Here is a 1,138,313-nt window from a genome sequence, read left to right as displayed (position 1 = left end):
GTTTATGGTCCTGAATAAAGATACACTGAGAGCAGCTACAACTGCATTTCCAGTTCGTCTGTGTCCATCAATTAAAATTCCAGGACATTATCCTCTGTAATTTATGTTCCAGCATTTCGGAAGGATACTATATATGGACTGGTACTGTGCTGTGCTGGTTTCAACATGCAGGCAGGACAGGACTCCTTGGCAGATCAACAAGTACAGCTGGAAAAATTAGAAAAGCTTTTCTGTTTTTTTTTTTTTTTAAAAAAAAAAAAACAAACACTTTTGCTACTTCTGCAGAGATCAGACAGAACTTTGCTGTTAAAGGGGTTGTGCAGCCCAAAAATTCGCCTCACAGTTCTCATCACTCCAATCAGAAAACATTACTTCTACTAATACATCTTGTCTAAAATGAAGTGGCAGAAAAAGATGACCAATTTCTGTGTCATTTTCTGTCTACCCCGCCTGTCCTCTTATCCCCTGAGAGAATGAGCAAAAGAGCACGTTCAGGCTAAAGCCTAAAGCACACAATCTTCATGTGTGCCTCAGGTCAATAGGAGATGCAAGGAACCGTTTTTTCTCCATGACTGCAGTGAACAGGAGAAGTGCCTAAAATGCAGCAAGGATCATTCTGATTGGAAACTGGGACTCATTTTCTAATTGCAAGGATGGTTAAGCATGGAAATAGACTGAGTGTAAGGACTGTGATGCCACCAGAGAGACCTGTAAGAACAGTAAGTGTTTGTCATAAATAAAATAGATACAGTTGGGCCCGATTTTGAGCACTGGGGTAATGACTTGGAGATTCCTTATGAAATCCACAGCGGGCCTCTGAAAACAGATGCCACTCATGAATCAGAGCAGCAGCATTTTGCACAGAGGATGCAGTAACACACAAGGCCTGCTGCAAATTACTCTTTTCTAGATCAGATTGTCTTAAGCTTTTCAGGTATATGGAAAATTATTAACTCTAAAAATGTCTCCCAGATGATCATGAATCTTACCATTAAAACATTTTTTACATTTTTTTAAACATTAGAAAGTTGATGTAAGTCATCCCTGTTCTTTTGTGCTTGTGTTGGTAGGTCACTGAAACAATTTGCAGCAGACACCTGAGGTATCTAAGGAGATAACATTGCTCACCTTCACAATCAGACTTGGGAAGTCTTCAGAAAAATACCAGTTCTAAAGCAGTGATAAGTATTTTACAAGCCAACAAAATAAGTAAGGCTACTTGAAGTAAAACTGTCAAAAGTTTGATAAGTTGATTTAATATGCTGTATTTTAAAGAGTACAGTTTTAGTCACAGTCATTTTTATGAAAGGAGAAAGCTTTGGTTCACTCAATTTGTTTCTGTCAAATACACTGTAACTCTTAGCGGTGATGGAATAAATGATATTTAGTGAAACCGCTAAAACAGTCCCATGCATTGCATTAACCCCAGCAGTGCTAACAGGACATGTCAGATTCCTTTCCCGCAGAGCACGTCTCCTGTGGAATTCACACAATAAATCAGTATAGATGATTTTTTTTTTATGGCTCACCTACACCAAAATCCAAAGCACCGTATGAGAGCGCTGGTCTGAGCAGCTATTTTATTCACTGAACAGCAACACTGATGAAGGGGAAGCAGCACAATAACTTTTTCTGGACATACCAGCACAGAAACACTTCCTTCCCTGTATTCCTGGGTTTTAGTTTGTGATACTGAACCTACTGGAATCAGTCAGGGTTCTCCCACCGTCTTCAGTGGGCGAAAAAGTGGACCTTTCATGGCTAGTTTAGATGGAGCTGACGATCTCAACTAAGACCTAGCAAGCACCCAGGTTTACGGAGTTTCAAGATCCCTCAGCACCCCCTGAAATGAGTTACAGTGACAGAAAGCGCCACATTTTGCAGAACTGACTCTCACAGCAGGAGCTGTGGAAATGCCTCCCGTCCGAAAAGAGCTCCAAGTCAAACCACCATAAAGAGTGAAGAGGATGTCTCCATCCACAGCTTAGACACAATAGCTGCCAAATTTTGTGTGAGAATATTTTAAAAGCATTATTCCATCTGCAGTAGGATCTTCCACCGCTGATACGCTATCCCAAGAGGGCATCATTATCATGAACCACAGCAAAGCTCCAAATCCTTTTTTCATGACATTCCTAAACTGTTTGCTCCACCCTGATTCATTTTAGGAAACTGATAAGACAGCTGTGAAAATACACCATGTAAAGCACTCTCATATTACAAACCAGCTGGCAGAATCTGCACTTTTTTTTCTCCTAAGGGAATAAAGATTGTTGTTTATTCCACTTTTCAAAAGGCATATGAACCAAAATGTAACCTTCTCTTAATTAACCCAACTGGTATTGTTCAGTAGGTGTGTACTGATATAACATTTTGGCTTGCAGTAATCAGCAAAGCAGCTGCCTCCAAACCATGTGTGGGCTACACTCAAAAGACTTTCTTATTATGAAAGGGGGTGTGGGTCTTTCCTTTCATGAAAATGCTCATCATATTCACTGTTCCTCTTCAGCGGCTACCGTAACCATTACTGCATTTCCCATCTGACAGCTTCCTGTCACCAGGTGATAGCTGTAAAGATCTGCAAAGCTTGTGCGTTCACCCTAGCACAGCACTGATAACACTTCATGGCAATTTTTTTCAGAACCGTGTATCTTAAAGGCAAGAACATGATCAAGATGCAGCTTGCTTGGCCTATTATGCTGCGTTCTGTTTGTACACCCTTCCTACAGTCCTTCCCAACTGCGCTGGTATTTTACTGAAACTTCTTTCTTACGCTTCCCTGAACTGCTGTTGTGTGCCATCAAGCTGTTGTTGTTTTACACCCTAGAGATGCCTGAAGTTCAGTGATAGATCCTTCTGCTAGGGACGTGAATGCTCTGTGATGCAGCACAGGAATCCAAATCTTCAGGACAAATGACACTGTAGACATACTTGAGCTGAATTTACAAAGTGAAAAATGATGCTTTGATGCTGCGATTCCTTTTTAACAGTTTCCTTACTTCAGCTGATCCCAGCTGCCTGCTAGCAGTTACCATCCCAACCCTTGGCCTCTTATCTCTTATTTTTGTGCGGATACTGAACGGCAGCCCGCACACAAGAGAGTCATTTCTTCCTCTGGGTCCAGATGTGGTGCCTGCAGCCTAGACCTGCAACTGAGAAACAAAGTTTGGTAATGGGCTTACAGCTGAACTAGGCAGCCCTGGAGAGCTACAGATCGCTTCTGCTACCAGGAGGCTTGCTGCGCGCATGCTCCTGGCGAAGGATCCCAGGAATATCTCCAAACTGACAGCATTAAAGTGCACGCTGGGATGGGCAGGATGGGAAGGGCTCTCTGCCACAGCTTTCAGTCCCTGTTGCTACCATTTTAGCCAGCAGCAGAGTGAGTGAAATGTTCACCTAAAGTAAATGTATCCCTTAGGATGCAAAAAACCATGGAACGCAGTTTCTACATCACTGTGTTGTCTTCCAGGGATCCAGAGAAAACGGAATTTGGGGGCTGGGTACTGACCTGGAAGAGATGTTCTAGAGGTGCTCTGCGGCTTTGCCCCTAGGAAGGATTTCCATGTGTAAATCCCTCTGGGAATATTACTGCTTTCCTCAGCATCCCATCCTAGTTGCTTTTGAAATCCACAACGGATCGTAAGTGAACGGAACCAATGGCAGCGTGGCTGCTGGCTCTTGTTCTCTGGGGGTTTCTTTTCTGAAAGAGGGTGATTTGATAGAACAAACGGCTCTGTATGCAGTCAATTATTGCCAGAGTGCTCCAGCGTGAGTTGAAGCCCAGATAATTCAGAACACCACTTAAGCCCTACAACCCATGTCCACAGCTTTGTCATGCCATTTTCTCCATTGTGAATATCTGTTGTGTAACATCAGATACTTTGCAGTTAATTTTTTTTTCAAGGTAATCATATTTGAACAGAATCAAAAATAAGCAAGAGCTAAAATATCTGCAGTGCTGGGGCTGTGCCAAACACCCACAGATTCTGTACCCTGTACTCAAGTCTTGTCAAGTAGCTCAGCACATCTTTATTCTAATCATTTACTTTCATTTTATGCCTAACAGAGAATTGTCCTGATTACTCAAGCAAAGCACAGAGAACATTTGGTCAGCTTTGGGCACTTGGTGCTGCTATCGGCGCTCTGACCTCCGCAGCACCCTTACATTGAAATATTCAGGCAATGTGCAGTGATACATACAGCTCCTGACTCTTCTTCCACAAAGTCTTTTAAATAAGTAATCAGATCACTCTGAGCAGAGAGGCGGCGAGAACTGTTGGAGGTTACAGCGCGACTTGTACCGCTGAGAAAGGCCAGTGGTTAGTAACTCTGGCAACGCAACTCAGGCTGGGGTTTCCAACCTGTGACCATTTACTGTCATCCTCGTGACCATGGACGTCCAGGTGTTGCAGAAGGTAACTAAGCAAGTAAAGATAACCAAGCTTTTCTTTTACCTAGACAAGCTCTTCAGATCTACGTAGACAATGTTGGGTGACGTGATAAAATGCTCATCTCCACGCAAAGAAAGGAGCACAGAGGAAAACTGACAGGCAAGGAACCCCCTCAGTGAGCCAAACAGAAAAACGGAGCACCCAGACCTGCTCCTCCCAGTGCTACTGGCTGCACCTGGGCAAAGGGAGCTGCAGCAGCCTCGACTATTAAGCTAGTGGATTTGGCAACCCCCTAACAGGCACCAGCCTCTACAGAGGAGTCCATGCAGCAGTCTGCTTACATGGCATTTCTTGGGGGATCAGCATCACCACTGGAACATTTCTGAAGTCTTTATGAAGAGTTCAAAAATCCCTGCTCTCATCAGAATGGGTACAGAGTGTGAGGAGACCCTGGCTAATGAAATGAGGTCTTCAGGAAATGTAAGCATTAGCAAATGCTGGTGTGTTGTGAGGAACTAACTACTTTATTCATGTTATAAAAAAATGAGTGATTCACCAGTAATCTGCATGCCGTTTTCAAGCAAGTAAAAAAACCCACATAGCTCCAACACAGTGCTGTGATCAAGGATGATCACTGTCCTGTGACAAGTGTTGCTACACTTGGATGTTCTGAAGGCATTTGAAAATAAGTACTCGGACAGTGCCAGGATGGTAGTATGAAGGGAAAAGAAAGGGAAAAAAAAAGGAAAAAAAAAAAAAAGGATGGCAAAAGAAAGTAGCAACCCCCCCCCAAACACCGTAAACGATGACACTATTCGATAGCTCTCACGGCAGCCATAGCCATGGGGACACCTGCTATCGTATCAGCTGGACCTGATGCAGCTGAAGCTGGTGGGGTTTTTTCGCTAGGAACTTCCTAATAATCTCTCTGCTGCAATAAACCACTATAAACTCATGACCATATGGTAATGCAGTACCCTTTATACAATGCCTTTAATGCACTGTGGCATGAGTGACTTTGCCCAAAGATATCATCATAAGCTAAAGGAGAGAGACTGGCTGCTGTGTCTAGAAAGGGTGAATTAACGCCAGTCAGGTTTTCTCCTCTCCTGTGAAAGGGCATACTGCAAACTGCTTCCCTCGAGGAGGCTCTGTAAGTGGAGTTGCTGTTCATTCATATCTACTCCAATTTGGAATCAGGTATGATTCTATACTCAGTCACCATGGGAGAAGGTCATAATATTTTTTCAACCTCTTCTTTTGGTGCAAATATCACACTCAACAACAGCCCTTCACAAGAAACATCAGTCAACTTCTTGCTTGAATTAATTTCTTTCTTTTACAAATTTGTACTGTTGAAGAATTCTTCATATTTAAGAAAGATTTTAGGAGATAATTTAGGGAGACAGACTTAAATCTTTCAAGAAAGACTTTTAAGAAAAAAAGAATTAGCTAGTGGAGGAAGTACAGCCCAAATGATAGCAACAACACAGATACAGAGGAGAAGGCAAGATTTTCAGAAGTGCTCAGTATTTACCTTTTCAGCTAACGTCACCACAGTATGTAGATTTTTTTTTCCCCCCAGAGGTAAGAACAAGTCTTGAGAATGTAGGTTGAAGACCAGGAGGGTATAGAGATCTGTAAGATAGGGCTAACACACGTACACTTTACAGGTTTATAAAGACAGACTGCGCGCACAAAGTATTATCAAGAGTTTGATTTTAAAGCCCATATGACACTAGGACACTTCTCCCAGAGATGCAAAACTGCTCGTCCAACAGCATTCTGGTCTCTCAAATGGAGGAGGTATCTTTCAAATAGGACTCGAATACTGAGAGTCGTGGTAAAGGACATGAGGAAACAATGGGGTATAGCACAGAGGCAACAGTGTCAGGCAGAGCATGAGACATAGTAAAAGCGAGTTTTAAGCACACAGAGACAAAAATAATCCAAGGGAACAATTCCTCTTCCACCTAGGAACCTCCTTGTGTGCAGAATGAAAAGATAATATCTTTTCTTCACGCTTGTAGAATAAAGACACTTCCCTTGACTAGGCGATGCGTGAACAGAGAACAAATGTCATTTCTTCATCTGGAGCTCAAACGGACAAGAACACCCCTGACTAGTATGTTCCAGCCAGAATTACGAGAAAGACAGTAAGAAAACCCCCAGCTTTCTCCACACCTCAAATTACACTCACTTGTATAAGAGATGGGGATCGTTCACACTCTTTTGCTGATGGAAAAGCAGCAGCCAGGGCACTGGTATGAAGGAGAGGCGACCTGTCCCATCTGACAAGCACCCATGGTTAGGATGCGCAGGGAATGCTGACTGTACCAGAACAACGAACACCACAAGAATACGGTCTGCTCAAAGGTGGAGTCTGGAACAAGGGGAAAGGCCGAGGCAAAGTCAAACAGTACATTTATAAACTACTCATGTTAGGGAAGCGCTGAGGACTCCTGTTACTCCAGAGCAGCAGGCATACCGGACCAGTGGCTGACAAAGGTCACCCTGAAGTAGTCATGATGCGTCCTCACATCTGGAGATCTCAGACTATAACCCCACTGTAATGTTAACGCTCTTCTATGGACAGTGCTTGAAGTTTGTTTCTATCCTACCTCTTACCTGTCTACCCTCAGACAATCATTTCCAGCAAGGTGGCCTACGTTCTAATATCCAGTTAATGACTGACTAAGTGTTCCTGAGGTCACACTGTTAACAAACCTGCAAAAGAATGACCCAGGAGGCAAAAGTAACCTTGTAGTCCAGCTTTTGGAACAATAGCTTCAGGAGTTGTGTCCTGAAAAAGTTTGGATGCGGAAGATTAAAAGTTAAATCAAAAGGTGAGAACAATTAACTTGAGAGGAAAAAAAAAAAAGAAAGAAAAAACTCCCCCAAAATTTCCAAATTCAAAGCATTCAAGAGCTTAAAGTTAAGACTAAGGTAGTCCTGAAAGGAAGAAGCCTGAAATAGTGCTTCAGAATTCAGATTTGAGCAGGAACTAGAATATTTCTATAGAGAATAAGCTGTGACTTCAGACTTTGTTCCTTACATATGGGTAATAAACAGAGATTCCTTGTCTCCATTGGTGAGATGATTTGATCAGTGCTGGATTTATTAAGAGGAAAAGGAAACTTTAAACAACTGAGAGCCTGAGCAACTCTGATGGGAAACAGTCACCTGCCGAGGCAGCAGGACGATTCTTCTTTGGGGCAGGAGGTACAGGGAGCCCAAGCTGGATTCATGGGAGAGAGGAGGTTCACCAAGAGGTGTGCAGGGCCAGTTTTTGCTGGTGTTTGAAATAGTTTTTCAATTATTACTCTTTTGAGCATAAGGCAGATAATTCTCACACCCTGGGAAAAAGGGACTATCTAAACTAATGGCTGGGTACCAGAATTTCTGGAAAGCCACAGAGCAGGGTACAGCATGTGCTGGACCCACACTAACACAGAAAACCGGCCCAGAAAGTTTAAGATTTGGCAAAAGATACACTTACAAGTTTTCATGTCACCTTCCAAAAGCGTTCTTAATACAGGCCTACAGTATTCAGGTCTTTATCCCTTACCTTATACCTCCCTGGGAATTGCTTTTGGGGCCTTATACAGTGTCCGGTGCAGTCAACGGGAACGGTTTTTGAACGGCTTCCAGGAGAGCCATTAAAGTTCCTTCTTGGCTGCCTTCAAAACATGTGGCACGTTTCAGCTCTGAAACCTGTGTGTATGAACAGAAAAATACCTGAGCAAGTTAGAGAGGAAAACGTTCTTCAAATGTGCTTTGCACAGTCCACCAGTAAGGACATAACACAACAGCAGCAAATGACTGAGGACACAGACATTGTTAATTCCAGTAATCCATTTTGATGTTCAACTATAGAAATAATATTTATGACACTCAAGAAGCTTTAAAAAAAAGAGCCCAGCACCAGGAAAAGCATTTACAAACGGCAATATTTGGGCATGATCTCATATTAAAAAAAAAAAAAAAAAAAAGAGATTTAAGTGCAGCAAAATGTGTAACTGGAAATGAGAGAAAGAAATATCTTAAGATTTAGCATTTGAGGAATATATAACAGGCTTTGCCAAGAATTATTCACATACATCTGCATAATCCCTATCCACCCATTTTTACTTTTTTTGTGGGCCAATAAAGAGCTGCGTATTGTCAATCCCAAAAATAAGCACTTAAGCTTTAAAAACCATTTGTATCACAGTACAGAACAAAATTACTATGATGAAGTTAACCTTTCTCACAGCTTATGGAGCTTCAGCCGTATTAGACTGAGGGCACAGCATAACCTTTTCCTCACCCTACGCCAGGAACAAGAAAAAACACACAAAGGAAAAAGGCTGGATGACCCTAATCAGAGGCCACCTTAGCCCAATCTTCCTGCTTTTGCATCCTATGAACTCTTTTCTCCAGGGCTTTTGCATCCCAGGTAAGCTGTTCTACCCTCAGTACACAGGTTTTTCAGGAGGTCACACTAGATACTTCCATGGTCCCCACTGGCCTCAAAAGCACAAGGTGAAATCCTGGCTCCGTTCAAATAAATTGCAAAACTCCCTTCAAAGGACATTTCCCACTGTAAATTCCAGAGTCATTTGCAGAGCTGTCCATCTGCTTAATTGTTCACCCCTGTTGTAGGTTTCTGCCAGCGTAACCCTCCCTGCATACCTAATAGTGGATTTGCTCTAGTTACTCAGTTGATTAGCTTTCAGAGCATCTTCTGTGTACCAGGTAGGGGGACTCCAATGGCCATCCTATAAACAGGCTTAATAGGGGCTAAATAAAATAAATGCTAATTTCCTTCCCTACAGGCCAGCTTCAAAAATTAGGGTCATTTCTGCAAAGTAAGTTCTCAAATACATTTACAACTGGCCATAAACACCCAGAGCTCATTTTCCTAGAGGGGGACAGAGATGACACAGGCTAAGATTAGGCACTAGGTCTTCCCAACAAAGGCATCACAGTGCAACCCGCTCATCACCGCGTGCCTCCCAGCCGTGCAAACCATGCTTGAGTTGTCGTGCATCGATACCAGCTCTTTTATATTCCCTTTCAATACAGGCAAAATCCATAATCTGACAAATGCTGATACTATAGTTCCAAACTCTCCTTATTTACAACACTGGAGCATTACTGGTATTGACAAAACCATTCTCCAGTGGACGCCATTAAACTAGTCATTTATTCAGCCAACACTACATCAACGCAGCTTGTTTATCCAGTTGCGGTTGACATTCCCCGTAGTTCTTTAAGTCACGGCAGCGACACCAATAGGTGAGAGGGGGGCAAATTAACCCACTTTTGAAGCTACAACCAGCCATCAAAGCCAGCCAGAGCTCCCACAGCTGTTTGCATTTGTTTAGAATACAAGGGATAAATTTAGCAGTAATCGCTTTTGGTTTTCCCTCTATTTAGAAAACAAATGCTAAACCTTATGGGTAATACTCAAGAGCTCACTTGCCATTACCATGAGCCATACATTAACCTCATCAGCAACAACAGGACTAAAAATCATGGTTTCTGGAGCACAGAGCCAAGCAGATGAGTGTTGCTGAGCTGTCAGGACAGTTGTTGAGCGTAGCAGCTGCCAATCTACGGAGATTTTTTGCCTTTCAGCTAACAATTTTATTCACAGGCAGTAAAGGTCCTCCCCTGTTCCCTTGCTCCCAACTGGCCTTCCAGATGCTATATTTTGCTAAGCATTCACGACAAATCTATTCAGTGCTGTAAAAAAGCCAAAGGTTCTTTACACCAGTAATTTAGCTACGTTTACCACGGCTCCATTGAAAATATCACAGCTCCACTGCTGGGGCTTTTGACAGCGCAGTGTAAACACACAACTGCAGGCAAACAGGAGTACAATGAAAAGGTAACAGCTGGAGGACGGGAGTCCAGGGCACCGTTCCCTCTGCTTTACGCAGTTACTTATTCCTGTGCAGTCAACTTACAGCACTTCTAAAGCAGTCATGTTTGTGTGGGTTATGCATGTTTGCCTTGGTGTTAGTAACAACCCAATAAGTGATGCAAAAGAAAATGAGGCCCATGGCAAAGACAGCTCAGGCATAAATGATGAATAAAATAAAATGGGAGCCTCAATTCCCTCATTTCCTATTGCTTAAATCCTTGGCTTTGCAATTCTAACACCATTTTCATCGTTTTAATGCCACTTTCTGTAGTCTTTTCGTTTGTCGTTCAGAGGAAATAGGAAAAGCAAGATCTTTTTCTCTCCTCCCTGCTTCATCACCAATAGGAGAATCTGAAGATGTCATAAAATTTTGACAAAAGTATTTTTATTAGAAAAATGAGATTTCATTTAATTTCAACTGTTCTTGGAAAAAGACAGCTTCCAAACATGTTTTCAGGCTTCTGTAGAGTGAGCTTTCCCTCCTGACATACGCACACACTTCACTATCGTTTTCCAAATTTTTCCAGCTGGAAGACAGTACGAATACGTGGGAAACACTGTCAAGCTTTGGAACACTTTGCAAACGAAAATAATGTTCAGTTTTGTAAGTAACGCTTGCAGTACTTACCAAGTGTTAAATGTTTGATGTGTTGATTTTTAAACTGACGGTATGACCCTGAAGCTGTTTTTCGGCTATTTTGGTACCAAATGTCAGGTTCCTGCTCCGAAGAAGACTCTAGAGCTCCTCAAGACCAACAGCCATGTTGCTAGAATGGAACAGAGAAGACCACTTACAGGAGGGGACGTCAACACCTTCCAGTCTCAACTGAGCAGTGGATTGAAGAACACCAGCCTTACCAACACACAGCGATACAGGTTGTATCCCTACATTACCTTAAAGATCTATGGTAAAAGATGTAAGATAAGAGTAGCTAATCCATGTTTTTCCTTAATCAAGCATTAAATGCAGAACCTGTGTGACTATATGGTGAATTATGCAGTAATAATATGACCCTGCACTAAAAATGGAAATTCAGTGGGCAGTCTGTAAACTGTAAGTTTTCCTAAAAAACAACCTGTAAATATCTGCAGAGGAAGCAGCATCCTTGGACAACAATGAGTCATAAATCTTTTTTTTTTCTTTCCTTGACATACTGAGCACAAAAAGGAGCTAACATGGATAGTAGCTGCTAGCATGTTTGTCTTACACCGCTTTCTTCATGTCTGAGAAGAAAAGGAATCCTTTAACAAAACCGCAGATAAATATTTATCCTGGTTCTTTTTTTTTTTATCTCCTCAGATGAAGCATGCTCATTTCCAGTCACTTATTCCTTCTGTGTCTTGGCTTTTGATGTTGTGTTTCTCTTGCTCAAAATTCATTAAATCAACATTTTGCCATGAAGATTCCCCACATAACCTGTGATGCACTCTGACACACAGCGGGATGACCACCACATAAAGAGAGCAGAGACTGTAAGTGTCATTTAGTCAAATGTGTATGTCTTACCAGGATGGATTCTACCAGCATAACTCATCTTGGGTAGGATGCTAACTCACAAGAGGATCCATTCAACCTGATGGCATAATTTACATAATAAACTAGGGACAGGTTTCAACAGTGATCACCACCTGGCAAATCTGTGACACCCATGAACAAATACTTCAAAATAAAATCATAGAGTCCTGACTTTCCCAGATGTTTGGCGTATTTTTCAAAATCTGGTTCTTACTATTCAAGGGAATACACGCAGAGGAATGTCACACAGCGCGCTGCAGATGTGGACATACAAATACAACGCCTTATTCCACCTGAAGCAGCATTAGACTCGTTGCATAAACAGAGTGAAAGTACTACAGCAAACAAAGGCATGACCTGCTCGATACCGGACGCCTTGTCATGCTCATACCTCAGCTTTGTCTTTTCACGCATCTGCAGAAAGAAGTGCAAGAAAGGGAACCAGGTATTAAAAGCCTCACTGTGAACGAGAGCTGAGGGAGCTCAAGAGTGTGAAACACAAGACAACCCAAAGTTGTATCTCCAGTGCTGTAATGGCTTCGTCCAGTGCCACCTCATCCTGTGGCACACGCCACATGGCTCCATGAGGGGAAGAAGAGACGGCCCAGCAGGGACACGTGTAAGCGCAGGTCCTCGCCCACCGACCCAGTGCACGGCTCCGCACCTCAGCAGTCCGTTCCACAGGCAGCTGCTGGCCCAGGCACACCTTCTGTTCGTGCCTCACCCCAGCTTCTGTAGATGCCTACCACGGAGAGGATCTTAATCTTTCTCTTCTCTGTCCTCTCTGGAGGCTTACATTCCTTTCCCAGATTGTAAACAACGCCTGACATTTAGGCTTGAAATGCAGTATATGAGTAGCCGTCATTTTCTCACAAATGTAAAGATTTTTTTTTCATCTGATACATTTCCAATACTACGGTCATTTGCAATGCGTATACATACCTTATCACATTGGTATCGAATCTTTAGCCTCACTGTGACCAAATATTTAAAACGCAACTAATAAACTGAATGTAGAGTTTAATTCACTGCCACTCTATCCTTTACAATCTACAGATAAATTATACAGGCAGAATCCCCCCAGAAGTAGAGCAAAGAACAGATTTTAAAGTGGATTGACAGCAATGGTCATTCACAGGCAGCAAGTATCCACTCATGTATTACACAAGCCGTGGATAAATGGGAAATTGTTACCTTCAGAACTGTCAGTTCCTCACCTGACATTTACTACAAAAGATAAAAAGAACCAGTTACAGCTGACAACAGGTGTCCTGGGTTACAGTGTAAAATGTGCCAAAAGAAAAAAAAATATATTCTATTACCATCTTCAGGAGCTGTTGAGACCAGGTGGGGCAGTGCTCCCTGCTTCCCCCCCCTGGACTATCTCCTGTTACTGGGCACAACAATGCCTTATCGCCTGACCCATCGGTAACTCGCTCCTGGGCTATCTCCTGTTAATGGCCCATCAAGGAACTGCCTCACGACTCCCCATCCCATTGTGAGATGCTCCGCCCGGGGAGGGGGGGGAAGGAGCCAAGCAGTCCATGCCAAATAAAAACGGAGATTTTGAACACCCTAGCAGCCTTTCTTCCACTGGATTCCCAGAGGAGCTTTTCCCCCCACCTGAGTTCCAGAGGACGAGAGCTACCTGCCGACCACTGGACCTTCGGAGGAAGACCAGACTCTTTTACCTGATTGCTGCTTCCACAGAACTACACCCATCACTTCAGGAGGACTGCAGCCAGCATCTTATCGGACTGCTACTGCCACCCTAACAGGGTGTCAGGTTGTATTCCTGACTCTGTCAGTGTAAACCAGTGGGTTGTTTGTTTTTTCCCTGCCTTGTGTTATATATATATATATATTAGTAAAGAACTGTTATTCCTATTCCCCATATCTTTGCCTGAAGGCCCGTTAATTTCAAAATTATAATAGTTTGGAGGGAAGGGGGTTGCACTCTCCATTTCAAGGGAGGCTCCTGCCTTCCTCCACAGACACCTGTCTTTTTCAAACCAAGACAGATTTTGGCGCCCAACGTGGGGCCCGAGGGCATCGAGAGATAAAAGGAATAACGGTTCTTGTGCGTTGGATATAGATTCCTTGTTAAGTGGCATCATGTGGGCTAGCTTATCCCGGTTCGTGTGGCATGTGGTGGTGGCTGTATTTCTCCCATTTGCAGGCCCTTATCTAAACATGGGTCCTATAACTAAGGCTACCGTGACTGTTATCCAGTTTGTTTTATGGATTAATAAGGTGAGGAATTCATGGCTTATTAACTTCCTCTGGAAGGCGGGCACATGGATTCGGAGCTATCAAACACTAAATGTATGCTTTTGGGGTTACTTTAATAATGGTACCTACTGTGAGGAAATGACATCGGGAGAAACTTTCTCCCAACCCCTAACCCAGCTCTTTGGGTCTACTCCACCAGTTTTCGAAGGATTCAGAGCTTTCCTAAGTGCTAATGATATCATACAGTGGCTGGTGTTGCTGATAATCCTGTTTTATTCAGTATTCAGAGATCAGGGGAGATTGGCTTGGATAACTACCCTGACTAGGAATGCTGCTCCAGAATCTGACCCTGCCTCACAGCTCACATCAGAAATGAACCACTCGGATTGGGTGAAGGAGATACGTGAGATGGGCCAGATGCTGAAGGAGTGCATTCTTTCAGCTGCTGGGAATCCCTCCTCCTGCCTTGAAGAGGGAGAGTCTAATGGTGCAGCAGTAGAACCCACAGACGTTACAACCGTCCAGGTTCCAGCTGAAACGCAAGGGCAGTCAGAGCCAGCAGCAGTCGCCCCTGTGGAAACGAGGAAATCTAAGATGAAATCAGACCACTCAGTTAAGAAAGGAGGGCCCTCAGAACCTGCAGGCGAGCCAGTGGTTGAGATAATCACAGAGTCCCTGACGTACGACAGTCTCCGTAATCTGCACAAAGACATCGTACGGCGGGGGCGTGAGGCTTTTACAACCTGGTTACTTCGGGTCTGGGATCTTATGGGTACGGGTGTGCAACTGGATGGCAGTGAGGCAAGGAATTTGGGACCCTTGACTCAGGACTCAGGTGTCAATCTGGTATTTGTAAGGGAGCCAGGGACCCTTTCCCTCTGGGAGCGGCTTTTAATGAGTGTGAGAGAGAGGTTTGTCCACAGAGAGAGAATGCAGGAGCACCATCATAGAATGCGCTGGAAGACCCTTGAGGAAGGGATCCAGCAGCTGAGAGAAGTGGCAGTATTGGAGGTACTCTTTGGGAGGGATGGACAGCATGGTAATGACCCTGACAAAGTCAGGTGCACAGGGCAAATGTTGTGGAATCTGGCAACTCTAGGGCCATCTGAATACTCCACCTTCATTGCAATGATTAATGCAGATAACGACCGAGAGACAGTGGGTTCTGTCACGAGCAAGCTTAGAAATTTTGAAAGCATGATCAATGGCCCAATGCAGGCTAACGTTTCTGCTGTGATTAAGAGCCTACAAGAGGAGATGAGGGAAATAAAGCAGGAGGTGAGGAGGAGCAGTTCCCATTTGGCACCGGTACAAGTCACAGGCCCCAAAGTCGGAGCCCAACGTCCCCCAGCTAGAGGGAGAGGGTACACCCCACGAGCTGAGCTATGGTACTTCCTGCGCGACCATGGGGAAGACATGGGAAGGTGGGATGGGAAACCCACTTCTGTCCTGGCAGCACGGGTGCGTCAACTCAAGGAGGGAAACACTAACCGGGGGAGTAACACTAAAGTGAAGGTAGCCTCAACCTCCCAGGACCGAGCTGCCAGATATTACAGAAGGGAGGATGATCTGACAGATCCCCTTGAAGGAACCTCTAGTATGTATGTCCAGGAAGGGAATGGTAACCAGTGCTAGAGGGGCCCTGCCTCTAGCCAGGGAGAGGCACGGGAAAACCGGATATTTTGGACGGTGTGGATCCGATGGCCTGGCACGTCAGAGCCACAAAAATACAAAGCGTTAGTTGATACTGGTGCGCAGTGTACCCTAATGCCATCGGGACATGTGGGGGCAGAACCTGTTTCCATTGCCGGGGTAACGGGGGGATCGCAGCAATTGACTCTGTTGGAAGCCGAGGTGAGCCTTACTGGGAAGGAGTGGCAGAAACATCCGATTGTGACTGGCCCAGAGGCCCCGTGTATTCTGGGCATAGACTTCCTCCGGAACGGCTATTACAAGGACCCAAAAGGTCTCAGGTGGGCATTTGGGATAGCTGCTGTGGAGGCAGAGAGCATTAGGCAATTGAACACCTTGCCCGGACTATCAGAAAACCCATCTGCAGTAGGACTCTTGAAGGTGGAAGAGCAACAAGTGCCAATTGCCACCTCGACAGTGCACCGCCGGCAGTATCGGACGAATCGAGATGCCGTGATCCCCATCCACAAAATGATCCGCGAGCTGGAGAGTCAAGGGGTGGTCAGCAAGACCCACTCACCCTTCAACAGCCCCATTTGGCCTGTGCGCAAGTCTGACGGAGAATGGAGATTGACTGTGGACTATCGTGGCTTGAATGAAGTGACTCCACCGTTGAGCGCTGCCGTGCCGGACATGCTGGAACTCCAGTACGAGCTGGAGTCCAAGGCAGCAAAGTGGTATGCCACTATTGACATTGCCAATGCTTTTTTCTCCATTCCTCTGGCAGCAGAATGTAGGCCTCAATTTGCCTTCACCTGGAGAGGCGTACAGTACACCTGGAACCGACTGCCCCAGGGGTGGAAGCATAGTCCCACCATCTGCCATGGACTGATCCAGGCTGCACTGGAAAAGGGTGAAGCTCCGGAACATCTGCAGTACATCGATGACATCATTGTGTGGGGGAACACAGCAAAGGAAGTATTTGGGAAAGGAGAGAAGATCATCCAGATTCTCCTGGAAGCTGGTTTTGCCATCAAGAAGAGCAAAGTCAAGGGACCTGCCCGAGAGATCCAGTTCCTGGGGGTAAAGTGGCAAGATGGACGGCGTCAGATCCCCACCGAGGTCATCAATAAGATCACTGCGATGTCTCCACCAACCAGCAAGAAGGAAACACAGGCTTTCCTAGGCGCCATAGGTTTTTGGAGAATGCACATTCCTGAGTACAGCCAGATTGTGAGCCCTCTGTACCTGGTTACCCGCAAGAAGAACGATTTCCACTGGGGCCCTGAACAGCAACAAGCTTTTGCCCAAATCAAGCGGGAGATCGCTCATGCGCTAGCCCTTGGCCCAGTCAGGACGGGACCAGAGGTGAGGAACGTGCTCTACTCTGCGGCCGGGAACAATGGTTTGTCCTGGAGCCTTTGGCAGAAGGTGCCTGGAGAGACTCGTGGCCGACCACTGGGATTCTGGAGTCGAAGTTATAGAGGGTCTGAGGCCAACTACACTCCCACAGAGAAGGAAATCCTAGCAGCCTATGAAGGAGTCCAAGCTGCCTCGGAAGTGATTGGCACCGAAGCACAACTCCTCCTGGCACCCCGACTACCGGTGCTGGGGTGGATGTTTAAAGGAAAGGTTCCCTCCACCCACCACGCCACTGACGCCACATGGAGCAAATGGATTGCCCTCATCACACAACGCGCCCGTATTGGAAACCCAAATCGCCCTGGGATTTTGGAGATAATTACGAACTGGCCGGAAGGTGAAGACTTTGGCCTCACTGACGAAGAGGAGCAGGAACAAGTGACGCGGGCTGAAGAAGCTCCACCGTACAACCAACTACCAGCAGAGGAAACACGATATGCTCTTTTCACTGACGGTTCCTGTCGCATCGTAGGGATGAACCGGAAGTGGAAAGCAGCCGTATGGAGCCCCACACGACAGGTCGCACAAGCTACTGAAGGAGAAGGTGGATCAAGTCAACTTGCTGAACTCAAAGCCGTTCAACTAGCCCTGGACATTGCTGAAAGAGAGAAGTGGCCAAAGCTCTACCTTTATACTGATTCGTGGATGGTAGCCAATGCTCTGTGGGGCTGGCTGGAAAGGTGGAAAAAGGCCAACTGGCAGCGTAGGGGAAAACCAGTCTGGGCTGCTGATGAGTGGAAAGATATTGCCACTCGGGTAAAGAAGCTACCTGTGAGGGTCCGTCATGTAGATGCTCATGTCCCCAGGAGTCGGGCTAATGAAGAACATCGTAACAACGAACAGGTAGATCAGGCTGCAAAAATAGAGGTGTCCCAGATAGACTTAGATTGGCAACATAAAGGAGAGCTGTTCTTAGCTCGATGGGCCCATGATGCCTCAGGCCATCAAGGCAGAGAGGCCACTTATAAATGGGCACGGGACCGAGGGGTGGATCTAACCATGAACAGTATCTCCCAGGTTATCCAAGACTGTGAGACCTGCGCTGCGATCAAGCAGGCCAAGCGGGTAAAGCCTCTGTGGTACGGTGGACGATGGTCAAAGTACAGGTATGGGGAAGCCTGGCAAATTGACTACATCACTCTTCCCCAAACCCGTCAAGGCAAGCGCTACGTGCTGACCATGGTGGAAGCAACCACTGGGTGGCTGGAGACCTACCCTGTGCCTCATGCTACTGCCCAGAACACCATCTTGGGCCTGGAAAAGCAAGTTCTTTGGAGACATGGCACCCCTGAGAGAATCGAGTCAGACAACGGGACACATTTCAAGAACAGCCTCATAAGCACTTGGGCCAGAGAACACGGAATCGAATGGATATATCATATCCCTTATCATGCACCAGCTGCCGGGAAAGTTGAACGGTGCAATGGGCTACTTAAGACTACCCTAAAAGCACTTGGAGGGGGGACTTTCAAAAATTGGGAACTGAACTTAGCAAAGGCCACCTGGATGGTCAATACCCGAGGGTCCATCAATCGAGCTGGTCCCGCCCAGTCTGGACCCTTGCACACAGTGGACGGAGATAAAGTCCCTGTGGTACACACGAGAGGTATGTTAGGAAAGACTGTTTGGATTAATCCCACATCAGGCAAAGGCACACCCCTCCGTGGGGTTGTTTTTGCTCAAGGACCTGGTTACACTTGGTGGGTAATGCAGAAAAATGGGGAAACCCGTTGTGTACCACAAGGAGACCTAATTTTAAGTGAGAACTCTGTGTAAGGTTTCATTGTGTATATATGTATCTGTAAGGGGGCATTGGGTTGGGTATGGTGTAGATGGTAATAGAATAAGGGGTGGATTATGTCCTGGGTTACAGTGTAAAATGTGCCAAAAGAAAAAAAAATATATTCTATTACCATCTTCAGGAGCTGTTGAGACCAGGTGGGGCAGTGCTCCCTGCTTCCCCCCCCTGGACTATCTCCTGTTACTGGGCACAACAATGCCTTATCGCCTGACCCATCGGTAACTCGCTCCTGGGCTATCTCCTGTTAATGGCCCATCAAGGAACTGCCTCACGACTCCCCATCCCATTGTGAGATGCTCCGCCCGGGGAGGGGGGGGAAGGAGCCAAGCAGTCCATGCCAAATAAAAACGGAGATTTTGAACACCCTAGCAGCCTTTCTTCCACTGGATTCCCAGAGGAGCTTTTCCCCCCACCTGAGTTCCAGAGGACGAGAGCTACCTGCCGACCACTGGACCTTCGGAGGAAGACCAGACTCTTTTACCTGATTGCTGCTTCCACAGAACTACACCCATCACTTCAGGAGGACTGCAGCCAGCATCTTATCGGACTGCTACTGCCACCCTAACAGGGTGTCAGGTTGTATTCCTGACTCTGTCAGTGTAAACCAGGGGGTTGTTTGTTTTTTCCCTGCCTTGTGTTATATATATATATATATATATTAGTAAAGAACTGTTATTCCTATTCCCCATATCTTTGCCTGAAGGCCCGTTAATTTCAAAATTATAATAGTTTGGAGGGAAGGGGGTTGCACTCTCCATTTCAAGGGAGGCTCCTGCCTTCCTCCACAGACACCTGTCTTTTTCAAACCAAGACAACAGGCTGGACAGAAATCGTATGAAGTGTGAGGATTTAGAATCTGGTCTGCTTCAGTGAAGGCTGGGACACGTGCACCTGATTAAAATCAGGATGGTCAGTTATTCTGAAGATAATAAAAATCTCTTCTCTCAAAACAACAAAGATCACCTTTCACAATCTATTTGCTAAATAGCAATAGACGTGAAATTACTTCCCCTGACAATGAGCATTCCTGGGGGAACAGTAAATGCACAGCACAACGTAACAGAAAATTTGAAATAAAAGCACAACGGGCATTTTTAAGTGTCATCGTTTGTTAATGTTGACATATGTGACTAATCACAGTCAATTTAGTGTTGATGTTAAGTTTGTCATTTGTACAAAGATTGAGTAATGTTAAATATCACTGTGGGCAGGTGTGATTGTTATTTAAAAGAAAACTGATACAAGATACGAAGGGCCACATCTACAGTTGGTGTAACAAGTTAGCACTGCCCATTTCAGGACAGTGGAGTGATGCCAAATTAAATCATCTAGGAACCTGTCTTGCTTTATCCAAACGAATTCTTACATGCTGTTAAAAAAAAAAACCAAACACCAAAACAAATAAAAACTATGCAACCAAAAATAATGTCTGCATCTGTTTCGAGAAGTATGTGCACAAATTAATCTTCGGCTTTGGGATACACGAAGTCTACAGCCAAGATGAGGGGTTTGCCCTCGAAAAATTCATCGGATGCCTTAGGTTTGGTTTGCTTTGCCTCTTTTTTTTTTTTTTTAACCCCCTGTTGAAAGCACCGAGAAGTGCCAGAGCCAGCAAACCAGGAAAGATGGACACAACATCGTATCTGGTGCTTCATGGACCTTTGACCTCATTGACAAATAGCACCAAGCAATCGTGTGGTATATGCTCGGTCTGCTTGTCCATGCTGTCTTCTGAAATACCTACAGGAAGGTGACTAGGGACAAGAAGTCACAATTTCTCTGCAACACCAAACATATCAAGTCCTCACTGCTCGTTTTCCTTGCTCAGAGGACAGAAAGAATTGCCACCACCATGGGTCATTAACTACCTTCTTGGAACACCCTAACGACCTAACCAAGAGGCTGTGGTTTTCAAGACCCTGTGCACTCGTGGGTTGCACACAAAATGGGAAGGAATGGATTACTTCATATGAAAGGAGGTCATAAAGAGCATGCCATCAACTTGCTAGGGGATGTTTGGGAGCTGCCTCAAAACAAGAAGCTGGCAGGTTGCAACCACTGGGGACAACATGCCATGTTCTTTCCTCCTCTCCAGCTGCCAGTGTTAAGAAGATCCATAAAATACAAGGAAATCCACAATACAGTTCAAAACCAGCAAATCAATGTGTTTCCCTGTGATTTCATCTCAGCTTTAGCCTGCTGCTTTGAATACAGGCACGATGTTGCAAGCCTCGATCCGTGGGTGTGCGACTCCACACCTCACCAGGATCCCACCTCTGCAACACACGCTTCAGCGGTCTCGTAAAGGACGCCTACTTTGACAGCCCCCATCTACAGTCTGTCCTACCTCCCCTTGGCAGGTCTCTGATACAACAAAGTCATTAAAGTTAACTTTAAACACGTGCATCGTTCTATTAGCTTAAATAGGAGGGGTTGTGGGCTTGAAGTTAATCCTCACATAAACTATTTCCTCTTGTTCAAATCAAGGTGACTGACTGTTCTTCACATCATGGACTATGCTGTTGTATCTGTTCTCATCTGTTGGGGGGACCTGAGAGGCAACCTCAGGTAGGACACAACTCAAATATAAACATTTAACACAACTTCACATTTTAATTTCATCATCCATCTTCATAATGATTTCCTAAGTTTTACTAATTTACATCCTCCTCCACGAGGCAGGTTACTATCAAAAGCCCTCTGAAGTACAGGGAAGATAAAACCACAAAAGGAACCAGTATCAGAGCAGGAACCAGAAAAAAAAAAACCAACACAACCTTTCAAAAAGCATTTCAACACCTGTGTTTCGGAAGGCTTGTCCTGAAATATGACATCTGATCAGCTGCAAACCTGGGAAGCTAAGGATGCATCTCTCTTCACACAGTGCAGATGGCATCACTTTAATTACTCTTCAGCATCACATGTTGAATAGAACTTTTTTTTTTTTTTTAAATAAATGGACTGTTGTCTTTGCCTTCCTATGAGTGTTCCCACATTGAACATTCAAGTGAGGAAAAGCTGGGGGGGAAGACACCCCACAAAACAGGGATCTTTCTGTAGTGTTCAACAGTAATTATTTCGCACCAAAAAGGCAAAAGTTGACCGAATGAACATATGACCAAAATCATGGGCAATATTAAAAAGCATTTCCTAGTTACGGGCGCACAGGACCGGGTTGCTTGGTTACACAGCCTGCCAGCTCCAGCCACGCTCCGCTCGGAAATCAGCCAGAAAAGGAACTCCCATGCCATTGCAGCGTTGCTACGGCAACGCGCAGAAATGATGGATCCCAAGTTAGAGACACACCTTAAGTAAGAATATGTTTCCTCTCATTTTAAACACTTTCCAACCCATAAATACATGGAGTCTGCAATTCTAAATAGGTCCCAGGAAGGCTAACTTACGTGGTTTTTGTTAACATTCGCTTCATGTGAGACTTTGCACATATAGAAAAGCAATTAGCAAGGAAAAAAAACCCCAAAATATAGTGTCTGCAGCACTGGATTGCAAGCAGCTCATCAAACAACAAGGGACAGCGCACAGACGAGGTGGAACCACATTCTCACAGTGCATCACAGAACAGAGAGAGGAGGGTACTGCGTCAGCGGACGGGAGCTGCAGCGGAGCTGCAGGAGGTACCGTGGGGCAGCGGGGCGTCCATCCTGAACCCCCGGGTTTCGGCAGCAATGCTGCAGGCTCGCTTGTGCTACTGTGGGCCAGGAAGAGGGTGGGATCTGCTCGACTGCAGGCATCTGCCCTGCAAGTTGTCTGCATCTGAGCAAGGCGCCTGCTGCCCTTTCAGCCCACGTAGCCTGGAGTTTCAGGCACGACTTAGCTGACCAAGCAGGGACAACTTGCAGTCAGGTGGCACAAATCACACCTTTGGGTTATTGACCATGAACTTGCTCTCCAGGACTCCTGAGTGACCCAGGATAAATGGCTCAGATGGAGATAACCGTGTTCAAGAGACCCACTTTTGATCCGACAGATCCCACCCTTATGCCACCTCACTGCCCCACCGGAGGTGGTTGTAACACAGCTGTATCGGACTATCGACTAAAAATCTGTCGTGTCCTGAACAGTCTGATGGGGAGAAGTTCATTACAACCATGTGGAAAAGTAAATTTGTTGACTCCTAGAAGTAAGTTTTCCCCTGGAAGCCAAAGAGCTATGCGGGTTTGCAGGGTGTCAGCTTTAACCCAATGTGGAACTCCGTCTCTTGCAGCAGCTGCTGTCCACCACCCCATCCCTGCACAGCGATTGCACCCCGAACCAGACACACACCTTGACAGGGAACAGCACTTTTCAAAGTCAATCAGTGCCAGCTTGTAACAATGTGAAGTCCACATTCATGGCATGGGTGGTAGTCAGATCCTCAGGCAAACACCAAGTGCAAACGATGAGGACAGACACAGAGCTTCCCTTTCTGTTGCTGTGACATGCCACTGACTGGCAAATGAGTGCAAGGGGGGTTAACAGAAGCCAAGTTCTTTTTTTCCTGAAAATGTCTAAAACGGCCCCATGAACCAAAATTATAAAATAATTATACTCCGCCTTGAGCTGAGCACAAAAAGGTTATTCACTACAAAGCCCTAGCAACCATCTTACCCTTAAAGAAAAAGAAAGCAGACTGCCAAAGCAGTAATGAAATGACACACAACTGTTAATTTCATGTCTGTTTTTCAGAAGTCTGTAATAATAACCAGTAATTCCTTACAAAGCATCCATTCTTGTTCCCTAATTCCCACCTAGGGATATTAAAAGACTTAACCATTCCCTAGCTGTATCTTTTAGGAAGACAATGTCCACTTTATTCCTTAAATAAAAACACATACATCTTTTTTAAGGAAAATAATCAGATTTATAAAGGCTCTATAAAAGTGCTCAGGTGAGTCCAAATGGCTTAGCAGGACCAGGAATGACATCTGAACATACAGATTAATTTCTTCTGCGGCCCAACCTGAGGCGAGTTTGACGGCCTCAGCACAGTGCTCCATATCAGAAGGTCACCTTGCATAGTCTTAACAGTGCTGAGCAGAAAAGAATGAGAACTGCACCGTACCAGACAAAGCTGCACAGGTTTATGCTGTAATTAGCTGAAAATATACAATTTCATCGTCACCATTTGCATGCCTTTCAAGAGGACACGTATTTATTACCAAGTAGACAGAGATCTGAAAATAATAGCAAAGGCAGGCAGGATTAGGAATAGCTCCTCTAATTGTGTTGCAACATGATGTTACCGCATAATGAAAAAAAATTCAGTTCCAGAAGCAGAAATCTCTGTGCAGCTCCTGTGATCAGCCACTTGGGAGAAAGAACTGCCTCCAAACATTGATCCTGCTGACTGACTCAGGACTGACATTAACAGGTCTGCTCATCTCATCCAGCTGCCAGCTGCTCTCATGTATGTAGGAACAAACTGGGCTACAAAGATACTTGTGGTGTCAAGAAAAAAAAAAAAAAAGGCACATTCACATATGGTACCTACTCGACAAAACAGATGCAGGCACACAAACATCGTGCAGTTCAAACATAGAGAATCCTTGGTGAGCAGCCACCAACGTATGGCTGCCACCCCACGTGAATTTATGCAACACGAGTACATTCCCCCTGCACCCCGCGCACAGCCTGCTGCGGGCCTCGGTGACAAACGCTGCCTCCGCAGCACCAGACGGAGGTAGAGACTTCTGGTTTCAGCTCTGGAAGTCCTCGCAGGACTCGGTCAGGACAGGCTCAGCCCTTATTTGAATCTGTGGGGCTGAACGGAGCTCAAGCTTCTGCTTGCCACAGGGCACGTGTGAGCCCCTCGCCAGCACGCTGCAGAGCCTGGACCCAGGGCGCAAGGGTTCAGCCTTCTGCCGCTGGAGCCGTCCCGGTCAGCCCACGCTGCTGGCCAAAATGCCAGCCCTCGATCATGGGGTTGGTCCCCAGTGCCAATTTCAGCCTGATGTTCCCGAGGAATTTTGAAGTGTAACCTACAGCACACCACCATAAACACTTTCTATTACTGCATGCTGTCTAATAAGCAATTCAATGAGCATTATATTTTTATTTACATCTGAAAGAGCTGCAGTAAAAAAATTCTGGGCAGGCTATGCATAAATACATGAAATTGCTCCTGCTTCACTAATGAACTATTGTGTGTAATAAAATTAATCTCATTCCACTCATGATATATCTGGTTTCATTTTTGAAGCAGGGAAATTTAGACACAAGTAATTTGTAGAAGGGGCAGCCAAAATTCAAGAGATTCACTTTAAATCAATCAGGCAGTTGTTTTATTTATATAGCACCCTTCAGAAAAATTATCTAAAGGCACTTAACTTGGCAAACTCCCAGGAGAGCTGCTGCTGCTGACCATGCCGTTTGTACGGCAAACGGGTTCCTTAATCAATGAACGCCTTTTTTTTTTTTTTTTTTAACCCAAATTTGCTTTATATCCTAAAGTTACAACCAGAGCCACTCCAAGCAGAGAGCCCATTCACATAGCCCGCCTGTTGGCCAGAACCAGCTGTTCTGTGGGCGGTGACACACCTTCCTCACACAGCTCTGCGTGCTGTCGGCACAGTAATACCCACTCCCATGCTCTAGGCAGGGTTCTCAGTTACTTTATTTCTGCATTTGAGGAAGAGATGGGAGCGGAAAGGAAGCTGCCTAAGCCTTTTTTGCATCCTGCATACTCTGGTGCAGCACAGGTCTGTGCGTACTTGACGTAACGTGCAAGACAGATGAGCCTCAGCGCTGAAGCTCACATGAAGCTTTATGTAAAATACTTGCACAACAGACTCAAAACCAAAGCAGAGCTCCCGGAAACAAAGCAGAGCTCTGAAGCAGAGCCTCAGGAAATGCAGCTCTCCACTGACTTGTGCCAGCAAGCCCTGTACATTTTCATTATTTATAGAGCTTTAGATGAGCAGAGCAATGCGCGCTAGGTAAAATGTACTGTACAAATAAGAGTCATCTCCAAAAATTTAGTCTTAAGGAGCCAAAGGAGCACACAAATCAATACAAAACATACACAGGATGACGGCTGGCATTTTGAGTTAGAAAGCGGCTCAGTCTTAAGAACCATTTTTAGAAAAATGGGTCTTTGTGAACTCTGACGGAACAGCTATTCCAAGCACATGGAAAGGCTTAGAACAAAGGAAAAAGCACAAAGCCAGCAACAGTGAGAAGGAATGGAGAAATAGAGAGAGGGAGAGAAAGATCATGAACCGTGCAAGACTTAGAGGGCTTCAGAAGCCAAAGGAGCTATGAAGACACACAGGCAGAGAGTGCTCAATAGCACCTCAATGAAGTTGGAATGGATCAAGAATCTGAACCCGATGAACAAAGCAACACCAGATATTTTAAACAAAGGACATGCCCAAGTGAGGTGAACCCTGGCATGGTTGGTAGATGTTTGGCTTTTAATTTTGAACTCCAGAGATACCCAACAGTGAATCTGGAGTTTAAAGCTGTGCTATAAAATGGCATTTCAAAATAAAAACAGTAGCACAGACATTTTAAATCATGCATCTAGTCATAGAGGATTAGTTTCAAACTTTTGTATTTTCCATGTGGTTTTTTCTCCTCTCTGTGTAGCTTTCTGAAGGAACTGACAGGATTAGGTTCAAGCAAAAACTTAGCCTCAGCTGCCATAATCTTCACTACTTAAGAACATCTCCCAAGCATTAAAGCTAGGTGGAGAGGAAGCTCCTCAACAGGTACAATGCAACAAGTAGATTTATTCTGCAAAGCCAGATGCCAAGGGTTTTTTTTTCAAGTATTTTTCCACACTCTGGATAAAAATCTTGTGTATGACACAGACTTGATTAACGGAGACCTCCCATACCTTCACTACCCTGGTGGTGCCCCTTCCCCAGAGTAGGATGCACGCACAACCGATGACCTTACCTAAAATCAACACGTTAAGGCCTTGTCTACAACATTATCTTTCCTGCCTGAAGACGTTAACCTTCTCTCGCCTCCACTCTGCACAAAACTCATTGTCAATCTCTGACCTTCCTACAGCTAGTTTCTGTGCTAAGCATGCAGAGCTCCTGGCGTTAAGGAAAATACTATCTAGCAGTAGCAGTGTGTACAGAAGGACAAAGCCGCAGCAGAACTAAGGTTGCAGTGCATGCTATGTGTACAGCACTTCTGTTTATACAATAAGGTGTGTATTTAAAGGTGAAAAGCAGGATCTGTTAAGTAGTTTAACTCTCCAGTTTCTTGCTAGTATCACCTTGTGTTCAGCGTACAGCAATACTAAAGGCTCCACGATATTCTTCTACTGATCACGTACTATGAAACCATGTGTTCTAATGGGGGAAAAAAAGGATTGGCAGGTGTCGGCATTGACACAAAGGCATCACAGGAATGACCCTGAACGGCAGACAGTAGAGCCAGTGCAGGACCAGGACCCGAGACCTGCAGCACGCCAAGAGAAGCATCTGCGAGGGGCAATAGCTCCTGTCTCCTGGCTGCCATCGAGTTCTAAGCATAACGGCAATAGGGACACTCCGCTTTTCACAAAAAGCAAAGCGCCACCAGTAAAGTGACTGATACCATCTTCCCTCTCTGAAAGACAAGGTGTCTTAAGTTTCTCTCAACACATTTAACATTTAAGCTGAGACAGAACAAAAAGACAGTCTGAAGCCCTTCCTTTCCCCCAAGAAAGTCTGCCAACCCCCATGTTAAACACACGTCCCATAAAATTACTATTACCGCATCTACTTCTTGGAAACAGAACGAGGCGCAAAGCTAGCCGACGTGAGGAAAATGAAGCAGCAGTCCTCCTTTGTTCCGCAGGGGGAGTTCCTCCTGACATTTTTGTGGGAACGATGCTCAGCAAGCTGGAACGGGAACGTGCCAGATCAGGGGAAGGGAGAACTTGCTCTATGTTCTCACCTTTCAGCTATCAGATTGTCAAAACATGCATCAATTTGTCAGATAGAATTTAAAAGCTCATTCAAGCAATTCAGAATTCCCCTTCCTCCTCTGAAGCGAGGTGGCCAGAAGACAAGAGAGGAGGTGACACAGCAAAGACCAGGTGGGTACAGAAAAGCCTTTCTGTGCTGAGGACTCCTTTTTTTTGAAGTGACAGACTGTGCTCAGTGTAAGCCAAAGGCTTTTCCTGCACTTTACACTTTTCCCACAGGTGGTTTGGTTTGGTTTTTTGTTTGGTTTGGGGTTTTCTTCTGCGTTACCTTTGGTTGGTTTAAGGCATGTTGTTAGAGTGATCTTTCCTTTCTTTTCTGGGAAGAATACCCTACTTTTGGGAAATTTCAAGCAATGACCACTAAAAGAAGGTAAGGATAGGAATTAAAACCAAGAGGCTCAATCACCTCAGCAGCACTGGTTTTTTTCACGAGTACAGGATAAATAGACTGTTGGGTTTTTTCCGAAGAAAAGGATATTTTGTGCCTATTTACATATATGCACTAGTGTACCTATAGGACTCAAGCTTGCAATAGCCTCTCTGCTTGTGAAACACTGCGTACAAAATCTTCAGTGAGCTTGAAAAGGTTTTGGGAATCACTTTCAGAAGCCTGTAAGCAGCCCACAGAAAATTAACCCCTCAATATCCACAGGGGTTTTAACATTTTTGTTCGGCTCTCAGCCTTTCTGAAAACACTTACGTCAGGCAGAGGAAAAAATAAAATAATCCAGAAAAACATTGCATTGGAGTCGGAAGAATGTAATGAATCTTTCTGCTCTTGACAAAGTTAATGCAGAGTTTATAATTGACCAAAACTAGAACATGACTGATTCAGCCAATGTCACAAACTGACACAACCACTGAATATCCTGTTTATTGTTTTTAAAGTATATTTTCTCCACTCACTGACTGATGCTCCATTAAAATTCTTGAGGCCATACCAAAAAGAAATTCTGCCAAAAGCTGCCCATTAACAAGCAATTAATATACAAGCTTTAAAGTACAAGGTTGCTCATGCCATCCCACAGAAAATATTCTTTGCCTGCTATTTCTCACTGGAGACATTTTCTGACAGAACATTCTATCTCTGCCAGGGATTTCAAAAAGTAGACTGTAATTTCTAAGAAGAATAAAGTCTATACTTGCTCGCTCTCAAAATACTTGGATTGATTAAACTTTAATCTTAAAGGCTGTTTTCTGGCCCACTTAACAACTGATGTAGTAACAGAAATGACACCATTAGCTGTACAGCATCTGCCAGCAATCAGAACAGGGTAACAAGGCCATTCGAATATACATTCTGAATATGCAATTTGTAACATGAGGACTTGGGCGGGGGGGGAAAAAGTTCACTTTGGGCTTGCACCATCAACATTTATCATGTGGTGTCACTATACCCACCAGGCAATAAAGTCCTGACTTACACAGCAGCATTTCTTTGCATTGGTGATTCTCATCAGAGGAAACGGCGCAGAGATGAAAACAGCCTTTGAAGAAGTTCTACTTCACGTCTGACCCCTACGAGGGCAAGCGAGGCTGTAAGAAGCAGACATGGTTCTGCATTTCAGTTTCCCAGTCATAATAGCTACTTACAGAGGACTGACCACGGCTATTTTTTTTCCTTTAACCAGAGACCAGACTAAAGGTCTGAACTGGATTCCTCATCTGCTGCAGGGCTTACAGAAATATGGGCTGTCGGGTGCTTGGGGCCAACCCGCCACGCACCCATCCTTACAAAGTAGACGTTAACCTGCGCAGCAAATCCAAGAACAAAGGCTGAAACAGAAAACCCCATCAAAAGGGCAGAAATGCAACTCCACATTCCTCAGAGGACAAAGGATTGTTGTGGTTTCCAAAGTAAAATATAGCTTATAACAAACATCACCAAATTGTGTGTTTTGCCTGGTAAAAAATAGTTTCAGACCAGAGGCAATTACTAGCCCATATCTAAGAGTCCAACAGCATTGGAGCTCCTCCAGCTGCATAATTCAGACCTGCCAAGTATCACCCATTTAAATTGAGGCATATAGGGTTTTTTGGCTTTAATTAGCAAAACCCAAATGCCTTCATTGCTTCAATCCTGCAATACTAGAGTTATTCTCAAACTTAGGCAAATGACCTTTACCACGTTAAGGGACACAGAGCTGACAAATAAAGGCTCTCTATGACAACTTCAGTTTTGCAGTGGGCTTCTGTACACAAGCAGGACAGCGGGTGGGTGTAAGTCCAGTAGCAAAAGCTACCCAGTTACAGAAAGCAGAGATCCTGCAGCACACAAAGATTCTCTCACTCCGCCACCGTTCTTGCTCCTGGCACCACCCAGGTGACAGGTTTCCTGAGCTGCACCCTACATTAACGCCACTGTGCCACTCAGTAGTAACTGACAGACCTCTCCTCTACTCACACGTAGAATCCCTTCTTCAACCTATTTATACTTTTGTCCTCCATGGAACTACTTCCATACTTTAATTACATGGTATTTCATTAGTTTATTCATCAAAATGAACAAAAACTCTTGGGATAAAATTCAGTGGATCAAACTGATTCATTTTAATTACCTTGAGATATACATGAAATAGACGTATTTCTTTAATTCTGAACACTATACCTTGTATCTTAATGAATTACGTTTTAAAAGCAGCTTACTCTTGCTCCTTCTTTGCTTTCTTCTTTTCTGTATTTTAAGCTTAGAATGATTAAAGTATCAAGATGTAGTTTCATTTTCAGCCATCAGGACCTGATTTTAAAATGTCCTGTGACGAAGTGCTGCTGTTCAATTTTGTATTCATCTCCAGCATTTCTGAACTCCATCTACTCTCATTTATATTTGCACTTCAGTTTTCACATAAGAGAATCCAGCTTTAGAACATGATAAACAAGTTGTGATCCTCTAAGAATACATCAATTCCCAGATGGTGACAAAAAAAAAAGTGAAACCAGATCTTCATGTGAAGATCTAGCTCTTCACAGATTCCCCCTTAGGCAGTGTGGAGGCCTGCAAAAAGCATGAACATAAATACCATGAGACTCTGGTTTTCCCAAACACCACTGTTCTCAGCTTCATTCAAGTTCCTGACGTGGCCACACTGTAATTTTGAACAAAATAACAGACTATTCAACTTCAGAAATAATCTGCAGTCAGATGTGATTCTTCAGAGAGTCAGGTGAGGTTTGTTGCTGTTATGGAAGATTTTAGACCACTTCGATAATGCTTTGCAATCAAAATTTGCAACCGTGCGTGAGGCACTGTTGCCTTAGTTTCGGACACCCTTGCAAACAAGGTCATGAATCTCATAACCATTATCCTGATGTGACATTTTAAATACATGTCATTCCAAAGGGACTGATAAGGGTAAGACCTTCCCATTTTCATAGCCCTGAGCTGGATTTTGCAGTGTTTATTCCTAAAATAAAACTGCACAAAGAAGAAACCCGGGCTTTGAGAATCATTTGATACTGCTCACTCAGGGGCATGCTGGAGATATTTTGCCACACAAGAATTCTAAAAGCATCTTAGGGAAGCCAAAGCTTCCTCTCAGGGCATATTCCTGATTACATGCACTGCAGGACAGCAATTTTATAATGGTATCTCTGACTCGTATGCGTTGCACACTAGAGATTCTCTTTATCAGGCTACACTATAACGAATCACATACACACACAAAAAGATAAAATGCAGAACACGGACTGACATGTAAATCCAGAGATTAATGGCCAGGATAAAGCAAGCTGAAACAGCAACCTCAGTCATGTTGCTTATATAAAGAAAGAGCAACTTTAAATCATACAGGTAACACCAGTTGGCTTTCATCTGTTAATTCTTTGCCTTTGTCATTTGCCCAGCATAACTGCTACATTAGCAAGATAGTAAGCAACGAAAACTCACTCCTGAAATAATACAGACAGAAAGGGGAAAGCAGGGTCAAAAAAAGAAAAGAAAAAAAGCACCTAAAGATTCTTTTTTTTAAAAAAAAAAAAAAAAGAAAAAAAGAAAAAAAGCCAAACAAACGGTTAAACGGTCAATTCTACATCCATGATGGAACTGAGTCAGTCTGTGATCACCTAAACTGTTACAAAGCCCAGGTTGATTTCAGTGAAAAACGAGAGAGTGGGGCCCTTCTTCAGCACCACAACACATTACGAGGTAGTTGGTGCGCACGCTCTGAGCAGATGTTGCTCCCAGATCCTGCTGCTTGTGCCCTGTAGATTACGGGCCAGATTTACAACAGCATTTGGGGACTTAAGCATATTACTACATGTCACATGGGATCGGGCAGGAATGCCAAACAAGGTTACACCTCTTATTTAGGTTATGTTATCATAGCAGTTGGAGATTCTCCTGAGGTCACATATAACTTCTCCAGGGCAACGAGTGCTTTACTTTCCTATACTCCATGAATCCACATGCAGCGCTGGCACCAAAGCCAGAACAATGATAACAGTAAGTGAAGGAAATGGCCGTGGCTACACCGACACAAGACAGCTCTGTTACTCTGAAAGCTGATATTCATGGGCAGTATTCCCTCTCTGCCCAATTAGTATTTTTCAGTATTTTTAAATAATTTTTTTCCTGTTTGCAGTAAGAGATTGCACAAATAGTAAAAAAAGTCATTAAAATATAAGCCTCATGGGCTGACCTCAACAAACAAGGAAATTCCAAATTAAAAGAAACCACTGAGCTCTGGAAACCTGACAATATTAAGAACAGTGGAGGTGAACTGAGGGCAAAGTAAAGGCTTTAAATATAACTGTTCTTTGCTAGTATCTATTTTGCCCTTTTGTTCTTTTTGCCCTTGTTAGCAGGACAAAACCACAAAACGTTATTATGTGCCAGACAGTCACTGAGCCATGTCTGTGCCACGACATGTAGCGGAGCACTGGCGTACTTATGCTGCTGCATCGCTGTAATTTGAATATATCCAAATATTAACAAAACTCCTTTCTATATAGCAAAACAAGAAGATGCACCTGAGATTAGGAACACGTGCAGTTCCACGCCTGCTTGCAACTCACAAGCCCGATGCTGCACCAAGTATGTTTTCCTCTGAAAGATGAGCAAAACAGAAGGCAAACAAACAAAAGGTATGTCTGGATCACGCCTTCTTTTAGAACTAAAAACACAGCAACACTGTGGTTAGTCTTCTGGAAGCATTTTTTAAAAACAAAAACAAATCCCAAACCTGCGGTCTCTGAAGCTAGAACAGAAACCTCACTCTCCCCCTTCTGCTCTGTGTAAACGTATCTTAACACCCATGGGTCACAGAAACATCACGAGATGTGACCAAGGTCTTGCACCAAACCAGCACCGAAGTGGCTCCCGTACCAGTGACCGGCTCTTCGCCTCACTGGTGCCTCAGGAGCCGCTGCCGACACCCCAGGGCTGCAGCAGGCCCAAGCCCCTCGCAGAGGGATGGAGGTCAGGCCCCGGTTGCCTCCGGGTGCCCACCAGGGGCGGGCAAAAGGCCTGGAAACACCGAAACACAGACCCAGGCGCCCTTTGTAAGGCCCCGCGGAGAGACGCGGCCATCGCCTCAGGGCCTGCCGATGTAGGGCCACAGGGATCCCCAAAGGGGCCTTGCCCCAAGGCCCGAGGGGAGGGACAGGCCGCAGCCTCCTCGCTGCTGAGAACCGCGTGACGGGACGCTGAGGAAAAGCCCCCCCGGGTCGCGACGGAGCCCCCCGCCGCTCTCCCCTCACGGCGGCGCCGCCCCGCCCGAGCGGCCGCGGGGGGGATCGGCCGCGCGGCGGCGGGCCCGGTTGCCGCAGCAACAGGCGGACGCCGTCCCGCCGCCGAAGCACCGCCGCCGCCCCCGCAGCCCCCCCCGGCCCCGCCGCCGCCTCACGGGGAGGCGCCTCCCTCAGTTCGGAGGCCGCCCCGGCAGCGCGCCTCAGGGGGCGGCGGCGGCGGCAGCGCTCACTCACCCGCGGGCCCGTTTTCCCGCCGAGAAACGGCCTCCACAGCTTGGCCAGGGCCCTTCTCCCGCAGGCCCCGGCCGCCTTCCCGCCGCTCCTCCGGCCCTCAGCCCGGCGCGGGGGGCCGCCGCTCCGTCCTCCGTGCCGGCTCCAGGTGCTGCCCCGACCTTCCCCGCGCCGGGACGGCTTCGCCCTTCGGCGAGCTCCACCTGCCTCCCGGTGGCTGCCTGGAGGGGAGGGGGGGGGAAGGGACTGCCACATCTCTGGCTGCTGTAACAGATGGCTGTGATTAAATAGTGTGATTAATGTGGAGGAACCTCCGCAGGCCCTTGGCAGCAGGACAGGTGATGGTTACTGCGGCTCCCGCTGCATTCCCGGTTACGTAAAGCTGAGGTGAACAAAAGTTTCTTTGTTCGCCTGTGCGTACGCCACAAGACAACACATTGCACTGTGTTTAAGCCACGGGTATCACCAGGGTCACGCAGTTCAGCCCTTCAGAAAATTTGTGTCACAGGCACAAATTAGAAAACAGGAGAGCCAGCCACACGGGCCATACCCGTTGGGGAGAATGCCCTAGTGCTCCCCGCTTGCGAGCCGGGCTCCTGCTCCTGATGAAAAATAAAGCCTCCCTACAAGAATCTGCCTGAAATAAATACATACATAAATAAATAAATAAATAATCGGGTAATCACTTTGACCTTAATCGTACAAAGTGCGAAGATTAGCCAGGCGTGAAAAAAGATGAGTTGGTCTGCCATGTTTCACGCTGTACCAGCCCACCCTGGGCCACCTGTTTAGCCGATCTCACACAGTTAAAAAGAAGGCAAATAGTTCCAAGAATAAGTTTGGCTAATCGTGGGTAGGGCCAGGGTCAATCTTGCACAGTTCCATGGCTGAACAAGATACTCCAAAACACGAGATTTGACTTGCGTTGGTACGAAACTGTGTCACAAGCCTATTCACTGCAGCTGCCAGCGATTTCGTTGTCCCTATGACATCCATGAATTACAGGGAACAGAAAAATGCAGATTTGCATGGCCTAAGGTCAGAAAGGACTGTGAAAACCAGCCAGCTCATCCACCTAGACCACTCCATTTATCCCTGAAGCTGGGTGAAATAGTATCTTTTAAGTGCATAACTAGCTGTGAACATGTCAGGTGATGGCAAGCTCATCACTCGGTATAAGCTGTTCCACTGCTCTATTATCCTCCTCACTGGGTAATTGTGTGATTGTGGTTGTTTCAAAACTTGCCTGCCAACTTTGCAGGCAGTAAACCTTGTTCTGCTTTTGTGCAAAGCTATTCACTATCAGGTGCTCGTTAAAGGTGTGTGTAGATACACACAGCGATCAAGTCACCTCTTAACCTTCTTTTCAGTTAAGCTGCATAAGTTAAGCTCCTTAAACCTGACATCATTAATGCTTGTTTTCCAGGACCTGGATCATTTTTGTGGCCCTTCTTTGAACTCTCTTTAGCGTTTCCCCATCGTTCTTGAAGAAAAGAGATGAAAACCAGATACAGTGCCTTCTTGCTTATCTCACCGATTGATTGCAGAAGCAAAAGTGGAACTTCTTGAAATTCATTTTTGGGTATCTAAGGACCATCCTAAGCTCCCCCATCCCCTCCTTTTTGAGGCAGCAATGTATTCTAAAGAGGATTTTTATTTCTTTCAGTTTGACGAGCAGCAGACACGGTAGAAACTCTTTCTTTAGTAGTTCATAATCATTTGAGGGAGAGAAAATGACCCGCGTGATCTGTATTCTCATCTGTTGTATTTGCTGGTGTTCTGTGAGTAGTTTTGTTGATACCAGTATGTACAACACCGATATGCACATCGGATTGCAGGCTTTGCACTTGGGGGAGGTAATACAATGAATAAATAAGGAAAAAAGATGGAGACAAAGTGGTTTTTAGGTCCCTAGGCAACTGACAGACCTAGCTCTCATTTCTTTCTTACTGATGGAAATACATTCATACACAGTACTACGAGCATGGTATTGTCTCTATAATTATGATATTAAAAAAGAGATTTGTATATGTTTTATGATGATAGATTATTAAATCCTAAATACAGTCCTTAATCCCGCAAAACACTTGATTTTAATTTGTTATACAATTAAGTCATGCTTTAATGTGTTTTGCAGGATGTGGCCTAAACATGGACAGTTCTTGGATTCCAGATAATCTTCAGGGTCAGCTTCAAAAAGAGAAAAAATGGAAAATGTATGTGTTTTCCAAGCTGTATTCCCCTTTCACTAATCCCAGCATGCAGACTAGCTTCAGCAGACTTTCAGTGATGCAACAAGACTGCATTTGGCCCTTGGGGAATAACTTTAGCAGAGTGACTTAAGCTATCTGATACGGAAAATATTCTGAAGCGTTGGCATGTCACAGTTCTTAAAATATTAAGTCACTGAAAATGCCAATGTAAACAGGGTGTCTTAAGAAGAGAACCATAGCTTCTGGCTTCGGAGTCCCTTGCCCTTTCTTCTTCTTAAACAACCATTCAGCCTCCAACTGCCTATTGTCCCCTCCCTTTCCTTCTTCACCTCTTCCCTGACTTTATTCCTTGTGAACAGGCCATCCTTCAGAGAACCTGTTTTACAAGGGGTAACGCCATCGGACACCGGTAGCTGTACCCAGTACAACTCTGCATTTTTCAATCAGACGTGGAAGCTGCTGAACTGCAGAGATAGTGTTATGCATTTTCATCATAGCTACTAAGTGGCAGACATTTACAATTAGCCAGCATGATTTTCATTTTATGGAAGCAAGGCCTTCCTTTCTCTTTCTAATTCTGATAAGTCATCACTAATTTTTGTATGTAAATATTAATCCTGCAGAAAACACCAAATCTTTATTCTCTTATTGAAGGTGTAGGACATGATCAGAATCAGTGGAATTTTGTCCACGCTCTCTTCCCAACGTGTTACAAAAAGTAAAGCATAAAGTCATTCTTTACATCCCTCGTAATCCTTGTTTTCATTTCCTGAGATTGCCAACAAGCAATCAATTTATGCCATAGAGGGGTATTTTCTTTGTCTGCTCCAGCTTAGCTGACATATCTTCAATGTTACATTGGCCTTTTACATGGGTGACGTTGCACTTTATGGCTTGAGAACAGCAAAAGTATGAAAACTCACTACGAGGTTTTTATGACTAATTTTGAGAGCAAAACTTTCACAGGTTGTGGTGTTTGAGACAGATATTGCATGCGATCACTGTACACAGTGAAAGAGGCGATGTTAATGGGAACGCATCACGTCTTTCCCAGGGCAGGAGCTGCAGTATGCTCTTAATGATCCAGTATCAAATTCTTAAAAAATTGCATTCTGCCCTCTGAAAAGAAATAGCTTTATTTTCTGTAACAATCACTCTCTGATCATCTTTTCAGTTATTGGGAAGTCTATGTAATGTTTTTGAGTATCAAAATATCCAAGTTGACTATTCATCTCCTGTGTTTGTGCAGGCTATAACAAGGCTCATTTCTCTCCTTTCTTTTACAGATGCTAAATAGTTTAGGCAGCAGGAGAAGTAGTTCAAGATGGTTGGCAACTAACAGTTTGTTATCAGCTTTCTCAATTCCTTTGATCACTTGTGGTATCAGGTTTTGAACTACATTCTCAGAATATATATTTTGTACGTTAGAAACTACCCGTTGATATCTTTGATTCTTTCAGAAAAATGTTGTCATGGTACTTTCTTAAACACTGCATTGTGCTCAATAGTCCAAGAGTTTTGCTCTTAGCACTTCTGATTTATCTCCTTAGTTTCTCTGTGAATACAGCTCACATTATCTCCTCTGGTGCATGGAACACATCTATTTTTTATCTATATTCTCTCCAGAAATTTGCATACTGCTCCTTGGATCATGCTGCTATACCTTTCTCTCACATTACTTCTCCTTTGTTTCCAATTTAGTTGAATACAAGTGATTAAGCGTCTGGATATGTTCAGCAGGTAAGATGTAGTGGGCAGCAAATAAATCTGCAGGTGTGTGGAGAGCTTCTGAGCACAAAGAGATGGATTCTCTCTTCAACACGCAGCTCCAAATAGAGGGCAAGGTAGAATTGCACTAAGGTGATCAGATTTTTCAATTAGAAAGATAATGCTTTGTATTAGCAACTTTAAAATCCCCAAAGTAAATCAGGCATATTAACCAATCCTGTGATTTGTACAGATGAAATCATGATACAAAACCACAAAGCTGCTAAACTATTTCTGAACGGTTCAAACAACCATAGGGAAAATCTCTGGTAGGTTCCCTCTCTCTCTCCTTTTCCACACCCTTCCCTATAGGCAGGAACGTGGTTTTGTTCTGCGTATATTGAGTCATCCAGTTATTGTACTTACCTTGTAATGTCATTCTCAGACTTGTTAAGACAAGATTTAGCCTTCAATAATAGTTGGCACAGAACGCATACTCCTTTTGTAATTAGAGTTACACCAAACTACAGAAATCATTGTGTTGGCATAACAATGTATTTTGTTAAAACATCCTTCATATCCAGTCCGGAGATATGAATACCAGGACGTGTTTATCATTGTAAGGAGAAACAGGGTGAAAATGAGTAAAGATGAAAAAGAGGATTTTCCCATAAAGCTGTAACACTGTAGTCTAAGAAAGCGCACCAGAAGGAAGCTCAGTCCATCCTCAAGTGTCTTTATGGCTCTGCACTCCTCGCTTGCTCCCTGTGTTATTGTCATGAGGCTGAAGGCATCTGATAGCACACTAATCGTACAATATTTCAATTTATTATTTTAGTATAGACTCAATGAATTGTTGGAGTCTAGAGATTGCTCAGAAAAGAACACTAATTCTATCCAAAGTATATTTTGGATTCTAACAATGTCTTAGGTTACTGAAGTTTCCTGTGATTAGGCTCCTAGTTTCGTGTCTACAAAACTAATAGTCTGTTAGACCTTGATGCCACTAATTTCCTGCTAATGAATAGCCCAAGCTCATTTAAGGTAGAGGGCAATTCTGCAACTACAAGGTTTAGAATTAGTAAGACAAAGCTTTAATTTGCCACCAATGGCAAGACAGCTTTCCCTTTGAATAGAACCAATTCTAAGAAAACAAAACCACTTACTTAGTGTGCAGGCTTTGATCAACTGGTGCGAGATATGAAGATCAGGAAAGACAGCAGTTCATCTGCAGTGCTCAGTAAGTGAGAAAAATGCTGTATGAGATGGATTCAGCATCTCAGGCAAGCCAGAAAGCAATACAGAAAACCACTGCAGCATGTGTTCTAAGTTATTTCCACTTAGTTATATTAAGTCTGAGAGTAGTTCTTTTAAGGTGGCCTTTTCTAAATTATGTAACATTTATTTCATTATCTTACATTGTAGCATTTGCAAAAAGCAACAGAAAGTCAGGCAGCGACCTTTCCATCAGCATCTTCCTTTTGTTCAGAGCTGCTTTTATTTTATGCAGGGCTTAATGATTTTTCAATACTTTAATATACGTATTTCAAATGGATCCTGCTGGAAGTCCTGTCTGCTTACTGCTCTATCACAAGCAGCATTCCTGCTCTTAGCCTTAAAATATTATTTACAATTCAGTAGCACTTATAAGCCTTTATAAGGATTAGGCCCCAGTAGCCCACTTGCTGTTTAAATACAGTAAAAGACTGTGACTACTCCTAATTGCTTACTAAGCAGCGATAGCTATTCAAGAGAGCATCTGGAGCCTCTTCTGCTTCATGCATCATCAAAATAATGCTCAGCTAAATTCCGAGTGCTAGTCTTTATTACTGGCAATTATGTAAGAGGCAGAGAGATCACATTATGAACTTTGGAGCCAAGATGAAATCCGAAAAGATGGCAGTTAAATCATCTGTTGATTTGCAGATTGGGCCAGTTTGATATGGAGTCACTGAAAGTAAATTCAGACCTCTGCAGAGCCGTTTATACAGTCCGTCCATTGGCTTGTTACATTTTACTAGATTTTTAAACTAACTAAAACGAGAAAACTAAAGCAATAAAGGAAACATCCAGAAAGAATGCTAGAATACGATATTGCTATACTGAAATAAGTGTATCTGTTTGCAGCTGCTATCTTATTGTCAATAATTTAAAAGCCTGCAAGGGAGGAGGGAAAATTGAGCAGCATAGGGGCTTTTGTTAGGAACAGCACAGTGTACAGTCTGTCTCCAGCACGTAAATTAAGATCGTTTCTTTGGCAGGCAAGTCTACTCACTCAAGCAGGTGCAAACTGTAATATTTATGGGCAAGACTGTGAATCTATTGCTTGTATTTTTGGGAAGGTGTACAGAGCTATTACCTCCAATTTCATTACAGTTGTTCACTCTGTAAACAACTGCAGATCTGTAAGGGACTTGCAACCTGGGTCCGACAGTGCAATTTCTGGCAGAAAGAGTTTTGTAAGTACATAAAGGTTGCAGGAATTAGCATTTTTGAAGACTTCAGATAAGATATAAGTGTTTCCATTAACTTCAGAAAAAACTTGGTTCTGACCAAGCTAGACTACTAACTAAATGCTGCAAGGGCAAACTTTGTAGTGTATATTCAAACAAAGATGCAGTGAAAGAAACTCAGAGTTTCTTTTATTGACTTCTGTTGGGAGTAGCACTATGAGTCCCAGCCAAGATCCAGAGGCTAAACAAACTACACATCCTACAAATCTATGTCCATAAGACCCAAGATACGAGAATTAGCTTGCTTTCTGAGTTGAGCAGTATTTTCATAGAATCATAGAATGCATTGGGCTGGAAGGGACCTTTAAAGGTCATCTAGTCCAGCCCCCTGCAGTGAGCAGGGACATCTTTAGCTCGATCAGCTTGCCCAGAGCCCCATCAAGCCTGATCTTGAATGTCTCCAGGGATGGGGCCTCCACCACCTCTCTGGGCAAACTGTTCCAGTGCTTTACTTCCCTTATGGTAAAGAACTTCTTCCTAATATCCAATCTAAATCTACCCATTTCTGGTTTAAAACCATTGCCCCTCGTCCTATCGCTACGTGCCCTTGTAAACAGGCCCTCCCCACCTTTCCTGTAGGCCCCCCCTCAGCTACTGGCAGGCCGCTCTAAGGTCTCCCTGCAGCCCTCTCTTCTCCAGGCTGAACAACCCCAACTCTCTCAGCCTGTCCTCATAGGGGAGGGGCTCCAGCCCCCTAAGCATTTTTGTCACCCTCCTCTGGACCCGCTCCAACAGGTCCATGTCCTTCTTGTATTGAGGGCTCCAGAGCTGGATGCAGTACTCCAGGTGGGGTCTCAGTGATTTTTGGTTGAAGCTGTTTTTTAACTTCTACAATAGTTTTTCTACTAATTGCACACTGAAGCTTAGCTCTGGTTTCAGAGCCACAGTAATAAAGGAACTATACGTTTGTGTACTGTGCAAATCCTCAGTGCGCTCCGTGTCAGAAGGTGGTTTTGCCTGGCACTAAATTTCCAGTCACGTGTTACCTGGGCTGGTCAAGTAGCTCTTGGGGAAGTTTAACAGGCCAGAAGCAGAAGGTGTCTTTACACCTATTACAGTTGGCAGGACAGCGCCTCAGATTCTGGCACAGAGTAGTTCAGCTTTAGAAACCACGCTGACAGCAAGCTTTATGCCTTGCTGGTACCTGCTCTGCCACTGCTCCCTTTCCCCCCTTTATTCCACTATGCCAAGTATTTGTGGAGGATAGAGGCTGCTATGTGATGTTGATATTAACTAGAGATTCATTTTGCTTAGAAGACTGCTGAAGCAGGTGAATCTAATGGCTCTGGTCATTCCACTTGATCAAACTAATGACGACAGCACTAAAACAGGAAAACCAAATCAAACACCAAGTAGCTGTGCAGTCAGACTGATCATCAAGACCACTGCGCGGTTGCACAGCAAGGCCACTTGCATTGATGGCAGGATTTCTGCAATGTTTTGTCACAGAATAATCAGAAGACAAGTACAAGCCATTTTTATTGTCCAGGATGAGTTTTCCTCACAAGTAAGGGAAGGAGAACAGAAAACTCCGTGGAAAGCATTAGCTCCCACATTTTACAGATTTTTATCTCTGGGGTTTAGCAGTGGGCATCTTTAAATGCAATACGAAGCTCAGATAAACCATTGCAATGTTTGTTATTTATATTTACCAAGATTATTGCATTACCAGGTCAGATAATTATTCTCATCAGTGGTGAGCTTACTCATTCAGTGGATTAACTTTTTTATCACGTGCTGCACCTCATAAAAAATACGGATTATGAACACTCAGACATGAGATCATATCACACAGGTGCGCAACACAGAAAAATATCTCTTAGGCATGTCTGAGACATCAGAAACTGAACAGAGCATGAGCTAAAAAGAAACAAAAACACCACACAAGGGAAAAACAGAGTGGGGGAAACCCAAAGTTCCGTCTTTGCTACAGGCAGTTATGACACACTGCGGCCATCAAACATACCAGTCATCAGACAGGTAACTAGACTGGGGTCATACAGAGCTGGCAATACAAAAGATTCCATTTTAGAGCACCTACCTTAAAAATCCAAAAGAGAAACAACAAAAAAAGCAATGAGAACTAATTTGAGGATAATTAACCCAGGTAACAAATATTTTTTTCAGCTGTGCCCACACCCACGGCATCTTTCACTTTCTCAAGCACGGGTCAGATTTGTGTTCATGACAAAGCTGTACTGTGCTTCCACAGCAGGAGGAGGCAGATATAAAGCTCACCTAAACCCCTTATTGCTGAACAAGGCAAGAAGCCATCGTATGTTACATGTTAGAAAAGTACTTACGTGACGGCTGGGTTAGCACCAGTAAGTCCAGGGGCTCACAATAATGCAGCAGGGATGGAGAGCTGACTATATTGTCTTTCTGCTTTCCACTCTATATTTGTTTACCCTGCTGTGGACCAGAACTGCAATTTGTAATATCTGCAATATGGGATGAGGCCTCACTGATCATCAGAAGAAGCTTGGTTATGTTTTTGCTTGAACTTGTTCCTAGTGTGAGACGCTGATAAATCAAATATTCTACTATTTGTGAGGTACTAATAAAGTTCAGTCATCCGTAGCCACCAGCTGTCACAACACTAACAGAAACTTAATTATTTTGAGTGTTCTACCCTATACAATTGTTCATCCATAACACACAAGCTGGGGCAAGGGTGAATTGACATACCACCCCTCCCCCATAACTGCATAAGGATTGGTTCTTCTAGACTTAAAAAAAAAAAATCCTCAAGTTGTTCCACAGAATAGCGCACACCAGAAACTTTTCTTGATTTTTACAGGTGGCAAAGGCAAATGATTGTAGCATATTGAGCTATGTTAATACGTGCCTTTCTTTAAGGAAAAACCAGGGGTTTTTTTGGTCTTGAGTTTCGCTGGAAACAAGTCAGGATGGAGGGGGCTACTACAACTCACAAGTTTTTTCTTGATACAGGTTTTGCGCAAGCCTTCCCAGCCACCAGTTTACGATGTTTCGCAGGCTAGAAATTATGGAAAAACTGTATTTCTTAGAGATTTAAAGTAAACCAGGGAAATCCTCTGGTCTTCTCTTAGAGAAAAATCTAGAGAAACCTTCTATTAGTGCTAGAAATTACATATATGAGCCCAATGAGAAGAAGTTAACCCCATCTCAAAGTTAGATAGCTGTAAACAAGACGAGTTGCAAAGTAAATCGCTTCCCCCTCAGCCAAAACTTCCACTTGTTTCATCTACGTGTAGGATGACCAGCTGCAGTACACCATGCTTGAGCATCACATCTCACCAGAGAACCCACGTTCCTAAGAACATCATAAGAACGTAGAGTCTGCTGCTGCGATCATCATGCTATTTCCCTACTACCTTTTAATCTGCTGAGATCAGGATATTTGTGCTTGTTTCTGTTCATAGCCTGTTTTCCATCTGCTGTCACCACCATAAGGAGATTCTCAGAGTTAAAATGCATAAACATGAAAATTTAGTGCTGCATCTCTCATCAGAGTATGATATTTCTCAAAACAGACATGGCTCATAGCAAAGGTTAATCTGTTTTCCAAAACATTATTTGGTACTTTCATTGAAACTCTTGTCTTAATCCAAAGAACCCTTGCAAGTTGTGTGATAGACTTTAGACATCAGAAAAACGGTCCAAGTATATTAACACAAGGAGTTCTTTGGTAAACCATGGTTTTATTTATCGATTTACCAGCTAGCGATCCAGGGAATAAAAGCCAAGAAAGGCTAAATCTTCCAGTAAAGTTCCCGGGAGAGCTAGACAATACTGACCATGCCCAGCTGCATCGAGCGCTCAGGACAGTTAGATTTCTTACTTGTGCCTCAGCCCTCTCCAGAGCTACAAACATTACGTATTCCCTGAGCGTACGTGTCTGGATAATGGAGCTTGAGGGAGGAAATTTCACAGAGGCAGAAAAAGGGGGAGGAAACCTCAGTTCCAGTCTGCTGAAACCAAGATCCCTGCGCTACTTTGCCAGTGCCCAACAGCTAGATTACAGCTGTATGAACTTCCTCCTCACCAGCATTTGTGCACACACCATGCAGAGCGAACACTGTAGGCAGAAAAGCCTCGAGAACCCCCCTCTAGAGACTACAGCTTAGTGGCCAGAGCGTTCGTGTGAAGGAGATGCAAACCCCGTTCTCCCACATCCTAAGCAAGCAGTCTATGTACTAAACTATCCAGTAAAAAGATGGAGTTGGGATGTTGGTTCCATGCTTTCCTGTGTCATGGGAGAGAGCATGGACATAGTTCCCAGAGAGGGCCAAAGGGTGTGAGTCGCCGTGTTTCAGATGTGGAAAAACTGTGTCTTCTACAATGTGGAATTAAGTCTATAAACACTCTCTTGTGTGGTTGAGTCTGTTCTCAAATCAGGTCATTACATTTAGGTCAGAGTCATTCCCTAACGTGCAGGCTATTGGCAAATGCAGATGATACTACTTTGACTTGGCTGGATTCAGGCTTTCCTATTCTACGGAGCAAAGCACTCTTACTTGAACTTGGCAAGCATTAAAACATGCAATGAGTGAATGTTTTGGCTGGGTGTGCATGCCTCTCCCATACGCTTTCTCTTTTAAGTGACATTGCTTTTGTAATAGTTTTATTCGGATTTTGATGCATATTTCTAATAGTAATTTGAACACACTGCTCAATTACCAACCTCACTTCTATTTTGGTTGTTACACTGCCATCATCAGCGTACGAGGTGATTTCTGACTCATGGGGTTTTCCCAGCCTATTTCCAGTGACAGAATTACACACTACAGTGTTTTGATCCCCTCTCACCCCACGCTTTTTTTTTCCCCGCCCCAAACCTATTGTGATATGGTTTCACAGTAGAGAAGACCAAGTCAAAAAAGGAACATCCAAGTGTCGTTAAGGAAGTCAGAAAAGGGTTTGTGACTGGCCCTGCATTCTTGGAAGTTCAGTGTACCTTCTTACACTGCTCTCTGGGGAGCTCAGGACTACACCTTCACCAGGCAGTAATCCTGACAGAAGCAGAGTTACAGAGTAAGAGTTGGAGTCAAGGACGTGGCATCCACATTATACGAGTTCTAAGAGGTTTTACTTCTGCCTGTTGCTCAGCTGATCATGTGAATGAATGCAAATGACCAGCTGCAGCCTGTCTTCCAGTTAAATTTCATCTGAAAGGAATTTTAGTATGTGCTCTCCCAGACAGCTCCAGAGCGAGTGGAGACTATAGAGTTGTTTCAAAAGCACAAGGCCCAAGTCTGAACAAATTGCTACTGCAGATGCGCCCTCTGTCCTCTAAATGACTCCTGCATGTTGCACTTGATGAGGCATGTTTTCTTAGAGTGGGGTTTTTGGTTTGGGATTTTTTTTTTTTTCCTGTCTTCGAGTGGCAATCAATCAATTACAAAAGTGAACCCAAGACAACTATTTCCCTGGAAGATTTTTCTTGCCACTAGTCCGTCCCTTAGTCGTGTTTAAATTCATTTAGGTGATTCCCAGGTAAAGTGGTGTTGCTGGGATTCAGCCAGGTGCAGGAGAGACTAAGGCCATCTGTTTAGCACAGGGTAGCATGTTGAGGTAAGCTTCATTCACGATGCAAATTCTTTGCTAAATGCCAATCATCTATTCAAATAGCTTGACTGGAAATATTTTTTCAGCCATGTGCACAGCACAGACAAGGGAGAGATACATAGCAATTTTGTTGTTGTGTATACATGCTGAAAATCAATAGATTATTAATATTTAATGCGTGAATATTCCAAGATTATAATTCTACAATTTTTAATAAAATATAAAGTCCATAATGAGATCACAAGTCTCTATAAAGCCTATTTTGCATTCACGAAGACAGATTCTCAAATGAAATGTAACGAAATATTTGCATAAGCTATTTTTGGTGGAGTTACACGGAGTAAGAACTCCAAGTGCAACTGAACTTGGTTCTAGAGAAACAAGCAGGCAAACTCCCCTTGGCTGAGTATCTGCTGGTTCAAGCCTTCCCCCCCCACCTTGAAAGACTGTATCAACATACAACATTATGTTTGTTCAGTATTTCACAGGAAAGGGTGGTGAACTGAGCAAATTCACAGTTGTTTTATGATTAGAATAGAATGAAAGATACTGGTCCAGAGGGATCTGATGACTGTGAGTTTCACAAGAGTCTTACCAGATAACCCCTAAAATATGTGGATGTTATACTTCAATATGCCAGAGGACTTTTGTGCCAACAAATCTATTTGGCTTGTACATATTTCATGTATTATACTACATGATAATTCTCTTACATCATGCAGCTTTTCATGAAACAAAGTTTACCCTCCTGATATTTCTATTTATCTGACTTTGAAACTATTTGGTGAGGATTCAGGTTGTTTGATTGTTTAAGCCTTATTTCCAGAAGAAATATTTGAGTTTATTAAATAAGCTTTGTTCTAGTTACTGAGCTAATTCAGTAGCCTCACAATGAACAGAGCTATCTACTGGTTTATCATTCCTTTATCAAACAAAGCTTTGGTATTTTTAATTTCTAATGTATGGTGTTTGTATAGGCATTTGTTCTGCAGTTTCAAAAGTGAAATAAGAATGTTTTACGCATTGCTAACTGAATGAAAATGTATCCATTTATACCTTTAAACCACAGGACAGATGAATTCAGTCTTTTACTTGTCCTCACATTTGCTTCCCTCGCTTTCTTCCCGATACAGGTAATACACATGCTTCTATTAGACCAGGTAGTCCATATTTCTGCCTTAATTATCTATCCCCCCCTCCATGCTATTGCCATGTATTTTGGACGGTACTTCCCCCCCACTATGAAAAGAGTAGGTTTTTGATTTATCTCAGAATAAACGATAATGGAGATTATTTGTGAATTATTTGTGAACAACAGCTCCCTCTAGTTTTTATTCTGCTCTGTTTGCTGCCAACAGGGAATTGAGACTAAAATAAATCTCCCCCTAATGCAAAGATTGATCTTGGTGTCTCGCTTCTACATTCTGAAATACAGTGTTTATAATTTTTATCCCAAACTGAAAGCCAAATGGAACTAAAACAGTGGAACTAAGTATGTTAAACTGGACTGTGAGATTAGAAGATTATGCACACTTTATGGTCTCGGCATAAACAAACATGAAAAGTATCTGGGTAAAAAGAAAGGAAATTACAAGGCCCGTGAGAAAAGAATCTAAATCATTTTAAAACTGAATAATGTGGTTCTTACTTTCTAATCTGAGGATATGGAACACAATTATTTGTCTTTATTGGCTCAAGCTTATACCCAAAGCTAACAATTGAGCCCATGGTAGCTTTCTGGAATTTTTCATCCCTACTGTGCTCCTCATTCGTACCGTAGGCTGCAATAAGTTACACTGCCCTTTGCTGACCGCTCAGACTTATAGCTCTATTGTCCAAAGCTTTGAAATAGCATCAAACACTTTGAAGGAGACCTCTGTCCCCACAGCAGCAAGAAAGAGCAAACATCTAGACTCTTCCGAGATGTTTACGTAGAAGAGCGAAGCTGCGGTAGGGTGTACTAAAGACCTACTTTGGTACCAACGCTTTTAAAACCAGGCTTAATCCTATGGTTAGCATTCCAGTTTGTGGAGAACCTACATAAAGAGAAGCTATCTGTTCTTAGCTATTTTATTTGTCAGAGAGCAAGATCTGTGGTTGAAAGCTTAAGTTACAAAAATAAAATGTGAAGAAAATGTGCAAAGTTTTTATGATAGGCAGTTAATCATTGAACAAGTTGTGAACATTGTGGTAAACACTCCATCCTTCAGAATATTTACATAAGATATGACTATCTTTCTAAATGACAATATTTAGACCACAAAAACTGCACATGAAAACGAACAAACCACTCTCCAAGCACACCGACACCACACAGCACCAATAATCAAAAAACAAAGTTAGAAAGTGATGATTTGTGAGCTCAATGGCAGAAATACCACTTACTTCGGAAATGTCGTTTTGTATTTAAGCTCTACTGCTGCTACGGAGTGTTATCTTTCAACAAGTCCCTTCCGCTTTCTGCCTCAGCGCTTTGAGCTCTGTGGATGATCTGTGGGATCTAAGACTAGATGGTTATCATCTCCACCACTGCTGTGCTACCTGTCAGCAAAGAACGACCAGTGAATAACATAACATCCTTTCCTTCTTAGAAAAAAAAATTAAATCATATTCCAAGAATGAAGTGAAAAATAGAAATTTATCTGAATATTTTTAAGAAAACTAGCCCTATCTACCGTCAATGATAAAGACGGAAATTCTGTGAAATTAGAAAAGCATATAAAATTTATCTCCTAGGTTCTAATTTCATAATAATGGCATGCTAATCCTTTTCACTGCAGTATTTTTCACTGTAAACTTTTAATAATGAGGTTTGCAAGATGCATCATATCAACATTTTTTTTTTTTTAAAACATACCAGAAACGGTTCACCAATTTGGACATCAAAATATTTTCTACTTCTGATTGAAATGTTGCTATACTACTAACAAATAGCACAACATGTTGAAACTACAATTCTGATACAGTTTAATGAAATAATCTTCATTAAAATATGCAAGTTACAACAGAAAACAATTACAATCAGGAAAGTACTTGGCAGAATCAGATCAGAGTGATCTTAGGAGACAGCACTTCAGGAGGAATTAGCAATAATATTGATTAACATTCTGAGATGCTTTCATATTTATCACCATTTTGACAGCGGCCCAACAGGAAGATGGTTCTCTCTAGTTATTAATCTCAGCTCATGCACCAGCCTTTTAGCTAATCGTTAGGCATTTATCTTCTTCCACAGAAGTTTTCCTTCTTTCTTTCTAAAGAAGGTTCAGCAATCTTTTCTTTATACCGTGTAAGAGGAAGATTACATTTGTATAGAATTTGCCAGATTGTAATGGATATGTTGGTACATGCTACAGCTCTTTGGCTCAATCTTTCTATGTACATATAAACAAAACCCGAATCCTCCTCTTGCACATTGTATTCCAACTGACTATACTAAAGATCTCGGAAAGAAGATGGGAAAGGAACCTTTACTGCCGTTAAAATTAAGACTATCAGCACAGTCTCTGTATTTGAGTCATTTTTACATTCCTCTCCCCCTACAGAGATGTATGTAGTAGGAAATTTCTCATTTTTTTAAAGCCATGACTGTTCAGGGAATGAATGTAGATCTAAACTTCCACCAGTGTTACACACGAACTTTCTGAACCTGAAAGAGAAAAAAGGGCTTCAGGAGTTCCTTGTAGCATTTGATTACTGTAAGAAAGATTAACGTGCTTCTATTGGAGAATGTTAGGTTTCTACCCTTACACAAGCTTCTGAAAAAAGGTTTTTACTTTCAATTATTGTTTTTTAGAGCAATCCAAATAAGTGCTATGCTCATGAAGCAGGTAAATGTAATCAGGATAATCTGGTAAGTATTTACATGACTCCACCAATAAGCCCTTGTCTCAACATGTGACATGCCTCTTCTTTCAGCTTTTTCTCTGTATCCAAAGATATTAAGCCGAATTGTGTAAATACGTTTGTCTGTGACTGGTATAAAAAGTTGGATATGCATGAAAGTTTGTTACATTATTTTCAATTTTTTTCCACTTTGGACTAATACAGCTTTTTAAATTCAAAAGTTGAAAGACTGGTACATTAGCTATTCCGCTTTTCTTTGCGCATTAGTCTAGACTTAATGCTTCAAGTGTAGCTAACTCCAAGAATGAAATTCTATTCTCTCCAAGAGCTTGTTATATTCTTACCCTAAACCATGTAAGCATTATTGAGATGTGTTAATTTGAAAATTCTGTTCAATCTTCAGCACTCAATAATTGTATTTGAGCATTCAGTAACGTAAAAAGTAACTATGTTTTATCTCTTTACAAGGAATTTTTAAAGACCAGAATTAATTTGAGTGTTATTGACAAACAGCTGCATCTAAATGAAAAATGCTAACATCATAATGACAAAGGTCATGCCTGCCCTCTAGAACACAGAGAGCAGAATTGTTTTGTGGAACAGGAACATATGAAGTGTTTCATAATTGAAGCATCATGCCTTGGCTTGAATGGCTCGCATTGTAGCTCCCCTGACGATATTAACATGCGAAAGGTCACAAGTCCAGATTAGACTCGCAAGTTAACAGATCTAATAAACAGAACTTGAAACATTCACTTGTATATCTGTTTGTGTCAGATTGGTACTTTCTTACATGACAGAATCACAACTTTCAGTTTTATTCTTGTAATAGTGATATCACTCAGGCAAGTCATCTGCAAAACAGAGTAAAGATTTTTAACAGAAGGCCTTGATTTGTGTAATGAAGAGTCCTATAGTCCAAAAAAGAGCCTGGATAAAATGCAAACAAAAAAAAATCTCAAAGAACATACTATATTATGTGGAAAAATCTGATTTCAGTACGTGTTAAACAAATTGGTGGAGAGATTACAGAAGAGAGAAAAAGAGAAGAAAGGGGTTTTCTCATTGTGGATGGTGCGTGTGTTTTCTTCCCGCTATTTGGAAGATTAATTCTTATACTGCTGTATTTGTATTGCAGATTTTTTCCCTCAGAGTTGGTGATGTTCAGTCACCTCTTTCTCTTCTAGACCTTCACAAATGAGAGTTCTGGAAGCAACATGGATCAGGTATCCAATCATCTGGGAAAAGTCCAGGCCTTAAATTTCCTATTATAGACAATATATCAGTCAAGCAGAAGTTGAAACACAACATAAGCTTAAAAAAAAATTTGAGAAAAGCGTACTTCACCTAAATAAAGTCACCTCAGGTGAGTACTGGGTACATGAAAGTATAATTTGTCCCGTTATTAGAAGTAGCAAACTGGATGAATGCTTTGTAATTTAATCATCCTTATATTATTTTGCTTTATTTTCTTCATATAAACAAACCAGTTTAATAACAAAAAAGTTTCAAAAATAGAGTCCACGCTTGCATTTTTAGGTAATTTTTACACTGCCACATAATGGAAAATTTAAATTTGCCTTACACTTGTAACTGTAAACTTTGTCTTCGTGAATTAAGTGAAATGGCTTAGTGGTATTATTCAGGACACTCAAAATTACTTTTGAAATAAGGAACAACACTGAAAGCGATGTCTGCTTATTCTGAACTGTGAAACATGGCATCAAAGGCCAGAGACAAAGCACATCTTCCAATTGCCCTAGTCCCGCGGGGTGCAGGCAAAGTTTTGCAGTCATGTTCACTAGGCCTTTAATGAGAACAGGATCAAGTCTGTATTTGATGCAACTTTGCAGTTGATTCAGATAAGAAGAGTGATTTAAAATGAATTATTTGTGTTTAAAATTAAAAAAAAAAAAGTTACTTATCATAGTTAATTTTATCAAAACAACAAATAAATCCTCCACAATTTCCATAGCAGGCATTAAACAAGTTCCAGCCTAACAATGTGGATGAGTAAATTCTCAGAAAACAATTTAAAGTTTGCCAGGATTAGCTAATCAGTTTATTGTTTCGGTGAAGTCAGTCAGCATATATGTCAGCAAGTTGCTTTTTAAAGGGATATTCCATTTTTAAGCTTCAAATATTTATAGAACAAAGATTATTCACTAAATATCATAGCAGATGGATGGTTTCTCTCTTCTTGAGGGATACTGTGCGAACACAGCTCTGGAGACAAAAACCAGGCCCAAACAGTGTTTTGCAGGAACGACCATCTTTGTGGGTTTGTATCACTGTGGAGATTGGTTGCATAAACACAAAACTATTTTGATGTTGATACTTGACATGTACAATTAAACTGGGGCTCTCCACACAATCAAGAATGCCATTGAATATTCAAGACTCAGGTGTTGGGTTTTTTAAGTTTTAGAGAGGAAACAGAACAGGTCCTTTCCTAATTCTGACTTACTGCATATTTGCATTCCACCAACTCAAAACCAACACCATTCAGCAAAAATAAGTATTTTTAAAACAAGGTTAAATGCATTTAAGTGTGCATTCATGTAGGTCTGAGGTAATCCCACTTACATCAGCGTTATTTCATGTCTTTGACTTAATTTAGAACAGAAAATAGGCCTCAGGTATTTTGGGAAAAAGGTATAGTCAAAATTAACTAGTGCCCTGATCTTGTAACCGTGTAAGGACAAAAATCTTATTTCCACTCAAAGCTTCGCTTACAGCAAAGTGGAGTCTCTCGGGAAAAGGACTGCCTTTACTTAGTCAGACAGTGGTTTGCAGAGTAGGACAAGCTGTCTTTCCCTGTCCTTCCAGCCAGGGGAAAAAAAAAAAAAAAAAAAAAAAAAAAAAGAGAATAGAGAGCAGCATAGAAATAAAGCAAAGTTAAATGTTACTGTGGACTCATTCTTGTGCATGTAACTTGCTGTTTGTCTGTAGGGAAAACCCCTAAAATTTTCCTTCAATTTATCAGCAACAGGTAGTTCAAAGGAAAGTTCGTCTTAAAGGCCTATCCCTGTGGCCTTTCTGTCTGCCCTTTTCATACTGCATCAGACTGAGGATATATTCTCCTACTTGCCCATCACATTCCTAATGTGTTTTATCTTCATCTTTTATTTCTCTCTGACATCCTTAACATGAATGCAGGCGTGCTTGCCTGATTATTTCACATACTTATCTGCCCCTCACAATTTGTTTCTGACTTTCCTCCACCATTTCAATGACTTTATCTTTACAGCACCCCTGGGTTTGTTTATTTACATCTGAGTGAGAAGCTAAGGCATAGTAAGTGGTTTACATAGGGTAAGTTTTAGCAGAGCACAAAACTGAATCCAGCCATCTTATCTTCCATATGAGGGTCCTGAGTACCGGTTATATTTTCTGTTCAAAGTTATTTGGGGCTAGGAGAGCTCTGTTTCTCCTGGGGCCATGAGCAGCGAGGCAACTGTAAGAAATAACGCAGCTATTTTTCTTTCTTAGATGTCACCACCTTGGAATTACCACTTTCATCGGGTTCAGGAAGTCTCAAGTTGCTATCTAGGGAGTAAACATCTTGTTTTGAAGAAGAGAAAGAAACACCCAAACTTCTCAAGACCAATGAGACTGCTACGGCCCCAGTTTACTCTTAGATTATTTTTTTTTTTTTTTGTAATGATGCCTTGGAGTTAGAGGTGACATTTCTCATCTAAACCGTATTTTAGTGTATAGTAGACCAGTAGATTTAAAAGAAAACTAAACTAGGAAATGTTGCCTTCTGCAGCATGTCGTAGGGAATTCCTAAGCTGCTCCTAAGTTTCTGCACAGTTTTATAGGATCATAGACTACTTTGGGTTGGAGGGGACCTTTAGAGGTCATCTAGTCCAACCCCCCTGCAGTGAGCAGGGACATCTTTAGCTGGATCAGGTTGCTCAGAGCCCTGTCCAACATCCCTGAATGTTTCCAGGGATGGGGCATCTACCACCTCTCTGGGCAGCCTGTACCACTCTCATTGTAAAAAATGGCTTCCTTATATGTAGCCTGAATCTAACCCTCCTTTAGTTTAAAACCATTACTCCTTGTCCTGTTGAAACAGGCCCTGCTAAGATCGCCCCCATCTTTCTTATAGGTCCTCTTTAAGTACTGGAAGGTGGCAATAAGGTCTCCCTGGAGCCTTCTCTTCAGGCTGTACAACCCTTTCACTGTCTCACAGTAAAAACAGTTTACCTGACATAGCAGAGAGAAGGACATAGCCACAGTAAAATACGGGATGACAATCATGGATAGAGCACGTGTGTTATTAAAAGTGCATTCCTATTGAAAATTGGAAATATATACATTCAAGTGCAGCCATGTAGAAAGAAGAAACACGATAAAGCAGACCCAAGCAATTTAAAAATATGCTGTATGAATGAGCAGGCAGCCCAAACAGAACACTAGGGTTAAAAGGCAAATACACACTTAACAGCCAAGGGATAAAGCCTGGCTGCGGAATCCCACAGGCTGTAGTTCCACACTAGCAGGTACAGTAGTATCATCTACCAGAGCAGTAGGGCAGGTTTGACCTGAGTGATCTGAGCCACAACTAAATCAGTCTGTCAGAAAGATTATTTTCTCCACCTGTAAGTTATATTCTTTCCTGTGGTTTAAAGATTGTACTGCATGAGACAATTCCACAAGACGACACAAGAAGGTAGGCTGCCTCTCACTTGGTGAGAAGTCAGCAATCTATCATGAAGCACAAGCAGACTGGTTTTACCCAGCCAAATTATATTTTTGCGCTAAACAAGAGGATAGGACTTGCAGTCATCTCATGAGATTTATCACATTTCCTAACGTTTTATGTGACATTTTTCACAAGATAATAATTGGAATCTCTAAAAGTTGGGGGTTTTTTGTTACCATAACATATGGTTTCGTGTATAAATGTTAACATACAGCAAGTTCTGTTGCAGGGTGCCCTTGAGGATTAGAACAAGCAGCAGACCTCCCCCAGAGTCCAAATTAAAAAAATCAGCTCAGCTTCACATTCAAACTGGGGCAGATCAAAGTGCTCACTGAAAGTTTACATTACTGTGTAATAAACAAGTGAGATAAAATTCTTAAAACTGAAAATCCCATCTCTTACATTACATAACAAATCCTCCTCAGACACATTGGCAATGCAATTCCTGTTGCTTACACAGAGGTGGTTTCTTCTGAAACCATGTATTCAACAAAGCAAGGACCATGCGGGTCAGAGCATATTCCAGCGAGGAAGTAAATATTAATTTGCCTTCTAGGTGCCACTGCATCATTTAGTAGCGTCTGTTCGCGTTCTTCACATGTTCCTACACATGTCCTACCAGACAAGCAGTATTGATTTTCTGTCTGCATTCTTCTAAAGAAGTTCATGAATAAATTCATATTGTTAACAAGAAACGTACTAGAATTACCAATAACTGACTGTGCCATAACATCAATACCAGGCTAATATTCTTAAGCCACTCCAAGCGTGTGCTAAACACTCAATACAAAAGTAAACCAGTATTTTGACAGTTCAGGGGCTTTTATTTCTTTATTTTGAATGCAGATCTTGGCATTCAATAAGATTGTGCAGGAAAATTAAGAGAAACTGCATTTGAGAACAGGAAGCTATCTGAAAGGTGAAGGAGTATAACACAGTCCTCTAGCCTCAGTCTAGATCACAAAGGCCTTGAGACAAAATCCAGGATAGGACCTATTCCAGCACAGGCACAAGCTCAGTCGTCTCTAACTCAGTCATTCACATTGATCTCCCAGGGAACTATCAGTTCCTCCATAGCAAACAAATTGAGTGGTTCTTCCTTTCTGCACCATAGAAAAGCCCCTTTTAGGTCCAGTGGGGAAAGCTTTTGTTCTATTCAGTATCTAACCATGTAAGATTCTTTTAAAGAAATGGAAGATACTGAAGATGCCAATCAGTTAAAGAAAAGTCTTTCCCTGAGCATTAGCCAATTTTGTAGTGTTCTGGGACACAGGAATAAATTTAGTGAAATAGATTTACCACGAGGTGAGTGACAAAGCTTGGAAGAAGGTGGAAGTGACAAAAATGCTTCATCAAGAGGGGGTAAATCTTCCCATTGGCCTTCAAAAGAGCATAGAGTGATGGTCACTGCTGTAGAACTACAACAGAGAATCGAAGGACAGTGAGAAGTTATACCCTCCAGATGGGAATTGTCTAGAAAATGAAGATCATTCTGAATTTGAAGACAGACCAAGTAAATAATCTATTCAGAAGATGCTTAATAATGTTAATTACAGAGATAGGGCTGGGGCCCATATTTATTGCAAAGAACAGCATTCTTATGAAAGCAGAGGTGTCGTGGTAGCTTTGCTTTGTCAGTTCTGTCAGCTGTTGCCAGAGCACTTCAGCACTCTGCACCCAACAGCCCAGGATCCTCGGCTCAGCCCGCACATAGACCCGAGTCCTCAGCAAACTGGAGCTCAGCAACATATCCTCCACAAACGCTGAATTTGGATGATAGTTCAACACTCGGTATGCATATACTCTTGTCCTTTGTATACTAGAGGGACAATCCTTCTTCTTCAGCAAGTTTTGATTCTTCGCTGCCTGTTCACAATATGCCTGAAGACAGCAGCTTAGGGGAGCATAGCATCAATGGCAGTTGGAACATTTCCTCTCCCACTGGTACCCCATACACTGGGGAGAGCTTACAGAGTTCACCTAGGTTTTCACCTCTAGATTCTTCCAGCCTATCTTTGTTGCAGACAAGATTCATGCCTGATCTTTGTATTGCTTGTGTTTTGCATGATCAGTTGCCACTGACTTTTTTGGTGGTGACATTTACAAAACCAAAGTAATACAATAAGCAACACAACAATCTCCCATCCAGCAAGCACAGAGCAACTGAAGAGACCACAGGCAGATCAAGAGAAACTTAAACAACAGAAAAGGTGTTGATTATATTCAATATATGTGCAAACTCTGGGATTATACATAAACACATGGTAGCTAGATCATGAGTTGCAGGAAACTGTACTATAGTGAAGTGACAAACTGTAGATTGCAAGGTTCTATTTTTATCATAGGTTGTTTTGATATTTGTTTTGTGAAGAAAGGGCTACATTTTTCCTTTCAAGTTTTCCATACAGTTGGAAACCTACAAAACTAAGTTAATCATTCTTTCATCTATATCTCCATCCTTATCATTCACATGTGACTTTCAGCTGGTTCTACTAGAGACACTGAAAACCAACCAAAAAGGAGATGGTGTTTGCATCATGATAGTTCTTCTACAAGTCACACACTTAATGCTTTATTCCTGAACATTAACAAACACCTCCAAAGCTTTAACCAAGCTTTCTTGGTCAGAGACATGAGGGAGATCTGTGGGGTTTATTGTTTCAGAGTTGGAGGCAAAAAATAGATTCCTCAATGTGACAGCATCCACCACAACCCACAAGCGTGCTCTTCGGCTAATAGTAGAGACATAGAACTTGCCCTTTCATTCCTTTATAAGGCTTTCCTTTGGGCTAGAGCTCATTTAACTAGCACTGAGACTTTTAAGCTCAGCTTCTTTATGAACTTCTGATTACAGCTGGAATACAAGTTAAGAGAGACAGCTTTGTTTGTCAAAGTTATTTTTAATTGTTTGCTTGTCCTGTTTTCTATCTGTAGTCTAAAAACTGTAATTTCTTTGACTGCAGAGACTTTCAAATAAGGGCAGAATGAAGGAGCAATAGGTTTCCCTGCTGCTCATTGTAATCAACAAGCTGCTCACTGTCTCAAGAAACGGCTTAAGCAATTGGATTCAGAGATGCTATCAGGAAAAACATTTCTGTTCCCAGCTCCGCTGCAAATAAACCAACTGTCTGTATTTCAAAGTTTGTCAGCTATCCCAGGGGACACGGCAGACAGATAGACAGAAGTTTCAGCATGAAACTTTTATCTTCAAAGGTTAAGGAAATTCAGAACTAGAGGCGCCACACTGTGTGGAGGTAACAATTTAGATGGAAGGAACACCTAGAAGTATTTCGTATTTTGCACTGAAATGTTGTAAATATACATCTTTCCTGCGATGCCAACAGGAAGCATCCCTTGAGTTTCCTCAGTCTCCTGATGACGTTAGTTGGAGTTAGTAATGGTACCTGTTCTGCCCAAGAAATTTAGCAGGAGACATGCCAGAAAATGGGAGAAAAACTAACCAAAGGGCAGACTAGAAAGAAACTGAAAGCTCTACAGGTAAACAGGTCTTCCGTTATTCCAGCTTTCAGACAAAAGCCTTTTCCTTCTTTCTCAACACAAAACATTTAGGCAAAAAACCCCACGGCTAGAAGGGGATGGAAAAAGGGTGGGGAAAAAAAAAACCTCAAAACAACATTCTGCTGGTGACATTAACTTGAAGAGTCGGATTTTCTGAGGTGTTATATATGTAGCACCTAGGGGTATTAGCAGGCAAAGTTAAGGTTGGAGATTCAACTCTATGTGGTTAAGGTTTGAATGTGTGAAGTGTTAAAGTCACAAATTGCTTGTTCATTTTCCTATTTTTACAGTATTAGTTAATCTAAAGTCCAATCCAAGGCTCAACATTTTTGTTGTTTAGTATTTCCTGTTTGGTTAAAATATCACTCTTCAGCAAGACGTGAACTTCCCCTGCATCACCACAAGTCTAGAAAGGTTTCTAAGACAGAAAGCAGCTCAGGACAAATAGTCAAAACTCATGCAATGCCAACACAGCTGAGAGGGGAGAGTATCCAGCAGATAGCTCCACTCGTGTTTGACAGGCGGTATTCAAACACACTTGCTCTTCTCAAAGAACGGTGGCTGTATAATTCTCAGCAACACATCATCAGGTTTGGATTGCTCAAAAGCATAAAGGCGGTTTACAGACTGTCAGGTTTTTCCTTTGAACATTTATCAGCTTTAAGATACCTATTAACTCTAAACTGTTGGATGTTATACTTTCAGGTCACCATCACGTGATGAAGGTCCTTAGTAAAACCTCTCAAAATCCTAGAACATTAGCGCAAAGATACTGTCCATTATTCAGCTGTAGGCTTTGCCAAAAGCAGTGTTTGATTTCTTCTGTCATATCTTAATAGTCTCCTGGCAGAAGACTCAAAAGAGGAAGGAGATCAGTGTCGTATCTGTCAGATTGCTGGAGATTCTCCTACAAATCCACTGCTAGAGCCATGTGGCTGTGTAGGAAGCCTGCAGTTTGTTCATCAGGAGCGTCTAAAAAAATGGCTCAAAGCTAAAATAAAATCAGGTGAGAGAGATCCACAAGATGTAAAATGTTCTGTTGAGATGCTTGTGCCAGATTTACCTCTCAGCTAATTCCCCTGTACTAATGGAGGTGAACAAGATGAAGCCTTTCAACTTACTCAAAGGACACATTTAACTCGTAGCTTGATCACCACTGTAGTATTTTTCTGTAGCACAAGCATTCTCAGTGAAATAACAGTAGAAATTAATGTCTTTGATAAGGCTACTGGTATGTAATGAACAGATCACCAAAACCATAATTTTCTAGTGCTTGGTTTAGAGTAAAACAAGATTTAATGAGCCAATCCACAGCAATTAGCAGTATCAGGCTAACACCAAATTTTGCAGGAATCATAAACTGCACATGTAAGACTAATAGGTGAAGAAATGTTTGAATGACAAAAAAACATCAAACGATGAAATGTGTGAAGTGTTGGAAGAATTCAGATGGGGAGGGGAGAAGGAATATAAGCAGGGTGAATCTTAAAGTTCAGGAAGGTGATTCCCAGCTAGAGAACAGACCTGTTGATTATGATTTCATTTCACCGTCATTTATGTCAGCATGCTTTTTTTCCTTTGTTCCCCTAAGCACTCTTCTTGCTGTGCCATTTCTATTTCCATTCTGAATTAAGATTGTCAGTGATATTCTATCACTGTAAGTTTAATTACAAGTGCATTTTCACAATATGGACCCTATCTTTGTGAAGAGATTGAAGATAATCACAACACAAGTTGGTTTGGGGTTTTAAAATTTTTTTTAAAGACGCATTTGACAGTGTTTGTTAAGCACTTAGGCGTACTATGGCTTCTGAAGTTCTCAGGCAAGTTGTATAATTTTCAACTTACTCCATGTAAGCAAGCACTTAAAAATACAAATTTAAAAAACCCCACCATCAGATAATAGCCAGAAAATTAACCTCCAGAAAGCATATAAGTAGGTATAGGATATACACACACACCCTAACCTAGCGTAGATTGTGTAAAATGCCAGACCTGTATGCGGGAGGATAATAGCTTATGCCAGCTTTGTTTCTTCAGTCTTAAAAGGCAGATGATATATCAGTGAAATCCTGTGTACTTGGTTCCCTGCCAGGCCTTGTTCATTTAAATTCCTGGCTTGCCCCCAGCTTAGGGAAGTGAGTCACATTTCCCAAACCTTCCCCAAATCCTGTCCTCATAGAATAATTTAAGTTTCCTCTCAGTGCTAGCTGACAGCATGCAGGGACGTGATCCTGTTCAGAGACCACTCCTTAGGTAGCTTGGGAGCCAGAACAAGAAAAGGGGGGGCGAGATGTTAAGCAACAAAAAAACCTAAGTGGAACCTTGTCCCAAGAAGCATGTTTGAGGAAATATTAATCTTAACAAGCAGAACTTTTGCTCCTGGTTAGAGAAGTGTGTGGGGAGGGTTTGTTTCTTTGTTTGTTTTTTTCTAAGCGGGCCATCTGTGCACATGGAAAGCAGGGCTTTTTCCTCTTTACAAGCTTTTGTTCCACATCTTCCTTTAGAAGAAAAGGGGAACAGAGAACAAGTTTATAGGGTGGGGGTGTATCCATCTTTTTTATGGCACTCAAATGAAATTCATTGTTGTCTTGAAAATAACAAGGGGAAGATGCAAGTAAACAATTCCGGGCAATTCCTTGGCTTTGTTGGTACTGACAAGGCCTTAGACAGAGGTTTATGTATGGAGTCCATTATTGCATTTTACATCAGTGTGGCTCATCATCCCTGCAGTTTTATTCCATAAAAGCTACGGATTTTGTCATTTAAAAACAAACAAAAATCCAGCAAAGTCACATACCATGCAGAATTTAACAGAAGACTATTCCAATTATCCCTACTATTACATGTGTTTAGTATAAAAAAATACTGTGGTTTCAAACGATTCGGGAGAATTCCAATAAAAAGATAGCAATCTGTAGAAGGCAGCTTTAAAATAAAAAAATTCCTCATTCCAATTTTATAACAGGCATGATGTAGTTTAAGGTTGAAGACTTAATTTTTTGCCTTATTGCAGGGGCTGATCTGGAGGCTGTGAAGACCTGTGAGCTTTGCAAGCAGAACCTGATAATTGATGTGGACAATTTTAACACGAATGTGTATTACAGAAATCACCTACAGTCACGGGTAAGAAACTGCCTCTCTTCAGATAAGAGTCCATAATCCCATTTTGATATTGCTGCCTCGCAATATTTCAATGTGCAGTGAAATGTCAACATCAACTGAAACCTGCTAAACTGTGAGAAAGAGATATGCTTACTTATGCAGATTTCAAGAAATTTAAAGACACTTTATTCACTTCAGACTTGGATTGTATAATCCCAGAGCATTTGACAGAACTGCCCGATATCTGGAAGCTTTGCATAGAGAACACCTGTAACCGAGTGTGGCAATGGAAAGAAATTCTTGTTTGTTATGTAGATACAACATTGCAGGAGAGAAGCAGATTAAGGGAGAGCAGCCAAGGATTTCTTTGTTTGTCCTTCACAACATTATGTAAGATGCGGAATTTAGCAAACTAAGCAGCAGAAGAATCAACCATCTTCCCGTTAGGCTTTTTTTTTTTTTTTTTTTTTAAATGAGCATAGAATTTTAAAGAAAAAAATACACGAATGAGGGTTTGAAATACTGAAACCAACAGCCTCCTTTTTTAAGGATAGCCAAGAATACCCTGTTTTCTGAGAAATCAATCTTACCAAAGCCAGATGTATTGATTTCATTATAAGGTGATGCTGGTACTGAGGAAAGAGATCAACATGCTCAGCAACCAAAGAAAATCCTCTTAGTGAGATTTCAAAACACTATTCTTGAATTTTAATGTGTAAATTATGTTACTTCTTTGTGACTGACAAATTTCCATGACCCTCGGGAGTCCGAGTCATGGACAGGACCCCACTAGGCAAGCTGTAAGGAAATAAGATATTCCAACAAGGCCTTTTAGTGAATTGCAATAGAAGTTGCCCTCTGCAGAAGTCTTGCAAATGTCTTGCCTTTCCTCAGAGTGCCTGGTAGGAGTTTTGGTCCCCATTTCTACACAGCCTTTCTAGTACTAGCAGTCAAATAACAAGGCTTGCTTGTGAACCACGGGCACACAGGTCAGTTTTGAAGCTTTTAGAGTGCTATACAGAATTTTAACCGATGCCTGTATTGGAGTCTAGTTTGATAATTCAGCTCATCGTGCTTACACATTCCACACGGGAGAAACTGTAAGGCTCATTCCCCCCCCGCCCCCCCCGGCATTTTAAAAATGGGTGAATAATTGCGAGAGTATTTAGAGTAATTAAGATTATAGGTTGTGTTTCTTTCTTGAGGTGTTTTATATCATATTATACTGCTGTACTTTTAGGGTGTTATTTGTGATGAATTCCTAGTGATGCCAGAAGCTTCTAAAACATATGGTTAGGTGCCCTTTTCAGCGTTTCTGCTCATCTAAATAAATAATTCAATGTGCCAGAGTCTTTCCTATCAACTAGGAGAAGATGCACAATCTGGTAGAAGTGTCTTTCTCAAATTATTTGCAGTAAACAGTGTATATTTCCCCATCTGCATACCTTCAGGCCTTACTTACTCATAACAAAAAGTAAATGATTTCCCAGAATGCTTTGGCAGAAGCGTTCACCAGCAAACTATTTTCTAGGTGATTGATTTGCCACTATGCTGTGAAATACATATGAACAGGAAGCCTTTTACTCAGGCTGAGGTTGGCAGACACTCATTGAAACCCTAAAGGAGAAGAACATCATGGCTTGAGATGTCTGAAAGGAATACAGAAATATAGGGGGAAAGGGTGGAGGAAGATGCAACAGTTAAAAGAACAACTTGAGGAGAATTTATAAACATGCTAGAGCATAGAATACTACAGCACAAAGAATGCACCAACCAGGTTACAGCCTTTCCCAGGCATCCCAGAATACCTAACCCACAAAAGGGACACACCACCCCCCCCAAACCACATAAACAACAACAAAAAAGGTGTTCTGATCAAAGTCCTGTGGAGCAGGACGAATTCAAGATTAAGGGTGATGCTGTTTCCATTCACAGGCTGGCTGGTCCTGCCTCTTCCTGCTTACAATTTTTAAAAAGATCACAGTACTTCCCAGAAACACTCTTAGTAGCCTTCAGGTAGCTGTTATCAAGCTTGGATTTACATTCAGGATCCAGCACGAGCATTCTGTAAGTGCACACATACAAAATCCCCTCCCCTCCTCTCTGCCCTTCTCCCTCTCCCCACCTACATGAAGGCACTTAGGTAGGCACATCATTTTTTTTGTCTCTAATCCGTGGAATACAGCCATCTCAGCTTGGAATGAGGGCTACTCTTCCATGCCAGCAATATTGTACAGTGTATTTACAGGGGAAATAATTATTAATTTCTATAGTTCTCTTCACTATTGGCAGCTGGCATTTTAATTACAGAGACAAAATGAAAACAAAACACTTGTTTGTCAAGAGTGAGACAAAATAAGTGTTTTGTCCTGAGGGTTGATTAGATTCACTATTTAAAAAAAAAAAGTATTCAATTAGAACCATAGAGTGAAAATTTCGGGAGGCAAAATCAATTACCCCCAGTGGAACGCAGCCAGGGTGCTGCATTTTGCTTTATGACAGGTACAAGGGCCATGAAAGTTTCAGTGCCTACAGGTGGTCAAGATCTCTTGCTGTATCTCACTTTTAGAGGCAGTTCATCCCCGTTTCACGATCTGTTTTAGGAAAGCTTAACACCATCTAGTTCTGCACCTGGTTTACCACAGTGCCAGGATTTTCCTTAGAGACCTTCCATCTAGGAACGCAGAAAATTCACTCCTTGTTTTTCATATTGGTGATTATTATCTGCATTGTAGTTAATCTCGATTGAAAAAGAAAACAGCTACCTCCTCCCAAAAACCACACACCCCCTCCACAGTTTTGGATAGTACATCTGTAGTTTTAATTGCACCATCTTTTTTCCCTTTTAATTGCTGCTTGGTATTTGCCATTGTTTGCATCAAATCAGTACTTCACTTCACATTTGCATTCTTTGCTAATCTTTACTAATATTCACTGGAATAGACCCATTTCTCTACTGGGACTTGACAAGTTCCATTCTGGACAGGTATTGGACTCATACACTGTTACATCTCATGCTCTGTTTTATACCTGAGGCCAGACTAAATTTCAAACTTTTAGTTACCTGTGTTCAAAACCTTCATTTTTTCCTTTTTAACAGGATATTGCCTCAGTAAAACTGGCAATCCTGCGTTTTTACAGGCCAGGACTCAAAATCTAAGAGAACTCCCTCAGCATCCTCCCTCTCTCCCTTCTGAGGATGCTGAATCTTCACCATAGGCCAACAGCTGTGAGCATTGCTAGTAAGAAATACTATTATCACATACAGCATTAATTATGAAAATAATCCAGAGTTAATAAGTGAATTGCGTTCAGTACATCAGATACTCAACTCCCAGCCTTTTTGGCTGAATAGGGCTCATACGCAGCTACCTTCTTCCTGAAGGCCTCTCAGATATGGACAGGAACAGCAACATGTTCCATTATTCATTCTGGTCACCCCCTCCATCCCAGCCCCTTTCTCGAGGCTCCAACCCCATTACAGTACTAGACATAGAATGCGAAATCACGTCCTACACGCTGAGTTGTGACAGGAGCATACATATGCAGCCATAACTTAAGTGTCACTCATGTGCCCCACCACAGCGGTGCCTTTATTTCGGTCACGCCTTTCCAACCACGTGCTGGAACATGCCAGCTGTCCCTCAGGCCAGCCAGGCTCTGCTGCACTCCTCTCCCTCACATGCTCAGCGTGTAACCGCGGGACGCTGCTTTTTAGTCATGTAATATAAGAGAGGTCAATTAAACACAGGGATAAATAGCTATACAGCCTATCCCAGCCTCTAGCCAGGTTATCAGTGCTGCAGCGTGGCCCAAGACCATAGTCAGTTCTAGCATCTTTGCGTAGTTCAGCGCAGGGTAGTCACCAAGAGGCAAAATACAGATGTATTTTTTTTACATACAGGCACACCACAAATTTAGGTCTCTAACTCAGACTGCATCACCTTTACAAACAGAAACTCATGAGACTGAACTATATCCTGGTTACCAGCAAAAAGGTAAGAAAAGTAGCAAAAATAACAGTGTTTCCAGTTACCTTGTAGTTATGTCCCATCCTCACTGCTTTCTTCTGAGAGTTACAGCACTTTACCGTTCCTGTTTTGTTGTCAAAGCCTTCAGTCCAGATAGAACCAGCAAAGCATTCCCAACCCTTCCTTATCAAAACCCAGCCAGTCAACCTGTTGAGCAGCTTCCTTACGGGTGTAGGCTACAACCACACCTGACCCTCACATCCTTCTTAACATCCTAATGCAAGGCAGTTGATTTCCTCGTTGCCTTCCAATTATTTCAATGACCTTCACAAGGGTTTTGGCAGATTATCAAAAGTCACCTGTGCTTACCCTGCTCTGCGGTCATAGCATTAAAAACGCTTTTAGAAGAGATCCCAAGTAACTTTTGGGATTGTATAGGATTATATGCCTGGAAAATGCACCGTGCACCTCAGAATGGCTGAGGAATGAGAAATATGACGACTCTTTCAGCCGTGTTAATTTGAGTACAGAAGTATCCCTACCAGGTTCTCTGGTTGATGTTAACTTAGTCACCAACTCCTTCCCAATAGTTTTGGCAGCGATGCATTGGGGAATCTTGATTGAACTAAGGGTGAAAATGAGGGTTTCGATGAGGCCTTTTTGCCAGCGCTCCTCCTTACGGTAAGCAACTCACCCCATGTGAAAGGTTTTCTTGGCTGTAGGTAAATACTACTTCCATCATCTCGAGAGATACTTCATTATTCCAGTCAGTTCAGGCGTGCAGACAGGAAGAGTTAGAATACATTTATGGTGCTGTCATTTGTGACCAAGTCAGTGGGTCAGCACTACGGACATGTCAAAATAAAACGTATTTCCCTTGTCTTTGCTTGTTACGAATTGCAAAGCTGCAGATGAAACTTTCCAGCTAATTGTCAGGCAAACTCTACATGAGACTGGGGCTGTGTTCTGTACCTCGCAAAGCTCTCTGGAATGACATTTTTGAGGCTTTTAAATTCATAGAACGTCTTTTCACTGGGGCATTATGACTGTAGTTGAGCTGATCTAAAAAAGGTCACATCAACTGATCCAGTGGCTGCTTGTGGTTTGTCTGAAGTCTTTCATCAGTTGTCTCAAACCTCAGGAACAGTGATTTTCAGTCCTGACTGTCTGGAAGTTGAGAGGGATTTTAATTAGAACCCAGGCTATGAGATGCCGGATTTTTGTGATTCCTTTCTAGTCTTGCCATTTTGAAATGTTCAGTCTAAAATAACACTCACATAGTGATAAGAATAATTCTTTTTCTTTTATTGTTGCTGTTATGATATGTTTACCCTTACAATTAGTGGGTATTTCTGGCTTAGTTATAGCTGAACATCATTAAAAACAAGACAAGACAAAACAACTCAACAAAACCCCAAAGGACCAAGCAACCTCACAGTTTTCTCCCAACAAAATATCAGTCTAGATGAGAAAACAAAAAGTGAAAGAAAACTTTCAGATGGAGCAGATAAACCACCTGCCTGTGGTGCATCAGGACGTGGCATTTCCGCAAGATACCTCTCATTTTGATTGTTACAATAAACAATTTTAAAAACTTTCCATTTCAGAAGGCTGAGTGCAGCCACAGCGCCCGCTGAAGTCAGCAAAGAATTCAACGCTTCCAAAAATCCGGCAAAAGAAGGGGGATTAATCTCTGCTCATTTTAGACATCCTCATAAAGTCAACATCAGTTAGCCACAATTTTGTTATAGTCTGTGTAGAGAAAAAGGCAAGTCTGAGATGTATAAATATTCTATTCTATTCCAAATATGGTTCATACTTTGCAAAAGATGACTTTAGCTGGTCACGTGAGCCTCGCTGTAGAGACTCTTGTCTTTTTAAAGGCATGGCTAGGTACTATAGAAACAAGTACCTATGTGGCAGACATGAGATGGAGGAGACAGACCACGCTCACAGTGGTTCGTGCTGGTTACTGTAAAAGTAGAATGAAAGAGCGTCCCCTAAAATCACTGGCAAACCCATAGGCAAGAATTTCAACTTCTAAAAATTTGGGTTCAGGTGTGAGATGCCAAATCATGGAACAGGTGAGAGAATTGGGTATGGAATCTGCTCCTGTGGGCAGGTCTCTGGCATGGTGCAGTAGCAGGACAGAATTACAGCTAGAATGAGTCTGGTTTCAGAGCAACCTCAATTATCTGTTAGTGGCCCGGCATTACACGGTCAAACGTGCTCTAAATCAGTCTAACTCCCTCTCCTGTAACATAAGCCAAGCTCGTCTGATGTGGGACAGTTACTGCAAGCAGGATAAATAGTACAAAATGCTGAAAAATTTTATTTGCCATCCTTTTCCTAAAACTTTTAGAAATTGAATTGAGCGCTTTAGTGTCAAATGATACAGTGCTGCAGCAGTCAGAGGTTACGGATGGCCTTGTTAAAAACTCTCGTAAAGAAGTCTATCAGCAACAGGCCAACATGAAAGCGATACCACTTTCAAACAAACACTTCAGAGAATGCTGAATTAAAACAGAGACCCATGGGAGTAGTTCAGTGAAGCTTTTCACAGTCGTTCATTAGTTAGTCATTCAAATATTTTGATACAGAACCATGTACATTCATTTTTGAAGTATGTGTGCTTTTGATAGCTGAGTCAGGCCACTTGATGTAAATAGTTCATAGCAGGGAAAATAAATGAGCAGTCCCCCAAAGGTACAGAGGTAGAACGTGCTGCCTCAGTGATGGACAATTATTGAGTGTTTGAGCCTGTTTTTTCAAACATTTATCATCCGTGTTCTTCTGCTGTCGGGCTGCTTGCATTGTTTAACCTTCCCTCCCACGCAGGCCCACGTTAATATGGTTTGGATGGGGAACAGCAAGTGGAACGCGTGAGCCTCGGGCTATGTGAGACCTTTGGGCTTTGAAAAAACTCCCGTCCACCCCCACAGTGTCACCCTAACTTCAAAGGGACGACAGAGGCCTCCTCATTCTGTAGGTACCATCCTGCGACGAAGAGGCAGAAGACCTTTAGCTGAAACGACCACACAGGTTGCGTCAGCAAGATGCTGTGTTCGTGCATCTCTCCTCTTTCAAAGTCTCAATTTGGATTGGACTTGGAAAGAAAAATACCAAGCCCAGATGCCAGGCTCTCTCCCAAATGTATCTCAGAAGAACACGTTGCTCCTAGGTTTGAGTTCAATCGTACTTCTGAAAGTTTGAGTGTTATTAGCACAAAATCGTGATTAAATCCATATAAATCTCTGAGGGTCTGGCAATTTTTCCCCATGTATAAATTTTATTTTAGAAGGCAACAACAAAAAAGATCAGAAATCATAAAAAGTAAGCTACAACGTTAGATTTTCTTGTCCTGGGACTAGCCACTCAAATGAAACAAGTCTTTTAAAAAATAAAGTAAAATATAATGAGTAAAATTTAATGGCAAACCAGACAGTCATGTCTGTTTACAAGTCATTTTGATATTGAGAGTAACCCAAAGCTTTACTGTCTTAAGTATTAAAGTAATTTCCTCACTTGTCCTGCTTTTAAGCATTTCCATGCTTTCATTTTTTTAAAAAAGCATTCTCTTCACTTTTTCTAGCGATATTAAATCACATGTCTAATCAATGTTAAAATGGGAAAGCTTGGTTCGTCTTGGTTGCCTTTCTCCTAGTGCTCAAGACGGCCTAAAGCAGAGGAAAATGACAGTAAGCTTTGGAGCTTGAAACTCACTTTTACAAAATTCTTGTTTAATTGTTCTCATTAAATATGCAAGATCTCATGAATTGGCAAGAGGGACTTGGATATAAGAGAGACACATTAAACATCAAAAAGTGGGAGGAAAAAATTCAGGAAATGCGAGTTTCAGAAATTAGGAAAATTTACATGGTATCAAGTGTACAGTAAAGATATTTAATTGAAGTTCCCCACAAAAACAATGAGCAAAGAAAAGAAAAAAGAAAAAAACCCCAGTGTACAAATTCTAGCTGTTGGGCTTTAGTCCTTTAATTCTTTAAATGTCTATTGCAGTAAAACTCAATTTGCTACACATTTGGTGTGCTAGCACTCCCCCTGATTATTTGATTCAATAAGATGTTAAATTGCCTTTATCAGCATTTATGAGCTTTTTCTGGAACAACTAAAACAAAGGCTGGCATCATGTTAAAGTCTTTATTCATTTAATAAGGCTTTTGTTTTCATCTAATTTTGTTTTAACAAAGTCACTGTGTTTTCTTTCCTTTGAGCTGATCAGGAAATTCTACATACCCATCCAGTTTAAGAGAGAAGCGCTAACAGCAAGACATTTGGCATATGTGCAACAGGGCAATGACCTGGATTATTTTTTAAGGCATAATCACAAACTGTAAGGAACTGCTTTGCTTTTACTTGCAAAATAATCTTGGATTCTGTGGGTTAGAAAATGGAGTGCTTACTCACGCAGCTGGTCCCTATGATGTCAAAGACCACGTCTACATCAAATACTGAGGAGGACCCCAAAGCTGTTTTCCACACGAGGTTCAGTGTCTGAACAAACAGCAGGTGAAGCCTCGTCCTCCGAGGAAGCTTCCTGCTTTTGTTTCTGCCAGTTCAGGGTTCAAGATCTTTATTAAGCCATTGGATTTTTAGGCAGCCGCCCCTGCTGAGCTCAGAAGTCTGTCAGAAGGAAGCTGGGACTCCTACTAACTCACTGGAAAAAAAAAAATGCCCAATTTTAATTTTTCTTACCTTAGTGAAACTTTCCAGACAGGAATTTTAAAGAGGTGCTGGTACTACTGATTAAAAAAATGTGTCTTCAGCAGTCTGAAACAGTCTTTGCTCTTCAACAAAACATTTCACTCTGTGTCCCCTTTTCCCACCCTTTCAAACTTCATATCACCTTGCAGCTTTTTCCTGAACACGACCATTAGCCATGATAAATAAAGTTGTCCTCAGTCCCACAGTGCTTCTAAGTTTATAGCAATATCCCTGGAATATCTGCTGTGAACAATGGGGGTTTAAATGAATTAATGAGAAGAAAAGAACCATTTTAAAAGGTAGTTAAGATACTTATTTGAACTTATTTAAAATTATTTGCTATCGTCTGGTAAGTTAGGGATCGTTCAGCTCCCATATCTGAGAGTAACTCAGTTTACATTTGTTCTTTGCCTTGTAATTGTTAAACTACTGACTCCAAAGTGTCTAGCCACAACCTTGACTTTGACCTCAGAGTTAAACTATCCATTACAGAGATATTTTATCCATTTTTCCATTACAAAGATATTTTTCTTTGTCTCAACTCTGATTTTGTAATGGGTATTTAAAAAGAGTAAACTTCATATATTTAGATAAGTTGTGTGGACAATGATTATTGGCTAAGAAGAGATTAACTCCCTGTTTCTGATGTAAATGCTTGCTGCATTGCATTACAGAACAGAGACTCCTGTCCCTCAGCCAATAGGAGGGACTTGTATTTCTCTCCAAGGTAGAAATAAAATGAAAATAAAAAGGTAAGGAAACTTTCTCTGGTAAATCATTTATTAACCTTAGCATGTTAATATGCTCCAGAGATGTGAATTGCCACCTTTGGCCAAGCCACCCACTTTTCCTTCACCTTCTAGGGCCTGTTACAATTCATTGTCCAGGATTAGTGAACAGAAAAATGAGAATGCATAATTTAAATAGACGTTTTACCAGTGAACGACAGATATTTGTTGTCTTGCGGATCCGTTTATCGAGGAGCTGAGGATGAGGTATGAAACCCTGCTGCGGCTGCTGCTAAAGGTTTCTCTGCATTCCAACACGCCAGTCACAGGAAAAACACCACGTATAAACAGGATTTAAAGCCTTGTAATGCCTGGGAACAACGTCGAATGCCCAACGAGTTATCTCGTTCCAGAGGAAGACTCCGGGTCCGATGTTTACACACAGCTACTGTTCTCCTGGCAAACCTCGTTCGGCGGGAGCGAGGTTCGCTCCGCTGGACGCGCTTGCAGGTCCCTGGGGTTCCGCCGAGGCTGGGGCTGCTCCAGCTCCCTCCGCTGGGGCTGCACTGACACCTAGGAACCGCCGCGCCAACTGCAGCTGAGCTGCTCCCAGCCCTGGTGGCTCCAGCAGCCAGAAATTCCTCACCCCCAGCAGGCTCTGCCCTCTGCCCTGCGGGCACTTAGGGCCAGGAGAGCCAGGGCTCAGAGCCGGGCAGTCCCGAGCACTGAGAAACAGCCGTTTACCTGCTTATGCTGGCACGCTCCTTCGCATAGAAAACCATGCTTTGAATCAGATATTTTAATTAATTAGCAACAGTGTCACTTCTAATGAGTTGTTCCCGCACGCTTTCTCCATTTTACACTGTCCCCCGCTATGGCCACTGTGCCAGCAGTTCGTTCCCCAGAAGAAATATGTCTCCGCTAGTTACCTTATTGAACAGATTGAATTTACTTCTTATGTAACATTTAAGAGTTAATTAACAACTCAAACGCTATAGATTTGACAAACCCATCCGACAGAAAACTGCACTTTCAGATCTATTGTAAATAGTAACCGAGGCAATCTAAGCAAGCGGGACTTCGCACGATTTGCAGCCAGTGACTTGAAAAGGTTTACCACCTATTCACAGCAGTATTGTGAGAATTACAAAATTCCCATTTTAGGAAAAAAAAAGATGCTGAGGCACTGGCCACTCCGGTGATTTCCACACTGGTTAGAAGATGTTTATGTGCAACAAGACCACACCTTCTGCCTTACCGTGCTTTCCCACAGTAACTCAAACTATAAATCTGCAGGCTATGACAATTAATAAATATCTTTCGAAGCTGTTGTAACCTCAGATGGGCAGCAAAACCAAGCTCAGAAGAGATTGCAGACGTGCCTCTGAAAGCAGAACAGCCGGCTAGTAGTGCAGATAATTGGCAATCAAAATAATTATTCAGCGATTGTTCTCTTCTTCCAAGCTTAAGAGAAAGCAATGACGTTTCATCTTGGTAAGTTCAGTTAGTATTTTTCCTGTTAATGAAGAAAGGTATTCTACAAAAAACCCCTTCTTTCTTCATTTAGAGATCCCGACTCTGAGAAAAACAGACAAAACTCTCATGATGTCAGAATTCCACCAAGAAGCCTTTATACCGAGTACCCTTTCTTTGTTTTTTATACCCCACTGTTCTCCTACTTTAATTAAAGCCAAAACAACTGTGTTTATGTCACACAGGCCTTTTTGCAGTCCTGCTGATGTCTTTAGAAGTCCAAACACTGACTGCTAATTACTTTCAAAGACCATAAGTCAAGGTAACTAGTAGTGAAGTCAACATGGCACTTCTATTGATTATGTCCTAAAACTGCCTCACCTAATTGGAAACAGTTGGCTGGTAAGTTGGGGGTTTAACTGGCCTCCTTTAACCTTTCAGATCACAAGCTATGGAGATGCCTGTGGTTCCTTTACTGTTTTGAGTCACATATAATACTGACGTTCTTTGCTTCTGAGGTTTCTTCTGATTAGAGCTTGAGCTTACAAAGTGACACGATCCTGTACACAGCTTACGGCCAAAATGTTGAATGAATGCACACGACAAGGCATTGAGTGCACCGCCTTCAGCTTGGGTGGGGGGAACTTTTGGTAAAGTTCATGTATTTCATGTTCACTTTTTTTGGTAAAATTCTTGTATATAATGTTCTTTTTCTTTACCAACCAGCAGGGCTTCAACAAAGAGGGGGTTTGCCTTTGTTTTAGAGGGGAGAATGGAGGCAGAAGAAAGCCAGTTACTCAGATCTTGACTTGAATGCTGACATATAAAGGCACTGAATGGAATCCTTGCAAAGCAACTAGAAAATACTGCTGCAGTTTGGAAGAGAAGATAGGAAGGAGTCTGAACTCTTCACTGTAATGTACAGCAAGAAGCCTGGAGTATTTGTATCTCAGCAAAAAATTGGATTGATTGGTACAAAGTTGCTGTATAAATTCTCTTAAGCTACGCTCAGATTTGTACGTGAACCTCCTGAATTGTTGTCTGATTAAGACATTTCCTAACTTCCCAATTCCACATAAACTTGAAATATATTACTTAACAAAGTATTGCTCTTTTTACTGTGTGTGATGAGAGGGTATAACTTTGCAAGTTTTGAGGCACTTAATATCCCCTATGCTGCTTGCGAACACTGTGCTGGTTATTGTCCACCACTGGAAACCTGATCCGCACGCGTGGCTGCGCTCACTAGACTCCAGGTTGGTCCTTACAAACTGTATACTAACTGCATGAATTAGAAGGTGATTATTAAACATGAACCGATAACCATCCCAAGTGAAGAGTACCTAGGGTATTTGTGATTATTCCTGAACAAAATCACTTACTAAGCTGACGCTGTACCCACAGAACACTGCATTCCTTCTTTATCCAGCAAAGATTAATAACTTCTGAGTCAGACTTATGCCTGCGTTCTGGGAATGAGGAAACTAAGATCTCGTGGTTACTAGTTTTGCACAAACTGGTTCTTTTCAGAGTAACAGTTTTTACCACGGGGTGAAATGAAAACAGCTGCAGTTTGCTTCAAAGAGGCAGCGTCCACTGGTCACAGTCCATGTACGCCTGCGGCTCCGAGGAGCCCCGATCTTTGCTACACTACAGCCACCGAGTGTTTGCTTTTTCCAGAACATTTAACGCTGCATTCTCACCTTCACAAACACTGCTGCGTCGGACCTGAGTGGGAAAGAGCAGGCTCAGCCCAGCGCAGCCCTCACCTTTCTGCGCTCGCTGCTTGCTGCGTCTTGCAGACAAAACAGCCGGCGAGTCTTCAGCAGAGCCAAGCGGGGCACAACGGCCTCTGCACTGCCCACGCCGTAAGGCTCCCAAACGTACCTGAGCACTTCCCGCACACTCTGGATACCGGGACCACCCCAGTGCAGGGCTAGAAGTATTCAATGCAGATGAGGAGCAAGACCTGAGAAGCTTAGGTCTGTTTTTACCTGTCAGTGCAGGCAAAACGGGGGGAATTAGCCTCTTAGGGCAGGATTCTGCTCACCTAAGATCAGGTGCAATGTAGACGCTGCAGCTCAGCTTGCTGCTCCAGACTTCTTTTTTTATTCAAGAGAACAGGGCACCTTAGGTCACCATTCATCTGACCCAGTTTAGACTTACTAGTGCCCAGGGAGCGCATCAGAGCTGACTACGACAGGAGCCCAAGGCTATGCCAGCAGCCCAGGCTGACTCGGATCTATCAGACGAAGCCCACCTTGGAGTCTAGGTGTGGTGTGCTGCCCTGCTTACACACGCTATAAATTCCTTTTCAAAATAAAACCGACGTTCCTCTTCAAAACCCTCAGCACTAGTCTGCAGCCCAGGGGCTGGGGAGAAGCACACCCGCCAAAGGCTAATTTTAGAGTGTCCTAGTTGCCTGCCTCGAGATGTTGCCTTCCCTCTGTCTGATAACTAAGTAGTCAGTAGGGAAATTAAAGGGGATTAAAATAACGAGGCTATTTCGTACCCATCTCCAGATGAACCCAGCCTGAACCAGACCTCATGGAATTTTCTAATGACTCCTCTAAAATGGGTGTGCTCAATTCAAGTTTAGAAGAGCAGATAAAAGGTGGAGACTCTTCATCTCTGTGAGAAAGGGCCTTTGGTTACTACAAACTACTATTTCCTCCAAAGGCTGCATTTATTCAAAATTAAAAAAGAATAAAGCACATTCTGTGCTTCACTGTTTAAAATCAGCAGTGCAAGTTTTCGGGGCTTCCTTTGAAGAGAAACCACATACCTGAATTCAGGTCAGGTCACCCTAAGAGCATTTAAGCTCCAGAATGAGGATGACTCGAGTGTCCTTTCCCCTGCTGCAGTGCGTGCTGCGCCACATTATTTCCACTGCTGTTTGCAATTAAACAGAGCAGCCCTCTCTGCCCATACCCCCCCCCGAAAGCTCCTCTCACCTCTGGGGTGAAAAACAAAAGAAGAGAAAAATCATCTGTTCCTTCAAAGGCATCCTTAGAGCTTCTGCTCCAAGCGCCTGCTCTGTGCTCTTCACCAAACGAAAGGCAGAACCGAACAGCCCTGGCAAACCCGAGCAAAGCCTTGCTGAAACCTCAACTCTCCCAACCACATCGGCGTGGTGGGGGAGCGGGTAGGGCGCTGGGGCTGTCCCGCAGGGAGCGGAGCAGTGGGCACAGGCAGCCCCAGGCTACCGAAGGGATGGGGAAGCCCTGGAGCAGAGGGAAGCGAGAGACCGGCACCCTGAGCCAACGCGGTGCGAGCAGGGGGAAGCCTCGCGTGGGGAAACGCTGCCAGTGGCTGCCCCCAAGTGCTCTTGTGCCCTTGTTACGAGCTACGGGATGGAGCAGGTTCAACTGGATTTCAGCCCCATCTCCCAACCCTTGGTGAGAAACAGAAATTTCCCAGGACCCTGCTCAATCCGGCATCTTGCTTGAACTCAGGAGTCATCCGCGAGTGAATGTTGCCCATCCTCCTCCACCTTCTCCCTCCAGCTGACTCTTCCAAACAACCAGCGGAGGAGAGCCGCCAATACCCACGGGACATGCAGCCAAGAAATGCCAGGAGTTAATACAACACCCACCCTCGCCTGGGCAGCCTTTGAGCCTCCTCCGCTAGAGACAGGTAGGTGTAATGTCAGCTTTACGTTCGCTACTTGTTAGGGACACAGGGAAAGACAAGTTTTGTTTTTCCCAAGTAAAAGGGGGGGAAAAAAAAAGGAAGAAAATAGGTGAGGAAGGAAATTTTATTTCCAAGCTTCTAAAAGGATCTTACAAACCACAGAGAGTAAAAAAAATGCAAAACTATATATATATATTTTATATATATATATATAATTGACAGGGCAATTCTTTTAAGCAATTCTTCACATTATTCTACCGGTGATAGGAGATACCACTTAACCATATATGTGTTTTTCCTGTAATCCTGATCACTGCCGACAGCTGACAAAACTCTTCTCGTACAAAATTTCCCCTAGACTGTACAGATTTCTTTTCTTGAAAGCAAAGAAGGAAAAAGAGAACAAATTAATCAAGGAGGAAAAAAAAAAAAAAAAAAAAAGAAACTCTCTTAAACAAGGTGTTCCCAGGTAAGGCTGTGTGAAAGCCAGGCACGATGTCTCCTGCACGGCTCTACAGACCTCCTTCCTAAGCCCCAGCACCCCATGCCTCTCTGCGGCACGGGCTTTCCTCTGGCACCGATAACTCACCGCCGTCCCAGCCGTACCCCCCATGCTTCCCTGCGCCCACCCTGCCCGGTGTCTCATGTGTTTCTCCAAACAAGCCCCAACCCTGCCCACCTGCACCCCTCGACCTCAGCACCACGCCTCGCCCACTCCTTCCCACCAATCCTAACCTCAACCTTTATTTTTCAGGACTTCCTAACGACTCTGCTCATCCAGGAGGAGTTAATCCCTGACCTCCATCCCCACCAGCAGCACAGCTTCCAGCTCAGCATCCCTCCTGCTATTCCAAGCATCCCTGCAGCAGGATGCCAGCGCACTTCAAGCTTGCTGCTGGGTACATCAACGCCTGCTGGGGATGAGGAGGAATTCACGCTTGGCTTTTCAGGATCCGGCACCCATGTCATGAAGCCATGGGCCCGTGAACAAAACCAACAGCTCCAAACCAGGAAAGACCTCAGGAAATAAATGCAGAGAAAGCCAAGAGAGAGAAACGGAGCTGGGGCAGCTCCATGTGCTCCAGATTCTTGCTCGCCCTGAAACATCGTGGCAGCTTTTGGACATCGCCAAAAAGTAAACAAAACCCCAACAATCCCTCATTCCCCCATCCCACCCCCCCAACAGTTTCTTAAACACTTAATGTCCAGCTTAAGTGAAATCAACAGATTTTAAAATCCACACAGGCGTCAAAAAGGAGAGTAACAAAAATGAGCTAGTTCCTGTTGTTGTCACAATTAAAAACCAAACCAACTCGAGCCTTGGAGGCAGAGGGCTAAACGCAATGTCTCTCGCAGGGGCTGTGCCGCCCCGCTTCAGAGGTCTAAGGGGCTCTTTGGGTCCCATTCCCAGCAGGGAACCCCCTTCAGGGCCAGAATGTCTCTTGCTGTCTCTAGGCATCCTCTGTCCTGACCCTGGCGCCGGGGATGATGCTGGAGGCAGCTGATGGAGGGCGGCTCAGCCCCGGGGCACCCCCAGCTCCTTCCTGCACAGCTCAAAAGCCAGGCTGGGGCTTAGCCCTGCACTGCCTTCCTCCACCTCCTCCTCCACATCCTACACGTAAAACAGGCAACCACAAACACCCCAGCCAGCTGTGTGAAAGAACGTATATATTCAGCACGCACTCAATACAGTATAGCAAAAAAAGCTATCGTTTCCTTAAAAAAAACCCAGAACAAAACCACCAAACTTTCCAAATAACCACCAAAGCTTCCAAATCGCTCCCCACCCTACAGCCCTGACGCTCATCCTTCTGGCCCAAACAAGGCAACCAGCGGTAAGTGACCCCAGTCCCACACCGCTCCTGCCCGGCAAGGGACAGAGGGTAGCCCTGGTGCTCCGGCAGCACCTCGTGCCACGGCACCCAGCTCCTCCCGCAGAGCCTGGGGTGCCGGGGATGCTCCCGCCGGAAAGGGGCCTGGCCAGCGGTTAGCTCCGGTGCTATCCCGTGCAGTTATCTGGGGGACACACACACCAAAGAAAACAGGGAGCAGGGCAGGCTCTGGCCGCCAGCCCCGGGGAAGAGGCGCAGCCTCGCCGGGGCTGGATGCAGCCCTAGGAACATGCCAGGGAGGAGAGGGGATCCCATCGCTGATGCCGGAGGGGGTCCACGCTCGGATTGCTGCGACGGCGTCTCTGCTGCTTTCTGCCGGAGGTGGGAGACGAAGCCGAGGAGGGGGAAGAGGAGTGGTGCAGTGGTGGGGACGGGGGGCTGGCAGGGCCCTCGCCGCTGCACACGGAGGGGAGGTAGATCGGCTTTAGAGATCTCTTGCCCAGGAGGATGTCTTGTCGGACACCAGCTCGGTTCCTGGGGGGAATGAGCCCGCCACAGGTCCCTGAACACCCGTGCTTGCCTTCTCCCAAGGGGAAGGTGTCTCGGAGCCTGGTCATGCTGCCGGAAAGCTCTTGAACTGGAGGGGTCAACTTTCCTCGAAAACTTTGTAGCCCTGAAGCTGCCTCCACGGCTGCTGCAGCCAAGTTCCTGGCAGCTGGAGACAAGCCCAGAGGTGGCGGCAGCGACTGGTGGGGCAGGAGGGACCCCAGCTCCCTCCGCTCACCCGCCTGGCCAGACCCCAACCCCGACCCCAGCCCCTCTCCCTGCCCTGCTGCAACGGTCCCGCTGCCGCCCCTGCCCCGTGCGCCGTGGGGATAGCGTGTGTGTTGCTCTCCATCCTCCCCCCTCCCCAGGTCCCCGTCCCCAGCATCCCCCCTGCCGTTAGTCTTGCTGCTCGTTCATCTCCATGTCCGACACCAGGATGTTCTTCTCGGCGGATTCGCTGGGGTTGGAGGTGGTGCGGCTGTAGCGGGCGCTCTCGAAGGCGCCTCGCTCCGCGCTCCGCCGACGCTTGTACAGGTAGACGGCGACACCCACCACAGCGCACAGGGCCAGCGTTGACAGCACCACCACCGCGATGGCCGTCGTGTTCTCCGGCAGAGCTGCAGCGAGAAGAAAAGGCCGGTGAAGGGCTGCCTGCCATCTCCCACGGCCTCCCCCCTGCAAGAGGGGCTTCGGCTGGTGGGTGTCCAGCTGGATGGGGGCTCTCAGGCAGGATGGGTCAGAGAAGGACAGGACTGGAGCCTGCTTTGGTGTTTTGGGGACACTCTGCCAGTGGCAGAGCTCCCAGGGCTCTCGGGCAGCCTGTCTGGGTAACTCCTGATGTGCGTGAACATCTGGCAGCTGCCTGGGATGGATCTCTGGGATCCCACCAACAGATGTGGTGTCCATCCCCGAGCCTGGCCAGGCAGCACGGGCAAGGGCAGGAGAGCCCGGCAAGGGGCTGGCGAGACACACTCCTCCACGGAGGGATGGCTCTTGCTGCTGGGGAGTCCCAATCCAGGGCCAAAGCCACCTGGAAATGGGATTTTCCACCCACAAACACCGTTTCTTTGGTTATTAATACGAGCTGGGCTGCAGCACAGCCCCCCAGAACTGGTTGCTGGTCCCAGTACCGTGCCCAGGCCGACGCTGCCACTCACCTGCCCTGGAAAAGCTGCTCTCCTCCACTGCAACGGCAACACAGACAGATGAGTGCGTGGCCACGCCACCCTCCCCTCTTCCCAGCGCCGGCGCCACCAGTCCCACATCCTCCCCTGCTCCCAGCGCTGCACTGCACACATACTGGGCGATGCACGGCTGCAGGGGTCCTCTGGTTCTGCTCCACCACTGCGCCACCAGCCTCATCCTGCCCCAGCCGCTGAGACATGCACAGCCCACCCCTGAGCCCAGTGGGGACCTGCAGACCCCAGTACTGGCCCCTACAACTCCCCTACACTGGGATTGCCCAAAACACATGGCTGGTGCTGCCAGCGGGACAGAGCTCTGCCCTGCAGCCCCCTGCCTGGACCCCCAGCTCACCCCACATCAGCCCAGGCGCCGCAGGCAGCAGGAGGGGCTCTTACCTCGGGGGATCTTACAGATGACCCCCATGGTGACGTTGGTGCAGGAGCCCAGGCGCCACACGCCGTTGCTGCTCTGGATCCAGTAGCAGCTGTTCTGGCTGAGCATGCTGGGCCCCGTGTCGTGCTGTCCCCAGTTGGAGTAGTTCACAGCGGTGTTGTCATGCCAGACCAGGGTGCCACCTGGGAAATGGAAGAATTAGGTCTGGGAAGGCTGAAGGGGAGACCCCATCTTTGGCCCAGTTCAGAAAAAGCACAGGGAGGTGTGACGGGAAGGTGTGATGTGGCAAAGGGGAGGACCAGGGGCTGCAGGGCACCTTCCTGAACCTGCAGGCTCCGGTGCCTTGGAGAAGGCTCTGGGCTTCAAAGCCACCATTCCCATCCCACCAAGCCAGAGAAGGACACACATGGCACATCCAGCACGGCCTGAGGCACCGGGGCTCCTGGTCATACCATGGCATGAGGCCCCCGCACTGGTGCCACCACCAAGAGCTTCCTCTGCTCACTGTAGACCTGGTGGGAATTCGTGGTGGGAATAACTAAAACCTCACTCCTTCCTTTGTACCTTTAGGGTTGAAGGTCATGCCCAGCCAGGCACCCTTGGATGGGCCCTCATACGCCTGCAGATGCTCCCACACAAAGACATTCTCCATCTCGTCCTGAATGGACAACACCGTGCCGCCAACTGTGGAGGAAAGAGTGTCAGGAAGAGCCCAGACCTCAGAGGATGGAGCTCGGGAGCAGCAGTGCCAGAGAGGACAAAGCTGAGGAACCACCCATGAACTATGTGGTACTTGGGGAACCCCAACACTTAACAGCAAGGAGGAGATGGCTGACCAAGGCTGGACATGGACGCAGGGACAGGGTCCCCATTCAAGGGTGCTCTGCTGCACCCACAGATATCCTCGGGACGCCACCCTCTTCCACTTCCAAGGGTGCATCACCCCCCTCTGCCACCACAGCCCCCCCCTACCTTTCTGGCACCTCCTCATGGCATCCTTCTGCCCCAGGGTGATCTCCATGTGGAAGGTGTAGCAGTGGTCCCGGAAGGGGATCCAGGATGAGTCCTCCAGCGATTTGGGACAGCTGCCACTGTAGCTCCACTTGTGCGTGCGGGGGGCACCTGGGCAGCACACGGTGCGTTGGGGGTGGGGGTCAGGGCACAGGGTGTCGGGGTCCCACAGCCCCGCAAGAACACACACAGAGCTCCAGAAGTTCCCCGGTGGGATGCCATCGCCAACCCTTGGTCGCTCCCCACCCGGTCCACCCTGTGCCAAGCCCTCGCATCCCCCCAGCCAGCACCTGCTCGGAGCTGGCAGATGCCCCCCTGCAGCTTGGTGTCACAGCCGGCCGTGCGCCAGCTCCCGTCCGCGTCCATGTAGGAGCAGCCGGTGACCTGCTGGGGCTCCCCGTCCTGCCAGTTGGCGTAGAAGAGGTTCTCCTCCGTCAGCCACGAGTAGCTCCGGCCTCCCTGCAGAAACAAGGGGAGGAGAAGCTGGGGGGCTGCCGTGACCCCCTTGGGAACCCCTGCCCCAGGTGCCTGCCCCCTTCCCTCACCTCGTCGTTGGCCAACCCGATCCAGAGCGGAGCCCGCAGGCTGCTGACGGCCTGGGTGAGGAAAGCCTGGCTGTAGGGGTCGGGGATGGTGGCCAGGGTGGCGTTGAGTGTCTCGCAGAGCAACAGCGCCTCGTGCCACCGGAGGGGTTTCTGCAGGATGCGGTAAGTGCTGTTGTGGTAAAAGAGGGTGCCGGTGGGCGAGGGGGGGTACGGCGTCCGCGCGGGGCTCAGGGACGGGTCTGGGGGAGCAAAGAGACACGGTCAGAGGGCACGGAGGAGAATCCTGCATCCTGGAGGAGGTCACCCCCTCGTCCACCCCCCTCCATCCCCCTCCCCTCAACAAGCTGGGGTGTCCCTGGCAGCGCTGTGCGTGGGGCATGGGCACCTGGGGACATCCCAGTGCAAGCAGGGAGGGTGGAGAGGCCATGTCCCCAGGGGGGACAAGCAGTGACACCCTGGAGCCATCCCCACCTTGGAGCTGCCCACCAGGATGCGCATCCCTATGGGACACGCAGAGCCAGGCTGGCACACGCAGGTTTGGGGCTGCCCCACAAATGGTCGGGACCTGGGACCCACCCCCCCGAGTCAAGATTGTCTCCCCGTGCTCCTCCAGCACCCCCTGCTCCCCCCAAGCTGAGCAAATCGCCCCGAGCTCCCCAGCTGCAGCCCCACCACAGCATGGGGCACTGGGGTGGTGGTGGCAGGTCCCCAGAGAGCAGAAGCTGGGGCTGTCCCCCTTGTCCCCCTCCTACCTATGCTCCGCTGGCAGATGTAGCCGTGCTTCTCCTCCAGGCAGCTCCGGTCGTCCCAGCGTCCCGTGAAGTGGGGGGGCGAGCCGTGCCACACCACCACACAGTTGGTCTGCACAGCCAAGCCACAAGGTCAGCGCTGCCCTTCGCACTCTCATCCCACCCCCACAGACACCCCCGTGCCAGGGACCCCCACCCTGCAGGACCAGATCCTGCTCTGCCCTTGAAGAGCCACCCACCCCGGCCACGCCAAAACCTTCCATCCTCCTGGTGGGACACAGGGCTGAGACCTTCCCAGGGGATGGGGGATGCTATGGGGGGGGGGTGTCCCACTCACTGGCTTGTCACGGGGGCTGGAGGCACCACAGCCCGAGGGCTCGCCGGGCGCCCAGCTCACGTGCCGCAGCGGCTCGCCCTCCACCCACTGGAACTCCCTCTGGGCATCGTGGAGGCCAATCCAGAGATCGAAGGAGATGTTGGGCAGCATGGACGTGATGAAAGCTGCAAGTGGTTGGTGAGGCACTGAGGATCACCCCTGGCAGGTCCCCAGACAGCGCGGCCGGTGGGGGCGGGAGGGACCTACCCTGCTCCAGAGGGCTGGCGATGGTGGCCAGGACGGCGCCCTGGCTCTCGCACGCCTGCTTCGCCTCTGGCCACTTCACTATCTCGGCTTTGTCGTGGCCATTGAAGCTGAAACACTGCACAAGCAGGGACACGGGACAGTCCAGGGGGTGCAGCTGCCCCCGGCCCCCAACCCCTGCACCTTCCCCACTCAACCACCCCCTGCAGAGTCATTCTGCCCCAACAGACCTTCTCCCCTTTGCACCCTCATGCCTACTGGGCCCCCAACCCCTTCTGCACTCCCACCCCACGGTGCACCTCTCCCAGCATCCATCGGCACGCACCCTCACCACCCCGTCCTGCACCCACACTCCGCAGCACACCTCTCCCAGCATCCCTGTGCACGCACTCCCCAACATTTCCCCCAAAATACGTGCACGCGTCCTTCTCCACGTCCTGGCATTTCTCAGCCACCACCTCTCCACCTCGGCGGGGCTGGAGGAAGACCACACCAGGAGGTGGCCGTCCCCTCCCCGTCCTGCTGTACCTTGCTCAGGAAGGGAAACCAGCCGTGGGGACAGCCCCCGCTCACGGGAGCGGGCAGCGGCGGCAGCGAAGGCTTCACGGCCGTCCCGTTGCTCCGCTTGCAGATGTAGGGCAGCGCCGTCATGCACTTCTGGTCCCCCCAGTCCTCTGCGGGGAGGGACAGGCCGGGCATGACCCCCCCTGCTGTACTGGGGCGGGTGGTCTCCGCTCAGCCTGCGGCCCCAGCCCCTCCAGAGCACCAGCACGGCTGGATCCTGCCCCTCACCTCTGCTGGCTGTCATGTACACGCACTTCTTGTCCTTGTTGATGGGCCGGGGCTTGCCTGGTGCCCAGGAGACGAAGTTGAGGACGGACCCATCAGACCACCTGGGAAAGGCACCGGCGGGAGCACGAGGCCGAGCAGTGACTTGCCAAATGGGACCAGTTGCACGCCCTAACTGGGAGCACGCCCCACCACTGCTCTCTCTTGGGTGAGGAACCTCTATCCCAGCACCCCAAGATGAGACCCTCCCCGAGATGCAGGCGCTGAGCCACAGTGCTCTGAGAGCTGGGGACGGCGGCATGGGGACATGCGGGGACGCGGTGGCCCGGTCCCGACTTACTTGAACCTTCCGTCGTTCTCGTAGGTGTGCAGCCCGATCCACCAGTGCTGCTCCTGGCCCCTGGAGAACTGCACGCCCGGGAAGGACATGTCAGTGCTGTGCAGGGACTGGGTGTCCCTGGGGACAACTGCGGCCACCCCAGGCAGGGGGGGACCAGGCAGCCCCCCTGCGGTTTGCCCCGCGGCAAAAAGCATCACCTCGCTGAGCCCCAAACCCACACCCAGACATGGGGACCTGCCACCACCGCACAAGACCCATCGTGACCCCAGCAGAGCCCAGCTGTCCCCAAATAACATCCCTCCAGCAAAGGATGAAAGAAGCTGGGGAGGGGGCAGCCCGGGGAGGCAGCGGAGCCCATTGGCACCCGCGGAGGTCCCCGTCCCCCGGTACCTTCTTCAGGTTCTGGCCGAGGAAGCGCAGCTCGGCCTCGCCGTGCACCGACGCCAGCTCCGCCTGGAACCAGCTGCAGATGCGCTGCGCCTGCACCCACGTCGAGTGGTGCTCGAAGAACTTGTACTCGGCCTCCTGGTACTTCACCCACTCTTTGCTGCCTGCAGGCAGGGACCGGTGTCACGCCGTGGCTGTGCCACCCCCTGCCACGGCCACCAGTGCCCGCTACCCTGTCCCTCGGTCCCCCGCAGGTTGGGCTCTGCTTTGCTTTTGCCCCAGCTGCGGGGCCTGATCCGTGCCCATGTTGTGCAGCACGGAGCAGCAGGATGCCTGCGCTCCCCTCCCTCCTATGACCCCCCCACAGGATCCGTCCTCCTCCGGATAACGCTGCATGGATGCACCGCAGGGACCGCGCCTCGCTCCCGCATGCGACAGGGTGGCAAACGCCCGAGGAGGATGATGTACGCCGGAGGAACACACGGCCATGGCCAACGCACCTTGGGTCGTGATCTCCGGCTCCTTCACGTCGGCACCTGGCGAAAGGGCCAGGAGAGGCTGTCAGTGGGCTGCGGGGATGGGGTGCTCCTGCTGATGCTTGCTCGCAAACCGCCCATGGGCTCCAAGGGCGAGATGCCTTCCCAAATCCCCCAAGATGGATAACACCTCTCCCAGCCCCTGAATTAGGACTCATCCTCCCATAAAAGTGCAGCGTTCAGAAGGGAGGTGACAGAAGCTTCCCCTGTACCCACTCCACCACCCCACAAGCCCACCTTCTGCCAGGTTATTCAAAGCTGGAGGGTTTGAGGGCCTCTTCGCCAGGTACCTTTGGGCAGTTTGCAGATCCAGTCCAGCTGGGCCTCGCACTGCATCGGCATCCACTGCAGGGAGGCCAGGTCCAGCACCGCGCAGGTCCGGATGTCGTCGTCATCGTAGTTACTGCGGTCAAAGTTGTGGTAGAAAAACTGGGGGTCGAGAGAGACGGGCGGTGTTGGGCATTTCCACCAGCACCGGAATTGCCCCCCCTGCACCCCAAATGCCAACTGGAGTCCCTTGCTGAAAGCCCCCCGGACTCACCCCTAACCCGTCGCTCCATCTCCAGCTCCTGTCCCCCGCGGGGTCCCGCCGGTTCAGGCCCATCCAGAACCAGTGCTGCTCGTGAAGCTCTGGCTCCGACTCCCTGCCAGGAGCCACGGGGATGGGTGAGAACAAAAACTCCCTCCAAACCGGAGGTTTTTGTATTTATATACAAATATATATTTACAATCTGGCCTTTTTTTGCTTGCTTTCAAAGCTTGCTGTCCCTACAAGACCCAAAGGCAGGAGCTCAGATAACAGGCACACTGGATCAGGGCTGAAGGAGTTTTAAATCCAGCCTCCATCCCCAAATCACACTGAATTTCCTGCACTTCTTCTGCACCCCCCTTTGCTGTAGCCACACCAACTGATGCACCTTCTACACACAAGTTCGTGCTCAGAGCGCCACGTCCACACCCCGTCCACATGGGCCAGCGGACAGCGAGGGGTGTGGGCTCGTGCCAAGCACACTCAGGCAGCGGGACATGCGCCGGTGCAGCCAGCCTCTCACCCAAAAATCTTGTTGAGGGTGTTGGCGACGAAGTGTTCCTCCTCATAGCTGGCCAGGCTGAGCAGCTGGGCCCCCAGCTCCCGGCAGAACTCCTGCGCCGCGATCCACGTCTTCTTCTCTTGCAGTTTTTCAAAGGTGAACACCTGGGGAAGGAGGAACCGGCACCAGAGGGGGCTCAGCACTGGGAAAAGAGCAGAGCATCGTCTCCATCCTACAGGCAGCAGCATCCCAGGGCACGCTGTCACCACTCAGCCCAAACCAGCTTTGTGGGGCATGACCTGCCCTTTGTAAGCTCCAGAACGTGCTTCTTCACTGCCCTGCACCACTGCAGAGGCACATGCATCCCCACAATGGCCAGAGCAAGCCCCCCCAGCACCCCTTACCTTGTAGCAGTGACGGAGCTTGGTGTCGGAGCTCCATCCCAGGGGGCAGGCGGCGGTGAGGCTGGGCGTGGGGTAGGGACCGGGCAGCTCGGGGTTGACCGGGGTGCCCAGGTTCTGCCGGCAGATGTATTTGGCCTTGAAGGTGCTGCAGCTCTTCACCTCCCACAGCCCCATGGAGCTGCCGGTGGCCAGGGCCACGCAGCCGCCCTTGTTGTAACCTGGAGCGCTCACAGGAGCGGGGAGAACGCCAGCCTGAGGGTCGGACCACGCTGGGCGCCAGAGGCAGCACCCACCCTGCATGGAAAGGGCATCCCCATCCCACCCACGGCCACCCCCTTACCGGGCTGGTCGCGGTTCCAGTGGGTGTACATCACCTCATCGCCGCTCAGCCAGCGGAAAGCACCCGTCTCATTGATGTCCTGCAGCGCTGTCCAAAAATACTCCCCGTCCCAGCCGTAGATGAGGCTGCTGACATACGCCTGCTCGAACCTGGAGGGGCGGCGAGAGCGGGCGATGCTGTGAGCTGAGCTGCCAAGCAGCCCTTGCGTGAAAAGCCCAGCCCTCAGGTCACACCCTGCCTTGGGGGGCTCGTTTTGGGGCAAACCCACCACCACCGGCGTGGCACTGACCTGTTGGTGATGGTGACCAGCGTGGAGCCGTAGTCGGAGCACGTCTTGCGGGCGTCACTGTAGGGGACGCGGTCCTCGCCCAGCCAGAAGCAGGAGGGGCTGTGCCACTTCCAGCCCTGGGGATGGGTGACAGGGGACGTCTGCCACCGCTTACCCCAGCCCTCCCCAGGAGGACAGGAGCAAACCCCGCGGAGGAGAGCAATGTCCCACGTCCCCTGCCACCACCTCCGCCTTCTCCTGGGAGGTCCCCTGCCCCTGACTGCCCCGGCTTGACCCCACTCAGCTTTGAGCTCTAACAAGCCCCCGGCCCCAGAGGACATGGCTGCAAGGAAAATAAACACCCAGGCAGCTTCAAAGCTGGGGAAATGGCTCTCTCTGCCAACGTCCAGCCCCGGCCGGGGCGCGGGGAGGGGAACACAATCCTCCTCTATACGCCGCGGGGCTGAATCCAGAGCGAGTCCCACCGCAGCCTGCTTTAATCCCCCGCCTTGTTGATGTTGGAGCCTCTCCGGGGGCTGGAGACACAATAGCGCCTGTTTTCTGCCAGAGCAGGGAGCGGGGCAGCCCCGGGGCTGGCAGTGGCGGTGTGGGGAGGGACATGGGGGCTCATCTGTGAGAGGGGACACGCACATGATGGAAGAGCAAGCCAGGGTGGGAAGGGTGAAGGGGTTCAGCTGGGGAGGCAAGTGGCCTCAGGCTCAGGGACCCTCCTGGCACGGTACTAAGCATCACCATGGGTTTTACCCCTGGGTGCCCTGGGGAATTGGAAGGACAGTGGGGGACATGTGCCATCTGCAGCATCATCAGCGTGGTGGGGAAGGAAGCGGGAGAGCAGTTTTGGTAAACCAAGAGGAAAATGCCTCCAAATCCCATTCTTTTCCCCCAAGTTTCTGCTGCTGCAGCCTTTCCCCAAAGTTAGCAAACCCAGGTCTGGACCCCTCAGAGAACAGCACAGATGCCCCTGAGCAGCCAAGAAAGGGGCCCAGCATGGGACAGTGCAGGTCCCTGATGTCCCCAGAGGGGTGCAGATGGCCCCAGAGCGGTCCCCAACCAGCCCTGGGCCTCAGCATCACTAAAACCACATGGGTGCTCTCCCATGCACTGAGCACTGCAGCAAGCCCCCGTGATCCAAAAAGGGGCCAGGATCGGACTGTCAACCACAACTGCTGCCTCCAGCTCCTGATCCCAGCATGCCCCCGCATCCCTCTCTGGTTCTGCTTTTCCCATCGCCCAGACCTCCATCCCCCATTGCTTCCTTTAAGGCTGTTCCAAAAACAAAGGGGGTTTATAAAGGGGCAGAAAAAGGAGCAAAGCCACCAAGAAAAAACACCATGGTGGCTGGAGAGGACTGGGGCTGATCCTCCAAGCAAGATGCTGCCTCCTCTCCCTCAGCATCTGGGTGGCAAATGGCCCTGTTGAGGATGAGGAGGGGGAGGAATGGCAGGAAAAGGTCTTTCCTCAGTTCTTTTATCGCTCCCAGTTTGTTTCCCAGCAGGTGCATCTCTGCTGGGCACCCAGGGCCAGGGTAAGACTGTGGCTGGAGAGGCAGGAGGGAGTTAAATCTGCATGGGGACATCCTACTTGTCCTCAGGACTGCTGCTGGTGCATGCCCCACTGAGCACTTCGTCCCCAGCACCCACCAACACCGGGGCTCCTCCGGCTCCAGCTGGCAGCCCCCCGAGTCTGGTTCGGTGTGGCAGCTCGCCCAGCTGCCGTGCACACCACCGCGCTCTCGCAGAGCCAAGCGGCTGCTGGCGTTTGTCTCTGCTGTGACGGGGTAAAGACCTGGGAGGAGCCCGGCAGCACCTCTGGGAGCTGGCCCAGAGGAGCTGCTTGCTAGTCCGAGCGTGAGCGCCCGCTGGCTTGCTTTGAAATGCTGGGAGACGTTCAAGAGCGGTGGCGATGCCAGGCTCGCCGCTCAGAGACTTCACGAAGAGGCACAAAAGCAACTTCCCAGCAAGCGTGGGAACGGGGTGGCCTCAGCCCCCATTCAACAACTGGGGAAACTGAGTCAGAGCACAGTCTGGGTGAGAACCCATTGGTTTGGTGGCCGTCTCCCTGAAATGCCCGTACCCTGCCCCGAGAACACAGCCTGCCATCACGGAGCCAGCAGCTCCCTCTGTCCTGCTGTGCTCCCACACGGAGCAGCTTTGCTGCTGGGTTTTGGCACACAATGAGGCAAGTGGGAAAAAAAATAAGAACGTCCCTGCTGGCAACCAAGCCAGCCCAAGAGGGAGGATCTTGGACGATGGAGACGTGTTTTGTCCCAATTTCTTCCCGCAGCCTCATGCAACCACAGAAGTCAGGAGCCCTGGGATGCTCTGTGGTGCCGGCAGCCCCCAGGCACAGACCTGCAGCTCCTGGCGCTGCTCATTGGGGCTCCCTGAAATGGTTTTGGGGAGAGCTCTGCGGGACCCTGAAGCCCTGAGCAGCAGGCAGAGCCGTGGAGCAGGCAGAGCCACCTCCTGCCCCAGGTGCCCCTCACCTTTCGGCACCCATGGTCATCCTCCTCCTTCTCCTGGCTCACCCGGCCAGGCTTTTTGCAGATGGACGGCAGGGTCTGGTTGCACGGGCTGTCATTCCACCTCCCTTCCTGCACAGCGGGAAGAAGAGCAGGACTGAGCCTATCCGACAGCCTGGCGAATTTCCCAGCCCACGCATCCCCACCTTGGGTCCACAGATTTTCCTTCCCTACATCAAATCCCCAAGGATGCTCTGCTGGATCCCTCCCACCCCAACAGCCGGGATGAGCCAGGTTCAACCCCAGACCAAAATGCTCCCTGAGGTATCCCTTCCCCAGCCATGAGGATGCTGCAGTGATCTCAGCAGAGGTGCAGGATGAACCCCCGGCCCCAGGCTCTCACCGGTCCCCAGATGGTCACGCAGTCTTCCAGGCTGTCACGGAAGTTGTTGGGCTCGAAGGGGTGCCAGTACGTGAACCTCACAGGTGTCCCATCCGACCACTCGAAGTTCATCTGCAGCTTGAGGTCATTTAGGCCAATCCAGAGCTCTTCCACGTCTGCCGAGACAGGAGGGTCGGGCGGGTGAAATCTGCTCTGCCTGGCTGAAACACTGCAGAAACTCCACCCTGCCATGGCTCCTGCCTCCCTCAGCATTAGCTCCCTTCAGACCCCAGCCCTTCCCCGGTCCCCACTGAAGTCTGGGTCCCCCGATGTCCCTGCAGTGGGTTTCGCTGCCAGGCTCTTCCTCTGCAGAGCAGGGCCGGGCTGTGGGCTCATGGGAGCGCGTAATTTGGAAACACCAAAACCCAAGCCAAGGGTGACCCGAATGAGGGGTGGCACAAGCGGGGTCTGGAGGAGGGTGACACGGGTGCTCCCCTGTATGTGTGACTGCTCGGGCTGAAACTTCCCAAGTACCATCCCAGCTCTGACACATCCCAACATGGGAAACTTCAACCCAATTACACCTGGGTGAAGCCAGAACTGAGAAGAGAAACCTGGGATGCCGCATGCAGGCGTCCCCCCTTCACTTCACCTGCTGCGGGGGACACTCCTGCCCTGGGCAGATTTAGGAGTAAGAGGTGCTGCCACCTCCAGCAAGCCCAGCAGGACTTTTTTTCCCATCTTCTTCTACATTAACCAACTGGATCCAGTGCCATTCCCAGCTGCAGCTGCGTGTTTTCCTCCTCAGCACTGCAGGCTCCCAGGAACAGCTTGTATATTTGCTGGATGAAGGATGTGCCCGGGGCACGGGCTCCTCCAAGCAACACACCACCTCCCAGCCGGGGGTCTCCACTCCCTTCACAGCCACAAATTATTTCAACTTTGCAGCGCCCACCACACAGAACTGACCTTTATGTGGACCCCAAAATTGGGCGGGAAGGATGCTGCTGACACAGCAGGTTCCCCCTTACCTTGCTTGATCTGCTTGGTGACGAACTCCAGCTCAGAGAGGGTGTGGATGCTGACCAGGTCCCCCCCGCTCCGCAGGCAGGTCTTCTTCGCCTCCTGCCAGCTCTTCTTCTCTCCCACCAGGCGGTAGCAGTTGGACTGGAAGGGCTGCCAGCTGGGCTCGCAGTCCACCTTCACCTCTGACCACGAGTCTGGCAGGACACAAGGCAGCCTGAGGGCTCCTGTCCTGCTCTCCAACTCCCTCCTTGGCAGGGAGGAGACCACAGCGAGGGGACCACAGTCCCACAGGGTGCTCAGGAGACCAAGCCAAAGCAACAGCGAGAAAGCTACAACCAAAGTGTAGCACACAATGGCAAGGTGTGGGCAACCGCGGCTTTAGAGCTCCGGGGACAAAACAAAATCCCTTTTGTTTGCAGCGGAGTGATGGCAGAGCAGAGAGTAGCCCATCCCCTGCGGACCACGGGGGACCTCCTGCTGCTCTCAATTCCTCCCCTGCCACCCAACCTGTAACTGCACCGAGCGCAGCTTGGGGGTTACTCCTCGGGGAGGTCTTTTTCCAAATCCAGACAACCCTGGGGAGCTCAGCCACAGCTCTGTACATCCAGGGCACCAGCAAGCTCTGGCACATGGGCAGCATCCCGTGGCCATGCCGGGCTGGGAGTACAGCTGGCCGGGATATGGGGCTGCAATTCCTGGTGCTCCCAATCCCCCCACTCACCCGTCAGGAAGGGGTCAGCGGTGGCGTTGGGCTTCTTCTTGCAGACATAGGGGAGGGCGATGCCACAGTCGCGGTTCTGCCACCCCCCGGACGACTCGGTGCGGATCACCCCGCAGTTCTCCTCACTGGGGTTGTCGGGCTGGTCTGGAAAGTGGGGCGAGGGGGACATGCTGCTGAGGAGCTGGGGCAGAGCCACCAATGCTGCCCAGGCAGGCAGAGCACAGCACTAGGGCAGGCGCCAGCAGGGAGCAGCTCTGCCTGCTCCCACACCAGCAAAGACCTATTTATTTTGTTACTTTGCACGATGAAGATGTGACCCTGCCTGCCCAGGATTATTTATTGTGCCTCAACGCGTGAGAACCTGGAGCACCACTATTTCACCTAGAAATGTTGATGGCAGTCAGGGAGTCATGGTACCAGACCTGAACAGCTCCTGTCTGTCCCCAGACCTCCTCCTGGGGTATCACTGTCCCCACGAGTGCCTCTGAGTGATGGGACCGGCCATGACCAGAGCAGCCCTTGGAGTCCTTCTGTCCCCTGAGCACCCCAGGGTTAGAGATGGGTGTCCACAGTTGGGAACCACTCCTCAGCTGCCCTCCAGCACCGAGCTGGGATGCAATGACCCTCCAAACAGGGAAGCTCCACCCAGGTTATCTGCAGGCCGGCTGAGGGCTTGCAGAGGGACAACCCCCCTTCCAGCACCGTGTCCGGCCTCCAGCTCCACGGACGTCCCAGGCTGCTCCACAGCCCCACGAAACTCTCCATCCCCAGGCAACATGGGGCACCCCACAGCAGTCTGGGCCACCTTCCCTGCCATGGGGCCATCTCTGGTGGCCCACAGGCTGTTCCCTGGCCTGCCCATCACCGCCATGTCCCCCCCCATCTCACCACTCTCCCAGTTGAGGTACTTGAGCGGCGAGTTGTCCGACCACTGCCAGCCTCCGTTGATGTCCAGGTCATTGAGCCCAATCCAGAGCGTGGAGCTGTAGCCCGTCAACAGCCCTGGGACCGATGCAGCCAGAGGGGCAGAATCAGTCCCCCCAGCCCCAGCTCAAGCCCCAGCCCCAAGCCAATCACTTGGGACAGGCAGAGCAACGTGGCACTAGTAACAGCCACGGTGTCACCAGCTCTATCCCGGGCGAGGAGGGCAGGGGTCCAGCCAGGCTGCCATCATCTCACCGTTGATGTAGGTCTGCTCGTGGATCTCAGTGATGCTCAGCAGGTTGGCCCCTTGCTGCTCACAGCTATTCCAGGCTTCCCGCCACGACAGCGTCGACTGGAAGTTGAACTGGTAGCAGCTGTTGGTGAGGTGGTCCTTGTCCCAAAAGGTCTCACAGTCATTGCCTGCGAAGACAAGCAGAGTGAGCACCCAATACAGCCTCGTCCACAGCTCCAGAAGACCCCAATAATGCAGAAAAGCCAGAGAGAGAGAAGCCAGCAGGGCTGCTCTGGCACCGCAGGCTGCTCATGGGAGGAGGGACAAGGCAGGAGGAAAAGGAAGAGGCAGGAAAGCCCCTGGGAAGGACAGACAGGGGGTTTCTCCTTTTCCCCATGGGACACATCCCCCCGACTTACTCTTTATGGGGCAGAAGCCCCATCGCTCGTCCTTGCCGTAGTCCTGGGTGGTGGCACACCAGAGATGGCCGTCCTCCCGCCCCGTGCTGGTGCACTCGTGAAACCACTGGTTGTCGTACTTGAAGGGGATGGTGCACGGCTTCCCGTGCGAGTTGCCCTGGATGGTGTAAATCTCTGGAGAAACAGAGGAGCCCTTGCTGAAGGCAGCGTCTGTGGGGAGCTCCACAGGTTGGCCCAGTGCGGGAGCTAGTGGGGTGCCCAGAGGCTGCCCGCTCCCCATCACCCCGATCCTGCCTGGTTTTGCAGCACCAGCAAACTGGGACTGAGCTCCAGAGGCAGGACCCAACTGCTGCAGCACCTCGGCCTCAGCTTACGTTTCGGGACTGGTTTGGGTTACGGGATAATACTAATGCCCAACGAGGCATTACCAGAGTACGGCACGGAGCACAGATCCTCCTCGGTGCCATACGTCCTCCACTGCGAGCCACGCGCCTGGTCCCCCCTGTCCACGGAGGAATTGCCCGGGCGGGCGCCGAGATGCTGCGAGAGCTGCTCCCCGAGGCCGCGGCAGCTCCAGCGCATGTTGACGGACTCGCGGTCGCACTCGTAGGTGGCCAAGGGGTGCAGCCCCGCCGTGGCGTTGGCCCCGTGCCACGACACCCCCAGGCACTGCATGGCCCCCACGTTGAAGAGGCGATTGCGCGAGACCCATTTCCACTGCTGGGCCGGGGCGCTGGCGTTGCAGCCCTTGGCGAGTCTCACCAGCGAGTCCTTCGTCTCCAGGCAGCCCTGCGCGCCCGTGTTGTAGATGAGGAAGACTTTGGAGTCTGGGTAAAAAACAGGGGGAAATGGTTAAAGCATTGCTGAGGATTTGCAACATACCATGCACTACCCCCAGCCTTGCCAGAGCATCCTGGCTCCCTTTCTATGCACGTGAAGTTTTGGGGTGCATCCCTGCGCGCAGCACCCAGCACACTGGGGACCACGGCTTCCCCACAGAAATTACCCCCGGGCTTGTCCCGCTGCCTGTCCTTGGGGTGACGGGCTCCAGGCAGGGTGATGTGGATGGGTGTTTGCACCCAGAGCCGGCTGAAGCCTCGTGGTAACCCCACAAAGCACCAGCAAGCGGCTTTCGGGGATCAGAGTCGGTGCAAAGAGCTCGCCCGCTCTAACCGCATCCTCAGAGCCATTTAAAATTGAGGTCCCACCAGCAGCACCCAGCTGGGGCACCCCAAAGCATCTCAACGAGCCCCACGCTGGTGCCAGAGGAGGCCACGCCAACAGCTTCGGCACCGGCCATCTGCTCCGGACGGAGAAAATCAGAGGAGGGAAACAGAGAGTTCAGAGGCAGCTGTCATTTTTATGTGTATTTGGGGAGCTGCTAAAAAAACGGCGGCGCAAACCAGAACTTCGGGGGAAGGTCTCCCAGCGCGTGAGAGAAACGCCTGCACCAGCCGCGGCTCCTGCGGGCACAGCCCCAGCCCCGGCCAGTGTAAAACGTCGCGTCGGAACCCTCTGAAACCCCAGCCCAGGCGCTGGGAGGCGGGAGCAGAGCGAGGGGAATCGCTGCCAGCAGATAAAGCCCTAGTGCAGCTGCAGAGAGGGGAAACGGCTGATCTCAACCCTGGCCCCATGCACGTCCCACGGTCCTGCCCGCTGCGACGGCCCGACGACATCCCCACGGCAATTCCCTGACCCCCAGCACCACCAAGGGCCACCCCAGCATGTGAATCCAACTCAAAACCTGCATAAACCACTAAACCCAGGACATTACGCTGGAACACGTTGCTCCAGCTGACGTGTCATTTTTAAAAGATACCTTATTTCTTCAAGTGCATGTTTCTAAGCTAAAAAGCCACCCCCGGGGCTCCGCGCAGATGCTTCTTGCCCCAACACCCCAGCAAAAAGCTGCCCAAAGCAGCACATCAACAAGATGACTTTTGTTGGGGTTTTTTTTTTGTTGTTTTAAAAGCTACCCATTTCTTTTCCACCACAAGCATTCAGCAGAAGTCAAACTCGAAGCCCAAACTCACGGGCCCCGCTATATTTAGCTTTGGTTTGCTTTGGGTTTTTGCCATTGTATGAATTTTTTGGGGCTGAAAAGGTTTTCATTTCCTATTCCCCCGCAACCTCGCCCTGCCCCAGCTATGTTGTTACAGGCGGCTCCAGCACATTCGAGCAACAAACATCTCGACTCAGCGAACTTTCCTGACTTGTCTCTGAACGGAAACAAGAAATGGAGGAAGGAGGACACCCCCATTTCATTTCAGAGCTTCAGCATTGACCCAGCTCCAGAAAAGAAATGATGTAAAAGGCCCGTTCCCCAGCCAAGATGACATCAGTGATGACCTCAAACAAACAAAAGAGAAGCCTGTTTGCGTGGTGATTCAGGAAGCAGATCCTGTGTACGTGCAACAGAAAAAGGCAGCGATCGGAAGAAGAAATGTTTAATTTCTCACAAAGTATTTTCAAGCCACAGCAAGTGAAAATATTAAGCAAAAATTCAGATGGGGCTGATTTTCGCTGCCTGAAGCTCAGGTCCCTTAAACCAGTGCTGGTGTTTCCCCAACTGGAGCTGGCTTGATCCTGACCTGGACATCAGGAGACCAGCTCATCGCCCCACCAAACCCCCATCTCAGCATCATCCACAGCATCACCCAGCCCATTGCTCTTCCCTTCCCACACACGAGGGGTGGTGCAACCCACCCCCAGCACCAGGGGCACGGGGAGGTCTCTAAGCACTTCTGGGGTGATGCAGCATCAATGCTACAACCCGCTCGATCCAAGTACCAGGGCTAGGGCAGGATGAGGCCTCCCTGGGTCACAGGCTGATGCCACAGTGCTTTGCAAGGAGCCAAGCACCAGCGCTTTGGTACTGGGAACCGAAAAAGCTGCTTTACCATGAGCGCTGCCACGGCCGTTAGCAGCAGTGGTCAGCAATGGGACACCCTTCTCCACTTATCTGCTAATCTGGCTTTGCAAGAAAAAATTAATAGCACGTTGGAAGAACCCTGGAGCCAGCCCGAGGAGTGGGTGTCAGGGTGCTCAGCGCCGCATCGGCACCGTGCAAGGGCAACGCTCGATGGCAGCCACGCAGCAGCACGGTGCTCAGAGGAAGCTGCCCGGACTGGAGGGGGCAGACCCAGGGCCGGAAAAGCACAAAATATCATTTTGGTCTAAAAATGAGGTAGGAAATTATAGGCTAAGGGGTTTGGTCTGCCCCCGCACACTGCAGGCAGCCCAGCCCATGGCCTCTTTGCTCGAAGCAGGCAGAAGAGGGCAACCAACGCGTCCCCCCCAGTCCTCACTGAGCCATGGAGGAACAGGAAAGCTTTAGCACAGTCTCAGCCCTTGCACCTCCCCAGTGCTTCCATCTTCTCCCCTTGCAAAAACCGCTGTGCACCGATGGTGGGGGAGCCGCTCCCAGCAAGGCTGGAGCCAGGCGGGGAGAAACCAGCATGAGATCCACACACACCAGCACAGGCACGTGTGCTGTGCTTCAGCCAAAATACACTTTTCTTTCACTTATTTATAGGAAATTTGGTGCTGACTTGACCCCCGTTGGTGTCCACGACGTCGGCAGCGGCACTTGGTCCAGCCCCTGATGCACTGAAAGGAGCTTTCAGCCTCCCCGACCCCAGCCCCCCGGCACAGCTGAGCCCAACAGGCTTTGATGCCTACAGAGCAAATACCTCCCCAGCAGCGCGCCAGCCTTTTTTTGCACGGTCCTGCCCATCTCCCAGCCACTGCTTGTGGAGAAACCTCCGAAACGTGGCCGTAGGCACTGGGCGGCAGAGCACCAGCCTGGCTGTGGCTGCCTCCGGCTCCACCAACGATGCCCAGTGCCGAAACCAAGCGCCCGAGTGAACTCTCCCTGCTCCCACCCAGCTGCCGATGAACGGGATGGATGTGGAGTTTGTATCAATGAATCCCTTTTTCCAGCCTGGTATCCTGCAGAGCAAATCCAACCCTCACAGGAGGCAGCTCCAGAGGAGCATCCCAGTGGGACTGGGAATGTCCCTGACCCTTCCAGGGCCCCCTCTCCTGCACTGCCCTCTGCAGCCACGGCACAGTTGTGGGTGACTTTCAGAGGTGCTCCTCGGGTTTTTGTACCCACCTGCAGACCCGAAAGCCCACTGGCAGAGCTTCCCAACGGCCCTCTGTCTACGGAAACCCCACCATGGCAAACAACGGCAGATCCTTCCCAAAGAGGAGCTGCCCTCCAGCGTGGGATGAAGGGCACTGGAAAATGCAACTGCTGGATGCTCTGCCTGGAATCCCCTGAATTAAACCAGGGCTGCACTTGAGCGCTGCCATAGGCACGCTGTGCACCCCGTGCTTCTCCCTCCAGCATCCTACATCTTTTGAGCAGGGCCAGCTCAGAGCAGCTCTGCTCCATCACGTCCTGCTCCTCCTCCTCCTCCTCCTCCACTGCGGAGGAACTGTGAAAGCAAAGCGAAAACCCACGCTTTCAGCAAGGGCGCTGTCTTGTCCCAGCCACGCAGACACCTGGATGCTGCCTCCAGCTTACTGGTATAGCATGGAAACCAGTCAGTGCTACAAGAGAGCATGACGGTGGGGACAGTGGGGAGCTGGGGGCCACAAACAAGACATCGGCTCTGCCTGCAGAAACACTCTCCTCTCCCATGGAGGAAATACCGGGATGCTCGTGCTCTGGCACAGTGGGAAAAATCAGCCTCGGCACCGGTGGCTGAACACTTCAGAGATGGAGAAGCTGCGATCCTTTTGGGCAGCCCTCAAGGGAGTTTTTACACCCTGTGCCTGGCTCCAGGTTCTCTTTTTTTTTTTTAATTAAAAAAGGCAAGGTTTTAGCCAGCAGGAAGTCTGAACTGAAGGGAACTCGGCTCAACCCTTCCCACAGCCATTTTACCACCCCACAGCAAATAAGGAAAGCTTCACACCCTACAATTTTGTGGAACGTGGGCAGCACCGGATGAGAGAGGCAACGGGGATGGGGAGGCTCCAGGGGACAGAGGTGGCCGTCAGTGGGGACAGACATAGAAAGCGCTGCGGCACGGCGCGGATGAGTGTCCTCAGCACCCCCCTGCCCCGGGAGTGTCTCAGCCTGACCACCCACACCAGGGCATCCAGAGCACCCCTGTTCCGTTGCGTTTGTCACCCGCCCATCACCAGCAACAAATGCAGGGCGCAAATTTAAGAGAGGATGGATGCTACGGCTGGACCCCGGTCCCAATTATCCCAGGCCGGAGCAGCTCCAAGGCTCTGGCTCCAATTTCATCCGATCGTAGCCAAAGGCAAACGCTGGCCCCAGCATGGCAGTGCTGCTCCAGCTCTGCACCCACATCCCCTGTCACCCCCTTGGCTCCTCTGCAAGGTTCCTCATGGCACCCACTTGCTGGCAGAGCCCTTCCAGCAGCTCCGGGGTCAGCCCCATCCTCCAGCCGCCCTGGCAAAGGTGCTCCCCATCTGCAGCTCTCACTCAGGATCACCCTTTATTTGGGGTGTCCCAAAAAACTCAGCTCGAAACCTGCTGGTGCAGGAGGCTGAGAACACACAGAGCAATGGGAACGATCCCCTCGTTGAAGGTTTCTGCGCCGCAGACACGGCCACAGATGTGGCTTGCTCCAAACCACCCAGCAAAGGCAGCAAACCCTCACAGCCCAGCGTGGTGCCGCAGCCACAGCAGCAAACTGGGCTCCACCAGGGCTCCAAGACCCAAGAGCTCCTCAGGGGCTGCAGACCCCCATGCAAGGAAAGCAAGTCTGCTAATGAACGCCTTTGTTTGGATTTGGGAGCCCATGCAAAAGCTTTACCCATATCATCCTGCAGCAAGAAACCCACCCACCATTCACATGGTGCACAAAGGAACCTCCTTTCAGCCTGAACCTCCTGGTTTCGTGTGCTCTCTCAACCCACTGTAAAACAGGGCACAGCGGCGCCAAGCCACCTGCTCCAAACCGCTGGCTTTTCAGCCTGTTATTGCTGTCCCAGGGCTCCAAAACCCTCACCGCAGCCTTGGAGGAAAACCTGCGGAAAGCGGCAGCTCGTTCACAATAAACAAGTCAGGGATGCACCAAGCTCGGGCAGAAGATCACCAACAGAGAAGCAAAACCCCCTGGAATAAAAAACAATAGAAAAAGAACCAAAAAGTGTTGCCCATCAAATACCAACACTCAACAGAGAGAGCCTCCGCTGGGCTCAGCTTGCACAGCCCTCCAGGAGGGGAGGGAATCGCCCCAGCCCAAAAATTCCCCCTCCAGTGACATTTGGAAGTGCAGGACCCCAGGGCTGCACCCCAGCACTGTGCCCAGCCAGTGATGGATGCTGCAGGGGCACAGGAAAGCCCTGGCTCCATCTTAAATTCTCCCCAGAAAGAAGTTCCCAGCAAAATCCGGCGTTACCGCCGCCTGCACCCGCACCCCCAGCAGCCAGTCCAGGCGTGGTTGATGCCACCCCCAACGTCACTGCGAGGAGAAGAGCAAAAGCACGGCCATGGCCATAAAGAGCCGCAATTTTTGGCCCGAGGAAGGAGCCTGTGTGTCCCTCCGAGGGCTGGGAAGGGGAAGCGGCGATAAGAAAAGCGGCTGCGGTACCCACGGGAGCTCCCGGCAGCAGAGCTGGAGCGGCCACCGACCACGGGGTGCTGGGGCCTGTGGGGAGGGCAGCGCTGCCCTGCCTCCCCCCCCAAGCTGCTTTTGGGCATCGCTAAACTCTATGCAACCCCTTAAAGAGCATCTTCGGTTTAAAAGAAAATAAAAAAGAAGGAAACACAGATGGTATCGGCAGCCCCAGGGCTCGCCATGAGCTCCTGGCTCAGGAGGGGGCACGGGCGCTGCTCCCGTCTGCTCGAGAACCGATGGCAGACACCAGCCCCCCACCTCCGATGCTCCTAAATTAGAGGTTTGCATCAAAACAGCGACACAGCCCCACACCCCGCAGGCTCGCCCCGGCCCAGCACATCCCCGGGGCTCAGCTGGGGGCAGACTCGGCTGAAAGTGGCTCCAGGCGCTCCGAGCCAAGCACCAGAATAAAAGAGGGGGGTGGTTGTTCCGTTTCATTTTTTTAAAAATAAACCTCAGGGAATAAGGAGCAGATTTCTTGTTAGAGGGAAGAAAGTGAAGCTCCTGATGGCCTGGTCAGGGGTGTGAAGCACCAGGACCTGCACTTGGAGCAGAGAAACTCCTCTTGGCTCGCCCAGCGGTGTGGAAAGAAGCCGCTGTTTATACGGTGGGAGCTGTACGAGACAAGCTCCTTACTTGGCCGGGACCATGAAGGCTACCTACCACCCTGCTTACTCTCTGCTGCCTCGTAAAGATTTTGGATGGAGTCCACATACCGTGTTTCAGCCTCCCTGCAGACATTAAAAAGTCCATTCCCCCCGCACCCTGCCCGGGATGCAGACAAACATACACATTCCGTGGGGGACGCTTGCCCGTGGGCAGCTCAAGCGACTCACCCACAGCCGTGGCAGGGGACAAGGGAGCCAGGAGCTCCAGCATCGCCCTCTGGTACCCAGCAAAAGGTGGAAGGATGTACATTTTCCCCAAATGTCCCCCAGAGGCTCTCCAGGCTCCGGCCAGACATGAAAATCCCAAGTTTGCTGACTCCCCAGGAACGCAGGGAGATGAAGGCAGCACCATCCATCTAATGGGCTCCAGCCGGGATGGAGGAGTGTGATGGACCCCCAGACAGCACAATGGGAGTGGCAAAAGACCCCTCCCAGGACGCGGGGGCCAGGCTCCCCCCGAATGTCCTGTCCCACACACGTCTTCTCACCCAGCCACAAAACCCTGGCAGTGGCAGCCTCGGCCATGTCCCAGGGGGACTGCTCCGGCCCCGGCTCATCTGACCGCCCCCAATTTGCTCACCCTGAAGCATCACCCACCAGCACTGCAGATTCCCCGGCCAGCAAATTCGTGACCACGTCCAGGAGTGTGATGTGATGTGCGGGACAGCCCCAACATGTGTCTCGCTAGACGTGGTTCCAGCACAGCTGGCTGAAAACTACCAAATTTTTCAACACTACTAAGAAACTCCCCCCAAAAAAAAGAAAAGAAAAAAGATCCAGAGATTTCTCCTCCCTTGTTTCTTCAGCACCGTTCCTTTTCTTAACACCCCGAGTGGTGCCATCAGTGGCTCAGGACAGGGAATCCCCTTTTCACAAGACCAAGCACATCTGCACAGCAAGGATCAGCCCCTGGTGTCCTACAGCTTTTTTTTTTTTTTTTTTTTAATTAAAATTATGTTTAACATGAAGGTTTTTTCACCGGGTGCTCATGCTTGCCTCATGCTCAGCACTCCACAGCAAGTCTGGGGTAAACGGGGCTGTTCCCTGCAGAGGCCAAAGCCTCCTGATTCAGGCGGAGGAAAGGGCTTGATTTCCTCATTCCCAGTCTCAGCACCATCCTGCAAACTTGCTGTTTTCCTCGGAAAATCCCATTTATGCCCCTGTTGTGACAGCACGAGGCGCGGCGCAGGATTAAGCTCTCGCCAGGATGGGGACGAAGGGAGCATCATACTTGAAAAATACCCCGTGCCCCCCACAAACCACCAAACCTTCGCTCCGGGGCTAAAGAATTTGCAAGTCCCAAGCATTTGCAAGTCAATCCACTAATCATTTTCTAATCCTTAATTAATTAAAGATGGGTCCTTTAAGAAAAAGAGCATCTGTGTGGGTCTCTTTTGGGCTCTGAGCAATCTTAAGAATGAGAAAAATGTCGATGCTCCGCGGTCTCAGCACAGTTCAAATTAATTAAAATCCTGCTCCTCGGCCGCACGTGAAGAACAAAATTTTACAAATCGCTTAAACAACTTTTCGAGGAAATGGCTGGATCGGGGCGGGCTGCAAAGGCGGCTGCTGCTCCCACCCGAGAACGGGCCGCACTCGATGGAGCCGAGCAGGGTGCACCGGTGAGCAGCGCCGGGATCTCCAGCAGAGCTGCCGACGTGGGCAACAGCCCTTCACTGCCCTTCTCCAAGCACCCACAGAGGTACCGGAGCCAGATATGGATTTATCAGCTGGAAAAGATCTAGCAGACAGCAATTATACCCCTCAGCAGCCATTTGCTTTGATTTCAGGGCAAAAAGTTTCCCTGGAAAATACTTAAGGAAGAGGGAAGGCAAGAGCATGTCTCTGCCCCGCAGGGAAAGGTGCAAAATCCAGCCAGAAATAAAGCCAAAGAGAGAAAGCTGCAACGTGGCTTTAACCATCACCGGGACCTGCCACCCGAAAACGCCTTCTCGTGTGCCGGCAAGGTGTCCCGGGGCAGCACCTTCATGAGGGAAACCTCCTGGGGCCACCACACCGCTCTGGGTGGCTTTGGGGGAAGGGGACAGTTTTGCACCCGAAGGCTACAGCTCTTTTGCTTTTCATTCTTGTAATTCTTGCGCAAGCAGCCATCCCTCTCCCTGCTGCCTCGTCCCCATCCAGCCCAGCTAGCTGCTGAGGCTGCAAGCGTGCCGGGGTGGCGAGTTCCCCAGCTGTCCCCTGCGCCCTGCCAGGCACAGAGCTGCTGTGCTCTTAGCAGCAAAGCCGACACCTCCGTTCCCCTTTCCTGCTCCCAAATAATCCGAAGAAGATCAAGTCGTAATTTCTCAGAGCTGCATTTTCCATTCAACGAGTTGTTTCCATTGCAAAGAGGAAAACGGGGCGGGGGAGCTTCGTGCAAAGGCTGCTCTGTTTGTTTTACAGGCTGTAAATTCTTCCCTGGGTCCCCTTTGCCCCCTCCCCTTGCCACAAGCCAACAGAGCAGCTCCCACCCGCGGGTCCCGCACTGGGCGCCGGATGGGTGGAGAAGCTGATCCAAAGCGCCATGGCCCTGCATCGACACAGAGACCTCGTCCCACCTGCAGCCACGGTGGGACGGGAGCTGCTGCCTCAGTTTCCCCAAGTCAGGCGCGTGGGTGCTCAAGCGACGCTGTGGAGTTGGGGCAGCCAGTGGCGATATCTCACTAAGGAGCCACAAATCTCTTGTCAAAAGCCCTGCTCCGGCTTCCCGGCCGTCATGGAGGCAAGGATTTGGCATGAACCCCTCAAGGAAGCGACAGTGAGGATCCTTTCTGAGCTGCAAACCCACCCTGCTGCTGGGGGACCTTGGATGTGGCACCTCCACCAGCGCCATCCCATGTCCCCTTCGCCCACACTGGGTCCAAGCCAGGGGGGAGCAGCAGAAAAGTGGGGATGGGGTGTGGGGGGGGGGGGAAGAGTGGGGGGGGGAAGAATGGAGGGTTCTTGCACCCCTCGCCAGCGGGACGCCCAGCACGAGCAGCACAGCACCGCAGGCTGGAGGCAGCTGAAAGCCGCCTTGTTCCTCGCCCTGCCGAGGCACGGGGTCGGCTGCCACCGCGCTGCCGCCTCACCGTGCTGCTGCGAACCGCCGGGACAGAGACGCCTCTGTCCTCGGGCTTGCCAGACCTGGATCCCACCAACATTTTTCAGGGCAGAACAGCCAGAATCAGTCCTTAGAGGTAGCTAAGCCCTGCTGAAATCAAGTAACCCCCTTAAAACCCGCAAAAGGGGGAAGTCACGGCCCTCAAGGAAACTATGGAGAGGTTTAACGGGAATTCAGCTGCGGAACGTTGGGAGTTGAGCTGAGATGTCTCCAACCAGCAGCAAACTCTGGCAGCCGCTCTTCTGAACGCCCCGGGGTCCAGGGGTCTCCTTCCCCATCGCCTCCTCCTTTCTCCATCTCTCAGACAAGCAGTTCCTCCCAGCCATGCGCCTCCAAGCCCGGGCTGGATCCCTCGCCTGGCACGGGATCGTTGCCCAACGGCATCGCACCACAAAGCGACGGCAACCCCGGGTCTGTTCCTGGCGATGCTCAGCCCCAGGCGGCTGCTGGGTTGTGGGGGGAGAGGGGAAAGTGGGGGGCAAGGGAGGAGGAGGGGAACAGTGCCCTCCCATGCTGCCGTTTCCAAATCTGCTTTGGATTTGCTAAACGTACTCTAATAAAATAGGCCAAGGGTTTACGGTTGTTGTTATTCAGGCAAAAGTAGCCAATTTTGCTCTTTTTTTTTTTTTTAAAAGTGTTCTCAATAGGGCCAAATTAATCCAAGGAAGCAACAAAAGCAGTTCCTCGCTTCTGTGCCAGACTGTCCTGGGGTAAAAAGTGTCTCAAATGGCAATTCCAGGGGCTGTCCCGAGGAGCCTCAGGCATCTTGCACATGGTGTCCTCAGGTTTTTGGTTTTTTTTTGTTTTTTGTTTTTTTTTTTAAAATACAGCTCGTTGACTTTATTGTGAGAAGTTATAAGGGAAAAAAAAAAAAAAAAAAGGAAGTCTGCAAATACCCCCTCGGGCCCCGATCCCGCGAGGCACTTTTCTATAGGATTAAGACGCCGGGAAAGTGGCGGGGCGGGGGGGGGGGGGAGTGGGGTCAGGATGGGAGAGGGAGGAAACCTCAAAAACAAAACACTTCGGCCGCTTCCCGACCTCCCCCTCCGCCAACTGCCCTCCGCGGGGAGACAAAAGGCCGGAGCGGAGCTGCGGGACGTTGCGGGCCGGCTGCCGCCCCCCCCGGAGCCGCCCTGCGCGCCCCCCCCCGCGGCCGCGGAAGCGTTTCCGCCGGCCTCGCCAGACGCTGCGTGGCCGCACGGCGCGGGGAGTTAAAACTGAAAATAATAAAAGCGAGCGAAAACGCGGCGGAACGCGGTGGGGGGGGGAGAAAACACGACGCGGCGAAACTGGCGAAAACAAAACGCGGCGGAACGAACCGCGACCGAAGGAGGATGAAGTAAAACAAACCGCGGTAAAAGCAAATAAAACAATCCGAGAGGAAATAAACCGGAGCGATGTGAACAGAGCCGGGGCGAAGCCCCCCTCCTCCTCCTCCCCCCCCCCTGCCGCCGGGGTCCCGCCTCCCCCTTCCCCGGGCAGCGCCCCGCGGAGCCGGGCTGGGGGCACCGAGCCCATCGGGGGGGGGGGCTCCCCCATCCCTCCGCCCGCTGCTTTAGCTCCTCGGTCTTCCCCCCCCCCCCCCCAATAATAATTAACTGGGGGAAAGCGGGGAAGGGGTGGGGGGTCGGGAGGAGGAGGAGGAGGAGGGAGGCGCGGTCCCACCTGGGTGCGCAGCGCCGAGCACCAGCTGGAGGCCGAGGAGGCAGCAGAGGGGGGCGCGGAGGGGCCGCGGTCCCGCCGAGCCGCGCCCCATGCCCGGCGCTGCCCCGCTCCGCTCCGCTCGGGGCCTCGCTGCTCCCTCGCCGGGGCCGGGGGACGGCGGAGGGGCGGGCGGGGAGGGAGGGAGGGAGGGAGGGAGACGGAGGAGGAGGGACACCGAAAAGAGAGAGGGAGGGGAGAAAGGGAAGGAAAAAAAAGGTTAAAAAAACTAAAATTAAAAAAAAACCACCACCACCCGAAGCGTGTGCGGCGGCCTCAGACACTGCGTCAGCGGGAGCCGCGCTGCCCTGGCCGGTGGGCCCTGCCCAAAACAGCGGCGGGGGGAGTGGGGAGGCGGGGGCCGGGGGCTCCGCCGAGGGGGTGGCCGCGCCCCGGGCCCGGGCGGGGGGCTCCCCGCCCTGCTGGGGGGGCGGTGGGGTTCGGGGGTGAAGCAAGGAGGAGCGCGGCCTGGCCAGCCCATCCCTGCTGCCCCCCCCAACAGGGGTCACCCGGCGTCCCCCTGCCCCCCGGGTGGCTCCGGAGCAAGGCCAGGGGTTCGTGGGAGATGCCCACGGTGCCACCGGCCCCACGGTGGGTCTCGCTGTGCCGCCAGCAAACGCCTTCCCCGGCCGGGACCTCTGCGTGGGAGCCCGTCTGCGCCGGCGAGAGGAGCCAAGGGCTGCTGTGAGCTGCCGCCGCGCGTTTTCGGTCACACCTTGGGTGCTTGGAGGGGTTATTTCATCCCAAGTGACTGCCGAGCCAACCCGGCTCAATCCTCCTCCATCCATCCCTGCGGCATAGGGCTGGGCAGCTCCTCTCTCACCTGTGGATGGGGGATGCTGAGGCTGGACACAACTCATTGCACCGTCCACCTGCCCAGTCCGGAGAGCAGCCTCCAGCCGTGGGGGTGTTGGTGCAGCGCTCCAGCTTCCCAGCACTCTGCCAAGGAGCATGGGGCGAAGAGCATCACACAATATCTGATGTGGATACAGTCCATACCCAAGAGCTGAACATTAAAGGCTTTTAAAAACTTTTAAATATTCTTTTAAACTTTTCTTTTACACCTCCCCTCCAGGTAGGGCTGCCCAGCCCCCTCAAAGCCACCCAAAGAAGGCAACGTATGTGGAAAATGCTGGAAATCAGCATTTTGCTGCCTTCATACGGCTATCGGGCTCTGTGTTTCTGTGCAAGGAGGCCTGCTGCAACAGGAGCTGCATGGGCACCATGAATTCCTGCTCGGGGGGATTCTTTGGTGCTAAAAGCCTTTTGCACCTTAAAACCATCAGCACCAAACCAGTGCAGCTGCTCACACCTTCCTGGAGGTCTGGCTGGTGGTAACAGGTCACCCCAAGGCACCTGGAGAAGATTCAACATCACCGTTTGCTTAAATTAAATAAACCCCCCAAATCCCTGAAAGCTGGGATGAGAAAATCCCCATCGAGCAGCCAGGCACTGCTCAGGCGGTGGCTCAGCTGGGCAGGGCCCTGCCTGGCCGCTGGACAGACAGTTCTCCTCCATTTCTGGAGCAATCAAGAAAGCTTTGAGCAGGGAAGCGGGAACATCTGGAAGCACAGTGGGACCCAGGTTGGGTCCATTGAGGTTTTTTGCTCAGGATTTTGCTGGGAAGCCCCAGGGGACTGGCACAGGCTGGTGCCCATTGCATACCCCTGCACTCAGGGGTTGTGCTCAGACCCATCTGAAAAGCAGCAAACTCGTCCTTTCCGTGACGGCTGAAAGGGTCCAACTTCTGTCTTGGCCTTGCCCATGGTGGTGGCGCAGCGTGGTGCAGATTCGTTTGCAGCGGTGTGGAAAGGGTGATGCCTGTGGTGCCCATCCCGGGGGAGCATCCCTGAGGATGTGGGAGCCTCACCGCCTCCTTGAGCTCTCCAGGGGTTTGGGCGCTGAAAGGGGAGGCACGGCAGACCTTGACACACAGACTGCCATACAAAACTCAGGCGAGATGGTGCTTTTACGCAGGCCAAGAGGATGGGAGCGCTCCCTTGAGCAGGGAGCAGGATCTGGCCCCGAGACGGCACGACGCGGGGGACGCGTGTAAGCCAGCCACGTGTTGTTTGGCTGTTCTTGTGAAAATAAATGAATCCGTTGTTTCCCAGCAAGGCAGGAAGGACCTGCAGACCGGTGCCAGGACGGGCTTTGGGGATGCAAACCCTCTGGGGGGCCCCAATTAGGCACATCAGCATCTGGGCTGTTGGGTTTTTTTAAGCCAGGGATTATTTTTTAATTGACGCAGCGCTGGGGGGAACAGCCTCGCTCGCCCACCGTGGCCGGACGCGCGCCGGGGGCTGCCCGTGGGGTGCGAGCGTGACAGCCCGGAGGAGAGGAGGGAATTGCCCGGATCCTCGCTCCCATCCCTAAAGCTTGGAGACCACCCCTGGGGGATGCCACCCACCAAGGTGCTAGCGGCTGGACATGATGGAGCCATGAAGTCCCGCGAGTGGGATCCTCCATCCATCCTGGGCAAACCTGACATCCCTTTCCCGGGAGTTGAATCCCATCCAAAGGAGGGGACACGGCAGAGCCGAAAGGCTTCGGATCCCACGGAGCATCACCGCCTCCTGGCCTAGTTCATCCCATGTCTTGGAGGCCCCTACACTATGTGTGATTAGAAGATAATTAGCACTTCCTAATAATTAATTCCTCCAACGCGAGCCAACAGCTCCTCACCTACTCTCTTCCTAATCTGGTTTAGTACCAGCTGAGTTGCTACTCGTTGGCGTGGATCGGGAGGAAATGCATTTTTCCCTTCCCCTGGGATGTTTCCAAGCTGTCTGACCTCTCTGGCCCTAACGACTTGTTGCCAGACGAGGAGACGAGGCCGCGTGCAGGGGATGGCCGACTGCACCGCCGGCCACGCTCTCGGGAGAGCTCCTTGCACCGGGCGATGGATGAGAGCGATGGGCTCGTCCCAGGCTTAGCCAGCGCTCGGGACATTCAGCGTCTGCGGCCGATTCCTGCAGTCAGAGCAGCTGTTTCTGTGCCCAAGCTGGAAAAATAAATGATGTTTTTTGGCCAAAGCAACATTCCGTATGGGGAGTGGTCACAGTAGAGGGGCTGCAATGGGATGGAGGGAAAGAGCATTGGCTTGGGTGAAAGTCGCCCTGCAGAAGGATTTGAAAAATGTTTCCAGGGATGGATCTGTGCCACTTGCCCACTTTTGGCTGGAGGTCTGCCCTTGTCAGGGGTGCTGGCAGAAAACGGGTCAGTCAGGATGCTCGACTTCCCAGAGGTTGGAAAAGAAGTGTCTCTAACGAGCTGTGGGACCCAGCCATTCGGGATGGGAAAGAAAAACCCAGATTTGAAGCTAGGGTGCTCAATGGCAGCAAGGCATCCTGTGAGTTACTGACTTTGGGGCTAGTATGGGACACGTTTGGTGTTTACTTGTGCCAGAAGCGTTAGATGACAGGATTTGGGGACCTGTGGACCACAAGAGCAGTATTCGTAGCACCAGGCTTCAGGGCAGATGCTCTAAAGGAAGGATCTGCCCCAACCCATCAGCCGCCTCTAAGGACTGGCAGGTCCAAAGGGTCTATTTTAGAGCCTGGGGAGGACCTTAGGGGTACGTTACGTGACCAGGGAGGCTGCATGTCCTGCTCAGTCATGCTCTTCCAAGGGTGTTCCCTCCATTCCATGGCTCTCTGCAGGCCTGGGGGCTCCAGGAGAGCAGCGCTGGAGAGCAAAGCCCTGCCTGCGGGCAGCCGGCATCGAGGGGCTGCCGGTGCCACGGGCTCTGCTTCGCTGCGGCAGTCGCAGCCAGGGACCGCCCGCACACCGGGGACCGGCAGCACCTGCCAGGCTCCGCCGAGAGCTCAGCCCTCCGTCCGCGCCGCCTCGGCCTCATCCTGGCCCCCGAATGGGACCGGTCGGGCCAAGATCAACACCCACCTGGCAGGCGCTGCCGTGCTGAGGTCACCGCTTAGGGAAGAGGCCGTCTTGGCGTCTGCTGGCTTCTCTCTCCCCTGCGCCGGCAGCAGGGGAAGGCCACGTCGCTCTCCCCGCGTCAGAGACAGGCGGGGGGACAGCCAGGGCAGCCCCAGTCCCAGCGATGGAGAGGGCTTCCCCTCCAAGCCCACTGCCAGGCCCTGCGCTGCGGGCAGCGAGGGGTGGTTGGCAACCCCCTCGCTGGGATGTGGGGCTTGACACGTTCCCCGGCACGGTGGGGAACCCGCCCGGGGGTAACGGCAGCTCCCCAAAGCACCAGTTTGCATTTGCATCCATCCCTCCAAGGACGAGCTTGGGGAGGCTGTGCGGGGGCTCAGCTTCTCCACGGCTCTGGGCACGTTGGTGGCCATCGGGTGCCCGGGTGATGCTGATGCTCCCGAGGGTTTGGCTTTCCCAAGTGCCGATGGGTTCAGCACTGGGAGGGGGGTCTCGGTGCTGGTGGCCAGGGCTCCACCAAGCAGGGGGGTGTCAGGGAGGCACCCTTGCCTGCACCGCAGTTTGCTCCCTGTGCTCCTCGCCCGAGCGCAGAAACACAATATTTAAGATCAGCCCCGGCTTTGCTCAGCACCCGGATGCGGGTAGAAGGACCCGGGCCAAAAAGAAGGGCCGTTTCCCTGCCTCCAAACCGACCGTCCTCTCGGCTCTTGCAAGGAGCAGACAGGGCTTTGTCAGCTGCTGGGTCCCCCCCCCCAGGGGCTCGGTCAGCCCCAGACCCCCTCCCCAAATCCCTCCCTAACTTGGCTGGCTCCCAGCACTGCGAAGGGTGTCCCTTTGTGGGTGCTCCGCACTGAGGCTCTCGGGGCTCTTCGCTGCTCTCTTTTCTGCAGCCCTTAAAAGTCAGGCAAGTTCAAGCTGCAAATAATTTATTAAAACCAGATGTGCTCGCTCAAAGCTGCCATGAGGAATTTCAGGGCGCTCCAGCCTTGGGAGGGCCAGCGCCGAGATCCCTGCCCTTCCGCCGCGGGGGCGAGACGAGGCCGGGGGCTGCCTGGGGAGCAGCGCTGCCGTCGGAGCCCGCTGCCTCTCCTTCCTCCCTGGCCTCCCCAGGGCTCCTGGAACGGGGCAAAGAGGAATTCTAGCCATTCGCAAGAAATTTGCCTTTTAGAGAAAACACTTTCTCCACATGACTCAAGAGTAAATGAGCAGAGCCGGGCAGCAGAGCGGGGAGGGAAGGCAGCTGGAGAGCGGTGGAGGACAGCACATCCCAAACGGCATCTTCCTCCCGCCAGAAGCAGGGATGGGACTGGGGAGCGGAGATCCCACCCTGTCCCCCGGCCCCTTCCAGTGGGAGCAGCCTGGTCCAGCGGCCACGCAGTCAGCCCCAGACGCTTCGTTTCCACCTCTGCCACTGCCTTACCTCATAGCCACGGGCATGTCCCCTAGCACCTCCATCTCTCACCAGTCCCTTTAGCCTGGAGGGGGTTTGGCATCTATCCCAGCCGGTCTCCTGGGTTTGGGTGCGAGTGGGTGGATTTTCAGGATTAGCAGGAGCTGGGATGAGCCAATGCTGAGCAAAGCAGGTTTTGAGCCCTGATCTCAATGCAGAGCAGAGCCAGGCCAAGAGCGAGGAGGTTGCAGACATGGCAGCCTGTGTCCCCCCGGACCCCAGCCAGCATGTCCTCGTGGCTCCCGCGCAGCCGGCGGCTTCGGTCAAGAGAGGACAGGGCTGAGCAGAGCTCTGTTTTTTTTCTTCCCATGAATGCAAACCAGAGCCAAGCACCTTATAAACCCGCTGCCTGTGTTCCCCGTGGCTGCTCAAGGATGGGGAGAGCGTCCCCGCGGCTGGGGATGGGAGATCTGGCCTGCACGCAAGGTCGAGTATCCTCATCTTCACCCTGCTGCTCCCCACAGCATCCCCGCATTTTTAGCTCCATCCCACACCCCTTCAGCTCCAGCTGGACCATTGCACCCCTCTGCGCTGTCCCTGCAGCCCAAGGAACAGGAGATGGGAGAGCAGCTCCGGGCCAGGGCTGCCTGTGCGCTGGGGAGGCTCACCCCACACCGGTGGGGCAGGTGGTGGTTAACCTCTACTTTCAGGCGTTTCTGGATCAGCTGGAAGCGCTGAGCGTCCCCTGCGCTGACCCAGCAGCCGGCCAGCGTTTGGAAACTAGGAGCGAGACAGAAATACAAACATCGAGCTGCCGCCGAAGGACGGAGGGAGAAGAACGGCTGCGGCAACCCATCCCGCGGCAAGATGCAGGGCCGGGAGCGAAGAGGAGCCCGGAGGAGCGTGCGGTGCTGGCAGCAGCGCGAGGCTCCTCACCAGACAGCACACGCCAGCGGCTTTTCCCATCCTTCACACCCCCACGCAGTTAATGCATGAAACGAGAGCGTGTCCCAGCCCCAGCTCCCGCTCCCCCACCCGGCACAGACAATAACGTCCTTGTGGCCAAGACGCCTGGTCCTGGGCATGAACATGGTGAGGGGAGGCCGAGTGGCTCCGGGTTTGCTTGACCTCTCCCCCCCACCCAAGGCGATGGCTGTGGGGCACCCGGCTGCCCCCAAGGGCAGCGCTGGGGCCAGGGTGAAGCGGAGACCGTGGGCACAGCCACGTGCGGCGGCGGAAATTCAGGGTCTCGGTGCAAAGATGCATTGACATTTGGTAGAAGAGGCTCCTACGGGCTGGGAGGGGGTCAGGGCTGCGCTGGGTCCCGCTTCCATGTGCTGCAAACCTCCTTTCCCCCTCCGTGCTGGGAGGGTGAAGGTTTAAGTCAAGGCTGCTTGAGCTAGGCTTGCGTAGCACCCAGAAAATAACATCCTCCGGCGGCAAACCCCAGGGAGACACTGGCAGCGGTAGCAAACCTCGTGTCGAGGGTTTGCCAGGTCACAAAATAAACCGGGACTGGCCCATTTGGCAGCAGGAAGCTCATTTCATAGCGTGACTCCTAGCCGCCAACGTAGGAGGCGAAGCATCCAGCCAGGCAGCCCCTCGGTAAGTCTCACTCCTGCTGGTGTCAAGCTGAGCGTGTAATCCTGCGGGCGTCCCTGCTCCCGGGCAGGCCACGCACGCGTGGTGGGGACCTAGCCCCGAGGCCCGACCGCCGCCACCGCCGCCGCAGGACGTTCGTGCCTTCGCCGCTGAAACGCTGCCGCCGCCTCCCCCTGCCCAAATCTGCGTCGCGTCGTCAAAACTGGCACAGGGGGCCGAAAAATAATCAGTTGCAGCAGCGGGGAGGGAGGCGAGCGGCGCTGGGTGTTCGGTTTCACCCGCGCTCAGCCGAAAGCTGACTTGAACTTCAAGTGCAGCGAGGGTGATGCCAGGTTTGCAGCAAAACCCCGATTTGCAGCAAACCTCTGATTGGCAGCAACCCTTCCTCCGGAGGAACCAGGCTCTGGTGGGCAGGTACCACCCTGCTTCACGGTGGGGATGCCCCGCACAGTTTGGGAAGATGCCTGTAGAGGAGCTGGGCACGAGAACTGGCACTCCCTGGTTATTACTCCAGATAGAAGCAGATCAGCCATCTTCAGCTGCCAAGCTCCTCTGTCATTTTCTGCTGTACATTTTCTTAGAGCTGACAAGGCTCAGCCGTAAGAAATAAAGGAGCAGAGTTTCTCATCGCTGCTCAACACGGTTATTTGGGGCGATTGAGCCCGGAGCCTCGGGCACCCGAGAGCTGGGGAGTGGCCAGCGGGCTGTGGCCAGTGGATCTCAGCACAGCCAGCCAGGGCATGCGAGTGCAACACAAATTTTCATCAGAAGACACCAAAAAATGTGGGTTTTCTGTCCTGAACATACATGGCTTCCAAAGGCAGCTGCTGCTCTACTGGAAGCGAGGGACAAACCCACCTCAGATGTCTGTCTCTATGTTCCAGGACACGATCAATGCCAGTAATTAAGTAAGGCTTGTTAATTTTCAGTGATGCCCCCCTCTGATACAGAGATCTCACCGCTCCGAGCTGCTGAATGCAACCTTCCTCCATCCTTCCTCCTCTTGTCCCGTGTCACCTCCACACAGCCACTGCAAGACAGCTCGTGCCAACGCTACGAAAAGCAAAACAGTAAGAGCCAAGAAAATCAGTTTCTTAAAACTTATTTTAATATCCATGTCTCATCTGTTGGGTAGAGCCAAAACAGTCTGGCCTGGTTTAAGTTACAAATTCTTCATACACTTTTCTTTAAGTAAATGAACAGTGTGGCAATAGGGTCTGTTATTGGAAGTGAAACCCATATTAACAAGGAAGGTGTCGCAGCCAGAATTCTACCAGGGTTCTTCACTGCTATCAGCCCTGGGAAAGGCCAACGCTGTCCCCAGGCCCCGGGTGGGTGTCGCACAGCAGGAATAAATGCATCTGACACGAAACTAATCACACCCACAGAGATAGCACATAGTGTATGTCCAAGAAACAACAGGACCGGGATAGAAAAACCCTTTTAGAGTTCTCCCCGATGCGGACAGACACCGCACACAAATCATCCGTTTCAGCAAACGGGATGAAGCATCAATCCTGACTTCACCCGACAGAGGCTGAATAGACGTGTCGAAGCGCTGCTTGCTAAACAGTTAACTTCTGCACTAGAGCAGCAGAGATGGAAAGGGCTAAGAAATTATGGCTGAGGATTTAAAGATGCAGTATTTCTTTTCTTTGTTTAAAACACTAGTTTAGAGACCACCTTAATGCAGCTGCAAGCGAATACATCCAATGAAAACCCAAGAGTCACTACAAAAATAGTAATAAGAATCAAAACAGCAGAGTTCTCCACTTCCATGTCCATTGCTTAATTTCAACAGATTTTCAATTCCTCCATTTTTCAGTTAAGCACAAGTTCCTGATCAAGTTTCAGTCTAGTATTTGCAGACGATGGCTTAGAGTAAGGCAGACAAGTGGTAGTTCTCTCCAGAAGCGCGTGACAGAGAACGTCGCTTGCCCCGAGAACACCATTTGGGCACTGAGCGCCCCAAAGAGCCCACGTGCTGCGGGTACAAGCCTGGAGGTGCCACACAGAGCATAGTCCACGCCACGGTGGTCTGGGTCTTGGGTTAGGAAGTGGGCACAGGGTAATTTGTTTTTTAACCACCACCCTGAATTGCAGTAGCGCACCGCTCAGCTCCCGCCCAAGACCAGCTTCGCTCTCGAACACTGCATCTTTAAATATTTCTGGCTATGAACTCCTGCCACATGTTAGGAGCACTCCAACCTGGCTGCCACATGTTCAAGTGCTGTGCTTTCTGTGGGTGTTTTCAGTTTTCCTTCAATGTGGGGGGAAAAGGGGGCAGAGTGGGGACAAGAGGCTTGCGTTTCACAGCAGGCAGACTCCAGCGGAAGGTGTAAGACCCCTGGAGGCTGATTACAGAAGGGAGACAAAAATAACAATTAGGGTGTTTGCTCCTTTCAAGAACATTATCTCGTTGCCTCTCATTTGAAATCAGATGCAGCGACGGCAGCAAGTTAGGAAAGTCAGCAAGTTTTAAAAGGAAAGTGTTAAGGGAGAGAGGAAGCTTTGCTGCCACGTTACCTAACTGAGAAGAGCAGACAAGTCTTCAGCTTCGGATTTTTAGAACATGAACACGATATGTACAGTACTGCATGAGCACAGATCACCCCTGTGATCAACTGAGCCGTGCTCAGATCCCTTCCCGTTCGCTGCCTGCCTTTTCAACAGTCAACAGCTGTCATGCTCACGAGAGCAGAGAGCACGTCATGAACACGTCAGGGGGGGGGTTTCAAAAAGAACAGCACTTCAAATAAATTAAAAAGGTGCAACCGTTGTGAGAGCTGTGAAGCAGCAGCTGAAAACCTTGTGGCAGTCTGAGCTGTGATCCACTCTGATCACAGGAGCTCTACGCAGGCCTGTTCTCCTAGGGGCTTCACCGCCCTCCTGAGAAGGTGAATTAGTCGTAAGAGGCCACCCCAAGGGAGCAGAAAGCTGCACCATCTGCAGAATGGACACTGCCATGAACCTGCTAATACGGGTTTCACTTTAAGACCAGAAAACTGTTTTCTTCCAAAAAAATGTTATTTTTAAAAAACTGAAATTAATTAGGGGTAAAACACTAACTCTAGTGCCATGAACAGGCAGGATCAACTTTTTTCCCCTCCAAAGGGCAAAGAGTCATATACCATCCCCAGCTGAACCTTGGTGCTTCGAGCTTTTCAGGAGATGTTACCTAAACTTTATTAAAAGAAAAAGAACAATGTTTAAATATCAACACTGGACTAGCCCAGTCTTTTTCCAAAGTCCACATTCTTCATATGAAGCACACACGGCGTCCTGGATTCCCCAAGGCTGCATGTTCAGAAGTTCACAGTACATGGAACCATGTCTTTGTGTATTTTCTTGAGTTTCCCCTCCTTGCTCAGAGCAGCCACCCTTTTGTGGTCATTTACTGGACAAACCTCAAGCCATCTCCTATCCACATGGCTTGGCCTAGATGCCGAAGGTTTTCTTGATGAAAGTTGATGTTGTCATGCTCTATGGATGGAAAAAAGCAAGAGAAAAAAAGCACCTGGTACAGGTTTCTTGAGACCCTTGCAGATTCCTTTATTTCAAAGCTGTTTCTGAAAGTCTTTTTGCCGGTTTCTCAAGCAGTTTTTGGCCTATTACTCTGTCTCAGTTTGAAGAACTGTTATTGGATGATCCAGAGGTTGATGCAATTGCAGCTCCAGCTGGGCTGCTTGTGGATACAGATTTGCGGATGTGAGGCAGCAAGTAGGGGTCACAGGCCAGCTGCTGGACATCTATCCGATCCTCCTTTCGGTAGGCCAAACAGCGTCTGATAAATGCCTGCAGACACCCCAAAGGCAAAACAAGAATTAGCAGACGGACAGAAAGAAGAAGCTTTCTTTGACAGAGAACTCTTTGGGAGCGGGACCAATCTGACAACCCCAGCGCCGAAATTCCTTCCCCAGCGACCCCAGAGGCAGCCCAGCTCCTAGAGCAGCAGCTCATCCTTCCTCAGGAGAAAGCCCGGGCAGCGGCCCACACCGCGCTCTGTTCAGTCCTCAGCCTGACATCTGCAACGCGAAGCCACCGCCTGCTCCGCAGGAGGCAAGCGCTGAACACAGAACTCCTGCCGGTTTCAGGGAAACCAAGAGGAAGGAACGGCCAGTGCCGATCGCTGACCGACCCACGCAGCGCGATCAAACTCGCTGCGAGATTTACCTTTGCTTCTGGCGTGACTACTGGCTTTGGAGGGAACTGCACCTCGGTAGCTTTCAGAATTGTGTTCTCCTGCAGAATATCTTGTTGTGACTGGTTGTGACCGAAGGGCTACCGAATAAATGGAAGACAGTTGTTAAAGGTGGATGACAGGCCTTAAAACCCCCCACACTATTACTGTTTATCATCACTTGACATCAACGTTTTTCCAGGCCAGAAGCCTGTGAGTGTTGTGAAGGTGCTGCAGATTCCAGCTGGGGAAGCAGGACACATTGCTCCCACGCTTAAACTCAGCAAAAGGGACCAGGCTGGAACACGTCTGGGGTGTCTCCGGCTCAGGCAGGGGAGAACTCCGCCTGCTTCCAGACCTTGTAGGTCAGCTTCGGCACTTGCAAGAGGGCCTTCCCCCATCTAAGCTGTCAGGAGATTCACCCACTTCAATCTTTGCTGGGCTGGTTCCACCATTTATCCGACTGACAGTACTAAGCAACACGGTGTGTTTGTCAGGCGAGGCTTTCACAACACTTGGTTACCAAGGACTCGTGAAAACAACAGCTGATGGAATCCTTTTCCTGCTCCAACCTATTTCTTCTGTTGTTATAGAACAAGTTACCTTTTCTCAGGACAAATCACCTTTTCCTGATCCAGATTCTTCCCTTCCAAAAGCCACCCTAAAAACTTCTAGAGTGGGTCTTGGTACCTACTTTTTTTTTCTCTAAACCACTTGCAGCCATCAAGCAATATCATGCTCAACAAAGACTTAGTGCACTGAAAGCACGACAAAACAGCGCCAGATCAAGAACCTCAGGTGTCTGGCCCTGAGCAATACACTTGTCCTGCCCAGAATGGTCTCAGTGGGAACATGCCCAATGGAAAGAGTTGTTCTGCAGAACATTGCTTCTGAAGGAAGTGCCATGTAGAGCAAAACACCACCTAGTAAATTCTCCCACTTCATTAGCGTGGACTCTGCCTTGGAACTGATGCCAAGGAGACAAGGTGGAAGCGCCTTCTAAGCCTGAGGAGAAGGAAGCAGACGCCAGGGCTGCCTCCCAAAAGGTTTGGGAATCACCACTAAGAAAGGAGTTAAATGCCTTCTTACCTTTCTGCCATAGAGACACTGATAGAAGATGACTCCTACTGACCAGACATCAACTTTATTTGAAATCTTTGGAGGTTCTTTCCCAACCACAAAACATTCTGGTGGCAAATACCTAATCAGAAGGAAGTGACAACAGGTTATGAGCAGCATCTCCAAATACTTTCAATCATTTTTTTCAGCTTCTGTCATCAGATATTGGCTTGGGACTTGAGGGACCCAATTTCATTCCTGTGCATCTTCGGGCCAAGATCACCCATGCATACCCCTTCTGCAAACGGATCCCAACGACGCTCCAGACACTCGGTCCGAGCTAGTCAGCACAGTCAGCTTCTTTTCACCAGAGCACGTAAAATAACCCCATCTCCTTTCATCTTCAGAACTGGTATTTGCTCTTAAAAGGGCTTGGCCAATAATTCCACAATAGAAACACAGAGCCAAAATACATATTTCTAGAAATACAACGCCACATGCCATGTCCTAGAGACACTCAGCCTTGCTCAAACTCCAGTTAGCTTCATTTTTAGGAACAGAACAAAACTGTACAACACAGAATGCCTTAACAACTGTTCCCGTACGACTGCTGCCTGTAGTGACAGTCTGCTGCTTGGGCAATAGCTAAGAATCACATTCAGTGGCACTCCCCCTAGGTCTTGCTCTCAGCCATGGGTGATGCAGTGACAACATTTGGCACTAAGGATAAAGTATTGCTGAAAACATCTTTCATGTGACACTTGAAAGCGAAGCCCTGGCTATAGGCAGCACTATTTACATATATGCGAGATTTACATCTTTTGTAAGAGTTAACTATGGATTTTCACCTCCTCGTTTCACTGGAATACTCCCCGATGTACCTGAATTTCCAAACAGGCATGGTATTCTCCTCCTTGCTTAAACTGTTAGACAGTGCCATTGTGGACTGTGAAACAGCAGCCAAGCTCCACTTCAGAGCTTGCTACCCCAGCAGCATGCAGCATACGCAGTTTTTCACCAGGCCCTTTGGATAAGAGATCGTTTTCAAATGTATAAACGCTAACCCACTGAAAAGTAAAAAGCTGCCAGCCTCAAAAGGAGCTGCGTGACAGCAGCAGCAGTTTCCAGGTTCTCAAACCTCCAGTGTCTCAAGCGGTCACAGACAATGGCAGCACATACAGAGCTGACATAGATCCAAAGTTGTTTATAAACTGTTCTCCACCTGTAACTTGCAAGCGCCCCATGTGATGCTTACCAGTAAGTACCAGCCCCCTGCGATGTCAGTTCCATGCCATCCACAGAGTTGTAGCTGTCATCATCCATGATTTTGGAAAGTCCAAAATCTGTGATTTTTATCTCTCCACATGCAGTACCATTGACTAGAAGAATGTTACCTAGACAGAGGAAGGAAACAGCCCCTTAGGATACGCATCTAGCAGGAAAAAAACCCAAGAATAAAATCACATTGAACTCTGGCACTCTGCATGAGAGAACAAGGAACCTCCACAGTGAGCTGCAGCAGCCCGAGGTAGATGTTTTAACACTCAATACCCTGAGCTCCTGAGCCAACTCAGCTCCCACCAAGTGCTCGAACTGATCTGCCCATTCTTCAATGACCCAGTGGCCCGACATTACTTGGAGCCTCTGGACTTTGAGCCCTACCACCCAAACGAGCTTGATGCCCGTGCTGTTTGGACCCCTCCCAAAGGTCCCGTTGGAAGGGCAGGTCAAAGAGGAGGATTAAGGAGAGAAGCACGCATACACAATTATGACTCATTCTGCCCAGAAGTCTTGACTTGCCCTGACCTCTCAACAAGCCAGAAACTCTCTCCTTCCTGGCAGTGCTCCCCAGTGGTTTTCTAAGCTCAAAAAGGACAATTACTGCTTAGGCAAGAGTCTTTTACAAATCCATCAAGGATCAAGAAGTCAGGTATCACTGTTTTTCTCAAAGCCTACAATAAAGCAGCAGAATCGTGCGTGATGGCAGCGGATGAATCACAGCTTTAGACAACTGTAGGCAGAGCGCTGCGGCATGCTCAGACAACCCAACAGTCGGCAGCTGGGGGAAGAAACCGGGTCACTAGAACTAGCGCAACAGCACCACCTCCCGTACAGATTCCTCACGCTGACGCAATAAACCACATCACATACCAGTTACACAATGCTGATGAAGTGCCACCAGTATAGGCAGACAAGCCAGGGATAACTGCCCAAAGAGATGGCTGAATTTTACTGGACTAGGACAAAAAGCTATGTATCCAACACACACCACCCCAAAAGAGAGCACTTCCATCTTTACCCTCGTGATTCTGCCCAACGGTAAAGGGAAATCTGCCACATTTGGAAAGGACCTTCTACACGGCAGGTGTTACTGAATTCAAAGGCAGACCTGAGCAGTTTGACTGTATGTTCTCAGCTTTGTGAGCTGCCACAGAGTATGAAAAAACAAACACTTCCAAGTTAGCTTCTGCCTCCAACTTTTCAGGCAGATGATTACAGAAAGAATAAGCCAGAAGAATGCGAACATGAAACACACTAGCAATTATGGGAGCCTTTATGAAGCAATAACAGAAGCTCTCAACAGCAGAATACAAGCAGGACATTAAGAAACCAAACACAGACACTTGGTGGTTCAAGTGCTCATTCTGAACAAGGAGGCTACTTTTTCTGGAATGTGACTTCCTTGTTTTATGTTGCAATTCTGGGAGACAATACCCTTTTCACAGCATGTTCTATGCATTGTAGGTTATTTTTTTTCTTGTTGCAAGTTAGTTTTCCCAGAGAGCCCTGTCTCCTTTCTGCTGTCTGACCAAAGTAAACTTCCCCACGTTACTTATAACCCATTACCTTTAGTCAGCATCCTTAAGCACGTCAGCTAGCAGCACAGCGTACCTGGTTTAAGGTCATAGTGTATGATGGGAGGTTTGATTTCATTTAGGTATTTTAAAGCATTCACAATCTGCATGATAATGGATCGCGCCTCTTTCTCCGACATTAGCTTGTGCTGTTTCAGGTAGAAGTCCAGATCATTTCCCTCACAGTATTCTAACACTGTACAAAACCTGAAGGCAAAACAGTAATTGTAATTAAGGGACCTGATAGCAACCAGAACACGTTGTTATTGCTTGTCTGTAAGACTCACCTATTTGGTCAACATATTAAATTAATAGTCCTCCAGCCTATTAATCCCTTTCTAAAAAGAAGCTACCAGGAGCACAGTCCTCAACGCTCAATAGCACAAAGGCCAGAGATCCCCCATTAAGTGCTAGATCCAGAAGCAGAAAGCTGTCTCAGCTGGGGGATTTGCCCCAGTCAACAAGGAGTAGGATTTACTGGTAAAGCACCATATCTGACATTAATATGGCCTACTGGTTTGTGAGCTAGCATCTCTAGAAAACCAATGTATGTTGAAACAGCCTCAGGTATCTCTGCAGTACAGCCTGTAACATTGGTGTGGACACTCGCTGGACTCTCCCTAAAGTTTTAAGAGACCGAATACTTTGCCTGTAGTGAACGGGTCAAATCAAGTCAAAGGACACAGCAACATAACTTACGAGTCAGTATCCAGCGAAAAGTAGTCATATAGCTTAACTATTCGAGGATGATCCAGTTCTTTGTGAATTCTGTACTCTCTACACGCATGTCTGAAAATAGGAAAGTCTGAGCATTAGTCATACAAGTGACTTAATTCTATGTTCTGCAGATAGTGAACCCAGACATACCACACAGCAGTCCAACTTCAATCAAACCCATGCACATTATTCAGCTTAAGACAAGGCAAGCAAACGAGGAACTGCACAGAACAGTTCTTGAGAACCACAGAATCCGAGTGCACCTCAAATGCTGGCAATACTACAAAATAACTAATTTTGATTAATGGTACTGCTTGCCAAAATAGAATAACATCATAAAAAAATCGTTAAGGAATCCAAGACAGCTGAATACAAAAATCAGCAAGTTATAGAAAAATTCCAGGGTGTTAAACATCCAGGCTTCAACCTCATCCAACCCAACTTCCAGGCTTCAAATTCAGCTTAGTTTGTTCCAGTGATTTGTTGGGGAATTAAGATCACAGCTTTATCTTTGAAGCTCTGTTGAGAAGGCTTGGCTGCCGTTCTGCAGCGTTCATCTAACCCATGGCGTTAGCGAGCACGTGTGACCAACGCCAAAAGGCTTCCTGCACCTCCCTTCTAGGCTATGACACACGTTGACCCTTAATCGCCCGTGAAAGTATCAAGTATTCTGGGAAACAAATGGAAGAGGAAGGCTTTCAGGGAGCACAATGCAGGTGTGTACCTGGCAGATGGGCACGGACAACTGTTTCCCACAAGAGCAGAGCTCAGACATTTCAGAGAGGAGCCGCCACGTCAACACTTTCTTCACAGAGCACTACTGGTGCTTTAAAACCTTGTGCCGTAGCGCTTACACAAAACCATGTGTGTGTCTGTGTGTGCACATATTTAAAACGTTTCTAATCTGACCATAACTTTTGCAAATAGCTACTGGGACAGACAGTGGCTTTCAAAATGGGGCAAAACACAGGAAAACAAAATGGCAGCCTGTTCACAGGCACTGGATAACCAAATACAGGAGGAGTCTGGAAACATGGCTGGCTGCTTTACAGCCTTACTTACTTGTGATAGTTTTCTTTCTTCTCATCTCTCCAGTTTTTATTTAACTGGTGTATTTTCACAGCTACATATCTCTGTTCCGTTAAATCAAATGCCTGCAGAGAGAAGAGCTGAAAATCAGTAGGAATCACAACTTCAAGTTAATACTGCAAAAGCAGACAAGCTCTAACAAACCAATATCCCCACCCAGGAAATAAGCATTACGACATACTGAGTGAAGAGCAAACCCACATTTTGATGTAATTAGTTTCACTAATGAAACCAAGCAACTCTGAAAACAATTGAATATTCTGTGCTTTAATCTGACCTTCCCCATGGGCTCTAACTAATGCCGCATTTATGCTGACATTTTACCACCAGAGCTACAATGGGATCAGAAAGGCCAAATTACCAAAATATAGACAGTTAATCACACTGGGAAAGACCCTGCCATTATTCCCCCAAGCCACCTAACCATTTCTACATTCAGTTAAAAAACCCCCAAAACATACAGAGGATTTTCAATATGTTGTTTCACATTGGTAGCTCAGCCTTCCCATCTTGGAGCATAAGGTTTCAGCTTTTTTAGAAGCTGGAAAATTCAATGGCAGAACTGCATAAATCTTGTGCTGTATTTTTCCCTCCAGTTTCGTGCTATTTAGGCAGTCTTGAAAGAATGGACCACTGGCAATTGTGCTCTTGGAGAAATGTGGTAATCTTTTACCTGCTCTGAGAGCAGCAAGAGCTAATAATTTATAGGACAGTGCAAAATCTTATTGTAAGCAGACAAGGATAAACTGTGTCCGCCTCAAAAGTTGTATACTCAACTTCCTAAGGCTTTAATAGATTGGCCAAGACCCTGGAGAAGAAGGACTAAGCATTTCTTTGTTTTAATAACATAGTTACAACTCCTAAGCGCAGTCATAAAGCTTTCATACCCTCTTGCTTTCATCTGTGGAGCCAAGGCTTTCTACTTAGTCAGCAAAGCCTCCAAAGAGCAATTCAGAGTACATACACACAGTTCACACTCTTTTTTCACTACCTGAGCAGTCCAGCCCCCCTGGGTTTAGATATCTGTTGTTGTACTGCATCAAAATAATAAATCACCAGGAAGTTTCCAATATCTGCATTGGCATAGTTATTTCATTCTAGCCAAATTCAACATGAATTAGGAACTACTAGGTAGAGATGGGGAGTATTTAGAACTGGAAAGGCCTTAAGCATAACAGTCAAACAGCAAGCATCCCAGGTCTTGGCCATGTAAGCGTGCTGACACACAAGCAATCCTTACTTCCAAGGAAGTCCCAAGACTACAAACCCACCCACCCTGTCTGCTACTTCAGAGTATAAAATGAACACAGAAGAAAAAAAGCCTCCTGCCCCTAGGAAATGAAGGCTTTGCTCTTATTAGTGGAGCTATTTTCTTAATTTATGGTGACGTTCAGACTTGCTATGCCATACTCAATAAAACTTTGCTACTTAAGGTATTTGTGTGTGGCACTTGAAGAAACAAGTGGCTTGCTTCCCTGTCCTGACAAAATTTGCAGACTTGGTGCAACATTTTCTTGAAATACACATTTGCAGGAAATCTGATCTTTGAGGACAAGGGCAGAACCCAAAAATCTCAAGCCTGCTGTCTAATGCAAGCCAGATGCAACATGTGCCTTGTCCTCCTTCCCTCCACAACCACACACACCATTGAGTAAACAAGTGTAAAAATTCTGCTTACTGCCATCTTTCACTGCAGATTCAGATTACACCACAGATTGCCACTTCAAATTTACCTTATATACTTCACTGAAGCCACCTCTACCCAGAAGATGTAGCAACAAATATCTATCGTTTAGCGTTGGATGGTCTTTAAATCTGGTGAGAAAAACACAGTTTAAGAACACTGACAGAAATAATACCATCTACTGCACAATAAATTACAGCTACTACACGGCTTAGAAACAACATTTTTGCATTAAGACAGAAAAATATTAAACCCCTGTTAACGACTGACAGATTTGACACTATTTGATCACTTTGCACTGATGAAAGGCTATATAATGGTACCCTGATGCACTTGGAAGCCTTTCTCTCACATGAACTTCAGGTTGTATCACCATGCCACCCCCCAGTCAAGTGACATACTAAACTGTAACACCAATTGAAAAAAGATGAAGTGTTTCCCGTTATGAAGGGGACAAACAAAAAATTGTTACACATTCTTGTCCCTGAATCCCATGTGCTTACTGTGAATTATCTTCATTGTGTATCCTTTTCAATTCCCTGATATGTAGATTTCTAACCCTCTCTAGCCGTTCCAACTCTGCCTGGATCTCTGCTTCTTCCTGCACAAGACAAAACCAAAAGGAAAACACAACACTGCGTAAGATAATGCAGCGAGCATTTCCACCTGATTTACGGAAACACAAACGTCATTCCATTTGTGAAGAAGTTATTGGCGAAAAACTTGTTTGGGAGATTAGAGAGATGATCACAGTCAACTAAGAGTCAGGTAGAAGGCGGCAGGAATGAAAACTGACTGGCCACTTTTGTTTACACCTACACACAGACAGGAGCAGACATATCTTCACGCCTTCTAGTTTTTAACATTTTCTGTAATTAATAAGCGCTGTTGCTCTGGTGCTGCTTCTTCCCTGATTAAAAGCTATGCCGCTGGTTTTGGAGGAACTCAGTGTTTGCTGGGATAACAGAAAGAGGACAGCCCTCAGAAATAAGGATCAGGGATGTCATGATGCCACACGGGGATGGGGCAGATCTGAAGAGGATGGAGAATGTGAAAGGACAACATCGGGTTATATTAGTGGTAAGCGATAGAACAGGTCAGAGTGTAACTTAGTGCCATGTGGAGCTTCTGATACGCTGTTTGTAGAGCTGGAAGTTCTGGTGCCCTCAAACATGACGCCAGAATCCGCATCGCTGTGGACAGGGTTGCAAACCTCAATTAAAATGCGCGCCTTGAGCAGTATTATTTGTTATATATGACTCAAGGGACATAGTTACCCATTTGTCTTGTGACTCTGCTCCTTCCCTTCTGAACTTGTTCTATTTTTAGGCATAAAGAATGAGCCAGTTTCCAAAAGCGGAGAAGGATAAGCACAGCTTCAGACAATGCCACAATCCCAGAACATGACTTCATTTTCCATTAAGGTCCATTTCCAAATGGATTCCTCTGTTCCAGGGTGGCACACTACACGCCAGCATAGATGGACCTGCAATTAATCCCCTCCAGCAATGTGGAAGCCGTAGAGCAAGCATGCCTGCAGCATTCTCCTGCCCATATCACTTATCTCTGCTCACAGGTCCATAAACCACAACGGGCAGAGTGCCAGCAGATTCCGTGTGTGCGTTAACTTTCCCTTGCCACCGAAAATAACAAGGAGTAGAGCAGCATTAATGAGGCCTTGCATTCAACTGTGTGTCAGGACAAAACTAAGTTTAGAGCTCAGGCAGCACCTGAGAAAAGAAGAGGGACTCCAGCAATGCATTTGCACACTTCCTTTCTGTTTCGTACGGGAAAGAAAACTCTCTGGCCTTAGCAGAGATCACAGCTAACCAGGATACAACAGAAGACATCTACTTTTTCCCCCCAGGTACTTCCATTTGTTGAAGTGTCCCTGAAAACTTATTTATAGGCTATTGCAACCACTTCAAAGGTAACCAATAGCTTATCTAAATATAACCTCACTTGCAGGTACAGGTCCTACTGAAGCCAATGTGTTTGAAAACAAACGTGCATTACAACTACCTAAACAGTACTAGTTCCCAAAAGCCCAAGAGATTTTATTAGACTGTTACTGATAATGCTGGTTACTCTGATATTGCAAAGAAATTGGAAAGTCAACGGTAGTTGTAGTTTTTGGTGTGTTCTAACAGTTTTCGGTGTGTTCTTATAGTTTTCTTCCCTTGGTCCATCATTTCGTGTTCCCCCATATAAGACACGTACAGAGCCCAGCACTAGGCAGGTCATAGCGACAGAGTAAGATGCAGCGGAACAGTGGAACTCCCTGCATGAAGTCATAACTGTAAACACACAGAAATTATTTACTGAAGCAAAGAACATCTTTCTGGAATACCACTGCCTTGGAAAAAATGATTACAAAATTCTGGCCCTCCCTTTCAAGCAACAAAGCTCCCTCAGTTATCAAACAAACAGTAGTGACCTCTGCAAAGAAATGCTATTGCTCATAGAACACCGAACCAAAAACCTACCGAGAAGCCTTTTCTGCAGTTAGTTCTTACCTTTTTAAGATGACCTAGTCGGAGTTTGAAGATTTCTTCCTGTTCGTGGTATTCTGCTAACGTTAACCTGCACGGAAGAGACAGACCCAATGCATCAGGTTCCAATGTGTGCGATAAAGCGAACAGTCTGCAGAACACACAGCCAGTGGAAGCACCAACTATTCAGTTATGTCAACAGCCAGCAGGGAATTTCGTAGGTAAACTCTGCAATTTTTTTCTTTTAAATAACCAATCTAAAGGAGACCAAAAGCTTAAACCTTGATAAAGCACATATTAATTCAAATCCAAGTCCCTAATAACACCTATTTAGGATAGCGACGGACTTTTAACAAAGAAAGCTAAACCATATCTAAACATGGAACACCAAAGCACAAGTATTCCACATCTTATTCTTCCATTTAGATTTCCATTTGAATTTTCCATGGGATAAGGGGAATAATCCCCATTGTTTGATGGCAAATTATATACAACGTTATCATCCTGGGTGGCTGGCCAAGAAAAGTTTCATCATGTTTTCAACGTCTTTTATAGCCAAAGCCTGCCACGTAGGGCAGAGGCAAAGCACAGCCTTACCCTAAAATAATGACAGATCCCATCACTTGAGAAATGTAATGATGTGCTGAGATCTTTAATCATTTTTCTTCATCAGAAAAACGAATCACTATATTAATTTTATCACTACTCCCAACAAGGAGTTTGGTAACAGCATCAGGCATGTGAACGTAAAGCTATGAAGCCCATATCAACTGCATCTGTTTACTCTGTAAACAAGATATGCACGTGACAGCATACAAGTATCCCTTTTGAACCTAAATCCCAGGGGGATTCCCGTGGCAGCAGCTATGCCCTGCACAGTACTCAGTACAAAGGTTAGGGTATGCGCTCTCCGCAGCATCAGCACCACAACTAGTTTGAGGAGGGGACCGTGTCCTACGTCTGTGCAGGGCTATGGGACCTTGGCTCCCTGTACAGTAAATTGAGAGGAGGTCGTAGTCAGCTGATTAAGTGCTCGTCTTGAAATGCCCCAGCTTCTCTCTGCTGTTGATAACGCAGAGGGTCCACAGAGTTGAAGCAAGTGCTAAAGCAGTTGTCAGCTGATGAATTTAAGGCAAAACTCACAAGGCAAGTTCCCTTTGAAAGAATCTTGACCATAAGGAACTGCTTATTACAAATTAAAGATACAAACACAGCCAGTACCATAAACATTTACCTGTTGTGTCATCCCACATAAAAGCATACTAATTCATACACCCCCTACCCTCCCCCCGACAGCCTGAATTTTAATCAGATTCAGCTAATCTAAGAGACCATCCCAAAAGTTTAGGTCTTTGGTTGGTGTTGCTGTATAAGGAATAAAGACAATTGAATAAAGCAGCAACAAGCTTTCCACATATTCTTCTGCACAAATGAAATACAGGGCTAAACACCAACAGTCCACTCATTAAGCAAGAGATGTAATGAGAACCACCAGGCTAACAATGCCCAAAATAGCTGCCTGTTAGCAGCAAGCATTACCAAAATCAAGGGGGCTCTAAGACAAACACTACCCTGTTTCACAGAAACATGCTTGAAATACACTACTTCTAGTGCAGCTGATGACTCTAAGGTTGCCCAAGCTGCCCTAACGAACCACAGAAAGCCCCAGCAGATTAATCTTCCTGAATGAAATATCTTTTTCTCATTCACAGGCTAGAAACTAGTTTCAGACGAGTGCATGTTTAAATTTGCATCATATGACCTTCCTCTCCTTTTTAAGACACAGCAACAACCATGAACCAAAGAGGAACCAAAACTCAAATGAAGGAATCTGGCTGTCTGCTTCTCATTCAACTTTCAGAAACATTTATATTCAACTTGCCTAAAAGACAGCTTGTGTAAGAATTCCACAAGAAAAAATCCTCCTTCCAAAAATCAGAAAATTCTGTACCTGACACACATTGGTCCAACAAATGCATTTACAGGATAACTAATGATTAAGCAAGTAGTTAGTCAGTACAGTTGCTTCAGCTGATTTGCAAAAACAATGTTTTCGTAAGCTAAAACACTCCACATGAACCACATCCATACACTGGCAAGCAGTTTTTATCAAGAATGCCACAAGAAGCTCTTCTAAACCATAAAGTCCTGAAATATATCAGTGAAGAACGATAAACTAGCAAGAAAGACAGAGAAAAAAAAAGACCTGATAGCACAAAAAGCCTTACTAGCAAACCCAGGTAGAGCTAGATTACATCAAGGCAGGCTCACAACATAGGGAGAAGCTCACTGGGTATCACAGCCATTATCAGATTTCCAGGGACATCAAGACCTGTGCTGCCATGTCTGCAGAACAAGCCCCACTACAGCAGCACCAGTCTGCTGGGGAAAGGCATCCCTACAGAAGTGGGGAAAGCATCCTCCTGTCCCTTCGAAGTGAAAGTTACCACAATGAACAGCAACGCTTCAAAATATCCCTGCAGAGACATTCAAGTCACTTCTCCAAACTCACACGCTGCAACGCAAAAGGACAGCTTTAAAACTTTATTTGGGTCTTTTTAAGCTCACTTGGCCAGAACGAGGGGTAGATGTCTCTATTCAAGCTACTCATTTGCAGAAAGCACGCAGCGCCCTCCAATACGGTACACCTGACCTGCAGGCACCAGCACCCTATTTGGGGGCACCACTCGGGTTGCTGAGAGCACCCTGAAGACCACAATTCACCCAGTCACGTGCCATCCCTGCTGTGACTGCAAAAGGCAGTGGGAGCTTTTGCTTCACATACACTTTTAAAGATCAAGCCCAAGAATTCAAATGGCTCTAGAAACTTGAGGTCAAGTCATGCCCAGGAGATTTCACAGTGCAAAAAGAAACATGTCACAGAGTTATGGGATTAGCCATCAGCAATAAAATGAAGACTGTAAAGGAAACCGGTAGAAGCGAGGGGAAAGTCTCTGACTTAACATACTTCCAACTCACAAAAACTTACAAAAAAACAGTGTTCTGAATTTCTTGTGAGAGACAGCTTTCCTCTCTAAGAACACTGGGACTCTTAAAGCATTGATAACTTCAAAAGAGGTGTGTGTGGGGGGGAAGATGGAATCTTCTGTGAGAAGGAAGAGTAGCACTTCAGCTACTTTTCCCTTTCAGGTATCTGCAAAGGACTGCTTTGGAAATACAGGTCAATGCTTAATGCGCTGTGTTTATAGAGAGCATCTTTTTTCTTCAGTATACCAAATCAATTGTTTGAAAAGCCTCACCAGAAAGTACAAGGAAACAAAGCCTTCTAAATGTGTACCATCTTTTCTTCCCATTAAAAAAAAAGGCATCACATATCACAGCAATACCAAAATCAAATCCGAAGTTGCAACACTTAAGACAGACACCGCTTTTCAAACTTGGCGCAACAGGAATACTGAAAAAGTTACTGCACTCAAAACAAAAGTTAAGCTCATACAAAGTCTGGACTCAGCAATGATCCTTGTTTTACTCCAATGAAAACTATTTAGAACTGCAGCCAGATGTTGCTGAATGCCAGGCTAATTCCACAATATTCATTTGTACATGGAGCGAAGCCTAGAGGCAAGGGCAAGATTCCATTTCCCCGTAGATGTTCTGTGCTCTAATCAAAGCAGGCAGCTTCGCAATGCACCGAGAAGGCCACGTAACCTACGTTTCATTTTCTGCTCCATTGGTCTTGTTCTTGCGCTGCTTCTGCTCATTGCTTGCTGGAGGGGTCTGCCCCATGGCAGGTGGCTTCCGTTTTGCTAACATTTTTCTTTGTCTTTCTATTTCCTCCCGCTGGGAATTTATCCTTTCCTGTTGCCTGGAAAGGAGACAAGAAAAAACCCCATGAAGCAGATAACTAACAGTACGTACTCGGTTGCCTTCAGCATCTGTTCTTAACGGGTTGGAGCAATGAATTTCAAATCAGTTGTACGTGTAAGATTAGTAACAAAATATTTTTGTACAGCAAAGGGGGATGTGCCAAACATTATGACTCAGATTTTTAAAGGTATTTTTTACATAAAAGGGGATTCTTTTCCTGGCCCACAGAAACCTTTCAGTAAGTGAAAGGTTTTATTCATGCTAAGGATATCGAAAAACAAGGAGTTGCTAACCTCACGGAAAACCCAGGTATCCATGGCAAGTCACTAACTTTCCACACACTTTTTCCTAGAAGGCTCTGTTCTAAATCTCAGACTTCCCTGTAAAAACTATTCCTGAAGTCTGACACTGTCTGAGAAAGTATCCTCATACTTCAAGGGTACAGTTAAACTATCCTTAGTTCTCAAATATAACCAACACCAGCCACTATTTCATTAAGAAAACAGTCCCTCCTCCAAGATAAAAAGACTATCGTAAAACATTTTACAGTGATAAAAGCACTCTTGAAATTTCAAGTCTAAATGACTTGAGCATTTACATACTTAATTCACTTTTTAAAAGAGACTGAGATTGCACATAAATATTCCAGAAGTATTTCTTCCAGGTCTTACAGCACAAACTAAGGAAGAATTAGGAAGTTCTTAAGCTGCACCTCCCTACCAGACTACAGAGAAGTGATATGAATTTAAAGGATCACACATAGCTCTCTCTAATGCAATTAATTTGCCAAGTCCTGCTTAAAGGTCTAGGCCAGGTGGGAATAGACTGGATATTTCCATTAACATCCTGCATAAAAGGGTCTCTGATCTTCATTTCCAGGTTTCTGCAGCCCCTTTGATCACTGTTACCAGGAGGCAAAAGAAGTTAAATAGTACGGATCTTGTCTTTTAATCTTCTCTACTTCATACTTAAAAAAAAAAAAGCTAATTAGCCTTCCTTGACTAATGTATGCAAGTATGCAAATCAAATTGATTGACTCATGATACATGTGAGAATTTGATCCACCCCTCCACCCTAAGCACTGCACAGCCAAGTAGGTGCGCTGAGAATACCCAACAGGGCAGCCTACCGCTTCCCAGCCCAGGGGCCAACTCAAACAATTTGATTCCAGTTCAAATCTCTTAGAGGTTTAAGTGGAAATGTATTTGTCACTTCAACGTGAAAACATTCCCCGTTGTCAGTAGCTTGAGTTCCTGTCCGAGCCTTTCATCCATCAGCCACACCATTCTCACACTCCGACATGCAAGACATCACACACAGAACTGCTTAGTTTTTTTCCATCTCTGCCTCTGAAGTCAAAGACAACTCTGTTTGTCCTCACTTGATGAGGTTCTGGAAGGCATAGCCATCTGTCCACTGCTCGGTGAAAGACGCCCCGTGCCGCACCGTGGTGAAGTGACCTAGCCTCAATCGATCCTGCATGCTCTTATCTCTGCATGCCATCTTCTCCTGTTTGGACTGAAAACAAAATAAAACACATGTAAAAATATAAGCCATAAATTAGCAGCTAAGAGCTGTGCTTTAAATCACTACCAGTTCTCACCACTTTCCATTGTTTCAGCACTGCTTATCTGAAACCCCGCTGAAAATCATTGATCAAATTATTGCTGGTGCTTCACACTGGTCTGACAGGCATTTGTTTGACTGCCTCTCCTTTCCAACATTTCAACCTCACCTTTCCTTCCCCATTACTGCTTGGGCACCTCACCCATTCTATGATCAGTTGAAACCAGTCTAGCACTACGATTATAACTATCCCTTTGTACCAGTAGCTTAGCTAGACTCCAGACGTGGCTCTGATCAGGTCCTTATTCGCTCAAATGACAGATGAAGGAAGAAAAAGCACCTTGAATCACTGTTTAGACTAAGATACAGTGATCAGCCAGCTCAGTCCTAGACTTGTGCCACTCCCAGAAGTGACACAATCTGTTAGGTCACCAACATGCACAAAATCTGGTGGTGGTGTCTGTCCACAGCGTTTCCAGTAAGTGAGAGGAAATTTCCACCGCCCGAGATGAGAGCGGCAAAGTTTCAGATAGTCAGGATTAAAGGTGAAGCACCAGAGCTCCTCCCTGGAGCTACACACCACCCACCTGAACGCCAGGACTACCTAACACCTAGCCCAGAGTTACAAATACTCCCAGAAAGGAGAGTCCCATTCAGCCAAGAACAATCATCTCTGTGACAAAATCAACTCAAACAGACTGCACGTACTGGCCAGCACCCTGGTACATTTGCCCATCCAGTGCCCACAAACAATAGATGTAATTGGCCAACAGGTGAAAGAGCAATCAAACCCCCACATTGTTCACTCATCAGGAAATCTTTCAACACTTAGGCAGCCTGGACGCTGGTGAACAGCAGCCTGGCACTTTCCTCAGTGTCTTTAATGTGCTGTTTTGAGTGTTATATAAAGCAACGATCTCCAGCTTTGCTGTTTGAAAGAAGGAAAGGTCTAAATCACTTGCCCATGTCATGGAGCCTATCTGGCAATTTCACTGCACAATGGGATACTGCTCTTGTGTTGCCAGAGCTGGACAACGTTGCTTTGCAGGTGTATGAGTTTCCAAATCCAGTAATGCCCGCTGCATTTAGAGCTCAGACTATTTCACTTAAGCAAGAAAAATCACTCTTTTGAGACTGTGAAAAGTAATCAAACCAAAACATTCTGAACCATTGCAGTCTAAGGATTATGTTCCTATTTGCAGAGGAATAATTCAAGACAGAATTCCAGCTGTCTTTTACCACTAAAGCAATGGGAGCAGGTTATCACTGCTCAAAAGACAACAGAGAAGTTTTCAAGGACATGAACTGTGACTGCAGAGATGTGGCAAGTCCCCTGCTCACCTTTTCTATAAGAAGCTTCTTGCTCATCGTTACACATCTATTCAACCGCTCCTTGTACTTCTCCAGCATCTTTTGCTGTTCATCGATCTGCCGTCTCAAATCGCAGTTGGCCTAAAAGCGAGCAAAGAAAAGCCTTTGACTTTAAACAACTCAAAGAGACAAACTAAGCATCACCTAAGAAGAAGTTTCTCCAGCTAGCTCTAAGCATCAGATTAAAGCAAGCAAATCAGCAAGATAAGAAAAAAAAAAAAAAAAAAGACTAGGTTCCTCTTAGCAGAACGGCCAAGCCAAGCTCTTCAATTTTTAACCCACTTGAATCTTAACACCCCTCCAGAAGAGCGAAATGCTATCATCCTGGTTTACATATAAGGATCTAAGGTACAGAGAGACTAAACACAAGCATAAGCAATTATATTTTTATTTTTTTAAACATTAAGACCTTGCCACAGCTACCAAGTCTCAAAATAGCTTAGTCATCCCTGGACTGTTCTCGCTCTTTAGCCACAATATTGGCAGAGGAAAAGGATGGGGTAACTCCCTTTGCACTTCCAATGAAATTCTTGTTCAAGTTACTATCCATCAGCCCTGCTATACAGACTGCTCCCAGCAACAGCTGCTGGTTAACACCACCACAGCGTACAGCAGGATTTTGTGTGAACCATTTTCACTGATAAAAAGTTAAATTTAACCATTCCCCTTCCAACCAATAGTCTGGCTTCTGATTAAACAGCAAATGGTAAAAAAAATACATCTATTTTCTGCTTCATGGGTTGTTTTCCACAAACCCACATGTGCCTCTGTGCATGTCTCTATGAGCTTGTCTTAGCTTTTTTAGGTGCTGAGACCAGACACACTCAGAGGGCCTTCCCCCTTTAACGTGCCTTCTAACCCTTTTCAACACTTCACAACAGATGCCTCTCCAGCTGATGAAAGCTAAATCAATTTGAACTCCTCCATGAAGACAAGATCCTTGATTTAAAGGTATTTGTCTTTTCCTGAAGAATACTAAGGGATTAAGAGAAGCTTTGTTCTTTTGGTTTGACCAAAAGATGTTCTCCTCATCTCTATACACGTCACTGACTCTCATAATGAGTATTTCAGAGCACAACCCAGTCTACTGAAAGGCTAAACAAAAAGCTGAGTAAGCTCCTCAATACTTAGAAGAGGGGAATAATTCTGCAGATAAACTTGTTAGGTTAGCTAGCAAAATACACAAGTGTGCAATAACCGAAGGCAGGCCAACAATACTGCTGAGGACACAACCACCTGAACGACGACGACTCGGCACTGCATAGCCACAGTCACTGCTACGCTGCTTGTGGATTCAAGCAGCCCCAAACTGAGTATCTACGAGCCAGACAATCATCCTGCAAGTAAGGGATGACCAGATTTGTTTTACCTTGCGAGCGTTGGTTCTACGAACTGTATACAAAATCCTGCTCTGCAGCCTAGCCGGCACAAGCAATTCTAGGTATCTTTAAATAGCAGCTTTTAGAAGAGCTGTCCCACTTTAAATACTTACTCTTAATAAGTCATCTATCCTCCCCTCCTTCTTCTCCAAGTCAGAGTTCTTACTGTTTTCTAGTGCAGATATTTTTTCCATTGTGAGGTCAGACTGTAGGGAAAAATCACCATAAACCACATTTAAGAAAAACAGATGATATTTCAGATAGTCACCACGTAACATCACAGTGTAACCCCCCCCATCTCAACAGTTAGGTCTAAGAAGGAGGAACTAATCCCCTGCATCCTAGCAGTTGAGGGGAAGAACTTTCTCCGTTCTTCATTTCCACACTGCACGGCGGGCTCCTCCAGCACAGGAGGTTTGGTCAGCTAGCACAAAGCTGCTCTGGAGAACACAAACCAGCAACACGTAACAGGCTACAACATCCTCTGTGTCCTGCAAAGTTTGTTTTTATAGTCAAGTTCTGCCCACTCCTTGGTGGTATCTGATATTCACTGTCCTCTCCTGCAGCATAGCTTGTACAGGACAAAGGCTTAATAAAACCCCCACCAAATCCCAACCCTCAGTTGGAAGATCAAATTTATGACACCTTTCACGGGCACAGACAACCACCTGCTAGACAAAAGACATTACCTGCAGGTTCTAAGGTGTTCTTGACAGAAAGCACAGGTCTTAATGGACTGATGGAAGGAATATTAGGCACAAGCCTTTGTTTCTGACAAACGGATGTGTTAGTGCCCACTAGGGACAGGAGCTTTATAGTTCTGGAGTGAAACCTATTTGGAAAGTTTTATGGGGTGCAGCACATCTCAAATACCTTCACCAATGAAGTGAGTTATACCCAGGAAGAGAAGGCAAAAGACATATACTATGATCCCTAGCAGTAGGAGTATTTCAAAGAACAGAAGGGGAAGAAGTCAGTATGTACCTGAACACGGCATCTAAAATACCCAGGTCAACACAGATGTCACATTTATGGCTAGCAAACAACTACCCTGGTTCTGGGAAGAGCTAGCAGAGACTTACCTGTGGAGCTGTTATATAACTGTTCTCCAAGTTTCAGGCTTGCCTGGAAGCTAACGCCATCAAGTAAGAGACAAACTTGGCTGACAGTTGCTTCTCTACATATGCCCAGTATGGGAAAGATCAAAAAGAACAGAACACCAGCATTGCACATCAAGCAAGATAAGCCTAAATCCCAAAAGACAAAGGGGAGGCCTCGGCAGGTCACCTTGCTCCTGCTTTAACTTGGTTTGTGCTTCCCGGCAGCCTACTGGAAGCACGTGTGACAAAAGCTTTTGTCACTGAAGGCAACAAGAAGGCTGTCTGTTGAAAAACCCAGGCTGCATCCATTCAGCCAAGCAGCAGAAAGTTTCTTTAGTAAGTGACTGTTACGCCACTTTACCAAACGCACAGACACGCTTGTGCTGTGTCAGATGAAGTCACGTTTCAGGGTGCATGCTCTTACATGTGACTTCATCACAACTCACCTTGCCTCAGAGCACTTGGAGGGCCCTAGCGCTGACTGAAAACGCACCGAAAATCATGTTCATGCTGACTTGCTGTTGTCATTGCCAGAAGTGATTCAGACTGGAAACCACTGAAGATTTATTTTTAACCCTATCAACTCCAAACAGGTTTGAAAGGGAAAACCAAGAATGTATACATGTCCTCACCATGCAGCCAAGCATCTTCCTGGATTCTTTGCCTTAAGTGCATACGACATCTAGACCTCTGGAGAATAATCATGAAGCTGAGCACTGGCAGAAGGCAGGCTCAGATAATGTTTTGCCCTTTTCAAGGAAGATGGACCTTGTGGGCATATGAAGCACAGGACAGAATAAAAACATCTTGCTCACTCCAGGTGGGACCACTATTTTAAGCACGGGTGTGGGACAGCAAAGATTGAAAGGTATCTCTGGCAGGTTCTTGAGTTATGGCATTATTCTCACAGAAGAATTCTTTAGCCATGCGCTAGCAAGAAACAGGCATCTTCACAGACCAGCATTTTAACAACAGACAACGAATGTGACCCTGGTGACACAACAGATCTCAGGGACTTAAGGCAGTAAATATCCCCAGAGGTAGAACTGCTGTTCTTCATGCACACAGAACTTATACCACCTGCTGGGGAAATGGAGAATGAACTTCCCCCAGCAATAAAATCATCTCTGACACAGACTGATGTGAGAAAATGATTGACACAAAACTGACTGTTTAAAAATCACTCAAGGGGAGGGTCAGTCACAGAGAAATCAGAGATGAAAATCAAAAGAAGACTGAAAACAGGCTTGGAGGAGAAATAAGCGAGGTGCATTGCTGATAAAGCTGAATATCCTTATAAGCAACAGGATATGACGACACAGCTAAAAGTGAATCTTGCCATAAAGCCACAAGAAGAATCTTAACAATTTCAAAGACACCAAAAAGACAGCAGTACAGTCAAAAGAGCTAATCCTCTTCTTGACTCCAGGCCAGTGAAGTTGCTGACAAGCACTGAGAACACTTCACGTTCCTCCTTGACAGGACAAACTATTCCAGAGGTGTATTCTGCAGAGGTCAAAGAACTTCCAGCCAGACTGCAGGTATCTGTATTGTAAGCAGTGTGGACGCACCCATGACCCAGCGCTTGAGTAGAGGCATTCACAAGTATCACTCACGTTTCCTTCACGTCTTCACTTACAGAGCGAGGAAGAACATTCAGCATACAACAGAACCGAAGCAGACAGAGCTAAGGTTGTTCTCTCCTGAGCACATCCACACACAGCTGAAGAACTGCCCACAGCACTGACATACAAAAGCCTCAGTAACAGACTGGGCAAGCTCCAACAGCAGCAACTGAAAGCATCCTTTACAGGACAAGGACCAAAGCTCAGAGTGGCTCACTTCAATCAGTAGTTACAGACTGACTTGGGACTACCGGCTCTTTTCACTGGAAACATTATGTCTACTACAAATGGCACCCTCTGACAGGGAAGACAAGCTGCATCAAGCTTCAATCTCATATCCAAGAGATGTATCGTCTAGTGAGCTATACCTGTGACTGTTTGTGCTGGATGGAAATCTGTTTTTGAGAAGTGCAGGAATGCTCAGTGTTCCCTGATCCGGTAGAAGATGGGCTGCCTTGCTGGGCCTGTAAAAGAAAGTCAGTGTATTGTTATATGCTCCTCAGCACGATCACTAGTGCCCGTGCAGACACACTTATCTCGGCACGGGAACTGCAGCCTGGCCTGGGTATCATACTTTCATGTTAAGGTTTAGGAATGCTCTAGAGATTTAGTGCAGTAAAACAAGAGTCCGTTTCTTTCAAGAAGCCTGGCCCAACCTGCTAAAAGACAAAGCTTTTAAAAGCTGATATCATTCATGTCAGCTGAGATTAAGCGGGGCCAAAACAAACACTTCTCACAGCAAAACGATACTTCATTCTTTTGCTTTTTTGCACCTATCAGATTAGCCTCCCAGATGCTCTTATTTTGATCTACATAAGATTTTGTGTCGTTAACTTAAAACTCACATCATCTTATTAGACAAGCAAAGCCTGGGACCTAGAACTCTTCACAAGGAAGATGAACTTACCAGAAGATGGTAGGCTTGGTCATCAATAAACCAGGCTGCACTTGAATCACTGTCTTTGAGCAGAAAAACTTCAAAATCCCCTTAACTAGAAACATCCCTTAGGATTCAAATCTTTTCAGAGCTGCTCACCGAGACAAAAGTAAAACAGAGGCCACCTCCCCTCTGTGCCAGCTGCTCATTCTCTAGCCGCTGTTTCGCCAGCATCACCGACATCAGCGTTGGCAGAGCAGAGTGTTCCTCCTGCGGTTCCTTTGCTGTGCTGCCGTCTACCCCATACAGCGGCTGCTCCACTCGCCGCTGTAACACAGTCAAAAAAAATACAATGAACTTTTTTTTTTTTTTTTTTTTTTTTTAAGCAATTCTCTGACTCTGCCAAAACTGTTGTCAGCGAAGCAGCAGCTCAGGAATGGGCAGGCAGCATGGTGAGGATCTGATAATTCAAACAGGACTCCTGGAGTGATTGTTCCAATGGCAGACATCAAAAAGTAGATGAAGTCAGCAATTACAAAAAAAAAGTAACGAACATACAGGACAGAACTCCTTGTCAGTTAACACACCCCCTTCCTTTACAAATACACGGTTTCAGAGTCAGTGGGGCAAAATAGGTTGTAGATCCAAAAATCTTGGTGCATTGCGACTTTGGTCAATGCAGTCAAAGTTACACTACTTGACGTTTTTTAAGGACTCATTTTAAACAGCCAATGTCACGATACATTCGTTATTCTGGTGAAGTAAACTGAGTCAGAACTGCTGAGTGTCAGGAACCTAACCCTGTGTAGGACTGGGACACCACGTTAAGCTCATTTCTGCCATTACAGCTGGGACCCATCTCCTACAAGATAAGCAAAGTACTAAGGTGTTTCCAAAACCTTTTAAAGACGTGTTACATCTCTTAAAGGCTAGCTCCTTTCTCCTACAGTAGCCTCATTTTCCAACTGTGATACAGGAACTGGGTTCAATAAGAACAGGAATCATCTAAGCTACATTGACTACAGCACTCAATCTCATTGCCCTCCCTTTAAAAGCCAGCCCATCACTGCTAGAACTTGGCAGTCTGGGTAATAACCACCAAAGTCCTTCCAACCTGTAGCTCTGGCCCAGGCATACGCCACAAAGTAAACAGTCAGGTCAGGCTTCAGTTTTTCTTAAAAACCTAAATTGCAACCTGAAGTATATTTCCTGGCTAACATCACAAATGCCAAGAGTGTGCTTTCTTCCCCAAAAGAATGCTTGTATAGGAGAGCGACCTTGCAAGAGTCAGGACTTGCAGATCATTCTTCTGATCAAAGGAGAAGCGAAGCAATTCAAAGCAGTCAAGAGATTTGAACACAAGAAGTAACATCCTCAAGCCAGCACAATTCCTCCACAAGTTCTCATTGCAGAAAATTTCCAGTGCAGTATACATTAACTCATAGGTTTGGAGGATTTCTCATTGTGAAAGACATTTTAACACCCTGCTCTCTTCCTAGACCATACTGGCATCTGTAATGGGTAAGATCCTCAATCTTCTCCAGTTTTCACTCATGTCCCCATTTTGGGAGGCTTAGCTCAAACGATTGGTATTCAGTTTGTAAGAAGAGGACAGATCTTGCAAATACAGGTAATAGTTTATGATTAAGCAAACGTTACAGTTTAGCTGCAAGAGTAAAGAACAGAAGACAAGAAACACAAAGAGCACCTGCATAAGGAGAGAGACAAACTGGCCTAGTCGAACCTAACTGTAGCATCAGTCTTCACCACGTGAGAAATGCTCTGTTCAAACTTTCACTACTCAATACACCGAAGTGTAGAAGAAGAAAATCAATGGAAGAATCCACTTGTCCCATTTTATAAACGCCTGTAGGGTCTCTCATCTGCTGGAATAAAGAATTGTCCCTAATACCTCATGCATCTGCAACATTCAGAGATGGTATTTCTTTTATTAACTTCTCTTTAAAGAGGTGTATTAGTCAATCAATGTAAGATAGGAGGAAGGGCCATTCAATTAACAAGATGTATTTTAATTTTTATAAACATAAAAAAAATATCTAGAAGCATATGTGAAGCTCTCCCTTAAAGCAGTATTATGAAGCTTCTGAAATCTAGCAACACACACTAAATTCTGAGCAGAGCGTTCAGGTTTAGGCTTTAGTTCAGTACACATTCATGAACTGTGCAAAGGTCTCTGCAGAATAATGTAATCAGTAAAGACTTTGCATTTGGTTTTTGGAATACCAACCTTTCCCACAACGCTCTGTAATTTTGTGACACTCAACAAATGCTGGAAATTTTTAAAAAGAGGCCCAGGCAACGGTCAAAACTAGAGATCAGACACCAGAGCCTCTGAATATTGGTTTGTTAGCTGAAAGAAATTTCTTTAGCTGCTCTGTGCTAAAATGGCTTAAAAATATGGGTTATTTCTTCACATTCAGATCTTGCAGAAATGCTGTGACAGCAAAATGGAATTATGTAACAAAAAATAGCAACAGATGTCCACGTATACACATTTCTTTGCAAGCTTTTGCTAATGCTCCTTACAAGTCACATGCACACAAACAGAAGTAAAAGACCTTCCCAATATAATTACAGTATGCATGGTTTTCATGGGTCCAATCAAGATCAGGAATATCATTGTACTAGGGCTATACAAGCATACAACATACTCCCAACTCGATGGAGAAGTTCACGAGCTACAATGGAACACAAGATAACTAATAGGTCAGTGTCCTGGTTTGGGCTAAAACAGAACTAATTCTGTTCAGGGATTTTACATTTCAGCTAAGTCTCTTCTACGTAACTGCACTTTCTGAAACCAACAGCACGTTTTTCCAGACAGTGACTGCTTCTAGCAGTGATAACGCTGGGTGTTTATAGTTAATACCAAGGAATGGTATGCAGAAAGGCTCTTGCTTATACTTGCTCCTATAGCAACCAAGGTCACTGCTGAATCTTGTACTCTGTGTTGGGGTGCCAGGAGCAGAAAGGGTCGCGAGCACGTAAAACGGTCACACGTGCACGGAGGAGCGAGCCGACAGGTGACCCAAACTAACCAAGTATTCCATCCCATAGATGTCACACTCAGTACAAAGCTGAGGGAGCACGAGGGACAAGCTCTCTTCTTCGATGGCTGACATCCGAGGAGGACTCCGTCTGTTCTTTTATCTTCGATCCCGATCCTGCATCCCTAAATCCAGTGCCTGAGCCCAGCTCCTGCAGCCGGTTCCTGCCTGCTGCCGAGTCCAGCCCAGGACTGCCCCAGTGCCAGCCCTGCGGCGTCAGTGGCGACGTATCGTCATCAGGGTGGGGGAAGCTGGGTTCGGTATTGGGTTTGTATCTATTTGTATACATTTCATTATTTTCTTATCTTTATTATTATCTTTTATTGTTACTGTTTCATTAAAGCTGTTTTAGTTTTCTTTTCCAAACCGTAAGTCTCTCTCCTGTGTTCCCTCTCCCTTCCCCTTCTGGGGGCACAGAGGGGTTAATAGAGAGCGTGTGTCATTCGTTAGTGGCCAGCCCAGCCTCAACCCTTGACAGTCAGTTCCACCTTTTACTAAAGACAGCGATCTACCTGCAACACAGCATGCTAAAAACCTTTATCTCACACGCTTCAAGCTTTGATATCCACACCAGTTACTAGCCACTGTTACAGGGTCCTAGACATCTGGCTTTGCTGCCAGAACCCAGTTTCAGATTTAAAAAAGAAAGAACTGAATAGAGACTAAGTCAAATCACTCACCAAGAGACACGTCTTTCCTGTTCAGAACCTTTTATTACCTGTCTGAAGCACAGGCACCAACCTAATCAATGCCACGCCACCAGCTCTGTCCCAGGGAGAACACTTACTGGCAAGGGGTTGGATAAGGAATGCTGCGGTGATGATCTGGCGACAGGCGGCACACTTCTACCGGGACTGGTTCCTGGGCCACTTCCCCCAGCAAACTGGCCAAATGAACAGATTCGGTCATCAGTAATTCCACAGAGGTATTATATTTAACAGAGACAGAAGAAACACATTCATCTTAAAAATGAAGCCGTATAGGCTCTAGAGATTCGTTTAAACAAACTGAAGATGAGCTAAGAAAACCTTAAAATTTCATGCACTGTTTTCAAAAACAACAGCAAAAGTATGTACTTCAGACAAACGTTCACCTGTGGACTGAGTACATTTTTCGTTTTAACACAAAAAGATATAAATGTGCACACCTGGATATAGATAAATTATTTACTGGAGAGAATTAGGAAGGCTATTCCCAGGGAGGAGATGTGCACCGCAGAAGTGGTAAGAAATGTATACCTCCACCAAAGCATCTGTGCCGGTCACTGTTAAAGACAGGACAGGCAAGCAGCTGGGCAACTGGTCTAGTTGGTATCGAAACTCTAATTTTCCTGCACCACACAGTGCTCTGCCAGGAACTTTTGTCATGAAAAAAAGTGTTACTAAACGCTTTTAGTAAGTTACTCAGTAAAATAAAGAACTTAAGAGAAAGGCTAGAGCTCTGGATTCTGCAGATCTAGAAAAACTTCAGAAGCTATGCAGTAAAAAGAACACGGATTTTTAGAATGTCTGTCACCATTTTGGGGAGGAGTCTCCTCCTGCATGGTGCCATGGCAAGCTTTTCTAAAGAGGGAACCCTGTAAACAACTTCCTACTCAAATCAGTGGGACTTTGCAGGTAGTTCTTTGGCAGCACTGGGCCTGTATCAAAATAGGTGTGCACGCTAGAAGATACCCTCATCCGAGATCCAGGTTCCAACAGAAATCAACTTCCAAAGTACGCTTCTGTGGCTGCTCTTTTAAAAAAACCTGCTTTATCAACTGTTCAAAGGAATGTTCCGAAAAATCTCATATCCTCTACCTAAACAAATCTGAGCATATGAGGTAACAGCGTCAATCAATGACTCTGAGCTATTAACATGATGGATCAAGTTACAGAAGTCACACCACAGACTTCCATCTACAGATTTTGCGTAATGTGAGTTCAAGCAGATTTCTCAAACCACGTAATGATGCTTACCTCAAAATAATCACTAATTTTATGTCCTCTAGGAGTGCCTTTTCCTAAAAAGGAAAACAAAGAATGAAAATAAGAGTTGATAGTTTTAAGCACAGAAATTACGATGCCATTCTGAGAAACTACTCCTATATTTTGACACTCCTTTCCTGTAGAAAGTGCAACCCCTACCACACAAAAGCTTCTGCACAACAGAAGACTGCCCCAGGGTTACAGCTCTTGTGCTGTTGTTGAGAGGGTTTACTGTTCACAATTCAATTAACTCCCAATTCCAAACATGTCAAATCCAATCAAACAGCATTTGCACTTGCTAAAGTACTTAGAAAACACTAAATGTCACTGAATGTTGCATGGGTTCTTCAAGATTTCCTTCAAGATAAGAACAGAGCAAAGGGTACTTTTACTCCTCTGCCTTCAGGTAAATTACTGCATGTTAGATCTCTCACAAGCATTCCTGCAAGAGTTAGAGAGGTAATTAGTGGTGGCTTAATATCAGCTCATTAAAACTTAGCCCTTTTCTCTTACTATAATATTATCAAAGCAGTTCTGTCAACACATTCCTCGTTACTTTCTTGTTGAAGAATAAAAGAAATAGAAATCTGCCCCTATGCCCATGTGCTAGAAAATCTGAACTTGGACTTGAACACGCTGGGTTTTTCTTAGTACTCTGAGACAGTACTGCCTGCTTTATACTTGAGCACAGTTTGTTCTCTATTTGTTACGGTGAGAACTTACTCTAACGAGGCAGGCATACGTCTCAAACAGCAAGAGAGCACAGCCTGTATTTTCAAGTCTGGCTGCTGTATACGTAGTGACGTGGGACCAAACCAGCACTTCAGAGAAGCCATATTAAGCCTTTGGGCAGTCTGTCCCATAAAAATGCAACAGTTTGCGAGAATAAGCTGAAGAGGAGTATTTTCCTGCCAATGAGGATAACAAGGGTCCCAGAAGAGAACTACACCATCATGGAGTAGTTTATAACAAGCTGCCTGACACACCCTTGAGAAGAGCCATTAGTTTCCTAGGACACTGACTGTGCAAAACGTGCACAAATTACCAACCGTTCAGCAATCCTGCAGCAGGGTCAGGAGAATGAATTACCTTGACTGGTCTCATATGCTTCTGCTTTCCTTTTTCTATTCCGCTGGTCATTCTGTTTTTTCTCAGGAGTCTGTTAAACAATACTTCAAAATTAACATTTCTGCAGTTATTCCAAGATTTAAAGAAAATGCAAAAACACAATAATCTGCTCCATATCCCCAATGGCCACTTCACTTCTCTGGTGCATTTGTTTCTACTGCTGGTACTTAAAAGAAACAACTGCTCTCAAAGAGCTGCTGCCTTCTGATATATGTGCTGCAGAAGGGAGAGAACATGATTAGGAATGAGGTTAATTTTTTTGTCTATTTCAGCTGCAGCAAGCCAGCCTCTACTGCCCAGTTACCTCACATGGTTAGCAGAACAAGCTCAAACACTTAAAAAACCTGTGTAAACCATTTCACAGGTACAAGGGGAGTCATGACAAGAGGTTTGAGTACAGACATCCAAATTTGCAGTCCAGTGGCTACTCACAGTCTACCAGGACAATTCATCTTGCCTGCAGCTAACGCCTCTTCCCGAAGACCTTTGCAGACGGCTACGAGAACTCTCCTGTCCACTGGTGCGCACGCGCAACCTTACAGGAAGCAAGGCAGAGCTGCCCAAGGTGGCAGCCAGAAAGCTGCCACGGACGCAGCAATCCATCTGGACCCGGATCTGCTTAAAGTCCAGGGTCGGTTGCATCTGCCACTTCGGTGAGCAGAGACCAGAGGGGCAGCTCATCAGTGGACAGCAATATATTTAGGCACGGGCTCAATACAGAGCATGGGTGGACGGCTTGAAGCCTCCAGAAGTTCCAGGCCTATCTGTCTGTACGAGGCTAGTAAACCCAGACATGCGAGGGTGACCCTGGTGCTCTCCCTGTCAGCAGGGTCACTTCTGTGGCCAAACCTGCTGAAAACACTAGGAAGCACTGCTCTAGAAGGAGCTTACTGAGGCTGCTGGAAAGAAAGATCTCTCGTCATTTCCATCGCCAACGTCATTTTAAAAACGGCTCTCATCCCAAAGGGTCCCAAATAATTTCCAGGGTACATTCTTTACAACCGCTGCAGCCACCACTAAACCATAGTCTGGGGGCAGGAAGAAAACCACAGTGTGCCAAACACAACTCTGGGGGAGGGAAAGCCTCAGCCAGAAAGTTTGCGGTAAACCTAAGTTTCATGCTCTTTGGAAACCAAAGTCCAAAGTACCCCGTTTAAAGATCTCTGCCAAAAGACTTGCACACAGTAAGCGCAGAAATCAATCTTTCCTTTTTATCCTATTAAAGGAGGTAAAGCTGACACAGCCAGAATCTAAACCTGGCTGTGTCCCCAGTGGATGCTGGACATCTACAGTCCCATGTTACCAGCTGGGCAGTCACTGACATGTTATTGTTTTGGAGGAGGACGGAGGGGATGTTAAGACAAAGGTGGCTATTGTGTCTGCAAAGTACTTTTTAGAATGAGGGGACTGAAAACTCCGTAACTATCTAGAGACTTGCTGTACCAGCTCCTGTATGTGTAAAAGTCAGTGACGTAGCCTCCTCGCTGCATAGTGAACAGCAACTCATGAACAGCGTTGGCGTGACTGTAACACCACAGGCTCCATTACAGCCTCCATAGAACTGTAAGCATATTAATGAGATTCAGTTTAAGTTGTTTTTCCATTCAAGTACTTACATAACAAAAATTACGCACAACGTTATCTGTTACAGACTGAAAAAGCAAGGAATGGTAGATTTGATTATGTTAACTTGGTCAATTTAAATCACTCCACAGAAGTTCATAAAAAACCCAAGCAAAATGAGAATGAATACTCAGTTTTCCACTGTTAACTATTCTGACTTGTATGGAGTTTAAGATACTGCGTTCTCAGAAGACACAGCTTCACCAGACACCTCACATCAGTATGCCATACAATAGAAGGCAATATGACCCCAAACTTACCTGATAACCATGTGGAAAGTTCTTTAAATGCATAAGAAAATGCATTTACGTTTGAGATTTTGCTTTATTAATGTGGAATTTTGAAGTAAAAGTGTAACTCTACAATTCATTTTGCTGCTTTAGCAAGTGTTTTGAAATAGTTAATCCTAAAGCAGTGAGATTAAACAGGGACAAAGCATCAATTTTCACCTCCCCATACTTCCACAGAGCGATTCATAAAAATGCTCTGCTTTGAACAGACTTCTGCAAATTCACATATTTGACAGGTAAGGCAAACTTTTCCATTAATGCTCTCTGGCTTTTTATTTGTCCAAAACTGTATCCAAAACCAGCAAACAAATCACAATGCAGCTGAAAACAGTTTCATAAGCTGAGCTTTACGAATGCTGAGTTTTTGGGGCTGGGTAAAATCTGCCTGCTGTGGTGGGAAGCTTCAAGGAAGACTGTTTCACAGCATGGTCCAAAGACTGTAGCGTTAAGATCCAGACTAAATACTTCCACTAGTCCCTTTCACACCCCAAACAAAGAACACTGTCACTCACTCCCACACAATTCCTTCTATGTTTTGAGTTCAGTCATGTCCACCTTAAAGCCGAGTACCACGAGGACTTGTGCCTGCTTACCTCCAATTCCTTATCACTCAGAGAACCCACGCTGCACAAGCTCTGGTTGGAAGACTCACTATTTAATGGACCCTAGTGAAAAACAAGCAAAGACTGTTAGAAACAACTTCCATACAAGGCAGATACGTCCTATCAAACGCTGCATCTCTGGGCTAACTACGCTGCTCTAAGTCATGTGGACACAGCAGCAACATGGGTCAAATACCTAGACACATGATGAGGCACTACAAAACTTCACAAGTTCTTTGGAGCTGCCAGTTGGACAGCCTTTTCTCAGCACACTGACCCAGCCTTTGCAATATTTCTCTATCAATTCATATCCTAACCGCTCTGTTTAACCACATCCACAAAACAGCCCAGGCAGTATTCACAAAAGTCTAAGACAACTGGTTAGAGAAACAAAACTTCAGATTTGCTGAGTAGCAGGACTTCCAAGCTCAGGTCTTCAGGCAAGCATCTGCTTGACCCTGGGCTAAGAATTCAGAGGCATCTTCATCTGGCAAGGCGGCTATTACTGTTATCAGATGCTGGCAATACCACTGATTTTTCTTTAAATGTGTATTTTTTATGCTTTTTTTGACACTAAGAAAGTGACCAAGTGAAAGTTGTGTTAATAGCAGTACAACTGGCAGCCAGAAGACAATCTCTCCCACCAGGCTGTTCGACAGACCCATGGCTGACCTGCCAGCAGAGCACAAATCCAAGAGGCTGGAACAGATTTACCAAAATAGTATCCAGGTACCTACACGAACCTGCCTGCACCTCTGCAGGCTCTACCGGATACACATTTGCATTTTTACATATCCAAGCAGTTTTGAAAATTATTTTTTAAAGTCTATATCAAAACTGGTTTTAAAAGGACAGAAAAGTGATTCATGCAAAGTCACTGTGTTTTAGCCTAGTGCTCTGACACAAAAGTATCCTCCTACAGATCTAACTTAAGAAATCTGGACAAATTTGACAAAGATATAAAAACAAGATTCACAATTACTGATGGAATGTATTAAGAGGAAGAATGACATGATAAAGGCACCTCTCCATTAATAACTTGTGAGCATCTTTTCCCAAAGATTCATTCTATTTTAGCATTCTTATTTTTGCAGTAACCACTTCCCACTAATCAATCTTTCCTTAAGGCAAAGCCACTTCTCATTATATACCTGAGCAGAAGACTTACGGGAGGGGTGGGAGAGAAGCCTTAGCACCACAGAGAAATCGCACAGTAGATTATTTTTGAGGGGAACAGTTCTCTCTCCCCATTTATGAGACAAACACCACCATCAAATTAAACTTGTGACACAACCTAGGTATTACTAACCTCAATTTCCAAGCAGGCACCCACAGAAAGTAAAAGTTCTGTTTGCCTTCTGTATTACACTGTGAATGTTAACTGCCAAATTTGTTTCTCCTAAAAGGCCATGCTTAGTTGCTTCAACAACAAAAAAAACCCACCAAAAAAAAAACCAACCAACAACGCTTGAATAGCTCAAGAAGCTACATATTTAGGTTTCCCTTTTAAAAGCAAATTACGCTACAAAAAGTTGCAGATTTATACTCTTTAAGCTATACCATTATCCCTTCAACTCATCACACAAATAGCTCAAGTCCAGAAAGATGGTTTACCTCATCTCTTCAGCAGTAGCTGCTTTTTAAGCAAAGCAGCAAGCTCCCCACCACCCAACACGATGGCTGACAAATGTTACGGGTACAACTTCTGGTTATTGCAGGGATTTATTCCTTGGCTGACAGGACTTAACAGAAGTGCCAACACTAACCTTCGCTACATCCACACGAAGTTCTCATTGATATAAAGTAATAGCTTATGGCAAGTGGCAGCAGAAAGTTAATCTTTCCACCCATGTAAAAAGCTTGTTTATAAACTGCACAAATGCTGTCCTCTAAAATCCTTCGCTTACTCTCGTGAACTCAAACCCCAGCAGCACGTTCAAGACATCAACCTTCTGTGCGAGCGTGAAAGCTTTATTAGGTGCAGGAGCATTTCAACAAATGAGCATTTGCTGGTCTCAGATGGACAGGCTGGGGTTCTGACACGAAGACGATGAAAGTGAAAGTTGTTTCCACATTTGCTTATATCTCGCCGCCTCCATTTTGCACATGGATAGCAAATGACAGGAACAGCTGCTCCCAAAATGCCACATTTGAGCTTTTCAGGAACACTGTGGTCGAAAGGGTATGTCAGTGGCTTATGAAGGGCCAATGTTTCATCCACGGACCTGTATTCTAGGGTCACCTGAGAAATAAACTGATGAGGCTGCCTATAGTTAGAAATGACCCTTATGATGATTTTTTTCAAAACCAGTTTACCCTCTCCAGTACAAAGAAATCCACTCAGTCTGCATCTGAATGTAAAGTTCTGGAATGCGAGCAGCTGGAAAAACGCCTAATCCAGAATGTTTTTCTTGCTTCCAGTACCACAACTACCTGTACTGACTATTCCATGTGGTAAATTTACAGCTCCAGCAGTTAGAATTAAACTCATTTTTTGCATCAACAAAAAGAGCAGTTCAGTTCTGATCACAGATTCTTGAAGAGCAAAAAAACCTATTTTCCCTTTTCTTTAAAACTTCTTCTAGGAAATACACTGACAAAATCGTAAAATTGAACTCAAGGCAGTAGTAGAAAGGGTGAAAAGGAACTAACAGCTTAGTTATGGAACCAGAAAAGAGCAGCTTGTCAGATGTCTGTAAGGATCCAGCAAGTTCACTTTACATGTATTGATACTGTGAACAAATGCAGAATTAATTCTTTGTAGGCAAGTTTTGACCCATTTCCACTGCATAAGCTTTCCTTTCCCTTGATGATCCTCTAGAAGGCCTTCTACTCACACTTCTCTCACAGCAAAGGATTAGGCCTGTCTTACAGGCAATGAGCTGAAGCATCTTGTTCATGTTAAAGTTGGCAAAAAAGCCTTGTTTTGAGGTATTCTGGCTATGGAAACACAAATTGTTCATTAGAACGTGCTGTACTTGAAGCAATAAAGATGCAGTACCTCGGGTGTTTAAGGAACATGGCCTAGTCCTCAGCTGCACCTCTTCTCGTGTAGTTATGCAAGAGAAAGGAAAAGCAAGTTTTCCTGATCAGCCAGCTAGATACCTAGTTCCACACATAACCTCATGTTATCGACTGCTTATAGCAACAGGTTTAGACAATGGATATGAGAAACCATACATCTGAGCATCTCCCCCTCAACTAACAGTCAGTGAGAGCGCGTGTATAAAAAAACCCCCTTCAAATTTATGTTTTATCATTCCTGACTGTTTATATTTAACTCGGTAACTGACATTGGATAAATGTTCAGTACTTAATTTAGCATACCATTTTAAGTGGTCACGACACAAAAGGAATTAAAGGAACGAATGCAAATTTTGGAAAACAACAAGCAAGCAATGGCAAAGAGTACTAACATCAGAATATTGCCAGGGAAGTAGCAGTAGTGAATAATAAACATGCAATAGTTTACACAGGAAGGGCTTATGAATTTTGTTCAAGAACTAGTCATCTGCACTGGCATCTGGCTTTTCTAGCATAGACTACTTTGGGATAATACTGCACTTCTCTGATATCACTTCCAGCCCACTCATCCACTGTACCCTGTCAAGAGAACCGGTGATGGGGCTCAGCAAAAATTCAAAATACGTGGGTCATCTGAAATAAGCTAATAGTTTCTATAGTGTTTACCCAAATGACAAGCACAAGAACAGCACACACTTCCTCCTCCGCAAGGAATTTCTTTCTGAGATAAGCTGGCATGCTCTTTTCCCTTGTGATTCACCTATCAACTGCTGCTTCTACGTCCGTGACCTACCTATGCACAACAAAACCTCCATGTTGAGAAGTGGATGTAACAGTAACAGGCACTTTCAAGACTCCTACTCAAAGGCAAGAATTTAAAATCTGTCCACTCACACAAGCTGGTTAGTCATTTCTCCCTTTGCAAGAGCCCTGGAAAGGCCACAAACGAGGCACAATGGCTGAAGTTTCAGCAGAAACAACTTAGCCTGATAATAGCTCCGATCAGATCTTCCCTAACAAAGCAAGCCTGACTCAGACTGCCCTTACCTATCTCCTCTTCAAGCCTATCTACTGCCTCGCATGACTTGTGCATTTCTTCAGCCTCTCTAAGCTCCCCAAAATGATCCCTCAGGCTTGTCCACAACTCTTATGTTGGGCAGTCTCCATTTTGCGCTCTCCAACTCCTTGTACTGAAAGGGAGCTCCAGGAATTCGTGCTGCCTAGCCAGAGTCTCCAACTTGGACTCACAGCAACGTGCATTGCAAAATTCTCTTGCTAACTAAATGGCGGAGACATGCTTCATTACCTCAAGCCAAGGTAACCTGAGTTCTCCTGAATTCTGTAGCAAACCAAGAGATTTCAAAGGGAAAAAGTCAGTCCTTAGTGCCACTAAAAGTTAGTGCTGACTCCACACAGGCTTACACCAAAGTGAAATGGCTGAACGGTTCACCAGTTACTCTGCTCCAGTGCTACTGTAGAAGACAGGTTTAATTAACATATCCTTATTTCGAGCATCACATAGGTAAGGGAATTACAGCCTGCTTCTTAATTGGGCTTTTAGAAAGGCTCGGTATTATAGCAAATAATTAAATCCCCGAATCACATAGGTCTTTTTGCCATGAGAAGTTAATCTACTATCAGGCGTTCACAGGTAACCTCCACTGTATCAGATAGGTAAGCAGATTTGCAACAGGATTTGCTTGGCTTCCATTACGCCTCAAAGAGTTCTCTCAAGCTGAAAAAAATATTATTTTTATTTTACTGATGGCAAACTAGACAGAAAGGTCATGCAATTCACCCTAACCCTCAGTTCAGGGGTAGAAATAAAACTGAGATCTGACAACTACATCTGGGCTTTAGTAGCTGGACAACGCATTTGAAACAAGTAACGTTGCACACAGAAGCACCCAAACAACTTTCAAGTATTTGGCATGAAGTCCTGGCACATTCTGTGGTAGCTGATATAAATTCAATTCTAAGTTTCAAAACTCATATTACCTTGTTCTTCTGGTGGCGTGTGACACCTGTTAAGGACCACCACTACGCAGCACCACTTCCCTCCAAGGAAGACACAATTATTCTCAAACACGTATTCTAAACTTGGTAACTTCGCTGCTAAAATGTGGCTAAGCAGACCACACAACTGGTAATTGCTGAACTGATTAAGGCTGCTAGAGTGACAGAGAAAGGGTAAAAACCAAAACAACACAAGTCAAGGCTGTTCTTTTTTATGAGCAATTCTCTTCTTGGAGGCAGATGTTCTGCAGCATAAGTGATACTCTTCAGGTTATTTTCATTTCCCTCTTTGCGATACCTCGAAGGGGGAGGGAAGAGAGCACTAGCTACCACCAAGACCAATACTTCTTCAGTTCTAGCACAGTCATTTGGATCTACAAGATTCCTACAGCACAACAGAGAAGGTTACTCTCTCTAGAAATACCTCAATCTTTTTAGTTTAGCTGTAACAAAGTGGCGCACACAACACTGAAGATCTTTTAAAGACCAAACTTGTAGAAGATATGTGTGCTACTGTGATGATCCACCCTGGTTAAGCCAGAGACAAGCTGTGTGCAAATACAGGTTCACCCATCACAATACCTATTCCAATTCTTATCCAGGAAAAGTCTGTGGGAATGACACAAATCCTTTGGAGACAACACGCCCGATATCTTAAAGGCAGCACCCAAACAGAGGGAAGGGAGGCAGGGGATGAGAAGAGACAAAATTAAACGAGGTTATCTGGAGAAACAAACTACGTTTTGTCCCCTGTACCTACTGACCCAAGGAAGAAGTCTGCGATGACACGTCAGAATAACGCCCCAAGTGAATGCGCTTAGATTTCCCCTAATAAGTAAACATAAACAGGAGCTAAATAAGCAGGAATAGTGGTAGGTGGCAGATAGTCATGTGCTAATTCAAGGACTTGCTTCACGAATTTGGGGAAGAATGGCACTTTACCATATGGCAAGAATAGACATCTAAAGCATCACCGGCTTTTTGAAGCTATCTAGTGACCTGGATGAACCGCACGAATATAACAGTTGCCTAGAAACATTCCTTGCTCATAAATTTGATTCCATGTATTAACTCCAAGCTTCTAGAGAAATACATCCTCCAGCTACTAAGTAACATAATTTATCACAGACCCACAACAGAATTTTGAGGCGTTTGGGACTGCAAATGACCTGTCATTGGGCTGTGCCTTCAGCTACCACAGGAGGTGACAGCACACAGCTGTTTCCAAAACAGTTTAGGATTTCTGTCCTCTACTGCTGTTACTGGAAAGCTCTTCCAGAATCCCATGACTCCGATGGTTAGAAGCTTTTTTTCTATTTTCCAGCCTAAAAATTTATTCTAGAGCAGGTTAGTCGCACTCATTTCTCAGAAACTCATTTCTCTAGCTGTTCTTTACTTGCAAACAGGGAGGGAAAGCGGGCTTTAAAGCTGCAGTCGCATTCAGGATATAAACTAGTGCCTCAGTTTTCTGCAGGTCCAAATCCTACCCTGTACTTTTAAACATTAAAGAAACCAAACCAAACACACTAAGCGATAAGGCCAGCCGGTGGAAGGCAGGAAGCTCAGTTACAACTGCCTGCTGCCCTCACCCAATAGGAGAGCATCTAAGATGACATTTCTTCCTTTTATGCAATAAACAGCAACAGAATACCTTCTATCCCAGGAGGATGTGCCAGTCCCAGTCCCACTAGATGGCACTAACTTGCTCTACGTAGCTTTCCTTAAACATTTAACTGGAGAGAGCTAAAAAGCTTAGCTGAATCATACAAATTGTATCACACCTTTCCCAATATATTCCCTTTAAGACAATGACCTACCAATGCCAGTGCGGAGCATGACGGACGGAGACTTGGGGGGGTAGGGAGGGAATTTGAAGCACCGACCTGGGAGGGAATGTAGTATCTGAGATTAATATTGCAACCAAGGTTTGCTGCAACATAGTAGAGTCATGCTATTCATATCAATGGTTGGCTGATCTATTGCAAATTAGCAAGTATGCAAGTAAATAAATATATAGTTTGAAATAAGTGCAACGCACTTTAACAGTTTACTGACTAGAACCAAGTAAAACACTATACTACGTAACAACAGGTAAAAATAAAACTCAATACAGAACAGCTTTGTTCAAAGCGAAACCTCCAAGAAATGAGGCTTTTTACTCGGATATGCTTTAGAAACAAAAATGAGTTTTCAATATTCACCCGTATAGAGAAAGGGCATGTACTTTCTGCTCCAAACGTATTGAAAACATAGTTAAGACTTGCTTTCCTGTATCTTCTGAAGGTTACTCCTTTAAAAGGAATAGTTCCTAACATTCTTCATGAGCGTTGAGTATGTTGGCACTGTTTTAAAGCAACGACAGCGTCTATGCTTCTAAACCTTAGCTATTCTAGAAAGTTGTATGGCTTTATCTATACTGGTACAGATAAAGATGTTAAAGCAACATACATATGGGGAAGAGGCAAGAAACAGATGAAAAAGTACATAAAAAGTTGTAATGTATAAAACAAGTCTTTCAAGATTGTAAATACATTATGTACCATAAACTTTTATGCTAGTAAAAGCCTTGAGATTAAAAAAGTCTTGAGTGGGGCAAAAGATCAAAAACCCCTCATACTCTTACTACAAAATTGTTACCCCTTAACAATTCTAGTGTTAATCTTCCTTAGTACACTACCTTACAGCTGAACTCTACTTACGCTCCCTTTCAAGACTTAACCTTGTGTTTTGAGTCCTGACTGAAGCACAGATCAGAAAGAGAAGTATGAACTCCAACGAAACCCCTTCTCAAGTTCTGATTTGCTTTGAATTTTTCCAAGAACGACAGCATCTGCAAAGTTTCTTCTCGAAATAATTCTAAGAGGTTCTGAAAATTATCTAGCAATGATACATTGTTTTACCATCACATCATCTTGATGTTGTCCAAAACTCAGTATCTTCCTCAAAAGTAAACTCCTTATCGCTGACCTAGTTTAAGATGAGTTCTGCCACCATTTCATTGCTCAGAGAGACTATCAATTAACACCACCACCAACATCTGGAGAACTAACAGCTTAACGCTAGGACATCAAGCAACCACACGGTGTTACTATTTAAGTGCCTTAAGAAAGGCAGCTGCTGAACAGTTGTGAAGTTGTACGTGAGGACGACGATGGGATTTTACTAGCAGGCTGTGGATCACAGCTAGAGGAGAGCTTACCTTCAAATACGTTTTGTGTGCGTGCTCTAGGCGACCGAGTACACGATTTCAGCACACTGCACCCACAAAGAACTGAACAAATTCCTGAATACATTAAGTCTGCTTGCATGTTGTATCAAACACAGCAAACTTGGAACTGTGTCTAACCAGGGGCCAAATTCGGTGCTCAAATGCATTCTCAGAGAACGGAAGAGACAAATGAGATTCCCGCTTCCAAAGAGAAAGTTGTCATGGGTTTTTTTGGGGTGTACAAGCTGCCTTAAGATGGAGCAATTCCTAAGAACTTAACTAGAACCCAAAACCTTCTGTATAGCAAAACATCTGCTCACAGAGATCCCATTTTCATGCCTCTTAAAACATACTTCAAGCAAATCAGTGGCCAAAACACAACTATTGATACAAAACTGCTAGCAAAGCAAAATTATCAATGTAGAAATTAAAAAAATGAAGTGCTGTGCAGGATGGATAAGCAGTCATGCCTGTTACCAAAGGTACTTATGCTCACCTTAGCAACCCCGACTCCAGTGAACCTGGCCTCCAGTAGTTCCTGCCTTCGTGGGTCCAGGCTATGCAATTCTTCCATCATTTCTGCTGCTATGGGAGAACAACACTCAGATTATGCAATGCAAGGAAAGGAGAGAGATTTAATATTCTGTGCCAATGACAAGACTCAAAAGTGCCTGTTTTGCAGCATAACCATGTAGGAAGCATTTTCTTGCAAGAGAAATGCAAGATCACCATGTAATAACAACATGACTTTGCCACCATATTACTGTATTTAAACCATAACCCTGCTGGAGAGTTTCCTCTTCTATCTGTTGTACCAGCCATTTCAAGATCTTTCAATCCAAGAAACCAATTATGCCACATTCTCCCACTGGATGCCTTATTAAAAGGAAAAACATGGGACCAGAGTGTTATGACTAAAAGCTTCAGAGCTTTTCATCTGTGCTGCATGACTAGGAGAAAAAAAAAGCAACATTCTTTACCCCATAATTTATTTTTGGCTAATCCTGGAAACACTAGATCTCCCCGAACTCCAGATTTCACTGACAACAGCTTTGGTTCTTCCAAGCACAGAAAGGAATCATAAGAAGAAAACAATGTCGTTTAAACCTTCTACTTTATAGGGTAAAGCATCAGATACCTCTAGCGTAACAGCTGCTTCTATATTCTGGATGTACCTGAGATACCTCTTCGCAATCCAACACAACAGATGCCATATTTTGAAGGGTTAAAAAACAAAACAAACCAAACCCCAGCATAGTTGTGTACACAGGTTAAAAATCAGGAAATACACAATTTGAATACTGAACTGCAAAGAAATGGGACAAATTTCAATGTTCATTATAACTGTGAATCAAATCTTCCCAACTGCACCAATCAAGTTCATTTCCAGAAATGTCTGTTCCAGTTTCATTTTCTGGACTAAGGTAGGAGGGGGAAAAAAAAAAAAAAAGAAGAGTCAGAAGATAAAGATTTGCTGTATAAAGAGCATATGTGATGAGGAAAGTTCTTGAAGGGCAGCAAGTGCCCTCTAGAATAGGCAGTATACAATTGTTCCTTTTATTAACTGTCCATTTTGTCTCTGCCATTTCCTCCAAACGCTGCAGATCTAAGTTACAGGGGGCAAAGTGAATCCATCCGGGGGCATTTACAACTGCTCTCCCAAATCAGTAACAAGCCTCAAAAAACTAATGGGATATTAAACGCGGTGATTAGAGAATCCTATTTCTACTATGGGCTTTAAAACCCCAACAAAGCTATCAGCCTAGTTTTCAAAACAGGAAATCTGTGCACCGAGGAAAATGACAGACAAGCCATGAACGCAGAGATGTGAAAGTACTCCCAGGTCTCTCCTGCATCACGGGGCACAGGGCGACCACCCGGGAGGGAATCGCATCCCCACGCCGGGATGCTGGTCTGGAAGAGGGACTGCCACAAGTTCCCGAGCCTTTCCACCCCCCACCCCACTGTAGGGCCGAGCTCCCTCCCGGGGCCTGGGGACTGCCCTGGACACCCCCCCCCCCCCCATCCCTCCCAGCAGGCGATGGTATTCCCTCCCTGCCCTCCCCAACTCGTTCGCGGGGTGATTTTCAGCACCTCTCTCCCATCCTCCCTCCCCACTCGGGAAACAGAGGCACGCGTTTGAAAATAAGCCGGTGAGTGAGCAGCCTTGCCCCGCTGCCAGCTGCTGCACCGCCTCGGCCTGCCTCCTCCTCCCCGGCACCCCAGGCAGCACCGCCTCAACTCCCAGGCCGGGGATTCACAGGCCGTGCCCACCCCTTCACCTCCCCCATCGGCCCGAGGCCTCCGCACTCCCCCGGGCCGGGCTGGGCCGAGCCCCCCCGCCCCGCTCTTACCCCCCGCCCGCCGGGCCGGGCCGCGCTGCGAGCCCGCGGGGCCTGCGCTACGCCGTGCCCCGGCGAGGCGGGCACCCGCGGCCCAGGCCTCGCTCCCGCCGCCTCGGGGCACAGGCCTCGGGCCCTTCCGCCGTGACCCCGGCCCGGCCCCGCCGCAGCCAGCGGCTGGGGGTGCTTAACAGCCTCCGCCCCCCGCCTCCACCGCGGCCCGGGGTCGCTGCCCGGCTTCCCCCCACCCCACCCCCCTCGCCCCCCGGCCCCACCACCCCTAGGGCGGCCTCGGGCCCGGCGCCGGGGAGGGAGGCGAGGGGGGGGGTCCCCGCGCTTCCCCCGCCGCCCCCGGGCTTTCTCACCTGGCGCTGCCGCTCCTGCCGCCGCCCCGCCGCTCCTCTCCCCTCCTGCCCGGGCCGAGCGCTCCCCGGGCACCGCTCGGATCCCGCCGCCGCCGGGGGCAGGAGCAGGAGGAGGAGGAGGAGGAGGAGGGAGGGAGGGAACCTGCTGCGGCGGCGGCAGCGGCGGCACGGGCGGGAGGGGGAGGCCAGGGGCGGCTCCGCGGCCTCTCGTGAGCCAGGCGCCGCCGCCGCTGCGGGCACCCGGGCTCCACGCGGGGGAGAAGGGCGGAGGGGAGGGGGGCGGTGGCAGCAGTGGGGGGGGGTGGGGGTGAAGGGGGGGGGGGGGTGGGGGGGGAAGGTGGAGGCTCGCCCCTCGCCGGCTCCGGGGCGGGGAAGGGGACGGGGCGGGTGTGGGGGAGTGAGAAGGGATGGATAGGCCGCGGATCCCCGGCCTCGCGTAAGAAACCTCGCGCGGCCGGGGTGCGCGCAGGCGGGCGGCAGCCGCAAGGCCTCGCGGCAGGACAAAGGCCCGAGGGAGAGCTCGGCGGGCGGCGGCGCCCGGGCAGGTGGGGAGGGCGAGTGGGGGGTGGGGGGGGGGGCACGAGGCTGCGAGGACCCCTTCGCTTCCCGGGATGGGGGGGCGGTGGTGGGGCGCGGCGGGGCGCGGGCAGGTGCCGGGGCCGGTGCTCGCCCCCTCCCCGCGGCGCTGGGCCCGGCCCGGCCCGGATCGATTGGTGCACACACACTAGTGAAAGCGCGCGGCGTCTCGCGAGATTTGCACGGCGGCGAGAGGGCGGGGGAGGGGCGGGGAGGGCAGGTCAGCGCGGGGGGGGGGGAGGGGGGGGCAGGTCAGCGGGGGGCGGGGCCTCGGGAGGGGCGGGGCCTGCGCTGAGGGGCGGAGGGAGGGGCCGGGGTTGGGGGGGGGGGCAGCAGGTACAAGGGGGGGGGGGGGTCAACAGGCCCTGGGGGTCAGGGCAGGCCTGGGGGGGGCAGGAGGCCTTGGGGGGGTCCTACAGGCTTGGGGGGGCAGCAGAGGGTCAGGAAGGGACCATGGGGTCAGGAGGCCTGGGGGGGGGCGTCGGGGGGGGGGGGGGGGCAGCAGGCACAAGGTGGGGGCAGATGCAGCTTTGGGGTGTGGACAGGTCGGGGGGGGGTCAGGGCAGGCGTGGGGGGGGGGGCCTGCAAGCCAAAGGGGGGTCAGGGCAGGCCTGGGGGCATCTCCACCTCAGGGGAGCAGAGGTTGACCTGCCCCCCCTGGGTGTCCCCAGAGAGGGGGGGCAGGTGGGGTGTCCATGCCCCCCCCCCCCCCAGTTCTTCCCCCCCTCCAGTCTCCCATCTTCCACAGCCAGGAGCGACCTCGCTCCCAAAACCACTCTCATCCCCCCCAAGGGAGGGTGTAAGGGCGCCGCAGCACCCCCCAATGCGCCATCACACCATCCCTGCCCACCCCCTCACCCTGGGGACCCCTGCAAAACCCCCCAGGAACGGGCCCGGCCCTGCTCTCCCCTTCGTTGGGGGCTGATCAAATACGGATATCGCCCGTGAAATGCAACCCCGAGCGCCCCGGCAGCTCCCCGTTGTCCGCCCTTGCCTTTCTAAGGCCGAGCTGCCGCCACACTTGGTGAAAAAAAGCCAAAAAAAAAAAAAAAAAAGAGAGAAAATAATAAAAATAAGGGCTCATCCTGGCTGCAAACGAGCGATTACATGGCAGTTTATCCGCCTTTCTGCCAGGTGGCGGGGGCAGAACGCAAAACGCTGCTGCCGTTGCAGCCCGCTCGGCTTTAAGGCTGAATCAGCTTTCTGAAAAGCAAACAAGCAGGGGAGAGGGGGGAAGAAAAAAGAGGTTTGTTGGGGAAGGAAGTGGCCAGGCCCGTCCAAGGGGAGGCAGGCGCGGATTAGCGATGGGAGCGGAGGTTCCTGGAGCTCTAGAAAGGATTCGCCTTCCAAAACGCCGGGGCAGGGAAAGCCGAGGGACGTCCGTCACCTCTGTTTTACGGCACGTCCGACATCGAGCAATTTATGACCGAACTGGAACCTACCAGTTTGGCAAAAGCGACGACGTGGAGAAGAGCTGGCGGAGCGTCATGGAAAAACCGCTCTCGCCAGGCGACGGGGGGAAGTTGTATTATTTTAAAATTGTTAATTTATTGTACTTCGAGCCCAGCGTTATTTGTTAACTTGGTGTTGCAAATGGCTTTTGAAGTGCCTGCCTGTTCTCGCAAGCTGTGTTTCCTGTGCTTTAATCTGTTTTTTCGGTACAAGAGCCACTCCAGTCTCAGCTCCTGCTCCGTGAGTCACATTTTCAGCACGACCAGCGGCAGGAATTTGCAAAATAAATAAATAAATGGCGTTTTGTGTGTGTGTTGTGTTTTTTTTATTATTAAAAAAGGAAAAAATTCTAGAGTAAATATTTCATCAGCTGGTAAACTAATCACAGCCATTTAGGGGAGTGCTAATTAGTACCATTTGCAGTTAACATTGTTCAAGGAGGTATAAATTTCATTTGTGCATTTCTGTTTGATTTTGGGTGGAGGGAGGAGAAGATCTCGGAGCCGTTACACCCAATAAAGGCACTGACTTCCAGAACCCCTTGACTCTCCTGGACCCCCGCCACCACCTCTAGAAACTTTAAAGGGAGAAGTTCACCCTCCTGGAGCGCCGGATGGGAATCGGACACCGTAACACCAAATCTATGGCACCGTCCCCCCTGTCTTTGTATTTTAGGGGTGGGGGGGGTCACTTTGACCTAATTTTTCCCGTGATTTTTGGAGGGAGCTTGCCGAGGCTCTTCCTCCCCTTCCACGCGCTTCTGGGGATCGCATTGCAAGGGATCGCGTTGCCATCAATCTTTTCACGTAAGGGCTACCAGAAAAGACCACGGGGTTATAATTTCCTAACAGCGCTTTGCTCGCTGTCTTTTTCACCAAAGTCGGACAGATCAACGACCCTGCTCTTCGTTCCTCCGGCAGGACCAGATGCCCACGGAGGCAGCAGCCCCCTGGAGAATTTACTGCAGACGGGCACGTTTGCCAACAAGACGCCCCGCAACGCGCTGCTGAGCTACGGGCTTGACCCAAGACCCGTGGCTGCAGTCCGGGCTCTGCCAGGGGCGGCTGGAGCAGCGGGTGGTGACTTCCGATAACGAACCCGACAAGCTGAGGTTGCACCATCTTGTGACTTGCCCCTCTCCCTGCTCCACGTTCCTCTATGCTTGGCAAAATGGTTGGGGTTTCCGTTCTCACTTGTGGTTTCAGGGATGGAGCACACCCCCTTCGAGCATGACCCCTTCAGTGTGTTCTGGGGGAGCTCTGGGAAGACAGCCCTCGTGCCTTGCTGCCCAACGGCTCCGCTCGCTCAGCTCTGCTCCTGGATTTTCAGCAAGCTGCGAGTGCGCACAAACCCTTTCCTCTCAGCCTTGGCTAGCCGTAGAGCCGCATCCTTTCCCTGCTCCTCTGCTGCAAACTCAACTACTGCCCTCTCCACCTTCGTCCTCCGAAGAGCGGCTCCGAGCCTCGCCTTCAGCTGCAGTTTCCAAGGTGCCAAAACAGCAGCTCGCACAGCACCTTCTTTCGGTGGCGCAGAGCGGGAAGGAATCAACACGTGGCAACTGTATTTCTGGCTGTAAGCAGAAATTTTGGAGTAGCCTTGTAAGGGTGGTATCACTTGCTGCCAGCAGAGTGCCAGGTAGGCACAAGGGGATTTTAGACAAGTGCATCAGATGGCCTCAGCAGGAAGTTATTCCCAGAGAGATTTCCCCCTGCAGAGCCCGTAAGTTGGCGATCTCAGAGGTTTTTCCTCCTACACTCCAACAGGACACCGCTTTGAGCGGGGATGCACCGTCCCAGTCTGGTACACCAGTTGGTACTGTGCTGTGCCAGTGCATCCGAGACGGGGTTCCCTGGAGCAGCAATGCTCTCTAAGGTAAAAATGTATTTATCAGTGATAAGACACAGCACACTTGGACTCTTTTTTTTATGGTGTAATCTCCCGTGGGAGCTAATCCCCAAGGTTTGGACTCAGCAGAGAAGTGGTGGACTGTTTGTTTGGTGGGTTTTTTTTTTTTAAATTCTGTTTTCTAAATAAGAAAAGCCAAATAATTGAAGCATGCTTCTGGCAAGAAACGGTCAGTTTGTGAGTTTCTGCTTTTCAGGGAAAGGTTTTCTAATTCAGAGTGGCTGGAATATGTAAATACTTCATCAGTTCGTACAGGAAAATTTTGGATTCAATTAAAAATTCTAATGTCAGTTTATAAGACGCTACTTTTAAAAGCCTATAAAGCATCAAAACTAAAACAACGCTTAAGGTTAAGAAACCAAAAATTCTGTCGATCTCAGCTTGATTTTCCCCATAGTATTTCAGTTTGTGAACAGTTCCAGTATGTTTGACTTTCTGGTCCAGCAAGAGAAAAAGAGTATTTGGATCTCCAAGAATTCTCACACAGGAAAACTCCTCCTTCCACGCTTGAGTGACACACGAAAACTATTCTGTTTCCCCCCCTTTTCATTAACTTTGTAAGAGCCCCTGAGCTCTGCTCCTTTTAGAGGAGGTGGTTTGAGAGCTGGCGACGGGATGGTTATAAGCAACGCAGTACGTCCATGGCTGACCAAATATTATCTCGCTCACGGGGGCAAGCCAGCCCTCCTACACCACCATCTCTGCCAGATTCCTCCCGTACAGCATCCTGCTCTCCAGGTCTGCCATCAGCCAGTTAATGCTTCCTATTACATCCCCCGTGGCAGCTCTCATCTTCTTGCACTGGTCTCCTTGGATGTCTGCAATATCCTTGGCACGTCGCACTTGTATCATGTTTTGAAGAACGACTCAGCTGCCGCAGCCATTTTCTTTGTCACTGAATTCGACTTGAGCAGTCTCCGAGAGCTCCCCTCCAGCCAGCACGGCGTGCTCAGCAAAAGCAGGGCAAACCCCTGCCTTCGCATCACAGCTTCACTGTTAACCCATGCTAGATTTGATCAACGTTTGGTAAGATTTTATAGCATGCGACAAGTTCCTTCCGTCTTGAATTTTGAAAAGAGATAAAATACCAGAAGTCAAACTCCTGATCTTTTAAATTTGTTTTTGGAGACTTTTCTTTGCCTCTGCTTTCCAGGCTTGTGAAATACTCTAACTGCACTTTCCCTAGCGTTTCTGTACTGCCATGAGGTCTAGAAATGTACTGACAAAATGTAACACATGCACGAAAAAAGAGAGACGAGATTCCCCAGTGACAGCAGGATGCTAGGAGCTGGGGGCTTGAGAAAAGCATCAAATAGCCTGCGCCTTTAAAACATAAAAGCTGGCACCGGTGACCTCAAATCCAAAAATTTTACAGCCATTAAGGAAAAAACCAAAACACATTAAAACACAGTACTCAACAGGTTTCTTAAGGTTTTAGTAGCAAGGGATGATCTCACCTCTAGGCATCAAATCCAGAAGAGGCCAACCCTTGTCTGCAGAGCAGATTCAGTTGGACCTAACGAGGCACAAGTTGCATGTTAAGATTTTTCTAGACTTGGGGCATTCAAAACGTTTCGTCCTTGTGCGGATACTCGAGCGTCTAGTAAGGGTAGAGCTCCCGGCATAGCCTTTCCCTTGCTTAGGAACATTAAAAGGGTCTTTCCTTTCCTTATTTTCATTAGAGGGGAAAAAAGTTGGTATCTCAGCTACTCAGAGATAACATGCCATCGCCTGACTCCTTCCCCAGGCCATTCGGAGAGCCTCCACCCTCCCACACAATGGAGTTTATCTCGGAGGTTGTTCCTGCCCCTCCCTCTGTCTACACCTTCAGGTATCCCATTAGGGAGGCTTTGATACCCAAACCTAGTCGGAAAGCATCCAGGTCGCTCAACCTCCGCACCTGCAGCGAGCCAAGCACCACCTCAGAGCGGTGCCCCGCGCCAAGGCAGCGCATGTCCTGCCTGCCGGAGGCGGCAGCCCGAGTGTCTGGACCTGCGCAACTGCCACGGCCTGGCCGAGGGGAACCACGACTCGCAGGCAGGGAAGGGACACCTCTGCGATCACATCTGCTGCCCCCAAAGCGCACAGCATGAGCAAAATCCACCGTATTTTCTCCTGCACGCACCTGAAAGGATGTGATTCCCCTTTACGCACCAGCAAGTCCTTCCCTGTCCTCACTCGCTACCAGCTTCCTAGAACACAAGAGGGTATTATTCTCGGCAGGATTTGCTCCCTGCTACTCTTCCTCCTGCATAAAACGGGCATAATAACACCCTACCTTACAGGGCTGTTGAAAGCCTCAATTAAACAAACTGCTTTGAGATTTGTGTAAGAGGAAAATTAAATCAACATCCTATTGTAAAGCTAGAGTTACTGCACGCATATTTCTGCAAGCATATTCAGCCTCTGTGTGAGTGTCTGTAAATACATACCAACCTTCATAACAAGGCTCGTCTCAGTAGGGAAGAAGTCACTTGAAGTTGAGGAAAAGCCAGATTTAGTTTTCCATGCAACCTTGATCGACCTCTTCACACCCACCCTTGGCACTGAAGGTGGAAAAAAACCATGCGACTGGGTAATTAAAGACCGTAGCGTGGTGTACCTGCCTAGGTGGTGCTCCCCAGAGGAGGGGGACCCAGCACCATGCCCTGCGCTTGGTCCCATGAATGAAGAAGTCGTCTGAGGGGACATCAGGCAATTTTCTCTCTAAATGAGGAAAGCCACATCCAGTGCCCCTGGAGAAGGATGGCAGGGTACCTCTCCACTGGCAGCTGCAGAGCAGATTCCCCAGCGTTCCCCACGCGTGCCAGAGAGGTGCGACTGGGACTGCAAACAGCAACTTCCCACTTCATATAACGTTTCAGAGACCAAAGGATTGGCCTCAATCCCTCAGAACTCCCCAACCCCCAAATAACATGAAAATGCAAGCGCTACAGGGGTCCTTTGGACCACAAAAACACTAAACCAACCTGAATACAGCAGTCATGCTCGCAGCCCACCCCAAAATCAAGCTGCTGGTCACACGCTGTGTTGGCACTTGCAGTGAAGACCCTCTGGTGTGATTCAATACCAGGGAGCACAGTTCAGAGCAGCGAAGTCCAAACCTCACCAGGGTGTTTCTCCTTCCTGGAAACAGCCATGGACCAGCAGGCTGGGAGCTCCAGGCAGGTGCTGACACGTTAGACTCGCTAGTGATCTTTGCCATCAACGCTTTCCAACCACAGCCAGTTCCCACTCATCCAACTGTGGGTCAAAGACCGTATTTTCAAGAGTAAAAGCCTTCACTGGCATGACACCTCCTGTCATCCCATACAGCCTTCGGGCAGGAGGTAAAAGCAGAGGCACACAGAGCTAAGATTCTCTTGCTTCTCCCTGCTCGTGTTCCAGCCAAGTTGCCAGGTCTTGCTTGTGCTTTCCATAACAAAGGTAGCTGTAGCCTATTTAGTTCAGAGGAGCACTCACTGCCTACATAGGTAAGCCTCTGCACTGCGTCCCACTTTCTCAGCAATACAAACTCTTGTTCAGCAAGGCACTTATGCACAGGAACTTACTGCCTTCAGCAAGAGCAAAGCACAAACTCCAGAGCTTTGCTGATTAAGCACAGAGCTGACAATTCCTTTCCCTCTAGAGCACCTCGCTTCACAGGAGAGTCCTCCAAAAAAATTCCTCCCTCCTCCTCGCTCTCCTAGTAATTTCTGTCTTGCCCTGAAAACATATTTGACAACACTATTAGAATCAGAATCCTATGGATGCTGTACAAAAAGGTGTGTGCCAAGCACACACCCCTGTCAAGGCAGATGAATAGCTACAATAACAAAAGTGATCCTGTTCACGTGTTTTCTCTGCTGGACTAGTTTTGCCCAACATGGCACCAAACCAAACATGGTGTCACTGCTCTGATTGACAAACCAGATCCAGTTGACGGATCAGGAGAACAAAGATGACTGCATGACTCAGTTTCCCTCCATCTGTCATTACAGACATGGAAGGATGCTTCCTAAATCCCTTAATAACTTGATCCCTGCGGCCTCATCCTCATCCGTGCCCTCACTTCTAGGCACTGAAACCTGTGCATCTTTCATTTGTGCTCAGGAAAACCAGTTAAGTTCAGTTTGGGTCTGTGATTCCTGCAGGGAATCAACTGGGTCCCGGCCGGGGCTCATCCCAATGCCAACGACAAAGCTTTAGTTACAAGGCAATGCGAAAAGCTGCTGGCATGGAGGATCCTTCTGCTCACACCCCTGTTTTATTGAAAATTATCAGGTCTCATTTCTCCTGCAGCTCTACAGCTAACTACAGAATTAGAAATGGTGGTGACATACTCTGAGAAGGTGGAGCTGAAGTATTTGGGAAAGAAGGTAACTGTGTCTGGTCTCACATGCTTCTGGTCAGAAGCATTTGATGATTATTGTTTTAACAACAAAAATCACTAAGGATGACTGCCCCTGTGCTGTCAGGAAGATCCTGAGAAAGCTCCCGTTTTTAGTGGAATTTACAATTTATTTATTTATTTCTGAAGTGATGGTATCAGAAATACTCCCCAGCTTCTTGTTTTCTTTATGTCCCCCGTTCCCTTCCTGCCTCCTAGTTTCTAGCTGATCTGTGACATAAGGATGCTGCGAGAGGAACAATGTACCTGGGGAGGCAAAGGGTTCTTTGCCATCCGCTGGAGCCCTCAGCATCATGGCCGGATCAAAAGCCTTTCTGAAGGGATAGCTCTGGCTCAGCCAAAGTCACAGGCTTGATGTCATAATCCCTACATGAAAGGGTTATGCAAAGGGTCAGAATAGGTGATGATAAAGTTCCCTTCCAGCCAAAACAATCTATGAACCTCCAAGGAAATCCACCATCCTCTGGCAAGAGCCAGGACCAGACTTTCCAAAGTGTAACAATGTCTGGCTCCAGAATCGCAGGGGCAGTGCCTCTGAAGAGCTATGAAATCATCTCTTCTGCTTGGGAGGTTCGACAAGCTACGTTGGCATTGCCTGTAAGCCACAGACCACAAGACTGGAATGCTAGGAACAAAACCAGAGCAGATATGTTCAGAATGGCTTTAAAGCTAATGTTACACTGCCAAAAAGGAAGACGGGGAAAAACAAAAACAAAAACAAAAAAAAAAAGAAAAAAATACAAGCACTTAACCTGGGTTTTCAATACAGTCAAAGTCAATTTGCAGCTTTCCTTTGAACATGCGAAAAAGCCGTTGTGCAACCCAGCCTGCTCAGCAGGCCCAAGGTGGGAATGGCAGAAGCTGCTGCAAGTCAGAACCGAGGTACCTGAGCAGAGCTGTGTGGGAGGCAAGGCCTGGAGTCGCAGGAAAGCAGCAGCTTCAGAGAGAACGGGAGCTGGCAGAGACTAATGAAGGAAGCTCAGACAGCATCTGTCTGTAGGAGGCCTGGCTCAGTTCAAGGCCATTAACTTGTTGCTTTCTGAACATCACCAAGAGGACTTGAAACAAAAGCATGTCTGCCCAGCATGGTTCATGTGGAGTGATTGCTTAAATACTCCAGCAGAATGAAGGGCATTAAGAAAGGCGAAGAGCCACTTCAATGGCTACAGGCTCACAGGGCTGCAAGTTTTTGCATGAAGCCCAGGTCAAAACCAGGCAGGCAACTGGGATGTAGCCTTGAAAGTAGAACCAAATAAATTACTAGCCTTCATTTTCTCCCATTCAGGAGTTTAAATTTAAAGGGGAGTCCATCAACTTTAAATAAATCATGTTTATAATTAAAAACATATTTTCCCGTGCTGCTTACAAGCCTTTGGATGATTAATAAGGCATTTTCAAATTACTTTAATTCATACTAATTATGCTGCTTGTTTACCCCAGTCAATAATTCTTCTTCCAGGGAGATAAAGCTATCCCAGGAGGAGGTCTCCCTCCAGGGACCAAGAGGGAAAGGACCCCAGGGAACTGCCTAAGGCACCAGTAACACATGGTAGTCTTTCACTGAAAGCAACAGAGCTGGTTACATGAGTCACGTCACGTTGAACACTGACAGGACTTCCCTTTGGTAAACCTGACTCTTTGCCTGGGTAGGATGAGGAGACATGAGCTTGCTCAGCTCCCAGAGGCCTTAAGCTGTGTTCTGCCTAGACCTTGCCTGCGGTACCAACCCTGACAGGGAGCCAGACTTTGTAGGTTTAGCACAAGAACTCAGCAGCGACTGCACGGCTTCGGGGTTGGGCCAGGCTTGTGCCCAACAGAAGCCAAAAGTGCTTGTAAAGAAAGAAGCCTTATCTCCTCCTATTTCATTTGCAGATGCTGGAAAGTCTCTTAGCCCTTTAGAAAATAGAGTAGAACAAATTGAGCAAGAATTCTCTTCCCAGTTACTCGATTTCTTTTCAACACTATATAAAAGAGCTAGATATAAAAAAAAAAAAAAAAGAAAGTAATAGTGCATTTCCATTCCCGCCCAGCACTGCAGCCTGCCTTTGTGGTGTGAAGGGATTTGCTGGGTCACCTTTCCACAGGAAGGGCTGCAATGTCCTGACCCAGAAGCCTCTGGGTGGCGGACATACTAGTACCTGCAGGGTGACACAGTGACATAGAAGTTATGAACTGATCATGCTGCCACACGCCCAGCAGAGAGTATTGCTTCCGCCCCTTCCCACCCTTTACAGGTCAGGGTGCTCCTGGTTTGACTCTCCAGGACTCTTGCAGACTCTACAAAGACAGCAATGACATTTCCTCATCTTTTTACCCTTTCTCCTCTGTTTAAAGACAGCAGTTATTTCATAATTTACGTGTCTCTATAGTTGACGGTTATTCTTAGGCAACTATAAGCTCCAAGTACAACCGTGTAGCTAACAAAACGAACATGCTTTGTGTAGCATGAACTGCTCTTCAGCCAGCAGTGCACACACAGTAGACTTTGGTGATCCATGAACAAAAACAAGGTAGGAGATGGTCAGCCAAGGCTTTCTCTTCCTGGGAGACAAGAGCAGGCACTAGTGAGAGTAATGATAACAGAAGAGGAAAAAAACCTGTGGTTATCTAACGGTGGCCCAAATCCTTCATATCAGGCGTGCAGAAGCATGTGAGTTTCTGTGGAAGCCTGATTTCTACTAATCAAACCAGCACTGAAAAGCATTACCACAAAATTTATTCTAATACTTGTTGTACCACACCCTAAAAATAACAAAAGAAAACAAGCAGAGATAAAAAGATATTTGCTGTCAAAGGTAGGGAAATATCTTCAGAAAGCCACAATGTTGGCTTCCTCTAAGAAATTAAACAAAAGTGGTAGACATTCTTCAGATTTCTTATCGAAGACAGGTGTCTTGTCTACTTGGGTTTAGCACACCACCATGACAGGGCAGTGCAGTTCGTGACCTGAGGACTGCAGCCAGCAAGAACAGTTTCTCATTGTTGAAGCTGAAAAAGTAGGTAATTCTGCATAAACCCTGCCCCCATGAGCTGCTTGTGATACTGTGCACTCTGGACGTCCCCCGAAACCAGCACCAGCCCCAAATCTTTGAAAATCTGAACCCTGCCTGCTACGACTTTGTAGCACTTGAGCTAGAGTGTGCTGGCTCCCTAGAGGAACATCCTTGTGGACAGTGAGGGCAAGGCAGCATAATCTGCTTTCTCCACAGGTTATCTGCACGCCACGAGGCATTCACGGGGAAGCTGGCACAGAGAAACTGGCGTGCTCTCAGTTCCTGCCCTCAATCAATGTATTTAACTTGCGGATTTGCACAAACCTGTACGACTAGAAGAGAGCTGCATGAGATAAGCTGGCTAAGGGATTCGTATTAGGCCTAGTGACCAGCTGCAGAGAAGAACAGATTTACCCTTTGTATGGTTTTTGTTCCCAAGACAAGAGTACACAACACAGAGGTTAAGGTCAAAGCTCTTCTGTTTCATGTGGAAATCCAGAGTAAGGGTGACTCGCTACTCAACTTGCTCAGCTGCTGTAAGACAGCATGAGTATTTCTTAAGTTGTTAAAACCATAAATAATTTTAAAAACTCAGACCAGTAGCAAGACCCCTCAAACACTGCTTGGTCTCCTCTTAAAGCATTCGTCCTTAGCAAAACTCACTGGAAGTGATGCTAGGCACTGCAAAAGGCACTGAGGTCCTGTGTGCGCTGAACTCCATAAAACCACATCTCACCAGGAGGAGACGCTGCAGGTGGCCATGAACAGGCTCCAACCTAAAAAGCATGTCCCGTTTCCTCACAGCGGAGGGGCTGCAGGCTTGCGGTATTTGCACTGGATCCACACTCGATACATCGTCATTTGTTTCCCACGGTTCACTTGCAATCGCCGATCAACCAGATTCTGGATTTTCTCCAGCCCAGCTGTTGAGAAGAGATCATCTAATTCATCTGGAAGCAGAGAGAAGGAGATTGAGGATGCCAAAGCTTTCATTTAACTGACACCTGCTCACAGAGGGCCAAATTATGTTGAAAGATGGGCCGGAGGAAACTCACTGTCTCACTCTGGCAGGGAAACGTAAAGATCAGATAGGACTGTACTAGGGGGGAATTAACATCACAGTTGCTCTAGTTTCCCTTGAGTTTACCTTCTACCAAGGAAGGAAAAAATTATTTGGGGGACAACTAGAACTACAGAGACTTGACAAAGAGAAGACAGCAGCAGTTTCAGACGTGGGTATCGCCTCTAGTAACCGATTAAGGGAGCATCTTTCGGCGAGTAGGGACAGATCCATTCCTTCCCCCTCCCCTCTCTTTCCTGAGGAATTTCAGAGTCTGCAAGAGCAAAGAACAGGATCAGACCTACGCTTTTAAATGGTGGCAGTGAGATCTGTGCTGTACAGGCTGGAGGGGAACGGGATTCATTAAGGTTAAGTTTGGGAAAAAAAACCCTTAAAAAACCCACACCCTTTTGGGGCCCAATCAAAGCACTAAGAGCCCTCGAGGCTGCAACTCTTACACTGGCAGGTATTCCTGACCAAGCAAAGAAGTATCATAGTGCCCCAGCACACTGGCCCTGGGCAAAGCCAGACCGAGTCCTGCTGAGCAGCAGAGAGCTTGTTCAACTGCAGCCCGGGAGCACGTGATTTGCGCGGAGTTGCTGTAGAAAAGGGCTAACAGGTCCCAGCTTGTGCTCTTTTATCAGATGCTCGCCATCGTGAAGCGTTTGCCAAACACGCACTAAACATTAATTTTGTTGTGACAAACAAGACTTGTGCAGTGGGGAAGGGAACAGTCCGTTGCAGTTGTGCCACTGCTCTAAAACTTGCCTACGCAGAGGGGGCCTGCGGTGGAAGCGACTGGAGGTGCAATTGGTGATAAGCAGAGGGGATACAACCCCTGCTGAACACCAAGCAGCAGCTGAACTGGAGAGGCTGCCTCAGCTCTACGCTGAACCACACCCTTCTTATTTCCTCATAGGAGAACAGCAAAGTTAAGAGAAGTTCCTTCAAGTGGTGTCCATCTCACTCCATCCTCCACAGGAAACAAGATTCAGGGAGAGCTCCTCCAATCCCACCTCGCCCAGTGTAGCAAACGCACTAGTCTTTCTCCAAAACAATTGTCTGCTAAAGAATTCACCATATTCACATCAGCAAGTGACAAGCCCAGGGCCCTGTGCGATTGGGAGACACTTAACGTTTCACACTGCTCCAAGAAAGGCCGGCTGGAAAGAGCTAGCGGCGCAGGGACAAAAAGAGGCGAGGAGAGTCAGAGGGATGTTTTCTAGCCTCCTACCTTGTGTGAAGAAGTAGACTCTGGTGCCATCACCTCTCACATAGAAGTTATCAGACAGACACTGACCTAAGGGCAAGAGGGATTTAAACAGTTACCAGCTATCACTTAAAAATCAACAACTGCCATCCTACAAGAGGCACCTCTCCCAGCACATGCTGTGCTTAAGCGGAATTACTGAGCTGCCTCCTAAACAGGGTAGACGTTACTCCAGAGAAGCATCCTCTATTAGTGATCGGGCACGAGTCCCCAGGGGAAAATACCTTTCTTAAACCGAAGCTGGGCCAGATCGTAACGGCCATAATCTCGTAGCAAAATGATTCCTCCTGGTTTCAGAAGGCGACTCAGTCTGTTAACGATGCGTTGCATCCTGAGGAAAGAACAAAACAGAAGGATTCAGCATTCTCCAAAATGATGCTCGTTTCCTTAGCCTACTTTCCAAAAAGAAGGTATAAAGTTTTACATATATTTCAACTTCATATAAAAAGCTGCCAAAAGCTAGCATTTTTCTGAGCTCTCTCAGGTGGGTTGATTTTATTTGGCCGCCTTATTTCTGACACTTCCCGATTCTCCTTTTTTTTTTCTACAATGATAACTTAGCGTGCCACAGCAGGGATTAACCGCTCTCTCTTACTAATTATGGAAGTATTTCCACTGGTTTCCGTAAAACAAGTAATAAGTGAACTTGAAGAAGAATGCTGTGAAATAAAACCAAAGGGAACAAAAAAGAGACACTAGTGCAGGCTGTAACACACTGTCACAGTAAGATGACAGCACTTTTCTTAACTGTTTTCTGAACCTGTCCCCTCCCTTCTTGCCACCTCCCATGAGAAATTCACCTAGCCTTTGAGCCTTAAAATCTAGTATATACTTTCCACAAATGGGTGCTGGGTACTCAGCGTGGCTGGGGTTCAGAACAGGTGAGCAACTGTGACCGCAGCATGACGTCACCCATAGCCACTTAGCACTTCAAAATCACACCCATCCTCCACCAGAAATTGTTACAACAGCAAGTACCTGCAGATTTCATTTTCAGAGGCTTAATGGGAAACTGGACCAGACACAGAACAAACTAATTTTCCTTGATATGAGGGGACCTACTACTAAAGAACTCCAGCTCTATATGAGTTATCTTCTGCAGCCAGAAGGAATTATTAAAACTTACTTCTCTGGGAGAATTGCTGAGAGGACAAAGATAAGAATAACAACGTCCAGACTCTCATCTGGCATTGGGAGAGGACTTTGGTCATTGCACAGGTCATGGACAAATGCAAAGCAGCGAGAAGAATCATATTCTGCATTGTTCTGTATTTAATGGGAGAGAAATTAGAGCATTAGCAGCAGACCTAGGTCTCAATGTCATCTAGAGACATGGCAGCATTTTAACTTTCATGTAATAAAATGGTGTGTCCAGAGATCTGTTTCAGCCTCTCTGGACTAAGGCAGATGAGGTCAGACAGGTTCCCTGGTCAGGCAAGGAACAGGGGTGAAATGCTAAAAACAGGTCCACATGGGAGATTTACAAAGAGCTTTGGACTTGTTACATTCAGACAATCAGCACTGACAAACCCCCAAAACTGGATTGAGGGATTATTGCAATTTTAAGGTCACATTTTCCACTAATAGTGGTAAGAACTGAGGAATTTACACTGTTAAGCTGGAAATCTTTAAAAAAGTGAGAGCGTCAGGACCCCTCTCCGCATCGCTGAAATCCACATTCACTTCAGCTGCAGGCAGACTACCCCTACACCACAAAAATCGAAGCTGGCTGCCTAAATTTACGTCTTAAAAATCATATTTAGACTTCTAAAGGAATTTCTGTATTTTTCTAAAGCTGCTGCTACGGATTGCAGTAGCCTTTATAAACAGTGCTCGTGGCACCTTAAGAGGATGAAATGGCACACTGCCTCTGCTGCTGTGCTCCCCATCTCATCTCATGAAGTGACTGATTACATTTGATACTTCATATATTCTCAGTCCTGTTCTGGCCTGAAATTTGTTAGCAGTATTTGTCCTTTGACTAAATTCCAGCCTCCTGCTCCATAGACAACAGTATCCCTCCTCGGCTGTCCATGCAGAAGCAATCCAACCATGTTCCCAGAACTGCAGTGACAGTAACGCACACACAAACCAAAACCAGCTTCAGTTCCTGTTAAAAAATAGCCCGAATGTTTTCAAGGTTCAGCAGTTACTCAGCTAAAAGAGCACTGGATTTAGAAAAGTACTTCCGACCACAGGGGAAAGAAAATCTGGCTGACTTGTCTGCTGCCAGCATGACATTTTGAGAACTCCAGCTTCCCTAATTTCTACAGTCTTTGATGGCTCCTTCTCCTGATTTACCAGTACAAGGGTCAGCACCAGGGCTAGCTGAAACCAGAAAGCTGCCAACGTAGCCAGACAGCCGGAGGCAGCTGTGCTGTATTTGTGTTAACGTGCAGCTGCCACCGTGTACTTCCTACCTTCGTAAGTCAGCACTGAGTTTACCTGGACAAGATCCACGGCTGTTGTAGAAAAATCACAGCAATACACAAAAAGGCCTGGGTCACTGAAATAAATAAAAGAAACTATCATCATTTACATAAAGGTGCTCCACAGGAATCACACAAGTGTTTCAAATGCACAGAGAACAGACCTGGGTGCCAGAAATCCTGGGCTTTAGTCTGTCTCTGTCAATAATGCCTCGTGCAAAATCTGGTGGATCACGTTGCTCCTTTATGGCTCAGTTATTCTCATATGGAACCAACGGCTTACTTTTCCTTCCGGAAAAGGAGAGATACTATGGCCTGTATGAAAATGCTTTCAGAGCGAGACACGTAAACTTACACCGTGTTTTGTGGGTTGCATTCTAAGACCAAAGATTCCTAAGCTCAAAACACGATCATTTGAAGTCGCAGATGGCACTTGCTTCTGGCCTTTCTCTGAGCTTGTCTAAACTAAGATCACATGCAACACTTTTCCAATCGTTTTTCAGAGGCCGGTATATCATGCAGGTAAAACCCTACTGAGAACTACTTACTTGTTGGTTTGTAAAATTGGGAAGACTGTATTTCCAGCACCACAGCCAACCTGCACAAGCAAAGCAGATGTTCACACAGTGAAAACAATTTCTTCAGCATGTTGCATGCAGCTCATTTCAAATCATCTCTCTGCAGCCATGGAACAAAGAGCAACTCATAAGCTACAACGGAGCACAGCAGTGACCATTTGCAAATCTCACTGCAAGATCTGAGTATGTTCAGCTCTGAGGAGCAGGCCTACATGTAAGCAGTTGTGGTAAACCACTAGGCCAGTTCTCGCAGAAATCTTACTAACAAGCTACATATTGTTACTCTCTGAAAACTGTTATTGCTGGAATCCCAAGCATAACAACCAGTATGAGTCACTGAAGCACTGGCAAAGGCCATGGATTAGTTGCATTTACTTCCATAGAAAATCAGAGCAATGGAGAAAGAAGTTTGCTTTACTATAATTACATCCTGCTGTTTCAGGGTTTCCTTCGCTAGATGGCTCTTCCTCAAGTTACAGCTAGGCCTACGCTGATTCTGCCTTATTATTCCTTCTGCTTGTTCCCATTTGAAGAGAAGATGGCTCACACAACTGGGTTTGGGGAATTTGCCTCTGAATGTTTAAGGAATCAGTAAAATTGAAACAGACTGAACAGAAAACAACACTGATGGCTTGCAGTGACAGATATTACTGAAAGCACTCAGGTGAGACAGGAAAGCCACAATGACCCAAGGACATCAAAGTCTGAGGAAGTCTCAAAGCCTCAGATTAAATTAAAAAAATCACAAGGACAGTCATATTGACTCTCCCTGGAAGGGCAGCACTTCCATAGAACACGAAGCCTTCAACGAAACCAGCGGTATCCGCAGTGAACAAACCAGAGGTGGCAGAGCAAAGGGTCATTACCAGCTGTCAGGAGTCCAATACTTAGACGTCCTACAGGCTCTTCTGGGACAAACCCTGTATCAGTCTGAGATTCCCTGTTATTACATGGGCCATAAGGAACAAACCAAACAGCACCTTTACATTCTCGGTTTCATTGCTTTGTTTCACACCTCCCAAGGCAAACAAGAGTCAGCACAAACATGCAAAACATACAAGGGAAAGCTTTAAACAGACAAGTAAAATAATCAGCTTCTTCAAAAGATGACTTTTAAATGCTTGTTTCAACATCTAATAGTAATAGTTTGTCTTTTAAACTCGGAAACTTCTTACGGTCCTTGTGCTCTGCCAATCCACAGTCTGAAGCAAAAGAATCCCGACAGATTCAATTCAGTTCTAAGCTGCCCTCTGGTTTTTGCATTTTACTGACTTAAGGCAATCATCCCATTCACTTGCTGTTTGCCAATGATATATATTTTTATGTCCCAGTCACACTAACACTGATACAAGGGACTGCTTGATGTGTGACACTGTTTTACAGCTATTACCTCTAAGATACGGTAAGATGCAGCAGATCCTGGGTAATCTCCGTCACTTTGATTCAGCTCCCTATACTTCTGTGTAGCCAGCTCCTCTGTGCAGATCTTGAGTGTGCTTTTTATCAGGTTTAACTGATTCTCTGCCCTGGTTTCCAATGAACAATGTCCATTTTCACAGCTTCCCAGCCCTTCATTGTTCGATTCTTCTTTGTTACTAAATTCCTGCACAGAATCCCCATTTTGACTTGGTTTCCTGTTAGGTGCCAGCTCAGGAAATTCAGTGAACAGCCAGTGCCTGTCCTTGAAGAAGCCATTTTCATGGACTTTATAAAAGTCATCCCAGTACCTCTTAGCATTCACCTCGTATTCCTCTGTGAACACAAACAAAAACATCACCAGCAGTCAAATCAGAAGGTCTCTGAATTTAATCAGTTCACACAGTGAGGGATCACTGCAGACATCTATTCAGCAATCTGCTTTAATAAGTACGGTTATTGACTGAAAATCACCTTTATTTAAGTTGTGCCATCCCACATAAGCACTCAGCCTGCCTCCTGACAGTCACTTTCTTAGGACTAAAAAAGGGAAAAGAGATAGAAGAGGAAGCCATCTCCTGGTAGGATTTAAAGGAAACTGGCAACAGAAAAGGCTTCTTTGAAGGAGACTGGAATGCAGAAATCCAGGTTTTCCTTCCATCTATAACACTAACTTGTTCAGTTCACTGGAACAATTCATTTGGAGCCTCATGGTGTCAAGCACTTACAGCTTCTAAGGAATTCTGTGACAGTTGCCTGGGGCTGAAGAGCTCCTGTCCAACACGCCACCCCTTTTTTCAGATGGAGAAACAGAAAAATTAGTCAACTATACAGGCCTGGCAGAGAGCTCAATTAGCATTTCTGCAATACTCCAAGATTACAGGACAGCATGTTTCACACAAGTATTGGTAGAGTCCAGCCTACAGCACTTTGCTTTCCATAGTTCTATGCATGTCAGAGCATCACGTGTTTATGAAATTAAAACAAAAGAGTGGAATCAACAGAAGTGACCAGTCATTGAAGTAATAGTGGAGAGCTAAGGTGGATAGATGTTAGGAATTAACTTTAAAAAGCAAGCATTTTCATTTTCACACCAAGTGGATACACTCCAGCAGCAAGATGAGTATCACAGAAAGCTGGAAGAACTCTTACAAAGCCATGATCTAATGGAATTCAAGTCACCCACAGAATTCTATCCACACACCTTCACAGATTTCAGATCAAATAAGGTTCTAGGGGAACTATTTTTTTCCATGGAAAGTTACGAATCCAACCAGCTTCCTGAATTCTCACCAATGTGATGAGTTCTGTGTCCTGGGAAGCAAAAGCTAATGAACACACCCCATGCTTGTAATCGCCCAGAGGCATTAACATCCACCTCCAGAGATCCCACCTGCATTTCAGTAACATGCAACTCCTGAGCCATCTTTGCACACAACAGCGCACCACTGAGTGCAAATGATTCTCCCACAACTGAAGGTGATGACGGTACGTGAGAATGGGCAGCCCTCTCCAACAACTACTAAGAGTAGGGTTAAGAGAGAAAGCAGGCATCTTAAAATTGGAGATCAGTGTTATTATCTGAACTGCAGTTTATTTATTAGTCTTTCTGAAAAGCATGCGAGTGTTTAGAAGATATCTGAAGGGAGACAGTAAAAGGAACCAAGAACACCTGGAAAAACATGTAACCTCAGCCAAATATAGACAAAATTGGCTTTGGCAAAGAACTAGAAGTCAGTTGTATGTATATTTTTAGTAGGATCTACCCCTGAAACACAAAGAGCTACGTATATAAATAATCTCTTTACCTCAACTACAAGTATTTTCTCCTTTTAAGAAGCCTTGTCCTTAAACCCCAAGCCAAAAGAAATTTTAATATCTGGTACCAGACTAGGGCAGTAAGTTTGTGCCATGAGCTCACCGTAGCTCCAAGTAAGCAGGGTCAAGTCAGTTTACTGTTTGCACAGGAGAACTCAATGACTGCTAATGTCCGAAGAAGAAGTGCTACTGATTCATACCCTGGCACGCTCCTTCCTGAATTGTCACTTTTTCTCTGTACTAGTAGGGATATGCAAGGCTGCTAGGGCTGGAAATGCTCTTTCACCTAACAAAAACAGAAAGTCCTGATTCCTGCTGGTCTCTAACAATCCCATGACAGCCTGACTGGAAAGGGATGCTTACCCAAGGTGCTGGGGCAAAATTCCAGCCCAGTCATTTCGGATTACCCACATTTTTGCCACAGTATAATGCTGAACAAGACACTGTGCTCCTCCTGTGTTAAATTATTGTGAAATTCTGTTGGATGCTGTTGAACAGCTGTTATACACTGACCCACGTGTGTGGAAACTTTATTTCAAGCTCATTCACCTTGTAGTCTAGTGTTTTCAAAGCACTGAGTAAAGGATCAGTTACAATATAAATGCAAGAAATCAAGGGCCAGCTGACAAAGATCATGCAAGAAAGAGATTTAAAGCACAAAAATGACCATATTAGTTTTTCAGTCTGACCTCCTGCACAACTTATGCCAGAAAAGTTCACACAATACTTGCTTCAAGATCCCTTTTGTGATATTAGCTCACGGGGACGTCGGCGTGCAAGCCAGATCCCTCCAGAGACTTTCTTGATAAGGACGACTGACTTTTCTGCTCATCTTTGTAAGGACACCCCCAAAGCCAAGCCCATACTCACCCTTTCCCATTGTAGAAGAAGGGCAAACAAAAGTAACTGTTCACAAAAGACAGGAAGAGAACCAGGGCCCCCCTGAATTGCATGGGGGCTAATTATGGAGCCTCAAAAGGAAACCAAGAAACTCTTCCACTTCTTTCTTTGTTCCCAGCCAGAAGACACATCTTCGACATACCCCATAGAACTTCTCTTCTTCGGAACAAATTCTGACAGCCCCAAGAAGTCCACAGAATAATACAGCCATAATGACCAATAGCCTGCCTTTGTTCTCCTGCTTGGACATTACTGATTCTCAAAATACGAGACCCTTCAGGCACATTTGGCTGGGCTGGCTTCCCTGTGCTTCAGCCATCCCATTGTCTCCACACGCTTCCCACTGAATAGCAACCATCAAAATTTGACTGGCCTCCATTGTTCAGTCTGGGAAATACATCATGAAGACCTGACAAACTGCTCTAACAGCAAATTGCTCCACAATTTCATAGTTGTATATAGGTTCTCAAAGCATGACAGACAGCATCCTTTAATGTTAACCAGATTGTAAAATGAACTCAGCACAATGGGCATCACAATAGAAACTGCTGGATACTTCTGGGAACCCGAGGAATTAGGAGGTTGCTCTTTGGTATAATTAAATTTGTTATTGTGAACACAACTGGAAGCTATATGGGAAGTGTCTCAATAGCTCCAATAGCGTTCAGCGTCGCCTTACAGATGACACACTCAATTTAATTCGAACAAAAGCAGCAGATCCATCCTAGAGCTCGGCAGGGTAGAACAAGATCACCATCAAACAAGTCTCTTATCATACCAGAGAACAGGAAGCCATTTCACCATCGCTTAAGGGACTGGCTGGTATCTAACAGGTGTGGAGGGAAGATGCTTTCTTAACCAACTCGGAAGAGCTTCAACCGTATCACTTGACCCCAGAGCTGTGCACCTTTAGCTCGATTCCGATGCAGGTAAGCTTTGCCTTTTGGACGTATAAATATCCTCTAAGCGAAGCTTGAGGAAAATAAAAATTTGGAATCGCTTTTCTGCCTCTCTGATGATAAACACTTCAATCAGGATGAAATCATTTTCCTTCGCTTCTGATTTAATCGGTATCATGCTGTTCGTTAATTTGGTAGAGACAGATATGGATGCGGCTTTATTAGACCCTCTTAAGAGACAAACGGGATTGAATTAGGAACAGCTCCACAGCATGCAAGCAAAGGAAAGATTGACTGCGAGTAGTTAAGCTTTAGAGAGCAAAATCAAGCAGAGGCAGTAACACTACAATGAGAGACGTTTGTTGACAACGAACACTAACCAGTATTTAAACATACACGACATGAACAAAGCAGCTCAACCCAAGATGACTCCTCCCAACCAAGACCATTTCTGTTGCAGTAGGATGAGCCTTTGGAGAAGGTGGAAAAGTCACAGAGAGGTAAATTAAGAACAGAAAGATTCCTCCTCCTTCATTTTTCATTAGCAACAACTAGGTAATGTAGTTGGAACAATTTGGGAGAGGGTGAAAGGGAGGAATAAATGATGATGCATATATAGCTCTGGTCAGACTCTTCCACTCTTGTATGGACAAGTCAAGACAGCATTGGACTATCCAAAAGTACCTTGTTTATCTTGTGGCAATAGCTGTGAGCTGTTCTCTTGAACTTTACTCCTGGCACTGGCTTCCTGCTCTTCTGACCATTCCACATTATCCCTGTTGTGAAAAATAAGATGAACTGCTCAGCTGAGAATGGTAGGGCAAAGACAGAGAGAAAAGAGAAAGGTCTAACAGCCCTCCAAACTGAGAGCTGTGGAGCTTTTCCACAATCTCTAACTCCAGCTCAGCAGCAGTACAACAGCTATCAGCACACACAGTTCCTGGCTCTGAACGAGCTGCACTTGTACCTTTACAAAAGATGTAACTGGAAAGGATCCCAAAAGACACCAAATCTGTCCCCTAATCCTGTTCTCTATTTGGTGCTCAGCCAAGTTCAGAGGAAATAAATCCTTGCTATAAAACCCCACGGGCACTCAGCACGACCAGGCCTCCTGGGAGAGGAACTGCCATTCTCACATGGTGAAAAGCGCTTGTTCCCACACGGGTGACAGACAGGCAGGCGCTCACAAGCTTTCACTCAAGGAGGTCATCAACATGGGCCATCTGATTTAGATGTCTTAGAAAACTACATTTTCTTTCTCAAGTTAAAATACAAAAGGCAGTAGAGTTATTTGGAAGGTAAAGTGCTATATTAAATCCAATTACAAGAAAAATATGCAGGAAGCTTTAAAGCACTAAGTAGTATTAATAACTTAAATGTGCACACGCAGTTGTGTAGTCACTAAAGTGATTCACTTGACCTTTTTTCATTAAAACAAGTGAATGAACAGCAGAATACAAGGACCAAGAAGCACTATTCTGGCCTCAGAAGGAATTAGTCTCTTGATATTAACTCACAAAACAAAGACTTAAATATGTCAAGTCTGTGAAAAACTAGATTACTAGGAGTTTCAGCAGGAAAATACCATTGAGTATGTGTTTTTGTAACACACCTTTGCTATAGTAGAATGAACAACAAGCTGATACACGCATGTATTACTTTATTACAAATTAAACATACCCAATTCTTAACAGGGTATAGCAGAGAACAACAGTGCTCATATTTATTTAAAAAATGCAAAATACCTTCAATTCTCTACAAATTCAAGAATTTGGGTGCTTAACATATCTTAAAACAACAGCTTTCTCTAACCAAAGACCTGTTCCAAGCTAACACCCAGCATGATCTCACACGTTACAGCAGCGTGTGGCAGCAGACAGGTGAAATGATCTCTAGGGACTAACGTATCCAGATGGAGGAGGGTTACAGATTTCTAGGAGCGGATAATTTATTAACTACAACAATGAAACAATTGCTACAAAGCAAAACACATTCTCCTGAAACATCAAGGGAGCCTGAGGAATCTCATCTGCTTCGGGATGAGCCGAGGAAGGCTCAGGACCCCCTGGCGATTGGCACCTCCGAGCACCGGCCGAGCAGGGCAGGGCCCTCCCGCACCTCCACGCCCTCACGGCACCGCCTGCCGCGCTGGCAGCGCCGCAGCCCGGGGGTGCCAGCCCCCCGCCCCAGACCCCCCGCGCTGCCTGGCCGCCAGCCCCACACCCGCGGCTCCCCCGGCCTGCTCCGCGCCCCGGTGGGCAACTCCGCGCCGTCCCGCCCCAGCGCCTCGCCACAGGCTACCGACAGGCCGGGGCGGCGAGGACGAGCCCATCCCCCGCTCACACCCCCCCCCACCCCCGCGGCCGGGCGCGGAGAGGCACCATAGGGCAGCAGCGCCCCGGAGCGCCCCGGCCGGCTCCCGGGGCCTCTCCGCCGCGAGCAGCAAAGAGCCGGGGAACCGAAGCGGGCACCGACGGGGCGAGGAGGAGGCGGCGGCCGCCCTCACCAGGCGTTGTGCTGGAAGAGGCGGGCGGGGTCAGTGAGGAAGCGCCTCCCGAAGGGCCGCCGCTCCGGCGCTTCCCTGGGCGCCGCCATGATGGGCCGAACGCCACCGGAACCGGAAGCGCCACGCCGCCGTCCGACCCGAAAGAGGACTAGGCGGGCGGTGGCGGTCATGTGAGGGGCGCCGTTACCACGTGGGGGCAGTGGCGGGAAGCGCGCGGCGCGGGGCGGGGCGGGGCGGGGCCGGGGCGGCCGGTACCTCAGAGGAATGGCGGCCACGGCGGCGGCGGCGGCGGCCGTGTCGGGCGGGAAGCGGCCACGGCGGCGATGGGAACGGTTTTCCTGGCTTTCACGTCGCGTTTCATACACCGGGGCGAGAGCAGGCCCGGCCCAGGCCGCCGCTGCCCAGCATTCACCAGCCCCCGGGGGAGGGGTCCGGGCGCGGCCTTCGCATGGCGCCCGTCGCCGTGCCTTGCCTTGGGCCACCGCCTGCGGAGGTCGGCGGCTGTCACCAGCGCCCGGTGGGTCTTCCACGACCGGGAGTAGGAGCGGAAGGTGCGGGGGAAGCGCTGCTGCCCGTCTGCGGGCCGGTCTGGCCCCCGCCGGTCTTCCCCCGCAGCCTGGCAGGGTGCTGCTGGGCTGCCTGCGCCTTCCCGGGGGAGGGAGGGGGGTTGAAAGGGGAGGCAGAGGGCCGGGGGGGAGGCATCGCGCAGCTTTGCCCAGGTGGGAGCACACGCCATGTGCATACGTACAAGACAAAAAGCACCGCAGCGATGCGTTATGATGCGGTGCTGGCAGGTTATAACCAATTCATGCTGACAATTAACAGTAATAAACAAGTAAGCTGCTATTATACCTCGGGTTTCGTTTTTCCTTCCACTTAGGACAAAATTGCTCTTTAATACCTGTGCCTGGTTAAAGCGTTCACCAGACAGTTAATGTACAGGTTACCTGAGTGACCGGTCACACTTACTTCTGCTCTGATTGTGGTCCCATACAACAAGTGTAACATCTGCTCTCTGCTTTCACACTCACTTGTGCTTGTGTCTTGCCTGAGCTGTCTGTTGTCACATCACAGAATCACAGACTGGTTTGGGTGGGAAGGGACCATAAAGACCATCTTTTCCACCCCCCTGCCACGGGCAGGGACACCTCCCACCAGAGCAGGTTGCTCCCAGCCCCATCCAGCCTGGCCTTGAGCGCTGCCAGGGAGGGGGCGGCCACGGCTGCTCTGGGCAGCCTGGGCCGGTGCCTCACCAGGTGACGTGGTGTGTTGGGGCGCTCAGCCCTGACGGCGGGGGAGCGTCTCCGCTTTCTGTGGTGAGCGGGAGGCTTGAGAGCGGCCGCCTGTTTAAACAAAGCGCAGGTTTTCAGGCCTGTCCCTGTGCCGCCTTCACTACTGGTACATAGCTGAAGCATCGCTTACCCCTCACCTCCTGTGCCTGGTTTCTTCTCACAGATCTCAAATGAAGCAGTTGTTGGCTTATTCCTCTGCCTTGCCACCTTCTGCAAGCCCATTTTTGGCTTTGCCAGTGTCATCATGTCTTGTTTAGAAATCAGCGGGAAGGTGGGTGCCTGGGCGTGATGCGGCAAAGGGAAATAGGAACCAGCCTCACTGACTGTGCAGCCAACAGCCAGCTGCCTCCTGCCTCTTGGTTTGCCTCCTCTCACCAGGGAAGAACTCCCTGAGCCCTGAATTCCGCACTCCTCTGGACCATGAGTCGCAGGAGCTGCCATCCGGCATGCCAGGCGTTAGCAGGCGTGGATCCACAAAGGCGCCGATCCCTTGGCTATGGTGCTGAGTGCTTAATCTGCAGCAATCCGTGGTGTCTGTAGGTGTTGGGGCAACCCAGAGCTCACCTACTACTCGATGCTTTGTAGTGGGGTGTTCACGGCAGCTGCCTTGCACAGGCACCTCTGGAGGGCGATTCCTCTGTCCGTACCAGCCCCTGGAGCAGAACCCACTACAACTGTTCAGTTTTTCTTCTTGCCCTGGGAGGGTTGTGAGCTGAATGGACTCCCGAGGTCGGCTCCAGCTCCATTTTCTGTGATCCTCTTGGGAAAGGTTTGCTAACGCAGGGCTGACCCTGAGCCTTGCTGAACTCGATACCAGAAGCACCAATGCTCCAGCTTCGGAGAAGGCTGCGTGCCAGCAGGGGACAGAAGAAGCTGTGGCAAACGCCCCAGTCAGGTTGTCACCCTTGTAGCTCCAGTGACTTCCCTTTTGGACAGAGTGGGAGCGACTGTGCAAGCTTTACCTTTGAGGTGCTCCACATAAGCTGCCGCCTCCCTTTTCTGGGTGAGACGCGGGCAGCGCTTACAAAGGCAGGCACAGGGTAAACCGTCTCTTTTCAAATTTTGTGGGGCTTCTTTCTGCGACACTTGAGGAAGTCACCATCCATCCAGACTTTTTGGCCAGTGCAGTCCCTGAGCTTCTGCTGGTAGTAACCAGAAGACAAAAGAGGGCGTCGTTGTCCTGTGAAACACAGCCCAAGGCCCCGCTCGGCACTGGCTGCCGTGCACCTGCAGATCTGGAAAGACCGGGTACGTCAGGATAGTTAAACTGCAAAGGTGTGTGGTAGGCACCTGGTGGCATTTACAACAGTGCCTTTGTAGAGCAGGTGTCTGAGCTATGCCGGTGCTTTGGGATGTCCAACTAGATAGAAAACATTCCTGGAAATCTCATCTTGGGGCCCTTGTGTTCTGTATGTTTTGCTTTATAAGGCACAAATATCCCAGTGAAGTGGGGACCTCCCCTCTCTGCCTCACAGAGCTAAGGCGGCTCCCCTGATAATCTGCAACAGAGTTCTCCGGGGCAGAGCTGACAACTCCAGCAGCTTCAAGATGCCTTTGAAGAGGACGATTCCTCTGGCATCGACAGAATCAAAGCTGCCCGAGTCATTTTTCCCAGGGGCTGGAGAGGAGGAGAGTGGTCAGAGCCACGACTGAGCCTTGTCTGACCTTTGCAGAGCTCAGAGGGAGCAGAGATCCCAGCAGCCCTCAGGGAGATCTGGACAAGTTATGCCATGGGGATCCATCCCCATTTTCTGCTGAGCGCTGGTTAGATATTTGGCAGGGAGGACAATTCCCTGCAGCTTATCACTAGCCCAAGAAAGTCTCCTACTCCTTCTGTGCCCTGTCTTGTAAGAGAAGAGCTTGTCCTCTGCTCTTGCAGCCAGGAGCATCTGGACTGAATGCTGAATTCCTGCCACTGTCCCCGAGACTGCAAGCACGACGGTGGTTGGTCATGGGGCAGAGCTAACCCCGAGCTGGCCTGTCATGGCTCATTGAGCTACTGCTGACTTGTCTGAGTAGAGCGGCCTTCATTTCTTCAGGTCCCAGATGCTGATTTCTTGCTCGCTACCAATTAGTTTGAGAATCAGGTACATTCAGGTATTTTTGGATAAGCGAGGCTTTTGCTGGAGCAGAATGTCTCTTACTTACATGTTGTCTGGGCGAAACACTTTTTGCCAGTAATGATGTCCAGAAAGTCAGAGAAATCCACCATCCTGTCTCCTGCAGGCAAGTGGCATCCCTGTTAGCATCCCAGTTTTTTACTGTAATGAAATGCTGGAGCGAGCAGCTCGGAGCTGGCACTGCAAAAAGATTTGCTGCTAAGATGAAAGGATAGGGAAAAACCTGTTAAAACTTTCACATGTAACTGCGTTGTGGATCCTGGCGCTTCAGCATGCATAAAGAGGTCCAAAAACCATGACATGTATTCATGAGGGGTAGTCCCCGGTAAGTGCTAAAACGCAGCAGCCCAGGTACAGCTTCTGGCTCAGGAAACATTTCAGCACAGTATTGCCCTGGGCTGGGAAGGCACAAGGAGGAGGCTTGCTTTGCACACCCAGAAATTGGCTTGGAATGACCCACAGGGGAGTAACGCGTGGTCTGGTGCCCTCACCATCGGTGTCTGTACACGCCAGCTCGTCGTACGCCTCCTGACTGGTTGAGCTGATCCCCGGTGGCTTAGTGGTCACCTCCAGGCTGTGAAGTTTAATATTGCCGTCCGGGTCTTTGGGGAATAAGTTGAAAGCATTGGAGAATGCTGCAGGCAAGGGAAGGACAGGGGATTAAACAAACCTATAATGTATTTGTTTGGAAACAATGAAGTGTAACCACTGGGGACCTGGGACTGGGATTGGGGCGGGTTGTTCCTTGCTGCCAGTGGAAAAGCGTCTGCCTCTAAACAGCTACTGAGGGTGTGGGAGTTGAAGAATCTGGGCAGAGGCAGGGTGAGCCTGTATTTAACCTGAGGTGCTGGGTGAGGTGGTTGGTTTAGTTCTAGCTCTGCGCTTATGAGCTTCAGTTATCTCTGTCAAAAAGTGGATTGATGCTTCCTTCGATCACTGAGTCCCCAAATCCTTGGGACAGGGGATTGTCCCTTCCTTTGTCTACTCCTGGTTATTGCCTCAGGAGGATCATGCAATGCTGCAGGACCGAGCTAAAGGCCAGACTACTCCTGGCCATGCTGGCAACATGCCTGCCAGGGGGGAAGCCCGTAACAAGATGACATTACCATTCCGTTGTTTCCTTGTCGTGTTCTTTGCTGCTTTGCCCTCAGTTCCCTGCTGAGCTGAGAGGTTCCTGTTAGACAGACATGGGCATAAAGAGAGATGGACAGACTGACAGCTGAGAGGCACGTGCTGACAAGAGACCAGCCAATACGCAGCCCCGGCTGACAGAGCTGGAGCAAGCCATGCAGGTGCTGGTCCTTCTCCCAGCCCTATGGGCCAGACAGTGCTGGAAGGACTCCCAGAGAAGAGCTGACCCCCCAGCTCCACGCTCACAGTGGTGGGAGTCAAACACTGTGCGGCAGCTCGCGTGAGCTGCTCGAGGCTGCACAGAAGCGACGATGGGATCTCAGCTGCCTCTCCCAGTTCAGGCCAGCTTTGACAGAGGGCAGCTGTGGCGGCCCTGGTGTCTGCAGGGAAGCAGAAACGTCAGCCAGGAGGAAACGGCCCTGGAAACTTCCCGTGGCCACACGGCAGCGTTGGATGGACCAAGCTCTGTGACCCACAGCCCTTGCTGAGGCTGGAGCTCGGGAGCCTGGCCCAATGCACCACCTGTGCCTCAGCATTTCTCCTCCAGATTGATGATGCCAACATGCGCAGCACCGTAGGGATGAGCGTGAAGGCAGGACCCTTGCACATGATCACATAACAGAGCAGGGACAGCAGCATTTCCACACACCCAGTTTCCACCTTCGTGCTCACCTGGTTGTCTCCCTTGGGAGGGGTTTTATCACCCTCTTCTTTGGCAGAGGCTTTGGTGTCACGCTGGTTTTGGGAGCACAGCCAGGAGAAGGAGCAACTCTGCATGCGGAAAGACAAATAAGCGGAGAGTCTCCCAAGGTTCCCTCTGGGCAGGACTCACAGCTGTAGATGTCACCGGGAGGAGAGCTGCAAGGACCCACCTGTCCCTGTTTTGTGCTGTCTCAGCATTAATTCAGCATCTCATCCTGTTCATGGGCAGCACGCTATCCAGCAATGGAGATCCTGTGCCCTCCCAGCATTCCCTATCTCCTGCTACAGCGTCTTCCCTATGGCTAACTCGAATTTCCTCTTCTTGCCCCTGAAGCCTCTGATTGCCTGTCCCACCTGCAGTGGATGTGCAGGGTCCTTTATTCCTCTTCCTCTGCCCTTCCCTCCAGAGTAGCCAGCACCCAGGACAGCAGGTAGCTCTGAGACAAACTGCCACCCGTGCAGGTGACACGTCATGGACAAGCTGGTTTTCCTTTCTCTACCCCTTGAACACGATGCCTCATGGTAGCCAAAGGCTGACTAGCCCCGGGAGGGAACTAACATCACACCAAGCTCTCTCGTACAGATACTGTCCTCCATCTGCCAATCCAGAGCCTGGTTTGGCTGGTGGATGCAAGGCCACACGACTGTGATCACGGCAGGCCAGCCTGTCGCCCCTGCAGCGCTGTGACCCAGCACAAAGGACCCGTGGCGTGGGTGGCTAAAGACCCAGCCTCAGTTCCTGCTGTCACCCCAGAAAATCTGTGAGACCCTCGGCAAGGTGCTTCGGGCCATGCCCAAACTTTCAAGTCCCAAAGGAGATGCCTGAGGCTTGGCTAGACGAAGCCTTGACCAGAGTGACCTAGTGCTGATGATAGTTGGCTCCATGTGGGAGGCTGGAGGACTCCAGAGGCTCCTTCCCACCAAGGTTTCTATGATTCACTCACCATTCACTTTTGCCTCTTTCAGCTACTCTGAGTTTGAATGGATCCATGGAGTGGCCAGGATGGAGCCCTCACCCCTGACATCACCTTTGTCCTCTATGAAAATAAAAAAAAACCCTCTGAGCATTGTTTTTCCTCTAAATGTGGGTGTTTTAAGTACCATCCTAAACATATTAGCAAGCTGCTACCATCTTCTATGCAGAGCCAGGACATGGAGGGAGGTTGGCTATATAAAAATAAGACTAGTGTTAGGAACATCTTTTGCCTTTCTCCAGCTCTGTCCTCCAGAGGATTTAAAATCTTTTCGGCACATTAGTGAAATAATCACTCCTGCATGCGGGGAGGGGAAAAGCCCTGCTGTCACTGTGACGAGGGGGAAGCAGAGCGAGATGAGGTGGCTTGTGGACAAATAGGGTCTTGAAACAAGAAGGGAAACAGAAACCAGAGGGTATCAAGTATATCTTTGTCTGTCTCATGCAGCCCATCCCACATCTGTGATTTCCCACCCTCGTGATGCAGGAGTTACGACACAGAGCAAGGACCGTGCTGAGAGCAGCGTCATGCTTGGATTTTTCCAGCAGCTTCAGGTTTGGTGTGTTAGTCTCTGATGGCCCTGAGCAATAGTAGGGGTTCTGGTGGGAAAGGTGTTCAGTTGGAAAGCTGGACTGGGGCCAGCGTGTTTGGATCCACGATGAGCAGTGGGAGTTCAACACCGTTTCTCCTGGCGCGCTGTGCTCGGGAGCTGGGCTGCACCGCCCCAGTGCTGTGACGGCCGTGTGTAATCGCACGTGTTAAGCAAGACTAGTGAGTACGGGAATTTGTGTGGCCTGTCTGGCTTCGGTGAGTCTGCACATGGCTGGAGTGAGCCCTGCAGTGAAGTTTTGGAAACCTGCTGCAGTGCTGGTGTGTCTCTGGCTCTCCCTGCACAGCTTCATTACCGGCAGATTTGCAGTTCATTCAGATAGGGGGCCCCAGAGTTTTGTTCTGAAGGACTTTTGTCTAATCCTGTTTGCTGTCATCTAGCAGCAGCTTGGGTTATGGAGATCTTGCTCACCCTCCCCCAGGGGTGGATGCTGCTCTCTCCTCACTGCCTTCATGGATTCACACGGATTTGCCTTCCCGTCGGCTGCAGAGGGAGAGCAGAGCTCAGTGTCGGTGGAAATAACAGACACCACAGCACAGAGGGGATGAGGTGCTGGTGCTGGACCCAGTGGCAGCTACTGCACAAGCTAGGGGCTTTCACAAAATGATGGCCAGATCTTTCTTCCTTCCAAGTGAAGGCAGGATAGAGTCCTTGGGCAGGGTCAGGCATTGGAAAAGTGGAAAATTGAAAGCAAAAGTGATGTGGCTTGCATCTCTTTACACTGGTGGGAATCCAGACTGACTTCATTTGCCACAAACCCCCTCATAGCAGGATACCTCTGTGGCAGATGGGGATATGAAAATAAGGTACTAGATCCTGCTGAGACAGGAGAGGTGGGTTTTACTACTAGAGGAGCAGTTGAGTCCCTCACCACTCCCATGTTTACCCCACGTGAGTGGAAACCCACTGCATTATTTTAAGGGAATCTGTTGCCTCTTGTAGCTTCTCTGTTAACATCATGTCCTCATCAAGTACCTGACAAGCACCAGTACGGGTGTGCAAGAGGCTTTTAACTAATCTGTTGGTTTCTGGAGATTTCTAGGCTTCTTGCAAGGGAAAAGACCTCAGATCCCCACCCTTACTTTCCGTGTCCTAAGGCTTCCAGCTTCTCCTTGCTGGTCAGCTGGACCTCACTGGCCATGGAGCCCAGGATGGAGTCGAGGTCCTGGGTGTTGCCTTTGTACCTTAAGGTAGAGCCTGGGCAATAACTGAATGGAGCAGGGCATCTCGCCAGCAGCAGGGACTGGCTCTCCAGGGACATTTCAGGCCTTGGCGATGACAGCTAAAGGGCAGCCAGAAGGACACCATCGGCAGCAGCGAGACTCAGCACCTCCCGTGGCTCTGCGGTCAAGTTGGTCTGCACCGTGGCCAGGTCAGAGCTCAGATTATCCACAGGGGCTGTGTCCTCTGTAACAAGAAAGTGTTGGAAACCTCCTCTGCCTGCTGGCAGTCAGCACAGAGAGACTTGGCAAAAAAAAAGTTGTTAATAATAGACACTCCTTTGCCTTTCACCTACCCTTTCCATCTCAGGATCTAAAGGACCGTAGCCGCAATAATGCAATGAAACACCCTTCCCCCAGGCAGGGCGGGATGCTCAGGCCAAGAAGGATTAAACTCCCTTGCCACAGCCATTCATCACCCCTCACCTCCCTCCATGCTGCACCACGTGCAACACGCTCTAGACACAGCCCCCTTCTCCTTTGACACGCCGAGGGATGGCATTTATATCTTGCCGAGACACACAGACTTCCCACCCTGCCCCCTGTGCCAAATAATGCAAAGCTAAAAATTCAGCACAGGATTAAAGGGAAGGGAGAAATGGAGAGAATTTAACCTCTGCTGAGAGCACGGCGTATCCCACGCCAGCTGTGGGCCAAGCACGAGCTGCAGAGACCGAGCTGCAGAGACCCAGCTGCCTCCCCGTGCTCCTGTCACTGGGTTGCTGGCTGGAGGGGCCGTGTAGGAGCAGAGAGCAAGGAGGGAAATATTGGTCCCCCCCTACCTGTGGTGTGTCCTAGGGCTTCCTGCAGCTCCCCGCTGGCTAAGGGGACCTCCATGGTGCCCATGTTGGAATCTGCATCATGGATGTCAACCGTGTCCTCGGGGGTATGGGGGAGGATAGAGCTTAGTCAATGGGGAAATATGTTTGAGGAAGGGGACCCCAAAATACAACAAGAGTTTGCAGGGAGACTCTTGCCTGCACCTTTAAATGCCTCATCAAAAGGGCAGTTTACAACACTGAGAAGTCTCATATCCACAAAGGATTTGGCGATTTTTAGATACTCTCACCCCAAAACTGCTTCCCAAACCAGGGTCTTTTTGGCCAGATGTAGGCCGGAGGTCCAAGCTTTTCCCAGAGCACGGTACGCTCATCGCACACTAACCCTGACTCCTTTACAACCCTGGAGATCCTGTAATGGATGAATCCCAGAGCAACCCAGTCTGATCTCACAGCTGACCCAGCTTCAAGGAAGAAGTTGGACTAGAGACCTCCTGAGGTCCCCTCCAACCTGAATTATTCTGTGATTTTGTGCCCTGGGAAATGTCAGCATTTTGGATTTTCTTTAATTCCAGCTCTTTCCCCTCTTCTTCCCCAAGTCTTAAGCTTTCTGCCCAGCAGATGCTCCAGATCCTGAGCAATCCCAAAGTGCCGACATACTCACGATCCACTGCCACCTCCTCCAGTGTCTCCTGGTGATTCTGGTCCGGTAAGTGGTTTTCCAATGGGGGTGGGTGAGACTCCACTTCTCCGACATTGACCTGCTTCCCTAGGACCAATAGGGAGACGTGTTTCATCTCAGAAAATTGCCTAAAGACCTGGACAACACAGTTCTGGGTTGTGAATGGGACAGAAGGCACCTTAAATCATCTCCTAGCTGCATCAGGAAGCACTTTGCTTGTTCTTGGATTTATTAGCAGACATCGGTTTACAAGAGGAGCTGACGTATTAATGGGCTCCGAGGGAGCCAACTCAGTGCTTTCAGGGATAAAAGTAGCATTAAAAAGAACCCCGGCCTCGAGTGTTGCTGCGGGAGCTCTGTCTGTGGGATGGGTTGCAGGGTGTCCCCGCTCTCTGGAAACCTCCGTGGGGGAAATTTCCCTGGGGATCCCTGTCCGCAGTGGGAGATGATCAAAAAGCAGCACACAGAGGTGGAAAGTGCCTGACTGAGCGTGTACAGACATCACCATCTAGTGGTCCCCAACACTAACAGACTCGACGCAGACCAAAATTTGCAGGTTCAGCACGTTTGGGGTTATTACCTCTCACAAAGGGCTTCTCCCAGGGAGCTGAAAGCAACGGCCACCTCCACCGCCTGCCCCAGAGGCACCTCGCCTGCTCACGCTCCTTTATGCCAGCCAGCACAGCGACACAGCCCGGATTTTGGGGTGCACCCAAGCTCACTTGCCTGGTGTCACCTCTCTCTCCCCGTTCTGCCTGATGTCACAGAGCACCTGGTGGCATCGCTAGCATTCCCAGGCTCAGCTCCCCACCATCAGCAAGCTGGGATAGGATCCAATGGGGTCCAGTGGGATGTCTAAGGCACAGGGTGGCACAGGGATGGGGACAACATCCAGGGCCTGAAGATAACTGTGCCTTCATCCCTCCGGCTGCTGCTGGCTAGTCCCTCTGCCATGCACACAGCCCTGAGCAGGATCAGCCCTGTGCAGGCTGGGGGCATCCCGCAGGAGGGACCCTCTCTGGCTGGGCTCAGTGGGGAGAGTGGGGCAGGTTCCCAGGCTGGGTGACCTGGGGTGGGTGGCTGCCCTGAGCCCCAGGGGGGCACCACACCCCTGTGGCACCATGAACTCTGCAGCATCATGGAGCGGGCGCCCAAACCAAGCGCTGCTTCAGGGCAAGCGTAGAGGGATCAGCCGAAACCCTTGCACCCCAAAATTCCTCTTCTGCTCACTCTGCGCTGGGGCAGCCTCAGCCAGCTCAGGGGTTTCATCCTGCTCCTTCATGCTGCAGCCAGGCTGTGCCTTGGACACCCCGTTGCCTGCCCCTCAGCCCACCCTGCAGCTGAAATGCTCCTCCTGGGGCCAACTCCAGCTGAGCCAAATCCAACCCAACCCCAGAGCCCGCTTGGGTGCTGGAAACACCCACCTCGAGTCCCTGCCCCATACAGCTGGGGGCACTGAGTGCTGCCCCAGGTGCCTGAACATGCTGCATGGGCTGGGGGCACCCCGTGACCCAGGGGGTGCAGGGGGGTGTCAGAGAGCTCCGTGAGCAGTTGTTCCAGCACCTTCTGTGGTCCCGAAATGCTGCTTTGAAGGGCGGCCGCTGGGTGTCCCCGCAGCCCTGTGCAACGCGGGGGCTGGGGCTGGGGGTGCAGGCAGGACCCCGCTCCCAGGTTTAACACCTTCACCCTCATCCAAGGCCCCAGCCGGCCCTAGGGCGGTCCTGCAGCTGTCCCAGCCCAGTTCCCCTCCTCTGGGGGCTTCTCCAGCAAACTGGAGAGCTCACAGGGACCTGTGGGGCAGGATGGGGGGCTGCTGGGGTTCACCCTACTTGCAATGAAACAAGGTGGCTGCCAGGAGCACCCCAATCTGCAGTGGGCTCTGGTCCACCCCATAGACCAGACACGTTATCCACCCTGAGAAGGGCAGCAGTAACAGAGCAGAGACCCCCATGGGGGGGGCCCACAGCCCTGCTCCACTGGCTCCGCTATCCCTCAGCCCATCTCAGTGCAGACCAGCTCCCCAAGTTGTGCTGGGGTGCCAGGGGCTGCCCAGGGGGCAAGAAGCCTGGGCACAGACCGCTGGTGTGGACACTGACACTGTTAGTAGTTTGAGGGTTTTTTATTTTACTTCTTTTTATTTTCGTGGTGTGAATCTCTGCCGCTCTGGTGCTGCCCATCCAACCCCCCCCGCTCCAGGGCTCAGCCCCAGCCGCTGCTGCCTGCAGCCAACCCCTGCTGGGGACAGGCCAGCCAGGGAACTGGGACACGTGGCTACCACCAGCTCAGCCCTGATGCTGTCGGGGCCCTTGGGGCCAGCCCCAGACCCGTCACAGGGTCTCTGGTTCTTTTTGGCACAATCGAGGGGAATGGAGCCACCGTGCTCTGGCTGGGGCAGGGACCAGACAGCAGCGCTGTTACAGCCAGACTCTGCTACCAGGACATTTCTTAGTTTCTCCCCGAAGAACAAACCACAGGTGATACCCAGCCCCAGGCGGCAGGATGGGGCCTGAACCCTGCCTGCTCTTCCAGAACCCTGAGCTACAACGAATACCAAGCATAATGCAGTTACGCAGCCCAAAGGGCACAGAAAAGGGAGGGAGACGGCCAGGATCAAGGGATAACAGGCATCATGAGGTTGCTGCCTGCACATCCATGTGCTTTGTGGCATGGGGACCGTCAAGAGGGACAGAGGGAAGCTCAGTACCATCCCAGGGGATGAGCCAGGCTGCAGCTGGGACCAGCACAACTGATGCTGCTACAGAGAGTGGGCTGGTAGTGCAACTTGAGTGCACGTGGAGGAAATGAGGAAGGGCACGACGATGCCGGGGCATTGGCTTTTCACCGTCTGGGGGTACAGCCACGGCAGAAATGGGTGGCTGCAAGAAGCAGGGGGCTGCAGGGTTGCTTGAGTGGTGTCCTCAACCCACAAAGGCACACAATGACTCCTGCCTGCTGGCAGCGAGTGCAGCTGCCATGTCCCGAAGGAGACAGCTCCTGTACCCAGGGGACCACATTTGTCCAGTGTGCAGGGGGACTCTCTGAGCAGGTAGAGCTTCACCAGCACGGGCCCTGGAGGAGAGCACAGCTCAGCCTTCGGTTCGAGCAGCCACTCCCAAAATCCACTTGGTCCAATGAGCACCTAACAGTTCACAGCCTTGCCAAGCAGAGGAAGTCCCATTCCTCTGCGTTCAGTGTATGGAGGGGCCGCCGGCTCCCACGAGGCGACCCACGGAGGTAAGGATGAGAGGTTTGCCATGGAAAGCACGTCCCTGCAGTTACAGTGGGGTCACGGAGAGCAGGGCTTCGGAGGCAGTCGAGGGATTGTTAAGTTACACGCAGACACACTCACACACACACACAAGCTCTTCTGTAAACCAGACTCCAGCAGATCCCACAGATCCTCAGCTGATCCCACGGCCAGCACTGGATGCAGCAGCATCCTTACATGTTCCCACGGTATGTGATGTTGGTAAAGGTAGATGTAGCCTCTTTATATAAAGGGTTGTGGCCCTGGAAGAAGAAGAAAAAAGAGCATCATCACTTTGTGCTTGGCATCAGCATTTGTTCTACTCTACAGCTAGGGAAACTGAGGCACCATTTCAGCATTGAGTGGTGGATCCATGTCTCCTGCTCAAGGCTTTGCACAGTTTGAACAGCTCCCCATAAGGTTTCAGGGGAGAGAGCAGGGAAAAGGGGCTGTGGAGGAGAGGAAAGGCAGCAGCAGCTGAGGAGTAGAAAGGCCTCCTGAAAAAGCCACCCCATCCCTCGCACTGGTGCCATCCCAGCCCCCTCCCTTGTGCTCCAGGTGCCTCAGCCCTTCCAGCATCCCGTGGTAGAGTCGGCCTCACTCATGGGATGGAAACACTGGTGTGGGCAGTGAGTAAGAGGGTCACACTGGTGACAAGTGCTTGGGTTATGCTGGAGGTGGGAAAGTCATCTGGAGCGTCTGCTATTGCCTATTCCCAGGCCCTGGGACCACAGCAGGCTCAGGGAAAGGGTGTCCAGGCTGGCAGTGTCACCCCAAGTCCTGCCTGTGACATCCTGCCATACTTCAGAGAGGAATGGGGCAAGCTGGTCCCCAAGAACCATGCCCTGGGACCACAGACAGCAACCAGGCTCTCGTGCTGGGAGCACTGGGGTTTGGATCCACTCAGCCCAGGGTCTGTGGGATTCAGGGGCTCCTGCCCAGCACACCCGACCCACTGGCACTCACCGTGTCCCACTTGGCCCTGGCCTTCTCCTCCTCGAAGCGGGCAAACTCCCGGCGGTCGTGGATGGTGATGAGGAGCTTCCAGATGAGCAGGGCAGCGAGGCCGATGAGCAGGATGGCGCCTGTCACCGAGAGCAGGACCACCAGGACGTCCGGTCCCTTCGGGCAGTCTGGCAGAGGGAGCAGAGCAGGGTTGGTGGGGCTCAGCACCCCCAGGGCAATTAAAAGCAGCTCTGAGGCTGCCTGACCATGGGTACATGGAGCTTCCCTGGTCTCGGGAAGGCTTCATCCTTCCCTGTTAGGGAGAAGAAGCCTCCACCCTTGAGAGCAGCAGGCTCTGTAGAGGAGCAGCCCATCCATGGGGTGCATGTGCTGAGATCCTCGAGCTCGTGTATAGAGGATGGGAGTCTGCACCCCTGGAGCTGTCCAGGTCAGGGGCATCACAGGTCCCATCCGTGGCGGGGGAGGACACTGGAGACCAAATCCTTGTGCTGGTGGAAGTTCATCCCCAAACCACCAGCCTGGCTGATGCCCTGCACCACCCCTGCTGTGCCAACAAACTGAGGTGGCGAGACCTGGTGTGAACCCCAGCACCCACCCTGCTCCCCCCACACGCTGCCCGGGGCTGTGCAGACACCCTGGCCCCCGCCTGCCTCTCTCCTCTGGGTGTGGGGGCCAGGGAGGATGGGCTGCAGCCCTGCTGGTGGCAGGCAGTTATATTTAATATGAAAGCTGGCAGCTGCCTTCACAGCCTTGATTTTGAAGGATCTGTGGCCGCCCAGCCCCGAGCTCAGCTAGAAATCAGACCTCGAGGTTCCTGGAGACCCTGGGGCTGCTCCGTGTGGTGGGGGGCTGCCATATCCCAGCCTCGGAGCGCAGCTGTAGCATTGCCCCTGCCCGGCTAATGGGAGCCAGTTGAGAAAAAGTCACCCCCATGGAGTCAGAAACAGGATCAGGGCGGTGGGAAGGTTGACCCCCCATCCTTGGCTTCAATGCGGGGGTGAAATAACCAAGCAACGCGGTGGGGAAATGTGAGACAGGCAGGAAATCACTGCCCCGGTGGCACGGAGCAGGGAACAAAGCAGCTCTTTAACCTTTCTCGGCCCCTGACCGTGGTGCCCCTGGTGAGCCTGGTGGTAGTGAGAGTTAGAAAAAGGACACAAAATCCTCTCATTTTTTAGCACAGAAACCCAGCGTGGCACACTGCACCTGCCCAGCCCAACTGTGACAGCCAGGTCTCACCTGGCTCCTCGATCACGTAGAGGATGGACTTGCCGCTGGAGTCCTCGTAGTACTGGAACCGCACCACGCAGTCATCCTCGTCCTTGTAGGTGCAGTTCACGGCGTCCTTGCCCCTGTCAACTGCCAGAGCGAGAGGCTCAGAGCGCCCCCGTGCCAGGGGGGATGCACACGTGGATGGAAAGCGACTGGTGGATGCAGCCCCCTGGATTTCCACGCTTCAGGGCAGGGATTTGGGTCTGCTCTCTTACCCAGTTCCTGCACAGTCTCAATCTCGTCGCGGCACATGCGGCTGCAGGACTGCTGCTCCACCAGCGCTCCTCGCTCAAACTTCTTGCACTCCACGCAATCCCTGAGGAAGAGGAGGGAGGTACCATGAGCTCCTCCATGCTCTCCCCAGGGGGACCATCACACCTTTCAGTCTCAGGCTGTGGAAATCACTGCAGTCCCAACCCAACCAGGCTGCAGCTGCTGAGAACTCTTGCTGCCAGCTCCCTGATGGGATGTGACCCATCCCAGCTCCCTGCCCCCTCTCACTTTTTTATGGTGCAGGCATCCGGGCACGTGGGACACTTCTCGCAGGTGTTGCCGTAGGAGCCAGGCTGGGTGCAGTCGCACTTGCCGCAGACGCAGGAGCCGTGGCCGCTGCACACCAGCCCGTTGCTGGACATGCACGTGTCCGTGCGGGTGGTGCAGTTGCAGTAGTCACCAGTCCAGTCTGAGTCGCACAGACAGTCCCCGCAGCTGCACTTCCCGTGGCCTGGGGACAATGCAGAGGGCATCAGGACCCTCAAATGTCCCCATAGATCCTGTTAGCAGTCACCCACATGGGATTCCCGTGTACCCAGAGTGGCAGCTCCATCTCCGTGGGCACAGCAAGGCAGGCCAACTGCCCAGGACAGCCCCTTTCCACTGTCCTTGGAGTGGGACACACAGCAGCTCACATCAAACCTCAACCTTTGCCATGTCCCCAACACTCCTCTCATTCCACCAAAACACCAAAAAACCTGCCAAATTTCAGGCTGAGCTACCCCAGCTGTGGCAGGTTGGCAGCAGCAGCTGGAGATGCTCGATCAGATCCATCTCTGGGCTAGTCAAGCTTTGATTTGGCTTTTAATTTCAGTTTGAGTCCGGACATCTGGTCAAACCCCTCAAATCCCACTCTTTTCCCAGCCCTGGACCAGGCAGGGGAAGCTGACTGCTGGGAAAAGCCCAAAAAGCTCTGCACGCTCGCTGAGACTGGTTTAATCAGACAGACAGACAGACGTGTTCAAACCCTGCCAAAGCCTGGAGCTATTTGGATTGTGGTTTGATTTTGACTCAAAGACAAGACATGGTGAGTGGTGGAAACGCCATGGAGCCGGCACACGACGACCCGTCCCAAGTCCCAGGCGCACCGAGGCACGTCGGGAACGCTGCTCCTGGCGGGGAATTGGCTGGGCGCCATCCCCACCGTGGCCTTGGGGGCACCAGCATGAGAAATAAATATGTAACCCTGTTAATGAGGAACTAGGGCTGAGTCACAGGAAAATAGCGCCACGCTGGGGGTGACAAGGCATGGAAACAGACCGGAAGGCTGGAGAGAATTGGCTCAGTGGGGTGGGATCGTTGCCAACAGGACGGGATCGGTGCCAACAGGGTCAGACAGATTGGGTTAATTAACAGCTCACCCAGGCTGGGGGCAGTGCTTTGTCATTGCCCTTTGCCCATTGTGCAAACAGGCAGTGGGAGCAGGGACAGGAACCCAGGTCCCTGAGGGCACCGAGGGACTGTTCAGGGTGGGGGAAATCCCCAGCGTTTCCGCCTCTGATATCAGCAGGTTGTTAAGATAAAGGATCAATCCCAGCAGCACAGAGGCAGCAGTGAGCTCTGAAGTTGGGCTGAGAAGCAGGTGGGGTCCCAACAACTCTATTTGGGGACATTGTGGACCAGGAACCAAGTGTCACCTGGACAGCAGGTTTCATCTCACCCACGCTGGGCTCCAGCAGAGTGGGATCAGCTTTGACCACTGATGTTTTCCTGGGGATTTTTGGGCTTGCAGCAGGAAAGTGGTGGCTTTTTTTGTCACTGTGTTAGCAGCCACCTCACCTGGGCCCACAAAGGGAGGCTGAAGATAGGAAAAGGGGTGACTACCCCTCTGTTGTTTCCCCCTTGAATCGTTTTTGGGGTGCTCTGCTCTTGGAGGGGATGTGCCATGGCTTCATGTCTTGGGCAGTGCCCTCCCTCCTCTCTCATCCCTCCAAAAAACAGGAGATGGGGCAGACTGCCAGGGTTCACTCAGATGTCCAGTGCTTACTGGAAATATGGGTGGGAGAAACCCTAGGTGAGGGTCCTGATGGGGAAGAGGCCCTGGCACATCAGGACACATGACACTGCTGTTGGGATGGGTGTTTTGCAGAGAGGCTCCTCCCCTGATCCCTGGCAGGGGATGAATACCTGGTCCTCGCTCCCCAGTACTGACAGCGGCAGCAGCCGCCAAGGCTGGAGCACACAAAAGAGATGAATATTCAGGAGGGGAGATGCTGCAAGGCCGGCGAGGGGGGAAGATTTGCTTCCCCAATGCTTTTGCCAATGGGGAGTCTTCAAGAACTGGGTGGAGGATAAAAATTGCCTCTCCCACCCCTCTCCCTCCACCCTGGGGTTTCCTCCTACAGAGCAGTACCTCTGATATGTCAGGGGCTTTGATTCGGGCAGGGTCCCTGCCCTGCACACCCCAGAGCTGCTTCCCTGGGTTCCCACCAGCCCCCCTGATAGGACTCCTGAGTCTAAGCAGGGACCGAGGTCTGCTTTTAACCCTCTAGCCCATCACCCTGCCACAGCTCTCAGGCACAGGAGGAGATACCAGCTGCCAAAAATGGAGTAGATCCCCTGGCATCCCTTCAGACCCAGGGCTGGTCCAGTGAGAGCCAAGCCTGAGCAAGCCAGAGGTTGGGACAATGCGTGGGATGAGTCCCAAAATAGCTGGTGCCTCCCTTGCCCATGAGCTCAGGCAGTGTAAATACCCTAAGCTGCCTCCCCTCCGAGCCCAGCACTCACCCGAGCACATCTGGCCCTTGAAGCGGACGCAGGAGAAGTCGTCGCACTCGCAGTACTTGCCCGTCACCTTCCCGAAGTCGCTGCTGTGGCACACGCACTGCCCGCAGATGCACTCGCCGCGCTGGCTGCAGAGGGGCTGGCCTGGCCGGGGGCTGCAGTTGTCCTGCTGCGAGGGGTTGTACTCCTCCTCCGAGCACTCGCAGTGCGAGCCCAGGCGCCCGGGGTTGCAGCGGCACACGCCGCACTCCAGCGTGCCGTTGCCTCGGCTGCAGGACGAGCTGTTGGCCTCGGCTTGGCTCTCGCAGGAGCAGTCACAGTCGAAGTTCACCTCCACCGTCAGGCTGTCCTTGAAGCCCACAGGTTTGATGGTGAAGGTTTTCTGCTGCTCCCGTGGGCATCCCCGCACCTTGGCCTCGATGCTGAAGCTCACCTGGAGGGCAGAGGGGCGCGTCGGGGTGTCAGTACCACCAGCACAGTATTGGGGTACCCACTCCAGTCCACAGCCAAGCTTAAGGAGCCCAGAAAAGGGACCCACCAGGTCTCTTTGGGCTTGTCAAAGCTGTCCCAGCATGGTTTGGGCCAGGGCACCTGCCTGCCACAGTTGCTAGGCTAAAATCCCATGCACTGTGGCCAGCAGCTTGGGCTAAAGGACCACAGAGTTTGCATCCAGCAGACTCAAAGTTTTTTCCTCCTTGGAGCCACTCAGCTGGACCCCCCTCTCCACTTCAAAGATTGCAGGGTCTGTGTCACCCAGGAGGTGGTGGGGCAAGCAGACAGTGCTGGTGAAGAGCATCAGCCAAGCTGGCAGCGCTGCTACACAGAGGGGGAGAAAACCCAAGCCCGTCAACAGGATCCTCACCGTGTCCCCGATCTTGAGCCCCATGCAAGACTTGAGCCCAGGGATGACCTCGTCGTTGAGGCAGGTGGCGTTGAAGGCCAGGGAGAGCTCTTCGGGGAGATCACGCACCTCCAGCTCCACCTTGGATCGGATTTTCTGGGGGAAGAGAGAGGAATTATGGAGAAGAAAGCACAGGCTGGGCAGGGCTCAGTCCTGGGGAAGGGTCCCCCGAGCAGCCGCCACATTGCAGCGATGCTTCCACGTGCACAGGAAAGGAGCCAAGTGCCCCGAGTCCCCCGAGTCTTTCTCAGGACTCAGCTACACTGTCCCCCACAGGGAAATATGTTTGAGGATGGGAAGGAGCAGGCAGCAGAGTGATCTCCCTTCCCTGGGGTCCCTCCACACATGAGTGGAGGCAGATGCTCACAGCTGGTCCAGGGAGGATGCTCGGGGCTGGGGGAGCAGCCAAATCTTGTAGTGTGAAACAGTGGCTATTTTGGGAGGGAGAAAGCCATCACACTGCGTACTCACCCCGTAGGCGTCCACTATAAGCTGCAAGACATTGCTGGAGTCTCTGGACAAGATGCCCACGGTTGTGCCTGGGATCAGCTCGCTGTAGTTCTGGAGAAATATCATAAGCGTGGTCTGCTCGTGACAGGAGCATGTACCACAGCTGGGCTAAACCCTGACTGGGGATACAGGAGCTTCCCAAGGAGCTTTGATAGGGCAGGAGACCACCAAGCTATGTCCAGCCACCCATGGCCAGCTGCAAGGGGGGTGCTCCTTGGGACCCACCAGCCCCCCGAGAAGGTGGCTTTGCGCAGCAGCTCTTACCTGGTAGAGGCCAACAACTGTATTCGTAACTGCAAAGATTAAGTTGATGTTCTTCTGTGAGAGTTTCTCAGTCATCAGGCCCAGAGAGGGATAGTCCTGGGAAAAAGGAGAGGCTATACCCTAGGAACACGCAGCCCCAACCACCCTGGTCCCCATCATGCTCTCCAACCACACCTGGACCACCCTATGGGAACCCTCAACAGAAGCTCTAAGCTCCACAACCCTGTGCATGGGTTGGGATTTACCAGTGTGGTAGAGGCAGAGTAGAAGTTGTCCTTGTCAATGTGGCACTGCGCATCGTTGGGCTGCACGATGCCAGCCAGCCTGCCATCCAGCGCGATGTGGGTCTTGGCATCCGTGGTGAAGACGAGTAGGTGGGAAGCATCGTTCCTCCAGCCAATTTTCTCCTGCAGCGAAAGGCAGCTCCCAGTCACGCAGCAGCACGTACCGAGGGCAGCCCTACATGCCAGCACCCCGCTACTGCCGTGGCTGCCATCCCAGGTCGTGGTTTGGCCATAGGGACCAACCACTGCAGAGGGAACCGCGGGCAATCGCTCTCCCAGGGAAGTGCTGTGTGGGTGGGTGTGGGCTGCTTGTGCAGGTGAAAGGCAGGTTTTAATTCGCTAGGGTGTTAATCAAGGTGGCTAATGACTGAGGGATGCAACCCCCCCCCCCCCATCCATTTCCAGCAAGATCAAGGTGCAGGCACAGGAGATGTCCCTTCTGGGCTGGTCACTGCAGGGCTGACACAGGATCATCATCAGTTCCCAAGTGCCTGATCTGCTCCCCTCTCCTCCCAGGACCATGTAAGAGTCCTGCTCTTCCCTTGCCTTGGCTGTTGTCCTAGTTGAATGTTCACCCTCTCCAGATCTGAGACCTGCAGCTGCCCCAAGGGCTTATGGTCCTGTCCTGGTAGGGCTGAGTGGTCTCTGCTAACCCACCAGACTGATGACCCTCTCCCAGTCACAGCCAGGCCTTCTTGCCCCTTACATCGCACACGGTGGCCTGGATGATGGCATCAAAGCCTCCCTCGGGTGCGTCGCGGTTCCGTGAGACTTTCTGCTTCTGCACCTCCTCGTTGAAGCGAGTCACCTCATTCGTGAGCGACAGGACGTGTTTGTAGCCAAACATGGGCAGGCAGGTTTCCCCGATCCTGTGGGGGGAGAGCAGTCAGGGCTCACAGGGCTCTTCTGGCTCCCAATCCCACCCTGTAGCCATCCTACGTCCCATGGCCCTCTCCACGATGCTTTGGAGGGACCCAACCACCCCAAGAGCCCAAGGACACAGCCAAAGGCTGGTGAAGGACCTTTCAAAAATCACATGTTTAGAGATGCTGGGCTCAGGTCAGCTCCCAGCTCTGTCCCGCTGGGATTTTTAGAAGTCACATTCTTTGCGCCTCAACAGCTCTCCTGAAAAAATGATATAAAATTTTTGGTTCCCTTAAGAGCTTTTCAGTTGCAATGGCATTTGTGGTTTAGACTTGCTCATCCTCCCTGTGCCAGCAGTACCTGCAGTGCAGCACGATTTAAACCCTGCCCAAAATCAGGCACCCAACTCCCTGCTGAAATCCATCGATATGTATTTCCAGTCATGTTCCAGTGATGTCCCATTAACTTCCGGCCCTTCCAGGACTCCCTCAACCTGGGACTTACTCATAGCAAGGGTTTGTGATGGCTTGCGGAGGAGAGATATACATGTAGGGAGAAATGGGCTTGTCCACAAAGGCCCCGAAACCGATGCGTAGGTTACTAGTGAGCTTGCGCATCTTGTTGGCCAGATTTGTGCCCAAGTTCTGGATGTTCCTCAGATCGTCCTTCATGGAGTTGGACAGGTCCATCAGGTAGTAGATGTCCACAGGGTAGTCTTCCACTTGACGCACTTTGACGCGAAAGATCTGGGAGTCATCTGGAATGTGACAGGGCAACAAAGTGAGAGATCCTCCCCCGGGATGAGCAAAGGGGGCTCACCGCAGGACTAGGGGGAAAGTCAACCTACGGGGTCGGCAGGAACCCAAGGAGATGCTTTAAAGCTGCTGGGAGGAGAATATCACAGTTAAACAGACACAAAGGGGCAAAGCCCTTAGGGCAGGGCGCTTGCACAGGAGTCATGCTGTGCACCCTCTGGAGACTGGCAAATGCGGCTTATGGCTTCTGTTCTCCAACCCTCTCATTACCAGGACATGAGCAGATCCTCTGCTCACAGCTGGCCCCCCAAGCTGTCCTATTTGAACAGCGTGAACAGCACATGCTGGATGGAGTGAGTGAAACACCCAGCGTGTGGGCAGCAGGTCTTACAGAAATTACCATGGGGCTGCATGGCTGCTTCGGACTTCGCTGAGCTCCCAAGGACTCCGAGGATCTCCCAGGGCCTCCCCTATCCCTGTTCCTTCCCTCTTCTCTTGGCTTCTCCCAACCCCTTCTGGGAAATTTTTGGTGAAACATTTTCCATTGAAACAAAAACCTCCTTAGATAGAACCTTCTGGGGAACAGGCCAGTTTCGATGACTTTTGCACTTCCAAAAAAAAAAAAAAAAAATTTGAAGTTCAGGTTGACCTTTTCTTTCTGCCTTTTAAAAGGGACAAAGGTTCTTTCTTGCTGTTCTTTGAAACGCCTTCTTTGAAACGTAAGCTGGGGCACAGCTGCAGCCTTCTCAGAACACCTCAAATGTTAAGGAAAAAAAGCTTTAACTGAACTTAGATTGTTATTGTTTTCATATTTCCTTCTAAACCTACATGTCACATTCTGACTTTCAGGATAGAGAAAATTTCAAAATCTATGAGAGCTCAAAGAGCTCCATCCCCCCTCCAGCTGCAGACCACCACGCAGCCAGGGGTCCCAACTTTGTGGCCAGACAGTATCTGTTTCTCCTTGCTGAGCTAAAAACGTGAGGGCCCTGAGCTCGTGCGACATGGGCTGTGACCTGTCCTACTTGCATCCTTCAGCATTTGGTCTTGATTCGTGAGTCAAGGCAGATGACTCCTGCCAAGCCTTCTTGGTTGGGCAGAGGTGATCTCAAGCTGGGGTTTTCTTCTCCTGCTTCCAAGCAACAGGGCCCTAATGGCACTGCATGCTGTTCCTGTCCAGAGCAGCACACCTACCTGCCTCCTGCCAAGTATCTTTAGACCCAAACAGAGCAAGGGCCACTCAGCAGTTGCATGCCCCCATGGCATGGGGACACTTCAGACTGCTGTCATTCAGGTGGGTCAGGACTCCTCTTGGCCAGGCCCAGGGATACGCAGAGCGTGCCACATGCTACCAGCCACTGATACCTGGCCCCGAAGCTTTAGTGAGCACAAGGAACCAAAATTGTTCCTGCTGAGACTGGAAGAATCATCCATGAGTGGGTGGCCAGGGGTGGGCTACATGAGGGGCAGAGCACCGTGATGGCACCACTTGCTCCACATTCCCCAAACCAGTTTGGTGACTGCAGGTGATGCCTGTTAGTTTTGCCTCCTGCCTAGCATCGCTTGAAACTCCTCCGTGCTGGCAAACAAACCATCACAGTTAATTGGCTCCAGCCTGCCTGACTGAAAGAGCCTGGAAAATTACAGGGACCTGTTGGCAGGCCAGCCTTGCCAGCTGCTCTACAGCACGTTAAGCATGAGCTGACTTCCACCAAAGCATTCAGAATGCAGCAGCAGTGGCTAAGGTCTAAATGGCTTTATAAAATAAGCCCGTGAGTTGTTGAAATTCAATTCCACCCTGCCCCTTGGGATATGGCAGGACCAAGCCAAGGGACTGAGCAGCAGAAATCAGCTCGCAGAAAGCCTGGCTGCCCATCAGGGATATTCCCAGCGAGTTTGGTGCAGCCTCCACATGGACATGAGACAGCCTTGGCCAGCGAGGCAGACTGATGGCTCACTCATTGCTTGTGCCCTTTGAGTTACTCCCACTGCATCTCCCCTTCCTGCAGCACTTTGGGAGCTCTTACCCGGCCGCAGGTTCAGCTGTATTTTCTGGGGGCTCATCTGGGTAGTGGTGGAGCTCCCTGAGCCCTTGTCACTGAGGGGTTTGTTCTCCAGGATGGTTACACTGCTGATGGGGAACTCGATGTAGTCCTTCCCGCAGCCGTTACGCAGGAGATTGGCACGCAGGTCACAGCGAGGGGAGGACGGCGCCAAGCCCTGCAGGAGAGGGACACGGTCAGGAGCCAGTTTCCCATGGGAATCCCCAGGGTTGTGCTGGGAGGAGGGGAGAGGGCCCCTTTTCCCTGGAGAGCTGCTGCTTTATCACACCTAATGCAAGACCAGGGTGAGAGGCTCTTTGGGGAACGCAGTCTCTGCTTGAGGCGGGTGGCAGACAGAGGGCATCTGGGATCAGCAAGTTCTGCTTGGGACCAGAGCAGCTTCTGGTCTGCTGTGCTCCATAGGGGAGCTCAGCAACCCCTGCCAAGAAGGAGCGATGGATAACACATGCCTGCCAAAACCCCTGCTGACTTCTAGCAGCTGGAGCCTCAGGGTTGGTTTTTGGCTACGTGGGGTGGCTAGAAGAGGGTGAGGTGGGATGTGAACATGCCAGGCTGGGGGTGAGGGGTGGAGTCTGGGACTTTTTTAAAATTTATTTTCTAAACTAGCAAAACATGAGCCATGTTTCCCCCCCATTTTCTCAACATGTGTTGTTAGAAACCTCACCACAAGCAAGGAACAAGCCCCGCTGTGGGCGAGCCCATTGCACGAAATGGCACTTGGTTCCTGTCCGAGAACAGTTCAGGCTTATCTCCAGCTCCCCAGCTTCCTGCCGGACGGAGCTGGCCGGAGGAAAGGAAAACCAAAAAAGGAGTGAAAGAACAAAAAGGCAACGGGGCGATGGGAAAAGCCATCAAGTGCCCATCAGGGGCAGGAAGAACAAAGTGTGGAGTCATAGTGGGGCTCCAGCCCCATCCCTCCTTTCCTAGAAAGCTCCTGGCTCCTCACCCTTATCATGGCGCATTCAGAACTGCTCTGACACTCTGGTTTCTCTTGAAGACAAATATGGGAAGAATTTCTCTCCCAGCCCAACGCTGCCAGGATCTGCTGCCGCAAGTTCCCGGCTGGGCAGCAGCCGCCCTCCCCTCCAGGGAATTTCTCCACCTCCTTCCTGCAGCCCAAATCTTTCTGCAGTCAAAGTCCTGCAGCAGATGACCTGAACAACTTTTCCCTGCAGCAAACAGGGGTGGCACAAGTCCTGGTGCAGCTGGTTCAGCTCCCTCCTTGCTCCTGGGAAGCTGGATCTCAACGCTGCACCTCCCAGCACTGGAGAGGTTCCCCATCCAGAATGTTGGCTCCCCCAGCTTCAGGCTGACTGAACCCAGGAATGAATTTGTGTGTTTTAAGCAAACAGGCAGAAAAATGCAAACAGTGTCAGGAGGCTTTGGCTGGCCTACAGCCCTCTGGAAACAGTGGCCAAGCCATAGCCAGAAAATACATCAGCAGGCGTGTTCCTCCCCCGCGGCTTCTCGCTCCCACCCTTGCTGCCTGGACAACATACTGTCGGTGAAGAGGACGAGTCAGCCCTCTAAATTAGCTCCCTTGCACCCACCCACCCCATAGGCTTGCCCCACGGGGGTCTCTGCTGTGGGAAGAGGTGCCTGGTGTACTCCACATCCCAATCATCACGTACATTCCTGTCTCGGGCAAGGAAGTCACTGGAAAGATATGTGGGTGAAAAGCAGGCTGGGCAGAGAGGTTTAACTGTGGTTCTGGGCTCTTGGGTGATACCTGGAGATCCTGAGGAGGTCCCAGGACCTCAGAGGCCATGTAAGCACCTCATGGGATTAGCAGCATCATTCCTACTGTGATGTTCCCATGGAGAAGCTATTTAACCCCAAGGCTGCATCCTTCCCCCTTCCCTGGAGGGCCAAAGACCACGATTGGCTCAGGATGCACAAGAACCTCCCACACAACAAAACTACTGCAAAAGGCAAAGGACATTTCTGCCATCAACAGGGCATTTGGCTATGAGGTCCTCACAGCCCCCAGCCTTTCCCCCCCCCCCCCCCCCCCCAGTCTCTGTAGGTTTGCAGACTCAGCGGCTTGGACACAGCCCCAGGTAGGAGTGACCCAGAGGGAGCCCAGGCTTGCTGGTGACAAACTCTCAGTGGAGGGACTTCATCCGCTGACACACACCCTGCAAACCCTGCTTCCCTGGCAGCACAGCCCTGCCAGCATCAGCTCCCCATTGCCCAGAGGGTGCGGGTACGTGTTCCCACCCCTCTGTCACAAGCCATCCCACAGCCCTTAGCCGAGATGCTCCCCAGCTCCACCTCCCCTTTGGGCACCTCTGTCCCACTGAAGGGAAGGAGGTTTCACAGCTCAAGCTCCCTCCAGGAGAGAAAACATGATGATTTTATCCCAATTGCTACCTCCAAACCCTGTGAGGGGAGGGTCAGGTAGGGCACTGGCAGAGCCAGCTCCATCCCCAAGCTCCCTCGCTGCTGGGCAGGGAGGCTGTGGGAAGTCACACATCCCCAGGGCATCTCTATTTTCATCTCGAAGGCAACCACATGCAACATCAGCTTCTCTGCAGGAGAGCTCCTGGGAGGACCCAAAGCACACATTCCTCTGTGGATTAAGCTAAAACCTTCCAGCATCTTCTCTACAATCAAGCCCTGGTCCAGACTTGCCTCCACCTTTCCTCCAAGGAAATGTGAGCAGGTGACATTTTGGGTGGGTGAGACCCTGGAAGATCTGTCACAATACTCTCCAAAGTGATTCTAGAGCCATATCTCAGTGTTAAGTCTTGGCTAACTTTTTCCAAAACAAAAAGCGAGTGGATGGGCTCATCTTTTTGTTGGTAAGAGTGGTCAAGTTTTCTGAAGAAAAAAAAAAACCCAAACCCAAGAAACCAACAACTCAATTCTTCTCTGCATCAGTGCTCAGTGCTCACAGGAATTCACAATGAAATCCTTCTCCTGTCCAAAGCCAGGAGGGAGCAGGAGTAACTGATAACCCCAGGCTCCACAGGAAGGCAGTGTGGGTGGGAAAGGGCTGCCGTGAGAGCAGAAGGAGCACAAAAAAGGGCACTGTCCCTTTAAAAAAAGGGGGGGTCAGTATCAGAGACCTTCCCCACCCCAGGGAAATTAAACAAACCCACAGAAAAAATCCTCATTTGCTAAATTAAGACAATGTGGTCCAGATGTTGGAGGCAGAGTTGCCAAGCAGCGCTTGCACAGCCTGGATCTCCAGGGGCTGGTTGCTGGCAGCGGGACGCCTCCCTCGCTGCTTGTCACGTCTGTCCGTGAGCACAGCCCTGAGGAGCACTGGAAATATTTCCTTTTTTGGAAACCTTTGCTGATTTGGAGAAAAAAAACCCCACAGCCCCCACTGCAGTGTCAAGACACCAACCCAGCTCAGGATCAGTGGCTGGGAAGGAGCAAGCCCAGCCTAAGCAGCCGTTTCCCCTCTGGAGAGGGAAGTGGAGACGCCTTATCACGCTGCAAGTTTCAGCCACTCCTTGTAGGAAATAACACACAAGCATCTTTATTCTACCACATACCGAGATCCCCCGGTGGTATCTGATGGACACAGCAAGTGGAGGCATCCCCTCCAGATACGCACTGGCCCCAAAGCATTGGGCCATGCAGGCACCATCCAACAGCATTTTCCATCTTGGATTGCTTTTTCCCAGGTCTTTTCCCAGTCCTGATGGGCACCATGGCTAGAGGAAGCAGGGTTTCACCAATGGAGAAGCAGAAAAAGCAGGAAAAGCCTTGCCAGAGGGGCACTGCTCCCGCTGAAGGAGGTTTCATCACCTCTCCCCATCCCTGCCTCACCTCTCCTTGTCTCTGCCCTGAGGCTGCTCTCCCACTTGTTGGGAAACTCCATCCTCTTACCTCACCAGTGGACCAACCCCCAGGGCAGCATTTCTGGAGGGGAACGTGGCAGATCTTCCAGGTTCTCACCCACTCGAACAGGGTGATTTGAGAGACACAGCTCAGCTCTCACATCCTCCTTAGCTCCGTAGCCAAAACCAAGCACCTTGTCTTCCTTCTCCCCCTCTTTCCCATAAAAAAAAAAAAGGCTTTTAAACCCAAACCCCAACTTCTAATCAGTATTTTTTCTTCCTCCCACCAGGCCCCCTTCCCTTTCCAGCCCTTTCAGCGATTAAACTGCTTTAGCCAGAGCTTTACAATAGGTTTTCAAGAATCAAACTAAAAGTAAACAGTTTTCAAATGTATGGGTTTTTTGAGAAACAAAGTGAATTCCCAGTGGAAACATCAGCATTTCCCAGCCAGCTCCATGTAGCCCTTGGCAATACACTCAGATAAGGGGCAGATCTTTGAAACAAGGCAGGAACGGGCAGCCCAGGCCCCATGATGTGTATCTCAAGCTGTGGTCAGAGCCAAATGCCACCGAGGAATGTGTTTAGACATGGCGGGAACAGATGGAGACTGAGCTTGTGGCTGTAACACAGGGACCACAGCCCAAAAGCTCATCCCTTCCTACACATCCCCTGTTGTGCTCAGGGAAGGGCTTCAGCCCTGCTCAGCCTCCCCCCAGCTCTTACCTCTCCAGAGCACCAGGCGCAGAGGGGGCTCACAGCCAGGCACTGCTTGCAGGAGTTCACCCCACGGGTGGTGCAGATGTTACCCCCTGAAACAGCAAAGCAGAGTGGTTACAACTTGCAGAGCCCAAAATCCACATGGGTGCTGAAGTCTGAGTGCTCAGCCAGGAGCTTCATGAGCAGCCATCACCCCCATCCCATCCCATCCCATCCCATCCCATCCCATCCCATCCCATCCCATCCCATCCCATCCCATCCCATCCCATCCCATCCCATCCCATCCCATCCCATCCCATCCCATCCCATCCCATCCCATCCCATCCCATCAAGGCTCAAGGCTCTACCCTCCCCACTGCCTCCTTGCCCCTTTTATAACCACCTCCCCAGCCCGGTACCAGCTGGGCTTCATCCTGCCCAGGACTGAGCATCGTTTCCCACCTGCCAGCTCCTTAAAGGGTCCCCCCATCCCTGCAACATCACACGTGTTGGAGCGAAGCCCCCACTGCTGGCCGGGGGGGGGGGAGCATCTCCCCTTGTGCCTCCCTGCAGACATTTTGGGGCAGCGGGGAGGGCTAAGGGGTGAATTCCCAGGGGTGCAGTGTGGTACCCACAGCCCTGCCAGCGGCTGGGGAACTGCTGCCTCTTCCCACCGCCCCCACCCAGGGTGGTCAGTGCCTTGTTGTGCAGGCACTAAACCCGACGGCTGGTCTTGGCTCGGGTTCAAGGGAAGGGAAGGGAAAGAAGGGGAGGGAAAGGGCATGAGTCCAGAAACGTGCTGGTGGTGTTTTGTGCCGATGGCCTGGGCAAAGGTTGGGCTCTATCCGTGGAAGTGGCAGTGGGGACTTTTGGAGACGCACGCTGGCACCAGTTGTGAAGGTCAGAGGCCAGCAGGTCCGTGTGGGGGATTAAAGGGCCCCAAAATGCCTGCAGGGGCCCCAGGGCAGTGCCAGTGCCTGCCAGGGCAGGAGGAGCTCCTCCAGCAGAGGCAGGACCGTGCAGCTCTGCGGTTCTGCTGCCGATGCGGCAAGCGGCTGGGGGCACGGCTGCGGTGGCGGCACCCTCGGCTCTGTCTCCCTCCTGGGGCACAAGCATCTCAGCAGAGTTTTAGGAGTCCCCAGGCAAAGCAGACCACAGCCATGTGCCAGCTTGGCTGAGGGAGCGCTGGAGCCCTGGGGGATGCCAGCATGGAGCAGCAGGTGCCGGGGTCTCCTCTTTGCCTTGTGTGTGTCCCCCCCCATCCCCGCTCAGGGCTCTCCCCAGCAGCTGCAGGCAGAAAAAGCGGCGTTTTCCACAGCTTCAGGAAATGCAGCACAAAGCAGAAAGCGGAAATGGTGGAACAATGTCATCGGGTCCTTGGGCAGAACCACGGTGATGGCACCGTGAGCTCATGCCCACTGGCACGCAGCCTGGGAGCACGAGCGTGCACGCGTGCGTGTCTGTGTGCGTGCATGACGGTGTGTGGCGGCTGCGTGTGTCCGTATGAGGGGGGTGTCACAGGCTGAGCTGGACACTGGCTGTCCCAAAGGCCGGTGGCTACTTGGGGACGTGCCCCAGGGCACCAGGGCCAGTGTGCCCCACCGGCCCTCTGCCACCCGCGCTCCCTGCTTGTCCCATGCAGAGGGACTAAACTAAAAGCTAAACCCCAACTGCCTGGCTCAGCACCAGCTTTGGGGCGACATCCACTCCCAGAGCCCTCTCCATACACCAAAATACCCAGCGGCAGCACGTGAGGGCGGGAAAGATTTTAAACTGAGCATCGCCCCAAAGAGCGACAGGTTGATCTCCGGCGCTTTCTGCACCGAGGAAACAGAGCGCTGTGTCAGCAGGAATATCGGACCCTTGGGTGGGCAGGTCTGGATAGCGGGATGGGGGAAGGCAAAGGGCTCTCAGAAAGCAGCAGCGGCACCGGCAGCGCTGGCTCCTGCTCCTGCCGCGTCCGTGTGAAATCCCTCCCGCCTTGCCAAGCGCCGGCGGCTGCAGCCCAGCGCCGGGGCGCGTGCCTTGGATTTGCGCTGTGCCGTGCAGCTGGGAGCCAGCTCCGGCGTGGCTGGCAGCGGCTCAGCCCTCCGGGGATGGCAGGGGAGGAATTACCCTGGCAGCCCTCGGGGATGGCTCTGGCAGCTCGAGGGGCTCAGGATTAAACTCTCAGAGCTGCCAAGCCCAAGGCCACGTGCCCAAACATGGGAACAGCTTCCAAAACTGCACGTCCCTGGGGAGCCCCGATGCTTTGATATCTGGACCAACACTGTGGCCCTTCGGTCAGGGATCGGGGGAGAGGTGCCAGGTAGCTGCCTGCCCTGTGCCAGGAGTTTCATCGCTTTCTGCTCTCGTGTCCCTCCCTGTAGTGGCCATGTCCCACGTCTGACTCTGGGTTGTAGCACCCAGTACCACCAGCAATGCTCCCGGCCCAGACTCCTATTTAATGCCATTGTGGGGTTTATTTCCTCAGGGGTGGACTTTAGCTTGCCCCAGGATGGTTTGGTCACCCAGCAGCGCCCCAGCACCCAGCTTGCTGGGGAATTGCAGAGCTGACAAGGGCCCCTGCCACCCATGGGTGCTCCAGCCACACTCCCAGCCAGGGGACGGGACACAGGGCTCACACCAGCATCTGGGAGGTGAGACACATTGTCCAAACCCTATCTGAAACAGGTTTCCCCTGTGACTTGAGCCAAGTCCTTCAGTTGCTCCCTGACTCAGTTTCCCCTGTGCAGTGTTAACCCTGGTCTCAGTGAGACTCAGCTGTACTCAAAGACGATGTGGAGCATTTCTAAGCTTGTATCTGCCGGCCAAGTCCCCGGCTGCCTCCGCTTTGCCTCCTTGTGCTGCAAAACCTGAGCTCTGGGGCTAATGAGCCCCAGGACTGTCCCTTTGGGCTGGAGAGCTCATCTGCTCCCCGGCATTTGGTACAAACTACCTCCTGCCTCTGTGCAGCCTCTGGGCCCTGGTCGTTTCCTTTCCTCCCCTCCTGCTACCACCCCACAGCCTGCGGGTCCTTGATCTGGTGTCCCCCCTCCATGCTGGAGATATAAACCCAATTTTCAGGTTAATTTCGGAACGAGGGCCACAAGCCAGGCTGCCCTACCTGGGCAGACCTGCGGCCCTGTGGCTGGGGAGCAGAACATGGGGTTAAAAGGGGCTGCAGCACGGAGGGTCCCTGCGGGAGGGGTGCTGCCATGCCTCGGGCTGCCCTGGAGTCTATCGTCCCATCATGCCACCGTGCCATTGCCGGCAGTGGTGGCTTTGCCCAGGGGGTCCCTGCAGATCGCTACCTGCCCCCTTGGGCTGCCCGAAGCAGCCTCATGGCCCCATGGTCTCCATCGCTCCATGACCGAGACACATGCCCAGGAATGGAGGACACTTCCCCAACCTCCAGCACTGTATGGAGCCATTCTTGGCTGCACATAACCCAGGGCTGGATGGAGCAGGGTGATCCCTTCCCCCTGGGAAGGGGCTGAAATCCCCCGGGTGCCATTGGTGATTAACACAGGGCAGTTATCACCATCCAAACATGCGGCTCCTCCTGCTTCGAGCAGGCAGCCTCACCCCCCTCACTGTGGGGAAAAGTCTCTATTTTGGCATTTCCAGCACTGCTTGCGTGGCTGGATGCAGGGTGCGGTGTCAGGAGGGCTTTGTAGGGGGAAGGCAGGGAGGGGGGACCTTGGGGTGATGTAGGAACAAAAACATAGGTGGAGGAAAGCAGAGGATGCTGCAGCTTGAGCCCACTTGGGTTTTGGCCCTCTGAGTGCCCAGCAGCGCTTCCCGGGCTCAGGATGCTGCCTGCCTGTGAGCAGGTTAACAAGATTCCAGCACAGCCTAAACTAATAAATTCTGTGGTTTCTAGTTCTCTCTTTTTTTTCTTTTTTTTTTTTTTCATTTTTGGGGCTTGTTTTTCCAGTCATAAAAACTAATAAACTGAAGTACAAAAGCTGCATTTTTTTACTACAAAAGCAGCTGGTCTCATATAATGATCTGATCTTAAAGACTCAGGCTTTAAAAAAAAAGAAATCCTAGCGCATGAAATACAGGGAAACAGGAGAGAGACTGGGCAGCATGGGAAGAACCTGCCTGGGGCTGGGCAGTGTGGCAGCCCCCTGACCAAGGTGAAATGATGCACTTGAAATACCCCAGACGTCTGTGGCTGAGCATCACCCTTCCCCGGCTGGAGAAAATTACTCAGTCCCCAAGCTGCACTCCAAGTAACCTCCTCTACGTACTGCATGAGCCAGCCACACACTTTGTTTTTTCCCCCTCTGCCAATTTAAGCAAGAATGTGCACACAGAAAGCTTGATAAAAATATTGTAGAACACTTGATAAAGATATAAACCATACTTAGATCCTCTCTGGCCTTTCTGCTGGACTGAGCGATAAGGATTTGGGCTTTTCTGGCTGGTCTCCTGCCCACGCCATCCTGGGGCTGTGTCTTTTCTCTGAACCTCTCCCTGTCTGCCAGCATCTTCCCAGAGAGAGGATGCCCCAAACTGAGCTCAGCTGATTATGGGCACCGATGCACAGGACCGGAGAAATCACCTGCACAGCCTCAGACTGCAGGTCTATAAACTCAGACTCTTCCCGGGGTTATCCTGTGTCCTGTACTGATGACAGCTGCTCCGGCAGCAGATCAGAGCCTCAGGCTGTTCCTGGGAATTCAACAAATTCTGGAATTCTTTAGACAGAACAGTGTTGCCCCAAACCTCCTGGAGAACAGTAGGACTGCTTCATAAATCAGGAGCTGAAAACACCACACCATTTTGCAGTTGCAAGGTTTGCTTTGAGCCCCAGAAACACACCTGGGAGGAGATAACACTTTTCTAGGCTACTTCTCCACACTTCAGACATTGGAAATTTTTTTTCTGAATACAAACTACACTTGTCCTGAAATCACCCGATGCCAGAAATCAGGGTTTTAAAAGAAAAGCTCCAAAACAGCATGAGAGGAAAACAAGACGTAAATACACCCTATGGTACATAGGTACAGTGACGACCTGCTCTGCAAACTCCCCCAGCCTATATTCTGTTTATGAAGGATGGAGCCCAAGTCACACCCCAGTTCTTCCATTACAAACCAGCACCCAGAGCCAAACACTGCGTAGGTAGAGAATATAAACGTGCCACATCTAGTGCAATAACACACCAAACCGTGTCTTGACCCTGTAACATCTTTGAGAAACCCTCCTGGCCCTGACCCCGCAGAAGCCCAACTGGCTTGAGCGGTGCTTTGTATTTGGGAACCGTGCCAAGGTTTCAGGCTGCCAGCTCCCCCTCCGAGCAATTTTCCCAGGATATTACAGACCCTAGGAATGCAGAAAGTCCTGGGATTTTGGGAAATCACAGGCAACATAATCGCTAAATGACCTGGCTTTAAGCAAGTGACTATACCCGGGCTGTAAACCTACCCCAGCAGCCAGCAGCGCAGAGCACGAGGATCCCAACAGCCGTGTAGAGTTTTCCCATCTTCTCCTCCGAGCCCCGAACGTGGGGGGCTGCTTGGGCCAGCCCCGCCGTGAGCGATGGAGAGCAGCTCTGAGGCAGCCAGAGGTTTTGAGCAGTCCAGGAGATGAATCATGAGTCTGGGTGGATGACACACATGGTGAGCGGGGCTGGCTGGAGGAAACTGCGCTGGCTTGTCACTCAGTTTTGAGTCAGGGAGTGCCCCCACCCGCTCTGCCTGCAGATCCTCATGCTTTTTTTCGCTCTCTCAGCTCAGACAAGGACCTAATAAACCCTGGCAGCAAGTACACTGGTGACCTACAGCCCTGGGGCTGGTAACAGGCTCTTTCCCATAGGCTCTTTTCCCTGGTTTTAATTCCTCACAAACTCTTGCTCACTCCCTCCTTTCATTAACTCTTGCATGAAAGGCAGCCTGGGTTTTAAACCCAGGCTGAGCTGCCTCTGAGTTCAAGGATTTAAGGGGAAATAGAGAGCAAATACGTACTGATATGAGTGTGTGGGTTCTCAGCTCCCCACCCCAGAGGACTGGTGCAAATGGGGATCTCTACTGAAACAGAGCTGGGAGCTGAGTGAGACCTAGCCAAAAATTGGACCTGGTGAAGCCAGCAGTTTGGGTATAAACCTGGACACAGCAAAGGGAGGGAAGTTCAGCTCTGAGTTAGATAATTTGGACTTGATTTTCTTCTCACTTGTATTGGTTTTTTTCCCCCTCTGTGTCCTCAGAAATTCCTCCTCTACCGAGCAAGTCCAGGGAGTCAGATCTGCACAGGAATTGTCCCTACTGAAATGCCAGACCTGCTTGGGGGTGCCTCCCGAAGGGGTTTATAAACCTCTTGTTCCCCTGCAATACCAAGGTCCTACTCAGAGATGGGTAAACTGAGGCACTCAAAATACAGGCTGGAGGGCAAAAAGGAGAGAAAGGCTCTTTCCCTGGAGCCCTGGGTTGCTCTCTCCCACCAGGTGACAGGGGCTGGGGATAGCAACAACACAAATCTGGGTCAAGATGATCCAACACACAGAAATGCCCGACAGCAGAAAACGAGCTTGTGTGGGTGCTGAGAGCTGCAGCTGCAGCCTGGCAGTGCTGGATGCCGTGAGGTGACGTTCAAGGTGCTGTAGGAGACCCACAGCCCCGTGCTGGGAGAGATGGGGATGATGGCAACCACCCCAGAGCCATGTGGCTCTCAAGGAGAGGTGATGGTGTTTGCAGGGTGAGATGGAGACGGGGACTCTGCCTCAGGAGCTGGGGACTTTTCTTGGCTTTAAAAGAAGAAGTTCTGATGCCTCTTTGCTTCCCCACTCAGCCCCGCTGTCCCTGCGGGGTGCTGCTGCCCTCCCGCGGCTGCGTGGGCTCTGCCCAGCAGGGGATCGTTTTCCACCTGGGATCCAACTCCCTGCCCAAACCTTGCTAATGAGGATTTGATCAAGGGGACTAGGAGAAGCCCATCGACCCTCATGCAGTGTCAGAAAGGGCTGCACCTTGGCTGGGACGTCAATACAAACCCCAAACCTGCTTTCTGGGAGGCTCTTGGTCTTGCCCTGCTTCAAATCCTGGAGCCATCTTGCACTGCAGACCCCGTTAGCCAGTATTAGGGCATCTCAATTCCTGCTTTTCATGCACTTGTCCTGCCTGGAAATGCTGCCTATGTGGCCTTCCCCATCATGCGGGGCTTTCTGGCCACATGCAGCCTGTCCCCATGCTGCACTGTATCACCCTGTGAGCATGTCTGAATGCTTCATGGAAGTGATGATGAATTTGTCTAAGTTTCTAGACAGAAATGTGGGAGCCCTGCTCAGCTCTACACACCCCACAGATCTGACCTGCCATAGATCTCTCAGGCCCTCTTCACTCGGGGATTCATCCTGCCCAGCGGCTGGTTGCCCAAACCAGCAAGTGCTGCTGGCACCAAAGGGACACACAGCCCTGTGTGTCCTGAAACTCTGTGCCCAACATGAGCTGTGATACCCCAGCATGGTGCAAAAAGTCTGAAGAAGAAGGAAGAAATCAGCAAATGAAGTATTTGACCTGCCTGCACCCATCTGGGCTCTCGTCCTGCCTGAGGACAAGGACGGCATGAAGTTAATTCTGCACGTTTGGACTGAATTTCCCTCCCGACTGCAGGAAGGTGCTGCTTGTCCTGAAAATATCGCTGTGATGTTAGCTCCAGGCACCGTGTGATAGGCAATGGGATGCTCTGGGTTTTCAAGTCCCTGGTTGGATGAAGGCAAGGAGCAGGCAGGGAAGTGTTGGAGAGTGGAGTGGCCCCATCACCGCAGGCTGTGACCCAGGAGCGATGGGTGCAGCAGCCCGAGTCTGTGCTCGGGCATGCGGGGAGAGGAGAGGCTGGAGCTGGAGCCACCAGAGGGAGCAGAAACTCCTTCAGTCTGGGAGCGAGCCGGGGAGAGGAGCTCCCACCCAGGCTGGGGCACTGGGGATGCTCTGGTTTCCAGTGGGGATTTTTCCTGGCCCTTAGGTTAAACATGAGCAGATGCTCTTGTTCGATCAGGGCTTTCTGCCTCCCTCCTGCAAGGGCTTCTGCTGCAAACTGCCCTCGCAGACCGGGCAGTCCTTCAGGGAAAGAAATGCCACATGCAAAACAAGGAGGAAAAAGCAACAAGTAAAACCCAAACCAGATGGTTTTTGAGCCCCTAAAGTCACAGCAGCAGAACAGGGGCACAGGTCCCAGCCGCCAAAAAGGAAGATCAGTTGATGCTCTCTCTACCAAGCCACCCTCCATCCTCAGCCAGCCTCATGCTCCTGCCTTTAGCTGCAATTCATCAATTCTCATTTTAGGTTTATTAAAAACCCCTTTCGGGGCTGGGCAAAGAAAGCAAGCCAAGATGTACACAGATAAATCAGGACGAGGTCCTCGCATCGTGGCTCGGGGGTGATCTGCTGTTCTGCACCATCCAGACATTTCCAGGCAACTACCAACGGGCAAAGCTGGGAAGCTGGGACACGGCAATTCCATGGGCACAGCTGTGGGACGGGCAGGGTGGGGACTGAGCCTGGACGCCCCCACTCGTGGTGTCACTTTGGGAGCTTACACAGACACAGAGAGGGGAGCGGTGATGAAACTTCCCCTGGGATTGCCTCGGTGGGGCTGAAGGGCCTGGGTGAGAGGGTCTGCGATGCTCCAGCCCTGGGTGCAGCAGTGATGTTGCTGGAGGACCAAGAGCTGGGGACAGAGTGGGGAAGGGGTACTGGGCAGGGATCAGGGTGCAGCATTGCAGTGCTACCCTTTGGAGGGGCTAAAGAAGGGGGAGAAGAGGGAGACAAAGGTGCCTGGGGTGGAAACCCCCAGCCAGAGGAAGATAAGGACGTGGAGAGGGGGATGGATCCAGCTCTCATCTGGAGGCACAGGGCAGGCATCACTGAGCAGAGCTGGGGGTGGACTGGCCTGGATTGGGCCAGCGCTGCTCGAAGAAGGAGTGGGTGGCACAGAGCAGCAACCGGGGATCGGCAAGAGCAGCACTGACCTGAGGCTCAGGGGAGCCTTCGTGGGGGGAGACAGGGACCTGCCAGCCGTCCAGGACAAATACTGACGATGTGGGCTGATTTTGGGAGCAGGTGGGGGGGCTGGGAGGAAGGATGAGTTAGGTGCTGCTCTGCAGGGCCTTGGGGGTCAGCCCCCACCTGGGGGTGGCACAGGGGTGGGTGCAGACACGGGTGGCAGGGTAGAGAGGGGGTGCACACGCGTGGGGAAGGGGTGGGCAGCTTGGGTGAGCGTGGAGGGGGAGGAAGGCGGTCCTGGGGGGAGGCTGGAAGGGGGTGGAGTTGCTGTTTTTTCTTTGAACACAGTGAAGACTTTAGCTTGGAACTTGCATTTGTGGAGCTTCCAGCCGGCAGGAATCAGCTCTCCCCTCCTGCAGGAGAGCCCCCGGGGAAAGGGGCTGCACCGCTCCGCTGCCCTGCGCTTTGGGGCGGCAGCTTTGGGGCAGCAGCGAGGGCAGGAGGCATGGGGCAACCCTCGGCTGCCTTCCTCTTCCCCGGGCCCCCTTTGCCTTTTCTCTCGCTCTCTTTTTGCTTGTTTGGGGGTTTGTGCTAGCGCTGCCTGTGCCAGGAGGGATCCGGGAGCGAGCCATCCCTCGGCTGCACAAATTGGCTTCCCACCTGCTCGCCGCCTCGAGGAAGTTTCCCCTCCATCCAAGGCGTTGTGAGAAGAAAGGCAGGAGGTGGCACCGAGCCCTGGCAGGTGAAGGGTGGGCAGGGGGACAGCAAGCTCTTGCCTTCCCTGGAGATTTGGGATCGTGCATAGACCATGAATGGATCCTTTTTCAACCAGACTCTCCTCGAGCAGGGAGCTTACGCCAACAGGACCCAGGGCTTGGGGTTGCTCATGGCCTGCTGCAATGGGACCAGCTCGGTGCTGGCGACCGACGGTGGCTCCTCGGTCCTGGCGCCTGATGAGAGGAGCCTTTACATCACACGAGTGGTGCAGATCGCTGTTCTCTGTGTCCTCTCCTTGACTGTGATGTTCGGCATCTTCTTTTTGGGCTGCAACTTGCTCATCAAGTCAGAGAGCATGATTAACTTTCTGGTGAAGGACCGAAGACCTTCCAAGGATGTGGGAGCTGCAATCATGGGACTTTACTGAAGCCACCGGGCTTTTGTAGGCAAGTGAACTGTCCGGACCTGATGCTGAGATGCACATTCCCATGTGTTTGGGGCAACTGGGGGGGAGTGGAAAGGCGGGGGAGGGGTCTTTTAATATGTCTGTTTCCACAGGAAAGCAAACCTGCGCTTCTCAGTCAACAAACTCTCTTGTGGTGACTGGGGGAATCTCCCCGGAGTTGTGTGAAGCACAATAAATGACCAGCATCATGTTGCATGCAGAAATGGCTTAAGTTTTGCATGAAACTTGCAGAAACAGTGATAATGTGCAGATGTGGACTCTTTTCTGCTGTTACCTTGGATACTGCTACCTGGGATTTAGGGCTAAAAAAAAAAAAAGGCAAATAACTCACTACAAAAAGAAAACAAAAATACAAACTAAAGGGAAAGCAAAATGCATGGCACGGACAACATCTTTGACCATGGGGCAGGGGAAGGGAAGTGCTGTGTGGGTCGTACAACAAATTCTTGATGCTATAAAATGTGTCAGTCTGTTTGTATTTCGGACCTCAAGCATGCATCTTCTGGTAGAGTTTTGTAATGGGGAAAGCATGTTCTTCCTTATTTTCCTGAGCTATCCTGTTAAATAAACTGGTACTTTCTTCTTTCACACTATGCTGAAAGAAGAAAAGAACCCAGATAAATACAAAAAACCACTTCAACCCCAAAACAAAAGCATGCTTGGTTTTGTACGCAGCAGCCCTTTTTTCAAGTGCTATATTGTTACAGTCCTTGAGGTTTTTGTAGTTTTTTGAAAACTGGTGAATGTTCAGGAAAAAAAAAAAAAAACTTATTTCAAAAGAATTTTGTGTTGTCTTCATTTTCTTTCCCTCTCTGTGTGTAGTTCAGGTATTTCAATCCTAGTTCTGGATATAATCATCTCACCTTCCAACTGAACTCTAATTAGAGATATTTCTTTAAAGCAGAAGCTAACGTACATTTTTCACAAGCAAGTATCAGTTACCTCTAGCAAATAATTTTGTCAGGATCTAAGTATTTCAGGCTTGTATTAAATACCTGCACAGTACTGAAGCAGAGATTCATAAAGATGCACTGAGTGCCTCTTGCAAAGCAAGATTTCAGACTCCAAGTTAAAATCTCTAGCTTCTCTGATCCTGATGAGCTGTCGAAACTAAATTATGTGAGAGGAGGAGGACTCCTGACCTTTGTTCTGTGATGGAATTACAGCTCTGTCTGTGGGTGTGAGATGGAAATAATTTGAGTTTTGTTGCGCCAACAATATTCCTGCTGGGTCCACTTCTGTAGTGGGAAAGCAATCCTGGATGCTGGGGGAGCTGGTGATCTGATCTACTTGGATGTAAATCCAGAAGAACAGCTCTCTGCCTTTCCCAGAAAGAAGAACAAGATTAAAGTACATTTTTTAATTGATCAGTAGTTGCTGAGCACCTTCTTCAAGGTTCCAGCAGGGTATTGATGGACTAAATCTGATGCAGAGCAGGAGCAGTGCAGCGCTGTCACTGGTTGCTCCCAATAACTTGTTGTCTGTAGCGCCTTAAGAGCACAAAGGCAACGTAGCAGCAGGACTGGAATTTGGGATTCAAAGCCCTGAAATGTCCTGTTGGTGCCAGTGAAATGGCTGAACAGGCAGGGGTCTGATTTTTATGAGCAGCTTGTAGGTCTGCATACCTGAGCAGCCTTCCCAGCCTGGAGGGCTTGCTGCCTTGCTGGCAGATGTAAAAGTGGCTTTCACACAGCAGCATGGAAGGGGATTTTGGTCCCTGCTGCTGAAGGGAGTGTTCTAGCCATTGATCTCTTTGCATATGAGTGCAAACCGTTCCCACTGTAGGAGCACAGCCTGGTCACAACACCAGGGTGAGATGCAATGCACACGATGACCCAGCTCTGCAAACACTTAGGAGTGTACTTGCATGTATAACCTAAATCTGTAACTGCATCTTCAGGTCGCTGTGCTCTCAGAGGACAGCCCAGGTGCACTCACTAAACTCCCGTCCAGCTTCTGCTTTAAGCTGGCATTTGGTCTCTCTTGCCAATCCATCCACCCACCGTGGCCCCAGCGCAAGGGAGCATTCAGAAACGGCGGAAGAAACCTTCCAGTGTTAGCAATGCGAGCAAGGCACAGAAAAAGTTGCTAATCCAGAGAAAGTATCAAAATCACCTAAACTCCGACCTGCAGCAATGCCCTGAGAGAAGCAGATGGTTAAATTCTCTCAGCTGTGCCTACCTGCCTAGCTCTGCCAGGGGCCGTGAGAGCTGGTGTGTGTGTTGAGGGGTCCTGCTGCCCAGCGGGGAAACAAGGCTCTGCAATCCCACATAGCCACCAACTTGCCAAGTGTCCTCAGAGGCCAGAACCCAGGAGTGAGGTGTGGGGGTCTTCATCCCTTTTGTGCTATGGAGTCTTCTAGAGGAAAGGAGAAAAGTCAGCCACAGTAGGGTCGTGTATACATGAGGTGGAGGAACAAGGTAATGCCCCAGAAAGCAGAGCTGGGCACCTGCTGAGACAGATGGAGCTTGCTCAGGAGTCAATTACGGGAGGGAAGACTTTCTACACGGCCCGTTGGGGCAGGAGCCCAACTTTGCATTGGCTTGTTCATCCGCTAGTCGTGCTGTGCCTCATTCCTGACAATAAGAGCTACATCTACATTAGCAGGTCGTGTGCACCGACAAAAGACAGTCTGCAGAGTGAGGCAGTTGATGGGCACCATCCACATTTGCTCTACTACAAGGCGTGTGTCCCCATGGGGCTAGTGGGTTTCTGTCTTGCTTACAGTGGGTTTAAGACACTTGCACACAGGTCTCCATCCCATTAGATTCCCAATAAAAGACTAGTTACCCCACTGAGAGGAAGAATTATTTGAGGAAAAGAAGATCTCTGGAGGATTGATGGCAGCACTGAGACAGTAAGAGGAGAACAGAAGGAAGGCAACGGAGGGCTGGCATGATGAGGGAACCCCTTGAGTTAGAGATTTGGGGTCTAAAGAGCCTCTTGAGGTGAAGTCATGGTTGCTGTTTTAACTGCTCTGATTCCTTCCCCATCCTGTTCACACGGAGCAGATGCCAGTGCAGCTCATGCCTGGTGGAAGGGAGGGTGCTGAGGGCACCATGATGCTGCCCAGATCTCAGGGGAAGAGCTACCATCTCAGACCCTGGAAACCCAGCGGCCCTGCCCCAGAGGCATGAGTCCTGCAGCCAGAGGATCAGGTGGCTACTCCAGGGCTTGTGTAAGGAAACCAAACCATAATGGCTCTTTCTGCTGCCTTTCCCCACAAATAGCTGTGTTTTTTCATCTCGCGCCTACTCATTTAGCTTAAGCTCGCAAGTGGGTACTGGCTCCCAAGAAAATTTAAGCAGATTTTTTTTTTGAACGAGGCTGGTTTAGTGTTACTTTATTTTTTTAATTGCTGCTTATAGCACATTAGCTTCCAGAACGTCACTGGGGTGCCAGGAGCTGCACACGTATGACTGAGAGACACTGCTGGCTATGAAGGGCAGCAGAGAGACGGAGGGAGAAGGGACATGCTTAGGTGGATCATCACACCAGTGGCAGAGTGAGGACCAGCCGTTGAGCCTCACATAAAATCGTTTCCTAGCAGTGGAATACAAGATACCAATGCAGCCCTGTGGGACCAGCCACATTGTTCTGAGCCACTGGTCCATCTAGTCTGCATCTCTTCTCTGGAAAACAATCATGACTTTAGGCTGTACATGGTCAGTCAAGTTATCCTACTAACAGAGAACTGCTTCTTGACCCTTACCAAGAGCAACCTACACTGGACCTTCACAATCCTTCAAGAACATCTCCCTGTCTCTGGGCTGGTCCCCACTTGCTGCCAATCTGTTCCAGCTCGAATTTCTTGTTTCTAGACAGGCAGCAGCGAAACAGCAGAGAAAGGCAAGTGTGACAGCATTTCCTCTGCTGAGCAGCCTGCCCACAAAGAGAAATCCTCTACCTCTGTGATCACTGATCTTAGAATTGGAGAAATAAAGAGGTGGCTTGACCCACCTGAGAAGACCCACCAACCCTGGTCGTACAGTCCTGCCTGCAGTGGGGAAAAACCCAAATCAAGTCCCAAATGATACCCACCTCCTTCTCCATGCCCTGGCAGGCTTGGCTGAGGGCAATGAAAGGGTTAAACAAGATGAGACAGACAAACAGATTAGGGTGGAGGGAGGATCCCAACCTGAGCCTGGCACCAGATGTACTGGAGCGCGTGCACCAAACATACACAGTATTTAATAATTCCTGAGAATTGCCATGGTAATGAAGCGCAGAGTCAGGTTGTTATGGTAACAGCCTTTTTTTTAGGCAGGGAGGCATTACCCAGGTTGTAACCTCAATCCAGACTGAACACATTTCTGAGAGCCCAAAAAAATAAAAAAGAAGTAAAATAAAATCAAATTAGATAAGTAGCAGTTTCCTGCCTCTCGTCTGGCAGTTCTGGGCTTGTTCTGTAGGTAGGTGGAGGGAACCAGGTTGTGCCAGACACATGTTGCCCTGCAAAGCCTGGGAAATGGCTGGAATGGATCTCTGCAGGTCAAAATCCGAGTGCTGATGGGGGTGAGGGGCTGGACTCCTCTCATGGGTGGGTCTGGGGTGCTCTGCCACCACCTAGTTTCCCTGCCAGACCTCTGGCCTGGCTTCAGGCGTGTTCCCAGCTGACTGACAGAACGGCCTCTCTCCGAGTGTGTACGCACAAGGCAGCAGTCAGGGACAAGCCCTCATCCCAGCCAAGCCCACAGAAGGGTGCTGTGATCCCAGCTTGCAGCCTGCCTACCATTACCTGCATCCTAAGCAATGAAGGTCCGAAAGCTGGCCTCCAAGATGAGGCAGGCAGTTTCGGGGCTGGAAAGGAGGTAACAGACCACTTTTCCTGAAGCCACATGACAGACTGAAGAAGAAAACACAGGTTTCCTGAGCTCTGGCAAGGTCTCCGGGCTGTTGCGCTCCCCACAGGGACTCCCATCAAGCAAGAATGGAAATCCATGTTTCCCTTCTGCCCTCCCATCAGTGGGCAAAAAGCCACTTCCACCTCCCCTCCCAAGCCATTCCCTCCAGCAAGTGCACCAGGTTTGTCCAGCTGATCCTCATATTGGATTTTAATTTAGTGATGGTTAAATCATCAGCTTTGTGAGCCTGTTTTCTGCTAAGGAACCTGGGACAGTGCACTTAGGGGTTCACTTAGCAGAGAGATGGCTTGAAATACGCAGTGCAATTACTCAGGAACATCTCTCCATAAATCCCCACTGCAGCTCAGTGTGGTTCTCTTGTATCAGCCGTGTGAGAGCCATTAGCGTCTGGATAAAGCCTCTGTAGTCCATTACCTCTGCCAGAGAGGGACAAATTGATGCCATGAGAGTCAGGTACTCAAGGGAGAACTGAGGCCAAACGATGACAGAATTCAAGAGCCAGCATTGCCTCACAGCTTCAGAGATTTTACCTACCAGTTTCTCTGTTTGAAAGAGAAACGTTTCCCAGTTTCTGTGTCTTCACAGCTGCTTTGCTGCTCTGGCTGCTGATGGCATTTTGGCCTGGAATTCCTCAGATCCCCCACCCTGCCCTGGCCCCATGCTTGAGCCTGCCTGGATTTGCTAGCCTGGCACAGAGCTTGCTCCCCACTGAGGTGTGCAGAGCACCTGGCACTCACCACAAAACCTGGAGCACAGAAAGTGCCTCACTTCCAAATAAATGTGAGTTGTCCCTCTTGCTCTTTGCCAAATCAGACCTTTCACAGGATTGTGTGAGCTTTTAGAGTTGTCAGTATAAAGGATGGATCTTACAGCTCCATCTGTACTAGGAAAATGAACAGTGCCAGGAACGTTCCTGGGCACTGGAACTTCAGTGATGATACTGTTAACTTGTGGGAATGGTTCTTGGTGTGGTTCAGGCCTGTGCCAACAGCCTGACCTGAACTATCCCTGTGCAGTGGCAAAATGACACCGTTAAAAGACCACAGGGCATTCAAGGACATCGCTTTGGACTGTGCTCTCTGTGCAGGGTGAGTATCTCATTAGATTTGACGGATTTACATGCAAGTGTAGATGTCTTTAAAGCAGCTGTTTGGCTTTCTGAATCCAACTTGGTTTTCTCAAGTATGAATGAGGGATTGGAAACTTTGGTTTTAGTCATGGAGAATACGTCTTTGGAAGCACAGAACATCCTCAACCGCCTTAACAACTGCCTGTTCCATGGTGTTGGATACATCTTTGTGTTCACACTAGTTCCCCCATTAAGGTAACTTAGCTAAGCAATTCCCCAGCAGTCTGGACAAGTTTGCATTCCTCTGATTTTAGAGACAGGCAATTTCTTAGACTTGTTTGTTCCGTGGGCACATGGTTATGGAAAATTCAGTTAAGAGAAAATCAGAATGTTGCCAATGATCAGTATGGTTTGGCACATCCCTGAAGATACCACTGTTAACGTGCTGGGGTGGGGGCAGTGGTGGGGGCACTGGCAATGCTCAAAGGCATGAACACATGTCTAAACTGACTGTCTCTGATCTGAAAAACGCTGCTCATCTACATGTATTTCAGGTTGAAGTATAACAGAACTCTAGCTTAAGAGATGCCTTTGCAGCTCTCATCCTTCTCAGAAGCTCATTAGTGTGGATGATGTTTTTACATCATTAATTTAAGGCAGGTTAATCAACAACAAAGCAAAATTGTCTTTTTAATGACAAAGATTTTAGGACAGTAGTGAAAGAAGCTGAGAGAAGGGTCTACATGGCAATCTTGGCTGCAGGTCACAGGTGACTTCAAGGTGAGGGCAGCAGTTTTGGCACTCTCTGTCAGGCTACGGTATTCAGCTGGTCAGGATCATGAGTCCTGGCCATGGCAAAGTGCTGTCTGTTGGTGTGCAGTCAGGGAGCAGCTATTAAATCAAAGAAGTTTCCTCTTTTTGAGTTAGTGAGACCTGTCTGAACATTGCTTCTTAGATGAATGGGGTTCTCCTGCCCCAGTGACAACCTTTGAAGATACTATCTCTACAGGTGGATTTACTGTCCTAGCAAGGAGCTTAGAAGACACAGCACCAGAATGTCTTGTCAGATCTGCCTTTTCTTTCTATGTAGGCTCACTGGCTGTTTGTGATTTATGCAGCACCAGCTGTGCCTTGCTGATATGTGCCTTCAGTGAACACTTTTGGTTTTGCTCTGAGTGACTCTAGGGGGAAAGGAGACAAGATTCACCCTTCCTGTGATGCCCCAGTTCTGAAAGGGTCCAATACTGCAAGGCCACGAGTTATCACCTCATTCTAATGGTGGATCATCTCCACTGGAAGTGGAAGATGATCAAGGCAATAATCAACAAAAGACAGGAGAAATATCTACCCTGTGGCAGAAGGCAACTAGAGTGACCTTTCTGGACAAGGGGCTGGAACTGCAGAGCTACACAACCCTGCTTCTTCATTAGTGAGCCGGTTTTGTTACTTTAGTGTGTCTGTTGGTATTGTTTGAGGCTGGTACACAAGCGTGGGTGTGAGGATGGATGCAAGTGCTTGTGCAGAACACCTCCAAGGAAAGCAAGGTGTGTAGGAAAGCAAGCTCAGGGCACTGTTCCCTTTCTGTGACAGCTGCCTGGCTGGGGCTGGATGCTGACTTTTTGCCCTGGCATGGCCCAAGATTTCATCCTTTCTGACAGGCCCCACAAGTGTTCACATCTTACAGGTTTCCGTGCAGCTGTGAGTACTCCCTTCTTGCCTCACTGAGTCCCAAAATGCAGGTTTAATAGGACAAGACAGCTGAAGAAGCAGGAAAAATGTAATTAGGCTTTAATTAGCTAAGTTCGTTCTCTCAGATAATTGAAAATTGAACTAATTGGTTGCAATGAATTCCCAGTACAGACAGCCATCCAGCCTGGTGTGCGCTATGCCAGCTGCCACCCCACTGCACAAGGAACAGTCTGGAAACTGAACACTGCTACCCCCTGACCTGCAGTACTCTGCAGGGCCCAGTTGCTCAACTCCAGAGAGATGTTAAAACCCCTAATCCCCCCAGGCTGCAGTGAGGGTGGTTCAGTGACGCATGTACACAGCAAGGCTCATTGTCCTTCATCCCACACTTCACAAACCAGTGAGCCGGTGGGCCACTAAACCTCACACGCCCAGGCAGGAGCATGCCAACAATCCGAGTGTGATGGGACCTACCCTGGCCCAGAAGTTTACAGCTGGAGAGGACAACAGGTTTAACCTCTGCTTGCCTCCATCGTGATTACAGCATGCAAGCAGTTGCTGGCCTGAAAGACTGGCTGCATATGGTCAGTGCTGAATCAATCGTGCTGGCTGCCTCTTCTCCTGTCTCAGTGGTGCGTTTCCAGAAGCTCTGTTTCACAATCAGGGCTGCCCTGGGCTGATGGAAACCTCTAGGGTACAAATTGGAGTTGGTGGTGACACTTCTAGGTCTGCCTTGGCAACGCTTTCTGGTAGAAAACCATCGATTTAGAAACTGAACGTCTCCTCCATGAATGTGACAAGGCAAAGTGAAGCAATCATTCCGGCTGAGGAGCTTCAGGAAATAGGCTGCTTTGCCCAGGTGCACACAATTTTTCTAGCAACTCCCTGGTGAGACTCCACATCCCTGTTTCGTGGAGGAAAGACTTGGTATTTGGTTTCCGAGTGGCCGGGGGTGGTTCAGAGAGGTTGCACAGGTAGGAACAAACATGATGTTGGTCTTTTCATCTCAGAGCTTGAAGGATCATGCCTAGAAAAATGCTGGACTTTTACTCTGCATCCTTGGCTCGTTTCCCTTCTCTCTCACTGCTAGGCAGCGTGCTGTGTGCCAGGTGGCTGCATTTCATTATGAAGTTTATAAAGTGCCTGGGGAAACAAGACATGGGGGGAAGATAAATTACACACACATTTCACTCAGTGCTGACTGTTCGTCATCTCATTGTACAGAAAAGTAATAATCACTGGGGTGGGCAGGGGGTGCAGAGGGAGGCACTAATCACATTTGCACCATTCCCAGAGTTTGCGGCTTTTTTTCTCACTTCCATCTGCCTGGTCTCTATCACCAGGGATATTTCTTTTGCTTTGGGGTTAAAACCTTTTCCAGCTTTATGTGCTTCCCAAATGAATGGGAAGGAAAAAGAAAGAAGGCAGCTCTGGGTGGCAGGGAGCTCTGCATGTTGCTGCAATTTCAAGTCAAGACCTGACATCTCATTTTTCCCTTGGGCTGCAAAGCAATTCCAAAGTACTCCTCTGCAGTGACCACATTTCACAGGGGTACTAAAAGCTCTGCCCACTCCCATCCTCTTGTGTTTGAGGTGCTGGTTTCAAAGCACTTTGCACTAGAAATGGAGTCTCCAGCACTGCTGGATGAGCCACACAAACCCAGCTCCTTCTCCTTGGCTCTAGGAGGAGCAGCAAAAGCTGATGGGAGAGAGAAGATAGTAAGAATCTCAGCTGCTTAAGAATTTGCCACATGCACAGTTACTTTAAATGGTTCAGGTCTGCTGCCTGCAGGTGTCTGATTTCAGGGCTTTAGGATGACTAACAGCTCCATTATTCTCTGCAAGGAATATACCAGGTTACCCTTTAACAGACAGGAGGGAACAACACCTGGCAACAAAGCACAAAGAAACACAGCTGGCCATTTGGATGCACTGGGCCAAAGTCCCTTTTTATAGCTCCCTCCTCATGTGCAGGGAGTTGTGGGATGAAGAAATTGAAGAGCAGCAGCGCCAAAACTCTGCATCATTACTTCCCTCTTTGTTATGGTGGAAACGCCCAGCTGAGCCTTACAGTTATGGCCATTCTGGAGGAGGGGATCGGTGGGTTTGTGCTTTCATGTGCTAAAGCTTGTGGCAGCTACAGCTTAGAGCATCCCCAGCTCCTTGCATCATTGCTGTCTCTTCATGCCTCCCCACTTCACGCATAGGGGAGCCATGATGTGAACCTGACCAGGGAACCTGGAAAAAACCCATAGCAAACTAACACTAAAGGTTTTCGTGTTGGTCAGTTCATTCTCTGGTTCACCATGCAGGCAAAACTGCTGGCACAACCAACAGGAACAGTGTCCTGCTAAAGGAAAGAGGAGGGAAAGGCTGTCACAGTGAAAGGTATTTCTCAAGCTCCCCGAAAAACAGCTTTAAAAGAGTTCTCCCTCAGCTTTGGATTCACTAAAACCCCAGGACCATTGTATAGCTGCTGCCTAGCTCATTGTCCCCCAGCCACAATTTGCGTAGCTGATGATCAATGCAGGTTTGCAGAACTCTGCGTTTGTTCCGAGGGAACCCCATCACAGGGGCTATTTCAGCACCATTTCTCTGTTTTACCGGGCTCCTTTCAAACTCTCGTTCTGCATTACTCACACCTCTCCTCCCAGTGTGGGGTGTCTGCAAACGTATTACACACCCTGGTCTCCTTTGTACAAGCCATCAAACAGTCCTTGTGCAGAAACCCCTTGTTTTCTGGTAGCTTCTCCCTTGCTTTTCTTTTCCGGGTGTGATGAGGCATTTTTGGGAAACACAGGTAGCATGCCACTGAATCTGCCGTCTGCAACAGTGAGAAATGCCTTGCCCAAAGCAACTTCCATGGGACCTGTTGCTCCCTTACTCAACGTCAAGTCTTTGGTGTAGATCAGTTTACTGCAGTGAAGCTGGGAAGTTTTACTCCTGCTTTGAATTTGGATCACAATGCAGAGATGGTGGGAGTATGTGGCATTGGTTTCCTGCTGATGGGTAATTTTGGAGCTTGGGAAATAAACAGAAAGAGACAAAACATTAAAATATCATGATAAAACTTGGCTTGCTCTGCCTTAGTCCAGCTGCCACACATCATTCCATTTCTCAGGCTTTTTCTCCCTTATTTTAGTCTCCATTTATTGCAATGTGGCAAGAAAATAACTTTTATTACAAAATTGTCCCTTGTCACTTTGCCTATGTCAAAAGGTCTAACCTCCTCTTCTTGCCCCTCTCCCATTTTTTCCCCTCATTTTCCTTCAAATTTGTTCCCTTTGCCCAGCTGGGACAATCTCCCCATGAATCCAGGCTACTCCAAGGAAATTATTCCACTTTAAAATATCCTAGGGCAACCAGTTCTAAGCCATTCTTGTCATGGTTTGCTTTGTGTGGGTCTCCTGCAAGTTATTTCTTCCTGAAATCCCAATCTCAATGTAAAAGAATTACCTGTCTTTTTAATCAAGGAATGGTTTCAGCTGGGTAATGAATTGCCTGAGAAATGAATGCAGAAGGAGCTGAAGCCCTCCAACGGAACAGCCTCCAGTTTTGCGCTATTAATGCTCCTTATGAAATGTGTCAAAACTCCGCCAGCCTTCGCTGTGTCTGCTCTGGGGTCTCTGCCTCGTGACTAGCAAAATGAGAAGACAGTGGGGGAAGTGTACGCAGAGCAAGGCTGGAGGAAAACATCTCCTGAAGGCCAGAGCACTCTGGTATGGCTGCTATATCAAAGCTGAACACGGGGAGCCAGCCCATTGTGCTTTTCTGGAGTTGAAACCGGCCCCGAGCACCTCACTGCTTTGTCTGCAGGCTGCCAGAAGCCCACTGAGCTGCTGAGAACAGGCTCTGAGTAAGCAAAGCCCCTTGTGCCAAGCTGTGATTGACTAAATCAGGTCCTGCACTGGCTGCACGCTTACACCAACTGAAATGGCAACTTCACGGCTGCACACCAGTGCAGGCAGCCACCAGAGAAGGGGGGTTCCCTTCTCCCATCCCCTCTCCTGTGCCCATCAGCGAGGCAGGTCAGGGAGCTGATCTGGCTGAATACTGGGGTTTTTTTGTACTCAGTTCTCTGGATCAGCTCCCTGACCTGACTCACAGCGAGGATCCTTTTGCTGCCAGTGCCACCACAGGGGAGACAAGTGGGAACACGGATCCTCCATCCAGCAGTGGCCTGTATCTCCCTGACCGCAGCCTCAAGATTGCAGCTGAATCCTCGGAAAAATCAAGTCTCCATCATGAAGGTCAGTGAGGCAGAGGGAGGGGCCCTGCAGCTGGAGACAACACAGAGCAGCAAAGATGCTGGTGGACACTCCTGCAGTGATGGAAGCCCACCGGTGGCTCGGGCTGCGCAGGGTGCTGTGTCCTGTCCCAGCCTCGCAGCCAGCAGTCCCGACGCTGAACACTGCCTAGCTGCTTGCTACGTAGGATCTATCGTCCCGCACCTGCTGGATGCTGCTTATGAACCAAAATAACTCCCTGTTTTTCCCAGCCAGTGCTGAGCTGGGATGTTTGGGAAGGCAACTGCGACACTGTGACAGATGGCCAAGAAAGCAAATGCTGTTTTTTATGTCACCTCCATGTTTCCTCCTCTGCTGTCTCCTGCGCTGGAGGCGGTGTTTGGAGATGGTGTGTGCTGCCAACACACGGCTGGCGCCAGAGCTGAGGAGACAGCAGAAGGTTGGAGCAAGGTGCTGGCCACCTTGTGCGCATTTCTCCCCTGGCTCTCATGTTTTGTGACCAACATCAAGGCTTTCTCCTACAGGAATCTGTGCCAAAGATGGGGCTTGGAAGTTGACCGGTGCTTGAGGTGAACTGCTCGCTTTTGCAGAGCCACTGAACAACCCCCCACAATCTGCCTGCAATGACTGCTGGCCCAGTCTGTTTTCTGTTGCCCTAAAGGGCCAGATAGGCCAGGAGAACTAGCCCAGGGTCTCATTCTGCCCACTAGTGTCTAATACTTGCTCTTCTTCTTACAGACCCAACACCATCTGCACATGGGGCCCATGGGCAAGCCAAAGCTTTGATAGAAGCCAGTTTCTGAAACTCCTTGATGTGCCGCTGCCTCTCCTCTCTCTTTGTGCGTGTCACTCAGTATCTTTGGGCAAGGGACAACTCACCTCCCCTCCTGGGGCACAAATGTCATGGCAGAGTTCAAGCAGGGCTGGGCTAGTGAGAAATGGAGCCCTAGATCCCTGACGTACAGTGGAAGTTCAGCAGGGAGAAGAACCACCCTTAGGCAAGAGCAGGGGAGCACAGAGAAGCTGGTGACTGCAAACTACCGTCACTTGGGTTATACCTTGGAGGAGGCAGGAATGGCCCTGCGCAGGGACACAGGCATGAACCACACCAGCCCAGGCAGGTGGCTGCTGCTCCACGCTGTGAGCTCTGTTTCCATGGCAGGAGAGAGCCACTTCTGCTGCACTGCTCGGCTGCCAGGACGCCAGCTCCTTTCGCAGCCTGCCTGGTGCGGAAGGAGTGACTGACATCTCTCTTTGGCACAGCGTCTATCTGCCTCCCGCTTCTGCTGTGTTGCACTTGGCAATTCTCCCCCATCTCCCTCTGTTTTTCCACTAGGAGATCTTACACTGTTCTGCCTTGGCAGCGGGTTGACAGACGAGAAGGGGTGGACAGATATATGGACTCAGAAACAGCTCAGCAATAGCTCTCCTGTCTCTCCCTGCCTGCAATGGAGGAAGAGTCTCCCTGAATTCAAGGATCCCTGAATTCAGATCCCTGAATTGAAGGATCTGGCATTGAGCAGTGGGGATCACTGGTGTTTAAGGCAGCCAGAGCCTCTTTACCTAAGACAGAGAAACTGAATTCAGTGAGGCCGGTGAAAAATCAATGTCACACTAGGTGGCAGAGCTACAAACTGGACTCATTTCCATTGTGAGCTGGGAGCCCTTGTGGGTCTGGGGAGCCCCAAAGGGCTCTGCAGAGCAGCTTTCAGCCTCGTGGCCCTGAGAACCAGGAGACCACAAGTGAAGGATGAGCAGCTGGCTGCAACTCTGCTTTGGGCTGGTATTGCACTGAGCTCTCTGGCTTGCTGCCACCTCAAAGACCTGGGAGGGGTAAACTCAAGCCCCATCTATAGCTGGTTCAGGAGAATACAGCAAAAGAGATAGTGGTGGGCAGATGAAGGTGAGGGAGCAGGACAAATACGATGACACGAAAATTCTTCGAAGAAGCACAAGGTAGGGAGAGGCAGGGAGGAGGTGGTCTGCACCCACACACCCAGGTCCAGCCCTTCCCACAGCAGGAGCATTGAAATGGAAATGACTTGCTGTTTACAGTGCCAGCATCCTTCCTGCTCCCCCCGTGGAGCCAGACTGGGGCCCTCCCTGCCCATCTTGCAGGGGAGCAGGAAGGATGCTGGCGCTCTGCGTGGGGCAAGAGGAACGCGGTGAGGCCTAAGAATGCCAGGGGGAGCAGGCGCAGCTCCCCCATCCTGGACAGCACAAAACCTGTAATGGTGGAAAGGAGCAGCGTGCTCGTGATTAAACACATTCTGCACTCACCATCTCCCTGTGCCACTCTGTAGTCATCCAGGGGCTTAGGAACAAGGCAAGGTGGGAGACACAGGGGCAGAGCCGTGGTTTCCTCCAAGTGGCAGAACAGGCCAGGAGGTATTTCAGGCTTCCCTAGAAGGCCCTGGTCATTATTCTGCAGCATGAGTCTGCTATGCAGGGAGACACATGTGTGGGAGTGCGTAAAAGCAATGCCAGCCCATGACCTGGCTTCATTTACCCGCAGAGGTAGCGCTGGCAGCAGAAAAGAAACGTGATTCCATGCTGCTCGCTGCTGTGGCTGCACCCGCCTGGCCCCAGAGGAATTACTCAGTGTTGTAAGACCCAGGCACCAGTCCAGTTCCTCGGGGCCAGCATCTGCTGACGGGTGCCAGCGAGCAAGAGCCGAGGCTGGGCTGTGCCCAGAGCCAGGAACCCCGCTCTGAGCTGCCGAGCTGCTGCTCGTGGTTGTGGAGACTTCCCATCTTTCAGTGGACCCCTGGAGCTTGGCTTCCTGGGCCCATAGTTTCCCGGAGTGTGGAGCAATGTCAGGGTCAGGCCTGTCACAGGGATGTGCCCCCAGTGCTCGGCAGAGAGCAGATGATGAGTCCTTTGAAAGCAGGGCTGTGAGGACACAGAGCTTCAGCACAGCACCCAAGTCTTCATCTCTCTCCTCTCTGCCACACACTTAAGACGATTGCCCCAGACATGGAAAAGGTTCTGTAAAGACACAGAGAAAGTCTGTGGGGTCTGGCCTGTGACTCTGGTGGCCTGTGGGATGGTGGGATTAAGCCTGCCTTGCAGAGCTCTCAGATGCAGAGGTCCTTGATATTTCCCATTCTTTGCCTTCCTCAGGTCTACTCTGAGTAGCACTTCCGTAGCATGGGTCTTTGGTGTGGCACTCTGCAGACTGGATGATGAAAGAGTTAACTGTCCCCTGGGATGGGGCTGAGGCTGGCAGCAAAGCAACTGTGAAGCCAATTAAGTAGAAAGCTCCTGCAACCACTCCAGATCCCTCCCTCTGCTCTTTACCACTAGAAACAGGGCTGGAGGATGCAGGCAGAAGAAGGAAGGAAGTTAACAGCTCCAGCACTGGCATTGCCTCCCTGGGCAAAGCACAAGAGCAGCCTCATACAAATCCTTTTGGAAAAAAACCAATAGAAGCAGTGAAGCTACAGACCTGGGAGGTTAGAGGGTTTTCAGCCACATATTTGGTTCCCTACACGGCACAGCCCAACCATCTCCCCGTTCTTATTCTTCCCTTCCTACGTGCTCCCAAACATTCACCAAACCAAAAGGCTTGTACCAGCACTAGCCCAGTTCCCAGACTGGAGACCTGCAGGTTGTTCTCTAATTGGGCTGTCTCAGGCCAGATGGTCGGAGGTCAGAGGCTGGCTGGTAGGCAGTGAGGGTGCTCAGCATGATAGCTTGTGGGGCTGGCCAGATGGAGCACGTCTGGGCTCAGATGATGGCAGGGCAACAATTTTTCACACAACTGCCTCCTGTTTCAGCAGAGCTGGTTGTGAGCATTCCCAGCGAGTGGCCTCCCGGCTGCCCAAGGAGAGCTAGACCTGCTCAATCCTCCCCTTCCCTCCTGCCTGGTACCCACGTTCATTCAGATGCGGCAGGCCAGCAGGAGTGAGGCTCAAATAAGATCAGTCAGGCACTCGTCTATTTTCCAGCTCTGCCTGGCCCTTCTGAAAGAGCTGCCACCTACACAGATCCCACGCTGCAGCACAGCTCGCTCCACAGAGCTGACCGCATGAAGAGTGCAAGCCTCTGGAGGGAGTGAACCACCAATTACTTGGCCAGGTCAGCATCTCAGGGCCTGATTCTGCAGCACCTTGAATGAAACTGAGGCAATTTTGAATGAAACTGAGCCAGTTTGTTACACAAAAGCAAAGACGGTGTAAAAAGGAAGTCATATTTTGAAGCAATGCAGTTGTCCATCGTTGAAAGGTTCTTTCATGTTTTCCTGGGGCAGCTGGAGCCCAGTCCTGGTTAAACAATATGATGTCCCAGGTTGGAAAGCGCTCAGGGTCATTTCCACCAGAGCCAGACTGCTGGATAACTATGTTGTTTCAGTCAGGCAGTGTGCCTTAGTTTCCCCCTCTGTAATGTCAGGGATGCTTAGCTTCTGTAGAAGAACTGCAGCACAAAGTTCACTGTAGTATAGACCTGGGTCTGATCCTGGCTGTTACTCCATTCCCCTTGTCAGCCTCTGGACCTTATCAGACTTCTTTCCTGTTTGTACCATTACAAGGAAACAATAAGCCAGGGTCTTCGGTGGCAGCAATATCCATTGTCCTCTCGCATGGCAAAGAAGGGACTGCCAGTTTACCTGCAAAAGGCTCCCGAGAAGTTAGACTTGTACGAGAGGTCTGCCAAACTGCGTTTGGGATGAAGACACTGCAGATGAGCAGTCACCTGCCAGCCAGCAACTCCATTAATGCAGGACTCCTCGCAACAGAGTGCGGGCAGGAATGGCATAAGATGGTCCCTATGGGATTTCCCACAGGAATACGTGAGCATACAATGGATATTGATCTGTACACACAGATGATCTGATGCTTCTGGGCTATCACAGGTCTTGTCGGGCACAAGCAGCCACTGTCCTGTGCGTGAATCATCCTAGAAGCCTCTGTGCAGCACAGTTGTCATCCCTGTTTGCTGCTACCTCCTCCTTCCTGTAGTATGGATCGGACCGTGTCTGTAAGAACTACCTGGCTGTGGCTTTGCTGGCAGAGGAATGTTATGGTTTCAGCCTTTCTCTGCCTTGGCAGTACAAGAAGGGATGGGGGACTGATGGGGTGTCTATGTTGCAGCTTCTAACAGAATTAAAAGGAATCAAGGATCGGAAGTGTGGAACAGCTCCTCTACAGGGATGGACTAACCTAGAAATCTTCAGCCTGGAGGAGAGTTCAGTGACAGGAAATGGCTGGGGTTTCTAAAATCTTCAGACGGTGACTGGGGAACAAACACGGCTCAATCTTCAAAAACTAGAAAGGTGGAACTCAAAAGAAATGAAAAATCAGCAGGTGCAAAAGAAATAGGCAACAGTGCTTTTGCACACTGCAGGGTTCACATTTGTTTGCAGGAGCTAAAGCCACCAACAGGCTTGGCGTGGGGTGAGATGCACTCATTGAAATCTCCTCACCAGGACTTTAAGCTGTAAAACAATTCCTAATGGGCTCTTGGTGAGGGAACGTGTACAAGCAGAGACCGACCATCTCTACCCTATTACTCACATGCTTCAAGAAATAGCACTGCCTGCAGGCAGCTACCAAGCCGCATGCCCTTTGGTCTGGCCCAGCATGCCTGTTCTCACCCCCTGCGTGCTGCTCAGCCCCATGGCTGGTAAGAAGAGACAAATTCCGCACGTGCCTGCCTGCCTTGGCTGACGCAGGGCAGGCTCACTGTTATTTCAGGACAAGATTTCCATGAATAACTCCCCTCATCTGCCAAACCCAAATTAAAATTTGCTGCCAACAGTCATGAGCCCTCCCCCCCATTCCTCCCTCTCTTCTTTTCTCTTCTTTTTTGGACAATTTCCTGCATTAGGATAAACCCATGATAAATCCAGATTGTGCATTAAACACTGGCCCACGCGGTCTGGGAAACAAAGAGCATGAAGAAACACTGAGATTCAAACTGTTGCTAGCCGACACGTATTTGGGCATGTCAGTTTTTGAAGGATTTTCTCAGAGCAATTCTTTCAGATTTCTAATGAGTCTGTAACACCAGATTTTGTGAAAAGGCACCAAGGCCTGCAAGCACGTGAGCCCCAGACCCGGAGATGTCCTGGAGGGCCGGGCACCTGATGCCTTTCCATGTGCAGGGAAGAAGTCTGGTTAAGGACTGGGAAAAGCTATGATGTGAGGCCTGCAGCTCTGCATGATGCTGTAGGATTCCTGCAGTCTGCTCACCGAATTGTGGCCTGCTTTAGGATGCTCCCCGCCTGCTTCCCAGGGTGAAAGGTGCTTGCTTTCTCTAGCCATGCCTGGCACTTCTTTCAGGGTGCTGGGGTGTCTAGGCAGAAAATTCCTTGCAAAAAAGGTCTGGTGTTTTATCTGACTGAGATTTCTCTTTTTTCCTGTTCCCTGGAAATCTACTGGAGTCCTGGGTGCAGCGACACAAAACCTCTTTCTTCTGCTGATGAAGGTGTTCTTCTGCTGATGAAGGTGTTCTGCAGCCTTGATAAAGTGAAAGGAATGGCTCAACAGGTGCCTTCCACTGAAGAAGATTTAGGGTGGGCTCTCATCCAGCAGCCATCCTGACATGGTCACAAAGGCAAACAGTTCCCCCTTTTCCTCACGGAAAACAGATCAGTGTAGCACGAAACTTCACAGCAGCCAGGTTCAACATAGCTCAGGCAAGCCCTTCACTCCCTGAAGCACTGGTAGCAGCTTTGCGTGTGAATGGGAGTATCTGCAAAATAAAGAAGTGATGGAGAGTGAACCAGCGAGGCATGGATGTGGGGGAAGAAACCTGCTGGAAGAGACAGACCCAGGCACTTGTGTGCCTCACACCCCCACCAACCCCTGGCAGCTGAGCCTGGAGGGGGGGGGGGGGGGGGCAGTGCATCTCCATGGCGTTCATTTCCCTTCACCTCCACCTGGTCTATTCTAGGAAAGCCTCCTAGAATTCATCCACTCGAAGCGTCACACTTCACAGCTCCCTTCCCACGCAGAGCTCACCCAGCCGCTTGCTTCCTTGCTCTGAATAAATACTGCTTCCCTGTCTGCCTCCTCACAGCCAGGCTGCACTGCAGATGAGCCCTGCCCCAAAGACAGCCGGGGTACCTGCCCCCCCCCTGCACCCAAGGGAGGATGTGGCAGGCCTAATCCATACCACACTGGTCTTGGGCAGCTGTGTCCTTCTTCCCACCAAGGGCAGGAAGAAGGGGTATGGAATAAAGCTACACCAGAGCCTTCACTCCTTGTTTTCTGTTTCCAGCCAGGACGAGCAAAGGCAGATGTTCCCAGGTCCTAACACCAAAAGGTTCTGTGCTCAGAGCCAACCTGGTGATCTGGTCCCAGGCAGATCCTGACCCATCTCTCAGAATCACTCTGGTGTTAAGACATGGGCAAATGTGTATTTTAAGGACAGGAGAAGGTTTGTGGCTCGCTGGTGAAGAGTCCCAACTCCTCTCTGGCTTCTTGATGCAAGGAGGGCTGGCAGTGCCCAAATGCCCTTGGTTTCTGTGGAGCTTGACCCAGTCCCTCCTACAGTAGGACTTTTCCTGAAAGCTCCCTGTCCACAGTACAACACAGCACAAGGGTGAGAGACTTGGTGAACCACCACTCTCCTGAGACATCTCAGAGGCAACCACAGCCATAAGCTAAGAGCAAGTTCAGAATCCCACCTGCTTTCAGGACTCAAGCCAGTGCTCATTCATGAAGGAAACGTGCTGGTCCAGAACACCATCCTACTCTGAAAGGACACATTCCAGTAAGCAAAGACTTGGTGACAGTACATTGACCGTGAAATATGCAGAACAAGTTTTTCAGGAAATAGATGAAGGGCTGCTTCTGTGCGGACTGATAACATGAGATGTGAAAATCCAGAGAAAAGCAAAGAGAGAACTGGTCATTTGGGGAATGCACACATAGAAAGCCCAGCAAGACCAGATACAGAAGATGACAGACTGTGATATTACCACCACTAGAACAGACTTAGATGGTGAGATTGTGGATACTTGGATCACATTTAAATCTCCCACAGGAGTAGCTGGTAATACATGGAAACTCTAATGAGTCCTGTGTTCAAGCCTCACAAATGGAAACATCCAACACGCTCCCAGGACTACATTTATGAAAAATTCAGAGAACCAAATTCAGCATTTCTCCTGCTTACAGCGATCAGCCCAATGTCAGACTGAGGGCAGGGCAGAGAATGGTTTCTATAAATCTGTTATTTTTATGTCACTTAAACCCTGTCATTTTAACCTACTGTGGCCTGAGTGGTCTTTCAGTGGTCACAGGCAGATACCTGTATAACCAAGAACAACTCTTTCCTCAGATAGTCTCTGTTCTCCCAATTATTTTCAGACTTCCTGAGCTGGCTGTGGTTTCATTGAGTAATTCTCCGTGGATTTTCCTTCCATGAATTTGCCTAGCTTCTTTTTGACTTCATATAAACTTCTACCGCCCTAACAAGACAAAGACTTCCACAGGTCAACTCCCCTCATATTAAAAATCTCCCCAAATTTAGGTCCTCCTATTGCTCCTCAGCTTTGGCTCCAAAGGACACTCTGCCACTGTTGCAGTTTTTTTAAAAATCCACACCATGCTCTGGTAGATGGTCTGGCCCAGAGTTTTTGGCAGGTGCTCCTTGAGGCAGCCGTAATCATTGATTTAAATATCATTTATTTTTATTTTAGAAAGCTCCCTAACAACACAAAAGATTTCTTGCCTGCATCTCACTGGAATTGTGTGCATATTGCCATGGCAACTATGCCAGAAATTTTTGTGGTCCCAAACCCATTTTATTGGTTATTAGATATCTGTGCAATAATAAAAAAATAAAATATATATATAGCTTTGTTCTCCCATCTGTCTGTTCCATCTGCTTATTTCCAAGTGAAATACAATCATTTGGCTCAGCCACAGCTTTCTCTCCATCTCATGGGATTGGCTGAAGGAAACAGAGAGGCATCTGCTGGTGGTCATGAAAGTAGTGGAGGGAAGGGGGAGGAATGAAAGACGTTGCTGTGGACATGAGCCTGACCATGACACACATGGAAAAGCCCATCAACTGTGATGACAACACCTGCAGGGTTAAACCAATTCTTCCTCTCAGCCCAAGTCCCTGGCCACAATAGCTGGTCTGCCCGTTGCCAGTTATCTCCCAGGTGTGAAGGGGAAGAGAAGCTCAAGAGGTCTCTGGCCAACACAAACCTTATTTGCTCCTGGTGGAACTGCTGTGGCCCGGCTGCAGCTCAACCCCAGACGACTGGTTTCCTGTCACTGGGGAAGTCAAGTCAAATGTTAAGTCACTGGTCAGCGAACAGGAAGCTCATCACAGCTCAGCTGCATTCATTGAGAGTCCTTACTACCTTCCCAAAAGAGGAGGAGAAAAGTATCACCTCATCCCAGTACACACTGTTCCATGGAATGGGAAAACACCAGTAATGAGACCTCTGTGCCATAGTGACTGTGTTCCTCCCTACAGTCATCTGCCTCAGACCAGAACCTGTGCTGAAAGCTACTTGACATGCCCCCGTCTGAGGGACTAATTCCTTCTGGCAATGTTTGCATTGCCTGCCCACCCCCACAGCCTCCACTGGGAGAAAGGATGTGTTTCCAGCCTCCCAGCTCCTGTACATTATTTAAGCTGTCAGTTGTTAATTATAGCACTACATTTCAACTTGATGCTTCCCAGGGGGCCAAACCACACGAACAGACTAAAAGCGGGTCCCAGCTGAGCACTTTGGGAGCCTCTGCTGGAACTAAGCCTGTGTCTCCATCAGCCAGGGTGAGACATTCCCTACCACCCTGACTGCTCTTGGGAGACTGGAACTGCACCTTCTGCTGTAAGACCCATACCTGCCCTTTCTTACTCTGCAGAACTAACGTGCCCACTCACCAGATGGGAGCCACGGCTTTCTTGCAAGGGATGTCAAATTGGTCTTCAGCTTTCTCGATGTAAACATCTCGCCTGCCTCCCCGTCAGCTAGGAATCTATCAGTGCAGATGGAAGGGGCAGTGAGGATTCACAGCTTTGTCTAGTTGGGGGTGCCTCAGAGTTCAAAGTAAAGAATAACCCTCACCACAGGGTCTCCCACTGCTCCACCCTGCTTCCACCTGACCTGCAGAGCAAGGACAGGATGACTCTGTCCCATCAGTCGAGCTCCCCATTTCTCATAGGCTGGAAAAACTCTGCTGCCCTTCTGTTGGAGCAAATAAAGTCTCTCAATCGCACGAGCATGACCACCACACCTGGGGGATCTGCACACCCCTCTCAAAGAGGAAGATGTTGCTAAGCAGTTGCTAAGCAAGCGGTCAAGTCAAGTGAGAATAAGCAAAGGAGAAACTGATGTGAGGTTTATGCTTTCTAGCTTGTAGCAATATCCTCCAGCCAGATTGCCCCTTTGCCTCATGTGACCATGGAAACATCTGCTTCCAATGCCGAAACAAGTGCAGTGATCAAACTATCAACTTGCTCAGGGCAAGAGCATGGGGAAGAAAAAAAAAAAAATGGTGGGGATAGACAGTAGTGTGGGGAAAGACTTGAGGATTCTAGCCTGCCAGCTTCTGACACGAGAGCATCCATTTCCCTCAACTCTGTTAAGGGAGATACTGCTTTGTGGGGATTTGTTTCCAGAAGAATCAGATCTGATGGCTCAAATGTGCCAGAGGAAACTCAAAAGCTGGTTGAAGAGTGCTTCAGAAAGAGCCTGCTGCTGGCACCACCTTCCAGTTGTAATCATGTGAGTCCGTGACCTGCTAGCTGAGCACCATGAAAAGCAGCATAGCCCAGCGACTAAAGCCAAGGGAGGTCCAGCTATGTGCCCTTTGCCGCTCTCGACTGGTGGGAAATGTTTTTCTCAACACCTGCTGAGCAATCACCATAAGAGAGTTCACAGCATGCTTAGCAGACTACAACTCTTCCTGAAAACAAGAAAAAGCAGAAAAGAGGCAATAAATGAAAAAGAAGAAAAACAGAAAGGTGAAAATTGTATTGCATTGAGCCATAACAATAGTTGAGAACAGCCTTTAGACCAGGAGATTCAGGGCGGCTGTTCAGCTCCTCTGTCCTTTGCCAAATTTGCATAAACAACCCACAGTAATTATAATTTCATCTTGAATAGGTATTATTTTAATTGTGACTGCTTTTCCTGCTCAGCACTAATTGGAGAAATCACAAAAGAAGAGCGAAGCAGGAAGGCTGTTGATGGCTTCGGTCTTTCCTTCCTCCAGCCAGCTCACACGCCCCATCAGACCCCCTTTCTGGTTGACCCCCCTGTAGCTTTGTGCAACGTGAAACAAACCACAGAATGCCGAAATAATTACAGCCCCTAAGTGGCCATGCAAAGAAACTGAGCACCCTCCTGTCCGTGACGACTGTAGCTCTCAGCAAAGCTGCCTCAGAACATGCTCCCAAGCACAGACCCGCTTTGGCACTTGGTTGTGGGGTCTGCAACTTGAGCTCTAGGCTGTTTCCCCTTAAAAACAGACAAAACCCCGCGATGAGGGGCTCAAGGGGGAGCGGAGGGGCTGAGGGGTGGCCCTCGGCCTCTCTTGCTGCCCCTGAGGGGGGTGGAGGTACTCAAGGAAAGTTGGAAACACCAGGACGAGGGTGAAAACGCTTGAATGGGACTTATGAGGGGGTGGATGGGTGCCTGAGGCACTCGGGAGATGAAGTGTCTCCTGCAAAATGGGCTTCTGCAGCTGCAAGTGGGTGTTCATGGCTCCCATGGTGTGGGTTGGAGCCTGCAGGACATACAAGCAGCCACTGGGCTCTGGGGATGAGCACCATGGCCTTGGGTAGGATTTGCATCCTCTCTGTGGTTCAGAGCTGTGGCCCTGCTGGAGGACATATCACAGCTGGACCAGAGCTGGGCTGGGCTCTGGCCTGGGCTGTCCCCTGGATCCCTTCTGCCCCAGCCGATGCAATGGAAGAGGGACTGGGGATAACACAGAACTGTTTGTTTTCTCATGAAGGCAACTGTGCCTCTTGCGATAACTTAATTCTCATTGCTAGATATCTAATATCCAGCCTAAAGCCTTTGGGCTGCAGATTATGCTGATTTGCTTGCTTGCCTTTCAGTGGATGTGGACAGCCATTTCTCAACACTGTTTCAGGGACTGATAGCCTGCTCCTGCCCCCTTAACCTTCTCTGACCTGGACTGAATACACTGGACCTCTCTGCTCTGTAGGGGGAGTGGTTCGGGCCTTCCAGATGTCATCTGCCCTCTCTAATTTGTCATCTTTTTAAGGCATGATGCTCAAAAGTGGACAGCCTCTAGCTGAGAACTCATCAGCGGTGAGCAAAGCACACTAATTATCACCTGCATCTTGGATACAATAGTAAGTATGTATCTTTGGAGGAGAAAGAGCAGACCAAGTTGATTGTGGTCTTTTGGGGCTTGAAAGAAAAGATATGCAAAATTACACAGGAACACTTTTAATTAATTGCTGCATACTGACAGCAGCTGGCAAGACAGCCCTTTGCCCATCAGCATTCAGACAATTAGTTAACTCTGTACTCCACCCGAGATGGTGGAGCAGCTCTGTATTTATTCATATTTCAGATAAGATCAAAGTGAATCACTTCTGTGATTTATTGTCTGCAGAGAAAAATCTCATTTCTTCAAAGAGTGCAGTCTCCAACTCAGGGATCAAAGCACTGTCAGGGAGACATTGTCCTCTGGGGGGGGGTTCATGACTGAGTTTCTCACTTCCTTGGTACCTTTTGACAAGAGCTGTCTGTGACAGGGAGCCTGTTCTTTGCTTGTGTCACCAAGGACCTTCAGCCCAAAGCCAGCTTGCTCACAGTGGCAGGTGCTACCACAACAGTTTATCCATGGCACTGTCAACTGGGCAGCCCTTTTTCCTGGAAATCACAACTGGTTTGTGGTCAGGCAGGAGGAGTCCTCAGGTGCAGCTGGGCTGGGAACTGTGAGGGAAACCGAGCAAGAGAGCCTGGGCTGCTGAAGACAGACCTGACAGCAGTGTCCTGCTGCCAGCACTGATCCTGGAGCTTTTGCTGCCTTTGGAGTTCAAGACAATAAACCAACATGAGCCAGCCCCTGATGCAGCTCCCTGGGGGCTCCCATGTTCTCCCTCTGCACCTACGCTAATCAATCTGCATCTCCCTGTACGTACTGGGTGAGACACAATGGTCTGGGCAGACTGTGTTTGGGGTGGAATATGTGTGAGGTATAGCGATGTGCTCTCTCCTAGGTCCCTGGTGAGTTGTAATGAAGTCCCTCTCACATCACAGAAGCAGCAGAAACAACTAAATTTTTCCACTAGATCCCCGTGTGTAAGCTGTTTGCCACAAGTGTGAGTGTTCTGCTGTGTGGTGGATAGTTGGGATGCAAGATACTCCAGGAGTTGCAGTGAATTAATACAAGGCTGTTGTCAAGGTGTTTATACCTCCATTGGATTTAACACTTTATACCTCCATTGGATTTAACAGTTTTAACAAGAAAGAAACAATCCCAGATGCTCAGACTCAAAGCAGGTCTTGCTTAAGGCTGAGGTTACACAAGCAGGCACTGGAACTGCGAATTCTAAGTTGAACTTGCAGTTACCTTGAGATACGAAGTACGTTATAAACTGTCATAAACAACAGCAGTCATGATATTTGCTCATAATAATTTTGTTGGTTTTTTTTTTTTTCATTAAAAAGCTCTGATTGTGTATCAAATAGTGATCAGATATGTTTTAGAAGTGGTTTCATTCAGCAGTCCCAGAATAAACAGGCAGAAGGTGTAGTCTGTCACCTCCAGCACTTGTCAGACTGGCAGGGCCATGTTCACCTGGCTTACCCTGCTGCTGGGAGGCCCTAAGTTTCAGAGGGCACCAGAACAAAGCAGCCGCAGAGCCTGAGGAAGAGAAGGAGTGAAAATAAGCATGAAAGAGCCAGAGCTTTTCCTTAGCGGCGGAAATTCCTCCTCCTGCTTCCACCTCCATCACATCCATCCTGACTTGCAAAGGAAGACAAAGTCCTGCAGCACGGAGAGCCTCGCAGGAGAAGGGGACAGCCTCATGGCAGAAGCCTTCCACTCCAGGATCCTGAAGGGGCTCCCTGGAGGTGTTTGGAGGCAGACAGGTGGAGCGCAACACGCTGGAGACCTGTGGGCTTGATCCGATGCAGGTGGCCCCAGTAAGGGCAAACTGGGAGGCTGCTCTCCTGAATTGGTGCTGCAGGCCATGCAGGAGGCCATCCTCCAGCACAGGGAGAACTAGGAGGCCAGCAGAAGGATGTCTGGATGGAGTTCACCCATTCAGAAATGCTGGTGCCCCTTGCCCTGCCTGCGCCAGGCTCAGGATGGCTCAGCCGATTGCTGCCAGAAGTGCTGGTGCGTGGCAGTGGGTGGCAAGGGGCTGAGAACAGCAACCCCAGCAGTGCCATCTCCTCCGCCCCCAGCAGCAAGAACAGCAAACTCCTCACACTGAAGATCACATGAATCTGGCCACAGTCATCCTTCGCAGGATGGCAAGATTCGGTGGTGCTTGCAGCACTGAGAAGCCCTCAGCTAGCTCCAGGCCTTTCCCTGGCCTAGTTCTACTGTTTGGTGACAACCTCTTGCTCAAGCCTGGCAGCCTGCAAGAAAGGCCGAGAAAAGATCAGTTCGCAAGTGTGCAAAAATCTTTTCCTCTCTTGGGGTCCTCTGTGCAACTAGAGAACAGTGAGCGTGTCACTGATGGCTACGGACACGCCAAACACGCTGCCCTACACCCACCCACCCTGCCTTTCCTTTTCCAGGCAGTGCCACATGCTGATCAAAAGCCAAACCATCAGTTTCTGCCTCCAAATCCACCCCATCCCGGGGAGGGAGGGCTGTGAGCCAGATGGGGGTGTCTTTAATGTTTCTCAGCAGGCTTCACCCTACTGGCCTGAGCAGCCATCTCAAAGGGGGCTGGGTTGCAATTTGCCTCATTATTGGAGCTGATGTGCAGTCTCCCCAGGACATATCCTGCACCCAGGAGAGCTACCTAATGAGCCATCACATGAGCCACGTGGTCCTGCTGGTGTTGATTGGGGAAGGGAGCTGGGCTTCAAAGGACTCGCTGTCTTTGTGTGGAAGAGATTTCCCTATGTCATTAAAACCAGTGGGCCTGTGAGGCTGCAGACCTTGGTGCTGGAAAACAGCGTGGCCCTAGCACTGCAGGGCAGGGTAGCCGGCCCGAGAGGGGTTCACTGGGGGCACTGATGCTGTTTGACACTGGGGTGGCTCTTGCTGCGCTGCGCAGTCGTGCTGTGCTTGCAGGGGTGGCTGTGAGCTGGTAATGGTACAGTGCAGGGGGGACACAGCTGCTCGCTGAGGGCAAGCTCACTTGGGATCTGTCACATCCATGCCTGCTGCTGCTCCGCACTTGGGGGTCAGGGGCACTGCGGGTGCCTCTGGAGCCCAAGGCAGACGGAGGGATGGAGTGACTCACCCTCTGGAGGGTCTGTCCGTCACCACTGATGCCAGAGCGCTGAGGGCAGTGACACTCACAACCTTGGCACTACATGGAAAGTTTCTTGTCCTTGTGAGCATCGCACCTCTGTGCCATCTCCCACTCACCACACGTGTATTCACTACAAACACTCTGTAGTCCCTTGGCTCCCTTAGGCCCCCAGCAAGGGGTGCAGTCCCAGCAAGGGGTGCTCTGGTGCAAGAGGAGAGTTTCAGCAATTCCTGTAAGCAAGTAGAAGTGAGAGGTTGTCATGGATACCAATATGCAATCGAAGGCCCAATTCTGCTTTGTTCTGCTCCTCCTGTCGTCCCTTGCCCTGTCATGTGGGATCTGTGGAGGCCTGATTTCATATCAAGGTCATAAAGGCAATAGAAAAATAAAATCTGCTATGAATGTGGCTGTGGTTCCCAACTCTTATTCATCCAGCTGTAGCTCCCAGCTCCCATTTCACCAGGATGAGTCTGGATTCAAACAGGTCTGTGTGAGACCAAAACTAGGACAACGGTTTAAGTGCAGAGCCCCCAGCCTCTCAAACCAGCATGGATATTCCAAAATGCACAAAGCCAGCACATACTTTGGGTTGCCCTGTCACTGATGGTGGAAAGGAAGATGAGTGAAGAGGCACATGCAAGGGAAGGTGCTTGGCAGCCTGGGGATAGGGCCCTAATCCAGGATTTACTGGGGAGATTAAACCTTTTCTGGGCTGGATTTAGGCCCTCGCAGAGAACTAGGCAGCAGCTTTACTCAGAATTTCCCCCTGGGCTGTGTAGGACTGACTTGGTGAACTCCAGAAGTTTTACAAATGCAGACAAATTTCACCATGTTTTCATTTTCAGATCAAAATATCTCCCCAAATGTAAAACTCAGAGACCAGATTTTTCATGCTGAAATGTTTTGGATTTCCCATTTGAAACTAGTGTTTCTATTTATCCAATACTTATTTTTGTTTTTCACTATGATCAATCAAAATTTCCCGTTGCTTTTTCCCCTGTAGAGTTGATCAGTGTTCTAATTGGATTTTAGGCATAGAATAAATTCTGGACCTGAACATTTTTTAAAGATGACAATTACTGAGGGACCTTGGGAAGATGCAACTTCTGAAAAGCTTCTATTACATCCACACACATGCACAGAATTGCCCTGATTTAACAGAAGACCTTTTTGGATCTAGCAAGACTGAAATCTGATATAAATAAGAGTATTTTCAAGAGGATTGCTTGCAAACATGAGCATCAATTAGTTATCTCAGTCTGGTTAAGCAGCAGTGTGGGCAGATGATTACAAATGATTGCATTGCTGCCACTTACTGCCTTATCGCTCCACACCAAAAATCCCTTTGGTTTTTCAGAAACACAATGGCCTTGGTCTCTCTCTTAGATCCCAGTCCAGGGAAACACCTAAACACATGCTTCCACAAACAGCCCCAGATGTTGAAAATAATGTCGGTGCTTGACAGCCTTCTGAATTAAACCCAGAATGGGAGCAGCCTTTTATTCATGTTCACATGGAACAGCAGTAGGGCATTAAACTCTGACACGTTGTAGGAAAGAACCAGGAACCCACGAGACATAATGAACTGAAAGAGACTTTTGACCAACCCGGTGACAGAGCATTCAGAGGGATGTGTGTGCTAGATCCATGCTTGTTTGCAGCCATGCCATCGGCCAGACATCATCTGCCTACCTCCAGGCTACCAGACCTCCTCTGCCCAAACTCCTTCCGTGGCCCGGTTCTTTGAACCCTCCTGGAGGAGACTGACTTGGGTATAGGGAATTTCACTGCCGGGCTTTTTGTTCTGCCCTTGATTGCAGAGGCAAAACAGCCTGTGCCGAGAGCCATCTCCCCCCACACCTTCCCCACCAACTCACAGTACAGCCCACACAGCTGAGGACAGCCGTGACTCCTGCCCATAGCCCCCGCCATAGACCTGCTAATTACACTTGCCTCAAGATTAGTCAGAGGGAGTCTGTTCCCTCCAAGCTGGGCTGTGGAGCTAAGTTGGGCAGCAGCTGCCGCTGCCTCCTCATCCCAGCCTCTGCCAAGCGAGCAGTCTCATTACACGTTGCTGGGTCTCTCTGGCATGTACACAACCTCCTCAAAGCAGTGGGTGGGCATTAGCTTTGCCTCATTAGCATGATTGAGGTTTGGGTGGCAGCCCTGCTGGCATATGGGTTCATTCAAAACGGGGTTTGCAGCCCCCTTTAGGATTTTGCAGAGGGGAGAAGCTGGGAGTGACTGAGGAGGTTGAGCACACCCAGACTCCGCAGCAGAAGGGGAGAGCCCCAGTGCTCCTCAATCTCCATACTCAGTCCCTATGTCTCAGGAAGCTATGCACTGTCTTCCCCCAGGGACTTCACCTCCAGCCTGGCAGAGCAACTTTAAGGTAATGGACCCAGAACTGACCTGCCTGTTCCCACCATCTCCTTTCCTCTGCCTTTACTCCAGGTCTCCACTCCCCCTGCTTCAGAGACCCTGGAAGCCAGCACCCACATCACTAGCTTTTTCTGTACCCGAAGCTTGTTGATACCAAAGCTGTGTTTAATCACCTGCTGCAACCCTGCAACCCCACAGAGGAGCCTTGTGAACTGGAGAAGAGCTGTGGGAGCTTTATAGCTAACCAGTGGCCATCCTGTCATCTCCTGCCTGCACCTCCCACCTGAAGACTCATAGCCCCCTCCCCTTGGACATCACATACAACCGTCCCCTACTCTGCCTCTTCTCCTCCTTGCTCTTCTCCCTCCTCTCATCTCCAAGGCAGTTTCTAGCATTCCTGCCCGGGGACTGGCGGTTGTTGGGTTGACTGGTCTACAGGCAATAGATGAGTTGAACCATTTCTTCCTTCGCTGAGCCTCAGTAAACAGTTGCCAGCCCACGCTTCCTGCTGAGTTTCTTGGGACAGCTTAGTGCCCTTGAAACTACCATACTTGTGTTCAGCCACAAGAGCTGGACCAATGCCTCTGCTCTGAGTTTGCTTCTTCTATGCCAAGAAGCAGAGCAAGCCCCTTCTCTTGCTTGCACTTTGGATCCACAGCCTATTTCTGCTAAAAATCTCCCACTCCCTGCCCAGAGTGTTCTGTGCTGGAGCGGTGCCTCTCGCACTGCATTGCTGCCCTCTCCTGGACTCTCCAGCAGCCGCGGGGCTCAGGAAAGTTTCAGCTACAGATGCTAATCTCTTCTTTGAGGCCACGAAAGTGGGAATCCTTCCCGAAGCCCTGTGTCCCTCGCATGGCAAGGCCTGGCTCTGAAAATGAAGAGATTTGAGGCTGAGCCTTCTCCTACCCTGTCCTATATAACCTTGACCCCAGCAAGTGCTCTGGCTTAAGTTCCTCCCAGGGTCTGCTTTTTCAGGGGTGTATAAAAAAGGGGTATAGAAAGGAAATAGAGTGGTTCCTTAGGGCAAGACTGACTGGGAATGGTGCCTTCCACAACTAAAGAGAAACACTTGGTTCAACGTGTATGACAGGTCCCCTCCTTGTAACCCCCAACTGCCACTGTGTCTGGAGCATCCAGTGTTGCAGATAGATGGAAACAGAAACCAATCTTTATTAGCAAAAGCAGTGGTTGTAGTCAGAGCTATCTGGGAAGAAAAATTCAGAGAGGAGACAAAGGGTATCCTCATTCATTGCTGGATGTTTCAGCCATTGTAGGGTGGTTGGGGACACAAACAAAATGGACAGTGATGGCTGGAGGGATGCTGTCCCTCAATGTCATTGTGCACCTAGAGAGAATGTCAGAAAGTGTCCTTCCTGTCCTCCAGCATCAGAACAGTTGTCTCATCGACCACAGTAACAAGGCTCAGGGTCACAGCAAGGGATGGTGCTCCATGCATGTGCTCCTCATCACCCCCCTGAGATGTGCTGGTGTCCGGTTGGCTAGGGTCACTGGCAGGTCCAGCATCAGGGACAACCTGGGAGCCCTGCCTGGGGATCCTGAAGAAACTGGTCACCACCTCCATCCTTGTGGTGCTTCCTGTCATCTCTTGGAGATGACACCTGGTACTCTTGATAGAACCGGTAACAAGAGCTGCTACAGAGAGACAGAAGCCCATAGTGAAAAATGGGAACTTAGTGACAGGAAACAGCACCAGAGCCCTGCAGCCACCCAGCACCAACCAGCCCTTAGGGCCAGAATTCCCCAGGATCATGCCCAACCACTCCCTATATGGCTGTGTAAGCTATTGCTAAGGATTATCCCAGCTGTGGTGTCCTGCATCCTTATTCTCACATGCCACCTCCTGCTGGAGTCACAGAGATGGGCTCAGGTTTTCCATCATCTTCTGGTTCAAGGAGGAATGTGGAGCTCGGGGCGGGGGACTCAACACCGCCCTCAAAATGTCCCATGTTGGGAGAAGGTGTTCAGACTTACAGGTGAAGAGAAAGTTGATGGCTAGTAATGCTGGCAAGATGACGAGGATCAGGACTGGGATCCTGTGCACGATGAAGACAGCTGAGGAGAGACAAATGGGTGGGAAAGACTCAAAGGAGAAGTTCCACTGCTAAAGGCCCTGGAGATAATCCTGATGCTAGTTCTCTCCAGCCCCAGAGACAGGCAGCAATGTCGTGACCTACATTACTCCTAGCAGTGAGGTTGTCAGAGCTTAAGGCAAGTTGGGGACACCAAGGTGGAGAGAGAAATCAGATTGTTCAGCATTGGCCTGGTGTGAGGAGCAGTGAGGGAGCTGTGATCTCTTTAGGGATGGCAATGGAAGAGACAAGAGCTACCTGTCTCCAAAGGGACTGCCAAAGGCTGTAGAAGTTGCCATGGCCAACATATTTGGGGCAGCTGCTCTAGGGTCCCACTGTAGTGCCTGCCCTCAGTTCAGAGTCCCCCAGTCCCCTCCCTGCCCTGTCTCAGTAGCAGATGATCTGTTTACCCTGTTTGGTCCTTTCCTTCTTGACACAGTCCGTCACCGAGCTGGCGCCCGGCGCCCTGGAGATCATGCTGTCCTTGCAGGCAGTGCAAAATACTGCCCCGTAGATCAGGCTGTAGGTCCCAACAGGGCATGGGGAGCACTGGCTGTTCTTAGAAGGGCTGAACATCCCTGGTGGGCATGCAGCTGAGGAGAGGACATGTAGAAAGGCCTTTCTAAGCAACAGCACTGGCTGCTTGATAAAGAGTCAGGGAACTGATACCTGATCCTTAAGGGCTCAGAGTTACCGTGTCCACTACGTTCCCTGGGCTGGGTCTGCATGGGGAGAGCAGCAAGGACCCAGAAACATGGAGATGCGCATGCGGAGAGGAAGAGACAAGTGGGGGAAAAGAGATGACCAAAGGGCTGGGGACTCTTGGCTCACTGCAACAGTCGAGATATCTTTGCAGTTGCTTGGTCTGCCTGTAGCCACTGCTGCATTGCTTGGTCTTTACAAAGCCAACAAACTTGTTGATGATGTCGATTCTGGGGATATCAGGCCCAGTGACATGGAAGGACTTGTGCTCCTTGAAGAACCTGATAATGGCGAGCTGGACCTGGGGAGGCTAGAGCAGGCAGAGCTCAGCAGGGCAATGTTGGGGTCCAAGAGGGAAGCTGAGACCTTGTTGCACAGAAATTGTCCTCCCAGTGCTGTAGTGTGGGACAGGCACTGCACACCAGCCTGAGTGGGAGCTCTAGCTGGGCTCCAGGGAGACTGAGCAAACCCTCAGGGGTGCTCCTTTTCATTTCAGCACCACTGAAGATACCTGGGCCTGGAGAGAGTGTCCCGGTTCCACACACACCCTGTGCCATGCTCCCTCCTTTGCTGGTACACTGGCTCCAGGGCTTACCTGCCGCAGGTTGTGCTGGACTGTTTTGCAGTAGCAGTCTGTGACAGTCTCTGTGTCCTGGGAGTTGCAGTGTTCATCCCAGTGGGGCCCAAAGAGGGACACTGGAGTACAGAGAGTCATCGGTGCAGCTCAGGCAGCCCCAGCTCCAGCAGGAGATGGGCAAAGCCCTGGCAAATGTAGCCATTAGACACCACTGTCTTCCAGCATCAGAACAGGAGTCTTCCAAGAGCCCCTAATTTCACTACACCCTCTTCAGCTCTGTGCTGCCTTCCGATTTCCCCTGCAAGCGATGCCTGAGCTGCTCTTGCTCTACCCTACTGCCTCTGTTGTCCCCTGGGGACACTGCTGTGGTGCTTCTACCTGGAGCTTTACCTTCTAGCTCCACTTGGACAATGAACTCATCCGAATGGTTGCTGAGTGAGAGGAAGCAGAAGGTAGCAGTGAGCTGGAGTTTGCAGTGCTGCTTGATCTCCAGCTGCCTCAGCTTCTCCTGTAGATCCCATAGGAACTTTTTGATCCAGTCATCCTCACAGAACTTGCTGTGGAAGAGCAGCAGTGTCCAGGCCTCTGAGTACATGGTAGCCTATAGGAAAAAACCCTGAAAAGTGCCTGGTTCTTCCCCCTTGCCAAGAGCGAGCTGCCTCATCCAGAAAGCTGAGTATGGACCCACCCACCCTCTCACCCCATGGCCACTCCGCCCTTCCTGCCCTTGTTAGTTACTCCCTCTGCTTGCTAACATGGTGCTGGACTCACCAAAGACGCTGTAGTGAAATGTCTGGGACTCAGGGACCCCATGCTTCGTGGAGGAGATGGTGCAGGAGTAATTTCCACTGTCACCTGCTTGGAAGTGTTGGAAGAGGAGATGTCCTTCTTTGGTCACTGAGAACAAGTTGGGAGCTAGTGTAGGAGACAGATGGGTAGCTGGTGATTGCCAGGAGCTGACTGTCCTGTGCTGAGCTGGCCCAAGTCGTGGGTGGCTTGTGTCATGCTCTTCTGGACTGCCCCAGATTTAGTCTTCTTAAACCACTGCTGAGACTCTACAAGGACTCCCAAAGTTGCTCTTCCCCTTTCTTCTCTGATAGGTTATTGAGTGAGAAGGAAGAAGAAATTAAGAAACCCAATGCCCTCTCCTCTGCCAGAAATCATAGAATCATAGAATCATTGAGGTTGGGAAAGACCTCTAAGATCATCAAGTCTGATTGTCAACCCAACACCACTAGGCCCACTAAACCATCTCCTGAAGTGGCACATCTACACATTTTTTGAACACCCCCAGGAACAGTGACTCCACCACTTCCCTGGGCAGCCTGTTCCAATGCTTGACCACTCTTTCAGTAAAGAATTTTTTCCTAATATCCAGTGTAAACCTCCCTGGCACAACTTGAGGCCATTCCCTCTCATCCTATCACTTGTTACTTGGGAGAAGAGACCAACCCCCACCTCGCTCCAACCTCCTTTCAGGCAGTTGTAGAGAGTGATAAGGTCTCCCCTCCGCCTCCTCTTCTCCAGGCTAAACAACCCCAGTTCCCTCAGCTGCTCCTCACCAGACCTGTTCTCCCGGCCTTCACCAGCTTCGCTGCCCTTCTCTGGACCCACTCCAGCACCTCAATGTCCTTCTTGCAGTGAAGGGCCCAAAACTGCACCCACCATTCGAGGGGCGGCCTCACCAGTGCCGAGTACAGGGGCACGATCCCCTCCCTACTCCTGCTGGTCACACCGTTGCTGATTCAGGCCAGGATGCTGGTGGCCTTCTTGGCCACCTGGGCACGCTGCTGGCTCATGTTCAGTGGGCTGTTAACCAGCACCCCCAGGGCCTTTCCTGCCGGGCAGCTTCCCAGCTACTCCTCCCCAGCCTGTAGCGCTGCGTGGGGTTGGTGTGACCCAAGTGCAGGACCCGGCACTCAGCCTTGTTCAATCTCATACAGTTGGCCTTGACCCATTGATCCAGCCTGTCCAGATCCCGCTGCAGAGCCTTCCTGCCCTTGAGCAGATCAGCACTCCCACCTAATTTGGTGTCACTATCTGCAAAAGAACCACCCAAATGCCTGAGAACTTTCTTAACAAAACCTCTGAGACCTTATTAGGACAGAAAAAGGGGTAAGTATTACCGCATAACCTTATGTCCTTTTTGCAGTCCGGCAGCCCCAAACACATGCAAACTCATGAGATCCCAGTCTTCATGTGCCCCTCAGCTGCTCCACAGACCTGCTTCTTCTTTGGCTGGCTGTTTCCCCTTCTATCCCTCTCTTGCCTTGCGGTAACAGAGCCCATTGCAGCTGCTTGCTCCTGACTATGCAGCTGAGAGAAGCTGGGACCTTACGTGCCCTGTCCTGTACCCAGCAGTAGGTGGGATCAGCCACCTCCATCTCAACAGGGCTTCAGGGCAGTGAATACAGTCTGCTTTCCATGTGAATGAAGACAAGGCCTAGGCCAGAGAAGGAGAGACAAAAGCTGGGAACACATTTCAGTGCAAAAAAACAGGCCTGGAGCCAAGGACATGGGAGGGTTGGGAAGCCACTGGAGCAGGCTGGGAACCTATGTGGCATGTGGGTGGACCCAGCCCCACTGGGGACCATGCTACAGGGCGACCAGAGGAGAGAAAATGCCAGAAGCTGTAGGAATAAGTGGCAAGAAGTGAGGCTGTGTTGAGCAGAGTTGGTAGAGACCAGAGAGTCATGCTGGGCCATCTCTGCTCGTGTTGGCTGTGACTGGGAAGGCACATCCTCTGCCCAGGTCATTGGCAGAGTGGGCAGTGAGGAGAGGGCTCTCTCACCAACACCTGGACACAGGCTTGATGGGGAGACTACTTCACCCAAGAAAGAGGAGTGCATGGGTCAGGGAGGTCCAGCAGGAGAGCTTTGCAGATATCATCCCCTTGGTGTTTCCAGCTGGTGATGGCTGGCAGGTCCCTTGGCAGGGACACTGGCTGTCCTGGGAGGAAAGCAGAGGGGCAGCCCTCAGGCTCAACTTGGAGGGTGCTTGCCTTACTCTGGTCTCCTCTCCAAGGCGTTAGAGCAGAATATATCCACCTCCACACTGATCTTTTACCTGAGCAGCTACACGGCACCAAAGTCAGGATCCCCATGGTCCTCAACACCCTGGGTCCCCCAAGGTCTGGCCAGACATGAGGAGCACAGAGCATCCTGCCCCGCTGCTCAGTGTGGAACATCTTGTTACCATGGCAATGAGGAATCTGCTGCTTCTCCCTGTCACCTTAGTGATGGCTCACAGGCTGGGCAGCATCATGTCTCCTGCCCACCTTGGTCACAATCACCAGGTCTGGGCTTTGTAGGAAACATGGCCCTTCTTCTGGAGACCATCTGAGCAGGATGCACTAGAGGATATACAGCTGGGGACATCTGAGTAGAAGAGACATGGTAGCAGGGATGATCAGAGGGAAGGAGGAGGAGATGGATGATGAGAGCGCTATGCGAGGCTTTTTTTTGCTGGAAATCCTAGCAGACCAAGAGTCAGGGAAAAACCAGAAAGCCTAGATTGAGGATGAGTTTGACCCATAAATCAAGAAGGAGACTCCAGGGTCTCCAGCTATGGAGGGTACCTAGAACTGGCTGTGGAGAATATCTGAAAAAATAAGAACATGTTGAAGAAAATAGGAACTTGTGGTTTGGGGGGGAAATTACATGCACAGAGGGAGAAATGACAGACGTTGCTGAGCAAAGGAGAGCAAGATGTGACCATGTACCAGGGGGGACTTTCTTTCTGCCAGCTTGGGTGCATCCGAAGCCAGAGCTCAGCCAACAGCTTCCAGCAGGAAGTTTGGATTCAAATCTGGGACACTTCAGGCAATCTCTTAGTTCAGATCAGAATCACTTAAAAAGGGTGTGTTTTCTTAATATTCCTGTTTGTCCTGGAAATGAGATTTAGGTTCTTATGATTGTCCATTGAGAACTAAAAGTGAGCAATTAAAGTATATGGACAGCCTGAAACTTGGGAAGAGTAAAGCTAAAAACTCTTTCTCACTTGTACCAGAGTTTCTGGAGGCGACGTGTAGGGGGAGGGAGAAGTGCTTTTAGGGTAAACATGTTCAAATCATCCTACTGGCTTGTGAAAAAAATACATACATGAGAAAACAGCACAAGTTAAAAAAAAACCCAGAGAAATCAGAAAACACCCACCACTTCGTTTAAGATACAACAGAAATACAGAGCACGCATCAACTTAGAGACAGTAGAAAGCACCAGCAATTATTCTTGGGGAAAATCATGACAAGCGAAGGCGGCCCTCTCTCCGTGTCCTCCCAGAATGATGAAATCATGAGAAAATAAGTGAAAAACCTTGTACTTGGGGCCCTGTGGCTGGGAGGGGTGGGGGCCAGATCCAGTGAGGGCAGCCTCACCCCTCCCTCCTGGTGAGAGCCGAAGGAAAGGGCAGAGCTGAGCAAGCGTCTCCAGAGGCTGTTTGTTTTCAGGCTGTGCCTATGGAGAAAGCTTCGCCCTGGTGAATAATGGGATGAATACATCCTTAGTGTTTCTTTAAAAAAAAAAAAATAAATCCCCCTGCACCCCAGCTCTCAAGTTTCTCTGACAGTTGTGTAGCATAAATAAGCCAATTCTGGCCTGAAATCACTTGGGATAAAAACATTGACTTGGGCGAGCAGCAGAATGAATGAAGGTTTCCTTCCAATTTATGATGTGGGGCTGTGTGTTGCCCCCTGCCTGGTGCACAGGAGGTGACGCAGAGCTGCGGCTTTTTGCGGCGATCACCCCTTTTTACTAAACGTGTAGCAGCTTGATAGTATCTTTGAGATCTCCAGTCTGTCAAACTTGAGTGAAACTTGTGTTCAGAAGTTATTACGAAGAGGGAAGCCAGCCAGGGCAGACCCTGAATGACTCCATGGATCTCATTTCCTGAGGGAATCAGGCTAAAAATACGTATGATCTGAGGCAGGTGCGACATTTCTGAAATTTCCTCTTTTTGCATTCATTTTAACTCATTAGCTCATTAAGGGATTTGTTTGTGAGTTCTCAGAAAATGTGTTTAGCAGTCACTGAATGGGTGCTGCGGTGTCAGGAGGAGGGATACCCTTCTTACACAGCAAAGTGCTGGGGTACCTGCTTGAAATGCAAAATTCGGGTTCGCATACGAAGCTGAACTTGGGTCATCCATAGTAAAATGCCAAGAATACAGATTCACTTTCTTACCATCTTACAGTGTTTGTAATTCATTTGCTTATCTTGGAGAGAGCACAACCACTGCTTCAGTAAGTACATAGAAAAATCATTCCCTCTATTGTTCTGACTAGAAATTAACCTTCCTCCCTCTCTCCAAAAGAGCGCTGCAAGTTGCTCTCACATGCAAACTCCATTAATAAATAAGAATTGGTAACAGGAGCGTCTCAGTAGTTTCTGGATCCCTATATGACTGGAAGGGAAGGATCTGGGATTTGTGGGTATCTTGCATCAAGAAGGTTTCATTTTCCCTTTGCTTGTATGAACTGCAGTAGTGCCCAGGGATGGAGGAGCATCCTGTTGTGCCGTATAAACGCAGACCTCTTTGCTGCCTCTGGTGCTGTCCCTCCCTGTTACCTGCTGGCAGATCTCACAGGATCTCAGTCTGTAGGTCCTCACATCAGTCCCCTAAAATTGGCTGGGGACACCTGGATTGTGAGAAATTAAGTTAAATCTGGCTGAGCCTGGGGTACATCTAAATTCAGATTGACAAGAGACAGAGGTGCCCAAGTTTGATCTCTGGTGGAGATTAAACTTGTCAAACAAAACAGTCACCAGCTTCAGCACTGAATGAGAAGGTGCTCTGGTCCTTTGGGGACTCCCAAGGGCATCCAGGGAACTACTGCAGGGCTACAAGAGGAACAAGTGCTTTATGGCTGTGGCTGGCTCCTAGCCATGAGGTCCTGATCCCTCTATGCTGTTTATCACAAAGGGAATGTGCCCCTTTCTGCAGCCCTTGAGGGCCCATAGAAGCCAGAGCTGGATCTCTTGAGATCGTGATGCCTCCTAAAGAGATCCTTTGGGCTCCCACTGCACCAGAGCAAGACCTAGGCCAGATCCAAGGAGCACCACCTAGAAATGTCACCACAGCTGCTAGGTCTCTTGGTTTCAGGCCAGGTCCGATGATTTCGTGCCTATATTCTGCTCCAGGAGCACTCTCTTCTAAAGACAGCAATGCTGGTTATCACAGGCAATCATCAAGTTGTGTTAACATCTTCCCGTGAAACCCCCAGCCCATGGGACAGGCAGGGGCATGCGGCTTCTCGGGAGAGAACGGCAGCTGCGCTAAACAACTGATTTCAGAGAAAGGGTTTCTGCACTTCAGATCCACATTCAGTTGAACACGGCTCATTAGGAAGGAATTATGCCCTAATCTCTCTTCCTGTGATAAATAATGGTGGTGGCGATAAATATTCAACATGGGCACTAAAGCAACGAGTCTGGCATTTATCTCTTGGCTTGTTTTCCTCTGTGAAGGGTCAAGGGTTATTAATAAAGGTAGGAGCTGCACTGTTACCACCTCAGAACTAACCCTGGTGATGCTAGGCCATTCTCAAAGACCTACAGAAGAGCTTTTAGTGCTGGGCAGGTCAGAGCCCAGCTCTCCTGTGAACCGTTTCCTATTTGTGAGCAATGCAGAGGGAGGAGCAGCGCAAGTGTGGGGTTAGGGGGAACCATCTGGGAAGCAGAAAGGACAGCGTGAAAAAGCAGGCTGGGGGATGGAGGGAAGCACAGGTACCCTGTGAATGGAGGTGATAATATTTAGGAAGTGGGTTTGAGTGGTTTTGGGGAGCACATGGTTGAGGGGGGCAGCAGGCTCAGCCCAAAGGCACCTGGAAAGGCTTAGTGTCTTCTGATGTGAAGGGTGATGATGCCTCTCTGGCAGGTGACATACCATAGAAGAGAGAGGAAAATAGCGGTGGCCTCTGCTAGAGGGAGGTGAAATAGCAGGAGGAGGACAGCAGAGGGTAGCAAATGCCTGAATTCCTCTCCTGGCCTTGCAGGGCTGGTGTGAGCCACAGGCACAGATGCGTGGTGCAGCCTGCTATGGATTCACAGCGCACATCTGGGCAGATTTTGTTTAAAAATAAAACAGGGAACAAGGCGTTTTGATAAGATGGATATGTTCTTATCTCAAAGGCTTGTTTTGAAAGACATTTCCTTTAGAAATTTCCTGCTGAGACATCCCCAGTGACCCCATCACCGCCCGGGAGAAGGCGAGGCAGAATGTGATGCTTTGATTATAATCAGAGTGGAAGGTTTTTGACCAAATGAAAAGAAACTTCTCTGTGTGGGGATTTCATTTCCCAGGAATGATAGCGACATTGCATCTTGGTTGCTATTTGGGCAGATTCTTCTTGACTTTTCAGGTCCGAGCTTTGCCCGGCTCTGCTGTGGTGTTGTGCCTGTGGATGGCAAGGATGGAGATCCCCCATTCTCTTCCCTGGGTATCCTCCAAAGGCCACATCTGGTCTCACGGGTTCAGAGGGGAAGCAGAATTCCTTCATGCTTGTGGACACAGCCAGCCAAGGACAAATCAAAAGCACAGCAGCAATTTGCACTCATATTTGAAGACCGAAAGCCGTCCTCTGTGCCCAAATCCTGCTCAGAAACCAGCACAGCTGGTCCTGCTGACACTTCACCTCTGGCATGTCAAGGTCTTCTGCTGCCTTTTGCATGTTGTGGCTTCCCTGTTCAACGCAGGGAACTGGGGAGGGGGATGGTCGTAAATGCTCTAAGTGTCCTGCAGATGCAGACGCCGTCGCCTTATTCTCCACGTCAGACTCGATGCTTTGCTTTGCCCTTAAAGCAGCTGGGAGACGGCCCCAGCTAGTGGCTCGTGTCATCATATCAAGTAGGATCATTCATCTTCATGAGAGAGCTGGCTGAGCGGGGCTGTGTGTGCCAGGCCATTCCCATGTTCTGGCTGTGGGGGAGTTATGATTTTTAGGTGGTGGAGAAGGGCACAGAGCCCTGGGTGCTGGGCAGGGAACAGCTGCAGTCCTGGTGTGGCAGCACCTGGGGTATCCCGGGGCAGAGTTAAGGCTGTTCCCTGCTCTTCACAAAAAATCTTTTAAATCCTTGCTGAGTTATTTTTATGTCGACTCTAGATGACTCTGCCAAGTATGACAGAGTGGAGTTTTCTCATTGAGGCATATTTAGTTTGGTGAAATCAGTTTCCAGGCTCATGTCATCTGCCAAAGAGGCTCTTGCAGAGATACAAGAGCAGTATCTTCAGCGTTCATAGGTGGCACTTAATGAGATCCCCATTGCTTATTGCTATGATGAGTCTTTAACACAGTAAGTGGGTTACAGATGGTAGAAGAGCATTTGGGAGGAAACCTCTTACATGCTGCTTGCGTGACTACAGGGCTTTGTTTCAATTTTGGCCCATGGCCATGGGGTCTGGCGTGTCAGGCACATGGAGCAGGAGAGATGTCACAAACTGGAGAGCAACTGGGAGATGCATTTTTGGGCTTATAGGGTCCGTATTCCCCATTTAGGCTCAAGACTTACCATCTTGCCCTCCTTGCACAGGAACCCACAAGCCAAACACACTCTCCTGGCCATGGGATACAGTGCTTTCTGCCTGACTGGAAAAGTGACAGCTTGAAACATCACTTGATGCAGGAAAATAACAGTGTGCAAGTGATTTTCAGAGTTGATTTATCTGGCTCTTCATCGATTTACACACCACATTTTACACCCCTCTGTTGTGAAGAACAGGACCAAGTATTAACAGTTAGAGGGAGACAGTGATAGGATTGGGACCATGTACTCAGGAGTATTTTCTCTGCAGTTTTTGCTCTGAATTCAGCCTAATATTGCAGAGCTTTCAATTCTGTTTTAAAGAAGGATACATCTCCTTTCCCCTTGAACAAAGGAAGAGATTTACCCCTTGGTTTTGTATTTCTGAGTCATTCCACATTAGAGTAAGTTGCTGGCAAAGTTGCAGTTATGGCTAAATGGTAACTTCAAATTTAAGTCTCTTTTCCAACAGATTTATACCTTCTTTAAGAAAACAACTGCTTTTCTGGGATGAAAATTTCTCCTTGCTTGGTCTCACTGTGATGTCAAAATATTCTGAACCACAGGGAGAAAACTTTATCTGAATCCCTGACATAGATGATAGCACCTTTTCCTTTCTAGCTGGTTTTCCCGATGTTGATGGCTGAAGAAGCCATAGTTCCTCTAATCTGAATGGTAATTAGAGGTAATTTAGCCTCTCTGAGAAAGTGAGAGCAAACAAAAATATAGTGGTTGGCAAACAGGGTGGGATGTTGGATCTGTGGAATGAGTTATTTGCTCAGAGCTGGAAAGTGTGGCTCTCTGTCTCTGCTCTGCTTGAGATGACCTGGATGAAACCAACCAGACCACTTTTCTGTATCTCAGTTCCTCCTTCTGTATGATGGGGATAAGGATCCTTCTGCCAAAGTCACACACCAAATACTGGCCTTGAAGCTGGTATGCCGTGTAGCAGTCCCTAGGGAGTGTGGAGAGAGGAAGACTTTGGCCCCAGGGGACCAGACGGGTGCAGATGGTTGTGGCATTGATGCGATCAGTTCTCTTAATAGAAAGTGTCCGTGTCCTCGCACATTACCACCCACACGCAGCACTCAAAACACTGGGTCCGGTACAGCAGGGAGGTGATGCAGCTGCCCCGGCTGCAGGGTTGCATCTGGAAGGTGTGGAGAACATGGTGCAGCTCGGGGTCATCAAGTTAGAGGTGGGCAGGAGTCACTCCAAAGTGGCAGCAGGCTTTTATAGCACAGAGATGGCGAAAAGTTTCTGCTTTTCGTGGGAGGGAGCTGCTGGGTAGACCTGGGAGCAGTCTGAACTCTGTCCATCTCAGCAGTGTTGCAGTGAAGCTTTCTTCCTTCTGTTGCTGTTTCTGGAGGAAAGCTGGCAGCGAAAGCAAAGGGCACCTTCTCCTCTGCTGCTCACTGCAGACTCATCAGTCAAGAGCTGAGGCTCTTGTTTCCCTCTCCTTGGACGGTGAGGCTTTTCCTCTACAAAGATTTTTCACATCTGGCGGTGTCCAACCTTTGCCAGCCATCATGCTGCCTGCCCCAGGACAGATGTTTCTATCTTTGAGCTGTTCAGGGAAAGCCTTTGTATTTATTTTCTGGCTCCTCACAGGCATCTTGCCAATCTCCTCTGGGAACCTCTGCCTCTCCCTTTCCTTTCCTGCTCTTTTTTATCCATTCCCTTGCTAACATGTTGCGGAGGCTGGTGGTGCCAGGGCAGGGGGGGTGCCAAACTGCTCCACTTGTCCTCAAACAGTTGGTGTTGCAGCTGGTTGCAGTCAGTCGCGGTGTTGTGATTAACTGTGCCCCAGGGACAAGACGTGGAGCAGCCTGGATGCTGCGAGCCTGGCGAGGGATGCAGAGGCTATGCATCCCATTTGCCTTCTTGGAGAGGTCAAACAGCCCTGGGAAAACAAATCCCACCTGTCAGCAGGGCCATCTCACAGCCTGTTGGCAGGAGGTCATAGGAACTTGTAGCTCTGATTGAGGGGAGGCATCATGGGACCACTGGGGACACGGATCTAATAATTTCCTTACTGACACCTGCAGGTATATAAGAAAATGTAGTGAAATGCAGAGGTGAGGAGGCAGGAGAGATCCGTTTCAGCTGGTGCATGATTGCTCCCTGGAGGGAACTCGGTCAGGTCTTGTTTGGTGTAATTTTGAGCATCCCAGATGATGGAGTTTCTAACTCTTCCACACTCAGGAAGCTAATTTCACAGGCTAATACTTTTCCTTACTGCTTAGCCTGGATCATCCCACCTCTGTTTTCACACAAGCAGCTCAGCCATCCTGCCTTTGAACTCTCTTCCACCATAAATATTTCCTTTCCTTCCTTGGCAGCGACATCCCTTGATATTTGGAGATTGCAATTATCTCCCTGAAGCTGAGTCATCACAAAGCCAGCTGGATCTGCCTCGCTGCAGCTCGACGTGGCTCCCTCCTGAAGATTTTCCCTGCTCAATTTTAAGCTTTAAGCTTTACTGTGTCAGTAACTGAGACTCAAACTCTCATGGTCCTGCAGCAGTGCTGCTGGTATCCCTTCCTTGCCCCCCAGGATGGAGGAGCTGAATCACCTAACACTCGTTCCTCCTCTATGTAACAGTTAGGTAAGACACTGTAGCCATAGTAGAAACCACGGCACATTACAGCAATGGAATAATTCCAAGGCTGGATGGAAAATAGTTGACCAGTTTGGATGTTCAAAATATGTTAATGATCCAAATCGGGATAAGAAGTCAGAACTTTTCTCAAATTGTGAAGGAAAAAAAGGAAAGAAAATCAAATCAGGCAAAATATTTCAGTGATTCACGACGTCTCGTTTTGTCTTGGACCATTTGCATCTAAATATTCGTTTCATTTTACCATCATTAGCCACTAGTGCTGAAACATCTTTTGAACGAGAAAACTAGCTTTTCACCTCAAAGCAGCTGAAACCAAATACTTGGATGATTTTAAAGCTTTGCCAAATGTCTCCTTGAGGTGAGAAATACATGGAGGAGCCATCCACTCCTGTGAAAAGCTTCGATTTAGAGGGAGAAACATCACTCACTGGAAGAACAGGAAATAATAGATATCCTGTGGAGCCACTGGTCTGAAATGAATCATATCCATCCTGACAGGGAGGGCTGGGGACACAAACTGCTTCTGCTGGGTCACTTGAGAAAGTTTTTGCTGCATCTCCAGTATTACCCTGGGGACATGCTTCAGCATCACAGGAAGAAGAATAGCTACAGGTAAAGAGATAGAGATGAAGAAGGGAGATGTGGGGTTCAGTCCCAACAGGTCTCTGAACCCTGTGTAAGTGCCATGGCATTTCGCTGGGATTTACTGGCTCTGAGCTCATGGCAGAAGTGCTGCTAATTTTCCTTGCTATTTCGTTATCGACTGAAGGGCTGTTTCTTACTGATCCCCAGGAAAGCATAAAGTGCGAGGTGAGTAACACTGCTACTGTTTGGAAAAGCCAGATGGGATTGTACAGTAAGTCAAAGCAAAGCAGAGAAGAAAAACAAGCCAAGATACCCAGTTCAGAGTGTTTTGGGTTCCAGCCTCTCCCTACGCTTCTCAGTGACTATGATGTCCATCTCAAGGTGTGGTCTGAGAACTGGAGGTGACGGTGGCAGTCTGGGCCTCGGGGCTTTTCCTACATGCTCCACTGTAATGTTTGGAACTAGGTAAGCTCACAGCAGATGCCAAGCATGTTGCTTCTGTTGCAACTTCTCCCTGGCAGAGGTTATTTATGATTTTTGGCAAGAGTTTTCAGATGATCAACTCCAAAGCTGTTCCCCCCACAGAGGTACTTCTCCATGTTACACGTTACAAGGGAGCATTGATTCTTTTAATTGACTTTGTGATGAACACAGAGCAGGGAATGTTAGCTTGTCCCATGTTACAAGCCTGTGCTGTTTGCATGAAACCATCGCTGCCAGGACCACTGCTGGCTTCTATCCAATAACAGCAAAAAGGGGTAAATCCAGCACCGCTCCAGTTAACAAGTCCCTGGAGGGCAGCGAGGCCCTGTTTGGGCCCCTGCAGACCCTGGCCAAGCCCGTGGGGCTCTCTGGAGGGTAGCAGGTCTCTTTGCAGGTCGCTGCCAGGCCTGGCAAAGCCCCTGATGGTAACCTCTTCAAACTCATGCCTGGTTTCTAATGCCTGGCTGCCTACCTTCCAGCCACTTGACGTCTTGCTATGCCTTTTCTCTACCGGATGAAAAAAGCTTTTCAGAATCTGCTATCTTCACCTTTGAAGATGCTCATCCACTGTATGCAAGACACCTCTTTATCTTCTGTGACAACTAACTTGTCTAAATCACAATGCCTGGAACCAAAGCACTTCTGTTCACTACAACATTTACAGAGCCATTGCTCTCCCATACCTGATAAACTCCCACAGGGACAATTGTGTGACAACAGATTTGCGATGTGCTGGGTCTCACCTGTATCTTATTCCACAGCTCTTGTTTGATGATCTTCCTTGGCTGCCTCCTCCCTGGGGCCTGGGAGGTTTGTCAGCCCAGGCAGAGAGGGCAAGAGTTGGGGAAGATGGACCCTCGGGGGATTGCAGATATTCTGGGCCGTTTGTAAACCACTTGTCTGCTAATTAAGTAAAAGGCAAAATATGGTATTTTGTGAGCTTTGAGCTCATCTTGTTGTCAGTAGTTGTTACTATTTTAATTGGGTGACAACAGGAGTAACTGTGATGGAAAGTAGTGCCAGGCCATCCTTACACAGTGAGCAGTACTGCGTTTGCTGGCTGCCACATTCAGCTCCTCTGTCCAGCAGCATGGATTTAAAAGGCTCCTTTTTTTTTTCCTCTGGAAAAGGAAAAATCCCAACGGGTGACTGCTGATACATGGGGTGGGATGCGATTTATCTGACCCATGCTGGCAGCCACAAACAATCTGCTGGCAGCCACAGACAACCTGGTGTCCCCAAACCCCTCTGCTGTCAGAGCAGATCCAGTTAATGGCGCGCTCTCATTCCCTGAGATTTTACCTCCACCCCAACAGCCACGTAAAATAGGTCAGAGGAGCACAGAAGTGCTATGGACCTGTTGTAAAGGGATCCTCAGGATGTGAGAACCCTGCAATTGCCCTTGGTGCTGATAACTTTGAGGCTCAGGGACATGGTATCTCCCTGAATTACCCTCATTTTGCTACAAGAACTGTTATATGCAAAAAGTTGTGCTCACCATTATCATCCGTGGGCTCCCGTGCACAGAGCAGAGCCAGCCCTCAGGGTCAAGCAGCACAAATACATCCAAGTCCTGCACTGGAGAAGAGCCCAGCACCAGCCGTCTACCAGGGCACCCCACTCTGCCTGACATTTGTTCGCTTGGCATTAACTTCCCAGGTGCTTTGAAAGCCCTTCCCTGTCCGTCGTGGAGGAGTTTCTCAGTGCAGCACAGTGAGACATCTGAAATCTCACTCATTTTTGTTTGTGAAGCTCTCAATTAAACTGTTGCAGCTCGTGAGCACCTGTCAGTCCCATCGCCGGGGGCTGATGGGTGGCAGGTGGGTTGTACACAGGGTATTTTTAGCTTGTAGACACCCAGAGGATGGCAAAACAGGCAGCTGAGCAGGTTTCCAGTGGGATGGGGAGGCAAACTCCCTCAGGGATATTTTCTCCCTGGAGAACAGTGGCAGAAAAAAAAATCCCCTCCTTGGAGGAATTTTTTTGCTAGAAAAAAGTTTCAATAACCTTCAGCTGAAAGTTTGCACTGAAAATCGCATCCCCAAGCTGCAATCACTGGTGGTAGAGCAGCAGGGCTCCTGGGTCCTCTGCTGGGGTCCTGGCCTGACAATCAGCTAGTCTCCAATGCCAGGGGTCAGTATAGGAAAAAACTGCCTCTAAGATCTTCCTCCTCACGTCTGTTGTTAGTGCAATGAGCTATAGAGCAACACCAACCCCTCCGTAACGGCTGGTCCGAGTCACTGCCCTGGTGTAGCCCAGCGAAGCTGTTGTTGCTTGCCAAGGGTGGTCAGGGCAGTTTAACACCTCCCGCATCGCTGGGAGGTTGTGGTTGAGCAGCTGCTGGGAGGGAGAAGAGCTGCCGTGGGGCACCACGGGACACCATTATGTAGCTTTACCAAGACCCATACTCACACCTCTCAGCCCCATTTGCTTTTCAAGGTGTAGCTCACATCTCTTGCCTCCCTGGAGCTGAAGTTTTCAGAAGCTTGAGAAAAAAACAGCTGAAAACTTTTAGTAAATTTTATGGTTTTTTTTGTTTTTTGTTTTTTTTTTTTTACTGTGGAATCAATAAAGGCAGAGAAAGCCAGCCCTGTTATTGAAGAAAGCCTCACCTAATCTCAAGTTATTTTCAGTACATTTTTGTAACCTCTTCCTGTAAATAATTGCATCATCTTCAGTTTGGAAGGTAGGGAAAGGCTATCCTCAGGCAACCTGCTCGTACTGTTGAAAACCTGACTGCATCCTGGGTGATATTAGTGGTGATGGGGAGGAGGGATGTGCATTCACACTCTGCTGTCGTGTAAAGCACTGAATCCACCCAAACACCAATTTTGTAACTTTATAACAGGAGCAGGGTCTGCCGTAAAATCTCTTTTGGAGTTGGGTGAAAGACAAGGGCATGGGAAATTATGAGGATGGATGTCTGGGACCAGCTTCTGCTCATTGCAGGCCTCTGAGCCAGCTTGAACAGGGACTTGGGGTCTCCGGCCTTCTTATTGGTGGCAATTTCTGTCTTCAGTCCAAGCTGTGGCGTGAGGAACGGGGTGTGAATCAAGGTTCAACCCCATCAAGGCCAACAGTAACAGAAAGTTATTGCCACCTGCAAATGCCTTCTAACCTGCACGAAATCGAAGAATCACAGAATCACAGAAATGAGTTTGTTGGAGCTCTGTCCCCTTTCAAACAAGCTCCTGGGCAGCACGCAAAGAACCACTGCAGCATTTAGCCTTGCACAGCGTAGGGTGATGGCCAGTGGGGACTACCTGTGGGTACCAGGGTGTGCCCCGTGTGTCACGTGCCATATGATCAGACCTGCTCCACAGCAGCTGGAAATGGTTCAACAAACCATCAGTGAGAGAAAAAAGTACCCACAAACACAGGAGGAGAGAAACTGAGGACTGGAGGATACATAGAGGCAATAAACCACCACCACACACATGAGTGATCCATCCTCGTGCCTACATATATATGGAGGTTCCCCAGCCATGGTGGTTTTTGTCTTCCTGATCCCTCCCGGGGGAGTGGAGCTGGTGGTTGGGGGCAATTCTTCATCTCTCTCTCCCTTCACCCCCCTCCTTGGCTGCATGGGGTCATGTCAACCTTTTCCTTTTTGCTGCAGCATTTCTAACACGCCCTGGTCTGCAGGTGCTGAACGTAAGCGTAGGATGCTCGAGAGCGTCAAGCTGCAAATGATGGTTCTTTCTGCTCTTTGTGCTGGTGGGTGTTTGGCCACTCATCCTAATTGTTGTCTGGTGGCGCCGGAGCAGTAAAATCTAGATAAAGGTTTATGATCACAACATTACTTAGGAGGACTTGATTGCATCAGCGGTTTGTTACTGAAGAGGTACTTTGACTGTCTGTGTGTGTGGTTTTTCTTAATGAAAAGCAATGAACTGAAATGTTCCTGTTAGATGTACGCTCCCTTGCTGCGTACGGCTGCAGAGACCTCTGCAACCAAAGAGAAAGGGGAGAGGTCCCTAATGTGGGTTCGATTTGGTGACCTTGGCAGTGTCCTTGCACTGAGGAAGTTAGAGAGGTCATTCTTCATGCACATCACAAAAATCGCCTTGTTTCATAGAAAATTCTGCCCTCATTCAATTACTGCTTCCTTCTGAAGTTATAGATCGTACTGTTTCGTGCCAAGAAGCCAAATGCATGGGGCAGGACAGATCTGTAGCTGGTGTGAATCAGCCTTGCACCGCTGACATCACCTGGGAAACACTATTTTATTGCATCCAACCTGGTGGTTTTCCGGGAGTGCAGGGAGGGAAGCACACACACACACACAATAAAAAGGTGAGTGCAGCAATTTTAACGAGAAACTGCTGCTGAACTGTCTCTGCTGAGCAACCTCCAGACTTTATTGCCAAGGCAGGTAAATAAAACACAGCCTTATGCCATAAAGAGCCCAATCCCCATCATCCATCTGTTGCAAGCAGCTCTGGATCCACAGGAGGGTGTTTACATCTAAATGACTGATGGAGATTGAAGATTTTGCAACGGCAAGATTTTGGTGAACCTTTGCACTTTTTCTCTTGATGAATCAGAAGGAAAATGTTCATTTTGAATAGAGTCCCAGCAGCAGGACTGCAGATGAACTGGAGTGGAGTCAGTTCAGGGCCGTGGGTGCAGTTTTGCTGGGGAGCAGCTTGACGGAGGCACTCAGAATTGCTTCTCACCAACAGAAGCTCTTATTTCGAATCCTTGTTAACCCACTTCTTTTATTAGGGAGTTGTCACCAGTGCACACTCTTGTGAAGACTTCTGCACCAGCTCCTGATCCTGCAGTTCCTTTGCAGCTGCTCATGGGAGCAGGCGGAGAGCAGGAAGCACATGGACACGCAGTGATGCCGCAGCCCATGTGCAAAGCGCTGGCAGAGCTGGAGGGAGAAGCTGTGGTGTGAAACTAATGTGAGAGAAGCCAGGGAGCACACGGAGGTTATGCATGGCTGGAGATCAATAGGGCCAGAGCAGGGAGGCTGGAGGGAAGCTTGTGCTGGCTGGTTTGGTCAACCTGCTGTTTTCCTGCCTTGGTTCCCAGTGTCACCCTGGGGCAGCTCCTGAAGTCACCTGTACAGACTGGTGCTGCAGCGCTTGAGGATGAGGATGGTGCTGCCAATCTCTCCTTGTTGAGAGCCTGCGCAGAGTGTTTTAGGGTTAAATGAGGTGGATTTGCTCACTTTGTCCACAATGTCTGCTCCCTCCCTTGGGGTGTCCAACATGGTTCCCTCCTAGCTCAGGCACAACCAATTGGGCAGCCAGGAGGACGTGCTCATTACTGCCCATCAGCATGGTGTTTACCTCCAGGCATCTCACCCCGCTTGGGCAGTACTCAGGTTTAGGCTGGCAGAGCAACGCTGGGCAGGATGCATGGACTGCCTGGGTCACCAATAGCCCAGCCCCACGCACGACTCCAGGGCTGGGTGGGCAGCAGGTTTCAGGCTGCTGCTTTCAGCCGCACAGCTGATCACCCCCCTCTCACGCCTGACTTGTGATTCATGAGCACCTCTCTGCTCTCCTCCTCCCCACTGCTTTGTTACTGCCACCAAACGATTTCCATGCATATTTGATTGATGTCAAATGCAGGCTCAGGATCTTTCTGTTCCTGCTCCTCACCATTTCCAGCAAAAGAAGATTGATCCTGTCTGCCTGAGTTATTAACCTGATGCCTGAAGGCCCATTAACACTGGGAGGAGGATGCTGCTGGCATTGGTGAGTCTCTACCTGGCCACCAGAGTTGCTCCTGCGTCACCATCCTCCAGCAAACACAAGCTATGTCAACCCCCCCGGCAGCCACAGGAGCAGCTCGAGCTTGGCCCTGGGATTGAGTAGATGGCTGAGATGTGATCTCAGGTCCCCGTGTCGCAGTCGTGCTCCTGCCCAGTGTAAGAGGGGTTGCAGCAGAGGTCCTTCTCACCGCGTAGCACCTTGTCAGTGGCCAAAAGCAAGTGCTAGGGAAAGAGCAGGAAAAGCACACAAAGGTGTGTTCCTAGCCTCCAGCTATTTGTGGCTTAGGGAATTTGTGAGATAGAGGTGGTGTCTCCGTGTAACTGATCTTCCTTCTGCATGGTTATCTGGTCCTCCCCTTATACTCCCGCAGATGTAGCTGGATCTCCTTGCCACAAGCTCTTGGGGACACCAAGTACCTTCCTGACCTCTCCGACCTGACAGACCACACAAGCTATGACACAGCTTTTATTAGATAAAACTGGACTTAACCTCTGTGCAAGCCTTGGCTTTGGCCCCAGGGCACCAGTGTTCCTATTTGGGAAAACTCTGGTTTTCCATCAGGGGCAGTGAGCCAAACCCCGGTTCCTCCTGGCCGCTCTGGGCCCATCCCTTGGCAGCAGCTGAGCAGGATCCGTTTGCTAAAGCAGACAGCAATGGGCTCCTGTCAATTAGCCTGTAAGACCAATAAAATCAAGTAGGAGCTGGGCTGGGCAGGGATTTAGCCAAGATTAGCTGTGTTAACAAAATGCTTAATTGAGACCCACAGCAAATTCCCTCTGGCTGTGATCGCTGGGAGGCAGCCAGCACAGAGCAGGAGCACTGGCCGTCTGAGCCTGACCAGGGCTGACTGGTGTTTGGACCTGGCTGGCAGTTTTGAGAGGCTTTTGAGGAAAGACAGCTCTCACTTCAATGCTGCTTCCCGCTGCTAGTGTTGTTTTGGGTAAATGAGAGTCGAGCCCACAGATTAAGCCTTAAGCAGGGTAGAGTAACTGTTCCTTGTGCAGAAGGACAGGAACTGGAAAGCCCCAGGGGACAAATAAAAAGGGGAGTCTTGACACCTGTTGGCAGGTGATCCAACCTCAAAAAAGCAAATTCTTACTGAACAGGGAGAGGCAGGAGGTTTTCAAAAGCATTCAGCTGATTTTGGAGTTGAGTGCTGGGAGCTGGACCCCTTCTCAGAGGCAAATCCCATGGCTTTGAAATCAGGTCCCACTGAAATTCCCAGAATATTGGGAAATAAGCCAAGGCAGCTGTTTGGAGCCAAACACCCGCACATGTGATTCTTTCAACGTAGCTTGTTTGTAGGAAGGTATTTTGGAGCGATTGTTTAAAAACAGTCCTGCAGGCTCAGCCCCCATCTGTTCAGGTGCTGGGCTCCAATGCCTCATCCCATGGAGCAGGAGATGGCTCTAGGCCATCATACAAGGGTTCAACACCCAAAGCCGTGTTCTGGTGGCAAAGACATCCCTGTCTTCTTCCCACCACAGCTTCTGTATGGTTTTTAAATGCATTTTTTTCTGAAGTTACACCTGTCTCAAGTCTGGCCACAGAAGAGCAGCAGCCCCATTTGGTAACACGATTGGAGCACTGTCTTCAAGCAACAGCTTCCTCCAGCCATGCAAAACCAGTGATTAAAATGGGACAGTACTGGACACCTTAATGTAAGAAGCATCACAGGTCTTACAGAGCATCAGCATGGCTGTGTACCCACGCACTATGAACTGCCGGGTGTTTACTGTTGCAGGATTCCTTGACAGACCTTTGGGAAATTCTCATCTTTCTGATTATGCTTGTGGAATCAATTCCAGTTTAATCCAATTTGTTAGCAGCTGGTGGGCTCTTTGTAGCCCCAGTGAAGCACACTGATAGCAGAGAGATAGGTAAAGGTAAATCAAATTTCTGCAGCCCACCGCTGCTGATCACTTGCTGAAAAAGGCAAAATTGAACACGTTTTTGGGGGTTGCAGCAGATGAACGTTTTTTTCTGGGTTTGTAGCTGTGAACAAAGAACCAAAGGACAAAAAAAATTCCCATGGAAGTGTGTAAGTCAGAAAAAAGTTCATGTTTGGGTCTAAATCATTTGCATCCCAGGCAGGAAAGGGGGAGCAGCCCAGGAAGAGCGTTCCTCTGGCCACACTGTGGTGGCCAGTGTTCCTGCTCCTCCTTTCTGCGTGAATGTCTACCTGAATGGTCCAGTTTAGGATGTTTTAAAGACAAACTTCACCTGTAAGAAACGGAGAATTGAAAATGAGCAGGGGTAATAAGTTAATAAATTCAGTAATTGTTAGAGGAAGCTAAAGGTAGCAGTAAAATGTCCTTAGGATCATGCTACACGTGCTGAGTCTGGCTTTCTGCTTCAGCTCCTGTTTATCACCCGTCTAAGAGCTGTTTTAATGCTCTGTCACACTCACCCATATCTCTATGCAGGCTAAGAAATTCTCCACCCATATAACATAAATTCCCAAATGGATTTTCACAGGTTCTGGTTTCGAATGATGCCATGGCTTGATTTGAAGATTCCTGCAATTTGTTGTATTTAACCTGTTGTTAAAGACCCTGCAGCATATTTTCATGGCTGCCATTCCCCTGCCTGAAGGAAGGGGAGAAGCCAACAAAAAACCAGCCTGACAATAAACACTGTGTTGTCCCTGTGCAAACAACAGGACGACTGACTGCAGCAGCAATTTTTCTCAGCTGTCAGCAAAGTTGTCACGGATTCCCCTGCTGAGCCCCTTACAGGTAGAGCAACAAGGTACTTTCTCTCTCCCTCTCCCTGCTCACAGCCCTGCATCCCAGAGCACCCCAGCATCCTGGAAATGCAGGGGGTATGAGGGTGGCTCTGCATGTGCCTGCATGTTTGACACAGCAGTGTTCAGCAGCCACCTGGCTTGGCAGAGAGGTTTGGATACAGCACCCATGGCCGGCCAGAGCTGGGAGGAAGCTTCTCTCTGGGCTTTTCCCACAGCTTGGGGATTTGTGGCAGGAGCTTCAGCCTGGAAGCACCAAGAAACCCACCTGTCAAAGCCCTGCTTTTCTTGCGGGCAGAGATGCTCTGAAATAACCTTGACACCTTTGCTGGTGACAACCATGCCACATGGCTGGGGTGGCAGGGCTCCAGCTGCACTCCCCACCCCAGCCCACTTGGGACCCTGCTGGGCTTTCTCACAGGCATCATCCTCAGAGGGGCACCAGTAAGAGCAAACCAAGTTGCCCGAGCTGGTGCTGCTGTGTGATGTGGAGGCTCTTACACTGCGTTAGGCTGGACACGTGTGCAGGCATCCACACAACCTCCCCAGCACTTGGGATGCTGAATTAATGTGATGCCTTTAATTTCACAGGTGTGCAAGCACGGCTCCCCCAGGGGCTTGCTGCCGAGCAGGAGTGAGTTCATGGAGATGGTCTCTGCATGTTAATGAAACTAGAAAACCTGATTGTTCCACGCAAAGTTAATGGGTTACCAGGGGAGGCAGCAGGAGCTGGATAAAATCACAGGTGGTTGCAATCCAAGGGGGAATTTCCATCTGACACCCCCTCCATCACTCCACGAGTCTCCTTTTCGGCTCCTTTCCCTATGCAGCTGCTGTCACCTGTAACTGCCGCTCGGCTTTCTGCTGCCCCTTCTAAGTTTAGATCCCATCTCCAGGCCTCGCTCTCCTTGCTCGGCTGATTACTCTGTTAATCAGCCAGGCGGTTCTGAGCGCTGTGCTGGGAGGAAAGACGCTCCACGCAGAATGCCTCTGCCTCAGAGAGCAACAAATATGCTGGGTGTTCACCTCCAACCGACTAATGCTCGTCCTGTCTGCATGATGAAACTACACTGTGGGGAAAGCCTCCAGGGCCAGGAGTCTGCTTTACCTCTGCTCTTCTCTCCCCAAAACGTGGAGAGAGGAACTGTCTGAGCTGCCTGAACTCACTGAGATGCAGCAATCTATCCAGTGTTTTAAAAAATGAGCAGGTCTCTGTCTCCTTTGGCAGGAGCCCAGTTGCTTGTGTTTAGCTGCTGTGGGTCAGCAGCCTGCTTGGCCTCTCGTTTTTCATTTTGAGCCAGCCACCAGTTTTGTGGCTCTTGGAGGCAGCTGGTCCCCCGGTGTGGGGGTCACAGCGGGCATCAGAGGCTCTGCCCTGGGGATAAATGGGTCACGGTGCTGTTGTTTTTCTGTGTGTCCATCTCCCTGGAGCTGTCACAGCCAGGAGAGCTCAGCAGCATGGACACTTCGACCCAGGTTGTACAGCTTGCACCAGGGAGGTGTTTTCTCCTATTTATTCCTGTCCTGGGTCCTCAAGCAGTTGCCTGCACTGGTACACACCATCCATGTGTTATCCTGGCTGCAGCTGTTTTGGTGGGAGCTTTGACTTCAGATCATGCTCAAGGACCAGCCAGGAGCTGCAGGACCCTTCCCACCACACACCAGGAGCTGCTGCAGAGCAGTGTGGGTCACAGCAGAGAAAGCTGCTGCTATCAGCTTGGGAAACCTCCTTTGCAACAAGAAGTCCAGATGTGCAGCATGCAAATGCCCCAGAGAAGACCACAGGGTGCCTTGGGTCTGCTTCCAGTTTTCCTCCATGGATAAAAGGCTTTGCCAGCAATTTTGCTTCAGGTGAAAGGAGCAGAAGTGAGTTTTCCAGGTGAACTAAACCCCCCTAATTCTGTAAGAATTGCAATGGGAGGTGAGAGAAATTTAATAGAAAAAAAGGGAATGAGGTCACACCCATGCCACCTTTCCAGTGTTCCATATTTGCTGGAGAAACACCTTTAATGGAGAGAAACACCTTTAATGGAGAGAAACACCTTTAATGGAGAGAAACACATTGAAAAGAAGCCCCAGTTTCAATCAAGGACCCATGTGAGCGAAGCTCACCTTGCCTCTCTTTTTTGTTTTTGAGTAAATGAGGAAAAAATCTCTCCAGCACCGAGACACCATTGTTCAGTCACTAGTTTTCAATTTGAAGGCAGTCAAGCCTCCCAGCGCTGCTGTGGCCCATCGCTCCGTGCGGTGCCGTGCATGCCAAGGCTGTTGCCAACAGTGCCACACAAGAGATTTCCAGCTATCGCTTTCTTCTTGCAGGAGGAGGATTGGAGGGATGGGCAGGATCGAGGGACAAGGATGCTTAAATCAAATAATTCTTCAAAGGGAAACCAGCAACTCTACAGGTTAAATCTGCTCTTGGGCAGTGAACGAGGTGCAGAAAGAGAGAAAGAGGATCCAGATGTGGCAGGGAGGGTCTGGAACTTCAAAGCATCCTCAGGAGCTGCAGGGGGAAAGGCAGGTCCAGCGTAGCTCCAAGCAGAAGGCACTTCGGATTTCTCTCTTTCCATTTAATTTTTTTTTGGACTATTTTTCACCGCTGCTGTGGAGAGACGCCAAGTTAGAAAGCTGCCGCTGCTAGTGCATTGCTGCTACCCAAAACGGATGCCTTGCCAATATGTGCCATCTTGGGATCCCTGCTTGGGCTTAGGGGAGGTGAAACCAGACCAGAGCTCCGAATTAACCCAGAAGTGGCTGCGCAGGAGGAACTGGGATGGGGAGGGATGTGCCAGGGCATCCTCAGTTCTTGCCCTGCCATAGCCATGAGGGCAGTGGAAGATGCGACCTGTAGACAGGGGTAATGAATGCACAACCCCCTCCAAGACTACATCTGTTTCAGGACTTGTTAAAAATAAATCTTAACTGAAAACCTACAAAACTAAGAAGAGTTTTGAGGTTTTAAAATGTTCCTTGGAAAGACTTTCATGATTTTGGTTCCAGGCCAAAACATCTTAGGTTTTCAGCAACTGAAAGCTGAAAGCTTTGCCAATAAAAAAAAAGAGCTTGGGGTTTTGGTCTTCCAGTGGGAAAGTAAAACAAGAAAGAAATAGGTACTTCATTAAAGAAGTAAACAGTAATCAATCCCCAAATGCTTCCCAAGAAAAAAAATTATTTTTGTCTGAGAGCATTTGATGAGTCCTGACTAAGTTTTTCCCTTTACTGTAGGAAAGAGATGATACAGAAAAGAGAGAAACACCATCAACCTGGCCAGGCCATCAAAGGATATTGTATTAATTTATATTGGACATTAATATTATTGAACTGATGAAAAAATTCCACTCCTTTGGGTAAAGTAAGTGGTGCAGATGCTTTTTAAAGTGCATCTCTTTGGAAACAGGAATGGCTATTGACTTGGAGCGGGGAGAGTGCACAGAGCAGTGGGTATTAGGGACAGATGCAGAGCACATCAGCCAAACTCCAAAGTCCACATTAATAATAGCTCATACATAAATACAGATGACAGATATTGATTTTCCTGTGCAAGCTGCATGCTTTCCCCTGGCTGATGAAATGCAGCCCCTTCTTTAGAGAGAAGTCAGCAGCGTGGCATAGCCACAAAGGTTTATAAATAAAAAGGAAAATAAATAATGTTCCTCCAAGAGGAAAATGCAGCTGATCTGTCCAGGTCTGTACCCACTGGAAAATGTCTGTTTGAGGCTGGAAATATGAATTCAGACAAAAGTATTTTGTGTTGTGAGCAGTGCTGGCACACGCCAGGGTTTGTAGGGCTTCTGGTAGAATTTGTCAGAATCCCCTAAAATCCAGAACGACTTTTTTCTCCTTCAAAATATTTTGCTGTGATATTTTAAAATTACATGTTATGGATCCCTCCCAGGATACTGATTTGGGTGGAAATTTGCTTCCAACAACCTTTTTTTAGGTCTTTTTTTGGATTTTTTTTCTTTTTTTTTTTTTTTTTGGACAGCCGCTGTCATCCACTGAAGAATATCTAACCCCCATAAAAAATCAGTGCAGGGGAAGGAGAGAAAGAAATGCTTTACTTGAATTCCACCCCTCTTCCAAATCCCAGCTGTGTTCTTGACTTGTGCAAGTGTGCAGCCTCAGAGTGTGGCTTGGGCGGCCAAATTCACCTGATCAACGGGGAGCAGCACTGGACTATCCCCCTGCGGCAAACCCCAGGATCCCAGTGTCTTCCCTGCTCGTTTTAAGGAGCCCACGACACTGTCCATGCACTGAGCATCCCGGTGGAAAAAAAAAAAGCCGCTGACTCTCTGCACCATTCATGCCCCAAAAGCGCTGCCTGCACCTTCCTGCAGAGCCCCGGACGCCTTCAGTGCCAGCGCAGTCCTGTGCAGCCTGGCAGGGACCTGCTGAGATGACAAACGCTGCCGCAGCCGCTGCTCCATTAGGATTCCTCTCATGCCGTGCCACCACGCTCTCGGAACGAGGTGAGAGCCCAGCCGGGGTTTTCTCCGCAATTGCTTTGCAGCACCGGAGCGCTTGTGGTGAGCAGCCCCGGCGTGCCCTGCTTGCAGCAGGGCGGAGCTGCTGCCTGAGGCTCAGATGGGGGAAAGCTGCCAATAACAATGTGAGTTTGATGGGGAAACCACCTTCCCCGTTTGTCCCGGCGTCGCTGCTTCTGCTTCTCCTGCTCGTGGTTTGCTAGGGTACATCCCGATCTTAATTATGCTGCGTGCCCTGGGAAAAGCCTTTTTTTTTTTTGTTCAGGCTCTTCCTCAATTCACCATCGTCTTGGACCAACAGCTTCAGCGGCTTTTAGCCCACCTGCTAAACAGGTGATCTGAAAATGGTACCTCTAAATCCAGGTTTTCCCTCCTTCCCAAACATGTTTTACTTTCTCAAACACAGGGGCAGAGTTAAGGGTACTTGGGGGACTGGCACTACTTTGGTGAGCTGATAACAGTGTCTAAACAAGCAACAAACATCCCCTGAGTGACCTGCCCTTTGTTAGCATAGTGCTATGGGTGGCTAAACGTATTTAAACTCATTCAAAACCCTGAGAGGATTGATGACTCATTTGCTTGAGGCTGGATTTTGAAGCCAGGCGTCCTGACACCCGACCACTTCCCACTCCCCCTCTGCTCCCTGTGCTGTGCCACTGTAAAGAGTCATTATTGCTGCTGGTTTATCACACCATCAAGCCAAGAGGCACTAATTACCAGTGAGGGGGACAAGGGCACAGAGTCCACAGGGAAGGAGCCTGTGTGATGGTACTGCTTGCTGCCTGCTTAGCACCGGGCTGTGATCTCCCTGGGAAGAGGAGCAGTGGTTCGGGGCAAACAAAGTTTCCGGCTCAGTTTTCACTCACTGGAGGCAGGGGAGCTGGAGGAGCCCGAGGGATGGGTATTAGCGAGTGGCTGCAAAGCTTGGGGAGCGCGGAGCCAGACATTGGGGATGGGAATGTGGTGCAAAACGCGGCCTCACAGCACCTGTGTTGCAGAAATCACCAGATTTAGGATTTTAGGATACTGCTTAGAAATCCCCTTACTTTTTCCATCTTGATTTAAATATCAAGAATTCTAATTAGTGGATATTAGTAGGAGAGACTAATGATTATTTTGGGAAGATAAGCCTCAAATGGAATAAATGATCAAATATAAAACAAAATCTGTATTGCCAATGCTGCTAGCATACCCCTGTAAAGTCCCAGACCTAAGGTATTCATTAACCAATAATCTGTTAGTGGTTAGAAACAAGGATAATGTGTTGTAGTCCGAGATATCTACCAGACAGGATTTATTATGGTACTCATTGTGTATAATCTTTGAATCATGACCAAAGCAGGTACGAGCCAAGAGCCTACGACCCAAGGACATGTTCCTTGACCATACACGGTCAATTCGAGGAGTGGTTGAGACCTCCGACTCACTCACGGACCACTTACCCAAATTATACCACCTACTTAAAAGAGAACAGAAGACTATGACAGAGGCTGCGCGCTAATTTGCATCAAAAGCAAGGAAAGAAGAACCAATCATCGAGAGAATGATAACGAATATGCATTGTATAGACTCAATATGTATGAATTTAATATATAAATATTTGTTGATTGCAATGCACAGACGGACATCTTTGGGAAGGGTCCCATGTCCCCCGTGCGCGTCGTTAATAAAGGGCGTCTCTACTGATCTAACTTTGCGTAGAGAAGTTTTTCTTACCCACTGCAGATTTGCAACACCTGAGCAGCCCTTGAGCAGGGTCAGTGCCTTCCCCAGCTCCTGCTTGCTCCTTCCAGGCAGGAACAACCCATTCCGTGCCCTCTTGCCAGGCACACTGGGTGTCCCCAGGGGTGACACACAAGGGCAAGACCTCGATGGACACTGGCAGCACCCTTCATCATGGTTACATGGTCAGAGACCTCTGCCTATAGGTGCTCTCCACCTAAATACACCTCCCAGCCAATGCAACAGGCTTAATTTGCCCCAAGAAGAATCAGATGAGGCATGAGGGACCTATAACTGCTGGGGGTTAGAGAAGATGTGTCCCAAGAGCCACGCTGCGATTCACCACTGCTCGCCCAGGGGCTGCAGCTCAGGCACCCAGAGAGCCCTGGGGCTGCCGATGGGATGCTCGGGAAGACCACACTTTGCTGAGATGGGCAGCTCTGCGTTGCTGTCAGGTAATTAGCTCCTGTTCACATCCTTAGGTGTGCGGTTGGTCTCCTATTAATGCAATTAGCACTGCGGCGTTAGCATAAGTCCGTAATTGGCGCAGAAGGCAGGCTGCAGCTCAGCTGCTGAGCGCCAAGCAGCGCCTATTTTGGGGTTTATCTGAGCAGAGTGAGAAGAGACGGCTGGTGGTCACCTTTCCAAGTGCAGGACAGGCTGGTTTTTGTGTGAATCCCTAGTTGTGCACCTACGTGTGCTCCCTGCCTGCTCCAGCCTCAAAGCAAAGCAGTTTTCCACCCTCTGTCCTTGCTTCAAACGTGCAGAGCTGTTTAGGGGAGCTGATGAGAGGTGTCCCAGCCCCTTCACAGAGCTGTGGGACTGGGCGAGCTGGGGTCCATCCTTTTAGGGGGTCAGAGGACCAGATCTGACCTTGGTTGCATGCAAGTCCTCTCCCAAAGCCTTTTATTCCCCAGGGCTGTGAGGATGTCAGAGGTGACCGTCTATCTGGTCGCTGTGCCGGAGGGTGAGGGTGGACAGGGGGAGGAATGACACGTCTGCCCACCCCTGGCTGTTCCCTGGCACCCAGCTCATCTTGGCAGGTTATCAGCCCGTGTCAAAGCTCGGCTTTTGGCAAGTTGATCTGACAAAACACCCTGTTCCTCTGATGCCCCACGATGCTGATGGCAAACGCCATTGGCCTTTAGGGATGTCAGGGACATGGAAGGAGGATTGTGTGGGATGGGGACAGGCTGTGGTGGGTCCACCTCCATCCCACCCCACCAGAGGTTTCACCTTCCTGACCACCAGTGCGAAATCCCCAGCCCTTTTCTGGAGAAACCAACAAGCTGTCTGCTTTCTCCAGCCAGCGCTTTGGTGGTTAATAGCTGAGCAGATGAAGCTGTGGCAAAGCGAAGGTCCCTGACAAGCCCTTGCTCCAGCGAGGTTGTTTGGCTTTGGGAAAGCTTCTGACAATCTTGATTAACAACCTCTTCATCTGTTCATGCCGGTGATAAGCCATGGGAGCTCTGGGCCATTTCAGCTCTATAATCAAGAAGGTTTGAAAGAAGCAATTTTCTCTTCTTGCAACCCGGTTAATTCTCATTTAATTGCTACCCATTTTGCATAGATTTTCCTCGATTGCCATGGCACTGGCTCCACACTTCCTCCTCTCCAGCGGTGCTTGACTCACGTCTTGTTTTGCCAGGCTGGAATTTGCGATGCTTCAGGTTGTGTTGGGGCCTTCAAATCTCTCCACGCAATTTAGGTGTAACATGCCTGAGATGCGCCTTTTATAGGAGAAAATATCTGGGGACTGGGATAGGCTCTGTTCCTTGCTATCGCACAGTATATTGGGGCACTGCTTTTGGAAAATGAAATAGAAAATCACCAGAATTACACACAGATGGGCAATTTTAGGGGCAGGAAACACACCTTCTTTAAAAACAAAAAAAAACAACAGGCAACCAGAATTTAGTGTTCAAGCAAAAAAACTTTCCCCTGGGGGTCAAAAGAGGTAGATGAATGATTTGTAGGCTAATCTGAATTAAAATATGTGGGTTTGGCCCATCTTCAGGGTGGGTCTGTGTGCAAGGGTTAACACCAAGGTGGGAAGGGGTTAAAAGCCTCCCTGCCACGGAAACACAGCAGCTAATGAGAATTTCCATAACAAGTTGGGGACAAGCACCCAGGTGATGCTGCCTGGAAGCAGTGGGGCTGCTCTGGGAGGTGGTGAGATGCACTGAGATACAGTTTATAACGAATGTGTTGGGTCTCAACTGGCCTGGAGAGATGGGCCAGAAACACAGAAATGCTGGAATCTGCCTGGTGATCCTGGCCATCCCCAGGCATGCTGGGGGGGAGTGGAAAGAGCACATGGTGGCATCTCCCAGCTATGACAAGCGAGAGACCTGCAGTCCCAGCAGCACCCGTGCAGCAGGGACTGGAAGTAGCAGCTAATTCAAGGCTGCACCTGCACAGGACACATCAGTGTGGGTTGGAGGCTGCCCTGAAATCGTGGCCGTGGGCTGCTCCCGACCAGGCTGGGCAGTCTCCAGGGCGTGCAGGTGACAAGCTGCAGTGGCTCAGCTCATCTCTCTGTCACCATGTGCGAGCTTGCTTGCTTTCAGCTTGAAATTTTTTTTTTTTAGTGCTGGTAATCGGATGAGTTTCCCTTAGCACCACCTGGCACAAAGGCAGCAGCCAGAAAGATCCTTGTGTGGAAAGATCTGTGGAATGAGCCATTCCTCGTTGAGCAAAAAAAGGGCTATTTTATCTGCTTAGGCAATCTGTGGTCTCTAAGCACATCTTAACCATGTTAGTGCATTAAAATACAGCTCCCATTAGCCACCCAAATAATTTTCATCAGCATCATGAGCATTTCTATTACCATGGCTTTGGGTTAGTGATGCAGCACCGGTCAAACTTCAATAAGGATATAATCGTTCTAGCCTATAATCCAAGGATTTTCCTGAATATCTCATCTTATTTTCCTTTTGAACCAGCAGGCACAGTCACACTGCTTTTTCCTGGCTTGTTCTGAAATCCTACTTCTGTGTTTGCAGTGTATTTCGTTTACATGTGCTTCTCAGGCTACTGGTTTCCTTGTTTGTGTTCCTCCAGGTCTCGGGCTCCTGCTGTGCTGACAACCCCTCTGCAATCAGGAATGCTGCAAATTCTTGAGCCAGGGCTCCCCTTTTTGTCCTGTACTTCACATATGCACAGATTTCTCCAGAGCCACCAGCTCCTTGGGACTCTCCACCCACCCCATTGAAGTCATACTCCCGCAAGAAGGACCTCATCCAGCCTCCAAGACTTCACCTGGCACCCCCAGAGCTGCAAGCACAGGACAGCAGACCCTCCTAGTTGCAACATGGCTGAATCATCTGCTCTCCCAAAGGCTGGTTTCATCCCAGGCAAAGCTGAAGCCCTTCTGGAAGCAGAGAAATGTTAATTCTTTCTGGCAGTCGGAGATGATCCTTTGGGACGGAGCCATGAGCCCTGACACCTTGTGATCAGAGCTCGGCCATGCTCAGCACGCTCAGCGGACAAACCTCGAAGACTTTGTGCTGGCTGAGCCGTGATGGCCCTGTCACCAACACCATGTGGTGGAAAGGGCAGGTGAGGACCAGTGGTTTGTGATTTGCCTCGATGCAAAAATGGGGAGGCAGCAAATGAAGCAGCCAGGGACCGTGAGAAGAGATGGGCTTCTGGATCTCAAGCACTTGCCTCTGGTACTGCTGGGGGACCCCACTGGGCATTGGTCCCCGTGGGCAGAGAGCTGAGTGAGGGAAGTTGTGACCCTTCTGCTGCACCCAAAATTAAGGTCTCCTGCTGTGAGCGCTAGGGAGGGCAGCTCGATGTGTCAGCAAGCTGGCTGGAAATGGATGGTGCTGTTGGAGCAGAAAGCAATCATGTGTGAGGGATTGTTGGTTGGGTCATGATGGAGTAACTCCTGGTGGGGCTGTTTCCTCTGGGACAGAAGGAGGCTGCGGGCTGCTGAGAAGGGTCCCAAGCCCCCCATCACACTGATGATTCCTGAAGCACGTCTCAGACCTGGAAGACTGGGGCTGGAGAATGCTCTGCAGCAGAGGTGTCTGGCAGGACGGTGCTCAGCAGGCAGAGCCCAGCATCTCCCTGTGCAACACGGTGCAATTCCGTGCCTCAGTTTCCCCTGCTAACAGGAGGCTCAGCAGCAGATTTGAGCTGCCTAGAAGCAATAGTCTTCCATGGAAACTTTTGCCTGACAGGGAGTAAGGCAGGGCAGGGGAGCTTGGCCATGGTGCTTGCAGGGGCTCTGCTAGTGCTGTGATGGGAGCAGGCTGTTGGCGACTGCAAGGGGCCAAAATATTTCCAAACAAACCTGGAAAACCCTTGGTGCACATCGCCATGAGAGCATCACTGAGGGCTCCAGTTGTGAGCATGGACTCAGGTGTGGGTGACCACATGGATAGATCCAGAGCCACGAGCAGGAGTGATTCTTGGTTGTGGGCCTGACCCATCACTGCTCCTTGCAGCTGCCCATCTCCAGCATGTTGTTCGATGCACACACCTCTGCTGCCTTTGGCACGGCTGTGGGGGCCCTTGAAGAGTGGCCAGAAAAGCCTTTTCTCCAGGACTGAAGAGACAGGGACTCCAATGGGATCTGTGGGAGCCGCACTTGCGTCTCTGATCTTTAGATTTCCTCTAAATTGGAAAAATACAGCCCTTTGAAAATTTCATGAGGGTGGCAGAGAGCTGCCTGTCTCTCACTGCCACGCGCTTCTGAAAGCCATTTAACTGTGACTGCAGTGACAACTGTCAGCGGGAGGCTCGCGCTGGGAGGAGAGCAGTGAGAGAGAGGGCATTGGAATTAAAGGATGAAATATTTATTTGGGGGTTTGGCAGCACACTAGAAGGACAATCACAGGCGAGAAGCATCTTGGGGTGGATGGTGCTGAAAGCCAAAAATGAGCCCATCAAGCTATAAACCGCCATGACATTTTCTCTCCCTCCCCACCTCCCACCCCTTTCAGGATCATTGCCAGCCTGGGAGAGAGAGGGTTAAACATTCAGGAATGGCCCAAAGCTGTAGGCAACCAGAAAGAAATTCAATGTCTTAGCCAGGATGGACAAAGGGGAATGATAGTCCAGCTTGGCTTTAAATACAAGCTATAAACCCTCTGATTGATGGGCAGTGCATCATGCCCATGGCGGTGGAGCAGGAACAGGGATGTCCTGGCTCTGTCAGCAAGGACGTTTGCCCAGGGCAGCTTGGTGGGAAGGTGGGAGCTTTGCTGGCTCTTGGTTCTCTGGGGCCACAGCGCAGGGCAGTCAGGACCCCTGAGCTATGACCCTGGTGGTAGAACTGAGGCTGGGGAGCGACTCCAGGGCTGGAGGTAACCTCCATGTGGGTTTCATGTGTTAATCAAATAAAGAAGTTAAATTAAATTCCATCTCTGTGTGCTAAATTAAACTCCACTCCTGTGAGTCCATCTCACTCCCAGCCTGAGATGTCCCATAGCACCATGAGGTCCCATCCTCGGGGCCCTACTTTGCTTCTCCCAGCTCCAAGAGGTGCCAGGATAGCATCAAGGGTTAATGCAGAATTATCTCAAGAGGGTACAACCTCATCAAGAGCACAGGATTGGCAGGTCATTAATCTTGGAATTACCTGATAACTTTAAATACAATCATGTAATCAGCAGGAACCTGTAATTATTATTTATGTGCATGGTGCTCACCAAATTACAGTGCACTCCAAGGCTCTGTGTGATGAACAAAATAATTCTGCAACAGAAGAACTTGACCAGAAAGATGTTTGTGTCTGAATTTCACTCGTAAACATTGATGTACGAAATGAAATTCAAGTTTAATTGGCCCTCCCTCCTGCTGTGAAGCACATTACATTTTTATTCTGTCTTAGCTCAGCTGGCAAGAGGGAGCATCATGGAAAACTTGGAGGAGTTTCTGTAGCCCTGATGGTACTTGCATGGGAGACCCACACAGGGTGTTCCTCACCCCCCCTTAGATGAGATAGTGTGGATACCTTCACGGCCAGCCTGTATCCCACCTCCATGCTATGGGCATGTGGACTTGGGGTAGACAGAAGACAAAAAAGCTACCAGCTGCTCCAGGTGCCTCTGTGGCCAGTGGGATGGTGAGCCCACTGCAGCATCAGGATGCTCCCATGGAAAGTGGGGAGGCACCATGCTAGGGTGTCTCTTCCAAAAGATAAACATGCTTCAAAAGTCCTTGTGAGAGGAATCAAAGTAATTTTAATCAAACAAGGCTGAGAATACACACACTTCTCCAACTGCAGAGAGTGAAGTCATGTCAGTCAGAGCAGACCACCAAGAGGAGAGGGAAAAAACAGTGGCGTGAACACAGATGCTTCTGTTTGGGTTTCTTTCTTTGGTTTTTCAGTTTCCAGCTTCTTTTCCACCAAAAATGACCCTGCTTTAGAAAAATCCAAATTGAACATGTAGTGCATCACTTTTTAGTAACATCACTTGTATGTATGATGAAAAAAGCTCCCTGGGGCATTTCCCCTTCTCCATAGCCAGCAGATCTTTATCAGCTCCTGCCAAAGCACCTGGCAGAGAAATCAAACTGACTCATGGTAAGGACAGACAAGTCTACTCCTTGTAGGGCATCAGCAGAAAGTATCTGTAAGGCTGGGAGCTGCCAGTTTTCCCATTGTATAACTCTTGGGGTCTCATTCTCACCCATATATTGGGTAAGGGGCAGTTTCTGGGACTGTTGGTGATGGACAACCCATGTGCAGGGTATGGTCCACATTGTGGTCATTCTAGCATATTGGGAGCTGTCACTGCTCCCAGCACATTACTGGAGGCAATGGGGTATTCCTAGTTTTGGCTGCACAGTAGACATGCAAGTAGGAAATCTCAGTAGGAGGGAATTGGGAAGAATTTGCTTCAAACTACTGAACTTCTTAAATGTTTAAAGAAAGAGCCTGGAAGTTTTTGCCTACGCCTCCCTTTAAAGAAAAAAAAAAAAAAAAGATTTGATTCCTTTCTGGTGCTGTATCGCAAGGAAATCACAGAGTACTACAATTTCAAAGATGCTTAAATCTCCCCACGGCAGGAAATACTTATGCCTGTTCTTTATACTGGGGAAACTGAGGCACAGAAGTTTGAAGGGACTCGTACCAGACCCTGTAGGGCCCCAGTGACAAAATCCCTGGGCTGCAGAGAGCAGACTCGGCCTGTAAACCCTCTGGCATCCTCCCCCTGGCCGAGCATCCCCAGACCTCATATGGGGTAGGGAAAACGTGGCTCCGAGGAGTTCAGGGTGAAACCCTCCAGCTTGCATGGACTTCTCTGCTCAGCTGCTTTTGGTGACCACACGAAACAGGGCATCGGGGGTGGATCAGGGACTTGGCAGCTTCGTGGGAGATGGTCCGAGGTCCCCAGCATGGGGAGGGAGGCTGCTGCTCCTCCAAGGCACTTAACCCCAGCGCGGGAATGATTTGGCCCCATCCCCTGCATAAGAGCAAGGAGCAGCTTTGGCACAGAGCCTCCTGCACGGGTAAAAGCAGGGCAGGGAGGAGGAGAGCAAAGCCACGACATGTCCCCACAGTAGCTGCCTTCGGGGAGCTCAGCCACCACTTTGCTGCAGTGCTCCCTTGCATTTTCACCCCTCGAGCAGGGGCACGGAGTCAGCCTGAGGTCCAGGGGCTTTGCAAAGAACTGTTGACCCATCTGGGCTGGGACAGACCACAGGATTAACTAAACCTCATGCCTCCCTTCAGACAAAGCCCCCTTCGTGTGGCTGTTCAGAGCCTCTGGAACCCATCCCTGTCCCCTGCACGGGTCCCTCCACTCTCCTGCTCCATTGCTCTGCCTCACACGCTCAGTGTCAAGGTGAGAAATGACCTGGTCAGACCAAGCAGCCATTACAGGACATCCCAAGGACCTTGCAAGGGGCAGGGGAAGGGCTCAAATAACCCCACAGCCACATAAAGCAATGTCTGCAATCAGTCCAGGGTTCTCCATCCATGCTCTGTCAACCCAGGAGGCTTTGCCCCACCCCACCCCCCCCAGCAGCACCCCAGCATGAACTCACTGGAAGGCTGACCAAGCCTCCCAAGGGATTAACCCCATAAGCTGTCTCAGCAACGTCCTGGTGTCTTGCCACCTCAAAGCAGTGCCAAACTCGAAAGAGGCAGCGATGGGACATAGGGCATCGTGCCCAGGATGGAAGCAGGCAGGGAGGCTGCTGCAACTTCTCCGGGCTCCTCCAGCTCCTTCTGCCGCCCCAGCAGGTCACACCGCTGCCAGGGAGATGACAAAGCAGCATCTCAGCTGTCCTGTCCTACAGGTCTGTCCCAGCAAGCGGGACAGGAGCTTCTGTAGGGTTTCCCATAGCTGCAGCGAGTCTGTGTGCCCTCTGTGAGACGGGTGGGTGCAGGCAGGATCTGGCCCCTGTGCTGTGCCATGTCAGGGGTCCCACACAGTGGGGACACCGGCTCCCCCATCCTGGATGGCAGCTCACTCCCGGCTCAGACGGCCGTGGACTGCTTGATGCTGTGGAAGCTGACACGGGTTGGGGAGGTGGGGATGGACATGGCCCGAGCCACACGGGCGCGGATGGAGTGCTTGTCCTGCCATCGGTGCCACCGCTTCCGTACAGCTGATCGGACCTGCGAGCGTGTGAGACAGAGGAGGGTACATTAAGTTACCACACAGCTGTCCAAAGTTGTTCAGAGACACCAGCCATCCTCATCCTCAGTTTTTCAGCCAAAAATGCTACCAAAACCCTGCCCAGCTCCCCGGGGGGCAGGGAGGGCCCTGGGAGCCCCTGTCACCTCCCAGGGCACTCAGCCTTGTTTGATGTGATGCCAGTGAAATGAAACCCTTGCGGCTGTGAAGAGAGATGAACTCAAACGACAGTGCCTCTGAGCACAAAATGGAAACAAGAGGGAGAAATAAATCTGGGTGGGGGCTCTGCGGGAGAGCCAGCATTTTACATACTGCATTGGATGCTGCAAGGGGCTGGAAGAGCTGCGAGTGACAGTCAGGGAGGTTTTATGGCTTGTCTGGTTCATGCTAGTGGCATTTCTTCAACATTAGTTCTGCCCTACAACAGCCCAAGTGCTTTGTGTGGCAGGTAAATAGTGAAGAAATGCCTTTTCATCTGCTGCAGTGCGGGATGGCCCTGGGAGACGGGCACTGAATGGAGGCGGCTGGGAGAACACTGAGATCCCCAGCCAGCTCCGCTGGGATCGAGAGATGAAGGACCATGAATTGCACGGCGTGATATGCTACTGGGTCACCAGCTAGCCCTCGTCCAGTCCCTTTTCCTCCTGCATCCATTACATATGATTTGGTAACAAAACGAGCTTATCTGGGGCAAACCCTCCCAAGCCAGCAAAGGTGCAAGAGCATTTGGGAAGAGGCAGAGGAAAGAGCTGCCCAAGTAATTGGCCCCAGAATCGACCTCTACTCTCATCTCCTTTGCTTTCTGCTGTCTGTGTTTTGGTCAGAGCCCAGGAGGTGCACTTGTCTGTGTCACGGCTACCCATGTGTGTATGAGGATCACTCTGGGGAAGGGTTTCCCAGGGATGGGGATACCCTTGGCTCTTCTGCTGCACCAAGTCACACAGGTGCACGCCTAGAGCATCTGTTCTCCGTGTTGGATTTTTCTTCCTCCAAAGGAGAAGACCAACAGTAGCCATTCCCATCTGGGCACAACCTGTAGCTGCAGATGTGCCTGGAGCAGGAGATAAAGTGCCAACTCTGATCAGCGAACACCTTCAGCTGGGGAATTGAGTGCTAGCACCCTCCAAGCCCTGGGCAGGGGCAGAGCCTCAAGCTGAGCTGGTGTCTGCTTGCAAGGAAGGGTGTAGACCCCCCTGAGCACCCCCAGCCCCCAGTGCTCACCTCGCTGTTCAGGAAGCAGTAGAAGACAGAGACGAAGAAGCCCTGGAAGAAGACAAGCAGCAGAGTCACCACAGAGCTACAGCCAGCAGGCACCCCAGGCTCGAGAGCTTTGGAGCAACCCTGGGATTTGGGGATGTCTGGTTTTGGGAGGGAGCAGAAGCAGGGCAAGACATCAGCCAGGATGGGCTCTTCCACATCCCTTGGTGGGGGGACTGGGATGGAAGGTAATGCTGAGGACCATACCTGGAAGGACTCCAGAAAGGAGTTGAAGTAGATGAAGACAATCCTGGAGATCTCATCCTCCCCTGGGTTGACAAAGAACAGCATGTAGGTGATTCCCAGCAAGGGAAGCAGCACCAGCGTGGCCTTGACTGCTTTCCTGGGGAGAAAACATGGACCTGAGCTGCCACAGTGCAGCCCTGGGCATGAGGAGTCCCAGTACCAGCATGACTGGGACTGGTCTGCCTGGATGTGGGCAAAGCAGTGACCGGGGAAGGATAGAGCAGGGTTGAGCCGTTTTCCAATGCGATTCCCAGGTGACTGGGCTGGTTTGAGCACTGGGCACCTTCTGTGGCTTCTCCATCCAGAAAAGGGCAGTGAATAGTGGAGGCCTGACCTTGAGCTGGCATGAAATGATTGCTTGGCTGATTTAAGGCTCGATTAAAAAGGAATTAAGGAGGGTGAAATAATTCACACTCTTCCACATGCTTTTATGAAAAACTTATCTCATCTAATTAATTTGATATCTTTCCTTGACGAGATTACAAGTGTGGTTTGTGAAAAGTAATAGTGCTGATACAGGAGGAAGTACTGGGGCTTGGCATCTCATTCATTTGGATTAGAGGACAAGAATGATGCCAAGTCAACCGTTTTTGCTTGAAAATCCTGTTAATGGACAGATTTCAACATTAGCTGAAAACAGGAAAAGTCATCCCTGGCAGGTCTGGGCTGGGCAGGGACAGGGCCCGGGACTGTGCTGTCGCTGACCTGGAGTAAAGCCACAACCACTGACACAAACTGGCAGGTAGTGTGGAGGGGCTGGGAATAAGGAAGGACATGAGCATCTTCAGGCTCAGTACACAAATCAGTGTAGCTTCTCCAGGGGATCAGCCATGGTAGCAGGGGGTCCAGCAGCTCTGCACCAAAAGCCATTGTCTAAGGTGAGCAGGAGACCTCCAGCTGTCCCTTGGCTGGTTTAAACAGGACTGCACAGTTTACGACCTACCAAACTCTCCAGGTTTTCCTGCCCCACAAAACGTTTCTGGGAAATGAAAATGTTCTTCTGCCCAAAGGTGAAAAACCTTCCCTGCCAAAATCAGGAAAATACTGGAAGACCAAAAGTCTCTCAAAGTTGTTGACTGAGGCCAACTAGCTTATTTCAATAACCTTCATCTTTGCTCACCCCAAGCTGAATCATTATCCCAGCTCAATACTCTGATGAGGAAAGCTGGCATTTCCTGATAATAACATCTGAATCTTTCCGTTCTCAGCTGAAAATGTCACCTTCCACCCCAAACCTGCTTCTCTTGACCCAGCACACAGTGAGATTCCCTGATTCTTGCCCAGAAAATGATCCAGAGAGCATTGATAAAGACCACTGTGTCTTCTCCTGTTCCAGGTACTCTGGAGAGCTGCTCTGACTGTGCACATCCCAGGCTGTCTGCAAAATATTCCCAATCAGGGAAGGGTTAAATCTTCCTGCTGGGTGCTGCTGAGAGTGTTGCCTTCTCCTTGCAGCTCCACGAGGAGGTGTTTGAGGTGGCATCGATTCATGACTCCTTTCTTGCCCTTTGCTTTGCTGCCAAGCGGTGATTTAATTCTCACCTCCTTGCCACGATTTGCAGCTCCAAGGCTGGTGAGCTGATTGGGTCCCACCAAAACAGGCTTTTGCAAAAAACCTCAGCTCCCAGTGGCTCCCTTCAAAGGCAGATCCAGCCTCTCACTGGCAAAAGCTCTCACTGGCCAGGATTTTTCAACAACCCCAGATGCAATGGCCATGGGTCTCCAAAAAAGCATTTGAGGTGCTCTTAGATGTCTCTCCATGCTCCCATCTCTATGATACTTGGCTGAGGGGACTGTTCCTATCCCCCTTAATCATGCCAATGCCGTTTCTAGGTCTGCTTTCTGCAGGGTCGCTCACGCTCTTACCTGTACTGGATCGTCTCCGACGTGGTTGAAGCTCGGAGCTTTGTCATGAGGATTCGGACGATGTTAAACAGAAAGATGAAGTTGATCTGGGAGGAAGAGGTCACCTGGTTAGTGTCTGCTCCCCCAGTTTTTCCCCCCATTTCCTCAGCAGAGGCAACGGAGCCCTGCCAGGGGAAATGGGAATGTTTCCTCTTGAACCTGAGCCTTCCATGCACTGGAACAGGACATCTGCACATAGCATTTTTAAAGCACTTTAGCCATAAGATTTAGGAGTTTGTTCAAGGGAACAGGGCAGCAAGGCACACCAGGAGACTGATGAGAAAGGGCAAGTGTTACAGAAAGTGAAAAAGATGGAGGGGGAGCAGGAATATAACACAGCTGAAGGGATTTTGGGAGAGTGGCTGCCATCACAGCAAGGAGCCGCTTGGCCCCTCTCCCAGCTGCCAAACCACTAATGAGGGCGTGGGGAAGGTGGCGCTGGGAGCTGAGCACAATTGACACAAATTACAAGTGGCCTGGCTACCTGACGGGCTGGGAAATGAGAACCAGGCTCAATTAGGCAGCGAGGCTGGTTGGTGCTGCTGATTAGTGCTCCCTTGGGTTTTCTCAGCATTAGGCAAGGAGGGAGGAAAAGCTGTGGGACCTTGTGCATAGATTTCCACCTTCAAACACTGGCTGGTCCCCAGGCACTGCTGCTTGTGACTTGCCACCACTGCCCTTCTTTGTCCCTTCCCAGCAAATAATGCTCTATATGACCCCTGGTTCAAGCACCACAGCTCAGCCAAGGGCCACAAGCAAAGTGATGTGGATCAGGGAACGGAGGTGAGGTCCCCAAGCTTCTGTGAATGCTTGGCAAAGTACCCACCTGCACCCAAATAGTGCCAGGGCAGGGATGGAGGGACTTAACTGATGCGTGTGGGAGTCTGACGATGGGAGCGTCCCTATCAGAGCGAGGTCTCTAGGCTCCCTTTCTAGACCACCCCAAGCCAGCAGGATTCATGCACGCTATTTCTGACTGTGTGTTAGGTGCCCGAACTTGCTCAAGGTGCAGGTTGGGTGAGGGGAGCTGGGCTTGCAGGGCGAGCGGCATTGCTGCTGTGGGGCAGCACAGCCAGCTGCAGTGGAGCAAAGCTAAAGGAGAGGGCAAGACCCTGTTCAGGAACAGCCTTATCCCATGTGCAGATGGGAAGGACCCCATATTTAGCCAGCAGGGTCGCTTTGCTCTTACCAGAAGCACCAGGATCATGGGGCCTTGGTAAATGTAGTCGGTATAAACTCCCGCTCGCTTCCCAAACCAGCACCTGTAAGGCAAGGACGAGGGGTGTCAGGGACGTCTGGTGTTGGGGACAAGCCTGCAGTGTGAGTGACTGGATTCACTTCTGTCCTTGCACAATCTCTGTAAGTTACTGTCCATAGGGTGAAAGCCCTACTTCTGAAACTGCTGTAGCCACTACGCAATAGCTTCCCCGGCGAAGCCAGTATATGGAGGACACACGGGGGCTTGTGGGGGTGTTTACAGACCCCGTGCGGATGTGGGAACTGGTTATTGTAGGATAAGCAGGGATGACCTTACACACACACGGGTCTGGGTTGGCTCTGTCCTCAGCAAACCCTGCAGGAGCACACACAGGTGTATCCGTGTCCTGGGAGCACCTTGTTGGGTTTTGTTAGATCAGTGCTGTGCCTGCGTGTGCAGCACAGGGCTGCTGAAGTCAGGGGGCAAAACTAGCACCAAAACCCAAGGCAAGCTGTCGTTCATCTAAATGGGCCCCTTTTAACTTCCCTGTCTGTGTGATGAGCTCTCAGCTGCCTGTTAAGACCTCTATTAGCAAGTCTCCGTGAAAATGGCTCAGGTGGTGGTAGTTTATATCTCTGCTGGTAGATTAAATCCCAGCTCCATTTAACAAACACAGTGGAGGAGCTCTGGCTTAATCTTGCCTTTTCCCCCTTAAAAATCTCATTTGCCCTTTGAAGACTAAAATGCAGCGGTAGGCGGCTACAGCAGGGCTTGTGCGGCAGAGAGCCTAAAGGTGGGATAAAAGAAAGAACAGAAGAATATTATCTTTTTTTCCTCCCACCCTTTCCATGTACCCTGCCTCGTGTCAACCCTTCCAGGCAGGATCTGTGCCTGCCACAGCCCCTGGCACAGCTGATCTCTGGGGAACTGGGATAGAAAGGAGAACAGGGAATGAGAGCAATTAGGCTCACTTCTCGTTGTCGTAGTACAGCTTCCCGATGGCCCAGGCGATGATGATGGGCAAGGGGATACCTGCAGATGAACACACAGATGAGTCTTGGGGGTGCAATGTTTCCACAAAATTATGCTATAACAGGGATTTTCTCACACAGGGCAAACCACCGGGTGAGATGATATGCAAATCCCATCCTCCTGCACCCAGCAGCCTTTTTCAGCTATTTGGGTGCAAGAAGAGCTGGAGCAGAGGATGGAGGTGGGCATCACTCACCACTAAAGCCCTGGGTACCGGTGGGTGAAGGGGAAATCCTGGTACTTACACCAGCCGATGCAGATGAACATCCACTTGCGGAGCTTGTCTGTGGAGTAGGTGAGCACGATGGCCGTGTGCAGGTAGCAGCCCTCGCCGAACATCCAGAAGAAGTTGGTGACGTGAAAGTAATTGTAGGCAGCAGTGACCAAGCGGCACCAGACCTGCCGAGTGGGTTAGGAGGGGACATGGAGGGTGAAGAGCAGAGCTCTGTGTTACAGTGGTAAAGCTGATGCACAGAGCAACACAGACCCCATGTTTCTCATAAGCCTGAGTTGTCCTCCAACCACCAGGCAGCCCTGTTTGGCTCCTCAGTCTGCTTTTGTGGCCTCATCTTTAGGATCCTCAAGCTCCCCACACACCCCAGCCACTCAGGGCTGGGCTCAGACTGACTGCCCAGCAGAGCTGCACCTACCACATTGCTCTCATGCACATCTGGGTTCATCGTGAGCTGCACCACAAACCACGTGGCATTGCGTAGGATGAAGGCTGTGATCAGGTTCCAGTGGATGATGTTCCTCAGGCACCGGATGCTCCTGGAGAGGGGGCGACAAGGGGCCATCAGAGCATGGCGGGTGTCTGAGGACCAGCCACATGTGGGCTGGGAGACAGGGCTGTTTGTGGAGCAGAATGTCTTTGTTGGGACCCCAAGGGTGAGCTGCTGGGGCCATGCTCTGGGCGAAGTGGGCAGGACAAACGCCAGGAGGTGGAAGGCATCGAGGAGGACACTCTGCCTCCATAACCGAGCAGGAGAAAAAAAGCTGCAGAAGAAAACCAACCCTGAGATACTCGTGATCCCTCCAGACTGGAGAGCAATGTCCACGGGGGAGGATATGGCAGAATGCAGGGGCTGGGGCTGTCCCCAGCCTGAGGGCTGTGGGGTGACCTCTCTGGGCTTGTCCCCCCAGCAGGAACACAGCAGCAGGTCGGGTCACTCACCGCAGGCGCATGAAGAGGACGAAGGCCACGAGGAGGGCCCCCAGCGAGACACAGTGCCCCAGGTAGTTGATGATGACGGCTATGTGGTAGTGCAGCTTGCTCTTCTTCTGGAGGGGGAGGATGGAGAAGGAGTCAGCAGCAGCTCCAGGTACCTCCACAAACCCACTGCCTCCACCACATCACCTCCGAGAGCTGCATCACAAATTTTGGGCCCTTTTTCAGAAAGCAACTGGAGCCCACCTGGCACAGGAGAGTGGAGATGGGGCTGGAAGGGGACGCGGCTGGTTGGATGGGGCTAATGTGGGCAGGAGAGGCACCAACGTGGCCCTGCAAAGGGCTCAGGCGTTTCACATCCTACTCATGCCAGGGTAGCTCGTGGTTGCTGCCCCTACATCACCCCTGCTCAGCACTAGGACATCCTCAACCCATCCGCTGGGGAAATCCTGCTGTACTTCAGCCGAGCTGAGCTCCCTGGCAACGTGACATCTGATGTCTCAGTTCATTCCCCATTGCCCTGGGGGCAGCTGAGTGGCTGGGATGAATTTGGGCAGAGGGAGCAGGGGATCTGGGGAAGGTGTGAGTGATAATTAAATTAATTGATCCTCCTGCTGTTAGGCACTCATCCAACCTGTAAATTAGCAATTAACTGAGTGAGAAAACCATTCCTGACAAGAGATATCAGCATCTTAAATACCAGAGGTGATATCAACTGCAAATGAACAGCCCCTATCTCTTTGCCTCTACTCTAAGGGGTGGCTTGACCTACTCAGGGGCTTGTAATTCTTGGTCCTCATTTTTTTATCTCTTTCGTTCCTCAACATCTCCTTTATTTCATCGCCAGCAGGGAGGGACAGGGTTTGCACTGAATGCTTATGTCACGAGGGAGCTGGAGGAGGGCGACGTGGCTGGAGGGTTTGCTGATCTGTACCCAGCCGGCCTGGGGCCAGGAGACCTCACACTGCAAATCCTCTTGGATTTTTAACAGGGAAGGAAACAGGTATGGCTTTATTTTTGGCAGAGAATGAAAACGCAGAACAAGAAGGGAGTCGTATACGCTGCATGCAACCTTATACCTGGGATGCTGCTGCACGCCCAGCCCACAGCTCCCTGGGGCCATTCCTGGCCTGGATGCTGTTGCCTTTCAAACCTCCATTGTCTGTCCCTCACCATCTTGCCAAGAGCCTGGCTGAGGGACTACCAAGGTCCTACCTCTTCGCTGAGGATCTCCTGGCACTGGGAATAGTTCACCCGTGCTGCCCAGCTCCCATTAGCGAGGCACTCCCTGTAGCCATTATCTGAAAGAGAGGGTGGACATCAAAGGGTTAACGGTGCATGGGGATGGCACAAAGATGTGACCTGATGACTGTCACTAATGCAGGGGTCACTGACATCAAGACAGCGGCATCTTTTGCTTTGAAGCCAGCTCAGATGCTGCCTTGGTCGCAATTGCAGAACCGAAATCCTTGGAACATTTCAGACCTGCTCAAGGGCTTTGGCTCTGCCCCTCGGCACTGGAGGACCCTGTTGCCTCCCACTGTCGAGATGCAGTGGGAGCAGCATGAGTTTGACTCTCCTTTTCATCCCCTCTGTGCCACTTGCTCGAGCGATCACCTGCCATCCCGTGAGTGCTGCTGCAACGGCAGCGTGAAGTTTTCACTTCTCTCCCTGCATCAGGAGCTTTCTTCGCCTCCCAGTGAGGACGGTGAGCGACAAGACTAATTGGGAAGGAACGGCCGCGACAGCCCCCGAGCAGTCTCTGATTAGCATCAGCACTGGGGTGATGCTGAGCTTGTGCTATTAACAGGAGAGACCGTCAGCCTCATGAGGGCGATGGGATGGGACAGGGATGGGGATGGCTCTTAGGCAGGAATGAGTGTGGATTAATGGAAAGAGACTCCTGCAACGGTATGAGAGGCACCACAAAGCAGTAGCCATATGCATGTGATCTTCCACTGTGGCAAAGAGGTGTGGGACAGAAAAATTGATGTTTTCTGTGGGAAGCAAGATGTTTCTTTCATCAGAAGCAGCACTTGGGTGGTCAAAAGGTCAACTGTGTGCTAGGAATGGCTTTGGGCACTTTTCAAGTGCCTTTGCTTTGTCCCCTGCTCCCAGCACATCATCAGCAGTGACAATGCAGTCACTCCTGCTAGGAGGGGATGAGCCACAAGGTCACTCAGTCCTTGCTCAGCTGGGTGTTGCAGACCTCTGTGCCACCTCCAACAGCAGGGCAGGCTCACTCTTCCCCTGCCCCCAAGATGGGGACATCAGCCCTCTCCTCCTGCACAGAAGCACCTCCAGGACGACCTGCTTATAAAGGTGCTGCTGTGAAATCACCCTCCCTGAAATCTGGGATATGATGGCTTTTCTCTTATTCAGTTGACGGACCCCACAGAGCCCCCCAAGGACCTCTGGACCCAGAGATGTATTGTCACTTGTGCCCCCCCAGCGGCTGATGCACGTGGATCTCTGAACTCCCCCACCCCTTGTCCACCACGTCCCCGCCAGTGCTGCTCATCTTACTCGTGGTGTTGTACCGCACGCCATAGAAATATTCAGGGCAGGGGCGAGCTACCAGCTGTCCCACAGCACTCCGAGGCCAACACGTGCCGATCAGGTCTACAGAGGCGTTGCACTGGGGACCTGTGGGGAAAAAAAGAGTAGAGGGTTAGTGGAGGTCTGTGGGCCACCATGGGCCACCTCCAGGCTGTTGAAGGGCCAAGGTCTGCCTGGAGAGCTGGGGCTGCAGTGCTGGCTGAGCTGATGGGTCGCTGCAAGCTCAGCCCCCAGAAAAGCCTCAGACACCAAACGAGGTCTGTGCAGAGACTCCCAAAGGATGGTTGATCCATCCTGGCCATGACTATCACCCTGGTCCTGTCTGAGCAGCTGGGTTAAGCCCAGTTCTGGCACAAGCCTGTATTTCTGACCTGGCTTCCCAAGTCAGGTTGGGGTTCCCTGGCTCTGGTCTTCCAACCCTGCTCCTTTCTTCAACCATGAATTTGGCATCCAGCCCTGCAACAGCCAGCAATAAGACAGGCTCTCCTTCCCAGTGGTGACTCCAGCCTGCTGCTGGTGGGACGCTCCTCAGAGCCCCTCCAACCCTCTCACACCTCCTGGCTGCAAGATCTCCTTCCTAGCAATTCCTGTTGGTTTCTTCCAGTCTTTCCCAGGAAGAAAACTCCAAGTCTGCTGCTGCTATTTCAGATTTCAAGCAGGACTTGTGTGCTTTTCCCAGCTACACGAGTGTGCTAACATAGGCATTAGGTAGGCCAGATTGCAGGCTTTTTTATGTGCAATTTGTGTATATTTAGAACAACATGTACTGCAGCTAAATATGTCCTAGCTACATCTCAAAGTGAGGTAGGAAGCACAACGGCTGTAATATCCATGTAATACAATCCTTGACAGGCAGCAGATGGATGGGCAGCAAACCCTGGAAGGGACTGAGTTCAGTCCAAACCACTCCTGGTTACCAGAGATGTTTGTGCTGCTGGTGCAGAGACAGACATTGCCGTTTCCTAAGGCAAAACACCCCGATTCACAGCTCTCTGGGTGCGAGAACACAGTGTTTCCTTTCCACCCAGGCTCGATGGTTGTTATTTGAATGCCTTTCCTGAAACGTCCTATGGATAGAGATGGATAAAGAGGGACCGAACCAAAAAAGCAAAATATTGTGTTATTAATATGATGCAGGTTTTCATGGGAGAATTTTTGTTTTCACTGATTATCGGAAAAATTGGTTCCTTGGTTTCTTGGGTTGTTCTCAGAGCAAATTTTCAGTGCAAAGAAAAAGTGGGTTTTCTTCAAGCATCTTTGCAAGGGAAAACAACTTTCAAGCATGTGAGCTGGGGAAGCACCAGAGTGTGGTGAGCATTACCTTCTGCCTTCCATAGCTTGTAGTGGGAAATTAATTTTAACGATGACCTTTGCTTTTAGCTTTGTAAATGTGTATGGTTGCTGCAGCAACCTTCACTTTAAGTTAACTGTTTTAGGCCTGTATTTCTTAGGAAACAAGGTGCATTTAGTCACGTGTAGTGTACGTGTCTGTGCTTATCTGCATCCATTAGCATTTGTTGAGCTCCTTAGTTGTTTTGACCCAAATTTGACAGAGAAATAGAGGGTCACAGAAATGGAAGTGCCTGTTTAAAATTTTATGATAATATTTATCCAGGGAGAGAAAAGACAACCAGTAATTGCTTCATCTAAGGACAAAGTTAAATTGCAGGCGTTCTCCCTATTATCCACCCTATCTGGAATATTATCTTTTCCTATCTGGAATAGGAAAGGCTTCACGTGGGATAAACCAGCACAGAAAAAATGGGGCTTGCTAATGCCCAGAGCAGCTCATGCAGTCATTGAAAACCCTCTCTGTGACCTGGGGGGCTGAGCACAAACTCCATTTTCTCCCCATCCCCTCATGCCTCAGTTTACCTCCTGCATCCCAGGGGCTGTGCTGGGGCACTGATGCAGACTGCTCAGGGAGGACAAGCAGGGAAGACTCAGTAACTAAAAGTCAGCAGAGCCAGAGAGTGGCAGCAATGGTGCTCTCTATCAGTCAAACAAAACCACAGCAATGCCATTAATAACCAAAACCAAAACAGATTTGTGGAAATTTTGTGGTCGGACAAAGGTGGCATTGTTCTGTTATATGTCTGCTCAAGTCTGGATTTAATACCTCCACGTTTCTCCAAGGCACAGGCTGCCCAGAGAAGTTGTGGAGTCTCCTTCTTTGGAGACATTCAGAACCCACCTGGAGGCATTCCTAGGTGACTTGCTCTAGGTGGTCCTGCTCTGGCAGGGGGGTTGGACTCAATGATCTTTCGAGGTCCCTTCCAACCCCTGACATTCTGTGATTCTGTGATTGAATGCTGCTTGGCACTCCCATTAAAGCGCTGTGGACACCCACCAGTTGACAAACCAAGTGGATGGGTCTTGCACGCCCACCATGGCAGGGATGCGGGGTGAAGGTGGAACAGCATCACCAAAAACTCAGCCCCTTCCTCGTCCTATGGGTCGGGGTTGTGGTGTGGGGTGACATTCAGTTTTGGGGGCTGCAGTCGGGTGAGCAGAGGTCAGGCTCAGCCAGGCTGTAGGAGGCTCCTGGCACATCACCTTGCGCACAGCAGGCTTTGCCCCAGCACCGCTGTAGGCAGCCTTTTGAGGTCTGTCCCACCAGTTTTTAATCTAGTGGGTGGCTGTAATATATTTAGAGAAATGCTTGATGAAGAAAAGCTGCAGAAAGCAGATGCTGCTCTTTCTGCTCTCTCCAGCATATAGGGAAGAAAAGAAAAACCTCCTACTGGTGAAGGGTTAAGTGAAACAGCAAAGGCAATGAGTGCCGTGAGGGCTTCGATGTCCCATGACCGTCTGCTCCAGCTGCTCCCCAGTGGCACATGGCTCCCGGCACTTAGAGCACTGTTTAGCATGGAAATTATATGTATCAGTGCTAAACGCTTCCATATCTGCTTTGCGGCCCATCCGTATTTGCAGAGGGATTATTCTCCCAGGTTCTGCAGATGTCTGCTTCAGCTTTCTCAGCACCCTTGGCTGCACAGACACTTTTGGTCTTTGCAGCTTCACAGCCAGAAAGGTCAATGAATTTCCTATCTGCACCCAATCCCCCTGATTTGGCTCCCTCACCCACAGAAACACAGCACTTGGGGTAGAAAGGAGCTGGTCCTGCTTCAAGATGAGGAATGTGGCACAGGGGCTGTTTGGCTACAACGAATGGAGTAGGGGCACTCAAATCCCTTCTCACCCGATCTCCTTTGGGTTGTGCTGCTTTGAAGCAACAGAAGCATTTCCTTTCTTCTGAAGAAAAGAAGTGCCTGCCCAGGGACTTACACTGAGACAACTATATGAGAATGACTGTCTCAGGATGACTATAGCAATATCACTCCTGTTTATGTAAAATATCCTTCTCCAACCTTCTTGCACCACTCACAGAGGCCCCCGAGATGGCTCCAAGCTAAAGCCATGCAGCCGTGTGAAGCCTGGCAGTGCACACCTCTCCAGTCTCAGCTAATCTGCCAAAAGATTTTGAGCAAATTTAAAGAGGACGGAGCATGTTTATCCTGGGCCAGCGCCACCAGATGTGTGGCCACGGTGCTCTTGAGCTGATGCCAGGAGGTCTGAAGAATGATTGTACCATCAAATCACTTGTAGGATGGTATGAAGAGGAGTAAAGCAAAGGTTGTGCTGATATAACCATGCCAGTAAAGGCGTTCTTATCTCATACCAGGCAAAGCTTTGCAGTGATGCAGCATCCCGGCTTGCTGCTATGCCCCCAGCAAGCACGGCTGCTTGAAGAGCAAAGCCTCTTTCCTCTTGTGCAATGCAGAAGGGCAAGGAGAGACGATGGAAATCTGAATCAGAGGCTCATTCCCATGGTTGGGAGTGATAGGACTATTTATCTGAGGCATCTCAGGAGGCTGAGTAACAGCTGAAAGGTCACATCTCTACCTGTCCTGAGCTCTTACTCAACCACAATTATCTCTGTCCATTCCTATCGTCCTTGGTGACTGCATTGCCGCTGCTGCCTCTTGAGCAGGCTGAAGCCTTTGGCTCCTTGAAGGTGTCCCTGCTGCAGCGCTTTGTTTGGTAAATGGGGCTTCGTCTCCACATCTAAGCAAAATATACTTGCTGCAGCCAGTGTGCAAAAGGTTGTTTGTCCCTCCCAGGTAGCCCCACCACACTGGTGGAGCAGAAGGAGCCATTTCACACCTTATTGCCCCAAAGCAAGGGTCTTTGGGGTGATCCTCTTATTTCAAGGCGCTGATGTGCCATGGAAGGTTTGCTGAACGCCAGCTGCGGAGCCACACAGGTGCTAAATGCTTGAGTAACACCTTGAGACATTGAGGGAGAGGGCATTGGGGGACAATTTATGTTAATGTGGCGTTGAAACTGGTGTGGTGGAGCTGCTTGCTTTCTCTCTGGGTCAGGTTTGGGTACTCAGCATGTCTGGGAGCCACAGCTGTCTCAAAATACTTAGATCCTTGCTTACACCCTACCTCAAGCACTGCTTTCAGTAGCACTGGGTGTTTCTATTTACCTTTGTAAGAGTATAGTCCTTAAAAAAATCCCCAGTAATCCTCCCAAGCATTCAGGTTCCACGAGCCTCAATGTAAAATAATTACACAGGCTAGTTAAGCATTATGATAGCAAAGTGTCTTTGTAATGAATTTTCGGCTTGTTTCTATTCACCATCATTGACGGTCCCCTTGGGTCTTTGCTGCTGTTCTGAAGAAGAATAAATAGGAGTCATGAAACCTAGCTTCTGCCATTGGTATTTGATGCATCTGCTCCATGTCGTTACTTAAGACTGACCTACGTACAGCTTCTGTGGAGCATGTGTATTTATTGAATATGTAGGGTAATGGGTGGGGTTTGGGGCATATCTTGTTCTCCTGATATGACCTGTAAAGTAGTCACAGTTGTGTTATTACCAAGGGTAGCAGCAAGTGGTTTATTCCCTGGTATTGGCTGGGCTGTGCTGGTGGGTGATCAAAGAAGCATAATCCCTCACCGGCAGAGTTTTCCTAGGAAAGACTTCTAGTTTGGCTACAACGAATGGAGTAGTTGGCAACGATTTTACTGCATCCAGTCCAAAGTACAGTTTAACTATCGTAGCTGCTGCTCACGCTGAGATGTGCCAGGACACTGTTTCCTACCAGAAAACCTCATCACCTTCTTCCCTCCTCCACTGCAATAAAATCTATGAATATAAGCAAGTTTCTATTGACATCGCTGTTTCCTAGATGATGGAGCAGTATGGCTTTATCAATACTAGTATAAACTTAAAAATACTGTGATTTTCCACATAGGTGAGTTCACATTCTTTGTTTCCCAAACCTGCCCCAGTATCACTGCTCTCCCCTGGTGCTAAGACCCTGACAGAACTTGTTGCTGCCTCTTCAGCCCCTGCTCAGCTCCTTTATTAGTGGGAAGCCTTGGTGGGAGTGATGCCAATGAGGCTGAAGGGAAAAGGGGCCTGATGTTGTTAATTTGAGCTTTGTGAATTTGAATTTCAGTCTCTCCCCAGGGGACTCAGGGAGTGAATGAAACAGCAGCGGCACGAGAAGGGACTGCTGGAGCAGCATCAGCGGTTTGGGGAGCTGAGCTGGAGTGGGTGGAAAGTCTCTTGGTCAAACTGTCACCTGCTGTGAAACATGTTTCCAAACCTGCCTGCTAAAGTGCCCGCGAAGGAAATGCTGTCAACACTCACTGCTCTCCTGTGCTTCCCAGCCCCAGGCTTTTGCTATATCTGGACCAACTTGATTTGCTTTATTTAAATGCAAAGCTACGCTTTCTTCCCCTCCTTGAAAAAACCTCCAGTTAAAAGAAGAAAGACCTTTATATTCAGTTCTGCCTCGCTTTGGTGTCATTTTCCTTTGCTCTAGGCGAACTTGCAGTGGCAGGAAATGTTTCTTACCTGGGAAGGAATCAGCTGTGCTCCCCTTTCTCCCCTGAGCACACACACGGGATTGAGGATAACAATTTATTGTGATAACAGTTTAACAGCTTAAAGGAGTGACTCGTGCAGCTGGGGCTATTAGCAATTGGGTGCCAACTCCTTGGGCTGATCCAAGCTTGAATGCTACGAACGGCAAAACAACCCCGTGAGCAGTCTGAGCTCGCTCTGCTCGAGTGCTTTCTGCTGGGCTGCTTTGGAGAAGCCTCATCTAATTAAGAAGAGGCTTTCCCATCTGCTCAGATTCCCCCTTCCTTCTCCAGAGAACTGCCACGTCGGGAAGTGTTCCTGCAGCTGCAGGGGAATGCTCTGCCCTGATGGGTGAAATGACCTTGTCCCTCCCTGGTGGGCTTTGTGGCGGGGTGAGGAGAGAAGCAGCTGTGCACAGACCCCAGGGAGCTGAAATCATCAGGAAGACAAATTTGAGGTCTGAGGCAATCTGTAACAGACCCCGGGGAGCTGAAATCATCAGGAAGACAAATTTGAGGTCTGAGGCAATCTGTAGGTTGGGAGCCCTTGGGACAGGCACTGATCCACCCTGGACAAGGGGTGCTGATCCTCTCTGCATTCCTTTTCAAGCCTCATCTGGGAAGTTCTTTGTTTCCAGATGTTTGGGGATGCAGCTGACCCGACTTTCCTAATGCACCATGTTGACCCCAAGTCAAGCCCGATGTGATTTCTGCATGGAGGAGAAAATATTCACTGCTACTGAGGAAAGCAGCCCTTCTGATGGAGAGGCCAATTGTGTGGAGATGCCCATGTGTCCCAGCACTGGCCAGAATCAGGAGCTCACTAAGAGATATTTCAGACATATACCTAAAATATCAGGTTGGACTGTCCCACCTGTGCAGGGAGCCTGAATGCCAAGGGACATTGCCCTGTGTTGGGGACAGTGTGCTCAGAGGAACGTGGGTAAATCAGTGTTGATAAGAGGGCAGGACAAGGGAGCTCTGTGGGCCTCAGCTGCTTCGCTTCCTGGGATGAGGGTTTGCTTGCGATGCCTGCAGCCCATCAGCCTGGTGAGCATCACCCCGGATCTGTCACCACCACGCTGCTGCGAGCAGAGACTTTTCCAGCTCAGTGCATACACCTCGGAGAGTGCTGGCACCCTGGTGATATCACTGTCCAGCCATGCATTCCCATTAAAAAGTGTGAGATTAAATAATGAAGGGACTGGTGACCCGAGACAGGAGAAGAACCCATGCTGGGCTGTTTTTCGGAGAAGGGATGCTGCACACGGGCACGAGGCAGGGCCCCTCCGTGCATCCAACTGATGCCCTGCTGAGCCGCACGCTGGAGGACCGTTGGGCTCGTGTTATCGGCATGTGCCATTACCCAAGGGTTATGCAGACAGTAACAAATTAAGTCTCATGGCCTCACTGCAATTCTCATTAGCGTCATCCTAACGACTCTCCACGTTAAATAGCCTCGAAAGAAAGTTTCCAGTTTTGTAAATATCCCTCCCTAGGAATCACTGCCTGAATCAGGCAGGGCTTAAATGGACCCCAGGGATGAGGGCTGGCACTAAGCTCCACTTACCAAGCAGCATATGTAAGACAATTAGTTTCATCTGTAGCTCTTGTTCTAAGCCCCCTTCTTGAGCTGGAAGTGGCTATCTCATGTGCCAGCCCCATCCCAAATGAATGAGTTACTCGGGGATGACAGGACAGATGCATGGAGGTGCTGGAGATTTTGCAAATCTGAAGCCTGGCATATTGTGCTCCCCTGTCCCAGGGTGATGGGCACCGAGGTGCACTAAATCCTGCTTGGAGTCACGCTAATAAATCCCTACTGAGCAAAGCCCAATCCTTGCGGAAAGCAGCACCCACTGCTTTAGGGTGGTGGCGATCGTAAGGCATATCCATCAGCAAAGCCGTGGCAGAAATTCTCCCCCTTTTTGCCCTCTCCCCTGGGCTCAGGAGGTTCCAGCAGTGGATCACAAAGGCCATTACCTGGGCACGAGGATGTTCAGGGACCTGCTGCCCTAGGTCTTGCCACCAGCTGGTCTGTGCATTGCAAAAGGGCCCTTCAGTGCTTGGCTGGTGCTTCTGGGGGTCAGAGGCACTGGGGTCAGAGCCCACAGAGCTGGACACATGTCGCACTAGGGGAGGTGAGTAAGAAGAAAACAAATGCCATTTATCACAGCGTAAAATGGCCAAGAACAACCACCTTGCCAAGTGGAGAGATGAAACTCTCAGGGAGCAAAGCACATGAGTGATGACCAGGTTTCTTGTCTGCACTGTGCCCAGGCTGGAGACAAACAGGCATTTCCATTTCCACTGGCAGCCTCGTTCTCCCTCAGCTTTCTGCCTCCGTTTCTTGGGCTGGGGATGCTCTGGGGATGCTCCTTGCAGGGCCCTGGTGGCCTGGGCTCAGCCAGGCACTGAATCAGCTGTGCCAAGCTGTAACTTTTTAAGAAGGAGTTTTAAATGCTGCTGTTACTGGGAGCCGGGTGGTGGGCAGCCATCCATCAGCACCAGGCCTTCGTGGCCATCCGTCACCCTGATGGAGACAGCTGCTCTGAGCAGCAGGGACTGGGGCAAGCCAGGCAATTGCTTGGTGCCTGCTCAGGTCTTCATTCAATTGTGGGAAAACGAACTCTACCACATCCCTGAGCTGGGGAGGACTTTTCTCCTTGTCCTTGTGAGCTCCTCTCATCTCCCTGAGCCACCTTCCCCCCCTGCCAAAACCTGTCACTAAGCCAGACCTGTCACTGCTGAGGTGACACCCAAGTCACATCTTGAATATAGGCCAAAAGCCAGTTTTGGCATAAACACATCTTGAGCCTGACCTGGTTGGACGCAAACCTGTGTATGGGTGTTGAGTAGGAGTGAGCTGCCTGTGACCCTGCTGGTCTCACCCAGCTCAGCTGAGCCAGTCCTGGCCATGGCCATGTCCCCAGAAGCTCCTCGTGGCTGGTGGCTTCCCAAAGGGCTCAGTGGCACACATCTAGAGTGCTGAGGGATCAAGGGTAGCCGAGTCCTGAGCACACGGTGGCCACACTGCACTGGTGATGTGGTCTCCGCAGAAAGTCACAACCTCCAGTTGTCACCCCTGGGCAGGGAGATGGCAGAGGGGGGTGGGCATAGGTGACAAAGGTCCTGGTGTCCCTGGGCATGGCAGAGAATGGGCAGCACAGGAGCAGGGGCTGGACAGATATCTCTTTTCCCTTCTCCTCCTCAAGCCCAGCCCAACAGACATTTATTTTCTCTTTTTTTTAGCTCTCCTGAGCTCTGCATTTTCTACCTGCCTCAACTACCACCCTGCAAAGAGACTGCTGCAGCAGCCAGCACGGGGGCTGCATCACAGCCTCAGCACATCCTGCCTCCCCCCAAAAAGGAGCTGGGCAGCTGCATATCAGCCCAGAGACATCCCCCTACACCCTCTTCCAGCCATACCCTGCTGGGTCCCCTGGTATGACTAGGGTGGCCTGGGGACGCAGGACACTCACCCGTGTGGTTGGTGACAGGCGGCAGGCTCTCGCAGTACTGCTCTTGGATGGAGGCTGCAACTGGGCTATTCCCGAGGAGAAACACCTGCAGGGAAGAAGAGCAGACCGCAGGCAGGGTTATATGTGCAATATGTCGCTTCCCCAGCCTCCAGTCCCTCCTTGAACACAGCACTGGTTGAGTCAGATCTGAGCTTGTCCACGTCTTGGTGGATGCCGCCCCTCAAAGCTGCACGGTGGACATGTACCCATTTGCAGGATGGGTTTCCCAGCCCAGAGGAGCTGGGCTTATCCAGGCCGGGGCTGTGGGACTGATGCTCTTTGTTTCCCACCCACTGATCCTCTCCTGCCCCAAATATACCCCTCAGCAACCATATTGCAGCCTTGCACAACCCCTGCTGGTCGTGGAGCTTCTGCTATTTAGCAATTTAATCGACAGTTTTAGCATCTTTGCAACCTGAGAGCAGACAGGGGAAACATGATAAGCCTGACACCACGCTCAGAGTTTCAATGCTTTATTAAAATCACAGCCTTGTAAGCTGTCAGTGGGAAGATGCTAATACACATCCTTAAGGAGATCTGATCCACAGTCAACTGGCTCTGGCTAAAGCCTTTTTTCAGGAGAAAGGCTTGTCTGCAGACACTGACATTCCCATTGCATTGGGAAGTATTGATCAGGATCTATCCCACTCCTTCTCCAGAGCAGCTCCCCAATGGCTCTGTAGCAATCCTCCAAGTGAAAACCATCGACGCCGTCTGCATGGGGAGCTATTTTGGAAAAGCTGCTACTGAATTATTGTGCCTTTGCAGGAGTTTGGGGAAACCAAAACCAAGGAAGGCAATTACAAGCGGAAGATGGCAGCGGGACAGTGCTGTTAGACCCAAGGCTCACCAGGGAGGCAGATGAGGGAAGGATGGAACCTGCTGTTTTGCAAAACACATAGCTTTCTAACGAAGCAGCTGCCCACTTTTTCTTCTGGCTCAAAGACAGGTGGCACGGGCTTAGCCCCTCTGCCCAGGGGACAAATGCCGATGGTGGATGAGGCTGGACTCCACCTCTCTCACCCCAAGTGTGCCCTGCAAGGACTGACCCAACCCCTTGGAAGAAACCTCACTGCTGACTGACTGAACGGCAGAGCCGTGCCCCGAAATGCAGGCACGTACAGATCCCTTGGGAAACTCAAACCTGAGCCTGGAGGCAGGAAAGGCTGCAGCCTCCTCTACTTGCAAGCCAGCTCCCAGCTCCCCAGGGCGGTGGGCTCGGACTCCGTCCTGTGCTGAGCCAATACAATGAACAACACTCTCCTCCTTCCCCACCAGCCAGGCTGGTCCCCAGTGCCTGATGTCCCTTCCTGAGTGCCATTTACCTTCAGAACTGCTCTGGGTAGGGAAAAGATGGCCCTCCTCTTGCCCTCTAGCTGTGTAAACGCTGGCTGCTCTTGCTGGCACACCCAGCAATACTGAAGCATGGGGGGATTTATTCAGACACGGAGACAAGCTCAGCACCCACTTGCTCTTTTCCAAACAACTATTTACTGCTTTGCAAAGCTGATTTTGACAGCAAGAGAGATGTCAGGCAGACGTATAAATCGAGCTGAGAATAGCTTCCTTGTTATGACTGCTCCAGATGGCACAGGGGATCCGGCAGCAAAACCCTGCCCTGAGCGCGGGTGCTGCATGAGGCTCCTGTTGTGCTGGTCCTGCAGCAACCAGGCACCTCCTGGGTCTCTTTATCACAAGCTGAGGCCACCCAAACTCCAGACATGGGGTAAGTGACGTGTAGCAGGGTCGGCTCCCCTCTGCATTGGTGCCTGCAGCTGGTGTCTGCCGGACTTGGCTCTTTGCACAGGTAGCTGAGACTAAAAGGGTTCCTCCCGAAAGGAGATGAGATGGTTTGCCTACCTGAACGGGTTCTCAAGTGTTAATTGGATGTATTTCTCCTAATTGCAGCCTGCTCCAGCCTGGTAGTGCCTGTTCTCCTTCCAGACACAGGGAGAGGTCTTGGCACTGAGCAGCAGCGTGGACCAAGCTACAGCTAGAGGGGAGTATGGATGGCGTGCAGTCCCTGGCTCTTTGCAGGCTTTGTAAATGAGCTGAAACGGCTACAGAAGGAAGAAAGAAAGAAAGAAAAAGATTCCCCAAAACACAACAGACCCTAACAGCTTTTTTACCAGGCTCTGAGTCTTGTCTCACTGCCATGTGGCCAATGCTCTTGACAGAGGCAGAGGTTTTTTCACACTCCCATCAGCCCCAGCTCGAGGGGGACAAGCTTGGGAAAGTGGCAGCTGCAGGAGGTTTTGCACAAGCCAAAAAGATCCTGATCTGGTACCCTGACGGTCGAGCTCTTGTCTGTGTTGCCCTTTGTGGGTTACTTTAACCCCTCCCCATGCTTTGCAGAGAGAATAGGTCAAAGCTTCGTCCTTGAAGAGCTTCACCTGCCAGAGCGTTGCTGCCATAAGATGCCACATGGTGCCCAGAAGGTCCCAGCATGGCTGAGCTGGAGCCAAGCACACCTCAACAGCCCCAAAACAGCAGTGGGTCATGCTCGGGCCAGAGAGGAGCCATGTCCCTCTGCCCTCCTGCCCTGCTTTGACATAGGCTGCAGCAAATCATGCTCTGCAGTGAAGAACACCTCCACGACCTCTCTCAGACTGCCAAAATCCTGGAGAGCTTCAGCTGAGCAGTCAGCTGCAGGGGAAAGAAAACCAATCTGCTTTTCTAGAGGCAGCTGCTTTGCACAGAGGTCCCGGCCAGCCCGGAGGGTTGCTTCCACTGGGTTGATGGTTCTACTGGGAGCTGCACGGGCCCCGTGAGGCCCTACACTGGCAGCAGCTTCTCCTCCATCAGGAGCCACCAATTGCCTCAGCATCTGCCCAGCTCCCTTCCAGGCTCTGCAAACATCTCCGTTTTATGCATCGGGAGGCATCACAGCAGGCGCCGATGGTGCTGGGCTAACCTCGGACCTCATGGAGCAGCAAGCTCCTTCCTTTCGCCCCCATGTTTCCTGCAGCGGGATCAGCCGGCTCCCACCAGTCCTTGTTGCACGGCTCAGACACCAAAACCTGATGCTCTTCCAGTGTTTACTGCATCCCACACACTGCAAACACCAGCTGCAGTCAGTGTCCCACCACCCACCAACTCAAGGCTGCCCCAGAAGGGAAACTGAGGCACCGAGTACCACTTGCCTAAGGTCGCTCAGGCTGTGCTGCACCATGTAGGGCAGGTCACTCCTATCTAGACCCACTAGCTGTATCCTGATGCAATGCCACTCGCTTTTTCGGAGACATTCCCTGTGCCCGTGAGGGGCACAGCGTGGCAGGTCCCCTGGGCCAGGAGATGCAGCACAGTGGGCTGAGCCAGTGTCTGCTCTTCAGCACGAGGAGGCTGAGAATCTCACTGCTGGTATGGGTGCGAGCATCAAAGTCACGCACGTGCGTGCACGGCATCAGTCTCTGTGACCTGCCACTGACCTAGCAGCAAAATTCAATTAATAACAATTAGGAATTAATGTCCCCCTGCAGTGCTTTCCCTCTCCTAAGCAATCCACAGATATTAATTAATATATTCACATCAACCCCCGCACCGTACTACCCAGAGACAGGCTTGTCGCCCCTTGATATCTTATTGCCTCAAACAAGATCGGATCTGCGTGGCAGGAAGGGCTGACAGCTCTGAGCAGCGAGATAGATGGCTCGTAGCCTAATTAGCAATCTAAGATGGGGCTTGGGTTTTCCACTTCTGACAGGGCTGTAATTGGAGAGCGGAGCGATTAACAGGACGAAGCAGCGTGAGCCAGTGGCTTTGCACAAAGCTGGAGAGGTCAGTGGGACTGATGGATGGTGACGGCCACCGAGACCTCCCTGGCAAGGGGGTCAACACCAGCCACCTTGGAGTTGTCCTTGCTGTAGGGACCTTTCTTGCTCATCAGTTCTGCTCCCCAGCTTGCTGCCCCCCTGTGACACTTGGTGTGGAAGAAGAAAGACCTCCTGGGACACATGGGCAGGGGAAGGGCTGGGCACAGTCTCTGCCCTGGACCTTTGCTGAGGTTCCTCAGGGTTTTAGGCTGGGATTGAGCCTGCTCTTGGCCCCAAGCCTGCAGAAAAAGGTGCCAGACTTTGAGTGTTAAATGCAGTGAATGTTAAAAGAGCTGGATGCCAGCCTCGGACGGCAGAGCAACACCAACAACGCGGGAAGGGAGGGAATGGTGCAGCATGTCTTGCCGACACTGCAGCCATAGGCTGGAGATGGCCTTGAAAAGCCTGACTGAAAGAGCTGCCCCCTCAAACGTGCTTGGAGGTGGCCAGGGTGCTTCCAGCCCCTGCTGCCCAGCCGTCCCTGTCCCCTGCTTTCACTCCACTGTGGGGGATCCCTTTGCCCTTGTCTCCTCTGTCTTCCAGGCACCGACTTCTGCAGCTGATGAGCTTCTTACCGCCTCCACCTCGAGGGCTATCACTTGGACACATCCCATCTCCAGTCCAAGCCACGAATGAAACCCCTGGGAGCATCTGGCCCATGAAGGACCCCCTCTAAAGCCCCCAGCCTCAGCCCTGACAGTGACCTTCTTTGCCACCCCCTGAGCTCAAAGTTTCTCCGAGACCCTCTCTTTACTAACAAGCGCCCCGTTGCTCCTTCACTTGTTTTCATATAAAGCCGTATCAGAAGTGCTGCTATCATCAGGACATCAAGGCAAAGCGCAGGCAGCAGAACGAGGCGCAAAGCAAGAGCCACGGGGGGATTTTCTGTGGCTGATGTTACTCAGGGGGAAGAGCAGGCAGTGAGAACACCTCCATCTGGCATTAAAATCTTTGAATTTATTAATTTAGTCATATTAGAGGGCCAGCCCCCCATTGCGTGTAGACAGAGGCTTTGGTGTGAGTATTTATTCTGTTCGGATTCTCTCTCTGAGCGTGTTGGATGCAGATCCTAACAAAAGAATATCAATCAGGGCTACATGGATGCCCTGTAAAACCTGATTTATGAGCAATTAAAGGTTTTCCTGGATTAAGGTCTGGTCTCTCTTGCTTGCCATAAATAATTCTGACTTCATTTATCTATCAAAAGGGGCATGGATTTTTGGGGACAGGTTAAAAAAAGAATAATGGCATTCAGATGTTGGAAGCTAAAGGCACAAACAAGGTGGGGAAAGGGACACTCTCCCCATGAATCAGCCACGTGAATCAAAGCAGCTCCTGCAGCATCTGGATTTGCCAAGGGCTGCTAAAGAAGAGTTGGAAGGACAGACACAAGCTCAGGAGAGGGCTGTTTTTCTAAGGTGGTTGTGATAAACTCTCCTGCAGATTGTACATATGGGACTCATGTGCACTTGCAGATACTTTCATTTTGGGATTGGAGATTTGCTTTCCCCAGCTGCCTCCCAAGACCCACACCTTGGCTGCCCCAAGTGCCCTCCTTCACCCATCACCATTTTAGGGTCATACCCTGGGCTGAATATCCACTGTTTAATTCACCCATAATTTTCCTCCAGTTTATCTGCATTCACAGCTAGGGAAAGTTTGGCCACGCTAAAGCTGCCTCTGCTGTTGCCTTTACAGTGCAAATAGTACAGGATTTCAGGGTGGAAGAGGGACTGTGATCTGCAAAAGGCCAACACCCTTCGTCCTCTGCCATCTGAAAGGAGGCAATGGCTTCTGGGTGGGTGAATCACTAAGAAAGCAGGACACTGCAGAGAAGGAGGGTCTCTATTAGTTTAAAATACAGTTAGGGAAGAAAGGAAAAACAACAGATGGGCCTCTGGGTATGTTATACAATCTTCAGAAAGAGCCACCCGCTCATGAGTGACAGCTCTCAAGCGTTGGACAACGGCTCCTGGGCTCTATTGAGGGAACCCCATACTAATGATTTGTGCTTTCCTTTGGGTCCAAATGCTGTTCTCCAAGATAAAACCACAGATGCAGCCTCTCTAAAAGCTGCAGACTCAGACCTCAGCTTGAGATTGTTGCTTGTAACAAACTTCTGGGCCAGCCTTGTGCAGGATTTCTGGTGAGGAGAGCTATATTTCAGGGCAGGGTTGAATTCTCATCGTATTTCTATATATTCATCCTATGGCAATAGAGCAGCTGTTCTGGGAACAGGCTGTGCCATTTCCATTCACTTCTTCACTGGAGATGCGAAACCACGGGGATAATTTCATACACACTGAATCAACGCCGGCTTTTAAGGAAAGCGAGGACTGGAAGAGATCCCCAGGGTCAGCATGTCCTGCTACTGCAGCTCCACATCTTACGCAATGATTTGAGCATCAGAGGGGTAGGGGGTGGTTTTTGGGCTTATTGCTGCTGGAGCTGAACAAGGGAGAGGGGAAACTACCCCACCCCCAGCACCAAACTCTGTTTTTTCATAAAATGCTTCTGCAGACAGTTTTATCAGCCCCAGAAATGTCATCAGTTCCTGACAAAGCTGCTGGTGAACTGTTTCTTTTTAATCACTTGTTTAGTTTGTTTAGACGACTTGCAGGGTGCCAGGGAGCATTTTGCAGCAAGTTTGGCTGCCTGTCTCCTGGTCTGTCTGTCTGACCCCCCAAGGGATGTCTACCCAGCAAGGCAAGGTGAACAACCTGGTGCTAAACTGGAGCTGCTGGCCAGATGCGTGGGGGACACCTTAGCTGTGCCAGCCCAAGGATGTGCAGGCTGCAAAACTTTCCCAAGCAGGGGAGCTTAGCCCCTGCTGAGCTCTCTGTGGGTGCTGGACTGCTGCAGGTCTCTGCACTCACAGGCTGGAAGCTGCTGTGGGTATGCCTGGCTGCAGGGACGCACTGACTTAAGGCTGGAGTTTCATGGTCCTTTAGCCCATGCTGTCCCCAGGACAGGGTTGGGATTGTGCTGGGAAAAGGTCTGAATTTTGAATGCATCTACTCAGAAGAAAAAATAGACAATTTGACTGCAAATGGGCTGTTTTGTTAATTGGGTGTTTCTGTTTGGAACTGGCTGGGAAAGACTTCTCTTTGCTTGGGCTGGTTTTCGTGCTCCCCTCCTGGTCCCAGCCTCAGCGCAGGGGGGGTTTTGCACTAAAACTCTGGAACCTTTTCGAGGATTTGGCCCCTCATCTTTACGATACCGTCCTTGGGGAACACCTAGGGAAACCCCTGAGCCTGAGGAGGTTTAGCAGGGGATGGGAGCTATATCTCAGCACCTTTGGGCTCTCTTTCGGACCACTTTTTGCTCATACAGTAGCTATTGAGAGCTGTCATGCTCTCTGTCACCATCTCAGACCCTGCCCCTCTTGCTCCAGGTTTGCAGCTTTGCCAACAGTGTCCCCACATATCGATCAAGGAGGACCTGGTCTGGGGGGAAGAGATCCTGCCCTGTCTCATCTTCATTTCTTACATGGGAACCAAACAAATCCTGAAGTGGGGAATACAACCACAAAAGAGCTCCTATAAAGCAGGATTTGGGGTGTGCAGCCATAGGAGAAAGCAGGTGCTCTAAAGAGGAGCTTTTAAAAGCAACACCAACTTGGCAAGGAGGTCGCCTGGTGCATATCAGCTCCTCTCATCACTTAGGTGAGAACTTTCCTGTCCCAAAGGTGCAGCTAAATACTCTTCCCTGCTCTTAGGGCTGGCGATGCACAGTGAGAAACCAGCCTATGGGGTACAAACCGCAGCGGTGCTAACGGGGGGGGGGCTGACCTGCTGCTTTTTCTGCTCTTTTAACTCTGCAGTCACAACCAGGCCACCAAGACAGCATTTTGCAGAGAGCCAGGCAAATTTTGTCTTTTAACCCCCTCTGACACAGGTTTAATCAAAAACCTGGTAATTTTGTTTAACTGCCTATATAGGTTAGGTTGGAAACCCTTTCATCTCCTTGTTTCCCTAAGGCTTAGGATTTAAACATGCTTTGGGCTGGGAACATTTCTTTTCTTGATGAGCCCTCGAGGAGAGGGAATATTGCTTCTGACAAAGCATTTGCATTTTGTGCAGAGCTGCAAAATTAGTGGTGGCTACAGTTCCACAGTGAGCAATTTCGAGAGGGAAGTCTTGTGCTTTGCAGGTGGGGGGAAAAAGAGAGATTTCTTTAGAAAATCAATTAAGAGGTGAACAATTAGGCATTGCGTTTGTGTTGTCCCCATCCATCACACCCCCAGCGCAGCTGCCCCCTCCTAGCAGCCTAAGGAAAACTGGTGGCAGCTGGTTTCACTGGGAGGTGTGAGGCAGCGAGCTGCTGGGAGAGCTGGGCTGCGCTCGGGAGGACCTGGCTGCAAGTCTCCCCTTCTTTAATGATCCTTTCACTGACTCCAGCCCCCTCCCTCCTAGCTTTTGGCCATCGTGACCTCTTGCCAAGCCCCCGTGAGCTCTTGCCAAGCCCCCGTGAGCTCTTGCCAAGCCCCCGTGCCTCAACTGGAGGAATTCTCCCGAGGGCCCTTTGTGTAGCGGTTTCTCCTTTTACTTTTCCCTTCCTTCAAAGAAATGGAAAAGTCATTGTGGAGAAAGCGAGTGGTGCAGGGTGTGGAGGGGTGATGGGGAGGAAGGCAGAAGGGCCCTTTTGGGAAAAGAGGACTTAGAAGCATCTTACCTGCAGGAGGAGGAGGAGGGCAGGACATAGGCTGGGCACCATCCTTAACTCCCACTGTGCCCGGCTCTCCGGGGCATGGTTGGCAGCGGTCACCGCTCCTGCTGCGCTCCTTCTGCTGTCGGGGATAAAATCCTCTGGGCTTCGTGCGAGGGAGCGTGGCCGGGTCCCAGCGGGGCTGCACGGAGGCGGGCAGCAACCTTTCGCCCTCCCCTTATCTCAGCGACCCGCTCCTGGCTTTTATAACCTCCCTCGGAGCTGGTCCTCTGGCTTCCCTCCTTCCAGCTCGCCTGGCGATGGGCTACATCCCTCCTCACCATCCTCCCACTCCCCCCTTCTCTCCCTCCTCCTCTTCCTCCTCCCCTTTTCCTTCCTCCACCTCCCTAGTGCCTTCCAACTCTTTTTTTTTTTTTTTTTCTTTCCCCTTTCTCCTTCCCTCCCTCAGCATCTTTAGCAGCAGAAACTTCCCACCAGCCCAGGGACCCCCACCTGCCCCCCCCCACCCCCCGACCCCGGCTCCCCCTGGACCAGGCTCTCCTGTCTCTGCCCCCCGCACTCCCATGTCGCAGCCGCTGCTGCGGGCTCTCCTGCGAGGCTGTGGGCTCCCATCTGTGCAGGCAAAGGGCTCGGGGCTGCAATTTTCAGAGGGTTTATGTATTGGGGGATTTGGCTCCAGGGCACTGGCAGAGGAACTGGGGGAAGGGGAGGCTTCGCCTCCTGCTGCCGTCCTTTGCAAACTGGCTGATGAACGTGGAGGGAGGCGAGAGACCCTTTCCCCTTCCAGTAGGGATGGGGTGGAAGGGGCTTCAGACCTTCCTTGTGAGGGAGGTGCTCCTGAGACAATGAGGGGACGTGGGGCAGGGGGATGTAAGTCCTTCCATGCAGCTGGGCTGTGCTGGAAGCATTTGATCATAATGGGGGGAAACTGAGTCACAGAGGAGGTGGGCTGGGGGGCTGCTGGGAGGGTGTTTTTTTTCTTGTAGGATGGTGGTGGAAGGGGCAGAGGTGATGGAGCAGGAGCAGGGGGGCTTGAACTGACAGAGGAGGGGAGCACTGGTTTGGGGGACATATCATGAGGCGCGTGGGAAGCAGCAGTGAGTGGTGCAGGGGAGCCTGGATGATGCTCCCGTGCTCTTGGCTAATGACATCCCCCCCCCCCCCCCCCCCCGCCCCCCAGCCTAACCATCAGACCTCAAAGGGTCTCTGTGGTGCCTCTCTGTCTCACCTCCTGCCATCCCCTGGCAGCCTCCACCCTGGGCTCCTGGCTAATGACATACTCCCCACTCCAGCCAAACCTCCAGACCTCAAAGGATCCATGTGATATCTCTCTGTCTCACCTCCTGCCATCCCCTGGCAACCTCCATCCTGGGCTCCTGGGGAGGGGTCCCCCACAACCCCTGTCTCTTGGGGATGCCATGACCAGGCTTGAGTTCCTTTCTGAGCTGTGTGAATCTCTGGCTGGTTGAAACATGCTCCCTTGTGCCAGGGCAGTTTCAGGGCATCGCTTCTGCACCAGCCTGGGGCTTGTGGGGGGTCATCCCAGTGGTGGCTGCTGCACCCACCCTGGGGGTTGAGCCAGGCTCCACCTGGCCGTGGTGACCTGGCAGCAGAAAGCCAGGCAGCAAGTTACAGTTTCTTCTTTCCTTGAGGAAATAAGGAGAGCCAGGGTGTGTTGCTGGGAAGGGGGTGATGGAAGACATTGCCGTTGGGGTCACCATCCTGAGGCGACCAAAGATGTTTCTCCTACCTGATGCTGGTGCATCCACCAACAGTCTCTCACAAGGTGCTGGACTATGCTCCCCTCTTTGTCCCAACCACAGCCTCTGCCTCTGGGAACGGCTGCAGACCACAGCGTATTGCAGACGGATCAATAAGAGGGCAGTGTCCCTTGATGGATTCAGAGCCGAAGCCTCCATCCATCTTCTCTGAGCTGCTTTCTGTCTCTGAAGCATAACAGAAGGCATGAGGTGATCAAGGTCCTTCCTGCAACTGCTGTACTAAGGCACAATCAGCCAGCCAAGACTGCACCCCAGCGCGCAGATGCAACCAGTGACCCATCCCAGGCCCCAATGGGTAAATGCTCCTGGCCCAGTAATTAACGTGAATAAACAACATAAATCTTCTGGCATTAGCTGGATTTAATCAACTGTGTCATTGCTTTGGCAAAGAAGTTTGAAAATATGTAAAGCTCTGATAAATTCAGGAAATTCTTTGTTTCTTCAGTCTCCAAACATCCCTACCCCTGACAAGTGATAGGATGAGACTCACTCCAGAGACACCTCTGCGTCACCTTTCACTTCAATAAGCCCAACTGAAAAGGCAAAATTTTCCAAAAGAGGCTTGAGAAAGCTCCTGCACCCTCAAGCAGTCTAGACTCTGCCCGTTCACCAAGTGGGTCTAGGCCACAACTCCATGCGCTGGTTTTGGGGCGCTGCTCAAGGCTTTTTGCACCCCAGGGCACAGAAGGCACCTTGCAGCTGGGAGCACTGGGGACCCCAAGACCCTGGTGCTCGTCCTTGGCTACCTCAGCCTGTCCAAGGCTACCAAGTGGGACACGTGCAATGGCCACGCTCTTCTCAGATGCCCAAAGTGATGAGAAGAAAGCAGAAGTGAACAGCAACTATTTTTAGTTAAGGAATTTGTTGCCAGGGACATGAAGATAATTCCTTCCCCATATATCAGGGAAACGGCTGCAGTGCTATTTGAAAGGCCTAATTGAGGGGATTTATAGTAAAATGCAGCTTGTCAGATGTGGCAAAGGAAAAATAAAACAGTCCCTGAGACAAGGGAATCAGTCCATTTGTCATGGTTAATCTCAAACTCCTTGGTGCGGCGCAGAGACAAACATGGGAGATGGGTATTAGGGATGGGGAGAATGAAGAGAAATCGGATCTCAGGAAGGAAGGAGAGGAGGAATTTAGCCTGACTTTATCTACCTCTGGTATAATATTATTATTATTATTATTATTATTATTATTATTATTATTATTATTATTATTATTATTATTGTTTTATGTAACTACATAGGTTTGACACTCCTGTTTCTGAGCAGCTCCACAATGGCCACTCTGTGGGGTTGTTCGTGTGACTTACACCACCGCAGTACTCCTACGTTGTCTCCTGCAGCCATCCCTTCCCCTTGCTTGGCAAAAACATGCAACTCCATGTGTCCATCCTGCACAATGGGGATGAGACTGGGGCTGGTCCCTGCACTGTGGGAACACGGTACATATGTCCCTGCTTCCCACATGGGGCACTGGTAGCAGTGTGGGCCACGGGGCTTTGCTTCTGACTGGGACATCTACAGGAAAGAAAAAAAAATCCTCGGTGTCAGGGACATCTAGATCAGGTTGTTGGAAGAGTGGAGTTCGACTTCTCAGCTGAAAACACAGCCGAGATCAGCAATCTGCCTCAGTTTCCCTACCAGGGTGTTGGGACTGTTTCTTTCCTGCATAAAAGGAGTGAAGCTGAGGATGCTTTCCAGTGCAGTGCCTGGTGGAGGAAGGACTGTCAGCATGTGGAGCTGCGTTAGCAACTGCAGGCTGAGAAAAAAACCCAACACACTATGTCAAGTTTCTCCCAGGGGACTTGCTTTTTGTCCTGGTTTTAAAATCCAGTTTGAGGCTCTCTGTCCTGTGCCTGACCCTTTTCCCTCCTCCTCCTACACCTGCAGTGAGGGGAAGAACATGCTCTCAAATTCTGCCTGACAAATGAAAGTGATTACTGGGACCAGGTTCCCTCATTCCAGGTCACCACATCATAAAATCGTGCCCTGAATTTGGGTAACCCTGTTGTATTTGACCGCTCCATTGAGCCTGCCTTTTCTCTGCAAGCCTTCCGGCTGCTCTGAAAGGAAGAGAAGGAAAGCTCAAACCACAGGCCTGCTGAATACGTTGCAGGGAGGGAAGTCAAAGGCTTGTTACTCAATCAACAACCTCCTTTAACGGTTATCTTAGAGCTGTGCTGGCAGAAAAGTTTATTGGTCCTGAAGACCTTGCGAAAGGTTTGGGTGGCCTCTGGATGCTTCAAACCCCTATTCATCCCATCAAACCCTGCTGGAGATGCAGAAGTTGTCCACACAGTCATAGAGGGAGAGAAACCAGCTTCCTCTTGGGAGAAGGAAAACCCAGCTAAAACATGCATTGGGTTGGGTTTTGCTCTGACTCATTGCTCCATGCAAGAAACAACTGATTCCTTCAGTACATGGATAATTCCCTCCTGCCCTTCCTTCTCCCCTCCTGCAGATTGTGTGCATCGATAGGAGAAACCATGTTAACAAAAACACTGAAATTGCAAATTAAACCAAGGAATCTGGGAAACCCACAAAGATCTGGGATCTAACTGAACGTCTCATTTGATTTCTGAGTTTCTTAAAATAACTTGTCATATTTTCCAAATTTCTTTTGAGAGGAAGTGTCAATTTTGAATAGAACAGAAACACAAAAGCTTTTGTTTTACAGCTAATTAAACCTCAAGGCAGAATGCTAAACTAATCATAATAATAGTCACAATTATAATTTTTCTCAATCAAAATACTTTAAATAATTCAACCAAAATTTGCCAATCGGCAGATTGGCATTTCCCATCAAACAAAATGCCACAGTTTGTGATTGGGAAAAACTCCAGGGTTTTACTCTGGCAACTGATCCCATCAATCCACCAGCCGAAAGATGCATGACCCTGGCAGCATTGAGCCATCCTTTGTGACTGTGTCACGGGGACCCATCCTCCCTCGCAAGGTGCTGTTGAGTTGCACAGGACGCCGTTGCATGGATGTACATGAGTTACATGGGTGTACACGATGAAGTTGCATGGGTGGTAGCCAGTGGAGCTCTGCTGATGCAGGAACATGCCCGTGCCTCTGGGTATCTGCCAGTGGCATGGCCACATCCACAACGTTGCACGTATTGCAACCAAAACACTCTTCCTTTGGGCATGACCACATAACATCATGGGCACGGACGTACCATGGGTGATGGAAATGCCCTGCAGAGCTCACGGCAAGGATTGTGACTTCATCAGAAACAGCTTGTGGCAAAAATACCTCCCCACTCATCAGGTCTGTAAATGCCAGTCAAGGTGGGAGAGATTCTGGATGTCTTTCAAATCCAGTTATTTATTCCCTGTACATTTGATGAAATATTAATCTCCTCATCTCGAAAAGGCAGTCAAATAAAACCCAGAAGGAATGACACACAGGGCCTCGATGCAGAGGACAAAAAGCAGCAAAAATAAAAGTAAAATGAGAATACAAAAATAATGTAAAATTCTATAAAATGGATCTCTGTGGTGGCACAAAGGGCAGAGAGGAAGCAACCTGGCGCCATGGGGCAGATGGGCTTGGGATGCCAAGCAAGTTCATGTGGGGAAGCTTATGAAGTGGACCTGGAGGAGGCAATTGCTTGGGCAGGTCTTAAGCTTTCCTGCAAGGGCTGTTGGTGTGATTTCTTTGAAGGTTTCCTTTCCTTCTCTTACTCCTTAATTAGAGGGTGGGTTCGTGCCAAGACACCAGCCAGCTTGGACCATTGTGCTGGGAGATGGGAGGAAGCCAGACGGTGGATGTGTCAGAGGTGGTGCCGGCTGTTGCTCGTAGCAACCGTGCTGTTTGGCATGATGGCGACTGGAAGTCTCGAGGGGAAAGGGCTTTTACATGGGGATGACTCCCTTCAAAGCTCAGAGCTGATACAAGGCCCCATCTCCATCTGCTTTCAGGGTAACGCAACCTGAAAATGGACTCAGTCATGGTTTGAGGTGTTTTGCGTGACTGTGTCCTTCAAAGCCATGCTCCTCTGTCTTTCTAAGACAAGAACATGTCTCTTGGAAAACATTCATGGGTACTGTGGATGGCGCTGGTACAGAATGGTTTGCTTGTGCAGCCAAAAAAAGTCTGGCGAAGTGTTCAGTTTTGTATCCTCTCAGCCCATTTTCTTTGTGTGTTTGGGGATGTTGGCACATCTTTTCTTTACGATAATCTCACAGACAATCTCCTGATATTTGATGAGCCCAAAAACTTTACACCTTCTCTGTGTCTCCAGCTGTGGCCTGTGTACAGATGAGGTGGTTACTGTGGGAAGAGAGGGGAAAGCTAGCTTGCCTACTAGTTGCGGTGATAAAATAATCTGGCCACATAGGCAAAAATTCTCTCCCTATCAAATGTTTTTCTCCAGGCACATATTAACTATGATGCTGTAGGTCCTCACTGCTTCAGCTGGGGAAAAAGGCCAGTCATTTACTTGATATGTCTTTTGGTTTGCTCTCTTGTTCTATGAAGTCCCTTGATCCACGAGAAGCATGGATATTAGTGATGTACCTATAAGGCGTCATTTCATAGAGTTTAAGGTTCTTGGCAGCTTGCTAACTGTATTTCTTGCACATGTTTTACTCCATCATTGCTCAGCCAAGAGTTTTCCTTCATTAGGAATAATTAACTGAGTAAGGGTCAACCAAAGGACTGTAGTTTATTATGGGGGGTGGGGAGGGAAGACAAAGCTGGTCCAAAGAAAGGGATCCAGTTTGGACAGGGATGTATTTCCCCCTTTAGCATATGTTCTTGAACGTCTTAGTGGTGGGCATCCTGTGTGAATTGGAAAGTCGTGCATGGCAGCCTGTGCCCCCCTCCGCGCACACAGAGCATTGCTGCGGCATCTGCAGAGGAGTTACTAACAGGGCAGAGCTGCCTTTGGAGCTGTGCATTTCCCTTTTCTGGATGAAGAAATAAAAAAGAGGAAGAGAGAGAAGAGAAGAGAAGAGAAGAGAAGAGAAGAGAAGAGAAGAGAAGAGAAGAGAAGAGAAGAGAAGAGAAGAGAAGAGAAGAGAAGAGAAGAGAAGAGAAGAGAAGAGAAGAGAAGAGAAGAGAAGAGAAGAGAAGAAAAAAAAGTCTGCTTTTCCTCCTTTCCCACCTCTCTGCAAAGCAGCATAGCCCACTTGCAGAAGATCTGTCTTCTATGCAGCCTGACTCCTCTACCTGCCCTGTGCACGTCCTAGGCTATCTGGGGTGGAGACAGGTATGAAGCTAGAGGCATCTTTCACATCCAGTCTTCTGCATGGGGAGTTTTTGACCTCAGGCTACCAGGGAATGCCTGCTGGCAGGAATGATGCTCACTACTGAAAATGCAGCCTGCGTCAGGCTCCATGTGTGCTGATGCTGGGCTGCAGAAAAGCCTAATGTCCCAAATCACCGTGGTCAGCCCCAGAATGTGCAAGGATACCAGACCACGTCATGGTTCACTGCGGAAGGGCAGTCCTCCCTTGTCATACCCCAGCTGCTCGGCCCTGGGTGTGCTGAACCACAAGTCAGGACACCATCCCTGAACCTCTCAGCGCTGCAGTTCAGCAGGACTGAATCCAGCAGCAGAGCCCTCACAGAGGTACTGACAGATGTCTGCTATAGCTCATTCCTCTCTCCCCATCCATCTCCCCTGCTTTTTCCTGCCTGCTGCACCGATGACAGCCTCCAGGGTGCCGGGGATGTGCAGCTAGCCACCTCAGCACCTAAGTCAATCCTACAATCAATCTTGCTGCTTGTGTTTTGCCAGTTATCCAGAGAAGCAGCTCAGAAACCAGCCGCGCAGATAACTGCAGACTTACATCTCAAGCACAGGAAGGAAAAGGGCAGCAGCTGGAGCTGCCTCTTTGTTTGTGTGCCAGCAGAAGGTGCATTGGCAGCGCTCTTACCTGAGAGCAGATGAAACACACACTCAGCTCTGCCAGGCACAGTCCATCATCCCAACTCATGAGCCTTAACAGAAAGGCAATCCCATCCACTCCAGATCAGGGATGTAGTCTCACGGGTCTTTTTCCACTTGGGGTTTTGTTGCTACACAGGACAACTCAACACACCTAAAGCCTGCCCATTCCCATTAACTTGAACACAAACATCTAAATTAACTAAGGTTTGGCCTCAGCTTGGCACTTCAGTGCACTGGTCTGCTCAGAGCTACCTCCAGCTGTGGAAGGTGTGCTCAGCAAGATGCACAACGCAAAATTTGCCCCATTTAAGGCTGAGCAAGCTGCTGCCTTTGAGAGCACTTCGCACTTTGAAAGCTTTGCTGCTGCTAAGAAAATCATCACTGTGTCCGTGAATTCCTCCTCTACAGGAAGGAACCAACTCTGCTTTCTAGGCAGAAAGGTCCCTGTGCTGCTCAGGTTTACTTTGAGCAGTTGGTCTGTGTTCAGGCTCGAGATCCCGAATGTGCAGGAACAGTCACCTTCCATTCAAACAGGAGGATTAGGAAGTGAAGGCTAAAAAACATGACCCAAAGGCACCCAATCTAGAAGGGTAAGAATGCCGAAGTGGATCTTTTCTTTTTTATAAACCACCTGGAAATTCAGGCTTTTTAATAACTGGGACCTTCCAGACGGTGGGGGTGACTCACTCAGCACCAGGTGAGAGGCTCCCCTGAAGCTGAAGATGCCAAGACAGGTCGAGTGAGGCACAGAAATGCCCTTTGAGAAGTTCTGGTCCAGGAGATATTTTTCCTGGGCACTTACAAGGGCAGATCACAGGAGCTACTGCTGCTTCGTGGGAAGCTGTCACTTCTGCCACCCTCGAAACGTTGCAAATATTTCCCTTTGGAAAGCCATGGGGAGAAGACTCAGTTCTTTCACAGTGCCTGGAGCATCCTGGAGGCTTGGCAGCAGATAAAAGGCCTTTACCTAAAATTAGCTGTGAAGCTGAAGGCAGGGGAGCAGGCAGGGGGAAGCAGGTCAGACCGTGAGTGCAGCGGCTGCTTGGGCTGCTCACCCGGGTCTCCAGTAACATCATTTGTGGTTCTCCTCCATTCTTGGGATTTCTAGTGCTGGTTAATCTTTCTGACAGCTAATCGTAGCCCAGAAGCACCAGCTCTCTTAGCATCACCTGCCCTGTCTCCTTAAGCTTGGCTTGTGCAGGTTCAGTAATCTAGTAAGTGGTGAGTTTGCCAAGAGGTCTCTTTTCCTCCCCGTGTACAAGCAGCTCAGGTCAGGGTGTCCTCCACAGATTCGTTTTTCTCCTACAGACTGAGCCACGCTTGCAGGAACCAATATAAAAGCCTCTCTGGGCTGTCTGGGTTTTAGATGAGCACACTGAGCTGCTGGGCCTTTACAGCCGAGGCTGTGCAAGAGGATGGGAGCCTGGTCCCGCCTCAGAGGGGTGCTCTAGGTGTTGGTGTCCTTAGACGCCTAGTAACAAGGATCCAAGAAATGGCTTATCAAGGTAACATTTTTTGAAAGAGGAGGGATGTGTCCTTGTCCTTGGCTGAGTAAGGTCTGAATGGCTTCCACTGTGGCTGAATCCCCAGCTGCTGAGTGGTGCCATGTGCAAGGAGGTCAGAACTAAATGAATCCCCAATCTGTCACTGCCTCCGGGCAGAGATCGGACATTTATTATCCCGCGTGGTACATCTATAAGGAACACGTGTCCTGTGCTCTCGTCAGACAAAGCAGCATGGGCAGGGAGAGCAGCGGTGATTTATGTCACACTGCCAACGTGCTGAGCCAGCACTGGAATCTGCTGCACCCCATCCCTTCCCAGGGCAGTGAACTGCCTCCCAAGCAAATTCACACGTGTGCTCTATAGGCAGCATGTTCCAGACAACATCCCGCTCTCCAGTGAAGCGATGTAAGTCAGAGAGCTGCTTCTCTGAGGCACCTCTGTCCCTTTGACCTCCTCCAATGGGGGAGAGGACAAATTTCTAGGGTCCTGCAATCCGACATTGGTGTGTTTAACCCATCAGAGGTTTGCTTGCAGGGGTCTACACTTGCCTGGCATTTCCAGCTCCTGCCTTGAAGAGCTGGGATTTCCCAGCGGTTTCCCTTTCCCCTTCTTAGTTTGGGCAGAGAAAACGGGGGCAGCTGCCAGCAGCCTGGCTGGGAGTGTGTGGGTGTCCCTGGGAGGTGCTGGCTGATGGGGACCGGCTATGAGGAGGCATGTAGGGAGTGTGGAGAGATGGAAGAGTGCTGATGAAACAGCGGAGGGTGCTGGGAAGGACGGAAGCAGTGACAGCAGCAGACCGACAAGGCTGGAGGAGCATACCACAGGCAGATGGGAACCTTTAGAAAACTGGGCTAAAACAAACTGGAATCTCAAAGGCCAACGCCTCCGTCACAAGAGGGGCCTGGCTCAGCATCATCCTGTGCAACTTCCTCCTGCCTCTGCTGGAGAACAGCAGAGGTTTGGGAAATCAGACCCTTCTCCAGTGTTTTTCAGTCCTATGAGCAATCAGCTTGGGCAAACCAGGGGCTCCTCCGTGCTTTCATTTCCCATATTGCAAACTAAGCTTAAAGCTCAGCTTGTAAAGGATGTTACAGAGGCAAAGCGGAGTGTGTCAGTGCTTTTAAAAGGGTGAGGGACAGAGCAGGATCCCAATGCAACGCGTGTGCAGGAACTTCACAGGGTCTCTTACCACAAGCACAAACAACCGGCTTCAAGCCCAGGGGAAGGGTCGTGCTGAGATTAGGAAAATGGGGATCCCCGAGGAAATGCTGTTTGTGCCTGGCCGAGGGGTTTCGGCAGGCACCGTGCTGCTGCTGGGTATGGGGCTGTGTCCCAGGGCTGCCACCCCGGCGGGGACAGCGTGGGAACGGTCACTGCACAGGCTGTAGATGCCACCTAGGGGACACACGCAAGACCTCACTCCAGTGCCTTTGCGTTTGCAAAATAAATCCCAGAAGGACCAAAACAGGGGCTCAGAAATAACTGCCGGTTTTCGCACGGTGCTCGGCTGGCTGACAACAGCTCATTGCTGGTCCACGAGTTTTTGATGAATTTTCTATATTTCAGGCTATACCTGCCGCTGAGGAGGTTTCATCTGCGGTTGGGCACTACTGTGGCTGGCAGGAACGGCACAGGCTGCCGTGATGGGAAACTCCTGCCACATTCAGGGGGTGAAGGGGTACAGAGACACAGATGAGTAAACGGCCTCTTGGCTGCTGAGGCATGCCTCTGGTCTCTGCACACATAATTTCTTAGCAAGGGAAGAAGAAAAACATTCAGGAGTATAACTAATGCGCACAGTCATTATGTTCAAGCCACAATGAGATAGCATCGTTGATACAATCCTATCTAACCCGAGGCAATCCAGGACCTTTGTCGGCTTTTACAAACTCAAGGGGTTGCAGAGGCAAATTGCTTCTCAGTGACAGACACGGAGAGTGGAGGTTTATTCTCAGAGCAAAGGTCCACCAACACAAAGCAAAAAGCTCTGGTTTGACCTCTGCTAGGGTGCCCAGAAAAATGTTCATATTGTCAAACTCTACCTGGGTTTTAGGCATTGCAGGGACCAGAGGTGGCTTGATGAGCTTTGGTTTTTCTTCCAGTGTTCAACGTGGGATTTTTTTTCCCCTATTCTCACTCCGTTATCATCATTTAGCATGCTCAGTTAGCCAGGGGCCGCAAGCACTTGGCTAACTTGTTGGGGAGAAGGAGCCTGTGCATCTTGTTTGAGATCAGCCCTCCTTCCCTGTGATCCTAGCACATCCTGAGGTTGATCTGGTCCCTTCAAGCTGCTTTTATTTCATGTGAATCTCTGTAATAGCTTGACTGTGCCTTTTAGGTTTTACTCTAACATGAGGTTTATAGGGCTGCAGCTCCCGGGAGTCAGGAAGGGAAACCCTGCTGATGCAGATCAGGGTTTGGCTGTGGGATGCTGGGACTATGGTAATGGGGCAACCAGATTTCCAATCCCTAAATCTGGTGTCTGGAAGCCAAAATCATCCCATTTCCCAAGAGTGGGTTGAGCCCAGATCCTGGATCTCCTGCATGCCATGCCTAGTGGCATCTCTACTGTGCTTATGCTGCTGTGATGAAGGTGCACGGGGAGCCTGAGCCGCAAAAGTAATAGTCGTGAAATGAGTTTGTGTGATTAACCTCGTATTCCAGCCAAAGGACCTGGATCAGCCCCAAGTCAGCTTAACGGCTGCTCTGTGGATATTACCCAGCCGATACATCTTCCATGTAATCGCCGTGCTGTAAGGGGGAGACAGACCGAACTATGGATGTTTGCCTGACATTTAACCATCCCCGTAATGGTGACTGGGGTTATTCAACACAAAATGATTCATGGGCTGGGAAATGGCAATCAGGATGGGTTCCTTGGGGAAAAGGACTAAGGGCATCCCAGTATTGAGCTTGGGAGAGATTTTTAAGGCACTGAAATATTTTGTAAAGCAAAACCACATCTTTTACCTTTGTTCTTTCAGTTCATTTTGTTTTAACTTTTATATTACTTGGTGGGGGAAGGTTGTAATCTGTTATTGTGGAGGTCTCCACACTGGGGCCGGTTACCTTAAGGTCCCTTCTTCCGACCCCAAACAAGACATCTACCTTAGGTTAGATGAACCAAGCCCTCAGCAAGGCAAAGCTAGTAGAGGGAAGAAAGTCATTAGATACGGGGGAAAAATACCAGCTCAAGGAATGCATCAAAAGCATCGAGTGAAGGACCAGCCAGGCTGTGTGAAAGCTCTGCAAAGCAAGTCAGAGCTATTTGCTGAGCCTTATGTAACACATACAAAAATTTCCTAAAATCTTCCTGGAAAACGAGATGTAGTTGAGCTGATGGAAGGGAATTATCCAGAGATACTCTGCTAATATGTTGTGACAAGCTCCCTGCTGCAATGCATTAGGTCTCCATTTAAATGCAGCAGCACAGAGCAAGTGTGAATGAGTGAGAGCTAGAGAGAGGTTCCCTGTGCTCAGCTGTGACACCGAGACACCTCAGAGAGGGCAAAAAAGACAACCAGAGTCACTGGCACTGACCCATGGCAGCAGATAACCTGGCTGTGTCACTAAATAGTTTGGATCAATATTTTCTCAGAAACTGGGGGTTGGGGGTGGGTGAGGGTGATGGGTTTCTAGCTTTGATGCTTCATGAATATCGGCAGTGAAGGAAATCAGCCAGGCAGGATCAAACCCTGGTCTGGGGGATGCTGGTGAGCTACAGCACATCACTGCGCTCTTCGATATAACCTGGAAGCCAGTAAGTCTACAGCCAAAAGAGCTGGTCCTAAAAAAGGAATTGGATCTCTCTCTCTGCCTGTATGTATCTTGGTATGTATGAACTTATTTCCCCAGCTCCACTATTTCAATAACAGCTTTTCCCTGGAGATGTAAGAGTTGGTACCAGCAGGAGAAAAAAGGCTCTCGCATTGCACAGCCTGATATGTGAACTGGAAAAAATCAGGTTTTCGTTCCACTATGATTTGCAGAGGTTTGCTGTTTGTGAGAGTATGAAGGACCACAAGGTGCTCACAAGCAAGATGCCTCACAACCAGCAGGTCATTGAAGCCAACAGACCAAGGAGGGGACATCCATCAGCTGCCTGGACTGGCTGGGTTCACATGAAATGAAGACATGGGGAATAACTCACAGGGCCCAAGGAACAACTGAATGCAGCTCTACTTATGACAGAGATTGTCTACAAGGCAGAGTCCGACCCACTTCTTGAAAGCAGAGATGGGCAAGGCTGGGTTCGTCCCCTTCTACGCCTCCAGCAGTGTTGCTGGTGGAGTAGTTGAGGATGGGACAGGTGCCACAGCTGGCATTTCCAAGGACTGGATCCCATTTTCTCCTGCCTGCAGTGGGCATTACATGCCCCCACTGCAAAGCCAACACACATCACTGGGTGCCAGAGATTCCCCAGATGGTGATGGGACAGTGCCAGGCTGAGCTTCACCTCACAGGGCTGTCCCCAAGAGGAGCTGGCCTTGCAAACAGCGCGGAGACCTGCTTGTCTCATCCAGGCTGACAGCACAGCAGCCGCTGCAGAGGGAATTGCCGGAGGCAAAGAGCGAATCTAAAGGATCAGATGGAAAACACCGAGCGGTGCCAGGCGGGCAAGCAGAGCTGCTGGGTCCAGCGGCAGCGCCTGGGGGAGGCACACAGGCAGAGGAGAGCCCTGCCTGTCTGCACCATGGAACCAGCTGTGACAAATGCTCTGCTCCACAGGGAACTGCCTGGGGGGACCTTTCCTGGATTTCTGCACCTAATTGACTTGATGAAAGCATGACATGCTGGAGGACACAAGGCAGTGCCAGGAGTAGGCTCAGCAAGTGCCATTGCTCTTGCCCTGGCCACTGAGGCTGCCCCAGACCTTGCTGCGGGCAGCGTTTTCCAGCCAAGTAATTTCTGATATCCATATATGCATGACCAGTCAGTTCCCACATGCTTTGTTTTCTACTGCTGTCCTTTAGCTTCTTGAAATGGATGTGTGGGTTAGCTCTGTGACAGAGCCAACCAACTCATTCAAGCTTGTGGAGAGAGCAGCAGGGTCCTGCTCACTGCACTCCGCTGGCACCACACCCCCTGGGCTCTTCAAGCATCACTGCCCTGGTTTAAGGTACTCTTTGCTGAAAAAATAGAAACGTGGAAGACAATGGAGCAGGCTCATAACCCAGCTCTCATTACAGGAGGAGTGGAAAGCTTGGGTTTCATTCACAGCAGACCCCACAAACCCACAGATCAGGATTTATTCCTACTTGGGTCCTCTTCCAGCATCAGTCCACTCACTCCTGGACAAAGGTGAGCTGGTAAAACACTCAGCTGCTGAATAAGAAAGACATTGCTGTAAGAATTTGGCTAAATACATGAAGTTAGGGGAATCAGAGCAATTCAGAGTAAGCCAGAAGGAACGTCTGGGGGACTTTAGGGTCACGTTTCATCTTGTCCTAGGGTTGGATCCTGGACAGGCCAAACAATGTTCCTAGGAGAGCCCGCATCTCTGCTCCAAGGATGGTGTCTGGGGATGCCCATACCATCGCCTCCTCAGCTTAGACACAAGTAGTCTTGAGTTCACCAGCCCTGTGCTCATCCTGTGCTGGGAACCTGAGTAAGGAGGGTGACTCCAATGTCCCCTGTGAAAGAGCCACCCTGCCTGCAACTGCCTGGAGACAGCCGGGCTGTCTTCTCCATCCAAAGGGTCAATGCTTCTACCACCTTGATTCTCTTTCTCTTTCTCTTTCTCTTCTCTTTCTCTTTCTCTTTCTCTTTCTCTTTCTCTTTCTCTTTCTCTTTCTCTTTCTCTTTCTCTTTCTCTTTCTCTTTCTCTTTCTCTTTCTCTTTCTCTTTCTCTTTCTCTTTCTCTTTCTCTTTCTCTTTCTCTTTCTCTTTCTCTTTCTCTTTCTCTTTCTCTTTCTCTTTCTCTTTCTCTTTCTCTTTCTCTCTCTTTCTCTTTCTCTTTCTCTTTCTCTTTCTCTTTCTCTTTCTCTTTCTCTTTCTCTTTCTCTTTCTCTTTCTCTTTCTCTCTTTCTCTTTCTCTTTCTCTTTCTCTTTCTCTTTCTCTTTCTCTTTCTCTTTCTCTTTCTCTTTCCTCTTTCTCTTTCTCTTTCTCTTTCTCTTTCTCTTTCTCTTTTTCTCTTTCTTTCTTTTCTATAGCTCACCTTCAAAACCTATAGAAATGGTATTTAGAAGCAATCTGTATCTCCAACCCTCTCTTTTTCATAGCAGCCTGGTCATTTTCTATTCACACTTTGCGAAGACTTAATCTCCTTGTCTCCTGACAACTTCCATTTTCACTTGCACAGGTACTGAGCTCTGGTGAGGCACACACTTCAGCTTACAACACATTTCTGAAAACGTCTTTCAGTTGGAGGCAGATGCCTGGCTTTGATGTAATTTGAAAAGTATTTGCATATAAAATAAAAAAAGTTTATTTCAGGGAGAAGTGCCAAAGGGCTGCAACCACTTAGGGACAAGTCCCAAAATCCGGGAACAAATGTGTTGTGGAGGGAGGAAGAACGAAAAAGGTGTGTTGAGGAGGGGGAATAGAGAGAAAACGAACAAGCAAGGGTGAAAGAGACAGATGCAGGAGTGAGACAGAAAGTAGTGTGCTGCAATCCCTTTCTTCCCTTCAATCCCTTGCAAGAGAAATGCAAATCTCTCTTTTACAGGAGAGAGGAGAGACAAGTTACAAGGTTGTCCTCCTAGCTGTCACCTCTGGAGAGCTTAGGGTGTTCTTGGAGACTCTCAAGGCTCTAGTGCTCTGCTGGCATGCAATAAGATAGCCAGAAACCTCTTCAAAAATCCATCCTTTTGCACTGGGGGGGCCCAGCCAAGGTGCAGCCCACACTCCCCTGCCCCTATGCAGTGGAGAAGAGTGAAGGCTGTTCTCGGTGGTGGTCTGCCTGTTCAACCTGTTGGGTTTAGGTAGCCCATAGGCACACAACCCTGAGCTATCTGAGCTTGCCTCGAGCCCTGGAGGCTTAGTTTTTACCATTTCTCTTGCACTGACTGCAAACTTAGGGCTTCCCATTTATTATTAACAGTATCTTCCAAACCAAAATCGATTGCAATAAATTGAAAAGGAAGTGAAATGAAAATAAGCCTGGATGTGACATTCCTTGGAAGCTGCCTGAGACTCTGCCCCAATGAAGCCACCAGCTGTAATCTGGTCTTTGGAGGGAGGCTCTGGTCTCCCATGGCCTAGTGACTGTGTGCAGGGCCCTGTGGCTAATTGCTGCTTTGGTCTTCTGCACATTTCATGTTGTTTTCCGAAGTAAGTGAACTAGGCTTCTAGAGCACACAGGAGCAGCTGCAAAATAGGAGGGTGAAAAAAAAAATTGAGAAAAGGGAAGTGTAAATTCTAGAGTTAAAGCCCCACTGGGCTAAACATAGGAATTAATGATAAAATTCACACATATATGTGTGTACTTATTTCAGGCCTAGGATAGAGGAGAAGGGGATTGCACAGGGAGATCCATCATCTGGAAGTTTTTGACTTTTAAAAAGCAAGCTTTGAGCCATGCACTCCAAAGCCAAGACAAAAATGCCATCTTGTTGCTGTTGGCTGTGGCCTTGTCCCCTCTGGTCTTTTCCATACTTTCTCCAATGCCCCCAGTTTTGAGGGTAGTTCCCAGGCTCGGTTGTCCCCCTCGGTTCTCCACCCTTTGCCTGCCCTTTCTCACCACGTACCCCTCTCCTGCTTACAGCTCCCTGGTCTTCCAGCTCTGGGCTGCCATGGAGCTGTGCAGATGCTTATCACTTCTTTCTTTCCTTGACTCTCCTAGCTTCTGTTGAACATATGAAGGCTTGCAGATGTCATCTGCAGAATAGATAAATACCCACTGTATGTTCTAGCCAGAGCTTTCATAGTGATTCTACAGCCTCAGTGAAATCAATACAAATTTCTGCAGCTTTCCAAGCTGAGTCCCAGTCAAATAGAAGAGTGTTTTTCCTTCCGATTCCCCCAAAGTGTCAGACTGGAGTCAGAGCTGTGTCTCCTTCCCATGGGAATCCATTAACTCCTAATGTTATAAGCAATGTTCAGTTAATAATGTTCCTACTTTCTCAATATGCCATATATGCATGGAGGACAGATAATGCCAGCAAAAAGCCTTTGTTAACGCAACAGAAAAATATCAGAACTTCTCTTCTGAAAGTGCTCTGTGCTGTGTTGTGTGTGTGAGAGCAGGAGTGCATAAGGGTGCTCAAAAGGGGATGGGGAAAGAAGCCGTAAGCTTTATCAGAGAGATTGTAACTGAAATTAGATTGCATTTGGTGTACTGTGATTAGCAATTCCGGAGTGATTGTGAGACAGGCAAAGTGATAGTGCTCATGTGAAATGCCTTGTTCAATCACTTCTCCACATTATTAAAGTCATTTGGAAGCATCATTCCTTGCCGTTGGCACAGACTCACCTGACCTAGGGAACGTGCGCTCTGAAGGCACCGTTCATGGGCCAATAAGCTAAGTGGATGGGACGTGCTTTGCTCTTTCCTATGAAGTAAGTCCATCTCTTGCTGTGGGGAATTGAAAGCCTCCATCTGTCTGCTGGTGGGTCAAGACTTACCAGAAGGGTCACAAAAAGGAACAGGTGAGGATTTTGAAACAGATTTTGAAAGCCTGGGCCAGCAAGAAGTTTAGCCATAGGTAAAGATAAAGCTTAAGCTGAAAGTATAGAAGTTTCTGTCCCCACAGATGGGTCTGCCGCAGCAGGCTGAAAAGCCCTCTGTGGTGGCTCTGCCCAGGAGAGAGGGGCACCCCCTGAGGAGATTGCATGGTACCAACAGTGCCATCACATACCAGCAGGTGTGGTTGGACTCCAGACCTCCAAAACAGGCTTACTGGGGCCTTCAGCCAGTCCTGACAGTCCTGTGTCTTGCTGTGTCCAGCTGCCACCTTCTAAATGGTTGAAATTCAACTGGAGATGCAGGAGAGACCAACCTGGGAATCCATTGGGATGGTTTAGCAGAGGCTCCCCTGTTCGACTGTGCAGTTATCTCCTGCAAGTCCCTGAGCTGTATCTTCTGACCCGTTTGGTCATGATGCCAGGGTTATTTTCGGTGGTGGCAATACCTAGTTAAGCAGCTCCTGCCTCCTCCTCACCCTGTTCCTCACTCACAGTCCCATCAGAGGGTCTCAGTTGTGCTGGAGGTGCAATTTCTGAGTCTGCTTATTTAAGTGGATGGGTGAACCGACTGGATCTTTGAGCTGCCCGCTTCTCTCGTTTTCTTTCATGTAATTCTGCCAGCACAAGTGCAGGAGAGGTGTCTCTAATGGCTCTGCCTTATTGGTTTCTATGACCAGTGGCAGGTTTCACCAAAGCGGGTTGTCTGACTGCAGAGCAACAGCAACTCTTTATTGGTTTATTACACAAACCAGGTTCCTTAGAGGCCAAAAGGTTTTCACTGCACTGAACTTGCAGTAATGCAATACTAAAACAATCATTTTAAATCCAGAGAGAATGAACTCTTAAATAATTCAGTCATGGAGAAAAACGATTCCAGGATGTTTATGAGATGGATGAAGGGATTTTAATTAGTCGGCAAGATTTCATTTAAACTGCACGGCACTCCGGAAGGCGGTATATTAGCTCCTTTGTGAGGTTTTATGCTGTTTCTAGCATGTATCTGACAAACTTGCTTTCACTGCAGGAGTGGCACGCATCTTTTTTTAACTGCATTAGGAGTCCTCAGGCTGTCTGGCGGTCGCTGCTGTGCAGCGGGCAGTGCTGGGGAAGCGATGCGTGGAGAACAAGCAATGTTTACCTTGAAACAGCAGAAGGCTGGTGCTGTCTAGCAGCCTTCCTGGGTAGAGGCTGCAGGAATTTCTCCCTTACTGTAGATGCTACTTCCACAAAGGTGGAGGGAAATATCCCTGGGAGCAGCAAAAAAACCACAGCTGCAAGAGCTGGAATGAGCTAAATCAGCATTTGAGTCAGCCCTGCCCGAGGAGGGCTCCAATTTCCAAGTATTTCAAACCTGGCCCACTTTTGCTTTTCATTAATGGATGAAAAAGGTAAAGTTGAGTCATATCATCCACCAGTGCTGGGGCATATTCTTCTGCTGCCTTTGGACCTGCAGACACCCCCGTTCTCATGCTGTGAGTCATCCCCCCCAATGCCATTTACTCAGCACATTCTCCCACTCGGGCTGAGTCACTCACAACCTCCTGGCTGTGGTGTGCTCCCCACCAGGGTGGCACTTGCTCAGCAGGAGTTAACCTGCTGCGTGTATTATTTGAGTATAAATCTGGGAACAACCTGATGTTTCTGGGAGGAGGAAGCTAAAGGCAGATGCTGGGCTCCTTCTGCACTCTGCAGTGTTCTTGGTGTAGGTGCACACATCCACGTCCAGTTCTGCATACCTGGACCACTGCAGCACAGGTTGATGGTCTAATGTGACACTCCTGCTCACCTGCAGGAAGAAAAATGCAATATTTTTGTGTTTAAATTTTTTTCCTATTTTTCTGCAGAAAGGCTAGATTTGGATAAAAAGCATATATTGAGGACCCTGCCTTTCTGCTGGACAAACCCCAGCTCTGGGCTGCTGTGGCCACGGGCTTGTTCTCAAAGCTGAGCCCATGATTTCCAGCCCCACTGGAGCCTGTTGCACGTAGATGGGACTGCAAAGTCACTATTCAGTTTTCTCATCGCTAAGCTCTTGAGTCTGACTATTTCTGCTGGACACAGACTGTTTGATAGAAAACCATCCGGCTTCGCTCTGGAAACAACAGAAGGATGGTCAGTGCCTTGCTATATGGATTAGTCACGCTCATTGCAAAAAAACCCTCGTGCCTCATTTCCAATGCAAAGCTGCCCCGGTTCAGATCCTCACCACTGATTCCTTCTCCTCTGCATTCAAGAGCACTTGAGTACCTTGTATTTTCTCTGTGGGGAGACACTTATTCACTGTGATCAAATCACATCTCAATTTGCTTTTTTTTTTTCCTTTTTGATCAGCTAACCAGCTTGAGCTTTTTAAATCTCCCACGGTTTGGCCTTTTCTCTAGATCTCCAGTCACACCTGGTCCCTGTTCTCAATCCTTTTTGATTTTTTTACCTTCTCTTAAAGAGCACAAACCCTGGTGACACCTGAGCTGTCCACGTAGGCAGAGCCAGGGAAGCACATATTTATTAGCTGGGCACCTCTCGCTCTAACGCAGACACATATTGCCTCCAGCCCTTTCAGCAAGGCTGGTGTTTGATGCTTATGTTGCCTAGCTCATTTTCTGAGCTGTCAAATTCCAGGATACAGGCCCCCATGGGCAAGCCTCGCTTGTCCTTTGATACAGAGCTTTGTATCTGGGAAGAGATGAAGGGAAGGAAGAAGTATAAACAGATGGATTAGGCTTATGGTATGGGAGACCTGTAGTCACTGGCCTGACTTCTTTTCTTTGTTATTCACCATGACTTTATTGCATGTGATTTTCTATCTGCTTCAACAGTGGTGATGAAACCGGAGGGAAGCATCTGCTTGTGGTTCTGCAGCATTCCACCAGAAACATCCTACCCAAAGGTGATTTCCTCCTGGCAGCTCTTTATTCATCTGCTTCATTAGCACTGGCAAGCCAGGCTTTGTCAGGAAAGGTAATACCTTTTCTCAGTCCAGTTGGGCAGCCAAAGTAATTTTCAGGCTCACAGCTGATCTTTTAACCAGTACTAAGCCAAAGGCCTTTCAGAAATCAAAATCTGCTGTATCAGAGCAGGTACTTCTATCAACCATAAGTGTGAGACCAAAAATCCACTTGACCAGAGGTAGCCTCAATCAATTAATGGCAAGACGTTCCCAGCCTTTAGTTCCCAATTAACCGAATCCCATGACCAACTTTCCCATCGTTCTGCTCTTGTTTTCTCTGCACAATGCTCCATTAACTTCTGCAAATTCCCCCATAAGAAGGATTGCTCACTCACTAGCCTTTAATATGAGTGTGCTGGATAACCCCTTGACCAGCTTTTTGAAGACTTCTGAATAAAAATTCTCTTGGATCATCAGTTTGAAATTATATAAATATAGTTTTGTTCCTATCAGATGTTGCTTAACAACCTCCTTAGCTACTAATGGACTGAAAAGTATTTTATTTCTCTTATGTCATACAAGCATATTTTTCTGCTCCCTCACAAATATAAAAAACAAATGTTACTGGAGATCTTTTCAAGACTGCCAGTATCTGTTCCTTGGAGATGTACTGAGGAATGAAACCTGATCAAAGGACGAGTCTGGAAATAACCCAATTAATGTTCTTAGTGGGAAAAAAATGACCAGTGTTTTTGTGAGAGAGAAAGCTAGTTCTTAAAAGACTTTTAAAAAAAAACAACAAAGGCAACCTCTGACTCTTGTTCTGGAAATAATACAATTACACAGAGCACATTAAAGCCCCAAGTGATCATTTATAGCACACGATGCGAGAAACCAAAGCCTCCAGGAAAAGCTAAATGAAAAGGAAGAAGGAAACAGAAGTGATGGAGTAACCATACCTCTATTCACTCATTTCTGTTGTGGGACACGGAGCATCTCAGACGCCTACAAGCTGCCCTCCCTCCCCAGCAAGCAGCTGAATTGGTAGAAGGCATGAGTGTTCCTTGCACCCAAGGCTGTCAAAATAATTCCTGTGCCCTGGATAGTGAGACTTGCTTCATCCTTAAAAGACCTTTCAGCAGGCAAGTTGTTTGAAATACGAATCTGAGTTTCTGCAGACACCTCAGAGGTGTCCTGCCTGCCTCTGTTGCTGACTACGATCAGATTTAAGGGCTAAGGGTGTCACTACAGTTATACTTCTGGTGCTCCTGGACATCTCAGTGTCTCTTGGTGGAAGTGCTTTGCCACTGCGAATGGGAAATTGGACTCCTGTGCTGTAGTGGATATCCAGCTGATTTACTGGAAGAAACTTATTGTCTTATCTTTCTATTGACAGGGTCTTCTTCATCAACAAAACAGGAAAAAGTACAAATACAACCTTCCCACCTTGCTCTTCTACTGCCTTTCGCTTCCTCCACTCCCTTGCTGACATCCCATCCCCATGTCCTTGCCAGCGAAGGCTCACTCGCCTTGCCCTCCCCACCTCTCCATCCTGAGCCGACACTCCTTTAGCAAGTACCGGCCTAGAAGCCCAGTTCAAAGAAGGAGGGATGAAGGATTTGCAAAGCAGGGTGGGAGACAGGGGGAGCAGGGGTCCTTGCACAGACCATGGGTTCAGGGACGTTGAGTGAGGGTGGTGGATGAGTACTGTCTGTGCTGTAAGGAAGGGAGTAGGGCAGATACTGTTTCCCTTCCTAACAACAAGTACACATGTGGACATAGAAATAAAACAGCTCCAAAATAAAATTGGGGTTTGCCCAAAGAAGTGCATTGTGAAGGTTAGGGGCAGGATGGCTCAGATGTCCTAATCCAGCTCTGCAAATGTAGACTGATTTCCCGATTTGAGAAAAAATTACTTTTCCTGTCAACTACCTGCAAAATAATTCCTTTATTAGGAATTATTAGGGGGGGAAGTAAACTGCTCTTTAGAAACCCCGGGTGACAGACGCAGGGATGCCTTAACCCTGCTAGCCTGGAGCTGGGAGCCCCAAGCCTCAAGTGCCTCTCTGCTGTCACTGTCTTCTTGTAAGGCTGCTCTGGCATGTTAGACTGCAGCACTGAGAACAGACAACAAAATCAATTCTGTGTTGCTTCCTTTCATGAATCTCGATGGACCCCAAAACCAATTGGGGGTGGTTCTGGAAAACCAATATGGTTTGAAGCAGCGGGGGTTATAATTTGTGCTTGCAGTTTAATTTGAAATCTTTACTTTTCCTGCTTAGAAAATCAAGAAGCAACTCGAAAAGACACTCAGTGTCGATTATCAATTCTAAAATATTGTGACTTGAATCAGTCACCTCAATTGGATGGGGAGGGTGGAGAGGGGAACGATGAATCCTGATTTTTTCAGTTCAGTTGAGGAAGGGCCCTCCTGTGTTTAAGAAAACCAAAATGAGACAAGAAGGAGGTTGCATCTTCACAAGATGCCAAGCTCAGCCAATCTCTGGGTAGACTGCATACATACATAATCCTCATTATATATTCCACAAACAACTTCCACTCTGTTTCCAGACAGCCGCCCACCAGCCGTTGAGCATGATGATGTTCCTTGCATGACAACCACGAAGTTCGGCAGCTCAGAAGTTGTGGAGTGCAAACCAAAAAGGCAACTGTCCCATCTGCCATCACCTTCCTCCCGTGCCTTCATATGAGACACAGCGAGGCCAGAAAGTGGGGATGCACATCTGGAGCCAGGGCAACAAGGTGTTTTCCTATGCCACATTTTGAGACGGACGGTGCTGATGTAGAAGAGTATCTGGCAGAAAATGGAAGTATTTCAGCAAAACCTCCAATTGTTTTGGGTCAGGACTGCTTCATTGGTGCAACATGGCTTCAACAGAGGTTGCCTAAAATAGACCTATTGAGTTCAGTTGCCTGAACATGGGTGGCTATTGCTGTCTGAGGTGCTGTAAGATATCTGTGAGGTCCCTAGGGCTGGAAAATATGATATAGGATAAGTGGAAATATTACAGCCTTCTAAAGAGACAGCCAAAGGTTGAGTTCCACCTTGTTGCATCTAACATGGAGGTAGACATCTCCATGTAGGCAACTACAACAAGCCCATGTGGCTGGCGAGCTGCCTCACTCTTGCTCCATTCACTGCCTTTCTGTAGTTGAAGCTTAGACACCAACCCTATGTGCTGACACACATGCAGGCACCTCGCACCAGATACCAGCGTTAAACCTGTGATGAACACACGCTCTGAAGTAGGCTGCCAGAGGAAAAAAGTCACCAGGAGTTTACAGGAGAAACAAATGGGCAAAATCCCTTGGCTTGTGTTTGGCAGCCAAGACAGGGAGGATGATTCAGCCCTCCGGCTTTCAAGTGCCTGAATTTGTGACATGAGCAAGAGCAGCAAAACATGATGGGATGCAGGTCCTGTTCCTGAGCGCACTTCTCATATTTATTCCAGGATGTGGATGCAACTCTGAAGGCTGCAGAGTTGCTGAAAGATGGGCTGCTGAATGTGCCATGAAAGCGAGGGTGAGTTTTGCAGTGGAATAGGTAGTACTTCAACAGCAGTTTCTCATCAGGGTGGTCACAGATCTTTGCCAGCCTAATTCGGATGGGGGGCACTTTCGTCTACTGATGTATTGTTTGATCTGTGGTGTTGGCAGTGGTCTGGCAGCCGGGGGAGCTGCCAGAAATAATGCAAATTAGCGAGATGCAAATGAGAAAAGTGTTGTTCTGGTAGAACTGCACCTGAAATTGAGGTCTGGAGCAAAGGGCTCAGGAACTCTCTGCTTGGAGAACAGATAGTGCTCTTCACGTGATGAGCTCCAAACATTTGACAATGCTACTCCCGATGCAAGAAAACCCCTGCTGCCTCCTCTTCTCCCCTACACGTGAAAGAAGATGAAAAGACACCCTGCTCAGCAAATGATGACATCTTCTCCTCAAACATACCTGTCCTCCTAAAACAGAGACCTACTCCACACAACGCAAGGCTGCAGTACCAATACAGAAATGCTTCTTTCTTTCTACCTCATCCACCTCACCATGGGAGAGATCATGTTGTGGCCATGACGAGAGGTCAAAGCAAATATAGGAAGCTGATAAAAGAGACCATATTCCAAACTAGACAGACGAAAGGCAGGAGGAAGTAACCGTTTTCCTGCCTGTCTTAAGGACTGTCCACCTTCCTAATGGTAAGCTCCTCACGAGGGGCTCAGCAAGTGGGAGGAATTGTTCGATGCATTTGGCAAATCATTATCTCATTATACTTGTACATTTGCAGAAGGAACCCACCGAGCTGTGACCTTTCCAGCCCCTGCTTCATGCTCCAGAGATTTCCCTTCTCTTGGGAAATCAACAACAAAAAAATGAAACTTGTGCTTTCCGGTGCCCGCAGGTGTCCCTGCAGAATGAATGTGGCTGCAAAGAGAATCAAAGGAGCATTGAGGGGACCTGGCAAGCAGAAGCAAGCGAAGCTTATCAAACATGGCTGCGAGGAGCTACTGGGAATTGAAGTCATGCTGGCCAGAAGCAAAAGGAGGAAACCATAAACGTTTCAAGCATGGATAGACTTGCCTGTACCGAGCAGCCAAGTTACAAGCGTGGGCCTAGGTGGTACCCAGGATATGCACCTGGAAGTTCAAAGAGCAGCTGCCACAAGGCTCCTGCCTATGGATCTCACCTGAGTGGGGCAGGAATTCAGCACCTATGAACTGTGGGGAGAAAAAGCTTCTTCTGATTTCCAGGAATTTCCTTGTCCCTAACGCTCTGCAGCCCAGGAGCCTCAAACACCGAGTGAATCGTAGTGTGAGACACCAGTTCATCCAGGGATGAACAATCATGACCGCATCTCCAAAGCTCTCCAGGGGAGAGCTCAGTGTGTTGCCTTCTGAGTTGTCCTCTGATCCTGGTGCTATGGCCCTGAGGTCTTCAGAGGTGTCTTCATCCCTTCCCAGCAACATCATGGACTTTCTTCCAATTCCTGTGACTGGAACAAATACCCTGGCTCCTTTTGGCAAAGCTGTGCAATGGTCTGGGAAATGCCAGCTGTAGCTGTGCAACTGAAATAACAAGTGCTCTGAGAGTGAGTAATAAGCAATTAGATACCAGATTAGCAAACAACACAACCGTAGACTGTCAAAGGAATAACACCAGTCTCTGAAAGACCCTGTGCTATTGTGTGGAGAAGACTGTGGGCACTGCGAAATGTCCAAATGTAGCTTTTAAGGAGGATTAGCATAAATTCAGTGCAAGCCTTTATTGCTTGTGCATTTGATATGTAGATTATTAAGCAGAAACATGACAGAAGACAAACAGCTTAGGACTATATCTGAGGGACAGGCTTAATGTGCACGCAGGAAATGCAGGTTACATTGACGTTATTGGATAGCTTACCCTGCCCTGCTGTTATCAGCTGACAGCAGACAAAGGTTACACTTGCCATTTGCTACCTAACGAGAAACTCCGATAACGGAGCTGCTGCTGGTTCTGGCTGTGTGGCACTCACGGGAGCGAGCTGGGCAGTGGTGGGTTAGGGACAGGGTGATCCATGGTCTTCCAGTGTGAGACCAGCTCATCTTATGCCCTTCCAAGGACCACATGAACACAAGAGAGATCTCCTTTTCGTGTCAGCTCCTATGGGTCTCCAGTTTCACACTGTGCCTGTAGACTTAAATACAAGTAAAACTCAATTTGGCCACAGAATTTTGCTGAGTTTTGCACTGTAAGAGGAAAACAAATTGTTGAGTTGTCAGAACAGTGACCTTCAGATTGGACCAGATCTGCACAGCTGCTCTCCGTGTCTTGGTTTGGAGCAGATTCTCAGGCTGCACATTTAGTTCAGGATGGACCAGCATTTTTGACAGCTTTGACGCTCAAGATCCCTGGCTGAGAATCTCAGCAAACTTTGTGACAAAACCCAATCCAAATTACATTTTTTCCTTGATTCTAATGCCGGTATTTTCCATGAATGCCCCCCAAATTAAAAAAAAAAAGAATAATTTTTATGCTCATGGTGGCTTTCGGCACCAATCTAAACCTGGGCAAAAGATCAGAGGATGTATGTCAGCTCTTGTTTATCGAGATCTGAGCAAGAGCCCTCTGTGTCATGGAGTGGGCAGAAGAAATAAAGCAAGGGCAATAAATATTTGTTCTTTGTCTGCAAAGGAATTTCCCTGTAAGCCTCACTAGTCCCCAAAAATATCTTGACATATTATTTTCTCCTTTCTCCTATTGATTCTTGAAGCTGTCACTGTGACAGACAGTGGAAAGTGCTCTGCAAACACTCTTCTCAACAGGGAAAGCTTTCAGCTGCCTTTTAATTTTTTGTTTAATTTTTATTTTCATACCTTCATTGCCTTTTCGATACCAGTTCTTCAATTCAGGTGGGGGATCATTTGTTTCAAGCCTAAGTCACTGACTATCTGATTTTCTCATTATTGTGTGTTTCATAATTCCTCCTTCATATTACTCTGGAAGCAGTTTTTGATCTGAGGATTGGGTGCTGAAAGCTAATAATGGGCTGGTTGAAAATTAATTGTTCTCCTTTGCAAGGAAAATAAATAAACGAATAAAGATTAGCAGCTGTGCTATTAAAACGCACAAAATACTAGTGCCTGTCTGAAAGCCTGCCTTGTGAGATAGATGTTTTTGGGAGCTGTTCTAGTGGTCTGTGGAGATAATTCCTCAGATGGATTTGCTCCATAGCTCTGACTTCACACAATAAGCAGAGTGTGTTTCCTGTACATTAGTTAGCCACCTGATATTGGTTGAATATATTTCTGAACCTGTTTCAGATTCCTGAATTTCAGTTCAGGCATCACTGGCAGACTGATTCTTGTTTTTATTTTTGGGCACAGAAAAGCTGCTTGATGCCTCTAAGTCCGGATGACAGATAATTACAAAGAGTTTCAGAGATGGTTCAGATCTGGAATGCTTCACTTCATCCCCAGGAGAAATCTCCTCCAAAATGACAGACTTTGGATATGAGACGTGAAGAGCAGGGCAGAGAGGAGGGGTGAGGCTGGGTGGTGGGACTTGGCTGTATGACACAGCGCAGATTTCTCGTCAAGGGATTGTTCCTTGTGTAGGTGACATCCTAATTCAACCTAATTCAGCCTTGGCTGATGACTGTTCCTCTCCCCCACTCTAAGCCCTTCTCCTCCTAGAGAAGGAACCAAAAGGCAGAGAACAATGGCACGGGGGGCAGGGGCAAGATAGCCTGCAAGTTTCTCCCCCAAAATATTGCAGTGTTGGCTGCTGTGTTACAGGGACTGAAGGTGTGTCGAGGTGGGTGTGGCAGGACCAGGAGAGCATCTGTTAGCGAGGGCTTTCCTGTCTATAAGGTGTCCATGGGCATTGCTGTGGGATCCAATCCTCAAACTGAGGTTTTACTCTAACATTTCTCTCTTCTCTTTCCTGCACAGTCAAGCCGAATATGCCTTATTTCTACAAGCACGATAAAAGGGAAATTCTGAGGGACTGAAAAAAATGGTAATTTTGGAAATGTCAAAATATTTTAACAGCTTTTGATTGACGTGAAAGATCTGAGCATTGTCAAAATGGAAATGTTTCTTTTGTGTTCACTGCAAGACCCTGAAATGCAGTTTCACCTCTGCTCAAATGAGTGAGAAGTATGAGATGGCAGTTACAGAAAGGATACTAAAAAAGAGAAATGGCTCATTCCGTGTGATTTGGAAATCCCATGGAGTATATGGAGAAATGGAATGAGGGGCTAAAAGTGTTGTGTAATTGTAATAAAACCCACCCTTTGGCTCCTGCATCTTTTTGCAGGTTGGTCAATGTGGCCTCCAAATCAGCAGCTATCCAACTTGCTGTAGCTCCCACAATTGCACAGGACAGGCAAGTTTCAGGAATTGTGCTTCTGGCTTTTCTGAAGCTCACTGAGTATTTGCAGAGCAAAGGGCTCATCCAGGAACTAATGGCAAGATCATCTGCTGAGATTTTTCTGGGTGGGTTTCTTGCACCAGGCGCTGTCATGGAGCTCAGAAGGGGCAGCGACAAGCCTGTAAGGAGAGCAGGATGCCCTCCCTGTGCCCTGCCTGTCCCTGAGAGCACCTTTACAGTGTGATAACCAACAACCTGCGCGGTGCGTTGTCTCGGGCGATGTGGGTGTGATGTTCTGGCTCCAGCCCACATGCTCAGTCCTGCTCTCAGACCAAGCGAGAGGCTTGGAAGGTTAGAGAGAGGAACCAGGAAAGATGTTGCTGCCAGCAGAAGATGCCTATTGCTTGCAAATAAAACCAGGCAGATGGCCTGCTGAATTTCAGTCCTTAATTAAAAATGCTTTATTCTCTAAGCTAATTATAGAATAATTCCTGCTATGGGAGGGGCTCCTTCGGCATGGAGAGGGTGGTAATAAACATCTCAGTCCGCCTCCTTGTCAGTAGGCTCAGCCCTTCATTCTGCTCCCTTAAGGAAAAAGATACCTTTGGCTGTTAGCTCTGAAGTGGACCTTGTGAAGGGAAATAGAAGAAAGGAGCAGGAGGTCTTAGACAGCCCCAGCTTGACGAAATGGGATCTCACTGCCATGTCTGCCACAGCACGGGTAAGCCAGGGAGCTCCCACATGAAGCCAGACTCCAAACTGGGTGTGACTATTAATGAAAGCTCTGCTAAAGCAGATACACGTCTTCCAAGTGCCAAAAAAATACAGGTTTGGATTCAGTTTGACATTATTAGAAGACGGTTCAGCTGGCACTGTGATTCTTTTCTTCAGGATTTGCACTTTAAACTGACTTCAGCCTCCCCATGCTGCATGAATTTGGAAGTGTACCTCACTGCGTGTCCCTGTCCTCCTTCCATGGGACCCTGTGTGTGTTCTGCTTGTGGAGAAAAGCTCAAAACACAGGTGGTAAATTACAAGAGAAAGGACCATTTGCGCAAGATGTAAAAGTTCAACAGCTTGAGCAGGACTAAGCCCTTGCAGACACCAGGATCCTGGGATGGCCTTGCTCTCCCAGCAGCTCTCACCCCAATGAAATAGCCTCTGCTGGTGCAAAGTGTCTCCTCTCTCCCAAACTCATCATCCATCACTTTGATGGTTCTGCTAAGTGACAAAAGCTATAGCAGGCTTTTGCTCTCCTTCCTCCTCCGTCTCCTGTGACCCTTCCTAATCTGAAAGGCAGTGAGGTTTGCCCTGTCCCCCTCCCATCCTTTGCTGAACACTAATTCTCCCAGACAGCCTTTGTGATTTCCCTAGCTCCTCAGGTTTATTGTCCCACCTGCAGCCTCACCTCACAATTAGAGAAGGATAAAAAACTGATGCCTACGATGCTGCGCTCTGCTCCTTGTGAGTAGCTTGGGCTGGCCTTGCCTTATCAAGGCAGAAGTCAGTCTCATCGACGAGTGAGCTTTGGCAGGGCTATGTCTTTCAGATAGGGCTAGGGGAATGGAAATGCTGCTGATCTCTATCTGCCTGGCATTTCTCTCTCTCTTTCTCCATCAAAATCAATGCAAAGGATGTTTTTCAGCCCCTCTCTGGGTTAAGGGAGGTGGGGGGGGGGGGGAAGGATGGAAAAATACTCAGTAGATGAGAAACTTCACGCAATTTTTCCTGCCTGCAGCTTCTATATATAGGTTTAATTAGAGCATTAAAGGCACCTCAGGATTATGCTGTGAGATTTGTTTCCTTAGCCCTGTAACTAATGCCCTGTGGTTTCAATAACGCTGCCTTGACTTCGTTAGCCTCCAAGCAAATATCTACCTATGGAAATTGCAGAATTGCTGTCCTGGGTCAGAGCACCACGTGAGCTCAGGCAAGTCAGAGGCCCTGCTTTAAAAGCTCTCTAATTATCTCTAGCCGAGGTTATGGAGGAAGCGGTTTGGCACCTGTGAATTGAATTCTTGGGAGAGAGCCCCTTGAAATGAGCTGCTTTGCCTGATACTGGAAAGTTTTGCCTCTTGCTACCCACAACCCTTCGCGGTGCAGTCAGGTTAACTCTTTCTCGCTTACCTGGAAAAAGACATTTCTGATGGGGATATTGAATGAGCCAGCTTCCTTCTGGCTGCCAGGCTAGCTTGGTTTGCCCCTTTGAATTATCCTGGAAAAGAGCTGTGGCCGTGCAGCTCATAGCTGCAACTTGGAGGAGAGCTATTCATGTCTGTCCAGGTGGGTTTCTGGCTTGCAGGTTATGGCCCCTAGGGCACATGCTGTGGGTCCGGGAGACCTGAATGTGGATGTTTCTGTGCAGAATGGCCAACGGCTAAACCATTTTATGGGTGCTAAATGCCAACCATGCTTTCTGTCCTGAGGGGCTGGGGCATGGCCAGGGGCTGAGCCCCCTGCTGAGGCACAGACTGCATAGAAGGTGCTCGTCACCGTGGTCTGGGTGGCATCTTTGGTTCTGCCTTGGGAATACTTCCCATCTGCTCCAGCATCATGGTTGTAGCTGGATATTAGACCTAAAACTAGGACAGGGCTTATGAACCACAGCTGTGTGATTATAAGCAAAGCTTGATGAAGACATAGTTCTCAGTGCCCAAGAAAGCCTCCATAGAACTTAGGTGAAGTTAAATTGTATTATACTTTTTTCCCCCTTTTTGTTTTCAAACTGCAAATGGATCAATATACAGCCTTTCTGCAGTGTGCTTTTATGAGACACAGGCTGGTGTTGCACATATTAGCAAGGAACCTTAAGAGTCTCAAGGACTGCTTTCTACCTGAAGCCTTTCTCAATTACTGCCATCAAAACAGAGAGCAGCACAGGAGAAAGGCAGAAAGCATGTCTGGGGCTGCTCCCTCCATCATGGAGGCGCACTTAGAAAAGCTTTTTGTGGAGCAGATGAGCTCACACCCGCATTTCTTTTATTCCCCACCACTTTCTATATAGGCAAGTTAGCTGACAAAATTGCTGTTGCAGCTTTTTCTCTTCTCTCCTAGGATTATTGTTTTTTTTTTAATGTTATTATTGTTAAGGGCACAACAAGATTTATTTTCTGTAAAACAAGCCATGTTATTGTCAAGACAGATTTAAAGGGCTAGGTTAGGAAGGGGCATTACAATACATTTTGTATGAAAATGAACTATCGTGAGCAGTTTCTTGGCAGACCTAATGTCTTTCAGGGCTGTTCTTTGGGAATAGCAATTCCAGGCAGGGACTATGGAAAAAGTAGAGTGCACTGGTATAATGAGAAGCTGTATCAGAATGCATATGCATGAGCCAGGCAGATTAATATTTAATGAACAGTGAAGTCTGCTATCCCCTAATCATTGAGTGCCTGGGATTTGCAAAGTGGCTAATTTTAAAGTATTTTGTATGGAATTATTCATGCATTAAAAAGTACATGCCTCTCTTGCAGTCTAAGTCACTGAAATGGAATTAAACTCAACGAAATTTACTCATCAAAACTTTGGTCAGCAGGCCCAGCCGAGACAACGGCAATGGAATGAGGGTATTTCTCTTATTAAAGGACCTGACGGAGCTGGAAAAGACAGGCTTCAGGCACACAGCCTTCCTGCAGGGCAGGGGTGGCCTCATCCAAACGGGTTTTGTTGGGAAGCCATGGAGGATCGGATCCCTTGTTCGGCTTTTCAAAGCAAGGAAGAGCCAGCAGTGGGTAAAGGGCCAGCAAGAGCTGCAGAGCAGGGAAATCACTTAGACGGATGAAAACGTAGCACAAGGCTACTGGTCCTGGGGCAGGAATAGGGCTGGGTCAAAACCAGTGGCCTCACTTGAGTGACAGTTCTGACACCACTGTCATAATCTTTATTTTTGTTTGTAATTTGCCTAGAATGATTACTTAAAACATACTTGTTGATCCGGAGTTTAATGAGACTTTACATTGGCTTGAACAAGTGTGTTTTGGACCTCAGCTCAGACAATCCTTCTGGCACTTCTTCTAGTCTTTTCCTCACTGGTTTCTGATAAAAGAAGAGTGTTCCAAAGCAAATGTCATTTTTGCTTGGAAAATGATTTTTTAATTGGGATGTGGGGAGGAAAGATTTTGTTCCCTGGCATCTTTAAAAGATTTCCACTCTCCCTGTTAGAAAACAGTTTGTTGAAGTTAATGCACCTTCTTGAAAGTCATTGTTGGACCCAAACTTGTGTTTGTGCAAAAAGTGTGAGGCAGAGGACAATGTTTCTTCCTCGCCACACAATCTACCAATGCAATAAGCTCACTAGCTTAACGAGAGAAGATTAAAGAAACCAAATAAGAAGTGTTTACAGCTATTTGAATGCTACTAATTATGCCAAAGAACATTGCAGGAGAGGAGAGAAAAATACGGCAATAAACGTCTGGGAAAGGCAGACAAGGGAAGGGCAGAACAGGTGGAAGATTCATTTTCTTCTCGTGTGCCTGCATGGTTCCCCGTATAAAGGATCTGTGTTATCAGTACAAACAATAATGATGATACTGGCTCATTAGGAGGATACAGTAGGTAAACACTGCAGTCAGGAATGAGAAAGTCACACCTACAGTCTTAGCTTGAAATGAAATGGCTTTTGTTAATAACAAGGGAGGAAAACAAGGCATGTGAGCACATGTATCTGCAGGCTCCGCTGGATTTGCATGGAAGCAGTTGGAACATTTTATTTTGTTATTTTTGGAACAAAATGTTGACTCAGAAATCAATTTATCCTTTCTCTGGATAAATTAAAAAAAAAAAAAAAGATGAGCCTGAAAATGAGGAGAAAACATTTCACAACAGTTTGAGAAAAATGGTTTAATCAATACAAAGTAAACAATTTTCTTCCCTGGTTTTTTTTTTTTTTTTTTTTTTTTCTGTTGTGGACTGTACAAGGCTTTGGTATCGGACCTGCCCAAAGGTTATTTATTTTTTCCTCATCTTTTTGGTTTGATCACTGAAAAGAAAGATCCATCATTTTCACAGCAATTATTTTAGGTACAGCTAGAGAAAGCTGTGTTAAGCCCCAATTTCTATATTAAACATAATTAAAAGACTTTTCTACGTTGTTCTCTTATTGGTCTGCCCATAAATGTCAATGTATTAATGGTCACAATTTATCTCAGATGTGGGAAACAGCCTTTTCCTCCCATTGCCTTTTTTAAGCAGTGGGGAAACAGGCACAGCAGGTCATGTCCATGTGACCATGCAAAAAAGTTCCCCTTCTTGCCAGTTGATTGTTTCTGCTCTTGAATATACTCTTTAAATCAAGAAATTTATCTAGAAACAGAAACAGGCAGGGATATATTTTAAAAGTGTTTAATTTATCCAATTACAAGACAGAAGAAAATTGGTGAAATTAATAACTCAGAGTGTGATTAATATGAAGCTTTTTTTTTTTTTTTTGGTTAGCTGGAGAGATGAGGAAGCAGAAACTCAATGTTTTCTAATGACATGAAGAAAAAGTTCATGTGAGCATTTTTTCACTGACAAATTCTAACACCCTCGTGTTTGACCAAAGCTTTTGAAAACACTGACCCTCCCATCAAGGGTCTCCACCTCTGAGAACTCCGGCTCCCTGTGATTACTTTCTGTGGTCTTTGTGCATTACCAGGCTAATAGCCTTCAGTTACTTATTTCTTTGATTTGATTTAAAGCCTGTCTCTGGGGTCTGCATTTCTCTCAGCAGACACACAAAGGGATGGAACCGCCACAGGCATGTTGAACTGTTGCAACCCGGTGAATTCCTTGGGAAAGTTGTCTCAAGAAGTTAAACACATGCGTGAACACTGAAATAGAAATATTAAAGACCAAAAGTTACAGACTAAAAAAGAGGAAAACAGAAAAAAAGAAGAAAGAACATACAGTTTTTCACTCCTTTGGCCAGACCAAATGATGGTTTAGGGACAATTGAAAATCAATGTCTTTAGCAAAAAATGGGGCAAAATACACAAATATGAGACCTAAGCATTGCAGTGAATCAGGCAGGGAACTATGAAACCTGCAAAGTTTTGTTATGTGCGAGATTTCCACACTTGCCAGGTATACAAAAAGCAGCTTTCCTCCACTGTCCAAGGAGTTTCTTCTAATTTACACCACTAGATAGAAGTCCCCCACAGGTTCAGTTTTTCATCTGAAAATGAGGAGTTAAAGAAACTAGATTGTGTCCTTGAATGGATTTTGTCAAGAAAAAGACTGAAGTGGAAATTGAAGCCTTTCCTTCTGCTTTTATAAAATTTAGGTGGAGATCTGAATGGACCCAGCTGACCACGTTGAAATGAAGCATTTCAAGGTTTGTCAATACTCATCACACTTTTCAGAGGCATTGTTTATTCAGAAATTTCTACTTGTCCTCAATGCTGGAAGATTACAAGGTGTGTTACTGGACGTGAGAGCTGGAGAGCATCGGAAAATGCAGCAGCCAGATTTTGGGTGAGCAGAGCTTTGATGGTTGGTGCTGGGTGCCACATGCCCACACCTGAATGTCCATCCCAAGATGATGTTGGCTGTCCTTTCCTTGTCCCCATTTTCTTCTGCATCCATAGTGCTTTCTCTCTTATCCATGTACTCATGGTACTGGACTTGTTACTGCTGGAAAAGGGTGGAAACCCCATTTGTGGATCTGTTGGGAACTTGGCTGAGCACAACTCTATGAAACCATCCTGGGTGCAAATGAGCCCAAGGGGTGTATTGCTGTTGGGAGCCCTTTGCTCCTCTACCTCCTCCATGAATGCTGCCTTCATGGGTCCCTCTGCTGCACTAGAGAAGGGAGGCATAGCTCCTGCATGGCTGCGGAGGCTGTGGAGAGCCAGCACAGGACAGCTGGAAATCAAGGGAGGTCGACTTGCCGTGGGAAGAGGGCATGGTGAGACCATGCCTACAGCAAGGCATAAAATCCTCCGCTGGCATCTCTGTGTGGCTGGCACAGCCCAGCTGCCCTCCTTTCCCACCTGCCAGAGCTTCTCCCCAGGAAGACATTCGGTTCTGCAGTATCTCTGTGCTGCTGTTAGCCTGGCAGCAATAACAAAAGCACCAGGTTAATTAAACACACAAGAACATAATTGCAATTAAACGCAAACAAATTGCCGAATCAGAATAGCAAATTGCCCAGAGACTGGGTGGGGGGGGGGGGGGGAAAGGCTGGTTTGCTTGTTCTTTTTTTTTTATCATACGGGCTGATGAGGCACAGAGTGGCCAAGAAAATGCTGCAACATGAGACGCGCCACTGGCAAGAACGTTTAGCCTGCTGAATAAAAGATAAAGATAAAGCTGGGACTGGGAACAGCCCGGCTGCTCAAGTCAATTTAGGTTGGCTTCATTCTAGGAAAATCCCGGAAGTCTGCATTCAGCAAACGTGTTTGCAACTTGGCTGGAAACCCTCCCCAGCTGAGGCTGGGGAAACGCTCCCCACCAGTCCCTTCCCAGCTCCCTGTTCCAGTGATGAAACCCCATGGTGGAGTGATCTGATGGCCAAAACATCCCCTTGGACCTCACCAAAAGCCACACCAAGGATGCCTTCCCAAGCGATCTGCATAAGGATGAGTGATTTGCTCTGCAGCATGCCTGATCTTCAAGGAAACACTCAAGGACACATGAGCAAGCACCTGAAAATGAACCTGTGGGCCATTGCTGTCCTGCACCTGGCCAGCAATGCCCCATAGGGTACGCGGAGGAAGTTTTTGCAGCTTCCCACCTCTGCTACACAATTTCTGCAATACTTGTTTGCAGCAAACCCATCTATTATGCTCGCTCTAGTGTTGGTTTCTGTCGAGCTGCTGCAGTGTATCCCACTAAAGGCATAAAGTTGAGAGAAGCCAGTGAATTATAAGATCCCCAATAGCAGGACTGAGCAAGTGGGTTGCTGTTAATCTTCCCGTCGCTACTCAGTTTTTGTTCTGCTTGTAATAAATCCCCATGCCCTTTGCTGTTGAAACTGCAGCCTCACTAGTGAAAAAGGAGAAAAAAAAAAAAAGAAAAAAAAAAGAAAAAAAAAAAAAGCTGAGATTGCCATGTGCAGAACTAAGGGATTCATGTCTTGGCCTGGCCAATACTTTTGCTTGCCGAGGTCTGAGCCTTAGTGCGATCAGCTGGTGTCCAATGTGATGCTGCAGTAACTCAGGCTGGACTCCAGCAGATCGGAAAAGCTGTTGGATTGATGCAGGAAACGGGACACACGGCACTGTGTGATTTCTTATAGCAGGGTGAACGGGCAGCTGGAGACGTGATGTGATGATTCTTCCAGATCTGGAGTAATAGCTGGCTGGGCATTTGTTAATGAAAGTCTTTTCCCTGAATGCCACCTCTGTAGATTTACAGTTACTTGTAGGAAAAGGTCATATTTATAATAAAAGGTGGGAAAAAAGAAATTCTGAGACTATCTACTGTTTTCTTTGATATGATCAAAATAACAGTTTCCATTTTGGTTCAAAATGGCTTTCAGTCTGGGAATTTATATAAAGCAGAAGTTAAAAATGTTAAAAAAGTAACTATGAGAGAAAGCAACACTTGATAGCACTCAAATTTCTGCACTTTTATGCAGGTTCCTAATTTGTGAAAAAGTTTGGACTTTCACCTCCAGCTGAAGCAGGAAAAAAAGAAAGTTGAGAGAAAAATTGCTTGAGGGCTTTGCAAATGTATGCTGCATAGAAGAAAAGCAGCAGATCTTCTGCTGGTGGGAAAAGCTGCATCTTGGTGACAGTTCAAAACCATCCCACCATCCCTCCCAGTTCCCCGGTCCCTCTCTTCGCAAGCTGCTGAGATTCATTTCCTGTCGCTCAACAAATCCCTAATCCCAGAGCCGATTTCATGGTCAGGGGTTTACTTAATGTCTAGCCCTGATTCCTGTCGGCAACAAGATAGCTTTATATTACTGTCAGGCTAGGGAGCATTGAAGAGGGTACAAATTCATATTAGCTTCCAGGCAGGAGCTCTGTAAGATTGCCTTTGTGTCGCTGAGAATTGCATCTCTGCAGAGCGGTCGCTGGGGCAGCGCTGGTGCCTGATGCTACAGAATATGCCGTCTTTCGTGGTGAGATTATAAATGTTGTGACAAAGGTGGAGTACGTTCAGAGGGATAGTATCTTTCACTGGACCGACAGATATAGTTAGAAAATGGAAAAGCTTTTGGCACGCGCTGCTCTTCTTCAGGTCTATAGATGTCATATGGCTCTTTACAGCGATACAAGCAACTGTGTTCGTGGCTATGAGGCTGTAAAGGATGCTCCTTGCAGGAATTAAAGTCAAAGGAGAAAAATGAATGCCAAGCCACCACCATCCAACAACGCAGATAACAAGGCTTTCATCCTCTTGGTGAAGAAACAGAAGGGATTGCCTGTATTTGAAGGACTTGAGACCTCAACAGCACAGCCCTCACCTGGGAAATGGCCTCTTGCTCTCCCCCAGCACAGCTGGCTCTGGGGAGACCCAGGGACGGAGCATGGACTGTCAGGACTGGTGGCATTGAGAGGATGGACCTGCTGATAACCCCTTGGATGTCAAACAGGCAGAGGGAAACTAAGCAGAATTGTTCCCAGGCTCTGTAACTCATGGGTCTTGATTTCGTAGAACAGCACATGAAATGTTTCTAACAGGGTCTTGAAAATTTCCATCAGAATTGGTGCAAAAGGAGGTTTTCAACAACATGCTTTCTTTCACTATGGCGGGAGAAACCGAGACCAACATGCTTCTCCAACCCATGTAGTCCCCGAGAGGGAACATCAAAGCATTTTTTTCTGAGGACAGCTGTTTTTTTTTTTTTTTATTAGCTCTGGTCTGAAAATGCTATGGATTTGTCTAGAAACTGTGGTGATTTGAAGAAACTCGAGCAGGTTGGTTTTCACACAGTTGAACTTTTTTGGAGTGAAAAAGAAATCTTTTTTTGAGCATTCTCTTGTTCAACTTTCATCTGATGAGAAGTCACAACGAACTAGCCTTGAGTAGGAGTTGAATGTGAAAAACAGACTCTTGCAGAGGAAGGAAAGTTATGAACTGAACGAACGTACTGTCTCAATCACATAAAATTAAGCAAGAGAGCAATGTCATGTCTTAACTTACACTTGTGTTGCTGTTCCCAAATCTTTTTTTTATTCCAACTATGCTAGCTAGTCTAATTAAAGATATGACTTTGCTCCCCGTACTTTGCCCAGTTGGTTATCTACAAATGCCAAATTCTGTATCATGTCCTCAGTAGTTACAAAAGTAACTGGAGTTGCCCCATTTGTAAATGCAAATCTGTTAGAAATATTTTATAGTAACAGACTGGGTTTGATAACATAGCACGGGGGAAAATGCTTAAAAAAATTGTGTAGACTCACTCCCACAGAATGAAAATCCTTGCCCTCCTTGTCCCACTTACATTTTTACACTGTTATAGCAATGCTGGTATTTTTGCTACATTTTGTAGAATGTACTGAAGTGCTTTTTAATATACTCAGATGTTTAAGAGCACTGAATGTTTTGCTTTTTTTTTTTTCTTTACCCACACCTTTCAACGTTATTAAAACAAAGCAGTGTGATATTTCTGAGGCAAATGCCAGGAATTTCAAAATTCCAGAAATGTAATGTCAATTGAGGGTGAAAAGCCAGAGCAGAGATTTGAGGTTTTCATACAAGAAGACCCTTCTGCTCTGATCGTGACCATGGGAACTGCCCATGACTTGCTCTAGGGAATTTTCTCTTAGACCCTTTTGCTGGCCTGCTCAGAAGCAAACACGAACACTTTCCTCCATTTCTCCCAAATGCTTCCAAATTGCTGTGCCTCAACAATTGCTCTTGGGTCATTTGTGTAAAGAGAAGGGAAACAAGCTGGTTAAACACCCATTTATTGCTCATGAAAACTCCTGCCCAGTATAAGCACTGGTCTTCTCCAGGCCTTCCCAGGTGGCTGTTCTAGGGAACAGGGTCAGGATGTCCATCCAGGGCCATTGCTGGGGGCCAGGAACATCAGGTGTGAAAAACCCCTGTTGTCCCACACTTCTTCTAGCCCATCTCTGTGGGGCAGCACACCAGGCACTGCAGGTCAGGGTTAAATGAGCAGCTTGCAAAGAAAATGGATATGTTTGGTTATTTTTTCTTTCATTTCTGCCCTCACCAGAGGCCCCAGGGCTACAGCTGATGACATAGAGTTTAGAACTTGAAATTTTTTTAACTGAGTTTTGGCCTTCACAGGAAAAAACAGATGGTAACGTGGAGTGACTGGGATCCCTTTGTAGGGAAATACGTCACAAAGCTGACAGTAAAATATTGTTCTTCAGGTGGGTTGTTAATGTTGACATAGGAGGGGATACTCCTTGGGAATTGGGTATTACTGAAATAACTCCTGCTTCCCTCCCCCCCCCCCCCCCCCATACCACAGCTCTCAGGCAGTGGGTTTAGGCTGAAAGGCAGCAATATTTGCTGCTGGACAGTGACTCCAGAGCAAACAAGCTCACAGTTAACAAGAGAAGTTCTGCTTTCCTTAACTCCCATCTCCAAAAACTCAGTCTGCACTGCCAGAGTCCAGCCGCTCGCCAGGCTTCATGCTGGCCTGTGTGACAGCACCAATACCGCTGCATCTTCGGCAGAGGATGGATGGATGTACCTGGGTCTCCTGTAATTGGATTCGGAGAAAACACCAGCACAACCCAGAGAGTGCCACTAACTAAAGCCAGCTGATTTTTTCCATCTGCAGCTTTGTCATCATCTGTGTCTCCTGGGACACAGAAGATCATCATTTCATTGTCAAGGAGGCAATTTGTGGAAAGCTCTACCCCCCCCCCCCCCCCCCTCTGCTGTACCTTCTTTCCTCAAATTCAGGTCATGCTGCAGTGGTGTTTTGTGAAGACCTAAGACGTTTACTGCTGAAAGGTGCACACTTTCAGCTAGGGATGATTATTTCTTGGTTGTTCATTACTTTGCAGGGTGAAGATTTTTTCTTAGAAGGTTTCTTTTGCCTTCTCCTTAGATGCATAGTGCTGTTTGCTTTCTGAATGATGCTGGCAAATTTGCCTGTAGCAGTACAGGACCAGAAAGGGCCAAACCCTGTCCCCTTGTGCACTGGGGGAATGTGCTTCTCTTGCTTACCCTAAATGTGGGGGGCGGTGACATGGAGGTGCACAGTTGTGCTGCCCAGTGCTGAGCATCCAGGATAGAGCCACTCTGGGTTTTTTTCTTTGCAGGCACCACCATCTAGTGCACCGCACTGGAACTTCATGTTCTCCCTTCGGATTTTATTCTGCAATTGCAATTGCAATCGATCGTTGGAGCTGGTGGAATAATTTATGCTTAATAAAGGAGCCACTGCACAGAGTTGTTTGTTCTTCTTAACCTTGCAAACAGTTCCCAAAGTGGGCATGACTTCTACAGCCATGATGAAGGGAACAGTCACTGCTGGGTTCATTGTCTGTAAAAGGGAATTTGCAAAGTGATCACTGGCTGCTCTCGAAGGAGGGCTGTTTTCTGGATTTTGAAGTTGACCCAGTCCCTGTCTGCACGACCTAGACAGGCAGGAGGGCCGTAAGCAAGGGCAAGGGAAAGGGAAAATCGCCACTTCTTGGGAGGCTTTGTGAACCCCACACCAAGCAAGTCACAGGTGTGGACATTCCTCAAGAGAGCTGGTGAGAGGTGCACCGAGTCAGACCCTTCCACCTGCACAAGCTCTCTCCTTTGATGCTTGGTATCCTGCCTACTTGCTCTTAGAAGCTTTCCATATTTCTACAATCTGGCTCATTTTTGATACGAATGGCTACAAAAGGATGCAGTAGTGGCATGGTGGTGCGAGAGGTCTCTGCTGCTGAGCCACCACCAACTCCTTCCTGGTTCAGTTGTAGACAGTGAAACTGCAAGGTGCAAATGGGGAGGTTCGTTAGAGCCAGGCTGGCTTCTCCTTTCTTGAGAAGCATCTCTGTATTTGAATGGATTATGCCATGATTTTAACTAAGGATCTTGTCCTGGTTTTGGCTGGGATAGAGTTAATTTTCTTCCTCGTAGCTGTTACAGTGCTGTGTTTTGGATTTAGCGTGAGAATAATGTTGATAACACATGGATGTTTTAGTTGTTGCTGTGTAGGGCTTATCCTAAGTTAAGGATTTTTCATTTTCCCATGCTCTGCCAGAGAGGAGGTTCACAAGAAGCTGGGAGGGAGCCAAAGGGATATTCCATATCATAGAACGTCATGCCCAGTATATAAACTGGGGGGAGTTGGCTGGGAGGGGTGGATCGCTGCTTGGGCATCAGTCAGCGGGTGGTAAGCAATTGCATAGTGTATGACTTGTCTTTCTTGGGGTTTATTTCTCTCTCTTTTTGTTATATTTACCTCCCCATCCCACTGAGAGCGAGGAGGAGTGAGCGGGTGGCTGCATGGTGTTTAGTTGCTGGCTGGGGTCAAACCATGGCAGACTTTCAGATCTGATACCTGCAAGGGCTACAGGCTAAGGCTGGGGGACCTGCTTTTCCTCCCAGGTTGCTGACACTTGCCCCAAAATTAGGTAAAGAGGGACCAATGTGACTGTTAGTTACCTACAGATTAAAGTATTTTTTTTTTGTTTGCTCTGTGATACTCCTCCAACACCGATTTCAAATGGAAGAGGACTTTCCCAAAGAAGACGACAGAGAGGCCCCCAAAACCAACATTTGGGGAGAATTGCCTGGTAAAGCATGATCTAAAGCTGTGGCATATGCCCTGTTCCTCCCCATCCCATGGCAGTCTGCTCACGTCCTGAACCTGGGGTAGTGACAGTCTGACATGCTGTGGGGGAGTGAACCGTGGGGCAGAGTGCTCCAAGCCTCTTTGCAGCATTGGTCCTTAGCCATCTGGGGCAGCCCTCCATCCCTGCCGTTCGCTCACAGCCAAGGAGAAGTTTCAAGCAGTGGAAATAAAATGACATTATTCCAGGCAGAGCTGATTTCATGAAAAATGCATTGTCTTTCCACATCCTCAGTGAAAATATATTGGTTTCTGCCAGATGTAATTAGAAGCCATCTATTCTCAAAATTTCGGATGAACTGGCATGAGAGGGGAGTGAACATGAAAGGTTTGAGAGACTTCAAATCTCTTGCAGGGACTGAATTAACAGACTTTAACCCTTTGCCTGCAAATGACATTAATGTTTCCTCCTCCTGAATGTGCACTGGAAAATAATCCTATGAAAACACTAAAATACTCATTTATTTCTAAGATGGGCACAGGAATTACTGATTTGCTTTGCTTTTGCTTGAAATGCATCATTTTGTCCTAAAAGGAGAACTACAAAAATTACTCACCTTAAAAACAGGAGTAATGGTAAGTGAAGCAGAAAGTTGTGTTCAACAAAAAATAAATGTTTCTATTTACTTTAAAAGGCCTTCAATTTCTGTTTTTGTCTGGTTTTCCCAATATTGCATTGTGGCAGTCTTTGAGATGAAAGCACTGCAACGAGAAATCAAGATATTTCATTTTGTAAATGTCAAGACAAAGAATCTTGAGTTTTCCGAAGTCTTGCTACCTGTTTTCTTTTGAGCTGAACTCAGCAAGTCCACAAAAAGCTATGGGGCTCTCAGGCAGGACTTGACTTCTCTTTTTAAACCTCCCATTCAGCAGATGACTAAAGCCCTGTTTGCTAAAAGGTGGTGTGTTGATCAAGACCAAAGACTTTTGTCATTTTGCTGGCATTGACTTTGCTACCGAACAGCCCTAAATATGGCTTTCTGAAAAATAAATGCTCTTGGAATAACTCGGTCTGGATGCGCTTGAACTGCAATGAAGATTCTTATTCTGGTTTAACATCTGAAACCAAATTAACCTTCCCCAGAGCAAGGCATTTACTTTCTGGAATACATGTACTCACACACGAAGTTATTCTGCAGTTACTATGCGCTTTAAATTTGGTCTCACTACATGAACAAGCACGTAGAACACAGGGTGTGCTGGGTAATGAATACCAAGAGCATCCCCTGCTGCCTGGCAGGCATACGCTCTGTGTACTGATCCTCATCCATTTCTGAATTTGATATTTGTCAAATAAAAACCAATCCTTGAATGAATGAGTGGCAAAGCAACATGACCTCCTTGGGAACGTTACTTGGGAATCCCAGTGAAATCCCTATCAGGGATTTTTACACCTCACCCCTGCGGGAAGAAAATGATTTAACAGAAGGGATGTGAATCATCATCAGAGGGCTTTGCAAAGATCTCACTTTGCTTTCAAGTGGTTTTGTGTCGATTCCACTTAAACTGGTTTGAAACAAGGTAAATGGAAATGTGTCATTTGGACAGATTCATCCAGACAGCAGATCACACCGCTTGGACTAGCCTGGTTTTTGTAAAACTTGTGCAGAGGATGGAACATAGAAATGCTCCAGCTTCCTAAGTACCTGAGTTACACCACCAGGAGCAGGCCTGCAGAAAGTCAGCCAAAAATTACAACATGCGGACAATGACTTCTCCCACCGTGTGGGGCCATTCCCGTATCAGGCAGTCCCCGAGCGCTGAAGTGATGACTATGTAATGGTGAGTAAATGTAAATGATTGGACTACGTAATGGTGAGCAAGTGTAAATGATGGACTCTGACACGCTGAGCTCTGGAAGCGGATGGGTTGCATTGCTGTGTCCTGGTTTTGATTAATGGGTGTCAGCCCTGCATCTGTCCTGCAGTTATCAGCGACTGTCCCAAGAGGAGGAAACAAAGCCTTTTTTGGCAATGTTCGCTTAACTGAAACACAATTTTCTGTTTAAAGGATTTTGTTCCTTGCAAATTTGCCTTTCTTGTATTTAGAGCTCCTTTCCCACTGAGCTGCTGGGGATGGCTGTTCCCTGTCGGTGCCACAGCAGAAATGATAATTGCAGGGGTGGGTCTCTGAAGGGCTGGACTGATGCCATTACAGGAGATGCTTTCAGGAAATGCTTGAGCCTCCAGTGCTGCCACCATCTCTGCTGGTGCCTCCAGGTCAGCTACAGCAGCTGCAGTAGGAGGATCCTGCCCACTATCTGGGCTCTGCTCTGCTCACACTGCCCTTCACTAGGCACTGGGTAAGTGAGGGCTTTCCTGGCCACTTTGTTAGAGACGATAGCCTCAAAATGCTCTTCCATCCTTCAAAGCATGAGCTGCTGCTCTGGCGACAACTGCTGTCATGTCTGGCTTGCAAGTGAAGATGAGCGATGGCCAGTTTTCAGCTGGTTGGGGATTTGCTTCTGAAGTTCCCCTGGAGAGCTGCTTCCTCCCTACCCTGACCAGTTTATGGGATCTGAGTCCCGGCTCACTTTAGGCTAGCAGCAAACCACCCATCACAGCCCAGCTGGCCAAATCCATGGCCAGACGCAGAGCCATGGCAGTGAAATGAGCAGCACATGCTTTGTTCTTCCATTGCAAGTTGATTTGTTGCTGTATTAAACCATGAATAACTGAGAGAGCAAAGATGGGACTCCATTCTCCGCTCGCTGTTATTAAAACTCTAAATCAGGTGGCCTACAGAGTGATCTCTGTTACCTTCACAAATGAAAGTGGGGAATTGGCCTCTTCTGTCTCTGAAGAGGATGCAAGCGCTCTCAGCAGTGCTAACAAAGCACCTGGATTTCCCTGAACCTGCCAGTTCACAGTTCGCAATGTTACAAGCCACTACAAGAGGGTTGTGTAGGAAAGACTCAGAAACTCTCCTCCTAAGGGGCAGCTCTGCTGTAATTCAGACCAGCAGAGAGCAGGCAGTGGACAGGTAATCGGGCTGTGCCTTTGCCTTGCTGTGCTGCCCAGATCTCCTTTACCTGTAGATCAAGCGAAGGATTACTTAAGTGTGGATGTTTGTATTGCAGAAACCACCATTCAGGTTAGTTTTCTCTGTCCATAAAATCCTAACCCAGGAATGTTGCTCTTGCTGAGACATGGCTGGAAGGACTGCAGGTAAGGTGGTGGGGGAAAGGGGATCTTAATTTTCTACTATGTTTAGCCTGATCTAATTTTAATTCTTTGTTTCAAAACAGAAAAAAAAATCCCAATGTTTTGTTTGGACTTCTTGTCATTTTTTCATTTGATTCTTCTGGCAGCCTTTTTTTTTTTTTTTTGCCCAGATATCACTCACCAGCTTCACTACAAATAGCTCTGGCTGACCTGAAAATGCTTTTCCACCGATCAGATAATTCATCTTAAATGCTCTGCCAAGTGAGAGCAGTGAGTCAGTCATGTCTCTACAAACGTGGTAACAGCCTGCTTCGCCAGCCAGGCCAGCAAAGCTCACGCCCACAGACAGAGGGTGCTCAGCAGGTTTGTTGGTTTTTTTTCCCCCCTCTGATGCCATCAAACCAGGGAAAACAGATCCCTCCACCTTCTGGAATGAACTTGCTGTCCTTCCGTAGACAGGAGACCAGCAAAGGCACCAGGGTAAAGAACTGGTGATGCATTTGCAAGCAGGAATGAGCAAGGATGTGCTTTCAGGGAGTGTCTTCATACACACATACACCTATGGCTCTGCCTTTCCTTTGGCAAAGCAAAATAAGGTGTGGAGAGGAGGGCAGGAGCTTCAGATGCTGGCGTGAGATCGGCTTCTTCAGCCCTTCTTCCCTCTGCACTTGGCAGTGGGTTGTGCCTGCAGGTCCTGGGGTCTCTGGGAAGCAGAGAGGGGGATCCCATCTGGATGAGCACATTAGAATGATCATCACAGCACACAGTCAATATGTAGTGTCAGCAGTGAGTTCATCATGGCAAGGCTGAGCGTTGCTGTCTGGTCAGGTAAGAGTAAGCTCTCAAAGCCTTCTACTGCTGGGTCCCAAAGCCCAGATTGCCCAAGTAGTTTTTAATATCTGACACCAAAGAGAGTTGGGTTTTGCTTCTGTTGGAAGTCTGAGTATCAAGTAGGAAGGGTCAATTGCGGACGGAACAGAGCATTTCAATTTAGGTCTTGGATTCTTTTCCTTTGGGTTTAATTTGTAAAGGTTGGGGTTTTTTGTCAATCTGGACATGCAGTATTTGGAAAGCTGAGCTTGGAAAAAAAAATCCGTAGAGCCCAGTCTGCATTTTTTCCCCACTGAAAGCAGGCAAAACTCCTTCAGCTTTTCTGGGCCTTTCTTCTCACCCAATGTTTCAAGTACCATCTCAGGTATCTGTGATGTCTCATCAACCTGTGATGTCTCTCCACAGGAGCAAATGGCTCATGGTAAAAGCCTTTTCTGTCACATCTTAGACAACTTGAAGGGCTCTGTTTAGCGTGGGCAGCTCCACAGAGCAACAATGCCTGTGCTGCTCAATTCTGCGAAGGAAAAACTGTGCAGTTATTACTGTGTCACTTTGCACTGACTTAAATTGTATTCCAAAGGAACACAGAAATTGCACGTGTACTTTCTCCTCAGAAAGGGTAAGGATTTAAGATGAGGCTTGTTCTATCAGTGCAGAAACAGCTCCTCTCTGGCGTGGATATAATCTTACTGAAAAGTAAATACCATAAGCTGATCGAGTTCCTGTCCCTGCTGCTTCTCAGACCATTGAATAAACATTAACTAACCCATCCAACTTTCCCGAGGAGGGGAAAGGATTAGGCCCCTTCAGCACACAAGGGAGCACAGACAAATTAAATGACATGTTTCCAGACACCATGTGCCTCGGCTGGTCTCCAGCGAACTTCACCCTTTCCTAATCCACAGCTCTGATTTCCATAATGAAAGGTCTAACGATGTCACAGGACACAGCCTTGGCATATCAGCCTGTACCCACAAAATACAGTGTTTCTAGGAGGCTTTATAGGGCTTCTTTAAGTCAAGTCACTTCATATCAGCTGCAGTCCCCCCAAACCCCATTGAGGAGATCTCTGCTGATTTATGGACATGGAAGTAAGCAATTTTAGTCATATGTAGTTGAAACAGGCTTAAAATAAACACCGCAGGGCTGGCGTGGTCTTGGGTTCACATTTGTCCTCCAGTGCCTTGCCAGCTAACTTAACCCAAGCTCCAGAGACATCTGGAAGGGCAGAGGCTGAGCACAGCTCCTGCTGTAAGGTTGGCTCAGCTTCTGTTTGTGCATCAGTTGGGACTGAGCACAGCTGCACCCTTGGCATTGCCAGTGTCACAGCTAGGGTGACCTGGCACTGGGGATGGGAAGCAGCCCCCGTGACAAAGCGGTGAGGATCACACCTCTCTGATGACAGCCCCAGGCAGCCTTATTATTGCACTCTAATTAATTCAGGCTGGGATTTGCTCTTGAAACAAATGCAAACGAAAGTTTTCTACCTGCTGGCTTTGCAAAGTCAATGAGGGCTGGGAAACCCTGCTGCATCCTCGTGGTGCTTTAAGGGGTTAGAGTTGGGTTTGAAAGCTGCTTGGGACTGCGGTGTGCGAGGAGTAGAGCTGAGTCCCTCTCACTGCTCAAACTATCCCACTTTCAGGCTGGAATCTCCTAAGGATAAGCTTTTCCATTAAGGTAGCAACATCTTCTCTTTTCTTCTGGCTGGAGCTTGTCAGTGGGGTGAATCCTTCTCTGCCTGACCGGTTCATTGTGCCCAAGAGGTTTTGAATTTTGATGATAGCATCTCCCTGAGTAAATGCTCCATCAGCATGGGAGATGTCCTGATGGGGGGATGTCCTCATCAGGACACCCCAAACGTGATGATGTCCCCACGTGTTGGGTGTCTCCACTCCCTCAGCAGTCACTGGGGATTGGGTCAGCCCAACCTGGGGAGCACAGAGGGCAACTCAGCTCATCCTGAAGCAGGTCTTTGTCACCACAGTTTTGCCCCTTGCTTGTGAGAGCTAAAACAAATGCTTTGTACCATGCTGAGGTCAAATGCAAATGGCATGGAGAGGTGCCCCCTGGGGATCACCGAGGAGCATCTGTCCCATCTCACCTCCCAGTTGTTCCCCTTTGGTGGTAGGATAGCAATTTTATGATAGATTTTTTTCAATTATTATTTTCTCAGTTCAGCCACTTGAGGAAGGACAATCAGGGTTGCCGTAGCAATGAAAGGATGAGTTCTTAATTTGAGGGATTCTTTCTCTTAATTATTCTGAGAATTGTAATCGCATGAAAACTGCCTTCTTTGGAGAATTGCAGTTGGGAGCTGTAGTGGCACTGAAGGAGAAGTTAAAAAGAAAGAAAAGTTGATCAAGATATTTTTGGGCAAAAGAATGAAGAAATACATATTTCGGCGAATTTTCCTGGCCTGTTTCATGTGCCAACAAGAACAAATGCCTGGCGTTATCCAGAAACAAGGGCCTGGAATGGGTCCTAAACTTCAATTATTCATGAGTAATTCAATGTACTTTCATAGACTTTCTGAGGAACACGAGTATCAGGCAGAACTAACGCACATAAGTCAAAATAAAATCATGTAAAACTTAATGGAGAACAAGCATAATTTCAAGGGCTATTTAAATGGGGAGATGCCAAAGGAAAATGTCGTTCTTCTATTGCATTTTTCACCCCCAAGTCTCTAAGCCCAAGACACAGGACAGAAACACAATTACTTTAATTTTGCATAGAATGAAAAAACCACTGTGGCTTGCTCAGGGTCATGCAATCTTGCCAGCTCGCTTTGCACGCTGAGCAGGTGCCGTGCGAGTCACCACTAATGCGAACATCTTCGAACCCCAGCTGATAGACACGGCCCTGGAGAGAGGGCTGATAAATCTAAGTTATTGCAGCGAAGACGGGAATGTCAGAGCGAGTGGGACAGGCTCCGATTGCTGAAAAACACCACTGGAAATCCAATATTCCCTTCCTGTAATAAAATCCGTAGATGTAACTCGCTCTGCAGACTCTGGGCTGATTTGGGCTGAGAGTAATCTCTATGCCCCAGGGAAGCCTCTCCCCCATCACCAGCCAGATTTGGAGGCTGGGCTCTGCCATCACTGAGCTATTAATGTGCTATATTTCTGCAGGCAAAGGAGGAAGAGGAGCAGGAGGAAGGCATTCCAGAGCATCCTCTCTGCTGCTGGGGCGTGCCAGGCACAGTTGGTGGAGAAATCTTCCCCCCAAAATAGTTCTTCCACTGGAAAATGCTGATTCAGCTCTCTGCCAATATGATATTTTTATCAGCACATTTCTTCGGGGGGTAGGGGTATAAAAATGGAGCATTTCATTGTTTCCCAATGTGAGGCCATCTGAATATTTTTGGTTTTCCTTCAAGACTTTTTTCTGTTTAATTGCTTTAATTGCTTTCATTTTATATGCTATTATAAATCCAAGCATAATATTAAATACATTGAAATCCAATCAAAATTTCAATTTACTATATGTATTAAATAGACATTTAATGGAGCCAAAGCTACTTTGGAAGGGATGGGTTTTAATTTCAGGGGAAACATCAGCATTCAACATTATGCTCCCATTTGGAAAGGCAGACTCATTTAAGTAGCCAAGCTCTCTCTGCTAAGTGGAGCTCTGGATCCCCAACAGTTTGAAGATCCTGGCAATAAGCAGTTAGCTGACAGGGTCCAAAAAGGGCAGAGAAAGGCTGAGAAATGGAGGGCAACTTGTAGGACCATGAGCATCTTGAGCAAAGTCCTTCTTATTCCAGGTGTCATCATCACGGGCCAAGTGCTCCCTGGCTTTTCCTCCAAATGCCTGTTCTTTTTTTTCTTTTTTTTTTTTTGCAAAACCCACGAAGATATGGCAAAAGCAGCCGGACCAGAGAAGACAAGCCACTCTCCCAGACTGCAACCGTCATTGCTTTTTCTTTTCTTATTTTTCTTTTTGTAATCAAGCCCAGAGGGAACCATAAAAACAACAAATTGGCAGAAAATGCAGCAATCCCCAGTGCTAAGGAGAGGGCCCTGGCCCAGGGCAGTGGGGACCATGTGCTGAACCGCACAGGGAGGCCGAAGAATCACCTTTTATTTTTAAGACGAGCCATTGCTCTGCCTGTATGGCCAGTCCTGACTTTCCCAGTGCAAACCCTTCGCCTGGGACATGCTTCTGGGAGGGCTCAGATGGGGCTGTGGAAGCAGAGGGGTTCACAGAGCTGAGGGGACCCCTCTCCATCTCTTCTGCCTCCCCGAATAAACCCATTCCCCCACGTGTTTCAGGGCTGGGATCCCTCACCCTGAGCGGTGCAGCATGGGCTTGAGACACAAGAGGGCAGGCACAAGCTGTGCAAACGAGGGAGGGCTCCAGCTCTGCTCCCTGCTCCCTCAGCCGCCCTGGCCCTGCTGCCCCCCCGCCACCACTCCATCCCTGTAAGGGGGGGAAAAGGGTCTTTCCTGAGGGACATGTCTTCTGGTACTGCCTGGCTCGTCTGCCCTTGTTTCTGAAGGAGATTCGAAGCAACAAGGTCTGCGAGAGATATTCAGGGGCTGAGGTTGGGTTATGAGCTCCCAAAGCAGCTACTTCACCCCACAGGTCTGCCCTGCCCTGCCCTGGGTGTCCTCAAGGAAGGGGAGTGCAGGTTTCCTTAGCTGGGTTCTGCCATCTCGGGGGCTTTTCTGAGACTGCCCAGGCTGCTTTGTCCTTGCCACGCACATCTTCCTGCAGAGAGGCCGATGACATGGGTGGCAAGAGGTGCCAACACCCCTTACCATTCCTTACAACCCACCCCCCCCATCCTTGCCTGTGTCATCCCAGAGTGCAGCCCAAGGCATGTCCAGAGCTGCTTCCCTCCGCTCTCAGGACACCATGGCCGACGCCAGCTCTTGGGCACAACCCTAGACACAGGGACTCGCTGGAGAGCGTTTGTCCCCCTGGTTTATCCCCAACCCCATGAGGAGTGGAGCAGAGCCTGGAGAGCTGGTGCTGGTGCCAGGCAGCACTGGTGGGCAAGGCGCTTTTTCCTCCAGCCTGCAGCCAAAGCACTCTACACAGTTAACTAATAAAAGGCAGCAGATGGTATATGGTATGAATTACAGAAAACAGGATTGTAAAGGCAGAGCGCGTGGTGAACAAATGAAAGCATTAATGCACCAGGCCAAATAATGCAGACAGGGTGGGGAGAGGAGGGAGATTTACAGATGGGTTGGTCATGGTAAGAAAGGGAGCCCATTCCTGCCAGGAAATTTTCAGGAGGCAATGGTCTTGTCCCCAGCCATGGGGAGATGGTGAGCAGACAAGCAGCAAGGTCTGAAGCCTAGGAGCGAGGGTGCTGTGGCCGCGCTGTCCTCGGCTGCTTTAATTCTGGTTCACATGTTGCTTGGGTCTGCTCAGTGCTGTCTTCTCCAGCCCTCCTGGAAGGGGCATGACAAGATGCAGGAGCTTTGTCAGGCCTCACCTTGGCTGAATTTCTGCTTGATAAAGAACGGATGTAATAATCTCCGTTTAGCCACAAATGGGCCGGCATTGAGAGCCTGGCTTTCAGTCACAAGCACAGACGCAGGAGGAGGGACCATTTTTTTGCATTTCGGGGCTATGTGGATTTGTACAAAGATGAAACTGCATCTGGAATAGTGTGTCCAGTTCTGGGCCCCTCAGCTCAAGAACAACAGAGAACTGCTTGGAAGAGTCCAGCGCAGAGCCACAAAGATGATGAAGGGGGTGGAACATCTCACTTATGATGAAAGGCTGAGGGAGCTGGGTCTCCTTAGCTTGGAGAAGAGGAGACTGAGGGGTGACCTCATCAATGTTTATAAATACGTGACGGGCAGGTGTCAGGAGGATGGAGCCGGGCTCTGCTCGGTGATGGCCAGTGACAGGACAAGGGGCAACGGGTGCAAGCTGGAGCACAGCAGGTTCCACAGTAACATAAGGAAAAACTTTTTCCCTGTGAGGGTGGTAGAGCCCTGGAACAGGCTGCCCAGAGAGGTGGCGGAGCCTCCTTCTCTGGAGACATTCAGAACCTGCCTGGATGTGTTCCTGTGGGACCTGCTCTGGGTGGTCCTGCTCTGGCAGGGGGTTGGACTCGATGATCTTTCGAGGTCCCTTCCAACCCCTGACATTCTGTGATTCTGTGATTCTCAGAAACCAGCCTCTGGTGGCAGCTCCTGCTCCCCCTGCACCCCAGTTGTCCATGAGGACCAGCCATGGTCTCGGCATAGTCCTGGAGCCTTTTGGCTATGGAGGGAGGGTTCAGCTTTAGGGTAGCAACCTGCTACGCTGAAAAGACCTACCAGGAAATTCAACTCATGGATATGTTGCAAGCTTTCTGGGAGACTGCTCACGAGTCCTTTGTCCTCTCTTTACCTCAGTTTCTCTTGAGTAAAACGGGGAGTGTAGTTGCGCTGCCATACAGCAGTGCAGGGATGAGTAGCTCAGCCTGAGAGACACTCCCAGAGGATCATCTATGGTGGGGGATGCCACAGCTGGGCTTGTCCTTGGTTGCCAGGGCCAAATGTGACTTTGAAGGGAGCAAGAGCTGAAACTATCTTATCTCTGGGTGAAAAACATCAGAGGGAGGACAGGGTGGCTTATGCCAGGGGACGAGGGACTCAAGGGTCCGTCAGTGGAGGTGAAGCACCTGTAGAGCTGAAGGGGCCAAATGGTGCAAAGTGCAGAGACTCTTTCAAGGTCTGCTCTTATGATGACAGCACTTGGGGTTATAAAGACAAAAAACAGGCTTACTTTGTCCCAGATAGTCTTTGAGTTTGTCCTGGATGTAGATTCACGGGTGGCCAAGAGTCACTGGGCATCGCACCGCAGACTGTGATAGACTCTCTCTGTGCTTGCACCCTCTGCTTCCACCTCAGCCAAGCTGAGAAAGTCACCTCCCAGAAGCCACCATGGCCCCTGGGATCCTTGCCTACCATAGTGCTGGGTGCTGCATAGGGAAAGAAACTGTTTTGTTTTTTTTTTCTGGATCTGAAAAAAAGCAAGCAAAAATACCGCTATGCACCGAGATGATATGGTGGGGAGTTACCCCAGACCCTGCTCAGACTCTGGCGCCTTTCATCTCTAGGCTGAACCCTCATTCCCACCTCCTGCAGTGTGCACGAAGGATGTTCACATACATGGAGGCACTGTTACAGGATTTTGCAGCATCTCTTGGGTAGGAAACCTTCCCTAGTTTGCCTCCCCCCCTCCACCTCCTCCTTCCAAACCTCCCGGCTGAACGCACATCTGGGAGCATCTTCCCCACACACATCCATCACAGCTGCCTTTCAGCAGCAAACAAAACATCTGGAGATTCTGCTGGCCCAAAGTCTTCCGAGTCCTCAAGTGGGTTGAGCCCGGCGGCTGGAGGGGCTGCTCGGCACAGCCCCCCTGGGCCCCACCGAGGCACGGACACTTACAGACTCAAACCCCAGGCAGGAACCGGGGGTCTCGGATCACAGCCCCCCTCTCCCTGCCCTCCCCTGGGCTCTCACCCTGCTGCGGGGCTCCGGGTCGATGCGTGACTCACGGCTCTCAGCGCTTCGCCCTGTCGAGAGTCCTGAAGTGAAGGGAAGCTCTGAGACAGAGAGAGAAGAGATGCTGCAGCCCCTCTCCTTCTGCTGCCTCTCCTCATCGTATCTTGCCCTGCCTGATTTTCTGCTCTGAGCTGCTGTGTGACAGAGGAGAGGCTTCATGCTACTGCATTCTCCCCTGCTAGGTCTGCGTGCATGTGTGTGCCTGGAGCGAGGCAGCAATTCCCCCCCCCCCCCCCCCCCCTTTTCTTTTTCATGAGCCTTTCCCTTCCCCTCCCCCTTTTCCTCTCATACTTCCCCTGCTGAATTAGCTGCCCACCTTTCGCTGGGAGAAACCCTTGGAAATAACACCGGCAGCACAGGGTGGCTTTTTGGGTTGGTATTTCTTGGAGCCCTCCCCAAAATGGAGGGGTGGGGAGGAGGACAGATGCCTAAATCCAGCAGCTTGCAACCCTGGAGCATGGGAAGCATCACCCGATCGGTCTGAAAGCCCTGCTGCTCGGCAAGACATCAGCTCTGGGAAGCGGCATCCTTGGGCTTTACGCACTAGTTAACAGGCTACGAGCTGCCTCGACTTGTTTTAAGCTCACTCTCTCACTTAATCTCATCTCTGTTCGGCGCGTGTGTGTGTGCATGTGTGTGTGTGTAGGGGGAGGACTTTATTTCCATTGGCTCAGCTTTCGCTGCCCACCCACCTCTCTTCCACATCACCTTGGTGTCTCCCTAAATAAAACCAGCCCTTCTTATCGCACCGAGGAAATCAAGAGCGAGAGTTTGAATGGATTTTATATAAATATTTACCCCTACGAAGCTACTGCTGAGCTTGTGGGATAAACTTGCAGCAGCTGGCCTGAGACTCTTCTCTCTCCCGCCTCTAAAAGGGTTTAATTACTTTTGAGAGGGGAGGGGAGAGATCCGGATCCCGGTTCCAGCTACAGACTGACCCAAAAAGCAGTGCCAGGATTTAACTAACTATCCGTGATGGATCTGAAAGACAGCACCAGTGAGGGCAGCATGGGCAGCCTGCAGCCTTCCAGCATCCAGATTTTTGCCAACACCTCCACGCTCCACGGGATCCGTCATGTCTTCGTCTATGGGCCAGTGACCATCCGGCGCCTGCTCTGGACCTTGGCCTTTGTGGGCTCACTGGGTCTCCTCCTGGTTGAGAGTTCAGACCGGGTGGCTTTCTACTTCTCCTACCAGCACGTGACCAAAGTGGACGAGGTCGTGGCAAACAGCCTGGTCTTCCCTGCTGTCACCATCTGTAACCTCAATGAGTTTCGCTTCTCCCGGCTCACCACCAATGACCTGTACCATGCTGGGGAGCTCCTGGCTCTGCTTGATGTCAATCTGCAGATTCCCAACCCTCACCTGGCTGACCCAGCCGTCTTAGCCATCCTCCAAGAAAAGGCCAACTTTAAGCAGTATAAACCAAAAGTTTTCAACATGCAGGAGTTCCTGGCACGGGTTGGCCACGACCTGAAGGATATGATGCTGTACTGCAAATTCAAAGGCCAAGAATGCAACCATGAGGACTTCAAAACTGTGAGTATGAGCAGACACTCTGCTTTGCTCTTCTCTGGGTGTGCAGACAGTGGTGGTGTCGTAGGACCAGGACAGCATTGGAAGTCACTGGCCAACCCGTGTGGGCACAGTGTGATGAGCAAATGGTGTCCGTTGGGCTCTGGCACAGCAGAGGAGGAGAAGGCAGCCTGTTGAGTTGAAGTTTGTTTGCTGGAGTCCTAACGGGGGGTTACATGGGGCTGGCCCTGCAAGGGGCTTGCAGCGGGTCCAGCCTTCATCATGCACAAGGCCCATGGCTCCCAGGTGGCTGCTTGGTGTCAGACCAGGGCATCAGATGGGTCCTGCTGAGCACCAGAACGGGCTTGGGGGTCTCTTGCTATGTCCAGTGGATGTTAGCCTGCTGAAGAAAGTAGAGAGGGCTGGAAAGAAGCCAGTAAGAAAGGCAGGCGTTCGGGGATGGTCTCAGTGGTATTTATGAGGCAGTTGTATTTCCCCGGGTGTTTGTAGCCTTGCTGAAATCATGGAAGGGGAATTTTTTCTGCTTGTTCCTGGTGGTCATGGCTCATAAATCCTAGTTTGCTGCGCAGTGAGGGGCAGCAGCTGGGTACCTTCCTGGTGCTGTGCTACAGAGAATGTGGGTAAAAAAAAGATGAAGAAATCAGGCTCAGCTCTGATCCCAGTCTGCTCTTAGGCTGGCAGGGAGCACGACAGAGCTGGGCAGCCTGAGGATCCTGCAGGAAGCAGACGCTGCTCAGTTACAGCTTCTGGATGACACCCTGACAGCAGTGCAGGCTGGCCAGGGTAATACAAAAAGTATTGGCTTAAAATAAAAATAGAAAGTAAGTTGCCCAGAAGAAATGATGCCCCCTGTGTGCTGCTGGGGCTGGTGAGGGTGCTGGGCTGGGCAAGGGGCTGCAAAGGGGTCTGCTCCCCCGCCGGCTGGTGGTTTGAGTCGTATCCTGGCAGAGATGTGGGTGTGCAGGCTGGGGACTGGGTTAAGTTGTACTTTGCTGTCAGGCCATGCTGGCCAGTCCCTTTGCACCAACTGAGCCGGCTCGGGGGGTTGGTAATCCTGGAGTCAGCAACGCTACAGCTTTCAGCCGGTTGTTTCTCTGGGAGTGATACTGCTTGTTCTGCTCACTACTATATGTCCTGCAGATAGGCAAGTGCCATAACAGGGTTTGTGATGGTCTGGTTTGTCAGCAGGATCTTTGTCTTGTTTTTAGGAGAAGGGAATATTTTCTGCCTCTGCTGCTTTTGGATCTTCCAGCAAATGAGTCCGACTGACTCATGCTACAAAGTCATTGCCATCACCTAGACTGTGCTCTCTTTAAACGTCTGAGCAAGAACATATAATTTTATGCCTCAGTTATTGCCTGTGCATAACCCTGATCCCTTTCCCATCTCAAACTGGATATCCAGGCAAACTGCTCCTTTACTTCTGCTCCTCGGGCAGATCTGAGCAGAGGTTAGGTCATGCGAGTTGCAGGAAGGTATCAAGAAAGTCACTAGGAGAAGAGCTTGCTAAAGAAAAGCCATGTGTGACAAAGTCTAGAGAATGGGGATAGAAAAGGAGAAACAGATGCAAAAGTACTGGGGACAGAAGAGTTGGGGAGGACAGACGTCCCCTAACCATAGTGAGGGTGTGGAGAGAGGGAGGTATTCTGCCCATGACTTCCCAGTAACGCGATAACCACCAGCCAAAAGCAGAAGCCTCAAAGCCAGCAGCAAACAGCACATTTGAATCATCTGCAGAACTTAAAAAAGCAGGTCCTGTTCTCAGATGAAACAGGAGCTCCTGGTAGCCTCCCTGGCACATGGTGGGATGTCATCTCCTCGGCCATCTAGTTTTTCGAGGTAGCTGCTTCTGAAACAACGATTTTTTATTTTTTTTTTTTCCATGGGGGATACAGTTGTTTCCAGAAAGACTGAACATTCATTCCCTGTCTGCTGAACAAATCCTTGCTCTACTAAAACAGTTTAGGGACAGCTAGAAACAGATGGGTTATTACAGACTGACAGTGTTTGTCCTTGTCAAAGTACTGGAGAGGTTCAGAAACAGGTCAGTGAAATACTTCAGTCCGTTCTGCAAAACAGCTCCTAGATGGTCCAGAAGACAACATCTTCCCAGCATTGCCTGCTATGCCTCTCTAACAGAGGCAAGTGTTTCGCTCTCATTGACTCCAGGTAATCCCTCAGGTTATGGAAATCCAGGGAGCAGCACTCAAAAGGGGCACAACAATCCTGTTTGCCCTTTCAGAGATAAAAGGCAGGAAAAGGTGTCTGACTGAAGGATGAGCAGGTCTTTCCACAGGGAGCATGCTGTAAAGGTCTTTGAACTGCCTCCTGGCTGAATCAGAACCTCATGTCCTGGATGAATTTTGCACTTAATCACCAACGACCTGTTGCAACTGCATATAGGCTCTGTGACAGCCCATCCATTCTGATGCATTACCCCTTGGAAAAAGAGGAGAAGCTTCGTCACTGAGGCCTGATTTCTTTCTTGTCAGGAAACAGAGGATGTAAATCCCAGAGCAGTTTTGTAACATGTCAACATGGCAAAGAACTCCGGCTCTTTTTCTGTACTCCCCAAATTCATGCATCTGAGAGCAGAAGAGGCAGGAGTTTTGCAGTAGGAGGCTGCATCAAAGCAGTTAACTCTGCAATAAGGTACCGCTAACGAAGTTAGTGCGCTGTTGCCAGACATCCCTTTTAATGCACATGGGTGTGAGTGCTGTGTGCAGTGTGTTTCCTGAATAAAGCACGCATTGCTTTTGCCGCATGGGAAAGCAGAAGCTGGAATGGCAGTGCCTTGGCACTTTGAAAATGTGACTTCACCCTCCTTCCTCCTCCACTTCCCTGTTTCAATTCTCTGGCGCTGCTTTATTAACAGGATTTGAGCTGTGCTTGCCTTACACTCTCTGTTTCTTCTCCCAAGATAACGTCTGATGCCTCTCAGACAACGTTTCCCCATTTTATGGTCTGCTCAGAAGAGTGAGTCCCATAAGCTTTTCTGCAGAGATACATCCAAAGGGAACAGCAAGGTCTTAGCAGAACATGTGCTGATTCCTGAGCTGGCATTGCAATGCACTGAGCAGCAGATAAGATAATGCAACCTCTGCTGTAGGCAAAGCAGTGAAGAATAGAAAATTGGCAGAACACGCTTTAGCAAACCCATTCCCTTGGAGTATTTGGAGGAGGGAAGCCTGATAACAGCAGCAGCTGAGGAAATCCCTTCCTTTCTTTCTGCATTTCTCCTCCCAGGAGGTCTCAGTTGAAAATGACCTCACAGATGGCATTTTTCTGGAGGAGCTGTGCTTATGCTGCTCAACATGACATTAAGGTCTTCTCATCCTACTGCTGCTGAGCATGGTAAAGCTGTGGCTTGTCAGCCCTAGACCCTAGACACACCACTCTGATTTTCTGGGTATCTCTGTGGATGTGCTGGAGCAAAGCCTCTTCCCTGGGCCTGTTGGTGTGGCTCATGGTCCTCTGCTGTTCCAGCATGGGATGAACTGAGGATTGGCAGGGGAGCCTTGCAGGAGACTTTTGTGTGTGGCACAGCAAATGCATGGGGCAACAGGGGGGGAAATGACAGTGAAAACACTTGGGACAAACGCAGAATGACTGACGGGATGACCTGGGAGTAGATACTGAGAATATGAGCAGCAGGGGGAACGGGCTATCTCAGTTCCACCTTGCTGAGAAAATTAGCCCCATCAGCCCAGCCCTGCCAGACGTATTCAGACAGTGGCAGTGGGTGTGCATTCCCGTGCTTGAGCGTGTTTTCCAGTCAGGTCATTTGCTAAATGGAATGTGTAGCGTGTGCTTCCTCGCACGTCCAATTCATTTCAGAGGTAACACAAGAACTTCGCCAGATTATTTTCAGTGGCCATGACAATCGAAGAATATAACTCATTTATTTTCAATAGACATTCTTACTGACAGACAGTGTCCACATAATGGAGAGTATCTCATGTGAATGTTTCTATTTTGAGACACAAATTTCTGTCAATCTGTCTTTCTCCATGCATATTTTTTTCTCCCATTCTTTCTAGTGCATCTATGAGGCCAGTATTTAGTAAATAGCTTTTGCTTTTTAGACTAATTGGTCCATTCTCATCTCCTATTATACAACTTCCACTTTCTTAAAGAAAAAAAAAAATCAGGATGGTGGCTGCTTGGTTTGGAAAAACATTACTTCTTTCTATTTAACAATTTTTCTGGAAAATCATTACTTTTTCCAAAGTTTGCTCCAGAATCTGAATGAGATCTGCAACTCTGTGATACCTTTTACACAAATAGATAGTTCTTCCAATAAGTAATCAAACCTTTGTGCAGCCTTCCCAGTCTGCATTATAACATTTGCAGTTTGCGCGTGCTGTTGAGTTTCCGTGCGTGGGCATAGGCAGAGGAGTGAGTGCAGGGTTACCGCACTGCTGCTGTTGGGGGTCTCAGCTGGGTGTCTAAAATGAGGTGGATTGTTCCTGGGTCACGTATCTGGCTGACTTGCAAACCATGTCTTTGAGAAATGCTGACCTTCGTTCTATCCAAAGTTTGCCTGGACTAAGTTTCTCTTAAGAATTTAGCTGTAAAATGAGTGTGGTAGTGCTTCCCCATGGCACTGATGGGGTTTGTGTTTCCTTTATTTCTTAAAAAAATGGTAGGATAATGCTTTAAAATGCATCAGAAAGTTTCATGGGAGGATGCCAGCTGGGATGGGCTTCTGTTCATGAAAAAAGTTTCCTGGGTCTTGAATGCTTACTGGAGTCAAAATCTAATGAAGAGAAAGCTGTAGAACCTCGGGGGTGGGGGGTGGGGGGTGTCTTTTCATGGCAAATACAATTTCAAGTCCTATAATACCAAATGTATTCACACTGGAGGAAACAACTCCCATTGGACAGAAACTTCAGAAGTGAACCTGTATGTCATTTAGTGGGACATGGGTGATCCATGTCTGAGACACTAGTCTGGCTCAAGACCTGAGCACCATGGTGATAAACTCTTCCTCAATTTTCTTTTAAAATGTCTGTGTTCTGTTCTGGCTTGAGCTGTCTCTTCACCAGGTACACTCCCTTCCCTCGCCAGAAATTTGAGATGGGAAATAATCTAAAGATCTGAGATATCTCAGAAATGAGCGCAAACAAAATATCAGAGGCAGCTGGAGATCAGAGGGGTTTGAGTGCAAAGGGAGATCAAGCACAGGGAGGGCCCTGAAGGAGGAAAGACAAAGCACTTCTGTGCACAAGAGCCAGCTGTGGGCTCAGCCTTCCCTTGCCTGTGGCCTCGGCTTCTGCCGTGCACCTGGCCACTTCGTCTGAAGGAGAGCAAGAACCACTCCTGTCTTCTAAGTGATTCCCATTCATCATGGTTATTCATCAGGAGGCCAAGGAGAGCTCCTCTGTCCCCCCATCCGTACCACACCTGCTGGGGGATTTGCCCTCAAAACAGCATCTGAAGCTGAAGCAAAATGCAAATGCTACCCTTGAGATGAGGAAGAAATGCTGAGCAAGAAGGATGTCATTAGAGTTGCAAGGGCAGAGGAGATGTGAGGGCTGCGAGGCTTTATCAGAGTTTTCCTGTAAATTGGATGAGGTTTTCTTTTGCATTGGAAATATATCTGAGTCCAGCTTCTTGCACCTCAGCTCTCCTACTTGTAAAATGGGGGGGGGAGGGGGGGGGGATAGCCTTTCTCCCACAGAGACACTGAGAACTAGAGTGCTAGAAAGCTGTGGAGAGGTAAGGTTGTAAAAAAACAGAGAACAAGGATGATAAATGTCTTTCAGCCACCATGTCCTGGTGTTTCCTTAGCCCATGGCTCTCTGCAACCAAACACATTTCATCTCACAGGGTCTCCCTGACAACTAGTCTTGGACAGAGGTCTCCTGGGTACAGCTTGCTGTCTGCAGTGGATGAAGGGTGAAACCATGGGAAGCATTCAAATGTGCATGTGCTCTTTCTACATGAACCAGACTTAAATCTAGTCATGCCCAAAACCGTAAGTGAAGGCCAAGAAAGACAACGTCTGTATAAAAACCCAGCAGTTTCCATCTGGAGAGGTAAATTGGAATAGACTAGCTTGTCCTGACCTTCTTCCATACACCTCATGCAAGTGCCCCTTGGAGACTTCTTGACAAACCATAAATAACCTCCCAGATGTTCCCTCTTGCAGAAACTTTGTGCCTATCTGACCAACTGCAGAGATGCCCTGTGAGAGAGCATGAGGTGACCGCTGTAAACCACTCTGTGGGTTTAATCTAAACACTCCTTGCAAGGTCCTGACTACTATGGTTCAATGTCCATGATCCTCATGGAAGGAAACAGGGCAAGAATCAAAACCAGCAGTCATAAAGTGAAACAGAAGATCTCGCTTGATTAAAGGAGAAAACAGGTCTGAACTCAGTGATGGCCCAGGTGGCCTCCTGAGGTCCCTTCCAACCTCAAGTATTTTATGACTCTATATTAAAAAGCAGATGCATGACTGCTGGGTCTTATCCACTTTTGCTGTTTTCGGGGAGTCTCATTTTTTCATGGAATCACAGACTGGTTTGGGTTGGAAGGGACCTTAAAGATCACCCAGTTCCAGCCCCTTGCCATGGGCAGGGACACCTTCCACTAGACCAGGTTGCTCCCAGCCCCAGCCAGCCTGGCCTTGAGTGCTGCCAGGGAGGGGGCAGCCACAGCTTCTCTGGGCAGCCTGTGCCAGTGTCTCACCGCCCTCATAGTGAAGAATTTCTTCCTTACATCTAATCTACATCTACGATCTTTCATTACCCATTGTCCTATCACTACAAGTCCCTCTCCAGCTTTCTTGTAGGTCCCATTTAAGCACTGGAAGGCTGCTATAAGGTCTCCTCAGAGCCTTCTCTTCTCTGGGCTGAAGAAGCCCAACTCTCTCAGCCTGTCCTCACAGGGGAGGTGCTCCAGCCCCCTGATCATCTTCGTGGCCCTCTTCTGGACCCGCTCCAATAGGTCCATGTCCTTCTTATGCTTGTGGCCTCAGAGCTGGATGCAGTACTCCTGGTGGGGTCTCATGAGAGTGGAGTAGAGTGGGAGAATCACCTCCTCCCTTGACCTGCTGGCTACGCTTCTTTTGATGCAGCCCAGGATGCAATTGGCTTTCTGGGCTGCAAACACACATTGCTGGATCATGTTGAGCTTCTCATTGCCAAGACCCCCGCAAGTTCTTTTCTGCAGGGTTGCTCTCAATCCACTCATTGCCCAGCCTGTATTTGTGCTTGGGGTTGCCCCTTCCCATGTGCAGGATCTTGCCCTTTGCCTTGCTGAACTTCATGAGATTTGCATGGGCCCACCTCTGAAGCCCATCCAGGTCCCTCTGGATGGCCTCCCTTCCCTCCAGCGTGTTGACTACACCACACAGCTTGGTTTACGTTGGCAAAATTGCTGAGGGTGCACTCAATTCCACTGTCCGTGCCGCTGACAATACAGCACCGGTCCCAATACCAACCCCTGAGGAATGTCACTTGTCACTAGTCTCCACTCATGATCTATTCACTGTCAGGCTTCAATGCAAGTGTGAAAAATGATAGCCAGTTTTGGAAGATGGTTACCTTCCCCTCTGTGAGCCTTGTGTACAAGTTCGAGTTCGCATTAATGACCTAAGGAAAAAAAACTGATCTGAACTGCATAGCTGTTGACGATTCTATCTGCATTGAGCATCCGAGGCTTCACAGCTCTGATTCCATAATGAGCCCGTCACAGTTTCTCTGAGCAAGCCCCTGTCCTTCTCCATGTCCTGAAACCATCCCCATTCACTTTAGAAGGAGACAGTGGAGATTCCCTGAAAAAAAAGCTCAAATCCATCATTCAGCAGCTCTTGACTGAGAAAATGTGCCTCACAGCTCCTGAAGAGCGCAGCCGGCTGCACAGCAGCAGGGACAGCGAGGTCATCTGAGGCATCTCCACCTCTTCTGGCAGAGCCTGGTGTCTGCGAGTCCCTCCTACGCCTTCACAAAAGCATTTGTTAAAGGAAGGTATACCTGGCGTGCCAGCCAGCCAGCTTGGCCAGTGCAGCAGAATTACACATTAATTGGCTGTCAGGGGGATGCACGGTCAGGCTGTGGGCAAGAAAAGGCAATATACTGCTCAGATCCCGGGATAAGGTAGGCCCAAGCAGGGTGCCAGATGGATGTGCTGCTGCCACAGCTACACCAACGGCGTATAGTATTCTAAATACACAGAAAGTATTTTGCCCACTGGGCTGGTATGACCCTTCATGCAGCTTTCCGTAGGAAGAGGTCTTTGGAAAAACAGATCCATGAAAAACTTTCTTTCCTACAAGATAAGCACAGCTATGAGAGCACTGGATGTGGGGGGAGAACACAGGTCTCCCAGAGGGAAGGAAGCATGAACTGTGACTATATTTGCAGGCTGTAAAAGTCAGCCGCTATTTTGCCACTTGTGTCTTCTGAAAGGATAAGAAAAAAACCCTTAAATGTATTCACTTCATTGAGGGATCAGCATAACCTGGAAGGTCTTCTAGAAGCTTGTTGGGATTTCCAGACCTGTGAATAGCTGTGAGGAAACCTCTTAGGGATCACAAGCTCAACAAGATAAGATGGAAAATAAGCTAGACAAGGGGGATATGTCTGACTCCATCTGCCACGGATTAATCTATGAGACCAGCACCAGAAAAACAAAAATTGCCCCTTGGAGGTAAAAAAGACTGTGAGTCATTTAAACAGATTGACACCAGTATGCTCAGGGCCCATCAAGAAACAATTTCCATCCAGCCATGAATATTTACAACTGAAGCACATTCCATTATTTGAAGAAAAGCTGAATTGTTTTGATCATTTGTTGTTGTTGTTGCAGAAAGGATTTAGCCTGTGTGTTAAGTCAGGGAGCGTGAAGTGAAGTGAACGGTAATGGAAAATGCACATATATTTGCTCAGGGTGAGATAGATGAAAGGAGGTTTAATCTGCACTTGGTTAGATTTCCAGAGAGGAGCCCATTGCAGGGGAACCTGGGCCATCAGGGCTTTATCGTGTGCGCTAGAAGCTTCTCAGTTGTCCGCTCCTGTAAGATGAGCCAGTTCTGCACTGTGATTTCCTCAGAGACTGGAATATGAAAAGGAAGTCAGAAGGGAAAAAGACTGAGCCAAATTTACAGATTAAACTGCTCATCAAGTGCTTCTTCAGATCAGATTTACTTTGCATGAGAAGGTGATTCCAGGCTCTGCCCAAGTGGTTGGAGCTTCACTCCAAGCTTCCCTTTCAGTCAGTCTAAAGGTTGTTTAGATCTCGTTTCCAGTCTGAGTTTGTTGGGAAATGGAGCTTGTCCTGAGGGAAACCAACAGTTTTGATCCTGCCCTCCTTCCATACCTGAAAAGAAACCCAGACAAACAGGTTGAGGGCCAAAAATTAGTTCATTGTTAGTTTCATGGACTTCATGATCTTAAAGGTCTTTTATAACCTAAATTGTTCTATAATTCTATGATTTCATGATTCTATGATTCCATGACAAATGAATGTAATATGAAGACGGGCATGAAATGAAAAGAACTGAAAATATGTTTGCCTTTTTAAAGGTTTTGACATTCTTGGAGGAAGAAAGTCAAAACAACCATTTTAGACATTTTCTTATTTCATGTTTCATCCATGTTCTTTCCAAGATCTCTGAAATCCCACGCTCATGCAGTGGAGGACGGTCATGCAAGGACTTCACTTTATGGGGCTGAATCCCATAACAGTGTTTCAAACTGTTTGTTCACCTGAACATTTGAGGGAAATTAATCTTAGGCCATCAGAAGAGAATAAATAAACCCAAGCAAATGCTCTCTGGTGCCTTAACTGTGTGGACTGTGAGCAGGATAATTTAAGGGCTCAAATCTCTGCCCCCATGACAAGTGTCTTACTTCTCCCAGTTCAAGTAGAAAATGGTGAGTTGAAGCCCTGATACAGCAGAGAGGAGAGTATAATCATTATGTGGGATCACTCAATGGCAACATCACCACAGTATGGCAGGACAATAAGGGACTAAATTAATTGCAGAAGAGAGTTAATGACCCATGGGAGGAACTAATGCAAGCTTAACCCTTAATTATCTAAACTTTCAGCACCACACTCCACTGCTCACTGGCACTAAAATGGATGGTATGTATAAAGACACCCATTAGAGTCTCTGTATTTCTTCCACTGCCACCTGCTACGCTTTGAAAGAGCAGCATGTGTGATCCATCTTTGCCTACTATGCATGAAACAGCAGAGTCAGTAGTGCTGTTAACCCGTCAGCAGTTTTCCAGTGATGGAGAAACCTGTGAGAGCTGAACAAGGGTATCAGAGAAAGTTCGGTGTGACCTTAGATGGGTGGTGGCGTCATGCTTTGGGAGATGAGACAGAATTTAAGCCATCTGGAAAGTGGTGATTTATTTGAGGGGGCCCCTTGGATTAGAACAGAATTTTTGCCAACAGATTTCTTGTTTCTTCTCTGAAAATACGAACCAGAAATGTTACTATGAATTCTGCTAGGAACTGCAGTCTCTGTTCATCATACTGCTATTTTTCTCTGGACACACTGGTTGGATTATATCTCCCAGAATATAACATGTTGTCTCCTCTTTTACTAGGGAGGTGTTGGCTGATTACAGCAGACACACGATCCTGATGTATTAGTTTTTTTCCTTGAAGTATTTAATGTTTCGGGATTCTTCCTTTTTTAATGAAAAGAAATAAAGTGTTTTCCCAGAAGGTTTTGTGAAATCTGCTGCTGTGGTAGCTTCTCAAACAACATTCTCATCTAAACCAATCTTTATGTAAAAAGTTGAAACGTTTGCATGAGTAGCATGACATGAGAGGGTGTGGATATCATGCCCTCATTAAGAAGGAGTTTCTGTGCCAGAAACTTACTGATTGAACAGCATTTTGTGTACTCCACCCTGGCTATGAATCCCACAGCCACCATCACTTCTACAGATGCTCCAGGAACAGTCTAAGTGGCCATTAACTAATGTTAAATTATGATGGAGCATCTCCTGAAATACATGTGACATCCACACGAACAACAAATGAATTTGTTTCTGTCAAGGCAATGACAACGGATTGCAGTCGAATTAACATAAGTGCCACTTGCTGCTCTACATCAGCTGCAACAAGTTCCTTGCAGGGTGCGTGTAATTACAGGGACACAAATGACAGCGGAGGGATGCCGTGAGTGAGAAGATGCAATGGTATAGATGGTTGTTAAGGATGAGCTGTGGGAGAAAGCAAGTCCTGGGCTGACAAACCAATCCTACTTCTGTTGAACCCCAGTGGAGTTTGTCTCCTAAAGACATTAATGAGAGTGAGATCATGCTGTTAGCCCCCACAATTGCATCCATCCCTGGAAAAAAACCATTCTTTTCTCATTATCACTTGGTAGTACAAGAAGACGCTTAGAGGTGAGTCCTGTGATGATGTCGCTGCAGATCTGCATCTATCCAGGTAAAAACAGATTGAGAGGGAAAGGATTTTTCTATGGTGTTCATGCACAATACTAGAAAAATGTGCAAGGGTCTCCTATAGTGCATACAGGACTCTAAAGTTTCTAAAAACTGTTTCCCTGTTGTGTTCAGAAACTTGTGTTACATCTCTGCTTCTGTCAGACCGTCATGTCAGGTTGAGCTGTGGCTCCCAGCAACTCGTTCTCAATCTGTGTTGTGTGTCTGGAGGTGCTGTGCAGGGTGTAAAGCGGCAGGTTAAACGAGGTGGGAGAAAGGAATAGGGGAGGGCAACAGAAGAAGGGGGAAGGTGAGACAGAAATGGGAGAAAACTGTGTTTATAGCATGAGGAAGCAGAGCCTTGAGGTTGGCTCAAAGAAAAACTAATTCTGATCAGAAGCAAGCATGGGTTTTGGAAACACAGATTGATGAGCCTGGAATTGGTCTGAACATTTCTATTCAAAACTTTCCATCAGAAAACATTTACTGAATGCAAAAAATTGCTTTCCTAAAGTTACCCTGACTGGGATGAGATTTCCCATAAGAAAAATGAAAGCTTTTTGTTTTAAAGTATTACTATTTTCCATGAAATTTATTAAAAATAAATCTCAGGGCAAAATAAAATCTCGAAACCCTGGAATGATTCATTAAATGGATGTTCTGATTTTCAGCTAGTTCTGAATTAAGTGATGGAATAAGTCACCTGGAGCTGGGGAACTTTCCACCATCTGCGGTCTCTACATCTAGCAGTTGTAGACCAGGTGCACTCGAGGCTCTATTTTACATGAGTTTTGAGATAAAACTTGGTATCATCTGGTGTTAGTAAGGGTGAACCCTGAGTTATACACTCATATCTGGCTTTCCCTGAATAGGGGGGTTTCATACACTGCTTTCAAATGAGTCCTCTCTTTCAAGGGGCAGGTTTCAGAGAAAGATGCTTTCTGATGGACCATCCTCTGAGCTTTCTGGAGGTGGTTCAATTTTAGCCTTATTTCCTGATAATAGAAGGCTTCAGCAATTTTGCCTCCAGTTGAAAGAGCAGGAGAAGTCTCCAAAACATTTGATTTCTACAAGTTTTATGAAAACTGGCAGCTGGGAGAGACCCAAACTCAAGTCCGCTGAGGACAAGCAGGGCCAACGATGGTATTATACATTTTGTCTGACAGCGACCAGCTGTCCAACAAACATATGTGCCCCACTTTCTCCAAAAGCAGCCTGGTAATAACAAGACAGCTTACACTTTTCTGACAGTACAGACAGCACAACGAAGAAACAAATCAGTATGCGTGGGGCTGTGCTACCCACGGGACATGGAGAAACAACCCAGAGGTGGATCTATGTGCGTGTGGAGGTAGGTACATGGATGTGGATATTAGATGCTCCTGGTTTATTCTGCTTTTGCCTGGTGTGAATCCTAAGGCACCTGGGACAGAGCAGGAAGAGTTTGAAGACAAAATATCCTCATCCTTAGGAAAACAAGCTTCATCTGTTTCAAGAACAACTTGTTTTAGAGTGGGCTTGGTTTTTCACAGGTTGTGTAAAGCATTCATTTCTCCCCTTGCATTTGCTGAAGAAGTTCTCTTCTGCTGAATGTGTGTGTAATTGAACATGCACAAGCACGTGTCTACCTATATACACATGAATCGACCTGCTGGGCTGTCACTGCAGTTCCTGCCAGGAGCACGGGTGCTGCATCCTGATTTTTTAATGACCACGTTGTCCAGAAAGTCAGAGATGCACCTGCTGGTTTGTTATGGAGGCAGGGCTTTGGAATACAGTGCTGTATATATCACACGGGCTACACAGAGAGGATTTGGGGGAGTGGGGGGCAGAGCCTCATGGTGCCAGGCGGTTTATGCCCACAGCCCATCTCTCAGAAAGAAAGTGGGAATGTAGAAGAGAGAGTGGAGACACTTTTATTTTTAAGCTAGAGCCCAGACAGATAGTAGGAATCTGATTCTTCCCTCCTGAGCTTGGGAAAGGGTGGGAAAAGTACAAGTTTAAACCATTTTAACACCTTCTCTGGCTGGGCTTTGCTATCCTGAATAGTCCCCAACCATCCTGGTGTGACTTCTTTTGCACGTGTGGCTCATGGCTCTCCAAAAGAGGTGGGAAAAGGCAAAGAGCTCCTGTATGGAGCCCTCCAGCCTTGCTCCTGCTGTGCCCTCTGCTCCACCCCTCAAACAGGAGGTTGTGAGCAGAAATACCGTTTCTCTTCAACACCCAGGTTACCCATTTGGCCCCATTCCATCCCTCGTGGCTAGCTCTCGGACTCCAACCTGAAGTGAGCCAGCAGCTAATTTCCTTGGCTAGAGTACAGAGGTGCTGATATCTTGCCCCACGGCATGCCCAGGAGGGATGGCACGGGTGGGAGCTGCCCTGCATGCCTCCTCCCAGGACCAGATCACTCTCTGTGATACTCATCGCCAAAGACAGTGTATGTGGGGCCACACCAAGGAGGACTAAGAGAAGACCCCAAAACCCACATAGCGGTGATGATGCTTTACCTAACCAGGATCCACTCCTGGCTTCACTCCGTGGGCAACAGCTTTCCCCCTTCAACAAACTAGCTCTGAGCCTGCCTGATTCCCAGCAGCAGGAGCAGGCCGCGGGGCTGCTGTGGACCTGCACTGCAGGATTCGGGATGCAGGAGCCAACTGCAACTTTGCATCTCGCTCCATGGGGCACGGGTAGGAACCGCCGCCGGCCCAGCTCTGAGCCTCCGTCATACCGCGTCGGTGCAGCATTCGCATGCCTCTGTTCGGATCAACGAAAGAATTGTCAGCTCCTCAGGGCAAGGACTGTCTTCCTGGTTTATGTTTATTTATGTTTATTATTAAATATTTATTTTTAAAATTGATGAAAAATTAAATAAGGGAGGGGATTTGTTTTAGCCTGCCTCAGAGAACGGCGTGGGTTGCAATTTTGTGCAGAGACAAGAATGTCCATCATTCCCATTTGGACGGAATTAATTAAGATTTTTCTACAAATGTCTTCACTCAAAAAACATTTCAATAGCCTTGCTTACTATATTTGCAAGTCAGGTACACAGTGTACCTGAGCATCCACAGCTATTCCCAGCTCTGCAAACCCCAGATAGCTTCTGCAAGCGCCTACAGGCTAAACAGCATCCCTAAGAAAAACGGCTGCCTCCCTTCCTCTTTGGAATGCTGTTAAATGTGGAAGGGTATTTTTAAGCCTAAGATTACTCCTCCATTTCTTGTGCCGTTGGCTGTTTGTTGGTACAATTAATTGCAGCTTATTTTCCTCCCATGTTTCAAAACAATTTGTAACGTTACCCCTTGCAGGGGGTTAAAGTAAAGCGCAGCTACCACAGGTAAATTCATGTGGCAAACTATTTCTAGCAATCAGGCAAGGACAGTTTAGTCACCAGGGACAGGGAAATGTGTTGTGCATTTATTTTGTTGCAGATCAGGTAGGTACGTACACAGTCCCCATTTACAAAGTAATCTCGGAAGCTGGGGAAGACGTGTAAATGAATTGTTAACACTGTTGTTGTCAGCTCTTTTACCTTGTGTGTTCTGGTCCTTCCATACTTTTTTCTATTAGGAGGAGAAATAAATGTGTGTCAGGTGTGTTCTTGTAATTGCACTTGTCTTTCAAAAAGGACATGCACACTGTCATTAAACACAACAAAACCAGAAAACAGCATGCAGCTTCTTTGCTCAGAACACCTTCAGTCCGCCCTTCCTCTAAGCCGCATGCCCAAGCAGGTCCATCTCCCTGCAGTGTTTCATGGTCCCACTTTGAACAGTTACTCTTTGCTTTCTGTCCAGTCACACCCAGGCTTGAGATTTTCCAGCTATCAGGCGTGCGACCAGAGGGTCCCCTTCAGGCCACATCAATGCCGTGTTTTTCAGTCAAGACATCGGCTCCTGTCTCACTGGATTGTTAAGGATGGTGATGATTCAGTGATGCAGATGATGATTTTTTTATCACTTCTTACAGCAGTGATGCACCAAACCCCAGTTTTATGCGTATGATGCTTGCTACTCACCGAGAAATCCATGTTCCCGAGATATCCACCCGGGCAGCCCCACAGGGGAGGTTTTCGCATCTTGCTCCTGAGTCGAGAGACAGTTTCCAGTAACTACATGCTGTGTTCTTCTACCTACGAAGTGCAAGGTGGGAGGGGAAGGAAAGGCCAGGGGAAGGGGACCCTGCTGTTTGGAGTATTGCCTGGGCTGGTGGGGACTGGGGAGGCTGCTGTCTCTCCTGTAGGTAGGCAAAGGGCTGCAGCAGAGGATAGTCCCCAGGGACAACGCTAGAATGTTCAGCTCATTTCTTGCAGGTCTTGTCAGATGTGCCTTTGGTCCTTTGGAAGTGAAGAGCACACTGGTGGCTGTGAGCTCGGCAGATTTTCTACTGGTAGAAGCAATGTGCAGGTCTTTGGCTGAGTCCAAGGATGAAGAGGAAATGTGTGATCCTTTGCTTCACACGGTAAAAGTAAGACACTTGTAGGATAAACGCCAAGCTTTTGCTCGAGTTACCGCATTTTCCAGGGATGCAGGAACGGATCCCCAAGTGCAGCATGACATGAATGCACCTTTGGGAACCTGGGCTCTGCTCTTCCATGCTGGTTCATTTTAGGGTCTCTGCAAACTCTATCACATTGTGCAGCACAGATGGCCACGGAAAAGCACAAGCAGAAGCATGTCTAATGATGTCAGCTGATATTTTCCCTACCCTGAGGTCAACTGTCTTCATTGCTGCCTCTGTGATCTTGACTCCAAGAAAGGATTTGATTTCAAGGGAGTGAGGGACTTTGTATGAACCTCCATTGCTGGAAATAATGCTTAGCTCTATTCTTTTCCCGTATTGTTCATCTCGGTCTGTCATAAAAAAATACTTCCATGCTGAATTTCATGGCTTGCTTCCCTCCTTTAGTGGTAACACAGAATTATCTTTCTGTTTCTTTAAAATTCTGAGGTTTAGCAAGTAGATAAATTACACTTCTTAAAAACCCAGCCCCGACTGTGAAGCAAATATCCTTTTCATGTCAGGGAACCACTCCTTTGACTTGTTATTTTGAGTTCCATCATGGTTGCTGCTATGCAATGGCAACTTTGTGGAAAAGGAGGTTAAGTGCTAAGGTTAAAACAGGTTCAAGCATAATCCAGAGTGCCCTTGGCAAAGACAGAAATGTTTTAGTGGGTCTCATTCATCATTGCCTGACTGCTTAAAGTGGTGAGGTGGCTCATAATTGTTTTTATATGCCTTTATGAGAGTTGCAAAAGAGCCAAAGAGAAAAGTACCACTATTTACCTCCCTTAACCCACACTCAACGGGGAATAATAATATTTAAGATCTCAGAGTGCAATGTAAAATGTTTCCTTTTCAGAAACCAAATTCCCCTGCATGAGCCACGTGGAGCGATTCAGGCTCAGCTCCAGAGAGGAGGTTTCTGTTGCTTTGTGGAGTTAGGTCTACAACAGCTTTTTGGAGCTGATAGCAGGGAGCTGCTATTGCCAGCTGGCATTGCCAGACCTGCCTTCATGAAACCATCGTCTGCCCTTAAGCCAACTGGTGCCTTTTCTCCTCATTGATCCTGCCAAAGCTTTGTCCTCCCTGTGGGTAGGATAAACCTACAGCAGGGGCTGTGGACTCTGCAATGTAGGGAAAGGCTGCACCATCACAGAGCAATAAACAAAAATATTTTGAAGATCACAGAACTCAAACATCACTCAGCAAAGACCTTCTGAGTGCCCCATCCCAGCTTATTTGTTTTGCACATGTTGATCTGAGCTGACACATGCAGTGGCTCAGAGAAGTCCATACCTGAGAATTTTTGTGCAGATATGTAAACTACCAGAACGATAAGGCAGAGGTCCTGACTATTTTTTTTTTTTAATTAAGTGGCTGTTTTAACTTCATGTACCTTGCCAAGGATCTTTACAAAGCTGTTTCTCATGGAGATTGGGATATGTTAATGGCACTGGAGAAAGCAGGGATAAATGCTTGTGCAGAGTGAAAGGTTAGTCTCATGTGTTCAGAAGCAGATGAACCCAAACTGGAACAGGTACAGAGAGAGGCTACAAGGAGGATTAAGGAAGAGAGGCACCTGTTCTAGGAGGGAAGATTATGAGAATTTAGCTTGTTTAAGTTAGCAAGGCAAAGGCTATGTGAACTGCGGTGATTACGCTGTAGAAAATACGTCAAGGGGATAAGCACTGAGAGGGAAACGGAGCTATTTCAGCTAGATGATGATGCTGGCTTTGAAGCAAATGGTATAAATTGTTCATAGATAACTTTATGCTGGAAGTTAGAAAGGTGGGTTTTTTTTAATGCTTGAAGGAATGAAACCCTGAAGTAACTGCTCGGTGGGTATAATGGGGATAAAAAGCCTAGCAGGTTTTAAAACAGGATCATCCCTTGTGGATGGGATTATATGATGCGGTTGCCAGTAACAGGAGACTGCATTCAAGGACCTTTCCAATTTGATGCACAACAAAATTTTCCTTTACTGCGGGCATGGATTGGGTGCACACCTGGATCGTGGGTCTGCATCCGATCAGGTTTCAGCAAGGTGGGTGGGGTGCCTGGGAAACCTGGAAAAACATAGTCATGTCCTGGAAAGCTCATTCCCCTCAGTTCTTGGAGACACATCACGTGAATTCTTGATCATGGGAAGATTTTAATACACAGCTTGTCAGATCTGGAAATTTAATTAACTCACACCTCTGGATGGAGGTATTAATATTTAGTCTGTCAGGGTACAAGTCCTTTGGGTGTTTAACCCTGCCCAGTGCTGTGTGAAGATCCCATGTGGCAGCTGAAGCAGCTTCTGTGGTTAAGGGTGTTGATGTTTCTTGCTCCAAGCATCTACCCCAAACATGACTGCAAGGCACCTGAAGTGCAGACAAGCTCTGATCTGACAAGGTCTCAAATTTATATGTTAATGTCAAGTTGAGGGCACCCCTGAGTGTTATTCAATGTTTTCAACTTCAAGGCGTGGTAAGAATGTCCTTGGGGTTTTGCTAATGGCCAATCTGACTAAATTCAAGGCACTAGATGTGGTGAGATTTCTGTTCATTATCTATATTGACACAGAAACTCTGAGCCCCTGGAATGCAGGTGTATTAGACATCGTACAAAAATGGATCAGAAAAATAGTCTGTCCTCTCTATTGCTTGAAAGCAACACAGTGTTCTCTCTGATTTAAGGGGTCTCTGAGCAGCAAGGGAGAAAAAGACGGGACAGCAACAGCTAGATTGATTCTCACCAACAGCTTTCCAGCACTCATAATACAACGGAGAGAGAAATGCAAACCTTATTTGAAAAGACGATAATACACTCCCTCTGCAGAAATGAGTTAGTTGGTCTTGATTTTATCCACCTAGGAACTCTGATGATTGTCTCATGAAACAGAGCACCTGGTCTATTATCCCCTAAATAAGCGAGAGCAAATGCACTGTGTTTTCATTACAAAGCATGGCTCCCCTGCAGGGCTGCCTCACGAGCTGGAATACACTGCAGAGGAGGAAAGAAATTTGGAAGTTTGCCCTCAGGTTTCCTAGAGAGACAAGGCTGTGGTAGCAGTTAGAGAAATATTCACTGTGCCCATTGGAGTTTCCCTCCCATGGCTGAAAAGTGATTGTTATTGCTATTAATTAGAGCTGTATGGAAACATTCACAGGCAAACCTGGAGCCACGTCAAACACGCCTTGCAGGGTTGCGTTACGAACCTAAATTGCAAATCAACTCCCTTGAAAGATGCACTTTGATGCCTAAAGGGAGCAAGTGCATGAACTAGAGATCTGGCATCAATCATCTGGAATGCATTTAGGATGAACCAAGGTCCAGATGTGGACTAATTAAGACTCACTTTCTGTTGACTTAGGGATTATTATCTAACAAATCTGGGACTTGCATCCTAGCTTTGTGCTGAATGTGCAGTTCAACCTCCTTTCTTCTTGGTTTTAGTGCCAGCACTGGGATTTTGCTCTGAGTCCATTTTGTCCCCTTTTGAGTCCTAAACTTTGTACTCAAAAGCTCCACTCAAAGCAAGGACAGCAATGACCCTGCTAACACCGCTTTGTGCTGCAGTCAGAGCTAGTACTACTGAAACCCTTTGGTGCTTTGCTAGATCCACCTATGACCCATCCCCAGAGGGATTACCCTGATGGAAAGGAGTACTATGGATCAGGCCAGCTGGATGTCGTCTGGTCCTGCTGCAAAAGGAGGGATTGCTCTGCTTAACCAATGCAGCCAGCAAGGAGAGAGTCTAAAAAGTAAATCCATACTGGTTATACTGGTTGTTTGGTATGAAAAACAAATCTGTTTGAATGGGTGGGGGTGGCTTTGCCGGAGCTCCTTTGGATATTGAAATCACCTCTCCTGGTCAGCAGCGAAAGGTTCACGCTGGTGAAATTGCAGCAGGACAGAAGCGAGAAGGATCTGCCCTAGCCAGCAGCTCAGCATCACCCCTGAGATATGTGTCAGACCGGGATATGAGAGTTTTCCATCTCTCGCTGTTGTGTTCCAGATCATTTGCTTTGACTGTGTGCATATGTTGTCAATTCACCAGCACCTTTACGCAGTCAGTTATAATTCACATTTGCTGGTTTTTAATGAATGTTTGTTCACTGGAGCATTTTCCAGGGAGTGTGTGTGGTGTGCAGAGCCAGCCCACATCCCAGCAGCCTCCAACACAATCTAAGGCGAGGAATCAAGCTCAGAAATAAATCAAGACTATATTATGTGACACGCGCCGCCTGCAGTGTGAGACAGAGGGGGACTCTGTGAACGGGAGTCTTGCAAGAAAGTCCTAGCAGCCATGCAGATTGAACACTTCTTGCCAATGCAGTGGGAAATCCCAGGGATAATCATGGCCCTGCTGAAATTCCCTGAAAATCCAAATACAGTCTCAGTCACTGCCACACTGAGGCACCTCACCATCTTCTGTTCCCACCACAAGGTTTGTTATCTGGGTTGCTATTCCCATCATCCACATGGAGAATCTGGGAAGCAAACCAGGGTCTATTGACTACATGTGATGAGTGGCCTTTGAGAAACACCCCAGGAGCCCCAGATCTTCAGGAGGGTATTGAGAGACAGAAAGGATATAGACAGAGACAGGACTGAACGTGATTCTTCTACAGATCCAGGACTCATGCAAAAAAAGGGAATGCATGGGCAATGCAAATAGTTCAGAGAGTGTTGTTGACAAAGAGAGCAATGCAAATTCATAATTGCTGTAGATAAACATGTTCAAGTTAATTACTTCTCCCATTTGATGCCTGTGCAAATGATGCAATGACTAATAGAGACTGCTCTCCTTTCTTCTTTGCTGTGAAAGCCAAGGCTACAGCATGTGCTTGGGGAGGATGTTTCAGGAAAACCAAGGAGCGGACAGAAGAGGGGCCGCCAATGTCGAGCAGCTCTGAATCCTGCTGGGGGCACGAGGCTGTGACCAGGAAACTGGACTCATTTCAGAAGCTTTTACTTCTATCTCTTTGCCCTCAATTGCAGCTGCTGCTTGGACAAAATCAGCCTGGTTTTAAAGTAGGTCAGAGTCTGTAGAACTGAAGTCATCTCAGGATGCTCTGTAGAAGAAGAAATACATGTCAGTGTGACACCACTCTGCACAGTGGCTTTTAATAGCTACTTTCCATTTACTGATCCATGTGATTCAGACCGTGGTTGTGCCACAGAAGAAATGCTGCATTGAGCTGGGACAACCCATGGGTCACAAATCCCACCTGAAGGGGTGGACTCAAGCAGAGATGAGGACAGCGCAAGAGAAACATGGGAGTGGAGTTTCAAATTCTCAAGCTGCTTCCAAATAAATGAACTTGGAGAAGCACCAGGGTTGAGCACCTCTTTAGCAGTTTGGGGTCCCAAAAAAAACAGTTATCCACTCAGACTCTAGTGTCTCATTAAGTAATTCTAGATTATTTTTTGATTGTCAGCAATTCAGTCTGGACTGTTTCAGTAGCACGAAGGCATCCTGGACACTCTTTTAGGTCTCAGACACACAATTAGCAGTTTAGGGTTCTGAACAACTTGTTAGTGTTTGGGGAATCGGAAAGGTGACACCAACGAATCGTGACTTCAGGCACCTGCTCAGCAGCTGTGAGCTTTGGATCCCCGCTGTTACCAGTCCCAGGGAGTTTCAAATCTGTTTTCAGGGAAGCATTTCCATTAGCCCGGGGAGAATGTCACGTTTTGTCTCCTGTCATTCCCCAGCAGCCAAATCCTTCTGCTTCATTTTCCTGGGAGGCAGCAGTCCCAGGCACCGCGACTGCTAAGCTGCAGTTTGCCCTGTTCGCTATGTGCTCTAAAATCTGCGTTTAGTTTAACACATTAAGCCAATCTGTTTCCCAAACCCAGCTGCAAGTACAACCCTCCGGGGGAGCTTGGCAGCGCTGCCGATCTGACACCACTTGCCAGCAGCGCTCTGGTATGCAGGCTTCTTGGGAAGGCAGTGAAGAGGAGCGGAGAGGAGGAGGAAGATGTAAAAGCAGATCAGCACAGTGCCTCTGAGCTACTTTCCCTTCTCCCAGAGCCGCCCACCATTCAACAGAAACACAAAAGAGAGTAGAAAGATAATATTTGCTGACTCTCTGAGGAATGCAAGGCTGAAGCAAACTCCATGTGAGGGATCTATGCATTATTTATGGCTCTCTGCTGTATGCTGTCCCCCACTGGATGAGCAAGTTTTCCTCTTCAGAGAGACACTCTCAACAGACAGTTTAAACCCCAATCTCTCTTTTCTCCACTGAGCTGAGACTGTAGGACACGAAGGCGTAGCTGCATTCCCTTCATCTCCCCAGGGGAGAGCAGACAGAAGGATTTGTCAGATCAGCCGTGCGTGGGATGTGGACCCACGACCCCAAAGAGCACATCTTCTGCAGGCAGGGTTTGCTGTTGGTGCCCTCAGCAGCTCGATTTGAGCCAGCAGAGCTCTACTGAGCCAGGCAGGAATTAGTCCTGTGTTCTCTCTGTCTAGACAGACCTTGGAAATGGTGCTTTTGAGTCGAGATCTTCCAGCTGCGGTGGGTTCGTTTCAGAGCGTTGCCTGATGGCTTCTCTTGGAAATGCTGCTGCTTTGTGATGGGTTCCTGTCCTGCTGGACCAGAGCCCAGTCAAACCAGCAGGGGTGTGCTGGGACCAATTCATGTTGTTTTGCTGCATGATGCATGTAAAAAAAATCAGAATAAAAATCAGAACAACATGAAGGTAATGCTGATGTGGGCTTGTTTGCATTTTACTTCTTTATTAATGTGAAACTATATTGGAACACGATAGATTTTTATATTGTGTTATACTAGGCTTCATATATTATAAAGAGTTTATATTAAATATGATATTAAACAGGTTTCTGCAAACATATATTAAGTGGATACTTAGTATAAATTAGGTGGTTTTAATATTATAAAATGCCATCAATATTTCAGTACAGCAACACGTTAAAAATAAAAGGGATTAAAATGGTAAGTTGGAACTGTCTGGTTTACCTACCTAAAATAAAACACTTCAGCATTTCTGAAATGAAACAAGAAAGTCCAAGCGATTCATTTAGACTTTTGTCCTGAAGTGGATTTCACTGAATCATATTGACATCTTGCTGTCAAATGTTAGAAATGAGAGGAGACCACATCTTCCTTTCAAGTGTTTTCTGATCATTTCTCCACTCAGCGCCTGCCTCGTCCCAGCCTTGGGAGGAGCAGCCTTCAAGCTAGGGCCACGTGGGCTCTGGGAGGGTGGTGGGAAAGTGGGAGCCACCAGAGCAAGGGTTTGAGTGTTCGCAAAGAGAAAACGTTCAGCACCTTGGGGAAAACAGCCAGGTGTGGGATTGTTCCTGTGCCTTATCTACCACAGTCTTATCTCTTGGGCTTTCCAAGCTATTTGCATTCCCCAGGGGGCAGCTGGAGAGCAGTCAGAGGGGGGTGTGGGGGGGGTGTGCATTTGTGTATGCACATGTAGGTAGAGAAGGGCTCTCCATGAGTATGGATGTCCCCAAAGACCCCCCATTAGCTGGAAGCCACCTGAGCCTCCTGATACGCAGCCGCCACGGGCACACACAACGGAAAAACACGCCACAAAATACACAAACATACATAGAGATCCTGTGGTATTAGTAACTAATGCCTTCCTTGTTGGTATAAACCGCTCAGAGTGACAGCCTAGGACAGGAGGAATTTAGTTTGCTTAGCTGTGTCTCTGGATGTTTGATTTCAGAAGAGCTGAGGGATTTTGCTGAACTTAAGAGAGCCTGGGTAAATGGAGCAGAGACAAATGGGGAGGCAGGCAGCTATTTTGCCTCCCTGGAAAAACCTCCACGAGGCTCATCTGGCCTGATTCAGCAACAGCAAAACCTCTGAAGCAGCTTTGGGGCGAGATGTGGTCGCAAACACCACAGCAGCGAGGGCTGCCTCTGCCAGCTGAAGGTGAGAGCCATATGGAGAACCCTGCGCAATCTGCTCGGCTGTCCCTGGTGTCTGCGGGCTGCTGCTGATGTCTCTCTTTACTGGGCAAGACATGGCCCCAGGGGAAGCCTAAGGAAAAACCAGCAACAAAGCAAGGAGTGTGAAGTGTTGAGAGGCAGCAGGCACATCTCTGTGCTGCGATGGCTTCTAGCAGGAGGAAGAGGAGGTTTGTTTATAGAGCCACAGAGACATTACTAGCCAGGTCATGACAGGCTTGGGCTCAGACAGCCTAGCAGATCTTCCAAATACGTCCTTCAAGGGATGCAGTAAAAAGGCCCTACAAACCTCCACAGTTTGTTCGTTTGTGGGCTAGAAATTGTGATGGGTTCATTAGAGAGAGATGTGGGCTGCAGTGGGACTCTCACCTGCCCATGGGGCCCCGCTCTCCCAAGCCCTGCTGGGGGAGAAGGCAGTGCCTGGGGCTCTTTTCTCCTCCAGCATCCACGCTCTGGGCTCAGGGACTGGGAGGTCCTGAAGTTTCACAGGAGAGATGGCCAAAGCTACGGGAGGAGTGAGCAGGGAGTGAAGCAGAAGTTCTGGGGTCTGAGTCTCGCACTCACGCAGGTGCATCTGTGCTGTAAAAGCAGTTAAAAGCATCAGTAGCTGTGGTGGGTCAGCATCACCTCTTGTCATCCCCTCCCTTGCACGGAGGAGGGGACATCCTGCATTCTCCCCCTCTTATAATTTGCCCTAAGCTGTTCTGAAAACCCATCAGCCAGCTGCAGAAAAGAGGTTTCCAGGATGCAACCACCGATTAACATCAAACCCACTCCGTAAACCATTCCCTGGGCTGTAAATCAGCACAGAAAGAAGCCAAGACCTGGTTCAACATTGGACAACTTTCCCTTTCTCCTCCCCAGCTCTGTGCCACAGCTGGGGAGCAGGGAGAAGCTTAAGTCTTGTGTGGAAGTGACTGGGGATCTCCAGGTTCTCCTCCTATAATGTATTGCTGCTTGTTACCAGGCTGGTGGGGGGAAACTGCAAAAATAGCCAGCTCCATCCAAAGACTACAGAGTGTTGGGGCCTTTGTGCATATTCCCCAAATCTCACTCTTTCACCAGCTTTGCGAGCTCCCCTTGCAAGTCCATTACCATCCACAAAGCTCAAATCTTTACGTTCAAAACAGCGTTTCTGAAGTTGTTCTTTAAAGGCAGGTGTTTTCTAGAAAATACTTCTAGACCTTTTATAGGAGTTGAGATGCTCTCACGAGAGGAGCCAGCTAAGCATTGCTAAAGCCATTCCTTTAGCTCTTGCAAAGTTAAATATCAAATAGCTTCTCTCTTACAGTCTTGCGTATTAAAAAAACCAAACAAACAAACAAACAAAAAAACTTGTTTCGAGTGTGCTTCAGTTAGTTTTAAAAGAGTAACTTGCCATGAGATACAGCATCATGTTTCCCAGCTCACAGATGCAAAGTCACAGTGAGCTGCTTTCCCACAAAGCAGATGTGTCTGAGCTTGATTCTCTTTCAGGGCATTTCCCTGTGCAGGAAAAGGGCTCTTTTTTCCAAAGTGCAGCGTTTTCAGCTGAACAGATGCTAATCCCAGCTGCACGTGCGTACAGGCTGGGTGATGTGCTCCTGGATGGAAGGTGCTATCGAGAGGTGGCAAGGCTCAGGAGCCTTTTAGTGCCTGGGACCTCTCATACTTCAATGAGTTGGGCAGAGGTTCTCTCTGCAATCACATGCACAGCACAAGGAGGAGCTGTGAATGCTCTTGAAGGTGCGCAGGCAGAAAGCCCAAGCAAGAACACCCACAAAGTCAGGAGCAATTGCCAAAAGCTTCCTTTTTCTTGTACACCAGCACTATTCATCCTGCCCACAGACCAGTTCTCACAGTTGGCTTCATCTGGTGGTTACATGCAACGAGGTGTCACACACATCCAGGCTCCACTCTTGGCTCCTCTGGTGACAAGCATTTGTGAAAGCAGGCAAGCCAGCATGAGAAGCAATTTTGGGCCAGCAGGTCTGAGGCTGCTTCAAGGAAGTGCTTGGTTTCTGAGCTCCTCACCTTGAAGTGGAGGTTCCCCATATGGAAGGGGAAACTCTGAATCTTTATTGTCATTAAAATAGGATTAATGTGAATGTGAGTTCTTAATCAGTGGACTATAAACTTCCCTTCCTCTCCAAGGGCTGATTTCGCTTTATTTATCAGCAGGGAAAGTAAGAAAGAGAGAAGAGATTTCTTTTGGCTCTGCAACCCAGTTGTGATAGAGCAAACTGGCCCCTGAATCCCAGCCTGACTGTTTAATCACAGCAGAAGCCCCTGGTTAGGAGCTGCCATGGTGGGGTACAACCAAAGAAACCACTGCGGCTTCCAACGCAGAGATAAACACCTGGCTGAGCTGGATATACTGGCATATATGGGGGGGGCAGGTAGGTGTCAGAGCTCAGTCGAAGCACCCAGAAGGCTCCTCTCCTGAGCTGCTGGTGGCTTCTCAACCACAGGTACCTCTGTGGCTTTGGAGCCACGGAAGAATTCATTTCCCTGGGTGCTTTTGTTAAGGGCTCCATGGTACCGTAATGAAGAGCACTGCAGATTTGTCAGCATGGCCCTGGGAAGACATCTGGTAGGAAAACACTATTTTTCCTCTCCCTTCAAAGGTCTCACACTTTTTATTCCTCCCATATCCACACAAGGCAAGGGTCAGATTTGTGATGAAGAACACCTTCCTCGCCCCTTCTAGGAGGCTTTCATCAAAGCAGATGCGCTGTAAATAACCCCTGTTTCCACTCGGAGCTGTGGGTTTTATGTTCTGGGCTGAGGAGATAAACTAACTCCCTACTTGCAACAGAGAGTGTTTGTAGCATTTATTTCCAATCCTCTCCCCCCACACACCCACCTTGGCATGACAAATAAGAGACTGTAATTCTCTGGGAGGCATGCTTTATGGGAAGAAATGCATTTTCCTGTCCAAGCAGCTGCATATTATGTAGCTCAGCAGTTGATACGAGGTTTGGGCAGTATATTCTCTGACAGACTTGCCATGATTTTCCGATTCACTGAGCTAATACGCGATGATTAAGAGAAGTCTTCCTTACTGGCTACTATTATAATTTTTCTCCTACACCATGTAATCGTTTCCCAATTTACTTTTGCACAAATGAGGCTGTTTCTCCCTTCTCCATATAGGTCTAAGGTTTAAATTTTCTTTCTCTCTTGCGCACCCATGGTGACCATATCCCATGGAGAAGGCTCAGGGAGCACGTTTGCATGTGTGTCTCGGTCTGGTTTAAGTTCACTGTTCTGAAAGCTGGGAAACCTGGAGAATACTGTCTACTTCTGCTGCGACCTGTAACTCTTTTAAGCCACTTCTGCATCAAAGCACAGAAGGCTGCAGATGACCCCCAGTATCTGAGACACGATTCTTACCTGTACTGAGGACAGTTAGCCTTGTATTGAGGTTAGTCAGCCTTGTATTGAGGTTAGTCAGCTACTGGGTGGTGATCTTGTTGAGCACACCACGCTGTTTTCTTTAAAATATACCCAGGTGCCATCAGCCTTAGGGCTCTGTAATTGTTAAAACTGTTTCAGTGGGATTAATTGGCATGTTTGGCTCTTTCTCTCTCCTCGTGCAATCACTGTTGCTGATACTGGCATTTAACTAGCTAATATCATTGCCTTGACATAATTTGGATGCTGTCCTGCAGTTAGCTGGTTATAATATAGCTATTTTTCAGTGCAGATGCAGTCCCCTCCTTCACCCTGGGAAATTACGTATGCCAGCTCCTACAGACATTGTGTAACAGCCCATCTCCAAACGTACTGCTGCTTGCTCTGCTCTTCATGATCATCTTCATGCTTCTTTGTTGGTTGTACTGGTGTCACTGGCCCAGCATGAGCTGGTTACAGTTTTGCTTCTACTCTCAGCAGAGCATAAGGAGCACAACAGAAGTATAAGCATGTCAAAGAACAAGGAATCTGTTAATAGGGGGTTTTTGCTCACAGGAGAGAAAGTGCTAAAGATAGAGTCATTGTACTGAGTTACAGAAAAGTTAAGATTCACAAGGTTACTTTCTGCTTTTAGTTTGGAGCACAGCATATCCGCATCACGTAGGGGAATCGGGTACCTTGGTTCTCCTGTGGTTTTTATTGACTCACTGACTTTACTAGAGGATGCAGACTGTGAGTGACTGAAGGGCAGGCTATGTACACACTGTAAACTGATGTGGTAGCACAGGTCTAAGTACAAATTCCCTCCCATACTACAGGAGTTGGATAATATTCAACACCAGAGGTAATGGTAGCTGCATAACAATTGAGATATAGAACACCATAATATTACCAACATAGTCGTGATGGCTGTCACTGAATTTAGAAATCACATTATCCTCTTCATTTGTATTTTATGACTGTGCTTATGTTTATGTTATTTCTGCTATGTGATGAGAAAACCAGTTAGAAAAGAGAGGAGGAAGAAACAGGGGTTATCACTGGCCTAGGGACAAGAGTAGGACACCACTTACGACTGGGCGAGGATAAAGGCAAATGCAGACCAAGTCAAAACATTTCAAATAGGGATAGAAGAATATTATTGCACTTGTACACACAGAAATTCTGGTCACACAAACAAGAAATCATAGAAGAAATGGATTTCCCTTGACCTTCCTTAGGTTGCCTGTTCCTCTGGCAACACCCAGAACACACTGTCCTGCCAGTAGCAGTAAATCTTCAGCAATGGCAACACAAGACCAGTGAGGAAAATGACCATTTTCCTGGTAGGAGTTGTTCGTCCAGCAATTCCTCTGCGCACAGCCGGTTGCTGGTGGAACAAACTGGCCAAAGCCAAAGGTGGTGGGAGGGAAGCATAATCTTAAACAGGAAAGTTTGGAGATTCCTTAAGCATGTAAATCACTTGTCACTGTGTCCCAACAAAGCTAGTGGGATGAAAGCTAGGACAGCTACTAAAGAAACGTTAGACAGATGCCCCTGATGCTCACCACAGTTTGGAAAGGACCCAAAGTCCAAGAAGAGAGTAATCCCAGCAGAGGCTTATCTTAAGTGTGGGCAGAGAGGGAAGATGGACAAAGCCTTTGGGGTCGCTGCGGGAGCAGCAGGAGCCTGTTTGGGGAGCTCTCAGCAGTGCTCACAAGTCATTTCTGGCTCTGGCTGCTCCATGCTGGGTGGCAGCTCAGCTGGTGGATGGCACCTAATGCAGACCCAGAGGTGACAGGGCTTAGGGGACCTCTAGCAGGGCCCTGGCAGCTGTCCCATGCAATGAATGGCCAAGACAGCCTATTATCCAGTGATTTTGCTTCAAGGCCTTAGCTAATATAAGAGCAATTTATATTCTGTCCTTACACATATAGGGTCATCTGCCCCTGTTATAAGCATGAGGGTGGAGACAAGGTCTCTCAAATCCAGATAGAAGCCAAGGTGTATCCCTGGTTGTCCTACGAGAGGCCCTGGCCTTTCACTAATGATTCAGCTGCAGGTTTTTTCATGTACTTGGCTCTGGGGATGCAAATGGCACCTGTTCATTGAATTCGTCGCTCTGCCTCCCTGCTAGCCCCCAGATAGGATCATCACTTATCATTACTTATTAGTGCACAGCATCTTTCTCCTCACCAAAGGCATTTCACCAGCTAGACAGACTATGGCTCTGTAATAAAAGCAGTTTGTGATGGGAGATGCAGGTTAGGTTGGAGCTGCAGGCACCATGGAGGAAGGCTCAATGTGTTTGCTCCACATTGACAGTTAATTTTCCCACAGTGCAATGCCATGGGCCTTTAATTCCTGAATATAGTCAAGTCTTTGGGTTTGCATCTCACAAAAGGGGTAGTGTGGTACTTTTGCCCCATTTTGGGGTTATAACTTGAAAGATGACACAGGTAGCACATAGTAAGGCAGTGCAAAGGAATCTGTTATACTGGAAAAAAAGAATGGGTTTTCTAAGACACAGAGAATGTACCCAGTTTCCCCTAGAAAAAAAGAGAATTGCTGCATTCTTGCTGGTATCCTGACTGCAAAGCTAAGCAGCTCATTTCTGTCAACTAGAAGCCATAAGAAAGCAGAGGGAGGAAGACAAAAAGAGACAGCAAACCACTATGGCAGGTTTAAAAAAAAAAGAAGTAGAAAAGTGTCGTCTGTCCTTGGTGTCGTGCCATGTTAGCAGCACCATAGCTCTAACAGGTATAAGATAAAGATAGCAGAAGAAATGAATCCCAGTCAAGATGGGCTACGATCATTAAGGGAATTTTAACCTAGCCTGAAGCTATGCACTGCAAACGTCTTAAAACACAACCTCTCTGTGACCTTGAAAAAGATTTTTCCCTGTTTGAAAATAAAACTCAGAAGGAGAAAATTGACAGAATAAGCACTCCAGACTTTAAACACAGACATTATTGAACACAGCCTACATAAAGCTTTCTCAATCCTCATGAATTTTCTCATGAAAAACCTTACATATTGTTCCATCTTATTTGCATTTGGGAGAGCGGCTGACAGGCAATTAGGGTACTAGATTAAGCACCAAGGTTTGCAAGCCTTGGTATAGGCAGAACGAAACGAAGCCCCAGGATTAGGGGCTGTGCTATTACTTGACTGTTTGTAATGCAGATCCATACATTGCATTTCTTGCCAACACCTCAAAGCTAAAAATAGGAACATTTCTTTCACAGTTGGCATGCAGGAAGAATCTGAGTCTGGGGAGTGGGGACATTACGAAGTTTCATGGGAAAAACCTCTCATTTGGTTGGTTGTACATGACCAACTGGCATCAATGACAGAAGCAATAAGCAGCATCAGCTACTTTGGAGCACCATGAAGAATAGGGTTGGCTCAGAGCCTACAGATATTGCATGCAAGATCTGAGAGGACAAATTGAACCTCAGAGGTGCTCCTGGTGGGAGCATAATGTTATGGAGGAAGCACATGGCCTCTGTGCCCCATGGGTATAGAAAAGCCACCACCTTCATCCCTTCTGATTCACCTGAGTGACCCGAGGAACCCAGAGAGAGGAGCTGTGCCACACCATTCTGGTTGCATTTAAAATCTGAAGCAGGATCCCTGTGGTGTCACAGGTTGGGGCGCTTCATGCTGGCCATGGCCGGTGCAGCTGGGTGGGCCATAGTCATCTTGTGTCAGTTCTGGTGACAGTCATCGAGACTGCTGTCTGTAGAACGAGCATGAGAAGATATTAAAATCACTCACCCATGTCACCACCTAGGACCAGGTTTTGGTTTAGTACTTGACAAGCCTGCCTAAAGAAAGGTTACTGGGGAGGGCAAAGGGATTCATATGCATCATGATTACTAAAGGGAAGGGAAGGTGACAAACATGTCACACTTAAGCCAGCTTTTGTACCTTATTCCACGACTAATCCATTCTGCTGGGTCAATTCACCCACTTCCAACTCTTTAGCCTGGGACCCGTAAGACTTGCCACCAATGTCATATTTCCAGGTGAGGTGACGGATGGGCCATTATGTTCTTGAGACAAGACTCTGCTCTCAACACTGATAGCTACTAATATTTTGACTGCCTTCCCACCTCCTCCATCTCACTGTCCACAGTCATATCAGCATCTGGATTACTTGATCCCCAGCAGAGAAGAATGCCTCGGGGCTCTGGGCACATTTGGGAGTCTTTCACCCTTTTTGGGACCTCTGCCACATAACAACAAACTGGATGATGTCAGCAGCCTGCCAGGAAGAACAGGAAGGCAGCTTCACATCCTCTGAAGCTAATGAGCTATAGAAAAACGACGACACCTTTTCAGCCTTGTTTCAGTTGGCCATAAACACTGGTTGTGGCTGATGATCCAAGAGAGTTCATACTGCTCTCCTCCTCTCTGATATCATAGTGAGCACAAGCACAAGCGGTAGGAAGCTAGGAACCTTTCAAGGGGTGTCACAACACGTCTTTCTCAGCCTTGTTGAAGTAACTGAAGTGGAGAATATAATCTGCTGCCTCAGAGGTGGCTGGCAGGCTCTACTCTGAGCTTTGCTGGTAGGACCTTCTCATTGAAGTAGCACTGGTTTGGATTGCTCTTGACTTAGTACAAACTGTTTCAGCTTCACTATCTTGTTGTGTTCATTTGGGGCAAATAATTGATTTAGAATAAGTTTTATCCCTTTTGGGTTTACATTAGGGTAGTTCTTTCTGCATGTGTGTTGGTGAGAAGTCATCTCTCCTCAATTACATTTGTAAGCAGTGCGATCATGGTGAAATGCATATTTACAGCCAGACTTACTCTTTTTTAACAGGTCCATGCAGAGCAGCTTTTGCTTCTGGCAGGAACAGACAAACACCCCCTCAGCAAATGCTAGAGCCAGTAGGCAGCCAACCTCTCCACTTCCTTCTGAAGGTTCAGCTATTCTGCAGCTTGAGGTCCATAAGTGAGGTCCTGACGCCCACTGAGGAGGTGAAAGGCAGAATGCGTGCGGTAACGTATATCCTAGGAGGAAAGTCTTGATGTGTTTGCCGTTCTCTCAATGACGCGTCTCAGGGACGCTGTTGCAGTCTGTCCTTGATGTGTTAGACCAGAACGCTGTGGTAGTGTCAAAGCTCTAATAAGGTCGGCTTGAATCTTTTGAATGTTGTTTGCTCTGGAGGGAAAGGGGGCGGTGAGATAGAAGAGACGGAAGGGAAGAGTGCTAAAGCTCCTTGTGCCAAAGGGAAAGGAGATCACGTCCCTTTAACTATGGATATCCCCCAAGCCAGGCAGAACGGGATGTTGGCATGGGAGGAGCAAGGATTATGTCAGTGTCATGTGTTTCCTTTCTCCACAGCTGCCACTGGATGGGAGTAACATGAATCACCAAACACCACAGCTATGTGGTGTGGCCATGCAGGGAGAAGGAGAAGCATTGAACCCGATACTTGTCACCATCCCAAGCTTGGACCAGCCATCCCAAAGAGGGATGTCACTATGGGTATCTCTACCATAGGCATTGCCCAGGAGGTGTCACCTACTCTGTCATTGCCCATAAGAAGAGGACAGTGGTTCAGAAGTGACTGCAGGAGGAGAGCACCCACAGCACTGAATACCTCATGGTCTTGTGAAGAATCATTTCACAGTCTGTGTTTTAAGGAAACAACATTAGACCCAGATCTGGATTTCAGACAGCCTTTGGATGTCATCTTTCCCTATTTCCTGAACAGTTGTCAACTCTAGGTTAAGAAATACTTAAAAAAATACAATGTCAAAAGCAAGACCTCCTCCACCAGCTTTCAGAAGACCCAGCCACTGCACAACTGACTTAAATCTTCATTTGAAAACTTTTCCCAAACACAGCTCCTCCGCATCATTTTTTCTGGCCTACACGGCCTTCAAATTGCAGACACTGAAATATTCCTGAGTGCATCCCTCTGTTCCTCATTTCAGTGGTTGCAGTAGGATCTCTTGCATTGTTATGGTACATTGGGTTGACAATGTCATAGTGTGCGTGCTTCAGGAGCAGTGTGCATAGCAGAAACTGGTCTCCCATGAGGCATCTCCTGTCTTGCTTCTAGGTGGTGATATTTGATTGATGGCTGCAAGATTTGACCCATGGTTGCAGGGGTATCTGGTTCGTGTTCAGGTTCTCCATTTCAGACTGTCTTCTTACTCCATAGCACCACGTTCCGGTCTCGGTTGAGCATGTAGCCTGCAGAACTAGCTAGTAAAGGTGGCTGAGATGCTTCTTTAGAGATGTTAAGGTGCAATCTGCTTTCATTTCTGCTCAGACACCTGTGGTATGTGCTAAAAGGGAGCAATTTAGCTTCTCCTGCTTCAACACAGAATGAGCTGGAAACACAGTGTTTATCTAGGTCTTTTGCAAATGATACTTGCTGTGAATGAAAACTGATGATAACTGTGGAGGACTTCACTAAAAATTCTTTCTCCTGGATGATGCTTGTGTTTCTCCCCACCACACATAAGCTGGTTTTTCATTGTGAGCAACAAATTCGTTCCCACAGTCTGTTGTCATTTGCAGCACCACATGGAAACAGGGAGCATGGTGCCTCTTCAGATCCAGAAGTCTGCCCTTCATGAGTCATTGGAAATGTCCCTCCAACTGCCAGGAAGAACCAAAGGAGGACAGATCTTTGATACCAGGACATTTGTCATTGCCACCTAATATTTTATGAAGCTGTGGAAATCAGGAGCATGGTTCTCTTGTTCCATGATCATCTGGAGGGATTCTGTTGCAGACGACAGACATTTCCCAACCTGCTATTTGTCAGTGTGGTATTAGAGGAGATGATGCAGGCTCTGAAGCTCATCACAATCCATCCTGGAAGATACAGATCTCAGAGGCCTGTTTACCTTCTAGGGTTACTTCATACGGATCCAACCAGCCAGGCCAATCTTCACATGGACCCAGGCCAAGGACTACACTTGCTAGAAGGTGCTGCAGAGATGTTCCCAGAGAAAGGGAGGCATCATCCAAGCACTCTGTGCCTGGTTCTGGAACAGAAGGATACTGTTCTGCTTTACATCCCAATTATTTTAGTAACTACATAGAACTCATATCAAAAAAGATGTCCTGCCATGGCAGTGGTCTTTGCATTAGCTGCAGCAGATCTGTGAGGTGAGCCAAAAAGAGCCACAACTTCTTGCTACCAAGCCCTGGTTCCACTGAACTAGCAGCTAACTCCTGTTAGGAGACGTGAACACCAGAAATTGTTATGCTTGGTGGGATGCTGAGCTGTCACTCAGTCACTGAAATGCACTACCCTGATCTCTTGGCAAACTTCCCAGGCAAGCAAGTCGGCTGCGTAACAAGGGCCCATTAAGTGGGTTTGCAAGCTGCCCCGCTAAACCAGGTTTGTTTGGTACCTGAAGCATTGCAAAGCTCTGCGTTCAATGGGCAGGAGACTCGGAAGGAGGCAGAGGGTCATGTTAGCAGATGGAGACAAGTGTTAACGTCCTATAGCACCAACAAACGCACACCCATCTCCTCCTGGGGCAGCTTGCCAGAGAGAACAGGGGATGGACCGCCCTAGCAAGGCTCTGGGGAAGGGATACGCCATCGCTCTCAGACGAGAACATAGTCACATTGTATAGCAACAGCTAGTGGTCCTGGGCTTCAGAGGTTGTCATGTGCCAGTAGAGAAAACCATATGAGCTATTTGGGCTCTGGAACTGTTGTCCTGCACAGCTTTCATTGACAAAGGTCTTCCAGTTCACAAGCCAAGCTGGCTCAGAGTTTTACAGCTCAATTAGTTTTCATCTGTTTTATTGGATTTAGGGCTAGACTGCAATGTGGTGTTGTTTCAGAAAAGTCCTCTTTAGAAAATAAGTTTAAGAGGAGGAATATTCTATTTGCCATTGGTACAGCAAAACAATAATGGTTTTGGTTTACTGTGAGGTTGAGTAAGCTTTTTCCTTTTTTTTTAACTCAGTTTTAATTTGAGAAAGCCCCTACTCAGAATAAAGGCATCTCAAAACAAAATATTCCATCTCAAAGAATTCTCTCTCTCCTTCTCCCCATTTGTTTTTTCTTTTTTAATTTGGGTTTGGGTTTTTCTTTTTTAATTTGGGTTTGGTTTCACTTTGTTCAAGCTTGGCAAAAAGCAACTGGCAAAATGCTGGGATTTCTCAGAGAGGGGGTGCTAAGGGTTCATAAGCCAAAATGCAGCAGCTCTCTGCCAGCTCAGGCAGCGAGTCAGCCCTGCCTGGCCCTGGCTGTCTTGATCCCCCCTTTGCTGAGGCTGAAATGCTCTTTCAACACACACCTTCACTGAGCTGAGTAAAGAAGCAGTTCAATGGGCAGGCTGGTGATTCTAGAGGAAGAGGGGGGGAAAAACCTGACCTTTGAAGTATTAATGAACTGAAAAAATAATTTAGAAATTAACCAAATACATGACTTACCATTCTAGCATTTCTTACTGATTTTCAGTAAAAAAAATCCAATTGAAGGAAGTTCTGAAATGAAACATCACTTCAAATGAAAAATAATCAAAGCTTGTTTTTACTCAAAGTGCCAGATTGACACAAACACTAAAAAGACTGAAATGTTTATGTTCTCATTTTTTTCCAATTAACAGCTTGAATTTACAACATATATTAGTATCAAACTATTTTTTTTTTAACTGGAAAAAATGATTCTATCTCCCTTTCTCTAAACTAACCGAGCTTTACCTCCTACTTGTTACAGTCTTACGTTCCTGCCAAGATTCAAACATAACACAAACTTAGTGTTAACAAGTAATCAAAAGGAAGGAGCAACCAATATACGCTGTTTGCTCTGATGAAGTGAGACAGTTGCTTTGCACATGAAAGACAGCATTATAAGTAAGCCTGAAAATAACATTTTTCCCTCAGATGTGCCTCAAAACTGCTATTTCACCTGAGGATGTCTCTCCCAGATGCCATGCAGCACACAAAGCACTCACTTCCACAACACTGCTGTGCTTGCACCCCTTCAACAGACGACCTTCTCCAACCTCGTTAGTAGTGATGGGTGCTTGGGGGCTACAGTAATTGAGAATGCAGCACCCTGCATTCCACTCGTCCTGTTCTGTGATGGGGAAACTCAAGATCCCAGCACTAAGGCAGTGGGATGGAGGGGTGGCATGGGGAAGCCCTTTCAGGCTAATCCCAGCTGGAGAAGTCTGTGCTAGGTACAACAGCGAGCATCACACAACTAGTTTAGACTTCTAACTTCTGGATATCTAAAATTAAGCAAGAAACCCCACCCTCAGCTCCTCTGCTCCCATCTGTTTGCTAGAGATAATGGCAATGCTCTATTTTCCAGAGATGTTGTAAAGATAAATATAGCTCTCAGGTGCATGAGAGAGAACTGTGAAGAGGAAGGTAATAATGAGTTCTCCTTGTCCATGGGGGACAACACGAGAAATAATGGATTTAAGTTGTAGGAAGAAAGATGTAGGTTAGATGTTAAGAAAAGCTTCCTAATGGAATGGAAAGAAAAATGAAACCCTGGGTTAGGGTGCCTGGGAAGTGGAGTCTCCATCACTTCAGGTTTTTAACGATATGTCAGACAAAGATCTGAAGTGGTTTTGGGGAGAGCTGAGCCTGCCAGGAGGTGAGATTGCCCAGGGGACCCCGTGAATCCTATGGGTTCTGCTTTCACATTTTTATATGAGGGACTTGGTAACAGGCACCTGGTAAGTGCCTCCAACTAAGTCTTGCTTTGAAATAGCTGGGGATGATGTTTCACCCCACTCTTCCCACTCTTTCACCAAAAAACACTTAAAGGCTTAGAAACAAGTGGCAGTGCAGAGCAATTACAGATGCTCCCTCATCCCCCTTCTGAAGGCGTTGTGTCAAGAGGGGAGTGATAGAGCAAAACTGAGCAAAACTGGAGTCAGCACATATGGGACCTCAGCAAGGTGCATACAAAATGTACTCACAGTCTGGGCATGGAGCAGAGTTTATAATTCGTGTAGCCATGCCCTGTCACTCCGAGTTCACGTTTGCCTGGAGGTCAAAGCTTTTGAAGTCTGAGTTCCTCTGAATTTCTGGGGATTTTGACATTAAATCCCTTCAGATATAGCAGGTGTCTGGGAAACAGCACAGCCCAGAAGCTGGGGTCAGCACAAATAGGGGCATACAGAGCTCCCTGGTCTGACCTGGTGGCTCAGAGATGCCCTCAGAGAGACTAAGGCATGGCAGGCAAGGAGGGAAATGCTGAGGAGCACTGGCTGGCTGGACCCTGCACAGCCCTGCAGTGCTCTGGCAGTGCTGGGAGGGCAGCAGGGCTTTGAACCCTACACCCTGATGGGGAAAAAAAGCAGAGAAGTAGCTGCTCACCGGAGGCTTGCTCACCTTGCCAAGTAGCAGTGCCTGCCCTGGCATTTACAAGCAACTGAGCAAAGTGTCACTTTAGTCTAAGTTTCATCAGCACTGAATCCCAACAAGGAGAGGGCAGAGATGGGTTTTTCACCACACCTACAAATTTCTGGTAACTCTTTGGCTCCCCTGGTTCAGCCCAGGGCACGGGCTCAGGCAACGCTCAGACAAGTAGGTGTGTGTGTGTGGATGCCTTTTCCCTAGCGTTGCATGAGGAATGGATTAAAATCCAGAGCGGAAAGGTGCTTTGCTCCTGAAGAGCAAGCAGAGGAGGAGAGAAAGGGTTAGCTCACTGCGTTGCAAAAGCTGCAGCTTGTAGGTACCTGTGCAAAAACATCCAGCAACCTTTTACATACAATTCGAGCCAAAGCAAGCAACACACAGACCACTGGATCCTGCACAAGCACCCAGCTGCTCCACACACCCATGGGCATTACAAGGGGCAAGTCTGCGTGATGACACACATCTCCATGGGAGCAAGGCTTTCCGCAGAGCTCAGAAATTGTCTGTGCCAAATTTCAGCATCCGGCTGAAGGTGACCATCAGCTAGAGGCAGCTTATTTGTTTAGCAAATGATGGAGGTGTTTCCACCTCTGGAGGTTAGTAGGAGCTGCTCTGCCCTGCCAAGGGGTCTGTGCTGCCACCCAAGTGTCATTTGTGACCAGGAGGTGCTGAGCTACCCTGGGTGTAAGCAAGCAATGCCTCTGACTGCTGTTGAGCAGTCCAGCTCTGAAGGAGTTAAATGTTTGGTACTGAAATCCTGGGCTGCTGTATTTTATTTCTGTTTCCCTCCAGTGGAAAGCTCGTCTCTGCAATTGTTTATTGGACATTGACAGAACATTTCTTTTCCTCCTTAACATGAAAAGATTCGGGAGGTAAGGATTAATCTCACATATAAGTCGCAAGTTTGGCACGAAAGCTATCTAGCTAACTCTGCTCAAAGTGCCTTTCTCAGCATTAGTCCTTGAGCTGGAAAGCAGTGCGCAGGCAGGAGTGCCACTTTTGAGCAAACACACTGGAAATCTCTCTGGGCCTGATCCCTCGTTGTCATTGCAGCAAGAACAGGCGGAGGCAGTGCTGAACTCCCCAGTTTGGTGCCTTTGGAAAGCTTGAAAGAGGAAGGACTGTTCGAGGAAATGAAAAAGCTGGTATCCCAGTTATGGGATTCTGGTCTTTGATGAATTTGCTCAGTTATCTCGGTATGAGGGGTCTGTCACGTAAAGAAGTACTCAGAGAATATACTCTTTGAAATGCTTACTGAAAAAATACCTCAGGCAGGTGCCTCTAGGGATGTAGGAAAGAGAAACTGCCTCCGGCCCCATCCTCAGGCTCACCTCTGCACCCGTGTGAGCCACCAGCCCACAGCAGGACTGGAGCCCTTTGCAACCTTTAACAGGTTTAATCCCGTTAGCACCTCCTCCCCATGGCAGCAGAGCACTGGCCCCCCCACTTTCCAGCTGTGGTAATCAGACCCAAGAGAGCTTGGCTGAACTTATGGGCCCTCACCCCCACCCCAGGTCCCCTCAAGCTTCATTAATCATTGCATGAGCAACGCAGCCACCCGTAGCTGGCAGCTCGGTGCTGAGCTACTGCAGCAAAGCCCAACAGCAGCTGCCAGCGCTGTTAAAAGCAGAACAGCCTCACCCATAAATAGAGAGTTGTGTCTCAGTGGGGCCCAAGTGTAGTGGGAAGCTTTTTAATTGAGAGGTTGCTGAACTGGTGAATGCACAGGCACTACTCTGAAGGCTTACGAATTTATGGGGCGGTCTCATCAGTCACCCCGAGGTCGACGTAGCATAAGCGTGTCTGAATGCAGGTAAAGGCCTTTTGGCAGCGTGTCATGCTCTGTCTTGGGGAGGATGGCTTATGCTAGAGTTTTTGGCTAATAACTGTCAGGACAAATAAGCATTGGACCTGCTGGAGCCAGGAAATAGGCAAAAGAGAAAAGACAGAGTTCCATCCATTTGGAGAAAGCGGAGGAGGAATAGGGGTGTTTTCTCCTTTCTGAAGATCAGATTTCTCGAGCAGGACACTGTCAGTACCAGCAGGAAGGGGGTGCAGCAAGGGACAAGTCCTTACAGCTTGTCCCACGGCTGCTGTATGTGGGGAAGGCTCAGCCTCAGCCAGGCTGGGCACTGTGACCCAGGGAGTGACAACCCCGAGTGTCCGGCTGTGCCTGCATGCAAGGTGGGGGTGCTGGAGGAACGTGCTCCAACCCTTCATCTGATCTGTACCTCCTCCACCATCACACCGAGGGCTGCACCACTTCAAGCCCTCACAAACCAACCAAGAAAGAACTTGGCATCTCTTGCAAGAGGGAGCTGCAAGCCCGGCTTTTCCAGTCAGAGCCTCAAACCTCCCCCTTCCCAGTGTCCCTGAGCAGAAGGATGCCATCTCTCGGTGCAGAGCATCTAGAGCCAGGACAGAGACCCTAAAGCCCCTGTTGACACAAGCTAGGGAAGACTCTCCTTCCAACCTCTCTTTTGACTCTCATCCAGGCTGGGCATGGAGGAGCATTGCCCAGGGCAGATCCCAGTTTAGGCTCCTCGAAGAAAGGCAGTTTACAGATACATTCTCCCAGACAAGCCTATTGCCTCAAGGATTATTCACCAACAGAGCTACGCAAAGACAGTCAGACCCTTTCATTCCCAAGGGAAGCAAAAGGAAAGACTTTAATTATCAGCCAGGTCCAACAAAGCAAATACATCTGGGTTAATGAGCATCTCACTGGCACGAACCTTATCTGAGCAGGTAGATATTTCCCCCGTAATTGAAAAGAAAAGCGATTCACTAGGCGAAAGTTCTTTCAGTAATCCTAGGGACTTTCTTTATGCAATTAAACTGCTAATAATACCTCTTAGTCCTTCCTGCTTTTCCTTCAGTATTTTCCCATCGAGGCACACCTGTGCTCCTAGGGTACATGAGACTCGAACAGGGGCAAGTTTCATTCCTTTGAGGCAGTTGATGGAGTTTGAAGGGGCTCAGGGTTGACAGGGAGGGTGCTGGCAGGACCCTTTCCCTCCTGGGGCTCAGGGTTTCAGCTGCAGGTCCTAATTTCTCTGCTCTTCCTTATATCCATGAATCCAGCTATAGATGCTTATATCTAAGCTCTTCCTTAGGGTGAACTTCAATCTTTTTAGTGCTAGCTATCTCTATTTAAGATACTCATTGTAGGTACCTGTAAGTATTCCTTCTGAGCTTCCTTCTCACCTAAACTGCTAGGCAGTGCCTACCTCTATTTAATAGCTACAACAGTGATAAAGGAGATGGATACTGAAGTAGGGACCTCTGCTATCTAATCTCGTAAGTACTGTGAGCCACATAGCACTCCTCCTTTCCAGAATGGAAAAAAATAATTTAAAAAATCATTTTCTTTAGCCTAAATAACAGAGGCAGGATTTACAGCTCGGCTGAGGGCAGGCACCTATTCCTCCTGCAGTGAGTCTCCTGCACCATCCAGAGGTCGGTCCTGGGCAATGGTTTTGGGGTTCGGTAGGAATGTTCCAGTGCAATTGCCTTATTTTGAAAAGAGCTGAGGCTTGTGTGGATGTGACTAGGCTTGCAAGTGTTTAAGCTCTTTAGGGAAATTGCATGTCATACTTGGCTGGTTTACAGCTGTAAACATCATAAAGACAAAAAGCGTTGTGGTGTACTCAGATTGTACCTGCTCGTACTAATATTTAAGATTAGATGGACTGAAGAAGAAATAAGAGCAGAAATCACCATTTTCCTCTTTTTTCTCACCTCTGACTGGCAGTGAAATGCTTTGCTGTCTATCACACCCACTGCTTTTAGCCCAATGCTGAGCATTGCAACAAAAGTGATGGAAACACAAAATAGCCTTTATGAGACACTATTAGGAATGATTGTAGATCTAATTACAGGTTCCCTGATATTTGGATTAAAATGCTTGGAAGCCCTGTTGAAGGGCAGAACACAGCTGTACTAAAGATGGACCACAGCAGCCTCTTGCCCAACATCTTGCAGCCTAAGTAGAGAAGGCAAGAAAAAGATGGGGATTGATGAACTGCTACCAACCACGTGCTGCAGAAGGGAAATGGAGACAAGGGGAGTTCAGACAAGCTGCGGGGCTGAATAGCAAGTCCGTAATACAGCCAAGAGGAGAACCCAGCTGGAAGGCTTAAGTGGATTGCTCTGTCTGATCTCTTGATGCCATATTCTATGATTCTGTGTTCTTTCCAGTGTCCCCAGCATGTCAAGATCGGGAATTTATTAAGCTTAAAGACAACTGAAATCATGTTGTTAGCTGTTAAGATGTGTAATTTTTACAATTTCCTCTTTTCCTACTCAAAGAATTTACTATTCCTCTTCTCTAAAGATTATGTAGAATCAGGAACTGCCTCAGGATGAGATAAAGGCTAGAAAGGTAATGAGCAACTCTACACCAGTAGACACTTTTCCTCCTTTGCAGATCCTCTGGAAGACCTTGGAGCTTTGCCTGGTTGGAAGCATGATAAGCTCCTGAAAATGTGACTGCAATATTTCTAAGTGTGGATCATACTGTTCCAGGCATCTTACTCAACTTGTAGAAATGAAAATCTATCCACTTTGCACAGTAGCTGCATCCAAGTGATTGCAGAGCCCATGTAGAGATAGTGTTTACATATGCAAACGAACAAGCACATATGCTAATAACTTCCATTTAGGAAGTAGAGACATCAACCAGCTGTGGAGCTCCATGCTGCTGTCAATTATTGCCATTGCTTTGGTCACTAGAAAAACCTGTCCTGCAAGGGGAAACTTTGTTTGCTTTATCACTGCCATAACTTGCAGCCCATGAGGCAACCTTGTCATCTTGACTCAGGGAAATGCTAAATATTAAGTCTGAGAAGCAGCTTAAACTGGCGTATGGTGAAACCTCGTAGAGCTCCCCAAATAGCAGGGAGCAAGAATCCCGGACAGTTTAAAATGGACTAGTTCACTTTGCCTTTACTGTTGAATTTTGACATAGGATCAAAATTTGCAGTAAGAGGTGGTATCCCAGGACGGAAGAAAAAATGGGACCTTTTCAGGAGCATCCACCCCTCCTCTGTGCTCCCTCTCTCTCTCTAAAAACACAAACAGACCTTTGCACAAGGTCCCAGTGCTCAGAGATGGGTGAAAACAGGGAACCACAGCTGCTGCTGACCCCAGAAATGTGACAGCAGAGGCAGAGAAGGACAGAAGAGGTACAGAAGAGCCAGAGGCAGATGCTGAGGGAATCCCTCTGCTGAAAATCAGCAGATAATCAACACACCTAATCATGCATGATGGGCTCCTATCTCCGTAGCACTTCAGAGCCAGCAAATCTCTGCACTCCTATTGATTTTCTGTCTGGATCCTTAGGGGATGGTGCTCACTGAAGATAAGGGCTTCCCCCTCGCCTCCCCAGCCCCGTGGGCTGCACGCTGAATGAGGCAGGGCTCTTGCGGCTGACGCAGAAGCACCTCCTGCTCAGAGCTTGTTGCAGAAAGAGGAATCATGTGCAAAAACCTCCTTGCCTGGGGAGTTTGTGTCTGCCAAGCAATGCAGCAGAAAAACTGATTCGGGTCCTGAGCATGGTGTTACAGGGACAGCCGGTCTTGGGGTATGAGCCTGAGAGGCCTGGAGCTGGCTGGACTGGGATTGCATGGGCTGTCATACATCTTTGGTGTAATCATTCACTTAGGCGAAATAAAAAGTTACGCTGAATCACAAGGCAAAAAGGATGTTTCTTGTTTATAGAGCTTGAAAAAAATTGTTTGATTCAATTTAAAAGAAACCCTCCCTTATGCACCAAACACTGTCCTTCTGGTGTAAAAAAGCTTGGGTTTGATGGCTTGACAATTTTTAGATGGGCAAAGACTTGTCAAAAGAATTGCACTGTACTTTATTCCTCTTCAGTGAGTGCTTGTCACTCCTTTTGAGTTTGTTTTACACCTGGAAGGAGACCGAGGCACCAGGAGTGCTGGCCGTTATCCTTCCCCTCCCTTGGCTTTGCCCCATTGAGGAACGAAGACGGTTGACAGGACTCAGCAAATAAACCACTGTCAAGCAATCAGGCAAAACCCCTGGGCTCGCAGCCAGAGCCACCTCTGCAGGAAGCGCTCTTGGACCCCAGGATGCTCACATCCAGAGCTGGTCACATCCAAACACTTTGGGGTCCTTCTCCTCACATATCATTTCTTGTAGTCCAGGAACCAGCTTTTAACAGGTTAAGAGCCAAAAAATGGGTTTGGCTGCCTTTATTCCTCCCAATAAGAAGCCTTGAGTAACCCCACCAAGAGCTGAGAGCTATGATGGGAGGGCTCGGTGCTGTATTAACAGGCTGAAGGAGGATTTTCCACCCTGAACTTGCCATCTAGGGGGGGGCTCTGAAATGGAAAGACTTAGAAAAGCAGGCAGGAGTAGAGGGGTTGCCTGCAGACCACGGCAGCACAGAGCCTGGCATCCCAGAGGCAGCTGGGTCGCTCCCTTGATGCATCACGGGAATGCCTTGCTGCAAGGTGTTTTTGCCAGGAAACAAACCCCATCCCTGGGATGTTTGTGGAGAGAAGAGGCAGTCCTCTCTTTCCCCTTCAGCAAAATGTGAGAGAGCAATCTAGAAAAATTGTGTGATTAGTAGAAATTGCCTTCTCTTTAATCTTTGATGAGAAAATACAGGATTGCCTTGGGGAGGTACATATTAACGACGTATTAAAGCAATATATAATGGACTATGCAGCAGGTACTACTCACGTTCCCTGGGCTCCCCTGTGATCCAGCCCATCAGAAGTTATTTACAACCGTGTCTTGTCCTATTATGCAAATAGCTTTTTACTCCCCTATTTGGGTATATGAAATGTTCCTTTGGTACAAGGGGCTGGCAGGAAGACTGCCCTAGACTGAAAAAGTCAGGGTAAAGTGTTAGGTGAGAGTCTCAAGCTATTAAAATGGAAAAAACCCCTCAGTCATGTTGCTTTTCTCATAGACCTAATACACTTTCTATCACATGATTGAAAGCACAAATTGTGTTTAATCCTACCACCAGAATTACTCGTATCTCTATGCTCTAAGCACGCCAGGAATAGCCAACTTGCAGTCATCCTTTTGAATTCAGCCTTTTTGGATTAGTGACTTGTTTGTGGATTCTCTCCTAAAGTACTTGTGTGTATTTGCTAAATAAACTGGACAAACTTTAGCTTTGGCAGTGAGTTATCAGCTTGACAGCTGTCTTTGCCAGGGAAAAGGGTTGGAAATGTACACTTCCGATTACATGGTTGCCAGTTCTAGTGATTTTATCAAAACTCTTGCAAAATTAATATTTTCCTTAAAGCATCAGCTCTTCTGATGAAATGTGAACTTGTGCACCAATGTCATTACAAAGCACAGCTCTGGGCTTTGACGTGCAGAGGAAAGGTTGCAAGTGCGACTGAAAAGGCTGAAAAGCCAGCCGGTAAATGAAAGGTACTCATGTCCTTTCATTTAAATCTCCTTACTTTAAAGCAAATCTCATTATTTTGTGGATAACTAGCTAGCTCAGAGCCAGGCTTCTGGAGGGGCAGAAAGCTCAGTACCTACCCAGATAAATGCAGGCACGCATATGTACACACCTGCAAATGTGTGAGCATACTGAGCTAGCAGCAGCAGAGAGGGGTAGGGCTAGCATGCTGCTTGCCCACAAAACCCTTATCGCATGTCAAATCCTCTGCTGGTCCTCAAGCCCTTGCTTCCGAGCTGCTCACCCCTCCACTCCCTGCAAGCATCTTGCTGAGTCTCTGCAGTGCTGAGATCAGTTCTCTGAGCAAAACCCTCATTGCAACGCTTCTGGCTCCAGATGTCCTAAACTTTCAATGATGCAAAACCTGATGTTCATCCCTAGAGATCTTGTTTTCCCAGGGTTCTCTTTTCACTCTGTCCCAGAAATCTGGAGAGCCCGGCAGAGCAAATATTTGGCAAAATATAATGCAAACACCTGCGAAACCCACTAGCCCCAACCTCTGCCAAGCGCTGCAGCCCTCTCTAAATCATCTGCAGTGCTATTTAGAGAAACTGTGAGGGCTGCATGAGAAGATGGGAGGGTAAGTAACGATTTGTGCTTAACACAAGCTAGTAATCACAGGATGTCTTCTGAATGTGCTTTGTATGTCAGCAAAGTAAGGGTCCCCTACCCTGCGCTTCCCTAAGCTGCTTCTCCAGCCCCTCCAAGAGAGCTTTAGCAAGCAGAGAAGAAGTATAAGCACTGTGTTTTTGATGTGTCACATCCATCACTGGTTCAATCAGGAGAGATTGTGTAGATGCTGACAAGATGTTTTGTCTGTGAAACTGTTTAGACTGATTTAAAGCGCTGAGACTTGTGCTTCCAGGATGCGCGACTGCCTGGAGACGGTTGTTATGGCAAACACGGACAGGCAGCGGTGCCTGTCAGGAGCGATGCGCCTCGGGAAGCCAGTGAGCCTGGGGGGCTGTTTCCTTCCTGATGCCGAATTCAGCGGGGCCAGAGGCTGCACATGGCCTGGGAGAGGCAGGGATGCTGCCTGTCGGGTCTGCATCAGGTGCTGGTGCACCAGACGTGGACACAGCAGGGTATTTTCTGGCAGCCTTTCCTGCAAAAGAGGTGCAAAGATGCACTTGGGCCAGACCCCAACGTCCTTCAGACTTTGCCCAGTGACTGGACTGTATGGTGAACAAAGCTGAGCTGCCGTGTGGGTGCCAGACTGGCCAGGACAAAGGATCTTCAGCCCATGATCTCACCAAGCGCTGGCAAACTATAGAAGTGGCTCCTGGGCTTTGCCTCCTGGGAGCTGGGGGCTCTCGAGGTCCAGCTTTCCAGTGCTTGTGTCCAGTGATGGCTTTTTGAATTTATGTGCTGCTTTTGCCTGTAGCAAAGCAATGGCCATGCTGGAGAAAGGGAAAGCCCTTGAACTAGTGGGTCAATAAGCAAACAGCCCATCCAAAGGGGAGAACTAGACAGGAGGAAATTAGCTGTTTGAGTCTCTTCCATTGGAGGAAGGAGCAGATATTTCCAAAAGCAGCTGGGTTTCCATAGAAACCCCAGGAAAGGGTCCTGTAATCACACGGGGGGAAGGGTGGCTTTTTATTCAGTCCAAACAGCTGCCATGAAGTTAAACGCTGAAGGTGATGCAAAGGCCCTGTCCCACAGCTGAGCTGGGAGGGGAAGTTGCTTTTCTCTTATTAGCGTTTTTACAGCTGCATTCAAGTTGCTGCATTTTTCTTTGACAGTTTTAGATGCCTTCCATTGCCCAGTTCCTTTCCCAAAAGCAAATAACCCCAAATGCTCTGCTGTGCCTGGTGACATGGAGCCCACCTGCACATGAGACTCCAGCATGCAGCCCAGGCTGGGTTAGATGGTGCTTTATCTCCATTATACATATCTCCATCTACATTTTGGTGTCAAGTTAATCCATTGTAACGGTAGCAAGTGAGCAGATCTGCAAGTTCACCTGGCCAAGAGGTTGGAAAAGCTGGGACTGGGAGGGAGAGAGCAGACTGCAAGGGAGCATTGACAGTGGTGGGGGAAAAGCTGAAGGGTTTTCCCCTGTGCAACATGGTCCAGGCGATGTTGATGTTGTGCCTTGCATGGTGTCTATGTGCTATTTTGTGGGCAACTGGGATTGGAAGAAGTTTCAGCAATCCTGTGATTCCAAGGTTAAAAATCACAACACTCAACCTAAGTATGAGAGTCATGAAAATGCTCTGGAAGTATACTGTTTCAAGGTTTTTTCTGCCTTTTATAACACGAACAAGAATAAAAGCACATTCCAGTTTTGGCAAACTTGAAGCTACAAACTACAGCTGGCTGTAGTCCTTTCCCCCTGCTATCCCAACTGAGATGCTTCCTGAGAAAACCTTGATTACTCAAAAGTATATTTTTCCTGACGGCAAAAGTTTTGGCCTTAGTAGGAGTGGAAGAAATATTTGGCTCTTCACGGCCAGAGCATAATCTGAAGATTGCCAGGAGCTGTTACATCTTGACGTTTCTCCTGTATTTCAGAGATGAGGTTTCCATGGGCTGTCCTTGTGCACCTTCATTAGCTACATGGAGCTCAAAAATAACACACCACTATCCTGGGTGCCTCAAAACCTTTCATATCCATTAGCTAACCAACACTTTTAAGACCCCATAGAGTTGCTAAATGTGAATATAGCTCCTTTATGGGTCTGCAAATGTGTGCTGCAGCCTTGGGAAACAGGAGCTTCTCCTCTGCCTTGGTCAGACCACAGGAACAAGGGGACTTTCAAAAAATTAGAGAGACACTTAAAAAACCCCCAGATATGCATACTATTATGTTTTCAGCCTTCTGAAGAACAGATGTGTGCCAGGGTCAGAGATGAGGGATTGGACTAGTGTCGTTTGTCAAGGTTAGATAATTCCCAAGCTCAGAGGTAGTAAAAACCTTGCTTGTAGATAAACAGAGCTGGTGACATTATGGAAAAAAACATGTTTCTTCCAGAATCAGATGACCTCATGCTTCTGATGCTTGTGGGCAACAGCTAATAGTGCTGCTTTCCAATCAGGCCAGACAATCTTTCCATGCTTAAGTGGCAAATGCAATCAGCCCTAGAATCAGCAACACCATTATCGTTTTAAATTTGTCGTGAGGCCAATCCATTTTTGCTGTCACTCTTTAGCATCATGAAGGCCATAGCAGGGCAGGGATGGATAATGAACTGCACTGTACTTGACCCTAATAATTCAATTTTCTGCTTTAGTGAAGCACAAGAGCCTTATTTTGAAGAACTCATTATAGTCAAGCTACCTTTGTTCTGGGAGGCCAGGACTAGATACACAAAGTGGAACTGCCCTGAAAAGGTGAAACCTATTGGCCCTACATGACTGATGATAGAACATAAATGTTTTGCACTCAAGATCCTCCCTGGACGTAGGAAGAGTTTTTGCTAGAGAGATCAAATACTTTTCCCATGCAGGGCAGACAAGAAAATACGAAAATCGACATTCTTCATGAAATTAAATTTCTCTTCACCCAGAATGAAACTGTTTGCTTAAATCACTGAGAAGCTTTCACTTTCAACTTGAAATGAAGAGGAAGATGGAAGGATTTGGTTCACATACCTAGACACCGAGAGCACCTTGATCTGGGTTTGAAATTACATTTCATTTCCAAATGCTTCACAGAAATGTCCTTTTAAGTCTGAAATGAAACATTTTGATTTGAAAGGAACGTTGCAAATATTCCATTTCAGCAGTTTCCGCATCCCCACTTTGTTTTCACAGTAACTGCTTCATGCATGAAAGTAATTTTTTGTTCTGCACTTGACCACTTTCTGACCAGGTATTTAATTGAACTCCCGACAGGTCCCACGGTTGTAAAACAGCTTTACAAGGAAGGTACATTTGCATTACAGCACATTGCACAGATTTAACACTGGCAACAGTGAATAAAATCCTTTAAACACTTGTTAACTCTAGGAGAAGAAATGAGTTAAGCTCATTTGTCTCTTTCTCTAGATGAATTTTTCATTTTCTCTTTCAAGCCCATTGACGTTTGTGAAATGATTTTCTGGCACATGTTCAGTCAATAAAAACTGCTGCTGGATTTCAAGTCACCACAAAGTAATGCCTGGCATTAGACATGCAGAGGGTTATGTGTGTGCATTGGGTTATAACAAAAATCCTTGATTTTTATCTCATTTGGATACACTCTGGGTATTGGCTTTTTGTGTCTATCATCTTCAGAGCTGTCAGAGTGGTTGGGAACTGTGACTGATGAATTCCACTTGTCTCCACCTCCGAAATACACAACAGAGAGCACCCTTAGAGATGTAATGAAATCATCATTGGGCCAATTAAAAAAAAAAAAAAAAAAAATCACCTCAGTTTAAACTCACAGCCACTAATTTATGCAAAACTTACATTTCATACAGTTTGAAATCACAGCCTGAGGCACCATGTCCTGGATGTTTGGGTTGACTGGACTCAAAACATTTTTTAAGATTTCGACGTTTAGTTCCCACTTTGTAAAAAGGGGGGAAAATAAACCAAAACCAAAAACCCTGCTGTGACATCTTAAGTATCCTTTTGAATGGTGAAGGCTTTTCCATCTCTGTGGACCTCTATCAGATACCACGGAGCTTGAGATGATAACTCTTTTATTTCAGCAAACCTTGGACTTTGCCCGTGAATTGAGTAGAACAGTTATTTGACAGAGAAATAAGGCTTTATATTGGCTCATCCTGTCAAACAGTGGGATGAATTAAAATGAAACATGTTCTTTTGTACAGCCCAGTGCTGAGAAAAAGCAGAATTTGCCTCTCTAGACTTTGAATAGGGAAGCAGGGGAGGCAATGGGGAAAATCTAACGACCAGCCAAACACTGTAAGAATTTATAAGTATGGATGATTTTTATTGGCTTGACCCAAAGTGCCATCTAAGTCATTGCGAGTCTCATCACTGATTTCTGAGTATGCCAGGTTGGGTAGAAGAGGCATAAATTGACTTTGCAAAGTCAATGGGGATATATCGACTTGTACTGTTAAATACCTGGCGCTATCTTTACTGCTTCAGGATCATGAGGCTGTGCAGTGAGCAGTCTTTAATTAGGAAGCAAGGCAGTTTGGAACTCTGTAGTTCTATCTCCCTCCTAATTAATCCCAGGATTAATTTTAAAGCTTATTTCCCTCTTTATGAAAGTTTTTATTCCAGAGATGCCCTACACTGTGGCCAAGCAGACCTCTGCAACATGCTGACTCCAAAAGGCTGTCTGGAGAAAGACAACAGGCAGTAAAGAGAGCTGAAATTTTGATTTTTAAAAATTGCTAAATAACTAAGTAAATTTTACTTTAAATCACTAGCGTGTAAAGTGACGTTTCAGTGTGTATGTAGAGAGTGTTCAGGTGTTTGGGGACATATCTGTAATGAGAAGAAGTAAAGCTTGCCATCTGGAGAGAAAATCTGCTTCCTTCTTGCTATGGCTGGGGTCGCAGGCAGTTCCACATATGCTATCAACAGAGAATTTTCTTACTCAGATACGACCTCTTGGTAATCTGTGTTTATCAATGAATAAGGGCTTAATTTGAGTCCTGGGTATCAATCTGATATGGCTTAGGTGAGGGGCTTGCTTTTCATGCAAGGGAAAAATCATGGTCATTGAAAATAGTCCTCAGTGATGGGTTCCAGGCAATATCCTATGGCAATCCTTCCCTTGATGGCTCTCATGGTTTTATTGCCTTGTGACAATTGGTGATTTTCTGAATGCTTTTGTGAACCAGTGAGAAGTGCTGCTTTTTGTTCCAACAGTGAGCTTTCCACTGACTTGGTCACTAGGGGAAGCTTGAAAGTGAAACCCAAGAATGACCTGAAAGTTCAAGCACCAGAAAACAAGTAAGAGAAGCCAATACTCACTCAACAGTTTTGTGTTCTGGGAACACGACTGTTGCTTCCTGCAGGGCCATGCCCTGACTGTGTCTTTGCCCTGTGGCCCAGAGCCTTCGGAACGAGGAAGAGATTTGCTGACCACGCTTGGTGCAAAGAGCAGGGACTGAGCTGCTGACTGCTGAGTGCAAGGGGCTCATTGGGTTTGCTACATGACTTGCAGCAGGAGGTTGCATATACATTGCTCTTCCCTCTCTAAAAAAAAGGAATACACTAGCTGAAGATGTTATTTTGGTCAGTGAGAGCTTTCACCAGGGGAAAAACCCCACCTTTTTTAATGCTATAGTGAGGAGCTTTCACACTCTGGTCTTGCAAGTGTAACAGAAACTATAATAGGATCTTGGTCTCCTTGCCAAGTTTCAGGATTTGGCATGATCCCCTGTCATCAATATGCAACTAATGACTCAAGCCATTAAATTATCCCTGGTGCCTTTTCCTGCTGAGTAGGAAGAAAATACTTGTAATGGCTATTTTGGGGGTGTGCGTCTGTTTGTCTGGAAGAACTTTGAGCTTACAGACATCAATGTTTCCAAATAAATTACACTTGAAATTTTCTGGGTAGGTGGTTTCCTTTCCTATAATTTTGTCCTTGTGGCAGAGGTAAGGTGGTTCCTCGGTTGCTGTCCTTCTCCTGACCTTATTGCCATGCAACAACCTTGACCTGCTCAGGCACAGCGTGGCTTTGCTCTTGGTGTCTCCAGTGAGCCTCTTACTGAAGATGTTAGAGATCACCATACTTGTCTCTGCAATATGGACATGTGTCCACCAGAGCTGACATCCCAGAATTACCTGACAAAGACCCAAACACATCCAGGAATTGTCAAAGGCTCTCAGTTGCCATATAACAAAGCAATGTGTTGACAGTGCAACAAAAATTCCCCTGTTTTTCTCAGCTGAGTCATCCAAGTGCTTGCTCTGACTTAGGGCAGGATTCTTCTTATACGCATTGATAAGCATATAAGGGACGCTTACCTTGGCAAGCAGATGACACTGAGTCTCTGTTTTTTTCCCTGGGTTTGGTCCCAGTGAATCACCTCTCAAATGAGAAGGTTCATCTTGGTGAGGTTGAGCCTAGGTCCCGGACACTGAGTTTTCCGATGTTTCAGAGAGTGCAGTGTGTGAATATACCCATGTCAGCTTGCACAGGGGTGAGCAGATGCACATTCATAAATGTTCACACATTCAAAGCCATCTGAATACACACAGGAGATGGAGGTCTTCCATCAGCATTTATCTAGGCAGAGTGCTCCTGGGTTTTGTTGAAGGCCTGATCGAGATCTTTAAGGATGATACCTGAACATGTGACTTGATGTCAGCGCTACGGCTGCTCATTCCTTCCACCTCTGCTGTCTGTCTTGAACGGTTTATTCATGCAATTTTTTCAGAGCTCTGGCCTTGGGAACACCCTGGGATGTGTTGTATCTTTTCAGGGACATGGAGTTGGAAGCAAGCATCATTCAGGCTCTGTAAAGATTTAAAAAATGGTTTTTTACTCAGTGCAACAAGCCCGAATTCAAAACTGATCAATGCATTTCTCAGTTCATAAACTGAATTAACTCTTTTTTGATACTGCTACTGGAAAAAATAACTTGCCCTATCTGCTTTACAGAGCAACTGGTTGTCATTCTGGTACTGTCTACAAAAGACAAGGAAAAGCTGATTTAAAGGTTTTTTTCACAGAACACTTTGGGGTTTGAAAATCACTTCAGGAGTACATTTCTACCCTGATATGAAGACTTCTCACCTTTTCGTCTTTACGTCTAAATACTACTCCACATCTGGTCAAAATTATTTGTTTGTTTGTTATTTCTGTGTATCTTCGTTTGAAATTAAGCAATGAATCTCTAAGTGTCTGGTCTCCAGTTCTGTTCAATTGGTGTTTAGGGAACAGGGAAAATATTTCAAGGAAGACAATTCTTCACCTGCTTCCCTTGTGGCTTCAGGAATGGTGTTTGTTTTAAAGTTGGGATTCCTTTGAAAGCTTCACCAGGAGACTCGTTTCCTCTCTGAGACTGCCTCTAATGTCTTTTTCAAGAAGCACCCAAATAGCTAAAGAATAATCCAGATCTCACTGAAGCATTCAAAATGGGCTCATTTAGAAAAGGAGACAAGGATTTATGGCTGGTGAGTACTTGTTGCAATGAGCGTGGAGAACTGTGGCTCTAATAACAGCAAGATTTATGGCTTCCAATCCATCAGCGCCCAAGCTGCGTGAGAGACTTTTACGACTGGAACTTTGTCAAGACAATGCAGGCATCTGAAGGTTAAGTCTGTGTTTTCATGAATAAAAGTTACAACTGGAGGCTTTTGGTTATGCAAAAAGATTCCTGAATCATCTGCAGATTAAAGGGAAAAAATAGCTCTCACAAGAGGGTTTATTGGGAGGGAAGTACAGCTGAGGGCAGCAAGGCTGGTGGGGCAGAATGAAATCGAAGGATGTTCTCAAGCTGTTGCTTGCAAAAAGTTCTCTTTCAGGTTTGGCACCCTTTTTCAGTGACTGCCAAGATAGTGCTGTGGTAGATCACTTGCTTTAAGATCCTACCGATTGTCACATCAAGCCTGATGCAGGGTGCCTTTGGGTGTGACAGGTGACAGCTTCTCCCACTACAGCTGGGTCTTTTTTCAATTCCTGTCATCATCACTTGCTGTGGTGGTTAGCAATAAATGTCATGACTGCTAAAGATCTGTCCCGCGGGCTCTCTGCTTGTAAGTCAACACTGTCCATTTAACTCACTGTCCCTCAGTCTACCCATCCACAAAGTGCAGATCTACTTTTCTATTTCTACAGTGTCCAAAACAATTTCATTCTGACTCTATCTTTCCATCCATGGTGTGATCAAGCTCCATACCTTATTACCTTTTGCCTGACAGGAACAAGCTTGATCTTCATGTGCCTTTGCACAATGATGAGTTTTATTTCTGAGCCTCCCTGGTCCAGCCAAGTTAGATCTTCTGTAATCAGCCAGGCTATAAAGGAGGACAGTGGAACTGCTGAAAAATGGCTTCAAAATATTGATGTTTGAATTAATTTTATTTTCGTTTTCTTGGATTATGTTGGGTTTTTTTTCCAGAAGTCTTTTGCAATATTCTCTTTATGTCTGTCTTTCCTATGTAGCTGCTCATCTAGGTTTTTAGGAAATCCCTGTTCTCTGATGGGAAAAGAAAAGCTTTGGCACAAATTAAAAGGTTATCCATTCTGTTTGCCAGTTGGCCAAAAGGCACAAGCGCATCATCGTATGTGTTAATGTCTCCTGCCCAGGAGATAGATAGGTAGGAATGTAGGCTCTGCCTCTTGTGCTTATAGAGATATATATCTAATAGTAAGAAAAATAACCAACTTGGAAACCGCTTGCAAGCTGGAATCCTTATTGTGTTGTTTTTTTCTGTCGGCTTCACCACAAACCCACCGTCCCTCCTCAGCCCATGCTCTGTTTAATCCCATTAGAGCTCTTTTGCTGCTCTGGATTTTGCAGGTCTCCTCCTCTCCTCCCCAGACAAGCTTGTTCATGCCTGGAGGATCTTCAAAGCTGAAAGGCGTTCAGGTTTTGTCTCGTCTAGATGTACACTGTTTGCTGAGTGAGAACATCGCTTTTATCTCAACCCAAAAACACTTCTAAGAAGCAAGGCCAGCTTGCACTACTCAAAAATACCACAGCATACCCTCTGTGCCAGGGTTTTCTTCTTCTGCCCTAGCTCAGAGTCACTAGTATTTTAGAAGCAGACTATGCAGTAGAGCTTCTGTCTTCCTGCTTTGATCCTGCCTTGCCCTGACTCTCACAGACTTTCTTTTCTCGAGTAGAAGATTCATCTCATCTAGATGCAGATGTGTAAGTCTGAAGTGGTCATTCTGGGCTTCTTTTGTAGTTATTGAGGAGTGAGATGCTCCTAGAGGGCAATTCATCTTCCCTATCCTACATCTACTTCCCAAGAGAGGCATCTCTTATGCTTCAGGGCTGTGTCCTTCTCTCCATTAACTACAAAGGTGGCCACTCAGACCTAGATGGTTTCTTGCTCAGCTCAGTCAGAGAAAATTAATGCCCCCACCTATGTAATCAACAAAAAAAAAAACAACCAACCCCAATTGTACGGATGACATTGAGTAAAACAGCTGAAAATGTAGAAATTAGTTCCCGGAGGTCCAGTTTAAAAGTACACTCCACTCCACTTAAGTCTAAAGTTATCCTAAATAATTCCTTCTGGCAGTTTAATGGTGGATATTTTGCTGTAATGCTTCCTCTATGACATTTGCAATGACCTAGTTTACTGTTTTTACAAATAATAATTTGTCTTAATTTTCTCTTTGAAGTAGCAAGCAAAAGAATAAATGAGTGAAATCTAAACCTGGTAACCTTGCTAGATATTTTAGGTCAATAAATTATCTTCATGCATACTTAGTATTTCAGCTTTCCACTCTAGTGCATAAGGGCTCTTTAATGCTTGTTAAAATAGCAGAGATAAGTGATTGCAGTTTGAAGATGGAAAACATTGAATAATGCAAAGATCTGTGGATTTTGTTATTTTACTTGGCTGGGGGAGAAAATCCTGTGATTCTTTCAGAGCCAGAGAGAAGAAAAGCTTTCTTCTTGGTTAGGACTATCCACACTTCTGTGCCAAGCATGGCTCTGAAAAAGTAAAAATGCATCACTGATGAAAGTGTTCCGGCTGGGGTATGCCAGGGCTGGACATTTCTTACCTGTTTTTCAGTTTAAAAATTCAGGACAGACTGAGGATTATTTCATTGAGAAGCCAGGAAACCTTGACAGAAACACCATTTAGTGCTACTAACGCAGCTGATGTTCTGGATGCAGGTTCTGGATGGTCTGGTGACCAAAGTTATTGCCTAAAGTTGATTTACTAGATGGAGACCTTATTCTAAGAAGTACTTCAAATCAACATTACTCAAAGCAGAATGATGTTTCTAAAGAGAAAACCAGGGCTTTTAATGAGGCACAGATGTTTATGGAATAAGCCTGACTTTCCTCATTGCATTATTTTCTCCAGACAAATAAAAATCCTCAAGGCCACAGACTTTTTTTAACAAGACATCAAGAAGTTCTGGCAAGAAACTAAAAACTTTTAATGAAAACCAAGTTTGCCGCTTTTGTTATTTTCAATCCTCTCTACAGTCTTTCTGATAAACTGTAAATCAGATTGTCCAGGGTCCATTTCAGCTTCTCAAAACATCAGTTTGATTACTCCTTCTTTACAGTGACCGTTTTCTGGGTCTCGCATCTCACTACATATGGCCATCTGTGCAATCCTGGAAGTATCACTTTAAATGAGGTCCATCATTCTGAATCTCAGTGCCCTACAACCGTGGCCATGGGCTCCCATTCTTGGCACTGAAGAGTTGCACTATTTCTCCTTTCTGATAAACAGGGATGTATTCAACATTTCTAATATTTTATTCCCCTGTCAACATATGAGAAAATAATAATTACACCCTGCTCTGCAGGACTGGGAATTATAATCAACACCAAAGCAGGATCTGTACGTAATTAGAAGCTTGCTTTAGTTACTTTTTTAGAATTTATCACACAAGAAATTGCCAGTGTCAGCTGGCACGAATTTAACCAGTAAATCTAAAAGGGACACATCATTGTTATAATTGCCATTGCAGCAGCAGTTAAAATCTCCATCATTCGCTCCAAAACAATGAAGATCAAAGACTGTTGAAAAAGTTCCACAAATCAGTCAGAGGCACTGTCCTTTTGTCTGAAAAGTTTTTGGTTTTCAACCCAGAGGCAAGGTTTTTGTCTGCACCTTGTTACAGCAAGGTTTAGGGCTCTTCATGCCACCCTAGGGTGCAAAGAAAAGTGCATTAGCCTTATCTGAAGTTGGATAACTGAAGCACGAAGAGGTACCGAAGGAAGATTTCTCAGGTGATTTGGGAGCTTTGATCACAAAAGGGACATTTAGAAATTGAGCTGAAGAGCTCTAAAGAACTTGCATTTCATATAGAATTGAGCTAGTCTAGGGTTGGGACCTAATCTCTTAAGACTTTTTTACCAATTACTTGACCATAGCACCAGTTCTCCTCTTTTAACTTGCCTGTGTTTCACAGGGGCAGATGTCTCTATCATCTTCTCAAAGATCCACCTCTCTGCTTCAGTTACCCCATGGTTCTCAACTATGCCAAGCCCAGGTGTCTGCCTGGCATGTGACATCAGGATATTGGCCATGTCTGTCGCTGGAGCATGCTTGGGCTCCTTTATTCTTCAGGACAGTGACTCTTTTAAGGGGCAATGCTGGGCAATGTGCTACGACAAAAGAAATATTTAAGCCTGCAGGAGCTGTCCATGCTAAAAGCAAGGCGAACTCAAGCCTTGGTGTCCTTGGGTGTGTGTTTGCACTTCCATAAGACAGCTGGTGAGCTGAAATAAATACATCAGAGACCAAATGTTTGGAAGCTCACAGTAGCTAGAGGTGGGAAAGTACCTGAGACAAGCAATCCCATGCAATTTATTTGCAAGAGAGGGATACTGATGATGTGACGGCTCCTCAGCAGCCTCCTCTAGCTAGATACAGTATTATGACTGGTCTTTTCCGCCTTGGCATGTCATATATTCTCTCATTGACTTTCAGTCTTTAAGCTGCTGTTAATTTAAAAAGCTCCCTTGTTCACCTCTGATACAGACTCAAGAGCTTTTCTGGCTGAGATGAATTGGATTCCATGTAAGAGCAATAAAATGCCTTGTATGACAGTGTTTTAACCGGCTCCTCTGAATCTTTATTTCTAACTGCACGTTACTCTGCAGCTTTGATGCAATGGATCCAGACCCTGCAGTGCTGCTTGTGGGACAGCACTGGCTTCATTAAGTGTACACACGTACTAAGTTGTCTTGATATTTGTTTTTTTTTCCCAGGAACCTGAGAAGTCTAGGCAAATGTGAGAAGGCAGGAAAAGACCTTTTAAATGCATTAGAAATCCCATTTTAACTCGAGTAATTATAGCTACAGCTTAATTAAAATATTGTGTAGGAAAATAAAATAATCCTACTGAACTTAAATCCTCTGTGTATTAGCATATTGCCATCTGCAGACTTCTGAACCACTACACCTTTTTACCTTAAAGCAAAATGTTCCACAGCCTCTTTTGCCAGAAACACCAACCCTGCTAAGCACATCTGTTTGGCTCACTGGGTCCTGGTCAGAGAGGGAAATGTCTCTTGTTGGTGTAAACGTTCTCCTGCTCCCGTTCTTAAAGGTGAAATGAACACGTTCAAATGTTGGCAATTACAAATCAAAATGTCACAGCAGAAGAAAAATCCTCATTACATAAAATTTCTCATTTCATATTGATTGGAAAGTTCCAGCAGGAGAAATGAAAAATGTTGAACTTGACTTCATGAACACAGACCTTTTTCAGTTACAAGCAGCAGAACAAGCCATCATGCCTGAAAAACAAATGCAACTATTTTCTGACCAGCTCTAACTTAGCAATTTCAAGAGTAATGAATTTGCTGTAGGAAAAAAAATATTACACTGAATCTTCATCAGTCACGGAAAAGCACCATATACGTCAAAGAAAATTTGAGGTAATATATCTGATATAAATACACTCACACACGTCAATCAAATTCTTTCAATATCAAAGTGGTTGAATTACCTTGCTTAGTGACATGGTATATTCTTACTGCAAAAAATGAAGGGAAGGATGGATGTTTCTTCATGTCTCTTGCTGAAGCAGAAATTACAAGGCGCAGTACAGAAATTACGGGGTGAATTTCTATGTCCCGTGTTATGCTGGAGGTCAGGCTATATGGTGATGATAATATTTCCTTCTGGCCTTAAAAAAATGCATCTGTGAAAATACAATCAGAGCTTATGGGCCATGTGCTCAAAAATTATTTTTTTAGCAGTATAAATGACATTATCTGCAAGAACAAATAAGCTGCGTCTACCAGAGTCAGCAGTCGAGCCTGAAAATGGGAAAAGTATGAGGCGAGAATCCCAACCTGCTTAATTGCCTCACAAATCATATGTATGGGCAATAACTCCTGTTTAGGGGAAATTCAGATGAGAAATATGATTACTGCTCTCTGCAGAGGAAAGACAGCACTTTGACAAAACGAGGGCTGTTTTTTTCCAAGGGATCCAAGTTCCAGGGCCTGACTTGCCAGAACTCCTCAGGAAGGTCAAAGCTTTCCTGCATTTCAGCATTTTCATGCAGGTCAGGGTGGACTCGCCGAGGACTTGAGCTGGTGCATATTCTTTTGTGGGGTGGGTTAATGTCCTTTTGTGTGCGTTGGGCAAAACAGAGGACAGTTTATGGTCCATTTCATGGAAATTCAAATGTATATGGGAAAAACATCCTACACATATGTAAAACTTGTATTTCTTTCCAGGAAAGCAGATTGAGATTTTATTAAAATCTCAATTTTTGGGGAGCAGCGAACGAAATGTTTCTGTATAACTAATACCTAAGTGGAAGTTGTGTTGGTGTTCACATGTATTAAACTTCCAGAATGTTCTGCACAAAATATCTTTACCCAAATATTTTTTCAGTAGGAGAAAAAGCGTATTTTGCACAAATTCACTGCCAACATACACAGGCAGATTCAGCCTCTGCTGGAGTAACACGAGGGACAACACCTTATCCGATGGTCTGGGCTTTATAGAGAGGATCTTGAAGGGTTAAGAACAATTCCATGTATCAAAACAACCCAATATTAATATAACTCATAAATATTTGTATGCTTGGGGATTGGTATGTCTTTGCACAGACACTGGGGTTTACTTTTGGCTGCTCTCCATGTGTTTCAGCGTCCATTTGCATCTATTCAATGCATCCTTGTATGTAAGATCACACCACGATGGAAATTCAAATGCTGCACATGCAATAATATGTCTGCAGCTGTGGGTGGAAGCAGGTGCTGTACAGCCTGTGTGCAAGTGCCAGCTCTCAGCTCATTTTGTTCTGACTTGTGTCTCTTTTTTTCCCCCATTCTGAGCCCCAGAGTTACTTTGCTTTTTCTGGAGAGGGAAAGATGCTCTATCACTGGCAGTGGTCGCTAGAAGGGCTTGCCCACTGGGCAGGAGAGGCTCATTGTGCAGCTGGGCTCAGCCTGAGCCACGAGCACGGCAGAGTGGTTGCTCCAGCATCTTCATTTCTTAACTAGGGAGGCTGGTCCAGCCAAACAACATGAGCAGAGGTGGAGCTGGCTTTTATGCAGCAGCTGGGAGGTGAGTGTGGGAGGCTAAAAGTGACAGATGGCTGTGGAGCATGAAGGACGGGGTTAAATCCCCTCAACGTGGTGCGTGGTGCAAGGGTGAAGCTACTTATTTTTTTTCTTAGTATTATTAGAGGGATTAAGTGGAATTTAATTGGTGCTTTAGCCTTGAGCTGCCCTCAGCGTGGGAGCTGCAAAGCAGCCACAGCCAGCACAGACTGCAAAGCCAGTGAACTCCAGCCTCTCACCTTCCCTGTCCTCTCAAAAGCAAACAAATAAACATACCATTAATTAACTGCAGATGCCCCAACTGTCATGAGTAGTGCTGAGAAACACCACCCAGGAGAGAGAAGTCAGGAAAAGGAGGAGGCTGAAAAAGTCAATCCAGCAGAATAATAAACTCCTCCTGGGTAGGAGGATGCAAAATGAACCTGGGCTGTAAATTCCTCATTCTTCATCATCTGCCCAGTGCTGGTTAAGAGGGCAAGCTGGCAGGAAGGACCCCCGCTCTGATTACCCACATGAGGGCTTTCTTGTACTTTTCTGTGGCACTTCCAACATCTGGACTACTGAGTTAGAATGGCAAGGAAAAATCCTGGCCATCAGGACTCAAGTATACCCAGCGGTAGATTTAGACCTGGTCCCCAGCTTGGTTTTGGACCAGTACCAGTGGGCTTTTCTTACAGAAATCCCTAGTGCAGTTCAAGAAACTTCATACTTGAGAGTAAGAGTTAAATTGTAGTGACCTGGGCAGCTCCCCATCACCTCCTATCGGTGTCAGAGGACAATCTGGGACACCACAGCTTTGTTAGTGTCAATGCAGCCACAGGCCACTGCAGGGTGATGGCCGTGTGATGGAGTACTGCAGTGTGCTCAAAGACTGAGCCAATACTTGTCTGGGTCACCCTGCCAGATCTGCACACAAAGTTGTTTTTCTCTGCGCTTCCCTTCAGCTGAGTAATTGCTTTGTGAGAGTTTGTTATCTGCTGCTGCATGAAGTAAGACAGGCCAGGCAGCCACTGAGGCAGTTTCTGTTCCTAAATCTGTCATGTGCCAAGCTGAATGGCTTGGTCTGATGCCTCAATTGATCCACCTGTGAAATGGAGAGAAGTGCTGTGTTCCTCCATAACTTGCTGGGAGATGTAGCCATGAAAAGTGTTCCATGGGATTTGGTGTTCTTGTTCAGGCACAGATTAGGTTGGGAGTCTGTTAGCTCCCTGCTCCCAGGATTCAAACCATCTGAAAGCACAACCAAGAAAAGCTCTCCTAGCAAACCAAGTATCTGTAAACATCTTTGTTAGCTGATCTGTGCTCTGAAGGACTTCAGCAGACTCTATTCTTGCAGAATAGTCAATGTCCACCTAGCACAGGGTAAATCTCTCGTGTATTCAAAGTAGGGCATGTGCAGGCTCCCTGCTGGTTCTGGGATGGGCAGATGCTACAGCTACATACAGCATACACGTTAAGCCAAGTCCTTCCCATGGTGGAAGGACACCTCAAGATGCCTTGTTGGCATGAGTTGCCCTGTTAAAGCATTGACATGGGAACTCTAACGTACCCTACCTCACAGAGGTTTAGATATACTAACCTATATTTTCTGGGACCTAGAAATTAAGTGACACCTGAGCCCTTTGCCAGACCTGTGTAATGCCTAAATTGCACAAGGTTTGTCCCTGGCAGTTTTTGTAAGACTTCTGTAATTTTGTCATTTATTTCTGCTTCTTGAATATGTCAGCTATATAGGGCCGTTCAACTAAAGAGTTTTACAGAATACCTGATTATTAGAGTTTTCATTTTTACTACCAACTTTTCAGTCATGAAATCAATTTCAAGGCTAGCAGGAGCTGACAAGAAATACCAACTACCATTATACCCCTCCAGGCTTATGTTCTTACGGAGACTTGTATGCTGTAATATTTTTCAAGCAAAACCCCAAAAGGTACAGCGACCAATGATGCATGCAGGAGACTTTGTGAGAAATGCAGGAGTTTTGTGCTGTGACAGGACTATAGACCAGTCAGCACAAGAGCCCAGGTACCAGGGCTCTCATCGATCCTGCTTTTGTTTAACCGGTCTTTCAAACTTCAAGTCTCTCTTGTGGCACTGCTTCCAACACCCCCGAACTTCTAGTGAAGTTCTCCCAGGGCTATGCTGGCCACTGGAGGCTGGAAGGCAGCAGTAAATCTGTCTTGACCTAATTGAGGTGGTAGCTTTGATTCTGATCCTGTCAAGCAGCTGCTATGATGAGCCAGAAGAGTCTTGTGCAATTACATGTTAGCTCAGGGCAGCACCTGAGGGCCTCCACCTTTCTGCACTGTCCCAGCACTCAGTTTGTAAAGCAGGTGCCTTCTGGGCTCACAGAAATTGCTCACAGAAATAGACTTTCAGAGCTGTTTTTCTCACTAGCCTCAGTCCATGTTGGTCAAGTTTGCCAAATGTTAATGAGGCTGTTAAAATCCAGGGAGTGACTCTGCTTAGAAAGACTCACAACCCTCTGTTTTGGTCAGAGTGATTCCCAAGCTCATGGAGTGTCTCCTGAGTAAAGTTCTGTAATTGAGTTGGAGACTGAATGTGAACCTGTACGTGTGATGGCTGCTTCATTGTTAGGATAAATGAGCAGAACAACACCTTTTTCAAATGTGCAGTCCTTGCAGACTGTCTTTGAGTTTCTTAAAGTCTTCACTGTAAAAATATATCATGTCCATTACCGCTTCTGAGTCCACCCCAGATCCACTCTGTTAACATTAGCTATAAATATGCTCCAACAGGTAACGTCAAAGTAACAACGATCGCAAGGTAAATAAATGAAGGTTGTGCGTTCATGTGTGCCTCAAAGAGGTTCTGTCACACGTCCCAGTGAGTGATTCTGCAGAGGGCTTTCATCACCAGGGAGGACCTGGAAATCACTGATAGTTCCCTAGGGAGCAATGGAGAAATGACGTTGAGCTGTGAGCAGCCAACGAAGTATTGCATGGCTGAAACGTGTTACTGGCTGCAAGTCTTGAAGGGTCAGTCTGGGATTTCCACAAACAGGAAAACAACCCAAGACTTTCCTCTCTGGTTGCATCTCTTCTGTGTTGTGTCCAGCAGTTAACCTTTAGGTGACAGAACAGACAGAGGTGCAGAATTCATCCCATTGTCCTCCATAGACTGTTGAAAGAGCCTAATGAGGTGTGATGTCTTCAGCACAGAGAATCTTCTTCTAGGGTATACCAAGAGAAGTCCATTGTGTTGTGGAGTTTATAAAGAGCTCTGGATGCAATGAAATAGTTTTGCCAAGGCAGCAATAATCTTCCTCCAAAATGCATATTATTGGGCTATTGTAAATGCCATAGGTGAATTGTGGTGCATAAGGTCAAGGGACAATTGCTTTCATCTGTTTGAAATATACTCTGAGAGCCTATTAGTACATCATGTTTAGTGTTATCCTGGCTGAGTTAATTCAGTCCACCTTTGGCCGAGTGCCACTACATAAACCTTGCTGACATTTTTGTTTCCATTTCCAGCAGCCTTTGCTGGCAGCAGACCCTCTGATTTCCTCCCACTCAAGTTTTTAAAACTTCGGAAGACTCTCTTCTTTATGCAAAACAATTTGATCTTTCACTGCCCAAGGAAACACATTCTGGCAGGAACATCACTGAAAAAAATGACAGAACCAACTCCAATGGACTTTGGCTGTTTATTCTGTGTTCTCAGCCAGCACCTCCTGCAGATGGAAACCAAACCAAGAGGGAATGAAAAGCAAGTTGGTAGAGGTCTTTACTATTTCTTTGTATCACCTTCAATTATTGGTCACTCAGAGTTGTAGAAGTGTCCTTGAACACACGTGGAGGCTGCTGTAACAGAGAGGAACATGTCTCTTCCCTTACAGGTTGACCATTAACCTTCAGGCCTGTAGCTTGTACCACTGCTAACTAGGTTTTTCTGGAAATCTAACCCTCTTTCTCCAATGCTTCCTCCAATTTACTAAATTTCCCCTTTAATCTATAATGGGTAACAAGAGAAGAACACCAACAGCAGCTGGTTTTAACTGCTATCATTCTCCTGTCTTTATCTCTTATACCACACTAGGCATTTCTTGTCTGCTTTGTCTAACCTATTTTTACACATCTCACTTGAAATGTGATGAATTGTGTCCTGTGGGTGCCTGTTTTTCTCCATTAAATGTCAAGGGAGTCCAGATAACTTGTTCAGATGGAGATGTCAATACTGAGGACATTGACATTTGGACAAAGAATATCAGTCCAGAGTGTCTAAGGGGTTAGATGCATCTCATCACGCTTTAGGTGTCCAGAGAGTGGATGTTAACAGCTGAGCCAAGGCATCTAGACTTTTTTCTTCCTCAACAGAGACAACTCATTCTCAGACAGTCAAAAGAGAGGATGACTAATCTATCCTTTGGCTATAAAAGGAGTCAATGTGGCTAGCCGAGATGTCAATACATATTTTGCAGATGACTCATGGTTGGATTTAGCTAAAGTGCCTCACACAGTTGCAGAGCAATGGCTAAGCCCAGGTCTATGGTCACACATCATCATTTGTCAGCAGCTTGTCTGGCTCTGCTTTGCTACTGATGTTTTAGGGAAAAAATATCACCTGAGTCTAGTCCTTCTGAACCTGATGACCGAATTTCCCCAGACTCTAGCAATAATAAGACCAAAATCCACCCCCCACTTTTGACTCTGATGTCCTGTCACAACAATTTAACAGCAAATAGATCACTTACATTGGGCACCCACATCTCTAAACATGCAAATAGCTCAGTCAGAAAGAAATAATCCTCTGAGTGTGCTGCTAGGGGAGGACCAAGGATACAGAGGGAGCTGATGTTGGCTGTTACCTTAGCAACAATCTCCATCTGGTAGGATTGTGAAGCAGGTGGTCTGACCCCTGGCAAAAATGTTTGAACGTTTAATGACTTAAATAACTGGATAATTCTAGGCTGTTACGAAAGGAAGTAGAGTGTAGCCCCAGTTGAACATCACTTGTAACCATAATGGGTGAAGTCAACATGGTCTCATTTCACACACTTAGACTTTGGCAAAGCAGTTGATACGAAAGTACATGCAAGATACTGGGTTTGAAAAAAAAAATGAGCCTGATTTTCCACTTAGACCAAATTTATGTTATTCTAACTCCACAGAGAATTTCTAAAAGGAGACAAGGTGGTTTAGGCTATTGGTAATACAATAACATCAAGCTGTTATTCAGCACTGTTAATCCATAGATTTCAATACCCATTAATGCCACAGAAGGTGAGGGTATAAATCCACTAGCATTTTACCTAATAATGTATTTTAATTTTTTTTAAAAAAATTATTATTACTTTATTGTGTGTTTTGGTGTGGCTGAGTAATTTAAGATTGATGGCTTGGAGAGTCTGGCTCAGCCTTGAGCTTGTTTCATGGACAGGCCCTTTTTGGTTGAAGTCTTGTTAAGAAGTAATAGAAAAAGACTGTAAAGGGCTTCCTGATTTAGTCGTCCTAAAATCCAGAAGCTTTATGATATATTCTACAGTGCCATCTGTTGTTTCTTTACTTGCAATTGACTTAAAATCAAACAAAGATTTAGGTTGGAAGGCCACTTTGGAGATCCATCTAGTCTAACCCCCTGCTGAAAGCAGGACTCAAAGTAGGGTTACAGTCAGTCAAAAGCTCTTGCCATAGGCATGTTCTTGACAAAGGCTCCTCTGCCTGAACCAAAGAGCTTCATGCTGGGGGAGAATTCTTTCTTTACATGCATTTATTTTGTGGCTTCTTTCCCACTGGTAGGAGGAAGATATATTGCAGTAGAGATTCTTTTTTTTTTTTTTTTTTACTGTGTTCTGCTGGAATCTCTTATTGCTACACGCCACCAATAATTGAACTTTTTAGAAATTATAATGTCCATCTTACTATTCACGCCTCATTTTCTATTGTATCATGGGAATGGCTATCTTGCCACCTGCTTTTCCCATGGTACAAGCCATTCCATGCAGACCAAGTGAATTCTGATCACCTAGCACTGATTTCAGCCTTATCTTATCCTATGCCTTCCATACTATGATTCTTACTGGGCTTTGGCCCACAGTGCCAGCAGCAACCCTCCCATTTGGGCTAGCGACCCATGCCCCCATCCTGGGTAAATTCCCCAAGTTCTCAATAGTCCCTGGTAAAATAAGCTGAAATTCCTACTTCTCTTCACTAAGAGCCCAAGATGACCATCTCAGAAGGAAGGACCTGCATTAACTAACCATTTAACACTGGCTGAGTCTGCCTGGGTAGCCGTCATGGAACCAGCTTCTCACAGGATGCTTTAATCTGCTTTAAAGATTCCTGGCTCTGGAGCTGCCAGTGATTACAACTGTAGTGCTTCTCAAGATAAAAAGTCCTGGGGTAATATAAAAAAAAGAAATAGAGGCGACAGTCAGGCTGTTCTCTGACCTACTCTCTGTTTTGCAGTTTGCAAAAGGTGAGAAGACTGAAATTGTTCTTAAACTAGGGGAAGCAGCCAGCTGCCACCCCTCGGTCCTTGATTTCTTTATTTCTTTGCATCAGCAATTCAAAGCCTGCTCCCTAGAAGGTGGCCCGGATGCATTCACTGATGAGGTGTGTGACATTCCCCTCACAAATGCATGAGGTCCAAGAAGCTGATGTGGTTTATGGTAGTTGCATTATTTCATTTGTTCATAGAAAGTTTGTTTTGCCTTTTAATATTTTTATAAATTAAGAAGATTTACATGCAAGGAGGACAGCATCATGCGTTACATTTTAACCGAAATGTTACTTGGCTGGCAGAGCCCTGTGTTGCCCTCTCTGGATACCCAAATGCTCCTTGGAGATTCATCAGTTACTGGTTTTAATTAGAGGGGAGGCGAGAGGTCAGGACATCTAAATGAGCTTTATCAATCTGATGGTAAATTTAAGGTTTGGGAAGCTTGAAAGTCCATGCAGGGGCCTGATTTTGCATTTTATAACCTTATGGAACACAAAGCTTGTGCTCACAGAAAGCTGGTGAAAGGATTTTGGGCTCTGTCAGCAAAATACATTTTGGATCAGCAGAGAGGAAGACAAAACTCCTCTAGAATAACAAGGTGGGATGAGCTGTGGAGAACTGGGTTTTCTGCCAGCAGAGAAGCAGAAGTGGGCCTGCTGGGAAAAACATCACGCCTCCATGCCTTGCACCCAGTCTTTGCCTTGGTGACAACCGTCATCAGACAATCACACAGAATCACAGAATGTTAGAGGTTGGAAGGGACCTCGAAAGATCATCTAGTCCAGCCCAGAGTTGCACGTGTGTTCCCTGTTCCGATATGAAACACATAAATCCATTATTCTCTCTGATCATTTGGCCACCACTTCCTTGAGCATCAGTAAAGCAAGGAATGGGGTCCTGGAGGGCCACTTTGCCACTTCAGGCAGCTGCCTGCTTTGCCAAAGGTCAAGTCCTAGCCTTAAAAATGGGTGTTTGGGAATCCTAGTACACAGATGAAGTCTAGTCTGACTTGCTCAGTTCTGAATTACTTCTCTCATGCTATTCTCAGAATTTTCAATTTTTGGCCACAGATCAGTAGGTAAATGCACACACAAGTCTCATTCACTCATGTAATTTAGGTTTTGCAGTGCAGTTCAAGGTTATTGCTAAATGCTCTGTTAGTATTTGTATAAAGGAGAACAACAAGGTTATTGCTAAATGCTCTGTTAGTATTTGTATAAAGGAGAACAATCAGATAAAAATCCAGATATCTTGAAGATCTTGTGGCATGAAAAACCTTTGTAAAAATTGTGGGGTTCTTCTTTTGTTTTTCAAGAAAGGGCTCCGTTCAGCACAGGTTTCATATTTATATAAGGATCAGTAATTGAGATTTCTTTGCAGCAAGTGAATAGATGACTCTGTGGGGATGGATACAAAGGCAAATGTAAGCTGAAAAGAGATAAATTAACTAAAAGCCTGGATCTTGTGTGTTCCACAGAGAGAGCTCTGTTAACTGAAATGGAAAACTTCTTTGCCTCGTTTCTTCTCACTAAACCTATCCTCGGAAGAAATCTTGGTCAAAGTGAAGAAAAATTCCCAACTAATATTGCAGCATGTGGGGCTTGAAGCCAGGAGTCGGTGGCACCACGTTCAAAACACCCAATACTCCAAGGACTCATTTTCTCAACGCATCCAGAGCAAGGGCTCAAAGTGGAGCCTCCCATATAAATATGTTTATAAATACGTGACGGGCAGGTGTCAGGAGGATGGAGCCGGGCTCTTCTTGGTGATGGCCAATGACAGGACAAGGGGCAACGGGTGCAAGCTGGAGCACAGCAGGTTCCACAGTAACATAAGGAAAAACTTTTTCCCTGTGAGGGTGGCAGAGCCCTGGAACAGGCTGCTCAGAGAGGTGGTGGAGTCTCCTTCTCTGGAGACATTCAGAACCCACCTGGACGCGTTCCTGTGTGACCTGCTCTGGGTGGTCCTGGCCTGGCAGGGGGGTTGGACTGGATGACCTTTCGAGGTCCCTTCCAACCCCTGACATTCTGTGATTCTGGGATACCCCAGCTGAGCACTCCAGTGCTCAGACTGTTCGTCATTCTAGGATGGATTGGTCTTACTCTGTTCTTAATGAAACTTTTCAAAAGCTTCTGACTGTTCTGATGCAAAATGAAAACAAATGTGCAAACCTCCAATAGTTTCACAATTCATCTTTTCCAGCCATGCCAGATTCTTGGAGTGTGTCATTAATCTTTTCAGTGGGATAGCTGGGTTTCTTACTAGGGATTTGCTTCTTGCTTACTTTGGATCTGTAAGTCTCTTGTCTTCTCCCACACTCCACTCCATGGATATCTGAGAGGCAGTGTAAAGACCAAGCCCAGGCTGCTGCTGCTGCTGCTGGTTAGGTCCTGTCTACCCAGTTCCTGGTGGCTAAACCTTCATCTTGTGGTGCTTAAGGATGCCAGTTGTGACATCCCTTTCCTGAACTTCAGCGGTCTCACGTTTTTTGCAGCCCTGTTCCTCAAGGGTTGCCAAATGTGGCTTTCTAATTAAGGAAGGGTTTCCATTCTCAGTTGGACACAATGTTCCCTGCCAATCCATCCGGCTTTATGAAAGGCTCACGTGCACATCCAGTTAACAAACTATTCCAGAAGCAAAGAGATTTTTCTACATTTGCCATTGTTACAAGACCAGACAAAACATCCTCGTGGGTATTAAATGCTGCATGTGTGTTTGAGTTACTAGTAGAGCTGTGGTTTTGTCTAATAAGAGTAGAAATATAGGGACATAAGAGAAATTAGATGCATTAGCCTGGCTCCATGGTTACTAAGAAACAGAAGGATGCTGGTACACTATAGATATTTCATTCCCAGATGAGGAAGGGATGCTCAAGCTGAAATACAAGTTTCTTTTCTTAAAATGGTTGTATTTCTGTAATGCAAGAGCAAGCACCTCTATTTAACCTGCACAGCCAGTAAATGGTCCTGTTTGTTTCGCACACTCTGTCCTTGCAGCAAAAGTTGATATGCGCCTTTGCTTACTTAATTAGTTCTTCTCTTTTTTGTATTAAACCATGTTGCCTTCAGCAGATCATGTTTTATTCTCAGTAGGTAAAAATAACGAAAACGAATTACTCCAGATGAAGCAAAATTTCCCACCTTCTTTGCAATTGAGCTTCAGAAAATCAGGAAGACAAGTCAGAAACAGAAGCAAAGGCGAGTGTCAGGTTTGGGAAACAATCTTATGCTTAAAAAGGATGAGGACTTTTTCAGCCAGTCTCTGCTCAGTCATCTGTCTCCGCAGGGAACACCAGACTCACTATGCAGCCAAGGGAGTGGAGGAGAAACACCACAGCCTCTTGCTCCTGTCCCTGGGATTTCACTAGCCAGCTGCTTGGGGAACATCCCATTGCCTCAAAACAACCCAGGGAAGGAAGGCACCAGGCTGCACCATCAGGATAAGCAGCAAAAAGCTTCCCTTGGGTAAGGCTTTCCCGCTGCCACCCGCTCCAGTTCATGCAGGCTCCTCGCTGCCTCCGTTACTCATCTCTGCCCACCTGCTGATGCTCATTTGATCCTTCTTGCTTACAGACCCATTTCTTTCTCTATGGTGAGCCCTGGCAGGGAGTTTCATCCCATTCAGCTGTTAATATTTGATTATGCCTCTAGTGAAGTGAACACTCATTAAGTTAATTTCAGTAACAATATAAACATCAAAGGACTGAATTACTTGTAATAGCAGAATGCGATGGGCTGGCATCGATGCTTATTTATTGCTTTCTGCCACTTCCTAATGTTGCTGCTGTTGAGGACAGAGCATGGCTTTGGGGGAACTTTTAGGTGCCACATTTCAAACCTGACTTAAAAGTCCTAAATAGTGATTCCTGTAGAGGAGAGCAGAGGTTTGCAAGACCTGGCATGAGTGTGGGCTCTGACTCTCTTGAAATACGTCAAGTATGGAAAATAGTGGATCTAAATTTAAGATTTCATGGTGCTCCTTACATCCCTCTAGCAGACCAACAGCTCTCAGCTGCTTTGTGCTCACTAGTTCAGACAAGCACTGGAAGATTTTGGACAATTTCAGCTCTCTAGCAGTCTGGTATTTCTAACAGAAAACTGCAAAATTTTGTTTTGTTTTGCTTTTCCCTTTCAAATTCCTCCAATTGATTTCCATTAAAATCATAAACAAATTAACATTTTGTGGGGATGTTTAGATTTTGACTGTTCGCAGCATACTGAAATGTGCACTCTAACCTCTTGGTTTCCTCTTGCTGCTGGTTCACTGCGATAAGCTAAAAGGCTTTATTTTGACGTTTGCTAAAATGACTTACTTTCTGTCAAAACCTGAACATTATTATAGATGGTGAATGTTGCACAGGTCCTGTGAGCATGTATAATGTAAAGCAGCATTGTGATACGTAAATGTTGCCATAAACCATTCCTATTTAAACAAAGTTTGAAATGAAACAAAAATATTTACGTTGTTCACACCTGTTCCACAGGAAATGAGAAACACAGACTTTTGGAAGCTTATTTTCATCCCAAGTTGCCACAAATATCAATTACCCTTGAAAATACCGTCGCTTCTGGCCATTCTTGTTACCTCCATTAAATAACAAACCTTTCCATGTTTTCTCATTCTGCTCTGCACGTGGTTTCCCATTTGTGCATTTTAGTGTTTATTACCTGGTGCTACCAAAACCCCAGCAACTTGCTGGTTTCTCAGATTTCCAGTAGCACCTTTACTGTCTCGATTTTCACAGTAGGGCATACGAAGACTCTGCAATTGGCAGAACTGAGCTAATTGATCGTCTCATTTAGCTCTTTGAAGACTGAAACTATTGCACAAAGTCCCTGGTTCAGTAACAGATGAGGATTTGGAAGAGGGCAAAAGGCTTTGCTTGTGTTCAGCTTGACATACAAATATAAAAACTGTTGTTTTATCTCGTAAAAGTATAATTACCTAGTCAGATGAGTGATTATAGCACTAACAGTATTTGCTCTGGAATTAACACACTTGCAGGGCTATGAAGTATTACTGTACATGCTCTGGTAAATCAAATCAACTTGAAAATGACATCACGTATTATAGTCAAGAGCAAGAACAAGAGGCAGGGACCCTGACTCACAAAAAAATTCAGTGGAATTCACCTTCTTGAATGGTTTCAAGGGTCTTGTCTTTGCTATTCCTTCCCTTTCCTGGATTTTGGCCCATTCTTATTTCTCCCAAGCCAGTGCTTCTTCGTCCAAGATTAGGAGATTGCTCAGATGGATGAAGGGTTGTGTAAGCATCCACTACAACCTTCTCGTTTGCAAGCACCAATCTGTGACCCCAGCCAGGTTGCAGCTCTGCAGCTCGGTACAACCTTCCAATTCTTCCTGTGCACCCCTGTTCACACACTGGAGATGAGTGGCTACGCATTGTACCAACCTCTGCATTTGAGTTTTGCCCCAGTCCGGCCGCTGTCTGTTGCAGCTGTAAACTCATTCCTCAAATGCAAAATTCATTTGAAGAGCACATAAGATAGAGGAAAAAAATCTATTTACTCCCTTTGCCTCAGTTTCTTACAAATGTATCTTTTATATTTTCATTCTCCTTGAATGCTTGGCAGAAATTCTTTTCAGACATTCTAAATATTGCTAGCAGATCCAGGTAGCAGGACAAGTATTACTGCCTTACAAATGGAACTGCCTGCTTTCTTTCCCCTTCTGTAGGGGAATCCATGAGGAATGGCTGAATGGTGGGCTGTGTGACTTGGGAATGGCTTGTACTCTCTGTCACACTATTTCCACTTAATATTCTAACAAGTCTTGGTAAAATGGTCACGTGTTTGCTGGAGTCGTATCTCCAGCTCATAGAGCACATGCACAGAACAGCATTTCTTTACTGTAGGCATGCTTTAAATCTGTTATGTTAACATGTGATGGCTGCTCCATACTCAACATCTCACAAATCCTCTAAGAATGCCTGGCTAGACAGGAAACACTCTTATGAAACAGCACGACACTGGGAATTGCACCTTTGGGGTCCTGTTCTTCACTTAATAATTAATTTCAGTTTCTTCATGCCTCAGTTTACCCATATGAACATTAATGTATTCCTGACAAGGCAATGAGATACTCTGGTCATGGAACCTTGCACAGCTAGAAATGTTGCTCATGTTTTTCTTTAGCATCTGACTGTCTGGCTGAGATCCTGCAGTGTTGATCAGATCAACTCTGATCAACACTTCTTAATTTTTTTCATTGCAGGAGGTGTTATTGTTTTCAAAGGGTGTTTTTTTCCGAGCAGTGAGCATCTGAGGTGCACTGAAATAACTAAATAAAATACAGAAAAGACAGTTGCAATGTTACATTAACTCATCCACTGTCATTAATTAAAGTCCAGTGTAAGTGGAAATTCTGTCAGTCCAATTAACTAAAGCAGGTGCTATAAAATGCTCATATTTGATTTCTTCTTCCTCCATCTTCCTTTCCATCAACTATTTAACAGGAGACAGCAGGTAAAAGTGAACACACTGGTCGCCTCCTCTGTTTTTCCAAAACATGCTTGAGGCTGTTGAATGTGCTCTGAAGTGTTAATGCTGAACTTGGCTTGTTAAATGAACCAGCCCAGCTAGCTGGGGATGCCTCCTCCTTGTTTCCCTTGATGTCGCATGGTTCCCCAGGTGCTGAGCATGGAGGAAGATCAGCCCCTCTTAGTACGTGTGAATGACTGCTAAGTCAGAGGGGTCTCATCAGCACTCCCACGCTGGCACTGGGATTCTGGCTGCAGAACAAAAGCACTTGTCGCCATGGACACCAAAACAGGGAGGGCTAATCAGAAAATATCGATAGGGTAAAATGTCAGCAACTGAAAACTAAACTGGCATGTGATCTTTAAATAATAGTGGTGAATCATCTCGTAGTTGTGATAGATGAGGTGATCTCTGACTGCAGGGAAGCTTTGGCTTCAGGGAAACCCAAGGGCTAATTTGCATCTTTCGCTATTATTAATAGGAGTGTTACAGTACTGGAGCAGCATCTCAGTGTGTTTAGCTGCTGGATAAACAGAAACCAAAAACGGTCTCAGGTCCGACGAGTTTGCTGTCTCAGTACCAAGCAGGAACTAGGAGGGGCTGGAAAGACTGAACTGAGACCCAGGGTGCTTAGACACGAGGACGCTGAGCCCTGACACATTCAGCGCCAAAGCTGAAGCTCAGGCACGGGCACATCCACAGACCCTGGGAGCGGTGTCACGCTAGGTACCAACCTTTTAGCGACAGGGGAAGGTTGCTGCTTTAGGTCCTGCCTTGTCTAGTCCATGCTTTGAGTATTTGCTGCAGCGTAACATGGCCCTGATGTCCCCTGGGAGTTAAAACACATGTTAAGATCTTCCCCTAACCACTGCCATGAGACAGCTGTGATTTGGGAAGACAATACAGTCTGCTCTCCCAAAAGCTAACAAAGACCTTACAAGTTAGCCCATCTATCATTCCAGAGGGGAATTTTCTCATCAGTTTTCAAATCAGAACCTCCTCAAATCCCAGAGCTAATCAGACACTGATTTACTGCTTGGTTTTGGTATATAATTTGCAAAAATACATCCACAGGCTTGGCTGTAATGGCAGTGCCTTTACATTCTGTAGTTCTCTGAATACGTCTGATTTCATTAGTCAGTGTTGAAGTAATTGTCAAATGGAAAGGACAAACTTTGATAGACCCAAGTTTACTGCTTAGAGGAGCTGCAGCAGGAGAAAAGGAATGCAAGTAATTTATTAGCTAATGCAATTTTTGATTGTACATATGCCATGCATTGGTACTTTGGAAACACATTTTAATGTGTTTCTGCTTCTCTCAGAATATTTCAATGGTCCTAATTTTTAAAAATAATGCATTATCAGTGTCACATTGAGATCTGTCTTTTTAATGTTCAAGAAAAGGGTCCCAGAATGGGCTTTCCTGTGGCATGAGATGTGATTGAGCAGAGATAGGATCTGAAAGATTAAAAGGCCTTATCTTGTTGTGACAGACAGGGGAACTTCAAGAGGTCTGTTCTTCAATGTGAGTAAGCCTGCAGGTACAGTCTGATGTTCTCTCAACGTGTCAAGTATGAGTGATGGGGAAGGAGCTGATTCCTAAGGAAGAGATCAGGTTTTAGATCAGTTCTCCAAGATTACCTTCTAGGAAATCTCATGAGAACAACACATTGAGAGCACTTATTGTCAAGGAGAAGAGCAAGACAAGCACTTGTAACAGGTAACAGGCCAGTTTCTTTTCAAAAAACTTCCAGGATGAAAATGGACATTTTTGCACTTAGAAGAAGGTGGGGGGGGAGAAAAAGAAAGGAAAAAAAAAGGTGCTTTGTTTAAGCTTTTTAGGAACATAATTGTCTGCTTTCCAGTTCCAAATGAGGTCTCCTCTCCACATGCAAAAGATGGTTCCCTTCCTCTTCTCACACCCTCCCATATCTCTCAGCTGAGGTGACTACCAGCTTGTGCAGAGCTTTGCGCTCATTGAGGTGATTTTTTTTTTTGCCCGAAATGACTCAGACACTGCTACACGCTCACTCTGACAATCTTACTGGGGGCACTGTCACTGTGAGAAGGGGAGAAATGGGTAACGAGGGAGATAGCAGGGGAAAGGGAGGGAACGCAGGTCACCACGACCATTTACCAAGACCCTGTGAGATAACTGGCCACTTAGAGAACCGGGGTGTGCAGTTCACAACCTGACAGGCTCAGAGGACAGAGCAAATGCAAAGTATTTTATTTTCCCTATTATTTTGTTTTAATAACTTGCTAGTGCTCATTATTACATTGTTAAAAAAGTGTGGGAGACATAATGGCTATTTACGGTTAGACAGTTGTGCTAGGATTTCAAGTCATTATTAATGTTGCTGGCTCCAATTCTGATGCAGACATTTTTGTCATCTAATCATATTGAAAAAGATTTTTTCCTCTTTACTTTAATTTCAGGGGATTTCCAGATCTGTTCTTCAGATATATAATGTATGTATTAAAATGATGGTGGTCATTCTGGCTGCCAGGCATCCTCTGAAATGACCCTTGAACCATTTTATGACTGTTGCACTGCTATTGCTGGAAGTTACGACAATTGATTTTTAAAAAGGACTAAAGCAGTGAGTAGGAAGTTAGTTTGCACTATATTATAATTAATGCAGACTAAATCTGACTGTAATCAGGATGTTTTGATTGCAGTCTAGTGGGATTTCTGGATCTCCTTTTTAGCCATGACATCATGCAAACCTGATTTTGACACCATTAGAAGTAAGGAATTGAGATGGGAACTGAGAGTGTTGGAAGTACCCAAGCACAGCTAAGCCTAGAGAAGACTACTCAAACCCATTTGGTCCATTCCTGCTCACAGGCAGAGATCAAGTATCTGAGGAGGTTGTTTAAGGGACAAATTTCTAGATTCTGATTCATAGTCACTGAATTTACATTCAAGGCTACGATGAATTTTCCCTATCAGCACTTCCAACAAAAAATTCTAAGAGATGTCAGTGTCAGAAAATTTTGAAGATTATACAGAATGAGCCAGACCATCCCTTGTTGCCTCAGAATTTCCAAACTGTCTACTCTCATAATGCCAACATAGAAGAAAGAGATTGCTTTGGGATATTTCTCATAATCCTTGTCAATCCTTGCAACAGCTCTTAACTGTTGCAAAGGAGTGAAGGGTCCAAATTATCAGCAAAATTGTTTTGAAAGAGTCTCAGTTTTGACATAAAAAAGGCAGGCTAATTAATCAGTGCATTGACAAGAAAAGATATGGTTGAGTTTTCATAGAAAATATATCTAAGCATAAATCCACAGTTTATTACGTTTTTTTCTTCAACAATCTCTCCTCTCTCATCATAAAAATGTCAGCAGGTTCTCCAATTCTTTGTTCCCAAAGCCTTTCAAAGGACTTTTCCTCTGACAGCCGACAAACATGCTGATGAAACACTAACTCTGCTTCCTCATTTACAACAAGTACTCTTGGCAGCTTAAGGCACGCACACATGTTTTCTCAACGCATCAAACAGCATGATTCGGGACGTAGGAGAAATCTCCATTGTCGGCACAGATTTGTTCCTGACGGATAACACAACAGCATTTGAATGATTTTCCATAAAAAATATTTTCTAGGGGACTAATATAATTGTTCCATTTAATAGGTGCCCTAACTACTCAAACACAGCAGAGTTTAGCATTTGCATAGTCCCATATTTGCCATGTTCAGTTTTTCAACCAAACCCTTGTTGGTGGTCTGACGGAAATGGAGTGGACAGAAGCTGAACAGTACTTTCTTTCCACTGAATAGAGACAAGCACACCAAAACTTTTCTTGCTGGTAAGAAGAAAATAGTTATATGTGGTATTTGGGAGGAAAATGGCAGCTGGACCTCAGAGAATGGCTCATTCCTTCTCAAGGTGATGATTCCTTCTCAAAGTGTTGCTGAACTCCAGTAGTTCACGGTCTCCTTTTGGATCATATGTTTAATATCAAGAGCTATAAAGTGGAGGTCCAAGACTAGCTCCCCGTGCACCACTGTTGCTCCAGCGATGCCTGAGAGTAGTGCAAGCATACAGTGGGGAGGTGCAACCACATGTTGAATGTACTTTGTCAGTATTGATGAGCCAGCGTCCCCTCAGCCTGCTAACTGAAAGCAAATTAGCAAGCTAGCCAATTCCCGTGGCACCGGTATCTGTAGCAAAACTTGACAATTTCTGTTATTACTTTTCTGCTGTCTGAAGAAAGGCATTTTCCACAGGGTCAGAAAGAAGATATTTCACTTACAGCCTTCATCAATGACTTAAATTCCTTGGTGATTTTTGTTCAGCCTTTGAAAGAGGAGGACTGCTGTGCTGACAGGGAATTCTTCGTTTTTATTGTGGCATTGGAGCATAAATGAGATATGACAGAACATCTTCAGGTTGCCTTTGGCATAGTTTTGTGTTAAATGCTGCTTTAAATTGAGGTTTTTCTGCATGGCAGCAGCAGGACACACCAGGTCTACTCTCCTTTTCTGTGTAGAGAATTTCCTTTTTTTTCCAACTTGGGTTGACTTTATTTCTAGGAGTCTTCTGTCCTATTTTATGTTTAAGTACTAAGATAAATAAATAGGATTTATATTATTAGAATCCCTAGGTGCATATCTGAAGAATGTGACAAAGCCATTAAGAATGTATAAGACTTTATTCAGGTTCTGATGAGGTCCTTAAGCTATAGCTTTCATAGCTTTGTTTTGGTATCAGCACTCAGATGTGCATGCTTGTGTTCCTTGATGAAAGGCCATGTGAGCTGAATCCACCTTTAGTGTCCTGGACTGCAGTCAAGTTTGTTCAGGGAAATGCTTGGTGCCCCATGTCTACAGAAAAACGGGGAATTTGGCCTTCAAACTGCACCTCTTTTCAGACACAGCATCACAGTACAGAAATCTCTATTGTTTTGCATGCTTGGTAACCTTGACATCTATATTTTTGTCATGTATAGTTACTGTCGAAAGTATTAAAAATGCTGTACAAAACCCACATCATTTGAACAAAGCTTCTGGAGTACAATGCCTCTATTTAAAATCAAAGACAAGCATTGAGGCCAGAGCAAAGAGAAAGATCTGCAACTTCATGGTAATTACCAAAGACAATTACATTCTTATAATGAAGAGATTTTTTTTTTTTAAACTCTGTGGTTCTAATTATAATTAGGCAGTCATACATACACACATATCTCTTGCAGGACACCGAACTGAATTTAACACTTTCAGTAACCTTTTTTGAATGCTTATGAGCAAAAATGTGTGAAATTCTCTGCCTAAACAATGACAGAATTAATTTTCTTTGATTCGGTGATTTCTTTGTTATTCAACAGACCCAGAATTTAAGGCTGAAACTGACCCTTTTAAGAAAGAAAATAGAGCTTCTGATTCAACCCTGTGCTGGAGAATCTGCTTGCGTTGGGGACTTGCGTAGTCCTGTTAGAGTTCATTCACAGGTTCAAGAGCTGCTCTGAACAAGAGATTTATGTAGGGTGCTTGTGGAGGTTGCTTTCTTGGGAATTGTATCACAGTTTCGTGTGAGGAGTGGCACAGGAAAAGAACATTATGGTCACCGTTAACTCATTATCCACTTGTTTGAAAATACTATTTTAAATGAAATTCAGCTTTTAAAATCTGATTTAGATAGAGTTTATTAAGAAAGGAAGACTCTGGAGTACAGCATTTCCAGAAAAGGAGATCCTGCAGTTGCCTCAGTTGTGACCTCTTTATATATTCCTGACCTACAGAAATGACAAACACCTAAAGGGGAATACAAGCCCTCCTCCTCCTCCTCCTCCAGGCCGCACAGTCTTCTGGTGAGTTTAGGTACCAGTCTGGTCTTGGAGCATCCCATCTGGTAGTAGCTATGTGCCTGGCCATATTCTTGGTCCAGCTTTCTTGGTGACAGTATCCAAACTGATGGTAAATGTGGTAATCTGCAGACATCACTGCATAGCAAGGATCCCCTGGAGAATCCCCAGGGAAAGGCTTTGGATTAACAGCAGAAGGAAGACAAGAGGTCTCTTGGCTGAAAAACACATCTCACTGTCATTCCTTCCATGTCTTTATCCAAGATCAAAGTCATTCATTGGACTAACTCTGTCCCTCACAGCTCCAGGCTGCTGGAGGGAGAAATAAATGGCAGCTGGTTTTACAGCTGGCTGCCAGAGCTGCTACATGGGCTGTGCAGTGAGAGAAGCCGTGAGACTAATGAATGTTCAACGGCAGGCAGCCTTGTGAAATCCCAGTCATCCTCCTCAAATTGTCCCAGAAACGGAAGAAGTTTCACAGCATTGCTCACGTTAATAGACACGCAGAAGCGACTATACCCCAAATGAGCAGGGAGATGGACAAACTGACTGGCGTAAGTGAAAATGTGTATCAGTCATGAGTAATGACATACAGGATTTGTAGCTCTGATCTCAGTCACACCAGCATGTTAGCTTGCCTGACACAACTCCTGATGATGATGATGCCTTCACCACATGACCTGGAAAGCGTGCCGAGTGCCCAGCTGGTCCTTCTCTTTTTAATATTTTCATAATGTCTCACCTAGAAGGTCCTTTATTTTCCTAGTATTGTTCTTCACCAGGTGCTGACTCCGCACAGAGGTTTGCTAATTGTAATTCAAGTTATTCTTTGCAGTTCAGAAGGCAGCAACAAATTAATCCATTAGAATGTGAAAGATCAAAGCATCTCATCCCTTGTTCAATCTGTAAGGGAAAGCAGCAACCCAGGTGTCTCTCAGAGCATGAGTAAAAGGCAGCAGAAGCAGCTGATCGAAAGTTGGAATTTTCCTGCCACAGGAAGCACCAATATTTTCTCCCTTGTTTGTTCTTGGGTGAAAGATAAAAATGGAAAATGTGAAGGGACTTTCATTAAAAAGACCATTTTTACACTACCACACAGAACACTTTCCAAACTAGTCACTTCAGTTGTTTGTGTTTCCTTCTAGAATTGATACTCTGTACCTTATTCCCACTCATTGCTGCCTTGAACTCGTGGTCTTCTTTGGACTGATGCATCAGTCCTGCACTGCCATGGTACATCATGTCTGAAAAGAGAAGCACATGGAATCCATGCTGAAATTCAGGTGAGGTATCTGATGGACTCAAGATCTGTCCAAGTGCCCCATCTCTGAATTGTTTTGCTTCAACTTCCCCAAACAAAAATTAAAAATTCAGCATTTCCCTTGGAAAAATGTTGAAAAATTGAAAATGTCACTTTTTCCGTCAGCCTTTTCACTCCTGAAATGCAAATCCATCTTGATACCCAATCCCCATCCACTTCTAAGTACAGGGTTGAGAGCTCTGTAATACAAGTCCCTCTGTTTTTAAGCGGAGCATTAATGGCCATAGGAGAGGAAAAAATTTCTCTGTATCACTCCAGGCCCTTCACTGGAGAAAGCCTCCTTATGCGCTGGCCGTAACAGGAGTCTCAAGTGACTCTCAGCAGGGCTGTAGATGTCTGTATTGGAGACGTGGTTAGATTAATTTGTCCTCAATCTTGCTGAGCATGCTAACAAGGGGAAAACCACGTAAGGCCACTCTTGGGTATGGCATGGAGTAGGTAACAGCTTGAGTAAAGACATGTACACCAATACCTTGACTTCCTATAAAAGGGTTATATTGCTGGGCTGAAGTAACGTAGGAATAAACTTCTCTGTACTTGAGTACTCCCAAGGACCACCCTTGTAACTGCTTAGTCACACATGCCCAGGCAGTGGTACCAGTAAGTGCCACTGTAAATGGTGGTAGAAAGAGAAGCTGCTGGGAGCAGGTCGGTGTTGATAAAACCCTTGCAGCAGCCCAGAAAACTGCTATTTTGTTAGAATAAAACAAGCCATTTTAGCAGTGTGAGCCATTTTAACATGGGCCACTGAAGCTCACAGCTACCAGTGACTGCTGATAAATGCCTACTTGCATGTGAGAAGTAGTAGGGTGAGTAGGAAGTGGCTTCTGACAATATATTAAACTCAGTTTGTAGCAAGGCTGACGGTTTAACACTGCATGTGACTCTATTCTATCTGTGGCCCAGCAGCTGGTTTGCTTTTAGCCTCTGAATTGACTGCAGATGGCCTCAGAAAACCTTCTGAAAGGCAATAACTATTTTCTGGCAGATCAGAGAGTGGATAAGAGTATAGAGTTATTTATTATTTCTATTGCTTTCACTCACTTCAAAAAAGTATAGCAATACTGTGGCTTTCAGTAATACAAGGGTCTAATGAAAGATGCACGCGAAAATATCTGTCATTGAGCACTTTTACCACTACTCATCATAACATCTAAGCCTCTTCCACAGAAAATGAAGAGAAACATCCCCTGAACTAGCTTCCGTCATCTACCTTTCCTCATATCAGTTTAGCTCTTTGCCTCCAACAAAAGACTAATTTCACTCTGCCAGGCTCTTCTGGTCCAAGGTCAAGTCACCCTGGCTGAGGGCAGGCAGTAAAAATGATAAAAGCCTAAAAGGCTGAAATTGTGAGCTTCGGGAGAAAACAAAATAAAGGAGTGCAGGAAGTAATGCCAGTGTAAAGATGTTAGATTGGCCTTTCCTGTTTTTCCTTTGTGCTGCCAGATGGAGTAGGAAGGCACTCCGCCCAAAGGATCAGTAAGAGATTCAAAAATGTGTTAGGTAAGTGCCTTTTAGTTACCTTTTGTTCTGAGGGTTGAGATGTTTAAGGGCAAAGAGTGAAAAAATAAGAGAAAAAACAACAGAACAAAAAGGATTAATACGTACCTGGCTCTTGAGATCATCCAGGTCTGCACAGGCAGGGCCCAGTACTTTTGCAGGGATATGCATTCTTGCGCTTCCACTTAAATCCCACTCTGTCTTGTGATACAAAAGCTTCACATACACCAGATATCTCTTAGTTCACAATCTTAATACACTCATACACCTACTCCCTTGTTTTTGTCCCTACTGTTACAGCCATGGTACCAAAGCTGTGGCCTTGCTGTGATCATCACCTCCCTCAAACCCTTTGGAAAGCTTTGCCTTGAATGACTTCTCAGCCATAAATTCCCAGCAATGGGAATGAACAGCTGATAAAGTGCAGTTTTCTGATGGCCAACATTCAGACTGTCGTTATGGCATCGAACTTTCTCCCTGGTTGGCAGGTATCGCTGCGATGGAAACTTGCTTTGGTCATGACTTCGTGACTGCAACGTGCTACAAGTGAGACAGACTCTAAGAGAGACTGTACACGTATGTCTAGCTGGACACTCCTAGCTGGCAATGTGGCTGGCTGGCTGGCTGGCTTATTGCTACCTATGAAGTCCTTTCTCCCAGGAATACCAATTGTCACAGTACCTGGCTGCCAAAGTTAACGTTTTACTCTTTTCCTGCAGTTGTGACCAGAGAATAGCTCACAGATCATGACCATGAAGACCAGACAGACTCACAGTAAGCTGCTGACTGTCCTTACCCCTGTGGTAACTCAATGCCTTTCCCTGCTTTTCCTCTATATTTCTTAAATTAAGGCTTAGATCCTACAGAGCAACATGAATACCTCTGGGCTTATTTTCAGTGTCACCAAAAGTGGTTGGTGCTCTTGGCCAATGATCTTTTTTCCTCTGAGGATAAGCCCAAGATACTGGAGGTGAGGAGGGTGCCAGATAAGGATGTTGTACCCTCGTGAGCCTATCTGCCCTCTGCCACCATCATGTCTACATTCTGCTCCATCCTGCAATTGCCCAGCAGGCTGTTTACTGATGCCAGGCTTGCTGGGACAGGCTGCCTGATGCCTTTTAGCCAGGGATAGTGGCAGGGGCACAGGAGGGAAGAAAGGAGGTTGCCTGCTTTCTTTGCTCTGAAAAACCCCACGCTTCAGATGCCATAAGGGAATGTACGTCTCTGCTTGGCTGACTCATCTGTCATCCCAGTAAAACAGCTTGACAGCTTGCTGCTCACGCTTGTGTGCAGACACGGTCACCAGGGCAATGACAGGTCACCAAGGCACAGAGGGTATACATTTAACAGAGGGAACTCCCAATTTGCTTACTGCTTCTTTCAGCAGAGCCTCTCCAAAAAGCTGTGATTTTTTTCTTGCCACTCTAGATTTACTTGGAAGTTATCTTCTCCTGGTAAAGGCCATGGCAAAATGAACACAGTGATGGTGCAGGCAACTGCAAACCTGCACCGTGGATGACTGGGATGATGGCTGAGAACTTGACAGTGGAGGAGAGAAAGAACAGGACCTACAAGCCAGATACTTATCCCAGTAGCACTGTTACAAGTCTATTGCTGTTCCTTAGGTGTCAAAGGACGTGCAATACATTTCTCAGAAAGCAAGTCAAGTGGACTGAAAGCTGCTGCTCTAGCAGTGCTGAGACTGCACACCCAGCGAGCAAGCAGCTTGCCAGTCGGACAGCAGCAGAGAAGTGCCTGCTCTCTGCATCTCAGATGGGCTTAGAGGATATCTGGGTCCTCACCACTGCACAGGGCGGGAACTGGCAGAAAGCAAAGCACTGTTAGCCTTTTTTAAAACATAGGCAAGGCTTGCTGAAGAGCTTTACCCCTAACAAACCAAAGGTAATTGCATGCTAACCGATATTGTCCAGCCAGACTTTAGATTAGTCTGTGTGTGACATATTGATCATGTAAATTCATCAGCCAACTAACCAGCAGGGGAGGGGAGAAAGAATAATAAAGTACTGCATTTTTCTGCCTGAGGGAAAGACAATTCCGTGACAAACCATGCCTCTAAGAGGTGTTAATTACAGCGTTCCCTCTGGGAAGACTCCTGTGGTGGCCAGCCTTGTCAGGTGCTTCAAATTAGTCACCTTCCTCTCTCTGTCCATCATGTCAGCCTTTACCAGGTATTTAATGATCTCTCCTGCCAAGAGAGAGGTGTCTCTCACACCAAGTCCAGCGTTTTATACCATCAAGGGCCCTTGGACTGGAGATCGCTGGAGCTAATTTTCCTTGGTTTTGGCTTAGCAGATTGACTGCCCAAAGAACAGCGATGAGTTGAGAAGCCCCAGCTTCCCTGCTGCAGGCCTTTTAGCTCCTGCTGTTCTAACACGGGATTTAAGAGGATTTAATTTAATTTGGGTAAAATTCTTACTGGGAGCACAATGCACCATCTTGACATCTACCACCTATCCGCAGGGGATGGGCACCCCAAACCTGCAAACTTAGAACTGTGGATCAAAACAAAACTCTCACTGTAGGGTGTAACTAGAATTTATCCTTGTTCCTACATGCCTGGCAGCAGGAACCCTTCCATGCTTCTGGATAAGTGAGTTGGCCAAAGCCACGTTAGTGACACTTGTGCGAGCCCCCTGTGTCTGCATGGGTGAATATAACTCAGTAAGCACTTACTTCCATGTATACACCGTACTGTTCTTCAGGGGCCTTTCTCAAATGACACTCAGAAACTCCTCATTTGGCATGCCCTTAACAAGACTTAATTTTCTTTGTCGCACTCTTTTAACGAACCTTCATTAGATACCATCTCAAGTTGTCTTTTCTGGTGAAAATGTAGTGCCAATCCAAGAGAGAAATCTTGCCGCAATGCAATTAGTTGAAAACCGCACATGCAATAAGTGTATAATTGAATTTTTATTAGTACGCTTTGCCTGCATTCTTAATTTCTTTGCACAAAATGTTTAGCTGTATTTTTCTCTCCAAGAACTAAAGTAACTTTTTTCAAAGGCAGCTATTGTCACACTTCTACTAGGAAAAGTTAAAATGTAAGATTTTGCAACTATCTAATTAACTTTCTTTAGCTCTGTAGTTAAAAGGTAGTTAAACCCCTAAGCATTTATTCAACTTTAATGAGGATGGGAAAGTAATTGCATATGTATTTCTGTATAATTATAACTTAATTGCATTACCAGTAGATTTATCTTCTGCTTATTTAGCCAAGCTCAGAAAATAATGTATTAAGGATGAGTTGATGTTTGTTTGGACTGTTTCAAAGAACAACACAATTAGGAACAGAGTACTCCTAAGCAGGGGTACATAGAAGAGGCGTAAGTAATAAATTTTTTTTACAGGTTTAGCACAGACTTTTCCTAAAGGCCAGCTTTAAATGCTTGTTATCAGCCATGGAGGTGTTAAAGTTCTTCAGAGATCAGCAGGAATTCAAGATATAAATCTTTCCAGTGTCCATCTTTCTGACTGGTTTTGAAGATCTCAGACAGCTTTGCAAAAGAATCTTCATACTTAGTTGTCACTTCTAACGTAATTCGGACATCAAAAAAGTCAGTTTTGCTGGTCCAAGGAAAACCACTCTATGTTTGACACAGCTGTGAGCTGTTGAAAAATGCTGCCTTCTTTCTTGGGTTCTCCTGCGGTCCCATGTTGCTGTTGAATACATGGATGTTGCCCAAGGCCTGGGAAGACAAACTGTCTTGTTTAACATGCAAGTCCGAAAGTCAGGGAAGTGGGAATCATTGTGCTTTTCAAATGACTTTACAAACCACCATTATTTCAAGGTGAATAGAAGGAGCCATTTTAGAGTGATGTTTCAAGGGGCAATAAAAGCTGCTATCTGAGAAAACAAGGCTGTACCTACACTAGTAAATTCAAGAGACTTATAGGAATAAGATCGATTGTTACTAAACTCATGGAACAGTCTCTGGAACAAATTTTTTCCATGTTAACTGATGTTCTCTCTCTCTTGTGTCCTCTTCTGGTAATGATATTGGTATTTCCTAATGCTTTTCACTATAATACTCAGCCTTCATCTGCTTGGGAATGTGTCTGATTCTATAAGTCCTCAAAGATTTTTCATGCTCTGTGTCTACCTCACATTTTTTCTTTTCTTTTAGCAAGATCTGTAGAGTATTTTTCCATCAAGAAACATAGAATAGTGTGTTTAGGCAGTGTTAGAAAATGCTCTATGAAGGCCAAGACAAAATGAACTTCTGCTGGATCACATTTATCTTGTGAAATACTCAGGCTTCTGTAGATTAAAGTTCAGTGCAAACCAAGGGCCTCATACTATTGTACAAAACACTAAAAATAAAAAATTCTCAGAATGAGATGTTGATCTACAATATAGACCACTTGTGCTAATCAATACATGCAACATTTACACTCAGTATGCTTTCAGATCACATTTTGGATACTGGTTTTATTCTGGTCAGAAATAATACAGTCATGCCCCAGAGGTTCGCAATCCTTTGTGAATGGGTTTTCCATTCTCCACACAGCTCAAATATCTGTAACTTTTTCTGGAAAAGGCTCTCCTTACTCAGAACTTTGTTTCTGTTTCTGACCTCGGGGAAATAATAATAACAAAAAGAAGAAAATTGTGAACTTTAGCTGCAATCCATCTTTTTATTGCCATGGTTATGGAAAATTTAAATTTTAATTAAAAATCAAATATTTCTCAATAGCTGTCACCACAGAAGACCAACTCTGCAAAACATTTAAATGCATAATTGTCATTGATTTTTAGTATGACTTAGATAAACTCTTCTTTTGGATCTACGCCTGAATATTTGGGCCTTGAGAAAGGGTTACCTCTGGGTTCATTACAACAGAATCCTGCCTGATATTTCTTGGGAGAAGCAATATATTAAAAAGCCAGGAATGTGTGGGAAGGTCACTCACGCTCACCGCACATACCTAAGCTCTGTAACTACTGCTGCAGTCAAAAAGGGACTGGAAGTTCAGGATAGCAGGAAGATGAAATCAATCATGTGCTGGAATTAGTCTGAGGTAGCTGGAAAAGGGGATCTGAAAGGGGAGAGGCTGAGGGGGTGACAGTGGTTTATACAACACTGAGAATGGCCAGTCATGAACATGGTATCTGCTGTGCAAGGTGCTATATAAACCAACCCAAATACTGCAGCTGTTCCTGGAAAGAGGAGGAAGCTGTGGTGGGGATATGATTAAGATAGCCAGTGTCTGATGGCTGCAATGGGCTTTCTCTAAAAGTGTGGGGGTCTGGCCCACAGGCTCTGATGATTAGAGTTGGGATCATAGTTACGGACCCTGTTTCTCCAGCCTGCTGCCTTATGGGCTATGCCCTGGTAGAAAACGAGCCAGAACAAAGAGAGGTCTCAGGCTGCTGTGGTAGTAACCCCCAGTATCAGCCTGGGGAGATCTGCAGTGCTTTGAGTCACTGCCCTGCAGAGCCAGGGTTACAGTGAGCATTGGTCACTGCACTGATAGTGTCCAGTAGCACCACTGGAAATGGAAGTCTGTCCCCTTGGTTCTCACCCACACGTTCCCAGATTCTGTCCATCCCATGCTCCCGTGTGCCCCAGCACAGCACAGGGACAGACTGGGAACAGACACCCAGGCAGATGGAGCGGTCTAGGCAGCTTTTTTTGGCAGCAATTCTATCTCAAAACCGCTTCAAGAGTCATAAAATGATGGTGCAGCAGGTCATTAGCTGTGAGTGGAAATCACTGGCCTGGCCAAGAACTCCCTCAGAGACGGAGGGAGATCGAGTGTATGTGGGGAGAGGAGACCAGTGCCTTATGAGGGAGTAATGAAGTGCAAGGGAGTTGTTATGAAGTGGTCATTGATCATGTTTACTCCCTTCCTTTCTCTCCCACTTGACTGCAGCCATGTGATGGCTGAAATCATCAAGCTTGTAGGGAAGACACAGTGGCCTGCCTTTTAGTGAACACACAGGGGACGGTGCCCAAGCTCTGCAAATGCATCATGTACATCCCTGAGCAGAACCCTCCTCACTGCTGTGGAGAATATCTAACTCAGGGAGAGTGCTTTCTTTGATCCTTGAGCCTGGCACACTGTATATGTTCACAAGGATGGATCAATACACAAAAACCCCCACAAACAGCCTGGTTTTCAGAGCCTCTGCGAATCAGGGCCTTTCTACAAGTGCCCTGGGTCCAAGCTTTGCTCGCTTCTGCACGTGGAGTGAGTGTTTCAGGCTGGCCAGGCAGAGAAAGGACAGCTCTTTTGGTGAATAACAACAGGCATGAGACCAGTGTCTGGAGAGATGCACTTGCGCTGTTTTGTCTGTTAAGAGCTCTGGTTTCCAGTGTTGCTATCTATTTTGTAGGCTAACACATTTCCCTTGTAAATAGAGTATCTCTTTAGATGGAGCTTGAGATTCAGATTGCCTTTAGTACCGTCTAAATCCTAGCCATAGCAGACTTCTGGCATCTGAGTTTAGGGTAATTAATTTTATCTGCTCTTATTCACCAGATGGCTCCTGGGAATACTTGCAACTAAACAGATGTCTCCATTTTGAATCACAAAGGGGACTGTTTCCTCTCTATCCCACAGTATCCCACTATCTTGGCCTGTAGACTTCACAGAGCATCCCAAGGAACTCATGCCCACTTCTGGTTTTATTTTTCATTGACCCACAGCAGCAACCAAACCGTTTTATCAAAGAGAAGGTGGCAGAATTTTCATATGAAAATGGCCATAACACTATGAATTCTAAAATAAAAGCTTTGCAAATATTTGTTCAAATGGCCCATTCAATTCTTTCGTCTGTATCTCTTAAATTCTATCGCCTTTCAGGTGGAATCTGCATCTTTGCACTGTTCCTGTCTGCCATTTCTCCTGTGCGTTTCAGTGTGCCAGACTGCTATGGCAAACCTCTCTAAGTGAAAAATTCATCAGTTCCTTCTTTGGGGCAAGGTGTTCTGCTTTCCTGCATTTTCACAGTGGTCATAGCACTCAGAAGGGTCTCCAGGGGGAATTAAAGCCAGATGGACTCAGGGAACGCAATGTTGTTTGTAACCAGGGTAACCTTGTCTTCATGCATGCTCTACTGACTACAGTGGGGAGCAAATTTGTATCACAAAAATCAACATCTACATTTGTTGAAAAGCAGAACGCCCAAACCCCTTCACTAGGTCTCCAGTGCCTATAGAAAGGCTTCTACATCTGGGCTGGTGCCCCAAGGCTGTGTAGGCTGAATCCCAGCCTTTAACCTTTCTGCATTGTCAGGGGAAGGCAACAAGCAGCTCCAGAAGAAAATTAAACCCATGTATCTTAGGTGCCTTCAGCTGGAAAGATGTATTTTCTATTTCCTTCTTCTACAAAAACTATAAATAAAGCAGGAAAAGCTGGGGGGAGGGGTAAAGTTGTCCAGATTTTCTGTGGAGAATAAATGTAAAGTTCTTTATTTGTTTCCCGGTTGTCAGTCCTTCTCAGCACATTTGTGTGATATTTTCCTACTTCCTTTGCAATACCAAGCTACAAATACTTTCCTAAGTGCAAACTGAGATTCTCACAGTTATATGATTCTAAGAGCTGTGGCTGGAAAAAAAAAACCACTCTAAACATCATGAATCTTATCTAAAAAGTGAAGAGAACTAGAGACATCAAGTCAACACAACTGAAATGCGAATACTGATTTGCAAACTATTTATAGAGTGAAAAAAGGAAAAAGAAAACAAAGCTGAACTCCAAATGCTTTTAAAGAAAGGTACAGTTTGCACTTGGATTACTCCTGAGGAAAATAATGAAGAAATAAGCTATATTTGAGAAAAAAAAATCTCTGTAACAAATCATGTAACTTGGCTCTTAGAAAGTGAGATTCATTATCATGCTGAGAGCCAACACAAGGCCTATGTATCACAGAGTCTTCACACTGGGGGTGCTGGAGATCACACAGCTCTTGAGACAGATCCCCAGGAGAGATGAATTTCACTCTTACCGAGCAGATGACTCCTGGCATCCTTTTGTTTGTAAAATTTAACAATTTTTCCAATTACGGTTATCAGCCACCTATTTTTGCTGAAAATAGATAGTGAAGTGTGATGGCAGTTACCAGCCCAGCTGAATAGCTGTTCACTCCCAGCTCTCTATAAATACAGAATTTCTGAAATAATCTTGAGTTCATGTTGGTTAAAAATTCAAGGGCAGATGAATAATGAATATCAACGGACACTCCTGCATTAACATTTAATACTAGCAAAGGAAAATGGAAACACGACGTTTTCCAGGATTCTGCAGAACAATTACAAGCACTATTATTTCTCTTCAGAACAGGCTCCCTCCACTGAGGTCTTCAGGGATTTTACTGAGCACTCCTACAAACATGCAAGTGAAAGCAGACATCTCAGTAGACAAAGGTGCAGAGTGCTTGGTGCAAAGCTGTCTTTTCTTTATGAACTCCCTAACTGAGGAATGTGGAGTGAGTTGATTTTAGAGAATTACATATTTTAAAGCTAGAAAGGAACATTAGAGAAATGCTGAATAATAGAGGTCAGCAAATGCTATTCCAGTGCTCTCTTCTTCTAGGCCACAGAGCTTTTAGACAGACAATTAATCTTGATTTCAAGACTTCATACAGCAACAGGTTGCAAGGCCAAGAGGGACTGGCTGATACTGGCTCTGAAAATCAGTGCTCTAGTTTAAACAGGAATTAATTAAAGGAATTCCTTTGCCATGGGAAAATGCCTATGGGTGCACACAGCAGTATGACTTCCCAGATAAATTAACGAAAGACTTGCTGTCCTTAAAAAATTCCCGAGGCCCTCTTTGGAAGTAGCTGCAGGTTCACAGGAGTCTCCTGGAAATACGGACATCTTTATAGCAAGCAAAGCCCTAAGCAAATGCATCGCTAAGGGGCATTCTCATCCCCAGCAGTGAGAGGGAATGAGTCAAATTTTGGGATTAAACATCGTAAAAGGTTAAAGCAGAGACATAGTCACTCCAGTTTATTATGCAAAAGCACAAGTTAAGATTATGACAGGAGAAAGCTTAATTCACTTTTCAGTTCCTCTCTGCTGCCTGGCAGAGCAGTGGGAAGTCAGGTATTTCGACAGTACAGCTTGCATTTTTCCATTTAGTGTCTTTTCTTCCTCCTCTTTGCCTAAGCAGTCTGATTCCAGCTGCCACTCTGAGATGTTAATACTTTCAGCTGTGGATCCTAAGGAGTCTGGAAGTGCTTTAACAACATTAGCTGTTGTTTAGCAGACTAGATCAAAGGAATGGCAGTAGCTGATTGAGGCTAATTCTAATAATACTACAGAAATCTCCTATTTACAATAGATAGGCCTGTTCCTCGTCTTTGCTTTGTTACAGCCTGCTGATGGTTGCAGCTGGCCGTACTGAGTCACACAGGGGTGACTTGGGATGGGATGTACAGGCTGAGTGTAAGAGTAATTACTTCCACACACCAGGACAGTTGGACACAGTTGATGATTTGTATTTGAATACAGTTTGGATACTGCATATTTCACTATTTCCTTGGCCTACCTCTTTCAAGCACCCCTCTGATGTGCTCTCTCCACGCCCTGTGCCAGCAGTGACGTTGGTTCACAGGTGAGTGATATAATTCCTGCACATGGACAAGGTCAGGTCCTAAGAGCCTTGCTAAGTACTTAATAGGGCCCTAGTTGGGGTTTTGATGCATTAATTAAGCAAAATACGATACTGCTGTCAGTTTAGCCCTTCACTTCCCTTCAAGATTCCCACCCTTATTGCAAGGGAAGTTGATCTTGTGAGACAGGCATTGAACCCCACAAGATTCAGCTCAGTGCTAAGGTCATTTTTCTTTAATGTTCTGGACTGCTGTCTAGACAGGGCAGCTACGGAGTGGGAGCCAAAATTATGAACGGATTTAGTCCACCAGAAGATATAAGTAGGTGTCTGGGGTGGCAGCATTTGCAAAGGCTCAAGACCGGAGCTACTCTCCTACTGTCTTTCAGTAAGAGCTAGATGTTTGTTCTGCTGAAGTGTCACTGGGTAACGCTAGTAAGATTTTTATTATTTTTTTTCTCCCTAGAACAGCACTGGGGTTTTGGGACTTCCCGATGTGGCAAAGGGAAAATGCATCCCACAGAAGGGTGGGATTTAGCTGAAGCTCTTGGGTAACCCTGAGCTGTGGCAGCACTTGTGTCATTTGTGCTCACCTGAATCGCTGGCTGTTTAAAAGCCTGCCTTCCTGGGGCTGCCCAGTTCTGCAGTTTGTTGTGTCTTTGGGGCACCCAGAGCCAGGGATTCAAAGACAGATGAAGCTCTCAAGAGGCAGGGGAGTCTTTGCAGCATTTAAAAAAGACTATAGCAGCGTAAGTGCCCACTCATCTCAAAAGGAGGAACTCAGAATTGTGCTGCGTCAAGGAGTAAGAGATGTGAGAGACTACCAGTGCTCAGTGCTGAGGCATGGTGTCAGCTGGGTGTTAGGAAAAACAGGATTCCGGGCCCCATTAGCTCAGTAACTCCTGCAGCATCCTCTCCATGTCAACAGGCTGATACAGAAACACAGGAGTGGAAAAAAGCCCTGCTTGAACTCAGCAGCGATTTGTTTTGTTAGCAAAATATTTTCAAGTGACTGTGGTTGCTAAATGAGAATGTGGGTTGGGAGCAGGGGGGATTGGAGAGGAGAAAATGAAGCATTTCAGCAATTACACACATGAAACCAGAGACTGGCTGGATATACTGCAACACAGTCCAGCCGCCTGACTGTGTAATTAAACTCCAGCCTGTCTGGTTGAAATGCAGGAGGCATTTCTGCAGTGGGGTTAAATTAAGAGTTGGTGATGACAAGCAGACATTATGGAAATGTCAAAATTAGCATGTGCTGAATGAGAAGGCTGGATGGCCCTAGCTACAGTCCAGAGGCTCAGAAGGAGCAAGGAAAGGGAAGTCTGAGGAAGGGAAATAGTCTCCTCACTGTGGCTGCTCCTACCTGTCCTCTGCAGAGCAGTTAATCCACCATATGGACAATTTTTGCCAGAGCCGGTTCTTTTTCAAGAGGGGTAACGTGAGAAGAGAAAACCCCCCCAAAAAAACCCAAACAACCCAATTCCTGCTCTGAATTGCCTTGCCGCAGTGTATTGTTTCTCCATGAACTGATAGGGGGAGTAACAAAGGGTAGGCTTTAAAGTTAAGAAAAGATGAAGGTTCATTTCCAGAGCTCCTGGGTTGCCCCAAGGTAAAGAAGGCTTCTTTGTGTTCAGTCTCACTGCTTCCTAACCAGCTGTTGACTTATCATTTTCATTTTCACCATGCTTACACTATGTTTAAAACGAAATGAACAAAACAACCCACAATTGGACAGGTATGGTATTTTGTAAACTTTAAAGCTGGTCAGGGAGTCCTACCCAAAACTCTGGGTGGCTTATTGTTTGTACAAAATGTAGTTTTGTACAAACTTTGCTGAAATGTTTCAGTCAAACTCTTTGGCTAAGGAAATGAGGAATACTCTTAGACTAATGCACAGCCTGTCTGGTAGGACATGCTGCTTCAGATCTCTTTGAACTTGAAAGTGTCTTCAAGCATGTCAGGAATGTCTGTAAGCTGTTGATCTGTTAACTACCATAGGGAAGAAGGGAAGGACTGTCTGTGCTTGCTTGCTTGCTTTAGTTCTCCTTCGCCTAGCAATTCTGGAAATAGAGCTGTTATCTCCTCTATCTTGACAGGGGTACCAACACAGACTTGTTCAAACCACATTAGGGAGCTGCAGAGAGCACCATCATGAAGCCAGACTTCTCCTGCAGAACTCTGGTTGCAGTTATATGCGTTCAAAGGAGAAGGCCTCACTTATGATCCCTCCATTTCTCCCAGAAGGTCTCTAATGCTGATATGGCCAAAGTAAATACACAGGGAGAAAAAGTCTTTTCTAAGAAAGTTAAAAGTCTGGCTGGCTCACAGATGTTGCAATGATTCCCTGAAAATGAAGGAACAGCTAAACGGTGAGCAGATGCATATATTGCCTTAATTCTGCATTGTATTAATTTGTTTGTTACCTGATACCATGGGCACAAGTTAAAGCAAAGGAAGCCGGACTTGTGCCTGCGGGAGAGAGATCATCAAGTTTTGAGTGAATGCTGGCTTGTGGCCCAAACACAAACTGCCTTGTTATCTCTGGGTTCCGCCACCTCTTGTGGTAGGGTGACGGGCAAGAGACGATGCAGGAAGAACACACCTTTTCCATTTGTCAGGGGGAGATACTCAACCAAGCTAATATGGATTCCAGACTGAAGTAGGAAAGGAATAAGCAAGGGATACAGCTAATTTGCCTGATGAAGCACTAAAGGGATGAAAGGGACTTTTTTCATGTTACTTTCCACTGGTCTCCTTGAATCTGGATTAACATCATTAATTTCTTTACACAGCTATATATCCCACATGGGGCTAAAAAAGGAAGCATAGTTCTCCTCCATAGTTCACTAGGGAGGAGCTGGGAAATTAATTCCTATATGCTGCAAATTCTGAACCTTGCTGGAGGCAGGGAACGAAAAAGGAGAGGGAGAGATTAGTCTTCTATGGAGCCCAGCATGAGGATCTGCTTCTTGATATTATAAGAGAAGTCACCAAGCATTTCTTAATAAGATTTTTTAACAAACTAATCAGCAATATTGGATTTTCAAGGATTTCAGAGGGGATTCTTGCTAATTGAGGTGTTTTTTTCCATTAGCAGCTCCCAGCAGGAGCCTTGCACACAGGTGGAAGAGCATCACGTATCTTGTAAAATCAATAGTACAGCCAATTAAAAAAAAAAAGCACAATTAGTGTGGCTGATTCAAATTAGAATTGCAAATTCCTAATGGATCCAGATGTCAAGGCTAGGTAAAGATGTAGGAGTCTGGTGTGTTTAAATTCAGTGAAAAGATTGGCATGCTCTGTGCAATGACGTGAATTCCCACTCCATTCCCTACAACAAAGCAGCCCCATGTTCCCTGGAAGTCACTCACGCTCCTGTATTTCAGAACATTTCAGGAGGATTTAACAACACCGCAGTTCCCTGCACTGCTGAGAATACAATTCTTTCTCTCACACAGATGAAGGGAATAGACAAATGTGGTTTTCTGTTCTTCCTTGAGCTCAATAAAATGATAATTTGTAACTGAAAACGCAGTCCCCTCAGCTCGGTGGTGTTTATACCAACCCTCTGGGCTTCAGTGATGCTATCCTTCCCTCCCCAAGCTGCTCTTTGGTGTGCAGTAAGAAGATCAAACTTGATCTCTCTGGAGGGCAGAGCTAGCGGGGCCAAGATTTCCTAAGTAGAAAAGAAGGAGAACAGAGCCGTACCGCATCCCTTAGTGTTTGAACCCTTTGGGCCACAAGCTGTTGACTTGGCCACACGCTTTCATGCCTGGCCAGAAAACGCAAGTGCATTTGGAGCATAAATTCAGGAAAGCATTGCTGGAAGATATTGTATGAATATTTGTAGAGAAGACAACAGGGAGGGGCATCAAGAGATGGTCTGCTGTGGTGCACATATAGTTACAAGAGGCAGGAAGAGAAATCTCCATTGGCTTTATGCAGTTGTACAAGGCCCATGTCTACGCTGCAAGTCTCTTGTTGACCTGACAAATGCTTCTGGCAGAGAAAGTGACTTTTCATATTGTAACTGAATAAACTGTTCACGCTATTCCTCAGGTAAAATGATCAGCACCGTTATTTCTAACACTTCTTACATGTCTGGACAACAACTGCAGTTATATATACGGTCATGTTTGATTTTATCTGTACCATTCACCACGCATAAAACTTGCACCACTTTGAAAATGGGCTCCAGTTTATACCACTTAACTAATGTTACCAGGGCTTTAGCAGAAGTACTCTTAAATGTAGAGTTCAGCCCTTTGGGGGATCATCAGCCGCTCCTGTGAGGACCTAGCACTAGCACTGTGCGGGTTTGATTACAGGTTGAATGGCTCGGTGTTGAGCTTGGAGGTCTTGCCCTGCATTTTCAAGCAATGTTTTGGGTGGCAGCAGGACAGAAGTGACACTGCTGTGATTTTACAGCAGGTTAGAATTTGCCACTGTTACTACTTGTCCCTGTGGATGGACTGCAATGAAATAGTCATAGGAACAGAAAATAGAAACTGTCATGTTGTGGCGGTCACAGCCTGGTCACATACTCTCTTTCTGAGAGTTTGGAAGCACAACGGAAGTGGAAGAAATAAAAAGACACTGTAGCTCTTTATTCTATACTTTTATACTATTTATTCTATACGCCAAAGATAAGCCCTCAGTATGGCTCAGTCATAGGATCTCTCTCTTCAACACTGCATTAATTATTGTCAGAGGGGCCTGGAAAACACACTGACAGAACGACTTTCTGTTAGAAAATATTCATATAAATCAAACCATTTCATGAGAACACATTAGTTTTTTCATAACTATTTTTAAAGGAAAAATCAGTACAAATTATTCTGACATTTATCTTTGATTTTACAGTATCCAAGTGTTCTGTTTAAACAGAGTAAAATTATTTCATGTCCAATATTGGTATCGTTTTTGATTTGACTTTCACCCTGTATATCATTACTTTAATTTTACAGCAAAATTTTGTTGTTAGGTTATTTTTTATTTTCACAGTGCGTTCTTGAGTTTTCCATGGCTACATGACTCTAAAATCTGGAGCTTTCTGACAAAGTTACTCTTGGAAGTCTTGTTTGTTTTTGGGAGGGTACAGTTGCAGACTCTGCCTAGGCAGCCCTGCTCACTGGCAGCACCAGAAATGCAGCCGATGTAGCTCTAAATTCTTCTTTCTCTCATTGGTAGTATTTAATCCCTTAGATTTGCAAGTACAGTTCCAGCAAGAAGGGATGTTTTAAGCTATTGGTCTGGAAATGACAGATAACCCAAAATCGAAGCATGGAGGATGAACAGAGCCAGGTGCCAGCCTTACGCTGCGCGAATGCAGGGTGATGTAGCATTAAGGTGTTTTTCAGCTTCTACAAAACGATATACACATTTTCTGCAGGCAGGCAGAGATGGCACCAGAGCAGCTCTGCTGGCAGGTATGAGCCAACAAATTCCCCTTCCAGCAAGGGAGTCAGAATTGACAGATGAGCTCCTGCTTGTTTTCCTAAGCTACTCGCTGGGCTACTTGGCTCCCTCTGCTCACGTAGCTGCTGAATCTGTGAGCCCAGGCTGCCCTATGACAGCCCTGGGGGTGCGATGGGTCAGCTGTCCAGGAACTTCTGCTGCAAGAAGTCAACCCAAAGCCTCTGGGAGTTGGGGCTATGTCACTTGAAGCAGCCTCTCTCTTTCCTGGGACAAGGTACTGGAATTCAGATCCTTCAGCACTTCTCCAAAAGCCAAGGTCATCCATCACTTTTTCCCTTCTGGATTCTTTTTGCTTTCTCCATCCCATTTTCTCTGCTCAAGTTCCCTTTCCCATTATCCTCTTTTTCAATTCCCATGGTGTTTTTCAGCTGTTTTTCAAGTGACAGCAGCCCGCTGATACCCACACTACTCAATGCAGGGGATCTTCAGATCAAACGATAGCCACGCTTCCCAAAAACATAGCAGGGGACAAGGGACCTTTATCTTTTTGAAGAAGCACATGCGAGGGTGAGAACTGCTGGTTAAAACTGAGCTATAAACTGTTCCTTAGAAGCTCATTTGAAAGTCCCCCATGCAATTAATTCTATTTTTTTCATGGTAATAATTTGGGACTGTGCGACCAGGCAAATATTATCCATGCTACAAACTTGGGTCTGATTTCAAGAACTGAAAGGAGAAAACTTGGATTGAAGTGGGAGCTGATGAGAAGTAGGGAAGGATCTTTCTTCCCAAATCTTCTCTTTAATGGTACTTGTTGAACTGGGGTCTTCTGGGAGTTGTGTGTGACTAAACAAGTAATAATAACACTGTAAAAGGACTGAATGGAGCCCATTGCTAATGTCACCCTTGCAGCTGATGAAGCAGTTAGGGACTGATGCTGCAGTTTGCCTGGCTAGTGATGTCCAGTTTGCAGTTGTTTTAGCTTCCTTTCTCTATTCCTCCAAAAAAAGAAAGGATACGCCTGAAAGAGTCATCTTCTACTGAGTGGAACAGTTAAAGTTTGCAACAAAGCCTTGCCTTTATTATTTTGGCTCTGGAAGAGGGACTTGTGCCTTGTCACACTGATCCTACCACCCTTTCATGCTCTTGTTTTCTGGAAATGCTTTCTGTTTCCTGCTCCAAGGATCAATCCCATTGTGTCCAAACAAAGCTTACCTATGCATTCTCATTGGAAGAATAGGATTTGATAAAATTCTGTTTTGTTATTCTCCCTCTTCCTCCAACTGGAGAAAGTTCAGTTGAAAGAAGTTTTTCTACCAGCCCTCACTTTTACTCACAACTTCTTTACTCACCAGATCTGCAGAATTAAATGCAGCACTTTCTGTCTCCTCTACGGTGAGCTGCAGAGCCTGTTAATTGCATTTTAAATTATTCCCTGCAATGTCTGGCAGTCACCGATGGTGCTCACAGCTTCCCTGAGCCCTGCCAGATCAGAGGTGTGAGACTGGCTACCTAGCAAACTTTCAGGGCAGGCCAGAGCCATGTAAAGCTGGGGAGCAAAAGAACGCCAGTCTATTCACAGAGATACACATGCTCAAAGACCTTCCTTCAGAGTGGAATCTACAGTTTTCAGGAGTATTACTGTGACCAGGCCAGTCCCTTTAGAACCTCCCTGGTTCAAACACAGCTCAGGTAGAGTTCCTGAAAAGATGCCCACAAAAGCACTTGCCCTGTGTCCACAGCTGCAAACCCACAGCTACCAACAGAATTTGCTGCCTTCCCTTACTGCCTTCATGTTTGGGGGTGCACTGAGGGTCAGCCGCAGGGCAGGCTTTCAAGTCGGGTCTGATGACTGCATAAATCCCCATGATGCATGTTCACGGGGTGCTGTATCGCCACCACAGTGCACCTTAGAGAATGACAGCTCTCCACTCACTTTCACAGCAAGTCTCAAAGCAGACGGGGATCCAGGAAGGGACCTCAGGTCTGGCTATCCAAGGGCAGTGTGTATATGGCCATGGGCCTTCCCTCTTGTAGGCTAGGGTGCCTAGAATATCCTGGTACAGGAAGGCACTATATAACCTCTCCCTCTTCACCACCCTCTCACATCTCACTTATGTTAGACATTTAGGGTGTGATGAAATGCCTCCCGGATCTTTCTCTCCCAAGCAGCATATCTGGCTAGCTTAGACTCACCTAGCCTCCTTAGGTAGCCAAAATCAAGCAAGACCATCACCACTACAACAGCAGGTTTCCTTATGACTGTCCATCTTCCCATGAAGTGGGGGCAATAGCATTGCTTGGCTGAAAGGCTACATGAAACAGTGAGCTCCCAGATCTTGAGTAACCATTGCCCGATCAAACAAGCAAGGCATGGCCTGTGTTTGACAGTCTTTTAGTAAAAATGCCAGAAATAGTTTTGTAATCTGATTTCCTGTTTCTCTCATAAATTCCTGTTTACAAAAAAGATCATTAACCTGTGGACCAATTATTTTTGATCAGGTAATAAGCTAATCTGATATATTGCCTGAAATAGACAAGAGAATCCTATGATGCAGTTTCCTCAGAAAATGATTAAACACAGAGCTGTACCTAAGAAAATTCTTATAATAACTATCTATTAAGAATGTTACAGCTGTCCTGGGGCTGTGTCCTCGACCAGCAAAAGAAATGACCCAGGATTAAAGCAAGTGTTTGCTTCTGAATCTGAGCTTATGCTGTGTGTTCCTGTAATATCTGATTATCTATGGAGATGGGGTTCATGCACTGTATGCATGGGTAACTCATCAGTGTAAGCAGGAGGGAGTTAGTGAGTCATATACACAGATTTATTTTAGGCACTGTTACCTCGAGTTGTACCGAAGTGGTATTGTGCACTACAAAGATTTCATCTCTTTGAATTCAGAGGCTTTGGGGCATTCATCTTTTAAAAGCCTCCTTTGAGGGCATTACATATTTACTGTAGACTTCTGACACTTTGGGCTACGGACTGCTATTGACAGATCTATTCTCTTTATGCCTTTGGGCTTTAACCAAAAGCTGCAAAGGAAAAAAGAAACTTTCCACTAAATATAGAACTATACTCACTGTTTCAAATTCTTTTCACACATGCCGATTTTCAGCTTTTTGCTAGCTGATTTAATTGCATTCACAAGCTGTCTCTGCCTTTTCCCTTCTTACTAAAGTAAAATACAACACCTGAGTTCTTTCTCTGGTGTGCTCCCTCTTTTTTTTTTCCTTTTTTTTTAGCACAGCACATAGAAGAGGGATGACCAGAAGAGAAACTTCAAAAAGTGTATTGTTCAGTCTTTATTTTCAGATTGCCAAGAGAAACGTAAACCCATTGATTGAGCTGAGTCAGGTTACAAGAGTTCTTCTGCCTCTCTTTGTTGTTTAAGTAGTGGATAGCTAAGGTGCTAGAAAACGGTATTTAAAGAATGCAACTGTTCTTGAGGCGTTAAAAGAACTGAAAACTTACTGCTGGTTTGGTTTGGGTTTTTTTTTCCTACTACAATTGACTTCTTTGCAGGTTTTTACATCAACTCTGAGTAAGTTCTAGAGGCAGGGGAATAGCACTCGGGTCTGACCCAGCCAGACATGTTTGGATTCAGCGTTCAGCTCTTCCTTCACAATAGGCACATACGGTACCATCTTCTAAGAGCCAAACTTCCTTGATGTTACTGGTGACTGCTAGGATAACCGTCACCAGTATGTTCATTTAGTTTAATATTAGCTTGTGAATCACTGCATTCAGGAATAAGTGAGGAATGACCACCACCAATTTCTGTTTCTGAAACTGAAGCCTAGTGGCTCTGAAATGCCCAGTGCCCTTCTGTGGTGTTTATGCCTGGTCCTCTGGTGGGGTGTTGCTGATAAGTGGAAAAGCATGGAGTATGGAGGAATCTCTGAGAGCAGTGTTTGCAGGGAGGAGAGGGTTAGATATTTTAGATGTGATTCTGAATTCAAGGAATTGATATTTGCAGCACAATTTGGCTGTTGCAACTACATTAGCTAAGAAATGTTTTAAAAAAAAATCAACCTGCTGATGCCAGCAAAACTCCAAGCAAGGATGGTGCTATACTGGCAACAGACCACTTTTGTCGGCTCAACTCATGCACTTGGGGGCACTGTATAATGAAGCTGGCAACTGCCATACACTGAGCCTATGTGAGGAGAGTCTGGCGGTGTAGTTATGCCAGTGAGGATCTCTGTTGTACACTAGCCATTTTCTACTTCCCGGGGCTGTTCTGATCTTCGAGCATTTACTACTATTTACAGCCATGCAGCATGTTCCTCATGAGTGGATTATCCAGCTTCAGCACAGCATGCTTGGAGGCCATGGAGAATTTGGCCTCTGGTTTCCTCTGCAGCTGCTGAAGCAGCACAAGGCAGCAAGCTCATTATGAATTTCACCCTCTGTAAATCCACCCACAGGAGTGGTGTCGATCCAAAGCAGCACCCTCATGTCAGAGGGCAAGAGTGTGCTGCCCCGTAACTTGGCATTTCTAGCCTGTGGAGTGACTCATTGAAGCTGTAAACACTTAGGACTAAATGAAAAGGGCCAAGGCTAGTTTTGGTTTCTGGCTGACCTTAGTGTTGGGGAATACGTGGAGGCAGCATTCCCAGTAGTAGCCAACACTGCTTGCAGGGTCTTATAAAGGTCTCTTCTGTGTTCCCTGTGAATATCAGAATTCATGCCATCAACTTCAGTCCTTCCTGTTCAAGCTGCAGGAGGCAGAGTAGCAAGCATTAGTCATCCTCCTTGAGGAGGCCCTACAAGAGACTTTCTCCATGCTGCAATTCCTGCTAGTTCTCTCCAAACTCTCCTGCAAACTCCCTGCTCAGGATTAGTGTGTAGTAACTGATGGTGACTGCTCACATTTATGGTTCATTTTGCTGTTAGTTGCCATAACTTTTTAACACTTGCAGGGAGTCACCCATGGGAACACACTTCTCTCCATTTTTGCCCAGTAATTAATTGCTTAAGCAATTAAATGTCTCAGCAGTTCCTCAGTAATGACTCTTAGTGCAGGGATGCTGACAATTAACCAGCAACCTGTGATAATACATAATGACTTCATTCTGCAGCCATGTTAAGGACAGGAATTCAGCAGTTCCATAATGACCTTTTCACATGCAGCTATGCACTCACTATATAGAATCTTTTATGCAGAGGAATAGCACCATGCCTGGAAACACAAATAACCCCACTCTTCAACATGAATAGCATACCTGAAACCTTGTTGCCCTTCTCTGATGTGTAACAACTGTGCTCATGGAGGTTTTCCAGGCACTCCCACTGGTGCAGGGCTCAGCAGCCACTTTATCCACATCCCACCTAACTCCGGCAGCAACCACACCGGCTCTTTTCAGAGACAGTCTAGAGTCTGAAGGAATCACCTCTCCCATGAGCACTTCTCATACTGATGTGTTTACAGCTTAAGGAGGATGGGGGGTTACTTCCCCCCCCCCCCCCCTTTCATTGAGACTCCATGTCCTCTCCTGAGGAGCTGCTTCCAGGACAATCAGCTCCCAGCCTGTACTGCAGAGGGTTATTCCTCCCTAATACGGGCTCTTGCACTTGCTTTTGCTGGACTTCATGAGGTCCTGGCCAACCTGTTTCTCCAGCCTGCCCCTAATTTGTCACTTCAGCGTGCTGTCACCCACCTGAACTAGAAAAAGAGGGGAGAGGGGACAGCCTCCCAGCAGCCCTGCTCAGTCTCGAGCAGAACATCCCCGTCCGTGGGTGTAGGCTTCACCCCCGCAGCACCAGCTGGCCCGCAGGGCCCTGAGGGAAACCGCGAGCAGGCCCGTGTGCCCTGAGAGACCGCTAACAGCAGCCCGCCAATCGCCGCGCGCCTACTTGAGGGGCTCCGCCAATCGCCGCGCGCCTACTTGAGGGGTCCTGCCATTACTGGCTGCTTGCTGTTAGCTCTCCGCTGCCCGCGGTCGGGCTCCCGCCAGTCCGGGCTGCGGCGCCGCCGCCTCAGCGCTCGGGAGCCTACGAGCCCGCTCACGGGTCTCCTCGGCGTCGTCCCTGTGGGTGCCTGTGCTGCCCTGACGGAGAACACGTGAAGTTTGCTCGTGTGAAATCTCTCTCTTGGGCTTTTCTCTCTGGGCCTTTTTTGTGTGTTGCTGAAGGAGAGTGCCGCTCCAGGCTGAGTCTGGCCTTAGGGTTGTAAAATGCTTCTCAAAGACTACTGGAATTCTTTATCAGCTATTGTAAAACACCTATAGATGGAAAGTTATCATTGGCTTTGCCTGGCAGGGGCTCCTGTCACCCTTAAAAGAGGTTTTTTCAGCTGATTGGTATAACCAGGATATTTGTCTCTGCTCAGCCTCACCTTCCTGCTGCCAAATGATCTCTCTGGAAAAATTTGATTCTCTTTCCTCTTCCAGCTTCACAATGGACAGACAGCTCACAATACTCATTGCAAATGCCTGACCTGCTTAAATGTCAAAAACCTCCAGCAAGTGTCTGAGACCTCTGAGTAGAGGCAAATTGCAACTTTGCTGCCAGCTATGCAGAGAAGCAGCTGGCTAATAGCAGATGAAGGGGCCGTGTGGGAAGGAGGTGCCAGTGTTTGAAGTACGCTGGCACCAGGTCTTCTGCTACGGCTCTCCCCAAGAGCTAATGAGAAGTTGTAATGAACTTTGGTCAGACTTATTTTCTTGTGTGCTTCATTTATCACTGATGGCATGGTGGCCAGAAATTGTAGAGCACCTGAGATAAGATGTCTACCTCAGAGAGTGTTCGAATGTCTAAACATATTGGTGTGTTTTGAGTGGGCTATGCAATCAGGTTGGAGACTTGGTGTTGCAGAAATGTATGGGGGACAGTTGTGGTGTAAAAGCCTCAAGTAATGGGAGCAGGCTAGCTACAGCAAGAAGGAGCAAGCCCCGAGCTGGACCTCTGATAATGTGCAGCTTCCAGACTGAGTGTGAACACGGAAGACCCCAGAAAAAGCCATTACCTGTCATAACTGGTACAAAATTACAGCAAACAAATGGAAAGCTTGCTTGGGTATGCCCACTGCAGTCTGCATTGGAGATGTGCCCTGGATACACAGAGCTCTACAGAAAAACACGCTTCCTCCCACACGGAGTTGTTTGCAGGCTCGAGGCTGGAGTAACACACTTGGAGCACTGGGGTACATTCTCTGTGCTGTCTCTTCCAAGAATTGGGGTCTTTGGATTCTCTTGCCTGAAGATCTGTGTCTGTTTAACAAGGCAGATTGTATTGTGGACATTTTCCACAACATTTTCTAAAACCCATGTCTCAAATGCGTAAGCTGATCTCCTGTATATTTAAAGTGCTCAACAATGATTTAAGAGGGCAGCAATTACTTGACACATCTCTCTGAAGGCTAAACAGTGCAATATGCTGGTGTTTTAAGCCTGATCCAGAGCGCATCATTTCATGTAAAGAGCAGGAAACGTAGTTTTGAAGGCTACCAGCTGCAGAAGGCGCCTCAGGACCAGTTAAAGCTGCAGGCTGTAACGTCTGTTCATCCAGCCACTGGCTATTCGTGCAAGGGCTTGAAGCTGACAGAGGAGGATGGCTGGATTACTGGTTAGTATTCAGTGTGTGGAGTGAGTGAAAAGGTGGAGGAGGAAGCGAGCAAGGGAACAGTCCTGTGTGTGGAGCTCTTCTGATAGAAACATTTCGCCTGTGTGTGGTTTGCAAGCACTGCTGTTGGATGATTGTGCTTTCCCAATTTATGCCTACATCTAGGCTATCACACTGGAAATTGATTTTGGGGCTTGAGAATTTGTTATTCAAAGAGATGATTGTGTTAAACCTTTATGAGAGTTTTCCAAACAGCACAGCTGCTTTGGCAAATTTATTCAAACAATGAAAGTCCATTTGAAGTCTGACAATTTAATTTTCCCTGTAATCATAAGTACTGGTAGAAAGTACCAGATGGGCAAGCTGGCTAACAAAGGGGTAGGAAGGTGTTGGAAGGAGAACAGCGTCTGGAGATTGAAGCCCTCATGGGCTTGGTGATTTGGTTGCAGCGTGTGTCTGAGAAGTTTCTGTGTGACCTTTGATAAATGACTTAAGGTTCCAAGTGCCTGAGGTCTCTGCCCAATCAGTTGTACCCAAAGAGCTGAAACAGTGTATTCCCTCTTCCCATATGGTCAATGGAAAGAGTCAGATATTTCTGAAATGCGATCTAAAAATTACGTGTTCTGGGAAAGCTTCTAATCTCTCCTGATGTGGCTGACAGCAGTGTGTTATTGTCATAAGCTCTGAGTTCCTGTTGCTAGTGGTAGAGCAAGAATTCAGCCGGGGCTTTCTGAAGTACATTCAGGGGTGCCTTCTTTCTTTGAATTTGGAGATAACAAAAAAATCAACTGAGACGTAGTGGGGCTGGTTTAATCAGTGAACAATGTATCAGGGTAGAAATTTTATCTGGGAAGGGCCTGATGTTCAGCTGTGAATCTTAAGGACTTCCATGAAAACAGCATTCCAACCACATCACCTTGTTGTGCACAGGTTTGCCTACTGTGGAAAACACTGCCGCTATAGGCATTGTTCCCAACTTTAGGTGATCTTTCTTCCTAAAGGCTTGCTCTGGTTCTAGAGAAATTCCTCATGTTACTGTCATTTAGCTCACGCTCTGCAGATGGCTGTAACAAGCCCCACTAACCTCGCTGACCACCAGTTTCTGCTTTTGCATACTACTTTCCTAGCAGCTCACATTTCAGAGCTGTTTGCCAAGTTTTATTTGACATTTGGATAAAAACGGTAATGAAAACAAAATCCTCATTTTGGCATCATTTGCTTGCTCCTGTGCACCACGTAAGGTCGGAGGCAGCTGCGTGAATCTCCGAGTGCTCCGTCCCAGAGCAAGCTAATCTCCTTCTCTCACACATTTTGGAACCACCTAGCTCTGAACAATAAGCCAGTGGTGGAACTAATCTTTCCAAAGACTTTCTTGGAAAAGGGGAGAGCTGCAGGGACCACAGAGTAATTGGAAAAGAAAAAAAAAAAAGTGTCTTGAACAGATCCCTCCATCCCTTCTCAGCAGGCTTTGTATGGACCTAGGCACAGGGTAATTCTTTGCTGATAGGAGGGGAAATGTTTTAGGTGAAGATTAAATCTCTCCCACCCTTCCCAAAATGCCACGTTGAAGAGGCTGGTGGTGGGCCCAAAACATCATACACAGCCCCAGCTCTGCCGTTGGTGTTGGGAAACCACTCTGCTAGTTGGGAGTATTTCAGTTCCCTTCTGTTTCTCTTCTCATTTTACCCTAACTGTGTTCTACGATCCTTACCATTCGGGGTCATACAGAGCACAGCCAGCAAGTTCTTTCCTCGCTGCCTGCTCTAATTACTCTGCTAATTATTAGTTGCTCATCATCAGCCTGTTGCTTCTCTCTAATTTCTTTGGAGGCTTGTCTACATATATAAGGTATATCACTTTGGTAGTAGCAGCAAAAGCGCTGGTGGTGGAATTTGTCTTCCTGAGGCTCGGAATACCTGGGTCAGTTATCTAGAGTATTTTCCAGAGCTATTTTGGACATCTAGACACTGAGAACTGAGCTAATTTTTGATATCTACCTTAGAATGAGATAAGTTGTGTCCAGGAATTACTGGGCTTTGACATGGATGGCTATATTATAGGCATCTGATATTAACAGAGAGAAATCTGCGCCTCAGCATGAAGACAACTGTATTGGTACAAAAGCCATTTAAATTGGAGGAGCTGCCTGGATGTAGGAATACGATTTACTGGAAAGATGCCCTTTCTGTTGAAATAATTCTTGACAAACTAGGGTGGTGGCTCCCATGCCAAAGACGGTGATCCTAGAGAAATCATGGGTCTTCTGAGTCTAGTTAGGGTACCAAAAGAAACTCAGTTTCATAGGTCTGAAATAGGAGGTAGGCCTGGATTCTGCCTAATCCTTCTAAGTTGGTTGCTTGGCTCAGAAAGGGTCTCTGGGTACTTATATGTGATCTATGAGGATTATGGTTGAAGCCACAATTCCCTTATCTTGGCGACCAAGCCTGGAAGTTTAGCAACCTCCATAGGCATCCCAGGCACCACAAGAGGAGGACAGAGACCCACTGATAGGAGGCAGATGATCACCATGTTTCCAGAGGAGTGGCAAACACGAGCTGTCACCCCATTGTGTTCCTCTCAAAGCCATCTGTGTTTGCAACCCTTTTAAGGACGTGCACTGTGATGAAACCATATGTGTTTTCATTTGGTAAGACAGCTTGTGGTGAAAATAGACGGGTTGTTAACAAGACAGGCAGATGGCAAATTTGCTGCAATATCATGATTACTGTACTTCAAAGAGCTAATCAATAATCAGGCAATTAGGTTCTTGTTAAATCAGAAGCAGACTCTGAGACATTTGGGAGGATGCATTTTCAATGCATCCTTCTGAGATTCAGGGATGGAGCTTCTGTGCAGCAACAAATTTCTGCATGAGCCTCCTACTTAATACATAACTTAATAACAACTAATTGTTCACAGAAGTATCTGATGGACAGTGTGTTAACATTTTATGTACTATTACTTCATTACATTTCAAATTCCTCTATTTTTTTTTTCCTTTTATTTTCCTACTATTTTTTTTTTTGGTAAGACTCCTTATTTTCTGTTTTTAATTTTTAGAGTTCTTTTGTAGAGCTTTGACCAAGGCCTGAAATAAATTAGAATTTCTGACTTTAAGATATAGTTTAAAAATAAGAGACATAGCTTGGCTGAAAAGAGATAATCCTGTTCTTCATCATAAAGCATCTGTTTCTGGTAGATTTTATACGTGGGTTTCAAAGAGTTTAGAAAAAGAGAACATTACTGGATGTGACTGGTAATGTTTTGGTGTGCCAACTTCCACTTTAATAAAGTGAATTCATTGAAACCAATATGGTTTTGGTCTAACCAACTAGTTAATTAGTCTAGTAGTCCAATTAACTTCCTCCTCAACACTCAAAAAAGATGGAGAGGGGAAGTTGAAATTGTTAAAATGTGGATGTTTTTTACTGGCCAAGCCTGATTTTTCCTTTTTGAAGCTAGTGTTTGAATTTAAATTTTTGCTACATGAAAAATAGTTGAATATGAAATGCAAGATTTCTAAATTATTAAAATCAAATATTTAGACTGAACCGAATCAGTATTTTCTTGGCTTTTCAGCTGATGAAAATGATCAACATTTCAAATTCTTGTCTATGTTATGTGAGCTGGTACGCAGCTAGGCAGCTGTCAGCTCTTCCTCCACTGGTGGCCAAGCTGGAAGAAATGAACCATCTCTGTGGCAGTTAGAACATTAAATTGTCTGCGCAGGGATATGCTCCAGGTGGCCCATCTGCCTCTGGTGATAAGACACAAGCAAAAGTGTTGATGCCCCTCTGATCAGTTTATATATGGCCATGCTGCTTTTGGCCCTGGTCTCTTGTGTGCGTACAACTATATATATATATATAAATATATAACATGTATGTATATAGCCAGGCATACATGCATACGTATGCACACTTGTCCCAGCTGCATGCAGGTTTGTGTTGGAGGAGCCTTTGAGAACCTTGTCAGGGCATATGGTCAAAGAGAAATGGCCATGGGAAATTTTGCCCTGTTGAGCTGTGCTCTTCTACTCAAGAGCAGAACTTGAGTCATGAGGCTAAACCGTGCTTGGGTGTCTCATAAAGACCATTCAAATAATTTGTAAGAGCACAGATTATTTTATTCTTTATATGCTAATGTGATATAGATTGTTTTTATTTTATTTTTTCCCCCAAAGTGATTGACTGGTTTGTAATTACTTTGTGATGCAGAGCCAGTGCAAACTGATTGAAGTCTCACAAAGGTTTCTGGTGGTATTACTTAATACTGACTTCAGCTTTCTGAGATCAGACTAAGCTTTATGCAATTTAAGTAGGGTTGTTATTTTGCTTTACTGGTGTCTTATAATTAAGAGAGCTTGGTAACTACACTCTAGGAGTTTATATGATGGAGATGGCTTGGGTTTAGAGCACTGTCTTTATTGCTCCTGATGGAATTGAATATAAGGAATTATTTGCTGTGTGTATTTCTATTGTCTTTCCTGAGAAACAAAGGTAGGGGACTGGGCTTTTGCTCCTATTGCAGGAAGACATGGCACTTTGGTAACTTTAAGAACAAACCTATTTGCGCCACCTTCATTCCTCATTTGACACCTGACCAAGAAAACAATGTGTTGTATTTATTGATCTTGCTGGATAGCTTTATCCCTTTCTAGTAATTTCTGTTAAAACTGAGGCTTAGTCAAAGCTCAGTTATCTGGTGTTTGCAGCTTCTGTTTTTTGTATAGTCATGGGATTCTTGGGTAATGATAAAGCCTTAGGTGGATTCAGAGGAATAAGGAAACTTCCTTGCTTGACACAGCCAGATTGTCCTCACTGGGGTACTGCTCAGCACTTGTCAGGCTCTTAAGGGGTATCACCAGCTGATGAAGCTGTTCCCTAGGACTGCTTGCACATGGATGTAGTCCCACTGCTTTCCAGCTGGGTAAGGGGTGTGGGTACTCTGTAACAGCCTAGATGCAGAAGGACTTGAGGACATGAGAGTATCATCATGGCAGAAGGGAACCTTAAAAACAAAAGTGGAAAAAAAAATCCTGAAGAGGTGTTAAATGATGCACAAAATGGACAGTATGCCTAGGCTGGGTCTAGCCCTGTGCTCGCCAGCTAGAGCAGGCTGGTTATGGGGAATTCAACAAATATATTTGGGTATGGAGGACCTGGCTTTATGGAACCCTTCATTTTGCTTGAGTAGTCAGTAACTCAGACGCAGGGCACTAGGGTCATGCCTGGCTTAGCATCATGGAGTGGGACTAGTTGGTGTTAGCAAAGAGTCTGTCATATTGTCACTTCAAGAAAATGATTTGTAAGAATAGTTCGTGTTCACCATTTCTTTGTCTCCTTCTGGGAGCTTGTGAATATTTGCAGTAGAGAAATGTGATCTTTGGAGAGGGAGTGTGGATTACAAAAGGACTGTTCCAAATGTCTCCCAAAGTTAGACTTTGAATCTAGTAAAGGGTGTGGGGGACCCCCCCCCCCTCCAAACCAAACAAAACCCCCAAAAAACCCAAAACAACCTCCAGAACAAAACACCTCTTGCAAAATGAAATGTTAAAAGCCTTGGAAATCAGGCCTCATTCATGCACACCAAGGAGGAAGAGGAGCCAGGGCTATAAGACTCAGATACTTCAAATGTTTAAATTTAAGTGTGTGGGGCATAAAACTTTGATGGACTCCGCAGCCTACCAGGCAGAGTTATAAGGAAACAAGCCCGTGGAAGTTAAACCAGAGACATTCAGACTACAAGTAAGACATAAATATTTAACAGAGGTTAATCAAGCTTTGGAACAATTCACCAAGGACAGTGTTGAATTTTCCACCACTAGGAATTCTTAAGTAAAAAAAAAGAAAAATCACTTTCTTTTCCCAGAAAGATATTTTCCAGTTGAAATACGAAGTAATTCAGGCAAAGCCAATGAGTTGTATTATGCAGAAAATCAGATCTCGTGTTTATTGTGATCCCTTTTTGCCCTGAAGTCTATGACTTGCTTTGACAGAACTTGGAATGTGTTTCCCTGCCAGCTGTTACCTATGAGATTTGTAGTTTGAATTGTTATTTCTCTCCTGTTGAGATTTGCTGTTGTGTAGAGAAACTGTGTTTTCTATGGGCTTTCTTCTGCAAGCCCCTTCTGGAGTTTATCTGTGTGTTCAGAGGCTTTCATCCAGTGAGAAGAAAATGTCCAGTTTGTGAAAACTGGGGCACCTAGTTTTTGAACAGCCTCCCGTAAGCAATAACTCTTTCAGGAAGATAATGCAAATCACTGCTGGACTCACTCAGATCATGACACTTAAAGCAGACAATTTGAAATGTCCATTTCTGTCTGTAGATATATGTATACACACAAAATCGTGTTACACCCCAGTTCTGGGATTAAAAGAAATCTTCAGTGTTTTGAGTTTTTGACTGAGTAGATACTTTTATTTTTGTCACCTATGGCAGCATTTTCAGCCATAAACTCTGCCCCTTTGCCTTTAGGATGCTGTTTTGAGTGATGTCAATTTGTATATTGTTGAATTCAACCAAAGATACTCCCACAAACTCAACAGAGACAATACATAAGTCTTTGACTTGTTATGAGCAGCTCTTCTAACTAGATTATGAAGGTTTCACATATTCCACAATAAGCAGGTTTTTTGTTAAACAATCTGTGCCATCTTGAACCTGCCATTGTTGGAGTTCAGCTTGCACTTTTATGAAATGCCTAATACACCAGTCAGAAAATACATTAACCCTCTTACTCCAATTATATACACAGTAGGTGCATTACTGGCGAAGCAAATGAATGGTGAACTTTGCATCCCAAAAGAAGCCTCTCTTCTAGCGAGTGCTCCTGACTGTTCCATATTCATCGTGGATAATGTGCGCTCTCACTGTGAGCCACATTTAAACAGACTACTCGTAACTCCACAGGCAGAGTACGTGTTGCTCTTCAGCCTTTAAAAAGCAATCCAGAGAGTGACTCCCTGCATCACAGCCGTCCCAGGCTCTGTGCACCCTGTCTCAGCTGCAGCAAAGCTCTGTATCACAAACGGCATAAAGGGAGTTGGAGGCTTCAGCCAGAAACTGCTGACTCATGGCTGTGGATCACTGCAGGCGAAGATGCTGATCTTGCTAACAGTGATAAATGGCATTCTCTTTTCATTAATGTAAGCTTTTGTAGGACAGCTTTTTGCTTTTCACTTGCAATACGTTTGCAGGGGAGGAGTGGATGTGCGGTTGTAAACTGAAATACTGAACAGTTTTGCTATTTTTACTTGCATTTTAATTACAAAACTTTGAGCTTAATCTTTTTAAATCCTTATCTGAAGACATGCAAAATGGAGGGAAAATTTGCAAGTTTGGAAAAGAACAAACCATACAAAATCTAAACTTTTCATTTGACCTATTTTTTTTTTTTTTTGTGTTTCTGAAGTACTGAAAAGTTTTGCTTCTGTTTCATATGGGAACAGTGCTTTTCTGTTGTAAAAATTGCCAGTCATTTTTCTCCTCTATTTACTACATTCAGTTGGTATCCTCGGTTGAAGTGTGCAAAGATGAAGGTGCTTTTTTCTTCCTTGGGCTGTGTTTGCAGAAGACCTGTCAGGTAGTGTCACAGGGAGAGAGGACTTGATAGCAGCATGCTGATTGCTGGTAACATCTGAATGAACAGTCCTGCAATGCTGGGTTTTCTTGAAAGAAGGGCCTAGGACAAGCTGCTCTGACTACAGAGGCAACATAAATAAGATTCCTCTGTAATCTGTGCCTGTCTGAAAGAGCAGTCTGTAGAGCATCCTAGGCACGCTTCATGTCTCATCCTTCACCCGTATATCCCTGCTTCCAGGCGACATGTGTGCTTAACTGTGCAGATATGACTGGTGTGCTTAGACATGTAGAGGGAGCCTTGAGGGACTTAGCACCCTGAATGTTCATCTTCTCAGCAGGCCTAGCCTACTGGTTTCCATAGTGACTCTGTATGAAGGCAGGAGACTTGCAGGTTGCTCAGCTGTGTTTGGTTCTTGTTAGGTTTGCCCAATCATTCTGATTCTTCTCAGCCAGCTGTGATTTTTCAGAACAAGCCCTTCCTTTCTCATTGAGCACCAGATGTGCACCTTGCTCTTCCCCAAATGTTTGACCCAGGAACTCCCTGATAGGCACAGCTGCATCCTTCTGAGTGATACAGGACCCCTGCCAACATGTTCCTCAACCCTCTAAGAAGGCTCCTTCTATGCGTACCTGGTTCATCTCACCCTTGTTTGAATTGCCAAGATGCTACTGCCCCTTTGGGTGACCAACAGTTCCTCCTCTTGCCTTTGTAAGTGGCCTAGAGCTGCCTTTGTGTTGACTGCTCTCCATGCTGCAAGTGATTAAGGAGTCTTTGTAAATGCCTCCATCTCCTTTCAGAAATCCCTCGCTCCCTGAACAAAACATCCCTCTTCCTGGCCAGTGTTTTGTGTCTCTAGGGATCTGGCTGTTATGAGGTTGGGACACAGCATGTTGGCAGAAATGTGGTTTCCAGGAAAGGATTTGTTCACTGTGTGTGGGAAGTAAATGAACAGGAGCTGATGATTTCACCTCTGGTAACAGTGCTGACTTTAAGATCCCTGAAATACAGGTGATGGGCATTTGAGGAAAGTGTTAAGGAGAGCTGTGAAGGGATAGATGTCGAAGGGATATGTGGTTGGTTGGTGCTGCAGTAGTCTTCTGCCAGCAGTTGCATTGTGCTTGCTGTGACAGCTTCAGGAACTGTAAGAAGAGGCCTAGATGAACCTGTGTTTACAGAGCTTGTATTTCTTCAGATTCTTTGTGGGTTTCCTTGGAAGGCTCCTTACATTCATTGGGCACAAATGAACCGAACACATGGGTGGTTTCTTTAACAGCAGAACAAGTATTGACTAATGAACTAGCACTGAGTTAGAGGTGTTACACTGGTGGTTCCTGTCTCTGGGGGCCATTCCTGTTTTAGATGTCTGCTTTAATTATCCCCTTGATCTTGTTTCTTGTTTCTGTCAGCTTCCTCTGTAGCCAGTTGAGCCCATGCTCTGTACGGGTTTGGGGGTTTCTCACAAGTGAAGAATAAACGACGTCAAGTAGCTGACCAGTTTCTCTGAAACACTTGCCCAGTTCGGAGCACAGTATGACATCTTATGCAGGTGTAGCTAGATGAATGCTCTTTGCCAGTGTAAAAGCCTATTTTGATTTGAATGAAAAATTCCTGTAAGAAAATATTTAATAAATGTGTGTGTTCATATAAGCAAGTTCTGACATTGTTTCAGTTTATATTGTGCATTTTTGCTGTTTGTATTGTTTCGTATTTCATTGTTTGTCAATAGTAGACCCTAAGAGATGCTACTATTAATGAATGTGCAATACAACTATTTAAAAGTGTATAATACTTCAGCTAAGTGCAGCGGTTACTTAGCACTGATGGAAAATCTCATTTTTCTACATCCAAATATCTCCTATTTATACTGTAAAGTGTCAGACTGTTTGATTACACCAAGCTGCAGACATTTTCATCTAGAAAGAGATGAGACATTTCAATCAGTGCTGAATAGCAGCAGCACTTAATGATGTGAAAAACCCCTAAAAAATAGACTACATTAACTCTTATATGATGTCATATTATCTATGCCAGTGGGAGCAGTGTGTTTCATGAAATAATGGGGAAATAATAAAACTAATACAATCTGGAACATAATTCCTTTTCTGAAACTAGGAAATATTTTTAGAAAGCTGTTATCTTACAGAATTTCTGTTTAATGAAGTATTATATCTTGAAAATGAATTGTCAAATGCTAATTTCTGGTGAAATAGGAATTCTGAACTTCGTAAGACTCTTTTTGGATTCTCTAGCCTAGTTTTCTAACAAAATGAGGCTGGTGTGTTTGGGCTGCCTGTGCATGTATGTGTCTGTTTCTTTCCATTACTGTGTTTTGAACCCATCAGTCAAGTTCAAGTGAATTTGGTGAGAAATTAGAGGTCTTGAAGATAAAGGTCCTATGAATTTTTGAAAATCAGAAGCTAGATAAAGGCAAGAGATCCCATAAGTGTCTCCACTGAGGAGATGGCGATGACATGAATTCGCTTATTAGTCATAAGAGGATTCTTAAGGGGAAAAAGCTTGCATGAAGTTGTGCTCTGTGGTGCTCGGAGTCTCCACTTATAGGACTCCCATCCATAGGGAATGAGGCTTATGTTGTTCCCTTGCTTGTGAAATGGTTTTATACTGGAATTTAAATGCCAGCAGCAAGGCATCTACCTCAGAATGATGCTGTTTTCAGAATTAGTGGAAATAGGCACTTCCAAATCCAATAATTCTTCTTCTGTGGATGTATAATTAAGAAGGTGACAAAAGTAAAAACAAAATTTGCAGGTCTTAATACCATCCTATGAAAGATTTTAGTCCTCTGAAGTAATAAATGTTCAGGTGCTTCTAAATTAAGACACCCTCTTTGCTTCCGGTTTCATAGATCATAGAATGGTTTGGGTTGGAAGGGATCTCAAAAGATCATTTAATTCCAACCCCCCTGCTGTGAGCAGGGATACCTGATGCCATCTTATAACACATCTCAGCAAAATGGTCCATGGTTCCCAAGCACAGCCTCAAATCTGAAGCCCAGCATGAGATTTAGTTATTGGACTCCTACGGACACTAATGAGAGAAAGCTTAATTCTGCTTTGTTGCATGAAAAACACAAAGCCCAGCCCTGCCAGCCTCCAGCTCATTCAGGGAAATCTGCTCATACTGGGAGTTTTCTTGATTTGAATAGAGGAGACATTGCAGGTCCAGAGACAGCAAAGCTCACTTTTCTCAGGTTGCCTAGCAGAACCAGAGGTATTTAAAATGCCACTTTTGCATTAAAAATGCCCAAAATATTCCATTGGAGCAATTTTCTGTAAGAGAAACACCAGCTCTGCATTTCATGGCACAATGTTGACATTCATCAACTTCTTTCGGAAATCATGAAAACATGTTTTGACTTTATCATGTAATGTCTGCATTCTCGGTATAGGAGAAAGCAAATCAAGCATAATTTAGAATATTTGTGCAGAACCTCTTCTGCACTGGCATTAAAATAAATGTGGAAAGCTTTAAATTTCAGAATAGGAATCCCACCTTTTCAGGAGGTTTACTTTCAAAACCTCAGTTCTGCTGTTCTGGCTGTGGGGTCCCAGGAAGCAGAGACTGGTTCTTATCCATCTATGGACAGAAACACTCAGGAATGGATTGTACAACATGATGCTACAGATCTCCATCCTCCACAAGTGCGAATGTCAAGCCATGTGTAAGAGCACTGGATCAACCTATAAACGCAACAGCTATTCTTTAAACGATGGCTATAGCATGTATTCCTCATCTGCAGTCCCTCCAGGATGGAGACATTAATGTGAGTTATAAGTAACCTTCAGGAGAAGGATCTGCATTCTTAAAGTGGAAGCAGCCAGCGGTGAGGCAGGTGGCTGTTCAGTCAGAGCGGGAGTGGCTGCAATTCCTCTTCATGTCTGAGGACACAGGAGGGTTTGTATGGGGGACTGGGCACGCATGTGTGAAGCTATTTTGCACTTTGCCATGTTGCTTCTCGAAAGTGACTTTATGCGTTCAACAACTGGAGAAGCGTCTCCTGCCTCAGCAGGGCTTTAAGGGTCATCTCTTGTGAATAGCTTCTGCATCTGTGGGACATGGGTGATGGTAATTCAAAACGACAGGAGCGTCTTCTAGCCCACGGCACTGTCAGCAAGCCAAACTGCTCAGAGATGACAACCCTGCTTCCTCAACAGACTCAGAGCTGTCATTCTCCATTTGGCTTAAACTAGTGAGGGCTCTGATGAACTGTTTTCAGTGAGAACACATAAACTGCAACCAGTGCAAAGGGCGCAGTGGAAGCGAGGTTTGATTCTGAAAAGACTCCAGGGGTGTGAAGGGGATGAGGGAGGCTTGTAAGCCAAAACCAGGGTGGAATGTTGGGGCAGGACATAGAGCTAACTTGCTTGGAGCTGAGGGTGGTGGTTATAGTATTGGGATGCTGACTGGAAGCCTTGCTGGTGAAAGTACCAAAAGATTATTGTGCTCTGCTTCATCTCTCACAAAGGGCCGTTTGCTGCCACAAGGCACACGCTCACTGTAGTGTACTTGCTAATGGGTTTCAGCAGCTGTAAGCTGGGGCCTTCTGTTTTAGAGAGGTAATCAACCTGGTGCTCCAGAGACCGACCGCTTGTCCAGATTCTTCCACTGTCTGCGTTACGTGCAAACACGTTTCTAGATTTGTACTTAACTAAACGGACCAGTTTGCCTTTCAGTGAAAAAGAAGATGGGCTGGGCACAGGGTCATGTAAAAGGGAGCCTATGCCACGTGTAGGGTTGTATAAAAGGGGCCCATCTCGTGTGTTTGGGTTGTGAAATAGGGAGGTGGTGGGAGGTGGGAAATCCCTGTGGTGGGAGGTGTAGCCTTTATGTCTTGGTTGTAGAGTGGCCCCATGTATGTTGATGATGTGCAGCTTTACTTTCTGGGGAACACTTCCACAAGGAAAGGGCTGAGTAGCTTAGATCCTGCTTTGGGAATGCCACAAGGATGTGAACTTGTACTGGAACTGGAATGGTAACTACAGGGTTAGATGAATGTCCATACAGCAGGATAACGAGGAGGGAGAGAAGTCCCTTGGATATGTGCTTTTAATGCACAGATATTGGATGTTTGCTTGCTAGTGCCTGTTAATCTTCTTCCTGGCGTTGAAAAAAAGGTGTTTCTATTGAGATTTTGAATAATAAATAGCTTTACTGTAATTTGACATGTGTAGTCAGAGCAGCTCAGAGTAAGAATTGTGTTCTCATAGAGTAGATGTGTGCATTCAGTGAGTCACATTGCAGACAACCCTGTTTGATGATCACCACCTTACCTTGTCAATAGTGTTTGAACAAAGCATGTTGAATTTTTTTCTTTAGGTATTTTGAGTTTCCTAGAGCCAGTATTACATGAGGTAAATCATGTGTTGCAGGGAAAAGACCCATGAATAAAACAGAAGAGCCGGTGAGGCTCTTGGCTGAAAGTTCTGCAGAAGTTCAGGAAAAGCTGCTGGGGTCAATCTTCGCATCGTTCAGATAGCTGGAAATTTTTTGTTTGGCTTGAGAGAACCATCTATTTCGTGTGCTTGTTCAGTTAGAGTGTCTGGCTCCTTGGGAATCGCTCAACACACAGCTTAATGCAGACGTTTCAAATGGAGACTAAAATAGATGCAAAGACCTGTGTGTTGAGACAGGCTGCCCTCGCGCTGCGTTCAACAGAGCAAGGTCAAACATACTACGTTAAACCAAAGAGCATGAAAACTCTTTTGGGTCTAACAATTGCACAAGATGTGTAGGGAGTTTCTCTGTATTGATTCTTGCAAGAATGTTAGCACTTTTACTTGTCAAGTTTACCTGCCTCACTGAGAGCTATGCTGAAACTTATTAATTAGTCCTTTGCAAAGCACTTTGAGATTTTCAGATGAAAGGTAGTATAGAAGTGTAAAGGATGTAGAACATGCATTACCAGCTGAGGGCTACATGAAGAGCTGGAGAATGTTGAAAGGAGTCCTGCCAATTAATTTACACTTAAACAGAAGCTTTTGTTTTTCTGAAAACTAGAAAAAAAAAAGTCAAACCAAAATCAAAAAGTGAACATTGAAAGGTTCAAGATCCCCTGGATAAAATGCCTTTCTGTTAGGTATTTGTTCAGTTTTGCTAATCAAAACATTAAGACTTGAAAATGTAGTGGTTGTATGATTCTCAAGAATAATGCACATAAAATATGTAAAGACTCGTTTGCTTCTGTGAAAGCCAGGCAAAATTAAGCTGTTAAGAAACTGAGGATGATATATGGTGAAACAGACTGTATATAGGGAATAAAAAATGGTTTATCTGCTTTCTCATCTGAGCTGGCTAACATACAAGAAGGAACCAGACATTTTAACCCAGAAAAATATCATTAGACTTTTGAAGATGTGCTACTTAAAGGCGGGGAAGGGGGAAGGAGTGGCAGAGTAGAGGCAAGAGAAAGGATTAAAATTTAAAAGCCCAAACCAACCCAAATAGTGAAACTCCTAAATGATAGGTGATTTTGTGTCTTTTTAAATTTTTTAAAAAAAGTTGAATTTAGAGAAATTGTCTCTGAAGAGTTGCTGCTGGCAGATCTGAGGAGGGGTTAGCATCTGCGATGGAAGTTACATCTTCATTTTTTTTAAGATGATGTTTGCAGTTTTCCTGCAACATGACAGCTTTGAGTTTGGTGACGAGATGGTGTGAAGTTCCAGCCTCATGCATAGATGGAGCCCGTGGTACCCCAGTACCCAGATGCTGAAGGGGACTTTTCCTGCCAATGTGTGTCTCAGCAGCTCTTGGGCACTGGTTCTGAGAGCAGCAGAACTGCCCTGTCCAGTTGAGAGCCTCAGGAGAAATAATTGCTGGTTACCTCAAGTGCGAAGGGAGGAGTGGAGTGCTGGACGGCCACGGCTGGCAAGAAGGAAGAGATGAGGGATAGCTTGAGCAGTCTGGGTGGAGGAGCAAAGGGCCCATAACCACTTGAACACGTGAATTTGGACTGTGCAATGAAATGTATGGACCAAGCTTGGTGGAATTACCTAGAGACCCGCTATCGGTCTTTATCAAATGTCCAGCGAGACAGACAACCAATTTGTGCTCAGATCAAAGCACCTCTTTTTAAAATACATGGACTTTGCCATCCTTCACTATTTGTAGAGATCTGTTGTCTTCCATTCTTGCAGAGCAAAATCTGCAAGTATAATACAGTGATGTATGTGAGGGAAGGAGGGGAGGATATGTTAATTTATTTTTCAACTGTTTCTCTTTGAAAACAAAAAATCTTATCTGAAGGATCTGAAGCCTCTAGCTAATGAGACCTCTTGGTTCCATGTAGATTGTGCCTTTGTTTGGATGCTGACGGGCTTAAGAAAATTAATTCTATCTGTCAGTAAATATTCACCCCAGCAATAAGGATGTGGCTCTTTCCAGAGTTTTTATATCTACTGGTTCTGCACACCTCCTAATGCTGAATGATTTGTGGATGTTCTCAAATGCTATTTGGTGTTTTTCATGACAGAAAAAGTAGATGGTCCCAAGGCAGTGATTTCTTGTGGAATTTTTTTGCTGAATGACTCTCTTGAAGCCTGCCTGACTTCAGTAAGTCCCTTATTTCTAAGAAAACCACAGGACAGAAAAGAAGGGGTTTATTGTTTCTTTGTGCATTAGCTTGCCCTTGGTAGATTTTCAGGACAGGGTTGACCTTCGCCCACTGTGGTCTTCAGGGCTGTTGTTATCAGCTGGAAACTGTAAGGAACTGTATACTCAAAGCAAGGGCTGAGAGAACGGGAAAGGCTGGAAACTAGGCAAACATACTGTGCAGATAAAGCGGCAAACAGATGGGGTGAACGATTTCAAAGAAAGCGATGCGTAGCCCATCTCATTGCCCAGAATAAAACAAGGGAAGTGTCCTGTTTTCTCTGTGGCTGAGAGAGGCAGAAAATCTTGTCTGGAAACTCTGTAAGTCCTTTTATCCTGAATTCAGATATTCAGACTTTCACATCAGTTCATAATCACAACAGAGGACTTTAGTTTGATAATGAAATTCTGATCTGAGGAATTACTGACCTTGGCTCCCCTCTGCCCAGTGGCCAAATGAGAAATCTGAGTTACATTCTGCTTCCAGGAATGTCTCGTTGAACTACCTTTCTCCTCTGCTAGGTCAGCTCCTGCATCTGTAGTACAGATGATGTTATGCCTAGTGACATTTTCCACCTGGTTTCCCAAGAAAGTCTTGAAAGTATCTATCCATCAGCTCTGACCTGAAGTCTGATAGTGATCAGGTTTTTTTTTTTAAAAAAAATGTACTTGCTCTGAGGCTTTCTTGAAGTCAGGGAAGAGAGGAAAGAGCAAATATCTCTGCTTCTACAAGAGCAGAGGGTTGCTCCCAAAAGAGATTTGAATGACCTGACAGTATGTATCCAGAGACTGGTTGCTTTTATTGCACTGTAGGAGGGGAGAAATAGTTCGCCAAATGATGGCCTAACTCTGACTGGTATTTTAGACAGTCTCTGATCCTCTAGGTTGTAAGCACTGTGTTCAGGTGTGGTTTTCAAAGCAGGGTGGCCTGTCCATTTGGAGCAGTACCTTTGGCTTTAGACAACTGTCACCGCAGCTTCTCTGGGTGTTTTTAATCAGGTACAAATTATTAAAAAACCCCAAACCTCTGACAACTGTCTGTGCTCGTTTCCCACGTGCTACCTGGTAGAAGGGGGTTTAGCTGCAGTTACAGCTCTTTTCCTTGTGTGGCAGTTCTGCCAGCAGCCCCAGTGAACCCTGTGCACTGCTTCAATGTGTGAACTAGTTTTATACTTAGATCACCTTCACCATTTGAACAAATGCTTCTCCTTACACGGAGGAAAAAGAAGACAGAACGAGGTCTTGCTACATATGGCAGGACTATGATGTCCTAACAGAATGAGAAGTGTTTCATTTCAAATGACTGTCACCCGTGACCACTCTTACTTTTCTTGAGTAGTGCCCTCATAAAGGATGCAAGACTGTTGCACCTTTCTCCTTCTCTGCATTCTACTAGCCTTTTTTTTTTTCCCCAAATTAAGTTGTGGGCCCTCTGAGGCAGGAATAAAGCACCTGCCATGGTTGTAGTGTCCCCATCACCTCTGGTAATAACCATTAATCATAAGTAGCTTTGTGATTTGCTAACTGTTCTGTAGAAGTACGATATATGACTTGTGTAAGACCTACATGCACAAAGGTCCCAGAAGCCATCTAAGGTCCTCAGTCATTTTTGTGTTCCATCTTAATGCTGGGAAAAAACCTGCTCAAGCACAAATGCCTTTCCCTCTCCTGCATGCAGGCTTTGATTCTTTAAGGATTTTCTCCATCACAAAACCCTTTCTAGAGGGAATTCTTCTCTTGACTGGCTCTTCCCTCTGCCTGTTACCTTGGAGATAGGGACAGTCCTGGTGTAGAGTTCCTCTAAGCTTTTTATTTTGTCATTATGAGTGGTTTCATCCTCCTCAGCCACCTGAAAATATCCTGGCCTGGAGGGCCAGCTCCTGCCCTTCATACACAACCTTCAGATACTTGTGAACTCCTCTCCTTTGCTGGTAGATTGTCTCCGTGTAGCTCTATAGTAACCTTTCTGTAGATTCCTAGACAGTTACACAAGAGAGGCTGACTTAAGCAGTCTTGTGGCGCAATGAACGCTGAAAGGTTATGAAATGGCTGTTCAGCAAAAGGGGCAGTGAGTGTCACCTATGGGAGGCACAGTGAGATATGAAGTGGCCTCTTAACTCATTTCGCCACCTCCTGACAACTCTGTTTGCAGGTGAAGCAATCATGGATGCAGAGCGAGTTAAGTAGATCTCGGGAGCAGGTTTATGTTCTAAAGGTTGTACAAAATTAAATAGACAACTGTGCTTTGGCCAACTGCTGCTCACCCACCATGAACTCTGGGCAGTCTTGGGTGGTTGTCTTTGCGTGAGCAGCACTGCTGCATCAGAGAGAGAATGTCACAGAAGGGCCATGTGAGTAGACGGGTTGAAGCAGGATTTGCCAATGCAATTTTGATTGGCTTTATGGCCTAGAGAAGTGCTTTATAGCATATTAGTAGTTAGGTTTCTACTTTGTGTTTTGATGGACTTAGTGAAGTTGGAAAGAAGAAAACTAAAGCAAATCCCTGGATTTTTTCTCTACAGGCTTTATTTAAGAAGTTCTTGATCCAAAAGGAAAAGCCAAAAACTTTTGTCTGTACATATTTTTTTGTATTTTTGCTTTTTTAATGAAACAATTTTTCTGATTTATTCTTCTCAGTTGTGAATCTGAACTGTTTATCTAGGATTTGTGTGAAAAGAGGTGACTTGATTACAGTGTGCATTATTACCTTCTCAGGCACTTCCACTTAAATGTCAATATTTTCAGTTAAAAGAATGGCTGTCTTACTCGGTATCTTCTTCCCCATTTAATATGGCTGAGGATTCACAGAAACAGTGCTTTATGACAGTGATCTCAGACAGCTAGAACCATAGGATGAGTCTCAGTCCAGCAGCCTCTGTAACCTTCTACCTTTGCATTTATTATCATTACATCCTGTCTTTCCTCTCTTGTGATAGACAGATTAACAAACATAATCTGATTAGCTGTGACTGAGTTTGGGCAGGTTTAATACCAGAGTTCATGCAGGTGCTGCCACAGGCCATAACAAATGAAAACAAAGCAGGCCTTGCTGTTACATCTTGTCTGAGCTACAGCATCTATAATAGCACAGCACCTTCTAGCTCCATGTCATAGCATCAATCCAGTTTTGATTCAGATTAAAGAATATCTATTTTCACTCTTGTAAGCACATTCTGCGGCAGCTGGAATGGTCTTCCCCATCACAGCCACGTCTGGCTTGGTCCTACTTAATATAGTTTCAAAGAGCTGAAAATCCTTTGAGTAAAGGTACAAAATGTGCTGGAAAATTAATCCCATAGAGGCAGAGGTTTAATGCATTTGAACCCCATCCCAAGTGTTGCCTGCCCTGACTTCTTTCCACTTGCGCTGCAATTTGGTGAAGCACGCTGATAACAGTCAAAGCAGTTTCCTATTGACAAGCCAGAGACTGGCTCAGGGAGCCCTAAGCATCGTGGTGCACATCTCTGCAAAACCGAAGTGTCTTTTAAAGTGGAGCTCTCACTTCAGTGTGCAATCCATAGTCCTCCTGTGGATGCCTGTTAAAAACACTGTGCAGGGTTGAACAGTACCTGAATTTTCAACATCAAACTCTGACTAGTCAGAAATCTCCCTAAGTTGTAAAGTTGCAAAAGAAAACCAATGATATTTTGAAGAATGAAGATGCCAGATCATTTTGCTCGTTTTCTGTGGATGCTGGATCTGTTGTCCAGATGGTGGATCCACTCTCCATATTCGGTAGTGAGAGTCTGTTTCTCTTACAGTGAACTTGTGCTGATTAAAAAATAGAGTTTTACTGAAAATAGAATAAAAATATTTGGAATTTTTACAAAATTTTGGAATCAAATAAGAATACTGGGAAGAAGGACAGCAGTTGTATCTGTCATGGGTTGTGTTTATCAAAGAAAGAAAACAGTTTTCATCTTAGTTTCTTAGGATAGTTGGGGTAAACTTATTTTTGAAGGAGGTGTAGGATATTGCTTTCCTTTTTAGGAACAATACTTTCACTTCCTAGACTGCAGAATCTGACTGGTATTGAGTGGTGAAAGTGTGAGAAATAACACTTGCAGTGACTGTTTTCCAGCTCAGGGCAGATGCAAACTCGATGTGCCTAATGAAGGGAGGGAGAAATGAATCCTTCTCCCATGCTGCAGAGAAAGGGAAGGCTTCTACCCTCACTGCTTACCCCACTGCCTGTTGTTACGCCACACAACTGGTACGGTTCATGGTCCTGGGAATGGTGCCAGTTCTGTGGCAAGACTGGGAGACAGGAAAAAGAGGGAGTGGTGAGACAAGGGGCCCCAAGCACTGATGGCAAGTCCACATCTGTCTGAAGCATTGAACAGCATCCAAGTCTGTCAGATGTACCCTCCTCTCTCTTGCTGTTATATCTCCAGGTTTTGCCCAGTGGAAACCCAGCCAAAAGTGGAGGCCTGAAAGCGAGTTAAGGAACCACTTGTTACCATTCAGTGCTGTGTTCCAGATGGCTGAAAAACTGTAAAGGTGGATGGAAAAATATGGGGGTAGGGTGTGTTCTTTCTCTGTGTTTTCCTGTTTGACATTTCAAGTGGGATGTTATTTCCCGGTGGGAAAATTCAAATGATGATTCCCCCGCAAGAACTCCAGAGGGAAAAAAAATAACAACACCCTCAATCTTCAACCCAGCAGTAATTCTGACTACCTGTGTTCCAGGCACAATGTTCTGCTTCCTAAGGGAACTGAATTAATTCTGATAAGCAGTATTTCAACTTTTAAGACAGGTTTCATTTTTTTAGTGTCTGATTGATATCTTTTCTTTTTCTTTTTTTTTTTTTTGTTCACTGAATTACTTCAAAGGCTTCCTTGATTTTCACCAGAGCATGTCATATGGAGCCCATCCTCTTGATCAGATTAAACTTTAAATTGTGATTTGCAGATATAATCAGCAAATTGCACAAGTCAACAACAAAAGCCTGTGACAAATTGCAGGTCCCCTTAATAATGAATCATTGCCAAGCATCCAGATGCTGAAGCAAGTAAGCTCTTGAATGAACCAGCTGATAAATTTTTGCATTCAGACTGAAGAGGCCAATGCCATTTTCCAATGAATATTCATGGTCAGAGGAAAACATGCTGTTAACAGGCAACATCGGAAGGTGTATGAATAAAAGCAGGTGAATAAAAGTATTGAATCATCAAGGCTAATGCTGCACCGCAAGGAAGAGCTGAAGTTCACATGTATAAATGTATTCAAAATGGTTCGGGTGCTGAGAAAGGCAGTAGTGTGCTGCAACACTGGATGAGTTAACTTGGGAAAGCTTCTCAGGGTGCTATTCCTCTGAAAAAAAGTCATGTTTTTTTGAGGAATAGCATGTAGGGAAATATGTATCTCTTGCCTTACAAAAGTTTGATCCTATTCACACACAAAAATTTGCTTGGAATGCTCAGGCGTTGTGGTGGGATGCCAGGCACCCACCACAGCTGCTCTATCACTCCCCTCCTCAGCTGGACAGGGGAGAGGAAATACAATGAAAGGCTCGTGGGTTGAGATAAGGACAGGGAGATCACTCAACAATTACTGTCACAGGCAAAACAGACTTGACTTTGGGAAATTAGTTTAATTTATTACCAATCAAATCAGAGTAGGGTAACGAGAAATAAGACCCATTCTTAAAACACTTTCCCCCCACCCCTCCGTAACAAACCCGATACAAGCCTAGATCTAGTCCTTCCCCACTGGCAACTGGAATAGCTCCTTGGTGAGTTCAGGTCAAGGTGTGGCTCAGTGCTGTCTATGCTGTGGGCTTCTCTTCTGGTTTGAGATACCAACATGGGGCCATCACAAACCCCTCCTCCTGAACTGGCAACGCGGCAGCATGTAGGTTTGATCCTGTGGTTGAGTTCAGAGACTTTGGGACAGGATGCTATTGTAGAAGATGATGTGGTCCAGGCCTCTGGACTGGACACCCTGCTCAACTTTCTAGCCAGACCATTATGGCAAAATGCCAGAGGATCTTGATTTTAGCCTGATTCACCTTGTTTGTGCCTCTGTCTCTCTGTACAAAGGAGAGAACAATGGCTACCTCCATCACGTGGTGCTGCGAGATGAAAGTGTTGTCTAGGAATCAGGTATTTCTTTCAAAGGAAGAGCCTCTTTTTGTGTCTGTTTTGTTTGTATTGAAAGACAATGTACTGGCAGAGGGACAGTGGTGTTTTTGTTCTCAGTTCTTGGCATCTCTCTGGTTAACTCCTGCCCTGCAAGTGAATGAAACTAATTTTTTATCCCATGTCTTAAAATATGCTATTTCTTTGGAAGCTGGAGTGTGATGAACTTGCTGTTTATTACAATTAACAAATAAATCCCTATACCTTAAAATTAGATCATAAATCTTTCAGTGAAATTCAATACTGCAGTGATTATGTTTGCTTTCCCATAAGAGATTCTTCAGTGATAGGAGCCAGGCAACTCCTGTTCCAAATAACATGACCCTGAGGACATTCCTTGTGACGCATTTGGCCTTTTTCTTTGTGTCTTCCTTCTTTTATAATCATTTGAGTTGTAGCTTAAACACAGCAGTGCTAGCTAGTGAATGATAAAACAACTTCTATTGCAGAGAAAATGACTTTCTGGTGTTTTAAAATCAGTGCAGTTTAGGCTGCTTGTCTTCTGGGGGGGACTGGACTGGGAGCTGTATGTGCAGTGCCTAGCACAGTGCTGTTCTGAGGGAAGTGGTGATGTGACTGCAATACAAAGAGATTTGTCGAGTTTCACTCACTGACATCAGTCTACTGAAGTTTCTGCATAGTTGTAGGTAGAGCTCCTGCACTGAAGACAGCTCTGTGGCTTCTCTTACTCTCTCCGAGCACAACAGCAGATAGATTTGTGGTTTTCTAACTGTGGAGCTGGGTGCAGAGCTGCAGTGTAGCATCAGATAAAGAGATCCCGAGTCCCACACTTGCAGCACAGTCCCAGTTACAGCTATGTGTTGTATGTCTTTGCACAAGAGCTTTGTACAAAGCACACCCAGTGGCTGTTGATTCCTTCTCTGCCTGCCCTGACTGACTGGGCTCAAGGAATCACAGAAGACAGGAAACTCGTGAAGAGCTGACTGTCAGATTGGACTGAAAATGGGCAGGGGCCAATTAATGCAGCTTGCTTTTGCTTCAGAGCAGCTTGCTGTCTTTTAAAGTGAATCAAGTTCGAATTGTCACAGTCCCAATTTTGATTTAGCATGTTACAAGACCAAATCACTCTCTTTTCTCACTAGATTTAAGAAGACAATTTAACAAAGCACAGCCTGTCTGGCCCTTCACCCTTCTTGTACCCTGAACCTACTGGCAGAAGAAGAAGATGGAGAAATGTTAGTCGTCTTATCTTGGGGACAAACTGTTTCTCAGTCTTGCCTTTTTAACCTCTTAAATAACTTTTATATGTTTAATGTGCCTCGATCATTTGGACTACCTTATCCCTGCTTCTTGTAGATCTTTGGGATTTTCTGAAAAAATGCTCAGGCATCGTGGCAAGATGGTGTTTTTAACCTGGCAACAGCTTTCAGTATCTTTTTTTTTTTTTCCTTCTAGCTTTCCAATGCTCCCCCAGTCTCCTTTGCTCCCTCCCACCCACCAAAAATTGTTTCCTATCTCTAATTGGCGAACAAGGCCAAGAACTCCAGGGTAGAATGAAGCTGAGAGATTGCCAGCTTGTATGGAAGAAAACAGTGTCTTCATGATAGATGAAAAATCAGGCTCGAAGGACAGCTTGTCTTCCCTGAACAAGAGTTTCCACTGAAACATCAGTGAAGGACTGAGCACAGTGTCTCTGCTTTGTACTCCCCATCCTGTCTGATAATGATTTAGGAGTTAATATTTGTCATGCTTCTTGTTCTTTGACTTTTATTTTAGTACTTTAAAGGATATTGAATCCTGGTTGTGATAAAAGCCAGTCTTTTGGATTGCTATGTTGGAGGCAAAAGCAAGGGTGTGAAAAAAATTACAGTGCTAATCCATCCAGAGCTCCTTCTGGTTTGCCACCTTCTGTGCACCAGGCCCTGTGGTGGAAGCTGCCCGTTTCCACGGGCCTAGCACAGCGCTTGGGAAACACAGAGCTCCTCTGCAAGCAGAGTGTTGGCTGTGGATAGTTCAGCACATGGAGAACTCTCAGCAGAAACTTTGCTCCCCACTCTTGGCTAATCTGGAGCACAAGGAGGTGAAGTCTAGACCCCTTCAGTACCAAAGAAGAAAAATGTCCCCTCCTGTCTCAGTTAACTTGTCAGAATGAGGATTTGTTGTCTTCTGTCTCAATTCCAAAAACTTAATTAAACATTTGTAAAAGATCGTAAATCTTCAGTTCAAATGTTTGCTCTCTTCTCCCACCCCAGTTTGTGACCTGACTGGAAGCAATGCAGAGCTCCCTTCCTGAATCTGCAGACAGCCTGAAACAGTAGCTCTGAGACATCTGAAACACATTCTTCAAGGCAGTGATGAGGAACCGAGACACCTACTTCCAGGCACTTTTACATCTATTTTTCAGAGCTCAATTCTCATTTGCTTTGTGTGACCCCAGGAGCTGGAGCATTAATAGAAGCACCCTGGAACCACTCATGAATTGTAAAAGTTCTCCAGTGCTGAGCACAACCCCAGGGCCCTGCCGTGGCTCTGGATGCACAGCTGACTCATGCTGTATATGACAGGAGCAAGGATTGAGAATTCTTGATCAGGTACTTTAAAAGCACACATGGAGGCAGCAGCTGCTGCTAGTGGAGAGGAAATACAGGATCTTAAAGGATATGTCTTTTTTCTTCCTAGTGATTCTTGTGCTGATTTCCTTGCAGGGTAGAGCTGGCCTTGTTCCATCCTGTTTCTGCATTTCAAACCTCCTACACACTACATCTCCACTTCCAGCAATGCTAGATGTCCTCAAAATGGAGCCAAACCCTTTCACTCAGATCATGGGAATGTTCCAGTTCAAATGCACAGAAATTTAAACGTGAATGTTGCAATGAGGAAAAGTATTTCCAGTCCCAAATGTAATGGCATGGTGCATGTAAAGGGCTAAACTTTACCTCCATACCTGCACTACAGCTCCCAATTCTTCCTTTCCTCTGCAGTCAGCAGCTCGGGTACTCCTGGTTTCTGTCTCTGGAGCTCAGCCACTCCCTGAGCATTATTCTCCATCGACTGGATGTCCTTCTGCTTGGCCCTGATGGCAGCTTTGCCATTGTCTCCTCCTGTCATGTTTGGCAAAATAATCACTCAAGAATCTGTTTGCAAATGGTTAGTGCCACTTGAAGCTCACAGTAATCATAAATGCTGCTAATTAGCTGCAGTGCAAGTTAAATCGTTGATCATTGCCTTTCAGCAAATCAAAGACACAATTCCAATTAACAATAATAATTCAAAACAATTAAGCAGTTACTGCTGAAGTTATTTTCATCCAAATTGCGGTGAAATGAACCTTCTCTCCAGCAGGGCTTTAGCTCCCAGGAAAGGCTTTCCTGAAAAAAAAAAAAAGTAAATAATAACAACTGTATAAAGAGAAAAATCAATAAAAGATCATTTGCAACTTGTAAAAGGTTTGCAGATCTGAGCAGAAATACTAGATTGTATTTAATAAAGCTTCAATAAATCGTGTGTTTACAAGGTAGAATTTGAAACAACCTGAATTGAGATTTTCAGCACAGTCTACAGGGACTTAGATCAGAATAAACTGAATGTTTAAAAACACATTGCCTTCTCTCTTTCTCCTTGTGCTGTATTATTTTTTGTCAGAAATTCCCAACTGAATCACTTTAGCAGAAAAGTTGCAGTTTTACTTTTTAATATATAGAAGCTTTCAAGTTTATAAGTTTTCTTAGTTTCATTATAAGATCAGAAATTTTCTGGTGACAGAATGGAGACGGAAAGGGACCAGAAGGGGTGTAGGCACTGTTTTCCAGCTGGCTGCAATTCTGCTTCACCTCTACTATTCACATCTAAAGAAGATCCCTTTTGTATGTGCTAGATTGCTTTGAAACCTGACTCAGTTCTTCCTTTGTACTTGCTTTAGAAGCAGCTGAGTGAGGCTTGGCAGGAGGGATAAGACCAATTTGCACTTTCCTTAGTTTCTGATTTTCCTGGATTTATATTTGTGATCTGAATGTTGTAGTGGCTGGAGGCACTAGCCTTTGTCACTGTAGCTTTGGTCATTCTGTCTGAATACTGCCTACTAAACTGTTTTTTCTAGAAATTGGTTACAAATGGCAGTGTTGTGTCATACTATTTGCAAGAATACACATGCAGAAAGCAATGGCACTGTGGCTTACTCCTAGGGATAAGGCTGTAATCTTAGAAAGCTTCTAGGATCCAGGAGGTGCTGGAAGTTTTCCTTTTCTTTTGGCTGAGGAATTTGTTTGACAGTGAAAGGTCACAGTTGTTATACTTTAAGTCCTTGACCTTCTGTTTTATGAAGAAGCCATTAAAGATTTTATAGAGAAGTCACTGAAGCGTGGTAATTAGGAGAGGCTTGAAGGTTATGACGGAGCACGCCATCCTCCATCATCCCTCCCACCCGGTTCCTGCAAAATGCAAACTGTAGAAATCCATCTGGCTCTTCAGGTAATGGGTATTGGGCTGAAATGTCTCAACTGGGAAGCCTGCTCCTCCTTAGCTTGAGGCGTCACAAAAACTGGAATGCACCACTTCCCTTGACCACTTCTTTCTAGTTTGTCATTAATATATACAATTTTTCTGGCTTTCGACTTGATTCACTGAGTCTTTCATTTCCAGACAAGACTTCATACGGACCCAGTGTTGTGTCTTTGTGCAAGTGAACTCCCATGACCACTGTTTGAGCTCTCTTTCATAGGTATAACAGCCTTGACAGACACAGTGCTTGGCTTAAGGAATCCGCTTTCCAGCTCTCTGACTGCTTTTTTGTGGTTTTCTTGCACCTGGCCTGCCACTCCCCGTGCTGTTTCATGGCTGTTCACTGCTTGGGGACCTTCCAGGCTTTGACCTAGCGGGTTGGTGAATCATATCTCAGTGGTATGAGTTGTATCTGGCATGTGTGCTCCTTGAATAAAAGAGAGAAGCCTTGACACTGGAGTGTGAGATGTGGACTTAAATGCAGAGAGGAGCGTGGTGATAAATTGTAAAAGTCTGGTCATAGAAGAAGTCCCTGTGAGACTCGTGTTAGTTCACCAAGAACTCCCCCCTTCTCTACACCTCACAAGCTTTTTTGCTCAGGGCTGGTTTTTTAGAAGTTGAAAGAGATGAAGACCTGTCATGTTATTAGAAACGTTATTACCAAAACCAATTTTAAAATAACTTCTCTATAAAAATGCATGGTCCCAGAACTGAAAGGAGGGAGGATGAAATAAAGGAGAACTTCACGCTTCCTGGAGGTGACTGCATTTTTTACGAGTGGGTTAGCTGATACAAAATCCTTTGTAGATAGCTGAATATTGCCTGTGTCTATACTACATTGTCTTTCTGCAATGTGAAGAGGGGGAGGTCATGAAATAGCAAGAATTCACATTGAATTGCTCAGGAGCAGTTTGGGTAATCAGAGAAAAAGACCTGGAACAAAGCTTTTCCATCACTTTTAAAATAAATTATTCACAAATAAATGTTTTCTACTGTTTGGCTGCTGCTGTAAGGTAGGTAAACACTGTCTGCAGAGAGACATTCTCTGTTTTGTGTCAGAGCTAACATTACGTCTGCTGTGATCTGTGTTCTAGATAGTGAGCTTTGAGGGAAGACTCGCAGTTTCATGCACTGATACTCAGAAGTCCACTTTAGGATTTTAAATTCAAATGTTACAGCAATGCACATTTAGTGGTTGAAATCCTTGAATGTTTGTGTACCTGAAAGTTTGTCTTATTCCCACTCATCCCCTAAATCCATCAGTTGTTCACATAAAAAGTATTACCTCTCCCTGAAAACCTTTTCTTTCCAATGTCCTGAGGTCATCACAACTGCAACACTGCTATGAGAGCTCACTAGTACAATGCTAATAAATATCTTTGTCACCGAATGTCTGTGGATGAGAGGTCAAAATGAAGGCACCAGGGAGCACCTCTTGACCTGCTACAGTTGCCACATCTCTGCTCCGTGATGGCTTTGGATACAGCTGGAGGTGTGTTGTGTATTGGTGTTTGAGCTGGGGGAGCCAAAACTGACAGGGGTTTTTCAAGACCAGGAGGAAGACAGGCTGGGCAGCCCACGGCCATGTAAATCAGATGATCGCAGGCAGGGATCACTGCTTGGGCTGCTTGAGTGCCTACAGTTTGGGTTGGTTAATGAGCTACAGGAGCCAGTAAGTCCAAATTGCACGGCAGCCAGTGGGGTTGTAGCCATCACTGAGTGTTGGTTGTAGAGTGAGGGTCCCCTGTAGATGAGAAATCCTTGAGGTGCCAACATCAAGACTCACTTAACACCACTGCACCAGGTCCCACTCCATAGCCACCAGTGGACATCTGTGAAATGTCTCTGCAACACACACCTCAATTTCTGGTGCACCAGCAAGTAAAATAACAGTGTATTATTTTAACAGTGTTAGTAGCAATGTGTTTGGGCAAAGCCACATCTGGCTATTTCTGTCCACTTAGGTGACGCTGTGGTGGCTTTATGGAGTGTAGGACAGTCTGTCTGGCTCATGTGCTGAGGACTGCTGCCCTTGGAGCTTTGCTCTGAATAAGACATCTTGTCCTCTCACCGCCCTGTGTATCAGGAATATTTCCAACTTAAATGCAAGGTCAGTATCAGGGGCCTGGTTTCCTAGTGGGAGCAACTCCTGAAGCCTTGTTGTGACCCAGCCACTCCATGGCCACATCTGCCTTCTCGCCGCCAATAGCTGGTACTGTCCAGATCCAGCCCGGGGTAATTTTAGATGAATTGGGTTTCTGGCATACCTGACTCACAGCTTGGCTCACAGGCCATGTGTGTTTCCAGAGACATTGCAGATTGCACAAGGGGATATGCTTTTCTTTTTTTTTTCTCAAAACCACAACCTGGGCAGGAGTCCATACAATCAAATCCCATGTTCACACAGCTCTAAAGCAAAACGCGGTAGAGGTATGTCACAGCAACATTTTGTGATAGAAAGTGAAGAATATGGTATGCCATAAATCGGGAACTGACGAAGGAAGCTGAGATTTTGCCAAGACAGGGCAAGGATTTAACTTCCTCTAAATTAAGTTCCCTTTAAATAATCCCAAACTGACAGGACCTGCATGGCATCTCATATGAAGGACATTCCCAGTATCTCAGTGTCTCCTAGAACTGTTCCCGATTTGACTAACTACCAACACTCTGTAAAGTGCCAAGCCCCTTGCACCCTGCCTGGAAATTGGTGTGCTACTAACTTGGTTATCGGAGTCAGTGGCATATGGTGCCAGTTCATTCTGTGATTGCCATCAAAGCTGATACTGGTGCTGTGCTCTCACTCCAGGTGCCTGTGTGTGTTCCTAAGTAAGTCCTTGTAGTGAAATGGTGGTATAATGAATATACTGATTAATCTGAGAGCCTATGCTAATGAGACCAGTGCAAAGTCATCTGGAATCCCAGAGGGTCTGTCATTCTACTTCAATATGTACCACTTTAATATTAGGGAAGGAAAGATTTTGCTGGTGGAGGGAAGCATGAATAATGTATTGCTGTGGATAATGGTAAATAGTCATTACATACTCCTCCTTTCCTTTAGATGTGCCGTGCATATGTTAAAGACAGTCTTTGTTCAGAGGAAAGGATTATTTTAAACAGGGAGGTGATGTGCAGTGTCTTGCAAATTATAGTCGTGTAAATGTAGCAGATGGTACCATGGTGTCTGACAATTGCCTATGACATCAAATTAGTTACTCAAGTCAAGAAGGCCCAGTTTTGCTGGATGTGTCTGTGTTTGCAAGGTATAAACAAAACAGGAGGCCTGTTTGGATGTAAGAAATCTGTGAAGGACCTTGAGTAAAGACCCCCAGTCCATTCACTTTGAATATGTGGAAGTAGCTATTAAAGTAGAGAGCTTTGGGAACGTGTCTGCTCTTGCCAGGCAGCTGCAGAGATCTTCTGCTCTCCATGGAGCTCAGCTTCACAGCAGATGAAAAGCCTGTGACTCCTAGGGAGACTAGCACTGGACTGAAATGGGATCAATGGAGGGACTGAAGGAGAATTCTGAAGGAGCCATCTTGTAGAGCACAGGTATTCCCTGTGCCCAGCTGCGACCGTCTGTGAGGTTAGTGTCTGCCCTGACACAACCACTCTGAAGTCAGAGCCGAAGGGAATTTATCCAAGTCCTGGCAATATCACAGCAAGGTCACTGCTGCGCACTGACAGTCACTAACCGGAGATTGTTCAACAGCCCGTCCTAATGGAGGTCGCCATTACTTAAGAGTCACTTGAGGATATATGGATAGAGTCCTGCACTGACATGCCAGTTGGTAACTGACTGGAAATCTGTCCACAACTGTTGTAAGTTTAGCTGCTGGGAACTTGTCACTTAAAAAAAAAAAAAATCTGTCCTCACTTCTGATTAATGCACAGCCAGAAATCTGCTTCTCAAAATCTCTGTGCTTCAGTGCCCCATCTGCAAGTAGGGAAATATTCCCTGCACAGTTTCTCCTACCTAGATTGTTAATTGGGTCAAGGATGTCCTCTCGTTTGTTATAGCCAAATTCTTTACTAGTCACAGTGGTGGGAAAGGCTGGGCTTCTCAAGGACCATCACCTAGGTGCAGGTCCCACAGCAGGGCTGGGGAGCTGCGAGTCCGCTGTTTCAGTCCCGGGCAGTATGCAGTGATCTGCTTGAACTCGTGCGGTATCATTGAAGTATCGAATTATTCAGCCCCATGGGCCAAGGGTGAATCATAACCAGAATGCTGCTGTCACCCTGATAATATCTTAAAATCCCTATGTTAGGATAGTGTTTGTGGCATGGTTCATTGCCTTGTCACAGCCACACATGCATCCCTTTGTACTTGCTCCTGGACCAGCCAGGGCAGATCTCTGTAACAGCTGTGATTCCTGGCTGGATGAGGACACTTCGGCACTGGCTCGAGGGTGCAAAACAAGGTGTATGGTCTGTACTAATTCCATCAGATCTGTCTGTCCTGTTTTACGCTTAAGTTAAATGTAGTCTCGGTTTGAACTTGTCTGTGGAATATGCTTTGCAGCAAACTGGACAGCCCAGGGTTTGGAAAGAGGCTGTATAAGCAGCCTAGTCCCGCGAGCTCTTCAGAGCTGCTGAGTGAGGAGTTACAGGTCTCTGCCTTTCTCCACCTGTTCGCTGCTGTGTCCCTTGCCAGAGGTTAGCACTTCTTCTGATCTGACAGCTGGAATTGTTCACTAGCCCAGTTCTATCAAAATGATCTGGATTAGCTTAAAACATTGCTAATAGTAGGTTTTTGTTTGTTGAATTTTTTAAACCCATTTTGACAGAACCAGGTTAGACAGCAACTATATGATCAGTTATGCCAGCTGATGTCAGAGGCTGGGAAGCTCTTAACCTACCTCAGCTGAACCCAGAACAGCATGTATGACAACAGCCCACAGAGTCTCATATCTGTCTGTGTCTCTGGTGGCAGCTGGTCCTATTTCAAGCAGATGTTGCATGGAGGTAAGCAGATGTGTTAGACCCTAGCTGGTTGGGATCCTCCCTGAGGAAGACCACTGAGGAGTTGTGTTTGGAGGGAAAGCAGGTTGATGGGGAGAAAGAGCAATCTGGGAGAATTTGGGCCTGCTTTGTGCTGGGGTTGGAGCTCTGACATCATCATAACCTGCTTAGCAATCACAACTTGTCTTCAGGCAGGATCTGGCTCCTCTATTCGACCTCTTGGGACAGACAGGATGTCTTCGGCCCCATCCACACGGACAGAATAATACAGAGAAGGGAAAGGGCATACTCAGTGGCATGACATGTGCAGTGGCTTTAAAGCTAAAAGGAGTCTCCACATTCTCTGTGGAGGACATTAAAAGGCTGGGTTGAAGTGCCTTTGTTCATCTGTGCTTTTCTGCTCAGAAAATGAGCCTGTCAGGAGAAGGGCAATCATAAGGGAGGGGCTGGATATATAGGACAAAACATCCACTTGGAAGAGCTGAATTCTTCCTAAAAGGTCAGTGGAATTAGCTTTTTACTCTTGAGAAGCACTGGTGCGTCACAGGTGAAAGCCTGCTGCAATGTGTCAGACTGGGAACAAAAGGAAATTTGGGTATTTGTGGAGGGGAACTCTGGTTCATTAAATACTTGAGGAAACTTCTGAAAAAGAATTACACCATCCTCCGGGATGTCTCTTATTGAACAATTTGATCTTCAAGGTACCCGTACTCCAGAGTTACGATTAAAACCAGACTTGAGTTATTAAATTTCTACTACTTTTAGGCATTTTAAAGTGCTTTCAGTTATTAGATTCCCAGCCTCAGGCACTCAGGGGTTGAATTTTCTGCAATAACGTTTTAGCTCTGAAGGACCTGGTTCAAGAAGTTTAAAGATGAGAATCAAGGGGCAAGTTTTGTTGCTGAAACACCTACCTCCCTGATATTTAAGATGCATGTTCCTCAAGGGAATTTTGGAAGCACGTACAGAGCACAGCGTGAATTTGCGCTTATGTTGGAGCTCAAGACAGTTACCTTCCAGGTTGTCTGTACCAAGGCTGATAGGCTACATCTTCTAACACTTCAGCTTTGGATGTACCAAGTAGGGGACTAAGGCCTGGTTTCCCAGTCTCCAGCCCTTGGCTTGATCCACCAAGACTACTGGAAGTTTGTATTGAAACTTTCCAGATTCAGTGAACTTGTGAAGTTGCATTTCTTCCCTTTATTTTGATGCAATATTTCTTAGCGTATTTTCTCTCACCGTTTGCTCAGACAAGGCTGGATTTGGTGTTATGAGGATGTGATAGGGCTGGGAAGGTGGGACACTAAATAAATAATGTCAACAAGATGTTTTTCCTCCCCTGTGGAGCTGTTAATAGACCTTCCTCTATGAAGCTGTGCCAAGTTTGTTTTCCTCGTCCAAACCCAAGCAGAAGAAACCAACTCCTTTGGCTTTTTTAATCACTTTCATCATCTAGCTGTAGCTCCAAAGTCTCTGATGCAGAGTTTCCAGAGCACAAGGAATACAGACAATTTCAAACGGCTAAAAAAAGGACAGAAAAAGGGGGCACGGTGGCAAAATTCAGAGCAACAAAGTAGCATCTGTTCTGTTGGCACTGTTCATCTGTGTGTTTGATATTACTTTGAAGGTGGTGAATCTGGAATTCCTCATTAGAAGCCAATGGTAGATATAGGAGGCTGTGCTTCTAATCTGTATATGAGGAGATCATTGCAACCATGACCTCCCTCTATCCACTTGATACGACATTTACTTCAATCAAAGAGGTAATTAAACTCCTGAGATGAGAAATCCCCATGGCTCATGTCCTGAACTTACTGCAGCAAAAGTTCTTAAGTAACAAAACAGCAGAACCTGCAGTTATTGCTGGAACCAGACAATGCCTAAGGCATAAATACAAGGGAATAACTTTTGTCAAGGATGTTCTGCTTTCCCTAAAGCACACTGCAGGAGCCCAAGCATGTACAGCCTCGGCATGCCAATCAGGGCTCTGCTAAGTGTAGCTGATAAATGGCAGGGGAAACCATAATGGTGGATGTAAGAGCGAACCAAGACACCGGGACTGCAGAGAGGTTAAGTTGGCACAGCTTCTTCCCATTCATTACCTCAAATGCTGATCCAAACACAGAGCTGGCACAGCTACGGATAGTGACAGAGGAGACAAAGGAAAACTGTCAATAGTAGTTTTCTTTGTTAGAAGCTGCCATTTTGTTGAAATAAAAGCTGTTCAGGAGAACACATCAATAGTGACCGTGGTTGAGTCATCCTGTATTTTGTTTGATCCCAACAAAATGGATATGATGGGATCTGTGTAGTGCATTCAGATGAAAGTGGTGCTGCAATACGTGCATGAAAGTGCCAGCACCACCCATATGAAATGGCTTGATGACTCCGCATGGAAGAAAACAAGCCATTTGATTTCTTCATTAGAAGATGCTGGTTTTCCCCTGGGTTTGAGGTGAAAGTAGGGCTTAAAGGACTGGCATTTCCTGCAAAATAGAAACTTGGTTTCTGATGAGTTTAAAAATGTAGCTTGCAATGGGAGAGGCTAGGGCTGTCTGTGAAGCCCAGAGAACTTGATCAGATGTCAAGACAAGCTGAAGCTGCTCAGTACTTCTTGGGCGTAAAACATTCCAGATCCCAGGACACTTTAGAAAGGGCTAGTCTCTGTCCCTGATCTAAAAGAAAAGAAGCAGTGACGTATCCACTGTGAAGCACCTTTCAGGCATCTGGAATGCTTGTGCTGTCCTGCAGGGAGCGCTGCTTGGCGTGTACAGCAATTCCAGTGGTAAGCACAGTAGCATTTGTGTTCAGATCTATGTAAGGACTTGAATTAAAGAAGAAAAAAAAAATACACACCTTTCTTATCCCATTCAGTTTTATTATCTGAGGTTTCCAAGGAAAAAAAAATCAACTACCACTGAAGTGGGCAACACTGCCCACTTCCACTTTTCTTTATAGTCTTGCTTCCACCAATAAGCCCCGCAATTTCTCATATCTGAGATTCATAGTACAGCTCTCCCTGGGGCTGTCAACTCATGAACTCCCATTTTGCTATGGGTAAAGCAGATTACTTTTAAGTGAAACAGTCCAACACATTCGTCATTTGATTGTTTTTTCCAGTCCACACAGGCAGGAATAAATGGCTGGGTCATCAACCCCTTGCTGCTCCACATTCAAGCATGGTTGCATTTGTAGTTTTCTCTTGCAGTCAGGTTTTCAGCATCAGAAAATGTCGCTGCTTGTCTCTAGGGCTGCTGTGACTGTGAGACTCGTGTCAGAGACTTTCCACGCCCTGGTTAATTATGCTGTGTATGCCACCGGAATGGAAGAGCTCTTTGGATGCCATCTGCTGATCAGCTTATGCCTTGAAGCAGAAAAATTGGGTGCCCTAGTAATTATGATCCTAACTCCTGTAATTGCACACGCACTGCTTGTTTTCAGTAAATGGCTGATCCTTTCTGAGTCTGCATAAATATGTTGGTTATTTCCTTCTCCTTCACCCCAAGGCAAGGGATTTTATGCTGCCTCTGGAGGTTTCCCAGGATTTCCTGGCTGTTGAATCAGGGTCATGTTTCAGATCACAGGGTTTCAGTTTCTGTTGTTTTTGGTTAACAGCATGTTTGTCTTTGCCCTGGCAAACACAGTCTTAAAGGGACAGGCTGGAAAGTCTCTGAGCTCCTTTGTTAAATAAAATTGCTTTTGTACGAAAAGCTACAGGCCACGCCGTTCCTCTTCCCACTCACAGTGCTCAGTGTGGGAGAGGTAGTGCCATGTTCTGAGTCTTCTTTCTTTCACCTGGATGAGGAAAGTATTAGGTGGCACACAGCACCCTGTGGTGGCAATCAACACAGAGGGATCCTAAAGCATCCCTAAGAATTATGGATAAGAACAACCAAAGGTGGTTGGAGTTGGCTGGAATCACATTTAAACTCTAGATCAGGCTCTGCTCTCCAGTGCTGCTACCCTGGCTCTGAAAAGAAGCGTCCTTTGGGCTCAGCTCTGCAGTCTGTTCCTCATTTCCTCTCCCATTCTCTTAAGTTCAGAAATTCCCAGAAGCGCCTGTGTGTCCTTCTCAGAGTATCTTCTTACAACCATGTGTAATTTCCTCATTAACATCACTGGACGTGCATATGATTAGTTTCCATCTTTCAACCTCAACATGGAGCTTCCTGTGATGCTCTCAGGTAAGATACATGCTAGTACGAGGCAGAGTACCAAAAACAACAGAGGACCAGAGCGAGCCTTGAGAGACAATGTAGTGGGCAACATACCACAAAAAGATACAGCTTTTCCACTGCAGAAATTGTCTTATCTCTTGTATTATGCCTGTAAAACTGAGCTACAATATAAATGAGTCGGAGTTAACCTAAAAAGTACCATACTTCTGAGAGGTAAACTGGGCTCTGTCACAGTAGCATTTATGTTTCATGCAGTGGGCAACAGGCACTTCCCAAATTACACACTCACATAGACCTATGATCAGTTCAGAGCTGCAGTCTCTCTGGACTGTAAAAGCCAGCATTCAGCTTTGGCTTTTCCTCTTAGAGCAGCACCGAAGTGTTCAAGGATTAACGATGACCAAAGGTATTAGGCACTAGAGAAGCATCAGTGGTCTGGACAAGGTGTTTATAGTATGCTCTGACCTGGTCACCAGCACTCTGCCTGCTCATCCATCTCTTCTGGCACTGTCACACTTCCAAAATCACTCAGAAACTTCCAACAGCCACTTTTATTTCAGTGACCAATCTGCAGAAGTTTCCTTCCTTTGTTTCTGCCTAGCAGTCCTTCCTTGTCCTGGCTCTATTCTGAAGCTCAACACAGGCAGGACATACCTGGGACAGAAGGCTCATATCTCACTGGTATGTGGAGGTGGTAACAGTATTTAAGCTCACTGGAATGAGCCAGTTACTGGCTTCCTAATGAGGTGCATGGCCACCTGCTTCCTTTTCTGGAATGTCTTGAGCTATCCAGCTGTAAAATCATGCCCTTGTTCCAATCAGCAAAGCTGCTTTGTGTCATTTGAAGAGGCTTTTATAGTTCCTTGCAAACCCGGTGTAGTTTTCTTGGTGATAATTCAGGTTCTTGGATTTATAGATGGATAGAAATGGCAAAACCCAAAAATAATCTTGACAGTGTAATTTCAGAGAGCCAATAGATTTTCAAAGTGCCCCTTTTCTGAAGCGCTGTACCGGGCACACAGAGCATCTACAGGACCATGTGGAAGCGAAGCAAGAGCAGGTCCTGGCTCTGGGGTAACTCTGCAGCAACAGGAGTACAAACCTTACACCATCTGGAGCTAAAAGAGTTAGTCATTATTGCGTAAGCTTTAAGGCCTGGCCCTAGTAGTCCAGGCTGCAGCAGCTTCTTTGGTCTTTGCTGGTGCCTGTGGAAGGAAGACAAGACACCTTTCTGCATGGCAGCTATGGGGGCAGCCTGTATAGCTCATTTATGATTGCCCCACAGGGGTAACACAGCCAGCACTCCGCTCTCGTACCTGTCATGTATTCATGTTCACCTGCTTTCTGTCAGACCTTCCACGCCTGCGACTGCTCCTCTTCCTCATCACACCTGCCAAATAAATACTAAATACTGTCACTACTGTAAATGTAAAAGCATGTAGAACTGAAGCAAAGGTGCTGTGATGATTAGCAGATAGACCTGGACAAGCCTTATATCTGCAGGGGCAAACACCTATTTATGGAGCCCTGTTGTCCCAGAGAGGGAAGAAGCAGCTCAGCCTGAAGCGCCGCTGTTTTCTCTGGGAACCTGCACCAGAGATTGGTGCAGGCCAGAGAACCAACTACCAGCTGTTTTCAAAGCAAGAACTGAACGAGTCACCCCTCTGCAGTCAGCGGGTCACTAGGTAACTTCTCCCTTGACAACTTGTTTGTGTTTCCACTATACGCTAAATAGCCGTTACAATCCCTGTTTGAAGAAAAACGTGGAATACTAGGCCCAGAGCTTAGCTTTCCACCTCAGTCCTTCAAGAATGAACTTGCTTATTTTGGGAAAGAGCATGATAGCCCTGGCCTCTAAAGTGCTGAATGCATTAAGGTACCTGCAAGAAGTCTTTGTTTTTGATAATGACCCACTTGTCTGTGCTTCTTAGATGTTACTTATGTTTTTGAGGGCTGCTCTCTAAGGGGGCTCTTGCAATACATGAGGACTCCAGGGTTATTTAAAAGATGCAGCTTGCAACCACAAACCAGTAAAGTTGTTCAAAGGACTTGTACAAAAAATGAAAATTATTCCTAAGACAGAGAAAAAATGAAGCCTGAAATAGGAATCTGCGTGTCTGATGAGCTGGAATCTCCAAGGATGGCTTTGGTTATCTTTGATGCCTGCTGTGCCTGGCTTATGCATAGGACTAGAGGGAAGTTCAGGAAAGGATTTTTCCTTGGGAAGTAAAATTCTTAGTTTATTCTATTTTCATGCAATTCTGTTTCTAATTCCAAGCTGAAACAACGAGCAATTCTAATCCTCCACAATGGGAACACAAGGAATGGCTTGTACTTATGAGCACAGGCACCAAAGTCTAGTAAAAATTTAAATGGGATTAATTTAACCATATTGTATCGTTGTATCACATACTCGTGGCTTGGAATCATAATCACATTACCCATGCTTAAAATTAATTATGTCAGCTGAGTTGTGGTAGCTGTGAATGGTTTTCACCTGCCACAGATACCAGGTCATACAATTCAATTTAATCCCTTTTCATTGCAAATGAAGCTAAATTGCTCGGTCTTGCCTTTGCCGTGGCTTGAGAGGGGGCACACAGGACTGCTAACACTACTGAGCAGATGCAGGGTCTCTTGCTTAGTAGCTTGGGCTTCCCTTAAGAATTGAAGTGGCCTTGATCTGCTTTATCTTAATTTGCTTTAGATAAACTCAGTCACTTCAAAAAGTTCATTTTAAATACTTGTCATGAGTGTTTTGTTGAAGACAAGCCCACAAGCGTATTACATTTTCTTTTATTTTCTCTCTACAAGCACTTTTTTTTCCTACAATGGATCAACAAAGAGCAGTCTCTGTTGAGAGTGGGTAGCAGAACCAATACAACTGTACTTCAAAGCTGCTTCTAATTTGTTTCCTCAGCTTCAATCCTGGCAGCAGTTGGGCTTCAGTAGGTGTTTACATTTAGCTCCGGTAACATAAGATAATGTACTATTAATGCTAAACTAATGATCCTAGACCTAGCATTTTCATCAGGACCTTGCCCCATTGAGCTGACACACCTCAGATCATTTTCGCTCTCATTAAAGTAATTAAAGTCAACGTTGTTGGAAGGGCCTTCAGGCAATCAAAGACGGAGCTGATACTAATAAGCAAAGCAACATCCACATTTATGTTTCTTTTGATCTGCAGTTTAATTGCTGGTAAGCCAGGCACACAGTCTGTCGAGACAGGCTTTGCTGTATATGCATTTAACCTGCTCTGAGGGAAGGCAACAGGCAGCTGGAGTGGAGCTGTTCCCCTCCGACCATCGCGGTGCTTTGCTCTGGGGAGGCAATTCTGGCTGACAGTGCAGTGGAGATACCCCGATATCCCATTTGCCTCTGGGCCTTCTTGTTCCTGCCCTGCAACAGCCAAGAGCTTCTGAGTGATTTCTCTTCACTGTAATAAAGGATTTCACAGTGAAGAAGGCTGAAACGTAAGAGGGAAAGGAGATTCTTTTAAGTGTGCTTCTGCTGCAAAGGAATTCAGTGAGCACATGTACACTGGGTGATCAAGGGCTGTGTAATGGATGGGTGATGGGACGAGCCTTGGTAAACTTTAGTCCTAACCTAAATTCTCCTGGGGGATCTTGCCTGCCCTGCTCACATTTCCCCCTTAGTGAAGACCATTTCATAGGAGTTTGCTGTTACCGTTCCATACAAACACGCCATGGGGCTGCTTCGTTTTTCTATGGGTGTTGCCCCCGCATCTGGCTCTCTGAACATGCTCAGCTAGCAGGGAAAACTGCACTGCCTTTTAGCCACAAGCGCCATCAGCTCCCAAGGGGAATGGCAGTCCTGCTGGCCTCTGCCTTTCTCACACCACAGCTACAAAATCCTGCAGCCAGAGAACATCACTTCTGAATAACAAAAGTCTTATTGTAACCATCTCTTCTCTGCAGCATGGAGATGGGAGATGATGATTAAGTCTTGTTCTCCATAAACATAAAAATAAATTTCGAAGAATAATGTTGATAATGTTGGACAGTAGCCTCATAGCTTCCATGGGTGGTGATCTGTCCCTTGGTTTCTTTCAGCCTGCATTGCTTACCCCATCACTACCTTCTGTCTCTGCAGCACCTTGCACGAGAGAAGCCTGATTCACGAGCGCCTGGGCTGAGCTCGTGACTCGTTACTGTTGAATGGGATTTCATCCTTTCTTTGTGCTAGTTCTGGTGGTGCTCATTAACTGTCTGGTGGGTCAGTACAGCCAGCTGAAAACAGGCTGGTTGTTGGGTTAGTGAAATGAATCTGCTCAGGGAAGGACTGCCCCAGGCTTGGAGCTGGTTGAGGTAAGGGAGAGATGAGAGGTCTGGGAGCAAAGGGAGAAGGGGAAGCAGAAACTGCTGTTCGGAGCTGTTATATCAGCCCGTCCCATCTGGTGAAGCTGAGCCTTTCAAAGGACTGCAATGCTGTATTTTTCCCTGCTGCTCTTAGAAACTGTGGCTGTTCTGCTGTTTCTGGAGCTCTTCACTCTTATCTCTGCTGTGCGTTGTTCCATGTGCATTAGTGACCGGAGGCCTCACATTTAATTTCAAACACCTCAGCCCGTGACTGTCAGGTAAATTATTGCAATATGCGCTGGGGAGATTTGAAAATGAGGTTCTGTCTCTATGCAAGAGCACTTGACCGACTTTACCCACGTTGTTAGAGAAGCGATACCCAGGACAAAGCCAGAGGAGCCAGCAGTGTAAACTACACTAGTAAATCTCATACAGATCTTGCAAGATTTTTGCATAGGTTCTTAACTGGTGTGGATGGAAATTGTGAAGCTTGGTGTTATATCCTTGGCTCAGACCTTGGAAAGTGTCCAGACTTTGATAGAAGCATTGTCCTTTTTTCTGTCTTCAGTTGATGATCACCTTTCCACTGACCCGAAAGCCCAGGAGAAGCTCAGTTAATTGTTTTCAATTGGTTTTTGGGGGCAGCTGATTAAAAGTGACTGAGGCCATAATGGAAGCTGACCAGCTTTCCAAACTCTAGATGAAACCCATTTGGTTCTATTCCCTTAGGCTAGAGAGGGAAAATTGGAATTAAAGCTAGGGGAAAAGGGAGGAACAATTAACAAAATTTCTCAAGAGGGACAGTCAAGGAAATAAAGCCGCTTTATTGTAGAAAATCAGTATTGCTTGTGAAACAGTTATGTAAGCAGAGCATGGTGTAGTTCATTATTTTGTGCTGTAAATCAATATTGTTTAAGCATTTTGAAGAACAGATCATCTTATTGTTGCTGTTATTCTAAAAGCAACTACTGCAGTAAAAGTCCTGTTCAAAGGCTGTGTTCTCAATGGATGCTGCCAGCTTAACCTGGAAGAATATAACTGACAGGTCTGCAGTTATGGGACAAAGGTTTAATTCAGCTTTATACAGGCTTGGTTTCAATTTACAGAGAGAAATCCTGCTCCAGACAGTTGGTATTTCTTATCATGGAAGATTACATGTTTAACTGAATAACTCTTTCTGAATCTCTTGCAACTGCCTGAAATCGTGGCTCAGAGATGAGCTGCTGTCTTCTATCAAACCAGAACGGACTTTACAGCGTTTATGATAAACATCTCCAGACATCCTGAAAATGCTGCTTGTTATCACTTGTGTGCAGTTGGCTTTTTCAGCAGTGATGTGGAAAATAAACAGCTTCAGATCCTGTGTACAGGCTGAAACAGAGAAAATGTGTTGTGGCCCAACTGGTTTCAGGAATTTGAGGAAGCAGGGAGGAAAAGCACTTTGGGCTTGAAAGTTTGATCTGATGTGAACTGCCCTCTTAACTCTTTGCTTGCTCTTGTGTTCTTCCACTTTGCTGTGAAAGCAGCACTTGAATACCCTGGCTTCAGAGTTAGCCAGCAACCCTAGGTCAGATCTTTCTTTCTTTCTGGGAAATTGAGCCTATTTTTTCTAACAGCTGGTTTGGGTTTTTTTTTTTTCCTTTCTTGTTCTGTGGCTCCATAGAATTTCTTTCACATTTTAAGAACTTGCCTTTCTAAGACCTATGTAGAAGGAAGGTGGACTCTGTTTGTGGAGGACTGAGAATTTGGATTACCATGCTCTCCCTTTGCCATCTGTGTCACAATGGGAAAATTGCTGAAATACTCGGTGCTTCAGTTTACAAACGGCGAGTCAGTGACCCCTGTAGTAATTGCCTTCAGTAAATGGAATTGGTGGATATTTGAGATAGTTTGTACTACACAATGACACTTGATTTACACTTATTGGATTTCCAGTTATTGCTCTGCCAAACACTTTTGGGTTAAAAATGTGTATGTGCCTGCTTCCATTTGAGCTATTTTGAACAGTTTCAGTTATTTCTGCGAATGAGACATGGAGAAAATCTGTCATTAGGTAGCTGGAGAGGAAAAGGTGGCCACAGTGACCTTACTGCTAGCACTTAGCAACTTTCAGCATGCTGTTTTGGAATATTAATGTTTCTTTAATGTACAGTTTAGTATGGAATTATCCTTGTCTACTGAATGCTTTGCAGACACATCAAAAATATTCTATGGCTAGATGTGTACAGTGTAATAGTTAACACAATGAAGTACCCAAGTATCACTAAGTGGTCATACACTTCAGGGTGTTTCACAGCCTGGTGCTTTTATCCCTTCTGTGATGATTCTTTTTGGAGAAGGATATTTTATTCTTTCTGTGATCCAGAAAAAATGATTAACAGCTCAGCTCCTCTGGGACTGCAGGTAGGAAGGTAAATGCTGGATTACAGCTTGTAAGGGGAGTTGTGGGTGACTGCAAGCAATTATTGACTGAGCAAAGGCAAAGTCAGTATCTCCTTAAAGGAAAGATAAATCTTGTTCATTGGAACACAACCCTATTGTTCTGCCTAGTTGGTGTTATGTTAGTTCAAACAAAGTGGGGAGGAGGGAGGAATGTCTAACCTCACACACATTCTCACCAGCATCTGGCAGGGGAGGGCAAAAAAGAGGCAAGAAGTAGATTGTGAGGGAGGAGAGCTACTGAGCTTCTCACAGCTTGTGGTAGCCAATTGGGATGTGTAGCTAGTGGTGGTGTAGCTAGAAACAACAACAACAAAAATCCTTTCAAAAGGTCTGTGGTGCCCAGGGAATTATATTTTGATAAGCAGCCAGGAAAAATAAGGCAAGAGCAGAGACTGTGTCACATACCTGACTAAGTAAGATGTGTTGCTTCTTGGGGACAGAACTTGGACAGTGTTGCATTCAATGTTTGGGTAAAAAGCAAAAGGCCAGAGTTGTGCTGTACCGAAATTGCAAGGGCTGCCATTTTTCTGTCTTACTGGCCTCTAAGGGGTTGTGATTTGTCTATTCAGGTCTTGTTGTACTTCTTTCAGCCAGTCATAAAATAGACTTTCTCCTGTGATGATTATAACAGTGCTGAGCTCTCAACATGGCTGCTAAGCTCAATTAATTTGTTAAGTGCTTTGCTCTTTGGATGAAAACTGAATTTTAAGTATTGCTCTGCTAAATTCCATCTTTCTTTGCCATCCATGCTGAGGGTATCCAGATACATTTCAGACTGATAGATTCTCAGCGTGTTTCTTGCTGTGCTGTTCTGTATGGATTATTTTTACATCCTCTTAATTCCAGCACTGCATGTGCTTCTTATACAGAGTATCTGCAAAAGCTGTAAAGACTAAGAGAGGAGATTCCTTGGGTAAGTGCTGGCCTTAATTAAAGTGCCAGAGTTTCATTTCATTTATGCAGGAATTTGAAAGTAACAGATTATAGCAGTGGGAGAGGAAGAAGTCAAGTGAATGTAGTTCAAGAGGCTGGGCTCAGGTCCTTGCTGTGCGATACCTTTTGGTCCGACAGCGAACAAGTCACTGGGCCTGTAATCCTCATTACACAGAGAGGAACGTCCTGCTGTTTGTTCAGATGGTGTAAAGCTTTAGATGAGTTACATATATTTGCTATTAACATGAAATTAGTTCTTTAGTTCTTTCTGGCATTGCCCTGCAAATAGGAAGAATTTCTGCTGGTTTTGTTGAGGAACTAGGGGTTGGGACTGCTAGAGGCATGGGAACATGTGGCTGCAATAGTGATGTGAGGTAACTGTCATACTAATGTCTTCCTGTATCAGCTCACCACTTCCTCCTGATATTTCACCTGGTTTTGATGATCTAATTCTTGAATGGCTGAGGCTGATGCCCCTCCTGTAGGCAAGACAAACAGCCTCTCTGCGGAGCACTGTGTCCTGTTCCTCTTTGTTGACTGCAGACAGGGCCTCTGTGACCAGCTTAGACTTAGATCCTAAGTCTGGGACGGGAATTTGACTTGTTGCCCCCATTAAGACTCCTACAAAGTTCACGATGAGGCAGGGCCTGGCTTAGTCCAACAGCCAGCCTCAGTGTTTCACAAAGACATAAAGGGTTGTGATAGTTGTAGGTAGCTGGGGACAGGAGTGCGGCGCTCCGTCAGGCGCAATGCTGGGTTGTTTCATACGCATGTATGCTGTAGCCAGCTTCTGCTGCGCTCTCTGCGTGTGTTGTGTGGTGCGTTTCCTTGGCAGACCTGACACCCTGCTGCGATAGTGGATTTAGTTGGTTGGAGGCTGCCAACGAGCTGTCATCCTCATGCTAACAGATGTTTCCCATTAGGTAGACAATTGAGTAGACAATTCATTGTTCTTTCTTCCCCACTGAGGCTCTGTTGGATAGTACAAACTGGGCAAAGGTTCCTGGTTATATCTTCCTGCAGGTGGGGGCTTGGCAGGAAGGTCCCTACAATATGGAAGGAATCTGAATAGACTTCTCTTTTGAGAACAGTGACAATGTTCAGCATCCTTGTACCAGCTGTGCCCTTCTGCTGTCTGCTGGTGCTTGTTGTGCTATAAGATTTAGCATCTGGCTCTTCTCTAAAGACCTGACCTTAGGCTGTCAGCCCTTGGGGACTGCAGTTTACTTGTGTCCCTGTGTGCGGAATGGGTGGTTCCCCTAAATTTGAAATAACGGACGCCAACCTGTAATAAGCTTAGGGTTAGGAAACCAAATGTAGGTAATGGTGCTTTGCTTCTGTCAGTTCTGCCATGCTGGACTTGCTGCCTGAGAAGCCTGAGAACTGACAGATTTACATAAGGTCATCTTCACTAGACACCAATAGGAGAGCAGTTCCCCCAAGTTTAGATGTCTGAAATGTCATCTGGGCATCTCCTTTTGTACAATCTTAGAATCTCTTAGTTGCCATGGCAGGGAATAGGTGTGTTAGTCTGCAGCTAGTCTGACCTGCTGCAGCATAAGCTGAACTGCACCCTGTGCAGTTTCCCTTCAGTGACTAACGATCAATCGATCAATCGATCGTTGTGGATGCATAAAATGGAGATCGCCCCTGCCCTAAGGGCAGCAAGCAATCATTACCTGACATCTTGCATGTTCTCTCCCATCCCCAGGAGCAATTTATAACCATGGCTTTAATTCTGCTCACTGCTGAGTGACTTCACTGATACCATTAGAAACGATGTGTGGAAAATCTTGTCCTTTGGGACCCTGGTTCTTTCTGCCTTTGAAGAGATGCAAACAATGGAAAAAAAAGACTAATAGATATAGATATCAGAATTTCAATGCAGTTATTAAAGACCAGAATCTTGCCAGGAGTATGTTCTTTGTATAGAAATTACGATGATCACAGGAACACCAAGTTAAATACAACAGTCATGAATGAAATCTCACAAAAGGAAGACATCTGTATTTCTACACCTCCACAGAGAAGTAGAAAATTACGAGAGTAGATAGTCTGCTACCCTCATTTTTGTATTGCTTCCTTCACACCATCCCACTGTATTAACTATGTTCTCTGCCCAGAGAAGACAGAACAAATATTCTCTCTGAAATAAATACTGCCAGAACAGTGGTGATGTCTCAGATAGGTTTCTGAGGTGCCCATAGGTTTATGGGTACTGCTAATTCTGTCTTGGAAATGGGCTCAAAAGACCCTTTGGTTGTGAGTGAAGGAATTGGCAGTTTCTTTCATAATTCTTCCTTATTCTTGGACAGCAGAGTTTGTTTTTATCTCATGCTCTCGTCTGTCGTCTGTCTTCAACAACTACTGATTATCTTCGGCATCAGAGAGTTATAGTTAAGACAAATGATATTTTGAAATGTGTATGAGGACAGGGTTAGCAGCGAAGGGTGGAACTGCTGAAAGATGAGATTTAAAACTGTGATATTGGACCTGTACTGGATCTGCTGACATAGGTCTGCACAGCTCGTTACCTGCTCTGTGATGCCCAAGAGTCTTTCTGTAGAGACTAGACTCCTCTTTGTGCTGAACGGTGTGCAAACAGAAAGGGGAAAGAAAATCATGATCCTTAGCCATAAATTTAACATACCCAGCTTCATCTGAAGACTTGTAAAACTTAAGGAAGTTAGCTCAAGGACCGTATGTTGTGAAGCATAAGCAATCCTGTGAAGCTCAAAGAAGGGTTGCTCATAAACTGGTTCATTTGTATCCAGCAGGCGAGCAGACCATCTGGAAGCCTCACCCAGAAAAGTGTCTCTCCCATTCCCAATGGAGAGATGTGTGATATAGCTCCAACAGCTCAGTGTGGATGATGTGTTAGTAATTTGACATCTTCTTTTGCCTAACGAGGAAGTACAAGCTATTTAGATCTTAGTTCCTTCATTCGACCTAGATGACCAGCTTTCTTCTAGATGTACATCCTTGTACGGTGTTGCTGAAGTCATGTGTTGCTTCTACTCAAGTGGAAGCACCAAAAAAAAAAAAAAAGAAAAGAAAAGAAAAGAAAAAGTTCATGTTGAGACTTACAAAATGCCTTACTTTTAATTCCAAAAGTTGTTATGAAATTGGTTGTCACTTGAAAATGTGTACGAGTACATCCGGGTAGATTCTAGGAAGCACCTGCCGTACTCTTCACAAATTGTTTTTACATTGAACTATTTGGGTTTCTAACTGCTCCGCTGCTGCTGGAATTACTCTGCAAACAAATGTTCGGCAAAAGCAGACGCCTTGTTCAGGAAGCTTCTACTTCCTGAAGGACTCCCTTTATCTTGTTGATGGGCAGGAACTTAAGCCATGTTTTATGAACCATTGAAACAAATCGGTGTCCATTCATCCCTCCTTGGTGTGGCAAGTTCACTCCTGAGGTCAGCTCTGTTTTTCTCATGGTATTTTTGCTGCTGGTGGATGCCACACAATTGATTTGTGTGTGCTATGAAAATGTCAAAATGAGCAGAAAATATTTATTATTGTTTTAAGTGCCAAAGATTTACTTGGCTCTAGGAAAAATGAAATGAAGGCGGTGCCTGAGCAGAATAGGTTACTAGGTAATAAACAGAAAAGAAGAGAGCACATTGTAGGAATTCAAACGAGGAGTTCAGTGGAGGAGATGTAATGCTTCACGCAAAATGTTTAGGTTCGTATTTTTGCTGGAAGGGGACAGGAAAGGGCCTGTCTCTTGTATTCATGTCTCTACATTCAAATAAGAGGAGAACATGACTAGGAAACCAACTCCTTTGATAATGCCACTTACCAGATGGCCCATTAGTGATACAGCTAGATCTGCCACTGCGCACACTTCAAACAGATCACAGATCTAGGAAATTAATTTCCCGTCCTCTGTTTAGGGAGACAGAGTCAAGAAGCAGGTCAGTAGGAGCAGACAAGAATGGGAGACAAAGAACATTTTCTGTTGTCTGTAACCAGGATAAAATAGGTCTGGGGAACTGCACTGGTACTGAAACCAACCTGTCAAGTAAGTGTGTTTCAAAGAAATGAAAAATAGGTGGTTGAATGCTTCACTAGAATTGACTGATTTCTCCAACAGGGCCACTTGCCTCCTTTGAAAGGGAGACATTAGGATTGCTGCTTTGAATGTTGATGCTTGCAAAGAGTACCCTGCAAACAAAAGCTTTTGGGAACAGGCATTAGATTCAAAGCTGAATGAACAGTCAGACAGGACCAACTAATACCTGCTGAGAGGAGACTGACTTGAAGCAATGAAGCCCAGTCACACAAAAAGGATGCAAATCACAGCTGGAAAACGTGCATTGATTTATTCGGACTTTTGTGGCTGCTTCTGTGTGCAGATGGCCTTGCAGTTTTGGTAGGGGGCTGTGTTGCATACGGAAGTGTGTATTGTAGGGTGGGCTTCATATTTGAAACTTCATATATGATGAGGTTGATTTCTGAATGAAAATCAGAACCAGCTTGTCTCTTTAAATGTTTTAACTGGTGTCCCTGTTGCTTGACATGACAAAGACAAAGGGCAAGTAGTTCCTTTGACAGTATCATCTTCACATTAGCTGTCTACACTTTTGTCTATGTTATCTGATATTTGAAGTGAATATACTATTTGGGGACAGTTCTCTCAGTAGATTAGACTATTTCAAGCTACAAAGCTTCTGTGAGACGTAGAACTGAATATTTCAGCTCAAGTGTAAGTCAGTCACTGAGTTCTTATTGCGAATATCCTCTCCTGCATTGTTATATAGAGAGTAAGAAACTAAGTCCTTTAAACTCTTGGTACTGATAGTTTATGCCTGATCCTAAATTGGCCTTGGCATATTGAGAGTGCTGGGAGATGGTGCAACTATGAACATAACGTCATTATCTTCATTTTTGGTTTAAAAAAAGCAAAAAACAAAGCAGAGATTGCAGTTGTTTTCTTTGTGTCAAGGGAGCAAGATGGATAAAACCAAATCCTTTATTCTGATTTCCATCACTGAAAATTAATTCTGAAGGTCAGAAGATTAGTAAATACTGGAGTTGAAAGTAGTTTTTTCTAGTTAAAAACCTTTAAATTATAGTATAAATTGTAATTCAGTGAATACAAAAACCCAGGAGGTTAAAGGATGAGGGAAAGAACCAAAGTGTTGGCTTTGGAATTTTATTTTTTTTTTGCAGGGAGTGGGGGACTGTTTCTAAAGTCTGGAGATAGATGTCTGTTTTTAAGTCAGACAAGAACATCTAAGAAATCCGTAACTAGGTCATGAAGTGCAAGATTGCCACTTCCAGCAGTGATGTGCCTGCACACAGCAGCTTTGCGTACAGGGCCTGGGGTCAGTGGGGTAAAATCCGCTCTGCTGCCTGGGACTGCAGATGGCCGCCAGACCTGTGGGGCTCTGGGAGACGCAAATTCGAACTCCAGCTCTATCTGATCAGAGCAGACACAAGCTTGGAGGTCCCTTGATGTGAGAGGTGTGCTTGGAGTGTGAAGCTCACAGAATGCAATGCCGGGCAATAATAGTCAGCAGGAGGCCTTACAATTAAATCTTGGTCAAGAAATGTCTTGCAAGTGTGATCCGTAATTCCTGGAGTACAGGTGACGAGAGGGGGTAGGTGAGGAGTGAGAGCAGGGGATACAGTGGAGGGAACTGTCTTTTGACAAGCTTTTTAAGGCCTCAATATTTTCTTCATTTCTCTTGGAACAAAAATCTATTCCAGGCCCCCATTGTAGTTCGTAGTATTTTTTTTTTCTTTTATTTCTAGTTGGTACAAGAAAGCATTCTTGAAAAAGGCACTGTCTTGAGTCTCTTGGAAGGCAACCTACCTATTAAATAGTCCATATTCAAGGTGAAATAGTGTCTTGTAGAAGTGGAATGCAGTTGCATAGCAAATGGATATGTATGACCTCACTATTTCCAATAGGATTCCTCTCTTTAGGAAAAGAATTATTGCACTACTTTGTTCAAAAAAAAAAAAAAAAAAAAAAAAAAGAAGAAGAAAAAACCACACATTTTTGTCTCTTGGCAGTTTATTGGAAATGTCTCATAAAGGCTGGAAATTTCCTGGGGCTTGTCAGCCTCCTTTGAGAGGGGCAGAAGCTCTTGAAAACCATCATGGCATGAAATGTGAACAAAAACCAGAAGTTGCTTGTTTTGCTGCTGGTACAGACAGGCCCAGAATCCTTTTTAGCAGAGGCTCACTGACACATAGGTGCTTTTGAACAGTCTAATCCAGGTCTGGTGTTTGAGAAGGACGTTGGGAGTGGTATTGCCTTTAGATCTCTGTCCTGGCCCTTGGCTGATGTAGCGTTCTTGTGCAAGGGTTGGCAGGAAGGAATACGCATCTGCACTCAACATCGTCAGTGCATCGTCCAGAATTTCACCTTCAAGATGGATTTGTCAGCAATTTCAAATGTCAAATTTTGTACACAGGTAGCTGAGGCTTAGGAAGGGTCAAGTTGGAGGCATCCAGATTTAGGAAGAAGACTTTGCTGAAGGATAGTCTTGGCCGCTGCACCTCCTCACTTTAAAATTGTTGCTTGAACCAACAGCCAGGTACCAAATGCTAACAACGTGGCCGTGCTGTGCGTCCTGGGCCTCGGTCTTCCACGTAGTTGGTACGACAGGAGAACAGCAGCTGAGTGGGGAAACAGGAGCGCAGAGTCAACTGTATTGAGTGCCGGTTGCAACCACCAGTGCTGGGCTAATAAAACTGGGGATGGATCACTTTCAGAAAGTTCACCATGCAGAACATGAACCCTTTTTCTCTGCAGGCATTTTCCCCAGTCATGTGTGTGTGTTTGTGTGGGGCTTTTTTGTTGTGGTGTTTGTGTGTGGGGTTTTGTTTGGTTGGGTTTGTTTGTTTTTAACAACTTCAGGTTCCTTCTGTAAAAACAGTTCCTGAACAATTTGTTACTGGATAGGATTCTGAACATCTGCTATATTTTAGTCCTGGTCTTTTACTTTTTACTCTTTTTTTTAGACTTTTTCTAGAGGGAGGAAAGCAAAGATGGATAGAAAACAAAGTGTAAAAATGTAGAAAATGTAAATTCCGTATTTTGTGGAAATGGTAAAAGGAAAAGAAAGCCATCAAAACTTTCTATTTATAAACTGGAACTGCTTGTCAAAGGCTCTTCAAGATGCTCTTAGACACGCTAGCTCTCTGGCAGCAAGAATTCCCACTCAAATATACATGATGAGAGGATAAAAAGAGCTATGAAACCTATTCTTTTATTCTCGCACGTTGTTCAGTGTGCATTGTCGCTAACATGTCATTCACGATTTCAAAATCATCAATTTATTCAGTGGCTTTGGGCTGCTATTGCTGTGTAAATTGTAGCTGTTACTGAATATCTTTGAGAAAGGTACATACATTAGAATCCAAGTGGGATGTCTTACACTTCCCTGTAGCTCCAGGAAACTGTCTAGTCTGGCTTTAGAGCTTATGTGCGAACTAGAGAGGAATTATCTGGGGAAAATGTCACAGAATTGGCCTTTCCACTCAGCAGTCCTGGTTGTCCTGAGCAGAAGACACAGACCTGTCTTGGAGTGAAGCAGGTACAAGGAGGAGTGTGTGCTGGACTTCTGCTCCCCTTCCTTGGCTCCTAAACGGAGCTTTATAAAAAAGGCATAACTTGGAATAAACCAGGGGTGGAATTAAGTGACATCCCGCAATAAGCCTTGCCCATTGCTTAAGGGGCAAATCTTCCCTCCCGTCTCCCAGATAAGAGCATTTACAGGTATGTTGTGAGTATGCACCTCCCCCCCGGCCCTGCCCTGGCACATGAACTCAGTCCTCAGCCAGTCCCTCTTCCAGCCCCCCTCAGTCTTTCTCCCCTTGTGAACTGCCTGGGCGCAGTGCTGGAAAAGCAGTTTACAAAAGCGCTGAACTGACACAGCTCAGGTGAGGGACAAAAGAGTAAATACACCCTGCTAGAAATCTGATCGGGCTTGGACCAGCTCTCAGACACCACAGGGCCTCCTGCTTCCACATCCAGAGACTGCTGGAGTCAATAGCTGTCATTGAATTTCTGGTGGCCTTTGGTTAAATTTCAGAAGCAGCTTACACCTGCGGCACATTGACTTTTTTTGTTTTTTAAATTGCTTTTAGGAAGAATGATTCCACGTACGTTCACCTGGCACTAGGGGAAAGAGACCCATCCTGATTATTTTGCTCAGTCAGCTGATGAGGACAAATAGAGTGAGAACCTAAGGCAGTGAAGTCTTCCTGTGCTTCATGGCCCTGTCACTCCTCTCACATTCCCCATGCGTAAGCTTAAGCAGATCTGCTTTGTGCCGTAAGCTTGCTGGGATCTAGGCACAAGAGCGAGGTTATCCATCAGAGACCTGTGTCTTGGGAGGTGGGAGTTTAGTGGCTCAGTGCCGGCCAGCAGGTTCCTGAACCACGCCACTTCCTAGCCATAGTAGCAGGAGACACGAGGGACTACCAGGCTGTCTCACGCAGAGGAGAAAAGGGATAATTTCAAGGTGCAGCCGTGCTTTTCCTCTGTGCCATGAGTTCTGGCCCCGTGCTATATGACTTCCAGCTGTTAATCAGGAAATTTAGCAGAACGTGTAATGGTGTAACTAGATGGTATGTTTACATTGGTTAATTGAAAGTACTTTTCTCTGGAGGCTAATTACAATGCAAGCCATTAAATCACAATTAGGATTTGTTTGAATATCCAAACCATTATGAATATCATTTCTGGGAAAAGGAAGTCAGTACTTATGGCTGGCCCCAGCTAGGTACTTACATTTCTATTTTGTGCAAGAATGCAGAATCTGATCACTTTTCTCAACTGGTGGCCTGCTTAGCAAATCTAGTATCTACCACCCGCCGTGGCTGATACCTGATATTTCTGAGGAAGTCGATTCATTCTCTTGAAGACTGTACGCCGTTCGAAATACTATAGTCCTAAGTGCGCTAATGGAAAACCATAGATTCTGTCGTCTGCTGGAACCAGCTGATTCTTCAGCGTGTAATGCTTTAAGGAAACCACTTCTGATACTGTAGGATATCCTGATACTACAGAAGGCTACTGCCTTGTGTCATATACTTGCTTGATTGGACACTGGAGAGGAAATTCTGTCCTTGACCTCATGACACTGCAGCTTGATGATCTTTTATTTCTCCGTTAAATGGTGGCCTGACATACAGGTGCACTGAAAAAGATGTGTTTGGCCCTTTGACTCATCTGTGTTTTATAAAACTTTCTCTCCTGTCACAGCGTACATGTCGATAGCTGTGTAGGCCAGTGACTGTTGATGCAGTCAGTAGTGGGATATTACTGGTTATTGGACACAGAAAATTATGGTTCTTAAATCTGGTCTTCCCACTCCACGTTTGACATCCCTGCTAAATCTGATACGTACGAGCAAAAATCCAGCAGTTTCTCTAGCCTAAAGTGAAACAAGGAATGTATAAAATCTTTATGGATGTGTGATAGGAGCACAGAGGGAAGACAGAACCCCTGCACTTAGCCACAATCCTGAGTTATGTGATTGCTGAGGTGTAATCAGGGCTAGAAATTTCTGTCAGATTGGTGTGTGAATAGTTGAGGAAGAAGCAGAGATCTGGGCGCACGTGGCACGCGTGTGTAGATCACTGCTGGCTTTTGCTGCTGAATATTGCTATTGTGTCACGTTGACTCTCAAACACTTTTTTCACTGAAGGAAGCTCAAGGATACAGCTGGACTGTGTTTCAGATTGCACTGACATGTCTGCTATGGAGTCAGTTCTGCACTGATCTAAACCCCTGCAGTTGCAGTGGATCATTAATGCTACGGCTCAGCCTGGGCTCTAGTACTGAGCTCTTGCGTTTGTGTTTGGTGTTTAGTGATCCCTCTGTAATATCAGTAAGAGGTATTGCAATAAAGATGTTAAATACAGGGCATTTAACTTCAAAGGTTCAACTGAAGCAAGAATGTGTACAATGCAACAAAAAACCAGAAATGAAACACTAATTCTTTTTCTGCCATTTAAAGTTTGAGATGTCATCTACCAAGCTGGTGGATATTTGTTTAATTAAGAAAAATACTCTTCCCTAACTAAGAGTCAAATCCTAAATCCAGTAGGAATGTAGCATGCACCAAATACTCTGCTTTCTTTTGCTCTGAAGTTGGTCTGATTAGTTGTCACCTAGGCTTTCTGAGAGTCTTATTCTGGCTATTTAGTGTTGCTGAGCAGATGGGGTGGGGATGACAAGGGATGCACCCGGTTCCAAAAGCCCACTGTTACAGAGCTGAAAAGCTGAAGGATCTGAGATCCAGGGTTTGCTGTGGTTATTGTGAAGGATCCAGATGCCCTCTCCGTTCCCTGGGCAGCCGTGTGGTGTGTGCCTGCTGGGTGGGGAAGGCCGGTGGGCAGGTTACCTGCACTGAGCTCAGGGTTGTGTTGCTGGAGGTTGAACGTGAAGAACCTGAGAGCATTCACTCGCCAGACAGTAAGTATGAGCCAAGGAGTCAGACCAAGACAGGACACATCAGGAAATCAGCACCCAAGCTGCTACCCTAGCTGGCCTTGCTGTCACCCTAACAAGACAGTGATGGACTTTTCTTGGAGGTTTCTAGAAAGGAGAGCTAATGACTTGAAAGTTTTGGAAGCTTTCTTTGAATTACAACCTTGCTTTCTATTTGTATTCTCTGCTGACGACTGTAATTCTCTTCTCTTTATGTGAAGGGATAATTTGATGGTTGAGTATAGAAAGTTACAAGTGACATGTGCTAGAGAAGTAAACAGCAGTGGTGACGATATTGCAAGCTAATTTTGCATGAGTTGATGGTACTGTGCTACAGAACAGAGAATGTTTTGTGTATGTGTTTGTATTCCTCCCCCTTGTTTTTTTTTTTTTAAAAAAAAGACAAACTGTAAGTATAGAAAGCTACCAGTGACTTCTGGAAACCTCAGAAAAAAATCTAAGCCCGCTTTCTTATTTCTGATTACAGTCAGAAATAACATAAATGTTATGAGTGGTTTACAAGTCAGATTTAAACTCTTTTCCTCCAAGCACTACTCTTGTTTCTGGTATTGTCTCAGTTTCCCTTTTGGATAAAATACAGAGCTCCACTGAGACAGCTCTCCTGTAGATACTTCTGTCCCTTTCTGCTCATCGTGAGTCGTTATTCCTGACAATGCATCATTGTTATTGCTGTGGAGAAGGCCCAGTCCGGCCCTGGGCTCAGCAGTCAGCTGCTCGGTAGCACTAAAAGGTTACGGGGATGTTACTCAGGTTTGTCTACGCTGCTGTTGGAGCTGAAGACAAGAACGGTTTGTGCTTTCAGTGGCAACAGAAAGTAAATCCTTCGTCTGAACTCAACTGAATTTCCTAGACAAGCTCAGTGAGTGTGGAATTGGGATTTTGTTTTAATTTTCCTTGAGTAATTAACAATATGCTCTATCACAATCATTGCTATTAGCTAGGTAATTACAAGACCGTCATGTAAAAACAACATCTTAAATCCAGTTTAATATTAATCTGTGTCAAATTTACAGTGGCAGCAGGCTTGGCTTACCAAGGAATATTGATGTAATTATCCCCTTGCAAGGATACAGTACTGTAATGCAACAAGCAGACATTTCCTTTACAGGAAAGGAAGGAGGTAACCAGCTCTATAGCCACTGCTGGTTTTATAGATTTGGTTTAAACCTGCTGCCTGCTGGCAGTCACGTTCCCTTGGTTTTCCTTTCACTGACAGCAGGGTTCAGATTTGAGAATGAAATTTGGAGGAATGAACCGAACTTCTAGGGATATATTTTAAATATTAGGATTTGAGGAAATGAATTCCTAGATCATCTCTGAGCAAAGGAAGACGCTGAAGTGGAAATCGCTGAAACTGCCTATTTCCCCCCCTCCATCTTCTGTCTCAGTTCACCCTCCAACCTCTTTGGCAAAGAGGGTTATTGGAGTCCTGTATGCAGGGCCATGGATTCAGCTGAGCAGTGGGGCTGAAGGCAGCTCCTCTGCTCTGTCAGTGTTTCTGTGCAGGAGAGTTGGTTCTTGCAAAATGAAACTTTAATGTGGGAAAATATCAATACTGCCAAAGCTGACAAACTAAACCAGCTTTGATTTTCCTGCCAGGAAACAATCCAGCAAATTGTATTGTGTTGATTTAGGCATCAGTCTGGACCTGAATTGTGTCAGTAGTGCACAGGAGTTACAGAGTTTTCATTGTGTGCATCTTGATATATTTAAAAGAAAAAAAACCAAACCTGCAATTTGGGTAAAACTCTTCTGTCAAAAGCAATCTTCTGCCCTACACTGTGGTTGTGAGATGTCCATGATGTAATTTAGTCACCAGAGAGCATCATGATGAATAATACAAACTATTAAGTGGTTCTGCTGCTGTGTTTGGCAAGGGAAGAGAAAGAGACATCAAAGCCCATATGCACCAGCATCCCTGAACAGAAATTCTCATTTCGAGCTTCTCATTGCACCAGGAGTTTTCACATTTCAAAATGTTAAAATACCCCTTTTCTTTCCACAGGAAGGGAATTTTGCTTCTCAGTTTACAGCTGCTTCCATGTTGATTTGCTCAAATTTTCCCACTTCCTGGTGCAATAAACACAACAGTGCTGAGATGGTACTGCAGTCACAGAGAACAAGTGAGATTTTACTGAGAGCTGCAGGGGCAGGAAAGTGAGACAAAGACAGTTACCACTGCCTAGCACAAAGGGCAACTGTGCTACCTGCAGTCAGTAGGCTCTGGTCACTGATATGTATCTTTCTGGAGCCTTTTTACAGACAAATTTCTTTCTTTATAAATGTAAGAATAAGTAAGAGATGGCACAGGCAAAATTCTTTAGTCAGAACTTATTTGATAGAAATAAAATGAGGATTTCCTTAGCTGTTTGAAAATGGTCACGGAAAGTGTTTATTTTTCTCCATTCACACTGGGAAGTCTGAACATCAAATTTTCTCACACCTTTTGCCACACATGGGATACAGTGACAAGCAAAGAAGAAAAGGTGGGAATCACTCCCTATGCCGCTAACTCTCCAGCTCGTATATCCAGAATTTGCAGAGAGAACCAAAGCTTAAACGCTTTGGGACACTAATTGCTTTGTCTTTTCTGGAGAATTCAGTCTCAGATTGTAAAAGGGGGGACCAGAAACATTCAAGATTCTGGCTTCTCACAGACCCTCAGCTTTAATGTTCAGCTATTTTAAGTCATTTGCCTTGTGCAGCATGTGGCTGGCCAGGCTGTGGCCCTCTGGGTGCACTCCCACATCCCTCACTGCACAGCTCTACAGTCTAATGAAGGAGGGAGCAGGAGTGAGGGAACCTCAGCTCCAACGGGCTCTCCCGTCTCTTGGCATTGTTATTTCCAGTTATAACATAACTGAGTCACGGTTACAAACAAAATAAAAAGCTGAGTCTACACCTTTGCTTTCCTAAACCTGAAACAAGGTTGATTGCGTTGAATTCATTCTATGCCAACCTTTTCATGGTTTGTAAAGAAAATTTAAGAGATCTGAAGGGCAATAAAGGGCTTTAAGGATAATAAAATTAGGTTAACATTGTATTGTACTACCACGCTTTGGAAGATCCTTCCCACTCTGGTTGTTGAAAATGAGTTAATATGACAAGGATGCCAATGGAAACTAGACTTTCCTACCCTACCATGAAATGAGGTTACCCAGGGCAAAGCAAAGTCATCAATCGAATCAAAAATACCTCTCTATAGGCCTCCTTCAGGCTTTACTAAAAGCAAGATTCTTAGGGAAGCCGTAAATGTTTCTGATTTCAGGTCACAAGGTCCCAGGTTCCGTTCCTGCTGCTAGAAACCTGTCCACAGCCAGCATCTCTGCCATCATCTGTCAGTACAAGCACAGTAGTCCACCAAAAATCTTCAGTTATTACACTCAGTGCAGGTCTGTGGCTTTTCCTCTGTTCCTCAGTCACGCATGCATTTGAGCACACTGAGATACCTGTGTGGTGCTCAGCCTCCTGTTTGGATCGCTGCCTATTTCTTGGGCTTCCCTTTTTCAGTACCAGAGAGCTTCAAGACAGTGTGCCTGTCGTACAGGTAATGGTGCTGACCACAAAAATCAGATTGTTCCCTCCAGAAGGACAGAAACTCTGTGTGCCCTGACCCCTATGGCGCACACACAGGAACGAAGCATTGCTGCTGCTTTGTGTTCCTATTGATTCCATGAATAAATGATGGGCTCCTTGTAATGATGAAGTGGTAACTATAGTTTCCTTAAGGGTGTAAGTGCCAAGCTAAATATTTAAAGCCCACATAAATAATTGAAGTATCAGCCTCTCTTCAACAGAAGGAGATTGGGGTTATAATTTCTTTTCTCCCTGAATGATCTTCTGCCTTCTTGGTGCAGAAAACTCATCTGGGAACCACGAATTATTTAGAAGGTTGTGCCGCTGTGTTTATTTTTGTACCAAAACCAGATTTGTGTTACTTCTGCAAGTGTATCAACAAAGCATTTTAGTATTTCTCTTGAGACATAATAGCATGGGTGGGTGAGTTCATAAACCAGGGAGCACCTTGCTACGGTTCAAATAGTCAAATCCTTAATGCTCTGCTATTTTAGCTTTTTATTTCTTTATGGATTTCATGACAGACAGGGAATTTGTGGCCTTTAGGAGTCTCATCTTCATGGTAGAAGAAGGTTTCCTTAATTATTCTTTAATAAACCTTGTCAAAATTAAAAGGAATATCAAGAAGGGGGATCACATTGTCACAGGGCTCAGGGGAACCTGAGAACAGTTGAGAGAAGGTGAAGGCTGGAAAGACACAGGAAGGAGCAAACTAATTTTTATTTTTCTACCAGGAAAGGCTAATTTTGGCTGTGAGGAAGGGGTTAACACAAATGGTAGAGTTCAGTAGAAATCAGGATGTGGAGAAGGATAATTGGGAAACACTTTAGAGGTACATGCCATCTAGGCCTAAGTTAGGAAATCCTCATGGGCAGGGAGGTCTGGAAGGCAGATTTCCTCTCTCCTCCCTGCTGTTAGGTTATCTCAGTCACCTTTCTGAGGAGCAGCAGCAAGCCTTCTCTGAGAAGACAAAAATTTAGCAATCTTGGCATCCCAGGTGAATCTACCACCTCCTATGAGTCAATACCCTGACTCCCAAATGCTTTTAAAGGCATGTACCTCTGAACAAGGCAGAATAAAGCATTAAAAATAGGAGGAAGGTCTGTAGGGTCTGGACAAGTGCTGTTTTTTAACTTCTTGCTTATTAGATCAGTTCGTTAAAGGAGGTGGTGTTTTTTCCTCCTCTTCAGCATTTTCTCTCCAGAGGAGCCACAGAAAACTCCTCTAGAAATGTTTTGTCCCATCACTCTGATGGATTTTATTTGAGATTTTCTGAGGAGAGGTTTTCTAGGCGCTTTGCTAAGAAGCCATGCATAACTGCAGTTACACTGAAGGATGAAGACCCTCATTATGCTACCGTTTGGCAGCACTTTGCAAAAGACAGCAAGATATTGTATGCTTTGCTGTAACAGGCCTAAAAGGAGAAAAACTGTAAGCCTGCTGAGGTCCCGCCCTTGCAACTTGTATAAATCCTGCAGAGGAAATGAGAATTTGGACGTTTGGATAAATAAGTGTAGTAAACCTGCGAGAGTTTGCTGTAGCAGAGGCCAGGTGGCTTTCATGACAAAGCAGTTGACTTTGTAAGACACTTCTGCATGTGGCTGATTTGTTTGTCCTGCAGGAGATAAGAGATGGTTTGGTGTCTAGTGAGTGTCCTTGGAAGACATTAATGAAGTCAGGCTGTGCTTTCCAAATATTTGCTAAGTTAATCTTTACAGTGAGTTCCTCTAGTGATATTATAATGCAAATGTAATTGTAACTGATAGAGGAAGATACACGAGAAATACTGTGAAGTACCTAACCAGTAGATAAGAGTTTACTGAGGCATGTATAAATTCCTGTGGTCTGGGGATACCAGCAGAGTAGTTAGAGACAGGAAAACCATTCTGCTAAGAAGAGATCTTTGACACATCCCTTAAACTGTTTCTGTCAAGTCAGAGAGAAAAGTAGTGAGTATAGAAACTGCTAAATGCATAGATTTGTTGAGAAACTTGTATTGTGAACATTACTGAGAGGTATAAACTGTGCATTTTGATGTTTTGAACCATGGAAATGTATAATATTTCTTACAGTAACTTTCATAATCTTCATGTAACTGGGATGAAGCATGACTAATAAACCCCAGATATTTAACTGTCTTGTTTTCTTACAGTTCAGAGGTCTGAAAGCAATCAGGGGAAATTGAATAGAATGTAAATATATGTATTGTTATTCTGTCTATATGATTATGTGTGGTAAAGGGTAGAAGAGGTGAAAGCTACTTTTTATCTTAAATTAAGTTTAACAAACATTTAACAGGAATTAGTGGGAATTCACACGAGTGCCCTGAGTTACAAATTGTGGATCTCTGCAGCAGATAATCTCACTGAGCCTTCACTTGTGTGTGGGACAGAAATCTCTCGTATATGAGTAGGGGGACATTGCTGGAGTCAGTATGGGGTTCCACTATCCCAGTTAAATTTGCCGGTGAACCTGAGTTGGAGGTGTGAGCTGCTTCTGGGATGGAACTGAGTGCTGCAAGAGAAGCGATTGTGTTACGGAGGGACACAGACTTGCTGGCTTTCTCATAGGAGGTGGGCAACCATGGCATGAAGAAGCAAGTGTAGCCTTAGGTGTGGGTAGCATAAGCTTGCCGCAGGAGCCTTTATGTTTCTCATGCAAACTAGGCCATCCAGGGTGAAAGCCATGCTGCCGTGCCCTCAATGGCAACACCAGCCAAGGCATCTGGATGGAAGTTAATCCGTGCTTACCTAACTGTACTCGTGCTTTCAGCTGCAGAGAGCGTGTCTACAGGTGAAGCCATTCTTGGTCAGCTATTTTGGACCCGCCACATGTGAACTACTGTATTTCAAATGTCTTTTTAAAAAGTTTTAATTCTGTTTAAAAGTGATGCTGAATAAACACAACTAGTGTGGAAAAATGCAGTAGCAGAGCTCATCTATGAGGAAAGTTAGAGCTAACACCTAAAAATCCTCTCCTTCCTTGCCTTTATTTCGCCTCTGGTATAGGCAAACCTTAAAAATGTCCTTGCAAAGGTCTCTAAGTGATATATTTAAACTGCTGGGGTTTCCCTGTCCAGCCTTGTCCCGCCTGATTTTATTGCATTTCCTAATTGCCTGAATGTGTATAAAATCATCAGAGCCGAGCTCTGGCTTGGGAACAACAGGTATAAATGGCACAGAACAGTAGCTTAGTCAAGCTGTGTGGCTGGCTCTCTTGGGTGAGCCGAGGCCTTTGGAAATACATTGCTAATGGTGCGTAATTGCTTTCTGAATTGGTCTTTTGGAAAGAGTAATTGTATTATAGGAGCTACTGAACCTCACTGCAGGATCTTGCAAAGGAGCGCTAAGCTGATAGATTCCCTTTCATGAAGTACACTCGCCATTCAATAAGCGCTGCTGCAATGCACCCTTCTTAGCCAAGACTCTCTACTTTTTAAACCTCCCCCACTGCGTTACCAGCCACTCCTCCAGAGCTGTGATTTTTGTTTCATGTTGGAGTTTGACTCTTAATGTCCACCTTTCCCGTTTCAGGTAAGGCTGGAGCATGCAGAGTTTTCATGTGGTATGGAGTTATTCGTGCAGATGGAGCCTCTTCGAAGTAAAACTGTCTTTGAACTTGTCAGTAAAGCCCATATTGGGAAACTTGACAAATTTCTTTGCTATTATTCAAATTGTCCTGATTCCATCAGAAATACACAATCTCCGCCAAGCAACACTCCAGCCTAGGAACACAACCTAGAAGCCCGTGGAGAATTGATTTTGCTCATAGAAATTCTGTATGCTTTGGCTAATTCAGAGAAAGGCAACTCTCTTGCTCTTGCATGTTCGGGATCAAAGTCTAGAGATTTGTTACTGACGGGCATGGAGCCCTGCCCCGCTTGGGAGGGCCGCCAGCGAGCCCAGCATGGTTTCAAGATGTACAGCTCCTTCAGACAGTGTCATTCATGGATTACACCAAGCAGTTTTTAATTTTTTTTGATGAGCTGGGGAAGAACTTGTTTCCAAAACAGATGTACACTGTTCCAAGCAGGAGTCATTAGGTGCTGCGCTCCTTTGGTTTTGATTGTCTGCCATTATTTCTTTTATGTTGCTTTGATTGGATTATTCCAGTTGATGTGGAGCTGGAGATTCCTTATTGCTCTGATTGCATGATGTTGTGTTTTCTCTTGCTTTAATAAGAGGCTTGCCAATTTGTTTTTCATGATTCATCTCTGGATGTCTTGAGGCCTCTTATTTTTGATGAGAATTTCACAGCTTATATTTTCACAGTGTTTAGAATGAATGCTTATTAAGCTTATCATGATCCTTAGGCATCAGCCCAGCAAGATACCTAAGCATGTGCCTGATTTTTAGTATATGAGTATTTCCAGTGATTTCAAGGGGATTTACTACACATATCTTTAAAGACAGACATAACCATATGTAATGTGCTGAATTGGGACCTTTGTTCTTTATAGAACAGTTTCTGAAATAACAAATTGGAGCTTTGGCATTGTCTTGGGAATGGTTTCTTCATGTGTCGTTTGAGATTTGCTAGACTTAGTCACTCAGAAATCACAAGTCTATGTTCCCCCACCATTCATGACGTGAATTGAACAATTAAGAAATAGTTTAAAAGATAAACTGTTGGCATCTTGCTTTCTATTAGGTTAAGGGTTGTGTTTCTTTCAAAATTGTTAAGTATAAAAATTAAGCATTTAAAGTGACTTGTAGAAGATTTTATTTAATTTCATATCTCTAGGAGCCAGGGTATTAAGGAAAACACAAACTGTGATTCTCACTCAATAGAGGGAATTTTGTCCAGGTCCCATCTCTAGAGTGGTTTAGGACTTTTCAGTGAAATCTTGAGTTGTCAAAAAATCAACTTTTCCCAGAAGCATACCAATTTTAGTGAAAGATTGTCAATTAAGAAGTTACCTCTAAGTCAGGGAGAATGTTTGACTACATCTAAGCTATAATTTAGGTAAAGGTATTGAGACCAAACTTGCCAAACACTCACAGACTGTTGAACCTTAGAAATATCTTTGGGGCAGGTTTCAATAAGCAGAATAAGCAATTCGTAGGGAAACTTTAAATATGGCCAAAACATGAAAGTACACTTAACTGTGTTTCTGCCTACATATGAATATGCTTCCCATCCATCTTGGAGAGGGAACTGTGGAGTTGACGACTTGGCTTGGAGTCTGCTGTAGAAAGGACCAAGTATCTCACAGGGATAGAGATGTTGTATGGAATTTGTAGGTGGATGGCATGGTCTCAAGTGCATCCAGGCTTCCCAAAATCAGCAGTACCCATGTCAGGATGACTCAGTTCTAAGTTCTGGAGATGCCTGTGCTGTTATAAAGTACACAATCTTGCTATAAGCACACACCAGTGTCCCTTGTTCCTGTAACAGAGAAGAAAATAGCATTCCTATCCTGCAGGAATTTTGGGAGCTCGTAATAAGTTACCTTGTTCTGTGTTGGGATGAACCAGAGTCTTTTAATTTCTTTTTCTCTCAATGGTGAAAGACACTCACTGAGCCCAAAATAGAGGATGTTTCTCTGAGATGTGGAAAGTAAACATCCAGGAACAGTATTTTAACAACTCTTAGGCTGGTTCCTTTACAATGATTTCCACTTCTTGCCTGCTGACATAAATCCACTCAAATTAGTGGCAGAATTGACCTGTGGCTCTTTCCTGTTGGCAGTCAGTAGGCTTGTGGGTTTTCCCTAGTTTTGTACTAAGAATTATCAGCTAGCCAAATGCTTTTATAAGTGAACTGCACCTTCCTCTTTTTTGGGGTTGTTGGATATTTTATGCCTTCCTTTCACTTCTGTAGGCAGATGTTGGGTTTTTTACCTTCTTGTGTGATGTGTGAAGGCTGTTGGTATTATTTTTCCCGTAGAGGAACACAAAAGGAAAAAAATGTGAATTACAAACACAAAGTAATTTATATGATAGAGCTTTAAAGAAAAAAAACCCAAACAAAAGAAAAGCTAGTGGCTAAAGAATTGTCAGTTGACTGACATCAATTAGTTATCTTGTGTGTAAAAGAAACAACCTTATCAGTGTACTTGGTTTAATACAAATCCCCTTGTATTCACCTCTCTAGAGATGGAGTATTTAGAATAACCGCATGACAACAGCAGTAATAAAAAACCCAATTCAACCACCCCTGCACCCTCCCAGACACCCCACCCCCATTGCTCAAGAAACAAAGGGCTGGTGACTCTAGGCATACTTTAGATGTTCCTACTGATTGCACACAAAACATGATCTGTGAAAGTATTCAAAATATCTTGTTATTGATGCCCCAAACACTGTTGGCATCTGGGCATCGCCAGGGGTCATTTGTATCAGCAGAACCTCCAACTCATCTACCCCCCCTCCACCCAATCCAAAATAAAACAAAACCTCCTGAGGAAGTATGTGCCAATGATCAAAAGAAGGTTCCATAATAAGAATTCTGTTTAGAGCTAATGAGACAGTAATTGTGGTTTAATTAAATACCAGCTGATTGCTATCCCTGCATGTTTACTGGAGGCAATGGCAGCTGCTAAGCTACCGCCTGTGAATTAGTAACTGGACCCAGGACTAGCCCACGTATCACAATTTGTATGATTTACTTTATTTCATTTAGATTTAAGCTAATCAGAACATGGTGCTTTTCCACTGGTCTAGACATCATGTTGTTTGTGGTATTCTCAGCAACACTGAAGTGCTGGGATTTGAGAAGGCAGAGAGCAATGGGAACTTCCCAACAGAATCAGCTTCAGGCCCCCTGGTTTTCCTGTAAAACTGAAATTCAGTTGTGGGAGCATTGGAGAGCTGGGAAGTTACGTCTGCCTGCTTCTGTGGGCTGGGCATGACTTTCTCTGAGTTTTCTCCTTTTCCCCTGAAAGCCTTTCCTCAAATTCCAGCAAAGACAATCCTGTGTTACTTGCTGGAGGTTGATGGAAGAAAGCAGTGGGACGGATCCCGAGTCCTTCCTAGGGAGGAGAGGAAATAGGGTCGTTGGGTCTTTTCCCCCTTGTTGTGCAGAGATTAACCAGGCTTTTCTAGTACCTTGATCTTTGTCATGCTACCAGACTTTACAAATCTCAGGTGTTTCCTTTCCTTTTCATGTACTCTCCATCCCCTGAAATGCCGTATCACGACCTTTTCGTGGCTGTGTAAATCCCTGTGCACACTGGCCATTGGGCTCACCAGCAGCACTGGGTGCCCAGGACCAAGCCTGCCACCGCTGCCCTGGCACCTCTCACGGACAGAGAAAGAGCTACGTGTGGGCTAGAGCTGGGAGAAGCAGCTTCATAAAAAAGACACAACTTCCAGGGAGATAATGAGTGAGGGGGTAGCTAGGAATCGCGTCTGTGGGCTAAAGCTAAGGATCTTTGTACAGTCATGCTGTTCTGGCTGTCCTATGATGAAGATGTTTTGTGAAAAGTGGTAAGTGATTTTTTTATTATTATTATTTTTTAATTTCCTAGTTTTCCCCATTTAGAGCTAGAGTCCTTTTGGACTAACGTGGAGTCCTGGCTTACATTTACCAGACAGAGCCTGGGTCCACCTCCGGTGCTGTACAGTCTGAGGACTTTCACAGTCCCAGGTCCAGGGAGAATTCATCTTCTTCCCTCTGAGACATGTTTAAATGTGAAATATCCCTCTATTGAATGAAGCCTTTGCTATTCTCTCTGCTGTTTTTCTGCCTCATTAAACACAGACCATCGATTAAGCGACAGTGGCAGATAGGCAAAGGCAAAATGGTTTGGAAGTAATTGGCCTCTCTTGAATCTTGGAGGAAGAAGCCATAAAGGTCTGCAGCAGTGATGCATCTGTCTGTCTGCCGTGCAGTTCTGTATGCAAGGAAACATAAAACTGCTTAAAATTCAAGGACTTTTGCATTTCAGAATATATTTGAGAACAGCTCCTTGTCTGAGGAAAAATGTTGCTAAGTTACAGAGTGAAAATTTTGGAACAGCGAAGTCTGTTTCTGGGGAAAAATGAGTCCTTGTTTCTTCAAGCAGAGCCAATTTTCACAGTATAATCATGGGAAGAGTATTAGGGACATAGATGGGTTCTGGGCTGTTTCTTCCTAGTTTCTCAGCTGTGCTGTGTCTCAGCAGCACTGACCAGTGTACAACATTGTTGAGCCATTTTTAATCCTGTCTGTTGTAATATCAGTGCATGGAGAAAATCCTGCTCTGAACTGTGTCTACATCAGAGCACGTTGATGGTGGATGGACAGATTGACTCATTCTTAGCGTGCTTGCAGTTGGACCCATTAGAAAGGGATTTTATCTTAATGGGAAGGAGGGATGAGACTGTAGGAGGACTCTTTGTGACACTGAAAACTTCTGCTGTAATGGGAGTGCTTCAGTCTCTTTCACTAAAGAGTGCTGTATCAGGCCAGAGTGGTCTCACCTGGAGTTACTTGTGGAGAGAAAGTGAAGATGTAACAGATATGACAGGATACAGGGACAAGCATAAATGGAAAGATTGGGCCGGACTAGGAACAGCAGAGCTGGAAAATGGCCTGAAAGTGTCGTGAGAAGAACAGAGTACTCTGTAAAATCTCAGATGCTACAGGGAAAAAAAAAAAATTAAAAAGAAACATAATCCATGGGAATTCTGTGTTTGCTACATCTCATCAAACAATGTGGAAGTCACAGGCCCATTTGTATCTGGGCTGTACGCAGACTTACCACTGAGACTAGCTTTTTAGAGCTGTGATAGTGCAGGCATCGTAAACAAGTCTCTGTTTGGGCACTGAAATCCATCAGAGAGCATATGTCCCCTCTCCAGCTCGTGAAGAAACTCTCTGGGGGCTATTGGCCCTAACCAGTGTGTTGATAGCAAGAGCCAGATACAAACGCTCTCAAAAATCATCAGTGTTAGGCGATCATCAGTGGTACAGACTGAAAGGGGGCTCTTGGTTATGCTGTTAGTAGCTGCTGTTGCAAAGAGCAGAGAAATAAACAGCCCCAGACCTGCGAACATAAAAAGTGATAGATGATCTGCATCAGACGGAAAGGCAGGCAAAAACAGATTCGAGAAACAGAGCAGTGATCTGGAGAGAAATGTAAATAGTGTCTGAGTTGTGGGCGCTGACAGAAAAAATATAAATGCTTGTAAAGTAAGAAAAGAAGCTGCTTTGCAGAGGTGTGCAATCAATTACTGGAATAGGTGAGTAAGAAGCACTAGTTGAAACTACTTCACTGAAATGGCTTTTTGACAGTATGCTGGATTTGTGGCTGCGCAGATGCCTTTGAGAAAAAGTGGCTGCCTTCCACAAAAAAATCTTTTATTTTTCCTATTGAAAACTTGAAGTCCTGAAAACCAAACATTTCACGTAAGTCTTTTAACACTGGAAATTCTGCCAAGAAAACTCCCAGCTACTTTTTATAGCAACTCAAGGCGCAACATCTTACGCTATTTTTTATTCTTTTCTTTATTATTTTCTATGAGAATAATGACCAGTGCCACCACTGACTCACGGTAAGCAGGATGAGCAAGTTACCTCTCTGCACAGATTGGCTTCATTCTGCTAATTGACTGCTAGCGTGAGGAGGAAAAGAAAAAGATTATTTGTGGAGCTAAAATTTCAGCCATCACAAAGATAGCCAGCTCAGATGTTGCCTGTCAAACTGACAAACTCTCAGATGTGAGGAGCATTAAGGGCTACTGCAAAGTTTGACAGGGTAGCTCTCCCTAAATCACTGGAAAGCAAATCCAGATAAAAACTCTGCGCTGGTTTATGAGCATCTGCTGGGACTGTGAAATCTGTGGAGCGGCACAAGTGGGAAGGAAGGGTGACAGGGAGCACAGGAAATCGTCTAGTCCATCCTCCTGCCCCAGGCAGGCTCAGCATTGAATTCAGACCAGGTTGCTCAGGGTTGGCTCCAGCTGAATCTTGAAAACCTCTGAGACAGCACAATGCAATGCCAGGGCTACTCTTTTCCAGCCATATGCTTCCTGCAAAGGAACAAATGCTTTATCCTTCGCGAGGTGCTTTTTAGAGGGATGTTGGCGTCTCCCTAGAAAACATCACTTGTCAATTAGCCACTAAGCAAAGCAGTAATACAAATGCTGGGTGTTAAAGCCAGGTCCTTTTCAAAAAATAAATTTAAGAAGAGATTGAGTGTAATCCAGAACAGGCTTCTCACTGACAGAGTAAAACAGCAAGAAAAGGAGCTATTAAAAATGGACAAACCCTGCCTATTGGTTGACCCTGTGGAGCACCATAAAGCCCGAGAAGATTCAGGGTATCTTTTCCAACAAAGGAAAATTCCTGCCAAGATTCATAAAAGCTTTTTCAGCTTTAGCTGCCAAAAATCAGTTTGTGGCAGGTGAAAGTAAATGAGTAACAGCTATGTGAGGACTGCAACCTCCCATCTTTGTATAAACAACTTTCTAGACCAGCAGCAAGCTTATAACCTACCTGTTGCCAGCAGCCCAGAGCCCTGTTATAGTCAATAAAAGGCTCAGCAGGCTATTATGGAGATATGGGAACTATTTCAAATATGAGAGTTTTGTTGGCTCCAGCAGAGAGATCTCAAAATCACTTTTGACTAGACCTAACTACTATTTTCCATTCACTTCCACCTGAAGTACAGGGATATCAATACGCTCCAGTCAATTTGTGCTGGTTTATTGGGACTCTATACCCCAAAGTCTGATCAAATTAACTTAAAGCATTTAAGCACACATTTGTGTTTGGCTCTCCTCACTTTAATTTTGTGTAAATTCAAGGACTGAATCATAATTCAGCAAGGCTGGAGCATCAAGGAAGCTAGAAAAAAAAAAATAATCTGGATTTACCATTAACCAGCAAAAGCTGGCGTTTGCCTGCGAAATCCACGGTCGCATTCTGGACCTCAGAAAAGCACTTTGTGAAAGAAAAAGAAACCTAAAGGAAGCCCAAGTCCCTACAGAGCATCGGGGTGCGCAGACCTGCCTCTGAACTGTGCGGGCAGGGTGCTGATTGAATGGGACAGACATGAAACAGTGACACTGTGCCCAAGATTGCCACTGGCCCTTCCTACCGGGGATGTCAGAGCAGCACATGGGCTCTGAGCACTGCATGTCTGAGTCACAGCTACTTAAAATTTGATGATGCCACCAGGTTTTTCAATTCTATTTAATCTTTTGGACAAAGGAGTTGTGAGCCTTCAGGGCTGGTGAGTGGGGGGGCGCAAAGATCCTCTTCTCCTCACAAGCCTGTTCTGCACCTCCATGCTGCTTGGTAGGGTGCTGCAGTCTGTCCTGGGAGATCTCACTCAGGACAGCAGCTCATATTGATGCCACACTGCCACAGCGGTGGTATCAGCACCTCCTGGTTGGGATGTCATTTGCATGAGGTCACATTTCGACCTGTGCTGTCACTGCTGTATTGCTGCGTTGCTATCAGCAGCACAGATCTGCTCAGCAATGTCCTCTGGGAAGGACCTTTGCAATTTTTCTGTACCAGGCTGGGTGACACAAAGGATGAGAAGCAACAACATGTCACTTCAGCCACCGGCTATCAAAATGACTGACAGCTTGGGGAGACAAAGCTTTGACTACACTGACTTGTCCCTTGAGAGTGCTTTGCTATGTGTTTCTGCTCCAGGCATTGTTTAAGACGTTGACACCTAGATTTAGACTCCAGCATGGGACCATGGTGGGAGAAGGCTACCAGGAATGCACAGAGAGGAGAGGGGTCCCTGGCTTAGCACAGATTTGGGGAGGGAGAAACTGCTTACAGACAGGCTTTGAAGCTGCCTGCAGTCTTGGGACTGTAAGCACATCAGATGATGTTTGCCAGCACGTTCCTCCTCTGAGCATCTCTGCTATTCCCAGTCAGGTTAGTTCAATTTACATGGCAAAGTATTTCTAACAACCAGCAAGGAAAACTCATCCTGAGATCAGAAAAATAATAATAGTAACTCTTAGTCCTTATACAGCACTTTGGAGCCTTCAGAGCGCTGAACTAACATTAGCTAATGAATCAAGCTGTGCTGCTTCTCCTGCCCCATCTCTAGCAATAAATGCTCCAAGATTAGAAACTTGCTGACACATTTGTGCTGAGGGTGCCTGAGGCAGAGGGTACTGTGGCTCTAGAGCTGTGTTGCTTTTATGGTGCTGACAGGGGTAAAACTGGATCATCATGTCAGCAGATATGACCAGGACATGTGCAGGGTTCATCCTTCCCAGACTGGTGTAAGTGCAGACTCAATCTGCTGGAGGCTAGGGTATTGTTACGGCAGCGGTTCCAGCCATAGGAAGCAGAAGTGCTGGGTGACGTGCCAGCCTCTCTGTGGCCAAAACCTGTTCACTCAGTGGTGGTGGGGTAAGCAGGGAAAAGCTCCGAGGGTTTTAAGCACCAATTCTAGATGAATTTCTAACAACCGGGAGCAAAATGTGGCCGTTTTCTGTGTTGTCCTTGTGGTTTTCAAGAGGTTTGTCACAGTTTCCCCATTGCTGTGGCAGGGCAGTACCATCAGCTGCTTGCAGCAGTATCTAAAGATCCTCCCTGCCTTTTGGGATGCTGTAGGTGTTGTCCCATTACTTCTGTCTTGCCTTAAACCCCTCTTCCTGTCCTCTTCCCAGCCTCTCCCTCAGGGGGACTAGACAGTTGCAATGCAAAATGGCAAGTACTAAACATCTTTATTCCTGTAATCAGTCACAATGATTTTGGGGGATAGGATGCTGGTTTCAGGGCATCCCCCAAACCAGAGACTAATGTTTACTCTGAAAACCTGGGGCACAGCCCAGGGGAGAGAATGAAAAGGCAGAGCTGAGTGGTAAATCCTTCTTTAATCTCATTAACTGAAGTGTTTTGTGGCTCAAAGGGCTCACTGTATTTACAGCATGATTAAATGCTTGGATAAATAACAGCTATTAAATGGGCAGTATCTAGGTGCTACTGAGATAAGACAAGACATTGGGTTTTTTTCCTCTCTTTCTTCATTCTTTTTCCCCCTACCACTTGCTGATATGTAGAAATAGCAGTGACAGGGCAAAGCGCTGCATCTCTGACAGCTCTTTGCTGCTACTGGAAGGGATGAAGGGAAAAAAAATGCCCATATATACTCCAGTCATGGTTTTCAGGCTCTTTCTAGGAACTGTAGTTCCCTAGACTGCTGGACTGCACTGCAGAATTCACCTTTGTGGAAAGAAACCTCATCTGACTGGGCAATACTGCTACCTGTGTGCTCGTACTGCTTGGCTTAAATGCTCCCATGATGTCTTTTAATATGAATGAATGATGCAGAGAAAGAGAAATACTGCTTAAGGTAATTATTATAATGTGTTCCCAGGGATTGAGCTGTGGGTTTGTAGCCGCATGTTATTTGAATTTTTAATTGATACAAGAAAAAAGGGTCAGGGAGATGGAGAAAGTTGTATTTTATTGGCGGGGGGAGACACTTTCCCACCTGTTTTGCTTGAAAGGTTTGAAGCTAAGAACAAAACCTGTAATTTATAAAGAGTCAGGGTGGGAGAGCAGAGACATCTACCACCTCTATCCAGCTGCTCATTTGGCAGTAGTCCGAGGGAAGCAGGTCTGGACTAGTGGAGTCAAAGAGTTTGTACAGAGACAGAACTTCGAAGGACCTGCGTGCTGCACCCACCAAAGCCCCTCTGGCCTCAGATCCCGTCCCAAAAGTAGTCAGAAATGTTTTAGTAGAGGTAAAGTGTTGGAGATAAATGCATTAGTACAGCATAACAAACATTGGAAAATAAATCTTTATAGGTCCTTGTAGTCCCACTCTGTGAGAAGGGGACAGTGACCAAGAGGTTAACTCTGAAATGTGGGATAAAAATGAGACTGAGCAATTCTGAAACATGAGAATTTACATATTCATTAACTGGTGTTCCTCATTATTTCAGTTCAAAAGAGCTTTTCACTCTAAAAATGATTCCAGTTAAATTAGGATATAATAGGCTAAGAAACATTTTTGAGGGAATTCAGTTTTTTGTTGAACCTGAAAAGGATTTCTTTTTATTTTCAGTTTGCAAAAACAAACAAAAAACCCAAACCTTCTGTTCAGGTTGAGCAGAAAAAAACCCAGCTTTCTTTTCTCTCTGTCTATCCAGTTTTGATACGGCTAATGAACTAAAATTGCCATTGTTCACAGAGCTCCGTTCTGGTGTGCCCTCTTCATCTCTACGGAAGGGAAAATTCTGAGCTAGACAGGGAGGCTGAGCAGAGAAAAGCCTTTGGTGAGAACAGAAAGCACGAGCTGGCAGGGTGGCTGTGAAGGCAAGGCAGGAACAGGGGATCGGTGCGGAGGATCTGTAAGCCTGGGGTTTCTTTACTCCCTGTCCTCATGCTGACAAGTTCTCTCGAACTCTCGTGTTGTTATTATGTCTGATTCTCGACATTTTGAGCCCTTGTTCTTTCTTTTGCACAAGCGGCCCAGACAGACAGTAGCCCTGAGGCAGCCTGCAGGGTGGGGGAGAGGCATGCTCGTTGCTTTCTGCTGTCTGGCTACTTTCTGCTGCTCCCTGGCAGCATGAAATACGCTGGCAGACCTGCCTAACCAGAGCTGGTGACACTGGCTGGGAGCGCCGAGGTGGGTGAGCAGCACAGCACCTACTGTCCAGGAGCTGGAGCACCGGGAGGCTCCGGCCAAGGGAAGAAACCTGCTGTGACAGTGACTTGTTACTGAGTGGGTTTGTACCAGAGCTGAGGGATCGGGGATTTCTCGGCGGGGTTCGGGGGTAAAGTGTAAGATGCCAACAAAGTAAAAATCCTGGGGATTTCCCAGACTCTGCAAGTGTCTGCAACCCACTGTGAGAAAACCTGTCAGGAGGCTCACGGTGCCTAAGAATAGGATTGTGTCACTTCTAGTAGTCTGTGCAACCAGCTCTTGGCAGGGCTTACGGCTCCCACCGACGTGTCTGTGTTAGAAGTCAACACACAGGGATACAGCTCCTAACTGCAGACGTGGGGTTCTAGCTTTTTTATGCAAGTTGCACATGTTTTCAGCTCTGGAGATCTCCTGTTTAAGTCTTTCCAGGGTAGCCATGACACAGCCTGTAGCACACAAGCAGTGTGTGGTTTGGCCAATGCTGAGCTAACCCAGGTCAAACTGCAATGGGCAAACCTGATTGCACATTAAAGAGCAACGTATAACCGGTGTAAAACTGCATAAATACCTGAGGTGTGCCCATTTCTGTAGTTGCAAGGAACTGGTATATAGTTTTATGCTAGTTTGTATGTCATGCAAGACTGGTGAGGTACTGAAAGTGCAAGAACCATGGCACGAATCATGCTGCACTTCCATCTTGGCTCAGGCCCACAGACTTTAGCAAACATTCTCCATCATCACAACACTCTTGGCTGGTTGATTGTCCACTTGACTCCTGTCATGACACCTGCAATCTGCTGATCGGTGCAGAAAAATCCACACCCGTTACTAGGTTTTGTGGGGTCATTTCAACACATTCCATCTCAGCCAAATGCACAACACACAGACAACCCACTTGTATAAAATTTCCAGTTGGGGAAAGAGGAGATTTCTGGAAAGGCTGGCCACACGCTTGCCCCATGCATGAACTCTACAAGAAAGATCGTTTCAGAAGTCAAGAAATAGATGTATGATGTTCACAGTTCTTCATCAGGGGAGAGTTAGTGGAACAGAATATGGTTTCTGAAGCATATTAGGAGACCATTTTGCGTGGGTTGGCTGGTAAATAGATCTCCTGCACAGTGTTCATTTGCTCAGGAGCTGAGCAAGCTCTTAGTACTCAAAACTTTCACCTCTTGGTAAACAGCAGCAGCCACCTCCTGAAGAGGGAAACGTGTCCCTTGCTCCATCCACTTCATTTTCCCCATGAACACAGGAGCTTCCTTGATCTAAGGAACAGCCTTTATTCACATGTCTGTGCACTACACCCTGGTGTTTCTGCAGCTGTTGAATTACAGCAAATGACAAGAAGCAGCAAGGTGAGAGAGCAAGAGAAGGTGGAGAGAGACATAGGCCACATGAGAGACCCAGAAAAAGTGATGTGAGGGTTTTTTTTCTCCTGCCATGGGCCAGCGCTAACAGAATTGCAGGGAGAAGCTCAGCATGAGGGGGCAGGGGGTGGAGAGAGATGCACCAAGCTTTGAGAAAAACCTGAGACAGGGAGAGGAGCAAATAGGGGAAAGAAGACAAGACACTGGTGCTGTTTAGAAAGGAAAGGACCTAGACAGCTGTCCATGTTCCTGACCAGTCCCATCAGCCTTGTCCTGCTTTGAAGGGTATTTAAGCCTCAGCAGGCAGAAGGAGGTGTCTCATAACGAGAGCATTTACTTGGGAGCTTGTATGTTCTGGTGACACGTGACAATTACTTCTTTCTTCACTAAAGCTTCGAGGATCCTCGTGAGGGCAAAGGTGGTTTTTATCCCTGGCGCCTCTGAGGCACATTTTGTAATCAGGAGGGCTGGACAGTACCTGGAATCCTGCTGCCTAAATCTGAGGCTGTGAAAAGGAGTTAGGGCTCAGCAAGGAGCTTCCCGGTGATCCTCTGTTATACTTGAGAAACACACACTGCCAGGCCTTGCTCTGTGGCCTGAGAGCTCAGCCCTGAACAGGTAATTAAATCCGGGCCCACTAGCGCAGCTGCCCGTATCTTCATGCTGCTTAATACCCAGCCACTGCAGCCTGGGCAGGAAAGCAGCTCTTTGGCCCAGCACTGGTGCATATGGCAAAATTGCCTTCCTGCAGTTGCAGTGAGGAAAAGGAGGCTGTTTTTCTTGAGAGATTTAGCTCACTGAGCAATTATTCATTTCAGTGGCTTTACTGCAAAGCTTGCTTTGTCTTTGCTCAGGTTTTAGCTGACAGAAGCTTGAATAATTTAGAGCCAAGAGTTTTGGGGTTATTTCTATTTGATCTCTCATTTTCCTCTTCCTTTCTCTCCCACCCCATTGCAGTCATATATCTTTTAACTCAATTCCTCTTTTCTTTTGTTGGAATGATCTTGCTTTCATTGGGAGAAATATCTGCTACTTTGGGTGGAATTCATCTCTTTTAACTGTAGCTACCTGAAGAAAATGGGAGAGAGCAGCACTAGCCTCCACATTAATCCTGTCTCTGCAGTTTCCACTGAACTTCTGACTCCAACATCAATGTTATTCTCTTCATAGATGTGTAGATGAGGTCATTCTTAAACCAGTAGACCTTGAGAAGATGTAGGAGGAAGATGCATGCTAAATTCCATCACAGAAGAGCCGCAGCCCCAGGCTGAGCCATGCCAGGAGAAAGAGGAAGAAGTACTGCAGATGGCTACCCATTTTGCCCAGAGAATGCAGTGAGATAAGGAACAGCATTTTTCAGACCTGTTGGGTAATATTTCTTCTCTCTGCTCCTTTCAATGGGGAGGTCTGCCAGCTTCCAGCATCAGCGTCTCTCCTCCAGCAGCAGGGCAGTAGGGATGGCAGCCAACAGGAGTTCCCTGGAGCAGGGGGCATGCTCTTGAACAGTGGGTGGTGTGAATGGTCTGTGCGAGGCACCGCTGTGCCTGCTCACAGGGCTGTTACTGGCAAAGTACTTGCTTTAGCGTGGCGGCAGAGGGCTGTGCTGTTCAGTTCCTAGAGCAGTAAACTTCATTACTCCAAGCTAGCGTGAGAGGAAGGATCTCAGCCTCCAAAACTGGGCTGAGAAGGATCAGTCATTTTTCCAAAGGCACCATAGGAAGCAAAGAGAGGATTGGTCTCTGCAACAGCCCAGCCACACACACAGTTGTCTAAGTGTCAGGTACCAGGATCTCTGCATGTGTAGAGCTAAGCACCTTTGTGCTGGGCACTCCTGCGCCCTGGCTGCTTAGTCACACTCCAGGAGCAGTTGTCTACTAAGGCTGCAGTATGTACTGTCCTCGTGGTGTATCTCGTGCATCTTTGGGATGAAAAGTCCTAGGTAAATGTATGCCTCCTTCCTTGCTCACTGTAGTCTTGTCACTGCATGAAAGTAGGTTGTGCAGACAGTCCTGTCAGAAGATGTTTAGGTTTCAACCCCAAGTTTTGAGCTTTTAATGAGACTCTGAGTACAGATATGCAGTGGCAAATGATTAAATTACTGCTGCTTATCAGCTGACCCAGAGGAAGTGACCCCATAGATTTCACTTTAAGTGCAAGCCAAACTGCATTAGTTTGTTCCAGTGGTTAATTTGTCTTCTTGCTCAAAAGTTGGCATTTCATTGCCTGCATGATGGTTCACTTCAGCAGCCTCTGGGATCAAAGTCTGTTGCATATAAATGGGGGAGTGATAATGAAAGCTCTTTAATTCAGCTTATTGATATTTTATCTACCCCAAACCATTTGTGTTCCTCCCCAAATGAAAAGCTGCAAATGCTGAGTGCCTTTTGGAGGTCTGGTATTTCCATTCCTTTGGCGTATGTCCGTGCAGGTACATCCGAGCTTGGGTTCACCCTCATCCTAACCCCAAAACGTGAATATTGCCCATTTGCTGGAGCGCTGCAGCTCAGCCTGAGCGGCTGCCCTAGCTCTGTATTTTGTCCTTATTGAACCCAGCTGGATAGGTTTTATACAAAGTTTTTGGTCAGGACGTACAATTTGCAGCGTTTGCAGTAACACAAGTTTCTACTTGCCGTAAGAAATATAAACAGCTGTCACATTTTTTAATACCTTTTACACTGTACTACATTAATTTGGCTGTTCCTATGGGTTTTTTTGCTTTAATACTTAAATGTGTCTCTGACAAAATGCACTTAGCTACAGCCATGAGTTATCCTACTATGGGGTATGTATTGGGAAATTTCCTCCCAAGACTTGGGATTTGAAACTTGGTGGCACATACATCCTAACCCAAGTGCTTGCTAGCAGTTGCAAGAAAAGTAGTTTGTTACTCTTGCATACCTCTGAGTACAACAGATTTTGGAGTCTATATGAAAACAAAATTAAGCAGCAAAATTCAAGGTTACATTCTTCATTACTAAGTTGCAAAGGAAACAGAAGTATAAACTGTGGGTATAACCTACCTGCAGGCTCTCCCAGGTCCTCACCAAAAGTTCCTCTCGCCCCTTTCAAGGGTGGGAGTCTTGAAGGACCTCACTCAGCAGCACTTCAGCTCTTGAGCAGCATCTTTGACGGACTCATTTTGCCCACTGGCCACTCCAGTTATACCTGGAGGTTACCTAAATGTTGCTGCATGCAAATAGATATTCAAAGCCCTTCTGTAGGGCGACCTTCCCTCCCTCGCTACTACTTAAGGAAGACGTATTGCATGGTTGCTTTGACCTCTCCTTGTCTGTGAGAATGCACATAAAACAATGCTAATTTGTCTGGAAATGAGTCACTTCAATACAAAATATCCTTTGGTATGGGTATTTCCCTCTTTAGGTTTATCCTTCTGCTTAGGAAGTAAATTGAAATAGCTTTATGACTCCGTCCTATAACACGAAAAAGGCTTTATAAGACCTTGCAAATCACAAGCTGGATATATTTTATGACACAATAAGCTGTGTCCCAGTGTTTTTCTGAGCCTGGAAATATAGATATGACCGACATAGCATGTTTTGATCATAAGTTTTCAGTCTGGGGGACTCAAGCTCTCAGTTTTAATAATACTTTCTTTCACCAAAAAGTAAACACTTGACTTTGTCCCGGAATATACTGATATTTTCCTGTTTGGAGAAGTTCATTCTGTGAAACTTCTAAACTTGGATTGTTGTTTCTTATTTAAAATAAAATTATTCTAAAGGTCAGAATTTCCTAAGGAATGTAAATGAAACGATACAGTGGACTCAAGTCCACTGGATAAGAGAAATCTGGTAGGACATATTTGACCCAAAATACTGAAAAGGCTGTCTTGATAACCTGAAAAAAGTTCAATTTGCAGTTAAGAAGTTGACATAAATCATGCTTTTCTTAACACCTCAGTGCTGATAAATGTTATTTTTGTACACGTAAGCACTTCCATGTCTTCCTTATACATGCCAAAGAAATCTTATTTTTCCTTCAGATAAGAGAACAAGAAGCGTATATTTCAGTTCTGACTTTGAGCTTGTTTTAAGCTCCAGATTAGAGTTTAACTAATCCTGATGTGAGAGTTGAAAATGGGAATCTGCTGCCTGGGATGAAACAGCCCCATTAATAGCTTCTTCTTAGGTAACGTAATTAAAAGATTTGATTATAGATTGCATTGATATAGTAGAGAGCAGGTTGCTATAGCGTATTTAAACTCACGGCTGGAAGACAGCAGGCATTGCACGTAAAAAATCTGCAGGCACTTTGTGAACAGCAGTGGTGCTGTGTGACACCCAAGCGCACGCTTCCCCAGCCCAGCTGCCTTGTTACCTGTCAGTCCCCTACGAGATGCTGAGGAAGGAAAAGGCAAAGGCTGTGCAGGGAAGGGATTCAGTTTGCAGAATGACACCCCTGAGCACGGCTGCTTACATGGAAAACAGGCCTCCAGGGCTGCTCTGGCAGCTTCCCCAGCCTGGGCCAGTTCTCTACAGTTTGTATGCTGCACAAGAGCCTTCTGGGCAGCGTGCACAGAGCCTGGGTGCCATTGGGAAGGAGCAATACTGGTCAGTGTTCCCTTCACTACCCTTAATGTCAGTCCCTAATGTCTGATCCAGTTGTATTTGTCTCATCTGATCAGCTGGTTTCTGGTTTTCTTGTTGCTAGTGATAGTTTTCTTTTCTTCTTTGGAAATCTTTACTTAAACCACAGAAGGAAAGTACTGAATAGAGAATGGAAGCAGCATTTATTTGAAATATTTGGGTTAGCTTGAAAAATGAATGTGCACTCACCTTTCCATGAACCATAACAATAAATTGTGGCACTGCAGCAGGCTGGATTGTACATTGCTTATGTAGAGTGGCAGCGACCTTCAGTCCTCAATCTGGTGTGCAGAAATATTCAATTAATGTCACTACCCTAAGGGCTACAGAGGCCATTCTTGCCCTCGTTCCTTCTGATTTCCCCTCCTACTGTCCTTTACCCCTAATGGATTGGAGAGGATGGGTAAGGAGGCTAGAAATGAGATTTTGAGCCGCATAAACATTTAAGAAAGGAAAAGAGCAGAAAACTGATGCAAGAACAAGTTCCTAGAAATGCTTTGGGATACAGAGAGGCAGAAGCAACCCAAGAGAAAGCTGGATTCCCACCCCTAGAAGAAGGAACTGGCGAAGGTGAAGATGAAGGACAGCTGGGGTGAGAGTGAGCACGACTGTGGTAAGGGGGGAGAAGGAAGAACAATGTAATGATGGTGACTTTCAATGAACTCAGAAGCAGGAGATGAAATCTCATGGGAAATAGATCCAGAGGGGAAGAAACTAAGGAGAGGGCTGGGCTTTTTTTGTTTGATAGCAGGACTATGAACACAAATCATCTCAATTTAGAGGAAGAATAGAAGGTTCGATAGAAGGCAGCTCAACAAAATATAAGCTTTCCATTGGTTTCGTGTTTCCTTACTCTGTTTGCAGCAAATGGAAAGTAGGTTAGATGAGTCCTTGCCTGGACTTTGAGAATAGTCAGTGTGTGGAGAGACACAATCAGAACACGCAGCACTAAACAAGACACATGAGGTGAGAGAAATCCCACGTTAAATGAAATCATACAGTGAATATTATGAGAGGCCGTGGAAAAACCTTTCACAGGTGAGCCCCACGATGCTAAAGAGGTGCTCACTAAAGTGCTGTCTGTGAGGAAGTGGTTGGAACAAAGCCCAGACCAAGGAGAGATCAGAGGAGAAGTGATTTAGGTCAAACCAGCTGCTCCTAAGGAGATTCATCAAGGGATGAGGAGGAGAGAGTTAATTTCTGCAGGATGAAAACATGGAGAATGCAAAAGGACCCAAACAGCCTGACGGGACCCATACGGCCTGATGCCACTTTTCCTGCATGGGCAAAGCCACTTTTAGAGCCTCCCAACCTGGCCTTGCGTCCGTACTTCCACACTGAGATTCTTTCTTTGTTCCACTGTCCTGATAACACTGGTTGGCACTGAAATTCTGCCAGTTTTTTATTAAAACCAAAACCTTTTCATTTACTCAGTTTACAAGGGCAAGCTGTACGGTACAAAAGGCTAGAGAATGGCATTCAATGGGGAAAGAGGGGCAGAAATGAGCGGTAGAAGGACAAGTTACCTGAACAGGGGGAGGGGGGGCTTTTAAAAAGTATTTTTGAAAGAGGAGACAGGGGTTTCAGCTTGACCTCAATATCTAGAAAATCCTGAATAAATAACCTTAACCGTTTGTTGAGCATATGAAAGATAGAAAGAAGATGAGTAGCAGCCAACCTGGATTAGAAAAGCATAAATCATGTCAAATAAATTGAATTTACTGCTAAAACAGAGAAAAGCCTTTTGGATTGTAGAAAAGCAGATGTCATGGGAGGCAATGTACTTAAGTGCAAGAAATATGACATTTTCATAAGCATGTTAGAGAAATCTAGTCTAGATAAACCTACAGGAGGGTGGGCCAGAGGAGGTTGGAAGAATTAATTAAGTCAGGTTTCATTAGGAATTGTCCTGTGTCCAGTTCTGCTCAGTATTTCCATTAACTATCTGAACCACCTGACAGTGGATGCATTTATTACATTTTCAGAAGGCTGGGAAGAACACTGTGTGTATGATCTTGAGAAATAGCCTGCTGGGGAATGGGTTCATTAGAATACAAATACACAGCAACTATTGCTAAGCAAAACAGCCAGCACTCATCAGGTGCACAAACGTGTATTTAGGAATACGGATTTGGGATAGGAGGTGGGAACAGCTGAGCGTACAACAGATAGTAGGGTAAAGAAAAGCTCAGGAGGGAGGTATGACAATTCTTCAGCCATATGAAAAACTGATTCAGAGGGGTTCTCCGCATCACTAAAGGTTCATTTCAAAATTGAGAGGAGTCCAAGGAAACCCAACAGAACTGATAATTTCAGAGGTGCAAGTTGAAAAGACCTTGCAAACAAGAATACACCAGCTGATGGATACTGCAATGGGAATACTGTGCACACGCTGCTGTAAGCCTAATGGGGAGGGAGGACTGTTAGCACCGAGCATTTCTAGGTAATAAGAGCAGTTAAGGCAATTGCTGGGGTTATATCTTAACTAAGCACTAGGGCTTAAGTTACAAGGATGGGAGAGTCTTCCTGCACCTTGGAGTAGAGACCCCAGTATCAAGAGAAACTGTGTCAGAGGAACAGCATCTCTGGGCGGAGATGAATGTAATTCGATTGCTGATCACAGCTACAGAAGTGCCAGTTCAGCAAGCAATACATCAACTTCACTACCATACTGTGCACAAGTTTCACTGCCTTCTAGCCACCTAATTGTGTATCCTGTAGTTAATGGAGATCACACTGTTCTGTGTCAAAAGTTCAGTTTCTAACACTTTCTTGCATAAATCACCTTCCTTATTCTACATTCCTTAAATGTAATTCTTGGTGTATATCGTGGCCTAACTAATCTAAAGAGATTTTAATAGTCTGCTTGTGGTCTTCAATGGGAAAGAAAGCTCTTCTGCTCCTGCTGTATAGGACAACCTGTAGCGAAACAAAATTGCAGCAAGATTCAGCGTAGACACTGGTGAAATCTTTCTAATGCTATAAGTAGTAGTGCACTGAAATGGGTTACTTGTCGAATTTTCTCATCATTAAAATGGCAAATTGGGTTTGCCCTTAATGCCTTTCTGCAGAGGCAGGCAGCTGGCTTCCAGTTCAGTTTAGTGCAGGCTGTCAGAAGTTGTAAACATACATTGCTCTCTCTACTGGAGACTACTTTTGTTACTTGTTTCCATCTATTTTTGAAAAAGCCATTCAGGCTAAGAGGGTCTATTGTTCGTATAGTGGAGCAATTATGCTAATAATAATGTAGAGTTGTGCTTTACTTTAATATTAATTTTAGTGACTTGGATACGACAGCAATTTGAATGTATAAATGACTAAAAAAAGGCAAAATGTTTATAGAAGTACATAAAACTAATGTTATGCACTCCATTTTACAAGTAGCTTGAAATGGGATTTTAATAAGCATTTAAAATGATGTATTCATGTCTGTATAAGATGTCATATCTCATCTTAGGAAAAGTGATTTTAAATAGCTCTTGTAATTAACTATTTATTTATTATTATTAAATTATTTACAACAGTATATTATTGGAAGCATTGAATGCTTTGTATCAGAGAGCCTGCCCACTATTCCTGAGGTTGGTTATTCTTCATTGTACGCTGTGGCTGTGCTAAGACAGAATCTATTAGAGAAGAAGGACTGTGCGTGCTCTGTGCTGACAGTTCATATTCTTCCTTTGCTCCTTGTTAGCATCTGTTGCCTTGTTTAGGGTGAAAGCTATTGATTGTGGTCACAGATCCTTGCCTAGCCATGCTGTTCTCTGAGGTGATGGGGTAGTCTTATTTTAGTAAGGCCTAAAAATGACGACATTTTCCAAACCTTGCGTCAGATTCTTTCTCTGGTAGGTTCGAAGCAGGTTTAGACCCATGGATTAAATTCAGATAGTAAGGTGGCTGTTGCCATTCATCTCAAACTTGAAAGAAGATAAGCCCAGAGGAGCTCTTGAGAGGTCATTTAATCTAATCTGTTTTGCTCTAAATTCATGTTGTCTCTACCCAAAGCACGTCTATATTGTTAAACTCCTGTAGTAGTGATTCCCCAGCCTCCCAGAGCAATGTATGCGGGTGCTGTCCTATCCTTAGCATTGGAATCGAAAGTTTGATTGTCTTGAAGCTAAACCTCCTTACGCCAGACCTGGGTTAGCCTTTGCGGACTCTTGGGAAGGGAGCACCAGAGATGCTGCAAAACTTTTTTAAAGCTGTGCTCTTGTCCCTTCCAGATTGAGGAGTTCGAGTCTATTAGTAGCTGGCACAAGGGCAGAGTTTGGTGCTTGCTGGGAGGGTCTGAGCAGCAGGACCAGTCACAAGCCTGTTCTCTTGCTGTGGTTTTTTTTTGAGGGTGTGGATAAAGGTGGAAGGTAAACATGCACATCTCCCACAAAAAGATTTATAGCAGCAATTAAGGTTATTAATTGATATTTAGTCATTTAAAAGATCTTAACATCCAAGACTCAATGGTTGTCTGCCTTCTCAGGCAGGTGATGGCATTAGCACTAGCTCCCTGATGACATGCTGTGAACATATCCCCCAAGGAATCTAAACAAGATTGACTTTCCAGCTCTATTTCCACTGGGAAGGGGAATGAATTTGTTTCATTTCCATCTCTTTGTATTTTGTAACCACAAAATAAGCACCATAAATGTAAGAGAGGTCCCAGAGCTAGGGCTTTAGAGACACACTGAGGAGGATGAAAAGCTTCTTGGTAGGTAATGTTGGCTTCTTAAAATGCTCACGTTCTTATATCTCTTTGCTGTGCTTAGCGTGTGCATTCAGCCTGGCTATTTTTACTTATTTATTTATTGATTTATTTAAGAATTCCTCCTGGCACAACATAAACTCCTAATAAACAGTATCTTTTGGTGCTTGGAGGTCCAATCAGCCCTTAAGTTTAGACCTTGGCTAGCATGAGGATTTCCATCACATAGCAAATCAGAGGGAAAGAGCTGACCTTACAGATTTTTCCCCTAGCATCAAGGGTCAGGTGCTCAGCTCCTCTGCCAACAACAGTTGCTACCAGCTCTACAAATGGAGCTCTACTTCCACGTCCCACGCTGACACAGGAGGGGCAGCAGGCATGGTCTATGTCAGGCAGAGAAGCGATGGACATACTGGCCCTTCTACTGACTGTTCCATGACTTTCTGAACCCGGTGCAGGTGTTCTTGTCATCACCTCTTCACATGTCCTATCTGACTTGGCAAAGAACCCTTTTCTCGTTCTAATACTCAGTACTTCTCTTGAGGCTTTCTAACTAAATTGCACCATCTAGAGTTAGCAAGAGAACTGCAGAACTATATTTCTCTACCACTGATTTTGGAGGAGACAAAAGGAAAGCAGATGCAAGAAACCTGCCTGGAAAAAAAGAGCTGGAAAGTAAAGGATTGGAGTTTAAGGCAGTCATTTGCATCTGGAGATTCAAGGCCAAGTAGCTATGAGTGCTGGGGCAAACTGGGAACCAGTGTCAGGTTTAACTGATCCCAGGGCTATGCCTCATCTCTGCAATAACGGAACCAATTAGGTATTCATGTGCAGCATTCCCTTACTTGTTTCTGCAGTTTCTCCTTGTCCTTTAGGCTTTCTAATCCACAGCACTCCTTTTGAGGCACCCCCATCAGCAAAGCCCTCTGGTCTCACATCCACTGCCAGACATGTGATGCAAAGCCAAGCATCCCCTGCAGAGAACACAGTCGCTTTAGGCCCTCATCCCTTGTAGGTGTGTTACTCCTCTTTCTTTCCCTTATGCGCTGCAGCAAGAGGCAGGGAATGAATCTGCAGGTGCCTGGGGAGAACGTTTGTCCTTCCTGGTGTTTGTGTTTGAATGAGATTTTTTGTTTAATCGGCAGAATCTCCAGTTGGAGCATCTCCTGTCAGGCTGGCAGGCTGCTTTGATCTGCAGGCAAGGTTGATGGGAACTGATCTAAGCTGAGCTGGCAGACACCAGCTCTCGCTGAGATACATCCCGTCCGTCCCCACTTTGAGCCAGAGGGAAATGGGAGCCAAAGGCACCAAGTGCGCTGAGGTCGCAGGGTTGAACTCCATAGGAGATAGCTCACATACGAACCGAGACGTATCGCTTCAGCCTGCATGTTTCTTTTTCTTTCTTGTTTTCCCCAAGACCTTTGTGTCACTCTGTTAGTGGGAACTAAGAAGCTGCACCTCCTAGGTGCCTCTTGGTGTCTCAATCAGGGCTGCACCATGTCCTTGGAGAAGTGGTCCAGTGATTGTTTCCTGCAAGTTTCTGGGCACTATGCTCTGTTCTGGGACTGCTACCTGCTTTCCCACTAGCACATGTAGCTGATTAAACATCTTTTAAAGCAAGGATTTAAATCTGCATCTCCTTCTAGTGCTTACACTGACCAGTAATATGTTGGATTTCCAAATGAGGAAACATTTTAGCATCCCTGAAGTCATGGAGAAAGCCCCTCTGTGGGGCTGTTCGCTCTGGGGTGAGAGGATGTTCTATGTTCACCATCCTGGCTGAATTCAGCTCTTCCTGCCTCAGTGTTTGAACTACAAAAAAGTAAGTTTTTTCTGTGGGAGAGGAAAGGGAAAACCTTTCAGCCTTTTCGTGAGCAGCGGAGAGAAATAGGCACTTCTACGGCAACATTTGCTTCATACCAAAATGTCTGAATTAAGCAATTTATCTGTCTGTCTCCCTCCATTGACTCAGAGATTAGACTTTGGTTGACTGTAAATACCTGCAGTGCTTGTATGTCTCTCAGATCAAGTCCAGTGAGATGAATGCAGTCCACTATCTTCTTGCTTTCCTATGGCTTGTAACACTTAGATGTAGCAGACCATTTTGTTAAACTTAACAAAATGGAATTGGTGGAAAACAAATATAATCAAGAAGGGAGCTGGATTGAGTGGAGCCAAATTCCTGCCACGTCTGCCATGCAAATTTCCAGGCAAATCTGTGCATAGGGGCAATGGACCCAAAGGCCAGTAAAATAAACCCAGAACTTGTGAAGCAGCTGGGAAGAGGGAGTAGAGCCAGCTAAATAGGACATGTTTGTCCTTGGCTCTGCTAGGAGGTTCACCACTTCGAATCCGTGTGGTCTCACTTATGCTGTTCCCTGTCAAAGTGCCACAGAAAAGCAAGGCAGTGGCCTGTTTCTTGCAGAGCTCTCAAAGTCATTTTTAAAGCATCCCCTGGGATGTGCTTAGCTTGGAGGTGCCCCCAGCTTGGAGTTGTCCCTTCAGCTGCCCCTCCATTACAAGAACAGGGCTGCCAGCCTCCTTGGGAAGACTGAGATGGCTGGATGGCTGGATGGAGAAAGGGAGAGGAATGGAAAATGCACTCAAGTGTTTTTGCTCTGGTCAGCTGCTGAGCACACAGGAGCAGTAATGAATTAACCCCATAGTTAGTTATTTGAAAAAGTTATGAGCAGTCCAGGTCTTGATTCTTTCCTTTCAATCTTGTGTAAATTATTCGCTGTATAAGTGAAAGAAGACCCCCACACCTAAGTTAATCAGCTGTGATCTAAGAGTTTAATCAGCTTAACAGCACACACTTAGCTTTCTCTCTCTCCTGCTGCGCATAACTGCTGACAGCTGATCAGCATCTGACACACAGACACCAGTCACAAGAGGGCTGCAGTAGCTGATCAAACCGGGAGCTGGACTGTCAGCGCTTTGGAGACCCCAGAGCACATGTGCAACAACCTCTGGGCTGTTCAGCAGCAGGAAGGAGATGTACTGGCAGGGCTGTGTTTTAAGGATATTTGGGTTTCTTTTTTTTTTTTTTCTCCATTTTCACTGCTGCTGACTCCTCTCTGCCACCTTTGAAGCAGATTGGCCAATTCCAGGTGAATATAACTGCAGAATAGAGGCGTAAAGGTGATTATGTTCCTGCAAATAAGTGTTTGAGCAGGAGGCGGAGACCTTGTACATGCTGCAGTTGTGGGAAGAACTGCTCTGTGCTTGTTTCCTGTAAGAGAACATAAGACTCTTACCCTTATCCAGTACAGCAAACAGGGGAAAGCATCAAACACAGTTCCCTCCTGTTTGATAACAAAATCAAAGGACCATACAGCAGTGGAAACCAGGCTGCACTGCATGACATTTTTCCAACAAAATGTTTTGCACTGAGAAGCTGAATTTTTCACACAATGAAGAAATACCATTCTGCTTGCAAACTTGGTATTTTGTGATGAAAAATGCAAAACATCAGTTCTGTGGGTTTGGAGTTCAAAGTCAGCATCTTCTGTAACAAACAGGAGAAGCAAATGAACCATATCTGCCCATCTGTGGTTTTCACCTGGAGATAGTAGAGTCTCTTGGCCAAAGACTGTCCCAGTGTCTGCTGTGTTGTGTGGCAAAAACTGTTCTCTCGATTTTGGTAACGAGGAGCCACAGTCTCCAGGCTCAAAATAAATCCAGAGGCTTCTGAGTCCGAGACTGCTTCTCTCACTGGAGTTGGGGAGCCCAACAATCTGTTCTGCACAAAATGACCTCTCAATCCTGACAAGCAGCATTGCCCAGTACCCGCACAGCACGACACTTTCTGAACAGTGTTTACTCTTCCAGCAGCCCTTGGGGGTCCAGTAATTTATCTATTTCTGTGCAGCACGTACATGACCTTTAATACAGAGCAGAAGCAGAAAAGAGCTTTGTGGGTCTGCTAATAGAAATCGCCCTGTGTTGCACATATCCCTTTGTCAAGCTACCGATGAAAAGCGTTGTTTCTGGCTGTGCATCCTGTGTGGGGCTAAAATGCTGGCTTTTTGGCCCAGGAAACCCTCATGTCACATATGCCTCGTCATCCTGCCAGGTTACTGTGTTCACTGTGCATGTCCCATAATGGGAGTCACCCCAGGAGACACTGCTCTCAAAGGGGTCTAGGCAAAGACCCTTCCTTTTGGAGAAGCCTTGTGTTGCAGCCGCTCCACTGTTCTGTAATATGAGGCGTGAAACTGAGGCGGCATCTGGAGATGCTGCAGACTATAAAATCCCCCATGTATAACCCCTTGCAAGACTAGTTAAACCTAGGAGACAGGTGAAGGGGCACTTTGGTCAGGGAGACACCCTAACTCGGCTCTGGGCAGAGAGCTGGCAGACAGCAGCATGGCAGGATGGAGGGCAAAGAGGAATCTCCCCTTCTGCCTGCTTGCCTGTGCTTACACCACATTCCTTTCATCAGCATAAGTCTTTTATCCATAATTTTTCTTCTCTCTTTGTAAAGACAGATTTGAATGTAGGTTATTTGCAGGAAGGAAAATTACCTTATTACATAATTTGCATTGAAACATCCATCCCACAAGATGCTACAAACCTTTTAGCCAGGTAGAATTGACAGATATTGGCCAAGGAATGGGATGGGTTTGAAATGACCTTTCTCCTCTCCCTCTTTTCCTTTCCTTTTGGGGTGAAGAATGGTGAAGAGAAGTTTCTTTGAAGACTGTTTCCAAGCAGCTGCCTTAGCTGAATTTCAAAGACATTGCGGGCTTAGAGGCTACTGTAGCCAGCCTGGGTGCCGGGGCTGTAGCCAGCCTCCTGCCTGTGGGATACGTAGCCAGAGAAGGAATTCAGGGGGTAGATGAGGCTTCATGTCCTGTAAAGGAGAATGAAACATGCCAAGTGCACAATTTGCTGTATTGCAGAGATTGGGCACGTGGCAGCTGCCTGTCTTTCTACCAGTGAAACAGTTACTTTATTCCATCATAGATTTAAATTATATATATAAATTATAGATAAAATTAATAAATATATATCATTATATAAACATGACATTTATATATCTAAAAAGCATGTTTCCACCTCCCATCCCAGTGCCCTGATGACTTACCCAATAACCTCATCTTCTTCCTGCTTGGTGGTGCCTACAAAGCACAACAGCTTCAAAGGGAAGCCTGAACATGGTTTATCCAAGGTAGCTGTTAGGTGATAATTGAATTTAGCTGTGGATGAGTTTATAGTGTGTAAGCTTAATTTCCTATTTTCCTGAATTAGGCTGTATTTGAAGCAGGGTGGTCACATCGCAGCGAGGTGTTCTGACCACTTGTGTTTACAAAATTCCTGTTTTCTGTTGTTTGCTGGGGTTGGTTTTCTTTTGTGAGAAAATGTCTCCAAGTCTCTGTTTTGCTCTGATGTGTGATTGAGTTTTCTTGGAAGATTCTGGTTTGACCTTTTTTTTTACTGGAGTAAGAGCTCCATTTCCTGCCCAGTTCCACTTACTGCTGCTCCCTTACGCAAGTGAGAAAAGGCTTTCTTGCCGTCCCCCAAGCCTCTCGTTTGGATAACCACTTTTTGACATGCAAGGGTGGCAGTCCCAGCAATACGGCACTTAAGGTCTTCGACTCTCAGCTTTTGGCTCATCCTGCCTAGTGACCCAGCAATTCCTATTTCTGCAGTATGAAATCCCCAGGGTAAGAAATCAGAATTTTCAGGTGCTGAGCTGGCTGATCCGTAAATCTCGGCACCAAGACAGATTGGTCCCTTGCTATCTTAACAGCCTCGCCTCCTCTGATGCTTTTCTTGCTCTCTTCATTTTTTCCCAACAAAACTCTGAGAGTGCAAATTCTGAACTGCTCTCCGGCAGTTCCCAGCAGCAAACCCAGCTGTGAAACAAGAGCACCATCCAGGGGCCACTGGGGCTCCTTTCCATTTGTGTCTGCGGATCTTACCGGAGGGCGTTGGTCCTCTGTACCCAAGCAGGGCCCAGACAGTTCCCGCTCGGCGTTTTGTTTTGCTTGCAGCAGGGAGCTGAAAATGGGGAATTCAGCTTCTCTGCACTCCCGTGTTTGCTTTGTTTGTGCCTTAGGAAAACAATCTCTGTGTAACTCCTTCCTAGGTGTTTTGCCAGGATGCAGGTGTCTTAAGTGGGTAGCTGCATTTGCTTGGAGAAGTGGCAAGTGGTGTGTCCAGAGGCTCATTTACCCAGATCTTTAGGCAGCTGGAAGTAGTGTCTATGCCAAGTGCATTCAGGACTCTGTCACCTATTTCATACTGAAGCTGGATAAATATTCTCCTTCCTCAACTGCTTTTTGACATAAAATTGATATATGTATCACTCACTGAGTCCTGTGTAGCCTGTTATCTGTCTAATAATCCCACACTTCTGTGCTGCTGACTCCTTGATGAGACTCATTTCCCACCACATGCTGTGGCCAGTGACAATACCTGAAACCAAGAAATCTCAAGGGGGAAATGGTCTGACCAGAAATGCAGCCTGTAACTGATGATTCATTCTCTCTCTTTTTCCTACTGTTGATGAGAAATTCCCTGTGGATCCAAGGAACCTCAATGAAGAAAGCCTTTGGTTTCAATAAACTGAAATTTTCTGGTGAAGAAATATAACAGAAAAACCAACAGAAAAACCTCCTGTGCAACCTGTGGTGAAGGGCAGTAGTAAAAGTGCAGGTACTGGGGCAGATCTAGGCAGTCAAAGCTGACTAATCCACTGCTGTACTCACATCAAAGCTCAGCTGTATTTTTAGTGATAGAGAGAGAATAGAGATGCTAACTAGACCTTTGAATATGTCACTGAGTCTCCAGTGGAGAGACTTCCATTAGCTCTTGTCAGATACTGGATCAGTGAACAATAATACTGATGGATCTTAAGATTCAAGCTCCTGAGCTGCTACCCAAATAAGCAATTATCCGTTAAGTTAAGATTAAATTCAGGAAATTAAAAACAAAACTTAAAAATACGTATGTGAATGTTGGAAATTCTACTTAAAACTAACTTTTGAATCACATGAAGGAAACAGGATATAATAGGAGTAAAGTTGCAAAGGAAAACGTTGCTGTGAGTCTTTAAACACGTAAGTGAAACAGCAGATTAAAAAAAATTACAATTGGGTATGAAGTGTTTTGATTTTTTTTTTTTTTAAAGTGAAGGTTCTCTCAGCAGAAAAACCTTTCATTCATTTTGAAGTGTCTGGTCCTGACCATGGCTAGAGATGGCATTATGGCATTTTAGGGTAGGCGATACAGAGGTCTAATATGGTCTGACGATGAACAGGTCAGGCAGGGATTAAAGTTAAAATGGAAATAGGGAGTACTGTGGTTGGCTTGTGCTCTGTCTTTGATGTGCATTTGGGCTACACCTACCCACTCAGCAGCATTTCACTGAGGGATGCTGCGCTATTTATTTGGGCTGGGACCATGAAGAAATGGAGATGGAGACATCTGTAATTCCTGTGAGGGAACCTGGTTGCATCTTAAAATAGTAGTATTTAAGCTGGTTAGGAAATTTCTTTCTGCTTTATGACGTTTGGGGAGTTCTTCTGTTTGTAATTTCCAGAGGACCTTTGAAATTTAAGGCCAAAAGAGGTCTTCAGTTAAAAACGCTGGTTCCTACTGAAAACCAGTTTGCATGATAATTTTCTGACTGGCTTTGTCCTGTGGCACTGCCTGAGCAAAAAAAATCCTGATAGCTAATACAGTTGTGCATGGTGTTATCCAGCTGGCTGTTTTACAGCAGGTTTGTATGTGTCTACGTGATCTGCTGCTATTGAAATGCTTATTCTTGTGTCCTGTCCCCAGTGACACCAAGTGCCCCAGTGCCCTGTATTTTCCTGCTATGAGCCAGAACAGTCCCCTGCGTTTACCTAGTTGAAAAACACACTTTTCTCCTAGCCTGGAAATGCAAGAGAGCTGAATGCTGATCCAGGAGCTGTGTGCTTGTCATATGGAGAGCCATATTAGAATGCAGCCTCAACGTTACACTTTGACACGGAATAAATCCCATTCATTTCCAGGACACCATACATAAGCATCAGGATGCATTTCAGAAACCATTCCATGGAACTGATTCCACGTATCAAAGTCCAAGGATGTTCCCAGAAACCGTAAGGTGCCACAGACTCATGTCTGTCTTTGGTCAGCTCAGCTGGACGTTGCTTTTAACTCCCACAGTGTTACAGAAATCCCTTGGGACAGCCCATTCACAGGCGAGATAGAAGTACCAGTTGGCTGGTCTTCTGAAAAGACATCCCTGTCCCAGTTTACATGTCTGCCTGTACGTGTCTCCAGCCTTCCCTCTGCCCTCTCTAGCCAGCTGCCTTACCTATTCCCATCTCCCTCCCTGCTTTTTTGCCTTGCTTGTGCCCTAACATTTCATCAGGTAAGTGCTTTTAAAAACATTTAAATGCCCAACTCCCTAAATGCTGTTGAGGTCTGCTGGGGGCTTATTTTCTTTTTGGCTGGGGGCTTTGTGCAGGAGGAGTTGCTGGCTCTATGGAGGGACAAGAGAGCCTGTTCATGTTGAGATTCCATTTGAACTGCCTAGTGTCTAGAAAGGGTTGCAGGAATGTAGGTGGATTGGTCCCTTTTCCCTTGCATCTGAAATCACAGCATCCTCTGTGTAGTTTTATTCTTGGAAAGGCAGTACCTTAACATGAAACCGGGTTGTGCAAAGGGTGGCTAAGGGGTGACCGAGTTAGTTGTCCATGAGGTGCTGGGCAAACCAGCAGACACCCAAAATAAAGTATTTTCATTTGGGTTGATCTGAACGAAATGGATCGCTTTGATTCTGCTGAAATTACCCTGTCATGGCAACATATATTAAGATTTTGTCTGGAAAATGTCTGGTCCTGTATAGATCTGAAGAAGGGCCCCTGAGAACATTATAGTGTCAGACTTTGGAAGAAAGATTTTTTTCCTCTAAAGAGAATTTCTGCTGTATCCAGCATAGCAAGACCTCTAGCATGCCCATGTGGGCTAGGTGAGTTAAGATTTAAAAAGAACTTCTTAGAGACTTGCTAAAATCTATCTTATAAAACTGTGATTGCTCGTGATTTTTGCTCTGTCTTAGAAAGGTGTCAACAATATCTAATCATTTACCCATCAGTTAGTTTATCTTCAATCAATTTAGTCACCAAAGAAGTGGGTGAGCGTATGACTTCACTGCTCTGGACCCCAAACCAGCCCACAAAATGCTCAGTGGCTCTGGTTTGTCCCTATTTCCATTTTGCCACTGTGTTGGATTAGTCTTATAATATCTGGTGGGAAAATGGCCACAGGACATCGTGCTCTGGTGATGTGGCTGGAGTACATTCATGAATAAATTGTGTCAGTTTGGAACATGCTGAAAGGTTTGAGGTCTGGAGTAAAATGCCCAGCAGTGACTTAGGAGTCTAAGCTGCATTTTCAGGGTTACTTGGACTCTTGAGAATCTCATTTAATAGCTTCAGGTTTTGCATCACTGATCCGCATGCCCTGAAGCAATCAGCTGAGGTGTTTTTAAGATTTTCCTTTCCCCCCACTGTCTGTTCCAACTGAGTCAGAAATTATTGCGCTCTCCTTATCTTCATCACAGAACTGGCAGAAATGACATTGCTTTAGCGCTGAAATATTTGCGTAAATGCACTTCCTTCAGCAGTTTAAGCTAACACATTGGGTTGAGAACAGCAAGGCCTGTAGTGCACATACGTATTCCCTGCTGTCAGCTCTGCTGTGGGATGAGAGAGAAAAGACTCAAACGACTGCAGCTAGAGCTGCCAGAGCTTATCAGCCAGAGCACTAAATCACCTGAGAGTCAGACTCTGGCCATCTTCTCTAGGAACCGTGCTGGCAAGAGTACTCCTGACATCTGAGGCCATGAGATCAATAAAGGATTCACAGTGCTTCTTCGCCCAGACTGCCAGCCGTGGCCTTTTTGTACAGAGGACAGCAAGCGGTTGCGATGGCAGGTTGGGCAGCTTACTGTGTGCGGTCTGAACGTGGCTCCTGGTGCACAAGTGAGAAATGGGACTAGTGGTTGCTTTTAGAAAGTTCTTAAGGACCTAAAACAAGTCTGTCTGTGGAGGCCTCTGGCTTCAGCTCGTGTGTTTACCAATACTGTGGCTGCGCTGTAAGCTCCCAGCCTCCTCGTTGGGTCCCCAAGCACAGAGAAAAGAACTGTCGAATTTTCTCCAGCTAGCTGGTGGACAACATGTAATGATGGATCTGAGTGCCCGTTTGCTTCTGTCTATAGCCTTTGACATTTCTGGAACATGAAGGCTCAGTAGAGGTTAGTGTCTGTACTGATTTTGGCTGGGACAGAAATAATTTTCTTCACAGTAGCTTGTATGGTTCTACGGTTTGCATTTGTGATGAAACCAGCTTAGCACCTCTCACAGCATGAGGTGCAACTATGGGCAGTACATTCCCTCTGACACACCAGCCTCTTCCTTGCCTTTTTGTTCAAATTCCTCTAATCTGAAGTAAAACTGTCATTAGCCAGGGACTGAATTGTTTCTCTAAAGGCAGAAAATGAGCTTTTCTCCCACACTTCCAGACAACACAAATTGCAGCATCATTTTCTTAACCCAGTGTTTCATTTTGTGTTAGTTCTCTAGCCCAGCAGCTTGTAAGACCTGCCCTGCTCAGAGCTCTGACCACCCAAGGAAAAGCTTGTCCTCAGGCTGGCAGCTCCTTCACTGTCTAGAACCAAAAAAATATTGTTTCTCTAACTAGGAATTCCATTATTTTGGCATTCATTTTTGTCTGCTGACTCGATCAAAAGCCAAAATATCAACATTTTAGTGACATTAAACATTCAGAAAAATGTTAGTTTGGAAACAGCAACCTGAAAATTGTTGTCTGTTTTGAGCAAAATAAATACCTAGTTTCTAAGAAATGTCATTTTGACAGATTGAAATTTCAAAATGTTGATTCAGAAGCTTTAGTTCAGAGTCTTCTTATAGGAAATAACCGTTTTGACAATATTCTGTGTTTTGTCATAGAAACGTGTCAAAAGATTTCCATCACATTTACTGTTTTTGCTGTGTTGTTCTTAGTTGTGCAGCCCTCCATGGGAAGCCTTATTCAAACCACCGAAACACAAGCTTATGAAAGCCTTCAGAAAGGGTCTGGCTCCTCTGGCTGTCCTGGACAGAGCCACGGTTTTTGGAGGCAGCCATGCAAATTCCAGATTTGGTTGCTTTAAAAGCCATTCAAAGAGCAGAAAATAAAAGGAAAATGGAATTTGATGGTAAAAGTAGCAGCTGGAATTTCCATGTTCTGGCCTTGGGTTGATTTCTGCGTGAGTTGAAGCTTACTAGTTATTTTTGTTTGTGCCTCAGCTTCCATCTCTGCCTTTAAGTCAGGACCATTTTGTTCTCCTCCACCTATGGTAAGATTTCGGAAGATACGGATTGTCCCTCACAGCATTTTTATACAGTTTAAGCACGAGATTCCAGACTGCACAGGGAGTAAAAATGAAGCTCAAACTTAGGGCTGTGTTTTTCTCATGATTTCCAAATCAAATCCATCCACTCACTTCCAAAAATCACTTTTCACCCTCATGTTTTGTTTCCAATCTTTATTTCACATTACATTGCAGATGTTTCTGCTTTTCTTCTTGCAAATCAAGAATGCGTCCCAGACATTTTGGGTTTCCCCTCAGTTTCCATCTCCAGACCAAGGTATTTATCTGTTTGTACGTCCTGAGAGCTTTGTACTTATCACCTTCATCACCGTTGCATTTAATTAGAGGTGCAGAAATGTTAATATCAGGTGGTATAACACCGCCTGGTATTCTAAGCATTAGTCTTTTGCTGATGTGTTTTACCCAAATCCCCCACTAGATGGTAGGAAGGGACTGACAAGAAAATTCACTCCAAAAATGGAAAGAAAATTCACTCTTAAGAAACCCCACCAAACCCCTGAAATATCTGAATAATAGCTAAGGAGCTAAGGGTGACAGAAATAAGCTACGTGTTGGCCCAGTGGAGGTAAAGTCACTTACTGGTCCTGCAGTGTTCACCAAAGGCATACCCTTTTGTAACGTAGAGAGTGTTTGATGGACTCCAGGAATGCCCAGCCCCAGAGGGTGATGTCAGTACAAGTGTGAGTTTTACCCTCAGCTTTAAGTCCCTTGGAAAATCCATCATCTGCTCTTTACATGAAATGCCTTTGACTCAGTGAGGAGCCAGGACTCCTGTACATCAGGCTGGCACTGTGAAACATCATTTGCCCACGCCTCTGAGCTCCGCAGGGGAAAGCTCTTCATTCTTCTATCCCTCACGGAAAGAACAAAAGGAGCTTATTTTAATTCCCCATGGAAATTCGTGGGCCATTCACAGCAGGATGCCTTCCTCTTTTGCATGCATTTCACCTCCAAAGCACATCAGGTCAGTTGAGAGAAGTGCAGAAGTTTTCTCATTTGATTCATCACTCTTGGCAGAAAAGCTGTACACTTGGCAAAATAGTCAGCTGCTGGGGACACACTGCATCTCTAGGACACATTAGAAGGCAGCTGTTGAGCACCTAATTGCAGTTAGCTAATTAGGAAGTTTGTGGAAAAAAGGCAGAATTTGAATTTCACTTATAAGCTAGCAGGCATCAGATACACTGGGAAGATCTGGTGCTTTGGTGGGTACCAGATTTCTGCTGAGGGTACGGGAAATTCCCTTTCAGGTCTCTGGAGAAAAGGGGGTGCTCATCTGTCACAAGGTCTTTAGTCACAGGTGGACAGAACTAAGAGAACAGCTGGAAAACAAAGGAGCTACGAGTCACCCAAAAGAGCTCCTCTTTCTATGAAGCCCCAGATTTAGAGACTGAGAAGTGTCAGTTCTCTGTCCACTCCTTGGGCCTGGAAGAGGTCTGGTAGAACAAACTTGAACAAAATCTTCAAATGATCAACGACAGGTTGCCTTGGTTTTGTTTGGTTTTGGTTTTGTTTAATTTTTTATTTGTTTTTTTTTTTTTTTGCAAAAGCTGCTCCTCCCCACCCCAGTACAACAAAATTTCCTTGAAATAAGAGGAGTGAGAGGAGAAAGTGATTCTGAACTAATCACACTGGGGACAGATCCAGAAAAGAGGAAAATCAAAAATAAGTGATCTGAGGAAGGAAAAAAGGAAAAGGCTTCCTCTGACTCACACTGGAAAGGTGTGGGGTTATCAGCCCCAGTTTCACTCACTCATTCTTTTTCCCTTTAAGAGGAGAAAGTGGAAATACGAGGAGGAGGCAGGTACAGTTCAAAGGAAAGAAAATGAAGAAAGGAAAAAGAGAGAGACTTTAAAATGAAGTGTCTAATTGTAAAATGTCAAAAGAGCAAAAGGAAATACGAAGTGAGATAATTCCAATTCTTTCCATTGAAAATGTTCCCAGTGCTAGTCTCTGGGGTAGAGATAACATGCTGCTTCAAATCTCTTGTGTCAAACACACAGAACGTTCCTGTGCTACAATCAGTACCTGGTGAGGAGTGCAAATTGCTTGTGAAGGCAGTAATTTATAACATCTACCAAGGGCCTTGGCCATCTGGTGACTAAGCTGGTCTGTAGCCCACAGCTCATTCCAGACTCCTGGCCAGCCACCTAGCTGGCTGTGGCGCTGGAAAATACCCCAGTCCATTGCTGCTAGGAGGCAGACTGTGTCCCACTTACCGAGCCAATGCGGTGATCGCCTTCATAGCCTCCACTCCGGCTGGGAGGAAGGCCACGTATCCTGAGACGCGGCACAGAGGCACCATCTTCCCTTCCTCTTCCTCTGCCAGGAGCCCTGCACAGCTCCCCACCTCTGCAAGTGCTGGGACAGGCACTCGCAGGAGACCTGCAGGAGGCAAAAGCGCTGTGCTCTTGCGTCCCTCAGGAAAACTCTCCTTCCACAAAGATTTCAGTTGCACTGAAAGAGCAACTTTTGTTCCCTCAAGCCTTCCTCGTCCTCCCCGGAAAACCTCCTTCTGGAGGCCCTTGCAAAGCACCATTTTAGCATTTAGAAAGGAAATTGCTTTGGGAAGCTGGATTCTTCATGGTATTGTGCAACAACCATGAGGCAGCTGGGAGCAGGGTCAGTGTCTGACTAAGCGGTAGTCTCGGGCATGGTATCCCAAACCGAGAGGTGGGGCCATCAGTCCCCTTTCTCTATGTGGTTAGAGACAGCTTCAGGGCCAGAAATGTCAGGCACTCGCTGGAGAAGCTCTCTCTTTTCACACAAAGCTGTGTTGTGTTTGTGATATTTCACCATGTTGGCTTGGCTGCATGTCTCTAATGAGGTCTGAAGGAGAAAAGCTACTTTGAGGCAAATCTCTTGGCTGGGTAAACCTTCCCTCTTATGGAAATGAGACACTCCAGCAAAATTTGTCATGCATTTCCCTTGGAATTTGTTAGATGGTCTAAAGAAATGTTTCCCAGAGTCCTGCTGTTGGATCCACAGAGGACCCATGGAGCAGTTACCATGGCCAGTAATTTAGTAGTTAAAAATTCTTAAGGTCAAGGATGTGATTTCAGCTACTTTGTGCTGCCTGGGTGATTCAGACTGAAGGATAGCCATGTCCAGGTTGACAGAACTCAGGAATATACTGTCAGGACTACCCTGTGTCTCAGCAGTTTTCCTGAAATCTGGACATCCTGCAGTCTCATCCCACAGGACTGGTAAAGGAGAAAATCAAGTAATCCCTGTAACTACCCCTCTCATTCACCAAGCCTCCCAGAGCATCTTCAATGAGCTAAGCTCGAGTTGCCGTGTTTAGAAAGCGATCTGAGAGACATCATTTTAATTAGGAAGGAGGTTCCATGACGGACAGGCATTGCGCAGAGGTAAATGGCTGTGAAACGAAATCACTGCGTGTGTGACAGCGTGTAAAATGGACACACACAGAGATTTTATACTCCAGCAGTAAATCAGCAAGGTGGCAAAAACACCCTATCTCCAAACCCACCACACCTGTAAGCATACCGACATGTGACACTAGTTTCTTCCTGCTCTGCGCCGAGAAGCAGCCTGTCTTTGCTCTGAAAGCATCCACCATATTAGTTGCAGAAAATTAGTGTCTTTACCTAAAAAGGTAAGGAAGAGGGGAACAGGAAAGACTGAGTCTGCAAGTGTGTGTGTCCATGGGTGTTAGCGTGTGTGTCAAACCGACAGCGTATCTTACTCTGGGTGAGAGTGTGCGTGCATGAAAAAAGACTTTCTAGTGTAATTTAAATCTGGAGCTGTACTTAGTACCATGATAGAGATGGGCAATTCAAGGTTTTAAGCACATCTCTCCCACTGAGCTGTGTGTGCTTGGGATCTGTTTACTTAGACTCAGGGCATACTTACAGCTCTAATTCTGCCATCGATAGATGCAGATTCACACCAGTCCCAAAAAGCTCCTCCTTATCCCCTGTTCCCATGACAGAGGTTCCTGCCCTAGGCACAGCCCTCTCCTTGGTGCCAGCAAGCACCGGTGAGGCTCCACAGAGAATCGGTCCAGGTTAAAACTAACCCAGTGGAAAAAGAAATGATTGATTAAACTGGATCAGTTCCCAGGTCACTGCAGTGTAGGATCACCACCGATCTGGTGGGGCTGGCAGAGGAAGGGCGGTGGTAGTGGGGATGGACAGGCAGGTGGGAACTTGATTCTTCTCTTCAGCATCGGCACGTGGCTGCATGTTGTGACTCAAGGATGCACAGAATGTGTTTTTGCTAGCAGAGCTGGGCTGTGGCAGTGGTATGGCATAAATATACATATACGTATGTGTATGTAAGTTTTGGGTTGGAAGGGAGGGAGAGACAGACATTAGGATCTGTTGGGGTGTTGCTGGGATGGAAGCACAGGCTTAGAGTCCCTCTGAGGTTTAACAATGTCTCCTCTTTTCCCCATTCTGTGCACAAGGCACGTCCAGTACATGCAGTGTACAATACTACTGCATCCCAAAAAGTGTTTTGCCCCGCCTTGTCATCGGTAATGGTTTCAGACTGAAAGAGGAGAGATTTAGGTTAGGTATAAGGAAGAAATTCTTCACTGTGAGGGTGTGAGACACTGGCCCAGGCTGCCCAGAGCGGTTGTGGCTGCCCCCTCCCTGGCAGTGCTCAAGGCCAGGCTGGATGGGGCTGGGAGCAACCTGGTGTGGTGGGAGGTGTCCCTGCCCATGGCAGGGGGGTGGAACTGGCTGATCTTTAAAGTCCCTTCCAGCCCAAACCAGTCTGTGATTCTGTGATTCTATGATCCAGATGAAGGAATGCTGTTAGGTTCAGTGGCATTTTCCGAACATCTCAAGGGAATTTTTGCCCCCTCCTAAAACCTCAGGATCTAATCCCAAGAGTCTGTAGTCTGTAAGCAACAAGGAAGCCACCCAGCAGGGTGGCACCTTTTGTTCCTGCAGGGCTAAAGTCCTCAATAGAGGTAGAATTCAGAGCTGGAGGGAGTTTGCTCAGGGAAAGATGCCTGCTCGCCGGGGCTGCCCACTCCTCTCTGCCGGAGTCCTTTATTCCCAAGTAAAACAAAGTGAATGATTGTTTTACCTAGTTACAGAAGAGCCTTACCTCCAAAAAAAACAGGAAAATACATCACCTTGTTGTTTTTGCTGTAAGAGAAGAGGGAGCTCTTGTCCCCAGGGCTGCCAGCAACATCAATCACCAAGAAGACTCTTAGTAGAAAAAAAAAAACTAATAAAAAGGATTTTTTTTCAGTGATTCAGTGCAGGACACAGTACTGTACTGTATCAGTTTTGCTCTGTCTGTTGGCTTTTCTGTCTATCTGGGATGCTTTCTCTTTGATCCTTTGTGCAAGCTTATTATGAAATGAAAACTTAGAAGAGTAAGCTGGCACCGCTTCTCTTGGTACTGTGCATGAGGAGGTCACAGAGCCAGGATTAGACACATTCCCCGGAGAAGCAGGCGGAGTTTAAATAAAGGGGTTTTTTTATGGCCCTTGACATTCCTTTAGCTCTGAGGCACTGATGTAGTTCTCTTGGAAAAAAAAAAAAAAAAAAAAGGAAAGAAAAGAAAAGAAAAAAAGAAGGGAATGAAAAATCCACCTTTGCCTTAGATACCCAGTGCCTCTGTGTATGTGAAAATGAATTCCCATTGAGCTGGCTTAAACATGACATAAAATGCTACAGGGCCGTGTTTTCAGTCTTGGAAGACTGACATCAAATAACTAAAATCTATATCTGGACAATTAATAACATATCTACTTAAATATGAATTTTGATCCTTAACTTCCTGCCTTCTCTCTCTTCCCCCTCAAAATTAATGGAAGTTTTATAATAATTTTTGTTATTATTGCACTTTATCTTGAGGGCGTGTGTGATTCACTGTTGTCACATTGTCCTCCCTGGTGGCAGCAATTCTCACGTTGATGTTGCTTTGACTAAGGACAGATACAGTAGCTAATGAGAGCCCCAAAACTTGCAAGGATCAACTTAAACTTTCAAAGTGTCTTTGATTCGTTTAAGCAAAGAAATCAACAGATACATTTTTAATACGTATTTTCTACAGATAAAAGGTTTTATTTACACTAAATTTTAATTAGGCTTCACTGAGCTTAAATTTCATGGAAGAAGTTTAGATCAGTTCTTCACAGTTGCCAGTTACAATTTCATTATTGTTATCAATCTTACAATAGGGAATGGTTGGCTGGTTTGTTTTAAAGTCAATGTATTTTAATTCCAGGATTCAGAGAGACTCTCCCCTTTCATACTTTTGTAAATGCTAGTGGAGAAAATGTTGACAACACGAAATACATAGCTTCCAAATGGCCAGAAACCAGATTCCAAGTGAATGGAGCCTAAAATTTATTATTAGAAATCCTCTAAGCCCTCATGATTTTTCAGGCAGTGTCCTGGTTGCTGGACAAGGGCTGGGGACGTGGCATATGATTCTGTGTGACACTAGTGGTTCTTAAACAAGCCCAACCACAACAGCTATTTCTAACATAATCTAGTCTATGTCCCTAGGTACTTACCTCTTATTTACCTGTGAAATATCCGAGTCTGTATGTGCTCCTCAGGATCTGGCCACCAAGTGGTAATTGCCCTTTACTGTCTGAGGAACATGTTTTCTAGCTATATCCTCCTCCAGTTTTAAATCCCCAGCTGGGGAAGGAGCTGAAATCAATGAGAAACAATTTGTTGTTCCTGCAGTGAAGCTCTGACAAGTCATATGCTTGGGCAGATGCCTGGTGCCAGCTCTGGTAAGTCTGTATTTGAAGCCTGCAGAAGAAATTACATTGTCTGTCATTGTCAGCATTATCAAGAGCAGACACAAAACAAAACACATTTGAGGATGTGAGATAGATAATTCTTTGGAGCAGGGAAGCAGGCAGATAAAGCTGGATCCTAGAGCAGAAGAGCCAACATTATACATCATTACTGACACTAACATTTCCTTATCTTTAAGGTGTTAGACCTACTAGAGAGCCATCAGCTCTAGAGTCCTGTGTACAAAACTTGAAGCATTGATTAGAATGGGGGAAAAAAAAGAAGAAAAACATATCCAAACAGAAGCTGCTGCACCAGCCTAAAGAATAGCCTGTGGGAATGAGTGGAGTGAAATTTGTGTGGAGGTATGTTCGCATGACGTCCACAGTAGAAGCAGAGTTGTGTGCTGTGGAAACCTGGGTGGGTCCTGCCATACGCCAGGGCCTGGATCTCTTGGTAACAAGCTGAGTTCACAGGCAAGGATGTGTCCCCCTTTTCAAGCCCAGGCTTCTCCTTGCACAAGGGTGAATGTAATCCCTCAGGATGCCCAAGGCATTCAAACCCACCCAAAACAGCTCAGGCAGCTTTCAGTGAGAACAGGCCAGGCAGGGTGACGGGAGAGGGAATTACGTGGGGGCTTGATGCAGTGACCGTTTTGGTGAGCAAAGAAGCTGGGAGACATCTCTGTGATTCATCTCACCGGACCTGATGTCTGCAGTGTAAGTAGGTGTCCATGCCAAAATCTGGATTCCTTTCACCACCACTGGAGAGCAAAGATGATGAGGCACAGGTTGCTCAGCCAGGTTTGGTCCGGTGAGCCCTGCCTGCAAGGCACTGGCTACTCTGACTCCATCTCCAGTGACAGGAGTGTGCCTGTGTGCATGTTTTCAATCCCATGGCAAGGCACCAAGAATGCTTCATTGATGGCGATGAGATGTAAAGTGACACAAAATCTACAAAAAATGAATGAACCCAGACTTTGACAAGCGTTGTCTGCAAGTGTCTCCACACGGTGCTGTCTGGACTCATGCGGGCAGGGCTGAAGTCCGTCCTACTGTTCCTGGTACCTAAGGCCCTTAAAGGTAGTCAGGGTGTGTTTACTGTGGCTCCAGTTCTGCATGTTGGGTGAAATGGTATTTCCAATAGCTATTTAACCTCTTGAAAACTGAGATTAGTCTGACAAATGTTGGGGATTGTAATGCAGATGAAAGCCTGGAAACTGCTCCGAGCCTGGGCTGTAAAGCCTTGTGGGAGCACACAGTTCCTCCTTCCAGCCTTCTGGCTTCTGATGTCGTGAATAGCAATGGCAGGTGATGGATGGATTGCTCCACGGTGGCCAGGAATCAGTAAGACACAAGCAGAATTGTTGATGGGACACATTTTTAATTAAGACAGCAACTTCTTCGTACAGAAGTAACGATTGTGGCTCATCTCCCCCCCTCAGCCTCCACTCCTGCTACCCTTAGTGTCAGTTACGCTTTCAGAGTAGATGAGCCTGTTATTAACACTTTGAAAAAACCACAAATTATTTTCTCTCAAAAGCTTTGAGTGAATTTACTGAGCTGCATATTACATTCCAGAGTGCTTTCTTTGAGAAAAAAAGGCAAGTGTTCATTGGAGCCGGTTGAATTGTCTGGTGACGTCGCTGAGAGTATTTGTGTGAATAAAAACGAGTGAGTTTGCTTTTTTTCTGTGCCTGGAGCCCTGTGACCTGTAAGGATTTGCAACAGTCTCAGGAGAGGGGTGTCATTGAATCTAAATTTAGATGTCTGTAGTGTAGGAGTTCAGTCTGCACCAATTGTCTGGACTTATTTGAAAGCTGAAAGAAATAGGCACGTCTTCTTTCTTCTCTTGGGGTCAGTATCGAAATGCGTGAAGTAAATCACGCTTTAGAGCTGCCTGTCTCTTCAAGAGACAACAGATAATTCGTTCAGAAGGGAACATGTACATTTTTGTACCACCAGACCAGTGAGTGAAGGATCCCACTTGAACTGGCTGTAAGAAAATTCCATAATCTTAATTTTTTTCATAAGTGGTTTGACATTTTTTTCCTAAGTTACGTTAATAAATGCCTAAAATATACCACACATTTTTAACACAGAGGGGTTAGTATATCGTTGAAACCTGGACATGTAACCATGGGCCCACATTTAAATTAAATATAAGGAACAATGATGGAAAATTGAGATGGAACATTTCAGTCCCCCTGGCCAAAGCACTGTTTCACAAATGAAGTCAAACAATTCTGTGCTGGGTTGACCTGCTTGGGCTGTAAACAAAAAGCTTCCGACTTGCCCTGCAAGCTGCTTTCTTTCTCTTAATAGTCTGTTTTGGAACATCTTTGTTACTGGTTTGCAGCTGTCTCCTCCTGTTCTCCTTGCGGATGAAACCAAACGTTGGAAGAACAGCTTTTTGGGCAGGCCGACACATGCACATTTTCCTTGGCTCTTGCATTTCTCTCATGGGCTCTGAGCAAAATGGCCACAAGATCCTTCTCTTCCAGCAGAGATGGAGGCATGACAGAGAGCAGCTCTTGCTAGGACAGGCGCCTGCTTGCCGGCAGTGATCACCGGCTCCCGGCAGGAGCAGCGGCACTTTGTGAGCGGTTCCACCTCTCACCAATCTCCTGGCCAATAAGGCACGCAAAGACTGTTCAACAGCCTTGTTATTACTGTCAATTCTGTTCTCTCCCTTATCATTTCTGGACCACTGAGAGGCTAAAATATTAACCAGGACATTGATGAATTTGAGGCTGAATTCTTTTAAGTCATTCCTGGCTGAGTTCCTACTTGCATCCATAACTCCACTCTAGTTAATTCAGAGAATTTATGGCTTTAGCCCTGTCAGGAGCTTTGACAAGTCTCTATTGGTTCCTCATTAATGGGACATTTTTCCCCTTTCTTGAGCCTATTACCTAGGTAGGAATTTTTTTAACAGGAGTAAAAAAAATGTGTATGTAGAGCAAAAAGTAAGAGGCCTCACTGCCTTCCCCCAGTCCTTTATCAGCAACAGCGATGGGCAGCGATGGGTGAGCCACAGGAACCTGCTGCAAAGGCAAGGTGGTGACAGACAGCGTGACACGCTCCTCCCGGCACCCGGACATGTGGCTGCATGTCACTCAGGGCTAGCAGGGAACATTTTTAGAGTCACCTATGTTCCTTCTGAGAGCTTGATCTGGTAATCTGAAAAAACCTTGTTTCTTTTAATCTCATCTTCCTCCTCTGCTCATCTATCAATGGAATTGACCTTGCAGCTGCGTGTCAGAGGCTCATGGTCACTGGCTTTGGAAGAACCTGCCTTTATCTCTTCTCTGTGTTCAATATGACTCTGCAGCTGGTGTTATTTTATCACTTAGAATCTATCTGTCTGTCTGTCTATCTCTGTTGTTCTGTGTATCTATTTACGCATACACACTTCAGTTCTATAGTATCTGAGCGTCTCTCTGTTAGAGGCAAAAGTAGTAAACTAAACTGTTTTCAGTGAAAACAGCATTGCCACTTGAGTGTGCTTTCAGCCAGGAGTGCTCCAACACCCGTTTGTTTCAGGATGTGACAAATTCAGGCCGAAGGGCTGAGGCATGAGGGTAACTGCAGGCAACGTGGGCAGTGGTTTCTTACTTGCACAAATTCCTACATGCAAATCGTGTGATTTCTCTTCTTTCTTTTTAGAGTACTGTGTGGTGGTTAAACTGCTTGTGTTGAAGATCCTGAGTTTGATTTCATTTTTGTGGGGATGGATTTTCTATCTTTTCCTCCTTAATACACAGCCTTTCACAGTGTGTGCCCTTCCTTCCCAGGTATTGAGTAGTGAAAAGAGCAGCCTTGGTGTTAAGAGTTGCAAACCATGGCTGGGTCTGTATCCACCAGCACAGCACGTGGCTCGCCGTACAGCTGGGGATGGAGCACAGGTAGGGCTCTGCCTGCTCAGCCACCTGTCAGCCCTGAAGTCTCTGCAGGGTTGGAGTGACCTGTAACTAGGGTTGGACAAAGAAGTTTGTTTCTCAGATTTCCCATTTAGAAGCAAACAAATCTGCCTGTGCATTTGTTTTGACTCAGTGAAGAGTGCATCTCAAATTTGGTAAATATTTCTGGCTGCTATAAATATGTACGGGAGTGGGAGTGGGATTTCTTTCTGAGAAGCTGAAATTATTTTATTTTGATGTTTCTGCAGTGAAGCATTTGGAATTCTTCTGTTGAAAGTACTTTGTCTGGGAATGTAGCTTTCCATAGTGATTTTGAAAGATTTTCAATAGCTGAAAATTAGACATTTAATTTAACTCAAGCACTGGGAGGGAGCAGAAAGGAGCAAGATTGAGCAGAAAAAAATATCTTAGGAAACTCTACTTCCTTTAAAAGAAATTATAGCCAAGCAAACACAAATACTGACAACAGCTGCTGAGTTGTCATCCTCATAATCCTGGGTGGGCAGAAGTCCTTTCCTGGGGGTGGTGCTGTAAATTACTCAAAGTCCAGCTCTCAGTGTTATGGCTGGGCTCTGGCGCGCATTTGCGGAGCAAACAATTCAGCGTTGAAATGTAACGCCGTTGGGCATGCTGCCACTTGGCCCGGTGTTACTCATCCGTAGCATCGTCAACAGAAGGAAAGAGACTTGGGTCTTCTCGTTTGCTCTCCCAGCAGCATCGTACAGCACTGTGAGGGACCCAGCTGTGCAGGGACCCAGCCCCTCATGCTCTTTGTGGCGCAGTGAGTCTGGGTTTTACCAGTGAGCAAGAGAGACAAGGACTCACCTGGTGGTAATTCTTGTTGAGGTGGAAGCATCAAGCACAGAGCTCGTGTCTCTGCCGGTAGTCTACCCTCAGTTTTGCGGCTGAAATTCAAAGCAAATGATGATTTAATGCAAGTGTGGTTTCATTCAAAGGTTTCCTTGTATTCTGAGGAAACAGAATGAGAAGCGTGGAACAGTTTGTTTGAAGCATGTGGGAGCAGCAGCCAGGTATGCCGTTTATTCAGTTAAAGAGTCAAAATGAGTCTCTTACCTTGTCATCTCGGTTTCCCTCCCCTCTTTAATTCTTTAATCCTCTATGCTTTTTATTGATCCTTCCACTCTGGGAGGATAATGAAGTGGCATTTGCATCTTTTTTCTCCTCATTCTCCCATGGCCGTCAGGCACCTTGCAGAGACGCACACAAGGCAGAAATTGTCCTTCTCCTCCCATCCAAATGGTGTTACCTCCAAGCCTCAGCAGGCTGCCTGGCTCTTCAGATGCATTTGTGTTGATTGGAATGAGGAGTTTTACCAACAAATTCAAAAACATCGAATATGCTGCAGAAAATGGTGCTGAGAATCGAGACATTATCACAGGGTAGGGCTTCACCACGGGCTAAGTCACTGGTGGCTCTGATGTCCTGCCTGAGGTGTCACCCATGCTGTGGGGTGGGCTGCTGTGAGCAGGCAGTGCTCAAACAGCTGGAGCTACTTTGACAGCAGGAACTGGTTTTCAAAGAAAACTAAAACTTTTGGCCAGAGGCTTCAGTCCAAAAAAATAAAAAAAGAACATCTCACAGCCAAGGTACACCTTCCCTGTGGCAACACCATGCATTGTCACTAGAAATAGTCTATTTTACTCTTTAATTATTTCCTTTTTTTTTCATAGGATACATTATCTGTGTTGAGGATTGTTTTTTGGCAGCAAAGGGCAGGAGGAAGAAAAATACCAAAAATTTATGTGGGAGGCAGACCCTTTTTTAAAAAGATTTTAGACATTTCCAAACAAATTATTTCCAGACACACTCAGAAATAATTAGGGAAAAAATAGAATTGCTTTAAAAACAAAAGAGCGAATTTCCTAGTCCCCAAATACAAGTCCTTCATTATTTGATTCTAAAGCAATCAGAAATCGCTACTCCTCATGAGCAGCTCTGGGGGCTGCTTATTTTCATGTACCACGTACAAACCCCCCAAATTCTGTATTGGTGTTTTCCAGACTCCTCCATGTAAGTCCCTTGACCCCACTTCTCCAGAGGAAGTTTGTCCTCTTATCTCTGGCCTCTTGACTGAAGCCTCCTGCAGAGCAGGCTGGCTGTTGTCACCAACCAGTTACCGGTGAAATGTGCTTACAGGACTCTACAGACTGAACTTTGCCAAGAATTGATTTCACTTTTTGTCCCGAGCACTCCGCTTCCTCAGTGGGAAACGGTGAGCCCCTGCAGCACAGTGCCGGATGAGACAGCTCATTCCAGGACAGTGATAGCTGCACGAGTGAGTTAATGCCGTTAAATCTGACGGAGACAAAGAAAGCAACAGAAAGGGTAGAAAGACAAATACAGTCAGCTTGTCTGTCAGCCTCCCTTCCATGAAAGCTGCCTTCCCCCGCTGCAGCAGTGGGAAGGGAGGTGGGCAAGAACTGTCTGCCAGCAAATGTTTCTTTAAAGAGATTTCTGGTTGCTCATGATTATTGATTGGGTCATCAAAATGAAAAATTATGTTTTGATTTCTGTCAAAACAAAACAGGTCTCTCTGTTTTGTCTTCATTAATTTATTTATGCCCCTCCTTCCCTCCTCTTAAGCAAGAGTGGATCACATAAAGATGTAAAAGAATGGGGAGTTTAATGGATGGACGAGTGATCAATTTTTAGTTCATTAAGAAGTTTGAAATTGAAGTTGCTGTGATTTGGAGGGAAAAGGGAGGCAAAATTTCACTTCCTTTGAAGTGTGTTGTTGAAAAATCGGTCTTTTCCTCCCAGCTGATTCTGAAAGTTGGTAGGAGAAATCTTTTTTGTCTATGCAGAAGAATAACGTCGGACAAAGCAGAGCCCATGGCTCTAATTAGTGCTTCTGTCTAGGCAAAAGTCAGCACAACGGTGACACGGGGTTGGACATGCTCCCCACATCATTTCAGTCAGAGCAGCTGCTGATATCTCAGTGTAACACGGGGGTGTACGAGGGTTGTTCACACGTCGTAATGCGCAATGTGAGCTTCTGTTTCCTTTCTGCCTTTAAGCACTCTCAGCGTCTATGCTCCCTCCCAGTTCTGTAATACGTAACCTGAACTCTGTGCTGGAAACCTTCAAGGGAAATATCAGTTATGTATCATGATAGTACAAGTTTAAGTGATCATTAAACAGTAGGAGATACTATTTGAAATCTGTATCCTCACTAACCAGGCCATTCTGTTTCACCCCAGGTGAAATCCACCCCTGAGAAGAACAAGGCCAAAGCATAATTTAAGCTCCACTAAACCCTTGAAAAATAACTTCACCAGTTCTGAGCACATCAATTTTTTTTTTACACGGAACATAAAATCCTAACAAATTGTAACAGGGCTCCCATCAGTATCAATTCCCTCTAATATTAAAGCCTGTCTTGTATATCTCTGCTGATAGCAAGCTCAGAAATGTATTGTGAACAGAACAGAAATAGAAAAGTAAATAAATGCTGAAGTATCAAAATAGGAAGAACACTAAAGCCTTGATTTTGTAGCTGACAGGCACTTTGAAAGGAGACCAATAGCATTGTCCCTACTTTAGAGGTGGGAAACAGAAAAGCATCATGGCTTTCCCAAAGTCAGCGGCTGAGCTGACTGTTGAGTCCACATCCACTATCCGAGTCCCCAGGCAATATTGCCAGCATGTAGCACACGTGTCGCTTCCAAACTCCTGGAGGATTTAACGAAGCAGGTCAGAAGTGGGGGGCAGGCCTCCACATACCTAACTGTCTGAGAGAAAGGGGAAAATTATAATCAGAAGAATCTCTCCATTGTCTCCTTCTCTGCAGCCAGGGAGATCTCCAGTGATTTAGAAGAGCATTTAATTAGCTACTCCATCTTGTTTGAAAAGGGAAGCATGAATTAATACATATGAATTTATCAAAGTAATCTGGTTGCCTGGAGGACAGGAGCCAGAGGCATATGTAAATCTCTGAAAACATTTTGACAGACATACAGCCCAAATTTTGGGACTTTGACAGTCTCGGATTGTATTAGTTGAATACTAGCTGGTATTGAAGAAGTGTGGGAGGCTGTAGAGGCTTTGCCAGCTGACTTCACTTGCTATCTCTGTCTGTAGCCAGTGGAGAGAGACAGCCTCCCTGGACGTGGTTTCGAGTGGGAGCCTAATTCAGGTACTCTGAATCTTCATCTTGGGGAGCCAGTCTCTCATTAGTGACTGTAGGAGGAACCAGGGAAAATTAATCACTTGTATTAGCCATGGCAGATGGTGTGAGCACACTGCCGTGGTTTCAGAGAGGATAAGTAGCAGCTCTCCGGGAGACCAAGGTGATTGTTTTCTGGGTAGGGGCTTTGTGCTTGCGTAGACTTGGCAGGCTGAAAGACCTGAATTTGTCCTAGGCTAGAATTTATTTCTCTGCATGTGAGCAGTAGGAGGGACTGGATGGTCATAAGGGAGTATCTTTCACCCCTTAATTTCTTTCTTGTTAAGTAATAGTCTGAGATTAGTTCTAGAAGCAGCAGTAATGCAAGCTATGGTTAGAAAGACCAGGCTTTAAAGGCACAAAATTGAATTTGTCCCTCTCTCAAGCTAATTTTAGAATTCAGTTATGATCAAGAAAAGATCTTGAAAGAAAAATAACAATAAAAATTCACTCCAGGTATCTAGAGAAGATAGAGCACGTGCAGCAGCTGAAATGGTCTTGGCTTAATTGGGAAAAAAATCCCAGTTTATCTTGATTTGCCTTGTGTGAGGACTCAGGGATAAGAATGAAAAAATACTTGCAAAAAGCAGGAAACTTTATTTCTTCTTCAAGATCTAATAATTCTGACAAGTACATGGAAAACATATCAGAGGAGAAGATCTTACTGTCCCCAGATGGATTAAGAGTGAAATTAGCAAATGGCACATTAACATATTTCTGATTATATTCCAGCCTTTCTGCAAAAGGAAATGTTATGGGGAATTAATTAATTAATTTGTGTAGCTTACAAGATCCCAATTTTTTGCTTGGAGTTAAAGACCATGAAGAGCCTCTGCATCTGAGACAGAATCCTTTCAAAAAAGGGTGGAGACCTTCACCTGTCTGGCTAGTCTGAGCCTAAGTTTCAGGCTTGTGTGCTGTTTTTAGAGTTACATTGTGCCATCTCTGGAGAAAGGCTTCACAGGAATTGGGTGAGAAGTGGTTTTCGCAGCCTGACAAAGTTACACGTTCTACCCCAAGGAATAGTTAATGCCTTATACAAAGTGCAGTAAGAACAAAGGCGGAGAGAGGCACCTGATCTTCTGATGATTTAGGGCACTCGGTGGAAAATGGTACGTACACCTTGAACTTGCAGCTCTAAATAGCGGGCTGCAGAACAGCTTCAACCCAGGGCTCTGCAATTGCTGATAGTCTTTTAGCCAGGGACCTCCTCAGAGTCGAGAGAGACCCAAGGCTGCTGAAAGCATAAAAGCAGAAAGCTGAAAGGACACCAAACGTGCTATCGGGGTGACCTGCCGGGAGGGAGGGTTAACTGTTCTTGCATCATTTGGGAGAGCTGTATCCTACCCCTTTCTATAAACCTGAGATGATCAGGAGAATTTTAAGAACAGGTTAACACACATCTGCCAGGGACAATCTCGTCCCTGGTGTGTACAGAACTTTTTTATTGTCTGTTCAAGTCTGTGTTTTTTTGAAGAAATCCACATGGTGCTTAAGAAACTTTCTCCTAGAAAAAAAGTCTGTGAAAAATTCAGTTTTGCCATAATGGCTTCTCTAAAAGATCTATTCTAAAAGTGTATCAAAAATACTCAAGGAATTCTGATAGCTACGATGCTTAGCGAATCATTAACATAACAGAAGTAGTCGTTGATACCTGCTTCCATAGCTCTGAATTCCACAAATACTTTTAAGCAGTAGCTGACTTGCAGAAGAAGAGAAAGATGGACTTGGAGTCAGTAAAGATGGTCACCTGTATCATTTTGGAAGCTTAGGTCAGTTTTTCGAAATGTTAAAAGCTACGTAATATAAACATCCTTCTTGAGCAGTACAGACCAAACCTCACAGCAAAGGGATTCAGAATAGGGGTTTTGTTTGCAAAGGGAATGGAATAGTCTCCAGAGTAAATGTTCAAATTTTCTTCTTTTGGATTACCGTTGAAGTTTGTCTTGGGGGGGGATGGGGGGGTGGGGTGTTGGAATTCAACCCAAAACTCCTGCTTCCCAAAAAGCCAGGCCAAACGTGTTGCTGTGGACAGCTGCTAGGAAAAGAGACAAGCAGTTCACACTGCCTTAGACTGGAAGGTAATAATAGACCTAACAAGGCTCGGGTGTCGCTTTTGAAGCCATTTGCTGCCATTCCAGATCAGAGAAGATGCTCTGATTGTCATTGCTGACAGCACCGATGGTTCCACCCGGGTCTGCCCTGATCACGCTTTTTCCAGCGACTGCTCCCAGCCATAGCCAGTATTATTATTTCTTCAGGCTTTTGCAGTGCTGAACCTCCAGCTCAGTGGAATGGAGGATGTGTTATTACATGTGCTGGATTTGATGTGTGAGAGGAGATAACCTTTCTCTTATGCAGCTTGCAGTGGGATATTCTCATTAGCCCTGTTACTGAGAGCCAGACGGAGTCCTAACAGAATTAAATCACACATCTCTGAAAGTCAGGCTGATTAACCTAGCAGGAGCAAACTAACAAGGTAGATGTAGTTAGGGTGCCCTGAAGTTTCCTGATTAGAACTGTGTGCCGTGAAAATAAAAATGCATCACAATTACCACTTTTCAAAGTAAAAGGTCATTTTTTTCTTTTGTGAGAGAGAAAAGTAAAAAAAAAAAAAAATCTACAGTGTTCTTAAAATGGAAGTTCAGGTTTTCCATTGAAAAGGGCTTTTTGCTTGGGCATGTGTGTTACATAAATAGGCAAAAGCTTTTCACAGTCTTCAAAAGTGAAATGAAGCTCTTCAAAATCATTGGTATAAAATATTTAATTTATCCCTGAAAAATATTAGTATATTTGGGAGAGGTATTGTAGTTTCCTTTATTGATCTATGAATTCTTCAATTTTCCTTTCTGTTTTGAAGATCAATTTTCCTTTCCTTTTTAAATGATGTTTTTTTCCCTGGAATTAAAACCAATAATCTTAAGTGGCGCCTTCTTCATCTTATTTAATTTTTTGAATGAGGACTAGAAGAAATGCTTTAAGTTTTGGCTTCATGGTATGAGGCTCAGTGCTGGAGTTACTAGCTGAATTCAGAGCCTGAGTGGAGCAGAAGTTCCTGCTAGATGCTATAGGGACCTTAAAAATCTACAAATGTGTGAAAAATCAAGCAAAGGGAGTTGGAGTGTGGGAGCTGACAAGGGTTAACTTGTCCTGTGGACTTTATATATTCATTTTTTAAATTCATTTTATCAATTGCTCTGTGTAGTAAATTCACTGAATCATTCTAATTACTTATTGATTGGCTGCTGGTGCACTGGAACATCAATGTCCCTCTGTCATCGCAGGCTCACTCGTTGGTGACAGCATCCATCTGTAATGGACGGGCTCTTTCTTTGTTCCTTATCTCTCGGCTGTATAGCTGCCACTGGCTTGTCAGCTGCTCTGCAGCACGATCTGCTGTAGGTTCTTCCCTCCAGGAGTAAGGCAGTGCCTCCCAACAGAATTGTTAGTGGTTTTTTATCTGCTTGTTTCAGTTTTCTAATGCCGAAGGGGCTCATTCAGTGGATGCAACCTGGGATAGTCCTGCTTTGTGTAAAGCCTTGCTTTATTAGTTGCGTACGTAAATCAAACTGCAGGACTAAACTCCCCAAACACCTTGCTCTGACCTTGAAGTGGAAATAAGGGTCTGACTTCCCATTCGGTCTTGCTCAGGTACGTTGGCCCTGGGATGCATTCCTCTCCATGTAGAAGAGTTACACCTTTTGACTGTCCTCATTCCTGGCAGCCTGTGCCCTAAGGATGAAAAAGGAAAGCTCCCCTTCGGGAACCAATAACCGTGAGATTTGGGACTCTCACTGATTAATGTTCTAGACCTGAGGAGGTGGCAAAGGCCCCGCTTGCCTGTCTCCTCTGCCGAGATGCCTGAGCTGCCTGTCAGTCGTGGCCTGAGCGGGTGTAGTTCAAAGCACCGTGTTCCGTAGTGAATTCCCACCGCCTGTGCCGTGCCTCTGCTCGGCAGCTGAGTGACACGCAGTTCAGGAGCGGTGACCCCAGCCATCCCAGCCTCATCAGGCAGGTTTCTATCCTTTCTGGTTCGGTCTCAGAAGAAATCTGGGGCACCTCTGCCCTGGCCTGCAGCTCCCCTAAAAAGGTCATTGAGTGACCCCGTGTGGCAGCTACACCAGAGCTAGTTGCGAATCAAAATGAGTGTTTCCAAGGCCCATTTCTTTTGTTAGAAATCTTGAATTATTTGTACTATGTTAATAAAGTTCATCTAGGTCACCTGAACTGTCTCTCAGCTGTTTAATAAATTACTTACTGAGGGCCTGGATTGAACAAAGGTAGGAGATTATTTAAACATGCTGGTGACTGACTGATAGCTAAGCAAGAAAATGCAATAGGAAACAAGTGATCAGGAGGACATGAGAGGGCTGGGGGGGTTCTGTGTAGGATGGGGGGGACTCTGGAGATCAGATGTAGGGCAGGAGTGTCAGGAGAAGGACACAGAGGGGTCAGCATGACAGCTTAGCTCATGAGACGAGCCCTTGAGTAGAGGAGAGTAAGCACATTGTGAATCTCTCTGGATACCAGGCAGAAAGACTGAGTCAGCATCGTGCCAGGAGAGCCAAGCATCTGCTGATTAGGGCATTCCTCTGGGAGACTAAAAATCCAGGTTTAAAGCCGTCTTATGCCTGAATCAGATATCCTGCATATACAATTTCTCAAAAATTGTAATAAGTTCTAGAATGTTCCTGAAATGCTTCTCTTAAAACTCCTACATGTAAATGATCTGGAGCTGCAGGTTTTAAAATGTTTGACTTGAATGGCTGTTGTTTAACATCCTCTTTAATTATATTGAATTCTTTCTGTGCAATCAAACATAGCTTAGGGCCATTGGAAAGTAAAGTATTTCATTATACTTGTAGGATATGAATACATCATCTAAATTCTTTCCAAATAAAGACCGACATGTTTATTGGCTGCTTCTGCTTTTTCTGGGTTGCAAGGCTTATTTTCCATCCCGTCTAGTACTGGACTCATTGGAACTGGTTCAGTCTGAAATGTGTAGGCTGAAGTCAGCGTGCTGTCAGCAGCAAAACAAATGTGTTTGCTTTTTGTGCCACGCGCTTTCTTCTCTAGGAGGAAGATCGGGTTGGGACAACCCAAGGATTCCCCTTATTGACATTTTTTATCGTTTTGCTGAAAATCCCACACTCTAAATTACTTTGTTTTCTTAGAGGGAGTCTGGAGTGCTAAAAGGAGGGCAGGAGAAGTTTAAGGAGTTTTTATGAGAAAAAATGAATAAACAAAGATCATAGGCTTGAGGGGCAGAAGGACCCTCAGATCGTCTGTCAAGGAGAAAACAGCTCCACATCTCCACTCCCGACAGCGCTTGTCTGGCTCCTTCACCAAACCCTCCCAGGCGGGGATTGCACTGGGTCTTCATGGAGAGCATGCGGTTCCTGGGGAAAGAAAAACACCCTCAATTTTTTCTAAATAGAATTTTCTGATGGAGAGGAAATGTTTGAAGGGAAACATTTAACCCAGCCTTAACAAGAAGTTTTCGCTTGTGAGTAGACACAAAGGATACGGCTTTGAACAGGATACTCCAAGAATCACTCCTGCATTTTTCTTCTGATGCTGTTCTGCAGCTACTGAGCACATGTCGCTCCCATCAGACCGATGGGAGAAAGGAGGGGAGAGTTGTTTCTGAGGGCAGACTTTGGTTGTTCATATGAGAGGGTTTTAAGGAACAAGTGAAGCTCTCGACTCCTGCCAGTGAGAGTCATCTCTGTGTCCATGTGATCACTTCTGTTCTGCAGGGGCTTTAGCTCCCATTTGCCTGCAAACAAGCACTATTCCCACACTTGCCTGCTCTGAAAATCACAAGCTGCTTTGTAATGAATTTGCCTCCTCCTTTAACAGTCGATTTTTCCACTCATTGCTTCAGCTTGGCCCCTATCCTTCTCTTCAGTACAGCAAGAAGAAAAACAAGCACTTCTGTATTTCTTCGTGGCTGTCTCTTTGACACTCATTTCACAAAAGCCTGGGAGCTGTCAGAGCCATAATGCACAACGTCTAATTAACATTTTTTTTTCTGAAATGGTAATTATACCCTTTTTTGCTGTGCTGCGCTTGTGTTTTTTGGAGGATAAACGTGGAAGTTACATCAAAGTTGCATTTCTGAGACACCAGTATGGGGACATTTGTCCAAGCACTCAGTGGGAAGACTTCTGCAGTCCTGGTGAACAGCAAGCTGAACGTTGAACCAGCGTCTGACCTTGCAGTGAAGACCGCCAACAGCATCCTGGGCTGCCTTACACAGAGTGTTGTCAGCAGGTCAAAGGAGGTAATCCTTCCCCTTGCTCCAGCACCAGTGAGACACATCTGGAGTGCTGCATCCTGGTCTGGGCTCCCTAGGACAAGAGAGACAGGCATACTGGAGCGTGTCCAGCAAAGGGCCACGAAAATGTTTAAGGTGTTGGAGCATCTGACATATGCAGAGGGGCTGAGGGCTGGGATTGTTCAATGTGGAGAAGAGATGGCTGAGGAGATCCATCAATGGGTATAAATGCTTCATGGGAGGGAGTAAAGACAGATCCAGTGAAAGGAGAAGAGACAAGAGAAATTAAACCACAAGAAATTCCATTTAGACATAAGATGAACCTTTTCTATTGCAGGGGTGGCTGAACACCGGGCCAGGCTGTCCAGACAGGTTGTGGAGTCTCCATCCTTGGTGATACTCGGAACCCAGCTGGACACGGCTCTGAGCAACCAGCTGTACGTGACCCTGCTTTGAGCAGGCAGGTTTGACTGGGCTCTATCCAGAGGTTCCTTCCAGCCTCAGCAGTTTTGCAAGGGGTTTGGACCTGTACTTTGATGAATAACGTTTTGTGCTCTCAGAGCGTGAGAGCTGCCTGAGCACATGGTAAATCCTCTCTGCGCTAAGGAAAGCTGAGGTATTTTCCTTTTCTGCTGACATTGGAAACATTTGCTTATCCAGCCCTTGCGATCAGTGAATCCCCCCAAGGCAGCTGTTCCTCAGCCCCCTGCCCTGTGCAGACATTTCTGTGATGTGTCCAGTGCCTGCAGGGGCAGGGGGCTGCAGGCAGAGGCATGCATGCTTTCATTCAGCCTCTGTCTCGTTAACACGCGCGCTCTGGGTGGAAATCTGTCATCCATTTGAGGAGAAGATGGTAGAAGACACCTGATAAGGTAGGACAGACAAAGCCATTAACCTGAAGAAACAGATTGATGTTCTCTTCCTGCTAAAGCCCATCGGAGCAGATGACAAGAGATGCAGACATCTCCTGGTTGCAGTCTCTAATCACGCAGAAGGGAACCATCATTGCACAGCACTAGACTGGTTATTTCAGTAGCAACGGGCTTGAAGGAGAGCATCCCTGCCTACCTGCAATCCGGGTAAGGCCTCCATCAATTTAATCTCTTTAATGCTGGTACTCACAACAACTCTGTGAAGCTGAACTGTGCTGTCAGTCCCACATCACAGCAGGCAAATGAAGTGCCCGTGTACCTTCAAACACCTTTTCTCTCTGCTGTGGCTGAATGTACCAGCTCATAATACAATAGAAGGAGAGATGCACCATGGCATAGAGCAGCGCCCATAGCTGAAACGGGGGAGGTGGAAAGCCTCTAATGTGCCACTTTGTGATGGGGAGCTCCACCCTAAAAGAAGCATGTTGCAGGGCAGAAGCTAAAGGTCAAGGTGACATCCTCAAGTGAGGGTCAGTTCTGGCCCACACCTATATCCCAGCCACCGCCTGCCTAAGGAGGGCTCTGCTCTACAGGGGGCTCTCATGTACCCTGCAGGGGCCGGTGCCCCCTCCCTCTCCCAGTGGCCATCCTGCACCATGCTGACCTGTTGCCAAAGATGAGATACTTTAAAAAGTAAGATTGGGAAGATAAGGAAGGGGATTGTTCTTTCAGGAACATACAAAACCATCTGTCCTCACAGAAACTGTAGAGATACGCAGGTTTTTCCACTCCTTTCTCCTCTACCTCTGGCATTTCCAAACCAAGGGCATGACACATTCTTCCTCTGGACCTTGAAGGGCAGATGATCACCTGGCTTTCAGGTACCTGTCTCCTTGCATCAGCTGAGTGCGTGCCTTGCAAGCATCGCATAAATCCATCTATGTGACGTGTCTGCAAAGCGAGTAACAGACATTTCTGTTTCAAGCTCTCTGCATCAGTATAAATGTTACTTTACAAGTGTATCCAAGAACCTCATCTACCAGTCTGAAGTTCCTCCAAGATTTATGAACTATTGGACTTCTACACATGCACGATATTGCCATAGCTACTGATTACTAATAACGCCTTGTAATGAAGTGTGTCTCTGGAGGGAGGGAAAGAGGATCTGTAACTTTTGGGTCCATCCACACTATTATATAGCAACAAACTTGAGGTCTCTTGATCAGCCCGAGACATATAAACTGCCCCTTTCAGCCTGCAGTACAGCAGAGTGTATCTGTTCAGGAGTTTTACCACCTCTTTGTGCTCCTACCCCACTGGCTTGTTATGGAAGGGGTTAAGGCAATGCCCTAATGTGCCTGCACTGTTACAAGTCGTTTCTTGTGATGCTAAAGCGGCTGTCCAATTTGCTCTGTCATTCCAATTGGGCTCAAAAAAGTCCTTACAGAATAAAGTTGTTTATTCATTCTTGAAGTCTCTGGTGATACAAACATTCTGGAGGGCTGAGAGAGATCCTGTTCCTTGCAGCTACACACAGACTAGCCGAGGGAATCTGTTCTCTTTGGCTTCTGATGATCAATGCAAGAGTAGAACAAGAAGCCTTTGGGAGCTGTAAGAAACTAGCATGATTCAGGGATCAAGTATTGTAAAATACTTTGCCCAGGGCTGAAAAGAAACACATCTATAGTGGGTTTAGAGTGCTGATCAAATGTCTGTTTAATTGCACTTCTGACCCACCCTGTCCTCTCTCTTTCTCTCTGGTGAACCATGATTATGGCTTCCCTGGCTCAGTGTGTCTCAGCCTGTCATGTCATACCAAGCCCATGATGTGACACAGGGGAATAGGAGGTGACAGGGTAGGAACAGCCTGATGGGCTGCCAGGCTGGAAACAGAGATGAAGTGAGTTATTTTAGGATGGGATGCCAGCAATTGACAGATGATATAAACCAGACCTGACAGATGAAAGGGCCAAGCTGCTGTTTTCAGCCTTGGCAGAGCTACTTATTGACCTTTAAAGATGGTTTGGCACATCCCCCACTGCTGAGTCACAGCGACCCAGCAGTGAATGGGTTGATCTCACAGCCTATGGAGGTAGGATGCTGTCACGTTTAAGGCACGGTATGCTGGAGAAATAGTTCAGAACTTGGCTGTTGCATTGGCCCGCAACAGGCCCAGGAGCAAGTTGCTCCAAGCTGGAGTCACCTCAGATCTAGATGCTGAGCAGATGTCTAAGATGATAATTTCAGCTCCTCTCTAGTCAAGAGAGACAAGCGTGCCTCAGGGGTGGTACAGCCCGTTCCAACACAGACACCTGAGACACCTGGAGATGAACTGCCGTCTGGTGCTCCCCCGTCCCCATACAGGCTTAGAAGTGTGTGTGTGTGGTGGAGGACGGCTGACTTGCTTAGGTGGAGACATTTAACAATTAGGCCTCTAATGTTGTTGAGGTGAATCCCACCCTTTGTGCCTCTGCATGTCGTCTCTGAAAAGGCATAAATAAACTCTGTTGTCTCAATTTATCATGGAAACTCTTTAAAACTTGCAAGTCTTGTATGATGCTTAGTTGGAAGCGTGGACTGAGCCATGGCTTTCAAATGAGTTTTTTACTTCAAGGTGGAACTTGGAGACTCCAAGGGTTTGGAGTAAATCCCCACTATCTTGACCTGTCTCTGTACCACCCTCCCCAGTGTCAAGCACAGCATTTTGAGACCAGGTGAATTAGCTATTCTCCCACTTGAAGGAGGAGAAATTTCATTGCAGTCAGTGGAAACCGTAAGTGGTGAAGCAGGGATTGCATTTAGTTCAGGAAGCTCTTGGAAATATCCAATGCCTAAGTGAAAACAGAGGAAACTTGAATAAAGCAAAGGCATACAGGGCCTCTATGACTTATACTTCGACTAAGGTTGTTTCCTAACACAAGCTACTCAGAACCATGGAGGTTTGCTGGGAGACTTAGAAAATCTCTCTGCCTTCTGTCATGAAACAATTCCTTTGACTGTTAGTTGTATTTGCTCTGAAATTGTAGCCATAATACAACTTCTGCAGATGCTGTTGGGATGATACATAATGCTCAAGTCTGCCCTGGGGTAAAAAAGGATTTTCCATAGATTGTCAGCGTGGCTGTGCTTTATGACATCATTCCTGCTAACCACAGCACGTTTGTATTGACACATTTCATTTCAGTTGCCATATAAAAAAAACCCCTAATTAACCATGAGGAATCTCCCTTTGTCAGTGTCATATTAGCCAGGGCAGATGGTCCAATCAAATCACCCACAATAGATGTGTTTCTTCCCCCGCTGAGGAGTGGTAAGGAAAGATGAAAGAATCCAGAGTTTTTTTTCAGGAATAACTTTACCTAATTGGTCTGAGTTCAGTCCTCTTTTGAACTAAGTCATCATAGGAAATTCAGGTAATTTTCCGAGTTTCATTCCCACTGCTTGTTCAGAATTGACTTTTTGCAAAGTGAGGGCCCAGGGTATTTCCCAAATAGAAAACTTTGTGCTCAGTCAGAGGGAAGCTCCATGCATCTTTCCAATCCCAATCCAGTCCGTATGCTACTACTGCATGTCAAATCCAAATCTGCAGCATGAACAATCCATCTCCAGCACCTTCCCAGCAAAGTAATACCACCTTAATTGTGCCAGAGGAAACTTTTAGCTGTGACAAGGAAGGATTTGGGGTTTTTTACACATTGTGAAAAGGCAAGAGAGAGCATCTGCCTCCTGAAGGCTGCCTGGCATCCTGTTTGTAATAGATCTCAGGACATAACATCCTTCTCTGTAAGTGCCTCCCAGAACTCATCCTCAACAAAGCTCTGCTGAATCCCTCCCAAGGGCATGTTCATGCACAGTCTTGTGTCTCCCCATGGAGAAAGCATGTTGCAGTTTAAAGAGGGAGGAAGATCCCTGGGTTAAAGAAAGAGCCATGCAGCAGCTCTCTGCGTAGCGGGGATGATGATGGGAGAAGATGAGGTTCCAGCCCAGTGAAAAGCCACATTCCATTGCTGCTCAGTGGTTGGGATGGTTTTTATCTCATGTTTACCAGCTGTGCCCATAGCCATGTGAACCTGAAAGCACTGGCTCCAAACAGAAGAGTGCTTCTTCAGCTGCAGCCAAGGACTGCTGGGTTATTAACCTCGGGGCTGCGGGAGCCCCACCTCTTTGCTGGCAGGTCACCAGCGCATTGCAAAGGCTGAAGATGCTGGTTTTCCTCTCACGTTCTGAGAACTTCAGGTGAGAGAGTCTGCACAGTGTGCTGTGAAGATGGACATCCTACCGTGAATGAAGAGAGAGAAAGTGTTTTGTAGGTGCCTTGTGGTGCAGCTGTTGTATTGAAGCCTGAGATGCGGCTGGTACAACGACAAAGCAGGGAGGACAGCCTGAGACCCCTGCAGACTTCTTGCCTGCTAACTCTTACTCAAACATTGTCCACAGTAGTCCAAATTCAGTTTATTGGATAGGTACTGTTCCTGTGCTTCTGGTTTTGCTAGGAGATATTACTGTGTTTTCTCTTTGAAAGATGACTGAGAAACATTTATACCTCTCTCTTGGGGTTCCACATGGGAGATACCGAGGCTCACATGTAGTTAATATGTTCTCTAAAAAGACAAAGCTTCCCTTGAGCTTCACCAAGCATTTGAAATGAGTTAGAGGAGGATTTGGAGTATAATATTAGCAATGTTATTGCTTTGTTATATTGCTGCTGGAGGAGGCAAGACTCTGCTTGTCATGTGTGAGAGAGAGAAGAAAATACTGTAATGATACCTCTTAGCCAAGAAAAATCCCTGCTCTGGCTGCGCTATAAAGAGATCCATGGCAGAGATTAAAGACATGGCAATGCATATAGGCTCCGAGATCTCTGTCATTTAAGTCCTGTTGTAGCGTTGGAGGTACATAATCACTGCAGCATGTTCATGGAAGCCAAACATTTTAACAGTGCAGGGGGAACTCACAGCTGGGAGCGAATGTTGTCCGGAGAGGATGTGGGAACGTCAGAGCTTGACTCCAGAGGGATGCAGTGGGTTTGGGCTGGAGACTGGGTGGGCTGGGTAGCCCTGAGCCCTGCTGTGGGGTGTACGGAGCTGCATGTATGAGTGTCTGTGTGTGTGAGTGTGGGTGTTGGTGTGTATATAGACAGATACATAACAGGTTCTTTGCTGCCGTTGTCTCCTGCACCCTTCAGCCCCAGCTGTCAGCAGAGTTTTGCCCCTCTCTCCCGGTGTGTTTGATTCCCCAGCACTGTATCCTGTTGACCAAAGAAAGCTGCCTTCAGCATCACGGAAAGTGCTGACCTGGCAAAGGGGTTTTTGTGTTTTTACTTGCTTACTTAGAAGAAAAACAATGCTGGGAGCAGTGGATTTTTAAGTCCTAATTTTACTTCTTGATTAAACATTTAAAAGATTGCATAAGTTCGACAGAAGACCAGACTGCCTATTAGCTTGCAGTTGCATTAAATGTATCAAGCTAATTTAGCTCTGGCAGTCTGCCAGGAACAAGCGCATGATTTGCTTTAGAGACAACCTAAAATCAAGGTTTTTTAAAAAAATTCAGAATAATCCACTTTAACTGCGTTATTTTTTAAAGAAAATTGAAGAAATTAATTGTTTCTAATTTGTACTATGCAGAGTACATGGGAAGCAAACATCATCTTTGATGCTTCAGTTCCAACTCTGCCTCTATCAGCTGTTCTAACATTGAGGAAATACCGTATGGAAATGGTTTTCCCAAATCTGTACGGTAATTTGAGCTAATTGATGGGAAACCTGGAAGGAGTTGGGTGCAGATCTGCATACTGAATTTGTTCAAAAACCAGCATCGTGGTCTGGGCTAAGGTGAGAGGCTTCTCTGCTGTCCCGCTGTGCGCTGGGCTGTGGGTTCTGCCTGCGGCTGCAGATCGCCTGTGCAGAGGAGCTCAGCTCTGCTTGTGCATTGCTAGCACTGCGGCTGCAGAAGGATGGACAGGAGCTCATCTGATGTGAATCTTGATAATATAAAGCTTACCTGTGAGCATTTGCACTCCAGAATATTTTGAATGAAATTTCCTGGGAGCTACGTCATGCCTGGTATTAGTGCCTGGAAGAATGGGTGGGAAATTATGCTGCATTTCACTATGTCCATGTGCTTAAATGTTTTCTCCCTGCCTTTACAAAGGTGGGTTTTGCACTGATATATGACAAGCTCTCTGAAGGGAGACACTCTGTGCTGAGTGCCCAAGGAAAGCAGAGCACACGCTGTAAATCTGGCAAAAGCTACCTGACAAAGCTGTATGTATGCTTTATGGCAGGTTCTTTCTCGTGCCATGAACATCAGACACCAATACTAATGTAAGTCAGTGATCTTGGTCCCTGTCCTAGGAACTGACTGAGCAATTCAGCAGGACTTCAAATCCTGCTGAAAGGAGAAATTCGAGAGCAGCATGAAACTGCCAAGTGGGTTTGAAAATTTCTAGATGTACCTTTAGGGTGATGCAAAGTGACGGTGTGCAAAAAAAAATCAGGTGTTTCACCAGAGGCTTCCATACATCCCAAAATCCTAGTGGATGCCCACAGTGGGAAGGAAGCAGAGTGAGCCCAGCACGTTGCAGATGGTAAGGAAATGAAAAACTCATTTTCTCAGTCCCAGCTCTAGTGATGGTAACCTTTCCTGGTGACCACAGGTCCAAGGAATTCTTTACATGGACAGTGGGTAGGGAAGATCTGTTGCTTGCTTTACATTAAGCTGGAATGTAGAAAGCCCTGGAGAACAGGCCTTTAGGAAGAATCCTGCTTTCATTCCCCGCTAACAAATTCAGTTTCTAATTTCTCTGATGATATGAGACTTCCAGAGCTTGTGCTGTATTGCAGAATACAAAGACTCAGACCCTGAGCCAGAGAAGTGTCACACTGTCCAGCTCCTCGCTTCTCCCTTGGAAGGTGACAGTAACCTTTCAGCGCAGAACCTCTTCCTCAGACATCATTTTCAATTTAGCTTTCATGCAGGGAAGAACAAGCGAGAAGTGACTTTCCAGATAGAGCAGCTCTTCCGACCGTGTTGCACACAGACGCGGAAAGTCCCTGCTCTGGCAGTGCACTGCCTGCGTGCTCTCTGCTTGCATGAGCTGGAGACAGCTGCCATCTCTGCACGCAGCGTGGGGACTCTCGGGGTTTAAACCAAAGGTAGATTATTTTCTGTATATGCACAAATAAAACCCTTACAATTTTTTCCTAGATTTTTCTGTTTTTCTTGCTTTATGTTTTCTTTTTTCTTCTTCTTTTTTTTTTTTTTTTTTTTTTTTTTTTTAATCTTGAAAGCTAGATGAATAGAAGTGAATTGCATTGGTTCCAGTTCGCAATGAGAGCGCCATTTCAATTGATTTAACGGAAGGAACAGTTCGGGTAATGATCAGAGAAAGAGGCTGAAATTAGTCAATAAATAAAGTGCAATGTCTCATCCTGCCTCCACTTCCATTAGATTAAATACACTTTGAGACTAACTTCTGGGGCACTAACCTGTACACTGCCCCTTTACAGGCAGCCTGGAGTACTGCATCCTCAGATATGGGGTGTTGGACCAGCATAGGTCTGGCAGAGTGTCCTGCAATAAATGCTGTGCCTATATATAGATTGTTCAGCACTTTATTCTAGAAAAATGATGCTGCTCACGATGTGAAATATGCTGAAACAATATTAACTACCCTTTGCTGTTGAGGCTAGCAACTCTGCAAACAGAAGTTATGTCTAATTCATTATTTGTATTCCCATTGTACAGATGGAAATAGTTTGTGTCACAGATGAGTGAGTTGAACTGCTTAAGGTGGTGGCAATTATGGCTTAGAAACCAGGACACCTTGAATTCCCTGGGAGACCCTCTCACTGCTGTGGCATGCTCACTTCCCTGCACCTGATGGAGAGGAGGTACCGTGAGTGTGGGGAAGGGGTGTCTGAGAAACATGCTGTCGCATTCGTGAATCACCTCAGGACATATCAACCTTCAGGCAGAGTTAGAGCTATAGGAAATCAATATTTAATACAGTTCATTTAAAATTCACAGACACTGATGTGTTAGGAAAGGAATAGATTAACATTCACTATATACCAAAATCACTGTTCTCCAAGATCTTTAACTACACATCCTCTGGAAATGGCAATTTAGTATGTCAAGTATGTGAAGGAGGAGGAGAAAGAGGTGGGAGATGGAGTTTTAAAGATTTTTAAATTTTATGTTTAATTTATTTAAGTGATATGGATCTTTTCCTGCGTGTAACGCATTGTGCCACAAGGTTTTCAGGTGGATCTGTACCACATCAGTGTGGTCAGACGTACAAGACTGTTCCTCTGAGATGCTGGAGGCTGTGATGTGAAAGTTGTGTGCCTGTACCAGCACGGTGCAGTACTCGGGGTACTAGAACTACACTGCACCAGGCTTTGTCAGCTCGCTGTGATAACGTATATAAAGTGCTTCTGCTTGTGTTTGGCCAGCTCGATGAGTGGGCAGAGGGACCCGGGACACACGGGTCTCTCCTGTGCCAACCACCCTCCATGGTCAACAGAGAGATGCAAGCACTTCCAAGGCATGTTTAGTTCCTCCTTAAGTAGACCTCTAAACTCGCTTAGATGAATCCTGCCCGTTTCTTTCTCCTGGGCATGAAAGTTGTTGAGAGTGACGGCTGAGGACATCTGCTCTGTAAATACTGAATGTGAAGTGACAGGAGCCCCAGCAACACAACTGCTCCTCACACAGAGGTAGGGAGGTTGGATTCCCAACGTCCCAGAAAAGGAGGGTTGAGCTTTGCTGTGTGTCCGCATGGACCTGGAGTATGACTGGAGAGAGTGCCCAAAGAGAGGTTGTGGGAGACTGAAACACATTTTGCCAGGGAAAGAATGAGACATGACTTTATTTTTAGAGGTAGATGATATTTTTAGATTAACTTTTTTTTTTGCCCCAGAAGACTCATATTTACTTTGAGCAAAGCATTTTAAGTAATACTGTCAACTAAAAACTCAGTGGATCATCTGGTTAAAAAAATCCACAAGAAGAAATAAAAAAGATTGAAGAAGTTACAATATTTTCTGTTGACATTTGCAAAACAGAAAGTTTTAATTTTTCTATTTCTGTTCAAAATAGACTGAATTTGTAAAAAAAGGAAGTATTGAAAAGCTGAATCCTCAAATGAAAATTTCATTTTGGACCGTGTGAAACTGAATGCTTCTCTTTTGCGTTTTCATGCTGTTGTTTTTTTTCTTTTCTATACTGCATATCTCAGAATTTCTGAAAACAGTTTCCATTGTATGTTGTGTTCCCCCACCCATGACAAACAATTTTATGTCTGATTTTCTTGTGGAAAAAAAAAACCAACAACCTGAAACAAAACAGGTGTTAATCTAGCTTGTTTGTTAAAAACATCTTGACCTAATAGGTTCTTCAAAAATGCGTTGCATCTGCAAATTAAACAATCACTTTACAAGAATAGCTCTTCTCACTGAAGAAGCCATCATCAAAACAATTAGGAGTTGTGCAGATACACGTTCCTTCTTCTGAGCCTCCTTTCTTCCCTACCCTCCTTATTCCCCCTAGAAGGCCTCTATCACCTGCAAGCTGTCAGCAAATGCGAGCCATCGTGCTTGAGCAGCGTATTTTATCAAGTTTCTTCTGCTCACTCTAGAAACCTTATTGTAACAGTGGAAAGGCTCAACCAGGGGTGAGCAGCAGGCAAATTATAGCTCTGGGGAGCCATTAGGTGTAAGGTGGAGGGGACCTGCTCATTCCCACGGCAGTGATTACCTCAGGGAGTGACTGTGGTCTCTCTGGTTGCGCGAGGCTCCAACGTGTGCAGTTGTGATCCCAGGGGACGGGGCTGCAGTGTGCTTTGCTGACCGCTATTGCTGTCTGCTTTCTTGGGGTCAGTTGGCTTCGATTCAAAACTCTTTGGCTGGGGATGAAAGTGGTTCGTCTAGTGCGGTGGAATTCTGGTCCAGCTGCGGTGCTCCTAGGCAGAAATTATAACCGTATGAAGCAACAGGAAGGCTGAGGTAGAGTTTGTTTACCGTTATGTTCACGGCTAATTTTATCCGATTTAGTTTTCTGCAGAGCACTGTCGTCTCTCCTGAGAAGACTTGGCCCCATTTCTGTTCTCTCTTAGATGAATTATTGGAACTATTTGGACATTTTTGTTCAAACACAGTAACATTAAAGTTGTTTTCAACCCTACCAGTGGTCAAATAACAGCCACTGTTTAGCTCAGCCAAGGCATGTATCTTTTGCTTGCCAAATGTGTTACTCGCAAATCTGTTCTTTTTTCGTTCCTCCACCTGTGATGGTGGTGGTGATGGAAGAAAACTTTTTTAACTCATGTCTCACTAGTTATTATTGACTTGGCAATGCACGCAAATCGATCTCAAAACGCATAAATAGTTCCACAGTATGTGAAGTACAACTGGCCCAATGTACTGGCTTCTAAAACACCTGCTCGTTCCCCTCCCTGAGGACTACAAGGACTGGAATGACCTGAGAAAACCAGGCACTAACTAAGCCAGGCTCCCCCATGCTTGGCTCCTTGTTGGTTGTACAGTCCTACGTGAATAGCATCATTTAGAGGCTGATCTGAAGAAAGTTTTGCCCAAAAAAACCCTTGAAATTTCACTTTTTGAAACTATTTACCTTAAAGTCCTTATTTGGAACAGACATAATTTTATAGAAAGTACAAGGAGGAATTCTGGCCAGCTCTCGGGCTCTGTGGGGAAGGTGGCAAGACATTAATTTTCTGCTTCCTCCAGTCCTGCTCAGGAGTGCTGTGATCCTGGGATAGGGAAGGCTGCAGATGTCTCCAAAGTAGTGGTTCCTAAACCATAGTCCTCTGGTGGGTAGTTTGAGAAGTTGTTGTAAGTGGTTCACGGAAGCATGTCGAATTTTTAACAAACAGGGTATGCTGAAGGGGATGCCTAATGTCCTCAAGACCATGTTGAGGGCCAACATGGCCTGAAATATTGCAAGGCACCCTTCTAGAGACATCCTGAAGAGGCCTTCCAGTTTCGGTTTTGTTTGTCTATGGAAATAGATGTATCACGTGCTTACTAACACATGGTTTCTTAAAAAGTTTGTGAACTCTCCAGTGCTGTTTACTGTGCTCCAGGATTCAGAAACAAGCCAAACCTGCAAAGTGCGTGTACATATGTGTCTATAAAACTAGGCAGGCCCTGCAGGCATAGTAGCACTATTATTGTTGCCATCCTACCTTTGACTACATAATTTCTTCACACCATTTTCATTGTGAGAAGAAAAAAACTCGCAGCACACCCACTCTACCACCTGAAGAAGCTGCTCTTTCTATCTGGCAATTCTGCAAGGTGATAAGCCCATTGATTTTCTTGTGTTTCCTTCATGTCTGCCCAGTACCCTGCGTGTGCAGCTGCCTATTGCGTGTGCAAACCGAAAATACGCTTGAGGGACATGGCAAAAGAGGGCACAGGAATTTGGGTACAAAGAGAGAATCAGGGAGTAGGATCCTGTGGTTGGCTGGAAAGAGGGTGCACTTCCTTGCTTGTCCCAGTGCCAGACTAGCCATACTGGTGACAATGTATTTTATCGTTCTTCACCCTCAGGCAGCTGAGACTAAAGTTCAAAAAATTTGTCTTAAGGCCTTCAGGTGCAGGGTTTTGACCTTGCGTTAATTTGTAACCAATTAACTCAAGATGGTTAATAGCACATTCGTAAAGGTTAGTTTGAGCACAGTCCTCCCCCTAACTTTTGTTCTAGGCAAGGAAAATTCGTGTCTCTGTAGGGCAGAGTGCACGTATTTATATTCTGCTATTAATGTGCAGGGACTGACCAGGTTTGCAAGTTAATTGGCAGTCAATTAACTGCAGGTTAGAAAAAGACCAAGCAGGAAAAAAAGCCTTTGCTGTATGGTGTGGCCTTTCACTGGCTGAGTTTTGCATTTCATTGGGGCTCTTTTGGTAGAGACGAAAGAGTGTGAATGATGGAGACTCAGTGCTGCAAAATACCACATGATGCTGATGAGCCCAACACTCTCCACCAGTAAATCAGGGCCTTGTGCTGCTTTACCCGGGACACCCAGCACCAAGACTGCTTTTTAATGCTAAGCTTATACCACACAACGACAAACTCGGTGAATAGACAGAAACTGTAAATTTTTCTACCAGCTGGAAATGTGGGTTTAGTGAATTAACCCTGTGATGACAAAAGCACAAGAGAGCAGAGGAGAGCCTGTGACGTCAGACTTGCAAGAGGGAGCCCGGGAACTGATTTCAGCTCTTCTCATTAGGAGAGAGTCCAAGACACAGGTTATAGCACATGTAGATGCTGAATCAGTCACCTCCATCCTACAGTCAGTCGCAGAGCTCTGCTCCTGCTTCAGGGGACTGAGGCAGCTCAGCCCAAATCCACTCCCTTTGATCAGAACTAGCTCGAAGTTTCTTCACAGCGGGGAGGAATTCAGTCAGCCTCAAAGAGATGGACACTGGGGTTACCCGTAACTGTCACTTGGCACAGAGGCCTCGGAGGAGCCCCACTGGCTGTAGTCAAGGCAGAGCACCTCAGCCCTCCCTCCTGTGTTGCTACAACTTGAACCCAGAAAAGCTTTGGATGGGAACAGGCACATCAGCTCAAGCCATCACCTCTGTGTTTTCCTTCCTTTAGTTATCTCCCAGTCTTGACATACACTTCATCCCAGGACTGAGCACAGTCCCCACCCCACCAGAGCCAGCTCCCTGTTCCAGAAGGACTGCAAGAGAGGCAGGAACAGCTGAACTGTGAGACAGGAACACTGCCAGAGCATGGCCTTAGTCCCAGCATGAAGTCTAGATCAGGCCCAGAACCAGCTTTGGGAGCAAACTGGGGAACAGGCATAATGACTGTGTCACCCGTGAAGCCCAGGGCAGGCTCAGAGCGCTCCTTGCTGTCACCAGCAGTTAGCTCCCCTGCAGAAGGGCCTGCTTGCTAAGGACCACATGTCATCTTCAGGTTTCAGCTATTAAATTCAACACTGGTTTTGTGCAGAAAATTGTTGATGTGTCTCTAAACTTCTATTTCCAAGTCATTAACTGGATCAATATACAACAGTTATCTTTAACCTTAATCTCTTTGCTGCTTTGTCTATAATTTGCTTTCTGTTACACTCACTTTGGCTCCTGCTGGGTGGATTGAAATATGCAAACTATGGCAGTGTGGGTGATGGGGCCACTAACACATCTAAGGCTGTGGGTTCCCTCTGAAGAATTCAATCAATCCCAGCTCAGGGATTTCCGCCCAGTGCTCAGCCTTCTTGCTTGTTCAGCGCTTGTTCACTCCCTGTGCCGTGCTGCACATGCAGCCCCAGCCATCGCAGAGCAGCTGGTGAACTTATTCTTTTGGTTTTATGTTAGTTTTTTGCTTATTTCAGTTTAGCTGCCTGATGCAGCTCACGGACCAGCCCGTGACATATCCAGCCCACGTGGGGTGGAGATTGGCAGTGGGCAAGGCAGGACTACTGCTGCCGAACTCTGGGTGCCATGAAAGTGTCACCTCCGGATCTCAGCACAATTTGGCTGCAAGGTGACACAACTGAGACCAAGAGATAAAGGCCCACAGCCTTTCTAGCATCTGGCTTCTCTCTTAAAACTCTTAGCAAGAAGAGGCAAGAGTGGGTCCAGCTCCAGTGGCAGAACTGCTATAGTTACAGGACAGACTTTGCACAAAAAACTCAAATAGACTAGAAAATGAGGAGGCGGCTGTGGAACAGCTACCCAACCAAAGCAGCAGAGATTAAGAAATATATATATAATTTAAAAATGAATGTTGGTAGACTCATAAAATGGTGTTAATGGTTCTCAGAGTGCATTCGGCTGGAATGTCCTTTCCAGTCCTACATTAATCATATTTTGTACTACTCCCCTGAGACAGATGGTCCCTACAACAGGTGGTTTAGTTATTATTTTTTATTGTGCTAGAATAATGTCAGAGTCTTGAAAACGCTAGGCTCTGAGCCAAGGAGAAGTCACAGAGGTTTGGACACATCCCACCTAACTTAACGCTTGTAACTGAAGCACCTAAGTGAGAAGCCTGGTAAAAATAAGGAGCAACGAATCCCTGTACACCCAGGGACAGAGGTTGGCTCTTTTCTTGACCAAAATCCCTCTGGAAGGATCTCACTCTCTCTGCTCTCTATGGACAGAACTAATCTTAAACAGGGCTCCTAATTTAAACACTAATACTCTGCAGGATGCATCTGGATCAAAATGTCCTTCATCCTTAGGTGGAGTGTCCAGGCGGTGGTTTCTCTGTGCCCTGTTTTGTTACAGCACAGCCTCAAAGCAGCTGTGATGTAGAGCACATTTAATCTACTCCAGCTTTTGGTCTGCTGACTAGTGAAAAGCTGTTCCCACTTGCCATGTTAATGTCTTCAGAAGTTTTTCAAAGGTGAATGTGCTCAATCTGTTGCTGCAGCCTGATTTACATACGTTTTGCACAGCGTGAGTATTTTGCTTTGGGTGTTCTAACGCACCCGCTCATTACCGGCACTAATTGTGAGTTGACCGTAGAGATGCCTACCCCTGGAGGCTGTAAGGTGGCTACCCATGAAAATGGCAGGTTGTTGTGCGTGGAGAGCATTTAGAGAAAGGGTCAGCACAAGGCTTCGGAAAATTGTGAGTGTTCAGGGCACGCATACAGGCCGTGTAGTTCTTTTTCCTGCTCAAGGCAGGGTTTACTGTGCTGAATCATTGTGTTTGTCTGGTCTATGCGTATGCCTCTGATGATGGAGACTCTAACCATCTCCCCAGGCAACCTACTCCAGTGCTTACTGGTAGTACTATTTGATGCTTTCCGAACATTTAACCTAGTATTTCTAGCTGCAGCTTTTTGTCCTGTTCACTGGCCACATTGTACAGGTTGTTCCTGTCCTCTCTGCAGCAGCTCCCCATGTATTTGAAGGCTGTCATTATCTCTGCCCGTCTCTTCTTATAACATTAAAGAATCTCATTCCGTTTTGTGTTGTAGGCTGGTTTGTAGTCCTGCTAATTTGTGCTGGTCTCTTGTGGATCCTCTAGCCAGCCCACAGCTTTCATGGGGGCAGAGCCCAGTACCACACCTAGGACTCCAGATCAGACCTATTTGGAGGTGATGCAGCAGAAGGACAGATGGATTTCTCTTTGCCTTGTTCTGCTGTTGGTGCCTCCCAGGAGGGTTTCTGCCTTTGGTACAACAGCATCACATTGCTCATTTATGTTCCCCTAGGGATGCACTAAACCATTCAGATTCTTCTGTGCAGAACTTCCCGCCTGACAAGTTTTATCTAGCGCATACTTACGCAGTTGATGTTCCAGTGTAAGCATAAGTAACACGTAGGACAACTTCTTATTGAACGTCATCCTGATTTTTTTAAGTTAATTTATCTTTTTCAAAAATATCCTTCTAGAGTGCCTGTATCCCCCTGGAAATATAAGAAATGCTCTTCTGCTTCAGGCTGAGGGTCACTGCAGCCCAGTATCCTGCCTCCAAAAGTGGCCACACACTGGGGAGGTGTGAGAATGGGAAAAGTGTGTGTGAAACTTTCCATAGGTGCCTTCCCAGTCTCTGGCTGCTGGAATATCTCCTGAGCCTGCTAGGCTTTGTGTCCACACCTTTGGCAAGAAGCTTCAGAGGCACGTGACCTGTTGTACGAAGAACCATCCCCTTCTGTTTCTCAACTTGCTATCAGTTTCACAAGCCTCTTCTCTGCTCTGTCCCCTGGTTATGTGACAAATACTAAATACGGTGCCCAGCACAGACCCCCATGGAAACACAGTCAATGCATCCTTTAATTTTGAACATTAGTCATTGGAAACTATATCTTAAGTGTGAGTATAATCATACTTTCCCCTCTCTACTTTGGTTTGTTCTACACCATTTTCTGTAGCATGCTTATGACATCTAGGAAGGCATTTCAGAAACTAATTCTGGGAAAACTTTCTCATTCAGGGTTTTGCAGCACCGAAGGCAGGCTGTACGTAAGACATGATCCCCAGGGGTCAAAAAACAGAACAGAATGTCCATATGAGGGTATAGGTTTCTTTCTGCCGTTCGTTGCATGGCCAAATTCACTGTTAGTGTAAAATGCTTTGCAGTCAATGGGGTTACATCAGCAGAGAATCTAGAAATAGAAGTGAGAAATGGTATTTCATGACTAATTTCCGAAGTGCTTGGGCTATAACTTTAAAAAGACATAATGATCAAATTAGCTTATGATGCAGAAGTTGAAATGATGCTGCTGCTTTTTTTTTCCTTGTACTATGTTCCAAATTAGTTAATGTCCCATAAAAGAAAGCCATTAATGGAATCTGAAACCTGAACTGGACATTCCTGCCAAATTCCCTGGCAGCAATTAGCTTGTTACAACTCCAAATCAGTAGAAGAATCTTGAGATATGATGAAAAGGAGCTTAAGTCTATGGACCTCCAACCCCTTCAGACAGCATCAGTTCGAACTTTTTATTTGAACACACATGGAAGTGTCAAAAGAAAAAAGAAAAAAGAAGAAGGAAAAAAGAAAGCAGCTTTGGTGGCATGTGAACTGTCTCAGAGCTAAGTTTGGAGTCCCAGCTTTGCTCAGAGAAGAGCTTCCCTGCCAGCCACTGGTTCATAAAAATGTTGGCTCTAAATTAGCTTAACAGAACAAATGATTTAAAAATGGAAGTATTGGCCAATTGATCATAGTACCCAGAATGCACAATCACATTTTGCTGCCAGTGAGCCCTCAATGGGGTAACATTTAAGGTGATAGTAATTTAAGTTGTACTTCAGACTTAGACAGCTTCTTACTCTAATTTGCTGAGTGACTGATCATGCTGGGGTCTGGGCAGCCAGTGAACTTGCAGCTGTGCATTGGCTTTCCTGGACTTTCTGTGTCTATAAAGCCATGGGTGCACAGTCACAACATGCAACATATTTCTGCTCTTTCCTTATCTGTGCCTCATCTACGTGTTTTATCTCTCCCTGTGCCTTAGTGCACCAGATCCCCAGTTGTATCTTTGGTTGAAAGTTAGGTCTGTTCCCAGCCTTGGGTTACAGCACACCCCCCCAAGCTTTGCCATGGTGTACCTGAAGGTGCATGGTGGTTGACATGTTGTTTCCCTCCGACCTCTTCTTGGGTCCTGGCTCTGGCTATCTGGTGTGATTTTTTGTCAAAAAAACCTGACATAATTTGGGATCTGTCATCACTAATGTGATATCCACACACTTTGCTTGGGCTTCATGACATCTGTGAAGTGGCTCATAAGCCACCTCTTCTCCAAAACCATGGCTTCGGGGAGCTCTGAGATTTTCTTGGACTGCAGCTGCTGGAAGTTTGTCCAGTATCCACCACTGAGAGGTAGACCCTTAACTTTTTGACCTTACTGATAAGATGAAACTGAAAAGAAATACTATTGGCTTGGTCCAGATGTGGAACTGGAGAAGCCTTCTTCTTGTGACAGACTAAGCATCAGCCACCTTCTGCGTGCTGAGGAAATCATCCTTTAGATTGGTACCCATCGTGGGCTGTATGGCAACCAAGGTAATATAGTAGACAACCTAAGTGAATAGTCCTAGTTTACCCAGAAGACGAAGCAGGGTGTGGTGGTTTGACCCTGGCTGGAGGCCATGTGCCAGCCAAAGCTGCTCTGTCACTCTCCCCCTCCTCAACTGGACAAGGGAGAGAAAAATATAACAACAGGCTTGTGGGTTGAGATAAGAACAGGGAGATCACTCAGCATTTAACGTCACGGGCAAAACAGGCTCGGCTTGGGAGAAAAAAGGTAACTTATTACCAGTTAACTCAGAGAGGAGTAATGAGAAATAAAACCAAATCTTAAAACAGCTTCTCCCCACCCCTCCCTTCTTTCCCAGGCTTAACTTTGTTCCCAATTTCTCTCCCTCCTCCCCGCAGTGGCGCAGGGGGACGGAGAATGGGGGTTGTGGTCGGTTCATCACACCGTTGGTTCTGCTGCTCCGTCTTCCTCAGGGGGAGGGCTCCTCACACGCTTCCCCTGTTCCCATGTGGGGTCCCCTCTCACAGGAGACAGTCCTCCATGACTTCTCCAGCGTGAGTCCTTCCTATGGGCTACAGTTCTCCACGAACTGCTCCAGCGTGGGTCTCCTCCATGGGGTGCAGTCCTTCAGGAACCAACTGCTCCAGCGTGAGCCCCCCTCACGGGGTCACCAGCAGCAAACCTGCTCCAGCGTGGGCTTCTCTCTCTCCACGGACCTCAGGTCCTGCCAGGAGTCTGCTGCGGTGCAGGCTTCCCACGGGGTCACAGCTTCCTTCAGGTATCCACCTATGCCAGCGTGGGGTCCTCCACAGGGTGTAGGCAGTCATCTGCTCCACCGCCCACAGGCTGCAGGGGGACAGCCTGCCTCACCGTGGTCTTCACCACAGGCCGCAGGGGAATCGCTGCTCTGATGCCTGGAGCATCTCCTGCCCCTCCTTCTGCACTGACCTGGGTGTCTGCAGAAATGTTTCTCTCACATATTCTCACTCCTCTCTCTTGCTGCAATTACTGCTGCACAATCACTTTTTCCTTTCTTAAACACGTTATCTCCAAGGCGATACCACCATTGGTGGTGGGCTCGGCCTTGGCCAGCGGAGGGTCTGTCATAAAGCCAGCTGGCACTGGCTGTGTTGGACATAGGAGAAGCTTCTAGCAGCTTCTCACAGAAGCCACCCCTGTAACCCCCCACTACCAAAACCTTGCCGTGCAAACCCATTACACAGGGATATTGGTTGCAACAACACTCATTAAACAGAGACAAATCAAATATTTCCTTCAAGGAATGACCTCACCTGCTCCCCAGGTCACGGAATCACAGAATGGACCTTGAGCTTTGCAAGAGAGTCCCCGAATCCTCTTCACCAGCACAGAGCCCACAGGAGCCGTAGATGCACCAGCTGTTGTGGGAAGTTCTGCTTTTCCAGCTGACTTGCTGTTAAGGATTTGAAGTCTGGGAGGTTGTTTTCAAGAAATTATCCATTGTAAAGCAGTACCAGAGGGTCGGGGGGAGGCTGTAAACAAACAAGTAATTGAAAAGCTGCTTGTGGCCTGGGGCAGCCATTTTTAATTGGTTATTCAGCTCTGATTGGTTTAGTGGTTTACATAGTGGCTGTGGCTGAAGCAAAATGAATAAGCTGGGATAGAGAAATCAGAGGACTGTGGGCTGTTGGAGAGGAACCATTCCCTGTGTCTCAGAAGAGCCAGTACTCTAATTTTAAGGGAGTTGTTTTTCCTTTCCGCAGTGCCCACAGACCCTAAGATCAGGGGGTTTTGTTCTGGGAGGAGATGCACTCATATCTGCCACTAAACCACCTTTATTCTGATGCTGCTCTTTGCAGTAAGAGAGCAGCTCCGAGGCCAGCATGGTTTCAGGATGAATGACGTGGATGTTGGCAGTTCATCTGCTTTTCCTTTCCTTTCACCCCTGCCTGCACGTTCTTCAGCTGGTGCCATCAATGTTCACCTACAGGACTGGTTTGGAGTAGGGGTGGATGTGTGTCTAGTCAGGTACCCTAACAGTAAAGTGGCATCAGAGGAATGTAATGTTTTCCCACCAGGTCTGTTGAAAGCTTCGTTGCTGGCAGTGGTGATATGGCAGGAAACGTTTGGAAACAGTCATAAAATAATTGTCTTCAGACAGAGGAACTGGATGGGCTCAAGGTGCCTTTCTCTCCTGAGACCTCATCTTCCAAGGAAACAGGTCTGCTGCTCTGTGGGGGCATGGCTGTGTAAAACAGAGATGATCCTAACCTCACGGAGAGCAGCTTCTACTTGTTCAACCCCCCCATGTGCAAAATTTCTCATGAAAAGTTTGCTTGGAATATTCCCAAAGCTCAGGTTGGTTCTGAATTTTCCTTGCAATATATTAAATGAACTGCTTTTCCTTAGTTAGGCATCCCCTTACTCCAAGCACACCTTTTTTTACAGAGTACATTTATTTCAGTGTGATCGTGGTGGGAGTTCAACTTCATGTAACCCCAAGATCCTGCAGGCTGAGCACATGCTGTAGCAGCTCTGTGCTGGTTCGGGGTCACTTGTTGGGCCAGGGCAATATGATGCAGAAGGTGAGTCCTTCAAATAACGATGTGCTATACCTGATGTATGTCTGGTTCAGCCAGAACAGGAGCAGGGTGAGGGCAGGCAGAGAACAGAGGCATCGTGGAAACAAAGAGACCAAATCCAAAGAATATTTTGTTGAGCAATGCTGAGCGAAAGAATGGAGAATGCAGGAAAAAGGGAGAAGCTGTGACAAGTTTCACCAGAAGCAGGGTGTTAAATATAGCCCTTGGACTTTTTTTGACTGTTTTTTTTTTCTTTAACTTTTCTCATTATGAGAATTGGTAGCTGAGCTAAAGACAGTCAAATCTCATGCTTCAATACATAAACTGCTGCAGGCATCTGGAATGAACCCCTTTATGTGGCACCATACAATTAATCAGACATGTTAGTAACAAGAAAGCAATTTCCAATAGTTAAATTCAGGACAGCTGGCTTCTGTTTCTAGTCCATCACTGATCCTGTCTGGCCACAGGCAAGTCTTTCCCCTGCTGTATGCCTGGATTTGGCGGTCTTATGAAAGGAGACAGGGCTGCCCACTCGTCTTCAAAAACCCATCAGGAGCGGAGGGTTGGCGAGAACCAGTGCTCATTAGTAAGGGATTATAAGGGGTTAGGATTTGCTTCCTGGGAAGCCTGTCAGACACTGCTGGGCCTTGGAGCAATGGAGGGACCTGGCATTATGAGATCCGAATGCCTCTTCTTGTGTGGAAGGAAGTATTCACCTGGAGCATTTACTTTTCTACAGCTCTGCCCTAATCTTTGTGTCTGTAATCAAATCCATTCAAACAAATTTGTTTTAAATTGAAAAAAGGGAGGTAAACCCAAGCTGAATAAAGTGTATCAGTTTAGTGAAGGGATAATTGCATTCTTCATATGTCAGGAAAAGCTGACATTGTGATTTACACTCGCTAGCTCCGGTTTCACCCCGTAATGCATACAGTGATGTACAGTTCACCACGCTTGGCTTCTCAGTGGCTCTTTCTCTGGGTCGCTGTCTGTTCCTCCCCCGAGTTATGAATTGTGCCTGATGTGATTGTATCATTAGTCCAGAACACAGGCTGGAGACGGCAATTTGCTTCTCATTAGGAGAGAAACTTCAAATTGTTTCCCACTGTTTGCCCTAAGAGATGTCAGGTGACATTACTATATTTCTAAAGGAAATTAATACAATCAGCAGAGCCGAGAAGGCTCAAGGCAAGGATATTGGTAGGGGAGAGCTTTTCTTCAGCTCACTGGTTTGAAGGTGACTTGCTGCGATAAATGGCTGTTAGTTATTTCTATCTGATGCCGGCTCTGAGGAGCCAGCTGGAGAGAGCAGTGGCCCCGTCATAGTTCCTGATAAGCCAAATCAGAGAAGCAGCCCCCACACTAGGCCATGTTAAGAGGCACAGCAGAGAGAACATGGAAGGATTAACCCTGGAGAGCAAACTCCTCTTCCATGCCTGCCAGCTCCGACACACCTTGGCAGTGCTTGGATGGGTTCCTGGAGGAGTCACTGTCCACCAGTGCTGTGCTGGGAGCTGTGCTCACCCGATGACTGCCTGTAAGCGCAGGGTGCTGGGTGCTGAGGGCTGTTACTGAACAGGCATTCGGCAGCAGAGATCCAGGGCTCACTGGAGTCAGTGGGAATCCTTCACCAGTGAGCGGAGCACCAGAAAAGGCGGAGAATCCTTTAGTCCATGTGCTTAACGGGAGTTTGGTGGCAGGGTTCCCAGTTGCCCTCCTGCAGAAATGAACGAGGCGACGCAGAAATGGGCAGGGAGAGGACTTCATAGGCTGATGGAAAGGTATGCGGAAGGAAATTGAGTTCTGTGGAATCTTTCTCAATAGGTGGGTGAATTCATTACAGAAAATCTTCTGAGAGCAATTGTAAGTGGCTAATAGAGTTTGAATGAAACTGATAGCCGTGCTGTGGAGTGCGTGGGAATAACAGTCTCATTATGTTTCACAGGGCATCCCTTATATTCAAAGGCTGATATACTGAGTACAGAGGGGTAGAGGAGTCACTGATTGAAGTGAGACAAGAAAGACTAACAGGAGAAGCTTTGCGGAGTATAATTGCAAGGAACATCACTGGGAGAGCAGTTACACTGTGTGGCAGTCTAACAGAGAAAACGCAGGAACTGTGTTGCTCCATGTTGGACTTGGAGCTCTTGTGCCTCGTGAAACAATCTTGCAGCAGTTGGTTCAAGGAGTGTCTTTCTTGCCATTCCTGCAGAGGAGGCGGCAGAGAAAGCCCGTTTGGCCAACAGCCTAGTGAGATGCAGCTTTGATCAGAAGCACATTAATTGAGTTAATTTACAAAATGCATTCCGTTGTTGCATTGCCCAGGCATGGGATCCATCATAGTAATTATGACAGGGTGTCAAGGGTGGATGCAGTTGAATGCTGGCTGTGCTCAGGGTGAGTAGGGGCAGTTCACCATGTGGCAGACTTAACGATAACATCATCAAGGCAAGCAAACTTCTGGTCCTTGAGGGCTCCTTGTCTTTTGTTCACCAGAACGATTCTGGACCCCAAGCAGGTACAGTGTACTGAGAGCTTCAAGTGCACCATGAGGGAGAGAATAGGGGCGCGAGCTTCCTAAAGCAGGCCTTCCCAGCCTGTTTCCACTCTGCAGCCCCCTTCCGCAGCACCAAGATTGGGGGTTGCCTTTGTCACAGGGACATTTCCCCACAGCTGCGAAGCAAAGACCCCAGGCTCAATGGGCAGTTTGAAGTCCTGTCTCCCCTTGCTGACAGCTTTCCCCCAAGACTTTCCTGACTCTAAGTATTTCCCCTATTGCTGTTTCTGTGGTCAGTTCTGCATTTTGGATCTGTACGCCTTTGGCCGTGGTTCAGACAGCACCAGGCATGTGCCACTCTGCTGGCTCTAACCTGCTTTTTATGCCCCTTCTCAGGTGATGTATGGCAAAGGGGGATGTGTACTGAGGCACAGAAGCCATCTGATATATGGGCCTCTTGAGTACTCCTGTCAGCTTCAGCTAAGAGCAGTTGTTAGACTGCTTCACGCTCGACAAGGTCAGAAAACCAAGGAGCTCTGACCAGCTTTTGGGCATCTATCTCTAGGATTTACTGAGCCAAATACGGCAGAGTCTGTTGCATCATTGGGCAGTGGGAAGTGGCGGTGCCTCAGAGTATGTGCATGGCCAGGAGTAATTAGCTTTGTCTAACCTGAGCTGATCTTTGATCTGAGGTCCTCCTTGAGGCCTCATGACTTTGGTAAAATCCCCTGGAGGCACACGGCCTGTTAACTCCTTAGACCTCAGAGCATGAAACGCTGGTCCCCCTGTTTATGTCTTCAGTGGTCACACAGCTACTGTCCCATTGCCATATGGATTTTATTAGGTACAAGCATGTTAACTAAAACCAGAGGCACAACTCTAATGCTTTTTCTGAAGGGTTTAATTTTCTACAGTGAGACCAGGCTTTTAGGTAGAAGTATTCTCTTCTATTAGATCAAGTATAGTTGGAAAAAGCAGAGAAGCTTTCGGGCACACTTGCCATTATTCAGATCTGGAATAGAAGCATCAGATTTGAAAGCTAAATACAAGTTGAGAATGATTGCTCAGAGTTTAATTAGAGATGTAGCAGTTAGTTCATCTCTGAAAGAAAATGTAGGTGGTACGTATGCAGTAGAGCGGATGTTAGTTGTGGGGAGAGCTGTGATAGCACACTTATCTCCTAGGAGAAAAATGGAGACAGTTAGCTTAGAGCCTGCTTAGCGCAGAAAAGTTACTGGTGGCGACTGGCTCGCTACAAATCAATAGTTCCATTTGATCCATATTTAGTCAGATTTCCTGCTGCTGGTGGGGGCTGGAAACTTGATTCCCATTCTTCAAATGCTTTGGAGAGAGGGGAAACCAAGTTTCTGTGCTGTGTATCACTGGGTAATTCACATGCTGGTGTCCTATTTTATTTCATGTTGCTGCTTTGCAGGAAACAATTTCACCGCTGTCTTCATGCTGCCTTAAATACTGTTTTATCCATGCACGGTTTCACAACCTCGCCTCTTCGTTTATCAGCTTGCCAGTGAAGACAATAACCTTCCCACTGCCTGTGTTTCAGCAGCGCTTATTTTGGGAATATGTACCACAGAACTGAGCAGGAAATGATGGACTGCCTGTAGAAAGAGTGACATATCCTTGAGTCCTCCAGAATGTTTCATAAGAATTCCCAAATGTTCTGTTCAAACTACCACATAATGATTGTTGTTAATATTCCTCCAAAAAAACCCACGCTTATCTGTTTTATGACTTATGTAGAAAGTTTTTCATACAGGAAGAGGAGGTATTTTACACACAAGTCACCAAAATCCACTTTTCAATTTAAAAAAAAAAGATTCAGTCTGAACTCTTGAGCAAGCCCTGCCAGGTTAGCGTTCACATGTGCTACTGCACTCGTGGTGGTTGGGTGATGTGTTTCCCTAGACTCTCACGTCTGAGACAAGCACTGCTTTGGGTACATTTCCTATCCCTTTCCTTCAAATTATCAGCTCAAATCCACTGACTCCCATGAGTGATAATGAGGGAAGAACCCCACGTGCGTTTGAAGCAAGCCTCTCACATCTAAAAGAATTTTTGTTTGAAAAAGGCCCAACATTTACTGGCCATTAGCTATTCGCTTCAGATGAGGCTTTCTTTCTTATTTTTTTGCACAAAGCTTCTCGATCTGCTGTGAAAAATCAAAGCATTCTGGTGCATTTTGTAGCACAATTTAGTTATCTTGTGCTAAATTAAAAGTGACTCCTGGGTTACTGGCTTCCCTCCTGCCTGGCACATAATAAGAATAGCATGTATTTTGCTAATGTTTTTTTTATTCATCCTTTTGTCCCTGATTTTTAGCAAGCTGCCTCACCTTTTCTCTGATTTCTCTTCCATTGCCTCTTCAGCAGATAATCTGCCTCCTTGGGAGCTGACCTCCCTGATGAATTCTTCACTGCATTACCTCGTGATCTGCCCTGAACCCAAAATCTGATCCTGGGTTTATCCCTGGAAGACAAAGTATGATTCCACCAGCTCTTCATCAGGGTGGGTTCTGGGGAAAACATCTTATTATTATGAGTTTGCATTTTGTACTCCTTCTTTCATTACTTTAAGAGCACTTTCCCCAGCTTGATACTTGATCTTCTTTAACATGTATTTTCAGATTATTTCTGGTATTTGACTTTATCGTAAAGGCTTTTTTACTGCTTCTACGTTGTTTTATTTTTTTTTTCTCCCAGACTTGCACTAAGCTGTAGCTTGACTGTGAATCTTCTGGGTCAGACACCCGCATGTGACTACCACATGCATCAAGTCCCCATTAAGGAGATGAAGGGAAATGCCGGCTGACCACTACGGGGCTTAACTTCCAGCTCTTTGGCATTTCAAAACTATCGTATGGTTCTTACCCATCTTGTGTGGTCCTTTGGTCTTGCCTCTCCCTGTGAAATCGATTCTGCTGCCTACTCTAGTGTTGTCTCTAGTTCTGCCATATAATGAAAGGCTAAAGATTAAGTGTCAGTGAAATGCTAAAGATTAAGGCTGGGTATCCTGATGTCTCTTCAAAGGAGTAGTGTTTTGGGAACATCTGCCATCTTATGCTTGCATCCATGTTGTACATTCCAGGCTGACATGATGCATGGGGACAACCGAAACATCAGGCCAAACAAAGCTGATATACCCTGCCTCTCTACCCAGCCTGCTGAATCCAAAACAGCAGTGCCAGGGCTGGGTGCAGGTCAAGTGAGCGTGCCGAGGTGTGTGCGCTGCTCTCTTGTTTCAGTAAAGGAAGGACAGGGCTGTTTTGGTTAAGCCTCAAGGTGACAGATGTATCGGAGTAAAATCGTTAAGATGGGGAACACGGTGCAGCTTGCTGTCAGCTCATCAATTAGTTCATCCAACCCATATGGTCATAATATAAAAAGTACCAAGCATGCGTGCAGAAAACTGAGATTCAAGAAGAGTTAAGCAGGGCTAAATTACAGAAAAAAAAAAAAATAAAAAAAAAAATTAAAAGTAGCTGATAGTCTGGCTTGCTTCATGTTTAAATTTCAGTCTTTTCCTTGACTCCAGCCTGTGTTTAGAACATTTATTATGGGTTGATGATGATTTGCAATTTTCATTTGTGCTTTATTTCCCTGAGGAAGGCTCAAATGCAAGCACGGCATGTGGCTTGCTGTAAGTTGCCTGCTGGATGGTTTTGTGTGAAGTTTTCCAGCTGGGTTCACAAACACATAAGAAGTTAAATGGTTTGTTTAAGGTCACCCAATGAACCGGGGGCCTTCATGATAATAAAACACAGTGGTCCTTGACTGGAAGAGTATCATTTCAGTCCTACAAGGCAAAACTTTGCAACACTTTCAGTTACCTTTCTGTCTGCTCAGAGCTGAAGAGATACATTCACAGGTATACGATGATTAGATTATGTATTTGCACACACAGGTCATAAATATTGTCTGAATAGGTATTACCCTTAAGAGATCAAGAGAAATGGCCTCAGTAATGATTGCATTGTCATTAAAAAGCCACACTCATTTGGCACTGCGGTCAGTCAATCAAAATTCTCCCTCTCAATAATTTGGTGGACAAGAAACAAAACAAAGGGTCCATCTACTTTCAAAGCGCAAGAATAAATAGGATGAAGCACGCATGAAGCCTATCAGTATTTTAAGCAAAAACATACAAGTGCTGTGCACATGCAGATTCCACAACCCTGAATGCACCTCACTGAGACTGGGCCTGAAAACGTTACTGCTTGTGCCATCATGTCTCTGCATGGAAGAGATTCTAGTAAGATTTGGATTGGAAGAAATGCTTTAAGAGTTGGTAGTCCATCTGTTCCAGATGCCTGCCAATGGCAAAGCATAGGTAGGTTAGTGTTGGAGTATTTTAATACTGGGGCTCTTTCAAGTAAGATTAAGCAGTAGGACAGGCAGAGATGAAGCAAAGAGGTCTGGTTTCCAGGCACCATGCAATGGAGACCCTGATGTGTATCTGGTTTGTGTCACTCCTTCATCGTCAACATATCCCGAGGTGAAACCGTTCATCTAAAAATGTAAATAGTTTGGAAATTTAACAGAGATCAGACAAAAATGAAGGCAAAGAGAAATACATTGCTCAAGCGTTCTGTTTAGTAACAATTCAGGAATTGGAATGATTAAATGTATTTGCCCATTCATGTTAAATTCATTTGACTGTTTCAGTGAAAAAGAAACTTAAAAGTTTAAACTCCCCATTTCAGCCTTTTCTAAACAATATTTTGAGTGGGTGGCATCCAAGGTCCTCCTGTGAACAAAATGCAATTCATGAAGCTGCAATTTGAAAGCTAAATGAAATAATTCATTGCAGACAATACAGAATATTTCACTTGACCTGAAAAAAATTTTGTTGCAGAGCTTATCATACCAAGAAAAAAAAGAAAGGAAGAAATAAAGGAATATTTTTTCCCATTTAGGGGGTTATGGTCACTGAACTGAAACATCAGTTATTTATGCAGCTCTAATCACAGAACTCCAGACATCTGGTTGCCTCAATCAGACTGATTCGCTCTTGTTCACAGGTGATGTTACTGCCTTGTATGAAAGAGTGATCCACTTAACAGCCTAATGTGTTGAGCAGATGTAGTTAAAATCTTGATGCCAAGTGGAAATAATGAGAACACTCCCAAATGCATTAGCTGCTCCTCTCACTGAAGTCAAAGGGATCATTTTGACTCTATTTGCAGTTTGATATTATTGCCCAATTACTGTAATCTCAGCTCAGCTTTGAAAGGTCATCTCTGCCTTTTCTTTCAGCTCAGGGGCCAGGAACTGAGGGTTTATCCATAGGTAATGGAGCCAATGTAATGGTCACTGATTAGAAGCCATCTCGGCTCTTTCCCTTTCAGGTGGTATCTGCCCTGTGGAAGGCATTACTCTCATCTCAGCAGTGCCTCAGGGTGTATTTAACACAGAATAAAGGCATCCAGATCAGGCTGTAATTGGGTCAATTGAGGAAGCAGAGCAGAATTGCCAACTTCCTTCCCATTCTTTAGCCCAGCAAATCCCATGCTAAGTGGCAGTCAGCGTAACTCAGTGGAGTGGTAGAAGGAGGTCAGTATGGCATAAGGGGATGGCAGGGTGCTGCCCCATCGTACTCCACCACAATTGTGGCCGATGCTCCTAGGAGCTGGTGTGATTTGCTAGTTGAGTCTGTCTTCCCTCAGCCACCATCTACGCGTTGACTGTGTGGAGGATGAGGTCCCTTCCTTGTCCTTCAAAAGACCTCCTGTACTTGGGTGCTCTTGTGAGGGAAGATGGTAGGAGGAAGCTTTTTTTCTGACACCAGATCGTTTTGAAGCACTTTCTGTTTGCAGTAGCTTTCTGCTGTCTCAAGAAGAGAATAGAGGTAGTAAAGAAACTGCAGTGAAGAAATTTGAGGAAATTTGCACTCTATGTAGAATGAAACACATGGCTCAGACTGAGTGAAAAAAGATAGTGGAAAATGGGGAACAAATCCATGAAGCTGAAGAAGCAGCCTTGCAATTAAGGGCTTGAGTTCCTCATAGAGAGCACAGTGCATGGGGCTGTCTGACCACTTTTGTAGGTACAGGTGACCATATTGACTAAATCTCCAATGACTATGTTTTTTTTTTTTTTAACAAGGTTGGCTCCAGTGGAGCTGCCTACACTGTGGACATCTGCCCTTAGGTGGATGACTCCTCATGTTGTCCAAGATAAGGAGCAGACTGAGTGTTTTTACCTCCACTTAACCTAACACCTGCTCCCTATCGAAAGCAAAAGGCATTGAATCAGACTCTGATCTGGATTTTGTGTTAATGCATTTGAGGACATAATCACTGACATGTTAGTTGCTACCTGATGGCTTTTTATTTAGCTGAAACCTGTAAACAAGAAGGTCTGACATTCTCTGATAGGAGAATCCCTGTAAACTGATGCTAGAGGCCTGCAGATGTATAAGGAGACAGCTATGGGAAAAGAAATATGTCAGGAAGGTTTGGGGATCTAAGAGTTATCCTGCACTTCAGTAAAACACAGATGAAAATCCCTTTTATGGGAAAGAGTCGTTGCAAACAGCAGGGATTTTGCAAGACAAGTTCTCATGGGATATGAGACAGGTACCTTAGAGATGGTTCCTCCAGGGAACCTTCTCTCCAACTCTGACAAGGTAGGTGAGGAGAGGAAAATGAAACAGCTCGTTCTTCCTGACGACACCTTGACAAGATTGCAATAACAGCAGCGGAACCACTGACTCCCAGGGCATGTCCCAGTCAGAATTACTGGGTTTAGCTTCGCCTAGCAATAATAGTGCTGCTGTCACAACAAAGACCTGACCTTCTCTATGACAACTCAAGGCACCTCGGAGATGGGTAACTTACTCATTTGCTAGACTGTTTTTTCTTGACAGTCAGTACCGTGTTAATGCTGATTGACAGTTGTTATTTCTGTGCAGGAGAAGGTGATGTGAGGAACTAGGCCTTTAGGAGATATTAGGGGCACTTGGAATCAATGGTTTTGTCATTTGGAGACACATTTTTTGCTATTCTGCTCAGTCAGAGCTTGGATACTAATGACTGGGACATCCTCCACACTCCTCAGCACTGAGCGACTGCTGAGCCTTGCAGGCATTATAGGAGGAGGGAGCTTTAAGGAGGATGGGGAAAACTGAGGAAGTTTTGGGGAGACTCTTAATTCCTGTCATGTAAGTTTGTCAAGCAGCTGAGCTTTCTGGGTCAGGTCTGGATTTCTAGATCCATTACCAGTCACAGCACAGAGACCTTCCACAGCTTTAATTCTCTCCTGTGAGGAAAGTTGGCCTTCTCTTCTTCTCTTAGCCTTGTTCCTCAAGCATCCCTCATTCACAAGAAGCCACGATGTCTCCACGTCTGTCTGTTGTATACTGCTATGGGAAGGGGAGTGCCTTGGAGAGCAAAGAGGAAGAGCTAAGGTTGTTTTGTAGGCTCTGTGTCACGTAGAGTGGTTGAACTACCTTATAAACGGAACCTGAGTAATAGCCCAAACCATGATTTACGACAGCTTCATCAGTATGAGGCTGGTTTGAAAGACATTACACAATGCTGAATGTGCCACCTGTACAGAAATGATTCAATTAAAATGTTGCAGCATTCACAGGACTATGCATTTATCGCATAAAACACCTAGCAAAGAACCATCATAACTCACAAAACTCATGGTTTTCAGCAGTAGAAAGAAAGGCTTTGCAACAGGAAAGGGATAAAGAATATCAATCAGAAATTATTGTAGAAATGTGTCTCTTTAAAGGAGTTGACAATAATATGGATTTGATTATTTCTGAAGGAGCTTAACTGGCCTTTATACCCAGATTCCATTCAAAATGGATAATTTTCCATTTAAAAACATATTTTTCCCTGTAGTGAGTAGGAAATGAAACTAGATGACTTTGTATCCTTAAAAAATGTATTATCCAGATTATCTTTGGGGAGATTCAAAGAAAGAAACCAATCTCTTTGCAGCAGTGAAAATTCAAAGCCTGCTAATTTCACTGTGATGCTTTAAAATAAAGAGACAATTTAATTCTTCTGATGTAGCAGTGTTGTTTGGTCCTTGCTTCATCTCAGGTGCTTCTGAAAGGCACTGGAAAATAGTAATCATGTTCCCTTCTGGACACATAAATCAGACTCTCTTCAGGAACATAATTTTAGATTACAAACATAAAAGTTGAGGAAGAATTTCACATCTCAGTTTAGCTGTTTGCAGTGAAGGTCTCCCTCAAGTGAAGTCTTAGCCTCCACTAAGCTCACAGCTTGTTCCTCTACCTTGTGTCCCCTGGGCCTCACTTTGGGCCAAAGCTCTTCTAGGAGTGAACTGATTATAAAATACTATGGGAAGGAGGATTTCTCAGCAGGGCAAAATAAACAAAACCATCTCTTTCTAATCTGGAATCCTTCGGGGTAGTTAATACCAAGAAGAGTTCTGCAGGTTTATGTCTTCTGCTTACAAAACAGGTCAAGTGAGGACAAGACCAGTTTCCTGCCTCTTGTCCAATCTTTGATGCAGTGCTTCTGCTGAGATGAACGGGGAGTTCTCTGACTCCCACAGGAAAGGCTAATCAGCAGAGATAGTAAATGAAAAAAAATAGAAGGCAGAAAAATTGCAACTGTTTCCATGAAAGCTGTATTCCTTTGTGCTTCGTGACTGACAAATTCCTGGTTTTGCATGCTTCATTTGTTGTTTACATCTATATATGTTAATATATAGGTATTTACCTCTTCTCTCTTCTCAAAGAAAATAAGACTTCCCTGATCACTTCCGAAACCGTGAGAGCCTCCCATGCTGATTCTACTAGTGTCCTAGTGACAGGAATATGGACACCTTGTTTACTTCAGGCATCTATCCATTACCTTGAGGGAGGAAAGGCACCATTATAGAACATGGTGAATGTCCTTTGTAGAGGTGAGATGCCCAGTTTGTTTGTAGTTTTTGGAGTCGGGGGGGTTTATTGGTTTCCATCACATCTCACACATACAGACCCAAGTAGCAGTGAGTGTGGTGAATCCCTCATGCTGTATATTTAGACTAATCCTGTGAAAATAGGTGGTGTTTGAAGAGCCTGGGCAATTTTAAGTGGAGGTGCCTACATGCTACAGTTTTCCATCTGCTTTATAACAATTTCTAATTAAAGCCCAGGGACTGTGAAAACTAGAGGTGGTGAGGTCTGGCCCAATCCTTTGATCCCTCCCAACAACGCATGGACTTTAGGTGACCGATCTGCCCTGTCCTCTCTGGGCTCTAGGGACTGCTCCTCACAGAAGTATCACCCTTCCTTGCCAGTTCTAACCTCACATTAGTGACACCTTAGTGTGCTCCTGTGGTTAATGATTTGCTACAGGGGACTTCACCAGGTCAGATCAGATCCTACCTACCTTGTGCCAGAGAGAACAGGGAGAAATCAGCTCCTCTGGACTCTCTGGAGGGAATACCACTGTAGGTAGCAGACACTCAGCTAAAAAAGGATGTTCTTTGGTAATGGGCAATAAAATCAGTTGTAGGAAATCTGGGAGGAGGCTTTGAATCAGAGTCATAATGGCAGCATGGAAGCATATGATGCTAGATTTGAGACCAGTGGCCTCGGAGTCTCATATATAATTGGTCCAGATGGATTTTTGCTTAGAAAAGCACCTGTCTATTGATTCAGAGCAGTGAGATTACTTTTTAATGTTTTATCTTTCACCTGCAATAACAGAGTTTAGTTCAAGTCCCCATTCTTCCCAGGACAGAGCAGCGATTTGCTTTAGGGCTTTCATGTCCTAATCCTGTGCTCTATTCATGGACCTATTGGAAAAACCTTGAGGAAAAAATCATCACATCTCATAGGTCTGGTCTGCCCAGAGTTCCTCCTTCTCATTCTTAGACTCTCAGAATTGCAGCCGTTAATTCAATGTGCCTGCTTTTACAGTTTATAAGCACAATACCCCGTAGTCGGAAAATCACAGTTCAGTTCCAGTTGGAATTTTGCTCACACAAAGAATTTAATAAGTAATCCCAAGTAATGAAAAAACTCAGAGAGAGCACAGCTGAAGCACAGATCAAGCAGAAGCTGTAAAAAAGCTTTAAACTGGCAGCCTGTATGAAGAGAAGAGAAAACTTAACTTTGGGACTAATGCTTTAAGTTTATAGTGATCTGCTTATAACCTTAGATCTATCTTTCATAGTCTGGGAGTGCAGGCACAAAATGTCTCACTACAAGCTGTAGGTTGAGGCCGTTATTTACATTCGTTTGCCTTTGTTTCTGGTGTCTCGCAAACAGCTCATTAGCTAAAGCTGATTGTTTCCCAGGCATAGGGAGAGACTTCTAGTTTGAGCGACAATCTGGCTCACTTTTAATATTACTTGCCCGTGGAGCACAGTTTGTTCTGTTGTTGCCCTTTAAGGGCTTTCTTTTCCGGACAATGGAAGAGTGGTTGCTATGAAGCAATGCGAGATGCCTCATCCACGTCCAAATACGTTTTCATTTGAGTGGAGCAGAATCAATGGTTTCTCCATACTCTTGGCTGCAGGTTTCACAGAATCACAGAATCACAGACTGGTTTGGGTTGGAAGGGACCTCAAAGATCACCCAGTTCCAGCCCCCTGCCATGGCAGGGACACCTTCCACTAGATCAGGTTGCTCCAAGCCCCATCCAGCCTGGCCATGAACGCTTCCAGGGATGAAGCATCCACAGCTTCCTTAGGCAACCTGTTCCAGTGTCTCACCACCCACTTTCTTCTCCCTAATCTCACTGCGTTCAACTTTCAGGGTGTTCTTTGACCTCTCCCAGCCTTGGACACCTGGAGATGGGGCTGAAGATGCATAGCTCTGTGCAATGCTTCCAAGCTGTTCCCCAGCTGTTCAGAGGAGGTGGTGCTTCCAGTGCTCCCCTGCCCTCTGACACACCAGAAGCACGTTGACCGTGGAAGACGGTTATGTTACTTCTTTTCCTGAATGGGAAAACTGGGGAGCTGGAAGAACTCTATCCAAACAGTTCTTTGGGTGCTCAGAGGCATCTCTGCTTCTCTGCCTTGATATTCATGCTATTAAACAATCTTCCTCTGTCCTTCTCCCTTCTCTCATGAGTACTTTTGCTTTACTGCTGACCTTTCAAAGCTGCCTCCTCAGTTGAGGCACCTTCTTTCCAGTGCTGCTGCCTTCTAAACAGCTTGTTTAAAGTTAAAACTCCCTGTAAGAGTAAAATCATTCTTGGAGGTTTCCAGCATCCTGGTTAACCACGATGCTATTAGGACAATTTGCATCGCCAGCATCGCTTGTACAAAATAGCAGCTACTTTGTCTTGAAAATCCATTACAGTATTGGCTGCTACCCAGCACTAGAGCAATTGAATTACAATTAATAACATCTTCAGCATAAGGCTTAGAACGTCATGGCTGGGCTAATACTTAACATTCAAAATTTCCTCCTCTTTATGGAGAACTGACTGAACTGACTTTTCTTTTGTTTTTAACAGATCGATCCTTTGGGTTGATATATTTGTCCAGATCCTTTCTAAAAAACCTTGTCTTCCTCAAAGCTGAATGAAAAGACATGTGGAAAGCTGAGACTGCTTATACTGAGCTGACAAGTATGATTCCGTTGTGGCTTTGATCCTTTCCATCCCTCTGACTGAAATCGCAAGGGACGGGATTCATCTCAGGGACTGAGTGTATCTACAGCGTGTCTCCAATTGGGCTGGTTGTCCTGGGTTCCCTGGTGGATGCTGAATTCAGGCAATGGATGACAGAACACGATCCAGCTGTCTAAATAGAGGTGTCATTTTTAGAACGAGATGAAATGCACTCCTCTGTGTGTGTGTCTGTCTGATGTTTATTCAGATGATCCCCATCCCCAAATCTGGATGAGAAGAATTGAACCTTCGTGTATCGGGTTTTGTATTGCCTTTTAGAAACTCGTTGGGGCAGAACAGATGGGTTCAGCCCCCAAAGAGGACACCCAAACATGTGTGAGAGTCAAGAGGCATATCTGGTGCCTCAGCTAACACCACAGCCAAAGAAAGCCTAGGGCTTGACTGAGTTGCCATTTGAGATCGAGGTATCTGCACAAGGGTGTCAGTTGTGACCTGAGACCTAGGGGAGACCTATGTGGATGTTGGAAGTCAAGAGTGACGCAGACCGTTTCCAATGACATGATGCTCCGGTTTGGCAGTGCAGTCAAGCCCCTACCTCACGTGTATACGTTTGCATTTAAGTGTTTTAATCTTGAACTGCAACACACCTCAAACACACGTTGTATTTTGTGGTACTGGCACCACGGAGTTGTGCTCTGTGTCAGGGACATGTAGGTGGTGCTGCAATACAAGTGATAAATAGTTGCCAGCAGCCTTGACTGCCTTCCTGATACCTGTTTAGCTGCCATTTATTAGTAATAGTAGTAATAATAATAGTAATAATAATAGTAATAGTAATAATAATAACAATAATAATAATAATATAGTTAGTAATTTACCTTCTGTATCATTCCTGGTTGTCAGTGCAGTCCTGATCAGCTAGGCTGGAGAATGAGTTTCCATCATGCTCAGCAAAATTTACTTTAGGCCATTTTGGCTTTGCGTCACGGAAGCAAAGCTGTGACACATCAGACGTACCTCAGCACAGCTTTGCTTAAGATAGCAATGACAGAGGATGCAAAATAGCCCCAGGTGATAGTCCCTGTCACCATGACATGACACTCGATGCCAGACCCCTGCCTCCACTGCAGAACTCATCTTTGTTGGTAAACTGAGGCAGCGAGGCTCCGGATGTTGGCCCTAGCCAAGGCAAGGTGAACACCATTTGTCTCGGCATGGCATCTGTCTCCTTGTGAAGAGACCGTGGTGGAAAGGGGTGATACCCTCCCGCTGCAGGTGGCCTGCAAGTTTTGCAAAAGCAGCAGAGATCCCTGTAGTTACCGAGAGAAGGTGGGAGTACAGAGGTGATTTAGTTAGTGAGGAGTGGGAGTGAAGGCTGTATTCCTGCTTTTTTCCCGATTGGCTTATATTGCTGCTTTCTGGTAAATTAGTTCCTTGTGGAAATGAATTATCTAGAAGTTGAGGATATTTGTGGGTTTTGTTTTTTTTTCCCCACCTGCCCTTTCTACATCACACCTTTGCTCTGGTAGGGAGTTGGAGCTTTTTTGTTGTTTGCTTTTTGTGTGTGTGTGTTACGGCTTATTCACTGAAAATATTGATTCTTCATCAGAAATTCAACAGCTTTTTGGCCCCCAAACACCACTTTTCAGCCAAGAAATGGCTTTTAATTTTCGGAAAAAAACCTTTTGCAACTCACATTTTCCAATCTTTTTTTTTAGCATGAAAAGCCCCACTTATATGCAAAAAAATCATTTTGATGGATAATCTTTGACCAGTCTCATTGGGAACGTCAGGCTTGTAGTGCCTAACCTCCTCCTCTGGCTACTTTTTTTTCATCAGGATCTTTGGAAAGCACCATTTATTCTTCTTACAGCTCAAGTGAAAGCATGGTGGAAGCACAGTTCTAGCAGACACATCCTTTCTTACATTTGTCAGACACTGAAATATAAGTCTTTTCCTATGTCTCTTCAAAAGCTTTTAGCAACATCGTATTTGGAAAAGCTGTTAATTCCTGCATAGCTTTCTCCTCTTGTATCTCCCAGTGACACATAACACTATTGCCATTTTATAGATAAAGAAACTGAGAAATGGGGAAATTAGACTGAAGCCAATGATGGACATGAGTCATCTCCAGGCTCAGGTCCATGTCTTGCCCTATCTCATACCTTCCCTGGGCCTGTGTCACTGTCACCCTCTAGGAAGCTGCCAGCTACCGTGTTAGCCAGGATTGTTTGGTCAGACCCTCATCAGCTTACAGGTTACAGGCCAGAGAGAGGATGCTGCTTTCAGCAGGGGACTGAAGATTTTGTTGTTAACATGCAGTCAAGAAAAGAATTCAGTAAGCACGGCGGCTTCACAAAAAGACTTGGAAGTAAGGGCACACTGCGGCTCTGCTCCCTCCCCCCCTGGCTCCCTAGCCCGTGGCACAGGACAGGGTGCCACACACCCTACAAACAGTTAAAATGCATCTGTGGAGACTGCTGTTCCCATCCAGTGCAAGTCAGTTAAAAGAGCCTTTGAAGTGGGATTATACAGTTTATCTTGTTTCCTCTTTTCTTCTGTGTTCAGGCATTTTCGCTCTTGAAGCCACATTAGAAAGAAGTCAGAAGCAGACCGGGAAAGCCTCTTGTCTGGTTTGCATGAGGCTGCTTTACAGTAGCACAGCATCAGTTCCATTGTCCAGGGAAAGGCTGAAAAGAGGGTTGTTGGTCTAATAAAGGATATTAGCTCTCCCCAAGAGCCTGCTTTTGAAAAGAGAATGACAAACCAACATAGCCTGAAGGTGAACTTCAACCTCTAGTCACTATTCCCTTCTCCTGAGAAGTTTTTCTCTGCCTGGGGTAACAAAGCACTAGCTTAAGGGCACTGAACACACACACACACTTCTCCCTGGTTGCCTGCTATCATCCTTGAGTGAGCAACAAATAAAAGGCTTCCCAAAAAATCCCTTTCCTTCTGCTGAACTAGGAAGCTGGACCTGTGAAGCCCCAGTCCCGAGCATGATGCTCAGAAACATGGGCTGGGCATTAGGTCCAAAATTGATCTCAGTCAATATATTTTAGGTGTATTTTTTTTCTGAGCTTCCCATGGAACAAGCACGCATTGTCTGGCTGCCCAGCATGGGTAGAGACACAGCTGGGGACACTGTCCGGAGCATGTGGCACTCGGGGTGTCCACCCGCTCCCCACCAGCAAACTCTGCTGTTCTGCAGTTAAGTTCAGCTGCCAGACACGGCTGGCCAGGCTGCCGTCAGACGTCGTGCCAGCACTCTGCGGGGTGTCTGCCAGGCCCTTCTGTGAGCAGGAGATGGACACATCAGGGAACATGCTGTGCTCACGGCTGCTCCCAAGATCCCTCCTTATAAGCAATATCAATATACCCTTGGCCTCAAGCAGCTAAGGACCATTGTAAGCTCTGCTGTCTGCTGCTCAAAGTGCAAGCAATGCTGCTATGTGTTGAGAAGAAAAATACCACTTAACAAAAGGGCATTTTCTGCCAGATACTACTTTTCCCTCCAGCTACAGGAAAAATGTCACGTGATAAATGGTAATCACGCTGTTTAATACGCTGCTGAGAGATGCTGGGTTCCTGCAGTGATGAGGAAAGGACGGAGCCTTTGTAGAGGAGCTTGTGCTTCTTTTAGGCATGTGCTGAAAGGTGTTTTTTAGACCATCTTCCAGGATTAATATCTTTCAGGGGTCATCCAGATGCAGCTTCCAGTTGACAGCTGCTAAGAATCAGGAGGTCTGGATCTAACGTCCTGCTCTGCCATGGGTTTTCTCCGCATCTTTAAATGCACTTATGGCTTTTTCTTCCAACAGCTGCTCAGTTTCATTAGTCTGATGTTCAAGAGTTCTCAAACCCATACCCGTGTTACCAACAGTGCAACTCCCCCAGCTCTGTCCATCATTGCCTCCACCAGCTGCATCTTGCATGAAATACAACCTCTTGGTCATGATGATTCTTCTTCATTCATTTTCTGGCCTTGCCTCAGATGATAGTGTTTTGGGAATCTGTTTGGGAAATCTGGGATAAAGCTGGAAGGTAGTGTTAAAAAAGGGTCAGATCAGTTGCCTTCTCTTGTCGTGTTTTCTCAGTTTCTCATATTTGCAGGTGTTTCAGATCACAGAGACAATTTAGGATGAGATAAATACCGTCTTGGCCTTCATTTGAATGCACTGACTAGCTCCCTGTCTCCCGTAAAGAGACACAATTACAAAGGATTTTCTCACCATGCCCATTTTTTATGTACTTGTTGCGGTTTAACCCCAGCCATCAGCTCAGCCCCACGCAACTGCTCTCTCACATCCCCCCGGTGGGACGGCGATCAGAGTTGGAAGAGCAAAAGTGAGAAAACTCGTGGGTTGAGCTAAAGACAGTTTAAGAGGTAAAGCAAAAACCGCACGCGCCAGCAAAGCAAGCCAAGGAATCCATTCCCCACTTCCCATTGCAGGCGGGTGTGCAGCCATCTCCAGGAGAGCAGGGCTCCATCACAGTAACGGGCACCTGGGAAGACAAACGGCACCACTCTGAACACCCCTTCCTTCCTTCTTTTTTCCCCAGCTTTATATGCTGAGCATGGTGTCACACGGCGTGGGATATCCCTTTGGGCAGCGGGGATCAGCTGTCCCGGCTGTGTCCCCTCCCAGGTCCTTGTGCACCCCCAGCCTGCTCGCTGGTGGGGCGGCGTGAGGAGCAGAAAAGGGCTTGAGGCTGTGTGAGCACTGCTCAGCAGTAACGAAACATCCCTGTTATCAGCGCTGTTGCCAGCACAAATCCAAAACGCAGCCCCTGCGCAGAAAATTAACTCTATCCCAGCCCAAACGAGCACAATACCAGAAATTATGTGAAGTGAACGCTTTATGAAGTGGTCCCTCTGACCCCATCCACGAGTACTGTCATACTCACTGTGGGCCAACACAAGCCTAATGCATCCCTTGCCTTTGAAGCTTCATCCTTGGAGCTTTATGCCTTTGGAGCTTCATCCAGCCTTGAAGGGGGTTTGCAGGTGGCAGGTTTTGGACCAAGTCCAATGGCCCGGCCACTTGTTTCCAGAGGATTTGTCTCAAGGAGTTTGTTTCCAGGGGATTTGTCTCAGTGCCTGACGTGTTCCAACTGGGGAAAGCCTTGTTATTACCTGCTCTGGTTTTACCTGGAAATGGGTATGTTACCTATTTCTGCAGCTGGAAATTCAAGGCTGCACCTGCCACCCGTACCACCACCAGCCCACCCTGAGTGCAAGGGAGTTTTTGCAAAACCTCAAATTACCACATTTATAAGCAAATAATCTCTGTGTATAAAGGTGTGATTCAGTACCTGAGCAACAAGGTAGGTGGTGGAGGGAAGTAGGCACGTTACTGCTGCAGCCAGGGACATGCAGTCACTGGCCTCGTTACTGCTATTCACACACAGAAAATGAGAGCAGAACAAAAAAATCCCCCCAAACAACCGATCCCCTGGGGGGATGGGGGAGACTGGAATTAAACTTGCTGCTGTTCAGATATTCCAGGAAATACTTGGTTCCTGCACTTTCATTCTGTCTTTCCCTCTTCTCCAGCCTTGAATATGTTATCTGATGGGCTGGCACCTTGCAGGGCTCTGGATTTCACATGTGATTATCACCTTCAGAGCCAGCATTGCTGCTTTGATCAAAACGTTCCCTTCAGCAGCCACTTCCCCTGGCCTGAGTACAAAATACGGCTTAACACTGCTTGATATCCACAGGAAAAGTGTTTGGAGATACTGACTTTCTCAGGACCTGTTAATAGAAGAATTTGCCCATTCTGTGAACATAAAAGGTCTCTTGATGTAAAATAGGAAGCAATAATCTTGCCTTTATTAAATTGCCCCATATCTAGAGGCAAACCAGCTCTCTCCTGGTCCCTCCCAAAGTGTCTGCAATTGAAGATATTATCCCATAAATACCCATAGGAGTGATACACGCCCAGAACTCTTGAATGATAGCTGTGGATCAGTGATGTTTTCCGCTGTGCAGGGAAGGTAATTGGATGAGAGCTTTGTTTTTTCCGTGGTACTGAAACATATAACAGCCTTGGCTAGGGAGAAACACAACTCAGAAAACAGCAGAGGTGGCACCTCTTTTATTACTAAGGCCTGAAGAGTGAGACCCCCAAAACAGCAATGCCACAAACGATGGCAATTGCTGTGTGCTTAGGGGAGAGAGGGGACGCTGCAAGGGGGAAGGCTGCTGCAGGGAGGAAGAGACCTCAGGCTTGGGAGGTGACTTTCAGTTATGTTTTCTCAGACAGAAGATCAGGGTATGAACATGGATGAGGCATCCTTTTGGAGCCACAGTTTTCAAAACTATTGCAAACCTGCTGCAGAGCACCAAAGGGAGAGAATCACTCATGTCCTGGCCCAAACTTGAAAATATGAATCGAGCCTTGAAAGAATAATGAGGGGTTTGTTTTTAATGATTTTCTAGGGTTTCTTTTGTCTTTTGCTCCCAGCTTTATGGAACCTGATGGTTCATTTAGGCTATATTTAAGAGCTTTCCTCTGAAGCGGCAAGATTCAGCCTTCTTGTTTGTTTAATGCTACCTGAGAATTTCACAGGTCTGAAGAACTGAGGCTTTAATATTGCTGCATTCCTTATAAAATAGTGAGAACCTGCAAAGCTGGATACCTGTGCTGAGTTTTCTGCTGTAAATGCCAATATTACTTGTCTTCTTACCAAACGTATCCTTTTCTGTTTCCTTTAACACATTAACGGGACAAGCAGTCTGATAACCATTCCTAAGGCCTCTGTGTCTCTGCTCTTTGTCTGGGGTGGCTCCACAGACTCAAAAGTGCAAACATACAGAAATAAAGTGTTCAGAATCTCAAACTGATGTTCTGCTGCCCCTGCCACTGGCTTTGAATCCAGCCTGGAAAATGGAGGATAAAGCCAAGAAACTAAGGAGGTTTAGCCTGATTCAGGAGAACATGATATTTTATGCCTGGAGCATTGGTAGGAGAGATTAGGCTGGGTCATTAGCAGGGCCCAGATTGTTTGATTACCCTAACCAGACTGTGCAAAGGAAACAAACCAGGAGGAAATTGGCCCACAGGGGCACTGAGATTCTTCTAGTGATGTTCCTGGTTTTATTATTTGTGTGTTGTGCTTAGTGGAAGGTTTAAAAGCAGCCAAGTGGGAAACATTGGTTTCAGCAGCAGCAGGACTGGATCCAGCAGCATTGAATACACGTGTCCATAGTATAAAATTCAATAATACTGAACTAAAGCTAATAGGGAATAGGGGGAGATGGAAGGAAAAGCTATTCAGTTCTTTCCCCGCTCCTGCAGGGTGCTATGAATGTCTCTCCCAAAGAGACACAACACACCGTGACAGCTCTGTGATCCTGTGAATACTGTGCTTCTGCTGGTGTTTGAACACCTCCTTTGGCAAACTTCTGCCCCCGGCTCTCCCCGCAGCAGCCTCCTGGTGTGCATTTTGCCTCTGCTCAGCCCAGATTCCTGGCTGTTCCTGCCTGCTCTCTGCCCACCCCACCGCTCCTTCCTGATCAGGCTCCCCGGTTGCGATGTCGGTTGGTGTTTCCCACGCAGGCTGCAGCTTTCTGCGGGGCCCGACCAGCCTTGGTCACCCTCTGAAGGCAATTCCTCTGTAACATGAGTTGGTGATATTCTGGGCTCCATCCCTGCTCTGTCTTCTGGCTCTGTGCTTTGTTTCCCAAGGCAGCGTCCTCCAGGGACCTCAAAGATAAGGTCCAGATTGCCGTCCTTGAGGAGAAAGAAACTTTTGGGTTACCATGCCCTGTTTTAAGCAGTGGATATGTTTCAGTTTCACTCTTGTGCCTTAGTTGGCATCGCCACTAAGTTGTTCGCTGGGGCAAGATATCAAACTGTGATAAGCTCGGGCTTTGCTCTGGCTTTTAGAAGAAGCTGAGACAGAGGAGAAGCATAAAACAAATGACCCTCTCTCTTCATAGCATTTATTAGCATTTTCTAGCTCTGTGATAGTCCAGAACCAGCGTAACTTCAATCCAGCACTTGCCCAGATGCTTTCTGAGTGGATAGAGGTGGTGTCACTAATTTCAGTTGATCCTTGTCAGATATCAGGAAAAAACCAAAAGCCAACAAAAATAAGATTTTCAGTCCGGATGGATTATTGGAAACCATGAACAATCACATTCTGTCGCACTGTCTGAAACAATAAACAATTTGCATCTTCCCAAACTACAAATAAGAGACAGACAAAATTAATTTTGATTTGGACGGTACCATCATATCGGGTCGGTTTAGTGTTAACGTAAGAACAATTGAGGAATTTATTTTGCTGATCTACAATGAGCACTGTTATCCTTTTGTAAAGGAACTGAGTTTAATCACATCTGGCAGACCTGCTGGGTATAATGTGTCCCAATATCCCATTACATTTTCAATTTACATGTATTACCTTTCCCTGGGAAAGTTCCCTGCACTTCTGCCCATTGAATTAAACGGCTATTATGAAAACAGAGCAGGACATTTTAGTGATCTGGATGTTTGATTTTACCCTGGGAGGCAATTAGTGCTAATAAGTCCTGTACCCAATGCCTGCCTCTGATTTGTCTTAAAAGTAGAGCATATAAAAGCCCTCAAGTGGAGAAGTGGGACAAAAGTTTCATAGGCCAATTCCCTTTCCCTAAAACCGCCAATAATGAGGAACAGAAGAGCTGTGTCTGTGTAGAGAAGATCAGAGTCAAATTCTGTGTCTTTTAGACTGTATAACTTGTCTACAGTTACTTCCAAGTGAAGAAGTAGCATTCAAAATCAATGCCAGTTTGGTCTGTGTCTTGCAACACAAACAAATGCCATCCAAAACATACTTGGGAGCTAATGATGTTAGTGAGATAAATAATTAAAGCGGAAGGAAAAAGGCAGGCATTTAAAGGCTCAACAAAAGTAGAGGAAACACATTATAGACCAGATTTGAAAGGAGATGAAGACTTGATCCCCGTAATCTATATTGATCAAGGCATTTCCAATATGCTCATCACTAGCAGAGAAAGGAAACAAGGAGAGTGTCATTAATCACACTATGGCTCCGTCTAAGGGCTCAGTCAAACTCGTTCTTGTACTACCTAGGCACGGCATTCATAGGCAGAAAGGCACACTGCTGGCTAAGCAATTTACAGTCCAAGTATGTGTTTTACAGGCAGGATCACCAGCCTTTGGATTTTAGGCATTAGGCTGAGGCTGTCAAAGCCTAAAGCTTGGCAAAAACGCACGAGAAGCCAACATGAAACGAGCATGCACAGGGAGCTGCAACGGAGGCTCTTGCCATGAGAATAGAGGGATGAAGTAGGAGGCTGGTGGTGAGCAGAGTGAGGGAGGCAAAATGGAGGAACCGGAGCTGGGCCAGGTTCATGGGGCTTGGGAAAAAAGAGACTCTCACATACAGCACATGTTGTGCTGAAGCTGCTTTCTCAGAAATGGCCACTGAGCTCCTGAGAAGAAAACGTGGGGCAGAGGGATCTGAAATTAGAGGATCCATCTCTGCCAGCTTAAAGCCAGTCAGGTTTTAATTCCATGAGAAACTACAGCCTTATGAGGTGTACGATCTCTGTGAGCAGCTCACGGAAAGGCTCTGCTTAGAAACATTACTGTCCATTGCACTATATTTAACAGATGAAAACATTCCCACGTTTTTAATTACTAAGGACATCTGTTCCAGTGACTTATTCATCACCTGCAGTTTTTATAATCTTTGTAGCTTCTAAATGCAATAGCACACCAGGGACATAAGCAATAAAGACCTTATTTTCATGCAAATATGGCTAGCAAGATCAGCAATCAGGAGGAAGAAAATAGATTGAATAGGTGAATAGTTATCAGTGCAATAGTGCCCAAAGCTCTCTGTAGGATCTTGATTGGTGTTTAGTGTTAGGGAAAGTAAGAAATTAAAGAGAGTGGATGTGTCCATGGTTTTATACCCAGTTACACAAACGCAGAAACCGAAGCACAGAGCTGTAGAATGCTGTGTCCAGAGAAGCTTGTTTGCCATTTCAGATCAGGTCTGCTGCTACGGCAAAATAGCAGTAGAGAAGGTGCTTATGAAGTAAGAGAAGGGCATTTTCTGAAGCCATTTGAGTGTGTTTACTGGTTCTTGTAAAGTCTACTTAGGAAGCGTGCCTTGAGATCAATTTTTAATGTGCTTTAAAATCCCCAAGATTTTGCTCTGGAAGTATTATAAATGAAATCAGCATTGTGCTTAACAGGCGGACGTTCAAAGGTAATAGAAGCAGTTGAAACGTCAATACAGTTGGGCTTCTCCACCTTTCACAGAACTGAATGCAGTCCAAGTAAAATGGGCATGTACAGATACTAGGGGGAGTGGAGCCATCTCTTCGCCTACAAACGCTACCTACTCTCCTCATCTCAGGAACATTCCTGTCCTCTCTGAAGTCTTTTCAGTGTCTTGCAAATTGCTGCAGAAAGCAGTTTATAGACTCAGCTATTCTGATGTTGCAGATAAATATTAAAGGCAGCACAGAGAGAATTTCCATGCGACTTAAGGCGAGTCGTCTCCCTCCTTCCCTTTCTGAAGAGTGTGAGTGAATTCCCCTGGAAGCAAGAGAAAGCAAAGGAATGATAAGAAATCAAGAGCCTCGGAGAAAGCATGAAGCTTCCTCCAGTCGCTGCTCCAGTTACTGGCCTGTGGTGTGTGAGAGGTGTGTGTGTGCTTCTCATTTCTGGTTTTGCACGCACCAGTGCACTTCCATCCTGGGGAGCAGAAACTGGGCTGCTCTTGGCCAAGCCTCAGGCAGTGCTGCCTTCCCACCGCCTGGCTCAGCAGGGCTTGCTAGAAGTCGGGATACGTAGGGAACCACTCAACTCCAGTGTCTTCTGATGAAGATGCCGGAAAAACAGGAGGGAGGAGGCCTTCAGGCAAGACTGCAGGTGGCCAGAGTGGGATTTTTGCCTTCTGACCTCAGATGTCTACCAACCAGGTATCTGCATTCCAGTTCTGTATAAGCACCAACCTTAGGACATGGAGAATTTCACCATAAATGCACTTAATTTTCTCACAGAAATATGTATTTCCATACACTCACACACTCCACAAACTTGTCTTGCCCCAAGGTAGTTTCTGACACATCCTCACAACCACATTACCGTGCGTTCACAAGTACTGCCAGGTTGGTTGTTAATCTTGAGATTTTGCTCACGGTATTTCTATGAAATCTTCTTATGTATGCTTAGAATTTATTTATTTATTGCCTTCTGCTCTGTGCATCAGCAAAGTGATTTCTTTGAAGGCTCTATAGATTTTCTCTTGTGCTCTGTTTTTTATCTGTACCGAACTTGAAGGCTTTGGGAGGGAGGGAGGGAGAGTGAGCGTTTTCTTAGATTTTTAAAAAGAAATTGCTGGAGATATTTACGTGTTAATAAATTTGTACTGAAAGACAGATATCCCCGTAGGTTTTCAGCACTAGTTAAATAAAATCTACAAACAAAGGCAGCATAAGAAAGGCAAGTGGGAGAGTGGGTATAGAAAGAAGATGAAGTGTCCTGTTCTCTTCTAGCCTTTTTTTTTTTTTGCTGCAGACTTTCAGCCCAAACCATCTCTAGGTTTATTCAGCCATTGCCTTCTAAAGAAGGTTATTGTGTCTTAACTCCTTTCTTCAAGCAGACTTTCCTGCAAGCTTCTTTTGGTGCTAGAGCTCTGTTCCACAGCAGGATCATTTCAGGCAGTGTCTATTTGTTTGTCCGAAGCTCAGAGCAGAGACAGCTGGCTTGAAACCAGCGGCTCGTGTCTGTGGTTGCTTTGTCATCGCAAACAAATTTGAGAGCTAGGTACATAAATGCAAAGCCCAGTCTAATCTGTGCTAGACCAAGGAAGAAACAATTGACTCTGTTGTAACTGAGGATGGTCTCTCATGTAATCAGGAAGGCAATGCTGTCGTGGATAATGAAGGCCTGCAGTGAAGTAAATGGGTGGGTTTGCCCTCGCTTTGCAGGGCTGGGCTCTCCCAGCCCCTTTCCTCCCCAGTCTCTGCACATGTATGTGCTGGCTCCTCCTCTCTATTGTCAAGCATAAGTTACTTGTCTTGGCGTTATTGGCCTGTGGGACCTGCTGGAGGATCTTTACCGTCATCTCTCATTCCCTTTAGATGACTTCAGTGCTCTCTGGAGACCTGTCCACAATGCCCCATCACCCATCCGTTAGGTTTTCAGCCAAAGCTTTTTCTGCTGCCTCCCATGCTGCTCCTTACACGTGATGGGAGCTTGTGCAGACAAACTCAGAGCCTTCCCAAAACCCTCCTTCCCTGAAATCCTTTTCCTGGCATCTGTGAAATAACTTGACAGCAGTTAGTAATCAGCAGAGAGCCATCACTGCCATGCTGAACCGCTCTGCCGCATTGCTCTCTCGCTGTTCTCCCCTCGCCGTAGGCAGCTGCTGGCCTTGGTGCAAAGCCTTTCCATCTTTTCATCCTTCTGTGTTTTGTACCGCACCTGGCACAATTGGGTTGTAGACTCACAAGCCTTGATCATACAAATAACTAGTAACTATGATAACTACAGCTACAAGCTGCAAGCTGTTTTGCCTGGCTCTCTGGAAGCTCAGAGTCCCACTGCTTTGGGCCTTGTTCTTTTTAAGCATAGACTGTCTGCAGCGTGCTGGTCCAACACCCGCTCAGGTATTGATCACAAGTCTCTTCTCTATTGAATTTCTCTCCAGGCAAACGAGTGAGTTAGATTCTCTATCAAAATAGTGGAGCCCAGCAGCAGATAGAGTGTATCTGGGCAAAGATCTTTTGCACTAAGCAAATGTAACTGTGAATCTTTTGAGCTTTTTTAAAAAACAAAAGTCCTGGATGGGTTTTGGAAATAGTGGCCTATATTTTCATCTTGTATTTGTATTCTTTTCTGCTGAAACTTGTGTTCATTACTCACAGGAGTGATACAGGTTTTATGAAGGAAAGCTCCTTTTCTGGAGTGGCTGTTTTACCACACCCAGAGCTTAAGGTCGTGTTCAAACCCAAAGTTCCCAGTCACTTACTGTTTTCACACCATGGGCTCACTCTCGGACTGGAGTCTGGAAGTTTCCCAACTTGGGAAGCTGAGGCACAGGGGGGGCGGAGGGGGATGCATTCCTCCAGCACGGTATGGACCCCAACCTGCATCACACATGCGGACAAAGGAGTGGTGGACAAAGGAGTCTGAGCCATTTTTGCTCCTGAACAGTGAAGTAGAAAATGATCAGCTGATCCAGGACATTCAGGGGACATGTGCATGTCATGTGCAGCTCAGTCGTGATACAACACTTGCTTTCAAGATGATCTTGGGCAGAAGGCAGCGAATACGAAGGGAGGAAAAGAGTTGCTGTAACCATATAACAAGTCCTTCTCTTTGCACACGTGAGCATTGGAGAAGGGACAGGTTAGCATACCAGCACATATGTGATGGTCCCCACAAGCGTGGCAGCTGGCCACGATCTGGTTAGTGGCTCCCAGGCAGGATACTTTGGAGCAATTATTTTTCAGCTCCAACATTTCCTCCAGCAAAAGGAAATGTAACCCTGAACCACGATGCTTTCTTCCCACCAATTACCTAGAAAGTGAACTGCAACAGCTACAGCAGCCACAACCTCCCAGTTCTACTGATCGATGCAAGACTGAAGTCTAGGCTGATCTGGAAGAAAAAATTCAATTCAAATACTAGTGTAATGAAGGGCAGGAGATCCTGGGACCCCTCACTAACCTCCTGCTGTAAAGCTCATGGTCTGTGACTCCCTTATACATGCCCGTGGCTTGTCTTTCATCCCAGTGAAGTTCATTTTTTTCTCCACTAGTGGAGACCTTTCAAGAGAAAGCTGAATTTTCTGTGCGGCTGTTTCTGGTGAAAATATTCCCACTGAAATCTAGGATGAAAAAAATTGCCTTTCTCACCCAGGCAAAGGAGTAGGTTTCAGACAACTAAAACTGAACCTCTGCAGTTTGATCTTTCACTGCACCTTTTGCATTGTCAGTTGTCAAAAAATACTTTACTGTCCACTGAAATATCAAAAAAACCTATTCCTAAATAGCAAAATCACATAAAATGATATTTTAAAGACATAGGCTTTCATAGTACCCCTGTGAATTCTCATCAACCATTCAATGAGTTCTTTCTCAGTGTGGATTAAGCTGCCAAACTCCTTCAAGGGCAACAGGCTCCTTCCCACTGCCTTTTTGGCTTTTATAAGCAGCTTGCTAAAGATTTTCATTTTCCCAAAAGGAAAGGTGGAACAACATTCCAAGCCAGTAAAGCAGCTTCTTCTGTTCTAGGCAGGGTGGAAGCAGATTCCTCTGGGTTATTTACTACTTAGGGTCGTGGGCAATAAAAGCCTCTTGCAGCTAAAACAAAGCAGTAATTATACAGGACACAAGAGCGACTTAGCGGCTTTGCTGGGCTGAGCACGGCTGCCCCTGGAAGACCTGCACAAACCTCCTGTATTTCCTTTAGCAAGTTATGAACTAGGAAAAAAAGCAACCGGAGAAGTAGGAAGTGACATGGTAGTAGCAGTGAGATGGCCGGTCCCTGAGCTGCAGGCGCGAGAGGCCAAGGTGGAGGAGTCACATCAGGGAACCGAGCGCTGGGAGCTGCCTGTCCTGCTCTGACGGAGTGACGCGCTGACTCCCTGAGCTCAGCAGCCTGCGCGGGGTGAAGCGTCACCCACCAGGCGTGTTTCAGGACAAGAGCGAAGAAGCCCCCAGCTCCAGGAAGCTGAGCTTAGCAGACCTGAGAGAGAAGTGGTCTAGAAGTGATTCGGATGAATCCTAGTACAAGTGTATATCTGTCTCCTGACAGTTAATTACTGCACAGCTTTGTAGCCAAGGCTTCGCTGTGATAGTGATATTGTTTAATGAATCTCCATTTGTTTTCCTGTTGTTAATATTTAAAGTATCTTCTGTTCTCTGTATGGCGCTTTGCCATCATGAAGGGGCTATGCTCTCACAGGTCAGGCTGAATTCTCCCTTCTTTGAGGGGAGAAATGACTGCCCGTGTGGCAGACCTGCAGAAGAACTGGCTGATCGAAAGGGAAAAAAGGAAACAAAAGATGTTGTTTAGGAAGACCTCACTGTGTTAATTTTTTTAACTTTACTGAAGGCCCCAGGCAAAATGGGCAAGGGATTAACGCCAGATTGTGGCTGCGTGTCTTGTTCCTACTGCCATGGTAAATTGAGCAGAAACTTGGAAGCCTTGGAAATACTGTCATGGTAGGTGTGTTTCCCCTAGTCTTTCAGCTGCCTGTCCAGGATACGTGCCTACATGTACATGGTCTGCAGAGAGGAAACTGCAGCTTGGAAGACGGCTTGGGAAATGTCCCTCCTGCCACTTGACCCCCCCACAGACAGGAGAGGCTCTTGTTCTCCAGACAACACTGCTTGACAGATTCCTCTGGAAAGGCTGCGTCTCCGTAGCAATGCTCTTTGGAAAAGGCAAAGATGCTTTGTAAAAACGATGTCTCCCAGGCAATGTGCTTTGGAGGGGAGAAGCCTGTGCCTTACTTGGAACAAAGAAGTACAGAGCATGAGAAAGGGACGGCAATGCTCACCCTGGGCACCAAGAAAACATTATTGTGATGCTGACTCCCCTGAGTCCTCCCTGTCCTCCGTCCTGCGTCTCCTGTGGCTTGTGGAAAACATTGGGGAGGAAAATTCTGACCTGAAGATAGTAAAAGGACCTCATACATACATGAAACACACACATACCTGTGTGACATGCATGCATGCACACAGTAAGATGAGGATTTAGAGGAAGCAGAGTACAAGTGGGGGGGATGTGCTTTCCCCAGAGGTGTGGTGGCGCTAGTCCCCCTGCTGACATTCCCACCTCTTCCTCTACCAAACAGGCAAATGCCACTTCACGCAGAGACGTATGTTCCCAGGGAAAGGTTTTTAATTGCTGATGCTCCCCAAGGCCATATTGTGTGAGAGACTTGTCCGCATTCGCATGGAGCCCTGTGCTGTAGGCACCTGGGAGATGAAGCTGCTCCAGTCCTTTGTGGATGTGGACTGTGGGATCACACCACATGGGTGAGCCACACAATATGGGTGATCGCGGTGGCACAGGCATGGGCTAGACTTGAGTAGATGGTTTGGGGGGGCTCATAGCTTCTAGCACACTACTTGAGAGCGTGTGTTTAGCTTTGGTTTTTTTCCTTCTTCAGTAGCACTGAAACTTCTGGGAAACTTCTTTCTGTGGAGACAGATATTTAGAAACGAAGGATTTGGTCCCTCTGGTCAGGCAGGTCTCTTGAAAGGAAGCCTGCAACACCACAGTTCTTGGTGGACCACCTCTGAATGTCTGTCATCCTTTCTTACTTGTGCTTTGCTTTGCCCTAAAACAAAATTCAGATGGAATTTGTGCAGCATGGGAATGGTCTTTTCATCTTGAAAGAATCTTTAAATAATTTTCCTGTTTTGAATTGGAAGAAAGAATAAAAAATCTCTCTTTTTTTGTATTACTAACTGAGGAAGGCAAAACTCAAACCAGTCAAAACATTGGGTCTTCAAGTTGTTTATTTCCATTTGACCTTTAAAAAACATTTGTACTGTAAACTAAATTACATTCTAAGCTAGAAGTTACTCCAAACAAAAAACATTGCTTTTGTTGAAAATGACAAAATGGGCTTTCAACAGTTTTTTAACATTTTTTTTCCTCCAGCGGGAGATTCATCAAATTCTCACAGATATTTTTGGCTTCAACAAATGGGCATTGTCTGGGGAAGAGACATTTTGCTAGCGACAAAGCTAGACCAGGATTTTTAGGAACAACGACATGTGGCTGATTTGTTGGGCAGAATAATAGAAAGGGCCGGTGACCGAAGAGTGCGGGAGTGCAGCTTCTGCTGTGAATCCTCCATCAGTCTGGGCAGGAAGCACTGGGTTAATGCCATTTAAATTGTTACCTCTTATCAATAGGTCACTAAATTCTCCTAATTGTATGGTGCTTCCCATCCATCTCCCTACGTTGATGTGGAGACCTGAGGGCACTGATGTGCATGTGAGTCCCACCTGCACACTCCTTCTCGCTCTCCCAGGCTCCAGCTGTTGACAGTAATGCATTACAGAGACATTTCCTCCTAAATTTCTGTGACTGCAGCATTATCCATTAATCAGTAATTAATTTTTGATAAAACGTGCATGAGTAGCATCCTAATTTACACACTGGACCAATTCCCATCCCTCCATCTCCTGGTCTGCCCTATGAGCTTGCGCGTATTGCTTGAGAGCCCCTGGCTCTTCCCGCTCTGCTTTGGAGGCCTTCGGGGGCCCTTCAAGCTGTGCAGGCACGCTGGCATGTGGTCCCCGAGGGACCCAGCCTTGCGGGTCAAGGAGGGCTGACATGCCTAAGACCAGCATAGGTGTTCCCATGCCCACTTACTGGGTTGAATTTTCTGAATTTGGAGGGATTTCTGGTTTGCCTGAATCATCTCTTGAAACCTGCCTTTTATCCCTCTGGTCCTTGTCTTTCCAGCTCTCCTGTTTACACTGGCTGGGTACAGAATCTCCCCATGTGTGTGTCTGTGTTTTGGCATATTAAAGACATTTATTTTCTTTTTCTTCTAATAGTGCGTTTTAACTCATCACCTCGGTTTTCTGACTGCTCCCATCCATTTGCACGAGATCTAGCTGCTGATCCATGTTTGTGAGTAGGTCTCTGAGCAGAGTGTGGGGCTTTGGTGCACCGAGCACAGGAGAACGAGCTCGTTGCATGAGAAAACTGTGTTGTGTCTGACCTTCCCTCTCACAGAGATGCGGACAGAAATCCTTCTCTGAAACACGGGACGCCGCTGGCCAAAGTGGGAGAGGCAGCTATAGGGTGCAGGAGAGCAAAAGCACAAGCAGGCAGAACACGCAGAAGTGGGGGGTAGGAGTTAGAGAGGAGGGGGGATGAGTGGAGGCAGTGATTTATTTGTGGGCTGCAATGAGGGAGCTATGGGTACAGGCCTGAAAAATCTGTCTCAAGCCTGACAAATCGAATGACAGCCCTTTCAGGCATTTGCTTTATTGCTGCTATTAGTTATTTTAGAAAAAGCATTGTAATCTGCCATTTCTTTCATGCATTATTCAGTACACTGGTTCGTCTCTTGTCCCATACACACATATTCGCACCCCCCAAACACACTTAAGTGTATATACACACATACACAAATGAAGAGACCGTCTCGAATGATTGCAGGAGCAGGCTGAGAACCTGCTGTATTATGGCCCTTTATTCCCAGTGTACTTTGCCAGTGTTTAGTAATTTAGCAGGTCCGTATTGCACAGAGGCTGAGGCGCAGAGATTTACTCTGGTGTTGTCACAGTTGTGGACCAGAGGAAACACCAGATCAGAGCAATAAGCTGGCTGATTTAGGATGCTGTCCCCGAGAACGGGCAGCAAGACAATTTAGAGTGAGGGTGCTCAATCTACACCTTACAAACCGCCCCTGGATCAGCAGAACATCGTGCCTGACCCGTTAGCCGTTTTCTCTCCTCCTCTTCCCAGGGCTGTTTAGCTCCCTCCCTGCATCGTTCTCTGACCTGGAGTACAGCGTTCTTCCGACCAAACTGCGCGCAGCTCCCATCAGCACACAGCTGCCATCAGGCGACGGGACACGCTTCTGGTGTGGAGTGGACGTGTGTGTGGATGTCAGGGCACACAGCAGGAAGGCTGTGAGGGGGAGGCGGTCAGGAGAGGAGCACAGGGGCCTCTGCCGTACAGGAGAACAGCCTGGTAAGAAGTTGCGGTCTCTCCTAGTCCTTAGGAGTGGGAGTGCTGTGTTGCTTGGGAGCTAGGTTGTATTTCAGCAGTCCCTTCGACAGAGGCAGAAACCACGCAAGCGAAGTATGACCAAAGACCCTGCCCTCTGCCCTGTCCCACTCTGTCCGTCGGTGATCAGAGCCCTTTACCAAAAACAAACAGACAGAAAGCAGCCAGTGGTAAGCAGCAGAGCCCTCCCCTCTATTCCTTCTGGCTTGGTGGTACATGGCTGTTGTTCTGCAGTTCCTGCAGTGAGGATGGGTCTCCCAGGGGAAAATGGATTCTTGTTCACCATGTGATTCCAGAGTACTATTTCCACTACAAGCAAAAGCAAGTAGATTGGAGATGGGCTGACAGCGATGACAGCTGAGCTGAAGAGCAGGAGCAAGAGTGAACAACTTTCGGAAATGGGAACTGCTAGAGAAATAATCAAAGCTGAGGATAAAAGCTTGGAAATACCTTAGAGGCAAGGAAAGATGAAGCAAAGTCATATTCAGTGTTACAAATTGGCGTCTTTCTGTACTGAAACAGCACTGTGGCAGAAAGTCACCAGGAAGAAAGCACGTTCTGTGAATGCGCTGGCAGGACGGGCTCCAGGAGGCCAGTGCCGGGGCCATGTACCTGTCCTGGGCATGGGAGCTGGTTACACGACGTGTCTTCATTAGCCAGACAGTGTCACACCATCTGCAGGCACCCAGCTGAGCAGCCGTGGAGAACTTTTTAGGCAAAGCTGGCCAGAACCAGTCACAGAACAAAGCCAAGCTCTTGAAAGCACTGCAGGCGCTGAGAGATACTTGATCACCATATGGCTGAAGGAATAAATTGGACCTCAGAAAGTACCCCGAGGAGAACAACAGACCTCTGCCAGCATTAAAACTCCCCAAGTACGTGGAAGACCGCTGGCAGACGTTGAAACAGCTCTTCTTTCACTCTCTGTGAATACTGGATGCCAAGAAAAAGGCAGGCAGGCAGGTAGGCAGGAGCCTTGTTTCTGGCTCTGAAGCACTTAACGTGTTCAGTAGTTTTCTGCTCAGTCAGACATGGAAAGTTGAACGACAAAGTTACATTGAAAGGCTCTGACGACTGCTGCACCCGGCCAAAAGGAGGACATTTCAGAGACCTGTACTGGGGCAATTCTCGGCAGTTTGTTCCTTGCTATCTATCTGTCCTTGCCAACAATTACAAGTTTCCCATTCGAGCTAGAACTCATTAGTGCTGGTGATTTAAAGGAGAAGTTGTCATCATGATCTTTTCCAATGGCTGAAAAATGACTAGGGTAGCATTTGGAGAAAGAGAGAAGAATCTGTCAGAGGAACTTTGTCTCATCTTCCTTTTCCTTTGCTCTCGTGAGCCCGGCTGTGCTTGGCAGAGAGATACGCATACAAGAGAAGGGGCATGCAGAGTAAATGGCAGCCTGTCTGACTAATTGCCCTTGTTTGTAATTCACTGGCTCATGCCAACTCACTGTGAGATGAGAAAGAGCTGGGGCGAGGCGAGTGCTGGTGAGCCAGCCCCAGCTGCACGGAGCAGTCTGCAGCTCACCACAGGCTGTTGCAACCTGTTTTCCATCTTAGCAAGTGACAGAGGCTTTGGTGAAAAGCTCACTGGTTTCCCAAGTGACAGTGGCCAGAATTGCCAAACCAGATTCACTCACATCCACGTTAGGCCTTTTGCAACCTCTTTGCTAAGCCCCAGGCACCAGGCTGAGGGGCATCCTTTGGCCAAGACCTTGCAGGGGTTTCTGCTAGCAGCTTTGCTCCCTTGCACCACCCTGCTGCAGAGGGTTAGTCACCTCCCAGGAGCACTAGTCTTTGGATACACCCATCCTCTCCCTTCCTCTGGCAACTGAATCCCATCAGTGGCTCTCCACAAAGGACTGAAGGATGAGATAATTGATGTTGACCCCATTATGGATCTTCACCCTTGGCTGGGGAAGCATAAGTCGTGAGCTGAAACCACAGCTCTGCATAATGCTGAGTGAGTTAGGCTGTTGCTGAAGGATGAGGGGTGTTTTGTAGCTGACAGGGGCTTCCCCTGTCTCTGAAGCAGTAATGATGCATCTTGCACGTGACAGGCTTTCAGCTGGCGAGCACAGAGACAGCGCTGTGTAGGCTTTTCCCTGTAGGGCCCTACCAATTTCAAGGCTTCATCTGCATTGTTTTTTGCTGCTCTCCCCTCCGCTTATCCTGACCCTGTGTGCAAAATGATGGTCCCCAGCCTGAGTCCCCTTGTATGGTGTTTGTCCTCACATAGTCACCAGAGGAGCTGCAAGAGTCTCTCCCAGTTCAATCTCACCTTCCAGGCCCAAAGCTTTCCTCTTTCTTGCCTTTTCCTCAGTTTCTGTAATGTTTTTCTGGACTAAGCACAAATACGTAGCTACTTCCAGTCCATTTCGAATTCCGCTGGTATTTTTGGGCATGTAAATTATCTGTCTTCAGAATTTCCCCTAACTCTGAAGTTGAGATGTGCATAAACTGAAGCATGCCAGAGAAAATTAGGAGTGTCACATATGATTTATCAGAAAAACCTCATACTGCCCCTCCAGCTTGAACAGGGCTGTGAATATCCAGCAGCATCACCTCCAGAAGGAAGAGGCAAAGGGATCCTTAGCTCCCTGGCACCGAGAATGTTTTCTCTCTAAGTAAAAGGTGCCAGCAACTGCTGTTGCCTCTTCTGTCCAGAAGAGCTTGTTATCGATGCACACAAAGGGAAGAAGGAACAGGAAGGGTTATACAGCATGCCTGAGATTATAAAGTGCCATCCAACCTGTTGCATGTCAAAAGGAAACAAATAAGTACCATCAATTAGGAATTATTTTCTAAAATGGTCTCCAAAGATCAAGAAGCTCTTCAGCTCCAACCTATTGTACTCTCCTGACAGCCGTGCCTCAGTTTCTGAGTTCATTAAGTGGGTGAGGAAAGCTGAATGCAGGCGGGTGCTATGGGGGTAATTAGTTAGGCTACAGGAGTGATATGAACATCAAACTCACGGCATGAATTATTTATCCAAGTTCACACAATGAGAAAAATGATCTGTAAATACCTTGGTGGCTCCTGGGCTACAGTCTGCTTAGCCGCCTTTGCAGGATCTTTTCATTCACTTTTGCAGAAACATTGGCAGCAGCGGATGTTTTTTTCTGGGTGGTGGTTTTTGCAGGATGTGACCTCTGCCTCATGAGACAAGCTTCATTTAATCACAAGATGAGATTTATTTTAGCTGGAAATAAAATTTGGTTGACAATCTTTCGAAGTCCCCATCCAAAATGAGAATAATGTTATTGAATTGGAGGTAAGGTTGAATGTAAAATGCAGTAACGTAGTCAAAAATGTTTTGGGAGAGCGCTGCAGGAATGATTTGAGCTAACATGTAATACTCCAGGAAAATCAGCGTTTGGTTAGATTTACAGGAAAGCTAACTATCTGAGAGTATGGAAATAAAATTTAAGACCTCTTACAACCTTCTTTCTGCCCTTGCAAATCCTACACTCTCTAAACTTTACATATTTGTTCCTTTAGTTCAATCACATTCGTCTTTCCATATATTTTGAAGTCTGGCGAGACCACACAGTAAGAGAGAAAAATAACAGCAGGTGACTGCAGAGGCATACTGTCTCATGATACAGAGAATTCATGGTGCCCAGTTCAAGAGTTATACTTAAACGGAAATATTTGTTGAGCAACAATAGTTTTGAGCAACAAATTAAGAATTTTATCTTTTTTTTCATGGACATCTATTTCCAAGGAAAAAAGGCTTAACATGCAGACACCAGAGCTGGTTGTGATCTGTTTCACTGGTTTTGTTTGTCATTAATTGAAATCATTGCAAAAATCTGTGCTATCAGTTACAGATTGTGGCCTTATAGAGAAAATAGTGAAGAAAAAAATCCCAGATAAAGCTGCAACAGAAGCTCAGAATGTGATATAAGATGCTGCTAATAAGAGCAAAGTCTCTTTGTGCCAAGAAGTGGCACAGCAGAGGCGTGGACATGTATACCGCCTGTGCATATATTAACACATACAACTTTCACCGAACATGAGAGACCTAGACTTTTACAGACGGCAGCTTGAACACTGAGAGCTCTTTTGGACTGGTTTACCACTTTCAGGAAGTTTCTCCACTGTTCAGGTGTAGCTGGATTTTGTCGGGGGGTCGTTTTGTCTGTAGCCTGATTTCCAGAGGAACGTGCTTTGCGTACTGGCGGTGCACACCCGGGTGCGCGTGTCTGTTAGTCCTCCTCATTCACGGCTGAATGCATTGGCCAGCTTCTGTAAAATCTGACCTGGTGGTTAAGGATTTAAAGCTATTATGGTTTAGTGGAAACAGCATTCAAGAAGATGGGCTAGTTTATGCAGTCGTGGAAGAAAAATTATCCTCAGCTCACCTCCTTGTAGACACCAAAGAGTCTACACAAGAAACAGCTTTGAAAACCAGGCTTTATTCTGCTGTTCTAGGAACTACTTGCTTTCTAATCCAAAGCACGACCCACTTTCAAACCTGAATTGCAGTGCAAGTCTTGAAGAGTACAGCAACTTCCTAGAAACCACTGGCAGAGCAAAAAAAATTACCTGCTTATATTAATAGGTTATATTTTTAGCTTAAGAATTAACTGTTCTACTCAGTGAGCATCTGCTCCTGCAGTGCGTGATATTATGCATCCTCAGGACTAACGTTAAAAAATAAGAAACAAAGAAAAATCTTTTCTCAGGGGATTTCTCCACCCGAAATGCAAATTGAAGGGCTGGCCAAACATTTTTTCATGAAACTTTTCTCACTTTTTTAGATACAATTCAAGGGAAGTGTCTGCTTGCCCCAGAAACACTCAGTTTTTCTTCATAGAACCAAAGCCACAACGTTTCTTTTTACATATGAACATCCCATTTTTCCATTTTTTTAGGATTTCATTTCCAGTATCAGATTTCAGCCAAAAAATGTTGGTCTTCAATTACCAAGATTCAATTTATTCTCTTTCTGAGCACTTGGCTTAATCCAGTGTAGAAAGGTACATTAATGAACTCTCTTACAGTTGAAAACAGGGAGCAATACTCCGCATTTCATTAGCTCTTAAAAGAAAGCTGAGCAAGTTAGGCAGGGGCCAGCAATGTTTTAATTAGCCTTGCAGAGATTGTCTTCTGCAAAAATAGTCCCTTTTAATTACAATTGTTAAAATACCCTGTAGCAGGTCGACTCCCTACTTAAAGATCTCTCCACAGTGTGGTTTCTGCATCTGGGCATGCAAATAAATCCCGGTGTTTTCCCCAGCGTTGCAGCCTCTGCTGAGTCCTGTCTCCCATCCGTGGCTGAAAGTGCTCCTTGCACAAGGTTACCCCCAGGTCTGGGCTGCCTGAGCTCTTGAGAAGCAGCATTAATTAGCGTTCGTCTCTTCATCCGATGGATTTTAGATGTTCACTGTATGGCCTTGCTATCTATCAGGGAAATTGCTGTGGGTTATGCCGGCAAAAGCAGGCCTGGCTCTGGATAACATATATCTGGGAGATTTACGGTACGAAGCAACATCAGTCATTTCACAGTCTTCGCCTTCATGGCGGTGCTATTGTCAGTCACAGGATCAATCACTGAGCCTCTCGGCGGGCATAGGCCTTTTTGCCACTTCGCTGCAGACAGCCTGCGAGTTTATTCTGCCTCTGTGCTAATTATCACACTCCGTTAGAGTAATTGGTCGCTTCTCAAGCTTTTGTCTGGGGGTTTGGAGGAGTCGCCTGGTTCAGCTGGCACGAGCAGCGCTGTTACTCAGGAAGGATGGTGTTGGTGTCTGCCAGAGAACGGAGACCCGTGTCCGCTGTTCAGCTGTGTCTGAATGACACAGAAAAAGAGCAAGTTCCGTCTGGGCCTTGGAGGGCAGTAAGATATTGAGGGCCCAGATTTATCCTGGCATGAAGAAATGGCCTCTTTCCCATCCTCTTGCAGGGACAAGACAGGTTTGCTGAAATATTTTCCTCTTAAAACTATTTCCTCAGTCCATGCAAGAATTCTAGTTACGATGCCACATTCATCCCTTCGCCTTCGCATTTTGCGTCTCCCATGATACACCATGCCTCCTGCCTTGGAAAAAGGAGGGGGATTGTGGGATATCCGTGTCTTGCTGCATGACGGCAGACACGGTGTGGGCTGGGAACCTGCCTGCAGCAAAGACTGGGGTCAGGGGACAGCCAGGCTGCAGCTTCTCTACTCTCCTGCCTGGTCTTTCCGAACTGGACCACTCTGGTGTCCACTGCAATAGCTTTGATTGCTGGCATTGTGCAGTTCTGCCACAAACAGTGAACTCTGTATTTTCTGGAGAAACTGCCCCCCAAAAGCGATATTTAATCATGAGCCCAATTTTCTGCCAAAAAAGAAAAAATCTATTAGAAAATATTCAGTTAGGGCTGGCAATGCCAGCTGAATTCCCATGCTGCCTCCACTCGCTGCCTGCTCTTGTCCCTGCTGCAGCGTCGGCAGGTTCTATTTACAGAGCTCCCCAAAGACCCCGGGGTGGTGGGGGATGCACAGCACTGGGAAAGTCATCGTTTCCAGCTGAGTAACTGTTGCTGCAGCTGCTTTACACGCAGCTAGCCCAGTGCACTGTCTGTGAACCGAGATGAGTCAGGGCTGTTCTCTTTCACCCAGGAGGTGGGAAGCCCCTTAGCGTCTGCTTTCCATAGCACGAATGCAGCAAACTCATCTGCAGCCCGTTGGTCACATTCAGACCATCTCTTCACCAGATTTTCATAGTTTTAAAGAACTTAGACCCCATGCTAAGCTCAACTCCTTGTTTTTTCCTTCATTCCCAACTGGCAAGAGTTCGAGATGTTTGGTATTCACCCAAGAGAGCTCTTCAAGGCCAGGTGTCAGTTCATTTGCAGATAGATGTTGGTTGTGTTGCCAAAGGCAGCAGTGTGGGAGTGCTTGGACTCAGCAGTGAGGGCAGCATGACCATACAGGTGTGGTGGGATAGCACAGAGTCTGTGCTGGGAGAATCGAGCAGGAGTCGCTGCTCGCTGTGGGACATTTCACTAGTACAACTTTGGCATAATGTCAGCTCCTGAAGTTTCTTCTCGCACCAGTGCAGGCTCTGGGTTAAAGACTTCTCATTCTAGCCCTTTGGACACTGTCAGGAACGATACTTCATCCTTCTTGTGAATCATGTAGTGGGACGTTGGCAAACAAATACTGCCACAAATGTCAACCAAGGGTAGCCCGAAGACTGTGTCATGAGTTGTGGCAACACTGATAGCCATATGATGGGGGACTTAGGCCGTGGTAAAGTATCTCCCTTATCTAGGCAACAGCTTCACCTCTTAGCCTTAGCAACAGAGCATCTTCGGACCAGGAAAAATATGTGAGATGTGTCTAAAACTGTCTTCCCCGTGCTATCAAAGCATCTTGAGACTGAATCCAGAGATTTTCAGTGACAGTTATAAGGCTCTGTCTGGACACGTGGTACTCCTCCCGTTACTTCAAGCTATTAAAAGAAGCTGGAAGAATTTAATCTGCATTTTGTAAATCACTGCTGAAGTTGTCTCAGGAAAATTGTAAGACCTGTCTTTGTAGAACAAAGCAATTGTGTTGCTGGGAGAGGAGATGGGTCGCAAAAAGACGATGACAGCATATTCTGTACCTGGAAGGGGTTTGAAATATGTAGGCCTTACTCAAGATCTCATATGCCATTAATTTTCTCTAAGCAAAGTAAATATCATAGGTGACATAATAGTAGGGAAAATGTCACTATGAAATACGGTTAATAATCATAATCACTTCTACTAAAGAAGCACTAATCAAACTTAGTACCCACTGTAGTAAACCTGTGAGAAATGCTGCATAAGAGATGTCTCGACTCCTAAAAGCTTACAAGGAAAATTACAGTTCCGTTGTGTGCTTTCAGCGCAGCAGGGAGGTCCAACCAGTTCTAACTCCTGCTTTAACTGAAACCTTACTACTGCTGTCCCTGGATCCCAGTGGCAAGAGTCTAAACAAAAACTAAAAGCCAGGTTTATATGTAAAGGTCTAAATAATTGAAGTGGGTTTTTTTGCCCCCGACACCTCTCCTTGGAAGATTTCTTTTCAGCTCAACACACTCCATCACTATGAAAGTTTCCCCCTTCATAATCTGGACGGTACTGCTGAAAGAATTAAAAGTTTACTCCTGTGCCCTTGGAGGGCAGGATGTGCTGCGTGCCTGCGGTGGCCAGTTCCCCCTGGCAACCCACGGGCTTTTGGGTTCAAACTTTCCCAATAAAGTAACCCAGAATCAGGAAGATTGCTCAGACAACAGCTGCTGGTCCAAAATACCACTTTTCATGGGACTCAAAATACTCGTTTTTGTTTGGCATCCAGAGAACCACATGTTGATTTGCATGTGGGGAAAAGGCCCTTCTCACACAGCGTGCATCAGAGGGCCTTTATCTCTGGTTTTCGCAACTTCAGCAGTGGTAAACTTTTAATGAGCAAAGATTTTTCTCATTTTTGGTTCAGTTTGGAAGTTGTTTTTGAATATTTTTTCTTAACAGGGAAATATGTTTCTTAACTTCCTTTCAGAGGCTCTGGGAGGTCTGTTTGCACAGGCCCTGACTCTTTACATAACAAGCCTACAACTAGTATGTGATAGAACTGCAATATGCTGCTCAGATTGCTACTGCTTCCAAAGCAACATTCAAATTTAATCCATGGTCCAATTTGCTGTGTGACTGGATTCCAAGTCACAGCACGGGCTTCCTTAGTGTTTCATATGTAGTTAAAAATACTCCATCAGCTGATGTCCATTTGCAGCCTAGAAATGCCATCAACACATTTCTCATTTTGCAAAAAAACCATGTGCCCAGTGTCAGTTTTACGGTTCGGGTTTGTGTGTGCGTGTGTGTGCCTAATGCTGAATTTCCTCATGCGCAGAAAGGCAGGAGAATCTTCTGGTCTGAATGGCTTTTTGAGTTTGCAAGGACGAGCAAACAAAGAGGTGCAAAAGGAAAATCTTCAGCAGAATAGCAAAATATCACATGACAAAACCTTTTTATACAATAAGAATTATCAGCATTGTATCTAGTGCCCTTGTGCGGGGATTAAAACCTGATTCATAGTCAAAGGGCAGAGTCTGGCTGGAAGTGGCAATGTGAAGGAGGAGGAATTGATTTCTGAAGAGGCTAATAAATCTCCTCCGTCTGCGGAGCGACAAGACTCCTGGGGGATGAGCTTCTGCCAAAGCTTCAGACAAGGGGCATGGATCTAGCCTGGCTTGGGACTTTTTTCTCCTTTTCATTGCGGTCTCGCAGTTGGAACCAAGCAGGTACAGCTAAATTTGGACCTTTTTTTTCAAATCAATCCTTTCACATGTCTTTGTGTCTCCTTTTATTTTGTCTTGGAAACTGGGCTGGACTGTGAGTTTTACTCAGCGTGTTTCTGTAACACATGAAGAAAATTCATTAATGTGTCCTTGAAGAAGGAGATCATTAAAAATTAAGCCACTTTGAAATGCTGGATTTTTGTCTGTTTTTTCTGCTTCCAGCTTGGAAACAATTTTCTCCTGTTTTCCAGAAACTTTCCCCAGAGTCATATCTCCTTGAAAACTCCTCAGAGAAATGTCCATGGAAAATGTCAATTGCCTAAAAAGGGCACTTTCCACTAGCAGAACCATCCAGTGGAAAATTCTTCCCTCATCCTGCCCTATTGGCCTGATTCTGGAAGGGTTGTGCTCCTTGAGTAAACAAATGAAGGATGTAGCCTTTTTAGGATGAATTTGGCCCTCTTCTATAATTGAAAAGAAGAAGAAATAAAAGAAGAAATAAAAAAAAAAAAAAAAAAGAAAAGAAGAGCTGTTGCAGTTGGCTTTAACCTGAACATGGCCCTCAGAAAGGTACAGTTTCCAAGGGCAAGAACAGCGTAAGATAAGAGGAGATCTCCCCCAAGGGCTTTCGTCCTGTTTACAGGCTATAGCTTTTTGTTAGAAGTGAAAATGTGAATGCAGCCTTCATTTTCACTTTTGTTCAGCTAAACTGAAAAAAGGAAAAATATCTTATTCTGTGTGTGTATGTGGGCAGTGGTCCTTACCGGTAGAGCTGGTCTTGGATCCCTGAGCTGCTCTCATTTCCTCCAGGCAGTCAGCAGCTTAGAAACATTTCTCCATTTGGGCATTTCCACCTCGCCAGGTCCTCTGCACCCTAGTGACCAGCTTGTGTGGCATTTGCTGCCCCACTGGGATACTGGAGTTTGTAAGACTTCTGGTCTTTTACTGAAGGCCTTAGCATTGCCGTGTGGGGTAAGGGGCTGGCTGTCTTGTGACGTTGGGGTTTCCTTGAGGGTGTTCTGTAGGTTTTAGGCCTGATTAGAGGGAAGTTTGAGAGTGCTGGTGAATGAACAGAGTAGAACAGAACAGAATAGAACAGACTATTTCAGTTGGAAGGGACCTACAACGACCATCTAGTCCAACGGCCTGATCACCTCAGGGCTGATCAAAAGTTAAAGCACGTTATTAAAGGCAAATGCCTCTTAAACAGACAGGCTTGGGGCATTGATCACCTCTCCAGGAAGCCTGTTCCAGTGTCTGACCACCCTCTGGGTAAAGAAATGCTTCCTGATGTCCAGTCTGAAACTCCCCTGGCTCAGTTTTGAACCCTTCCCGCGTGTCCTATCGCTGGGTACCAGGGAGAAGAGCTCAGCACCTCCCTCCCCACATCCCTTCCTGGGGAATCTATGGAGAGCAGGGAGCTCGTCCCTCAGCCTCCTCCTCTCCACACAGGGCAAGCCCAGTGGCTGCTCTCCAGCCACTCCTCTCCCGGTTTAGACTTGTGCCCAGCGTTACTCAATTCTCGGTGCAGAGTCCGGCATTTGGCCTTGTTAAATTTCATCCCATTAACAGTGCGGGGCTACCCCAGATTTAGCAGATGTGCTCAAAGTCTTTTCTATTATTGGGCCAGATCGAAGCCTTTTCCTTTGTTTCCTTTTTAACAAAAAAGGGTTTCAGTAAAAAGCGTATTTGATGCTCTGTGTCTCGTCTCAGTGACACAAGGCACTGCATGATTATAACTCAGAAAGTCTCAATGGGAGCAGAGATACTCCAGGTTTGCACAGTTCCCAGTAAGCTGTGTTATTTATTCAGGAACAGCGCTCTGGAAAAGTCTTGCTCGACAAATGCTTGCTAATGAGGAATGCAGACTGCTCCCAGCACCATCCTTGAGCCTCGCAGCGTAGGAACCTCTGCATTAGCTTGTAGCTTCTTAACTACCAGGGCTGAAAAACCCAGGAGGATACAGGGAGATTCCCAGTAACTCTGCTAATGAAGAAGAAACGCATGAGCACTCTATGTATTTGTTGCTTGATTACTATAGAAATAAATGAATCAGGGAAGCACATTGAACAGTCAATTCTCTCTTATTCAGAAACCAGCACAATTTAATTAAGTCTAAATAGCACTTAGAATGGTGAATACTGAATCGATTGATGGGCCGAATACTCCAGAGAGTGTTTTATCAGAAGCTCTATCTGATTCTCTGGATGCTCAAGCAAAAATTAAGAGAGATCCTTTCACAACCCTGTTCCTCTCAAGGCTAAAGACTGTTAGGTTCATTTCCAAAACAGATTTTCCTTTCTGGAGTTAATTGGTCCCTAGTCTTTCTAGAGGCATGAATATTTATTGAGTCTTGAGCCAGAATCTTTCTCCGTTCACAATGGTGAAAATCAGTAGCGACAGCACTGAAGTCACTGGGAAAGGAATCAGGACCTTAGTGCCACAGGCCTGGGGATGATGCCGTGTCTCACAGTGCATCTTCACGTGAGTGCCAGCTTGATTCCAATAAATAACTGTGTGCGCACTGCGCCTGTGGAGAAGGAGCATGGGTTCAGCGGCCTGTCTCATCCAACAAGCTGTCCTGCAGACATGGTGTGTGTCATGACCTAATGAAAAAAACCAAACGGTGGGGGTGGGGGTGGTGAAGCTAGCACTGAAGCACAGGTTCTCCTCTCAGTTACGCCCACCTTGGCCTGGAGTAGCTCTGCTGGGTCGGTTGTATGACAAGGTTATCCAAGTTGTGAGTCGGGACCCCATTTCCTAACGGGCTTTGTCTCAGTGATGGTGCAGTTGCACCTCTGAGAGGAGCACAAAGGCTGTCTCCCCATCTACGCGGGGCTTGGGAAGGACTGTGCTGTAAGCTGACAAGGCAGCTGATGCTCTCAGGTGCAGCTGCTAAATAGTGATGTTACCCAGCCTGCCTCCCTCTTCACAAAATACCTTCTCCCCCTCCTGGCATTTCCAAATAGCCCTGACCACAGGAAAGCACACGAAAGCCCAGGTTAACAGATTTCAGCGAAAATCCCAAAGCAAAGAAGTTCTTTGCAACGGATTATAGCAGGATAAGCGTGACACCCTTCAAAGAAACTCTAATAAGCGAGGAAGTGCCTGGTTCCGGTGCATCACCTAAGTCCTGTGCCAGCACAATCTCCCTCCCCTGAGCTGTTGCTTGTGTCCTCTGGTGACCTGCGCTCATTTTGCCGTTGTAGGAATGCAGGGCTTGATAGATGGGGGTGAAACTGGACGTCTTCATCTACTGTCACTGTGATTAAATCTAGTGCAGGCTCAAGAGGAGAAATAAGTCCGTTAAGCCCGCGCCCAGGTGCCTTCGGGCTGCTCCGTTGCCTGTCCGTGCTGGCTGGACATTGCACTCAGCGTCTGCTCTGCGCTAAGAGCTGAACTCTGGGTGTATTTGAGTTTGTAGCATCCAGCCTTGCCTGAGTCCATCCACACCACACAGGAGCTCTGTAGCCTCAAGGATGTTCTGCCCCAGCTGGAGGCATGCAGGCATCCAGGTGTGAGCTGGGCAGCCTTTAGAGTCAGTGGACAATAACTTCTGGGTGCCTAAACCATAGAGCCGGGGAATCACACATCTGGCCCTAGGGTTTGACCTAAGTCAGCACGTAAATGTTGTGACTGAGGGTTTATCTACATTTTAGTATGGAGCTGAGACACCCCAAGAGCAAAGAGATGTTTTAGAGGAAGATGGATGGCTCTCGCATCAGGCAGCTGTAGGATAATCCTCTCACTATATCTACACTTCTAGCTCTGTTAATGTCTCCTTAGAAAAGTTCTGCTGAACTTCTTGCATTTCCCAACTGCCTGTATTTATCTTAGAATAATTAGATTTTTTTTCCTGTTGGTCGCTTTTAGTTGTGGCCAGAGCAGTAGTAACTAACGTTACCAAGGGCAATTGATTGAGAGGGAGCTCCTGAGGTAGCAATTTCTTTTTTAATTAGAGCATTCAATAGACCTCATCAGAAGAAAGTCTGTTAATCAGTTTTTAAATTGTGCAGCCGAGAGTTACAGCGAACACAGACATGTAATATGGATGCTGGTTTTCTGAAGGGCGGGATTTAACTAGATGCAGGAGCAAGTGATACAGCTGGAAACTGCACAGATGTTTTTTGGCTGTGATGGGAAGCCATGAAACAAAGACCAGTTCTAACAGGATTGGATCTTTACTTTTAAAAAGAAGAGCAGTGTTTCTGAGACTATTTTTCCTTTATCTCTAGGGAAATTAAGTAAGTTGCACGTTAAGCCACTGACTTACTCATAACAGAAGAAAATGAATTGTTTGAAGTAAGACTTTTGTCGATTCTGTTTTGAAATCCCAGCATCAAATCCTCTTGTCCCCTCTTCTTTGGTGCAGAATCAGTAACAATACTGCGTTTTAATAAACAGCATACTGTTTCCTATCCAGGAACTACGCTCATTTTGCACGCAGCATTCCTTTCCTCTTGCTCAATCATTCAGTGCTTAGCTCCCACTTCTTTCTGAAGCTGGATCAATTTTGTTCTTCATAACAAAAGAAATCCCTGTGTTACGCTGCACTTCTTGGTACTGCTCCAAGCCACAGTTCAACACTGCAAGTTGCTTTTCATGGGATTTAGCAAATGTCCTAATCATAAACCTTCTCTTGTAAGTTTAGCATTAAGGGAATGCAAATGTTCTTGTAAGTTTAGCATTACAAATTGGGAAACTGAGGCACCGAGCACTCATCACTCAGATTCCTCCAGCTGGAGCAGAGACTCCAGATAGATTTATTGAAGTCTCAAGCTGGCACATGGCCGTGGAGATCTCTCCATCTCTCTTCCACATCAAATATCCTAGGAGTTCACATAATTCATGTGTTTAATGCACAGCTTTTAAATGTGGTTCTGTGAATAGTTCATTGTAATAATGTGCGTGTTCCCGCCTGTGCGAGATACCGTTTTATAAACAAGAAGGTGAAGCTGTAGTAGGAGCAACTATTTTGAAAAATCACATGAACAAGTGTTTCTTCTAGTTCCAACAAGAGAAAAAACAACAAGGATGAGAAAGGATCATCTAAGCTGACCATTAATTTGGAGAAGCTTATTAACTGCTTAGTGACCCACTTACTTGAGGGCAAAGCACAGATGAAGAACTTCCATTATAATATAATGAGAGTCAAAGTGGCTGGTAAAGTCATACTGAATATTTGTTAGCTGTGACTCCGAGCAACTGCCCGGGATCTAAGGGAAGCAGCAACCTTCTCCAGCCAGAGAATGATACAACGGAAGAATTCACAAGATGTAAGAGGATATTTTTCTAAACTTTCTGGAGATTTCACTTGAGAACATAGGAACTGTCAAATTAGATTAGACCTAAGATCCATGTAGATCATTACTGCGTCTCAGAGAGGCTACACTTCATCATCAACAAACGGATGGGAAATAACCTGTTTTCCACTTTATTAATCCTTTATAACCGACAACTGATTCAAGATGTGGAGTTACTCGGATTTCTGACACCTTGTTTATTATTAACTATTACAATTCAGGTTATTAATGTAAAAATCAGTCCCTCTCTGGCTTGATACAACATCCCAAGGCAAGGTGCTCTGGTACCAAATCCGTGTTGCATGTTCCCCAGGGCCCAGACGTGCCCACAGGGCACACACATGCACACGCATGGAGTCATGTGGGATGGTTCAGGTTTTGGCATCCCTTCCCCCTTGCAATAGCGAAAGCCACAGCAGTGCTTGCTAAAAATCGTTTCCCGGTCAGGATAATACTCTCCCTGGCTCATAACTTATTTACATCACATATTCTCCTGAAGTGATGTAGGGAATTCGTCAAATGTTTTAGAGTTGTTGGGAATTGTGGGCTTATTCTTTTAAATAGGACTACTTTTTTCCTTCCTGCAAGCTAAGCAAGGGTTCCCAGAGCTGAGTGCAGCTCTGTGGGTCTGGAGAGGAGAGAAAAAATTGGAAATGATAAATGCTGAGAATGAAAAGTGATCTAAAGTTGCTGTCACATTATAATGCAGTTTTCAGGTCCAGTATCTCATATTCTGCAAGATTTGGACATAGATTGCATGCAGCTCTGGAAAGGGAGTACTCACCCCCGATCCCAGGCACATAAAGCACTGGCTCCGCTTGGCGACTGTTTGCAAGATCCAATAAATAATAATAATAATAGAACCTTAAATATGTTGCTGAGCAGGGCTGCATAATGCCTATCATATATTGCAGACCAGTGCTAGTGGAGAGTTTCCCCCCGGGTGAGGAAGGCAGGTTTTTTGTGGCTTATTTGAGGAAAAGCAGAGGAAAATTGTCTGTAGGCTGCTGGGGGGCTGTCAGGGGCCAGGCAGTGCCAGCGGCAGGAGGGCAGAGTCTGGCAAGGCCGTTGTGAGATGCCAGTTCATTGCACTGTGCCCCAAAATGTCTGAGCGCAGGAGGAGGTGTATAATGCAAGGCTCAGGCAGAGCTTTGTATTATTTCTATAGCAACATATAAAGCATCTGGGATTAGAAAGCAGCTTGGGCTCTGGAAGAGGAGCCAAACTACAGTCTTTGGCTCTAGTATCAATCCCTACTTGATATATTCGCTATACCCACTTCTTTCCCAGGGAAGGCTTAACAAAACAGTGTGGCTTGGGCATGGAGAATTGGCTCCTTGCACTGCTCTCCCTGATCACTCAAGCTAATGATCGCTCTGCAGTGCATAATATTTTTTCAATCTAATTTAAAAGGAAATTCAATTGATCATCACTTTCTGCCCAGACTCCTTAGTTCTCCACGCAAACTCAGGGCTGCTTTGCATTCCAGACAGGCTCGTACTGCACCGAGCCAACCTACGGGAAATTAATTCAGTACAATTTTTAAAGTGCACTAGGTTAAGTCTGACAAGCCTTTCATCTAGTAGGACACAATGTGCGATGTCTTGCACGTCACCCTTATGGAGGCAAAAAGGGGACGAGACAATGCATGGCTGGAAAAATAAGATAATTATTGACACGTTTCAGGTTTATTCTTCCAGATCTCATTAATGATGTATTTTAGAGCTATTGATAAAGAGACAGGGAAAGAGCCACGTAAATGTATTGTTTACGGGTAAGAGAATGTATCTGCTCTTGCTGAGAATTTGCTGAGGAGTTGCTGAAATCCAGGAAAGCTCAGTCTGGCTGTATGCAGACCTTATAGATGGGTGGCAGAGAAAGCGACAGGCGTATGAGGTGTGCAAGGAGGGCAATGCCAACGTGAGGAAGATGGAGGAGCTGGGAAGGGAACAGTTCTCAGGTGTTGGAGGGAGAAAAAACTTTTTGCAGAGCATTTTACCACCGCTCTGCCCATTGCCTGCAGGAAACGCAGCCTCTGCCTGATGGCTGCCTGAATTCAACAGCAATCCCCAAAATACTGCCCTATGGTCCACCCCACCTTTCCTTCCTCCTCTCCTGTCTCTTCTCAATAACTGCTGCTGTGCCTGCGAGCCAGGTCCCTGCAAATTCTCTATTGCTCCTACCCCTGCTTAGCTTGGTTACTGCTAGTTATTGTCCCTGAGTTTCTTCTGGGCTCCTCATCTTCAGAAAGAAATGTAGAGAGGCTCAGTGGTGTGCAAGGAAGAGTGGTGACCTTTATAGAGACCTGCAGAAGTAATGAATGCTCCAAGGTACTACAGACTCAAAACCCAAAGTCTTTATTCAAGTAAAACTTCTCAGCGGAGTGTGAATCTTGAAACTGTGAGAGGAAGGGACTCGCCTGAGACTAAATAAGTGGGTAAAGTACAGAGACCTCGGTTCAGCAGAGAATTTAACCTGTGCTGTGAAGCCAGGAAAGTCAATATGATGATGGCACATATGGCTGCGAACCTGCTGAATTGGGGCCAGTCCCCTCCACTCGCTGCCGAGATGGATGCTAGTGCTTTGAACTGCATTTAGGGAGCAACTTGAAAGCCAGAGAAGATTTGGGTATACCAAAGTATTACAAAAGGCTGGATTTTTTTTGTTGCCTCTATGGAAAACAAGCCCCAAACCACTTCTCTGCACTTCCCTTCATTTTATTTCCTTGAATGTTTCCAGCTGAATTTTTGTTAAAACCCAGTCTTTTCCAAAAACAAAACAAAAAAGTCATTGATGAGCTGTGGGAGTGGAGAAGTCAATTTTCCAACAGAAAGAAATTCGCACTGCTCTGGAGGAAGACTAACAGACTCTGTAGAAACTTATTTATTTTATTATTTAATTCCATCCCCCAAAAAAAGCCCAAATCTGCTGAAAAGCTTTCCCTGTGTCATGCTAAAACATGTTTCTTATTAAAGTGGCAGTTGAATTCCATGCAGGCTTGAGGGGCAAGGTATGGCAGGATTTGCCAAAGTGACAAGGAGGGATTGCAATGAGGGTGCAGATGTTTGCCCCTGCTCCGCATATTTCCAGGGGTCTGCGGCCCTCATCTACACCACTAAAACCCTTTCTTGCAATAATTCAGCTGGCAGGTGACAAAAACAGGAAGGGAAAGCCGAATGTTCCAAATGCAGATGGGAAATACTGGTTGGGTCGTTCTTCTCAGCCAACACAGACCACTCAGGGCTTTGTCAATCTGTCAGCCCCAGGCATGGTGCATAATTCACAACAATAATTTCTCTGGTAGCAGAAATTTGCTCTGGACTGCAATTTCTTCTAGTTCGTTCCTTCCTTGTGTTTGAATCATGTTTGTAGTCTGCGGTATTCAAAATCTGAGCTCTGCTGCTGAGCTATGATTGCTCTGATAAGCCCGAGGTATCATTTCTGATCCGTGGCTGGGAATGCGTATTATCCATTTCCAGAGTGAATATTTGCCTGCAAAAATTTGCAAGGCATCGTTCGCACATGCTGATTTCCGGCCGAATCGGCTCCTTCAGCTAAAAATTTCAACCCCCAAGAGCAGCTCCACTTTGGGGCAGACCTCACCAGGATGTGTTTTTCATTGCATTCCTCCCTGGTCCCCTGAGAAGGAGGGTGAGGTGCCATCTGAAGGGCTGGCCAGAGCTAAGCCTGGGGGGAATGAGATGTCACCAAGCCTTGGATTACAAATGGGGAAACTGAGGCATGGAGTGATGTGCTGGAAATCCAGCAGATTTACGGAAAACTGGGGCTAGTAGAATTGCTAACGTTGCCCTGATGTGCTTATGTGTGAGGCTGCCCTGACTCCTTGCTGGGGTGCCACAAGCACCGGCTTGTGAGTCTCTGGGAGCAGCAGGCTCTCTCTTTCCTGCCTCCTTGGAAGACACAGCCTTCCTAGCTGAGAAACTGAGGCCCTGAGGCCTTTCCTGTGCTTTGAACCACCACAGCAATCATCAGAAAAGGCTTTGTGAAGGTGCTTTTTTCCCCCTTTTTTTTTTTCCCGCTTGTAAAATTAGCTTTTCATGAAAGAAGGCAGCCTCTCCTTGCCTCCCACTACGGTATGTGTCCTCAGGTGATGGCAGAGCCAGTGCTGGGCAAGGGAGGGGAGAAGCGAGAGCTGCCCCCACCGCCCCATCAGAGGCGTGAAAGCTTTCATTTGTCAACACGGAGATCCCACCCTGGATCCTGCAGTGACAAATCATTGTCACTAGGATAATCAAGCTGCAGAGACAAGGTCATTTATCACGGCTCTTTGCTAAACAAAGCACTTTCCTCTCTCCTGCCTGGCTCTTGCAAGGCTAAGGGGGCTGCGCTGCCTGGGCATGTACCGGCAGAGGTCCCCATGTCCCCGCCGCTGTCAATCAAAGCCTAAATTACCCAGGGATGTCGGAGGTGAGAAGTGTACACGGGCCCGCAGCATCCTCCCAGGCACCCTTTGCCCGGGACGCAGAAAAGCCATCCAGCCAGCGTGAAGGCGCTTGTTGCTCTTTGCCCCTCCTGAACGCTAAGCCAGGCTCGCAGCATTCACCGAGCACGCGTCTGTGAGCTGGGGAGCTCATCTTGCTGGTCCTTTTGCACTTCAGATGGGAAAGGGATTTGATTAGAAGTGGCAGCTAATAAGGCCAACCTGGTAGGTAGTGGCTGGAGTGGGGTTTGAGAGACTGGTGCTCATTTCCCCAGTGCCCAGCTCAACCTTCTGCATCATTTAACCAAGGAAAATGCTCATGGCTGAGTTTGATGCCTAAATCTCAAAAGGCTCGACTGCAGAAGAGTCAGATTCCTGGACTAGGGTTCACAACAACTTGCTTGCCCAGTGGAAGGCATCAGCTCGCATCCCTTCAGGCTGGCTGAAAGTTTCACTTGCATTCGCAGTGAAGCCATTCAACACGAGAGCAGTCACTCACAGCAGTTCAGCCGGAGGTGATAACTCATTAAAACCCAATAATTGCTGACAACCTTATATGTGTGAGCTGCAGCAGAAGCCCTGGGCTGGGATGGGGGTTTGAATTTGCCTCTAGCTCTTGGGGAGGGTTTGCAGCAGTCAGAGGTGGTTGTGGATGTCAGATACTGAGGCTGTGGTCAAAGCTGCTGCGTACATCAGTGCTCAGTCGTGTATGAGGGTCTTGCATGTAGGACCACAGAATTCAGCTTTGCTCTGGCCAGCCAGGCTGCCTCTCCCTGCTGAAACAGGAGGCTGGGGATAGAAAGCAATACTACAAACTGTTTTCTCTCTTTAGCAGAGCAAGGTGAGCTCTCTGAAGCAAAACACTGAGTCCTTTCTGCTGCTTTCTCTCATCATGGCAAACGACTTCTCCTTTTCACTGATGTGCTCACAAGCTTCTCTTATTTTGAAGTGTGGCTGCTGGGAATGTACTTCAGGCTGTGGATTTGCTCACAGCTTCTTTCCCAGGGCTTCCAGTTCTGCCTGTTCATCTCTCCGCTGTTCTCACAGTGTGATTGATCTCTTCAGTCGATATGATATTGTTTCTCCTTGGTGACTGGCATGCTTCTGCACAAAAGCATATAGACTGTGAAGCTGAATCGGCCAGCTACTGAGCTAGGGAAAAAAATAATGATTTTGATTTGAGTCATGATTTTTTTCTATTTAAGTAATTTTAAAATTTAAGATAGATGTTTATTTACAAGTTTCCTGTTCTTTATTTTCGCTTTTTTAGTTGAAAATTGCTAGTGTGCGAGTGTGCTTTCTGTCAGATCATAAATCCTAGAAAGAGTTGAGAAGGCAGTTAAGGAAACAAGTACATTTCCCTGCTAAGAGACTCTGATTACCTACATGCTAATATACCACATAGGAAGAGCTGCTCTGTCAGTGAAGTTACCAGCTGATGCCTTGGACTCATAAATTTTACAGAACCGTGTCTGATGGCAGTTCCTCCCTTCAAAGTTGTGGGTGCCATCTCCCATCCTGGGTGTGTGTCCCTGGGGAGAGAAATGAGAACTTCTAAGTCACGCTCAGCCCCATTCCCAGGTAGACATCGAATGGAGAGAGCTTGGAAATTAGATGAGATTGAGCCCATTCCCGAAAGTTTTAGGTGATTAATTTATTTGTGGTTGGACCCTGAGCCTTGAAGATGCCCCATCCGCCTGGTATCAGGGACACAGCATCAGCCCCAAAGATGTCCCCTCTGAGGGTCTCACCCCAAGGCAACTTGATGTAAAGCAGGGTTGAGCCCTGTCCTGGCTTCACGACAAGTCACTTCTCCAAAGTCTCAGTTACTGCCTAGAGCTGGAGAGAGGGTTTCCTTTGCAGACAGGCCTTGGATCTGAGCCAGCCCAGCCATTCTGAACCCCTGTAATTAGTTAAAATATGAAGGTAAATTATTTCCTGACAAAAGATGTAGGCAGACAGGATTTTTAAAGCTTCATTAGTCCAGACTCTGGCAGGGTCAGTCTTCTCAGCTCAGTGGCCTGAGCATGGGATGGAGAGCAGATTCTGATGTGTGTAATTAACAAGCACTGAATAATTTGACAGATTGGAAAAACGTTTCAATATGTGCTCCAACAGGGGATGTGATGGGCATTTCTGTGTTACTTTCCTCTTTCCAAAAGAGATGTCAACAGTGCACGCTAATGAGCCCGAGGTGATCTGGGGGCACCTGCAAAACACGGTGTACACCTCCACGCGGGCGGCCAGGGAATGGATGGGGCTAAACCCCCCGGGTTTAATAGCGTCGTGTGAGGTTGGCTTGGGGCTGGAGCACCTGATCATATTCCTGTAGTCCCTGCGGAGTTTGTGTTGAGGGACTGGCTGTGACTCCCTGTAAGTCAGGGTGCACCTCTGCCTTGCTCTGTGCCTCGGTTTACCCCTTTACTAAAGGATTAGCTGAGCAGTGGTGGGTACTACCTGTGTGCTACACCTTCCAGACTGAATTCACTACACACATACAAATTACCAGGGCTGGCTTCTTATCTGCTGGACCCCTGCAGTCTGCACAGACTGAGAAAGGTTTTCCCAGCCCCACAGTACTTTAATCATATTTGCAGAAATCCTTTGCCCCACCTCCTCCTCTCCTTTCTCTCTGTCATTATTGATTTTTCCGTTTGATGGCAAGCTGGAGTTTTCCAGCAAGGCAGAGCCATCCTGTGTGCATGCAGCATACTCGTACACAGCCTGCACTCCTTCCCTGATACAGATTTCCTTCTGTCCATGCAGGAAAGAAAAGGGCTTCTTGATACATAGGCTCCAAAGAAATTCTGCCCTGACATTCTGTTACTGAGACAGTCTCATTACCCAGTAACAAAACTGGCTGGAAGTCTGCCTTTGAATATTTTTTCCCCTTCAAGAATCCTTGGATAAGATAGACATTGCCCTGGTAGGTTGTTTTTTGTGGGACTTCATTGCAAATTCAATGGGAGCTCAGGAAAAGAGATTAACCATCCAAACTCTCTGTCCTTCTGCCCTCCTTGTTGCTCTGCTCTTCTCTCATTTCTTCCAGCATATATCTAGGAGTAATCCACAGCTTTATATTTAACACATCAGTGCGTGCGTGTGTGCAGGCGGCAGAGACCAGCCAGCCCACAGCCCCTGTAGCCAAGACGCCTGTACCTTCCCTAGTCCTCAACAGTTGTCCTGCCCCAGCCCGATAAATCTGATGGCACAAGCCAGGTAGTTGAGATAAAGGCTCTTCAGTTCCTTTTCCACGTGAAACTCTGGGTCCTCTAATTAAGGCGCATTTCTTTCTTACCTTGTTCCCTTTACCCATCAGTCCTCGGAAGCACTATGGCAGGCACAGTTAAAACATCCCTTGAACAGAGTCATTGTAACTTATATTCTGTTTGGATGTTTGAGCTTCATGTTGGGTCATTTCAAAACAAACCCTGAGGAGTTTCATTAACTGAGACAGCAGAATGAATCGCCCTTTCTGCTTGCTTTTTTTTTTTTGTTCTTCAGCTGAAATTTTTAGCCAGTGCTGATCCAGACTCTCCAGGCCCACGGCGGCTGCCTTTCTCAGGTGAGGGGCAAAGGCAATATTCACCAAGGGATGCAGTGAAACAAGAATAGGAAAGAAATTACTTTGTTGTGCCTTCTGCTTTCCCTGGAGCCATTAATTTTCATCCCACCCATCTCGCCTCGAGCTGCTCTGAGTTCACAGTGAATTGTATTCCCTTTTCCTGGCATATCAGGGTTTCTGTGGTCTGGCTCCATCTGCCAGCTTGCATTTTCCCCCTGCTCCAGTCCAGTGGCTGTGAGCTGTGTGGTGAAGAAACAGAGATGATGTATTGGTGAAAATGAGCAGCCCGAGCCCCTCCAGTGCTGTGAGGAAGCGTCTGGGTCTGCTCTGGGAGGAGTCACAAAACTCACACGTCTGGGAGAGACATGATCTAACTCTGTCTCCATGGCAGATGAAGGGGAAGGGAGCGTGATGGGACACGAGACCTTCATATCTTTCAGACGTCGCCTTCAATAGCAAATGTAGTGAAAACAAACATTAGCTTCACGATGTGAGACTAGTTCTTGCTTCACACGCTCTTATTAATGGAATCAGAAAATGTCCTGTTGCAAGGCGTTCTCTGGCTCGTTCTGCAGTACTTGGATGTGTTATAATCTATTGAATTCCTCATCACCAAGTCTCTGAAGTGGGGTGCTCTACTTACCCTACTTATCACCCTTTCCCGGCCCCATGGGGGCACGTGGGCAGCATGCAAGCTTTTGTGTCGCCTGCGTGTGTGATGGAAACGTCTATGCTGTGCCTCGATGACAAGGTCATCTTTGTGCTTGGTGGCCTGTGGGGCTAAAGGTGGCACTCACCAGACCAAGTGGTGAGTGAGCTCCTGTTACACAAAGGCTCCCAGACCTGGTTACTGTTTCACCAACGGGCTCCTGACTCCCGCTGAAGTCCCTGTCTCAGTGGGAGCCTCGTGTGGAAACCTCATCCTGTGCAAATCCAACACCGATCCCTGCCTCCCTGATACACGCCAGAGCTGGCTCTCCTTACTACCCACAACCGCATACCGCAACACAAGAACGACTAAAGGGCCTTTTCCGTGCCTTGCTCTGAATGCATCGCTTCTGGGAGATTTTCAGGGTTTCCTGGCTGCTGTGGGAGGTGAGGCTGGTCGCAGCCATTGTTCCCATAGAAATGGGAACTTCAAAACACTGGAATAATCTATGTAATAGCCATCAGTGAGTCACTTCTTTTCCTGAATATGCCACAGTAATGCATTTGCGCTTTTTAGGAAGGTTAATGTGATGGTCTAGCTAGCGTGGAAGGGCCCACTAATGATCCCAGCGCGGCGGGGAGGCACCCAGAGATGTCTCTGCCTTCTCATCACTACTGCGCAGAGTGACAGCAGCGCTGATCTCTCTCTGATTTCGATGCAATGATGAAAACCCATAGCCAGAAGTGCCTCCGGTGACTGTGGATGGGTGGCGATAATTGTGCTTGAGGACAGTGAGCAATGGAGACATTTAAACGCGGGGTCATCTAGGAAATTACAACCCTGGGGTGTTTCTGAATACTCCTCTCTGCTGAGGAAGAGAGAACTGTCATCTCATAAAACACATGAGCTTTCTCGGTGAAATAGCACTTCTTTGCTTCTGTGTGGATATTAGCAACTTCTGAATGAGAAAGGAAATGTAAGTGCTTGCCACAGGCCTGTACGAGGAAGGGTTTGGGGGTGCAGCTCTGAGCAGTGGTGCAGAACTCAAGGGTTATTTTCCTTGTTCAATGTTGAACTCACAGTGTTACCCTGTGCAAGAAACTTGAGCTGATCCCTGACTTACAAAGCACAGGTAGAAAAGGGTTGTGATGGGGTCTGTGACAGGACGTGAGGGGAGTCTCTGCTTTTGGCCGAGTTAACCAAACTGCATTGCAAATATCCCCAAATCCTGTACTGTCCGATTGGCAAAGCACCTCCTTGCTGCCTGTGCAACCTGTAAGAGGTGCCCCACTCACTGTGGGTGCACAAGGGCTGTGGAAAAACAGAAGAGACACTTTCCCTCCTCAGTTCCCTCCATAAATCCATCTCCCGCTCCTGCTGGAGCCGTTATCCAAAAGGACACACTCTGTGCTACAAAACCCAGGGCCAACAGTTACGGTCACTGCTGGTTTCGCAGTGCTACATTGATTTTCCACCGTAGGGCTGGCTGCTGTTCCAGCCCGTTTGGTTTAAAGGCTGAGACTATTTTCACGCCTAACCCTGGTGCTGTGCGCTGCTCTACCGTGAGAGCTCCTGGCTGATCACCCCTCTGCTCCGTCACGGGCCAGGCGAACTATTCCCCGCTCCTTGGTTGGATCAGTGACTGTTGCGGCTTAGTGAGCATCCCCAAGAAAAGACATTCCCTGCCAGACCGTCCTGGCGGAGGCTTTCTAAGCAATCCCTCTTAGAGATAGTTGGCAACTTCACAGGCAGCCCCTCTTTTTTTGTGTTAAACAGCAATAAATGGTGCTTTGATGAGTGAGTCCATTTTTTTTTAAAATAGAAATAAGTCTCTTTCAGTGAAGCTTTTGGGATTTGGTTTGAACTTGTGGGTAGATAGCTATGGACTTATTTGCAAGGGTCAGGAGAGAGCGTGAGCAGCTGCTGGGGCTATTTGTTTAAAGTTGTGCTGCTGTAGAGGCAGGGTATGAACCTGAATCGAGACTCTTCTGTGTCCTGGTGAAACGATCTGGCGGCTGGGCTCTCCTCAGGCAGGTGAACAGCTTCTTTCTTTGGAGCTTTTTGATCAAAGTTTTGAAGGGTCCTGTTTTCACATCAGTGGGGAGTGAAAATGAAACTGTAAATCCTCACAGTACTTTGCAAAAAGAGATTCTCATTTCCCAGCCATTCCCCGCTGCGGTGGATCAGAGGTTCTCCCCATGCCGAGGAGGGGAGCTGCTGTGTGGAGCCACCTCTGCTGTGCTGCCCAGGCTCACAGCTTTTGAAGGAAAGGAGGATGGGGGGAGTCTGGAGGAAAATGTTGGTGTGAGGTGAGTGGGATAGCTACCGAAGGGACAGTGGTCCAAGGCGGTCTTCTTGGGTAACATGCGGAGGGTCAGCCTGAGCAGAGAATAAAAGCAAATATGTCTCTATGTCAAGGAAGCGTCTGTTCTTCATGTGAAGAAAAGCTACGTAAAGACTCTGGCTAAAGATCAAAGTCACTTTTGAAAACAAGGACAATTATCTTAAATTGTTTATTATTTACCACTAGTGATCCGTCCTTCTCCTGTTAAAGAAAAGTTTGAGATGTCAAATTAAGAAGCAGGAATAATGCCACGAGAAATGGATGAGAAATTTTAGTGAAGATTAATGATTAGTAAATAAATGAATAGCACCTTAGTGATCACATATCCCGGTTAACAACATGAGTAATGAGTAAACTTGTAAAAATCAAACTGTGGGTTGTTTTGCGACACAATAATTAAAAAAAGAAGAGTCAAACAGTTGGTTAATTTATATGCAATGAATAAATGAATCAGTTCTATTTTCTCCAGTGGAATAAAAGCAAACAAGAGAAAGACATTATATCTGTGCACATAGCATTGTTTTCAAACCTCAGCTGTTACAAACCAGAAAATATTTGCAATGGGGAGAATGATTTGAGAAATTAAATTGGAGTGGGGGGGGGAGTCTGCAGTACTGCCATTTTCATGATATTAACAAAGCCCATCGGTGTTTTGTGTCGGTCGTGGGGATCTGTGCTCTGAAGGGGAAGAAAATGAGAATGCCACAGGAGGACAGCACCTGGAGAAAAAATTATTGCTTCATTGTCTCCTACAATGCTTCTAACGTGCCCACTGGGAAAGGGGAATAAGAGCTACAGACTCAACCATCATAACCAGGAAAGGGGGCGGCGGCATTATTATCTCTATGTCCCATTCGAGTTCAACGTCGGAGTGATTTGTTGGGGAAGACGGTCTTGGCTCATCCCTCCCACTCCAGTGATGCTGTGGCCGCTGCTGCTGGCCATCTCCCTGCAGGCACGGATGCCTCGGGGAGCCTTTGAGCCCAGGGAGGCTTTGCTCAGACAGCAACGTCAAAAAGGGCGCCTGGCTTGCCATGGGTGGTGTAGCACTGGCTCCTTACAGTCCGGGTGTCCTTGTTTATAGGATTATTGAGACTTAAAGCCTTCCACTGATACGGTCCTCATCACCTGAAAGCAAGTAGTGAGAAACGGTTAGAGGATTTTTTAGACTGGAGTCCCAGCCTGGGCTCGCCGGGTTGCAGCCATGGGAGGGTTGTGCCGTTTCGCTTTTTCTATCATTCTCAGGGCACCTACTCTCCAGTTTCAGTCCCAGCAAAAGCGATATCCTGCTGGCACTAAGTTCACCAGTGAAGCGGACCCATCATGTGGCTACTGCGTAATGCACTTGGCAACTTGCTAAATCATCTGAGGTACATGCAGATCCCAGCGCCATTAGCTCTGTGCCCAAAGCCGAGCAAAGCCATCTGAGGTGTCAGAGGCGGTGGGAGAAGGGCAGCAAATTCCAAACTGTGGAGCATCTCTCTTGAGCAACCACAGAGAACTGCATTTTTGTCCCCTCCTTGAACAGTGCCGTGCCATGAAAAAAATGACATTGTAGATACCGTAACGGTCCTGTTGACAGGCTGCTCTGTACTGGCCCATCCATCCTTCCTTTCGGTGCCTGCACCAGTTCGTATGGCAGCGCGGCACACAGACTGCTGAGATGTTCCCAGTTACTCTTGCCCTGCTGCCTGGCTGTGTTGTCCAGTTTGGCAAATTCTTTCTTCTCCCTGATATGTTTTCTGTGAGGCAGAAGCAGATTGTAATAACAACAGACAGCAGACCTGACAGCTATCTCAGCTCTCTAGTTTTGTCCAGTAAAAAGAGCAGTAATTGCTCATCTCAGCTACCACTGACAAACCTGAATGCTTTCTTATCTTAACCACTCTGTCGTGAAAGGGAGAAGCACCAAGGGTTATTGTTCATAATGAAGCCTTAATGCTCTGCTTTTTCATCCTTGTGCATGTTTCTGTACTTCTGTGTCTTTAATGAAAGATTATGGTTTGTAACAGCAGATTTTGCCTTGGAACTAAGTGGGTCAAGGCCTCTGAGTGCAACATGCTTGGACCACGACTGTCTAGGGGCAGGCTCCTCAGGCAGGTCCCCCACACCCCCAACCCTCAAATCCAGGCAGACTGGAGCCTTCAGCCTCCCTTATGGAGGGGTTCTCTGAGCCCCACAAGAGCTGCACAGTTTGCTCCCCTCTGGTGCCCACTTCCACCCTGAGGCTACGGCCCTTTTCCTTTCCAGACACCCCATTCCCAGTAAAGAAAGAGACCCTGAGCCCTGCCTCAGTGAGGCTGTGGGTGAAGGCAGTTTCTCCAAAGCATTGTTTTCCAAATACAACTATTTTGTCAAAACCCAAAGTGCCATCCTATAAATCCTTTGGATTTGCTCAGCTCCATTGCTCCCTCGCAGCAGCAACACAATCCTTCATGTCCAGGTGGGGATCTCTCATTTTCTTCTTTTCTTTGTGCAGCTCATGCACCTGCAAAGCATCTTTCTGCAGTTATAAGTGTGGCAAATAGACTGAGCAGTTTTACTCTCAATGGCAGAGAAATTCTCCTCTCTTTTTGTGCTGCCTCGCTTGCCCATGCCCCAAATTCCCTTTCCTGCCTCTGGTGAAGGGGCAGCGAGAAGGAGCTGTGGGGACAGGAGAGGCAAGAGGAGTTAGAGGAGTGTTCAAGGGCCCCAGCATAGCATAAGACGCTCCAGGCATGCAAAAATGAAGACTAATTAAAATGAATGAGAATTATTTTTATCTCTTTAAAGAATTGCATGATCACATTTTAATTAAAATAATTTTAAAATGTTTCTTTTTTTTGTGTAGTTTTGCTAATGTAGATGCTCATGCACTTATCAAAAACAGACAAAGAGACTGGAATGACTTTTTCTTTTCCCAAAAGGCTTTTAGTGGCAGTAAATTAAAATATATGTATGTATGTAAGGATTATAGACATATAGACATATAGCACCAAGATATAGAAGGCTCTGTCCGGGTAAGGTTTTTATTTTTTTCTACCCAGCATTTAACTAGTTTTTGATGCCGTAAAGACATTCCTGCATGTAAAGCTCTTTGCAGCTCATAGAAACCTTTATTGAAAAGTAATTGGAAGCCTTGATCCACTGAGGGTGAGCTCTGGGTTTCTCAGGTGCTCTTTGCATGTATCCTGGCTCTTTTTGAGAGTTTCTGTGCCCTGCATGGAGGCTGCATTACTGCTGTTACTCCTTCTCTGTTGTCTGGGTAGGTGCAGGTGCCTGTAGGAGATCTGGAGTTTGGGGTGGAAAGAGTAGTTCAGGAAGAATGACTGGAGTGGAGAGAAAGGGGAGATCAGTGGAGAAATAAGAGTGGAGGAAGCCGAATTTCCAGCTGGGAATGGATGAATGATCGTGTATGTTAAGGAGGAGAGGAGAGGAGGTACCTTCATCTGTTCAGCTGTGGAGGGCTCCGGAATCCAGGGAAGCTTTTTCCGTGCCAGCAACCACTGATGCGTTTTTCAGCTCTCTTCTGGGCGCTGACACTGCATTCACCGCCCTGCCCTGAGGTTGCGTCCTGTCCCCATCCGTGCCAGGGCCGTGCTCGGTGTCAGGACCACTCACCCGCAGGGTGGAAGCTTTCAGAAACGGGCGGCAGCCAAGGACAAGCCTCTTTCCGCGGCTGCCTGGTTCGTAAGGCCAGTGGTTAACGTGCCCGAGGGTTTCATGCAGTGACTGCCCCGGTGTTGTTAGCTTTGTCTTGGCAGGTCCGAGCTGAGTAAAGCAAACGTGTGTTTTGGTGCTGGTGGCTGATGGTGCTTTTAAAGAACTTGAGAAATGTTTGGAAATGTCAAATGACACATGTACAGCTTATCACTAACATGCATAGTTTGGCACAATTATTTTACTCATTACACATTCAATTAAATTGGTTTGAAATTATATTACTTAAATATAAAAGCACTACCAGAGAGAGCAGGATATGCCTGCCTTTATGGAGACAATCAGATTTAGAAATCCAAAATGACTGTGCTGAAAGGAACTGGAAGTTTAAGCTAGCACAGAGTCACGAAATGCTTTAAGAGATTTGAGGCAGAAAATTCCAATGCTCTGGATTTTTTTGAAGGCTGGAATGAAAACTCTGTGATTTACTTAGTTGTTTATTTATTTGGCGGTTTTCCTCGCTGAAAAATATAAACATATCCTTTTTTTTCTCCCCTACCCCCAAGGAAACCCTGAGCTGGAAATAAGATAATTTCTGTCAGTAAAGCTGTAGGACTTCAGCCAGTCACAAATGTGACATCACGTATCTGTATCAATCCTAGCGATAATTGCAATGATGCCTCTCTCCTGGAAGGAAAACCACTAAAGTTTCTTCCAGCAGCCGACATTATCATCCACTTTCTGCTAGCTGAGCTGCGCCAGGATGAAACAAAAACGTTTGTCTCCCCTGTGACACATTTCCTAGCATGTCCCTGTGTAATCTGCAGAGCCATATGTGTAATAAAAAGATGGAAAGAAAGCAGAAACAGTAAGCGGAGATGATAAATGACACAAGAGGAAGAACTTCTCTGCGTGTTGGTGGTTTCAGACTAAAGTAGACTGTACCAGAAAGGTCTGGAGGTGATTGGGAGGAAGAAATACTCAGAATGTTCAAGAGTTTTAAGGCTGATTCAAGGCTAATTGGGTGGGGGGTGTTGCATTAGGTGTTTACCAGAACAACTTTCTCCTTTGGTGAAAATGTGTGCTTTTCTTAAAAATATGTAAAATAGAAAACTGAAAACGAAGATGACTTGATTTGGTTTGGCTGTATTTATCACAAAACAAGGTTGATGCCTTTGGGCTCCTGGTCAATGGTGGGAGCTCCTGGGCTCCCGCTGATAGTCTAAACTAGGACTGAGGATCAGCCCCTGCACAGAAAGGGCTTTCCTGGGAGAGGAGCTCTCCTCCTCCTTACGTTTGCCCTGGGACTCATTTCTTCCTGTGATACAAAGACCTGCTCTAGTAAAACTTAACCCCTACAATTCATTTTTAGAGAAATCTTATTTTGGGTAGTGAAAGAAGGCTTATAATGTAGGTGATGTTCATGTATTTTAATAGTGCTGTAAAACCCTGTTAAAGCCTTATCTCCAGACACATTTCTCTATCACACACACCTACATTCATCCTTGTCCTCTCCATTGTTTGATGGCTCAGCTGAGGGCGATGCTGGTAGCCTCCCAGTCTGTATTAGCAGGACATTTGAAAAAAGTTCATCCAATTGGCCAGGCCTCCAAGACCACAGTCATTTCTGCTCAGTGAGATGTGGAGGCTGAAGAGCAAACCATCCGAACTGTGTGAATGCCTCTGAGGGGCAGAAACCACTTGTGAGCGGCTCATGTGGCAACACTTGGAAGAGCTGGATCCTTATCAGCATTCCCAGGTCTGTACTCAGCTCTTCACTCAGAGGATTAGAGAAGAAATAATCCTTTAAACTTTTAAAAGAACTAAAGCGTGTGACAGTACACCAGGAAAGGCCCCATGTTTTCCTCTGCTGCTGGCCATTGCTCATCCCAGCCCCTTGCAGAACTCCTGCTCCAGCTAGGGAGATTTTCTGATCCTTTCCTCCTTATGAGAGAGATAGGAGATAAATGTCAGATATCATAGCAGAGGGAAAGAGAAGAAGCCTTCAGGGAACCACAGGCTGCATTAAGGCAGGAAGGTTATAAACTTAAGCCCACCTTGTAGGGCTCTGCAAAGTGCTGCTTGTCCTGGGAGCAGGCAGCCTCAGCAGTGCCCGTTGGAGGATAGTCCTGACACCGCTGAGCGATGTTGTCTAATAATCTTGCTGTCCCTCCGGGCTGTGCCGTAGCATCACACGCTCCTGTTGCCTGCGGCCCTCTCCATTCCTGCGTTATCTGGGCCATGGGAGACAAGAGTTCAACCTCTGGTTGGTGTTCCTCTGCCTGGAAGATGAATGCCGTGTTCCTCCGTGCCGACAGAATACAAAGGAACAGCTTCATCATAAAATTAGAGTTAAATTATTGTGTGCCTTTGGCCCTGCTGCTTTCTTGTGAAGAGTTAAGGTTTCTTCCTATTTTCTGAGCCAGAGGCCTGGCCACCAGATAACTTCTGAACAGAGTGAACATGCCGTATTACTTGAACCATGGAGAAGTAATACTCCACTCACCTCATTCCATTGATTAACACTGAGTTCATTAAGAAGAAGTAAAGTAAAAGGACAGGAGAGTGAGTGATCTCATTTGGACCAGCGGAATTTGAAGGGCTCCAAAGCCATGTGAACCAATTTCATTAAATTTCTGTCGCCTCTGTCAGTATAATTTCAGCTCTGGTTCTTCATCACTTCTTTTCTCTACTGTATTGCTTGATCTGTGGCTGTTGATGAGGTTTGGGAAAGAAGGTTTTTTCACTGTTGGAGATGTGATACATCCTGGCACAAATGAACTCATCAGACACAGAAATGAAATGACTCTGCCTTTAGATCTTGTCTCCCTGGGCTCAGCAGGTATCTCTACTGTATCAGTGACTTTCCTGGATTGGGCTAGACCAGCGAAAGGTCTGTTGTTTCCTTCACAAGTCCCACCACCCAGATGGAGTGTCACACCTGAGAGCATCAACAAAGAGAGAGGCAGGGAGAGAGGAGGAAGGTGGTGGGGCGTGAATTATGGGGTATTATTAGAGTGCTGTAACTTGTATCGCTTCTATAGCTGTGGCAGCTGGGGGCTTTAATTACAGAGATTAAAGGAAAAAAACCCTCATAACCGCTCATCAAATGATACATAAAATAAGCAAACTGGCATTGTGCCTGGGAAGCCATCTGAGTAGGGCTGCACCAGCAAACATGAACAGGGAATGCCAAAGTCAGGATCCCTTATGAGGAAGACTGTGGTATCAGCTTGAGCTTCAGCAGTCGATGGAAGGCAAAGCGAGGGGACAGTCAAGCCCTGAGGTGAGGAGAGCGATGGGCCAAGCTCAGGCCAATTGTAGCACCCGGTTCCTCCTACCGCAGCCGGCTTGAGAGCTGGAGTGTGGAGAAAAAGTTGCAAGAAGAGGCTGGGAGAGACACGGGACAGTTGATGGCAGGAGTCCCGCCCTCAGCTCTTCGTCAAGAGCTAGAGCTGTTAATGAAGAGCCAATTTACTTTCATCTAAATGGAGTACTTTCTTCCCATTGCTGCTGCTGAGAGACGAATGCTGGACACGGCTCCCCCTGATCTTCCAGGGCCCTTTTGGGCAGCACCAGGCAAGGCGAGGGGCTGGCCAGACCTCCGGGGCACATCTCGTACTCTGGACAGGAGCCGGTTTCTCCCATTCTGAGAAGAAAGAGAGGACAAAGAAGGAATCAATTTGTCAAAAACCTCTTAATGAGCTGTTGAAGACAGCTCAGCCAAGGTACTGATGACCTCCCAGGTTAATTAACCTGCAGCAAAACCTGATGTCTTTTTTTCATTCTCCCTGTCTAATTTTCTTCTTACAGCCAGCCAAGCCCTCTTCTAGTCCGTGTGCCGAGCTGCTCATTGTGTGACACCTTCAGGTGCTTTTATGCCTTCCTCATCCTCTGCTGGCAGATCTGGCACTGGCCGGGAGTGCCCGAAGCCAACATCCCTCCCAGCTAGCTTCATGCTTCATTTTTCACTACAATGCGATTGCATCTGGCAGGAGCTCTCTGCCTCCCAGCCTGCTGCCGTCCTGTCTTGCAGAACTGCCATCCCAGCCCCTGATGCTGCCAGAAAGGTGCCTTCAGGGCCAAATGAGCCCAGGCTCTTTCACAGGATAGTGCCGTGTGGGACAGTGACAGAAAGGAGCACAAAGACCCCCAGGACAGGAAAGCTGATGCCAGCGACAAGGAGGGACTCTTGCAACCACCTAGAATGGCCTCAGTGATCTGCAGGCATTTCAGCTTCCTAGGGAAAGCAGAGCAAAGGCTCAAACCCAGAATCTGCAGGTTATGGACAGATTGAGGTCCCTTTCATCCTTCCTCTAAGGAAGCGGGCATGGTAGCAGAGTGTAGAGCTGTGGAGTTGAGCAAGGATGGGAGGAGTCAGGTTCCTCAGGGACCTCTGGGGCCAGGTGGTGGGTTTTGAGCCTCTCTAGAGGATCCTCTAGTTCAGACAGAGTCCTTGGGAGAGCTCATTTCTAAACACAGTGAGAGGACTTTTTCAATAGGAAGAGGCTGCGTTATCTGGGTGAATCTGGCACCCGAGGGTGACACCTCTTTGCCAGGGACAGAGACTCTGCTATTTTTAAGCTGCAAGTGTGAGTGGAAATGGAGAAGAATATGTACTGCAAAGAGGAGCAGAGTTGCACCAAATACTTGCCGTTGACAATTTATCTAGCAGCTTCCTCCTCCGCCTCCTCTGTTACATTGACTGAAAGCCTTCCAGTGCCCAGGAATTTTTCTCCTTCATGCCTAGCTGATGTACTCCAGTTGATGTCTTATGTTTGCACAGCTACACTGTGCATAATCAGCTCTTTTTTTTTCCCAGTGGGAGAGAAAGACCAAGTTAAATGATCGGAAGCAAGGTGGATTAATTGTTCGGAGCAGGCGCCACATCATTTTTTCTCCAATGACAATCACATTCACAGATCTTTCGGTAAAAGGACACGGCGAGGTACTAAAAGAAGAGCAGCCCTGTCCCTTGACTGGGAAGGAGGTTGTGGTTATTTCATCCGGAAAGGGTCACTGGGCTGTGAGTGTAGCTATGTGACCAATTTTGGGTGCCCTGCCATGGAGCAGCCGCGTTCAGAGCATCCCTGGCAGTGTGGGCTGAAGCATGGAGAAAGCAGAGCTCAGCCTCATCCTCACATCCAGCAGCTGCTGGGACCTGAGCTTTCCAGTGCAGAGGCCCAAGGGCTGCTCCAGGTCAGAGCTAATGGAGCAGCTGGTTCAGGCCATCCCTTTGGATAACACCAGGGAAAAATGTGCCCCAGCTGTGCCCCTTCCCCTGCCCTCCTCCACCCGTGCGTCATGGGCGTGCTCCTCTCACAGCTGGCGTTTTCCAGCCTCCCTCGCTGCTACAGTCAGTCAGGGAGGATTTTATTTGAATAAGAAAGGTTTTGTTAAACCCGACCGCTTTCACCAAATCGCATTGATTACCATGTTTTGCTTTCCAGTCAGAACAAACGGATTTTTCAGCAGACCAAGAGGCCGAATAGTTGAGTTTTCTCCTGCATCATGCAGGGCTGCCCTGGTTACACTCAGAAGCTGCTAAGACCCTATCTCTGTGCAAAGTCAGAGCTTGAAAAACCTAAAAGGTTTATCCATCTCCAAAAGCCAGAACTCAGTACTGGAAGTGGAAATAGTAATTTTTTTTCAGCTTAAAACAAGCAAAATTCTCTAAATGAGGTCCTGGGTCATTCTGAAAAATGAATGTTCCTGAAATATTCTTCAAATGGTAATAACTAGTGAAAACACGAGACATTAATAACCTACAGATTGTGTTAATTGCTTGTTATTGGGTTGCATGTATATTTGTCATTAGCTGTAACAATCAGATGTTAATACTATTGTTATTTTATTTAGATAGAATATTGGACATCTGCAGTTATTCATAGTTATAGGAGTAATAATTCGATTATAATTATTGTTGTTATTCTTTATAAAATAGAGCCGAATATTGTGGTGGTTGGAGTGGGCTTTTTACACCAAACCTTGTGTATCAGTAGGTCCTCTGATTAATTAATTCTGAAGGTTGGGGTAGGGGGACAGGGGCTAGGAAAGGGCCCTGTCCCCCTACCCCAGCCTTCAGAAATAATGATGCCAGCAGTGTTGGCTGGAGACTTGCTGCCATCCCAGCTCAGTCTCGCCCCAGCCCAGCCTCTCGGCTGCAGCTCTGGCAGGACCGTGCAGCCGCTCACTGGGGGCACTCCTTGAGCACCCTCTGAGCGGTCTCCCTGCCATCACCTCCGCACAGGGACACAGTCTGACTGGAAGGGGCTCCTGGGGACGTTTGCAAGGCTGAAAATCATCTTTTGGGCCGTGAGATGCCTTGATGTAACCAGCCTTGCTCTTTGCACTGAAGTTTATGCCAAACCCCCTGCGCATTCTGTCACTATGTAAACTAAAGAAATTACAAAGAAAAATTACTTCACCCATTTAGAAGGAGATGGGTTTTTTCTTCTCTTCTGCATCTGAAGCCACAGCATATGCAAACCTGTCCAGGACTTCGTTCTGCAAGCTTCACTTAACAGGGAAATTGTTTTATTTCTGTTTGAGTTTTGAATCGCAGCCTAATGATGTGCATGGTTGTGGGTTTTCCATTCCATTTTATTTTATTAGCTGAGTACTGAGCATTTCTCATCTCTGCTCAGGACAAAGCATGCTCCTGTCTCAAGAGAGAGAAGTTCTCTTTTGTCCCTTTGTCCTCTACAAGCTGCAATACCAACGCCCGCTCGTACAGTGACAACACACAGATACTTCTCGCTGCCCTTGAACATGCGCCTATGTTCAGGTGCAGACTCTGAACATGCTGGGAGCATGAGAAGGAGAATCCACAGGAAAGGTGCAAACCCCAGAGCAGCAGACCTCCCTCACCGGGGAACTCCTGCATCCCACAGCAGGGGTAAGCAGCATGCGTTGTTGTTTATGAGGGCTGCTACACTGTGGGCTTCCACGCGTGGTACTAAGGCTTGTGTTTCGTGGTACTGAGAAGCTAGAACGTCCCTTTCTCCAAGCTACCGTGCATAGCTGGAGGAGCCATTTCCTCCAGGAACCTCCCCTGCTTTCTGGTGTGTTGGAGATCCAGAACTGAACATGAATGAAATCTTCTTAGGTGCCCTTCTTATGATCTTCTGAGGAGTTTCACTGTCTCCACTCTTCAGTGGTGGGGAGTAGAAGAGCTGTTCAAACACCAGGGAGTGGGGAAAGGCATGCCCAAGCTGAAGGAAGCAATGATGTAATAATATTGCGTTTTCTTCAGTATTATTAAGTCCAAACATCCAGAACTCCTCATTCAGCTCTGCCTACATCACACAGCCGTTTCCATGAGCATCACCCTACAGCAGCCTGGGTCCCTGGAAGCACTTTGTCCCTGTGCTGGCCTCTGCTCAGGGAAATAGAACCTGGAATCACTCATCCAAGAACCACCTGCAAAGCACTGCAATCTCCAAAACTTCCAAAGTTACTTCCTAAAAAAGCTGGAGGTTGTCTTTTGAAGCATGTGGCTTTTTAAATGGAAAATTCATCAGATTCTCATTTTTTTAACTTATTTTGTGAGATTTGAAGCTGGAGGGGAGCTGTTATTTTTAAGTTGCTGGGTTTTATCCGCAGTGCTGGAAGTTACTGAACTGAAAGCTGAATCTCATCACATGCCTTTGAGTCTTCAAACTTTAATAAAAACACGGCTACTCCACTACTCCCAATGAAACTTGGAGAGGTGATTTCTGACTACATGAATCAGCTCAGGAAGGCTTCTCCTAAATTCTTAAATGTTATTTTCTCTCTGAGCTTTAAGTTTCTCTGGATACCAGGGGCAATCCTATTTATTAAATAATATTGAGATTTCAGTTTTGTTTATTAGTCATTTAATCCGCTCCTTTTATAAGGAATGTAAAGGGTTTAAGGAGTGTAAGGACGGTAATCTAATCTTGGAAAGCTGTCATTCTCCAGCTCTGCTTATGAGGAATATACAATATGCTCACATGGATAACTGAAGAGATGAGAGGAGGTGAGGGCAGTCATGGGGCTTAAAAATTCTTGGCTGGAGTGTGAAGTAGATTACAAAGGAAGATGATATCATTTTCGTTTTACTGTAGGGAAACTGAGGCACATGACTTCCCATGTTTTCCCATGGCCTTCCTCTCTCTGCCATGCACACAGACATCCCAGAGTCCCCAGACACTGTACAAAAATCCTTGAGCACCAGTCAGAAAGCAAACGGAGCTGCAGCACTGGCTGTATTCAAGCGTGCGGTGTTGCCGGAGCACGGCCCGTCCAATTTGCATGCTTGGTGCTAGGTATTGAAACACCTCGTCAAAATAATGCTGTGTTCCTTTCATCTGAGGATTTCAAAACACTTTACAGACATCACGGACACCTTTCCAGCCTGCTCTGCAGCTGGTGAGCGTGACTGCTCCAGAGGGTGAGCTCAGCTAAGCAGAGAGAGGCTTTTGCTTTCTCCTCTGGTGAGGCAATGGGCTGACTTAAACTACCTCCCATGGCATCTTGAGCTCTGCAGGACCTTCTGGTGGGGATAAGCCTCCCTAGGCTCCCTCTCTCACCTCTCAGAGATTGAACCTTGATCTTGCCCGTGTTTTTTGACTATCATGAATAAGCTGAGCTGCTTATGAGACTGGAGAAGGCAGTGCATGGACCCTCGTCCCTAGGTGAAGCGCAAGGGCAGCCATGATTGTCATGTCAGGTACCTTCTGAGATAGACACAGACTACATTAGCCCTGCTCGTGGCCTGATGTGGCCCTTGCAACTCAGGCCTGGATGGCCACGTGTCATCTCTGTTCCCCTGGGACACATCACAGCCAGGCTGATACTTGCGTGGCTGTTCCTAATTTTTCAGAAACTCAGAGGAAAGGAGGGCAAGGAAATACCAAGAAAAGAAAGAGAGAAAGGAGATGAAAGATGGCATTTCTCTCTCGAGGCAATGCAAGAAATAAAACAGAGTCTTCCTTCCCCCCCCCCCCCTTTTTTTTTTTTTTTTGAATTAACATATTTGTTTCCTTTCTTGGCCTAGAAGATGGTTTTGTGCCCAAAAAAATTTAATATACTCCTTCATTTCTGGCTGACAGCTTCTGAAGTGTGCAAGGGAGCTCTTCCTTTCAGCTCCAGCACTTCGATAACGGCTGCCTGACTGGCACCGAAGCAGAGCCTTAGGCAGGGCTCCTGCACCATGGACCCAAGCATTTCCCGAAGCTGTTTCAGGCAGTTTAGCTCAAAAATAAGGCTGGGACAAAGCCAGTGGCAGCTTTAGTGGTGGGCATTTAGGAGGACTAGATTTGTCCAGCTCTTAAAGCAACAGATTGGAAGTTATTTCTAAACAAGGGATGGTACTCATCTGCTTTTCTCAAGTGTCTGAAGAAGAGTGGTGGCAAGGAGTCTGTCTCGACCAGCTGGGCCAGGAGAGCTTGGGACACCGCCAACAGACACAGCCTCCAGGACAGCTTTGAGGATGACAGTGTTTGTTCCTTTATCAGCAGTTCTGGAAGTTACTGAACTGAAAGCTGAATCTCATCACATGCCTTTGAGTCTTCAAACTTTAATAAAAACACGGCTACTCCCAAGCCTCACCTCAAATGTGTCAGTATTTCTTCAGATCTGATGCTGTACGACAAGAAGCGATTTAGTAAATTAGGAAGGAATAGTTATTAGGAAAGTCAGGGGATCTTGGAAAGAAACTGGTCTAAAGATAGAAGGTGTTGAAGCTGGTGCAGCTACTGAAGTGCCTGTTTAATTTCTTGACCACAAATTTAGCAGCTTAAATTTTAGAGCCTCCATTTCCTTTGTAGACTGGAAATAATGCATGAGCTCTTGTATGTCCCTCTCTTTGGGATGCTGGAGCAAAGATACCCAGATACTGTCCCAAAGGTGGAGGTTAGGAAGCACCCAGGTTCGTGACTGTTACGTTTCCCCTGTGGACTGTGTACCTAATGCCAAGTGAAACTGCACTGAAACCTTTAAAATCGCCATCCATTTCCTGAAACAGGCTCTGCTCAGGGTTGAGCCAACTGGCTAAATCCATATTCACTGGCAGCTGTGGCAGCAAACTCAGAAGTATGGGACTAAATATATCTCAGCCCTGCAGCCTCTTTCCAGAGAAGGGAGGAAGAAAATAAATAAGAAGATGGAATGAATGAAGGGCCTGAGCAATCCCAAAAGTCATTGTTTCTCGCATTATGAAATATAGACGACATTTATGAGTCTAATACCAATATTGATGTTTGCAGAGACATTTGTTCAGTGCTTGAAGTAAATACCTTCCCGATCGATACAAATAAATGAAGCTGAGTTTTTGTTGTGTGTAGGGTTTATATTTTGAAAAGAATTGGAAATGCCTTTTTTTTTTTTTTTATTTCTTGCCTCCTTAAAAAGTTTAAGATATTGAATCATGAATGGACCATGGGAGGGGCAGATGATGGACGAGACAAATACAGGAACCATTATTCGCAAAGATATTATTGGACATCCTGTGATTTTTTTTTCTGCAGCCCCACACAATTTATTTCCATAGATAACACAGTTAAGCTCGTAATAGGGAAAATATGAGTTGGGTCTTGAGTATTATTTGACTAGCTCCAGTGTAGAAAACCTAAAATGTGAGATTCCCTGAGCTACGCTGAAAAAATCTACCATCTGGTTGTTGCAGAAAGAAGTGGTCCCATTCCTACAAGCTCTTATTCCTTGGGTATTCCTTAACTCAGCTCACTGAATGGGCCGAAACATAACCCAGTAATAGCAAAGTAAGGGAATAAAGAGGAGGCAGGAATAGTCCTGTCTTATTTGGAGATGGACAGAAGTTCTGGCTTAACCTTGGGGTGGAGCCTTGGTTTAATGTTAAAATCACCAACGGTGCTGCCAGTTCCAGAGGTGGACCCTCACGCAAATCTAATCTCCTCCGAAGCAATCTCTGGGGTTTCTGATGAAGGCTCAGGATGGTCGCTTGAAAAATTCAAGACTGTTATATTTGGTGTTTGTATGGGCTCAAATATGAGGATCCTGACTATGAAATTCTGTAAAGCTCGGATGCTGAACCTGAGATGCGGCTGCTTCTTGGGTGGAATTACTGTGCTTGTGAATGCTGCTTGGGGGAGACCAAATTGGAGTTTGGACAGAACAGGAGAAATAAAACTCTTTATAAACTGCTCACAGAAACTGGCCACACAGCTTTCCCAGGGCGCTGGCAAGGCAGACAGGGCCTCATTTCTCAAACTCTGAAAGAACCCTTACGGTGAAACTGGACTTTCCTGCTAAATCAGCAAAAAAGCTGAGCCTATTTCTGCTGACTTTGAGATCAGTTATCCGAGAGGTGTGGCTCATGTTTAGATTGCTAAGATCTTTTCTTCGGTTTAGCTTTAAGCTTGATTTTAATGTATCCTAATAGGAGAGGACTAAATGAGACCAGACTGTTTCAGTACAGCTCAGCTTCATCTGAGTCAGTACATTTATCATCTGTGGCTGTCATGCAGGGAGACTTCTGTGCTGAGCAGTCTTGGAATGAGAAATGGGATCCAGGGTTATTTTATATGCAGTTCTTGTTTGCTAGAAAGCTGATTTTACATGACCAGCCTGTTTGTATTAAAGACAACGAAAGGTCATCAGAAACTCGGCAGTCTCTTTCCTGGTCTGAGCTTGGTCTTCCCTTTGGTAGAGACAACACCTTAAGTAGCAGTAGCAAGATCAGGGGATTCTGAAGCAATCACACAGGGGGATTGAGAGCATGAAGAAGCAGCAATGTTTGCAGAGTCTATTATACTTTCTTATTAATGGAAATTTAACAAGTGGAAAAAACTGTAATTTTCAGAGCCTACAGTAGCCAGGGCTTTCCAGGCAGGGTGAAACAGCATATCCTACCCTTTAGATTCATAATGTAAAGATTAATCAAATGCATAATCCTTGCTGTTTCATTTGTCTCATAGTTTTAATGTCTGCATATTGTTAGTCTTGTAAAAGGGCTTGACTTTGTGATGGCAGAAGAAAGAGTCTGGGAAGGACTCTTTGATCATAAAAGTCTCCAAACAGCATATGACTGCTCTACAACTCCTGGCAGGGAGCCTGAGCACTTTCTTTGCTTTTTATTTTTCTTTTTTGCTTTTGTGAAGGGAACTATTTTTCATGTCCACTGCGATGGTACTTGACTGACATTTAGTGACAGGCTGCGGGTGAAGCAGGGCTTCACTATGGAGCGGCCACCAGCCAGCTGCTCTGCTCAGTCCCCGTCCTCCCCAGCGCGGTCCCCTCTCTTCTCCTCCCTGGTGGCTGCAGCCAAATCAAACCTCCTTGATTTCAACTGCAAGAGCAGCTCACGTCTCCCCTTCTCCAAGGAGACCTGTGGAGCCAGCGGTGCTGTGGGAGAGTCTGACCTACGAGCCAGAGTCAGCTCATCTGCTGGGGTCGCACGTGGAGCTGTTTGCTTCAGTCTCGTGCCTCCAGGCAGCTTGCTAAGGTCTGCCCTTCAGACCTCCGGCTACAACAGATTAATTGATTTTAAAGCCAGCAAGAATCACAGTGATTGTCTTGTAGGTTTTCTACTGGGGCAATCAAATCTCTTTCTCTACGATGTACTTACTTACAACATCCTCGTAGCCATAGTAACTAGGGGAATTTATAGGCACCACACGGCTTCTCTGGCTAAATCTATTTTGGTAAATAACAGCGTGCCAAGGAACGGGTTTGGGTACCGAAATGTCCTCGTCCTCACAGTGATGTCGTTAGTGTGCTCCCTGGCCCAGCACCCCCCCCCCCCGAGTCCTGGGCACTGCTGGGACTTAGCATGAGTCAAGCTTTCCTGGCAACAGGCAGTTTGTGTGAGGGAATTTAGCAGCAGCGATTTGGTAACGAGCTCCTTGGAGTGAGGAGACCTGGTCTGTTCCCGGCTGATGCGGAGGGTGCACCATGCTGACATCCCATAAAATTCAGTGTCACAGCATGGCAGTCTTTGGTAATTTGGCACCGTCATTAGTGGGACAAGAACAGCTACTCTTCAGCAGATGGCCATCCTTATAGAAAATCTACTCAATTTTGGGACTATCAGTCCATTTGTACAATATACCACATACAAAGATCTGGGTCCAGATATCTCCACAGGCAAATGGGCTGCCTAAGGGGGGAGGCTTTGATTCAATTTGTGGGGAAGAAACAGAAATTATTTCGTAGAATCATAGAATGGTGTAGGTTGGAAGGGACCTTGAAGTTCATGTAGTCCAACTGCCCTGCCATGGGCAAGGTCACCTTCCACTAGACCACATTTATAGCTTAAGACTCTAAAATTGTACTTATCTCTAAAGTATGTTTGCGTTCAAACCCAAGACAGACCAAAAACCCCAACTGGACCTGAAAATTTTGAAATGGAAATCAGGTTTTGTATTTTCCTGTATATTTCCAGAAAAAGCACCTGCTTCTCTTATGTTATTCAATATTCATCAGAAAACCCCGAAGTCAAAACCCAAATAACTCTTTAACAAAAAGGCAAGATTCTACAGTGAAAGAAGGGGTAGGAGGGAAGATTTTACAAGCAGTTCTTTTCAAAACAAAGAGGTTTTTTAACTACTTGATCACAAAAAGGATGTGAAAAAAAATTAACGGCTGTAGATACTTTTTATGATCACATAACTCAAGAAGAGCTGATTAAGTTCTTCTGAAATGCAGAAAACATCTGAGAAATGTCAAACCAATAAAGGTATTTCTGGTGTGACTGTTTTAAGCAACTGACAACAAAGGTTTAGTGCAGAAATGCTGTCTCAGTGGTGTGATATATCACCACACTGACAAGGGAGGAGGGAAAATATTAAAGGACAATAACTAGTTAGCTGATTTTTCCGTGACTGGCAGTCCTTTGGACATGTGTGTTTCCCTACCTGAGATGCTAGAAAAAGAAGTAATTGCACTACCTGGAATCACTGCATTTTTAATTTGTGGAGTAGGAGAAAAAATAACAACATCACCTTTCTCCTGATAGGCGAACTTCACAAGTAGTACACAAGTAATCCAACCCGAGTCAACAAGATTTCTTGTTTGTACAAGAGCTATGCTCAGCAAACATCGTGCTCGAGGCTTGCCCAGAGAGAGCAGACACATCTGCATCAGACACGGCACGTCTGCTTGCTCTCAGCCAGCTCAAAAGCTTAGCTTGAACTGCAGAACACTCTCCTGAAATAGCTCCATGGGAATGGGACACCTTTGTGAAAGCCACATCTTAGCTTGCTGTCCGGAGGGCGCCCTTTGGAGCAGCCAGTGAGCACAGGAGAATAAATTGGGCATTTTTGAAAAAGGTTTTCCATCCAAAAATGCTTTGAAAACATTTTTTTTCCCTCCTTCAAATGCGTCATTTTATGTAACCTCTCCTCATAGCCAGACTGGCATTTCTGGATCCAAAAAGCAAACATCTGAACTAGTGTGGTGGAAGAGGCTTTGCTTTCCACAGGGCACGTACAGGCTCTGCTCTGGACCTTTGATGTGCCTGGAATATTCTGCAGCATTGAGACGGGTCATTACGAGGTCAGCAAGCCAGGAGACTTCACAACCCTCGTTTCAGGGAGCTGAATGCAAACTGCCCCGTGAGCATCATCATGGGGCTGTCCCATCTGCTGGTCTGTGCCTGCGAATTTCTTGGGAGAGTGCCAATGGCCATAGGCCTGAAGCTTGCAAAGGACCGTTCGGAGAGTTTGGCTGTCCCTGGAAATGTTTGAACACTACCACTACAGCTGTGCAGTTAGGATCTAAGTAAAAGCAGAGCCTGAATGCACACTTCTGGCAGTGCAGGTGGGAAGTGCTAATTAGCTGTTTCTCGGTAACATGTGGAGGGAGAGGGTGCTCAGTTTCTCCTTAACATTGTTTTCTTCCTTAATTTTAATTAAAAAAAAATCCTTAAAAGTTATGGTCACATCACGTCTCCAGCAAATTTCTACTATGACTTTTTGTCCTTGATCCACTGCTGTCCCTTAGTTTATCGGCGTGATTTACATACTTCAGAGGCACAAGTCATCACGTCCTAAGCTAGACGGTTACCTTTGATTAGGTGACTTTGAAAGTGACTTTTGTCACCTTCTGGTTAAAGTGTTTCTCCATGTCCTCAAAGCCCAGACCAGTCAGGCTACAGCGCTGGGGTGGAGAGGTATCCATACATTAGTATATGTAAGACCAGAAGCCCTTGAATCATCTTTGGCTGTATATGTCTTCCTCGAGGGAATTGCTTTTCCCTCTTGAACCAAGCTCTGTTTGATTGCACCTTCTGGTTTTCCAGATAGGCCTCTCAAAGTGTTTAATGTTTTGCTTCCCCCACAGAGAGAGGAAGGTGAGGTTAAACTTCTAGACAGCTCCAGACTTTGGAGCAGCAAACCTCCAGTATTTGCTGTAGTCAGGACAGCGGAGATGAGGTTTTGAGAGCTCAGCCGCTGGAGTCCATTTAGTTTTCAACATTTTGCATCTCAGGGCTGAAACACAGATTTTGTCTCCTGAATTTCAATAACAGCCTCTCGGGAGCAGAACAGCAGCTTTGGCAGAGATGTGTTTTCCACCTGCTTGTTGCTTCGAACAAAACGCTATGAACAGCCAAGCCTGTCTGGCAGGCGCAGCTCCTGTGGATGTCTGCGAGGCACACTGCCTTGATCCAGAGTGTTAGCGCAGAGCGTGACCAGTTGTGTTCACAGGTGGGATCCCTGCACGTTCTTTCTATGCTCTTTTGCACAGCTGCTGGCACGGAAACTGCCCTCTTCTATGCTATTAAAAAAGCAGGGTCAGTCTCTTCAAATGGCCACGCTGACGTTGTGATCGGCAGGTTCATATTCCTTGGGGGTCATTTTGACTTGCTTGCCATTAGGCAGTTGCTGAATCCAGGTGTTCATCAGTCCTGCAAATTCATCAGCCCATTAACTGTAACAAACTCTGACCCAGTCCATTTTACTACAACTTTATTTCGTTGACCCAAGATCAGGCACTAGAAAGCCACCATGGTTCTTATTGAAGCGCTGGAGGTTGAATACCTTTCCTGTGGCTGTGGTGCAGATAATGGAGCATCCCTGTACAGGAACACAGATGAGAGGTGTCAAAACGGATTATTTTAGCAAAAATGTGGAGATGTGCTGCCAGGTAGATCTGTCTTTGCTCATAAACATCCAGTAAGGGGGAGCAGGGGTTGGGGCTAAGCTTTTTCTCCCGCGTATCTTGGAGACTGGACATAGGAGAGCAGGACATGGGAACAGACCAAGATCTGCCTGATCAATTGCACAGACATGTATTGCTCCATGGGGAACGCCACCGAGATGGCTGGAGATGGCTCTGCTAAGCCTGGCTCAGCCACGCTGGTTTCACGATGTTGGAAAGTCAGGGGCAAGATGAAGGATAAAGGTCATAAACATTGGTAGGTCATAACAGTCTTTAAAATCATAGAAAACCATGGCTGGGAGGGATCTCAGGTGGTCTTTGCTTTGCCAAAGGAAGGAGCATCCAGGTTGCTGCTTCCTGAGAGACACGTGTCTAATCCAGGATTATTCTGCACAACTCCAGTAATGGCATTGCTCCTTTGCTGAGCAATTTATTTTGGTATTTAATTGGCCTCATCACAAAGTTTTCCCCAATGTCTAACCAAAATCTCCCGTGTTAGAAATTAAGCCAAGTGCTCCTTGTCCTACCTCAAAGCTCATTTGTACAGGACGGGCCACAGGGGCTGCAAAACTTAACATTGCTTCATCATCGCAAACCCAGGAAGGAAGAGGAGCTCTTTGTGCAGTACCTTTTCCTACAGTCTGAGCTTATATGGTACTGAACACAACAGGGACTTAATCCTGGTTGATCCTTAGGCATTCTTGTAATAAACATGATTAATAACAAGATAACAAATTCCTTTTGTTGCTTTCCTTCGACAAAATTAAGTCAAAGAATGGGAATTAAAAGATTTTGCAGCTCGAAGGGAATCAGGGTACAGATTGTGGCTAGTCTTAGGCAGACAGGCAGCCACGAGCTGACAATATGCAGCAGCAGATTCTTTGGCTCAGAAATGATGAAATGTCCTTTTTTCTATCAAGAAAAACCACAGAAAATATCCTCAAGCAGAGACTGCCCTCAGGCTTGAAAAGAGAAGGATTCATTTCTGCTTTCTGCACTTTTCTTAGGAGTATGAAAAGCTGAAATCCCAAATTTGTGGCTGACATTATTCTCCCTTTCTTCATGTTTCTCATTTACTTGCCAAGTTTTGGAATACAAAGAAAAATCCATGAATATAAAACTCTCCAAAATCCCACAAAACATTGAGAAAATAGATAAACACAAATGAGCTCTCTTTTCCAGCACGACTGGGATCTGTATTAGCTCCTAAATGCGGTTTTGTCATTCCCATTCTCTGAGCGTCGCACATCTATTTACTGCTCCATTGTAGTCATCCCGTATCTTCTCCCACGTGCGCTAATGCATTTTGTTACTTCTGAAAAGAAGGAAATCAAATATTTGCCCTACGTAAATCAGAATAAAGGCGTGAATTACAACAGGTGTTCCCTTCTGGAAATCATGAGCTGGGTAGTGCAGAATGGAGCGAGCGGTTCCTGCCAGCAGATGTGTGATTTCAGTCATGGAAATGACCTGTAATTCAGATAACCCACTCTTCAGGAAGGATTGTAAAGCGTCTAAGAGCATCCTCTTTTACAACCCAGACACCTTCGTCACTGGACCCCAGACGCAGCGAATTCGTGTTAATTTTTCTTCTTTCCGCATAAATAAATCCAGTTTGGCTCGTGGCTGGGGGAGTCCTTTGAGGCCATGGGTGGAGAGGACCTTGACCTGCCTGGAGACTGTGGTGTCTTCAGAACATGCGCCCAGGAGCTGTTCTTTGTACAGAAGGTCCTAATAAAAATTGTGGAGAATGAGATGTGTGATGGATGTGACACACTGGAGCAGTCAGGAGCAGGAGGTTTGCTGTGATTTTAACTTCCATGAACTTCCCAGAGTGTCAGCAATCCCTTCTTGGTGGAGCCAGAGCCTGGCTAGTCTTTCAGCTTAAGCTTATTGCATTTTGATTCAAAAACAAAATCCTCCAGAAGGCCAAGATCTGAAGGGAAAAAGTTCTTCCCAGGCAGAAATCTGCAGCGGCAGGTTTTTACACTCGTCAGAAGTGAATCACTGCCTGCTCCACATGTGCAGAGCTTCGATGGCAGGGCCGGGGCTGGCAGTTGGTTCCTGTCCCTATCTGTAGTGCTGCTGGTAGATAAAACGGTGCACGCTGTGTCTGAAGGGGTTGCCAAGTTCAGGATGGGGTTATGTAAAAAAAAGGCAGACAGTCATGATAATGTTTGGGTCATTCCTCCAACTCTGAAGGTGTTCCCTAGCTGTTTAATTATTCAGGAACAGTATTTTCCAAGACCAGAGCTCAGATTTCCTGCCTGCTCTTCCTTCCTCATCTGTTCCCTGGGGTCTCTGTTGACCATTTGGATTTGTGGGGTACAGGAAAATCTCCCTAGCTCCCTGTAGGGGTTAATAATTTTTTTTTCTTCCAGTTTTCCTCCTTGCTCAATGTTTTCTCTGTCTTTTCCATGTGTTTGGGAGCAGCAGAGAGAGGTGGACACTGAGGCTGTTAAAATTACGGACTGAGCAATAACCAAGGGACACGCAGTGCCGCTCAGCCCCCCAAGCCCATCTATTTCTATTCTCCTCTGCCTTAAAGCCAGCTCCAGAAGATGAAACAAATACGTCTCAGTGACTGGGGACAGCACTGGCTCTGGGTGGCGAGTGCAGGGGAAGAAAGTGGGGGAGCTGCTGGGAAGGGGCAGCAAAGCAAAGGAGGTGGAAGGGAGCGGGTACTCCCGTGAGGCAGAGTTAAGGGTATTGTGTGTGCTCTGTGGTGTGCTGTCCTCACGTACCCGCTTGCTCAAGGGTGCGAAGCTGCACCTCCCGTGCTGAACGTGACCGCCGTCTCCCTGAGCCGTGAGCCCCAAAGCCCTGGCAGTTCAGCTGCTTTTGGCACGGCTCTTCATGGTGCAGCATTGCCCTTCCTCTGGGCGGCTGCGGCACAAACCAGCTCCAAACCCAAAACTCGCGCCACTCTGCTAAGGCAAGACCAAGCCTGGCCGTGCAGGGCCACGGTGTGTAAGCAGAGGGCAGCCCATGGGGAGGATTTAGCCTGGCACAGGTCTGAACAACACGGGCTCATCTGTGGCTGGTTTGGGAGAGGAGGATGCACTGCTCTGCTGAAAGAGCAGCTGGCCCTGGGGTGGCTGGGCCCCAGATCTGACCTGGTCCCCGGCAGAGGGTGGCAGAGCTCCGTGCTGAGCAGCCAGAGGTTGCAAAACCATCCTGCTTCCCAGCAGCCGCAGGAGCAGAAACCCTGCAGCCTGAAGACTGGTACAGTCCGTGATGACCTTTTTGCCCTATGCTAACATGGCCCAAAATGTTGCTGGATTCATGGTCGTGGAGCAAGCCTGGTCGTGTAGGAAGGTGGAGGAGCAAAAATGTAAACCTGATGCTTCACTAGAAGCTAGAAACGGAGGGATCAGTTCTGTCATGCTGCTGTAACCACAGAGGTGCTCAGGCAGCTCTCTCGCACTGAAATCTATGGCGATGAAATGACTAAAAACCTCTCATGGCTCTGGCTCAGCCCTCCGAAGGTGCTCTTGAAGCCTTGGCCATACAGAGAAAGGCCTGTCTCAAAGCCTGCTGGAAAAGGGCAGTGTTACAAAATGAGACAAAAATACAACTCGTGTCTTGGGGAAGGTTCAACGTTTTGAAATTTATTTTCCCTTCACATCAGAACGAAAGGGGGAATTTAGAAATACTTCACCAAGCGGAAATTTCATTTTGGAAACGTCAGAACCCCCTTCTGGAAATGCTTCATTCTGTAATACTGAAGCAGGATGATTTGAAAAGGCAAATGTAATATATAAATATTAAAAACCTATAAAATATTTATCACATTCTATGTTATGTAAATTTGTTTTACACCTCACTGTGTTACATTAAAACAATAGCATAAAACCAGAGTTAAATCAAACAAGAAACTGGAAATTAAGTGCCCCATTTTGACTACAGATTATTTCCATTTCCAAGGGTGACTCATTCTCATTAGACCTTCCAATTTTGGAAAAAGGAAGTTTTTTTCCTGAAATACTGTTTTATTACACATCCCTCCCAGGTTGTAGCAATAGGTACAGATCTTCTCAGTGCTCCCAGCAAGAGGTCTCAGAATTGTTCCCCTAGGATGGGAGGAATGTTTTTATAATTTTAGATATGAGGTGATCAAGGAAAGGTGGAGAAGAGGGGAGAGGCTTTGCTCTCTCCTAACTTCAATAACTACCTTTCAGACTTCCTTGCTTGGAGGCCCTCCATGGAGACTCCATCACCCGTCTTTCTTGAGGAGATCTTCCCCACCCAAAAACCAGAAGACCAGGAATCACTGTTAAAGGAGTGCACAAAAACACATTAAAGGGGCAAATTTTGCAAACTCTGCCCTGAACAGGTCACAGGCTGAGGGGTTCAAAGTTGCTGAATGAGCAGCTTGCTCAGTTTAGAAAGGCAGTCCTGGGGCTGGTCATCTCCATGCCTGGAGAAGCCTTCCAGCTCAGATGTGGGACCCACCTCCAGGCAGGACAGCCAGGAGTTACTTACAGCCCAGCCAGCAAAGTCTATAAATGTGCAGCCAGGGATTAAATGGCTTCTTTCAATCCACACACAGAGTCTATAATAGAAAATGAACCTGGTTTTCCTGATTTAGCTGCCAGGTCTCACATTAACGCTGCTGAAACAAAGTTTGCGCGATTCTTTCCAGATTCACTGGGCAGTTTGGCTGATGGTGGGAGCATCACTCAGGTTTAAAGCCTAAAATGATATTTAAGATTCTAAATCAGTAACACTGCTTCTGCTCAGCCTGAGAAAGGCATTTACATCCTTTAAAAACAAGTGTTTTGATTGTGTTTTATGTAGAGTACACATAACCAATTGAAATGTAATAGCCTCTGTGTTACTGAGCTCATTTTTGCATTGCTGTGGCTTATGTCTTTATGTCTTTAGGACATTAAATCATCCCGAGGGTCTCATGTTTTCTTACATCCTCTAGCACTGTTTCTTTTATGGTAGACTAAGTCTCTATATGGGATATTAAGTTTTACAGTGTGATGCCTCAATCCAATTTCTTGTTACCACTGCTTGTTCTGCAGACTTCCACTTGCACATGGTATAAACTTCAGCTCGTGGGAACTGCTGACATTGCTCCAGATTGTCACGTGCCAGCATCCATCTTTCTAAATAGGAGTTTTAGCTACAAATGACCAAAGGTGTCCAGCAGCACCTTGGCATGAAGCAGGACGTTGGGAGAAAAGATAGCAGTGCTTAGGACTGGTTTTAATCTATGTGTGGCATTTCTTTAATCATTTAAACGCCAGGGCTTCTACATTTGCACTGAGACACCCTTTCTGCCTGACTGTGGTATATTCAACAGTCACAGACTGGAAACGAAGGTTGTGGCCACCAGGAATTTTTCAGATTTTTCCTATGTTGTTTTTGTCACCACTGTAAGATCCTGGTTTGTGACACGTGTAAGAGGCAGATTTGAAGCCTTGCCTGACTTGTAATTTGTTTTGAGAAAAATGCTGTCATAGTCCAAATATTTCTGGTTTTAAATAAGGAGTCTCTGGGCATTGAGTCAGGGGCTTTCTGGTCAAAAATTTTAATTTATTTAGACTAGGAAAAATAAATAAAGAAGCTGAAACCAAAACAAACTGCAGCATTTTGCTTGATTCTTGCTTGAATCTCACCCCCTGCACCACAGGAGGAAGAATTGCGCTGGTTTTATTTAATTTGCAACTGTTTTTGTCACAGCTCAAGACAGAAAGATGTTGCACTCTTACAGAGATCTCCCTGGAATGAAGCTCAGTTTCTCCTTTGGCTCAGGTTAATAGCACTGCCCTTCCTCAGGACCCTGTGTGAGTCCATGAAGGATCAGGAGGTGCTCAGGCAACACGGTAACGGGGCCAGTTAAGCAAGACAGATAGTTGTGACAGCTTGTGACTGTCGTTGTTATGTGTACAGGTGTGAGGGGACAACTCCGCACTCCTGCACAGCAAGGATGTTGCTTGTTGATCCATTCTCGTTTTATATCTCTCTGCCTCGTTGCCTTTAGCTCTCTAACTGCCCTGCCAAACTGCCCTGCCAATGAGCTCCTCATTAAACAAGTCCCCAAACATATCCCTTAGAAAACAAAATCCAAGAAGAAAACATATTTAGCTCTAACGCTGCACACACTCTCTTCGTGTTTGGATCTGTTGGTGTTTAATGAGCGAAGGAGTCGCAGCCCTGTTGGGAGGACGAGCAGGGCATGCAGCTTCTCCAGCACGCCTTCTCTAAAGGGGGCTTATGCCAGCCACGGGTGACTCGGTTAAGGTACAAGTGGCCTGAAGGAAACATACTGCCAAGTTGAAAGCCAAGCTTGACATTTAACTAGGAAATATCAGGGAATTATTAGGGACAGGTGGGAGGTGAGGGAGCCTTAAGGTGGGCCTGGAAAAGGCAGATGGGGACCAGGTTTCCTGCAGCAGATGGGGTGCAGCTAGCGGGTGAATTATGCTGTTGCAAAATCCCTGCAGCACAGGGAACTGCAAGTCCAGGTATTCAAGCAGATGTAATGAATCTCTCCATAAATCTCTAATTTGGAAGCCATGAGGAAGAGCTGTTGGGGCAGCAATCCTTCCTCTGGCACCTGCCCCAGCCTGGCACAGGAGGATGGATGCTGCCGCATCTCCCACAATGCGTCAAGAAGAGGTGCTGCATGGAGATGGTGTCCGTTCTTTCCAGAGCTGCATATTAGTTGACCTTCTGTCCCCCCATTTCTAGATGCTCTTCCTCCTCCTGGGTAGCCTCAGGATCTGGAGCATCTGCCAAGTCAATCTTCTTCTGTGTACTCGCAGCTTTCAAATGCACAGATTTCTCTTTTCTCACCTTCCCAGACTACTTGCTGCTTAGTTGTGCTATAGGTACTCCGCTCTTAATCTTCCCTCCTAACTCAGTCACACCAATGCTTTAATTATTTTTTCCTTACCATTTTCCTGATTTTGCTCCAGTCTTTCTTGTAACGAGGTGCTTTGAGCTGCTTGTAAAAGCCCGGTTTAGTCTCATCCCAGCTGACAATGGCAGGGCTCGCGTTAGAGCCAGTCAAAAACTCTCCAGCGAAACCAAGTATCCTCATGAAAAACACCATTTCATGCGGCACCAATTCTCTCATTTAACATTTCTGAGCTTCAGATTTGTTTGGCCAAGACCAAGGCCAGGTTCTGTGAAATTTCTTTCCAGTTAGCTCAAGGGCCAGGAGCTGTGGGCTCGTAGTCACCGGGCCAGGCAGGTCTGCGGCAGGGCCAGGGATTTTGGGGGTGTGCAGGATCTTCCCCACCAGTGTTTCAGTGCCATTCACAGGCTTTCCCATTTCTGTCCTCAGTGAAGCTGACGGGGATGGTAGTTTCACGGAAGCAGCTGCAAACCCGTGGGAGTTTTTACTCTGTGATAAATTAAAAAAAAAAAAATAGTATTGGTTTCAGTTCAATTTGGACCAAAATCAACAAGCGTAAGGAGAAAAAAAAAAAAGGATTTTCTTACGAATTTGCTTTTTGGCCATCTCCAGCTAGTGTCTCTCTGCTCAAGGACGTGATGAGTTTGTGAATGCTTGCTTTTCAACTTGCTGCTATAGCACTTTTCTTGAAGCCAAGAAAAAAGCCTGCATAAAAAGTATCTAAAACAAACAATCTTTTTTAGGTAAAGCAAATTTGCATGGCTTGATGTAAGTGTCCAAGTGGCAGTCTGTCTCCTAATAGAAGCCACTTATATTAGAGTAGATTGTGAAAGTCAGTGTTTTTCAGGTATGGACTAATTTGCGGGGTAGAGGGGAGGAATTTTAAGGTTTTTGTTGCTTTCCCATTCACCTTTCAAATTAATACAGTGCAGTCTGTTACACATCCTGAGTAACACAATGCAGTTATGTTTATAACCTCTCCACTTTCCTCAGATCCCAGCTGCCTCTGTGCCCATTTTTACGCCCTTAAATCTCTTCTGTATGTTGACGAAGACGTTTGAACCTGTCCATCCAGCCTACAGATACTCCTGAGGTGGGCTCTGCTGATCATCGTTTCCCCACTGTTTTCACATGTTCCCCGCTGGGTGCATCCAGCAATTTCAGATGCGCTTGCTTTGAAGCGAAGTCAGCACCACAAACTCATTTCAAGCAAACAGCTTGGTGTGGCCCTTTCAAATCCATACTTCAAACTCGATGAACTCGCTGGAGCATTTCAGCAGATATTTTGGGGACCTAGGTCTGATTAACTCCTCTCCTAATCTCTCAAGCCATTATGTTCAATGAGAAGTGTAAACAGATTGGAACAGTAAACTCAAACAAACAGAAAAATGTCAGTGCATTAAATTCTTGGCTGCAGCCTAGCGAAGGAAAATAGATTGCAAAGGGGATAAAGGAAACGGGAAGAGGTAGGCAGGACCTTGTCCTTCACGGCTGTGACAAGCACACCTGCTAGTGGCAGGGCAGGAGGCAGGGGTGTATGGCAAGCGAGCCAAATGCCCTCCAGGAGCGAAGGACGAAGGGAAGGATGCTCCTTGCCAACATGTCCTGCCCCCCAGGGCTGCGGGAAGCTGAGCGAGTCCTAGGACAGCAGACCCTGAGCTGAAAGGTTTCATTTCACTCGTCTGAGCATGCTTAGTGTGCTGCTGTGCTGTACAGGAGGTGGGTCTGGGTTGTTTCTTATTTCCATTCAGTGTGTGAACTTACCAGATGATGATTTTCCCCAGAGGAGGTTACCAACCCAACCAGACAGCGAAGGATGTGAAAAGAAACAAAACAGCAATGTTCAGGTCTAGGGAAGGCAATGTGAAGCATTTCAGAGGGAAATTTTTCATGTTTTCCTATTCTCTAAATGACATTCTTGTCCTAATTGGTATATGAGCTCTGCAAAGCCAGTATTTTCAGAGACTATTCCAGAATTCTATTTATTTTAATTTGTTCTGTAAAAATTAAAAAAAAAAAAAAAAGAAAAAAGAAAAAATGAAAAGCAATCTTTTGGCCTCCTTTTTGTGTTTTCAGCTACATGTTTCCATCTCCAATGTATTTTTAAAACAAAAGATTCAAAGTTTTTCCGTGAAAATTTAAAATTTCTACTTTGTACTGCCAGCCAATTTATTCCTGGTTTTATTTTGGTTTTAAAAATGGGCAAGAGCACTGTTTGGTTGAGATGGCTTTTCCTGCTTTCAAAATAGAATTAAAACCACCACCCTGAGCCAAAAGGGCAATTGCTCCGTAGCCAGCCCCACAGCAGTTAATAACGGGGAGCGTGGCCAGACCCCATCACGGCACTTGCAGCCCATCTAGGAAGACCTGGCTTATAGGAAGGGAAGTCACTGTGAAATGCTCCCTGTCATAAGAAAGAAAATTGTTTTTCTTCCCTCTTATTATATAATTTTTTGGGAAGGCCAAAGGAAGGTAGTATGTCCCCCAGCTCTGCTGCTCGCACAGACGCTAGTGCTTTCTCTCGAAGATTACTGCAAAGTAGACTGTGCACCAGGGTGTTCTTTGGCACACACGTGCTCCTGTGGACTGTATGGGGAGCCATTCCTGCAGGGAAAGTTGCATTTTTTGGTAATATTCTGATCTGCTCCAGCAGCTCCTGGGGAGTTTTACTCAAATATTCTCCTTCTATCACTGACCTTTGCTCTTCTGCATTCAGTTTATCCCTCCTCAGGGATCCTGCTCGGCTGGGTTCTCAGTAAGAGCTTGGGGCAAGTGTGTTTCCCCGGGCAGGTTCAGTGTCTGAGACAAAGCGCATCCCAGTCACAGTCCCTTCGCTGGACCACGTGCAACCTGTGTGCTAAAGTGGGGGCTACTAGGGGTGACTCTGCCAGCATCCAAAGCTGTTTCTGGATAGACGGAGCGCCTTGAGGCCATAAAAGAGACCCAGGACCATGCTGTTTGTTGGCCCGAAGCAGCCTTGCTGTCCTGAAGGGCTTTTGTCACAAAAAGGTGTCCTCAAAACACATCTGAGCTGTTCTGGAAGCTCCAAGTCACAGCATTTCCCATCCCACAGGCAGGGTGAGGTGTTCCCTGGGAGCTGAGACAACCACAGTGCATGGAGAGCCCTGTGCTGGGCACCTTGAGGAATCAGGAGGAGATGTGGTCCCTCTGCAGCTACAGCACAGCATGGAGTGGGGAGGAGAAAGCTGATGGCAGAGAAGTGCATTAATTTCAAGCTCTGTTAAGAACAGTGAGGGATCGGAAAGAGAGGATCGATTTCTGACAAAGAAATAAAATCCAGCAGGAGAGACATCTTATTTCAAAGTTGTTCAGAGCACTCTGGAGGGATGCATCCAACGTGTTTAAAGCTGACCAAGAGGCTCTCAGTGGTGCTGGCAAGAGCCAAGTGGCAGGAGGCAATTGGGAGCAATAGGATTTGCTACAGTAAAAATGAGGATGTGGAGTAGGAGTGAGGTGAGAGGGGACCAGCTGTGGGATCAGGCCATGGTCTAGGAGGGCTCCAGGTGGAGTCGGTGAAGTCAGACTCCAGGGAGATGGCGAGGCCAGTTGTTGAGGGACGCTTTCATGGGAGAACGGGAGATTCAGAGCAGGGATCAGGGTCTGCCCGTGGAGCTGGCTTAAGCTCAGAGTTTCCATCCTGAGGAAGGTTTTACTTCAGGATCAGAATGAAAATGAACAACAGAAACAAAAAATGAATATTTGGTTTAGGAAGTATTACACTCCCCAAGAAATTCATCAACATCAATAAACGCTTTGTGAAGCACGTTGAAATTTTATTTACATATCATTTTCCAGCAGAATATAATGATTATGAAAATTACCCAGAAGGTTTATTCCTTAGGGAGAATGGAGGGAATCTGAAAGCAAGGCTTCACCTCTGTAGCTAGCAAATGTTAGTCCCTGTCGCAGACGACGGATACAGCTTAGGCCATGAAGGTCAGTGCAGAAATACCTGCGGATGTTTAACACACTGCAAAGTCAGATAGGCCACAAATGGAGTGGGCATAAGGAATGGCGAAGGTCATCTCTGTGGCCATGCTGTGCAAATCTTCTTTTTCACAGCTTTTGATCCTAACTCAGAAATGTCTTTTTTTTTTTTTTCTGTTTAATTTAAAAATGAATTGCTTTCTACCCATCTCTGGAAAACAAAACCTGCCAGATATAAGTGAACCACACAGGCCATTAATTTCAGCAGGACTTAGGCTGCTTTCCCCATCCATTCGGCAGCGAAAGCGCATTTATAATGTATTGAGTGGCAGGAGGAAGCAGGGGAGAACATTGTCTGCAGTTGCTCAAATATATCTCCTCCATTTCAAACATGACTTTTTTATTTCTGTTCTTGTTGTTTCTTTTCTTTTTTTTTTTCTTTTTTTTTTTTTTTTTTGAGAATCCTGCAGGCAACAGCCTCCATCAGTGCCCAGGGCAGGTTCATCTTATGCACTGAGTCAGAGACCATGAGGAAAAAATAGCATATGATGATCTAGTTAATGACTGTTTTCAGGAATAGGTACAAAGGGCCATGGATGAAGTCACTAAGCCCAGTGGCACTTCACTTGCTCGTTTGCTTCTCTGAGCCTGTTTTGTTTAATGCAGTATTTTGTGATGGGTGGAAGTACAGACTGTCTCTGCTTGCATCCTTACCCTCCCCAAAGAGGGCCTGTTTAGCTGCAGGAGAAGACTGAGGAGGGACTTTCTAACAGCCCTTCAATATTGAAAAGGCTACTGCAAAGAGCAAAGGGACAATCTCATCCCTGTAGCTGTGGTGCCTGGGACAAAAAGTTCAAGGGCTTTTGACTGAAGCTCAGCATTAGCAACAATGCTGGTTTTTATCAAGTAGCTAGCAATTTAGCAATTTGGGTATCTACTTAAAAAACCTTTAAAAAGCCCACTTTTAAGGTGGTCAATCATTAGTGCTTTCTAAACAGAAGAGCCCTTTCCATCATTCTTGAGTCAGAATCATCCAGAGCAGAGAAATCCAAAATCAAACCAAACAAGCTTTGTTTTCTCTGTGAAGAAAATGTCCAGCATGCTTTAAATGACCCTGGAAGAGTGCTGTGGTATGACTTCACTGATGGAAGAAGAAAAACATAATTTAGGGCTGACAGTGTAGCTTTTTCATCTATTCTACAGCTACCTGCAGGGTAAAATTTTCTGGTGCCAGTCTCTACAAAGAGTTTTGCAAATGTTCCAGGTTAAGCAATGTACTTTTAATGTTTAAAATGAGATAGCTTGATCCTCTCACTGTCTCACTCAGCATTTTGGGGGATTCTTCTGAAGATTTTTCGTTGCTGGCTGTAAAAACTCCCCGGCTTAGAGAGGCTCACCTGCTTCTGTGTCCCCTTCTTCAAATCTGGCACCAAGAGCCAAATCAGCAGACGAGTGGGACATTTCTGTTGGTAGAAGATAAACTTGCAGTGTGTAATTCTGGTACTTTCAACAACTTTTAGGGAATCTCCCATGATAGAGCTCAAGGCATCACAACCCAGTGTGCCAGACTCCTGCCCTTGTCCCTTGGGCTGGTGCCTCAGTTACTTCTACCTCTGCAGAAGATGCCTTTTCTTTTCCATTTTAATTTCTTGGGTTTCCAGGATGTCTCATTTTTTTGCTGATTGAAGTGAACCCATAAGATCGAAAGCCCCTGACATAAACTCTTAGCTCAACTTCCAGTTTCGTTCAGGCAGTACAATAAGAGCAGTCAGCTCTTGTCAGCAGCAGCTCAGCAGCCGTCGTTGATCAGGCAGGGGTACACTGCCTCCGTCAGCCACCCGTATCGGAGTTAAAATGCTCCCAGAGCAGGGAAGGCAAAGATTGCACTGGTTTCATTCCAGTGGTGTAGCAGAAGCCGCCCAGGTTTCTAGAGGAGGTTAGAGAGAGGACGGAGCAGAGCTCTCCGAGTTGCTCCACCTGTTGGCTCCCCTTGGTCAGTTGACTGTCGCTGAAGGACCAGGACATGATCAGCCTGGATTTACTCTCTAAATCGTTCAGCCTGTTCTTGAGGCGTTCCTTACTCAGCTGGCCATCGGTCTCCTTGAGATTTGGGCAGCCAAGGGCCAGCAGCTCCAGAGAGCACACCCATCACTTTACCAGTAGTTGTCTTTCTGAGGGCTGCTGTCTGCTTTTCCAACATGTATCCTCCCTGAAACACCGTCAAGCTCTGAATAGACTGAACTTATTCCACTGTGCTGTCAATAAATGTTGCCCTCAAAAACAGGCAGGTTAGTGAGTTCCTCAAACCAGCTAAGACTGAATCTCCGCTTATTTTTTATATGTAAAGAAGCACTGCAATTAATTCCTTAAACTTCTTTCAAGAGAACTGTAATTGCTGCTGTGGCAACATAACAAGAGATGCTGTTTTCCACCCGATGCTTCATTAATTTGACCCTAATTGGCCAAGTAAACAAAAACAAAATTGCTGCTCAATCTTGACTTGGGCTGTGTTTCTTAAAGGAATCTGGATAAGACAGGCAGAGAAGGACTTGAGTGCTTGTGACAGAGGTTGCACAATAAGCAAGAAATCCTTCAGGTCAAAAAAAATCCTGCACCTACTAAGAATAATCAATGGTATGCTTTCCTGTCATGACCAGAAACATTAAGCAAACAGTTGCTTAAATTATATGAGGGCATTTTTCCCCGCTTTCTTCTATTAATGATGATTGGGAGTGAATTAATTGGCTTGGCTGCTCATTTTTCATCCTTCGTGCTCTCAGACATCTCTGAGAATAGAACAGCAGAGTGAGGGAAGATGGCCATAATGTGTACACACGCAAGCTGCTGAAACCTCCAACGTGCTGAAAATCCTCGAAAGCCTGGGAAGGGATGAAAGCAACAGCATCATCTTGTATTCAGGGTTAAACTAAGTGCTGTGGCTTCTGGCCAAGCCCAAAGAATATTTTTTCAAGTGGTTGGTTGCGTGAGCACTGGCACAGCCCCTTCATCCATAGGTAGTCCACAAGCGGTTACAGGGGGAGTGACCAAGTAAAGTGGTTGTAATTTCTCTATTGAACATTGGGTTTAATTCCACACGTCCTGCTGCAAAGGGTCAGATTCATCTCACAGCAGAGGCCCTGCACTGCAGACGTACAAGGCTATCTCAGCGAGTCACCCTCAGGTGCCTTTGTAGGCAGTGGAGTTTAGGGTGGGAATCATCTGGCCAGCTGAAGGCTGAGCTGAATGGCACCAGACCCCGTTAACAGTATTGACTTTGAATTGATTTCCGCTGACCTTTAAAGAAGCCCTGCTCAGGCAGGGCATCTCTCCTCTAAACACCCTCCCAGTTCCATCCAAAGCATCCGCTTCCTCTTAGATCACCCACTTTTGGAGGGCAAAATGCCTGATAAATTAATTATTCTAATTATTTGGATGTCACATCTCGATGTAACTGCAGGTTGAATGGCTCAGGCATCCTGACTTGCAGGGTCTCTGCTTGCAGCCAGTCAGCATCTACTGTGAGAAAAGTGTCTGATAATAATTATGTTTCTGTCCTTGGCGGTTTCCGTATTCCTTTTTTCCCAAAATGCCCCGAGGCAATGACAAAAGTCCCATTGACTTCAACAGGGTGAGGATCTTGCTCTTTGAGTCCATAAAAGCTTTCCTGACAGCCGCTGATGCTTGCTGGGCAAGGGTTAAAGTTGTGTTCAGACAGGAAATAAAATGTTTACATCTTGGATCATTAACTTTTTTCTGTCCCAGTGCATAGCATGAATTCAAGGACAATATGTATCAGAGGACAAAAAGAAGATTGTAGAGACTGAACATGTCTCCTTTGTTCATTAAACCTCTACTAGATCCAAACTTTTAGGATTCCCTGGTGAACCCCATACTGCACAGGTAAGTCAGGCACCAAATGCTGCAGAGCTGTTATGACCCAGCTTCCCATCAAATCTGCTCTGGCACTTGAGAGTCTTCATCTGTAACTGTTACTTTTTTCTTATTATTATTTTGGGTCCTAGCATGACTTTAAATGAGCAGCAGCAGTAAAGCCAATAAAGTAAAACAGAGAATGGGGCTGCTTTCCTGTGCACCCCACTTACCCAGCACCGGAGTCCTGCTTCTTCTTCTGCTCCGTCCTCCTCCAGTCTGATTAGGTTAAAAGCTTTTCTGCACAGTGGCAGGACTTTAGCAAAAGGGGAGGTGGGAAAACATCCTCTGTATTTCTGGTAGGAAATGCAGTATGAATGTCACTGAACAGGACATGGTCTTGGATTTGGTTCTGCAGGTGTTTGTAGCAGCAGAGTACCCTGGAAAAAGAAGATAACTGGCCCTCCAGCTTTATTTTCCTGTCTGTACCGAGAAGGGGCTAAAGTGAGCTTGAAACTAGGATTGGGAGCACAGAGATACAACTTCAGATGCCCAGGGAGCATCACAGTCCAGCACATTGAGGATTAAGCTGAACACCTGGCATTTTCTAATTGCAATTTTGCATTTGAGGGTCTAAATTTCACCAAGCTCCTCCCTCGGTACCTCCAGTCTTCAGTAATTCTGACTCTAAATGGTTTGTGCATCTGTGCCAGATTGGCAGGAATGACTCCCAGGGGCTTCGGGGGTGTTGGATCAGGCCCTGCCTGCAAGACTGTGCTGTAGCGAGGAAGGGCATAATGATTTGGAGAAAAATGATGTGTTTATGAGCATCATTTATTCCTTTAGAGATTGGCCACTGAAGCAGGGCGGATGGACTGGCCAGGCTTCCCCTGCGCAGTAAACTGCTTAATCTCTCTGTACTGTCAACAGCCGTCTGCGGCTTCCCATCAATTACCCATAAAAAACCATTCTGGAGTGGCGATGAAAGCTCTGCATTTCCACAGCACTAATACCAGATCTGGGTTTTAACGGCCCAGAGCTGCTAAACGCATGATATATGGTTTGTTCTGAGGCATCTGCAAGTGAAGGGAAGGTGGGATGAAGGGAGGAGGAATGGAAGAGGGGGAGGTGGTGGAGGGAGGTTTTATAATGCCCTCATTGCTAAGAAACTTTACAGGGAGAGTAAACAGTCAGAAACAGCTTGGGAAGTGCCACAGAAAAAGGACTGCATATGCCTGTGTTTTTCCAAATACAAGGGGAAAAAAAAAAAAAAGAAAATATCTGGGAGTTTATTTAGACGGGCTTTGAAAGCCCCTGGTAAACCCGAGGCATCTGTGTTAGATCGCTGAGATCTAAAATAAATATTTGATTGCTATTTCATTCTCCCTCTGCAAGAGGAAAAGGTGAAAAATATTTAGGGTGACCTCCTTGGTCCAGCTGTATTGAGTCAATAGATTCAGAGTATATAAATTCAGAGTGGTGGAAAAATCTCTTTTGATGTGAAGGAGACCTGTCATTGGGGAAAACACTAAATCCCAGAGATGAAAACTGTAGAAAACCGCACCAAAACACGCACCCCCACCACAAACAAACAAACAACACCCCCCCCGCAGCTCATCCCTGGAGTTTGAAACCAATGAATAATCAAAAAAAAACCAAACAACAAACAAACCAACCGCTGCAAGCAGAGAGGAGATAGCCAGGCATTAAACAGCAACTGCCCAGCCCAGCATCATCCTGAGGACTGATCTGGTTTGCTCTGCGGCTCCGTGGTGCAACCAGGAACCACTAGCTGGGAGATGCAGTATCGTTACTAGTAGGTACCACTCGTCTGCATTGCCCGTTTCTGTCCTTGCCAATAGCTCTTGGGGAAGGGTTTTCATCTGTTTTTGATGAAAGCAAAATTAATCATAACAAAAATGTATCTGACTGCATCCCAGGCAGTGGAGAGGAGGAGGGAATGGAGAAGAGCCCTGTGCTGGTGCTTACGGACCTGCGCTGACTGCGTGACAGGCACCCAGGATGGTGTGTGCTAGCAGAACATACAAGATATTAGGCAGAACTACAGAGATTCGTTTTCCATTAAAAAAAAAAAAAAAAGGCAAAACCACATTTGCGGTTTTATTGTAACGCAGAAGCATAATCACTGGATCTGAAAAAGCAAAGTTCCTCTTGGGTTTTGCTGGCATAAGCCAGAGGAGAGTCATGTCTGCAGGTTCATGGAGTTGGAGTCTCCTCTCTCTCGGGCCACTTTGTTGTTCCTCTGTCTGACAAGAAGAGAAAATCTGTCAGCCTTGGGCAAAAACCATGTTTTGGGGAAAGCTGTTAAAACACTTTTCACTGCGTCCAAATGATCATGCTTGTTCTTCCTTATTAGACATTTCTTCCTGCTAAATAGAGCCTGCAGTTGCTTCTTGCTTTGGGGAATCAGCTCTTGAACAACAAGAGCTTCTTGCTTGTTCTGCAACGAGTGCTGCTCACTGGCACTTTCAACATACAATTTACTAGCTGGAAGTTGTGTTTAAATACCCTGCAGTTATTTCTAAATACCCCAGCCAAGCGTATTGTGTGGCCTGGTGGCGGCAGGAGTGACTGAGGAGAGGCACAGGTCTGCGTCTGGCTTCCCACCGTGGGCTTCTGGGGGATGGTTTTGAATCTTAGTGTAAGTGAAAGAGAAATCGGGCTCCTGCTTACAGTGCTCAGGCATCTGCATGGCAGTTCATGCTTATTGCTGGGGTTTAGGGCTGCTTTAGATGAGCTAAGAAGCACTGTAAGATTCTTCTCCTGCTGGAGGCAGCCTCTTTGGGGTCATTAGTGTGTGGAAAGGTCCATGCAACTGTTTCAGTGGGTTGTGTTTGCACCTTCTCCTATCTCTGCTACTCTGCAGCTTCTACTTTGCCCACAGAATAGCTGAGAAGAGCATTGCTTTACAGCCTGTGGTGCCTGGAGGCTCTTCCAGGGTTCAATATGCATGAAACTGTATTTCCAGGTAGATCCTTCACCTTGTCTCTCTCTGGGCAGGGAAAGGCAAGTCTCACTCTCCCTTTCTCCCTGTCTCTTGGTTGCTGCTCTGTTCTGGGCACCGCAGGCCGGAACAGAGCTGAGTTATGGCATAGAGGGGGGGCTACTACTGCAAACACGCTGTTCCTCGGAGGCGTAGCTGTGGCAGACAACACCCTTTTGAGTTGTTTAGGCAGTGTTTGCTGAGCCATCACCTTACCAACCTTTGGTGCATCCAGAGAGCTGTAGGCATTTTTTGCTGCAGAAACTGGGGAAAAAGCTGACGGCTTTCTCCTTGGCCATAACTCCAGAGAGGTCGTTAGAGTTGCAGTAATACAAAAAGACTGGGCTTAACACAAGTGGGTTTCTCCAACCCAAGACTAATGGTTGCTATATGTTATACAGAGCAATCCCTCTCTCTTCTCTGGCCATACTGCTCCAGGAGGCATTAGCATTAGCGAAGCAGAAAGGTGAAGCTCTTGAACATCTTGGTATGTAGAACTGGTCTTTGAAGATTGATCTTGTATAATCCTGGTTTGGGTAGAGCTGATCTGGCATCCGGGTGACAGCACAGAGCAGGCACTTCTTGATTTGTTCGTCTTCATTGAGTTTCAGCCGTTGTAGTGGAAGTCAGAGGAGCTCAGCTGTAACATGCGGTGAGGAGAAATACTACTGCAGCTGGGAAAGGGATGATTTAGTTGCTCTTCCGTAGATGCCTGCCCACCAGCAGCCCCCTGTGCAAATGCCACACGGCAGTTGCTTTCTCCTGCCAGGAGAGAAATGTTCTGCTGGAAACTCACACTGCTCTTTTGCATGAGCAGAGGTTTAATTTCAAGCCATTAATCCGTGTGATCTGCACTGAGGCTGCAGGCAATGTGTTCAAGCTGGATAAAACCCTCTTCAATGTGTCAGAGCTGGGCTGGGGGCGTGCTGCCAGTGCTATCAGATCTGTAACCTTCCCCTGACATCCCGCTCCTCCCTTTCCACCCCTGTGCCCGGCCCAGCCCTGCCTTCTTCCACACTTCTGCTTCAAAAGACAACACTTCATTTGCTCAGAAGAGCAGAGCAAACACTGATTATATTTTTTCCATCCCCTGCAGAAAGAATATATTTTCCTGTCTTGCCTCCAGTAGCCCCTGATCGAAGGCTTTGGGCCAGATCTTCAAAGTCGGTGCAGAGCCACAATGTCTTTGAAAGTCAGGCCTTTCAGATTTGAGCTGGGAGATGTACCCCCAAGAAAGAATGCAAAAGGCAAAAATGAAGACCCCTAGCAGACACCAGAGCAGGTGGAAATCTCACTCCTTTAATCTTTTTTGCAGCTGAAGTGGTTGTGCATCGTCGTGCCTGGGCACAAGCATGGAAGTGAATCCCTTTTCCAGCCTCTGCCTCCTGCTTATACTCACCCCTGCAGCCTGGTACCCCAGCCCCTTCCACCCACGGGCCCTGATTCAGCTGCAGTTGTCCTCTCCTGCTGGAAGAAAAATATTCTCCCGGAAGCACCAGCTGCTGTGCACCAGCAGAGGTTTCATTTCAAGCCTTCCCAGAGGCTCTGCGTGTTCCCAGATCCCGAAATCCACCACGAGCAGCCCCATATGGGGCAATGTTAGGCCTTGCACTGAAGAAATCATTATCTAAATTGTTAATGCAGATAAATGGTGTTTCAGCTGGGTTGGGGGATTTCTTTGTGTTTGGGGGCTTGGAGAAAACATGCAGGCTTTTGAACTGGTTTGTGGAAATATGTTCATCTTGCAACTGCAAGACCAAAACCACAAGTTTCTTTCGCAGTGGTGTGACATGAAGCCCTGCCCACTCCAGGCCCCCCAGTGCCACGTTGGAGCAGTAACTCAGGTGTTACGTGTCTGCCTCCTCCTCTGCGAGCCAGGATCAGCACCTGAACCACGTTCCCCATGGCTGCAGTCCCTCCCTGTTTATTGGCATCCGCAGCGTCGCGGGGGTGACTGCTGGCAGGGCGAGGTGCTCTTTCTCGAGCTCCTGACTCTTCTTCCAAGGCTTAGCCTGCAAGACTGTCTTCTCTTGGACACGGCTAAATTGCGCTTTTCCTCTTTGATTTGCATAATGATGGCTTTGGGGTTTATTTTGTTTGTAAGGGAGCAGTAGACTAACCGGCTTTCTCCTTGGCGATAACTCCAGAGAAGTCATTAGAGTTGCAGTAATACAAAAAGACTGGACTTAAAATTTTGCTAGTTCCTGCATAAAAGCCTCTCTAGTACATTTTAATAGGGCTAAAAGACCTAATAAAAGAAAATAAGGCTGCAGAAAGGCATTTCTGACCTTGAGATATTGGCAGTACTCTTCTTAGGTCTGTTGGCTGTGTAAGTTTACTGGAGGGTTGGCTGGGCCAGTCCATGGGTTTTTTCATGCTGATGAGGATTTATCTCTGATTTCAAGATTTAGCAGTAAATCAAACTCCGGAAGGTGACAGTTTGAGCAAGGAGTTATGCAGTGCATCTGTTATCTGTCCCAGCTCCATTTCTAGGGAGTCCCTGATCCAGGGAAACCCCTGGATAACAAAAATGGTTTTGTGCCCACAGCCAGTATTGCTGTGGGAGCCAGCCCTCCCCTCCTGGCATAAGCTGGGGGGCAGCAGGCAGGAGAGCTGCTCTCAGCCTGCCCTGCCTAACCCCAGGGGTGGGGCTGTGGAGATGATTTATAGCCAGCATTGCAAGAGGGGAGCACCCCGTGGGGCTGCGTGGCTCCTTCTGGAAGCCTGTCCTTGAAGCTGTGCTGCTAAAAGCCTGGTGGAGTTACTTCCCAGAGTCACTGTGGCTGTGCTGCCGTTGAGACCCGAGCAGTATTTATCAATTATCAATCTAAACGAGCCAACAGCTACACCAACAATTGGTGTTATCCCTTTGCCTGTGCTGTAGGAAGAATAACAAGTCTCTTTAGACCAAAACCTTGAGTTAATAGGATGTATTTCTAACTTGTTCCAGCTGCAAAAGCAGCTGTCAGAGCCCACCAAATCATTTGTGCTTGGGTCCTTTGCTGTCAGCAGAGAGCACGGTTGCTGTCTGTGCCTGTTTACACCTGCAGCTGCCCTGACTGAGGGAAAGCTGTGATTTATTTAAGCTGGCCACTCTTTGCAGAGGGATCTTTTCATGCTGTTTGGAGCCTCCTGAATGTCAATTTATAGCAGAGGGGCCAGTGTCACCTGAAGGATTTTTGCAGGAAACGTGGACCTTTCTTTTTTCTTCCGTGTTTTTTCTTTGTCTCTTGCTCATTGAGACATTTTTGGTATTCACAGCCTAAAATGAAACACTTTCATTGATGGTTCTTGGCCTCGCGTTATCAAAATCAGTAGGCTCCAAAGCCTGGCGCGCTATCAATTCCCTCATGAACTTGGATGCAAACTGGAGTCAGGTAACCGGGGTTGTAGCTGTCTGGCAGGAGCAGCGCTGAGAGAGGCTGGAGGCAGAATGAGGCAGAACCAAAGGACCCCCGTTTCTTCACGTGCAAGGAAGAAGCTGACTGTCGCTTGGCAGAAGGGACTCGTGAACATTTAGGTTTGATCTAGCGGTGCAGCCCTCGTCTCGTAAGGATGGGCAGCAGGCTCCGGCTCAAGCACGACTGCCCTGGGCCACACTGCAGCGGTCCCTGCAAGGACTGAAAAGGCCGCCCTCAGAGCATGGGAGGCGTCCCGTTTAGCTGGCACCTAAGGAGGTTGCTGTGCAATGTGGTCCTGCAGGCTGGACAAAGCAAACCACTAAGGCCTAAAAATAAAAGCAAGTTGTTCTTTATTTGCAGCCGCAGTTTGATTCACTCACTGCTGCAGTTAACGACAAGGCTAAATGAGGGTCATTGTGTGCTTTATGATTGCTGATAATTCCTCTTTTATGCCGTAGAAACCATACGGCATGATGGATCATGAAATCATTTTTAATGTGCTTTATACACTAAAGAAAGGCTTTCAAAACCAACTTAATGACAGCCAGTCATATTCATTTTCCTTTGGCCATTAGAGATTAGTAGCTAATTAGTATCTCATTCTCATGCAGCACAGCCTCCTTTTTTGATTCTAGAGGTCTGGGGCCAAACCTGGAGATGTGATAGCGGGCATGGTCTTTGAAAACATGGCTTCCCTTAGTGAAATAGCGTCAGGACTTAAGCCAGTTGGATCAGGGATTTCTGAGCAGGCTTCCTCTGCGAGCTCCATACAGCCCTTTGGGTATGAGGCAACCCTGCATCTCCCGTGGGAGGCACACTGGTAGGGGGTGCCTCCGGGGTGTGGGGGCTGTAGAAGTTATTTTCTCCAACAAGCTGGACAAAACTCCTAATTTCTGTCCTGTTGGAAGTATAGACATTTTAGGAGAAGGTTTCTGAATCCCACAGAAGGGAAACATTAAAGAATTTTCTTTGAAGAAGAAGAATCTGATGTTCTGTTGTGATTAAAATAAAGGTAGGGTATGTCTGAGCCCATGAGCTCAGGTTCAGCTCTGATGACTTCCAGACTCCTGGCTGGCTGGAAGCCATCCTGAACCCCCCCATGAAACAGCACATTGTGAGGTTGAACAGGGACTATATGAGCTACTATAGTGTAGCGTGGAGATGCTTACAGGTCCTGTTCCTCCTGTTGAGCTGTGGTCCACAGGCTGCACAGGATTGTCCCTCATGGGATAGAAATCTTATCCCTGGTCCCATTCCAGTTCCAGTCAAAAAGTCAAAATATCCCAGTCAGACATTGTGCAGACAGCCTCCGAGGCAGTGGAGTGGGTCTGTCTGGGTGTGCAGCCATTTCAGGTGTCATTTATGGAGCAGGGGCATCCCTGGTAGAGTCCTGTTTGTACCGAGGTGATAATACAGCTGTGTCCACAGCAGCAAAGGCACTGGATTCCTTTTCATGTTCTCCTCCAAGAGGCTGAGACCATCAGAAATGTGGAGAGGACTGCAAAAAAAATCCATCGTCTCTAACAAAATATTTAAAACAACAACAACAGGATGACTTCTGATGTGCTCATGAGGGTGTATGAGTGACACAAGGATGGAAGAGAAACACGTGCCAGCCACCAGGAAGGTCAGGGCCTCTGTTTTGTCAGAAGCTGGCACCTCTGTAGACTTGGCATGGCTGTGACACTGTGTCCTGAAAGGGCACAACATCTGAAGCAGTGGAAGAGTAGCCTAAGTGAAGACTTTCAGCAGAAATATGATGGCAATATCTCACTAGCTTTTGTCAGAACTGGATTTCAGGGTGGGTTGTTGAATCTGTGCAGTGCCCCTGGGATGTTTCTTCTGGGGAAGGGAGGAAGACGAGGTCCTATCATCATTTGTATAGGATGTCTTTGAATTCTGCATGGGCCAAGTCTAGTTTCCTCAGTCTAAGAAATAAGCTGTAGGACCAGCTATTCAAACTCAGCACCCCATCTCTGGCAGTGGCCGTGAGCAGGATAAAATCCTTTTCCCAGTTATCCCCTCCCAGCTTCAAGCAATCAGTGGTTTAGGAGCTGTGAACCAACAGATGCTACAATCCATCTTCCCGAAAGCTCTGGAGCTTCTGAAATTGCTGAAGGCTTCAAACCCAAATTCACAAACAGTTTTAATGGACTCCAACATATATTTGTTCGAGGCAAGTATACTCTAAAGCAGATTCGCCCAACGCTGAACCAGTGTTAGTGAAGCTGTCAGCAAGGCTGTTATCAATCACAGTTTCAGCAGCCAAGAAGAATTCTTAAGCACAAATCCACATGTGGGGAAAAAGAAAAAAAGAATATATTTAACATTTATATCTTTACTTTATTACAGCAAATGCATTTTATGTCCAACAGATGAAATATATAGCGCCAGTCAAATTTCTTGGTTTGAGTAACATCCATTATGAACTCAGCCCCATTTTTGTTTAGTAAATCATTTGCAAGCCAATCCTGACGGCATTGTATATGATTCATAAATCTTAGACGAATAGCTTCTTTCCAGATAGTCAGCTTTTGCAAGAAACTTCATCTTCGTATTTACAGATTGGTAGACTCAACAGAGGAAAAAATTCTCTAACTTGAATTATATGGGAGGCTGTGTTAGGTTTTCAGTATGTGAATCCACATATTGAATGTGCTGGTCCACAGCATTGGTCCTCGATGGGATATTAAGAAAATATTCTCTAACCTTTAGTTAAACACAGTGTTATGGATGAATTCTTTTCACTTGTACGACACCAGTCGAATGTGACTCATAAAAAAAGGTGGAGGTGCAAATGGTAGCAAAATGCCTTTAAACTGGCTCTGGAGTGTTTTGGAGGGTATTCACAAAGATGTCATAAATAATTGTGTATTGTTTTCCAAAAACCCACCCTGAGGTGTCTTTGGGTATGTTCTGTTCTAATTTTTCTCATCAGTGATTGTTTGATGCCTTTGTGAATTAGTCCTAAAGATGGATTCTTCCGTGCATGAAGACATCAGATGGGTAAAGACATCAGATGCAGAACAGTGGGGTGGGTTGGTTTATATCCAGTGTGACCACTAACACGGGTTTTCATGAGACTAAGGTGAAAATAGTTGGGAAACACAAACACTTCACAAACTTTGGTCCAAATGAAATTGGCCTGGATGGAAAGTTAATTTCCATAACTTTTGGAAAAAAAAAAAAAAAAAGGTCAGGAGGTTTGGAAGCCTCCAGCTCTTTAGTTGGCTTTCTTGCCAGGGTATTAGGAAGAGTGACACCATTTATAGAAGAGATTTGAAAAAAGTTTTATCTTTCACTGTTTGAGGACTTGTGATCTGAGTGTTGCTCTCAAGAAAAAAAGGAGAAGAGAGACAGATCAAAGGGGAGTGACCCTGCAACAGGTGGGAGTCAGCTCATGGCAAATATCTTAGCAGGGTTTCCCATCACATCTCGTATGTGTGAGAGAGAGGGGACAGCCCTGCCTCATAGGGCAGTCCCAGCCCTTGACTCACGTAGCTTTGAGTTTGGAGATGAGCAAAGGACTTGGGCAACGGACTCAGCCTCCAGGTTGCAGCAAATCCCGTAATGCCCTGTGGAAGGAGCATCCCAGGGGCAGCTCTTGCTCTTTCTCTTCACAGCTCTGAACTACCTGACCTCCTCCCACAGCCCTAAACTAAGAGAGAGGAAGCATCAGATAAATAAATAATTGAAAGAAGGTTCAATGCTCCGGCAGGGATCAATCTCAAAGTGGCTCGTGTGGTGCGATCAGAGCATGAGTTGACTGCACAGGTGACTGTGTAGACTAAATGCATGAGAAAGGGACCTGGGATGTGTTTTCTCAGATGAAATGATAAAAGGACCATCTGGCTTAGGAGACAGGGAACGAGTAGAAGTAAGGGAATAACCAATTTTTTGGTTCGCTGGTTCTTCTGGATGGGAAAGAAAAAGTCATTTCAGGCTGAATGAAGTGTTGCATTTCTCCAGAAATGAGACATTTCATTTGAGTGGCCGAGGGGTATTTTGTGTTTCGACATAAATAGAACAGAAGGTGATTTTGAACCCAAAATTTATTTATTTTTTCACACCCTGAAGTTGAAAAAGGACTCAAGGTTAGAGAGAATGACCAGGAGACACCTGGATGTGTGGCCATCCCTTACAAAGGGCACTCCTGACCCCAGGTCCCAACTGTCCAGCCTCACCAACAGCCTGGTCATTACACACTCATTAGGGAGGCGGGAGCTGCACTGGCAGCAAGGAATGCCCGTCTCCAAGTCTCCAGGTGCTGTAACCAGTGGGACATTGTGCAAATACTTCCTAGCGTGACAAATCAGAGCCTCACGTGAACGCGTGGAACAGGTCGCACACCCAGCACTAAAGCTTCAAAGACACCTTAAAACTTTTATATGCCATGTAGTTAAGTCTGGACGATGTTAATTTGCATTGAGTGGAATTGCATATTGTGGAATATAAATGTGATTTCCAGCTCTTCACCTGCCTCAGCTTCCCCCAGCAGTGGTTCAAGCTGATTTCAGCTACTGCAGAGGCCATCAAAGGAACAGGGACCTTTGATCACTTCAATTACTTTTTCTGCATTACAAGCACCATCTCCCTCCTGCATGCTGTGGAGAAAGACTGTTTATTAAAAAAACGTTGTGACCAATTTACTGAGCTTTTAATTAAGCTGTCATGTTGAAACAGAACTGTCTCTTGGGAGGCGAACACACATTTTATGGTCATTTAATTTTTGCCTAGGATTTTAAAATTTACTTCTGGCATACTTAGAATTATTAAGATTCAGGGATTCTTGCCCATTTGTGGCAATTACAAGGCATAAATCATTAAGCTTAATGAGGGTGGGAAGAAAATTGCAAAGTTGGATTTTTCTGTAGAATTTGGTTTTGGCTGTACGTGTTTTTTGTACAAGTACACTCAGGCGGGGGTCGGAGTTGACAGTCATCTGCGGGAGTGGGCATGTGCGTGGGCACGTGGAGAATCCCAGCACCTGAGATGAGAACAGGGTTGTTTACAAAGGGAAATTTTAGCTTTGTTGGAACAGCCTCAATCAGGACGTGTTGGGAACAGCCTCAGTCAGAACTAAACCTGTGGAAAACCAGAGACTCACACTGCTATGTATTAATTTGCAAGGGACAGCAAGGCTGTTCTTCTTCACTTAGTACCTCTCTTCCTGCCTTATTCCTTATCTTCCCTTTCTGCACTCGTCTGACCTCTTTTTTGTCTCCCTTCTCTCTGGGAACCTTTAAGCAGCCAAGAACGGGCTGGAAGTTTCCCAGCAGATGAGCTAAGATCAGACAGACAGAGCCAGGTGCTCCAGGACTCCACTGTCTGCCATATTCACTATAAGCCATCAGCATCTGGAGAACGTCTCACATGATGCTGGCACACGGGAGGTGGCTGTGGTGTTCTGGCTACTGCCATTGTCACTCTGAATGTCCTTTGTGGGTGGCCCCTCACAACACACTTCTAGCAGGTAAAAATGTTCAGCCTGTGTATTACCTGTAAGCTGAGAGAGCCACCACAAGGGCTCTGACAAGTGATGGCTTCCTCCACAGGGGTATTTTTGGCACAAGAAAGGCTGAACTCCAGTCAAGCCATCATTAGAGAGAGGGTATTTTTTTTTTTTCTAATTACTAGATGAGTTCATGGAGGAGAACAGCAGGACTACATTTCCTTACACTTATTCCGTGGTTATTTCACAGCGACCTTGTCTTTAAGCTCAGGGTTGCAAATCCCCATTTTTATTGACCCCTCTTTCGCACTAGTGAAAAGTAAAATAGTTTAATGCCTTTCTTGCAGAAAGGTTGTGAGATTTGCTTAGCTAATGACTAAAAAGAGCTGTGAGAGCTCTTAGTGCAAAAACACATTAGAAAGGGGAAGTAAAATTATTGACATTTTCCTTTAAGTGTCCTGCTACTAATAGTGCTTTAAGATGATTTTGTATTTCCCTGGTCTCAGTTAGACACAATCATTGTCATTATAATTCCCTTCTAGATGACACAAGTGAGATTCAGATGCTCCTGAACGTGAAAGAAAGTGCTATCAGCCCCCCATGCAGTCCTGTTGCTTAGAAGCCTGCTCTGTGCATGACTTATTTTGTCAGATAACCAGAAGAGTCTGCACATCCAGGCCCCTGCTAGCCCAGAATTATCTTCTTTGCCTATTTGCATTAAGTGTCCAGCTCGCAAGTGGAGAGCGTATTCCCAAGGACAGGACATTGCCAGGGAAGATATATTGCTGTGATGGTTTTATACTGGACATTGCATGAGCTACGCAAAGATCCCAAGTCCAGACTAACTCCCTGCAGACATGCCGTCACCTGGGAATGTGTAGTTGGAGAAAGAGGCAGGAGGAAGATCTTCTGTGAGCAGAGCGATGACAGATTTTCCAGTTGCAGCTGCAGCTGGAAAAAGACATTGCATCTTTCTCTGTAGTTTCCTATCTTAGGTGCTTTGGTGAACAGAAAAGAGAGCGAAGAAAGCTGCTTTAGGGGCAGCTAGTGCCTTAGAAGCACGTGGAGGTCTTCTCTGTGAGGCACAATGTGCCAGAAATCCCACTCAGATACCTAGAGCTCTTCCACCTGGCCTGAGCTAAGGCATCTCCAGAGCAACTCCTGCCTGTAGCTGCCTGATGCCTGCCTCTACCTGAGAGGGCTCCGCTGGGGGGCTCTCTGCCCTTCCCCGCTGCTCTGGGCAGGGTGGGCGTTACTGTGCAGATGCAAGATTTCTGGGGCCAGCGCACACAGGGACTTGACCACCCTGCTGTGCGCAGCATCCTACATGCTGGGCCCTGAGCAGGGGCCCAGCCGCTGTTTCCCGAGGAATGCATCATCAGTTAAATCACACAAGCCCTAGTGGCTGGAAACCAAAGATGCCTTCTCGTCAGCTTCGGAAGCGACAAAATATTTCACCTGATAAGTGACATTTGACATTTCCAAACTGAAATCATTTTGATACTCTGTTCCACAAAGGAAAATAGAACATTACCATTTCAATTCCCCTTCCCACCATTTGGGACAAAATCCAGTACTGAGATGTGTAAATTCATCCCTAGGTGGAAATCCACAAGCGCTTAGCTCTTGTATTAAGAAAGTTTTTGGTTTTATATTTCCCATCCATCAAGTGGAGAACAGAGCATAGCCTGTGAGTGACTCTGACACTGCTGCAAAGGGACAAACCAGCAATTCTGGTGACAAGCACAAGATTAAATCTCTGAGAATAGCAGCACGTGAGAAGTACAAGTATCTAAAATGCTCAGTTCAGTGGTTCTGCTGCAGTAAGAAGTGCCCTCAACGTCTACGTGCAGTCTAGTGATCTCTGCTCATCAAAATGCTACTTGCATTTTAGATACCTTTTAATCAAGAACTTGTGATGAGATCATTTCAGAAATCAGGATTCTATGACAGAGGGTAAAAACAAGGCACAGCACAAAGCAGCCATGTAACTGGCTTCTTCCAGAAATTCTGGACTGCTCGGAAGGTAGGAAGGCTCCAGGAGGAATGCATGAGGAGAAACTCTCACTTTAAGTTCTCCATCTAATGGCAAAGAAATAAAGGGTTGCGCTTGTGTGTGTACCTGGGTGTCCCAGCAAAGCAAGATCTTATTCCCTCCAGGGCTTCAAAACCCCATGTTCTCTCCACAGCCACAACTGCTTCGCTAAAGGAGCTCCATCTCGGGCACTGACTGAGACAGGGCTTTTGCAAAACCAATAATACCCAGTTGTACGATAGTGGATGTGCACAAGGAAGCAACAGTAAAGCTCCCTGCTGGCTTCATGCAGGTAGCTACCGATTTCTGGATCTTGGAGGTGCATCTTCTGCATTTTATGAGCTGAAGACTCTCACTGTGTTTGGAGACATGAGTGCTATGGATAGGTGTTGATGCGATGAGTTGACGGGAGGGTTGTGTTAGCATAGAGCAGTTTAGTGTATTTTACACCATGGCTACGCAAACAGGTGTCCCAGCATGTTGAGGAGGTTGCTGTCCTGGAGTGCGTAGACAAATGAGTGGCTTGAGCAGGAATGAGAATAGGAATGGGAATGGGCAGAACTCTTTGACCTGGTCTCATTCCCACAGCTAAATATATCCCAAAGCTGACTTCACACTGCTGAGTTTGGTATGTCCAGGTATCTCGTGTTCAAAGTTACATTCCTAGCTGGATCTCTGCATTTAGGATGAACATAGCGCAGTCATGTGGCTAAAATGGCCCTGCTAGTCCTTCACGTGCAGGTGATAAACGCTGCTGCAAAATGCTGTTGGCTCATGGCCGCTCTTCTGCAAATCCTTGTGCTAAAAGACCGCTGCTGGCTTCAGTGATCGTGACCCCAGCCATGGCTTTGTAGGCAGCAAGGGGCTGGGGAATGAGAGGGCCAGAAGGATGGGCAAATTATCTGGGCATTCACAGCAATCAGTGCAAGTGTTCATTCCCCTTGTCTTCTACATAGGCAATATTAAGAAAATCACTGCTAATTTCCAGCTGCTGGCTAACGGTTATGAATTCTGCAGGGACTTTTTATTGCCAGGGCTTGGACAGGCCGTTGATGACAAATGAAGACTCTGATGAGTCCTGGTGAGACTCAGATTAGCTGTCTGAAGGCAAAGAGACGACACGAAGCACAGCTGGTCAGGGATGGTGCAGTAATGCCCTCAGCTCCTGCGTCCAAATTCTGTGAACAGCCAAACAGCTCACGATGAACCTGTGGGAATCGGGGATTTGAAACTTAAGAGTCAGGAGAGGGGAGGATTGAGGGTGTCGGTACACTCAGAGCAGGACAAGGCCAAGACAGTCTCATTTCAGATAAGACATGCAGAAAAAACACCCTGAAAAATATCCAAATTTAGAGAAATTGCAAAACAAAGAGAATTTTAGGAAAACACCTGTTTTGAAGATGGCTTCATAGCAGAATTGATCTGAACAGTTCATTTTTATAAAACCTAAAAATTTCTTGCTGATGCCGATATTTACTGGTAATCAAATTCTTTTACTGGTGTGTGTTTGTAAAACGGTATAGCAGAACAAGAGTAGTCCAGAATGAGGAATTGAAATGTGCCATTATGATGTTGTCAAACTGTTTCAACATCATCAAAATGCTTTGCCTTCCCTCTTAAAAAAACCCAACATTTAATATATAACGATACCTGTCCCCAAAGCATTTCAGTGAAACACGGTTTTTAACATAGAAACGCTCAGCCTGGATGTTTCTTACCTGGTTCCAGTCTTCAGCTAGTTCTGGGGATGGATTTATCACCAGCACTAAGGAAGTGACATCTCTACCCCAGTATCGTCAGACACAGCGTGTTTTTGTCACGTGAAGGGGTATCAGCCACACAGCCTCACACTCCAGGGCATAACTGCGTCCGGCCTGGGCGTGCAGAGATGGTCTTGGATCTGTGGCTTGGAGGGATGTGAGTGTCCAAGGGGTATGAAAGTGTTTCTAGAACAGATTACTCAACTTTTTGCAGGAAAGTAATTGTTTTCAGAGCTTTTGAGCATCCGATTACTTCAGCAACAGAATTTGCACGCTCTCAACTTGGAAAACTCAAGCTGTAAAATCTCAGGTGGGATTTTGTAGCGTTAGACCAAGCTGAGAGGCCTCCATCCAGCAGAAAAAGCTCCCAGACTGCAGAGACATCTCCCAGGAGGGGTAGGCAGGAGCCTGGGGTCTTCAGAAAGATTAAAATGAGATGGGAAAATAGAACTGGCTAACATGGGGGAGTGCAGACTGGTCTTCCAGGTCTTTTCCACCTCTAATGTTTACTGTTTTATCATATGGCAAATCATTGCACCCATGTTTGTCCCCACTGGACAGTTGCGTGGGAGTTGGAACCCTGAGTTGAAACTCCTTGCTGCCAGATGTGTCCACAACTCTCTTCTGCTTCCATGTGATGGGATGCTCCGGGATCCTTTCCTGATGATACCAACTCTGAGATGCCATTAAGGCTTCAGAAAGTATCACGGGAAGGACCTTGAGGTGACCTGTCTCCAGAATAGGTGCGTTTTTCACTTAGGTTTCCTTCCACGTCCCTAAGCTTACAGACAGGCGTGCGTTCAAAGTAAAACAGTCTGGTACTGGAGGGCTTTGAGTAAGTGGAATTGGCAGAGAGGGAAGGGAAATGGTAAAACATATGTAGAAACGCAAGTGAAGACTTCAGTGTAGGCATATCGGAAAGCCAGCTTCAGGACACAGTGATGAAGTGTCTTTCACAAGTAGTCTGCTCTGGCAAAGCTTAAATCAAGCAGCTCTGAAGTTCATGCTGAGAGACCCCGAGCTTCATTTGTCAGGAAATTTAGCACTTCCAAGGGCATTTGACTTGAAAAATGGGAGCACTTATTGTGATTCGAGCCTGGTTTTTTTCTGTATGTCTGAGGCTTTTCATGCTTTGGAGAAATCAAAACATCTACTTCTGAAGATTTTCCCTGTTCCTAGAAGTTGGGATGGATTATTTTGCAGATCAAGTGATTAGTTACCCACAGAGTTTTCCAAAATGTAGAACATGGCTTCTTTTTCTAAAACCATTGCAGGTGAAATTAAACAAACAATTGTTTATTTCTGTCTCTGTGAGTTACCCTGAAGAGCATTTCCAGCTTCTTTTCCAGCGTGCAGATGGACAAGGCCTCTAGTTAATCTTTAACTGAGCTATTGACACAAGGAATGGTGCCATTATATAAGAATTAAGAATGTGTTCCCTACCTTTGAGGGAGTTTGTGATAGATTTCCTTGTTTTATAATCTCATTCACTGCAATGTTCTCTCTTCAATTCTTTTCCCTGCATCTCAATTGAGATTTTGATGACTCATAAAATTAATCCTCTCTTAGCAGCAAATCTCTTTCCAAGCTTTAATGTGAGGAGCTGTTTGCTGATGCCACGTGCCCGTGTTCTGCCTCAGTTGCAGGTGCTCCTCAAGCAGGCACTGGGCTCAGCCAGCCCCCGCACCCCAGAGCCCACCCAAAGGCATGCTTTCCACGTGGGTAGAGACCATCCTCTGTCCACTCCCAGCTGTAAGGCAGAGCATTGATTCCTTATTTGAGTATATTTTGTTGTGGAAAAAAATCAGGAATGGGATCACCGTCATCAGGGACATCACTGCAAGCTCTTAAGGTGGCCCTTCACATCTTTTGTCATCTGGCTTTAGGAAAGACAAGTGGGAAGATGCTTCTTGGCTGGAGAAAAGCAGGAACCTGTTTGTGTTTCCTTTTCAGAAGAATAGTTCCCTGCGAAAAAAGTCTTCATCCAAAGAAATGACTGAACAGACTCTTTAAAACCCGCCCCGAATGTGAGATTAAAACCACGAGGCAAGGCAGATATCTGCAGCTAAAAATCCCCCCATTTTTAATAAGAGCTGAAAAGCTCTCAGGAAGGGGTTTGGCTCCCTCACCCACAGCAGAAGAAAGGCAGCCGAGGCTCCTGCACAGCGGCTGTGCTGACACCCATCGCACCGCAGGACTGGGGAAGGAGGATTAGCCTCCAAATCCAAATTTGCTGTTAAAAAGAAAGAAGTTCATTTTAATAATTCCTTTCTGTGAAACCCAAGGACAGCTACATCTAAGAAACCTTCAGGAAATAACTCTGAGGGCGCCGTTTCTAAGTCCCATGAATCTCTCTGAAGCAATTTCGAAGGAGGCTATTTTGGCATTTTTTAAGGCAGCACCAGCTTCTCTTGGTTGAAGCAGCTTGAACAAGAAAGTGACTTTCTGACCTTTTGCAAACAAGCAGGAGAGAAGGGAGAAATGCATTCTCATTAAAAATCATATATCATTTTTGAAAGTGGTAATTAGACAAGTTACCAGCAGCAGCTCGTGTTGATCATTCAGAGACAAGTGCTTTGTTACTGGGTGGGAATGATTATGTGCTGGGGACGGACTCGCTTGGCAGGTTTTGTTGTTTGCTTTAAATCAGTTCTCAATTTCCAAAGGAGTCTTTTCAAGTGGTGTGAGAGCAAAGGCTTTTATAACATTATTCATTATATAGATAGCTGCATAACAAAAAGGGTTGGGGTTTAGATACAGGCACATCTCCAAAATTGATTTAACTAGGATTTAATTAGGATTTACTTGGGCAAAGTTCTGGAGCCAAGTAACATCCTGTATTTATTTTTAAACTTGTATTTTTTTCCTTTAATTAATTGTCTTCCAGCCTTCTATAAAACAATTCATTGTTTTATTGGCGATATCTATTCCAGAGAGTCCCTGGAGACTGGCTACCTTTTTATCACCAGTTTAGTACCTGAATCATTTCATTTCCTTCCGTGGAGCTATCTTTGATCCAAGTAAGCCAGATCAGAATTAGGCTCCTTTGCAACAAAAAGCTGTGCACAGGAGGCAGAGATCCCTGGAAGCCCCCGAATGACTATGGAGAGGAGGAGCAGGCTGCCTAGGCAGCAGAGCAATTGCTTTTAGAAGGACACGTGTCCTGAGCCGAGGTCAGAAATATCCACCTGCTTCCATGCCTAACAAGCACAGGTTTTCCAAACCTTCCTGTCCTGGCCTGCCCCGCTGCTGTTCCTCCATCAGCCTGACAGGAGAGTTTTCCAGACCTTGTCCCAGAAACAGTCTCTGATGTGACTGTCCAATATGGGGGGTTTTTCAGCTAAAATTTCTTTCTCATTCTAGCAAAGCTCTCCTGAAGCAGTGCCCCATGTGGCTCACGCTATGGTGTTCACTCACAGTCATTCTCCAGCCTCAGAAACCTTTCCTTGCTGTGACCCTCCTTAACGGACAGTCACCCACTCAGATACGAGACATCCCTTCCACTAACTTCCTGAACTGGTTGGGAAAACCCCTTCTAGTTACCCATTCACTAGTAAACCTCTCGCTTCAAATGCAGTGTAACTCCTCTCTTTTCTACAGTGGGATTTTTTATGTCTGGCTTTTGGTCTTCTACTAAAGGTTTTAAGTTTGTTACAAAGCACAGAGAAGTGTTCGTGGCTAATCGAATTCCCAGGCTAAATCCCTGTCGCACTCATGACTGAAATAATAGAAATTAGACCTGGGGATGCTGCCAGTCCCTCCCGGTACACTGGTCCTGTGTGGGTCAAACTGAAAACTGCATTTACCACCTCTTCTCACACTAAACTAGATTAGATCCTGTTTCATAAAGCTCCTGAAACATGTACATCTAGTGTAGGTAACAACAATACAGTAGCCGAAGTCTAGAGGCAGTAATATTTCATCGACTAACCCAAAATAGTAAAGCATATGCAGGGAGAAAAAGCTCTAAATAAACAAAACCACAATCTGCTCTTATAAAAATATATTTGAATAGTGTGTGCACAACAGACTGGGTTCTCCTCAGGGCATTTCCAACATTTCTGAGGGTTCAAACGGTTAACAGCTCTGAAATGTGACATATTTTCAGCCCTAAAAAGCTCAGAGTCATAGTAATTACTAACTCTTTTATTTAAGTAGGAATATATTGGCATTGGGTTATATTTTATATTATTTTTAAATGACAGTAGACACAATGACAGTTTCAGCTGTTTATTTTTGGAAGAGAGGAGATTTTAAAGGAGGTTATAGGAGAAGTGATGCTGGCACTCACGGTGCCAGGGCTGTGACAGGTGGAAGGTAACATCATCTCTGTGTAAAACCAAAGCAGTCGGGCAATCCCTTGTCTTTCAGGTTTGCACAATATCAAGCCAGGGCAACAGACATCATTAGAATTAACCTCCAGAAGATCCCTGCGGTAATTCTGTTTGCGGATCAGTGAGGCTCCACCTAAGCTGGTGTTTGCAGTCCTAGAAACCACAATAAGTGTTGATTAATTGAAAAAAAACCAACAGAGAAATGAAGTCTGATGCTTAAGGGACACATTCAGTTACGACTAAATTACAATACTAATTTTTTAATATGTATGCAAAGTACGTGCACTGCAAGGAGGGAAAGGAAAGCTAATTCAAGGAGCTCTACCTAGGGATAATGCAATAATGCTAAGAAAGGGAGCATCTACACCCAACACCAGGGAGAATTGCTTGACAATGAACTGCATTTCCATAAATTAATTTCTCACAGGAAACTGTAGAAACTCCGTAACTTGAGGTGCTGAGAATGAGCCGATGCCAAGTGACCCGCACTGTGCTGAGCACACACCTCTGCAGTCCCAGCGCTGGGGACCGGTGCCCTGGCAGGTGCTGCCCGTGGGGGATTTGGACAATATTTTCTTCATTGGGAAATGCTGATTCACCAAATGCAGACTTTCTTTTCCTTTTAAACTGGGAATATGTTGGTTTTGCTAAAAAATATCCTGAAGTCCTGCATGCGATTTGGAGAGAAAATCTCCAACCAGACATTTTCTCTCTGGTTAGGGCTTGTGCTGGGAATACCACGGATCAACCCAGCGTGCGGTCACATTTGGAGTAACACTCCGGATTCAGGGTTTGCAGATAAATCTTAAAAAAAATTCCTTGTCCCCCTTAAACCAAAGCCCACGGTGTCTAGGTGTTAAGGGTGATGTATGAATCTGCCCTCATCCTTTTCGTTTGATGAAGCTTTTTCAGCTCTTGGCTGTTTAAACGTACTAATGCTGCTGATGCTGATGGAAGTTTATCATCTGAATAAACGATATTCGTCACATAGCAAAGTGTGTGCTGTACTGGGCAATCGTGTCCTCTTAGAAAACGATGATTAATGCAATCAGAGCCTCCTCCCATTAGGATCTCTCAGACAAGTGTTCCCATGTGCTGAGCATCCCTTGGCTGCTGGTGGGAACCAGGGTCAGGGTCCTGCAGAGCTACGGCACGGGCTCAGCCCCGTCTCCACACACCCCCAGAGCGTATCTGTGGTCCACGTACGTTTTACACCGCTCAGACCTTTGCTCTCCTGTGAAGGGGTGGCGAGACACAGGCACGGCGTTTGCAGAATTGAGTAGCAGCTTGCAGGAGCAAATGCCACGGGGAGGGTGTCTTGGTTTGCAAGACAGGTGTCTGGGGAGCAAGGCAGGAGCCTCCCTTGAAATGGAAAGTGCAACCCCCTTCCCTCCAAATTATTATAATTTTGAAATCAACAGGCCTTTAGGCAAAGATATGGGGAATAGGAATAACAGTTCTTTACTAATATATATATATATATAACACAAGGCAGGGAAAAACCAAACAACCCCCTGGTTTACACTGACAGAGTCAGGAATACAACCTGACCCCCTGTTAGGGTGGCAGTAGCAGTCCGATAAGATGCTGGCTGCAGTCCTCCTGAAGCGATGGGTGTAGTTCTGTGGAAGCAGCGATCAGGTAAAAGAGTCTGGTCTTCCTCCGAAGGTCCAGTGGTAGGTAGGTAGCTCTTGTCCTCTGGAACTCCAGTGGGGGGAAAAACTCCTCTGGGAATCCAGTGGAAGAAGGCTGCTAGGGTGTTGGAGATCTCAGTTTTTATTTGGCATGGACTGCTTGGCTCCTTCCCCCCAGGCGGAGCATCTCACAGTGGGATGGGGAGTCGTGAGGCAGTTCCTTGATGGGCCATGAACAGGAGATAGCCCAGGAGTTGTTGTGCCCATGAACAGGAGATAGTCCAGAGGGGGGAGGCAGGGAGCACCGCCCCACCTGGTCTCAACAGCTCCTGAAGATGGTCATAGAATACTTTTTTTTCCTTTTGGCACATTTCACACTGTAACCTAGGACAGAGGGTGCCGAGGAGCGCTGGCTCTGAGGCAGGGACGGGATGGTGCAACATTGCAGCCACAGCCCCCTGCCACGTTAGGACCTTGGCTGGAGGCATTTTGTTGGGCTGCGTCGTGGTTATGCACTGTCGCGGTGTGACTGCTCTTGGCGTCACAAAATAATGTGCAAACAGCATGAAAAGGAAAATAAAACACCTTCCAGCACAAAATTCTCACGTTTTCCAGTGAAACATTTAATATGGCTGAAAACGTCTGTATTTCCAAACCTGTTCTTCACTGGACGTACTCTGACCATCAGAAGGAGCTGCTGCCTTTTTCCAAAGGGACCAGTGACTTTCAGTGACTTTCAGCATCCACCCTGTAGACGAGGGTTAGGAGCACACACGGGTTCGACAGCGTGGAAGGCGTTAGCCATGGTGCCACCGGCGAGCTGTGCCCAGCCCCAGTCAGCGACCAGCAGCCAAGCAGCCTCAGGGCAGTAATTACACGCAGAGGAATCACAGCGGTGGACTCCAGCTACCCAGCAGAGCTGTTTGCTTTCTCAAGTGCCCTCCATGGCTATATCAAAGGGAGCAGAGAGATGAGTTTTATTAGAAAAGAGGGGGGAAAAAAAAAAAAAGAAAGATGCCTGATGAAGAGGGAAGGCAGCAGTGTGGCCAGCAAGCACCCCTGAGCTCTCCCACCACCTCTTTCTTACCTCCCCAGGGATTTTATCTCCAGGGCTTTCTCTTCAAGGGAGGAGAGGCAGGCTACATTAAAAAAATGCATTAAAGAAGATGTCTATTTCCATACCCTCTTCTGATTTTATGAGCTGAAGCTTCTGTCAAGGTAAAGAGGGAGTGAATATAAAGAAATCATTTTTCCATAGCAGAGATTTGATTCCTTTTCCTATTCCCCTGCTGCCTGGTGCAGCAGAAAGCTGCTTTGGGCATTAACATGCTTTGAACACTCCTGGAAGCCTGGGTGAGGAGAGGTGTCAGGGAGGGAACATCGGTAATACCTGCTGGAAATTACAAGAATTTTAGTCTAATTTTTTCTCCTCAAGATGATTGCAAGGTGTTGACTCGTTGAGGAGCTTTGAGGGGGTGGGGAGGTAATCCGTGGCTGACTTTTCACCAACTTGCCCCAGGCTCTGCCTTTGGCGGTCAGTGAGGTCCCAGGGCCAGCAGGAACCTGCAGAATGCTGTAGTGCATTTTGCTGAGACCTTTCCAGCCTCCACCAAGGACACCAGCAATGGCAGAAATCCTGAATCTTGCAGGGCACACAGCAGACCGGCCCGTTCTGCGCAGCACGCTTGCTGAGGCTGGCTATGGATTGAGCCCCACATGAAAAGAAGAATAAAAATCCAGCTATTTTTGCCTCCTATTTCCTTCCTGATGTCTTGCAAAGCAGCAAGGAGGCAATCAGATCTGCAGGGAGGGGATGTCCCCCTTCAATCCCAGCTCAAGCAACACAAATGCCAGCAGGGAAGGAGCAAAACCAGACCAGAGCTCAGGGAAGGATCTGCTGCCGGAGGAAACCTGGTTGAAGGGGATGCCAAGAAGGGTGCCAGGCAAAGGAGGACGGGAGGGTGTTCGCAGGGAAGGCACAGGCAAGACAGATGGTGCCAAGCTGAGAGCTGGAAGTGTGGAGGAGGGAAAGCACCATATGGGAGAAGTGAGTGAGTAGGGAAAAAGAGTGACATTGTTTTCAGTTCTTTTTAGCTGTCCAGAAGCTATAAAATACACACCGCATTACCCGTGATTTCATTGTCTCTTAGCACTGGATTCTATGACAGTATGTTTTCTTCCACTTTAAATCCCCATTTCCTGGAGTCATGTGAATACGTGCACATGTCAGGCAGTCAAATTCAGCAAGTTGTTAGTGACCTGCCACTCATTTCGCATGTCTCTTATTTACTAGAGAGCTGGGCAATCGCCAGCTAAATGTGTTCTGGCCAGGATTTATTGTTTTGTGAAACATAGTGTGTCCAGTTTTTGAATCTCTGGAAATAAAGCTTCTTGAGAAGAAGTCTCCAAATAGCTAAAGCATCCCATTTCACCTTTCTGGAGGAAGGGGTGGCTTTTCAACTGAGACACTTCTCTTTCAGGTAACTGCTTTCTGAAAGGGCCATGCAAATGTCAGCTTTTCATACCGACAGAGCAGCCATGCCCCAGGCTGGACCTGGGTGAGGGTTTTATCTGCTCTGAGCCCTGATGTTCAGGGTAAATGTCCTTTGCTGACGCAAGGCGGTGCTTGGCGGCAGGTCACCAAGCCACCTGCTGCCCCAGGGACATGTGCATTAGGTAGCTCAGGCTTTTCGGCTCGTGCTGCTATGTTTTACTCGGAGATCCTCATTGAAGCATCGATCTATCAAGGGATTTTGCAGCCAGCTTAGTTTTACACCGGTTTTCCAACATCCAGACCAAGTCTTCTCATGTAGAGAACAGCTTGGGATGAAGCTGAAGAAGAGCAACCCCCGCGCAGCCATCCCTGGGCAGCTGTGGGCTCCATCCCGGGCGGATCACACACACTGAGCTGCCGCAGGGACAAGGCAGCTTTGAACTGCATTTTGCTTCCAATCTCCACCGAATGACTAATCGATCTGTGGATTAGAGGGATTACCCTGGCCTGTCTCCTCTGATCTGAGGACTTCTGAAATTCAATGAAAAGAAAAGAACCCCAAGCCCCCGAGAGTCATTTAAAGGAGTACTTGATCACTTAGCACTGAATAATGGCTTGATTTGAGCAGGGATTAATTACAGGACTTCGTCTTTCTTGTAGCTGAGGTTGTCTTTTGCTTGGCGCTTGCATAGTAACTTGTACAGTAAGATCTTAGTCCATGACTGGGCTCCAATATGCAATAAAATCACCGTCACTTATGGCTATTAAAAACAAGACTGATTGTGTTGGAAGCAACACTTCCGACTTCCACAGCTGCTGATAAAGCATCCTCCCCATGCAAGGAAAATCTTGCATCGTGTTTTCTGCCAAGCAGGCTGGAAACAGTCATAAAAATGTTGGATTTTTTTCGATTCCACTAAATCCACAACAACTTTTCATGCAATGTCAGACATGGGACACAGCACTAAACATGTGCTGATTTCTGTGCTCCTGCAAGATGCTCTATGGCAATCACGCATCTACAAAGCAAAGCCTAAACCATATTAAATCACATACTGCCAGTTCATCTCAGTTTAAGGGGAACAGACCATTAGATACACGCTGACACACTGATTGCAAAATTATTATTATTATTATTGTTATTATTATTAAGGAAAGTGTTTGTTTTCCTCATTGTTGCACTTATTAGAAACATTGTCTACACACAGCCAGATTTTTTTTCCCCAAATCTTTGTTCTAAATTCCTTGCCTTGGCTCACGATAGCTAACAACATGGGCTGTGTGCACCTCCCGTGTGAAGGACAGCTTCACATCGGGGCTGTCGGTGCTCAATTTGTGCATGTAAAGCAGAGACAACTTATCACAGATAACGGATAGGCGTGTGGGTTTTTTACAGGAAAATTCACCCGTGAGCTGGTTTAAAGGTTGTCCTGAGAATCCCTAAGTGCTCATACAGTCGCAACTCTTGTTAGAAAGTCATTTGTGCAGTCAATTATCTACTTAGATATCTTTAAATGCAGAAGGTACTAGTGGTAAGCACAGTAAGCAAAGCACTATACACTCTTGTATTTTCAAGGCTTCTAATTGTAAACCGTGGAGGAAAAGCAATGCAATTCAATTTAGGGAGAATTTACTACGCTAGCAAACTGGCTAGACTGAGACACAAAGGATAACGTGATGCTGAAGGCAGTGTTTCAGAAATGCCTGAGGAGCGTTTGAAAACGTGACAAAGGCATTTCTGAGAAGTGGATCCACTTTTATCAGTGCTGCACCAGTCGGGGAGAATCTGCAATGAAAGAAAGCGTTGTAGTGCCGAGCAAGGGAATAAAAATACATGTGTAGGAGCGCAGTCTCACAGGTTGCAGCCGTGCATGGGAGATGGATTCAGGAATCTCATCCTGCTGCTGCAGAGACAGCTTTTCCCACCCATAGATTTTTACTGGCGTAAAAGGGACTTGCTACCCCATGGGTTGTCGCTGAAAGTTTCAGGAGTGCATGATGTGTTTGTCGAGGCATTGTTGGACCAGCTCAGCCTGGCCCAGGCAAGAGAAATAAATAGAGCGGTAATGAGGTACGTGGGAAGATGTCTCCCAGAGAGCTGCTTCTCTTTCCTTGGAAAGCTGCTGCGCCGTGTAGTGTTGCCACAGGGTCCGAGGGAGGCCGATGTGCAGGGCTGTGGCTTAGGAAGCTTGTCAGGCCCCTTCGGAGCCAGCTGGTGGGTGCACATAACACGAGCCCTGCAACAGAGCTGGGGACAGGAGGTGACAAACACAGCACAGCGAGGACACAGGCTGGTGGCAGCATTGCCAGAGCTGTATCAGTAGCTAGAGAGCCCCCCGAGACCGTGGTGTTGTACCCAAAATTCAGCCTCAGGTGAGGACTAACTCGAAGCAAAGACTTTTTCGGGCCATGTTGTGGTTGATTTGATGTGACTCAATGCCTCTGGTTTCCTTGCTAGCTCTTTCCAGCATTTCTTCTTCCTCTGGAAAAACCTTTTCTGTGGTGGCATTTCCACGTGGCACCCACATGGAAGTGCCACGACCCCAGATTAAAACCCAGGTGCCATCCCAAGGAGGGGAGATGTAAGGCAGGGGGTGATGGTCGAGCTAATCATGCCCAAAGAAGCAACTGTTCTGAAGACAGGACTTGTCAATGAGATAGAGCAAAGTCTGCACACAAATCATCCAAGGCTGCATAACGTAGACAGCTGTGAAACCCGCTTCAGATTTTGCGGTCGTTCGCCTATCGCGTTTCCAAAGCCATTTTTGTGTCCAAGGGGCAGCTGTCATTTCAGCGCGACAGACACACTGTGCTCGCTCTTGCAGAAATTGGTGTTTTATTCTTTCACCTGGCAGCTGGTTTCCTTCAGCTGCGACAAAGGCTGCTCAGGCTTAAAAGGTAAAACATGACATTAAAACTAGGAAAACCCAGGACTTTTTCTTGAAAATTGTTGCAGAAATGTAGTTCCATGGACTTGGGACAAAGTAGCCAAACCTGAAATGTTACAGATGGGTAGAATAATTCCTTTATAAAGGTGCCGTGCTGCCTTGTAAGGGCTGGTGTCTGAACAGCGTGTGCTCCTGCTGCTGTCCTTCGATCGGGCTGTCTGGCTGAGCTTGTCCTCCGGTGCATCAATCCGTTCTGCTCATCTGCATCCCTCTGTGCTGCCGTGACTCAGTTTCCCCAACCTGCTGGGAAACATTGCTATTAGACCGAACTGCAAAACTGAGCTCATGAGTGTTTGATGGCTCTGGGATTTGTAGGCTTAAATGCTCTCTGCAGGGTAAATGTGTTCTTTGCCAGCAAGACTTTAGTCCTGTAAAGTCCTTATTGAATGGAGATTAATTTTATCCTGATAGTTATTGTCACAAAGCAAATAAAATACAGATTTTTCAACTGACTGAAATCCAAAGGTGTTTGAATTTTGTCTCAAGGTATACAAAGCCAAATACGCCTCCCATGGGATATGAGTGCCAAGCTGTGTCTGTAAAGAATAAAGGGGAGGTTTTATTCTTCACAGTCTTGCTGGAGCTTGCTTAGGAGGAGGGAAAATCCCCCTTTGGGACAGAGTGAGAGAGAGACAGCTAGAAAAGTAACAAAAACCACTTGCAGAGCTGTGTTTGGATTCCTGCATGCCCAACTCTCTCTGCAAAGGCTGAGCAATTTGACCCCAATTGCAAAACAGATTCTTCCTTTAAACCCACAGTGTCTGTATTAAAGCAGGCAGGAGGAAGAGAGCATCGTCAGCATCCGCCATATCTCCAAAGGAAGGGACAGCCCCCTGAGGGGTAAAAAAGGAACATTTTGCAATGTTGAGGCAGCAATAAGCCCCCTGAAGTGTTTGGTTACTCGGAGCTCTGAGTTACCTGAGTAGTTTTTTCCCTTTTTCCTCTTCACCAGCTCCTGCTCAGCAAGGGGAGATTCATCTTAGTTAGGCTGAGCTGTAAAATCTAATGAGAGCCCTCTGAGCACCCACAGCGGTGGTCATGCACCATGTACAAATACACGCATCCAAATATGTATATATATGCATTTATTTAATACAGATGAATCTATATGTATGTGTGCATATCTATATCTATATCTATATCTATATCTATCTCAGAATATACCCCAGCTTGGAAAGAGAGTAAACTGATTTAAGTTTCTTTGACTTTGCTACTGTACAATCTGTCTTCATTCCTAATGGTGGAGGAGGAATATGGCTCCTGCAGCACGACAGGAAGGAAGCGCCTGTGTCCAATCGAGTAATTCTTTTGTTCCCTTGCAAAAATGTGTTTCACATACTGGGTGTAAGATTATTTACCATTGTTGTTTTGTCGAGGAAAGAAGAGGACAAAGAACCCCTGCATAATGCAAAGCCCCTCATTACTGAACACAAAACAAACCCCGAGCACTGGAAACAGGATTCTTATTTGCAGCACTTGTGAGATTTATTTTTTTAACCTCTGAAGTGGCAGTCTGCTGTGTGTGCTGATGATTGTGAGTGTGTGCTTGTGTCATACGCTGTGTGGGCAGCGCTTCACACTAATGAGAAACAAAGAATTCCTGAAATCCCAAACAGCAGCAAGCGAGCTCAATTACATGTCTGTCTGGCCGCAGGAAACAGGAATCTGTTTTCTTCGTACTGAATAGAAACAAGAGCCTTTGTCCCATCTATAGACATCGATGTGAAAGGCAATCTGCTTCCCAGCCAGGAAGAATTGTGCTATAATACACCATTATCCAGGAACATCACTCTTCAACTGTGAAATTATCGATAAGAAAATCCACCTTTCTCTACCATTGTTCCTTGTATTCAAACATGAGACTTGTTATTTTTATTATTGTTGTTACGAGTGTGTTACGAAAGGTTCATTTGTTACTGTGCTGCCTGGTATCCCTTTGTACCTCGGGAAGAAGTTGTATCCTCAAAAACTCTGTCTTTTCAAAATGGACCCTGAATGGGGCGGTTTGTACCCCTCACTTCCCCATCGGGCAAGTCAGGACAGGGGTGGTGTGGCACAAAGAAGTCGTCCTTCTGGTTGTAAGGAGGGTGCGTTCTCCCAGGCGATGTGAAGGGATGGTGAGGCAGGAGCTCGGTGCGATGGGGCGATCGGGCTTATTCTGCTGCTAGCAGAGAGGTTGCAGAGGGGCAGGAGAGAGGCTTTGCTGGGCCAAGCACAGGGTGAAAGCTGCTGTCGGGTGGGACATAGGACTGCTCTAGGGTGGCTTAATATACCCGGGACAGAATGACACTCACTCTGCAAACTGGGCTGGCAATGGGGCCGAGAAGGATAAGAGAAAGCAAATGGAATGAAGAGGACTCAGGAGACTCTTTCAGGCTGAGCTTTCGTGCAAATGGAGGAAGGCAGAAAATGGGGTATTAAAGTTGAGAAACTATTGTAGGAGCAGGATGAGACCCCGGTGCACAAGGAGGAGCTGAGGCTGCACAACAAGGAGCTGGAGCGGTCACCTGCAAGGCCATCTGCTGTTGCAATGTCTCTAAAAAGGTTCATCATTTCTTTTTAGAGCAGGGAGTCCTTCCCATTATAGCCTAGACAACAGTGTAGGGAACAAACCTGAGCTCTTCATCTATGACAGAAAATGGCTCCCCTGTATTGATAAGGCAGACCAAGAGGAAAACAGCAATCAATCAGCCATAGCACCAGGCGATGGAAAAGAGCGACTGAGACAAGCCAAAATAATTATTCTGGAATAAGAAAAAGGCCTGTGATATTGAAGGACAAGAGAGGGAGAAATTTGCTGTGCTGCCAGCTGGGCTGAGATCTGGGGAAAGCAAACGGACTGCGACAGTTCGGCTTTGCTTGTCATCCAAGTAACACCCGTAGAGGAGATGTAGATGCGATGACAGATACCTCAGTGGCCCTCAGAACAAAGGTTACGTGTTTCTTTCCCCTCAGGACTTTCTAGTGAATGAAGAAAGAGCAAGTGCGCTGGTATAGAGAAATGAGTTGCTCTGCCAGCAGTGGTAGAGACGTTCAGGGTCTCGTGGTGGACCTCCGTGCATGGCCCGCTTCGCAGAAGGGCTGGCAGGCAGCGTCTGGGGTTTGTAACGTGCTGTCTGCTTTAGGGAGGGTGAAGAAGCTGGGCAATGTTCTCTGTAAATGACTATTATTGTAGCAAAATGCAGAAATCTTTAAATATTACTCTAGAGAATAAAGGGCTTTTCCAGCCTTGAAAGGGCAGGTTTTCTTCCAATGCGTTGTTTATTATTGAAAGCAAACAAAATCAAACTGATTTGGAAAAAAAAAAAGTTTCAAACTGAAGTGCTCATTTTGCTGTACTTGAAAGTCGTTATCTTCTGCCCTCTGCTTTTCCCACTGAACTGGGAAGAGAGGTGGCTGGGGCAAGATGAGGGTCAGAAGAGAGGTGCCACATCCTCTTTGTCTTTCTCTCAATTTCTCTTTCCCACAGTATTGCACATGGAAAAAGGTTCAATGAGAGGTATAAACCCCCAGTTAATTCCCCATCCAACCCCATAGCCCCATCCCACATCCCTTCCCCTGCCGAGCAGTATTTCAGCCATCCCAGTTCATGCTCAGCCCTCCTCCCCACATCCATCCAAAAGCCTTGAGAAGACCTGGACTAGCAGGACGAGGCATAATCGCTAAACCTTTGGGGAACCTAATGCGACTGAGGGATGAGGAAGAAGCTTTTCCAGCTTGGAGAATGGCACTTGCTGCCTTTAAATAAGCGAGAAGAGATCATGGTCTCATCCCGCACAGACAGCTGGCAGGAACAATTACAGCGCGATTATAGCTGTGTGCTCTAGCTTGAAGGTAGCTCCAAACAACACTAACAGTCTTTTCGCCACTCACGACTCAACCATAATACACATGTCCAAGAACACAATTTGCTGGAGCAGAAACAAACGCTCTGTAAGAGAAAGTAGAGAGGCACTTTATAAAGCGAAACACTTGTAATTATCATATGCAAATCAGCTCAACTACAGGTTGCAGTGGGTGCGTGTGCATTGCCTGGTTAATTTGGAAACAGTTCAGTAGTTAAAAGTGAACTATAAGGTTCTCATTATGCAATTAGGACTTTAGTGAAAGACTCATTAATCTGAAATGCAATTAGTCGAGCTGCTGCCGCACAGAGTTCAAAAGTGATTTTGTTGGGTGGTGACTTTGCTGTTCACGTAGCGTTGGATGCGCTATCTCCAAATGCTTTGATAGGATCTTCTCATTTCAGGCTTACATTGACTCAATTTGGAATGATACAAACACGAAAAGAATGAGGATTTAGTTCATTTTAAACTGTCAGCTGCACTCTTACATCTGAATTTTCTGTTTATTCTAATCTCTGCTATTTGTCCCTGTGGGGAAGATTTGTATCTAGTGCTTAGAAACAAGGGCTGATGTAATGGCACTCGGATATCACAGTAAACATTATTTCTAAGAAGCATACAACCAGTCAGGTCTCTGGGGTTCAGTTATCAACACCACCAGTGGCTCTTTGCATGACATTCAACAAGACCAGCCCAAGTGGGTTATCTTGGCATCATAAGGTTGGGGAACGAGTGGAAAGATCAGCACAACCACTGCATAAGGCATGATTCCTCCCCCAAAAACTGAGTTTCAGAGATTACAGAGACCAGATAGATCATAAGGATCTGGGTATTATCTTCGGTTTTACAGCATTGTTGAAGTAAATCATTCAATTCGGGTCCTTCAGGAGTCCTTTTTGTGAAGCTCAGACTGCACAAAATCTCCATATTGCACTCTAAGGCCTTTCCTGCAAGAGGAAAATGAGGCTTCCCATTACTTCTGTCCCGGCTTATCCACAAATAGCTCCTGGGCTGGCTTTCTGCCCAGGGTAGGTTTCACCGGCTTTGCTCGCAGGTAAAACAGGCATTTTAATACGTCCCAAGTCTGCTGAGTAAAAGGTGGTCTGAGAACATAAGAGAAAAGGTTCTTAAAGAGCTACAGCTTCACCTGGGTGAAATATTTTGCCAAATCTTTTTGTCTCAAAAAGAATAGCAATTCTGCAGCAGCAAACTGTTCCCTGGATGAATTTCAGCCGTGCAGAATTGCCCATGACACACACAAACAAAACATCTGAAATCGTAAAAATGTCACAAATAAAACACTCTTTGGTTAGAAACCTCCTTAAGTTATATTTACACCAAGATTGAAGAAAATACTTGGCTTCAGAATGGAACATTTTATGTTAGGGCAAACAAAATGTTCCACTTAATCCAAAGTTTATTTTTTCCAACTTTCTGATTGACCAAAAAAATTTCAAGGATTTGAATTTCAATTTGACCCAAAGCAATTTTTTGTTTGTTTACTTGTTTGTTCGAAATTGCCAGTGAAGCAAAAAAATCAATTATTTACGTTGTTCTACGTAGGATGTACCTACCTAAAGTCTGTGATAACCAACTTGCTTGACTAGCTACTGCCGGGGCATACAAAACCCTGCTGCAAAGGGTCTGTGATGTGAATCTTGCTGGTGGGGACAAAGAAGCAAGAAGCTGCAGATGTTCAGGATGAGACCTCATCTGCAAGTCACCGTCCCCCAGTTATGGTCCAGTAGCTGTCCTCAGTTTTCCATTAAAATACAAATAATAAGTCAGATTCAGTCAGAACTGTAATAAGCTTCGTGTATCAAAAAGCTTGATCCCATCTCTGATAATGGCTTGTGGAGGATGCTTAAGAGAAGTGTGTACGTACCTGTTAGGTGTATAAAAATGCTAATATCTCCCTCCCTAGGCATATGCAGCTCAAAGACTTTCTGAGCCAAAGGTTGTGGAGGTTGCTGAGGTCGCTGCGAAATAAGGTAGAGCAGGTTTGATCACATTCAGCAGAGCTTTAATTAAGCTGCTTGATTCTGCACAGAAACACATCAGGAAAATGCACACATCTTGTTCAGTGGTGCCCGTGGTTTCCCATAACTGACAGTAGTAAAAAGAAACCTAGGGCAGTAATTTTTTATATCTTTTCAGTTCAGAACACAAATATATATGCCCTTATTCTCTCTTAGATGTCTACAGAGATGCTTAAGGCACTAACATACAAAGCCCATCCCATTTAGGTAGGGCACCTTGGTGGGAGCTGGGATTCATCTGAGGAAGGGTCGTCCTCTCCCTCAGGGGAATCACACCTCAGGTCCATTGCTGGTCCGGAGCAGATCTCCACTGATTGCAAAGGGAGTCCACAACCAGCAGGTTTCATGTGCTATAATGAACAGTCAAAGCCATTTCTCTCAGGTGACCTCCAGCCATGAGCAATAAGGAACATGCAGTTGCCCAGTGAGGACACCTGTAGCCTCAAAGCCCCCCAAAAGTCCTCTTTGCTTTCCTAATCTGCGTTTGTGTTTGATTAGCTCCCTGCTTGTGAATGCTTTAGGGGTTTTCAGCCTGGTGAGTAGAAGTAGAAAAAGAGGAAATTCAAGATTCTAGGCAGAAAGAACACCTTTCGTTAAAACGAAGAGTAAGCCCAAGGTCTCTGCAGCCTCACAAGTGACCCAAGCTTTGCTTTACAGCATCATGTCCTCGACGTGGTTTTGACTGATCTCTCGGGCACACAGTTCCTACCTGTGATTTCCCCTTTGCAAACAGAGCTTGGAAATGTGGCGTTCTCTGAAGCCAGCCGCATCTGCAGCTGGGATGCTGTATGCTGCATGGGCAGCTCAAGCTCGAAGAGCTATCTCACCCTCTCCAGAACTTTAATCACCTGAAGTATCAGTACATGATGGCAACTAAGCAGCTACACTGAGGAATGAGCCCTCCCAAGGGAGCTTCAGTTCCCCCTTCCCATGTGGCTGCTTTTGGATGGTTTGACTGACTCCTTGGAGGTGCCGGTCTGTGCAGAGGGAGCGTGCTTGCCTTGCTGAGCCCTGCGGCCAAGCGTTGGTGACTGAACCCCAACCATGGGCTCTGGCTGTGCCAAAACCCCACCCAAAATAGATTCAGTGCTTTGTCCAGATGTCACTTGGAGTGGAGCTGTCTCGGGACAGATCCACCCTGTCCTGATCTTGCCAGAGGCCAGGGCTGTCCAGGGTTGGCTCCTCCAATGCTGGGCTCACACGCTGGCCCTGTTCGGTGAGCAGACAGGCCGTGCCACCAGCTGCAGCATCCTGCATCCACCCCACGTCTCGGCTGTCTGCAGGCAAGAAAGGGCTCTGCCCAAGGGGACAAACTTGTTAAGGCTCGACTTAACAAGCCTTTCACGTAAGGTCTTGGGCCATCCCTTGGAACAGTCTCTCTCCCATTCTTCCATTACCAAGCAGCTGCAGCTGGGCCTTGAAGAGATGTTATTTCTTGTCGTATTATTTCAATAGCACCTTGGAGCTACAGGAAGATTGAAATTGCCTTTATGTTTCCTCCCAAAATGTCAGGCACCTCAGTGCGTACACATGGTGCGGCTCTGACCTCTCAGCTCAGTGCTCTCCAGGGAAAGCAGATGTGATTTAAAGGTCAGCACAGGAGTGTAATTGCCAGGTAGAGTCCACAATGCGAACCTGTTTCTGCAGAGTGATGGGGAATTGATCACCGGTCTCATAAAGCTGCCTGGTACGCCAGCATTGTGTCCTGGAGAGCGGGGGTCTCTTTCATAACATGAAGCTGCAGAGTGAAGGGTCAGCAGTGGAAAGGGCAAGACCCCTCTCCTCTGAGATATCTCTTAGGCTGATGGTGAGCACGAAGACAGAGACAGAGGCAGGGTTACAGCGTCTTCACTGAAGCACTCAGCCCCCACATGCCCAAGTAGGGGTCACCCATTGCCCTTGTAGACTGCCCAGAGGCTTTCTGCAGGGAGGCAATGATGTGCTGCTCCAGGAACATAATATCCAGCTTTGATAGTATCCATGACACAAAATAGAAACAGCCCCAGCTGGCTCGAAAGAGCAGTGCCTGAGTAGGCAAGTGATGGAGGTATCCCCCAAGATCTCCAGTGCTCCTTGGTCTCCCCTCTCCATGTCATTGTGTCTCTCGCAGAGTGTGTTAGCTTTATCCATCCCTGCCTGCTGGAGCCACGGGGTGGGAGAGGACCTCTGGCTTTTTCTTTTTCTTCTGTATCAGGCTTCTGACCCTCTGTATTGTGCAAGTGTGACCTGCAAACATCCTGCAAGGTTCAGAAGCCAAATGAAAAACAAATGAGTGTTTGCACATATATATGCACATCTGATGGTATCATTGCAATGTTTGCCCAGTATCACTACCCAGGGGGAACGAGAGATGACTTACAATCTTCTAAGGCTTCTGTTTGGCTTTACCATGTCTGGATCATCTGCAGTGGCTTATGGAAGGTTTTTTTAGCAAGTGCTAATTGAGCATTCCCTGCCTCATTATTAAACAATCTTCTCATTTTGTGCTCCTTCCAAACTACCCATCTATCAATAATGTTCTCCAGTTTTCCCTGGAGATGTTTTGCCCTTTGCAAATGGCAGTTTTGCTCCCGCTCTTTGAAATCAATGTCATTTTTGCTTTGCAAGTGTCCTTTTTTGCTTTTATTGCAGCACCCCTCCCTTTCCCCCTTCCAGTCCAGGAACTTCGCTCACGCTATACGCAGTGGAGAGACTACGTGTGTCACTGACTGGTGGAAATTAAAATTCAGGGTTTCTTACTTGCTGAGGCCCATACAGAATTGCCTAATGCCACCTCTTGGTAGGAGTAAAGAACGGCAAGTGAATCCTGTCCCCTTGGAAAAGCTAAGGGTGTGATTTGGAGACATCCTATGAATGTGATTCTGTATTTCCCTCCACCTCTGGGGAAGGCAACATAACAGCAATGAGATCCAGCAGTGCATTTCAAGGCATTGCTGTCCTTGGGTGTAGAGAGATCCATAACATTCGTGTCTGAAGGTCTCCAGCGGTGTACACAGAGCCATGTACCAATGTAGCATTGGCATTCACCGTCACCTGTCTACTGCACCCGGAAAGCCACTGGTCCTGCACCCTTGGAGGTGGTTGGAGGTTGTTCTGTTGTTCAAGGAGCTCAGTTGTCTCCCCAGTGGGTGGACAGCATGAACCTGATGTGCTGGTGCAGCGCTTGCCTGATGCTGAGCCAAGTAGCTTTACTCAAGAGGAGCAACCTCTTCTTATGGGCTTCCTCAGCACCTTTTTCCTAAAGACATTAAGTTATCTCAAGGGACCTGGAGCACAAGGTGAATGTTTAGTTGCAGCTTATCAGCCTGAATAAATTCACCTTTCTGGTAAAGCTGCCAAAATGCTGAACTCAACCTTTCCCGTAAACATCCCACATGAGTATCTATGAATGAATAAATCATGGGCTATGGATGAGAGATGGAAGAAAGAGCTGTGTGTGCATGCGGGTGCATGAGTGTATACCTGTGTGAGCAAGGGGTGAATCCATGGAGAAGGAAATGCCTTCCTTGTAGCCCTCGCTGTGCTTTACTTGGGGGCCAAGTGCAAAGAAATAAAGGCAGCACAGGGAAGATCTTTAGCTCTGCTGATGAAGTGGTATCTTCTGTTTTCAGCCCTCAGGGAATGGTACGTGATAATAGACAGTAACTCCAAAGGAAATACTAGTTTTACCTATTTTTCTCCTTTTAAGCTTAAAAAGTCTGACTTCAGACATCAGAGAAGGGTTGTATCTACAGCTGCGTCTTGAGGTTTCTAGCAGGAAATCTGAGAGTGATCTCTTTGCCTCCATGCAGAGTCAGGGCTTGCTTTGATTGCATCATGATTACCAGTAGCCAAAGCCTTCCCAACTTGATCTCCACCAGCTTCGAGGGCTGTGACTAGTTCCTTCTAGCTCCTGTATCTAGTGCTTCATAAGCCCTGATGTTGCAGTTGCTCTTGAGTTCAGGAATTTCACCAACTTCAAAGATTTCCATGTTTTTGCAGGGCTTTAAAATGCCAGTGTACCAGACCTGCAGAAAAAAATGGGGGGATGTCTTGGTTTGAAAGACAGGTGTCTGGGGAGGAAGGCAGGAGCCTCCCTTGAAATGGAAAGTGCAACCCCCTTCCCTCCAAATTATTATAATTTTGAAATTAACAGGCCTTTAGGCAAAGATATGGGGAATAGGAATAACAGTTCTTTACTAATATATATATATAATATAACACAAGGCAGGGAAAAACCAGACAACCCACTGGTTTACACTGACAGAGTCAGAAATACAACCTGACCCCCTGTTAGGGTGGCAGTAGCAGTCCGATAAGATGCTGGCTGCAGTCCTCCTGAAGTGATGGGTGTAGTTCTGTGGAAGCAGCGATCAGGTAAAAGAGTCTGGTCTTCCTCCGAATGTCCAGTGGTAGGTAGGTAGCTCTTGTCCTCTGGAACTCCAGTGGGGGGAAAAACTCCTCTGGGAATCCAGTGGAAGAAGGCTGCTAGGGTGTTGGAGATCTCAGTTTTTATTTGGCATGGACTGCTTGGCTCCTTCCCCCCAGGCGGAGCATCTCACCATGGGATGGGGAGTCGTGAGGCAGTTCCTTGATGGGCCATGAACAGGAGATAGTCCAGGAGTTGCTGTGGCCATGAACAGGAGATAGTCCAGAGGGGGGAGGCAGGGAGCACCGCCCCACCTGGTCTCAACAGCTCCTGAAGATGGTCATAGAATACTTTCTTTTTTTCCTTTTGGCACATTTTACACTGTAACCCAGGACAGGGGACCATGTGTCTTTGAAAATCCCAGTCCTGCAATATGAGTCAGTTCAGCCAAATGCTGTTGGTAGTGAATTGTTTTGAATATGGTTAGAGGGAGTCATCACTAAGATATTTCAAATTAAGTATTTCAGGCTCAGATTGGCTTCTCTTCTGACCAACTCTATCCTCAACTCCAAGCTAGAAACGCCCCAGCATGAACTGCGGAGGTTCTGGCTGCCAGGTAAAAGCAGCGGCGACAAGTTTTGGGCTGTTAAAATTCCTTTGTTAGAACAGCTAGTGGATGGACATCCAAAATGGACCCTCGCCCAAACAAAGCAAAATCGTTTGAAAAGGTGAAAGAACATTTGCAGAAAATTCATTGCTGCCTTCTCCCCACCCCGGTGAGGAAAATGTTCTTGTTCTGCCTCTCAGGACACACAGAAACACACACGCATCTACAGTTGATTTTTATTTAAGGAGACATTTTATTTCAGGTTATGTAGAGAGTGAAACAGTGGCAGCCTACGGTGCCTCATTTTATAGAGAAAACACATTTCTCAAGGACTCTGAACTTTTGTTCCTTTTTCCTTGTATATGCGGGTTACACGCATGTGTCTCTCTGCATCAGAGACCCTGTTCCCTCTTTACCTCTTTATGTTATTAATTTGTCTGCCATTCTGGGTCTGATTCTTCACAGGTTCTTTAATTCTCAGAGTTAGCAGTAACAGGCCGACAGCATCTCAGAGCAGCTCTTCTTCTCCTTCTCCCCCTCCCGGGGCAGTGCCACTACTCTCTCTGCAGGCTTTCCTTTTTGAGCATGCTTTGGTATTTGCATTTCTTTATGGATGAAAGAGAGAGTCAAGGGAAAACAGCAATTCTTCCTGCTACTCCAGTGGAGATTTCCATCTCCTGTATCATTCTTGGAAGGTTTTCATACTCCCTAGTCAGCTGGGCAGGATTCAGTAGCCTTCACATAAGTGTTTGATGCCGTTGCAGATATCCAGGGTCTGTTTCAGATCCCTCCTGGCCTCCGGCCTCTGTAGGTCCTGTGTGTGATCAGGCAGTCCCATGCCTGCCTGGGATGCCTTGGGGCATGCTGAACATTGCTAGGTGCCATGTTTGGGCAGCTGGAGCCCACCCTGTCCATCTACAGCCCCACAGACAGACATCTGTGCACACACCCAAGGACATGCACACAGACCCACTCCTGCTGAAGCAAGGACAGAGCTCAGCCCAGGTGGAGAAAAATCAGCAATTGTTATTTCTTCCCTGAGCCTTCCCAGCCCTTGTCAGGATGTTAACACATCCAGATGAAATGACGGAATATCAATTCTTATTCCCAGAGGGGAACAAAAAAGAGAGAAAAGGACAAGTCCTCTGAGGATGAAGCCACCTCTGGGCAATGCTGATTACAAGATCTACTAAGCACTTATGGTGTCCCTCTGACGTGCTGCTGTTCATCTCAGAAGTGACTGACTCCCCATAACTCCTCATTATGGTTTTTGGAAGCTGTCTCCACTCTCAGCTGAAACATCCCCAGCTCTGATTTCCCCTGTGCTTTGCGGCATGTGATGGGTGCGTCACCCAGCCTGTGAGGTGGGAGGTAGCCAAGCCACCCGGGGCTAACCCCCAGGTTTTTAACAGTGTGCCAAGCACAGGGACAATTGACAGCACAAGGGCCACCCTGCGACAGAAAGGATCAGGGACATTTTCTGACAGTTGTTCTGCTGGAGAGGATGGCGTGAGATGTTAATTGTGCATTTTTAATTGGAACGAGCAGCGCCAGTCATGCCCACCAAAGGACTTTGCTCACTGTGGTGAAGTTCATTAGCAGCAGACAGCGAGATAATAGCTGTTCCCTCCGTGAGCGGTGAGAAATGTCACTTTGATGAAGACGTGTAACCATGGGCACAGTGGGCCAGGACCAGCATCTCTGCTGTGCTCTTCGTGTGTAATTCCACTGACTTCAGTGCATCTCCCCTTTCTCATTGTCTTTAAATGAGTCCTAAATCCACCCAAAGCAAATTTAATGAGTAGTAGCAGCTGAGGAACCCCAAACTGAGAGCATCAGCAAATTAATAGGGGTAAGCTGGGAAGCAAAGCATCCCCTTTCCCTTCCTTCAGCCATTGCACCCCGGTTCTGCATGCAGCCCGCTCCTGCAAACCTTGAGACAGTTACAGCCTGGGAGTAACATCGATCCAATGCATCCAGCAGGCACGCCGCCCCAGGCTTGTACATCAAGGACAAGACACGAAAATGGAGCCAAGTCCTGAGGTTCAGGGTAATATTTACTAGAAGTCTCTCTGCTCCTGGACTTCTCCCAAGTCAATACTCATCATTTCCAGACTTGTTTGTGCTGTGGTCTAATCACTATGCACCAGGCTGCCCCACGAACAAGCTGGCTTCGTATCTGCAGGACTCTGGGCAGGCAGTGAGGAGGCTGTACCTTTTGGATCTGGAGTCTTCCCTTTTTCCTAGCCCCCAATTAAAGAAGTAGAGTGACCTTGACACTGTGGGGATTCAGTAAGAAAAAACCCAAGACGTTGGCTTTTTAGCAGATTTCCCTGCCCCAGTTGAGCTCATAGGAGAATGTCAAAATGCTTCTCCTTCTCCTGGGGTCATGGCTACAAAGGCAGCAGTGCTGCTTTGCTGCCCGCAGCCCAGGTTGGTGCAATGCTGGGACAGAGAGAAGCCACTGAAAAGAGCACAGGGTCCTGTCCGGGTGAATTTACTGGCTAGAAAGTCCAACAGGGCGCAAAGCAGTCTCCAAGTGCATGGTGCCAAAAATTGTCACCCTGGGCTGGAGGGAGCCTGTGGTCCTTAGCACTGTCTGGACAATGACAGCGGAGCGGTTTCGCTCCGTGGGGGATTGCTGACTGCACACAGAGGCAGATTCTGCAATGCCTGCGTGCCTGAAGGTGAGAAAAGCACTGACATAGATCCAGGCAGCTCAGATTCCTCAAAGGCAAGAGGTCAACAGGAGAAAAAGGTGATTTCTGTCCCCAAAAGCCTCGCAGTGTGTCCCTATGGGAAGGGCTTTGTGCAGCAGATAGAATTCTGGTCTCAGAGAAAAAAAAAAAAAAAAAAAGACTTCTTATTTAGCACAGCCTGGGTAGGACTGAGGCCACGATGTGCTTCTCTACTCAATAGCATGGAGTGGCAAATAGTGATACTCTTCCCCGCTGGCTTGAGCATTCACATTTATTACCACTCGTTTATGGAGAGTCCTTGGTCCCAGCTCTTGGTCAGGGCGTGACTGGCCTCAAACCTCATTGCTCTTCTCCTGGCAGAGCTCCTCCAAGGAACATCTCAAACAGAAACTCTGAGTAAAAAGGGCACAAAGAGGTTTTTGCTACAGATGTATTGCCAGAGCCAGCCTTTCTTTTGCAAAGCATTTTATGATAAATGTTAAAGAAAAATGAAGGTCCGATTGAAGATCTGACATATATTGAACAAATCAAATACGTTCTGTTTCTCTGCATGACTAGTAGAAGGAGGACTGACCTTCTCCTAACTTCTTTCTTGGTGGTACACTGAATGCTTATTAGGTGTTTAAATATTGTGTTTACAAGGTGGTACATCTGCCTGTGATACCTATGCTTCTGCCTTGAATTCTGTTTTTAATTATGATGGCTATTTTTAGCCCAGACTTATGGCCTGGTGGATTCCCATTATAGACAGGAGTTGTGGAAGGCCCTCATCTCAGGCTGTCTTGAAACGAGGGCGTCCAATATGCTGTCAGCCGTGCTCCCTAATTAGCACAGCGTGGTGTAGACTTATTTATTATTGCTTGCTTTAGAATAGTATCCAGAGACACCGCTTGAGTCAAACACACCCCCACACAGCACAGCACAACACAGAGATGGGCACAAACACATGCAGAGCGCTTTTAGTGGCTAAAAACCAAACACAGGTAATAGTGGGAATGAAGAGAAAGTGCTAAAACGGTCTTTGAAATGGTCATTTGGAGACAGTAAGAATCTCAGCTCGAAACCGTGACCCTGAAAGCTTGTGCTCATTTGCCACCTAACCTCAGCCTGGGTTTTAATGCAAACGACCTACGCTGGTGCCCGACGTGGCCCCCAAGCAAGGCAGGCTGAGGAGAGTAAGCACTTGGAAAGGTGATGCAGAAAACAAAAGGGGGACAAAGTCCCATGTTTTCATGGGTGCACGGAAAGCACCTCACCTGGATCCGCTCATCCTGATCCTGCTGCTCATGCAGAGTTTCTCCAGCTGCAGCTTGGCCAAGGCAACATCCTGGCCCACCAGGCATGGCAGTGCCACCCTCACCCAGCAGCCCCGTGGCAGGCAGGAGATGAGCTTCCCTTGGACACAGGTCCCCAGGGACATGTCATCTGCTCTGTTGATTAGCTCTGAAATGAACTTTTAGCCCAGAGGAAAATTTCTGGAAAGAAACAGAAAGGTGGCAGTGCCCTGGGGATGCTGGAGTGAGCAGCACGTGTCAAACGGGAGCCCAGCCCTCTCCCCTGCCTGCTCAGCCTTTCTCCTTCCCCCCATCATCACAGTTTAGCAAGCAGGCCTATGTTTTTACTGACCCTTTATGTGTTTCTAAGCACCCAGAATCAGAATGCTCTGGCAGTATCTTTTAACAAGGACTGTATTAAGTGAAGGCTCAGAGACAGGAGGCTAATCGAGAGCTTCCTGAGGGACAGTTTAGCTAGCGGGAAGCAGCATGAATGTCCTTGAGCCTCTATTTATGCTCCAACGGTAACAGGTGGGTAGATTTGCATTCTGTGCATTGGCAGTCAGGGAAAGCAAGGGGGGTTTTATGGGCTGCTCATGGTGTTAACCCTCCGGCCCCGGGATCACCACAGCTTGCCTTCGCCGGGGCTCGAGGCTCCTGTGCACGCCTTGCAAGTAGCATTGCCACAACCCCTCATTTCTTCTAAATGAAGTGCTAGTTGGATCCCAGCTGGCTCTGCTGAGGAGAGGGGTGAGTATCCCTGCACTTATAACCAGGCACTTACACAGAGCAAGGCCATTCCCCAGTAGAGTGTTTTTAAAAGCTGAGCTTTGTGTCTAACTCTCCCACGTCCCATTGCAACCTTCAGAGGAAGATGCTGAGAAATTATTGGCAACAGCAAGTCCTCCGTGGCCCCAAAGGTACAGAGGCACGCTGAGGACTTCAGGGAAAAAGAGAAAAATATTGTAGATTATATATATGGTATTTCCCGTGATATATTTGTATCTCTCAGAAAAACTCCGGAGGAAACACAATTGCCCTCTGAATGTGTTACTGGAGCGTCTTCATAATAAAACATTTCACTGGAGCCAGAAGAGATTTAAAGAGGGAAGTACTCAGACTTCATAATATCCTGCAATCGAGTTGTCATGGCTCAGTTCCTCAGCTGTCAGGAAAGCGAGCTCCCTGAAATCCCACCCTGCTGCTTGCCCGCCTCTGCGCTGCTGCGAGCCACCCACAGAGCCTGGTGTGCCACTCGCCCAGGTTTGGGGGTCAGGGACATTGCCAGGCAGGTGGTCCTTGGCATTCCCCTCCAAAAACCAAAGCGATTTTCCTCCATGAGACAGAAAACCGCAACGTGTGGCTGCCATCAAAGTGAGTGTCAGCTCTCAGATAAGAGTGTTCCTGAGGCACAAAACTCCTCAGCACGGCACCGTCCTGATCTCGCGCTCGCCCTAACCAAGGGTTGCATGAGAGCAGCAGCTCTCCAAAATTAGGAGAAAAAAACAAACCAAAACAAAATTCGTAATGGCATTAGAAAACATCTAATTTAAACCCATTGACAAAGCCTCATCCTCCCCCCAATCCCTTCATGTTCCTGCTTAGTCTATAAATAAGTCGATATTATTTGAGCCTTCAGGCATCCTATGGTTTTATATCTATTATAGATCAGAGCTGCTTCACTGTTCCTTCGGTCACCTCTCTTTAGCTGGCTGTAGGCAGCTGTTACTCTCTGTCTGATGGTCACTCAACACCACCGGACAGAGGACGGTCCCATTTCTACGTGTTTGCAGAGGATCTCGTCCTGTGCTGTCTGACCTAGTGCTGGAGCTCCTCTGTCCTTGTAGGACACGTGGGGTCTCAGCTCCGGCACCGTCTGTTATTTGGCATTTCGGTAGTACACAGAAAATGCTTGGGGCATAAAAACTAGCCATGACGTGAAGGACAGCAGAATTTGTCAAAGTTTATCTGACACAATCGTATTGCAAAGAAAGACAAACGTGAGTGCTCTGAAATAGAAGCGTTTTGCAGGACTTTACTGATTATATCAGCATTTTCAGCAAACTTGATGCAGTGCTTTATTCCAAATGCACTGAAAGCAGGAGTGGAGCTCTGGAAAAGTAGTATTTTGTCCAATTCGTAGACAATTCTGAAAAAAATGTAGGCAAAATGGTTTTTTGATGGCTCTGGCATCCTGTTTGGACTTAGAGAAAACAGCTCCTCCAGTTTTCAGCATGTCTCTTGCATGACATTTTGAAAAGGCCAAAATACTTCATCATAAAAATTTAGACATGTCATTTGGGGGAACACAATTGCACGTGGGCAAGTCACCGTGGCTTCCTAATCTCCCCTGGAGTATGAGCTGGAGCTGTACTGATTGCGGAGGGAGGATGCGTGTCCTACCCTAAAGCCTGCTGGTCCGTTGATGTTTGGCTGGGAGACAAGAGCAGCGGGGTCACATGGAGCCACTTACTCTGACGATAACTCAAGGGAAGGGCGTCAACTCAGGGGAGGGTCTGAGGATGTTTTTATTTGTGAGAAAAACTACTGACTGACATGAATTCAGTAAAAACCTTGGTGTCACCGAGTCACAATCTTCACCAAAGAAAGTCTCAGCCAAAGCTTGTTACTCAGCTGAGATATAATGGTGCAATAATACAGCTTTAAACCTTCAGTCTTGTTGAAACAGGCATTCCTATAAATCCTTCATCCAGAAATATTGGTCCCCTAACAGCTAACCAGGAATAGAAATGTTTCTCACTGGAAGCTCGGTAAATATTCAGTCCCCTGGGGTGTAGATCATTAGAAGAGGGTTTTTTTCTCCCATTAGTGCCTCAAGACCAGCAGGCTGATGCGTCCTTTTAAGTTCGTGCACCATTAATACGATGCTTAAGTGAGATGGGGATTTGCAAGGGAACCTCTGGGAGGTGGGAGCCCAACCTACCTCCTTACCTCCTGAGGCTGGTCATCTGACAGGCATGTGTCAAACCCTTGCAGCACCTGAAAATGAAAGAATTCCATGTGGTCTCTGCACGAACCAGGGAGCAGATGGGAAAGCAGCTCTTTTCTCATGGCAGATGAAGCCTGTTTAGTCCCAAATACTTGAAAGAGAAGAGGACACCCCTGGGCTGCACGACGTGTCTTCTCCAACATCACGTTTCAGGACAGAGCTGCTCTTCCAAAACGACTGTTTCTAGCACATCGACAACAAGGCTAAAAACATGTGATTAAAAGAAAAAAAAACAACCCTGGTGTTAAATTAGTATGGACTACCTTATAATTAATTTAAGATTAATGGGAACAACTGAGTTAAGATTCTGTAACGATAATTAGCAAGCAAATTACAGTAAAAGAGAAGGGAGCAACTAAAAGTAATTATAGTGTACATACATTAAGATCCCGCACTGCCTAGCAAAATAACACATGTGTATTGAGATAACTACACTGCCTTCAGCCTGCGCGTAGCGGCACAAACAGCGGGGTGTGAACAACCTGGGGTTCCTCTGGCATCGCTGCTGGAGTCACACACTTGTGCGTCTGGTCTTGGTTACTGCTTGTACGGGTACATGCAAACCTGAGGATGGTACACGTACGTAGTACAAAGCTGGAAAAAACCAAGAGAATTTCATTAAAGCTGCACAGTGAAATGCTTTGGATATGAGGAAGCAAAGCTACGCTTTGTGCTCTTCATTCATCATTTCCACTCGTCACCTCTCATGTTCGTTATGATACTGTCTTTATTTTCATGATTTCACACTGCTTTCAGGAAGACTCCTGCCTGTACCAGGCAAGGGTGGACAGAGCTCGTTCAAAGAAAGGGGATTTACTACCTTGGCTCTGTCATTACGCGCGGTGTTGGTTCTCAGGCCTCATGTGCTTGTTAGGGGAAAAAAAAAAGACAGTTATTGTTATCTCCCAAGTTTTTTCTACAGTTCTCACCGTGGTTGTGTCAAACATTTCGCAAACATGAGGAAATACTGTGTAAGGAGATGACATCCTTATCCCCTCTAGCAGATAATGAGAGACAAGAGGAGGCGGCAGGGAGCAGTTTGGAGCAATCTGAGATTCTTGACCCTTGATTTTGGGACAGTTTTGTGTTGTATTGCGTGACGGCCATTCACTCTCCCCTGTGTTTGTGACAGCCATCTGACTTCTGCAGTCTCTGTTTAGACCCTTGCGCTGTCACAACTCTTTCCTCGTTAGACGCGTGGGCGGCACCCAGCACCGAGAGGTCCGTGTCCTCCAGTAGGATCTTGAGCTGCCTCTGCAACACAAACAAAATAATAACTTACAGACCAGACAGAGACTGAGCAATTAATGAAGGTCCAAACCAGCCTGGAGGGCAGGGGAGGGTCAGCATGATCAAATGGCTCAGCCACCGGCTGGGGATGAGGAAACGCTGGTGATGCTCCAGGCTCTGTGTTTAGTTGGACTCACACTAGGGTCTTAAGCAAACCCCTTCACCTCTTTTGGCTCTTTCCAGTTGTGGAACAACCTGCTCGGTGCTTTCCTTTTCTTGCCAGATCTCAAAAGAGCCCCACAACCCGGGGTGCTGGGTGCATCACCCCTGCATGGCCCCATCCTGACTGTGGGACCCCAGGGAAGGGCAGCACAGCTCCCACCAGCCGCATGGTGCGAGCGGCACTGAGTCACCTCCTCCCCCCGCCGCGGTGTCACAAGATGACAAAGCATCAAATTGGATTCAGATTTGCAAATTACAACTTTCGGTGCAGCTGAGCAGAACCGCGCCGCTTTGACAAATGAGTAAGTGGCTGATGTTACAGCACAGGTCATTTGTTAGGAAGGAAGGCTTTTCCCCCGCTGTGGGGGTTTTTTATATATACTTTTGTTTTAGCATTTCAGATCTTTGATTCATCAACTCAGACCACTTGAGGTACAGACAACAGCGAGAGTCGCATTTTAACTAGGCAAACAGAGCTGTTTTAGGAGTGGCCTCTTTTGAGAGTTTAATATTATAAATGCATCTTAAATGTCTAATACATAATCAAATACCATAAAAATGGAAATGTTATGAGTATTGAAGCCCAGAGAACAAAAATCATTGCTCATTGCTCTTGCCACCAAAGAATTCAACTGTGAATACAAGCTGCAAACTTGCCTAGAGTCATTTTCCTGGAAATACCATGATGGAGCGAAAAAAATAAACAGGCCATGCCTACTTTTTCCCCATTTTAGAGCCGCTGTCAAGTGCAGAGCAGAGCCTCCAGGTCTCAATCGCAGATCCCACAGGCTTTTATAACCAAAGGTTGCAAGGGTTGTAGGGTTTCTCCCAGGTCCGTGCTGCCGCCTTCTTTCCAAGTCCTTGCAAGCAGCACCACCCGCTGCTTCCCTGTCCATAGAATGCCCTTCAATGTGGGAAGAGGGTTTGGCATCCGTCAGGAGCACTGCAGGTCCCACCAAGGGGAAGGATATCTGCCTAGTGTATGCGTAAGTAATGAGCTGTCTGGAAAGTGCATGACAGAGGGTGATAACCGGTAGGTGAATGCGTGACACAACATGTACGGAGCTGATTACACCTATACAGAGGAGAGCTGTAGCTTGGATAATTGAGTTTCAAGCTGACGGACAGCTGTTCCTGCTGTGTCACCTCCTGATCAATGGCGAAGCACGGTTACGCCTGCCACTTGCTCTCCTGCCCTAATAACGAACCGCTGTGATGGATTGAGTGTTGACACGGGGATCTCCAGCACAGCAGTACCGCGCTGCCGGCAGGGGTGAGCCTTCTTGTGACAAGTGTTTTGCCAGCTGAGCCTCTCCCAGAGGGGACGTGTGGTACCCAAAATGTCTATGCACCACCTGCCAAACGTCGTCTATGGCTATTAGCCAACAAAATGTTGGTCTCAGTCACCACCCTTGTCCTGCTGGCATGTCTTTGGAGACATGTTTCAGGATATCTTCTTAAGCTGTCTACTGTTTTTTCGCTTGGCATACCCAAACAAGGGGCTTTTTGTGGCCTGATTTACCAAACAAGGTAGGATTTTGGTCATTCCTTGAAACAGAATTAAACTTATGCCATCCTGTTCCAGAGACGTATGACCCTACACCATGCATGAGTGTATCTGCTGGTGCTGGGCAGGCAGAATGAGCTGCCGGACCCTGAGCGCCCTCGGCCTGCCTGGCCTCACACCCTGCAGAAGCACGTGGCTCTGCACACGTATGTGCATGTGCATGTGTGTCTGCACACGCATGCAGATCTGCACCCCACATTCACATCTAATCCTCAGCCCCTACTTACGAGAGGAGTGACTGCTCCCCCGGAGCCCCACATGGATCCACACTTTAAAGGCAAGAGGTTGTTCAGGCATTGGCCATTGTAAAAACCTTTCTGGAACAGGTGTTTTTCCATAGTCAGTGAGATTCAGCAAAGCAATACAAAGACCTGCCAACTGAGGATGTTTGGATTAAGCTTTTTCACTCAAAAATGTCATTCATCTAGCTAAAGTGGTTTGTAGTGAGGGCTGGAGCTGACAACTATCCCACCCCAAAGGCAGCTGGCACAGAGAGAGGCAGCGGCAGAGCTCGCAGTTGTTTCAATGCTCCATTTGCCGTTTTCAGAGTAGAAAGTTGCAGTCTAAAGTGCCTTTTCTAAAAAAAAAAAAAAAAAAAAAAATATATATATATTTAAATGAACCAAATGACTATTTGGGAAGGAAAAAATGTTAAATTTCAAAATTGAAACAAAACGTGTCAATGCTATCAAAATGTGGTGTTGGGATTGACGGGAGCTGATTTCAGCTGCCTCCTTAGCTGATGTCTGGGTTCAGTTTTATCCAAAATAAACCAAACCTTAGCAAATACACCCCGGGAACATTACAGATGCCTTTGTAAAAAAATTCAGATGAAACTCCTTCCTGACCCACAGCGTCATCTGTCCTACAGCACAAGAACTGATACCCCCTGTCACTCCCTGTCCTACCAGAGATGCCCCAGCACTGTCCTTGCCACAACCATTTCTCCAGATGCCTCCAGCAAACATCTACCTTTGGCAAAGGCATCAGCCCAGGTGATTTATGGGCTCCACCTTCAGAAGTTTGCTGCTGTCAAAGCCTGCAGAAGAAGGCGCCTGCGCAAGCTCCCGCGCAGCAGCACCTTTCAGCTCTCCTCTCATGCGTGCAGCAGGCTCTGAGAGATAACAAATAACTAGGAGGCAGCCTGAAGTTTTAAAGGAGACAAGTCAATCCTGACTTATTGTTATTATCTCCTAATAGTTTACACTGTATTATTCTATAATTACTCAGTGAATCATGCTGACAGTTCGCATGTTTGCTGTTTCCATGAGTTACTCCCATGCCTGCCTCTGAAGGCATCATTACTCTTGCTTGCAGAGGTGCTGCCCCGATGGGTCGTGTCGTGCAGCTGTCCCGCTGCCAGGCCACTCCAGGAGAGCATGGAGACACTATTTGCTTGGGTTTAGTAACAGTTTCTCATCTTTGTAAATAATTCCTTGCTAATTACACTCCGAGTGGCTGGTACTTATTGTACAGCCCCATGAATAATAGAAAGGGGAGTAAATCTTTATTTTAATAAGGCCAAGAAATATTTAATTCAACCACCATGCACTAAATTAAACAAGCCTTTACCAAAGTGGCTGAGAGACTGAGCTCTGTCTCCTGCAGAGATTGCTTTGTCACTGTCTTTCTTTAAGTCACCAATATTTTTATTGTGTCAGTGCAGACTTTGCTGGTCCCATCTCCACTGCTTCGCTCTGGGAGTCCATCAAGTCCTGCGGTGACGGTGGCTGAAATAAAGAGCTGTTTCTCTGAGTTACTCTAAAAGCTCTGGTCATGCTGATAAAACATGGGGATCATAGAGAAACTCCTCTTTCTGAGCCTCCCTCTCACTTATTTCAGTGGCACCTGGCTTGTTTTCCAGCCAAACTGGTTTTTACCATGCAGGGCAGAGGCCAGCTATGGGCACACCACGGCAGGGCAGCACTTAGCTTCATGTTCTTATTGCAACTGCTATTTTTCTTGCTAGAGTTCCCTAGGTATATATTATATGTATATATAAAAGTGCTAAGAGATGCTGGGCAACTACCCTTAGCTGGACCCAACCCACTCCAGCTCCTAAGATATGTGATGGCCTTGGACACGCACGCAGAGGGCTGATGCTCTGCCTGCATTCCCCTGGCTCCTGCTCTTTGCTGGTGCCTGGAGCAAGGCTGATAGCAAAGAAGTTTGGGGGCGTGGGTGGCATCCAAAAGCTCACTGTGCACAGCCTGGGCTCCGCCAGCTTTTCACAGCCCCTGTTTTGCCCGCTGCTGGTGTGATGTAGCCCGTTGCCTCACCACTACCTGGTTTTCTTCATCAGCATTTTCTCGTTCACGTGCCAGGTGAGCAGCCCTTTTTCAATGGGCTTAACCTTGCTGTCTTGACAGAGGGCTTTGCTGCAGTTGTTAAACAGCTCAACCAGAATGACCCAGCAGCGCCTGCTAATTGCACGCGCTTCCCTTGGCTAATTGGGTCTGCCCTGATGTAACACCAAGCTCCTGCTCGGCCGTGCTGCAGAGGAAGGCAACTGCGGTGCTTTCCTGCGCCTGGCGTGAACGATTTGGTCTCACCACCCCCCTGAGCTTCTCACCCCGATGTAATTGGGTTAGCAGCATGCCTCCTGCCTTTCTGCAAAGGCATTGGGGGTCTGTGCTCTGGCCTGGCCAGTCCCCACTGTCGCAGCAGGTCCAAGCCCAGGAAACTCAGCTTTCCCAGCTACAATGTCAACTCAGCTCCCACTTTGCCAACACCAGCCAAGCTGCAAGCTGGTCCTGCTTGGGCCGTGCCCAAAGCAAAAGCCATCTCTCACCACTGGCTTTTCTTCAGTGCCCCAGTCTTAAGAACTTGACCTCCACGAATGCAACTGTTGATGCCACCGATGGTACATAGACTTCCTCGTGATGAGGAGGCGGGTTAAAAATGCTCATCGCAACAGAGAAACGATGCTGTCTATGGAAGTGACTCAGCAAGTCAAATCCCATAGAAAACTTGATCAGCTGGCAATGCCTCTAACATCAGGGCATTGCTGGGGGTGTTTCAGTCTAGATCAGTAGAGCTGTCTTTAGTATCACAACCAGCTCCCAGTTGGACTCTGAAAATTGACTACTAGTTTTACCCTGTCTGGGTCATCCCCCTTTTCCAGGGAGATCTGCTCCTGGGCAGGGCATCCCACCGAGCATTTCAGAGGGGTCTGATCTCTGCACCCCCCTCCCTATTCAGTCCCACTGCCAAAACCAGTTCATATTTCTTTGACAGCACCACCTTGTCTAACGTTATGCAACTCTGAGTCTGCAGCCGGTTTTATTACCTGAAAAATCAGTGCATGGTGTGAAACAGCTCACTTTCAAGCAAGACAAGATATTCTGGTGTTTGATCTTGCCGTTTTATTTCCCGGTGACAGAGCAGTCTCTCTTCCCATTGTGGATCGGGAAATACCAATCTAGCCCATGCCAGTCCTGTTTCTCGGCAGGGGTTTCTCGTTGAAAGCAGCATGCACACAGATGTAATACAGTTACATAAAAGTTTGCATTTCAGAAGACTTACGTCTATTTATTTAGAATGTTTGAACTATTATTTATGACCGTGTGTCACACCTTCTTTAGGTACTGAAGGGCTCTAACCAAACACAGGGAAAACATCAGGCAAACAAGAAAATGACAAAGAGTCAGAAAGTAAAGTAAATCTTTGATTCTGATCCATCTCATTTCCACCTCCAGCCTCCTGGGGCTAAGTAGCAAACTGCTCCTGAAAGCCACTACACTGATAGCACATGTCTACCAGTGTGAGACGTGGCTCGAGGAGATGCCCCGCTCCCGGCAGCCCGGCCAGAAGGGCTGATCCTGAATGCCAGCCCCACACGCTGCCTGCTTCCCCGGAGCTGTTTGGTTCTCCTCTACGGATGGGCTGGGAAAAAGCAATGGGTTTCCCCCAGTCGCTGCGTATGGATGCCTGTGCAATGCAAGGGAAGGTGTAATTAAGAGCTGCTCCCGTGGGCAATCAAGCAATGAGTGCCTGAGAGCCCTTCCCGTGCAGGGGCTGCGGCAATCCCTGCAGTGACAAGGACCGGGCATTGGAACGGGTCTGCGCTGCAAAGGGTCCCACGTGGCAGGAGCAGCAGCAGGTTGTAGGTTAGAGAGGCAGCAACAATTATAGCCTGGGTTATCGTGGCACACAAACGTGTTCGCATGAAGGTGTGAGAGTTTCCCAAACCCGGGCTCCACAAAAGCAAGAAGCAGTGCCTGTGTCCGTCCATTGGTGCACGCAAACACATTTATCCCAAACTAGAAGTATTTTTAAAATAGGTGCTATATTCACGACATGCCCATCCAGCCCTGCCTGCTCTTCTCCATCCCTAGTGATGCCAGACCTCCTTGTAAAGCATCCTAATGCCAGGATGTAACTCGTGATTTTGGAAAGGCTGAGCCACCAAATTACTTGCTGAAGCCAAATGGTCTTGGGGTGCTTAGGGCTGTGCTGAGCTGTGGTTTAGTGTCTACCTTTCCATAGGGTGAAACTGATACTGGGGAAGCAAAAGGGAGTTTCACCATTGACTCAGCGAGGCCATGGTGTAATCCCTAACAGTCCTCCAAAGGAGTGATCTGGCAATCCTCCCAGCACTATGCAACCAAAAAAAAAGAAGGGTTGATTTTGAATTATTTAAACACCTGCCCCACAGTTCACAGGTGTCTCTCTTGGTGTTTCAGGGCTTTGGTTCTCTGGGAGAGCAGTTCCAGGTTGTACCTGCCGTAGGTGGGGAAATCGCCATCTTTGCCTTGTTTTGCTCAGCCCCTCTGCATTCATTGCAGTTTTTGCAGCTGCCGGAGCAGCAGATGCAGCCTCGAACACGGCGTGGATTTCCCCAGCCCTCCAGTGCAGAGCAGCGGGAAGCAACTTGTCGTTCTCCGGCAATCAAATCTCATTTTTGAAAAGTTCGTCCCTAGCAAACGCTTAAAGCTAAATCTTCACTGACCAACCTTTCTTCCGAGCGCTCTCCCCACCAGCTGAGGATGTGTATAAAGCTCCTGGGTTCAGCGTGTTTATCCAGCCTAGCAATAGGGAGATGTCAGCCCGGAATCAGGCCCGTGTTGTTTTCTTAACAAACAGGGAAATTTGCTCAGACTATCACCCTTAAGGCAACTACTCTTTGTAAGACAACGGAGAGATTATAATTATAAAAGCAAGCGCAGCGTGTGCCTACAAACCTTACTCTCTGGAAACATGGATGAATCTGTGGCGGGTATGCCACTGCCTGGATATAGAAGCCCAGAGTTATTCTGGTAACTGATTCAGTCCCTTTTAAGATGCATGAAGCTGTTACTCATGATAGTAGCTCTGGACCATGTGCTCATCTGAATTTCACCACCCAGCTCGTGTGGGTGCATTAGATTTACACCAGCAAGAAGGGAATCTGGTCCCTATCTAGAGAAACCTATTGGAGATGAGATGATCATGGGTCACACTGAGGCCAGTTCACATAGCTTTAGGCCTGTATTACCTTTAAAGTCTCTTTTACACTGTCAGAGAAGTCTAAAGGGACCTGCGTGAGGAGATCCAGCCGGATTAGACCAGGCAGAGCATCTGGGTTTCGTTTATGAGCTGCTGCATCCTGAAGGTCGAGCGGATGCAAACCCTCGAGGAGTCTGAGGACAGACTCCCTGGCAGGGCTGCGGCCGCGATCCTGTCTGCCCCCGGCACCGATCGTGCTGGGATGTTTGGGTGAGTGCAGCTTTTGCTCAGAATAGCAATTTCTGACTCCTCGCCCTGGTGTTTGCTATGCGGCACAAGCTCTGCGCTCTGCCTGGTGCACGCTGCTCAGAGCAGCGTTGTTCCTCCAGCTCCGTAGTCCAGTAAGTCCAGTAAAGCAGAAAGCTTTCACTGGGCTGCGGTGGGTGATTGCTCTGGGTACTGGCTGAGTTCTAAGCACATAACAAGCAGCTCATTTGTGGCATTTTCAAAAAAAATCACTATTATGTATCTTGATACGGTATCAATCGAAAAGCACACAAATCTTTATAATGCCTAAACAGCGTGGGTGATACTGGGGTATTCATAAACTCGCCATTCATGCCCGTGCCCGTGAATCCCTTTCCAGTCTGAGTAAAATGCAGGACAGTTGTTGCTGGGAGCGGTGTCGCAGGCGTGTCGGGAGCTGTGCTCGCCCTCTGCTCCTTCCCAAGAGGCGGCGGAGCGATGCAAGTTCCCGTGCACTCTGCTGCAAGCTGAACAGCAGCCTTTGGCAAACGCTGTGGGTCTCGTCTTCAGAGGTGCAGAGAAGGTCCCTGCGCGCGTAGTTTGCAGTGCAGGGAAACGCCGGTTCGTTGTGTTTTTACCGTGTTGTCATTGAGCTGAAATCCATTTGTTTTCCAGCAGCCTAAGGGGAAGTGTTGGACTCAGGCATGTCCCACTTGGCAAAGTCTGGAGGCTGTCTGGAGGCTGTCAGGAGCGTAACACAAGACTATGCGAGTAGCTGTACTGAATCAGATGGAGAGACCATCTTCTCCGATACCCTGCCTCTGATAAAAACATATGCCTGGGGAAGAGGATAAGAATAAGGACAGCGTGTAACACTGTTCCCCCAAAATACTCTGCTAGTCTCTGTCAGCCTGTGGTCAGTCTGTCAAAGCCAGAGGTGGATCTTTGTGTTGAGAGCCCTCACCTGATTTCTCACCGTGCATGATGTGGAGCAGTGCACTATTCTGCTCGGTTTGAACCCTCTCTGCTAATTTTGTTTGACATTTCTGGGCGCACTCCAGAATCTCCGGCTGCTCTCAGAAGGGATCCTAGTTTGTATCGGCCTCCCCTGCCTACGCTGGTGGTACTGGTGTCCAAACCAACCTTTTGCTGAGCACCAAGGAGCAATAACACAGTATCACAGTAAACTTCCCTGGAGAAGCAGAAGGGGGATTAACCGAGCAGGACTGGCAGGGAGATTTGTAACCCCTGGACTTGCAGCCGAGCTGGTGGCCGGTCTGGGCCGATGCCTCCCCAAGAAATTGCTTGCACCCCAGTGCTGCTTTGCTGCCCAAAATCTGTGTCTCTGCACGAGAGCTTGTGGAGAACAATGCAAGCTGTCCCAGGCTAAGCTTTCCAAGCACAAGATGCCGGTTTTCCCTTGAAGTTGTCTTGAAGATCAGTACTTTGAATTCTTCCTTCTTTTTCTAATGTCAGCATCAGGTGTTTCCAATTATCACAAAGAAGCGCCACATTACTTCATCCGGAAGAGCAGAATAAAATAAATTGGAAATACTGATTATTTGTCTTGTGCAATTATTCTGGGAGCAGTTCCCTGGGGACTTACTGCATAATGTGATGTCAATGAACGTGAGAAAAGAAACCCTGTTTTCATGAAAAACACCCACTGTGAGGAACATGTTCAAGGTTTTCTAGTGTCCACATGGAAATGTCTCGTCTCAGTCCCTTTCTGTCCATCCCAGAGATGTGATAAACCTAACATGTCACTATCTGCAGTGGCTAAATGGGAAACGTAGGAGGATGCTGCACTAATATTTAGAAGCAGCCGGAAGGAAAATAAAAAGTCCTGCTTTTCCTCTGTTTTGTGGAAGGTTTTTGGAGTGCAATATGCAAACTGGTAGATTTCCAGCTGCTGATTCCCCTTTATTTGAAGACTTGACTGCCGTCACCTTTCCTGGCACCAAGGAATTGATCCTGGGAAAGCAGGGAAAGAAGATGGGGACGTGTTCGTTCCCCAGAGTTTAAAGCCTAGTACATTGGCACAAGAGCAATTTCTTCCTTGGAGCACCTTGTTTACAGGATTAATGGCAACATTGAAAAAAACCCTCATGTGATGTTGTTAAAACAACTCATACTCTTGCAGATATAAAGCAGAAAGCAGAGGGGACTACTCAAAAGGAGGGCACAGAGGAGATCAGAAAGTGTTCGGTAGGTGCATTTACAATCAACCTTTCTCAATTCTCCACAGAGGATTTACACCTTCAGGTATATTGTTTTCAAATATGAACTCAGAGACAAAAAAGCCTTGACAAGAAAAAAACACTCATGCCATCTCGGAGAATCATCCAGTCCATTAACCATTGCTCAGAGAGGCACCAAAGCACGGTGTGCACTCGCCTCGCGCTCACCCAGCCACATCCAGTGACTTTAACAGTAGGAGAGAGTGGGAGAGAGAAATTATGAATATAAATGTATGCAATATTTATGAGGACTGCTATAGAGGAAAATAAAAAAGTCCAGGAAACTTCACCTTTGTGCCTCATTATATTCCTGGAGCAAAACCACTTCTCTTGGAGTGGTAAGAGAATGGATTCAAACCTTCCCAAAAAGCACTGACAACATTTCTTCAGGGAAACTGACTCTGACAACATCTTTCTTTGTGTCAGGGCAAAGTCAGTCCATAAACCCCTCCTGGAGGAACCTGTTTTCTGCTGCAGTTTCATTTCTTTGGGTTTTTCCCCATCTAAGAGCTCTCTTTGTTTTGGCTTCCCACGGGATTATATTAAAGAAGAAAGCAGGTAATTTTAATAAAAAAAAGTCACCAGCCATCAGCTGAGAGAGATGCTGGAGCCTACAGGGAAGTATTTATGAAAACGTCCCGACTGGCTAGGATGGGAGAGGGGACAGCTTGCCAGGGGCTGGATCCTGGCCAGGAGAGAGGCCAGGCTTGATCTGGGCCAGGTCCTGTTGTCCTTCATGCTGTGCCTGCCTGTGCTGGAAACATGCTGGTCTATACAGAAGAGCTGGGCAGGGAAACGGAGCTAAAATTCCCCCAGGCATCCCCAAAAGCTCCTCAGGAACTGCTGAGGTGGCTTTTGCGCAGCCCAGCAAGAGGCACCGGCAAGGGGGACAGTGTCCGCAAACGGACCCCGCCGCGGGGCCAACGGTGCCGCATCCCTGCGAGGTGCAAACCCCTCCTGCATCCCGGCCTGCGGTGATGCCGGTCGGCATAGTAACGACATGCACAGGGAATATTGGCTGGATGCAAACTGCAGACACTTCCCTGGGCGTGACGGCTCAGCTCCTTTTCTCTTCCCAGTGCAGCACCGGTGGCGTTGAGAGGCTATTAAGGGTGCGGGGCCAAATCCTGTTTCTCATTCCCTCTCCTGGGAAACTGTGTTGAAACTCCTCTGAAGTTCATAGGGAGGGACCCAAACTTTCGCTGCTGACAGCGAGAGCAGAATCCAGCCCTAAGTGTTCAAAGTTTCCAAGTGTTGTGGGTTTTTTTTTTTTTTTTAAATCAATGTCATTTTAAAATTATATAACTGCAAAAAAGCATCTGAAAAACTTAGGGCTGGTGCTTCTATTTTATCAAACCTTTTCTCCATTAGTCTTCCCACACAACTGCTGTCACCCATTAGCCTGCCAAAGAAATGTTAGATGGATCCTTTCTGTTTGGCAGCTCAGCAGGTAGCACTTACCTGCCCCGCCAGCCAGCCCCGCTCGCCTCCTGCCCAGCGTCCCTGCGGATCAGCCTCACCCCTGCCAAGGCCAGCTGGAATATTAGTGGGGACAGTCCTTTAGCACTGACCCACTGGCCAAATCACATAAAGAAGGAAAAAGCCCCCAAAATCCCCTTCTGCAGCAGCCGCTGGTGTCAGGAGAGTTTGCAGTGGCCTGGGATTTTCACGGATGGGAATTACCTAAAGGACACTGTGCTGAAATATTCCCATTGAATATGAACCTGGTAATACTGAAAAATTTGAGCAGGCTGCCCAGAGTGGTGGTAGAAGCCCCATCGCTGGGAACGTTCAAGGTCAGGCTGGACAGGGCACTGAGCAACCTGATCCAGCTAAAGATGTCCCTGCTCACTGCAGGGGGCTGGACTAGATGGCCTCTAAGCTCCCCTCCAACCCAAACTGTTCTGTGGTTCTATGAACATTCCCATTGAATTTGAAAGGAATTGGAGCAGCTTTGGAGCTGTCAAAATGTTTCCTTTGAAATAGTTTTTGATGGGGATTCATCTTTTTTTTTTTTTTTTGGATGGCATGGGGGAGTCTTTTCCTTGTGCAGAAAGGGCTTGTTTCCCTGGGGAAATATCACTGAAAATCCCCTGATACCCGCAAACAGCCGCTGTCGCCCTGGGAGTCTCCGTGTGCCTTTGCTCTGCCGCGCCGCAGGGTGAACATGCCAGGAGCAGAGTCAGGTCAAAGCTGAATCTGCAGGAGACTTGCCCTCCTGTGCTTCCAGCCGCATCCCTCAGGTACACCGGCAATTTTTATAATAATTGCATTTATTGATTTCTTCCAATGTGACCTCGGCGCTCAGCTAGAGCACACGGGTCTGCGAGCAAGTGTGGGGGTGTGCATGCATATGTGAGACACGCACCCTTCCCAAACACCGGCCCACGCACGTGCCTCTCCCCCGTCACCAAGACATCTATCTCCAGGTGACCGTTCATGCTGCAGACCTTGGATGCTGCTGTCCATGCAGAGCCAATGAAGAAAATCCCTAAACTAGAATTTTTGCAGCAGCAAATTATCATGTAATTCTTTGTGCCACAAAGCATTCCCAGCAGCAAATAGATTTAGGGATGGGAGGGTTTCATTGGCAGCTTTTGGGTCAGATCCTGGCTGTGGGACCACTCCGAGGCTGCTTAATCCTTAAAATGCTGGCCAAGGCTTTTGTGGGGAGACCCCAACCTGGCCCAGCGAGTGAAATACTTGCTTTCCAGCAGATGACCCTCAAGCAGCAAATAAAGTAGCCTCCAAACATGGCTCCAGGGCTGCGGGATGAAAGGCTGATATTGCTTCATGCAAGGGGTGACCGTCCCCTTTTATCCCAACTGATCTGTGCCCGTATTTCAGCATTTGAAGCATGGCTTTTCCTGCTTCCCTCCCTGCTGCCATGAAGGACGGGGCTGTGGCAGCCTCTTTGCCTTCACTTGTATTTGAAAGAATAGCAACAGGTTTAAGAGGAGAAAGGGCTATTTCCCACCTGGCTCCCAGAAGAGTCTTGAAATACCTAGGAAAGACAAAGAATAAACATTAACTTCAGAAATTGCTCCCTTAATTTGATTTAGAGGCAAAACTCCCTGGAAGAGATATAATTTTCAGTCCCCTTCAGCACCTAAACACAGAGCAGCTGTCCTCTGTATTTGCTAGGTCCAGTAAATTTAACCCAAGGAAAAAGGTTTCAGCAGAGGCAGGAAGGGTGGAATTAAGACAGCAGGCGAATTTTCTCTCCAGACAGCGGTGACATGAAATATTCACCAGGACTCCTCCTGGCCCTGGCGTGACTGCAGGGGCTGATGTGCTGGTGCCACTCTCAGCCCCAAATGTCCACCAGGCTGCTCCAGGTTCCCATTTTCCAGGTCCTATTGCTCCTTGGGATGTGACTTTTGAGGCCAGGTGAGGTCCAGAAGAGCCTCCAGACCCACTTGCACCCTCCAGGCATATGCCCACGTAGGATCCAGAATCATCCCCCAAGACAGGGGAGCTGGGATCTCCCTCCCACACTTCCCAGTATTGCACCTCACTGCCACACGTGAAGGTGTAGGTCACGTCCAGTCCCCGTATGGACCAGCTCACGGCCACACAGCCCAGGACCAAAGCACTGCATTAGACAGATTTGAATAGTAAAGCGAGCTTGGAGTATTTTTTTTCTTTCCCTAGATTCTTTTTTAATTAAGCCAGAATGTCTCCTGTGGCGGTGTACACAAAGCGGTAAAAAGCTTTGGAGCGTGATTAAACACCCAAGTGAAGCAGCGACAACATCGCTCCTGCTCCCGCGCTGCGCAGCCCGTCGGAAATAAAGACATGAGCTAAAATAGCAGGAGCTCACCCAGCGACATGCCAGGTGACTCCAAGCAAACTTCAGCCCTTTATGCACAGGAGGGAAAAACAAAAGAAAAAGAAAATTAAATGACAACACAAAAAAAACGGCTGCAGCCGTGAAGAGCCACCCCAAGGTTCTTAAGTTCAGAGATGATGCAGGCTCTCTCCAAAAAGGAGATAATACTCAATTTTCTTTTTTTTCTCTCCTGAAGATGCAATAGTTTATCCATCCTCTGGCCGTGTCTCATGCATCCCCTCCTTTCCTGCAGTCTTGCAGGGCTCCTTTTTAAAGGCGTTGCTTTCTCTTTTCTCATATCTGTGCTTCACAGTGGGCTGGATGGATCCGGGATGACTCCAGCCGGACCAGTTGATGTGGGAAACCTTGGGTATCGGGCAGCAGCCTCCTCTTCTGGCTGCCTCTCTCCATTTTCTTGCAGTCCCCCAGACAGAGCAGCAGTGATTTGCTCCAGCTCGCAGGGTACTGCCTGACCCTCTCCTGCCCAGCACGACCACGTGGTGTGTCACCGTGGCTGGGCTAAAACTTTGCAGCTGGCCGAGCCTTGGGGCTACCCAGTGATGGAGTGGAGGCTCTTGGTCAGCCCTGACAGCTCTGGCCAGCAGGATGGTAGTCACAGGGCCACCAGAACGCATGGAGAGCATTGCAGCAGGAGGTGGGGTGTCCCCATGTTCCCTTGTGTCCAGGGTACCAGTAGGTACAAGATGCCCCATGCTTGATGACAGATTTATTGAGCGCAACAGAAAAGGAACTTACTGATAGTAAGAGGCTGTGGGAACTTTGCTTTTTAATTTGCTCAAAAGATTTCATGTTAAAATTAGTTCTTAAGAAATCCAGAGGTATTTTCATTTGTTTCACTCCCTCTCCTCTTTTCTTCAGTGGTGAAATGGAAAACAGGAAAAAAAAAAAAAAGGAGGTAATTGGGAGGATGCCAGCTGAGAAGCTTAAAATAGATTAAAATCATTCCTCTTTCCTACCTGCAGAAGAAAAATATATATACATATGTATACATGCAGGCATATATATATATGCATATATATATATTACCATTTTGTTCCTTTAATGAAAGGGAATTATGGTTATGTCAGGAAATGACAATTTAACTAGACTCTGCTAATGACAGGAGATGGGACAGCCCTGTCACATGTGGCATTGCACAGGACCTTCCAAAATCTATGGTTGGTTTCCAAATGTATGTCAAGGCCATGGACCAGCCCTTTCCAGCCACGTGTCTCAGTGTCCCCTCCAAAACACTGAGGGGAAGGAGGACTAACTCCTTTCGAATGAGCGGGGTGGGGGACTCCACCAGGGGTGGTTGAGGCTGGATATCATGAATAATTTCTTTACTGAAAGGGCTGTCAGGCGTTGGAACAGCCTGTCCAGGAGGTGGTGGAGTCACCATCCCTGGAGGTGTTTGAGAGACAGGTAGGTGTTGTACTTGGGGACATGGTTTAGTGGCATTGGTAGAGCTAGGACAAAGGTTGGACTCGATGATCTTGAAGGTCTCTTCCAACCGAGACTGTTCTATGATTCTATGATCCTGTGTGTCCCAGCTGCTGTAAAGGCAAATGGGACACCTCTACAGGGGAGTCACGGCCGGTCCCCCACCCCAGCCGAGATGTGGCTCCTCCTAAAGTCTTTCCAATTAACTCTCAGCAGCCTCCTGCATAGCCCTGGAAAACCCCACTTGTCTTTGCTTTTCACACACTGCAAGTCCCAGTGAAATCCCCAAAAGAGCAGCAGCATCTTTACTCACTTGGGCATTCGTTTGATCTCTCTTGGGACTTTTTTTTAATACACACACAAGGCGCGGAAAATGAGATATCAAAAGTTTCCCAGTTTCTGGATCTGAAAGCAGATTTGTAAAATGCCAACCATTTTACTACTCTGCTGGTGCTAGAATGCATGCAGCAGATTAAGAAATAGGCTACTGACATGTTATTTATGTGCCTTCAATATTTTGTTACGGATGAAGTATTTCACCCCCTATGTTAAAAACACACAGCCCCAAAACCCTGCAGACCCAGAAAAATCCCTATAACAGATGTAGTGCAAGGCTGTACCTAGGAGGGTTCTGTTCTGAGAATCCTCAATTAATTTGGAGAATTTCACGGCTGGAAGCTCAATAATTTACTTTCAAGGAAAATACGACAAAACCAAAGAAAACGCCTTCGGAATAAAGGCGTAGTTTGGGGGGTGGCAGCACCCTGCAGGTTCCCCAAAGCTGCGCTGGTCTCAGATCGCACTGGGGTGGGTTTCGCACATGCTATGGAATTTGAGGCAGCAGTAATAGAATTGAGGCTGAGATGGCAGCTTCCATGGAAACCCCTATTTCCAAGTGTTTTATGACTTTCTCATAACATGGTGGCTTCGGCAGGAATTGTTTTTTGCAGCGGGTAGGCAAAGCGGACAATTAGTCTGGGAAGACTGGTGTTTGCAGAAGGCAGGAGAGCGCCCGTTTTTCTCTTAAGATGCACCAACCTGCGGGGCTGCGACATGAGATCTGCCCCACCGGGGCGGGCGGGCGGCTCCTCGGGTGTCGGTGCCCGACTCACAGCCCAGCAGAGCCGGCGGTTTGCAGCTGCGCTCAGTCAGCGGTGCCCAGCTCTGCTCAGCCTTCGCTTTCTGCACCAGCATCTCCAGCAGCACTGGGGGATGCTGCTGTGCAGGGCAAGGGGGGGGTCCCTTTCCCAACCAACCTCCTGCCTGGAGACAACTGGCCTTTCGGTATCTGAGCCCCGTTCTCTTTGGCTTGAGCTCCTGAAAGCTAAACTCAAGCCTTTCGTTTTTCAGGGGCTTTGACAGCACAAAACCCACCGCTGCAAGGTGGAGATCAGAGCCCTGCACCCTTTGATCCCTATCCCTGTCATCTTGCTTCTGCTTCTAGGGACTAAAACTGCTATGAAGCAGATGATAGCGCAGCTATTGCAAAGCTGATGCACGCCCTGGGTGCAATCGCGGTGTCACCACCAGCCCCTATCACCGTGGCACCAAACCGGGGATAAATCTGCTGCCCACTCGCCCACCAGGTACTGCTCTGCAGACCTGAGCAACGGAATAAATCCCATCAATCCCCTGGGATACACTAACTCCCGTTCTCAGAGGTGGAGTGATACTGCAGCCAAGCCTGGACCACCTCGGGAACTCTTTCACCAAATTCACGTTTGTGGACCTGAGCTTTTAACTCAGCACCTCGCTCTCCCAGGGGGTTGCAGGGCTCCGGTGAACAGGGGGTTTTGTGGGTGTTTCAGCTTGCCAGTCACTGCGAATCCGGAGGGAAGTGTGTTTGGGGTTGAGCTTTCACTCCTTTTGCTCCCTTACGGGATGAATTAAATAATAATAATAAAAGGGTCCAGCTGGAACAAAGTATTATGATTTACTTTGCAGGGCTTTTAAAGCTTTTATTTAATCCTTTTTGTCTTAACCTGAGTTGATGTTTGAAGTAAAATGAAGTTTCAAAAGCTTTTGGTTTAGAAAAACTTCAGAATATTTGTCTTTTCTCTACCTTTCAGGGGCACGCGGGTTACATCTTGTGGGGGGAGAATGGCAGCATTCACCCGAAGTGATTCACTGAATTTCTGCCGTACAGCTTGCTTTCCATCCCAGCTCTGTTCTCCAACAGAAGTAGCAAACTCAGCCACCCCAAAGGACACTTTCAAAAGTGACTTGTTGATTAATAAGCAATATTTATTGATTCCAGCTCTATTATTCCTTCCATGCATTAAGCCCAACAAGCTTTTAAGCTGCTCTGGCTGCGTAAAGAATTAACCAGGACTCTGATGAAGCGAGTGCACAGGGTGAGTGGGTATCGGGAGCTGCTTTCTCATCTAACTTGAAAAATGGAGATGGTTTCCAAAGGGTGGGTGGCCGGGCAGGGCGAGATGTCCCACCAGCTTTGAATTTTCTGGTCAGGTTTTGTCTGGTTTGTCTTCATAGTGTTTTCATGCGGAAGCTTTTGAATTTCATCTCAGGGTGAAGTTGGTCTTGGCCATCCCACTCCTATTTACCATCAGTTGGTTTTTGTTTTGTTTTGGTTTTTTTTTAATTAAGAAAACTTACTTCCCTGTGATAAATCAGGCGGGGAAATTTGAGCAGATAATTTGGAGCAGGCGCATTTAAGGGAAAAAAAGCAGCTTTCCACACAAACCTGCTATTCTTTCCTTTACAATCCCCTTTTGCCAAGCTACCCCCACCCAAAAAACCCGAGTGAAAAACCCTTTAGAAAAGGGGAAGAGGCTGAAAATAAGCAAGTGGACAAAGTCTAGGGCTGCACTGTGTTTCTCCAGCCAGGCACAACCCGTAGCCCAGAGCAGCCGGCACCATCCAAGTCTGTCTTTGCTGCAAGAGAGCGATGAGGTTTGTGAGGGAGGGAATATTTGAGGACGTTTATCGTCAGGCGCCTTTTATTTCCTTGGGTTTGTGTCAATATATCATGGGTGTAACAATCTCAGACCGCCTCGTGGCGAAGTAGTTTGGATGTTTATTATCCTGTGAGTGAGCCAAGGGGAAAAACTCCCGCTGATTTCAACAGGCAGCGGGAAAAAAGCTGAGATCTGCTTTGAAACCAGGCTGAGAGGCTTGATGGGAGCTACTAGATACCGCGTTGTAACAAATATAGTGACTTCTGGCCTTTTCCCATTCGGCTGAAGAAAGGTCACCCGTCTTTCTGGGTTTGGAAAGGCTGTGACGCGTAGGAGCAGTGCTAAAAAACGGTAAAACTCCTGTGGAGCGTGGACACAAGTACGCTGCGAGCGGGGATCAAAGTTATTTGAGGGAGTAAAGGTGAGCCCACATCGTCGTGTTTGTGTCAATCACTGCTGCTGCCAACGCCAGCACAGGAGACGGGGCACGAGCTCAGGGGCCCGCAAACACATTTTTCCCTGTGGGCCCTGGGTCAGGAGTGGGATTTTAGGGGTGGCTTTCCACCAAGTCGGGGTTTGCTGCACGTTTTCAGCTTTGCCACAGGAAAAAAAGAAACTCTACAAAAGAGGCTGAAGATAACCAGGCTGTAACGGCTCCATCTATCGGGTAAAAATATAAAATGGATCAAAATGCACATGGAAAATTAATTCAGAGGGGAAAAAAAAAATATCAGAGGGGATTCAAAGCAGTTATCGCCACTTACAGCTTAATTGGGCACAATTACAGGAATGCTTCTTGGTACGATTCGAAATGAAAATGAAGGTAACAGCGAGTTGCTTTTCAGAGATCAGAGCTAAGCAAACCCGACGAGATGCCAACATATATTGCAAGTTACTGCCGTCTCGCCAAGGTGTTGGGGAAAAGGGGCTTTTTTTGTTGTCTGCTGCAGGGCAAATTGAGCCCTCTGTCCCCCAAAGGGCTCTGTGGGCTTCGGCATGACCCAGGCAAACGGGGTAGCAAGGGTTGGGGAGAGAGGTGATGCTTCGGTAAAGGTGTTTCTCTGTGTTTCCACTCACCTTTCATGGAAGCGGAGGATCGTTGAGCAGCTTTGCTACGGAAAGCAAAAAGCAACTCCCCCCTCCAAAAAAAAAAAACCCAAGCAACCACTTTCCCCAGAAAACAACCGCTACAAGCAGCAGGCTGCCAACCTTGCCTGTATTTCTGGAGGCTTTGCTGGTGTCTGTGATATCATGTTTCCCCTCGGGGATGCTGAAAAGGAGAAAAACAAACTCCGGCTGGAGGGGAGGGAGGGAGGGAGGGAGGGAAGGAGGGAGACAGGGAGAGCTCCTCAAACCCCGGCCCAGGCCGGCGGCAGCGGCGGCCCCGGGAGCTGCGAGCAGGACCGGGCTCCCCCTGCTCCGCCGGGGGATAAATGGGGAGGGGGGGCGGGAGGAGGGGGCTACTCCAGTGAAGCAACGGCGCGATCGGGGCCGAGCATCCCTCCCTCCGCCTCCCGAGCACGGCAGGCGCGGAGCGGCGGGGCTCGCCGCCGCAGCCGGGACTCGCACCTCGGGAAAGCTTCGCTCCGCTCTTCCTCCTCCTCGTCTTCCTCGCCCGCGGCCGGGGCGCGCCCGGCGGAGGGCTTTCCCCGGGGGAGCGGCGGGCAGCGGCATCCCGGCCGGGGCACCGGGAGCGGCCGGGGCCGGCGGAGCGCGGGGCGGGCGGGCGCCGGTCGGGACTAGGCGGCCGCCGGAGCGGGGGTGTCCCGCAGCGCTCGCCCCGCGGAGCGGCACCGGGGTGTGTGTGCGTGGGGGGGGGGGGAAGGATCCCGGAGCGCTCGCCGGGGCTCGGAAGGCGGTTGGTGTCGGGGAGCACCGGAGGTCCCAGGGGGGAGGGGGGGGGGGGGTGCGCGGCGGGGCCCGGGTCGCGCCGAGCCGTTTGCTCCCGCGGGCGGCGCCCGGTGCCGGCGAGGGTCCGGCGGGGCGGGGGGAGCGGGATCGTCGCCGCAGCATGTGAGCGGCGCAACCGGGCAGGCGGGAGGCTCAGCCGGCGGCTCACGGGCAGGGCCGCCCCGCTGCCCCCCGCGGGGTGCGGCCGCCCCGCGGCGCGGGGAGGCGGGGGGGGGGGGGGGGGGGGTTGGGGAGGGGGGGGGGGGGGGGGGAGGCGGCAGCGGCGGCGGCAGCAGCAGCGGGGCCCGGCATGCCGCGCTGCCGGAACTGCTGCCCGGCGGAGAGCTCGGTGCCGGCGCGGCGGGCTGCCCGCGGCGGCTCCCCCCGCCGCTCGGGGCCGCTGCCGGCCGCGGCGCGGGTAGCGGCGGGGCCCGGCATGGCGCGGCGCTGCTCGCACTGATCCCGGGGCGGCGGCGGCGGGGAGCGCCGATGGCGCGGGGGCGCCGGGCGCCGCCGCTGCGCACGCGGCTGCACGGGCTGCGGCACATGTGCTCGCGGCGGGCGGCGCTGCCGCGGCGGGCGCTGTGGGTGCTGGCGTTCTGCACGGCGCTGGGCTTGCTGCTCTCCTGGTCCTCCAACCGCCTGCTGCACTGGCTCTCCTTCCCCTCGCACACCCAGGTGCGCACCGAGTGGAGCCGCCAGCTGCCCTTCCCCGCCGTCACCCTCTGCAACAACAACCCCCTCCGCTTCCCCCGCCTCTCCAAGGGGGACCTTTACTACGCGGGGCACTGGCTCGGCTTGCTGCTGCCCAACCGCACCGCCCGCCCCTTGCTCACCGAGCTGCTGAGCGGCGACGAAGCGCGGCTCCGGTGGTTCGCCAAACTGGCGGATTTTCGCCTCTTTTTACCCCCGCGACACTACGAGGGCATCAGCGCCGACTTCATGGACCGCCTGGGTCACCAGCTGGAGGACATGCTGCTCTCCTGCAAGTACCGCGGCGAGCTCTGCGGGCCCCACAACTTCTCCGCGGTGAGTGCGCCCGGTGAAACCCCCGGGTCCTCCCGACCCGACCCTCCCCGCGCCGGTCCGGGCTCTCCCCGCCGCCGGGTGCGTGTTTTTCCCACGGTCGCGCCGCCACTCGGGACGTTCCGGGGCCGGTGGCGGGTCCTTGGGGTGCCGCGTCGCTGGGCAGGGCAGCCCACGGCCCCCTTGCAGCCCCCTGCCCGATCTCTGCCCGCCAACCTGTTTCCCCGAACGCTTACTTCTCCTCCGGACCGTGCTTTCTGTTTGAAGGGTAACTCTGGCCAGCAGCAGTGGATGGCGAGGGGCTCGCTGCCCCCTCCTTTTTTAATTAAGAAAAAAAAAAAAACAATCCAAAAAACAACAACATGCTGCAGCCATCCCGGCTGCTTCTGTCCCATTTTTCCCCTGTTACTTCCAGCGTAGTCGCATCTCGACTTTTTTCGTCTCCAGCTAGGAAGGAAAGTTTCCCGGGGTGAACTCCGGCTGCAGATGCGGGCTGAGACTTGGCTCTGCCCCATCCCGCCGGGGAGATGGGGGCTGGCAGCGGGGTCCCTCCCGGGCAGCCTCCCCCTTAGTTTGGTGCCTGCTCCTGCTGCTGCCCAGTGAATTCCTCGTGGGTGAGGCGAGCTGCCCCCTGCGCAGCTGTGTGGTGTTGTGCGGCGTGATGTGGTTTGCAAATGATGAGCTCTGCTAGTTGGGGCTGCCGCCTTCACCTTCTGGAAGGCCCCCGGCCCCCTTGGTGCCAGCGCTGATGCGCCAGGCAGGAGTTTGCCCGTGGACTCTGCCGTGGGATCAAACCCCTCACCTTCGGATGCGCTTTTGCAAACCACCAAGGCAAAAATTCCCGCAGTTTGTAAGCTGCGGTGCGGTGAGAGGAGCTGCTGGATTGCAATAGCTCTGAACGGGAGCTGAAACCGGACTCTTTTTACATGACCCTTTCATACTTTGTTGGTAGTAGCTGGGTGTTTATTGTGCTGGAATATTCTGCTCTTCTAATCTCTGCAGATATCCAGGAGAGCAAGGTGTACGCTGTGATTAAATACTCCTGCTGCTGTTAGTGATGCTGGTGTCTGTAGGGAGAGATAACTAGTTTGAGCTGTTGCTGCTTCGCACGCAGGAGAGGAGTTGAATTCCCAGTTCTGCGAGCGCTGCCTGAGATGCATACCTAAAATCAAAAGGAATTGTCTCTTTGGACTTGTCACATCAGCCTAGCTGGCTGCTAAATTGTAAAAGGGAGGAGAGAGAAAATCCCTGCGGGATGAAGTAAGCTGCCCAGGATTGTTGAGTTAGCATATGCTGCTGCAAAGATGAGCAGAAATGGCACACTTTAAAAATAAATAAATAAAATAGCACATTGAGGCAGCCCCTTTCCAGCAGGACAAGTCCGCAAACCAGTACAGTGGCATAAGGAAATTTGGGAATGATGGGCAGAAACAGGCACTCTGCCTCTGGGTTGTGAAAAGCTGCCTCTCTCTTCCACTTCCCCAGATTGCAGGATGTTTGCTAGTCATCAGTAGGGCTTGACTGCAGGTTTTAATGAACTCTTGTTCCAAGTTGTGGTGAGCAAGGCAACATGATTCCTGTTGTCCCAAGAAACATAAAGCTTGGTGTGCTGTTTTGGCTTGACACGGGCCAAGGGTGCTGTGGGAGCGATGCAGGAGTTAAGGACAGACTCTGTTTGATGTAACCGGTTACTGAATGCTCTCACAGCAGCTGTTTCGTACCACCGAGGTGGGGCAACGAACGTGGTCTTCACCAGCCATCCTGCACCGACCTGAAAAGCTGCCTCTCGAGGGTGGGACGAAAGGAAATGGGTGCGTGTCAGCCCTGAGAGTCTTGCTGGAAGCTCGCGCACGCCAGGACCTGGCTTGAGGTGCAGGGCAGCGCTTCCCATCTCTCCTCTCCGACTTGGGCCGCTGCATGGAATCGCTCAGCTGAGGAAATAGGAAAAATACAGGGGAATTTTTTTTCCCCCTCTTCTTCCTATCTCAAAGGGTGTGTGGCCCCAGGGGGGGACACCAGGGTGGAGGGAGATGGAAGCCCTCCATACCCAGGGCAGCAACTGGATCTGCCTTCCCTGCACCAAGTTGCTGCATGAAGCAGAGTGTGTGTGGGGGGGTGTTAGTGCCAACTCCCCCCGTCGCGGCACGTCCTTCCTCCTCTGTTGTAAAGCAGAAGAGAGTGACCTCTGCCTTGTCCTTGAGTAAAGGCTGAGGAGCCGTTCCCACCTGTGAATCCCTAGTAAAGAGAGACGTTTCTTGGGGAGATGCTGGAAACAACTTCCCTGGGGTCTGATGTGTGCCCGGGGAGCTCGCTGTGGGGGGACCTTGCTTCTTGGGGGGTGTGATCTGGGATCGAGGTACCAAACCCAGGGTTTGGGGTTTGCTGGGAGGGTTGAGAGTTGGGCAGCCCCGGCATCCCTTTGGGTGTGGGTCACTTGAAGCTTCTGCTTTTCATCCTATGTTGGGAGGAAATAACAGCAAGAAGGGGCAGGAAAATGGTGAAGCAAAGCAAGTGAAAAAGATCAAATGCAAACTGAATAAATGATAGTGTAAAGTGTATCTTGCAGTTTTTATACCTGCTGGGATGCTCAAAGAGCATTTTCTGTCTCAAAACACAAGAGTGAGGTAATGCTTGCAGGGTTATATCTTCCATTGGGTAAAAAACCCCAAAAGACTGAACCAGACATGTGTTTGAGCTAACAAGTCCTTCCTCAGATCTGAAGCAGAAGAAAAGGCTCTGGATGAGGGAGCTGGTCTCCTTTTAGTCTTTCCAACTCTGTTAGTGCATCTCATACGAGAGCTTGCCTCTCCTTTCAACCTCGCTTTGCTTATACCGTTAGGGTACGGTGGCTATTGCACTTCTGTAACGTGAAAAAGCGAAGGGCTGCTGGAGGATGAGCACGGCAAAGCCAACGTGGGTGGGCAGCAGCGCTTTGCTGCTCCCCCGTGTAGGTAAATATAGGGAGGGGTTGCACTGATTTGTGGAACTCAGTGCTGCAGGGCTAAAATGAGGTGGTTGGGCATGTTTAGCTTATTTATGGGCGCTCAGTTGGGGTTTGTTCCCTTGCCTGTGCAAGGCAGGGTTTGTTGGCTACGTGCAGCGCTTTCCAGCTGGATGGTTGTGTGTGGGCGAGGTGGAGCCTGGCACCCCTCAGCCCACGTAAGGGGGTTTGCTGGTTTCCACAGGCTGGACCCGAAAACTCGGCACAGCGCGATGGTTATGCGCATGCTTGACTGTCGCCTTGACTCAGAGGGGGAAGCAGCTGTTCAGCAGTTGGTGTCCTTCAGAAACTTCTTCCAGTTTCTAATATAAAACTGTCTGAACTGGGCAGTTTAATGATTAAAGATGGTGTTTGCTTTCCCCTGCAGGAATGGCCCCATCTATCTGTAACTGAGTATCAGGATTAAGTGGACGATTGCTTTGCTCTGCACCACTTGAATTTGGGTGTTGATTTATTCCATGGAGCTCTCTTTGTTTTCAAAATATTTATCCTGGTTGTCCTGTCCTGTGCTTATTGATTTCTTTACTTTTAATTTTTTATTTTTCTTTCTGAGAAAGTAATTAATACATCCCATGGGTCAGGATTTATGGGCTAATTACCTCATTCTGATTTAATAATTTCCCAAATAAAACTCGTCACCTGTGGCTCTGCCAGGGAAACTGTAGCTCGTGACCTGCCTGTTGCAAGGGGGAGAGATGGGCTTTGCAGGGAGGGGTGGCACGTTTCCGTCAGCAATTGCACCTCAGTGAAACAAGCCCTGGTGAAGGCTGTGATTTATGGGGCTGCTTTGAAGGCTCTGCAGTCGATACCTGTTAGTGGTTCTGTTTGCTCACCAAAAAAATTTTATTTATTCCCAAAACAGAGACTTTATGGGGTAGCAATTGGATAAGAGACCTGGGTGCTCCTTTGCTGCAGGAAAGGACAGTTTAAAAAAAAATATTCCTGAATGCTGGAATGGGGGATGGGGGGGGGGGGGGGGGGGTGTGGTGGTGGGGGGGTGTTATTTTGCTGTTTCCCCACCAAATAATCAGCCGTGTCCCATGTGAAGCTGACACCCATCACACTAAATTAATGAGACATTTCCAGCACTGGGTTCGCATCGGGTTTCGTTGTGACTGCAGATGGGGAGCACTGTGCCGCCAGCTTGGATGGACCGAGGCTTGGAGTAGCTGTAAGCACCGTATTTAGCACCACCATAACTAATTGCACAGTAATTTCAGCGTTTGTGTGCGGTTTGGGGATTTTGCTCACTCGACTACCAACAAACTGTTTTACTCAATTGCTTTTTAGACACCTATTTGGTTATAGTTTTATTTTAATTATTTATTTTTTTTTTTTTTTTAGCATCAGTTCCAAACTTAACGTAAATCTGGCTTGCTGTCACTGTTGCTTTTGGAAGGGAAGTGGGTTGCGTTTAATTATGCTGATGTGGGGCTGAAGCTTTAAATATGCTCCCGGTTTGTACAACTGCCATTTAAGGGAACTACGAGCGGAGCCAGTTGGATTCAGTCTCGCTCACAGAAGCAGCAGTGCCAAGTCCGTGCTCTCCTCACCAGACTGCAGCGGCATGAAGTAATATTGCTAATTTTGTGTAAGTTAGTGTCAAGGAATCCAAGGAGAAGTTAGGACTGAATGGTACTAAGTGCCGCCCAAAATGATGCTCACTATGAAAGATGGCCTGGTCCAAAGAGGGGTTTGGGGCAATTTAGTGTATTTTTGGGTCAAGTGGTCCCTGCACCGAAGTTAGATGTTCTTGTTTTCATGCAGAGTTGGTTGTTGAGGTGATCGTGACTGCAGTCAGGCTGGGGAATAAAAATTGAGAGGAGCTGGCTTGGGGATTGCCACTGAATTGCTGATTGTGGAGGGGCATTGAGCTGCTAAAGGAGGAGAGCAGGGACCAAGGAGCATCACCTGGCTGCTGCTGCACTAGCTCTTCCAAAGCAGGTTTGCTCTGGAGGGTTGGAGATATCCCAGATGAATCCGTGGAGCAGGAAAAGCTGAGCACCGCGCATGATCTGGGGTCATGGGCTTCTTCTCTCACCTTACTTAATTCCAGAGCTTAATACTTGTGGAGAACCGGATCCTTCGGCAGTAGCCAGCAGCTCTGCAGGGCTTTTTATTGTTGTATCTTTTTGATTTAGGAGTCTGAAGTGGGATGTGGCTGGAATGTGGGTACCTGAGTCCTTTTTATCATTATTTTCTTTGCAGCAGATAGCCTAATTTATCTTGTCTTGTGGAACTAATAGACCACATCAGCAGAGCACCAGCGGGCAAATGTCGCCTTGGTGCTCAGCTGAATTTGTAAGGGCTGTTTGCCGTGACATCTGGGTGGAAGGATGGATGGCGAAGGGTTAACTGAGAGACGAGCGGGGGTATGGTGCTGGGAGCAGGAGGACAGTCCAGGGACTGGGAGGGAATCAAAATTGGCTTGACAGTGAAACAAGCTGGTGCGAAGGGGTTGTTGCTGCTTATGGTTCCTTGGAGTTGGAATTAGCCCTTTGATGTGCTAATCTTAATCAGTGTGGCCGTCTGCCAGAGCTCTTTGCACCTCTTGGCATCAGGAGGCAGGAAGAAGGTGTACTTTTTGTTTCAGAAAGGGCTGGTCCTCCTTCCTAGTTCTGGCTTTCAGGAGGTGGATTAGGTCTGGTTGAAATCCAGACCTCCCATCTCCTGGGGGACTTAGCTTGGATATATGTTTTGTTAATAGGTGCGGTATTAGAACTGTTCATGATGTAAAACTCTCTGAAAACGTTCTGGCTTGGTGTTGTCCTCTTGACTTTACATCTCTTCCTTAAGTGTAGACCATGTAGTCGAAGTAGAACCATTTGATGATTTTCCATTGGAAAATGGGGGTGCTTTGAAAACTCTTCTGTTGGAACACTTTTAGCCAATTCTTACTTGAACATATTTTAGATAGAGACATTACCGATACCTTTCGACACAGTGCAAACCGGTATCTTTCCAGATGTGAGGAAGATAATAAGCAATTGCAACAAAACTTGTGTTTTTTCCACCTTCTGTATTTGGAGCATCTCCTTGAAAGAAAAAAAATACCGACAATTTGGGGACAGTGTGCAGGGTAATGGCAGTAAAAGGTGCGACTGTGGGGGTCGATCTGTGAGGCAGGACCAAAGGAGCTGTGTAGGTTGGCCAAGCTGAGGGGGACTGTGAGAGCTGGATGCCGCTCTCTGAGGAGGTGGTCCCTGATGAGGATGTGTTTGGGATGGAGCAGAGAAATAAGGACTGAGAAGATTCAAGGGGGAGGGTGGGTAGAAACTTGCTAAACTGGTCGTCTGCTGGAGACAGACTATCGAGAACAGGCTGCGGGGAACAATCCTCTGCTGTCTCGTGGATAATCAGTTTGGTCCAGCAAAGCTTCTCAGACTTTCGCGTCTATTTTTTTTTTTAATTTGAAAAATGACTTTGGGTTTTAAAGGCTGGCATAAAACTGATCAGAGGAATGTGCCTCGCTGCTGGGTCAGCACTAACGTCTCCGAGCTCCATCAATACACTGTGCCGGGAAGGCCACAGTGAAATTTTTCAAGCTGATGTGGAGATGTTCTGCCCGGGTTCTTGCCATGAACTCTGCAGGCTGTGGAGGATGAGGGTGTTCAGGAAGACCTGCTCTGCCCTGCGAATTTAGGGGAAAAAAATAATGGAAAGTTCTTTTTATTTTCTGGATTTACAGCCCCTTGGTCTTTATTTCTGGGTAGCTGCACTGCAAGTGCTTGGCATGGAGGGTGTCTTTGAAGACTAAATGTCTTTCTGGTGTGGGAGGCTGCACTTGGGCCATCTTTCCTCTAGGTTTGGCCAGAAACTCTGGTCTGCAGCCGAAGGAGACCTTTGCATTAGGGCTCCTTGCTGGGCAGGTGGAGAATAGATGTGCCACAGATTGTGTGGCTGTGAGGGGAGGTAGGATTGCAGCCTCTTGGCCCGCTGAATTTGGGAAGAACGGGGCTGGGTGGTGTTTGTGCTCATTAGTGCATCTGAATCCTTTGCATTGCATGCTTTGCATCCCACTTGACGTGGGTCCAGATGCAAGCAAGTGTTTAAACTTGGCACGTTTGTAGGTTTTCACAAAATCTGGGCAAGTATTTGGGGTGAAAACTATGGGGACTGGTATTTCAGGCAGGCAGGAAAAAAAAAAAATCTGTTCAGTGGGTAAACAGTTCAGCTAAGGTTTGGGCACTACCCTCGTGGAACTTCTGAGCTTCTCCTAGTTTCTGGTCCGCTTTTGTCCCTGGGTTGAGGCACAGGACCAAACACCTTTGCTTGCGCAGGGATGTGCAGAGATGCTGTTTGTCGAGAGGAGGGGCAAGTGTGGATGGGAGAAGGGAGCCAGGCTGCAGAATCAGAATGTTTTTTAGCAAGACTTTCTACATTCTACTGCTTTTTTCTTTTTCATTTATGCTGAAGCCATCAGTCAGGAAAGGAAATACCAGTTAGTCGCATGCTAAACATGTAATCATCAACATAGGTTTGTTTTAGTTATATAATAGATTCCAGATAATTACTTGCTGCCCTACAGCAGAATTAATATAATTAGGGACATAATTACAGTTACCTACCACTCAGGGATTCTGCTAAGGCTTAATTAATATTTGCAAATTGGTTCAGGATTCACCGACCGTCTACTAATATGTACTGAACGCAAAGCATAATAGTTCTCGTATTGTTATGTAGATACCAAAGGAAACTGGTGTGGGGAGGTCAAATAAACGCAGAAGGTCTTGTGCAGGATGGGGGCAAGTCAGACTTGGGCTCCCCGCTGCCCCTGTGCACTTGCGAGATGCTGCTGAGAGTTTGTTTAATGAAAGTGGCTGTGGGGAGCCTGGTATTCCCTGGAGGCTGCTGGGGTTTGCCCTTTACTCTGGGTGTAGTTCAGGATAATGTCATTTATCCTGAAATCCCCAAGCTGATGGAGCTTGTTCCCGGCTGGAGTGTTACAAGGGGCCGTGAGGGCTGTGCAGCATCCCAGGCTGGCTCCAGAAACAGTCGCTTTTTCCAGCGGGATGGCTGACATGGGAGCTGGGATGAGCTTTTTCTTTTGGGCTTGCTTTTTTCCATCCTGGCTGTGGGCTTGCCACCATCCTGAGCTGGGATGGAGGAGAACCACTCGAGTCGGACTGCGGGGTGTTGCTGCAAATGCATTTGTCCCTGGTTAGGGCTAAGCCTGCGTGTGGGGCTGTTGCTTGTCCACGTGTTTTGCATCTTGATACCATCCAGGGTCACTTTTCCCGGTCCCTGACCGTGTAGGCAGAGGCCAGTCTGGAGTCAGCACCAACCAGTGGGTAGCACCAGTCCAGGGGCTGCAATGCCCTGATTTCCTATTGCGGGGTCAGCGATGGCTGTGTGCACCCGTGGGGCCTGCAGCTGGCTGGGGAAGCCCTGCCTGTCATGGATTGTCAGTGCCTGAAAACGTAAAAATCAAACTCAAGAGCCACGTGTTGGCCCCGAAAGGCGTAACAGCACACAGGCAGGGCTGGCCAGGGTTTAGCAGCGAGGCTGTTTCTTCTTTTGCCCTTTTGGTCGACTGCAGTTCTCTTCGCTTTTGGTTTCCCTACCCCCTGCATTCCGGCTCCGTCTCGCCTTCCTTGCAGTTCTCACCACTTCTTTCACCCTTTCCTAATTTCCTTTCCCAGTCCCCTCTCTCTGCTGTTCTGTAACCCAGCCAAGAGTCACCCGTGAATCCGGGTCTGGTTTGGGGTATGGTCTTCTCTACACTTCTCTCGTTTCGGAGAATGGGGAACCCTGTTGTTGCAACCCTCCATGATAATCCAGCTGATTGATTTCGCTCTCAGGCAGTTCTGGGAGTTCCTCCTCCTTTTTTTATTTTCTTTTTTTTTATTGTCTTCCTCACCCTGAATGCTGTAATTTCATGCAGAGGGAGCAGGTATTTGTAATTTGGTTTTGATTGTTCCACTCCCCTCTCCCCCAGTTTTGTAATTTACTTCTGGAATGAAACAAACTCCAGCAAAACATCCTCCTCAACACCCTTGAGCTTTAAATTTTTCAATAATAAAGTGTGAACATAAATTAAGAACTAGAGCTGTTACTAATCTTATGACCACACTCGCTCACATACTGATTTTCATATGGTATATTAAATCAAGAAGAATGGCCCATTATAATACAATTAGCTGTGATTCACAAGCAGGAATTACTGTCGCCAGTGTGGGGGAAAAGTTGCATAATATGGTTGGAAAAGACTGAAACCTTTATGGTTTGGGTTTTTTTTTCCTTTCCTTTTTGCCTTTACAAAACACTTCAACAGCTGGAACCAAGGAAAACCTGTGATAGGGAATTTAGTCTGTATTTTGTAATAAATTTATGTAATGATCGAAAGTGTCTCATTGTAGGCATATAAATCTTTATGGGCTCCCAACATATGTTACTGACAAAAATAAATAACCTCATCCTTTAGCTTTATTAGACTTCATGCATCAATGCTTCCCAACCCAGCCTTGCGGAAGGACCCCAATCTGTCTGAGCAGTGGGCAGGAGCAAAAGCATCAGCAACTTGACCTTAGCGCTGTGTTCCTTTAGCTACAAACTACTTCAAAACCAGCGCAGATTTCAGTTGTCGAATGTTTTGCAAGCAGCTGGAGAAGGGGTGAAGCTGAGTAGCATCTCCCTCTGGCTTGAGGGCTTGCTGGAAACATCTCCGTGTGCAGTGCTGTCGACCTGCTCGGGGCTGTGTTTGGGTTTTGTGGTCTTTTAGAGGACTTGCTGCTTGGGGCTGTGGACCCTAAATTGTGTTTCTTGTGGGAGGATGCTTCAGGGTTCATCCAAAATCGTATGGAGTTGGTGCCTTAGGTCCTTTGGGCTCTGACTTGGGCTGGTGCTCCTTAAAGCCTGTGATTCCAGCCAGGAGTCTTTGGCTTTTCTCCATCCAGGTGGCAATGTCAATGAGAGATACGTTGTGTAGATCCTAGGTGTTTTGTGCCTCTTGTTTTTGGAATGGGACGTTTGAAAACTTCCTTCTGCATATGCTTGTGAGAGAGAGGAAAACACTTCTCTTTCCTCCCTGTCTTTAACCAGGCGATGGGAAGAGAAGTATTTATCTCCAACTCTGCCCAAGGGCAAACACAGTAACCAAAATATCCAGGAAAATGGGTCTGAAATCACTTGCAAAACTGCAAGTGAAATTTAAATAGGCTTTTCTGACCAGCCCTTTCTCAAGGTGCTGGGAGGAAAGTATCCACTTACGCAGAGATTTAATGGGCCGTGTTCTAGAGAGGGCTGGTGAGAAGGTCTAATGGTCCTTCTGCATTGCAGTCTAGAAAGCAATGTGTCTCATGAGTGTGTTTTCATTATTTGGAAGCTGGGGCCTTGCTGAGTGTTAGAAGGAATGCCGTTCCTTCCTTGCTGCAAATGCTCCAGGCTGCCTTCTCCTCCCTGCCTGCTCTCCTGCCCTGTGCCTCTCTTGGTCTGCACCTTGGCTTGGGAATTGCCTCTCCGTCACCTTCAGGAGCTAGAGGAGAGGGCTTCCCCTTTTTGCAGGCAGGGAGGTGAGGAGGGATGGAGGTGCTGAGGGCGGTCCTAGGTCCCAAGGTAAGCTGCAGATGTGCTTGCACACCTCCGTGGCTCCACGGAGAACGGGAACGAGCCCTTGAGGCTGCTTCTCCCTGCGCAACCCCATGGGAGAGCACAGGGACACGTGCTACCATGTCACCAGCCCGCTCCCCTGGGGCTTGTGTTGTGGGGCGTCATCTCTCAGACCTTCTTTCCTTGCTAAATTTAGTAGAAACTACCAAATGCCTCCAAAAGTAGTGGAAAAACAGGCGAGTTTTTTGCTGTACTACAGCAGGAAAGCAGCCTGGGGGGTTCCCTAAAACACACCAATATGTATCATACAGCTCCCCCAGGTGCATCTAACTTTATGACAAATATTTTGCAATAGCCGTGGATTCTCTAGGGGATTAATAGTCTTTGCACTCTGTTCTCTTCCCCTCTGTGCTACCACCTCCTGGCATAGTGTATGGAAATGTGTGTGCTGCTTGTGGTGGGATGTGGGACCTCTTTGCAGCTGGAGCAGCAGGTTGCAGCGTACCGGTTAAGATAACCAGCTAATTCCTTGCATTGGATGGTAATTAAGCATCTCCTGGTCTCTAAACCAGTTTATGCTCAGCTGAATGCAAAAATGCATTCCTTCCAGAGAGCGTATTTTCAACATAAGGTATCGCCCTGCCTTGAGTTATTCATTGTGAAACAATACTTAAAATATTTACCATATAAGGTGACAAATCCAGACATTGCGTGCACATAATCCCAGCTACCTACACCATCATAAAATCAACACGCTCCATAATATCAAACACATCAATCATTCTGTTTCTAATAATGCCTGCATCCATATACCCTGTCGAAACCTCCTACAAGTCTTGGATGACTTATTGCAGCCAGGGCTGCGGCTGGATTCTGCGCTGTGTGTTTTATTAGTAGTTACCGGCACTCGCCCTGATGCATCCACCAGCATATTTCAGTTGAGCAGCCAGCCAAGGATGCATGCAAAGCTGGCGAATGGTTTTCTTCTAAAAAGTGCATTTGCTTTTTATCTTTACAGATTTTGCCGCCTCTTCTCTGTCCCTGTGTTGCACATAGCTCTCATTTCCCTCATCCATTCCCTCCATCTAGGTTTATCAATCTCCAAATGGGGTTGAAAGTATTAATCTTCCATCCTTCCTGCCCTCTCTGCTCTCACACCCCTCTTTCCTCCTCCGTGCTGTGGTTGGGCACACAAAAGTCCCCAACCTTTTGATGAGATAATGACCCCTTGCTTTACAGGGGCGGGGTTGTGGTTGTAGGAGGCTATTTCAGTGTCACGGTTTCTGCTTCCTGCTCTCTCATTAAATAATTAAGATGCAATTCCCAGGCATTAAAAGTATGATCTTCCTGACTCTAAGATCATATGTTTTCATGACCTTGGAGGGCAGAGGCATTGTTGTGGCTTTTTTGCCAGGCAGGCGGGGTGAGGAGAGAGACAGGTCAGATGGATGCTCCTGTCTTGGATGGTTTTTTTTCCTCCCTCTTGCAAGCTCCCGAGCCCTTTGTGTGCCCCTGAGTTGGCACAGCCTTTGGAGAAGGCTCCTTCCTTGGTGCTCTGCACTGCGCTGGCTGACTGTCCCTGGTCCTCCCTCTCCTTGCCATCACCTCCCTGCTGCTCTTGTTGTGTTTTCCTTTGCCATGTTCCCATTGCCATCCCCAGGTTTTGGCTGCCAGTTGGCTCTTGAGCATCCAGGTGTGCTGCTGCTTGGTTGCCCGAGTCCGACCCACATTGCTATGTTGGTTGAGCAGTATTTTCTGCATAACGTTGAATGCAAACTTCTTCTGTGTTTTACACATCTTTCTTAAACTATGGGGCCCAGAACTGCTCACAGTGTTGCCTCGCCTTGAATACTGTGTGCGGTTCTGGGCCCCACCATTTCAGAGGGATGTTCAGGTCCTTGACTGCGTCCAGAGGAGGGCAGCGAAGCTGGTGACCGGGCTGGAAGGAGTGTCCTCTGAGGAGCGGCTGAGGCCTTGGGTTTGTCCTGTCTGGAGAGGAGGAGCCTGAGGGATGAGCTCCCTGCTCTCTGCAGGTTCCTGAGGAGAGGGGGTGGGGAGGGAGGTGCTGAGCTCTTCTCCCTGGTACCCAGCGACAGGACGCGTGGGAAGGGTTCAAAGCTGCACCAGGGGAGGTTCAGACTGGACATCAGGAAGCATTTCTTTACCCAGAGGGTGGTCAGACACTGGAACAGGCTTCCTGGAGAGGTGATGGGTGCCCCGTGGCCATCAGTGTTTAAGAGGCATTTGGGCAGCGCATTAACAACATGCCTTAACTTTTGGTCAGCCCTGAGGTGATCAAGCAGTTGGACTAGATGGTCATTGTAGGTCCCTTCCAACTGAAACAGTCTGTTCTATTTCTTGACCAAGTGCTGCCATGCTCTAGAAAGTCCTCTGCCTTTCATTTTTCCAAGCGATGGACGATTCATCATCACTTTACTGCTTGTGTTGATTCACCTGGCTTAATTCTCTTTGTGCTAAATGAATTGCATGTGCTGCTGTGTCCAAGGCACTTGCATAGAAAAGCCATTGGAGGCAGGTATAAATAATGTTCTTGGCTGGGTAGGGAGATGCAATAAATTCATTAGCGTCCTGTGACAATGTGACTTGCCGCTTGGACAAGCTTCATCTCAGCTCTTGGTGTTTGTTGGCTGCTGGGGATTTATAGCTGCAGGATGTGCGAGTGTTTTGTAACCCACGTGGTTTTGTACTCACATAAATACCCCCTGCTTTTCCAAAGACCTTTCACTCATAAAGTCAAACTGTTCGATTTCATCTTTGCACAAGAGGATATTTCTTTTCACCAGAACTTGATCCAGTGCCCTGCTACTCCCACTGAATTAAACCATCGTCATTAGTTAATTGGTTGTAGCGTTGGTGATACAGTGAAATTACAGGTCCCTTTTCCCTACCATGTCTCACCCTTCCCAAAGTTGGGGAGGTTATAATTAGAATGAGTCCTGGATTCAGGATCTGCCACCTCTTTGGAAAGATGATACGTATGTGGGAAGGAGAGAGATCACATAAATTGCAGGTTTTATAGCTTTACACAGGCTGGTATGCTGCGTAGAAGCCACTTGGTTGCAGTTCCTGGGTATCAGCACAGGAGAGGATGTTGTTACCTGTGAAGATGCACTGAATGGTTTAGCAGGACAAATCCTGATAGTTGGCTGAAGGTTAATAAAAATACTGTTTTAGGAAGGTTAAAGATTTTGTTAGGTATTTGTGTTTTGTCTTGGGCTTTACTAGAGATGAGATTTCCAAGCTTTCCTTTACAACTGTAAGATTAAGCACTTAAATAAAAAAAATCTGTCCCAAAGTAGAGGATTTCATGGGTGTCTGTAGTCCTGGCCTTTAGACATCAGATACTCTGTGTTTACAGAGGGGTTTGACTGGGTGGAACAAAAGCCCAGGGTAATTTTATGATGTCTATACATGTTGTTAATGACATGGTCACCTAAAAAAAGTTACTAGTTTTAGGGCTGGAGATGAGAGATGTGGAGGTTAGTAGGAAATCTGTTGTTATTTGTTTTTAACATCCCAGTAGGAGCTGCCAAGGTGATTTTTTTTTTTTTTTTTTTGCCTCGCACGAAGGGAAGTGGTGTGGGTTTGATAAACTACTCTGATCTGTTACAACAGCTCTGCTGGCGCTGGAAACATCTGCAGCGTAGTTTGGAGACGGTCAGACAAGACAGGCAGAAAGATGCCAAGTGCTGGGGAAGAGCTTTGAGTTTGTGGTAGGTGGGCGGTGGGATTTGTGCTATCCAAACATTAAAAATAGCGCATGATGCGCTCCTCTCTGCATTTCATAGCCTGGCTGAGTCATCGCTCTACCTTTTTATTAGCATTGTGAGTGCTGCTGTTTTGGGGATCTTCCTTGTTGGCTTGTCATCCTGTCTTGGGTGGTGATTGCCTCTCAGGGAAGATGCTGGTGGGATGTGCTCAAGTCCCCACGCTGGTGAGCGCGCTCCCGGAGCGAGTGATGGAGAGGAGATTTGGTAAAGGGGGAGGATTTTCCTCTACAGCACCCTACACAATCATAACTGTTAACTTGTACGTAAAAAAGAAATGGAAAGCAACCCTCTGCTTCCAAGAGAAAATTAAACATTTTGTGAAAAGGGATCCCCACAGAGAGTCTTTCATCTTGTTCTAAAAGGAGTGCTAGGACAGGGGGAGCTGGGGGTCCTCTCTAGCCTCTGAAAGGCACCTGGGGCTCCTCGTTGCCTGTGTCTCTGCGATGGCAATGACATTTGGGCTGAGCTCTCATGAACCCCATCCTTTCCCACTGTCTCCTCTTGTCTCTTTCTCCCTTCCCCTCCCTGTGTCAGCTCCTTTCTTAAACCCACAGGCTGACATAGGTGGTTCCTGCTGCGATCCAGAAAATGCGGTGCAGGGAGATGGCTATTTGTATGAGCTTCTGGAACTGGGTGTGGAGCCACCAGTTGTGTAGGGTTAATGGCAATGTTTGATTCGCTAATTATCCAGCTTGGTGGGAAGAAGGTTTAAACTGGGGGCACTGTCGGCTGCTTTGAGATGTTAGAATAGAATAGTTCAGTTGGAAGGGACCTACAACAATCGTCCATCCCATGTCCGCCTCCTGCAGCTCATGGAGATCTCAACCCTGAGCTGAGTCTCCCAGGGTGGGAGAAGAGCATGGATTTTAGAAAAAGAGTACAAAAGGGGAAGGAGGAGAGAACTAGAGCACGGGAGCAACTTTTAAACATACAGGTGACTCTGGGCAGCTTGTGCAAGGGGAGAGGAAAGATGTTCAAGAAGGTTTTCATCTGTATCGTCATTGTAATGCTCAGAGGTTTTTCTGGCCTACTAACCCAAAAAGTTTAAATACCTCATTTCTAAGAGGAGAATTTTAAGAATGTGAAACAAAAGCACTAGAACAGCTCTTCTTTCTTTTAGATATGTTCTTCACAGCAGCAAGCCTGGCTGCAGTGCTACGGTGAGGGGTGCTCCACAGCGAGGGGTGAATGAGGATGCTCTCCACGAGCGTTGCTGGAACTACCAGATGGGTTAAATGAATAAATGGAAAAAAAATAATAAATAGGCATTCTCACTGGGCGACTCTGGAGAACCCAGCCTTCTTGAGCTGGGTCTTGATCACCCCAAGGTTGTGCGATCTCCTTCTGTACAGCCAGGCACACGAGCCTGAGCAACTTCCCGTGGAAAATACTGCATTTCGTTTTGGTTCCATTCCACTTTTTTTTTTTTTTGAAGTGGTTTTGGTTCTTTGGCCTTCGTTTTCTGCCTGTCTTATTAAAGATGAGCTCCAGTGGAGATGAAGCAAAGACCGAACCATCGGTGCCAACTGTGTGAGCCCTTCTGCTGTGTTAAGACAGGTTATTAGTGGGACTGTTGACTTCTTGGTCTTAAAAAGCGTGTTGCTGAGAGGGGTGGCAGTGCCATGGTTGGGTCTTCACCTCTAATTTTCCCATCCAAAGGATCACAGTCTCTTCTCACCTCCTCGCTGGTGCTGGGCGGTCTCACGCTGAGAGTTTTGACTTCTGTTGGGGAGCAAGGAGTAAGTGCAAAAGGGTCTGAGGTGCCTCAAAAGAGGTGGTTTCCCAGCAACTAAACAGGGAGAAAAACCCAGACAAAATACTTGATACTTGTCAACCTGTTTGTTTTAGAAGCGGTTCCTGAGACATCAGTGCTTGTTAGCATTTGTCTGACACTTGCTTGGTTTTCATCTTGCTCTTCTCCGGGTTCAGAAAGGCAATGCCCTTTTGATGTTAGACATCGAGAAAATGGGCTCCTGTCTGCTGATTTGGGGATCCCAGCCAGAGCGAGGGCACACAGCCCGCCTCTAGCAAGCTGGTTGCATTATGCACAGGGCTCGCTTGCTATTTCACACTTCCTTATCTTTTAAATATAAAAAGCAGCGGCAACTAAATAATGGGTGAAAGAAAAGCTGGTGTATAATAAGGCTAAAGCTCATTGTGATGAAGACGTGCTGCTGCTTTGGAAGAAGATCAGCAGCAGGATGGGATATGCTGTGGGTTAGTTTATGCTCTGCCTCTTGAGTGAGTTGTTTGGAAGCTCTGGGTGTCTGTGATGCAGGAATTAGTGCATAATGAATGCTTTAAAAATGGCTTTATTTATTATTGTGCCAATACTAGCGTGGAAAGCCTTGGACGAGGATGTTTTGCTGTCCTTGTTGCATGGACTGGCAGGGTGTTGAGGGGCTGATGTTGGAGGACTTGGTTCAAAAGCTGAGCAAACCCCGGCTCAAACCACGCAGCCAGCTGGTGCTGTTGCAGGCGTGCAAAATCCTGGTTAAAGAAATGCTGTAAAACCCAAGCCCTTGAGGGAAGGCTCATAAACTTTGCAAAACAAATTGCTTGTGATGTAATAAAGCAGGTGAATATTTAGCTGCTTGTGAACTTAAGTGATAGATCAGCGAGAGCTTCCGAGTCTCGCAGCGGAGCAGGCGGTGGGATTGCAGGCATCTGCACAAGGGCTTCAGCCCTGGCTTGGGGTGACCAGTTGTAGGTTTGCTCATGGTTTTCTTCCCTTATCTCTGCCCTGATTTTCTGTTACACCTTGAGATGGAGGGGATGGTCTTGGCCTCCACCTCACTCTGCGTGCGTCCTGCGTCTGAGCATGGGCTCAAAGTCAAACTCCCCTGGGACCGTGTGGCAGCGGAGTGACAGGCTGCAGGGAAGGTGGGTGGACAACTGCTCGGATGTCCTTGCCCTACGCTCAAGGACGCGTCTCCCCCAAACGCGGGTAGACCCAGCTGTGCTTGGGTGGGTGCTGTCTCGTGTCCCTCCTGCTTCTCTACTGTTGTCCATGGCAGAGGGTGTTTGGGGTGGGTAGAACCCTGATGTCCCGTATGACACAGAGCAAAACAAACGGGCGACTAAGAGAATTTGCAAAAAGAGAGATCTGTCTATGAAACACCAGATCAGATCGTGCAATTCCTCAATCTGCCAGCAAAACTGGTGTAGCTCTGGAGTGAGCTTCGCGGGGACAACGTGGCTCCAAAGCAGCAGCTTTACACCACCCCGCCGTGACTCCTTGTTCTTACAGCAAGGTTACCTTGCCAACATCTGCTTCGCCTCCTCACGTTACTTTTTTTTTCCTCCCAGCACCCAGCTGGGCTCAGATCATGAATCTTCGGTCTCCCTGCGAGCGTGACGGTTGGAAGCGTCTCGGAATTGACAAAGTTCTGATGAACTTTGAGGAGGGAACATTTATGTCTGAGTGAAAGGGGTTTTTTTTTTGCCATTGATGTGGGTATTTTTGTTACTGTTTAATTAGATTAGTCCTCTAGGTTTGGTGGCCAGCTGTTCACTTTGCAGACAGGCAAAAAAAAAATATTCCAGCATTACACTCCTGCTGCTTTCATCTTGTAATGAGCTTGTTAGCAATTAGTTGCTATTGGAACAGGCTGCCGTGGTGTGGAGTGGTGATACAATGAGCTCGGCATCTGAAAAGTTGATTTTTAATGGGAACTAGGTGAAGAGGCGTTGGAATATAAGTGGTTTCAGGACTGGTGGGCAGACGCATCGGTGCAAGCGGCTCTATTTCATGGCAGTTTCCTTGTCCTTTCGTGGATAGTTTGACTGAGTTTAGGACTATAATATACAGATATAATTTTGGGATTTATATATATAATTTGGGGATTTTAAAATTTTATTTTAAACACTCCCAGCCTGGAAATTTTCCCTTCTGTCCTAATAGACAGGCTGGGGAATTCACTGAAGAACTTAAGTCTCTCTAAAGTCTTGTTCTAACCGAGCCCTACCCACATCTGCAAGGAAACATGGATGCAACAGCACATCTTGGGTGTGCAGGGACTTGAAGTGCCCGTTTGCGCTGGCAGAGATGGGGATGCTTTCTCGGGGAACAGGAAGGATTTTACAGCATGGTGCTTCTGCCGGTTGTTGATTCAGAGCCTGGATTTTTGCCAGCCTCACCGGATGGAAATGAATCCAGGATAGGGTTTAAGCCCCTGAATGGCAGACCTGTTGAAGGGCTGGCCTGGGATCCTGGTCGTGCATCTGATTTTCAAACTTGCAGAAGACTTGCCGTGCATTTTTATTTATATTTTTGAAGATGTTGCACAGGGGAGACTGCTGAGCTTTTCCTTGCAGTTGGGTGCTGGCCCCAGGTGCCATCCCAGACCTGTGGGTTCCTGCCCCATTTTTTTTTCTTGCTGGATTAATAAACCTGAGCTGTGGGGCCAGGACTTGGGTGTTTGGAGGATATCTTGAAGGATATCTGTCTGAGGCTTGGTTATGAAAGTGTTAAAACAGATACTGCTGTGGGAGTTGCTGGTAGTCCTACCAACCATTCCTGGTGGGATTTGCTCCCCTGCATGTGACTGGGCAGGACCGGCCCGTTTTTAGGCACAAACACTGTCATTGCTGGGGAGTGGCAGGGGAAAAGAGGCCTGTGTGGAGCAGCTCTGATGGCCACGAGCCCCATGTGTGCCTTCCCCTGGCTTTGGGGTGGCTGGGTGGCAAGCGGTGGAGGGGAAAATCACTGCACCTGAGTCCACACACCAGGGCTGCCCTGGGGTGGGTTAGAGCTCGCTTCATTTAGCCCTTCCCTGCCTTGGCACAGGACTCAGCTGTGCCTCGCAGGGCCCTGAGCAGTGAGCTCTGCTGCGGATTGCTCCAACGTTTGAATCCCCACGACTTGGTGAAAGCAGATCCAGTTTCTTCCTGAGCAGAGTTGGGCATCTGAGTTTAAGTATCCTCTTCCTGGACCGAACTGCACGTCTCAAAGCTGAGCTGTTCTGCCCTGGGAGGTTATCGAAAAAGGATCCCTTTATTAAAAAGACAAAAGGAAAATGGAGATGAGACTGTTGCTTTGCACAGAGTTTTTGTTGCTCTCTCCTGTTGTGTTTCATTCATCTTCCTTTCCAAAAATCACCAAACCATAATGACTCAAATCCTCCAAGCAAATTAATCCTTGGAAAGGCTCACAAGTGGAGGAAAAAAAAAAATGTTTAAAAAAAAATAAAAAATGTGGCTTTTGGGTATGTCCTGAGGAAAGAACAAATCAAGAAATAAATGAAGCTTACTTTTGCAAGCTGCTTTAATTTAACCTTAACGACTGTGGCCCTCCTGCTCTGCAGATGCCGTCTGCCAGGGGACTGGCAGAGTTCACCAAGGCTTTGCAGATGCCGCGCACGTGTGTGTCCAGCTTCTTTGCCATCATCGCTGTTTGCAGCAAGGAATTGCTGTTTTCTTTCCTGGCTCACATGGCTGTCGGACCTAGGAAGTTAATAAGCATTAAATGAAGCTGAAGGCTTGTATTGACAACCAAGTCTGCATGCAAACGAGGACTTGCTCTGTTTAGCAATAAATAACGGAACCCACTGAGATTTGCTCGTGACACACGTAGCCCAAGTTGTGTATTTGGACCGGAGAAGTGTGTACCCGGGGGATCTGCTCTGTGTGAGCTGCAGCTGGGGGTTAATGAGGGTTAAAGTTTCCCCGCAGGCGTGGGCTGGGCAGTGATGCTGTGTGTGTGTTCACGTGTGTGTGTACACGAGCAGAGGTGCTGCTGATGAGTGGCTGATGCTGATGAAAACTTCTGAATGTCTTTTGGCTAAAAAGCTGGTTGTTAAGGAAAAGCCAGGTCACTAGCGTCTCTGTGACCGCAGAGATGCTCGTAGTATAGGAATGTGTATGTTTAACCCGAAAAAGATGCAAGGGATTTCTCTGGGCTGCTGCACTGAAAGCAAAGGCTCGCAGCAGAAAGACCAGTCGTTGGCTGCTGCCCCTTCTGTGCCCAATGACTAATGGGAGCAGAAAGTACCATCTCTGGGAAAAGAACTTCAGGCTCTTCCAATTAAATGTGCCATTTTATCTGTTTATTCATCTATTTTACACATTAGTTTCCTTCAATCCCTTATACTCTCCCGCTGGGTTGCACATTGACTCTTCTGCTCTGTCAGGATGGAGGTGTAACCTGGCCTGGCAGCCGTCTCACCCGACTGCCTCGTACCAAAGTGATGTGGGATTCGGTCTGGAAGCAATTGGACAAGCCATCGCACCTCTTCCGTCTGTTCCCCAGCCCCTGTGAGGTCGCTCGCTCTTTCCCAGTTAACACAAAGCTTACACGACTTTTTGTGTTTCGAACCAAACTCCTACACGCGTCACCTTGCACACCGGCAATCAGTGATGCCGAGTGCCAAAGCCCCTAATTAGCTCCTCAAGGCTCCTCTTGCGGGGCTCTCGGTAAACCCTTAACGTGGTCAGACGGAGGGTGGAAGGGGCAGCGATTGCAGGGGTTAGACACGGTTGAGCTCAGCCTGCAGGGGCCACAATGTGCTGTAGCAGCTCTGCCAGGGTTTTATACTACCCCGCTTGGAAGTGGAGGGGAAGGTGGTGGCAGCCCCGCTGTGGTCCTGCCCGCTGCTCGGGGGATGCTCGGGTGCTTACGCTGTGCTGGGTGTGGATCGCTCCCAGTTTGGGTCTGGCATCTATAAACCAGTCGTCTGCTGGGAGCGAAGGCAGAGACTAGCGGCATGAGGACGTAAAGACATTGTGGAAACTTGGCAGCAAGTGCCTGCATCGAGCTGGTGACGTGTAAATCGCTGCTCTGACGCCGGTACAGCGGCTGTGATTGCTGCTGGGGCTGACGGCTCCATCTCGTGCACAGGGGGCTGCTGTGCTGTGGGAGGGACCCCAAGCTGCGGGGTTTGCAGGAGGCTGCTCGCTCGAGAGATGTTGCACCGTTACTTCGTTACTCCGCCACGATGCAGCGATGATGTAGCTGCAAGAAGTCTAATAAAAAAATAAATCTTGCCATGTGTAATGCATAACTTCTCTCCCCACCTGTATTCGAGGAAAAAAAAACAATCAGGCAATTTCCTAGCAAGGAAGAGTGACATTTCTATTTTTAAAAGGCCATTTATAAATAGTGGCATTATTTCAGTCTTTGGCAGAGCGAGGGTGCGAGGCATCAACCTACAACAGACCCGGGTTTTGCTGCAGCCCTTCCAACTTCCACTCCCTGTTTATGCTGTGCAGGCACGTTTTCTCTTGACCTATTTTTTTGGTGTGTGTTTGTGATAAGCCCCAGATGTAATGGTACTTTTTTATGAGTTACTAGAGTAATAGATTTGGAAGGAAGGTTTTGACGCGTTTGCTATAGCTCACCTGTGCAGTTATTTTATGCCTTGGTGAGTTCAGCCTGTGGTGAGTGCAGCAGGAGGAGGGCGGCTGGGGAGTCATACCTATTTAATGTAACGCGGCGAGTCGAAACGCTGCTTCCAGGCTCTTTAACAAAAGCCTTTCCTTGCCCTTGCTGATGGGATGGAGGCGCCTTGCTTTCACGCACCTCCGTGTGCACTGATGGCAATGACAAGCTGCTCTGCCCGCTGCCCTCCTGCGTGTGCCCGGCAGGGAGAAGGAAGCCGCAGCTCTGGGCCGATGGGCAGAAAGGGGCTGGTTGAACGGGCGGCACGAGGATGCCGGGAAGGGACAAATAAAGCATCGCCTGCCGACCGCTCCTGACACCCGCAGTGGAATTTCTCCTTTCCTACTGCCATGTGCTTTAAGGTCTCGCTGCAGTTTATTTGGCTGATTAAAAAGCACAACAGCAAGTGCGTTTCTGAGTCATAGAAATACCGACTTGACCAGCCGCTTTATACCAGGCCCTAACGCCAGCTCTGCCCGGGCAGCCGTTTGTCTGTGCTGCCAGCTTCAAGCCCCTGCTGAGTCGGCAGGGAAATGTAGCACCACAGCAAAGAGCTCGTGGCTCGCCCCTGCCTGACGGGAAGGCTGAGATCATCGCTTCCTCGCCGTCAGAGTGGAAAAGATCCACCCTTAGATCTCGCTCGGGTTTCTCCCAGCTGAAGATTACTCTGGAAGTCCTCCCTGTCCGATGCCACCAACCTGCGGGTCTGCAAATGCCCTGTTGGCATCTGTAGGTCCAAGACAAGATCTGGCCACTGCCCGTGTGCAGTAGCAGGCCCTGAGTTTAAAGCAGGTTATTTCACTGACAGCAGCTCTGTGTGAGCCCTGGGGCTGTAATTAATAATCTCACTGCCTGGCGGAAGATCCCTTCTTCTCATCGATACGATGTGCTGGTCGATACGAGCTCTGCTGCAGCACAAAGCCATTGGGACCCTTCTCCCTGCAGTGCCTTGGTTAATGCTGATGGGATTTGCAGGCACGTACTGGGGATGGGTCAGAGGGTCGTTCCCTGAAGGTCACTCAAAGCAGCTTTTTGGATGCAGCTGAGGTTGGAGATTTTTTTAAAGTTTTTACGCTGCAGCGCAGGGCTGAGCACTTTCACACTCAGTGCAGGAGTGGGAGGGGTGAGGAATCGGGCTGTGAGGACCAAAGGCAATGGCTAGACAAGATCCAAACTTTACTATTTATTATATGACCAAATAAGTAGCTATTCCAGAGAGGAAATATTCTGGAGAGAAGTATTTGAGAAAGGGAAATGTACATGTTTTTCTATGGGAGAGGAAAGCCAGTGGTTGGGTCTGGGTGCTGCTGGTACCTATTGCTGCACCGACGTGCCATGAGCTTTGGTTTGTGAGGAGCTCCAGATAAGTACCCACAGACAGAAGGGTGTCCCTGGCACCCCAGCTTTTGAAAGTGCTTCGCATCCTGCCCTTAAATTATTTTGGCCACTACTAAAGTAAAAATAATAATAATCCTGCAGTCTTCATCAGTCCTTGCAGATGCCTAAAAATCTCAAATCGTGGCCACATCCTAGGCAGCCGCAGCCCAAACCTGCTGTTTCGTGAGGAGCCGCAGTGATAAAGGGAAATTCCTCCAGTTCTTTGGTGTTTTTTCTCTTCTTTGAGCGAGTCCCAGTTTCATCTCCTCTGCCTGCCATTGAACTTTGGTTCAGAAGGTCTTGGCTGCCTTTTGGAAGGGTTGAACGTTTTTCGTTGCGTTTCTTTTCTGCCTGTTTAGTGAGTTAATTTAAACCCGCCGGGTGGGTGCCTGAGGAGACTGTAAATCGGCATCGCCGTGTGAAATAAAAAGCATGCTGAAAGATGAGAAGCAAATTAATTCCTGTCATTTCTGGCTCTTCTGGAAAGTAATTTCCATTTTGGGGTATTGTTGTAGGGATGCTAAGATGCTCTCAGTGCCTGGAACAAGAGTGATGGAGCACTCAGCTTTTGGGCTGGTGTATTAAGCCCAGGAGAAGAGGGATGTAAATCCCCTGGGGTGAACATGGAGGGGATTTTGCCTTTGTGCAAAAAAAACCCAATAAGTAAGTTGGGCAAAAGCGAAGCAGAGAAGAATTGCTGTGTAAGCACAGGCAGGGCTTTTTAGTTGTAGACTGTTAAAGGCATCAGTGGGGCACAGGGGTGAGAAATTTGGGGCTTCTGGGCATGGCAGGGGAGGGGTTGTGCTGCAGGGATTGACGTCATGTTGGGGTTACGGGTGCAGCGAGGGACATCGGTCCCTTTTTATTTCCATAGCAGAGCTGAGGTGCTGCTGGGGGTGTAGCCACGTGGATGTCACGGACTTGCCCTCACACAGCGCGGGCGCTGGGTGGTAAAACCGTGGGCTCCATCGGAGCAGAGAAGGCAAAGCTCCCCGCTGGGCTGGGCGCAGCTCCGTCAGTGCGTTACCTGAAATGTGGGGTGGTTTGGGGAACCCCGTGGTGCCTCCCTGCAGCTCGGGCCTTCGGGCTGCGATGACCTACGGAAGGAACTGATTCGCGTTTTGGGCGTGAGGAGCGGTGGCGAGCGGAGCTGACGGCAGCGGGCGCTGGGGTGGGCAGAGGACGGCAGGCATCGTGCGCCAGCGTCGGTGTGTCGAGCCGCATTTGCTTTGAGAGTGTAATTTCCTACTTAATCATGTTGAACAACATTAACAAAGCAGCTCCATTTTTTATATTTGAGCAACTTTGTCGCAGCAGACAGGCTGTGCTGCAGCGCATCTTTTTTCCAGAGTGTTTGTGTGGGTTGGGATATACTTATTAATTTTTAATTTCCTTGTGTATCCTGTAGTCATGAGCATTTAGAAGAGAAAACGAAAGCACGAACGTGGCTAAGCGGTTCGATTAATCATGGCATTCCCATCCAGCCTCTCTAGCTGTGGTTTGCCAACAAGGCTTTCTTTACCTTCCTGTGTTAAATAATATATGTACTTAGAGGCAATTTTCAGGTGGGGACTTTTTTAATAAGATGATTGGGCTGGATTGCATAATAACTACAGTAATATGACTTGTTATGCTTTGTAATATCAGCTTCGTGTTACTACCAGCAATAACTGAGTTACAGTTAAAGCTGTAAGTGCTGTTCAGAAGATACAGCCTTAAAGTTGTCCCTAAACAAAAATAACACCATCAAGCGTTTTCAGCGATGGAGATCACAACCGAGGCTTTGTTAACCATCCCAGCACCAACCTTCGTTCCGTCTCATACACATCATTTAGCACCATCGCGCTTTGGAAATACTAGAGAGTTCTTTTGCCGTAGAAGACAGCTTTATGGTGCGGCGCAAGACCTGGTGTTGAGATACTTTCACACCTTCGTGTTGTAGTACTTGACAGGTTTTGAGTTGTTGTGGGGAGTTGGTTTCCAGCACCGATCTGGTCCAACACCTGATCTGATGTGTTTCACTGGGCTCCTCTTGGGTGAGAAGGTGACTGATGTATTATATTGCTCACATCCAGGGATGCTCTCGGCTCGGGAGGGAGGGACGGGGGTCACAGATCCGTGCCCTGCTTGGGCGCAGTTGCACAAAGACAGGTTTTGAACCCTCTTTTCCTTCTGCATGTCAAGAGCTGGTATCACCCACTGACCCAGAGGTGGGAGATGCTTAAGCTGAGAGGGTTGGGAACAGCACCGCCAGGCTCGGCCCTCACCGAACATCTCCGTGGGGTCCCAGCCAGCATGGGAAACACATGTTGCTCGTGAGAGATGTGTTTTCTTCCCATCTCAGGGCTAAAAAAAGGATATTCTCATTTTATTGAGTTTTTCAGGGCAGTGTGGAGAGGGTGCCTGTTTTGGTTTAGAACTCAAGCCATTTGAGGATGGAGAAGAGTTCACATTTTGAGCTGCAAACATCAAGATTTGGTGTTTGCATTGTAAGAACTCTTCAAGTTTGTTTGTCCTTTGCATTTAGGTTAAGCAAAATGAAAAAGCAAAGCTTTTTTCAGGGTAAAAATCTTCATGGCAGACCGAAGTGTTCCATTTTGGGGTCACTTGAGTGGTTTGGGATTAACCGCTAAGTATTTTCTCATTGAAGGAAAGGGAACACCAGCTTGCTTCCCCAGCCCTAGTCCCAGCCCAGGGGAGATGCTGTGCGTGGACAACCAGAAGTTAAAATAAATACCTTTTTTCTAAGGAGTTGCTGGTTTTTTGAACACTTGCAGGTTTTTATCCCGAAGTTATGTTTTGAACAGTGTGGGGATGTCTCCAGGTGACCTCCAGACACGATTCTGTGCTGCGGGATGGGTCTCCTCTCCCTTCACAGCCACAGGTTTTCACGTGAGCTGGTTCCAGTGCCTGATCTCGAATGTAAGGGCCTGATGTTTTACGCTTGTTGAATGCTGGGCTTAAACTTCTGGGGTGATTTTCTATCCTTCAGAAAGTTGCAATTCGTCTCTTTTCTGGAGACAGGCCACTGCGAAAATACCCGACCTGAAACCACTCCTGCTGTATGATGGGTTATGTGTGTTTCCTCCCTCCTTGCTGCAGCTCTTGGCACTTGAGCCTCATGATTTTGGGAGCAGAGAATCAGGAAATTAGCATCATGATTATGTCTTTTAAAATTCTTTTGTGAAGAGAAAGAGAAGAAAGAAAGAAAAATCCCAACCATCCCTCAAAGAAACCCTCATGTTGCTAAAACATTTTGTTTTTCTTCTCCAAGCTGAAGAGAAGGAGCTTCCCTTCACTGCCAGGTCTTACTATTTTATTTTATTATTTGATGGTGAGACCAATCAGATTAAATACCCGGTGTCTGCATGGACTTGCATGGACCAGAGGTGAAATTGAGAATATGAAGCATTTTGCCACAAGCCATCAGCATCTCAGAGGACTTTGTGCTGTAATAGCATTTAAAACTTGAGAGCTACAGTGTTGCCAGCTCCAAGGATGTTTTAATTAAAGACTCTGACATTAAAGACAAGTGGTGTGTAAATTGTCTTTTCTTCCTTGGGTTTCTAAAAAAGAAATAGGCACTTCCCTGGCAAATGCAGGCTTGATACACCCCAAAGACTGCACAAGTGTTTCACACTGGTGCTTGAGCTCTCACCCAAGCTTCCTTATGCTTTTTAATTCATTAACCTTCATAACATGTCTGTATCGGTGTGTCTGGACTGTTTTTAAATGTGTATAGCAGTAAGTTTTGGGACAGAGGGTGAAGTCCGTACTTGATTGCTGTTCCTCCCTCTTCTGCAGCTCACTTTGATATCCCCATCCCATCCCACCCCCGCATTTTTCATGAAAATAAAGGGGTTTGTGGCAGAAAATGGGACTCTGCTTCAAAGTATGGGAGACTCATCAAAAACAGAGATGTTATTACAGTTAAAAAGTGGGAATCTGAGCTGCTTGGGCAGAGGTGTTGGCTTGTGCTTGCTTGAGTTATTTGAGGTTTTGCTGCAGAAATTACCATAACGCTCCACAATAAGGAGATGCTGTCCTGTACGGTGCAGGGGCAGACCTGGCTCCCTCCGAAACACCACCAGCATTTAAAGTCAGGACACGTAAAGTCACCTGCCTGCCTGGAATGGCTCTGGAGGTATGTAAAGGGTCTGTAAAACAAATCCCCTGGGACATGGGCAGCACCAGGGACTCAGAGGGGCTCTATGTTGGCACGCCTATGCTCAGCCCAAGGAAGTGGATTTAAGGCTTTATGGAGCTGCAGGAAAACCTTTTCTCTGGATGTCTTTTGTTGCGTGGCCTGAAAATATTGCCGGTATATAGGGTTATCTGCCTGGCTTGCTGCCTTTGGTCACTCCATGGTGTGTGTGATGTCTTCCTGTGAGTAGGGATGGCCACCAAAGCCCAAAGTATTAATGCTATGAAGGCGAATCCTTTGCGATGCAACACCCAAGGGCATCCATGCTTGACTCCACGCCAATGGCAGCAGCAGAGTGTAGCTGTAATATTGAGCTGATAGGACGTTCTGGTGACTTCTCGAGATGAAATCCGCCCTTCCTGTTCCTGGGGGATAATCAGAAGTGTGCATCTCTGCCAGGCTCCCTCGCCTCCTCATTAGGTGTGAGGACTTTCTCTCTGCTTTCAATTAAAAGTTGATTAATGAGGGCACTGGTGATGCTCTCCTCTCAGAGCCTGCAAGGAGCAAAGCGGTTCCCCAGGACTGGAGCCCAGAAATAGAAGCGATGTTTTGTCGGATGGTTTGTTTGTTTGCCCACAAAACCCATCAAGGCGTGTGATTTACCTTTAGCTGTACCAGGATTCCTAGCTTAGCTTGGGAGGCAAAGAGAAGTGCATCAGTCTCAAGGATTTTACTGTGTTGTTGTGTTACAGGAGCTGTAGTTTATCCATAAATGTCACTGGCAGTATATATGTATTTCGAATAAAATGCAAAATGTACGAGGCAGATACGGGCTCTGAAATGAGAAAGACCCTTGCAGAGTCATGTGAACAGCCTGCCAGCACAAAGCACCAGCATATATTCATTAAAAGAGACACTGAATAAGCTGTTTCAGATGGCGGATTATCCTGCCAGGAAGCTCTGGAGGGGAGATCTGTCCTGCCAGTCTTGGTTTGTGTAGCTCTGTGTCCCAGCAGCTCCTTAGACATGGTAATGACAATGAGATTTTTATATTTAAACCTCGTTATTTGAGATGCTGCCGGGCTTTCCATGAGGAAGGCAGAGAAAGCCTTGGGGAGGTGAATGCCTCTGTGCCGGGTGCCTGTGCTAAGGCAAGGTGCAAGCCCTCCTGGGGTTCAGTCTTAGTTTCAAATGTGATGTGACAGCTTGCTCTTTCTTTGGCCTCCAGTTTTGCAGTCCAGCTGCCCTAGACCCTCCTGCAGCCCTAAGGCACCTCTGGGTAGTTCAGTGCTGCCTCTGGAGAGCATCGGTCTGGGGGACGTCTGGGTTTACACTTACCCCTGCGAGAATCCCGCATGGCCAAAGCCTGGGACACAACACATTGCTTGAGGTTCCAAAACACGCGCTCAGCATCCTGTTTATCTCACTGAGGGTCTAATTGACTTGTGATGGGTGGCCATTCTGCTCCCAAAGCTCCTGGTTTCCAGCCTCTTATCCCCCATGGGCTGCTCCACCTTGCGCTTTGCCTCGGCAGAAGAGAGGTTCCCCCCCCCCATCGTTGCATCCAACCGGTGTTTCACCCTTAAAAGGAATTAGAAATGTGCGGTCTCTAACATTTTTAGGTATCTCCTTGCACAGCTCTTTAAAACCAAGCTTCCAGAAATTGATTAAATTGCAAAAGAACTAGGAAAGGGAGCTGGAGTCCAAGACCTGCAGATCAAATGCAGCGCAGGCTCGTTTTGGTGACTATCTGGACACATTCGTGACAAGAAGAGGACAGCCACCTCTCTAGGCTCTGTCTAGACAGCAGTGTTGCAGCCGGAGTGATGCTGCACCTGCCCATAGTCAGTCTTGGCAGATTTTATCAATATCAGCAGAAACGGCATGAATTCAGGAGGGATGAGCTGTCTCTGGCGTCAGTCCTCTGCTCTTTCAATAAAGCTGCATCCTCTGCCGGCTGGGCGCAGGTGATCCGTGTCCGTCCATGGATGGGAGTGGGGAGCTTTGGGTTGATCTGATGTTTCTTGGCCTGGCCTTGTCTTGGGAGGCAAGTTTGGCTTCAAGAAGGAATTCGGGAGCTCTTTGCATCCCGGGGATTGAGTGGGGAGTGACCTCCGTGGCCCGATGCAAACAGCGGTGCCAGCTGCTGGGGGGATGATGGATGCGTTGTGGTGAGAGGTGGCAGGGACCACTCTGAAGGTCCCTCCCTGTTCCTCTCCTCAGAGAGCAAGCCACCATGGGAAATCACTGATGTTCAGTAGCGCTTCTCAGACAGCTCTGAAATGGGAACCTGGGCAACCTCCCTGTCCTATAAGGGCTGTAGGGTCCAGGGTTTTTTTTTAGAATGAGGAAAACTAGTCCTTTCCTTTAGCCAGAGGTGACCTGATGTTTGTCCAGTGGTTTTCTCCTCCAGCTCGCTGTGATAACTGCAGTCCCGAGGACAGAAATCACTTCTCCCCAGGCGCTCCCAGTCCTCTCTCCTCCACTCGCTACCCACTCGCGGGGGAGGCTGTTCTGTGCTTGGTGTGTTTTGGTGTCGGTTTTATTCCACACCGCCCGCCAAATGCATCTTTCTCGACTTACTCATGCAAAAATCTGTCGCCTTTTTTTTTTTTTTTCCACGCCTGCTCGTCGGGTGGCTTTCAGTCATCCCGAAGACAATCTGTGGCACTGGTGATATTAATATTTCGACTCGACAGACTTAGCCCGGTCATTACTAAGCAAAGCCAACAGCTATCAGGGCCTCGCTGACACACGGCTGCTCGGGCTGGCCTCCCACTTCCATCCCATTAGCCGATTTGTTACCCAATTTATAGCCTGTGTCCTTGGTTTGGGGTGACGTGTGCCTGTCGGACTGTCCTCCTTGTTAATACATCTCCTTTCAGCTCCGGTTACAGGCTTTCCTGCCGCGAGCGGGTAATGAAAAGCCTGCTGCCCCCTGGTAAGCAGCCCTCTGCCTGCAATTAGTTTGTGCGAGCTCTTTTTGAGCCGTGTTTAATTGGGATTGCATTTGGCCGGTTTTAGCTGCAGGTCAGCTTGCCACGACATGACTTTGTCCATAGGATGCACAAAGAAGGGTGTATAGAAAGCCTCATACTGAAACCTGTGTAGTAGTTGGGCTTGATTAAACATTATGTCAGCCTTTATAGCCCTGGATGCTCGGCCAGCTTGTTTTCCTGCTGGAAAAGCTATTAGAGCATGCGCTTTCCCCAGCAGTGGTTTCCCGGTCCATCTCCCAAGCAGAGCGGAGCAGCTCTCTAGCGAGGCTGGGGGACGCTGGCCCAGGACGTTTGTCCTCGCTGCCTTCGCGGGTTCACGTCTCTTGGCCAAGTAACTACACTGCGCTGCACTTCCCCGTTACTGTTTTTAAACTGGGGTTTCAGTACAGAGATGTCGCAGAGCCCCTGCGTTGCGCTGACCTGGTTCGAGGAGGAGACCTGGGATGCATGCCCAGAGCTGGGCGCCTGCATCGGCTGCTTGTAGTGGGTATTTTGCAGGGACTGTTGACAACTCCAGATAATAATAATAAGCTTCATTTTTGCACCACATTCTCTCCCCATCGACAGGCCAATTTCATGCTTTATTATCATTTCAATGTTTTAGTTTATGCCACAAGTGGAAAATTATGTTAGGATTCAGAGAAGCTCATTAGAGCACATTAAAGCTCTCTGTGAGATGGTTCTCCGGAATTAGAGGCTTTAACCTTGTTTAGTTAAAATTCAAAGCCAAGTCTGGCCATGGCAGGACTAGAAGGGATGGTTCACTCTGAGGTTAATGCACTTTGTCAATCCACTTTAAATTCCCTTCGCTGTTTCGTCAGCGGATGCAGCGTGCTCATTCAGGCAAGTCTGTGTCGAGTCTTAGGCTAAAGGGAGCACGCTGCTTCTGAAAGCCACCATGGGCCAGGGCAGTTTGTGCAAATTTCAGTAGATTTTGGCAAAGAGTTGAGTGTAAAAGGTGCTTTTTCCCAGATCTGACGCTGTCACGGGCTGCTAATCCTGGGGTGAGATTAAAAGCTTGTTGGGGGAGCTTAGCCACCCTAAGTCCATCCTACGTCCTTTAAAGCCTCCCCTGGCCCCAGGTAACATCATGATCTCTTCTCATTTTCTAGTTATTTCCAGCTCAGTTTTGGCTTTAGGGAGTTGGAGCTTTTCCTTATTGTTCATGTAGCACCTACCAGCCCCGGTCCTGAGCCAAGAACCCGTTGCCTTTCAAAGACCTGCAGAAGGGCCTTGCTGGAGTGCAGCCATGAGCCCTGCATCCTTGCAAGCTGTCTTTGGTCTCATCGAATTTTTTTCACCCACTGACACACAGTCCCTTTTCTTCAGGGAGGAGAGGGGTGGATTTATTATCTACGAAGCTTGCCTGGCTGTTGAGGGATGAGATCTCCCCAGCTTCTGGTGGGGTGCGGCGCAAAGGGCTGAATAGCAGCTGTACCACAGAGAGCGTCACTCGTGCCGCCACAAACATAACTGATGTGTAGAAACAGGTTTGGTCAGTGCTTATAGTTGATTTATTTATAGCATAGATGGAAAAGGGATTTGGGATTAGACCTTTGTTCTGCAGGCGTCCAGGCAACAGCAGATGGGCATAGGATGCGCTGAGTTACAGCACGAGAGCAGCAGGCACGTGGGTGCTCTCGCGGGTTCACTGGTGTGGTGGGGACCAGGTAAGACATGACCGAGGTCACACGGGGAGTCTGTGGCAGAGCCTGGAGATGGATGGCAGCTTTGTGGCTTTTAGGCTCACGCTCGGCTATATCAGGGTGGCATAAAGGGTCTTTGTATCAGTTGGATTCAACCTCACGTTTTCTTTTCATGGGCTGAAATTCTTTTCTTGGCCACTGCCCCATGTGGAAGCTGACAATGGGCTGTTGAAGGAGGGGAAAAAATTAAAATGAAGCAAAACAACTTTTTTTTTTGCCTAGTAGTAAAGACATACAGGACTGGGGTCTGGTTTTGAAGTGCTGAAACAAATGCCCTGAAATTTAGCAAGGGCAATATCCCCGAGCAGACCTGCCTTCAAAGGTTTGGAATGGAAAGCCCTTACAAAGACCTGGTTGTGTGGGGACAGTGGAGACAGCAAGGAGGCTGCTCTGTCCCTGAGTTTAAGACTTCATTTTGGAAGTGTTTTACAGTGAGCAGATGTATTAAACATCAACAGTGTTGCCTGTCACCTTGGTTAGAAACATCTTGGATGAGAAATGACAAAAAGGAAGAAAACTGGCCGTCTCGGGCATTAATCACAGAAGGATCCATTTATCCCTCAGCTGAGCAGCAGGCTCTCCTTTGGGGACCCCTGCGGCTCCTGGCAGAGCGGCAGCGCTGTGGGACAGGGCATGGAGCAGCCCCACCAGGAGCTTGTGGGAGGCGAGAGGATGGGTACAGCACAGAAGTGATTGCTATTTAAGATATTGCTTCATATATCATTTTTATTAACTGTAATAGCAGTAATATATATATAATAGAGCTATAATATGTGGTTTGTTAGCGTGCAAGCAAGGCTTTTCTCTATCTCAGATATCCCCTTGAGGAGCACAGCCATGGTATTTACTTGCATGGATGATAAATTAATTCCCTGTGCTCTGAAGCAAAAGCAAGCTGGCCATGTTTTCCTTGTCTCGGTATTGCTGCTGTGGTCCTTGCGTGGTCACGATTTGCAAAAATCACTCCCTAAGTTAATAACGACCAATGCATCTGGGAGGCTGGGCGGCCAGAGACTTTATCTTTCTGAATTAACTTGGTTGTGTTTAATGCGTGGGCAGCGGGTGGCTGGGGTTAGCGCAGGAGTTGGAGTCTGAGCAACAAGTTATGAAGCAGGTGACTCATTCCTAGTGCTCGCCAGAAACAAGTTGGCAAAGCAAAGATGGGCTGAGGATCCCTCGTACCCACCCACGGCACAGCGCCGGGGGGTTGGCTTAGGCACGGGGCAGTGGAGAGGGGTGTGGAGTGTCGCTGTGCACCAAAGGCATCGTCACAGTGGGAGCCCCAAATGCCTGCTGCTTCCTCAGGGAAGATTTTAACATCTGCGGAGGTTTTTCTGTTTTTTGGTATAAAATCTGCAAAATCTGATCAAAGCAAAGCGATGCTCCTAGGGTGTCAGCAGCGTGCGGGGAGGGAGTATCTGAGCTACAGGTTTCCCTTGTAGTTAGCAAAGAGACCCACGTGGGCATAACTCAGCTTATCCTAAGGTGCATGTGGAAGGGAAGGGGTGCCTTGCGTCCTTGCAGCATCTGTTGCTGTACCTGGCACATTGCTGATAGATAACGGGAAGTGAGATGAATTGTGTTCTTGCTGTCTGACCCCCGTCGCTCTTCAAGATGTATGAAGCACCTAGAAACCTTACCCGGGGGGGGGCTTACCGTGTTTTCCTTGCTTCTAGTCCTTGTTTCTGGATGAAAAGAGTTGTTTCATGTGACGGCCGTGTGCAGGGGAGAGCGGTGGCCACAGAGGACCCACATGCCATGGGGCCAAGTGGAGCCTCAGGGAGATGGACCCCAAAGGCAGCTGATTGTGGTGCCTGCTTGTAACAAAATGAACTCTTTGATCCAGTGCATGCGTATCCATTACATGTATATGAGGATTATTAAAAGACTTATTAGACCTGAAGGTCCTTAAACATCAGTCTGCTTTCCTCAAAATCCATTGACCTGGATAAGATAGACCAGGTAGCTGTTAACACTGATTAGCTAATGGGATCCATCTGAGCTCATAAATGTCATGAAATAATGGGTAATGTAATAGCGACATAAAAGAGCGGCACAGCGAAGGCATCCCGGTTGGGGAGGTGGAGGTGCCACTGCCGCAGCCCTTCGGCAGCAGGTGCTGCCTGGCATTGAGAGCTCGAGCAATTAAAATGGAATCTTAAATAAAACTTTCTGGACAGAAAGTCTTCAAATCAGTAATTTTTTTTTTTTAAGTCTCCTGGTACGGAGTGGGTTCGTGCCGCGGGATTGTCTGTGGCTTGCCGTGTTCACAGGCAAAGGAGCTTTTCAAAGCACCCCTGTCCCCAGCATCCCTGGGAGACTGGGCAGGGATGTGCCAGTTGTGGGTGGTGCATCTCAGCCAGTGCCACACCTCGTCCTGGGATCTCCTCGACAGCAGCTGGTCACTGACCACCGATGAACCCTCATAGCCCAGCAAGAACTCCAGCGATCGGGACGGGAGCATCTTACAGACACACCCCCCCCCCCCCCCCCCCAACCCATCCCTGATCCCACAGCTGACAAAGCAGAGGTGCCAAACACAGCGCAGAACCATTCCTGGGGACCAAGACACACAACCCCACAGACAACTGAAACAAAAGGCTTCAGAAAACATCTTGCTTTTGTGGCATATTGCAGTTTTCTGCGTGCCCTGTCTCATGCCAACAGCTCGCTGCTCTGCCAACTGCCACCGTCTCTGTGTCTGCCCCGGAGAGGGCAGTGTCTGATGTCCCCTCTGACAGCACCTTCTGCTCTGCAAGCCCTCATCGTTGTCGTCTGATTTATTCACTCCAAGTTCAACTCCAGGCAGTTGCTCTTGGCTTGTGTTTGGCTTTTACATTACTGTGTGTGGCAGAAACTGGCAGTCTTGAGTCTTTCAGAGCTAAGGTCTGGATATTGTAGGCTGGAGCTCTCCTTCATTGTAATTTCCCTTTTTTTTTGGTTAATAACAGACGTTTCATTAAAAAAAAAATGCGAAAGAAATTGTGGAGAAGCAAACATTGTTTGAACTGGGTCTGAGTTGTGTCCTGTGTGAAATGAAATTGCTTATCTGATTTCCCAGCATGGGTCAGTTCAGCTGCTTAATTGAGATGGGTTCGATATGTGAACTGCGTATGCAGTGCTGAAAGGGGCCTGCAGGAGAGGTGGGGAGGGACTCTTGAGCAGGGAGTGGTGACAGGACGAGGGGTAACATTTTCAAACTGGAAGAGGGGAGATGTACGTTAGATTCTAGGAAAACATTTTTCACCGTGAGGATGGTGAGACGCTGGCCCAGGCTGCCCAGAGCAGCTGTGGCTGCCCCCTCCCTGGCAGTGCTCAAGGCCAGGCTGGATGGGGCTGGGAGCAGCCTGGTCTGGTGGGAGCCCCCATGGCAGGGGGCTGGAGCTAGCTTTAAGATCCCTTCCAGCCCAAATCATTCTATGATGTCCATAAAGTATGGACTTGCCCATGGTAGTAGTGCCAGCCCTGTTGCTTTTGGTGATGTAGAAATTTGAAACAAGTTAGCAGTTGCTTCTTGAGCCTTTTTTCCTCCATGGCTTCTCATAAAGCCTGAGATGTCTCCACTGTCTGCATTTTTTTTTCTTCTCTGGATGCCCCCCTCAACTCATGTGTCTCCTGAGGTGCCCAAACTTCTTTTCTTGCATGGCTTTCTGGGATGAAGCGCAGCAGCATCCCACCATGGCACAACCTGCCACTGCATCTCACATCAGGAGCATCTCTAGGCTCAGCCTGAGCATCTCTCTGGGCAGAGGAGCCTTAACAAAAGCCACCTCCACCTTGCCAGGTCCTGCAGATCAGCACATAATAATGGAATAACCCCAGCGTGGAGCCTTCACCTTCAGGAGAGAAGTCTGTGCTTCACTTCTCTGTTTCCAAATTTCAGCTCTTTGTAGATTTGGCCACAGCTCATCGCAGCATGTGTCCGCAGGCGAAGGTTGGAGGGCTTTGTGTAGTTCTGCTCATTTTCCAGTTCAGGTTTGCTCGTGTGGGGTCAGCCGGTTGCCTCTGCAATTTGTAATTTGCTTCTACACCAGGTCTGTTACTCTGTTAACAACAATAAACTTTCAGGCTGTCAGCCCCTGCTTCCCTGATAATAAAACACATTGCAAATAACGCGGCTTTGCAGGGCAGCCAAGTAGCCCAGGAGCAAAGGGAAATATCCCAATGTGATGACTAACAAAATTATAAGGTGTGGAGGGAATAATGACCCGAATTATTATGTTGCTTTGCAGAAGCTTTTAGCATTTCAGACAGCTATGGTTGCTCTAACCCGATGCTGCTTTGCTCTTAATAGACCAATAATTGGTAGTCCGTGAAGGTGGCTGTTGGTAGGGACACGGGGCATTTCCTCGCTGCGTGAATAGTCAGGGGACGTCCTATTTTGATTTCATCTCTGCTAGTCCATCTTTATTGAGTTGCTTTTGGCTCCTGTTGCTGTGGATGAAGAAAACACTTGTTCTCCTGTCCCTGGAGCTAGTCCTTTTCCCTCTTCGTTGTTGTTTCAGACCTTCTTGGTAAATGGTTCCCATAACCGTAGTGTGTTTGAGGTATATATCTGTGTGCCTGTATTGTATACGGAGCAGCTTATCTCCTAGGGTCACCTGACTGGTGTCGCAGCTAAGCCCCTTCTCAGAGGGCGTAGGACAGGTTGGCCAAGACCCACTAAGCTGTTGAGATCCAGGAACACCAAGAGGAACGAGGAGCACATATTCCCCCAAGATGCTCGGCTGTTTGCCGTGCCACGCTGTGTCACACAGCGCAGAGGATGTTTGGTATGTTCCCTCTTGTTGAAACCCAAAAGGCTGGGAAATGGGGTTTATCCATGATGGACACCCCTGTGGTGGCCAGGACTGGGGCTACAGGACTTGATTATTTTGCTTTGCGATATTGTGGCTCCAAGCCCAGCCTTGGACCACGGTGCTGGAGCAGGAGGTGCACGGGGACGGTCCCTGCCCCAGGAGTCTGCAGGCAGCTCACCTAGGAGCGTCTCATAGCAGCGTGGGTTTGAGCCTTTATTTCATACTGCTGTAGATCTAAGCGTGGAGAAAGGAATTACCCTCAATAAGGGTGAAGGCAGAAGCAGGGCAAGGGATCACGGAGAAGACATCACAAAATGGTCTTCCAGAGCGAGCCGCCGTTTTGCCTTCTGGCAGCCATACCTAAGAAAGGAAAAAGAACCTTTTCTGTTCATGCAGGACCGTCTCTGTGCTGTAAAACCCCCCCTGCTGTCCCCTGTTAGCTATTTTTTTTCTCCACTGACTCCCTTCACTACTTTCTGTATTGACGTGGTGTCTCGGACAGGTCAGCTGTGAAAGCTGCCGTGATCCAAAATGTGCCAGCTCAGGCTAAGTTAGTTCAGACCAATAATATCTACAAGGCTGACTCTGAACAGCTGACTTGGTTGGAACAAGTAGCTGCAAAAGCCCTCGACAGAGCATATGAGGCTTTCCAGGATCTGGCGATGCTTTTAAGAGGTCGCCAGGGAGACATGAAAGCGCAGAGAGCTTCCAGAAATTCCTCTGTATTTCTTATTTCATTGCGAAGGATGGTGGTGGAGAGACCGTGTCCACTCGCCCATGGCCGAGGGGTTGCTCAGGGCAGCTGCAGGGTAGCAAATTCAGCAGGAAAAAGGAAAACTGACTGTGTTAAAAAAGCAGAGCCCTGATGAAGCTGTCATGTACTTCCCTGGTGAGGCTGAAACTTCCATGGGGTGTAAGGAGGCTCTGCAGGTAGCTACAAATATCTGGAGTTTTAACAACGAATGGTTTGGGAAAGAAAAAAGAAATGTCATTTGTTGTAAAATCTCCAGCAATGCTGAAGTGCTCCGCCCCACCCCCACCTTTGCCAAAGCAGCCAAGGGAGGGATTTAGGCTGGGGGTCCTGGGTTTAGCTACTTGGGTGATGCTCATTTTTTCTCTCTTGTTTTTCCTGGGCGTTTGGGACAGCTGACATACCCCCAAAGACTTGCCGATTTACTTCACCAGTGGCAGGACGTTCATAAAATATTCTTGTTTGGAGTTGTTTTTTCAGAGTTTCCCGATGTTTGCCCAGGGTTAATTCTCCATCATTGTAGTTTAATTAATCAGCCTGGCATTTGGGTCATGCAGCAGCTCTTTACTTCCAAGTGCAACAGCCTTGTTTCAAACGCAGCCCATTTTTGGCTGCAGAAAGAGTTTCTGCTGCAGCCGAGCATCACTCCCCGTTTCTGCAGGCAGGTCCCTTGCTGCGGCAGCTTTGTATCCCCAACGTGCCGGCCGCCGCAATCCCTGCAGCACCCTGACCCTCAGCAGCACCCTGACCCTCAGCAGCACCGCCAGCCTGACGCAGCACCTGCACGACACAGCTCTGTGCAGCTCCCAGCCCCCCGGCTGCCTGCAGGATGCTGCCATGCACCGACTCCTGGCTTTCCTGCATAGAAATTGCATGGCTCAACGTAAAATCCCCTTTTTATAGGTAGGTTTGGTGACAAAATACCTCTAAAGTCCCCTTGAAGGAATTTATGAAATAGGGTTTCTTATTGGTGCCGCTAAGCAAATGGAGCTGCGAGCGTTTATGTGCTGGATGTGCAGGATATCAGTGGGAATAGAAATTGCATCAAATAAATTCCTTGAATTGGAGAGAAGGAAAATCTTTATTCAGTGAGACGCTCAAACGGAGTGCTAAAGAGCCCAGCCTTTTAGTAGCTGGTGTCAAATTAATTACCAAATAAAGCCTGTACGTTTCTGAACAGCTGTTTTTTACATTTCTAGAGTTGGATTTTGTTCATGGTTGCTGTAGGCTTACTCCTGCGAAGCGAACCGTAAAATCAGACCAGGGGGAAGTTGTTAAGGGAGTCATGATATCTGTAATTTCAGGGCCTGACTGGAGTGCACGTGCTGAGGATTCAGGGATTTTGGTCCTGGTTCTTTCATAGTGGGTATTTTCTCCTTGAGAAGGTTTTTTTCTGGTGCTTTTATTAGTTAGGAGGGGAGGAACTGCTGCTTGCATAAAAGCTAAACTAAAAGGCAAACAGAGGAAAGATGTAAAGACATGTTGTTGCTTTTGGAGGCCTTTGCACTGTGCTTTTAGGGTCATTTACATTTGGATCAGAGGATGCTCCCACTGCTGGTTGGAATCTGGGCTTCTTCAAATCAACTTTGGTCACTGCACTGTGAACTTATGCTGCAGTAAATGGGAGTGAGGACAAAGTGGAGCTGTCAAGCAGCATCCCAGGGAGTACTTGAAAATAAAAATGCATGCTTGGTTTGAGTACATGTTCTCAAAATTTTGCATTATTGCAGTCTCCTGCCCCCGCAGCAGCAGCCGGTGACTTTTATAGCAGGGTGGTGGGATTTGTCCGCTGTTCCCTCCAAGCGCAGCGTTGGCCAGAGGCAACATGCTTCTGCCCTTGTATTAAAAAGAGAAGTCTCTCTATAGGTGCTTGGATACCAAACCATGTGGTTTGGATGGGGGACAGGTAATTGGACTGAGGATTTGGCACTTAGTGCCGAAAGGGTCTTTGCAGTGTGAGTAAACCCTTATCTCCGCTTTGAGGCTGGAATAGGAAGCGTGTTTTGGGGGCTGGCAGGTTCTGGTGGGGATATATATATCTATATATATGGATATAGATACACTTGGCAAGCTAATTAAAAGGATATCTTTCTACTTTAAAACCATGCTGTGAACAAACTCATTTCCTTGCCTGGGTTATGAATATCTTCTGAGGTTGTTATGAGCTGGAGGCAGCCCACTGAAATGGGCCATGTCGGCTTCGTTTTCATGTGTGCTCAGCTCCATGCTCAAGGATGCTCCAGAGAGCTGAGGGGTGGTGTGTGTCAAGCACAAGTTTAATTGCACATTTTCTTACCTCCAGCAGCTTGGGGTCTGTCTCTCGTTCAGGCTCTCGGGTCTGTGTCTTATCTGCACCAAGTCGCAGGCGGAGCATAGTTGGAATATATCTATGTTTTTTAAAGAAAAAAACAACATCTGGGATGATCTGGGAAACTACCTTTGCCCATAAAGAGCTTTGAGTCCCCCTTGAGTGTGAAACGTGCTGTAAAAATGTAAAAAAAAAGGAGCTAGTGGATACCTAAGCCCTTTGGTAGTGAGTTAAATAGACTGTGGACTGTGATAGACCGTAAATAGACTCTTTGGAGGTCTCCACCAAAAATAGCTGAGTGTTGGTCTTAAGGAGGGGTGCAGACAAGCTGCTCAGCTCCCTTGCGTCCTGTTACACCTGTATCTGCTGTGATGAAGGGATCTCCCTTTCTTTCTCTTCCCGTGCTGTGTTTCACGCTTGCATTTACAAAACACGTTGTCCTTGTGCCAGGGTTTGGGGACATCCTCAGGCAAAGCCACTCCTTGAGAGATAATGAGTGTCATTATATTTAACCTGAAATTCCACATGTATCGGGGTCTCGGGAACAGTTTGAGTCAGGTAAAGAGTTAAAGGATAAAAAAAACCCCTTGCGTTTGGCCTAACTGGGCTTTCGTCTGTCATCCATGATGGAGCAGGATTGCCCCAGCCCTGGAGGAGGGATGCTGCCACGGAGAAGATGCTCTTGTCCTGCTGGTGCATTGTGTCTTGCACTAGATACCGTGTTGGCTGCTGCTCAACTGGAGGGTGTGTACAGCAAATCCTTTAACACACCCCAGCTCGTGGGGTTTCGCTGTGTGCATCTGGTCCTGAGGCTTCATTGGAGGTAGTTCCTAAAATCCCGGGTGTAACTCAAAGCACTGATGCTGCGCTGCAGGGTTCTGTGTCCCACTGTCTTTCTGGAACAGCAAGGGGCTGCTTGGAGCTGTGGCTGTACAAATAATAAATAGCAGCTATAAAATCGCTCGCCGAACTGGCTACTTGAGCAATAATTTAAATTAAAAGGCTAACTGAGGTTAATCCTTTAGCCAAAGGATGCTTACAGAGCGTCTGCTGTGGTCTGGCTGCAGAGGCCATGGATCGGGTACTTGTGTGAGGTTTGGGAATACAGAGTATAAAGTAATTTGTTGCTGTGGTTTTTTTTTCCTTTTAATTTCCCCTGGAAAATATTTCAGTCCTTTTCATACAGTCATTATAGGGCTGTCTCCAAAAAGTTGTCATGCGACAATCGTGCTGCATGTATGTTTGTTGTGAACAGCAGAGCCTGACCGTTGCTTCTTGCCTGATTATATCAGTGTATGTAGTCCATAGTCCAAATCTGATTCAGTCCCACATAGAAAATTAGCAGGAATGATTTCTATTAACCCAGTGGGAGTCAAGTGGATTTGCTGAGAGCATCATCTTTGCCCCGCTGCTGCCGTGGCCGGAGATCTCGCTGTGCACCACCCTCGGCGGGGCCTGCGATGCTGGGGTGCAGCCCGCGCTGGGCCGTGGTACCGCATCCCATGCTGTCCTCCAGCGCTGCTCTGCTCTAAAAAGTGACTGTAAAAATACCAACATATCGTGCCACGTTTACTGCCGCTCAGTGATGGTGAGATCCAGTCTGCCCCGTTTGAACACATGAGGTTTTTTCCCCTGCTTGCGGGTGCCGATTTACCCTGGAATCAGAAAGTTCAGTTCGTCGTGTCCTCAGCAGTGGTGATGATATAAATCTGCAGTTGGACGAGGGTTTGTGGCTGAAACGCGGGCCAGAAGGCCGGGCTGCCGCTGCCCCCAGCTGTGCTGGCTCTGCCCAGCTAGAAGTGGGGGAAAAGAGCAAAAAGATTTGCCTGCCTATAGACGGTCAACTGAGCAAGAAGGGACTGTGCTTACTGATTCTCTTTTTGCAACAAAATCACTCTAAATTTTAAGCACGGGATTTTTTGTACCTTGCCGTAAACCAGCGGCTGCAAAAGCTGTGCCTCTTGTCCCGTGTGGTTTAAATGGATGGACCCGTCCCAAGGGAATAGATGTTGGGTACAACGAATCCTGCCCATCGTCAGCCTTGAAACAAACTTTATCTCAGTTTAGTTCTGTCTGTACCTATGTATGTACTTCCCTCCCTGCTTTGCCCTTCTCCACTGATTGCAGGAATCTTGGTAGAGGGGTTTGGGTCCACTTTTACTGTAGAGCCCTGAATTTAGGTGGGATAAAATCCACATATTTTCCCTGCAGTAAGGGGACCATTTGTTTTGCAGCTGTCATTGGCTGTAAGACAGTTCCAGCTGGTGGACAGACCTGCCGACGTCTTTCTGTGGGTTACGCTGCTTCATTTGCTGTGTCTCCAGGTGATTAAGTACCACATTACCGTAACGCACCCGCTTGGTAGGGAGCAGAGCGGCGAAGTAGAATGGGAACAGCTGTGCTCAGTCCAGGGAGCAGGCACGGAGATGGCTCTGGTCCACTGGTTGCCCCATGAGCGCAGCAGCCACCTCCTGTGAGCTGATGCCTGGAGGTCATCTTGGTCTACGAGGCAGCGATTGCATAGATAGTGTGTCGAAGGTGATAGTGGTTTACCACAGGAGGTGAGAAGCACGACGGGCTGCCTGTCCTGCCTGCTCCACGCGCCCAAAGGGAGACTCAGCACCACGCTGGTGGCACAGGCACAAGTGGTGGGGCGTGGTTGTGCATGAATGAGTGGTGGGGAGTTGCTTTGCATGCATAAACAATGGAGAAGAGCTTTGCTTGGGATTTTCTGCACTGGAGAGCAGTGGGGCGTTGCTGGCGTGTGAAAGAAGAAAGATACCGTGCATGCAGCCTGTCCAAAGTTCACTCTTCCAAATGATGTCGCCATCACCAGGAAGGTGGAAAGAGTGCTTTGTGCTAACTTTGGAGCATTTCTAGCTAAAGTGCCTGGAAGTGCATTATGGAAATATCTTCTTCAATCGACTGTACAGAAAACTTAAGAGCCTAAATGGTGGTGCTCTGAATTATGGCTTGGTTATATGCCAGCGAAAACCTGCAGTGCAAATCGCTTGGTATGCAAGGGGCATAAAACCATCACCTGACCGTATGGCCGTGGCTATTCACACTGGCTATGGTGGCCAAGCTGGTCCTGAGCTCCACCCCAAGCCCTGTGCTGGGCGGGGACAGGCTTTGCTTTTTCTTGTGCCCCAAATATTTCATTTCAGGCAGAGGTTGTATCACTCAGGACTTTAAGTAGTAGAAGCCTCCCGGGGTTTTGAGCTTTGCTGGCTACAGAGAAATGCTGTTTTCAGTACAACATCTTGTACTTATCTCCTCTGCATAACGACAAGGGAATGGTTGCTACTTTTCCTTCGCAAAAGGCATGAGATGAAGTTGTCCCGTTGGGAGTATTTGGAGCTGTTTGTCCTTTTCACGAGGCTGATGCCTCCCTCCTGCGTCGGCACTGCAGAAGGGCTGGGCTTTCTAGGCAGGGAATGGCCTAAAAAGCTCCAGACACGGAAACAATTTTACAGCAAGGAGCAAACACATGGTCTGGGGAGAAACTGTCCTGCAGGTTCTCAGTATCTCAGGAGGGTTGTGGAGGGGCTGAAGGCCATGGCTGAGAAGTCTCCAGCCAACCTCACCCTGGATGACCAGGATGGCCCAGCTCACAAGCATTTCCCCATCCCTCCTTTGGCTTTGGAGTGCTGCTTGATGGTTTGAAGGTGCGTGGGAGGTCTGAAGGTGGTCGATCAGCATTTTCTGGAGAACTCATTCGGTACATGATATCTTTCCTTAGCTGGAAGGGTTTGAGTTTGACACTGACATTTCAAGTCCAAATGTTTTATCCACTCTCTTTGCTAAGACTCCATAGCACCTGCCTGAGTGTCTTCGCAAGGATGAGTGCTGGGGGGATCCGTGGGCTCCTGGTGCACACTCTGGAGGTATTGTTGGCAGGGCCATACAGCAATATTGCTGTTGTCAGTCCCAGAGCTGCAGCTGCTGCTGGGCTGGAGACAGAGCTGTGCTGCTACTTGGTAGGGTTCAGCAAGGGTAATGAAGAACAGTTCATTAAGTGAATCAGTGGGGAGAGGTTAGGAAGACAGATTGTAATTATTATCCAAATGAATCCTGGCCTTCAAGCCGTGTGCTGGCACCTGTGAAAATGCTCCGGGGCTCCTACTGCTGGGATGCGCCAAGCTTCATCCACGGGTTGCTGCTGGTGGAGGGGCAGCCTTGGTGATCACAAAGGAGGAATGCGATACACTCTCGCCCGCCTTTCTCCTCTTTCCACACCATCTGCTGTTTCCTGAGGGCATCATCCAGGTTGTTGTCTTGTCTGACCTTGTTCAACCCTAGTCTGGTGATATCACAGCCCCAGCCTGGCGTGTCTCGGGCCACTGACCTCGTTTCACCTGCGTGCAGTGCATGTTCGTACGTGTCGGGCGGCCTCACACTTGCACTGGGGCATTGATTTTCATAAGATGAGAAATTTTTTGTTAAAAAACCCCACCCTCTCCCTCACCAAAAAATCCCAAACCAAGTAAAAAGTAGAGGATGGCGTTCTGCATCAGGTTACTGAAGGACCGGTGACTGGTGTTCTGCAAACTAAGTCCTGGGAAATTAAGAGATGTTCATGGGTTAGTTTGTGTTGGTATGGGAGATGAACCTTTGTGGAAGCATGCAGATACTGTTCCCTGCGACTAAGGGGTTACAGTCTGGTGGGACAGCGCTCCTGTTGCATTGTTCCGCATCAGTTTGTTATGTGTGGAAGTAATTAGGGCTTGATGGGGATCAGAGAGAGGGTAGCAGTCTTCTTAGTTTATGGACCAACATAATTCTCAAATATTTGGAGCTTCACCATTATAGTTTATTCATTTGCTGCCAGAATATTAGTGCTATATTTCTTTTTAAATATCCACTCAACCAGTGCTAAATTGCAGTGATCGCTGTGGAGGTGATTTATGCCGGCTATAAGGACCCTCTATAAGTACTTACCATTCAAACAAATGCTTGCACGAATATGCCATTACAGGGAGTGGCTGATTGCACAAGTAAGAAGAAAATGGCAGTATCTCTTAGTGAATTAAACGTGCTAGCCTGACGTGCCTCTGCGTTAGTGCTGCTGGAGTTTAACTGTTCTCGAAGGGTAGAATATAGGGATGTGAATTGTGATCCGCTGGGCGATGTTTAATGCCATCCTATAAAGTAAACAATTAAAAAGAGAGTTGGCCCTATCCAGTGGCAAAAACTGGTTTTGAAGGCGAAGATCTATGCATTAGGAGTGTGTTGTGCATTGTGTAGCAGCTTGTCGGCAGTGGTAGACGTTTGGGATGCTGGCCGCTGCTCGTTTGTAAAAGAAATGATATTAATGCCAGCACAAGACTGTCTTAGCCTTGGGTGGTACCTAGGACCTCGATAACTTCTTATTTAGAAACAGCAGACTTGTATAAAACCAGAGCTGACATCCCTGCTGTTCCCATACAGTCGTGCGGCAGCGGTGCCCAGAGGGGTGCAGGCAGACATCTAACTGATTTCAACGAAACATCTCCCTGCCTTGCCTTGCAGAGTTGCTTGACAAGCCCCACTGGGATATCTCAGTCTTGGAGGCCGAAAGGAAAACCCTGTCCTTGTAAACACATCTCTGACAACTTTTATGCCTCTGCTTTCCGGAGCTCCATCCCCATTACTCTTCTCCATTGCGAGATTAAACGTGACACCATGAAGGATGGATGATATTTTGCTTGTCAGACGTGCTTCTGTGCCAGGTTTCCAATGATACAAAACAAACAGGGTTTTAAAGAGAAATCTGTGGCTACCCTTTGAGGAGGAGAAGATATCAAAGTATGTCATCTATATGCGTTTTCCCTCCTGGTTTATGTTTCTTTGAAAGAGCCGTGCCTTGTCTTACGGCCTCTTGAGGCTGACAGACTGAGTCCCCTTTGTAATACATGGGTGGGTGAGTTTTTTGTAGGACTGGGATACATAATCGTCTCCAGTCAAGAGGGTGCCCTGGCGAGGCTTGCATCCCCCTCTGCATGGGATGGGGACTCGGTTCCTTCTTTCCTTCCGTACTTCCATTTGGAAGGGAGATGAAGTCCTTAGGTGTGAGTTCCCTCCGTACCGAGCTGTCACTGCAGTCTTGTTCTCCTTTGGAAAGAGATCCCCTTGGGATTTGACGCTTCAGAAACCTGTTTATTGTAGGCATCCGTTGCAATTTGCTCTTCGCAGCCATCATTTCGTTTTAAATAATGTACCACTGCCTCCTGCCAGGGTGTGAACAAATGGACCGTCGTGATGCGCTTGCATGGAGCCAACTGGACTGTGCTGTTCCTCACACCTCGAGTGAAATAATGACATGGCTCGATGCCACCGTCGGCTCAGCAGGTGCCACGGGAGAGCTGGTAGCTATGGGAATGTATCGCTCTGCCGAAAACTCAGAAATAAGGTTGTCTTTCCTCCTAAACAGGATCTTTTTCCCATCATCTCACGTGCATTCCTGCCCAAACCTATCTCTTTTCTCCCCAGGCCCTTTCAGCTTCATGTTCCCCTTCTCCAGGACCTGTCTGGAAAGCTTCTTCATTTTCCTTTTCACTCTGTTGTCCACAATGCTGTTGGACGTGGCTTGATAGGATATATGTCTGTGAACATTTGTGTACCGCAATTGTGGAGGAAATGATTGTGGAGGATGCTAATTTGCTGTCTTTTCAGTGGTTAGTACCTTAATCTGACAACCAATGTCTTGCCTTGTCAGTGAGCTCTAGCCTGCGTCTTTGTCTGGATTTAGAAAAGTAATTTACAGACTTCAAATTACTTGCTTTTACCATCATTTTGCTCAGTATTGAAAGGATAATTTATCAGCAGATATGCTTGCCCTGTGTATGCTGGTTATAAACTGTGAAATACCTTTTTCTCTATTACTCTGGTCAGGCTTGCTTGCATTTTGAATATCAGTCTTTTTTGGACTATTGGTTTGACACACAGCAGGATATATGTGTCTCGGAGCTTTTGATGGTGGTATCTTCTGTTTTGTACATGGAGACTGTTTGAGATACCCATGCTCTGCTTTTTAATTGCGGAGGAAAGACATTTTTCCCTTTACGTGCTAAAGAAGGACTCATTGTGTCACTCAAATACTATTTCACAGATTTTGAACATGTTTACCTTTGTACTTAACCGGGGATTTTCAGAGGAGCTGTCAAAAGTAACTGGTGATCCATCAAAGAAAAAAATTGTTTTTTTATAGACTATTCTCAAGGTACATGTTTGTATTTTTGTTTCTTGCTTGTGTTGGACCTTCTTTTTACTGCAAGTTAAAACATTACTAACAGCAAACAGTGCTGTTTTCCCCTAAGACAAATAAACTGAGGTTAAAACATTCTGCTTTGCCTCGTGTTTACTGTCTCAGGTGTACCGCTGCAGTTAGTATATACTGATGTTGCCCTTTCCAAACAGCTCTGTCCTTTTATCCTGATGATCTGATAACACTCTGAATCCTTCCCTGTTATCGTGGAGCCCAAAAGAGCCTGAAACTGAGAGGATCGCCTGAAAAAGTTGTATCTTCCTAAATAATCATTCATAGCAAAGGTGAGAAGGTGAGGAACAGCACAACCCTGTTTAATGCGAGTTGAAATGAATGCATATGGATTTTTGAACTTGGCAATGTCTTTTCAACTGCTGTTATAAATAGCCTTTTCTAGCTTCTTAGGGAAAGACACAAGACCTTGTGGTTGAGGGTCTTGAGAGAGAGATGCCCGTGGCTGTCCAGTGCCATAGCCTGCTGCCACAGTTGGGCGTTGGGCACCATGGCTAAGCCCTGCTGTGCACAGCTCACCTGCCTGCAGGGAAATTTTATATATGAGGCTGCCATATATTTATGTAGATGGCATTTATATATGGTTTGGTAGGAGACTGTCCATGTAGGCACCGGGGTTTCTCCTGGTAGAGGAGGTGGAAGGAGCCTGCCCAGGGTTTGAGGCAGAAGGTAACCAGCAGCAGGGCATGGGCATCCCATGGGAGCGGTGCTGTGGGGCTTTCCTTAATGCCTGCTGGCTCTCCCTAATTCCCTCCTAAGCCAGACTGTTGACCTCAAAGCCTTCATCACCCTGAAACCAAGCTGAGGTTAAACATCACGTCCGTGCTCAGAAAGGTGCTTGCTCTATGCAGCGCCAGTGGAGACCAGAATGGATGTGCTTTCTGGGATGTGGAGAGGTGGTACGTAGACGTGAAGCTGCTCTTATGTGTGGCATGTTGTATATAGTAGGGTGGTGACTGTAGTGCAGGAACTAGCAAGAGGTCTTCTAGGGGGCTTCTAGGGAGGTATCTAGCTGCAGTAAGCGGAGTGACTCTTCTTCCCTTCCCATTTTTTTTGGTCTTTCTTGTTTGTTTGTTTGATGTATTTGTGACTCCTTTTCTTGGGAGCAGGGCTAAGCCTAGCAGAAGATTGCCTGAAGGCATCCCTGGTTGCTGCCTGAGCATTAACACTGCTCATGGCTCAGAACTGCCTTTCCCATAGGGTCCCTGCGAGCAACCTTGTCCTGCAGGGAAAGGCTGTAACTTCTTCATCCTCAGTTTCTTCTCTCTGATTCTCAGTTCTCTGTGCTTTCAGGCCTGGGTTCTCTCAGCCCTGTGGTGCTCTCCCAGTGAGGGCTGCTGGAGGGGAGAAGTGGGAGTAGCATGCAGCAAACTCAAACCCCAGGTGGAGGCATCTATATGGGGTTTAGTTGGATCAGGAGCGTGCTTTGGGAGTTGGGAATCTCCCAACTGTCCTCACTTACTGTGCTTTGGTTTGCATTGAGGAGCCGTCTTGGAGCACTTGGGCTCAACTCCTTGTGGCTGAAACTTAGTGGGAAGACGTGCTCCAGCCCAAATGGGCACCCAGTGCATGAAACAGGGCTCGAGCTGGTCCAAAGGAATAAAAAGCCCTGAATCAATTCTAGCATTTGGTCCTCCTCCCCAGCTGTTATGCTCTATAGGTCTTCTCCTGGTCCATGCTGTTTGCTGATGTATCCCTTGTTGGTCTCCTCTTAAGGGCTGGTTCTTTGCTTGGCCACTGAGCCTAGGGGTGATCCTACCCAAAAGTTTTTGTGCTGTTCGCTACCTCTGGGTACTTCAGCAAAGGTGCCTGATCCCTCGTTAGGAAAAATGTTCATGTTCTCCATCCTGTCTCTGGTGTGGTATTTGGCTGTACGAAGCTGTAACTGCCTGGTTTGCAGAGATGGGTGGATATGCACCAGGAGCCTTAATGAGGGTCTGTGCTTGCTGGTGGCCTTGTCAATGATCTGGACGAAGGGATCGAGTGCTCCCTCGGTAAATTTGCAGATGACACCAAGTTGGGAAGAAGCGTTGGTCTGCTTGAGGGCAGGAAGGCTCTGCAGAGGGATCTGGACAGGCTGGATTGTTGGGTCAAGGCCAATTTTATGAGGTTCAACAAGGCCAAGTGCCGGGTCCTGCACTTGGGTCACACCAACCCCACGCAGCGCTACAGGCTGGGGAGGAGTAGCTGGGAAGCTGCCCGGCAGGAAAGGCCCTGGGGGTGCTGGTTAACAGCCCACTGAACATGAGCCAGCAGTGTGCCCAGGTGGCCAAGAAGGCCACCAGCATCCTGGCCTGTATCAGCAATGGTGTGGCCAGCAGGAGCAGGGAGGGGATCGTGCCCCTGTACTCGGTACTGGTGAGGCCGCCCCTCGAATGGTGGGTGCAGTTTGGGGCCCCTCACTGAAAGAAGGACATGGAGGTGCTGGAGCGGGTCCAGAGAAGGGCAGCGAAGCTGGTGAAGGCCGGGAGAACAGGTCTGGTGAGGAGCGGCTGAGGGAACTGGGGGCGTTTAGTCTGGAGAAGAGGAGGCGGAGGGGAGACCTTATCGCTGTCTGCAACTGCCGGAAAGGAGGTTGTAGTGAGGTGGGGGTTGGTCTCTTCTCCCTAGTAACAAGTGATAGGATGAGAGGGAATGGCCTCAAGTTGCACCAGGGGAGGTTTAGATTGGACATGAGGAGAAATTTCTTTACTGAGAAGGGTTGTCAAGCACTGGAACAGGCTGCCCAGGGAAGTGGTGGAGTCGCCATCCCTGGAGGTATTTACAAGAAGAGTAGGTGTGGTGCTTAGGGGCATGGTTTAGTGGTGGACTTGGCAGTGTTAGGTTAATGGTTGGATTCAATGATCTTAAAGGTCTTTTCCAGCCTACACAGTTCTATTCTAAAGAGCAGCAGAAAATCATTTGGCTTCCTTGGAAGCGTGTCCTTGCAGAGTCCTAGGAGTGATGTAGGTGATGCCAGCAGCACCTGGACTTAAGCTGTGTCTCAGATGGTCCCTGGGGCTTGCCACTGCTCAGAAGCAGATGTGGGGCTGGGAAGCAGTTGCATTTCTTCCATATGTGTGTCAGCACACATCAGGTTGTGTGTGGCTGGAAAGGTTTCCTGTCTTCTCCTACTGTGCAAGAGAAACGTCTGCCAAGGTCGTGGCAATTGAGCTCTTGGCTTTCATGGACTTTGACGGTCGCCTGCTGATGGTGGAGAGCAGAGGGGGTGGAGGAATGTCCCTTCCTTTTTAAGTCACCATTTGATTTCTTTTTCTGGGATTAGGGTCCCAGACATGCAGCTGAAGTGAGCCTCAGGCCCCTGTCACTTCAGATCTTGTTTGTTGGATAAACATGCCCTAACTGGAGGTTTTACACTTACACTTTTACAGCTGCAAAGGGCCGTATAAAAAGCCCCATAAAATTGCCTGAATTTATTTGGCTAAAGACTGCACTGGGTACATCAGCATCTAAATCCTTATTCAGCATTTATATTGCGCTGTTGCTCTCGATATAAGCTTGCTTGTTTTCCCGTGATTTTCATTAATGCAGGTTTTCTTCTTGCTGTATTTTAAACTATCCTAATTAGAATTTTTTGACTTCTGCCTTCAAAGCCTATCTTGGAAAACCCATCTACAGGGCACTGGCTGCTAACACAGGCTTACTGTTGTTCAGCTTATCTTTCCAGCTTGAATGGTTTAATAGGTCAGTCAAGTATTAAAATGGGATATAAAATCCTTTTTAAAGGGCGGGGTTTTTTTTTTCCCTGCAAATGCTTCATGGTCTCTGCACCCTTTTTGCTCCGATTGGAGGTTTTAAACTTGGATATGATTTCATATTTATTTTGTTTCACCTACCTCCCTGGTACTGTGATTATTGGGCATATGTCAGTATTTGAGGGGGGAAAATTGCTGATGACTCCAGCTTCTGTTTAGTTTTATGAATCACGTTGGGGTCGTATGATCTCAGCAACTGCGTTCGTGACTTGTGATTTCTGACGGGACTGCAGCCAGCGTGCCGCTTGGTGCTGGGCTCGCTCCGCTCTGAATATTCATGACCGGCGTGTGCTGGTCGCGTACTGACTGCAAAACCTGGACTTTCTGGAGCCGTGAGGCAGCGGAGTGACTCGAAGACAGCTCACGGTGCCCATTTTGCAGTGGTGCTTGTCAGAAGTCACCACGTGAGATGGTTGGGGGATTCCTGAGTCTTTCCTTTACTATAGGCAGAAGTTCAGCACATCTGCATGACCCCCAGTCTGTCAGTGCCAGGCATGGGAGGGAGCTGCTGTGTTTTAACCTGTCGTTTTCCATATGTTCTCCCAGTTCAGGGAATGGCTGAGCACAGGACTGGTCAATGTCCAGGACCGTCAATTCCACCACGATCAAAGATATCACAGCTCTACTGCCCCACCAAGAGCCACCCCACTTGGAAACCTGTGTCAGCCCTGCTTTGCAGAGCTGGTGGTGGCCTGGAAGCCCCCACCTGGGCTTTGTCCTGAGGTTCTTTCAAGAGATGGGCCAAAATGAGACTAAAGAAGAGCAGAAGCCATGGAGGAGGTCTTTCCTCATTCACCCAAGTGGTTTTAACTCTTATTGTTTGTCAAGTAGTGGTAGAGGGAGGAATTAATGGAATATTGTCTTTTTTTTTTGCATTGATCACATTGCTGCCTTTGGGGGGAAGGCAGTGGGCATGAGCTGTGCCTACAGGGTTTGATATTCAGCAGCTGGATGAGCACGGAGTAAGCGTGGGCTTCAGTGTCAGTGTTTCCATCGTTTGGGAGTGAGCCCACCTCTGGGTCTGCAGGCGTGAGCATGCAGCGGTGACGGACTGAGGTGCCTCGCACAAAACCAGGGAATTGCATTATATTTTAGCACAAGCTCAAACACTGTGTACGCGTGTTTCTCGGAAACTTAACATGATATGACTGCAGTGAGCTGCTGAAGACATTTGTTCACTGCTCTAAAATGGTTTTCGCTTCCTTTCTTCCATCTTTTATTTTGTATAAGGAGAACACAATACGCTACATGATTAAACTGGATTAGATTTATCTGCAGACATTTCCCTTCGAGCTGCAGTGCGTGGCCGTTTCTCATCCATCTGCCTGTGTTTCGGGTGCAAAGAGGCGTTGATTATATGGAAAATATTATTATTTCTCTCTTCTCTCCTTGCAGGTGTTTACAAAATATGGGAAATGCTACATGTTTAACTCAGGAGAAGAAGGACGGCCTCTTCTTACCACGGTTAAGGGTGGGACAGGCAATGGACTGGAAATCATGCTAGACATACAGCAGGATGAATATTTGCCAATATGGGGAGAAACAGGTAAGACCGCCTTTTTCCTCCTGCGAACATGCTTGTACTGGTGATTTTTTTGGAAAGACCATCCCATCCCATCCCTTCCCATCCCATCCTATCCCATCCCATCCCATCCCATCCCATCCCATCCCATCCCATCCCATCCCATCCCATCCCATCCTTCCCAGCCAATGTCTAAACCAGCTCTTGAAAGCAAGAGGAGCTGTACAGAAATGAGTTGCTTTTCTTCTTGGTGCCTGCGGCTGCCAGCTGGAACCAGCATTTCTATAGTTCAGCTCATCAGTGAGTGCTGGACTTGGGTGTCTCAGCACCAAAGTTTGGGATGCCAGACAGGAGTGTCATTGTGAGTGACAAGAGGTGTGTTGTCTCCTTCAGATGCTACAGCACATCCCTCTTCCCTAGAAAGGCATTTTTGGGAGGCCACGTTCAAGGTGGACCTCCAGCTGCTGTCTGTGTTTTCCTCCTCCTTGAAATTTGGGGACATTTGTTGCCCTAACCGTTGTCTTCAGGTGGGTTAGTGCTGCCTGGGTGGACCGAGGGCTCAGCTCATTGCACTTGGAGCATTTGGGATGGATCTCATCTGTCCACTAAGGAACCCAGCTGGGTTGGGCATCCTTTGAAGAGCCAGTGTCCTGCGTTACAGCCCCCTAGTGCTGGCACAGAGAAGGGCAGAAGGTGCTGACCAGAAAGGCTGGGGCTGTGTGCTGGCTTGCAGGTCTCACGGGTAGGGACAGCAGCACTCGGGGTGGACATGGGAATGCTGCCTCCTGCAAGGGCAGCTCCCGTCATCCCGACCGAGCTGCCACGGTGGAAGTTGCTGGCAACGCTGGTGCCAGTTTCTTTAATGAACTCTGCTGCAAAAATGGTGGGTACAAGGCTGGGCTCTGCAAGAGAGGTGGCATGGACAGGGGACAGGCAGCATGGGGAGTGACACGTGCCACCAAAGCCGCCCGTTGAGAGCAAGCCTTATCAGTTCTTCAGCAGTGGCGGCTGCAGTTTTCATGAACCCACATTGACATTTTAAACAAAAGATCCAAAAAAGCACTGGAAAAATTGCCAACCGCTCTGTTTCTCTGGCAGTTGCAAAGCAGAGCACTGCGGTGGGAGTTTTTCAGCATGAGGTTATCTGTGTTTATTTTTGGTATCAGGAATGGGAGAGGAGCAAATATCACTTAAGGTTTTGTGTTGCTGTTGCTCCGTCAGTGCAAATGAGTCCCTTCGAGCACCTTTCAAACTTCTGTTCGATAGCATAGAGGAGAGTTGGTTGCATTCATTCAGAACTTAAAATTTATTTGTGTGGTGTTTGATCCTTGCAATTTAAACAGATTCCCACGGTCCCATCAATCATTTAAAATTGCACAAGCTTTTATAGCAAGAGCTTTGCCTTCCAGTTTTTAGCTCGTACGCAAAATCAGCCTGATCTGACCTGGGTGAGGAGGAGGAGATGGTGATGTGAACTGATCGTCTCTGAGTTGTTGCATTTGTTTGAAGTCTTGTTCTTTTAAAGGCAAAACAGGTTCACAATACAGAGTGGGAAGATGAAGTGCATCTTCTACCTCTGATGCTTTATTGCTTACAGGCTGCCTTGGGGGAGCCCATGGGGGCAGGAAACCACAGCATTGATGGCTCGAGGAGGTAGCAGACTTGGACAGCCACACCACAAGCTCTGTATGTTCAGCCTTGTTGGGTTTTGGACCCCTCTGAGGTTCACCATAGAGACACAGACCTTGTGTCACACCATTCTCGCTTTAGGCTTGCTTTTTGGAGCTGCTTTTTGGAGCTGCTTTTTGGAGAACCTTTAGGAGGAATCCATCCAGAAACACGCTGCCTTTAGAGCTGTGCTTTCTATCGCTGCCATGCTGGGAAAGGTGGATAAGTCTCAGCTGGGTAAACCAGACCCTTGTTACACAGGAGGCAGAAAAAAAAAAGAGCAAGAAGCAAGTGGAGAAGTAAATTGAGAGGAAAAAAGGTGAGGGAGGAGGATCGATCAGGTCTTGTTCTTGCCATCTGGTGGGGAAGCTGGGCAGGAGAGCCTGTGGCGGTGGGGAGGAGGTTTCCAGTCTGGTACCTCCGTGTCTATGAGCATCACCGTCATCCAGAGGTTAGGGGGGATGGCAGCTTCTGCTCTGGTCACTCTCTTCAGACAGCTTTCGAGCCCTGCGTGTGGCAGAGGTGCTTGAAACCTGTCCATGGCTGTGGACTTCAAACATTGAGAAGGGATGAAGAACAACCCCAAGTGCCTTTATTTTTTTTTTCCAAAATATTGTGGCTTTTAGGGTCTTTTGAGTCCAGACTTGACTTTTGGCCACATTTGGAAGGGAGCAATGTACCCCTTTGATTTTCAAAGTGCCTCTGATGATGTCCTGCCTCGCCATGACCCCACCACTGCTAATCTCCTGCATATTTAACTTAAATTTATACTCAGCTAGAGGCCTAGGGAGGGATTCTTATGTCCCTAGAACTGAGCTGGTGTTGTGGGGCTGGATTGCGCTGGGATAGTTGTTAAGGTCTCTACCTGACCATGAAATGCTATAAGATTCAAGGCAAAACTATATAAATAGCGTTCTTGATTTGGTTAATTGGTGTAGGAGAAGCTCCTGGACTCATTCCAAGCAAATTTGGCCATGTTCTTATAGGTCCAGGTAGAACTGGTACTTGACCTTGAAGCTCATCAAACATTAATCTTTGCCTTGCAACAAGGGACTTTTTTATCCTCCACATTCATACAGCACCTTGTACAAGGTGTCTTCAATCTTTATTGAGCTCTCCGGACACTACCAGAATAAAAATATTAACTATAGTGGTTAATAGTTGCTGTTCCCATGGAAACACTTAACTCAGCTCTTAGTAGGTAAGTGAAGGAGTTGATGATTTCCAAATATTTGCATAATAATGTAAATGTGTTTGGAATTAAATCTCTTCAGCTGCTGCCACTGGGACTTCACAAACTTGTCTCTCCAGTGAAAAGCTTTGTCAAGGGCACTCAACTCTTAGCAGTGAACTTCAACCCTTGCTATGCAGAGGGATGGAGGTGGACATGGGGTGACATCTTCGCATTGCAGTGCGAAAGCCACGTGTAGGCATGGGGGGTCCAGCCATGGGGATACCTCGAGGATGGAAGGAGTTGAGTTTTTCATTCCCAGTGAGTGAATATCTCCATTATAACCTGAACCGTTCCTTTCACTCCTTATCTTTAACTCTTCAGATATTTCTACAGACTGCTTTTCTGGCTCCGTTTTACCAGTAGCCATCCTGTACCCAGCAGCAGCTCTTTTAGTTGCCTCTTAGGCAATGATTTTTGTGTGGTGGAGTTACTTGACCTTTTTTCTCCGGTTCCCAACTTCCGCAGCGTCCCTCAGACGTGGCTGGTCAAACCATTTCCTTTCCCAGCTGTTTGTCCTGTGTTAATCCAAGTTTTCCCAGAGCTATCTGGAGCCATCCCCACCAAGCTGCAGTCTCAGACGTGGTGTTTGCACCCCATTAGGGCTTCACAGCTGCTGAAGTTGGACCACCCTCCATCACCACAAGGAGGTCTTCACATGGAAAAATAGGCATTTCTCTGGCCCACTGTGGTGGCCTTGGTTCATGCTTCCTGCAAGAGTCTGTCATGTAGAAAGCAGCCACCCAAAGAACCCTCCAGGCCTCAGTTCAGGCCTCTCCATCCCAGCCATGGCCAGGACACCCCGTGGGACCTTCCCTCCTGCACCCCGAGCCCCTCAGACTCTTGCTGGCACAGAGCAGTCGTGGTTCTGTTGGATGCAGCACTGGGTTTTGTCAATGCCAAATTCAAACAGTGGCATCTTAATCTGTATTTAGTCCCACAGCTGCTTTGCTTTTTGCCTCAGATTTGGAGGTGCCATAAACCCGCGTTCTCCTTCACAGCCCCACATGAAAATAGTTGGCGCGTGGACTGAAAAAATCCTGGTTTTGCTGCTGGCCACATGCCTCAGGATCTGGCTTTCTTTTTTAAACTGTTCTTTGCAATTCAAATAAGAAGTGAAGAAGGAAAATATTGGTTCATAGCTTGGGATGGGGCTGCTCCAGGAGATGCTGCCACCATGTCACATTGGCATATGCCTTGTAATACAAAAAGTGATTTAATTGTTACTGACTTGGCAAACAAAATGAAGTGTATTGTCATTCTAAAAAGACCTTTCCAGAGTATCCATGAATATCTTGGGAAGCTGAAATATCTTGTCTAACAAGTTACTTGTGATAGAAAAATACACCTTTTGCTTGACTGTCTGCATATGCAAGCCCATTATTTGAACATGTTAAATTTATGTGCAGTCTAATTTTGGAATAGCGAATGTACACAGACTCCTTCAGTCTTGATTTTTCAAGTGCAAAGAAAAGGGTATTTTGACTGTGTCTGGATGTCATGGCATCAGGCAGCCTTGCCGTCTTCGGGTGTGCAAAAATATTGTGTCAGGACTGTCAAAATCATGAGGTGTGTTGAAAAAAAATGATTATAAAAAGAAAAAGAGATGGAAATCTGTCTTCTGAATTTTGCACTTCTAGAATTCATATTTTCTAGCCTTCTACTTTAACCATGAGCGTACTAGACATGAAAAGGGTTGAGAAAATAATTTGTGGCTTGAGTCTTCACATCAGCTCTTTAAAGAAAGCCTTAGATATTCCAGGTGGGAATCATGATGCAAACGAACAAAGAAATAACAGTCATGCATGGAGGTAAAATGCAAGATGGAAAAAAATTTATACCAGGGAAAACTCTTTCCAGTAACCGAGGGGGAAACAGCAAACCACAGACTCGGAGTAGCGTAGGCGGAAGCTGCAGCCAGTCGTACATATGGCACGGAGTCTCCCAAATTCTCCGGTTACACATCCTTGTCTCACAAGATGAGGTGCCGGGGAGTGGCAGAGCTGCGGAGGGTGTTTGTTTTATTGCACTTGGTAGGGAAAGTGGCAGAAATGCGATCAAACATCATAAAAGAAACTCTTAATTTATAGCGGTGACTATTTGATTGGAAAGGGAATCCGCTTCTGGTTAATCTTTCTGGAGTGGCCTAAGGTATTATATAGTGACCTAATATAGCAGCACAGTAAATTGGAAATCACTCAGGCTGCGGGGCTGTAAATAAGAAATACAATCGGGGAGTTCTGCGTTTGTGTTTCAGGATTTGTTGGATAAAAATGAACATTTCATACCAATTAATCAAGTAACATGCTGGATAAAAAAAGGGGGGATGAGAAACGTGCTATAAAATTGCACTAAGAAGGAGCATGAAATCTATAAAGCTTGAGGCTTCAATCCACTTAGGAGACTATCGCGTAGTATTATGGGCTGCTATTATTTAACTCGATAAAAAACACGGGCTATGAGCAAGACTTTTGATCTGGGTCACACAGAGAAAGATCTCAAGCCTGTTTTCTTCACGCCCAACCCATTTGGATTGCAGTTTATGTTTTGTTTCCCAGTAGGGTGTTTTCACGCTGTTAGGAGGTGGTGGGTACCAACCCCTGCCATCAAATGGTGGACGCAAGGGAAAACCATCTGTTGGAGCCAGAGCAAGTCCCTCTCCGGGGAGCTGTGGTTTAGGAAAAGGAAAAGCCAACGGGGTGTGGTGAGAACTTGGGGACCAGCCTCTGCTGTGCCCGAGGCCCTGGGTGCTCACCTTCCCTCCAGGCATCGCTGTGGGGGGAACTGAGGCGTGTCTGTAGCGTTAATCCAAATTAGCCAGAGGTGCAGGTGGTTTCAGCGGCATTGAATTTCCATGCCGCTGCTTTTCTTCCTCATTAAAGCCTCCTTAATTCCGCTGATCTCTTTCCTTTTCCAAATTGAATTTAGGTAAATGGAATTAGCGTGGCTTTAATTTTGAACCGGGGTCTTCACGCGAGCCCTGATGCTGTAGAAGTTAGCTCGGATTTGTTTGTGGCTGTCAGCTGTTCCAGGAAGGGCCGTTTGGGTCCTCCTCGAGTCTCTAAAGGGGAGAAAAGTGATGGTAGAGCCATCCATGCGGCGATCAGCAGCGCTTCTCAGCCAGCCCTGACCTTCCTCCAGCTGCATCTCCCTGGGGACCAGCTCACGGTGGGATGCTTGCCGAGCAGAGACATGCCCCAAGACGTCGTGCCAACACCGGCACAAGCCTCGCTGCCTCACTTTGTGCACAGCTTGGGGTAGGTCTTATTTTAGAGAAAGTGTCTCTCTGGTGGCTTTTTTCTGGCAAAGAATAGGTTATCAGGGCTGTGTTGAGGGATCTGCTACCGGCTTTGGGTTTTGGGATCTGTAATGGAGCATCTCCAGGACCTGCCCGAAGTTTGGGATGCTCCAGGCATCAGTTCAAAGGGATTTGCAGCACAAATCATCCGTATTCAATCCCGGCAACCAGCGCCACGGTGACACTTTTGGCTCAGGACAGGGCTGTTCCTCCTCATTGCTCACAGAAGCCCTGATAACTTTTGGGATCCTGCAGCCAAGCCCCTGCAGAGAGGACTTGGATAGGGTGAGGGTGACCCTGGGTAGGTGCAGGTGGCTGGAGGCCAATGCTGCCAACCCTGGAAATTCATCTTGCAAAAGTTTACTGGTGTGGGCTCAAGTTGAGAGAGTTTCCATGGTTTCTTTGATTTTCTTTTTTGTTTTTCCTGCCCTCTAGGATTTCATGCCAGGCAAAACAGATTTAAACAGCAGCTCCGTGCTGCTGAGACGGGTCTGTGCAGCGTTGTTCCTGCTGCACTACAGCATCTTACTGCAAGGATTATTACAGCAAGGAGGGACAGTTGATTTAGCACAGGGGTCAGATGTACCCCCCCACTTTCCCCAAAGCCTCCCCAGCCCTGGCACTTGGTCTCCAGCTGTGCAGCCTCTGTACACGATGCATTAATAAGCCCAAGCCCTGGAGCATTTGATTTGCCAGCTGTGGAGAGGCACAAAGCACTCACTGTCATTTACTTCTGCATATTAATATGATTAGTGGCAGTTCTTCATAAATCCAGGCCTCCTTTTGCTTACAGGAGATCAGAAATCAAGTAGTGGAGGAGGCAGCCTGGGCTCCCCCGGGTCACGGCTGTAAATCTGCTGTGGTCCGAGGGGCTGTTTTGGATTTACATCATGGGGAGTCGTGCGCAGGCTTTGAGCCACCAGTGTTAACTGCGGAGTTTGGGAAAAAGGAAAAAAGGCACTGGTTGGTGCATCTGCTTCGTTCACAGCTTGTAGAATTCTAAGTGGAATAATTATAATCAATATAAAACTCATCTGTAAGTATAAAATAAGTAGGAAATGACCTGGGAATGGAAGGAGCGGTGGGTGGCAGCAGGTATGCGCCATGGTAGGACGGTGGGCTACGGCAACAGCTTGCACGGGGATACCTCGTACACGTCTGCATGCAAAACCCTGAGCACGTTTTAAAATACACTTCCTAAAAGTCCGTGTGTTAGTGCTGACTCCAGGGCTTCTCAGAGCTTTTGCAATTTCTTTTCCATTACAGGGATGTCGCGAGCAGTTGCCTCCTGCGTGCAGCTGCGGCTGCCTTAGGGCAGCTTTTGTGCAGATGAAACTCTTGTTTGCCTTGGAAGGGTTGGTTCTCGGTTTCATTTATCAATTAAAATAAAAAAGGAAAGGGGGGGTGGTGGGGAGAAAGGCAGGGCAAGGTGTGTATAAGAGTAACTTGCCTTCTCCAGCGCTTCCCAGCCCAGAGCATTTTCACTGGCTGATTAACAAACTGTGCGTGTACGTGTAACAGCGCAGGCAGATGAAATGCTGCTCCCTCTGGAGGGAGGAAAGACCAAAAAGGCTTTTATTATTCACAAGAAGAATACATGATGGTTTAAGATGGAGAAAATGATACTGAATTCATTTGGAAACTGCAGCAGGGACTTGGGGAGCCGGAGAGGGATGGCTTTGCTTGGCATTTAACCAGGGCGCTTGGGTTAATGCCCTCTGTTATTACAAAAGAAGCATCCTGGGATCCTGAATTAACAGCCTTCCCTCCTGATTAGCTTCAGCTAATCTTTTATTAAGGAATGCTGGATAAGAGACATCGATGACTTCACTGCAGCTTTATTCGTGGTCTTTAGGGGATGTGGCAGTGCGCTACCGTGCTCTCAGTCATGCGTGGGGTTCTCTGGCTGTTGGTTCCTGACGTTTGCAGGACGATGCACAGATGGGCGATGTCGTGCTGTGGAAGCGGTGGTGCACATCCCTCCCTGCTCCTCTCCCACCCAACACCTTGTCTCCCAGCAAGCCAGAGCAGAGAAATTAATCTTGTCTGGCAATGGATGTCCATTCTTGCAAGAGCACAGAGCCCCAGAAAGGCACAAAATCGAAATCTGAGTAAGTCAAGACAGCCACAAAGCCATAAACGTCATATCCCCCATCACCAAGGGCAAGCCTCCTGTACTGGCTGTCTATGAAACGGCGAGGCTGACTGGTGGTAATTGGTGTATTCGGAGCTCTGCACAGACACCTCTGTGCCAGAAACATCTGAGATCACAATCTGCAGAGAGAGCTCATAAAGGTGATGAGGGAGATTGAACTAGGATAGTAACTTGTTGCGTGACGTCAAACTCATCCTTAGAGAGTCAAATTATCCTCGCTGCTCATGTCCCTTTCTGCAAAATGAAGTTGAGCTTCCCATGCATGAACCTCCTCTTGCTTAGATATAAGCTATGGAACACTACCATGAAACGGCTTCTGCTGAACCAGTCAGAGCTGCAAAGGGAAAACTCTGCTTTATTTCAAACGATGGGAAGGTTTGGCATTCCTAAGCAGCAGTAAGTAGACAAGGCAATAGAAAAATGACTCAAACCCCAGTGACACGGGGTTGATTCATCCTTCTGAAGACCTGAAGGTCCAAAGAGATAAATGGTACCTATAAAGCAGCAGTGACCTTGAGCATAAATAACATGGAGGGGTTCGGGCCAGAAGAACTCGTTGCTTTTTGGCAATAGGAAGCTCTGATCTCTGATCGACTCATCAAAGGCAGTTTGACCTTTAGGAGGCTGGTTGATGTCACCTAAAGGGAGGCATAAAATGTGCTGCGTCTTGGACCTTTTCCTAATGAGAGCCAGAATTCGTTCAACTAGCCAGGTTTCCTGGGGAGAAAAGGTCAATGTTATTTCCTCCTTCCACCAGCCCCCTGACAACCAGAGCATCCACAAAATTAGGCTGCCACTAAAATTTAATTATGTTTGCAGGAGCACACTCATCAATAGTGCTGGAGTGAAGAGAGGCGGCTCAAAGGTTGCTCGGGTTTTTGTGGCTGGGCTGTGTCATTAGGGCTGTCACATAACCAATATACTCCCATTTGTGGTGAATTGCTCTGTGGGACCTCTCAGTGTTGTCGTGGAGCTGGAGGGAGCCAACACAGTTGTTGAAAAAGCTGGTGTTTCTCTTTTGCACTGTAGCATGTACTGCTGTTCCTGTGCACCCGGGAAATTGTCAGGGGCTGATCCGCTCTCGGATTGCCCCAAGGGTCGATACTGGCTATCCAGCATGGCTTGTGGCATGAAAGGATGTGGCGGGCTGTGGGGGAGATTTCAACTTGGTATTTAAATCAAATGGTTGCTTGTTTTTAATAAATAGGGGGAACAGCTCATTTGTAGCCAGTCTTTAAGCTTTGGGATTTCTGAGCCCCACACTGGTGCTTTTTTTAGCCATTGAGAAGAACATCTCAACAGCTTTGGCAGCTGGTAGATGAATAAGAGCCTGAAACCTGTGGGCTTTTTGCAAGGGATTTCCTCACCAGGCGAGTCAGTAGCATCCCTGTGTTTTGTCTACCAACGCCTCTGGTCCCCAAGATGAGCTGGATGCTGAGGTCCTGGCCCACGAGCTTGTCTAGGGAGTGCCTTTCAGCCCATCCTGGTGCAATCAACACATCATGCAATGTCCTCTAGGTCCAGTTTGTGCCTGTTGGGCAGTTAGACACCCAGAATTAAAAATAAAATAGAATCACAGTGATCGTCTGCTGCAGGTATCTCATCTCCTCCTTTCCCAGCACCCAGTCCCCTCTACAGACATGTATGTGCAGAGCAGTTAAACCGTGGCTGGGAAAGCTGCTCCTGTTCCTGTGCTCCTGCTTGAGAAGGTGTGTGAGCAGCTCTGACAGCAAAGCTTTATCCTTTGTAGGATCGGTATTAGCAACCACAGTCAGACATCCCCAGTCACATAATGTTAGTAAACTAAGGGCTGTAAATACCTATCAGTGACTTAATGAGAAAATCCTTTAAGGGATGTAGAAGCTTCAAAAGCTTTTCTTAAAAAAAAAAAAAAAAAAGCAAGGTCCAAAGTGTCCGAAATCAGGAAATGTTCATTTAAGGCAAAACTAAAGGAATAAAACCCGGAAACTGGCTTTGGGAAATCTGGTTAAGCAGAGATAAGGCACCTAAAATCAGCGGGTACATGTTACAAAGCAATGCCATGCAGCATTAAAATTAAATATGCGTTTCATGCTGTAGCTTTCATTTGAGTTTTTGTGGCTGGTGTGTAAAGTTAAGTGTCCGTAGCCAAAATATGAGCGCTCAAAATAGCGAGAATTCATGGGTTGGTAAGGAGACACGAGAAGGAGCCTGGCATGGCCAGCGTTGCGGCTGTCAGCCAATGCCCGGGCAGCTTGCACCGAGGTGACAAGGTTTGGGGGCTGCTGGCTGCAGCCTCGGCCTTTCTGTTCCAGGAGCTGCAAAGGTGCCTGCAAATATCGGGGTTTTTATTTTTACTATTTTTTCTGAGCACTGGGAGTGAGGTATCGGTGACTGGTGAGGTTTTGGGATGCTGTCTGGTATGCACTGGTTTTAGATGAGTGCAATCCAGGTCATTACCCCCCCTCCTCTGGTCAACCCTTCCCTGAGTGTCTTTGTTCTCTCCTGGAAGAGAAAGAGCTCCGTGCATACTGATCAGTCTCACGGAGGCACCAGGAGATTTTGTGGCTGGAAAGTGCTTTGAAGATAAAAGTCTTTTGCAAGCGCTAATTAAATCTAATTGTATTAATCTCTTTGGTGCAGGGATCATCACTTTGCTCCAGCTTTGTCCAGCCTGTAGCGACATGGGCTGCAGTTGACATTTGAGACCTCCCAGGTGCTTCTTAGGGCACATTGCTGTAGTCCTTGCACAGTGTAAAGCTGTGCTGAGGATGACAGTGCAAGAGTTTTCCCCTCCTGTAGATGCTCTGGAAGTGTTTCACTGATGCTGAGCTCCATGAGTAGAGCTCAGCAGTCTTGTCTTAAAAACATCATTACTTTGGCCTGCTCTGAAGGAGCAAATAACTGTCTTGGTTTGAAAAGACAGGTGTCTGGGGAGGAAGGCAGGAGCCTCCCTTGAAATGGAAAGTGCAACCCCCTTCCCTCCAAATTATTATAATTTTGAAATTAACGGGCCTTCAGGCAAAGATATGGGGAATAGGAATAACAGTTCTTTACTAATATGTATATATATAACACAAGGCAGGGAAAAACAAACACCCCACTGGTTTACACTGACAGAGTCAGGAATACAACCTGACACCCTGTTAGGGGGGCAGTAGCAGTCCGATAAGATGCTGGCTGCAGTCCTCCTGAAGCGATGGGTGTAGTTCTGTGGAAGCAGCGATCAGGTAAAAGAGTCTGGTCTTCCTCCGAAGGTCCAGTGGTAGGTAGGTAGCTCTTGTCCTCTGGAACTCCAGTGGGGGGGAAAAGCTCCTCTGGGAATCCAGTGGAAGAAGGCTGCTAGGGTGTTCAAAATCTCCGTTTTTTATTTGGCATGGACTGCTTGGCTCCTCCCCCCCCCCCCCCCGCCCCGGGCGAAGCATCTCACAATGGGATGGGGAGTCGTGAGGCAGTTCCTTGATGGGCCATGAACAGGAGATAGCCCAGGAGCGAGTTATCGCTGGGTCAGGCGATAAGGCATTGCTGTGCCCATGAACAGGAGATAGTCCAGAGGGGGGAGGCAGGGAGCACCGCCCCACCTGGTCTCAACAGCTTCTGAAGATGGTCATAGAATATTTTTTTTTCCTTTTGGCACATTTTACACTGTAACCCAGGACAATAACCTATCTTTCCTGAGATAAGGAGCAAATAAAATGTGTCTTTCCTGAGATAAGGCAGCAGTTAGTGAAAGAAATCAAGGAGCCCCAGGGCTCATGCATGGTGCAGGAGCGTTCTGTAAGGGTTTCCTTCAACTCTTGGTGGCCACTCCTTACCTCATCTCATTTTGTCATCAGGCAGCATTACCAAATTTTCACTGTCCTTTCAGTTATGGCTCTCTCCTTCCTTGTTTACAAGACCAGGTAGCCAACAGTCCATGTTCAGCATCTCTGTCAAAGAGCACAGCCATCTCTGGTTGTACCCTGTCTTATTGCAGTAATACAAAGTGCTCAAAGGAATCACAGATGGCAAAGAGCATCTAGAGCACGCTTCTGGGTGGCTAGAGAGCAAGTAAAGACTTATCTCAGCAGAACAAAAGAGCAGAGGGGAAAAAAAAAAGTTGTGATTAATTTTTCAGCTTTTATGGAGGTTAAGAGGAGGGCAGGAAAGAGTCAAAGCTCCTCTCATCAGCCTGCAAACAGTGCCTTTCTGCTGCAGTACGTTACAGGTCTGTCATGATCGGCTGGGTGAAGGAAGGATGGAAAGGGAGAAAAGAGTTTGAGTGTTGCGAGGTCTGTATCAGCTCTGCTGTGTCTGTGCTGCCAGAGCTCCAGCCATTGCAGTGATGTGGTGGTGGCACCTGCTGCCACGTGAGGTCTTCTGCTGGGCAGAGTTACCTGCAGCAGCGCTGGGCGTCACTTGAGGTGGTTGAAATGGGAAAGGAGTCAACACTGTCTGGTTTAGAGAGGATGAAGGGGAAACCCTGAAGAGTCTTCAGATATGGGAAAGACTAACCTGGAGAGAAAGGGAGGGACAAGCCATGGTGGGCAGGTGAAGGATGAATGAGCTTAGGTGGTAGGGAGGACACTGCAGGAAGCCCTGGAAAGGTGTCTTCTCCTCCTGTTGTCCCTTGTGCCCGTAATGGAGGGGGGAGACCCATCTTCACCGAAGGCTTTAGGGACAGGTTAGGTGGCGGTCCAGTGGAGGAGGCTGGGACTGCCATGATGCAGCTCTGGGGCAGGAGGTTGGGTTTGGTGGTCTCACCAGGGCTCTTCCAGCCCTGGCTGTCAAGACAGGTCACTTGGCACCTGTGGGGACGCTGGCAGGTGCTGCCCCTGCCTGCCCTGCAGGGCGATGTGTGGGTGATGCTACTGGTGACCTGTGCTGCTGGCATGTTGGCATCTTTCTTCTGCTTCTTCAGGACACGTTTCTAATGCGTTCTCGTCTTTGGCTGTGAGGTGTGCCAGATCATGACTGTTGATGGGGCTGGATGACTTTCCTGCTCAGTGACAGCAGAGTGAGTTCGCAAAGCCTCGTAGCAATAAAAGCCGAGCTGTTTTAGAGCTGCGTAGTATGCAGAGGCACCTCTACTTGGGCAGAAACCCAAGCATTTTGGGGCTGTCTGGGGTTGGTCTTGGCATGCTGCCACCACTGATGTATACTTTGCTACCAAACACCCTGCAAAACTGGGGAGCTTTAGGAAAAAGGACTGCGCCTCTGTTTTGCTTATCAATTTTAATATTTTTGTTGTGGTTATTACTTCCACTACTACTATTTAAGCTTATAAAGATTAAGCGAGGGAAATGCCATCTGCAGAGTTTGGCCAAGTGACAAGTTATACTACATGGTGTCGCTACTCAAATATTTTGGAGAGTGTGAACAGCGGAGAAGTGATTGCCATTACCTTCTCTCAGATACACATGTACAAAAGGAGAAGTCTCTCTTCTTCCAGTGGAAGGTCAGCGCGAGCAAAGCAAAATAGGCATCTTTGGAAATGGGGATGGGAAAGAGGTTTCTGCTATTAAACGGATCCTGAAGTGTGCCGGGCAGCTGGAGGCAGAAGCCCTTCTCCTTATGTGGGAAAGGCCAAGACAGGAAAGGATTCATGCAGGAGCCTGGAGAAAAAGAGCTCTGAGCCAGCTCTGCTTTTCCCTGTGATCTGGTCACCTTTTCTCATGGGCAGGTTCACAGGGATGTTGTTTTTGAAGGCTCCCTTTCAGGTGAGAAACCCATTTTCCACCAGTACTGAGCTCCATGGTGCTGTGAACCCAGCGCTAGTGTTTCAGCCACCCAGCATCCTCCCCAAACTAATTCATTTTGCAAACGTTCAGCACCTGCCACAACATCTGAATCCTGTCCAGGCTGCTGCTCCCCATGATCCAGGCTGCTTCACTGGTGACCTTTCTCCATCACTTCACCAACCTCTTCCTTTAAGACATCCAAGGCATGGAGGTTTCACTCCCATCTAGTTCCAGGCTAGGGCTGAAGTAGTCTGTGGTGTAGCCACATCACAAGGATGTCAGAGCTGATTCAGGGGGAAAATGGCAAAAAGTCCTGTTTATTTCAGTGATGTCCTGATTGAGATGCATTTCTCGTGCTCCGAGCTCTTATCCGAGTGTGTTCCCAAGGGAAAAATTGACACATTTTTTGACGTTACGCAGCAGTTTGTTATACTCCATCCCAGGAGCCAGGAACAATTTATCTTCAGTGTCTCATCGTAATGCCCTTCAGTGCAGATATTTATTTCTATAACGGCAGTAATGGCCTCACGGGGTTGTTTGTATAATGTTGCATGGGCTTCCATAAATATTTCAATAATAAAAACAATAATTAAGTATTATTACCTTGATAACAAGTTAGCATTAACTTGTGAACGCTGCAAACTCATAAAAGCAGGAACACTTGCATCTCTGGCTCCTGGCTCCAGCCCACACTGCTGCAGCCGAGGGAGCAGGGCTGGCCTTTGGACAGGAGGTGGACCAAGGGTTTGGGGGCTGGATTGGGTCATTTTGCTGCCCCAGATTGGAATGTTGACATGCAGGAGCCTGCGTGAGCCCGGGGCTGTTGCCATAAGGATGCTGAGTGGGTCCCATGGGCACGGGAACCCTCTCGCTGTGCCGGGGTGAGAATTGAGGTTTCCAGAGGCAAAATCTTTCCTTGGGGTTGGAGTCAGGGCCCGTAAAACATAACGATGCAGATCTTTGGGGCCAGGTAGGAGTGGGGAGATGCAAGAGGCAGCCTTTGTATCTTCATAACCCCAAGGTTCTGTTCCCCCATGCTGCTCCCCAGTGGTTTTGGTTTCTGGGTGCAAAGGCAGCTGCAGAGTGGGCACAGTCATGCATGGTGCCCACCAGGACGATGGAGGACGTTGGCCTGTTACCATGAACTGTACAGCCTGGAAAGTGAGCTGTGGGGCTGTCCGTGAACCTTTGAGCCAAAATCCCTTTGGGCTTTGAAAGGGCAATGCTTCTCAAAGAACAGATGATCATATCCTGGCTCCAGTACCGCAGTGTGGTACTTCAGCTGTCCATGCTAGCAATACACTTTCTCCATGGCCCTGTATTGTTGGCTCCAGACCTTTTGATTTCCAGATTAAATCTACTCACCGTCAGCTTATCCTAGTGTGGATTGTTGTTTTTTTTACAAATATTTTCCTGTCAGTGGAAATGCTCTGCTCCCGTCTGGTGTTTGCCTTTGATGTATTTATAGAGAGGATTCATAGCCTTCATCTCGCCAGACGATACACAACCCAAGCTGTGTTGGACTCCTCCCAAATCCCGGGTTCCCCGCTCCTCTTCCCGTCCCAGCAATTTGGTGTGCTCCTTTCCCCGTCTCCATCCATCAGGCTTTGGTGACCAGAGCCGATGACGGTATTTCAGAGAAGTCCACTACCGAGACTCTCTTGGAGTCCCCTGGCTTGTAGGCATCATTTCTTTGTGTTTGTTGGCACCCAAGAAAGGTGGATTTGGGTGATGAACAGGGTGACTGAGCTCTGAAAGCTGGAGTGGAGCCATCCCACCCTCCGTTACCCATTAAAAAGAGATTTCTCATCTAAATAAGCAGCCCTCAAAGCGTGGAGTGGATAATCACCCGTCCCTCCCCATGGGCTGTGGAGGGACCCTAGTGACCACTTGAGACTTGATGGTCAACTCTAAGACGACCAAAACACAAGGAGCTGTGCATTTCCCTCACTTTATCTCTTGCAAACTCCACCTCATCTCCCCAAAACACCTCAGCAGGGTCCAGCTATGCCTCGTGCTCTGTCCCAGCGCTGTATTTCACCTCCTGCCCCGTCTCTCATGCTGCTGTTTTCTCCCCGTGCCTTGCTAAAGAAGCAACCTCCAGTATCAGCAGCACCATTTTCCACTTAAATCTCCAGGTTAGCGCTGATTGATTTTTTTTTCTCCCCCCCCCCCCCCCCAGCAAAATTCGTCGCAGCACTGCAGGCCGCACTAGATGTAATTTTCACGGGTTATTTTTATCAGAGGAAAATATTAGACTGCCTGCTGCCATATGAGATCTGTCTGTGCCCCGCCGGCCTCACCGTGGGCAGCGCACTACAACACAATGCAAATATTTTTATATATAGCATCCTCCATATGCGGCGTTGGGGACAGCGGGAGGAGAGAGGGCTGGCGGGAGGGGAACACCAGGGGCTTTGTCGGGGCAAAGGGAGGGAGGTGGAGATGCTGTGAGGAAGCAGCGATGCTTTGGGCTGAAGATGGGACACAGAGAGAGAGGGAAAATCCTTTCCTGGTGCAAAAAGGGTTTGGTTTTGGTGTGCAGATGATAGGGGTGGTGAAGGCACCTTAGAAGGTCTGCAGGTGGGAAGCTGAGGTTGGAGGATCAGAAGGGACCCTGGGGGAGCATCGCCTCCTGTGGCCACCCGCTTTCCTCGCTTTGGTAACCCTAATCCTGGAAAATCACTATAAAATAGGATATCACAAATAAGCTCACAAATAGGCAATATGGAATTCTCCACTCTGCAGGCCTGCGGACTTCCCGTTTTTCTTCTATTAAGGTCTAAGATCCATTTGGCTGCTAGGGGTTAAAATCACTAGGTGATGAGTTTTCTAAGGAAATATGGAAGAACTGAAACTTCTTGTGGAAATGTGTGGAAAAGTCTACATCTCTCTAAAATACACCACATCCCAGTGTCGAAGCACTGCTTTGGATGTGAGACCAATGCGAGATCAAGACTTACACCCTTGTATCCCTGAGTTAAAGCAGGGGGTTGCGGTTTCTTTTTACCTTTTTTTCCTTTTTTTTTACCCACCTCTAGAAAAGTCAGCTCTTGATTTCAGGTCTATCTTGGTCCTTACTGGACAACACTTTGAAATCTCAAACAAATGCATGAGCAGGAGAAGCATTTCCCTCACTGGTGTAACTAAAATACTTGGGTCTTTTTCCCCATTCTGATAGACGAGCTCTTTCCTGGCATTTTGTAATCATAAACCACATCTGAAGCACATCCTTTTCCATTAAAATAAGTGTTTACTTAGTTGCTGAGTTCACCAAAGTGCTTTGAAATTACATCACTCAAAACACTGACATTTATAGGCGATGCAAATTAAATAGACATAACCGCAGCTGTCAGTGCAATTCAGGCAGGGCACGGAGTCAAGGGAGTCAAGGTTTCCCGAAATGGTGAAAAACCTCTCTGCCCGCTGCCTGTCTTGAGACGTCCTTGTACCAACAGTGATTTTATTTAATTACACGCTAATTCCCAAGCTTTCCCATCCAGCCCAGCTTTGCATTCAGAGGGAACGTGCTTTTCTCCAAAAGGATGCAAAAGCAAGTGGGATCAGCTCCGGAGCTGGGCCGTGGCAGCAGAGTCCTGCTGCATTCGAGGACTTCTGTGCTTCAGCCTCCAGCAATGTGTCCTGGAGAGGGACCAGGAGAAAATAAATAGTTGTGAGAGGTTATTCCTCATTGGACTGGCTGCAGAATGAGGAAAGCGGGCGGGTGATGGGGAGACAGAAGCTTGGCTCGAGAGGGAAGTCTTGTCCTTGCAGGATAAAGGCCCAGCGGGAGCAAACCCTGGTTACCTGATGGTGGTGCTGGACCGGTGCGAGCTCCACAGCATCCTCCAGGCTGGAAAATTAAGCACAGATCCTGCAGAGGAGCTGGACCTGGCATGGATTGGTCTGATGACCTGCATGGACCTTGCAGTCCCAGGAAGGGTCTCACTGCAGGTCAGGGTGGTGATGGTGATGGGGTCACCACTTGGGATGCTGACCCACCATCTTGGGGTGGTGACCCACCCCAGTCTTCTTCTTCTGTCCCACTTTGGGACTATTGTGCCTTCCCGTGGGACCCACATTCCCAGAGACGTGTCGGGATGCAGAGGGGCTTCCTGGGGGCCAGCGATGCTCAGGGCTGGAAGATCTCCCTGGCACCTCTTTGGACCTCCAGTTTGAGAAACCATGTCCTGCTGACTCCTCTACCGAGTACGTGGAGATGACATCTCCCTTTCATCAGTGTCAAAAGCTGGCTGGAGCCCTGGGCCTAGCCTCCGAGGCGTCCCGGTCCTCTCCGTCCATCCATCCGCCCCAAAAAGGGCAGCAGCAGAGCCAGGACCCAGCCTCAGCAGCGGGAAATCTGCTTCCATCTGGCTCCACTACCAGCCAAAATTAGCAGCAGCTCTTTCACCGTTTAATATTTCAAGATGTTCTGAGGGAAGCGGCGAGGCTCCTGGCGGGGGGGAGGGATGTGCGAGAACTGCTTCTGTGCCTTTAAAACGTGTCCTTTCTTATGTTTATTTAATTTTTTTGGATCATTTCTGTCCCTGCGGTGGCAGCAGCTTGCCGAAGCAAAAGCCAGCAGATGGGTGGCCTGGGGGGCTGGCACCCCCGGCTCTGGAAGCAGGGAATATTTCTCCTGTCCGGAGGGACTCTCTTCTTTCCTCGCTCTGTATTTCTGGCAGCAGCTCCCAGGGACAGAGGAGATACCAGGGTGTCTCTGACCATCTCCCTGATTTTTTTGGCTTCCTCCCTCCCATGGTCGCACTTCCCTGCCACACGTGATTCCCAAAGGATGCTCAGGTGGGAAGGGAATTTGTTTTCCTTCTCCACCAAGAAATGATCAAATAAGCAGCATAACCTGGCAGGAGCAACCCTCCCTGCCCTGGCATGACCCCACCAGTAAAGCAGGTTACGAGACACTTGTTTCCCCACATTAACGATTAAAGCTTAAGCTTAATAGGAGAGGAGCAAGGAACTGAAATATTCATCTGCTGGCTCCTCGCCGTCCAGCAAAACCGCTTTAACAGCTGAGGGCTCAGCTTGCTGGAGACCTGCCGTTTTCTCCTGCCCTGTATATTATGTAAGAAGCTTTTTAATAATATACGTTGAGACATATGGCCCCTCAGATTTAGTATGCAAATGCAATATGCTTAACTAAAAATAGCAGATATGCTTAATGTAGTTTGTTATAACACCTTCTGTTACTTGGTGAGTAATGAACCACGACTGCGCTTTAAAGAGAGCTTGGAATGGAGTGAGCAGGCAAAAACCTCCACTCCGGGCTTGCCTTTTGTAGTGAGGGAGCTCGATCATGTCCCATCTCCTGCCTCTTCCAGCACTGTGACCGGGTAATTGAGTAGAAGATACCCAGATAAATGCTTAGAGGGGGATTAAGTGAAGAATTGCTGGTAGGAAAGCATTGGGTCCCAACTAGGTGTAGTTGTTGCCTTATAGCTTGGAGCCTTAGCTTGGGTTTCGGGGGTTGTATCCCATATTTATTAGCCCAGTTTACGCTGTAGGAACTGCACAGTAGTTAAATCCCAGCAGTGCCAGGTGAAAGCATCGGCTCTGTGCCCTCATCCGTTGGGATTGTACAGCAGAGGTTTTGCTGCTGCTTTTCCAGCCTTTGGGCCATGGGAAGCGTGAGAAGGGTGCAAGGTTCACCTCCTGCCCTTCCCAAATCTCCCTTTCAGCCTCCCTCTTGCAGGCTCTGTGGGCAGAAGGTTCTCCTGTCTCCTTTTCTTCCTCTTCTTTTTATGCAAATCCCTTCTTGCCACTGTTTCTTGCCAAAGCAAAGAGGAACAACAAACGAGGTGTCATTTCGTGGTGACGGTTGGGTGACAGCAGTGCTCCTGTCCCCTGCAAGGCAGTCGAGGTGGGGAAGCAGCCCTCCGTGTTCCTGTCACAGCCCTGAGAGCCGGACTGTCTGCACCTGTCAGATACAAGGAGATGAGGTTTTTAAAAGTATTCTTTCATTCAAAAAAAGAAAAAGGGGAAAAAACCCTCTGAAATACTCTGACTGTGTCCCAAGAGATAAAGAGGAAGAGTTGATTTACCTCTGTAAGCTGATAGCACCACCTTGCTTGCCTTTGTCACAGGCTGGTGGCCTTTCATGCTGGTGGCTCTTTCAGGAGCAGGGCTTTCCCAGAATAAATCTTTAACCTCTCACACGAAGTACCTGATGACTTTCTATAGTGGAGCTTGTCTCACGGTGCTTCTACACTGCTCTTCATCACCATCAAAGCCTCCAGTAGCCTTGAGATCACCACTGGTGTGCTGGAGCCACATCTACCTGGGTTGTCCAGCTCCTGGGTGATGTCTGGGGAGGGTCTCAGATCACTTTCCAGCTCCGTGGGAGAGAATGAGTTGGTCCATCAGGAAACGATCCTTTTCCCCTGTTTCATCCCAACACTGATTATTCGAGAGGAACAGGGGAACATGAAGTCCCTGTTGCAGATTATCAGCAGGACTTTGAAGCAGCAAGGTTTGATTTCGTAGCTACAGGGAAGGGTTTGCAGAGAGAGAAGCTGATTACCTTTATTGGTTCCTTAGCTCTGAAAAGGGAACGCCTGAATTTCCCATTGGGGCTTGGTTGTGCTTATCTGATCCTATCGTAGCTGCTTATGGAGATGAAGGAGTTACCTTGGCTCAGTGGAGGGAAGTTGCAACACCTTGGATGTGTCTCATCCTGCTGTAGACCTCTCCCTGGGATGGGATGAATCGTTCTGGAGCTGCCTGCCTTCCTCCTTTGGTGACAGGAGAAGCCTGAAAATAGATTTAAGTGCCCAGAGCTGGGCACAGGGCTTGCCCAGAACTTGTATTGGTGCTGTCAGCAGCAGTGAGGCCTCCAGCAGCAGCAGCAGGGACCCTGGGGGTGTCACTGCACCATCCACAAGACCCTGGTGTGGACCATGGCAAGGAGATCGTGTTGGAGAGAAAAGACAGTGCAAAAGGTTGCGAAGGGGAACAGCCTTGGAGGTGGTGTCCTGCCTTTTGAGCTTCCAGCAGAAAGGGGACAAGGTTGAGAGACCTGTCTTTAAGAATAAAGGGCTGGGTGGTCTCCCATCAGTCCTCTATGTGGGACTATAACCTGTAGATTACAGGACTTTCCATCCTGTCACCCTCACCCTAAATGCAACATACAACTCCTGGGAAGCAGTTAGTGAGGTTTTCCCCTCTTCTACAACAGGGGCTCTTCTCCCGCCACACACTCAGGAGCAGCCAGACCCCTCCGAACCTTGGCCAGGTGGACAAGAACACAATGGTCTCCCCGTTCCCCTGGCCACCCTCACATGGTGGCTTCTGTACATTTCATTTGTCCTTCTGAAATGCAGGTGAGCAGCCAGGCTGGGTTCACCCGCGCTCTGCACAGCCCCGCTGGGACTCTCGCTCCTGCCGCATCCGGGCGGGACACATGGTATTTTTCCCGGCAGCTGCCAGAGCCGGTGGTAGGCGTCTCATTTTCATCCGTGGGGACATTCATAGTCCTTGATTGCTCCCGAAACAGCAGCCAAAGCACAGCCCGCGATAGCAAAACACAGGACAAATTTTGAGCGACTGGTTTTTAGTGGGGAAAGTTGCGTCAACTCGGTCGCCTGTCAAGCGGATGCTATCAAACCTCCCCGAACCCTGTGGTAAATACTCTTATTTCAGCTTCACTTCATCCTGTTACCAAGCAACTTTAAGTCAAGCAAAACACGAGGCTTCCACAGAAATCAGAGCATGCACAGCGGAGTGAAACTGGTTTTGCTGGCATTAAACTGGTTTCTTTATAATTTCACATTTTTTCACTGTAGGCTTGCGGGTCCTGCTTTCTTATACTTACGTTTCCATGGTGATTTGGGTTTGGGTTTTTTCATTTATAAATTTTTGTGTAGGAAAAATGTGAATGTTTGTAGGGCATTTGTTTAAGATTTCTGCACAGATACAGCCTGGTCAAAGCGGCAGTTGGCTTCCCCGAGTCTGGGACCACAAGGCAAGTCCTCTGGGTCACGGCAGGTCTCGGCTGCCCCACTGGTGTGATGAGCCCAGCGTGCTCAGGAGGTGCTGAGCTGCAGGCACAGACCCTGGCGGGTGATTTGAGGACACGCAGCCAGGTCCCACGTGCTGCTGAGCTAAGTGGGAGGCGTGCGGGAGGGACGCAGGAGGGATTTAGGGGGTCTCTGGGTTGGGGGGAAGGAGGACATGGCCATGGTGTTTTACACACACAGAACAACTCGGGGTGCTTGGCCCCAGTGCTGGGGATGCCAGCCTGCCCCGGGGGCTGAACGGGGGGTGGAGGATCGTCGTTTCCATGGCAATACTGAGCAAAGGATGCCGTAAAAACTCGAGATGAACCTCGACATCTCACAGCATCTTCTAGGCATGTCTGTGCTGCCACGGCACCCCCCCTGCTCCTGGGGAGCCTTCCTCCCAGAGGGAGACAAGAAACCGTGGTCTCAACATACCCTTCGTGGATGCAGTGCAGCCGGCGCAGGGATGAACATCTGTGCTGCCTTCCAGATGTTGCGCTTGGCGCTGGCCGCACCCCTGTGCCCCTGAGACAGTCCCTGTCTTTGCACCTCAGTAATAAACTGCGGTGTTAAACCGCGTGTTGCGGAGCATAGAAGAGGCACCGGTGACTCTTCCAGCCCCATGGGTTAAGTAGTGACGTTGCTCCCGTTGTACAGATGGGGAAACTGAGGCAAAGGACAGCAAGAGCCTGGGGAGACGCCAAAACTCCCAGCTCTGTGCTTACTTCTGCACAGCGCAGGAGAAGGCTTATTTCCCAAAATAAACCTTTAGGCCACCTTGTAACACAGTCATAATGTGAACCAGTTGAGAAAATACCATCTATTTTCCTCAGGCTGAGCCGAGCGGGATCTTCTCTGGTCTCCTGCGAGCAGGAGTATCTTCCGTGGAGCTGCCAGTGCCGCCGGCAGAGCTGGCAGGTGACGGCTCCAGCCAGAAACTACTCGTGACTCGGGCTGCATCTTCAGTTCCCAATAAATTAGTGCTGAGCACAGCTTTAGATGTTAATTGCTGGAGAGAAGTGGATCAGTTTGGACATAATAGGGCAGGGGGAAGAAGGGTAGCTCCGTGCCTTTGGCAGCAGTTCTTACTTTAATTGCAGCTTCTTGCATATTCACGGGGATGAACTTCATAGCCTGCACCCAAGCGTACAGTCAGCTGGAGCTTTATTAAGATTTTTCGAGCAATGCTGTAAGCAGAAAGCCCTGACAAAGTCATGGAAAGCCAACGCCAGAAATAGAAAGCTGTGCAGTCTGCAACATATAATACTCTGCAGCCAGCTTGAAGCACATGCTGAATTAATCCGCAATTTAATTAACGCTACTCTAATCCTTCAGTGAAAAGAGCAGCTCAGGATTTGTTTGGAAACACTGTCCTGTGTACAGTAATGTAGATTACTGTATTTAAAAATGCAGTCATCAAGGAGGTTTTGTTCTATTCCCAACCTGGGATGCGCTAAGAAATGAATTTAAGGCACTGTGCTCTGAAAAGTGGGATTGGAGATAGAATGGAGGTCTGTGGTTGGGCTTCCCAACATCACAGAATTAGTTTAAAAGCCATAAGGTACCCCAAGTCACTGGAATTTAGTTTTAAAGTTTTTCTGGCATCTGAGCCAATCAAGGGTTTTCAGGGTTATTTTTCGCCCCGTTGATGTGTGATTGCAAGAAACAGGTTTAAGGAAATAGCAGCAACAGCCTGGACCAGCACTCAGCCCTGTGCCTCCAGGAGGTACCGCTAGAAAAAGCCATTCAAACGGATGCTAAAACTGCAAAAACTGGGAAAACCATGGCCGGGACGTGTTTCTGTGGATGTTCACACCCCTGGTTGCACCTCTCCAGTCTCAGGGTGACAGACAGGGTTTGCTCTGCCCAGGGACATTGATTTTTGCAAGCAAAATGCACCCAAACCCAGATGATCTTGTGCTTCTGGGTCCTGTGAGATCTTCCTTTTCCTTATGCTGGCAGCAGATATTTAACCCACACTAATAATTCTCAGCCCCAGCGCAGAACTTGGAAACGTTTAAGATGCAGCTAATGAGGACTGGTCTAGGCATATTCCATCAAAAGGTTTTGGATTTGGGCTTTTAATTTTTCTCTCTTAGTGGAAAACAGCTATTTTTGTAGAAAATGAATTTTTAGGACAAGTGACAGGTTTTTCAAAGCCAGTTTCGTGTTTATAGTTTCATCCTCGCATGTGTTTCTTGCAGGGAAAACAATAAATGCTGCCTGGCTTTTGGCAGCTATGCTAAAAAAATGCTGTTTCTTTTGCTCCTCTTGTTATTGTCAATGATGGAAAATAATAACTGCATGTTTTAAAACCAAAGTTTCTTCTACGGTGTAGAAAATGCCCTCCCCGTCCCTGATTACAGCTGGCCACATGCCAGGATTTTCTGTTTAAAATTGCAAACCCTGTTGCTTTTAAGTCTCTTATGGATATTTACAGGCTGTATCTTGTTTGCTTGATATGGATGTACGGGGGGTTTACGTGCAGATGGACCTGGGCACAGCACCCAGTCATGGGAAATATGTAGAATTAAGTCAGAGCTGAACAGACCCGGGGCAGGTGCAGAAATGGGCAGAATAATTTTGGATGGAAAATGTTTCAACAAAATAGTTCCCGTTGCCCAACAAGTTAGACTAAATAGAAGCTTTCTCCTCCAACTTGTCAGGTAATTACTGAAGGAAGCATATGGTATCTCCTCTGAAGTGTTGGAAGAGGATCAACACCAGGCAAAGCGATGGAGCCGTGTGGGATCGGTAGGAGTGGGCGTCATGTGGGAATAACAGGATCAGGATTGAAACTGGAGGAGTTGGTGGGTGCTCGGGAGAGGGTTTGAACCCGTTCTGGCATGCCTTCACCCCTGGGGCTTGGGCACCGGCGTGACGACTTGGCTGCGGAGCCCAGGGCTGCCGAGGTGCTGTTGAGCAGTGACGAGGTTGGATGGGGATGCTCTGCCTTGCCAAAGGTTTTGGGGAAAGCTGGCTCGACCTTCAGCGCTCGGGTGTTTTGGAGGGTCAGCACTGTGGGGGTGGTGTCAGGAGGAGACCCTCCAATGGGACCCCCAAATGCAGGGCTGGAGCAGACAGCGAGAGAGCTTGGACATGTCAACATCCATCTGACATCCCTTGGAGCAAGGGGAACCCAATTATGGCTGAACAAGGGAAAGGCAAATAGCCCTCCGTCATGGGAAGGTGGTGGGGAGTGATTCTGGTCGTGGTCATTGGGTCTTGAGCAGAAGTAGAAGCCAAGAGCAAGGATGGTCAATGCCAGTCTTGCTCTGGGAGGCTTCAGTGTAGGGAGAAGCCAAACTAAACTTATACTCTCTGTGCCAATATCCCACCAACATGGGATTCAGAGGACATGCACTCAAGCTCCACCTCTGCCACATGCCACCCCATGCAATAGCAATGCTCCATGGCCTGAATCATGACTTTGTTTCGATACCAAAAGCACTTTTGTCACGAGGAGGCAAAAATAAATGATTACCTTGCGTGGCGCGTTACAGAGCCGATGCACAGGCAGGCAGATTCGCATGGGCGCCCAAGGCATCAGTCGATGGGAGTGTGTGTTCAAGAGCCAGCCTTGCAGATCAATGCATCTCTGTTAAAAGTCCAACTCCCAACTGGTTGGAGCAGAGCCCCAGCCGAGCACGTGGAGAGCTCGCTGCCACCCCAGAATTTCACAGAAGTATGCACGGCCTGGGGAGGTAACTTTCAATAAATACTATTTATCTTCAAATTGTTTTCCTGTGCCTTAGTTAGAAAAGCTGGGCTTTAAAAGGTTAAGTAGTAATAGCCTGCTCCAGCTCCTCGGTCTGCAAAGGCTGCTGAGATCAAATGCTTGAGATGTGGAGGTGCTGCTGGTAGACAAGTCACTGCAGGTGCAGAGCGTGAAGTTTTGTGTAGCCAACGTGTGAGAGGGGCTCTTTAAATATTGTTTGTTCCCAAAAGCTGAATGAAATGCGTGGGTTTTGGTTTGTGGTTGGCAGGGAGGGTTTGTTTGCTCAGTAGGGGATGAAGGTGACAGCAGTGCGTCTGGCCAGGGGTCTCCAGAGGTCTCTGGTCCTACCTTCTTGGACCAACACTTTATTGGTTTGGTGGTGACTGTGCCCAGCTGAGTGTTGGCACCTCAGGGGATGGTTTGCTGTAAAGGAGGTCGATCTGAGCGCTGGACAAATCCATGCATAAGCTCATTCCCACCTGGGCAGTCTCTGGCTTCGTTTGCCTTGGGAGCCACCGGGTGAGCAGGGTCCAAGAAAGTTCTCTTGGGGAGAGGAAGGCTGATCCCTTTGCTGCCTGATTGCATCAGCAGTTGCATCCTCTTAAGCAACGGGTTTCTGAGATCTGTAAACCTCATGTCATCCAGTATCACCTTATTCTACCCTTGTCCTTCTCCTCTGCCCATATCATCCCATGATCTGTTGTCTTCTGCTGTTGTCTCCTGCTGCACATCTTTGTGCAGCCCCTGGCGTAACAGCTCTGCGGCTGCGATTCCTTGGTGCTGGGTTTCTGCTAGTGCTTCGGATTGAATACAGTGCTGTTGAAATTTGAAAGGCATAATAAAATTGTAGAAAAATACCAAGGAATAGTAAGAAAATAAAGAATGATTCATCTTTAAACAGAAGCTCTTTAGATGTGGTGGTGGCATTGCTGGCCACAGGCTTGGGTTTGTATTAAGTGGTACCTCAGTTTTTAGGCCAAATTATGCATACTTAACAACTTCCTTTGCAAACCAGCCCCCCACCCCTTAGTCCCATGCTCTCCCTCTTGTTTGTTGGAACGTGAGGCCGTAGCAGCCATAGTAGAGGGAGAAAGGTTACGTGCCCCAGCTGTGTGAAGATGCCTGTGTGATAAAAGGAGCCCAAAGTGCTCATGCAGTGACACTCGGGTCTGATTTGCATCCCATTAATTCTGCTTCAGAAAGTCTCTTTTGGGTTGGTTTTAGCTTGTAGTGGAAGAGGGGGACTGACCTCGAGTTACTTGGTATTCAGCGTAGATTTGGGATGTGGAAACCTCGCATCACCCCGTAACTTGGTGATGTGTCTGAGCCCCGTGCACTGCAAATGCCTTTGTTCAGCTTGGAGCAGCTTCAGCTGCCGAAACCTCGAGCTCCTTTGAATTTAACACTCTTTGGTTTTGTTATTTAATTACTGCTTTATCTCCCAAGTGGCCTTAGGCTGCGTCAGGGCAGGGACAGCGGAGGTGGGGTGCACCCATGCTTTCAGCATTGGAGTCCTTACAGATAGCAGAAACGTCTCTGTTTGGGGGCAGGAGGAGTTTATTTGGTTTAGTACTATGGGAATGCATTCTGCAACTAAATACCAGCTAGAAAGTAGGTGTCACCTCCTGATTTCTCTAGCTTGGAAGTACAGCCCAAGCTGGAGAAACCATGAATCTCTGTGTTACAGGGAGGGTGAGCCCTTGGCATAGGCAGCAGTGTAGGGACCAGGAGCCTGGAGATGCTCTTGGTCCTGATGGGCAGCAGTGGTGGTTTAGGCTGAGTCCTGGGCAAACGCTGCTGCTGGGTTTTCTTCCTCTATGCCCAGAAGTCTGATCATCCAGATGGAGCACTCCAACTGCTTATCTCCTGCTTTTGAGCAGCACAGATCTACCAGATACAATTTGCCACGGAGGGGCAAACGCACCCATGAAGGTGAACACCATCCCACCCACCGCAGCCCCCTAACACCCCTCCCCCCACTTCTTCTTCCAGAGGAAACAACGTTCGAAGCTGGAGTTAAAGTCCAGATCCACAGCCAGTCCGAGCCACCCTTCGTCCAGGAGCTGGGGTTTGGGGTGGCCCCTGGATTTCAGACCTTTGTGGCCACCCAAGAGCAAAGGGTAAGTCCTAATTTTCATTTACACACCAAGATCCCTCCAGTGGGTCCATATGAGAGCTTGCTTCTATGTACCGGTGCCCCCTGAGAGGCATCATCATCATTAACAGCTATTTTCAAGCCTTACTTCAAATTGGTTGGGATGAGGGCAGCTTTCCACCATTGCTTCCCAGGCATTGCCACAGTCCTTGTAATTCTGGCCACAGAAGGGACTTCATCCCTGCTAATTTCCTTGCCTTGCTCTCCCGTGGTTATGGTTCAGCTGTGGCAGTTGCTCAGTGTGTTGGGTACCTTCCAACCTGCCAAGTTGGCTCCGCACGCCAAGGATATAAAAAGAGACAAGAGTGTTTCATTGTGCAGCTCGGCATGAATCCTTTCAGGTAACACAGAAATAGTCACATTTTTTCTTATAGACTGTGGTGAGATGCTCATGGCTCAGGATGCATCACCATCCCCGAGTCCCGACAGTGGCACATCATCACGGTGCAGATGGATGTGATGTGACATAGCATCATTAGACCCAAATCCTGATTAGGCATACGGGAAGCCAGCCAGCGGAATAATTTTTTCCCCCAGCTTGGCCCCGATGCTTTCATTCCTAGCCCTCCTGCCTCATTGCCTGTCTCATTTTCCTCCCTGCTCTTGCATCCACCCTCAAATGAGACATAAATCAAGTTGAGGAAAGTGAACACGAGCTGTTGGAGGGTTTGCTCTGATTAAAACCTCCGTGGAGATCAGAGCCGCAGTCGTTACACTTTGGCTCAGAGCAATGTGAGGAATTCACCACCAAATATAGCATTAAGGCATCTCTCCGTGGCCTGCGGGTGCCAAAATACACCTGAAGATGCTGCATTTCAGCGAGCCTGGATGCAGATCTTCTCTCCTTCATTACGGCACGCTTGTGTGTAATCATCCAGGAGATAACGAACGGTGTGGGTTCCCGGTGGGCGAGCGCCAGGTGGAAACTTCTCAATTAAAGCAGAGAAATGTTTCGCTGTTGTCAGTTCCTATCTTGTGGGAAGTCCGGTGGGCTGGAGAAAATGAGCAGCTTTATTAGTGCGGAGGGCTCTAGTTCGGAGTGTAACACCTTAGTAACAGCGAAGGCAGAGGGCTCTTTCAGGGGCTGAGGCAGCAGCTGCTGAAGTCCAAAGCAGAAACGGGCTTGGAAACCCGTCATGGGCATTTTTCATGCCCGTTGCCTTGACACAGCCCCTCCCGTGTGTCCCCGACATCCTCACCTCACTCTGCGGCTGCTTTCTGCTACCCCAGGGGCGCCAGCAGCATTCAGCACCGCTTACATGGGGCGTGTGCGAGATAAAGAACCTGGAAGGATGGAAAACTGATGGATTCCTGTTGGCAGTAATTACTGGGCATTGAATGCTATATCCATCCTCTCTCCCAGGGGCATCTCCTGAAGCAGGCTGAGGGTCTCCACACACCGAGGTGGCGGCGCTGGGGTCGGCCCCATGCCCGTAGCTGCCATGGGCAGAGGCAGCGCAGAGCAGTGGGGTCTGGATACGGCCCTGGGGTAGGGCTGGTGGCTGGTTATCCCCCACAACGGCTGCCTGCGGGAGTCCTTCCCGTGCCAGCACAGGCGGCTCGCAGACCCCGAGGAGAACAAGTCACTTGCCAAAGGTCATGGTGGGAAGTCAGTGTTGGAGCAGAGGGTCCCATGTCAGACTGGAGAGAAGGAGGAACTTGTTTACGATGAGGGTGGTGAAACACTGGCCCAGGCTGCCCAGAGAGGTGGTAGATGCCCCATCCCTGGAGACATTCGTGGTCAGGTTAGACGGGGCTCTGAGCAACCTGGTCTACTGGAAGGATGTCCCTGCTCATAGCAGGGGGGTTGGACTAGATGATCTTTGGAGGTCGCTTCCAACCAAAACTATTCTATGATTCGATAGTGGAGCCAAGGGTCCTGTGTTGGGTTTTGCATTTCCATCCCCAGCGTGCACATGTGTTCGAGCGAAGCCCTCTCCTCTCTTCTCAGCAGAAAAGAGCAGGATTTTTGTTCAGCAACTTGTCAGCTGTGAAAAATACCTCCAGCAGAATCAGCACCCATTGAGTAAGTCCGCATTAGCTCCAGAGAAAAGCTAACCGTGGTGACGCCGAGGCCGACGCCCGAGAAGGGCATCGCCAGCCGTTTGCACGGCTGTGTGCCCCGTTAGCTGGCAGGCAGGCAGCGCTGGGCCGGGTATCGGGTTGTGCGGTGCAGCTGCCTGATGCTGAAAGAATTTGGCAACACCTCCTCGAATCGAACTTGCCTGGCAGCGCGCGCGGTAATTGGAAAGATTTGTCTTCCTTAAACATCCCGGCTTCAGCAAGGCTTGGGAGCGTGGCTGGGAGCTGGAGCCTGCAGCGAGGATCTCAAGGACTTTGTTTTAAGATAGAAATAGCGTAAAAGCTGTAGACTTTTAAGACAGCTGCTGTAAATCTTCCCCATCCCATTGCCAGCGTTAACTATTTCATTTTTTGTATTAAAAAATTAGATTTCCTATCAGGAAGACAGCCAGCTGAGAGAGAGGGAGAAAACCCAACCCTCCCCAAACCTCTCCTTCCAGGCAGGGAAGATGTAGAAGATGACAAGAAAAACAGATCTGCAGGGACTCTTAGCTCGAGTATGTCCCCTCTTCTGCGGGTTTTGCCAGGGTTTTGGTGCTGGGAGAGGGAGGGACACGTAGCTTGGGGCCAGGGATTCTGTGACTGGTTTAAAATTACACCGCAGCCTGCAGCATCTTTACCCAGGAGACCCGGAGGGCTCTTCAAGCTGCCTGCCTGGAGCAGCGTTCAGCTCCCCGAACGATGCTGCCTACCCCAGCCCCTCCTCTCCAAAATGTCATTTTTTAGCCTAATTACAACCATTACAGCATACACATGCTACTGCCTCCTCTAATTACCCCACAGGGACCGCCTGGGCATCACGCACCTTCTCAAGCCCTGAATGCACATCTTTTTATTCAGACCCCTGATTTAGCCTTTTTTTTTTCTACTAAACCTCCGCATCTGGGGCAGGCACGTGCTGCTCCTTCAGTAAGGCAGAGCAAAAGGTGGAAAAACCCATGAACATCACCTGGAGGGCTGAGTCTGGCCAGTTATTGGTGTTCTAAACCATGTGTTTACACTGTGAAACACAAATGGAATGATTCTCTGGCTGGAGGGGAATAGAAATAAAGAAAGAGAAGGTCGTTTCATGTCTCCCAGCTCAGAGCAGCCCCTGTGTTAGTTACAAGCACTTCTTCCAGTGATGAAACAACAGATGGGGAATTGGGCAGGATGGCCTTGGTGCGGCGGTGGGAGCCTTGGATCTTGGAGACGGGCTTTGACGTGAAGGGGATCTATTCCTGGCTGGGTTAGAGGCTTGTGGCTTTATTTCTGGCTCTATTACTACGGCTATAGTCGTGCTCAAATCTATCCCTTTGTCCCCCATCCCAGTCTGGAAATAAGAGTATTTACTGGGCTTTACTTACTGATCTCCTGCCTTTCCATGTATGCAGCGGCTTAACACAAGCAAGGACTTGCATCTTGGTGACAGGCTGATAAGTCCTGCATTTTTATACCAAGAGCTTTCCAGAAGTCCCTTGTCGAAAGCAAACTCTGGCTCCATGATGGTGCGTGATATTATTAAATCGCCCTTTAAAATTAGCTGTCAGTCTAAAAAAAGGAACAAAATCCATTTTTCTTCTCCTTCTGCAGTGGCTGGGCCCGCTGACTCCTGCAGAGTGACACTTTTAAGGTACATTTACCAGTCTGGAAACTGCATCGTTAATGCAGTAACGATGTCGTGCTGGTTTGCATTAGTAGTAAGAGGGACTTTGCACTTGTGTCGGTTGTGTGTGCTGAGTCAGCAAAAGCAATCCTGCAAAGGCAATGCCAGCGGGAGGCTTCCTCCATACAACGTGGTTGTGGGGTTATATAGGCCAAGCTGTTTCTTTGCTGTGGACTCGTGGCCGAAGGCAGGTGCTTTCTGTCTGAAACCTCAGACCGAAGTGACCCCTTGAAGTTTAAGGGGAGCCGGGATGGAGCTCCCTAAAGCGACGCAGGAGGCAGCGCAGCAGAAGGCAACACACGACGGACAGTTGCAATTAAAACAAGAGTGTCTTGGTGGGGGACGGTGGAAAACGTCCTCTCTGGGTGACTTTCCGTACACCACGGCAGTGGCTGTGTCTGAACGCAGCGTGAAAGGAGCTAGAGTGGTTTACCTGGATGTGTGAGACCACAGCTGCTGTTTTGGGGGGTTTCACACGATTTTACATGGGGAGAGCCGGCCGTGGTCCCTGTTGCGCCTTGCAGCAAGAGATGCTCTGGTCGGGCAGGGGAGCGGTTTCCATGGCAATTGCTGAGTCTAATGAATAAGGTTTGTTTTCTCATGAATGGGCAAAGCCCTGAGCTGCACGGGAGCTGGCTCGGGGCACGCTGTGCCGTCACCCTCCAGACGGGTCCCAAGGGAGGGCAGGACCACCCCATGCAGGGCAGTGCCCTTCAGCTCCCGCTGCTCCTGGCTTTGGAGAGAACCACCTTGATTTTTTTTCCTTTTCCTGCCTCTTTTGGGTGAGCCTGGTGCTATAACAAGCCTCTCCAGACCTTGTGTCGTGCGTGGCCTTGGGGAGGCTGCAATATCCCCCATACCCCTGCACTGGACCACAGCACCAAGGCATGGGTGGGCACATTGGAAATTATGTTTTCGAGGGCTGATCCCCTGGAGAAGGATAAATTCCTCCTGGATTTGGCTTCTTTTAATCCCCTTTTCCCAGCTGGCTTTTACAGCATCATGGCTGCATCTCGGCAGCATCACCCGAGCCTCTCCCATAGTGGATGGGATCAGGTAATGTTACTTCCCCAGCTCAGCTTCTCCCTGCTACGCTGTCGGCATGGCACGTTAGAGAAGATGAAAAGCGCACTAAAAATGGCAATTTCTGCCAACTTGACAATAAAAATTTAAGAGGCTTCAATTAAGCAACAGGTTCAAAGATGGAGCAATATTGTTTAATAGGGCTCTAGTGTGCCTTGGAGACTCATCGCCTCGTGATGCTTGCATGGGACAGAGAGCATCAGCTACCAACAACTGCAGTATCAAAAGTGTAATTACAGAGGCAGAAAATGGGACTTGGGGTCTGGCAGCGATCGCTCTGAAACCTGCATTTCCAAACAGGGTGTAGGTGGCAGCATTTGAAAATTAGGAGCAATTAAATGGTATTTCCCATGTTTCCTAACCCTCCCTCAGAGCAACGTCTCCTACCTACGGTCTTACACCTCCTCCTGGAAAAACGTTCACTCTCTGATTTCTTTCTGTTTCCCTCAGTCCCACACACTCTCCCAGCTGATTTCCTCCAGACTCTGAATTAATTCAGCAACGGTGGCCAGCCGCATAGAAAACTTCATTGCACAGGAGCGGTTCAAAGCAGGAGATGTAAGAAGATGATTGCGCGGGTGTTTTTGTGGAGTAGTGGAGTGGTTTTGCTTGGAAAAGAGCGTTAGGAGTGAATCAGCCCATTTGTAAAAGGGTACAAAAGAAAATAGGTTTGGAGAAGAGTGATGGAAATGAGTTGGGGCCCGGAATGGTGCGTCTGAACAGGCACAGACTGGGAGGAGCTCACTTAGGAAGGGGGTCAGAAGGAGAAAACATCAGGGATGTAGATGAAGTAATGGTCTGGGTGCTCCTGCTGACCCTTTGTGTTATCCAGACAGGAGGATTTTTCTAAAAAAAAGGTGGAAAGCCGCTCGCTGAGGACAGGAGAGCTACAGAGGGTCCGACTCCGACCGCGCAACCCCCAAGTTGGGCACCTGTGTAAGAGTTTGGCCAGTGTAGTCCAACAAATACAGCCAATGGTGTCCAGCAGAATGAGGGGGAACACTTTTGCTGCCTATAGATATGCCAAGGAGGTGACCAGGAGGGAGAGGGGAGAGTTACTGCAATTTAAGACCAAGTTTGCACATGAGTGAAGGGTACAACTCATTTGGGGGTGGGGGGGGGCTAGGAGCGAGTTGTAGACGGTCGATGCACCAAATGCCAGGAACAGCCATCCAGTGGGTCCTGGGAACAAACCTGGGATGAGGCTCAGAAGGTTTTAATATTGCTATTTGATTTGCAGAACTATTTCCAAGGAAACAGGGACCTGGAGGAGCCTGGAGCTCCACAAGCATATTTTTCTTCTGGTGCCCACTCACCTCCAGCTCTTGAGGACTCGTGGGCTGTATAACTTCCTGGAGCTCTGCTCAGGGGGACCTTCCAGGTGCTGGAAGGGTTAAGCTCTTGTCCTTAAAGACAGCTTCTTTTGTGCTTTAGTGAAAAGAGCAAATGGGAGGGAACAGCCCTATCACACCCAACTCCGCAAAGGGAGACGACAAATAAGACAACTTCCAGCATCATTAACTGGGAGATGGTGCCAACGAGCTGTGTGCACACCGAGCTTTTTAAGCATTTTACAAGTGCTGAAAGCTGCCTGGGATTGAAATTCTATTAAGTCGATGCTATTTGATGTCTCATTAAAGAACGGAGGTTTCAGATTATTATTTCATTTAGAACAAATGCGAACACCCCCAGCTAGATTTTGCAATGTTCAGGGAGGGGTTTGCATCCCTCCTTGCTGATCGCTGCCTGAAGTTTGGTGGCATCAGGTGGGGACCCACACATGGAGAGGGGCTGAGCTGCAGCCCAGAGCCGAGTCGATGCAGGATACATCCCTGGAGCCGGATTCATGGCAGAGTCCAGCTGCAAACTGGGCTGAAACTGCCCCAACCTCATGCTGGAAACATCTCCACCATGGTTCCACGTATTCCCTATTATGTAAAATTAAACATGCAGGAAAACCAGATACCACTTAAAATAAATTAAAAAAAAACCCCAAAACCAGACCTCTCTGGCTGCAGACAGATGTTGGCAGTTACCAGGAGGCTCAGTGCCAAGAGCAGCGTGCGAAGGGCAGCAGCGCGGCCAGCAAAAAGGGCTGTGGCAGGGAGGAGGCTGTGCTGAACGGCCATGACCCGCTTCGCCCCGCATTTGCCCGGAGCAGCCCTCCCTTTCCTTGCGTTTCGGGCAAGCAAGATCCATCCTGCTTTTAAGAAGACAAGTCAATTCGTTCCTTTTCTTTTCGGTGCCAGCCAGTTCGTAACTGATTGTCGTAATCTCTAATAGCTGGGATCAAGAGAATTTAAAAAGCATTTCATTAATTAATTAAGTATTAACGATTGCAAAAGTGCAAGGACATGAGTTTGTCAACCTCAATTAGAGGCTGAGGCTGAATTCCTGTAAGCATGAGGCGGCGCGGTGCCGGGGAGGGGTATCTGCCCTTGGAAAGCTGCCACAGCAGCGGAGCAAAATTAGAGCTCAGCACTACTCTCCTGCAGGAACCAAGGGCAGAAACTGTCCCTGCTGCTTTTACCCCTGCTTTTCCTTTTGCTTTTATGGGTTTTTTTCCTCCAGCTTCAAAGAAAAGTAGCTCATCTTTGGTGGTAGCAGAGGGGGTTGGAGGGGAGCAGCTCATCCTTGGGCAGCCTCCACTGGAGCGCTCCCACCAACCCCAAATTAGTATCATCTGGAAGAGGGGAAAGCGATTCTCTCAAGAGGAGGAGACGGCTGCGTGGCAGGCGCTGCAAGGGGAGAGGGATCTCTCAAGAGAAGGAGACAGCCCAGGAGGGGCTGCAGGGGAGAGGGATCAAATCCAATTAGTCTCTCTCCCGTGTACGGTGTTTACACGGCCGCGGTCTGCGGGGTTGCTCCGTCAGGCACGCGTCTGTTTGCTGGCTCGCTCTTCCCAGCGATGCAGCGGCCTCGTGAGCACCGTGGGCAGGAAATTCAAATACCAAATGTCCAAAACCAAGTTGCTTGGGTAGCTTTCTGGAGCCAAGCGCTTTGGACGTAAAGGCTTGAGGTTGCAGCCCCATTTTGGCAAGGAGGGGGTTAAGGAGGGACGCTGTTATCGATGGGTTCACCATTGCGTTAACCCCAGGGCTTGCAGGGCATTGGGACTCGCGTGCCAAGGCAGGAGGGGCAACAGGAGCAGAGACGGGGCTGGTATGTGAGGGGAGAAGCCACAGCGGCTGGAGGGAAGAAACTTTGGATCCTGCTCCATTGCGGCTCAGGGCAGGAAACCCTACGGAAGGGTTTGGCCCCTTGGTTTGAGTCTTTCACTGCAAAGTGAAATATTTGAAGGGGAATATCTAACCCAGCTCTGGGGCTGGGTCATGTCTTCTTTGAAGGATGACAGGGAGCATTTCAGAGGATGCAACACAGCGGTCCTGGCAGTCGTGTCTTGTACTTGCAAGCGATGCTGCTGCGGCTCCAAACACAGACGGTAGCAGAGCAGCTGCCTTCAGAGATAATTGGAAATAAAAGGTCAGGACAAGAGTTGACTACATCAGAGACTTGGTACGTTGGTGCCTGCTCACCAAAGCCGCCTGGGAAAGGTAAAGGGAACTTTCCTGGGACCAAATTACCTTTGGATGTTGAGGCAGGATCTGGGAAATGTGGCTCCCCTATTCTCTGCAGAGCCCAGTCCCTAATGATGTGCCCTCTCCCTCCGGAGAGGTCCCACATCCTTACCTGGCTGCTAATCAGCCGAGATACGCTTCTGATCATGAATTACAGAGCATGAGAGAAGCAATGAGTCTTTCAAGCTGTAATTACCACAGAGGCTGCAGGTAATAGCCCTTGATGAGCCCCTTGGAGAGAGAAGAGTTCACTGACTTGCTCAAGGGAGGGAGGGTCCAACCCTGCCGGCCCAGGGAGATTTGTCTTGCCTGTAAGGAAGAAGCACAGATTTGTGTGTCGTACTTGAAGTGAACCCTTGCTGCAGCACTGCTTCCCACCCAGCCAGCGATGGAGGGGGAAGCACACCGATTCCCCCAGGTGTGGGAGATGCTTTGGTTACAGCTGCCACGTCTCGGGGCTCTGCTCGGAGGCACGGCCAGCAGCAAGAAATCCCTGCCCTGTGACATACAGACGTAAGAGGTGGGGATTCATATAAAACAAGGCAGCGCTGAGGTGCCTGTGTTGCACCTGACAGGGCTCTGCTCCATGGCCAGGAGCTTCACTGGGGAAATTTCCTTTAAAAAGTAAGAACTGGAGCTTCCCTGGAGTCTCCGGTCAGTCCCAGACACAACGTGCTTTTCTCCAAAACAAGGAAAGCTTTTATACTGCAGAGCAGAAAGACCTCCAGCCGTGCTAAATGTACCAAGAGGCTTTTTCTGCTCTTAAGTTATCAGTGATGCTTAAGCAAAAGTCTTGGCGTGTGGCAGGGGAGATGTGTTGCACCTATTCCTGCGTGTTTAGGAAGCCAGAGAAAAGTGAATTGCACTTGCACGCTTGCACCTGCAACACTTCTGTGTGTCCAGGTATGTGCATGGGGTTATGTGTGTGTAGGAAGGCAGCAGATCCCCAAGGGATGCCTCGCTTTTGCAGAGATGCAAACCAGCTTTGCTTCACGGCACAGGGTAGTCGGTGCTTGTGGTCCCGGCTACGAAACGGGCCATAACTCCATTAATGAAGTTGCGTTAAGAGTTTAATTAATCATTCCCCCCATGCACCTCCTGCAGATGTGGTGCCAGTTCACGAGCACTGTGGCTCAAATCCAATGCTGGCTGAGCCAAAAAGTGTGTAAGCTAAATAGCTGATCACGACTCCATCGTTTTCTGATCCCGACACCCTCATTCAGAACAAAATTTAAAGGGCTTAAAAGATTTGTGTGAAGCTGTGCTTGGAAGAGAGCTGATACCATCTGAGACCGCAATTATTTATTCTCCTTTATCATACAACGTGCAACATATGGGCCCCTTTCTCCACCGCGGATGACTAAATGATGGCATCTGGTACTCTATTATTGCAAGTGTAAAGCAAATGAGAAAAGATCCCCTTCAAACAGCACTTTGCTATTGTCACAAAGACGCTCTCGATATTCTCATTCCAAGGTGGTGCTTTCAAAACCATCCCATTCAGAGCCAGGCTTCTTTCTTGGAGGGTGCTGAGATTGCTGGGAACCGGGTTGGGTTTTCTTTCCCTTAATGCCTCAGCTGGTCCCCGCAGATGGGATCCCTCTGTCACCTGCTGCGTCTTCACACCCGTTGTGGATGTTGTCTGCTCTTCAGCTCAGACCCACCGAGCAGAGATCGGTGCACGTCGCTCCGAGCAGCTGAATAGCTCTTGCCACTGTTGCTTTTCAGAGCAGCTCAAGCAGCAGCATGGATTGGGGCAGATTTAGGGAATGCCAGAGCTCATGTTCCTCAGCGAGCAGCCTGGGCACCCACGGGCGATGCCAGCTCCGGTGTGCAGAGCGTCGTGGCGCTGAGCAGACCACACAGATCTGCTGTGGCTGAACATCACTGCAAAGTTCTCTGTCTCGTTGCCACTTGAGACCGGGGGTGATGCTCACAGGAGCAGGTGATTCCTGGCCGGTGGGGGAAGCAGAGCTGAAGAGGGGTTCACCAGCACACGGAGACCTCCTTCACCCTTGTGCAGGCAAGGTCTGTGCTTTTTCCAGGTCGGGGGTCATGCAAGGGAAGACCTTGAACTTCCATCTCATCTTGAGGAGGACCTGTGGCTCGTCTAGAAGATGGGCAAGCCACAGGGCTGCTATGTCCGTGGTGCCGTAAAGCCCGCGTCATCCTGTTAGAATTAACTGGGAACCGGTGTAGTGCCCATAGATGCAGCAAGCAATGTGCTGGAATAAGCAAAGCGCCTCTGGGTTCCTGGATGGGAGTCATGGCAAAATTGTTCCTAGAGAAGGAATTACTTTGGCTTGGCTGAGTGGAGAGCTTGTCCAGCCCCAGAGGGCAGGATCACCCTCTGAAGCCTGGCATCTTCCCCAAACTCTCCTTTAGCTTCCAGGTTTCGTGCTCCTCCAAGGCAGACTGTTCCCATACCCAACTGTCCTCACCACAAGACGGATTCATTCCAGCGTCTCATCTTTCTCTTCCTGGCTCCAATTTAAGCCCATGGTGGGTTTTTAACTGCTGAGAGGTTCATGAGTCAAAGCCACAGGGGGTTTTACCAGCAGCCCAGCACTGCAAGGTGGTGCACAAGGTGAACATCTCTTCACAGGGTGCTTTGGGGAGCCAGGAGATCTCATGGGGCAAACCTAGAGCAGAGCACGGGCTCCAAGCAGCTCACACCATGGTGGTTTTGCCATAATGACCCCAGGTCCATGCTTGAAGGATTCATGGGGTCGTTATTCATCCAACAGCATCTGCAATGTGCCTCCACTTTGTGGGTCATCTCTGTTCTCTTCACTTTCCCAGACACAGACATCTCCAGAGGAGACCCAAAACAATCACCATAGAGCCTTGCCACTAGGTCCTGGGCTCATAGTCCATCAACATATGTTTACGTATTTATTTTAGGATGTGATTAATGTTACTACATTTTTTAAAGGAATGTTTTTGTTCAGCCAGCGTGCTTTGCCAGCACAAAACGTTCTGTGTTTGGAGCAAAGCACAGCAAATTGGACGCTGCTTTAAAACACAAAGGAGGAGGGGTTAGGGGAATGCTATTTTCTGCTCTCTAGCAAAGAGAAGTGCAGAGCATTTAGCAAAGATAAAGAGAAATGGGAAAGGCTGCCAAGCTGCAGACAGAAGAGGAACAAGGTAAATTTGGCCGTGGGGGCCAGAAAGTGACTGTTTTTCCTCCGGCATGTTCTGGGCTCTGAATTAAGGTTTCTGTGGTGGATCGTGGAGTTCTGCTTTTCTTATCTTTGCATTTGTGTTAAATAAAGCAGTAAGAGCAGAAGGGTTTGCATTGCACTAGCACTGAGCAGAGGAACTTCTGAGCCTCATGTGAGGTGGTGTGCAAACAGAGGAGGAGAAGAGGACAGGTTCCTCATCATCATGGGGTGCCAGGAGAGCAAATAATGTGTATCTAGCTCCACAGGGCTCTCCTGAGCATCAGTGCTCAGAAAAGGACACGATTGACTTGTCTGCCTTCTCAGAGGCAGCAGCAAGGTACTGGTCTGCAGCCCATCTCCTGCAACAGAGCCATCCCTCTATGGGGAGCATGAAGGTTTGGAGGCTCCTTGTGGCACGGGTGCGCCCTTTCCTTGGCATTTTTCACCTTCTGCAGGGATCTAGTTGCTGAGCTGTTCTTGGTCTTTTCCATGTGCTTCCCAAGTCCCTGGCCCTCTCTGAGGGTTGTGGTCTGCTGCGTTTTTCATCAAAAAGCGCCTGAAAAAGGGAAGGGTGCAAATGCGGCAGCTTTGCCCACACCAGAGCGTCATAACCATTGCGAGGATCTCACTGCCACCCCTTTGTGCTCCTCAGCGCCACCAGCACTGTCTGTGTTGTCCCTATGAGTGGCACCTAGTGGCACAGTTCGGAGGTTAGAGTAAGCCAGAGACAGGAGCTGTCACACTCTGGTGCCAACGACCCCACGTTTGCTCTCGGAGATGATTTGCAGGTCAGAGCCTCCCCTTCAGTCCCCGCATGGGCAGGATTTTCCCAATGGCGCAAGAAAGACCGCGGAGCTGGTGTTGGAGAACCTCTGGTGCGGCACATCTCCAGTGCACCACCGCGCTCCTGGAGATGCGGGGCTGGAGGAACAGAAGAGCTTGCTGAAGGCTCTCACTTGGCAACAGTCATACTGTGACCTTCCCTTGCAACAGCATCGCTTGGTCCCCTCCTTAAAAACATCGTTAAAGTTTTGCTCTGGGGGCTCCTCTGTGGCAAGAGGAAGGAGGTGCTGTGCCCCACTCCTGGCTGAGGGTCCCCAGCGTCCCCTGACACCCCGCTCCTCCCTCTCTTGCAGCTGACGTACCTGCCTCCGCCGTGGGGTGAATGTCGCTCGTCGGATATGGGCTTAGACTTCTTTCCCGTTTACAGTATCACGGCTTGCAGGATCGACTGCGAGACCCGGTATATTGTGGAAAACTGCAACTGCAAAATGGTTCACATGCCAGGTCAGTGTGCTGGGGGGGCAGGGACCCCTTCCTTCCACCCAGCCTGGGTCATTAAAGGCTGGACTAGATGATCCTTGAGGTCCCTTCCAACCCAGTATTCTATGATTCTATGATTAAGGGTTAACAAGCTGGAAAGGGACCAAGGATTAAAGGAGCTGTTCCCTAAGGAGAGAAGGATGCTAATAGCATTTGCGAAATGCCCTGAAATAGGGGCAAGACGTGGCAGAGGGACACGGGTCTGATTTCCCCTTATTTAGTCCAAATTAACACCCCAGGGTGGTATTTCCAGCAGCCCCCTCCTCAGTTTGCAAGAAAAGGCCCCCGCAGCAGGCAGAGATGGGGCAGACGCTGCGATACCTCTGCTGCCCATCCTCAACCTGGGTTCACATTGCTAAGGGGAGGTCCTTGTGGTCCCCATGGAGAGCCCAGTGGTCCCCAGCTCCCTTGCAGTGGCTGATGCCCAGTGATGGATGTGTCCTTTCCATGCAGGGGATGCTCCCTTCTGTACCCCGGAGCAGTATAAGGAATGCGCAGAGCCTGCGCTCGGTGAGTACTGAGAGGTATCCCTGGGTACCTCAGGTGTCTCAAGCTGGAGGGACTTCCAGCAGCTTGTGTCATCCTGGCTGGCAGGGGTGATCTAGAGCAGCTGGAACCCAGCAATGGGTTTTGATGAGACCCAACTTGTTGGGAAGGGCTTGGTGCACCATGGGGTAAAGTTTCTTCTGGTTCTACATAGGGCAAGGGGTTCCGTCAGCGCAGAAACCCTTGGGGTAACGGGTACCCCAGGATATGTAGGAGATGAGCACCTTTGGGTCTGGGTTTGGGATGGAGGGACCCATTCGAGGTCTGGATTTAGGAGACTCAATCACCGCATGTTCCCCGAGCAGATGCTGGTAACGGGGTGTAGCCTCCAGCAAAAGGCCGCTCTCCCAGACCATGGGGATGGCCGTGCAATGGAGTGGGAGAGAAATGGCCAGGACTGGGTTTCCTGCAGCTTTTCTGAGATGTGACTCCTTGGCCCCTGTCTGGGTGGTGTGATCTCTGGTCCCACATCTGCTGTGACTCCATGAGATCTAACTCTGTGACCTTCTCCAGGTTTGCTTGCCGAAAAGGACAGCAATTACTGCATCTGCAGGACACCCTGTAACCTGACCAGGTATAACAAAGAGCTCTCCATGGTCAAGATCCCCAGCAAGACCTCAGCCAAGTACCTGGAGAAGAAGTTCAACAAGTCGGAAAAATATATCTCGTGAGTATTGCAGAAAACAGATCTCCTTTGCTTTATGGGGAGAAGTGTCTGTAAAGCCCCACTGGCTGTTAAAACCAGCCTGTGCTAAGACCAGACCTTGCCAATGACTCCATCACCAAACAGAGGTATGTCCTTCAGGGAGGGCTAGGGTGAAACCCTTGGAGAGATGAGGTGTAGGTTGCTTTCTTCTCAGTAGACGTGTTTCCAGACAACTGTAAGTTCCTCCCTGGCCTTGTCTTCATGAGCATGCTCCATACCCACCAAAAAAAAGTGCAAAAACTCTTCTTGCTTTGATGGGGAAGCCCAGTCTTGCTGGCCTTGTCTGAGATACCAGAGATACCAGTCTGAGATACCCTGTCTGAGATGTCTCTCTATGTAAGTCAGGGCTGTGGACCTCAGGCAGCTGCTGACTTGGACCTCTCCCAGCCCTGGGCACGTTATTGCCTTGTGGAGGCAGCGAGAGTTATTCATATTAGGCATCCTTTGGACTGTTGCTGTTAGCATCAAAGTGAGATCTAGAGCTCAGATCCTAAGAGATCACAAGGAAACATTTTCCAGCTTCTGCTAAGGCTGACAGAGCCCTACCAGTGCCCTGTGGTCTTGGTCTCCAGGAGGTCCAAGAGTCTGTGCGTTGCTGAGGACCCCAGAAAAAGAACAGCCAGGACAGAGGGGGGAATAAAACCCCAAAGTCCCTTTTTTTTTTTTTTCTTGTCCCAAAGCAGACAAGGCCGCTGGTGGCTGATGGGCTGATGCTGTTGTCCTCTTTCTACAGAGAGAATATTCTTGTGCTGGACATATTTTTTGAAGCACTCAACTATGAGACAATTGAGCAGAAGAAAGCCTATGAAGTGGCAGCCTTACTTGGTAAGGAGAGATCAGGGGTGCAATTTGGAGTCTGTGTGAGCCTGTGCTGGAGTCCATGTGTGTTTATGGGCCAGACAGGTGCTTTGAGTGGGTGCACAGCTGGTGTGCATTGCCTTGAAAATCCCAGCAAGGTCCAGACACCTTCCTGGCCAGCATGCTTTCAACCCCATCTCCTATTTTCCTTCCAACACCAAGCCATCCCAGGAATGTCCCAGGGACCACAGCAGGTCCGTCACCTGTGAAGGGTTAACGTGAGTTGCTCCATCTGTGCTTGCTACCAGGGCCCTATTATTTGGAAATCCGAGGGCTGAGCGGGTGATGGATGCTCTCTGTGGTGATCCCCACGCTGGAAAGGCAGTGTGTGGAGGACAGCTCTTAAAACCATCTACCCATCACCTCTTACATGCTCCAAATCCACCCTCCTTTCCAGCCAGGCTAGCCAGGACCCTGAGCTCTTTGCCCTTGCATGGTGCCCTGCAGCTTGATGGAGAAGGTGGAGGAATTGTTGGATTGCTCAGCTTCAAACTGGGTCAAGCTTTTTGGGTGCCAGCTACAGATTTGGGTGCTTGGGACCTGTTGGGTTCGGGGGTGGAGGTGTTCAGTCAGGAGAAGCAAGCATACTCCGTGCCCACGCTCCGCCTTGCAGCCCCGCTGTGTGCGACCCCAGATCCCCCCAGGCTGCAGGGAGCAATCAGCACCTTGGTTTGAAAGCTGGAGCTGGGTCATCCCACGGGGCTGGACACTGTGAGCCTGCCCCGGGGTGGGGACACTGCAGAAAGCAGAGCACCCTGGGTGCCCCCACGTCACCCCGCGGCGGTAGCTCGGCAAAACGTACTTGCTGTGGGGGCTTCTGCACCTTTTGGGGGTTGCCCAAGAGTGCTACGGCGAGGAAGAGGAGGTTGATGATGAAGACTCTTTCGACACAAGCCTCATTATTTGTACAACCTTGCATGACCCTCATTCCCAGGGCGTTAAGGGCTTTGGGCAGAGTCTCATCTTCCTCCAGTCCTCAGCTCCTGTTGAACCAGCACCTTGCCCCCAAGCACCTTTTTTTTGTCTTTCTTCTGTCTCTGTCTTGTGGTCACCCACAGCGAAGATCCCGTAGCCCCTCCACCCGTGGGTGCCTTTGCTCTGGGGAGCTGCACAGTTGAACCATGGGTGTTTTGCAGCAAAATCCATTAAATTTGTCTTCCCTGAAGCACACAGTTTGGCGTAGCACAGCATCTCATGTCAGCAGTTACCTTCCCAGCAGCAGATTCCTGGAAGTCTCCCCTCCTCATGGTGCCTCCTCCGCAGCCCTTCCCCAGCCCTGGGGGACTCAAGCAGAGACAGCCTTGAGATGCTCCCCTAAAAAAAGCAGGCCATCTCCCTCTCCTCTCTTTGGCAGGTTTGGGGTTTTCTTTGGCTCCAGGGGACGTTACTTAGTTCTTCTCCAGCATCTTTCTCCTTCCCCCGCCCAGTTGGGGAATTGGGCTTTGGGATTCCTGGGATGAAGCGTGCTGCCTAACTGACAGATGGCTTCCTCGGATGCCAGCGTGCGGTGGCGCATCTTCATTAGGCTTCCAGCTGATGACCTCGTTAGCCGGAGGAATGCTTTGGTGGCCGACGACGTCCTTCCCAAGATGTTTTTCATGGCATTAGAGCTGGGGTTTCTGGGGGTCATCCCTTGCATTTCCCACTCTTTGGGGGTGGCAGCACGCAGAGCAGCTGCACCACGGTTGCACGGGTGCCTCTGAGAGCATTTACCCCAGGCGTAAAACCCGTCCACGTGCTGTTCTCTCTCCTAGGTGACATTGGAGGCCAGATGGGGCTGTTTATCGGTGCTAGCATCCTCACTATACTGGAGCTCTTCGATTATATATATGAGGTAAGACCCTCACCCTTCGCCCTGTTCTTCCGGCAGGGTGTGGGTTTGCCAGCCTTGGTGCTAGGCTGGGGTGGTCACGGCCCGGGACCCTCCATGCCCAATGTGCCCACCTGGATGATTAATTTTCATTACTGATACTATATAATTAATGCTCTACAGTAGTGCTGTGTAGTCGATCACGGCTGTGTAGCGTGGTGCAAGGGCCCTGCATCGGTGGGGGCTCTCCACGGAGCGGGGGGGACTGGCACGCAGCCGTGCCGGGGCACAGCCAGGGTCACTTGGCACCCTGCCTCCGCTAACGAGGTTTGCTTCTCGCTTGGGCTCGTTAAGCCCCACCTTCACGTGGCTAGTGCTGCTTCCCACCCTGAAGCTTGCACTGCCTGGGGTGCTGGCGGGGGACTTGTTGCTGCACCCTCCTGTCTCCCCGATTGGGCTTCTCCCAGCAGCACATCGTTACCATCTTTGCATAAAACCACCTTTAATTAATTAACGCCTGAGTCCCAGTCCAGCCATCAGGCTGGAGAAGCCGCGAGGCCAGACCTTGTACTGCTGCCGGGGGGTGGAAAAACCCCAGTCCCTGTTACCTGCTGTCTGCAGCTCTGCCAGCAGCCCGGGAGCAAGGAGCTTTCTAGGAAGCACCGAGATGATCTCGAGCGTGGTCCTGTGGCTCCGCAGAGGCTGAGAGCGGTTGCTCTGGAGAAAAGCACAAGCCCTCTTGTTTTTCTTGGGAATTATTGCAATATGCAGTCTGGAGGAGATGTTGCTTTCTGGCAGCCCTCCGTCCTCCTGCCCCCCAGTTACGACCCTTGTGTATTTTTAATCTCTTTTTGTCTGAGCAAGTTCCCTCAGCAAACGCTGACGTCTCAGCCCAGCAGCACGGCTCAGCATCTCCCAGGGGATTTCGGCTTTTCTGTGCTGCAGTCCTGACACAGGCCTCTATGGTCCTGTGCTGTCCCAGCCTGCCTGTGGGCATCGTCGCTCCAGCACACCCTGCTGCTGCCCCTGCAAGCGCAGAGGCAGGTTTGAGCTGCTCTCAGCACTCTCCTGCCATTTGGACTTTTTTCACCCCATTTTTTTCACTTAAATGAGACATGATCCAATATAACCCTCTCTGGAGCATCCTCCCCACTAGTTGCTGGTTTTCCTTCCCAGACTTCATCACCACGTTGGAGAAGGCTTCGTGCTGGGGCTCAGGCTCATGATTTTTGTTTATAAAAGGGGAAGTTGAGGCGGGGCGAGGAGCTGCAGGAGGAGCACCCAGTTTGCACCGAGATGACCCCAGGGACCCGAACACACAAGCGTGTGTCCTGTTTTATAGCAGGAAAGAGTGAGTTTAGGGGTTGGGATAGTTTCAAGGAGGATACCTATGGGGGCAGGCAGTTCCCAGCAAATTTGGCACATCCCAGACCAAGGTCCTTTGCCTTTGTCCCTGGGAAGGCGCCTCCTGCTAATTCAGCTCATCTGCTCATTGCCTGGTGATTTTAATGTGATGGCTTTGGACCCCCTGCACCCAAACATGCAATATCTTAGACCTGCATAGTCCAGCGCTCTCATAGCCCTGTCCCAGCCCCGTATCATGATGGGCACAGGGATTTTTAATCCCATGGGATTTTGCAGTCAGGGGTAGTTCGTGGCTGTTGCATTAATGTGTGCCAAGCCAGGTGGGCGCACAGGGATTTCAGGCAGCCACGGTCTCTCCTCTGAGCTCGCTGGGGCATCTTGAAAAACCTCTTAAAGTTATTAAAGTTGGGAAGCTGGCTTTAGGTTTTAAGACAGTCGCTCCCCATCACAAGTCCCTTCTGGGCAGCTGTTAGCACTTGGTGGCATTATTCTGCAATAAAACATATTGAAAATTACAAGCATAAAGCTCATAATGGCGTTGGAGTGCAAACAAAACCTGCACCACAGTTTATATCTCAGGCTGAATGCACATATTTCATTAAAGTCACCTATTCCCAGCTTTCATGGGGTTCTTTCATAAGAAGGTAATAAGAAACCTTGCAAAGTTTGGATTTTTCCTCTCTGTTTTACTCCTTTGTTTGACATCTGCTTATAAAACTTGGCAAATAGTTTCCTCTTGCTGTCTTGGTGGGGTTTTTTCTTCTTCTTTTGGGGCAAACATGGCTTAAGAGAGCATCCTGTCTCCTTGGAGAGGCTCCCTGTGCACACCTGGGGATGACCAGCAGGTTCACCCAGCTATGCCCTATGTGGGGCATCTTCGTGGCCACCCATGACAGATACTTAACTCACACCAGGCAGGGAGGAAAGCAAAAAAAATGTCTTAAACCATGCCTAATCTACATGGTTGACCTAATCTGCTCAGGGTTTCATCAAGGTGGGGTTCAGTGCAGCTCAAACTCACTGCGTTTTCAACCAAAGCATTTGTAAACTCTTTGAGATTGCCAGCAAACAGATACAACTGTTCTTTCCTGGAGGGTTAGCCAAAATCAGACGAATTAGTGACCCTAGAGGTGGTTTTTTTGCATCCTCCTCTTGGTCCTGCCCCAGGGCAGAGTTGTCCTCCTGGGGTCATCAGCATCCCGAATCCTCACCACGCATCTCTGCATGCCAGCCAGCAGCCACCTCGCTTCCTTAGGAACTGACCCATTTTTTCACGTTTTTAGCTTTCTTATGGTTTTTTTTCTTTTCCCCCAGTGGAATTTTTACAGAAAAACACTTTTCAACCTTTCTGGAATTTCCCTTGAAAATACATTCTGCAGCAGCCGTGGCTGTGAGGGAAATAATGTGGCTGTGAAGAGAAATGCCACTCACATAGCTGACATTTTTCAGTAAACTCCCAAATATATTTTTTAAATTGTGTTTTGGGATTTTTTTGCTTCTTTTGTGAAGAATTCAGTTTTGACACATGGGGTGGTTTTCTTGGAAGGATTGTCTCCTTCTCCGTATCCTTTGGAGGGTGTCCTCCAAACCTGGCGTATCCCCTGGCGCGGTGCCCCCGGCCCCGTTGGGTGAGGCTGCTCCACACCTCGGCACACAGGCAGGGCAGATGTCTTGCCTGTTCCTCCTCACCTTAACCCAGCCTCCTTCTTTTGCAGCTCATCAAGGAAAAATTATTAGACCTACTTGGGAAGGAGGAAGAGGAGGGGAGCCATGATGAAAACGTGGTAAGGAGCCCCCTTGGGAGACAAGAGGAGATTTCCCTGCGGTCGGCGCCGTAGGCAGGCCAAGTCGCTCGATACGGATGCAGCGTTGAGCCCCGGCTTGAGTTATTCCCAAAGGATTGATGCTGTGGCTTGGCCAAAGGAAGGAGATGGCGGTTGGGGAGGGACAGGGAGCGTCCAGCAGCCCCGGGGTAACCCTGTCCCCCGCTCTCCGTCCGCAGAGCACTTGCGACCCCATGCCAAATCATTCGGAAACCATCAGCCACACTGTGAACGTGCCGCTGCAGGCCACCCTGGGAACGCTGGAGGAGATCGCCTGCTGACACCGTCCGACCGCTCCACAGTGCCAACACCTAAGGAAGGAAAACTGCACAGGAAAGCAGGGACCGAGCTCAGGTTTGCAACGGGGGAAAAAAAAAATAAATAAAAAATATATTAAAAAAAAAAAAAGGAAGAAAATCGCTATGCATTAAAAAAAAATAAATATATATATTATATATATACTCTGCCAAAACCAAGCGAGAGGCGCCTTGGACTTGACTTGTGTTGTCCTTTCCTGTGGGGGGGTTGTCTTCAAGATGTGAAGGCAGCAGCTCATTTTTGAACTGTACAAAACAAAGAGACCACCACCACCAAAACCAAATCCGAAGCCCCGCCATTTCACATTCTGCCAAATGTATAAAGCACTTGCATGCCAGTTCTTTTTATGGCAATATATTCCTATCTGTCTTTATAAGCTCTGTTCCTCTTTACAGTCTCTGATTTTCACTACCAGAAGGAACTCGCGGGCCCAGCCATCCCCTGAAATCACCATTACTAACGTCGTAGGCTGAAATAGAATAAAGAAACAAAAAGTCGCAGCTCTTGGATTCTTCTTACGTTCTTGTCCTTCGTGTCAGTCTGTGATGAATCTTAAGCTAAGGCGGGTCCCCCGAGGCCGGGCCACCGCCGGGGCTCCTCAGCGCTGCCAGTCACCCCAAGGTGAGCATCCCTGGAGAGGGGCCGGACCGGGTGGCTCTCGGTGGATCGTCCCCCCCGGCTGCTGTGTTGTGCTCCTCCGTCTGCAGTGCCTGGATAGTCCGTCTGCGGCGGGTGGGCACGGGGCGGTGGGGTTCTTTAATTTTTTTTTTTTTAATTTTTTTAATTTTTTTTTTCCCCATTAATGGATTCTGTGCTTTCTCCTCGTTCTCATGACTGATATTAAAGCTGGTCTTGTGGAAATGGCCGGGCTGTGTCATTTCTGCCTTGCCTCCCACCCCAAGCTGGAGCCCCCGGAGCAGCCTCAGCACAGGGTGAGGGGCAGACACCAGGACAGGCCCGTCCTGGAGGCTGCTCGAGGCCGTTCCTCACCCCTTGTCCCTCATTTGCCCCTTCCACCACGTCCTCACACACCTCCTGATGGGGTGGGCATGATGCCATGGCCGTGCTCAGCCTCTCATGCTCAGCTGCCTCCCCATCTGCTCCATGATGGTGGGGCCAGCTCTGATGTGCATTCTGGTGGTCTCTTGGAGTCTCATTTATTAGTGACCAGGAGTTCAAATGGAACTGGGTTGAAATGCTGCTGCTTTACCCCAATAGAGAAGGCAAGTTCCCTGGAGCTCCAAACCCTACTGGTTTTGTAGCCTGGGGAAGTGGGAGGGTGATGGGAGGCATGGATGTGTTTGCACCTCTGCTAGCTCATGGCTGGAGGCTGCTGAATGGCCAGTGACTGTCACCAATGTGGTGGCCACAGTGGGGAGAATCACAGCTGGACTGTGAAAAGCTGTTTTGGGAGAACTGATGAAGTCCCAAACCTTGGGAGGGCATTAAACCATCCAGTAGGAGTGGAGGTCAGCCCAGATGTACCTGCAGGGGGTACTGAACATGGGCGGGGGGGGGGGGGGGGTGAGGTGTGTGTTGGAGTCTGCAGCTGGCTGAGGGACTCAGGACATCCCTTTGCCCTGGAGAAAGTGCAAATCCATCCTCCAAGCCTGTCTGGAGTGCCCATGTCCATGCACAAAACCACTTTGCTTTAGGCACATCCTTACATGATGCAAAGGGCTTCCCGTCCATCACTTGTTCTGGAGTGACTGTCCCCCAAGGGCAATGTCAAGCAAGGAAACGGCCGAGGCTGCTCCGGGCAGGTCTCTGTCCTGGGCCATGGAAGTCAACAAGCGCTTCCCTGTGCTTGGACAGAAGTGCCAGCTGGGCAGCCGCGCAGACAGCCTCAGTGCACTGCAGTGTCTCAGGGAAAGCCAACTCCTGTCTCTGCAAAGCCCAAATCCTTCCCTCTCCCCATCACATGCCAACATGCCACCAAAGCTGAGCCCACAGCCCTCCCCACCGTGCCAACAGCAGGGCCTTGGGGAGATGCTCCCAAGTCTGGCGCTGCAGCTGCCCGAAGTAACCTCTGCGAAGCCGCGCGTCGGCAGGGCAGCTGCAGCCACGGGCTCTTCCCAGGCAGCAAGCTCCACGCCTTGGAGCTGCCACCCGTCCTTCCCTGGTTGGAGCCGTTCTGGCTCCTCGCCCTGTTTTTGGCTCCTCGCCCTGTTTTTGCCGGGGCTTTGGCTGATTGCATGTTGAGGAGAGCCTTGCTGAGGCGAGACCAAGGGGCAAGATTGCAGCCCGGCCCACCGCCATGCTCCCTGTCTGCCAAGGGCAGGCTGAAGCCCTCCTCTTCCCCTGTACTTGCTCACCGAGCCCAAGAAGGCTCTTTGAGAGTGACCTGCCTGTTCAGACAGAGCACGAGCCATCCAAAGCTGCCCCAGCAGCAAAGGCTGGAGTCCATCCCAAGCTCAGGCTCCCAAGCAATGCTCGTGGCTTCCCCGAGCCCATAGGACGTGGTTCTTGGCTTTTACTCCAGCAGCTGGGTTGGGGATTGTCTCTGGCTGCTGCAGAGCTGTTTCCTGCTCAGCAGGATCCTCCTTCAATTAAACATGAGCTGTGGCACCAAGGAGCCACATTAATACATCCCGCAAGCTGTTTAGCTGCAATCTCCTCCCCCTTGCCTTGCTCTACAGCAGCAGGTAGTCTACAGCCCCTCCACGTTTTTCTCCCTTAGGCAAAAATAAAACCAGTAAGGCTCCCAACGAAATACCTGGGTTTGTGGGATGGAACACACCAAAAAAACCTTTCCAAGCAAGGAGGCAGACAAACATCAAGGAGCAGCAGACGGGTTTCAATCGGATCCTCTCCAGGCTGGCAGAGGAGGAGGATGTGTGCTCAGATGTGTGCCCTCTAAAGCGTTAAGGGTGACAGTGACTCCAAGAGTCATTTCCATGCATATAAATTTCTCCACTTGGCAATTTATTAAATCTCCATTAAGAGATTTCGGTAGAGTCATTGGAAGTCTGCTGAAGCTTGATGAGGTGGGACACCACAGGGATGCCCAGAGGTGCTGTGAAGATTTTTTGCTAATACCACCTATAGAGAAAAGCCACTTGGCATGAGGTTTGCGTCTCTGATTGCTCCTGAAAAGCACCCCCTCCAAAGGACTTGCTGAATTGCTCATTTTGTGTTATCAGTTTTCATTATCTCCCGAGACCTGGACACTGGCCACAACATTCATTATCCCTGGGATGCCCAGCAGCCATCAGCTGGTAACAAGTGCTCATCGACAGCCTGGCTGCAGAGCTGCCAAGCTCTGCCTCCCGGTGCCAAACCCCTGTGCCAGCCTGGTCCCTGTAGTCACGGCTGGACCAGTGGAAGGAATTTGTGCCAGGCCTGGCTCAAGGTAACTCATTGCAACATCTCCAGGCTCTTAGCCATGCCCACGAGGGCTGGTTGAACCAGCCATCAAAGCCCAGCCTGAGCTGGGCTCCTCACGCAAACTGGTCTTTCTATTCCTTACGCTCATTAATGGCTGGGAAGGGAGTTGCCCTTATATCCATGGTGGACCTTTGTACTGTATTTCTTTGTGTGTGAAGGAGCAGCAGTGCCTCCGTCTTCGTTCGGGTCGCAGTCCAAGGGTGAACTTGGGACTTTACAGGACCCAGCCCTGCAAATGCCAACGCAGCTCACTGACAGAATGTGGGTATGGAGAGGGGACGGGGGTGAGCAGCGAGACGCTGCTGGCAATGCCCGTCCCTAGCAGATAAGCTGGTACCATTGGACAGCTGAGCCTGCAGGAGATACCACCAAACTGGGCAAACAGAAGTCTCAGTTCTCGGGCTGTTTTGCTAAAGTTGTGGGGCAGCCCTTTACTAAAAGAGATATTTGAATACTGTGCCTGTGCATCAACCCCCAAACCCCCCCCCCCATAGGCACCGTAGGGCTCACCACCAAACTGCATTACATCAACACGGCTGGGACAGCAGCAGCAGGTAGGTTGAGGGACAGACACTGCCCCACGCTGAAAGCGAGCTGACCCAGAAACCAGCCGTGCCGGAGGCTTGCAAAGCTCCTGGCTGCCTCGTGTCCTTTTGTCCTGTGAATCCAACAGACCTCAACCCCCGTGATGGAGAGCCATCCCACACCCGGTGCTGGGGTGCCATCATGCTTTCAGGAGGCTCCTGTAACTGCAAACACACGGCTCTGGCTTGGTGCTGACCCCAGTGCCCTGGAGCACCAGCTCTTTGAGCAGGAGAGCAGCAGAAGGTGGAAAAAGGTGAACTTTTAGCCATGATGTTTTCCATCCCTTCGTGTAAGGTGGGTCACACTGGGGCTCTGGTTTGGCATCTTCAACACTGGTGGACTTAAGCTTTCCTAGAAGCTTTCCCGTATTCCCATTTCCTACTGTGGGCTCTGCCCCTGAGCCACAGCTGAGGTTTCTCCAAGAGCGATGCTGATGGGCCATGCTGCCCGGCTCTCTGCCACCAGTGGCTCGAAGGCTCCTGATGTGCCTGTTGAGCCCCGAGAGGTAGCGCTGATTGGAGCTGCCTGGGCTCTCAGACAGGCTCTCAGCACAGATGCTGATTCAAGAGCCCTCTTCCCTCTGGCTGTCTGCCCTCTCCTGCCTGAAGAGCCTGTGTTTGGGGAGCAGAGGGGATGGGTGGTGGAGGAAGGAGGGGGCTGGAGGAGTGAAAACACGTCATGTCTTAGTGGTGGTCTGTATAATGTATCCCAAATTGAAGAGCCTCACGCTGCGCTAGGGCAGAACATATCCCTGCAGACGGCAGCTGACCCACTGCCACCCTCCCTCCCACGCAGCACGAAGCCTGGTTCAGGCAGCAGCTCTTGGGAGGGACACTGGTGCATCGCAAAGGGTTCCACCGAGAGCTGCAAGGGCGGATGCGAGGCTTGGCAAGCAGCCTGCTGGCGAGACGAAAGTTCAAGTCGTTTAGTTTAGCAAAGGGAAGGTGGAGAGGTAGCTCCATCAGTCCATAATTTTCTCTGTGGAGAGATTTCTAATAAATGGTTCTTTAATCTGGCAGACAAAGCCAGAACGTGGAGGGAGGGGGTCATGACAGGGGGAAGCTAAATGCATTCAAATGAAAGAGCCTGCCTGGGACCATGGATGGTCCCACAGCCCCTGAAGTCTTTAAATCGAGGTAGGACATCCTTTTGCAAGAGACGTGCTGCCAGAGCGGGTCCCCATCCCTGCAGCACCCCCTGGGCTGGCTTGTGGGGAAGACCTTGCATCTAGTAGTAAAGGTCTTAGAAGTGACAACCTCAAAATTTTGCATTTAAATCTGTGGTGTCTGAGTTCACCTGAACTCTCAGCAAGCTGGACTTGTACCTAATTCCCCCACTTAGACCTCCACAAGCCATTGTCTTCCAAGGAATTCACAACACGAGCTTGGATAGGTCTTTGCACCAGAGACACTCCTCCACTTCTGGCTATTTCTCTGTTTGATATCTTTGAATTTCAGCCTTAGAGAGGTGGTTTTAAAAAAAAAAAAAAAAAAAACAGTCTGTATTTCAGTCGCTTATCACACCAAAAGCGGTGTGATCTTCAAGACAGGCGGGGAACACGTAATTACCACTAGGTACAAAGCGTTTTTCAGTCAAGGATCTGGCGTGTCAATTGATTAGAGGCAACGTACATTGTGTTGACTCTGGCTGTCTTATCTATCAGCTGCAAAGCCAAATTCATACTGGAAGAAAGGGAACGTTACACCACATCCTGGGGGTGGCCAGGGACATGTCTGCCTGCTCTCTACAGTACTATAAGCAGCTTTTAGGGGCTGTTGTGTTCAGTGGTATCTCGATGGCAGCAGGCAGGAGGGCATCACAAGGTGATGCCAGGCTGAGCCTGAAGGCTGGTGCTGCTGCAAGAGAGTGGGATAAGCAATGCACCTCAACCCACGGCTCTCATCCTGGCTGTAAAGCAGGGTTTGAAGCTGCCATGAAGCCTCCAGAAGGCGAGCTGCCTTCAGATGGCAACACAGGACCCACGGGGCTTGGGTATGGCCCTTGAGATGTAAATTCCTGAGCTGGCCAAAGGAAAAATTACCTTTGCCACCTGCCTTAAAACTCAGCCTGAGCACTGGTGTCATGCTGGAAGTACTCTGTGCCCTCGCCTTGCTCTCCCCAGCCTCTTCCTATCTGTCCAGATCAGTTTTTCCCAATTTTTCACCTGCTTTTCTCCTGCTCGAATGCCCAGTCTCCTGTGTGCCCATGGGTGCTGGGAAGTGAAGGAGCTGGTTTGTCCCTCCAGGTTCTCCTTAGCAGGCAGCACAGACTCACATCCTGCTGCTGCCCTGCTTGTGCCCCTGGGTGACAAACCTTCTACCACCTCTCCCAGTGCCACCGTGCTCATAGGAGCTGCAGAGCCCAGGTCTGGCAGATACATCCCATCCTCGGGCTTAAAAAGCTCTTTGCAGCCCTTCTCTGCTCTCACCTGGCACTGCACCATGTCTCACAGCCGTTCATAGTCACAAAACCCCCTTTGCACAGCAACCTCGTGGTTTTTCTCCCTCCAACTTTTCAAAAACTAAGGGAGGCTCAAATTCTGCAGGCTGTGAAAGGTGATTCGTTTCACAGTTGCTGGGGGCAAAAAATGAAACAAAAAAACCCCAAACAAACCCCCCCACTTCCATCTCCTGATCCTCTCACCGCTCTCCTGATGCTTCCACTCTCCTTCCAATGCTCTCACTCTCACCCCGATGCTCTTTCCCACCTCATGATCTTCACTCCTGCATCCTGATCCTCTCACCTGCCTCCTGATGCTCTTCTCCACCTCCTGATGCTTTCACATCCCCTTTCCTGGCATCCCAGTGATCAAGGATGCAGATCTGGAGCTCTGAATCAAGTGAGGTGGGAGAAACCTCATGAGAGGGCACATCATCCCATGAGGGCTTAGGCACTTTGGTGCTGTGGTCACCAGACAGGAGCTCTTCAACACCTTCTGGAAGCTATTCAACAGCTGGGCGTTTTTTTCGTGCTCACCCCTGCTCTATGTCCTCAGAGCAACAGCCAGCTGCGAACTTCCCCCAAATCATGAGGTTGCTTTAAACAACCACGAGAATTTTCTCTAAAAAAAAAAAAAAATTTAAAAAAAAGTCCAAATTGGGTGTTGCTTTCTCTGCCTGTTCCTCCCACCTCCCAAGCGAGAAAGGTGACATTCACTTCACAGTTTCAAACGCTCAGGAGGAAGCCTGGAAACGTGCAAAGAAAACTGCGATTCTCACGCAAATCCTCTGCTTCCACCCACCCAGCGAGGAGCTGGTGAGACGCGGGATACGCTCGCAAGGGTTGGCCACACGGCCCCACCATTTTAAAAGCCAGTGGCATGGCATGCTGGAGGATTGTCCTCAACCCAATAACCAGCCTCCTGGCTCTCCTCTAGCTCTTGTCTTCAGCCCCACCAAGATCTGCAAGCAGATTCGGCAGCCGCAGGTGTGCTGCTCCTGGATGGAGTCATGAAGATCCAGGAATTGTAGCTGCACCTTTTTTTTCTTTTTTTAAGGATGCAATAGAAAATCATGACCTTGACCCTGTCTCCAGAGGAAACGCTTTATGAGAGCTCGTTGTCAGCCCATTTGTCTGCTCATTCATCACCCTGGGCAGCTTTCAAGTCCACAAGCCAGTTCCAAGAAAATTTGGCAGAGCGTTCTCAGAAATAATTCAGGTCCTGTGCGTCACACGAGTACCACCGGTTGAGCAGAAGTGGGGAGAGCAAAGTTGGCGGCTCTGTGGGGATGAAGACAGGCACAGCCCAAGCAGCAGCGGGGCCGGTAGACCATGCCCGTGGCTCCGAGCTGCTCCCAACATCTGCTGCCTTCTCCTGGAGGCGTTGGCCTAGGAGGCGGGGGATGCACATGCAGGGAGGACTGAGGGGGCAGATAAAGGGCATGAAGCCATAAGAAATCAGGTTTCTTTCATGCCATTGCTGAAGGAGCAATTACTTTCTACCAAGCCATAGATTTTAGCAGCCAGACACAGCAGCTCTGTGACTCCACATAGCTGGGGCAGGGAGTTTCGGAGCATTGCTACGCTGGCAGCTGATTACACCTTTTCCTTTACCGATGAACTTTAACTGGCTCAAAAGAGTAACAAGAAAATAGAGTGACATTCAAATGCATCCACTCAAGCCCTCCCCTTTAAGTGTGTTGGCAGTGGCTTCATACCTGGGTCCAAAGACCAAGTGGCAGCTCTGCCACTTCTTCAGCAGTGCGAGAGACCTTAAAATTTTCGTGAAACCAGCTCAATGAGCCAGCCAAGGGTTTGAGGATGCCCCTGGAAAAGGGACCTGCAGCCCTGGTGGAGAAGGTGGGATGGAAGGAGACTGCAATGCCAATGCAAAACCCCGTAGCCTGTTGGGACTAATAGTCCCTTTTTAAGGGGGAAAAACATAAAAAGGTGGTGATTAAAGATCAAGAGAAGCAGCAAGGATTATTGGGGGTTTCAGAAAAAAAAAAACCAAACAAAGAAACATCAAAACCCAGCCTGCAGAGCAAGCACAGAGAAGAGCTATGCTGAAGTGCGAGGGATCTGCCAAGCAAAAAGGGCAGCTCCAAGCACTTGATAAATTATTTGCTGCAAATTAGCCCCGTGCTGGCTTAGAGCACGTTTCAATGAAAGGAGAAAGGCATGTTAGAGACGTGGCACGGTACATCCCCGCCACCCTGTTACTGTCTGTTTATCGTTGTGATATATCTGTGCAGCACAAGACACTTTGCATTCCGTCTGCTGAGCTGTCTGGAGAAGGGGACCAGAGGTGACGGCTGTACTGCAGCAGCTTCTTTTCCCCCGCTGGAGGAGAAGAAGGCCGTCCAGGTCTGCACTGCTGGTGTACGATCCTTCTGGAGTTTTCTATCATCTGAGGTGGCTGCATGCTTTTTGGCAATTGCACCCTTTCCCTGAAAAACAACTTTCCTGATTATTTATTCAAATTTGCTACAGCATAGAAAGCCTCCGCTGGGAAAGTCTGGGGGCACCAGCCTCCCGCTGCCTGGACCCAGTAAAGCTTTTCCTGGGTAAGTTTTCGGTTTTAAGAACATGGGGATTTAGAAACATTTTCTGGCTCCACTTCTTCCTGAGCTGATTCCATCAGCGCGATTTTTATTGAAGCATCTTATCTGTTGGGTATTTCATGGAAGCACAGGGGCTGCAACCAGCTGAAGGCCAGACAGTCACACGTCTCTGGAGGACACAAGGGTATGGAAATTTAGATAATATCCAACCTCCGTAGGGACCACCTTACAATGCAGCAAAGTGCTTCTTTTTGGTTTTCTTCACATGCATTATAAAAAAAAGGGAAAGGTTAAGAGGGAGACGGGAGGTTTGTGTGTTGTTAAAACTGAAGCAGCCTGCGTTGTCTCAGCCGGCTTCATGCTAACAAGCTGAGATGGCCCCACTCTGCACTACCAGCCGCTGCTGAAGAGCAAGCTGGGGTTTCACATCTCCTGATTCCTTCCTGGAGACATGGTCCTCTTTGCCCACAGGCACTGGCTGATCCAGCTGCCGCGGGTGTGAGCAGACAAAGCAGGAGGAGTCAGGATTGCTTTGCGTGGTGGCTCAGACGTGTCTTGCAAAAGACGCTCTGAAACCCACCTTGAAGGCATCTGACAACAGCTCTCAGAGCTCCCATCTCTGCCATGGGAGGAGATGCTGGCTGCTGCGGCTGCTGCTCCCTGAAGTTTTGTATGGGTTGCGCCTTCTGGACTAAGTCTGGCCCCACCAAGCAGCACGAGATGGGGCTGGTTTGGTCTTTGTTTGACCACCCTTCAGGTGGATTTCAGCTCAGAAGTGTCCTGGAGGACAGGTAAAAAGCAGGATTTTCAGTGCACAAATCAAACACTCGACACTAATAAGTCAGAGACTTGCAAGGCCACCAAAACGAGATATCACGGACCGAAGTTGCCATGAGGTAAAACACACAAAGGATGAAATGTCTGAACAATCAGAGGAGATTAAAACAACACAGTGGGTTAAAAATCGTGAATGAACTTCAGCCAAAACATGTGGGAGGGATGGGGATGGCCACGTCAGGAGCTGAAGCTGCAGAAGAAGAGGCCCCTCTGCCAAGAGAAGCATTAAAAGCTCACAAGTCTTCATTGGCGAACTCATGGAAGATGGATAGACACTCCGAGCCACACGGTTGGATTCATTGGACCAATAAATCACTTTAAATGCCTGGGAAGTCAAAGGCTCTTGTATTTACAAGATAGAAGTGGCTGGAAGTTGCTTGGTGCCAGAAGAGCCCAGGGCATGGGAGGTGCCTCCTGACCGTGGGCTGAGGACAAATCCCTTCGGCTTTGGGGAGAAGATGATTGCAACTCCAGGTTCAGTCTCTGCAAAGGCTTTTGTTTGAAAATGGAACTGCTTTGGGGAAAAAGCAAGCAAAAGGGAAAGAGGGACCAGGTTGCTGTTCTCACCAGCTGAAAACGGACACCCTGTTGTGAAATCTGGAAGCAGCAGAACTGTTCTCCAGCCCAAAACTCTAGGTAAGAAAAGTTTGTCTTCTGAAGGAGAATAAAGATTTTTCCACATCCTGAGTTAAAAAAAAACAAGCAAACAGACAACACTTTTTAAAAAAATATTTTGATGGGAGGTATTTTTCCAACCAGCATCCCAGCCTTTTCAGTGAGAGGGCAAAGCCCAGCAGGTATAAAACCTAAAAAAAAAACAAACTACCCTGACAGGCTTCTTGGTCCCTGCAGGGAGACATTTCTGTCAAAAGCCCAGTCCCAGTTGTCTCTGCAGGGTGGACAAGCCCTGTCCACATCTTACAGGTACTCTCAGCTTGATTTTTGGAGTAGCTCATGCTTTGAGGTGGCATGTTTCCTACCCAGTTTGAGACAGTTTAGCTCCTGGTGGTGTCCAGAGCCAGGGAAAAGGGATAAGTTCCCCAAAATGTTTTTCCAGCTCCTTCTGGACAGGGCTGAGCAGTGAAAAGGTAATCTAGGGCTTCGGGGGAACCTGTATGGTCATAATGCCTTGGGTCCCAAGGGAGCTGATATGAGCGTGGTCCCTGTGCAATCCTTTACTGGGTGCCCTGGCTGCAGAATTATGAAATTAGGGACAACATGGAGATGAGAAATCCTCATTATTCCCACCTCGAGGGAAAGGATGAGAGAAAGGTCAATAGGCACAAAGGAAGACAGAGATGGCCCAAATGCCCCTGCTGGGGGAATCAGAGCTCCACAGCTTCTGAGTATGTGGCCACCTCTACCTCCCATCCAACATCTATCCCTTCCCATTAGGATGAGGAGAAATAACTGCAGGTCTCCACATGCTCCAGACTCATACCTGAGACCTGCACCCTGTGATGCCTGTCTCTGATGCTTGCAGCACCTTGGGAGATGGCATTTCTGCTGTTTGCTTGCAGCAGGGATGCTGCTGTAGCTCCTCATGGCACTGAGAGGAGTGGGAATAACAGACAAAGAAATACTGAAAAAAACAGAGATTAGGACAGAAAACGAGTTGGGGAATGGCATGGTAAAGTGGCTGTCTGTGGCCAGCTTCTGTGCTTGACACCCAGACGAGATCCACAAATATGCAGAAAATACTGGGGCATGGGGAGGTTTCTCATTCTCATTGGTAAGTATGGGAGAAGCAGATTCAGTCCTGGTGCTGCAGCTTTTCTGTGAGAAACCTGGACATCCCTTTGCTGCATGGATTCCCCCCCAGCCCCTGGAAGAGCTGGATAAAAGTGCATCACTCTGCTGACCTGTGCTCCCCAGGCTGATGTTTTGGGAAGCATATGGACCAATTTGCCACCACAAAAGCAGGGCAAAGGTACACAGCTGAGACAACATGCCCTGGATCCACCACGATCTTGAAAGTGCAGGTTAGTGGGTTCAGCACCGCTGGGCTGGGGCTGCCTTGCCTTGGTGTTGGGTTCAACCTCCTGCAAGGGCACAGGCTGGGCACTGCCTCCTGCTCAGCAGCCAAATGGGCATCCTCTAGGAAATTTGGGCATAAACAAATAGAGGAGGGTATGATACCACTGGAACTGAGCTGCTTCCGACTTGCAAGGCAGCGTGCATAAAATATTGATGGGATGCCTCGGCTCTCTACTTCCCTCCACCCCAAGAGAACAATGTGACTCTCTCAAAAGCCCTTAATGCGGCCGAAAAGGCTGTCTGTGGCAGCCAAAGGTGGTTGTGCGTGGCTGTCAAGTTGCCTAATTGCTGCACGTGGCCTCTGGATTTTGTCAGCATGCTGAGATACTCCTCCAAATATGCAATATCTCTGCAATGTGCTAGTAGCCCACCAAAAAGTCTCTGCTGCGCTTCAGTGCCATAGTCCTGTGGTAAGATGCTGGCATGCCAGCGTGTCTGACAGGTCTCAGCTTGGATTCGCAGCTTTGCCATCTTCCTGCCACCCCCAGCACCATCTCTTGTACACAGGCGCTTCTGTTCTCATCACCAGTGCATCTCCCAGGGGCACCACCCCTCCTCCTCCAGCCAGCTCATCTGCTAACTCTCAGCCTTCCCAGCGACCTGTGCAGCATTACGGCAAAATAAGCCCCTCTTGGGATGCAGCACGTGGTGGAGATGTGCTGTTTGGCTGATGTAATTGATATAAAAGCGGAGAAGGTCACTGTTGTGGGTTTGATAAGGGAACACGACAAAGCTGTTACATCTCCCAACCTTCCCTTTCAAGCTGACAAGTCTTGAAAAATTAAAAAGCACATGTGTGTCTGTCACATCTTTCCCTCTGGCGCTTGTGTGCAAGTGAAAGCTCAAAATAGCAAAGTGATGACACCCTGGTCTGGACCATTTTGCAGGATGCCCAAATGCCAGCTCTTAGTGCCAGCACTGCCATCACATCACGCCTGACTCAAAACACATACGAGAACAGAGGGACAACGCTGGAGGCATGCTCAGGCTCGTGACTCCCAGTTGATTCTCCCTTCCCTGACTCACGGTGACTCCAGAAGGCTCTGCAGCGTTTTCTGGGTGCATCCAAGGAAAATGGGTTCGGTTTTGGAGTCTCCTTTTCAAAGCCATAAAATTTGTGGTGTTTGTTGAGCTGCAATGGAGGGGAAGGAGCATCAATCACAGCTTTTCCCTCCTGTTATCTGCCATTGGGGCCATTCAAAACCACCGTGTCTGATTTTAGCCTGTTTTACGCACCCAATAATACAAACCTCAGCTCCAGAAAAAATGCTTCTTTAGGAGGAAACACTTCCCTTGCAGTTTGGTAAGACCAGCCATCCCAGCTGCCCCTTCCTTTTTTTTTTTTTTTTTGTTTTGGAGTTTCTAAGCCAGCCTCTCTCAAGAGGAACCTCTTCAAACTGGGCATTTTCTTTTCATCAGAGATGCTTTTTCCAGCAGCTAGAACAAAACCTTTAGAGGTAGTTTTATCTAGCTCCTGCCAACAGCCAGCTTTCTGGGTGCTCCAATTTCTTCCCTCTATCAGCACTGCTTTTTAAACACTCACAAAAACTGTTAGAGATTTTTCAGGAGACACAAATTCTCTCTGTATGTCATACAGCCAGCTTGTCTACAGGAAGCTGAAGTTTTCCTCCTGTTAATTTTAGTTGCTGAAACTTATTTCTCGTATGGTTTTCCTTGTAAAAAACCTTAATCCATTTTGATCCTGATCGTACCCATCCAGTCAAATTCAGCTCTTCTCTAATCTTTTTAATATCCTCCTCTGTTGCCTTCTCTCCTGCTCTGATAACATCAAAGAGCCTCTTCCTTGTCACTGCCACGCTCATGCTTCCTCTTGGCATGTCACTTTTATTAATTTGTGCTTTCAGAGGTCTTCTCGTCTCTGCGTTGAGAGGTATTAACTTCAAACATCTCAAGCAAGCTGCTCGGCGCGGGGGCTGACAGGCGACTGCCATCTCCTTGGGAGCCCACGATGCTAAATGTGCGTCTTACGTTTTCCCTGGCAAGGGTTTATTTATGTGGTGTATTTGCTTTCTGAGGCACAAGGCACTCTGAAATTTTGCTGTCCATATATTAGAGAGCTAAAGAGACCAACAGGGCAGCTGGCTGAGCAAGGGAGAGGAGCTGGTCCGAGCGCTCGCAGCACCCAAACCCCAAGGTTCAAATGAATGGAGATCCAGCTGGTTTTCCAGCGTGTGGAAGGGCTCATGGGTAAAGACACAGGCGAAGGGGCACGATGTCCCTTTGGTGAAACACTGGCACAGGCTGCCCGGAGAGGTGGTAGAAGCCCCATCCCTGGAAACATCCCAGGTCAGGCTGGACGGGGCTCTGAGCAACCTGATCCAGCTAAAGACGTCCCTGCTCACTGCAGGGGGCTGGACTAGATGGCCTCTAAAGGTCCCCTCCAACCCAAAACATCCCGTGATTCCATGATTCTCTGCACACACCGCCGTGGCCGTGGCCATGCACGCAGCAGCTGTGAGCAGAGCTGGCACGCACAGCTCCGGTCCGTGCCCAAGCATCCTGCTCAGCACATAAATGTTTCCTGGGGCAGATCCTGCAAGTCTGGTGGGGAGGACCCCACACAGATGATATCTGGTGGTGAAATCATGCAGTGCTTGGGCACAAAGCAGTGGGTGGTGCTCGCACAGATGGCAGGTTGGACGCAGGGGGGGTGGCACGTGCCCAGATCCGTCAGGGTCATCTCACCCACATTCAGACAAAGGTCTGCCAGGTCCTGACACTTTGCTGGCACAAGTGTCGCTGCACATGAGCAGTTTTCACCACCCAGCTCCATCCAGGCTCAATTTTCTGATGATACGCAGCCACGTTCCTACCATAAAGCGCTGTTATTGGCATGTTAATGCCACAGCAGCAGCTCCGACACATGCTATATCCCATAACCACGGTGCTTACTCACACATTAAATAAATAGATAGATACTGGGAATTAGAAACGGCCACTTGTCCCGTCAATGCACATCAATTTCCACATCATTCTTCCCTGAGGACAGTCTCTAATTGCTTCCTGAATGATCCCAGTTCTCCTTTTCACAGCTTTGCCTCCCAGGCCCATGGAGGCAATTAATTATGGAGGTGAAAAGTGCATCCCTGTGTTTGCTCAGATTATTTTAACTTGTGTTCACATCTCCTGGCATCCCAGAGAAGCCTTTCCTAGGCTGCTTTCAGTTTGAGGAGCCACCAGTGGTGGTTGCAGCTGGCTGAAGCTGATGCTTTTCACCCAAGGTCTCAGCACTCTGAGTGGAGATGGGACCTTCATTGCACCAAATTCCTGTCGTCTGGAAGTGCAACCTCCAGTCTGAGAGTCATCGAGGCATTTCCCACCAGTGGAAGGAAGGGCACCTCTAAAAGAAAGTTCATCCTCTGCCCTGTCTGCAACGGGACGTAATTCACTGTGGACGTTTATGATCTTTTTCCAAGATCTAGAAATATCTCTGTGAAGGTTAAGTCTCTGCTGGGCTCAAGTTGGCCCATTTTGACAAGTTTATAGCAAATAAACATGAAACAAGATCAAGCTGGAGCAAGATAAAGTCAGAGGGGTAATATTTTCTAATGTTTTTCTAACAAGGTGTTTAATTAGCTATTGGACCAACTGACTATTGGAAGTGCTGCATTCCCCACCACTTGTTCCTCATAAGCCAGGTGGGATGGCATCTCTGGAAGACCTGATCTGAAAATGAAATTATTGGCTTGTACCAGGTATAATTACTGCTGGAAATTTCTTGGCTTGCCCTGAAGATAAAAATTTTAAATTGTCCCTACTTCTGAGCCAACATCCAGAACCAAATGGAGATAAAGCACCACATGGAGATCCACCACCTCACACCTGACCTGCTCTGACCTGTGCAGAGCTCAGTACGTGGCATTTAGCCACCTGCATTTCTGCTCAGGGCTCAGCTGTGGCTTACGAAACTATTTCTGCCAAAGCTGACAAAATGCAGAGGTAATTCTACCTTCTGGAGCAACAATGTTGAGGAGGAACCATCCTGCCAAAGAAGATGTCCTGGCAGTTCACCCCAATGGGAGTGCCCAGCAGAGCCACCATGCAGCGATGCCAGTCAAACCAGCAGGAGGGTCGAGTGTGAACATGTCGTCCAAGTGGTGTCAAGCGCTGAGTGTTGCAGATGAGCCTCTTCAACGAGCCATTTCGTCGCCGTCCCAGCTGAGCTCATTGCACAGTTGTAACGGCTGGGTTAGATCTATTGCAGAGGGATCCAGGTCTCTGGCAGGTCTCAGTGAAAAGGACAGCTCAGAGTTTCCACTCTTGCAGCAGCAGAAGGCAGTGGGAAATGTGCAGAGGGACTGCCGGGAGAGCTGCTCAGACACTTTTTGCATAGGTGAAATTTTGGTTAAAAAGGCTGGGGTTTTTTTCAGTGCAGTAAGTTTGAAGCTGAAGCTCCAGAATGGTCTTTCTGAAACGTGGTGGAGAGGAAGACATAGCTTGACTATAGAGGCATACGTTGCAGGAGAAGACTAAAGCTAAACGTCTGCCTCTGACAGACTTGGTGGAGAAAGATGGTCCTTCAGGCAAGATTGGGGTGCTGCTCAACCACATCCAACTGTGAGTTTTCAAAGACATTTGTGAGCATTTGTTGATGCTGAATGAAGGCAAACTCAGAAACCAAACACTGCTGACTGAACACTGTGTCCTCTTCTGGCTTCTGACAGTGGCCTGGGGGTAGCTCTGGTGGGACCTCAGCTCTGATAGCCCCATTACCAGGGGCCAAGGAGTTTGAGGGGTGGCCCAAAGGCTGATGCCTCCAGCAGGGCTAGGGACAGCATGACCAAGGGCTGCAAACACCATCCTGGGAGCCCCACATCTGCTAGCATGGCAGCCGGTGTCGCTATCTCCCACTCTGGGCCCTGAGCCTGCTTTCATCCCAATAAAAGGGGACTCCTCAAGGTTGAGACCCTGATGATGAGGGCACTGCTGGCTGATGAAGACAACACTCACAGTGAGGAGCAGCAAGCCACTCCATCTGAAATGAGAGTCCATCAATCAAAATGAAGGATGGGGCATGGACTTTCATCCTTCAACACTGCATTTGTCCCAGTTTTCTGCAGCCGCTACAGCACAGGGTGGCGGAGCCGGGAACTTACATAGGTCTTTTTCAACAGATCAGATCAATGAGCATCAGGGCTTACTGTTTTTCCCTCCAGACTGTACGGCTGAGGGGATGGGAGAAGTTGTGGGAGGGGAGGAGGAACAGCAACAAGCCCTTTGGCTCAAGGGCTGTCCCAGGTCTATCACTGTTCTTGATAAATTACCCAGACTCTTGCTCTGCTTTTCAAATGAGGAGCTGCTTCTCCAATTCCCACTCAAAAAGAAGCTTTGGGAAGGTGACAGGGTTTTGCTCATAAACTCAATGCTAAGCTTGCATCTGCAATTTTTTTTTTTTTTTTTTTCTAGTTTGCAAGGTTACATCTGAGACGCTCTGGGGAGAGGAAAGTGGAGAGACACCAGCCGTGCCCTGCCAAGCAGCTCTGCACACCATCAGCTTCTGAGACACCCAAGATCCTGATGTCAAAAACGACAGGCTCCTCGTGTCAAGAGTCATCGTGGGAGATGAAACTCCCATGCAAGGGCTGAGGAAATTTGAAGTTCAGTGGGACTGACAAGGAGGTTGGCCCAGCAAGAGCTCAGTAAATTCCTCCTCAACTTACAGGCTCATAAAGCAAAGCCAGAATCGGCATCCAGGGGGACAGACCCCCTTATAGCTATACATGGCAAAGGCACGGGGTACTGGACCATCTGTGTTGTGCAGCAAGCTCTCAGGCCTGGGGCAATGAGCAATATCCCATGGGAAGCCCACGGGAAGCCCAGAAATGCCTAAGGAGAAAAAGCAGGGCCAGAACCAGCCCCGACAGAATCATAGAATGGTTGGGGTTGGAAGGGACCTTAAAGATAATCTAGCTCCAGCCCCCAGCTGATGATCCAAATAGGCAGTTTCTAAAGTGCAGTCACATTCTCGGAGAACAAGAGAGCTCAGCTTTGCATTGAGATGTTCAGTTTCCAGGCCAGAGCACACCCCCTGGATTTATAGCACAGCCAACATAGGCCTGACCCACCATCGCAGCTGTTTTGCCTCCTGAGCAGTTTCCATAAAGACCAGAAAAATATCCAGCAAATATTCTTGGAGACCCTTGCTATCTTTGAGCAGTATCGCACGTCAGCAGTCCAAGTCCAGCATCCCCACTGGAAGAAGGATCACTGTCACCTCCATTTCATGGCCACTTGTTCAAGGTCACCCAACCACGTAGTCTAGGGTGGAGAGAAACCCACCTCTCCCCTACACCAGCTTCACTTCCAGCATGCACAAAGCTCCTCTATCCCATCAGACGCTCTGAGGACCAAATGCTTTATCGCTCCTGATAATCACAACGTGTAAAATACATTCCCATGGTCCATTCAGCATGTGCCTCCCTCCAGAGCCTGCCAGCAAGGAGATCAATTAGAAGCAGTTAGACTCATATTTTTAACAGAAAGATTGTCCTTGTTATGTGTTAGTTTGGTCAGAAAGAGCCAAAGCCTAATCCCAGTTCTATGGGAACTGCTTGTTACAACGCTTCTCCCGCAGCTCGGTGGTTTCTGAGGGCTTCTTTGCCTTCCCCACCCCACAGTTGTTGATGGCAGCCCAAGAGCTCAGAGCCTTTCTGGAGAGCTGCAGTCATTGCTGCTTTTTTGGCTGCATCTAAGTGCATGAATATTAATGTGTTTCATGTTTGACTTGAGGTTTACACTATCAGAAGCTGCTATTTTTCCTCCCCTCCTCTGTGTGTTTCCCTGCCTCTGCGATGTTATTCCTGATATAGAAATATTTCTCAGCCTCCTTAAAAAAATTATATTGACACTCTGCAGGGTTCCTGCTCTTCCCTGAGCCAAGAAGCAGCGAGTTGCCACCAGCACGCTCGGAGCACGCATGCTGAGCTGGCTGTGGATCAGAATGAGCCAGCACCACTGCATTTCGTCTGGGAAATGCTGCAGAGGCGTTTTGGCACAGGGAGGATCCGGCTGACCCCACCTGCAGCCCCTAAAGGACCATAGCACTGGAGCCCTCGGCCATGTCTCTGTGTTAGCTGTGGTGGAGCTCTGGGGTGAGAGGGGGTGGTGGGTCCTGCGGTCAGTGGTGTAGGACGGGGAAGAGGACCTCTCTCAGGGCACTGGTTTGAGGACGTCCTGATTAGAAGTTGCATTTTTGCCCTCTCTAACCCTCCAAGCACTTTTGTTTCCTTCATTTTATGTCGTTCCTGCAGCTTGTCCCTGATCTTGGCTTCCCTGGGTCAGCAGGTCCCCAGGCTCACCCTCTGCCTGCTGCCAAACTGCTTTGCCGTTTCAGTCACTTTAAATAATTTTCTCCATCCCTCCCTCCAGTCTTCCAGAGACCTCGGCATCTGTGGCTTGACACCGGTTTGCCCGAACGTGCTGGAGACGCTTTGTGCCTGCTGCGCTCTCTGTGATACCTCCAGGGCGGCTGGACCAGGGCATTCACCGGGCCCTGACGGTGCCAGGTGCCCCAGCAAAGGAACACCCAGCCACGGCCATCGCATGCCACAGTCCCAGCAGAAGGACAGGCTGATCCTCCATTTTCCCACTGCAAACACCACCAGGGCCTGTTCAGCTCGTGCTCCTGTGTGCAGTTGTGGCAGCGTCCCCAAGGGAAGGGCAGGGATGGCTCTGTTGAAGGGTAAGAAGTTTGGCAGGTGTCTGAGGTGGACAAGCAGCAGCTCATGTCTTTTTGCACTGTGTCCTGCATCTTTTTTCTCAGTCTGCTTGCAACCCCTGCTGGGTCCCCTCCAGGGTCCATGTCCTTGCTTGGAGACTCCCAGTGCTGGTGGCTACGGTCACCCCAGGGACTCAGCAAAGAGCAGGGAAGACACAGTCAAAGCAGAGAAGGTTTGCAGGAGTGGAAGTCCCCTTTTCTTACCAAGCTCCCGCAGGAAAACACGTCAGGAGAAGAGCAAAAAGTGGAACATGACCAGTGTGCAAAGGCACGTGGGTGCCTGCCAGCTCCAGCCGGTGTTTGCAGCCCCCGCACCTGGCAACCCACCACAGCACAGGACCCAACTCCCAGCCCTTGGCAGAGCTGGTCAATCTGTTGCAGCAGCCTCCCTGGCTGGAAGCTGTCAGTCCGTCTGTCAAGCGTGAGGTCTGATGCGCTCGGACGTGATGGGCTCACACGGGGCAGCCGGCAGAGAGCCTGACGCAAGGCACCAACCCGTGCCAATTAAAGCGAGGGACATGGAGCATATTGTGCCAGGGAGAGATTCGCTGCAAGATCTGAGCTGACCAAACAAATAAGCCGAACCTGAGAGACGGGTGGAGGCAGGGTCCAGGCTGCAAGAACAAAACGGCTTTCATGAGACACGGGCTGCACAGCAGAGAAAAGCTGAGCTGGCCACGAGGAAGGTTTGGATAAACACCCAGATGGGGAGAAGTCACCTTTGGCTCTTCTCAGACACTGTCTCTAGACCGTTTGCAGGGCTGAGACTCGTCAGATGCAGGTTCGCCCTGATGCCGTCACAGTCCATGGAGAACACCGGTCACCCAAAGGCTCCTGTGAGCTTTTGTGAATCTCCCTTGTTGGTCCCTCGGTGGGTTTTATTCACTAGGGTTATTAATGGCAGCGCTGCAATGCCTGAATGCCCAGCTGGGACTTTCACCATCCAACCCTAAATCGTTGCTCTCAGACCCAGAAACATCCTGGGTTGTGTTCATCAGCAGGATCTGCTGTCCTACAAGATACCCCCATCAGGCACATGCACGGTCACGGTCTGGGGGCTGGCGTTGTCATGGGCATGTCCGGTAGAGAGGGCAGCAGCTACTGGGGAAGACCACAGAAATCTGGCCTCAAAATAAAAGTATAGTGAAGGACAGGGCAGTGTGGTCCACGCAGGGGGCTTTGATTCTCCTAGAGAGTTGAGCCAAGCTCAGGGTTGCCCCATAGGTTTCCACAACTTTCCAGACAAAAAAAGAATGGAGCAAAGGCGTGATGCACCCTGGGGTCCTGGCTAACACTGGGGCTGTTAATGAGTGCAGGTGTCTTGGAGACACCGTAGCCCATTCGGCTTCATGCACTTCACAAAATGTTGCAATAAATCAGTACCGAAATGATTTGTATAGGATGTTTCTTCTTAATCCTACTCAGTTACAGCTGATCTGTGACCTCCATGACAGCACCGTCTATTGGTGCACAGCTCGGAGCAGGGATGTAGTGCTGTCGAGTGTCCCTGGGCAAGAAGAGATGGTGCCCGGTTGCCCGCAGGGGCCACTTACTTCATTGTATCGCTCTGCTCCTAGCCTCTCCTCTAAGCTGCACACCTATAGTTGTTACACTCTCCCAAATCCCTGCATCCCCCAGGACCAGCCTCTGAGCCCCACCCTGGGGCAGTGGGGCTTCAGTCATAGTTGGATGTCCCCAGATAAACATACTGCCCAGGAAGATACTGAGAAGGTACTTTTAACCTAAACCCCGATAACCCATAAGTGTAATTAAAAGTGTTCCTTCCAACATACATTATTTGCACTTGACAAACATGAACTTCATCTTCCATACCTTTCCCATCCACCTGTCTTGGCAAGGTGCATCCCAAGCTCCCTGGAGCCTTTGTTGGTCATGATTTATCTAAGTAAGTGATAGGAGCTCTGAAGTTTACCACCTTCCTGCTCACCCACCTCCAGCTCATTAATAAATGAGGCGCCATGCTGCCAGCAGGCGAAGTGGGATCAAAGGTGATCACTGACCTCAGTGAGCACCGAGAGTGCCAAGGTCTCGTTTGCAGACTCAGTGAGAGGAGCGTTGGAGCCCATTTCCATGGTAAAGCAGCGGATAGGGGATGGGGCAGCAGCCCAGTGCTCAACGTGCCAGCAGCGATGGGGTGGCCTTGGTTGCAAACTCAGTAGCAGAGCTATGAGCTGGGTCTATTCTTGGTGCAGTCGTGCTCATTTGCAAAAATAAAAGTACAAGAGCAGCCCCAGGCCCCAGTGAGTAGGTGTTGGAGGCAGAAACCAGGAGGGGTGGGAGCAGGACCCTGGGAGAAGGACAGAGCCTGGGTGACACCTCTAGCCATGTCCAACAGTGACTTCTTCAGCTGCAGAGATGGAAATGTCTTCCCCAAAGGGGACCCCACCGCTATCCCCACCAGCCCTGAGGGGGAGAGAAGCTGCTGCAGGGACTGGAAGGATCCAGAGGAAAGCAGCCTTGAAAACTGCGTGTTTGTTTGCTGAGTACAGGATCCAGCGTTTCAATTATGTATGACAAAATAAGGCATAATAGTTGTATTTACAAGCAGCAGTTTGTCATGTGGGTCACAGATGAAATATTTAGAAGCAAAGTAAGTGCCTTTTTGCCTGGGTAGGATTTTCGGCCTTCCCCCTCACACGCAGGTTTGCGAACGCTGTGCCAGGACCTGGGAAAAACGTTAAAAACCCAGAATTGGCTTCCAGTTTGTAGCGAAACTGTACATAAAATATTATTTCCCATTTGTGTTTGATGGCTTGTGGTAGAGCATTCCCACGTGGTTATAAGGGCTGCCAGTGCTTGGGGAGGGGCAGAATTGTTTGCAGGGACGCATAGGGGAAGGGGAGGAGGACCAGCCACCATGGAAGGTGGCCCAGAGCCCACCACCACTTCTGCGAAACAGTCCCCTAGAGGCTGGAGAGGCAGAGAGCCACAAAAGGGAGGGATTAGGAAGAAGGAAGGGAGAAGGGATCCTTTCCTCAGTGCTCCCAACACCCCCCACCTGGGGTCTAGTGCATTGGAAACCAAGCGGTGCGGTCAGTGCAGCCGCCTGCGGGCGAGAGCATCCCGGGCTCCTCATCCCTCCCACCAGGAAGGTGCTTTGCATATGGAGCTTTAAGATGCATAAACAGGAATCAGCAGCACATTCAGCACATTAGAGAAGATGAATCTTGTCCAGACCGACATGATCCATCTCCCAGAGCGTGCTCCATGTGAAATTTCATTAGCTTCCGGAGGGGAGTTGCTCTGCTTATAATAATTGATAATTATCCCAAGTGATGCATGGCTTAGTGGTGTTGAATGATTGTTTCCCTCCACGCCAGTGACTTCATCATTTCGCCTGGTTTAAACTCGCTTTTATGCTCACATCCTTTTTATGGGAGACATAGGGGAGAGCAATTCAGACTTTTATGGCCTCCATTCAGCACAGACTACAGCAATGCTCCACCCCAGCCTCTGTCACCGCTGAGATGCGCTCGGCAGGGTTTCCCTAAAGGTCCCACAAGGAGCTGAGCAGCCCATGGAGGAGTGAAGGCCATTGAGCTACTGAAAAAATCATTTGTCACCTTTAGTTTGCCCCAGGGCCAAGCCCAGAAGCCCTCCCTGATGTCCACAAGGCAGCAGAACACGGCAGAGGCTCATAAGGCTGTGAATCCCTCTGTGCATTGAATTCCCAATGAAACAGTAGACCCGGTCCTTGTGTCTTATCCTGACCCATCTAGAGGGATACGCTGCAAGGCAGAGCTGACGAAAGCAAGACCAGTCAGCTAGGAAATCAGATCCATGAAAAAGAGGAGACCAGGTTTCTAGGTCAGATGTGGAAAACTGCTGCAGGAGTCCCCAAGCCCTCGCGAGGTGGCCCAGCCCTGGTTCTAGCGGGGCCACATGATTCATACCTGCCCCAATAACAACCTGCGAGCAGCGACTCACGATCATGGGATAAAACCAGGGAAATCATTTGCATCATTGGGATCACCGGAGGGAGCTTCTCAGCTTCGATTTGTCTGCTGTTGTCACAGTTCTGCCAAGGCAAAGTTAAATGCATAAATTAAATCCAGCTCAGTCCCTCTTCTCCCAAGCCCCAGTGCAAATAGAATAAATCAGTTTCATTTAGAATATCAAACCAGGCATCACTCACAGACGGGTTTAAAAATAAACTCCTTCACTGCATGCATTAAAAAAACAACAAGCAATTTATCTTCCCTATCACTCTTCCATTTGTTTATTGTGAGCTGGGCTGGCAGTTACCAAGAGCGCTGTGGTTCTCCCAGCACCTTGGCCATGCAGAACCCCTTCCATTGTGGTGGCCCAGGATTGGGAACGGGCAGCCTCATCCCCCTGGCAGGCAGACCTTCTCCTAGCCTGCTCTGCCTGGGCTTTGGGGCTTATTTTTGGTGGCCTGTGTGTTTGTACAGCCTGAGTGCTGCAAAGCCCAAGCCTGATTTAGAGAGATGAAACTCCCCCAGATGATGCTCAGCGGAGGAAATCACCAGCTCTGCTGCCCCATGGGGTTGGACCCGGGGAAAGGGCTGGGAGCGGGGTGGTGACAGCAGGATGAGGAACGCACGGCGCAGGGCGGACCAGCTGTTTGGGAACGAGCCTGGAGGTGAAGACGTGGTGTCTTCCAAACCTGCAACACTTCATCCCTACCCTCAGCCCCTTCAGTCCTGAAATCACCATGACCCTGCCTATAAACATATGTCCCACAGCCTCCCGAGGTCAGCCCTTATTGCTCCTTGTAGGAAGGGAGGAACAAGCCCCAAGGTGAGAGCCCAGATCCCCAAAACAAGGGGAGCTCAGCCTTCTGCAAGCAAGAGGAGAACAGGGTCAAAAGCCTCCAAACACCTGGGTGACAGCAAACTCCCCAAATCATGAGCTACCTCCTGACCCCGCAGCACCTCACATCCAGGGTGAAGGAGTCCCCCCTATGGCAGCGAGGATGGGAGTTACAGACACGAATTTGAGCAAAACCCCATGAACCCACCAGGGAGCAACTGTAGGACAACACCTGGATGTGCCCAGCCATGAACCTGTCCCCACGCCTTGGCCACCGCAGGCGGGGACCCGAGCGCAGGGTGCTCTGCGGAGGTCGGCTCTGTGCAAAACAGGGACTTCTGATTTGTTTTTAATGACATTGTTTACTACTAGTAAAATCTCCCGGAGCCAAAACTTGTCTTTCCTAATAATAAACAAGCAAATAACAATGAGAGGGAGAAGGAAGCACATTTTTAAGCCATCAGGGTTTGATTTGATTGATCCTGGTAATAAACCCCAGCAAAATGGAGTTGTTAAGCTGGAACGGAGGTTGTAGATCTCCATCAGTAATTTAAGCAGGGAAACAGGAATGAGAGCACTGCATTTGAGCATGCAAAAGCCCAGCCTCAATGCTGAGACAAGGCTGAAAAATGCAGAAAGGCCAAAGTGAAGGTTTCCTTGGTGCTGGGGAGCCTATGGGGGTCATAGCACTGGATGTCACAGCATCCCAGTCCCAGTAAGAGCATGGGGCAGGCCCAGAGGCCAAAGGCATTTCCTGCACAGGAGGCTTCAGATGCTGAAACCATCCTGGCAGCATCTGATCACCCTGTTCTCTCATCCTTTCCTATTTTCTTTTCCCCACTCCCTTCCAGAGCCAGGGATCAGAGATCTTCCTCCCAGCATCCCCATCCCCTGCCTGCGCATCACCCAGCCCACGCACAACCGAGATGAGAGAGGAGGGACTGAAGAGCAAATCCTGGTGCAAGATCTCTGGGCATGGCACCAAGGCTGCACCATCCTCAGAGGCTTCCTTGTGCAGGCAGGAGGAAGAGGGGACATGCGGAGGGAGGAAGCCTGGCCTTGCTCTCCCCGCTCACCTTTCTGCAGGGAGTCCTTCATGTGAACAGCGCTTTATAAACAGGGGACGTGGGTGGCAGAGCTGCTCTTTACAAACCGCAGGGAAAGAGGCAAGATGAAAGCTTAATCCTTTAAAGGCTGGCTGGGTTACGGGGAAGCCAATAGACTGTGCTGGGAACACTCCATCAGGCTGATTCTTATTTAAAAAAGCAAATGGAAGACGCTTCTGCTACTGTAGGATTTAAAGGCAATAAGGCGTGACTAATACCCCCTTGCTGAGCTCAAGCAACAGCACTTCACCAGCCATGCAGATTGAAGATGCTGTAAGTGGCTCTCTAATTTTTTTTCCCCCCCAAAGAGAGTGATGTTTCATGCAATTGGAGAAAAGATGCCCCCAGCCTCACGTTGCTGGTGAGGTGGACTCACAGCCCAAGCCACAGACGAGAGAGACCTCCACCTTCCTACTCCCCCATGCCCAGGCAAGCAGCTCACCACCTCCAGAGCTTTCCAGCTTGCATTATCCCATCTCCATTTCCCTCTGGAAGCACGAGGCTGCTTGAGAGCAGGTTGCTGCAGAGCACATGTGAACTTGCTGCGGGAGATCCTCCACAGAGCCCTTAGGAGGAGCCCCTGGGGCTGATGCAGTCCATCTAGATGTAGCCACCTTAGAGCACATCGTAGCATCCTTGGTGTAGGTTTTGGTATGGTAGGACCATGGGATGATGGACAACAGGGCTGTCTGGGGCTACCAGCCTGTTCTCTTCTCAAGTGAGCTGTTCACAAAAGCAGAAAGACACCCACAGCCTGGCTCTCCATCAGGGCTCAGTCCAGGCTGTGCACATGCACACGGGTCCTTGCATGGCCAAGGACATGCTGGGTGCAATGGGCAGAGCATGGGCTGCCCAAGCCATTTCTCTCGTCTCCCTGACCCTCTGTAGGAGTGCAGCCATGTGTACCTGGCTCCTCCAGCTGCTGCAGGACTAACCCTTCTGGGAAAGGGTTGTTTTATAAACAGTTTTAAAACATCCAACATCCTCTGAGATCCAGCGAGAGTGCCTCCTTGCTGAGAGAGCTGGCAGCAAGCAATGCTTGAACGAATGAGAAAGGAAGATGAGAGAAGATGGAGAAACGTCCTGCATTGACTGCTGCCTCCATTAAAGCACTGCAGGCCTTGAGCAAGCATCCTCGGTCATGAGAGTGTGCAATACACGTGTGTCCCTGGAGCAGTGAGGAAATACACGCTGCGAGGCACACTCAGCATGCACAGATAGCCGCGTAGTTTCCTTACCTGCTCCTGCAGCTGCCAAGCTGGAGGGATGGTTTGAAAATCAGTGTCACTGTAAAACACGCTGATGTCTTCAAGCAATCCAGCAAATCGAATGTACAACGTGGCAGCCATCGCTTGATGGATTTCCACTGCCTTCACGTCTTGCAAATTGCCTGGAAAAAAAAACAATATTATTTCCTCCACTGATTCTTTATTTGGAATCAGCCAACACTGATGCTTAGGTATTCACAAGCACTTTTCTGCAGAACATCCAACGTGCCAAGGTCCCCAGGAGAGGTTTCCAAAAACCAGGCTGATACCCAGGGCTGAGTTGATGGGCACACAGGATGCTTTTATTGAAAGGCACCTTGAAGCTTTGGGAATTTGCTGGTTATTCAGAGGGTGCATTGTCACTTCATGGTATACGCAGGGTCACTCATGGTCTCTCCTGCTGTCAACCCTTGCACACTTCCATCAGCTACTTGTCTCAGTGCACCAGATTGGTGAAGGGTGAGCTCCCACGCAGGGGTGCGTTGCTTTCTTGGGCCCAGACTGATGCTCAAATTTTTGCAAGCAACTTGGAAAAGGGGTTGAACAAGTGGGGGAATAACTCCTCAGATCCTCCCTGCTGTGCGCCTACCTCGAGCAGCCTCCTTAGGTTGTACCTATGAGATGAGTACCAGAAATCTCCTCTCCTTCTGCCAGGGGCAGGAAGGAAGCTGCAAGCCCCCTGTCTGACCAGGGAAGGGGAGACTGGCTTGGGCCCATCCACCAGACAGCTGTGAACACCAGACCCCCAGATCCCATCCTGCATGCCTGCCCTGTCGATGATGCAGCATCCTGCACAGTTTCCCACCCCTAGCGATCAAACTTCACCCACCAGTTGGCAGAGCCCCAGACCTTGTGCACTGTCCCCGCTATGAGAGGCTTCAGAGTCTCTCCTCTTCCTCCATAAGTGCTTTGACCGCTCCTGGCAAGCGGCCCAGGGCTTTCTCCATCCTTACAAATGATTAGCTGCACTTCATTTGCAAGCATTATGGATTGTGGGAACATCCCCTCCCCATTCCTATCACACCAGGGACCAGGGTGAACGTGGGAAAGAAGTTAAAGGAGATGAAGTTTGTACTGGCTGCAACCAATCTGTCAAGATTTGGGCATTGCCAGCAGGAGCTGCATGGGCTGCTGGAGAAGTAGAAGAGCTTGTCCTCAACCAGGGCTTTTTGGCCCCACAGGGCTGCAGGCTGGATGCCTCCAAGGACATCCTGTTCCCTGCCAGCTTTGTAAGAGCTGCTCGTTTAATTGAATTATCAATCCCTGGACTTGGGGAGAGGCACACTGTGTCCAACCTCCCCTTCCTCCCAGCACAGACAGGGCTTGAACATTGTGCAAAGCCCTGGGACAGCAACCACCAGGGCAAGGGACAGTGCGTGGTGACATCTGTATCGCTGCTCTGGAGCTACAGTGGGAGCCCGGCCCACGGAAATCTGAAATTCAGAGCCACTCTGCTTTCCAGGAACAGCTGTGTGTCTGTCACTGGCATGAATTATGGCTAATGATAAGTTATGCTTATTAAGTGTGTCAATAATTTACCCTCTTACAGACAAGAAGGACGTGTTTTATCTCTGGCTCAGAGGCTGCTCCAAGTCCAATAAAACAGAGTGTAAGTCAGCCGAAAGCAGCACAATCCCTGAGCTGGGCTGCGGAGCAAAACATCCCCATGGTGCAAAGTGAGCTCCCCTGGAGAGATGCAGAGCTGTGCAAAATCCCCTCTGCCCCCACCCTGGCCTGGCCCAGACCCCATCTCCCTGGCCACCCACCAGCCCCTGTGTGATGCCATTCCCCGAGAGGGCACGAGGTGAAAGCAGAAGGTCAGGCACGCAGACACACCCGACCTGAAAGATGCAGTGTGCGTTGTTAAAAGTACATTTTCTGGGTGGTTATGGGTCACACACTGGCTCCCCCCACCCTAAGGACATATTGCTCAAGCCTTGCCCTGGGCAGCATGGCCTTGCAGAGCTGCTGGAGGGACGGGAAACACCATCACTGAGGTCTCAAGGGACCACAACCACAAATACAGGCTGCCCCGTGGAGGGGATGTGCCCAGTGTGGAAATGTGCCCCAAAGCCCGGCTTGGGAAGACCCAGGTGAATGAGCCTGATGCAATCCAGTGTGGGGACATGTGGCCAGGCCTCTTCCCATGCTCTCTTTTATCCACTTTCCTCATTGACAAGCTTTTTTCTTTGATTGCAGGGTGTTGGCTGGAAATTTGCCACTGCCAATTTTTTCAATCAAAAAACGCAGGGTTTGATTACATGCAAATGTCTGCCCTAAACATCTGCTTTTCCTCTGACACATTTGATCACTCCCCCCGAGAAAAACATTCTCATTCCCCCTTCTGCTGCTCCGGGTAGAAAATATCCTTCCCTTCCATTTCGCTGAAGGATTCAGTCTAAAATGGCAGCTCTGCCCTTGGCCACGTCTCCCTCTGTCTCTTCAAGGTCCAGTTTTGTACCAGTTTCCTTTTCCTCCCCGCTGGAGGGGACGAAGGGTTTTTCTTCCCTCACACACATCCATAAGCATTTCTCACATCTTTCTGGACACAAAAGCATGTTTTCTCCTAACTCAAGACCAAAGGGGAGGACTTGAAGGGAAATAAAAGGAACTGTTTCTTCTCCACTTTGTCTTTTAAAATACATTCCTCCAAGAAAGGCTTCACGGCTATTTGCAGAGAAGTTTGGTGACAGCAGCTATCTCCTTCTCCAGCCCTTCTCCATCCTGTAGCAGCAAGTTTTTGAACTATTTCACTTTGTTTTTTCTTGCATCAAACTTTAGATTTAGAAATGAAAGAAACTGCCCTGTCTTCAAGCTTTGGTTTTATGCTTTCCTGCACTCAGTTGATTTTTTCCAAAGCAAGAGGAGCCCTTTCTCACATGTAACCTCCAGTTTTGCAAGTTCTCCACCCAGTTATACCACTATGGCCCCACTGCTGGGGGGAAGCCAGCTGGCCACTTGCTGACAGCCCCACACCTCTTGTAGCCTCCAAACCCAGGGGTATTTGAGTGTGATGTTAATTTGAATCAGGAGCTGTCTGGATGCAAATAAAAGCAGGCAGCTCCCGTTTCTCCTGCGGGCTGGGATAGCCCCAGCGAGGCTGATGTAGAGACCTCGGGTTGCACAGTTGTTCCTTGGTGCCTTGAGGGTCAATAAGAATGAGCTACACGCAGCACCGCTGCAGGTCATTAACACTGGATTGATCCTCCCAGGCTTTATGCTTTTTTAATTAAACGCTTTTAAAGGTTTATTGAAGTCTCTGAGGATCCGACTTCGTTTCAGAAAGAATCATGTTCTGCTGTAGTGAAAAATCTGTAGCTAATACAGTTTATGTGCAAACAGGGTTTGCCAGTCCTCCAGGTCAGAGAGGTGCATAGAAACGAGGGCTGTGGAGCATCCCTCACTCCAGGGATTGCTCCAGCCAAGAAACATGGGGTAGGGAATGATCTTTGCAAGACCCTAGAGCTCCCAGCCCAAGCCTGGTCCCAGGACCCACCTCCTGGCTGGGCTGCCTGCAGCCTCACTGCCGCGGTTCACAACCGAGCTGTTGTGGAGGTTTTCTTGGCAAGCAGGGATGGCATGAGACCTGGCAGATAATAAAGGGTGGAATGTAATTGATTTTACAAGGAAAACAGAGTTTCCAGAACATCCACTCAACAACAAAGAGATGCAAGGGTAGTAATTGGGAGGAAGGTACAGTCATGACTCACAGTATTATTAAATCACAAGCAAACACATTCCCAGCACTCAAACACAGCCCATATGCTCAGCTCCAAAACCAGCTAGATCTGCATTCACTTCCAAGCACCAAAACCACAGTGTTTTATTTACTAGGGACAGCTGGGTGAAGCTACTGAGAAAAGCTCCATAACAGAAATTTCACTGCTTTCAATGCACAGACCTGTTGGAGATGGGTGTAAATACTCATCCTGGCCTCCAAGAGCAAGCGTGGTCTGGAAACAACTCTGCTCCTGCTACTATTAGTATTATTATTGGAGTGGCCAGATACCCCAGGTGCTGGCAAACACATTAGGAATGAAAGCTGGTGCACCAGCACTTACCTTTAGCTGATAAAAGTAACAGGGCATGGAGAGATGGAGACATCACAGTTTGCAGGAGGGAGAGCATCCTCTACAAGACCTGCTGATGGAGCTCGAGAAAACAAGTAGCTCTTGGGCACAGAGTCCATTTGCAACGCCCTTCCTGGCCACAGCAGGATTGCACTGAGAATGAGGGGACTTACCTCCACAGGAATAAAATCTGTCTCCAAAACTGCTCCAATCACTGTATAAATCCACGTGCATATTTTGAATGCTGAGTGTGGCTTGGGTCTGCCATCGCAGAGTACAGCAGGACTGGAGAAGGTTCAGCGTGTGGTAACAGGGGTGAGCAAAGGCTTGGCACGGCTTCTGTATGAGGAGCGGTCAAGTAGGCAAAGCCAGTCCAAAATGAAAAGAAGATTACCAAAACAGGATACGGTACATCAAAGCCCCAATAGCATAGAAAAAGGGAACAGAAAATAAATGTTCCCTATCTATTCCAAGCCAAAAGTGGCAAACAAAGGAACTAGCAAAAGCCAGGCTTGCTGCAAACAAGGTGGTTTTCATACCATGCCTGCAATTCATAGCCTTGCTGCAAGATGTGCCGCTTCAACAAGCGATGGAAAAATTTAAGAGAACAGACATTAAAAAAAATCAAAAGCAAAGTGAACAGGTCTGTCTTGGAAAGCACCTGCACTACAGACTGCTGGGGCTGGGAAAGCATTCGGGGCTGGGCGCTACATCACAGCTTGCTCTCTGATTCTTATGCGTTTCCCAAAATGTTGGGAAGACGCCCACGCTGGACCACATGTCTGTTTGGACCCAGCAGGTCAGGCTGTCCCTAGGTCATGCCCCAGCCCCTCACCCTCCGCTCTCACAGGTGCCTTTGTGTAGCACCTCTCAGTTAGCAGCACCTCCTACTTGCTGAGGAACCACTCCAGGTCATTCACTGCCCTTTGTCTCCTCAAGCAGCTGAGAGTAAAGAGGGCAGCTCTTTAAATGTGACCTTTGGGTTAAAAGCAAAGAGTGGAGCATGCTGGAGAAGGTGCTCCTTGGTACGTAGCAGTGAGCTGGGGAGAGGATTTTGGGGTCCCAGGTCTGCACAGCACCTACCTCGAGCCCAAAGGTGAGAGCCTACAGAGTGCAGAGAGTCTCAAGGGTATTTGAGGATCCCGGTCACAGGTAAGTCACCGGAGTGGATGCTCAAGTGGACCCAAACTCCTGTATATCAGCCCAAATTTTATTTCCACTTCTCTCAAACCTGCATAAGAGCAGGGCTGGTATGCCCCCACAACCCAAGGGTGCAAGATGAAGCACTGTGAGAGCAGGGGCTGTGGAATTAGCATGGGTACGCCAGGATGTGAATGTGCAAAATGGTGATTTAGCTCTAAACTCATTAAGTTTTCTCATTGAACAGAAGCGACAATGGTTATTACCTGCACCAGATCCTAGCAGAAGAGCAATCGTGAAGCTTGAAATAGATAAAATCCCAAGTCATTATATTAGCAAATTATCTGTTTGGGTCTGTTTCCTATTGACAGTATTAAGCCTATTCTCATTAATATTTCACTCTTCAGGGAAATTAAACTTTAATGAAAGTATAGTACTTACAATGCCAGCCTGAGGATTCAAAAGGGAAAAAAACCTAGCAAGGCCACAGCTGTCTGAATTATCCCTTGCAAATAAGTCATCTAAGAAGTGGAGTCCTTATTTATCTGAAAATTACTCACGAGCCCAGACCTAGCGTTTGGGAAAAGGCAGGTTAGCTACAAGTATTTGCTGAGTATTTACTGCACCAGGCATTGTGTGTCATCATGTGCTGGCCTCAGATAGGACAACACGGGGCGATACCCGGTGGCCATGCTCCCCCTCAGGGTTACCTCCCACCAAGCCATGCTGACCTGGGTCCATTGGGGCAGATTTTGCTTCAGGTCTGCACTTTGCTCTTTGCATCCTTCACCTGCCAAGTTCCCTACCCAAAATACAGCAATGGTGGGCAGCAGACACCCGTGACATCTCACTACTGCATCCGGCAGCGCATACTGGGATGAAGCTGGTCCAGGAACAAACAAGTGAGCTCTGAGCCGAATCTACTGCCGTCTGCGTGACAGTGATGTATGGTGCAACACATCATGTATGAAGCCTCATTTGGAGTCCAAATTAATCTTGTGTGGTCCCAGCTGCCTTGGTCCCAGCTTTCCCCATTACCTCCAGAGCCCAGCACTTTGGAAACCCAGTTACTGCTCAGCATTAAAAGAATATTTTTCTCTGTCGCCACTTGACATTTCATTTTTGCTAAGACAAAGTAACTATCTCTGTAACTTAGGGGGGAGCTTCCGCCGCAAAATGGAAATGCTCTCCTCTAGACTGTGTTTGCTGGTGCTGTGGCTGCTGATGAGAGAAAATTAATTAACTTCTTGGAATGCTTCCTGGGCACCCAACAGCACCGGCGAGAGAAACCGTCTTGTAAAGAGAGCATGTGGCAAGCCCAGCTCTGCCCTTTACCTCTCCTCCCAGCAGCAATAACTTCCAAGCAAGCTGACCCACGGCCCAGCTCTTCACGGTAGCTAGCAGAGGATTTTTTCTCCTTTACCACCACGCTTTGTGGCTCCAGGTCCCTGGGTGACTGGCTTTGCCAGAGGGACCCCAGCGGTCAGCTTTTGCTGTGCTAAACCAAGGGAGCACCTCGACTGCTTGAACACAGCTTTGCACCGAGTCATGCAAGGCACTGGTAGCACCAAGAGGTCTCCACTTCCAGCACCACATCGCCCCAAGCTGCAGCTCTCCCAAAGCCTGAAAATACTCACAGCCACCAGCAGACAACCCACACGCTCCTTCGCTTCTCAGCCAGCATTTGCTCCAGGCGTCAGCGAGTGCAACGCAGCTCCTGCATCTCGCCCTTGGGAAGTTCCTGCGTCCCTCCATCCACCCATCCGAGGGGACATGTAGCAGCTCAGCTCCTCAGTTAAATACCATCATTACGTGCCTTCATTTAATCCAGGAGTTAATCTACATGTATCTCTGCTCCCTTGGAGTTGAACACAGACAAGTGTATTAATCCATCTCCACCGTGCCAAGTCCAGCTATAGACCCCCTGGCACACGGACCCGCTGGCACTGCTGAGAATGGACCGCTCTCTGTCCCAGGGCCACAGAGGTGCCAGCAGCCCAGCATGACCCAGACCACCCTGGGCTGACGTCCTTCCTGTGGACCCTGGGGCTGCACTGAGGCCCTGGGCATGGCAGAAGCACCCAGAGCCCCTGCACCACGTAGGACTCCCATGGAGCTGGATGGCAGAGATGGAGACAGCCTGGTGAGCAAAGCATGGCCCTGCAGCCCCCTGGCTTTAGGTGCCCATCTATTCCCTCAGCGATATCTGAAGTCCAGGGGCTTCAAGGGAAAGGCTTTTTTGTCCGAAGATTTCATTTAAAAGGCCACTTCCTTGAAATGAAGCGTTTTGCAAGGGTTCAGGAAAAAGACCTGGGAGCTGCAAGTCAGAGCAGAAGAGAAAGCTCCCCAAAAGCTGCCAGCTCTGTGGTTGCAGCCCACAGCTGGAAAGGACGGATCCAAAATCCTCTTCCAGTAATTTTTTTATTTTTATAAGGACCAAGCATGAAGAGACACTGCCAAGTGAGTAAGCATGGACAGGTCATCGGTTCCCAGGGGTGAGATTTCACCCCAAGGGTGCCAACAAGCTCCACATCCCCATGTTATTTCTCTCCTTTATGACAAAAGTCTTAAATAAACAAAAACTTGGGGGAAAAAAAAAAATCCCCATTTTCTCCAATGTGAGGAGTACATTTTACTAGTGGCCAGAAATCTGACTTTTCCAGTCCTCCGTGCTCATCATCAATTTGCAATTACACCTTTAAGCTTTATTTAAAGTTTGGCTTGCTTTTAAAACCAGCCAGGGTGCATTTTCTCTGCTCTTATTTTGATTAGTAAATAAATACCTCCAGCCCAGGAGCTGCTAGCGATGACATTTGGAGTAATCCCGAGCGATTTACCTTTCAAGAGCCACACGGCTTGTTTGGACGTGCTTGGGCTCGGCCATCAGCACCATGGCGCGGACGGGGCTGTTTGCTTTCTGAAGGCATTTTTTAGTTGAGCATACGGATGGTGGCTGCCTCGCACCGTGCAATTTGAAATCATTAACTGCAGAGGTACACACTGCCATCAGGCTGACAGAGGATCACAAGGCAGCATCCCGGGTCAATGGAAAATTAGGAAAAAGTTGGCCAAATTGCTCCATTTCTAGAGGAAAATTGGGGGAAAATTCTCCCCATTTGTCTGTAATAACAAAGATTGGGCACTATACCGCCTATTTCGCAGCTCCCAGGACTTAACCTCAGAGGAAACTTGAGGCAGTCCCCTGCTTCTCATCCTCACTTATTCTTTTTCTGCCTCAACTCTACATCCTTTCTTGCTGATACAGCCAAGCCTAGGAGAAGCAAAGTCCTCCAAGCAGCAAAGCTTCTTTCCCCTTCAGCTTGCTGTTTTCCATTTGCACGGGAAATAAAAGCACAATCGTTTGGAAGAATTTATGTGCTTTTGCTGAGTCTGCAAGATCAGTTTTCATGATTTTCAGACCTTTCTGGTGCCTGGGAGATTGTTACTTTTCATGTCAGGTGTTCAGTCCTCTCCCTTTCCTCACTGGATGGTGTCAGCAGTACTTGTAGATGCTGGGATGCGAACAGGTCATTGGTAATGCAATAGCAGCAGAGGAGGATCGAGGACATGATGCAAAGTTTTCCAATCCAATAAAACTTCATGCAAATAGGAATTGGCTGTTTCTGTGCAATCCTGTTCTTGTAGGTCATAGTGCTCATGTAAGGCACCAAACACAGCTGTCTGCTCTTACTGGTTAAACTGAGCGGAGATGGAGGACAAAACCTGTAACTGGCCTGGATTCAAATCCTTAAAAGCCCTTAGACACCATCACTATTATTCAAGTGCCCAGCATAACCAATTCAACTCTCTAACCCCTAAATATTACCAAGATCTCCCCCACAAACCTGTGTTCATGGAGAAGTTAGGGGTTTTGCCGTGAGTACCACCAGTCCTTTGGTTTTTGATGAGGCAAGAAATGCCAGCAGCCTTTGCCTTCTTGTTCAGCAATACCTTGTGGAGCCCCAAATTAAGAAGCTATTTGTGCATTTTCAGCGTCACTGCTATTCTCCCAGAGACCAGCTGTCACACATACAGCCTGTCGCTTGGGGGGAAAAACAAAGTTTTAAGCTTTGTTACAAAAAGGGTGTGAAGCATATAAAAAAGTAAAAAAGCCATATCCCCCAAAATGCTGCCAGCTCTGCCTCGAAATCCACCAGTGCGTGCGGGCATCCCTCCCTCTAGTGACCAAACCCTGGATGTACAATCCCCACCTTCGCGTTAGAAACATTCTCCTCCCAAAGCCGAAATTAAAGATCCGACATCGCCACCGTACCCAGGGATGAACGCACATGAGTTGTGGCAGGTCCCCAGCCAGGGAAGAGGTGAGGACGGTGCAGAAACATGCCACGACGCTTCCTCCGTGCCGATATTGCTCATACACACCTCACTTCTACCCCCAGATTTTTATTTTTTTTAAAAAAGAGCACACAGCCCTGCTGCAGTGCTACCCTAGAAATTTGCAGAGTGACCAATAGCCAGGACTGCGATGGGACAGGAGCAGGTCCTGCCTGGAGGGGACCAGCTGAAGGGACATGGTGGATGGGTACTTGGAGAAGAGGGGTTCTGGGCTCTTGGTCCCAGTCCCCAGGCTGGACCTCCAGCCCCAGAGCACCGCCTCCTGGTCCCCAGCCCCACCCTCACCTGGAGACCAAAACACGTGCCTTCACCACAGAGCCTCCATTTGCTGTACGACTGAAGTTGTTCAAAGACATTCAGGACAAGGAACTGCAGCTTTTGCCTAATACTCTTCTCCCCACATCTCCACGGCCCTCCTGCAGCCCAAGCAGAGGTCGAGATTGGGTGGAAAACTAAACCCTGCTGCTTCCCACTGCAGACCAGCCCAAGCACCTGCAGCCAGGCTGCTCCATCTGAGCTACAACCCTCCAAGGAAGGGGCCAGGGAGGAAAGCGTTGATGCACCCAGCATCAGCGGCGCAACACTTGCTGCCATCACACTGTGACCTTTCAAAATTGCCAGCCCAGTCTTGGCAAAACTCTGCCTTCATCGTTCATCAGACACAAGCCCAGCTGCAGACAGCACTCCTGCGCAATAAAAATAAACAGGTTTAACACATCACATCCCATCTCTGCAGGCAAACATCTCTGAGACTCCAAATGCAGTGCAGAGCCCCTCAGGCACTGCACGGGGCTCAGGGCAAATGTTGAACTGAATGCTGATACTCAGCTTGCTTTATAGTAAAGGTTTGGCGGAGCCCCTCAAAAGCCATCCTTGTCAGAGCTCAGAAAAATACCAGAGATGGTATAAAGTAAACCAGCCCTGTATAGGAGGATTTATACAGGGGCAAACTCTAGAATTAGGTCTGATTTCTCATCTCTAGCTCTTGACTCATGTTCCAGGTCACTGCTAAGTCAGGGAGAGGAGAAACGATTGCAGCACGGGAAGGGTGTGGATGGACCATGCATCCTTGTTGTTTGGTCTAACAGAGATTTGGTCTTGGAGATAGTATCTTGTTAAATCTTTCAGGCAGCTTAGCTCTTCCTCACCAGTATGTGGGAAAGGGGCTCTGAGCCCTGCAGCAAAGCAAAATTGAATTGCAAAGCTCTTATCGCAACTCAGGAGCTTAGCCCCTGGGGTCTGCCTGCTGTCTGAAAACTTTGCTTAACCTCCTTCCCATGGACAGCAGGGATTCCTCTCACATGTGCTCCAAGGACTGGAAGGGTTTTGGGGTGATTTGCCCAAATTCCTGGGAGATGAGGGAGACTTGTCATCAATCAGGCCATGTCTGAGTTCTCTGGAGCTGGTCACCCAGGTTAAGGCACCCAAGAGTTTGGTCTCCCCATAGAGCAAAGCTGCTTGCTGGGATCAGCTCCAGTCACTTTGGGAAATCTCTGGTGAAATGCTTCACAGTCCAAATTCCACAAAAACTCTGAACCAAAGTCACATGCTGAAAACTTTCCCCAGCAAAAAACCCCATGTTTTGATCCAGAGACATGTTTCACTCACAGAGGTTTCTGCTCCCCATGGGAGGTATCGCTTTTTACTGCAAGAGCTATAACCACGTGGCGAGCCCTCAGCACAAAGCTTTGTGTAGGAAGTGTTGACTGCAGATCTTGCACAAGCTGAAGTCCTTCTTTGGGTCAGGTGAGGCTGTATCTGCCACAGGGTCGTGGATGGCAGTGATACCACAGGAGCTGCAGCATGGGCAGGAGAACAGCTAAGCCACAGCAGCAGCCATCTGGGGAACCTGCTCCCTGAGTCCAGGCACATCAGAGCTCCCCGATTGCTTGTTTTACCTGAAACTTATAAAATAAAATCATTTTTTAAAAAATCTATTTTTCCCATTCACTGACCAAAATAACTTGGGAAACTGCAGAAAGGGAAGTAAAAATGACAGCTCCCAAGGAAATCTAAGTGCAAATGAGGACTGTCACAGGAGCTTTCATGTGGGTGCCTCTACCCAAAATGAATGAAGTGGAGCTGTAACTCACACTTGAACTGCTGTTGGAGGTGTGTGGGTGTGAACTGTGCATCCACTCCAACGTGTGCTGCTTTGGAGAGGCAAACCTCCCTCTGCCTGTGCAAATGGATCAGCAGCCCTGGTTATTTGCCTGGGATGCTGTAGCTGGTGGAGCAGGATTGGTCTCAAGATGGGGTTTTGAATCCTGCTGTGCCTCTCTGGGGAGGTGAGGAGCAGCTGTGGACACCTCCCATGGGTGATCATCAAGACAGAGCACCAAGGTCCCTCTCCAGCATGCAACATTAGTGTTATTATTGCATAGGTTAGGGACAAATAAGCAGTTTTCCACATGGCTTGAGTCCCACCTTCATCTACCTTACTTACCATGAGCAAAGCCATCCTGGAGCCCTCTACAGAGCCGAGCGATTTAGAAAATGGGACCAAAACCATATTGAAACAGGGCATTTCAAGTACAAGGTTTCCAAAGAGCACAAGCTTTATGCTATCAGGGGCTCAGCTGAGGTGAATGAGTTGAGGACTCAAGATGGGGACATCCAGCCTCAAGTGGTTTTGCTAGTTTCTGGCTCCTAAAGATTATCTTCCACTTGGAAAACCCAAAGAAAAATCTCACCGAGGAAACAACTGTCTTTTCAACAGCTAGATCAGACCTTGTGGAACATCAGCCACTGTCTATTATCACACTTGGTGTAGCTAATTAGTCATGTTTCGTGGGGAAGAACAGATCAATATTTTAGTTTTCTATGGCCAGCCTGACACCAGCAAGACAACTTTACGACTCCAACAAGATTTCCATCTGCCTTGGGAGGAATTTGCTGTCGGAGAAGAGCTCTCCATTTGCCATCTGCGGCAGTGGAAGAGGGAAAGACTTTCATCCATTAAACATGAGGGTGGTCTGGAGACAGCTGCAAAGGAAAACTAGCACTGGTGCCAACTGAGAGCATCAGGGAGGAGAGGGAGGCACCATTTAGACAATCAGCCTCCACCTCTTCATGGAGTTGATCTGTTGGACCTTCCGGGACCATGAAACCCTCCTGAGCTTTGCTTCCATGAGCCCCAGAGCAGATGCGCAATTGGGGTCCACTGCGATCATCCTCTCTGCCAAGTTGTGCCCGTTTGGCATCCCAGCCCTGCTCCTGTGGCCAGGGAGGCTGTTCTGTGCTGGGTGTGTGCGTCACAGATCTGCAATGGGGCAAGAAAAAGTCCCTCTGCAAACACCTAATAGAAAAGAGCATCTTGGCCCACAGTCTCTGCATCCAAGTGTCTTCGGTGGCACTGATGGCACAGGCACAGCTCTACCAAGCCAGGCACTAGTGGCCTCAGCTCCCCCTCCAGTCCCACATTACCTCCTCATCCATCCCATCCCAGCATCTTGGCTTGATCAGACCCCTGCTACATTACCCAGCAATGCACAGACTTCACCCCTCCTAACCCCAAGGCACCATCACAGCATTTGCAATCACCTATATTAAACCAGTACCTTGTGTTAACATTACTACTCCCAGTGGAGGTTTGTTACACACCATAATCACCTCAAGGCAATGCCACACAGGCTTAAATTATGTTATAACATGAATTATTTAAGAAGGTCTAATGGACTGGGAAGTTTGAAGATGAAGTTGTTATCCATGACTATTGCTGGCCATAAAAATGTTTATGTTGCTTCATATCATATTAGTGGCTATATGGTAATTTGCTAAAAGTAAAAGAATATCAACATTTGGAAGTGCCATTTAAATAGAAGATCTAACACTGAGGGGGTTGGGGCTGTCACAACAAGCAGCTCAATGGAGGCTGCTCTGCTAAAGGGCACCCCAAGTGCAGTTGTGACCCCAAGGAGGGTCAATGTGGGCAGCTGGGTCCAGGGAGGAAGAGGAAAGAAAAAAAAAAGACACAGAAAGAACAATAAAATACCCCAGTCTGATTTTTTTTTTTGCAGTAGATGTTGTTAGGGAGCCCACTGTGCTGCTTGGCCCCCATAACCCAGACCAGAGTGTGCATGCAGCATGATGCAAAAGCACCTAAAAACCCTGAACCTGACCCACTGAGACCTGAATATGGCCCAAGCATGGCCATGGCAGGGTGCTGAGCCTGCCCACGTGCCATGTGGGCCCACGAGCCCTGGTCCCCCAAGTCCTGGGGGCACCCACACCAGGCTGAGAGAACAGGCAGCCGCTCGGGTCCACGCACGACTTCACCCCAGCCCAGGGCACCACTCTCCCAACGGATCATTTCATTAGGAGCCTGCAAGGGGCTGCCGAGCCTGGGGTGAAATGCACCACACGCACACAGCAGACCAGATCTTTGGCAAACCAATAGTTCAGGAAGCCTCAAGAGACAAGACGTGCTCCCAGGAAACTGCTAAGAAACCCACTTATTCCAGGCAGCATAGGTGCACTGACTTTTCCTGCTGCTACAGCAAAGTTACAGACCTCCTCCTCCTCCCCCCCCCAGAACTAATGACTACATACAATTTAAAAAAAAAAAAGGAAATAGCCATCACTTCTCTCCAAGTGACCGGAGTACAATGCTCTAAATGTTGTACAGGCTTGGTTTTTTTCTTTCCATAGCATAACTTATTAACTAGAATTTGCAGTGAACTCATTTCTCTGAGAAGCATGCTGGATGTTTGTGTATTCCGCTCTACCTCCAAGCAATCAGTTCTTATAACGATCTCGCATTTGTGTGCCGTGTCACACTCAAGTGGGTCCAGCAGCACTTTACAAATCTGCTCTCCACCCCATGTACAGCCCTCTGCCCAGTGCTGAAACGCAGCCAAAGGAACAAATAAGTTGGGGAGGACGGGGGGGGGGAGACGGGACTCGGAGGGGCAGCCGTACACACACTTCTCAAAAGATGGAAAAAGCCACTGCTTGCTTCTATTTTCATCTGATTAAGGACAGAACACTTTGTTTCCCACACAACCACATGAATCTCCTGTCCTCAAATAGTCCAACAACACGAGCTGCAGAATGACTCCATGTTCACAGGCTGATGCAGAACAAGCCAGTAATGGACAAACTTACGTATTGAGTTTGCACGGCAAGGTTTGGGGCAGGGTGGGGGGCGGTGCAGGCTACAGGGGTGGCCTCTGTGAGAAGCTGCTAGAAGCTTCCACTCGGTCACGTAGAGCCAACGCCAGCCAGCTCCAAGACGGACTTGCTGCTGGCCAAGGCTGAGCCCATCAGCAACAGTGGTAGCCCCTCTGTGATAACGTACTTAAGGAGGGCAAAAAACCCCTGCAGAACAACAGGCAGAGAGAGGAGTGAGAATGTGCGAGAAACAGCCCTGCAGACACCCAGGTCAGTGAAGGAGGAGGAGGAGGTGCTCCAGGAACCAGAGCAGAGATTCCCCTGCAGCCCGTGGTGAAGACCATGGTGAGGCAGGCTGTGCCCTGCAGCCCATGGGGGTTAACGGTGGAGCAGATCCCCACCTGCAGCCCGCAGAGGTTAATGGTGGAGCAGATCCCCACTTGCAGCCCATGGAGGGCCCCACACTGGAGCAGGTGGATGCAACCAAAGAAGGCTGTGACCCTGTGGGAAGCCCACGCTGGAGCAGGCTCCTGCCAGGAGCTGTGGACCCATGGAGAGAGGAGCAGGTTTTCTGGCAGGACTTGTGGCCCCATGGGGGGATGCATTCTGTTCCTGAAGGACTGCACCCTGTGGAAGGGACCCACGCTGGAGTAGTTCACGAAGAACTGCAGCCCATGGGAAAGACCCACATTGGAGAGGTTTGTGGAGGACTGTCTCCCATGAGAGGGACCCACGTTGGAGCAGGGGAAGACTGTGAGGAGCCTCTCCCTCAGGAGGAAGGAACAGCAGAGACAGCATGTGATGAACTAAATGCAACCCCCATTCCCCATCCCCCTGCACCGCTGTGGAAAGGAGGCAGAGAAATCAGGAGCAAAGTTAAGCCCATGAAGAAGGGAGGGCTGTGGGAAAAGTGTTATAAGATTTGGTTTTCTTTGTCTTTATCCTACTCTGATTTGACTGGTAATAAATTAAACCAATTTCCCCAGGTCAAGTCCATTTCACTCGTGACATGCCAAGTGATCTCCCTGTCCTTATCTTGACCCACGAGCCTTTCATTGTATTTTCTCTCCCCTGTCCAGCTGAGGAGGGGATTGACAGAGCAGCTTTGGTGGGCACCGGGCATCCAACCAGGGTCAACCCACCACACTGTCACCTGGCCATGATAGCAGGTTGCGTTAGCATGTGGCAGCACTTGCTTGTCACAGCCCACACGTGACAGAGGAAGCCCAAAGCAGCTCAGGAGCCAATGGATTAGGTAATTCTGCCAGCAGCATTATTGTACATCACACTTGAAACACAACCTGCCTCCATCGCTGGCAGTTCAGCAGGAAGCACAGGCAAGTGCATTTGTCCCGCCAGCCGCATCACCTCCATCCACAGGGTCCCCTCTTGTCACACCAGCTCCACCTGCTGTGCTGAGTTCAAAAACCAGGGGATTGAAATCAATGGCTTTTGTTTATAAATATGATTAGCTCAGTATGTTAATGGAGTTCTCCGAGCTGGTCTGGGAAGTCTTTGCTGTGGAAACCCAGCCAGAAGAGGTGATGCTGCAAAGAGCTGGCAAGCACCAAGAGGTTTCCCCGTGCCCCAAAGGGGAGAGGAGACACTCTTTCCAGGACTGAAAACCACTAAAAATCCACTAGTTCTCCTGAAGTTATGAAACCCTGCAGGTTTCCCACTTCTGCCCAACACACTGACAGTCAGCACAATTTACAGAGGAAGCAGTAAATGAAATCAGATGATCTGCAGAGTTTATCTGCTACTGCTTTTCCCATAAAGCACAGCGTAAATTTCATTTCACCTGTGTTCTTGCTTAAATGAAGCCTCATCTTCAGCTCCTATCTGCCTAACAGCCCTTTTTCCACTTATTTTTTACTACCTTAAACATTTCTTTCACCTTCACTTATGTGATGCCAGTAAAAATGCTGGAGAAGCACCTTCAGGGAAAACTTTTCTCCACTGAAACAGGATGATATGAATCAAGCAGAAGCTGCAGGCATTTCTACAGGAGTCCACCTCTGCTGGAGTTCCATCGGGGGAAGGTTTAATCAGAAACTCACTCCAAAAAGCCACTCCAGTTTGACAGATGAGGTCTCAGACACTTGGGTTGTAGGTGGCCATGAGCAGGGCTGGGTAGCACCAAGCAGAGGATGGGTAGGAAACAAACCCTGTGTCCCAGGAGCCACAACTCCAGCATTTTCTCACTGGAAACACCCAGGTGAAATGGGGGTTTGCTCCCCATGGCCATGACCTGGTTCCCAGGTTGCAACATGCACTGTGAAGATCCACTTCTGGCCCACCAGACCCCAAAACCCTTCCCTTGGGCTCCCCCTCTTTGCATCACTTACACCACTGCAAGTTGCTCAGACTTGTCCTTCTGGTGGGACCATCTTTCTCACACGACATCTCTGCTAATGATCCTACAGGTGTACTGCTGTCTGCAGAGAGCCGTTAGCAAACAGCCCTAATTACAGAACAGATGCCACAGGCCACCTGGGGCTAGCCAGAAAAAAAAAAATCCCAGCAGCAGCCAAAGCAGTCAGGGCACACTCCAAAGACAGGCGAGATTTTACAAGCAGGAGGCTACAACCAGGACTGTGTTTACTCCCAAAAACTGGGCCAGCAGCATGCAGCACTCTGGGGGGAAAAAACTGCTCTTTGCCAGGGAAGGGAGCAAAGAAAATAAAAAGAATTGTTGCTGCAGAGGACCAGCTCCCAGGGTGTTTGGAGGCTCAAGCCTGAGACCACTTTCCTCTGCTTGCATGCACGGCAGAAGCATTTGCGGTGTCCCTGCTCCCATCACCAAAATCCCTTCCCCGTTAGAAATCCCACCCTTTCCCCAAGTCACTGCCCCAATTCCCCACAGGGATCCTGGTCAATTCATTCAGGCCATCTGCATCCCCCACCCAAGCAGTGATGGTCACCCATCTATCACTCCCTCCCTACAGAACCATCCCCCTTAACACCCCACTTTTCTCCAAGCCTCACCTGCACCACGCCTGGATTTATTGAATTTTTCACCTCCTGCTTGCAAGCTTCAGCCCAAACTTTAAGCCCATCCAAGCAAGACCCTAAGGCAGCAGCGCTGTGCCTCTTGTTATTGTTATCTGCAACGTTTCTTTGCTTCACAGCCACACAAATAAAGCCTCTTATCTCGTTTGCAGCTACTCTGGTACTCTGATAGAGAGCCAGCCCTGCCTGGAGCATGCACCCCCTGCCTCGGATTAATCTTCATCTGTTTATTGACAAACATACATCTTTCACTTGCTCTGTATCACTCTCCCATCTGTTGTTTGATGGGAACCCACAGGTTGAGTGCTTCGGGCTCTGCACTTGCAGGTGCAAGCTGATGCACCTTCGCACAAGCAAGGAACAGCAGGACACTGTGCAAGCACACCTAGGTCCACGTCCTTCACAGCAGCGCTCAGAAACTCTCCTCCAGCCCTTGAGGAATTGCTTTGGGAGATCATCATGGTGGGACACCATGTCTGAGCTACAAATCAGCAGTAAATATTTCCTTGGAGCCTTGCTAAGAGCTTGGAGCAGCACCTAAACCCCTTGGGAAAGTCCTCCTCAGAAGAAAGCCCACCAGCCTCGGATGGCTGCAGGGTAGTGTCCACTCCTGAGATGTTGTCAGGTTTTTGCCCCTTTTTATTATCTTTTAAGAGAACCATGAAAGTTCAGGTAGAAAGTTTTTTGCTTCTTAGGTGTTTTTTGTTTTTCTAACACTTTTTAACACCAAAAGCAAATCAAGACCTTCTGCAGAAAGCCAGTTTTTTGCAGGAAAGATCATCAGGAGTTCCACACAGCCCTGACCCCAAGCTTTTGTTGGTTTTCTCTACTGCAAATGTGTGTAAACCCAGTCTTTCCTGAGCCAGGCGATACACTGGATGTCATCTTGCCTAACCTGTTGTTGCCATGACCAATAATTGATAGCTGCATAAAGCAGCAGCCTTTTTCAGAAAGCTCTTACCATCCCCTTGTGCTAGAAAAACCTAAATTTTCTGGTCCATCTTTCATCACCTACTACACAAATAAATATTGGATTTTCATAGTCAGAATCCTGCAACAAGTGAATGTCCTAAATTCCAAGGTTTATCCTCAAAGGCCTAGAAACAAAATGCATCAGTGAGGTGGCCTTGCTGGAAACATCTGCAGTGTTCAGAAAGCCTTCGAAAAAAAGTTACTGAGATGCTACAGCTGAATCCACAACAGTGGGTGAATTTACTGCCCCTCAATCTCAACATAAAAAGAGAAGCACCTGCATTTACGCTTCTAGTTATGACAAGTCATCTAAAGAACCAGCATTTGATGTTTTAGTAGTCTGGGACTTTTCAATCAGTATCAAACAGATACTTCTTAGGGGAAAAAAAAAATATTTAATGGAAAATTGGGGATTTTCATTAAGAAAGTTCTGCCTGCCTTAACTGGCAATTGGTTAGCAGGAGTTTCAACTGAAAGTCCATGCCCAGGCCAATTCTTCCTTTTGAAAAGCTTCACTGTGAGGCTCATATCTGTAATACCATATGAACACACATTTCATTACTGCCTCCTCCACAAAGCAGGTTATTTCAACCATTAGGTGAAAGCATTGTAAACACCTGATGAATTCTTACTTACCCCTAGGAACTCAGAAAAAGCTGCTTTCATAATATTCCTATCCCTTTATTTTCCTTCTTTTCATTTGCATGGTAGGAATAAATACACAGCAGAGTTGCATTATTTGTTATTACCAAACCAGACATTCAGTCTATGCATTTGTATCACTACTTTTTTAATCAAGCTAACCCCAAGAGCTAGAAAGCCTCCCAGCAGCCTGCCTTGGCTTCAGTCAGGATAAATTTGTCCAGGACAAAAGGAATATTAACATGACAAAAGTAGGTATTGTTTTTTTTAAATCATAGGTTGAGCAAGAAGTGCAGAGATTGGAGCAATGCACACAGAGTCTCCAAACAGAAAAACTCAGAGTTGTTTTAAATAATCTGTCTTTTTTTTTTTTAATGAGAAAGAAGAAAAAAGCACCTTCTTCATTCAAAGGTCCTACAGCACAGGGCAAACATTTGCACCTCCACTGCTAATCCCGTGCCCAGAATGCCAAAGCGCTTCAAGACCCAAAGCTGTGCCTCCAACACAAGCTACAAAGCAAATTATTCCAGGAAAATCAGCCGTTCCCTGTTTACTCCTGGAGTTCATGCTCTGTTTGAGGCCACTGCACGTTTTCAGCGCAGAGCGACAGAAGAAAGGAGCAAAGGGCAGGCCGCATTCACAGGATGAACCTTTGGAAATGTTTTACCTTACTTTCACCCACCAATTCAGCTCTTAATAACAGGCTTCTCTTGCAATCAATCTTGCTTAACAGAGCTGCTGAAGGCAGAGGTACCGAGCACTAGAAAACTTACTGGGAGCCTTAACATTAAATGACTGTGGGAGAACCTGTGCAGCTGCAGATAAAACCCCCACCAGCCTGGAGGAAGGGTTTGTGTGACAGCCCGTGATGGATGAACCCCAGGGGCACGGGAACAGGACAGTGCAATGATTGCTCTGCTCTTTGCAGGGGCAGGGGCAAATGCAATGGGTACATCCAAAGCTTCTGGGGGCCGGGGAAGAAAGATCTGGAGAAATAATGGAAGTATTTGAGGATGGCTCCTTAAGTTTTACTTGTGATGGAGAACAGTGAGGGAGAAACAGAAAAGGAGTTTGTAAAAGATTTAAGAGAGCCAGACCTGTGAATACAGGTTTTACAAGGCTCTTTGTTAAAGACCAAAATGTCTTGAGATGTAGCAGTAAAAAACCCACACAACCTTCAAGCAGTTTCTTGGGGAGATCATTATGGTGCCAGGAAAAGTAATGCATATATACCAAGGGCTAAAAATCCCAGAAAGACAGACAAAGCCTCAGAGGAAGGCCCAGGGATTGTTTATGAGTGAAAAGAAGCAGAGTTTTGGTTCATCCCTGACCAGCTGTGAATTCAGACACTGGGCACAGGCAACTGCCTGTGCCCTGAAAAGGAAATCCACGGCAGAGTTTGGGGCCCCCCCTGGACACCCCCCCCCCCCACAGCCTGCTTCATCATCCAGGCACCTACCTCCAGCATTGGTACAGGACATCTTCCTCCAGCAGGCAGGGGTCAAGCCCATAGGGCTCTTCTCTGGACAGGGTATTTCAGGGGCGGCAGGAGATGCACTCTCTCTCCTCTGCTGCTGCTCCACTTTGCAAAAAGCACTTGCACATCCCCTTGAACACAGAGCAATCCTTGCTCTGACTCCCCAAAGAGCTTCCCCACACCTCTTGTCCACATTGGACCGAGGAGATCCACTTAAAAATCCCCTCTATCCAGCAAAAGACCAAATACCAACCCCACCAAGCAGAGACCACTCAGCCCAAGGCTTATATACCCTTTGGGGAGTGACCAAAAAGGACCGGGCTCATTGGAAACACATGGGATTGACCAATGCTGGTCCTTACACGGCTTGAGAACATTTCCCCACTCGAGGCCACATAGCCCAAAGGCAGTGGGAAAGTTTCACGTGAATCCTCTGCTCTGGTTGTGCCGTGACCACGCTTGAACTCGGACCTGCTACAGGACCTCGCATCTCCTGGCTCCCAAATGGAAACTGGAAAGTTTCTCTTCTGCCCAAAACAATTAATTCCTTTCAGCAAGGGAAAAATAAACAAACTCATCCTCATTTGGATTCAGCCAGAGATTTTTCCCAGATATTTTAGTTAGAAAAGCAATTGTTCTTGCAGAACAATGTAATTGCTCATAGCTTCCAGCCCTGCTGAGCCGGCAAGGGAGACCGGCAGAGCTAAAGGAGTAAGGGACAGGGGTGACAGAAATAAAAGTGTTGCAGGATGGCAGCAGACAGCATCAAGTCAGCAGGTGCCTGACTTTCAGATGCATATTCAGAAGCTCTCACAGCACCAAGCATTGTGAGGAGAAGACGACAGTGCTTATATTAAGAGCAGGAAAGATTTCTTTGAATGCTGTGGAAGAGCTGATTCTCAATTGAGGAACGGCTTTATGGAAGCTGCAGAGATTGTGTAACCAAAATGCACCCTGGTGGCTTAGACATGGTGGGTCCGGTACTACTGAGCCTCAGGTAGAGACACAAACTGCCAGAGAGTGACGAGAAGCATGTGGAAAAGTGGTAGGAGGATGGGCATGAATACAAAGGAGCAAGGGAAGTGGGAACACAAGAGCTTGTGGCCACACAAAGAAGTGAAAAATCAGTATTAGCCATACACCCAAGACAGGTTTCCCCTTGGAGCCATTCAGCCTGGTCAACCACGCAGCCACAGCTGGATGGGACGTTGTCCCCAGACAGCAGGCAGCGGAGCTGTGCACCTCACTCTGCTCAAGAAGCTTCAACCCTCTCAAATTCACAGGAGAAAGATGGGCACCTTCTGGGGGAGCGTGACTTTGCCACCCGAGGAGCACAGAAAGGGAGACCAGGTCTCCCTTCAAGGCACTAGAAGTCCAGGGGACTAGAAAGCCCAAGATCTTGGTTTCATGATCAATGGCACAAGTCAGCTCCACCAAGAATTAGGATGCACAAATACATTTCAGGGCACAGGTGGGAGAAAAACCTGGTGAACAGAGTGTAAGGCCCCCTTCAAGGTACCTGAGAGCCTGGAGAGATGAGCAAAGGGAGGAGACGTGCAAGAATACTTCACGGATTTATCCTGTTATTGATATGGAGAGTCACTGGCACTAATGTGGCAATGCAAGGATTGCTGTCTGTCCCCAAGAATATAGATATAACGTGCTGTATTAAGGCAATCTGTATAATAAGGTGATGATTTGGTTTGTTACAATTTTCTTGTTAATTAGCAGTGTTCTGCTTGTGCTCTGAAGTCCTCTAGGAAGTGCTGAAGGGACCCAGCTCCCTGCACGGGGTATTAGATACCTTGGTTTTCCCAGGGGATCAACAGTGCTGGATACATGAGAAGGGAGCATGGGGCAGAACAAGCCACCGCTGCTAGAGGAAGGGTATAAATGGTGCTGCCTTATTTTCAGTTATTTTCAGTTTTTGCTAAAGCATCAACCTTGATACTTGTCTCCATCACCAGGAAGCCAAGTGCACAGTAGGCAAAGGCAAAGCCTTTCACAGCTCAACAGGCAGAAGTGCCCTAATGCATGCTCCAGCAGAGATACTGGGGGCTGCTTCAGACTCACACTGTAATATTTAAGCTTGATTCATGCATTTTTCAAGTCTGTCCAACCCTTTGTTGCTCCCTTAGAACAGCAAAACTGTTGGACCCTTTTTTGAGAGGAACAACTTACACCCTCCTCCCTGTGGGATGGGGAAGATCCTGCTACTCTGCTGTGCATAAAGCATCCACCAGACCACCCCAGCAGCCATCTCCCACCCTCCCAGGCCAGCTCTGCACATTGCCAGCTGGCAGAATTGCTCTCAAAGCATGTTCCCAGGTGGAAAGCGGCTTGTATATCCCTGCAGACACCACTCACCCACATCCTGAGACCAAGCACGAGACCCTTACCCCTCAAGGGGATGCTCAGCTTCACAGGCCCCTTTGTTTCCTGCTTTTGGGGGGATTTTAGGAGCAAGCAGAGCTGGAGGCAGCTCCGTGCATCTCCGCTGGTAACCTCAGGAAAGAGCAGTGCTGCTGACCGGCTGCATTGATGCTGGATATCAGCTGATCACCAGCCAGCTTCATCTGCTCCTCTGTCAGGTGGTTTATCAAGCAACTAGGGGACAGTTCAGATGATGCGAATGGATTTCATTAGCATGGTGCTAACGATTTGGCACTTCAATAGAAAGAAAGGAGTATAGGGAAATACAAGCAGTAAGTTCCCCATGAAGCTCTCATCCCACCTGCCCGTGGGGCTGGCAGCGCAGCAGATAACACGTCAGTCTTTGGCATGAAAGTCTGTGTCTGAAGGCTTTCATTTTTAAAAGAGCTGTTAGCCCATGAAAAGACTTGAAATTAATTCCCTTGTTTGCAAGAGCTTATCATTCACAGGAAACCCTAAAGGATGTAACAAAGAGAAGATAACTTTGCTTCTGGAGTTGTCCAAAAGGTTTAGGTGGGGCCCAGCAGAGATGCAGGGGCTTACATAGGAATGGGTGCTGGGATGATCCCACCTATAGCTTCATATCATGAAGTGCAGAGCCAGAAGAAGGCAACAGATTCAGCCTGATAGCAAGAAAACCACTGCAAGCCAGCCAGGGTGACCACCACCAACCTTCTCTGAAGGAGAAGGGAATCACCAGAGCCGGGCTGCATGGGAGCATGGTACACAGGGAGGTGGACCAACCTTCCCTGGAGATCTCCTTGGCCATATTTTGCTGTTGGCATGGTAAGCTGAAAGCCTCAGTGACCTTCGTCACTGGTAGATGGACCTTGACAAAGTTCGTCTGAAAGGGCTGGGCATGAGCAAGCTGGGAAGCTGGGACGTGGTGGTACAGAGTTGTTCGATGGTAAAGCTCACATTCCTAAAACCACTGTCATAATTACAACCTTAAGCAGCCACTTGGATGTATAGTGTAAGTGCGGGTGGATCCATCCCATCAGGATCCCCAAGGAGAAGGAAAATGGGAACTTGCCAGGGAAGCGTCTGCTTCCCCATACCCTCCTGCAGAACGTGCCAAACTCGTGACTCTGTGCTGGTGAATTGCACGGGGGCAGTTGAACAAGTTCCTTGGTTATTTAAGAAATGTCACTAAAAGGAGCAAATTGGGCTGAGTGAGCAGTTGGTATTGCAGGGGGAAAGGGCATCTTGGATCTGGAGGGCTCTGTGGGGTCCTCCTGCATGTGCAGTGTCCAGGGAGATCAAGCTGTATCCTTCTCCCAGTGCACTTAGCCCCCACAAGGCACTGCCTTTGCTCAGCCTACCTCCCTCAAACCTCTGAGAACATCCACCCAGTCACCTGGAACTACTTTTAAGTGCAAAAACTCAAGGAAAAGGTGTCTAAAAAACTTCCATTACATTTGATAAGGATCAGCTGTGAGATTCACATTGCCAAGGGGAATACTAAGGACTATTCCCAGTGCAATTTAAGTGACGCCTCAGCAGTAGGAGTGACAGCACTTTTGTGGCCAGGAACAAGGAAAAAATCATTAGCAAGTTCATAATGTCAGATGTAAAGTGAGAGCAGCCAGGAGCTGAGACTTTCCAAGCAATGAGGACATGGGTGGGAGCCAGAGATGCCTTGGTAGCTCAGCGCAATGGGATTTAGAAAGGCAGAATGAGCAAAAGAGAGGATGGGCTGTGCCTTGTTCCCAGTCTCCGCACACTCCTGTGCTCAGTCTGTCCTCACGGCCACAGACACATCTCCAGGAGGCCGCCAGGGTCCTAAAATTTTGCTTGGCCAGCTTAGCTCAGCATGAGCTCTGCCCCCAGATCAGCACTGTAGAGACCAAAAAACAGGTTAGGCGAACCTCACCGGCAGGGTGCAGGGACGGCCGATGTAGGGAATGCAGAAAACGTGTGCATGCATGTGACAAAGCAGAAATGTTTCTGCAGAGCACTTCACTCGGTGCAAACCTTTTTAAATTGCAGCCCAGCTGACCGTGGCTGTGCAGCCTCTCAGCAGCCTGATGCCCTCGCCCCATTAACGTGTCCTTCCCTCCCCTGCTGTAAGGATGCTCGCGGCAGCACTCTGCTGCCTCTTTATCTCCAGCAGCAGAGACAGGAGAGGGCACAATCCTGCCCTGCTCCCAGCAGGCTGAGACTGATGTTTCGGCTCTCCTTCCCTGCAGGGCGCTGGTCCCCGCCGGTGAGGTTAGGACACTCGTAAGCCAGAGGAGGAGAGCAGCTGGTTCCCGTGAACTGACAAATCCTCTGCTGGTGTCCCCGCCACTCCCATCCTGACCTTCGTGGCAGAGATGGAGGAATAGTATCGATGTGCTCAACCTCCTCCTCTCCCTGCTATTTTCACCTTGCTGCCATGGCAAGGAGCTCGTTAACTTTAAAGGGACTTGGCTGAGGAAATGTGAAGGATGGGAGAGACCCTGTGATATGTTTTCCCAACTGAGTATAATAAATGTAGAGAAATAAATGTTCAAACATCCCCCCACCCAGTCTCTCCAGCTTGCAGACTGGATCCCTTCTGGCTTTGGAGGCTGAGCTGGTCCATGCCTGGTTCAGCACGGGTCTATGAAGGGCTGTTTCATAGGTTTTCTCCCTTTAATCCCCTACCGGTTAACAAAAGTTGCTGGAGCTAACAATGGTTACCTCTAGAGTGAAGCCTGCTGAGTCCTGGTACTCTCCAAGGGATTCTCCAAGCTTTTCTCTCACGAGTGAAGACCATGGTCTCCCCCCAGCCCTAGGGCATGTGCTGTCCCCTGCTCTTCCCTGGAGCAGAACTAGCTTTTCCTCCTCTCCTTCTGCTCTGCCTGCCCCAGCCAGCCCCAGAACATCCACACCCTGGTACCCCACAAGGCTTTTAGAGACAGCCCAGGCAGCACCCTCAGCAGGAAACCTCTCCAGCCCTTCAGTGACAAATTCACCACAATGGGCAGGTCCGATCCCCTGGAGAGCCCCATCAATAAGGCTATTGGGAAATCCAGAGCAATAGCAAAATCTCGGCTGTTGTGCTCCCTCTTGAAGAGCCAGCTAATGGCCACCTCCAGGGTCTGGTCTCCATAAGAGACTGCTCCAGTTCAAGGACAGGTTTTAGCCTGGATTGCACCTCAGCACAGAGACAGGAGGAAGAGGAAAAGAAAACCAATCCCAGGCTCCCAATCTGCTGCGACTGGGGTCATTTCCCCAGGGAAACCATTGTAAGGCAGCAGTGGTCCTGAAGATGTGCACGTCGATGACAAACCCTGCTCCTATAGCAATTTAGTGCTGTCTTAATAGGAGTAGCTTTGTGTTCTAGTAAAACCAAAGTTTAATTGTTTCCCGTTATCTTCCAGAAGAAATTGTCACTTTTCTGTTATGACTTACCTACCAGACCTCTATGCTAAAGGTCGGTTCATTTTTTATTGTTTTCTCATCCCAGTGAGTATCTTCACATCCTCATGTGAGGCATGAATTCCTCAGAAGAGCTGACTCGGGTCACAGATTAGTTTCATTATTATACATTTTATCAAATAGGGTTTATTGTGGATGGAAACTCAAACAGTCATTGGGGAGTTTTCATGCAATTAACTGGTTTTGCTGAGAAATTAATCAGTTTTGCTGCATAAACTGACTCCTGAGGTTAAACTTCTGCAGCTGGATCTATACAAATCTGCCGGTATTTATGAGAGCCCTATAGGGGATTAGCAATCCATTTTCATTTATATAACACCTTTCGAGCCCCTATGGTCCTAAAACCCATTGCAAACTCCTTTCCTTAGTTCGTGGCCCAATGCAGGATGAGTTGGTAGCCCACTGAGCTACTCTGAAGGCACCCTACCTCCAGAGGATGCTCCTCCATGCACAGAGGCACCTCTGATGGTGCCTACAGCTTTCCTTCCTGCCACCACTGTGGTTCTCTGGGTGGATGCTGTTTCCTCAGTGGGAACATCTGAACTGTGATGCGTTGACTCCAGTTGTGGCCAGATGTGCTGCTCTGGCTGATGCTACTTGCGATACAGAGCTTATGGTCCTCACCTGCCTCCTGATCAAATGGTAGTCCCAAAAGCCGTTAGATAATGTAATAAAACTTCCTTATATTGCTGGGGACACAAATGTCCATCCCTGAAGGACGTGCATGAAACTGTAAGAAGACAGAGCTGTGATCCCACCTCCGCAGAGCCGCGCTGTGACTGATCCTCAATGTCTCAGTGTGCGTGAAAGCGATGTCCAGCTGTCCAGCTACGTGTCTCATTTTTTTTTATTAACTTCATCCAGGTTTCCAGCAAAGTTGCAGTAATCATGATGAATAGCAGGGAAATTCAGTAAAGAAACACTTCATAAATCAAGACAATTTTAAAAACATCAGCATTCAAAGCATATATAACCCTGATTTTACATCATGCTACATTTTTTTGGTCGGTTGTTTGCATGCACCCTGAAGACAACAGCTATGCACCAAAGACATTAATTTTCGTTATAGAGTTCTAGGCAATCAATTTTACCTGGGCTACGTTCAGCTACAAAATAGGAGCAGCAGAGTGAAATCTAACTGCTGCACGGGCAGGTGGCACAGAGCTACCCACCTCTCTGCCATCACATTGCCAAGCCCCTCACCATAAACGCTTTTCTCCCTTCAAAGATGCAGGTATCTCATGACCTGCTTTATACCCAGTTATTCTGCAGGCAGCTGCTCTCAGCTGTTTAGAGGTTTAAACCCCTGTTTTGCAAAGGGGTTTTCTCTCTTTGGTATAGCAGTGGTTGCTACTGTAAATCCAGCTGTGCAAGGTGAGAGGGCTTCTTCCAGGACAGCACAAGGTGCTGGTGGATTTGGCCAGGGCATGCTGAGTTGGGAACAGCCTGTGCCTTTTGCACCTGCTTGACCTGTCCTGTAGCCCAGAGTTCAACCCTGTGAACAGCCCCGTGAACCACAGCTAGGGCTAATAAATCAGAAATAGACCAGTTCATGCATCCTAAGATAGAAAAGGCAAGAGCAGAGGTGAGTAGAGTTGTTCAGGCACAAGCATGTTTGAGGATGGACAAAACCATCATAATGATGGAGAAAACCATGGTAACGATGGAGAAAACCACGGTTTTCTGGAGAAGCAAGGGAGAGAAAAACCTATATGAGGTTGCACCAAAAGCTTGTGATTTTGTCCCATTTCCAGGGCACCCACTACTTTCTTGGGATCCCGGTGATAATGGGAGGAGACCAGTGACCTGTTTTGGAAAGTCCCATAGTAGTAATACTATTTAATTGTGCCACTACAGAGAGGAAACCCCACCGAATGTCTGTCCTGGCACTGGAGCTGAACCCATTCCTTCCATGGGGCTGCTGGTTCACAGCTTTGACACTAGTCTCAGGAAAGGAGGCTGCTTGAAACCCCAGTTCCCAGGAACTCACCATTTCACAGGAACATCAACACTTTTTTTTACTTTAGACAGGTTCCCAGCTTGCCTGGAGTCAGAGAAAAAACCCACCACCTTGAAACAGCACTCAAAGGCTTAGATTTAATAAAGGAATAAAAAGGACCTGACATCCCCTTTTGAAAATCTCACGCTTTTCAAGTACGTGTCCTGATCCTGGGGTCTGAGCTCCCAATTTCTGCGTGACCATGGACTCATGGATCGTGGGAGTGAGGCAATGCTGAGAGACATGGGATGGAGCTGGTCCTGCAGCCCACAGTGGATGGGGACTACACTCATTCCCAAGCACCAATGCTCTTCCCCTCTCTCAGCACAGGAGGGAAAAAAAAAAAAAAAAAAAAAAATCAATGACTGCATTTCCATTCCCAGGAATTAAACATTTTTTCAAAGGCATTCAGCTCATGGCCTCAGTAATACAGTGTAAACACACAAATCCCAGGGAAAGCCTCCCCACGCAGCATGCAAAGCTTTCACTCCCTCTCAAACCCATCTGTCTTTTTAAGGGAAGCGCTGCTAAAGCACACGCGTCTGTTGAACCCGAGGAACCGCCACTCCAGGTGATCAAATGCGTCTCCTGGCCAGGAACAAAGCAAATCACACTGAACAAGACAAGTGCAGATGGCAGCTTTCTAATGAAGCTGATGTGCCTACAATAAAACAGCGAGGGCACACCAAGGAGCATCCAACAAGTTCCAAGGCTGTTTCCCAAGCCTCCAGAATCTTGGGGTAGCTGCTGAACTAAGGAAGGGGCGTTGCTGTCACCAGGCTCCTGGTGAAGGTGGTGGCAACGTTCTTCTTCCCAAAACATGGTCTGGCTGCAGAAAACCAGCTTTTTCCATTTTTTCTGATCCAGGCCATGCAAAGCAATGATCTCTTTTGCCAGACTGTTGCTGGCATGGAGATACCCCAAAAGCATGGTGCTGCGGAACGGTGCTGCTCTTGCCCCCATGGTGCAGATTTGGTGGCTTGTCGCCATCTGCTGCTCGGCTGGCAGTCCCACCTGGGTGTACAGCACCAAAGCAAGCGCAGGGGTGCTTCAATGTGGGTCGGAAGAGGTGAGGGAGGTGGGCAGGAGGTGGGCGAGCCCAAATTATACCATCTAATTGAGAAGGACCCCATCTGACATCATCCCAACTCGCCTGTGCAACCCCACCCCCATGAGCCCTCCCACCGTCCTGTTTTCTGCTTCGGTCCAACATAAGCGACCTGAGATGAGCTTGAAGCAGTGGAAAATCAACATATAAAGCTGATGATTTATTCTGTCAACATTCAAACTGATTACTGAGGAGAAAGGAAGAAAAAAAACCAGACCACAGCTGGGATTACGGTCTTAATAAAGGCGAGCACTTACTGCGGTATCTCTTACTGTCTTTGTAACAGTCGTGCTGGTGGAGCTCTGACGGACTTACACCGATATTAGCATTACAGCATTATCCCCCATAGCAGCATTAGCAGTCCCAGTGGCTGTATTAAGTGAAAATCTCTCTTGCTGGTGGCAGGGCTCAACCACACACAGATCTCCGACCGCAGCAAGCTGCCCATGCACGGGGTGAGGAGAACAAGTCTGCTGCCAACAAGGTGCTGCATCCTTGTTAACATCCACCAGAATATTCCCCCGCTTGCAACTGATACTACTTGAGGAAGAGAAACTCCGGAGAGCTGCAGCAGGTGCTGGAGCTGCCAAGCATTTCACCCATCGATGCAAAACTCCACCAACCTTGCGTTTTTAGCCAGCTTGTGGCTTTTTCAGGGACAGGACCCTGTTTTAGGGTAAATTAGGGTGGCAGATGATGGAGCTGCTGGGATGGTTCTGCCTTCCTCCAGCTCTGCCCCACTCCAGCATCACGATGCACAGCATCACCTCCCCCATGCAACCAGCCCTGCACCCACAGATAAACCACATTTCAGTGCTCATGACCCACTTGTGAGTCAAAGAAGAAGCCACCACCACACAGGACAGCCCAGCTCACCAAGGCATCTCAGCCCCAGGACAAACAGGCAGCTACCAGTGGGCTGCAATGCCCCCACCCCCTTTCATCAGCGTGGTCCTGCAATGACCCCACTCTTTCCATGACCATAGTCGCATCTCTGCCAGTTTACATGGCATTTTCTAGCGATTCGCACTTGGCCGAGTTGAACACTTTACTAAAAATCAAGATATATGACCGCCTACCACCTTCACTTCATCCCCTAATTTAGCAATTCTATCAAAAATGTAATTAAGTTTGTCTAGCATGATTTGTTCTTAATAAACCCGAGCTGCTTGCGGTTCTGCTATCCTCTTGGTGTTTATAGCTATTAATATTTGCCCAGCAAATTTGCTGGGATTTGAAATGAGTTTCATATAAACCTGTATATATTATCTAATTAATAAACAATACTAATACACAAGCAGAAACAAATGAGCAGTGTCCAGTGCTCACACTTTACTAGCTAATTAATTCTGACACCACTGCCTTCTGCAGGAGCGGGCATCATCCTCCCACGCAGATGCTGGCAGGGAGGCTCCAGCACGGTCCTCAAGCCAAGAAGGGATGAAAAGTCAGAGGACCCAAAACCCTCACCCCCGTCCCCTTGGCCCGTGGCAGCAGACATTGCCTGGAGAAGAGGAGAGGCAGGATGTCCCCAGCAACCCTCCTCCTGGCTCCATCTGTTACCCTGTGGCTGCCGGTGGTTTGGGGACTTCGCGAGCCACCAGGTACCTCCTCACCATCGCATCTGGTAGCCTTGTCCTCCCCATCTCCTGCTCTAGATAACACCTCTTGTTGGGACCACGAGCATTGCCTGCCCTGCTCTCCCCTCTGCCAGATTAAAGCACTTTTTAATACTTGTGTTTTCCCTATGAAGATAATTAAGCACCACAATGAATTTATTAGAGATCCTCTTTTTTTTGTGACACCAAGCAGCCTTTGTCCCAAACACTTTTAGGAAGTGCACTGTGGAAGGTAGTTACCTTCGGGTGTGTGCCTGTTTTCTGTCCCATATCCCACAGGACATGATCCCATACCCTGGGTCCCTGGATCGCCTGCACCACCACATGCCCATAACGTGAGGGTCCCTCCACCTGCTGCCATGCAAAAAAAGTCTCCTTGATCCTCTTCGGGGCTGCAGCAGCTGGCAGAAGGTCACTGGCTCCTTTAGAGGTGTATTTCTAGAGAAATCAAACACATTGATGGCTAAAAGGCTCTTGTCTATACAAATCATTAGCTCAATAATACATTAAAATAAATGTCAGTGTCAGGTCACTGCGTATTGTGAGGGGAGATGGCACAAGCCATTTGCCCCCGTCACCTCTGCGTGATTCATATTGCACCCTTTAAATATTTCCAGAGAAGAGTTCTAAAGAAAGGCAGGGACAGATGAAAATTTAAATCAAGCAACTTTTTTTTGATGGAAATTTGGCATTTCAGCAGGATAAAAATGCACATAGATAACAGAAAGCCACCCCCCCCACACTTCCCCCCCCCCCCCCCCCAAAAAAAAAAAAGTAATCCAACACCAAATTACAGCAGAAAGTCTTGATTTCTCAAAAATTCTTTTGTTTTCTATTCCAGTTAAAAGTCCACATTTTCTGCGGACACACTCCATGTCCAGCCTGGTGCTTGCTAGAGGCTTCAGACTTGCCCAGCCTGGGACAGGGAAGGGGATGCTGAGACCAAGCCTAGAGGCAGTGGGTGACTCTGGTTTATAGCACCAAGAGATGTTTACAATTTATAATGTTGTTCCAATTATGGGCTGGGAAAGCGCCTGGAATTGAGTCTGTCTCCATTATTTATGGGCAGTGTAATCCTAACCCAATAGATACCTTTCATGAAGAAAGCTAACATTTTTCACTGGAGCACTGAAAGCAATACTTCATGCTAATAGAGTCTGTTATCAGAGGGAAATAAGCCTGCACAGCCAGCTCGCCGGCTCCCCAGAGAAAAGTCTTTTAAAGCGAGGGATCCGGAGGTCCTGATCAAAAAAGCAACAAATGGAGATCTATTTTTGGGATACACCCAAGAAAACAAAAGATGGGACTGGGAGGAGGAGCAGGGATGTCCACCTCCCACCGGGTGCAGGGATGTCCACTTCCCAACGGGTGCAGGGATGGAGAGGGAGGAGAATGGGGCAAGATCCATATCCTTCCCATGCTAACAGTATCCCCTCGTGCCCCATGGGGCTCAGTTGGGAGTATCTGCATTTGGAGATTGTTTCACAGTTCTGCGACAGCCCAGTTTCATCCAGAGCTTGCTTCCTGTTTCTCCACGAGGAGCGAACCCTCATGGAGCAGGGACAAGTGATGTCCAGACCAGTTGAACTAGGACACAGTGACGGGTGGTTCTGGGGACACTTAGGACGCCCAAAATGTGGGACATCACCTGGTTGCCTTTTCCGTGCCTGTGACGGAGGACTTGATTGCTGGGTGGTGACACCAGGTCTCACAATGCTTCTTGGAGACTGTCAGGAGAGCAGCTCCAAAGCCAGCAGGTCAGTGGGTAGCAAACCTTGTCTTGGTCTGTGTCTGCACAGACCTGTCCATGACAGATTCCTCTAAGCATCCTTGTCCAGGGTGCACAAGCTGAAGGGCCTCCAGCACAGTGAATAATGTATATATAAAATATAGTTTGGGCTCATTAAGGTCACCAGGAGCTAGATTCTCAAATAAACCCTCTCCATTCTCCTCAAATATCTCCCCACACTCTTCTCCCAAGGGTGCATGCTGAGCTGTGAGAAGAGCAGCAGTAGTGGGGCAGTCATCTTCATCTCAATCTTGATGACCTTGATTTTGCATGACAAGCTGCATACTTAATTAATTAAAGAAAAAAACCTTCCGTTCCTTCTAAAAGGCCATTATTTTAATTCTGACAGGTAATTACAAGAGAAGAAATGATAAATCTTCCTGAACACTGTTTGTCTTTAGGAGAGGCATTAATTATGGATGCTTTAAAGCCGAGGCTGGATGTAGCTGAAGATGTGTCAATGGATGAAGAAGTACTCCAGACCACCTTGAGCATGACTTCCTGATGAGTAGCCCCATCACTGCATTTCTTCCCTCACCATAGGAAGGATCGTGCTCTTCTGAAGCTCCATAGCAGCAGCAAGGGATTAAAACAGCTAAATAAAATTCACTAGAGAAACTCATAACGACATGACATACTTGGCCTCTGGAACTCATTGCCATCATATATCAACTGGCAGCATTTAAAAAGGGATCATCTTTTTATGCAGATAATAAGAAAATCCAGAGTTGTATCAAGAAAAAAAAAAAAAAGAAGAGAACATTATTCACATATTCTGTGAACAGTGGAAATAAGAAAGCCTGATTTCTCATGCATTAGCATGCTCAGTCACTCAAATGTGCATCCCACAGTAATCTCAACTCCTCCCCGTATCCTCCAGAGGAAGAGGAGACCACCACCTTGCTGGCTCGTGAACCAGCTACTTCCAAGCTCACCATCTAATGGGCAAGTGCTGCCCACCTTCCTCTTGGCCAAGGCATTAATTGGGGTCCATCTTCTCTATTCAACCAATGATCTCCACAAAAGCTGTAGGATCTCCATCAGCCCTCAGACTACGCTGTGGATGGAGACGAGACACCGCTGTCCTTGTGCCCCCGTGTCCCAGAGGCTGCCAAAACGCTGGCATGCCGGCAAAGATGGTGCTTTTTTAAGCTGCCACGGCTGAGTTATTATTTGCTTATCACATCACCCACTGCAGCTCTAAAAGGTAATTCATTTTGGCAGGTGATAAACCCAAGTTATCAAAGCACCAGAGTCAGTCAGAAAAGTGCTTTCACTCAAACCTCGCATGGAAATAGCAGCTTCGATGAGCCCAGGCTGGCCTTGCTTCTGGTCACGAGCCAAACCACCCGCTAACATGCAGGCAACATGGAGGGGCCCAGTGAAACAGCCATTGGCCTTTTCGGAGGCACGGAAGCCATTTACATCCCCCAGCCCAGGAGGTCCACACGCAGCCGCTGCATTGCTGGTGGGCAGGTCGTGGTGCGGGACACTGGCTGCTGTGATGGGGCTGCGAGAGGATACAAAGGGTCTTGGTTCCACCAGAAACACAGATGGCTCAGGAAGCATCCTCCCACTCCACTGCCCCTTCCTGGCAAAATGCTGAATCAGTAGAGAACAAATTCCCTCTCCTTGGTTTCTATTTCAGCTTTGTACCTATCACACCACAGAAAATGGGCTCATCCCCTCCCCATGTTGCTCCAAGGAGCATCCCTGTGCCAGGACTCCCCAGGAGGAAAGTCCACACTGTGTTCCCACTCCATGGGAAGAGCCCATCCCGCATCCGAGCCCAGCAAGGAGGTGCAGCAGGATGGAGCAGCAGCTGGTGGGATGCTGGGGACAGGCCCTCAGAGAAGCGGTCCAGCGAAGCAGTTGCCAAGGAGATGATGCTCTCCCATCCCGCTCTCACTCCTGACCTTTCGGCTTTAAATGATTTCCTGCCTGGCTGTAGGAATAAGCAAAGGCATTTAGTACATCTGTAAGTGTCATTAGCAGGGTAATCTGCACGCACTGCAGTTGTAACTATCATTAAGAGGGCAATTTGCAAAGACCAGCAATAAGTCAATTAGAGTTGATGTGATATTAAAACCAGTGTCTGTCTGCAGAGGGGAGCTGACAGGTGGGTTGGACCCCTTGATGGTGGCTACCTCCTGCTTTTTCCAATCTGCCCATAAAGTCCAGACTAAACAGAAGGATTTAGGTGGTGTCCAGCTACCCAAGCTGGCAACCAACCCCGGTAATTAGTCAGTGCTAGACTAAAGCATGTGGTGGGGCCCTGAGTGCTCCAGGGGAGCGTTGGCGTGGGGATAAAGAACCCAGCAGCATCCCATTTCCATCGACTTACTGGGAGGGGCTTGGATGGGGGGATCTGGTGGACCATGTGTAGGCGGGAGCCCAGGGCACACTGCCAGAGCCCATCTACACCAGCGTTTGCCCCAGCTGCACTTTAGGGGAGGATTTATCTCGTCCTGGAAAAAGCTGGATTCGGCTGAGAGGAGCCAGGTTTTGCAGGCTGACAACACCTTTGGGTGCAGATGCAGGCAAATCCGGGCTGATGGAAGGTGCAATGTGGCACTGTAACATGGTGCTCACACCCCTTTGAGACCCTTCCCCGAGCTGTGATCTCGGCCCCTTTGCAGACCCATGCAGCTCCCTTTGTATCCCATTACCATGGAGGGGTTTTCCCCTGGTTACCAGTGCTAGATTCCGATTCTTGGTGGAAAGCTGAGCTCCCCATCACCCCAGAGGAGAGGCTGCTGCCCTCCAGCCTCCCCAGCCTCCCTGCCCCTCCATGGGCTCTGCAGCAGCGCAGGTTTCCACGCTTTTCTTTCCACGCTTTCCTTGCCAAAGGGCAGACACAGCATTAAGACATCACAGGAAGCCCCAGAAGGCTGGGCTGGAGCCAGGCTCCCGCATTAAACACAAATCCTGTCACTGAATAACCTACAAGGCACGAAAGGCTCCATAGCCCAGCTGTCAGGCGTGCGCATCTCTTTTGCATTTGACTTCGCCCAAAGGAAAATCCAAAACTCGCTGCAAACCACCATGAAGGTTTTACACTTGCCCAAGATGAGTCCCCGCTGGGTACCTGGGGAGGCATCCTGCCCTCGCAGATATTATCACACTGACGGACGCGCTGCCAAGGGAAGCGTCCCTGGATGCTTGTACTAAGCCATAATCACGCTGGACTCGCTTTATTGTTCTTTGAACAGCCTCAGACAGAAGCAAAGAATAAACTCAAATTATTAAACCCCTTAATCACTTCTTGTCACCAAGCACAGAGAGAAGGGATGAGGAGGCAAGCACCAACAGTGGTAGAGCCAGACAAGAAACCCTGCTATGGGGCTGAGCAAGGGTGAAGATGAGCAAACAGCGACGGTCACCTCTGCCCTGGACATTTGTCCACCACCCGGGTGACCACACCAAGCCTTTGAGGCTTTCAGGGGCTTTTTTGTCCCCACTTTACTTGAGCTTCTCATCCTAGTGCCTCCCTCCACTGTGAGTATTGTGGGGACAATAGTGCTCCTCTCCTGCGCAGGGACGTTACAAGGATAAGTGTGCTGAAAACTGTGAGATGGTGAGACACATTACTATGGTAACGGGAGTACCACATACCTGAGACAGACCTGGAGGAGAAGGCCTTGATAAAAAGAGCAGAGAGGTGCAGAATGGCAGCCTTATTCTAACCCTTGACAGCTGGGAGCAGGCACCAGGCCATCACCCAGGCTGATGAGTGAGGACACTCAAGAAGAGATAAAGCAGATGAGATGGGAGAGGCAGATCAGCTCTGCTGGGAGCCTCCTCCCTGCTCAGGAGGGACAGATGGTCACGGGACCACCTGCAGCACCCCAGTGTGACTTTGCTGGGTGGGAAACTGGCAGGAAAGCCAACAAGTTGGCCAACACTTAAGGAGATGATGTCCCCAAGCTCATCTACTGCAAAGCACGTTAAACTAGCCTGGGCACCATGTCCAGGGCAGGGAAGAAGAATAAGGCAACGGTGTGGTGAGGAAAGGATGGTTTGAGACCCATGAGTAGCCTGGAGGGTCTGGGGAAGATAAGGCTTGTCTCTGTCATGGGGACAACTGCAGACACATCCCATGGCTTTGAAGTCTCCTATTCCCCATCTTACTCCTCATTCCTCCTGCCACAGATTCACGGGCACATCCGATGTTCAATCATCGAGACCAACCTTCTCAGCACCACAGGCCACTTCATCTCCCCCAGTTCCCCAATAACTCATTTGAGAAGAAAGCGTCTCTCAAACCATCCAGTCTCTGCAGGAAAACCCACCTCTTCCTTAAGAGGTTTGCTCACATGGTTAATCACCCTGCCTGCTTGAAGCACGAGCCTCATTTCTCACCCAATTCTCTCCCAGCCACCACTTCCCTCTTGTACTCTTATTCCACTGGATGTTTCACTCTTCCAGAGATGCTCACACTGGAATAGTCTCACAGGCTTCTTTCTGAGCAGCTGAGTATCACAAACTCTTTTTTCCCTATCAGACACTTTCTCCTGTTCACCCATCACTAAAAAAACAGCATGAAAGGATCTATCCTGCATCCCTCCCAAAGGGTGATGCTTAAACCACTGGGTTTATTCTCCGCAACTGCACAAAAATTCCTCACACAGGTTTTTCAGGGCTTGCAAAAGGGACATCTTTATCATTTAGTCATTGAAGGTTTTCAGATCCCTTAATTATATGCAATTCATAGCGGTTTGAAGAAGCCGAACAGCATTGGCAACTTCTATAACAATCGACACAAAAGCATTTTCCAAGTGTTTCTTTTATGTGGTTTTGCCCATAATCATGGCAGAGAGATAAAGTCCCGTAATTTATTTCCACTAATATAGTCAAGCAGCAATTGATGTTTTTTATGAGGGTGAATATGTCTGTGGCATGTACTAATGTTTATAGGCTGGTAAATTTTATTTATATGGAATAGTTAGCATTGCTATTGGTAAAGGCCCAGTGTATCTAGGAGAGCTAATATGATTTGCATTGATGAGATTAATATCAGTTAAGTGCTCCCAGGTTTGCAGAGCGCAGCTGACTCGTGATGTCCACCCGCTCTAACCCCAGCAGGTGAAGGGGCTGTTGGCTTTGCAGGCAGCGAGTGGGTGTTTGACCCCAACGAGCACAAACCTCAAGGGATTTGGTTGCTCTTGCTGGTCCCAGCCCCAGAAATAACAGGTCTGCTCACGCAGGAGGAGGTGCTGGCTCCACTCGGCTCTCGCTCCCCTCATTTAAGGCGATGTAGTTTAATGGGAAGGGCACAGCACGGACATGCACGCCACCGTGTAGGGTGGGAGCATCCTCTGGATGTGTCTGCTCACCCCTCCATGTACAGCGAGAGGGGGAAGATGCAGAAGCGACTTTATGGCTCCAGCAGCTCTGTCTGGATCACGGTGGTGTTTCAGTGCCCTCTTGTGCCCAAGCACGGAGGGTTTAGGGAGGGGCTGAGCCCGGGGACATGCTGATGTGAAGGTCTCCTTGGTGGTTTTGGGAAGAGGGGAGAAGGTTTTAGCGTGATCCTGACCTAATACCTAAAACCCACGAAGAAACAAAACCACCTAAAAATCAGGCTTAATGCTTTTAAATACCAGGTGCCTTGGATCACAAGGGAGGTCGCCCGTAGAGGGGAAGGCAGGGGGGACTTGGCGTGACTCCCTGCGAAGATGGGACAGTGGGGCAGCCCATCGCCGCTGGAGAGGCGTGGGAGGAAGAGATGGGGCTGGAAATGATGCCAGGGATCTGCCGGGAGACCTGGCTCACCTGCTAGCGTGGGTGCACCTTCCCAGCGTGGTGTATCCAGGATCTTCAGCATTAACAGGCTGTCTTAAGCTGATTCTTCCGCTGCTCCCTGCCCCCTCAAAGCAGCTTGGCTCAGCTGGAAAACAAGGGGTTTGTCTCAGCCCTGTCCCATGGTACCAAATGCCACATGAGCCACCCGCCCTCCAAGCCCAGTCTTTGCCACCTGACCCATAGGGATGGAGGGGATCAAGAGGGGTTGTCCCCAGCCTCCAGGCAACACAACCCATCCCGAGCCCATCACACAACCTTTTAGCAGTGGATGGAGTTTGACAGGCTCCAGAGTCAGCCTGAAAGCTTACAGCTGCCAAACAGCAACGGTGTGGTGAGATGACAAACTCAATCTCATTACAGCTCAGAGAAGGTTAAACAGGAGCCATCCTCCCAGCATCGCTTTAACTCCTCCTGACAGGGAAACCTTCCCTGCACAGGCAAATAATTTAAAACCTGAGTTTTCTGGCTGGTAACTCAAAGCTTAATCACGTGCCTTATGTGAGGTGTCAGGCAGAGCTGTGTCACAGGTTGGACCCAGATGGAGCTGGGATAGACTGGGGCAGGCGTAGTCTTGCAAAGACTTGTGGCTGGATGCAGATTTTGCAGCAGCCAGCCTGAGGATGACATGAAAAGCAGATAATTTCCTTCCAAAATGAGAAACACATCTGCTCAGGTGCAAGGAGTGATGTTCTCTGAGCTTGGCAACTGCTCACCCCAGGACCAGCATCCACACCGCTGGGAGACTTCCACCAGCAATCAGCTCAAGCTGTGGAGCCCTGAGATGTTGAGGGGCACCACAAAGCCAGTGGTCCTACAGCTGGGAGGGCAAATCGTCCCTAGTGGTGTCACCCTGCCAGCAAGGGACTCTCCATGGATTCGTGGGCTGAGGCTGCAGCTGCCCTGGAAGCAATTGGGTGATGGATGCCCGAGAGGCAGAGCGGGCCCACAGCCAACACTTCTGCAAGACACAACGTGGTCACAGCTAGAGGCTGTTGGTGGCATGAAGCGCCGCAGGGTCATATCTGGTGGTGCTGCAGTCCCACGCATGGTGGGAGTGGGCTTCATATAGCGAGCTCTCTGCTGTGAAATGTCCCTACCACCCAAGCTTCTGCATCAGTCGTGAACCAAAGCCATCCCCATCCCACTATTTCCAATAACTTGTTGCTGTAACACTCTCCTGGGAAGTAACTGGTGCCTGGGAAGGAGTTTAACACCTGGAGAGCATGTCCACAGCTTGCACCCGACCAACTCCTTCGGTGGAATCTGCAAAATTCAGATTTTGGTTGATGCTTCTCTAGTGGCTCCCCTTGGTCCTTCCCCTGGAGCACAGCCTTTTTTGGAGATTTCTCCAGGCATCTTGGCCTGGGGGTTCTGTGCCTTTCCTTGCCACGGTCAAGGCTGCTCGTCAAATAATATTGGTCCCTGCTGCCTTCCTTTGCCACTCGTGACTGTCCATCTGGGAGACTTTTCCATCTCTCAGGAGCGTTACTGTGATAAGCTAAATATCTTATTTCCATCCCCAAAGTATGTATTGGCCACCAGCATGGATTTGCAATTTATATGTTAATTGGATCTGCCTCCAGGGTCTGCACTGACCTCCAGAAAGGGAGATTTAATTGAAAAATATGCAAAGGATGCTCCTGACTTTTCATCTAGAAAGGAAGTTTCCCCTGGTCTAGGCAGACAGCTGAGAACAAGCAGCCTTTCCAGAGAGGCACTGAGCCTCACCTACGCTGATGAACAGGGTCTCGCTAATTAGGCTTCAGCCTGTGCCACATAATAGAAGCCAGGATAATCAAGTTTGCTCCTAGCTGACAAAGAGAAGGTCCTTTAATCAGCATCTTCTGGTCTTTGACCCCCGTGCTAATGATCTGGCACCTGGTGGGATGCTGGAAAAGTTCAAAATTTTGAGGAACTCCAGCAAAGTAATTGTTGGGGTCTCCACACCTCCAAAAATGTCACAAGAGGAGATTAAAAACGGCATGCGAGTAAGTGGAGAAGATGGTGCAATGCCTAGCATTCCTGGGAGCTCCGGACTTTCTGCATTAAGGCAAAAAGGAAAGTAGGACTTTTCCCAAGCGTCTGCTGATCCCCGGAGATGGACTGAAGCAGAGAGCTACTCCTAAAGCTGCCGAAGCTCTCAGGCCACAGAACGATTGCAAAGATGCACTCACCAGGGACTGGAAACACCCATGGAGATGTTCCCCCACCGCCTGGATCTGCTTTCCTGCCGGGAAACTGGTGCCGTGGTTTATTGGCAACCTCTGCCCCGTGCGGGGAAATCTGCCGGCAGCAGCAGGACCGAGCGGGTTGGGAGAGAGCATTTCCCACTGCAACAGGGGTGGGAAAACTGGGGAGAAGGGAAAAGAAGCAACTTGTTGAAGGTCATTCAGCAAACCAGGGATAGGAGGAGGACCTGGCGTCCTGGCTGCTGGCCTGTGCTTGTCCCCAAGCCCTGGGGATTTCCGTGCACTCACTGTAATATGACAGGAACAAAACCAGAGCTGGAAAAGCAATAAAGCCCTAATCCTCACAATCCTTGCCTTCTTTCCCTGAAAGCCCATCGCTTCTGCAAGGGCCCTGCAGCATCGCAGCAGGATGCCTTGTACCTACCGACTGCATTGCAGAGCACACGCGCAGGCAAATCAAATTGCTGTTGTGCTGGCGTTCCTTCATCTTAAGCCTTTTGTTTATCTACCTTATTTCCAGAAGTTTATTTGGGTTTAGGAGCATCTCTTACATTTCAGCAAAAGAAAAAAAAAAAACCACAAACCAAGAGGTGAGGATTCTCTGGTTTAGATTTCTTTCCTACCTAGAAGGAGGAAAAGCAGCTCTGCACCCTGGAGAATGGTTTTCCTATGGGAAAGAGAACCGGTGCTCTGCACCACCCACTCTGAAACAAAGCAGGAAAATCATCTCAGTGATTGCGTGGATGAACGGCAGAGCCATGTGTGTCCTCCATGGGGATGAACATTCATCATCGCTGCTGTCCCACTGAGCTGAGAAGGCACCAGGAATGAGACTGGAACAACGTCCTGCTGAGGACTTAAGCCCTGTAAGAGGGAAAGGGCTGAAAGGAGCCTTTTCTGACCCATTAATGTGTAGGAATTCTGCTCAGGGAAAGGTCTTCAGTGACAACTGTGATGCAGAGAGACTTCACCATCACCTTCGGACAGGTTTTGCCTGTGCCCAGTGCCTGGGACACTGTGGTGAAGCTGCTGGATGGGAAAGACATTGTGACTTTTACTGCCCATCCTGGTGCCTTCACTGAAGAGACAGGGGCTACACAGCCCCCCAAATCCTAGAAACCTCCCCAAAACCACTGTCAAACTTGCTGGGATGGCAGACAGCAAATAAATCTGCAGCAAGGTTAGGATGCCAGCCCAGAGATTGACTCATCGGGCACGGGAGCACAGTCCCCGAGCATCGCTCGCTGCCCTGTGCCACCCCCAAGAAACTCCTGCGCTTTCATGGGATTTCATTAAGGGTTATTAGCGGCTCTGTAATCACCACCGGAGCAGGGTTTCATGTTCTGCTTAATGAAGTGTCAGCGCTTCTGAAAGGAAGAAATGTGTTTTCATGGTGGTTTAAGGCTGCGGTGGAAGCATGCAGGCGGGGAGGGAGAGCTGGACGGTTTGGAAACCTGGGTGAGGGTTGGTGCCCCAGCACCAACTGCCCCCAAACCTCATTTCATCCCAATTTTATCCAGGCGTGGGGGTCCACCACCAGGACCAAGTCAAACAACAGGGATGAGGGAGACGTAATTTAACAGGAAAATTTCCTTTTTTAGTGCTTTGCTCCATCTAGTGCCGACAGAGTGAAGCTCGAAGGGGACAGGGGTGTTGGTGGTACCTTTGAGACCCCTTTTGGGAAGCTGGCCCCGGGGAAGCCACCTTGTTCCACAGATCTTCTTCCCCAGCACCATGGGCCCCTGCTCTCTGTGGGGAGCAGCCCTGGCTTGTCCAAGCCTCTGGAGAGGAATGACCCACTCCCAGCCTCACAGGATGAGAAAAAAAAACCAAAATAAGCCCAGACACACCAGTCCAGCACCACATCCCCAGCATGGGGCATCAACAGCCACAGAGGGCAAGCTGGCAAAACAGGAGGTGGTTTGGGGATGCAGTGGGCTCCTCTGGAGAGCCCCACACACCCCAGTTCAGAACAAGCACCCACATCCCCATGTCGAGGGATGCCCCAGGTAGCCCTGTCCCTACCCCTGCTCATTGGGTCTGATGTCCATGGATGCAGCTCCCCCCACACCAAGGGGCTGTGGCACTTTTAGGCCACCCCGTGATCAGCTGTGGAGTCCCCCACACCGCTGCAGGAAGACCCCATCCCCCTCAGGGCGCCCATTTTCACTTGTGATTTCAGCTGAAGGTCTTCAAAACTTCTACTTTATTACTCCTAACTGAATGCCAGAAGATAGAAAGTCTCCTTTGCATCCCATCTGCAGAATGGTGTGGGCATCACCTCCCTTATCACAGCATGTCCTCTGCCACTTCTTGCTCCCAGCAAATGAACTCAGGACAGCAAGACACAGGGATGCTCCATGGTTCGGCCCTGGACCAGCACCCAACACACTTTGGGAAGACAGGAGCACCCCACAGCACCATCTATTATTTTCTGCAAGCAGCTTGCTGGGAGAAAGCAGGCAGAGCTCTGCTCTTGTCCTGGTCGCTGCATGGGCAGCCAGACTGGTTGAACTGGGCACAGGCAGGCATCCTGCCAGCCCAGGGCTGGCTGGGGCAGGTCACTGAGGGACGGGGCTGAGCACGTGTGTCCTGCCTGGCCGAAAAGCCGTGGTGGCAAAGAGGGGAAGGGGGGATGCATCTGCCTGGTCAAAAGGGTCAGTGGCCACAAGATGACTATTCTGGTGATGGAAATGGAGCAGCAAGGGGGAAGAGGGGGAAAAAGGAGAAAAGGGATGCAAAGAGGGAGAAAATGGAGTGAATCAGCTGCAGCCGAGGGTCTCAGAGCCAGAGCTGGGGGGAAAAGAGAGGGGCTGAGCCGAGCCCCAGAGGGGTGCCAAATCTCATCCCACGGGGTAGGAGCAGAGAAAGCCCCCAGGGCTGAGTGGCATCACTCAAGGCTGCAAGGACGGTGGGACCACCCGAGGCAGAGGAGACAGGGGCCGCGACAGGTCCAGGGCTGTGCCACCCAGCTCCGGGCCATGGCCCTGGTCAGGGCGGGGGGCAGCAGGGGGCCAAGGTCCATGGGTGCGCTGGTGGCAGGGCAGGCTGGCACCGAGGAGGACCTGGCACCTGTGGACTGGGCACTCACAGCGGGGTCTGTGCTGCGGGAGGATGGGGGACACCGGCCCCGCACACCTCCTGCAACTGGGCGCTCGCACGGGCTGGAGGGCGAGCTCTGCCCACGGCGGGAGACATCTGGCAGCCTCCACGCCAAGCAGGGGGATCTGCTGTGAGGTGGAGAGCACTTCGCTCGCTGGGCAGCTGTGGGGCATCTCCTCCAGGACCCTGACAGCTTTTGGAGGGGGCAGCACCCTGCCCACCGCAGTTCTCCTTGCACCTGGACTGGGAGCCTTGGCCTGGGTCCTCCAGCCAGGGTTTCAGAGGGGCTGGGGTGTCTCTGGTGTACTGATGGCTTCCCCACAAGCTGGTGTGCTGGGGCAGCCTGTTGAGGGGCTCTCCGGTGCCCCATCAGGGCCCAGCTGGGTCCTGCTCTGAACTTTGGGGGACAATCCCTTGGGCACCCCTGAGAAGATGCCCCATGCACCTGCTGTCACTGTACTGCCCTCCCGAGGAGGCATCTCTTCCACCACTCTCCCAGTCCCTGTCCCAGCCACTGCCAGCTCTGAGGCCACCAGGCTCAGAGCAGGCCAGTGACAACAGGACCGTGGTACGGGAACAAGATGACGCATCACTGAAAACAAAGAAAGATTTTTCCTTGCTCACCCCCACCATGAGCACCAGGAGCTGCAGAGGCATCTCGGGATGGGGCAGAGGCTGTCACTCCCTGAGTGTGGTGTAACACATCTCTGCTGGGCACAACAGAGAGGAGTTTTGGCAGAGATTTATTAACTTGCCCCAGCTCTGTGTGGGAGCCAGAGGTCCTGTAAGACACCCGGGCCTGCTTTGGGCTGTGAAAATGGTAGTGCTGTCCTCCAAAACACCCATGAGAGGCTGAGAACGGGCAAAAAACAGGGGTAATGACTGCCATCGGGTCTCTTCTGCCGGCCATCTCACCGCACAGCAAGCTTTGGTGCCTGGGGGGCTCGGCCAGGGCAGTTCTGCGAGACCAGCTGATGGGGATCTCTGCTGCTAGCAGAAAAGAGAGCGGGGATTAGGAACACGCACAGAAGTTACAAAGGTTTCTCCTCCCCAGCTACACCCCTGTGAAAGGAAGCAGGACACCAAAGATAAAACCTCCACGGATGTTTCCTCCTCTGCTTCAGCACAAGACCAGCCCCAATCCCCACAAGACCCGGAGACAATCCCCAGCCACAGGTACATTTCTCTGAGCATCTTGTCCTGGCTCCCCAGAGGTGACATCTGCCCACCGACAGAAATACAGACCTACAAGTCTTTACAAATAAAGTTTGTTGCAATATGGGTGTGTATCACTTTACTTTCTCAGAAGTCTTAGTCATGCCTTAATCTGCGATTTATCTTTGAACAGAAGAACATCTGTCAGAAGCACACAATGAGTGTCAGTTGCTAGACAACCTGAAAGAACTAACCAGGCTCTGAAAAAAGGGATAACTCGGCCAAACCCAAAAGTTCGTTGTAAAACCAAGTATCATCTGAACTTTCCAATTTTCGGAAAGACAGCGCAGGCTTAACAAACTTATGAATATTAACTTCTCCACCCTGGGTGGCATAAAGTTAGAAATAATGATGCATGCGATGTATGTTGCAGGGAGTATACATGTTAAAAGGGAATGTGTAATAGGCAGATCGGGAAGTCTGTACCTTCCTCATACCTCAGCCGACGGGGAAAGGAGGAGGGTCATACACAGCGGGGAAATTAGGAAAAAAAGGAGGCTGCATCCTACAGCAATTTTGAGAGACCCCACAGGGATATGCCCAGGGGGCTCTCCCTTTATTCAAATAAAGTTGATTTTTACAGGACTTCTCTGTCTCCTTTGTGAACATCAACCTCTGGCAACGTGATTTTCTGTTCACCGTGACGCTGTGGAAGGGACAAACGACACACGCTGAGGCCAGCCCCAGGCCGCTCTCCTTGGTAGAAGGGAGCTGGGACATGGTTGCGGTGGCTGAACTGGCGTGTCCCTGCAGGACGGGGTGATGCTGTAACAAGGCGGGGCGATTTACACCCCAGGCCTGCCCAAAGTCCCAAGAAGGGACGTCACAGTCACCATCACGGTCCGAAAGCGCAGAGGCACAACGGGGCCTTTTGTTGGAGGAGCTCCAGCCGGACAGGCAGGGCTGCGGGGCCAAAGCCCGGCCACTGCCACCGCGGCAGCGTCCTCACCCAGGGGATGCCCAGCTCGTAGCTGTCCTGCACTGCGCCGCGGGGCTCACGGGGCCCCACTCCGGGCCTCCCTGCGCCTGCGAGGTTCACACCGCTGCATCCCATTTCACATCATTTAACATATTTAAGTTTCACACCTTTTAACCTATTTAGCAGTGATCTCCATGAAGGGATAGAATGCACCTTAGTGAGTTTGCAGACAACACCAGGTTAGGTGGGAGTGCTGATCTGCTCGAGGGCAGGAAGGCTCTGCAGCGGGATCTGGACAGGCTGGATCAATGGGTCAAGGCCAATTGTATGAGATTGAACAAGGCCAAGTGCCGGGTCCTGCACTTGGGTCACACCAACCCCACGCAGCGCTACAGGCTGGGGAGGAGTGGCTGGGAAGCTGCCCGGCAGGAAAGGCCCTGGGGGTGCTGGTTAACAGCCCACTGAACATGAGCCAGCAGCGTGCCCAGGTGGCCAAGAAGGCCACCAGCGTCCTGGCCTGTATCAGCAATGGTGTGGCCAGCAGGAGCAGGGAGGGGATCGTGCCCCTGTACTCGGCACTGGTGAGGCCGCCCCTCGAATGGTGGGTGCAGTTTGGGGCCCCTCACTGCAAGAAGGACATTGAGGTGCTGGAGCGGGTCCAGAGAAGGGCAGCGAAGCTGGTGAAGGGTCTGGAGAACAGGTCTGGTGAGGAGCGGCTGAGGGAACTGGGGGTGTTCAGTCTGGAGGAGGCTGAGGGGGGACCTTATCGCTGTCTGCAACTGCCTGAGAGGACATTGTAGAGAAGTAGGTGCTGGGCTCTTCTCACAGGTAATTTATGACAGAAGAGGGAACTGACTCAAGCTGCACCAGGGTACGTTTAGGCTTGACGTTAGGAACAATTTTTTCACTGGAAGGGTTGTCAGACATTGGGATAGGCTGCCCAGGGAGGTGGTGGAGTCACCGTCCCTTAATGTGTTTAAAGGTCGTTTAGACGTGGTGCTTGGAGATGTGGTTTAGGGGTGTCCTTGGAAGAGTAGGGCTCGTGGTGGGACTCGACGATCTCAAAGGTCTTTTCCAACCTGAACGATTCCATGATCCCGCAGCGGGCTGCTCCACCCGGACCCACGCCAGGCCCGGCCCCACACCGGGCCCGGCCCCACACCGGGCCCTGCCCCTGCCCTGCCCCACACCGGGCGCTTCCCCTGCCCTGCCCCACACCGGGCCCTGCCCCTGCCCTGCCCCACGCCGGGCCCTGCCCCTGCCCCGCCCCACGCCGGGCGCTGTCCCCGCCCTGCCCCACGCCAGGCCCGGCCCTGCCCAACCGCACACCGGACCCTGCCGCACACCGGGCGCTGCCCCCGCCCGCCCCGCCCCACGCCGCCCCCCCCCGCTGCCTCCCGCCGCCCCCGGGAAGCGCCGCCAGCGCCGGGCGGAGCGAGCGGCCGGTCCCGGCCCTGCGGCGACCCCTGGCGGCCGCGCGGCGGAGCATGCGCCGCCCCCGCGGGGCTCCCCCGGGTCCTGCCTCCCACCCGCCGTGCGCGCGCGCCCGCACGCGCGTGTGCCGGCGCGCCCCGCGCCTGCGCACCCGCAGCCCTCCTGCGCGGCCGCGGACCCCCACACGCCCCCCCCCCCCCCCGCCCCCCCCCCCGGCGTGCTGTGCACGTGCGTGCGTGCCTTCCCGCGCACGCGCGGCTCGTGCCAACGTGCGGGCCCTGCTGCCTGCAACCGCGCAGCCCTCGGGTGCGCGCGCCCGTGCCGCCACACCCAAACACACCCGCGCGCCCGCACGCGGGCACGTGCACGCGCTCCCGCGCACACCCCGCGCGCTCGTGCCCGCGCCCACCTGCACCGGCCCTTTGTCACCCGCGTGTCTGCACACCCGCGTGCAGCAGCACACGCCTCGCACGCTCGTCGCACACGCACGCGCGTGCGCTTGCACACCCGCCTGCCTGCACACGCGTGTGCGCCCACACGCATAGGCACACATAGACACGCACATGCGTACACATGCGTACGCACACACATGTACACGCACATGCACACACGTAGACACACACCAACACACACCGACACACACCTGCGTGGACACACACGTACACACATTCACACACATACACACACATTCACACACACACGCCTATACCCCCTCCACACACATGTACACACACATACACACACACGTAGGCAGACATACACACATGCACACACACATACACACACACACCGTACACAAACATACACATGCACACACACGAACACACACATGCGTGCACATGCATACACACGCATAAACACACACACGTACATACATGTAAACACACACGTACACACACATGTAAACACACACACATGTAGACACACACCAACACACACATGTACACATGTTCACACACTCATACACACACGTCTACACACCCCCCCACACATATGTACACACACGTACAAACACGTACACACACACGTAGGCAAACACAGAGACACACACAGACACACACACGTACACACATGTGCACACACATGAACACACACATGCATGCACATGCATACACACGCATAAACACACACGTACATACATGTAAACACCCACGTACACACACACGTAAACACACACAGACGTAGACACATGTAAACACACACACGTACACACACACGTAAACACACACTCACACACACGTAAGCACATACCCCCACACACATATACACACATGTTCACACACTCACACACACGTCTACACACACACCCCCACGCACATATGTACACATACGTACACACACGTGCGTACACACGTACACACACGTGCACACGCACACGAACACACCCGCGCGCGCACACAGGTGCGCTTCGCCTCGGGGAGGCGGGGCCACGCCTGGGGGCGGAGCCTCTGCGCGGGAAGGCGGGGCTTTTCCCGGGGGCGGTGCCACGGCGCGGGGGGGCGGGGCGTTCCGGGGGGAGGGGCCAGCGGGCGCCGCGCGCTGACTCCGTCTCCGGGCGCCGCCGCCGCTTCCGAGTAAACAGCGCGGGCGGGGGCCGCTCGCCCCCTCCCCCCCCCCGCCATGGCCGGCCGCGGCGCCTTCCCGCTCAGCCCGCTGCCCCCCGCCGCCGCCCCGCCGCCCCCGGGGCCCGGCCCCGCCATCCTGCGGGGCCCCAGCCCCGCTCCGGCCGCTGCCGCCGCTCCGGGCTACCGCCCCATGGGCCCGGCCGCCGCGCAGTACCAGGTGAGGCGGGTTCGGGATGGGGAGGGGGGGCGGTGTGAGGCGGGGGGGGAGGGGGAGCGCGGAGGCCCCCTCAGGGCCCCGCCGCCCGGGGGTGGCGGGCGCTGGACCGGCCGTTGGGGCCTTCCCCGCTCGTCGGGGCCCGCGGCGGGCCGGGGCAGCGGCTCCGGGCCTCCGCCAGCTCCCGAACTCACCCCGCGCCCAGGAGCCCGGCCTCCCCCGGTACCCCGGGCTTGGATCCCCGGGAACGTTTTCCAGCCCTTTTTAGTGAGGATGCCCCCACGCGCTCCGTCTCGCCCCCCTCTCGCTTTCCACCCTTTCAGAAACCCCCGGTAAAAGTTAAGGCAGCGTCGCCGAGCACGTCCCCTCCGCCGCAGCCGCGGTCCCGCCGGCGTGTCCGGCCCCGTTACCCGGTGAGACCCCGCCGGGGGCCGGAGCGGAGGAGGCGTGAGCTGCTCCCGGCAGAGGCCAAGCGCCCGGCTCCGGCTCCGCAGCCATTTCCCGTAGCGCGGAGCTGCCTCGGAACCCGTTTATTTGCGTCTTTGGCCAAGGTGGGGGTAACCCTTTGGGCTGGGGGCGCGCATCGTCCAGAAGAAGCCGAGGAGGTGGTGAAGTGGTGGACGAGGAGAGCGGGCGCTTGCTAATGTTGGGGGAAAGTAAATCTGAACAGGGAGCAGCCCTCAAAAAGCAAAAGAAATCACTCCTTTTCCAGCCTGGACATCTCTTGTAAGAACTATATTCTGACCTACACTCCATTCCTGCCTCCTCCTTGCACACACAGCTTGTTGGTTTGGTCTTAGGCACAGGGTGATTATTTTGGTTGTTAGGTTTTTGGTGTAGAGCATACTCTTCCAGGCAGGCTTGAAATGGAGGAGCCCAGTTGTGCAACACGTTCTCATCTGCCGCTGATCGCCTCCTCCGGAGCTGCCGCCTTATTTGCATGAATTAAAACTTGAGAAATAAATCGAGCCGAGGGAGTTTCCAGCTTGCAAGCTTCATTAATACAAGATGAGGAAACAACTTTCCCCCCCCCCCCTTCCTGTAGCCTTAAAAACACCGAAAAGCCCAGCACTGAGAGCTGAGATGGCACAGCAAGGCTGCTCTGAGCGTGAAGCGAGGGTAACTCCACTCAGAGGTGGTTTGGGCCGAGCGGGTGCTCGGTGGCTTTGCCCTGACCTTGCAGGTTGCAAAATCCCGTCGGGAAGCCGCAACCTGACGGGAACAGCCGGGAGCCGCTCGCCGCTGTGGGTAAACAGACTAACACTTGCTTTTTCCCCCCCCCCGTTCCCGGCCCTGACGCCGTGATGGTGGCAGGTGTTGGGAGCACACGGCCGGCGTCGGGTGGTGTCCACCGAGCGTACGTCACTGCGGCGTCTGGCCCTGGGAGGCCGGTGCAGGTGGGGTCGGCGGGGCCGGGGGAGCCCCGGGGCTGGCCGTGAGCTGCATCTGGCTGGCAGCTCGCTGGCAGGGCTGCCTGCGCGTGGGAGGGGAGAGCGGGTGCGATCCGGAGGGTCTGCCCTTTGTTTTGCAGTTCTCGGGCTGGGAGAGCAGCCCCTCCCCTCCCAGTGGCCATCCCCGCCGTAGCCGCAGGACTGCTCTGCTCCGTTATGCCCTGGCTTCAGGAACAGCAATTACTGGGGCACTAGCAGACACAACAGGCCTCATCCACCCCAGCAAGCGCTTAGGGGCTCTTTAATCACTGGATTATTAAACATATGCTCGTCCTTTTGACATCCTTGCATGCCTGCTGGTTATTTACTGGCGGCTCAAGCAGGGAATTCAAGATGATGACTCCCTTTGGCAGTTCCTTTTGGGACCAGTCTGGGACTCTTTCGGGAACTGATGTTTCCAGAGCAGCCAGGTGCCGGTGCCGTGCCTGGAGCACCAAGAAAAGGGTTTTTCTAGGAGGAGGAGGAGGATCAGCTGAGCTGTCAGGCTGCTGGGTGGTGGGTCTGTGGGCAGAGCCCCCATCCCAGTCCCTGTGCTGGTTGCTGGCAGACGGATGCCAAGGCCGAGTCCCAGCCCCCGGCATCCAGGCTGTGCTGGCCGGGGTAAATACAGCGCGACGGAGCTTTTCTTCTGTTTGTTCAGGTGCTGGTTTTGGGCTTAGGAGAGGTTTTTTCCCCAAGTTATCAGATTGACATGGTGGCAGGGAGCGGGCTTGGCTCGGTGTGGTGGAGATGGGACTGTGCAAAGCAGCGCTCCAGCCTCAAAGTTACCCCGTGCCCGTGCTTCGCCGGTGCACAGAGGTGGCAAAAAGCGGTGAGTCGTTAGGTGCCCCGTTAAAAGGGTTTCATGGCAGTTGCTGGGGAGAAAGAGCCTGGTGTGTGTGGGCCTGCTGCTGCAGTCTGAGCACCTCCTCACCCTGAAAGCAGCTACAGCTCGGTGATCCCGTCCCTGGGGAGGCAGCAGCGTGAAGGAAAGTGGAGTCGTGCTTCATGGAGAAACCCACGCAGGCAGCTGGGACGGAGAAGTGTGGATTATTGCTGGTGTGGAGCCACGTGAAAGACGGGCTGGCCTGGACATGTTGGAGAGGGTGTAGTGGAGCACGGCAGAGATACACGCCCAGTCTTCTTGGGAGCAGAGGAAAACAGTGTTCTTGCTCATTGTGTGATTGGGATTGGCTGGAAGGGGACCTGGGGACAACAGCCAGGGCTGGAGCTGTACCAGAAGGCTACATGGAAAGCTGTGATGCTGCTTGGGCTGAGTGACCCCACCCTTCCCAAGGGAGATGGTTTCCACGCGGGTTTCATCACAGACTGAGCCTCGAGTTAATTTAAGTGATACAAAGCAGATGAACGCTGTCCTCTTGGAGCAAGAGGGAGGAAGGCAACAACTGAGGCTACGGCACCCTTTGTTTCTCCCGGGGAAACTGACAGTGAAGTTCTAGGTGGGCAACATCTCCACAACTTGCTGTTGAAGGCCCTTATTCTTCCTCCACAGGACCTTCTCGGGAGCTCTCGGAGCCGTTCCCTGGGCAGTTGAGCACTGCAGCAGCGCCAAAGGCAGTGGTTTATGTCAGGCGTCTATCTCTGCTCTTCCCGTGGGTGCCTCCACGCTGTGTTAGCAGCTGCCAGAGTTTCTCTCTCAGGCAGGAACCCAACACCTTTGTTCCTGCTTGCGTTAATGCCCGTGTTTGAATCCCCGTGACTTTTCCTTTCTCCGACCTGTAACATCTGCGGCTTCAGATGTGAGGCCTCAGACGTGCACGGTTGTCTGGACCCAGACATCTCCGCTGGTGCTTGAAACGTTGCCAGCACATGTCCTAAATCTGCTCGGTATCTTTGCCTGTTGCTTTGCCCTTCTCCCTTTGATTTACTACTTCCTTGTCTACAGTTTTTAGCTGAGAAGTGATCTGATTCCTGGAGCTCCTCCTGTATCAAAATATGGCAGCTCTTCCAAGCGTGACTAGCTGCGTTGGGGCAGTTTGGGGGCTTGCTGGGAGCGAGGTTCTGCGTGAGAGCTTGCAGCGTGCAACGGCACCTCGATCAGCACACCGCCTCCTGGATGATGATCTCTGCCAACACGAACCCAGGCTCTTCCTGGCACCCTCCCAAGAGGGATTTGCTCACAGATAAGAAAGAACAAAGCAGGGGGGAAAGCACCCTTTTGGGGTGTGGGCTCACTTGGTCCTGATCCATGCAAAGCCCGGGGTCGAGTGGTGGCTTTAGGCAGCCAAGCTCTCCTTGAGCCCAGCCTGGTGTGGAGCTCAAATCCTGCTTGAACAGGGTTTGCTTCTGCATCTGCCCTAATGCCGTCCAGGCACGCGGGGAGGAACTTGCAGGAAGAGCTGTCGTCGCCTGGCGCCTGTCCAGGGCTCTGCTCCCAAAGCCCCGGGCGAGGATGCATGTGGGCTCTCGCTCCATGGCTGTTAGTATGTACAAAGTTGGATCACGCCTTTCTGGACGGAGCAAAACGGGACGTGCGTCAGGAAGAGCCTTTCCCCCGACTTGGGGAGATGCAGGGAAGAGCCGCGGTCTTGGGAGATGAAGAGAGGCTCTCGAGCTGTTTTGTGAACTGCTGCTTTTCTTCAAGCTCGCTCTCCAGCCCAGCTGCTTCTTGCAGACCCATCCTGCAATTTCTTACTCCCCTTGTTTCTCCTTTTTGCCACCAGCCTCTGATTTCTGGCCTGCCCTCCCTCAAGAAGGGGCTTTTGGCAGGCGGGGAGGCTCCTGTCATGCCAATGAACATCCATCGGGAAGCCTTCCAGCCTCCCGTTGGATTCAGCCGAAGCTGACTCCCAGCAGAGCTCCCCAAACGCCAGTGGCCTGCGCGCTGACCTGGGATGAACCGCTAAACCGCAGCCGGCCCCGTCCGTTCCCTCGGCTTTGGCAGGGAGCAGAAACAAGCTGTTTTCTGTCCCCTTTCCAAACGGCTCCGCTCGCTCTCCGCAGGGGGAGGCTGGACAAGGTCCAGCTTGTTCCTCGGAGCTGAGCTTGCAAGGTTTGCCCTTTGTCCGCCCCACTGGCAGGCGCAGCGGGGCAGGGAGGGGAGGACGAGGCAGGACCCGGCGGGGATGGGGCAGCAGCGCTGCTCTGGGTAAAGAGGGGTGGACAGAGGGACAAGGGACATTGGACAGGAAGGAGCTAAGGAAGGTCTTGGTTTGAGCTGATCTAATAAAATTTCCCGAATTTAAGCCCTCTTGCCTCCCGCTCGTTTCCAAGGCTGGAGCTGTCCTGCTGCTTTGTGGCTGTGCCGTGCTGGTGGGAGTTGAGTCTTGGGAGCCTGCGGCCTTCGTCAGGAGGCGAGGGGGCTGCCGTCCCCCCGGACAGGGATGCAGTTGCTGGTTGAACAGAAGGCAGAGGCTGGCCCTGCTTTGCTGAGAGGCTTCTCTGTTAGCAATTTGCAAATCTTGAGGGTAAACTCGGGGGGGGGGGGTGGAGAGGAAACCATCCGCATGGAGGATTCTGCTTTCCCTTTTTTGCTTGTCCAAGTGATCAGATGCAGGTCCCTGGTGGGCTGGAACTTGCTCCCCTGGCAGTTTAACTGTGGCTGATGGTTCTCAGATGTTTGTGGAGGTGACGTGAGAGTCTTAAGGATGACAGATCTGTTCATCCTTGTGCTGAACCTCTCCCTGCTGACAGAATTGTCTCCTTTTCTTGCAACCAAGCGGTCTCTCGCCCTCCGAAGAGCAGATGGACAACGCAGGAGACCTTGTACGAGGATGTGGAGCTGTTAAAGGCGCTCTCAGCTGACTTCAGACAGCCTCTAAATCTCTCATTTCAGGGATAGATCAGAAATGTGACCCATGGAGTGGCAGAGGGAGGTAGGAGAGACCTCGGGGCATGGTCGGTGCCCTGGCTGAGGGACGGGAGCTGGTCGTGGCTACCTCGCCTCTGAGTCCAAGCAAGCTGCTGACAGCGTTCCCCCATCAGCATGTGTGGGGAAGGTGTTGGATTGTTGTGCATTATCGTTTAGGGAACCTCCCTGACCCTCACAGCAGTTTCCCTGTGGCGCTGATCAGTGTCTCCCGTGTGGGCTGGAGAAGCACCCAGGGACAGGGGTTTCCCCGAAAGCCGTCTGTCTTCACGCTCCTGGTGGCCGTAGGGAGCTGCAGGTGACTGCTTGCAGCCTTGGCACCGCACAGCTTTTCTTGGGGTTCCTGGATTTCTGATTAAAAGTTTCACAACTTGTTCTCACGGCTTATCTGCCTCCAGAAGCCCTTGCAGGTGAGTCAGCACGGTTATAGGAGCACAGCCCTCCCGTAGCCACGCTGTACTCGTAAACAGCGTTCACTCAGTACCTGTGTCTCTTCATTTTGCAAAGGGTGTGGATCTTGGTGCTGCTTCTCCTCCCAGCCCTGCCACGGAAGATTTCTTGATAAACCCAGAAAAACTGGGTTCTTGCCTTGTGATTTTTGGCAAAAGAGGAGGTGTTGCTGGCCGTGGTCGGCTCTTGGCAGCGCCGGCGCAGTCGTGCTTGTCACGAGGAGTTGCGCAAATGTGGCTGATCAAAAGGAGAGAAACATCTGGGGGCTGTTAGGAGGAAGAAACAGGCTCCTGCCTTGGGGCAAGGGCAGGCTAGCGAGCCCAGGCTCTGGACGAGCTGCTTCAAAGGAAGGCTGAGCAAAGGTGGAGACAGCGTTTGGTTGTGTAATGGGCTCAGCCTGCGCCTCGTGTGCGTGGTTTTTGAACTTCCACGTGCAGCACTAGTCCTGTGGCCCGCTGCTGCTTGACCTTCCCAGATGCAGCGTGCTTCTCCACGCAGCTCTCGGTATGTTTTTGGGATCTCCCCCTTGCAGAGACACCTGTGGCCTTGGGCTCTGGAGCAGAAGCAACTCCAAGCTCTTGCTTTTGCATTTACCAGCTTTTTTGGGGAGGAGGTGAGTGTGTTTTGGCTCCAGTTGCCATCAGACGAACCCCCCCACCGTGACTCCGAGCCTGCCTGTAAAAGCTGCAGGGAACAGGCAGGCTGCAGCGGTGGTCTTGTGCTCCAAGCGCTCCCACGCCAGGTTTTGCGCTGAAATTAGTGCCTGTGTGCAGATAAGCTCATCAGCTCGTGGTGGTGCCTTGCTGGGCTCCTTGGGGATAACGAGGTGGCTTCATTAGCTGTCTTCCGTGACACGGCCATGTGCCCCAGCAGGGCGGTGGGAGGGGGGTTGTGGGGGGTGTCCTGGCATGTCGAGGAGCCTGCGGCAGGGGAGAAATGTTGTTCTGCTGGCTTGGTGGCTCTCCCAGCCTCACGTCTTGGCAGCGGGGAGCGTGAGGATTAAAGGATCCAGGGAGGCCGTTGGCTTGGACCGCCAGTGAAGCAGGCTGGAGCGCGCCGGGGCGGCCGGCAGGTCGTGGGGTACCGTGACTGATTGTCGAGGGCCCCGGGGGGACACGTGGGGTGCAGACCTGGTGGCACCTGCTCTGCTCGGGGGGGCTGCAGAGGGGCTGTGGGTGCTGCCCTAGGTTGGGACCCCTCGCAGGAGTCGTTAGGTGTTGTGTCGTGGCTCGTAAATGCCCTTTCTGGGTCCCTGGCGGGGAAAGGCTGGGAGCTGGCACGCTGGCAGGGGGTGAGCTCTTGCCTCCATCCCCTTTGCCCAGGAGCTCTGCTTCCTTCCTGCCTGCTGGCCCGGTGACCAGTGCTGTTGGGAGGTGGGATCGCCCCGCTCCCCTCCCAGGCATCGCGCCTGCCAGCGCCGCTGCTTTCCGGAGAGGAGCCCACGGCACCGCCCGTCGTGTCCCCAGGGTGAAGGCTTTGCAGGCCGTGACCTTTGTCACGAGGCCTCGTGACGCTCCAAGTCCGACGTCTCCTGCTGCGTGGCGGTGGCTCAGGGCCACGCACGGCTCCGGCCCCGTGCCGGTTGGCAGGCTGAGCTTCCCCTGCGGGCAGGAGCTTCTGCTCAGCCCGGTTCTGCTTTCCCATCACTCTTCCTGCAGCCAGGAAAGCTGCAGCTCTTGATGTCCTTCCCCCTTTCCCTGCCCTCTCCCTTGCCCGCGCTGCAGAGCAGGGTGCAGCCTCAGAAATCTCGCCCAGGGAAGAAGCAAGAGGGCAGAAGGTGTCTGCTGGTCCCCGGCAAAGGTCAGCCCCCCCCCTTGCAGGGCGGTGTTTAACGCACGCTCTCCCCCTTCTCTTCCCAGCGCCCAGGGATGCCGCCTGGCAGCAGGATGCCCATGGCCGGGCTGCAGGTGGGACCACCGGGAGCCCCCCCCTATGGAGCAGCCTCCCCGATGAGACCCGGCCTGCCGCAGTCGATGATGGACCCCTTCAGGAAGCGCTTGCTGACCCCCCAGGCACAGCCACCGCTGGCCACCCAGAGGAGAGGGTAAGGAGCCGGCACCCTCCTGCTCTGGGCTGGGCCCTGCACGGGTTGGAGGCAGGTGGTTTGATGTACTGGGTCCCAGTTGCGCTTTGCTGCAGAAACCAGCAGCTCCCTGCCCTGCTGCAGAGGGGTGAGGTGCCTGCAGCGGGGCAGGAGCCAGCACAGCGTGCCTGCGGGCTGCCCCCGGCTGGCACCGCTGGTGGAGGGAAACCTGCTGGAGCTCAGGGCTGGGATGTTTTGCGATGGTGGGGAACAGAGATCGCTGGGCTCAAAGCTTCCCCACGCTCTCATCTCCGTGCCAGCAACCGAAAAGCCTCTCTGCATGTGTTTGTACTTGCCAGAGGCCCCAGCACCAGCTCCTCAGGGTCTTTCCCCTTCTCACGGGGGTTCGTGCTGGCTCTGGCAGGCACAGGCGTGGGTGGGGACGAGGGTGGCAGGTTGTAGAGACGCTCCCCGGCGCTGTGGTCTCAGGAGGGCTGTTTGTTGGGGCTGCTCTCGTCGAGCCGTGGGGCTCTGCCAGCAGCTCCTCGCTTGTTTACAGCACTGATAATCGCTTTGCTGCATTTCGGTTTTCCATGAGGGCTCCCTGATTCCTGGAGGCTGTTTCTCAGGGCAGGATCCCCTGGTCCTAATGGATACTGGGGGTCCTGTTCGCTGCCCTGGCGGCGTGGCAGGCTGGCGGCCGACAGCTCGGTTGGCTCCGTAATCCTCCTGCAGGGCACTGCAGCCCCTGCGCAGTGACTGCGCATCCCTTGGGCGCTCCGGAGCCAGCTGGGGATGAAGGATGAGGGGCAGCTCGTCACCGAGCGAGGACATCCTTCCCGGGGGCTGGCTGTGTGGGGTCAGCTGTGGTCGGCCGGTCGAGCATCCTTGCTCCCAGCTGGCTGCAGAGCAAGGGATCGGGAACTGCCAGCTGCTAATGGGGTGCCCAAACCCTGCGGGGCGGGAAGCGTTTAATCCGGCAAGAAGAGCTCAGAGAAGGGCTCTCACCCCCCTCTTACCTCGGGCTGCTCTCCTGACGTGTCCTCCTGCTCGAGCAGCCGTGGGGCACCCCGTGATGGCAGCACGGACACCCCCGGTTGCTGCCCGGCTGTTTCACCTGCTGCCGAGGGAGAGGGACTTCCCTTCGCCTGCTGGACTCTGCCCCGTCTCTTACGCGTGCGGCAGAGCGGGAGGAGAGTGTTTCCCTGCGTATCCAGGCACTGAGCGTGAATTTAACGGGGCATCGGGGTGGGCTCGGGCTGATGGGGGGCCGGGAGTCTGCAGCCTGCGGGAGGGGAGGAGAGCCCGGGGCCCTGTGGTCTCACAGGGTACTACAAGCCTGGAGAGAGCTAAAATGGCTCTGAGCGAGGCTGCGGCTCTAGAGGTCCCTCTGCTTCCTCTCCCCGCGGTGGGTTCAGCTCCACCGTGGTAAGGGTAGTTTGGTTGAAGCTGTTTTTAAGGGAGCTCCTGGACTCCTACAGACCTGGGCTTTGGTTTGTAGCGCCGGGGGAGAACACGGTGGGCCCTTCCAGAGAAACTCGGGAGCACTGTCCCGCAGACAGGGGCGTACCTGCCTCGCTGCAGTTCTGCCTTGTACCCACCTTCTCCTTGCTCCTGCCCTGCAGCACCTTTAGCAAGTGGCAGCAGCGAAGCAAACCCCGGGACTGGATTTCATTCCCTGTCAATAGGCTCTAGGTGTCCCACACCTTCTCCCTGCAGTCATCTTGGCTCGCCCACAGGGGTGTGTTTTCTTACTCGTTTACTTTCCAGCGCTGGTCTGAGGTCTCGTGGTCTCGATGCTCTTACAGGCTTTCTTCGCTCCCCTCTTGCAAGTCCCCGTCCCACGGAGCAGCCCCGAAAGGGGACCTGCTCCCCCAGACCTGTTCACTGCAGCAGGAGCCTCCACACCTGGCTCAGACTGAGCCATCCACGTGGCACAGCCGCTGGCACTGCCGCCGGGACTCCCCTCCCTGGAGCCTGGCCCCGTTCGTGGCCTGGATGGGGCCAAAAGAGCCACCAGGCTCCTGACGTCTGAGCAGGACTCGGCAGCGTCCCCTGAAATCCGCTGCTGCCCGAGCATGCAGCAGCCTCCCACTGGGCAGGCAGCAAGATGTCCTGTGAGAGCTGCAGTGGTGGTTTTGGGGGGGTTTTTTTGCCTATCTCTGTGCTTTTTGCAGGGTGAAAAGGAGGAAGATGGCTGACAAGGTCCTGCCGCAGAGGGTGAGTGCCGCCTCGGTGTGTGGGGAAGGAGCTGAGCTGCTGGAGGGGGGTGGTGCATCCGTGCTGCCTTCCCAGGGCAGCTGGGTGATGAGGTCCCTGCGGGGAGGAGGATCTCACTGCGCCACACCCTGCCTGCTGGTCACTTCTGCTCAGTCCCAAACCAACCTGGAAGGTTTCGGTCTCATCCTCTGGGGTGGGGGAGAGGTTTGGAGCGTGCACAAGTTGGACAAGCAGGACTTTGGGCAAGCGAGGAGCGGCAGTGGCTTGGAGTCAAGACCCCAGGAGGACCCTAATCCTCTCCTGGGGGTCCCTCTGGACAAGCCAGGGTTGCGTTACGGCAGGCTGCTGGGCACAGGGACAGGCTCTGCAGTGAGGTCTGCGGCACAGCTCTGATTTGGGGAGAGCTTTGCAGGGTTCTGGTCTTTGTTTAAAATGAGAAACGGGCCTTGTCGTGCTGAACTCGTCACTTAGTGACTCCTCGGTGCGTCAGCCCAGCACCAGTAGCGTTGCTGGGGCTGGGGTGGGGGGATGCAGCCCCATCCATCCCAGTACGCAAGGAACGGATCGTTTCTGTTTGACAGATCCGGGAACTGGTCCCAGAATCTCAGGCCTACATGGACCTCCTCGCCTTTGAGCGCAAGCTGGACCAAACCATCGCTCGGAAGAGGATGGAGATTCAGGAGGCCATTAAGAAACCACTGACGGTGCGTGACCGCCCTGGCTGGCCGGGAGGGCGAGCAGCCCGATAGAGTGGGGGGGCTACGAGGTGGGTGCGTGCTGTGGGTGCTGGCAGTCACCCTCTCACTCCAAGCATCCCCCCTTTCTGTTCTCCTGTTCCACAGCAAAAGCGCAAGCTGAGGATTTACATCTCCAACACGTTCACCCCGGGCAAAGAAGAAGGGGAGGGTGGTGAGCGCGTGGCCTCCTGGGAGCTGCGCGTGGAGGGCAAACTGCTGGAGGACGTAAGGAGACGGGCAGGGGTGAAGTGGTGGTGGGAGGAGCACGGGTGCTCTGTCCTGAGAGCTTGGCTGGGGTGGGTACGGCCCTGTGCTCGCTGGGTGCTGGAGGTGGTGTTTGGGCCGGGGCCCTCTCTAGCTGCTGACATCAGGCCAAGCCTCTCCCGCTCTGTTCTGCAGCCGAGCAAGCAGAAGAGGAAGTTCTCCTCCTTTTTCAAGAGCCTCGTCATCGAGCTGGACAAGGAGCTGTACGGGCCCGACAACCACCTGGTGGAGGTGAGACGGGAGGCTCCCGGCTGCGCTGCGGGGCCGGCTCCGCGCCCCGGGCGCTGGTGGCGGTCCTGCCCTGTACCCTGCGGGTGCTCAGCTCCGCAGCCCAGCGCCTGTCCCGCTGCCAGAGGGGACTGAGCAAAGGTGCTTTTGGGCGCCGGGGGGCGGTGCCAGGCCCCCCTCGGGGCACCACGCTGCCGCGCTTTCCACGCTCAAGTTTCCAGCTGTGTTTTCTTCCCTGGTGGCCGCTGTGGTGGCTCCTGGCACCCTCGGGCCTGCGGCTCGAGCAGGGGGGTGTTGGGCTGCAGTGAGGACGTGGCTCTGAGAGGCAGCTTGGGCGGCGCTGGGTCCCGCAGACTTGCAAAAGCAAGGCCCAGCACGGGTGATGATGCCGCAGAAAGGCTCATCTGTACATCCCGGTGCCGGCTGGGAAGAAGGGTCTGCCCTGTTGCCCCTCAGCCTGCTGCCTAGCTGCAGGGTCCTCGAGGAGATTAAGCACTGTCTGTGAGTGGGATCAGACCTTTTTTGGGTGCTCCTGCCTGGAGCAGGCTTTCCCTGCACCCAGCTCACGCTTTTCCCCACCAGAAAACGCTTGTTAACGTGGTGGTGCCTTCTGTGGTGGGGATGAATCCCCTTCACGTGCCGGGTGGCTTGCGAGCAGCTCTGATGCGCGTCCCCTGTGATGGCTGAGGCAGGATTGATCCCACGTTGACTCCAGGAGTTGTCTGAGCCCTTGGCGTCAAGTGCTCAGGGCTGTAACTCCCCCGGCCCGTCCAAACTCCCATCGGCCTCTGGGCTGGTGCCCATCAGGCTGTACCCGTTGGATGGGGCGAGCTCTCAGCTGAAGCCCGCTGGGGTCAGACTGCCAGGGGTGGGATCCCGGCTGGCTGCCTCTGCCAGACCCCTGCGCAGAGCCCGAGCGCCGGCGCTCTCTGCTCCTGGCTGCAGGCACGCAGCCTGTGAGCAGGTGGCTTGTCGTGACCCCGGAGCTGACCCGTGTCCCCTTGCTCTCTCCTAGTGGCACCGGCTGCCCACAACCCAGGAGACCGACGGCTTCCAAGTGAAACGTCCGGGCGACGTCAATGTGAAATGCACTCTGCTGCTCATGCTGGATCACCAGGTGGGGGCCCTGGGGCCACACGGGTGCTGGCTGTGCCCTTCTGCCCGTCCTGCAGCCCAGCCCATCTGTGGGGCAGCCCAGCCCATCTGTGGGGCAGCCCAGCCCATCTGTGGGGCAGCCCAAGGTGGGGGTAAATGGGCCTGGGCTGGGGCAGGGCCTTGTATGAGGCCGCTGGGGGGCTGCGGGGATAGAAAGGAGCCCAGAGAGCTCCAGGCACGGACCCCACGGCCTGTGGTGCCAGAGGGGCTGTGTGGGGCACTGTGCTCAGAGGAGGGACCCTTCCAAGGGTCAGACCGACCCCCTTCAATCCCGCGTGTCCCCGCAGCCCCCACAGTACAAACTGGACCCTCGCCTGGCTCGCCTGCTCGGGGTGCACACCCAGACCCGCGCCAGCATCATGCAGGCCCTCTGGCTCTACATCAAGCACAACAAGCTGCAGGACAGTCACGAGAAGGAGTACATCAACTGCAACCGCTACTTCCGCCAGGTCAGCCCTCGCCCCGCGCCACCAGCACGCTTTGCTGGGAGGAGAACACCCTTCCCACCCCCAGTACGGCCAGAAAAAGCATCTTTTCTCGCTCACCACAGGCCCTTCAGGCTGCCCGGTCTCAATTTATGCCCCTTCCCCAGGCTCTGCCTTGCCTCCATCAGCTTGCCACGCACAAACCAGGGCTGGGTGATTCCCCCCCTGCCTCCTACCTGGCCCTTTCTGCGGCGGGTGGAAGGAGGCCCTGCCACGGGCAGCAAACGCTTTGCTTTGCCCCCTCCCCAGATCTTTAACTGCGTCCGCATGCGCTTCTCCGAGATCCCCATGAAGCTGGCGGGGCTCCTGCAGCACCCAGACCCCATCATCATCAACCACACCATCAGGTAGCGGTGGAGGGGTGCGCTGGGCAGCGTTCCCTGGGGCTGGTGGGCTCTGGGGGGGGGTGGAGGGGCAGGGTACCTCCCCGGCGGGGTGCAGGAGGGGGGAGGGCAGTGCCTGCGAGGGGCTGTGAAGTCTCCAGCCCAAAGCAGCAGCGAGCACAAGTCACTTGGAAAAGGGAGAATCAGCCAAACAGATTTGGGGGCTTTTGGGGGCAGTCGGTGGGGTACTGGTGTGGCTGTGAGGGAGCTGACCCACCCCTCTAGCAGGGTGGAGGCTGAGGACCCCCCCGGCCTCCAACGCCCTGTTTTCCTCCCAGCGTGGACCCCAATGACCAGAAGAAGACGGCCTGCTACGACATCGACGTAGAGGTGGACGATCCCCTGAAAGCTCAGATGAGCAACTTCCTGGCTTCCACCACCAACCAGCAGGAGATCGCCTCCCTGGATGCCAAGGTGCGGGGACCCCCGCGAGGGGGGCAGCCCTGTCCCCGCAGCGGGGCGGCAGCGGGGTGGCACTTCAGGGCTGCACCGCAGCGCTGGGGGGGAGCTTGGTGGCAGCCATGGCCTGTTTTGGGGGGGACAGGACCGCTTCATTTCACCCCTCGTCATCCCCATCTCACCCCTTGTCCTCTCCCAGATTCACGAGACCATCGAATCCATCAACCAGCTGAAGACGCAGCGCGATTTCATGCTGAGCTTCAGCAACAACCCTCAGGATTTCATCCAGGAATGGATCAAATCCCAGAGGAGGGACCTCAAGGTAAAACCCTGGGGGCTGAGCAGAGCAAGGGGCTGGGGGAAGGTCCGGCCCTGGCGCTCACCCCGTGTGCCCCTGACCCCGCCTTTTGCTCAGATCATAACGGACGTGATCGGGAACCCCGAGGAGGAGCGGCGAGCCGAGTTCTACCAGCAGCCCTGGGCGCAGGAGGCTGTGGGCAGACACATCTTCGCCAAGGTGGGCTCCAGGCCATGCTGGGGGGGGGCTGCGGGGGGGTGGGGGGGGTCGGGATGGCAGCAGGGGATTCCCTGGGGCTGCCCCTCTCCCTGCCTGACTGCCTCCCGCCCCCGTCTCCTCCAGGTCCAGCAGCGTCGGCAGGAACTGGAACAAGTGCTCGGGATCCGCCTCACCTAAGGGGCCGGCGGGGGCTCGGGAGCTCCTTCCCCTCTCCCTGCTGCCTGAGCCGCACGGTACTTCTTACTGGAATCAAATACAGCACTTGCACAAACCCTACGTGCCTGGAGGGATTCGGAGCCCCTCGCCCCCCTGGGCTCCCGGGAAGCTCTAGCCCCAGGCAGAGCACAGCGGAGGGCCCCCCCGGTTCCCCCCCCAAAACCCCGCTGCAGCCCTTCCGCTGCGTTAACGCCTCCTGCTTCTGCCTCCTGCCCCCCGTAGCACTGAACGTCCAACCCTCCCCTGGCCAAAAGCCCTCCTGGAATTGCTGCCCAGCAGGGAAAAGCTGCCCGTGGCCGCCAGGGCGGCGCTGCCTGCCCTCCCTCAGCCCAGCTGCCGCAGCAAAGGCAGGCCCGGCCCTGCCCCTCTTCAACCAAAGTTTTGTCATTCCAAACGCCAGCCTCCCCCACCCCCTCGCTGGTGCCCGACGTTTTGCACTATTTTTGTGAACAGGTTTTATAAAAAAGAAAAAAGGAAAAAAAAAAAAAAAAAAAAAAGGCAAACATTTTGTACAGTGGGTTTGTATTTGATTAATATATTGAGTTCCTCTTCCTGCACTCATCGCCTCGATCTATGCAGTGGTTCTTGGGATTCTCAGAGGGCTGGCTCGGCCCAAACTGCTCTTTTTATACGTAATCAAGTTTTTTAGCGTTCAGTTTTTGACAATCAGTTGATTATTCCACCCTGCCCCGCCGCTGATTTATGTAATTAGTGACTCATCTTGCGATAGGAGGTCTCAGGAGGGCGGAGGGGGTCGCTCTGCCCTGAGGTGCCTGGGGGCAGCGGGGGCACCGGGGCTCTGAGCACCACCAGGGCACCAAGAGAACTGGAGATACTGGGGAGGGAAGGGGACCACACCGCTGGGGCTGAGGGGACGGTGCCACCACCCGCTGGGACCCACAGAAGTGCCTTAACCCTGGTGGCCCCCTGCCCGCAGGCTCCTGGGCCCGGCCAGCTCTGCCTCCTCCGGGCAGAGGGGAGGGGGGCACTTCCACATTCCCAGGGTGTACGGCTCAGGGGTGCCTGCTCTGCCTCTTGTGTAACCGTTTTTTTTGTCTATTTTGGATATTTTCTAATAAAACCAGTTAGCAGCAGCTCCGTGTGTGCGTGTATGTGTGTGTGCTGGAGTCCTGCAGCCCCCCCTTTCCCCAAATCAGCGCCCAGGCACGGCCATAGCAGCACTTTATTAGAGACAAGGCAGCCCAAGGAGCGCCTCACCGTTACTTCCACAGCTTCTTGATGGACATGTTCTTCTCGCTGTCCTTCTGCATCACCTGGGCAGGGAGGAGGAGACGGTTCCCAGCACGCAGCCCCCCCCCCTTGGGTGCTAATAACCCCCAAACCACCCCCAATACGAAGCTTCCGCTCTCCACCTCCAAGGAAAGGTCCCTGTTGCCCTCATCCCTGTCACTCACGCAGGGACAACCCCCTTAGCACGGTGGTTTGTCCCCAGAGCTGACGCCCTTCAAGCTCCCAGGTGCTGGCAGAGCCACCCAGGACGGGTTGTGTCCCCACGACAAGGAGGTGACGTGGAGGAACCCCCCGCTGTGCCTCCCCCGCCCGCACTTACCTTGGCCACAGCCATTTCAAAATCTTCCTGCGTGACGTGCACCCGCCGCTCCCTCAGCGCGTACATGCCGGCTTCTGTGCACACCCCCTGCGAGGGACAGGGATGTCACCCGTCACCCCCCCTGCTCTGCCAGCCCCGGGGCCCCCCCAGCCCCCCCACCCCACCCCCCGGGGCTCACCTTCACTTCGGCGCCCGACGCCCCCGGCATCAGCTCCGCGATCTTGCGCAGGTTGATGCCCCGCGTCAGGTTCATCTTCCGGGAGTGGATCTTGAGGATGTCCAGGCGGGCCTGGAGGGGAGCAGCCGCAGAGCGAGGCTGCAGGACGCAGGAATCGCTCCCGGACAAGGCTGGGGACAACACGATCCCCCGCCCCCCCAGGGAGAGGAACAGGACAGCAGGGGCCCAAGGGAGAGCAGGGGCCGCGCCGTGGGGCACCCCACCTACCTCCTCGTTGGGAGGGGGGAACTCGATCTTCCTGTCGATGCGGCCGGGGCGCAGCAGAGCCGAGTCCAGGATGTCGATGCGGTTCGTGGCCATGATCACCTGCACGGGGAGACAGCCGCCCGTACGGGGAGACAGCCCCCCTCACCCCCCCGGGCCCCCCGGGCCAGCAGGACGGTCCCCAGGCAGAGGCAGCGGCCTCCTACCTTGATGTTCTTGGTGGCCTCAAAGCCGTCGAGCTGGTTGAGGAGCTCCAGCATCGTGCGCTGCACCTCGCTGTCCCCCCCCGAGCCCCCCTCCAGGCGGGAGGAGCCGATGGAGTCGATCTCATCCATGAAGATGATGGAGGGAGCGTGTTCCCGCGCCATCACGAACAGCTCCCGCACCATGCGGGCGCCTGCGGGGAGCAGGGAGGGGCTGAGCCCCGGCACCACGCGCAGCTCAGCGCCGCCACCCGCCCCGGGCGCCGCAGGAGGGGCCGGGGCTGAGGCCGCCCCCCCCCCCCCCCCCCCCGGGGGCCTCGCTGGGGCTCGGGCGCACGCAGCCGCCTCCCCCCGCACCCCTTTACCTTCGCCAATGAACTTCTGCACCAGCTCGGAGCCCGAGACGCGGATGAAGGTGCAGTCGGTGTGGTGGGCCACGGCCCTGGCCAGCAAGGTCTTGCCTGTGCCGGGGGGTCCGTAGAGCAGCACACCCTGCAACAGCCACGGGGACACCTCAGCACGCCACCCGTGCCGGCAGGGGCGGCCACCCCCTGACAGGAGACACAGGGACACCCCCAGGGGTGACCCAGGCAGCACCGCAGAGCCCCCCCGAACGCTGACTCCCACCACAGCCCCACAGCAGCAGCCCTTGCCTTGGGCTGGGCGATCCCCAGCGCCTCAAAAAGCTCCGGGTGCTTGACGGGCAGCTCGATCACTTCCTTGATCTCCTTGATCTGCTTGTCCAAGCCCCCGATCATCTCGTAAGTGGAATCTGGGACCTTCTCCACCATCATCAGAGACACGAGAGGGTCCACCTTGTTGGGCAGGATCTTGTGCAGCGTGTAGCTGTCGTTGCGCAGGGCCACGCGGCAGTTCGGGGTCACCTGCAGCGAGAGCCAAGAGGGGGGCTCAGCACCCCTGTGGGGTGGGGGGGCAGGCAGCAGGCAGCTCCGGGCTGCCCGGCGGGAGCGGTCACGTTCCCCCCCCCACGGCCCCAGGACACTCACGTCGTTAATATCGATGTTCTTGTCCACGTCCACCACAAACTTTCCCTCCGGGTGCACCTGGAAGGCAGCAGTTGCCACCCCTGAGTTCATTCCCCCAGAAGCCCCCCGTGCCGTGCCCGACGTCCACCCCGGCTGCGCGGAGCGGGAGGAAGGAGCCGGAGAGCTCAACCCCCGCCAAACACCCTGCGGCCCCTCCTGCCCCCGGGGAAGCCCCAAGTCCGCTGCCTCCCACAAGCCTGGGCAGGGTTTGGGCCCGGGTGAGCTGCCACCACGCGCTCCTGGGGAGCAAGAACTCTCGCTTTGTGTCTTTAAGGTGTTCCACCCCCCCCAGAGCTCACGCTCACGCTTGCTCCAACCCCCCACGGGGTCAAAAGGAGGGTCTGTCGCACCCCACCCCGCTCACCCCTGCTCTGCCCCAGCCCCCCTCACCCTCGGGACAGCTCAGCCTCATACCTTGACGAGCACTTTCTTCTTGTCCATGGCTCTCACCACTTCTCCCACGTAGGAGCCCTGCTCCTGCAGCAGCTGCAGCTCCTCCCGCAGCAGGCGCACTGCACAGAGGGAGGCATCAGCCACAAGCACCTGTGCCCTGACCCCCTGCCCGAGACAGAGGGGCAGCACTTCCCACAGCGGCTGGCAACTGGGCCAGGAGCCGTCAGCCCGCCAGGCAGGGCCAGCCCCAGAGCCCCGGGTGAGGAAGAGGAGGGAAGCTGAGCCGTACCCTTAGCGTTCAGCTCGTTCCTCTGGGCTTGCAGGCGCCGCAGGTTCTGGCTCTTCTCGTTCACAATGAGCTGTTGGGGAAAAAAAAAAAAAATCTCTGCTGAGGCCTCAGCGCCCCGTGCAGCGCTCACAGCAACCCAGCACCAGCACCACGGCCTTTGTCTCGAGGCAGGGACAGCCCTTCCCAGCAGGACACGACCAGCCAAACCCCACTGCCAAGACCTGGGGAACCCCTCACCCCCACCCAGCAGCACTGAGCCTCAGCTCACACACCCCCACCACCCAAAGGTTGGGTCTTGCTCGTAGGTACCAGCCCGGGGCACTGCCTCCTCCAGAACAGGGCACCTGCAGCGCAGGAAAAGCCCCGGGGGCTCTTAAGGCAAGCGCAGGGGGAGGGAGGGACACGGCCCCACAGCCCCCACAGCCCCCACAGCCCCGGCTGACCCCACAGCGCCCGGGGGCCGGCCAGCCGGGCCCCTCCTGCACAGCCAGGACCGGCTCACCTGCAACTCCTCGATCTTGGACAGGTAGTACTGCCGCAGCCCGGTGCCGCCCTTCCCGTCATCCATCTCCATCTGAGGAGAGAGCAGAGCTCAGCAGCACCGGCCTCAGCCCCACGGGCCGCCTGGTCCGCTCGGAGCCTCGAGAACCCGCTCTCCCCTCGGGCAGTCTCCGTGACGCCCCTCCGGTCCCCCTTTCCCCCTCCGGTCCCCCTTTCCCCCTCCGGTCCCCCTTTCCCCCTCCGGTCCCCCCGGGCCGGTGCCCCACAGCAGCCCCCAGGCTCCCGATCCCATCGCCACCCACACACCCCTTCCCCCTCCTCCCCACCCCCTCCCGAAGCCTCCCCCCGCAGCCCCCAAGGCCCACCCCGGGCCCCCGTCAGCCCCCACCCTCCCGGCGAGGCTGAAGCGAGACCCGCCGAGTCACGGCGCCTGCCAGGCCCCGACCAGACCCGGTCCCGGCAGAGCCCCGCGGCAGCACGGCGCCCCCCCCCCCAGCACCCCGCGGCCAGGGCCGCGCCCCGCTCCGGCCCGGCCCGCTCCGGCCCGCCCGCACCTGCTCGGGCCCGTCCACCGCCATCTTCTCCGCCGGCATCGGGACCCCGGCGCCGCTCACTGCCGGCACTAAAGATGGCCGCCGCCCTCCTTCCGCTGCCCGTGGTACGTCACTTCCTCTCCCCGCCGCCACACAGGAACCAAACACCGCGCACCCACACCGGGGGCCTTCCCCCCGGCCGCAAAGTGCGCATGCGCCAAAGGCTTTCCCTCTGGTTGGGGCCTTGTCGCCATCTTGGTACGGTCAAAGGTGATTTGTAGGTATCACAGCGACTTGAGGTGTCGGGACAGGCCGCGGACGCGCCCCCGAGGGGACTTTGTTACCGTGTCCCTTCTTCCGCCTGCGGCAGCCCGCCTGGCCGCGGCGGCGGGGACGCGCCACTCCCAAGATGGCGGCGAGGGCGAGCGGAAGCGGAAGTTAATCGGGTTGCGCGGGGCACGCTGGGACGGTGGTGTGGGCACGCGGCGGCGGCGGGATCGGGACCGGGATCGGGATCGGGATCGGGATCGTGTTCGTGTGTGTGCGCCTGGGGCAGCGGCAGCGGCCGCGGCCTGTCCTGGGGGAGGGAGGGACTGGGGCTGAGGGGCCCCCGGGCCGCGGTAGTTCGGGAGGTTCGGGGGGCCGCGGGGCCGGGCTGCGCCTGGCGGGGGCACCGGGGTGCGGGTAGGCCTTGGGGGGACGGGGGTAGCGGGGGAGCGCCGAGGGGGCGCTGGGGTTTGCCTGGGGAGGTCGCAGGGGGACACGGGGCCGTCCCTCCCCTCCGCCCCGAGCTCACCCCGTCTGTCTCCCGCAGGCCGGCGGCTGAGAGCGGGTCCCGGCCCCGCGGGGGGGCCCGCCCGGCACCACCATGGGCAAGAAGAGCAAATTGGGCAAGAGCCGGCGGGACAAGTTCTACCACCTCGCCAAGGAGACGGGTGAGGGGCCTGCCGGCTCGCTGCGGGGCAGGGGGGGCTGCAGCCCCGGTAACCTCGGTGACCCATAACCCGCGGCTCTCCTCCTACAGGCTTTCGTTCCCGCTCCTCCTTCAAGCTTCTCCAGCTCAATAGGAAGTTCCAGTTCCTGCAGAAGGCTCGGGCACTGCTGGACCTGTGTGCGGCCCCTGGCGGGTGGTGAGTGGTGTCAGGGCCCCGGGTCACAGCCCAGTGCCACCAGCTGTCCCGGGACATTGTGTCGAAGTGGCTCGTGTATTTTCTGTTGTTGTGTTTCTGCCCTCGATGCCAAAGCTGATCCCAGATCCCTAGCAGTTCAAGGCTGTGGGCTCTCCTAGGATCCTGCTGTAGCTTCCTTCCTCTCTGTTCTTTCCAGGCTGCAGGTGGCTTCCAAATTCATGCCGGTTTCCAGTTTGATCATTGGTGAGTGATGGGACCTGGCAGGAGCGGGCTGGGGGCTGGGACCTCCACCACAGTCCCTGGATGGGGCCAAAGAAAGGGGATCCTGGATTGAGGATCCTGGATTGGGGATCCTGGTGGGAGGAGAGGGTGGGTGGGGAAGGCACATGGGATGGGCTGGAGCCCAGTTTTGAGGCGTTTGTGTCTCTTCCTTATCTCAGGGGTAGATTTGGTTCCCATCAAGCCTATTCCTAACGTGGTGACGCTGCAGGAGGACATCACCACTGAGAAGTGCCGCCAGGTACAAACCTTTCTCCTCTTCCTCGGGCATCACGTGCCAGTCTGGGTCCCAGCAGGTCGGTCTGCGATGGGAGTGGGTGTCACCTGCTCAGCTGGGGGTTGCCCGGGGGTGGGGTGGAGGCAGGGGGCTGAGCTGAGCTGACGGGGCTGGTTCCTGCCGAGGGCTTGGTGAGACCAACGGGTGTCCCCGTCCCTCAGGCCCTGCGCAAGGAGCTGCAGACGTGGAAGGTGGACGTGGTGCTGAACGATGGAGCACCCAACGTGGGGGCCAGCTGGGTGCACGACGCCTATTCCCAAGGTGGGGCCCGGGCCCGGGGCTGCCATGTGGCCTGGCAGGGTCTGGGGGGAGGGTACGAGGGCAGGCACGTCCCGTACCCCCACAGGGCAGGGCGGCAGCACTGTGGGGCAGGGAGCTGGGCAGTGGGGGTGGTGACCAGTGCTGACTGCTCTTCTCCCCTGCTCCAGCCAACCTGACTCTCATGGCCCTGAAACTGGCCTGCGAATTCCTCTGCAAAGGCGGCTGGTTCATCACCAAGGTGTTTCGTTCCCGGGACTACCAGCCGCTCCTCTGGATCTTCCAGCAGTTCTTCCAAAAGGTCCAGGCCACCAAGCCCCAAGCCTCCCGCAATGAGTCCGCTGAGATCTTTGTGGTGTGCCAGGGTGAGCTGCTGGGGGGACCTGCAGCCGCTGGAACGGGGCTGGGAAAAACCCGCTGGAACGGGGCTGGGAAAAACCCACTGACCGCTCTGGTTCCTCCCTCCCAGGTTATCAAGCTCCAGACAAAATCGACAGCAAGTTTTTTGACCCAAAATACGCTTTCAAGGAGGTGGAGGTTCAGACTAAGTCTGTTAGTGAGCTGGTCAGCAAAAAGAAGCCAAAGGTATGAGTACGGCCAAACACACACAAATGAAACTGGGGATTGGAGCCAAAAAGATTGTAATAAGCAGATTTGTTTAGGAAAAGGGTAGGTCTGGGGGTGCGAAGTGGTGGAAGAGTCTGTTTTGGGGAGGTTTTACAGCCTTAGAAGGTGGTGCAGTGACAGGGAAACAGCGATACAAGTTGTGAGGCTAGGGATGGATCGGTCAAACCTTCCCTACCACGGTTGTCTGTTGGGTTTGCGTCTCTGTGAGGTGTCCTTAGGACACAGAACACTAATGGCCATGTCAGGTGGCGTCAGCTGCGCAGGGAGCTGACACAAACTTCTGTCATTGTCACCTCTCTGTGTCTGCGGGGGGAGCTGGCAGGTTGGGGCTGGTAACTTGCCTTCATCCCTAGGTTGTGTGGGCGCCCGTAGGTGAAAGCTGCAGCCAAACATGAGTTACGTGACAGTCGTCCTTTGGGGGTGGTTGAAGCTGCTTGTCTGTGCCCTGCCTGAGCTCACAGCCCCTGTCTGTGCCCTGCCTGAGCTCACAGCTCCTGTCTGCGCCCTGCCTGAGCTCACAGCTCCTGGCTGTGCCCTGCCTGAGCTCACAGCTCCTGGCTGTGCCCTGCCTGAGCTCACAGCCCCTGTCTGCGCCCTGCCTGAGCTCACAGCTCCTGGCTGTGCCCTGCCTGAGCTCACAGCTCCTGGCTGTGCCCTGCCTGAGCTCACAGCCCCTGTCTGCGCCCTGCCTGAGCTCACAGCTCCTGGCTGTGCCCTGCCTGAGCTCACAGCTCCTGGCTGTGCCCTGCCTCACCTCACAGCTCCTGTCTGCTCACTGCCTGAGCTCACAGCCCCTGGCTGTGCCCTGCCTGAGCTCACAGCTCCTGGCTGTGCCCTGCCTGAGCTCACAGCTCCTGGCTGTGCCCTGCCTCACCTCACAGCTCCTGTCTGCTCACTGCCTGAGCTCACAGCCCCTGGCTGTGCCCTGGCTGAGCTCACAGCCCCTGGCTGTGCCCTGCCTGAGCTCACAGCTCCTGGCTGTGCCCTGCCTGAGCTCACAGCCCCTGTCTGTGCCCTGCCTGAGCTCACAGCTCCTCTCTGTGCCCTGCCTGAGTTCACAGCCCCTGGCTGTGCCCTGCCTGAGCTCACAGCTCCTCTCTGTGCCCTGCCTGAGTTCACAGCCCCTGTCTGCGCCCTGCCTGAGCTCACAGCTCCTGGCTGTGCCCTGCCTGAGCTCACAGCTCCTGGCTGTGCCCTGCCTGAGCTCACAGCTCCTCTCTGTGCCCTGCCTGAGTTCACAGCCCCTGTCTGCGCCCTGCCTGAGCTCACAGCTCCTGGCTGTGCCCTGCCTGAGCTCACAGCCCCTGTCTGTGCCCTGCCTGAGCTCACAGCTCCTGGCTGTGCCCTGCCTGAGCTCACAGCTCCTGGCTGCGCCCTGCCTGAGTTCACAGCCCCTGTCTGCGCCCTGCCTGAGCTCACAGCCCCTGTCTGCGCCCTGCCTGAGCTCACAGCCCCTGGCTGTGCCCTGCCTGAGCTCACAGCCCCTGGCTGTGCCCTGCCTGAGCTCACAGCTCCTGGCTGCGCCCTGCCTGAGCTCACAGCCCCTGGCTGCGCCCTGCCTGAGCTCACAGCTCCTGGCTGCGCCCTGCCTGAGCTCACAGCTCCTGGCTGTGCCCTGCCTGAGCTCACAGCTCCTGGCTGCGCCCTGCCTGAGCTCACAGCCCCTGGCTGTGCCCTGCCTGAGCTCACAGCTCCTGGCTGTGCCCTGCCTCACCTCACACAGCTCTTTCCTCCTGCAGGCAGAAGGCTACGCTGACGGCGACACGACCCTCTACCACCGCTTCACCCTGATGGACTTCCTCAAGGCTCCCAACCCCGTGGACTTCCTCTCCAAGGCCAACGAGGTGAGTGCATGAAGCGAGGGGAGCCTTGGGGACCCCTGGGACGTCCCCAGGAGCGCAGAGCGATGAAAAGGGGGAGGCAGGTGCCCCAGCAGCAGCCCCGTTCCTGTTCCTGCTCCTGGGAGGTGAGGCAGGGCAGGAGCTGGGGCTCAGGCCTGGCAGCCCTTTCCCTCTGCTCTGTCCAGATCACGCTGGGGGACAGTGAGCTGGAGAATCACAGTTCCACCACGGAGGAGCTGCGTCAGTGCTGCAAGGACATCCGTGTGCTGGGTCGCAAAGAGCTCAGGTACTGGGAGGGACTGGGACGGGGTGTTATATCGGGCCTGGTGGGTGTCTCTAACGGTCGGCCTTCCCGCCCAGAGCCCTGCTGAACTGGAGGACAAAACTGCGGCGTTTCTTGGCCAAAAAGCTGAAAGAGCAGGCGAAGGAGCTGGATATCAAGTAAGAGCAACAGGGCTGCCCCGGGGCGCCAAGGCGGCGGGATGGGCCTGCCGCCAGGAGAGGGGGTGTGAGCTCCTTCCTTTTGGCAGCCTGAGCTCTGGTGAAGAGGAGGAGGGCAAAGAGGAAGAGAAGGAGAAGAAGACGTCTCCGAGAGCTGCAGCTGATGAGGTGGTGAAAGAGGAAGAGGAGGAAGTAGAGCTGGCGTTGGCAGAGATGAAGGCCAAGGAGCTGGCGGAGTTAAAGAGGTGAAAAGTTGTCACGTGGGGAGAGATGGGGGAGCACCAGGGCAGCAGAGCACAGGGCGGGGGGGGGCTCCAGCCGTGGGGTGTCAGAGCTTGTCCCTCTGTTGACAGCGGGTGGGTTTGTGGGTCTGGGGGGGTGGGGGTCGTCTGCTCCTCCGAGCAGGTGAAGCAGCTGCTCCGAGCTGGCGTGGGTCCCCCTTGTCCCGGGGTTGGGGACCTCTCACGGAGGGATGACAGTGCTGCTGAGGGAGATGGCACCGCTGTGGCGGTGGATGAGACACGGGGACGGGGATGGGGGGGGGGGGCAGCGTCACCTCATTCCTTTTGCCTCCTGCAGAAAGAAGAAGAAGATCCTGAAGGATCAGCGGAAGCAGCGTGAGCGTGTGGAGCTGAAGATGGACCTCCCTGGCGTCTCCATCGCCGATGACGGTGACACCAGCATGTTCTCCCTCCGGACTATCCAGAGGACCCCGGTGTGTGGGGGGCAGGGGAAGGCCAGGCCCCCAGAGCCATCGGGGAGGGACAGCGATGGGCACGTGGCTGTGACTCGTCTCGCTTGCATTGCAGTTGCTCAACGAGGTGACGCGGGGGGACATGGCGTCGGCAGACGCCCTCCTGGAGATCGGGCCTGGCGACGATGACATTTACGTCTCGGATCACGAAGAAGAGGACGACGTGTCCCTGGCCAGCGAGCTGGACCCCGAGGAGCTGGTGGAGATAGAGGCCCGTCAGCGCCGGCTGGAGCGGGAAAGGCGAGAGCAGAGCGCCAAGAGGTGAGAGCGGAGCGAGGCCTCCGGGGGCAGAGGCTTCCCTGGGGGCAGCTCCAGAGTCCAGCCGTGGGCACAGCCCAGCCTGGCTGGGGGGCACCCATCCTGCTGCTGCTTGTCACAGGGTGAAGTTTAAGCAGAAGGAAGAGGAGGAGAAAGGGGAGGAAGAGGAGAATCCCCTGCTGGTGCCCCTGGAGGACAAGACGGTGCTGGAGGAACGGCAGACCAGCCTGTGGTTCGGGAAGGTGAGTCCCACTGGGGCAGAAAGGACAGGGCAGCCTCGGCCACAGCAGCTCCCCGGGTGTGCCCTGCGTCCCCTGACCCTCTGCTCCTCCTCCCCAGGACGCCTTCGCCGGCATCGAGGACGATGCGGATGAGGACCTGGAGCTGGGGCAGTCGCAGATGTTGGCTGAAAGACGGCGCGAGTCTCAGAGAGGTTCGTGGGGGGCTGTGGAGGGGCCCAGAGGGACAGCCCCGCAGCCTGGTGTGGGTCCTTGGGTCAAACCGTGATGGGGCTGCTGCTCTCAGCAGGAGCAGAGATCTCCAGAGGTTGTTTCCAGCCTGTGTCATTACTCAGCTGACGAGCTGGCATTAGGGCAGCGTTAACGAGCTGAGTCTCTAGAGGAATGATCTGCCGTGGGGGCTGCCTCGACCCTTTCTCACTCAGAGGTTCCTTTTCCCCAGACAAAGCAACGAAGAAAGGGCAGAAGAAGAAGGTACCCCAGGAGGAAGCTCCAGCTGAGCCCCCGCCCGCCGCAGACCCGGGACCCGACGCCGGTAACGCGCCGGGTGAGCAGAGCAGCGATGATGACAGCAGCAGCGACGAGGAGAGGTGAGGGCTGAGAGCGGGGCGGTCTGTGTGCTTCTCCCCCAGCTCCACAGCCCTGGAGAGCCGGGGGGTGAGGCCCCCTGCCCTGACGGCTCTCTGCAGGCCACCGACGCCGCTGGGGAGGAAGCGGGGCCGCGTGGAGCCGTGTGGCTTTGAGGTGGTGCCCATTGAGAACCCAGGTGAGCGGGGGGTGCGGTCTGCGCCCAGAGGTACCACGTGAGTCCCTCTTTAGGGACAAGGAGGCAGGTCAGACCGTGCTTCTCTGAGCTGGCAGGGCTGCCTGCTGCTCCCTGGGGCTCGGGCTGCTTGCAGACAGGCCAAGCTTTCCTCTCTCCGTGTGCTGCAGGGAAAAGAGCCCGTGTCTTGGACGCAGAGGGCCTGGCGCTCGGCTCCGTCATCGCCACCTCCAAAAAGGCCAGGCGGGACCTGATTGACGACTCCTTCAACAGGTACTTGCGGCTGGGGGTGCTGGAGAGGGAGCAGCGTTCGGTGTCCCAACGGGAGACAGGCCGTGGAGGTGGCAGATGGATTGGTGGGGGGACCCTATGTCCCTCTCACAACTCACCTGAGTCTTCCCCCCCCCCCGCCCCCCCCTCCCCCAGATATTCCTTCAACGAGGATGAGGGGGAGCTGCCCGAGTGGTTCACAGAGGAGGAGAAGCAGCACCGGCGCAAGCAGATCCCCGTGGACCGGCAGACGGTGGAGGCGTATCGGCAGCGCTGGCGGGAAATCAACGCCCGCCCCATCAAGAAGGTGGCGGAGGCCAAGGCCCGCAAGAAGCGGCGGGTGAGTGGGGCTGTGGACCCGGACGGGTGCTCTGTCCCTCCTCCTGTCCCCCTTGTCCCTCACCCTCGCTGTCCCCACAGATGCTGAAGAAGATGGAGCAGATGAAGAAGAAAGCAGAGGCCGTGGTGAGCACGGTGGATATCTCGGAGCGGGAGAAGGTGGCCCAGCTGCGGCGGTGAGTGGCCAAGCCGAGATCCCGATCTTTGGTGTTGTGCTGGGCTGGTTCGCGGTGCCACGTCCCTGCTGCCGGGGGACGGCTCCTGCACGTCACCCAGCGGGGCTGGACCCGGGTGTAGGCCGAGGGGTGGCAGAGCAAGTAAGGGAGCCCCATCTTGGCGCACAGAGGCCCTGAGGAGTGACAGGATTCGATCTGTGGATACATCCCGAAGCCAAACTGCTGGAATGAGGCCGGGGTGGGGGGCTCCTGGTCTCACCTTGCGCTGTTCTCCCTCAGGATCTACAAGAAGGCTGGGCTGGCCAAGGAGAAGCGGCAGGTCACCTACTTGGTGGCTAAGAAAGGTGTAGGACCTCGAGTGCGCCGTCCTCCCGGCGTCAAGGGCCAGTTCAAGGTCGTCGACAGCCGCCTGAAGAAGGACGTGAGGGCTCAGCAGCGCAAGGAACAGAAGAAAAAACGCCACAAGTGACGTGGGACCGGCAAGGGACTCGGCTCGGGGCATGGGGCAGGGCTGGCTCCTGTCCTCCCACCGCGGCCTCGGGAGATGCTGGCTCACCCTGCGGCTCTCCCGCATCGTGGGCACGGGGCTGTGACTTTGCCACACGTCTGTGCCTTGGTGTGACATGGTGTGACATGGTGTGACATGGTGTGACATGGCCTCCCGTCCTCTCTCGGGGCGGGGAGGATTTATTTGGCCTCAGCGCTGTAGCATCGACCCCCTTCCCGCCCTGGCTGTGTGGCTGCATCTCCAGAACTCTGCCCGTTGCTGGCTCTGCTGGGACACCTGCCCTGCAGAGATGGCGCCAGCATCCATGGCAGCCCTTCCTGTCCCCTGCTCGGAGATGGCTCCCTGGGCCCTGTTTGTCACCGAGGTCGCAGGACGGTGGGTGCTGAGCCCCGAGGCAGGCAGGTGTCGGGGGTTGCCCAGGGTGGCTCCTTGGTTAGAGCAGAATTAAACCCTGGTCTGAGGCTGCACTGGGGTGTTCCTTGTGTCTGGGCACGATGAGGGGCCTGTGTGAGCGGGAGCGTAGGGGGGATGGGGTCTGTGCTCCTCTGCCACCGCCTTCGGGGGCCGCCCCCACCTCCTTTGACCTCTGCCAAAAAGCTGAACAGTGGTGGTCCTGGCCTGACATCCCCCCTCCCTGCCCTGGCACAGCAGCCAGCCTGTCCCCACCACCCCTCCGTCCCTCCCCCCTCCTGGTGTGAGACCCTGCAAGTGTCAGAAAACAAAGACCAAGAGAAAATACCCACATGGAGCAACTATTTATTTAGACCCAGACGGGGACTGCGGCTTCTCTCCATCAACAAGTGCCTGAATCTGTTTCGGTGGAACTGCAGAGGTGCCCCCGGGTCCCTCTTGGTGACAGTGGCACCGCGTTGGGGGCAGGGAGGGTGCTGGGGTAGCGCCGTGGCTCCTTGGAGAGCAAGATGGGGTGGGTGGTGGGGGGGGACCTGCTGGGGAAGGGACAGTTGGTCTGACGGCAGAGTCGAAGTCTTGGTCCTGCTCAAGAGCTATGGGGAGTGGAGGGGCCAGACCTGGTGTCCCAGGGCTCCCTCGGGCTGGTAGGGGGGAAGGTGCCCAGGGGAGCCCCTCTAAAGCCACCGCTCGGCTGCCCAGCTGAAGGCAAACAGAGCTGAAGGCAGGGGCTGGCCGAGCAGCGAGACATCTCTGGCCGTGGGTCTGTGTCAGCCCCTCGGCCGTGGGGCCGGTGGGGTGGGAGCTGCGCCGCAGGGAGCAGTGGCTGAGTCCAGAGCCGTGTCGTGCTGGTGGTGCTGTGGGCACCCCCGGGCCGCGTTCTGCCCCTGTGAGGGGTTGGGGTCATGGCCAGGGTGGAGCAGAGACCGTCGCTTGTCCCGGTCCTCGGTGGCTGAGGGCGTTGGGGTGAGCAGAGGGGACCGGCTGCCCGGCGTCAGGATGCGCTAGAAGTTTTCCTGCTCTGGACCATCAGCCTCTTCAAAATCAAATAGGGGTGTGCTGTAAGAGGAGAGCCCCTCTGTGCCCCCCACCACCCCTGGCTGCCCCTTCCCTCCAGCTGAGTTCCATCCCTTGGAGCTCAGTGTCCCGTCCCCGGTGTGACCCCAAACCCATGGAGGGGAGCTCTGCAGCAGGCACAGGAGGAAGGCCAGGTCTCATGGGGGTCTGAGCCCCCTCAGAGACGCATGGCTCCTCTCTGCACCCCACAACCTGGGTCCTCCCTGATCTCTAGGCCCCCAGGCTCTGGCCAGCAAGTCCCCATCAATCAACCCAGGGCTCCAGGCTCCTGGCTGGGCTCCTCCATCCCCACTCACTGCCCTCCTTCCCCTGGGTCCAGGGGCTCAGCACAGCCCAGGTTGGCCCTTCAGGGTTGGTGGGTCCCCATCAGGGTCCCGAGGGTGGGGTGGCCCCTCTGCCCTGTCAGGCTCAGCCCCTACCTGAGCTGCAAGGTGCGCTGTAGGCAGCATCCGTGCGGTCACCTGCACCGGGAAGGATGGTGACCAATGGGCTCAGGGTGAGCTGCTCTCGTTAACGAGCCAAAGCTCATCAACGTGAGCTGAAAGCCCAGCCAGACTCCCTCTGAGCCGCTGGGGTTACAAGGGGTGGCAGCGGGGCCAGGCACCCCTGGGCCATGTCCCCGGTGGGGCTCACCGGTCTCGTAGTAGTCGTACAGCGTCACGGTGGCTGGCTGGAGGTTCCTCACCGGGAAGTCCTGCATGGCGGTGAAGGAGAAGGTCTCCTCTTCCTTTGTCAGCTGTGGAGATGGCCCAAGGGTGGGGTGTAACCACCCACAACAGGGATGCATCCCCACGTGCCAGCACGTGGGGTCCCGCTCCTGTCCCCGTGCCCCATCTCACCTCATCCAGGTAAATTGTCACTTGGTCGGGCTGCACCTCCGCCTTCTTCACCAGCTTCTGCCTCTTCAGCTGGAGGGACACAGCTCAGGATGGGCAACAGCTGCTCGGTGGGTGCCCCAACCAGGGCCAACACCCCGAGAGGGTGCCCCAGAGGGGGTCCTGGGGCCAGTGGGAGCTTCTCACCTCCACCACGGAGCTCTTGTCCGGGATGTAGCCAGAGGGCAGCTTGGCCTCAATGACAACCATGTTGGTGGCGGGACGCTCCCCGGTGTACCTGCAAGGGCAGAGCCCCGGAGTGGGGTTAGGGGCTGCCCCCGCTCCTTGGCTGCTCCTGGCCCCCCCAAAAGCAGGGGGCAGCTCCAGCCCCTACCGTGCCCGGAGGAGGAGGCGGAAGCGGGTCCTGGCGTCCCCCGTGCACTCCCCGGGCTCTGTCTCCACGCGGAGATCGAACGTCCCCACGCTCGGAGGGGGTGGCACGTTGTAGCGCAGGGTCACCTGGGGTGACACAGGGGGGTTGGAGCCACCGAGCAGTCACCGCACGGGGACGGGGACCCCAGGCCGTACCCACCTGCACCAGGGCGCAGCCCTGCCCGCGGGCTCGCACCCCGTACGCCCCCGGCAGCTGGCGCAGAGCCGCCCGCTGCAGCACCAGCCGGTTGCTGTCATGCAGCACGAAGTCCTGCACGGGGCCCGTCGGGGACGTCACCGTCACCACGAAGTCCCCGTTGCTGCCGTACACCAGGGTGGCGTACTTGGCCAGGGCTTGCAGAGCCACCACGGTGTCCTGGGCGTAGAGAAAGCACCAAGCCAGGGTCACCCCTAACGATATGGGGTACAGAGGGGGGATGTTTGGAGCAGCCCCGTGGACCTCAGTGGCGGTACCTGCGTGGAGGCGAAGCCCCCGTAGGGATTTTGCTGCTTGCTGAGCCAGCGGACGATTTGGGAAGCGGTCCCCAGGTCGGCAGAGGACACTTGGGGCTGGGAGAGGTAGGCCAGGAGGACGTAGGCGGTCATCTCCACCTCCGCCGGCGCGGCAGCAGCCCAGGAGGGCTGCGAGGGGGGCAGAGCCTTCCCCTTCCTCTGCCAGTAGAGGTGTCCCTCTGGGAGAGAAGGGGGTGGCCGCTCAGCCCCCTGCTCTAAAGGTCCCGGGGGACTGGGGGTGGGATGGGGTGACCCAGGAAGCGTGTGGCACTGCCCGGAGGTGCCACTGCCCGTGCGGGGTGGTACCTGCGCTGACGCTATGCTGGGCCAGACTCTGCAGCTGGGTTTGCTGCTGCTCCCTGCGCCCCGCCAGCCCGAAAACGTAGGCAAGCAGCGCCTGCGTGTAGGGGTCGTCCGTGGCCGAAGCCTCCAGGCACTGCAGGGCTGAGCTCACCTTCGGGTCCTGGCATGGGAACAGAGTCAGGAGCCAGCCCGTGGGCGTAAGCATCGCTCAGAGACCCCAGTTCAGCCCAGTGAGACCCGTTGCGCCCAGGCTGGGCTCGGAGGTGGCCTGGAACAGACGGACCCCCTGCCCCAGCACACATCCCCACCCCACCAGCCCCACTGGGGAAGATGGGGTCATCCTCACCGTTGGGGACAGCCCCAGCTCCAGCATCGCAGCCGTGACATAAGCCGACAGCGAGAGCTCATCTGAGATGCCACCCTGCAAAGGGGACAGCGGGAATGGGTCCAGCCATGCCGTGCCACCTGCACAGGGACTCCCCCCCACTGCCTAAACCACACACCAGAGATGTGCTGCGGCCAATCCAGCTTTGGCCACACATCCTCTTGTGTCCCCCCGACCCACCTGCAGGGCGTTGTTGAAGAGCTTCCCCACGCTGCGGAAGCAGCCCGTCTCCCGCTGCTGCTTCTGCAGCCAGCGCAGCGCGTCCGTGATGTGCCGCTCCTCGATGGCCACGTAGGCTCTGGCCTGCCCAAAGGACTTGAGGACAAACGCTGTCAGCCTACGAGCCAGAGAGACATGGGAGGGATGGGAGACCAGGGCTGGGGTGCGGCGGGACGCCGCTGCAGAGCCTGCCCAAGCCCTGTGCGGTCCCTCACCAGGTGTTGCCGCTGGGATCGCTCTTCCCGAAGGCGCTGTAAGAGCCGTCGTCATGTTTGTAGAGCAGCTCTCGCTGGTACCCTGTGGGGAGCAGATGGGGACGAGTCTTTACCTGGCAGTTCTTACATCTCCAGGGGATCCTAGAGGCAGCCCACAGCCCAGACCCACCCTGGGGCACCGGTAGAAAGTTGGAGGGGGGGTGTGGTGTGTGTGTGTGTGGATATGGGGCGGTGGTGTCCCTCAGCAGCAAGGCAGGGTGGGACAGGGAGAGGAGGGGACCAGGGATGCTCACCGCTCTGCAGGAAGCCCTGTGCCTTGGCACGGATGTCGGGCTGCAGCTGCCCGCTCTTCTCCAGGTACTGCTGGATGTAGATGTTGGGGGCGAAGCGAACCATGTTCTGCTCCCCACAGCCGTAGGGCATGGCCAGGAGGCGGTCCAGGTTCTGCAGAGCGTTGCCCATGATGTCGCCTGTCCCAGGAGGACATGGGGAGCATCGTCATCGGGCGTGCCCCCCTGCCACCAGCGCCCTATATCCCTGTCTGTCTCAGCTCCAGGTGGTCCCACCTTCTGCTGAGCTTGGGCCCTGGTGCTCTGCACCCTCCCTGCCCCAGGCGGTCCCCAGGCCCCCACCTGTCCCTTACCCATCACGGTGACATGGGCTCGCTGGGAGCCCTCTAAGATGTTCGCAGGAACCTCCAGGGAGATTTCTTCAGCAGCTGTGGGGATGGAAGGCAACCACAGTGGGGATGCCCAGCTCCTCCTGGCCCTGCCCCATGGCATCCTTGCCCACCCCCTTCCTGCTCCAACCCTCCAGGGGCTCAAGGCTGAGTTGCAGCATCTCAGCCAGGAGCCCCTAAGGGACCCTGGTCCTTGGATCCTCTGGCCTGGTGGCCCTTGTGACTGGTGGCCAAGCATCTCTGCCCCACATCCCCACGGCACTGCCGGACACCCCCGGGCAGTCCTACCTTCCTCACAGAGCAGGGAGTTGTGCGCCTTTTCCACCAGGATGCCCCCGGGCTGTGGGGAAGCAGCATCAGTCGGTCAGGAGAAGGGACCAGCAGTGTCCCCCTGTCCCCCAGGGTCATGCCTGCAGCCCAGGCTTGGGGCTGGGTGCTGCCATGCTCCTGGTCCTCCTGCTGCACCCCAAGGGCTGCTTGGACCCTGTCCTCAAACCCGTCCCACTTTTCTCCTCCATAACCCATCTGACCTGCACCAGCAAGGGCTTTATCACGGTGTCCACACGACCCTGGGCCGGCGTGACGGGCATCTCATTGCCACAGAGCTCCTTGGAGCTGAGGGCCTCGGTGCTGACGGTGATGTTCACCTCCCCTGTGGATGCAAGCGGGGCACTGAGTCCCCATGGAGCACCCCCAACCCATATTGCAGCCCCACAGGCTTGCATCAGCCCTGGGTCTTTGTGTGGGGCCGGCTGGCTTGGTACACGGGTCACCAGGTTGAGGAGCAGTGCTGGGAGGCAATGGGGAGGGTGAAAGTGGAGCAGAGGAGAGCTTCCCAGGTGGCACTGCATTTGCTCCTGTCCTCCCTGCCCACCCTGTCCTCCGAGGAGGTCCCCAAGCAGCAGGGCAGGGGGCTCTGTACCCAGGCTGGTGGCTCGCACGCCCCACCGGAAGGTCCTCGCTTCGTCCGCACAGATACAACCGCCGTACGCCTCGTCCGCGCCCGCCGACACCTCCAGCTCCGCCGACTCTGCCAGCGTCACCCGAACCTGCCGGACCGTGGCCATGGTTCCATCAGCCCCCGACGGACCCCAGCCCCAGGGACCCCTCCCCAGCCCCACTCACCCGCAGGCACTGCTGCAGGTAGTTGAAGACGGTGGCCACGAGGGTGAAGGCTTCGTGGCGGATCACGGCGTAGGGCAGCGCCAGCTCCACGAAGAAGGGCTTGAAGGCTGTGAGGGTGGTGGTGGGGGCCAGCCCCAAGCCCAGCGGGGACGTACAGAACATCCCGGCTTCCCACTCGGTGATGGCGTCGGGCACCGTCACCGTCAGCTCCGCAGAGCCCCCCTCCCTGTGGGATGGAGAACGTCATGAGGCCATCCCACCACGTTCAGCCACAGCTGGTGCCATCCCCAGCAGGGCTGGCTCTCTCCCTGTGGGAGAAGGAGCCATCCTGAGGTCCCCAACCTCCCTCCATGCCAGAGGATAGGTGGGGAGAGGACCAGCCCCATGGGGACCATCCTCACTCACCCCACGGGTACCAGGTCCCACAGCCATGTCTCTGGGAAATATGTCCGGGGTGCCGGTGGCTCCGGTGGCTCTTCCTGCACAGCAGCACTGGGGATACCACGGACCTTTCCTTCCGAGACACCAACTTCTTTCCACAAGTAGAAGACACTGGAACCAGCACCTCCTGGAAAAGGCAGAGCAGAAATTGGGGTCCATGGGTCTCTGCATCTTAGCTGGACCTCGCCTTCAGGCAGCATGAAGGTAGCCAAAATCCTTTTCAGTCCCCTTGAATCCCTTTGATGCCAAGTGTATTTTCAGGTTGTCTCCGAGTCCCTCTGAGGACACGGGAGCCAGGACCAAGCACCAGGTCTTTGCCTTTTTCTTCCAAGAGGGCTCAGCAGAACAAGCAAGTCAAGGGCTGTGCTGACCTCTGGGACCTCGGAGACCTACTTCTGTGGGCAAGCCGACCGGCTTTTCGCAAACTTCGCTGATCTTGGCATTGGTGAAAAGTTTCAGTGCTGCGTTCTGCGAAAAAGAAAAGAGGTTGTCCATCTCTGAAACCCCGTAGGAGGAATATCCCCATCCCAGCAGTAAATAGTCAAGGGGCTACAGAAGACAACAAGTAGAGAAGCACTGGAGCCTGGGGTCTGCGGGAAACACCTTTGCCACAAGTATGGCTTTCATGGGGCGTTGCTGTGCTTTCCCAGCACCCTGAGCAAACCACAGCTGGCTCCTGGATGGAGAGGAACCAGGAGGCAAAGTGGGCAGGGCCTTTACCCAAAATAACTTGTAGGTGTCCATCTGGGAATTCCTCTGGAAAGGGGGAAATAAGTGACGCCTCCTTAGAGGACGAAAGGCTTTCCGTCTCGGTACAAGTGGGATGATGGGAATGTCGGGAGTGTAAAAGTCGAGGTCATAGTCCCAGGAAAACGTTGGACAGGGTGGTGGGTCCTGAATGCTTCCAGGGTAGTTGAATTCAGGGAGAACTTTGTAGACCTGGGAGTAAACATATGTGCTAGGTACAAAACCAGCCGGGCACCTACCCTGCTGCCCAGAAGGACGGCCCAGGAGCCACCGTGGCACTGAGTCCCTGCAGGGGAGGTCCAAGCCAATGTCGTCTCTTCCCCCCCATCCCTGGCTGGTCCCTGGGGCTGCAGAAGGGGCCTGGGGCAGTGCCACCACTCACCGCCTCCATATTGAGCTTAGCCTCGGGCTTCAAGAGCAGCACGCTGCGGTCCACGGCACGGATGGCGCACAGGGACCCTGGGGCAGCCTGAAGCTCCAGCCACAGCTCTGAGCCGGGCAGAGCCCTGTCCTCTGAAAAAGCCATCTTCACCTGGGGAGGGACAGAGGTGTCAGAGGGCAAGGCAGGAGGGGGAGCCACCTCCTATGGAGGAGCAGGACCAAGCCACGGGCACGGAGGTCTCTTCTAGACAAGGATAAAATCAGGCTTGAGGGTTTGGGGATCATGGCATGGGTTAACGAGACCGTGACGCTGTGATGCATCTGGAGCAGGATGGACCTCAGAGCATGCAGCTATGGACAAGCCATGGAGCCGTTCCCCCACCTCCAGCAGCCTCCTCTCACCTTGTTGGGGAAGCACTTGGCCACCTTGAGCTTGGTGCTGTCAGCCACCATCTCACCGTTGGGCAGCACTGTGTAGCCCAGCACCCTGGCCGTGGGCGCCAGCTCGAGGTCGATGGGCAGCTCCAGGGTGAAGGAGCCTCTCAGCCCTGGGCCATGGGAAAGGAGGGGAGATGTGGACCAGGCACAGAGAGCAGAGCCCTGCACAGCCCATCTGTGCCTTGGGACCTACCAGCCTCTGCAGGCAGCTCTTTCCTGAGGATGGTGGCAATGGTCCCCTTGGCCAGGACCTGCAGAGGAGGAGATGGGAACAACAAAACCATTGCTGAGTGCGGAACTGAAACGCCCTGATGGAGGATGGACCCCAGGGCAAGAGTATCAGGATGGGTTTTGACCTCGCCCAGTCTCCAGCCCCCACAATGTCTCCCATTGGCAGGCAGGTCCAACGGTGCCAGCAGACACCTCTACTGAGAGGCATAGGTCTCTCGGCCTAGCCAGGGGACACATCCTCAGGGACACAAGCACAAATGTGTACGTAGATGTAGAACTTTGCACACAACCGCCCTAACGCCCGCTGCCCAACCTCCCTGGGCGGGGGCTCACCAGGAAGACCACATCCAGGCTATCCCGCTCTGTGCCCAAGGCCTCCTTGCTGAAGACGTAATCCACCCGGAGCTGCTGGGGCTGGCCGCAGGGCAGCTCACTCTCCAGCCGGTGGATCTGCAGGAAGCTCTGGCTCGCCGAAAAGAAGGGGCTGAGGAACGTGTAGGCCCTTCGGTAGATAGTTGAGCCACCGTTCTGACTGTGAGCTGTGTTGTTGACTTCACCCTGAGCAGTGGAGGTAGAAATCAGGGTGCTGAAGCCATGCAGCAGCCCACAAGGTGCTGGTCCCAGTGCCAGGCATCACTGATGCAGGCTCAGAGAAGTGCCCAGCCCTGCACTACTGGAGAAAGCAGCACAGGGACCCCCAAGGGGTGGGAGATGGGCCACTTACACGCAAGGAAACAGTGCCACTCCAACCAGAGGTCTCCAGTGTGAAGGAGGCTCTCCCTGATCTGTCTGTCAGGAAGGTCTGTCTCGTATCTTTTCCTTGCTGGCTAACGACGAGCAAGAGCTGCTTCTGCGGCTGCACGGCGCCGTTGGCTCCCTTCAGCAGCATCTGCACCAGGAGGGAAGAGGAGATGCCCCACGTTGGGCTGCAGGCATGAGACGGAGGGCAGGGGTGGGAGAACAGGGCTGGGGGGTCAACAGGAGCAGGACTGGATGTAGCAGGGTACAAAGGAACCCTGCGGGGTGTGCGGACACCCCCATTACCGTCCCAGCGTAGGGGATGCCAGGCTTGTAGAAATTGTCAGTGTTTTCAAAGGTGACAGTGAAGATTTCGGGTGAAATCTTGCAGCTCTTGGTGTTTTTCAGCTCCAGCCCTGTGGAGAGGGAGTGGGGAGCTGAGGGTGTTGCAGGGACCCAGGGTACAGGTTAGCTGCTGCCACCTCCCCTGTCATGGTGCAGAAAAGGTCACTGGACATTTTAGGCTTTCCCTCTGCAGCCAGCAGCTTCGAGCACAGTTTGCACCTCCTACAAGAGGAAAAAACCTCTACAGCATGTTTTAGACCTAAAACTGGGGTGCAGCTGGCTGCAGAGACTTCAGAAAAGGCTCTTCACCAAAGCACCATGATGCAGGGCCACCTCGGTGCTGGTGTGCCCAGGGACAACCCCTGGCCTTCTTTTTTTTTTCCAAAACCAAGCCGCTGGCCATCATTTCTGGTGTGACCGAGGTGGTGGGTGAGGGATTAGCCTGAAGGACAAAGCCACAGCACTGGAGTGGGTGAAAACATTGCTTTGCATTGCAAGGACTCGACTCGCTGCTAGCTGTAGCATTGGGAGAATTGCTGGATCTTGGAAAGGTATTTTTGCCTCCTGACCATTTCTCTGGTCAGAATTAGAAGTGTTGGTTGGCTGAGCTGGCTGACATCCCCACCTGGACCTGGTCCCTGCACACATGCACCCCTAAATCACAGCGTTGCTTTTGGGCTTCCCTGGAGAAGACCGATACCCCCATGCCCCATGCATTTGGGTGCACATGGGAATGAATGCAAAACCATGCACCAGCAGCAATGCCCATTCCCGAGCAGGAGAACACTGCTGTCCCCACCTGTCCCATCCTCCACCAGTGATGCCTGGACTTGGAGTTGATTCTCATACATGGAACTGGTCAGGTTGAAGGCCAACAACAAAACCTCTGTTGAAAAGCAACCGTTCTTCTCCGTCTGGAGGGAGAGAGTCAACCCTGTGAGCAACAGTCCTGGGAAGGGGCTGCCCCAGTGGCACCCACACTCCCCAGCTGTGCTCACCTGCCCGCTAACCTCGATGCAGTTCTTCTCTTTCTGGGGGGCACTGTGAAGTCTGTGCAGGATCCAGATGTGCCTGGTGGACTGGCACAAGCTGGCCTGGACCTTCCCCTGGACGGGCTTCCCGTAGGTGTACCTGTTGGGTGGAAGGTGGTGGAGGTGTCCCTGATGGACCACATCATGTCGTATACCCCCATCCCATCCCATCCCATCCCATCCCATCCCATCCCATCCCATCCCATCCCATCCCATCCCTCTTCCCGGCTCAGCCTGTTTTGGGCTCACCGTCCACAGATCTCCATCTGGAACTTCTTGTCCTCCGCCAGCACCACAGCGGGGAGATCAATGGTCATCTCAAACTTGGGCAGCACTGATGGGGAAGCAAAGGGACAGAGGGCTGTCACTCCAAGGACGAGGACAAGGGTGCCTGGATGGCCAGGGGGACCAAGACAACAGGAACATGCCAAGGTGTGTCTCCCACCCGCCATGCACCTCCCGGTCCCTGTGTACCATATTCCTCCACGCTGAAGGAGTGGGTCTTCCCTTCCACCGCAATGATGTACGTGCCCAGGGCCGGCTCCGCGGCCAGTGGGAGGGACAGGTCCACGATGCCCTGCTGAGGGCTCACCTCCCGCCACTGCGCGATGCGGTTCCCACTGGGATCCTGCACACAGGGACACGCAGCATCAGCACCCTGGGGACCCCAGCACCCCGTGATAAAACAGCCCATGGCTGCATTATGCTTCTCCTCTCCCAGCCACGCTGCCTTCCCAAGCCCACACCACCCAGGAGCCTCCCTCCATCTCTCAGGCTGACCTTCAGGAACACCAGGGGCAGCTGCAAGGCAAAGAGAAGATGGTTAGAGGAGAAATTCAAAGCCTTCCTTGGGGTCTCACCAGGGTGGGGACATCTATGGAACCATGGGTGGAGTAGAGTGAGGGTCGTTTGTGGGATGCTGTGAACTTCCAACCCTTCCATTTTCTTCAGGACTAATTTTGAGCCTGTGGGTGGCTCTAGCTGGGATGAGCCAAGGGCACTGCCAGCATGGCATGGAGAGGTAGTATCTCCTAGTGCCTTTGCAAGAAGCCAGCAACCATTTCATCCAGGAACATCCTGCACTTCCAGAGACCCAGATAATTGCTCAGGGGTGCCAGAGGCTGAACTCGCCTGTAATCCTGGTGTCTGATGACTTGATATCAATATCCCTTTCCCTGCTTCCCACTCACCATTGGTGCATCCCTAACTGAAAGCTTAAGCGGGTACGTTCCCTCGGCTCACGTGCAACTCTGCTTCCTCTTTCCTTAGCCTGCTGAAGCCTGCATGAACAGCACAGGACATCCCTGCCCCTGGGGAGCGCAGGCACTCAGGCAGAGCTGGCTGGGGAGGATTCCCAAGGGCAAAGGCACTTGCTGACTCCCACACCTCTCTCAGAGCTTGCCAAGATTGTAGGAGGGCAGAGCAGAGGAGCCCTGTCACCTCCCCCCTTCCCCAGCCCTGCTCTCACCTTCTTATTGCTGGGAATGAAGTCTTTATCCAAAGAGACAATTCGAAGCTTCACTGGAAAGAGCAAATGGGGAGGCAGGAGTGAGTGCATCTGCAGGGACGGGGGTTCCCCATGGGGAAGGTGGATGGAAATCCATCCTCAGCCCTGGAGTGGGGTGCTGCCCACCAAGTGGCACAGCCTGCAGTGCTGCCAGAGTGTCCTGGCATTGCCCTGGGCCGGTGCTGGGGGTCCCAGTGCATCCCAGGATGAGGCCTCTTATTTCCATGCAACGTAGGAGCAAGGCTGAGCCTCCTGCACTGCTCTCCCACCAGGTCCTTCAGCCCAGAGCAGGGTGGTCCATCCTGCCTCCCTCACCTTGCTGTCCAGGCTTGTAGACAGCCTTGTCTGTCTGTATGAAGATCCCAGGCTCCAGGGCTCTCAGCATCACCTTCTTCTTCTCGGAGACATCCAGGGAGTCTCCCTGGATTGAGACGTGCAGGTTCACAATTTCGTCCTTCCCTTCGGTGGGGGCTGGAGCCTGCCAGGGGAAACACCAGGCACTGGGTAAGGACAAGGGATATGCCATGGCCAGGATGCTCTGCTCATCCAAGCGGCCTAGAACACTCCTAACCCACAGGGACACCTTACCCAAGCCAGGGGTTGGGAAGAAACATCCCCTCAACAACCTGCCCTAGTCTGCACATCTGCTACCAGGGAATTATTTAAGCCACCAAATAATGTGGCTGAGCCCAGAGTCGGTTTGCCTGTGTAGGGGATGAGACCCTACCAAAAGATGGGGAAGTCACACCTGCTTCCAGCCCCACATGAAAGCACAGCCCCATGCTCCAGGGAGCTGGTGGAAACTGCTCTGCCTGGAGACAGCAGCATGTCCAGGGCATCCCTCTCCACGCTTACGGCTGTGAGTGGGTGACACTCACGGGGAAGGTGATGTTCAGGTACAGACGAGGCTCCTGGACCTTCCTCTCCAGCAGGGTGATGTTATGGGTCCCGTGTGCTCTCTGCAGCTGGACAGTCACCTGGACGGGCTCGTGGAGGCCACTGAGATGGACCCACAGCGTCGCCGTGTGGGGGTGGTAGATCACAGCTGGGGACGTGATCACATAATGCCTGGCAAGGAGAAGTGCTGACATGAGAGGTGTGGGGATGGGGCAGATCCCAATACAGACCCCGCAGAGGTCTTGAAGAGCTCCTGGGTGCACAGAAACCTGTGCTGGGGTGCAGGACCACCTCCCCCAGCCTCCTCGCTCTGCTTCTAGGCTCCCTTTGACTTCTTTGCTCAGCAAAGCAAAGGCTCTGCTCACACGTTGGCTGCAAGTGAGGCAGCACCTACAAGAAACCACCCCAGAGCCACCAGCCCCTGGGTGCCAAGTTCTCAATGCTCCTGGGGAGAGACAACCCACCAGCCCGAGCACTTCCACCCTGGCCAACAATCACACACACGGGAAGGATTAGCTCCCGCTACGTCCTGCCAAGGAGCCAAGGCTGAATGCGTTCCCACCAGGCGTGGGCAGACAGACAGACAGACACAGAGAGGGCTTACAGTGCTGCCGATGCGCCAGCTGTGAGGTGCAGGATGAGGAGCAGCAGGACAGGCAGGGCAGCTGGGGACCTCATGTCTCCAGCTGCAAGTGGACATCGGGGATGGCTACAGCCTCCTTCTCCAGGTGTTGGGTTGCTGTAGCCCTGCGTCTGCTCTGCTGCAGGCTCTGAAATGAGAGCTTTGCTTTCCATCCAACGAGCAAACAAGGGTTGGCAGAGGGATGCAGCGTGGACCTGCAGATATAGCCAAGGCAATGTTTACCGTCTGCCCACAGCCTCCTGGGTTCAAGGCTCTGATGGATTTTTGCAATCTGAGGAAAGGTTCCCATAGGCTATAGAGGTCCAAAATCAGGGGGCAGGACCCACCTACACACTGGTCTGCTGGGAAATGATGGAGGGAGCAGGAATGAGTTTTCCAGATGAAAGTAGGCAGCACATCATGAGAACAGTCTGTGAGCTGGTGGCAATTTCTCAGAAAGGCTTGTTTCCAGGTATTTCAAATGTAGCCAAACAGTAGCTATTTGGGCTGATCTCAGTCTCAGACTGTTTTTTTGCCCAGTTTCCTCCAGTTTCATCAGATCAGTTATGGGCACAGGAGCAGGACGGCGTTGGGCTGTCGTGCCAGCTCCACCCGCTCTCATTCCTCTGTGCACCGCGCCTGGGAGCCGGACACCAGCCAGGACACAGGCCGAGCTGCCTCTTTCTGTCCTGGTGGGAATTCAGGGAAGCTGAGGCAGCTCTGTGACAGCCGTACGGTGTCCTGAGAGCACCCCTTGCTCTGGGGTTTTGCAGTCCCCTTCCCTTTGGGGACGTGGGGAGAGGCAGAGGCAGTGCTGCGGGAAGCCATGGATGGGGCTGAGCCCTTTCCCATGGGCTCTCGGATGACCACGGCTGCTGTCCCCATGCCTGCCCTGCTCGAGTGTTGCCAGATCCAGCCCTGTGCTCACCTCCCTGCCCTTCAGGAGCAGCCCCACGCGGTGTCAGTGTCTGGAGGAGGCTGATCCCTTCCACCCCCATGGACATGAGGTGGGAGCATGGCCTTGAGCCCATCCTGCTGCCTTGGGATATGAGTGTGGGTCAGTGCCCTGACAGGCATCCCGGGGACAGTTCAATGTGACAAGCAGTTCTGGGCCATCAGCACACTGAGCCCTTCAGGGCACGGGGCAGGATGCAACAGGGGCCATGAGCTGTGTGGCCAAGGGGAGATCGATTCGGGAGCACGGGGGGGCCTCTGCCTCTTTGATCAGCAGGGCTGCTGAGGGGGAATATTGCACAGAGGATTTGCCATTTGTTGCTGCTGGTGACTTCGGAGCAGGATCCAGAGTGGGTTGACCCCCAGCCTTGTTGCCCGCGCAGTGAATGCTCTCTCTGGTTTGGTCTCAGCTTTTTATTCAGCAAACAAAGTGAAGGTGCAGCCTCTCTGACACATCATTAAGGCAGACAGCAGCGCTGAGCCCCTAAAACAAAGTGTGTTTTGGGACATGGGGCTGGCTTTGGTCAGGGATGGTGGGAAAGAGCCTGAAGAAAGGGAGATTTCTTGCAAGAAAAAACATGTTGCTGCTTAAGCTTCCCTTATCCCACTTGCAGTTTTCTTCATTTTTCAGCCTGACTGAGCGGGGACAGGGACAGTGCTGCAATCAGGGCAGCCCTGAGCATCCTCTCCACGCCCAGCCATTAGGCTTGCGCTGATCTCCCAAGGCTTTTTGTCAGCCCAGGGTCAGCTCACTTGCCCTGGTCCCCTCTCTGAGGGACTGCGGTGGCATCAGCTCAAGGAAAACCACGACTCCATGGTGAGCAGAAAAGTGGCTGCTCCCCAGGCAGCCCCCGACCCCCGCCGGATGGCAGGGCTGCTGGGGAGCAGGGCTGGGTTGCGGAGTCCTTGTCTCAACCATGTCAGGTGAAGGGGATGAAGGGATGGGAAAAGGCTGCCAGCCCTCGAGGCTGTGTCTGTCCAGTGGGGTACAATGGTGTCAGGAGCAGAGGGACAGCCAGGAAGTTGCAATTTTCCTTCACATCGGCCTTAGAGGCTTTAAAACAAGGAATACAGCATGTATGAGACCAGGATCAGAGTCAATCTGCCCTTCTCTGTCCCAGAAATGCCTCCCTCCCTCCAACAAAAGCCCAACCTGGAACCCATCCCCATCAGAAACCCATCGTATCTGATGGGCCAGGAGAGCTCAGGGCCACCCAGGCCAAGCTGGGCTGTCCTTGGAGCAGCCCCATGCAATGGTGTGATGAGGGGATTGAACTGAACATCACACAGCCAGCGGCCTCAAATCTACCAGTCTCACCCCAAAAGGGAAGGCACCATCCCACGGATGGTACCTAAGCATGGACACAGACTGTCCCTTTGCTCTGGGTGCTGGGGCTCTCCCCACACCTCGCGGCACCCACAGGCACCGTCCAGCCTGGCTGGGCAGATGCTCTGCTCTGCTCCGGGGGTGACTGCTTTGGGTGCAACTCTGCTCCCGGCGAGAGGATGGTGCAAGCCCACCACCTCGCTCCACTCACCTGCACCATCAGGAGTTTTGTCTCGGTGTCCACACGACCCTGGGCTGGCACCACGGGCATCTTGGTGCCGCAGAGCTTCAGATGGAGCTATGAGCCCACCACAGCCTTCTGCTCCGAGAAGGACAGATTCACCTGGAGAGAGGGGAAGCCTTTGGGTTAGGGGAGAGGGGAGCTGCTCCCTGGAAGGACCTCTGTGCTGCAGCCTGACCCCAAATGCCAACAGAAGATGGAGAGTGAGGACTGTAAGCAAAGCCAGGAGATGGTTTGCAGCGGCAACAGGAATGGGAAAGGAAGCAAAACCCTCCCTGAAAGGAGAGTCTGGGACCAGCATCTCCTCTCCTCAGTGTCCACATCTCCCCACTGAGTCCAGCAGCAACTCCCCTGAGTCTGGCAGCCTCCACTCACCTTGTTGGGGAAGCACTTGGCCACCTTGAGCTTGGTGCTGTCAGCCACCATCTCACTGTTGGGCAGCACTGTGTAGCCCAGCACCCTGGCCATGGGCGCCAGCTCAAGGTCGATGGGCAGCTCCAGGGTGAAGGAGCCTCTCAGCCCTGGGCCATGGGAAAGGAGGGGAGATGTGGACCAGGCACAGAGAGCAGAGCCCTGCACAGCCCATCTGTGCCTTGGGACCTACCAGCCTCTGCAGGCAGCTCTTTCCTGAGGACGCTGACAATATTCTCCTTGGCCAGGACCTGCAGAGGAGGAGATGGGAACAACAAAAGTGATGATGAGTGGGGAACCAGCACAAGCAGATGAGGGGAGGCCATGAAGGACACTCAGGGAGAGACTATTAGACCCACATCCTGCAGGAGGGATGTGCCCCAAGACCTGACAGCTCCAGAGTCCATCCCTGAGTCCTGAACCCAAGAGTACCTGCCCAGGGCTGGCTGGAAATGGCTTCTGCTGGAGGGGAAGGCTTAACTCCACACCCTGGACAGCCTCATTCTCCTCCCCTGAGCTCTGCCTTTCATGCAGTCTCCCATCTCTCCCCAGGCTGCAGCTCACCAGGAAGACCACATCCAAGCTCTGCCGCTTGATCCCCAAGGCCTTCTCATCAAAAGAGTAATCCACCCTGAGCTGTTGGGGCTGCCCGCAGGGCAAGATCTTTTCCACCCTGTGGATCTTCAGGAAACTTTTGCTGTCCGAAGAGGAGGGGTACAGGTAATGAGTGGCACTTGGGTAGCTGAGGTGCTCCGAGGCTGCAGGGTCATCCTGGAGCTCACCCTGAGGGGTGCAAATCGAGGCTCTTAGTGGCAAAGATCAGCTCAGCAGCAGAGCGCAGTAGGGGTGGAAAGCCACTCTGCAGCTACAACTGCGGCGCAGTGACATCCCTGCAGGACCATGCCAAGAAATGCAATCCAGCTGCACTCAGCACCCAGAAAATATTGCTGCGTGCCATCACGGGGCTTGTCCAAAGGACACTGAAAGGGGTAGCCAGGGGATGGTGAGAGGAGGCAGACATGGCTAAGCAGGAACTGAAAAAGCACCCCACAGCTGTCTGATCTTGTGCCCAGGTGATGGAGGTAGAAAGGATCCTAAAATTCAGCAGCGAAGTATGAAAACAGTAAGGCAGAGAGAAGGAGTTAGAGGAAGAACTGTCAGAGTGAATCAAAAGTGAGAGTAGCCCCTTTTCCCAGCGCAGGAGGAGCAGGAAGGGTGCTGAGGTCTGTAGGATCCAACAGGCAATCAGGGTATTAAACAGGGCTAATAAACACATGGAGCACTTTACCATAGGATGCTGTGGGTGCAAAAAACCCAAACGGGGTCAAGGGGAGGCTGGAGGATTTTGTGTAAGGAAACCTCTGAGATCTTTACTAAATCCAGGGTGCCTGAGGGGTGTGGGACACGGGTCACTTACGCGCAGGGAGACCGTGTTTTTCCAACCAGAGGTGTCCAGCTCGAAGGACGCTTTCCCTGACCCATCTGTGAGCAGGGTTTTTCTTCGCATTTCTCCTCCAGCATTAACTACGAGCACAAACTCCTTCTCCTTCAGGGCAGAGCCATTAGTTCCCTTCAGCAGTATCTGCACCAGGAGGGAAGGGGAGATGCCCCGGGCTGGGCTACAGCCATGGGACAGAGGGCGAGGGTGAGATAGTAGGGTTGGGGTTCAGAGGGAGCAGGATTGGATGCAGCAGGGTGCAGGGGGAGCCCTGCAGGGTGCAGGGACCCTCTCTACTACCGTCCCAGTGTAGGGAATCCCAGGCTTGTAGAATTTATTGGTGGTTTCAAAGATGATTGTGGTGGTTTCATACACAATCGTATAGTTTTGGGTTGTTGTACACCACATCCCTGCAGAGAGGAGGAGGAGATGAGAGAGGCACTCAGCAATCGGTCCCGGTGATCCCCCCCGCAGGAAAGGTGGGTCAGAGTCTCAAACATGCACCATGACATGTTTGCTCCCTACATGTCTTTGCAAATGGCCGTAGGAAAAAAAGCTGTCCTCATGCAGACAGTGGTTAGGGGAAAATTTGCACAGTGCAAAACCGCACTTCTTGGGCAGCAAACACAAAAAATGGTCCTCAGGTGTGCTGGCAACTGTAGTGTGAGCAGGACCACGCACAGCCAAGATGTGTGCTACCGAAATACCAAGCTTTACCTCAAAATATCCCTCTTAATGGCTACAAGCAAATAGAAGAGGCCACTCGCAGCTGCATTGTGCTGAAATTTTTTTACTTGACCCTAAGGATGTGCCTAACAAGCCCTCCCAGGCAGACAGCAACTATTTATAACTAGATTCAAAGTCAGAAAGACCCAATAAGAAAAATAATTACCCTGATAGCTCTCCAGGCACTAATGAAGCACACTAACTAGTTTCAGAGGAGGCAGACAGTGGGAAAGGAAAGGTGGATGATGGAGGGGTATCTGGGGGTGGGATGTTGGAAGGGGAAGAAACTCCTGATCAGCCTTCAGGACCTAAGGGATTGCTCTAGCAATCAGGAGTAGAGAAAAAAATGACACCAAAGCAAAGGGCACAGAGCAGCTGGTGCTTGTGAATGGGAAGGACAGAGACCCTGGGGACACCCGAGTGGAGCAGTTGAGCCACATCCTCCAGGTGCCACCACCCCAGGGTATCACCAGGTGGCTGTCGGCACAGCTCTGCTCACCGGTCCCCTCCTCCAGCAGCGGCGCGTAGGCATGGAGCTGCCTCTCGTAGTGGGAGCTGATCAGGCTGAAGGAAGGAAGCTGCCGGCACCTCGGTGGAGAAGCAGCCGTTCCTCCCCGTCTGAAGGAGCATTAGCATTAGCAGCATCCCTGTGGCTGAGCCCTTGAGTGTCATCTGCCGTCACCCTTGGGCTCCCAGCTGACTCTCACCCTGCTGCTGCTGCCTCCCACCCTGCTGCTGCTGCCTCCCTCCATCCTGCCCTGCAACCCTTGGATCCTGCAAACTTGCCCCCCCCAGGGCTGGTGCCGTGCTCTGCCATGCAGCTGGCTGTCCCATTCCTGCCCATCCTGGCCTGAGGACCCCCTCAAGAGTCCTCTGCCCAGTTTGGGATGACTCTGGGTTTGCAGCACTTTCACATGAGAGCTGGAACACCTGGTGATGCTCAGATGATTCACTCAGCCACCACCAGCCCAAGCACCTCAGGATGGGGAAACATTTCCAGGACCACCACCCATGTGCCTTCTCCCTCTCCTGCTGCCCACACCTGGCCCATAAACTCAGCACAGGTCATTGTAGATGCCTTCAGGAGAATATCATCAATTTGGGACTGGCACAGCGTGGCCTCAGCCCTTCCCCGGAATGTTTTCCCAGATGGGTACCTGTGAGGAGGGAGCAGGAAGGGGAGCGGATGGGGAGGCTGCCAGGGGAGCATCATCCCAGGAGCAGCCAGCCTTGCTGCCGGGGCTGCTCTCCCACTCACCGACTGCAGACATCCAGCGGGATCTTCTCATCCTTCACCGTCACAACGCAGGGCAGACGGATCAGCACTTCAAAGGTGGGCAGCCCTGGGGGGAGAAGAACAGAGAACAGGACCGTGCCCTTTTATTCTTTGGGAGTTTCTTGCCATCCCACGCAATGACTCCCAAACACCCCGTGTGGAGCGCAGCCTTCATCCCCACGCACCGTAGTCCTGCACGCTGAAGGAGTGACTCTCGCGCTCCACCTGGATGCTGTACGTGCCTAGGGCTGACTCCACAGGCAGTGGGAAGGACAGGTCCACGATGCCCTGCCGAGGACTCACCTCCTACCACTCTGCCACGTGGTTCCCGTGCGGATCCTGCGCACAGGGTCATGCGGCGTCAGCATGTTCACGGGGCTGAAGATGGGGTGGGGGCTGGTGGTGGTGGGTTGACAACCTCAAGGACTCAAGTCACCCCATGTCTTCTCTCAAGAAGCAGAGGTTTTGCCTTGCCATCATGCTCAGAGCAGCCCTGAGGGCATCGCCACTCCAGAAGGAAAACTCCCCCCCTCCCCGGGAGCTGTATTAGCTGAGCTCCAGCCTGGCTACAGCAGCTGGAGCTGGCAGGAGGATGCTCCAGCCTGGACTGGGAGCTCAGGGTGTTCTTGAGTTTGGGTCAAAGTCTCTGTGCTGTCTTCATCCATGTTAACTGTCCCTTAGCAACATCTTCTGTGATCTCCCTGGAGAAGCCCCTGTCTTGCAGGCAGACAGCAAGACCCTGAGCGGGCTGGAAACGCAGACGAGGAACCTGAGCCCTTCTCCCCTCCTTTGTAACTTGTCTCAGCACCTGCAGTGGGGTTGTCCCTGTCCCTGCTCCTTGTCCCCAGCATCACACACGTGCTGGGGCCCTTTGCTTCTCCTGAAGGAGCTGACAGGCTGGCACAGGGTGACAACTCACCTGAACGGCCACCAAGGAAAGCTGCAAAGAAAGAGAGAGGAAGCATTTAGCAGGATCGAAGCACAGAGGGCTGAGCTTGTAGCTGAGCCGGGGGCTGAGCCTGTGGGATCTGGCTTGGCCCCTACAGAGCCGGTGGCTGGGCTGGGGGCTCAGCAGGGCTCAGAGGTGCTGTCATTACCTGGCTCCCACTGCCACGTCCACAGCCATCACGCTGCCTTTTCTGAGCAGCGGGCAGCGAGGGCGCTGTGCAAACAGCGTTCGCTGTGCGGTCGGGCCTGCCAGCACCACGCAACACCCGGAGTCTGAAACCAGTGGGCGTTATAACGGTGCATAGAGGCTGCACACAAGAGAAGACAGGCAAAGGGATGGTGCGAAGGGAATAATTCATCTCCTGTGCCAGTGCCAAAAGCAAGGGGCTGTACCCTGGGCACTCAGGCTGGGAGCGCTGGGAAGAGCTGTGTCCTGTCCCCCTCATCCCACGTCCCATCGGTGTTTGGGGGATTCCCTCCCCGCCCCCGTCTCCTCCATAATCGTGGTGATACTGAAGGCTGTGTCACTGCTGCCGAGATGGATTGTCTTGGGTGCCTCCACACCCACCCTGCGCCCCGACCCCACCTCACCTCCCTGTTGCTGGGCATCAAGTTTTGATCGAAATGGACAATTTGAAACTTCACTGGAAAGAGCAAAGGCAGGACAGGAGTGAGCACTAAGGCCTGGGACCCAAAGCTGTGGATCCCATCCCAAGCTCTTCCAGCAGCTCCTGCCCCTCACCTGTTTGTCCAGGCTTGTAGACATCCTTGTCTGTCTGCACCAAGGTCCCCAGCTCCATAGTTTCCACCATGACTTGTTTCTGCTCAGAGACCTGCAGGGAACCTCCCTGGATGGAGATGTGAAGATTCGCAACCTCATAGAGTCCTGCAGGATGAGTAGAAATCTGCCCCAGGGAAACAGCAGAAATGGTTGCAAAGACTTTATGTTGGATGCCAGCGAGTCATCATACCTGTCCCCCATTGTCACCACCCCATTGTCCCACAAAGGCACCAGGGGCTGGTGTACATGGGAGGATGATGGAGATAATTCCCACAAGGTCTCTACGTGCCCCATGTCCCCCGACTCTTTAGCTCACTCGTCGCCCATCTGGGATGGACCCCATGTCCCCTCTCAGTTCCCCCAGCCCAGTTCCATCAGATGGACACCCCTTCCCAAGGCCCTCAGCCCTGCCACAGGGCCATGACTCACGTTGGAGAAGCGGGGCCAGTCCAGCTGGAGGACACCGCTGCCCTGCTCCTCCAGGGTCATGCTGCGGGCACCATGGCTGCTTGCCAGGGGAGGGTCACCCGCACGGGCTCGTCCAGGTCCATGAGGTGGACGAGCACTTTGCCCGTGTATGGATAGTAGATCACAGAGGGGAAGAGCACCACGTAGTGCCTGGGGAGGGAACACCTCGATAGTGGAGGAGAGCAGGGACCCCCTACCAAATTCCAGTGCTCCCCTCCATGCCAGACTCTCAAGGCAGGGGGCACCTGTTTTTTTCCCAGCCCGGGATGCTCCCTGAAGCGCTACACCATCCAGCCTTGCCCCCTCTACCTCTGCCCAGAGCCAATGCACAGACCAGAGCGGAGCCCCCTTTGCCTAAACACCTTGGGAAAGAGCCAAGGGGTTGATCTGCAGAGGGAGGAAAGGCTCTGCTCACCCACTGGCTTGTGCGTGGGATTGCACCTACACCAAAGCAGCCCAGAGACCACAGGTGCAAAGTCCTCCATGGGGACAAGCCACCACCCCCAGCTTGTCCACCCGAACCGGTGACCACAGTCAGGGCGAGAATTGTCCCACCACTGAGACCAACCACCCTCCCACCAGGCCTGAAGAGGCAGACACAGAGAGGACTTACGGCTTGGCAGACGCTCCAGCTGTGAGGTACAGGATGCTAAGTAGCAGGCAAGGCAGGGCAGCTGCAGACCCCAAGCTTGGGGGACCACGTGGAAGCAAGGTGGTCCCAGAGGCCCCCCGTGCTGGGTGTTCTTCCTCTTCTCAAGTTTTCGCCTCCCTGCTGGCAGCAAGCAAAAGCCAGAGAGGTCTCTGGCTGGGACCTAGCCATCCAGCTGGGATAATGTTTAACCACCAGCCCCAAGCTTTGCTGGGTTCAAGGCTCTGGGCAGCCAAACCACACCCATGGTGGTGGGCATGTGGTGGGACTGCTGAGCCAGCTCAGAGCTGACAGGCTAAGCTGCATGTAGGGAGCCCTGGCAGGAAGGAAGGGAATAAAGGGACTTACTGGGAAATGAGATCCATTGTGTGCCTGCTGCCCTTGACCATCTCCACATGGCGGTTCTTGATCCAGTGAGCTGTTACTCATGGAAGCCTCTTTTCTAATACTGCTAATATTGGAAAATATTACTCTCTTGCTAATATTTTTGCCGAGTGGTATCCGTCTGGGCAGACAATTGCCACGGTTTTGCAGAATTTCCTCCAGAATGAGCCAGCCCCCCCTGAGAGCGAGAACAATCCAAACTGCAGTGCTGTGCCCTTGTTTGGCCATGGTTTGCACATGTTATTTGGAGATGGGAGGTGAAGCCTGCCCACCTTGCTCCCAGCACTGGGGACAACGATGCACTGTGTTTCTCCCTGCCCTACTGTCACCCTGGGGTGGCTGGAGAGGAGCTGCTTAGCTGGGAAGCAGCCAGCAGGTGCCCAAAGCCCTGCCTGGCTGCAGGGAACAGGCCAGGGGAGATAGTAGCTGGTGGATGGGTCTGGTTGTGCCATGGTCCAGAGGCCATGGGGAGGTCCCTCCTGCTCCGGGTGGGCATAATCCAGGCACCTCTGCTCTCTGAGGCTTTTGGGCTTTAATGGATGCTCCTCCTGTGCACTTACTGCTTGTCCTTAAGGCAGGGAGAGGTCTACCTCAGGGGCAGACCACCTCAGTGCAACTCTCACCCTGCCACATGCTCCTCACACCGTCCAGCGCTGCACCCCATGGAGAAGCTGTGGTGTCCATAGGGATGCTCTGCATGCAGTGATGCAGGCACCCCACGTGGCTGTAAGGAGACAGAACCCCCTCCCCATGCTCCCCGCAGCACCCGAGGGGCAGGCAGGACACCATGCACACACACCACCAGCTACGGACTGTTTAATCTTGCACTCTTATCTCATAGTTCAGCATCAAGGATGCTCTTCCCACGTGGCAATATCCCCTGGACCTCCTGCCGCCCACCCCCCCATGCCACACACTGCACTCTGGACCCCTCCCCAGAGCTGGCTCCATCTGAACAGCATTGCCAGCTTGCAGGAGCCTCTGGAAGAAGAAACCCAGCAAGCCCCTGGGTGAACCCCTCTGCGAGTCACAGCGTCAGGGGTGGAAAATGGTGCAGCAAACCCCCAGCCCTCTCCCCTACCCACTGTGCAGGCAGGAGCCACCAGGCAGATGAGGATTGCTACAGGGGGCCAGCCACAATGCTGGGTTTGGGGGAGACAGGCAGTGCCCTGGGGAGGGGATGCACAGTCATAGCAAGGGGTTTCTGGGGGCACCTTGCACTGTTTTCGGGGTGCTGCCTGGTCCCCATCATGCACTTCCCTGCTTTCCCTTGTGCCAGGGCACCATCCTGCTCTCACAGGCTGCCAGGGAGGTGGCAGGTCTGGTAGACACATCTGCAGGGGACAAGGGGACACCTCCCTTACGTCCCCAAGGGCCTTGGTCCCTCTGCCTAATTGCTGGTCCAGGTTGTGTCCTGCTCGTACTGCGGGCTGCCCATCCCCCCACCAGCACCAGCCCCAGTGCCACGCGGGAGCGGAGGCTGCTCAGCGTGCTGGTCCCCACAGTGATCTGCAGACATCTCGGTAAGGGCATCAGCCATGGTCTGGCGGACAGTCTCTGTCAGTTCAGGGACATCCTTTGGGGTCAGGCCCTGGGTTTCTACCTTGGGGAGGATTCGGATGGTGCACGTCCCTGGAGAGAGAATGGAAAGGCTGGGGATGCCGCTAGATGAACCCACCAGGAACCAGGTCATCCCACCAGCGTTCTCCACCACCAGCTGCCTCCCCATGCCTCAGTGTCCCACAAAGAGACCTCCAAGCCCCACATGCCTCATGCCCACTACCAGCCCTGCCTTCTGCCAAAGGGGCTTCTTGTCCATCACTTACCAGAAGTGAATTTCTTATCCTTGGAGCTGAAGAAGTCCCAATATGGGGAGATCACCATGGGGAAAATGGGAACCTGTAGCAGATGGAGGGTCAGGGGTGTCCTCCAAACAGACTCCCTCCTGTGGTGGGACTCCAGCTCCTGCCATGCCTCAAGCTTCAGCAGGTCCCCATCCCCTCCCTGGGTCCTGCGCAGCAGGGTGACAGTCCCTGGGGACTGCAGACCCCAAAAGACCCTAATATCCCCCATCCCACTTCCCCAGGGTGCATGCTGACCCCACCCCATCAAAGGCAAGTGGAGGAGGAGGATGGCCTTACCTGAGCCTGCACAGCCAAGTGGAAAGCCCCACGCTTAAAGGGCAGCATGGATTTGTTCTGGTTCCTGGTGCCTTCAGGGAAAATCAACACTCGGAGCTGCATGGGATAGGGAGAGACGTGAGCATGGACCCCAACCAGAGCACCATGGGACCTGCTACGTCAGTCCTCCATGCACGCCCCTATCCCCATTGGAGTCTGCTCCCCGACACCCCCTCTGCTGCCAGCCCTAACTCACATTTTCACACCACATGGTCCTGGCCGTCTGGGAGATGACATCAATTGCATCTGCTCTTTTGTGGCGGTTGATGAAGATGATGCCGCTGAGCCAGCAGGCCCACCCCACGGGGCCCATGTACATGAGCTCCTTCTTGGCGATGGGCACACAGCGGTCAGGAATGACCTCCACCATGCCTGGAGGACGGATGGGAGAGGAAAGGATCCGTCCCTGCCCAGTAGCATCCGAAACCAACCAGCCCTGTGGCTGTAGTGACCTGGCATCATCTTCCATCATCCCAACCCTCTCTCTGCAACACACCCATAGCTCCTGGCCCACCAGCTCTTCTGGCCTATGCCTACCTCACTGCCGTGTACAAATCCTGGTGCTGGCCTCTCTGGGACACCCCCAGGGTGAGCCTGGTCCACCCCTGCAGCACCCCAAAGGCTGCCCATGCAGTGATGAGTCCCCCCTCTTGCTTGCACGTACCCATGAGGTCAAGGGAAGCTTGGTGGTTGCAAACTATCACATAGGGCTCCTTGATGTTCAGTTGCTCTGAGCCCCACACCTGCATCTTGATGCCATAGAAGTGTTTGAGGGGCAGGATCGCGGCACGCAGGAGCCTAGGGCAGAGGAACATGTGGGGAGCAGATTGACACAGAGGAGGGCTGCTTGATTTTTTTCCAGCCCTTCACAATCACTCAGGGACGGATGTGCAAGATGGGCCGGGCTAGATCTGGTCTACATGAGCAAATAGCGTGTCCCAAAGTGGGTTTGTGTTCAGTCTCAGTGATGCTTTGCTTTTCTAAGCACATCTGTAGCCTGCATAGCTCAGAGCTAACCTCGTAACCATCCCCAAGCTGAGACCAGCTGCTGTATCAGTGGCAGAAAGTCTGCATTGGAGCTGCTGGTGAAGAAGAGAGGCCAGCACAAGCTGGTGGGGGGGAAAAAAAAAAAAAAACACCAGATTTTTGATGTCTAGGGATAATGGGAAAGCAAGAAGAGAAGGGATGAGATGATGAGATGTCTGCCTGCAGCCAAGGTGCAAATCATCACATCCCAATGACGACAACAGCCTCTGCCCAGGTGGGCCTCACCCTGATGCTGCCCCACGTGCACAGCTGGATCTGTGTGTGCAGGCTGGAAACCCCGACACCAGGCTCGCAGCCCGCGCTGCAGATACCTAGAGCCAGAGGAGGTGGCTCGTAGCTGAGAGGTGCTGAGCCGTAGATGGGCGAGGACCGAAGATGGACATGCAGAGGAACAGTCTTGAGCCAGACAGGTCTGCAGGGATGGGGATGTCTCCAAGGACTGTCCCTGCAGAGCAGCCAAAGGGCAGCGCTGCAGGCATCAAGTTTTGTGCTGCAGGTGGAGGGGGAAGACAGCAGGGAAGGGAAAACCAGCTCAGCTTCATTCATTAGAGGGAATCACAAAGAATAGCTTCACTGGACCTGCAGTGTTGGGAAGAGATGAAGGTTTCATCTGTGCAGATGGAAGGGGGAGGAAGGACGAGTGGTGTCACCATCCAGGGAGGGTTGGACAGGAAGGGTAACATCAGGATGGCCGTGCCGATGAAGGGTGATGCTCAGTATGAGAATAACGAGAGGAATGGAGGGAGGATGGAGCAACGGGGATTGCAGCACCCACAGTGGAGATAAAAAGCTGGTATGCTTTCAGTGTTGAAATGGGGCACTCTCCAACCTACAGCATGAAGAGCACCCATGCCAGGGTCCACATATGTGGCAGTGACTGGTCCCAGGGAGCCCACAGGGGGCATGGCAGGGGACAGAGCTGTCAGGAAGAGCTCAGCAACCGGGTAGGGATGAGAAGAAGTTTGGGAGGAGAAAGTAGAAGCAGGCATAGAGGGAAAAGTAGGCACGGTGCTTAGAGTGTCCATTGGATCAGAAAACCACCCCCCGTCCCTTGGGAGATGCAGGCTCAGAGATCCCTGTGTCTGCAGAGAAGTAAAACACTTGTGGCAATGCCCCAAAGCCAGGACTAATGTCAGGAATGTGATCCAAGCCGGAGGCTTTGGGATTTGGAGGCTGAGGAGGAAACAGCTGGGCGTGCTGCTCCAGCGGAGGATGGCTGCGAGGTGTCGGTGGGATAAGATAAGGCAGCGTGATTCCCTGCTGCATCACACCAGGTATTTCCACTGAGCCGGAAGCGTTTGCGCCAGTTCTTGGAGCACCTCTGGATGCGTGTGGGTGTGCACAACATTTCTGCACAGAAAGGACGAGGGAGAGAGGCTACACAATGGACTGATAACATCAAACCTCTGACCACACTCCTGCAGAGGGCCCGAAACCCGTCAGCACAAATATGTGATGGCTTGAGCTCAGCAAATATCGCAAGCTCAGACATTTTTCACTCTGACATAATTATATCCCTTCTGGTATGCTATCATGCCCAGGAATCCAGTAACAAGATTGCAACACCCTTGAAAGCAACCAGACCTTCCTCTTGTGTTGCACAGCAACATTATCTCAGCTGCCACCACCCTTGAGCACAGCTGACAGCACCAGCGCACAACTCGCTGGGACATGACTGCGCCATGCCCGACAGCTGATGGCACCGAGACATCCCAAAATCCCTGTGACAAAGCGCGGTCCTGGGGCTCCCGCTGAGCAAGACCTGGCTGCGCTGCCAGGAAGATGGCGACGGGTGTGCATTTGCACCCTGCTAATGATTGTACCTCCAACCTTTGCCAAACCCCCCTGTCACTCACCCAACTGATGACCCCAACTTTGCGATGGCCAAGAATGATCCCTCTTACGCTACTTCATCCTCCAGGGACCAATGATAGTCCCAACCCAGCTGGCCACCTCCATTGTGGCATAACCCTCCCTGGGCATGGCCAGCGCCTCGTCACCACAACACAAGATGCAGATGCACCCTTCATTGCCACATGGACATGACCACAGCCCTCCCTGTGGCCCCAGATCTCAACCACCGGGTGTAACACGGCTGTGGGTATGACCAGAGCAGGAGAGAGCGTGTGTCCACAAGACCACATGAACTCCTCCATCGCAGCCAAGCCCCAGCATCTCCACGTCAGAAGCACATCCCCAGGCCATACTCACTTCATGTTCTCCACAGAGCGTCCCCGAAGAGCCGCAAAGGGGCACAGGAGGGTGGCCACGGCCACGATCCAGCAGTTGAAGAAGGCCACCTTGAAGTAGTAGTGGAAGGTGGCGTTGTACCGGTAAAGCAGCAGGGCTGCCAAGGGGAGGAGGAGCAGCAGCCCGTTGAGCAGGACCACTTCCATCGTGCTGCCCCAGCGGGAGGGTGCTGGGGAGCTCAACCCGCATCCCCAGGAGCAGGGCGAGTGGAGCAGGGGATGCTGCGGAGCGTGGCAGGTGAATCAGATGTATCAGCAGAGCAACGTGTGGGCGTTTGGGGCTGGTCCAGGGGAAGGTGCTGTGTGTGTCTCACCCTTGAGGATGAGGCTTGAGGATGGACTGACTCAGACAGGAGGCAGGCTACCCCATCAAGGGTGGAGAGTGGTGGTGAGTCAACGCCGGGGACCCTGGGTCACCCAAGGTGTCACTGATGATAAGTGCCCTCCTGGGCTGTTAAAAGCCATTGCAGTACCTCCGACTTGATGCAATCAGGTCTGTTGCCCACAAAAGCGTCCATGCTCTGGGTACCTCCGCTGGCCACAGCCCTTGGGAAAGGGGAATCTCAGCTATTAGGGACAGTGGGAGCTGGTTCTCGTCCGTGCCCATCACTCTGGCAGGGCTTGTCATCGATTCCTGTTGGCATCGTGGCTAATCCCCAAACCTCACCCTGCAGAGATTATTGGAAAGTATCTCCCTGCTGCTCTCTGCCCGAGTCTGCAGCAGGCACGTGGTGCTAGTGCTCCCCATTTCTCTGCTTGCCCCAAATTTGGGCCGCAGGAATCCCTCTGCCTTTCCCCTGCCAAGGCCCAGCATCTATCACCAAGGTCCAAGCAATGCCACAGGAGTCTGAGCCCTGAAAACCCCCCCCCCCGGCTCCCACCCTGGGCTGAAGGAGACGCCAGCCCTCGCCCCAGTTGGCAGCCAGGGGCTGCATTGCGTTAGGTGTTTACATAGGTGCAGTTACAGCTCAGGGCTGTAATTAGCCTCTCCTTCCCCTCTGTTGTTTCCGCAGCGAGCGCACAGGATCCAGGCCAGCTCTGGGTTGCCCTGCAGAAACTCTGGTCTTGCTTTTAAAAGCAAGTGCTTGTCATTGCAGAGATAACTCTGGCCTGGTCTCAGTCACCAGCAGCATCTCCCAGTCTGGCTGTTCCACACCCCAAGCCCTGCCAGGGACATCCGCATGCTGCTGCCCGGACCCATCAGTTGGTCTCTGACCCTTGGGGCAGGAGCCTGTGAGCAGAGAGCTCCATTTGTGCCTTCCCCTTACAACCCCACCAGCACTCTGGGGCAAACCGTCCCATTATACCATGCTGGAAGAGGCATCACACCACCTGGGTCAAAGCCAGCAGCCCTGCCCCTCATCTGACACGACCTGCCTTCAGCAAAATCACTCTGCATCTCCCCTGCTCCGTTCCTCTCCATGCCCATGGCTGCTCTTTCCCCCCATACCTTCTCCTTGTCCCTGCTGATGTGGGTGCAAGCAGATGCCTTTGGGCTCCTGGCTGTGTGATGCTCTCCATGCTGTCAGCTGAAGGGTGCCCCGGTTCAACCAGTGTGACCCAGACAGGGCTCCAGGGGTTACTTCCACTGTGGGTATTGCAATCCCCATTGCTTCATCCTCCTGTTCCTGTCATTATTCTCATATTTAGGCTAAGACTGGGTCATAGCTTGAGCCCACCCTTCCTGTCCATCCCATCCCCAGGTGACTCCTCTCCTCCTTCTTCCCTTTCTGTCTATATGGATGTGGAAACCTTCATGCACCAGCCTGGTTCCCCACCAAACTCAGCGCAGATCTTGGATGGTCTCCTTCACTTTTGTTCTTGCTTCTCTGCCCAGCCAGTCTCACAGCCTCCTGGGCTGCTCCCAGCTGGAGATGTGCCTTCATGCCACAACCCGACATGGCTCTCTTGCTCCATGCTGGGGAGCTTCTTCTCCAGTTTCAGCAGGAGCCAGGCTGAGCTTCGCTGCAGGGGAAGATCTGCCTGTGCCAGAGCACGGCTCAGTCCTGGGATGGGGGAGATAAACCCTCCTTGCCATAGGGACGCGACAAGAGAGACAAGGCAGTCCTCATGCCCAATGGGGGCAGAAGGAGGGGATTTAAGGTGCAACTGCCTAGGCACCATCTTTCTGCATGCTCCGAGCTCCACATGACCACCAGCCTTGAAGTCTCCTGCTAGGAGCTCTGCGCTTAAGGCAAAGCCTCCTGACAACTAGCCTGTAACCACGCTGGGTCAGAGCAGGGCTGTCACTCCTAAGTGGGGTTGGGGAGACAGCAGAGGCAGGGGACAGCTTCCAGCACCCAAAATGCATCTGTCCCCACTTCCCCTTTCTTTCTGGTGAGCAGAGGGGACACCGAATCCATGACCACCCCTTTCCAGGCTGTTGCCCCGATCACATCCCCACCAGAAGCGAGACACAGGCCAGATCCAGCTTTCCCAATACTGTGCTCAGCCAGGAGCATCCCCCCTCTGCTTGCAGCACCAACCTTCCGCAGCTCCCCGCGTTGCCCCAACACCCACTGATACACCCCTCCCACCAGGTGCAAGAGGCTCACACCCCCCCCCTCACACCCACAGTGTGGAGGAAGCCCTGCATTCAGGCACAAAGCCAACAGTCTGGGTAATTACAGATGCTTAATTAGTGACAGCAGGACGCTTTCTTAACAAAGCAAATTAATTACAGGCAATGTGCTGCATTGAGATCTGAAGGGACTAATGAAGACCAGGACCACCTGGGCTGGCATCACTCGCCTCCTCCACAGCACAGCTCGTGCCGCAGAGTTGTCCTGGCTTGGCAGAGACACGTTGTCCAGCCAGGACTGGGATGTCACACCTAACCTGCTGGAGGTGAGCCCTCTGCAGAGCATGGAGATAAAACCTGTCCCTGTTTGGGGCCATGCTGTCACCTGGGGTTTGGTGACAGGCTTCGTGACACCCTCTGCGTTGGGGTGGCCTGCGGGAAGGAAGCAAATATGCCCAGCAAAGTGCACTGGGTACATTCACTTCCTCCCTGCAAGCCACCCCAAAACTACGTGTATCATGGAGCACTCAAGCTCAGCACCTGCAGGATCTTCTGGGGTTGAGGGCTGGGACATGCAGCAGAAGCCATCTTGGGAAGCACGGAGCTCACAGCCTCTCCACCATGTCATAGTACTCTGTGGAGAGAAAAGGGGACCTGGAGGATGTGCAAGGGCCACCCCCAGGACCCGATGGAGGGAGGGAGCAGGGAAGGTTCAGCCTCTGACCAGGGGCTGCCCATTTGGTGCACGCTTGAGGGCAAGATGTTCCCCACTGAAGGACATGGTGAGAACGTGCCCTTACCTGATGCTGGTGGGACATCGGCTCCCACGGTCCCCGTGGCACTAGGGGGTGGAGGCGGGGGCACTGCGCTGCCGGAGAGGAGCAAGGACAGGAGTAAGTGCCAGCCTGGCATTGCCCCTCGTGTCCCAGCTTGGGCTGGACATCCTGTTACCCCAGGGACCACAGGTACACGCACGCAGCCCCGCACTGGGTGGCACAAAGCAGGACCCTCGTTACTCACACCTCCCCATCCTCAGCTAATGAGCTTGTGCCCAGGTACCGCACAGCCGCCGGTCGCCGATCCTGTGCTGGGACTGGCCACGCCAGGATAGGAGCAGGACCAGGGTAGGGGACATAGTGATGGTGGAAAACCACAGCCTCCTCTTCCTCTCCCGTCTGCAAAGGCACCGCCATCGCCTGCAGGGAGGAACAAAAGGCAGGGCTGTGCCGGGCCCCTTTCGCAGCCGTCTGCCTGGGGAGCTGCTCCCCAAAGCACCAGCAAGAGGGTTCCCACGGAGCTGTGCTTGGCTGTGATGCCACCAGCACGGCGCGGCTCTCCCGGGGTCTGGCTGGGTGGGCTCGATCCCACAGAATGCCCGCGGTCAGCCAGCGTGGGAACCCGGCTCATGGGGACGCAGGGAGGTGGCAGCCCCGCGGATGGGACCTCCAAACGCTGCTGGGAAAAGCCCCTTTGATCCGGCTGCTGAGACGTGACAGTCAGGGTCTGGTCTTGGCCAGTAGTGAACTGGTGGGCGCTGGGTGGGTGGCACGGGAGGGTGCATGCCGAGAGATGCCAGCTGGCAGCGAGCAAGGCAGCTGCCCACAGCCCAGCTCTCGCCCCTGCCGAGAAGGCAGTATTTGTTTCCCCTCACAGACATGAAATGTTTAATATGATTTTGGTTCAAGATGGACTTTTAAATTAAATCCTTTGCAGAGCCATCCTGCCTAACAAATAGGGCTCAGCCTTGCTGCTCGGCCACCGCAGCCCACTGCTGCACCCTGCCCACGCTGCAGCACGCAGGGAGGGTCCTGGCTCATCCCAGCTGGGCTAAGTCTCCTCCAAGCACCCTGGATGAGATCTGTGCTGGCAGAGCTGGGGGGTCAAACAAACACAAAAAGCCCCAAAACCCCAAGGGGCTGCAGAGCCTGGACTGAGCTGGGCTGAGACCACCCAGCTTTTGTGCCTAGAGGGCTCCCATGCTGTACCAAAGCAGGCCACGGTCACCCCGGTCTCCTGAGCAGCTCTGGAAAGGTCCCTCTGCCCACCTCTTTGGTCCTTTTGGCCCTTTGGTCCCCTGGTCCTCTGGTCCCAGCAGCCCTAACCCTTACCTGGGCAGTGTCTGGGGATGGCCCAAACCCGAAGGACGTCAGTGCCGACACAGCCAGGCTGTTCATCACCACCTGGTGCATTTGGGAGTTTTGAATCATCATCAACTCGATTAAATCTGCCAGAGAGTAAGGGGCTGTGCATCAGAGCAAGGGCATGAGAAACGCAGCCATGGGATGAGTGCCTGGGATGGGGCGGCACCATGTGCCCAAGCAGTGGGATCTAAGCCAGACTCCCCCCACCCCAATTTGGAAGGCCCATGTGGCATTTAAAAATTATTTTGCTTGGATAAAGCTTTAAAATAGCCATATTTCAGCCTTTTCTTCTCTGCAAATGTGATTAAACATCTGGTCTGGCTTGCTGAAGGCTGCTCACAAAAGGTGATTAGTGGTGCTGGAGGCATCAGACTTACCACCCATTTGGAGGAGAATTGCTCTGGTCCTGGCAGCACTTAGCAGCTTGGCAAGCTTCTGCCTTGGCACCAGGCAGCAGAGCTGGTGTCCTCGGGGTGTCACCACATGGGGAGCACGCCAGGGTCAGCTCTGCTTTGCACCACATCACGCATGGGGGGAGCTCAGAAACCCCCTAAGGAGGCAGGAGCTGGGGCTGGACCACAGGGCCTGATCCCATCTCCATTCCCAGAGGCAAGCAACTACAGAGCTGTGTCCAGGCGAGGAGCAGGCTGGGGATGCTCGGTGCCTCCCCAGCTCCTGCTGGGTGAGGAGCTGGGACCCAGGGTGGCCGTGCACATACAGGTTATCACCCCAGTCCCTTTGGCTGGATGCCCAAGCTGCAGGGCAGCTGCTGAGGGCCATCCAGCTGCCGAGGAAGCACGGTGTCTGGCTCTGCATCCCCACTAAAGCATCTGCATTTGCCACGGGTGTGAAGTTCCCCTGCAAAATGCCTGTAAGGGGCTGCCTCTGAGATCCTGCAGGCTTTCTGCCTGAGACCTGTGAGCCCCCGTTAGCTGGAGCCTGGGTAAAACACAGTTTAGGCATCCCCCACGCCTCATGTGCCAGATCCCAAAATGCTTTCACAGCTGCAGGGATGGGCTTCCAGGGCACCCATGAGGCAGCTCCACCCCAGTGAGGAGCATTGCAGCACAACGCAGGAGGTGGCCGGAGCCGGAGCTGTGAGGAGGGAGCAGGCCAGCAGCCAGGCATTGAACTGGGAGGAGAAATCATGCGAAGGGCTGGCAGCTCTTAATGGGTCCCACCCGTCCCACTGGAAAGGCAGCCAGCTCCACCACAGGGCTGCAAGGGGCTGGGGTCTCCGTTTTCTTTCCACACTGATTTTCAGTGTGCCCTTTCCTCCATGTATTTTTAAAGTCAGCTCAACCTTCCCCCCTCCCTGCAATGCTGCACAGCTTCGCCCATGGCATGTCCAAGGGACCACAAACACCCCTGTCTCTGCTGTCTGCTCCCCGAGTCCAGATTGCTGGATCTTGTGCTGCACAGGGTTGGGTGAAGCCCCTGTAGTTGGTCTTTGCTCCTGCTTGCACGTCCCACGGGCTCTGGAGCTGGCTGTGTCCCTCTCTGGTCCCACCTAGTGTAGCCAAGGAGCCTGTATCACCCTGACTTTCCCTAGTTATGGTCCCTACACCCACGTGAAACGGGGTTTTGGTTAGCAAAGACAAGTGGATTTCAAAAAACAGTCCAAAACCCCTGGCTAAAGCCAGCCCAGACTTCAAGGTTGATAAAACCACAAAAAATCGCATCCCATCAGGCAAAGCAGCCATCAAAGCATGGTGTGGCCAGCCCTGCGAGGCTGCGGAGGGTGGGCACAGCCCCCCTGCCTGCCCCTCATCCTGAAAAGGCTGGCAAAAAAGAAGAGGATGAAGTTAAGCTGGTTTTAACGCTGACCTCTACGACACCTACTGTCACGCACCTCCCCGGACATGCTGGGGTCTGGTAGCAGGGACCAGGGCAGCTGTGGTCCCGGGAAGCTGCTGGAGGATCATCACCGGCTGCTGGGGCACGGGCACGGCTCCCTGGGGAGATTGCTGGGGCCGGAGCTGAAAGGCAGGAGGGGAAGGAAAACCACAGGGATCTCCCACTCTTGGTTTAATTTAGCGCCCTGTTAGAGCAGCAGGCAGGGAGGAGAGGGGATGGGAGCTGGTGGCGGGGAGGAGAGCAATGCTGGCCCTGAGGGGAGCAGGGATGAGAGCCTTGGAGGAGGGGGTAGCTTGCACTGACCCCTATCTTTCCGGGGGTGCAGCCCTGCAAGGCTGGATGAACTGCACGCCTGGCAAGTCCCCACCCCTGGGGACATGTCCCTGTGCAGCAGTGGCCTTCCTGGGGTCCCAGGGTCTGCAGGGAGCAGGGAGGCATTCTGCAAAAAGCAGTTTTGCTGCCCCAAACCCCCAGTGCCCAACCAAAATCCTGACCCCAGCCCCTCTCTCCTCCCACTCCATCCCATTTTCCCCGCCCTCGTGAGCCTTCACTATCCCATAAATCCAGAGACAGAACCACTCTCCAGGGCTTACCCCGTGCGGGATGATGTAGGTCCCTGCTGGGGTGTCCCCCCAGACCCCATGGGGGTCCCCTGGTGCCCCCACCTCCATGGCTGGGGCAGGCACACGGGCGATGGGGCGAGCAGCGCTGCAGCAGGCAGCAGGGCTTGTTGCTATAGCTGCTGGGGCCAAACAAACCCTCCCCGGAGGTTTGGCCGGCAGAGAAACATCCCTGGGCTGGTTTTCCCCGCAGTGTTTCCCCAGAATAACCCCCCCGCTGCAAAAGGCTGTGGGGCAGGGTTGGCTCGTGCCCCCCTGATGCTATTTCTGAGCCTGCAGGACTACCTTCCCCACAGGGATGCGAGCTGGGAGCAGGGGCCTGCAGGTTTAGCCAAGCCCTGCTACTGGTCCCAGTGCTGGGGCTGCTCAGCCCCACTGGCAGCACCTCACAGCTTATGGCTTGGGGATTTTTCCTAAAATCCCAGGTCCCAGTGCCCTGTGGTCTCTGCATGTCCCATCCATTGCAGCCGGTGGGATACGGGTCTGGTCCTGCCCCGTGGCTCGTGCTCTCAGTGCCTCTGTTTTCCAGTCTCTGGGGCTGCATTTCTGAGCTGGAAGATATCTGGGGATACTGAACCCAAACACAGCTGCCCTGGGACAGAGCAAAGGTCTCCCAGCTGGGGGATAAGAAGGAAAAGATGCGTCCAGCGTTCCCTGCTACCTTCTCCTGGGCTTTGGCCATCTGGGGCTCTGGGACATCCCGAGCCAGAGGCGATCCTGTCTTTAACAGCCTTTTCCTTGCTGCATACGCCTTGCTGGGCCCAGGTGAACTTTCAGCAGCCGCAACACCCGGTAGCAATGAGATCTGCAGTTTAAGGGCCGTTGCCTTGTGTTGTCTTCAAGCCTGCTGCCAGGTCACCTCGGGAAATGGGAAAACAAGGATGGGGAGGGGGCTGGTGGGATGCACTTTCCCATCAGAGCAGTTCATTCCTCTCCACACTGCCTCTTTGATTGGGACTTATTGAAAGGTCCTTTCAGGTGCTGGCAGAAAGTGCCTGGAGGGGCCGGGAGGCAGCTGCAGCTCATCCCTCTGAGGCCCTCAGGGACATTGGAGCAAACATGGTGGGGTGTTTTTTGCAGGGATTGTTGGGAGACAGGTCTGAGTGAGAGTCTGAGATAGCTTTGGATGTCAGGCTGGGATCGGATCAACGAGGCTTTGCGGTGCCTGCTGTCCGATGGAGGCATCCCCGCCTGTGCAGCACAGGTTTGGGGTCTCCGTTGGTGCAGACAGAAGGTCCTTCCATCCCATGGGATGTCCTCTTGCAGGTCCTCCGAGGCAACATGCCCCCATGAACGACCACAGCGCAGTAGCCGGGGACATCGCGCAGCCCTGCCAGTGCCACCTGAGGTCTGGTCCCCAAGATGCCCATGGCACAGCACCGAGTCCCCTGTGTCTGACCTCCAGCCTCATGGGCCACTTCTGCAGGGATGCAACAGCTGGATTTCCCCCATGGAAACCCAGGCAAGACTTAGCATGAGCATGAATCGATTGCACCAGAGCCTGGCTCCAGCTTGCTGCTCTCCCCTACCCCGAGTGCCTCCCAGGATGCTCGCAAGGGGATTTGTGTCCAGCAGACCAAAACCAGCTCATGTTTTCTGCTTCTCTCCCCCCGGCCAGAACACCCTGTGTGTCCGAGCTCATCTCAGGGATACGCTGCAGCTGGGAACGGTACGTCTGCACAAAATATTTAAGCCCCAGCAAACCCATTGCAATGAAAAACCACTTTTTTGCCCAAAACAACCCAGCTTCCCATGGGTCTCAGGTATCTTTCCTCCACCTCCATCCCCAGGCTGCTCCGTTGGGTGATTATTTCCAGCAATGTTACATCCAAAATCTGCCGTCCACCAATAGCGCACATCTGGGAACTTTTCCCAAGAACCCAGCCTGCAGCCAGCCCTGCTCACCAAGCAGGAACAGATCTCTCCAAAAACTCTTATTCTACCCCAAAAATGTCACTGGAGACACCCCCAGATGCCAGGGGAGGAGCGCTCCGAGGCCAGCTGCCTTAGCCCCCAGCTGTTGGCTCCAGTCGGGCTATTTTCTGCTTGATTAGATTTTGCTCTGTGTTCCTAATTTCTCCAAGCCCCCCCGGATTATTTCTCTGCCTTTTGTTATAACTCCCAAATTCCCATTATTTGCACATTTAATTACTGTGCTGATTACCCCCTGCTTCTGGCACAGCCTGCATTGCTCTGAACAGAGCCCGGGTGTCAGTCTTGCTGGTGCTGATATTGTTCTCATCCGTAGGAAGGATTCAAGCGCCTGGGCAAAGGGCTGAACAGGGTAAGGAAACCTTCTGCTAGCGGTGGGACAACAAGGGCGGCAGGGGACCTGCTCTGAATGTCCTCAGGCCCCTCATGGCAGCCTGAGCCCCTTTGGGGGTGTTGTTAGCTGCCCTCCTGCATGGAGGATGAAAGGGAGAGGGAGAGGGAGGAGGGGAGGGGAGGGGAGGGGAGGGGAGGGGAGGGGAGGGGAGGGGAGGGGAGGGGAGGGGAGGGGAGGAGAGGAGAGGAGAGGAGAGGAGAGGAGAGGAGAGGAGAGGAGAGGAGGAGAGGAGAGGAGAGGAGAGGAGAGGAGAGGAGAGGAGAGGAGAGGAGAGGAGAGGAGAGGAGAGGAGAGGAGAGGAGAGGAGAGGAGAGGAGAGGAGAGGAGAGGAGAGGAGAGGAGAGGAGAGGAGAGGAGAGGAGAGGAGAGGAGAGGAGAGGAGAGGAGAGGAGAGGAGAGGAGAGGAGAGGAGAGGAGAGGAGAGGAGAGGAGAGGAGAGGAGAGGAGAGGAGAGGAGAGGAGAGGAGAGGAGAGGAGAGGAGAGGAGAGGAGAGGAGAGGAGAGGAGAGGAGAGGAGAGGAGAGGAGAGGAGAGGAGAGGAGAGGAGAGGAGAGGAGAGGAGAGGAGGGGAGAGGAGAGGATTTGGGGGTGTTTCGCACGAGCTCACACAAAACCAGGGAGGTTTTCCTGAGCCAACCCAAGCGCAAACCAAGTGTGGATCCAATGTGACTCACAAACACGACGCATCTCACGCAGCGTTGCAGGACAGGGCACAGGCTGGGCGCTCAGCTATGGGCAGGGCTGTGCTTGGCTGCAGCCTGTCACCATGACTTGTCCCTTTTTACGTCCCCCAGCACATCTGTCAGGCGGAGAGAAGGTCTGAGCACCAGTGGGAGAGAGGGAGCAGGAGATGTGGGCACCGCTCGCCCACCCGTGCATGTCAGCCCAGCTCTTAACCTGCTTTAAAGCACAGCATCGTGGAACTAGGGCTGCAGATACCAGAGCAGGGGCAATCCCTGCCCAGGCTGTGTGGGTGAGCAGGAGGACCGACGGCCAGGTGATGGACGGGTGCTGAGTGGCACCATAAGCGCTGGCCAGGAAAGCACCGTCTGGGCACAGGGAAATGGAAGCGTTGAGGCACGTGGGATGGGGACAGAGAAAGGCAGCCGCGGCTGTGCTGTCCCCAGGAGACTGCCAAGAGACACCTTTCACAGGTAGAGATGACCGTCTGGCTGGAGATACCACCTCTTCTCACCGAGGAGGTGGGGTAAGGACCCTTATCAGCCAACTCATCTACACTGGGGAGAAGCGATAGCCCAGGACCGGTTTATGCTCCCCATCTCAGCGTGTTTGGTGATGGCACATAAGCCATCCACATGCACATCATAGAAAACTGGAGTTCAGGAGGGATCAGAGGATTATAAAGTTCTGGTGGGGATGGACCCTGCTGTCCCCAGTAAGAGCCACCTTGCCCCTAGACTGAGATATGTGCCAAGAGACACCCTGAGGATGCTCAGCAGATCATTTTACTAGCAGCACTCACTTTGGAAGCTCTTGATCCCCTCTGTTACTGTAAGTCTGGGATTTTTTGTTCTGGAAACCCTTTCCTAAATCTTCACCCTAAATCAAACCCAACGCCGAGGAACTCAGCCCCATCCTCCGGTTAGGCAGAGGGTGGGCTTCGCCAGAAGCTTTGCTTTGGGCCATGGTCGGGACCAAGGCACTGGTCCTGAAACAAGGTCAGTCCCCTCTGTCACCACCTTGGACACAAACCCAACATCTACACCATGTAGGTGCAACCAGATGCCACAGCACCAGCCAGGAGCAGGGGGTGATCCAGCCCCTCAGACACACGTGATGCTCTCTCTGCGTGGGTCTCAGCTTGCAATGAAAGCTTATCATCAACAAGCTTTGGCAAATTAGCCAAGCAGCAGAGCAGGAGTAGCTGGGGTGTGATGGTGGCCGTCAGACCGGGAACACCAGGACGGTGATGCATCAAGTCCAGATGAGCTGTGCTCTGATACTGCCCGGCAGCAATGACTCGCTGAGCTGCCCTCCGAAAACTGCAGGAGAGCAGTGAGGTGACAGCGCATCCCTTGTGCCATCCCCCTTCCCTGGGGACAATTTGGAGCTGGAGAGATTCCTGAAGTCAGGAAACACATGCAGGAGGCAGCAACCTTGCCTAAGACTCATCAAAGATGAAGTAAGTATGACTGAGGCAATACATCCTCCCATAATCACTGCTGGCTCCTAAGGGGTATAAAAAAATCAGTCCAAAACCCAGTTTGTCATTGCACACGAAGACAAACCCTGGATATGGAGCGGCAGCTTGGCAGCCACTGGCCCCTGTGCTCTGCATCACGCTGTCACACACAGCCACTCCAGCGCACACCTCTTGGGGATGCTCTGTGGGTCCAGGAGCGCGAGTGGGTGAAAACGTCTAATTTTGAAAACTAACTACAAAAAAAATTACCACTTTCCCCTTCCAGGAGGTCTCGCGCTGCTGGTGCTTTGAGCCCCGTCCACCCTGAGCCATCATCCAGTGGTCTCCTCTTACTCTGAATCTCCCTCCGCAGACCGTTTCCTTCCACAGAGCCTAAAATGAAGCAAGAGGTTGCTGGTGAGGGCTGGGGACACCCCAGTTCTTTGCCGTAAGGTGGGATGGAGGTGACACCATTCGTCATTTCCAGCCCTTGGTAAATGAGCGTTTGCCGCTTGCAAAAAGATTACTGCGAGTGACTTCATTTGCTTTGGAAACGGCTGAGTCATTTGTAATTACCGACGTGCACCAGCAGCAATCCTGGCGCTGGCGTTGGATCAGCAGGAGTGCCCGAGGCCTGAGGGCAGCCTCCGGGGAGCTTCCCTGGGGCTTTGGCACAGACGCGGAGCTCCACGGTCACTGTTCCCTGCCACCTACGGCTGTGCACGCCCGTGGTGCTACACCAAAGCGACGTGCCAGAGGCAAATCCTCCCATCCCGTCCCCTCCAGCCAGCCACCACCATCCCCATGACTGTCACCGTTGCACACCCGTATGCTGGTCCAGGTGAGGAGCCCAGAGGGGCTGGAGGGTCCCGGGCTGGCCAGGATTTGCAATGCAGTGAGTTTGACCTCATTTATTTTCCACTTGCTGCTCCAAAAGAGAGCATGGCCCTCATGCCAGCAGGGCCGGGCAGGTCACCCAGCACCAGGCAGGAGACAAGCCACCATCATCTGTCCCAGCTCATCTTCGCTGGAGGAAGGGCAGGACCAGCTTGGGAAGGCGGAGGTGGTTGGGCATCACCTGAGGGGTCCCCACTGCTCCCCGTTGCACCCCCCATCAGACAGGGTGCTTGCTGGGGAAGGGAAGAGCAACGTTTGCACGCTTTGCAAACCTCACCTGGCCTTTCCCACCACGGGGACCAGACTGGCCACCTCCGAAACTGGGCTGCTCCCTTCCAGCGACCAGCTGGGGATGGGACCTTCCAGTCGATTTGCCACCAGATGGCACCAAACAAACTGGCCTTGAGGGGACACGCTGGGTCGGTCGGGGCCACTGGCACCCCCAAACCAGACCTCGTCCCCCATCTCCCCATTCCTCTGCCTGCCACCTTGGCCAGCAGCAGCCAGAGCTGCCTGCGCTGCCCATGGGGTGATGCAGCCGGCTTGGGCACGGGGTTATTTGCACGGGGTCTTGTTTTATTTGGTTTTAGCAGCATCTGATAAGGCACCCTCCCACTGCGTGTTTATATGCTGCTGGAAAATTAAGTTATTAAGATTGGGTGTTTGCATTTCAGTGGAAACCATTAGATGGTAATGAGTCTGGCCGGATCTCGGCAGCCTTTTGTGTCAACATAACCACAGGTTCAGCCTTTGCCAGTCTGCGCCTCTGAGAGCAGCATCGGTCACCCCCAATAATGTCAAACAAATGCTTTTAAAAATGAAGGACCTAGCTGTTTTATTTGCATTTTGGGGGGGTATTTCGTTTACATAGCAATTCTTATTGAGGTCTTTGAACGGCAGAGCAGCAGCAGCGGTTCATTCATCGGCTTCGCATTTCATTACGAGAAGTTATGGAAGAAGCAGCTAACGTGATCTGCTGCCTTGCTGGGAAATGGTAATGACGTAGGATTACTAAAATTAGCAACATAAATGGTTCACCCTCCTCCCGGCCCAGTATAAAGCGCAGTGCAGCCCACCCCACCCCTGCCCCTGCCCCAGCCCTCCACCCTTCAGCCAGGGCCTTTGGGGCCATTTTCAGCCCCTCCTTCCACCATTGCCCACACCTGAATTGTTTCGGTGAGGAGGATTTTGGGTGGTCCAGAGGTGCAAGGCTGGATCTTTAATCCCAAGAGATTATCATGGCCACCTTCCCTGTGCTCTTGGGTTTCCTCCTTCTTCCTTCATCCCTTCTGCCCTCCCTGCTTTGTCACTAAAAGCATTAAAATGGTGACATTTGCATCAAAATTCCCCTTGCTAAAGGGGCTGGGGCTTTCTAGCGCAGAAAATTATAAAACTATGTATTTATACATATATATATAAGGAGAAGACCCCCAGTGAGGGTCTGGGGGTCCGCAGCTGGCCCCAAGGGCAGACCCATCCCTGGGCATGGCTGGGAGGGACGCTGTGCTGGGTGGTTTGTGCTCAGGGAGGTGTTTGTCCATCAGGGGTTGCTCCTGCTCTGGGGGTCCACCAGCACCCCCTCTGCTCTGCTGCTGTTTGGTACCGAGGTTACAGCACCCAGCGTCCTGGTAGCACCAAACCACCAAAATCACGAGCTCAGCCGAGACCAAAAACCTCGCTTGGGGCAGAGTTAAGGTTCTCTTGCAGAGCTGCGTGCTGCCTGCCAGACATCAGCGCCCATCCTGGGCCTTTCTGGGTACACGGTGTGTTTTGGGAAGGGGCTCTGGGTGTCCCAGACAGGAGAGGCAGGAGGTGAGCAGGCAGGATGCGGCTGGGGACGGGGACGGGCAGCGCTGCCTGCCATGCTGGGGCCGGCAGAGCCTTCTGTGCAGGCAGGGCTTGAAGGACCATCACTGCCCCCACCCCATGAGCATGCATGTGTCCAGGCATGCACACACGTGTCAGGGCATGTGTTTGTACATGCACTTGTGCGTGCACAATCCCAGCATCGCATCTCTGAGCTCTCTACCTTCCTCTAGCCCCAGGTCCCGTCTGGAGCCGGCCGGGGAGCAGCGCAACCCTTGGCATGCCCCCCTGCACCCCATCTTGCCTGCACCCCCACTTCCCACAGCCTTTAGCCAGCAGGTTTCCAGCTCGGCAGCATCCAAGGAGCAGGCGAGAGGGCTCCATACCCCTCCTGCACATCCCCCTGGGCCCAGCTGGAGCGCCAAAGGTCCCTGATGGGAGCAGGTAAGGGGGTGCTGGGACCCCAGCGGTGGCCAGGCTGGGCACTGCCAGGCTGGGGTGTCCCCCCCGTGCTGCTCCTTGCATCCAGCCCTCTGCGTGGGGAGGGGGAGCGGAGGGTGGAGCCTGCCGTACTACCAGATCCAGGAGCTGTGACATTCAGTCTCGCAGAGAGACAGAGCCCATTGGCACTGGGCAGGGACAGGGAGGTGGCGGGGCGACAGCCCGAGCTGGGTGGGCACAGTCAGGGTGATCCAAGTGGGACTGGGCACCCACTGCGGGAAAGGGGCCCGGAGGGCTCCAAGAGCAGGATAGGGCTGAGAAGGAGCAGCAAAACGGGGTTAGGGGAAGGATGGTGCTGAGTTGCCCTGAGAGCTGAGGTCCTGATGCGGCCCCCCACCCGCAGGGCCATGCAGAAGGAGCTGGGCTGTCCCCAGCCCCTCGGGGACTGAGCCAGGACGTCTGTGGATGGGGCAGCACAGGGTTGGTTCCAGCTATGGGGGGGCCATGGCAGCCCCCCGGCACCTGCATGCTGCTGGTCTTGCTGCTCGCACTTCGGGTAAGTGTCCCCGGGGAGGATGGGACTGCGGTGGGGAGAGGGTGGGCAGCAAGCACGGTGGTCCCCTGCCTGTGACAGCCACTTCGGGGTCCAGCCAGCCCTGGGGAGCAGCATGCCTGCAGTCCTGGTCAGGGGTCAGGTCTTCCCCGGCACATCCCCATCCCTGTCCCCATCCCTCGTGCTGCCCAACCCAAGGGTGGTACCTGTGAGCCGCCGGCACCGCTGCATCCACTCAGGTGCTTTCAGGTGTCTTCCTCGCAGCTTCTGGGGGAGGATCTGCTGACATGCACCTCAGGGAAGGGCAGGGAGGGAGGTGGGCGATGCTGGGACCCCGCTGCACTCCCCGGGGCTGGGACAGCACTCGGGGGTCCGGCCAGCGCAGCCAGCAAAGCTCCCACGGCGTTCAGCTCCAGGGGCTGCTCCAGGGCATCCCCGAGGAGGGTGACCCCGCTCTGCCCTGCCTTGAGGACGGTCTCCTCCATCATCACGTGGGTCCTGGTGGGGGCTTTGCTCACATCCTACGTGCCTCGAAGGAGGCCCAAACCCCAAGGGCCTGGGAGAGCATCCGCGGGCATGAAGGTTGGGATGGCTGGAGGGTGCTCCCCATCCCTGGGCAGACCCACAGGGATGGCCGGCACCGAGCCCCCGCTGAAATGGGGGGACACAGAGCGGTTGGGCTGCCAGAGCCATGCGTGGTGAGTCTGAACGTGTCAAATGGCTTCGGCAGCGAACGCCGGGGAGCGGAGGGCTCCAGCGGGAGAGGGGTTTTGCTCGGCGTTTCTCTGCAAAGCCTTCAGGATTTCTTCCCGTGCTGCTTCACTCTGCAAGTTCTTTAGCTGACATGGAGGCCTTAAATAATGGAAAGGAAAAGAAAAGGAAAATAAAGGGAAGGGGGGGAAAGGAAGCGGGGAAAGGAAAAAGAAAGGGGATAAAAGAAAGGAAAAAGAAAGGGGATAAAAGAAAGCAAAAAAGTGAAAAAAGGGAAGGGAAGGGAAGGGAAGGGAAGGGAAGGGAAGGGAAGGGAAGGGAAGGGAAGGGAAGGGAAGGGAAGGGAAGGGAAGGGAAGGGAAGGGAAGGGAAGGGAAGGGAAGGGAAGGGAAGGGAAGGGAAGGGAAGGGAAGGGAAGGGAAGGGAAGGGAAGGGAAGGGAAGGGAAGGGAAGGGAAGGGAAGGGAAGGGAAGGGAAGGGAAGGGAAGGGAAGGGAAGGGAAGGGAAGGGAAGGGAAGGGAAGGGAAGGGAAGGGAAGGGAAGGGAAGGGAAGGGAAGGGAAGGGAAGGGAAGGGAAGGGAAGGGAAGGGAAGGGAAGGGAAGGGAAGGGAAGGGAAGGGAAGGGAAGGGAAGGGAAGGGAAGGGAAGGGAAGGGAAGGGAAGGGAAGGGAAGGGAAGGGAAGGGAAGGGAAGGGAAGGGAAGGGAAGGGAAGGGAAGGGAAGGGAAAAAATGGGGAAAAAAAGGGAAAAAAAAGAAAAAAAAAAAGGAAAAAAAAGGGGACAAAGGGGGAAAAAAGGGAAAGGGGAAAGAGGAGGGGAAGCAAGCAGGGCCAGGGGAGCACCAGAGGCTTTGAGGGCTCTATAAAGAGAGTGATGGCATCAGACCCCTTCCCAGCCAGAGAAACTGAGGCACGCCAAGGATCTGCCTGCCCTGAAGCAAGTTCTGAAGGGAGTACTGCACATTACCTGCTCCGGTGCTCCAGCAGCCAGGCTGCATTGCCATAAATTAAAAAAACAGCAGCTTTTCAGCTAAAAGGGGCTGTGGCATCTCTGCCCGGTCCAGCCCCTTCATCACTACGATGAAGTCGTGTGCTTTCTCAGTGCTGTCCCCAGCAGCTATCACCAAAATGCATTTTGCAGACTCATAAATCTTGTGCTCAGCGGGAAAAGGAAATGAAATCTCCTGGGGGAGGTGAAGGGACCCCAGAGGAGTGGCCAGGAGAGGGTAGGGAAGGACAGGACTGAGCCAAGCAATGCTTTAACACCCCACACTTCCCTCCAGTCCTTGGGTCCACTTGACCACCCTCGTCCCTCTATTTCTCCAGCTTTTATATCTCTGTGTGCACGCCTAAAACCATCAGCAACCCAATCCCATGTCTTGGACCAAAGAACCCTGCCCCAGCCATGTCCTGCATCTGATGCTGCAGCCCCCACTGCATCTCCCTGTGGGCATGGGTGCGTGGGGAACGGGCCTTCAAAATTCACAGCCTGCTCTCACTTCAGTCTCAACCTCCCGGCTCTCCAGGTGGAAGCGAAGGGGGCAAATCCCAAAAACGGGGATTCCCAGGCAGCCCTATCCCAGGGCGCTGAGCCACCACATCCCTTGCATTTTTGGGAACTGGAGGGTCAGGGCGTACTCCTTGGTGTTTCAGCACTTCTACTAGGAAACCCAAAAACTTTAAGGAGGTCAGCGTGCCTGTTTTGCAGCATCTCCCCAAAAAGACGGGGAACAGGTGAAGGGTGAACTCCAACGGCCATTGTCGATGCCTCTGATTAAAATACACCAGCCTGAACGTGAGCAAAACCCATGTGAGCAAAACCCAGCTGGCAAGGGAAGGATTAGGTATGCCCGAATAGGTGGTCTTTTGAAATCTCTGATTACGTGGCTTCCTTGCTCAGGCTTTGAACATGCTCGCCTCTGCCTTGCTGATGGGGTTGGCCCCTCCATCTTCAAGCTCAGCTCCTCTGCACAGTGCTCATGTCTTGGCGGAGCGGTGCCCTTAAGCATCACACGCTTTCGGAGGGAATTAAGAAATAATTGTGGTGGTTCTTTCCGGTGTTTACAAGGCAAACAGCAGAAAGCTAAGGAAATGTCAGAGTCCAAAGGCACGGTTACATAGACAGGCTCTCCTGGGGCTGGCTGCAGCAGAAATAGTGAATGTTGTCTGGTACCCTGCCTGCTCAGGTCTTTTAAAGCTCGACATCCCACTGTCTGCCCTTTCCCCCCTCCCAAGGTGCGAGCAACACATCCCGACTGCTCCGTTGTCCTCTATTTCCACGAGCAAGAAGCTGAATGTCTGGAGATTATCAGGAGTGAAAGCCAAATACCAGCCCCCGCCGGACTTCCCAGTCAGCAAGGTGAGTGCAAGCCATCCGCCGTGCACGGGGCTCATCTCCCTCGGGAGGAGGAGGAGGATTTGCTAAGGGTGTCTTTGGAGGATAGTCCATGGTAGGGGGGCTGCAGAGTGCAGATGGATGCAGAAAACCAGGTATTTTCAGGAAAATGGAGAGCAGCGCCGAGGCAAAGGCTAAGGAGCATCCCTGGAGAGCCCCGAAAAATGCTGCTGCAGGGAGAGAGGGGGACTGAGATTGCAGCCAGGGGGTATGGGTGGGCTGAGGGATGCAAACAACTGCAGGGGCTGAGTCCCCCCAGATTCACGGCATATGGCAACGATGGTGCAGTCCGTGCCCCACGCAGTGCCTCCTGCCCCACTCCCGTCCTCCCTGCACTGATGCACCAGGGCCAGGCAGGGCTGCGGGCACGGGCGATGCAAAGCCCTGGCCATCAGCAGTAGTGTCGCACAGCGCATGTCACCACTTCATGCCTTCTTGCCTTCCCGAGTCTGTTACTTTTAACGCTAAACATGTTTTGAGCAACTTAATTTTTACCAATCCAGGACTTTTAAACCAATTAGCTACTTGAAAAACAGTTTTAAAGAGCTGCTTTTGTACGTTTTTTTTTTTTATAATTGCATTTTCAGTTTCCATCCAAAAGCAGCTTGGCCCAAATTCTGGGTAAAAATTATTACCTAGTGAATAAGAAATGTGCCTTTCAATGGGTTTCATCTAATACAAATGTAAAAGTGAAGCCTCTCAATAAATGCATGTTAAGGTGCATAACCGCTTAAGCAACTGTGCAGAGATATAACATATCATCCAGCTTAGCACAGAAAAGCCAAGTTGATTGGAAAAGGTCCATTTCGCAGCCCAGATCATGCCAGCCACTGGGAAGGAATCTCACTGCAGGAAAATAACCGAGAAGCGTGAATGCATAATTAAAATCAGTATTTAATCCCAGATTTCCTGCTCGACTGCTGCCTCTGCTGCCCACCTGAACTGAATTTATCCCTTCCCCCTTGCTTGCTTGTGCCAGCGTGGGGAGAGTCTTGCAGAGAGCGTGGCACTAAGTGACAATGGAGGGGAAGAATCAGATGCCCTGGACATGGTGGCAATGTAGCGTGAAGGGACAGGACAGGGACCTCGGGCTTCAGCATCCCTCTGGGGAACCCACTGTGGGGCCCTAAAGCTGGTTAGAGATCGCGTTCACAGTGCTGCCACTTCAAAGTCTGCTCCAGTGCTCGCAGCATTTACTGCTCTGAAATAGCTGGGAAGAAATAACCTGCTGGTGAGGCTCAAATGATCTCTTTTGGGGGTGTCCAGATACCAGTCAGAGCAGCACGAAGTAGGGAGGCAGCTCTGGGAAGTCTGCATATAATTAACCAGTAGAAATGCTGAGCAGGAACTCCCCATCAAACTGCATTTTGAGGGAAAAAACGCTCTTTTTGGCCATGTCAGGGAGAACATCGTGAGGATAATGTTGATCTGGGGGATGTTTCAGCCCTGCACTGGGAAGACTGGAATAAAGCAGGTTTCTTTGGGCCAACCCAAACCAAACACCTCGGGCTGCCACACTACACCAGCTGGGAGCCCAGGGACAGGGGATGGTGTGAGGATGTGGTGGCCTCAAGGGACCAGCAATGTGGGGACACTGAAGGCACAGCTCCTGCCAGAGAGGCGGGCAATGAGACAAGTCGCCAGTTCCTTTTCTCATGGTTTTTTTTCCCTCTCTCCCAAGAAGTTGCCTCCATCATCTCTTCTCCATGGGAGGATTGTCCCCATTTTGCACAGCTCTAAGAAACAGGGTTTTTTCAGATGCTGCAGCAGCCTGGGAGAGGGAAACAGAACTGTAAAGGGGACTTAAACCTTCTCTCTCCATCAGAATGAAGGGATGACTTTATTCCCTGGGATTGCACTGCAGAGCTGGGTGAATCCCAGCTCGACTCCTGTGCCATAGGCTGCTCCTCTGTCTCCCAGCCAAGTGGTCCCACAGCACTCACTGTGCTGGAAAAGCTCGTTCATACAGCGAGAGATGCATTTATACACAGCGGGATGGCTCTGCCACGCAGACACATCCAGGTATTTTGCTCAGACCCCAAGAAACGAAGCAACTGCTTTCAGCAACAGTCCCCTCAGTTCACCTGTCCTCCAGAGCAAAAATTAAGACGTACCTTGGTGCTGTAATGACAGCCCTGCAAATCCCTCCAAGCCTGGCCAGATACCTACAGACTGCTTTGCTGAGATCAGAGAAAACTAATTAGACTTGTCTGAGTGCACATTCCCTGGCTGGGAATAGATATGGCTCCAGGTTAATAATGTATATCTACAAGGTTAATAATGTACATGTGCAAGGAGGAGAGCTGTCCTGGAAGTGTGATGTCTATGTCTCAACCCAGTGTGCCGCAGCGCTAATTCTTCAACGCCCCGCGTCTACTTGGCCATGCTCGTTTCCAAGGCAATTGGAGAGTCATTTAAAGATGAACTTAGCATTAGAGAGAGAAGCAAAACATGTTTAAGCTACTTGCTCAACCAGCACTGCTTTCTCCTATCCTCCTCCTTCAGGCTGGAGAGACGTCCTGAGCTAGCCCACCACGGCTGCTGGGTGCAGAAATCCAGCATAAACCTGCATTATTTTATATGCCACCAGGGAAGTCCCAGCCTTTCCCACACCTCATCCCCTGGGGTCTCTCCACAGGAGCTCTGGGTCTGGTGTAGCCCCAGAAAATACCAGGTCCCGTCTTGCCACAGGGCTAAAAGGAGATCTGAGCACTGAGGGAGGTCGCTCCCAGAACTGGAGCCAGGATGCTCCTAATTCCTGAGGGGGTACGGCATGGCCCTGTAGATTGGGTGACGGCTGGCTGCTGGCTGCTCTCTCGTTACATCCACGCAGCCGTGCCTGCTGGGACTGGGGGGCTGTGTGTGTCCCCCTGGCACATCCCTTCCTGGTGGCACCAACCATCCCGTCCCTCCCCAGGCTGCCCGACCGAGTGGGACGGAGTGAGCTGCTGGCCAGCCGTGCCTGTCGGCCAGTCCCGAGCCGTCGCGTGCCCCAGCATCCTCCACATCTTCAAGAACTCCAAAGGTGCAGTGCTCTGAAATCCGGCCTGGACCGCTCATCCCCGGGGACCAAGCGCTGAGCTTGCCTGGGATCCTTGCCCCTGCCTGCCTGGGATCCTTGTGCCACCACCACCCTTCCCCTCTGGTCCCACAGCTCTTGCCCCATCCAAAAGCTTGGCCTATATCGCAATCTAAGCAGGGAACGGGCAAAAGCAGAGATGCAGGGAGCTGCCATGCCAGAAAAGGCCTCAAACCCTTTCATCACCCAGTAGCAAGCATCCCCTATAGGCAGAGCACTTGGGACCTCGCCCTCCAACTGGGTGACACCAGGACAGTCCCCTAGCTGCTCAGTGCCCTCCTGTCCCCATCCACACACCAGCCTAATGCTTCTGACCTGCTTGGTACCACTCCAAGCCACACAGTCGGAAAACGCAGCATAAGATCATGATTATTTCAAGGCCAGGAGCTCTCCTGGGGCACGTGCTGCTGCCAGGGGAGCCGCTGCCTCCATCCATCTTGGAGGCAGTGGAATGTGAAGGAGAGCACCCAACCAGCCCCCACGGCATCTGAGCGCTTCCTCGGCTGGGTGTAATTGAAAAAAGATGAAAAAGTCCCTTTTAGCCTTAATTCCCTCCCACTGTAGGGATTCATGCTTGCTTTCACACCCTGCCCTGAGGTGTCCTGGCACCTCCAAGCACAGAGGGCAGAGATGTGATCTGGATGGGCGGGATGAGGCAGCCAGGCCATTCGGGTACCATGCTGCTGTCACAGCCGGGGTGCTGGTTCTGGGATATGGGCTCCGTCCCAGAGGGCAGGGTGCCGTCCCCAGGCGGGACATTTTGGGGGTGCCCATGCAGGGCCGATGCACATGGCTCTCGCGAGGTCCCTTCTTGTTGCTGCAGCGCTGATCTGGAGAAACTGCACCGAGTCAGGATGGAGCTTCCCCAGCCCTCCCTACTACAGCGCCTGTGAGCTGGAGGCCGTGGGCAGCAATAACGACACCGAGGCCAAGGCAAGCGGGTCACCCCGGGGGCCGTGGGCAGGGTGCCCCGTCCACACCATTGGGCAATGAAACACTGGGGGGCTCTTGGGGATCTCTCGTTGGCCCCTTGTTGCTGGGCTGCCTGGAGGGATCTGAGCTTGGCTGGGTACAAGCTCAGCCTGGGCAAAGGCTGGGGCATCACCCTGCCACCTCCCTGCCCGTCGCAGACCAGCACACGCTGCCTCACTCCACTGGTGCTTTCCCTTCCAGAAAGGCTATTTTGTCACCATGAAGGTGCTTTACACCTGCGGCTACTCCACATCCCTGGCAGCTCTGCTCCTGGCCATCGGCATCTTCTCCTGCTTCAGGTAGGGCTTGGAGCTGGCTGCTCCGCGGGCTGCAGCTGGAGGAAAGCAGGGTAAGTCATGAGCAGGGTAAATCCCCTCCCAGAGCAGACAGGCTCCATCCCTGCCAACAGGGATAACCAGGGAGGCATGAGATGAACTGCAGCATTGTCCTTTCCTGCTGACACACAGACTTTAAACCCTCAGGTTGCCCTTTCAAGCTTTGTTTTTGCAGACCTCGCTGTGCTGCAGAAGGATGCTCTCTGGAGGTGGCCAGAGGATGTTCCCCAGCACACCTCATCCCCGGGCAGCAGCCTCAAGCACAGCACAACCCTATTCTTCACGATTTCAGAGCAGGAAAACCTCCTCCAGGGCTTCGTGCTTGACCATCACCAACACACGGTCCCCTGGGCTGGGGTCCACCCGGGGAAGCTGGTCGTGAAAGAGAAGCTTCTCTGCCCATCTGCTCTCTCTGCTCTTCCCTGGGCACAGCACATCTCTTCCTCCTGTAGGAAGCTGCATTGCACCAGGAACTCCATCCACATCCACTTCTTCGCCTCCTTCATACTGCGCGGTGCTGCTGTGTTCATCAAGGACGCCGTTCTCTTCTCGGATGAGTCCGTCGACCACTGCACGATGTCGACGGTAAGGTGCTGAGCCCCGGCACGGTGCAGGAGCAGGCACCATGTGTTGGTCTGGAGAGGGTCTAGCTGCATTTCCACTGGATTTAGCAGTGCAAAGAGGAGGGAAAGAGAGGCTGTGAACCTCGGGAGGAAAGGCTGGCTTGGGTGGACTTCAGGAGGTTCACGACAGCACCTCTGCACGGGCCCTGTCTGCAGAGAACACATTCTGCCCTCAAAGCTCTCCCTGGTCTCAGAAAAAAGTCTCCCAGCGAGGCTAAAGCTCTGCACAACCCCAGCAGCACCATGTACAAGCAAACAGACCTTGCACTGCCAGATGTGCAGATTTGTGGTTGTTAATAGAAACAGAAACCGCTGCATGTAGCCCAGGTACAACACTGTGGACACCAGCAGATACAGGTTTCTAAAGGTCCAACCATAACAGCCTGCAGCCATCTGCCCGTGCTGCGCAGGCAGAGCAGAAAGTGCTGAAGGTGACGTGTGGGACCAGTGCAGCATCCCTGGGGCTGCACTGAAAGACCACCACAGGTCTCCTTGAGTGGGTGGATGGGGAGGTGGACCATCCCCTGTGCCCCCAGGAGAGGGTCCGATGCCAGCCAGCACTGCTGAGCCTTTCCCCCTCCTCATCCTCACAGGTGAACTGCAAAGCAGCCATTGTCTTCTTCCAGTACGCGGTCCTGGCCAACTTCTACTGGCTGCTGGTGGAGGGCATGTACCTGCAGACCCTGCTGCTGCTCACCTTCACCTCTGACAAGAGGTACATCTGGTGGTACATCCTCATCGGCTGGGGTGAGTGTGGGGCCCCCCAGCACATCAACCCCTCCTCCAGTGAGGTCCCACTGACGCAGACAGAGAGTAGGCACCACTTTTGGGGATTGCCTGGACTTGCTGCTCTGAGATCTGCCTGGCCAAAGGTCCACAGGCACAGTGCTCCCTATGGCTCCTCTCAGCATGTCCTCCCACCCCAGCGTCTCTCTGCTTGGCCTCGTGCTCGGTGGGGCACCCACCAGCTCCTGCCAGCCCCTGGAGGTGGTCGGGCAGCATGGCCTGATCCTTGCCCCCATGGCAAAACCACTCAAAGGGGAAAACACTTGCTAACACCGACCATGAACATGGTCAGGATGGGACAGAGACAGGTCCTTCCTTCTTCCCACATCCATCTGGGGCTGGAAACGCCTGTCTCAGGTGCCCAGGTTAGATGTAAGGGCACACAGCAGGACAGGGGGCAGCCAGGAGGTGACACACAGACAGGCACATCACCTTCAGTGGGCACCATCTCCTTCCAAAACCTGGAGAAGGGGGAAAGGCCGTCACCTTCCTGCCACCACCAGAGCCCCAGACCTGACCCGGGCACGTGTTTTTGGGGACAAGGGATGGAGAGGCGGTACGGCGGCTCCCCCGAGACCCGGGGTGGCTCCACATCCCTGCCTGGGTCCTGTCCTTGCAGGTGTCCCCATGCTTACAGTCTGCGTGTGGGTGGTCACCAGGCTGCAGTACGACAACCACGGGTAAGAGCAGCCACCCCTCGTCTTTCTCCAGGCCAGCTCAACCACGGGTGCCCCTTGCACATCCCAGGGGACAAAACTCTTGGATGGGAGGCTTAAGGAGGGGAGCAGTGGGGCAGCACTTTAATTTAATGCTATTTCTATTTTCTGGTGGAGCCCAAAGACTCCCTCACTATGGCAGGGCCCCGTTGCAAGAGGTGGTGTGCAAATGGGGCAGGGGGCTGCGGGGGTGGCGGAGCAAGACCTGGCCTGAGAGGGTGCAAGCGGGTGGCAGAGCCGTTTGTCCTCTCCCATAGGTGCTGGGACGACTACACCAGTCTCTACTGGTGGGTGATCAAGGCTCCCATCCTTCTGGCCATATTTGTGCGTATGTCCCTTGAGCATCCCAGCCCCAGACATGGGGGTCCCTCACGGACAGGGGGACCCAACCAGGGGTCTGTGCAGAGCCTGATGCCTGGCGTCCCATGGCAGGTGAACTTCCTCATCTTCCTCAATGTCACTAGGATGTTAGCGCAGAAGATCCGGTCCCCAGACATCAGCAAAAGCTACAAGCAGCAGTACATGTAAGGGCTAGCTTGGACAAGGGGGAGCTCCCCTCATCCTGATTTCTGGGGAGATCCAGGGCAGCAGGGACCCTTCCCTGGAGGAGCACAGAGGAGGATCATCCTCGGAACCTCCAAGCCCTGCCTTTCATGGAAAGCCTATTTTTGGGTTAAGACCAAGCATTTGGGAAGGGCTCGTCCCACAGGGCAGCAGGACCATTGCCTGCACACAGACCCCCCGCTCATGCTACCACTCTCCGCAGGAGGCTGACGAAGTCCACGCTGCTCCTCATCCCTCTCTTCGGGGTACACTACGTGGTGTTCGCACTCTTCCCCGAGCACATCGGTGTGGATGCCCGGCTGTACTTTGAGCTGGTCCTCGGCTCCTACCAGGTGCAGGCTGGGGGAGATGGATAGGCAAAATCCCCATGTACCCACCCTGTCCCATCCAAAGATCACACAGAGACCCTGAGATGTGCTTCTGGGGCTTTGCACTCTTTTGGGAGAGGACTATGTCCCAGGCACCCCTCAAACACCAGGGACAAAGCACAAGGGTTGTGGTCTGGTGAATAACTTGCACTGATCCCATACCCCTACTGCCCATGGGGTGGGGTAGGAGGTGTGGGAGGATGCTAAATGCAGGCAGCAGATGAGCATGGAAGGGTCCAGCCCCTTTCCTGGAGTGAAACTTCCTCTTTCTGTCCTTTTCAGGGGTTCCTGGTGGCTCTGCTGTACTGCTTCCTGAATGGAGAGGTGAGCGTGTCCCCCCTCCACCAACCCTCTGGGCACCACAGCCACCCACGTGGGCACACAGACACCTCCAAGGGTGCACCCCAATGAGCTGCACGCACACAACCATGCATGTGTGCACACGTGGGCATGCAGACATGCATGGGGGTCCCCACCCTCTTGCACCCCAAATCCCTTGTTGAGCCCAGGGTGCAGCTCCTGCCCCTCCAGCGGGGGCTGGCAGCTGCCCCTGTGTGCCAGCACCGGTCTGTGGCGTCGGTTCAGGTCCAGGCGGAGATCAAGAGGAACTGGGGCAAGTGGCAGTCGTCCATGGAGAGCAACGTCTTCAACCTGGTGACCCAAGACTTCACAGCGTGACGAGGATGGCGTTTGGGGGGAAATACTTCCCTGAGGATGGTGGTAGTGGTGGTGCAGCTCCATGGCTATGGTCCCAGAAGCAATCAAAAGGATTTTGTAGGTTCTGGGCCTGGTATCCTAGAGGGTGGGATGAACGGCCGTTGGGACAGCCTCTGTCTGCTCCAGTGCTGGCAGCTCGGGTGGATCCATGGTGATGTCTCAGCTGCTCAAAGCTCCCTTCATGGTTTGGTCAGTATTTTAGGGAAAGGGAAGAGAGTTTCTCCACCTCTTCTACCCCTACCTTCCGGGTAGGAAACACAAGTATCATTTCACAAAGGGCATCTGGCATTTTTCGTTTGGCACTGGAATGAATGCTGAAGTTGCCCAAATGCTGAGGGGTTTTTCCCCTCCTTCTTTGGTTTATGAAGCCATTTCCCTTATGGGAAGATGCCTAGACACAGCCCCCAGGAGCCATTCTGGAGGTGGGAGAAGCAAATACAAAGACAAAAACTGACAACTGTCTATGTGAAATTCGCGATGTCTTCATCACTCAGATCCTCCTCTGCTTTCCAAAATGTTTCCCTTTCTCCCACGCCTTTTGCTTCAGCTGCACTCAGTGCCGGGGAGGATAGTCCATCACCCTTGCCATGCCAGCTCGGAGGGGCTTTGCACCTCTCCCAGGGGCTTTGCACTGGAGAGATGGGACAGTTTGCAAGCAGCAGGACTCATTTGTCTGGGACTAGCAATGTTTTTGCCAATAAAAGTCTTGTTCTGAAATCCAGCATCACTTTTGAGAGGTTTGGTTTGCTCTGCCAACCCAGATATTCGGTACCAGGCTTGCTAGAGGGTGGAAACCCTGCCAACATCTGCAATGCCTAGAAATATTCCTTGTGGGGGGGGTGGGGGCAGAATCTGCTTTTTCTCTGCCTGATGAAGCAGCCAGGCTCTGGACATGGCCATGGAGAGGAGGAGGAAGCTGAGGAAGAGCACAAGATGGGTGCATCATGGGCTGTCCCAGAGGTGCTGCAGTGCCGTGTCCCCTCTGGGTCAGAGCTGCCACCACCATGCTGCAGCCTGGCCCCTCTCAACCCCGTAAGCATCCTTTGCCCTCCCTGGACCGAGCTCCTGCCTTGGCAAACTCTGTCTCCAGGAGCAAGAGAGGCCTCAAATGCCCTTTCCCCAAACCTCCTGGCCTCTCCCAGACACACCATGATCCCGAGACCCGAGCTGCCCGATCTCGACAGAGCTTCTCACACTTCCTGGGTTGCAATTTCCCTGTGTAGCCACATGCCCTTCCTCAAATAAAACCCACTTGTTGGCTTCTTTCAAGACTGCAGGATCCCCAGAGATCCTGTCTGGTCTCACAAAGAGGTGTTAAGAGGGAAACAGAGCCCCAGACTTGATTTGAGGTGAGATGGAAGATGTTCCACTAAACAACCCCCCGGGTTAGCAACTTCCTGCGTCGCTGGCCAGGAAACCTCCAGAGGAGCGTGGAAGATGTCAAATAAATGCCTGCCTGCAGCCATGAAGAGACTGCAGGTGAATAAACATCTCTCTCCACCATTACAGAGGAAGATGTTGTTTCAGCAGGGGTGTGAGGCAGACAGCAGTGGCAGATTGCACCAGGGCTGGGGATGCTCAGTGGGAACCTCACAGCTGCCATAAAGCTTTTGAAAAGCACTGGGGTTTGCATGTATTTTCAGCTGCAAACGGGCCTTTCCTGGGTGCTAAACCTGCACCCCGAATGACCTGCTGGGCTTCGACCCCCTGGACTCCGCGGGGTGGGGCAGAGCCTGCGAAGGCAGGAGCCCACCACGAGTGCAGGGGGCTGAGGTGCCACTGCCACGGGGACTGTAGAAAAGGTTTTCAGAAGGGTTTGCTGCATCTCTAGCCTGGACCGTGCCCTACGGCTGCAGACGTGGGGCACCCGAGCCGCGGCAGAGCAGGGCCAGGTTTTCCCCGTCTCCCCTCCAGCGTGGCCCGGGGTGCCGCAGCAGCCTGGCATCCCCATCCCCCACCCTGTCCCGGGGGTCCCTGGTCCTCCCCTCGGGCAGAGGGGTGTCCGAGAAAGGGGGTGTTTTGCCCGGAGCCGGTGGGTGGCACTGCGGCCCCGCAACGCCGCCGCGGGCGCTGCCACCGGATCCGGGGGGTCAGCCCTGTCCCCGCACCCACCGCCCCGGACACGGGCTCAGCTGGTGTGGAGGGACCCCGGCACGTCCCGGGGGCTGCCGGCTGCTGGCCCTGGGTGCCAGCACCCAATGACTCTGCCCAGAGCCCCGAGAGCACCCAGGGAGTAAGGTAAGGGGGCCACGCCGCTTCGGGGGAGCGTGCACCCAGCCCCGCACACGTCCCAGGGACCCCCCCGGGTCCCCCTCGGCAGCCCTGGCCAGGGGAGGGTTAATCAGCGATGGGGATGGGAATAAGACACAGGGTTGGGAGAGCTGTGCCTTTGCCTGTTGCTTCTTTCCCTGCCTGCGTTCCTTGCTCCTTTCGGGGGCTGCCGGGCCACCCTGCTTGGGTGCCAAGGGTGCCCCACTCGCACCCGCTCCTTCATCCCCGCTCTGCGGCGTTCCTGCCTCTGCGGCTTGGGCAGCGTACCCTGCAAATGTCCCTCCCCTGCGCCCCAGCTCGCTGGGGCACCTTGTTTCCACCCTGCTCTGTGCCGGCAGCTCTGACTCTGCCCAGCTCCTGCCTGCACAGAGATTAGCCAGAGCTTGACCCCACAGAGCCCCCATGGATGCAGCCAGCCCCACAGCAGGGCAAGTGTCTGGCAGTGCAGGAGGGTCAGGATGTATCCAGCACCAGCATCTTCGGGGGAAGGTGCAAGCCAAGGCACCTCAAACACCCCAGGGTCGCCCAGGTGTGCCAAGCATTGCCCTTATCCCACCCTGTCACCCCAAGGACAGTTTTTGCACACAAATTGCTGTTGTGAGTACCCCTGGGTACCCCATCTCCCATTCTGGTTGGAATTCAGCTGGTTTTGCAGGCAGAACTGTGGCCTCATCCCTGCTCAGTGCCCAGTTGTGCACCCCAGAGTGCCCCCGGCTTCCCAAAGGGCAGGAGCAACATCTCAGGGTTTCCACCCTCATGTGCTGAGCCCCAGGTTTGCTCTAGGCTATAGGCAAAGCAAAAAAAAGCAGCTTGCACAGGCTTCCCAGTGGTGACAAGGCTGGGTTTGGAGCAGCTGGCAGGTGATGGGACCTGCCGAGCATCCCCTGAATTTCCTGCTGTGACCAACAGAGCAAGTGGAAAGTCCCCACAGCCACAGTGGGAGGACGTCCCTGTCCCTGCCCTCCTCACCAGCCAAAGCCAACAACTGCTGGACACACAGGGGATGCCCTTTGCCTGCGGGTACAGGCTGCTGAGCTCCTGAAGGGCTCCTGGTGCTCTCTGCCCTGGTTGTAGCAACCCCCTGGGAGCGAGCGTGGGGCTTTTCACTCCCTCCTGCCCTTGGCTTTAGCTGCTCTGAGCCAGGCCTGGGCTCCTTGTCAGCAAAAAGAGCCCTGGGGTCAGTTTTTTAATTGAAGAAATTGAAGCTATGCTTCCCAAAGCACACCTTCAGCATCTCTTGTGCAGAGCTAATCCTCTGTCCTGTGCTGCGCGACCTCTCCCCCAGGAGCTGAACCTGGTCTCCTGCGCTGCCTTATTTACACAGTCTTGAACTGAAAAGGAAAATTATTGAGTGAAAAGCAGAATCGAGCCAAGGAACTTCACTTCCCAGCTCCCTGGGTGCTCAGGTCTACAGTCTTGGCCCTGTTTTTATTGATTGCATGGGATGCTGGCGAGCACAAGGAGCCCCACGGGTGAGGGGCTGGAGGCAGAGGAAGGCAAATTGCCATGGGAACTCACCACCAAGGGACGCCAGGCTGGGGAAGGCAGGTGCTTCAGCTCCAGTAAAGGCCACGACAGCCTGGGAAAGTTGCTACAGGTTATTTTGGGATGGGATGAGCAGCAGAAGAGTTGCACTGAGCTCCCGGTGTGAAGAGATGATGAGTCCCCTCTGACCAGGTTGGTCCACCCCCAATGCAGCCCACAAGCTGGGCACCTCTTCACGCTCTCCTCCCAACCCCGGGTGCCAGCTGAGCACTCCACGTACCCAGAACCACTTGGGCATGCAAAAACCCCCCAAAGGCCCCATCAGGAAGGGCAAGAGAGGAGGCAACTGCAAGGCAAGCCCGTCTTTTGCACCATCCAGTGCCACCCTGGTTCTGGCTCAGACCTACAGGGGTGCCTCTGGGCAGGGACACAGGGTGAGATGTGCCGGTGTCAAAGTGGGGTGACCCTCCACGGCTGCTGGTTGTCCTGGCCATCGCATGCTCCTGGCATGCAAAGAAACACGGTGCTGGTGCAAAATTAGGCAGCAGTGGAGGTTGGGCATGGGGGGAACAAAGCAGAAATGACAGACACCCCTCGCTTGCAAAAGGAGGAGCCGTGCCAGTGCTGGGTGCCATACAACGGGAATAACACTTCCAAAGACCCACTGGCTCGGGGACAATGTTGGCAGCGGGGTTGGCACCGACTCCCCCCCCCCCCCCCCCCCCCGCCCTCGCAGTTGTCCCACTGTTATTTCCAATTGCATGTCGCTTCTGGGAGAGATAGATTGGGAGGTGCTGGCCAGGGTCTCTTCCCACCTCCCCTCCACCTCCCCACGTCCCATTTGGTGCTGAAGCCAGCCCGAAGCCACCTCTACATCTGGGGCACCCTGCTCCACCACCATGACCACCCCGGGTGGCTGCGTCCCCGGCTCAGAGCATGGCCGGGGTGGCCGCGGTGCAGGGGGGTCCATGCACGCGGGACCCCGGGAGCGCCGGGCGATGCGGCCGCGGGGGTTGCAGGAGCCACCAGGCCCATGATTGGCGCGGCGGGGGACGAATGCCACAGCTGAGACGGGGCCGAGGCTACCTGAAGGACCCTGCATGTCCTCAGGTTTCACTCATGACCATCTGACAGCAGCGGCAGCTGCTCTGCCAACAGGCACTCGCTGAGCCAAAGCCTCCAGGAGTCGAAGGAGAGGGAAATTCTGGCCCTAAAAGGTCTTTCCTTGGGATTTTGCTCTCTCCACCCAACAGTAAGTATGGGGTTCAGCCCTGGGCTGATGCTACGCCACCGGGCAGGGTCTACAGGGTCTTGGCTGTCGCCAGGTTTGTCATTCTTGCTGTGCCTGGGGCAGTGCAAGCAATGCTGGGGGCTTCGCCGTCCACGTGCCGGGGATGGATGGGAGCAGGACAGCCCCCAAGGTCGCTGGGGTGGTGTTTAGGACTGTAGGCACCTGCCGGACCCCCCTGAGTGGAAAACAACACCAGACAGGGGGAGAAAGTCCCTGTAAAGGTGCAGGCAGGGTGCAGGGATGCAGGTGCCAGCAGCCACCGGACCCTCTGTGGCCACGGACCTGCCGCCGGGATGAGAGGGGATGGCTGGGGATGTGACGGGCAACCGGTTTCTGAGCCACCTTCCCACCCGGAGGAAGGGAGCTACAGGCAGGGCTTAAAAGTCACAAGTCGCCTTTCTCCTGGCTTCTCCTCCTGGAGATCTAAATATAAACCTCAGCTTGGCCAAGCCAAGGTTGCAGGAAAGGTCTGCGGGGTGCTTCGCAGTGTCTCCTTTCGGGAAGGCGCCTGTCCCCGCAGAGCCCTTGTCCCCCGTGGGGGAGCAGGGAGGGACCTCCGTGGGGAGAGGAGGAGGAGGTGGGACCCCTCTGCCGTGCCGAAACAGTGGTGACAGGGTGACACGGAGGCGGGAGGCCATCATCCCCCAGTCACATGCGGGGGCTGCGGGGTGCACAGGCACAGCCAGAGGCTTTGGGGTGCCGGGGAGGCAGGGTGAGCTTAGTGCTGGGTTCAGGGCTCGTATGCCCCCATGGGCAGCAGAGACACAGGCAGTGCCGGGGTGGGATTTGGGACATTTTTTGCATGCTGAATCCCTCCACGTGCCTGTGGTGGGTGCACGGGGCTGTGCAAAGCTCTCGTGAGTCACTGCACGTGCAGGGACTTCTGTGCACCCCCGGTGCCATTTCGGGATTTATCCAGAGGCAATCAGCCACCCTGGTCCCCCCCCATCCCTTGCAACAGCAACTATCCTCTCAGTCAGGTCCTGCCTTACTGCTTGCTTGCTCCCTGGAGCTGGTGCTGAGTTGCAGAGTGAAGTTTGCAGAGGAGCACAAGCATTTCCTCCCCTGCCCACACCGCTGCTGATAGAGATGCGAGGGATCAGCCTGGGCGTGTGGCAAGCAAAACACACTGCAACAGATTTAACAGCGGGTATCAACGAGGGGCAACAATTCCATAAAACCCTGGGGACAGCAGGACACCCCAATCGGTCCTGTTATACAGGGGAGATCCTGCTCGTGGAGCTGATGGATCAATGCTATGAGCGCTGGAGCTGCCTCCTCTAGTCCTTGCTAGGAAAATGCCTGATGTTATAATTGTTCAGGGGGGAAAAGGGCATATTTATGGGAACTGGTTAAAAGAACACCAAGTTCAGCCTTGACTTGGCTGTGCCGGCATTTAAATAGCATTTTCGATTTTCTGGTGTGTGCATAGCGGCCCGGTGAGCATTATCCAGGGCAAAAGGGCCCTGTGGAGTCACTCGGGCAGCTCCATCTTCACTCGGGAAACTTGCTGGATCTGGGGGTAGGAGAGCGAGCGGCAGCAGGCAATGACAAGCCGTCCAGCATCATTTCTGTGTGCAGCAGGTTGGACTAATAAGGTTGTTTATACGGAGGGGAGGAAGGGGGAGAAGGTGGTGAATGCTTTGGGGAGTTAGGAGGGCAAAGATCCCAGCTACAGCTCCGGAGATGCCGGGAAGGGTGCTCAGCCTCTGTGCCTGTCTGTCTGTCCAGCTGCCTCCCTCCTTGGTTATTTATACAGTGCTTGGGGACATCTCATCTTTGAGTCTCCCTTTTCCAGATCCAAGTGGATTTGAATGAGATCCCGTGGGAGCTGGAGGGCAAGAGTGGAGGTGCGGGGCTCAGCACCCAGAGGTGGGCGTGGGGCGGGCTGTGATGGCTGCGGGTGCCCCGTGGTGGTCCTGGTTTGCAGGGTGGCTGGTACAGGGTACTGGGGTACAGAGGCTGCGAAGGGAAAACGGGCATCCTCCAGCCCTGGGGTGCTGCAGGGGCCCTCATATTGCAAATCCCAGGGGAGCATCAGGTCTGGGACCTGCTCCCAGCCCTGCTCATTGCTGATCCCTATGGGAGCCGGTGGGGCTGTGTCTCTCCTGGCATCCCTCCGAGGTGGCTGCATCGCTGCCCCCCAAGTCTGGGGGATCCCCTGGGGGGGGGGGGGTAGCAGGTCATTACGGCCCCACGCCATCCTCCCTTCCCCCACGCTGTGTCCTCGCTGCCTTCGCAGCACTGCTCAGATCTTTTCCAAGCCTGACATGAGAGCCGCTGGCAGGGAGGAGCAGCAGCTTTGGATGACACCCGAGTGCAGGCAGTGGGCAGTGGGCAAGCGCAGGGTCCCTGCTTTAACCCTTCCCCACCTGCTCAAGCCTCCACCACGGCCAAACACACACCCCCCTCCAAAATAAACCCAAGCAGCCATCCACTCCAGTGTCCCCTTTCCAGCAATCCCCTCCCGGGGGTCAGTAGGGATAGAGGGATGGAAAGGAGGTTGGGATGGGGTGGTACCCCCGCCCCTCCCAGCCCCGCTGCATCCCCCGGCTCCAGGCAGGAGGGGGTTAGCGCGTTGCTGCAGGATGTTGCAACCTCCTATTTCCATCTGTGGCTCGGGAGAGTATCTGAGGACTTCACAGCTTCCAGCCCTATGTATGCCACCCCCACCTCCGAGCACATCGAGGTACCCTTGGTAGGGCTGCGGGCAAACAGGCATCGAAGTGCCAGAGTTCGAGTAAATTCAGGGCAATAACAATCAGTGAATTGTATGAAATTAATTTCCACGTGGCTTATGATGCTGGTAGCAGGAGCGGAGACACCTCTGCAGGGCACGTATTTTTGGGTAGTTAGCAGCTGATGTCCCAGGGGGAGGCTGGTGCCCCCTTAGCATGTTCAGCGTGAAGGATGTGGCTCTCCAAAGGAAGCCAGCAATGGCACGGGCTCGACTGAGTCTTTGCGAGGAGCTGGGGCCAGGGAGCAGCATCTTGTCCGGCGCACGCAGAGCCCCCATCGCAGCTCAGGCCTCCCTGGAGGTGCTGCTGCAACGTGCCCTGAAACACGGGATTGTGCATCCCGTCCTTCTCCTCCTCTGAGCAAATCCCCCGAGTGCTGGCAAACCCAGCGGGTGTCCTTGTCCCGAAGAGCATCACAAGGCAGGGGGTGAGTTGGCTGCTGCCAGGAAAGGGGCTGGAGAGCGTTTGGAGGCCTCTTGGTCTGCCTGAGAAAGGCAGCGTCTAGCGGGCAGAAAGCAGCGGAGCAGCATCACTCCCATAGCAGTGAACTCATCCGACGTGTGCTTAGAGTCAAGCACACACTTTTGCAACCACCCCAGCACCGCCGTTGCTGTGGGTGACCTGTTGGCAACACGCAGTGAGTGACCCCGGCTGGTCTGGACCACCCTGAGGGACCATGATGGCACCTGAAGAACATGAGCAGCATCTCAGTCCCCCTGGGCTGGCTGGCGAAAGGCATCCACCAGCGCTGGGTTTGCTCTGGCATTGTTTTCCAAGGGCTTTCAACAGACCATCCCTTTTGCTGGGTACGGGGTGAACTGCAGACAGCAGAGCTTCTTCGCCCGGCTCCCCGGGGTGATGGATGCTGCTTGGAAGAATCCCACATTCCTGCCGGTGCAGTTGGCTTGGGCCACACTTCAGGCGAAGGAACAAAACACACCCAGAGGAGGGTCAAAAACCACGGTGGTGACAGGAGTCGGCACAGGGGGACATGTCACTAACAGGAGCCAGCGGTGCTGGCCCGGCTAGGCGGGCGAGAGGCTGGTGTTTGAGCTGCAGAGCCCATGGGGCTTCCCAGCCGAGCACTTAAAAAACTCAGGAAATCAAAGGATAATGCAGGAAAACGAAGAACTAATTTTTTTCTTGCTCTCTAAGTCCTCTGAGCCCAGTGCTATTTGAAAATAGAGTGGGAAAAGGATTGGGGTGACTCTCTCAATATTCTTATTGGTGTTATTTTGTTTTCGTGAAAACTTAGCACCACCTGCCTTTAAAACAGGGCAGCCTGAAAACACAGCGAGTTTATGGTGGGCTCAGAACTGCCGCGGTGGTGGAGATCCAGCGTCCCACGGCAGCATCACAAGAGGCATTTGTTTGCAGAAACAAATTCTTGAGACTTCACATATCTTTCCAGAGAGTCTTTGTAATGTAGTTACAGCAAAGCATTGAGGCACAGCAATATATCCGGGGACAGTAAACATCAGACTCTTAAATAGCACATTATCATGTTACAGAAAGGGATGTAAACTTGTTTTTAATATGGCTAATTTTGCGTGGCACAACTGAAGGGTGCTTATCCCAGTTATTGCTAGAAACTCATATAATCTCAAAAACGCTAATGCAGCTCCAGGCCCTGCTCAGCACGTTGTTAAACCACCCCTGTGCATAACTTAAAGCAAATCTCTCCACCCCCTGTGCTATTTGTGAGCAGAAAAAAAAAACTTTTCACATTAGATTTTTTTCAATTCTCCAACCTTTTTTTCAAAACCCAGGGAAATATAGTAGGAAATAAACACCCTGTAGGACTTTTTCAAGTCGTGACATCCCTGGGACCGTGCTGGAAGTGGTTTTTTTTCTGCAGCCATCAGACTTTACAACAAAGCTCTGTGTCACCCCATACCCTCAAGCATCACCAAAAGAATAAAAATAAAGCAGGAATATCCTGAAGCTCAAAGAAAACCCGCAGCAGCGGATGGCATCGCCACCACAGCACATGGTTGACATTGCCTCCTGTGTCACAGCCTGCACCCAGTGGGGTCTGGAGCTCTTCGGGGTCCCTCTGCCCTGACAGGTGTGGTGGGAGGATCTGGCCTTGCTCCTTCTCCTGGGGCTGAGCCGTTGGGTGCACAGAGGTGGGAAAGGCAGAGGGCATAAGGACTCTGGTATTTCGTCATCCCCATAAAGCTCCCCGCCCTCTGTGGATGTATAAATGCTGTCCTGACCGCACCGAGTGACCGTGCCCTTGGGCTGGGTTTGAAGCACACACACGTTCTCCTGGCAGCAGGTCTCCTAGCCCATCTGATTTCGGTTTTTTAAAACCTATTTAACACATGTACGAGTGGAGAGGGGACCTGCTATGGGGGGGGCTTCATGGGGCACGCAGGAGGGTTGGGAGAGTGAAACCCATGGCGCAGCCCCAGGAGTCCTTCTGTGCGAGTGAGGTGGATGCCTCAGGGATCTGCGTGGAGGAAGGATGGTGCTTGTAGCAGCACTTGGGATGCATGTGACTGAGAACCCACCACTGAGCTGTGACTCATCCCCAAACCCTGCGGTCCCAGCTGGTCCCTGTTGCACCATCCTGCCCCACCCTGGGTGTCCTCATGGGGATAAATAAGCAAGGGATGGAGAGGGTTGGGTTGTCTTGTGTGCAGTCAGCCTCTGGGTGCTGGTTTGGATGGATGTGGTGTGTCCCAGGAGGATTTGGGGCACAGGTGGCAAGCAGGAGGTGCTACAGGATTGTGCTGGATGGGTTTGGGTTGTGTGCGCAACAGGGTCTTGTTTCCAGAGCTGCTGGGTGCTGGCTCTCACCCCCAGCATTAACTTCTCGTAGCTACAAGCATGTGGGCCAGCTCTGGGCTCCCTGGCACCAGCACTCCCAGAGCTGGCTGCTCACTGGCTTTGGTGCATGAGCTCCTTGTTCCCATGCTAATCCCTGCTGCAGGGAGCCCCCCTCCCCTGTGCTGTGCGCTGCGAGCGCTTGGCTGAGCATCACCTGGCTCTGCTGCTTCTTGGTGAGTGAAGCTGATTTACACTTGCTGATGACCACTCAGGTTGTTTTCTGTCTTGGGCTTGTGTCCATATCAGTCTCTTCTGGGGTCTTTCCAGAGTGTCCTCTGTTAAGAGGTTGAATTTTGAGGGCAGGCATGCACACAGGTAAGGGCAGCTCCTCAAAATGTGTTCAACGGTCTTGCTGCAACACTGCAGAGGGTCAGAGGGTCCCACCGCGGTGTCCCATGTTCTGGGCATCTGTAGAGCTGAGACCTCTCGGGAGCAGCATGTCTTCACTTGGGACACCCCAGTCACACCTGCCTTTAACCCAGCCCCGAGTATGGTGGCGCAACAAATGCATCTCTCTGGGCTTACCAGGCTGGGGTTAACCAAAGGCTTGGGGGACTCTGCTTTTGCAGATGCTCTGCTAGGAAGGGAGGAGCAGAGCCCTGGAGCCTGGATGATGAGCTGAGCCCAGCACCCGCATGGCTCAGCAGGATGCAGGGAGGATCCTGGCCCCCCTGTGTACCCCACATGCCTGCACACAGCAGATGAGAAAGTCCTTCCCCCTCTTCCTCAGCCCACGGGAGGTTATTTTCTGTGCAAGGATGAAGTGTCAGTTCAGGACAGGGTGGCTCACAAGCAGTCCCAGACTGGACCCTGTCACCCTTCTGTCTGTCCTGATTATACAGAACCTATTACGCAGCATCTCTGGTAGGTTCCAAACCACTCCTGTTATTTTGGAGGCTGATTCATTTGTATGGCCTCAGAGAAGCAAAAATATCTGAGGAAACTGGTTTTCTATCAGAGGGAAGGCCATGTGCTCCTCATCAGCAAGCTGCTCCCAGTTGCCTGCTGGTGGTAACTGCTGATGCTGAACTGGGGGGTGAGATACGCATCCACGGTGTGCCATGGTGTTGGACGTGGGCAGCGTGTCCAAAAGCAACAGCTCACGTGTGTCACAGCACAAAGGAGTTATCCAGCTTAGCTGGAAGTCCGATATTTAAGAAGGCAATAAATAGCAGATCAGAGCTTTGTAGAGACATTTTAAACGTCTTAAATTTTCTTAGCAAGAAAGCCAGTGGGGCAAGAGTCTGCCTTTAATGAGGGACTTGGGGGGGACCCAGATCCTGGGGAGAGCTGGGGCAGAGCCACTGGGGGCGACTCGTGCCCGGCGCGGCACCTGTTGTGCACCCGAACTGCTTTTACCTATCGGAGGCGCAAAGAGTTTGATCCCAGTTATTTATAGCGGCCGCTGTAAATGTGCCAGGATGCGCCAGGCTGGGAGCAGAGGGGCTGTTCACCCCATCCCAGCGGCTGGGGGTGTCTGGTCCCAGGGTGAGCCGCTACATTTGGGGTGGTGGGACCCGGCTGTGTACTGCACGCTTTGTCTCCCACACGCGCTGGTATGAGAACTGGGCTCACTGGGGGAGAGGTGGTGCTGGGCTGAGCCCCCCACAGAGCCTGCCTTTGGCTCTTGTCCCCTTCGCTTTCGGGAAGCGGCGATCAACCAGAGATGCTGATGGCTCCAGGGCTGTGGTATGCTGGACACAGGCTTATGTCCTGATCCTGCTCCCTGGGGTCGTCTCTGGGTGGCCACAAAGGGGTCAGAGCAGGACCAGATGCTGCAAAAGCCCCCAAAAGGCCATAAAGCATTTCCATGCCCAGGGCAGCATCCTTGGGCAGAGCTGCCCATCCCCGGCACCTCCCCCTGTGGCTGCAAGCCCCGTGCCTGGTGCTGCCAGGGGCTGCTCCATCAGCAGCTGGATCACCGTGGCACGCCACGGTGGCTTCAGCCCAGCGAGAGGAAGAGGAGGCACGGGCTGAAAGCAAAACCGGTGCTGCTTGCTCAAGCTCCCCTCCTGCCCTCGCTCCTGCTGGAGGAGGAATGAGCAGAGTCATGGGGCTGCAGAAACCTGACTCCTGCGGTGATCGCTGGTGGCAGCTGAAGGCACCGGGACAGCAGGCTGGGCACCGTGAGCGGGGACGGGGGTTTGGAGGGGCAGCACCCAGCAGGAGGCTCCAGGGAAGATGTGGACCACACAGCACCCCGTGCACCGAAGCCTTGCACAGCAGCGTGCTGCTGTCGGGGCTGGAGCCCTGCGCAGCGCTGGTGTGGCCCATAACACAAGCTTGCCCCAACAGCTCTGCAGAACCCAATTTCCAGGGAAATTGAGTCTTCCTAATCGAACAAGTTCCTGTGTCTTTGGACTCCCCAGGAGATGGGGGTGGGTTAGTCCCCACATGGATGCTGTGGGTCCTGCTTGAGCATGCATCAGTGCATTCCTGGTGGGACTCAGGGCGATGGAGCCAGGCACGGTCCCATGATTTTGGCTTGAGCTTTGAGGCCACTGGTATCAAGGGAATGCAAAGGGCGGGTTTCCAGAGCTGCTCAAGTGGAGTGTGAAATGGGTGTAAATCCAGAATAACTAGTGAGAAGAAGGCGCAGTGGTACCCTGCTGACCCGCTGCTGTGGGCACTGTCCCCTCGCAGAGACGTGTGTCAGCAAAGATTGCCTTTTTCGTTGCTTTGATAAGGTCCCACCTTTGGGGTCCAGTGGGCCTGGGGTGAGATGGCGCTGTGCGCCTCTGGGGTAGCTGCTCTGGGCTCTCTGTTTTGTAGCAGTTGGGGCCACAAGCTGGGTTGTAGTCAGTGCTGGACTCCACTTTGCAGTGATGTGACTCGGTTTATCCTATTAGATGACTCCGTTCAGCAAGGGCAAAACTCTCCCTTTTCTAAAACAGGTTTAAATACAAAAATTGGTTGGTTTACCACTTGATTTTTTTAATTAAGGTTGCCCTGTTCCAAAAGCAAATTGCTCCCATCCTCCCACCAGCTGCATTTTGAACGTGCATCAAAGCCCTGGTGCTGCAGATGCAAACGGGCTGTTCAAACACTGTGATGAAGGCGGTCTCTGCCCAAGAGATGTTGCAGCCAGGGGTCAGTCCCTGCTTCACCCCTGGGGCTGGATGTGATGGGGGGTGAGCAGTAATACCCCCACAATGCTGGGCTGCAGTAGGAATTGCCTGCCCTTGGCAGAGGAAGATCCATTTTGCACAGTTCAGCAGCGATAGTGAGGGAATGTGGTGGTTTCTACAACGCCGTTATCCTGCGCCGCTCGAAATCAATACCTCCTTTTATCACTTGGTTTTATAATCACCATAGGAACGCGTCGATACAATTATGCACCCAGAGTCTCTCTTCCCATCAGGGCTATAAATGTCCAGTTCTCCTCAATTACAAAGGGTTGAAGGTTTCCAGCTCTCAGCATGGCAGGGCTGGGGCTGTGAGGAGTATTGATCCTAAAGCTTTTTCAGGGGGCAGGTGCTCAGCAGCATTGCGTAAAGTTTTGGCACATGGAGGAGTCGCTGCTTGCCAGTAGGATGCTCACTTTGGCGCGGGTGAGGCACAGAGGTGCATCTATCACAGTATCCCTGCAAAGCAGGACTGAGAGCTATGGTATATTTGGCTTAGCTCTGACAAAAGCTGGTGTTTATGGGTCAAACAGGTATCAAGGCAAGGGGATTCAAAGCCAGAACCTTTCTCGTGCCTAGGAAGCCTTTGCCAAGTGTTTCAGCCTCGCTCAGGGCACAGCAGCCTGTTTCTTCGGGTGCAACCTCCCACCTCATCCCTGGTTTTCTCTCTCCAACCCTTTTTGTTGTTCTGCTGCTCAGCGGAGCCACCCTTATCTCTCCCAAATGGCCCATCCTATTCCTGTCTGGGGAGTCATCCTGATCTCTGTAACATTAGAAAGTGCCATTATTGCTTGCTTTTTAGTTCAAGATAAGACTTTAACCCCTTCCTCTCAGGAGCAGAGCCTTCCAGCCATGCAGGTTACTCCTGTTTCCTATGGATGGGTGCCGCCAAACGGCCACTTACCCTGCAGGATCGAGCTCAGGAACCTCTTGCTTTGGGCACATTGCATGCACAAGGTGCAGGAGGAAAGCTGCGGATGCCTTGTGGCATATTGCAAAGGGGAGACAGCTGGGGTGGTGCCGCTGATGCCAAAGGTATTTTGTTTTATTGAACAGCCCTGTCTAGGTAGTGAAATTGCATGTCTAGCAACAGCCAGCTGGTGCCAGGGACACCAACTGCTCAGCGCATACGGTGCTCAACCCGATGGTGCTTTTTGATTGGGGGCTGAATGGGGCCTCTGGGAGGAGAAGGACCACATGGGGTGCTCCATCTGCAAGCGCTCTGTGCATAACCATCTTTCTTGCAAGTTCAATATTTCTGTAATAAACCGGTTTGCAAAACCTCACCGAGATCCTGCCATCACCTGCCTTCAAGGGCTGAGCAAAAAATGCCCTGAGATGGCACCAGCTGACGTGACCTTCTCAGCCCCCCTCTCCCCAGCAGGCTGGGCGCGGGCATCCTAGAAGCAGAATGAGAGGATGGCTGGCCTGCCGCACATCCCAGGCCCCGAGAACCTCCGCCCCTTCACCCCCGCCTCGCTGGCTGCCATCGAGCAGCGCATTGCTGAGGCACAGGCGCTCAAGGTAAAGCGGCAGCAGGTGGAGCTGCCCGAGGAAGAGGAGATCAAGCCCAGCAGCGACCTGGAAGCCGGCAAGAACCTGCCTCTCATCTATGGCGACCCACCGCTGGAGCTCATTGGGACCCCCTTGGAGGACCTGGACCCTTTCTACAAGGATAAGAAGGTGAGGGGCAAAGCTTAGCCCACGCGTGGACCTGGCATTAGATGTAAGTCCCAGAAAAAGACCAAAGTTCTTCTTTCCACCATGCCCCAGGGTCATCTGAGCCTGCCTTGGTGATCCAAGCTGTGGGTGCTTCTCCTCTTCCTTGGCAAAGCCTTTGGAGATCCAAAGCACGCACAGAGGTCTCACCTCTAATGGCAGCACATGATCCGTGGGTATTTCAGGGGTCTGCAGAAGGGCTAACCCATGTCCCTCCTCTCTTTTCTCCACAGACATTCATAGTCCTCAACAAAGGGAAGTCTATCTTCCGCTTCTCGGCGACCCCTGCCCTCTACCTGCTGGGGCCCTTCCACCCCATCCGCAGAGGAGCCATCAAAGTGCTTATCCATTCATATCCTTGTCCTCTGTGATGCTGCTGCACTGCCAGGTCAAACCCTGATGCTCAGAGAGCAAACAGCCCTGGGAGAGGGCTGAGAGAAGTGTTTCATGATGGTGCGGTGGGCAAATCTCCTAGACTGGCCCCCAGTCCCACCGCCCAGCCATCCCAGTGCTTTGGTGCCTTCCCAAGGAGTGGGTGCTTGAAGGCTATGGGCACCTTGGTGGCACCAAGAGCTCAGTCATGGTTGGAGAAGGGAAGAAAGCTAAGTGATGGAGCTTCCTAGGAAGAGGTTCAAGGTCTCTGAGGTCTGGAGAGACTTGGAAGGGAAATGTTTACAGGTCAGGGGATCCTGTCTTATCTGGGAAGTGGGTGAATTGGGGAGCTCAAAGGATGCTTTGGGAGAGGGAAGGCAGAAGAACCAGGACATTGAGGTACAGGGAAGAAGGCAACTTGGGCAGTGCTGGGGATTTTGGTGTGAGACAAGCAGAGATGGAAAGACAGGAAAGGACCCCAAGAGCAAGACAGGCACTAGGATGGGTGGAAAGTGATCCCAGCAGAGCTCTGGTGGCAGCAGGGGTTGGTGGCCAGGAGGTAGGAGGAAAAAGAGGGTGTTTGCAGCAGAGGGATCAGACAAGTGGGGAAAGCTGTATCTTGGGGTGATGGAGAGGGAGGAGCACAGGGCACAAGAAGGGAGGCAAGCCAGCACCATGAAGATGGGGAGGGGAGCAGAAAGAGGGGCAGGGGCTGAGACCATGCATGGGAGCAGAAGGACTAAGGGGACAGTGTGAGCACAGGACTGAGCTGGGAGGGAGCTGCAGGAGAAGCAGGTCAGCGCATGGGACCAAGGTGGGAGCCAGGACAAGAGAAGTAGGGGTGCTTGTCTTCACAGCTGTGTGAACAGGGGAATCTAGGCAGCAGCCACAGCATTTCTCCTTGACCAGGTTTTAAATTATTCAGCATGTTCATCATGATCACGATTTTAACCAACTGTGTGTTTATGACGATGAGCAACCCCCCGGCGTGGTCCAAGAACGTGGAGTAAGTCCCTGCCTCCTGCGACAGCCTCCAGCCACAGGGGTTATTCCAGCTTGGCCATCCTCAGGAGGGACAGGACCAAGGCTGAGAGAGGGGTGTTGGGATCCAGGCACCCTTCAGAGGAGGAGAGGTGTCACTGGGAGTTGCTGGTGACCCTCTTGTTCTCAGAAGGGATGTCCCCACTCTGCATTAGGCATTGCAAAGAGCGGGAGTGTTTCACAGCTGCCCAAATCTGGTGGTGTCCCTGTGACAGGAGGCCATTGCAGAGCAGGTTGAGTTGGGTCAGTGGTGATAGTCTGGAGAGGCTGAGCAGATCCACCAGTCCAAGGAGCATGGACAACCTGTCCCAGGCAAGAAGAGGGAAACCCAGCATTTTCTATTGTGGTTCTGCACAATCAGGTCTCAGCAGGGTTTTACAGTGTTGGGACATCAGCAGGGATCCGGGGTGTTGCAGGATAGTCACCAAAGGGTTTGGTACCTCAAGATGTCCCAACTTGCCTTATGAGGTGAAAATCTCCCCCAGTGCTGAAGAACCCCAAGAACCCAGCAGCCCGTGACTGTGAGCCCCCAAACTCAGCTCCCCAAGATGGCCCCGCTGACAGGGGTGAACAAAACCTCATCCTGAGCTGGCCCTTGGACGCAGGTGAGCATCCCCTGAGTCACCGTTCCCATTTCAGATACACCTTCACTGGGATATACACCTTCGAGTCCCTCATCAAGATACTGTCGAGAGGCTTCTGCATCGACGACTTCACATTCCTGCGTGACCCGTGGAATTGGCTGGACTTCATGGTCATCTCCATGGCGTGAGTTTGGTGGGATGGGGGGAGGACAGGAGGTCTGGCCACTGCACCCAGGGGAGGACCCTGGGAAGGAGGGCTGAGAAACAGGGGTGGGGGTGCCTGGCAGAGCCCTTGAAGCCCTGTCCTCTCCTGTCCTGCAGCTACATTACCGAGTTTGTGGACCTGGGGAACATCTCTGCTCTCAGGACCTTCCGCGTCCTCCGTGCCTTGAAAACCATCACCGTGATACCAGGTGGGACTTAAAGAAGGGGTCTCCTCACCATGTCTTCCCTTTCCTTGAGCTCAGGTTTTTCCCCAGTTCAAAGCAATTCCCTGTTCTTTTGACAGCTCTAAGAGAAAACAGAGGAAATAAGGTATTTGATACTTAGAAATAACTTTCCACGTAATCCAGCTTTTGGATCAAGTCCTGCTGATTTTATGTCTTGAAATTAGCTGCGCTCGCTCTGCTGTTTGGCCAGGGAAAGCCCCTGACGAGCCAGACGTAGTGTTCTTAGGGCTCCTTGGAGATGCCTTAAGTGGGCTTGTGCTCATGTTGTGTTTATGGGCTCAATTAACCAATAACACTTTGCTTGGTCCTTGGAGCCTTGAACTCGGTTTTGTCCCCACTGCTGACTGCTCAGGTGCTAGGGTTGAGATATTTAATGAGTATTAGTACAAGAGCCACACGGCGAGTGTTTAACATCACCCCAAACATCCAGCCTGCAGTGTTAGGAATTCGTTATCAAATACCTCTGATGACTGTTTCCCAAATTTGATACCATTTCAATACCCTGGTTTGGTACCACCTAGTGCAAGCTCACAAAAATGATAGGTCAGACCCCTTGACGAAGTGTGAGATTGAACTGAAAAATTTTAATTTCTTGTGGTGAATAAATTCTTGTGTCCCTGTGGTATCCAGATATTTAGGGTTCATATTTGAACGTTTTTTCCCTCCATCAAACAGGCTAAAAATTGCATTTAGCAAAATGTAAGCTGCTGCTGCTTTCTGGAATAACATCCCCCCAAGAGGCTCTGCAGAAATAGCAGTTGCAAAAATAAGCTGTTTTAGAACGGCTGTCCTCAGCGGTTTCCCAACATAGACAAGCCCTTGGAGAAGAGGGTTTTACCTAAATAGTTTGGGGAGGGGGGGGGAACTGGCATGATGACAGGGCTAAATCATGTGTCTTTGGAGAATTGCCTCCACATGAGAAGGCTCTGTGCTCAGAGCTGCTTTTACGATCAACATCGGGGATGTCCCGGCATCACCCATCATCCATGTAGACCTCGAGTGATGGGAATGATATCCTCCATGTGAAAAGCCCACCGAGGATCTGTGGGCGAGCCTCCTCTGCAGAGGAAATGGCAATGCTCAGGGGGGAGAAATGAGTTCATTCCGGCACTTAACGCAGATGTCGCTTTGTCGCCTTCACTCAGATGCCTTGGGGTTTCTCCAGCTTGAAGGGATCACGCTGGAGGGTCCATCTGGGCTCCCGACCACCCACAGGACAGCGGCATGTGGGGTTGTTGGACCACAGAGGCTTTTCTGGAGCTGAGAGCAGTGCTCAGCATCTTCCAGCTGGGCTGGCAAACAGCTTTTCCATGTGCCACAGCAAAGTGCTCCACTCTAGTGGTTTGGGACAAAACTGGCCAGATTGTGGCATTTGGGGAAAACATAAAGCCAAAGGGAATTGACAGCTGCCAGGCTGGGGTGGGCTTTGGTTCATGATACCCAGGTTAAGGTTGGTGTGGGGAAGCTTGGCTGGCAGTGGTCCAAGGGTGACAGTTTTGGGAGAAGGGTTTACACTGCCCAGCAATGTGTGGGGACATAGGGGCAGCTGGGATGCAACATGAGGCACAGATCTGGACACGGCAAAACCAAATGTCCCCACCAGATCCAGCACCTTTTGGGAACACCGTAGCACGCTCTCCACAATTAGCAAATGAGCAATTAGCTCAGTAGTGATGCCTCCCCCCTAGGGCTGAAGACAATTGTTGGGGCTCTGATCCAGTCGGTGAAGAAGCTCTCTGACGTCATGATCCTCACCGTCTTCTGCCTGAGCGTGTTTGCCCTAATTGGTCTCCAGCTCTTCATGGGGAACCTCCGGCAGAAGTGCGTGCGGTGGCCCCCCCTCAACGACACCCTGCTGGGGGACTTGGGGCTTGACAACGACACGTTGACCAACGCAACTCTTTACGGCAACTTCACCGATGGCATCGCCAGCAACTTCACCAGCAACTTCACCAGCAACAGCACCTTTGATTTCGAGGCCTACATCAATGATGAAGGTAAACGCTCATGCAACCCTTTCTCCATTGATCCATCACCCTGCTTTGCTCCTCAGCTTCCTCGCTCTTTCTCCACGTCAGACCAACGTGGTTTGCTTGCATGGATCTTCCTGTCAAGGTGCTTTGCAGCGAGATGTGGTCGGTGGGTGAAACAGGGGTTGTGCGTACTCACAGGATGGACAGATGGGATCAAATCCTCCTTGCCAGGGAAAACGCAGTCCATCTGGGCAAGATAAACTACTCCAGATGGGTTTCACCATGGGAAGGCCTGGACAATCCAATGTCTCCATCTCTCCCATTTCCTAGTGAGGGCACTGACTCCCCATCAGGCTGGTCACTGGTGAACAGCTGCTCCACCTGGCTGATCACAGCAGGGAGACCAAACGCTCCAGGAGTAGATGCAACTTTGGATGGAAAACCAGAGGAAAGGATGTAGGAATGACACTTCCCACCCACTTTCACTGCTGCATCATAGCTGGGTCCTTCCCCAAGTACCACTGTGCCCAGTGAGCATTGCGTGCAAGCATGCAACGCTGCAACAGCCAGCAGGAGGGGAAGTAGGGAGAGGTGAGATCCAGCACAGGTCCTCAGACAGGTCTCCAAGTTTTCTACTTTGCTACCACTTCTTTGAAACAAGTTTGGCCCGAAAGAGCGCCATGGGATTTTTTTTGTTTGTTCTTTGGGTTTGGGTTTTCAAACTCCACGAACATGTACAAATGTCAGGAAGTCTGGCTGGCAAAGCTGCCCCATGTGGGATGGTCCACAGGGATGTTTTGCATCTCATTTAGAGCACTCAGAGCTCAGCAGAAGGACAAGTTACATCTCAGCTGAGCGGCTGTGCCCAACTGTACAAGTAGCTCTGGTGTTACTTACAGGAAGGCTTCTTGGTAGGGGGTGCAAATTCAATATATAGGATCTAATCAGAGCAGTGCAAATAGCAACAGCACCCTGTGGCCATGCGTTCAGGCTAACAGCCTTTGGAGCCTGGCCAAAACCATATCGCCTGGAGTTTCACAAGCGGGACATCTCCTCGATGAGCCCGCATAGGTTCAATAAAAGCCTGGTGGCAAGAAGCCAGGCAGAGCCGGGGATGCTTTGAGGAAGCTCCAGAAATCCTTGTGTGGCTCCTGGAAGGGCTGTGCTAGGTGGTGCCCAGGATGGGGTCCAGCTGCCCTCTGCCATGGCCTGGGGTGGGTGCCTCCAAGTGCTCATCCATGTGTCCCTGCGGGCAGGTGACCTGTGGTGACGCTGCTTGGCAGCTCCTGTGGCTCGGGGTCTGTGCCCAAGCTGTAAGGAGGAGATTTAAGGACCCCTGGTCTGTGAGCAGGGTGGGTTTCCCCACCAGGTAGGGGCTGGTTGGGATGGGAGCAGCGGGAGGAAGGTGACAGCCATGGAGCAGCAGCAGCTGATTTCCCCAGGCTTTTTTGGGACCCCAGCAGTCCTCCTGGGAATGCCCTGCTGTTTTGTACATTTTCCCAGCAAAACAGACCAGCCCTGGTCCTTTGACCACATGTTAACCCACCTTCTCAGGAGGCCTGACGCTGGCCGACCCGGCTGTTTCCAAAGCTCTTTATGAGCTTGGGAGCCACCTAGTTGGGTCAGTGAAAGAACGCCATGAGCTCTCTGAGCTAGCGCCAAGTAGTTCAATGCAATAGCCCAGTCAGCAGAGAGGACCCAGTGTCCAATGCTGGGATTCAGGGAATTTCCCTGACAGCGAGGAGCTTCCAGGAATTTGAAATAAATTTTTGTATTTTCTTTTTTTATGTCTTGCTCTTTCCCCAACTGCAAAGCCAATTTCTACTTTCTGGAGGGAGCGCTTGACGCCTTGCTCTGCGGAAACAGCAGTGATGCTGGGTGAGTGCAGCCCATGCTGGCAGCTGAGGACCCCTCTGGCTCCCCGGGAGGGGACAAGGCAGCCAGCACAGCCTGTGGGACCACTGATGCTTGGGATGGGACAGGACTGGGGCTGGGAATGTGGCTCTGCGGGTGAATGGTCCGGGAATTCCAACCGTATCAGGTTAAGGGTGGTATCAGCCCAGGCATCCCGACCATATCAGCTTGGGGGTGGTACCATTCCAGGGCAGGGGATCTGCTGAAGCATCTCAGCACCTCCAGGGATGGAGCGTTTCGCTGCAGTTGCAGGAGGGGCAGCGGCGGGGGCTCATGCCAGCTCCCCCCACGGCTCTTTTGGTAGGAAGTGCCCTGAAGGATACCAGTGCATGAAGGCGGGGAGGAACCCAAACTATGGCTACACCAGCTACGACACCTTCAGCTGGGCTTTCCTGGCCCTCTTCCGCCTCATGACTCAGGACTTCTGGGAGAACCTCTTCCAGCTGGTAAGCACCAAGTTTTTACCCTTGTGCTCCTTTCATTTCAATGCTGCCCCTGATCTAGGGCAGGTGAAAAGACACTTGACTGCAAACTTGTGGGACCTTGTCCTGTAGTTTATGGATCTCACCAGGATCAGCAGAGGTGCAGCGTGGTCCCATCCAGTGCCTCAACCCGAGCAGTACAGGGTATTTTCCAGGGAAAAGCCCAGGTGTGCTTCAGCAGCGCTGTCAGATTTACCATGGAAACCAGGGATTTATAAGAGTTGCTGGTAGAGCTCTGGCTTGAGCTACGGGAGAGGGTAAGGGGGAAAAGCTAGGTCCCTTGGGCCCTGCATTGAGTCATCCTCTAGGGAGAAGTTGCAGACACCATAAAATCCCAGCTGGCCCTGAGTCCAGAGACTGTTTAGATAAAAGCAAGCTTATGTCTAAAGGCTACATGTGTCCTCTGGAAATTATTAAGCCCAGATCCAGAGTTAGTAAAGGACCACCCTTGGCCCAAGGGTAAGACCTGAGAAGTTGAGGGCTGAGAGACATCAGCCCCTGTCACAGAAAAGCGAGTCTGTAGTGACATACTGGTCCCAGCGCCGTACATGCTTGTAGCCCTTGGGCTACCAGATAGCACAGAGCAGTGTGGCTGGGTTTGCTGAGACTTGTGGCTGTTTCACAGAAGTCATAACCCAGTGCCACGGACTGCAGGAAGGTTTAACTGGTCAATAACCAGCCCTTGGGGAAGGTGGGAGCAAAATATTGTACTCCTGCCACAAATGGGAGGGTGCCCTGGTGTGAGACCTTTCATTGGCAGCATCACCAAACCGATATTGTCCCGAGGTGGTGTGACAGCCCTGTCCTCCTCTTTCCACAGACTCTGCGTGCAGCAGGGAAAACGTACATGATCTTCTTCGTGGTGGTTATATTCCTTGGTTCCTTCTACCTCATCAACCTCATCCTCGCTGTGGTGGCCATGGCTTACGCAGAACAAAACGATGCCACGATGCTGGAGGAGCAGCAGAAGGAGGAGGAATTTCAGCAGCTCATGGAGCAGCTGAAGAAGCATCAAGAGGAGCAAGAGAAGATGGTTGGTGAAAAGTGTGGAGGCCAAAATGAGGGACCTTAGGAATAGGGGGAGAAAATGGGAGGCAGCGACAAGCGTGGTGGTGCCTCTATATGTGTAAAATCCAAGAATAAGCCCCATTTGGTCTATAGTAAGCAAAGATATTAATTGAATAACTATTTTGTGGGTCACACCTCTATCAAAAAGATACTATCCTGGGTGAGGAAAAAAGAAGGCTGAAAAGATTTAATTTCCACATCCAAAATCCAGCACAGGGAGCACTGGGAGGCAGAAGAGAGGTGCAGCACAGAGGTGCAGTATTGCTTGAAAGGAGGAGGTGAGAAACAGGACATAAAAGGCACCAGAACTAACAATATATCTTCCTGCAGCACATCAAGAGCAGGAAACCTGGCAGAGAGCCTGCATGGGCAGATTATGATCAGGGTACAAAAGAAGCACTCAAGAAGAGAGCAGTTGCAGCAAAGCTAAATGCATTAGCAAACCATTTGCTTTTGGTCAAGACTAGAAACAGAAGAGAGGTTTTGAGAGACCCTGTGTCTTGCCTGGGGAAGTCCTGGTGTCCTTTCAGGAGCTCAGATACAGCTCTCAGGATCTGGCCTCACTGCTCTGCCCCAGCACATGAGCAGATATGCGTGCCTGATGCTGCAGAGGGTTTGCAGTCAAAGGAGCTGGTGTCAAAATGGGTGGTTTCTGAAGCTGCCCGATTTCCACCCATTTCAGAGAGTCAAAGAACACCCTCAGCAAGTTTGCAGGTGACACCAAGCTGAGTGGTGAGGTTGACACGCTGGAGGGAAGGGATGCCATCCAGAGGGACATGGACAAGCTTGAGAAGTGGGCCTGTGTCAACATCATGAGGTTCAACAAGGCCAAGTGCAAGGTCCTGCACATGGTCCTGGAATCCATACAGGCTGGGGGATGAAGGGACAGAGAGCAGCCCTTCCAGGAAGGACTTGGGGGTGCTGGTGGACAAAAAGCTGGACATCCATCAATGTGCACTCACAGCCCATAAAGCCAGTCGCATCCTGGGCTGCATCAAATGCAGCGTGGCCAGCAGGTCGAGGGAGGGGATTCTCCCCCTCTGCTCTGCTCGTCTCTGGTGAGACCCTACCTGGAGTACTGCGTCCAGCTCTGGGGTCCTCAGCACACGAAAGACATGGACCTGCTTGAGTGAGTCCAGAGGAGGGTCACAAAGATGCTCAGGGGTCTGGAGCACCTCCCCAGTGAGGACAGGCTGAGAGAGTTGGGATTGTTCAGACTGGAGAGGAAAAGGCTCCGGGGAGACCTTAGAGTGGTTAAAGTGGGGTACAGGGAAGGTGGGGAGGGATTCTTGATCAGGGAGGGTAGTGATAGGACAAGAGGTAACGGTTTCAAACTGGAAGAGGGGAGATTTAGACTAGATACAAAGGAAGGCATTTTTCACATGAGGACAGTGAGACAGTGGCACAGGCTGCCCAGAGCAGTGGTAGAAGCCCCATCGCTGGGAACGTTCAAGGTCAGGCTGGACGGGGCTCTGAGCAACCTGATCCAGCTAAAGACGTCCCTGCTCACTGCAGGGGGTTGGACTAGATGGCCTCTAAAGGTCCCCTCCAACCCAAACTATTCTATGATTCTACGAATACCAAGTTGGAAGGGACCTCAAGGATCTTGTCCAAACTTTCTTGGTGAAAGCACTGTCTAGACAAGAGACATTTGCTCCATTCCGGTCCCAGGGTGTTACCTTAGCCCCTTTCCGGTCCTTTTCAGCACAATATGCCTGTAAAAACACAGGCAAAAGCTTCTGTGATGCCTGATACTGCAGCCCAGCCATTTTCCATCTCTAATCATCATTTTGGTCTATGTCAGCAACATCCACAGAGGACATCCCTGCAAATCTATCTGTTAGTCTGGGCAAGAGACCAGCTTCCTTGCATGTCGAGAAAGACACAAAACAATGTTTTCCTCTCCCTAGAGCCTCTGTCTCTCATTGCTTATCTGTGCCAAGCCACAACATCCGCCGAGGAAGTGGCTTGCTCTTATCTGGCTGCTGCTGTTTGCAGGAGATGGGTCTAAGCAAGTCCTGCCTGAGGGATGGGGACTCCAGGACCGGGCATAAAGCTGGTGCTGTGGCCAGTTCCCTGAGCAAGTTAACCAGTGAGTTGCCCAAAGGCTTTATTAAGGGATGATACTCCTTTATTGCCACCTAGAGAAATGGAGAAGACAGAGGGAATAAGGCTGAGAGCGACGGCAAAGCGCCTACAAGAAATGGGTGCTTCAATCCGTCTAATATCCAGCAACCGAGTGTGGAAACCGTGTTCCATCTCAGCGATGTGCAGTGGGAACAGAGAGATTCCCACTCCGCTGTGGCATCCTTAGTGCTATCACAGGGTGTAGCAAACCTCAAATAATAATACTACTGTCAGAAAGAAAGAAGGAAAAAAAAAACCAAACCACAATTGCATGTGCAAATGAAAATCTAATAAAACAACATTCAGGGAGAAAAAAAAAATAATTTTGACCAAACATTCACAAATTCAGCGCAAGTCCAAAAATCTTGGACATGACATTCCAGCAAGAGCCTTGAAGATTTTGCTTCTTTCCCATTTGGGATGAAAGCATGTTTCAAAGATTAAAGTTTCCTGCAAGACAGAAATCAGAAGGTTTGCATAGGTTTGTCCTCGTGAATTATTCACCCTGACCAAATTTGAACAGATCTAATACTGCTGTGTGGAGACCTCGGTATAGTGGGGTGTGCAAGTGAAAAGGAACACCTTGCAATTTCGGTTTAGCGACTGCAGATTGTTGTACCTTATTGTTGCTCGTGAGGATCTGAGTTTGCTGCCCGGCAGCAGACTTTGGAGTCACAAAGTCCTGCCCCGGACGGTCCTGGGGCTCCACTTGTCCCCCTCCTTAGCCTGGTGCCCTGCAGCGATTGCGGGAAGCTCCCGATGGCTGCGGACGCGCAGGTGATGGGGCCTTGGGTTGGTGCAGTTGCAGGACCGGCGGTCCAGCGGCGGTTCCCTGCCCAGCAGCGTGGCTGAGAAGGAGCGCGACTCGGACCTGAACAGTGACCAGGACAAGGCAAAGGACTGCAACGGGCAAGTGGTCCCCAAGGTCGTGCTGCAGCGGTCCGCTACGGTGGTTGACGTACGTGATCAGCTCTGTCTCTGCCATCCCGTGAGGTGCCCACCCCAGTAAACCCCAGTGGAGGGACAGGCTGGTGCCCAGCCTGTTGTGGGTCGGGTCCTACGAGCCTTTCTGCAGCCCACCTGTAGTTCCCGTGTTGCACCCCAAGGTCTCTCCAGACCGTGCCCTTTTTTCTGCCTGCTCTGTCTTTAAGTGCATTAAATAGCTGGCAGCGCTCTGCATCCAACCCCTCTGGCCTCCTCTCCTTCTAGTTCAAGCCAACCAATGAGCTGGAGAAATCAGACCACAACCACCTCGCTGTGGGCAACCAAGATGGGCCAGGCCTCGAGAAGAGGGTGGGGAGCGCCATCAGCGTCATCTCCAACGCCGTGGAAGGTATGTCCTTCTCCGGTCTGGGTGTGTGTGCCGGCTGGTTTAGCCCAACCGTTGTGCGTTGGTGGGCTTGGCATGCTCAGCACACACCAGTGAGAGTGGCTGTCCCACATCCCCAGCCTCACACAAGGGATGACTCTGGGTTCTCCATACAGGGTCAGTGCACTGCAGTGATGCTCAAGCAAAGCTCTTCATCCCAGCTCACTAGGGTGATGCCTGGAGGCAATAATACGATAGCTCATGCAAATGAATGGGATTGCAATTGATTACAGCAGTCTCCAGAGTCAGCTGAGAGCTGTTGAGTGGCTTCCCAAGAGCTGCTGTCTCAACTTCAGCTACAAGTACCACAGACTCAAGCCATAACGGGCTCCTCAGCCCCATCCTCCCTGAGAATGGGCACCAAACCCTCTGGCCACCCCAGAGCGGGTTCCTTGGGTGTCTCTGCAACCTCATGCCAAGCTGAGATTGCAGGGACACCTCAAATCCTGCCCAGGTGCTGAGCACAGGATTGGACCCACAGCTCCCTGACTGATCTGCCTTTCCATCCCTCTCTGGTTTGGAGGGCAAGGTCTCCAACAGAACTGGGCATGAGAAGGTTCCTCCTTTTAGCCCCCCTATTAATCTCATAGATGGTTTAGGGCTGCTTCAGGACCTCAGGAGAGGTCTCTTCTAATGGGCTAGCACTTGTCCCACCCAGGGGAGGACAGGATAAGCCTACACTGATGTTGGTTTTCTTTCCTGCCCTCAGAGCTGGAGGAAGCTCACCAGAAGTGCCCGCCCTGGTGGTACAAATTTGCCCACACGTTCCTGGTCTGGAACTGCTGTCCTCTGTGGGTGAAGCTGAAGGAGTTTGTCAAGCTGGTGGTGATGGACCCCTTCGTGGACCTGGGCATCACCATCTGCATTGTGCTCAACACAGTCTTCATGGCCATGGAGCATTATCCCATGACGGAGGAGTTTGAGAACGTGCTGACCGTGGGGAACCTGGTAGGCAGCTTCGGGCATCCCATCCTTCCCCATTTAGAGCCACAGCAGCCACACCATCCACCCTGGTGGGCAGATGCCCTCTGCTGCCGTTGTGTCACCTGGACAGCATGCATGCATGCCTGGAAACATGTCCCAGCTGCAGGGCCTGATCACAGGCATGCCTGTGATGGATGGGACTCCAGGATGGCTCAGATCAAGGGAAGTGATGTGGGGGTGGGATCCATCATCTCCTGCTCCCCTTCTGCTGCAGCTTCTGTCTCGCTGGGTGGCCGTGTGGCAGAGCAGGGTCCAATTCAGATGCTGAGAGCAAACAGGTCCCCATGGAGCAGGAGGCAACAGTGCTAGCAGCATTTGAAAAAAAAAAAAAAAATTATAATAATCAGGACTTTTCCCAGTGAAATCACCACAAATCTGGGCTGTCTTATTTCATGGGTGTATTTAGCAACCAGCTGTGGCTGCCCCTGCTTGGAGTGCAGGGTAAATGGCTTTCAGCTGGGTGCAATCTGCTGGTGTGACCAGTCCAAGAGGCTCCTGGTAGCTCTGGGAAATGCAGCCAAGGGACAGGAGAGCTCACCATCCCCTCTCCTGCCACCTTGCCCTGCTCCAGCACCTGCCGGGGCCTCTCTGGGCACACGCGGCGCGGTGACACATGCCGGTGCTGAGCGCCGGGCGGGCAGGATGACGCCCAGCACATAGCTGCTTTGTCTCTGGTTTCACTCAGGAAATACAAGGGGATTAATCGGCTGTTGCTCAAAGCACAGTCACACTGTAAAGACGCCTCCGGCTTTTCCTTCGGGCCAGCAGCGGTTTCTGGCTGCGTGTAGACCTCAGTACCGGTGGGGATGGGGATGATTTGCTGGGGAAGGGCCAGGTAGGGATGGGAGCAGGACAAGGAGCTCGCACTGAGCCAGTCTCCCCCACATTGCCCGCCTGTGCCCAAGATGAAAGCCGCCTGTTTCACTGCAGGCGGAAAGGTGGCCAGGCTGTAAAGGAGAAGAGCAGGGATCAGCTGGCAGGAGCAGAAAAAGGGACATTTGTGGACTGGCCTGCAAAGGGGCAGGTTAGGGAGCATCCCCTGGCATGCTGATGCAGAAGTCTCCCTGCAGCTTCTCCTCCCTGCACAGTGGAGGCAAGGACCTGTGTGTCCCAACACGATCCACACCCGGGGCAAAATTTGTCACCAGGCCACTTCTGCACATGCTGTGTCATGAAATTGCCTCGAGGATGCAAATTGTCACATCGCTGATCCCCCTCCGGAGTAACGTGATAATGCGCAGCGCTGTTGTAGTCCCAGGAAAAGAGCAATGTGTAAAAGCCAGATCAGCTTTCACAGGGCTCAGGGAGGGGCAGGGGCGTCCCAGTAGCAGCCCAGTTCCCAGTGCTGGGAATCTCTGTGATTCAGCAGTCGTTCAAAGCTTTATTTTTAATTTCCACCTGCCAACATGCACCTTTGTGTCTCTCCAGAAGCAATCAGTCACCAGTACTGCCAGCCTGGCTTCACAAGCCACACTGGGGAGCAGCTGGGGAGCTTGTTCCCAACTGGGACTGGACTTAATAGGATGAAACACTTTGGGAATACACCAAGAAAGAGGTGCTACCTACCCCATACCGAGGCTCAGCACCAGTTTACAAGCGAAGTGACAGGGTGCTGTTTCCCACAGGTCTTTACTGGGATCTTCACAGCGGAGATGGTGCTGAAGCTCATTGCTCTGGACCCCTATGAGTATTTCCAGCAGGGTTGGAACATCTTCGACAGCATCATCGTCACACTGAGCCTGGTGGAGCTGGGCCTGGCAAATGTGCAAGGGCTCTCCGTGCTCCGCTCCTTCCGCTTGGTATGTGCTGTGGGGACGAGGGGGTTTTGGATGCAGTTGCCACCAGGGTGGAGAATGGCTTGTTCAACCTCCTTTATGGCTTGTCCCCTGTCAAAGATAACACTGAAAGTCGAGCTAAATATTTAAGAAAGTCGGAGTCCATACTCTTTGCAAAGCAGTTGGGTGTTCAATCCCTCCTGCTTTAATAAAACTGCCACATGCAGGTCTAATCCCAGCTTCACACCCTTGCTGACACCTTGTGGCAATAGAAGCCCCAGGCAAATCAGCACCTTGTCTCTTTGCTCCTTGTAGCTGAGGGTTTTCAAGCTCGCCAAGTCCTGGCCCACCCTCAACATGCTCATCAAGATCATCGGCAACTCAGTGGGCGCTCTGGGCAACCTCACGCTGGTGCTGGCCATCATCGTCTTCATCTTTGCTGTGGTGGGGATGCAGCTCTTTGGAAAGAGCTACATAGAGTGTGTGTGCAAGATCTCCATCGACTGCACGCTGCCCCGCTGGCACATGCATGACTTCTTCCACTCCTTCCTCATCGTCTTCCGCATCCTCTGTGGGGAGTGGATCGAGACCATGTGGGACTGCATGGAGGTGGCCGGCCAGACCATGTGCCTCATCGTCTTCATGATGGTCATGGTCATTGGGAACCTCGTGGTGAGTCTTGGAGCTGGGGGGGACCCTCAATGAAAGATGAGGGGTGAGGATGGAGGAGGTTGTGGGTGGGGACACCACTGCCCCTCACTCACTGGCCAATGCGGTCCAGCTCAGCTCATCTACAGGGCCATGCCTGTAGGCATGGTCTTGGAGCTGTACAGGGTACAAGCAGAGGACTTGACCTCCCTCCTGTAGACCAGGCAGGCGTGTGCTGTGTAAGCAGGGTAAGAAGCCATTTCTGAGGGGCCTTCAGCTGAAACCAGATCAGGAACAGGAGGGGAAACTGAGGCACAGAAAATTTGACAGCAGGCTTTAGGCAGATGCGGGAGCAACTCTGGGACAAAAGAGAGCTCATCTTCAGGCTGTCCTTTCTTCTCCACATGGCTTTCCAGGCTTTCCTCCCCCGTTTCCCACTCTCCTGAAACAAGGAATGGAGGCAGTGTTGCATCCAGCTCACCCCAGGGCTGGCCCATTTCTCCCGGGTGCTTTTGGGAGCAGACCCCCCTCTGGAAGGCTTTGGCAGATCCCCAGCATCCCCAATGCTCACCGCGGTCCAGGTGGCATCCCAGCGATGTACAACCCTTCTGCAGCACAGGGGCTCCTTCCCCAGGTCCTGGTGAACCCCTGGTCACCATCACCCTCCCTCTCTGCCCGTTGCCCTCCCCGCTAACCCGAGCTGCTCGCTGCCCGCGCTGCAGGTTTGCAAGTTCCAGGCGAGCGTGAAATCCTTTCTAAACTTGTCCCTCTCGCTGGAGGCTTTGAAGCTTGTTTTCCAAGCAGCGTGGGCCCTGCTCTCCCTTCTTGAGGAGCAAGGCAGGGGAGGGAAGCGTGGCGGCTTGCCGAATCGCTCCTATTACTTGCTGGGGTTGTGTAAGCCCTTTGGAATCTGCTTTGAAAAACTATCTGCTGAAGGGAGCTGCTGACGCCTCCCTCTCCACCACGGGTGGCTGCTCCGGCCCTGGGCTGGCACAGCCCTCCAGAGGGGTGAAAGCACCCCTGGAGAGAAACCCAGACCACCCCATGGCTTGGGTCTGGGGTAGGACAGCTTGGAGTGTCCCACTTTGAGGGCAGAAATTTGGGATTTGGGTGCTGCTTGGCTTCCATGGTCTGTGCCAGGTATTTGGGGCTTTGAACTGGTCCCCGTAGCAGCACAGAGAGCCATGCTGGCTGCAGACCTCACCCTGGGGTGTCCTGGGGTCTGCGCTGGGTCGTGCTGGGCAGATGTGCATCGGTCATCAAATCTGATGACATCACTCCCCCCCGGGCTGCCCATCCCCCAGCAGTCAGCAACAGCCTGTAAAGTCACCTTTCAAGGGACATCTCTTGAGTTACAACGCTGAACCAGGCTGCAAATCACCCGTAAGCAGGAGGAATATCTCCAGGACAGTCTGCAGAGAGCGCAGGAGCTGAGAGACTGGGAATTGCAGCGAGGGCTCCCTGGAGACCCTCCCCAAAAGGGGCTCTGGAAACCTTTCGTCTTCTGGAGCCAGTTTTCAGAGTAGGACAGCCCATCTACCCCTCCAGGAGGCTTTCCTGGAGATGATAGGGGGGCGGCACGATTTTCAGCTGGTGGGGTCAGAGGCAGTCCTCCCAGAGGTGCAGCCCTCCCTGAGACTGCACCCCAGCCTTCAGGGCAAGCTTTGCAGCCCCTGCTGTGCTCTGTGCTGCTGCTGCTCAGGGTTAATTTAAAGCTAAGTAGAGAAACACGGTGCATGACCACCTACAGAGCCATCTCTGCCTTCCTCATCCTCTCTGCCAAGCTCTCCTGGCCACGTCTCCGGTATTTCCGAGTCCTGGAGCCTGTCCCGCACAGCCTCCCGAGCATCCCGGCCGCAGGGAGGTGTGTGTTTCTGCCCACTTCCCCTGAGAGGAATAAGGCAACGGCCAGTCGTCCTTTACTGTTAATGACACTTTGAGCATTTCCTTTGGGGTTATTAAGGGAAAAGGGAGGAAGTCAGTCGGGTGACAAGGTAACGGACTCCTGTCCAAAAAAAGCCAGAGCCAACAGCAACTATTAGCTGTAATTGGTACTTAACATAAGTATTAAACTGATGGGGTAGTAGGGATTTATTTAAAGATGCGATTTAAGTCATATGGTATGAGCCATGTGAAAACAGCAGTGACCTTGAATAGCAGCTAATTCCCTTCTCAGATACGCTGCTGGCACAAAAAGGCACAAACACCAACAGCTGTGGGCTTGGCCCATCGGCCGCTCTGCACAGCATGTGCGTGTCTGGGTGCTCCCGATGCTCCCGTACCCCAGGCAGAGCCCGTCCCACTCCTCTTCTCATGAGCTGCTCCAGGTTTCTGGCATGCAGCGAGTCCACCCATGCCAGGAGAGGCTGCCGTGGGGTCCAGTCACGTTTTGGGCATGGTGAAGTAAGAGAGAACAGGGGGAAGCAGGAGAAAGCTTTTGCTTGGACCTATATAGAGCATTGCCTTTGCATCCCATGAGCTGACTTATGCTGAGATGAAACACCACTTTCCATGGAGCAGAGCAGTCTCTGATCAAAAGGGATGAGGTTATGGCTGTGGCTCAGGCTCCTACATGACTCCAGGGTGTTGGAGATCCTCAGGAGCTCGCTGGGCATCTGAGCTTCCAGAGCAAAGAGGAGAGGAAGAGTCGCAGCTGGGAGGACAATAAGCAGGTTTATCCCCGGGAAGAGAAGGGGCAGAGCTGAGTTGCGTCCCTGTGGGTGGTGGGGAGAAGCACCACAGGCTTGGGGAGTGCCACGTGAGGACCAGCCAGGCCAAGAGCTCCAAGAAAGCGAAGGGAAGGACACACTGATGGACCCGCAGGGGAGGTGGTTTGAAAGGGGCAGAAGTGACAACTGGCATTGCTTGCAAATGGATCAGCAGGACCCAAGCAGCTGGGGGTGACGCTGAGGGCATCGGAGCTCAAAGGGGAGCTGGATCGTGTCCATGTCCTCCAGGAGATGGGATTGGCATCTCCAGAGTCCCTAGAGCTGGGCAACAGGAGGAGGGAGTCCCATGACCCATAAGTGTTCTTCACAGGCCATGACTGTTCCTTGCCACTCCGGCCTGTGGGGATGATGCTGGTGCTGGACATCAGCGCCAGTATTTATTTTTGTCCCCTCCAGGTGCTGAACCTGTTCTTAGCTTTACTGCTGAGCTCCTTCAGCGCCGATAGCCTGGCGGCATCTGACGATGATGGAGAGATGAACAATTTGCAGATCGCTATTGGCAGGATCACCAAGGGGATCGACTTTGTAAAGAGCTCTATCCTCACGCTGCTCCGCAGGCTGTGGAAGGGGAAGAAGGTGGCCCCAGAGGAAGAGCAAGAGCCCAATAAGAGGGACAACTCTGTGCTAAACCACGTGGACACTGGCCAGGAGCCCAAATCGGAGTACCTGGACGGAGTCACTGGCAAAGAGCATTTTTTTATGGATGAACTAGACCACATGAATTTCATTAACAACCCCAGCCTGATGGTGCAAGTCCCCATTGCCTCGGAGGAGTCTGACCTCTACGAGGAGACGAGCACCCAGTCTGACACTGAAGATGCCAAGGTAAGAAAGGTGGGTGGAAGGGTTTCTGGGACTGACCCATTCTTGTTGTGCTGCCCGAAGAGTGATGCTGGTTTTGGTTACTTTTAGCTTTTCCACAATGTGTGACATGAGCCGAACTTGGGGGTTTTCACTGGAAATCCCAGTGTAAGCTGGAGGTGCTGGGGTCCAAGCAGGGGTTTGGACTGTTTTGGGTCAGGCTGTGGGGTTATTGCTAATGCCAGGGGGACTCACTGCACCACGGGGTCGGTGCAAGAGTCAAAGCGCTCAGTTTGGGGTTAAAGATGTTCAAGAGGAATTTGATGCTAGGAAATCTGCTGATGGCACCAACATTGGATCCACTGCTAATGCCTCAGAAAGCATCAGCGGGGAGGGTATGAAACCAGATGGAGGAGCTTAGCACAAGTGAACATGAAGCAAAGCATTTTGGATCCAAAGCTGGCGAGACAGCTGATGTCGGCATTGCTGTGTCAAGGCACAGAGAGGTCTGTCCAGGCTCGTGGGGCACCGATCGCCTTGGTGCTCTGGGAGGGTGACAGGGAGATGCAAGACAAGAAACTCGGGAAGGCCCGTGTGGACAGACAAAGGAGGGTGATAGTACGGTGCGAAATAACTGCTCACAACGTGGCCGCACCGAGGTCCTGGGGAAATACAGGGCAGTGGGGATGCTGCACTGGGGAGGAGCAACTGCATCAGTCTGGAAAGGGGGTTTGTACAAATAATAGAACAGCTCTGACCCGGGGGTTTATCATCACTACTGATGGCAAATGCGTCTGCTCATGAGTTGAGGAGCCGTTGGGAGCTCTGTCCCAGCTAGTCCTGCTCAGGGTGGTGTGCTGGGGCAGAAGGCAGTGGTGCAGTTTGGGTGCTGCTGCTGAATGCCTGGCTGTGATTGCACAGGCAGCCCAATGCAGGGCTGGAAAATTAACCAAAACTCCCAAAAAGCCCAGAGCCGTCCTCCTCCCGCCCCACCTGCAGGCTCCTTGCAGCTCCACGCAGTCATAGGGACCTGGCTTTGCTCGAGGCACAGTGCAAGAAGAGGGGACAACCCTCACTATTTATTTATTAGAATTTTTGGCTGGGAAAACAGGGTGTTTTCAGCAGTTGGGGCTGCAGCAGGAAGACATCAGGAAAGGTGGTGTCTAGCCGGGACCCATTGCAAACGTGCTGCTTGCTGTGCTCAGAAGGGACAAACTTGCCTGGAGCACCTCCGTCAAGGGAAGGAGCAAGGGGAGTTGCTGTTGTTGTTCCCCCCTTAGTGCTGTCAGCAGGAGGGCTGAGAGGTGGCATTTTTCCCCAGATTTTTCCTACAAGTCCAGTGCAGTCGCATTACTCCCCAGAACACCCACGCCGTGCACACTGGGCATACAGTCACCCTGCACAGAGGCGATGCTAGTGCCAACCCAGCTGCCAAGGGGGACACATCCAGGCTGGCCTGTGGGGTCCCCAGGAAGCTCAGTTCCCCACCACCACGATGTGCTTCCCAGAGGCTGGGGAAAACCCTCCTTGTGCAGCTGTCAGCCATGTCCCCACGTGGCTCCGGCGTCGGGGGCTGTGTTCAGCTGACATCTAGCGGTACCTGCCCCGACACCCTGCACAGAGCTCGTATTTTGAGAGCCACCCCTGGCTGCTCAGCACGTGCAGAGGGTAAACAGCATCTCTCAACCACTAAATACCAGCTCACCCCATCATTGCTGCTGGTTTTGGTGGCTAAATTCAATTGAATGTTGGCCAAGGTGCAAACCAGGGGGGTGCATTAACAACCCGACCCCTGCCCAGACAGACAGGGTGGGCAATAGGCTGGTGGTCATCATGTGAATTGACTGCCTAGTAATTAGAAGTCGGGTGCTAATTGGTGGTAGCCCTGAGCTGGTCCTCTGGAAAGATTGCTGCTAGCTCGGTGTGTTCATATGCCCTTGACTAGCTCCAGATGGAGCCAAAGCCCGGCACACCGCCTCGCCGGAGACACGGGCCACCGGTGATGATGGCAAACTGGGGGGTTTTCTCCAGATGGGCTGCTCAGAAAAGGCTGATAAATGCTCTCCCCCTTCCCAAGCAGCTCCTTTCCAAGGCAAAGATGTTTTTCAGGGTGAAATGATAGCGGCAGGATGATGGCAGCAGCACGGCTGCTCTCCTCGAGCACTTTTGCATTTTATGGTTGATTTACCTTTTGCATCACAAAGCAGCGTGGAGGCGACAGGAGTAGCAGTGTTGGTGTGCTACGGCTGTGCAGAGTTACTGGAGTGGCTCAGGGCTCTTCCTGGGGGATTTTTGCCTTGGACTTCTGTCCTGCTGGGCAGGGCAATGTCTCCTGAGATGCCCTGGGCTGTGGTGCGTCGCAGGACTATCGTCAAGTGCTGTGAATTAGGGGGGTCATGGGGTGAGTGAGGGTGCACAGCACCTGAATGCCAGTGCTCCGTGCTGGCAAGGATGGGGAAAGCCCTAGATTTGGGTGGAAACATCCAGCCAGGCTGGAGGTGCCGGACCAGGTGTGTGATGGAAATTGCCCTGCAGACCTGCTGGTCGCAGCTGCTAGGGGGCTCAGGAGCCCCCAGGGGTGGGGTTTGGGGGACCACGCAATGGGACCAGCACAGTTATCCCTGTCCCCATCCAACAGCCCTGAGCATCAGCACCCAGAGCTCCCGGGTGACACGAGCCTGCCAAGTGCCTCTTGGGCACCTTTCCTCCCAGCTCTGGGGTGGCTCTGCTGGTTTGTCCCCACCTCGTGTCTTTGCGAGACTTGTCCTGAGGCGGATGGTTTCCACGTGTCCTTCCCCGGGGTCACAGCTTGCCTGGCTCCATGTTGAGGCCTCCTGATCCGCCTGCCCCTCCAGTCCTGCCCGCAGCCCCGGCGGAGGGTGGCCCCACGGCTCCTGCAGAGCCACCAGCCGACAGCTGGTGCCACCACTGCTGCTGTGTCCTGCTCCTCAAGGCATCGCCCTGAGTGTCCCCAGCATGCAGAAGTCGGGCTGCAAGGGTGCCCCAAAGCAATGCCTTCTCCTAGAGTTGTGGCTGTGACCCTGGAGGCTGCAGGCAATGACAGTGCCTCAAATTACCCCAGGGGGTCTCCCTGGCTTGTTGGAGGACGGAGGAGACACTTTATTTACTACTGAAAGCACTAGCAACCTTGGGGGAGGATTATCTCCTTCTCATGCAGGCCAATGCTGTCCTGCATCCAAGATCTTCTGGTTCCCAGCTGCTCCGAGGTAGGACACGCAGGTCTGGGGATCTGCTCTTTCCTCAAGTGCTGCAGAAAGTCTTCTCGGAAAGCCAAAAAAAAAAAAAAAAAAGGAGGAAAAAAAATCCCAGGGGCATGCCAAGGTTTCCTCTCGTTATCAGCCCCTCTGGGCCTTGCTGAGTGGTGTCTGGGAAGCCAGCCAAGCAGAGCTGTGGAGCGGGATGGAGCTGGTGAGAGATATTTGGGATGCAGGTTTTGAACTTGAGTGAACCTCAGCCTAAAAGCCCTTCGGCATGAGCCGAGCCAGCAGGATTTGAGAGAAGTGCCACAGTGGCCACCCAGGTTTCTGCAGGTCTCGTTGTACCAAAGGGTGTTTGGCAGAGCATTTCTTAGATGGGGGGCATGCAGAGGAGGAGGTGGAGGTGAGAAAATCAGCCCAAAGTGATGGTACAAGTGGGTAGGAGATGGACTTGCTGTGTGGGGGAGGAAGGCTGGGGTCAGGGGACCTTTTGCTCCTCTGAACCTGGATGAAAAGCAAAGCTTGTGCAAGCTCAGGTACCAACGATCCTCCAAGGTTTGCAGCCCCGGGTGATTCAACAGCTTCACTCTGGGCTGTTTTCGTAGGAGAGGGACTGTGAGCAGCCTTCAAGCAAGGGGGTCCCACCAGTGTCTCCCCTGGTACTGCCAGGTCTCTCTGGGGGCAGGAGGAGCTGGAGGACAGCCAGAGGCATCCCCGCAGCCCAGGAGCATCCCTTCTGCAGGGCAGCCCAGCCTGAATCCTCCTCTCCCTTTGCAGAATCCCCTCTCCAGTGACAACGCATCGTCCCTGTGCAGCACCGTGGATTACAAGCCCCCGCCGCCCGAGGAGGAGGAGGTGGCAGAAGAGGCTGAGGACAGCAATGAGCCTGAAGAGTGCTTCACCGAAGGTGAGGGGCCGAGTAGGGCAGGGGACCCTGTGGAGAGGGGGAGGTGTGTATGGAGGGGCCATTGCCAACCAACTCTTGCAGCATAACAACCCCCAGGCTCACTTAGCTCAGCCCAAACTCCAAATCCTCCTGTACTACCAGGGAGATGATCTCCATGGGGCTCCCCTCTTGTGTGCACACCCTCAAACCCAGCAGGATGCTGCCCCAGCCTCCCCCTAGGAGGATTTGAAAAGACAATAAAAGCACAAATAGTATCGTGTTGGTGGAAACACCCTGGCCAGGAGATAACCCACAGCTCTTTGTCCCATTCCCAGCCTGCGTGAAGAGGTTTCCCTGCCTCTATGTGGACATCACCAGTGACAGAGGGAAGGTATGGTGGAACATCCGGAAAACCTGCTTCCGCATCGTGGAGCACGACTGGTTCGAGACCTTCATCGTCTTCATGATCCTCCTCAGTAGTGGGGCGCTGGTAGGTCCCACCTTTCGCCCTGTCCCACTAGCTCCGCAGCAGCTCCCCAGCTTGGTAGGAGCCCAGGAACACAGGCAGGGCCCAGGCAGCAGCACCGGAGGCTCTGGGCATCGCCTGGTTGTCTCCTGTGCAAAATAACCCAGCTGTGGGCAGATGTTTGATATAAAATCCCATTTGGCTCAGGTCTGCCCAATGTACAGCCTTGCAAGGGGATATAAACATCCTCTCCTCGCCCTCCAAGTGCCCTGCATCAGTACAATCACCCCTGTACAACCCTCCCCAGCATCCATCATGGGCTGTGGTCCATGGGCTCAAGGGGATGCAACGCCTACAGCCTCCCCTCCTGCTCTTAACGCCAACCACGAACTGTCTGCACCATCTATTCAGCTTTGTGTGGATGGTTCCTCATTTCACTGCCGCCGTAACTGCCTGTCTGGAGGTGCTTTACAAATAATTCATGGTTATTATTTTGCTGGTCAGCACTTCCAGCTGCTGACCGGTGCACCCTTCCAGAACGTGGGTGTCCATTTAAATCAACCTCATTAAAAAGCTGCATGTCAGCCTGTCAGTCCTCTCTGAGGACTTGGGCTGGATGTAACAGCTGCACCAGTAAATAACACAGAGCTAACGGGGAGAGCACTTCCCTACAAGTTTGGAGGTAAAGAGAGAGGGAAGGAGAATAGAGGGACTGAACTGGTTTTCAGACATACTTTACATGTCTGCATGACACTCTGAAGTGCAGTTTGGGGATGTCTGAGGGTGTAGCTAGTGCCGGAATTGAAAGCTCTGCTAAAACAGCTGTAAAACACCTGGCCACCATGCCCGTACCTCCAATTGCTCATGTTTTACATGTCACACGGACATAGCAGTAACCCGGACTCCCAAGAGCATTTTCAAAACTACCAGGGCATCCAAAGGTGCAGGTTGGTGTCCTGGCTTTTGACTTGTGCTCAGACTGGTGGAAATTTGATGCAGCTGGGCATTTGCTTCAGCGAAGCTTTGCTTCAGGACAAACACCACCCTACGCAGCCAACAAGAACTTGTAAACAAGAAATAGACCCCATGTTGATCAGGAACATCAGTAAATGCCACCTGTAGGTAGGCTCTCAAATCTTCAAGCTGCCCCAAGCCCTAGGAAAGCAGGGACGACACAGGCATGGATGTGGTTGCACTGAGCCATGCAGCAGGTCTAATGGAAGAATGACTGTCACGTAGCTCCACAACTCTTCCAGGCTTTTGAGGACATCTACATTGAACAACGAAAGGTGATACGCACCATCCTGGAGTACGCCGACAAGGTCTTCTCCTACATCTTCGTCATTGAGATGTTGCTTAAGTGGGTGGCCTACGGCTTCAAGGTGTACTTCACCAACGCCTGGTGCTGGCTGGATTTCCTCATTGTTGATGTAAGTATTGTCTGACGACCTCCTCTAGAGCCATAGTCGGCCAAGGGATTTGAGAGCATTAGGGGACTGTAGCAAGCTGTTGGAAACGAATGCGTATTGTAGTTTAAAGGGCAATGGGGTGGCTGTGGAACAAGGGCTTAAACCATTGCTTAAAATAATGGTCCTCCACTTCTTTCCCTGGTTGACAAAACCCTTGCAAACCCTTTCTGTTCTATGCTGAAGCCAAGAAGAAGACCGTGCTGTTCTTCCAGACACTAGTAGGGATGTGAAGGGACATAGGGTCTCCCAAATGCTCCATGACAGATCAGGCCGTTCCTCCTGTGCAGTACTTCCGCATCCCCTATCACCTCCACCCTCATACCCAAGAGGGAGGTGTGGGTAGTCACCAGGGACCCAAGGACTCAATGCCAGCCCCTGTGTCCCAAGACAAGACAATGACCACCAGCCTGAGGGAGTGCTGGGGAGAGGAGGGAAGCTCAGGAGCTGCAGGGATGTGGTTCAGTTGTGTTTCCATCTGAGATGCTGCTAATCCCATGGGCTGCTCCTTCCAGGTTTCCATTATCAGCCTGACAGCGAACTGGCTGGGATACTCCGAGCTGGGAGCCATCAAGTCCCTGAGGACACTGAGGGCTCTGAGACCACTGCGTGCCCTGTCCAGATTTGAAGGCATGAGGGTAGGTGCCTCGCCCATATGCTGCTGGGTCTGACATGGACATGCAACACTGCACTGTTCAGCAGTCACCTACATCAGGACCCATCCCAGTTGGTTTTCAGGGGCCTCCAGATCAGTGGGATCGATGCTAAGGTACCTTTGGTCCAGTTTGAGCCCACTTGGTGCTGCTGGGGAGGGTAAGGCTAGGGCACAGGGACATGAAGGTCCACATCATTGCTAGCCTGGTTCCCTACGCAGGTCGTCCAAGGTCTTTTCTTCCCTTGCAGGTGGTGGTGAACGCCTTGCTGGGCGCCATCCCCTCCATCATGAATGTCCTGCTGGTCTGCCTCATCTTCTGGCTCATATTCAGCATTATGGGGGTGAACCTCTTTGCGGGGAAGTACTACCGATGCGTCAACACCACCACAGGGGAACTCTTCGACATCAGCGTGGTGAACAACAAGAGCGACTGCATGGCCCTCCTCCACACCAACGAGGTCAGATGGGTCAACGTCAAGGTCAACTTCGACAACGTGGGCTTGGGATACCTCTCCTTGCTGCAGGTGGTACGTAACAAAAGCAGCTGCCATCCCTCCAAGACGTGCATCACTGCAGCAGGGCAGCGTGATTAGCACCAAGGCTGAAGCAAGATGCTGCCCTGATGCCCAGATGGGGCCTCTTAGCTGCTTCTTAGCTCCAAAATTGGTATTTAACACAAAAAAACCCTGCAGAGCCAAGGAGGAAAGGGACAGGGTTGAAGATGGGAGGGGAAGGCGTGTCACGAGGGAACTGCTGTGGATGAGTGCAGGTAGCACCAAGCCTGGAGCTGCAAGGAGTCCTCTGCGCAGCACAGGATGCAGAAGAGAGGAGGGGAGGCTCACTCTTTTCCTCCCACCCACTTGAAAAGTTCACTCTGCTGTAGTCGTAGGCTGCAAGGGTTTTACACGGGGAAGATGACGACTGGAAAAAGAGTGCATGTGTCCGCTGCAGGGCAGCGGGCGAACGCAGACGTGCTTCCACTGAACACACCACAGGCAAGCAGAAGGGGAACTGCTCACCGCAATTTTTGTAAAAAACATAGGTGTGGGCTCTGTTATTGGGTTGGCTTCCATCAGATCCAGGGGAACTGGTGGCTGCAGAATTCGAGCATAACTCAAATTGATGAACCAGCTTTAAATTCAGCTTCCTCTTCAGATTTACTGTTCCATCAGATTCAGGAAACAAGATGGTCAGGCTTTTTGTTTAACAAATCAGCAGCAAAAGCTTGTAAAAGATGCAGTGCGCCCACACACACACAACCCTGCCAGGATCGGGATCCAGCAGGTAGCAGAGGCAGCGAGACAGAAGCCAGGGCTATGGCGGTGGCACAGGTGGGGAGCGGGAGGGAGGCAGCCTGCCCCAGCACAGCTCTGCCGTTGGGAAAACGCACTCTGTTTGAGGGGGGAGAACAGTCAATTCCTTCTTTTCCCGGCTCAGTTTGCAGCAGTGTTTTGGGAAATCCCTGGTAACCTCAGCCACAGAATGGAGCTCTGTGTGTGCATGTGCAAATCCCAGTGTTTCTGTATCAGGGCATTTTTTTTGTGGCTTCAATTCATGGTCCCTCTCCTGCCGTTCCCACGAAGGAGCTGTAACTCCAGGCTGAACAGGCACGCTCAGAGCTAAACCCTCAAACACACACCCGTCACCCTCCCCTCCCTCCCTAGCCCCAGATACCTCCCAGTGAACCTGTTCTTTTCCACTGTCCCCGCAGGCGACCTTCAAAGGCTGGATGGACATCATGTACGCTGCCGTGGACTCGCGCGAGGTGAGGGGACGAGCAGGGCTGTCTCACAACCCGCACCGAGCATCGCTCATCCCACCAGGCCAGTTCCCCCTGGAAGGCTGGGAGCAGAGTCCTGGGGCCAAGAGGGAGCTCGGCACGGGCTGGGGATGGTCCCCTTGGCCACGGCATCCCCTCTGGCTCTGCTGAAGGGCTGCCTGCATCCCACCCATGGCTTTGGCTAGGACATGGGCCAAAGTGTGGCAAAACACCCAAAACATCCCCTCTGTTCACGTGCACAGCCTCAGTTGTGTCCCTTCTGGTGCCTTGTGCTACCCAGGTCGTTGTCACCTGCATCCCAGCTGCACCCTGGCCCTCACAACGATCTTCCATCCCACCCAGGCTACAGCTGGGGCCAAGCCCGCTCCTCTCAGCTTCAGTTTCGTGGTCCAAAATCCCTGCTCTGTCACCGCAGCTCCAGCCTGGAGGGCTCATCCTTCACCCTGCTGTGACACAATGCTCTCCATGTGCTGGAGAGCTTATCCCATCCTGGATAAAGCGCCTGGCTTGCCTTGAGCAATAAATGGATTATTAAAACAGAGCAGCGAGCATTTAACCTTTGGGTTAAATGGGTTATTAAAAAAAAAGAAAAAAGTGTTTTGAAGAGTTTAACGCAGAGGTTGTTTCTACTGTGATCCAGCCACAAAAGCATCCCCACGCCAGCCCATGTGTGCACACACCACCACGAGCCAATGCAGCAGAAGGGACTTCTTACCTTTCTCTGACTGAGTGAATTTGCCCGTGCCCGACTCGGGGGGTCAGCCCTGCACACCCAGGGGCCTGAACATCTTGTTTTCGTTGCCTTTTTTAGCATCAGAAACCGCTGCTCTGCTCACCCCGGCTGCAGCTGCCGGCGCGCAGCGGAGGAGCCACTTCCAGCTCCCTCTGAAAATGGCTTGGGTTCCTGTCTCCCCGAACACCTGGGGCAAAGCTGTTTTAGGAGCAAATCTGCTCTCTTCTGCCAAGAGCTTTCCTCGAAGTGGGGGAAGCTGGTGGTGATCTCCAGTCAATCCAGAGCAGAATGAAGTGATGCCCCTTGAGATAAGGAGAGATTTCTGAGGCTGCCAGGCTGTGCCACTCCCGTGTGCTGGCATGGCACAAATCAAGCCACTTTTCCTTTCCCCTCTTGGCTGCATTTCAGCCCTTGGAAGAAACTCAAGTTTGCTCATTGACATTGCTGCACCTGGGCATCCATTCCTGTTCCCCAGCCCATGGCATCTGATCAGGGGTCAGCACATCCTTGTCCCCCAGCCGGTGTCATGAGGCTGTCCCTTCCCATGGCTACTCCCATGGGGACCACTTAACCCACATAGCATCTGCCAAAAGTTTTCGAGCAGCCATCCCATGGGTCTGTCAGGATAGTGACCCCTCTCCTGGGGGCTTGGGGACACACTTTCTGGAGATGGTTAATCTCACCTTTCTCATTTCTCCTCGTCAGATTGAAGAGCAGCCAGTGTATGAGATCAACCTCTACATGTACATCTACTTTGTCATTTTCATCATCTTTGGTGCTTTCTTCACCCTGAACCTCTTCATCGGCGTCATCATCGACAACTTCAACCAGCAGAAGAAAAAGATAAGTATTTTCTGGGCCCTCAGCCATGTTGCCTCCTGGGGCACTGGTCCAGGATGGAGGGGACCAGCACGGTCACGGAGTGAGGGGACCAGGGCCACCATGCCTGGTGCTTGAATGGGCCCCAGGCTCTCTCTGCAGCCTGAATTGCTGGCATCCATTAGTGGCTTCCCGCAGAGTGAACAAGGAGAGCTGGACAAACAGCACCCAGGGATCTGTGTCCTGGCCACAGCATTTACAGAAGATTTCATTGATAGGTGTAGAGGGAGGAGATGAGGGGGGATGAATTTTCTCTTGCTTGTGCCACAGAGGCAAGGCTGTATGCCTGTGTCATCACTTCTATTTGCTACCCCATGACCCTTTCTCATCATTTTTCCATGCATCAAGGACAGACTCAACTTCTGCTTTCAAGCAAGCAGCACAGGACTAATACCCCTGGGCTGCCAGAGGGGGAAGTGGGCAGAGGGTAGGTAACAAGGAGCATGTTGTTTAAGCTGAGCAAGCTCTGAAGCACACCGAGATGCTGCCTTGGTCCCAGTAGGATCTGGCCAGCAACGAAGGGGTGAGCCCTGGCAGGGCATGGGGTGCCCCACTCGCTGCAGCAGGTTGGGAGGCAGCATCTCACCTCTGCAGGAGGAAACTGCAGCGCTGGGGTGAGCACCCATGGGTGCTGTGAACTAGAGAAGCAGCATAGAAAAGGACAAGCAGGGAGGTAGCAGGTTTCACTGAGTCAGTGCAGCGAGAAATGCCTGATAGGAGCTTGGATGGAGATGCTTGGTGGGAAGGAGCATGGTCTGAGATGCTTGGTAGGAAAAGGTGAGTTCTCAAGACTAACAGCAGTGATTCCTTTTATACTTTGGAGGCAAAGACATCTTCATGACGGAAGAGCAGAAGAAATACTATAATGCCATGAAGAAGCTTGGCTCCAAGAAACCCCAGAAGCCCATCCCCAGGCCATCGGTATGTTGGGTTAATCACCGTGGAGTGCAGCAGGAAGGGAGCACTCCAAGCCACCAGCTATCCCAAAGTGAATGAGAAGGGTCTAGGGAAGACCATTTGTCAGGGCAAGGAGCCAAATCCTGGCTCCCCATTGCTACTTTTCAGGCAGGACCTTGCTAAGAGCTGGGGCTTCAGAAGAGGTTCACACCCGGCAACCTTCTTTGGGTCTGCTCTTCAGCCCTGGGTCTGCTGGCAAAGGCAAGGCAAGGATCCCTTTTGCAGAAATTAAAGTTTTCTCCTAGCTCAGCTCTCAGCTCCTCTCTTGAAGGGAGTTAGACTCAGGGAAAGCTCAGCTTTCAACGCTCCTAGAAGTGACCCTGGTCCAGCCAATACATACACAGTTGTGAGCTGGGTTTGGTTTTGGTAGCCCTGCTCAAGTGAGACCTATTCCATGTGTTCATTTTTGCCCTGGTGCATTAGCTCTGGCTATAATTAGAAAGCAACTGTCCCTGTGCCCAAATCTCCTGGCCGTGGTTATTACCAGATGGGCTTCATCCTGCAAGGTGCTGGCTATCCTCCTCACATAGCTTTTTGGGCTGCGAGATCTGCGTATTTACCACAACCCTGAGTTTTTACATACGGTTCCTTCTTCTCTTTCTGTTGTGTCTTTTGTGTTGTGTGTGTCTGTCCCGTGTTCCCACCTCATCTCCGGTTCTCCATCATCACCCACGTGGCCCTGACGGCAGAACAAGTTCCAAGGGATGGTGTTTGACTTTGTTACCAAGCAAGTGTTTGACATAACCATCATGATCCTGATTTGTCTTAACATGGTGACCATGATGGTCGAAACAGATGATCAAAGCGAACTCAAAACATCTGTCCTATACAAGATAAACCTGGTCTTCATTGTCATCTTCACTGGAGAGTGTGTGCTCAAAATGTTCGCCTTGCGTTACTACTACTTCACTATTGGCTGGAATATCTTTGACTTTGTGGTGGTCATCCTCTCCATCTTAGGTGAGTCCTGCTGGTTCAACCAGTTCCTCAGGGGTCCCACTGGATAAAAAAGAGTGGAAATGGTCTAACTGATCTACAGCCACCAAGCTGTCACTGGCCACCTCCTTACACCCACCCTTTGAGCAGGGCCAAGCTAACAGGACCCTGAGACAAGACGGATGTGAGGCTACCCCATGCCACCAGGCTGGATGAGGGCTGAGGATGTGTCTCGCTCTTCCTTGATGCTGGGTTCCCCTTGTCTCCATGTTGCCTGGCTGCACTGCTGAAACAGAGCACCAGCATTTAACCTTCGGCTCTGTGCTCAGAGTTTATTTTTTAATATGTTCCCTTTGCCACCGGAGGAGCAGAGAGCTGTGTGCTGTTCAGGGCGGCCTCATCTCCTTGTATCTGCCCAACTCTGGCACATGGAGCAGAGTAGCTCCACCTTACCTCCCTGTGCTGGCTGCAGAGCATGGCAAACTCACCTCTTCTTCATCCCTTCACAGGTATCGTCCTCTCAGACATCATAGAGAAGTACTTCGTATCACCCACTCTCTTCAGGGTCATCAGGCTGGCAAGGATTGGCCGTGTCCTCCGGCTGATCCGGGGGGCAAAAGGCATCCGGACTCTTCTCTTCGCTCTGATGATGTCCCTGCCTGCCCTGTTCAACATTGGCCTCCTGCTTTTCCTTGTCATGTTCATCTACTCCATCTTCGGGATGTCCAACTTCGCCTATGTAAAGAAGGAGGCGGGGATCGATGACATCTTCAACTTCGAAACTTTTGGGAACAGCATCATCTGCCTCTTCCAGATCACCACGTCGGCTGGATGGGATGGTCTCCTCAGCCCGATCCTGAACAGCGGTCCCCCTGACTGCGACCCCAACCTGGAAAACCCTGGCAGTTCAGTAAAAGGGAACTGTGGCAACCCATCCATTGGCATCTTCTTCTTCTGCAGCTACATCATCATTTCCTTTCTCATCGTGGTGAACATGTACATTGCCATCATCCTGGAGAACTTCAACGTGGCCACAGAGGAGAGCAGCGAACCCCTCTGCGAAGATGATTTTGAAATGTTTTATGAAACTTGGGAGAAGTTTGACCCGGACGCCACCCAGTTCATTGCATACAGCACCTTGTCTGACTTCGTAGACACCTTACAGGAGCCACTCAAAATTCCCAAGCCGAATAAGATCAAGCTAATCACCATGGATCTACCAATGGTTGCTGGGGACAAAATCCACTGTCTGGATATCCTCTTTGCCCTGACTAAGGAAGTGCTGGGAGACTCAGGAGAGATGGATGCCTTGAAGGCCACCATGGAGGAGAAGTTCATGGCTGCGAACCCCTCAAAGGTTTCCTACGAACCCATCACCACCACTCTGAAAAGGAAACATGAGGAAGTCTGCGCTACAAAAATCCAGAGGGCTTTCCGGAGGTACCTCCTGAGGCGCTCGGTGAAGCAAGCGTCCTACATGTACAGGCACAGCAAGGACGAGGATGACCTGAGAGAGGACGCGCCCGAGAAGGAAGGTCTGATTGCTACCAAAATGCACGAGATGTACGGGAACAGTGGGACAGATGTGGAGACAGCCCCTGCCTTTGGTCTTGCACCCGTTTCCAGCACAGAGAAGCGAGATGATGCTCCTGGCGAAGCAAAAGCAAGGGATAAGGAACACGTTGTGAAAGAGTCGCTGGTATAACAGAAAGAGGCTTCCATCTCTTGCCCAGCCTGGAAGGACTTCATTTGAATCTCCTTTTCAAGAGCTCTTCCAGACACAGATCAATAGATCTTAGATATTGAGCTAATTTCAGATATTTCAAGTAGACACCTTAACTTTCGAAGCAGGATCTCTTACTGATTCTGGGTTTTACAGCTCACTGCACTTGCAAAGAGTTTAATATTTTTCTTATGAGAATTAAATGTGAAATCTATTGTTGGTGAAAGAGAAACATTTTAGTTTTGAAATGATCTCATCACGGTAACGATGTTTTTCAGACATTAACAAATGAGTATGGCTGTCCTTTTACTTAAAGGAATTATTTATTAATGTTATTTCACAATTAAGATATTTTCTTGTATATTATTCTTCCAGAGTGCAGCCAAGTAGCCAGTGAAAGATGAGCCAAGTGAAATAATATTAAGAATAATTACAGGAAAGACAAGGGTTTGTGAACAAAAATCTCTAATGTCTTAAACTAGCACCTTTCTTTTGAATATTTGAATAAGCTTTATGGATTTTTTTTTTGTTATATACAGAGAAAGTGCAATTATGTCTTAAAGATTTGTTTGCATAGCCAAAACAAAGCATCTGCAGATATGTTCTCAGGGTTAAATATCAGGTTTTAAAGGTCTCTGGATATGCATTGAAATCGTAACTCATTCTGGTCTCTACAGTACGAATGTAAACAGTACTTATAGTCATGCTTCTCTGTTTTCCCGTTTCATCCAGTTTTTGCGGCAGGAAAGCAATGGACAAAGGTAGGGTTTGGAAAACCTCCTCCAAGAATCCCCAGTCCCCGTAACAAAACCCTCCAGGGTTTCTTCAAGCCCCACAGCAAGAGGAGCGCTCGTGGTTAGCGTTAACTAACGAGGCGCATCCCCGGGGATGGGAGCAGATGTCTGAACGGTCCGTGCAACGAGCTGCTTCAACGGGTCCCTCGCATCCCACCGAGCGCCGGGGGCCTTAATGCAATGAATGCTCCCACCGGGGTGTAAATCCCCAAATACTCAGGCAGAGCATCCTTCCCCTGGCTCCGGTGACGACCCATTGGCACGTGCTGGGGTCTCTTCAGACCCTGGTGAGGCCAGGCAGGTCCTCACCAGGAAACCTCACGGCAGAGGAGCATTTTCCCAAAGGGGGAAGGGTTTTGCTGCTCTTTACACAGGGGGGCAAAAGGAAAGTAAATCAAGAAAACTGTGCAAAAGGCCCCGAGTTCACCTCTGGACTGCCTTCTGCCTTCAAAAGGAAAAAAAAAAAACCAACTCTTGAGATCAAAACAAACATGAACCAAAATCTCTTCCAGTTAAAACAAGGGCTGCTTCTTAAAGCCAAAGGGTCTGTCTTTTTGTATTATTATTATAATTATTTTTTTTTTCTTGGGCTGACTTTGGCGCTGAGCCGTTACGGATGCCCCATGTTCAGGCTGGCCAGGAGCGGTGCTGAGCTTGCTTGCATCCGTGTGCTGTCGGCCAGGAGGCAGAGCCGGGGTCGCTCTGCTCATCCCATAGCGCTGTGCTTTCATTTCCATGTTGCGTAGGGTGATGCTCCCTGGAACAGGAGCCTGAGCTGCTTTAAATGACGTTTGTGTAGGAAGCATCCATGGCACGGCAGTTTCCAGCCCGGATTGTGGTTCACAATCAATGCTGCTTGTACGTATGTGTCGTCAGGGATGGGAAAAATGCCAAAGAGCAGGATTTGTGTGAGCTAAAGCCATTTTTCTTTGTACATTTCTTAAAATAAACTGTAAATGGTCTATTATTACGATACCAGATGCGTTGGTATGTGTTAGAGGGGGGAAAATGTTTTCCCTGCCCCTGGGAGGGGTAAATGCCCCCTCCCTTTGTTCCAGGGCAGATATGGGGAACCTGGACCTGCCACCCTCAGCAGAAACTGGTGGTCCCATCCTGCACAAAATACCCCCTGGGCTGCCTCCCTCTGGTACCTCCAACCCAGCCCAGACCCTAGAGCTTCTGCTCTGCTCATGAACAAGTCCCCTGGAACCTTTGGTTCCTCACAGCAACGAGCCCTGACTCTAAGAGCTATAGGAGATGCTGCTGCAGGACCAACCAAGGAGAGAGGTGGGCTTGGAGGAGGTGCAGACCTCCCCAAGCTGCTCCAGGCCAGGGTCTGTGGGGCCAAACCTGCCCCACCAGCCACGCGGGAGCAGTTCAGCATCACGGGGAGAAGGCAGCGGTGGGCGAAGCAGGTTTCTGCGTCAATGTATGGCTGGAGGAGGAGCTGCCTCCAGGACCCTCTGACGTCCCCGAGGGCCACGGCACGGCCTCGCTGCCGTGTTTTCGCTCTGGCTGGAACAGCTCGTCCCAGGGCTGGCGTAATTCAAGGTGAGCATCGCGGTACCATGCAGGCGTGGAGCTGGAGGGAGGAGGTGGCACAACTCACCATCCGTGTCCTCCTGCGGCGAGGGAAAGGACAGCGGTGAAACCCAAGCCCTGATGAATAGGAATGGGTTGGGAAGGGTGCAGCTGCCTGCAGCAGCTCTGCTCTGCCCGCGGGGCACGGTCTGGCCATGGGCTGTGGGCTGGGGAGCCAGGGTGGCCCAGGGGAAGAGACATGGGGCCGTGGGACCCTCCCTGCAAGACCATCAGGTCTCCCTACCACTCCCTACCCTGCCACCGGGTACTGCAACCACAGGGGACTTCGAGGGGAGACCGAGCCCCTCTGGACCAGGTCTGTGCCTGTTCAAGGGTGCCAAGAAGCCTGCAGGCAGCACCGCGGGGCAATTTGGCCACCATCACTGCAAACCCTCTTTAGTTTGTGCCCCGCTCCTGGTTTTGCCTTACGGGGCCTTCCCAGGCACCTCCAGCATCCCTGCCTCGCTCATCACCGCTCCCATCTCCAACCCCAGGGCTCGATAAAAATCCTTCCCTTGCCTGCCGAGCACACAGGCATCCCCCACCACTTTTGCTTTGCCGGGATGTCATGGCCGGGCTGTGCTTTTCCAGCAAGACCAGAGGTGACGGCAGCAGGGACTCAGCAGTACGGCCCCCATGTACAGCACTGCGCGTGGCATGACCTGCCTGCTCTACCAAGATATTTCTCCCATCATCTTTCTTTCTCTCCTGGGGCCAGTATTTCTCTGGAAACCTTTATTTCTCTTTCTTGAGTCATGTCCCCTCACATACAAGGTGAGGCTCAGGCCAGTTCCCAGCAGCTACCGGATGCTCAGAACCGGCAAAAAACCCACCAAACCTGTGGAAGGCAAAGATTTGGGGAGGCCCCAGGCTCTGGGGACCAACACGGCTGGCAAAAGTACCCAAAAGGTGTTTTTCACATGGAGTTACAGTTCAGTGCTCACCCACAGCTGGTAACGCACAGCAGCCGGAGGACATGGCATGGAGGGAAACCGTATATCTGTGTCAGAGCAAAGGGGGAGAGAGCTCACCTTGGGGTGCCATGTTGTGCTTCCCCAGGGAGTGGTTGTCTCCAAAGGACTCACGGAGAAGGATCTCAGTCATGGCACGGCTGGCACCAAGGGAAGTGAGACCTTGTTTTGGCCATCTCTCTTCTAGATTCCACCCTTCCCTGGAAGGGTGGCTGTGGGGACTCTCTGGGATGCTGGGTACAGGAGCTGGGGGACCAATCCCTCTGCACCCCACAATGAGCAGGGTGAAGGAGAAACCCCACAAACATCCCCTCTTCCCACACCGTTCCTGCTCTGACTCTTGCAACTGGGCCAGCACCAACACCTGCCCATCACCTGCAGGGTTAAACTGGGGGGGATCTGCCCACGCTGCTGTGGAGCTGGGGTATGACCCCGGAGGTCACCTCCATCCTCTACCTCCCAGGGATGCAGCAGTGCCAGTGGTCACATCCCGCTCCCTGAGCACATCCCCTGCGCTCAGCCCAGGTTTTGCACCACCGAGTGCTTCGCCGATGGGCTCATCTCCAGTTCTGGTGCCGACTCACACCAGTCGTGGTCACCTCCATCAAATAACGCCACCATGACGAGCACAGCCCAGGGATACGAGGCTGGACGGTGCCCAGGGCGCAGGCACCAGCCGCCCCAGCGTCTGCGCTGCATTCAAAACCAGCCCCAAGGGGAAAGTCCCCACCGAGGAGGATTTACATGAGCAGGAAAGGGGCTGTCTCGCGCAGCGGCAGCTTTGCCATTTTTAGGTACGGAGGCCAAGCTGGTCGGAGCGGCCGCTGTGTTTTGCAGAAGCAAGGAACCGGTGACTGGATGTATCCCTGCCATTGGCAGTGAAAGATGGCTGATCTTTGCACGAGGCTCTGGGTGCTCCAGGCAAACCTCTGGCTGATGGCTCTGGTCACAGGTAGGCGTCCAACATGGGCTTTGCATTTCAGAGCGAAGAAACCTGCACCCAGGCGATGCGCCGGCATGCGTCCCTTGCTTAGCACAACGAGGGACTTCACTCAGGTCTGGCTCTAAAGGCGTTAAACTTTGCCATCGCCCCTCTGAGCCCTGCTTTGTGCAGGAAGCCAGCCCTGGGTGCAGCAGAGCCAGGGCGGACCCGCAGGGGCTCGGGGCTCGATGCCTGCCTCAGGTTTCGGGTTTTGCTTCCCGTTGGGGTGCAGGGAGGGATGCAGAGCTGGGACGCTTTCTCGGGCAGCTGGCTGGCTTTGGCAGAAGCCCGGTGCCGAGCGGGTGCAGAGCCTGCCTGGCTGTGGTTGCAGGTGGCAGGAAAGAAGGGTTGTGGATTGGTTTACCATTTATTGCTCTCGGAGGCCTGAAGATGGGGCCGGCACATTGCTGAGGCCATGGCCAAGCCAGATCCCTTTGCTCCATGCAGTTGAGTGCCCAGGAGCAGCAGAGAAATGAAAAGAAAAAGGCTTTTGGGGGTGATTTGTGGGTCCTATGTGAACATCTCTGTGTGCTTCCCCTTTGCATCCCCACGGAGAAGCAGCAGCTAACCCCAGGACACAGCTCCTGTCCCCTTCCAACCCCTCTTGCTTGGTGCAGGGACACCCATGAAAACCTGCAGCAGATCCCACCCTCGGCTGGGGAAACTTGTGCCCTCAGGAGAAAGGGCATTTAAAGGGTTTCTGTTGGGTGGCCACCCAAGTCCAGCACAGATTCAGGATCACAGGTTTTCATCCTGGCTCTCATGGTGGCTTCAAGGGCAGACAGGGGAAGCTCAGCCCACACGTAGCTGCAATGGAAATCTTGGCTTTGAGGGGTATGAGGGCCTTCAGGGCAAGGGACCAGCCTGGTCTTCAGTTAGAAACACCAGCAAACCATGGAGAGCAAAGCCATGTGTCCTGGCAGGAACGCAGGTGGCAGGGACATGCACCCAACGCACAGCCCAGACAAGACGCATCTCCCCATCTCAGAAATAAATGAAGTGAGGCTGGAGGGGAGAGTTTTCCAGCAGAGAGGTAGGTGCTGGAGGTGAACAGAGCAGGACAGACCTGGAAGAGGCTCTGGGGCAAGGAGGGGCGCTCACAGCTGAGCCAGGAGGTCTCTGCCAGGCTGCTGTTCAGGGCAGGAAGGTCTGCAGCAGGTTGGCAAGGCTCAGGGCAAAGCTTAGGCTCAGAAATTGAACTTTCCTTCTTCTTCTTCTTCTTCTTCTTCTGGGTGGAGTTTTGCAGCTGCCTCAACATGCTGGGAGGTGGTGCAGCCCCCGCCTCCGTGCCAGCTTCCCCACGGTGGGGTCTGGTGAATATTCGTCAAGCAGATGGAGCTGAGCACTGAAGCGATGCGGTAAACAGGGCTGGTGCTTCCTGCCCAGCTGCAGCAAGAGGAACCGAGGCACAGGGGCACTGGAGCTGCGGGCAGGGGCACCCGTGGGTGCTGGGGGGTCCCCACCTCACCCTGCTTCCTGCACTGCATCGCAGGTCCCACAGCTCCATCCAGCCCTTGTTCCGCAGGGCTGCATGGTCCCGGGGTCTGAGAACCTCCCTGGCCATCACAGGGCTCCAAGCCCAGGGAATCCCCGGCAGGGAAAGTGTTTCTGGTTGATTCAGAAAACAGAAAGTGTAAATAAAGAGGTGTGAGCCTGTCTGGACCCTTTCTGAGACAGGCTGTCCTATGGGGATATTAATAGTAAAGGCAGGTTTCACTGGGATGTCAACCAGAAAGCAACTTAGAGAAGATCAAGGAGATGGGATGGAAATAGGAGGGTTTGTACCCAAATCTGCGCTACCCCATGTCCTCTCCTCTGAGCAGGGCTCTGGTTGAGGCTCCCGAGCACTCCATCCCATATGGAGTGGGCACGAAGGACCCATGGTACATGCTGTCCTACGTGGGACATCCTACATGGGCTTGTCCTACATGGGCTCTTGGCCACTGTCTCAGGGCCCTTCTTCTCTCTCGCAGGTGGGATGTCAGCAGACCAGAACAGCACCAGGAACACCACAGGTAACCTCTCAGACTCATTGGGCTCTTTCCCTACGTGTGTCCCTCCCATCCCCACTGGCTATGCTTGCGAAGGTGCCAGCCCCCTGCAGAGCTGGACGTGTCCCATCACCCACAGGCCTTCTCCACACAGAGGCAATTCCCAGGCTGTGACCTCCTCCACGACACTTCCCCAGCCCTGCACCTTGCTCTCCCTCCGCAAAGCCGGATCCGTTTTGTCTTTCCTAAGCACACTCGCATTTTTCCCCTGCATTAGCAGAGCAGGTTGCATGAACAAGAGGTGCCCTGGGCCCAGGCACCGGGCTCGTCACACAGCGCTTGTGCCGTTCCCACCCACGGAGTATTAAGCATGAACTCTGCAACCCAAACGAGCCCTCAAACTCTGGGACCAAAACATGGGTAAAAATACAAAAGACAGCAAAATGCAAAATGTGGAAACATGAGAGAAGCCAGCTGGGGAGATGGGTCTGTCCCAGCAAAGGCTCCATGGTGCGTGCCAGCACAGGCTGTAATTTTGGAGCTGAGACAAGATGTACATAGACAGGGGTGAGAGCAGCAAAAAGTATTCAAGTGAAGCCTTTCCCACAGAAAATTAGTTTCCATTAAAAGCATGTTTTCACCAAAAGTCACTGATTTCTATCCCCAGACGACGATGATTCACCAAAACAAAGCTGAATGCTCAAAAGCAGTATAATCCACAAAAATGGAAAGCTCTTGATTTGGGAGATGCTGGGGGGGGGGGGTGTCTCATGGAAGTGGCTTTTTTTCTGATGCTCCATGGATGCCAGGTCCTTGCTCGCCATGACACCCTTGTCCCCTGGCAGGCGGCAGGTGCCCTATGGTGCAGCAGGACCCACGCTACGTGGCAGCCAAGAAGAACAAGCCCGTCCACTTCATCTGCTACTCCCGGGAGCCCGATAGCATGCAGTGGTACAAAACAACAGAGAACAGTGATGACCTCTACGAGCTGGATCACAACACCTCCCGCTATAGCATCGAGAGGCAAGACAACTTCATCAGGTTCACCATCTTCAGGATCACCTACGAGGACAACGGCATCTATGTGTGTGACAGCAAGAACCTCACTGCAGAGAAGAAGCGGCCGCACTTGTGCGGGACAGAGCTCAGAGTCATGGGTGAGTGGGAGCTCCCATCCTCCGTGCCCCCCAGGAGATGCTCTTTCTCCTTCTCTCACCCTTTCCCACTCCATATGAACCCCACACCATGCTCCTATTGACCCACCTCTCCCCATGCTGGTGGATCTCTTCAGATACTCCATGGCACCACAGAGGTTTCTTTCCTCGCTGCCAGCCACCAAGCAGCAGGACAACCTCCCCGGGTTTGCCCTGGCACACCCATCCCACAGAAACACATCCCAGCGACTGCATTCCCCTAATAAATCAGATTTTTCCTGGTCCTGGCTAGTGGTGGGTCCTGCCCAAGGTGTCTCATCCAGGAGCTGGTCCCTGATGCCAATCCTGGAGGCAGTTTGCAAAGCTCTGGTCTCTCCCAAGGGGGAGGGCATGTCACCCTGGTCTCCCCCACCTGCTCTTGCTGACATATGAACCTGCAGCCATGCCAAGCTCATCCCCATTCCCCGGGAGCCTGGCACAGAGGTGGGACTTGGGGCTTTCCCTGTGCTGCTGCTCCCAGGTCACAGTAGCATCCAGCAGCTCCAGAGCAGGAACACGCTGAAAGATGCCATCATCATCATCCAGTCCATCCTGCTTGTCATCTTCATCAGCGTCCCCATGCTCCTGTTCCTAGATAAAGTAAGTGACGGTGTTTCCAGCAGTGGGGATGTCCCCAGCTTCTCTCCTGTGGTGCTCACAGTGGTGTCCTGCATCTCAGGCAGGACACCACTAGGGATGGGGATGGGCAGGCTCTGGGTTTGGGGCTGTTGCACGGGAGCGTGGCTAGCTGAAGTAGGAAAATAAGTAACTAAAACAGTGTGTGGGACTGCATGGATCTGCCTGTGGAAGCACTGGGACCTGGCCTGGGGGGACAAGGCCAGGGACAGGGGATGGGGGGGTCCTGGTGGGTGCTGACACCCAATCTGTGACTCTCCTCTCCATAGGGTGAAGGCAAGGAAATCCCGGAGGAGGACCATACCTACGAGGTAATGCTGCATTAATTATAGAAGTACCTCTGTAATATCAACCTGAGCCTTGATATAGCTGGCTGTGCTCTTGCTGGTGTCTGCTAGGTGCCACCAGCCCTTGCAGGGCCCATCAGGGCATCTTCTTCCCAAGTGCCTGTTGTACATCAACCATAAAGAGCTGCTCACAAAACCTCGCCAAGCTCTGAGCACATCCAGCCATCTATCTCCATCTTCTCCCCTCTCAGAAGCTGCCCCAATCTCTAGGGGAATAGCCTGGAGATGAGTCCTCACTTGGGGGTCCCAAGGGGGGATGTGCTGGGTTCCGCTTCCATGTCTCAACCTCCTTCTTCTTGGTCTAGGGCCTGGAGGTGGAGCAGATGGCCACCTACGAGGACATCACTCCTTTCCGGGACGTGAAGGCCAAGTGGACAGTTGGGGAGCACCCAGGCGAAGAGTGAGGGGTCCTGCACCCACTGCCAGGCTGGCAGTGGCGGCACAGCTCTCTGCCAGGACCCTGCAGACACCCGCAGGGACGGGCACGCAGCTCCTGCCCTGGACCGTGGCTCTGATGTGCACCTGGATTCTGGGCTGCAAACCACCTCCAGCAGCTTCGCACAGAGCTTGAGTCCTGCTGCCCTTGGGTGCTCACTTTGCCGCGTCCAGGCTGTGCCCACCAAGGCTGCCCTGCCCTGGCTGTCCCTCTCACCGCCCCGCTGATGAACCCCTAAAGTCTATGTAGAAATTAGGAGCCACGTGCAGTCCCCCCACTAGCAAACTGGCCCCAAACTCTGGGCAGCCCCACACCACAGCGCTGAGCTCCTGTATGGTTAATGCAATGGAAGGACCAGGGTGGGTGGTGGATCTCGTCCAGCCCCACCATCCCTGGGAAGAAGAGGACCAGGCATGATCACTCTCCGTGCTGTAACGACCCTCCAGGGCTGTGAGATCCCACTGCAGCCCTGGCAGAGGAGCCAAGGTAAGCAGCACCGTGTGGGTGTTATGAGAAGCAGATTTTGGGCCACTCTTTAGCTCTCAAGCCATGGCTGTGTCCAGCAGGCCAAGCTGGCAGTTGTCTGAGATGGAGGATCCTCCAAAAGCACCTCTTCCTCCCCAAAGACTACAGTAAAAGCTGGGGAGGCAAGTCTCACCCAGAGGGTCTTGTGCAAGCCTTGCTCCTCTCCAGGCAAGAGCTGACCTGTGTCACGAGGACATCCCTGTGGCGAGGAGCATGTCCGACCTCAGAACCTACAGGAAAGATGTAAATTGTGAGACACAAATGTCCAACTGCTTTTTCAAGTCCTAATAAAGGTAACGGGTAAATTCACATCCTGCTCCATCCTGCTGTGCCCAATCCAAGGGTATCCCATAACCCTGGTGCCAGCGTCGGTGGGACTCCCTGGGAATAAGGAGCAGCTTTTCATGGGTCCAGCTTAGCTAGAAACCAAACTGCACCTCGTCAGGGCCCTGAGCACAGGCAGGGACGTAAAGCCGAGAGCAGCCATGGGGCTCTCCTGGAAGCTCTCGCTGAGCACGAACAGGGGGACCTCCACGGTCCCAAGACGTCAGCTTGGGATGAAAGACAAAGACCATTGCCAGGAACCGAAGCAGGAGAACAGGGCTCGGGGCCAGGAGCTCTGCTCCCGGCTACATCTGGTCTCACAAGAGATGCTAAAAAACATCTGGAGAGGAGCAGAGCGGCGCTAATTGGGTTTGTTAATAAAAACTCTTTTGGCACGGCAGCGCCAGCTGTGTGGGTGATGGGGCTCGGGTGACGAGGACTGTGGGGCTGGAAGGTTGTCCCTCTTGGAGAGCACAGGGCCCCTGCGGCTCACGAAATTTCGGGCCCCGAGGAGAGGAAGACAGGACCGCTCCGCTTCCCGAAACAGCCAGCAGAAAAGGGAGGGTAAAATTGTGAGCAAAGAAGGCTTTTCAGCAGGGAACAGGATGGTTCTTGTTTACCAGCAAACCACCTTCACGGAAAACGGGTATTCAAGCTAAATAGCACAAAACCAGCATTTTAAGGTTGATTTTTTTACTAGTTAAATAAAACTATCCCAAATTAGGTGCATGCATATGTATGTAAATGTTACTTAAACATGTTCTACTGATAAAACTGATTAATTAAGGAAAGGAGTATTCACAGCGAGAGAAGTGAACTGGCCGTTCCCAGTTCCCGCGTTTGCCGAGGTTTTAGGGCTAGCAGAGCTCATCCCTCCACCCCTTGCTTTCAGTTACGAGATGGAAGAGGAAGGCAAGATTTCTGGCCTTCCCAGCTCCCAACCACTTTCTCGGCTCTGCATAAACTCGCTCATCTGACTTAGCCAAATCATACAAAAATAAAGGGAATCTGCTGTTTGCACCTGGAGAGGAAGACATCGATGTCAAAGGCAGTTTCAGCAACCCCGGTTCCTCTCTGCCGTTTGGTCACCCTCTTAGCCCAGGGCTTTGGCTTCCTTTAAAATGCCAGAAGCAACTGAATATTTCCGAAATTTCTGAAATTCTGTTTTATTTTAAATGCTTAGACTAGTTTCTAGGGAGCCTAGAGATAGGGTGTGTTGTAATTTTACATTGAGATAGGTTTGTATTTAAAATGCATTTCATGTAAATAAAGATACTTCAGTCCAGGCTCTGTATTTTGTCCTGATTTGTGTCCCTACCATCAGCAGGATGGCCAGGCAGACAGACCGGGTTGCAGTCCTGGACCTCTTCAGCCTCATTATCAGGAATAGGTTCAGTGAAACTGAGTAAATAAATTTTATTTACTGAGTTCCAGTAAATAAAACCCAACAATTCAATCTGAAAAGGGAGTATTCACCCTCCGAGCAGCGAGCTAGCAGAGGTAGTCAACCGTCACTGAAAACCTCCGTCAACCATGTCGTTGCCCACCGAAGTGCAGAGCCTGGGCTGTGGGCCAGCAGCTGGCTCCTGGGTCAGGATTCACTGGTTGCAGCTCACCCATCAGGCTGGGAAGGTCCTCTCCACACAACCACCCCACGCTGCAGGGTCACGAGGACCCAGGGAGGGTACGTGCCTGCAAGGAAAGTTGCTTCACTTGTTTAGATGCTGCTGGTGATGCTCAGGGTAAGGCAAGTGGACACAGGACCACCCTGAAGAGAACTGAGGGTTCTTTCTCTTTCAAAAAAAGAAAAGGAACTTGGAAATTACAGACTGTCACGCTGCTTTATGAGATGTTCCTTTGAGTCGCAAACGCAGGCATCTGAAAGCCAGAAAAATGCCAACCTGATATTTGAGAGTGGCTTATGCAACTGTAGCTCTGCCAGTGGCATGTGTTTGCCCAGCCCAGCGCTCCACAGTCACGCACTCCCTTCTCCACCACGCTCCCGCCTCATTTAACGCCCAGAGATGATCGGGGACAAACCGAGCCTCAGGGGCACCGCACAGTCTGGATCATCCTGGCATCTCCGTGCTTAGCTGCGACAGAAAGAAACGATGATTCAGCACCGTGCTTTTACTAACGGAGCTGGAGAGGCAGCAGGGCAGCAGGACTCGGGTGCAAGGTGCTGTACCGATCTAGCTGCAGTGGTTAAGAATCATCACTAACAGGCAGCAGAGCTTGGGCTGGGCTGGGGTGCCTGCTGCTCTGCTCAGCTCTGGCAAATATTGACATATTTAAACACGATCTGGAGCAGAAAAACACACCCAGATGTTGCTGGCTATTGGGTGACGGGATACCTGATAGCTGCAGGACCCACTGTTCCCTCTTCTCTAGGGACTGACATTTATCCTGCGACACCACCCCAGCTCCGGCGAGCAAACACCCGGGGGCTTCTCGGAACAGACCGCGCTCCCCCCGCGTGTTTATTAACCAGCTCTTGCACCCGCTGCTCCAGCCGCCCCGGCGGTGACGCCGCCTCTCGGGAACACGAGCCACGCTGGGGCGGGCACCGCAAACCCAGGGCCCAGGGGAGCCAAATCACCACCCCTGAGCAGGGAGCAGTCCCTGAGCCCCGGGCAGAGGGCCGAAACAGGGTGGTTTGGGGCAACTGGTGCCTTATGGGGAGTGAAAGGCCTTTAAGCCCCTCCGGAGTTGCCCATCTCAGGTTCTGTCTTGTTTTGCTCAAAAGCAGGGATAGGTGTGCTGTAACCTCTCCTCTTCCCCACCTCCCTTCCCCATCTCCTCTGTCTCCTTTCAACACCAGCCCTCTGCTTAATCCTGAGATATTTCACATTTGCATCTCAGGCAAGAGCAGGAAGATGCTCGTATCCAGATCTTCTCGCAGCCTTGTCCAGCTGAGGATGTGAGAAACCTCCCAGAGCTCTGGCACCTGGATTTGCAGCGGGCAGGCTGGTACCCCAACAAGCACTTGGGTATGACAGCTCTTTGGCACACCTACGGCAAACCAGCTCACCAAAACTGTTTGCTGAAATTTTGAAATTTTGGTAGAAATTGAAAGAAATTACTTGGCAGAAACAGGATTCACCTGACAACATCCATCCAGTTCTATCCCCGCTAACAATAAAGGGGAAAACATCCCCCTTGCTTTAAGCCAGAAGTCTCCCAAACTGGCCAGTGCCCTGTTAACTGTGGGCCAAGGCTGCAGAGCCAGGCAGGACGACCAGGTGAACGTGGCAAATTCCACCGTGAAGAAGCACCGACCTGATTTGAGATGGGTCTTCCAACGATCGAGCAACTTTTATTTGCAATAAACAGCAGAATATGGCGAAATCATTCAGCACCGATTTCACCCCGGGGCAACCAACCTCCCCAACCTTTACATCTATGTATAAATGACTACAATTAGGTAGCACCATTGCGAACACTCGTCCATTTATGCAAACAGAAGATACAGAGATGTTGTTGTGATCATGAACACACATATACATTTTAAACAGACCCCCTGCTATATAAGGGGTGGCTCAACAGTCACCTTTACCTGGATGAAAGGAGGAGACATTCACTGTCGAGCAACACCTGAGCAACTCCCCGGGCAGAAATGGCTCCAGGTACTTTTCTTTTATTTCAGTTTTAAAGGACTGTCAGTGCTGCCACACGCTCAGGGTGATGGGAGGTGATGATGGGGTGGCGCTGGGCTGGGCTGTGCGCGCTCAGTGCCAGCCCTAAATTAAAATGTGGCAACTTATAATTCAATGAAGAAGAGTACCTTTCCCTACAGTGTGACTTTAATCCATGATCTAACTTAGTTAGTCTTTAGCCTAAACTGGGTGAGGAGAGGGTGGAAAACGTGAGCAAGGTCAAGTCACAGTTATAATAGTTATTCTTAAGATAAATGTTGGCAGGGATGTTAAAACTCATGCTCGAAGCCTAAGATGGGGATCAGGGTGGTGTCTAATGCATATGTCCAAGTCCTACAGGCTCCAGGGCATTCCTCCACTGAAGGGTATTTGTCTGAGATGAACTTTGTGGTGTCTGTAAGCACAGATGGACACTTGTGGGAATTAGATATCACGGGTTGAAAACCTTTAGGCTTGACGAAGACCACCAAATCCTACAGATATTCCCCAGAGAGCAAATTTAGCTGGTCACAGCACAGCTAACGTCACCAGCTCTCATCCCAGCGAAGGCAGACAGCCAGTTTCATGTCAGCAGCACAGCATAAACCAAGGCTAACGTGAGGTACCCCCAGGCCCTCACCTGGTACTCACCATCCCCGGCTTGCTCACGCACTGCGCTCTCCTCATGAGGCCTATGGAAAAACACAAGCATGTTAGGGAAAAACATAGGGGGACACACTAGTTTTCACGGAGCAACGACAACTCTTTGGCCAGGAAGACACTGCTTAGAACACCGGGAGCAGTACACACCCCGAGGGCACGTCTAGTGAAAGGGGACGGGGTTTCGTTTGGTTTTGGGGAGGGCTAAGCTCACCCCAGAGTCCAACAAGACATCGAGGAAGGTGAGCCCTCAGCCAGCATGGATGGAAGAAGCTGGGAATTAATTCCCAGGAGCCATCCCCCCGCTCAGCACCGTCACTACAGGACTGCCAACGCCTTTCCTCTCCGCTTTGCTGCAGGGTCATGGTTTTCTCCTCTCCTCATTGCTGTGATCACTCTGGGGCTGCAGTGGCCACAGGAAGCTGCCACCTTCCCAGCCATGCCCCTTTCCAACCTGTTTGCCAACGCTGTGCTGAGGGCTCAGCACCTGCACCTCCTGGCTGCCGAGACATACAAAGAGTTCGTAAGTGGTGTGGCTTCTGGGCATCTCCTCCTCGTTAGCTTAATGGTTTCAGGACTGTAGAACTTCCTAGAAACAGCGACTTTTCAATTATTGGTGTCTTCCCTGTCAGCTCCCAATGAGGAGAAAGGGTTTCAATAGGACAGGACAGGTTATGCCCCATCAGCCTGGACCCCGTCTCCTCCTCTCAGCTCTCTGCCCCACCTTGATCTTGCACGGTCTCCAGCTCAGGGCCATGGCTGCCCACGTCCAAACCCAGTGCACAGGGTCAGCGGTCTCAGAGAGAACCCTGGCTCTGAAAGCAGCGGGAGATGGCACAGCTATTTTGCAAGATTTTCCGGTGTCGGTCACCTGCATCCCTGGCTGATCCTGAGTGTTTACAACTATCCAGTCTCTGCTGTTGCCAGGAGATGGCATGAGCTGTGACTGGCCTGAGCTGTCCTTGGGGGTCACTACTCCTCGGGAGAACCCGGTCCAAGCGTGTTTTGCATTCACCTTAGCACCTTGGCTGAGCAAGAGGAAGACCTTTAGGGCCAGTAGCTATTGTGCCAACATACAAACTCCTGCTTCCTCCTTGCCAACCCTGTACAGGGACGCCTCACGTCTCACATTTATTTCTTGCAAAGAGTAACCGTTCAGGACAGCTTGGGAAAGTGTCTGTGCTCTCCTCCCAGTACATGGGCAACAGATCTGAGTGTATTTGGGATGTCTCCACAGGAACGCACCTATATTCCAGAGGACCAAAGACACGCCAACAAAAATTCCCAAGCAGCATTTTGTTACTCGGAAACCATCCCCGCTCCCACGGGGAAGGATGATGCCCAGCAGAAATCAGTAAGTTCTTTCCCCCCGGGGCAAGCACAGACCTGTTTGAAGAGCCCAGCTGTGCTCCATTACAGGAACAGAGGGTTTCCATCTGTGAGCACTTCAGCGCTTCATTCCTCCTCTCCCTTTTTTTTGCTATTTAAACCCTGCATGAAGAAAGAAAAGACTCTTCTGGGTTACACTATAAATCATGTTCCCACTCCAAGGACAAGAAAAACTATTGTCTGCACAGGACATATGGCTGGGTGGTGCTCCTCAGCTTCCAAACCTGTCGGTGTCTGCTGAAGCTGCAGGAGCTGCAGCACATCTCTGGGGCACCTCTGGGCTGTTTCAGAGGGAGCAGGACACACAGGTAACTCTAGCAAACACCTCACCCGCACAGCTTTGACCCTTTCTTCCTCTTAATTTCAGGACATGGAGCTTCTTCGGTTTTCACTGGTTCTCATCCAGTCCTGGTTGACCCCGGTGCAATACCTAAGCAAGGTGTTCACAAACAATCTGGTTTTTGGGACCTCAGACAGAGTGTATGAGAAACTAAAGGACCTGGAAGAAGGGATCCAAGCTCTGATGAGGGTAAGTTGTAGCATGACTACAGAATAACAGAGATCCCCTAGACACGGGGCGCTTAGGGTCTTCCACGGGATCCAAAGACCATGAGAAACCTCCCCACCTTCCACTCTGGAGATCAGTGGTATCCTCTGGACTTTGCTCACCTTAAGGTAATGAGATCAGGACACCCCATTACACACGTTTCATCACCAGGGAGTGTAAGAAAACACATCATGACCGTTAACAGCACTGCCATAGCCAGATAGCAGTACGGACCAGGCAGATCACCAGGCCCAAAGTCTTTCCAAAGCCAGCACTAAAGAATACTCAGTTGCTTAAACGTGCTGTGCAAACAGCAACGTAACGCCTGCTACATCTCCATGCAAAATACTTTAAACTGGAGCAAATTTTGCGAGGCTTGCAACCTGGTTTTAAGGACTCATGACATTTTATAAACCCATTTTATAACCCATATAAGTCTGTGTACAGATGGAAGCCTACGCTCTGATGTTTCTCTTACATTAACACAGCACCCGGACAGCTGAGAGCTGGAGAGTGACGATCTTCAAGGGTCACTCTTAATTTTTGCTTTGTTGTTTTAAACGAAATTGCTTACTGTCTGCCAGGACAGCTTTTCAGTTATGCTTACTCTACAACTAAGTTCGTCTGCCAGCATCACCATGTAGCTGGAGCTCTGAGACCTCTGTCTGTGAGAAATGAGCCTGGACAATTATTTTCATCTTCTAGCATCTAAATAACTCAAAGTCAGGCCCTGAGAGTAGACAGAGATCTGCTGTCCTGGCACTTCAGCTGGAGTAAGTAGGTGTACGTATCAGTACCATTTTCAGATTTTGCTCTCCATTTGATACGTGCTTGGGCATTGGGAAGCGGTAACAGAAATCAGAGAAATAATCGCAGTTCATATATTTATGACACTGTTTACCTAACCAAAACTGTGCCAGCTGGTGAGCAAAGCAAGGCAGGAGGAATGGTGAACTGCAGATCTCTCTGCTCCAGATGCACATGGCTTGAGTCTGGGTTAGAGCTTTGTTCAGTCGGAAGGTGGGAGAAAACAGAGAATTATTTGCCTAGTTCCCTGTCGCCTTGCCTAGAGTAGCTACGGACAAACCCTGCAGCTTTCCCCTTTTTTTAAGACCCCCAAAGACACGCTCCTCCCTCCCTGCAGCCTTGTGCCCACCTCCCTTCGCACGGGCAGCATCCCCCCTGCGTAGTTACCCTTCCTGCAAACACGCACCCTCAAAAGTACCTTCGAAATACGATTAAGCGGGGGGAGGACACGACCCCCAGCCTCCTCTGAAGCCAGACGGGAGCCTTGGCAAGGGCCCTTGGAGGATGCTCATCCCCAGGCCCCCGCCGCCTCCCCCAGCACCTCTCCATCCTCCCGCAGGAGCTAGAGGACCGGAGCCCGCGGGGTCCCCAGATCCTCAAACCCACCTACGACAAATTTGACATCCACCTGCGCAACGAGGACGCCCTGCTGAAGAACTACAGCTTGCTCTCCTGCTTCAAGAAGGACCTGCACAAGGTGGAGACCTACTTGAAGGTGATGAAGTGCCGGCGCTACGGAGAGGGAAACTGCACCGTTTGACGCCGGGGGCGGCTCCCACCCGCCCCGGCCCCTCACCGGCCGTGGCTGCCCTGCTCCTTGTAAAGAAAATCAGAGAATAAACCCGCTGCCTGCCGACGTGTCTCTGGCTTATGGGGGGGCTGCGGCGACGGGCCGCCACGGGGGCAGGGAGGGCCGAGCTGCCGCCGGGGCAGGACGGGTAAGGGGCTGGGGGGGGGTTGGAGTTGGGGCTGGGGGGGGGTTGGAGTTGGGGCTGGGGGGGTGGGAGTTGGGGCTGGGGGGGGGGGGGGGGAGTTGGGGCTGGGGGGGGAGTTGAGGGGGGGAGTTGGGGCGGGGGGGGGAGTTGAGGGGTTGGAGTTGGGGCTGGGGGGGGTGGAGTTGGGGCTGGGGGGGGAGTTGGGGCGGGGGGGGAGGGGAGTTGGGGCTGGGGGGGGGGGGAGTTGGGGCGGGGGGGTTGGAGTTGGGGCTGGGGGGGGGGGTGGAGTTGGGGCTGGGGGGGGGGGTTGGAGTTGGGGCTGGGGGGGGGGGAGTTGGGGCGGGGGGGGTTGGAGTTGGGGCTGGGGGGGGGTTGGAGTTGGGGCTGGGGGGGGGTTGGAGTTGGGGCTGGGGGGGGGGGTTGGAGTTGGGGCTGGGGGGGGGGTTGGAGTTGGGGCTGGGGGGGGGGTGGAGTTGGGGCTGGGGGGGGGGTGGAGTTGGGGCTGGGGGGGGGGAGTTGAGGGGGGGGAGTTGGGGCTGGGGGGGGGTGGAGTTGGGGCTGGGGGGGGTTGGAGTTGGGGCGGGGGGGAGTTGAGGGGGGGAGTTGGGGCTGGGGGGGAGGGGGAGTTGGGGCTGGGGGGGGGGTGGAGTTGGGGCGGGGGGGATGGAGTTGGGGCTGGGGGGGGGTGGAGTTGGGGAGGCTTTTCGCTCGTTCCGGGGCTGCGGCCCGCGCTCCAGGCCGTGGGCCGGCCTCAGGCGGGAGGGCGGGCCGGGGGCCGGGCGGCAGGGCGGGCCGCCCCGCCATGGCGGAGGTGCTGGAGTTCCGGGTGCCCACGGGCAGCGCCCGGACGCTGCTGGTCTGGGGGCTGGAGCCGGAGCCGGGCCTGGAGGTGAGGTGAGGCCCCGGGGCTGGGGAGCGGGGCCCTGGATTCCCCCCCGTGGAGCTGGGGAGCGGGGATCAGGACCCCCCACGATCCCTCTCTCCCTCTGGAGCTAAGGCCCCAAGTCCCTACCTCTGTACTGATGGTTTCACCTTCCAAATATATTTTAAAATGCCTCTCTTTTTTTTTTTTTGTGTTTTGTTTTTAATCATTTCTTAGTTTCCCTGTCTCCCTGGGCACAGGGGGCAACCCTGAGGGGGTGTCGGGCCACCCCAGGGTGATTTCTGTCCCTGGGTCACGGCCAGTGCTGTGGTCTGCACAGCAAAACTACGAAGAGCGCAGCACAAGGTGGAAGAGCTGGAACAAAACCCCATAGTCTGCCTGCAAAATACCTTGCCAATGTTTCAGCGAAAGCTTCAGTGAACAGTGCACCCACAGAAAGGGTGGCAGGGAGCGAGAGGCGGTCTGGGATGAGGATGATGAGGGGACAGAAAACCCCACATCTGTCTTCGCTTTCCTCCCGATGCAGAGGCTGGATGATAATGGGGGTGAGACATCGTCAGGGTCAGAGGTCCAGCCAAGTTGAGCTTGTTTTTGTGGAGAGTTACTCCTCTTCAGCGTCACTGCTTATGCCAGGGCTTAGTGCCATTAAACAGTGCTAAAAACTTCCCTCATTTTCTAGGTAATTAGCTTTTGTGAATAGTCCTCTCGCTGTTGCTGTTGCTCAGCCCGTGGAGCACCCATAGATACTTCAAAAGACCTTTTTTTTCTCTTGTTTTTCCTCAGCATTCCCTGTTCTCCGTGTTTTCCAAATTTGGGCTGCTCTATTCCGTGCGAGCACACAGATATGCTGCCGTGGCAGGGCCTGGGTATTACGCCGTCCTCAAGTTTTATTCAGCCAGAGATGCCAGCAGAGCCCAGCGCATGTGCAATGGGCAAAGGCTGTTTCAGAAATCTCCCTTGAAGGTAAGCAGAATGGCCCCAGGAGCGAAACCTGCAGGACTCAGCACTGTGACCTCTAGCAGCAGGGAAGAATCCCATGAAGTACTTGTTGATCTCAGTGGTGCTTCTTGTGCAAAAAGTTTACTGACTTGTGGCTGGGCACTACCACGGTGGTGACACCCCCCACCGCTGGCTCCCAGGGAGCGTTTAGGCAGTAAGATGGCAGCATCCCTCCTCTGGAAGAATTTTCAGGGCCCATTCCTGGGTAAAAACTACTTTACACACCTCAGAAGGCCACTTGCAGTCAGGGCATGGGTTACCTTCAGATGACTCTCTCAGAGCTGTCAGTGATGTGTTTGCAGTGGGAACCTTCCAAGCAAAGCCTGGCTAACGAGGGCTCTTCTTTCCTGGACAGGTTTGTGTTTGCACCAAGCAGAAAGGTTTTCAGCAACAAGTCCTTGCTCTCAACAGCAACAAGTGCCAGGAGTTGGCCAACCACTACCTCGGCTTTGATGGCTGGTCCAGTCGCATCATCACAGTAAGGGACCCTTCCTATTCATCCATCATCCTTCCCCTCATCCTCTTCCCACCCCATATTTTCAACTAGAGCTGTTGGTGGAATGAGAAGAATTGTCCTCAAATCAGCAAATAATGGACAGCTACAAAAGCTGCGTTTTGGACCACAAATGGGGTATTTTGAAAGCTCAGAGAGAGAAGATTACAATGGGTGAGGGCTCTGGCTGGGCGTCTGTTTCTACAGCTGGGGGCAGCTGTGATTAAAGCAGTGCCAGGACCTGACAGCAGTCTTTGTGTGCTGAAAGTGTCCGAGGTGACTGAGACTCAGAGGATGGGGACTATGAGGTATTTGTAAAATAGGGTCAAAACAGTAAACACGTCTGCTCTGCCTCCACCACACGCTACTGCCTTGGAGTCACACGCTGTGCAGAGAAGGTCTGTGCTATGCAGGCATAGGCCGAAGTGGTCGTAACATCCCCTCCCTATTTAATCAAAATTAATTATCTGTGGTCTTCCCAACAGCTGCAGAATGTATCTGGCTTTGATGGTGAAGATGAAGAACTGGGAAAGACGTTACAGAAGCGATCTGTGAAATACCTGTGTGCTGTAGAGGTGACGCTGCCCAACCACGGGGTACGCACCAGGGGAGTTGCCCTCGGCGAGGCAGACATAGGGAGCGGGGAAGGTACGTTTTGGATGCAGCTGGGAGTCTCTCTGAGCAGCTCTTGCGGACACTCGTCAATCTTGCTTTTGCACGGTTTGTAGGTCTGCTAAAGCACCTGAATTTAGCTGGAGGCAAGGGTCTGTGCAGGGCCTTGTGAGCTGCTGGGCTGTGCAGCAAGGGATCCTGAGCGTGCCTCTTCCCTCCCTGCTTCACACCAGTATCGCTTTCCTACCCTCTGTTCTCTCTCTCTCGCCTGCAGCGTTATCCCTTCCCCGTCACACCAGTTCTGGTGTGAACACGCCACGTGACTGTGGCTGTGGCACAGCTCAGGTGCCAGCGGGGCTCTGCACTGCCTGCTGCCCCGGGCAGGGTCCTGACACAGCCCTGACGATCGCGTGCTAATGTGAGCTGGCACACGAAGCCCCCGTGAGGGTGCTGCCATGCTGCCAAGGACTCCCAAAGCACAAGCAGCTTTCTTATCAGAGCCTTAAAGCTGCGTGTGGCTGCATTTCCTAGTGCGATGCAGTGCTGTGCTTCACAGGCAGAGTGTCACCTCAACAGCGTGCTGCATGTTGTGTTTAGATCCTCTCGAGTTTGTCACAGCCACAAGAAGAGTTCAGAAACTCGCTGTCGGGAAAGCTTTGTCTGGTGCCTTTCAGAAGATACTCCTCGTAGTCTTGGGTAAGGCCTATTTTTATATTAAACACTGGGGTGTTTGGGCTAATGGTATTATAGCTTTCGTGATAACTGACATGAATTCTTTTTCTCTGAACCTTTCTTGGGATTCATTGAGGCTTGGGGCAAAATTAAACTTTGAGGAGGGGAGGTCTGTAGTTATTTAACGGAGTGGGTCCACCCTGTGAGCTATGCAAGTGAAAAGAAAACCAGACAGGAGATCAGATTCTTTTATGATAAATAAGGCATTGAAACTCCAAATTCCAAGAGTGTAAACGCTGGCAGGGTGAGCTTTTTAACACTACATGTGCACGACAAATAGGAATGTGAGGAAGTTCTGCTTCCAGGGGTAACATGAACTGAATTGCAGCGCTTTGCACGGTCCTGTCCTGGTTCCAAGGCAGCCAGATGCCGTCCAAGTCCGTGCCCCACTATTGCGTTCAGTGTAGGTTCTTTGGGGCTACTATCTCCTTCGAGTTTTCAATCACAGAGGCTGGCTCTGTGCCTACCTGGGAACTGCAAGATCTGCTTTCTCTGGGTTCCAGGTCTTGTGCTCTCTGAGCTTTTAGGTGACACCTGTGTATACGGGATCTGAGTACTTTGGGGGTTTATGCTGATCAGGGCAGTGCTGCTATCCTCATTTTACAGAGAGCGACCTTTCCTCTGCCAGATTCCTCCCCTGGGGTCTTTAAGGTGTTCCTTTGAAAGGTGGGTTTCTGGATTCAGATGTTTCGCGCTGCTTCCTGCCGTAGGTCCGTCACACACACGGAGACCAGCATTTAACATGCTCCACCCTCTCCGTAGATTTCTGCTTCCTCAACTTCAGTTTCCACTCCATTTAGTAAGAGCTGCTTGGTTTTCTGCAGAGAAGACAGGCAGGTCAGCCAGGGAAAGGAGCACGCTCTTTCAGACCAACCAGCCCCTCGCTCTGAAAGCCATTATGAAGCACAGTTGACCCATTTGGAGTTTGGGGTAGATTTACTGTTATTTCACACAGTAGGAACTAACATGTCTCTGGCTGTTTATTCTGTTTCAGAGAATGGGAAGGTGGCTGCAGAGTACAATTCCTCCCCAGAGGAGCCCACAGACGCCTTAACAGAAGAGGAGCTGAAGGGGCTTGTTCAGGTAAAAGCAGTGGACATTTAGCTTTTGCACAGGACCTACAGGGACTGGAGATACAGCTGTTACCTCTTACAGCCTCTGACGTCTTCCTTTTATGCAGCAATTACCTCGACTCAAATCCCAGGAAGTAATTACATCTCAGAATTGTACAGCATGCTAAGGTTTTAAAAATCCTACTTTTTTGAGTATCTTTATGCAGAAAAGCATGTATATTTGAGACAGCACAGGGAAGGAAGCAGTTGGGGTACAGGACTGTTACGGTGCCGGTTAACAAGTCTCACACATGACAGTGTCCAGTTCTGCTCGTCATAGAATCTCTGAGTGAAAAGTCACAGTAGATGAAATCAAATTATTTTTTAATTTCTTAAATAACTCAACCTCCCCATCTAGAAATGCACTTCATAAACGTATCCTTACCCAGAAGGAATGGTTGTTAAAGGCTTGGGTGACATAAAAGCTTTGATGAAATCCCTGCAGGTAACTGTGGGATCTGTTAGCGTGCACCAAAAAAAAAAAAAGACCCTGGTACAACAGTAAAACTTTAATCCTCGTGCTCAGCGAGATGGGTTCTGCCTGCCAGCCCTTGCCCACAGCCAGGCAGGAGCGGAGCATTTCCATCTTGCTTGCTCTGAAAGCGCTGCCACTTGCCAGGGGAGAGCACTGCTGCGGCGGTGCGTCACTCCGGGGGTGCATCAGCACTGCCTGACTCCTCCTGCAGTCTGCGCCGAGGAAGTGTCTGACGAACCTTGTGACACATCGTTCCATTTGATGACACTGAGTCACCTAGTGTCCAGGGCAGGACTATCTTCCTTTCTTACTGAAAAGGAGCAGTAAAATCGGAGTATTTTGGTGTGTGAAGTAACCAACGTCCATCAGCTTATTTTTTTACCCGTTGAGAAGGTGAAACTTCTTCTGGTTTGTTCTCCCTCTGCATTTTCCTCTGTACAGCCCCTTCTATCTGACCTCTTTTAAGCCCGCAGAGAGCTGACCTAACGTGGAATGACCATAAGAGAAGTGAGCAGCAAAGTCAAACAGAAACAGTGCTGCTTCTCAAACCTCCCTTTTACCAGAAGACTCATCCCTCACTTCCCCTGCCATCTCACTTCCCTTGTGATGGTGTGTGGGAGGTAATTCAGTGTTCTCTCTCCGCAAGGCACCTTCCAGTCTGATAGGAAGAGGAACAGATGGGAATTTGGAAGGACTTGCTTGGGAGGAGAGTTGCTGGGTGTCCCTTTGGTTCCTTGCCTTGTGATATTGGTCAGTCTTTCCAAAACAGAAACGTTCCTGAGTTGGTAAATTCCAGGGAGGCTGTCTTTTTTACGTGGTAAAAATATATTGTTTCCAGGTGCAGAGGGATGAAGCTAAAATATGTTGTGGAGGAAGAAATTTACTCCTGATTTCTTTTCCCAGGTCAATGAATTGTCCTTGGAACAGTTTGACCTCGAAGAAGAAGTTTTGTCTGATCTCAGTTTTGATGATGAGCTCCCTAGCCTGGGAGATGCCATCTAATTAGCGCAGCTCTGTCTTCACATCATTTCCAAAAGTTCTGCAGTGTTTGATTAGGAATGAAAGTCTAACGCTGTGAAATGACATGTGCGTCATATCCAATGTTTTCTTTTTCTCCAAGTACGTAACAGCAAAAGAAATGGACAATAAACCTAGTGTTACTAAAATTAAGCCCGAAAATTTATGCTGGTTTTGGAGAGGAAGTGTTTTCCTGTCAACTTATCCAGGTCAGCTATATATGGAAGCCAGCTTAGCTGCACGATTATTATTTAGACAGTGTAACAGATGTGCGTAGCACTCGTAGAAGAACAAAAGGAACGAGCCCTCCTGCAAGAGCCTGCAGTCAGGTTCGCCCTGTTCTGTGGGAGAAAGCCGGAGACGGCAGAAGGAGAGGTCTTACCAGCAGGAGTAGCTGTGGTACTTACACACATCTGCACTGGCACAGAAAAGAGTATTTCTCCAAGTGAAATTTCTTTTAAAGGAATAAGCCTAAGTCTTGTAATAATGTGTTGAGCCACATGTGTTAAGCCCCAGCTATAAGTAGTTGGCACATTACCACTATGTAAAGCGAAGATTCTTTCTAATTTTGAACAGGGTTTTCATTAAATTAAGTAAAATTTTGTAGCCCAGTGTGATAAATGAAACTCAGCAATGAGAAGGGGCATGAAGCTCCCCAGATGACAGCATGGGGTGTTGGGGGGAATGCTTATTTGATAACAAACCTCTGCTCAGATTTTTTGACCTCTCTTTGGAAAAAAAGATGATTGAAAGCTGGGAAAGCTCAGGGAAGAGCCACAGGAATTATTTGAGATCCCTCCTGAAATGAGAAGAGTGTGGCCTGTTTAGCTGAACAAAAAAAGAGAGGAAAGGGGTGATTTGCTCCAGGAGAAGACGCCTGACCAGGTGAGCCTTTTAACCAGGAGAGTGAAACAAAATCCAGTGGCTGGATGCTGAATTTAGAGAAATCCAAGTGGGAAGCAAGATGCAGCATTTCACAAGGGGCAATACTGAAGGGAGGGACTGGCCCTCCACGGGATGCAGTAAATCATCAGCTGGGGCAAGTTCTCAGGCAGAGATTATAATGATATGTATTATATGATACATTCTTTTGCTGGCAGAGACGCCAGCAGCCCCAGGTTCCGCTCCCAGCTGGGAGGCGAGGGGCTGCATGGCAAGGCCTGCACCCGGCCCCAGGCCTCCAGCCCTCCCTGTGCCCGGTGACCCCAGCAGGGCCTGCCCCGCCATGGGCCTGCCCCGCCATGGGCCTGCCCCGCCATGGGCCTGCCCCTCCATGGGCCTGCTCCTCCATGGGCCTGCCCCGCCATGGGCCTGCTCCTCCATGGGCCTGCCCCGCCATGGGCCTGCTCCTCCATGGGTGTGTTCTTCCATCGGCCTGCTCCTCCACGAGCCTGCACCTCCATAGATGTGTTCCTCTGTGGGCCTGCCCCGCCATGGGCCTGCCCCGCCGTGGGCCTGCCCCTCCATAGGTGTGTTCCTCCGTGGGCCTGCTCCTCCGTGGGCCTGCTCCTCCGTGGGCCTGCTCCTCCGTGGGCCTGCTCCTCCGTGGGCCTGCTCCTCCGTGGGCCTGCTCCTCCGTGGGCCTGCTCCTCCGTGGGCCTGCCCCTCCGTGGGCCTGCCCCTCCGTGGGCCTGCCCCGCCATGGGCCTGCTCCTCCATGGGCCTGCTCCTCCATCGGCCTACTCCTCCATGGGCCTGCCCCTCCATAGGTGTGTTCCTCCATGGGCCTGCTCCGCCATGGGCCTGCTCCGCCATGGGCCTGCTCCGCCATGGGCCTGCTCCGCCATGGGCCTGCACCACCATGGGCCTGCCCTGCCGTTGGCCTGTCCCAGCCCGGCCGCCCACTCCTCCTGCTGGCAGCAGCCCCCTGCGTGGGGCAGCCCAAGGGTCCCTGCCCACTGCCCTGCCACTGCTAATGGCAGCTGCTGGACTGCAGCTATGCCTCTCTGCCCAGCATCCCCCCAGCCACCCACCGCTGGGCCCTCCCTACCCTGAGTATCAGTGGTGGTCTGCCCTGCCAGACCCCTCCATCTTGCCCTCCTTGGCTTTATTCCTGGTAACCCCTCCCAGGACACCCAGCAGAGAGTGACTAGCAGGAGACATCTTGGTTTCAGGGGGCTTGTGTGGCAGTGCCAAGGGGTGAAGCCAGTCTGGCCATGCTGTTGCATCTCCAAGCAAACTCTGCTTCCACCTCAGCAGCCAAATCTGCTGGGGAAGGGGTTTTCCTGAGGGGTGACAGCATCCATCATTTCTTTGCAGAGATTTCACTGGCAACTCGATTACTTCCATCAAAAAACAAGCGTGGAAGCAGTATCCATGGGCTGAGTACTTGTAAGTATCCTCTAGAATTTAAAATGTCAGGAGTTCAGGTATTTTCTATCCTTTCATCTGGTTTTTGAGCCAAGGGTATGATAAGCACCCACACAAACCATTTCCATCTGAATTCAACGCTGAGCTGCTCAGCAAGGAGGGGTGTGAATCCCCAGCGCTTCCTAGGATGGCAACAAATGCCATGAGCTGTGTCCCTTCCATCCTACGGGACCATCCCTGTGCCTACCTAACCAATGATCAACCTACAGTTAGCTTCAGCAGGCCAGGAACAAGAGCCTGCTTCTGCCATGAGTGGTGATGATCACTGTAGTGACTCAAGGAGATGTTTTAGTAAAGCTACTGCAGCATGTTTTCCCCTGAAAATTCCATTTCCTCCTGGAGAGCAGCTGGTATAACAGTAAATGTGCATTTGTCTCATTCCAGAGTCCTCCAGGATAATGATCTGTGGGCAGTGAAGAGGCGTTCGCTGGAGGGTCTGCTCCCGCTGAAGCACCTGTAGGTACCATCCCCTGCCCACCGCAGTGGGCTGCTTGCCTAACCCTCCCTTGGACCCCTGCTGCTCAGCCCACCACCACGCGACTGTTCTTTGTTCCTCCTCAGTTGCAGGCTACAGCCAGAGCAGAGCAGGGTGTCTTGGTGCTGCAACAGCTCCTGGTTGGAGGATTCCTGTAGGGGCATGGTGCAGCTTTCGTTTCCCCAAATCCAACCAAGAGGAGGAGGCTGCTGCCCTTTCCCACAGATTTTGGATGACTTTTAGTCAACCACAAGCTAACAGTGACTTCCCATGCCCTGGGACATTGCCTCTGGCTCTGTTTATCTGAGGACCAACCTCAGGTTCTGGGGTGAGAACCACCTAGAGCAAGGCAAAACCCATGGATACCTTGCTTCTCCTAGGGTTTGGGTGAAAAGACCTCCATTGCGATGAAGGCAAAGCCCCGAACTGCTCATCACTCTTGGGATAGCTTCTCCGGTGGCTATCCCAGGTGGAAAGAAAGAAGCCTGCACTACCCCTTCCTCTGCTGAAATCCCAGATGGACTGAGGTTGGAGATCTCTGCTTCAGCCTCCAGCTCTGAGCAGGGCTGACCTCAAAGCTAGTACAGGTTTCTCCTTTAAAAAAAAAATCCATGAGGTCGCTCAGGGCTGTATCCAGCTGAGTCCCCCCTCTTCTTGGAGGAGAAACAAATGTACATATATGTCCACACAATGTCATATGAAATTGCAACAAGCCTCTGTCTCTAACACTGTCTGTAAGGGAGCAGAGGAGCATTAGGTCTTTTTCTCCTTGAAGTTCAGTTTTTTACGTATTTTGGGGTTTCCTGTGCAGTGCAGGAAAAGGAAGTGTGAAACAAGAACAGTAAAATCTTGCCCTGTTCTCTGTCCTCTGCTTGGCCGCTGTCGTGCTCACTTTTCTTATCTGAAAGGCTAAGAGGCAGAAATAAATCCCACCGTGGAGGCTCAGAACTTTAGTGCCCAGAGCCCAGATTACCTGAGCCTCAGAGGAGACACAGGTACAGTAATTTCTCAACACAAAGCTCATGTCAAAGATAAAAATACTATTTGTGTGAAAAAGCAAGAGAAGCCCTGGCTTGGAATTGGCTCATGAGGGTCATGTTTTGGGTCCCACTCCTCTGTTATTAGAGTTGGTGAAATGAGGACACAGGGAGGTGCCCCAAAATCCTCTCTGTTGCTCATATTTGTGGATCATTGCAAGTATCTCAGCTCCACCCCCGTTTGCACTTGTAGTGTCAGTTATTGAGTGTGACCGTTACGGGCTTGCATTTTTCCCGCAAAAAGGGAGGTTTTGTATTTTCTAGTATGCACATTGGCTTGGAAGGAGCCAAGTCCAGGGTGGTCTTGGCCTTTCTGGAGCCGATCCTGCTGTGAGCCAGCCCTAGGGCTGCATCGAAGCCTTGTCTCAGTGCTGGGGAATGGTGGGATACAAGGTGGTGCCAGTGCTGGGGCCCACTGCCCACACTAGCTCCCCTTCCCTGCGTCTTTTCAGCAGGTACATGTGCCCTACATCGTAGAAAAGAAGGATCCAAGAACTTAAAAGCAGAAAGCGTGTTTTGCAGGATGTGGGTTGCAGGCTTAAATGAGTCAGGTTGGGAAGAAACAGGCTTCCAGCCACGCTCCCCTTCCACAAGGCTGAAAACTGAACTCTCCAAAGTACTTCTGAGACGCACGTGCAAAGACCTTCCTCCCACCGCCCGGGTGCCTCCCTGGGAGGTCCAGACCCCGCAGGCGAGAGCTGCAGTCGCTCCCCGATGCTCCCCCCAGACACCCTCTCTAGTAGCGAGGCCATCTCCTGCAGAAGAAACCTTGTGCATTCATCTCCTCTAATTTAGATGCCTAATAATTGCCTAGGATTAAGCTAATTGTTCAGGCTCTCTTTATTTTCCATGGAGAGGAACAGGCACTTCCCATTCACCCAAGCGATCTCGGGAACCTGTCTGAGGAGGGGATGAATCACTGCCCAGAAATATTCCTCTCTCGCTGTTCGCTGCAGAACAAGCCCGGGCAGATAATTCAGGCTGAGACAAGGAACCTTTCAATTTCTAAAGCTAGGCCAGGTGAATCCCGCAGCGCCTGAGGGTCTACACACATCTCACAGCAGAGCTGTGCGGGAAGGTGGAGTTTAGGTTACCCCTTCGTTGTGCCCTTTCCAGACTTCCAGGTTCTTAATTTTGCATCTTTAACAGGGTCCCTTTAACATAACTTTTCCAACAAATGTGGTGTAGGAGGGAGGGATTAAGAGAAAAACAAGTGTTTTGGTCACACACATGTTTACCAACCCATCCCTGAGCCCTCAAACAAGAGGTCTGCCCAGGCTTTTCTGGCTGACTTCAGCAAGCAAAGCACCGATGGCACCAGGAGAAGGCAGGTGGCATCTCTGTGGCACATCCAGAGGGTCACGTATCGGTGTGGTCCGTGCAAATGCATCCTCAGCTGCTAAACTGTGCCTTTTCTGTTATCCGAGAGGAAAATCAAGCCCTAAAATAATTCTAGTGGGAACAGAGCTAAAAAAAAAATCACTGAGATGACAGCCACCTCCGGTCAGGAGGGTTATCACAGGTTACGCACCACTGCAAGCTAATATCAGATATAAACACCGCGTGAAATCAGAGCCATGTAACACATATGCTGCCAGTGTCCAAGCAAATGAAAGTAAACATGACGGTGCAAATGTAATTAACATTTCGTGTTCTAATTTTAACAGGGATTTATCTCGCAATAAAATCCTGTCGATTGAGAAATGTGCTTTTGAGCCACTTCCTTTTTCTTTGCGGCTTATGTGAGTTATAAAAGTTTCTTTCTAGTGTATTTGGTGAAGTCTGTTTGCATTTATAACCCTTTTTGTGCTAGAAAACGTTCCTGTTATTTTTAGAACAATGACTAAATTTCTCCTGGTAGAAGACTAACTGAGCTGAAGAGATCAATGCAGATGGCTGGGTGACCCCCAACAGGATGAGAGATCACAGCGTGGTTGTCCAAACACGGCCATAATAGAAGCCATTTCTTGAAGGCTTGCTGTATCCTGGAACAGAAATAGATTAAGCACATGTGCACTTCATTTCCTCTCCTTGACAGGTTAAAAAAAAAAAAGAGAAAACGGCAGTTTCCTCCCTATTCTACCTTGGATTTGCATATTTCCTACAAATCAATAACTGCTTCGCTCCAGCTTCCTGTAGGACGGACACGATTCGTTTCTGTGTTCTTCTTTTTTCCCAGAAACCTTGGTGGAAATCTCATCACACAGATCCGGAACGGCACTTCCCAGGCGTGGCATGGGATGCAGTTTTTACAGAAGCTGTAAGTGACACAAGGTCTAAAGGTAGATCAGAGTGGGCTCTGCAGTGACAGTGGGGAAGAGCAGATTTGCTCTCTGTGAAGTACTGAATCCTGCTATAGATGTCATCCGGGATCCACCAGAATTCTGCAGCCTGAAAGCCGCTTTCTCCTGGCTTGCTTCTCTTCTCCATGGCTTCCCTGAACCAGCATCACGTTCAAATAGCAGCGGTGGGAGCCCAGGGGGACTGATAAGAAAGAAATGCTGCGGGAAGGGAGACGAGGCAGCGTGATGAGGGGTATGGGATGTGACCCAGATTTCTAGCCAGAAATTTCACTTTGCCTGTTTGCATTTCAAAGTAAAAGGTCTCAGAAACATCCACCAAAAAAAAAACGTTTGTTCTTTTGGTGTCTTGAGAAAAGGTGACTTAATCCATAGCGGGTTCTATCAAGAAGCCCTTTCAGGGATAGGATCACCATTTCCATCTAGACCTGCAGGGTCTGTATTTGCCCACCAAGGGTTCATACACATAAGGAAAAGGCCACAGTCTCCCTGCTCACCTGAAAAGTGCAATACTTCCCACGTGATACACCAAATAAGGTGGCAGAATAAATTATGAATGACAATTCCCATAGGACTAGGCCCCAGCTTTGAATGGCTGGATGCAGTAATAGAGTAAAAGTTTATGGGCAGTGGAAATGTAAGAAAATACGGAAAGCAAGACTCCAAAATAAAATCAAAGTCCTGGTGGAGGGAAGCAAAGAGAAGGTGTGAGTTGAGGAGGAAAGAAAGAGATGTCGTGTTTTCCAGAAGAAGCACTTCTGGGCTTTTGCTCTTTTAGCCGGAGATAATCAGGACATGATGTATTTTGTGAATCAGCCCGTCAGCATCTGTTCCTGCCTCTAGCCTTCATCCCAGGCCCTTCCTCACACGTGTAGCGCTGAGCCAAATTTTATCTTCAGGCTGAAATTTCCTATGTTTGTTCTCCACTTGAAAGGAAATTCTTTGGGGAGGTTTGAGTAAAAATTTTTCAGCCAAATCCACATCTGCCATCCATAAAAGTCCGCTGGATCCTTACACACCATAAACCTCTTTACACCCCTCACACAGTAGAGAGGAGCCTGGAAAGGGGATTTCAGTGCTGTTCTGCATCAGATCCAACAGGCACAACTCTCTTTGGGCCTCTCTGATATTCAAAGGGTAGAAATGCGAAGCCTGGCAAAGAAGAAGAATTCCTTGATCACAGAAATACTTTGCAATGATCTAGTGGAAATTCACTTTGATTTAGCTCTGTTTATACAGTTGAGGAACCACCGGGGTTTTTTCAGTCTACACTAAGTGTTTGAACCATCTCCCATTTCTCCAGTGCCTGCTGCACAGGGCCAGTAGATCTTGGCTTTCCAGACTCATGGGACGATGTACGTAAGAGGACACGCGGACAGGCCATCCCCGTGTGCCCCTACCCACAAACTCGTGTCCTTCCCATCACCTGCTCACAGCAGCGTGCTGGTTTTTTCAGGATCCTAAGCCATAACCCCCTGTCCGTTATTGCTGACACATCACTCTTCAAGCTGCCTTCAGGCAAATGTCTTAAGTATTGACTCATTTTTACCAGATTAATATAGATCTTTGTCTCTGTCGAGTGCCCCGATGTCAGGAAAGCAGAAATCCAGTAGCAAATCCCTCTCTTCTCCCAGCCTGATTCTGCTGGAGGCACAAATAACCCCAGCACCGGCAGAGCAAGGCAAAGGCCAAGCAGTTCTGGTGTGTCCCCAGCGGCAAAGCAACCAAGGAGCTGGTACACAAACTTTAAAAAACTAGACACCATCCAGGTCTGGGGCCATGGAGTGGCCTGAAGGGTCTGGGAGTGCCTCCACTCCTGCTTGAGTGCTGGGAAGGTGGGATCCAGCAGCAGCTCCCAGTCACTGGGGCACTCGTGCCAGCATTCCGGGGCTCCTCCCCACCTCGTATGGCCACCCCACTGCCTTGACGCAGCTCAGGGCAGGTGACGCTCTGTGTGGATCACGATTCACAGCATCCTATGGCTCCTGCTCACACCCGTGTGACTCCTCAGGGAGAAAGACGTCCAGGCTTTTTGCAGAGATCCTTCCTGCCCACAGCCCCACCATCCCCCAGACACCCTTTCCTTTCTACTCAGCGTATTTTCTCTTTTCACTGATATAAACTCTCCTTCCAAGGTCACAGTGGGTTTGTCCTCTTGGACAAGAAGTGTCTCCCTTCGTGGACTGGAGCTGCACGCATGGGAGAGCAGGAGGAGGGGTTTGAGCCGGGAAATCCTTTCTGTTTGCATCCATCTCCCATGAGATCTGCAGGATCCCCTCCTGATTCAGACCCCGTGGTTAGGAGCAGGCCAAAGCAGAAAGACAACAGAGTTTTGAATCATTTCTGTTTCATTAGGCAGAATTGGATCCCTCTGCGAACACCACTGCAATCATCAGGGACCTGGGCTTGTTCTCTGAGCAGAGTTCTGGTAATGCCAGCTGAAAATTTAATGTGGTTTCTCAAATCCTTTCAGAGACCTGGTTGCAACACAAGTGACTCAGCAGACGTTGCTCACGCGCCTCCTGACAACTGTCCGCTTGCAAACGCTGTGAGTATGCGAGCACGAGGTCCCTGCTGCCAGCAGGTCACAGTTGCTGAAACGAGGGGGCTGTTTGGGAAACAAATCCGCCCGCCACTAAATCAGAGTAACCCCAGTAAGCTTAAGGTTTGCTATTTACTTTTGAGAACCTCCCAAATTCACCTGCTAAGAAGCAGAATTTCACGTTTTATCTTACATGTTCCAGGTTTTTCAAAGGGAAGTTTTAAATCAAGGTGGGGTGTGTTTCAGTTTCAAATTGTATTTTGGGACTATTTCCATTTTCAAAGGCAAAATGAACGTTTTGATGCCAACAGAGAAGCCTACCTTCTACTTGAAACTTCTCTTGGCAATTAGGAGAACATATTTGTCCATTGGGATTGGGGGTGAGGGGAAGTTTTCCAGAGCTGTAGAAGAACTTGAAGCAAAACCATGATGCGTTCGTTATCTGTGTGTTACCTGAGTTGGATGTGGAGACATGGATTGAGACGCTGGGGTTTTCTCCAGTAACCTCTTGTCGTTAGCAAACTGCCCAGTGGTGCGGCCTGCTGCCTCTGCCAGGAGAAACACGCCACCAAAACCCCATGCAGGACCATCAAGTTCCACTGCAAGAACCTGTGCGCCACCAGTGCTCCCCGGTGCGGGAGGCTTCCCCATGATGTCGATGTAGACATCAAATCTGCCTGGTTTCCTCCAGCTTCAGGAGATGCTGTAGCGTGGCCCCGTTTTGTGTGGGTTCCCAGGCAGCGTTGGCCACCTTGGTGGCATCAGTCCAGCCTGGTGGCTCCTGGCCAGTCTCAGGGACACTAAATCTGGGTGGAGTCTCTGGAGGAGCTTCATCCATGTGAGGCCTTTAAATCTGCCCAAAGGCTGGTGCAGGCAGCTCAGGTGAGACCTGGGAGGCCTCGGACTGTGCTCCCTGAGCCACAGGCACAAAAAGTTCCCCCTTGAGCACACGACTTGGAAAAAACACGGGTTGAAAAGTTACTGGTGATTGCACATATCTTCTGTGTCAAATACTATCTTGAGAAGCCAGAGCTGGCTGGGCTAAACAAACACACGAGCTTCCAATCCACACAGCGCCTCTAGCCAAGGAAATCACACATGTCCAGTACCGTTCCCAAGCGCTGGAAGGCACCGTCTGCTTGTAAGACCCCAAATTTCCCCTGACAACCTCCTGAGCCTTCCCAGTGCCACCATACCTTGGCTGGTCCCAGCTCCATGGCGAGGGTGGTCCCAGACACAGCACGGACATGGCCAAAGGGTCCGGCAGTGTTTGCATTGCTCTGGCAAGGTGGCACATGCTGAGCTGCACCTCAAACCTGCCACTCACGCTGGAAACCCCGTAACCAAGCATGGAAGCCCCTAGGCAGGCTTTGCAGAAACCTGTCGTGCACAATGTGTTGGAAGGGATCTGGGCTATACAGGCTCCAAAAATTACCTGAGTGACCTTGGAAAACTGCCTGGTCTCTCTGCCACCCTGCTCCCCATGTGCAGGAGAGAAGCCAGTAGCCCCGATCTCCTTTGCAGGGCGTTAGGTGAACACCAAGCGTCGTTATTCTCTTTAGCCCGCGCAGCGCGAGCAATGCACTGTGCTGCTCAGTCTTTGCAGGGCAAACATCATCCTAGTCAAAGCAGAGACAAGCTGGACTTCTGCAAACAGATACAGTCGTGTTCCCAAGGTCCCCAGGTAACTCATTCTCAAACTGGATGTGGACAAGTGAGCCTAACCTTGTCCTAAGCCTAGGGAAAACAGGCTGCTAGGCCGTTTAGGGCTAGATACTCTAAGGTATTTCTGTCTCCAGTTTCCTATCACATTTTAACAGGGAAAAAAGGCCTAAATACCTTCGTAATCTGTAAATATTCTTGACCGTGTCACCCCGCCTCTGGCATTAAGCTATCTGCAAAGCAGGGTTAGAGATAAGGTTGTGTTTGCAGCCTTGCTGCAGGACTCCTGAAGACGTATGCTAGCTCTGCAGACTCAGCATATGCCCCTTGCACGCCGGGGCAGGAGCTCTCCTCGGCTCTTCGCATCGTTCTGGGTCAAATCCCTACGTCTTCCACTTGTTCTAGGCCTGGGTGATGGGGGCTGCATCCACCAGCCGAGCTCTCCATCATCGGGGGCCCGCTCTGACTGCAGATTGTTGCAGACAATAACCCAGAGGCATTTTAATGTGAAATATCCCGGGTTTTCCTGACCGCAGGTCCCAGGCTAGTTGGGAAAACTGGTCAGGGACAGACACCGTGTCTTGGGATATTCTGCTTTCCAGGCTCGCTCTGAGTTTAAAAGCTTCCTGGTGATTTTAGCAACTCAACGCTGGCTCATATCAAGCTGTGGGAAACTCTCCGACAGCAAACCCATTCCCCCGGGATGTTTCACACCGATCCAAGCAGAGCCCTGGGAGAGAGCAGAAAAGAAACATCTATCTGTTCTGCCCCGAAGAGATAATCTGATTGATTTAACAAGACCTTTCCCATCTGTAACACATCCACCAGCCAGTTCACACACTCTCTTGTCTCAAAGACGAGCGCCTGCTGCTCCCGGTAAACCTTTGACCCTGTATTTTGGCAGAAAGCTTCTCGTGACGCCGAGTCACTGATCTGCTCTCTTGGTGTTTTACAGCTCACACAGACCCTCTGGCAGAGACACAAGGAGAAATTATGGAAGTGGTACAGTCCAGAAAACTGAACGCCCGCATGGTGCTGAACCTCAAGCCCAAGGAGCCTTCGCTCAGAGACCATGAAACCGTAACTCTTGCGGCTGTCCTGAGCCTGACCGGCACTGATGGTGATCTCAGTAACCCGAATGATCACATTTCCAGAACAAATTCATATTCCCCTCAGCACCTATCCAGGCAGGAAGGCAAAACCAGTAAGGAGCTGATGCTGATACTGCACAGCATTTAGCACATGGGCTGGGCCGGTGAAACTGATTTGAGGAAACTCTATTTTCTAGCAAAGGCATCAGTGGCCAAGCTCAGGAAGGAGCTGCACGAGGCTAAAAGCATCGTGACTGTGAAAAACACCGTCTCACCCCTGCCAGCGCCTGCCACGCTGAAGGATGAGGTGCCCCAGATCCCAGCAGTGGAAGGAGAGACAGCCGTGGGCTGGGTGCAAAACCAGGGTGACTTGGGTTTGAACCAGGCAGCATTAAACCCCTGGGAAGCAGCTGGCAGGTTAAACCCCACTGACATCGCCTCCATCTTCAGACATCACAAAATACCCACAACCTCCTTCCAAACACCCCTTTTGCGCTCCCCAGCAGAGGCCCCTCATTTGTCTGGATCTTTTGAGATTCAAAATTATTCCAATACTGTGGAACAGACCAAGAAAACTCATGGGATGGAGGATGTGGAGGATGTAGAAGATGCAGAGGAAGCACTATCTCCAAGGCAGGACTATGTTCGGACCTACAAAAAGCACAAGCAGGGGGACAGCCCGTGTCTGAACAAATGCAGTCTGCTTTTCTACAAGACGTTTGGCAATGTGAATCCAGAGGAAGAGCCCACACCAAGGAAAAGTAAAGCAGAGCAGAGACTAAACACAGAACAGCATTTTTTCTATAACCTGTTGATTAACAACAGCCCCCCTGCTGCAAGCCACGGCTGAAGAAGAGGGTTCCTCTCTAGGTGGGCATCTGCCAGCCGCCCCTCGAACCACAGAAACCCACTGGAAGCAACAAAAGGAAAGACCCAGTTTCCCCAATAAACCAAGTAGCTCCAACAGCCCAGAAAGTGCATCAGTTCCAGGGGATCTCTTTGAAACCAAGGCCAATCGTCACCTACGCTCGCTCATCCCGGACGAAGCCCTGAGGATGGGCTTCAGCCTGCCCGGCCCCGGCTGCCCTGCGCGAAGGTGGTGTCAACGACGAGGCTGCTCGTAAAGCTGCTCAGCGAGAGGCAAGATGACCAGGGAGCCTCTGCTCTCGTGGGCCACTGTCTCCTGGAAGGGAACGTTTCCGCTGGCATGGCCTAGGCCGGGAAACCCGCAGGGAAGGCAGGAGAGATACTGGGCATTGCTGGTTGTGGCCTGCTGGACAATGGGGAATGGAAGGAGCAACCATCTCTCTCCCCTCCCAATTTTCTCTCCTTTTCTCCCAGTACACCTCCGGCAACAGGCTCCTGTTAGCGATACCAGTGTCTGTCACCATCACGATTAATCTCGTGGTGATTTGTCTCGTCGAGGTAAGCCAATAAGTCATTTGACAGGCAGCTGTCAGTCAAGCCCGAGGTGCACTGGGGCAGGGTGGTGCCTCCCCGCACAGTTTACGAGCCCCGGGATGCCGCTGCGAATGCCCGTGGGTGGCACAGGAGATGTTTTTCCAACCTCGGAGCTTGTCGTGGCACCCGTACAGCTCAGCACGGGCCCAAGCCTGCTGGGGGGGCCTGTCCTGGCACCCGTCACGACCAGTCCCCAGCTCTGCTTTGCAGCTTTCCCAACAGCAAGGGGGCTGTGGCTCCCTCCCAACACAGCCTCTGCCATCAGCCCTTCCCTCGGTTTTATCCCGCAGGCCCCAGCCCTACAGCCACCTCCCAGGCCCTTCTCCTGACCCTGCTCTGCTCTCCCGCCCACACTGTTTGCGTTCGGCCGTGCAGCAGTTCCCCTTGCCAAAATCAAGCCCTTCTGAAAGGTGCCATGGCGTCCCGTGGGTCAGAGCAGTGCCAGAGACAGGCAGGGGAGAGTTTCAGCCTCCCTTTGGGGCCTTTCTCCTCAGGGAAAAAAAAAAAAAAGAAAGAAAAAAGCTTTTATTTCTTTACCAGCCTACCTACATGTTTCAGACCGGGGTTAAACAGGAGGGGAGTACCCTGCAGAGCACCGCGCAGATAAGAGAGGCAGACATAAACATTGCTGAGATTAGGAGAGCTCTGGGAGTTCGGGTCATTGTGGAGGCAGGGAGAAGCAGGGAAAGGGGGATGAGCTCTTTGGGAAAACGTGGCTGCTGGCACAGGCTTGCACATATATATAACGGGCTCATTGGAGGAAGAACCTTTTGGCCTCCCTTGTTTTGCAGGGTATGGTGAGAAAATCCTGATGTTACGAGTCTCTTTTCTCTCTCTCTCTCTCTCCTTCACCAGGTTTGCTCCCAAAAACCTGCAGCTGCTTCCCACCACCAAAGCACCAGTAAATCACAGTAATTACTCCCTGTACCAGGTCACTGCTGTGCCATGAACAGTCTTTACTCTGAATCCCCAAGTCCTCACACCCACGTGAGTGCCGGCTGCCAGGGGCTCACCAGTCTACGTTTAAAACACGTGGCTTTTTTAAGAGACCCAGAAAAGGGACCCTGAAGTTCGTGATCAGCACGGCTATAAGCTCACGGCTCAACCCAGGCAGCCCTTTTCCACGCCGGTGATGCTACATCGCGGATGTGGTGGACGTGTCGGCTCTGGGCTCCCCCGTGGTCCCACATCCCTGCGACCACGCTGCCCAGCCACGAGGGAATACCCCTCTGCTCAGGTTCCCAGCAAAACTCTTCTCTGGTGACAGCTCTGCCCTGTCTCTCCCTGCCCCGCTCCCCAGAGAGGCTGTTGAAGAGCTCGCTCCCGTCCTCTCCGGATGCTTCCACATCCAGGCTAAACCAGGACTCGTCCCCAGCCACGACCAGCCAGCACCGTCCCTTCCTTCTGGGGCTCCTCATCTTCCTTAGGGTCAGCCGAAACCTCACCCCGAGCAGGTAGAGGCTTCTGCCCTGGCAGGGTGCTGGCACCCGCTGCAGCCCTCCCTGGCCAAGCCTCCCCGCTTATGGGCCGGGAACGGTGAATCCTGGGGTGCTGATGCCCAAACCCCTTTTTTCTCCCCCTTTAACCCGCTAAATGCAGATGTTTTGCAGTGCTGTAAACACCACTTGCCTGAATCCGCCAGGAGCTGCTTCCCCAGCAGCGCAGGGCGCAGGCAACCTTCCTGCCGGTAACTGCCTTCACCACCTGCCTCCGCTTTTTGTCCTTCTTTTCCTTTATTTTTCCACAAGTTCTTTCAAAAACTCCTGCCACAGGGATGGAGCAAGAACAAGCAGGAGAGCAGGTAAGGGCAGGGAGCACCGGGCAGGTCTCCCCTCTGCCCGCTGCCCACTGGCTCTTTCTCACCCTCTCCAAAACCTTCCCTTCCCTGCTCCTTCCCAGGGCTCACGCGCGTCGGATCGGAGCAAAACCCAACCGCAGCGGCTCAGAGACTGGCACCAGCCCCTCAATTCCCAGCAGGAAAAGTCCGTGGCTGAGCTGTACGTCGAGGAGAGCTCGGAGGAGGGGGAAATTTTCAACAGGTCTGAGCTCAGATGGCAACGATGCCCACCCTTGTCTTTCAGCCCTTGTTCCGATGGAGGAACTGCTGAGGCTTTCCTTGGGTGCTGTTTCCTTGGCTGTTATTTCCTTGGGTGCTCTTTCTTCTCCTGTTACTTCCTTGGATGCTCTTTCCTTGGATGCTATTTCCTTGGGTGCTATTTCCTTGGGTGCTATTTCTTTGACTGTTGTTTCCTTGGGTGCTGTTTCCTCTCCTGATACTTCCTTGGATGCTCTTTCCTTGGGTGCTATTTCCTTGGGTGCTAATCCCTCGATGATTATTTCCTTGGGTGCTGTTTCCTCTCCTGTTACTTCCTTGGGTGCTGTTTCCTTGTTTGGTATTTCCTTGGATATTATTTCATCGACTGCTGTTTCCTTGTGTGCTATTCCTTCGATGGCTGCCGTTTCCTCGCCTGTTATTTCCTCCCCGTGGTTTCAGCCGGGTGCCCACAGCACCCAGAAAAGCTGCGAGGGTGGGGACATCACCCGGAGAGCCAGCGCCTCTGCCCCATAGCCCGGGCGCACCCCAGGAGCCGCAGCAGGGCTCCCTGGCTGGGGGTGCCCCAAAGCTCACCCCGGCAGGGTGGGAATGGGGGGGGGGCTGTGCAGGTCGGGGACCCCTCGCAGGGCCCTGGCAGCAGCGGGCCCGGCAGGGGGCAGCGAGCAGGGGGGCTGCCGAGGGCCTTGGGGTGCCTCTGCGCACCCCGGAGCGTATAGCTGTGCGGGGAGGGTCTTCCGAAACCACCGTTAAAACTCGCAGGTTTTCACCCAGAGCGCCCTGGAGCGTGCACACGCGTGTGTCTGGGCCTGCACACACGTGCACACACGCGTGTCGGGGTAACGGGAGGGCCAGGACCAGGCGGCGGGGACGAGGCCGCGCCAGGAGGGGCTCACACCAGCCCCCGCAGAGCCCCCGCTCCCGCCTGCGCCCGCCGCCCTCAGCAGCACCCGCCTGCGGGGGGGTGTGCTTGCACACGCGTGTGCGTGCGGGTGCCTGCCTGTGAGTACGCGTGCGCAGCACCTGCGTCTGTGTGTAGGGGTGTGCCTGTGTCTACGCGTGCCTGCCCCACGCGTGTGCACACGTGTGCCCGCTTGTGCACGGGTCTGTGCACGTGTGCCTGCCCGCTGCGTGCTTCTGGGTCTGCTTGGCGTGTGCGTGGGTGTGCACGTGTGTGTGCGTGTGTGTGTGCATGTGTGTGTCTATGTGCATGTACGTGCATGTGTGTGCACGTGCATGTGTGCGTGCGTGCACGTGTGCATGTACGTGCACGTGTGTGCATGCACGCGTGCACGTGCACACGTGTGCATGTGTGTGCATGTGTGTGCACGTGCATGTGTGCGTGCGTGCACGTGTGCATGTACGTGCACGTGTGTGCATGCACGCGTGCACGTGCACACGTGTGCATGTGTGTGCATGCATGCGTGTGCATGTGCGTATATGTTTGTGCATGCATGACTGCGTGCGCATGTGTGCGCGTGTGTGCGTGTGTGTGTGTGTGTGTGTGTGTGTGTGTGCGCGCGCTTGCGCATGCGTGTGCCTGTGTGTCCATGCATGACTGCGGGTCCGGGCGTGCGTGCGCGTGCACGCCTGGTGCATGCGCGCGTGCCCGTGCGCGCACACCAGCGCGGCTCTGCGCGAGCCTCCAGCCCCGCCCCGCGCCCGCGCTGGGCGTAGCCCGGCGCCCGTCGGCTCCGCCCTGCTGCGCGCTGACGTCAGGAAGGGCGGGGCGTGCGCGCCCCCGGCAAGGCCGGCACTTCCGGGTTCCCCGGCCGGAGGCGCGGAGCCGGTGAGGCGGGGGGGGGGGGGGGCGAGGGGGGACACGGCGGGGGGGAGCCCTGGGCGGGGGGCAGGGGGTGCAGGGTGGTAGGGGTCAAAGAAGGGGGCAGACAGGGGGTGCGGGGTGCAGGTGTCTCCTGGGGGGCAGGGGTGCAAGGGGGGCAGACAGGGGGGCGGGGGGCGGGGGGTTCATGGGGTGCAGGGTGATGGGGTCGGACGGGGGCGCATACGGGGGCTGCAGGGTGGTGGGGGACAAAGAAGGGGTGCAGGGTGGTCAGAAAGGGGGTGCAGGGTGGGGGGGGCAGACAGGGCTACAGGGTGATGGGGGTTCGTGGGGGGCAGGGTGAGGGAGTCAGGCGGGGGTGCAGATGGGGGCTGCAGGGTGGTGGGGGTCAGGGGGTGCAGGGGGGTGCAAACAAGAGGTGCCCCCGCTGCCCCCCCTCCCCATGGCTGCTGACCCTTCCCCAGGCAGGCCCTGCCTGCAGCACCCCAGCAGGGAGGGTGGGCAGGGGCCCGATCCATCCCCACCCACCCGGCTGCCCCCCACAAGCCCCCCCAGGGAGCCTGGCACCACGGCCCACCCATGCCAACCCCCCCCGTGCATGGGCAGCGCTGCCCGGCCGGCGGCCTTGGCCCTGGGCTGAGCCTCCCCGTGGGTCCCCCCGTGGCGAGGGGGGCCTGTGCCCACTGCATGCCTGCGCCGTGGGTCGGATGCTCCTTTCTGAGGGGTCCCCTGGGCGGGAAGGGGGTGTCGCTGGTGTCTCATCCTCGATCTGCTCCCTCCAGCGCTGACACCCCAAACCTCTCAGGTACACCCCTGTAGACCTCATGCTGGCCAGAGAGGCTGTACCCACGCAGACATCCCAGCACGTGTGGGATCTTTACAGCTCTCTCTGATTTATTGCACGTTATGTTCTCCACAAATGACGTTTTCTCACTTAAAACGAGCGGTTGCGAATGAGCTCTGGGTCGTTCTTGTGTCCAGCAGAAAATGTAGATTTGAAAAAGCTCATTTCTTGTTGCCTTATTTCCAGTAACCCCCGGTTCCCTCTGTCAAGGGATGCGAGCTGCCCGCCGTGTCAGATGGCCACCGAATCCACCGGGAAGTTCCAGCACTGGCAATCCAAAGCGACACAAAAATCAGGAGTATAAATACGGGAACGTCTTGCCGCAACACGCTGGGGGTTTCACAACAACCCTCTTCGCCCTGGTGCAGCGGTGGCTCGGTCATCTGCCACACCAGGGAAATTCAACCCCGGCTTTGCCGGCTGCTCCGGCAAATCACAGCCTGGCACAGGAACGGGCAACAGGCTGAAGGAAATTCTCATTTCTGAGCGTTGGAGAAACCCAGTCTTGCCGTCAGGGGCAGCGCCGGGAGCTCAGCGCCTGCTGTGCCTCCCCCGGCTGCTCCTGGGTGTCCCGCTCGGTGCGGCGGGGGCAGAAGGTGGAGGCGTTCGGCAGCAGCGATTCTTCTCCGTCCCCCATCAGGTTTGTCAGCGCAAGGACGACGTTTCTGTGGGGAAGAGGGTGGCGTGTTGCTCCCTGTCCCTTCCGCGACGCCTGTGGGTGCTGCACGGCGCCGGGCTGGGCACAGGGAGTCGGACCACGAGGGCCCCGCTGCTGCTGCAAGCTGGGGCTGGCTCTAACCCTGCCCTGACCCTCGCTGAGTTATTTCCGAGGGGTTTTGTCCTCCAACAAGCCAATCCACTGGCCGTGCCAGCTGGCTGTCCTGCTCCCGGGCTGCCTCTGCTTGGGGTTGGCTTGTATTTTAAGGGTGGCTGGGTGTGCACGGGCTCTGGGTGGAAGGCAGAAGCTGTGTAGGAGGAGAGGGCTGTCCTAGCGCCGGCCCTTGGACCCACGGGCCCGTCAGAGCCCACACTTCCCCGGGGCAGAGGGTGACTGGGGCAGCGCTCGTGCTTGGAAAATGACTGGCTCCGCGTCCAGGCCTTGAGTCACCGGTTCACGCCGTCGTCGTGGGCTGTTGTTTTCCATTCCCAAAGCACGAGCAGCGACCTGCTGTTTATTTATAACGCGGAGAGCGTCGTGTGTGGGGAGACCAAAGCGCCGAGCTCTGGGACGGGGGTCTCTGCCTCTGCTGGCACGAGGCTCGATTTGAACAAGCCGTTCCCAAAGAATTTGGCTGGTTTGCAGCAGTTTGGTAAATAAACAGCTCTGCTCTCGCGCCGGTGACTCTCTGCCTCGGTAGGTTTAACCGCGCCAGCTTGCTGGCTGTTTTTATTTCTCACTTGTTTTATTTTCTTTGCTTCGCTCAAGCTGTTGTGCTCTGCCTGTGGAGCCTCCGGGGTGGTGGCTGCTGGGAAACGATGTAGGGGGTTTTGATGCTGTGGTGCTTGTCTCTGTGTTTGCACATCCATCCTGTCTCTTATCCTTTTAAGATCACAAGGAGCAGCCGTGGCTTTCCAGGATCTGCCTGGAAGTGCTCCAGAGCCCTCCGGTTCCTTCCAGAGCCGGCTAACCCAGCGCCAGGGCTGCCGGTTCCATTTCCCCATGTTCCACCAAAGGCTTGCGTTAGGTGAAACCCACCTCGGAGCTGGTTCGTTGCACTCGTTATTCAGGAAAATGCTGTCCCAACAGAAGCGATGCGGTGTGGATTCGGGTTGCTGGAACGAACTGGTTGGACTGGTTGTGGTGGGAGTGGAGAGGCCCATAGTGAAAGCAGCGGGTATCCTCCTCAGCGTCTCGCCTCCTTGCAGACGCTGGGAGGGGTGATGCCGGCAAAGGAGCGCGTGTTTTGGGGGAATACCACTCGCTTAGTAAAACCTGGACGAGGTCTTTGCAACAACATCGCTGTCACCCCCTCCCCTGCGCCCGGCCGGGGGTGCCGGGGTGGCTGACGCCGAGGAGCGCGGTCCTGGCGCTGAAACACCCCCGTTACCACGGTGGCATGAGAAATGCCACCTTGTGCCCCCAGCTTGCTTCTCCCCCTCCTTGGGTCTCCCTCCCCCAGCTCTTGTCCTGGGTGGGATGTTTCGCTTGTTTGCGGGGTGTGTGCAGGGGAAAAGGGCAGAGGCTGCCCAGCCCCGAGGAGCCTGAACCTCCCAGAGGTGGGGGTGGCTCTCTGTGGTCGTCATCAACCGCTGCTGTCACTTAGGTGTCCCCTTGCTCCCCCCACCCCCCAGCAGCGCCTCGAGCCTCTGACCAGAGGTTGACGTTCCTGCAATCACTGCGCTCCCCCGTTTCTGTGTTGCAACCGAAAGAGGGGAAATCTTGTGACGAGTCACGGCGAAAACAGTTTCCTTTTCTATGAAATTGTCTGTGAACTCTGGAAACACTGGGGATCGGTCCGGGGTTTGTCCCCAAAGAGCTCTTGACCTGCTGCTCTGAGCCGGACTGACTGGTGTGGTGTTTGCACGGGATGCTCTGGGTTTAGGCTGCTCCAGATTTGGGCTGCTCTGGGTTTAGGCTGCTCCAGATTTGGGCTGCTCTGGGTTTGGACCACTGCTGCGTTTGGGACTGGCCGTGGCCGTGTTGGAGCTGATCTACAAACCGTGTTTGTGCCCTGGTTTGGCAGCTCGCTGTGCAGGGAGAGGGGCAGGTTGAGGCCATCAGCTCTGCTTAGGGAAAGCCCTGGGGTTCTTGTGTTGGCTTGGCAATAAAATCTGAACTATCGATGCCCTTCCAAGCCCAAACGGGCATACCCAAACCCTGCGGTCAACTGCTGGGCTCTCTCCTCCATTTGGATGGCAAGTGGTTCCAACTCAAGGGAATAAATTTCTTCTCCAACCTTTCACATCCTTAGAAAGGTTTACGGTGGTAGCTGGTGCCGGAGCGGCTCTCGGACCCTTTTCAGCACGAGGACACGCCACGTTTGAGCAGGGACGCAGCCCTGCGACGGGCGTCTCGCTGACAGCCGCGTGCTTTGCTCGCGGAGCCTCCAGGCACAGCTTGGTTTCGGCAGACGGCTCTGAGGAACAGGGCAGGAGGCCCCAAGTCAGGAGTCAAAGGTCCTTTGTTGTCTGCAAACACCCCGCCATCGCAGATGACACCAGCGAGGCTGCCGCCGCCCGCTCGGCGCTGCTTTTGCCGGGGTTTTCCGTAGCGAGAGGGCGCCGATTTTTCTCTCTCTCCCACCGAGGGAGCAGAGCAGCCCTGCCCTCCGCGCCCCCGGGAGCGGGGAGATCCTGGGGTTTGTCAGCCTCTGGATGGGGCGACTGGAAACGCAGTGGAGAACCTGCATCTTCCCTTCCCACCTCCCCAGGCAGCTCTGTGCCATCGGGGCGAGCGCCGGGCACCTCCGAGGGGGCTCCATCCCAGCTGGGTTTGGCAGCAGCATCGCTCCTCCGGCGAGTACCGGAGAGAGGAGCCGCTGTCACCTCTGCCCGGGGTCTGCTGGGGGGGTGACACCTCTCTGTCAGGGCCACCGCTGAGTGCCGTGTTCGGGCTCGCTCGCTATAAATGCCTCTTTTGATGCCCTTGTGCTGCCTGGGCGTTGCAGGCGATGGAGAAACAGAAGGGAAGCAATCCCTGGCCCTGCGCGCATCGCTGCTGGTTTGACCGGCCCGGCGTCTCGCCCGGGTTTAGGGCTGCCTGCGGGCAGCTTGCAAGGGTTAATTACTCCCTCTTGCAAGGGTTAATTACTCCCTCTTGCAAGGGTTAATTACTCCCTCCTGGTCTCTTGGCCGTGTTGTTTTGCCTGAAACTCTCCTGGTGCCCGGGAAGCGTGGCGTGCTTCGCTGCAGTCGTAGGTCGGTCCCAGCTTGGTTCCAGCCGTGGTCTGGCCGTGAGCGCTCGCAGGATGCCTCGGTGCGTGACCCGTGCCTCTTGCGTGACACCGGGTGCCGTTGGCGTGGCGGGTGAGTGAGGTGTAAACCAGGTGGGTGCTCAGACGTGCTCCTCCTCCTCCTTGTCCCAAAGGTGACATGTGAAGGCAGCGCCCGGCGCGGGGAGCAGCAGCAGCTGAGATGCATTCGAGCCACACCGATGACCCCAAGGAAGCCATACAGGTGAGCCAGACACCCCAGTGCTCCCCAGATAGCTCCAGTTACTGCCCAGTGCAACTCCAGTTACCGGCACGGACGTGGTAGGACTTGTTGGGGCTGCCAGCTGGGATTGGGATGGTTTATACAGGCAAAGGTGGCTCAGGCTCATGGTTTATACAGGCAAAGGTGGCTCAGGCTCTCCGGCAGAGAGGATCCTTGATCCTGGTGGGGGGCAAATAGAGTGGCCAGGAGTTAAATCACAGCAGATTCCACCTCGGGCTTTACCCCTTGTGGCAAGACCCAGCGTGGGGCAGGGGAGGGTGCTCAGCCCTGGGTGAAGGAGCGTTGCTGCTCTGTATGTTTGGGGTGTCGTTACCCAGCTTTGGGAGCCCAACCACGTTTAATGAGCAAAGCTCAAACCCAGCGGTTCAACCCGGGTGTTTAATTCATCCCACAGCAGAATTAATTCATGCATGACAGATAAAATCGTTTGCACTCTTTAATCCTGTTAGCCCACGGTTGCTGCTTGCGGGCGGGTTCCTTGTGCTCGCAGATCTGTGGGGCAGCTGGAAAACAGCCCCCGCTGCAAAGGGCGTCCCCGATACAGGCAGGGAGAAGGCGCACGTTCCCCTGGCTGTTGTCCTTGACCTACAGCTGCTGGAAATCTTATTTAGATGCTGAAAAAAAATACCCTGGGCTGGAAATTTAATATGGGTCTATGCAGCCAACCCAGGCTCGAGTCAAAATCTGCTCTGCCCCAGTCGCAGCGGCTGGTGCCGTTCAGCGCTCGCCTTGAACGCGGCGTGATTGATGCCGAAACGCGAATTGTCTGATGGGGTCTCGGCTGAATTTGCAGCGTTTGCCAAACGCCTGCTGGGAAGTGCTACTTTCATTTTAAATAAGGGTGACTGAGACATCTGGGCTCAGCTGCGTTAGAAAAAACATCCTCTTCCACCAGCAGCAAATTGTTAAATTCACTGAAGTTTCTTGGTTTCGCCTGGTGTCAGAAAGAGGGAAGCAAAGCTGCTGGAAGGTAAAATTCCCATGTTCTCACTTCAAAGCCCACTGAGTCCCTCCAAAGGCAGCAGCTAAACCCCAGCTCTCCTTCCAAAAGCATCTTTTAGGGGGGGCGGGTCCGTCCCCAGCAGCACCCGTGGGTTAATCAACACAAACGAGCTGCTGAGGGCACCGACGAGATCGATGGCTTTGATTTCTGCTGGCGGGACTCGTTAGATCGTCACAGGCTGCTCGGGCTCATCTGCCTGAGCTCAAGTGGTACCGCAGCCCTTGTTGCAGGTTACCTCTGCTGAGTTCTCGTTTCTCACCCACGCTCATTTCATCCTTGTGTTTCCCCTGGGCAAGCGCCTGGGAAGAGGTGATTTCTTTTCCCTCCCCATCCTCTTCAGCAATTTGGTATCTGCAGAGGAAGCGCCACACTGAAAAGGCAACCCCAGCAGCCCAGTGGGCTCCGAACCACCGGCTAACATTGCGTAAATTACTCATGAAAAAAAAAAAAAAAAAAAAGACAGCCACCAGACGAACTGTGATGCCAAGAGCACGAGTCCCCAGCTTGCCCCGAACAGCCGCTGCGAAGCACGTCGATGAAGCAGGAGTCGCGTGGTGCTTCGCTCTGGATGAGCCTTGCAGCTTTTGAGCCTTTTTATTGTGAAATCTTTCCTGATGCTTCTTTTTTTTTTTATAATCCGAGCCTGTACCACCTGTCTTGCAGCTGATCAAGAAGCAACTGGTGAATGCCATCAAGGCATTGCAGAAGCAGTACGTGACCTCGGATGCCGTCGTGACCAGCGACGATGGGAACGCGAACACGCTCTGCAGCGCCCTGGAGGCTGTCTTTGTGCACGGGCTGAAGGCGAAGCATATAAAGGCAGAGAGTGGGGGGAAAGGCAAGAAAGCAGGGGGTCGGGGACCGCTTCCCCAGCCGGTCTTCTGGGGCCTGCTGAAGAGCATCACCCATCGGTGAGTGCCCGTCCCTGCCGAAAGGCGTTTGCCCGCTCAGGTTTATCCCCTCTCTTCGGTGCAAAAGCCACAAAATTCAGGGAATGGCAAACAGGAGGATGGCTCGATGGGAAGATACATCTCTACGTCGTCCCGTGTGCTCAGTCCCTTCAGTCGGGGGGAGAGGTGCTCTCGCAGGGTGTCTCAGGGGGCTGGGGCTGCCCAGGACCACTGGGAGATGCACGTGGGGAGCAAAATCCCTACGTGCAAGGGGTGAAGTGCCACTTAGGCATGAGCTGGTGTCCCCAAACACGGAGGAATCAAGCGCTGCTGCCATCTTAGGGCACGCTTCTTGTTTATTTTTGGGTGCCAGGCTGCCTATGGGGACTCCAGGTCCCCCGTGGGACCCCGGTGACCACACTGGTGTACGGCAGTGGTGGGTTATGGGGTGCGCGGCGCCGGGCTCTGGTCTCTCTTCTGACTTGGATCTGCTGGGGAGGGTTGGCCTCCGCTTCCCCATGTCCCAGCCAGCCTTTGAGGAGGGCTCGCCTGGGTAACTATCGTTATGTGCTGGGGTTTTTCTGAGCCACTCCCTAAGCAGAGTCCTCCCACATTAAATAACAGCCCACACACAAATAGTTTTGCAAGCCTCATCCAGCTCCATCACTGACTCTTAAATTATGAAAGAGTGGGTGAAAATAACTCTTTCACATGCTACGGGGGATATTTTTGTGCCCTTTGAAGGTTTTTTTTCCTGCTTTCTTGAGAGACAGATTTTAAAAAAAACCAAACCTTACCAAATTTTTGCTCTTTTTGTAGCTTCTGCAGTGCCGACAGGAGCTGAGGCCAGGGAGGATTAGGAAGCGTGGTGTCGCTGTTGGATTTTAGGGGAGAACGGTTGAAGTCAGGAGGCTGAGATTGCTCGAGGAGCTCAACCTGACCCAGTCGTCTTTTTTTTGGGCTGCCACAGCAGTATTCGCTGTATTTTGGCTGATTTTAAAGCTGAAGCTAGGATTTAGACAGGTGATTGTCCCCACGGAGTATCTAGCCAGAGCAAGCCCCACCAACCTGCAGGGACAGTGGGAATTTCCCCCTCTGCATCCTTGGTCCGGGGCGATGTCTCCAGGCAGAGAGAGGAGAAGCACCCAGAGGCACCTCAAGGGTGCCTGGGGTCATTACCAGTATATTTAGCTTTGGGCCATTCAGGAGCTCTTTTTTCCTCCATGGGAAACCACAGTTTCCATGAAGGAAAGAGATTTTCCCCAGCCCTTTGTTTGTCCCAGCTCCTAGACTCCCCGTAGCAGAGCAGGTTGGGCAGTTCCTGATGGAGGATCTGCCCCTCCTGCACCCGGTGATGGACCGAAACCAGAGCCACTGACGTCCTTTTCTGTTCTTTTCCTCCCTTTGCCCAGAAATGTTGTCTCAGAGCTGGAACAGCTCATCTTTATCAATACAGACGTCGGCCGCTGCCGAGCCTGGCTGAGGCTGGCTTTGAACGATGGCCTCGTGGAGTGTTACTTGAAGCTGCTGCTGCGGGAGAGGTCCCGGCTGCCCGAGTACTACCAGACATCTGCTCTGCTCTTAGATGCCGAAGAGTGCGAGTTTCTCCTTAGCTACTTGCAGGGCTTATCGTCCTTAACCTTCGAGCTCTCCTATAAATCAGCAGTTTTGAACGAGTGGACTATCACCCCTCTGTCCCTGTCGGGTCTGTGTCCTGTTTCGGAGCTGCTGGAGCCCCTCGCGTCCTCGACATCCGAACCCCGCAGGAAAGCGTCGCTGGGTTCGATCTCCCAGTCGTCGGGATCGGATGAGATCGAGATTCAACCCTCCGTCCTCCCCATCGGCAAAGCCAGCAGCAAAATCAAGCTCACGTTGTCCTCGTTGAGCCTCAACACCACGAGCTCGTCCCAGCTCTCCTCCAGCCTGGGCTCCGACAGCGTCCTCCCGGCTCACTGCGCCCGCAGCCCTGAGCGGAGCGAGGAGCCGCTCTCCTGTGACTCCGACCTGGGGACGGCCACCGCTGAGGACCTGGATAGGTCGCTGCAAGAGTGAGTCTTTTTGCAGTTCTCCTCTTCGAAGGGATTTTAAACCCTCTCCTGGGCTGTCATTTATTTTCTCTCTGCAGGCAGGGGGGGGCTTTCTCCCCTGTTTTTCTTTAACAAGCTATGTTTGTCCTCCTGGAAAGAGCCTGAAAGGTAAAAAGAAAATGCTCGGCACGGCTTGCTGGGACCCTGCTGCCACCACAAATGAGCTCCTGCCCACTGAAGTGGCGTGTCTGTCCTCTTTACCGCAGCAGAAACGTCAGAAAAATGCTGCTCCACGCTTTCAGGAATGTCACAGCTGCCTGGCATACGCTGGGGGAAGCTCCAGGGCTTTCTGCAGGGGGAAAGAAATGCGTTGGGTCGCAGGAAAGGGTTATAATTTGCAGCTTGGGCAGATAATTTAGAGGAGGGAGGTTGTTAGTTTGTCATCCTCATGATTTATTTCTGCCAGACACCCAGCACAAAGCTTTCCAGTGGGTTATATAAGCTGTGAGTAAGCAGTAAATATTTTTCCTGCCACCTTTAAAACCTGGCTCTGAAGGAGCCTGGCCTCGGGGTGCTGGTTGGCGAACACACCCTCTTCCCCATAAGGGTCTTCAAGAGTCTGTTCTTCCCCCGTTGGTATTGGCATCGTTGCCTACTTCTGGGGTGTTGCATCTTACAGTGATCCTGAAAGAACTTGCCTTTGATTGGATTAAACTCGTGGTGGAAAGACGTCGTTTTGAATTTTAATCTTGGGCTGGTTTGATTCGACCTAGCGGGTGGCAAAGCAGGAGCATGGGAACAGCGTCTCGTCTGGGCTCCGCTAATAATGGCTCGTTAACGGTTAGGAAAACATTTGAAATTTGGCACCCAGTCCCTGGCTGGATACAGGTCCGGGAGCTGGACGTGGGGCTGGGGCTGTGGGGAGCACCCAGCGCTCTCCCTCCACTCGGGGTTGTCCCTCGGAAGCCAATTAAAGCCCATTAACGTGCGTAGCTGGGAGATGCCTCCTTTGCAGGCGGGGTTCTCGGCTGCTGCTCCGGAGGGCACAAATCACACGTTTTCCTGTGGGCACGATCGGTGCCCGGGGGGGTTTTGCAGCCGTGCAGCGCTGCCAGCCCACAGGGGACCGGCAGTGGTGCCGAGCCCTTTTTTTGGGGGGGGCGGTTATAATTGGCAATAACTGGTTTTTCGTTGGTTCTGATTAACCCAGCTATGTTCAAAGTGCTCGCTTTTCTCTTTCAAGGGTGTTGTCCGAGTTCAGCAAAGCCAAGCCAAGCCTGGAAGCCCCGGAGGGACAGCTGGTCCCCAGCGAGCCGGGCCGCTCCCCGCAGCAGCCCGCGGGCCCCCCGGCCCCATCGCCCGTCCCGCCGGCGCTGGCCCACGGAGCTCGCCCCCAACCACCTCCCAACGCCGACAGTCCAGTATCCGCTGGGACGGGCGACGCGGTGACCGCCGGCGGTGGGGATGGCACAGCAGCACCGCGAGCTGGCGGCACGGCGTGGCGTGGTCCGAGCAGAGGAGAGACGGGCAGGAGCGGCCCGGGGGGCGGCAGGGAGGCGAGCCAGGCAGTCCGCAGCCCGACGGCCGAGTACCTCCTTTCTCCGCTGCTGGGATGTCCGGTAGGTGTTGCCGCTCGCTCGCTATCCGTCTCCTTGGTTTGATGCTTCCTGACCAGCAGGTCTGATGGAAAAGGAGAATAAAACTGGTGACAGCTTCTGAGTAGGTCACCGGTTTCTCCAAACATGTCTGCCGTGCTGCCTCCACTCTCCTGACAGCGAGTTGGATGTGATGCTCCCTGCTCCGGGAGCACCTTCCTGGACGCCGTGGAGCTGTGTCCGTGCAGCTGTCCTGGGAGAAACTGGGTCAAAGTCGATATTCCCTGGTAAAAGAGGCACCAAAGCTTTTGAAACCCTGCCTGGCCTGACGGTCGTCCCTCGCCGAGAGCGGCTGCAACTGGAAGTTTTTGGGTTTGTTAATGGTATCTGGAGAGCGATGAGCTTTTGCACAGAGCTGGCCCTAGGCTGTGTGCAAGCTGATAAACCGGCCTGAGAGTCGAGTTTCTCATGGGGACTTGCCTTCATTTGTGGTCCACGTAAGAGGAGGGACAAGGGTTGCACAGACGGGAAACAAATTACAGTTTTCCAGTAGAAAAATATTCCTGCAGCACATCTGTTCCCAGAGCAGGATGGCATTCCCTGGTGCTCAGGCTGGCTTAAACGGCAGCAGGTTTCCCCCGCCACCGCCGAGGAGCTGATCCATTGGCCTTTGCTTGTAGGAAACTCTTTGAACAGTCCTGTCCTCTGACTAATTTGTTACTGACTTTTCCATCCTGGTTCCCATCGTTTCTATCCTGGTTCCCCTCATTTCCAGCCTGGTGAGGTTAGGATATACTTCATACCCCCCCCCCCCAAATGGGTTCTCTTTTTGGTCTCTGCTCCTTTCAGCTCCCTCCCAGTTATCCCGTTTCCGCTGCTTCCTCATGGCCTTGGGCCAGTTTGACCTAATCTATGTATAACATACGGTGTCAACAGGAAATTCCCCCCTGCTTTCGCATGACTCATGGAGCAACCTGCGTTCCTGGAGCCTGCCTGTACGGGAGCTGCTCCGCAAGGCACCCGTGATCCTCGCCGCAGGGTGGTGATGGCACTTCTGCTGTCATGTACTTTGTTACTCAGAATAAAAGGACCTCGGAAAGCAGGGTAGGGTGGTTGAGAGGTCGTTCCTGGTGGGACGCAGCCCTGGAAGGGATGCTCTGGGTCTAGGGAAGCTGCTGCCTTTCGCCAGAGCACTGAGCTGGGTCGTGTTTTGCTCCTGCTGTTTGTTCAGGGAGCTTGTCCCAGAACCTCACTCTGTTCCTGTAGCCAGAAAAACTCCTGGAGAAGTTAACAGCTTTGTCTTCTTTCAGCTTAATGAGCTTCCTTCTGCCTGTGGCTCTCATCCCCGCCTGGCATACGGAGACAAAGGTTTCCTCTGCCTTCCCTGCCTTTTTGCCTGTACTGATCAGGCTGGTGGTGTAGCATCTGCTTGTAAGCCGTAGGTCTCCGTTTCATCCTAGACATCTTCTCCGTACTTCTCCCCATCTCTGTTCTTCCTGGAAGATGGATGGTACTGCTGCTCCAGGCGAGCGCGTACCCTTCCGCGGCAGGGCTGGTTTTTCACCCTCTGTCAGAAATACTTCATAGACCAAATATCCTGTATATTGTTACTGCAGGGAACGTGCTCTCCCTCTGAGCCCCTCAATGATTTTAGGGGGAGGGACCCGATTGATTTTGGACGTTGTAACCCCACCACTATATAATCCCAGTATTTCCCAGCTGCCAACAGTCCTGTGGAGCATCCCCTGATCGCAGGGAGCCGGGGGAGCTGTCGGCGTGGGAGTGGCAGCATCGCTGCTGGGATTCGGGCTGCGCGGGAGCAGCCCCCGGGGAGGGGTCGCTGTGGGCGTGCGTGTTTGAGGGGCACGGGATGCTCGATCAGTTTGATGATTAATTAATTTATTTATTTTTTTAACAGAAAAGAAAGAGCTGGATCTCGGAAGATGATTTCTACAGACCTTCTCCGGGAGAGAGCGGTGAGAACACGGCCGAAACCAATGGCTTTGGGCCGGAGGGGGCTGGCGAGGGTCCGGCCCCAGGGCTCATTAGCGCTCTGGACTTGGAAAGGCTGTCGGTGCCCTCCTCGGAGAGCGGGAAGCCCAAAACGTCACCCGAACGGGAGCGAAAGGGCTTCAGCGTCGTGCATCGCAGGCAGATGGGTACGTGCCGCCCTCCCCAGTCCTGCTGTCGTCGGGAGTCTGCGCTGGGCAGCGCTCAGGGGCTGGGGGGTGGTTTGGGAAGCGGCCCTTTGCCGTGGCCGAGCTGGTGGCGAACTTAAAAGCTCCAGAAGGCAGCGGAGCGGCTTCCCTTGGCGTTGCTGAGCCCACGACGGTGCTGGTGGGAAGCGTTTTAGGAGGAGTGGAGATAGGTGGGTGCCTCTGTCCACCCTGCAGGACACGCTTCCTTTATGCCATCCCAGTCGTTCTCAGCCTCAAAACCCACATGCAGGTGGACAGGTGATGGGGACCAAGGTCCCGTAAACTCCTGCCCCATCCCACTGTCCACCAGGACCGGCTCTCAAAGCTGTGATGCCTCTGGTTGCTCGCAGCGAGCGGCCCGTTGGCTTTTCTCTCTCCGCTGGCTTCCCCTTTTTTTTTTTTTTTTTGGTTAAACTGAAGCATTTGGCTTTTGCCCCAGGTCTTTCCAACCCTTTCCGAGGGCTCCTGAAGCTGGGCAGCCTGGAGCGGAGAGGAGCCATGGGGATATGGAAGGAGTTTTCCTGCGAGCTGTCGCCGCTGGAGCTCCGGCTCCTCCTGGACCACGAGGACCGCATCTGCGTCGAGAGCTATTCCCTGCTGCGGTGCGAGGCGCTGGCGCTGACGCACTCGGACGGCCGTTTTGAGCTGGTTTTCCTGGGGACTCTACCTACGAGCTCCTTCGCGAGACGAGGCCGAGGACTGTGGACAGGATCCGCGAGGCGCTGCAGAAGTGCCGGCCTCAGCTGGAGGAGGAGGAGGAGTGGGAGACGCTGGGGGGGGGGGGGGGGGGGGGGGGGGGGGGGGGGGATCCTCTGCTCTTCTCCAGTACAGCGACGTGCCTGGAACAGCTTTGACTGGACTCCATCCCACGACCCGGAGCTGGATGCAATAAAAGAGGCTGTTCTGTACATGGACGTAGACAAAACCTGGGTCCCTTTTATTTTTTCCCTGTCTCTAGAAACTTTGAAGTGTGCTTTAGGGTCGGGTTGGGGGGGGTTTTTTGTTCAGTTACGGTATAGAGACCATCCAGGACCTTGTGGGGACCACGTTTGTCATGGTGGATCCTCTTGTTCAAGGTGATCACCTCCAAAGCTGTCTGAAGCTGAGAACGCTGAGAGCTGGCTCATGGCGGAGCTGGGCTCCTGAGAGGGAGCTCGGAGGCCTGGAGGTGCGCTGACGCTGGAGGCAGCTGGACGGGCAGCTTGGGCACTCCCAGGTCGTCCTGAAGAACATCGTGAAGGAAAACGGCTTCTTGTTGCAATACCTGGTGGCCATCCCCACGGAGAAGGGCCTGGACTCGCAGAGTTTCATCTGTGCAGGTATAGGTTGGCTTGTCCGAAGGCCCAGCTCCACCTTGGGGGATGAGGTGACGTTCATTCAGGTTAACGAGGTGACGTCGGATTGGAGATGCCCTGGGTCCTGCCAGCCTCTTGCAGCCCGGCTGCTGGTTTCCTCATCCAAACCCCAGGCAGCACCAAAGCCCCTCCGTGGGGCTTTGCCTCCCCAGTCGGTGGCACCTTCGATGGTCTGTGTGCGCAGGGCGAGTCCCCCCGCGCTGAATCCCCATCCCACCCCAGCACAGGTCCAACTGGGCTGCTACTGGGCTCCTGTTTAAGGTGTTTATGATACAGACAGCGGGGGTCTGGGCTTGAAGGCGACCTTAGATGGACCAAGAGGCCCCAGACTCTCTTTCTGGGCATTTTGTGGCCCCAGCCTGCGGGGAAAGTGCAATCACAAGAGCAAATGCAGTTTTTCCGGTAATGCAGCACAGGAGCGAATATTGCAATGGGTGTGACGAGCTGGTCTGGCAAAACATTCCTTTAACCTTGCACTGACGCCTCTCGGCACGCGGGGCAGTGCTGGTTTGGTAGGGTAACACTCGCTGACCTCCACGGGAGGTGTAATTTGCTCTTTACTTGGTAATTTAGTTAAACTTTAGATTTCTCTCCTGCTTCAATCGTATTTCTTGTACCCTCCAGCAGTTTTGTTGTTTTTCTTTTAATCTCTTTTTTTTTTTTTTTTAACATACATATTTTCCATTCTGTTTGGGCTCTACCTTCTCCTCCAGGGTCTGTCCCACATCTTCCACCTACCAACAGATGGAAGCAGCAAGCCAAAAAGACAAATTCCCAGTTTTTACGTGTAGGTTTTCCTAGTGGGCTGCCTGCCCCGCTTGCACCTCCCTCCCAGCCTGACGCCCCAGCCTGGCACAGGAGGGGTTTCCTCACATGTCAAGGCATAATGAGCCATAAAAGCTTTTTTTTCTGTTAATTCAAAGAGCCACACCTGACCTCCATGAGTATTTTTGGGGGGCGATGTGGTCCAGCTGCCCCAAAGTGCGAAGGATGGGGTGGCAAAGCTGAGCTGGGTTCCTCCTGGGTTACCCCCTGCTATAATAAAGGGTTTGTTTGGTTTCATTCACCCTCACCTCATCCCTTGCGGACAAGGATCCCTTGCAGAGGTGGCTTTGGTACCCTGTGGCAGCAGCGGGAAAGAAAAGGGCCGAGTGAAGGCAAAATAGGGCAAAGCTACTGGTGGAGGTGATGGGGCAGGCAAGTGGGATCTAGGTTCTTCCCTAAGCCACTGGGATGTTTACAGAATTCACTTTTCCTAAACAAAACCAAATCAAAACCAAAGCAGTTGAGACACTTGATGGATAAAAGACTCCTTTGGACCATCGTGGTCTTAAATCACGGCTCCTCACCTGCAAGGAAGGGCTGCGGACCTCTCACCGAGCACCCCGCACGTGCTTTAGCTGATCTCCAGCCCTTCCAAAAAGTTTCCTGTTCGGTTTCCCCCCCCTCCCAAAAGTTTCTCCCCCCATCCTGAATGGGAACAGGCTCTCGGGGCAGCACGGGTCCCCTCTCATCGCCTCCTCTCTGCTCCCTGCAGGCTGCTCCAGGCAGATCGGCTTCTCCTTCGCGAAGCCCAAGCTCTGCGCCTTCTCCGGTCTCTACTACTGCGACAGCTGCCACCGGGATGACGAGACGGTGATTCCCTCACGCCTCATCCACAACTGGGACCTGACGAAACGAGGGGTGAGTCCGGGCTGGGTCGGCGTGGGGAGCAGGGAGGTGCTCCTGCGTCTGCCTACGCTTCCTGAAGGTCCATCTGACCATTTCCCCCGTCAGCAGAGGTGGGGGTGTCCACCCAACACCTCCCTCCGAGCCTCCTGGGCTGCTCCTTGGTGCATACCCACTTCTTGCCTCTCTCTGCCCCAGGTTTGCCGGCAGGCTTTGAAGTTCCTCACCCAGATCCGTAACCAGCCGCTGATCGACCTGAAGCTGGTCAACGAGAGCCTCTACGACCACGTGGAGAGGATGGGACGGATCCACCGGAGCAGAGAACAGCTGAAACTGCTGGGAGATTATCTCATCATGTGCCGCAGCGGGGCCCTGAAGGAGCTGAGCAAGCGGTGAGGTCCCTCTCTGGGTGATGTTACCCCCACATCCTCCTCTTTGCACCCCGATGGTCTCCCGGTCCTCCTCATCGCTCGCTGTTGGAGCGGGGAGTGATGCTGCCGAGGCAGGGGCTGGTTTTTAGCTCCATGTGGTCTGCTCTGAGGAGCTCTCCGGCTGTTGGCTGGGTTGACCCATGGAGATGTGACTCAGGAAACACGTTCCTGACCGAGGAGCTTCTGGCTGGACGAGAAACACCTGGGAAAATGGACGAGAGATTTGTTTTCTTTTCTCCCCCTTTGAAATGCTCCCACACGGTTTCCAGTGGCAGGATTTGGGTTGTGTGGCACAACGCGGAAATCAGGTCTGCGGTGGTTTTCTTCAAGAATCTGCATCATCCAGCGTCCTCCTTGCTCCGAAGCTGTTGGAGGTGCGGTGGAAACCATCCACCACCTTCCTCTCTGTGCTTCTTTGCAGGCTTGATCACAGGCATTACCTCTTGGAGTGTCCCCACAAATACAGCGTCGCTGATCTGAGGCAGGTGAGAGCTTTGCGTGGTCGTAGGGGTTTTGCTGGTGAAAAATCTGCGGAGACACGGCGTCGAGCGTGGTGCTCCCTCAGCAGGAGGTTTCAGACAGCGTCGCTTTCCTCTTGCCGTGCTCTCACCCATCACGTGCACTCTGCAGGCTCGCACAAACAATTGCCTTTATTTTAATTTGTCAGAATAATTGGCACAGGCCTGTATTCTCTGAGAACTGCAGAGATCACACGAGATAAGTAGTTTCACCTCTGCCTAAGCCAGGGTGGCTGCTGGCACGTCTCTGTGCAAACTCGTATCTATTGCCAGTAATGTTGGAGGGGGTGGGTGGCTGGATTTTGTGTTGATTCCAAAGCCAGGAGACCCATCCCAGCAGGTTGTGGGTGCTGCTGTCAGCGACCCAGGCAGGTGGGGTGGGGGTTGGTTTTGGAGGACAGCCTCGTCTTCACGTGGCAGCACAAAGAATGGGTCTAACGTGGATTTTGCGAGGTGCAAAGGGCTCCGCGAGTGCCTGACGTGTCTCTGCTCTGCAGATAGCCGACGGCGTCTTTGAGACCTTCCTGCAGTCTCTGCTCCAGTTTGCTTCCCATCACGTCTACAGCTGCGACCTGTGCACCCAGCGCGGCTTCATCTGCCAGATCTGCAACAGCAGCGACATCATTTTTCCCTTCGAGTTTGACTCTACCACCAGGTGAGCGACGGCGCCGTCACGTCCCTCTGCTGCGAGGCCGCCCCAGCTGGTGGCGTGGCCTTTCCCAGGAGCCTGGACCATCCCCTGGGTCCCTCTCGGGGGACACGTAGCCTTGGGGTGGCCGGGAAATAGCTCTGAGCTGGTTGTTCATCCTCGTGGTACCCGTGTCCTCGTGGTACCCATCGGCCCCAAGATGATCTGAACCAAAACTGGGCCGTTTGGGGCAGGAGAGGCCCACCCTCACAGGGCCGAGGTGTCCCCAAGCGAGGTGGCATTGCAGAATGAACGTGCAGAGCCACCCAGCACCTTGCTGTCAGCCTGCACCCACCTGGTGCTGGGTCCCAGGGCAGCAGAGGGGCTGGGGGGGAGGAGGAGGAGGAGGATGAAGATGCTGTGGACCCCTGCCTCGCACACCTGGCCGACCCATCTCCCATGCAAATTCAGTCTGGCCCCTTCCAGGAGTGGCAGGAGGGAAGGAAAAGCAGCAAGTGGGGCTGTTCACACCCCTCTGCAACCAAGGAGGACACGGATTTGGAGATCAACGGTGGGCAGCCCTGTGGGATGTGCTGGGGAGAGGCTGGGGACGTCCCCAGCAGGACAGCGGGGACGCTGGCTTTCATCTGGGTCTTCCTCCTGCCCGTGGAGCTCCTCGTGCCCTTTGCGGGCAGGGTCCTCGCCTGCAGCGGAGGCGACTGCTGCAGGGGTTCAGCAGCTGAGCCGAGGTGGAAATCGGGTGGTGTGTCAGAAGGGGGGTGTTGGGCCCCACCATCAGGGTTTTCAAACCCTGGTGATCAAACCCTTCCAGCCCAGGAGCCAGCTCCATCCATCGTAGCTGGAGAGACACCCACGCCTCGGTGGTTATTTGGTAACGAGCGTAATCCTGGCAGAGAAGTTCAACAAGCTGATGGTCTGCGTGGTCTTGCTTTGCCTGGCAGTCCCTCAAAGCCAGCAGCAGCATCCAGAAGCTGCAGAAAATGCCAACGAGACCAGGATCCTTGGCTGCCCCGTGCCTTACGTGGTTGCACGTATTTCCAGGGCGGCTGAGCAGGGTTGCTCGCTCTCCCCCCTCGCCACACACAGGGACAGCGTTGTGCTCGTTACCGAGGATGACGTCCCCAGGGGACTGATTTTTCCCTCGAAAAAGAGCGTACAGGCTCTGGAAGGCACAGGCACGTGGGGCTGAGCTCTGCTGGCAGTCGGCCGGAGGTCTCATGTCCTGTAAAGCCGGGCTCTGAAGTTTTTTGACCTCTTTTTTTTTTTTTTTTTTTTTTTAAAAATCTATTTCCTGGCGGAGGGGGCTGTGCAGCAGGAAAGCAGCTCAACCAACATCCTCGCCAAGCTAAACCCGGCTTCCTGCCCCTCTGCCCGCCCCGCGGGACAGCCAGCTGCCGGGGTCACGCCGTCGCTCGACGCAGGATGCGTCTGAAACGCCTCCTGACAATGACCCCGGCCGGGCGCGGGACATTCGCCTTCTCACGGCGGCGGCGGCCGCTTCCTGCAGCCCTGGCTCTGGCAGGTGGAGGCAGGAGATGCCGCCTTTCGGCTGCTGCTCGCTCAGAAACTGGTCAAAACCAGGCCCCTGGCTTTGCAAGTGCCCCCACGCTCGGGGAGGAGCTGCCACCGCTGCTGATCTGGAGAAGCCACGTGAAAATGCACCGCGCTGGGAAAGCGCCCGGCACCGGGCAGCACCTCCCATCCCGCCTGTCCATGCACGAGCCTTTTCCGTATCCTGAGTAACTGGGGGCTTTGCAGCCGCTTGTCAGGAGCAGGATCAGACCCAGGCTGTGTTTGAGAGATGGGTAGATGTTGTACTTGGGGACAGGGTTTGGTGGTGTTGGTAGGGCAAGGGCAAAGGTTGGACTCGATGATCTTGAAGGTCTCTCCCGACCAAAACTCTTCTCTGATGCTATGATCCTGTCGTGGTCCCTTGCCTGGCACGCTGCTGGGTGTTTCTCCCCTCAGCCTGTGGGAAATGAAGCCCTTGCAGGCCTGTGGGACATGAAGGCCTTCCGTGGTATGGATGGTGCCCCAGCTATTTGCGCTTGAGGGCCTTTAAAAACGTGATCTAGCTGACCCGCTGGCATGTGGATGGGCTGCATTTCGCTGCTGCTGGTGAGGTGGGGGATCAGGACGGGGAAAAAGTGAGCTCAGCCGCCGCAGCACCGACTTTTCTCCTGTTGACTGAAGATAAGCGGGGAACGCCCCGCGCAGAGCTGGGTGTCTCCTCCCGGCCGGCCCCGCGCAAGGTGTCGTTCGCGGCTGTTTACATTCCTGCTGCGGCGCTGAGCCAGAGCGGGTGCTGGTGAGACCTCCCCAGCGCCGGCCAGCTCAAAGGCAACGCCATCCCCGCCTGCCCACCCCCTTCCCTGCGGCTTTGATGTCCCCAAGCAGTGTCCCTGTGTACGGGTGGGTCACGCAGTCAGGGCTGGGGGGGTGCTGGCTGCGCCCCAGCCCTGGTCCGCGCTCTGGCGCTGAGCTGCATCCCGTCCCCAGCCGGGCTCTCCCCACCATGCACCGTCGCAGGATTTGGTGTGTGAGCCTTGAAACTTGGCTCTCGTGGTGGCAGCGCTCCAAAAATAAGGTGCAAACCTCGCTCAACGCCTCCTTTCATCTGCAAAAAAAACCCGGCAGCGTGCTGGCAGCTGCCTGCAGCGCCCTTTCCGGGTGAGCTGCTGCTTCTGCTCCGAGCTTGCTGGAGGTGGATCTTTTGCTCGAGTACTTACTGTTCCTGCTGGCGAGGTTCATCTCGAGCTACAGCCGGCTGCTGCTGGGCCAGGGCTCTTTGCTCAGCTGAGGGCTTGGAGGAAACGGAGACGAGGAAGCGTCCCCAGGGCTGGTTCGGGGGGGAGAAGTTTCGTCTTTGCTCTCGTGTCACCGACAGGGTGGGTCGGTTTGGTTTGGGGGTTTTTATCCCTTGGTTTCTTCCAGGTGCAGCGAATGCAAAACCGTCTTCCACCGGGACTGCCAGGCCAGCGCCAAGTCGTGCCCCCGCTGCGAGCGCCGGCAGCGGTACCAGCAGCAGCTGGAGGCGGAGGCCAGCGCGGAGCCGAGCCTTTAGCCGCTGGGGATGGACCTCGACGCTGCCCTTGGCTTCTCATCCAGCCAGACT

At 49.2% G+C, this 1,138,313-nt stretch overlaps 18 protein-coding genes across 28 annotated transcripts in view; 10 read left to right on the top strand and 8 right to left on the bottom strand.

Annotated features, from left to right (window-relative positions):
- Nucleotides 1-78,221: 78,221 nt before the first annotated feature.
- Nucleotides 78,222-104,698, bottom strand: MRC2 (mannose receptor C-type 2). Its single transcript, XM_086478128.1, has 30 exons — nucleotides 104,608-104,698; nucleotides 92,998-93,396; nucleotides 92,570-92,743; nucleotides 92,174-92,338; nucleotides 91,883-91,996; nucleotides 90,995-91,138; nucleotides 90,279-90,467; nucleotides 89,269-89,423; nucleotides 88,890-88,997; nucleotides 86,405-86,520; nucleotides 86,116-86,264; nucleotides 85,776-85,993; nucleotides 85,393-85,535; nucleotides 84,882-84,984; nucleotides 84,631-84,769; nucleotides 84,305-84,340; nucleotides 83,808-83,968; nucleotides 83,418-83,485; nucleotides 83,081-83,181; nucleotides 82,817-82,962; nucleotides 82,292-82,406; nucleotides 82,046-82,209; nucleotides 81,712-81,820; nucleotides 80,960-81,198; nucleotides 80,705-80,873; nucleotides 80,376-80,525; nucleotides 79,968-80,087; nucleotides 79,406-79,585; nucleotides 78,983-79,009; nucleotides 78,222-78,442 (listed from the first exon to the last, which is right to left on the bottom strand). Exons 1-30 carry the CDS (start codon nucleotides 104,696-104,698, stop codon nucleotides 78,222-78,224), a joined length of 4,413 nt encoding a protein of 1,470 aa, XP_086334254.1.
- Nucleotides 104,699-113,016: 8,318 nt separating this feature from the next.
- Nucleotides 113,017-181,268, bottom strand: TLK2 (tousled like kinase 2). Of its 5 annotated transcripts, XM_086477996.1 has the most exons (24): nucleotides 181,180-181,268; nucleotides 179,358-179,449; nucleotides 154,777-154,865; nucleotides 152,890-152,955; nucleotides 146,024-146,095; nucleotides 143,479-143,548; nucleotides 142,381-142,424; nucleotides 141,210-141,305; nucleotides 137,514-137,681; nucleotides 136,846-136,941; nucleotides 133,866-133,958; nucleotides 132,344-132,454; nucleotides 130,818-130,954; nucleotides 129,282-129,434; nucleotides 125,633-125,699; nucleotides 123,620-123,717; nucleotides 123,166-123,247; nucleotides 121,406-121,497; nucleotides 120,326-120,415; nucleotides 119,664-119,833; nucleotides 118,027-118,165; nucleotides 116,802-116,913; nucleotides 115,706-115,813; nucleotides 113,017-115,327 (listed from the first exon to the last, which is right to left on the bottom strand). In XM_086477996.1, exons 1-24 carry the CDS (start codon nucleotides 181,266-181,268, stop codon nucleotides 115,154-115,156), a joined length of 2,508 nt encoding a protein of 835 aa, XP_086334122.1. In that variant the 3' UTR covers nucleotides 113,017-115,153. The 5 variants fall into 5 exon arrangements, with proteins under 5 accessions (XP_086334122.1, XP_086334123.1, XP_086334124.1 ...); XM_086477997.1 differs by lacking the exons at nucleotides 179,358-179,449; nucleotides 181,180-181,268 and adding an exon at nucleotides 156,988-157,007; XM_086477998.1 differs by lacking the exons at nucleotides 152,890-152,955; nucleotides 179,358-179,449; nucleotides 181,180-181,268 and adding an exon at nucleotides 156,988-157,007.
- Nucleotides 181,269-193,415: 12,147 nt separating this feature from the next.
- On the bottom strand, nucleotides 193,416-214,817 carry ITGB3 (integrin subunit beta 3). The gene is made up of 15 exons (XM_009952622.2): nucleotides 214,721-214,817; nucleotides 209,330-209,415; nucleotides 204,777-204,969; nucleotides 202,499-202,751; nucleotides 201,837-201,999; nucleotides 201,092-201,253; nucleotides 200,847-200,942; nucleotides 200,544-200,633; nucleotides 200,034-200,168; nucleotides 199,175-199,604; nucleotides 196,676-196,898; nucleotides 196,390-196,490; nucleotides 196,142-196,261; nucleotides 194,903-195,069; nucleotides 193,416-194,199 (listed from the first exon to the last, which is right to left on the bottom strand). The coding sequence occupies exons 1-15, from the start codon at nucleotides 214,776-214,778 to the stop codon at nucleotides 194,131-194,133; spliced, it is 2,346 nt and encodes a 781-aa protein (XP_009950924.1). The 5' UTR covers nucleotides 214,779-214,817; the 3' UTR covers nucleotides 193,416-194,130.
- Nucleotides 214,818-219,037: 4,220 nt separating this feature from the next.
- Nucleotides 219,038-219,373, top strand: LOC104347556 (reprimo-like protein). The gene has a single exon (XM_009952623.2). It carries the CDS (start codon nucleotides 219,038-219,040, stop codon nucleotides 219,371-219,373), a length of 336 nt encoding a protein of 111 aa, XP_009950925.1.
- Nucleotides 219,374-287,759: 68,386 nt separating this feature from the next.
- On the bottom strand, nucleotides 287,760-315,216 carry CRHR1 (corticotropin releasing hormone receptor 1). Of its 2 annotated transcripts, XM_086478181.1 has the most exons (13): nucleotides 315,175-315,216; nucleotides 306,650-306,734; nucleotides 297,252-297,371; nucleotides 295,941-296,026; nucleotides 294,732-294,838; nucleotides 294,208-294,328; nucleotides 293,803-293,956; nucleotides 293,497-293,557; nucleotides 292,517-292,589; nucleotides 291,289-291,374; nucleotides 289,384-289,519; nucleotides 289,141-289,182; nucleotides 287,760-287,900 (listed from the first exon to the last, which is right to left on the bottom strand). In XM_086478181.1, exons 1-13 carry the CDS (start codon nucleotides 315,214-315,216, stop codon nucleotides 287,760-287,762), a joined length of 1,254 nt encoding a protein of 417 aa, XP_086334307.1. The 2 variants fall into 2 exon arrangements, with proteins under 2 accessions (XP_086334307.1, XP_086334308.1); XM_086478182.1 differs by lacking the exon at nucleotides 315,175-315,216 and having other exon boundaries at nucleotides 294,208-294,393; nucleotides 294,728-294,838; nucleotides 306,650-306,722.
- Nucleotides 315,217-369,939: 54,723 nt separating this feature from the next.
- Nucleotides 369,940-870,496, top strand: LOC104348377 (acid-sensing ion channel 2). Its single transcript, XM_086477915.1, has 10 exons — nucleotides 369,940-370,503; nucleotides 822,167-822,317; nucleotides 850,070-850,197; nucleotides 862,921-863,071; nucleotides 863,561-863,617; nucleotides 864,167-864,320; nucleotides 865,093-865,184; nucleotides 866,972-867,051; nucleotides 870,108-870,176; nucleotides 870,395-870,496. Exons 1-10 carry the CDS (start codon nucleotides 369,940-369,942, stop codon nucleotides 870,494-870,496), a joined length of 1,548 nt encoding a protein of 515 aa, XP_086334041.1.
- Nucleotides 870,497-946,706: 76,210 nt separating this feature from the next.
- On the top strand, nucleotides 946,707-961,520 carry SMARCD2 (SWI/SNF related BAF chromatin remodeling complex subunit D2). Of its 3 annotated transcripts, XM_086478070.1 has the most exons (14): nucleotides 946,707-946,738; nucleotides 946,802-946,868; nucleotides 954,434-954,618; nucleotides 956,775-956,817; nucleotides 957,399-957,521; nucleotides 957,660-957,779; nucleotides 957,954-958,049; nucleotides 959,062-959,163; nucleotides 959,489-959,650; nucleotides 959,936-960,033; nucleotides 960,348-960,483; nucleotides 960,668-960,790; nucleotides 960,884-960,985; nucleotides 961,109-961,520. In XM_086478070.1, exons 1-14 carry the CDS (start codon nucleotides 946,707-946,709, stop codon nucleotides 961,160-961,162), a joined length of 1,443 nt encoding a protein of 480 aa, XP_086334196.1. In that variant the 3' UTR covers nucleotides 961,163-961,520. The 3 variants fall into 3 exon arrangements, with proteins under 3 accessions (XP_086334196.1, XP_086334194.1, XP_086334195.1); XM_086478068.1 differs by having other exon boundaries at nucleotides 946,707-946,868; XM_086478069.1 differs by having other exon boundaries at nucleotides 946,707-946,877.
- Nucleotides 961,521-962,366: 846 nt separating this feature from the next.
- Nucleotides 962,367-966,266, bottom strand: PSMC5 (proteasome 26S subunit, ATPase 5). Of its 3 annotated transcripts, XM_086478073.1 has the most exons (12): nucleotides 966,200-966,266; nucleotides 965,647-965,718; nucleotides 965,145-965,214; nucleotides 964,877-964,974; nucleotides 964,424-964,480; nucleotides 964,070-964,300; nucleotides 963,782-963,908; nucleotides 963,420-963,610; nucleotides 963,217-963,315; nucleotides 962,950-963,060; nucleotides 962,772-962,858; nucleotides 962,367-962,475 (listed from the first exon to the last, which is right to left on the bottom strand). In XM_086478073.1, the coding sequence occupies exons 1-12, from the start codon at nucleotides 966,236-966,238 to the stop codon at nucleotides 962,422-962,424; spliced, it is 1,236 nt and encodes a 411-aa protein (XP_086334199.1). In that variant the 5' UTR covers nucleotides 966,239-966,266; the 3' UTR covers nucleotides 962,367-962,421. The 3 variants fall into 3 exon arrangements, with proteins under 3 accessions (XP_086334199.1, XP_086334197.1, XP_086334198.1); XM_086478071.1 differs by having other exon boundaries at nucleotides 964,070-964,480; XM_086478072.1 differs by lacking the exon at nucleotides 962,367-962,475 and having other exon boundaries at nucleotides 962,561-962,858.
- A 762-nt stretch (nucleotides 966,267-967,028) lies between these two features.
- FTSJ3 (FtsJ RNA 2'-O-methyltransferase 3) lies at nucleotides 967,029-974,461 on the top strand. Its single transcript, XM_086477871.1, has 21 exons — nucleotides 967,029-967,113; nucleotides 967,203-967,308; nucleotides 967,505-967,551; nucleotides 967,749-967,828; nucleotides 968,026-968,125; nucleotides 968,293-968,487; nucleotides 968,592-968,707; nucleotides 970,489-970,593; nucleotides 970,776-970,876; nucleotides 970,951-971,031; nucleotides 971,121-971,276; nucleotides 971,611-971,746; nucleotides 971,841-972,046; nucleotides 972,165-972,285; nucleotides 972,383-972,476; nucleotides 972,725-972,872; nucleotides 972,972-973,048; nucleotides 973,216-973,318; nucleotides 973,472-973,655; nucleotides 973,736-973,830; nucleotides 974,110-974,461. The coding sequence occupies exons 1-21, from the start codon at nucleotides 967,047-967,049 to the stop codon at nucleotides 974,297-974,299; spliced, it is 2,508 nt and encodes an 835-aa protein (XP_086333997.1). The 5' UTR covers nucleotides 967,029-967,046; the 3' UTR covers nucleotides 974,300-974,461.
- A 66-nt stretch (nucleotides 974,462-974,527) lies between these two features.
- On the bottom strand, nucleotides 974,528-987,943 carry LOC104347066 (alpha-2-macroglobulin-like protein 1). The gene is made up of 37 exons (XM_086478174.1): nucleotides 987,870-987,943; nucleotides 987,247-987,436; nucleotides 986,684-986,846; nucleotides 986,330-986,382; nucleotides 985,642-985,662; nucleotides 985,336-985,489; nucleotides 985,111-985,195; nucleotides 984,829-984,961; nucleotides 984,630-984,744; nucleotides 983,792-983,901; nucleotides 983,472-983,636; nucleotides 983,081-983,305; nucleotides 982,710-982,767; nucleotides 982,481-982,626; nucleotides 982,080-982,229; nucleotides 981,767-981,889; nucleotides 981,671-981,706; nucleotides 981,322-981,418; nucleotides 980,915-981,077; nucleotides 980,510-980,735; nucleotides 980,307-980,433; nucleotides 979,915-980,036; nucleotides 979,673-979,724; nucleotides 979,349-979,423; nucleotides 978,999-979,175; nucleotides 978,706-978,787; nucleotides 978,452-978,608; nucleotides 978,233-978,307; nucleotides 977,890-978,046; nucleotides 977,545-977,762; nucleotides 977,231-977,446; nucleotides 977,033-977,157; nucleotides 976,846-976,936; nucleotides 976,663-976,731; nucleotides 976,457-976,559; nucleotides 976,243-976,284; nucleotides 974,528-974,766 (listed from the first exon to the last, which is right to left on the bottom strand). Exons 1-37 carry the CDS (start codon nucleotides 987,941-987,943, stop codon nucleotides 974,528-974,530), a joined length of 4,614 nt encoding a protein of 1,537 aa, XP_086334300.1.
- Nucleotides 987,944-998,880: 10,937 nt separating this feature from the next.
- On the bottom strand, nucleotides 998,881-1,003,113 carry AGPAT1 (1-acylglycerol-3-phosphate O-acyltransferase 1). The gene is made up of 6 exons (XM_009952000.2): nucleotides 1,002,929-1,003,113; nucleotides 1,000,335-1,000,468; nucleotides 999,867-1,000,042; nucleotides 999,632-999,727; nucleotides 999,317-999,389; nucleotides 998,881-999,122 (listed from the first exon to the last, which is right to left on the bottom strand). The coding sequence occupies exons 1-6, from the start codon at nucleotides 1,003,111-1,003,113 to the stop codon at nucleotides 998,881-998,883; spliced, it is 906 nt and encodes a 301-aa protein (XP_009950302.2).
- Nucleotides 1,003,114-1,006,092: 2,979 nt separating this feature from the next.
- PRR29 (proline rich 29) lies at nucleotides 1,006,093-1,010,156 on the bottom strand. Its single transcript, XM_086478124.1, has 6 exons — nucleotides 1,010,075-1,010,156; nucleotides 1,009,481-1,009,579; nucleotides 1,007,596-1,007,711; nucleotides 1,006,508-1,006,683; nucleotides 1,006,288-1,006,355; nucleotides 1,006,093-1,006,121 (listed from the first exon to the last, which is right to left on the bottom strand). Exons 1-6 carry the CDS (start codon nucleotides 1,010,154-1,010,156, stop codon nucleotides 1,006,093-1,006,095), a joined length of 570 nt encoding a protein of 189 aa, XP_086334250.1.
- Nucleotides 1,010,157-1,018,211: 8,055 nt separating this feature from the next.
- LOC104353906 (vasoactive intestinal polypeptide receptor 1) lies at nucleotides 1,018,212-1,029,497 on the top strand. Of its 2 annotated transcripts, none has more exons than XM_086477993.1 (13): nucleotides 1,018,212-1,018,266; nucleotides 1,021,200-1,021,340; nucleotides 1,024,294-1,024,401; nucleotides 1,025,279-1,025,392; nucleotides 1,025,633-1,025,726; nucleotides 1,026,215-1,026,347; nucleotides 1,026,979-1,027,132; nucleotides 1,027,791-1,027,851; nucleotides 1,028,145-1,028,211; nucleotides 1,028,320-1,028,411; nucleotides 1,028,654-1,028,783; nucleotides 1,029,102-1,029,143; nucleotides 1,029,405-1,029,497. In XM_086477993.1, the coding sequence occupies exons 1-13, from the start codon at nucleotides 1,018,212-1,018,214 to the stop codon at nucleotides 1,029,495-1,029,497; spliced, it is 1,284 nt and encodes a 427-aa protein (XP_086334119.1). The 2 variants fall into 2 exon arrangements, with proteins under 2 accessions (XP_086334119.1, XP_086334120.1); XM_086477994.1 differs by having other exon boundaries at nucleotides 1,018,212-1,018,274; nucleotides 1,021,217-1,021,340; nucleotides 1,025,279-1,025,388; nucleotides 1,025,629-1,025,726.
- Nucleotides 1,029,498-1,044,700: 15,203 nt separating this feature from the next.
- On the top strand, nucleotides 1,044,701-1,076,997 carry SCN4A (sodium voltage-gated channel alpha subunit 4). Its single transcript, XM_086478086.1, has 26 exons — nucleotides 1,044,701-1,044,964; nucleotides 1,045,234-1,045,360; nucleotides 1,046,282-1,046,378; nucleotides 1,047,053-1,047,181; nucleotides 1,047,319-1,047,410; nucleotides 1,049,135-1,049,443; nucleotides 1,051,234-1,051,297; nucleotides 1,051,638-1,051,779; nucleotides 1,052,636-1,052,848; nucleotides 1,055,813-1,055,968; nucleotides 1,056,220-1,056,343; nucleotides 1,057,089-1,057,327; nucleotides 1,058,989-1,059,162; nucleotides 1,059,454-1,059,810; nucleotides 1,062,912-1,063,340; nucleotides 1,067,158-1,067,181; nucleotides 1,067,312-1,067,441; nucleotides 1,067,756-1,067,910; nucleotides 1,069,143-1,069,316; nucleotides 1,069,868-1,069,990; nucleotides 1,070,256-1,070,534; nucleotides 1,071,719-1,071,772; nucleotides 1,073,226-1,073,363; nucleotides 1,074,216-1,074,320; nucleotides 1,075,046-1,075,316; nucleotides 1,075,802-1,076,997. The coding sequence occupies exons 1-26, from the start codon at nucleotides 1,044,701-1,044,703 to the stop codon at nucleotides 1,076,995-1,076,997; spliced, it is 5,565 nt and encodes a 1,854-aa protein (XP_086334212.1).
- Nucleotides 1,076,998-1,081,246: 4,249 nt separating this feature from the next.
- Nucleotides 1,081,247-1,085,914, top strand: CD79B (CD79b molecule). Its single transcript, XM_009953948.2, has 6 exons — nucleotides 1,081,247-1,081,313; nucleotides 1,083,317-1,083,358; nucleotides 1,084,180-1,084,491; nucleotides 1,085,009-1,085,127; nucleotides 1,085,433-1,085,474; nucleotides 1,085,816-1,085,914. Exons 1-6 carry the CDS (start codon nucleotides 1,081,247-1,081,249, stop codon nucleotides 1,085,912-1,085,914), a joined length of 681 nt encoding a protein of 226 aa, XP_009952250.1.
- A 5,615-nt stretch (nucleotides 1,085,915-1,091,529) lies between these two features.
- On the top strand, nucleotides 1,091,530-1,094,593 carry GH1 (growth hormone 1). The gene is made up of 4 exons (XM_009953950.2): nucleotides 1,091,530-1,091,613; nucleotides 1,092,328-1,092,444; nucleotides 1,092,847-1,093,008; nucleotides 1,094,393-1,094,593. Exons 1-4 carry the CDS (start codon nucleotides 1,091,530-1,091,532, stop codon nucleotides 1,094,591-1,094,593), a joined length of 564 nt encoding a protein of 187 aa, XP_009952252.2.
- Nucleotides 1,094,594-1,095,570: 977 nt separating this feature from the next.
- On the top strand, nucleotides 1,095,571-1,101,080 carry RDM1 (RAD52 motif containing 1). The gene is given in 8 exon segments (XM_086478064.1): nucleotides 1,095,571-1,095,657; nucleotides 1,096,435-1,096,614; nucleotides 1,097,006-1,097,128; nucleotides 1,097,629-1,097,791; nucleotides 1,098,353-1,098,451; nucleotides 1,099,482-1,099,570; nucleotides 1,100,978-1,101,055; nucleotides 1,101,057-1,101,080. Coding segments are annotated over 8 exon segments (843 nt in total).
- An 18,171-nt stretch (nucleotides 1,101,081-1,119,251) lies between these two features.
- PLEKHM1 (pleckstrin homology and RUN domain containing M1) overlaps nucleotides 1,119,252-1,138,313 on the top strand; it is a 19,721-nt gene continuing 659 nt past the window's right edge. The window contains 17 exon segments of the mRNA XM_086478051.1: nucleotides 1,119,252-1,119,349; nucleotides 1,122,737-1,122,825; nucleotides 1,124,531-1,124,778; nucleotides 1,126,170-1,126,805; nucleotides 1,128,028-1,128,403; nucleotides 1,130,298-1,130,538; nucleotides 1,131,017-1,131,236; nucleotides 1,131,238-1,131,276; nucleotides 1,131,278-1,131,375; nucleotides 1,131,378-1,131,416; nucleotides 1,131,419-1,131,549; nucleotides 1,131,551-1,131,896; nucleotides 1,133,470-1,133,615; nucleotides 1,133,799-1,133,992; nucleotides 1,134,453-1,134,516; nucleotides 1,135,047-1,135,204; nucleotides 1,138,133-1,138,313. The exon segment at nucleotides 1,138,133-1,138,313 is cut by the window's right edge and continues 659 nt beyond it. Of these exon segments, the coding sequence (XP_086334177.1) occupies nucleotides 1,122,784-1,122,825; nucleotides 1,124,531-1,124,778; nucleotides 1,126,170-1,126,805; nucleotides 1,128,028-1,128,403; nucleotides 1,130,298-1,130,538; nucleotides 1,131,017-1,131,236; nucleotides 1,131,238-1,131,276; nucleotides 1,131,278-1,131,375; nucleotides 1,131,378-1,131,416; nucleotides 1,131,419-1,131,549; nucleotides 1,131,551-1,131,896; nucleotides 1,133,470-1,133,615; nucleotides 1,133,799-1,133,992; nucleotides 1,134,453-1,134,516; nucleotides 1,135,047-1,135,204; nucleotides 1,138,133-1,138,262 (3,108 nt within the window). The 5' untranslated portion in view covers nucleotides 1,119,252-1,119,349; nucleotides 1,122,737-1,122,783 and the 3' untranslated portion in view covers nucleotides 1,138,263-1,138,313.

This window comes from Leptosomus discolor, chromosome 25 (assembly GCF_034619465.1).
Source record: "Leptosomus discolor isolate bLepDis1 chromosome 25, bLepDis1.hap2, whole genome shotgun sequence".
In the NCBI taxonomy this organism is placed as follows: Eukaryota; Metazoa; Chordata; class Aves; order Leptosomiformes; family Leptosomidae; genus Leptosomus; species Leptosomus discolor.
This window is presented reverse-complemented; position numbering and strand designations above follow the sequence as displayed.

Coding starts and splice junctions, on each gene's coding strand:
- MRC2 (XM_086478128.1), bottom strand. CDS start 104,698: ATGGGGCGCGGCTCGGCGGGACCGCGGCCCCTCCGCGCCCCCCTCTGC. Junction 92,744..92,997: donor GTGCTCCGTGCCGTACTCTG/GTAATGCCTCGT, acceptor CTGTTTCTCCAG/AGATTTACACCATCCAGGGC. Junction 86,521..88,889: donor ATGACCATGGGTGCCGAAAG/GTGAGGGGCACC, acceptor ACCCATCCCCAG/GGCTGGAAGTGGCACAGCCC.
- TLK2 (XM_086477996.1), bottom strand. CDS start 181,268: ATGGCGGCGCCCAGGGAAGCGCCGGAGCGGCGGCCCTTCGGGAGGCGC. Junction 154,866..179,357: donor ATTGCCACAAGATAAACAAG/GTACTTTTGGAT, acceptor GTTCTCCCATAG/CAGCAGAAATGATGGAAGAA. Junction 136,942..137,513: donor TCTGTTTTACTTTTGTCTCG/GTGAGCAGCTCT, acceptor TTTCTTTTACAG/GCCCAGCAAGGCAGCCCATC.
- ITGB3 (XM_009952622.2), bottom strand. CDS start 214,778: ATGGGAAAACTCTACACGGCTGTTGGGATCCTCGTGCTCTGCGCTGCT. Junction 204,970..209,329: donor GCGCCTGGTGCTCTGGAGAG/GTAAGAGCTGGG, acceptor CCTCTCCTGCAG/GGCTTGGCGCCGTCCTCCCC. Junction 201,254..201,836: donor TCCAGGCCACCGTGTGCGAT/GTAAGGGGCAAG, acceptor CTTTCGCTGCAG/GAGAAAATTGGCTGGAGGAA.
- LOC104347556 (XM_009952623.2), top strand. CDS start 219,038: ATGAATGGATCCTTTTTCAACCAGACTCTCCTCGAGCAGGGAGCTTAC.
- CRHR1 (XM_086478181.1), bottom strand. CDS start 315,216: ATGGTGCCCAGCCTATGTCCTGCCCTCCTCCTCCTCCTGCAG. Junction 297,372..306,649: donor GCCTGTCACCAACCACACGG/GTGAGTGTCCTG, acceptor TTTTCCCCACAG/GTCCCCAGTGCAACGCCTCT. Junction 289,520..291,288: donor TCGGAGACGATCCAGTACAG/GTAAGAGCGTGA, acceptor TTTTCTCCCCAG/GAAAGCAGTCAAGGCCACGC.
- LOC104348377 (XM_086477915.1), top strand. CDS start 369,940: ATGGATCTGAAAGACAGCACCAGTGAGGGCAGCATGGGCAGCCTGCAG. Junction 370,504..822,166: donor ACCATGAGGACTTCAAAACT/GTGAGTATGAGC, acceptor CTCTCCTTGCAG/GTGTTTACAAAATATGGGAA. Junction 864,321..865,092: donor AAGTCGGAAAAATATATCTC/GTGAGTATTGCA, acceptor CTCTTTCTACAG/AGAGAATATTCTTGTGCTGG.
- SMARCD2 (XM_086478069.1), top strand. CDS start 946,707: ATGGCCGGCCGCGGCGCCTTCCCGCTCAGCCCGCTGCCCCCCGCCGCC. Junction 954,619..956,774: donor CTGGCCACCCAGAGGAGAGG/GTAAGGAGCCGG, acceptor TGCTTTTTGCAG/GGTGAAAAGGAGGAAGATGG. Junction 956,818..957,398: donor ACAAGGTCCTGCCGCAGAGG/GTGAGTGCCGCC, acceptor TCTGTTTGACAG/ATCCGGGAACTGGTCCCAGA.
- PSMC5 (XM_086478071.1), bottom strand. CDS start 966,238: ATGCCGGCGGAGAAGATGGCGGTGGACGGGCCCGAGCAG. Junction 965,719..966,199: donor CGGTGGACGGGCCCGAGCAG/GTGCGGGCGGGC, acceptor CTCTCTCCTCAG/ATGGAGATGGATGACGGGAA. Junction 962,476..962,771: donor TTGAAATGGCTGTGGCCAAG/GTAAGTGCGGGC, acceptor CTCCCTGCCCAG/GTGATGCAGAAGGACAGCGA.
- FTSJ3 (XM_086477871.1), top strand. CDS start 967,047: ATGGGCAAGAAGAGCAAATTGGGCAAGAGCCGGCGGGACAAGTTCTAC. Junction 967,552..967,748: donor GGTTTCCAGTTTGATCATTG/GTGAGTGATGGG, acceptor TCCTTATCTCAG/GGGTAGATTTGGTTCCCATC. Junction 968,126..968,292: donor GCACGACGCCTATTCCCAAG/GTGGGGCCCGGG, acceptor CCCCTGCTCCAG/CCAACCTGACTCTCATGGCC.
- LOC104347066 (XM_086478174.1), bottom strand. CDS start 987,943: ATGAGGTCCCCAGCTGCCCTGCCTGTCCTGCTGCTCCTCATCCTGCAC. Junction 980,736..980,914: donor TGGGACCTGGTACCCGTGGG/GTGAGTGAGGAT, acceptor TCCATCCCACAG/GGAGGGGGGCTCTGCGGAGC. Junction 978,788..978,998: donor ACAGGGCTTCCTGCAGAGCG/GTGAGCATCCCT, acceptor TGCTCCCCACAG/GGTACCAGCGAGAGCTGCTC.
- AGPAT1 (XM_009952000.2), bottom strand. CDS start 1,003,113: ATGGAAGTGGTCCTGCTCAACGGGCTGCTGCTCCTCCTCCCCTTGGCA. Junction 1,000,469..1,002,928: donor CGCTCTGTGGAGAACATGAA/GTGAGTATGGCC, acceptor CCTCTGCCCTAG/GCTCCTGCGTGCCGCGATCC. Junction 999,123..999,316: donor GGATAAGAAATTCACTTCTG/GTAAGTGATGGA, acceptor TTCTCTCTCCAG/GGACGTGCACCATCCGAATC.
- PRR29 (XM_086478124.1), bottom strand. CDS start 1,010,156: ATGGAGGTGGGGGCACCAGGGGACCCCCATGGGGTCTGGGGGGACACC. Junction 1,006,684..1,007,595: donor CATCCCCAGACACTGCCCAG/GTAAGGGTTAGG, acceptor TCCTCCCTGCAG/GCGATGGCGGTGCCTTTGCA. Junction 1,006,122..1,006,287: donor CGATGTCCCACCAGCATCAG/GTAAGGGCACGT, acceptor TTCTCTCCACAG/AGTACTATGACATGGTGGAG.
- LOC104353906 (XM_086477993.1), top strand. CDS start 1,018,212: ATGGGGGGGCCATGGCAGCCCCCCGGCACCTGCATGCTGCTGGTCTTG. Junction 1,028,412..1,028,653: donor AGCTACAAGCAGCAGTACAT/GTAAGGGCTAGC, acceptor CACTCTCCGCAG/GAGGCTGACGAAGTCCACGC. Junction 1,029,144..1,029,404: donor ACTGCTTCCTGAATGGAGAG/GTGAGCGTGTCC, acceptor GCGTCGGTTCAG/GTCCAGGCGGAGATCAAGAG.
- SCN4A (XM_086478086.1), top strand. CDS start 1,044,701: ATGGCTGGCCTGCCGCACATCCCAGGCCCCGAGAACCTCCGCCCCTTC. Junction 1,063,341..1,067,157: donor CTGACACTGAAGATGCCAAG/GTAAGAAAGGTG, acceptor GACTGTGAGCAG/CCTTCAAGCAAGGGGGTCCC. Junction 1,067,182..1,067,311: donor CAAGCAAGGGGGTCCCACCA/GTGTCTCCCCTG, acceptor CTCCCTTTGCAG/AATCCCCTCTCCAGTGACAA.
- CD79B (XM_009953948.2), top strand. CDS start 1,081,247: ATGGCTGATCTTTGCACGAGGCTCTGGGTGCTCCAGGCAAACCTCTGG. Junction 1,081,314..1,083,316: donor GCTGATGGCTCTGGTCACAG/GTAGGCGTCCAA, acceptor TCTCTCTCGCAG/GTGGGATGTCAGCAGACCAG. Junction 1,083,359..1,084,179: donor CAGCACCAGGAACACCACAG/GTAACCTCTCAG, acceptor GTCCCCTGGCAG/GCGGCAGGTGCCCTATGGTG.
- GH1 (XM_009953950.2), top strand. CDS start 1,091,530: ATGCCCCTTTCCAACCTGTTTGCCAACGCTGTGCTGAGGGCTCAGCAC. Junction 1,091,614..1,092,327: donor CCGAGACATACAAAGAGTTC/GTAAGTGGTGTG, acceptor ATGTCTCCACAG/GAACGCACCTATATTCCAGA. Junction 1,093,009..1,094,392: donor GGATCCAAGCTCTGATGAGG/GTAAGTTGTAGC, acceptor ATCCTCCCGCAG/GAGCTAGAGGACCGGAGCCC.